This window comes from Phascolarctos cinereus, unplaced genomic scaffold, assembly GCF_003287225.1.
Source record: "Phascolarctos cinereus isolate Bilbo 61053 unplaced genomic scaffold, phaCin_HiC Scaffold_5;HRSCAF=322, whole genome shotgun sequence".
Taxonomy (NCBI): domain Eukaryota; kingdom Metazoa; phylum Chordata; class Mammalia; order Diprotodontia; family Phascolarctidae; genus Phascolarctos; species Phascolarctos cinereus.
The window spans coordinates 118,967,911-120,121,343 of NW_027555958.1; the positions used below are offsets into that span (position 1 = coordinate 118,967,911).

A 1,153,433-nucleotide genomic window follows, 5' to 3' on the forward strand; every position below is an offset into this window, starting at 1 on the left:
CTCAGTGTTGTTTCCATTTATCACGTAGGCTAGGTTGGGGTTTTAACGTTTTGTTGTGTGCTGTTTGCATGCTAACACACAAATTGGTTTCCAGCTTTCTTTTTTGGCCAGTTGTCTGGGTATTGCTTTTCAACCTGATTTTATTGGACAAAGCCGGAGGCACAAGACAATTTAAGTTAAAAATAACTGGAGCAGACAAGGTGGGGGACTGGGGGAAATAGCAGTTTCCTTAATCTAGTCGCAACAAATAATAGTGCCATGCTTCGTCGGCGAACCATGGGGATCATTAAGTCCCAAAACCCAGAGTGCAGATCGAGTCTTCAGAAGTAGCCCTGGAGAAGGCAGAGTGACATCAGATCACAGGGTGGTGTGGCATTTCAGCCAAGGCTTTCCAGGTAAGAACTAGTCCAGTGAACTCCAGCGCCTGCGGAGCCCGGGCGAACATTGACACTACCTTTCTCCGACTACCCGGTAGTGGGGTAGATAGAGTCGAGGCCGTCCGGTGATCTCTCCTAACCTGTACTGGACTGTCCGTGGCCCAGTGACGTAACGCGGCCAACCGCACTGCTTGCTTCCTGACTCAGAAAACTGGGGAGCTAGACCTGAGCCTTTTGGGTCTAAAACTGACGGATTCCAATTGACCTTTCTCGCTCTGAGCGCCTGCAATTTCTCACCTGTCCTCGAGGGGGCGGCGCCGCTGCACCCCTTGTGCGAGGCTGCTGAGCTCTAGCCTACGTTTCCCCACACTCCTCCCTTTCTAGGCGCTCACCTGTCTGCGCCCTGGAGGCGGGGGACTGGCTAAAGGGAAACAGGGGAAGAGGGCGGAGCGGCTCTCCCTGGACGCGTCACTGGAGCACCATGGCGGAGCTGGGAGCTGGCGGAGGGAATAACACCCACGGGGGGAGCGATGGCGCTTCCTGGAGCGAAACAGGTGAGCAAGGTGACCGCCCAGGAGGGTCCCCAGCTTTTGCTGGGAGGGGGTCGGGGTCGGGGCGGTAGCGGGGGCTGGGCAGATGACCAGTGCGGGGAGTTCTATTTAGAACGTTGCAAGTGCCAACGTTCTTCCCCTCCCCCTTCTTTGGAATGTTCCCGGCAATGGGCTTCGGGGCGCGAGGAGCACGGCTTGGCTCCCCTCTCCCCTTAGCTTAGGGAGGGGGAGGCCACAAGGGGACGGGGAGGTGGTTGCGGCTGGCTCCGATATGCCGTCCTCATGCGTTGCCTTGGTTGAGGTCATCCCGCCCGCGGCCAATCGATCCTTGCCTTGTAGCCTTCTTTTTTCCTGCTAACAGGTGGAAGCTACAGAGAGCGAGAGAAGGAAATGGAGGAGTGAATGCTCTTCTCCCACCTCAGAGTATCAGGTTTAATTCAATTAAAGGAGGAAACTGTATCCCTAAAAGAAACTCCGTACAGGTGTGAATAGGGATCTCTCATGAATTGAAGGATTAAACTGCTTCTGGGAGCGTGGTGCGTCCCCAGAAGCAGGTTAAGGTACAGTCGAGTTTTGTTTCTTGAGTATTTTTTTTTTTACCCAGAAATACCCTGGATCACAGTATCTTAACCCAATGTTATCCAAGGAGACAGCTTAGGCTTACTTGGCTGGGACTTTGTCTTTCTATTCAAGGTTACAGCTGGACATTTCCTGGCATCTGAACTTGAGATGGAAAGGGATCAGGGACTAATGTAATAGAATGATGGAGCAGCTGGTTAACACTAATCTTCGGTTTGAGTGAAACCACTGGTTTCCAAACGTGTGTACAGAAATTTAGGAATTGGTTGTCCTGCATAGTATAGTAATGTTCACAGCATGGAAATTCATATTTATTGTTTATTGATCCGCTTTGGATGCTGCCAGTGGGAACTGACTTCCAAATGAGCCAAAAATGATTGAGGTTGAAACTTGTGGCCTTGCACTTGTCCTGTGTAAAGCTGGATTGCCTCTTGAAATGTGGTTTGGCTTGTCTTTAATATGTAAATCCAGATAGTAAATCATTATTTTGTTTTGGGGTGGGGAAAGAGGGATGGCTAACTTTGCTGTAGGCATCCAGATGAGTGGGTGCTGCACCTAAGTTCCCACCCTGAGGGCAGGCTAGGAATAGCCTACTCGTTTATTTAAGGTAAATAAAGTGTTATTTTTACCCTTGAGAACATATTTTTTCAAGGGATGGAGAGAATCCTATTTCATTAGGCTTATACATAGTTATTTGTGGCAGGAAATGTTGAGCACTTTTTACCATATCCATGAGAACATCTTGTTCAGAAATACATGCAGAAGAATAAATTGTGGAAGCTATTTCAGTGTCAGATACTTTCAGATAATTGGTGATCTAGTGATGAGTAATGAATATTTGGACCAATCCAGAGGAATGCCAATGAAATAGTTGGCTTTATAAAGGATGAAATGCTCTTGTTTTCTATCTCCTTCAAAAAAATTGCCTATTTCTGAAAAGATTGTGTCATACATATACATATGCTTATGTCTTTCAAGTGTATTTTTATTTTCTAAAGTTAATTTAAAACATTAAGATATTTCCCTAAATTTTTCTAGGGTAGTATTTATTCATTTTCTTTTTAGCTGAGTGCCTTTTATAAGTGTATTAGAGTAATTTGCAGATTAGATAATTTGGATTTTTTTGGTCCAGACCTGTGATTTCATTGATGTGGATAATTCCCAGCACAGCTCCCTTCGTGCAGCCAAGTCTTATAAAATTGCCTGCCACACTGAGAAATTAAGTGACTTGTCTATGATCTCAAAATCAGAATGTGTCAGATAAGATTTGAACCATAGTCTATCAGACTGCAGGGATAGCACCATATCCATTATGTCAGGCTGCCTCTCTAGGTATAATTATTGGCAATATAAATGTCTCTAAGAACTAGTATTTTGAAAGAAAGAAGGAGGGGTTTTTTTGTGTGTTTTTTTTTTACCTGACAGCCCTGTCTCAATGCACATGAAAAGTCATTGAATTTATAACAGCTCAAGGAGTTTGATCTTTTAACTTAAGTTTGGGAGGTGTAGAAGTTCACCAACACTGCTTTGAGGCATGTGACAGACATGTGAGCTCAATTTTAGCTATTAATCATCCTGGATATAATATTGCATGTTTTACACACCCAGCAGCTGCAAGTCTTCCTTCTTTTAAAGGTTCTCTCAGACTCTTTGTACTACTGCTTTTTATTCTCTGCTGTTTTATTGCTATTGAAAGGTTCCAAGTGCAACCCTAATGGCAAGATCTGGTTGAGAGATACATTTGGTTGCTTTCTTAATTATGCCTATCAAGAGCATAATCTGTCTTTAAACTTCTCTATATATCATCTACAAGGATCCTGGTCTAATTTTAAAGCAACTTATTGTATATAATCTTGAACTACTGCTTTGAAAACAAACCCAACATACTGAAAATACAACATAAAATACATACAATCATAAATTATACTGGTCTTGAATAAATCAATGGAAGAAGCTGCAGGATATATGATTGACATAATTTGGAATAAAAAGATAAATATAGTTTCTATAAAATAATTATATTATCTGTCACAAGTCATCAGTGAGAAAAGGGATAATGCAGCATTTTTAGTAAAAAGCACTTAAAAAGCCAAGGCTTACAAAAATCAAAGTGCTGCTATCTTTGTTATTGGGCATTTTTTTTTCTTCTTTTAATTCCACTGATACCAGCAGAGGCAGCATGGTGCAATCGGAATAATACCATCCTTGTTTTCAGGAAAACCTGGATGCCTCTCTCAATTCTTAGCATTATAGTGGGCTAGGCAGTTAATCTGTCTTTGCCTCAGTTTCTTCAAATAAGGTTAGCAATGCTTGCAGTACTTACAAAATTGTATGGACAAAGAGAACCTTTTGCTAATAAATGTTTGTATTTGCTAAATAAATGTTTTATTTTTAGTCCAGGATGAATAATTCCGTTTCAGGGTATCCAGTTTAAAACAAAAAAAGGTATGTGCCAAAGGACAGGGAAATGTATTAGAATAAAAACAACAGCAGCAACAACAATTACTATTAATAGTGGAATAGAATACAAATTTTAGCTATTAGTATCATTTGCGATGAGGAGGCAGACTAGCCCTTCTGTCATTCAGATATCTTTATAGGTTAAAATGAAGGCAATTAAGAATTCAGAAAACATGTCAGAATTGACTAGTTACCAAAAACACCATCTAGATTTCACCACTAGGGGATCTCATGTACTTTTCCTGTTTCTTGTCTCTGGAACTGAAAGTTTCTAGAGATTATTTACAGAAATGACTCAGCTGAAGCTGCATGTGCCAAATCTACCGAGTCAATAGAAAGGCAGTATTAAAGATATAATTTAAAGATCTAATTACCCCTGTAAGGAAACCTGATGATTTAAAAGTTGCTTCTTGATAAATTTTTGTAGCTATATTTCATCACATGAAAGAATAATAAATCAATTTTATCTATGAATACAGCTAATATTCTTTTGAAAATATTTTATCCAGAGAGTTTTGAATTAAATTTTTGAAAGCCCATTGGCTGTGGAGTCAGAGGTTGGCATTCAAACCACTCCCCAGATTTTACTACTTACTTAGCAACCTTGCCTCCATTGGGGTATCCTTCTCTCTTCTCCCCTTTCTAACTCTTCCATTATAATGTAAACTCCTTGAGGGATAAAGAGAGTCATTTTTTTTATTATTATTCTTGCATTCCAGGCGTCCCAGCACTTAAAACGGTGCCTGGCATATAGTAATTGCTTAATAAATGTCCTACTTATATATAAGGGGCATCTAGGTGGTACAGTGGATAGAACACCAGACTTGAAGTTAGGGAAGCTCCTATTCTTGAATTCAAATCTGGCCTCAGAAACTTACTAGCAATATGACCCTGGGCAAATCACTTAACCCTGTTTGCCTCAGTTTCCTTTTCTGTCAGATAATCTGGAGAAGGAAATGGCAAACCTCTTCAGTATCTTTGCCAGGAAAACGCAAATTGGAGTCATGAAGAGTCAGGCACAACTGAAAAATTACTGAGCACTCATATTCATAACAGACATGTCATAGAATAGGTTCTTATTAGTATTACAGGAGCCATATGTGTTTACTTTTGTCTTTAGGGTCGTGTGGAAATTGATGTGGAAATTACCTAAAGGGCAAAAAGAGAACATGATTTTTAGTAGCTAATAGTTCCCGAGCTCTAGAGCTGGAAGGGACCTCAGAACCCATGTAGTCAGAGGATCAAAGGTTAAAACCAGAAAGGACCTCAAAGGCTCTTTTAGCCTAACCTCTAATGTGTTACTTATTCATTAATTTTTTGGACAGATGAGTGAATTGAAGCCTAAGGCAGTAAATGTTAAAGGTGGGCTTCGAATTCAAGTCTTCTGCTGTAGGGGTCATTGCTCTATCTCTTGGACCACATTGCTTCTATAATCATATGTTATTTTATTTTATGTTAATATATTGTATTCTGCATATAATTTACATATTGTATTCCATTTAACCACCCTTTGTTAAGCACCTACTATGTGTAAAGCACTATCCTAGGTACTGGGATATAAAGGGAAAAAAATGAAACTTCCCATCATCAAGTGAAGGATACAACATGTGCATAAAGAAATACAAAATATATGTGAAATAAATATAATTTAATTTAGAAATTGGTGGGGGGGTGATATCTGAGCTGAGGCTTGAAGGAAGCCAAGGCTTCTAAGAGGTGGAGGTATGGAAGGATAGCATGGTACATATAAATCTTTTCATAAAACAAGGAGCTGGGTGGTTGCTAAACACACAGTATATGAGTGTTGGCTAGCCTCTGTATGCCATGAGGAATGAAAGATTATAAAAGAAACAAGATATGACATGAGGTGAGTTGTTCTGTTCCTTTCAAACAAAATCATTTATTAAATTTAATATCATCACTTGTGATCTCAGTAATGAAAGTGCGCATCAACATGAACTAAGTAATCTTCAAACAAAAATTCCATCTCACTTGAAAAACATGAGGCAGGCAAACAGGTAGTTATATTTCTCATGCCGTGACATGCTCTGTGCAATCAAGATGTGGGGATTTTCACAGTGTTAGAACCCAGGAGAGCAAAGCCTGCAGGATGAATGACAGACAGCTTCAAGTGAATGATACACAAATAGGAACTCGATCAGACTATTGTTCTTTTTCCAAATTAAAAAGATAAGTGAAAAAAAAATTAAAAGGAATTAAAAGGAGTCCAGATTGTTGTTTTGGTTTCCCTGCTCAAAGTATGTTATCATTAAGTTGTCTGGATAGCTCTTGTCCCCTCCAGTGGTTGACTGGACATCATGGCAAGTGGGAGGACGTATCATTAGAAGAATGCCTAAGAGCTTACCTTTGTGTACATGTGTGAAATACTAAAATACACTTAGGTTTCTGACTGTATATTTCCTAATCCTCCTCCTTACTTGAAGGGGAGAGGAACTGGACTTGTGATTTCGTTGGTATAAGGCACTCCCAGATGAGATAACTTCCTTTACCAATAAAGGTTGGTCCTTTCTCTGCAACTTAAGGTCTTAGTTGCCTGGGACACGAGAAATTAAGTAACTTGCCCAGGGTCACACAGCTGGCATACATCAGAGATGGCATAATTCTTTGGAAATGAATCTAATAACCTTTGTAATTAAAGAATAATTTAAATAATAACTTTTGTAAAGATAATCAATTCAGAAAATGTTGTTTACTCTTATGCTCTCCTAATTTGTATTAGAGATATTCATGACCATGTTTTTCCCCCCAACCTCTTGTAAAAGAGTCTTTGTGTTGTAGTGTCGAGAGAGCCAGCCTTGGGGGCAAGAAAGCTAGTTTCAAGTCCTGCCTTTTGTATGACCTGGGACAAGTCATTCAGTCTCTCTGTACCCCCACAACTCTGGAAGACTATAAAGTGAATAACAGTTGCAGATTTGTATTTGTCAAAGGAGTTTCCTCTTGGGGGTTGGGGGGGGTCCCCATGTCAATAAAATCATAGGTCCAAACAAAAAATTGTAAGCTTTCTGAGGAAAGGGACTGCCTTACTTATCTTCCTTAATCCTGCCTTTGACACACATTACCTTGTTGTGAACAAGTCAAGTAACCTCTCTGGACCTTAGTTTCCTTAATTTCTGTAAAATGAGGACATTGAGCTAGATGACCTCTGACATGCCTGCCCACTTTAAATATAATGTTTTATTTTCTTCCCTAATCACATGTAAAAAGCGATTTTTAGCATTATTTTTTTAAATTTTTGAATTCTAAATTCTCTCCCTCTCTCTCTCTCTCTCCTCTGACCCCTCATTGAGAAGGCAAGCAAAATGATCCTAATGATCGAGAGATAATAGTCCTTAACTTCTGGAGGACTTTCATTTCTAAAGGTGACTGCTCTAGTAATGGTTTTTTTTAAAGTATCAGTAAAAATTTTAAGTGAATGGGAGGTGTAAGTAAAGTGATTTTTGAAACTGAGAAAGGAGAGATTATTCCTGAAATGAAAGCATTAGAAATGAAACCTCAGGACTTTTCTCTAATGCTCTGTATTTTTCTCATCCAAGAAATCTACTATGGGTCCTACAAGTATCTGTGTGAGGAGTTATATAGCAGGTTTGCAAATCATTGCATCATGGATTTTTCTCAGTCAGTGGTTACTAATACACTCTAATACAGCTGTTATCATATGAAAATCTTAAATTGTTTTGGTGTGAAGGAGACCTTGGAAATTATTTTGGCTCTAGGCATGAGAGGATAATGACCTGGTGGTGGAATGGTAAGGAAGGGACAGATTGGGGAAAATAAGTTGAGAGGACTTTATAACTGATTGGCCACAGGGGACCTAGAAGTGGAAGGAGATGAGGACAGTTCTTGTTTTGAACTCAGGTCAATGGGATGATGATGGCATTGTTAACATAAATAGAAAATATGAAAACTGATTTGAGAGTGAGTGGTAAGTTTTAGTTTTAGATTTGCTGAGGTGCTAGAAATTTGAAACAAGTTCAGGAGACAAAACAGAGTGGGAAATAAAGAAGTGAATGAGATATTTCATAAGGAAGAGATTATATAGACAGAAGAGAAGATATTGGATATCACCAAATGCACAGGGTGGAAGGAAGAGGGGAATATGGGTGAGAAGGAAAGGAACAGTCAGAGAGACAAGAAAAGAACCAGTATAATATCTTGTAGAGGAAACAAAAAAAAAATTTCAAAAAAGAAAGGTAGCTAAAAGTTTCAAGTGTTGAAATAAGATCAGAGAAAACAAGCACTAAAAAAAGGGTCATAGAATTTATGGTTGGGAGGTCATTGGTGATATTTATTTATTCATTCATTCATTCATTCATTCATTCATCTATTTAGGGCTATTGGCGTTAAGTGACTTGCCAGGGTCACACAGCTAGTAAGTATCTGAGGCTAGGTCCTCCTGACTCTAGGATGGGTGCTCTGTCCAGGGCTTTGTTTGAAAAGGTTGAGTGTGGAGTTCAGGCAGGAGAGGAAGACAAGATATTTAATTTTTTGGAAAGGTATGTGCCCCCAAAATTCAGAATTTTGATCCCCTACTCATTGAACTACAGGAGTTTCCTATTATCTCTAGGTAATATATCAGATGTATAGGTCAAATACAAATTCCTCTGACGTTTACAACCTGGCTCCAGCCTTATGTTAGTTACATTACTCCTCTGTTTGCCTCAGTTTTCTTACTGTAAAATGAGATAATAATAGCTCCTACTTCTCAGGTGTGTTGAGAGGATCAAATGAGATAATATTGGTCAGGCATGTCCTATTCTTCATGACCCCATGTGGGGTTTTCTTGGCAGATACTGGAATGGTTTGCCATTTTCTTCTCCAGCTCATTTTACAGATGAGGAAACTGAGGCAAACAGGGTTAAGTGACTTGCCCAGGGTCACACAGCTAGTAAGTGTCTGAAGCCAGATTTGAATTCAGAAAGAGGAATCTTCCTGACTCCAAGCCTAGAACTCTATCTGCTGCACCACCTAGCAGCCCCCTAGCACATAGCTAGCTCTATATTAATATTTATTCGCTTTCCCCTTTCCTTCCCTACTCCCCTTCACATGGTCTACATGGGATTCCTCACATGTAGAATTCTATCTCGTATCTCTGCCCAGTGCCCAGAATGCCCTCCCTCCATCCCTACTCACTTTGCCTCTTAGAATGGCCAGTTTCTTTCAAAGCTCAGCTCCAGTGCCACTTTCCAAAGGCCTTTTCTGATTCCCCCCCACCATCACTGGTGTGGGCTCTCTACCCCACAAATTATCTCGAACTTATGCCTTATGTGCTTACATATGTAAAACTAATAATATGTAGGCTCCTGGAGGTCAGAGATTATTTTATTTTATTTTATTTTGTTATTTTTGTTTTTGTATGCCCAGTGCCCAGGACACAGGAGGCTCATAATAAATAAATGAATGCTTATGGGTTGATTGAAAGGAGGTAAAAAGCTTTTAGACAGATTGCTACTTAACATCTAGATTTGAAAGCCCTAGGGTTTGTGGGTTTAAGCATTCCTCTGACCCAGGCAGCCCCTGCAGGTCAGTGTTATCTCATTGACCTATTTTCATTCTTCCCTGGCTGTTCACTGTTTGTGCCATCTCAGGCTCTAACCTTGGGAAACCAGACGCAGTAGATCCTCGCCTGCCAATGGTGTTTTTATATTTGCATAATTAGAGCCTTCTAGAGAAGTCATTGCTGAATGAAAGTCTGGTAGAGAATATAGATAGTATGCTACCACCTGCAGTTAAGATAGGCCTTTATGATACCTTAAGTGCCTAGAGTTGGGCATGTAGGTAGACTTTCATTTCTAAGGGTTGCAATATACAACTGGAAACCAGATTTCCTGGACAAGAAAAGGATTAAAGGTGCTGTATGCACCTCTGGCCTTGCAAGGTTTGGCGACAAAGTGATTCTCTCCCTTTTATTGGTAATCATCCTCCTGTTTTATTCTGTGCTGTGATCACAAACATTTTGCCCCCACATCTAACATCCTGGTATTTTCAGTATCTGAAACTCTAGGCATTCTTCCCTGGTACTCATGACAATCCGGAAAGTTGTATCAGTGGAAGAGCTCTGTATCAGTGCAACTGAAATATGTATTTACTTGTATATTTTTCTGCTCTGTGACCTTTGCTTTTCTCTGGAGCCTACCATGATATCTGCCTTTTTTTTTAACTGCATTTCATGTGCATTGAGAACCATGGTATCTTTTCCGATAGGTTCATGTGTGAAAGCATTCTATAAATGTGAAGAGCTTTCTGGCCTTCCAATTCCTTCTGTCTCAGTTCTCTGACTTTGGGTCATTATTTACATCAAAGGACATGGAACACATGATTAAAGATGGTGGTACTTGATCATATGACTTGTTTCCGGGCCCAGAGTCTTAAGTCCTTGCTTACAGCAATTAAAAGCCCAAGTACTTAGTATCATTTCAATACTTACATGGAGGACTTACTTGATGGAATCCATGTGGGTACTTCCCTCCACCAATGCAAATTGAAATGCCTTCAGGCTTAATGAATATTTGTGGCACACACACACAAAAAAAATATGCTTGTTGACTAACTTGGTAATACGTCTCACTGAACTTAGGTAAACTTGAATGATAGAACTAAAGCCTACAACCACGCTCATCCTTGAGGCCTTTCAGTATTGATAGAGAACCAACTAGAGCTTGAACTTCATTGGCAAAGCTTTCAAAAACTTTTAGTGTTTAACAAAATAAACAAAAATACAACGTAGATAATATTAATTTGTGATTTTCTAAGTCAAAATGTACCCTAAGTAATATGTTTCTATTTGAGTTTGATATCACTGCTTTAAACAATTCTCAAATGATTCTAGTCTCCTCACCATCTTGATAACCCTCCCCTGGAAACTCTCCAACGTACCAGTGTTTCCTTAAAATGTGTGTCTCACTACTATGATGTGTGTTGAAGAACAGAAAGATAATTCAGTATCACAAGCCCCGTGTGGAATCCAGGAAGGAAGCCAGATGTATTGATGTAGATTTAAATTTGGAGTGCCAAATAAAAATCCTGAAGGGGGCTCCCCTCATTCTGTAAGCTCACCCCCGGTACAAGGTCTGCTCAGGTAATATTTGTGCCCATGACTGATGTTATTGATGAAACTTATTCCTACAGCTCGAACTTGGCTTTTTATTAGGAATACAACCCATCCTGCTGGTTCTTGGAAGCTCCTAACCTCATCATTCAGTATGCTGGAGAGACTGACTTGGACCTTGTTGTAACATTCCTAGGTACCAGGTGTTTGTTGACATCCACTGGGGCTACCTCTTAATTAGCTGGGTGACAGCCTTGCCTGGCAGCCCTGCTAATTCATCTCAGTATGGGTCATCTGTCTGGCATTGGGCTATTACTGGGTTACAATGACTATGCCAAATCAGATGTAAAATTAGACACCTCCCCTATTCAGTGGCTTTTCAATGATGATGTCCAGTTGGGCAGAGTTCACTGCGTACTATTCTTCGTGAGATGTTTTAGATTATTCCTTTCATCTTACATGCCTGAGGTCCATTTCATTTCTAGTATTCTTCACTATATATCTGTTCTGGATGGAACATATTTCTAGCTAAGCGGGTAACTTAGCCCCTGTTTGCCTCTGTTTTCTCATCTGTAAAATGGGGTTAATAATAGCACCTGCCTCTCAGAGTTTTTGTGAGGATCAAATGATCTAATACTTGTAAAAGAGCCTGGTACTTAGTATGTGCTGTACAGATGCTGGCTATTATCATTATTATTATTGAAAATCTTACCCAAACTAATTATTTTTTGGAGAGAGGTCTTTTTCAAAATTCTGATGAATTTACTCAAATTGTTTCTTATTTTCACATAAGAATGTTTTAGGGAAAAATATAGACATACTTACAGACAGTGGTAGATAAATATTATCTACTGATTCCCTGTTATCATTACCCTTTCTAACTACAGTATCCATGGAGACTCGGCTCTGATGCCCCATGGGCCCTGCCTCAAATTAAATGGAAGGTAACCTCAACTTCCTCATCTGAAAACTGATGATAATAACACTCATACATCCTATCTTACAGAATTATCACAGTGATCAAATGAGATAATATGTATAAAGTACTTTATAAGCCATCAATTGCTGTATAAATATAGTTATGTTTCATTCTTATCTCATTCTTCTCATATTTTCCAGTGGAGTTCACATAGAAACAGTCCTGGGACAAATTGTATCTTGCTACTATTCTTTTGTATTTGGTGTTCATTGGACTATTGCACTGTTTGCTAAAGTTACTATTAACATTTTCAGCCAGGCAGTGCTTGTGCTATGTGGAAATCTAGAAATTATTAGCTTCAAACTTTTTGCTCAGATCCCTACAGCCTACCTGCAGATTAGAATGAATAAAAATGGGACTAGCAAGCATTAATTAAGTCACATAGGCTACCTGTGGACCACACACAGAAAACTTTCCAAAGATACTCCTCAAAGTTTACCTTCATGTATTCTTTCTGTGCTTTTACGTACAGAGCTCATGATTAGTATATGCAAAAAAAAAATCACAATATCATTTACAGCTTTTGTCTAAAAACCTATTACAAACCATGGATTGGGAAATGGCTAAAACAATTGTAGTACATTTGAAGAATCTAGAGAACCATAGAAAGATTTATGTTAACAGATGCAGAGTGAAGTTAATCCAGGAAAACAATGTACACAATAACTACAACAGTATAAATGGAAAGAACAGAAAGATTAAACTGAACATTAGGTAATTATAATGACTGAGCTTGGCACTGCAGGAGAGATGAGAAAATGCTCCTCCCTCTCTTCTTCAAAGAGATGGGAGACAATGGGTGTGGAACATTACAATACCATTTTGATGTGTTGGCTTTTTTTTTGATGAATTTCCTTTTTTACTTCTTTGTTTTTAATTCTTTGTTACAAAGCCTTTGTATACTCATCATGTGCTTTGGGTAGGGGCATAGGAAGGGACATAAATAAAGGACATAAAGGTGATTTTTAAAAAGCACATCAATCAGATTTTTTAAAAAAACTTTTAGATGAAGAAATTGAGAATTCTGTGAGAAACTCAATTAAATTCTTCAAATTGAATCAAAATATACTTTCATACTTGGTGACTTCAGTGGGCATAGGGGTAAATAGAAGAGGAAGATGAAAGATGTTGGGAAATGTGGTCCAAAAGAAACAAAAGAGGCCAAAGGTTTGTAGCCTAGAAGACTCATACCTATATATCATGAATATACATTTTCTTCAAGAAGAAAGCTGGGTGGTGCTGGACATGACCTACAACAAATAACGTCACAAAATAAGTGAAGCTGTCTTAACAGACAAGAAATGACTAGTCCAGATGTTGGGGTGACTTCTGAATCAACTGTTTATGTATTGTCAGACCATCAACTTGTTAGAGCAAAGAAATTAACACAAAATTAGAGGAAAAGAAGATTTGACATACAATAGAAGAGCCCTACCCTGACCTGGTCAAACTGCTTATGCTGAAAAATGAAGGCTGGAGGACCAGGGGTGCAGTGGGTGGGAGAGATGATAGACAGTCAGCCTGTGTGCTGTACTTTACAACTTGGTGTGGTGGGAAAAGCAAAGGATTTGGATCTCAGTTCAGATTCCTGCTTTGTCATACTCAGCTGCTCACTCTGACTCACCCCACATAGACAGTCAATCAGTTGCCAGATCCTGTGGTTTCTGCCTCCATAACAACACTCTCTTCTGTCTCCGTTCCATTCACACAGTCACCATACCATACTTCAAGTTCTCAGTACTTGTAGCCTGAACTATTACAATAACCTCCTAATTAGTTTCCCTGGCTTTAACTCTCCCCCCACTCCACTCCATCCTACACGTAGTTACCAAAGTGATTTTCCTAATGTACGGTGTCAGGTTACTACTCAATAAATGGGGCTTTATTACCTCTAGGATCAAATAAAAATGCTTCTTCTTGGAATTTAAAGCTCTTTATAACCTAGGCCTCTCCTAAATAGACTTGGTCAAACTGGCTTCTTCTGCCCCCTTCTGCTTCAGTGCTTTTGCATTGGCTATCCCACGTGTCTGGAATGAACTTCTCACTCTGTCCCTTGGGATCCCTGCTTTCCTTCAAGACTCAGCTCGAGTGACAACTTCCACATGAGGCCTTTCCTGGCCCTACTGCCTTCCCCAGCCTACTAGTGCCTTCCCCCAAAGCTTACCTCCTATTTGTTTTGAATGTGTTTCATGTATGAATATATAGGTATATGGAATCTCCCACATTGGAATGCAAGTCTTCGAGGGCAGTTATTGCTTTGAATTTTTTTTCTTTGTATCTCCAGTCCCTGTCACAGTTCTTTGTTACATAGGTGCTTAATCAATGTTTATTGATTAATTTATTATGTATGTGCCCTTGAGAAAGTAATTTAATTTGCTGCACTTTGGTCTTCTGATTGGTAAAATGAAATGGTTGGATTCTGTGGTCCCTCCCAGCTCCAAAACTATAATTTTATTATCCTATTTTACCCTTGTAATGCTGTAGGGTATTTTTTTTTAAATGCTAAAGTAACAAGCCTTTATATTATGAGTATGTGTTGACCTTATACAAGGCAAGATGCTTAACTAGAAACATCCCAAGGTGGAGATGGAGGGGAGGAAGGGAAAGTGGAACAGATATGTGCTTGGTATTACAGTCACCCAGAATGGATAAGTTACAACTAGATCTCTAAAGTGGAGAGTATATGGGACCCTATAGTGTCCCAGTCTTGAGCAATAATCTTCAGGCCCAGCAGGAAGAAAAAGAGCATCAGTGACTCAAGTAAGACTTATCCTCCTGTCCTGGGACCCAGGTTATGATAGGCCTCCTTCACTTTTCTAGTTCCTAAATATATGACACCTAGGCTGCCCCACATAATAGGGTGTGCCTATACATGTGATGTTAGGGCACCTAAAGGATAATGACCATCACCAACCCACTACTCCCTTACCCTCCTTTAGCCCCTTGGGTGAACCTCTTTCAAGCCTCTATCAGAGAGGCAAGAGTAGCCCAGGAGGACAAATCTTGAATGGGTTGAAATCCACATAATTGAAGTACCCATGTTGGTAAGATTCCTAATACATTACAGTAGGGCTCTGTAACCTGTGGGTAGCTAGCTAACTATACTTCAGTATAATTTATTTCCTTTGTAATCTTATGTACTTTATTTTATGCATTTAAAAACATTATTCAGAAAAGAGGGTCATAGGTTTCACCATACTGCCATAAAGGTCCAAGATACACACACACACACACACACACACACACACACACACACACAGAGAAAGACAGAGAGAGAGAGAGAGAGAGAGAGAGAGAGAGAGAGAGAGTTAGGAATTCCTGCATTGACGTATCAATGTATATTTCTTTATTTAAAAAAAACCTTAAATTTTTATTTAAAAATTCCTCACCCATTGAGAAGGCAAGATACTCATTATACATATGAAGTTGTGTAAAACATTTCTACATTAGCCATATTGAGAAAAAAAGTAAGAAGAATTTTAAAAGTGAAAAAATATGCTTCAATCTACATTCAGAGTTCATCAGTTCTCTCTCTGGGGGTGTATAGCATTTTTTATCCTTAGTTCTTTAAAATGATTGTGGATAACATTGTATTGATCAGAGTAGCCAACTCTTTCACAGTTATTTATTGTTATAGTATTGCCATTACTGCAGACAGTGTTCTCCTGGTTCTGCTCACTTCACTTTGCATCAGTTCATGTAAGTCATCCCAGGGTTTTCTGAAACCACTCCCCTCATCATTTCTTATAAGACAATAGTATTCTATCATAACCACATAGCATGATTTGTTCATCCATTCCCCAATTAATGGGCATCCCCTCCATTTCCAATTCTTTGCCACCACGAAAAGAGCTACTATAAATATTTTTGTACATGTGGGTCCTTTTCCATTTCCTTTAATCTTTTTAAGGTACAGACCTAGTAATGGTATTGCTGGATCAAAGGATATACTCTGTTTCTTTACGTGCTATTTCAGTTGATCAGTCTGTTTTAAGCTGAAATGTTGTGAGGGTGGGATAACTGTTGTACCTTTAACACAACCAGAGGTAACTAAGAATATCTGCAAATGTCTGAAACAAGAACATTGGTGAGGAGAGAAAGGTTGAGGGTGGGCTACCGTGGAACAAAAAAAAAAACAGTTCATGCAGTCATGCAGTCTAAACTTCTCCCTCACTCCCCACTTATGTGGAATGTGTTGGAACCTAGGGAGTTGCAGGTAGAAGACAATGAGGTGAGGCATGGGCACAGTGTTGGCTATGGGGAGGAAACTTAGACCCCATCACCCCTCCTCCATGTCTGCTCCCTGAGGCAAACCCCCTGATGTTATAGTGGCTCTGAGAGGGTCTGTAGTTCTCCTTCCCTGGAGGAAGATCAGCTTCTCCTCATCTCTAAAGCCATCTAGATTACATTTAAGTCTGTTGTAACACTTGGTAGGAAGGGCAAATAGGGTTTACTGATGGGATCAAATCCTGGGGAGGAAAACATTCTCCTTTGCTTTTTTTCCCTAAGGCTTCTGTGGAACTAAGCCTATGGGAATCTGTTTTTTCTCAAAATTAAAAGAAATTAGATTGCCTGACTTTTCATCCTAAATACTAGGCTATTCTTATGCATTGCAGATGTTTATAACTTCATCACTGTAAAATAGTAACACACTCTTGGGCTCTGAGACCTGAAGCAGCCAAATTTCTCCTTTAAGCAAATATTTATCTGTAATCATAGACACCCAATAATGAGAGAATTAAGAGACAATCAAAAAACTGATTAAGGCTTAATTATCATTGCTATTTGTTACCATCAGATGAACCAAGGTACTTGGCATCCTGTAAACATATCAGAAACATTTCTTCAAATAGTGACTAAAATGTTGGTCAATTCTGATAGAGTGCCAGGAAAACTAATTTGAGTGTTTGATTTCTGCTGGTTTATCTCTGTAAAAATTCATTTATGCTTTCAAAAATTTGCTACCATGCTTGTCTGAACTTAAATTAGCTGAAATTATAAATTGAGTACTTGTCTAAGAGCCCCATATTGCTTATTTAAATTTTTAAGGCACTTTAAAAAATTCTATATTGCCACAACAATCTGTCACAAATTCATTCTGTGACTTTAGGGTTTTTGTTTTGGGGTTGTTTTTTTTTTCATTTTTGAGCCTCAGTTTTGGTTTTTTTTGGTTTTTGGTTTTTTTTAACCTGGAGAGTGGGCAAGTACTAACTAGTAAGAATCCAGGAATATAAAATATTTTTAATTTCTTGGATGAAGACATACAGAAATATCAATTACCAGCAATTATTTTTTGCTTAATCTCCATAAATCCTATGATGCCTTTCTAGGAAATGATATCATGTTATGAACTCTTACTTTAGTTATTTTTTTAAAAAAGAGATACAGCCTAGTATAGAAACTAGAAAGCCAGCCACTGAGACAGGAATAGCTGGTTACAAGTCTTAACTCTCATATATGATAGTTCTAGGGTCCTGGATGAGTAACAGTCTCTCAGCACCTCCAGACAACTCTCTAAGACTCTAAATTGCAAAAAAGTATTAGTAAGAGTTTCCTCACCAAGAATTTTATTAAACCAATAGAATCAAAGATCTAGACCCTTCCACACACTCCAATTTTTTTTAAAGATAAATGACCTTTTTTAAAAAAAATTAATAACTTAAGAAATTATGTTAGGAAAAATTAACCATTCGTCACTTCTTTTGGGAGGAGGTAGTCTTGGACCCTCTGGTGACACAACAACCTCAAGTCATGTTCATGAAAAGATGTCAATACAAGTAATTTGGTTTTCAGTGGTTTCAGTTGTGTCCAACTCTTTGTGATTCCATTTGGGGTTTTCTTGGCAAAGATACTGGAGAACTTTGCCATTTCCTTCTCCAGATCATTTGACAGATGAGAAAACTGAGGCAAACAGGGTGATGTGACTTGCCCAGGGTCATACAGCTAGTGAATGTCAAATTTGAACTCAGGAAGTCTTCCTGACTCCAGGCCTGGCACTCTATCCAATGCACCACCAAGCTTCCCCAATACAAGTTATGTCTTGGAATAATACAAGTATCCTATCGTGAAACTTTTCCAGCAGAGTCCCAAAGTCAGGTTTCAAACAAGAAGAAACCTGAGAAGTAAGTTATTTCAAGATATCCTTCTATATTGGAAAGTAGACATCCATCTCTCAAGTTTTCTTTACAGACATTAGTATAGGTGGTATAGTACAGTATAGGTATATATAGTATAGTATAGTATGGTATAGTATAGTATAATATAATGTAGTAAAGTGTAGTATAGTATAGGTAAGGAGAGGTGGCAAGGAAAGGATGGGGTTAAGTAGACGTTGGGCCAACTGTTACATAGTGAGAGAGATGATGGAAGGTTAGTAGCATGGAGTGGGTGTAAAGTTGGTGTCATTCTGAGAGCAAACCAAGGAGGAATATTTCTCCCACGGGAGAATAAGGGCATACACTATTGGCTGGGAAGAGCCTTTGTTGTACAGTCTCATGTGATATTATTGAAACCCTGCTCTAGTAGGCTGTTTTGACAGCTCTCCCATACATTCCTTGGTCTGACTGAATCTGGATCTGCCAATTCCAAGGATATAGTGCGAGGGCTAGGCTGTTTCCTGAAGCTTCTTTTGCATCAGTCAACAATATTTATTGGATTGTCATTATCAGCAGAGCTATAGGAAGTTACAAGGCAAGTAAAAGAAAAATGCTCCCTATTCTTAAGGAGTTTATGTTCTAATGGGGACAATAAGGATAATAAAAGAATGTGTAGGAAAACAAGCAAAATAAATTTAGAACACACAATTATAGCTAAGGGGTGGTTAAAATAGCATTATTGACTATATTTAGGATAAAGGAAAGTATCATAAAGGACAGGAATCTCAAACAGTATTTTGAAAAGAGAAATATGTACTGGTAGTTAGCTAGAAGAGACAAAGGGCTTTAGAGATTAAGGACATATGAAAGAAGAGGCTATCTGCAGCCAGAGAAAGAACTGATAAATAGAAGTATGTATAGAATGACTTTACACAGACACACACACACACACATATTTGTGTCTAATGGCAGCCACCTCTGGGGGGAGGGAAGGGAAAAAAAGAAGGAAAAAAAGAAATTTATATGACAACTTTATTATATATTTAGATGGAATAACAAGTTGTACATAATAAATTTGCAGTTTCATGTGCAATCATTTTTATTATATTGTTATGGGAATGCTTGCTTTTCCCCTTAAATTAAAAATAAAAAAATTTTTTAAACCATTTATTTAAAAATTGTTTTCCTCTATAGAAGATTTTCATGGAATGCTTATATAGTGTGCCAGTTATTTGGATTATTTACTAAAGTCTATGGCATTTATAAATAAATGAAGATTAATCAAGATTTTCCTCTGACAACTTTGGGAAAAAAAGAGATGAGATAGGGTCAGTATGGAGAACAGCATCTATTCCCCTTAAGAGAACAGAATCTACTCCCTGCTCATGCTATCTCAGTTTTTATGTCTAGAAAGTAGAAATAACCTAGACTCAAATGCCTAGCCTTATACTTTTGAGTTATATGACTTAGGTGTTATTCAGAGCCATAAGTAGGGCAGGAGGATCACCTTAGGAAATTTGAAGGGCATCAATAATATTTCCCCCCGGAGGCAATTTCTTCCCCTGCTTATCCTGCCTTCTGATGGCAACAGCAGCCTTTTCCTAGGTATCATTAACCTCTCTACAGCAACATAGAAACCTCTTGATGTCCAAGGGCAGGCTTCATTTCTGTGGTGGACACATCTCGAGTCAGCCCAACAGTCTTCCTTCATCCCCTTCAACTGCTAGCCCCAAGTAGGGAAACTTCTAGTTATAGCTCTGGTGCTGTAGAAATGTCAGCTACCATTACTATATTCTTTTATTATGCTTTTGCTTGAAGCTTTTCAAGGAGTACAAATTAGCCTATGACCTATCTCAGATTGCATATGGTAATTTTTGTTTTATAACTCACACACATCATGAAATATTGTATATTCTAGGTATCTGTACTTGTTTCATCCCTCTATTAGACTGTAGTCATGTTGAGGACAGGCATTTGCATATTTAGACTTTGTATCTCCCCGAAGGTCTAGCACAGTACATGTGTAATACATGTCAATTGATTTAATTAATATAATTTTATTCCTCAGCTAAATCTGGGGCAGGCTTACTGCTTAAATCTGGTGTGCTTTAAGGAGGCCTCCATATTCTCATCTCCCAATTTTCCGTTACCAGTCTGCCCAAGATTCCTACCGCTAGAAAGTTATGTCATTACTTAAAGCACACGTGAAAGGGGATAACATCAAACTTAAGAACTTAGCATGAATTGTTTCATCAGGTATCAGTAAGTGAATGCATTGCAAGGCTCTCATCGGATTAGATAGGAAGCACATGAGTTTTGGGTGGCAGGTGAAAGCTTGCTTGTTCTGCCTGCTGCCTGGGGAGGGCACTGCCCCAGGCACCAAGTGCCTGGAATAGGGGAGGAGAGGACACAGAGAAGGAAGGTCTTTGAGTACCATAAACAGACTTTATTTGCTTTAGGCTTTTGTTAAGGGATGATCCTGGCAAATTTCTCCATTACTGATTTTTTTTTTTTACTTTTTTGGTGAGGCAATTGGGGTTAAGTGACTTGCCCAGGGTCACACAGCTAGTAAGGGTCTGAGGTCACATTTGAACTCAGGTCCTCCTGACTTCAGGGCCAGTGCTCTATCCACTGCACCACCTAGCTGCCCCACCATTATTGATTTTTCCAAACTTAATATATATGCTTTGCATTGAGGTTTTTTCTGATGGAGGGGTAGAGGAGGGGGGTGTTTCTATACTGAATGAGGCATGAGAATTTCAGCGTTTGAGGGAACCATAGAGTCCATTCAGTCTAGCCTATACTTGAAGAATACCCCATATGTAACATATATGCCCTTGTGACTCTTGGGGCACTACAATGTAAGAAGTTGGAAGACTCCTATGGCCTTCTTTCCTTGAGCACTGGATAATAATATATCATTGTATTGATTTTTTAGGGAGGGATGTAATACTTGAGATGCCTATTGGTAGCATTCTCCTTGAGCCATTAGCCCAGTATCCACCTGAGTTCCTCTTTGGAACATGCAATCTATTAGACAATTTTACTTAATGCTGGAAGGATTGGAGGGTAGGATACATATTTTGGATATTTGTTTAAAAATATCTACAATGTCAAAATAAAATGTTTGAAGAAAAAAATATAAGGTTTATTACATAAATCAATAGCATAATTGGACTGTTAGCACTGTCTTAAATATGTTGCTGGCAATTACTCCTCTGGAGTTATAATTACTGGCAGATATCCTCTGGCTGACTGCTAGTATGCACTTCTCTATTCCACTACAGTTAGTTTCTCCTATTAAAAGTCCTCAAAGGAGAACAATGCTTTAAAAAGCAGAATTGGCCAGATGGAAAAGGAAGTCCAAAAGCTCACTGAAGAAAATATTCTTTAAAAATTAGAATGGAGCAAATGGAAGCTAGTAACTTTATGAGAAATCAAGGCATTGTAAAATAAAACTAAAAGAATGAAAAAATAGAAGACAAAGTGAAATACCTCATTGGAAAAACAACTGACCTGGAAAATATATCCAGAAGAGATAATTTTAAAATTATTGGACTATCTGAAAGCCATGATCAAAAAAAGAGGCTAGACATCATCTTTCAAGAAATTATCAAGGAAAACTGCCCTGATATTCTAGAACCAGAGGGCAAAATAGAAATGGAAAGAATCCACTGATCACCTCCTGAAAGAGATCTCCAAAGGAAAACTCCTAGGAATATTATAGACAAATTCCAGAGTTCCCAGGTCAAGGAGAAAATATTGCAAGCAGCCAGAAAGAAACAATTCAAGTATTAGGATAACATAAGATTTACCAGCTTCTACATTAAGGGACAAGAGGGCTTGGAATATAATATTCCAGAGGTCAAAGAAGACAGGATTACAATCAAGAATCACCTATACTCAGCTTCCCAAATGGCTCCAGTGGCCTCTCTGGCCACCAGGAAGGGTTCACCTGGCAAAGATGTACTACTTCTCCACTCAGTGCAGTGGGGTTGGTACTCAGCAGTGACTTTAGATAGGAATTGCCATGGAATGTTACTTAGCATATTAAAAAATGTGAAATCTGTAGCTCTAGGACCACTACACTACATTTGGACTCTCTTCTCTGTGGTCACAGTGGTCTCCATTACTTAAAGATTTCCAATGAGGGTGAGTCCACTGCCTCCCAAGGGAGTTCACCCTACTTTGGAAAGCTCTCATTGTTGAGAAGTTTTTGCTGACATCAGGTTTAAATCTGCTACTTTGCAACTTCCATTCATTACTGCTGCTTGTGGCCTCTGGGGCCAAGCTGAACAGCCAATCCCTCTTCATATGACTGCCCTTCCAATACTTGAAGATAGTCATCATATTCTCCCCAAGTCTTCTTTTCACCAGGCGATTCTGTGGTGAATGTGAGAGAGCTACTGTGAAATAAATGTAAAGAACACGGATCATGGAATCAGAAGACCTTGGTATGAATTCCATCTCTGCCTCTTACTGACTTGTAACCTTGGACCTCCCTAGGATACTGAATCACAACTGGATTCAAATTCTGCCTATGATGTGTAGTAGCTATATGACCCTGGAAAAGTCACCTAACCTCTCAAGGCCTCCCAGGAAATTCTATAAATTATAGAAGGTATGCAGTCTGCCTTGATAGAAGGAATTTCCTTACTTAGAGTTCCCTATACCAAAGAAATCATGTCTAGACAAAAAAAAAAGAGAGAGAGAATAATACTACCTACCTCACAAAGTTGTAAACCTTAAAGTGCTGTGTAAGTGAGTTGGTATGTATTTTATTGCATGAGTCAAACAAAATCACTTTTTCCAATTGGTTGTTGTGACTGAAACCTCGTATATGGAGATTGAGTGGCTTTTTAGTTGGAAGAGGGCAGCTAGGTAGAAAAGTGGATAGAGTGCTGGGCTCTAGAGTCACGAGGTCCTAAGTTCAAATTCAGCCTCAGACATTTATAGCTGTGTGACTCTGGGCAAGTCCCTTAACCCTGTTTGCCTCAGTTCCTCATCTGTAAAATGCACTGGAAAAGAAAATGGCAAACCACTCCAGTGTCTTTGCCAAGAAAACCCTAGATGGGGTCATGGAGAGTCAGACACGACTCAACGACCACAACAAAATACTTGGAAGGTCTCTATGTACTAGGTGAAGAGCTTCTCAAAATATATATCCAGTGTATCTCTAAAGGGAAGCCTTTTATATTTATATCTCCAGTAACTTTCCTTACGCATCACTACCATGGTTCAGTAGGCAAAATTACCTCTTTTAGCAGGATTCCAAAATCACAGTGAATCTATTTTTATCAGATTTTGCACTGACAAAAATAAATTGCCATTTAGATGTGGGCAGTTGCGGGATATAATTCCCAAGTTCACAAATTATATCCTGCAACTGAATTAAATAAATGTGGTTGAACATCTTCATCTGTGGACATTGGAAGGATTTTGTCTTATCTGAATCCAAAAAAATTAATATCTCTGATAGAACCCTTGAAAAGAATGTTGCTCTATTTTGTACCCCCTAATAATTACTTTAGTCAACAGAAATATCGTGAGAAGTTCCTTTTCTGTTAGAAAAGAGTCCCAGCTTGTTGAAAAAGGCATTTGCATCCCCTTCTTTCTGACTTTCTGTATGGTTTCATAGATTATCACTGTACTTGGTAATCTTCAGTGGTTTCCCATTGCCTACAGAATAAAGTCCAAATTTTTTATCCTAGCATTCAAAGCTCACCATTTTAGGATGACTACATTTATAACATACATACCTTACTTATTTGTAAGTTTTCCCAGATATTAAAAACAACATCAAAATTTAAATATGTATGTTTTTCTTTCTAAATCCCACTTTCAGTCTTAGAACAGAAGTATGAGGGTGATCTGTCACTTAATTTTAGTGGTTAGTATTGGGGCACAAGCAATTAAAAAAAGTTTGTTTTTAATGATCTAGAGCTGTAAATGGCATTTTTATTTCCTTTCAGAAGGAAACTCTTACTCCTTTTTCATTTACAATCCAATGTAAATTTAAAATGTTAGCTACCCCCAATCCCCCCACACACACACACACACACACACACACACACACACACACACACACACACTTAATGGCTGACAGTCCATAATGTATGCTTTAGTTAACCTTTGCAGAGTCCTTGTTGACCTTATCACTCCCTAGCAGAGGGTACAGTGCAGTCTGCTACAAAGCATTCCTGCGTTCAGAATTTGTTCGTGTGTTTTTATAGCAAAAACTGAGTATCTGAATTTGCCTAGGCCTTTGTCTTAAAGAGAATATTTCTTTCATCATGAAGACTTACTCTCATGACATATCAGTGCTCCTAGGTTAGACAAGCCTGAGATAATGGATTTACTGAAAAACTTAGTCAATTGCTAGGAATGCTACTGAATTATTAAGAATTAATATTTTATTCCTATATTGCACATCCCAGGAGGAACTTATAGCAATTATTGCTGCATTTACATTTTTTTAATCTTGAAAATGTGATTTAAACAAAATTTGTAGGCTGACCCACAGAGTAGTGGGTAGTGTGGTCCCATATGGACTATTATGTATGTGGACCTGGCCTCCAGCTTAGAATCTTACAGTATTCTGAACCTGTAATCACCTTACCATTTGAAGGAAATGGATTCAGAAGATTTTCAAAGTAATGTATAATCAATATTCTACTGGCTACTTCAAAGCATTCACTTTAGTACACATAAGCATTTCCTCTAACCTGAGAAAAGGAAGGGTGGCTTTAGACGATATCTTCCTATTTTCTTATGAGGGAGACAACATGGTCGTGCTTCCTTGAAGCCATCATCCAGGGCAGTCGTCCCCATGGAGAAGGAGCCAGTCATCACCACCAGTTGCTGACCAATTGTCATTCACAGAGCAGGTAGGCCAGCCTAGCTGAAGCAACAGGGCACCTTGAGGGGAGGCAGGAGGTAGCATATTCCAGGGAAGTCAAACTACCATCACTATCACCTTGACCATTATCAGTCCTTGGACTGTGATGGAGGTAGTTGAGGTCCTTGAATCCAAGAGCCCTGGGAATAGCAATTACTTCCTCCCCCCAAATCGCCAGCTGTGCTTTCAGCCCAGTCTTTCTGGCCATCATTCAGGAGACAAATTGTGGAGAGGGAAGCCACCTTCTTCATCACCACTGGCAACAATTGCCATCTATAGGTAGATAAACACAGGAGCTCTGCAAATGGCAGCACTCCTAACCTTCAGTCCTTCCAACCTAGCCTTCACAGCCATCCTCTGGGGATGTGGCTCCTATGGAGAGACGGCCAGCCATGAACACCAGCTGTCAACCATTTGCCACTCAGGGCATATGCAGCTAGGCACCCTTGCATACACTAGGCAGGTAAGACAACTACTACCGTCTTGGCAACTATCTCCCATCAGACCCAAGTCCTTGAATCCAAGGGCCCTGAGAATTAGTGGCACTTCTAGCCCCGTGTCTACAACCATCATCTCTGTTATGTGGAAAGCAATCCCTACATGAATACCGACTGTCAACTGCTCCTGCGGGTACTAGAGTCCCAGCTACTGAAGACCCAGAAGAGAAATTCTTGTCACCAAAGTCCTTGGCATTGTCAAATCATTAAGTCATTCACTATCCCAAATTGCTATGACTTTTATCAATGGAAATGACAAAAGATGAAGTTCTGCCGTCTGCTGATGTTGCACCCCCTGCATGGGACGTTTCCATCTGACTTGTAGCTGAAACCTTCTGTGTGTGTTGTTCCCTCCCATTAGAATGTGAGCTCCCTGAGAGCAGGCGTTATCTTTTCTATTTGTATCCCCAGCATCTGGCACACAGTAAGTGCTTAATAAATGCCTTCATTCATGTTTCCGTATTCTTCCATTCAGCAAGCATCTATCTAGCACCTATTATTGTGCCGGGCATTGGGAATACCAAGATAAAAACAAAATCTCTGATGTCCTCTCCTCAAATGTACAAACAGAAATACCATATGAAATACATAGTAAATACAAAATAAATAATAATTAACAAAGTAAATGCAAGATAATTTGAGGGAAGCAATTGGGAGGGTCAGGAAAGGTGGGAGTGACACTTGAGATGAACTGTGAAGGAAGTTTGGATATCTAAGAAGTGATGTAAGTAGGGAGGGCACACCAGGCGGGGGAGACAGTCTATACAAAGGAATGGAGGTGAGAGATGGAAGTTTGTGTGCAGGAAATGATAAATAGGCCACTTTGACCAGAACACAGAGTTCATAAAGAATCATGTGTATCAGCCTGGAAAGGTAGTTTGAAGCCAGATTTGAAAGGCCTTAAATGCTAAACAAGGGAGTTTGTATTTAATCCTAGAGGCCATGGGGAATAATTGGATCTTTTGGAGCAGGGGAGTGACATGGTCAGATTTATTTGTACTTCAGAGCTATCTACCTGTAGGGGGGATGGATTGAAAAAAAAAAAAAGGAGAGATTGAAGGGGCCGCTAGCTGGCGCAGTGGATAGAGAGCACTGGCCCTGGAGGCAAGAAGACCTGAGTTTAGATCTGTTCTTAAACACTTACTGTGTGACCCTGAGCAAGTCATTTAACCCCAGTTGCCTCCACCAAAGAAAGAAACAAAGAAAGAAAGAGGGAAAAAAGGAGAGATTGGAGGAAGGGAGAGCAATTACAAGAGTATTATACTAATACAGACAAGAGGTGATAAGAACATCAATAAGAGTGGGGGCTGTGTAAGCGGAGGTAAGAGGAAAGAATGAGAGGTGTGGAGGGAGAATTAACAAGATCTGGCAAATGAGGTAGGTGTGAGGTGAAGATGAGAGAAGAGTCTAAGTTGACTCCTAGTTTGAAAACCCGGTGACTGGAAGAATGGTGATGCCCTCAACAGAAATAGGTAATTAGAAAGGGGAAGGATTCTGTTTTGGACTTGTTGAGCTCGAGACGCCTATGGAAAAAGCAGTTGGAAATGTTCAGGAAGCAGAAAATTTTGTGGAAGTGAACCTTAAGAGAGAAAGGGTGGGGTTGGATATGTAGATCTGGGACTCAGTTACAGAGAGATGATAATTAAATCTGTGAGAGTTGATGAGATGATTGTGAGAGAGTATAGAGGAGGAAGAGAATTGGGCCCATGCCAGAGCCTTGGGAGAAGCACACGCAGAGAGTACGGATAGGATGGACACCGGCAATGATCTAGCAGAGGCAATTTAGGAATTATCAGACAAGTAAGAAGAGAAAAAGGCAAAGTGAAATCATAAAAATTCAGAGAAGAGAGAGTATCCAGAAGGCAAGGGCAGTCAAGTATAATCAAGCCATCAACATGCATTTATTAAACCTCACTGTGTGCTAGTCACTGGGGAATACAAAGATAGTCCTTGCCCTGAAGGAGTTTACAATCTATCAAAGAAAATGGAATGAAGTTTGGAAACACATTCAGACTTGAAGATAAGGCATACAATTTGTTCTGTTTTGTTAAAAATGTATATGAAATAGATTTGGTCATTGGTTACTAAGCAACCATACCATACACATAATAGTTGACAACTACATCAACATTCATACCTTTCTATTTTATTACTGACTCGTTTTCTTATTCATTCCCTATGAAGGTCCTAAGACAATCAGAGTATGTTCTGTTACTTCCTTATAAATTAATAGAAATTCACAATCTCTTCTTAATCGATTAGCTCAGGGCCAGCTATCAGTTTTAAAATTAACCAGAGAAATCTCTTTTCTTATTGGCTTTTGATCATCTCTCACCCTTAATCTCAGTCCTCCTGGTCTTGTAGACTTAAACAAAACATCCATGATATTATGATATCAAATAATATCACAAAGACATAGATTAAGTACTTACAGTAAATTGTCAGTAAGAAAAATTCACAACCAGCACCACTTCGTGCTCTTCAAAAGTAAGTGAAATAGAGGAAGAATAGAATCCCCTCACCGATGCTTCCATTTACTCTTCTTCAAACCACATTCAAAACACATTTCTCTCTCAGGATGGTAGTACAAGTCTCAGGATCTCTCATCATAATATCTTTTTTAAAAAATAATAGTTAAACTTGGTTTTCTCACAGCATCTCTGAAAGTACTCTCACAAGTAACAGCTAACTCAAATATTGCTTTTAAAGACTTTTCACCCATGACACTAACTCTTATTCTGTTTGCTCAAGAATTATCAGTCTTCTTGTGAGACCTTTACCCATCCACTCCTCCTGCCAGCATAGCGAATTATCAGTTCACCAGATTTTCTTCCATCTTAACTATATGATGAAAATATTGATAGTCTCTGTGGAAAGGGTTGTTGAAGCTGATATTGTGTATTAATTAGATTAATTTTGTTGTTGTTGTTCAGTTGTTTTAGTCATGTCTGACTCTTTGTGACCCTATTTGGGGTTTTCTTGGCAGAGATATTGGAGTGGTTCGCCATTTCCTTCTCTAGCTCATTTGACAGATGAGGGAATTGAGTCAAACAGTATGAAGTGATTGGCCCCGGGTTATACAGCTAGTAAGCCTGAGGACACATTTGAACTCAGGTCTTGCTGACTCCAGGCCTGACACTCCAAACACTTTGCCACCTAGCTGCCCCAAATTAGACCATAACATTGTCATATATCATTAACTGTTGATATCTTTATTATCACCTTATTATTCTCAATTTTACTTGTGACTAAGTACCTTCCAATTACTGAAGAAGCTGATGAAAATATGAAACTTAGTCTATTAAATTACTATGCATATGACTTAAGAAATATTTCCCAGCTAGGCACTTCTAATACATTAACTTTGTAAAGCTTCATAATAACTATGAAGAGAGTTTTAAAAACGTAGCCTCAGTCTCTCTGTACCAAGGCTACCTGCATAACCTGTATTTAAGATCCCAGGTGCTGAGAATAGTAGACACTGCTAACATTGAGTTACTCTGGTAAGAAAACAATTGATAACATTTAAACAAGAGCAGTTCACATATAGATTACTCAGTGGGTCATACTTATTTTATACCTTAAAAGAGTCATGATTTTATCTACTGTGGATATTTCTTCTATCTGTGGTTTTCTGCCCATGTTTTCTATACATGCCCTATCTATCTAAGATGGTGTGAAGGCATTCCTGTTACTCTTTGGGATTCCTGCTATCCAAATTATACTACTCAAGTTGTCCCTCTCCTTATTATATGACTGTCCATTGTCAACTCTATCTATGAAATATACCAAGCTGTCTCTCTCTTATCTTTCATTATTACACAACGCCTCTGGGTTACATCATTTCTTGCACACAGATGTTCATTTTTAATATTCTTTAACATGCTTGTGCCCATGGGATGTGTCATTTCTCTTTTTCCTTTTGGATTGTTTGCTAATTTGAAGTCTTCTAAGATATTTGTATTCCATGATTCACAGCTATGTGGTACCATTGGGAGATACAGCTATTGAAGATATTAAAGATATGGGCAACAAGCAATTTGTGATCAGTGAAATCAATTTCTAGTCTACACTTGATTCTCCTCACTGTTTAATTGTTGTGGTTCGGTTGTTTCAGTGTTGTCTGACTAGGGTTTTCTTGGCAGAGATGCTAGGCTGGTCTGCCATTTCTTTTTTCAGCTCATTTGACAGATGAGGAAACTGAGGCAAACAGGGTGAAGTCACTTGTCCAGGGTCACTCAGCTAGTAAGTGTTTGAGGCCAGATTTGAACTTGAGAAGATGAGTCCTCCTGATTTTAGGCCTGGCAGTCTATCTAGCTTCATCTAGGCAGCATGTCTTTTTCATCCACTTTGTTTTTGAAGTGTGATTGATTAGCCCAAGACGAGACTTTTCACTAAAGAGTCTATTATGCACTTAGTTCATATCAATATGTAGATTGTTATCTACAAATATGAGAATTTGGGGAACTTCACGATCTGGAGGAAATCCTTTCACAGAACATTTTTCATGAAACTGGTGAATAGTATCATGGGAATTTGTTTGCTAATTCTGAATACCCTATTCTTTTCTTAGACTGTAGGTTTCAGAGTGTTACCTCAGTTTTTGTTTCTATCTTTGTTTAGCTAATTAGATGATTGAAAGATATAAGAAGCTCATTAAGAAAATAGAGTCTACCATAGTGCCTTACAAATAACTACTGTGGAATAAGTATTTGTAAGAACACCACGAATGAGGCTTACAATGAATGGTAGGATCTCATTAAATAACAGAACCACAGAGTTGGAATACAGTGCTGTGGGGCTCCTAGACCAAACCTTGTCTGAACGGAATTCCCATAAAACACCCCAACAGGTACTCAACCAGTTTCCAAGTGAAAACTGGAATGGTTGTCAAGTGTAAAATGAAAGGGCAGATGAATAGAATGTTTCATATTTCTTTCTCTAAAAATAAACTCAAAAAATACTGTTTTATGACCCTTTTAAAATTTACTTGCTTGCTGAGTTAATGGCCTTCGTGTATCTTTTAAAAGATTCCTTCTGTTTTTTTTTAAATGCTCATTTCCACTTGAATTGTAGGAAGTATGAAAAAAAAAAACAACATGGCACCCCAATTATATTTTATGAGTTTTTTTAGTATTAGTCAATTACTAGTCAATGCTCTATCTTTGTTTTGAATTCTCCCCTAAAAAATATGCTATGTGAAACACATCAATATATGTCTCAAAGTCACATAATGAAAATGAGAATTGCTAATCCAGAATAATGCAGTAGCACCTAATACAGTAAATTCTTACCAGATTTTTTCAGTCTGAATTAATGTAAAGCCAGGATTATTTTATTTTTAATGATATTTTAATTACTTCCAACCATATATGTTGACCCTCTGCTTGTCCTGCTACTTTAATGGAAAAAAAAAAGAAATCATGCATAATTAGCATATCAGTTGTTTACAGTGAATTAGTACTTCTAGAATAAATTAAATTTTTCCATGTAACTTTGATTACACTTTTCATCTGTTTGATAAACTCCTTAATCAGCCATAGAAAGAATAAAGATAAACTTGAGTCCAACCCCTGTCCATTATTATAAATTCTAAGTGAGAGGAGCATGGATATATTTTATTGTATTTCATTTAATCAGCAATTCCATGTTGAGTGCTTCCTGTGTAGACAGGGCTGGTCAGGAAAATGGTATTATGGTCATCAAAAGCCTCTTATTTCCTCTACATTATTTTCCTATTTCCTAGACTAGCATTCATCTTAAAAGATTTATACAAAAAAGTTTGGCATTCTTTTATGTTTTCAAATGCCATATTCTAATAGAATTATACTGCCTGGATTGAACTCATCTGGATTGCATCTTCTTCATAAGACCTGCATGTCTGAGTCTTAGCAGATATATAAGAAATGTTCTGTTTGAAGTGTAGGAAAGAATAGGGTTGAATATAAATGATCAACTACAGATACAGATCCTTTCCTGTGCTACCATTGTGTTGGTTTACATGCTACCATTCATTACCCAGTTTATAAATTACTCATTGGGAAGTAGTGCTTTAGGTAAATTACTCTATGAGGTAACTTTTAACCTGTGGCAGGCAAGTCAGCCTAAATGAAGCAGCAAGGCAGCCTGAGGGAGAAATAAGAGGTGGCATGTGCCAGTCAAGTCAAACCACTGCCACCCCTTCTCAGACTCTGATGGAGATGATCCAGGTCCCTGAACCCAAGAGCCTTGGGAGTAGCAATACCCTTGAGACCATAACCCCACTTTCACCTCAGGCTCTTCAGCCATCACGGAAGGGAGCAATTACTGTAGAGAAGGTACCCACTTTCCTTGCCACCACCAATACCAACCTTGACCAACTTCTACCAATGGGAAGATAAGTCCAAGAGTCCCAGGAGTGGCAGCACTCCATCCCATCCCCAGTCCTGCCTCCAGCTCCACCCCTGCAACTATCATTCAAGGAAGCAACACCTGTGGAAATGCAACCTGCTGACTGCTTCTTCGGGTGCCACAACTGTCAGCAACCACAGCTGCTAAAGACCTGGAAACAAAGTTGTTGCCTGCCACCAAAGTCCTCAGTAATGTCAAGTAGTTCAGTATCAGAAATGGATATGGTTATCAGTAGAAACTGCATTAAGGAAGATGCATTGCCATCTGTTTGCCATGGCCTCCTAAGGACTGTGGAGTTTTTCCATCTGACTTGCAGTTGAAACCTATATATCTTGTCTCCCCCATTAGAGCGCAAATTCTTTGAGAGCAGGTTCTGTCTTGCTTTTCTACTTATATCATCAGTGCTTAGCCCAGTATTTTGCACATAACTAGTGTTTTTTTTAAAATCCATCCAACCATCCATCCATCCATGCATCCATCCATGCATTTGTGCCAATGTTGCAATTCTGACTGTGCTATGGTCCTGTGGATGTCAGTATGATAACCTTAGTTATCATAGTGTCAATGTGATGATGTTGATTTAGGTGACATTTTTGACAGGACCATGAGACATAGAATAAGGCAGGCTTATTGGGGTGGAGTTTGGGGTTTGTTAGCTTGAGGGCAGAGGGAATAACAAAGAGGTAGAAACTTATAGACTAAATCAGCCCCAGGGTTCTAATTAGAATGTCCTGATGGAGTCTTCCCTGCCTGTTTCTCAGGGTAAGATATTACCAACACTGTCCTTGTTGCTGTCATTTATGGAACCTTCAGCAAATTCTTTCATGTTTGTCAGTAACTATAGTAGAGTCTTTAGACACTGGTTTAGACTTTTTTTGTCTAGACTTAACCTCTGCCATCACCTTTCGACTACTTCAATATTCATGATGATGGCCTGTGTAACATTCTGGCTTCTCACTTTGTCTCCTTCCCTATTTCCACCATGCACAGGGATGACATCAGAATCTATAATTGGAAAAGATATGTAGTCCAGCCCCCTCACTTTACAAGTGAAGAAACTCAGGACCAGAGATGAAATGACTTTGCCCAAGTTCCCATAAGTAGTAAGTAGCAAAACTAGGATTCAAGCCTAGGTATTCTTATTACAAATTAAATGGAAGAAATAAACAAAGAGGAGTTAAGTGACTTGCCCAAAGTCACAGACCTAGTAAATAGCAAAGCCCAAAACCCAACCCAGGTTTTCCAAATCTGAAATCAGTACTCTCTCCATGATACCATGCGCACACTCCTACTGTTGCAGGCTGAGAGGATGAGAGTTGGTGATCGCTCAAAGACTGAAGTACATGGGTCATCTGGAATGAATTCACAGACTCAAGCATTGTTTAAGCCAAGGTGGTAAAGTTTATTGTTACACTTTTCAGCAGGCAAGGATTCTTAAGGATTCCTGCAACCTTAGAGAGGTACAATTAAAGTTTATATAGGATAAAATACAATAAAACCTGTGCCAAATATGCTAACTAGGTGATTCAGGGTGGGATTAGGGAGTGGTTAAGGAGTGGTCAGTTCTTAAAAGAAACAAGCACTTCTTGTACCTACTGCACAGGCATTTTACCCAGAGTTCACTAGGAAAAGCCCACAAGGGGGGCCACATGGAGATGTGGTTTTAGGCCTGCTATGTCACTAAGTCAACCAGAGTTCAGGGTAACTGAGAGTTGTCCAGTCTGCCACCAGTCAATGTCTTGTTTGACAAGATAGATGTAGGGAGTATACATATGTCTTAAGTCTAGAATACAGTTAATGAGGAGCCCAGGATGCAGATAATGAGGTAGGGCGGTAGGATAGTGTAGTAGTGGATAAGAATGTCTTTATGACCCAGTGCAAAGCCAGTTTAAACTAATAAATCCTTCAGGTGCTGTTTGGAACTGCACCAGGGAGAGAGATAAGGGTCTTGCTGGGGCCCACTCATGAGTAATTGCTAGGCACAGGGTCCTTGGGCTGGGGAGAAACTATCAGCGACAGTGTTTCTGAGGCTAGGGAGAAATTGGGGTCCAAGTACAAGCACCCAAACACCACATCACTACCACCATAGGTCAACCTATCATTTCCCCTTGCCTAAACTGGTGAAACAGATACCTCACTAGTTTCCCTGCCTCCATGCTTTCTCTTCTCCAATACATCCTTTACATATTTGACAGTATTAATCTTCCAACTGCTCATCTAACTTACTCCTCTGGTCAAAAAAATACAGACTTCTTAACCTGGCATTTAACTTTACACATGAGCTCCAACCTACTTTCTAGTCTTATTTCATTCTACTCTTTTATACATACTCTTCCTTCCAGTGGGACCAGACAACAGACCGTTCCATGAGCTCATTCTGCTCCTCTCCTGTCTGTCTATTTGCATGGGTCGTTCCTCTCCTCACCCCCCAATGCCTAGAATAGCTCTCTGTACATTAAAACCCATTGAAGCCTATTGAAATCCTTCTCTTTCTCAAGTTACCTCCACCACTTCATCACTGATACCCCCTCGTCAAATTCTCTCCATGTATTTATATAGATCTTATCTTTGCCCTTATATTCTCCTGTGTGATATTCATCACACACACGTTTATCCTCTATATAGTAAACTCCTCAGGAACAAGGACTGTATGTGCTTATTGTTGCTGCTGTTTTTAAAGTTCTTGATATCCTTAGCTCCTACCACAGAGCTTTTTATACATTGGCACTTTAATAAATCCTGGGAATTTCACTCAATCTAGCAAACTAATGGGAAAGAGGTATTTTTTGGATCAAGTGGACCTTTAATCATCATTCAAAGCATAGCACAGAGGCAGTTTACTACTCTGCTGGTCTTGGAATTGCTTGCTTGGCAGTTCAATGTTTTTTCCTCCTTATTTCACTAGATGCCTTTATTATTTCTTGCAATTCTGTCTGGACCCTGCTGTAGGCATGATTAGTAAAGTGGTGAACAGACAATGGGACTTATGACAGTTGGGCAGCAGTATGTGGTTGAAAATCTTGCCACAATTTCCAAGGGTTCCATTTACATCTTTAGAATCTTCTATAGACATGTTCATTTTTAACTGGGTTCATTCAATGCAGTTCAGATAAAGAACATTTATTATGCATGTGCCAGGCACTGAGAATACAAAGATGAAAACTAATACAAAGTGCTTAAAGAAATAGCTGTGTGACCCTGGGCAAGTCACTTCACCCAGTTTGCCTCAGTTTCCTCATCTGTAAAATGAGCTGGAGAATGAAATGGCAAATCACTCCAGGATCTTTGCCATGAAAACCCCAAATGGGATCATGAAGAATTGGACATGACTGAAATGTTTGAACAACAACAATAACAAACTTGAAGAACTAACTGTAAAAACTATCTGTAAAAACCATTGGCAATTTCACCTACACATGACTGTGAACATGGTTCGCTGAGCTAGTGATCAGGAGGATTAAAGTGAGATGGGTTGTACCTGATCATTTCTTTAAATGCCTTGGCAACATTTTTCACAGGTGATGTGAATACATGTCTCTGGCTCAGGAATTAGTTAATGAAAAAGTAGTTATTAAGTACCAGAGACAAAAAGGAAAAGTGAGACACTGCCTGCCCTCAGGTAGCTTATACTTCGATTAGGAGAAACAATACATAGAAAAAGTTCAACTTCAGGGCAGATGGAAGAGGCTCCACATCCTGCAGCTACAGTGACGGGTCCTTAAAGAAGCATATCTATAGCAAAGACACCATAGAAAAATCAGCAGTGATTGACAGGCAGAAGCCAAGAGGAGAACTAAACAGTCAAACAAAAGGCCCATCTCAATGAGCAAGTACTTCCCAACAAAGGCAAATGAATCAGCCATCTAACGTGGAAATTTGGTGGAAAAGCTAGTTCCTAGAACTAGTTTAAATCCTAATTTGAGAAATTCTGTTCTTAGATTCTGTCCTGTGGTTTCATGCAAGAAAGATGTTAACAATGATCTCAGTGTTATGGCTTAAATAGTGTTTGACCCTTTGATGGATTTTTTTTTAAAAAAAACAACTAGTATGAATTAAGTATCATTTGATATGGATGAATGAAAAATAATTTATTAAGCATTTCTAAATGTCAGGCACCGTGCTAAACTGAGAATATGAATACAAAAAGTAAGACAGTCCCTGCCCTCAAGGTGTTTATATTCTAACGGGAAGATAATACATATATGGGAACTGGAGGTTCAGAGAAGGGTGTTTTGGTCAGAGACAACCCAGGGATTGTGAATATAGTCATAAGGTGATTAATTGACTCCTCCTTTCCAAGAATGGTAGTATTGATTTGACTACTACTCCCAGAGCTGAAGGTGGAATTTGTGGAGATGAGGGGGAGAGAAGGGAAAGGAGTAAAGTATCCTGAATCAGGGCTAGCTGGGGTAGAAGCTCAACAGTCAGAAGACTAGGACCCCAGGGAGGAAGCTGGTGTACCTGCTGGGGAAGGAGGGTGTTGGAAGCTGGAGTATATGGCATAAAGATGGTTGGGAAGATTATTCTGAAGGTCTTAGTCTCACTTATAAGTCTCTATATAGGAGAGGTTTTTGTTTCTATACCCAGTGATTGTCATAAATTGATCCTATGAAAAAAGGACCTTGAAGGTCACCAAGTCCCAACCCCCTCACTTTACAGATGAGGAAACTGAGACGGAAGGTTAAGTGTCTTGCCTGTGGTCAGAAAATTATTTAATGTCTAAGGCAGGATTTCAACTCAGTTCTTGTTTCCAAACACTCCATGCTCTGCCTCAAGTTTTAAAAAGAAAAACTGGGTACCTTCAATTATTGACAAGATAAGTAAAGCAGATCTATAGAACACTAAATTTTTATAAATTTTTATAAATTTTATAAATTTTTATAAATTTTTCTAACGCATTTGAAAGACTGTATCATCTACTATAAATAAAATGTAACCACCAGTTGGAACTCAAGGACCAGCAGGCCCAAGAGAATTTTTGCTATGGGCTTTGTGATTTGCTAGAATATATGTTGGGACATATTTAATCTGATAATCATATCACATTTGCAGCTTGGCTTTGTGATACCTAATGAATGCTTAGAGTGGTTAAGGACCCAGTTCACATTCAAATGAATGTGTGGGGTAGAATGGACTCCTTGGAACTACAAAGTGCTCTGTATGTGGAGCCTCCGTATGAGGATGTATAGAAATGTTAGGAAAGGCCCTCCAGGGACCTGGAACTTCTTGGATGATGGTTCTATCACTCCTGAAATAGTGTTCACTGTTTGGAGGACACACTGGATGCAAAAGACTTTCAAATGAAGAACATCAAAGTGAACTTGCCTTTTTTGGTTTTTACTTAGAAGGTCGAGCTTTCTTTCGGAGCTGTAATTTGTTGGCAGCCATGAATAATGCTTCAGAAATAGGAAGTGTGCTGCAATCAGAGCAAAAACTATCAGCAAATGCTTGGATCGTGGCTGATAGTGAGAGTACCCAGAAGGGAGCCTAAGGTGGTGAGGAAACAGCCAGCAGTCTATCTGAAGCCTATCAATTCAATTGAGCAAACATTTATTAAACACCTAGTATATACCTAGCACATAGTAGGGAGGTTGCATGGGTGATGCAAAAATGATATAGAACCTTATGGAACTTATATGCAAATAATTAAGTATGCAATATACAAACATATACAAAATATAAAATAATATACAAATAATTACCATAGAAAATGGAACATAATGTGTATATAAGAGAGCTGGGAGAGATCCAAGCTCAGAGAGAAGATCATTTCTGACTGAGGATACGGAATGGGGAAGGGAAGGCTGTGGATCAAGGAAGGCTTCATGGAGGAGATGATACATTAAGTTCCCTCTAAAATTATGTCACATTTATTTTTTGACCTGTAACTATGTTTGCAATATGTTACCTATCCCAACTAAACTATAAGCACAATGCTTACATACAGTAGGTGTTTAGTAAATCCTGGTTGATTGATTAGCTGGGCTTTGGAGGATGGATAAGATTTTTAACAGGTTGAGATAGAGATTGAAGCGCTAGACATGGAATTTGCAAAGAAATTTTTTTTAGAGTTCACATAAAATTATGACTATCTAAAACAGTGGTACCAAATTTAAATAGCAACAAAAGCTACTAAACCATACGTAAGGATCCCTAGGGGCTACATATTGACTTGGAAAACCATATATTAACATTATCTATGTTGTTGTAATTGTATCTATTTTTGTTAAATATTTTTTAATTATATTTTAAATTGGTTCAGGCCACGGTGGGGAGTGTTGTAAGCTGCGTGTTTGACACCTCTGAAACATGGCAGTAAAAGCATACTTCAGGGAAGTAGATGAAAAACTTAAGGTATAACAATTTAAATTCTTTTTAAAAGTGATCTTCTCCCCTAATTATCAGTGGAAATGAGTAAAGGGAAGGAAACATCATTTTGAAACCTCTAAGCCTCATCAAAAAGCAAATCATTTAGCATTATACAGTGTATATTTAACTTAATAGTGATGTATACAATGTGGATCCCCCATGTAAATTAATTTGTATTGCTACAGCAGCCCTTTAATAATAAGATCTTTCCCTTTCTCATGTAATTTTTTGAAATGTCTCAGGCTTTTAGAAAGGGGGAAAAATGAGTAATTTTATCCAATCAAATATTTGTGTGTGGGGTGGGGAGGCAATTAGGGTTAAATGGCTTGCCTAGGGTCACACAGCTAGTAAATGTCTGAGGTCAAATTTGAACTGAGGTTCTTCTGACTCCAAGGCTGGGTGCTCTATCCACTGAACTATCAGGCAAAATTTTTAATCCACTCATAGATTCAACTGTTTTACAAATTTATAGTCAGCAAGTAATAGCCCCAGAAAGAGAATGGCATCTATTTGTGTATATTGTTTAACATGACTAGTTAACTCAGTGGTTACATAGCACAGTGCTAACTAAGTCAACGTCATTAGTTTGATGCCCATGCCTATTTCCCTTTATTTAGTTGCTGGTTACAAGGGGAAGCCAGGTAGAAGAATTGGTATAAATGTATCGTAGCAGCATTCTGGGAAATGGGAGGGAGAAGACAGTCAATAACTTACTCTAACGTTAGGTTAGTGGCATCTTCTGCATATCTGCAAGCACATTAAAAGTCTACTTTAAAAGAGATTTTTTAAAAATTATAACCCTGTGTTCTATCAGTTTAATCATAAAACTGTCACCCCCCCAAAGTATTAGAAATTTTTATATCTCTCACATAAAATGTGAAATCTCTATTAATGTTAGGACAGTGGTTCCTAAAGTGTAGTCTGAGGACCCCTAAAGGTCTCTGAGACCCTTTCAGGGGATCTGTGAGGTTGAAACTATTCTCTAAAGAGAATAAGAAACTAAATAAACTATTCTCTAATAAATTATCATCTAATAAAGACATTGTTTGCCTATTAAAATACTCCTTGATTTTCCAACTGCAAAACTAGATTTTCTTCATATGTTTCAATCAAAACAACATTGCAACACATTGAACGCAGAAGTAGAAATGCAATAGAATGAGGAATCCAGCTGTCTTCAAGTAAGCCAAACATGACAGAAATTTGCAAAAATATGTAAAACTGCATTACCTTTCTCATTAATTTTTTCATTTAAAAAGTTATTTTTCAAAAAATGATATTTTTGTTTAGATATAATAGATTTATCATTATTTTAAGTGAACTGATGAATAAATATTTTAAAATTTTATCAGTTTTAATTTCTAGTTCAGTAAGGTCGCACAGTAGATAGAGTGCTAGACCTGGAGTCAGGAAGACTCATCTTCCCAAGTTCAAATCTGGCCTCAGGCATTTACTAACTATGTGATTTTGGGTAAATCACTTAACACTACTTGCCTCAGTTTCCTCATCTTAAAACAAGCGGAGAAGGAATTGGCAAACAACTCTAGTATCTTAATACTAGGCAAGAAAACCCCAAATGGGGTCAGGAAGAGTCAGACACCACTGAAATGACTGAACGACAACAACAACAACAAACCACATTGATAGCTATAACCCACATCAACTAAATCCCTTTGGGCTCCTCGATATTTTTTACAAGTATAAAGAAAGGAGTCCTGAGATCAAAGAGTTTGAGAATCATACAACTATTAGATTTTTGTTGTCTTAGATATCTATAACCTCCCCCACCCTCCACTCTACCACTAAGTTATATAAAAAGAGAAACATACCTATATTCACTCTATTAATTTTTCATAAAATCTAAATGAAGAATGCTTCATAGGTGCTCTAGAAACAAGTATTCATGATTACATTCGTATTTGCATTTCTTTAGATTTATTTTGATTGAAAAAGAAGGTCTCCTGCCACCACCCAATCCCACTCCAAGGGCACTTAACACAATTGGGTTAAAGATTAAAATGAAAAATAAAAGAGGAAGCTGACTCTGAGCTTATATGGTTACCAGTAAGCAAGTTACAGCAACTCTGTTGTGAATCAACAGTGTATTTGGCACCACATTAGACACTTGAGAAGAAACAGTCATTTGGGTTGCTATATTTATCAAATATTGATTCTATGTATTTATGAAACTGGACACAAAATTACATAATGTCAGATAAGGTGGGATAATGATAATGCTTCACAGTTCTATGACAGTTTATAGGTTGCAAAGGACTTTCACACATACCTCATTTGGTAATTTTGTACCTCCCAGACACAAAGGAATGAACTCTGCAGTTAGAAAGAGTTGTTTTGTTTGTTTTTTTTTAATAGAGACCCTGAATTCCTCAGCGAATAAGAAAGGAAAACTCCCACATATCAGAAGTAACATAGTATTTGGAAAATACAAAATGTTAACTATTGAAAATAAAAGGAATTTTAATGGTAATAATTTAGTTTCCCTTTTTTTTAGTGGCAAAAAGAAATGTGTTTTCTCCTACCACTCAAGCAACGTTTGTTATTAAAATATGAGTAAATTCTTAAAAGTGAAAGAATCATCAAATGGCAGATCTGGAAGAGACTTCAGGGGTCATCTGGTTCAACTCTGGAATATGTTTAAGCCTTTCTACTTCTTATATGTCCGTGCTTTAATGACTTTGATTTTTGTCCATGAGAACATTCCCTCCATTGACAAAGGTCTCAACCCATCCATGCTTGTGCCTTGTTCTCCCATAGAGTCTTACACTTAATATATATCCAGTATTCTAGACTTTAAATCTTTTTTCCATTTTGTGGATATCAGTGAAGTGCTTGGGTTATCTATCTGTTATCCTTCTTTATCAACATATTGTGGATATTGCTTTGATGATATTCCTTATACCAGTTCTTCAGCCTAGGTTATTGTTGGAAATATTCTCTAGCTTGTTAGTACCTACTGTGCATTTATCTGTCAAATGTCCCTTGACCACACACAACTTTGATGCCTTGCTGATTATGCTATTCCAAAACTCACAGTCATGTAACATTGCCAGGACAGCCGTTGTGTTGAAAAGATGAGTTGCCCATAGTAATTGTTAAGAACAATATTGTTTCCCAAATGGAATCCACCCTTCTCTCTTCCGCCTAGTCAATTCTGTACCCACCTCACTTTCTCTTGTCAGTGTCTGTTCCAAATACACCTAATAATCTATTGACTCTAGCTATCCAGCTGAATGATCTGAATGACAGGTATTTTGCATCCATTTAGTTTTTAATGTATAGATCATCAGACCAATCTCCTTAGAATATTTGTGGATTTCATTGCAACTCCGTAATGTCTGCCTTCATATCTTGATTAATTTTAGATTCTCTCCGTAGTATCAGTGTTTCTTCCTTCTCTACCACTACCGACAGAAGACCTAGGTTACTCTCAAAATAAATCTTCTGAATTTGAAAATATAGTCTCTTTGTATTTATAAAATTCTACAGAGTAAAAGACCAGCATACATTATAGGGAATGCTGCTTGTTTATTCACATACTACATTGGTTTTTAGTGACTATGGAGCACTATTTTGGTGAGAGATAGCTAAGAGTACTGGTGAGAGTGTCGGCCTTGGAATAACAAAGATGTGGGCCCAAGTCCTGTCTTTGACACATCCCAGATCCATAACTCAATGTCTGGAACACAGCAAGTGCCTAATAAATGTGTGTTGATGGGTTGATTGATTGATGCTATCTCTATGATGACAGGCAAGTCACTTAATCTCTCAGTGCTACAGGCAACTCTCTAAAATTATAAATTACAAATGAAAATCTAATCTGTAAAGGTGGAAGGAGTTTTTATATACTATGGGTCTGGGTCAAAAAGAAGGCTATTTTAATTGTAAATCTTGTTATGGAATCGCAATGCCAGCTACTAATAAAGAATACGTAAAGGCATTTACAGATTAACCTTCCTGAACAGGAGGGTCCATCTGCACATATCAGAACCTAGGCTGCTTTACCACAACTTGTTTTTAGGGTGTTAAGATGAGATCGACAAGGAGGAAAGCAAAAGACAGCTCTCTATGTTGATGATTCAAGATCAATTGAGTTGTATTTGCTGTCTCAATCCATTCAGTAGCATTCATTAAGCTATTTACTGTGTGCTAGGCACTGCGCTAAGTGCTGGTGATACAAAGGCAAAAAATAATTCCTACTCTTTTTTTTAGGCAGTTGGGATTAAGTGACTTGCCCAGGGTCACACAGCTAGTAAGTGTCAAGTGTTTGGTCTGAGGTGGGATTTGCCTGACTTCAGGGCCGGTGCTCTACCCACTGCATCACTTAGCTGTTCCCAATAATTCCTACTTTTAAGGAACTCACACTCTAATAGGGGAGACAACATGCAGACAGTGGCATACAAACAAGATTTATTAAATTGAGAATGGCCTCAGAGGGAAAGCACTAACATTAAGGATGCCTGTGAAAGGCTTCTTGCAGAAGGTAGGAATTTAGGAAGCCAGGGAAGCTAGGAGGAGAAGAAAAACAGGGAGAGAGTTCCAGTCAATGAAAATACTCAAAGATGATAGATAGAGTATCCTATGGAAAGAACAAGAAGGAGGCTAGTGTCAGTGGATCACAGAATACATGGAGGGGAGTAGGGAATAAGACTGGAAAGGTAAGAAGGGACCAAGTTATAAGGGCTTTAAAAGCCAAACAGGATTTTATATTTAATCCTGATTCTGTCGGGAAAGAAGAGTGACATCAAACTTGTACTATAGGAAGATCAATTTGACAGCTGAATGGAGGATGAATTGGAGTGGAGAGAGTCTTGAGATCGGTTGAAGAACTATTGCAATAGTCTAGGCATGGGATGATCAGTACATGGACCAAAAAGGTATCAGTGTCAAAGGAGAGAAGAGGATGTATATGAGATGTTACAAAGGTAGGAATGACAAGACCTAACAATTGATTGGATAGAGGGAGTGGGAGAGAGTGAGGAATTGAGCATGACACCTAGGTGGTGAACCTTGGTGACTGAGAGGACGGTGGAACCCCCAACCAGGAATAGAGTAGTAACAACTCACATTTCTGTAGCACTTTCAGGTTTCCATTAGAATGTAAGCTCCTTGAGGGCAAGGTCTGTCTATATCTTTGTTTTTGTTTTCCTAGTGCTTCACATAGTGCCTGGCACATAGTAAGTGCTGCCTACTAACTTGACTCAATATGAGGAAGAGGGGAGGGTTCGAGAGAAAAAGATGAGTCAGTTTTAGACATGCTGAGTTTAAGATGTCTACAGGATATCTAGTTTGAGATGTCTAATAGGAAGCTGGAGATGTGAGACTGGAATCAGGAGATAAGTTAGGGCTGGACAAGTAGATCTGAGTCATCTGCATAGAGATGATCATTTAAGAGGGTCTATGATAGAGCCTTGGGGGACCTCCAGGGCTAGCAGGCTTGAAGTGGATGAAGATCCAGCAAAGGAAACAGAAGAGAGGTCAGACAAGTAGTAGGAGGATGAGGACAGAACAGTGTCATGAAAACCTAGAGAGGAGAGAATATGAAGAAGAGGGTGAAGGATAGTGTCAAAGGCTACAAAGAGGACAAGAACACTCACTCATATAACTCATTTACAAGCTTGTGTGTTCCTACCAAATTCCCTGAGGTCAGACTCCATTTACCCCAAGGTGCCCTGGTATTGAGTGAATAGCATTAAGGACAATGCTGATGGCAATCCTCATACTTCATAATTAAAACAAACCATAATTCATCATCAGAACTCATTGTTGGCATTAAGATGGCAAAGAATCACCTATCATCTGGCACATTCTACTGAAGCTTTCTTTGTGAAAGCTTGGAAATTAGCATAACATTCCTGCAAGTGGCAAAGTAAAGTGAAAACCACAAGCAGACTGGGTGTGGTGTTTAAGACCCAGTTCTAAGCCACTTGGGTGCAAGCTGATAAACCTGATTTCTCTGTGGGAGTTTCACAAGAAAGAGACTGTATCTTCTTCCACAATAAGTAGAGAGAGGGAAAGAGAAATGGGGGATGGGGAAGATACGCATTCCTTGGAAGGTAGAGCATGAATAAATCACAGTTTCTGCCTTCATGAGACTGATCTTTAGGCAAGCTAAATTGTCAAATAGCTTCTCAGTCTGATCCTGTGCTCCCCTCATAAAATGGTTTTTAAAACCATTTAAGCCACATCCTTGAGAGTAAGATGGAAAATAAATATTAAGTAGTGGCCAAGTGATTTGGATTCCTGTCAGCACTTAGCCTTTCAAATGCCTGCTCGTCAATTTGAGAAAGTTTTCTCTCACTTCCCCACTAGTAATAGGTTGCCAATTTCCTTTTTATATCTGAAGTGCAAGGAGATCTTTTTAACCTTGCCTCTTCTAAAAATGATAGTGACTTTAGATCAGTAAAGAAATTAACCATTTCCTTGAAGCCAGGTCATTTCTAAATATAATCTGTCATTTGGCTTGAGGCTGATGGAGGTTCTTCTACTTTTTTATCCAATGAGCAGAAGTGATATTTTTAAACATGCTTACTTTGTGTGTGATCCTGCTGTTGTCAGTATGAATCTGACAGACCCTGTGGAAGAAGTGGATAAAAAAAAAGGGAAAAAAAGGGTTCTGAGAAATCTGTTCACTTAGTGTGGATGTGCTGGCAAAAGAAAAACAGGTAAAAAAAATTGCTTGTATCAGCTTCAGAAGAGAAAAACATCTGACAGGGAAGTATAAGAAGGTAAAAGGAATTTCTGAAAATAATAGATATTTAATTTTTTGAAAATGCCTCTTAGCCTATATCTGATTGTTTACTGTCTCAAGGATGGGGGAGGGAAGGAGGAATAGAATTTGGAATGCAAAACTTTTTTGTAAAATGTTAAAAAAAATTTTAACACATAATTGGGAAAAAATATTAAAATTTTGAAAAAGAAAACAGAGAAAAACAACAAAAAAAGTGCCTCTCCCAAAGAAACACAATATACAAATGAGCAAAACTTGGCCAGAAACTCAAGGCTGAACTTACCTCTCTTTCCTTGGACTCCAGGTTTAGTGGATATTAATTGAATCCTTAAGCCTCCCAAGGAAGAGACTTTTGGAAACCATGAGCTTCCAATCATATATACCTACTATTGCATTGGGCATTGTGGGAGGTTACTAACAGAGAGATCTCAAGGCTCCCCTGAAGGAGCCTTGAGAAACATGCTCACACTGTAGAACTAGGGGGGAAAAGCAGTGAATGAACTAGTATGAAAATACATGTAGTAAAACACTTCCTGGTGAGAATGGAATTTTTACTAGTATGGAAAAACCTATACGGCAGATCTCATCCTGGCCCTGGAACACATTGTAGTGCCTACTATTGTATAAACTACACATACAAATAAATACTGAAAGGACTCATCAGAATAAAATCATGGTAGTTTGAGGTGGTTGTTGTTGTTTTTAAAGTAAGAAACAATGAATGAGGCAAGGATTCTCTCCACTTGAGAAATGCTGCAAAGTTATGTAATTTTCTCATTAGTCTGAAAACTTCGAAAGACAAATTTTCAAATGTTCAGTGCTTTGGAGTAGAGCATAACTAGGGAATCCAAATGGAAGAACCTAATTTTTCACAAGAAACCCCGGAATGGTCCTAGGATTGTCTGCTTTAGAGATAAGAGCCCAAAGGGGAAACAAGGGAAATTTGGGTCAAGGGCCATGAATTGCCAGGAACACCCAGAATTGCCAGTAGCAACTTTGCTTGTACAAGAAGGAAAAAGTTTTCTGGATGAGCCCTAATTGTGTCAGGGTTTTCTGTTCTGCAGAGCTAATTTATTCAATTCTGTTCTGTCAGCTTGACATTGCAGTGTTCTGTATACATTCCAAGTTATGATCTATGTGTATATCAAGCAGAATCCATGTTCTGTTTGCCTTCTTTGGAGACCCCTTTGTGCTGGGTAGACAACATGAGTGTTCTACTTGACAGCTACTGGCAAACTTGAGTTTGTGGGGGTGGGGAGGTTGCCTATATTTATAAATAGGGATGCCAGGAAGTCTTGGATGTGACATTGGACTTGAAATGATGGGAGATGATCCGAGCCATGGTTTTGATTCAGCCAGGGATTTAGAGTGTAATAATTGAGTACCTGGCCCAAAAAAAAAAAAAATCAGGCGCCCTGCCTGGAGCCCTTTTCTTGACTGAATACTCCCCTGCTTGTGCAAGCAAAACTCCATCCCTCCTCCCATCCTGCTGCTGCCTCCGCTGCCACTGCCACCAGTGCCACTGCTGCTGCTGCTCTGGGAAGGAAAGGAGCTGCCCGGGTTCACGCTGCTTTTGAGTTCCCAGGACCTGGCATTCCGGCAAGCCGCTGCTTTGCAGCTGGGGGAGACAGAGAAGCTCCCAGCCCTCCTTTGATTAGGATATGTCAGGGTTGTCAGGGCAACTGTTAACGGTGGCGTATCATATTTTCCCCTCTTGTGTTGCGTGCTGAATATTTTAGTGAGCTGTAGCTGGAAGAAGATTGGAAAAGGGTGCTGCAGCAGGAAGGAGGATCTGATTGAACAGGTTAGGCAGTGGAGAGAGGCATCGGACCGATGCGCTGTGCCTTTAACCAGGGCTTTCCTTGAGAGTGCGGGGATGGGTGAATGTGGAGAGTGAGTGGGAGTGGGAAGGGACTTGTGAGGGAGGTGGGGTGGGGGAGGTAGGTGGGGGGAACCACAGGCCCTCCGCTGCCGTGCGGATAGTAGTATTTGTCAGCTGTTTGCACACTGTTTACCCGTAGGGGATCTGTTACAAGTGCTGAAATGATCCGACCACTTAGGAGCTAGCTAGCAGCTTCACCCAGGCTGCAATTACATAAACATATATTTTTAATAACAAACAAACCCCCACCCCCCCAAGTGGCAGCGACATGCCTGGGTCAGCTACTGCTATCCGACAAGAGAGGTTGAAGAAGACCAGTTCAAGGCCAAATCCCCCTGGTTTATTCACCATTAATGAGGAAGACGAACAGCAAAAGAATGGAAATTCCAGAAGACTGAAAGGTATGCATTAGCTCTCTGTACAGTTCGGTCAGGTTGTGTACAGTACATTCCTGTTACACTGCCCAAGGCAGACTGTTACCCACTGTACTTATACTGCATGCTGCACTGGGTAGTGTTTATGACCTAGCAGGATAGTTTGCCAGCGGACATTTCCACAGTATGTACTTTTTTTTTTTTAATTCGGGGAGTAGTACGTCTCCTCCTTCTTCCCTCCCCTCTTAATTTTGTAGGTTTCAGATGAGCCACTTTGTTGAACAAAGCCACCTTCTTTGCTTTGAGACGCTTATTTTCCAGGTGGGTCTCGACTGATGGTTAATAATTGCACCATCAGTGTCAGGAGGAGGTAATTTAAGTTGTCAAGGTTTGAAATAAGCAGGTCTCCACTTTCTTTAGAGGGATCAGATGATTTCTGTGTTGTTTTAAGGAGGGGAGTTTTAGGTTAGAAGAATGGGGATTTGGAGTTTGTGGCATAATGAATTCGACCTTACCTGGGCCAGGGATGGAAGGATAGTATACTGTGTTTCTGTACTGAAGTGTGCATTAAATGGGGAAAAGAAAATGACATGAATGAGGGAGTGGGGAGGGACTGAGGGCAGTGAGAGGAGCAGAAGAGGGATGGTAGTAGCAAAAACAAACTTTTTTCAAAGAATGTTTTTGTTTTATTTTTTCTCAATTACATGTAAAAATTTAGTATTCTTTTAAAACAATTTTTTAGTTCCAAACTTCCTCTTTTTCTCCCTTCCCAGTCCCCCCTCCTTGAAAAAGTAGGCACTTCGATATTGATTATACATGTGCAGTCAGAGCATTCAACTTTTGAGGATAACTTTGTTTCTAAATGTTTTTCTGGAAGGTAAAATATGCTGAGTATGTGTATGCATATAGATATGTATATATGGGTCAAGGAGGAGAATTTGCTGCTCTTTACATAATGATGGAATATAACAGAAGCTCACCCAGCCAGTTGAGTCACGTGTTCTGCATCTTGTACAGCCCTGTCCTACAGCCAGGACTCCTAGAGTTTTAATTACCACAAAGAGAAGGCAGCATTTCAGAATTGTGACTCTCATTCCAGAGTTTTAAGTTTTTGGCATGTTAGCTCAGTGCTCTGCTTCCCAACTAATTTGTAAGTGCTTCTTCCTCTGACTACATTAGGTACTGTCTTTTGGGATTCTTCCCTCCGGCATTACCCTGAAGCCCCCAGATCCTTGTAGCAATTAGTGTACTATGTATATTCTAATTGTTCTGTCCCTGAGTTATCACGTTTTCCTCTTATACTTACGGGGAAGAAACCTAGAGTTCTGATGGGAAAATATTTAAGCAGTAGCAGACTAAATGCTTAATCAGGACCCCATGTCTGAGGACTAGTGATTTTTCTGGTGCTTGAATGAATTGTAATCTAGTTACAATAAGGCTCTGCTTTTTGCATTAGCGCTGATGATTTTTAGTCCTTCATTTTAATATCTCATTCAGTGTGTTCCTGTAGCATATAATCTTATTACTGTAGTCATTCTTATTTAATATCTGGAATGGTTTTATCTGGGGACTGCCTCTTAATCTCCTTGCAGAATGACCTTAGTGATTTAACACTACTGTGAACAGAAGTTTATTTTCAGTCCCCTTGTTTGCCCTGCAGTTAGCAACATATTCTACTTCAAGTGGCTGTTGTCAACGAACTAAGCCCTTTAAACTGTATTAGCAAATCATCTGGTCACCTAGGAGTTGGTGACTTTCAAAATGAACGTTCATGTGGATTTTATGGGATTGTTCCCATGGGGTGTTTTTTAGAAGCATTCTTCTGATTTGTGCCTTTTTTTCTTTGTGCGCCCTTGGGGCAATGGTTCAGGAGAATGGCACTTTTCATTCCTAGACTGTATTATTCTTTTCTATAGATTTTTTCTCCTTGATACCCTCCCTTATTATTCTTATCTTTATCCATCTAATTTGAAGGGGAAAGAATGAGAATATTAAAAAAAGAAGAAAATGACTCTCTACAAATATCCTCTGAATTGATCCATGTATTATAGTAGTTTAGGGAAATAAGGGGGAGGGGGTGCAGAATCTCCAGTCTTCCACTTTTTCCTCTCCCCTCCCCCAAAGAGATGAAAATTCACTATACTGGCAAAGGATCTTATACCTTTTCTTGCTCATTACAAGCTGGACCCCTTCTGAAATGGTCTCTAAATGTCTTACAGTGACTTATGCCAGCAGATCTTTGAGTGAGTATAGAGAGGAAAGGTCTTTAGTATCTTATGTAAGTAAAGATGAGTACTCTCTGCATTAAGAGAAACAGCTGATTAGTCTAAGACCCAGTTTCCGATCATAACTATATGAAAGAGCTTGCTTGCTAGACCATGGAGAAGTGACTTTATGAACTCTGGTATCTCCACTAAAGATGCTCCTGTTTTCACTGGCACTCAGTGAGGCTATGCTCCTAGATAATTGACACAGGACCATGGGATCAAAGATGGAGAGCAGGAAGGGACTTCAGGGGTTATCTAGTTCAACTCTCTCATTTTACTGATGAAGAAACTGAGGGTCCGAGAGATGAAGTGACTTGTTACTTTGTAGAAGGGGAATCTCTAAATCAGTGAGTTAACCTATGACAATGGTCTGGTGGAAAATTTCAAATATTTCCTTCTCTAGTTCATGGCTGCTACTTGATAGACAATTTTCTGTTGTTGTTGTTGTTTAATTCCCTACTAGCTGTCTATTACCTGTACCTTTCCTCTGTAGCTCTTAACAGGATGTTTAAGTTCTCAATGATAATTCTCAAAACAACAGACCCAGATAACCTAATGGGACTTTTTCTGTGTGCCGTTATTAAGATTAGTGATCAAAAACTTGTTTTCTTTTTCACCAATTTCCCAGTCTAGTCAGACAATCATGTCTAAACCTAGTTTTCATGACTGATATCTCTTTGCACTATCAGTCCTGGGAAGAAAGAGGCGCGATAACTAAATTGAAAATGCTAAAGGGCTTCTATCCCGGGATACATTGTGTGTCTGTTTTAATGATGAATTGCAGCTTTCCCAGGTAGCCTAAATGAAAGAAAACCGCTTAGAATGAATTTTAAAAAAGGAATGCTTCTACTATCTTCAGGGATCCCCAACTGGCTGGCCTTAAAGGTACCTATCTCCACTTAAGGACTGAAACTGGACCTTTGATTTCAGTGGCCTAAGTAAATTCCTGAACTCCCTTGTAGAGGAAACTCCCGCTACCAATGCAAGTGGACACCATCTTTGTACTTTATGGTCTTAGAGTCTTGCCCAGTGACTTGCCTAGGGTCTTACAGCTAGTATAAGTCAGAGGCAGTAAACATTTCCGTATCTGATACTGACTCTATCTACTATGCTATGTTGCCTTTCATTTTTAATCATATGACATTTAAAATAGAAACAGTTTGGTGTTGATGCATTGGAGCTTTGTTATTGTGCTTTTTTAGGGAAAAGAGGGGGACTGACAGTCTTAGGAGGGGTTCTTTTGACACTTGAATAATTCTGAATGAATTGCAGAGTGGAACTGACTGACTATGAATTCTACTGTGGGAGATGTGGCCTATAAAAATCAATAGACTCTTGAGTGCTTGTAAACTAGATTATAAGACTTTAGAGGGCAGGGACTTGTGGGGTTTGCGTCTCACACAGTCCTCTGCTTATTTGTTTGTTGAAGTGACCAGAACACATGCCTCCATATGAATGTTGCCTTTCAGAGTAGTCGCTTTGTGAGGTTTCGTTCTCAATCCAGTCATGCTGCCATTACCCGGATTATTTCTTTGTAGCTTGTTTTGGATTGGCTTACAGAGTAAGCTGCACAAGAGATTAATTTAATTCAACATTTATTAAGTGCCTTCTGTGTGCCAGTGTCTGAGTCATGTGCAGTCTGGTGCACTGGAAAACTCAGAACCTGAGGTTTCAAGGAATCAATATCTTTAACAAAATATTAAAATACCCCCCACAATATGAAAGCAGTTTTCAAGGGGGTTAAAAAAGCAGTTTCACATGAGATAAAACCAAGTAAAAGTCACGCTTAAGGAATTAAAAGCAAAGGATAAGGAAGTTCCCTGGGGGGTGTCTAGAGCTTCCTCTAGCATCTAGAGCTTACTCTCTTGCCCCAAGAGCCTGTAAATAGTCACTGCCATCAAGCAGCTTACATTTTACTATTTTTTTATTGATTGGTTGTTTTTTGGTGTAGGAATTCCCTGAGCTGGAAATTCCCTCCTCAGTTACATGTCACGACCTTTCTGTAACTTAGAGTTGTACAGAGTCCCTGGGGTAGCAGAAGGTTGCAACTTGCCCATAATCGCACAGGCAATATGTGTCAGAGGCAGACCTTGAACCGTGGTCGTCTTGACTTTAAGGCCAGGTAGCCCTATACTGTTCTAGGCTGCCTATCTTCTCATCTAATAATAATAACTAACATTTGTATAGCACTTACTGTGTGCCAAGCACTGAGTTATGTACTTTATAATTATTATCTCATTTGGTCCTCACGACAATCACTGTCCCCATTTTACAGTTGAGGCAACTGAGGCAAACAGAGGTAAAGTGACTGGCCTAAGGTCACACAGCTAGTAAGTGTATGAGGCCACATTTGAACTCAGGTCTCCCTGACTCCAGGCTCAGAACTCTTATCTACTGAGACACCTAGATGCCCCAATCTATTCATTCCAGGCTTCCCCCCCCCCCCCCCCCCGTTATAAGGTGCCTAAACTGATTACCTATTATATTTGCCAAGATTGTCTTTGAGTGGCTTTTGGCTGCTTCTGAAGGTCAAAGCCATTTTTAAGGGATGAAGATTGACCACTCTTGAGCTTCTTTAAGTGAATATACCATAGATAGTGAAGGCAATTCCAAAGGAGAAGTTCTGTCAATGTTCTGAGGCATGGGCAGTAGTGGGTCCTTTTTTTTTCTTATATTATAATGACTTTCATTCTCCTTTGGCCAGCCAATGTGAGTATCACTATTTAAGAGGTGGTAGTAGTTGACTACTGTGTTACTATGAAATGCTAATCATTCTGCCTCCCCACCCCAACTTTTTGCTGTCAATCAATTAACTGCTAGTTGGATTGGGAAGAGAAGTAGAATCCTGCCTCAGTCCTGTGAAACTGAAGGTATTCTCTTCCGTGTTGTTAAAGTGTTGTATATTTCTGGAACCTGCAGTGACTTTTTTTTGGCTCACTCACTGGAAAGGTAGAGTTTCTTGCCTATTAAAGCTTCCAAATGAAATGTTAGCTGCCATTTACCATTTATATTCCCATTGGACAGGTGATGATCCAGCCACTGTAATGCCCTCTTTGTAAGTCATGGGTCTTTTTTTGTTTGCAGAGAGGAGTCTTATGTCAAGAAGTGTGAATACCACTCTAGATTCATTCACACACAACATTTCCTTGTTTCTTTTCTTCTTTTGTCCTGTTGGACTCAGACTATTGTCTGTTTCCAGTGTCCTTATTTGTGCCATTTCAGGAACTAGGTAAAACTTTTTAGCTAATAGACTAAATTTAGCAGCTAATAGACTAAAATTATTAATTTTAAAAGAACAAGAAATTCAATCGATCCATTCTGTGTAAAGGAAATATTGAACCCAAAGTCAACTGGATAACCCTACTTGTGAAGAATGACCTAAATATAGATTTTAAAATTAGAATTTATAATCAGATCTTTGGGGGTTTTTTTGTTTTTAAAAGACAATACCGTAGGGCATATCAGGGAGAGCTGACTAATGTAGTGTTATGTACTAAGAGATGGAAGGGCCATAGTACAGCCCAAATGTCCTACAATATACATGGCAATCAGTCACCCACCCTTTCCTAGCAGACCTCCAGTAAGGAAGAACCTGTTCCCTCCTGGGACAGTCCATTCTACTATTGGAGAGTTTTAGATATTAGGAAATTTTTTTCCTTACATCAAGCCTAAATATGCTTCTTTGTAACTTCTGGCCATCATGCCTAGCTCTTCCCTTGGGGCCAAGTAGAACAAACTTACTACCCTGTCCATATCTCAGTCTTTCAGACATTTGAAGCTACATATCATGTCCCGCCTAAGTCCTTTCCTTCTCCTGGCTAAAAGCATCTTCAATTCCTTCAACAGATCCTATATGATATGATCATCAAGCCTTTTATTATCCTGGTTGTTTTCCTCTGGATTCTCTCCAACTTATCAGCATCCTTCCTGAAATTTGGTACCCACAACTGAATGCAATATTTCGGATGTAGCCTTAACAGGACAGAGTACAGTGAAACTGCTACCGCTCTGCCCACCCACCACCCCCAGTCCCTGGACAATATTCCTTTCTGTTGTAGCTAAAGTTTGCTGATGCAGTGCTTTTTTGGTGATACTGTATAGTACTTTTGAGCTTACGGCCCTCTAAAATACTCAGACCTTTGTCAGTTAAACTACTGGCCACGTAGAGCCTTGAGGTCACAGGTTCCCTTGTTCCCTACCCTTGGGCAAGCCATTATTTCCTTATTGTGTACTTTTAAAGTTGATTTTTGAAGCTGAGTAAAATTTTACATTTGTTCCTGTTAAATTTCTTCTTATTACATAGGCTCTCAATAAATATTTGTTGAGTAGATTAGTAAATAACATCCATGTTATTGCCTTTCTCTGTTCTGGTAAAGGAGATACTTAGTGGGTATAAGTGAGTGAGGAGAAGGAAGGAGCATCTGGGTGGCACAGCTGAGAGAGGGCTGCCTGCTGTCAGGAAGACCTGAGTTCAAATTAGGCCTCAGAAACTTACATACAGAAAGCAGTGTGAGCCTGCGCAGGTCACTTAATCCTATTTGCCTCAGTTTCCTCATCTGTAAAATGAGTTGGAGAAGGAAATGACAAATCACTCTAGTATCTTAGCCAAGAAAATCCCAGATGAGGTCCCAGAGAGTCAGCAATGATGGCAGCAATATGCCAGGCACTGGGCTAAGTGCTTTACAAATACAATCTCCGTTGTTCCTCACGACAACCCTGTGAGGTGGATGCTGCTATTATCCCACTTTAAAGCAAGGAAACTGAGGCAGAGTGCCTGTTGAGTGACTTGCCCAGGGTTATTTTGAGGCTATGTTTGAACTCAGATCTTCCTGACTTCAAATCCAGCACTCTATTCTCTGTACTACCCAACTGCCCTCAATGGGGCGAGATAGGATTTAACTTGTAGCATAACCAGATTTTTTTGTCTGTGAGCGGACTTTACTGTGCTATAATTGAAGTAAACAATTTTCTTAGACACATATAGACCTAGTTATACTTGTAGAACCAGAATAGTTATGAGTGCCTCAACACCAGAAACAAATAAGATGGTAATGGTTTCCCGAATGATGACTTGTAGGTCCCATTTACTGGAAGGTTATGGTCTGTACTTGAATGGAATATCCATTTGCACTAAGATCAGCATATCTCTAAAAGGCTAACTTAAATTAAATCCTCTGTTGCCTTTGTTGGCATAGGGGTAGAGGGGAGAATCTTGCTGATGTTCCATTATCACGTCTTACAGTTAGCAAAAAATGATACCACATATAAAAGGTGACTTTTAAAACAATCCATATTTCTTCAAATAATCTTGAGTTTTGACCTCAGTTTCCTCCCAGGGCTATCAGTGTTCAGGGCTCCAATTAGATTTACCAACTTCCAAGTGTTAAAGATAAGGTAGACACCTCATACTACTCCAAGACCCAGGTCTGTTGGTCCAAAGAAGTAGCATGACTAGACGTTAGGGAGTGGGACTAGACTAGACTTTTCAACTTTATTCAACAGGTATTTTTAAAGCATCTTCTATATGCAAGGCAGGCGCTGTGCTATGTGCAAGAGGTACAAAGAGAAAAAGAAAATAATCCCTAACTTCAAGCAATTTACATTCTTTTTTTGAGGGGGGGTAATGATATATACACAAGTTAATAAGTACAAAGTATGTGCAAATTAACACAAAGTAGTTTTAGGAGTAGATAAATAACTGGAAGGAATCATGAAAGGCTTCTTGGAGAGTGACAATTGAGCTGTCCTGTGAAGGAAGGCTGGTGGAGGATGAAAAGAAATGATACCTGGTTAGGTGACTCAGTGGATTGAGAGGTAGGCCTGGGGTCAGGAAGACCTGAGTTCAAATACAGATTCAAACATTTACTAGCTGTGTGACCCTGGGCAAGTTACTTAACCTCTGTTTGCCTCAGTTTCCTCATCTGTAAAATGAGGATGATAATAGTACTTACCTCCTAGGGTTGTGAGGATCAAATGGGATGATAATTGTAAAGCACTTAGCATAGTGCCTGGCATGTAGTAAGTTCTATAAATATTTGCTATTGTTGTTGTGAGTATTATTATTATTACTATTATTATTATTATTGTCAGACAAGACTACCTAATATCACTGCAGAGACTCCAAAGTTCAGGGTTCCATGGCTTAGTCTGCATGTGTCATTAACTATCCTTACTGAATCATAGAATGTAGAGCTGAAAGAAAATTTTTAAATCCCTGGAATAGATTTTAAAATTTTCTTTCAGCCCTACATTCTGTAGGTCCTCTTCTCATTATAGTGTTTTTAAATGTATAATATAAAATGCATAGAATTGAAAACGAAGCCTAGTACATTGAAATGCGGTTGTCAAAACAGTAAAAAAAAATTGTGATATAGTAATATATGTGCTTCTTTATTAATGCATTAAATAACAAAACAGTACATTTAAAAATACAGGGTGTCCCAAAAGTCCTAGTGCAGTCTTAAGCTTTAAGCACTTTAAGGCTCTTGGGACATCCTGTATGGTCAAGTTAAAGTTAAATTGTATTTTTAAGAGGGTTACCACTGTGAAAGCTGTTGTTGCTTAACTTGAATATTAAATTATTCAATATTAAAAATGTTCAATTATTAGTCAATATTAACATTATATTAATATTGAAATAATTAAAATATTAAAAATGTGGGATAGTGCTTGACAAGACAATGCACGTGTTATGTTGGAGAATATGAGAAGAGATGATATATAAAGGGAAGCTAGAGAGGTGAAGTAAATACTTGCTCAGTGGCAAGACTGAATGTGTCCAGGAAGGGTAGGTTGAGGCCTGGAACTGAGCAAGATGGCCAAAACTGGCCTAGTAAAGCCATTCTTAATGGTAGAGCCCATTTTCAGGTGGAGAGAAGAAATGGAGATAATGGCCCCTGGGGAGTGCAAATGGCAGAGCTGGAGAGGTCCAAGAAGTGATAATGTCCTTTATCCTAACTCAGTTTCTTACTAATGAAACATCTAGGTATGTAATGTTTAATAACAAAAAACAATGTTTAAAGAACAAAAATGGTAGCCAAGAAAACTAGGGCAAAGCTGTGGTGTCTGTAAACTTCCAGGATGCTATTGCTCCTCCCAGGGAGTGTTTTTAGCCACACACCCTCTCTCTTAGGACAAATGCCATTTCCCACCTCCCACTCACCCTCAACAGAAGGAAGGTCTTGGAGGGCAGGGACCATTTTTCATTTTATCTCTGTATCTTCACTGCCTAGCAGGATGCTCTATGCATATCCTAGATTTTTAGAAATGGCTGTTGCACTGACTTGGATTTTCAGGCCAGTGTTATTAGGTATAGACCTAATGTGCTCTGTGCCACGTAAGTTAGTCACCACAACACCCTGTAATTTTGTGATGGTAAATGAAGGGAAAGACATGGCCATTATGTCACAGCCCAATCCTGCCTCTCCTGCTTGTTGTGTTAAAGGTGATTATGGGAGTGAACCTTTTAAGCCCTGGCATTTATGGAGCTACTGAAACCTTTCTGGGTCTGCTGAGTCTCAGAATACATGCAGCACACCAGCTGTGACTCTTAGTGATCTCGGAAATCAAACCACAAACAACTGTTTTCACCCCTGTCCTAGGTCAGGCAACTTATTTGGCTTTGCGTATTTTCTTCTGGTCTTTGAGTCATATCAGAGTTAGAAGGTTAGGGTGTCAGCCAGTGAAATAAGAGAAAATCCCAGGACTTGGATCATACTCATGTTTTTTACTTTAGTTGAATCTTATCCATTCCCAATATCTGCACTGATTTTTTTCCCCTAACATGCATACTGTCATCAACAAACCTTCTTATTGTGGGAAATCTTTATCACTTTACTGTAATAATATTTGTAGATAGGCTATTTCCCCCTTTAATTTCACTAACTTTTACTTTGATGGTATTTTCTCTTTCTCTTATGAACAAACAGTAGGTACAGAGAAACCACTTTGAGAAAAACATCAGCGTATGCTGTACTTTGGTGTATTATTTCCAGATAAAGGATGAATGTGGTAGTTGGGAGTTGCTAACACACTGGGGGAGATAGGAAATACAGATATGAAAAGTACTCAAGAAGCACTATGTTTTTCAAAGGCTTAAAACTTCACAATCCTAGAAGCTTCAGCTGTGTGTGTGTGTGTGTGTGTGTGTGTGTGTGTGTGTGTGTGTGTGTGTATTGCTTAAGTACTACATAAAATGAGCATTTCCACATACATAGCAGAACAGAAGAGGACTGTATGCAAAATTACAAATCTCTTATTTATGGCTAGCTTTTCTTTTAAAATATATAATAAATTCAAAATATGAATTTCAAAGCTGCCCTGTTTGTCTGTCTTCCCTTCCTTTTCCCCTTCCCCCTTCTCTTTTCTCTTTCCCTTCCTCTTCCCCTTCCATTTCCCTCAATCTCTCTTCCTTCCAATTCAACACCAATTTAAAACAACAAAATCTTTGTAGAAAATAGGTAGTCATGCAAAACAAATTTCCATATTGGCCAAGTTCAAAATATTATGACATTCAACATCATCCCTCCGTCACTTCTGTATCAGGTGGTGAGTGGCATGTTTTATCAGCCATTGATCAGAATTATCAACTCTCTTTTAAAGTTGTTTTTCTATACATTCTTGTTATTATATAACTTTTTCTCTGGGTTTTTTCCATTTCAATCTGCATCAGTTCATGCAAACCTCATGCTTCTTTGAAACAGTTTCTCTCATGCCAAATTATAGTATAGTAATATTCTGTTACATCCATATACCATAATTTGTTGAGCAGTTCTTCAGTTGGTGAGCACTTTCTTAAATTCCAATTCTTTGCTATAACAAAAGAATCAATTATTCAGTATTCAGATGGAGTTGCTACCTTACTTTTAATGGGTCTTTACTGAACCCAGAGAAATTTACTGATTACTCTTGAAGAGCTGTGGTGTCTAAATTTGGATTTGGGGACTGTAGTCACATCAGTGTTTGCCCTCTGATGGGATTACTGATTAAAGATGACACACTGAAGCTCAAAGCCAGGAATAACATTTGGAGGTGGAGTTGGGAAGACCGTTACACATTCCAGAAACCAGGATTCTGCCTTGAACCCAGATCAGGTCCAGAGAAATAGTTATCCTTTCATGACAATGTGACAGTGGCTTTTCTAATGAAGACCTTTGTTCAACAGGTGCTGCACTGAGATTACCAATTCATGCCATGTAAGGCCATTTCAGGCATCAGATTCTGGTCACTCTGAAATGACCTGGTTGACTCAAATTCCAGTTCGAGAGGCAAAAGCTTCCATTTCCCATAAATTCTCAGAGCTGCCCTGTCTGTCTTTGTGAAATATTTTTTTTTCTTACTGTATCACTGCAAACATGTTTGTTGTTCAGAGTGTTATGGGAGCACACCTTCCATTCTGAGGACTAGTCCTTTCCTAATCTGTTACTACTAAACCATTGAGTTGTAAACTAGAGTGCAAAAAATTGTGTTGAAGAAGCAAATCCTCTTTGGTCTTAAATTTACCCGGAACTATTTTTATTTTTAGTGTTACCATTCTTAAGAGTATTCCTCTTTGCATTGGGAAGCATTCTATAGCAAGAGATAACACTAGTTTAGCGAAATCTAATATGTAATTCCCTCAGGTGCCCCACCTATTCCTGGGTGCCTCACCCAGCCACTTTTGGAAATTTCCTTTTATACATACATCTGTTTTATAATGTTGCCTTCACTTCAACCTAGACTCTTTGTTTTCAGATGGTAGAAAAACAGGTTTCTCAGATTAGGTATATCCTTACTGTCAGATGTATGAAATATGCAAGGAGCCTTTATGTTTGCAGAATCATTGGCCTAAGCTGGAATGAAGCTCAGAGACCATCTAATTCGAATTTTGAGGACTGAATCTAGTTCCTTCCTTATAATATAAATATCAGCACTTAGGACAGTGCCTGTCACATAGTAGGTGCTTAATAGATGTTTATTGACTGTTATTGATTGACTTTGGGATAATGAAGTTGTGACTTTGAGGTTTCACATTAGACAAATGTGAACCCACTTTTTTGGTTACAAGATTTTACAACCTCCAACTTACTGAGTTAAAGGGCCCTAGATATACTATATTCATGTTTCTTTTTTTTCCCCCAAGTTCTTCATCCAAGTTTCTTTTTTTTCCAAATTGGCCACTTGGCCATTTAAGTCCAGTCTTTCCTACCCAGTGATCATACTCAGTGATATGTTTGAATGTGATTTAATTTGGCACCCTAGACCACATTAGCATCACTTATAGGTTTCAGACAGAGTAGTTTTAAAGTCAATAAGTATGACTAGAACTGCCTGGCTGAGATCTAAGATCATAAGATCATAGCTCTAGAATTGGGAGAGACTTTAGAGGCCATCAGTTTTTACAGATGAGGAAACTGAGGCCCAGAGCCATTAAATAGCTTGCACTAAGTCTCAAGCCTCAGAGGCAGAATTTGAACCCATTTTCTCTGAATCCAGAACCAATGATCTTTTGGAAGTACCACATTGCCTCACTACTTGATTATCAGAAGCACAAGCTTCTCTCCAACGAAAGAAGGTCTCCAATGAAAGCTAGGTCTTTGAAGGAAGGGAGAAAGTGAAAGGCTGTTATTACAAGGACCTGTAGCAATTGCTTTTTCTAATTAAGCTTCACAAGTCAAAATTGAAGGAAAGAAAGAAGAAAGGAAGGAAAATGGGAATTTTTCCCCCTTCTGATGTTAATTTGGGAGAAGGAAGAAAACACCAAGAAGCAAGTTTGACGGACTGCTTGGGGACAGACATCTAAAACAGGACCCACAGCAGCTTGTCCATGTTAACTGATTTCCTGACAAATTAGTATAATTGTCTTTTCCACAGAGATAGCTCATTACGACTTGGAGAGCTGTCTGTGTGCCTACCTTTTTCCCCTGCTTTCTATATTGTTATTATCTCTTAGACCATCAATGATGAGATTCTGGATAATTATGTTTGTTTTGCTTTATTTAGGCTTTTTCCTCACTCTGAAAGGGTTTTTTTTAAATACTGTTTGCTTTTTTTCATCACTGTCTTACCCCAAATAGAACCCTCTGTTGTAATAAAATGCATACAGTCAAACTAAACAAATAAACACATTGTAAGCCAAGTTTTTTCATCTGGAAAATGAAGGGGGTTGAACTAGAAAATCTCCCAAGTCATTCCTCTATCTGGAATTCTAGAATGTATGAACTTTAGAACTAGAGACATGTGCCAAAAAACTCATTTTATTATATAATAAGATACAAGCTGTAGGGCCATCTACAATAGATATGAATGCCTTTTCTCTCTGCAGTTATGGGAAACCAGTGTTTCCGTCAAGCATTTTTTATTTTCACAAAATTACCTTGGTCTCAGATGCCAAGTGGAGAGAACATATTTGTCTAATGCTTCTCTTCACTCACTACCTGGAACTTCTTTCCCATAACCTATGAGCTCAGAATCTTCATCCACTGCTCCTCACTGTCTTTCACACCCCCTCACATCCAGTAGCTGGCAAGACTTGTCAATTTAACCTTTGTTACATCTCTTGAATAAGTCCCCTTCTCTCTTTTGCTGCTGCCACTCTACCCTAATCATCTCACATGTGGACTATTGAAATAGTCTGTCACAAAGGTTGGTCTGCCCCAAGTTTCTCCTCACAGCATTCCTTCCTTTACTCAACTGTCAAAGTGATCTTCCTAAAGTGTAGGTCTGACCATGGCACCCCCTAGCCCCTTCTCAATAAATTCCAGTGGCTCTGTATTACCTCCAGGATCAAACATAAAATCCTCCAGTGTTCATAACCTGCCTCCCCCTCCCCCAATTTTCCAGTCTTCTTATACCTTACATTCCACTTCCTCCTCTCCTATGCATTCTTTAAGCTAGTGACACTGGCCCTTTTGCTGTTTTGAACAAGGCACTTCATCTCTCAACTCCAGGCAATTTCAGTGGCTATTCCTTGTAAATGGAATGTTCTCTCCCTCTCCATCTCTGCCTTCTAGCTTCCTTCTGGGCTCAGGTAAAATCCCACCTTCAGCAGGAAATCTTTCCCAATCCCTCTTAATTCTAGTGCCTTTCCTCTGTTGATTATTTCAGTTTTATTCTGTATATAGCTTGTTTGTACATAGTTGTTTGTCTATTGTCTCCCTCATTACATCATGAGCTCTTTGAGAGCAGGGACTGTCTTTGACTTTTCTTTGTATTCCCAGCACTTAGCACAGTGCCTGGTACATTTTGTTGTTGTTCAGTCAAATCCAACTCTTCATGACCTCATTTGGGGTTTTCTTGGCAAAGATACTGGAATGGTTTGCCATTTCCTTCTCCAGCTCATTTTACAGATGAGGAACTCAGGCAAACAGGGTTAAGTGACTTGCCCAGGATCACACACTAGTAATTAAGTAAGTGTCTCAGGCCGCATCTGAACTCGGGAAGATGAGTCTCCCAGACTCTAGGCCCAACAACATTCTATCCACTCCACCACCTAGCTGCCTCATGGCAAGCACTAAATAAATATTTATTGACTGACTGCTCCAATCACCCTAAGTCCTGTTGCCAAAGGTCCCATACCCTAAATCATCCCTTTTCTTTCCCTAGGCAAGTCAAAAGTCCTGTTCACTGCCTCATATGAATCTCAGCACCATTCCCTTTAATCTTAGTGGGAAGCATTAAGAACTTTGATTCTTCTGCTCCAGGAAGCTTACCTATAAAGCACCCTATGATGGAAGCTGCCCTCTTCCCATCTATTCCTCTCCCAGGGAAAGGCCAAGCAAAGAGGAGGGTGCCTCATGTCTCTACTGCCCCAAACTTGGGGTGGGGCATGTCTTTGGATCATAGATTTAGTATTAGGAAGTGACCTTAGAGTCCATTGGGTTCAATGCCCTCATTATACAGGTGAGGAAACCGGGGCAGAGAGACATTCAGTGATTTGTCCAGGGTCACATAACTATTAGGTATCTCAGGCGGTATTTAAACTCAAGTCTTCCTGACCCAAGCCCAATGTCCCTCTACCCAACTAATTCTACAGTATGCAAAAAGTGCATTTTCTGCTGGAAATTGAGGCCAGGAAGTTTCAAAGAGATTCTACCTAGTTCGGTCTCCATCCCACTTAAACCCAGAAATACTTGGTTTAGCTCTATAAAAGTTAATACTAACTATGGCAATTTACAGAACTACTTGCTATTTGTGACTAATTATCATGCAGTATAATAATCATGCATATCATTAAACTTATGTTATAAATTTAACCTGATTACAATAGTAAACATTATTAATTTGGTCCCAATCTTCTTAGTGTTAATTATGTAGCATGATGGTCCATTCACAAGTTCAAAAAAAAAAGGTTGGGACTGTGGTGATTTTGTAACAGTATCTTTTATGTAAAAACAGAACTTTGTAGTTTACTCTAAAAATGTCAATGGAAAAAATGTACCATTTTCTCTCTTTTCTCCCTTTTAGTGAACTAGGATACATAAATTCCATTTAAAATACTTTGAAAGGCTCATGATTACCCGTTAGATATAATTTACATTGCATTTTGCAGTTTCATAAGAAGGGAATTTTATAAAACTATAACCTCATTATACTTTCAAAGATTGAATAATATTACTTACTTAACCTGGGGTGAGTTATTTGGCCTGTCCAAGCTTCTTTTCTTCATGTATAAAATTAGAAGAGTTGTATTAGATGAGCTCTCTCTCAAGTCTCTTTCAGCTCTAAATTTGTGATTCTATACAGCATGGCACCTTTAAGACCTTAATACAAATTTCCAGTTGGGGCTAGAGTGTCTTACTCTCCCTTAGGGAATCATGTCCTAACTTTCTCTGTGCTTAAAGAGAGCTCTTAGAGGGCAGAGAAATCACCAACAGAGATGACCCAGGGTCACACAGCTGGTAAAGTGTCTGAAGCTGGATTTGAACTTCAGGCCACCTCAGGATGCATGCCATCATGCCATTTAGGATGCCATGATGGTGGCAAGACCTCTTGCCCTCCTCTGGATGCTCTCTAGTTTGGGGCTTTTGGGGGATGGGGCAAGGAGCTGCCATATTACACAATTCATACATCAATTTTGAAGATCATTAAAATTCCCTGATTTTTCCCAGAGGAAGTGCTCTCTAAACCAAGCACCCCACTCTTTTCCATTCTGTACCTGTGAAATTGATTCCACCATTACAATTTCAGTGGTGGAAAGGACCTTATTAGTCAACTTCTGATCAAGAATCCCTCTCTAAGGCATTCAGCAAGTCGTCACCAGTCTTTGCTTAAAGACCTGGTCCAGAGAGAGGAAAACCTTTACTTTTGTATGGTTGTAATTATTAGGAAATTTTTCCTTATGTCAAGCCCAAAAATGACTCTTTGAAACTTCCAACCATTGTTCCTAGCACTGCTTTCTGGAGCCAATCAGAATAAAACTAATCCTTCTTTCATATGACAGTTTTTTCAAGTACTTGAAGACAGCTTGTGTGTCCCCCTGAACCTTTTCTCCAGACTAAACATCCAGGTGATCCTCATAGGGCATACACCTGAGGCCTTTCACCATCTTGGTTGCCCTCCTTTGGGTACTCTCTGGCATGTTAATGTCCTTCCTAAAATGTGGTGGCCAGGACTGAATTCAGTGGCTCAGATGTGCTGTAACTATGGTAGACTCTCATGAGACTGTCACTGCCTGATTCCTGGAATCTGTGTTCCTCTTAATGGAGCCAAAGTTCTTGGGTACCATAGCCCACTATTGACCTATATTGAGCTTGAAATCCATCAAAATCCCCAGACTTTTTTTTGTCCAGACAAACTGCTTTCTAATCATATCTCCTCCATCTTGTACTTGTGAAATAGACTTCTTGAATCCAAATGTAAGCTATTACATGTATCCTTATTAAATTTCATCTTATTTAATTCAGCTCAGTTTTCTCAACAGTCAAGATCTTTTTGGAGTCTGCCTGCTGTCCAGTATGTTAGTTATCTGTCCCAGTTTTGTATTCTGAAATTTGATTAATATGTTGTCTATACTTTCATCATAGACATTTATCTTTATCTTATCAAATCATTGATTAAAATTTTAAACAGTATGGAGCTAAGTGCAGATCCCTGGAGAACTCTTTCCCACTTAACAATGAGCTAATTATTACCAGTTGAGTCCAGGCATTCAACCATTTACTAAGTCCATCTTATGATATCATCATCATCATCATCATTATTATCTTCATCATCTCCATCATCATCATAGCTAGCACTTACATAGAACTGTAAGGTTTACAGAATGTCTTTCTAATATTACCTTATTTGATTCTCACAACAACCCTGGAAGCTAGGTGCTATATTATCATTATTATTATTATTATTATTATTATTATTATTATTATTATTATTATTATTATTACTATTTTACAGAGGAAGAAACTGAGGCAGGAAGAAATTAAGTAACTTGCCCCCAGGGTCACACAGTGAGTAAGTTTCTGAGGTCAGATTTAAATTTGAATCTTCCTGACTCCAGGTCCACTGCTCTGTGTCACCTATATGCCCACATCTTCCCACCTTTTCTTGAAGAAAATGGACTTCCTAAAATTTGTTACACAGAATTGAATACTGTACTCCTAATATTATCTGACTAGTCAGGTAAAGCAGAGCTATTACTTCTCAAGTCCTGGAAACAATGCCTTTCTCAGTGCAGTCTGAGATTTCCTTAACTTTTTTTGGATGACCTATCCAACTGTTGGCTTATTAAGCCTGAAGTCCACAAGAACTTCTAGATCTTTTTTTTCCCTAGAAAAACTGCTGTCTAGCAAAGGGTCACTTCCCTCTCCCCTCCCCCTGACTCTGTACTTAAGAAATGATTTCACCACCATAATTCATTCCTTTCGGTTAAAGCTGTTGCTTTTTTCTTCAACCTCTTATAATGTGCCCTAAAAGGGTTCATGTCAGCATGAAGTGATTTATCAAATTGCTTCAGGGAAAGGCTGCAGAAAACCACATAGACTGTTGCAGGAGGTTACAAAAATAAATTAAAGAAGTTGGTACCTTTAAGATTTGGGAGGGCAAACAAGACATAGAAATGACTATACTGTAAATTAGAATGTTGTCATGTCCTGTCATTTCTACCTCCTCAGAATCTCTTCTTATATATCTCTTAAGTCATCTGGCACAGTTGTAACCTGGTCCAGACCCTTATCACCTCACCTCTAGACTATCGCAATAGCCTTCTCATTGGTCTCCCTACCTCAAGCATCTCCTCACTTCAGTCCATTCTCCACTCAGCTGCCAGAGGAGGGTCATCCTATAGCAAGACTATGTCATTCCTCCACTCAATAAATTCCATCGATTCCCTGTACCTCCAAGGTAATATAAATATAATATCCTCTGCTTGGCTTTTAGAGCCTTTTATGGACTGGCTCCTTCCTACCTTTCCAGTCTTCTTACTCCCCTCCCTTTACTATCCAGGAGCTCTGGTCTCCTGCCACTATGTTCTTTGATTATCCCCAGTGCCAGGAATGCTCTCTCTCTCTCCTCATCTCTTCATTCCTGGCTTCCTCCAAGATTGAGATCTAATCCTGCCCTCTACAAGAAGCTTTTCCCAGTCCTCCTCTTCCTCAATATCTCTCCTGCTAGATTACCTCCAGTTTGCCCTACTTATATCTTATATGCCCATAGTGGTTTTCATGTTGGTTGTCTCTACCATCAGAATGTAAAGTCCTTGAGGTCAGGGGTGGTTTTTGCCTTTCTTTGTGTCTCCAGCACTTAGGACAGTACCTGGCATGTAGTAAATGCTTCATAAATGCATGTTAACTTGACTAATGCACAAGACAGATGTACTGTTGGATAATGGAAGAAGGAGAGATAGAAAAATTACTTTTGTTTGGAAAGAAGAGAAATCAGGGATGCCTCCCATAGGAAAAGGAAATAGAGATGGACCTTAAAGGATTGCAAGTTTTCAACAGTAGTAGATTGGGAGGGAGGGAGGAAACATGTTTCACCTTTAAGTTACAATTTGAGCAAAAAACACAGAGTTAGGAAAGGGCAGGATGAGTTTAGAGAATAATGAGTAGTTTGGGGCTGGAAAGTAGAATAGTGTGAGATAAAGCTGAAAAGCTAAGTTCTGGAGGGTCTTGAATGCTGGTTTGGGGAAAATGGACCTTATAACTAGTAATAGAGGAGTGATGCCTGAGGTGAGTATTGGATTATTCTGGGAAATGGTGTATTGGATGGATTGGAGAGCAGAGAAACTGAAGGCAGGGATGCCTATCAGGCAGTTATTTCCATAGCCCAGGTAAGAGGGCATGGAAAGGAGAGGGCAAATATTTCAGAAATAGTGATGAAGTGATAGATAAAGGAGAAGGTAAAGGGTGGAGCAGGATGCTGACTGGGGAGAATTGGGAGCCTCATCTATTTTTCAAATTTAATTTGGGCCTGGACCTGATTTCCATAATCAAATTTCAGCTATTAAGATGCATGTGCAAGATTTTATGAATACTGCACAAGTTAAGCAGATGTTATCCCTATTCTCAAGATCATATCCAAAGTTTTTAAATTGCCATCTCTTACTGCTGTTTGATTTCACATATACAATTTCTTCTTAAAAAAAAAAAGAATTTCATGGCATCCCTTAACACAATTGGAGACACTCCATAATGTGAAATTAGAGTTAGGAGTAGCGTCTATAGCTGTTACACTCCAAACCATCCATTCTGGAGAACAGTCTTTTTCTGGAGGAGGATGAGAAACTAAGGGAGTTTCTCTGGGTAGTTACTATGAATAGTTAACTAGTACACCATGACTGTGTTCACCCTGTGGTTGAAAAGTTTCTTCTCTAATCACAAGGATGCTTTAGGACATTGATATATGCTCTCCCTACTCCTCCAGATGAAGAGTATGTGTTTGGAAAGCAAGGAACATGGAAGTCCTTGACCTTGGGCTTTAACTTGGAAGCTTGGGCTTGCTTATCAAAGTACGTGGCTCATTCAGCAGCCCTGCCCCCCTCCAATCAAAGATTTGTCCCTAAAATCTTTCTGTCACAGAAGTGAAACTAAGTTAAAAAATGTCCCCAAATTACAAAGGATAAGAAACAATGTCATCAGTTTCAGATTTATCATCCTACTCCTCAGTAGAGAAATATATCTGAGGAGGGAGAGAGGGGGAGGAATTCCTGCAAGGGACAAAATTAGTCCAAAGAAGATGCAAAAAACTTTCACAAAAGGATTGGGTTGGGGTGAAATTTGTCACAAAACTTCTCCCAATGCCTATTTTCTGATGAGAAACTGGAAAAAACAATACTTAACTGCAGAGATATGGAATATTCTTAAGTCCTCTTTCTCATTGCTCACTAATTATGAATCATATGTCTGAATTGTTGCATCTATTTAATGAAAATCTAATTAAAGGTTGATTTCCCAGTAAACTAGGGCTTTTATCAAATACATACTGTTAAAGGCGTTTGGGGATGATGGCAAGTATGCCAACTTGTAGTCAGTAGCAAATATCTTTGGTTCAACTATTGGAATTAAGTTGTGTAATGAAAATGCCTTCAGTGCAATGTTTTCATTCAAGCCACATAGTAGAGATGTTTGTCGTTATTCATTGTGGTGCACAGTAATTTAGAGTCAAGAGATTTGTTGTTGTTGTTCGGTAATATGACTCTGTAACATCATGGACCATAGCACGCCAATACTGGCCATGGGGTTTTCTTGGCAAAAATACTGGAGTGGTTTGCCATTTCCTTCTCCAGTGGATTAAGGCAAACAGAGTTAAGTGACTTGCCCAGGGTCACTCGGTAGTAACTATCTGAAATCAAATTTGAATTCAGGCCTTCCTGACTCCAGGCTCAGTGCTCTATCCCCTGAGTCATGTAGGTATGATCAAGAGATAGCTGCTATTAAAAGCTCTGAAACTTGCATTGTGACTCTGGGCAAGTCACTTGACTTCTAAAGCCTCAGTTTTCTCATCTCTAAAATGGTGACAATAACACCTGTTGTAACTACCCTTCACTAGGCTGTTGCGGAGCTCAAATGAGATAGTGTACATAAGACACTTTGTAATTTTTACACTGCCCTATAAATATTAGCCATTCTCATTATTTTATATTCATTTAGAAAACTCTACAAATGTGCTTTTGAAAATATTGAACATTTATATAGGTTTTTTTTTAGAGAATATTCTTTTTTTTGGGGGGGAACTAGGCAATGGGGTTAAGTGACTTGCCCAGGGTCACACAGCTAGTGTCAAGTGTCTGGTCTGAGACCAGATTTGACCTCAGGTCCTCCTGATACCAGGGCTGGTGCTTTATACACTGCACCACCTAGCTGCCCCTTTAGAGAATATTCTTGGAAAATGCCTCTTGGGAAAAGAAAACATCACAAACATAACTTAAAGGTATTTAACTGGTTATTGGTAAAAATCTATTTAGGCAACCTCTTTTCAAAGTGCTAAGGACAGAGGTACCTCTTTCACTGTGGGATCTTATTATTTAGACTATTTTATCCTAAAAAGGAAAAAGCATGCCTATTATTTGTAAAACTTTTAGGTGTAGGAAAATCTGATAATACTTTAAGAATATTCCAAAATTGAACAGATATCTTGAAATAGTGTGTAATATTATTTTAGATTTCATTCATGTTTTTCAAGTGACGCCAGTGGTATAGCTGACCAAGCCTTTTGATGTAGCGCGGGGGGGGGGGTGAGGAAGGGGGGAGTGGGGAGGGAGGGGAGGGTGTTTTTTTTCATCCTTATTGTTTGAAGATGACTGTATCCTTCAGAGATACAGAATCAAAAAGGAGGGAAAGGTACCAGATGGTACCAGCACTATGTGTGTCTAAAGGGAGAACAGTTATCATCTGCACAGACTTGTTGTGTTATCTGGAGAGCCATGCTTCAGATTCCCTTTTTCAAACCAGTGAATCAAATGCATAACCATTTGGGGCTGGTATTCTGTCATTTAGATTACACCCAAGCTCTTAGCATTTCCTCTGCACTCTCTTCTGTGGTGCCTGTTTTGGGATCCCTTTAAAATATGACTATTCCCTGCTAGCTAGTCATCTGAGAAAACAAAAGGAAGTGAAAGTTAAATCACTCAACTTTACTATAGTTCTTTAAAAAAGAAAAAAAAAGGTTTGTTGCAGGAAAAAGGATGTGCCTGTGTGCTAGGGAGGAGGGAGAAAGGGGAGGGAAAGTCCTAGGGTGGGCAGGTGTTGGAAACCTTGGTAAAATTAGATTTGGGAATTATCTGTGGATTTCCATTATTCATGTGATTTCAATTCCTGATTAACATTTGTAAAGTATAAGCTAACAAATGTAAGGTATTAGCATGGGTAATCTCCAAGTAGCTGGTTGTGACTGAGAGTTTTCTTAGGTGGGGGGGAGGGGGGAGAAGAAGGATGATTTGAATAATAAAAGACAAGCCTGTCTAATGGATAGAGCTGGACTGAGTATGCGAAGATGTGGCAATGCCCCTTACTCTCCCACATGTAGGGAAAGACTAGTCCCCTTATTTTCAAGTGGGGTGGGGGGGAGTAATTTTTTTTTCCTAGAGTGAAAACCTAAATTGTCGGTACTTATCATCTACGGTATAGAGGTAAGGAGTAATTGTGGGAGGCTGGACAGTTACTAGCTTTGAGTGACAAGAAATCAAACCCTGGGAACTGAAGGTCTAAACAGCCCTTTGCTAATGAGAGAGATGATAATGGAGAACTTGAAAGGAACAAAAAAAATCCTTGGTGCTATAAAGGATGTCATGGATAAATACTTAGTAAAGAAAGGAAAGTTGGGCAAAAAAAAAGATCTCACAGTAGCTTACATCTTATTTTGATTGTCTATACAATGCCAAGAGATAGGCCAGGTTGGGTATTATAAAATTCATTTTACAGATAAGGAATAATAATAAGAAGAAGAATGGCTTTTAGATAATGCTTTAAGGTTTATAAAGTGTTTTTGCATGTAATCCTCACAACCAGCCTATGAGGTATGTGCACAGGTAAGGAATCTGAGAGTCAGAGAAATTAAGTGACTAGCTTACAGTCACCCAGGCAGCTAGTAAGTGTTTGTGGCAGGATTCCAACTGAAATCTTCCTAACTCCAAGTACAGTACACTGATAAGATTGGAGAGGTTAAGGGAGTTATTAAATGCTAGTACCAAGATTTAAATCCTGGTCTTCTACCTTCAGGCCTCAAACCTTTTCCATTCTCTTTTGCTGTAGCTCAGATAAAAAAGTAGTTGATATATGAGAACAGTCAATGGAATTTCAAAGAAACTACAGGGATTCTGCTCAATTCAACAAATATGCCTACTGTGTATTCTAGATATAATGAAAGAATGTTCCCTGATGTTGATGGCAGGTCACCATGTTGGAAAATACAGGTATGAATTTTGGCTTGAAAGTCGGTGCATTGAGGATTTCTCAGAGGACATCTGATCAACTTGAGTTCCCCATCCCAAATTCACTTGATGGAATAAATTACAAGATGTAAGGGGAATGTAACCCAGTCTATGAATGATATATAAGCACTTGCCTCCTAGACTTTGTACCTAGGATAGAGCACTACACCTTTAGTGGTCCATTTCCATTTGAAAAGGTCAGGAAATGGTTAAGGATTGGCAAAAACCAAGGAGCCTGCCCCATAGGTACCTTTTACTCTGCCCACTTAGTGACCTGTACAAACAGGAAGAAAGGAGAATATAAAAGCAGAGGAGCCAATCCAGCTAGTAACTGAGCTGCAGAGAGAGTTAAGACGGCCAGCTCTTGAGAGCACTTCTTTCAGAGTACAGCAAGGAGTGGAAAGGAGAATTCTCTTTCCTCTTCCCTCCACCCCTCTTTGGCAGTGGTGTCTTAGAACATAAGCATATGGGAGGGGTCCTCTTAGTGCTAGTGCCTTCTGTCTGTGATTATTTCCAATTTGTTCTGCATATATCTTGTTTGTACTTTGTTGTATGCATGTTATCTCCTTCATTGGCCTTGAGAGCTCCTTGAGAGCAGAGACTGGTTATTTGCCTTTCTTTGTATCCCCAGTATTTAGCACAGTGCCTAGCCTACAGGAGGCACTTAATAAATATTTGTTGATTCGAATTGATTTCATAGTCAAGTCAGCAGGAGGAGTAGAGTGTCCAGCCCCAGGAACTCAGATCCTGGCAGGCCCCAAAGCCAGGACTCCAGCGGTCCTGTGGTGTGGACTCTGCCCCTTTCTATGGCAGTGCAGTAGACTGGGATTTCTATAAAACCAGAAGCTAGAGTTGGTAGTGGCTACAGCTTCCAGATTGTGAAACTAAGACTAGTGGAAACAGCTCAAATACATCAGTGGCTCTGCAGCATCAGAGACAGGAATTGTCCCTCTTCACAAATGCCTTGAACCATGGGTTCAGTGCACACATGAATCTCTTTGTGCCTTCTATCTCTTTCCATTCTCCCTGCTAATGTTGGGTGTATTTGTGGGATGGTGCACCCTAGGTTTATGGAGGAAATATCTTGTTGATATTCTTACTATGTTATTGTAATTCATTTGCTTTGAATTAACTGTCATTTAGCTGATTAGAGACAAAGTAAACACAGGGCAGCTAGGTGGCAGAGCATATGAGTATCAGGCCTGGAGTCAGGAAGACTCATCTTCCTGAGTTCAAATGTGACCCAAGACACTTACTAGCTGTGTGACCCTGGGCAAGCCAATTAGCCCTTTTTACACCTTTTTTCTCAACTATAAAATGAACTGGAGAAGAAAATGGCAAACCACTCCAGTATCTTTGCCGAGAAAACCCCAAATGGGGTCATGAAGAATTGGACACAACTGAAAAAAGACTGACCAACAAAAATACACTGGTAGGGGCTCATAAGCTATAGTTCTAGAAGTTTGGGCCTACACAGCCCCTTAGAGAGTTAATGGGGGTAGACTAACTTCATAGGTTATTACAACTCTACAAATCTAACTTTGCCAGGTCTGAAGTATACTCAGAAAAGCAATAGCACCATTCTCTATTTGATCATGGAGTTGGAATGGGTACAGTTCTATTCACATACCAGACTCTACTTTGGGGAGCCATGGTACCCTAAAAGGTATCTAACAAAGCCCATTGGGAAGCTCTTGCTCATGGCCTTCATCCTCATTCCTTGGTTGAAGGAATTAAGAAATTAATGTGTAAGTTATTATTCCCACTTGAGGCAATGCATTATGTCATTATTTGACCACTGAAGATGACCAGCAAGTCTGACTGGAGCACTTTTTACCAGCTTAGAAATTTACAAAAGCTATGGTTTAATGAAATGCTAGATAAACCATGTCATGGTCTAGTTGTTCTCTTGGTTTATATAAAAATCTAGATCCCATTCCTAATAATTGTTTGAGTGCTGATTGTTCGGATTTGGAAATTAGTTGTGTGGAGTTAGAATGTCTAAAGATCAAGCTGAGTCTCTGACTCAGGAAGGAAGCTGGCCAATGGAATGGAGAAGAGAGGCTTGAGGGGAGGAGGGGCAGTGTTTTCATCCGTGGCTTCCATTTCCCAGTTTCCCAATATTGAGTTTCATGTCAGTTAAGTGTTGATTCTCATCTCAGATAAATTTTGAGTCATATGACTCCTTCTCCTCTAGAGGAGCTGCTAGTTCTGCTGCCTTTCTGAAAGTCATCTATTAAACATGAACCTTTGAATACCGGTCTGTTCTTCAGATACCAGGCATAGCATTTGCGGAGATGAAGACAAGGAGAGAAAGTGAGTGAGCAAGCCTCAGAGACATCATGAACTATCTCAGTGTGTAAAGAGGCTAAAGGAGTTCATTTAATCTGATCATTGTATACCTCATCAGAAATTATATTCCCTTCTTTCCTTTCTAAAAGAAAACCTGGGAAATGTTTTTTAAGACTTGGGAGTCACTACTGGAAATATTCCTTATCAGAAATCATTTAATCATGTCGAAATGAGTTCCCTTTTCACTCAAGTCCCTGATGTATACTACCAGCCTAAAGCAATTAGTAGTAGCAGCAGTAATACTATAAGACTTGTTTTTAAGGGATATTTCTAGCACTAGAATCTTTTATTTGGTGAATCCTTCATGAAACGTTTCCTTAAGGATAGTGGTACTTTAAAAAAATAAATCTCAAGGGGCCTTTGGTCTATGATTAGATAAATTATTATTATTATTTTAGGACTCTTGCTCTCTCCCTATCTTGACCAGGGTAGAAGTACTGGGGCCATTCCAGGACCCATCCCACTACTGATTGGCTCTGGAGCTGTTTTGTTTTGTTTTGTTTTGTTTTGCTACCACATGTGGTACCTAGACAGATTCTTGAATGCACAAATCTTACATAAATGTTAGAGGCTAATTTGGAGGGAAAAGATTAAAATTTTGGTACTAAGCTTCCCTGAAAGGGGATCTGAGGAGACAACTTGCCTAGAAAGAAACTTAGCAAAAAGTATAGCCACATTCACAGTCATGAGTGATGGAGAAAGACCTAAAATAATGACCCTTCTATTAACATCTTTTGGAATAATAACAAGGATTTAAATTAGAAAGGGCTTTCAGGATCTTGCCTGAAGTTTCCATTTCACAGATGAGAAAACTAAAGCTCAGAAAAGATGAAATGGAAAATATTTGCTATTTTTATATAGTCCTTTCCCCCCCACCCCCTTTTTGGATAAGAGATTGGCAAGACTTTGAACTGGGAAAAGGTAGAAAGCATACAGTACAAAGCTTGGAATGGAAAGGGTTAGCAACAACGTTCAAAGATGGCCATCATCTACTTAACTGTTACTGATGATCTTTATTCTGAATTGTTCAAGGTGATATCAACAATATTGAAATTGATCTGGCTTTTCTTATGCACATATCATGTTTCCTTTGCTTTCCCCAAACATGGCATCAAAATTTTTCCATTCCTCTAACTCTCACCTCTGTATTCCCTTCTACTAATCTGATCTCCATTCTCCATTCCTTGCAGAATCCTTCCCAGGCTTCTTGAGTTACATAATCAATCAAGCGCCTGCAGAATTGCAGTGTGGCTCTCAGCCAAACTAAAGTCATCACGAGGCAGCAGGGTCCAGTAAAGAGTGCCGTGGATTTGGAATTAGAGCATGCCAATTCCAAGCCCCTATCTCCTACTTCTAACCCATGTGACTTTGGTCAGTCATTCCTTTTCTCAGTTTACTCAATGATACAGTAGGAATGGACAGCTGGGTGGTACAGTGGATAGAGGGCTGGGCCTGGTGTTAGGAAGACTCATCTTCCTGAGTTCAAATGTGGCCTGAGACACTTACTAGCTGTGATCCTGGACAAGTCACTTAACCCTGTTTGCCTCAGTTTCCTCATTTGTAAAATGAGCTACAGAAGGCAATAGCAAACCACTCCAGTATCTTTGTCAAGAAAACCCCAAATGGGGTCATGGGGAGTCAGACATGACTGAAACAATTGAACAGCAACAGCAACAACAAAAATGGAAATAATAATCCTTACACTACCTTCCTTACAGGGTTGTTGTGGGATTAGATAGTGGACTATCTCTTTAACTCTTTGTAAAATTCTGTGCCATCATAAGCTACTATTTTTCCTAATTCCTAGAGAGGCATATCTTTTCTTTCTTTTTTTTGGTGAGGCAATTGGGGTTAAGTGACTTGCCTAGAGTCATACAGCTAGTGAGTGTTATGTGTCTGAGGTTGGATTTGAACTGAGGTCCTCCTGACTCCTGGACTGGTGCTCTATCCACTGCGCCACCTAGCTGCCCTCCTGTGGTATGTCATTTTAAAAGAAAAACTGGAAGGCACCTTAAGAACGAATCTGGTCTATCTACTTTCCTTTAAAGCTACACTCTCCATGCCAATTCTAAAGGTATCAAGGATCCTTTGTAGACTCTTTTGGTGTTCAATGGTCTACATAATCAAGCACCCTTTTTATGTCTAATTAAAGAGGACCCTACAATCCCCGAGTACCTGAAAGAAATCAAACCTGGTCTAAAAGATAGAAGACTGTTAAAGTTTTTCTTTAATAAAATATTGAAGTAGACTTAGTACTGGTGATTTATGGTTCAGTTGCTTTTAGTTGTGTCCAAATCTTCATGACCCCATTTGGGGTTTTCTTGACAAAGATACTGGAGTGGTTTGCCATTGCCTTCTGTAGCTCATTTGACACATGAGGAAACTGAGGTAAACAAGGTTAAGTGACTTGCCCAGGGTCACACAGCTAGTTAGTGTCTGAGGCTGGATTTGCACTCAGGTCTCCCTGACTCCAGGTGTGGCAATCTATCCGCTGTGCCACTTAGTTGCCTGCCTATAATAACATGTCTATATATGTGTACATGTGTGTATATTCTACAGTGATGTTGAGAAACAAACATTCTTGGGCATACAAAGCATTTACACCCCCCCCCAATGTTTTTCAAATTGTTAAATCCATGAAGTTGTGGCCTGGCATGTGTCCTATTCCTTATTATTCTAGTGACTCATTAGGATCAGGCTTGCTGACTTTTTCTGTGTGAGCACTCAGCCTTCTACTGACTTTCTAGCCACATAAGGAATTAAGTACCACTGGCATGAATGAGACAGGCTAGTGTTCCACCCAAGAAAATTTTAAGGCTGTTGCCCTGCTAGGGCATGAGTCACATACCCCAACAACAAAGTAATTCAAACAAGTCCATTTTTAAGGCCGCTTTTTCCAAGTGCCATTGATTTATTGGGAGTGTAGTGTGAATGAGTCCAATTGATTCATATGACAGGAGGACTCTAAGTCTATAATTCTTGTTGATCTGGCCACAGAATATTTTATAATTTGGAAATGTGGGGATTAGGAGTCTAAGATTACAAGGGATGATATTGCAATTCAGCATTTTGATTTTTTTTCATCTTAAATGCACTTCCTTAAAACTGAAGTCCTCTGGGATTTAAGACTTTCCAAACAGCCCTCACTTACAGGACTCAGGTGGGTCTTATTAATATTTCTTGTAACCCTCACCTTCTCCTACTTTAGTGCCTTCCTGATGCATACAAGAGAGGTTCCTCATAGGTGAAACTGGCTCAAAGGAAAAAGAATCAAGATCATCTTTAAGGATAACAAAATTGTAAACTTTGAATATATCTATTGTACCCAGATTTTTGGCTTGTAGATGCGTCTTTATGAGCTGTACTTAGATGTAAATATACTAATAAACCTCTTTTATACAACTGGTGTGTAGCCCTGGGGAAATTGAAGTGCTTAACTTTAATTTCTAGGGCATAGCAATTGTGTCTAGCTGGTTTATATTTACAAATATGGATCTATACATATACTTTACCAGTCATAAATATAAGCTTTTATGCTTGTGTCCAGTGTCTAGAGAAAGTCAAGAAATAGTCTTACATAACTTTATTGAGTTTGTCTCTCCTTTTTTTCTTTCTTTTCTTATTCCTTACTCTCCCTTCCTTCTTTCTTTTCTTTTTCTTTTTCTTTTCTTTTTTTTTGTGTATGGAACACGGGTAGGCAAGATAAAGAAAGAGGAAACCTCTGAGGCTAATGCTTGTATTTTCTTAGCCTACAAATTTATCGAGCAGTAGCAGGAAGTAGGTATAGCTAGGAAGAATTTGGAATGATGTTGATAAATGTAGACAGATCTGTGCAGATTTGAAGGTTGAATGAAATGGTTACAGATTTTTAATTAGGCTTTCAATTCTGAAACAGCCTATGGGGCTGTATGTAAATAGTGTCAAGGCCTAACTTAGCTGTATAGAACATAGTGCACAATGATTTTTTTCCCCCTCCCCTCTCTCCATCCAAGGGGTCTGTTTTACAGCTCCAGGGCCAAATCTGATCTGCTTGACTGTTTTTCTACAGCCTAAGATTGAAGAATGGTCTTTACATTTTAAAATACAATAAAATTTTATTTTTAAAAAATGTAAAAAAAATCAAAACCCATTCTTAGCTCACAGGCCTGTACAAAAACAGGTGGAGGGCAGCATTTGACTCACCAGCACTCTATCCCGTTGTAAATTCATATTATGCAAAAAGGCAAAAATATGTATGGTGTTTTTATGTCTTAAACTCAAGGAAGTAGGAAGCTGTCTGTCAACTCAGGCTTTCTTGCTTACTCCTACTCTCCAGGATGTAGACATCTCTCTTTTTTTACTGTGACTCATATTTTATCTTGTCTGTCTCCTATCTCTATGATAATGCTTTCTGTCTCTTATAAACATGACTATATTGTATCGGAATGCATGGCATAGGCATCACTTTGGCTCTCCCCAAAGCTTTTGGATTAGTAGTAATGATTAGACTGTCTTAATGATGGATCTCCCCATACCAGGCTTAAACAAACTGTCCTCAGAAAAACATATCCTCATCCCCATAGGACAAAATAACTAAAAGCTTTGTGCTAAAGTAACCCATAACATAAAATAACTGTAGCATTTCAGAAGATGTTTATGGTGAAAAAGAATCAGCTGTTAATTTTTGCAAATATATTGTGAAATCGAATCTAGAATTCTAAGTCAGGTATGTGAATTGCCTCCAATAGCCTATAATTGTCACCTAGCATTTAAATAGCCTTTTATGGTTTGTAAAGCACTTTACATGTGTTAGCTTATTTGATTCCCACAACAATGTGGAGAGGTAGGGGGTATTATTACCCCTTTTCTGAAGATGAGGAAACTGAGGCTGAAGAGAGAATTAAGTGATTGGCTTGGTGTCATTCAGCTACCTAGCAGTAGTCTGGAGTAGGATTTTAAATTCAAGTCTTCCTGAGTCCAAGTCCAATGCTATTCACCCCAAAATTTAGCTTCCAAGTCTATCAAATGAGATTTTGTATATAGAGCCCTCAGCTAATTTTAATGCACCAAACAAATATCATTTATTATTGTTTTTATTTAATCATAAAACATGATTCCACCATTGTTGTGGCAAGCCTTTTATGACACCAGTTGAGGCAGCGTGCTTCCATGTTATAGGATCTCCAGCCTGGTTTTGGCTATTCCTGAGGTTGAATCCATCGGGGCAGCTAGGTGGCATGGTAGACAGAGTGCTGGCCCTTGAGTCAGGAAGACCTGAGTTCAAATCCAACCTCACATACTTCCTAACTGGTGACCTTGTGCAAGTTGCTTAACTCTGCCTCAGTTTCCTCATCTGTAAAATGAGCTGAAGAAGGAAATGGCACTCCAGTGTCCCAGTCGAGAAAACCTCAAACGGCATCACAAAGAGTCGGATACAACTGACCAACAACAACAGGGTTGACACAAGTGACCTGAAGGGGTGTTCTTACCTATTTCCTCTTCCAAATTCTTTAAATCAAAATTTATTTGCTTTTTAATTTTTTTTAAAAGACGAGCATATGTCTTGCAATTCAGGAAGTGATAGTTTGTTGCCATTCCAAAAGGTTGGCAATTGAGCCCTTAGAATATCAATGGAATTAAATGTCATCTTAGACTTGTGGGGAGAAAAGAGCTAGAAAATCAAAGGACCACTTATACTCCTGCATCAAGTGTGTCTCTCCTATGTGCTTCAGGTTTTGCAGAAGCAATCTGTAGCCTAGGTAGCAGGGGATGACATTGCTACTGAGGTTCTAATAGGCTGCATGGATTGCATCTAAGGTGTTGCGCAGGAATCATTTTGCAAAGGAATTTTTCTTGAAGACAGTCATAGAATTCTCTTGAGCAAAACAACAACAACCAAAAAAACTGCCAAACAAACCCCAAAACAACAAAGCTCGAGTTTTACTGCCAAAGCTTCCTTCCGTCTTTCTTTTCCAAATAATCTAATAAAAACATTTTTTAAAAACATAGTGGAAAGAGAATTTGATTTAGCATCAGGACCTTGTGTGTCACTTAGGGAAAATAACTTCCCCTCTCTTTGCTTTACTTACCTCATATATAAAATGGGCAGGTTTAGACTAATCCTCTGACCCCAGGAACTTCAATGGGGTGTGCTCTTTGGACACACCTAAGTATAATAATATTACCAGTCCCAAGTAAAGTCATCCAAGTCAGATTTCTTTGTTCATTTTCAGCTTTCTGGTAGAGAAGAAATCGAGATCAATGATTTATTTTATAAACCAGAATTATGGTGGAATAGCTCAGTGGACTGCTTTCAGTTGCTTGGCCTAGAAACTCAGAATATTTCCTCTGAAGCAGACCTCGAATAAATGGTGATTTATTTGACAGTACTCTGAGCAGCTATTATACATGTGCCACTATTTGCGTTTGACCTGCAAGAACAGATTGCACAAAGGTATCATTTACTCCAGTTGTCAGGGTAATTTCTTGGGTGCCTCTAGCAAGATTAAGATGCATGATTGTTTTTGCCTTGCTTTCCTTCATATTATGCCCTTCACAATTCCTAGACTTCCTTTTAACACTTTATACAATGATCCTAGATTGTGTTACAATCCATTATTAGTCTTATGGTTTCTACCCCCCACACACACCTTTTGCCAATATCAATAAGTTATGAGAATGGTTTCCCCATTTTTCAAATGAACACACTTAGTTAAATTTCTCTATGCCTGACTTTCCCCAAGGTCACAAGGAAGGAGAATTAGTGGAACTCGGATTAGAATTGAGCTCTCCAACATCTTGTCTAGTGTTCTGTTAAGTAGGTCACCAGTGATGCTTTTTTTTTTAAGGGCACAGGTTTTCCTAATTTTTTAAGCTGTCTCCTCCATTAGCAGGGACATTTAAAGGGGCAGTAGGATTCCAGCAGTGGACAATGGGATGGATGCTAGAGTATGGATGCTTTAGGCCAGTGGTATCAAACTCAAAAATAAACGGGATCCACTAAACTGTACATGAGGATGCCTGCAGCCTTAGCAAACTACATATTAAAAGTATCTATCTTCTATTTTGTTCATTTTGTTAAATATTTCCCAATTACATTTTAATCTGGTTCAGTTGCACCCAGGAGTGTTGTAGTATCCGATTTTGGCCACAGGTCAAGCATATTGTCATCTGGCAACTTGGTGTTTTTGAAGGTCCTTATAATTCTTTGTGTGTAAACAGTAATTAGTAACATTACTGGACATAAAAGGGGCTTTATAGAGCATGCCTGCATGAATAATGACGTCTTGTCTTCTCTGCTGTATTGTAAGCTCCCAGGACCCAGGGACCTTGTATCATTTCTTCTGCATGTCTTTTTAGCACCTAGCTCAGACATGCTTATTGGGTGCCTGTTAAGTTCATGAACAGCTGAATTAATCAATATTTGGCATGACTTCCCTGCTTAACCCCCTGCTTTTCATCCAGGTCAGGATGTGAAAGGCTTGGGAAATAGGTAATGTGGGGAAAATTACGAGTGCCCTTGTACTATGTTTAGTTCTGTGGGTGATTAAAAGACTTACATCTGGGATTTTCAATATACATCTTCCTTAGATTGTTAAATTCACATAGTAAATAAAGAATGTTTCTGGGAAAATAAATGAGAGAAATGCTGCTATCCTCATTAGATGTAACCTTTATTGTTTTTGTTTGTTTACTGATTAAATGCTAATCTTGTATAAGTCCAGCAATCTGGCTTCCTGCCTTAATTGAAACATATGAGCTTGCTCACCAAGGTTGTTTTCTTCATCTCTGCTGTTGGATGAGGGATGGTTGTCCCTAGTTTGTAGCAGTAGTTATGATAAACCTGTCTGATACTGTCATTTTAATAGACTTGGTCCAGATTTCTCAAGGTGTGGAATCTAGGTCACCATTCATGAACAGCACTGTCAAAGTAACAAACTGCTTGTTGACTGCCTTGTTTCTTTGTGTACAAAGGACATCTTGGCACTTGAAATCATTGGCTTGTTAAGCTCAAATGTGAAGTATAAGAATGATGTTTGAATGAACTAACTCCATAGAGATAGAAATTCTTACAGCTTGTTGAGAGTACATATTAGAAATACTGTTTGATAAAAAAAAAAATTATACCAGTATCTTGGTTAATACAGAGGATGTATTCCAACAATACGCTTGAGAGGTTTCATTAGTAGAAACAGAAGGTAACATAGAGTTATGTTCCTAAAATCAGAAAAAAAGGGTCAGGGTAGGAAAATATTAAATACTAACTAAAATACCAGTTATGTCAGAAAGCATAATATAGTTCATTTGGGAGTCAGTGGTGCAGAAAGAAGAAAGACTGATTTCAGGTTGGAGATGGGGAAGGGAGGCAGGAGTGTGGTTGGAGGCAGCAACCAATCAGATATGCTTATACTATTCAGAGTGGACCCCAGAAACTAGCAAGGGTGGGCCAGCCTCTAGTATATTCTTCTCTAGGAAGCAAGGATTCATCCTTTAAGAAGAAACTTGAATAATATCTTATGTATTCCCTTCACCCCCTCTTTACTTCTCTCTCACTTTCTCTACCCTGCCTACCATCCTCACCTCCTCCCTGTAGACCAAGTTAGTTTTACATTCAGGACCAGCCTCAAGGTAGCCATTGAATAATATCAGGATTCCACTGTCCTTCCTCTGCCCCCCCAAAAAAAACTCAAAACAAAAATACCAAACTTTCCCACCTGATTGCTCCAGTCTATAATCTTCTTTTTCTATCTTTAGAGACAAGATGGTTGAGGCTAACTAAAGCAGTATAAACAATGAAACTCATTTGCACTAAAATAGACAAATAAGATTGTGTGGATGAGACCATATGGAACCCTAGAGCTGGGTTCAAATACTGCCTCAGGCACTGGGCAATTCACAACCTCTCTCCGCTTTGATTTCTTCTTGTCTAAAACGAGGGGGTTAGATTGAATGGCTTCTAAGGTGCCTTTCGTCTCTTGATCTATGACCCTATTCCTAGTCAGTCAATAAAGATGACCAATATCTGATCTCAAATCTTTTCCTCCTTTAGTGAGGGGAGCAGTTTATCAAGAAAGAAAGCACAAGTGCCTAAATTCAGGAAGAGGTCATTACCAAGAGGGCAGAGAGGAAAAGGTCTGAATGGGAAGCCAGAAAAGTTGTGCTCTCTCCTCCCTTTTGCCTAGCACTAGGACTCCTTACCTTAAGCTAGACACAGACAGAAGTTATATACATAGATATTTCCATTGTAGGAAACTGGGGTCACATCTAATTTAGCAGGAACTTTGCCATTGAGGCAGGTGGTGCAGGCCAATGCTGCTTTGCATAATCGTTGGAGATCTTTTAATGTTTCGTTTGTCTTGTTGGCCACCTTCCTTATAAAGGTACATCATTCCCAACAGATTCCCTAATCAAGGTATTAATCAAGTGTCATCTCTTACTGTAAATATTGACTACTCTTTTCTTTTCTCATAGAAAATGCATGGACCTATTAATAGTGTTTCCTTGGATACTTTGGTTCAGATATTTGAATAATCGTTATTAGCTTTTCTCCTAGCTACTTAAGCTCTCTGGGCTTTAAGTGGGTGTCCTTTAATCTTCAAAGTACTTTTCTATTCTTAGCACTTTAGGTTGCTTACTCTGTTACTGTTTTTAAATTAGAGCTTAATAATAATTATTGAACTAGCAATTACACTTGTGATTTTGAAGCTTTAGTGGTTAGAGTACTGAGTTTATGTGTGTGTGTGAGAGTGAGAGGGAGAGACTTTTCTGTAGAATTAGAAAAAATGCTACCATTTGTTGAATTCCAAAGCCAATGTTTTGTTTAAAAAAGAGCCAGTAAGAAAATGCATCCACAAGTGAGTCTAAACAGTCTCACTGTTATTCAGAATTGTAATAAAATTAAAGGATTGAACTAAGTAAATAAATAAAGGTATCATAATGATAAAAATGTTAGAGCTGATGGCAACCACTCTAGTTCAGGCCACAATCACCTCTTGTCTTGTCTCCTGTTCAACTTTCTCATTGGTTTCCAGTCTTTCCCCTTTCTAATCCTTTTTCTACACAGCTGTCAAAGTGTTATTCCTAAACCTCTTCTCAAGAAGCTCTTATACCTGCCTCTAGGACAGAAATAGAAGCTGCTTTCTTTAACATTTAAAGCCCTTCATAATTTAGCCCTAGACTATCTTGATTTATTACACACTGTACTTTTCTTCATCCAAACTAGCTTTCTTGATGTGCCTTACATATAACATTCCAATAGGCTGCCCCTAAAATGCATCACTCCCTCACCTCTTTGACTTAGAGCCCCTAGCTTCCTTCAGGCATTAACTCCTACACAAGACTTTTCCTGATCCTTCCCCTTTCTACACCCTTCCCCAATACCATGGACTTATTTTGTATATTGAGGCAGCTAGGTGCTATAATAGATGGGCTTGGAGTCAGGAAGACCTGAGTTCAAATCCAGCCTCAGTCACATCTTAGCTGGACAAGTCATTTAACCACTGTCTACATCAGTTTCCTCATCTGTAAAATGGGGATAACAATAGCATCTAATTCCCAGGGTTATTATGAAGCTCGAATGAGATAATAATTGTAAAGGCTTAGTTCAGTACCTGGCATACAGTAGGCACTTAATAAAATGCCTGTCCATTGATTAAAGCTAGGCAGATCATGGAACAGATTGATATTATCAAGTATCACTGATTGGTTGAAAGAAAGACTATAGTTTTATATTTAAAAAAGAAAAAGTGTGCTTTCTTGTCCATGAGAGCCATTTTTCTTGGTGTTCGGTATTTTTCATAAAAGGCCTTTTGTGTATGTATGCATGTCTTGCTTCTGCCACATTTGTGGATACCAAAAGGGGAGGGGGAAGTGTTTTCCAAAGACTGACAAATGAGTGTCGTCTCTCTGAAACAAGGAGGCTGGATTGAAATATAAATGAAATGTCACACCTAGCATATGCACTTTCCTAATCTGAAGGGCTTGTGTATGAACATTTTCTGGAAGCTGCTTAATATTTTTGAAGTGATTTAGAAAATAAAATTGTACTTACAGTTCTTGGCTCCCAATGAAATGTTATAATTAAAAATGTAAGAAAGCAGTAGAATAACATGCAGGCCTATCTTCTGCCATGGTACTGCTTTTTGTTAAGAGAATTTGAGTTGTTTTGACCACAGCAAACATGCTTCTTAAGAGAACACTGTATGTGGCCCAAATGTACATACAGACAAGTCATTTGTACATAGGCATTGAATTCCTCCCACTCCCAGCATCTTCCTTATTATTGTTGACACCATAGAAGGGTGTAAGACAGAGAAGTCCTCTCCACCAAAACCCCAGCCTCTGGCAGCGGTGGTGTCCATAAAAATTTGGCAGTCTCAGTGGCTTAGATACCAAATACCTATGTTATTTTTTTTAAGGCAATTGGGGTTAAATGACTTGCCCAGGGTAACACAACTAATAAGTGTCAAGTGTTTGGTCTGAGGCCGGATTTGAACTCAGATCCTCCTGACTTCAAGGCCAGTGCTCCATCTACTGTGCCCCCTAGCTGCCCCCCTACCTCATTTTGGAAAGAGTGTTGGGACTTTGGACTGAAGGAAAAATTGGGTTTCAAATCTGTGCTCTGACAGTGGCTGTGTGAACCTCAATTAACTTTAAAACCCCATATAAAGGTGAGCTGTTAGTATTGTAGAGGTTGTGTGAAGGCTGTGTGGTACTGTAGAAAGAGCAGTGGCTTTGGAGTCCTAGGAGCTAGGTTCAGACTCCACCCCTGCCATCTTACTACCTGTGTGAGCCTAGCCAATCGCTCCTCTTCTTTGGGCCTCAGTATTCTTATCTGTAAAATGAAGAGGTTAGACTAGTTAAATGACCCCTAAGCTCCCTTCCATCTTCTATCTCTAAATCTATGATCCTTTTATTATCTTCAGAGTTCAACTATGCAATACGTCGTATCGGTTTTTATAACATTGCCCTCGTTTCTAACACTGCACTCTATTTCAATGGGATTAAATTATTTATTGCAGTACTCTCAATGCTGCTTATGCTGTGAAATGTCTATCGAATGGAATGGAACTACCATCTTCCATTCCTGTCTCCAGACCCTGGGCTGGTCGTGACCCAGACTGATTCCTACCTCAGTAAGAAACATGATAACCCCCTTCTAAAATATGAGCTGTCTCCATTTGAAGGTCTTCTGGACAACGGTGCCTCTTGTCTGGTCCGCAATGCCACGTCTCACCTGAATCTTGACATTCCTTTACCCTAGTTTGTCTTGATTTCTGATATCCATCAGGTTCTTGAGGCTTGTCTGGTGTCCTTGTTTCTCACCTTTGACTACACATAGCTTCTTGTACCCTCCCTGACTCTAGTTCACTCCTGTGTGCCTCTCCTTGTCTTCCTTGTTTGTTTTTTCCTCCCTTCTCCCCTCCTCACACTGCCCAGCACTCCTAAAGGGCCACTGCCTACCTTCTCACCTCGTTTACTCCTTAATCCTTATTACAGCTTGGTAAGCATTCCCCTGTGGCAGCCGTGGCAGGTGTTAGACTGAGGTCTCCTACTCTGTTGTCATTAGAAATTCAGAAGCCTCATAGTTTATACCTTAAAAGCCAAAATAGTCTTTCTTCAGAAAGTTTGAAAATTTTAAAAAGCAAGTATTTACAAGCGTGAAAAGTATCCTAGGTTTATAGACTACATCACTTGTCAGAAAGAGTTTTGACTCTAGTTGGAAAGAAGGCATAGTACATTGGAAAGAACATTGAATTTACTTGGGTTTAAGTCCTGGGTCTGATGCTCATTAGGTCTGTAACCTTGGTCAAGTCTTACATACAAACTTAGTTGCCTTACCTATAAAATGAGGGCATAGGGATAGATGAACTATAAAATTTCTTACAATTAAAAAAAATCCTATAACCACTCTTCCCATCTCAACCCTTGCTTCTACCTTACTCATTACCCAATAGCTCAACAGAGGGCACTTGGAATGATTCATCATATCACTTTCATTTTGAAACCTTCACCAACTCTGTACTTTTCCTCAACCTAGCTTTCCAGGTGGTTTTTCTCCCTTTAATAAAACAATCCTTGAAATATTATCTTCTCCATGAAGATTGCCTGGTTTGACGTAAAATAAACTTGGTTCCTGTCTCATTTCTTGGCTGCTGTATTCCTCAAACTTCCCTCTCATATATTATGTACTTGACACTTGCCTCCTAACCCTAAAATGATGTTGGTCTTGACATCAATTTGCTCTCTCTAGTTTCTCTTCCCTTCCTTCTAATTTGAAGGGTTTTTTTTGTTCTTTCTGTGTCTGTGTGCATGGGTGCACACACATGCATGCACTCATGTATCATACTGGGGTTGCCAAAGAAACATAAATTTAGATGTTTAACAAACTTTTTGTTGTGGTAATGATGTTGAGTGCTAAGTTTTCCTTGGGGGATTGTGTCTCTCTGAGTTAACAATAATTTCAGTAGGATCATGGAAATCTATTAAGAAGGCAGCTAGGTAGTGCAGTGGATAGAGCACTGACCTGGAGTCAGAAAGACCCAAGTTCAAGTCCAGCTACAGACACTTCCTGGCTGTGTGACCTTGGGCAAGTCACTTAAAAAAACCCCAAAACCCTCTTTGCTTCAGTTTCCCCATCTGTAAAATGGGCCTAATAATAGCACTAACCTTGCAAAGTTGTTATGAGGATCAAATGAAGTAATATTTAGTGCCTGGCATATAGTAGGGGCTATATAAATATTAGTTATCAATTACTAGTATTAACTTCTGTATGCCTCAGAGGTAAAATAGAGATGATTATAGCACCTTGTCTCTCAGGGTTTCTGTGAAGATAAAATGAAATAATATTTGAAAACTGCTTTGCAAACCTTAAAAGCACTATTTAAATGGTAGCTATCCTTATTATCACCACTATTATTATTGGAGAGCTGGAGGGAACCTCCCAGGTCTAAATGTCTACCCTTCTCATTTTATTTATGAGGAAATTGAAACTCGTCCAAGGTCACATAGAAAATAAGCATCAGAGAGGGGATTTGAACTCGGGTCTTCCTATTCCAGAGCTGGTGCTCTTCTTCCTGTACCATTATGCATATTACCTCATTTGATCCTGTGAGAAGGAAGGGAAGGCATAGTATTATTATTTCTATTTTAAATATAAAGAAACTGAGGCACAGAGAAGTTATATGATTTGTTTAAGGTCAAGATTCCAGCCCAGACTTTGTCTCTCTCTCTCTGTCTCTCTCTCTCTTTTTGGCAATTGGGGTTAAGTGACTTGCCTAGGGTCGCACAGCTAATAAGTAACTGAGACCGGATTTGAGCTCAGGTCCTCCTGACTCCAGGGTGGATGCTTTAGCCATAGAGTCACCTAGCTATCCCTACCAGCCTAGACATCTTACTCCAAGTACAGCATCCTGCCTCCTGCTCCCCAGCTGTCACAGCATGTGGCCCAAGGGGCAGATTTTATCAGACATCTGCTGATGTGGTTCCAAAAACCCAGAACTGTGCTAGCCATCTTCTGACCCTTAAGACTGGTAAATATCTAGCACTAGGCTAGATTTCCTGTACTCTCAACATGGAACACGTACTCCAAACGGAACAAGCCTCAGTGCCATTTTGCCTGCTGTTTCCTCATGGTTCTAACTAGGCCAGTCGGCAGCCTACATTACTATTTTGGTCAATGTTCCTTTTGTCTATGAGACTTAGAACTGAGGGAAGTTACAGATGCTTACCATATGGTTGTTATGAATGAATTTGATGTACAGATGATTTAAGTTCTTTTAATTCGTGAAGGGAAGGGAAAGTACACATTAATTATAATTTATAAAAGTAAAAGAGTAGAATCAGGGCTGGGAAACCCAAAGCCTTGAGGTCTTCTAGGTCCTCAAGTGCGGCCCTTCCACGGAATCTGTGAAAGAACTGAACTTAAAGACCTAGAGGACCATGTGTAGCCTTGAGGCAGTGGGTTCCTCACCCTTGTTAGAAATATCTTAGATGTCAGCCACTCCACCCTTCCCGTTCTTAATCCTGTCATCTGCTTCACTACAGTTTAAAAAGAAAAAAAAAAGGTTAGTGTTTATTGGACTCATGGAACCCACTAATGGAATTTAATATCTATTTTTGACATCTGTGAAAAGTATTATGGATTTAGATTTAAAAGCATTTTTAAAAACTACAGCAGAATCGATTGCCATCTGATTTGATTACCTTCTACTAAGACAGTCTAGTTTCAGCCTTAAATTTCATTTCCAACAAAGTGCTTATCTAATATATCTGACCAGATTGAGAGAGAATTTACTGGTAGTGTGGGTTCACTTTATGGGAAAGACTGTCTTCCTGAAGCATTCTGGTGGAAGCATATCTATCCTTTTCAGAGAGTCACTTGCCAACAGTATGGTGTAGATTTTATGAGAGGTGAGTGAACGAATATTATTATTATGATTCCAATTCTAAAGTAAATTAACCTAAGCAATGCGATCTACCTTTTATTTCTTCCCTACCCCAACCCCCAGTATTTATGATATTAAAAAATATATATCCAGTGAAAATATACATACCAAGATAGCATAGAAAGTGCACAGATAGCAGGCCTTGGAGCCAGGAGGACAATGATTGTAGTCTGACACACACTGGCTCTGGCCAAATCATTTAACCAATTAATACCCGACAACTCTTCAATTGAGGAGAAAGTGCTTATCTGCATTGGTAGAGGGAATTTCCTTGAAATCACAGATTTTATTCACTGCACCTAAGTGGCATGTGGATAGAGTGCTGAGCCTAGAGTTAGGAAGACCTAAATTCATATTCAGCCTTAGCTACTTACTACCTATGTGACCCTGGGCTTGTCACTTAACTCTGTTTATCTCAGCTTCCTCAGTTGTAAAATGGGGATAATAATAATACCTAGCTCCTAGGGTTGTTGTGAAGATCAAGTGAGATAATATTTTTAAAGCGCTTGGCACGTAGTACACATTTAATGAATGTTTTTCCTTCCCCCTCCAAATAAAAACCAGAGAGAGAGATATTGAGGAGCGCACACACACACACACACACACACACACACACACACACACACACCCCTGCGAAATAAGAAAATGGTCTCCTAACATAAAAAAAGGATTATGATATTGGTGTTATACTGAGAATGTACCCGTGGGTCTTGTTGAAGAATGCTGACTGATAATAGTTCATTATGTGAGAACCGTATTAGTGTCAGTACCAAAACTAGACTGGAGAATTTCAAGGGATGCCTCCATTTGGGGATACCCAAGGTGCAGTTGTTTTCCTTTTCTCTCCCCACACTGCCAAGATTTGGATTTTTATGTGCTTCATAGCTCTATCTGAGGCTCCAGTGATACACAGTTCTTACAGTCATTTAGATTCAAGGTAAATTAACTTTTATTCTGCCTTTCAAAGTTGAGTCTTCTCACTTCCAACCCATTTTTCGTTTGTTCACTATTTTCATTTTGCTTGGGAGGGAAGGGTGTGAAGTTATTGCGTTGACTCAGTAGCAATACAAGGGATCTTCGTAATCTCTATTGTAATCCTGGGATCCTGAACATTGAATGTATGGGTTGAGTCTGGAGTGGGAAATGGAAGGCACAACATGGTAAACAGCTGCTAGTACTAGGAACCAGTTGCTTTGGGCTCAACTTCAGTTAAGAAGCTCAAATTGATTGACACGGTGCTTCGAGAAAGCTCTGGGTAAAGTTCTCCCCACTAATCTCCTGCTGCTGTGGATGTGACAGACTCCATTTCACTCAGACATTGGGCCAGAAATTGAAGAGAGCTGTTAGGTTTGCTCTCAAGATATGATCACAGATGGATTTTTAAATTTATTTCTTCCCAGTTTGAAGTCATCCAGCAGAGAGCTTCCTTGTTTCTTTTTCCCAGTTATCCAAATCAAATTGATTTTTTCCTATCATCTGTGAAAAAAGGACAGAGCTCTGCAGGGGGTCCGCCATGTAAGGAGATGGATTTTCTCAGTCCCCCTGCAGTTTCTAAGAGCAAGCTTGCAAAAGTGATGGAGAAGGAAATAGGTAAGGAGCCATTTTTATTGTTGGAAGAATTCTAGTGACTGTCTTAATATATAATTTGGAGAACAAATAGTCTGCTATTTTTAGTGAGTTTTGTTTTATTTTTTCTTATTGGCTCTGGTCCATGGTATGTCTTGGTTTTTGTTTGCCACTCAGAGAACAATTTGTATTTATGTTGATCCTTTTTTTTTCCCCTAAAGAAGGCAAAGGATATCAAGGGATGCGGAAATCGTTTGAGGTTGTTTTTCTGTATCAATATGTACTTGTTTCATCTTGGATGCTTTTGAAATGGAACAATTGATAGGGACTCTGGTGATGCTTCTAAATCTGACTCTACTTGAGATTTGTATCAGATATCTCATAGGCATGTCTGTCTCCTTCTACACAATGGAGATATTGCATAATTACATTTACCATTTATGTATGTGTCAAATTGACTACAAAGTGAAAGAAGATTTAGGAAGGGTTTTGCTCACACTAGAACTGGGAGGCAGGTAAGGCAAGCTTTATACTGTCCTTTTATGGACGAGGAATCTGGGGCTTCATGAGATGTTTTGACTTGGCCATGGTTTCACAAGCTAGTGAGAGGCAAAACTGGGAATTCCACCTGGGTTTTCTGCTTTTACTCTACGTTCAGCCCAATGGTCTTTCTAATAATAAGAATAACAGTAGCAACATTTGACCCTGGGCAAGTCACTTAACCCCAATTGCCTAAAAAAAAAAAAGCAATAGCAACATTAATAATACCTACCATTTGTATGGCATTTTAAGATTTGCAAAGCACTTTGTCTCTCACAATAACCATGCAAGGTAGGTGTTATTATTATCCAGATCTTAAAGGTGAGGAAACTGAGCCTAAGAGAAATTAAGTGACTTGCTCAGGATCATGCAGCCAGTAAATGGCTGAGGCAGGATTTGAATTCAGATCTTCTTGACTCCAAATCCAGTATTCTAACTACTGTACCATCTAGCTGCCAGTAGACATCTGTCTAACACCAAATCAGTACACCGAGTATCCATAGTGTTATTGTGAAATGAGAATTAGAAGCATAGTTTAATAAAAGGAGGACTGGACTGTAATTCAGGTGATAGAATTTGGAATTGGAAGGGCTCTCAGAGGCTGCTTACTGTAAACCTCTCCTTTTCCGGAAGAGGAAACTAAGTCCCAGATTAAATGACTTTACCCAAGAGAACATGAGTAGTAAGTAGTAGACCTGGTATTCATTAGAATATAAACTCCTTGAGAGTAGGGGATGTTTCATATGCATTTGCAATCTCCAGTGTCTGGCATATTGCCTGGCACATAGTAGGTGCTTGATTTGAACCGAAGCCTCTAGTATACCACACTGCCTTTGTCACCTAATCTTGCTGGGCTTAGGTTTTGTCAACTAAGAAAAATCAGCAAGTTGGACGACATGATCTTTAAAGTTACTACCTGCATTAATAGGGATATTGGTGAGCCTTCTCAAACTGACTTAACCTTTAGATTTGTGTCTCACATCCCTTTCTCCTTCTGCACAATGGAAATATTACATAATTACAGTTACCATTTATCGGATGCTCTTAAATTCTGTAAATGTAATCTCTTGTAAGAATAACCACCATAATCCTTTTATGCTGTCAGAAAATTGGTGGGGAAAAAACTTAAAGATCATTGAATGTTAGAATTTTCAAAATGTGAAAGGCCTTAGAAAAAATCTAATCCAATTAATTTTTCTCTTTTTTAATTAATGAAAGAATACTGTGTGTTTTTATGGCATTTTTAAAATTAAAACAATTTTTATTATGAACTGAAAATACATTAACCAAAATGAATATTTCAATATGCAAGGAAAAGAAAGAGGATTGGCTTTAAAACTGTAAACTTAGTTATATATAGCATGTTTTTAAAAGTACGTATTAAATTTATGTGTATTTAAATTTACTGCAGTAGTGACAAAACTTCCCTGCTTGTTTTCCAAATCATCTTCCACAGAAAGCGTTTTTAAAATATTATTTATTTATTTTTAGTTTTCAGCATTCACTTCCACATTTTGAGTTCCAAATTTTCTCCCCATCTCTCCCCTCCCCCCACCTCATGCTAGCATGCATTCTCATTACTCCTTCCCCCAATCTGCCCTCCCTTCTATCACCACCCCACTTCTCTTACCCCCTTCCCCTTCTATTTTCCTATAGGGTAAGATAGATTTCTATACCACCTTATCTGTATAGAAAGCTTTTGCTAAAAGATTATATTCTATGCTATTACTGTTCTGACTCCCAATTTTTTTTTTAACATATTACCTTCTCAAAAAAGGTGGATTCTCTTACAGGAGGGTAGTGACTTTATAAAGTATTATTCTAGGATCACAGATTTTTCAAGCTGAAAAGGATCTTAGACATCATTTTCTATAATCCCCTCATTTTATGGACAAGGAAACAGGATCTCAGAATGGTGACCTTGTAATGCCAGAGTTTGGGCCCTGAATATTACTAATAGGAAACACCAAGCTCCAGCCTTGTCTGTCTGCACTTTTTTTTTTAAAGCATACCTTAGTATTAGTATTTAAGGCTAGTCCCTTTTTAAAAGGGTGTAATGTCTCAGTGTTTGGGGGGAGAGGAAAGAAGCTAAGTGAAGAACAGGAGATGCACTAGTCTGTTTGCCAAAAGTTAGACATGGGTGGCCTTTGGTTGGAGGTCTCATCTGTGCCAATAATCGGCAGGCTTTTATTCCTTACACATGTGGGCATCATGTTTTCGCTCCCTGTAACAATCCTTGGCATTTTGGTCCTAAGCACTGTAGGCAAATCCCGATCAGACTGCACTGTGGTTTTGTTAAAGAACAAACATCCTTTTTGAAACTAGGCCAAGACCTCATTTTAATTTCTGACCCAACCCAGGTCTCCAGCTGTCAAGAGCTCTTGCATTAATCCTCTGCCAGTGAAAAACCCTTCTGGCATACATTATGGTTAACTCATTGGTACTGGTCACAAAAGATAGTTATAGTCAAATATAGCTACAAGATTCCCGTGAAAAGGGGCATTACAACTTGGTGGTAAGGGTTGGGAATTCAGAAGTGGAAAAATGTCATATTAGTATCATGTAGAAAAAGTGCTGCCTTTATATTACATAAAGAATTGGAATTGGCTAATGCTTTATACCAGTGACGTTGCCAGGAAGCCAGATTGAGAGATTTATGTCTTGCAGAAATGCTTAATAAAAGCTTTTATTTGAACAGTGCAACATTTTAATATCTGCCCTAAAATTATTCCCAAACCAGTGAGATTTGGCAAGCCTGGCAGAAAATGGAATTGCATCCAGGCGTATGTCTGAGACAGTGTGCTAGAGGGTAGGCATAAACATTAATGAAATTCAGGAATGAGTGGTTTGTTTATGTTAATAACAAAAGTGATTGGTGCACAAAAGTTTTTAAATGCAGCAAAAATCTATTAAGCACATATTTTATCCCAGGTGCTGAGAATACAAAAATAACAACACAATCCTTACCATCATGGAGCTTACTGTGTAAGGAAGGCTCTGGTATATACACAAATAAACACAATACAAAGTAGTCTATGATAAGAATAAAAGACCGTTAAGAAAACTTGAGGAGGGAGCAATCGTTATGGCCTAAGGGGTTCAGGGAAGGATTCATAGAGAGGAGGGGATAGTATGTCAGTTGTTCCTTGAAGGTTTCGATATGTGAAAATGAGAGAGTGCATTCTAGGTACATGCATTGAGGTGGGGAAGTATAGGAGATCAGGGAATGATTGGTAATCCAGTTTCACTGGAATGTAAAATGCCTAAAGGCAAGTGGTGTGAAATGTGGGTAAACTGATAGGTTGGAGTCAGGTTATATAAAATACCAGAACAAGAGGTTTGCATTTTATCCCATGGGCAATGGGAGCTACTGATGGTATATGTGAGCCTACTGAGTGTCATATTCAGGCCTGTTCTTCAGAAATATTACTTTCTCAAGCAGTGTGAAGTATGAATTGGGTAGGGGACAGACTAAAGCCTGATAGGCCAGTCAAGAAGTACTTATAGGCAAAGGATAATAAGGGTCTGAAACAGATCATGACATTTCCTCCTGATGATCTTACACAGCATTTAAAAATATATATTTTTTTTCAGTCAGCATAAATTCTCCTTTCCTTCCCAAATACCAACCCTCTCCCCAACTGAGAATGAAAAACAAAACAAAACAAAACCCCTGTTAACAAACATGTCTTCCAACAAAACAGGTCATGTCCAAAAAAAGGTCTCACTTTGTACTCAGTCACTCTTTGTCAAGAGATGGATGGCATGTTTCATCATTAGTCCTCTGGAGCTGCAGCTGGTCATTTACGCTAAGGGGAATCTCTAATTCTTTTAAAGATTTTTTATCTTTAGGGGCAGCTAAGTGGTGCAGTGGATAAAGTTCCGGCCTTGGAGTCAGGCTGACCTGAGTTCAAATTGGACCTCAGACACTTGACACTTACTAGCTTTGTGACCTTAGGCAAGTCACTTGACCCTGATTGCCTCACCCCCCCCAAAAAATAAGTTTTTGTCTTTACCATTTTGTTATTGTATACATTGTTCTGATTCTGTTCACTCTGTATCAGTTTGTATAACTCTTCACATCTTTCTTTGAAACTGTCTACATCATCTTTTCTTACAGCACAATAGTATTCCGTTATATTTACCTACCATAACACGTTCAATCATTTATGTGTGCCCCCTCAGATTCCCACTTTTTGCCACCTCAGAGAGTTATAAATATTTTTGTACATCCTTGGTTAGAGTTCATTTTGCTTAAGACTAATCTCTCCCTTAATCTACCTTCCTTCTAATTCCTACTTCTCCCTTCTCCCCTTTCCCTCTTGAGTGAAATGTATTTGTGTACCCAACTCTATGTGATTACACATGTTATTTGCACCTCTCTTATGCACTTATGTTTAATTTTATATTATAGTGTTAAAACTGACAGTGAATAAAACATGTTCAGGAAGTGGTGATCTCAGTTTTTTCCCCACTTCTAGAATATGAGGAAAATTCATTTCTAAGTCCAGTTTCCTAAATTTTGGAAACTTCAGTGCAAATGGTGTGGTGAATGAGTGAACATGTTTCCGGGAAATTGAAGGATGGATTGCTCTTATTCCTACCATGAGCATTTCAAAGAAAAAATTCCATCAATAAAAAGTATATAATTTCAGCTGGTTTGATTTTTACATGAACAAGTACCAGGAGATTACACATCACTGTCCAAGGTATCTATAGAGAGGTCCTGAAAGAATCTACCTCCTCCTCGTCTTGTATTTCTCACAAATTGATAAGGGAGAGTTTCTGAAGATAAAATGAGCCACTGGACACTGTTGATGAGGAAACACAATACAGAACTAGAGATATTATAGAGGTTAAAGAAAGCATTGACTGTGGAACTTAAAGAGAGGTCAAATTGAAGCATTACAGGAGATGAGGGCAGGGAAGGGAATAGAATCTTTACAACCTCTAAGGTTTTGGAAAGAGAGTTCCTTAAAGATTTTTGTGTGTGTATGTCTTGTTCTAGTGTACTAGAATTAGTCCTAACATGAGTTAAAAAAAAATGAGAAGTGGATATTAGGCTGAAGCAACTGAAGCAACATTTTTTTGAAAGATTTGTACAGTACCTAACTAATCTCTTGTTCATGGCGGATTTTAACAATAGAAACATAAGCTTCTGAACCAAGTGAAGCCCCTGCTTCTCCTTTTCCATAAATACAAAGAAATAAAACGCTGAAAGAGATGGCATGGTGTCGTAGATAGAATTCAGTACCTGGAATCATGAAGAACTATGTTTAAATTCCATCTTCTAACTCCGTAACCCTGGACAAGGAACTGAACTTCTCTGTGCCTCATCACTAAGGTTCTTCATCTGCAATATGAAGAGGCTGGATTTAATTATTACTAGTGTGTCTTTCAGGTCTAAACCTATCACTATGGTTATGGCCTTAAATAAATATACTAAGTCAATTCAATTCAGCAAGTGTTTATTTAGCATCTGCTATGTTCAGGTCATGCCTGTTCTTGGCATCAGGGATCAAAAGACAAAAATGATAAAAAGTCAAAGTTCTTTACTTCAAAAAATTTACTTTGTATAAGAATGTGTGGTGAGACATATATAAACAGATTGAAAAAAGGTAGTGCGAGAAGAGAACAGAAACAACTGTGTAGTAGTCAGAAAAGAGTTCATGTAGGAGTTGACACTTTGGCTGAGCTTTAAGGAAACTCATCAGATCCTCTCCCTTTGCAGATAAGGAAACTCTGGCCCAGTGATGGTAATGGTTTGCCTTAGGTCACATGAGTAGTAATTGAGCTGAGGTTTGAACTTGGGTCATCTGACTCCAAATTCAGTGCTTTCAACTATGCCATTATGATATATCTCTTTGGAATCCAAATGCTGAGATTTATAAGGATTCTTAACCTTCATACCTGTCCTTATTCAATAGCATTAGCAAAATTTGTAGTATTTTATGTAAAATTAGAAAGACTAAATAGCAATAAAATAACGTTATTTGGGGCTCTACTAATGGTTTATATGTTTCTTTTATATAGTAAAAAGTCTGAAATAACTTTACCTGCAAAGTTTCAAGGTCTTAAAAACAAGAGGAATACAATTAAAAAGCAGGTTTAAGGAACTGAGGGTCCATTTATGTGCTTTCAATTTTTGAATCTGACATTTCATTTTTAAAAGTGAATGGCTTCTATATATCCATAGTACCAAGTACATTATTATGTAAACATAAGCTTATTATGAATTATAATTTCTTCCTTAACTTAACAGTACTCATTTATGTTTTAGTGTATAGTTGTCATTTGAAAGTATTATGGTATGTTGGAAAGAGCAATGGAATCAGTCAGAAGATTTCAAGTCCTCATGCAGTATCTTTCTGGTTGTGTGATCTAGGACCATAGTATCTTGGATATGGGGGTGTAAAGGACATTAGGTGTCATCTGGTATTGAATTTTTTGCCTTCTCAATGGGTGAGGAAGGGGCTAGAGGAAGAGAGCTCATTCTGAAATAAAAATAAATTTTTTAAAAAAGAAAAATTTTAAATTTTTATATTAAAAAATTTCAAAAAGATATTTACCTGCATAGTTCTTCATTGTTAATATGCTACAGCTTCCCCATGTATACCAGACACCTCTCCACTACCCATTGTATGGTCCAGATCTTTATTTCTTCAGAATCTATAGCCAACTTTTGTATCTGTATAGCATTACTGGAAGAATATTGATGTAAAAAGATGGCCTTAAGTTTGGGGTCATTAAAAGCTCTGTAGAATCCCAAAGGGAATCGAGCTGGATCAGCACCTCATGTTCAGTTCTTGGCCCAGTTCAGTATGTGTCTAAGAGGTGTGCTGATAGACCAATCCTGTGGACTGTCCATTTAAATGCATATCATAATTTGAATAATAGACATTTTTATCCATTTGGGGTTTTTTTACTGTTTAGATAAATTAGCTAATGTGCTTTGAGTGATTTTTATATCTTCTTATGGGCAAATGGATAGAAAGAAGGAAACAAGCATTTATTAAGTGCCTACTATATGCCAGGTACTGTGCTAAGTGGTTTACAAATATCTCATCTGAGCCTCACAATAACCTTGGGAGATAGGTACTATTATTATCCCCATTTTATGGTTTAAAAAAACTGAAGCCGACAGTTTAGTGACTTACCCGGGGTCACAGAGTTAGTGTCTGTGGCCACATTTGAATTCAGGTCTTCCTGACCTCAGGTCCAGCACTTTACCCATTGTGCCCCTGACCAGACTAGGTGCCACAAAGACCTGAGTTCAAGTCCCACTTCTGACACTGTGTGACCCTGGACAAGTCACTTAATCTTTCAGTGCTCTGTTCAGCGGTCTAAGACTTGACAGAAGAGATTTCCTTAACTAGAAGTTCCCTATATCCATGAAATCCCAGGCCCAATCTCTTTCCCTGCATTGTTCTGAGGCTTGATGCTGTCTGTCCTTACAGCACTTAGCACTGTGCCTGGCTAATAGTAGGTATTTAATAAATATTTATTGACCAACTGACAAAGTCACTTCAAACTAAAGGAGAACTTCCTTCCCTGTAGGTTCTCTCTCTTGAATGAACTGTCATTCATTAAGTGTCTATCATGGACCAAAACTGTGCTAAGCCCTAGTAATATAAATACAAAAAAAGCAAGACGATCTGTGTTCAAGGAGCTTACATTGTCATAGAAGATGACAACTCATTTAAGGGAGCAGTAAATAGCAAAGGGTTTTTTTTGGATAACAGGGATGTTGAAAGGAATTGTAGGTCAAATGACAGACACATTCCTTCCAGGAATGGTGCATTGATTACTACTCCCAGAGCAAAAAGGTAAATGGTGGAGATGAGAAAAGGAGAGGCATCCGGCACCTTGATAGGAATATGACCAGAATGCCTTATGGTGGGTGATCTACTTAGATTCTGCACAAGACCTCCACTATGTTTGGTGAAAAACACCTTTGGTCAAGGATGCATTGCCGTCATTTGATATTTTATGCCTCATTTGAAATTAACAGAGGTTGTTAAAAAAAAGTTATCTTTGAGTTTGTGTCTTTCAAGGAATCTTATATAATTTTAATATATGTCTGGGTAGATACGTATGTAGTGACCTTGAAAATGGATGGAGGGAGGGGCAGCTAGGTGGCACACAGTGGATAAAGCTCCGACCTTGGGGTCAGGAGGACCTAAGTTCAAATGTGGCCTCAGACACTTGACACTTACTAGCTCTGTGACCCTGGGCAAGTCACTTAACCCTGATTGCCTCACCAAAAAGCAAAACAAACAAACAAAAAGAAAGAAAGAAAATGGATGGAGGGATCCACATATTGGGGAGAGCTCTTCCATTAAGAAATTTCAGTACTAAATATAAAATGACAATGTTTTCATGTGTTATCTACTGCCCCAATCACTTTGATAAAAGAAATAATTTCTTGAGTCACTTGTCAGACTTAAAATTTTTTATTCTGAGTCTCTGTTTGGAGATGAATGCATCACCAGTTAGCAGTTTTCACTCAATAGTGGTGTTTTTGAGAGAAGACTGGAAACATTGTCATGTTCTGTCCCTCTCTGCCTTTCATCTGTCATCGTGGTACCAGTCATTTCCCGTCATCAGTTGGCACTGGCTTGAAGCTACCTAGGTACTAAGCAATGAACATTCTTGTTCTTGAATAATGAGCTTTGTGAGTAGAGGTTTTTTGGTCCTTTTAGACATTGATTATAGTCTTTTGAGTGACCTGTGAAATAGGGATAGTGGTCTTTACCACTATTGAGTTCTAGTCTATTTACCCTTTTCACACTTAAGGTATACATAGTAATAATGTAGCACACCCCCATAAAAGCTACCCAAATTTACTGTAGGTTATATAGAAGGAAGGCACTGTGCACTGGAGATATTGATTTGGAAGTGAAGAAGTGACAGAAATACCCCTTCAGAAAGATTCGCTTACAGGTCCAGAAAGCCAATTTCTGCCACTAATACAGTAGATAGTAAGCTTATTGACAGCAGTTAAAGAACTATACCAACCTCAGACACTTGACACTTACTAGCTGTGTGACCCTGGGCAAGTCACTTAACCCTGATTGCCTTGCCAAACAAAAAAAAAAACTATACCAGTTGTCAGTCATCCATCATTATTGAAGAATGAAATATTCCATGTAAATAAATAGTCTAGGTAACATAAACTTTCCCTTTTAAGCACCAAAATACTTTCTAAATTTTTTTTTAATCTGTCATGGAACTTCCTCAAATGCATTACACTTTCCCTCACTTGTTAATTGAAAATAATAACAATAAAATTTTTTTAAAAAAAGGTAAAGTCAGTTTACTGAGTCCAGAAGACACTCATGGAGCTGGAGCAGAAGTGGAATGGAGCTGGAGGAAGGGAAGTTTTAACAGGCCATGAGAGTGTAAGTGTAGACAGTTTGTTGAGTCATTTCTGTTGTATCAAACTCTTCATGACCCCATTTGGGATTTTCTTGACAGAGATACTGGAATGGTTTGTCGTTTCCTTCTCCAGCTCATTTTACAGGTGAGGAAACTGAGGCAGGCAGGGTTAAGTGACCTGCCCAGGGTCACACAGCTAATAACTGTCTGAGGCTGAATTTGAACTCATGAAGATGAGTCTTCCTGACTCCAGGCAAGCATTCTATAGATTGTGTCACCATGCTGCCGGATACACAGAGTTAGCTGCCACAAAGAAAGGGGCCAGGATTCCTGGAGGGAGAGGACAGCTGTTTGGGAAAATTATTATGTTACTGCAACCCCAATAAATACTAAGAAGATAATAATGTATCTCTTTTCTCCCCTTTGGCTTTTCAAAGGTGCCTGAAACCTTTCCCTCTGGACATGGGGAAAGTCTCTTTACCTCATTCATTTTGTCTTTATAAACAGCATTAGCCACAGGCCTTTCCTAGTGGGGTGTATGTATTGGAAACACAGTGTGGAGGCGGTATCTGAGGGGGAAATGTTCCCGAGGTAGAAATAGAAGTGTTTTGCCAGAAGTACTGCCTCTTGCTGGGAGCTTAGAGCTACCAGAAGGATAAAGAGAATTACACATACTTTGACACTATTACCCAGAGTGGGAAACAATTTATACAGGGAAGCCCATCTGGGCAGCAAGTCAGTATTAGGATGAAGAATGAATAAGAATTATTGAACAACCCTGACCATGCCCTCACTCCGCCATTGCTATAAATGTGAATAAGTGAGTGAATAAGTTAGAGATAATTGACATCTAATTTTGGGTGGTGGTTGTTGTTTTTAGTCAAGAAAGGATTCTTTCCTATCTGGTCTGAGATTCTCATATCAATATCAATTAAGCAGCGTCCAAGTAACGAGTTCTTGTGTGCAGAGTTCCATGTGGTTACGATGCTGGCATGCTGCTCAGAGGGGAGAAGGTAGGTTAATCATTTAGAATATGAAAAATCAAAGGAACATTTTTGTTTTTGCTGCTACTGTTGCTGATAATCTCTTAGGATGAAATTTTAAGTTATCAGCTCAATTGATAAAGTAGCATTATTAAAAAGAAAAATCCAAATTATATTCATTTACTATCTTGATTAAGTTATATGATGCAAATTAAGAGACAGGAGAGTAGAAAGAACACTGCAGTGGAAATCAGAAGAGAAAGCTGATTTTGACTCTCATCTTCAGCATTTACTGTGTGTTCTCTGGAAAGTTCTTTGAGCCTCAGTTTCCTCATCTATAAAATGGGAGTAATGATGCTACCTACCTTTCGTAAACCGTCAGGTGCTGTATGTGTGTTATTAATGTCATTCACATATTTTTGTTCCTTCAAGTGCATAACAAATGGAGTGTTGCATTCAGTATTAAAGACAACCATAGGTTGTTTTCTTTTTTTCTTTCTCAGAATCTTAAATTCGAGTTGCTTTGGTGCTAAAATTATCTCTTGGTGTGAAGGATAAGGAGATGCCATCAGTAAAATGTAATAATAGGGCATATTTTAATAGCTCTTTATACTTCCAAATTGCTTTTACATACATTGTTTCACTGGATCTTTGTGACAACTCTGAGAGGTATGTAATGCAGACAATATTTACTGTATTTTGCAGATGATGAAATTGAAAAACTGAGGCTCAGAGACATTAATTGCCTGACGCAAAGTCACATGACTAGTAAGTTGCAAAACTTGGACTAGAACCTAGGTCTTCTGATTCAAGGTCTACTACTCTTTCTACTATACCACCACTGCCCAAAAATAAATCTAGACACAACTAGTATGTATTGATCATTCCTGCTCTGTGTAAAAGGTTGTAAAAATTAAATTACTGAACAAGCTATCTGAACTGATGTTATTGATAAGTGAAGAGTTTGTCTCACCCTTTGTAAAGGTTATGTCCTGGTTTAAGGTGATTGGTAGTGGTGGTGGTCATAATCCTTCATTCTCGGGGAGGACCAAAATGATATGTTAGAGTCAAGTTACAGTGTGTCCGACTGTGGCTGATCAGACCAATACAAGCACGGAATGCTCTACAAAAGGTGGGGCACAAATAGTCCATGTGAACGTTTGGGGTGGATTCTCTAAATTTGCACATCTTGTGTTTCTTTTGATTGGAAGTACTACCTAGCTCTACATAGCCCGGTTTAAAAAAATCTTTAAATAAGTCATATTGATTAGGACTGGGACTAGTTGCTTGTATTTGGGCAGAAGGGAATGCTGGGTCCTGAGAAATTATGGCAGAGAGCTAAGCAAAGCTGGAACCACTTTTCTGGCATTTCGAAAATGATCACTAAACCTAAGGTCAACAAAAATGTGGCTGTAAATCACTATAAGGTGCTACTCTGACAAAACTTGTATGTGTGACTGATTTGTTGTGTTGGACAAGACTATTTGCTAAAAACTAAGCCTTATATCCAAAACATAATGAATGTGCTTTCCCCCCCTCACCCACTCCAAACTTATGAGTATCTTTCTCCTAACATGGCTAATCATTGGCCAAAAATTATTGAACAACACTAAGGATGCTGCTGCTATTAATGATGATTGCTCATTATCATTAAAAGCTCATATTTACAGAGCACTCTAATATTTGCAGTGATCTGCATGCATTTGATCCTCACAACAGCCCAGTGTAGTAGGTTCTATTACTATCTGTTATTTTACAGATTAGGAAACTGAGGCTGAGAAAAGTTAAGTAACTTTTCCAGAGTCACATATATAGTCATTATCTGAAGTAGGATCCAACCCCAGGTCTTCCTGATTCGGAGACCAGCATTCTATCTGCTATGTCCCACTGCTTCTATTTGTGATTTCATCAGAACAGGGAACTCCTGGTGTGTGTGTTTGAAACCTCACAGTGGTCCTTGGCTCTTCACTCTTTCCCACCCCACATTCCAATCAGTGGCCAAGTCTTGTTTTTCTTCCCCTATAATAGCTCTCATCTTTCCTTTTCTATGCACTCACGCAGTTGGCAAGCTAATGCATGTCTTCATGCCCTCTCACCTGGATTATTGCAGTTTCTTTTATATTTTGTTTCTTTGACTCAGTTCTCCCCTATTATCTTTCTCCACTTTCACATACTGTATCTTTTATTTTAGTTTTACTTACATACCTATCTTTTTAAAAAACTAAGATGTTGTCTGAATAAAGATGTCTTTTTTCTTCTTCCTTTCCTTCCTTCTTTTCTTTTCAAGTCTTCTTGCACAAAATGACTAATATGGAAATGTTTTACATGACTGCACACATACCTATATCTGACTGTCTCAGAGATGAGGGAGGGAAGGGAGAAGGGGATAGAATTTGGAACTCAAAACTTAAAAAAAACCAAATGTTAAAAATTGTTTTGCATGTAAATTAGGGAAAAGTAAAATATTTAAAAATAATAATAACAGCGACAAAAACTAAGTTGATTGGGTTCTCATCAATATCTAAATTGGGTTTCTCTTGACAGTTCCCTCTTTATAAAGTGAGATAATATATACAAACTTTCAAACAGTAAATAAATGTTAGCTATTTCTTCCTCATCAGAATTATGTTTATTTGATCAAAATTTCTTTTTTCGGAGTTTCCCTGAATGTACTTGAATGGACTTTCTTGAATGGAGTTCTGTGTACAATTTTAGGCCACAGTCAGTCAGCTAGCATTTATTAAGCACCTACTATGTGCCAGGCATTATGCTAAACACTGGGGATACAAAGAAAGGCTCCCCTTGAGGAGCTTACAGTCTAATTCCACAAGACCCAAACTGCCCTTTCTTTGAGTTTTTTGTAACCTGTTTTGTCCCCGAATCTTGTGTGTATATCAGAGTGCCATACTTGGATAAGAAGACCAGAGGTCATGCCTTGACTCTGTCACTTATACATGTGTGAACTAGAGCAAGTCATCTGACCGCCCTGAGCCTCAGTTTGCTCATCTGTAAAATGAGAGAATTAGAGTAGATGACCTCTAAGGATCTGTCCAGCTCAGGTGTACACGAAGCCCATGTCTAGCTTTCCTCTCTTCTATCTTCACCCGCCTATTCTCCTTAACGTTGAGCCGTATAAGTACAGTGCTAAGGAATTTTCCTGATTTTTTTTCTCTTTATACTACAATACTCTACAGAATGCCTAACCCCACATGCCTTTTTAAAGATAGGCTTCATATCAAACTGAAAGAAATCTATATATTCTGCAGCTTATGGTACAACTTCCTGGCTAGCAGAAACAAACTGAGAACACACACAATCTATAAAGGGATTTTCACACCAACTAATGAGTTGAGTTTTCTGGCAGTGTTCCTCAGTTTTAAGGGTTTTTCCTTTATCATTACACTTTCCCCATCCTTCCAGAGTGACCCCTAACAACTCCCAAATGACCTCCTATTGAAGGTCAGCTTTGTGAACCTTCTGAACAGGACCACTAAATTCCATTTTAACAAATTTCTCAGTGTTCTGTGTTAATTTCCAAAAGTGATGGAGGAAAGGGATAGGTGTCATCTCTGCATGGCTGACTTTAAATTACCATCTTGTTTAGATGCTTTTAACTTGGAAGCATCATTAGCCACAGCAGTTAGTATCTCAAACATTACAGTTAATGCCTTGGGGAAGACACCCAGTAGAGAAATTTAGAAAATTTATGTACCAGTTGAGCTTTTCATATATATATATTTCACACACACACACACACACACACACACACACACACACACACACACAAACCCCTTTTGGAGGACCTAGATGAGCCTCTGAAGGAGCCCTTGAGACTGGGTTTATGTTTAACAATCAACCATTACTTAACCAGGAATGTATTGGCAAGAGTGGGGGAGGGGGAGGTACCCATTTGAGCCTGACTGCCCATTTTGAAAAGAATCCTCTCTTGGTTTGTGTTCAGTTCATTGAGCAGGGTTGCTGTTTGAAAACAGTGGGGTGTGGAGTTGTGTATTTCATCCCCCTTCTGCCTTTACTCAGAGTGACCCCCAAGCTGTGTAGACACAATACCTATGGTGATTCATCAGTCTTTCACTTGGTACTGTGGGTCATTTGCTTGGCTGAGGGACCTAGAGCAAAAAAGAAGGAAATCTTATTTGTTTCTCACAATTACCCTGGGAGGGAGGTGTTATTATTATCCCCATTTTACAGATAAGGAAGCTAAGCTTATGTTGAATCATACTTATCTTTAAAATTTCTTCTTGCAGACAGACTTTGAGAACACATGCATACAGTAGTCAACCTAAAAATGATTCATATGAACACATAATTCACATTTCATGGGAGAGTTAAACTTTTTTTGAATTCTAAGTTATAACTTTATTTTATTTTTTTTCCTGTTACAAATAAGGCTGCCCTGAAAATCTTTAAAAAGAAAGCCCCTTTAAAATAACATTTTGTCTTTAATACAGCATTTTGAAAGTAGATGTTATATAAAAGCATCCAGACTTTGCACTATTGATACTAGATTTGAAAAATACAGAAAGGTTCACAAATATTAACTTTGGATTTCTAATAAGTGGGCTCCTGGGCTCTCACTGTTTGTTCTTCAGGTAACATTCCTGTATTCTAAACAGGAGGAGGTGTTTATCACATTTACTTAACCTTAGGGGTTATGCTATAGTCATAAATAATTTTATTACCTTTTCAGATAAAGTAGAAAAAGGAAAAATGGAGCCCTCCCTGTGAGGCAGTCAGTGGCTTTCATGGCTGCTCTGGATGAATTATAAGAATATGCTTTGGGGCAGCGTTTTAACAGAGACAATCCTACCCCTGACATTTACTGCCTCTATAACCCTGGGCATGTCACTCCACCTTCTTGGCTTTCAGTTTCCTCATCTATAAAATGAGTTTTGGACTACATGGCCTCCAAAGTCCCTTCCAGCTTTACGTCTACAATCCCAGGATCCTATGGACCTGTAGTTAATCATCCTATTATTTAGGTTATCCTTCAGGACTTTTTATTCCCTCTCATACACTCAGTGCCTTCTCCAAATTGACCTATTTACTATTACTCATTCATTCCATCTCACCCCTGTGCCTTTTACAGGGGTGGGGAGCCTGTGGCCTCCAGGCCATGAGGAGCCTTCTAGGTCCTTGGGTGTGGCCTTTTGGCTGAGTACAAGCTTTACAGAACAAAGCCTTTTATTAAGGGGATGTCTTCTGTGAAGTTTGGATTCAGTCAGAAGGCCCCACTCGAGGACCTAGAGGGCCACATGAGGCCCCAGGTTCCCCACCCCTGTAGTCTGTTCCCTGTATCTGGAAGTTGCTGAAGTTGACCTTTCCTGATTCACCTAGTTTTTATCCCACCCACCCATTTTCCCACGTCATTTTGTATTTATTGTTTATACATCCTATATTTACTTACCTGTGAACATGTCATATCATCCAGTAGCGTGTAAGATCCTTGAGAACAGGCTCTATTCACTATTGTCATTGAATCTGCAATGTCCAGTATATAGTAGGCATATAATAAATGCTTGCTGATCCATTGTTTTAGGTTTAAGGAAATAATGTGATTTGAGTGGAGAGAAGGAGAAAGACTGCCATTCTGCCTGTAGGTGATGTTTGTGCTAGAATTGTCTTGAGGAAAGTTCTCTTGCCCAAAGTTTTGATAATTTGCTCGGGGGTTGAGATTATTCCTGTGTTTGGCTTATATAGTTCATTTTAAGTTCTACTTTGTCAGTCAGTCAATAAGCACTAGTACTGTGTGCCAGGCACCATGCTAAGCTCTGGGGATACTGAGGCAAAAACACCACCGCTGCTTGATGTCTAGGGATCATACTCTATAGAGGAGATAACATGCAAACAAGTAAGAACAAGCAAGATACAATCAGGGTGAAGGGGAGTTAATCTCTGAGAGAAGGAATTAGCATGAGGGGAGGGGGTGGGAAGGGGGAGCTAGCAAAGGCCCTTATAGGTGGTAGGACTTGAGCGGAGTCTTAAAAGAAGCCAGAAGGCAAAGAAGAGGAGGGAGAGCATTCCAGGAACGGGGAGACAGCCAGTGAAAAGGTACAATCAGGTCGATAAGAGTGTCTTGTGAGGAACATGAAGAAGGCAGATATTGCTGGAGGAGAGTAAAGTGTAAGAAGACTAGAAGGTAGGAAGAGCCTAGGTTATGAAGGGCTTTTAAAGCCAAGGAGCATTTTATATTCAATCATAGAGGGAGTCACTGGAGTTTATTGAGTGAGAGGTAGGGATGGACAGGGTCAGACCTACAGAACAGATAAACAAACAAACAAAAAGGGGTAGCCAGGTGGTACAGTGGATAGATCCCTGGCCCTGGAGTCAGGAGGACCTGAGTTCAAAACTGGCCTCAAACTCTTTGGCTTACTAGCTGTGGGGCAAAGTCACTTAATCCCATTGCCTAGCCAAAACCAAAACAAAACAAAATAAAAAACCCAGACAGGGTCAGACCTACACTTTAGGAAGATCACTTTGGTTGCTGAATGGAGGATGGCTTGGAGTGGGGAGAGATTTGAACAATACCAAGAAGGTATTGCATATCCAGGTATGAGATGATGGTCTGTATCAGGGCAGAGGCTGTGTGAGTTGAGGGAAGGCAGAAACAAAAAGACTTGGCAACTGATTGGTTATATGGGGTGAGTGTGAGTGGGGAGTTGAGGATGATATGGATGTTATACACCAAGGTGACCAGAGATACCTTCAACAGTTAACAGGAAGGTTAGGAAGAGAGAGTTTGAGGGAAAGATGAACATTTTTGCTTTGAGGTGTCTACAGGACATCTAGTTTGATATCAGGAGAGAGAATGGAGCTGGATAAATAAATCTGAGAATTATCTGCATAGACACGATCACTGAACCCATCAGAGCTGATGAGTTCACAAAGTGAGTTGGGGAGAAGAGGGCCCAGGACAGAGCCTTGGGGGACACTCCAGTGGGTGTGACCTGGAGGAAGATCCAGTAAAGGAGACTGAGAAGAGACAGTCAGAGGAGAACCAGGAGAGAACAAGAGTGTCCTGAAAATCTAGAGAATATGTGAAGAGCCATAGTTTGGAAGTCATATAAGCAAAGCTTGTTTCTGTGTTTATGTCAATGTTATTATTTGCCCAATAGTACTATGAGATCTGTAAAACACTTTGCAAACCAGAAAAGAGAATTTTAAATGTCAGCTGGTATCATTATTAGCACTGGGTATTATAATCAAAGCAGATATGACTGTGGTAGGATTGGATGTATTTATTCTGCTAGCCTTTTCTATTTTACTAATTTTTATAACACAATCTAGGTGATTTTTATTTAGCCAATCTGAGCATGTTTTAGGACTTGACTTTTTCTTCTTTTTTTTCTTTTCTTTTTTTCCCCTTTTTTGATCACATTGGTGATGGCAGCTTCTAGTGAAGAAACTCTTTTCCAATTCAGATCTGCTCTGTAATTTATAGGTTTAGAATTTCCTGAAATATCCTAAAGAATCCCATTTATTAAATTATTTTTGTATGTGTCGCTATTAATTTTAGCCATTTTGGTGTGATTCAGATTCCAGTAAACCCAGTGGTTAGAGGTTAGAGGTCTGGAAGGAATAAGCATGTATTAAGCACCTACTACGTGCCAGGCATTGTGCTACATGCTTTGCAAATATTATCTCATGTGTTACTCAACAACAACCTTAGGAAATAGGTGCTATTATTACCTCCACTTTACAGTTAGAAACTGAGGCAAAAAAAGTTAAGTGACTTGCTCAGGGTCACACAACTAGGAAGGTGTGAGACTGGCTTTGAACTCAGGTCTTCCTGCCTCCAGGCCCAGCACACTGTGCCACCTACTTGCCAGTGGAACAAGCATACCTGCTAGGACTTATTAAAGAACTTTTGAATATTACTTCTGGTTTCAAAAATCCACTGATTCTGAATCTGCCCCTTTTTGTAAGACTCAGGAGTTCATAGGTGATTTAAAATCAGGGAATGTGTTCCTGATGTAATACTAATAAGAGCTAAAATTAATGTAAGACTTTTAAGATTTATAAAACATCTTAACACATTATGTCAACTTTATAATGAACAAATTATCTGTCACAAACAAAGTAATACGTACTGTGGCTGTTACTATTCCTATTTGATAGATGAAGAAACTGACGTTTTGGAGAAGTGGTCAATTGTCAATGATTTCAAAGCTAGTAATTGTCAGAGGTTGGATTTCAGCTCACATATCTGCATTACACAATCCCTTTTCTCTGAAGAATTATCCTGTAGAAATGCAGGTAAAGGGGCAGCGAGGTGGCTCAGTGGATAAAGCTCTGGCAGTGGAGTTAGGAGGACCTGAGTTCAAATTTGGCCTCAGACTTGACACTTGACACTTACTTAGCTGTGTGACCATGGGCAAGTCACTTAATCCTAACTGTCTCATCAAAAAGAAAAAAATACAGGTAAAGTAAAATCTTTTCAGTATTTTAAAGCATGTTTGAGTTCTGTAAATTTTTAAAAATAAAACCAATTATCCCCCTTTTACCTCTCTCCACTCTGAGGGAGGGAAAAGCCCCATAGGGGTTTGGTTTATATTTTTTAAAATTGACTTCTCTTTTCTAGAACCCGTACTTTGTCTTTTTACTGTTTGGTCTAAGTAATTTTGTTTTTCTAAACATAGTTTTCTCACGTTTCCCTAAACTTCATATATTTATCTAAGCCAAATATGTTGGCACTAGATGTACTTCCTATTAAAAGTATACTTTGGAATTCAACTTTATAATATCCAGCACTTTTTTTTTTATAATGGTCTCTTTCTCAATGATGGAGATATTTAGTTCTCAGCAAATATAACTAGCCGTTCTACCTGCCACCCCAGCCAAATTTCTTCTTGATTACAATTTGCCAGTTGAAAGGATTGGTCTCTTCTCTTGTTTTTGGTGAAGCTGATTAAATTAATGGCTAAAGAGATGGGGAACTGATATTTCTTTGCCTTACATATATTAATTTTCTAACCTTCCATTTTATCATAAAGTTATCTTGCTAGGCCACTGAATTGAACTATTAACAGGAAGAAAGAAGGGCTCTTTAATTCCCTGTTCTGTCTGGAAAGCCATAACCATCCATCATCTCTAGACTAACATTGTTAATCATTTACACAGATTGTGGATGCTAGCATTTCTGTTTAACTTGGTCTTTAGCTAATAGTTTGACTTCTCCTAACAACTAGATCCAAACTAAGGAAGTCTAAAGTTCTTGGTGGTGGTTTACCATCAACAGACAGTTTTCCTGGGGCACCGTTGTTCTTGTGAGTAACAGGAAATAGAACAGCAATCATTTCTTAACGTATTTACTCTTATCATGTTAGGTGAGGTCCCTTGAGTTACGTTTATCCCAAACAGCTGGTGGAATCAAAGACCCAGAAAGCTACGAAGCTGTGATCTTTTTTGAAGCTTGGGGTGGCCATCCCCAACTCTTAGGGCTCCTGCCAATCAATTCTTTAAGTGCTACTACCTAGTCTGCTAGAAAACCCAAAGATTCTACACCTGCAGCAGTGGTGAATGTAGGTACTGCCACTTATTATCAAATGAGATAATATTTGTAAAATGCTTAGTACTTGGCATAGAGTAGGTATTTAATAAATGCTTGTTCCTTTGCTCCCTTCCACTTTCTGCCATATTCTCATCCATAGTGCATACAGGGAACATTTCTCCCACCAATGCATTCACTAATTCTACAGTTTTTTTTTCCTTTGGAATTAAATTTTATACACAAAAATTCTCCGCTTATTAAAGTGTTGCTGTTCAGTCATTTTCAGTTGTGTTCATCTCTTCGTGATAACACTTGGGGTTTTCTTGGCAGATACTGGAATTTTTGCCATTTCCTTCGCCAGCTCATTTGACAGATGAGGAAACTGAGGCAAACAGGGTCACACAGACTTAACCAAGGTCACACAGTTAGTTAGTGTCTGAGGCCAGATTTGAACTCAGAAAGAAGAGTCTTTCTGACTCCAGGCATGGCACTCTACCCATTGTGTCTGTGTGGCATCCATCCAAAAACTAGGTCAGTGCAATACAAATGCAATACCCAACTATCCAAATGGGTCTGGGGTCTCACTGATGTGAATGCTCTCCCAAAATATTTACAATATAATCTATCCAAGCTTGCCGGTCTTGTGTCATTCTTATCAGTGTTGTCCCACGGAGACACCCAACATGCTGAGTACTGCCTTTACTTCCTTATGACATTACAGGTATCTGTGGAGTACACCAGCTATCCGTTGGCTATCCCTTTGTTCTCACCATGTGACTAGCCCGTGTTTTTCAATCATATATATCTTAAGCATCTCATGATCCTACAACATCTGTAGGATCTCTCTGACTTTCCTTAGTTCCTTATTTGCTATGTGTTACAACCTGCTTACACCTGCCATGTATTTTTCCATTGCTCTCTTAAGTGAGAATCATTTTTAATTCTTCAGAGACCAGAGGGTTTTATGACTATGCTAGTAGAATACTGATATTTTGAAAAATGGACCTGTCTTTCTGAATGAAGGTTAGGGGTATTCAAGGACCAATTTCCTGAAGACAATTTAGCCCACTCTCCTCCTCTCATTTCATTATCAGCCAAGTTTGTTGTCCACTTGTAGTGTTTTCCAAGACATATAACCTGATGAGTATGCTCTGTTGGTTGTCCATCTAATGGCACTTTATAATCTGTTCCGTAGACATTCTATCACACTTGTTTTTCCCTTCTGTAGTTAAGTCAAAGCCTTGTGAGTGGTTATAATGTTATCAGCAAACTTGAATACAGTAGACTTATTAAGTGCCTACTGTGTGCAAAGCAGTGTGTTAGATGATGGGGGATGTAACTAGAAACCAGAATTAGGCATCTAGGTGTATGGAAACTGCCCTGTGTACAGTGACAGATTTAGAGGTGAGGATGGAAAGACTGAGAGGTCATCTACTGAGCCTCTCCATTTCACAGATGAGGAAAGTCCATAGGACTGAACTGACTTGGCCGAAGTCCCCTGGGTATTAGCACAGTGCCTAGCATGTAGTAAATTTTAATAATATTTATTGATTGAATGATTAAATGGGAGAATTAGGATGTGAACACAAGTCCTTTGTTAATTTGTAGTGGGGTGTTTTTTTTTAAATATTTTTCTGATTTTTTAAATTTTCATTCAAGTATGTGTAGAAACAACTAGATGGTACAATAAAATGCAAGACTTGGAGTCAACCAGACCTGAGTTTGAATCCTGCCTCAGACACTTACTATTTCTTCCTAGGGTTGTTATGAGGACCAAATGAGTCAATATATGCAAAGTGCTTTGCAAACATTATTCCATAAATGCTAGCTATTATTATCAGATACAGCTAAAGTAGAGGCATTCAAAATGCCAAAATACATTTGGGATTGCACTTGATACTCTTCAAGTAGATTATGTCATATGTGACTCACATGGACTCTAAATCAAGGTACTAGGAGATAGTGACATAGAAAAAGAGTTTAAAAATGGAGTAAAAATGTATTCATTCATTTGTTTATTTTTGCTGTAGAAGGAAGAAGGGCCATAACCTTGGATTGTTAGGATGAATTTTTTTAGGCCCAGAAGAGGCTGTAACACATAGCAAATAAGGAACTAGGAAAAGTCAGAGAGATCCTACAGATCCTGTAGCAGCGTGTATTAATTGCCTATTGTATGGCAGGTACCTCACCACACAGTGGGGTTACCTCTGCTTTAAGAAAATCACTTTGGCAGTTATATGGAGGATGGATTGGAGAGAGAGAGAGAGAGAGAGAAACTTGAGGTAGGAAGACCAACTAGGAGGCTATTTGTAATATTAAATAAGTCTGAAAAAAGTAGATTGGAGATGGATTTTGTTGGGTTTAAAAGGCAAGCAGAGCTGTTTGTATCTTATCCTTGAAACAACTGTGCCTACATTAAAGAGTTGTTATTAGGAAAGGGCATTGTAAGCCTTGATGTGTTACATAAATGTCAGTAAGCGCCGTTGTTGCTGAGTCGTTTCGGTCATATCCAACTCTTTGCGACCCTGTTTGGGGTTTTCTTGGCAAAGATGCTGGAATAGTTTTTTATTTCCTTCTCCAGCTCATTTGACAAATGAGAAAACTGAGGCAAACAGGGTTAAGTGACTTGCCCACGGTCACATAGATAGTAAATGTCTGAGGCCAGATTGGAACTCAGAAAGATGAGTCTTCCTAACACCAGGCCCAGCACTCTATCCACTCTCAGACAATGATGGAGGCAGCCTAAGAATTGGCTCAACCAGGTGACTGGTGACTGATCTAATAGCCGCAGGTGGAAAACCCACAGATCTAAGAATAAGGCTGCCTGAGAGAAAGAAGCAGATGTAGGAAGCCTCATTGTTCACTAATATAGAGGATTTTCTTGGATTTAAGGGAGGAAAAAAAGAGGGGTCTGGAAGGTGTCTTACTCCCATTATTCTAATGTTCATGCTGATGCCAAGCAACAGCAACAAACACAAAGCTCCCTACCAATTACAGAAAGCAATTAGGCATTTCCACTGCTTCTAGAATCTGTAAGCTCATTAGACATTAGCATCGTTTCTCTGAAAGCATATTATGACTAATACAAATCAAAGCAGAAGACAGCTGCCTCAACACACCTGATTTGCATTTGGTTGGAAGGCTGAGCAATGTCCCGTTTTTAAAACTCAGGATCAGTGTAGATTTATTATCAATTAATAGCAGAGGATGTTCATTAATTATTAAGCTTTGCTTAAATGTATTGACTGTTTTACACAGGTTTATAGCCCATGTAATGTCATCAGAAGGTTTTGACATTACACCCATGAGAAAAAGAAAGTGGTTTTTTACTTCTGTCCTTCTGCAGTTACTTGTCAGCTTTTATCCTAACCTAAGAGAAATAAGACATTGATTCAGCATATTTGGCAATTACCCCTTCTGCAAAACTTAGGCACTTCCAAAATAAGTGGTTTATAAAAAAAAAAAGAAAGAAAGAAACAGAAAGAAGGCCAGAAAATCACAGAGGAACAGGGCATCATGGAAAGCTACAGGTTGAACTTAAATATTTTGAAGAAGAGAACAAGACATGCATAATAGAGATCCACAGTTTTATGTACAGTCTTCTTTTCTGCTCTAGGAAGAATATGGAAATGCTCCTTTTCTTGGGTTTAAATTCAGAATAAAAATCCTAGCACAACAAGTACCAGTAGATTAAAATCTGGTTTTTACAAAGATTTTTTTTAATTAAATAAAAAGGAATTGGCTAATCAGAAAAATAACAAAGTATGGCCTGCACTTGCAAATTCCACTCTTACAACAAAGGGTCTAATACTTAAGATATTGATTTTATTCTGAACTGACTTTGGAAACATAAATGAAAGTTTCAGGACAGTGATGCTCCAGTAGAGAAAATGAGCATTTCATGATAGGAGTGATATTCTGCTTAACCTGCTACAAATAAGGTTAAAAAAAATCTTAGAAATATTGACATCAGAGACCTTAAATGTTACCTTGTCCACCCACACCCTCATTCCCATTTTTTAAATGAAAAAACAGGCCTCTGAGAGTGATTACTCAAGATCCCACAGGCAGAAAGCAGCCAAGTCCCCTGGCTTCAGTCACTGTCATAGTCTTGAATGGATTCTTCTTGTTTATGCAGCTAATTTGCTGTAATCAATAAAGTGATGGGACTGGAATCAGAAAGACCTGAGTTCAAGTGTTTCTTCAAACAGCTACCTGTGTGATCCCTGGACTAGTCATTTAATCTCTGTTTGCCTCCTGTTTAGCAACTATAAAGTGGGGGTAAGAATAGAATCTACCTCCAAGGGTTGCTGTGTAGATCAAAGGAGATATTTGTGAAGTGTTTTGCATGGTGCCTGACACATAGTAGGTGCTTGGTATGTGCTGTCTAAAATGCTCACGTTGATTGCTATGTTTTCCTATTTGGACTTCTGAGTTTGAATTACTGAGATAATGAATGTGTCTAGTCAATCCAAGAGATGAACAGATTGGCTGATTTACTCAGAATTCTAGAAGTTAAAACTTGAAAGTGACTTAACACTTGAAAGTGACAAGTTGAAACTTGAAATGTGACTTCAGGCTCATCTAACCCAACTTGTACCTCAACTGGAATATTCCACGTGAAGAAAATGTCATCCACCTTTTGCTTCAAGACCACTAGTCACAAAAATAAGGAAATTAAGGCCAAAAGAGGTGAGGTGTTTACCAAAGTCACCCAGGCAGTAATCAGCAAGACTGAACCCAGGTCCTTTGACTCCTGAATCACTGCTCTTTCCACCATCCCATGCTGCCTCACTACTTGAATTATACAGAATGGATATCACATGGAGATAGACGCTTAATAAAAATTTTAGCCATAACAATTTAGAAATCAGTTACGATAAAACAGAATTCAGGAATATTTGTGAAAGTGTCAAAGACTGAGGTCCTTTGCATTTAAAAAATGCAATTATAGGCATTTCCATCATTTAGACTTGAATTAACATTTTGATATTTGAGACTTTAAAATTTACTTTAAAATGATTACCCTTTAAATATTTGTTACATGTTATACTGTTTGTTACACTGTCAAATCACCATTTTTCCTACATCAGTCATTTCTGGATATTTTGTTACCTATGACCAAAAAATAAGGTGAATCAGTAATGAATCAAGAATGAAGAATCACAGTCCAAGTCCTGAATTGGTCTCCATGGAAAATAGAAGTGGCAGAGGAAGGCTTCTTGCTCATTGAATAAATCCTCTGGATTTCTGGGAAAACAAATAATAATCATACATTATAGAAAATATGGTGAGGTACAGTTTACCCCGGCAGAGAACACCCACACTGCTGACATCTAAGCTCAGTGTATGCGTGTATTGTCATTAAACTGTTTCAGAAACCTTGTTTAAACTGCATTTAAAATGTTCATTTCTGTGTAAAAGATATAGGTTCTTCTAGGAATGTTTTAAAGAGGTTATATGCCAAGGCAGTGTATAAAAGCTACAAGTTGCTAAGGCATTACAAGAGAATTGCAAGTTTTTCATATGTGTATTAATATACATACATACATACATACATACATACATACATACCTTTGTGTCTCTGTCTCTACCTGTCTGTCTCTCTTTGTGTCTCTGTTTCTGTGTGTGCGTGTGTGTGCATGTGTGTGTGTCTGATCCAGACTAACAGTTAGCTTTTGGAAGTGAGACAGGTTAATTAAATTTTATCATCTTCATAACCATCATCATTAATAATAATAATGATAGACATGTGCATGATGTTTGTAGCTTAAAATGCACTTAATGTTTTCTTTAATTTGATCCTTACAACGACTTTGTGAGGTAGGTAGTATAGGTATTAGTTCTGTTTCACTAAGGAAAATAAGGCTGAAACCTATAAAAGTGACACATGCAAGGTCACACACTAGGTAGTAGAGTTGTAATTTAAATCCAAGTTTCCTTGAGTCCAAATCTAGAAAACCACCTTCTCTTGCCTGAAGTTATAATAGTTATGTTCCTATGGCTTCTGTGTGAAGAAAAGGAAGGTAAAATTCTGAAATTCAGAAGGAAGAATCTGTGAGAATTACTTAAAGCAGCAAACAGGCATGAAAGAAGGTAGGAATGGTTTCATATCAGACTGGCTTCTTAAAAAATGTTGAGATAGATGTCTCAGAGCCATGTACTTCCTAACAAGAGGATAAAGAGAATTCCAAGATAAAGTTCAGGGTTCTTTTAGAACAGGGGCTCTTAATTTAGGGTTTGTGATTTTTTTAAAATTTTGATAACTATATTTCCATATATTTGGTTTCTTTTGTACTCATATATTTTATTTGGAGCAGCTAGATGGTGCAGTAGATAGAGTGCTAGGCCTGGAGTCAGGAAGATTCTTCATGAGTTCATATCCAGCCTCAGACACCGCCTAGCCATGTGACCCTGGGCAAGTCGCTTAACACTCTTTGCCCCCGTTTCCTTACCTGTCAAATGAGTTGCAGAAGGAAATGTCAAAACACTCTAGTATCTTTGCCAAGGAAACCCCAAATGGAGTCACAAAGAGCCAGACATGACTGAAATGACTGGACAACAACAAAAATATTTTATTTTATGCTTTTTAAAACATTATCCTAAGAAGAGATCCATAGTCTTCACCAAGCTGCCAACAGGATCCATGATACAAAAAAATTTAAGAACCCCTGATGTCAAAAGCATTTTCTAATCAAAATCTTTAGTGTAAAACTAGATATGGATTAAATTAGAACTAGTAATATTTAAGAAATAAGTATCTAATCGTATGTAGATTAGGTTGCTTTAAAAGACCTTTTCGCATAAGAATGATCTACTTTGTGTGTGTGTGTGTGCGTGTGTGTGTGTGTGTGTGTGTGAAGAAATCTATGTTAATGTTTGTATTTCTCTAAAAGGTTAACAGTTCATCATAGTCTGGAAGAAGCATAAGCAGAAAGCCCTGTTTGCACCTCAGAGCAATCTTGCATTTGAAGTTAGGATCACATAATTAAGGTGAATTTGTGGTCTGGTTCTGCTGTATCCTTCCTGCTGCAGGAAAAGTGTCTACAGAGAGAGAGACCCCCTCAAATGGTAAATTCTCCAGTCTAAGTGAGGAAGTGACAATAAATTCAGTTTTTACACGTGTAAAAAATGGAAAAGTAGAAAAAAAAAGCAATAATTTTCATGGGAGAAAATAACTGAACTATTGGATTATAGCTCCCCTGTGCATTGAGCTAGCAGTGTGACCTGCACTGAGTATGTCCTGGAAGGTTTGTTTAATCGAATTGTGTTTCTTGTTATTACATTGTATCACTGTTATCCCTTGCAGATTGTAAATGCCTAGAATCCAGACACTCATTTTTGAGCCTTTTATATTGCCGTATAAAAGATGGGGGTTGGAAAAATTGTAATAGATATTTTCATCAAAGCATTTGTGTTCTCTAAATTATATGAGCTTGACATACCTTTAAAAATCTAATATGCCTATTTTTCTTCCAGTGCAAAAATATTTACATAGTTGAAATGTAAGGAATGGCTTAAAATTTGGATTTTTAAAGCAAGATTTTCATAGAAGATAAAAAAAATGGCTTGCAGATTATGCATAAAAAATGCATGTTGTTTATTGTGCAAATTTGACTGAAGTTTTCATTTGGTAATTTGTTACATTTTTAAAAAGCCTTATTGATGCCTTTTGGTTTCTTACATCAGTCATGTCTGGGTATTATCCCTGAGTCCTCTCTCTCTAATCCTGGGCTTGAACATTCTCTTATAAAAAAGAAAAGCAGTTAAACAAAAAACAACAGATACAATAATCATGTCAAATTATGCATGTAATATTCTACCATCTTAGTCTCCCTCCTTCCTGCCAAGAGAAGGGAGTTATGTTTCGTTGTCTGTTCTCTTGGACCCGTATTAACTTTTCATTTATTTAGAGTTCAGCTAAATTTTCATTTGATAATTTAGAAAAAAAGAACTTTTTTAAATATTGAAGTTTCATACCAAATGTCATTTCTAATGAAGTTTTAAATTGACTATATCCCAAACTGATAGGAATCTATAGGGAGAGGATAAAAAATTTTTTATTCTGTGCCAGAGAATAAAAGGGAATATTCACATGAAGGCTGTCAGTCCTGTCTTGTAACTGCTTTGTTTACTCATCTCAATAATGCTGTGCCTATTATATTGCCACATATTGTTTACTCGTCTCAATAATGCTGTGCCTTTTATATTGCCATATAAAAGATGGGTGTTGGATAAAACTTGGTGAATGTGTCTGATGTGTATCTCCTCCTTTTAGGTATCATAATGATTAAACCAATGTTTATTTTCTGTCTCTGATTATGGTGGACAGGCCTTTGTTAAACTTTACTTTTGCAGTGATGTAATATTTGAGCACAGAAGGTTAACTTCCCCTAACAAACACATGGGTTTCCTTCATTTTTTTTTAAGCCTTTCAAGCTCTTAGTTACCACATGCATTGCTACCACTGAAATATGTTCAAGTATCCTTGAAGACTTTTGGTCTGCTGTATCTCTCAGAGCTAATTTTAGAGTCTGAGAAAAATAGGAAAGTGCTGATTCTTAGAGAAAGGCAAGAGGTTACCTTGGAGCTAGGAAGAAACAGCACTGAAATTGATGCTTTCTGAGCCCTACTGCTGCAAATTATGCAACCAGACAGCTTAATTACAAAGGTAGCTCACCAGTAAGTACAGGGAAATCTAGCAATATCCATGCACAAAAAAACTGAAATGAGTTATACTCAGGCTTACAATGTTGAGATCCCATTCTTAGAACTCCCAGGCTTCTGCAGCTTCTGGGAGAGATTTATGCTGTAAATGTATTGCAGTTAGTTAGGCTCAGAGTCACAGTAGAATATTACATAATATGGGAAATTTTAGGGAACAACAATTTATGCTTTTGTTTCTTTTAGAAAAGCCCCATACTTCTTTGACATTAAAAAAAAATCAGGACTTCACTGTACTTGTTTATTAATAAGTGAGAGAGCCCCTCTGACAGCCATCCCATTTCCCAGGCGATTTTCTCTCAGCCCACCACTTTGATAGCTATGAGATCTGAGCTCTATAAGCCCCTCTAGTAACATCTTCATGTGAGCCCCAGAAAGAAGAACCATATTGTTTTGGAACATGGTAGACATAGCAGTTCCTAACGTGGGGCCCATGGACTTGTTTTTCATACACACACACACACACACACACACACACACACAAAACTTTTTCAATGTAATTATTTTCCTTTGTAAATTTCTGTATTTTATTTTGTACATTTAAAAACCATTCTGAGAAGGGGTCCCTAGGCTTTACCAGACTGCCCAAGGGGTCCATGATAATTGTTGTTGTTGTTGAGTCATTTTCAGTCCTATACAACTGTTCATTAACCCCATTTGGGATTTTCTTGGCAAAGATACTGGAGTGGTTTGCCATTTCCTTCTCCACTTCATTTTACAGATGAAGAAACTGATGCAAACAGGGTTAAATGACTTGCCCAGAGTCACACAGCTAGTAAGTGGCTGAGGCCAGATTTGATCTCAGAAAGATATCTTCTTGACTCCAGACCCAGCACTCTGTCCGCTGTGCCACCTCGCTGCCTGATGATGATGATGATAGCTAATATTTATACTACTATGTGTCAGTCACTGTACTAAGTGATTTACAATTATCATCTCATTTCTGATCTCTACAACCACCCTGAGAAGTGGATGCTATTCTTTTCCCCATTTTACAGTTGAAGAAACAGGCAAACAGAAACTAAGTGACTTGCCCAGGGTCACACAGCTAGAAAATGTTTGAGGCTAGATTTGGTCTCAGAAAGATGTCTTCTTGATTCTAGACCCAATAGTCTATCTACTGTGCAGCCTATGTGGCCACATGTGCCATCGCACAAAAAAAGTTTAAGAACCTCTGGACTACAGATTCCCTTTCCCATCATAAAATTTGGGAAAATGTATCATGTTAGTTCTGTAGGTTACACAACGTATCATGAAGCTGTGAGCTATCGTTCCTCTGAAAACAAAGATGCATTTTTAAAATTTGAACAAAAAAAGTTCCTATCTTTCATGTATGGAAGTGAAGGGACTAAAAACCTCCATCCCCACACATTTTTCCAGATGTGCTGAATGCTGCTACCTGGTCTCTTTTCACTCTCTTTTCCCTTATAACCGATAACACATATTTGTTATTGGCTGGTGGGGCTTTCCCGGGCAGTCTTTGAACAGCAACCACACGGGTTTCTCTGTGTGAAATGAATTGCCCTATATGACCAAGGCTGCTACCTGAATTTGGTCAGCAGACTGTGCTCTAAGCGAATGAGTGAGTCTGCCTGATCATTATGCTAAAGAGAGGGTCCAAACGGAATCTGATAAACATTGTATTTAATGAAAGCAGCATGACTCAAGGAGGAGCAGAGGCAGAAATTAAGCCAGCCTCCTTCTGGCTGTACTGTTGCTCTGCCCACTGCTGCCTCCACAGATGCTTCAGTTCCACTGCTGTCTGCTTTATTGGTGAAGGTTTTTATGTCCCTAAGCCTTCCCCCACTAAGAGTTCAGTAAGTATTTGGGCTGTGGTGGTTAAAACTGGAAACAGTAGGATCTGGCTAATGCCAGGTCCATCCTGAACTTCAAAAATATCAAGGTAACAATGTATTTAAGACAATGTGAAGAAGAAGATTTGGAAGGCTTTGCTACTTTTTGAAAGGCTCAAACTTAAAATAAAGCAATTCAACATTAACCTCTGCTGTAGAGAAAGCTTGTTGTAATATGGTTTCTGTAGGGTTTGCATGTTCAGAGACAGGTATTAAGCCAATTCACCCTGATTATCAAAGATGAAATTGAATATAAAATTGACATGTCTCACTTTGATGAAAGACAAATTAGTAGGGCTCAGAAATGAGCTGTATAATGATTCTGTTTTTGAACAGATATGCTAAGTAAATGCTTGTGTTGGTCAAGAGAAATGAAAGTGATAGCAATATATGTTATATGGTGATATCTTCTTTCAGTGCTTTATTGTATGATATTGTTTGACCTAGAATTTATTGTTCCTTCTTCAGCTTGACATGTTTTAACCCATCATTTGGTTAAATTGGAAGGGAAATGGAGAAGAGAGATTCTGTTTTCTGTATTGAGTTAGATTTTCTCTAGTCCAGTTATATTACTTGTTCCTGTTTCTGTTGTCTTGGAGACTCTAATAATCCTTTTTCAGGGCTGTGACTTTCCAGCACACATTTCTTCTCAGTGTGGATATCTTATCTCTGTGTATATACACACTAACCTGTGTGCATAGAGCCTCTAGCATGGTGTTTTCCACCTCTAAATTATGGTTTAAAATAATTCACAGATGGGTGAAAACTGAAATGTACTGCTTTCTGATGTGTCTTTGGAGGCTCTATGAAATGAGTTTTCAGTCTCTGCTCACATGCTTCCAGCTTGATGAATCTGACTTCTTGTGCTGCAGTCTCAGCAGAATGTTCCAAGATTGAATAAAGTCTAATCATATTTGTATTTTCATAATCCCAGTGCACACAAAACCAGCATTGATTCCCAAGAGCAGCAGCAACTTTCAAAGGCATCCAACAGAGCTCTTTCTGTATAGTGAGCAAAGCTGACTTGACTTTGGTAGAAGGGAGGGGATATGCACATATTCTCAGTGAGATCTTGAGAGCTAAACAGGAGGACCATGAAAGGCCATGAGTTCATCCCACCTTTGGGGCCTTCTTGTCAGTTGTTAAGAGATCCAGTCTATTATTTTGTGATCATTGGATTTAGAGCTGGGAAGTCCCTCAGAGATCATCTTGTCTAAGTGTCCTTGCTGTGCATATGCCAGTGACATCAAACTCAAATAGAAACAGGGCCCACCTAACCATACGTGTGAGCTAAATACTGACTTGGAAAACCACATGTTAACATTATTTATGTTGTCCCATGTTTTTATTTTGTTAACTATTTCCCAATTACATTTTAATCTGGTTCCCCTGCACTCAGAAATGTTGCTGCCTACAAGGCCATACACCTATGCTCTATGATTATGAGTCACCTAGACTCCCTTTGCAAATTAGACTTCCCCCAATATATCTGCCTCACTCCTTCTAGCTCTTCCTGCCTCAAAACACCTATGGAGTTTCTCATTTGTTATTCAGTTCCTTATAGTCCATCGTTTGGATGGATAGAGTGATTTGTCCGTTGGCTACTGAGTAAAGCATTTATTTTTCTCGTCATGTCACAGACTGGCATTCTAATGAATAGATCAACCTGTGGACCAGAGTTATTACAAAGGCTCTGTGAATATACTCACACATGCCTGGTATTGTCATTGTGATCTTTATTTAGTTCCAACAAAACATGCAGCATGACTCTATATAATAAATAAGCAAACTTACCCTCTATAGGTCTCATACATACTTGTTTTAGAGAAGACTATGTGTCATAGTGGATAGAGCATTGCTTGGAGTCAGGAAACCCTAGGTCCAAACCCTGCCTTCATTACACATATTGGAGTATGTCTTGTTCAATTGTTCAGTCATGTCTGACTCTTCATGGCCCCATGGACCATAGCACTCCAGGTCCTTCTGTCCTCCACTATCTGTCAAAATCTGTCCAAGTTCATGTTCATTGTTTCCATGCCACTGTCTATCCATCTCATCCCCTTTTCCTTTTGCCTTCAATCTTTCCCAATATCAGGGTCTTTTCCAATGACTCCCATCTTCTCATCATGTAGCCAAAGTATTTCAGCTTCAGTATTTGACATTCCAAATACTGAATAGTCTGAATTAATTTTTTTAAGTATTGACTGATTTCATCTCCTTGCTGTCCAAAGGATTCTCAGAAGTCTCCTCCAGGGCCATAATTCTAAAGCATCAATTCTGCAGCACTCAGCTTTTCATATACATAGTCCAGCTCTCACAGCCATACATTGCTACTAGAAAAACCACAGCTTTGACAAATATGGACCTTTGTCAGCAAAGTGATGTCTCTGCTTTTTTAGTATGCTGTCCAGAAGTGCCATAGCTTTCCTTCTGAGGAGCAAGAGTCTTTAATTTCATGGCAGCAGTTGCCATCTGCAGTGATCTTGGAACCCAAGAATATAAAATCTGACAAAGCTTCCATTTCTTTTCTCTCTATTTGCGAGGAGATGATGGGACCATTTGCCAAGATCTTAGTTTTTTGATGTTGAGCTCCAAGCCAGCTTTTATACTCTCCTTTTTCACCCTCATCAAGAGGCTTCTTAATTCTTCTTTACTTTCCCTCATCAGAGTGGTATCATCTGCATATCTGATATTGTTATTACTCCCAGCAACCTTAATTCTGCAGCATGACTTTGGAACCCTTAATCTCTCTTGAGCCTCACTTTCCTCATCTGTAAAATGGATATGACAACATCTGTAGTACCAGACTCACAAGGCTTAAATGCGAGCATATCTGTAAAACCTTTTGCAAACCTTGAACTTCTATATATTTATCAATTATAAATGTATTATAAATGCAGCTAAGGTGGAACAGTAGATGGAGGGAGCTTGTAGTCAGGAAGATCTGACTTCAAATCCAGCCTCAGATACTTACTAGCTATGTGACCTTGGGCAAGTCACTTAACTCTGCCTCAGTTTCCTCATCTGTAAAATGAGCTGGAGAAGGAGATGGCAGACCACTCCAGTAACTGCCAAGAAAACTCCAAATGGAATCACAGAGAGTCAAACAACTCAATAACAACAACAAATATATGCTACTTATCAATGAAATACAAGTCCATTGATAAAGGTCAATTGAATTCATATTGGTTTGTTGTCATCATGTGTTTTCAGTCTGGAGAGTAATAGGACAACTACTATGTTGTGAAAGGGATCTATCCTTGAAAAGAAAGATTGTGCACCACGTATAGGTGTAGGTCATTGTGGTCAATTCTGTGTAGTTATAATGTCTCCTCTTTAGATGTACCTGACTGCAATGTCTCCATTTTTTTCCATGTGTAGGTAATTTATTGATTGTGATTCTTTAGAGTCGAGGTGATGGTATGTGGATCAGGAAATGTTTGTTTCTTCTCCCAGAACCCTGATTTGTAGCAGCATTAAATTTGGCAAGAAGCTTGCCTTTAAGAGTGCTCCTCCCAGAGTCACTACCGTAAGTCAAGTGAAGTGCTGTTGTGCCATATTACCAGATAATAAAGGGCATCTTTTACAAAAAAGACAAATGGAACTCCATGCCAGGTAAAAGTGGTTATCACGTCCTTGCCTCCAGAACATTTGTTGCAAAGCTGAGTGCAGCCTGACAGAAAATCTTTCCTGAGGAAAATTCTGTGGCTGTTCTTGAGCTAATTAGCAGGAAAGTATACGAATGGCTATGTCTAAGATATGTTCTTTGAAGAACTTAAATGACTACTTGTACTAAATAATTATAAAACAAACTTCCTTCTCAACTAATTTTAATAGGACTCTGGGGTGCCAGACTAATCCTTCTCTTCTGTACAAATTTGTTTGTCTAAGACCTCTATTGTAGTATTTAAAATGAATAGCTATCATATTAAGGCAATCCGTAAACAAACCTAGGTTATTCTATACTGATTATTCCCCCAGCAGGAAAAACTTTCATCCTTCTGTGTATCTTACATGAGCCATGGTGACTTTATATACTATTGACTGTAATCCCCCACTCCACCCCACTTTCACACACATTCACATTTAGGGGAATATTGTCTGCTTTAATTAAAGTGAAATGGGTGGGTCCAGTCAATATTTAATTTTTGGTAAATTGTTAGGCAATATTTGGAGCTATTGTAAGTTATGTAGTAGCAACAAAGCAAATTAGTGGAGAATTTTCTCAGCTGGGCTGCCCCCTTAAGATTACTAACCTTACTTTGATTTTTTTGTCCCATGTGTTTCCTTTCTAGAAAGCAGGTTTCAATGTTGCTCTAAAGTGAGGGTTCTTAACCTGCGACTCATGAACTTAAAAAAAAAAGATAGCTGTATTTCAGTATAAATTTAATTCCATGGTAATCCATGGTATGCATTTATAAATATTCTTAGAAAGGGTCCATGATACAAAAAGGTAAGAACCCCTCATCTGAAGCAAAATGTTACCTTGCCATTGCTTTAAATTCCAGGCTTCACCTATTCTGCACTGATTTTTTTCCAGAAGCTCTACTGTTACTTGAATAATGTTTCTAATAACTGAAAATTTTAGAGAAGCAGAACTTGACAGTTTCATTAGGGAAATCAGTGATCAGGAATTTACAGTTACTAAGTGCTTATAAGATAAATTCACAAAGCAATTTGTGAATTAAATTTTTTTTTCCAATGGAACTTGTGATTTTATTGGAATAGGGAGCTCCCAGTTAGGATCTTCTTTTCCAGTGTAGAACTGCACCTGCTCTGAAACTCACAACCAGCCTTAGAAAATTCCCTAGGGATATGAATAGGCAGTTTTCAGATGAAGAAATTAAAGCTATCTATAATCATATGAAAAAATGCTCTAAATCACTATTGATTAGAGAAGTGCAAATCAAAACAACTCTGAGGTATCACATCACATATATCAGATTGGCTGACATGACAAAACAGGAAAATGATAAATGCTGGAGAAGGTGTGGGAAAATTGGAACACTAATACATTATTGGTGGAGTTGTGAATTGATCCAACCATTCTGGAGAGCAATTTGGAACTATGCCCAAAGGGCTATAAAACTGTACATACCCTTTGACCCAGCAATAGCACTTCTAGGGCTGTATCCCAAAGAGATCATAAACATGGGGAAAAGACCCACATGTACAAACATTCTATAGCAGTTCTTATTGTGGTGGCCAAGAATTGAAAATTGAGGGGATGCCCATCAATTGGGGAATGGCTGAGCAAGTTGTGGTATATGAATGTAATGGAATACTGTTGTGCTGTAAGAAATGATGAGCAGGCAGACTTCAGAAAAACCTGGAAAGACTTGTATGGACTGATGCTGAGTCAGTAAGCAGAACCAGGAGAATGTTTTACACAGTAACAGTCACATTTTGTGATGACTAACTTTGATAGACTTAGCTCTTCTCAGCAATACACGGATCTAAGACAACTCCAGAAGACTCATGATGGAAAATGCTATCCACATCCAGAGAAAGAACTATGGAGTCCGAATGCAGATCAAAGCATACTATTTGCTCTCTTTCTTTTTTTTTTGTTTGTTTTGTTTCTTCTTTCTTGTGGTTCCTCCCATTCGTTCTAATTCTTCTTGACTAATGTGAAAATATGTTTAATAAGAATGTATATGTAGAGTCCTATATCAGATTGCATGCCATCTTGGGGAGGGGGGAGGGAAGGGGAGAAAATTTAAAACTCAAAAGCTTATGGAAGTAAATGTTGAAAACTAAAAATAAATTAATTGATTTACAAAAAGAAAAAAAGAAAGTTCCCTGGGGAATAGGGAGGTTAGGTCACTTGAGCAGGTTTTCTTGGTTCTGAGACCAGCTTTCTATCCTCTAAGCAAACTGCAAACTGCCTTCTTGTAAACTTTAATCCTCACACCAGTACTTGAGGTAGCTCAATTAGAAAGTGGTCTGAGTAGCCTTAATTTGTGTAAGGGTACACATTGATAATCAACTTCAAAGCATCTCACGTGCTCGTTGGAGAGGTTTGTGCTTGCACAGGACCCTTGAAATTGGGTTTTTTTTCCTTTTTTTTTTGTTTTTTTGTAAGGCAGTTGGGGTTAAGTGACTTGCCCAGTGTCACACAGCTAGTAAGTTGAAATTGGTTTTTAAAAAATGTGCCTAGTTGAAAGAAGTCATTTTGGAGGATAATGGACAGAGCAATTTACCTGTGGTGGTTGCATACAAAATATTGGAGCACAAGAGATGGGATAGACAGAATTGCTGTATCCAGTAGAAGAAAACATCTCCCCCAAAAGAACCTAGGAGTATTAGATGAGTTATTAACTTTATTTTCCTCAGTTTGGATCTGTCTCAACTTTACTACTGTAGTTTTCCCTGATTTCACAGTAACTGTGGAAAGGTTTAGAGGGGAGTTAGGCATTGTAATTGGAAATTGTAATGAAACTGAGAGGCAGCCTGCTATAGTGGCTGGCCCACAAAACTTTAAATCAAGAAGATCTGGGTTCAAGTCCCTCTTCGGACACTTGCTAGTTGTGTGACCCAGGGAAAATTTCTTAACCTTTCTGTGCCTCACTTTCCTCATCTACAAAATGAGCCAATTGGATTCAATGGCCTTCAAGGTCCCTTCCAGATTCTAATCTATTTCTATGTATTTTAGACTGGACCAAACATCCTTTTGATTATTTGCTTACAAAACCCTTTGTTGGGAAGGAGTTCCCATCTACCGTGACTTGATCATCATTAGGGAGAGTTTATGTAAACTCACTGTGCCATCAGAAGAGCCTTCTCATCTGGCCCTCACACCGTTTGCCAGGTTTGCGCTGCCTGCAACACAGTACCCTTTGTCCTTCCCTGTTGGTTGGCACCACCCTATAAAATCCGTTCCACTTGTCTCAGCTGTTTTTCATGCGGAGCTCCTTTCCAATGTTTTGTCTAGTCTTGCTTTGCTCTCTGTAGTCAGGTCTTTGAGAGATCCCACTATTGAGATCCTTTATCCAGTGACGTCCTGAGCGTGACACAATCAAGAAGAAAGGTCGGCTCCTATCAAAGGTCAAGCCTGGCTAAAAGGTCAGAGGACAGGCTTCCAGAACAATGCACCTGAAACCTGTTTTTATTTTTTCCTTTAGTACACAAGAGAAATTCCAAGTGATCTAAGTCCCTTCCCTTCCCCTCAAGCTGCTACTGGGTTCTTTATTACTTCTGTGAACCTATCTGGTTGATTTGCTCTTAACTCAGAGACATTTATTTTGATAGAGAAATACATTAGAATCTGATACACCAAGAGTCATCACTGCATAGATTTCAATTTGCCTGGGTTGCCTGTTACAGTGCAAAAAAGCATTGATGTTTTCAGGGGTATCCATTCTGGTTCTCCTAGTTTGTACCTGTGTGATCTTGGGAATGTTGTTTAACCCCTCCAGGATTTAGTTTCCTCATTTGTAAAATAAGGGGTTTGGCCAGATGACCCCATAGGTTCCTGCCAGCTCTAGAACCATGATATTATTCTCTGCACATAGAGAATGAATCATAATTCCTTGCCCTTTTCTCTGGAATCAAAAGGTCTGGGTCCAAAGCCTACCTGTGACAGTGACTAGCTGTGTGACGTTGCCCAGGGCCTCACTTTCCTCATCTATAAAATGAGGGGGTTAAACCAGATGGCCTCTGAGGTCCCTGCCAGCTCCTAGGCCTATGATTCTATGAGTCGTCTGATGAAAGAGGTAATAATTGAAGCCTTGGGAGTTAATGAGATCACCACGAGATAGTATGTAGATAGAGGAGAGTGCCAAGGACATAATCTTGGGCTACAAATTACACTTAAAGGCTAAGAAGAACCAGAAAAATATAGACGGACAAGGATAGGTCAGAGAGGTGGGATGAGAACTTCGAAAGTCAAGTCTTTGAAAGGTCGATAGATTTAATGATAACATTTATTAGTGGCCTCAGAAAGAGTTGTTTCATGTGATTTTTAAATTTTTTTTTATTAATATAATCAATTATGTTAATAGTTTTCCGTATGTTAAACCATCCCTGCATTTCTGGGGTAAATCCCACTTGGTCATAATGTATAATTTTTGTAATATATTGTTGCATTTTATTTAGGGTTTTTGCATCCATATTCATTAATGAAATTGGTCTATACTGTACTTTCTCTGTTTTTACTCTTCTTGGTTTAGGTGTCAGTATCATGTTTATTTCATAAAAGGAGTTTGATAGGTGGTAGCCATCTCTAGGGGCAGGAGAAAAAAAGGGAAAAGAGGAATTCACATGGTAACTTTATTATATATTTAAAAGGAACAGCAAGTTATACATAATAAATTTGCAGTTTCATGTGCAACCATCTTTTTTCATTATTATGCTATGTTATTGAAATGCTTGTTTTATTCCATAAATTAAAAATAAAGTACATTTCTTTTAAAAAAGAAAGAAAGAGCTTATTTCAATATAGAGGAGGATGCAAAATTGTAAGTGGTTGAGAAATGGGTGGTGAGATAGTTAAGGCAGCAAATGTAGACTGCTCTTTCTAGAAGTGAGTGAAGGAGAGGAGAGAAAAAGGATAATAACCTGAACACACAGTAGAGTCAAGAGAAGCTTGCCTCTATCTTTTTAAAGTTTTGTTTTTGTTTGTTTTTTGTTTTTGTTTTTTTACTATTGGGTTTGACTTTATGGAGAAAATGCAGCAACAGTGACTTACAGGTAGAATCACAGATAAACTTGCAATTTTTCTTTTATCTTTACACTGTCAGGATCTAGGTTAACTATGGTCCTGAGGCTGGCTAAGGCTGCCTAAATTTCAAAAGATCTAAGTTAAAAATCTAAGAAGGTGTTAGCATTGTAGTTATGATGTGGGAGGTTCTTGTAGGTAGAATTAGCAAATGATTCAGCCCTTTGGATCCCTTCTGGTGGCTATTGCATTTTAGACTCCTCTTGCTTTTCCTTTTCACTGTCTTCTGATTTAGTGGAGAGAAAAACTCTTGCATTCATAGCCTTCCCCATACTTTTAGCTGTATGGTCTTCAACACCACCCCTTGGCCCAATGGCAGGACAAAGAAAAAGACCATGGTAGTAGAGTGCGGGGAATGGGGAGAGAGGAGATACTGGGCAGGGCCATCACATCCAGAGTGATTTCTGTCTCTTTAAAATTGAGACTAGCACCTGTTTTTAAGCTAAGGGAATGGAGCCTTTAAAGAGGGAAATATGGAAGATTCATAAAAGAGAGTTAATGATTAATGGTGTAAGATCACAGAGAAGACTAGAGAGGAGTGGAATGTACTCTCTTCTCACTTGTCCTCTTAGAATCCCTTTCTTCCTTTGAGGCTCAACTCATGGGTTATCAATAAGACATCACCCGTGATATCATTGGTCCTCTTCAAAAACAAAGGACAAACAAACAACAACAGTTATCCTCCTCGTAAGACCATTCTCTATTCTGTCCTCTTTCCAGCTACCAGTATCTCCCCTCCCCCCAACAATTAGCTCATATTTATTGTCTGTAGACCTGCGTTTGTATGTGGCTTCTCGTGATAGAATGTAAGCTCTTTGAGGGTAAGGATTGTTTTACTTTTTCCTGTGTATTTCCAGGACCTAGCAGAGTGCTCCACATACGCTAAGACACTGAATAAGTGCTTGTTTTTTGGTGATGGATTGATAGGATCCAGGGCACTCGTGGAGGCATTAACTTGAGGAAGGAAGAGAGTTGTCTCTTCCTCTGAGACTAGAGGGAGGGATGACAGGAGATCTGGAGGAGGGGTGCTTGATTTGGATGGCCTCATGTCTTAGTAAAGTCAAAGGGAAGAGTAAGATCATAGTGGTTGAATTTAGGGGACTTGGGAAACAATTTGAAATCATAGTTGTAAGGAATTTGATATAAAGGCAATAGAAAATGAATACATTTACATGTATAAAGAATGGCGTGTAGCAATGATTCAGTTGAGATTAGATAGCATGAATTTGTATGATATATCTAGTGGGTTCAAATCATGGCTCTTACTGCTTACTGAGGCAAGTAGCTAGTGCAGTGGATAGAGCACTGGGCCTGGAGTCAGGAAGACCTGAGTTCAAATCTGGCCTCAGACACTTAATAGACTCTGGGCAGGTCACTTAACCTCCGTTTGCCTCAGTTTTCTTAATTGTAAAATGGGAATAATAACTGCACCTAGCTCCTAGGATTGTTGAGAATATCACCTAAGATGATAATTGTAAAAGACTTAGCACAGTGCCTGGCACATAGTAAGGGGTAAAAATGTTAGGTGTTATTATTATTACTGTTATTGTTGTTGTTACTTCCTGTGTTGCCTTGGGCAGCAGTTAACCTTTCTGGTCTTCAGTTTTCTCATATGTAAAAAGAATGATTTGGGACTAAGTAACCTCTAAGGTCCCTTCAAGCCCCAAATCTATTCCCTAGGGAATAAAGGAATAAGGTGCAGCTGCCCTTTTCCCCTTTTCTCTGGCTTGTTTCCTCTGCAGAGAAATTTGCCAAAGAAGCAACTCAGTTCCCACCCAGTCCGTGATGCTTCCCCATCAGAGCTGGCAGAACCAACAATTTGGAGCTGGTGTAGATTTGTCTATGAAGTCTGAGGGGGAGGGAAAAAGGAATTCATCGATATGAAACAAAACCCTGATTTTTAAGCTTCTCATTCCATCCCAACAAGGAAGTTTCATGTGGATCATCACCCCAGCCTCTGTCTATTGTTCTACTATATTCCAGAGGATTGGTATCTCTTTTGTGTTCCTTTGGTGGCTTTCTTTCCTTGGAAGTGAGAGCCTATTTCATTTTAGGTTAGATGAGCAAAAGCAGGGGGTTGGGGGGCATAAGAGATGAAGTAGGGTCATAGTGTACCTGGCACAAAGGGGTGGGCAGTTCTTTACATTGTGACTATAACTTTACCCTCTTATAGTTATTTAAAGGAAATATAAACTGTGCTCTTAACCTAGGAGGCTGTAATTTGCTCTTCCTCCACCTCTTAGTATCTCTGGTACCTTCAAGACTCAGGTCAGATGCTGCCTTCTACAGGAAACCTTTCTTGATACCTTAGTTGTTAATGATCTCCCCCTCCTTGAATTATCTTAGGGTCATAGACTTAGAGGTGATAGAGTACTGGGCCTGGAATCAGGAAGAATCATCTTTCTAAGTTCAAATCTGGCCTCAGACACTTATTAGCTGTGTGACCCTGGGCAGGTCATTTTACCCTGTTTGCCTCAGTTTCCTCATCTGTCAAGTGAGCTGGAGAAGAAAATGGCAAACCATTCCAGCCTTAGACACTTACTAGCTGTGTGACCCTGGGCAAGTCATTTTACCCTGTTTGCCTCAGTTTCCTTATCTGTAACATGAGCTGGAGAAAGAAATGGCAGACCACTTTAGTATCTTTCCCAAGAAAACCCCAAATGGGGTCACAAAGAATCAGATGCAACTGCAAAAACGACTGAACAACTGAGGGGAATCCAATTCTCCTCATTTTACAGTTAAGGAAACTGAAACTGAGAGAATTTAAATGACTTGCTTAACTTAAATGACTAAATGATTTTAATTTAGGTCCAGCATTGCTCCTTGCACCTTGCTGCCTGCATGCTACATATTATTGTGCTTCTGGAGTGAATCATAATACTTCAAATTATTGTAGCAATGTGACATCTGACTCATTGTTGGAGATGCCACATTAGGAAAAAGATATTCATGGAGTATTTCAGTGTGCTTGCTTTTTCCTGATCCCTCCAGCTATTAGAGCTGCTCCCTCCCTGCCGCCAAATTACCTTGTATTTACTCTGTGTATCTTTTAATTTGCTTGTGTACATACATATGTTCCTTGATAGAATATAAGATACTTGGAGACAAGGGCTTTTTCATTTTTATCTCTGTATCACCAGAATTAGCAGAGTACCTGGGGTGAAGTGGGCACTTAAATAAATGCTTGTTGATCAATTATCACTGCGTTCACTCAGAATATCTGCAGTCTTGAGTAAAATAAGTATCTCATTTTACGTTATCATAGGGCTAAGGGTAAGGACCAGAACTGTGATTCCATTGATGTAAAGAAGTACTGGATGGGTAAATTCCCCCTGCCAATGCCCATCGGTACTTCTGCAACTTGGGCCTTAAAAAGTTGCCTACAGTATTAAGAGGTTATGTGACTTAGCCAAAGTTACATAGCCAGCATCAGAGTGGAGATCTGAACCCAGACCAGATCTCAATCTACACATTCTTCTAGATTATCAAATTTAATTTGCTTGTTATTTTGGTTGTTTCTGTATGTTTGCCATTTTCCTTCACTTTTGCCTCTGTGACTTTCTATCAATAGTCACATGGAGTAGAAGATTCTTTTGGAGGAGCAGTAAGAAAGGTGAAGTTGGAAGGGAGATAAATATGGAGGAACTTTTAATATCTCGCTGAAGACTTTGGACTTTATTCTGTAGGGCATAAGGGCAAAAGGATCCACTGAAGGGTTCCCCCTCCCCCAGTGTTGGAGTGGTGTGATGAAAGAAAAGTTTGAGGACATTGAATCCAGTGTCAGTGTAAAAGATTGTGGGAATAAGGAGAGGAGCAGGCACACTTGTTGGGAAGCTATTCAGACTTGGGTAGTTGAGGACTGCATCAGGATGATGGTAATGGTAATGGAAAAGAAAGGACAAGCGTGAGATAAATTACAAAGGAAGACTCCCTAGCTCTTGGGGAGGGAGGGAGATGGGTGACTCAGTAATTATGCCTAGAATTCAAGCCTGGATGACTGGAAAAATGATGGTATCGCTGGCAGAAATAAGGAAATCAGGAGGTTCTCTGCTTAGATCCCCAGATTTAATCTTGCCCTTATCTTGCCAGGGCCCAGGTCATCATGCCACTTCCTAGCTGTCAGGTTCCCTTCTCCTCCTTTTCCAACACACCTTTAGGTGTTGTATTCCGCAATCCCAGGCAGTTTTGCTATAACATGACTTATAGGTGTCCATGTTCCCAAATAGCATGGCACTATGCAAAACCAGGCAATAATAACCAGAATGCTTATGGGAATGGGGTTAATGCCACAACACTCTAAAACTTCATCGGGGACATTTAAAAAAAAGGATAGGAACTTTTAAAAAAAAGTAGCACAGCTTTGTACATGTTAAATGGTTAAGAAATACATAAATTCTACAATAAATATTGGCCTTGGGTTGCTGCTCTGTGTTGGCCCCAACAAGTTGGTCAGGTTGAAACTCTGGGGCTGGGGTAGGCGGAGGGTGCCTTAGATTGGCCCTTCTCCACTGACAACTTCTGTTACACCAAAAGATATAGAGTAAACATGGCACTTTACCTTGACAAAAAAAACCCTCAAGTTTGCTTATGGAAGCATTACAGCTTCTGAGTTATTGTGAAGTTGGGGCAGTTTTCTGAGTTTTCTCCCTGAAGAAATTTTCTCTCTGAAGAAATTGCAGCGGCAAACTGGAAATTCACATTATCTCCAGAATGGTCCCAGTTGTGTTGCATTTTCAAAACATGAGTTAGAGTAGAACTGTCTGTATAAAACTCCCTGAAGGTAGGGATTGTCTTGTTTGTATTTGTATCGTGTATCCCTCATGCTTACACAGTACCTGGCACATAGCAAGAACTTAATACTTGCTCTGTCTGTCTGTCTTGTCAATATGATTTACGCATACATACCCTTTCTTAAACAAGAAACAAAAAATCAGTTCTTCAGTGAACCAGCTTAGTATTGTAACAAATAATTTTAAAGAGTTTTTGGTTAAGGAGCCCAGGATGTAATTTAGTGTCATTTTAGCCCAATTTTTAAGTTAATGGAGGGAGGCAGCATTACACAGTGGAGAGACCACCACACTAAACTTAGAGTAGTAATACCCAAGTTTGAATTCTGATGCTGACACTGCATGTGTGACCATGGACCAGTCATCAGTAAAGCAAGGATATTGGACCAGATGAACTCTAAGGTACTCTCTGGCTCTAGCCCTATGATCCTATGTTCTGGCTCTTTCTCCTTAATCATTTGGTTCTATTGGCATCAGGACACCCATGGGTTATTTACCTGTTAGTGGGCAGACTACAACTTTTCTTTCTCATCCATATCCATGGACAGTCTGACCACCCTGAACTATAGATCATTAGAGGAAATATGACATGTGTTTTGTGTGCCACAGTGGATAGTATCCCAGGCCTAGAGTCAGGAAGACTCATCTTCATGAGTTCAAATCTGGCCTCTGATACTTACCAGCTGTATCACGATAGGCGAGTCACTTCATCTGGTTTACCTCAGTTTCCTCATCTGTAAAATGAGCTGGAAAGGGCAAACCACTCCAATATCTTTACTAAGAAAATCCCAAATGGAGGTCAGTCAGATACAACTGAAAGTGACACAACAACAATAATAACAGAAATAAAAATGCCTTAGCTGGCCTTTCTGGCAGTTCATTCAACTAATACAATCTATGCCCCTTTTCTCTGGGTCTTCTCTTTACTATCTCCTCTGCCCCGCACAGCAGACAGGAAGGGGAAGAGATGCTGAATGTCACTGAACGTATTGTACCACCACATTGCTACATCATGACCAAGGCCTACTTTGATAGCATAAAGCCCTATTATTACACCGTGTGGTCCTTCACTTAGATGGAGATTGGGGTTACTGATGATACAAAGTGGCACTTAAGTTCTGTTGAGTTAAGGAAATCCTCCTAGCCATAGTCTGTTTACCATTTGTGCACTGACATCATTCCTATGAAAGTAGGCACCCTTGATGGTGTGTTCCTTTTCATCTGTTTTCAAGGAGCCAGTTAAGGGAAGCATCCCGTATCAGTTTGCCAGTAATTGATGTAATGAAAGTGTTAGTGTGAGTCATTATGAAGACAGCAGACATTGTGGGACTGGAGCTAAAATCCCAGACTGTGATGAGGCTCATAGCATCATAGATTTAGAGCTGGAAGGGACCCCAGGGGCTATCAAAGCTAACCCCCCTCATTTTACAGATAAGGGAATTGAGGCTCAGGAAGGTAAATGGCTTGCAGAAGAGCTTGTGATGCAAGCCCTTAATTCCTATTCATCAGTCATTAAGTATTTAGTGAGTTCCTACTTCTCCTTTAGCACAGTGCTATTGCTGTGCCCTGTAAGACAAACATAAGACATAGTCTTTGCAGTTTAGGGAGCTTCTAGACTTGTGAATATGAAGAGTTAAGAAAGCAATAGAAGACAGTATTTTATCAAGCATTGAATAGCATGGTACAGATTCTAAAGGCAATAGGAATAGAAAGGAAAGATCAGTGGGGGCTGGAGTAATTGGGAATATTTTCATGGAGTATGTGCTTAATAAAATGCTTATTGCCTTAACTTGGAGGAGTTGTTGAATTGGAGCTGGACCTTGAAGGATGCCTGACATGGATGGCAGAGAAAATAATGAGGATAAAGCAGCTATGTGGCACAATGGAGAGAATGCTAGTCTTGAATTCAAGAAGACCTGAGTCCACATCCTGCCTCTGACACTTACTAGCTCTGTGATTCTGAGGAAATCATTTAACTTCTCTGTGACTTGATTTCCCCACCTCTAAAATGGGGGTAATAATAGCACCTACCTCACAGTGTTCTTGGGAGGGTCAAATGAGATAATATGTGTAAAGCATTTTGCAGACCTTAAAGCACTATATAAGTGTAATTATGACAATGATGATTGTTTTGAGAAGGTATAGTCTGGTAGAATCATAGCTTGTACAAAGAGGTCTGGGGGTAGAAATAATTATACTGTACACAAGCAACAGTGGATGAGATAGAAGGATCCTAAATGTAAAGACAGGAGAGACCAAAGGGCATAGGTAACTCCAACACTTCACAATACCTGCATGTGAAAAAACTGGGGAGAGCAAACTTGCCTTTACAATATGAAGTCCTTCAGTGCCTTCCTGACCCAGCACAGGTCATTATTTGACCTCCACCAATTCCCATTGAGTTCTGTAGATTTTGAATATGAGTATTTAAAGGTTGAACATTTAACAGGGGTTTTTTTCCCCTTCAAAAAAGGCATGATTATGCGTGCAGATTTTCAGTCAGTATTCACAAGCATAAAGGATTGTCTTATTCTGTAGATTAAAATAAGTGAGTTGCCTATTTGTAGTAAGATTAAACTCACGTTCAACTAATTCTCTTTCCCTAAGAGATATTTAAATTTAAACCTACTTGGGCTTATTTACCAAGATATTATGTGCATTTTTCCCTTGGATCATTGTATTTTCCATTCATTTTAGTTTGAAGTGCAGCTCACATTCAGAACACCAGTCAGTAATCTTTCTCTTCAGAAAATTCTATTGTCTTTGCCTGTCCATGGGAAGCTTCTGATTCCTTTTTTTAATGGTGTTAAAAGTAACAAACAACGTCTTTCTTCACACTTGATGCATCTAAATTAATTGAACCAACTACCTTATAAAATCAAGCATAAATTCCAGTTCAGTCATCTAAATTGTCCTCTGAATATGTTTAATGAGTTGTCTTTCATTTACCGAATGTCGTAGAACCAGCTGCTGAAGTTTAATGAGTTAACTATCAACTCTGTAATGTCTCCCTCCTCCAGAGTCTCTGGAAAACATTAACATGCTTAAATACTCTTGGAAAAAAATATTATCTAGTACTTTGTCCTATACTTTGCTGAGTTGGAGACATTCAAATAGTATGTCTGAGGGCAAGAATAACAGTGCAGAGTGTAACCTTGTGATTTCTGCTAAGTTCCAAAAGAATAAGTTTACCCTGACTTATACTGAGAAATGCAGTTTGAGAGGAAAGGTCTTTTCTTTTAATCTGGTTTAAATCTGTGTATGTGGAAAAGGCAGAAGTTTCTATCCTATTTATAGCTCTGCCATCTGGCTAGTGGATATTTGGGTTTTACCTAGAAAAGCTCCTCTTTTTTGTAATGTTAAATTAAAAGTAGATGTTTACACCTGGCAATTTTGAATGTCAGGAGGAATTTGCAACTTGAAATGTAGGACTTCTCCTGGGACTAGAAAAAAAATAGATGAAAGAATGATTACCCAGTAGTTCTTGCAGAAGTTCTGACACTTCAGTGGAATGAGATCTTCTGTTTTATCTAAGGTAAATTTTGCGTTTGTGTTTTTAGAGTAGATATGATTATAGGAGAGCAGGGGGATTAGAAATTATTTTTATATCTCATAGGCTTATAGAGCTAGGACTGAAAGGGATAGTCTCAGAGATCATCAGTTCCACCCCCTGATTTTGTAGGCAAGAGGGCCCAGAGGTTAAGTGACTTGCCCAAGGTCACACAGGTAATAAGCATTAGACGAGAGTTTTGAACCCCCGACCCTCTGTCTTCAGAATCCAAACTCTTTCCATTGTATTACATACTCTGCAGTTATAGGGGCAGCCTGAATAGTAAGCTGGCCCTGAAATCAGGAAAAACCTGAGTTCAAGTCTCATCTCTGATACATCCTGGCTGTGTGAGTTAGGGAAGTCAGTTAACCTCCTCAGTGCTAGGCAGCTCCTGAGTTACATGGCAGGTGGTGATCTGCATTGGCAAAGGAAGTTTCTTCATAAGAAGTTCCCCATACCAATGAAGTCACTGGTCCAGTATTTATCCCTATAGTAGGATTAGCACATAAAACAATCAAAGAAAAGGATGGATGTTGTGCTGTCACCCCTTCCCCCCAAAAAACTTGTATGGCACCTTTTCTGGCTTTCAGTGGCATTTGAGAAGTTTTCTGTGCCTACATGCATTTTCCCAAGTATTATGGATTCTTACTGTTTTTATTCAGAGACTTGCTAAATCCTGAGATTTGGGGGGAGAAAATGGAGCCAGCGACATTGGGCAGAAGCACTCAGCCTTGCAGCTACAAAATTTTTTTTTATTCTGCTGGATATGATTTTTAAAGCATTGCTGGAGCAGCATGCAATGTGATCTTCCTTTTCTGCTCCATGAACGCCTAACATTGACCAGTCTCTTGGGAAGTGACACCAGGGCCAATTCCGTGTACGCAGGAATCAGGAGGCCAGTTTCAGCGACTGAGGGGGGAAAAAAATAAGTGCATTTCTTTTTTTTATTCTAGTTTATGCAATACCCTGTCTTTATACTTTCTTGGTTCTGACATCTAGCCACATATTGCCAGCAGTGAAGCAAAGAACTTTAACAAGTAAAATCATTGTAGGTATTTTACAGTGTTATTAGTTCAACAAGCATTTCCTAAGTGCCTGCTATGTAACTAGCACTGTCACTCTGTGGTAGGTGTTAGGGATACAAAGACAAAAAGAAATAGCCACTGCCTTCAAAGTGCTTACATTCTGTTGAGGGGAAATAGTATATGTATACATGTGTATGTACAGTCAGTCCTGCTATAACTCATATTTTGACATGTGAATTTCAATTAATTGATTGATACATTAGGGAATTTTGAGCAGAACTAACATTTTGAGATTGCTTCTGCTCAGTTTCTTCATAGAGAAAAAGGAAGAGGACTCAGAAAACTGCACCACTTCACACCTGCAAGCTGCTACGCCCCCAATGCCATTTTCCACCAGTAAATGCCAGGTCTTTGTCAAGGCAAAGTGTCACTTTCATTATATATCTGCTGATGCAGATTAGTATTAGTGTATTGTATATAGTATTATATATTGTGTATTGTATCATGTATTGTATATAGTATTGTATTGTATATCTTCTGATGCTGTGGGTAGAGGAGAGCTGATCTAACCTACCACTAGCATCACCACCATCACGCCTTCTGCTGTGGCCTTCAGAGTTTGGAGTCTGCCCAACTAATGGGAGACTTTCCCAGCCCAGGCCATGGGAACTCAGATATAAGCTGAGCAGCAGCCCATCCTGCTATTATTTATTGTAATATGTATGTATGTCTTAACCATTCAACATTTATAAAATGGCACTGCCATTTTTATTAGGGTTCCTATCCGTGTGTATGACACATAGTTTTTGAGCTTTGTGTCCCACCCTATTTTCCACATAAGCGTGGTGGTTTTTATTTGTGATTTTGCATAGCACAATGCTTTTTGGGAATGTATGTATTGGATTATAGTAGAACTGACTAAATATACATGTATTTATTCTTATATATAGGTGGCTCAGTGGTTAAGTGCTAAGCCTGGAGTCAGGAAGACTCCTCTTCATGAATTCAAATCTGGCCTCAGATACTTACTAGCTCTGTGACCCTGGACAAGTCACTTAATCCTGTTTGCCTCAGTTTACTCATCTGTAAAATGAGCTACAGAAGGAAATGGCAAACCGCTCCAGTATCTTTGCCAAGAAAACCCCAGATGAGGTCATGAAGAGTAGGACATGACTGAAAAACAACTGAACAACCACAAAATGTGTGTACAAAAAAGTTACAAGGTAGTTTAGGGGAGGGTGCTAACTACTTGAAGGAGGAAATCAGGAAAGGTTTCATGTGGAACAAGGAAACCAGAGACTATAAATCAGAGATTAGGAGGCAGTAAATTCCAGGAATAGGAGGGATGGCTGTGCAAAGGTTCATAAATGAAAGATACGTTGTATCACTCTAACTTGACTTCCATCTCTAGTGCCTCATGTTTGATGCCTTTGGCTTGAGTATCTGTTCCTTTATTTTTTTTTTAATTTTTATTTTTTGAAGGCAATCAGGGTTAAGTGACTTGCCCAAGTAATAAGTGTCTGAGGCAGTATTTGAACTCAGGTCTTCCTGATTCCGAGGCTGATGCTTTCTCCACTGCACCATCTAGCTGCCTCTGTTACTTTTTTATGAAAAGTTTTTGAGGATGTTTGCTGAACTGAAGAAGGATATACATATTTCTAACTCTACTGTTTTTTTTAAAAAAATCATCCTTGTCAGGATCAAACATTGAAATGAAGGAATACAGTATTTATTAAATGCTTAACTATGTGCAAAATATCATGCTAAAAATAGAAAAATAAGGCAATTTCTGCTTTCAAGAAGCTCATTCTAATCAGTCAGGATCAAACATTGAAATGAAGGAATACAGTATTTATTAAATGCTTAACTATGTGCAAAATATCATGCTAAAAATAGAAAAATAAGGCAATTTCTGCTTTCAAGAAGCTCATTCTAATCAGGAGACAACCCACATAGAAGGTTTCAACTACAAGTCAGATGGAAAGTCCTGTGGTTCTTAGGATGCAATGGCAATGGGGATAGTAGTGCCCCGTGAATGGCATTTCCACTGATAAGATCTTTTCAGTTTCTGATGTTGAACCATTTGACAGTGTGGTGGCAAGAACTTGATTTTCTAGATCTCCAGTTGTTGCTGTAGCACTTGTGGGAGTAATTGCCAGGCTGACTCTTAAAGGAGCTGCTTCCCAGAATGATAACTGAGGACACTGCCCTGGAAGTATTGATATTCCAAAGGCTCATGGTTCAGGATCCTGGGCTATCTCCATCAAGGTCTGATAAGAGATGGTGGTCAAGATGATGGTGCCTCATACATACTGACTCCCATTTCTCCCCGATAGTGGAGACAGCTTCAGCTCTGTGTGTGTGTGTGGTGTGCGTGTGTGTGTGTGTGTGTGTATGTGTGTATGTGTGTGTGTGTGTACACAATAGTGGGTTGACAGTTGGCGGAGATGCTTGGTCCTTTCTCTCCAGTCCCTGGATGACGGCTATGAGGGCTGGGCTGGAAGCAAGACCAGTGGTCTGGAAGTTGCTGCCACTCCTAGGCTGCTATATCTGTCTGCCTGTTGGTGACACTTAGTGACCAGTTATTGCTGCTGCTGATGAGGAAGATGGGTCTGTTTTCCACAAGGATTCCTCCCTACAAGATGAGGGGTTATGGGGACTGCTGGAAACAAGGCTGGGAATTTGGGGGACACTAGCATTCCCAAGGTTCTTGGACTCAGGGTCCTAGGCTGTCTCCATTGGGATCTGAGGGGAGATAGCAGTCAGTGTGGTAGTATTGATTTCACTTGCCTAGCCCAGGCTACTTCCTGCCTGTCCCTCAGGGTGCCTTGCTACTTCACCAAAGCTGGCTTGCCTAGGTAAGCATAAATCCTCTTAATAAAGGACGAAAGAGGGGGCAGCTAGGTGGCTCAGTGGATAGAGCACTGGCCCTCAAGTCAGGAGAACCTCAGTTCAAATCCGGCCTCAGACACGTAACACTTAACTAGCCATGTGACCCTGAGCAAGTCACTTAACCCCATTGCCTAACCAAAAAACAAACAAACAAAAATAAATAAAAATAAAGGATGAAAGAATGGGAACAGATCTGGTTATAACTTCTTTGGGAAAAGTTGCATATCCACTAAATATTCATTTGGACAAATTTTAAATACACATAGGCTCAATTCAATATGTATGTATAAAACCTTTTTCAAGCATTTATTTTCCAACGACCTAAAATGCCCCTAAATAACCATGCACAGGAACGTTAATGTCATAGGTCTCTTGTGTACCTTATGTACCTTGTGTACGCTAAGCCTTTGTCATCCTGTCTTGATAAGCAGCAAGGAGACTGGATTTCAGTTCAGCAATCTGAACAAATATAGCTATTTCAGCTCGAAGTCTTTTATTGTATCTCAATTCCCAAATACCTACCCACGGGGTAGTTGGGGAGAGATAATTTCCAACTACAAGTTTTTTCCATTTTTTCCCCCTATTACAACCTAAACATCAGTAGGCCTGAGTTCTGGGTTAACAAGATGCAGTAGAAGATGCTTGAGTCAGGGGCCCTGGGATCCTAGGATCAGAGATTTAGATCTGGAAGCAACTTTGGTAGTCATCACTTCCCACTCACCTGCCTCATATTATGATGAGAAAACTATTACAGATGAGAAAAAATATTATAGATGAGAAAACTGAGGCACCTAGCGGTTAAGTGAGTTACCCTAGGTCACACAAATAGTAAGAGGCAGGATTTGAACCTAGGTTCCCTCACTCCAAACTGAGGCTCCTTCAATTTTACCACATTACCCCTCTCAGAGTTCAAATCCTGATTCTGAAACTTACTAGCTAGCTGACTCTGGACTAGTCATGTCACCCGAGTGTTTCTTTATGTATAAAAGGGGGATAATAATAACTACCTTAAAGGCTAATGAGAAAAGTACCTTCTTCCCCTTAAAACACAACATTAATATGCGCTATTACTGTTGTTTGGACCAGTCTGGCCTCTGTTTAAATCAATAGCAAAAAAAAAAAATCTTCCTGAAAAAGTTATGATTGGATCAGTTTTTTGCTGCCTCATGTCTAGACGCGCTCAATAGCAAAGCACCGCTCAGTTTTTCATGCCTTACTGAGTCCTAGCGATGGGAGGTGGCGTCTGTGGCAGAATCTGGCTCCCGTGACTTGACTTGAGTATAAATTGCTTCGAGTCTTATTTTTAAAATCAATGTGTTGGTGCCATGTTGGCATTCTTTTACCAGTGAACTCATTTCTATATCTCTTGGCTGAACATTCTTTTCCATTAAAGTGTCATAAATTATTTCTGAATTATGATGAGATAGAGAAATTAGAACACATGCTCCAAGTGAGATGGGGGGGGGGGTGTGGAAAATGCACGGTCTGGGCCTTGAGAAAGTCTTTCTGAAAATGTCAGCGTATTCCTTCCAGCTTTCAGACTGCTCTGTTACAGTCACCAAATAATACATTTCTGCTGCTCACTTAAGCAGAGCATCTACAAATACATGGCCAGGGTAGATCTGAATTGAATTGTTTCAATCAGCAGGCTGAGGGAAAAGCTGTGAGTGCCTTCATCCCATGATTGTATTGAATTCTGTTTTCCCACCAAGTAATCATGGGTAATGAGGTGTTAAATGAAGAATTGCTTGTTGCTATGAATGAGAACTCAGCTAGAACTTGTACCATTTCTGAACGGGAGGAAATTTGGGCTAGTGGTAGAAAGGTAAATTTAATGCCAGAGATTCTATCAGTTCTCTTTGATTCTACTCTGTGTAGGCCTTCACATTTATTTCATTCACATGGCTCATGTTCCAGACTTGCATTCTAAGCTGGAATAGAGGTTTTGCTGCCTTCCTGTGGTGGTCTACTAAAATGAAGATCTTCAGCTGGACAAGACAAACTTGGATTTCACCTTTCTTCCTTGGCAAAGTGACCTCCAAAATACTGACGTATTTGACTCCTTCTCTCTGTAGTCTTTCCCTTCCATTTCTCTTTCCATTCTTCCAATTCTTTTTCTTTCCCTCTCATCCTCTTTCTGGGAGCCATGGTTCCACCAACACAGAAATCCACAGTTTTACCCATATTTGTTTGGAATAATCTGGCTGATGCAGAAGATAGAAAAATTAGGTGAATTTTGTAGATTCTGTTAATTTTTGTCTTTCTTTCCTGTCTCCAAGCATTACAATTTATTATTTTATTTTTCCAAGTTGTTTCTCATAGAAGGATTATTCCATTTGTCAACATAACCAATGTATTTTCATTCCTGTGCTGCTGGAACAACTTTGTAACCGATTTCTTGGAAATCTTTTTGTCCTTTTTGAAACTCCTCCTCCCCAAAGATGAAGTGTCTTTTTATTTAGGAAAAAAACCCCCAAACTTTTCATTGCAAAAGGTTATTCAAAGCAACTCTCTGATTCTTCTGGGCTTCCAGCAAGCAAGGAGCTTTGCCCTTTGCCAATGGATAAATTGGAGCAGAGAGTGATTTTGCACTTAGCAAAAGAGGATTAGACCAGAGGCTTCCGGGTTTCTAGAGTGCTTCTCTTGATGGTTGCAGAGATGAACTAGTGAAATGTTCAGGGAATCACTGCCCAAGGCAGGGAATAGACCATATGAGATTCACTGTAGCATACAGTATCTTCCATTGGGGAGACTTCTCTGTGAAGACACTATCTCCTTCCTGATGAATAAATGATGCTGGAATCTATGGTAAATCTTTTCACTCCTATAGATTGTAAGATTGTGTTCCAAGAAAAATAATGTGTTTACTTGAACAAAAATTTATAGCAGATTGACTATGAGGTTATCTTACACAGTTTATGAACCTTACATAAAATGTGCAAGCTACCATATTATTATTATTAAGCTGTCCTTCTGTTCTACCCCATTTTCAAAGTTTCATTGAAATAAATGAGGCAGAAATTTCATTCAGCACAGGATTTTACTTGTTGAAACTGTTAACACTGCTTTTGTGTTCTTGTAGCATTTGTGGGGTGCTGTTGTGTGCTGGCCATTTGAATGAACAAACCCTGTATGCCTACTGTGTGATGTGTGAGGTGGAATGAGGGTAATATGTGCCAAGACACTATAGATACAAAGACAAAAATGAAACAGTCCCTGCCCTTAAGGAGATTGCATTCTATTGGATTAACAACATATTTATGTAAATACGTATATAACACATATTTAATATGTAACGTATAACATACACATACACACACACACACACACACACACACACACACACACCACACACACACACACACACACACAAAGCATGTATAAGGTAATTCAAGGCAGGAAGGAAACAATGGGACCTGGAAAGGATCAGGAAGGAGACAGAGCTTGAGCTAAGCTTTGAAGGAATACCAAAGCTAAATGAAACAGTGCCTGAACTTGAAGAGGTTTATAGAGGAGTATGACCAGTTCAGTTCAGCAAATTTATTGCAAGGCATGGTTTTAATGAAAATTTAAAAATGAACAAGACCTACCTGTTCAAGGAACTCATAATTCAACAGGTCAGAGTTCTTCACTCATTTTCAGTCATGTCCAACTTTTTGTGAGTTTGGAGTTTTCTTAGCAAAGATACTGGAGTAGTTTGCTATTTCCTTATCCAGCTCATTTTACAGATAAGGAAACTGAGGTAAATGGGATTAAGTGACTCGTCCAGGGTCACATAGCTAGTAAATGTCTGAAGCCAGATTTGAACTCAGGAAGATGAGTCTTCCTGACTCCAGGCCCAGCACTCTTATCTACTTCACCGCCTAGTTGTTCTTTAATTAATTAAATTGATTGATTGATTGATTAATGTGTATGTAAATAGCTAGAATATATGTGCTATCTAAGAGGCACTAAAATGTGTTGTGAAACTTTATGGGGACACATATTCCATATGATTGGGAAGAGGAGAAAAGCTTTCCTTAAGGTACGGGCTTTGGAGAGGACCTTGAAGCATGCTGGGATGTTGGGAAAGGAAGAAAGCCTCAAAGATCTATGGGAATAGCAAGCTGTACATAGTAAATTTGCAGTTTCATGTGCAAACATCTTTTTTTTTTTGGCAAGGCAGTTGGGGTTGAGTGACTTGCCCAGAGTCACACAGCTAGTGTTTTGTGTCTGAGGCCAGATTTGAATGCAGGTCTCCCTGACTCTGGGGCCAGTGCCCTATCCACTGGGCCACCTAGCTGCCCTGTAAACATTTTTTTTATTATACTGTATTACGGAAATGTTTGTTTTATTCCATAAATTAAAAGTAAAATAGTATTTTTTTAAACCTATGAGATAGCGTAAAGAGAAAAAAATTGTAGAGAAATCTAGAGGCATATTGAAGAAATAGCAAGTGACCTAATTGACTGGGACATATGGTACATTTAGGGGAATAGGATGGGACAAGTCTAGAAAGTTGGCTTGGATCTGGATTATGTAGGACCAGAGATGGCAGACAAAGGCATTTAAACTTTATTGGTGCAATGGAAAAAATCACTGAATTTGGAGTCACTGGGCCTAGGTGTGGGGTAGACTGGTGTAGACTGAAGGCAGTTCTGGTTCTCTTGGTTAAATAACCTATTTGTAACATGGTTGTAGTCCTGCAACATACTCCGAAAGAGGAAGGAAAAGTTCAAAAGTACGGTCTTGCCACTGCCCCAGTACCTGAGCCTGGCCTGTTTTCACATAGGATCCCATTGTAACCATTATCAAGGTAGCAAATCAGAATGCTGGCCCATCTGATTTAAACCCTCTGAGACCTAAGACTGTTCCTCCATAGAGCTACTGGAGCAACCCTTTTGATGCAATTGATAAGTCCTTTATTTGAATCAACTGATTGTCTTGACTATTTGGAGAGACAGGATTTCACAGCTGATGGAAATACAGTCTTCATGGTCGGAGATGGAAGGAAGGATGGTGAATCCTCATAATCTTATTAGGAAAACTGGGACAAAGACAAATTTTCAGTAAGTTGGAGTGTCAGTGCCAACTAGGCAGTCTTAATTATAGAGAATTATATTCCCTTCCACAGCATTTGGATATTTGCCATCGAAGCTTTTATATTTAAGTGGAGGTCCCCAATATTCTTTTCTTCAAGTGTGTGAGCAAGAATTAAAGAACAGGAAGGAGACAGAGGGAATGGGGGAGAGTGAAAGAGAGAAAGACACATATGTACAGCGTAGATTAACCGAATATGGAGGAAGAGATGCACAAAAAGAAGGGGGAATCAGAGACGCAATAGGATGAAAGAAAGAGAAAGGATGAGAGGCAAAGAAGATGGAAACCATAATGTTGCTTGTCTGCTTGTATCACTTTTTTTTCTACCCTATAGTTCTCAGCAAGTTGCATGAGAATCATAGGATAGATATAGATATAGATATAGATATAGATATAGATATAGATATAGATATAGCTCATGGACTTTTTGTTTCCTCAAGAAAAAAGTGTTGGAGTATGTTCATAGAAATAATACTAGAAAGCTTCTTGAAGGAGTTTAAAAGTTTAAAGAGGATGTTTCCAGTTCTAGGCCCAATAATCTAGAACTTAAAAGCTTGTAGAACTTTATAAATTGAAAAGAAGGATATTTGTTGTCGTTTGGCTCTCAAACAATGAGATTATCTGAACTCTCCCAAAAACATTAAATTTTTATTTCTAACAAGATTATGGTGGCGTAGTTTAGTTCAGACTTCCTAAGAAGAATTTTAAATAATTTTTTTAAAAGTTTTGGCAAAATGATGGCTGGGAACATAGTGACCTAAAATGTCATTGAAAAAAGCTAGCCCTGCGTGCAGGCTGAATAGTCAACCACCTTTCCCCATTCTATTTGACACAGTGGCTGATAGTCTTATCTTTTGAGTTATTCCTTGTAGTTATAGTATTGTCTCGAGAAGGCCCTTTTGAAAATGTAAGTAACAATACAACATATTTTCTATTATTCTATTAACATGGTCTCAATTTTCCAATTAAAAAGCAATAAACATCAGATTGCACACCCCATCTTGGGGAAGGAGGGGGAGAAAATTTAAAACTCAAAAGCTTATGGAAGTGATTGTTGGAAACTAAAAATAAATAACTTAATTTTTTAAAAAAGCAAGAAACTAGTTCCATGAAGGAATGAAGACATCAAATTGATAAACAAATTTATGTAGAGAGTAGGGTAAGTGCAATAAATACTTGAACGAATGAAATGGCATCAGCAAACGGAAGGAGGAAGAGTAGGAAGCAAAGGCAGCTAGGTGGTGACTTAAGCAAGTCGCTTAACCCTAGTTGCCTAAAAATTTTAAAAAATTTAAAAAAAAGAGTAGGAAGCAAGCTGGGGTGGGGGCATTGCGGAGGGGACCCTAAGTATACCCAGGACCAAATTCTAGTGCTAGGCAAGGTTTGAAAATTGAATGTCCTCCTCCTGAAAATTGAATGCCCCTGACATAAACATCCTTGGAAATTGAATTCTGTCTAGTTTTTTAGATTCTTCATTGTAACCCACATGAATTGACTCATTGCCCCCCCCTGCAAAAAAAAAAAACCAAACCCACAGAGAGTAGAATTTTCTAGCATTCAAAATAAGTGCATTTATAAAAAGTAATGTCAGCAACTGTCCCTCCTTTCACCTTCATGCATGTTGTGTAGCTATGGCCTGAGAAGCTAGCAGGCAGCATGAAGATGTCCTCCGGTGGAAATACCTTAGTGATTTAAAGGACACACAAATCCAACTTTCCCTGCTTTGCAGTTTTTCTGGGACTACAGAGAGTAGGGAGCGAAGGGGAGGACAGAAAAAAGAGAAGAAAGTGGTCTTTGGAGCTGAGAATTTCCTGGTAGATAACCTGCTTCTTCTATGGTATTATTGAGTCTATCCAGAGGGGAAGGAATCAGGGACAGGAAATTGTAAGGAATAAAGAAACATAAGCTCTGAGGACTGATTACACAGTCTGGTGATTGATATAAAAATTGACAATGATCCTACAAAATTTGGTCCTTAGAAAAGGAAGTCTGTGAGTCATTGATAATAAATTAAGCTTGAACTACAGAAGCATGCCAATGATTTTTCTGCTTCATTTTTTACTTTATTTGAATGACTTAAGATGTCAATTGTACAAGGTCATAAAAACATTCAAAAATAGTTTGAGTTTTTTCCCCCAAGTTCTCTTGTTATGAACATCCGTCAGTGGGCATTCTGACCTAGAAATGCATTCTGGTAAGCCAAATAAACCATTTCTCCTAACCTACATGATTTATAGGACACGACTGAGATGAGAATAGTGATCTGGCCAAATGAATCCAATTACGGTAAAATTCCAGTAGGCCAGAATCCAACTAACTAGAATACACAATTAATTGAATTTCCCCATCCCTGCGCATGCTTTGTGAGTGAAAGAAACACATGACCAGAAAATAAGTCTGTAGCAGGGTTTATTTAATTTAAACAAACAAAAACATTTTGCTCTTGATGAAGGAGAGACTGAGATAGTACGTAGCATGATATAGTGGGGAGAACACTGAATTTGATGTCATAGGGCCTGTGTTTGAATTCTGACACTGTTACTTTACCTCCTCTGTGATTCAGGGCAAGTCATTTTTCTACTCTTTTGTCACCTGCAAAATGGGAGGTGGGGGAGGGGAAGACTGGAAAAGCTTTAAATCTTGTGATCCTTTCACTTTTGCATTCCCCTACATCCTCTATGTTCACAGTGCTATGTAGCAACCATCCTGATATGTGGTACTGAAGCATTTATGGATCCTTAGTCACCAGAGAAAGATTAAACATTACGTCACTGTATGGCAGGTGTGTTTAAAAGTATGCTTGATGTGTAGTTGTACCTGTTCACACCTGACTCTTTCCTCTCCTTTCTGAAACCAACAGAGAAGCAGGCTGTCACTTAATTAATCAGCTAGGGATTATAGTCTGTATTTTGGCTACCAGCCAGTGGTGGCCAGGCTACCAGCTGGCTGGAGAAGGGGGTATTCCATGTTTATATGAAGGCTTTCCCAACAAATGCATCATATCTCTCTGCTTGCAAAGGATACTCAGGCTATATGTGAGCAGCCTACCCCATTGGATCACTGCCCTAAGCTCTTCCAGGGTGGGAGATGCTGACACCGGTCTCTTCTCTAGATCTAGGAATATGACCTGTAATATGATTATTAAAAATTAGTAAAATGGAAAAATTACTCATTTCTGCTCTGAGTCATCACACTGCCTTTGGGAAGATATCACTCTGCCTCTTGACCTGTTGGGTAGCATAAGTCCAGACTTGAGCCCATGCCTCAAGAGGAATGATTATAAACCTAGCTACAAATATATTTTACTTTTTACCAAGGCAGGAGAGGGAATACAGACCTTTTAAAAAGGGCTTTCTAATTAGAATATACAAGCATCAAACACAGTGGAAAGAGTGCTAGGATCTATATTTGAGTCCCTGATCTACCTCCTCCTTCTTTTGTGATCTGGGACAAGCTATATCTTTGGAGGACTTAGTTTCCTCATCTGTAAAAGGTGGAGGAATGACTAAATGATCAAGACCCCTTTCAATTTTATGTCTGTGATCTCATGATCCCCAATCCACACAGCTCTCCCTCAAAAAAAAAAAAAGATCCAGAACATCACATTCTCTAAATTAAAGTTTTATTGTACATCGTTCAGGCAGTGGCTATCATGTAGAACCTGAAATGTTTGTACTTGAACTTCTTTACATTTCTGGGTATTGTCTGAATTTTATTGCCCTCTGCTTTTTAAATTTGAACTTTTCTCTAGCAATAGTCTTTTTATCTTGTTTTTAATTTATGGGAATAAAACAAGCATTTTCATAACATAGTATAATAAAGAAAAATGATTGTACATGAAAGTGCAAATCCATTATAATATATAGAATAATTTCATATACACATGTACACATCTGTCTAATGACAATAGTCTTTTTTTTTTTAGGTAACTGGGGACTTGCCCAGGGTCACACAGCTAGTAAGTGTCAAGTGTTTGGTGTTAAGCCTGATTTGAACTCAGGTTCTCCTGACTTCAGACCTGGTGCTCTATCCACTGTACCACCTACCTGCTCCAACAATAGTCCTTTTATAAGGTTAATCAGGAGAATAAGGGGAAAGGGTTGGGTTTTTTTTATTTGAGAACAGAAATACTTCCAAATATAGTCAACTCACAATTTTATTAGGGACTGCCTACTAGCTAATGAACTCCATGAGGACAAGGAAGATCTGCTATCACAAGTTGACATCTCCATTTGCAGCTATCACAGGACTCTGTACACAATTAGTGTTTAAATTATTGGATTATTGAATTTGTTGACATTATAGTTGGTGAGTTATCTAGGCCAGAGTTGTTGGCTAGGGAGCTCCAGTGTTGGCAGCTAACGAATGACACTGTTCAAACATATTTTGATATTGTCTACACTTTTTAGCTTTCCTTCGAATGCAGTGTCACAAATAAATGGGGCATTTCCTAATTTTATTAGTCTCATTCTCAATGTTGCCTCCAACTGTGTGCAGGATGACAACCTTTGTTGTTGTTGTTGTTCAGTCGTTTCAGTAATGGCTTACTCTTTGTGATGCTATTTGGGGATTTCTTAGCAAAGATACTGGAGTGGTTTGCCATTTCTTTCTCCAGCTCATTTTTACAGATGAGGAAACTGAGGCAATCAGGGTTAAGTGACTTGTCCAGGGTCACACAGCTAGTAAGTGTCTCAGGCCAGATTGAACTCAGGAAGATGAGTCTTCCTGACTCCAGGACTGTGCCACCTACCCTCCAGGGTGACCTTTAGCCTTTGGTAAACTGCCAGCTGCTGTTTTGGCAAGCAACAAAATCCTATTGAATACCACTGATCTAGGACTTTTGCTTCTCCTCATCTTCCTCTCTCACCTCTTGACCATTTCTTTGCTTATTAACATGTTCTTCCTTGCTCCTCAGACCAGGGAATCAAAGGCAGATGAAACTTGAAGCAATCAGTTTGGGGACTCATTAGCAGTTGTGGCACAAAGAATCAGCAAATATGGAATGTTAAAGCAAATGCTTGAAGACAATATTTTAACAACCATAGATTTTATGTTCTGTGTTGGCCTTATTACACATTACAGTTTTTACGCAATTCATAATTCAGACTGTGTTCCAGTCATCACAGAAAGGGAGCTTTAAAGGTACTGAGTCTACCCATCTTCATTTTATGGATGAGGAAATTGAAATTAAGTGACTTGCCCAGGGTCCCACAGTTAGTGTCTAAGGCAGAATCTGAACTCAGTTCTTCCTGATTCTAACCCTAGCACTTTATTCCCCATGCCAACTAGCAGGTTGGGATCCTATATAGTCTATAGATTTAATGACTAAGGGAAATTATGTTAAAGGTAAAGGACCATGCCTAATAATAAAGAATAGAGTTAGTCTGAGGGGCAAAAGAGGGATTTGGTACCAGCTGGCAATGTAAAGATCAGTTGATCAATAAACAAGCATTTCTTAGCTGCACATTACCTGCCAAACACTGTCCTAGGTGCTGGAGAAAATACAAAGAAAATAATGATAGTCTTGCTTTAAAGGAACTTGCATTAATTCGTGGGGAAACAAGGTATCAGTATATACAAAATGAACAAATGGTAATTGAGCACACTAGCCAAAACAAAAAACAAAACAAAACAAAAACAACTATAGATATTTGGTTTTATACATGGGTTATAACATTATAAACTTAAGATAGCTCATGGATAAAAAGGTGAACTCCTATATCTATCACCTGTCTCTTCAAAAAGTTTAGTCTAGTCAAAATCAGCATGCTCTCTCTACTGAAATGTCATCCAGGTTTTTCCAAGAAGACTCTGGCCTGCTTATTGGTCCTGGGATGTCCTTAGAAGGCTCTGTCAGTGACCAGATGACAGAATAACCCCTCAAAATCTGTTCAGATTGCAGGGGGAGAAGTTATTCAAACTTTGTTTTCTTTCCTTGTGGCTTATTGTTTTCTCCTCCTTCTCCTCACTTCCTCCTCTATCAACTCAGAAACTACCCTGACCTCCAAAGTTTCCTCAGCCTCTGCCACCAAAGTCCCCTTGTCCTCCTCTACTGCCTCTTTAGCCACTGAAGCCACCATGGCTGCCACTGGGCTTGGCCCAGTCCAGAGTAACTTTGTTTCCACCAATCACCCCATTTTCCAATGGCCTCTTTCATAGATTTAGCATCTTCTTCTTAGTTGAAGTCCACAAAACCGAACCCTTTAGACAACCCTGTCTTCCTTTCTGTGAACATCCTGGCACCTAATGAGCTGTGAAATGAATCTTTCAATGTTTCTTCTGTTGTATCTTATAGATCTTTGATGAACGAAGTTTTGTAGGACTTGTCTTCTGGCTCTTAAGCTCCAGTCTGATTGTTCTGCTTTCTATCTTGATACAAGAATTCTAGCTTCCTTTGCAACTTCTGCAGAGTCCAATTCAATGAACATGTACCCTCTTTTAGGTCAGCCAAAGTTGTTCTGGAGCAAGCTGATTGATATCACCTTCTCAAACAACTCTTGTAGACTTTCTTCAGGGGCACTGCAGGCAAAGTTATTTGGCACCAAATGTCTGTGAGTCTGCTGGCTTGCTACTATTCCCATTTCAGGAATTATTCTTCCCACCTCTCGAATTCTTGTCTTTTATTTTTCTCCTTTGTGTAGTCCAGAATGAGTGCCCAACCACCAATCTCAGTTCCCTGTTTCTCTTCCATGGCTTTGTCCACATCTGCTGCTGTCTTAAATTCAATGTAGGTGATTCCTTTGGGTATCCCATCCTTGGTGCAGATGAGTGTAACCTCAATCACGTCTTCAAACACTTCTTTGATTTCCTCCTGAGTTACTTCATAAGGCAGATTCTTGATGAGCATCCTTCATCTCAATCTTTTGTTTTCTTTTACCTTTTCTAATTTCATTTTAGAGCCAAAGATTTTGGAGCCATTGAGTTCCAGAGCCTTTTCCACATCTTCATCTGGTTTAAATTCTGTATAGCCAAACTTCCTGGTGGTACCAAATTTGGATGTCCACAACTGTAAGGTCCTTTTTTTTTTCAAATAAGTACATGATGCCAGTTTTTAGCCCAGAAGCAGCTTTGTTGAAGTTCAGATTAACAATAAAAAGACTGAAATTTGTAGGTACTTAGCTTCTAATTTCTGTTTCTTGGCTTTAGGAGCTTTCTGTTGCCCATTTCCTTTTTCTTCTTCCTTAGTGGTTCTTTGATGGGCAGTTTATTTTCTTCCTCCTCATCTTCCTTCTCCTCCTCTTCTTCCTTCTCTTCATCTTTGTCTTCCTCCTTCTCTGATTTCTTGGCTTTCCCAGCTTTCACAGAAACAGCCTTCCTTTTGGCAGGCATGGTATCCATAGCTTCTTTTTTAGAGTCATCCTTATTTTATTTATGCTCATCATTATCACCTTCCACCTCATCCTCTTCCTCTTTTTCCTCAGAGTCTTGTTTGGCTGGAGCTGCTTCCATTTTTGTGATTTTGGGTAGTTCAAATTCTTCATCCTCATCTTCACTGTCTTCTTCAGATTCACTGCCCTCTTTCTTGGCATTCTTCCCACTTTTTTTGCCCCTTTGGACAGAGGGGCTTTATCTGCTTTAGCTGGAGTGGCTTCCTTCCTGTCTGGTATAATGACAGCTTTGGCTGGGATCACCACTTTCTTGGCAGGGGCCACAGATGCCTTCTTACCAGGAGTCATAACTGCTTTCTTGGCAGGTGTGGTGGCAATAATGGCTTTTTTTTGGCTGGGGACACCTATCTTCAAGTGTGGGTGAAAATGGAGGAGAAATATAGGATTATAATTGAGAGGATAATGGTCTCATGAAGGTTTTATAAGGATGAAGGAAACATGAGTTTGTCTGTAGTCAGCCAGAAAGGAACTAGTATTTTGATTAAAGAGAGAGTTGAGTATGATTAAGGTATAATCTACTGGAGAAGAAAGGAAGGGATTGGATCAAGAGCACAGGTAAAAGGGTTGGCCTTGGCAAGAGAAGGTCACTTCAGAGTCGATCAGTAAGCATTTATTAAGTACCTTTTATGTGCCAGGCATCATGCTAAGTCCTAGAGATATAGAAAGGCAAAGGATTGTCCTTGCCTTCAAGGGGCTTACAGTCTAATAGGGGAAGCCAGTAAGCAGACAAATATTTACAAACTGTATACCAACTGATTGACTTTTGGGAGGTTTGAAGAATGAAGGGAAGGTATAGAATGATTTCCGTGGACAGTGAAATAGTGAATCAGTTAGGAAGTAGTTAAAACCTTGCTGAAGTGAGGGCCCAATTGAGGTAAGGTAACATCAATGTGAAACCAAGGGAAATCAAATGTTTTCCTGAAGGAAAAAAAAAGCCACCATATTTGTTTCAGAAAACACACTGCATCTGTAGAGTCATTGCATAATTATTTGGGAAAGTAGGGTATGAACCTGAACAAAACTCTAAAATGGCAGTGTTTCTATAGTAAGGGACTAAACATGTCTCCTTTTTGCCTCCCTATCTTCATAGCATCTGAAACCTCCCAAGCACAGGATAAGAAGGCTCCTGCACCTGGCCGCCCCACTTCTGCTGCTGTAGGACAAAATCGCAATGTACCAGGAAACAAACCAGGTGAGTCAATCCAGAGATCGATGCCAAAATTCTGCAGAGCAACCCACAAACCTAGGGGCTGGGCAGGAAGATATAGTTTGAACTGAGGAGCAGTGAGTCCATGGAAATAAATGTAAATGCCTACGCATGGATTTAAAAAAAAAGTCAACTTCCTAAAGACAAGATAGGGAGGGTGTTATGGCTAGACCACCTTTCACAAGAAACAAAGGTACTTAATCCACAGATCAGCAGTCTGCAAGCTTCATATGGATAAAAAGTATGAAATGACAATCAAAAAAGTAATGCTAACTTTGGTTGCAATGAGCGGCAATGTCCAAAATAGAGAAGGTGAAGACCCTGTTATAATCTGCCATGTCTGGACACCACCATATTTTAGGAAGGGTATTTATAACCTTGATAGTGTTCATTGGATGGCAGTCAGGATTATGAGACCTTGGCACCATCTATGTGAGGATTACAGGATGTTTAGCCTAAAGAAAAGATAATTTGGGGGGGAGGGAACTTGATAGATGTCACCTAGTAATTGAGAGACTGTCATGGAAGAGGGATTAGATTTGTTTAGCTCATCACCTAGAAGCAGAACTAGGGCTAATGGGTGGGAATTGCCAAGAGGCAGATCTTGGTTCAATGTAAGGAAAAACTTTCTAAAAATTAGACCTATCGAAGGTGGAATTGCTGCCTTGTTGCAATTAGAGACTATCAATGGTAGGCTGGTCGGCTACTTTTTGGGTATGTTAGAAAAGGGTTTCTTATTAAGGTATAAAATGGACTAATTGACTTCTGAGATCTCTTCCAGATTGTGAAATTATGCCTCCCTTAACCGTTATTCTCCAAACTTTTAAAATTGCTCACTTCATAAGTAAAAAGGTTTTGAGCACATACTCCCTTATGTGTATATCTGCTTATTTATAAATTATACATATGTATTACCAAACTAACAGTCATGGACATTATAAAACTAAACCAAAATAGTCGCTAAAACATGAGGTAAAGATGAAATAACATTTTGAAAATATTTTTATTCATTAGTAGTATTTTTCTATCACTGAAAATATAATCAATGAAATGGTAAATAATAAAATTTATAAAAACCATCAAATTGTGTTTAAAATATAAATAATGAAATGCAGTTTTAATGAAAGTAATGTGATTGGATATACTGATATAACACTTTTGCCATACCATGATTTGAAGGTCTGGTTGTAATTTCAGTTTATTTCAATATTTGGTTTTAATGGTTGTTACTGCAGAGAAGATAACTCACAAAGATATAAATATAAATGTGTAAATAAATACACATACACATATGTGTTGTTCAGTTGCATCCAACTCTTCACTGGACTGGCTTGCCATTTTCTTCTCCAGTTCATTTTACAGATGAGAAAACTGAGGTAAACAGGGTTAAGTGACTTGCCCAGGGTCACAAAGCTAGTGCCTGAGGCTGGATTTGAATTTACAACAATCAGTCTTCCTAACCCCAGGCCCACTACTGTGTCACCAGACCATAAATACAAATGGAAGAACTGCATAATTGCTCTGCTTATTAAATGATGATCTTCATTTTCAATTCCATCAACTAATTATGCAAAGATTTTTACTGAAATACAACTAGTAAATTTCTCTCTTCTATGATGGTCAGTTAGTTCTTGCAAACTATCCACAGATTTTGGTGTCATATTTTTTACAGACCAAATAAGATAGCATATATAAAGCATTTTGCAAACCTTAAAGTAAATGCTAGCTATCATTATTGTTGATAATAATAATAACAACAACAATAATAAATAGGCTCAGAACCCATTGAAACTCTTCAGTTGGAAGATTTTTAAGCAGGTTAGAAAATTCTGTTTTTAGGGTTTCTTTTTAAGTGTACAGATATGAGAATTTTTATAGGTAACATAGTTATATCATTTTTAGCAGTCCAAAAAGAAAAGAATAAGTAAGAGGAGAGAGTGGTCAATAGTGTCATATACTGCAGAGCAGCAAAGAAAAATGGAGATTGATAAAAATCCAGCATATCTGATAAATGAGGCACCAACTGGTAACTTGAAAAAGAATAGTTTTAGTCAAAGATAGCCACTATAGCAAGAACATAGGAGACTAGAGAGCCCTTGATGGTGCCCTAGGGAAATTCTGAAGAGGCTAGTTGAGACTAGGGGTTGCAGAGAAGGAAGATAACTATAAATGAGATCTGCAATGCAGATCATAATCCATCAATGTCTACTCATCCTATGTGGCTTATTCTGTCCCCCCAAAACTGAAAAGAGAAGAGGGACAGGTTCTTACTTACTAGACACTGCCCCAGAGTTCAGACTGCCCCTTTCCAATGAGGTAATGAGAGGTGTGAAGCGTGATTGCCCTGGGCATGGGACAGAGAATTTTCCTTTGTGGGGGTCCAGATCATGGTTAGTTTATAACCATTTTAACCAGCTCAACCTCAGTGTCAAAAGTGAGCAGTTCAGAGCTTGCATGTCCACAACCACAACCAGATGTGGGGTAGAAAGTGTTACACAGTAATGTGCCAATGGAGGGAACAGAGTTCTGTTGGTGACAAGAGGGTAAAAAGTGACTAATACTCCCATTTTCTGATTGTTAATCCTTGGAGTCATGCCACAGCCCCCTTGGGGTCATTCATATTGGGGGTTTTTAGGCTCCCCCTTTGGATATCATGATCCCAAACCACTATAACTGTTTCTCCCTCCCACTCAATTTAATTTTTCTTAGTCTTTGTATTATTTTCACATCATGAATTGCAAATCACATTTGAGGATGAATTTCATTCTGCTTGCCCCACTTGGTAGTGTTTGTCTTGGACAGTGTTTGCACTTAAGGCCAAAGTTGCTAGCTATGGCTTCGTGCCCACCTCCAACACTCCATTGAAAGCAACATAAACTGGTAGAGTTGTGAACTGATCCAACTATTTTGGAGAGCAATTTGGAACTATGCCCAAAGGGCTACAAAAATGTGCATACCCTTTGACCCAGCAATAGCACTTCTAGGTCTGTATCCCAAAGGGATCATAAAAATGGGAAGAGGACCCACAGGTACAAAAAATATTTATAGCAGCTCTTATTGTGGTGGCAAAGAATTGGGAATTGAGGGGATGCCCATCAATTGGGGAAAGGCTGAACAAGTTGTGGTATATGAATGTAATGGAATACTGTTGTGCTATAAGAAAGCAGGCAGACTTCAGAAAAACCTGGAAAGACTTGTATAGGCTGATGCTGAATGAAGTGAGCAGAACCAGGAGAATATTGTACACAGTGACAGCCACATTGTGTGATGGCTAACTTTGATAGACTTGGCTCTTCTCAGCAATGCAAGGATCTAAGACATCTCCAAAAGTCTCATGATGGAAAATGCTATCCACATCCAGGGAAAGAACTATGGAGTTTGAATGCAGATCGAAGCATACTATTTGTTCATTTGTGTTTTTTTCTTCTGTTTTGTTTTGTTTCCTCTTTCTTGTGTTTCCTCCTATTGGTTCTAATTCTTCTTTACAACATGATTAATGTGAAAATATATTTCATAGGGGTGTATATATAGAGCCTATATCAGATTGCACACTGTCTTGGGAAGGGAAGTTAGGTGGGAGGGGGAGAAAATTTAAAACTCAAAAGCTTATGGAAGTGATTGTTGAAAACTAAAAATAAATTAATTTTTTAAAAAGCAGCATAACAATAGATTTAGATATAGCTGACAAATGGCTATAGTAGTCAAAATGTGAAATGGACAGGACTCATTTTTCTTTGTTACGTTACTTTATGTTACATTTCATTAATGTCCATCTCTTTTATGACCTTTTCAGAAATCATTTTTAAACGTTTTTACATTTAGTAAATTTTAAGGGGAATTATGTCCTCCCCCACCCTTGTTGCATAATGATAGGGTAATTTTGCTAAGATTTCATTTGTGTACAGTACTTGAAGTGTTAGGTGTATGTCCTGCTGGGTTACAAAACAAGCAAGCAGCTATACACAATACAAACATAATCTCAGCTCATGTGCTCACAAATTGTTCTGTTTGGCTGAGAGAGAGAATGCAGCATAATACAATGATAAAAACCCAGTGGGAAAAGCATAATGATAGCCTAGAAGGTGCTGCTTATGTTCTCTGAAACCCTTCTTCCTTCTGTGTCCTACATAGAAGTCTGTTCATCGATCGACAGTGAATTGGTGGGGCCAGAGAGAAAAAAGGCAGCTATAGAATCCTGGAGAATAGACTCCTTGTCCTAGGCTTTCATATTGTATAACTGGAGAGACAGTCTGGATTAAAAAAAAAATTGAACTTCAGCTTATAATCAAGAAAGAGAAGTAAAGGCTGTTGGAGGAGAACCTAGGTAGACATGGAAGGAAGAACTGATTTACAGAATCAAGAAAAAAATGAGCGTGTGGGTTTTCCCAGCTCTTATACTGTCTGATCCCAACTCCCAGATAAGTGGCAGTCACTTGAAGAGTGGAGGCTTACTGAAGGATGAACCGCTGTTGAGATGACCTTCTCATCGCTGTACTTAAGAGTTTATACTCCTGAAGCATTTCTTACTTATCACTTGTACTAGAAAGGAAAGTTATTTACTTAGGAACCTTGTCTGATCCAACTGGAAGAAGAAATAGTAAAGTGGAAAGAGCTTCTGACTGGAAGTCAGAATACCATTCTGAAGTCATAATGTCCAACTAGCTTTGTTCCTAACCTCCCTAAAGCTAAGTTTCTTTAGCTGTAAAATGGAGATAATACCACTTGTGTAACTTACCTTACTGGGATGTTGTGAGGATCAGATGAGATATTGACAATTTTTCCATGCTGGGCTGGTACAAATACCTTTTGTTTAAGGCCAGGCATTATATTTTAGGAAAGACATTAATAAGTTATAGTGTGGTCAGAAGAGGGCAACTCCCACAGGGAAGACACTTAAAGGCAAGTCAAATTCCATTCATTCATTCAACATGCGTTTGTTAAGCATCTACTATTGTCAGAAAGCTAAACCCTTAAGACATAAAAGACAAAAATGAAACAGTACCTAGTCCTCAATGGGGATTGTGTGTGTGTGTGTGTATGTGTGTGTGTGACTGTGTGTGAAGAATTCTACCAAGGAGTAACCATGGGAGCACTAGCAGCTAGGGGAATCATGAAAGTCTTTGTGTAGCAGGTGGCCCTTGAACTGAGACTTAAGGGAAACTAAAGCTCCTGCAAGACAGAGGTGAAGAGAGAGCACATTCCTGGCATTAGGGATACTCTATGACAAGACACCAAGATAGAGAAAGAACCATTCATGGGAACTAGCAATCAGACTGGAAGTTGGCCAGAAAATAAAGTATGCAAAGCATGCAAATAGAGTGTGTAATGCCCAGGAAGCCTGGAAAAGTAGTCTGGCATCCCATTGTGAAGGATTCTGAATGCCACAGGAGTTGCTGTTTTATCCTAGAGATAGTGGAGAGTTACTGGAGTCTCTTGAGAAGTGACATGATCAGACCTGCACTTATGAATGGTCAATTTGTGTGGAGAATAGACTGGAGACAGGAGACTAGATGCAAGGAGACTAGGTAGGAGGCTATTGCCGTAGCATGAGTGAGAGTGATGAGGCCCTGGGCTTTGGTGGTTGTGTGAATAGAAAGAAAGAAACAGATGTGAGAGATGTTGAGGAGGTGAAATCAACAGCATCTCACTGGATGCGAGTGGAGGGTGGAGTAGAGTGAATGACTGTGAAGAGTCAGCTCCCAGAATGACTCAAAATCTTATGGAAGTCACTGTTGAAAACTAAAAATAAATTAATTAATTATTTGAAAAAAATGACTCCCAGATTGCAAACGTTGGTGACTGGAAGAATGGTGTTGCCCATGACAGAAACAGAGAAGTCAGGACGAGGCATTAGGTATAGGAGAAAAATGGTGGGTTCTCTTTTGTACACATTGAGTTTGAAATGCTGATTGGACATCCATATGTAGATGCCAAGCAGCTATAATCTTTATTCCGACATCTCCAAAATCTACATATCCATCCCTCATCTACGTCCTGATTTTAGAGTTTTCTGCCTGAAGGTGATGCCTAAATCCATTAAAACTGTTAAGATAGAACATATATATAGAAAAGAGGACCCATGACAGAGCCCTGCCATATACCCACACATGGTGAGGTGGGACATGTATGATGATCAAGTAAACTAAGAGGGAGACTAATTAAGAAACCACTGCAATAATCTAGGTATAAAATGACAAGGGCATCAACTAAGGTAGTGGCCAGGTGAGCGAAAGAGTCAAATGCAAGAGATGTACATGAGGTGGAAAGGGCAAGATTTGGCAACTGACTGGATATGTGGGGTAAGAAAAAGTAAGATATCAAGAATAACACCGAGATTGCAAACACAGGAGACTGGAAGATTGTAGTGGTGGTGGTGGTTGTTCAGTTATATCCCATTCTTCGTGACCCCATTTGGGGTTTTCTTGGCAAAGATAATGGCGTGGTTTGCCATTTCCTTCTCCAGCTCATTTTACAGATGTAGAAACTGAGGCAAACAGGGTAAAGTGACTTACTCTGAGTCATAGAGCTAGTAAGTGTGTGAGGTCAGATTTGAATTCAGGTTTTCCTGACTCCAGTCCTGGCACTGTATCCGCTGAGCCACCTAGCTGCCCCAAAAGATCGTGGTGCCTATATGGAAGTTTGGAAGAAGAGTTGGTTGAAGAGAAAAGAAAATGAGTTCTGTTTTGGACATTTTGAATTTGAGATGTCTCAGACATCTAGTTTAAAATGCACAATAAATAGTGTAACAAATATGGAAATGTGTTTTGTGTGATTGCACATGTATAATCTATATCAAATTGCTTACTATATCACAGAGGGGAAAGAGGTGAAGGAGAGAATTCGGAACTCAAAATTTTAAAAAACAAATGTCAAAAATTGTTTTTATCTGTAATTGAAAAAATAAAATATTATTTAAAAGTCACGGAAAATAAAATATACAATAGGCAATTGTTGATGGGAACTTAAAGGCCAGTAGAGAGATTGGAGCTAGATATGTAGATCTCTGAGTCCTCAGCATAGAGAGAGAGGATGATTAAACCTATGGCAGCTGATGAGATCACCAAGAGAGAGAATTTAGGAAGAAAAAAGAGGACTCAAGACAGAACTTTGAGGAAACCCACAGTTAGAGAATGTAAAATGGATGAGAAACTAATAAAGAAGACTGAGAATAGGCCAGCAAAGAAGAACTAGGAGAAAACAGTGTTGAAAAACCCCAGTATAAGAGAGTGCAGTCAGAGGATGGTGTGGATGATGGAGTCGAAAGCTGCAGATGTCAGAAAGGATGAGGACTGAGAAGAAATCATTAGATTTGGTAACTAACAGATTGGTGATAACTTTAGCTAGAGAAGTTTCAGTTGAGAGAAAAGGTTGGAATCCAGGTTGCAAATGGGTGAGTAGTGAGTAAGAGGAAACAACAGTAGAGTGAATGAGTGTAGAAAGGCATTTATAGAAGTTTGGGTGTTTTTTTTTCCCCTGAGAAAGGGAGGAGAGGTAGAGGATGATAGCTTGGAGGGAGTAATTTAATGAATGTTATTTAAGCATGGAAGAGATTTGGGCATGTTTGAATGTGATAGAGAAGAAGCCAGGAGATAAACAGAGGCTGAAGATTGGCCAGGGGAAGGGGGATGATTGATGTTGCAATCTGCTGGAGATGTTGGGGGATGGGCTCCAGGGTTCATGAAGAAGGGCCACCTCATTGTCAGAGAATAAGGGAAAGCAGGAGCTAATGGGAGATGATGTCAAACAGTTGTGAGATGAAATGTTGGGGAGAAGAAAGAGTTTGTGTTGAATGGCTGCACTGAGATGAGGTCCTCAACTAAGAGTAGATGAGAAGGAGAAATTGTGGGGACCTTGAGTAGAGAGGAGAAGGTTTAGAATACCTTCTCTGGAGGATAAGATAGAGAATGAATTAGAGATGAGTAAAAGGATTGCCAGCTGATGTGAGGGCACATTTGAAGTTGGATAACGTGAATTTATAATATAACGTATAGTTGTCTGACTTCCTCCATATTCATTCAATTGAAGAATGAGGCCTGAGAAAAGGCTGCTGGATTTGGCAGTTAGGAGACTATTGGGGAGGCAGAGCTGGGGTGTAGAAATAGCGGGAAGAACTATTAACCCCTATTGCTAAGCAGTTCTAGAAAATATAACCAGACTAAAACCTGATTAGGAAAATTAGGAATTCGAAGGGGGAAAAAATGACAACTAGTTCTTGTTCTAGCCTAGGTTGCCATAGGGAAAGAGAGGTCCATGGCCAGTAGGGACAGAGATTGACCAGGAGCACACCATGCATAGAACATGTTACTAGACTGTAATTTACCGTTTAGTGGGGAGAAAAGACAATTACACAGTTATTATGCAATATTCTGTATTATATTTAAGTATATTACATTAGAGAAGTGTAAAACAAAGTATTGTGTGTGGTCCAAGTGAAGGAAGGAAGGAGAGAGAGAAGAAAGAAAGGAAGGAAGACTAGAGGAAGGGGAGGAAGAAAAGGAACTACTCCTCCACCCCACCTTAGCCACATACAAAGATGGGCATATCCTGGACCTTGCCATCACCCACAAATGTACGACACCTCCATGTTCAAGAATTCTGAAATCCCCTCATCCAACCATAATCAACTGGTTTTTCCCCTTTCCCTCTTCCTTCCCTTCCACACCCTACTTTTCATCAGCACCATGACCTCCAATCCACTGACCCCTCAATTCTCCCAGGCCGTCTCCCCTGTAGTAGTTACTCTCTTCTCTTCTCCCCATCTTGATTCTTTGGTGAACGAATTCAACTTTAAGCTGTCCTACTGTCTTGAATCCCTGGGTCCGTTATCATAAGACCAGTTATGTCCAACCAAGCCTCAACCTTGGATCATTTCCATTATTCATCACCTTCACTCCTACTCACATGCTACAGCAAGAAGGTGGAGAAAATCACACAAGCACTCTTACTGGGTCCACTACAGATTTACATTACTTAACTTCAACTGGTTCCTCACTGCTGCCAGGCAATCCTGTTCTACCTCCCTTATCAACTCACTACCCCACTCTCTGCAGCAAGCTCTTCCAAACCTTTTTATCGCTCCTCAGATCTCCTGTGGCCCCCACTCTCTCAGCTAAGAATCTTGCCTTATAGTTTATAGAACAGATTGCCTCCTCTCTCATCCCTAATTTTCACTTATTTTCAATCTTTCCCTCTTTCTTGGCTCATGGACTACCCACAAACATGCCCATGTTTCCCATATCCTGAAAAACACCTCACCTGATCTTCCATCCCTGCTCTCATCCTATATCTCTTCTGCCCTTTGTAGCTAAACTCCTTGAAAAGGCTCACTCTCAAGTTATTTCACTGGAACTGCTCTCTCCAAATTTACTAATGATTTTTTAGCTGCCAAATTCAAGGGCTTTTTTTCAATCCTCAGTCCTATATATATATAGCTTACTTTGTATATATTTGTTCACTTGTTGTAAGCTCCTTGAGGGCAGTGACTGTCTTTTACCTCTTTTTGTGTCCCCAGCACTTAGCACAGTGTTTGGCACATAGTAGGTGCTAAATGTTTATTGAATTGAAAGAATTACCACACTGACGGTCCTGTCCTGATTATTGCACTGATGTGTTGTAGAAAGGCAAGGTTTACCTCTGACCTTGACTTCTGAGGTTAAGGAACAATACCTCCCCTCCCAGGGTTGCTGTGAGGCTCAAATGAGAACAAAGGACTCAGCAAAGTACCTGGAACATAGTAGGTGTTATATAAATGTTAACTGTTATTAGCTATTATTATTAGTTTCCTACTGTCAACCTAGGCATCTAGGTGACACGGTGGATGAGAGACCTGGAACCAGAGACAGGAAAACCAGAATTCTAATCCGGCCTCAAGCACTTATGAACTGAGTGATCCTGGGCAAGTCACTTAACACTGTATGCCATACTTTCCTCATCTGTAAAATAAGCTGGAGAAGGAAACTGCAAACCACTCCAATAGTTTTGCCAAGAGAACCCTAAACAGGGTCATGAAGAGTTGAACACAACTGAAATGACTGAACAACAATGCCATTAGCCTGTAAAAAAAAAAAGCTTTAAAATTTGCAAAGCAAGTGTTAGTTGTGTTCAGCTAATACAATTTACTATGATAGTGATAATGTTTAAAAGCATAACTAAATTATCCACCGAAATCTCTTTCTCCCACCCTAATTTTATTTATCCTATTTTTCAGACCCTCCACCTGTGCTAAGAGTTGATGACCGACAACGGTTGGCACGAGAACGGAGAGAGGAACGAGAAAAGCAGCTAGGTACCATGGAATCAATATTTGGTCATTGAATTTGGATTGTTTTATGACTGTGGGCAAGTCACTTAACCCTTCTCAGCCTGAATTTTTCTCATCTGAAAAGTGGGGGTACCAGTGGCACCAGTCTTTCAGGGTTATTGTGAAGATCAAATGAACTAATATTTGAAAAGTGCTCTGCAAACCTTGAAGCGTTATATAAATGATGGATTTTAGTATAAATAATCATGCATGTCACAGCGACTTACCTTTCAACCTGTAGGAAGAGGAGAATTCAACTTAGGAGACAAGTTTATATCACTTGAAATAATACTGTACTGTCAAGAGCTGGTCTTGGGAAGATGGATTTCACCAAATTTACCATGCCTCTAGATTTCTCTATGACTGCGAACATGATTGTGCTGTCAATGTTATATGAACCATCACAGATATAATACTCAAATGCTGAACTGATATAAATAAAATGCTGGGTGTGAAGTGGTGACTTAGACCATATCACAGAAATACACCGTTTCTCCTCTTAATATTTTCATCAGAGCTCTGTGTGACTCTGAAGTGTAACATAAACACATATAATTTATATTAATTTATATTTATGTGTGTATATGTATACAGACACACACACACACACACACACAGAGGAGGATTGTATCCATGTAGGAAGTATAGCAACCAGAGTAAGGTTAGTGATCATCCCACTGTACTCTGCACTGGTCCGACAGTATCTAGAGTGTTGTGTTCATTTCTGGGTGCCATATTTGAAGAAAACAGTGACAAGTAAAAAAAAAATCAGATTAATATAACCATGTTGGTGAGGGGAGTAGAAAACATCATATGAAGAGCAAATGGAAGCAATAGAGATAATTTTCCTGGGGGGAAAAAGAGGCTGGGTAGAGGGAGGGGGAGGGAGAGACAAATCAGCACAATAGCTGTTTAAAAACATTTGGAAGAGCATCCACACACACACACACAAAAAGATGGATTAAACATATTATTTATTATACCAAAGTGAAGAATCGGAACCAGTGCGTAAAAGTTACAGAGAGCAGGGATTTCAGCTCAATACAGAAATATCTCCTCACAATTAAGAGCTGTCTGAAAAATGGGCTGGGTGAGTTCCCCATCAGAGGTGGTATTCAAGTAGAGGCTGGATAATGACCTTTCAAGGATAGTTTATAAAGGCCCTCCTACATTTAGCTGACAGAAGGACTAGCCTAACTATAGGACCCTTTCTAATGCTAAGATTCTGTGATTCTAGATAATCCATAAGCTTTTGATATCAAACAGGACCAGTAGGAAATAATAGAAATAGCCAGCATTTATATGGAAACACTTTCAGGTTTGTAAAATGGTCCTTTTTTTTTTTAAACCATGCACAAAGTTGTGGGGTTGCACACAGTTATTGCCTTGCATAATTAATCCTAACGCTTCTCCCCGCAGAAGCAATCTCAATGTAGCATATTATGTAGGGCTTACACATGACAGGCATTTTTATTCGCAGACTGATACCGAAGACCAGTACTAGTACGATTTTAGGAAAAGACCATGTTTTGTTGTTGTTGTTGCTCTGTATTGTTATTCAAGGTTAACATCACACATTAAAAAATGTTAGAAGGAACATTATCTTTACTCCATTGCCAAAAGAGTTGGACCATGGAATGGACTCCACAGGAGGACTTTGCCCTCTGACCATGTGCATAAGAGCTTGCAACACGCTTAGTATTTGCCAGCCTCAATAGTGAATGACACAACTGGGCAGAAAGATGAGTATGCATTTGACACCTTTTCTCCCAAAGAACAAACAAGAGGCTTTTTGCTTTCTTTTCTCTTATTCTTTTGTCTTCCAGAAAATGTGATCAAAGATCCTATGCCAGCTCCTCCTTAAAGAAAATGCCTTACCTTAACGCTCACTTATGCAAGGTCTCCTACACAAGATATTCTATCTACCTTGGGAAGATAAAAGGGCTGGCCAGCATGACTAAGAGATTTCAGGGTGTCTAGGTGCTTTATAAACCGAGGCTTACTTAGGTCACTAAAATCTTTCCAGAAGATGACCTATAATATTTCCCGAAGCCACTGTATTGTGCCTGAACTCTTTAATGTTTCAATCTGGGAGCATGGTACCTACAGCCTCAAACCTCGGAAGGTGGTGTTTCAATAAAAACCTCAGTTTCCAAAACCTAGTGTTATATAGCCCCATACTGGTTATCAAATGTCCAGAAACAGTCATCATATTTTGTTTTGTGTCACCAGGGAGCAGCAGTTTATGCTCTAACCCCATTCTATCCCATTTCCATTGTGACCTCAACTGGACATTTCTTTTACCCAAGAGAGTTTTGTAAGCACAAAACTCAGTGAATTGTTGAAAGTAAAGAAGCAGTAAGCTCTTGATTGTCTGTATGTGGGTTTCCTGCACTGTTATTAACCTGCCTGTTTCTGAGAGCTATTTCCTCTTGCTCCTGGTGAGAGAGGTTTAAGCTGCCTAGTTAGAGATGGGACTATTTCTACTTTCTACTTCTCTCTCCCAGCCCTAAGTTGGGATCCTTCCTCTTATGAATTTCACCCTGGGCTGCTGCTGCTGCTGTAGTATGGCTCAGGAATTTGCTTAGGAAACAAACCAGAGCTAAGTGGCAGAGTTGGGGAGAGAAAGCCAAGCTTACTTGGGAAGGGGAGAGGCTCTGACTGAGCAGTTGGATCTGATTAGTTGCTGTGTTGTACTGTACAAGCTATAATGGTCCTCATCATTAATACATTAACATCATTAGGTTAGCCCTAGAACCATTTTCACTCCAAAATTCAAATCCATCCAAGTAGTATAATCCAAGGAGTATAATAGTCTGATCCAAGTAGTACAGACCTTATGCTATTCCATGACTTTTGGAAATTACCAGGCAGATTTGTATCCACTAAAGGAAAAGCCAAATTAAAGTCCTCTGGGCAATTCTCTAAGACTAGGTTGCAGAAAATGCACCTCCATTTATACCTTTGTATTTATGGAGTCTCCTTATCTGAAAATGCCACGAAATCACAAGTCCATTCAGTATACCCGTCATTGGGTATGGGAGTCTGACATAATGAAGAATGGAAAAAATCATTTTGTAAGAGCCCCAAAGTATTCTTCAGCTCTTTCAACAATTCAAGACATTTCCCACATTATAGTATTATGCCATGGAAGCAAGTTTAGTTTTTGTCGTGAGCTAGTATACCATATATGTTTTCGTTGTAATTGGATGTTACTTTTTTCTTTTGGTTTTTAAAACCAGATGAGCTATTACACCCTTCTTTGAATTATTGAGGTTAACCATTTTATTCTTTTTTAAAATTTTATTGATTTATTTAACCATTTTATTCTAATGAGTAATAATTTGTTTGCTTTTGTTCATTTCATAATAATGAATGCATATGCTATGTGTGTTATGGTAATGGTTTTTGTAAACAAATTTTCTATTTTCCATGTGTTTCAAGGAGAGGATTCAGTTGTCTGGGTTATATACGTTAACTATTACAGTTTAAAAAGGTTGATTTGAATAAAGGTCAGCTAATCAGTTTGATTAGCAGTGTATGTTAAGAAAGTAGGTCAAACACCTTTGAACAGCAGTTGGACCAGAGAATTTTTGTTCCTTGGTTTTTCATTGTAGAATTTGAGAAAACAAGGTCATCACTTCCTTCTGTCATCTTTATTCTAATTGAACAAATATACCATGATCTTTATCCTCCAGTTTCTTCCTTCATCACTTTTAGCAGGAATTCTTACTCTTTTTCTATGTGTCATGGATTCAGTTAGTAGTCTGGTGAAACCTGTGAACCCCATCTGAGAATAATGTTTTTAAAGACACAAAAATATATACAGGATTGACAAGGAAACCACATATATTAAAATGAAGATGTAATTTTTTTTCCCATCTAAGTTCATTCCCCCTACCCCCTCACTCTCTCCCTGCAATCTTAAGCCTCAGGTTAAAAACTCTTTATAAGATCCTTAACTATTTTTTAAAGGGCAAGTATATCTGAAATCACGTGAGATTCCTATCTGATTTAAGCAGAGGCCAAAACACATAAAAGGTGACCTTTAATGACTTCGGCAAGAAAAAAACATCAGGAGGTTCATCTGGCCAGTTGTCCATAAATTGTTTTTTTCTTGGTGGTAACTGCGATCAGTGGAACCAGACTACAAGGATTGCCACTTAGTGTCACCGGGTTGGGCTGGGATCAGTTCTATAACCATAAATCACCGGTCATACTAACCACTGTTGGGTTTTTTAATGTCCGTTTAGAACACGGTAAGATATTTATGAAACCCTAGGAAGCAAAATAAAAGATAAATTTTATTTATTCTCAGTGAAGCTGATGACCAGTGTTTAGTTGTTAGAGGGTTTGGACTAGCAATATTAGAAGAAAGCACAGGCAGATCATGGAACAAAAGCCTAATTGCTTTGCTTTCAGTGGCCTAGTATGTTTGTACTCGTTTGCAAATAGAAAGGTCCTATTAATAACCTTTCCTGAGCTCAGCCCCTGAGGTATGCCGTAATGCATTTACCTTAAACCCATCTCATATGACCTATTCTTTCTGCCTTATCCTTCAATTTGTCGCACAAAACCAGGCCTACCATCCTTAATAAAGGAGATGGGGAGTTTTTCATTTGTTTGTTTCTGATTTCAGCATAGACACTCCCCAAGGCTAAACCTCAAACAGTGTTGTATAGGATAGAACCTCCTTGACTGCCTGACTATATTTGATACTTTAAAACCTCTCCTCCAAAGATAATCAGGAGTGTCATTTTCTGATTCTTCTCCTGCATTTGCCCCTTCACTGTCTCTTTCGCCAACTTCAGTTCCTTTTCCCATTCTTAACTGTGGATGCCCTCCTAGGCTGAGCCTCTGCCAATTCATGCCCCTACCTCCCACCCATCATCTCTTACGTAATTACTGCCAGAAGAGTTGATCTACATATTTACAACTACAGATGTCACTATGTGGACACCTCACTGTCAACTCCAGTTCAGTTCAGTGAGCATTTAAGGAGCACTTAGTCTGTGCAGAATCATGCCCACTTGACCTATTCTGTCTTACAATCTCATCATCTTTTTTTCCTCATATTCCAAAATGAACACTGCCCAAAATGTAGTCTTCCCGAGGATCCCACCATCTCTACCTTTATGCTGTCATTTATAATATTCCCTGCCTGTAAAGCATTCCTAATGGGGAAATCAAATCCAAATCTTGTATTCTCATTAAGGCCAAGCTCAAGCATCAACTCAAAATCTTCCCAAATTGCCAGAGCCCACAGTGAAATTCCTTACTTGAATTCCTTGCGGCCTATACCATATAGTCTGTTATTTTAACATACACTGCACTGTATTAGTTATTTAAAGGCTCATTGACTTGACTTTCACATCTAGTTTTCAGGAGGCTCCGCCTCCCAATTAAATGTGGAACATCTGCCTTTTGTGCTTTAAATCATAAATGAGCTGCCTGTGACCTTACTGATTTTTTTATACAAGGAGAAAGTAATGCTTGAAGGGTAGAAATGTCATTGTACCGAATGAAGTGAAGAAAAAGGAATGAATAATCATTTAATATTGCTTTAAAATCTAAATACTTTCTTAGCCATTGGCTTATCCAAATTAAGTTATTTTTGTGTTGGTGGAATCATAATTGATGAAGCCTATAGCTTAAGGTTGTAACTAAAATGTTTTTTTTAAAGCCCTTAGGTTTAATCTCTTTTTAGAAAATATATGCTGTCCTCTGCAGTAAATAAAACTGAGATCATAAGATCTTAGAGGTAGAATAAGCAGAGATTATTTAGTCATTGGGATTTAACAGATATTTGTCAAATGCCTGCTGTGCCTGAACAGTGCTGGAGGGAGGAGGTTTCAAAGATGGATAAATGAGATACTTAAGTCCTTAAGGATCTTATACTATAATAGGAGAGTAATATAAGAAAAGAATATAAATAAGCATAGGTGGCACAGCAGATAGAATGCCAGCCTTGGAGTCAGGAGGACTTGAGTTCAAACTTACTAGCTGTGTGACCCTGGGAAAGTCACTCAACCCTGTTTGCCTCAGTTTTCTCATCTGTCAAATGAACTGGAGAAGGAAATGGCAAACCACTCCAGTATCTTTGCCAAGAAAACCCCAAATGGGGTCACAAAGAGTCACAACCAAACAATAACAAATGCTATATTCTTTCCATCCCCACCCCACTACCCCAGTAAAATATGAGCTCCTTTCGGTCAAAGACTGGTTCACTTTGTTTCCCTACGATCATAGATTTAGAGCAGGAAGAGACCTTGGAGACAGAATCCAACTCTTTTCATAGATGAGGGAACTGAGGCTCAGAGACGTTTAGCGACTTGCCCAGGATCATACATCTGAGAAATATCTGAGGTAGGATTTGAACCCGGGTCTTTCTGACTCCATACCACCCTGCTCAATAAATGCTTGTTGAATTTTATCTTCTCCAAGATAAAATGTGTTCACTCAACTGTTCTTCTTATAGTTTTATATTTTAGTAACCTCTCCATCCTGGATATACCCTAGTTTCTCAATGTCCTTAGTAAAATTCAATGCTCAGAACTTAACATGATATTCCAAATGTGGTCTAACCAGGGCAGAGAACAGCATGACTATTATCTCCCTTGTTCTAAACACTCTCCCTTTTTAAACACAGTCTAAGATCACCTTGGTTCTTTTGGCCGCCATATGTAGCACACTACTGACTCGTGTTGAGCCTTGGAACCTGCTTAAGCATCCAAGAGGCCTTTTCACATGAATTGCTGTCAAACCAGGCCTCTGCCACCTGGTGCTTGTGCAGTTATGTGGGTGACTTGACTTAGGGTACTTATCTAATTTTCCATAACTAAGAGGCAGCAGGATCTAGACTAGAAAGAAGCTCTCCCAGTGCTGGGCACATACCACTACATCAGAATAATATCTGAGTGCCTAGGTTGATCTTCATTATGACCTTGTTTCCTTTCCAGTGGATCACAGTTAATTCAAATATTTTTCAGTAGAATACATTTTCTCCCCCAAACTCAATGATCAAAACCATATTTAATAATTGCAAACATTGAATGTCTTTCATACTAAGGATTTTTGAGAAGGGGGCTGTAACTTTGTCTTAAGAGGTAATATTTGAATTTAATATGAAAAGGTATTCTTGAGGGCAGCTAGGTGGCACAGTGGATAGAGCACCAGCCCAGGAGTTAGGAGGACCTGAGTTCAAATCCAGCGTCAGACACATGATACTCACTAGATGTGTGACTGTGGCCAAGTCACTCAATTCCAATTGCCTCTCAGAAAAAGAGGAAAAAAAAGGCACTGCTCAGATTCTTACAATCTAGCCAACAGCTCACAGGTGTTCAGATTCCTCAAGAGTCTCACAAATATAGTGGATCTTTAATAAAATTTGTCTTTGGCTGAAAGAAGGGTTGGGTCAAATTCTTTTGGGCAGGACCCATGTATTGTGATCTGGGGGTCCCAGCACCCCTAAACCTGACCAGGTATAACAGCCAAATCCCAAATTCTTCTCCAGCCAAGACTACAAGGTACATAAGCCTCCACCTCCCCTTAATTCCTTTCTCGCTTTGTGGTTGGGAGGGGATTTCCAAGCACCTAGCAAGGCTTGGCTTGGAAGTGTTTCTCTGAGCCTGACCTCTCAGGTCCCATTAGGTCACACAGCTACAAGGCTGTCTTGAACTCAGCTTGATGCTCTCAGGCTCTTGGTCCAGTGATTCTGTTTGATCATGGACCAACTCCCTAACTGGAAGCATAGCCCCAATCTTTTCAGTTCTCTCAGCACTAAGGACTTGGGAAAACTTAAGGTACTTCTTTGGGCTTTGGGGGTTTTTTTGTTTGTTCCCCAAGGCTTATTCCCAAATCTTCCTTTAAGGAGGGAGGGACTTCCAGCCCCAATACCTGCAAAGGGTCAATCCTCTTCAATTCCCAAAGATTCACCTTTGGGTTGTCTTTTACAAAATTGGGCAATATTTAGTTTCTATAAAGAACTTAAAAAGAAAAGGTTGGTGTTATTTTGCAACACTGTTTGGCCTCGGTATCACCTGAAAAATTATGAGGTATGGCCCGTTTTAGGGACATTACAGCAACATACTCTCTCAGAGTTAGAAAGATATTGTAGCAGAAAAGGAAAATGGGTGGAGGTTCCCTATGTAATGACTTTTGTCGAACTTTCTTGTGACCCCATTCTGAGAAAAGATTGTAGGATGCTCGTAGCTAAAGCCACCCCACAAATGGGGAATTGAGATCAACTAGACTTTTTGGATGACCCTCTTATGGCCCCCAGTGGTAGAGCACCCCCCCTCTTCCCATCTTCTATTAACACCACCTCCTATCTCCACCTCATTCTCCCTTGGCCCTCCTTATTTCCCATGCCCCCCTCTCCTTCCCTTGATTTACCTTCCCTTTTCCTCTAGCCCACCTCCCTTCATATCCTGCCTTGTTCACCTTCAACTTATCCTACCCTGCATTTCCTCCCCAGGCCTCTCCTCTGGAGGTGACCTCTAATCGAGTTTTAGGTAAGGGCCTTGCCTGGGTACCTCCTCCCCAGGCCCTTTACCCTGAGGCAAGGACTACCTAGGCCCCAGTCTCAGTGGTATCTCCTTCCCTGACCCCTCCCCCTCCTCCAGTGCCAGCTGATTTTTTCCCCTTGCCAGCCGGATCCCCTGGCTTTGCAGTGCAGTCCAGTTCAGCCAGCATTCCCCAGTCCCTCACTCACAAGAAGTGGGACTTCCTATCTCCTTCCCTAGCCCCAGTTCCCACAGTGCCTTTAGGGCTTTTTCCCCTAGGGGAAGTTCCTGTCTCCCTTAATGGGACAATCAGAGTGCATGTTCTGTTCTCCATTTCAGACCTCATTCAGGTCAAAGAGAAACTGGGGTGATACTCAGAAGATCCCACTAAGTTTACTGAGGGGTTTAGGGACATGTCCCTATAATTTGAGCTTGCTTGGGGTGATTTGCATATCCTTTTCTCCACCTGTTGTATCACTGAGGAGAAGAGGAGAATCTGGGAACAAGCCCAAAAATTTGAGGACCATATGGCTAGCAATGACCCCACAAAATACCCCCCCCCCGGGAACAGCTGCTGTTCTCACTACTGACCCAAGATGGGATTATCAGAAGAGTGAGGATAGGGGGAAGAGAGACTATATGGTAATTTGCCTGCTAGAAGGCCTGAGAAAAAAAAATGTTCTTCGTATTTTTCAAAGAAACTTTTGTTGTTAGTCAATGCGAACAGTTTATCTCACGGAAAAATATAACGTGTGTGTGTGTGTGTATACACACACACACACACATATAGATATAGATGTTAAAAGAGGCCTCAGATTCAAATAAAATGTTCAAGACTTTTTTTCCTCAAAGTGGAGGCAAAGGAGATGCAAACAAAATGCAAAGAAAATATCACCCAGAAACTGAAATATTCATTCATTCATTGAACAGTTTTGTTGTTTAGTCATTTTTCAGTCGTGTCCAACTCTTTGTGACCCCATTTGGGGTTTTCTTGGCAGACATACTGGAGCAGTTTGCATTTCCTTCTCCAGATCATTTTACAGATGAGGAACTGAAGCAAACAGGTTTAAGTGACTTGCCCAGGGCCATACAACTAGTAAGTTATCTGAGGCTGGATTTGAACTCAGGAAGATGAGTCTTCTCTATTCACTCTATCCACTATGCCAACTAGCTGCCCCTTCATTGAATAATATTTTATTGCAATTATTTGTTGTTCATCATACCATTTACCTTTACATGGATGGTCTTACTGTGTTGTTATTTCTTTTTTATGTTTTGTCTTCCTAACTTGATTGTACGTTTTATGTTTTGTCTTCTCAAGTAGATTATAAGTTTCCTGAGAATAGGTACTGTGTTCACTACATTTTCATATTTGACCAATATCACCTAGCATGGAGTGTGATGCATACATGGTAGATACTCTGCTTGTTAATTGCCTTGCCCAAAAAATCCCTTCAAATCCCTTTAACTACTTATATATGCTAATTGTTTTTTGTTTTTTTTTTACTGAAGAATTCAAAGAGGAAGGCAAAGCTTATCATCTGGGAGAGATAACATTTTGAAAAATCAAGATAGATTTTTTTAATGGACGTAAACAGCAAAAGTATTTTTGTGGCTATAATAAAGGGATGTGAGGACTGATACCAGGGGGTGCATGCAAATTCATTGCAAAACATTATAAAATAACCATACATCCATTTATAGGTAGGAGGTGTTAAGATAGCACAAGGCCATGGTGGGTTTTAGCTGTGCATTACTAGTAACAATAATGTTAGCTAACATTTATGTCGTACTTGTTATGTGCCAGGCACTGTGCTAAGTGTTTACAATTATTATCTTATTTGATCCTTAGAACAACCCTAGGAGGTAGGTGCTATTATTATCCCCATTTTACAGATGAGGAAACTGAGATAAAACACAAGTTAAGTGATTTTGCCCAGGGTCACACAGCTCTTTATCTGTGCATGGAGGCTAGTATGAGAATGCTCTCAGATTTATTGCTAGTCCTCACCATCATCCTTTGTAGTTTATAAAAACATTATTAATTTGAAAGGAATAATAAAAACATTAGAGCATGTGAAATATGCTTACTATTTTAATACAGGAGGACATGAGGAAGAAAGATGCACTGGATAGGAAAGTGAGGGTGGGTATCTATGTGTCTTTGAAGGAGTACCCTACTACATTGATGAGATTTCAAGTAATACTGGAGTATTGAAGTATAATTAAAAATAATCAACTACAAAGCAGTGTAATTGGTAAAAGCTGACTGTGGGTGAGATGCAGGGTAGGTTGGGGGCAGTCATGGTACTCTGTGCTAGAGAGAAGTTTGTGTCTGGTTGCATGGTTGTTCAACTTGCATCCCCAGAGACAAGTAGCCCACATGGTTCTCAATTCTAAACCTCTCCAGGCAGCCTCCATCTGATCCTCCCTTCTCCTCCCTTTCTTTCCCTGAAGCTGCAAGAGAAACCGTGTGGTTAGAACGAGAAGAGAGAGCTCGGCAACATTATGAAAAGCACTTAGAAGAGCGCAAGAAGAAATTAGAAGAGCAGAGGTTAAAAGAGGAGCGGCGACGGGCTGCTGTCGAGGAGAAGCGAAGGCAGAGACTAGAAGAGGATAAGGTGAGAGGCTCCAGCTGGTGTTTATTACATCGTTTGACCTCAGATGCAACAAAATTATAACATATGCATTTTCAAGAAAATATTGGTATGCAAAGTGAAATCGTTTCACAGTGATGATCTGTTTTATATATTGCCGGCTTGATTTGGGAGAAGGGGCTGTTTGCCTCATCAAGGAAATTTCTGCTTACAGCCTAATTTTCTAAAAAGTAAGTTTGCAATCTAGAGTTATTTGTGTTGAAATACTGAAGAGGTCCCAAAGAGGCAGGATGAATTGGTCCATCTAAATCAGTTATTCTTAACATCTTTTATATCATTAATTCCTTTGGCAGTCTGGTAAGACCCATGGACCCCTTCTGAGCATAACATTTTAAAAGACATCAAATATAATACATAGGTTTACCAAGGAAATCAATTATGGTGAAATACTGTATCAAAAAAGCAAACAATTTGTGCCCCCCCCCCAGTTGAAGAACCCTGAGCTAAAATGATTTTAGTTAGGGTGTGTTGACTGTGTGACTCCATTGGCTTACTAGTGGAAAAAGGCCCAAGCATCCGAATTGGACTTGGTCAAACTAACCACTGAATCCTCTTTCACATTTAAGGAACGTCATGAGGCTGTTGTCCGGCGCACAATTGAGAGGAGCCAGAAGCCAAAACAGAAACAAAACAGGTGGTCCTGGGGGGGATCCCTCCATGGCAGTACCAGCACCAGCATTCACAATACAGGTAAAAAGGGTAGAGAAGGGCTCCAAAATCTATTCCTTTTCTTCCAGAGGCTAAGAATGTACCTTGGATCTTATCAGATAGGAAGCAATCCCAAGAGGGAAATGTTGATTTTTTTCCCCTTCCTTTTGAATCTGTACCTCAGTTTTTGCAAAGAGAGCTAAGTTCCCCCAAGTAAGGAAAAACGTTGAGGAATAAGAGACTCATGAAAGAGTGAATCCCTTCATCCTGCTATTGATCTAGTTGAAAAAAAAAATTTTTTTTTGGCTATGTCTGCTGTTTGAAGGGGACGTGTGATGAATGTAGTATGGTGCAGCCTTTCAGGTGTCAGGGAGGCTGCTGATCTCAAGGGTAACAAAAATTTGGGCTGTAGTACACCATGCACAGTGTATAAAGTAAGGTATGGATTTCAACTTGATAACACTTTAAGCAAATCAATTGCCATATATGTTTCAGTAACAATAAATGAATTAAATTTGCATTTTTTTTGTAAAAACACCAAGCATTTTAAAAGATTTCCTTTTCTGACCAAAGTTATTTTATTTGTCTGAGTCTCTTTGTGCTGGCTTAAGAATGTATAGCACTAATGACCAGGCCAGGAAATGAAATTGCTTCTGAAGTTACAAAGAGTGCACAGTAAATATTGGAGGTATTTCCTTCTTGATTTTTTTTTTAATGTAATTCTCATTGTGTGTGGGAATTAGTCTCAGGGATCGAAAAAGAAATAAACCTTTACATGGTCATTTTAGCGAGTCTTTAATATCATTGTACTGTAAATTCAACATACCTTTATTTCACATGGTGTGTTAATATTTTTTTCCCTTTGTTTTTCATTTGTGTGATACGAATGACCCTGTTTTGTTTTGTTTTTTTAATTTACCTTGAAACATCATTGTTTTACATTCTGTCCCTAGGTGGTTTTGTTGAGACATCATTCACCTTTCTCGATTTAGCAGGCCTGGACCACCACTTCAGACCTTTGGGTGGTACTAGAAAATCTGGTACAGCAGTCATTGTATTTCTTGACTCCTTGTCCTGTAGCTAGTGCCACAGACCTAAGAATACTTCATCCCTAGCTGAGCCATCGTTATTTAGACCCAATGCATGCTTAATATCCTACTGCTTAGCTCTAGATCTGGTAGATAGCACAGTCCTTCTCAGGTGTGATCATTATTGCTTGGGGGCTTAAAGAGTTGGCGATAAGCCAGCTCTCAATCTGTGATTCGGTGATACAGGCATATAAGGACAAAGGTGGCCTCCTTGGTTTTCCAGGTGTTCTCCAGGTGAGCTAGCTACCTCCCTGGAATGACAGGTGTAGCAGGTAGTGAGCACTCGATTTGGAGTCAGGTGACACGAATTCAGATTCCGGCATGGCTGCTTGCTCTCAGTGTAGCTGTGGACAAGTCACTTAACCTCACATTTCCTCCACTGTAAAATCAGGGTGCTGGACTAGATGGCCTCTAAGTCTTTTTCCAATTATAAATTGATGGTGCTTGGATCCCTTGCAATAACTGCATTTCCTATACCCAGTTCTTTATAAAGTGATTATTTTGACTTAAATCATTAATAATGTTTGTTAAGATTCAAGGGCATCCCATTTAAGTCTTTTTGATCACTATCACCTCTGCCATTTTTTTTGCTTGAATACATGCAATAAAATTATCTATTTTGGGGGCAGCTAGCTGGCACAGTGGATAGAGCACTGGCCCTGGATTCAGGAGGACCTGAGTTCAAATCTGGCCTCAGATACATAAAAACTTACTAGCTGTGTGACCCTGGGCAAGTCACTAAACCCCAATGCCTAGCCAAAAAAAGAAAATTATCTGTTTTTAAAGTTTTGTACCCCAGGGGCTTGTCTATATATGATCCTGAACAACCCTGGTAGTCTATTAAAAGACTATGAAAAGCACATGGCCATAAATCCAATTTACGAAGTTGTTAATCACAATATAAAAGCTTTTGGGGGGGTCCTCCATTGCCCCCATCACCACACCTGCCCACTAATCTTGTATTGGCATAATGGATGTCATATATTCTCAGGGTTGTAATTATTTCTTTCTTGGAGTGGCCAGAAATAGTTTTCTATAACATGTAGGAAAATTGACACACTGTTGATTTTCTTACTCTTGTACATATTTTTTATCTGGATTTTTTATTTGCTGCACAAATATACCATTATAGATTTCCAGAGATAGAAGGGGGAAAAAGCTACCTAAACTTAATTGTCTTCTTCCACACTCATAGCATTAATAAATTATAATCATTGCTGCCACTAAAAGCAAGAGATGTAGCCCAGTGCTCTCTTAGGCTGCTGGAAAATTTTGCTTTTTTTTTCCCCCAGGGCAGTGAATTGGGGGAATTTGATCAGCAATCTTAGAGAACAGAGACAACGGACCTACTGTTAAAAAAAAAAATCAGGAAAAAATTGGAGTTTAACTAAGTTTTCAAGAGTCATAGAATCCCAGGATGCTTCTGACACAGAATCTTGCTGCAAGTCAGGCCTATATTTCCTGTAATTTTCAAAAAGCATTTATTTAGTGCCTCAACAAGGTGATGACGTGCAAGAAGGCTGTATGTTGAGAGCTACGTGGTCAAAGTTCCTGCCCAGGGTTTGATTTAAAATATAATCTGTCCTGGAGAGAGAAATAGCCTAGTGCACTTCTAAAATCTCCTTGGGGAAAAAAAAGAGAGAGAGAGGAGAAAGATTCTCTAAGTCTTAGTTATGTTCCACCATCTCACCACTCATGACCAAGATGTTATGATTTACTTTTAACCTAAATCATTCTGTTTAAACTCTTTTGGCCTTGCCTTAAGAGTAACCTGGAAAAGCCACCAAGTTCTACCAAAGGGTCAATCAGATGGTTAGAGACAGATTCCCAAAGATTAGTTCTCTAAAATACTTCATAAGTATAAAGATACTTAAAAGAAGTGGCCCTTTTGAGAGTCAAAGTGGTTTTCCTAAGAAAACCTAAACCACAGGTTTTTATCCCTACAAAAATAGCTATCAGAAGACATACATAGGGACAGCTAGGTGGTGCAGTAGATAGAGCTCCGGCCTTGGAATCAGGATGACCTGAGTTCGAATCCGGCATCAGACACTTGACACTTACTAGCTTTGTGACCCTGGGCAAGTCGCTTAACCCTGTTTGCCTCACCAAAAAGCAAAAAAAAAAAGAGAGAGAGAGAGAGAGAAGAAGGAGAAGAAGAAGAAGAAGACATACATACATGCCTGATATTTATGGAAAGCATATTTATTTCATAAAACCTGTTGAAAATAGAGATGGGAATATGGACTGGGCTTGTTATTTCATTGATATAGGGAATTCCCAGGTGAGCAAATTTTCTTCTATCAACAAACCTTTTCTATAAATTATAGCATTAGAGAGTTTCCTAGAGCAATAAGAGGTTAAGTGATTTGCTGAGGCTCACATAGCCAGTGTCTATGAGAGGGGAGACCTAAACCCAGGCTTTCCTGCCTGACTCTCTATCCATTCATTACACCAAACTATCTCAAACCTTGGAAATAACAGTCCAAAGTAGTTCATGTGTTCAGGGAGGAATGGCCCTGTAATAAGGTATCTAGACAGGTAGAAACTTGCCAACATATTATAATATTATAAGTTAAAGGTTTTTTCTTTAAAAATTCCTAATATATTATAATATATTTATATGTGTTTTAACCATATAGTTTAATTATAATAATATAATTTCATCTCATGTTTTTATATATTTATAATAAATTATGTTTTAATGTTATAATATTTTTCAAATTATTTTTGAAAACTCGGCAAAAGAACCTCAGTTATTTTTTTAAGAGACTACTGAAAAAATTTTAAGAATAGTGTGGAGTCCTTGTAATTGTCAGTATGGAGGAAAAGAATTGATGCTTGTCTCATAGGCAAATATGTATCAGGATTCTATGATTTATCCCTCAGTATAAGTTTATGTGTTCCTCAGTATAATGGAACCCATGTAACCATGAGCACGAGTGAGTTCCTTTTCTACTCATGCCACGCTAGAATTAATTTTGCCATTTCTATCACTGTTATCCCTTTCTGACTATGCATGTTACCCTTTGGAATTATTCTAATATGTTTTGCCTAGGACCAGCCATAAGTTATGATAATCAAGACAAAGAGATCTCATTTCACTTATTTGACTGTTTTCTCTCTCTTGGAAGGCATATTTGGAGGCGGGCAAATAGTTCATTCATGCTGTGTAAGACTGCTCTCAACAGTATGGGATGGTGATGATGGTTCTTAGCAGTCTTATTTCAGAAACTGGATGCTGTGTTGGCACAAACCTTCCACACCTTGAAAGAGTTTCTTCTCTTGGACACTCAAATGTACTATTGCTAGTTTCCTTTGGTGTCCTGGGAAAATTACCTATCTCGTTGTTAGAAGCTGCTACACACAAGCACACACGTAAACACATCCCAGACCTTTGCTTCTTTTTATACCTTTGTGCAATGTGTTATCTTGCTTTACCTAGAAGAATAATACTCACTTGTTTTTGGTTCAGTGGGTCACAATAGTGGTCATCTTTATGATTCCCAGTGAGGCTATCCTAAATACTTTAATCCTCCTCAAGGGGTGATTTTCCTCCATCCTAACCCTCCAGGGAGAGTGAAATAAGCACATTGTGTTATCCTTATGCTCTATGGTCCCTTCAGTTTAATCTACTCATATCCCAGTTGGTTTCACTGACACAGAAACTGATGCCCCAAAGAGTGGCTTTGTTTGTCCTACCAAAGAAAGGAATTTCCTGCCCAGCCTTTAAGTTACCCATCAAACATCCACTGAGAAAACTGTGCTATTTTAAGTGATCTAGCAATAGAGCTGAATCCATCCAGACCTAGCTTTCCCTTCCATCTGCCAGCTAGGAAGCTTCGGTCTTGCATGTGGGCTGTCAATTAGCATTATCTCCATTTGTTTTAGATCCAGACAGGCGGTCAGTTTCAACAATGAATCTTTCGAAACATGTTGATCCAGTCATTAGCAAGCGGCTCTCCTCTTCATCGGCAACATTACTAAATTCTCCAGATAGAGGTACAGTCAAAAGGAAAATTTTCAAGTGTTCTGTTTTGTTACCTAATGGCTCTTTTGCATATTTACAGCTACAGTAAGCATCTGAAGTTGTTTTCCTTCCCCACATTTCTTAAATAGGAAGAAAAACCTCCAAACTAAAAAAAGCAATAAGCGCCGAGCAACGTTTTCCTTGCCGAGAAGAACATTTCTCATTTTAGAACTTGGCTGAATGATTGCATTTAGCACACGGTGAAAACGGTGCTCCCTGTCAAGTTTTTAGTAAAGAGTTTACAGCGCCAGAAACTACCCACTTTGTCCACAAAAAATTCACGTGGCCTTTTCTGGGAACATTTATTTGGGCTCCAGCCATGTGCTCATTTGGCTGTTCTTCTGTACTATGGGAATGCCTGATTTTGAATTTCCAAGCCTCACTTCAAGTGGTTCATGTTGGTAAATTTCATTTTTCTAGTTTATTTCTCATTGAACCAGATATTCTTTATTGCATTTCATGTGTCCATGCTCTTGCTTTCAACGTCCATTCATTTAGCCTTGAGATTTGCCTTAATTTCCAGAGTGTCTTCATCTTTGCAAACCTCCAGACAAATCAACCAGTCATGGCCTTCCAATGAGCAGCATTTCATTCAGATTTTGAGTTGCTTTCATTCCAAGGATTTACAGTACATGAGATGTTAGCAGTTAAAGTTTATTTATGAAACAAAACTTTATTTTGCCTATGCATATACCATAGAGGGGAAAAAAATCCTGCTTCTTTTAAAGGTATATACTATTCACTTTTCACAAGCTGAGCTATAAGAAATATCAAGATTCTAAAGCTGACTTACTGTGCAATATGAAAACAATCCTTTTAAATAAACATCACAAGCTGATTACTTTGAGAATTTCATTATGAAACTGATCGGAAAATTTCAGTGTTTATAGTCTTCATGTATATGTATAAAATGTATGTGTGCTCTATAGTTGTGTGTATGTATATTTCTATACTTTTTGTATTGTATATTGTCATATTATGTATGTCAAATGTTAGAATGTTCTAAAAATGTTGAAAGTTGCTGTTAACATATTGTTAACATATTTTAAATGTTTGAACCTAGAGACAAAAAAAATAGTACTCCTCTTGTCCTCTTTTAACCCAAACCCCAATTATTTCTGTTTCCAGGTTATTTGAATTTACTTTCAAAGATTAACCTTGATATATAATCTAGAGCTGGGGGTGGGGAACCTGTGACCTTAAGGCCACCCATGGTCTTCTAGGTTGTTTGGTTGAGTCCTTTTGACTGAGTCCAAGTCTTATAGAACAAATCCTTTTCTTAAGGGAATTTCTTCTGTGAAGTTTCGATTCAGTCAAAGGGCTGCACTTGAGGACCTAGAGGGCCACATGTGGACTCGAGGATGCAGGTTCCCCACCCCTGTGTCTAGACAGTATGGTTAAATGATAATGATTTCACATACATTTATCCTTTCCACATCACAGGGGGTTAGGGGTAAGGTGCCCCAACCATCTGGAAAAGCCACTTAAAAATTTTTGATGCTCCCTTCATACCAGAGAAGTCTGGATTATTATGGTATTAAAAGATGGAATATGTTGATATTATAGAATATTATACATATATTTTATGCATTTTTGAGTTTCTAAACTTTTTCTGTGTCATCTGCTAGCCTTCATGTATCATCTGTGGCTTCTGCAAAACTCCTCCAAAATTTCCATTTAATGTCTTATGCCGACCTGCAATATATCAAAATTGCAATGGAGAAAGTTGTGATGTAGAAGAGATAACTGTATTGATGGGAAGGGTTGTGAGTTCAAACTCCTTTTTCCAAATAGTATTTGTAGTTGCATACAAGCCCCCAAGCCCAACAAAACAACTGAGGAAAGCTATCTTTTTAACCATATATCTTTACTTCCTATGGACTTGATGATCTGTTCAGCATGTCAGCATATATCACCAACCTTCCCATGGTTGGAGCGGTGTGGAGAGCAAGAGGCTGGGTAACTTTTCCTCGAGCCATCTACTTAGTGACAGTGCTGTGCTACCTGTCTCAGTAAATCAGATTGTGGATAGAGAGAGTCCTATATATAGGCCGCAAACAATAGAAGGTGCAAGGCAGAACCTAATGGGATAATTTCAGAGTCATAGAATCTGAAAGCTAGAATGGGCCTAAGAAGTCACTTGGTACAACCTCTTTCCCCCTTCTGCCCACCCCACCTCTCCACTCACTTTACAAATGAGGGAAATAAGGCAGTAGAGAAGGGGTTTATAAGGTCAAACAGGTGACTAAGGAGCAATGACTAAAGCTCATGTTTCCTCTATGCTAGCATACTGCATTTTAAATGGCTACCACTAATATATTTCATGGGGACCCATTCTTAGAGAACCTTTCCCTAAACATAATCGTTTCTTTTTGAGGAAGGATTATAGAGAAGGCTTTGGGTTTTAGTAGCAGGTGAAGATCAAGTAACAACTTATAGTAAGGATCAGGAAACAATAAACTTAAAATTAACCATATTGGAAATGAGCACAGCAGAATGAGGAGACTGAGTATTAGGCGTGGGTCTAGGAAACGGGACAAGACAAAAATAGGCATCAAATTTAGTAGGTCCTTCCTCTCTGCCTCCATATTAAGAGAGCAGTGATCACTCACTGAGGCTCTTGGGTGAGATCAGGCCAAAGGGCAGGTTCAGGTTCTCCAGGACCCCCAAACAAAAGTTCGGGTGGTAGGAGTAAGGACCAACGTCAAGAAGTCAGGTAACCCCCTTACAGTGGATCCAAGGAAGTTAAGGGTTTTGTTTTTGTCAAGAGACATACATTTAAATTAATACCAATTCATTGAAGTTTTCTGAATTTGTACTTCACTGCTAAAATAGTAAGTGTTCAGATAGGGAGGAATTTTCTTTTTCTTTTCTCTGTGAAAGAGAAGTTGTTGCTATAAGTATATTACTTAAAATAATTTTTATTTATTCATTGAAGTGTAATAAGGCAACCCAGTCCAAGGAGACATAACTGGAAATGCCATAAGGACTCATTGTTAAGTCATTTTATCTGTAGCTGATCCAGTGGCATAGAGAAACTTTATTGCCCACCCTCATGTCTTAAGTCCTACACTCATGCTAAATTTCATATTTCCTAGTCCTACTTTGCTTATTCGTGTATAATTACCCTTGTATCCACTGATTCCTGCACCCTGGTGTGTCTTTATTGGTTTTTAATACTCTCCTCACCTTGATGAAGTGATAGCCCACCCACCTGCCTAGTTACAGAGCATGGTCCTTATAGTCTAACTTAGTCAAGTAAATTAGTGTTTCTTCTGAACTTTGAACCTTTAAGAGAGTGTTATGATAAAACTTCATTGTAATAGGGAATGAATTGAGAAATACTCTTCTTTAAAGATTTGCCAAATTTAAAAGATTTGTAATTTGCCAAAGTTTGGGGTTTGGTTTTTTTTTTGTTTGTTTTTTGTTTTGGTCATTGTAGCCACAAAATAGTTTTAGCCACTGGAAATCCTTAGGTTAAAAGCTTTCAATTAATTTCTCATCCTTTTTGATGTCTCTTACTTAGCAAGCTTTTCAGAGGAGAGACATGTTAAAGCATCATCATCATCATCATCATCATCATGATAATATTTTAGCAGGCATGTACATAGACCTCTAAGATTTTCCAAGTACTTAACATTATCTTATTTCATTTGATCCTCACAGCAACTCTGTAGGTATTGCTATTACCCCATTTTATAGATGAGGAAACCGAAGCTGAGAGAGATTAAGTGACTTGCCCAAGGTCACACACCTAATCAATGTCTGAGGAAGGATTTGAACTCATCTCTTCCTGTCTCCAAGTTCAGGTCTAAGGAAAGTACCCTTTTTTGAAATAAGATCAAAGACATTTTTACCTGCATGGACTTCAAATTAGCAACATTTCCTTCCTGAGTAGAAGGAACTTTTAATCCTTTTTCCATGCCTAGAACTTTATACAATTATTCAGAGAGATCTGGTCCATTTCCTCCAGAAACTTCTGGTAAAACATAAAATCTATGTCTTCTTTTGAAATGCCTATTGTCACTTGTCTTTCCAGGCCCCTGAATAGACATATTTATTATAGGGGTGGAAACAGATTTTCCCTTGAAAATTACTGTCCATAAGTAGCTTTAGAATGATAGATTTACTGTCTTTTAAGTTCAAGGCAAATTACAATAAATTTTTAAATTTCTCCATTTTAGGTAAAAGAAAAAAGAAAGAAGTGTGTACAATACATCATCTTCTTAATTCTTAAACTCAAAGTGAGCATCTAGAGGTTATTTCAAGAAGAGGAAAGAGGCACAATACACTCTTTGACCCAGCAATCTCTCACACCAGCATTATCATACATTATTAAGTGATGTCTTGGGGTCTTACATAGGGTCCTTTTGAAGTAGTGTTATAGGGACAGAGGAATCTTTATGGATCCCTATGAGCTCCTTGGAGAATCATATATACTTATTGTAAAGGAGCTATTTCATCAAAAGAAAAATTCCTATCATAAATGACACTTGAGAAATATTTTTGCATAAAAAAGAAGAGACAGGAACACAGACTGGTTTGGGGCAAGAGAGTAGTGCTGAAATCCTAGATTCTGTCTGTGGATTTTGTCACTGTAATTTGTGGTAAATCATCTAGTTTTCTGTGGCTCGGTTTTTCCATCTACAATTTGGGTCGATATCCACCACAAATTGCTCCAATGTTTGTTACAGATTAAGAGAAAATGTATGTGTTAAACTTTGCTGGAGGAAAGAATGTGGTATGCTAGGTAAAACACTCATATGTAGAGAGTGTCACTGTAATTTATTAACATTATGCTCTCTGGGATACTTAGCAAAATATATTTGAACTCCTCATTAGCTACCACCAGCAAAATTAGCACCGTATTGACACTTTAAAGAAAAGCCCAACACAAATGCACATTATTAGAATCTGAAACACAGCTCTGTATTTTTTTTGGGGGGAAGGGGGATTTTATGGCTTATTTTATCTTACATTCATGGAAAGGCTCTAATTGCAAAATTTTACAAATTAGATAAGTGAGCCAGACAAAATAATAAATCCATGATGCTATATCACTCTTTAATCTTGTTTATTTTGATGGGTACAATTTAGCTTTAATTCTGCACCAGTAAATGAATGCCTGTAAGGGAAAAAAATCCTCGTATAGAAGCAAAGTCTTAATTCAGCGTGTGCTACAGTCCTTAGCCATTTTGTCTTTAATGGAAAATGGGAGAGAGAGTGAGCTTCTGGAGGGAAACAATTTAAATATTTGAGTTACAGCTAAGAAAAGTTGAGCTCAGCAACTAGAAAGAAAAAGTGGAAAGATAGAATTTTCAACCTCTCCTATATTCTCATTCTCTTTCTGCTTCACTTCCCTGCCACCCCCTAACATTTAAAATATAATTATGTGTTGAAAACCTTCAATTAATGCAGTTCACCTTTTTCCCATTAATGTTTTTTTTTTTCCATTCTAGTATAATGTATTCTAATTTTAGGCTGTAGTAGTTTCCATAGAGATTAGATACAGAGTTACACTGTCATTAGAGTCTAAGCTATAGTCACATTCATTCAGTGGGGTTCACAGAGATTTCTAGATGTTACAATTGCATTCTTTTATTAATGTTTTATGGAGTTTTATATAGTAATTACTCTGACAATTATGACATAGTTTAATTATCAGAATTCAGTCCGGTAAAGCCCAAATTTAACAGTGTTTCACTTATCCCTAGTGTGCACATAGAATATGATGAAAAAAAGATCAGGGTTGAATTCTTTAAATATGTGCTCACATAATTATGCTTTAGGAAATTGGGAATTCCTTCCTGTTGTTGATGTCAGAATCATCATGGCTTTCCTCATAGTTTTGTCACAGCTAATTTCCTAATGGAAGTCAAGTGACCTTCCCTTGGGAATCTGGCCTTAAGACATTAACCTAAGAAAATTGGCTCTGGAAGCATAATTTAAAGATGGAGGTATACCTGCTTCTTTTGATGCTGAGCAGGAATCACTTTCAGTTACTCAGCATGAGTTTATTAATCACCTACTATGTGCTGGTCAGTGTTCTTGGTTCTGAAAATACAAAACCAAAACAAAATAGTCTGTCCACAAGGAACATTCACTCTATTGTACTTTTTAAAGTACAGGTTTCAAGACCTTCAGCGCTTCTTAAACATTTTAAGAAGCGCTGAAGGGGTTGAGAGTGGAAAAAGTTTAAGAAGCCCTAGAGTCTAGGAGACTACATTCCCAAATACAAATAGGGAATCTATTTTCCATTGGGTCTTCAAGGGATTCCCTCATGTTTCTCTTATCTTTCAGGGCAAATAATCCTCATACCTTCCTTAAAAGGTAGTCACCTGAACTTATCTAGGTAATACAGCTTTAAGAATTGAGTGATTTTGTGAAGGATCAATATGTATTTCTTAATGTTGGCTACCAAGCCTTGATTGTTATTTCAGGCTACCTCTTTTTGTATGATTTTCACTTGAGGACTCAGGATGTAACAGTGGCTATCTGCAGAATTATTATTTTTTCAAATTGGCTTATAGCTATTGTGTTTCATTTTACCTTGTTCTAACAGCAAGCCTTATCCTCCATCATAAATTTGAATGTGGCTTGAAAGCCAGACCTAGAAAGCCCTGTGCTGAATGGCTGTGCTGAATAGAAAGATGGGAATAGCAGTCCTGTCATTTTAAAATTGTGTTCAATTGTTCCTCTTGTTTAGATAAAAACTGAGGAGTATATGTTTTGTCTTATACATATATGTGAATGTGTTCTCACCAATTAGAATGTAAGCTCCTGGAGGGCAGGGGTTGTTTTAGCTTTGTCTTAGTGTCCCTGGCACCTAGCACAGTGGCTGGCATGTAATCGTTGCTTAATAAATGCTGGTTGATTAATTGACTGAAAAGCCCTGGAATTGGTGCCAGAAAACCTGGGTTCTGGTCCCACTTTCCCACTTCTCAGCTGTGTAGCCATGAGCAAAGCCAGTGTCTTTCTCTGAGCCTCTGTTCCTCATCTGCTCCTACCTCACAGGGTTGTTGTGAGGATTATTCAGATAATTTACCTGTACGGTGCTTTGTGAACCATAAAGCTAATAGAAACAGAAGGTATGATCGTCTAGTGGTGTTCAATGGAATCCTTTTCATTTGACTTTTTTTTTTCTTTTTGTAAACTCTGATGGAAAATCTTCTGTTACTTTGGTAAAGCCTTTGTTGTGGCTCATTATGCAATAGTGGATTCAATCTACTAATCTGCTTGGGTTGGGTAGTGCACAATACCCCCACCTGATGCCTGGATACCTTAGATAGCCACCTGCCTAGGGCAGTCAAAATGTTCTTTCTGTTTGTGGAAAGAGGCAGGAGGGGAGAGACCAAAAACCAATAGGGATTAGCAAAGTGCTATTTGGGTCAGCTACCTTGATTTAGTGGCAGCCAGGAACCATGCCCTATTTAAGGTAGGTGATAGAATGGATCCATTTCAATTCAACCATGATTGGCTAGGACCCCTTTTACATGAAATGCAACCGGCTCGGCACTAGGGATACAAAAGTGGATCATTTGATTCTCTCAGGAACCCCTAATGGTGATGTTCAGCAAACTTCACTTTTCCGGATACCCAAGTGTCATTTCAAGACGTGAAGTATGGAGACAGTAGCAATAATGTGCTGAGTCCCCTCATCTGTGGAAAGAATGCCCTCTAACATCTTGCTTATGTGGTGACATTTAGCTCGCCGCCTGCAGCTCAGCCCCTGGGAGAGCAGCATTGTAAACAGACTCCTGACGCCCACACATTCGTTCCTGGCCCGAAGTAAAAGCACCGCTGCCTTGTCTGGAGATGCAGGTAAAACTTAACAAAGTGGAGCCTTCTGGGGAGAGCTGAGCCATTCTTTCAAAGCATTCTAAACAGCCATTTGGTCTAATTAAATTTCAGCTTTCTCTGAGGTACACCTCCCCAGGTGAAAGGCTTTGGAAATTTACCTATTTGGTGTTGGTTTCATGCTACCTGTATTATTTTCTTGTCAAAGTCTTAGCATCTTTATCTGGACACCAGATGCCCATAGAGACAAAGGGAGCCTCCTCCTGTTTATCAGATGTCTTTAGATACCCTCTTTCTGTTCATGGCAGATACATAGCTGAAAAATTATCCCCCTTTCACCTTCCTATGCCTTCATTTGAGTAGAGAGTTGATCGGAAGTAGAAATGAGTGTCAGTTATTTTGGCACTGATCTATATAAAGGATTTGGATCTAAAATCTGCAGGTAAGAGTAAAATCAAAGGGCAAGTCTCTTAGGTATAAAAGAACATGGTTTCCTTCATGTGGCCTCAGGCAACAAAAATTCCCTATCATCCATGTTTTTAATCTGTGAAGAATATACCCCCAACCTCAGAGAGGTATTATGATCCCCAAGTATGGTACTTCAGGTTTGTAACAGTCTTTGAAAAAAAAAAGTTTAAAAATTCCCAGTGCAGATTATGTTAAACTGTTATTTAACAACCTCAAATCACAACACAGAAACAGGTCAATTGATTTAACTATAAATTAATGTAAAGCTATACCTGTTGGAAAGATGTGCCTTAATTTCTCCAAGACATCTTTCATCTTGGATTGATTCGCATGTTCCCAAATTCCTTTGCATATATGAGGAATAAATGGCCAGTCCACTTACCTTTGCCTTCTCCAATTAGAAAACTGCAGATAATCTCCATAAAGTTCCTCCTAAAGATGCTTTGATTCTGCAAGCTTCTTCTGTCCTTTACCCCTCCCCCCATATAAATAATGTTACTTTGTACTTTTATAGTTACCTTTCATCTAAGGTACTCAAAGGACTTTAGTAGCACCAATCCCATAATTCTCACAACACCCCTGTGAGGCATGCAAGGTACCAAGTATGATTATTCCCATAGCAGAAATGAAGCAGCTAGGGAGACTCAAAGACTTATTCCAGGATGATTCTATGGCAGAGAAAGAAGTTAAATCTACGTCTGCAGGATTTCAGATTTCATCACCTCCCCCTGGTCCCTGGGACAGCCATCTGTGTATAATGGGTGTTCAGTTAAAGAGCTAGACCATATTGCCTCTCATCATTTGAGACTCATTACTGGCTGTGATTTTCTAAAAGTGTGGAATTCTGATTTTAAAGGCTATAGTTGTTTTTCTGCCCATTGATTCATTCCTTTCATAGGCATCAAACAAAATCTTCTTCATTTACAACTAAATGAAGAACAACACAGTGGTTGTATGGCTTCATGATTCATTTTGCCCACATTGTATGTTGTTTGATCTCCAATCAACTTCATAGATTGTGAATTACTTTATTTCCTACATCTACCATTGACATTTTTGTCAGAGCTCCAGCTTCTTACTTCATTTTTCAAAATGTTGCCTTACTTTTTGCTACATCCTTTTCCTTTCCCAAGTGGTCCCTACCTTCTTACCTCCTTCCATCATTGTGCCTAGCCTGGGTAGTTTTTATCAGCTATTCTAACAGGTTCTCTTTGTCTGCTTTGCAACTCTTTTCTCCCATTTTCTTTTTTCCAAAGGGATTTATTCCCATAATTCTCTCTGCAGTATAAACCAAAGTACTTCCTTTTATGTTAATTACTTGATGTAATAGGATAGCCCTTGTATTGCATTGTTGCTGATCATTGTTTACAGCACTCGAGTATGTTTTCTGTCCATTTCTTATGTCAAAAAAAATTTTTAAGATCCTCTTTTTCCATTGGAGGTTGTGTATGAAAAATCTCATTTAATTATGTTTTATGTTGATATCTTAATTTCTTTGATTTCTCCTTTGTTTTCTCTTTAGTCCTCCATTCCCTAGGATCATTCCTTTTGCTACATCTCTTTTTCCTAGTCACTGCAGGGATGAAGAAAACTAGGCAAAAAACTAGGTTATTTTGAAAACTACAACAGTAATTTTCCATGCCACTTGTTTAAAGTAAGGGCATAGAGTGGTTTCTGATCTCAGAAGCAAAAGGGATACCTTACTTCTTATTGACATGGGCAACATACCAGTTATAGAATGAAGTCCTTCATGGCACTTTCTTTATATGCCTTTGCCTTCAGTTGGCTTTTCCATAATCATTCAACCCAAACATTTGAAATGTGAGTGATCATTATTTATTTTAAGATACAGAAGCCTTTTTAAGAAAATGCGGTTTTCCAAGACATATTTTAAGAAATTCAAATGACTTAAGAGGATTGGGGAAAATTGTCAGGCATGTTTTAAATATGGTATTTACAATGAAGAAGTAGTTGGAAACTAAGTCACTTCCCATGAGAAAGCAATACAGTATATTGAAAAGGGGGGGGCAGCTAGGTGGCACAGTGAATAGAGCACCGGCCCCTGAAGTCAGGAGGATCCGAGTTCAAATGCGGCCTCAGACCAAGCACTTGACACTTACTAGCTGTGTGACCTTGGGCAAGTCACTTATCCCCAATTGCCTAAAAACTAAAGAAAAAAAAAAGAATGAAAAAAAGGTGTATTTCATCTTTTACAAGTTGCAGTCCTGACTGCTTGAACTAAACTTGTAGGCTGTTCTACTGTTTCTCCTTAAGTTAACTTGAGACATGAGGGCAAAAAAAAAAAATTGGTAATACCATGGGAGGATGTTTCAAAGGCATTCTTATAAAGAATCTCTGTATTATTCTAGTATATTGTGATAGAGGAGGATGGACAGGGAATAAGCACAAATCATTGTAAGATTATTTCTTCAGAAGATTGAAATTATAAAATGAATCATTTAAAGAGGTCTAGCCTTTTAGAGGAAATGCTCATCAGAATAGAAATGAAGCCCATAAAATTCACTGCTTCCCCAAGAGGAATTTGAAACAGTCCCTCTTATCTGGAAGATGATAGTTTGAAAAACTAAGATTTGGGATTTAGCAAATGCTACATTAGGGGAGATTCTAGTATATTCTTATGTTCTCATTTAATATTATCTCCTGCTACATAATAAACTGTAAACCAACAGAAATTATGAGATTGGCATAGATCCAGGATATTCTCAGGAAATGCTCTTCCGAGACCTGCTGAAATTGCATTGCCCTTTTGTAGGAGAATGAAAAAGGCGTATTTGGATGCTCCATTTTGAAGGTGAAACCTATGATCTTGGAGCAAATATATTTCTGTTCTTATATTTTTTTCTTCAGGGGATTAATGACCAGGAGAAGGCATACATAGCCCTAGGCACAGCCAAGAGCCATTAACGTCAATTGATCAATAATCCTCAGGGAAAAAATAAAAACAGAAAAATACTGGTTCCAAGGTCATACATTTCACCTTCAAAATGGAGGTTACTGGCCCCTGGCTGTGCCTAGGGCAATGTATACCTCCTCCTGGTCATTAATCCCCTGGAAGGGCTTGGTTTGTGAGAATGACAATATTGAGTGACTGTTCATAACCTTAAGAACCTCTGGAACCTAGAGGTTAGGATTTTTCCCTAAGGAAATTGAACTCACTTTTTTTTAAGTGATTGAAAAAAGCTGTTGGCCCCCTCACCCAATCTGCAACTAGCTGAAAGAGAATCTGATAACATTCCCAAGAATTTACCTAGGGAAAGTATACAATTACGAACTAATTTCCTTTTGTAAATTAAGCCTAAATATCACTGGATGAGAGAGTGAGTTGTCTGAAAATTCAGAAATCTCTGTGATTACAGATGTCCTTGTTCATAATGTCCCTATTCTCGACCTCTGAGCTTGAGGGTAATCTCTTGCATTTATGAATTTATGAATAATCCCGCAATCAAATTTTAAAGAAACTTATACTTGTTCACATCACAAATAGATCCAAATGTATACATAGTACGTACATAAATAGTCATCATGCTTAACTTTCCTATTTTTACTAAGACTAAACTTGCCAGCTGAGATATCTGAAAATAAATTTTATGATCTACATGTGCTATCTCTGTTACATGGTGATACCTGTATAGTGTATTATTTTAATACTTTAAGCCTACAAAACATTTGCTTCATGGTAATACTCATTTTCTGGAGAGCAGGAAGTGGTAAATGAGTGCGCTTTTTAAAAGATAGCACAAAAATATTCCACGCTAATTAGAAATGAGTGTGGTTTTTTAAAAAATACCTAAAATAAACACAAGCAATATTGATTGAAGATTTCAAATATGTTCAAATGTTTATGATCACCTTTGATTTTTTTTTTGGCAGTGCTGATTATAGAACAGTAGCTAGAACACTGGATCTGGCATCAGGAAGATCTGAGTTCAAATCCAGCCTCAGAGGCTTACAGCTCTGTGACCCTGGGAAAGTCACTTAACCTCTTTTTGCCTCAGTTTCCTCATCTCTAAAATGGGGATAATAATAACACCTACCTCCCAGGGTTGTTGTGAGGCTCAAATGAGATAATAATTGTAAAGTACTCAGCTCAGTGCCTGGCATATAGTAAACTCTATGTAAATGTTTATTATTAGCCAAAAAATGTGTGCTTATATACACACTGATGTGTCTTATAAAGCACAAAAAACAAGAACTGTGGGAAATCCAGCATCATGCTGGATTTATAGCTAAAACTTTTATAGATTTTTTATGTAAATCACTTTCCTCCTGGTATAGTTGTGTTGTGGCTTGCTGGCTTGCTAGCTAACTCTCTCTGTCTCTCTCTGTGTGTCTCTCTCTGCCTTTTGTTTCATCATAGTACTGGTTAGGAGAAATCTAACTTCTGTCTCCTTAAGCTTTAAACCATCTTTAAATCCTGTGTTTGTCTGAAACAAACCACTCTTGTATCCTTCAGGTAGAATTGAACCAGAACCATCATTTATCAGATAAGACCATTGCCTGCTGCCTTTCATTATTGGCTACATCTGGATTTTTGATCTGTTGTCTGAATATGGCTAAATCACTCACAAGATATTCATCCATTTCATTTGAATGCCCATTCATTCCTTTTGAAGGCATCGTGAGCTCATGGGGCCATGGGAAAGAGTTGAGTGATGGTTCTGGGTGACCTATAGTTAATAATATCTTCTCCTTCCTTTTCTTCTTCTCTTGGCTTTGCTCCTTTTCCTGCACCTCGCTTCTGGCTTTCCTTCTTCTGCAATTCCAACACTGCCCTTTATAAAACAATCAACTGCATCCTAGTTATCCCCATTTGTCCTCGTTCAGCATCTTGCAGTCCCATCAGCATTATGTCCTACAAAGCTGCACATTGTAGAAATCCAGCTGATCGGCCCAAACTCTTTGTAACACCACCTGAAGGTACTGGACGAAGGAGGCCTCTGCACAACACAGTGGTAAGTAATCATTGGGAATGGGTTAATAGAGGCACAAGCCCAAATGACTGTTAAGGCTACAAAGAGATCTGAATGACCCTGGGGGGAGAGAAGCTGGACCCTGGCCCCAGTGCCTGGAATATATGCCCTTCTCACACCCACCTCTTAGAATTCCTAGCTCTTGTCAAAGTGCAGCTTAAATTTGAGCTTCTGTAAGAGGTTCCCAAACTTATTTGGCCTACCACCCCCTTTTAAAAAAAAAAAATTACTCAGTGCCCCCCTGCAAATCTACTTTCTTTAACTATTTAACTTTTTCTTTTAAATTTGTGTCATTTCAAACTAGTATTGTTCCCCTCATCATTCCAGCACCCCCCAATGGGTGGTATTGCCTACTTTGGGAACCCATGCATCTACATGAAGCTTTTCTTGCTCTTCCCTCCTAGTGCAGTGATCAGCGACCCCCGCCCCACCCTACTCCACCACATATATACTGTTCCTCCAGTTGCTTAGTGAGGAACTCCCAGTGAGTAATATTCTCTCCTACTACAAATCATCACATCATCACCTCATCACCTGTCTCTCTCTATATAACTATATTTATATTAACAATGATAATATAATTAATATTTTATATATATATATATATATATATGTAATCTATCTATCCATCCTTAGAGACTTAGTTTGTACAAGGCACTGAGAACACTTAAGGTTGTCTTACCTGGACTACTCTGAATATCCAGCAGAGAGGTGGCGTCTGGATACGAGTGTTTGGGAATCCATCAATTAATAAGTATTTATTATCTACCTACTGTATGCCAGGAACTGTGCTAGATGTCAGGGATACCAAAGACCTTACAGTCTTTTAAGGAAAAGTCACATGTACACATAGAAATAAATACAAATACAACTAATACATATCTACATGTGCATATGTATCTATGTTTGCATATATACATGTATGTATATATACACATGTGTGTTAATACTTTTTATTTGCCTTACATTCTTTTAAGGGAAATCACATGTACACATAGAAGTGATTGCAAATATCATGCCTGCATGTGTGTGTTTCCATATGTTTCCATATATGTAGTATGTATACATGTATGTGTGAATAATTTTTATTTGCCTTGTGTTCTTTTAAGGGAAATCACATGTACGTACAGAGTGAATATTAACAATACATGCCTGCATGTGCATATATACATGATTACATATGTGAGTGATTTTTGTTAGTTCTTTTAAGGGAAATCACATGCACACATATAAGTACGCACAAACGTCACACTTATATGTGTACATGTGTGAGTAACAGGTTTGCTTTGTGTTCTTTTCAGGGAAATCACATGTACACATAGAAGTACATTGGAAATTATATGTACGTGTGTATATGCATGTATATATTTATGGTTTGTTAATTTCCCTTAAAAGAAGTTAAGGTCCTTGAGATCAAGGGTTGTTTTGTTTGGTACCCCTTGACATTTAGCATAGTTCCTGGCATACAGTAGGTATATAATGAATACTTACTAACTGCTGGATTCTCAAACACTTATATCTAGCAGCCATCTATCTGCTGGATATGTCCAGAGTGGTCCAGGTAAAACAGCCTTAAGTGTTCTCAGTGCCCTGTGCAAAAGGTATACATACAGACATACAGACAGACAGACATATATTTATAAGTGGCAGAAAAGGTGATGATCTGCATTGGGAGAAGAGATCCTTCGTTGGGAGCTCCCTACTAAGCAGGGAGGTATATGTGTTGTGGAGTGAGGGTACCAAGTAGCAGAGAAGATTAGGAAAGGTTTCATGTAGGACCTGGAATTTAAGCTGCACTTGGACAGGAGCTGGGGCAGCTAGGTGGCACAGTGAATGCACTGGGCCTGGAGTCAGGAAGACTTGTGTTCAACTCCAGCCTCAGACACTAGCTAGTGTGACCCTGGTAAGTCACATAACCCTGTTTGCCGAAGTTTCCTCATCTGTAAAAATGAGCCAGAGAAGGAAACAGCAAAACCACTCCAGTATTTTTGCCAAGAAATCCCCAAATTAGGTCCAAGAGAGTAGGACACAACTGAAAAACAACTAAACAACAACAATTGGTGGGAGCGAGGGAAATCTAAAGAGGTAGGGGAGAGGAGGAAGTGCATCCTACGCACTGGGGTCAGCCAATTCATGCTAACGCACAGAGAAACACATGGAATGTTATATGCAAGTTACAGCAAATAGGACAACATAGATGGACCGTAGAGCACGTGAAGGGGAGTGATGTGTAATAAACCTAGAAAAGTAGCCTGGAGTTAGATTATGAAGGACTCTAAATACCAGACAGAGGAATTTGTATTTTATCCTAGACTGGGAGTCGCTGGACCTTCTTAAGCAGAAGAATGAGAATCATTAGATGTTGTGGTTATTTGATAGTCTCTAGCACGCTCATGGGGTTGCTTTAAGGAAAGCCATCCATAACCCTAGGGTGTCATATGGACACGAGCTGGTATTACTGTGCCAAACATTAGGATGACTCTGTGGTGCTGCCTGCCTGTGGTGACAGGCAGCATCTCCAAAGAAGAGCATAAAGATAACTTCCCACTCTGGTTCTATCCCTTGTCAGTAAAAGCTGGATTGCTGATCTCGAATGCATTTGCCAAAAATATACTCTTTGGGTGCATTTAGGTGGAAGTTAGTTAATTTAGTGTGAAATCACCGGTGAATAAGACACTGGGTTCAAATCTTGCCTCAGATATTTATGAATTGTATGGGCTTAGATAAGTCACATCAGTTCTCTGGGTGGCATTTGTTTGCCCATCTGTGAAATGAAGGGGTTGACCATATGGCTTCCAAGGGCCCTTTCAGATCTAATCACTGACCATTGGTCTCTTAAGCTTTGACTTTTTTTTTCTTTGCAATGATCAGTAAGAAAAATAACATGTGCTTTCTTAGTGGAGATGCTACCACAGTCATGTTCATTTCCACTGTATACTTTGTGCATAATAAGGTAGCTTAGAGATTAGGATATTTTCCCTTTATTTTGAAGCGCATGGGTATTTTACATTTACTGAAAGACATGGCCATTGTTTCTGTTTTCCCTTTGGCTTTAACTGACTCATCAACCAACCGAAAGACTACACTTAATTATCCAGCCATGATCATAGCATGACCTGTTTAATGAAAGCCTAGGACACATTATTTTAAAATCTTAACTCTATAGAATGAGTCAGATTTAAGATAAAAAGCTCTTTGAAGGATTTTGCGTAGACCTTTGAGGATAATGTGTGTGGTTATGCTAAGAGGTACGGTATTTCTCTTCCAAGCCTTCTAGAATCTACCTTTAATTCCTTGATTGAGACACTTGCCAAAGGTGAAAGAAACTCCCTTTGATGTGAGAATTTCACATATTGACCTTGCACTCTTGGGAGATCTTAGCTTTGGACTTAGAGCCATAGATCTGAGCTGGAAGATTTTGTGTGCCACACATTGAATGAAGACAGCATGGAGGGAATCTTGCCTTTAGGGCAGGAGTCCTCAACCTTTTTTTTTTTATGCCAGGGACCCCTTTGGCAGTCCCATAAAGCCTATAGACTTCTTTTCATAATAGTGCTAACTTAATAAAATAAAATACATAGGATTACAGAGGGAACTAATTATTAGAATATTTAAAGAAGCAGGTTTATAGGTGCCAGGTTAATAACCCCTGCTTTAGAGGGAAAAGTAAAAAAAAAGTACTTGAATCTTTTTTTGAATACATTTACCTTAGTAAGGGAAAAGAAAAGAAATCTTTATTTCTGCTGTGGATACATTGTGATCTGCATCCATAGAGGGAAAATCCAGGTTAATGAGATCACAGATCCATTTGAATATTTTTGCTATTAGATAAATATAACATTTACAGGAGATAGTACCAGGAATGGCCTTCAGCAAAACTGAAATGATTTGTATTTTTTTCTTTGTCGACCTGTTTGTCTCCCAGCACTAAAAATCGAAGCTCAGCGGATCTCTCTCTCCTTCCTGTCAGAATCTACTTTCAGGAAATGATTTGATGAGCTTTTTTCACCTTAGAATGAATTCAAACTCAACTCAAAAATAAATATTAATTATGTTAATTATTTTTTAACATTTAAAAAAAAAGTTTTGAGTTCCAGCTTTTATCCCTCCCTCCCACAACATACTCCATGATCCAGTGACTTCAGCCTCCTTCTTCTTCCTTGAACAAGATGCTCTATCTCTCAGTTCTGGGACTTCAAAGGGGTTAAGTCATTTGCCTGTGACTATAGAACTAGGAAATGCCTGGCTCTGAGTGTTTTCAGAACTGAAGCCTAAGATGAGAGATTCGGAGCTGGAAGAAAGGGACCTTGGACATCATCTGACCTAGCCCTGCTCATTCCTATAGTTTTGAAAACTAAAACCAGAGATTAGTTTAAGTGACTTATCCAAGACCACGTAGCAAAATCCAGATTCAAAACCAGATCTCTCACTCCAGATGTAGGGCTCTTTCCATTATGCTGCCAGGTACTGGGGAAAATGCAGAGTTTAGGTAAGATTAGGACCCATCCTTCTCCCCTGGGAGAAGTTGTTTTTGAAGTTGTTTGAAGCTGTTTATTGTGAGATGAAAGGTTTGGTTTCCAGTTCAGGGAATCTTTTATTTTAACGGACTAATGCTGAACAATTAGGCCAAGTTTTCAAGGGAGGGAGAGACTGTGACGTGGAGCCCCTTCCCATCTTAGTAGAAAAGTACGAAAAGGGACCTTGGAAATAAATCTCACTTTGTTCAAGTCACCCAGTTTCACAACTCCTCGCCCTCCTTACCCCACTTTTCCGATCATTTGCCAGGTCTTTTTGATTCCCTCCCACAACATCCCTGGTATCTGCCCCCTTCTTTCCACTCACACAGAAATGTAACTATCCAAGGTCAGGCCCTCCTCGCTCCTCACCTAGACTATTGCCACAGTCTCCTGATTGGTCTTCCTGTTTCCAGTCTCTTCCCCTTTTTGCTTAGTCCTTTCCATAGCTGCCAAAGTAAGATTAGTAAAGCACATGTTTGGCCGTGACTCAGTAAATTCCTATGACACCCTATCCCCTCCTTCAGCCTAAAAAGAGACTAAATAGAGTTTCCTTCTGCAAAGCCTTGTTAAAATCCAGAATGTTAAAAATTGCTTGCCCCCTCCTCCTTCAGGCACCTTTCAAACTCATAGGCTTGGAAATTTAGGGAAGGGTACTTTTGGGGTCATTTGGTCCCCCTTATTCAGAAGAATTGACTTGTCCAAAGTCAAACAGGTAGTAACTAACAGAGCTGAGATTTGAACCAGGGTCTTTTGGCTCCAAACCCAATGCGCTTTCCATTGAACTATACAACCTCCTACTACCCTTTTCTCTACCCCCCCCTTTTAAAAAATTTTCTTAACCATGTAAATATATTGTGCAAGACAGGGAGAGAGATCAATGCTGATTGCACACCAATCCTATTTGTTCCAGGATCAGCCCTCTCAGAGATAGTTCTGACCATAGGAATAATGAAAGGGTAGAAAATGGCATACTACCTAGAGGCTCCAGAAGGAAGGTTAGGAAGGAGAACGTGAAACAGACAGTGATGCCTTAGAACTATATATTAGCAGTTATTTCCTTATGTTTACCACATTGGAAAATGCCATTTTGCAATTTTATTTTTCTAAGAAGAAAGTTAGCACTATTGATTAATTAGGCCTTCATTTCTCATTAGTGACCTTTAAGAAAACCGTTTCTTTAGTGTAGTAGGAAAGCAGTTGGATGGTAAGGGGTTGAGGAGACATTGGATGGTGAGACAATGTTGAGTTGACAGTGTTGAGAACCTTTCTCAGATTTCAGACTTTAACTCTGGTAAAGATTTAAAATGGCTTAAGTTCATCACTTAGGAGCTGACCTTCCATTGTGGATTAGAGGACACCAAGACATACTGGATCTAATTTCTTTCATGAAGAAATGCCTTCTTACAATATCAGTATTTTTTTAAAAAAATACAAAATAAGATATTTCTTTGGGTGCACAAGTAAGAGCAAGTCTTTCTCTGTATATGTTGGCAGCAGTGGGAGCACAGATTAATCCTTCTTTTGACACATGGGAAGACCAAAAGCTAGATCTGAGCTATGGTAACTGTTTGAAAACAAGAATCCACCTTTGGGTTTTAGAGGAACAAAAGATGACGAAACTGACTTCTGAATAAGAAAAGCTGAACATTTCTAAAGCATATGGAGCATCCAGGGAGCTCAAAGTTATACTCTGAGACTGACTTTCGGTCCTTTTCCCAGATCTGAAGCACAAACTTTTTTTAAAGGGGCAAACATGCACCATGGAGTCAGCATAATCTTTATTGCTACCTCATCTTGTTGATCAAAGTCAAATATTTGGTTCTAAGACAGCAGGACCCCTGGAGGCCCCTTTGTTTGGCTTAAATTTTAATAATTGTGGTAGTCTGCCCAAAACACTTGAATAGGCACCGATTGATCCCTACCTCCAACCAAATGCTGGTTATGTGGCTCTTATTGCCTCTGCTTCTAGAAGAACCTAATTCTTATGGTTTGGTTTTTTTTTTTCAACTTAGGGGCATAAAAGAGAAAAGGAGAGAGAAAGCATGCCTTTCCACCTCACATTTGGCATCCGAAGAGCCCTGTCTCCGTCAAATCCCAAAACTAGATCACCAGCTCCCTCCTCAGTTTGGTAAGTGAAGTGCTGGTGGCTCATCTTACCTGAGAATCATCCCAGGTATAGGAAGCTACCCGTGTTCCTCTGCAACTGAGTGCCTCTCAACAGGCTACATTGGTCTCATTTTCTTGCCTTAACTTGTTTCCTTGGCAGGAAATAGGGGTGGGGGTGGGAAATCACCTATTTTCTAAGGTAAACAAATTTCCCTTTTCATCCACCTGTGAGAAATACTTAAGTAAATAACCAAATATCCTTAACTCTTTCTTGGAAATTCATTAGGAAACACTGATTTGCCAGCTGCTGTGTTAAGCAGTGGAGAGAGAAGCAAAAATAACTGCCTGTTACTTCAAGGAGTACATTCTATTAGGGGAGAGAAAACGACATATGCAATTAGGTTTAAGAAATATATAAAATAAACGTAAGGTAATTTGAGGGAAATCAGCATATTAAGATTGCCTCAAGATTCCAAACACCCTTTTTCTTTTGTAGGGAGGAAAATGGAGTTCCTAGCGCAAAGGCTAATTCTGACATGTCTCCTTTCGTGCCATGTTTCCTTATTTGTTTCCTAGGCACCCATCCAAGTCCTTGTCTCATTTGCCTGGCACACCCAGACCAACATCCTCCTTGTCACTTGGCCCATCGAAAGCTGCTTCTGCTCAGGCATGGCCCCCATCCCCCGGCAACATCCGGCCTATCAAGAAAGAAGTCAGGCTTGAGACAGAGAAAAAAGAGCCAGAGAAGGAAGTCGAGAAAGCAGTTGAAGCATCATCATCAGAGGGCCAAGTTACTTCAGGGAATGCTGAAGAGCCTACAAATGAGGAAGGCTCACCTGCCAAGCCAGAGGCTGTTCCAGGTCAGTCTTTAACTATACCAGTGCGTACCACAATGCTTTTATTCAGCCTCTGCTTCAGATCCCACATCCAGGGGTTTTAACAAAGGTTGTCCAGCTCTATGTCAAAGGAGGGTAAAGGGAACTCTTCACTTCCACAGGCAGCTCATTCTACTTCTGGACAGCTCTGATTGTTAAAACATTTTTTTCCCTGATATCAAACCAAAATTGCCGCTGTTCCTGGTTCTACCCTCTGGGGAGAAACAGAACAAATCTAATCCCTTCACAGGCTAGCCCCACAAAATATACAACTATCTTGTCTTCTCTGACTCTTCTTTTCTCCAGGTTAGACACTGCCTAGTTCCTTCAAGCCATCCTCATATGACATGGGTTCAAAGCCTTTCACCATCCTGGTTGCTCTCTCTGTTGACTCTAAAGTAACCTTCTATCAGTGTCCTTCTTAAACCATGAGAGACCCATAGGGAATGCTGCAGATGAGGCCTAACAAAGACAGGGTACAGAGGGACTATCACCTCCATATTCCTAGAAGATATGTCCTTAATATAGCACAGATTGCTCTGGCTACATCACCCTGGTGATCATATTGAGCTGACAGTTTAAAAAAATCCCTAGTTCTTTTTCAAAGCAACTTGCTGATTCAAAGTTGGACTGATAGTACATTGTTGAAATTACTGACCTCAGGATCATGACTGTAAAGCAAAGGAAGTTGAGCTGAGAAGGTGGGGTGCCTTTTCAAAACAGGAAGATGGAGGGACAGAAGGTCATGATGAGAGCAGAAAGATGGCTCAGGAGACATGGTAGAAGAGGAGAGGTGTGATCAGAGAGGCAGATTGGAGAATTCAGCATATTAGAGGGAGAATGGGTTCTGATGAAGGTGTGGTCTAAGTCATAACTATTGGATTTGGTGTTAGGCAGACCTAAATTGGAACCCTAGCTCTGCCACATACTTACCAGGGTAAGTCCGGGCAAGACACATTATCTTTCAATATTAGTTACATTGACAGTAGAAATAATAATGCTGAGGCACTTTCAGCTCCATCCTGCTTCTGGTGGCTGAGTGATGTAAGATGAAGAGGCCCTGGCTTAAATGATCAACAAGCTTAGGTGCCTCATTGGCCATACATATAATGCTACCTTGATTCAACATGGAACTTGCTTCTAGTTCTTGCTTCAAAATGTGCCTTAGAACTTATTATAGACACTTATATAGAGACTTAAGGGAAGGAATGGAGACCTCTCACAAAAGTGTATACAAAAATTATCTAAGTTTAAGTGATTATGACATTTTATCTAAAGCCATGGATTCTTCCTATTCTGATTCCCTATGATGTTTCTGAGAGTGGATCTTCCAAACTTTCTCCTTTTTCCTTGATTATATACATGACCACAAAAGGAGGTGAACCTGCTATGCATCAGAAATGAAGGATGAACAGTCCAGGTACAGCACAGGGAGCCCAGAGATAGTAAGGAAAATGTTAACAAATAATAGGAGGTCCGAGGCATGATGAAAAGGCTGGATATAATGAGGAACTGGAGATTTTTAACCTAGAGAAGAGAAGATTTAGGAGGAGACATATCCTTGCTCTCAAGTACTTGAAGGGCTTTTACATAGAAGAGGGATTCAGTTTGCTATGTATGTGATTTCCTTGAAGTCAGAGGGGAGAGCTAGAAGAAATGGGCAAAAATCTGATTATAGCCCCTAGTAAGAAAAAAACTTCCAAACAGCTGTCCAAAAGTGGAGCTGGCTGCCTCCGGAACTAGCAGTAGATTTTGCATCACTAAAGATCGTCAAGCAGATGCTAGGTAACAATTGGATAGGGATGTTGTAAAGGGAATTCTTAGAACAGATGATCTTCCTTCCAACACTGAACTCTCTAGTAATACTTTAGGCACAGACAGGGTGAGAATATGTCTGCATATGTATATTTAAAAAAAATTATATAATGAAAGGGGGAAGGGAAAGGGAATAAACATTTATCTAGCACTTACTATATGCCAGGCACTATGCTAAGAGCTTTACAAATATTATCTCATTCAATCCTCACAACAGCCCTGCAAGGTAAGTACTTTTATTATTGCCATTTTATAGTTGAGGAAACCCAGGCAAAGGTAAAGTGATTTGCCCAGAGTCATACAAGATAGTAAATGTCCAAGTGACTGAAAGGATACTGAATGAGGTTTTAATCAATCAACAAGCATTTATTAAATATCTACTATGTGCCAGGCATTCTGCTAGATGTCAAGGATATAGGTATATACAAAACAGAACCAAGATAACCTGGGGGGAGGGAGGAGAGACAGTGGGACCAGCTACTAAGGGGACCAGGAAAGACCTTATATAAAAAGGCCTTATGCTTGAGTTCAGTCTGGAAGGAATCCAGGAATTCCAAGTATAGAGTCCAGGCTGAAAGACAGCTATTGCAAAGGCAGAAAGATGGGAGATGGGGTGTTCTGTGTGAGGAATAGCAAGAAGGCAAGTCTATCTTGAACCATAAAGTGCTTAGAGGGGAGTAATGTATACTATGGCTGGAAAGGGAGGCTGAGGCCCATCTCTGCCATTAACTAGCTATGTGGCCTTCGGTAAATTATTTAACCTCTCTGAGCCCCAGTCTTCTTATCTGTGAAACAGGGATGATAGACTCATAGAGTTGTAAGAGATTTTAGAGATGATCCTATATCTTCCCTGTCAACCTCAGAAGACAGTGCTTTGAAAATTGTGAAGTGCTATAAAACATTATTATTGATATTGTTTGTTTGATCTCTGAAACTGTCTTTGCTCACATTGACAGCTATCAATGTAAAAGATTTTGGGTCATCTCTTTTGTCTTTTTTGTCCCCTATTAGCTTACAGAATCAATTATAGTTACAAAAGTTTTGGAAATTAATTTCAGGGCCAGATTTAAAGTATAACTTGTGTTTACTTCTTGTAATCAGGACTTAGGTTACATGTTCTTCAAAAATGAGTTTTTAATATTTTAAAAAGTCATTAGAACTGTTGTTTTATATGATACTTAAATTTTTATATTTCCAAGTAAGGCTGATTTAAAATCCTTATGTTCTATGGTGTAATTTTTCTTCAATTTCTTTTTAAAGTTGATAGAATGCATAAAGTAATGAGATTAATCACCTGAGTAGCTGCTTTGTTAGAGTTTTCCCATTTGCCAATTCAGTATGGTCAAGATGTATCTCTTAAGTAGGAAAAAATGGAAGGGTTGTGTTAGATTTCATAAACTTGAATGAAGCATTTAAGTAATTAACAAGTACAAAGTATTCTATTAAACGCTGGAGATACAAATAGAAGATGGCAGTTTCTGCTCATAAGGAGCTCTCAATCTATTTAGGAAGACAACACATATGGAAAGCTTCATCTGCAAGTCAGATGGAAAAGTCTCATGGTCTTTAGGGTACAGTGACAAATATAGTAATGCCCCATTAAAGTCATTCTCATGTCACTGGTCAAATCACATCAGTTTCTGATGTTGAACCATTTGACAGTGCCAAAGATTTTGGTAATAAGAACTTTCTTCTTTGGGTCTTCAATAGATAAGATCGATTTGTGCACCTGCAAGAAGAGTTACCAGTAGCATTCTCCCAGAGCTTGCTTTCTAGGATGATGGCAGAGGGTTGGAAGCACTGTCATTCCCAAACCTCTTAGGCTCAGGGTCCTGAGCTATCTCCATTTAGGGTGGGAGGGGAAGTGGTGTTGATAAACTGACCTGCCCAGCCTCTTGGGCCTCCCCCCGGGTGCCTTGCTGCTTCAGCTAGGCCGGCTTGCCAGCCTCACGAGCAGCAGTTGGTTGGCAATTGTTGAGGCTGGTACCTTCTTCACAGGAGATAATGGCTACGAGGGCTAGGCTGGAAGCAGGACCCATAGTCTGGTGGGGGAGGGTGCTGCCATTCCTAAGGCTCCTGTTGGTGACAGTTGGTTAGCAGTTGCTGGTGGTAATAAGGAGGGTAGATTCCCTCTCTACAATGATTTCTCCCCTTCTTTATATAGCTGTGGGGGCTGAGCTGGAAGCAGGTCTGGGACTTTGGGGAATAATGCTGTTCCCAAGCTTTTGGGCTCAGAGTTCTGGGCTGGTTCTTTCAGGGTCTGTGGGAAGATGAGGGGCAAAATGGTGGTGATCCTACTTGTCCATCCCAAGCTGCTTCTGTTTCTCCCCCAGGGCGTTTTAAGTAGTAGTTTTTTGGCAGCTGGTAGGCATCTTCTCCACAGAAGCCCTTTGCCCGGATAACGGCTCTAAATACTGAGCTAACAGCAGGATCAGTGGTACTGTGAGTATAACTACTCACAGTAAAGAGAATGTGCATAAGGTTACAGACTGTAAAAACGGCAACTACAATCAGATTTTTGTTACACAGATGGAAATCCTGAGAAGTTGAGGCTTGTTTGTGGCAGAAGTAGAACCCTTGACTCTCCAGTTCAATCTCCTATTGTATTGGAGCTCTAAACAATTATTCTGTATATGATGTTAGGGATAGGGACTGGGCCTTTGGGAAACTCCCAGGTGAGGAAACTCCCTCTACCAATACAGGTTGACTCCTCTGAAACTTACAGTGTTAGTGAGCTGCCTAAAGCACTGACAGATTTATTAACTCTTTTTTTGCCCTAGGAAGGGTTGGGATTGTCTTATTTATATACCCATTCATTCAACAAACATTTAGAAGCAGCTAAGTTGCCTGTTGAATGGAACACTTCTTAAATTAAAGTTAGGAATATATGTTTGAAATACACTAAGACTCTCCACCTCAGTTTCCTCATCTGCAAAATGGGGATCTCAAAGAATTGTGAGGAGTGAATGGAAGTAAGAGGTGAAGTGCTTTGCAAACCTTAAAGTGCTATGTAAATTTTAGCTATTACAATTGATTGAGTGCTGACCATGTATAGATATACAAGACAATAAAAAGGTTTATAATCGAGTATGAGAAAGTTAGATGAGCATAGGATAGGTCAGTCAATTAATAATGTACCTACTATATGCCAGGGACTGGGCTAAGTGCTGGATAAAACTGGTGGATATGCAATAAATGAAACAATGATGGACACAGAAAAGCATTGTAAAGTGTTAGACTATCAACCTGTGAGGCCCGACTATGGGCCCAGGGCAGGTAGGTGGTGAGGCAGAGTGCAAGCCCTAGAGGCAGGAAGACTTTCTTCATCAGTTCAAATCTGGCCTCAGATATTTACTAGCTGTGTGACACTGGGCAAGTCACTTAACCCTGTTTGCCTCAGTTTCCTCATCTGTCAAATGAGCTTCAGAAGGAAACAGCAAACCTCACTCTAGTATCTTTGCCAAGAAAACCCCAAATGGAGTCATGAAGAATCAGATATGACTGAAAAAAATGACTATGGCCCCAGTCCTTTTCTAGATTGAAATGCATCTGATTGATTCACTGAATATTTGACAATGAGGTACTATGTTTCTAAAACCAATACTCTTCCAATTTACACCTGGTGCCCTATGACCATGGGTTTATTCTGTTTAAATCCTTTTTATCAGCTCAGGGCCTCCATTGCACAAAAACTACGCAGTTTAAAAACTCTGATCTGGACACTGGTAGGACTCTTCCTTGCTTAAATGCTTGGCTAAGAGAGAAATCCAGTTTTCTGAGATGATCAGAATTGTATCCCAAATTTACAGCTTTTATTTTTAAAGCTGATTGTTTCTGTTCCATAATATATCATTTAGGTTGTAAGCATGCATTACCTCATATCAAAATTTACTTAAGACCATTTGATTAATAGACTCTTGTTATCGGAGGTGAGTTGCCAAGTAGTTTTGTGTAGATGTTATAGAGATTTGCATGCCAGGAAACATTTACAAAGCAGAATCAGAATTTGATTTATCTAAAATCCATCTTAATAAAATCAGTGTTGAAGTAGAAAGAAAACTGTGCTATCTTTGGGCTGAAATAATGCAACCTAAAAGTTGAAGATCATCATTGGGATGCAATTCCAGAGTCTTAAGGAAAAAAGAAACAGGGGATGCTCCCTCAGTCCTTTCCTGAAGGGTTTCCAGATGTCTGTTGTTTCTGTTGCCTATTTTCAAATCTGACTCTAATGATGAAGGATAAGGGGAAAAAATTTTTAATTGCCACGATTCCTGAGATGTTTCTTGACTGTCCTCTCCACCATGCCCTTTAGTAAATTCACTCAGCTTCTATACATGTGACATGTCTTTATCTGTAAGTTACTGCAATAATTCAAGTATCAGTGATTTAAATAATTGGTGTGAACTTAGCTTGAAAGATAGTTATCTCTTGCTGGTCAGCAAATAAGCATGTATGAAGTGTCTACTATGTGCCCAGCACCATACTGGAAGCCTTTCTTGCTTGAGTAGGACCTTCTAAAACTAGAGCTGGGATAGCCAACACCCCGTGATGAAGCGTTGGAATGGTACTTGAGGAGAAGACTATAAAATTATATATATAATAAAAGAACAAAGTCAGTATCATTGATGAGATGAGGGAATTTGTCTCTATAAATTGCACTGAAATTCATAAATAAAAGAAGAAAATTGAAACTAGAATCCATCCTGGAGCACTAAGAAAGGTGGGGTGAATAGTGGTCAGTAGGAAGATGTCCACTTGTTATCTGGTGTTTCAGGGCAGTCTTTCATTTAGTGTTTAGAGTTTGTTTGCCTAGTCACATAAAAGTGAATATGCAAAATGTCATGGAGTTCTACCTCCCTCCCTGCCCCCTCCATGGTCAGCAGAGTGAGTTGGGAAGGGATTGAAGAAAAACACAGAGCCGAGACTGTCTGCCTGTGTTTTGTTTCCCACTTAGGTTATTCCCATGGTGGGCCTGGAGAGCCCATTGAAAGCATTAACATTCACATTTACAGCTCTCAGCATCACAAGATGCTAGAGAGGGATTAAGGCATGAAGGGGATGTGACAGTGAGAGGGTAGATAAGTGACATAAAAGGAAATGTTGCCAGAGGGGGAAAAAGAGTCTAATGCCTATTTATGTGGAAACACAGTGAGAGATGTAAAAAACTCAAGAAGATAGCACATGTACATTCATCTGTTCAACAAATATTTATTCACTGCTCTGCCTATAAGTGTGTGTGCTGGTTGCTTGTTTTTCCCCAAGATATAAAGATATGATCCATGCTTTCAAGAAGAATACAGAATGTAGGCAGCAGAAAAGCTTACAGTAGAGTGAAGGCAAATGACCAATAATCATAGATGTGGAGGAAAGACTTAGACATCATAATACGGCCAACATTTCTAGGATGTTTTATAGTTCGCAAAGCACTTTACAGATCTCATTTGAGCATCACAACAACCATGTGATGTAGGGGCTATTATTGTTGCCATTTTATGGATCAACAAACTAAGCCTAAGAAAAGATAGGTGGCTTGCCCAGAGTCACAAAGCTGGTGGGTGTTTGAGGCAGGATTCAAATTCAGGTCTCCCTGAGACTACGTCCAACATTCTATCCACTATACCACCAGCGACCACATTAAAATTGAAGGGCAGAGGCAGCTAGGTGGCACAGTGGATAGAGCACCAGCCCTAGATTCAGAAGACCTGAGTTCAAATGTGGCCACTGACACTTGACACTTACTAGCTGTGTGACTCTGGGTAAGTGACTTCACTCCATTGCCTCGCCAAAAAAAAAAAAAAAGGGCAGACCAAAGTTAGCAGCTACCAAAGATGACATGCTAGAACCTTGCTATAATATGGGGTTGATTATTGATAGCATAGAGTGCAGTGGTATCAAACTTACATAGAAACAGATGTCACCAGGGCCACTAAAGAGTATAAAAAGGATCCCTGTGGGCTGCAATATTGACTTAGAAAACCATGTAGTAATGTTATTACGTATGTTCTATTGTATTTTTTTAATTTATTAAATATTTATTAAATATATATGATGTATTTATTAAATATTTCCCACTTATATTTCCCACTTACATCTGCTTGGGGTCTCACTCGGTTGTGGTGCTGGCAGCCTGGGGGCCTTCTGGTGTGGATACAGTACAGGTGCATGCTGGATGTCCAATTTCCTTGTTTGTCTTGTATTGGAGCTTGACCTCTGGACTCTTGCGAAGGGGGTAGGAGGGTACAGTGAGTAGTGTGGAGTTTCTTTTTATCTCTCCTGTGACTCTAACTCAGCTTTGGTGAAAGAACTTTGAAATTTGAGTTGTTGGGTATTGCTTCTTCATTTCTCAGTCAAACACATTGAGGTGGGGGTGTGAGATACACAAACACAGGCAGACATTGTGTGCTCTTTGGTTGTACCTGACCCCTTCCTGGTAACTGTGAGAGGTACTACCTCACAGAGTAGAGCCTCAATACATCTTATCCCTGGTTCATTATGATGTGATTTCAGCTATGATGTCTCTGTGGCAAGAATGCTAAGGATGATTAGCTAGACCATAGTAAATTAGTAATTAATAGATATCAAATTGAAGATCAGAGAAGAAATGAAACAAATGGAAAATTTTATCTTCTACTCTATACAGTTCTGTACTCACAGTGGATACTCAATCTGTTACTGACTGATTTGTATAAAAATAAGGCCTTGTTTAAGAAAAATGAGTGTCTGCCTTGTGAATGTTCCTCAAGAAAACTTTTTTGTCATTTATTGGCCAGATACAGGGACAAAATTTTGCAGCAGATCCTTGAAACCTCAGAATTTTCACTTACCATTTTCCTTTAGGACACTAAACTTAGGGTCCCTAGGCTATTTTGTCTATTCTGTTTGTGGAATTTGTCTCCATTGAAGTTTATTCCTCTTGTTGAACAGCTGCATCGGTGCCATCCCTGCCATCCACCGTGCCCTCATCTGGTTTGGGTAAGACCTCTGCGGGGACCACTGACCCAGAAGAGGCCACAAGACTTCTGGCTGAGAAGAGGCGGCTAGCTCGGGAACAGAGAGAGAAGGAAGAACGGGAAAAGAAGGAGAGGGAAGATCTTGAAAGGTAAAGGGACTTGATAATACATATATTATCTCATTTTTGTGAGGACAAAAACCTGTGAAGGGAGGTGCCATTATTACCCCCATTTTACAGATAAGAAACCTGGGATAGTAAGTGACTTACCCAGGGTCATGCAACTAGTGTTGGAAGCAGGATTTGAAATCAGGTCCTCCCGATTCCAAGTCCAAGTTAGTTACTTCAAAAGTATTACTAAGTAGTATTCATCTGTCCATTTGGTGTTTTTTTTTAAAATAAATACAAATTGTCTTCCTATGAAGAAACTTCCAGCTTACGTGGTCCTGTGGCAGTTTGCTCAGACATTATCCCAAGATGCTAATGAGTTAAAGTTAACAGATTTATTCCTCACATAAGCCAGTTGGCTTGCCCCTGTCCCATAGGGAAAGGCTATCTTTAACTGTGGCTGGGAATTTTGCAAGTGCCTGACCTCGGACACCAGCATAAGATAGTGTAATTTTTGCCACTTACTACATGTGTGACCTTGGGCAAATCACTTAACCTTTCTGGGCCTCAGTTTACTCATTTAAAAAATGAAGGGAATAACTTTGATGATCTCTGAGGTCCCTTCCAGGTCCAAATATATGATCCTGTGATCATAGGATTAGGATTCCACTCTTAAATTATTAAGCAGTATGACCCAGTGGGTAGCTACGTGGCACAGTGGATAGAGTGCCAGGCCTGGAGTCAGGAAGTTGTACATTTGTTTCAGTCATGTCCTACTCTTTGTGACCCCATTTAGAGTTTTCTTGGCAGAGATACTGGAGTGGTTTGCCATTTCCTTCTCCAGTTCATTTGACAGATGAGGAACTGTATGAGGCAGTATGACCCCATGGGCAGCTAGGTGGCACAGTAGATAGAGTACAGTTTCTGGAGTCAGGACAACCTGAGTTCAAATCAGGCCTCAGACACTTACTAGCTGTGTCACCCTGGCCAAGTCACTTAATCCTTTTAACCTCAGTTTCCTCTTTTGTAAAAATGGCCAAGCACTCCAATATCTTTTGCCAAGAAAACCCCAAATGGGATGATGAAGAGTCAGACATGACTGAAAATGATTCAGTAACAACAAATGGCCCATTAGGAATGGGTCAATGCAAATCCATCTCAATTACTGGCAAACAATTTAAGATTCATACTCATGGTTGAAGTACATATCAGGCCTTTTGTATCCATAAACTGGTTTTTCAGAATTTCTTTGAAATGAAAAGTTTTAAATTAGGGACTGAAGAAGCATTGTATTAGATAAATCTCAACTTTGGAGGACAGTCAAATCTCTGAGCCTTTGTGACCTCCTGTAAGGTATATCAGGTAACCTATTCACCTTGGACTGAGACCTTCACGTTTTGTCCTTTATCGCTATTCGATGTATCCAGTGGAGATTTTCTGCCGGTCACATCAGTACATTGTCTTTGTGATAAACCACAACCCAGGCCTCCTTCAGGCAGCTCTTTGTCCTGTGCATTCCTAGGAGGAAGAAGGAGGAATTAGCTCAAAGAGTTGCTGAAGAGCGAGCTCGTCGAGAGGAGGAAGCCCGAAGGCTCGAGGCAGAGAGGGAGCAAGAGCAGGCCCGGGAGAGGGTAGAAGAGCTGCGCCGGCAGGTGGAAGAGCGAGAACGACGCGAAAAAGAAGAAATGGAGCGGGTCCAGAAACAGGTATGTGAGCACCAGGAAGGGGAGTGTGTTTTCAAAGGGGCTAGGTAATAGGTGGGGACATGTGGCCCTCTAGGTCCTCAAGTGCAGCCCTTTGACTGAATCCATCCCTCACAGAACAAATCCACTTAATAAAAGGATTTGTTCTGTAATACTTGGAGTCAGTCAAAAGGCCAAAGATTCCTCACCCTTGGGCTAGGAGATCTCCAAGTCTCCACTTCCCCTTCTATCTTAGATTTAGTAAAAAAAAATGTTATTATAATTGTTGTTGTTTCTACTACTACTACTACTACTACTATTATTATTATTATTACTATTATTATTGTTTATAAGAGGCATCATGGTAGAGTACAAAGAATGCAGACTTTGGGAGTCAGAGGACCACAGTGCAAACTGTCATTTCTTGTGTGATCTTGGGCAAGTCACTTAACCTCTGTATTTCCTTCTCTGTAAAAAGTAGTTGGACTAGATTGCCTCTAAGGTCCCTTCTAGCTCTAAATCTAGGATTCTGTGTCAGATTTCAAGTAATAATCTCAAAAGCAAATTATTATATTTTTCATTGTTATTAATACAGTTTGTGTTATTCCATTGTTTTTCAGTCATGTCTAACTCTTCACAACCCCACTTGGGGTTTTCTTGACAAAGATACTGGAATGGTCTGCCATTTCCTTCTCCAGCTCATTTGACAGATGAGGAAACTGAGGCAAATTGAGGGTTAAGTGATTTGCCCAGAGTTACAGAGGTCAGATTTGAACTCGGGTTTCCTAATTCCAGGCTGGCTCTCTATCTTTCTGTCTTTTCTCCCACTTTACCCTCACCATATGTCTATGAGGTTGGTAGAAGTAGGTAGAAAGTCTCCCATTTGGTGGTAAAACAAAGGACACACTCTCTCCTCAGAGAGAAGAAGAAGCCCGCCTACGAGAGGAAGCTGAGAGGGTTCGACAAGAACGAGAAAAGCATTTCCAAAGAGAAGAGCAAGCCCGCTTGGAAAGGAAGAAGGTAACTAGATGTGCTGCTTACAGGAAAGTTTGCACACAGTGTTCTGGCTGCTTAGGCTTTCTGCAGACTGAGAGATCTGGAGGGAGTCTAGAGGAAACCACTTCTCTGTCCCTCACCTTTAAACAAGACCACAGTGGTTCAACCATCCCAGGAAAATAAGACCCTTTTCTCTTTCCATTAATAATCCATCCCAATGCTTAGCAACCATCACTGCAAGGACATCATTTCCTATGTCTAACCTAACTCCATAATGCAACTCAAAAGTGAGACTCTTTTTGAGTCCCTCTGCTTATCTGAGACCTCTGTGCCTTCTTGGCAGAGCTGGGGGACTGTGGTTTTGCATATGTTGCTAGAGTGTCTGGTGTTGGTTTTGCTGAATTGCTCTTCCACCCCCCTTTCTTTGTTGTAACAATTGGCTCACTGGGTTAGGGGAAGAGAGAGGGCCCTATTTGGAAATGAAAGCAAAGTAGAAACAAAAGCTATCAATATAAATTTTTTTTAATGTGTGAGCACAGTCCTGGCACACATTTGGGACACAGCTATTGCTTCCTCCAAAAATAGCACAAAGGTCTGAAAATGTTACTGATTTGCTTTATTTGTAAAATGTGCTAGGCTTGTTCTGTTTCTAGATCTAACTCTGGCTTGCTGTTTCTTCCCTGGTAGCGACTTGAAGAAATTATGAAAAGAACCAGGAGAACAGAAGCTACAGAGAAGGTAATGACATTCTTTCTTCCTAACTGGCTTAGAGCAAGATTATTTTTTTTCTTTGCTTGTTTTCCATTATTACTCCAATTTATAAGATAATGCATTTTCTTTTGTAGAAAGCTAATGACCAGAGAAATGAAGACATAGCCAAGGGAGATACTACAGGTGAAACAGGTATTTACTTCACTGTACTCTCAAAGACACCCAGCATTATAATGAGATCATAGGATCACATAGTTAGAATGTATGAGACCCCAAAGGTCATATAAACCAGCCCTTTTATTTTATAGAACTCTAGTCCCCTGGGGTCAACTTTCTTTCCACTGTACCAGACAGATGGATTTAGAAGTTGTATAATCATTGAGTCTTCAGGACTTTGTTGAGGGGCAGCTAGATGTCGCAAGGCCTAGAGCACTGGCCCTGGCTTCAGGAAGACCCGAGTTCAAATGTGGCCCCAGACACTTGACACTTACTAGCTGTGTGACCTGGGCAAGTCACTTCACCCTGCCTCACAAAAAAAAGTAGTTTTTTGTTGTTTAAAAAAAAATCAAGACTTTGAAATCATGTAATATCTCAATTGGAAGGGCTCTTAGAGGTCACCAACACCACTCTCGTGGTAGAATCTTGACCACTACAGACACTTCTAGGGAAGGAGAGGTCATTGCCTTTCTTTCTTTTAAATGAATTAAATACAAGATTATAACAAGATCCGTTTGGTGTTAACTTAAATTTCATTTGCCACTTACCGTGAAATGGAACATCAAAACTCATCTCCAAGAACTTTCAGCTTCCTTATTTGGGCAATTTGGGCTTGAGGCTGAAGGTTGAAAAAGGCCTTCCTGGCTTGGCTCTCTCTGGCATTAGGACAGTTTTATAATTAAGAATTTGTTGGAGTTCTTAACAGAAGTTCTGTTTTTACTAGCTGGTCCTACAAATACAGGCAGTCCTTATAAACAGAATTTATTCTGAGGAAGCAAACAACTTCTATGAGCTTTTAGGACACATTTTCCCATCAAAAAGGTGCTATATCTGGCGGTTAGGTTCTCAGGCTAGCCTGCAAAAGCCCATTTGACCCAAAATGTACCTCAAATGTATTATTGTACTGTTAGGAATATTTTAAAAGGTAACAGCTGGGGCAGCTAAGGGGTGCAGTGGATAGAGCACTGGCCCTGGAGTTGGGAAGACCTGGGCTCAAATCTGGCCTCAGACACTTGACACTTAGTAGCTGTGTGACCCTAGGCAAGTAAATTAACCTCAGTTGTCTCCAAAAAGAAAAAAAACCAGCTTCTATGAGAAAAGGCATTGACACACATATTCTTCTACTGTACAATTCCTGTCTCTCCCCCACCCCTTAGCCTTTTTCTTCTTGTCACTCTCCTACACTTGTTGCACTACCTCCAACGTTTTGGCCAACAGAAGACGGGATACCCCCAGCTCTGAAGCAGTGGCCTTTAGGCTCCAACTGGGCACAGGCTATATCCTGTCTAAACTTTGCATCTCACCCAGTGCCAAATATATGGCTGTGCAGATAGATGGTTAATGTTTGTTCAACCTAAATGTGGGCTCTCGTGGCTTGTAGCAAAGGCTCTAGCAGAGCGTGGACCTGGGATTTGGAAATATTGAGGGATAGGTGCCTCTTGTAATCTCTAGGACAAGTTCCTCATATATTATGCCCTTTTTCTGAGAGACATAGAGATTGCCACCTCCTGTTATGAGTCTGAGGTTTCTCTTCATCCCATTCTACTACACTGACAGGATGAATTTTATATGTAGATATCTATATGTATGTGTATGAAGCTTGTGTATATATATGCATACACATGCACACATCTATTAATATATATATATGTATGTATATATACATATGCACATATATACATGTATGTGTGTGCACATGGAAATACAATTTGTAGATTATCTCTGGGTATCATTTATCTGAGTCTTTTCTTACCCTCTAAATCTAATTGTTTCATATGACGCTCAGAAAGTTGGTACATTCCACTAAGATCTGCTGCAGAGTCTTCTGATACTCTGGGTGTTTCCCGATTTGTGAATTTCAGTGGCTTTGGCCTCCTCATGTTTGATTACCAGCTGCTTCATGGCTCCAGTTCCCGAGGTCTTTGTAGCTCCTACAGCTTTGCTTTATACTTGGCACTTAAATTTGTGCCAGATTGCAAAATGAACCCCCTGAAATTGCTGTGTTGTTCTCTTATTTACAGCTCTAACCAAAAGCGGCTGCAGATTTGCTTGAAAGTCTGCTCCCTGGTTGGCAGAGCTGTGAGTAAACAGCTGCAGGCGTTTGAATCTTACCCTAAATTGTGGGATCAGATTTCTCAGTGGTTGATATCATTGGCTCCAAATTAAGCTGTAATAGCACTGAACCTTAGGGTGGCACACTTGGGAATAAAAATCCCCGCATGACAAGATCTGAAGAATTCAAAACAAATATATTTTGTACATTTTCAAAACAAATACATTTTGAGATTTAAAAAAGAATTTTTTGATGACTTGTACTGAAATGTGAAGGAATAGCTTATCAAGTACAAGCCTATTGAGGACTACATTACTTCCATGTTCATGACATGGCCTTAATCAAAAATCACACAACTGCTTCTGTTTTAGCATTACATACATTTCTTACTAGATAACTATAATTGCCTTTTATGTAGTGCATGACACCATTTCATTTGGCTCTAGTGGGTGGATACACACATAAGAGAGAGAGTGTGCGTGTGTGTGTGTGTGTGTGTGTGTGTGTGTTAACCAGATGCTTTTTTTTTTATTAATTCTAATTTCTTCATCCTTGTGGAAATACCCAGGGGTATCACCACTTCCATGTGTGACAGACTCTTCACAGAATGGAGAACCAGTGACTAGCCCACACCAGCCAACAGTGACCATGGACAGGTGAGTCAAGCGAGCTTTGGAGGCTTTGGAGGTCCTTGAAAAATTATTTTTGGCCATAAGTGAGACTTTTTTTTCACCCCACAACTATGTATTGCATATATGTTTCCTTAGACATTCTTCAAAAGAAATCTGGCCTTGTATTTTATGTCATCCTTTTGTTTTCTTGGTAACTGCTCATTAAAACAAAAAGCTTCTATTTCCCCTAATGACAAAAGAAAATAGTAAAAGCAAGAATCTATGTAGTGCTATAAGATTTACAAAGAGTTTACATATGTTGCTTCATTTCATCCTCACAACAACCCTGTGAGGTAGGTACTGTTTCTGAATATTTTTTTAACTGAACAAATGCAGTTCCCATGGCCTGCTCCCATGCCTAGAACAGTAACAATAACAATAGTTAACATACGTAAAAGCACATATAAATTTTACCTCACCTTCACCTACTGGACCCCCTCAGCTCCCTTCAAGACTTGCTTCAAGTACAACCTCATTTCCCCATTTTCCCTACCCCATCTCATCATCATGTATTTAGTTGCTATTTAGCCTTATTTATAATTTATACATGTACTGTCTATCCCCTTAGTAGACTGAAAGCTTCCTGAGAACAAGGACTATTATTTTGTTTTTGTCTTTGGGTCCCCTGGCACAAGGTGGGCATTGAGTGAATGCTTATTAGTTAATTTCACTGAAAACCTCTGGTCAACATGTCATCTTGACACAAAATTTGACTACTTTTTAACAACAACAACAATAATAATTAGATTGGAATCTCTTTGAGGGCAAGGACTGTCTTTTGCTCTTTTTTTGTGTCCCCAGCACATAGTAGGTGGTTAATAAGTGTTTATTGATAATGCTAGAATCGGGGCACCTAGGTGGCACAGTGAATAGAGCACAGGCCCTGGAGTCAGGAGGACCTATATTCAAATGTGGCCTCAGACACATAACATTAACTAGCTGTGTGACTCTGGGAAAGTCACTTACCCCCAATTGCCTCACCAACCAAAAAAAAAAACAACCCAAAACCCAATAGTTAGAATTTATATAGCACTTTAAAGTTTCTTTAGTGCTTTTTATAAGTGGTATCATATTTGATCCTCCACAGTGATGCAGGGGGTGAGGGGGCACGCAGCAGGTATCATTATCCTCATACTATCCTTGCCGTCCAATAAAACCCCTGAACCTTTTTCAAAGGGAATGTTGTAGAGCCGTGCTCTTTTTAACATGTATTTCTTCAGTTTATTTTTGAAGCCTAAATGTGTAATTTTGTTTCTTTTAAATGAGGATAATATCTTCATTTCTCATTGTGCAGATTAGAAAACCGAGGCAGACCGAAGTTAACTGACTTGCCTAGGGTCACACAGCTCCAGGTCTGATTTGAACTCTGATCTTCCTGACTCTAGTCAAGTCGTCTATCCACTGTACCACCTGGCTACTTTGAACATTTTTGTCTATTGGGCAGTTTACAGTGAACATTTCTTTATTTTGGGTTCATCAATTTTCAAAAGATAATGACTTAGTAATGCTACATTCCTCAGAAAGAAAAATGTCTATTATTTGTATATTTAAATATATTGTCTTGAGCCTGGAATGCTAAAGAGAACTGCAAAAGATAACCTGATTAGTTTTTTTGATGTAGCCCAACTTCACCAGAACCATATTCATGCTCTTCAGTGATCTGTCAACCTTGAATGATGCCAGATTATAGTAGCATGATTCATAAGTTTGTACAATTATGAGTAATTTAAGAAACCCACATTTATATGGTGTATTGATGGCAGTGCCTCTTAGCTAAGACAGGGCAGGTTATAGCAATTAACTGCCAGCAATAGACATGTGATCTGGGAAATTCTCCAGGTTATGTGGAGTTCATGTCCTTTTCACCTCCTGTGTATGGATATCAGTAATATTTGCAGCCGCATTTTTTCAGATATGAAACAGCCCCAACATAGTTTGTGCTTGTATTTGTATGTGTGTATGACCCCAGAGGATTTATAGAAATTTAATAATGCTGTTGAAAATATTGACAGCCGTCTGAACTATAGCTAAGCAAAGGCTGGTAACTAAAGGTCTTTTCTAGCATTTTTCTGATTTCTAGAATTCATTTTTGAAGCATCTAAAATAATCTCTCTCAGTATAGCATTCCAGTGTAGTAGGAGCTTTTATTTTCAGTAGCCAGGACTAGAACCATTAGAAACTGCTGAGACCTGAAGGTCTTCAAATTATTTTATCATAGCTGATTTTTTTCCTGCTGTCAAATGTAATTGTCCACAATCCTCTAACAAACACACTTGCCCCATATGATGTTCTGTAGTGTGACTGGCACTAATTGGAAGATAGAATGCCACTGTTAGTATCTCTTTATGCCTGTGGAATTGTTACTCTCCTTACAAGACTGACAAGATTATCTCTGCCCAGGGTGTTATTAATAATGATCATTTGACTGTGTTGAATAAATGATGCAAAGCCAGTTCATAATTACCTTTGATACATATTAGACACTAGCCTTTTCTTAGTCTAAAGCATACCTTGATTTCTATAATATAACAACATCCTTGCCTTTTAATGACTGTCACACAATTACCTGATTTACTCTTTAAGGAAATCTTTAATGTTTTTACCGAAAAGTAAAAGCACAGATTCTTAAGTATTCAAAGAAATCCATACTTAATGGAGGAGATGCAGAGTACAGTAATAGTTCTAATATTTGGATAATAAATGAACTAAATTATACATCAGCCGAGTCTCTTTACGCCATTAGTATGGTTTTGTTCTTGCTTCAAAGAACTTGCCGTGTGATTCTTTATGAGTAAAGTGGGCCTAAGGCTTAATTATATAATACTGGGATAATTATCAGATTAATAATACTGAGCCTTTTCTCAAAGCCAGAAAGTAATTTGGGAGGGTCATTTTTAAAAAATGCTATATGCTTGATATGCAACTTTTTATACCTAACAGAGATTAATTCTCTTCATGCCCGAGGGGATACTGTATTTTGTAGGCTATCTTACTATAGCCTGAAGGTATTGACTGCTTCTATCCTCAGCAAAATTCTGGAACAGATTATCAAATAGTCTGTGACTTAGAGAGTGGTCACAACTTAATTACAGAGAACCAGCATAGGTCTATGAACATAAATCACTTCAAATTCACCTCTTTTTTTAAAAAAAAGATTATGAAATTAAAACTGGGCATAGTATTTTTGGACCGAAATCCAGATTATTGCAGCAAGGCGTTTTATAGATGTGATGGACAAATGTTAGGTGGATCTGTAACTGGTTTAATGACTTTCAAAAAAAAAATATGAATCAGTGGACCAGTGTCTAATGGCTCCATTTTGCAGATGGGGGAGCTGGGGCAGATGGAACTTGGATAACTTGCCCAGGGTCATGCCACAGCTAGTCTGTAAGGCAGGATTTGGAAACTAGTATTTCTGATTTCTAAGTCCAATGATCCTAACCATTGCACAATCTGGCTGCTTGTGTTTATACCATTGTACATAAATATGTCTTTTTAAAAAAATTATAATAAGAATATTCTGGATACTTTCCCCCTCTTCTTTGCAGAGATGAAAGATCCATGATTGTTTGATATTGTATATAGTTTCAGATTTATAGACAGACAGATTAGTTTGGGTGATTTTTGTCTTTTTCTTTTAAAAATTCTTCCTTTAAACTCTGTTGGATGAGGGATACAGGGAGAATTTTAAGTAAGGTGTATATATATATATATATTGTGTGTGTGTGTGTGTGTGTGTGTGTGTGTGTGTGTGTGTGTATATATATATACACACACATACATATATGTGTGTGTGTTGTGTGTGTATATATATATATACACACACATACATATATGTGTGTGTGTGTGTGTGTGTATATATATATATATACACACACATACATATATGTGTGTGTGTGTGTGTGTGTATATATATATATATAAAATATATATATACACACTAACACACATACATATATCTCAATACATTTAAAAAAGAAAAGAAATTCAGTGGACCAGTATCAACCTGGAAGGTAGCCTCTACTCTACAGCTCCATCCTCAGCCCTGTTTTCTTCAACATTTTTATCAATAATTTAAATGAAGATCTAGATGAGATGACATGCTTTTCAGCTTTGTGAATGACATAGAGAAAAATAGATAATAGACTCAGAATACAAAAAAAAAAACCAACAACTTATAACTGGAAAGATAGGCCAACTCCAGGAAAACAAAATGTAATTGGGGATAAATGTAAAATCCTACACCCAGGCTCAAAAAAGCAACTGCACAATGGCAGGATAATGGTGACATGGCTAGAGAGTAGGTCACATAGAAAAGATTGAACAGTTTTAGTTGGTCACAAATTCAAGATGAACCAGCATAGTAGTGTGACAGCCAAAAATAGCTACTATAACCTTCAGCTGCATTGGGAGCAGTATATAGTGATATGCAGAGCAAGAGAGCCTGGTATTCCCCCATACTCTGAAGTCATTAAACCACATGGACAATATTAATAGTCTTCAGCTCCCTATACCACATTTCTAAGGAATGTCTATATTTTTTAAGCTGGAACATGAATGAAGGAAATTAAAAGGAAGAAGGATGGGAATCCCTGTCAATCAATAAATCAATATAAATTTAATATAAATTTAAATTTAATTCAATAATAAATTTAATAGTAAATTTAATTTACCTACTATGTGTGCCAGGCACTGGGGATACAAAAAGAGGTAAAAGAAAGTCCCTGCCCTCAAGTATCTTATAATTCAGTGGAGGAGAAAACACATAAACAAATATATACAAAGCCAGCTATATTCAGGATAAATAGGAAATAATTAACAGAGGGAAGATTCTAGAATTCAGGGGGATTAAAGAAGGGTTCTTGTAAAAGGTCATCATAAAAAAATGTCATATAAAGGATGGTTGAAGTAACTGGAGGTGAGACAATTTTAAAAGGACAGGTCAGACCATAACAGATTTAAATTTGGAAGTAGACTTAGAAGTCATCTAAGCTAACCTCAGTATTTTATAGTTAAAGAAATTGAGACCGCAGAAAGATTAGATAACTTGTCTGTTTCCATAGGTGGTTCCCATAGGTAGCAATGGAGCCCATTTTCAAACTTTGGTCTCAGGACTCTTATTGCAGCTTTCTTTCCACTACACCACCATGCCCTTTGTGTCATGAAAGATAGAAAAAAAATGTCATGGAAGAAGTACTTAACTTAGCCTTTCTCTATAGGGAATAGGACCAATGAGTAGTAGTTAAAAGAAGGTAGAGATTGATTTGTTGTCATCACATTGTTCCGTATGAAAAAGGGCCTTAAAGGGACAACATACCGGGGCTCCAGCCTGCTTTTTAGGAAGAATTTTCTAATTAGTAGTGTCCAACAACAGAAAGGAAGGCCTTGTGGAATAGTGAGTTCCTATCACTGGAGGGGTATTGATTTAATTTGGTTCAATTGAACAAACATAAGTCTTGCAGGTCTTGAGAGAGAAAATTTAGATTAGAGACGCCTTACCCTTCAAAGTACTTCCAGTCTAGTAGAGGCATAGGACACATGAACAGATAACTATAATGCCTTGGTACATGAGGTTAAACTTCATATAGTACTTTTCTTATACTTAAGGAGAGAGATTATTATTTGATGAGAAATCATTAGTAGAGACTTTATGAAAAAGGTAGTGTGCAAATTCTCCTTTTTAAAGCACGGTAAGAAATTCAAAAGAAAGAGGCGAAGAAGAGGGCATTCCAAGCCTAGGAAACTGGATGAATAGAAACACTAAAATAGAAAAGAATGCAGCGTGTTCAGGGCATAAGGTGTCTAGACTATTCATTGCATAAATTCTGTTGAGGGAAGTGGTATGAGCCAGGTCTGAGAAGGTAGAGTGTCCAATTGTGGAGAGTCTGGAACCATGGGGCAAAGGAATTTGATATTGACTCAGGCAGAATCATAGAACCAAATAGCTGAAAGGAACCCCAGAAGCCATTCAAGTCTAACCCAGGCCCAACCAAAAAAAATGTTCCATATCACCAACAAGTTACTGTCCAGCCTTTGCTTAAAAGCCTTCAGTGGAGAGAGATCCATTAACCACCCCCAGTCCCCCCATCCCCGAAGCTACCTGCCCCATCCCCCACTTTTCTATTTGTACTATTTTTTAAGAAGTTTTCCCTTAGTTTAAGCCTAAATCACCTGTCCACCACTTAGATCGATCCACTGCTACTCGTTCCATCTTCTAAGGCTACAACAGAACATATCTCATGCCTTTGCTACATGACAGCCTTTCATTTGAAAATAATTATCATATCTACCCCCCCCCCAAGTATTTTCTTCCCTAGGTAGGTGTTTCAGAGGATAGAAACAGAGCTTAGAGTCAGGAAGACCTGAATTGAAATCCAGCCTCAGAGGCTTACTAGCTCTGTGACCCTGGGCAAGTCACTTAACCTCTATTTCCTCATCTTTAAATTGAGGTAATAATAGTACCCACCTCCAAGGGTTGTGAAGATCAAATGAGGTAACACAGTGCCTAGTACATAGTAGACACTACATAGATGCTTATTTCTTTCTCTTTCTCTTCCTTTCCCCAGGATTAATAGTCCCATTTCCTTCAAACATTCCTTATATGTTATATTCTCCAGTTCTTATACCACCCTGGTTCCTCTCTTCTGGATGGGCTCCAGCCTGCCAAAGTACTTCCTCAAATACAGTATCAAGAATTGAACACGATGTTCCTGATGTAGCCTAAGTAGTCCAAAATACAGTGGAACCATCCCCTTATTCTGGGTGCTATTCCTCTTAATTAAGACCACCTAGAGTACAATGAATTTTTTGGGATACCCTGTTACACTGTTGACTCATAGTATGTTTCCAGCCTACCAATGCCCCAGGAACTCTTTCAGAGAAAATATTGCTTTCCCAAGCATGCATTTAAATTTATTTGTGAATCCTAAATATGTAATTTCACATTCTTTTTTTTTCACCCCAATACCAAGACCCATGATTTTATTGGTGTAAGGAACTCCCTGTTAGGATATTCCTTCTACCAGTACAAATCAGCACCTGCTCAAGGCGTTGCTTGAGAAACTGAGAATTTAAATGACTTGCTCAGAGACATATTACCTGTATATATCAGATGCAGGACTTGAACCTGCATAGTCCTGGATCAGAGGCCAGCTCTTTCTCCACACTGCCACGCAACTTTACACTTACCCTTATTGAATTTCACATTATTGGATGCAGCTATTGAGGTTCCATTGTGTCCCGGCTCTGTCATCTCATGCATTATTTATACCACCCAGCTTTGTGTGTAATTTTCATAAGCATGCCATCTATGCCTTTGTTTAAATTATTGATTAAAAAAAATATATTCATCAGCACACAGCCAAGGGCACATCCCAGGAGCACTAGAGACCTTCCTTCAAGCTGATATCAATCTATTAATACATACTCTGTCATTTGGTCATTACAAATCCACCTTTTCATCTAGCCCTATCCCTCTGCCTTATCAAAAAAGACAATAGAAAAAGACTTTGTCATGTATTTTGCTTAAATCTAAGTGTATTTGTGTAGACAGCATTCCCTGATGAACCTGAGTAGTGATCCTATAAGAAAAAGAAATGAGGTTAGTCTGACATGACCTTTTCATACAGAACCCTTTTTAAGTGGTTATATACCTTCTTCTTAATAGTGTGTTCTAGAATTTTGTCAGGAATAGTAGACATCTGATATTCTCTACTCTTGTGGAACTTCTCCAAAGTGTTGTAAAAATCATCGATTCTGGCTGAGCAAATCACATCTGCTGGTTGTTTCAGTATCTCAGAAGGAGTGACTTGAAGTCATCAAGAAGTATAACATGCTGTCTGATAAATGTTTTCCTTTAGTCGAGTTTATATTCCTTGTTACATTTTTGTTCTATGCTTCAATCATTCTACTTCCAAGAACAAACAGAAGCAAAACAAAGAGTTGAGTGGTTCTGCCTTCTTTTTCCATCATCTGTTTTCATCATTCCATCCACCTTGAAACTCCAACATAGCTTTAAGGGGGGAGGGGGCAGGACCTATTTCTTCTTCTGTGTTATAATCTGATCCCATAGGTTCAAATATCATCTTTGTCTAGATTCCAGTATTTACATATCCAGCCGAAACTGCTCTCCCACAAACTGCCAAATAGGATATTCTGAATTAGATACTCCATTGGCACCTCCAACTTCTTGTAAAAAACAGAATTTATTAGCTTTCCCCAAGAAACTCAGGGCAGCCATGTCATACAGCGGGTACAGTGCCGCCCTGGTGTCATGAGCTGCCGAGTTCAAATCTGGCCTCAGACATTAGCTGTATGACCCTGGGCAAGTCACTTAACCCTGTTTGCCTCCATAAAGTAAATTGGAGAAGGAAATGGCAACCACTCCAGTGTCATTGCCAAGAAAAGTCTAAAGGGGATTGTGAAGAACCAGACATGACTGAAATGACTGAACACACAAGAAACTCATCTCTCTTCCACATTTCCCTATTATTGTTAGAGGCACCATCATCTTTCCAGGCACTCAGGTTTGCAGTCTTGGTGTCGCTTTTCACTCATCCCTTCCCCCATATTCAAATGGTTGCCAAGTCTTGTCATTTCTGTCTCTATAATACCTCTTGCCACACGTCTCCTCTCCACTCATTCAGCCTCTATCTTCGTTCAGGTCCACACCATCTCTTCCCTGGGCTATTGCAATAGTCTTCTATCTAGTTTCCATCTCTTCCCACAGTTATCAAAGTGATAACATGGTCATATTAGCTGCTATCCTGCCTCTTTCCTCAATAAACTGCAACAACTCCTTGTTATCTCTGTGGCCAAATAGAAATCTCCGTCTGACATCTGAAGCTCTTCCCAGCCAGGTCCCAAACTACTTTTGAAATCTCATGTTGTTCTTCTCCCCTTTAAAGGTGGTCCAGCCATGTTGTTTGACATCCTCTTCCTTGGATAAGAAATCTCATCTCCCTCCTCTGTGCCTTTACACTTGCTGCCTGTACCAGAATCTCCATGCCTCCTTCTTTCCTCTTCTCTGCTCCTTAGGATCTCAGCCTTCATTCCAAACTCAGTTCAAGTGCCGCTTTCTAACGCAGGAAGCTTTCCCGACTCCCTCGAGCTACCAGTACCCTCCCTCCTAAGTTTACCTTGTATTTATTTTGCGTATATTCTTTATATACTCATATATATGTGTGTTTTATTCCCCAATAAAATGCAAACTCCTTGAGGACAGGCACTGCCTCATTTTTGTCTTTGTATCACGTGTTCACATAATTATCTGCCTGGCATATAGTAGGGGCTCCAGAAGCATTTGCTTGTTAATCAACTGGTTGGTTGACAGCCTTCATCACTTGCCTCAGCTGGCAGTTTTTATAAGATGGTGTTTCTGTTCTATGTTTATCCTTGGTTACTGGCTCTTTCTTCCATCATCTATACACATCTTTTAAAAATCTGAGTTTGGGGGGCAGCTAGGTGACTCAGTAGATAAGAGTGCTGGCCCTGAAGTCAGGAGGACCTGAGTTCAAATACAGCCTCAGACCAAACACTTGACACTAGCTGTGTGATCTTGGGCAAGTCGCTTAACCCCAATTGCCCTGCCCAAAAAATATCTGAGTTTGGTCAGTGGGTTCCCTGTGTATCTACATCAGCTCCTTCCCCTACCCCCATCAGAATAACTTCTGCTTTTGTCTTTAGAATTTCTTCTTGCAGAGCTTCCCAACAGACTCGGGCCAATTTTCCCTTAAAAAAACAAACACATTAATTCCTACATATCCTTTTATTTCCTGTCTCAAGCTTATCATGGTGGGAAGTTGGGGAGATAGACATTCACCACAATTCCAATGTAACCAGTTTTCTCTAAAATAGCTTTTGGTGTGGAACTCAGTTAAAGGTCTTGTTTATATGCTTTATTTACTCCTCCAAGGACTTTGATTAGTCAGATATGATTTCCTTTGCAGAAATCACACATTTCCCCTAGTAGATTATTCTTGCTTATGGGCTCAGTGATACTTATGTTTATTAATTGGCCAAAAAAGTCAAATATTTATATGGGCACCTACTTTATGCCCAGGACTTGAATAAAGATTCCATCAGTTTGCCAAGTATGAAAGTGAGACCACCTAGTTCCCAGGGTCCCTTCTATAGACTTTGAGGATGGGGGCGGGGGGAAGGATGCTGGAGAAGAAATAGTTGCCTTGGTAATCCAGTTTAAAATGTGCAGTGATCAATAGAAACACAGCAGTGTTTGTTCTCACTTGGAAACCAGTCAGGAATGAAAACCCTTTTGTTCAGATTGGAGGAAGCTCCACTTTTTCCTTGGGAAGGATGGGAGGGGGGTAACTGGAGTTAGGCCAGGCCAGAGGCAGTGGCAAGGTGGGAGAGTCCCCTCCTAAGGAAAATGGGCATCAAGACCTGGGAGTCTTGAGGGAGTGGGGCAGAGTGATTAGAAATCCCACTGTCTTATATTTTGAATAAAGCTGGGACCAAGAGTAGATGAGGCAGAAGGTGTACAGCTCATAGCAGGGGGATGCAGTGAGGGACACTTTAATATTACATTTTTATGTGCACATTTTTATCATCAGAAAATCCTACTCTCACAGTACATTAGTATGTGCCTTGTGTTGTCAAGTTGCCATAAAGGTTCAAAGTCTTTGGTGGACAGCAACTCACAGGGGACCCAATTTTCCAACCTTGCCTAGGGCACATAAATGTCAGGTCCAGATTCTACTCCCAATGGATAGATATAGATGGGGGAGGGCTTTGAGCAGGAGGAAGACATGATCAAAATGCCTGTCAAGGAAGTCCTATTTTTCCACATCACTTTAGAGAAGGGGCATTGGGTTATGTCCTGAGATGACTGACTAGTCCCTAGTCAAGAAGTTTACTAGTGGGAATTGAGCAAGGAACTGAAAGATAATAAAGAGAGAAAAGTGGTAAAAGTTTAGTGACTACTTAAATCTGGGTCATAGAAAAGAAAAAGGTTAAATATAGCTCTGAGAACAAATAGCCAGAGGGCAATGTTCCCCTGAGAGTATTCGGGAAGGAAGGTAGTAAAGCAGGTTTAAAAGAGGAGGAGGAATTTTAAATAAAGACGACAAGATGGCTCTGTAGTACCAAGCTTCCATGTTGAATAGCCAGAGTAACAGCAAGTGAACAGTGTGTGGTGCTATGAAAATAACATTTAGATACAAGAGTCAAATGGTCACACACTTGATTTTCTTGGTTGGGTCTCTTGAGTTGGGTCTAGTCTTGACTCCAACATGGAGTTGCTGTGTGACCAATTCCTTGAGACTATTTCTTCATCTATAAAATGAAACGAATAACAGTTGTACTTCTTATTTCATTGGAAATGCTTTGAAAAGCTTAATGTGTTTTTAAAATACAAAATTGTGCTCATTATTATAATTGCTATGATCCTTAGTTTCATCAAGTTCCTTAGCATGTTGAAAAATCACCATTCAAATATGGGCCTAAAAGAGAAGCAAAGTAGTATTGGAGTCAGAGGACAGGGTTTGAATTGTGGGTCTGACGCTTAATTACGTCTGTGATACAGAGAAAGTCACATGGGTCACAATTTCCTCATCTGGAAAACGAGGAGATCATTCATAACTCTAAGGTCTTTTCCAGCTCTAAATCTATGTTCCTATGTCTTTGTCAAAAAAGCAAAACTGTCATTGACTTAAAAGTAAAAACTTGGCTGATATTACCATTTATGCTGCTAATAAAATTATGAATAGTGTTACAAAAAGTCCTTTTTATGAAGCAGTAGTTGGCTGCCCTAAAAGAGAAATGCCTGTTTCTATGTTAAATCTTATTCTACAACTATGTCCTTTTAAATGTTTTCTAGTACCCTCAATACTGAAAATCAACCAAATGAAAATGGAGTGACTCTTCAGAATGACACCTTTGAAGAAATTATAAACTTACCCATTGGATCTAAACCATCCAGAATGGACATCACAGACAGTGATGGAAGCCCAGAAATTCCTTTGAATCCGATTTTAGCTTTTGATGATAAGGGGACTCTTGGGCCATTGCCTCAGGTAGATAGTGTTCAGACACAGCAAACAGCAGGTAAGTTTGCCTAGGACCAGTTGTTGCAATTGTCAGAAAACTTCTAAAAAAAAAATCACTTGGCTGGTACCTTATGAAAGGTATGGAGACTATGTAAGCTGTGCCCTTGGGTGTCACCTGAAGGGCCTTGTATATTGGAGTTCAAAGCTTTATAACTGTATGGAGGAAACAGAACCACTATGTAAACTTCACTGAAAATTGTTGTAAAAAACAACATTCAATAGAATGAATGGTGGCCTCTAAGGTTTCCACTAACTGATTACTCAAAGCAGGAATCCCTGCTCTATCTGTGCCTTCCTGTATTTGCACAAGCTTTATTCTTCAATCCTGGAAAACATTTCCTCTTCATCTCCATCTTTGGTAATCCTCTTCCTTTAAATTTTAGCTCGGCTAGTTTAAATTTTACCTACTCCATGAAGCCCTCTTGCATTCATCCTAGTTGTGATCATTTCCTCCCTCCTCTAATTTTCAAAGCATTCTGTCTCATCTCTCCCTTGCTCTTTTTTCTTCCTGCCTTGCTTTAGACCAGACTATTGTGCACCCCCAAGAGAATGTAAGCTTCTTGAAGTCAAGGATTTTGGTCTTTGTCTTTGTATCTCCAGCACCTGCCACACAGAGGGCTTAATAAATGTGTGTTAAATTAAATTATATTCAATTATTCAGTCTCTGCTTAAACTAAACCATTGTGATGAGAAACTCACTATTTGAAAGCTCATTTGGGTTTTTTTTTTTCTTTCTTGTATACTGACCTGAAATCTGCCTCCTTGCTTCTTCTACCTATAGCTATATAGCCTGGAGAATAGAAAACTCAGAGGGGATATGATAACTGGCCTCAGGAATTTGAGGACTGCTGTATGGAGGAGGGATTAGGTTAGTTCTATGAAGAATGGCTGGAAATTGCAAGGGGGCAAAATTGAGGTTTGATGTCAAGAAAAACTGTCCAACAATAAGAGTGGTCTGGAAGTAGAACAGACTGCTTCAAGAAGTGGTATGTTCTTCCTCCTTGGAAGGCTGCAAGAAGAGGCTAGACAACCACTGATCAGCTATGTTGCAGGGGGAATTCCTTTCATGGATAGGAAGACTAAATGGCTGGTGAGATCCAACTCTCAAATTTTGTTTCTAGTATTATTCTCTAGAGCCACAGTGGATATCTACTCACTCTTCAACATGGCAGCTGTTCAGAGAGTTAGGCATAGCCATCATGGACCACCTAAGCTTCTTTCCCAAGTATCCCCTATAGATGTATCATTTTTCCTTTGTTTTCAAAGGTCAAAGGTCACAAAGAAATGCTTATCCTGTTGATCTATTTGATGTGACCCATGAAGTGATGCAATATTATGGGTTAAAGCAAAGACCATAACTTGTCTTCATGGCAATTGATACAGATCATTTGAATTTAAGAATCTGTGAATCCTAGTCTCAGATTTTAAGTTATTTGAACAGGTTTTTTTAAGCAGATGTAGCTGACTTGCCACACTGAACAGCTGTGAAATTTGCCCTTTGATTAGGGGTTGTAGCTGTTATTGAAAGTACCTGTCCTTCTCTGTGCCATAATCTCTAAGGCTCACGATGGCCAGAAGCCTTTGTCCCAAAGGAGCAACTATTAGAGGGGTCATTGTTAAGTCATTTGGAGCGTCATGTGTCTTGGCCTAGTCCCAAGGAGTTACTGTCAGGACGAAGTATTGCCGTTGTAACAGGTGGCAGCCCACTGTATGACTCTGTGATGGGATGATATAGTTAGTCCCATCACTGCGGCCTTAAGAATAAATGGACTATAGAGGCAGTATAGTTTAGTGAGTAGAGTTAGGAAGACCTGGGCTCAAGGCTTTCTTCTGATGTCTGCTAGCTGTGTGGTCCTGTTCTTCAGACAACTAAAAGTCTAAAGTTCAGGGCAACACCACTCTCAATCGGTTGGGGAGGTTTTAAACCAACAAAATCAAAATTGGTTCAAAAAAGAAAAAAAAACAGAACAAATGGACTAATTGCTGTGCTCCTTTCCTTTCACACCTTTTCTAGTTTCTATTTAGTGCTCTGCTAAGGCAGGTTTGCTTTGTACTATCTCATCTGTGATCCTTAATGCATTGTGAAGAAAGCCATGGTGAGGGATGGATGTTTAACCTGCTGACATAAATACTTACAAGTGGTCCTAGTGTTTTAGGTTTGAGATGGACTTGAGATTGAGGTCTTTCAAAAAAAAAAATTTACACAAAACAGTTCCACAAACATGTATTATCCTACACAGAGCCCTAGAGGCATTCCTGGGTTTATGTTAGATCCAGAGCCTCTCCGCTTGGAGCCTACACTGTCACACAAGTCTAGAACACAAAGAATTATAAAACCAAATGATACATAAGTACATAAAAAAGTACAGGCAAAATGCCCAACAAAGTCACAGAAAGAAAAGGGAAAATGGGCTAGAATGGTCAGGCCAGGAAAGATTTTATGGACAGCAATTTCAGAGTGTGTGTGTGTGTGTGTGTGTGTGTGTGTGTGTTGAGAGGGTAGGGGGAATGAACAAAGCCAACAGAGGCACAAAGGTACCATGCGTGGGGGTACAGAGTGTAACCAAGTTGGGCTAGAGAATAGAGTAGGTTTGAAAAAAACCTGGAAAAATACAGTGACATCAGATTGTGGAGGGCCTTGAATGCTAGACTAAAAAAAAAATTACCTTTACTTAGTAGGCAGTATTTTAAGCCAAAGATCTATGCATGAGAAACACTAGTCTGTGAGCTGTATATGAAGAATGAAGAGGGGGGTGAAAAATTAGGAGAATATTGCAGCAGGTGGTAGTGAGGACCTATATGTCAATTTGCTGAAAATAGAAAGAGAAGAGATGGACAGATCTGAGAGATATTGCAGAGATGGGATTGATGAATAATTGGATACAGAAGGAGATGGAAATATTCAAATAAGAAGAAAGAGCAGGTTTTTCATTTTGTTTTTTGAAAAAATAAGTTCAGCTTTGGACCTGTCGAATTTGAAGTGTCCATTAAAAAAAAAATCCAACTAGATAGAAATGTCTGAAGGCAGTTGGAGATGTAGGGCTGTAGCTCAGGAAAAAGATCAGGGCAAGTGACAGAGATTTGGGAGTGAACTGCACAGATATGAGACCTGAAGCTGAAAGAGTAAATGAATTTAACAAGAAAGAATAGAGAGAAAAATGATCCAAGGACAGGGCCTTTGGGTTAGGATGAGGAGTCAGAAGAGAGAGAAAAGGGCTGATTAGGAAAAATGAGTATAAGGCGTTTTTGAAACCAACAAAAGAGACTGTCCCGTAAATGGGGATAGATGGTGGAGTGTCAAATGACACCAAGTAGTCACGGAGGATGAAAACTGAAAAAAGGCCATTGAACGTGGCAGGTAGGATCCTGGTCAACAAATCACTTCCCTCTTCTACATTGCTGGCTATTAAACCATTAGGAAGAATATTATTTCTCCTTATGTGGTAGAAAGCATGCCTATTCAATTTCCTAATTTCTTTTTCCATGGAATCAAAGAGAAGGAAAGAATTCCAGTTTTCCATTTCTCGGAATTTAGGCAATGTAACTGATGGTTTTCTCTTTTCAAATGTTTTCTGGGCACCTAATGCCTGTCTCTTGTTAGCACTAGGCCCCCTTTGTGGCACTTTCTAATTTGTATTTTTGCCACAAGTATCTTTTTCTTTTTCTTTTAATTTTATACACACACACACACACACACAGAGAAATGACAAATTAAAGACCCTTTGTCTTCCTGGTGGTTGTTGCAGATCATTTGAATTTAAGAATGTATGAACCCAACTGGTAGATTTTATATTCTTTGAGCAGGTTTTTCATGTGATTGTCATAACATATTTCTTTTTCCTGTCTCCTAATATAGAAGTTATATGACCATTTCTTCTGAAGAACCAAAGGTGAAGTTTAATAAGCATTTCTACAGTTAATGGAATTCCTTCCATGCTATGAAGGAGTGTTTTTTTTTTCCCTCCTCTCTCCAGTTTTCTAAAGATTTCTTGGATATCTTTTTGAAGAGACTTTATCAAAACCAGCTAAAGAAACCTTGGGAAATAGACTGGATCTCCTTTTTAATAGTTTTTGCCAATAGAAAAAAAAGTCATGCTTCATATACTTGGCACTTTTAAATGGCTTTTTCCAAACGTGCTCCTTCTTAGCAAATCAATATGTTCTGCATTCTTTGAAAGACCAAATGCACTGGGATTTGAAAGGGATGGGCTAACTGGGATGATAGGCATGATTTTTCAGGTGGATGTCTTGGTTTTAAATGCTGTAATGTGTAAAATTGGCAACAAAAAAATTAATAAATCTAATACTTGAAAAAATAAATACCTCCTTACTCTCCAAGTAGAGCTAATGGGAGGGAGGGGTGTTTAAATTAAGTCTGTTTGTTTAAATATTTTCACTGAGCTCTATTTGTAGGGGCAAATGATAGGCTTCTGTATCAGGTTCTTGTAAATGCAACTCCTACATGGACATTCTGTAAATTCAGCCATCATTACTTTCTTCTTGAAATATTCTTTTGAGAAAGCAAACAAAAACATTTTAAAATGTGAAAAAATGGAAAACATTATTTTTTCATGAATGAGAAATAATCTGCTGTACTCTTAAATAATGTATTTATGAAGTTTGTCTGGTTTTAAAAAAATTCAAATAAATTAGAAAAATGTGGCAAATCACCTTTGTAAAGTTTTATTTTTTTTAGCTTCATTTATTTTTTGAGTACCATAAGATAATGGCCCAAAGATGGAGTTATTTGGGACTTCTGTAAATTCTGAGATCTCCACCAATGGAGGGATGGATTTCATTTGCCTTATCCATGAGACAGCGAGAGGTGGTAAAGGATGGGCAATCAAAAACTGATTTTTCTTAAATAAAAGAAGAATTTGGTTTTGCTCATTTCAGAGCAAATGCAATCTAATAGAATGTTTATACTGTTTGATAATCTGTTAACATGTCACAGGAGACATAAAAATGAAAAAAAAAACGAGAAAACATAAGATATTCAATAAGGTTAAACTGTTTATATTTCTATATGACAAGATAACATTTATAACTCTTTAAGAACTTCATTACTATAAGGGCAATTAGAAGGAATATACATAGAAAGAAGATACAGATATAAGGTGACTTTGGTGGGATGATACTCCCAAAAAATAAAGGGGTGAGAAAGAAGATTGCATTAGAAGTAGGGGGAGATAGAATGGGGGGGAGTAAAAATATCTCACATAAAAGAGGCATGAAGGAGCTATTATAATGGAAGGGAAGATGGGGGTGGGTGGGCAAAGCTTAAACCTTACTTTCATCAAAATTGGCTGAAAGAAGGAATAACATACTCAGTTGAATACAGAAATCTGTCTTACCCTATAAGGAAGTAAAAAAGGGATGGGGATAAAAGAGGTGGGGGGGGGAGACTGATAAAAGGGAGGGTGGATTGGGGGAGACAGTTTTTAGAAGTAAAACACTTATGAGAAGTGACAGAGTGGGGTAAGGGGGGGGTGACAAACAAGGGAAAAATAGCAAAGAGGGAAACCACACAGTTATTGTAACTATAAATGTGAATGGGATGAACTCACCTATAAAAAAGGAAGCAGATAGCAGAATGGATTAAAAACCAGACTCCTACAATATATTGTTTACAAGAAACACATCTGAATCACAGAGACAAACACAAAATATAGAAAAGGGACTGGAGCAGAATATATTATGCTTCAGCTGAAGCAAAAAAAAAAAGAGTATCAATCATGATATTAGACAAAGCAAAAAAAAAAGAGTATCAATCATGATATTAGACAAAGCAAAAATAAATCTAATTGAAAGAGAAAAGGAAGGAGACTATATCTTGCTGAAAGGTACCATAGACAATGAAGTAATATCATACTAAACATAATGTGCACCAAATGGTATAACATCTAAAATTTTTGAGGAGCAGAGTTACAGGAGAAAATAATAAAACTATATTAGTGGGTGGCCTTAACTCTCCCCTCTGAGAACCAGGTGGGTGGATGGATGGATGGATGGAAGAAAGAAAGGAAGGAAGGAAGGAAGGAAGGGAAGGAAGGAAGGAAGGAAGGAAGGAAGGAAGGAAGGAAGAAGGAAGGAAGGAAGGAAAGGTGAATAAAATTCTGGAAAATAGATATGATAGGTCTCTGAAGAAAACTGAATTGGAATACAAAGGAATATACCTTTTTCTTAGCAGTACATGGTACCTACACAAAAACCAACCATGTAAAAACCTCACAACCAAATGCAGAAAAGCAGAAGTAGTAAATGTATCCTTTTCAGATCATAATGCAAAAAAAAAAAACCCTTACATTCAATAATCAGCAATGGAAAGATGGATTAAAAATTAATTAGAAACTAAATAATCTAATCCTAAAAAACAAGTGGGTCAAAGAACAAATAGAAATAATTGATAATTTCATTAATGAATATGACAAGAATGAAACAGCATATGAAAATTTATGGGGTAATTTTATATCTATAAATGTTTACATCAACAAAATAGAGCAGGTCAATGAATTGGGCAAGCAATTAAAAAAACTAGAAAAAGAACAAATTAAAAATCCTTTATTAAATGCCAAATTGGAAATCCTGAAAAATCAAAGGAGAGATTAATAAAATTGAAGGCCAGAAAACCATTGAATAAAACTAGAAGCTGGTTTTATGGAAAAAAAAATTAATAAAAGTAAACAATTGGTTAATTTGATTAAAAAAGGAAAGAAGAAAACCAAATTACCCGTATCAAAAATGAAAGAGGTGAATTCACCACCAATGAAGAGGAAATTAAAACAATTGTTAGGAGCTATTTTGCCTAATCATATGCTAATAAATTTGACAATCTAAATGAAATTAATGAATATCTACAAAAAAATATAAATCATCCAGATTAACAGAAGAAGAAACAGAATACTTAAAGTTTTCAGACAAAGAAATCAAAGCTATCTATAGTCATATGAAAAAATGTTCTAAATCATTATTGATTAGAGAAATGAAAATGAAAACAACTCTGAGGTACCACCTCTCACCCTATCAGATTGGCTAACATGACAAAAAAGGAAAATGTTAAATTTTGGAGGGCATGTGGGAAAACTGGGACACTAATGCACTGTTGGTGGAGTTGTGAACTGATCCAACCATTCTGGAGAGCAGTTTGGAACTATACGCAAAGGGCTATAACACTGTGTATATTTTTTGATCCAGCAATACTACTGCTAGAGCTGTATCCCAAAGACATCAAAAACAAAAGGGAGAGACACAAAACACAACTTGAGATACATTTTGAAGGAGGACCAAAAGAACATGTACAAGTTAATGAAGGAAAGTTCCATAGAACTCCAAAACAGACATTTACATGGTCTTCTCATTCCAGGCACTCCATTGAAAACACAAGTTTCCAGCTAAAAGAAATTTTTATTCGGGAGCAGCATTTTTGCAAATTAGTAGCACTTAAAACTAGTAAAAGTAGTATTTAGTGATGAACAAAAAATGAAAATCCATTTAGTTTGGATCATGAGACAACTATGCATAAAATTAAGGCAGTCTTCTTTGTTCATTAATCAGTCAGCCAGCATTTATTAAAGTGCCTGTTTACCAGGACTATCTAAGAAATGACTCAAGTAGGAATAACTTAAAATTCATAAAGAAATTTGAAAAATAAAAGCATTTTAATATTAAAGATTTGACAAGAATAAGATTTTAATAAGTATATTTTAAATATATTCTTATTCTTAGATCTTATACAATTTTGTATGAATAAAAGATGTTTGTACTTCATTTGGATACCTTAAAACTTAATTCACATATTCTTCAGAGAAAAAAAATGTTCTAGAATGGCTGAACAAGCTGTGGTATATGAATGTAATGGAATACTATTGTGCTATAAGAAATGAGCAGGCAGACTTCAGAAAAACCTGGAAAGACTTTTATGGACTGATGCTGAGTGAAGTGAGCAGAATCATGAGCACATTGTACACAGTAACAGCCACATTGTGTGATGACTAATTTTGAGAAACTTAGCTCTTCTCAGGAATGCAAGGATCTAAAACAATGCCAAAAGACTTGTGATGAAAAATGCTGTCCACGTCCAGAGAAAGAACCATGGAGTCTGAATGCAGATCAAAGCATGCTATGTTTGCTTTTTGTTGTTGTTTTGTTTCTTCTTTCTTGTGGCTCCTTCCATTGGTTCTAATTCTTCTTTACAACATGACTAATGTGAAAAATGTTTAATATGAATGTATGTGTAGAGCCTATATCAGATTACACATTGTCTTGGGGAGAGGGGTGGGGAGAAAATTTAAAACTCAAAAGCTCATAGAAGTGAATATTGAAAACTAAAAATAAATTAATTTTAAAAAAAGAAAAAGATGGTCTAACCAACACCAGTGTGCAAGACCAGAAATGCTTCATGACGAGCAGTGTATTAAACAATAAAAAAGCATGAAATCCTGCCCTAAAAGAATCATCATCTCATTACAATATTCTGATTTCAATGTATTACTTTAAAATGCCACCTACAGAAAGATTCTCCCGATTTTATTTTCTTTTTTTTAAATGTTTTTACTTTTTTAAAGAATACTTGCCAATTACCCCCCTTAATAACAAAGAAAAGCAATTATACTCAATAGTCAAACATTAATCACCTAATATGTGCCCGATACTGTGCTAACTCTTATGAAATAAGACAGTCCCTGCCCTCAAGAAGCTTATAGTCTAACAAAGGAAGACAACACACAAAAGAAAGCTGTAAGGGTGGAGGGAGCCAAAGAAGTCCAAAATGAGTGCTGCTGGGAAGTCAGAGAAAAACTCTTTCTAATAATGAGGGAAAGCAATTACATAAAACCAAACACCAAGGCAACTGCATCTGACAACCTGTGCAACATTCTGCATCCATAGTTCATTACCTTACCTCTATGCTAAAAAGAAGGAAATTTGTTTCATCATTCTCAGAAACCAAGAGTAGCCATATGGGATTTAATTTGAGTTACAAAAATAATTTAAAATGAAAAGTATACCTCTATCAACCTCCATTTTTCTCCCAACTTTGCATCTCCCTGTTACAATGCCCTGCACAAAGTCACTATTTAATAATGTTGAACTGAAATGAGTTTCCACACCCGTGTTATGCTGTCATAGAGGGTCAAAATTATTCAGCGAGTAAAGGAATTGGAGTGAGGACGTGGGGTGCTTGAACCCTGTCTGCACCACTATGTGGTTATGGCCAGGCCAGGTCATTCATGTGAGCCTCACTTTCCTCATCTGTAAAATTGGTAGAGGGAAGAAGGAAATAAGCATTTGTATATGGCAGCTTCTACATGCCAGGCAAACTGTTAAGAGCTTTATAAATATCTCACTTAACCCTCACAACAATCCTGTAAGGTAGGCACTGTTATTATCCTCAAAAACTGAGGCAAACAGAGGTTAAGTGACTTGCCCAGGGTCACATAGTTGACTATCAGAGGTCATATTTGACCTCAGGTTTTCTGTCTTCCACGCCCAGTGCTCTATCCACTGGCCCACCAACAGCTTGAAATGCAGATAATACTTGGACTATTTAATTCACAGGGTACTTTTGAGAAAAGTGCTTCATAAATCTTAAAGAAATTTGAGTTATTCATCCTCTGTGACTTCAGTATCCACACTACTAACCCATATAGAGAGAAACAATTACAGAGTGGAAAAGAGAGCTAGCCTTTCTAAGTCAACAGGACTTGGGTTCAAATTTTGCCTCTGTCTTAACCTCTCAGTGCCCCAGACTTCAAAGCTGCACAAAATGTCTTCATTTACATTGATGAAGGGCCCTACGACAATAAAATTATTATCCATAGTGTATAATAATTTTATATCTATGTGATTATGATATATATACATATCACTATACTGACATATTATACACTGTTATATGAGTATAGAACAGGGGTGGGGAACCTTCGGCCTCAAGGCCATATGTGGCCCTCTAGGTCCTCAAGTGTGACCCTTTGACTGAATCCAAACTTCACAGAACAAATCCCCTTAATAAAAGATGTAGGAGATAGAGGTAGTGAGAAATAACTATACTTGGGGCAGCTAGGTGGTGAAGTGGATAGAGCACCAGCCTGGATTCTGGAGGATCTGAGTTCAAATTCAACCTCAGACACATAATATTTACTAGCTGTGTGACCCTGGGCAAGTCACTTAACCCCACTGAATAACCAAATTAAAAAAATAAAAAGAACTACAGACACACACACACACACACACACACACACACACACACACACACACACACACACACACACACTGGATAGAGCGCTGGGCCTGGAGTCAGGAAAACCTGAATTCAAATCCAGCCTCAGATGCAAACTAGTTATGTGACCCTGGACAAGTCATTTAGCCTCAGTTTTCTCAACTGTAAAATGGGGATAATAGCACTTAATAGCAGATAAAGAGTTAATAGCTCTTAACTCCCAGGGTTGTTCTGAGGATTAAATGAGATAATAATTGTAAAGCACTTAAGCACAGTGACTGACACATAGTAGGGCTATATAAATGTTCATTTCTTTTCCTTACCCTCTATCTACATCTCACCACACCTTTAAGGGAATCTCTCATCTCCTCCTTGGTCTGGCTCCAGCTGATTTTTGTACAACCTGAGAGCCAAGAATGGTTTTGGCATTTTAAAATACAATAAAACTATTTAAAATTTTAAAACAATTCTTTTTTTTTTTTTTGGTTAGGCAATTGGGGTTAAGTGACTTGGCCAGGGTCACACAGCTAGTAAGTGTCAAGTGTTTGGTCTGAGGCCAGATTTGAACTCAGGTCCTCCTGACTTCAGGGCTGGTGCTCTATCCACTGCACCACCTAGCTGCCCCTAAAATAATGCTTAGCTCCTGGGTACAAAAACCGGCAGCAAGAAGAATGGAGGTCATCTAACCTCTGTCCTATACTAACAGCATTTCAGTTTTAAGGTTTACAAAATACCTATGATCATCCCTACTTTATTTCAGCTAATTCTATCTCTATGGCCTCTACCTCCAGAATCTGTCATATCTTGAAATTGTTTCAGGCCCAAAATCTTAAATTTAGATCTCCCCTATTTTTTTGTTTTTTAGTAATTAGAGCTAAGTCACATGCCCAGGATCACACAGATAGTAAGTGCCTGAAGGCAGCTTTGAAGTCAGGTCCTCCCCACTCCAGGACTGGTGTGCTATCCACTGAGCCACCTAGCTGCTCCTTCTCCCCTGCTTTCTAACCACACTTTGTTTTTACCTTCTACCTCTCCCATTCCCATAATACCTACTGTTCTTCCCCCACTTTGAGACATCTTTGTCTGTCAACACCCTGCCATTCTATAAATCCATCAACCTCCTTTTGGTTCCGTTCACCTCCCTTCAATGGAACTGGAATCTCCTACTCTTACAATTGGAAGGGACCTCAGAAGTCATCTATCCTCAGAAAGAAATCTCCTCTCAATCATGCCTTACAAGTGGCATCCATTGGAGACAACCACAGATAAGAATCCCACTCCCAAAGCAGCCCATTTCCACTTCGATTTTCCCCATGCATTAAACCTGTATCTGCATTTGCAATTTCCACCCATTGATTCTACTCCAAGCAAGACAAATCTAATCCCGATTCTAAAAGTCAGTCCTTTAAGACTGCTATTTTGTCCCTTTCTCTTCAGGCTAAACAACCCAAGATCTTTCAGCCAATTCTCATCCGACAATCGCCTTCTGATCCTGTTCCCTTGCATGCCCTCCAGGGGTATCAATGTCTTTTCTAAAATACAATGCTCAGTAGCAAAACTGAGTATAATCCTTCAGGGGGGAAAATGGTCATTCAGTGAAATAGAGGACTTTCAAGCATTCTTGATGAAAAGACCAGAGGTGAATAGAAAATTTGACTTTCAAACACAAGACTCAAGTGGAACATGAAGAGGTAAACAGGAAAGAGAAATCATAAGAGACTTATTAAGGTCGAACTGTTTATGTTCCTGCATGAAAAGATGATATTTATAACTCATGAGACCTTTGTCAGTATTAGGGTAGTTGGAGGGGGAAAAAGTATACGTACATATATATATATATATATATATATATATATATATGTGGATGGGTGATGGTGGTGATATGGGTGATGGTGGTGATATGGGTGATGGTGGTGATATGGGTGATGGTGGTGATATGGGTGATGGGTGATTGATAGATGATAGATGATAGATGATAGATGGATAGATGATAGATGGATAGATGGATAGAGGGCACAAGATGAGTTGAAGTTTAAGGGGTCATATGTGGAGAATAAAATTAAGGGATGAGAGAGGATTATACTATGAGAAGAAGAAAGAGAGAGGCAGAACAGGGTAAATTATGTCACAAAAAAAGAAAAGTCTCTTAAAGTGTTGGGGAAACAGGGAAAGGTGAAAGGGAATGAGTGAATCTTATTCTCACCAGATTTGGCTTAAGGAGGGAATAACATACACATTCAATTGGGTATGGAAATCTGTCTTACCCTACAGGAAAACAGGGGGAGCAGGGGACAAGAGAGCAGGGGGATGATAGAGAGGAGGGCAGATTGGGAAAGGGGATAATCAGAAGCAAATACTTCTGAGGAAGGATAGGGTCAAAAGAAAGAATAGAATAAATGGGAGGGCAGGATAGGATTATGGGAAATAGAGTTAGTTTTTCACATGTCTACTACGGAAGTGTTTTGCATAACTGCACATGTATAACCTATATTGAGTTGCCTTTTCAATGAGGGTGGGTGGGGAGGGAGGAAGGGAGAAAATTTGGAACCCAAAGTTTTAAAAACATATGTTTAAAAAAAATGTTTTCACATGCAACTGGGAAATAAGAAATACAGGAAATGGGGTACAGAAGTCTATCCTGCCCTACAGGAAAATAGAAGGGAAGGGGATAAGAGAAGGGGGAGAGATAGAAGAGAGGAAGACTAGGGGAAGGGGTATTCAGAATGCATGCCATCTTGGGGTGGGGGGAAGGATGAGATGGGGAGAAAATTTGGAACTCAAAATCTTGTGGAAGTACATGTTGAAAACTAAAAGTAAATAAATTTATATTAAAAAATAAAATAAAATACAATGCCCAGGCCTGAATACAGTGTCCTAGAAGAGGTCTGATTGACATACAAGGGGAAAATCGCTTTCCTCATTCTGGACACTATCACCAGGAATGCACTCTAATATCATATTAGAACTTTATCTCCCTGATAGATTATATGCTCCTCGAGATCAGAGACTTCAATATTTTTTTCTTTAGCTGCCAACAGCATAGCACAACCACTAGCATTTTGTTAGTGTTTTTTCTCCCTTTGTTCACAAAAACATCTACGTACATATTTGAAATACCGCAACAAACAAATGTCTAAGGTATTCACTCATTCAAGAAACGTTCTGTTTACATATCATACTGCCATGCTGCATTTTGGGGGGAGGTAATTCAAGATAGAAATGATAGTGCTTGATGTCTACAAAAATTGGTGGACCCTTTACAATATTCCAGGGGTGGGGAACCTGCAGCCTCTAGGCCACATGTGGCCTTCCAAGTCCTTAGGTGTGGCCTTTTGATTGAATCCAAGTTTTACAGAACAAATCCTTTTATTAAGGAGATTTGTTGTCAAGTTTGGATTCAGGGAATATTGAATATTCCCTGCCCCATTCCCCTGACAATCCAGTGCTCTTCAGTCTGCTGACTGGGAATCACTGACCTAGTGAATAAAATTCATCTTCCTTAGCATGGTATGTAGTAGACTCCATAATCTGTCCCCTGGTCACCTTTCCAGCCTTCCTTTACACTATTCCTCACCAGAAGCACTGGGCCTTCTTACTACAGTGAAAGGAGTTTTTCCCAGCTCTCAAAAAATAAATAAGAGGCAAAATTAGAATTAATTTCATGGTTGATGCTAATATTTAGGACATAAATGAGCCTATTCTTCAAAATAGTGCCATGAGAAGTTGATTATGTGTAAGGAATAGTTTCTTTTCAGCTGTATTGGTTGATATTGTGAGACTGTTCCTGCACCATGAATCTCATACTCTAGATAGACAATTTTTTTTTCCAGATGAAAAGAAATACAAACACGCACACGCAAGCTAAAATAGTTCCATGTAGCAAGTTTTCCTCTTGTTTATATGTAAGTACTAGAACAGATCCATGATATCCCATGTGGTTATTCCTTCCTCTGGCAGGGACCTCACACCTTCTGAACTTCCTCATCCAGTCATCTAAGCAACACCCTGGAGACCTGCAGCTAGGGCAGGATTAACATTTTCTTTTTAATCCAATGACCTCCTTCCCAATCTAAAGGCCTTTTCCAGTATCTCCTCTACCTTTGCTATGTTTCACATGGTCCATCACTCCCTCCTTCCAAGTGTCTCCTGCCTTGGCTTTAAATCACTGAATTCTTCTCCTACTCTCTACATAAAACAGATTTTCTTAACCTTTGTCAATGGTGCCTACAGACTACTTCTTAGAATTATGTTTTTTAATGCATAAAATAAAACACTTAGGATTATAATCAATTATAATGAAAAGGTTATCAAAATATTTGAATAAAGAAATTTACAAATTCCTGCTGTAGAGTTTCTACCATTTCCTGAATACCAGTTCATCATTCAAAGTGCATCTGTTACGTAACACTTTTCCCTCACTATGAGACCAGCTGACTTTCATTTCTGATCATATATTCTCCTGATATCTTTCACATGAATTCTTTAACGCAAATCAACACTGTGCCCTACTTACATTGCCATCTCTCTCCATTGCCCTTTTGGTCATACCCAATTTTAGTTCTTGGGAGACTATGGTGTTCAATAGATCAAGGACCAAAAAAAGGGCAGCTTGGTGTAAAGGTTAGAACTTTAGACTTGAGTCAAGATGAGCTGAGTTCAAATGTGACCTCAGACACTTACTAGGCTGAATGATCATAGGCAAATCACTTAACCTTACTCATCTTCAGTTTCCCCATTTGTAAAGTGGGGCTATTAATACCACCAGTCTTCAGATTGTTGTGAGCATAAAATGAAGTTTATATATTATGTATGTGTGGGTGTATAATTTTGGAAACCTAAAGTGCTACATATTAGCTATGATGAAGCATCATTGTGTCAATATTTTTGTACAATACTGTCTTCCACCTCCATACCTTTTGCAGTGGCTGGACAATGCCTGGACAATACTGCCTCCTCTCCTTCTTGTGCACTATTACTTCCTTCAGGACTCAGCTGAAGTTCCATATTCCAAATGAACCTGGGGAAAGTAGACACAAGCTTACCGTGCTTGTGGCAAAGAGGGTAACATCACTCCCAAAAGTCCTTTTGCTAGAATCCTTAAGTTTTGTCCCTTAGGTCTGGAATAATTTTTCTCCTGGGTGTCTATCTTGTAAAGGCTTAAATCTGCCTTTCCTTATCAAGTTCAATCTGTTTTTACCTTCTGATACAGACACTGTCATCAGCTATTCCAGAGATGTTGTTAGGACTGGGACAGTGATTGGGAAAGTACAAATCCTCTGGCCTCCTAAAGTTCACAAGGTCCTCTTCCAGATGGGGCGGGGGGGGGGGGGGGGGGGAAGAGAGACCAAAATCAAGGTCTAGGTCATCAGGCTCTCCTTCCCCTCCTAAGTGACTTCTTCGGAGGACCTTGGCTAGAACGCTCTCTCCTAGCCCACCACTCACTTGAATCCTCAGTTCTTCCCTAGCTTCCTGGTTTTATACCAACCACATAAGGCATGAGCAAAAAACAAAACCAAAAAAAACCCACCTTATCACACCTGGTTCATATCTCAAACTAATTCAATCAAGTTTTATTTTCACCTGATAAAGGTGTCAAGGCAAAAGGAGTTAGTTGATTGAATGACTCAACTCTCACCCTCACACTTATGAAAAAAAAGATTTTAAAGGTTGGGGGGGCACAGATCAGCAAAACCAATCAAAATATTAATTAAGATTATAGTGTATAAAATATTCCATACCCACAGCTCCTCCCCTGCCCCCTCACCTCTACAAAGAGGGGAGGGAGATGTATTTTATCAAATCTTCTCCAGGGCCAAATTTGTTTATGCACACAATTTAGATGAATCCAGAAATCAGCATCTATTCACTATTGCCATAACTAAAGCACACTAGAAAAATAAAAGAAGGGGGGCAACTAGGTGGCACAGTGGATAGAGCACTGGCCCTGAAGTCAGGAGGACCTGAGTTCAAATCTGGCCTCAGACCAAACACTTGACACTTACTAGCTGTGTGACCCTGGGCAAGTCACTTAACCCCAATTGCCTAAAAAATAAAAAAAATTTCAAAAAAATAAAAGAAGGGAACTTTTTTCAGTTAACTAGCAATCACAGTAGTTTTCCACATCCCTAAGTCTGACACACCTATATGATGTTACTGCCAATTGGGTGATGGACTACATTAAACCAAGGATTTTTAAACTTTCCCAAGTCCCTATTGACAGTTATTTCTTGTCCTTCCCGGTCTTTTCTACCACTTTTATGTGAGACTTTGATCCCCTCCCCCCATCTTGCCTTTTTCTCATGCTCACTCTAGCATGTATTTTCAATTCTCTCCTTGCCTAAAAAACCCTGGCCCACAGCTGTTACGTATTTTTCCTAGGCAAATCTTATTTGCAGGTTTAGCATTTAACCTGAAAATCTGTTGCCTTGCCCATTATTTCTAAGAGAATGAGTTTTCCCTGTCATGCATGCAGACTTTGTGTGTGGAGTTGTGGGGGCATTGTGGAGTCTAGAGACCCGACATTTGCTTAGTGGCTCACTGATGAAATCCTATTCAAAGTATTTCACATTTGGCATTTCACTCAGACAGATGTAAATAGACACATAATCTTTGAAGGAAAACAGTTAGAAATATATTTACCATGAAGAACCAATCTTTGGATCACCAAAGCAGCTTGTAATGAGGTCACTTTGGCCTTTGCCAGTGTCACCAGGAACCTGACATGAATTCATCCTTTCTACCCAACATACAGGAAACAGAAAACTCCCTGGGGAGAAGCAGGAAACTACAAAGTGAAACCAGCGGCCACCCTTCTGCTACAAAGGCAAACAAAATGGCCAGCCCACTGAAGTGAATGATTGTGTACCCAGTTGGTATCTAGGAGATGGCTCATACATTGACAAAATGATTTAAGGCCCTTCCTCTAATTGTGTAGAGACAGCATAGACCAGAGTAGGGGTTTTTAACCCGGGATTCATGAGGATGGATGGAAAGATAGATAGCTAAACAGATATAGAGATCTATCTTTAGATAGATGTATTTCAATATAATTGGTTTCCTTTGTAATCTTATGCATTTTATTATATGCATTTAAGAAGGGCTCCACAGGCTTCATAAGACTGCCAAAGGAGTCCATGACAAAAAAAATTTAAAAATCCTGGTGTAGAGGATATTTATTATGGATAAAGAGGTGGGAAGACTTAAGTTCATAGCATATTTCTTGCACACACTGACTTTGCTGGACAAGTCATTTGACATCTCCATCCCCTCAATGGACTGAGACTTTAAGTTGCAGAGTAGTTATTGACCCGCTAGGGAAGGAACAAGGGAACAAGCATTTACTAAGTGCCTACTACGTGCCAGGCACTGTGCTAAGCCCTTTAGAATATTTCATTTAATTTTATTAGTAGAAGAGGAGTTCCCTAATGACATCGTAATGTAGTTGGCCCTCTTTGAGAACAAAGGACAAACAATGACAACAAATCACAGATCTCTCCAAAATCTAAAACTAAAACCTCAATATACTCATAGAGCAAAACCAAAATCACCTCCAATTATAACCACAGCTAGTCATCTTTACTGTCTCTAGTTTATTGACTTTTTTTTCCCCACTTCTGAGACTCGTTAACATTCATTCACCACTAGCCATATGCTGGGCCTGAACATATAAATTAAGCAAACTGTCACATGCAACTACTATGGTAGTTGACATTTATATAGCACTTTAAAGTTTACAAAGTACTTATTTGAGGTAGGTGCCAAGGTATCTCATTTAACATACTGTGCCAGTTCAGCAATGCAGGGGATCACATGAAGAAGTGTTAATTTTGGGAATTCATCCATTCACTGATTCCAGAAATACCTATGTAAGGTAGGGGAAGAAGTTTGATCAGGATGACCTCCCTAATTACCTGGATGACATTACATGGCATTGTCTTTTGTCTAGGCCCTGAAAGGTATTACCCCAAAGATCACGACTGCCTGCTCTTGCTGAGATGACACTGGTAACTCCTGATGATCGACTGATGGTAGAATGATGTTTGTCAGAAAAACACCCCTCCCCATGAGCTATTGCTGTTGTTGTTTGGTCATCTCATGACCCCATTTGGGGTTTTGTGGAAGAGATACTAGAGGGGTTTGCTATTCCCTTCTCCAGCTCATTTGACAGGTGAGGAAACTCAGGCAAACAGGATTAAGTGACTTGCCCAGGGTCACACAGCTAGTAAGTGTGTGAGGCCAGATTTGAACTTAGGAAGATGAGTCTTCCTCACTCCAAGTCTGGCATTCTATCCACTTCATCACCTAGCTGCCTGAAACTTTTGGTATGCATACTTAATTCTGACTTAGCAGACAATCAAAAAGGCACCCAGTATGTAGACCACAATCAGTCATAGAATACCTGTATAGACTATAAAGTGAAAAGCAGGGCCTCCATTACACGTGCCAGGAAACATCCTCACTCAACATCCACATGGTTCATTTGTGTAAGCTCCAAGGATTGGGAGCTTATATCTCACCTGTTATAACGCTCTTCCAGCTTGTTTTGGAGCATTTTTCAGAGTGCTGATAAGTTAAATGAGTTCTTAGAAGAACAATACAGTCCTAGAAGCCCAGCCTTACTGAGTTTCATGGACAGACCTATTTCCATCCTTCTTTTGTGGGTCATAGAAGATAGGGCTTCTCTTGTAGATCCACTTATCTCTGTACAGGGATGGGCTAGGGATTCAAAAGTAGGCTCTAACCAGCTCAGTCTCCCAGAACGCAGGACCTGTGGTCTTTATTGACTGTGTGCTCGCCCTCGGGTCGATTTATAAATCCCATTCCTCTGAGGCTTTGACTGACCAGGCCATGGATTCAGTTAAGACTAGCCATATTAACTTGCCCTATTAATTTCTGAGAATACTCACTAGGAAGCAAGGTGAGTTGGAAATGTCTGGCATAAATTGACATATCAATGTAAAATGCTTTTCTGAAAAGGATTCATTTCCCTAGAAATAATCATCATCATAATAATAACATTGAGATAGAATTTTGGGGTTTGCAAAGCACTTTACAAATATTCTCTCATTTGATCCTCACAGCAACCTCAGGAAGATAGGGGCCATTATTTATCCTCATTTCACAGTTGAGGAAACTTGAGGCAGACAGCTAGTAAGTATCTGAGGCTGGACTTGAACTCACATTTTCCTTATTCCAAGTTTAGTGGTTTAGCCATTGTATCACCTAGTGACCAAAAAGAAAATGCTATCCTGGGTGCCTCTCTCTACCACCCCACTTTTCCCATTTTAGAAAGTGTTAGAAGCTCTCTAACCTGTTGTACTTCTTGACCATCAGAAGATACAATTCAAGGAACAAGAATCAGTAGGTTGAGTCCTTATCCTCCAGGGCAATCTTATTCATTAAAAAGATCCATGTGATGTATATGTATAACCTATATCAGATTGCGAGCCTTCTTGGGGAGGGAGGGGGAGGGAGAGGCAGAAAAATTTAAAACTCAAAAGCCTATGGAAGTGATTGTTGATAAATCAAAATAAATTAATAAAAAATATAATTAAAAAGATGCGTGTGTTTATTTCTAGTACTGAAACATTCCAGTTGGAGATATAGAAAATATTTCCTTTTTTTAGTAGCTTTTGAGCAGAACAGCTATTCTAATGAAGCGAGAGCAGGAGTTTCTGAAATCCCAATCCCAGCCACAAGGCCCATTTTGAACAGAAAACAAAGAGAAATCTGAACTCTCTGAGTAGTGATCTCATGGGTCCTGACATTTTCAAACAGGTGACAAGGGCTTGTAGGGATGGAGTCTTTATGAATGATGAATAAATTACAAAGTACATTTAAATCTATTTTTGCTCTGGCTCCAAACTCTGATAATATCATGCATTATGTAAATATTATGATAACATTGAACTGTCACAGTACCAAAGTGATGAATAATGGAGGAGAGGGCTTGGGTTAGATTTCTGGTGGGTAATATAATCATGAGAAGTTAGACTACATGATGGTACTAACAAATACAAATTCAATTGAGTTGATTCCAAATATTTCCATCCTAATCCCAAAGTTCATTTTCAAAACCCACATAGCCACCTATTTCAGAGCTAGCATGATATGATATGTAGTAGAAATTGAATAGGAGCAATCTGGGGGAAAAAGTTCTGTTCATTTTTAGTTAGATATGAGCCTGCAAGGTTCAAGGTTCATTTCTTAAAGCAGAGGCTCGAGGAAGATGGTTTTTAGTGGGAACCAAGTCCACTTATATCACTTATAGGTTTGTTTTGGCAAGAGAACAACGTAGTCAGGCCAGTGCTTTGGTCTATAGTTTCGTTCTCCTTAGTTGTGTCTGACTTCTTCAAAAGTCTACCCCTTGCACCAAGAATTCTCACTCTTTGGCCTCAAGTTTGCACATAACCAAAATATGTCCTTTAATCTTTTCCTACAAAACATCATGGCTTCAGAACTTCTACTAAATCTATGTGGGTATTTCCTCTAGAGGGGCATACCCCTACCCATTCTCTAACCTCTTTTTCTTTGATTATTGTCCATGCCTTTCCATGAATATTCAATAGAACATCGGATCCTCTTGGAGGTCTTCCATTAATATTTTCCATGGCTCAAGAACTCTGGGCTTCTACAGACTATATCTGATCCTGGGGACCTGAGCTCCCTATGGGAGGTAAAGGGAGGAGATCACTTTCTTTAGCTTGTTACCCCACCCTGGAGTAAAACTCTGGGTAAATCTGAATAGAGTTTAGTTAAATAGCTCATATCTAGGTTTCTCCAAATGTGAGTAACAGGGCCCTCAATTCTTGCACAGGCACTCAGTGTACAACAAGGGTATCAGGTATGGGCCAGCCTTTATGTCATCCACCACATAAAATGCATATAATACAAAGCAATCACAAGGGCCATGAATAAATACAGAAATATAAAAGATTCCAACAACCTGTTGACTTATTAGACTCCCCCTAGAAGATAAAAACATTTCTTGGGACTGATGAGGGTCAGGTTGCGATAAGGCAGGATGTCTCAAAGGATTTCAAAGACTCAGGCAGACTCCAAGCCAGTCAGAGAGATTTATTGTGGTTTTTAAGGTTTCACACTCTGGTGAGTGGCTAAGTTCTTTGGAGGAATTAGTGATTTCAGTAAGGCAAGACAGACAATTTTATAAAGTATATGATGCTGATTACACAATCAAAATTTACATAGAATATAGGAATATGATTGATATTAAAAAGTCAGGAGGGGTTTGTTAAGGGATTGGGTAATGGCAGGGGGTCCCTTCTATGGTTAGGTGGTCAAACATCCTGGTCATGCTGCTTTCTGATTGACTAGCTATTGTGGTCCTGTCTGGTCAAGATGGATAGTTAGGTATTGTGGTCCTATCTTGGGCTAAATGGATCATGTGATTGTGGTTGGGTACAAGAACACATCTATTCAAATATGTGGATTGGATCTGGGAGTAGTGGCTAGCTAGGGGCAGTGGGCATGCTGTTCAGTGTGGCCAAAAAGAAGTTAGAATATTGGGGCTGGGGGCAGCTTTATCAGGATTCTATCAGGACTACTAAACAAATATTCCCCATTCCCCTCAGACCCAAACCATCTGGGCAACTCATGGTAATATTATGGAAGAACAGAGTTGGCCAGGTCCATCCAGCTTTCCTAGCTTCTGGTAGGTCTTTAGTCCTTCAACTGCAGAGTCACTCTCTCAAGAAGATCCTCTCTTCCCCTTCAGGAAGTGTGTAGTTTAAGAAAATTTTTTTCCCTCTGAGAAACTAGTGCCCAACTCTTGAACTCATAATTATCTACAAGGTAACCCCTAAGGCTGGAAATGTTCAGTTTTAGGATTGCTAGTCTCTGATCTGTGTTCAGAAAAGGAAAGAAAAAAGAAAAAAAGCAGATAGTCAAGACCTAGAAGCTCAAAACTTCTTCCTCAGGTTGACCTGGGCAAACATGGGACATTCACCCTGTGTTTCTCCTACAAGTCACTATTTTCTGTTCTTGACATGGGAAAGGGAGAAATCCTCTCCTCTATCCCCCAAATCTTTTTGTGCTCTGTCATGTAAGTGCAAAGGAAAGAAGGTAAGCTTCTTAAAAGCAGGTACTGTTTTATTTTTCTCTTTCTATCCTCAGCAACTAGTGTAGTACCAGACACATAGCAGTTAGTTAATGGATTATTATAGACTGACCAATTGATTGAAGAAAAAAGGCAAGTGTAAACATTATCACAGTTTACCAGCGATCTCTTAATTATCCAATCTAATAGCTGTTTCTCAAACACTATCTTTCTTGATCTCTTGGATTCATCTGCCATGACTGACCACCTTCTCCTCGTGGATATTCTCTCCAGGTTTTCATGACACTGATCTCTCCTGTTTCTCTACCCATCTGTCTTTCTGACCGTGCCTTCTTACACATTTTTATTGATTCCTCATCCTTGTTATGCCCACTGACCATGATTGTCCTCCAAGGCTCTATCCTAAGACTCCTTTCTCTTTTCTTTCTTCATTATCTCCCTTAGTGATATCATCAGCTCATAGTGCCTGATGGTCTATTATGAAGTCTCCATTGCAAAGTAGTCACAATATATTAAAAACCACTGAAGCATGTTAGTTAATAAGACTTTTGTAACTAACACGGCTACTCTTTCTTTCTTACATTTCATAGAAAGTAAGGGTCCCAGACTGAACAAACCTAGCCATTTATCAATTCCATGTGGCTTTGGCAAGTATCGACAGGAATCAGCCCACAGCACTAGTATAAAGACACACAGGTATTAAGTAATGATGGTAGTGTTTGAATGAGAGCTTTCTGAACATCAATTCATTTTCCTTTCATTATATAGCACATTGCCTAACCTGTCAAAAGACAAGTACATTCTGAGCAAAGAAGCCGCTTCATCTTTGGTCTTTGAAACAGGTAGCAGATATAATGTTGCCACTGAGAGCTTGTCATGGAAAGGTCCCAGCCAAGTATGGGGAAAAAAAGCATCCCTTCACTTAACTGAGATGGAACACAAACTGTAACAATGGGTGAGCAAACACAAGATGAAATGATGATTCCTATAAAGTCATTTCAGTTCTGGCAATTTTTTACTATGTGCATATGGATTATGACCTGAAAAATTTAAATCCCCAGCTAGCCTGGTGTCCTCCTGCCACCCAAAATGGCTGTAGCCTATCTCTCCCCTACCTCCCACCAAACAGTGTGTACTCTGCAAATGCAAACTCATTTCTATATTAGCTTAAGCCAAAATCATTAGAAAGTTTAATCTACTAGAAGAAAAAAAAACCTAATGCATTTTAAAGCTCAAATATAAGTGACAGATAATCAAATGTTGACTTCACAAAATACATGTGTATTCAACGCCTCAGGCAGGACTAATCTATTTGAATTGATTGATGGAATCTCAATCAAGTATTTATTCCTAAAATACATAGAGGTCACCAATGCTTCTCTTTAAATGAGGATGGCGGTACAGCAGGGTCTCAAGCTTTGTGTGCTGAATTCCTAGAAGTTCATACACATTTGTGAAGGCAGATATACAGTAGGAATTGGGAAGACCTAAGTTCAAATCCTGCTTCAGAAACTTACTGTGACCTTGGGCAAGTCACTTAACCTGTCAGGCTTCCATTTGCTCTTCTGTAAAATGGGGATGATAACAGCATCTCTCTCATAGGACTGTGTGAAGATCATGAGGTTACATGTGTAAAAGCACTTTGCAAATCATAAAGTGCTATATAAATGTGATAAAATATTATTATTGTGAAGGAACCGGAAAATGGGACAGTATGGGACAGATACTCCAATTCCTGGTTCAGACTGTCAAAACATCTGGCAAATCAGTTTGGCAACATAACATCTTTCCTTTCTCCACCTTCATACTCGTTGATTATCAGGAAAATAGCAAAATTTATTCTGTAAAAGCAATAAGGAAAGGTGCAGGGATGAACAGCATGGGGGTGGGGAAGTGTGGAGGATGGGTTTCCAGCAGTATGTGGAACTTCCGGTGCAGAAACTCCATCCTCTGATGCAGATCGGAAACTTGTCTGTGACTTAACAATCTTAGAGGTGCTTGGGTCATTGAGAGGGTAAGGGATATGCCCATGGTCACTAAGCTAGTAGATGTAAGCAATAGAAAACTAGAACCCAGGTCTTTCTAACGCTAGGGCTGGCCCATACTCTCTGAAGGAAGCATTCGTTGCAGGGAAAACAAAAAAAACTTCTTGTCAAAAAAGAAAAAGGTATAATATTTAGTGACTTTGGGCAAGATTGGGCCTGAGATTCCTCATGCGCAAAATAAGGCAATGGATGATTGAGACAGTTTTTAACTCAACAATAATAACTCACATTTCCTTAGCACTTTAAGGCTTACAAAGTACTGTCCCCACAATAACACAGATGTAAGAAGTATAATTCCCATCATTCATATGAGAAAACAGGTTCAAGAAAGATAAATGACTTACCCAGGGCCACTGACCTGGAAAACGTCAGATAGACAACTGGAGCTCAGGTCTCCCTACCACCTCTAGAATCAAATACAAAATCTTCTGTTTAGCATTCAAAGTCTTATGTGACTTCCCACCATTTCCTCATGCCCTGCATCCTAATCTTCTTACATCTTTCTCCCTGCCATTTACTCTTCAATCCAGTGGCACTGGCCTCCCTGCTAGACCATGAACAAGATATCTCTAGGCTCCCAGCATTTTCTCTGGTTGTCCACCCATGCTTGGAATGCTCTCCCTCCTCATCTCTACCTACTGGCTTCCCCCAAGTCCTAGCTAAAATCCCACTGCATACTGGACCATCTCCAGTCATCTTGATCTTGTCTTGCCACTGGACTCCAATGACTCTGGAGGAAAGATCGAGGCTGATGACTCTGCACAGCTCTGCCTCACTCAAATCCAATTCACAGGCAAGTCCAGATATCACCCTCCTCATGTCATTGGTCTTCTTTGAGAACTAAAGATGAACAACAACAACAATAACAGCTAAAATCCTACCTTCTACAAGAAGCCTTTCCCAACTCCTCTTAATTGTAGTGCCTTCCCTCTATTAATTATTGCATATGTATCCTCTGTTATAGCTTGTTTGTACCTATTTGTTTGCTTATTATCTCTCCCATTAGATTGTGAGCTTCTTGAGGACAGGGTCAGTCTTTTTATATCCCCAGAGATTAGCACAGTGCCTGGCACATAATAGATGCTTAATAAATGCTAACTGAGTCCAAAACTCTCCCTACTCTAAGAACCTTTCACATAAACAAATTTTTTTCCTGAGCATCCAGAAGACTAAATAAATTGCATTCTTTTGTCTGTCTAGAAGAATATTTCTAATTTGCCGGTGGTGGTTAGCATAACTAACTCTGTTAGATCTTAGGCACAGAGTCAGTGCATTTTCTCTTTCATTTTCTGAATGTCCTATATTCAGATGACTATTCAAATTTCAAAACGAAAATCATCATTTCCTTCTCATGGACGCCATGTCAGACTGTCACTAGGAAGACCAAGTACATTATGCTAAGGAGTTCTACCAATAATAGCCTGATAATTTGAGTCTGGAATGTAAATGTCAAGAGTTATGCTGCCTTTGGCTGAGTTGTCAGGCTGTTCACTTGTCTTTCAATGATAATGACATCATCACTCATCCTCCAGATGGAGGTGACAGGGCTTGCCAAGATAAAACAAATGAGTGCTTTTTGTAGAGGTCTGTTTGCGTGAGTGTGCATATGTGGCTCCTACAGCTGCTAAAACCTTCCTGCTTAAGCACTGGAAAATTGGATATCATTCTCCCACCCCCCAAAAATGGTTTTCAACCAATAACATTCTTTGGGGCAACAAACGTAGAAACAGGATATACTAATTTATTATTTAGGCTTCTTGAATCTGAAGATAGGAAATTCCCATTTTAATTTGTAAAGTAAATTAAATTCACAAAATTTACAAAAAAATTTTAAAAATTTAATTTCCATCCTGAAGACGTATTGGAATGAAAGCTCTTTTATTCACTTTGAAAATATTCTATATGTTATGATGAGAAAGAGCTTGAAGTGAGTATTCATTACTCTTTTCCTCTTGCTCATCCTTTATTTTAATACACTGTTACACTCATTTGAGAAACAGTTGCTCAAGCAGGAGAGTAATAAGAGAAGCAATTCAAATGTTGCCTACTTAGCCTTGAAGTAGCCACTACTTGGATCAGCATTCTCTGGTGGGCAGAGGGCAAAGGAGCCTGGAAATGTACTTTCTTTTTATTGTTTGGTCATTTCAATCATGTCCAGTGTGACCCCTTTTTTGAGGTTTTTCTTCACAAAGATACTGTACTGGTTTGCCATTTCCTTCTCCAGCTCATTTTAGAGATGAGGAAACTGAGGCAAAGTTAAGTGACTTGTCCAGGGTCATACAGCTAGTATGTATCTGAGACCAGATTTGAACTCAGGAAAGACTCCAAGCCCAGCATTACCCACCAGCCCAAAAGAAGAGTCATTTTTTTGAAGGTCTGTTGAGCTTTTCCTGCTCTTAACCAATAAGGGGATTGCTTCATAACCTGGAAAACACAAGCTTCAGTGCTGAATCACCCTGGTATCTCAGGAAGTTGCTAGAGGAACTCAGCCCAGGATCCATGGGATGTACCTGCAAGTCTATCCTCACCAATGCTCTATGGGGTGTAACCCTTTCTACACAATTCTCTGGCCAAAGACAGAAGGACTGTATTGTAAGGCAATGTGATTTTTTATGCATGTGTAAAAAAATAGTGTGGGGTGGTTTTTTTGGTGTATATTTTTGTAGGAAAAAAAAGGTTCCAAACTCTATTCATTACATGCTTTTCTCCTATGGCCACATCTCACTCTTGTCCAGTTTCTACTGCTTTCCTATCCACCCAGTTCCCTTTTCTTTCCCTCCTCTTTCTTGATCTCTCTTCTTTTTATCTCCTTCCTCCATCCCCTTTTTCTTTCTTCTCCTTCCCTTCTTCCCTGTTCACCCCCTCTCCCTCCCATCCTCTCACTCTTCTCTTCCTTCCCTCTCTTCTTCCGTTACCCATTTCTCTCTTCTCTATTCCTTTATTGTTTTTATCCCTCCATAACCCCAAAGCACTCTAGCCTTTCTTCTTACCAGTTCTAATCTTCTTGCAAATGAGATTAGAGGAATCACAGTCAGCAAAGAAATACCTTCTAACTTTCACATTAACTCTGGGCATTTTCTGAATGTAATGTTTCAGCCATGTCAATGCTCCATGTTCTTGTCATGTGCTCTTTCCTTGGAGCATTTATCCCCTCAGGACATAGTATATAGAATTGGGAAAAGGGCAGGATGAGAAAAAGAATCTATACCTAACATTTTAAAGGGAACAAAAAGCTTTTGTTCACAGCTGGGTAAGATATAGTCCATCTCCCTGAAAGAATAAAGCAATGGAAATCTACTAAGTATTTCTACTTCTATTGGAAGGGGAATGAATGATCACTGATTAGAAGTAGGTCCTGAGGGATTAGGGGGCAAAACACCCTCACCTTACCACCACCTTGACAAAACTGGAGTGTGGAGGCCACCAGGACAAGTGACTTTGAACTTAGCATTTTTCTCTAAGTTTAAAAGAACCTCAGTTTCTACCATCCCCACTCCCCAGTTCTCTTATTAAATTTTTTTTTCAAAGGCAACTAGGTTAACAGTTAGTTTAGGCCCTTTTTTATTAATGAATCTGATAAGATTTCAGCCTTTATAGCTACTTTGATGTTTAGATAAAGTGCTAAATATCTCCCAATAACAAGAATGTGATACATGACATTCCATTTCCGTCTCTAGGTCTTTGCACACTGACTGTCTCCCAATCCCGTGAGGTTCTCCCTCTTCCATTCTCTGCCACTTAGAATCCCTCATTCTCCTCAACTGCCAGCTCAGGTGCTGCCTTCTACTTGAGCCCCTCTCAGCTGCCAATACCCTATCCCCAAATTATTTTGCATTTACTTTACATGGATTTTCTATGCATGCGTATTTTCCAACGAGGTATATAATTTCCTTGAGGGCAGAGATTGTTGCTTTCTAAAAAAATCTTTGTAGCCCCAGTGCCCAACATTATGTGCAAGTATTTGAAGGACTGCCTTGCCAAGAAAACATTAGACTTGTTTTGTTTAGCCCTAGATAGCAGTAATAGGCCACCGTTATTAAGCAACAGATTTTGGCAAAAACTTCCTAACAATTAGAAAAATTATGGAATGGACTGAGTTGGGAGGTCATGTTTTCCTCCCTCATTAGGGGCTCATCTAGTAAGAGAGCATGAGGTTGGGGCAGCTAGGTGACACAGTGGATAGAGCACTGGCCCTGAAGTGAGGAGGACCTTAGTTCAAATCTGACCTCAGACCAAACACTTGACACTTACTAGCTGTGTGACCCTGGGCAAGTCACTTAATTCCAATTGCCTTAAAAAAAAAAGGGAGAGAGAGCATGAGGTCCTCTGGTTGGGTATGCATCTCTCTCAACACACGTTCTGACCCCTTTCTTCAGATTAGTTACATCTGCCTGTACTCCGGCTTTCTCAGTTGCTAAGGCTTCCTGTAGTTTCTTCTCCAGACCCATCTGGCTTCCTATTCTCTCTACAACTCCCTGTACTTTTTGATTCAATCAAATGTCTAGTAGTACCTCATAAAGTGATCACCTGTTGGGCTGAATTTTATACTTAAGACTTCTAGCTCCTTTATTGTGATTGGTCGATGAAAGATACCTTACTTACATATATAAAGATTTGCTTTGAAGTGAGCTCTATGGATAAACAAGTAGTAAGTAGGCAACGAATGGTAATGGTATGTATCTCTTATGAATCTTGACTTTGATCACTATTTGGGAATTCATACCCCACCCATCTCCAAAAAAATATTCTAAGAATTTTAACTGCAAACCACCAACTTGATAATAAGGGGGAGAGAGAGGATAGAGTAAAGAAAACTTGTCAACTTTCTTAAGTATAACACAATAATTAGATTCTTTTTTCTTTAAACCTAAGGCCACATAATGCCCCCCTCCTCATGCCCACATAGTTCCCCCCTCTGTTTTAGGGAGCTCATTTTAGATGAAAAATTAGGAATTAATGAATGGAAAACATTTATTAAGGTCCTTGTCTGAAAGGAAGACTGATGTTCTTGGGGATACTGGGGACACAGAGTCTTAAGACTCTGGGGTTCCCAGTCCTGGATTGTCTCCATCAGGGTTAGAGGGGTGGTGATGGTTCATTCAGGTGGTAGTGATGGTTTCCTGTTTCTCTCTGAATTGGCAATACTGCTTTGGCTAGGCTGGTTTACCTGCCCCATAGCTGGCAATTAGCCAGCATTTGGTGAGTATAAATTCACCAAAGTCCAATTCCAATCATTCTAAACCTTGAGTTAGGAAAATTACTAACATTTAAGTGTACGTTCGACTTTCTGCCTTAATTTACATTTATAGTTGGTTCCAGTTAACCCTGGCCTCTTTGTGGTTGAGGTAAAATTCAGGTTGCCAGAAGCATTTGGGCAAAGAAACAATAAGTTATATTACAATGTCTGTCAATTATAGACAAGAACTGGGAGAGGAATTTGAGGAAAGTTAGACCTTTGTTTGAACTCCCCTAACTCCTAAGTAGATGGGTACAACTGGTGGCCTCAGCCTGAACATTCTGTTCCAAGCCTGTAGGGCTGATAGCAATCCTTATTCTCTGCTACTGCTTAATCAGATCTTCTATTTCCTTTTGCTGGTTGCTCCTAGGCTGAAGTTGTTTTCTGGTTTAGCTCTGCATGTTGTCATTCCTTCGTCTTCTGTCTCTCCATCTGTTTTTCTTTATGTCTTTGTCTCTCTCCGCTACTCTCTGTCTCTCTGTTTCTCTGTCTCTATCTTCCTGTCTCTTTTTCTGTTTCCCTTTCTGTCTTTATCTCTCTGGCTGTATGTCTTTCTTTTTCTCTGCCTTTACTCCTCTGTATTTCTCTCTGCCTCTGTCTCTCTCTCTGACTTTCTATCTCTCCCTCTTTCTCTGCCCCATCCCTCTCTGTCTCAGCCTCTTTCTGTTTCTCTGTCTCTCTCTCTTTCTCTGTGTGTGTGTGTGTGTGTGTGTGTGTGTGTGTGTATGTTTCTCTCTCTCCCTTTTCCTCCTTCTCTCCTTCATTATGTAGGGGAAGTATCAGGGGTGATGTTTGGTTCTAAAGTCTATACTATTAACCTCTATTAAAACTTTAGACTTCATTGCTGGGTAGGGAATCCTCCAAAGGGATCATAAACACATGTAAGCTCTTCTTAGGAGAGAAACAGCCCCCTAAGGACCAGTTCCCTGGCTAAGATTATCACTGAATGCTTTCCTAATAAACAAGAGAACAATAGAGAAGTGGGGAAGAGGGAACTGTTTATTTGAGAAGTAGGATCACATGTTCAGAGCTAGAAAGAACCTTAGAGATCATGTAATATAAACGCCCTCAACTGAAATTGTAACAAATGATGTAAATATAGTTAAAGATGAGAACTCTGGGGATCAAGGTACCCTCTTTTACAAACAATATATCTCTGTATGGTGGGGAGAAGGGCTCTCTCACTAGGAAAGTGTTATCCCTAGCACTTAGTACAGTCTGGCGCACAGTAGGTGCTTCATAAAGGTTTATTGATTGAAAGTTGTTTAACCTCTTTCAGCTTCAGTTTCCTTATCTGTAAAATGGGGGTGATAATAACAACTACCTCTCAGGTTTGTTATAAGAATAAAATAAAATTTGTAAATCACTTTCCAAACCTTATATAAAAGCTAGCTAGTATTATTATTACTATTGCTGATCATCATCATCATTATTATATTACTATCACATGGCACCTTGACTCCAGGAAAGTAGGTTTCCAACAATCAATGTAGGTTCACTGTGACAGCCACACTCTCTTTGATTTTGTCTTTCTTTGACCCTAGGATCTGGTTAATACTATGCCTTCGAAAGCTTGTTGCAACATATCACACTAGGCAAAACATCTTTCCTTCTACCTTCTTAGTATCCCTAAACATTGCCCTCTCACCATGTGATATTCTAAATGCAAGTTAAAGTTTTCAAAGTTAAACTTAATTGCATAGCTACCTTCTTTCTATGGCCAGACTTGAACTGGGCTGAATGCTCCTTTCTTAAAGGACAGGGCCTGGGTCAGAATCACTGGACTCCCTGAAAGCTATAATCAAAAGGAGGACCTGGACAGCAGCTTTCAAGAAATTATCAAGGAAAACTGCCCTGATACCCTGAGGGAACCAGAGGGCAAAATAGGCATTGAAAGAATCCACTGATCACCTCAGGAAAGAGATCCCAAAATAAAAACTCCAAGGAACATTATAGCCAAATTACAGAACTATGTGGTCTAGCTACTGAAAGTAGCTAGAAAGAAACAATTCAAATATCGAGAAGCCACAATCAGGATTATACAGGACTTGTCAGTTGAAACATTAAAGGACCTCATGAAACATGATATTCCAGAAGGCAAAGGAGCTAGGACTACAACCAAGAATCACTTACCCAGAAAAATTAAGCATAATATTTCAAGGGAAAAAATGGTCATTCAGTGAAATAGAAGGATTTCAAGCTTTCATAAAGAAAAGACCAGAACTGAACAAAAAAATTGATCTCCAATATCAAGACCCAAGGGAAGCCTGAAAAGGGAAAAAGGGAAAAGAAAACATAAGGGATTCAATGGAGCTAAACTGTTTACATCTCTACGTAGGAAGATGATACTTGTAATTATTAAAAATTGTACCACTAATAGTACAGCTAGAAGAAATATACTTAGAGGGTAAAAGTATTAGGTGAATTTGAGGGAATGGCATAAAAAAATAACTATGGGATAAGAAAGAGGAGTATGTTGGGCGCAGAAGGAAAGGAAGAGTAGAATAGGGTAAATGATTTCACATGAAGGGGCTTAAAAAATCTCTTCCAGTAGAGGTGAAGATGGGAGGGTGTGCAATGGGCATTCCTTGAACCTTACTCTCATCAGTATTGTCTCAAAAAGGGAATAGTATACATAATCAGTTGAATATAGAAATCTATCTCACCCAACAGGGAAGCAGAAGGGGAGAAGATTAAGTAAAGGGGGGGGCAGGAGAATGGGATAGATAAAGGGAGGGCAGATGAGGGAAGTGGTAGACAGAAGTAAAGGACAGGGCCTGGGCAGCTAGATGGTACAGTGGATACAGCACAAGCCCTAGAGACCTGATTTCAAATTTGATCTCAGACACTTTGCAATCTGTGTGATTCTGGGCAAGTCATTTAACCCCAATTGCCTCAAAAATATAAAATAAAGAACAGATCCTTAGACAAAGTCCAGGGAACTACAAAAATATTTCTTATGCTTCCATTTATGGTGGAAGGAAGGAGGAAGGAAACAAGCATTTGTTAAGTACCTACCATGTACCAGACACTGTGGCAAGAGCTGGGGATATAAAAGGAGACAAAGACAGCCTCTACCCTTACAGAGCTTACAGTTAACAGAGGAGATTATATATTATAACAATAATCTTGATTTGGTATTTGTAACCTCTCTGGATTCCCTTGAATAGAATAATCTAAAGAGGAAATGTACTTAATTCTCTAAAGAAGAAGGCGAAGATTAACAGAGACGTCATCTTTTTAACTAAATTGACAGATGTGTCTCCTTAGTTTATTAAAATCAAGCTGTCTCTTCCCCACTTACTTTTTTTTTTAACTGTGAACCTAACCTAAAGAAAATATTCCCTTCATTTGGGGAAAGACAGTTCTCCAAAGTTTATGTCTACATTAACAGTGGTCTCTGTTTAGTGATTCTAAAAACCCTCATTTAATGTACTTTTGTATCATTATTGTAGAATTTCATCACATTTTGTTTCACGATTACCAAAAGACTGCTTGAGAGGGGTGAGCTTTTCTTAGTTAACAGAAGGAATTTGGTTAGTTCAAAATCTCCCCCCCAGGAGAATTTTTGCACATTAATAAACATTTGTCCGACAAATTTGGCTAAACCATAAGGTACAGAGTATTTTTCTTCTGTGCAACTCTTCTATATCTTAGTAGATAGATGGTCTTTATCAGAACTATATCTGGGGCAGGGTGGGAGCTTTGCTCCAGGGTAATGAATGCAGAAGGCACTGATAAGGCACTTGAGTCCTCCAGGAGAAATCTAAACCGTAGATTTTAGCAGCCACTTAGGAAGAGTATAATTAGTTAAAAAAGGAAGCTACTAGATGTTGCACTGAGGCAGCTAGGTGGTTCAGTGGGTAGAGCACTGGGCCTGGAGTCAGGAAGACCAGAGTTCAAATTCAGCCTCAGACACTAGCTATATGATGTTGGGCAAGTCGCTTAACCTCTGTTTGCCTTAATCCACTGGAGAAGGAAATGGTAAACTACTCTAGTACCTTTGCTAAGAAAACCTCACGACTGATATTGGCATGCTGTGGTCCACAGTGTCATGAAGAGTTAGATACAACTGAATTGTTAACAGATGTTGGGCTAGGATAAATCCCTCTCTTCCCTTGCTTTCTTCCTCTGTCCCTAACTCCATTTGGTGGCCTTCCCAGAAGTGGCTTTGTGTTGATGCGCAGGATTTTCTATCACCTCCTCCCCCTCAGACTGACATAATTAGAGTATACTTTGAGTCATTTGCCCTAGGTTCAGTTTGTGGGTACTTGTACAAAAAATTTCTAATGATAATTACTCTATCTTTAAAAATTCCCCAAACACAAACATTGTAGATAAGGACAGACTACAGAATCTGGGGAATCTCTATTCCCTCCAGAGCCACTGCCACTCCTTCCCTGCTCCTGGAGCCACTGCTGCATCACCCTCACGACTCAGGAACTGCCACTGCTACTCTAGGTCAGAGCTGGGGAATACCTACTCTTATAATCAGAGAAAATCTCTGATCTTCATTCACTGACAGCAGAGCTGTAACTAGGCTGGAGTGATTGAGGCTTTGTCCCAGGGCTGGTAAATTTTAAAGACACCAACAGCAATACTTGGGATCACTTCTTCTGACCACCTCATCCCCACAGTGGCAGTGGTGAGAGTGGAAGCAGCCTCACTGCCCCACTTTGTGACAGGGGCAGAAGTGACCTTGCTCCAGGGATATTTCTTACCCTCTCTGCCCTCCATAGCAACAACTGCTGCAGCTGCCTCATCCCAAGGGTGCTTCCTCCACATTTAGGAATTTTGAAACCTTGTAATTTCACTTTTTTTTTGAGGCAATAGGGTTAAGTTACTTGCCCAGGGTCACACAGCTAGTAAGTGTCTAAGGCCAGATTTAAACTCAGGTCCTCTTGACTCCAGGGCTAGTGTTCTATCCATTGGACCGCCTAGCTGGTTTCTTAACCTTATAGTTTCTTAGAGTGGAACTTTGTGCCTTTCTCCTCTTCCCACTCCTCAATACTGCCATTAAGAGTATCTCTTCCCTTCCTAGGTACTTGTTCCAGGTGTAGAAACAACTACTTGTGGCTCAGACTTCAAGGGCTAGTAGGAGATGAGTGGGAAAGGAAAACATCAGTTCCAAGTATGAACTAGGCTCTGGTGCATGTATAAACCCCATTAGTTGCTGGGTTGATGCAGCTTCCCCATGCTGAGAAGCCTATTTCTGGAAGACTTGTGATTATGGGTAAGGCAGATGATTTGGAAAGACTTTGGAGCAAGTGTAGACTTTCTATCTAAAAGATTCAAGTCAACTAACATGGTAAAGAGAGGCTCTTAGATTTGCTGTCAAAAAAAACCTATCCACCTTGGCATAAGACTTTGGATCATTACTTCAGTGGCATTCTGGTGGTATGACCCCTTAGCTCATAGGTTCTGGTAAAAGACAAAATGTAGCACCAGATAAGTATGAGGGCCTTTTTTCATCTTAAGGCCAGGGAGCCTTAAGAAGCTGGTCTCTGCATTCTTTTTTGTTTCTTTGTTTTGTTTTGATTTCAGATGACAAGAGTAAAGCCTCCAACCTTTTGATCAGCATCCCAGCCTCCCAATGTTCCAGGATCTGTAATGTCCTGCAGCAAGCGTCTACCTTCTGCACCTAAGCCAGCAGAAGCAGAGCCAAAGACTCATCCAGTAGTCAGTCCACATCCGGACTTATCTATGCAGAAACTATTAGAATCTGTGAGCCTATTCCACTCACCTCCCAGAGACTGAGGTACTATGGGGGAGAGAATGCCCCTGAAGTGTTAGGGAAAATGTTTGGAGGTTTATTCTTGTTCTATCTTTAAAGTGAATCTGTAAAAGCTAATGATGTTAGCTTGAACTAGGGCACTAGTAACCGGCCTTTAAGAGTGGAGGAAGGGTTGGGGGAGGGACAAGATGGGGAGAAAATTTGGAATTCAAAATCTTGTGGATGTGAATATTGAAAATGAAAAATAAATAAATTAATGAATCTTAAAAAAAAAAGTGGAGGAACATGGGGCAGGTAGATGGTACAGTGGATAGAGCACCTGCTCTGGATTCAGGAAGACCTGAGTTCAAATCTAACCTCAGACATTTGACACTTACTAGCTGTGTGACCCTGGGCAAGTCACTTCACTCCATTGCCTCAAGGGTGGGAAAAAAAGAGTAGAGGAACAGAGCAGATGATGGAGATAGAGATACTCCAAAATCCCTCCAGTTGCCCCAGAACCCTGCAGGGGCAGATATAGCAGCCCAGCTGATGAGGGAGCTAGGGCCTCACTCTTTCCTCAAGAATCCTTGTAGAAGTTTGAATTCACAGTGCATTTTCCCATAGAAGCAATGTTACATTTTAGTTAGGTTCTAGGATATTATAAGTTCTATTGCACAGCTCCATTTTGGATTAAATAGGAGTTCTCAATCATGGCTCCTTTTTACATTCTGCTCTAAGAATTATAAATATCTCCTTTGACCCCACACAATAACCTTGTGAGGGAACTGTCATTATTAGCATCTCTATTTTACTGATGAGGAAACTGAGACTTGTAGAGGTTCAATGACTTACTCAGGATCACACAACTGGAATCAAACTGAAGACTTCCTAATTCCAAGCAGAGAGCTTTAGCCATGGTGGGTACTGCCTTTTCATGTAGCCTTCCCTTAGAGCATCTATCAGCTGTTCATTATATGTTTGAAGAAATCCAACTATGCTTCCTCACCCAGGTCATTTTCTATCTTGCTGCAGGGTCTGGAGTCAGGAAGACAGACTCCTCTTCCTGAGTTCAAATTTGGCCTCAGACACTTACTAGCTGTGTGACCCTGGGCAAGTCATTTACCTGTTTGCCTCAGTTTCCTCATCTATAACATGAGCTCGAGAAGGAAATTGTAGACCATTCCAATATCTTTGCCAAGAAAACCCCAACTGGGGTCATGAAGAGTCAGACACTATTGAAAAAGGACTAAACAACAAAACTATCAGCGCTGCTGTTGCTATTGCCCTGAGACCATGCTGTTCAGACTGGTGAGGGCCCTCTTTATCCAGCCAGCCCCAGGCATCAGCCAAGCTTTACTCTGGCTACATTATGAAATGTCCACCCTCTCTTGCTTTGAGAATTGTGAAGGAGACTAGCACGGCTGGGAAGGAAGGAAGGAAGGGAGAGAGGAAGGGAGGGATGAAAGGAGAAGAGAAGGAAGGAAGGAAGAAAAAAGGAAGGGAGAAAGGGAGGGAAGGAGAAAGGGAGGGAGGGAAAGGAGGAAGGCAGGAAACAAGCATTTATTAAATGCCTGCTATGTGCCAGCCACTATGCTAAGTGTTTTACAAACTTTATCTCATTTGAGCCTCACAACAACCCTGGGAAGCAGGTGCTATTTTTATCCCTTATTTTGTGTTATTATATTTATAACATTTCATAGTGTTATTTTTATTGTATTTTTTGATGGGTAGACCTAAGCAGCATTTTTCTTTTTCTTTCACAAACACTATTTCTAGACAAATAAACCTATGAGGGAAACTTATGTGACTCCCTTATGAAACTCTCTGGAATACTCCCCCAACTTGTACTCACACTCATGAATTGGGTCCTCAAAGGGACATCGCTATCTCAGTTTCTAAGGGTAGCTCTGTGGGTCTGTACTCCCGACACTATAACTCATGAGACTCTGCCAATGTACTTTCCATTACAGACAGCTACCAGACACAACTTGCTCTTAGCAAAGGCATTGACTATGTTGGTATAGAGCAAAGTAGCTATAAAAATTTCTCCCCCTAACCTTTGGGCACACTTTCCCACAAATATAGCATCCTGGAAGAGTGGGATCAATCCAACAGTAAAATGTTAGTGAGACAAATGTATAGGATACCTTAGTGGAAAAGGCAATTCACAACTCATGTCACTATAGGGTGTGGATGTCCTTTTTCTCTTTGTAGGGTTCTCATGCAACTCATCCTGATTGTAGTATCTTTGCTAATTTTCCAGGCTTTACTCCTTTCTATAGTCTGCCTTGCTTCTCTGCTGCTGGGAAGGGCGGAGGGTAAGATCCCCACTCCTTGAAGCTTTTCTTCCCCTGTCTCTGTATTTGTCTTTCTGGAACGAATGTCCTTCCTTACTCTCTGTTGGATGCAATGTGTGTCCCCTACTGGTCCAGCAGCTTCCCTTCAAAGCTACATGGCCAACATGTGTGTGAATCAGGGTACGGGGAGGAAGAGGATCCCCCCCAGGTCTCAGCTGCCCCAATCTTGAACTGCTGGATGAGTTGTCTACAATTCTGCAGCTGGATGTTGTGATCAAGTTGAGAAGATTCTCAGTCTGCAACTATTCTGAGCCTTGAAAGCGTCAAGTTCCTTGGTGACTAGATATTTAAATGCTCTGATCTGGCTAAGAAATTTACTCTGCCATTCTCTTTTGTAGTCCTTTTGACTCAATCAGAGGGGTGTTAATACATTATAAAGGGACAGTTAAATACTTCATTAACACCTTGTGATTTCATTCTGGGCCTGTGACTATTAGGAAGATAAAGGAAATATTTAATAGCTTTTAAAATTCCCTTAAATCACAAGATCATTACTTGGTGTTCTTTCTTTCCTTCCTCCCTCCCTCACCCTCTTTTTTTCTTTTCTGTTTATTTCAGCTGATTCTCTTTATTTGTATCACAAATTCTCCCCATTGGAATGGATCTCAGGGACCAGATACTTCTACTTGTCCCTTAATAGGAAACCAAACAAATCTTACAGCAAAGCCTTCACTGAAAAAGAAAAGCTTCCAATAACTTCTCCATTTCCACTATTATTTCTCTCTAGTCATAGACTTGTGATGAGGCCTGGTTTGTTAAAAGATAATGGGAAAACAGCTTGTACTGACAATTCTTTGCAAGAAAGGTCACGACTTAATTGAACCTTGAGGTTATTCTTTAAATAGCCAGGAGGTGGAGGCAGAGGACCACTACTGACACTAGACTGGACCTTTTTTTTTCCTGCTTTCCAAATCATAGGGAACATTCAGCATAAAATCAGAGAATCCTCAGCCCTTTCCTCCCTTGCTAATATGTTAGTGACTTAGAGAAGACTTGAGAGACACATTGGCTGTTTGTAAGTACTTTTAAAGCTCTCAAATAGAAGTGGGATGAGACTTAAGATTCTAGTTGGCCCCAGGGGGCAGAACTAGGGATAATGGGTGTAAGTTGCAGAAAGGTAAGTTTTGGCTTGTTATAAGAAAAGCCTTCCTAATTATTACAGCTCTCCAAAAATGCAATAGGTTACCTCTAGAGATAGTGGGGTCCTCCTCCTTAGCAGTCTTCACGTGATCACTTTGGCAGCTAAGTGATGTTGTTTGTCCTTCATTTTTGAAGAGGACCAACGACATCATGATATGATGGGTAATTTAGTGACTTGTTTGTAAACTGGGGTTAAATGGGGCAGAGTTGCACAAAGTCATCAGCTTCACTCTCTCTTCCAGGGTCATCAAAGTCCAGTGGCAGGACAAAAGTCAAGATAACCGATGACGGCCCAGGATGCAGTGGATGACCTTGACGTCTTCAATGTCTGACCAAACTAATGGCTCCACAAAGCCTGCTTCAGCCACCTTCTTGGCTGTTGGAACAAATTGTCCTCATCTGTCCATTTTGCTGGGGAACATCCTCACGTGCTTGGGGTAGACATCCCACTAACTCACTGATGGGTTTGAGTTCTATCGTTTATCCTCAATCTGGTTTTATAGGGTGTAGCTGATGGGGGCAGGGCCCAAGCCAAGATCTTCACCCTTTGCCCCAAAGGGAATCTGACTCACAGGCCCCAGACCCTCATCTCCCTTTGAAAGCCTTAGGCTACAGAAAGGCCTTCTCTGGTCTCAAACTGTTCCTTATCAACTTCCTTTATCTCCTTTTGAAAGTCCTAGCCCCACCTTGATTTTGTGCAGATGCCTTTCAAACTTCTGCCTTCCTGTTCCCTCCATTATCTATTCCCATTGTCTATTCAATCTCTCTGACCTCCCCAATTAGAATTCTTACCCAGACCCTTTTCCCAACCCCCTTCTCTGGCCACCCAAAGTTTACTTTAGTATTTAAGATCCACCTTGGCCCTCATTCAGATGCTGAGAATCTCATGCTCAAAAGGCTGAGAACCTCTCATGCCCGCTCGTCTTTACGGGCGTCACCTGGTCAATGTGATTTATCACTAATAAACTTTTTCTCTGGCTGAAGAAGATTTGAGTTGAATTCATTCAGCAGGGTCCCGGTACTGCGATCTTGGGGTCCCAGTACCCCAGAACCCCTAGACCTCTTCATATGTGGTTCCCTGGCCGGGAAACACTGCTAAACCTCAAACTCTTCTTCAGCCACGACTGGTAAGCCTCCTCCTCCCCAATTCCTTTGTTGTCTTGTGGCTGGGAGGGGGATTTCCAAGCAGCTAGCTAAGCTTGCCTTGGAAGGGATTTCGGGACTGATCTCTCAGGTCCCTGTAAGTCAGACAGCTACGAGGCTGTCTCGAACTCAGCCTGACGCTCCCAGGCTTTTCAGTCCAGTGCCTCTGCTTGAGCACTTGGACCTGGGTAATACCTTCCTTAGCACAGAGGATGGACTCCCTATCAGGAAGTGTAGGTCCAAACCTCTCAGTTCTCTAAGCGCTAGGGAATTGGGAAACTGTTGGACGTTTTTTTTTCTTTTTTTTCTTTCCCCTAAGCCCGCAGTGGGTCAATCCTCTTCAATTCCCAAGAATTCACCTTTGGGCTGTCTTTTACAAAACTGGAAAAGTTTTAGCTTCTGTAAAGAACTTAAAAAGAACAAGCTGGTGCATTTTTGCAACACAGTTTGGCCTCAGTATCACCTGGAAAATTATGAGGCATGGCCCCTTTTGGGGACATTACGGGTAAAGACCCTCTCAGAGTTAGAAAAATATTGTCACAGAGAAAGAAAATGGGTGGAGATTTCTTACTTGATGGCTTTTGTTGAGCTTTCTAGAGACCCCATTCTCAGAAAGGATTGTAAGATGCTGGTAGCTAGAGCCACCCCACTAGTAGAGAGTGGGGATCAAATAGACCTTTTGGATGATCCTCTTCTTATGCCTCCCAGGGTTCTGACAACCCTATGTTCCCAACCTCCATCGGCACCATCTCCCCAGCACCTGTCTCTACCCCATTCTCCTCCGGCCTCCCTGGCTGTTCCCCATTCCCCCAGACCCCACCTTCTGCTCCCCATTCTCCCCAGACCCCTCCTTCTGCTCCCTATTCTCCCTTGACCCCCCCCTGTATTTCCCTATTCTCCCCTACCCTTCCCTGTTTCCCATGCCCCTACCTACTTGCCCATCCCCCCTTTCCCTTGGTTCTCCTTCCCTTTTCCATTGGCTCCAGCATTTCCTCCCCAAGCCCCTACTCTAAAGGCTGCTTCTACTCAGGCCTTGAGCAAGGGTCTTGCCCCAGCCTCTACTTCCGAAGAGACCCCAGCTCAAGCTCCGGATGAGGTTCTCAACTCAGTGCCTCCTCCCCAGACCTCTACTTCGGATGGGACCCCTACTCAGGCTCCAGACGAGGGTCTCGCCTTGGCGTCTTCTCCCCTGATCCCTCCCCCTCCTCCGGTGTCAGGTAATCTTTCCCCTTGTCAGCCGGATTCCTCGGCCTTGCCAGTTCAGCCGGCGCTTTCCAGTCCCTCACTCATGAGAAGTGGGACTTCTTATCTCCCTCCCTCGCAAGCCCCTGCTCCTTCAGGGCCTTCAGGGCTTTTTCCTTTAAGGGAAGTACCTGCCTCTCCTAATGGGACACTTAGGGTGCATGTTCCATTCTCCATTTCAGACCTGACCCAGATTAAGGAAAGGCTGGGTTGGTACTCCGAAGATCCCACTAAATTTATTGAGGGCTTCAGGGATGTGTCCCTACAATTGAACTTTCTTGGGGTGATTTGCATGGCCTCTTTTCCACCTGTTGTACCCCTGAGGAGAGGGAGAGAATCTGGCAACAAGCCCAAAATTTTGGGGATCGTTTTGCTAGCAATGACCCCACAAAATACCCCCCAGGAACAGCTGCTGTTCCTGCTAGTGATCCAGGGTGGGATTATCAGAAGAGTGAGGATAGGGGAAAAAGGGACTACATGATAATTTGCCTGTTAGAAGGCCTGAAAACAGCATTTCAAAAGCAAGTAAACTTTCAAAAGATTAAGGGAATTACTCAGGAAGAAAAGGAAAATCCTGCTCTTTTCCAAAATAGGCTAGTGGAAGGCATTAAAAAGTATACGAATTTAGATCCTTACTCTACAGAAGGGGCAGCAATCCTTAGCATGTATTTCATTAACCAATCTGCCCCAGATATTAGGACAAAATTACAGAAATTGGCAATGGGACCCCAAACACCTCAGGCCCAGTTACTGGAGATTGCCTTTGGAGTCTTTAACAACAGAGACTTAGTTGCAGTGGAGGAGAAACAACATAGGCAGAGGGCTAGAGACAAAGAACATGCCCGATTCCTGGCTGCTGCCATGGTCAGGAAAAGACCCAAGGGTGTTCCTGGCAACCTGGGCAGTGGGAAAACCTGCTTTCGATGCCACCATGAAGGTCACTGGTCCAAGGAGTGCCCCTCCAAGGCACCCCCTTGGAGGAAGCCCAGCCACTCGGGCAGGGGAGGCCACAGGGAGGCTCACTGGTCCAAGGAGTGCCCCTCCAGGGCGCCCCCTTGGAGGAAGCCCCCAAGACAGACACCTCCAGGACCTTGCCCAAGATTTGACCAGGAGGGACTTTGGAAGAAGGATTGTCCCCGAGGTAGGAGAAGTGGTAGAGCAGCCCCCCCAGTACCCTGTCCTCCAGTCTTCTCAAGACTGGGGAGGACAAGGGAGCCTGGGTGCGGGCCACACTCCCACTTTCTCCATCTCTCTCTTTAAGCCCTGGGCAGAAATCGAGGCTGAAGGTAAGGTTACCCACTTTACCATGGCTAAGTTCTTTGCTTTAACCAATTACTCTGGCCCTATTCGCTCCTTGACCCATCCGGTCATGGGCATTCCAGAGGTAACTGAGGGATGTCTCCAGACATACCCCTCCCCCTGCCTATTTGAGAATCTGTTGTTTAAACACTCCTCCCTTATGCTCTCCTCTTGCCCTTCCTCCTCGTTGGGAAGGGACTTAATGGTGAAGTTGGGGAGCCAATTTTCTCTAGTTAAGGCTCCCATCTCCCTTTTCGCTCTGTGTGCCAGACCGCCCCACCTTGCTCTGGAAGTGTGGGAGACAATTTGGGATACTTTTGCCACCCCAGCCATTGTTCACCTCCGAGACCCTAAAGTATTTTCCTATCGCTGTATTTGTAGCCCCACTCAGGAGGTTTCTTTGTCCATTGCCTCAGGAGTGCTTAATTTCTTGGGAACTCAAGGCTATAGGGTCTCTTTGAACAAAGTTCAGATAGCATTTCAGTCTGTAAAGTTTCTGGGCCAGGAATTCCCTGTCCCAGCCACTAAGAAACAATTTCGAACTTTTCTAGGGATGGATAGATTTTGTAGACTCTGGATCTCTGATAACAGTTTGATTATTAAGTCCCTTTGTCCTCTGGGCCCTGACTCACAGTATCTTTTGTCCTAGTATAACTTACAGCATGAACATATTCTCTTTAACATATCAGAGACTATTCACCAGTTGGCAAATGTGACAGCTTATGGTCCCCCGGAAATCCATGTTTTGCCTTTAAGTTAGAGACTGTGGGCTGTTTGGCATTGAAAATGGAGAAGGGAGGTGCTAAAAATCTAAGGGTGCACACCCTGAAGTCTTTGTAGGGTGTCAAACATTGAGTGACCAAAACAGTAGTTCTGGGGGTCTTGCCATCTGTTGGCACTTAGTTTCACCTCTTCCCCAAAATTCTTGTCACTAGTGGTGTCTGCACAGGTAGTGCAGGTCAAAATATTAGCAGAAACTCTTTCAAGCCCTCCCTCCACAGGGGTGTTAACTTGTCTAGTGGCCTTGCAGCTTGTCTCCCAAGTAAGGGAATATTCCCCCTGTGGAGGAGCAAGGTGTAAATATACAAAGAGTAGCCCAAAGAGAAGTGACAAGCATAAATGGAGTGGCATAAACTTCTGAGAATGTCCTATTGGGGAGGGGGGGCTTTGTGGAGATGAGAGTTACCGTGTGGGTGTGAGCGTCCTAAAGAGCTTCCCAGTTTAACTAGGGAAATATTTCTCCACTTTTGGAGGCTAAATGCAAATTTAGAGGCTTCCTCAATTAGAATGACTGTAGCAGCCACCGCCAGGAAGCATGCAGGCTTTCCAGTGGCTCCTAAGGACTGATTTAGGGGTGTGGAGGTCAATTTAGATTTTAAAATCACAAAAGGTTTAGTCTGGTCTGGGCCACACTCTTGAGGGAGTGAGTCTGGGCCCGGAAATCCAGCAATCTCTGGATTCCTTAGCAAAAGTAATTCTAGACAATAGAATAGCCCTAAACTACTTGCTTGCCTCCAGTGGGGGTGTATGTGCTTTAGCAAACACATTTTGTTGCATATATAACAACTCTGGACAGATAGAGTTCTCCACTGCTCATATTTTAGAAAAGGCTAGTTGGATGCAAGAAATTCACAATAACTTTAGTGCTCCAAAATCTTCTTCATGGGAGTCCTGGCTTCTTCCTATACTGGCCCCTATTCTCATTCCACTACTGATCATACTTCTCTTGTGTTTGTTTGGTCCATGTTTACTAAATATTCTTGCCAGATTCCTTTCTTCTAGGGTCGGAGCCATCAACTTCCAGATGACTGTATACCAACCCAAGGTCTCTAGTCCACTGAACCTGGCATCAGCCAGGTTTTGAAGTTTGACCCCTCGAACAGTAGCCAGAGAGGCAGGGACACCCCTTGCCAGCAGGAAGCAGTTTCAGAAGCAGAGACCTTCGCCCCTTTCACCAAAAGAATTTGGTTCCGATTTGTTTGAGGGGGGAAATGATGGGGGTGGGGCCCAAGCCAAGATCTTCACCCTTTGCCCCAAAAGGGAATCTGACTCACAGGCCCCAGACCCTCATCTCCCTTTGAAAGCCTTAGGCTCCCTTTTGTCTACAGGCTACAGAAAGGCCTTCTCTGGTCTCAAACTGTTCCTTATCGACTTCCTTTATCTCCTTTTGAAAGTCCTAGCCCCACCTTGATTTTGTGCAGATGCCTTTCAAACTTCTGCCTTCCTGTTCCCTCCATTATCTATTCCCATTGTCTATTCAATCTCTCTGACCTCCCCAATTAGAATTCTTACCCAGACCCTTTTCCCAACCCCCTTCTCTGGCCACCCAAAGTTTACTTTAGTATTTAAGATCCACCTTGGCCCTCATTCAGATGCTGAGAATCTCATGCTCAAAAAAGCTGAGAACCTCTCATGCCCGCTCGTCTTTATGGGCGTCACCTGGTCAATGTGATTTATCACTAATAAACTTTTTTCTCTGGCTGAAGAAGATTTGAGTTGAATTCATTCAGCAGGGTCCGGTACCGCGATCTTGGGGTCCCAGCACCCCAGAACCCCTAGACTTCTTCATAGCCACTGGCTATGCTACAGCTTCTTGGAGCCACAGGTAAGAGGTGGGAGTCAGGTGGACACCAAAGGTGGATAAGAAGCCCTGAAAAAGGCTTGGTAAGTCCTCATTCCAGAGGTGCTAGTCCTCCCTGACCACCCCACATAACCTACTTTGGCAGCTAAGTGACATAGTGGATGGAGCACTGATCTTAGAGTGAGAAAGACCTGAGTTCAAATACTCCTCAGACACTACTTCAGTGCCATGAGAAAAGTCACTTAACCTCGCTCAGACTCAATTTCCTTTTCTGTAAATAGGGATAATACTAATAACTACCTCATAGAATTCTTGTGAGGATCAAGGGAGGTAATATAGGTAAAGTGCTCTGTAAACCTTAAAGTACCACCTAACAAGTGGCTGTTATTACTTATTAGAGATATGGTAGAGGGAAAGCTTATTTGGGCACAGATTGGAGCAGAAGATGTCTGAGGTCCCTTCTAAGTTTGAAAAGCAGAGTCTGTGAGTCTGTCTTTGGCTTGTAAGAAACCAGAACTATTTTGAGTGTGGAAGTGAAGATGAGTAGAATTAACTGCTCTCATTCCTAAGAGAATAGAAAAAAAGACTAGCTATTGGAAGACCACATTTATTAATTCATTGTTCAATGACCATTTGTTAATGATCAGTAATCATTTATTAAGTGCCTACTTAGTGCTAGGTGTTGGGGATACAAATGGGAGAATGATACAGTCCTCACCCTCAAGGAGCTAGTATTCTCTTACAGTGCCTATTATGTGCAATGTCGTGTAGAAAACACTGGAGGAATATCTGTAATAACACAGCTGTTACTGGCCACAGAGGGACTGAGGCACTGTACTACCCTCTCCTTCAGTAGCTCCCTTGGATCTGGGTTCATGTTCATGGGCTTGATTTAGTCCTAAAGGAGCCTGGGCCGGGGGACCTTTTTCTCACACTTTCTGCTTCTTTACAATTACCCAGAGCCTAGCAAGCCCCGCCCCAACATTTAAATTTGGTTCATATCTAGGTTCTTCCTTAAAGGGGTGAGTACAAAAGTATGCAATGTACTATGTAAATCAGTTGTAGGACAGCTACTTATTTCCTCCACACAAAAAAAACATACTTAACACACGAGATTCAGGAGTGTACGTAGACAAAGACTTAAATAAGCAATAGCTCAGAGAAAAGGAACAAAGCAGAAGAGACTGGTGGGACTTTGAAATCCAATCAAAAGTTTACTCATGAAGACGTGTGCTGGCTGCTATAACATGTGAAAGAAGTTCACCATTTCTACTGGGATAGAATCACATTTGTTAGGGCATTCTAGAAGAATCTTGACATCTAGGCACACTGGGAAAGATAGAGGTCTAAATGATGAGGTCACTCCATTTAACATCTACTGAGTGGGCAATTCTTTCCAACTCAGTAGCCGATCATCTCTGGTACAACTCTTCCCTTGTGGAATAGTGGGGTGAGAGAGGACTAAGTGACCACTTAGATCTACATTACCAAAAAATGCCAATTCTTTCAGCATTGAGCCAGCACATGCCAGACTATGACACAGCATGAATGCATCGCTAGAAAGAGCTCATCTTTGGAGGCAATCAAAATAGGTGACCCTGGAAAGGGTCTAACTCTAGGCATTCTCCATGTGGTATGACATCCATGTCTTCATGACCTCATTTGGGGTTTTCTTGACAAAGATATTGGAGTGGTTTACCATTTCCTTCTCCAGCTTATTTGACAGATGAGGAAACTGTGCCCAGAAAACAGCTAGTAAGTGTCTGAGGCCAGATTTGAACTTATAAAGAGTCTTCCTCACTCTAGGGCCAGTGCTCTATCCACCGTGCCACCTAGCTGCTCATACACACCCTTACATAGACATAGGGGATTTGTTCTGTGAAGTGTGGATTCAGTGAAGGGGTCCCACTTGAGGACCTAGAGGGCCACATGTGGCCTTGAGGCTGCAGGTTCCCCACCCCTGAGCCTGGGTGTTTAGAAAGTCTCGAGCCAAGTCTTGAGTCGACAGCTGCCGCTCAAGCTTGCTCTTGAGCTGTTTGGTTTCTGGCAGCTTCAAGCAACTCTGTTCAGCTAAAGTTCACTTGCAGAGGATTACTGGTATCTCAAGCAGCTCTGAGCCTCAGAAGTGCTTCTAATTGGCTGGTTGCTGTTTAACTCCATTGTCCTGCTCCCCTGTGAAGAACGGAAGTTCTAACATATAGTATAGTCATGACACAGTCCATGTTCACAAACTTGAACCAAACTTCCCCAGGGGACAACTCTCCTGTCCTGTCTCCTTGTCAGAATTAGGGGCGATTCAGCTCCAAGGGGGAGGCCAAAAGAGGGGAAGCTGGGATGGTTCTGTTTTTCTGGACAAGATTACTAGAAGCTACTGAGGCCCATAAAGCAATTATCATTTTTTAATTGTCAGAGAGGGATGTGGTCAGCCACACCTGGAGGCCAACCCACTTTCCCCAAGAGGCAGGCCAATCCTATCACCTGTTGATTACTTCTGTTTCCTCCACACCCCCTACCCCCAAAGAGGAAGTAATAGAGAGGAGCTGAGGTAACTCTTAACCCATCTCTTCATTAAAATGTCTACCAATTGGGATTGTCTTACTTTTGCAAGGGGTGGTCCAAATGATATGCTGTCAGCCCAGTCAGAAGTAAGACACACCTAGATTTAAAAGCCATCCGTCAGCCCACACTCAGGTCTTTGACCCAGTTTATTGGTTATTGCTAGCCTAACTAATAAATATGATTCATGCTCAGGTCCCTGATGGCCAGTGTGATACACTCAGTTTATGCAGCAGTGTTAATGAACTGTTATCTTGCCCTGGAGAAAACTGTGACTTAACCTGCCTTTGTTACAATTTTACTCACCATATCTTCCAATTATCATCAATTAGCTTTTACAAGGGATATGTACTATGAAGATACAGCAAGAACAGAAGTATATACTCTCCCTCTTTTCAGTACCCTGGGGTATTATATCCCTAAGTCCCTGGGGGAAGTGGGTTCTCCTGGGAAAGATCCTAGCTTAAAAAGACCAAGGTCTCCCACTGCATCCAGGGCCATCTCCAGTCACCCTGATCTATATCTTGCCACCTGGAGGAGAAAGTGAGGCTAGTGACTTTGCACAGCTCTCCCTCACTTAAATCCAATTCACTTGAAAGTCATGGCATCACCTTCCTGGTACCATAGTCCTCTTCCAGAATGAAGGACAAAGAACTACCACCATAGCAACAGTTTCTATATAGCATTCAATTCAGCAAGTTCACATTGAAAAGCAGCATGAAGTATGGATGGATGAACCCTCATGTCTTGTGCTGCTAGGCTAAGTCAATCAAGTTACTAGGGATCTTGCTCCTCACCATCTGGTTTCCCGCTAATTTTGACATGGATTCTAGCTCCCAGACTTCTTGTGGCTTACTTTCCATATCTTTCAAAATCCATGGTGTCAGCTACCTCCAGTTATGTTCACCTAGACACAAGAAAGAATTGAAAGGGAAGCAACAACAGGACCACGTACCCTGGACTTCACATTGGCTCAGAGTGACAGAGGGCCCAAGGCCCCTCCCCCAACCAGAGGCCCAGAGCATCTTGTCATCTTTGAAAGCTAGTCAAGAAGTAAAGAGCAAAAGACAAATATTGGATTAAGCTGATCATTGCCTTTTGAATACTCCCCAGGTCTGGCTTCACAGCCAATCAAAACGGCTCCTCTTCACCACATGGTTAGTGTACTGAAACCAGTTACTAAATGTCTGGCATGCTCCAAAGTTCACCTGGTTGATTGCAGGTACATTGCATACTGTACCTGCTCACAAGAACTGGCCTTGTTGGTCAGTTATTCCCTGCTCCATGATGATATTATATATCATCATCATCATCATCAAAATAGCAAGCATTTATATAGTGCTTTAAAGTTTGCAAAATGCTCTTCAGATATCTTCTCAACAACTCTGGGAGAGTCTGGTGCTATTCTTATTCCCAATTTACAGATAGTGAAATTGAGGCAGGCAGCAGTTAAGTGACTTGCCCAGGGTCACATAGCTTGTAAGTTTCAGAGGATGGATTTGAACTCAGATCTTCCCAACTATAGATTTAGTACTCTATCCAATGGACCACCTAGCTGTCATATATACACATCTTTACATATACATTCACATATGTATATATGTATGTGTGTATCAATATACATATACATATACACATTTGTGTCTCTATATATTCCATGATATTTTCCCTTAACGTAAATGATGACTTCAAATACAAACCTAAGTTTCAAAATATCACAGGATTTTGAGTTGAAAGGGACCTCTGAGGTTATCTAATCTACCCCCTCACTTGACAGATAAGAAGGGAGGTCCAAAGAGGAAAATACAGCCAAGATTACAGAAAAAGTAAGTAGCAGAGCCAGGATTTGAATCTGGAGCTCTTCTGCCTCCCATTCAGTGCTCTTTCTGATATAACATACTGTTTATATTATAACACTATAATGGGAAAGTCTTTCAATTATCTTCCTAGAGAGGAAAACAAAATTTTGGAAACTAAAGGCTTTATTTTAATTTTGCTTTTAAATATTCATTCCCTTACTTATAGCTGCATCTGGATCCTCTCTCAAGGCCATAAAACTGGAAAATGAAATTAAAATGCAAACATTTCCAAAGACTAATTTCCTTTGTAATCAAAAGTAGTTTTATTTGATCCTAAAATGCCTGATGAATCATTGTTTCCAGTACTATAATCATTTAACATTTGAATAACTCACAATACTATAATTTCTTCTTTCAAATATCTTTAGAACATATTTTAAAATTTTCTTCCCAAGTTAATCATACAATTAAGAAATTATAGGAATTACAGAAGTACTATAAAACTGTTGTTTCACAAATGTAGGTTGTTGATTTGTAGCTATTAAATGCGTGATGTTAACATTTCTGAATCTATCTAAAGATTTAATTCTAGGATTACACTTTTTAAACAGTGAATACCTTTCCCCCGCCACCACATTTTCTCACTTCATCTTTTAAAATTATATTAAAATGCAAATTCAAGACACTTTGATTAAACTGGGAGAGATACAAAGTTTAGGTAAAATGTAGTCCCTAACCTTTATGGAATAAAGCATCCCCAGTGCTTTCCCACTCATGACTTAAAAGTCCCTCATCAGCTTTCCCACCCAAGGGCTTCCAGGGAAATTGTAGTCAAAGATATCAAGGCTGAATTGGCCTCTTGGGATCATCTTAATGGAGTTTGTTCCTAGTTGCCATCTTTGGTTCCTGTTAAGCATGTGGGAGCTTTGACACCTGCTTCTGGCCAAGTGTGACATCAGGGCAAAAGGGCTTGAACTTTGAGGTGACATAGTCCTTTCATTGGCTACAGAGCCAGAAGAACACCGTGGATGTATAAAGGGATCCTCCATGCCCTCAGCCTTTCTCTTCCTTTCTGTCAGTGAATCATGCTTCACAACCGCCTGCCCAAGAGGGTTGAAGGTGGTTTGTCCTGATCACTCTCCTTGCCTTTATATGGCATTTAAGGCACATGCCCTGCATAGACAAGCTTGTATTTGGGATTGGGCTGCTTCTTTGGTCGTTTGGTTTTTCCTTATCTTAGTTGAACTAATGTCTACCCTGAAATGGATGAGGAAAGGCTTGGAGGCAACCTTGTGAGTTTGAGAGGTCTGTAAGACCTGGGTCCCATTAGGTCACAGCTATAAATGGCAGCAAGGGAGGATGCTCTAGTGCTTTTGTTTGAAGAGTGCAGAATTGTGGTAAAATGTTAAATGCTGAATTAGCAGCTCCAGGAACTACTTTCTGTTCTGATAAGGTTTAAGCATCAGCTTCTAAGCAGATTATAGATAATATAAATTATATGCAAATTAAGTTATTGAATCCTGTTTTAAGTTATATTAATTTATGTTCTATCTTTTATATATAGCACTTTATGTGTAGAATAAGTTTCCAGTTCCATACCTGATGCATATTGTACACTGAGTACCTTTTTCCTCCCTCTTTTATTGAGAAGCTCTAGAAATGTATCATAACCTGACCTATTAGTAAATTTGTCATTGGGGCACTTAGGGGTGGGGTGGGGTGGGTAGGTAGGAGATAATTAGCTGAAGAGTTTGAGAACAGACAAGCCAGCCTTCCCTTCTCATAAGCTGAACCTGATCCAGACAACAAGCCTGAATACAGAATGATCTTAAGATGCCAGTTGTTATAGGCCCAGAAGAAATTCCCCAATCTTAGACAAGTCAGTTGGGGAATTTAGAAACTTCCCTGGCTCCCAGAGTCACTACTTTTCTGCTCATAGCACTATTGCTGGCACCAAACTCTGGTCTTGATCCTTAGTTGCTTCCTGGCTGCTTGTGATTGGGGCTCCCAACTACTCCTTCTTTAGCGGAGCTAATAATGATAGTTAACATTTATATAGCAATTACTATGTGCCAGGCACTGTATTAAGTGCTTTATAATTATTGTCTCACTTGATTCTCACAACAACTCTGGGAAATTGGTGTTATTATTCCCATTTTACCTACAGGGAAACTGAAGCCAATAGAAAATGTAAGTGACTTGCCCAGGGTCACACAGCTAATAAGTGTCTGAGGCTGGATTTTAACTTAGGTCTTCCTGACTCCAGGATTTTGTCAAATAGTTGAGGCATAAAGGAAAAAACTGTTATTGCTTCCTCTCAACTTTAAGCCACTACTCCTCAAATATATAAATATAAAAGCCAGTTGCATCCTAAGGAAATCACAATAAAATATAATATAACACAAACATTTATTAAGCATGGACTGTGTACAGAGCACTATGACAGATCCTGGGAAGACAGAATGTTTAGTTAAGAAAGAAACCATTCCTACCTTCAAGGAGCTACAGTCCAAAGCATTCACACAAATGAACATATTAGAAAGTAAAATGTGGTAAGTGTATATGAAAGGTACTAAGGAAGTTCTCTCAGTGTTCAAAGTTAGGAAAAACCATTTCCTATTGGAGACATCGTGGAGGAGGTGGATGGGTAGGATTTAAACATATGTAGATGTCTGGAGAGAGTATTTGAGGAATGAAGAGTGTCATAAGCAAAAGGCATGGGATGTGGACATACATACTGAGAAGTGAGTAGAGAACATGGTGTACTCAAAAGAGCCCTAGACTAGGGGTTAAAGCAACAAAGTTCAACCCTGCCTTTGACATGTGACTGTCTGAACCTCATTCATCACATCTGCAAAATGAGGATAGTAATAATTGTGTATTATGTATCTCATAGGTTGTTTTGAGGAAAGTACTTGAAACCTTAGAATGCTTCATAAAAGGAAATTACTATTTATCCTGTTTGACTCAGTGGTAGGGAATATGAAAGGGAGTATCATGAGATAAAGCTGAAAGGCTAAGCCCCCATCTTTGAGGAATTTATATTCAAATGGGGGAAGACAACACATAAAAGGGAGCTAAAAAGTAGGGACAGGAAGAAAGCATATTGGGGGCCCAAGGAGGAAAGGTCTAGAGAGTGAAGAGTGAAGCTAGAAGAAAAGTAAGCAGGGCAAGCCTGGGCACTTCCTCATCTGGAAGTTCTGGGCAGGAACTCCCCAATCAGCTGAGGGGCCAGAGGGGTGAAAATATCTCTAGGGTGAGAAGGCACCTGAGGCAGTGGTGGAAAAGTCCTGACAATCAAAAAAGGCCAAGGAAAAACAAAAATACTTTTCTGAGCAGTCATATACTGATTTAATATTTTGCTGTCAGTATGTCCTATGCTGGTTTACCTATATTAGCATGTTAATCTTAAATTGTCAGAATTTTAATTTAAAATTTAAATTGTCAAAATTTAAAATGTCAAAAATCAGTTACTCTGTTTTTTTGGTTCTTTTTTCAGTGTCTAGCTTAGTACCAAACTCTACTGGATACAGTACTTTCAGATTCCTTTGGAGCATCAATCCATGATGGCAAACGATTTACAAAGATGGCTTGAAAGATCAGATGCTTTTATTTTATAAAACTCTATACTGCTTAATACCCACATTTATCCCAAGCTAGAAGAGAGTAGATAATGGCTTTGTGCATGATCCAGTGTGGTAGACACCTCTACCAAAGGCTTCTTTTCCCATATTTTCAGTAGTACTTTCTTGTTTCTCCGCCAGTCCTTACTGCCCTACTATTCATTGACCATGGAAGCTGATATAATCACCGATTCCTTCAGTGTTCAGGTGCAACTGGCTGAACAAGAGTCTCTAGGCAGTCTCCAGACTCCAGTATCATGCCAGCTAAGGTGGGCAGAGGTCCAAGTGCAGCTCAGCAAGTCAATGAATGAGGTGACTGAACAGGTCAGCTCTGGAAATTACAAAGAGATGGTGTGTGTGTGTGTGTGTGTGTGTGTGTGTGTGTCCCAGAGACACTTTACTTTATCAATTCCTTCTCCCTCCTACCCCCCTCAGGACAAAATAATTATTAAAACTTTGTATATTTTCATATATACATGTAATGCATACATATACATACATGCATGCTCACATACATACATACACACTGAAGCAGCAGAGGACTCTGAGAGAGACAGAAAACAAACAAAAGACAGGGCCCAAACAATGACCAAGTGGGGCTCAGCCTTGGACCTATTGTTGGCCAATCAATAACCCAACAACCCAAGTGATTTGGGTTTAAGGCATGATCCTTAAGAAAGAAATCTAGCCCATAAACCCCAATATATCTTTCTGAGGTTTCAGAGATCAAAATTTACTTTCCTTTGGGCAGAGAACTGGCAGGTAAGGGTATGATGTCCTATTCGGACAGAAGAAAGGGAAAGGAAGGAAGGAAGGAAGGAAGGAAGGAAGGAAGGAAGGAAGGAAGGAAGGAAGGAAGGAAGGAAGGAAGGAAGGAAGAGCGAGCTATATTGCCCAACTGGTGCTACAGCCATATCAAAAAAAGGCCCAGAAAAGAAAGTTTTTGTCACCAAATTCTTTGCCACTGTCGAATGGTTCAACATTAGAACATTCCACTGATGTGATTTTATCAGTGGAAATTACATTAAAGAAGAAACATTGCCATCTCCTTTGCCATTGCACTCTAAAAATCATGGGACCTTTCTATCTGACTTGGAGCTGAAACCTTTTTGTCTTCTATATAAGAATGTGAGCTCCTTGAGGGCGTGGATTTTCTTATTTTTCTATTTATACCCAATATGATGACTATTTATTAAATGCTTATTATGTGCCAGGCACTGTATTAAGTGCTGGGGATAATAACAACAACAACGACGACAACAACAAAATTTTTTTTTTAAACTGCAACAACAGTCCCTGCCCTCAAGAAGGTTGTAATCTAACAAGGAAAGACAATACACAACAGGAAGCTGAGGGAACCTGGCAGAGAGGGTATGATGTTGATGCCAACTAGGAAAGGTGCAACACATACTCAAACAAGTAAATATAAATGTACTAGGGACATGTTACATCATGTTTTCTTTCTGGGTACTTTTCCATAATACTTGAAAGCCTAGGGAGCATCAATCTTGGGAGAACTTTTCAGGACTCCATTTCCTGGAGACTATATACTTGGGTTGTAGCAGCTGCATCACAAGGCAAGGACTGTGATGGATAGGAAGTCTGCTGAGACATGGGAGAGTTAAGGTAGCTAGCTTCTGGGGGGTTGATCAGCAGAGACAGTTAGAAGCAAGCCACTAGCTACTGTCAGACCAGGAAAATGTAAAAGTAGATTATGGATTAGGGTTACCATGATGTCCCTAAATTTAGGAGTGCCATAAAGATCCTGAAGTACTGTAAAAAGAGTAGGGTAGAATAACCCATAGACCAATAATTAAATTACTGTCTTCTTAGAACAGACTTTTGGCAAGGAAAAGGGTCACTACTTCACAGTGGAGAAGGGTACATTGTTGAGGTGTGGAATAGGGAAGAAGAGGAAGTTCATAATGAAAGGCACCAAACTTTTCTCAGCAAAGTAGAAGGTAAGATCTTCAGCTGAGATAGAGTAGGAAGAGGGCTTGAGGACAGAAGTTTGGAATTGTTCTTGTGGGAGTATAATATTTATTCAATAAAGAAAGAAGAAAAGGATTGATGGATATCAAGGAGGCCCCAGCTGATATCAGATGTTCATCTTTAGTCAAGATGGCACAATTGACTTTCTTCGGCCATATTCATCATATGGAAAGGACAGCAGGGAAGGTAGTTTGTGGGGATAACAGGGTTCATAGGATCATAGGGACCATATATTTAAAGCTGGAAGGGGCCTTAAAGTTCATCTAATCCAAACACTATCTTTTTACAGATAAGGAAACTGAGACCAAAGAAGTTAAGTGACTTTCCCAAGGTCAGTAAATAGCATAACAGGGGTTCAAACCTAGGTTTTTCAATTCTGAATTCAGTGTTCTTTCCAGTATATCCAAGGCCCAATTGGCTGTAAGACAAGAAACAAGGTATTATGGGCAGAGGACAGGGCACGATTGAACTGTTTAACTCTAGGATCAAGACCTTGAATGGCAGAAAGCAAGGTCAGAGCAGAGGCAGACTAGAAGAACAGGGAGGAGTGGAAGAGCTGAGCCTTCAGTACATATGACTGAGATAGATTTAGGAGTGAGGCACAGGGAGACATTAAAGTATAGAAGTTTATGATCAGAGAGAGTGTTGTAGGAAAAAAAAAACCTCAGAGTTTCAAAGTTCTAGATGTGTAAACATATTAAAGACCTCCTTTTCAGTCTCTCTGGATATATCAAGAAACAATCATATTGTGGTCTCCTCCCCAACTTAGAGAGGTAGTTTGGGTCAAAGAAAAAATACTAAAACTCATTTTCTTATCTAGATAAGATTATAATCTCTTCATTGCCCCAATAACTTCTAAGTTATTGGTCCCATGACACACAAATTATTGACCACAGGAAGAAAAGAAAAATTATTAAGTGTCTGCTACATGCCAGGCACTATGCAAAGTGCTTTACAAATATTACCCCAGTTGATTCTCACAACCCTGGGAGTTAAGTATAATTATTTTCCCCATTTTTTACAGTTGAGGAAACTGAGGTTAAGTGACTTGCCCAGGTCACACAGCTAGTGTCTGAGGCTGGATTTGAACTCAAGTCTTCTTGACTCTAGGCACAGCACTCTATCCACTCTACTACCTAGCTGCTTCTATCAATGCCTTTCAGTCCTTGAGGGGAGTGGTCAAGAAGGAATTGAGTTATATTCTAGTCTGGACCCAAACTGTAAATTCTCACCCAACCTCCATTCAGCTTTCAAACTGATCTTTCTAAAGCAAATATCTGACCACAACACCCTTCCTCACATCCCCACTTCAATAAACTCCAGTGGTTGTGTATTACCTCCAAGATAAAATATAAAATATAAAACCCAACGTGGCTTCATAACCAGGTTCCCTTCCTCCTTTTCCATGCTTTTTACACCTTACTTCCCTCCAAGGACTCTGCAGTCCAGTGACTCGGGCCTCCTTGTTTCTGAAAAACAATACTCAGTCACTTTCTATGTATTTTCAGTGGCTGTCCTCCATGTCTGAAATACTCTCCTTTCCTCATAGGTTCCCTGGCTTCCTGTAAGTTTCAGCTAAAATTCCACCTTCTACAAGAAACCTTTTTTGATCCCCCTTAATGCTAGAGATTATTTTCAATTTATCCTGTACAGATATTTTTTGTGTATAGTTGTTTGCATGTTATTTTTCTCATTAAACTAAGACGTTCTTGAGAGCAGGGATTTTTAAAAATTATTTTAAAATAAATTTATTTTTAGTTTTTAACATTGACTTCCATAAGCTTTTGAGTTTTAAATTTTCTCTGCCTCCTTCCCTTCCCTCCTCCCCAAGACAGAGTGTAATCTAATATAGGATTTACATATACATTCCTATTAAACATATTTTCACATTAGTCATATTGTAAGGAAGAATTAGAACCAACAGGAGGAACCACAAGAAAGAGGAAACAAAACTAAACAGAAGAAAAAAGAGAGCAAATAGTATGCTTCCATGCACATTCAGATGCCACAGTTCTTTCTTTGGATGTGGACAGCATTTTCCATCATGAGACTTTTGGAGATCCTTGCATTGCTGAGAAGGGCTAAGTCTATCAAAGTTAGTCATTGCACAACATGGCTGTTACTTGTGTACAATGTCTTCCTAGTTTTGCTCACTTCATTCAGCAGCAAGTCTATACAAGTCTTTCCAGGTTTTTCTGAAGTTTGCCTGCTTATCTTTTTTTTTTTTTTTGGCTAGGCAATGGGGTTAAGTGACTTGCCTAAGGTCACACAGCTAGTAAGTGTTACATGTCTGAGGCCAGATCTGAACTGAGGTCCTCCTGAATCCAGGGCCGGTACTCTATCCACTGTGCCATCTAGCTGGCCCCTGCTCATCATTTCTTATAGCACAATAGTATTCCATTATATTAATCTACCACAACTTGTTCAGCCATTCTCCAATTGATGGCATCCCATCTCAATTTCTAATTCTTGGCCACCACAAGAAGAGCTGCTATAAATATTTTTGTAAATGTGGCCTTTTCCCCGTTTTTATGATCTCTTTGGAATACAGCCCTAGAAGTGGTATTGCTGGGTACATACCCTTTGAGGCATGCAAATTTTTATAGCCCTTTGGTCACATGTTGAGGGCCAGCCCTAAAGAGTCCGATCCGGGTTGAAAATCCAGGACAGAGCTTGACTCTTGTCCAGTCTTGACCCCTAGGGCTCATTCTATTTAGGAAGTTGGTTCTCCAATCTCCCATGCAGGGGAGGCTCCTGAAACATTCCTTCCTGCTCTTTGAATCCTTAGATTTATATACCATCCTTCCGATAAGGTGGTGCCAGGGAAGATCTGGGAATATACTGTCCTATCTAGGAACCCTGATAGCAAGGAAATATATGTTGTCATGTACACAGAAGATGTATGGGGAGTGTCCCACGGGGATGACTCTTTGAAGTTATGTTAGGTTTTTTCTACATATGCTGTAACCCGCAGATGAATAAACGGCTCAGTCTTCACTGACCCCCGTCTTTTTCATTTCGAGCTCTTCCGTGAGGTGCCCCGATTAGTTGCAGGCAACAGTCATAGTTCCAAATTGCTCTCCAGAATGGTTAGATCAGTTCACAACTCCACCAATAATGCATTAGTGTTCCAATTTTCCCATATCTTCTCCAGCATTTATAATTTCCCTGTTTTGTCATGTTAGCCAATCTGATATGTGTGATGTGGGCCCCAAGAGTTGTAGGGATTGTTTTTTTGTCTTTATTTTTATCCCTAGTGCTTAGCACATAGTTGGCAATAAATGCTTGTTGACAACTTGGAAAAGCTTTAAAAAATTTTTTAAATAAAAAAACTGAACATATATTTTATAGGATTATATTTAGTTTTTCTTTTTTGAAATGATATTTTATCTTTTTCAGACAACAAAAAAATCTACCTTCTTATCCTTCAACCTTAACTAATTAAGAAAAAAAGAAAAACAAAACCCCAGTTACAAGTACATATGGACTAGCAAAACAAATTTCCATATCGGCCATTTCCAAATAAATATATGTATCATTCTGCATTCTGAGTCCTTCACCTCTTCATCAGGAGGTGGGTAGCATGTTTCATCATTAGTTAATCATTGTTGTTCTTATTCCCTATTCTTTTAAAGTTGTTTATCTTTACGATATTGTGGTCAGGATGTTAATTGTTCTTCTAGTTCTGTTTATTTTGTATCAGTTCGTACAAGTCTTTCAAGATTTCTCTGGAACAATCCCTTTTATCATTTCTAATGGAGCAATAGTACTCCATCATATTTGTATTCCATAACTTGTTCAGCTATTCCCCAATTTATGGGGATCCCCTCTCAGATTCCCATTCTTAGAAACCTAAAAAGAAGCTATATTTTTGTACATCCATCCTCAGAATTTGTTTCACTTAGGACTAATTGCTCTCTTAACCTACCTTCTCTCTCATTCCCTCTTTCCCTCCTAGTTCCCTGTTGAATAAAGCATATTTCTCTACTAAACTCTGTATTGTATTCTTCCCTCCTTTGACCATATCAGATGAGAATGAAGTTCAAATGTCAATCATTCCCCAAACAACCCTTCTTCTTTGTTTGCACAGATGTGTACTTATACACCCTGATAACTTGAGATAATTTTCCCTAATCTGTTTCTCCTTTCTCCTCTCCTTCTGTTCTTCTTTCAAGATCATCAAGACATATCACAATGTCTAATTGGACTCCCTCTATAGCCCCTAATGATGATAAGATTCTGAGGGACATATATAACATCTCCCTATATTAGAATGGAAGCAGTTCATCGTTGTCTGGTCCTTCATCATCATTCAGTTATGCTTACCTTTTTAATGTTTATCTTAGCTCCTTCTAGTCTTTTCATCAGTAATGACTGGAAATCCTTTATTTCATTAAAGATCCATTCCCTTCCCAACCTCCTGCCTCCAAGTCCTGTAGCATTATACTCGTTTTTGCTGGGCAAATTATTCTTGGCTATAAGCACATATTCTTTGCCTTCTGAAATATAATATGCCAAGTTCTCTGCTCCTTTATAGTAGCAGCTGCTAAATTGTGTGCAATACTAAAGTGTGGCTCCTCAGCACTTGAATTCTTTCTTTCTGGTTGCTTTCAGTATAATGGATGCTCAATACATTTATTTTTTGATCATTCTCCAACTGAAAAAAGTCTGACCTTTTAAAGCTTTCACCCTCTTCCACTTGTTCCACTACTTAGCAGCAAAACAGATGAAGGTTAGCAGAAAGTAACAAGTATTGTTAAAAATTATACTTCTCTAGACTTTAACTTACTATTGTACTCTTCATAATACATTTAAAAAGGGTTTTTGAACTTTTTGCCCAACTAAGACAAGATAAATATAGGACGTAGGCAATGAGTATTTTCCTATTTGATTGAATTATTATTGATAACTAGGTCTAAGTCAGGTGCTTCTTCATACTTGGTACACAAGAAATTTGATTGATGGGAGTGGAGGTAGAGTAGTAACCATTACAATAAACAGATATTGGGAGTGGAAGGCTGAAAACTTAAGTCAATCAATCATCATTTATTAAACACCATGCTAAGTGCTTGAGGATTCAAAAAAAGACAGTCCCTGCCGAAAGGAGCTTACTAGCTAATGGAGGAGATGGACAACACAAAGCAAGCTATATATAGGAAATAAGAGGGGGAAGGAACTAGAATTAAGAGGTGTTAGGGAAGACTTTCTTATAAGGTGGCATTTTAGTTAGGAAGCCAGGAATTCAATAGTTGGAGCAGAGAAGGGAGAGAATTCTAGGCATGAGGAACAACCAGAGAAAAATCCAGAGCCAAGAGACTGGATTATTTTGAAGGCAATCTCTCTCAAACCTTCAAAGTAGCTTGTTGGAGGTGGAAGGTATCCTAAAGATAATCTAAACCTTAAATTGTTTTAAATTTTAAGAAACTTAAATAAATCTCTTAAGTAGGAGACATGCAACTCCACTGAGGTCATGGTATAACCTCAAGGAGAATGTGATCAGTCAAAAGAATAAAATTCTATTGTGTTAGGGCCCCTTGAGATTAATGTATCTGTTTTCTATGAGTTACCTTACCAGACAGATGCACTGCATACAGATTAAGTGGGTTTGCTGAAAGTTGTCTATTAGGAGCCTGCAGTGAGCCAAAGTCTTGTTCACCCCCGAGATGCCTTTGCTTCATGTTCCTTGGCTGACCTTGCTGAGCTGACCACCCTCCCCACCTTCACCCCCAAACTGGCCCAAACCAGCGCTGTGGTCAACTCTTTCTCCAAACATCTTGTTTCTATATCCACCTGTTCCTGGGAAACATTCTCCATTCTTTCCCCCAACCCCTCCCTGAACTTCCCCTTTGTTGTTTTCGAGCATCTATCAAACTGCCTCTCCTGGGCTATCAGCTGCTTTGTACCTTTTACAAGGATGAGGAGAGTAGGGGCACTAGTGTCTGATTTCCTCTAATAAAACTTTTTTGTTTTCAACCCAGCTTGGACGACTCTGCATTTTGAGGGCTGAGCTTCACCCAGTTGACACTACTCTTTTTGCAAGAGACGACTGGAGGCTTTTCTCCAATCAATTATACTACCTCTTCCTACACCGATTTTCACTTAACAATCCTCCACTTGGCCTTCCCTCCCACAATTAGTCTTTTGGAGCTGTACGGGGTATCGGGCTCATAATGTAGTAGTTATAACCTAACCTGTAGCAGCTGGCAGGCAAAGTCCTCCATCCTTTTCCATCTCTGCACCCTGCCTCCCAGACTATCTTCTTGCAGGTGTACCTCATTAGGTCTGTTCGATGACCAGCAAAAGCTCCATCCTCCTCCCTATTTTGGGTCAGAGAGCGAATCATGAAGGATGAGCAGGTATAAACAAATTTCAGTATATATTACAGATTTTACATTATCTTTCCCTACAAATCCACTTCTCTTCCTTCCAAATATCCCTGTATCTGTCAAGAACACCACCATCCCTCTAGTCATTCAGGTTTGAATTTCTGTTGCCATCTTTGACACCTTTTTCTCCTCACCCCACATATCCAAATCACTTGCCAAATCTAGTTGTTTCTACTTCTACAACATTCCTCCAATCTTCACTCTTCTCTTCTACAGCCATGAGCCTGGTTTAGGCCCTCTTCACTTTTTCACCTGGATTATTTAAATAGGCTCCCAAAGGACCTGGCAATCTCAAGCCTTTCCTCACGCCTATCCACATTCCCCTTGCCAAAGTGATTTTCCTAAGGTACAGATCTGACCAATAAACTCTAGTGACTCTAGATCACATATTATTTTATCTTTATCTTATTCCCTTAAAAAATTTTTTGTGTACATATGCATAATTATAAATTAGTAAAAACACTCATGGGGTTATTTGCTCTGTCACTATTGGGATATTTGATTAAAAAAAGTTTGAAGAACATTCATCTAGACAGAAATTCTCTCTCTCCTTACCTCCACCTCTTAAAAGCTCGTTTCCTTCAAGACTCAGCTCAAATGATAATTTCTGTAGGAGTATCACTTAAAAATTACCTTTTATCTACTCTGTGAGTGTTCTGTATATGCCTAATTCTGTGCTTCTTGTACCCCCCCATTAGAATATAAGCTCCTCCAGGGGCAGGCCCTTAAAAGTTTTTTGGTTTGCCTTTGTTAGTATCCAAAGAACTGCACAGTACTTGACACTTAACAGCCCTATGCTTGTTGCCTGATAGATCCAATTCCTCAATTTTACAGAAGAGGAAAATGAAGTTTAAGAGAGGGAATATAATTGGACTTTACAGAGAGGAAGGCTTATTCAACTCTCACTGAAACCGAGGCTAAGCTTAGGTGGGGTAGAATAGAATCCAAATATTAGACTCACAGATTGTTAAAGCTGGGATAGAACATGGAACAGTTGCCAATCTTCATCTTTCGAGGGAATTTGTTCACTGTCAGTTTCCTTCACCAGTGAAATCATCACTTGAGAACAATAACACAAACCAAAAAAGGTGTTTGAGGGAGGGAGAGAGCTAGGAGGAAGGAAGGATGAGAGGGAGAGAGGAAGGGAGAGAGAATTCTTGCTTCCTTTTTTTTTAAACTCTAGTCTGTTGGCCCAGATAAAATTTAGTTCAGAATCCTTCCTGCCCACAAACAGTTATAATACAAAATAGAACCTGATAATTGCATACAAGAGGTAAACAGATTCTTTTGGGCGAGGGTAGGGATTCAGGATTTTTACAAAGATGGGAATGAACATAATAGAAATAGGGATCTGGGGAATCAAAGGCATGGGAATAGGAAATACAGTCTTAAAGATTCCCACAGGTTTTAAAATGGTATTGGTATTTATAGTTTAATGCTGGCTTAATTATGATAAATGGCATTAAGCCCTTGTTCTTTATCCACTGATAGAAAGGAATGATGATTACTAAGTAGAAATTCCTTCTACTTACTCTAAACTCCATGGGTCCTAAAAACCAAAGAAAAAAATAATTAGAAATAGGGCCCAAGGAGTAGAATGCAAAAAAGGTGATAAGACTTAATAGAAAATGTTTCAGCCTGTAACCGAATCCATGAAATTTGTCCAAATGTAGAATTGTACTCTTTGGAATCCTGTCCTTTTATGTGGAATATAGTCTATGTGAATGGTCAGCATGTTGAGAAAAACTGGATCTAGCTTAGCAAGTAAGGTTGTGATAATAGATAGGGTACCAGAGACCACAGTGATGAGCTTGCCCAATTTTTTCAGTTTAGCTTGGGAACATTAATTAGCTGAGGGTCTCTTCCTAAGAGCACAACTAGTCACTATGTCAAAAACTAGTAGTATTTTCCATCCTTTGGTGTATCATTTTCTCTTCTCATTGCCTTTGTTAAATGTTTTGGAATGATTTGGTTACAAGGTGACACTGTAGCAATTGAGGGGGTGGGGTGGGAGAACTTCTTAAGAAAAGACTAAAGGAAAACCCCAGCTAACCGGCATATTGCAATCTAATCTCTGAATTGAGATTTTTCCTCCCATCAGTTCTGACTCCACACAGTTCTAGAGTTGAATTTAAGAGATCATACCGGTCATGAACTTGGGGCATTCGTTCCTTCTACCACATTCCCATCAATGTTCACCCAGCCCCTCCCTATCTGAAGAATGTTTCATCAGACCACAAATGCACAAGCGAGATGGTGTCGGGGCAGAGATCAAGCCTTTATTACAAGCTTACTTCGTGCTAAGCGCTGAGGATGCAAAAGAAACACAAAACACGGTCCCTGATCTCAAGGACCTCCCATTCCAATAAAGGAGAGAACCTTCAAATAACTATGTACACATAAGAGAGGAACAGGAGGTAATCTGTACTAATTCTTCAGTTTTCTGTCAATTTTTTCGGCTTTGAGTCAGCTCAGTTTAAAGGTGCCAGGGGAAAGGCGCATCATTAGGTCGTTGTGCAAATGGCATCAGAAATTGCTTTCCTCGGGGCTAATAGACAAGACGGGAATGACACAGCAATCTTTCTGGCCCTCAGCACGCCTGCGTGTGTGTGCGTGTTGTGTATGCAATTGTTCTCCCTGCAACAGCAACATAAGTAGGGTTTGGGAAGGCGTCAGTAAAATGTCAACAACAAAGAGTTTAAGAAGGTGGCAAAATGCTTTTTTTTCCTTTTCCTTCTGCTGAGCAAAGGAAAGACCGGCCGCACTAAACAAGTCTGGGGTAACAGTCGCTCCGCAGAGCGACGCCACAGCATAACCTCCTCCTCTGCCTCCCAAGCCCAGAGCAAGGGCGGGAATATAGCCCCGTGTCCCACTCACGATAACGCTCACGTGATGTCCCGGAAAGCCCCTCGCAACCATCTATGTAGAGGGCAAAGCGTAGTGGGTGTTTGGCCTGAGTTTGCCCAGAAGCGTGATGGCGACCCTAGGCCCCGCCCACCCAGCGGAAGTGACGCTATAGATCTAGCGCATCGAGAATGCCTCTATGGTTCTTCTCTTGTTTGTGAGGGAGGAAATGGCCGCTGTGCAGCTACAACGGAGATAAGTGCCGGGATCCGCGTTCGGCCCCTCAGGTAAGGCTTTATATGAACATAAGAGGCTGGGCTAGATGTATAGAGACCCAAGGGAAGGATTGGCCTTAGGAAGAATGGTCGAGATGACGGTGTAAGTAGGAACGGGGTAACGTCGAGCCGTTATTTGTGCGTTTTAAGGCCTGAGTCACTCGGGCCCTGGAGGCGCCGGGACCGGGAGGAGGGGCGAGGGGAAGGGAGCGCGCGCGGCCGCGGACCTGGCTCGAGACCCTCTAACCGTTCGGCGCGCATGCCTGCTCTCGTCTCCCGCCCTGTGGGGCCCCGCAGGCCTCAGCGCGCTCCCCGCTGCCTCCCTCGCTCTCCCTCTCCCCCTCCCCCCCTTCGGCTCGCGCACGCGCCCCCGTTTTCTCTCCTCGGCCTACGGCTCCTGCTGACGCTCGGGTGGCAACTTGTGTCGGGCTCTCATTGGCCGAGAGCCTCTCCCCGCCACCCTTCTTCCCGCCCCCCTCGGGGAGCTGATCTACCTGGATTTGTTCAGGTAGTCGCGGGGAGGGGGAAGAACGTGGTGAATATTTGCGCTAGCAGCTCTTCCCCTTTACTTCGGCCCTTTCCCAGTTCTGGGCCCTGGGCCGGCCTTTCTCTCTTAGCAGCTGTGCTGTGACTCTAATCTGGCACAGGTAAGTGAGGCCCAGGCTCCTTGTTGTCGCCTAGCTCTGCCTTGGAGGGAGAGCAGGTGTCAAGGTAGGAATTCTCGTCCTCGGAATCTCCGCTGACACTGGGTTCCATTAAATCCGGATGTTCTCTTGTGCGTGGCTTGTAAGCCTAGTAAGATAGGCTCGGTTCGGTGTTTATTTCATCTGAGCCTTACTCCAGGCCGAGGGCTTTAGTTAATATGCCACACCTGGGCATGAGGAAATGCGTTTTCGATGTTTGCTGAGCTACTTCCGTCTTACGTGAGACGCCATCCCCTTCAGGTATTTCTGCTGTGGTAGACGAAATGGTGGTCTTTTTGTGGTGGAATGAGGGTTTGGGGTGGGTAGAGGTTGACAAATTGTGATTACTGACTCTTGCACTTATGTTAATGCATTAAATTGACTTGTTGAAGATCTCATAGGTTGATGGTGTGAAAATTGACTTAATAGAATCTTAATGCTTTGATAGGCTTCTAGATTTAGAGTTGGAAGGGAACTTAGAGCCTCACAGAGATGGAAAGGATTCTCTTTTACAGTTAAGGACTCTTGAGTCTCAGGTTAAAAATGACTTAAAACATGTCACAGCTTTTTAGTCCACATCGTAGCCCTGTATTTGCCCATTTAAAATCAAGGATGTGTAATCCTATTTTTCTGGTTTAAGCCTTGAGTGCCAGGTATTTGGTTGTTGATAATAAATCCTTTTAATTCTAAGGTTATTCCCTCAAATTGAAGTTGAAATCACTCACTGCCTTAGTAGCTAGTTTAATTGCTTTGGCCAAAGCAAAAAAAAAGAAATGAAAAGCAAACAAATCCAACGCCCTTTAGGACAAATTTGGCAGATTATAAAATCCATGAGGGCAGAGACTCTCTTCTTTGTTTCTCTCCACTCCTTCCCCCCCCCCCACAACCCTATCATCCTGCGCTGTAGTTGTTGGATGAATAAATGGGCGATCTCCCTCAATGTCCTGGGACAGGCCATAAACTTCAGGTTAAGACCCATCAGGACTCTGATCCATTTTCATAGCCAGGATTACCTCTGTGTCAGAATGAAACATTAGAAATAGAACTTAAATTGGTGACTAAAATGAATGAATTGGAGAAAAAAATTAGTAAAGATGGGAACAAATGGGCCCAAAAATGGGAAAGAAAAGAACAGGTAGAATATTTGACATAAGTATTTAGATTTGTTATTTCTGTTGCTGCTTACATATTGGGCAGATTTCTACCTTGATATGTTGTTTTTGGACTATTGCCAATTATAAACTAGCAAAGTAATTCTAGTTCTTTAGTTAAAGCATTGGTGTGAAGTTATGGCTTCCTTTCCCATGAATTTGCCTTTATACAGAGAATTTTTATAATGTATTGTTTCCATCCTTTTCACCTCCCATTCCTTTAGAAAACTCCTCTGTTGATCACAAAGGGAGAGCAGATTAATGTGGGTGGCTCATGTAAAAACATTCCTTTTGGAATATTCAAAACCTGTTTTAGATGGATGATAGAAATTTTTTTTTTAGTTTAGTATATTTCATTTTGTGGGTAAAAGTAGATTAAGGCTGAGACTTGACCATCAGATTCTTCTCCCCATTGGAAATCACACATGTCATTTTTCTACCTTGTTACTTTCTCAGACTGTATTTTTAGTAACCAAGGAAGTAATAGCAAGCAGACACTGGAGATGGGAAGCTGACCTATCTAATTGTACGGCATGTAGGCATGTAGTCTTATAAGAAAGAAAAGTGATGACCGCTTACTGTGGACTCAACAGAGTTGATTTGGGATTAGGAGACAGGTGAATTTTTCAACTTTTCAAGAAAAGGAAGCATGTTGCTAGTGCCTCAAGTAGTCTTAAGCCCTGTGGCCAAGATACTGCCCCCCCCCCAAAAAAAAAAAAAGCTAAGCATGCCTCCTCCCTTAATCTATTCTTCTCCCTTCCTGATCCCCTAAGTAGATCTCTGCTCTTGTTTTCACTGAGTGGTGCTGCAGATTATTTGAAAGTTATGATTATAGCAAAACATGAAAACACCTGATTGGGAAGACCATTAAGTTCACTTATTAGGTTAGATTGTGCTAAAGTTACTATGTGTGAGGCAATCTGGTGCTTAAGATTTGATGGATATCCTGGCTGAATACAACTATGCCTGTCTTTGAGCCAAGTTAAGATAAGTATGCTTATCACTTCCTTGTTCTGATACAGTTAACTTGTTGTCTACCAGGTGGATAATACTACACTAGTATTATGGTGTAACTAGGCGTACCCATTGCATCCAGGGGCCATCTCCTGATTGTCCTGATCTGTATCTCGCCACTGGACTCAGATGGCTCTGGAGGAGAAAGTTAGGCTGGTGACTTTGCACAGCCCTCCCTCCGTTAAATTTAATTCACTTGCAAGTCATGGCATCACCTTCCTGATGTCATGGTCCTCTTCAAGAATGAAGGACAGACAACCTGTTAGTAGTATTAGCTGCCCCACTGGGGACTCAACTAGCCAGTTTTAGTTGGGCAGCACAATCCCTTCCTCCCTTCCTCTCCCTCTATCCATATAGGGAATCATACTTTTATCTACTGGTGCTCTACCAAGAGGAGTATAAATTTTGATCGATGAAACCTCAAGCAAGATATGTTGGGGTTTATGGGCTAGATTTCTTTCTTAAGGACCAGGCCTTAAACTCAGATCACTCTGGCTCTCATTGATTGGCCAACAGTAGGTCCCAGGCCAAGCCATACTCAGTGTCTTTTTGGCTCAGAGTGGATGTAAATAGCAATTGTTTATGTTTTGTCCAGAAACCCTGAAGGGTCCTCCCTTCCCAAGTGGTTTTTTTTTGGCTAGGCAGTGAGGTTAAGTGACTTGCCCAGGGTCACACAGCTAGTAAGTATTATGTGTATTAGGCCATATTTGAACTCAGGTACTCCTGACTCCAGGGCCAGTGCTCTGTCCACTGTGCCACCTGGCTGCCCCTGTTTTTTTTTTGTTTTTTTTGGCTAGGAAAAAGAGGCCATTCTCTGCCTCATTTCTTACTTAGCCTTAATTGTTGAATGGCCATTGCCTCAGTCAAACCGAGACCCTGGAAAGATCTTAGCTTAAAAAGGCCAAGGTCTCCCAATGCATCCAGGGCCATCTCCAGTCATCCTGATCTATATCTTACCACTGGCCCAGATGGCTCTGGAGGAGAAAGTGAGGCAGCTGACTTTTCACAGCCCTCCCTCACTTAAATCCAATTCACTTGCAAGTCATGGCATCACCTTCCTAATGCCATGATCCTCTTCCAGAACGAAGGACAAACAACCACAACAGTTTGTACGTAGCATTCACTTCAGCAAGTTCACTTTGAAAAGCAGCATGAAGTATGGATGGATGAACCCTCATGTCTTGTGCTGCTAGGCTAAGTCAATCAAGTTACTGGGGATCTTGCTCCTTACCATCTGGTTTCCTGCTAATTTTGACATGGATTCTAGCTCCCAGACTTCTTGTGATGTCATGGTCTTCTTCAAAAACAAAGGACAAATAACAAGGCATACAGTAGATTGAACCACTTTTCAGTGTTATCATAGAAAGTTGAAATGTACCATACCAGAGAAACCATTTATATGGCCAGATACTTCCACTGGAATTCTTGAACTATCACTAAATAGTAGCTATCACTACTTAGAATACTTCAGTGATTTATTGAAGACTTTGTCTTCTGGAGATTGATAGAAGTCTGTACTAATATGACAACATATATATGTTTCAATAATAGTTCTTCAGTACAGCTCTACTAGACAGTTCATAGGATCATGGAATTTTAGAAGGGACTTTTAAATAGCATGTATGCCAGTGCTGTCATTTTGTAGATGAAGAAATGGAGGCCAGAGGGCCTCTGACTTGTATAGTCACAAAGCTAGTTAGGGGTACAGCCCAGACTAGAACTCTTGATTTGTAGTCAGACTTTTCTTTTTGGTGAGGCAGTTGGGGTTAAGTGGCTTGCCCATAGTCACACAGCTAGTAAGTGTCAAGTATCTAAGGTGACATTTGAACTCAGGTCTTCCTGACTCCAACACCAGAGATCTATCCACTGCGCCACCTAGCTGCCCTCCTAGTCAGATTTTTTTATCCTTAGGATGATAGGTGATATCAAGCAGTATCAAGCAGAACCAAAGAATTGTGACTAAACATAGAGTATAATAATAACATAATTCTTTATTGGGTGGGATCCACCTGGCATACAGAAATTAGAATAAATGGTTCGTTTTGAGTAAAAATGTATTAAATAGTTCTTTCGGTAAAGTGACAGAATCCCTAACGAGGCCTTGCCAGTGCTGGCAGCAGCCATGATTGCTTGTCCCCTGTATGCACCCACATTTATGAATAGCATTAGCTAAGATAACATCTAGCTGTGCCGCTAGCTAAATCTATGGGCCTAGACAAATCCCATAACTTATGTGGACTTGAGAGTTTTCTTTTAAGGTAAGGGAGTTGGACTAGGAATGGGGAGCTGCCTTGAGTACATTATAGAGAAGATAGAGAAGTGTGGAGGGATACTTAATGTTTTCCATGCTTATTTTTAAGGTTAGAAAACTCTTCTTCATGAAGTTTGGGTATTTCTAAGTAAAGTGTTAACATGTTAACTAAGTGAAGGCTTAAAATCTTTGGCATGTAGTCAGTTCAATTTCCAGATTTTGACTAGAATACATAAATATCTGATCCTGGTTCTGCTCCGTTTTCCCTTTTGAACTCCCAACTTTTATAATTTTTTTTAAAACAAGGTACATATTTGTACAGAATTAACAGGAAAGAAAACAATCACCACGTACAGAAACGAGCACATAATTAATTGAAAATATTAAGTTAGATGATCTAAACTGATCAGTTTAGGAGGATTTCTTAAAAAGTTAAAAAAAACAGTTATGCTGAATTAATTCATGTGTATCTTAGTAAGGGAATATTAAATATGTTGGGCGGCTACATGGCCTAGTGAATAGAGTGCCTGTCTGGATTCATGAGGACCTGAATTCTGAACTGGCCTTAGACTCTTACTAGTTGTGTGCAAGCCACTTAACCCTGTTTGCCTCAGTTCCTCATCTGTAAAATGAGCTGGAAAAGGAAGTGGCAAACCACTCTAGTACCTTTGGCAAGAAAACCCCTAATGGGGTCAGGGAGAGTTGGACTTGGACAGGACTGAAATGACGCAACAACAATTAAATATGTCATGGGAATAAAAGATCGAAATCCCTATTAAAATACTAACTCAAAGATGGAATACAAAGGAAGATTTATGTTCAAGAGCTTTTTATATGAGAATGTTTTGCCCAAGTGTTGAATGAAATGTTACTGTTTACTCCTTGTACAATGAAAAGAACCCTGGATTTGAAGTCGAATGAACAGTGTTCAAATCCTGGCTCTGCCATTTGCCTGTGGCCTTGGGCTAGTTACTTGACCTTTCTATATTTGTTTTTTTCATCTGTAAAATGAAATTAGATGAGGTGACCTCATTGGATGAGGTCCACTCCAGTTCTAGCCAACAACTTTAAGGGGAGAAGCCAGTATGGATTTTTTTGTTAAACTTGAAAATGAAGAAATATATTTATTGTTAAATAATCCAGATTTGACAAAATGGAAATATTCTGGCATTTTGTCTTTATTAATTATTACCAAGGTCTTTATGTTGAACTTTAGCATGAGCATTGTTTGTCACATAATCCATATATACTCACTAGAATTCTTCACATGATACTTGAGGGGAATATGTGAGAGTCTGTAAGCAGAAATAAATGTCCAGTGTTTTAGTAACCTTGTTTTATTCCGCAGTCCATTTAGCCATTCCTGGTATTCACTGTCCTGGGCCTTCTGAATATAGGTCTAGTGTGGTTTGTATTGTATCAACTCTGCACACCAATTTTCACTTTCCTGTTCCCCCTTCATCATTTGGAATTTTAAGATGTAAAGATAATTATGGGTGTAGTTCATGGTGATATGTGGAAAACTTGATCTCGATTTTATTTTTCAATTCTCTGCTTTCTGTTTAGTACTTCTGACCATTACCAGACCCATATTCTTCTCTGGAAATAGAACATAAGGAGACAGTGTCTAATTGCCATATTGATATATTCATTTTGAGGGCATTTTTAGTATCTTTTTTCTAAACTGATGCAGCTCTAATGGAAGGGAATTAGACATGTTGACCTTTTAAGTGATGTTTGGTAATTTGCAACTGCAGAAGCGTACTTTATAGGCCAGAATTTGAATTGTCATTTATTTTGTGTCTTAATTCAATTCAGTAAGCATTTGTTGTCTGTTATGCGTAAGACATTATTTTAGGAGTTGGGCTACCAAGACAAAGGAAAAAGAGTTACTGTCCTCAGTGAGCTTACACTTTACTGGAGGAGATAACATATAAACAGATGTCATACTTTTACAGAACAAGTCCATTTATTAAGGAGATTTGTTCTGTGAAGTTTGGATTTAGTCAAAGGGCTGCACTTGAAGACCTAGAGGGCCACAGATTCCTCACCCCTGAGACCAACCTTGTCATTTTATAGATGAGGCATAGAAAGCTTAAGTGAATTGCCCAAGGTCACACAGGTACTAAATGTCAGAGGAGAGACTTGAACCTCTTACTCCAGTGTGGTAGTGCTTTTTTCCATTGTTACACGCTTCTTCCTCGTCATTACCTATGTAGTAACAGGGTTTTGAAGGGCTTTAAATGCTAAGCAAAGGGTTTTATCCTCCTTGCATTTTATCCTTCAAGCAGTGGGAAGCCATTGACGATTCTTGAGTTAGGGGAATGACATCAGCATTGTGCTTAGGAAGATTTTTTTTTTAAGGAAGATCTTTTTTTCAGACAACTGTATGGAGGCTGGATTGGAAAGGAGATAATTTTTGAATATGATAAGACACTCCAGTATAAGTAGAGAATGTGGTAGAGACATAAGGATGAAAGTGGAAGGACAACAAAACAAAAAATGGGGAAGATCTGCACAGATATTTTTAACAAATGATTTGTTTGAGAACTGCCTAACTTAGAACATTAACATCACAGTCCTTAAGAGAGCAAGGATGGGAAAAGTGGCAGGATTCGACCAAGTGTATCTGGAGGAAATCTGTGTTGGAGACTACACAGTTGTGAGGCTGTTTATGAGGGCCTGACTGAATCGCAAGTGGAGTAGATAAAATAGTGGGAAAAGATTTCAAATCTTATTAATACTGAAAAGCTGACTGGGAAAACATTGACTACTTTTGATCTGTATGTCTACTTGGTCATTATGCATACAGTTTTAAAAATAGATTTAAACAAATTTGTTTTTAGTTTTCAGCATTCACTTTCATAAGCTTTTGAGTTTTAAATTTTCTCCACCTACCTCTAACCAAGATGGCATGCAGTCTGATACAGGATCTACATGTACGTTCTAAAATGGATTTTTATTAATATTTCTTGCTTTTGCATTGCCTAAATTTCCCCTGTATCTCTTCCCCTATCTCTTCCCAGAGAGCTTTCCCTTGTAACAAATAATTTTTTGAAAAAGAGAAAAAGGAAGAGAAAAATTCAGCAAAAATGATCAGTATCCAAAAGATCTTGCATTATTTTCAGTATTCCATGCCCTCCTCTAGGCATGCACCTCCTCCTCCTCCTTATAAAATAAAAGGGACTGGGAGGAGGTATCTCATTTCTCCTTTGGGGCTAAGCTTGTTCTTTGTAATTTTACGTACAATTTTTATGAAAATCATCATAATAATCATCATGCACACTGAAGGTATCCTTGAAGGGAGGGAGCAGCAGATTTTTGCAAGTTGATGTTCCATAGTGAAACATCTTTATCATCCCTTCGTGGACTAAAAGATGTAATTTTTGTATATATGTGGGATAGATAATGTAAATGGATGAGTTGGGCCTAGAGTTAAAAAATGAGAATATGCTAGATTATCTTCAGGAAATGTTCCCTATGTACTGGTTCTTTTCCTGCTGCCTTCAAACGTGCACCTTTCCTTATCCTTAATTAATCTTCATTTAACTCTGTCATCCTCTCAAGCTGTTATTTGTCCTTCCTTTCCTGGCCGGACTCTTAGAAAAAGGTGTCTACACTTAGTACCTCCACTTGTTACCTTCCATTCACTTCTCAACCCTTTTGCAATATGGCTTCTAATGTCATCACTTAGCTGAAACTTCTTTCTCACAAGTTACTAACAACCATCTCTTAATTGCCAAATCCAGTGGTTTTCTCTTGTTTTTCATCCTTCTTGACTTCCTTGCAGCATTTGACACTGTTGATCACCCCCTCTCTTGGATATTTTTTAATCTGGATTTTTGTGACACTGCATTCTTCTTGTCTGAATGCACTCAGTTCAGATTCCTTCCTGTCTGAATACTCAGTATTCTTCTATGAAGTTTGATCAGATCAGCTGTTGGTATACTTTAAGGCTCTGACCTGAGCACTCTTAACCTCTTCCCTTTAAGCTCTTCACTCCATTTTTTTTTAAGGCAATTGGGGTTAAGTGACTTGGCCAGGGTCACACAGCTAGTAAGTGTCAAGTGTTTGGTCTGAGGCTGTATTTGAACTCAGGTCCTCCTAACTTCAGGGCCAGTGCTCTATCCACTGCACCACCTAGCTGCCCCTTAAGCTTTTTCTCTCTATTGGTGGCCTTATCAGCTCCCAAGCATTATAATTTCTATACATCCAGCTCAATTCTCTCGAGCATTAGTCATGTGTCATTAACTTTTGGGCATTTCAGATTGTATTTCCCAAATACATCCAAAAATCAGCGTGTCCAAAATGGAACTCAGTGTTTTCCAAAACCTTTTTCTTTACCAAATTTGCCCATTTCTGTCAAAGGTACATAACCAATTATTTGCCAAAACTTGCCATTTCTACTTGTACATTTTTTGTATCAGTCCCATTCTCACAGCTCACCCAGTCACCACCTTAGTTCACACCCTCATTGCTTCTTAAGTGTTCTCTCCCTGCCTCATCTTACCCCTTTCCAATCCAGCCTGCCAAAATGATTTTCTGTAAGTACAGATTTTACTGTATTGCTTCCCTACTCAATCAATTCTAGTGCCTTTTTATTACTTCTAGGCTAAAATATAAACTTTTGATTTCTCAAGGCCTGGTACTGACCTGTCTTCATGGTTTCATTATACTTTTTACTTCCTTTCTTCTCACTTAATAGTCCTGCTAAACTGACTTTCTCTCTGTTCTTCACATATGGTATTCCTTCTTTGACTTTCTGTCCTTGCATTGTGAATCCTCTATACCTGCAATGCATACTCTTCTCATTTGTTTCATAAAATCTCACTTCTTTCAAACACTGCATTAACATGAAGCCTTTCCTGATTTCCCTTTCTCCTTGTAAGCTGTTAATGCCATCTCTTCCTAACTACCCATGTATATGACTAGACAACAATTTTTTTTTGTTGTTTTTGGGTAGGCAGTGGGGTTAAGTGACTTGCCTACACAGCTAGTAAGTGTCAAGTGTCCGAGGCAGTTTTGAACTCGGGTCCTTCTGACTCCAGGGTGGGTGCTCTATCCACTGCACCAACTAGCTGCCTCCTTGATAACTACTTTGTATATATTTATATATCCACCTATGGTTTCCCCCAATAAAATGTAAGCTCCTTGAGAGCAAGTAGGGTTTCATTTTTTCTACTTGTATCCCCAGCACCTGTCACAATGACTGGAACATGGTAGGCACTTAAATGTATATTGATTGATTTTAAGACTCTATTTTAAGAATCAAAGATTCATGCCATTATAGTAGGAGACATTTAACACATTCTTTTGTTTGCATGGATTTCTGTGGATCTCATGTGACCTGTATTCAGAAAGTATAAACTTGTTGAAACTACTCTTGCTAAAAAAAAATTAACGTAAAATAATTTCTATCTGATTCTGTGAAGGAAAATGATATTTATACCCAATTGCATGCCAGCAAAATTTAAGTTAAAAAAATTTTATAAAATCTTAGAATAGTTTGAGTTTTAGGTAAGAATTTATTAGCCATATTGCTGTGGACATTAGATGCAGATTAAATGGTATATGTTGATCCTAATATAGCATTACTTTAACTTTGAAATTATTTTTTTGGAAAGATAGAACTGACTTTTCCTAAGTGCCACAGTAAATATTACTCGTGTCCCATTTCCAGTGCCCATTAATTCCAGTGCACAAATATTGATGCATTTGAAAAAATTCCAAATATTTCAGCTTTATTGGGTATTATTTAGTTTATTCTAATATTTTTGTAGGATAGAGGGATCTTAAAATTTGCAGTTTTTCACCTTATGATTTAAGTTCCTTGAACAGATAAATAATATTTTACTGTATAGTTTATGTACTGCAGTACCTACTATAATGCCTAAAATTAACAAAACTTTTTTGTCATTGTTAGGAATTGGGATTTAAACTTTTCATTTCGGAGAACATTATCCCCAGGAGGAATTTTACAGTGTTTCAACGACATCACTTGACTACTTGCCACTTATCGGAACCCAAGGTGAGTGTCATTGAGTATTCTCACTTTCACATTTGTTATCATTTGGGAATTTGTCTGACAGATTTGTTTTTTTAAACATTTGATTTTAAAAGGTTTTGTGCTTTTAAACTTTTTTGGGAGGGCATAGACTGTATTGTGTTCAACTTCAAAAGGTAGAATTTTAAGAAAATGATTGTTTATTTTAGTTATAACAACTTGTATTTTTATACAAATTTCATCTAAGGAAAAAAGTCTCAGCCTCCACTTCCATCATTTTTTTCTAGTTGTATAACTTCCTTGTAAACAAACAAAAGCTACTTTTAAAAGTAATGCAAACACCACTACTAGTATTGATCCTCTTTCCTAAAGCAAAACTCTTGACAGCAGGTGGGATTCTGTATGAATTCTTTTTTCTCTTTCCCCCACATTGGGGATTAAACTATTTGTAGTTATGCAGAGAGGAAGAAATATGAAGTCAGCTTTAGCAAAAAGGCAATAACAATATATACATACATATATAATTATGTATATACATACACACTGTCTTTATTTTTTCTTTTTTCTTATTTTTTGGTGAAAGTCATAACACCTGGAAGAGGGCCGAGGAGTGTGTGGTTATGCCAAGTAAAATGATAGGTTTCACAAATATAAAAAGGCTGAATTACTGTCTTACTGTTTAGGAGTATAATTTCTGGAAGAATGGCTTATTATTTTTAAATCTCATTACCATTTGGTAGCCTTATTGAGTTTATTATAATGGGATTTTACATTTTTAACTTCTAATGACTACTGAATTATTTTCTTTTCTAAATTAAGTTCACATTGTTGCAGTTCTTCATCTTTTCATTGTTAAAACTTTATTTTGGTCATTCTGAACTTGACAGAAGTTAATATTTCTATATACAAAGAACAGAAAAAGAGGATTGATTGTATATGAAATCATGAATCTCATTACTTACAGCTTGTTAAAAATATATGCGTGCACACACTCAGTTCAACACTTTAGTTCCAGAGCTTGTCTGTGGTGCCCTCCGAACCTCCTTCAGATCTTTTCTGAGCATTTTTAAATGCTTTATTAGTGCTTTTTTTCCTTCCTTAAGTATCAGTTTCCAAATTCCCCTTCCCTAAAAAATTCATTCCCTTGTAACAGATTAGCATAGTCAAGCAAAATAGTTCTACATGTGAACCGTATCTGAAAATGTTTGATTCTGCATCTCTTAATTCATTACCTCCCCATTAAGATGTGGGAAGCATTCTTCATCACTGGTCCCCTGTTGTCATGGCTGGTTATTGCATTGATAATATTTCTTAAGTCTTTCAAAGCTATTTTTCTTTATAGTATTGTAGTAATAAAATTTCTGTGTTCTACTGACCTTCTTCTATAATACTTTGTAGAACTTGTTTCAGATTGTTCTGAGTCTCCTACTTCCCTCATTGTATTTTGCATATACTATAATTAGTTAAGCTGTTCTCTGATTGACGGGTACTTCCTTAGTTTCCAGTTATTTGCTACAACAGAAAAATGCTGCTTACTGTTTTGGTACATAAGGATTCTTTCTCCTCTTTTTTAAGCTCTTTAGACTTTGTGGTATATAGATACACATATATAGGGAGGATAGGCAACTAAGTAATTTTAAGCACCTATGTGCCAGGCCTGACCTGTGCCCTTTACAAATATCTCATTTGTTATATATCATCAAGGTGGCATAATGGAGTCAGGAAGACCTGAATTTTAATCCTATTTCAGACACTGAAGACTCAGACAAATCACTTTCCTATGCTCAGCCTCAGTTTCCCCATCTGTAAGATGGAGATGATAATAACATCTGTCTTTCCAGGGATATTGTTGGGATCAGATAAAATAACATGCAAAATGCTCTCCACACCTTAAAGAGCTACATAAATGTTAGTATTGTAAAATTTAGTTAAATCATTTGCTCTTAGGGTATGTATGCACAATTTAGCGATTTTTGGATATAGTTCCCGATTTGTTTTCCAGAATGGTTGGACAGATTCACAGCTCCATCAGCAGTGCCCAGATGTGCCTGTTCTGCATCCCTTCTGAGAACTAGCATTTTCCTTTTTTGTCATCTTTGCCAGTTTGGTGGTTGTAAAGTGAATCCTTAGAGCTGATTTGTAGTTCTTTTATTAGTGATTTGTAGCTTATTTTTATATTTTTGCTAAGCCTTTGAGGACTGCTTATACATATTCTTTGTCCATTTTTCTCTTGGAAATGATATTTGTTCTTATGCATTGGAGTTATTTCTCTAAATAGTTTGGATATCAGAAACTTGCTGCAAAGATTTTTTCCTAATTAATGGTTTTGGTACTGAATTAAGTCTTATTGATTTAATTTGTGCAAAAGGTTTTTGAATTTTGAATTAAGAATGATCCATTTGATCTCTTGCGATCCTCCTTCTTGCTTTGTCAGGACCTCTGCTGTTCATATATTGGAAAGATATTTGCTTCTCCCCTCCTCAGATTCATTTATGATGTAAACTTTTATTATCTAGATCATGTGTTAGTTTGGAGTTTGTTGTGGTGTATGGTGTAAGACAGGTGTCACTCTCACAGACTAGTCTCATAATACAACACAGATAATGTTAATTTGTGGTTTTCTAAATCAGTATGCATTGGTATTAGGAATATATTTCTATTTGAGTTTGACACCACTGGTGTAAGATACTGGTATAAACTAATTTCTGCCAGACTGCTTTCTGGTTGTCCTAGTAGTTTTAGTTGAATATTGACACAGCTGGGGTCTGTGGGATTATTGAATACTACTAAATTGTGTTTATTCCTTCTGAATCTTTTGTTCCTAATGTGTTTCACTGATCAACTTTTCTATTTTTTAACCATTAATAAATTGTTTTTGATTACTGTTTTGTAGTATAGTTTAATATCTCATATTGCTAGACCCTCTTCCTTCCCACTTTTTTCATTACTTCCCTTGAGATTTTTTGTCCTTTTGTTCTCCAGGTAAATTTTATTATTTTTTCTAGCTCTGTAAAGAAACTCTGGTGTTTGCTATAAGGTTTCACTATAAAGTAAGCCCTTTAATTTGTGGTACTGAATGAATGAGTATAGTATTTTACGTAGTAGTGTTGTCATTTTTATTATAGTAGTCTGGGCCAACTCTGATCAATGTGTGTGTGTGTGTATACATATATGTGTATATATGCATATGTGTATATACATATATATGTAATTATTTTATAAAGTATGTTTTGTATTTGCATTCATATAATTCCTATATGGATCCTGATAAGCCAAAAACCAGATTTTTTTAGATTCAGTAATGTTGAATGGAATTTCATTCCTTTCTTGGTGAGTTATAGAAAGGCTGATTTGTTTTGTATGCTGCTACTTTGATGAAATTATTATTTGTTTCAATTTTTAGTTAAATCTCTAATTTGTTTGAATTTTTAGTTAAATCTCTAAAGTTCTACAAGTAGACCATTATCTTTGCAAAAAGGGATAATTTTGTGTCATCTTTGTCGATGCTTATTATTTTTCTTTTTCTCTTTATAATTATCATTTTTAGAACTTTATCACACAGTAGTGGTAATAAATTCTTGCTTTACTCCATTCTTATTAGATAGGCCATTACAGATTCTTTATTATAGAAAATGCTAGCTCTTGGTTTAAAATACATACTATTATGTAAGAAAAAGATCCACTTATTCCTTTGCTTTTTATTTATTTATTTTTAAGCAAGTGGATATTGTATTTTGTTAATCTTTTCTGAATGGAGTTATGTTTAAAGTTTTCTTAATATTGAACCAAACCTACATTCCTGGTATAAATCCAACCTGGCCATAGTGCATAATCTTTTAAATATGTTGTGACATATTCTTTCCTGATAGTTTCTAAAATAGTTTTTCATAGTTATTTGGAATATTGGTCTGTAGTACTCTCTGCTTTGTCTCATCCTGGTCTAGATATCATGACTATATTTTTATATCATAATATGACAATTTGGTAGGGTTCCTTTTTTTTTTTTTGTTATTGTTGCTGCCAAATGTGTGATCCTCACTATGGTTCTTTGCTACTTGAATTCTTGCTCTTGCTGTTTGTACAGAGTCTTGTTTTTGACCTGAAAATTTTGAATTTTAGCTGTGTTATTCTTGGGAGTTCTTATTTTGAGGATTCTTTTAGGAGGTGACAGTTTGTTTCTGATTTTATTTTGCCCTCTTTCTAGTAAATTTTTTTTTCTTTCTGGTGAGGCAAACAGGGTTCAGTGACTTTGCCCATGGTGGCACAGCTAGTAAGTGTCAAGTATCTGAGGTCACATTTGAACTCAGGTCCTCCTGACTGCAAGGCCAGAGCTCTATCCACTGCGCCACCTAGCTACCACTCTAATAAAATTTGGCAGTTTTCATATATGGTTTCTTGAAATACATCTAGGGGTGTATGTGTGGGTGTTCAGGGAGTTTCTTTATTCTTAGATTATCTTTTTTTGACATGTATTCCTTGTTTTTGATAATAGATACCTTAGACTTGCTTTAGTTTTTCAATATTTTAATTTTGTATTGTGTTTCTTATCTCATGTATCATCAAATTCTGTTTGCTTTATTGCAATTTTCAGGCTGTTCATGACTTGGATAAGGTCTTCCACTTTCTTTTCTAACCTATTCTCCAAATTCCTTTCTTCAGAGCTCTTGTTTTCCTTAAAAACATTTCATTGAAAATAAAAAACAAAACAAACCTCTTGTTTTATTTCTTCCTGGTATTTCTGTAGTCTTTGTGGCTTATTTGCTTATTGATAATAATTGCTCAAAGGTTGGTTCTGGTTGTTGTAAGGGTGGCAGGCTTCCTCTCTACAAGTGTTGCTCCTCACAGTGAAGCAACATGCTCAAGCAAGCTGCAGAAGCTGTTACCAGTTCACTCTCTACAAGGATTGTTCTGCTTAATGATGTCTTTGGGGGCTAGGCTATGGACTGTCAGTATTGGTCTAAACTAATTTTGGTCATGGACTGTTTGACCGTCAATCAGAAGTGGTGGCAGTGGTTTGGTTTGCCTGGCACATGATATCTCCTGTATTTCCCTCACAGTTGCCTTCCTGTTTTAGCTAAGTTGGCTTTCTTGCCTCATGGACTGGAACTGTTTGGCATTTGGGAATGGCTGGCCGTTTTGTTTCATATGGTTGCCTAGCATAGACTTTCTTAAGAAGATGCTAGAGTGAATAAATTCAGTGTAAACTCTTTTAAAAAGAAATGTAGGGATTTGAGAGAGAGTTAATCAAATGGAAGCTTGTAGAAGCACAATTTAGTGTGGCAAGAAATGCCTGGGAGTATGAACATTTTGGAAATGCATGAAAGTGAATGGCTTTGTACTGTTAACGAAATGCAAACAAACTCAATGCCTATTGAACTAACTGTTCAATGGCATATGAAACCTATAGTTTAAATTTTAATTTTGCACTATGTAGCATTTGGGAAAAAATTAAGATTGCTATCCAAGGTTCTTTTATATTTCTATTTTTTTTTAAATTGACTTAACCAAATACCGTGTTTCTATTCCTTCTCAATATTTTTTCTTACCAGTGTCATATAGTGCAGAACTTCAGTATCAAACTAGACATTGTCGGAGCATTCGACTTCAGCTGATCAGGGAATTATTTATTCCATTACTCTTCTAGAAAACTGTCCAGCTCCATTCCAGTGATTATTGTCTGTAGAATAGCTAGTTTAGTCCAATTGCCAGATGAAGATTAGTAGTCTGGTAGGTTAATTTTTTGATCTCCTGCATTGCGTCATTTACATAATCTTTGTTTCGGGTTACTTATCTGTAATTCTGATATTATTTTTTTTTTAACTGGAGAGTTAAGGCATTTGTATTGGGCATGGAATAACATGTCACTTGTTGTTGCAGTCTAATATAATTGCTGTTTCTGGCTTGTGCAGCTGTTGCTTTTTTTGGATTGAGGCATATAGGTGGGTCTAGAATTTAGAAATGTTGCTTTTTCCTGGATGTAGTGCTTCTTCTCCAGGTGAAAAATTGGATTTTATTTTATTTATTTATTATCTTCTGAATTCATTCAGAGTATTTGAAAAGAAAAAAACAGTGATGAATTCTGAATCATTTTGAGATACAGAATTACTCGTTTTGTCATTTTATTTTTATCTATTACAGAATACTTTAAAGACAATATTGTGAAGTTAAACAGATTATTTCTTGTTAACCTTTACTGCTCTCTCATTTCAGTAGGAATAATCCACTGGAAGAAATGGGTCGTTCCAACTCTAGATCACATTCTTCAAGGTCAAAGTCCAGATCACAATCTAGTTCCAGGTCAAGGTCCAGATCACATTCTAGAAAGAAGAGATACAGGTGAATTCATCAATTTGTACCTCTTTAGTTCCCCATTTCTTTTCTTTATTCATTGCTTTTAGATTTTTATCAATTCATAGTCATGTACATGTACTTTGGTAGAAACAACATAGTTTTCTTCACATTGCATTTTATTATTCTTTTTCATGATTTTTTGTCTTATTACATCTTCATTTCTTCTTATACATCTTAATTTCTTTTCTTAACATTGACCACATAGAAATTAGACTTTTCTATTTACTTACCGGTAATACGTTTTTTATCCAGGTTTCACTTTTAAAAAGTAAATTTTTCTTGATATAGTTTATAAAACAGAATGGGAAGGAAAAGAAAAAAGTATTAAATTGACATTTCTAGTTTTGTTTTTAATAAAAGACAGCAATATTTGTTTTAACTTTAATTCCACATTTGTTATATTTAATGAGAAAAATACAGAATGCTAAAATGATGTATTTCCCATTCTCATTACATTAATTGTTTTTTTCAATTTTAGTTCTAGGTCTCGTTCCAGGACATATTCACGATCTCGTAGTAGAGATCGCGTTTATTCTAGAGATTATCGTCGAGATTACAGAAATAATAGAGGAATGAGAAGGCCTTATGGGTACAGAGGAAGGGGTAGAGGGTATTATCAAGGAGGTGGTGGTAGATATCATCGAGGTGGCTATAGACCTGTCTGGAATAGAAGACACTCACGGAGCCCTAGACGGGGTCGCTCACGTTCCAGGAGTCCAAAACGAAGATCTGTGTCTTCCCAGAGATCTAGAAGCCGATCTCGCCGGTCTTATAGATCTTCCAGGTCTCCGAGGTCATCTTCATCTCGCTCATCATCCCCATATAGCAAATCACCTGTCTCTTCCAAAAGACGAGGGTCTCTTGAAAAGCAGACCAAAAAAACTGAAGGGGCTCCTCAAGAAGATAGCCCTTTGAAAAGCAAATCACAGGATGAACAGAAAGATACATTTGAGCATGACCCCTCTGAACCCATTGATGATTTTAATAAATCATCAGCAGCGTCTGGTGACATTTGGCCTGGTCTTTCAGCATATGATAATAGCCCAAGATCACCCCATAGCCCTTCTCCTATTGCTACACCGCCTAGTCAGAGTTCATCTTGTTCAGATGCTCCCATGCTCAGCACAGCCCACTCTGCAAAAAATACTCCTTCTCAGCATTCACATTCCATTCAGCATAGTCCTGAAAGGTCTGGATCTGGTTCCCTTGGAAATGGTTCTAGTCGCTACAGCCCTTCTCAGAATAGTCCAATTCATCATATACCTTCACGAAGAAGCCCTGCAAAGACAATCCCACCACAGACTGTTCCAAGGGAAGAAACTAGAATACGCTCTTCATTTTATCCTGATGGTGGAGATCAGGAAACTGCAAAGACTGGAAAATTTTTAAAAAGGTAAGAAAGAACTACATGATGGATAATTCTTAGTGTTGTTCATTTCATCTTTTAAATTCTGCTTGGCTGTATAAGTTTGGGAATCAGGGTTACACATATTGTAACTTTAGCTTGGTCATGCTAAAGTCTTACTTTGTACTTTTTGTCATAATGTATTCCCAAATTATTTTTTTAATTTTGGGAATATTGGAGAATAGGTTTAATCTGAGGATAAACAAATTTATACTCTTCTTCTGATTTTATTTATTTTCAGACCTTCCTGGCATAGTTATATGTAAAAAACTAAGAAGGGTTAGAAAGTTGAACTGTTGACTAATTTCTGAAGAGTTTTAATTTTAGCCAACAGAAGTTAATTATGTAAATCTGGGGCATTTTTACCCTAAATAAGTAATGTTGAATTATGTAATGTTTTTCTTGGTGTAAGCCTCTCTGCCTGTATTATAAGAAGTTTCATTTTTCCAACTGATTCATAAGTCCAGTATTTTAATACAGAGCTGTATGAGTTGTATGTGTTTTGTTACATAGCTTTTAATTGATAGTTTTAATTTCAAGTGTTTTAGACACTTTGCTGAGGAAGCTTACTGAAAATGTACTTTTATTGGAGTGCCTGTTTTTTGTTAGGAAATTGAATAGGCATATTGTTGACACTGTCACCACAGTTTTGTTTATTTAACTGATATGATAATTCCTATTTATGAATATGCCAGGAGTCTTTTTCCTAGAGCAAAGTATATTTGTAAATTTGGAAGCATTTTGTGATTGAAATGAAGGTTATAATGAGTAATATATATATTTTTACTGTTATTTATTCACTGAACTTGTACAAAAATATTAGTGTTGAGAATAATTTGCTTAAGGATTAAGTGAAATAGTCCAAATCTTTTGGTAGGTGGTTTTAAACAAAAAGTAAATTTATGCAAACACTTCATATCTAAGGAATAGTTCTGAGTTAGCAATTGAGAAGCTGGCTTTGTAAAGTTGTAGAATTTATTTCTGAAGCTTTGTAGAAATGTGTGAATTTGGCATACAGAATTATGGACTGTGGTGTTAATTAGGTTGGGTTTTTGAGGAGATTTTTACTTTTGTTAAATTTTAGGAGCTTATTATGTAATTCATATAGCCTTTTAAAGTATCTTTATAAAGCGCCACCTATATATGCTTGATGCTTTGCAAAAGTAGAATGTCAAATAGAAACATTTTTCGTTGTGGGATTTACTCCTTTTGTTGCTGATCCTGTGATGTTGGGCAACACATTAAGTATAAAAGTGAATGACAGTGAATGCAATCCAGAGTTACCATCCTCTTCTTTGCTGTTTACAGGTACACAGATGAAGAGTCTAGAGTATACCTGCTTGATAGGGGTAATACCAGGGAGAAAGAGGCCCCAAAGGAGAAAGGAACAGAAAAAGGGAGGGCAGAGGGAGAATGGGAGGATCAGGAAGCTTTAGATTATTTCAGTGATAAAGAGGCTGGAAAACGAAAGTTTAATGATTCAGAAGGGGATGACACAGAGGAGACAGAGGATTATAGACAGTTTAGGAAGTCTGTCCTGGCAGATCAGGGTAAAAATTTTGCTACTACATCTCACCGGAATGCTGAGGAGGAAGGAACCAAGTACAAATCTAAAGTTTCACTCAAGGGCAATAGAGAAAGTGATGGATTTAGAGAAGAGAAAAATTATAAACTTAAAGAGACTGGATATGTAGTGGAAAGGCCTAGCACTGCAAAAGATAAGCACAAGGAAGACGACAAAAGTTCTGAGAGAATAATGGTGAAGAAAGAAACTCAGTCACCTGAGCAGGTAAAGTCTGAAAAGCTCAAAGAACTCTTTGATTACAGTCCCCCTCTACACAAGAATCTGGAGGCGAGAGAAAAGTCTACCTTCAGAGAGGAGAGCCCACTTAGGATCAAAATGATAGCCAGTGATTCCCATCGCCCTGAAGTCAAACTCAAAATGGCACCTGTACCTCTTGATGATTCCAACAGGTAAATGATCTGACAGAGGTGTTCAGTAAACCTTGTGCATATATGAGTTAATACTGAACTGTTGTTAATCTTGCTTTTTTTCCCCTGATAATGTTTCTCTCCATGATATTCAAACCAATGGTGTTTTTTCTTTTGTGTGTGTGTTTTTGTTATTGACATACTCTAGACCTGCTTCCTTGACTAAAGACAGGCTGCTTGCTAGTACACTTGTCCATTCTGTCAAGAAAGAACAAGAATTCCGGTCCATCTTTGACCACATTAAGTTGCCACAGGCCAGCAAAAGCACTTCAGAGTCATTTATTCAGCACATTGTGTCCTTGGTTCATCATGTTAAAGGTAAGTTTAGGTTATATAATTGTTACATGAAAATGAAAAATTGCTTTAGGAGAAATGAACAGAAACAGTCTGAACTAACTAAAGCTAACTAAGCTTTAAAGTCTTTGGGGAAATTTGTTTTTTGTAATCTTAGAGTGCTTAGTATGTCAAACCCCTGAAGTATTTAATAAAACTGTGACTTAAATTTTAGATAAATTAACAAAGAAATCCTGTCATTAGAGATAAACTTTATGATAAAATGAGAGAAATATTAACAAAACTTCATAAAATATTTGAACCCTGCCCAATTGGGCATTTTGAAATTTTAAAATTTCATATTATAAACTTAGTTTTATATATTGAATAGACAACATGGAGATTATTTTTATCTCTTATTTGTTATGGTGGTACTGTTAGTATATATGAGAGCAAATTAGAATGAAGTTTCATTCTTCATCATTACTTGTAATATATGCATGCATTACTACATATCTTTACTGTGTTTGATTATGTAGTACTCAAGGTTTTATGATATAAATTTGGCAGCGTTTTTTGTTCATAATTCTGAAATAAGTATTTTGAAAGTTTTAGGTCAACAGATTATTGTGCTATTGTAAAATATTGTACTGTTGTACAATATTGTCCTGTTGTATTGTACAGTACTGCTGTACTAGGGAGACAGTATTGCAATTAAATAATTTAGTAAATTCAACTTCCAGTTTTTGAATAGTGCATTTGAAGTCAAGTGAAATGTTGGATTATAACTACCTCATCTCTTGTTTTTATGATGCTTAACTTTTATGGTGATAGCTTTTATGAAATAGTGAATAAACTAAAAAGAAATCATATGTATTGTCATCATTCTTAAGAAGGGGAAAATCTAATCCATTTAAAAGGATATAAACTAAAAGGAGATTAGGCAATTGTTAAGTTAGTTTTTATATGTAAGAAACATTCATAAGATTCTAAATATTTTGGAGTTCCTATGTTTTCATCAATATGTAATGTTAGTTTCAAAGGTTTTAAAGCTGTTCAGAAGTTTTGGGGCATTACTTTTTGGGCAGCTGCATCAGTTGATGGCAGCTAAACTGAAATGTTTTTTTCCCCCCAGAATACTTCCTGGCTGGTTAGTATTGAAACCAAACCTCTTTTTTTCTTTTTTTGAAGAATCTTTTGATTTCTAACTCTACTAGCCTAAATTTGCCATCCATGATTTATTGTGTGCCAATATTCAAATTGCAGCTGGTGGTTAGACTACTGAATTTCTCTTGAAATGTAGTTATATCACTGTAACTAACCGAAGGCAAACATTTTAGCCTTTGGCAGTGTAACTAGGTTTGAGAACAAGTTTGTGGCCAAATTATTGATGTACATGAAACATTGGAATTATTGGTTTCTTTTTTCCCCTTCCTTTTTTTTCTCCTTTTTTGGCCTTTCTCGATATTTCATGAATACTGAATTTTGAGATCAGATTTTAGTAAATTTTCTCCTTTTTCATTTTATTTTTCTTTTTTTTTAAACTGTAGTTATGTTTCATTATTGGTATTGTGCAACCGATCTGAACAGCTCTTTCTTCATATAGAGCTGAAAATGCCCAGTGATGTTTTCTTTTTCATTGTAACTAGGTCCTGGAATATGTTTTGAAATGGCAAAATCCATGTTTCAAAGTAAAATAGCTGTTGAAAGATACAGATGCAAAAACAGGCAAAGTTGAATCTTCTGTCTTCCTGGCAAAAATGGCATAAAAACTGAGTTGCTAGCTCAAATTCCTGGGTTTCATGGAATTATGATTGAGGCACTACCCTTGTAGTGGCCGTTTCAAGTTTTAATGATTGGTTATGAGACATGTGCTGGATATTGGGCGGTAAGTTGACACAGATGTATGTTGACCTGTTAAGCAGATAGCTTGCTTCATATGTAACATTTCATAGTTCATGACTTTTTTGCGTCTTTCTAGTTTACATTATAAAACACATTTGTTGAGCTGGTCTTTAAAAACAAGAAAATTACTGTTACTGATTTTTAAAAATTGTTTAAAGAAAAGCAAGAAAAAAATCAGTTATCAAATATGCTGTCGGGTTTGCCAAGATGCCAGATGTTTTTTTTTTAAAATAAATATCAATAATAAGGTTGTTAGAACTGGCAGTGTAAAGACATTTTCTACACATAATAATTTATCATAATTCTTAATACAGAAATTATAGTTTGTGTTTTATTAAAACATTTGTAGTTACTTCAGTATTGCACTAATTCAGAATATTCTCTTTGCTTCCTCCAATTAATGACTTGAAACTACGTTTGGGCAAGGTATAGAGATGCCCGTAGACTACTGTTCTTTTATTTCTTCTATTTAAGGAAAGAGTACATCAGTGAAATGGGAAAAAAGATTCTTGACTTAGTCCTACAATTATTGTGTTTGGCTTATAGGGAGTATTGACAGGGTATACTTTTGAGGTAGTTTGCAATGGTTGTGTTCTGTTACCATCGCTACAAATTGAGGTACAAGAATTAAGAGAACAGGGAGGGAATTCTTTGTAATACTTGTATTTCTCCTGCTAGGTTTCTTGAGTGTTTTATTTACTTTTTCACCTGCTACATCCCCTTCTGTCAGGAATGGAAATGCCTGTGAATATAGAAATAACTAACCAAGTAGTATTTCTCCTAACCAACAGAACAATACTTCAAATCAGCTGCAATGACCCTAAATGAAAGGTTCACCTCATATCAGAAGGCTACTGAAGAACATTGCACCCGGCAAAAAAGCCCAGAAATACACAGGTATGGGGCCTTGTATAAGCATTACTTAAAGATAATGACTTCATTTGGAAAGTGTAAGTTTGGAAAATTATGACACATGTACATTGATTTTAGAACCATTCCTATCTATAGTTTCAAGTTCTACAATTTTGGTTTAAGATAAGTAAAGATTTTTTCTGTTTTATTCTTTTTCTTTTCTGTCTGTCTTTCTTTCTGTCTTTCTCTCTCTTTCTCTTTCTCTCTCTTTCTCTTTCTCTCTTTCTCTTTCTCTCTTTCTCTTTCTCTCTCTCTCTCTCTCTCTCTCTCTCTCTCTCTCTCTCTCTCTTTCTCTCTTTCTCTCTTTCTCTCTCTCTCTCTCTCTCTTTCTCTCTTTCTCTCTTTCTTTCTCTTGCCCAGGGTTACACAGATAGTAAGTGTCTGAGGCCAGATTTGACCTCTGTCCTGTTGACTGCAGGGCTGGTGCTCCATCCAGTGTGCCACTTAGCTGCTTCTCCATTTTATTCTGTAAAGCCCTAGCTTTGTGTGTGAAATTTGCCAGAATTTCTCATTGAAAATTCTAAGAAACGCAAATTTCTAACAGTCTGGTTTTGATTGAGATTAGAACATACGATGTTAAATATTACTCTTTTCTTTACTAGTATCTCATTTTGGAGGAATTGCCGAGTGATATATTTTGGGAGGTACTTCTGATGAAAACTCTTCTTTTTAAAAAAAATTTTTAAACAATCTTAGTACTGTTTTTTCCAATTACATGTAAAGATAGTTTTTAACATTCATTTTTGTAAAAGTTTTAGTTTCATCTTCCTCACTTTTTGCATAGCAATTCAAATTACAATATAAAGACATTATAATTAAACAAGATATAAAAATTTCAGTTGCACATAGGAACTGTACTATTAAACCTCATCCTATAAGATAACTTTTGTAGAACTCTGTACATATTCTGTAGATAAGGCTGGAAATGTCCATGAGTTCTTACTTAAAGAACCTTATTAGAATTATTTGTGAATAAGATCTTTAAGAATATTGTTATTTTACTTTTCCATTGAACACTTGATTGAAGAACAGCTGATTATAAATGAGAAGGTTAGGGATTTATTTAAGAGGCAATAGAAATGGCAATTGATAACGTTATGGCAACGGAATAGATGAGAAATATTTTTAAAAAGTTAAGGAATGGTAAAAGTCACAGTATTTTGAGGACAAAGAGGAAAATGGCTGGACATTCTTCTAGTTTCCAGAGCACTGTTTTAACAGTGGTTGATGTTTATAATGATAGCACCAAGTGTTAAGGTCTTATAAGGTATACTGAGAATATCCTGCTTATAGAGGCAAGACTATGTGCAATATTCTTAAGTAAGCTTTCCATTGAAATTATTTTAGGTTTTGTGCTTAAAGGAACAAGTTTCAATTGTCTAGAAAGTTTGTTCTTTTTTGGGGGGGGTAGGCAATGGGGTTAAGTGACTTGCCCAAGGTCACACACCTAGTAAGTATTAATGTGTCCCAGGCCAGATTTGAACTCAGGTCCTCCTGACTCCAGGGCCAGTGCTCTATCCACTTCACCATCTAGCTGTCCCTAGAAAGTTTGTTCTTGTGGAATGCTTCATTTCCCAGTGGTGGCAGATGAGGATGTATTATAATAGATCAATTTATTAGCAACTGTGCTAATTTTATTACTTTGCTAAGTCATTTACTGGTTTAAAAAAATCCTACATTTTTTTCTTTTACCAGACTAAGCAATATATAACAACAATGATAACAAATACACTTAATTTTAATTTATATTAAGGAGAATTGACATCTCTCCGAGTGCCCTGAGGAAGCACACCCGCTTATCAGGAGAAGAGAGAGTTTTTAAAGAAGAAAATCAAAAGGTATGGTCTTGATGACTATTTCATGTTAAGTTTAGTGTCTTGATAATCTTGCATTTAAATTTCATCTAAATGGCAAGCAAAACATATTAGTCATAGATATTTCTTCCTGTTTATAATTTTGAGGAATGTCTGTTATATGTATAGATATTTATGAAGCATGTAAAAAGATACAGTTTTAGCCTTAAAATAACATAGTCTGATTTAGATATATCAAACAGACTCAACAGGCTTATTTTTTTGTAAGGAGTTAGTTTTGAGGAGGAAGATATATGTTTATGATAAAGTGTGTTTCTGAGTTTACAATGGCAGTTAAAACTTAGAATATAAAGGAAAGAAAAGGTAAAAATTAATAATTAGATTGTGATGGTAATCAGAACTTTGACCGTTTTGGTCCAGATTTGTGTTTTAATTGGTGTAGATTTAGTGCTCAGTGAGGAAACTGCCTTTATCAAAATTGGAAGCTTCTGCGATTTACTATAATTTGAGGTTTGCAAGGACACTGAGACCTTAAGGGACTTGTTCAAGCATGCATAAGCCAGTCTATGTGGGGGGGGGGGGGGAAATCTGAGACTTAACCCAGGTGTTCCTTATTATGGCTATTTATCACTGTGCCACACTGATTTATGAAACAGGCAGAGGCAATAGAATTATGCCTTAATGTAAAAGTGGGCAGCCCAGGAAAACAAAAATCATATTCCGTTCTTGTTGGGTGGCTAGTAATAACCTTTTGTGGATTGTTTGAGAGCCTAACCACTATTGTTAATGCTATTCTCACGTGACGGTTTGTTCTGAGTTCCAAATATCTGAATTAGAAATGGATCCTTGCAACATAAGCTTTTTTGGAGTTAGCAACAGAAAACCTTGATGTTGGAAAAATAAGGCCTAACCTGTCAATTTGTGAGAAGTCAGTGGAGCAGAGTAAGCATGAAATCAAGTGGCAAAGTGAAAGATAATTTTACTTTCTCTGCTTTATATAAACCCATTTTCATGTTACTGCTGAGCTAGATTTGGTTTTGAAGAGTAGAGTGGTAGAAATGTGGCAGAGGGTTGAGCTAACCTGAAATGCATTTCTTCCTTTTCAGGATATAAATTTTTATGATGTAAATTGCTTAAATAGAGCATGATGTTAATAGTCCGCTAAAGACCTACATTGCTGGCCTTTTCATGCTCTGTGAGATACCCTGGATTCTTGGAAGTCTTTGCCATCAGTGACATTTCTGACAGGTGCTACTAAGCTGAAAAAGATAGTTATTTTGGGCCTAATGATGCTATGATCTGAGCACCAGCCTCATAAGTTTGGCCACAAGAAGATACTGTTTTGGCCAAAAAAATTCTCTAAAATCATCAGTAGTTTGTGTGGAAGTTGTAGTTTGTGTTGCTAGCAGGGGAGAAACCATATTGATGAAATCACAAATCCTTGAAAGGTTGAAAACAGTAACATCTGTTAACGGATTTCAAGTGGCTGCAGTAGACTTTTGTTGGTTTGAGAAGTTACTAAACCTGACCACTCTTGTGTGGTTTGGGAACATGTGGTACAATATTTTAATGGGTCTTTGCTGTATTTTGACACTCTGGGGTAACTCATTTTCCTTTGGTAGTTTTGTTATAGATGTTGAAAGTTAGTGGTAACTGTGATGAATTTCGTGCATATGTGTGTGCAGATGTGTGATTGACTAATGACGTGTGTATTGATTTATTTATACATATGTGGGAGGGTAAGGATGTAAAAATCCATTTGACCAGAGTTATTCCCCTCATTCTGTTCATTGTGTTTTGAAGTTCTTAGGGATAACATGAACTGAAAAAGTTTGGGGGAAACATTTAGTATTATGAGGTCAAGGACTATGTCTAATTCTTTTTTGTATCTTCCACAGCACCTAGCACAGTGTCTTGAACGTAGTAGGCAGTCAATAAATATTTGTTGATTGAATGAATGAGTGGATCATTTAAGATCCTGTGCTGGAAACTTAAATGCAGTGATATTCAGACTGTGATACTCAAGCTTCATTTAGCTCTTTCAGTCAGGTACAACCTATCTTTTCTGTAGTTAGAATATTATTTTATACACACTCTATTTGGATGTACAGTAGCTTTGTGACTTTTGTGTTTAATGGCAAAGGCAAAAGTGGCTCCAGAATCATCTAACTGTGAGTACCACTGCTTCAAAGATTGAAAACCATGATGCTGCAGGTCGTAAGAAGCAGCAGGAAGACATTGCATTGGCACCTCTTACCTCCCTTCTTTTCTTTCTTTCACAGTGGGGTTTTAATTTTAGTTTTGACTCTGTATGAGGATGAAAAGAGCAAAAGTAAGAGGCTTACTGCTCTTCTTTTTTCCTCCATTATTCTAGGAACAAATACATACATCTTAGTGGTTTGGAGTATTTTATATTTTTAGTAAATCGTTTTTATTCCCATCATTGATATCAAGGATACCCATATTGGTTTGCATCTTAGTGATTATATAATTCTACAACACCCCCCCTCATTCCCCCATCTTCCAATGCCTGGCGGTTTAAAAAAAAAATCAATGGAATTGATTGCAATGAGTGAAACTTCTTTAAATTAGTACCTTTTGCAACACCTGAATTGAAAGATAGGCGGTAGGATATGGTCTAGGTTACTGAGTTCATGATTGGGAATTAACATATTTCTGACTTTGTCTCTCCTGTATTACAGTCACTTTAATAGTTCACTTGCAAATTACAGAAAGTGACTTTTCTGTTATTGTTACTCATGAGGGTTAGTCAAGTTATTGTTTAGTGAGCCCAAGCTGCTGAGAACTCTTTTGGTATTTATATAGCTATTAAGTTCACAAGAGAAGCAACTGCTCTGTGGCCACAGATTGTACTTTTAATACTAGCTACTCAAAAGTATGTTGGTGGAACAAGGGGTACTCAATGATATAGTGTGTACAAATCTTTGTTGTTAAGGTTGAAAGTAATTCTACATCGTTTGCAACTGACAGTAAGGAGTGTGTAAAGGAAAACACATTTTTTTAAAAGCTTATAACATTCACTGGAAAATTAACTTTTAGACTACGCCCCTCTTCTCCATATTAATATTTTCCCTTAAATTTTCAGGGAAATCATCTTCCTAAGTATATATTTATTATAAATTGGTATAGTGTATATAGAATGTAATGTATATTATAACATTCTTTCTACCATTACAATTCCAGGTTAGATATGGGTATATAGGTTGGCTATATTTTTCACTTTTATGTATATTATAAATGCTTTATTTCACATTTGTTCCATTCATAGGGAGATAAAAAATTAAGGTGTGATTCTGCTGATCTTCGACATGACATTGATCGTCGTAGAAAAGAAAGAAGTAAAGAACGGGGGGATTCCAAGGGCTCCAGGGAATCCAGTGGATCCAGAAAGCAAGAAAAAACGCCTAAAGATTACAAAGAATACAAATCTTACAAAGATGACAGGTAATTGTTAAAGTGATCTAAGTAGGTTTTAGCTTCTAATTAGCCTTTTGTAATTGTCAGCTTAATTGCTTTCAATTTTCACTGTGTAATCGAATGTTTAAATTTAAACAATTAAAATTATTTGTTTTACAGCAAAAATGTATTTGTCTTTTACACGGCTTATGGTGGATGAGGACAAAAACTTTGGAATAGCAAGCTAACACTGAAAAAAAAAATGACAAATTAATGTGTCCTATTATCCAGGCTACATCAGGAGGTTGGACTTCAATGCAGTGCATTTCTAGAAACAGTTTGTGTAAGAACTTTGGTTCGTTATGCTTGATTCCGCACTTTTTCAACTCATAACACCCAGAGTACAAAAATTTTAAAAATGATGACCAGAGGTTTTTAACATGGGTGAGATGGGGGGAGGAAGTACTAATTTTTAAGAAGTATCAATGTGTGCTAGTCTTTCTTAGTAATATTTCCATGGATACTGTGTAGCAGTGGTAAGAGTTACTGCAGGTATGAACCTTTTGGGTGTTTTGTTAGGATCATGTAGATCTGATTTCCATTAGTGCCAAATGTTATTACATATATGCACACACGTATACACATATGCATATATATATATATATATGTTAACTAGCTAGTGAAATTAAAGTATTGTTTAGATTTTTTTTTTCATTGCTATTCATTGGATCAATGTGGATTTTATTTGTGCCTCCGTATTTGACTAGTCTCAGTAGTATTATACATTTTGTACTTCTATATGGTGCTACATAGGGACCATATCTTAGCAGCTGTTGGTATGTAGATATTTCAGTTAGATTGAATTAGGTAGCTACTTTGAAACTTTGCCTATGAGGCATTCTTTCTTTACCCTGCTCTTGATTTTCTTTCCCAAAGAAAAGTAAATTAAAAGAAACAAGCTAATATTTGAAATTTTAAAGTACAGAAACTTGTTCTTAGAGTTTGCTGCCTCCTGACTGGCTGGCTACAGTATGTTTTTTTCCCCCCACTAACAAAATAAAATCAAAATGTGGAAGGAGAATGGAAATTGAAAATGTATCCAAGTTTAACATGCAATTATTTCACTTTTACGTTATTTTTAATAGGCCAGAGCTTTAAAACAAAAACCCAGAGATTTCCTATAGTTTTAAGATTCTGCAGATTGTTCATCATTTTAAAAATAGCACACAGTATTTTTTTTCTATTTTTACAGTAAACATAAAAGCAGAGAGCAAGACCGTTCTCGATCTTCATCCTCTTCATCATCCTCTTCCTCAGCAAGCTCTCGAGAAGAAAAAGAAAGTAAGAAGGAAAGAGAAGAAGAGTTTAAAACCCACCATGAACCAAAAGAATATTCAGGCTTTACAGGAGTCAGCCGACCCAGAGGAACTTTTGTAAGTCCTGAAATTCTCTGGTGCTCTCAGGGAATTGTATTACACATAGAGTGCTATCCTTTAGGGAAGTAATGGATGTGATCTATGATAGTAGATGTAATTGTTTATTATTCTTAAAGTTAATTCCATTGACAGAAAACCTGGCATTGGAAATACTGTCAGTAGGATCTCTTCAGTAAATGATGAGTAATTGTAACATATTTAGAGGCGGAGTGGAGAGAATGGTGGACTTGGAGTCAGGGAGACCTGGGTCAAAGCCCACCTCTGACACATAACTGTGACCGTAGGCAAGTCACTTAATTCCTCTGAGCCTTAGGCAATTCTTAAGACTCTAAGTTAGACTGGTTGCTATCTGGGTCCACGAGGGAGTTCCCACATTGATGAAACCACAGGTCCTTGTTTTAATGATGTATATAAATTGGGCAGTTTCCCTGGCTCTGGAAGTGATTGTGACTATTGTACACATTTCCAAAGAAAGAAAGCTTATATTTTGAAGAAGCAGGGGCAGTTATTTTCCTTTGTGTGAAATTGATATTCCTGCCACTTCTGATTTTAATTCCTACTCTGTGTCAGAAGTTCCCTGGTAAATGAGGGTGAATGAAGACCAGAGGTTGTATTAGTACAAAGTCCTTGGCTCATAGTAGGTCAGAGGATTCATTCATTTGGTGGCTCTACAGCAATCTCTAAAGGAAGTAGAGTACTTAGCTGGTTGTGAGAAAACAGAAACAACAGAATGTTTCTATACTTTGAGTATAGTCCTTGAAGTCTCCCTTTTTTTTTTTAGTGTTTTTTTCCTTTATCTTGTGTATTTCCACCAACTTCCATTGGACAGAGTTTTTTTCTGATCATATAAACTTTATATTTTCACTCCTCATGGGCTTGAAAGAGGCAGGACAAATAATGCAGTGAAATGATGGTTTGCATGTAACTAAACAGCTTTTGACTGCCTAACTAAACAACTTTGTTAATGTTAATCAGTTTCGAATTAGAGGCAGAGGAAGAGCCAGAGGAGTTTTTGCTGGGACAAATACTGGTCCAAACAACTCAAATACTACTTTTCAAAAGAGACCGAAGGAAGAGGAATGGGATCCAGAATATACCCCAAAGAGCAAGAAGTACTTCTTGGTGGGTGTTAGAAATCTGTGTGTTTGGTTTGCATTATTTTTTAAAGCATACTGGGTGAATAAATTTTAGTATAGGTATCCTTCATGCTAATAAAATCTCTAAACAAAATTTCACCATAATGTTTATAACACAAAGAATAAATGTGTTGCGCATTTTTAGCTGACTTGCAGTGTAGATAGTTTTCAAGGGCTTTTAATCCCCTTGCTAATACCTTAGTTCCACATCTTGTGTGTTCCAATATAGGGTGAGCTACAAGTGGGTGGCAGCCATAATCAGAATGGAATATTATAACTTCTTTGTGGTTTACGTATTTATTTGAATACTGCTGTCTTGGTGCAAAGGTGATCCTAAGACAGCCTTTATAATCTACTTTTTTTAAGTAAAATCCAAACAGAACCTACAGTGTATTTTAAAACAGCTTATGGAAAGACCATTATTTTAGCACATGTGAATAGTTTAGTGGAGAATTTTTATTGGAGGAAGAGATGATCCTGAGTAGACTCCTTGGCATATTGGCCTAGACATTTCACTGGTATTGAGATAAGAATCATTTGCTAAAAAGGAAACACCTTTCCACAAAATGAATAGGGCAGGAGGGGAAAGGCTTGATTTGAGACAGAAGTAATGGCCTGGTGTAAGTTGAAATACCTTCAGTGTGACAGAGGTAATTAGGGAGGGAAAAAAAGCAGCCAGATTCAGGAAACATTTCTCTGAATATGTGAAAGTTAATGGATCACAGTGGGGAAAATAGTATTCTAGTCATAAAATTTTGCTTTGTATACACCTTAAGAACTGCTCTTAGTCCTTAAGCCATTCTCTCTGACATTTAGCTAATTTCACTAGTGGGTGCTATAGCAGTGTTCCTTTTAAATAAGTCACTTCTTTTTGGGAGGTGGTAGTAATGGTAAAACATTTCATAAAATGTTCATATTTATTTCTGTAGTTTTAAGCATCACCCAGCAAACCTGAAGTGAGTTAACATGACAAACCTTATTGTGTTTGTGAGTTTGGAATCAGTCATTCTTCTATATTGTATCTAAATAAAAATTAAGGTAACTCCCTTACTCAATATATTATCTGTTATAAAGTCTAAAGAAGATAATAATACCACCTCTGACTTAGAAAGAGCTTACTTCAATAGTTTGGCACTGGTGGTGTTTAAAATATTGAAATTAAGCCAGATAACTTTTTCTTCGATATCACTTCAGGTAACATTGATACAGGCTATAGCTGTTCCTACCTCCAGAAGGAGGGAGGTTGTTATGAGCATAATTACATTGGTTTCTTGTCTACTTTTAGGTATACTTTTCATGAATAAATAATTTCATGAATAAATTGCACCTTCCAGATTTTTGAGAGTTACAATTAGATGTAACAACTTTTTTTTTTAATCATTCTGGCAGTCTAGTCTTTTGGGATTAAGACTTTTATATCCTTGGAGTTTCCAGTTTGGTAGTCCTATATTAATTACAGTGACTTTTAATGTATATTTTAGTACATATTCATTGGTTTAGCTTATGGTTATTGAAGAGCTTTACAAATGACAAAGGACAAAAAAGGACTATTTCAGAAATTAAGCAACCTGTAAATATCAGGAACAGTTTAAAAAAATATTGCCATTGTATCAGTGTTAATTTATATAAGAAGCAGCTAAGTGTCTTTTACAGCCCAATTTTAACCAAAACAAAAAATTTCGAGTCCATGATCTCTTCCTACCTACCGATCAATTTCCAAAGCTGACCAAACTTGTGCCCTGATTTGCTGCAGTCTCTTAATAAATAAATTGTTTTGGTTTTATATATAAATTTGAACTTCGTATTATGAAACTAAACTCTGCTAAGTGCTTTGAACAGGATACAATGATTCAAACAGCTTTTTGAGTAGAACCTTAACGGGAAGGATTATTGGGAGAGGGCAGGGGAGTTAACAGATAAAACCTAGTAAAGTATTTAATGAAAAAGATCTCTGTAGTATGATTTTAAAAGGTTTCCTATCCCATTGGGTGGTTCTTAGGGTACTTAGAAAATGAAATGTTTAAAACTAGAAATTTGATCTGTGGTGTCAAAGTTATTTGTATTGTCATCACTGAGTCATATGATCCAGGACAAGTCAGTGAACCTCTCCATCCTCCTATAGCCAACTCTCACAACACAAGTCTAATCTATATCCCAGTGGCATTGTTATGTTTTTTCTGAAATTCCCCATAACACTCCATGGATGAAAGTACCTGAGATACCTTGGATTACAGATCATTTAGAAATGAAATTTTTATAAGATCAGCTATGTGAAAATGAAAAAGGTCACAACTATTAAAGAGCAGAATATTGAAGAGAAGGTGCTGCAGTCATCCCAGTGCTAGGTCAGTGGTGACAGTTCAGTCTAACAGCCCCAGTGGTGCTGTATAAATTATAGAGACTCCCAGAGGGGGTAGAGGGAATTCGAGTTTCATATGTTTTACTCTTTCTTTTAAAGGGGATTCATTCACAATGTATTTAAGAGTGCTTTGTGATAGAAAAGAGGACTGGATAGAGTTGGCATGCCTGGGTTCTAGTCTTTGTTGTGGTCCTAATTAGGTTTTCCCCCTTGAGCACATCATTTTAACTAGTTTGACCAGATCAGGTATTAGCTTTTTTTGTGTCATGGACCCCTTTGGTAGTCTGGTGAAACCTGTGGACCTCTTTTCACAATATTTTTAAATGCATAAAATACATAAGGTTACAAAGAAACAGTTATGGTGAAATTGAATTGTCAAAATGATTAAAAACAAAACAATTCGTGGACCCCAGGTTAAGAACCCCATGGTCGAGATGATCCTTAAGCTCTAGTTTAGCTTAAGGTTTAGTTCTTGGTCATGTGTAGCCAATGTGAGAATTTGAGGGTCAAAAGTTTGTTTGGGATTTATCATCAAAAGCCTTGTTTGGCTCCTCTTATCTGAAGGAGGAAAGAGATTGTCAAGTTTGATACCTTCCTCTTCTCCCCAAGTTTTGCTGCCTCTTTTCTCTCTCCTTGAAAACATGCTTTAAATCTACTTTTAGGAGAGGATATTGCCTTTTATCCCCATTTGGGGTTCTGAACATTAGCTCCATTTCCATTGCTTATAAAATCAGAAAGAGGAGTATACTTTGCCCTCTGGACTTCAAGGAAATATCTTTCGAAGGTGGAAGTTTTGAGAAGGAGCTGAGGTTTAGGGGAGCATGCCCAGATGTCCCTTGCCTCCCTCCTTCCAGGCACTTTCTGTCAAATGTTAACTAGTTAATCTCTCTTCAACAAAAAAACCAGCAGTAACTATTCTCTCAAAATTGGTTGCTGCTCTTCTTTGTTTTAATACCTCCTTCCAGAAAACATTTAATAGAAAGTCATGCAGTAGAATTTAAAGACTTTAACTGGCATTTGCTTTAAGGCAATTTAATTGGGCTTGGGATTAGATTAAACTTCCATTATATTTAGTGGTCCAGTTTCAATTTGGCAAACTGTTCAAAATTTTTGTACCATAAACCTGGAACTAATTCCTGGAATTAGTCAAACTAATCTAATGTCCTGGAGTATATTCTTTTATAACTACTACATTTTTACCTCTGTAAGTAAAATTCCTTACGAAGACATACATTGGAACATATTAGTAAAGGATTTGATCTTTAATTGGCAAAGTATGATTAGGACATATTGGAATCTGACAGTGCCAGTTAGATGTCGAATGCTCAGATATCTTCAGCTTAATGTACATAGAGATATATCTTGAAGTTTTCAAATGAAAAGAAAGTATTAGCGCTTATTGAATAATCTCAGTGTTTTGAAGAACCCTTCAGTTTTATGAAGAAATACAAGTGGGCTAAAAATGTCCGTAATTATGCAGATGTCCCAAGGAGCCATGAATTTTCCTTGAGTCTTACAGAATTACCTTTTCAGGATTTTATTTATTTGGGATGGTTTTCTTTCCCTTCTCCTTCATCATTTAGCAGTGGGCAATAGCTCATTTACTAGTTGCTTCTGTAATTTATAAATTTAGAACTGTATATAACATCAAGGGAGATGATAGGACATAGAGCGAACTGTTAACCAGGATCATATGAATTATGAATGTTAAGTATTGGAAATGTAGGAAATATATGAAAAAATGGTAATCTTTGATAGAAAATTCTGCATGTTGAAAGACTTTATGACGACCTACCAGTTGTTTGTGGTTGGCTTCAAAAGAAGGAATCCTTATAAGTTGGAAAAGATAACATTTAATTATGGGCAGGAGTCTCTTCAGTTTCAGCAGATTTGCCTGAGAAATGTACATGTTAAAAAACATATTGGAGACCTGCTAACAAAACATAATTTTTTAACACCTACCTGGTACATGTAAAAAATTTTGAAATGAACACTTATCTGTTTATCAACATGCTTTAAATGGGGCTAAAATGCTCAAAAGCATCTCATTGATTATTTTTAACATTTCTTTAGCATGACGACAGGGATGATGGTGTGGATTATTGGGCCAAAAGAGGAAGAGGCCGCGGCACTTTCCAACGTGGCAGAGGGCGGTTTAACTTCAAAAAATCAGGTAGCAGTCCAAAATGGACACATGACAAATACCAAGGGGATGGGATTGTTGAAGATGAAGAAGAGACCATGGAAAATAATGAAGAAAAGAAGGACAGACGCAAAGAAGAAAAGGTAGAAAATTCCAACTTGTCAGTGAATTGAAGAGCAGATTTCCGTCAGTGTGGGCTAGGAGGGTGACAATTTGCTAAAACTTAGTAAATCTAATTTTATAAACAGAGCTTGCTATGGTTTATATATGGTATGTAGTTTGTCCCTCCGCCCCTGGCTCTGTTAATCTTCACTTTCTGTGTTTTTTTTATTATAGGAATAGTAAATCTGAAGTAAGATTGCAACTGAGAGCAGAACTTGCACCCACCATTTTTTTACGTGATTTTTTTGTTTTCAAAAACGAATGTAAGCATTTTACTTAAATTTTACTGTTTGCAAGTAGTCTGTAGAATTTTTGTTTTAAGTCTTTAAATATCTCAATAATAGTAGAGTGTATGTTGAAGATTGTACTGAAGCAAAGTAGAAAGTTGCTGCGTACCATATTTGTAACTATAAACTTTTAAAAAAAACCTTTTACTGTTTTTGTTATATGCATTGTAATTCTGCTTTGTCTATAAGATATGGTCAAGTACGACTCTGTGAAAGTTCTGATTTTTCCTTCCCCCTGTTTGTCAGTGTTTTATTCTGAAGTAAACTTTAGCGCTATATACAAATCCCTGAACAGAAATTGTTTATACAGATTGTTAATTATTTTAACAGTACACAGCTGTTAGCATCTTCCTTAAGTAGAACACATTACACTGTAGGGTGACCAGTCTTTGAAGTGTACCGCAGAACAAGTTGTGTTGCTTTGGTGAACTAATAATAATCAAGTTCAACACTGCAGTGAATATTCAAAAAGGGGGAAAATACCATTTTTGCTCAGCCTAACAGTTGAGAAGTAGAAAAGGTAAGCACTTCTCATTATATACATAATATTAAAATCAGATTAGTTTGATGAAATGGTTTTCTGCCGAGAGCAAGGACTAAGTACAAATATAGGAAAGCTTTAGAGCCATTCTTCTTTTGCTTCAAAACTCACTGTTGGCACTCTTTGAGGACTGATTCATGGTCTTGGACAATCAGCTACTCTTTGAGGATTGAAATTGGTCTGTAACTAACAGTGTTATAGTTAAAACTCCACCTAATTTGTACTAAGTTTAAAAACCCTTCAATGCTCATGCGATGTGGCTGATAGCTAGGATGGGGAAGACCCTACAGAGAAACATGCAGATGCTTGCAGAGCTGAAGTATTTAATGGAAAGAAAAAGTTCACATTTTACATGATTTAAAAAAGTGGAATGTCTTAGATTAAAAAAGATCAGCCACATATACCTTAGGCAATAAGGACAAACTATTCACTAGAAGTGTTTTGAATAATTTGTTTTTCTAATGTCACCAATAAAAAGTTTTTGTCAGGAAGTTTGTTGCAGCATCGACCTAGCTTGCATTTGTTTCTGTTTAGTTCCAGTTTGTAAAATGGCCCTATCATTTTCTTTTTTGGAGTTTTCTTCAGGCAGATAGTCTGGCAACCGGAATTGTCTTCTTCATTAGTATTGGCAGCTTTAAAAGGAATAAAAGTCTGAAATAGTTAAAATTAAATGTTAAATCAAGCCCTTATAACTGGAAAAAAAAAAGGAAATTCCTCCTTTTTAGAGTTGACAAGAAGGCCAAAGTAGCTATGTACAAGTATAAGTACAAGTGCTTGCTATATCTGTTAAGGCTTTGAACATCTTAAGATGAAATCTGTAACTCTCTCCTGCCCTCATTTTTGATCAATATATGAATTTCTGGCACCTTGCTGGTTGCAGCAATAGCATTTGCTAAAAGCTGGTTTAAAAATAAAGTGGGGATAAGGTAAGGGAAGAAAAGGTAAATATATTTGGAAAAGCAAAAGAAAACTTCAATTATGCATGTACTCATTTGTCACCCTTAAATTGCTTTTTAAAACAAGGAATTAACTTGTCAAAGCAAAAATGCACATCGTTGCCATTACTCAGGAAGTAACTCAAGCTGAGGTACCCTCTTATCAATGAGTTGATCATCTCCAAGCGAACCACATTTCCTTAGACACTTTAGCATTCGCTAGGTAGATAATTTATTTGAACATATTTGCTACTCTTAGAAGGGACACTCACTATACACTGCTGTACATTTTTGTCTTTCACTGAAGAAAACGAGTGCTTTTCTGTGGTAGTAAACTAGATAGGGCCCAGAGGATCTTATAGTTAAAGGCTATCCTGGGAGAGAACATCACATCAAATTTTGAAAGCAGATACACTGCTTTAACTTACTGTGTGTACAACAAATTTTTGTTAAGTTACTTCCCCAATTAAGAGGGAAGGATCCCAGATGGGATGCAAATGCATATCTTTTCAGAGTCCAGGGTAAAGCACAGTGTGCATTTTTTTTTTCAATCCACAATTTAGCTTCATACTTACTGACATGTACACCCAAAGCTAAATTGCTGTTGTTAAGAAATTGTCTAATGTTTACAGTAGCAGGAAATATTAACCCTTTGGTACCTGCATTGACAGACTTCCTTTTGCCCAGAGAAGGGAAACAAAATGAACCAAAGGATGTTTCCAGGAAGGATTAAGAAAGCTGCTTAATCACAAGAAGGCCATGACTCAGTTCTTAGGTGTGTATACCTTCCAGCATCCTAGGAGTTTTACTATTAAATGCAAAATATATTTTTTACAATATCAGACTGCTTTAAGGAGTCATTATTCCTTTTTGTCACAGTTTAAATCAGTGTTGGGCATTAATTTGAGAAAAGTCTTCCCCAGTAAGGATGGCTATATAGGATGGTTAGATGACTCCATTCAGTGTGATGTATATTGCAGTAGGGACCCTTGTAAATTGTCATATGCCAATAAAATGTCGTAAGTGGGTAATGTGTTATTGTTTGATTACCATAATTAAGAATTTTTCCTCCTATCAGAGTAGTTTCTATGTCCTCTTTTTAGATATTGGATTAATTGCCTTCTAAAAACTAGTCGTATGCTGAGTTCTTCTCCAAGGATATGGAAGTGCTTTACTTTCTCAAACCTCAGATCTATTAGTTGGCCTACGACATTATGAGTAAAAGAACTTAAACCAAATTTTTAGCCATTTGTGTCACTATTTTGAGAAAGTATATGCTTAAAACGTGGGATGGAAATGCTTGTGTCTAGGTGGTAGGAAAACAAAATGAAACAAGACTGGCTCTACTACTTAAAAGAGAGCTAGTCATTAGTGGTTTAAATACTAAAAATCCATTTTGTCTAATTCTTTGCCAGAAAAGGTGGGGGTGGGGGGTGGGGAAGGAATAGAAGGCTGCTATTACCTCTATGGTAAGATCTGATTTAACTCTTCTACATCTCCCAAGAACTATTGGAAATGTAAAGCTGGTGACCCCTTCAGTTTTCAACAAAATTTCTTCACAGAGATGTCCTATGATCTAAGGAAAGTGGAAAATAAATGGTAATAATACAAATAATAATTTCATTGGTCCTTTGATCTCATTGACTTAGGCACTTCATCAGTGCAAACTGCCATGCATCCTTGCCTTCTCACCCTGTGTGAGTCCTAGAAAGAAGAAAATAGAATAGAGGCCTTTCTTCCTTAGCAGGAAGTTTTGAACAAAAATGAGAATTTTGCCTTCTACCATATGCCTTTCATTAGCCTACACGTTGATCAGATGAAGTAGTTATAACAAGTTAATAATGCATTTTATACAGCATTGGCTGCTGGTCTACTTGCCAATTCTTAATTGTCTCCCTGAAGGAAAAAAATGATTTAACTTGGGCCCCAGCAACTAATGGCCTTTACCTTGTTATAGCCACAGACTACAGCCCATCCCTGGCCATCCAGCTTTGTAAACATATGCTACTGGTTGAAAAGGAGAATATGAGAACAGCACAAATCCATCACCAGTCCTGGAAAAACAACTCAGAGTACTCACCTCATTATCTAGTCCTTGGATTTGAAGGGTAACAGTCTTTGCTGTCTTATTTGAATTAGTAAGGAAAGACTTTGTTTTAAACTTGTTTAGAAATTCTGGAGTACTTTTAAAAGGAAACATTCATTGCATTTTGTATCTTTTGGTAAGAAGCTGAAATCATCACCAATATCTCTTCTGCATAAAGAAAAAGGATATATGCCTTTTGTAGAGTTTTTTTTTAAACTTTAGTGATAAATTATGATTTTCTAAATGGATTATCCTGGTAGTCCTTATGTGACAAAAACCAACTCACTTCCCTTAACGTGAAAGAAACTAAGTAAGGAACCAAAAATAGATACTGTTACTGAGACTTTTCGAAATGGGACATTATGCTAGTGCCTGGTGTTCAATGTGAAATTTTGAGTTTCATTCCAGAACTTAATGAAAGAAAACATTATACCCTAGGGGTAACTGTACCTCAAGGTCAGTAATCTGAATTTTGTATAGATTATTCTTGTTTTTGTTTCATTTTGTTTTTTTCAAAAATCTGTTCATCTTAACCCTATGGTAATCCAGAGAGGTTGGGTATATAACATTTACATTTTATAGATGGTCAAATTCACAGAGCTAGTGGGTAATAGATATGGGATTAGAATTGGTGTCCTAGAACTCCATCCTTTAACATACAAACCTAGGATTAAACCATAAGGGGAAGGGGGAGGGAGGGAAACACCTACAGACTCTGATAAAGAGGTATCCTGAGTTCATGGCTAAAGGTCAGAAACTTGTTTTACAGCATTGGGTACCAGTGTTCTTTAGTCTTAGACTTACCCCATAGCCCATTCATCTGTCTGGAAAGGACTGGTAAAAATCTTATCAAAATATGAAAAAAGAAAAAACAACAAAACTCCATGCTCAGTTCCTTCATGCTTTTAGGATAAAATACAAACTATGTTTGGCACTAAATTCTCTTCAGTTTGGCTCCAGCATACCTTTCCAAGATTATTGCCTGTTACTGTCATGTACTCTCTTCCAGCCAAACTGCCCTGTGTTCATAATGCTGCTGACATCTCATTTCTGTCTCCCTGGCCCTCAATGTTCATAGAGGACAAGCTGTTCTAACACCCCCTCCCCCACAATTACTATGTATGTTTCTTTAGAAAAAAATAAAGGAAACTCCTGGTGAGTAAACTTTCTTTACCTTTGCAGATCACTTTCTTTGCAAACTTAAAATCTTGGAGTTGCCTGGGGCCACTGAGACATTGAGTGATTTGCCCAGATTTGTCACGCAGCCAGCATGTTGGTCAGAATTTGAATCTAGATCTTCCTGGCTCAGAGGTCAGCTCTCTATCCCATATGTCTTGCTGCTTCTCAGTACATAGAAAATGAAATGCAGCATAATATACATACAAATCTCCCACCCACCCCTCACCAGAATATAAGCTTATTGAGGACAGAGACTTTCATTTTTGTTTTTATATCACCAGCACTTAGGACTGTCCCTGTCACAGAGTAGGCACTTATTAAATGCTTGTGGAATGAATACTGAGTAATATCACTTCAGTATTTCTATTTTTTTTATAGAAAGTGAAAGGAATCAATTCAACTTTAATAAAATTTTATTGAGATTAAAGTTGGGGCCTTCAGCATTTTTATATTCACTATCCAAAAAATGGGAATAGTCCTTGCTGAAGAACTACTCTGAAGCACTGAGCAAATGACTTATTTGTACTCTAAAAGATGTCAGAGACTAAAAAGCCCCATAAAATTCTTCAGCCTCAAAATTTTATACTTCATTTTTCTGAAACTTTATGCCTGTAGGGTATGTATATATGTGTAATGCCAGTTAAGGGTGGTAACGGGACAGGTTAAAGATTTAGGAATGGATGTCTTCACTTGATTTTAAAGTTCTTCATTGAATGAAGAGGGACCATAAAAATCTCAACAAACTAAGAAAAAAGAGATTAGGGACTAGTAGTGGCAACTGATAAAAATTTGATCATCTAAGTTCTATTTATAAGAAACCATTGATAAAGTAAGGTATAAAGGTGCAAATGCACCTTTAGTGAACTTGCAGGGGGAGGGACGGGTGGGATTAGAAAGGAATTTACACAGGTATACTTAAGTACTCACTAGAAGAATCAATATAGATGGAAGGGACTTAAGAGATAATTTTGAATTCTAAAAACATTTCATGCAAATTAGATAATTTCCATCAATTATTCTTCTGTAAGTTTTTATATTAGGTTTTTATATTAGCTGTTCAAATCTAAGAAAATAGCTCTCATGTGGGGCATTTGATTTAATCAAGAATTGTGTGCAAGGTTATCTGGTTTCCCTTGTCAGCTTTCAAATTTACTGAATTTAGAATGAGAGAAGTTTTTACAAGATACTATGATACAAGTTTTACAAGATGAAAGATTCAAAAGAAGCGAGCTCTACATCAGAGAAAACAAAGGAATAATAATAATATATGATGATAAAGCTAGCATTTATATTGTAATTTAAGATTTGTAAAGTGCTTTATAAATATTCTCATTTGATCCTCACAGCAACCCTAGGTGATAGGTGCTATTATCCCCATTTTACAGATGAGGAAACTGAGGCAAACAGGTTTTAAGTGTTTTTGTCAACATAGCTAGTAAGTATATGAGATAGGATTCAAACACTGGTATTCCTACCAAGTCCATTATGGCAGTTTTTGCACGCTGCCTTATTTATTTACAGTGGACGACATATGCAAATATAAGGTCCTCTTTGAGTTTGTTGATGTTGTGTTTGACTTATAGCAAAATGTAATCTTGAATGGTTTACAGATAATTGACAAATATGGAAAAACTTTAATAAGGGTCCACAAGACAAGAATTTTGTTCAAAACCTAGTGGATATTGAAAGCACAACATGCTAACTGAACATCAGTTGTTATTGACATCAAATCAGGTGTAAAACAAGATTTTTAGTAAATATTTATATGTTCCACATTTTCATGAAAGCTGTTACACATAAGGTCAGAGTCAAAGAATTTCATGTTACAGTTCTCCAAAAATTTCTTTTCACAGATAAGCTAATTGCAATATACTGATTGTATGAAGCCTAGAACATTACAAAACTTTTTTAGCAATGGGAAAAGTTGAACCATCAATACTAGAGAACAAAGTAAATGGGGAGAAAAAAAGCACCCATAGCCCCTCATACTAATAGTTAAATAATATCTCATTTGATCTTCCCAACCAGCTTATTAGAATGGTAATGTAATTGTCCCCATTTTATAAATAAGGAAGCTGAGGAGAAAGGTTAAGTGAATTTAACCAGGGCTATACAACTAGTGTCTTATCAAACCCCCAGGTCTTTTTGATTTCAAATCCACTATTCAATTTGCCATGTCACCATTGCTTTTTTCAGATTATCTATCTATCTATCTGTCTATCTATATCTATCTATATATTTAATAAAAATAAGCTGGACTCAGCAACGAATCAGAGTTGGAGATAAGCCTGGAATATAGTAAGGAAATAGCACAGGGCTTTCAATGATGGCAAACTGTTTACTGCCACATATTTCCATCTCTTAAATTATACTATGGTGATGCTATGTTTTTGTGAGTTCTTGTACTTAAAAAAAATTTAAAGATGCCTAGTGGGTATAAGTAAATACTAGTGAAGACTTGGCATAAAATATATTACTGAGTCTGTGTAAATTAGTGGCCAGAAACATAGATAGGTTGGTCAATGGTGGGACGATAGATGGTAATTCTCATGGTATTTCTACTGTCTTAAAAGAACAGTTAGGAAGGCATCCTGAGCTTTGGGTAGATTATGGAGGATTTGTGGGAAAACTGACAGGAATGGCACAAATGACAAAATCTCTTTGTTGGAAGGGTCTGAAAATAAACTGATGGCAATCACAATTGTTCATGTTTTATACATTGCCGGATAACCACATAGGATGTAAAGTGTATTTTTGTGTTTACAGTCACACTGCACAAGAGTCTGATATCTTCAAAAAACCTGCTTTTTATAGTTGAACACCCCATTTTATAAGGCATAAAGTAAACAAAGCACTCCTGCTCCCAAAATGTTTAAAAATTATCTTAGTCCAGTGTTTGCACTGACGTATTAAGACAAATGTTCTGCTTCTGTTTTTAATCCTTCCTGGAAGGATTCCTCTCTCAAATAATTAAGATGTCATAGGACAAGGATCCTAGATGGATTCATTTAAGAACAGCAGCCTCTTCTCTCCATATCCAGAAGGAATTGAGGATATTGATACACCTAAGAGAAAGAAGAAACTTCTGATTACTTCACTTATTTGAAATATCTCTTGGGTTCACTTCTGATCTGCTGGAAAGGAGAACTCTTGAAGGGGATAGTTAAAGGGGGAATGAATGTTTTTTAGGTAAATGGAAAAAAGATGTGCCAATTTAAATAACTTTTTATTTCAAGAAGCAAACTGTTAACTGTTGCCTAAACTTTACATTCTTGTTCAAATTTGACTGAAATAACTAAGAATCTTACACATTGGGACTTTGAAATGCCTTAGGTTAGATGTCTGAACACATAAGGAGGCTGTGTCAGTTTAAATATTTTTCTAAGCTATAAAAAGGTCAGATTTAGAATAATTAAAAATTATTTCTGCAGGCTTGTGCCTACAATAGAGTACAGTTTAGAATTTTCTTCCAAAGCATGTTGCGTGTTCGAAGACTCCCTCCTATGAAATCAGGTATCCTTTAAAGTAATTCAAATGGAGACAAGCAAGAATATCTAATTTTCCCATAGGCATTATAAAATGAAGGGAGTATGAAGAAACTGGGGCATCATGGAGGAGGGGATAGTTCAGAAGATTTGGATTCTTGCTCTGCCCTGGCACTAGCTTTGTGTCCTTGGGTGAGTTACTTACTTACCTCATTGCCCTCAGGCAACCCAAATTAGTGGAAGGAGTTTCTCCTTAACTCTCTAGGAAGTCATTGGTCCAACTGATTCCCAGTTTTCCCCTTAAGATAACTTTTTCCTATTTATGGTCATTTAAAACACAGCATGATCTTTATAAAACTGCACAAATACAGGAAAGATATATACCTTGAAGGACAGGTTAGGGACTTCCCTGTGTGGAAACCATGTAATGGTTTTTGCCAGTACAGGATCAGAATTTTCTATGACCTAAATCATAGGGTATTGCATGAGATACAAAGAGGTTAGCTGATTCATCCAGGTCGGCATAGCTAATGTCTAAAGCCACACTGGAACCTTTGTCTTTCTTGCTCCAAGTCTAGTACTTCATCCACTATGCCATGCTGCCCATATTCCTCATAATATTTTAAAGACCTTTTCCTTAGATTCTCCAAGTTTGCTATCATGTCAGACTGTGTCATTATGTCAGAATGGCATTCTGAAAGATAATTGAGTGCCTATACAATGGAAAAGATCAGAAATTAGTACCAGTACTTTACACAGAAAAGGTGATTTTAGGTGATTAGTGTTTTTTTTAAATATATATCATTCCCATCTAAGTTATATTTTAATGTAATATGCTAATGCTTTAGAAATATTTTACATACATTGTTAAGTCAATTCAACTTAAAACCACAGATTTCCTAGCTCCTTTGGGAGTTTTCCTTTTTGGGGAAGAAGGCAGAGGCATTCAGCAAAACCTCTCCAACTTGGGGCCATCTGAAGGGACAATTTCATATCTCTGCTACCAAATTTGATATTTAATCCTATCACCATTTACTTTTTAAAAATTATTATAATTTGGATTCTTCCCGACTATTGCACTGAAACTGCTCTCAAGGGTAACTTAATTGCTGAATCCTTTTTGCGCTCCACAGTATGACAGTATTGACCATCCCACTACAGATATTTTGTCACTGCATTTGTAGTTTTACTTCTGACTCTGAGAATCATCCAGTATCTTTACTGGCTCCTCTTACTCCTTCTGTCTTCCAAAGTCAGGGATCCCCCAAAGGTTTGTATTAGGTTACCTTCTTCTCCACACTTGTCCTCAGTGATTAATTAGTTCCCTGGTTTCAGTTATCAACTCTGTGAGTGACTCCCTAATTAGAACTCAAGCTCCAGACTCACATTTACAGCTGTCATACATGCACCTATAGGCTTCTGACTGGCTCTGAAACTTGGCATATCTTAAACTGAATTCATCATCTTCCCTTTCCCTACTCCTCCCCAAACTTGTTCTACTTTTAGTTTCCTTATTTCCATTAAAGGCACCATGATTTTTCCCAATTACCCTGGCTCAAAACCCTAGAATTATCTACACTTACTCCTTATCCTCCAGGTCTAATCAGGTTGCCAAATTTTGTTGATTGTGCATTTACAATTTCTAATCTGCTTTCCACTACCACTCCTTCCCTCTTGACGTACTTTCTTTGTAGAAACATTCCTAAAATTCAAATCCACCCTTGAAGGAAAAGAATACCACCATAGTGAACAGGATTATAGAATTTATCACCAGGTGATATACTAATGATCATCATCAGGTAGAGTTCCCTCTTTTCATTGATTAGGAAACAGGCCCAGAAAGGTCAAGTACCATAGGCTCTACAGCAAGTCTCTGAACGGAGTTAAACTGTCATTTGGAGCAGTGTATGGGCTTCCTAAAGCCTATTCCTTTCAAGGAATGACTTATTCTATATGTTTTGCAACACAGTACTAGGGAATTGACAGAGAGTAGACAAAGCATTTATTAAATGCCTGCTATGTGCCGTGGACTATTCTGAGCACTGGGGACATAAATAACAAGCAAACCAAAACACGTTTAACTTTATTTATAAACTTTATATGCTAACACATAGCTCTTAAAGTGCTTTACATCTACCTCATTTGATCCTCACAACCACCCTGGGAAATAGGTGCTGCTATTACTCCTATTTTACAGATAAGGAAATTGAGGTTAAATGACCTTTCCAGGGTCACAGAGCTAGTAAGTATCAGAGGCTACATTTGAACTTGGGTCTTGACTCCAGGCCCAGTGCTCTATGCCCTTTGTTACCTAGTATTCTAAAGGTGGGATATGACATAATGTGGAGCCAGGGTGAGTAGGATGGAGATTTCTTTTCATCATGTCCTTTCCCTGCTCCCAAACCTGAAGTCTGCTTAGGCCCTAGGCATTCAAAAACCTTTATGATCTGGTCTGACACTACCCATTTTCTGCTAGTTCCCCATCTGAGCTTTCTGCAGCATATAGGACAGTTCTCAATATCACAGCAACAAAGTATGCTCCATTCCCACCTCAATTCCTTTGTTCATATTGTAGTTGTATTCCCCTCTTTCCAAATTCTCCTTCAAGTTTTAGCTAAGTAAAATCTTAACTCTTCTATAATGCCTTCCTAGTTAGGACCACAGGGTTAAGAGGCTATAAATCTAGTCCAGCCCTTTAATTTTGTAAATGATAAAACTGAGGTGGCCTATAGAATTAAAATTTTGCCCAAGGTCATACAGGTAATAAAAAGTATAGCTGAGATTTCAGCCTAGTTTTTAAAAACTGCTAGTCCAAGCTGTCTCCTAATTTTCATTGATTTCCCTTAATACAATTTAATTATATACTGTTTTATGTTTCTTGTTAATTGCTTCCATGTATTAGTCTTTCACTAGACAGTATATTGCTTGAGTGTAGGGACAAGTTTTAAATTTCTTCAGGCATTCCACAGCCTAGCATAAATCTCTGTACTTAACTAGGTGCTCAAATATTTATTAAATCAGTCAAGTCAGAGCTGTGGAGACTGGTTGCTTAGCTATGAAAGGTAAAGAGATAATGCAGAAATAAATTTCAGTGTTAGAACACTCCCCTCAGAACCTACTGAACTTCTTGCCCTCTTCTCTTCTCTTCTCTTCTCTTCTCTTCTCTTCTCTTCTCTTCTCTTCTCTTCTCTTCTCTTCTCTGCTCTTCTCTGCTCTTCTCTGCTCTTCTCTGATGCATGCATGCCTTATTACAACAAGGAAACAAATGTTTTAATTGTCATAACGTAAATTAGAGATTTCACTCTACTAACTTAAAGAGCACTGGTTCATACTTTTAGGGAATGGTAAAACTGCTGTAATTTAAGATAATTTTACAATGCACAAAGCAGTGATAGGCCTGTTGAGATTAGTTTTTATTAATAAAATAAAGGCTTTTAATAAGGGCTCTTAGGCCCATAGTGACTTTTAACTAGTTGAAAGATAGTGAGATCCTGCATTCATGATTCTATATGAAAAAAATTCATTTATGTTTTAAATAAGTTTTCTCAAATTTTCCTAATTGCCTAAAAGGCAACACTTATTTGTAATAATTTTTAAAACAAAATATTTGGATAAGAGTCATAAAAGCACAAAATATTAAAAGCAAATAGTCTTGAATAAAAGAAACACTTGCTATAGTGGTAAAAATAAATATGGCTAAGCAAGATGGTACAGGGAGGGAGGGAAGAGGCTGAATGAATTATGTTAACCACACACTTAAAAACACATCAAAATAGCTGTTAGATTTTTTAAGAGAATTTTGTGATACTACTTTCTTTTGACTGTTTTAACTAGACTATTAAAATGATGTACAATTTTAATTTTCACTTAAGGGAAAAATGGATTAGAAACTCCTTACCTGAAGAGATGAATGAATAATTTTGGAATGATTCAGAAACATAGTAAGACCAGGATGACATGCTTTAACTGTTGTTTCTCTCTTCTGTGGGTCTGAAGCTAAATCTCTTTAACTGACAACTGTTATGGCCCTTACCATCACATATCTCTTTAAAAATGGAAGTAGAGACAAACAGAAGATATTTATACTTTTGGATGTTTAATTCCTCCAGTTATTTCTGTTTAAAAGTTGTTCTTACTTCCTCTTAATGAAGTATCTGGAGTTTAACCCTTAGATTATCTTTCACACTTAGTTTTTTGAATTAAGTAAATTGTGTTTGCTGCAATAAACACAGGGATAATATATGACCTCCTAAAGAAGATTCATGACCATTCAAAAGTTTCACAATTCACAGGAAAAATCAAATGAACACGTGTCCTGTTTAGATCATGATGGCATGTCAAGTGTGTGGCCTACCGAATTAGTCTATCAGTGCCTCTGTCTTGGATAGGCACTTCAAATGGAAAATGAGTTGGATCCAGAATTAAGATGAAGAGATTATGAGATTTGGAATAATTGCACAGGTCTTTTAATATTTTCAAGCAGCTCCCTAATACAAAAGCCCATAGAATTCTCCTTCCCCTAAATTAATAATTTGTATTTATGCCTTCAGTCCTCTTCTGACACTCATCCCTGTCTCACTAAATCTCCATATTAAAAAATAGGAGTTTGGGCAAAAACTAACTAGGTCTGACAATACACGTAATTCCATTGTTTCATTTTCTTATTTAAAATTTTGTTTTCATTATACAAAGAATACAGAAGTATTGTTTAAAAAACTTTACTTTTCTCCGGAAAGGGGAGTATGCCTCTTCTTTTTTCTGGGACAGAGATTACTCTTTGAACATCATTTTAATGTTAGTACTTTCATTATGTATATTTTCCTCTTGGTCCTACTCTTTAAATTCTATCATTTTAATCTCAGTATTTTCTATATATTGGGTCAATTATGGAACACTACAATTTCAGAAGAATGAAAAACACAAATGACTTCATGGTCAATGGGTAAGTACTTGGTGAGTATAAGGAAGATGCAGCCTACTATCAATGTGTAAGAAATGCTGTAAAAAATAAGAATGGAGACTGATGGTGTAGTAATAGACCAATAATAACTGATGTACATACAAAGTATGGCACTGATAGGTATAAAAATTAGAAGATTTAAAGGAAGGATTCTAGGTTAGATGCCCTTGGGAGGGCTTAAGGACATGAAATAAAAATCACATAGGATGAAAAGTCATGAATGGCATGCAATCTAGTTAAGTGCTGGGAGTGTCCAGATCAATGAAGTAAATCCATTAATTAGTATTTCAATAAAGTCTTAAAAGTTAATAAATGTTAAATATTGCTGATGGCTCTAAGAGGGGTAGGGATGTGAGACAAACTCAGGTGATGTAAAAACAAAATATATCAATAGAATTTTTTAAACATTTAATATTGATTAGATTTTAATGTAATTCTCCAAGAAGTAGTAGTGCCACCTAATAACAAAGTAGGAACTGCAACTCAACTCCATTATTTAGTTTGCTGCTTTAGTTTTTTAAATAAAAGAAACAGATAAAACAGATTTTCATAGTTAAAAGCAATTTTTAAAAGAATTTGGTTTAAAACATTTTAGTTACAAAGAAAGCCATCATTTTTATGTGGAGAAGATTCTCTTATTAAACCATTTTTATAACCTTTAAAGAAGCAATCAGGCCATAAGAAAATTGTAGGTTAAGTGACTGGACCAAAGTCAGTTGGTGATTGAGTTGGTATTAGAATCCAGACTTCTGACTTCTATACTCTGACCACTAAAGCATGATGCAATATAGATGTGGAAAGAAAGCTAGTGTACACAGAACATTTTAGGTTTCACTTTGCACCTACATTTGTTCTAGGTTTCCAGCTTCTTTTTGAGGAAGAACTACTTTTTATTTCCTTGGAAATTCCCACTTGGAGAAGAAATAGACAATGGTAGAGTAGAATGTATGGTCCTTGAAAGCAGAAGGTTTCATTTTTGACTTCCTGTGAACATGTTGTTATTTTTAGTTGTCTTTGACCCATTTAGGGTTTTCTTAGCAAAGGTATATTTCACAGAGAGGAAGCCAGCAAACAAGGTTAAGTGATTTGCCCAGGGTAACAGAACTAATGAGTGTCTTAGGCCTGATTGAGCTCAGGAAGCTGAGTCTCCAGGGCAGTACAATGTAATTAAATGGACATCTTTATGATAGCATTTAGAGAGCAAAGTGCATAGAGTGCTGGGCTTGGAGTTAGGAAGATCTGAGTGTGAATCCTCTTTCAGACACTTACTAGTTGTTTTACCTTGGGCCCTTAACCTCTCTGTGCCTCACCTTTCCGTAAAATGGGGATACAAATAATCTCTACCTTCCAGGATTACTGTAAAGATCAAATGAGATGACATAAAAGCGTTGGATAAACCTTCAAGTGCTCTGTGTTAGCTATTAGTAGTAGTAGTAGTAGTAGTAGTAGTAATCTTAGCTTTGTCATAAGTTACCTACATGACCACAGTCAAGATAATTCATTTCTGTCAGCCTCAGTTTCCTAAACTGTAAGATGAAGTCAAACTATATGATCACTAAGGGCCCACCTTTGAGTATTAAAGACTTATAGGATAACTCTAATTATTACTGACTGGTAGATTGTAATGGACAAGTCAAGGAGTCCTAAATTAGCACATGTATTCCCTGACTATTGCACTCCTCACAACAGGTATACCAAATTTTTTCTTTCCTCCAGATTCCTATACCATCCTCCTCTCCCATCTTTTCAGCCCAAGGCCCTTGTTCACATTTTACTGAGAAAAGCAGTAGTAGTAGACAGCAATTATATAGTGCTTTAAGATGTGCAAAGTACATTACAAACATCTCATTTGATCCTCACAAGAACCCTTCGAGGGGGCAGCTAGGTGGAGCAGTGGATATGAAGCAGTGGCCCTGGAGTCAGGAGGACATGAGTTCAAATGCAGCCTCTGACCCTTACTAGCTGTGTGACCCTAGGCAAGTCACTTAACCTCACTGCCTCCCAAAACAGAAACAAACCCAAGAACCATAGAGGTAGGTGCTATTTTTCTCCTCATTTTACTGATAAAGAAATTGAGGTAGACAAATTAAGTGACTTGCCTAGGATAGTATTGCTGCTGGGAGTTTGAGGCTGTATTTATACTGGGTCTTCTTCATTCCAATACTCATGATCTATCCTCTGTGATATCCAGCTGCCCCCATTTGGCCATTAAACTCCCTCTTTACATTTCAAAAACTCCTTACTTCATGCCCTCTTCTCTCTGCCTTTACTCCAGTTTCTTCTGAAGAGGTGGTCCTTGGCAAGGCCACATACTCTGATTCCATTTACAGTTTTCTCCAACCACCTGCTCCCACACATCATCTGATCTTTTAAATTTTCACCATCTATATGTGATTGTCTTTCCGTTGCCTACCAACAAGCCTAGATCTCTCTTATGCTTAAAAAACTTTGACTTGACCATACTGCCCCCTCAAACTGTCATCCTATATATATCCATTTTATACTCAAACTGCAAGAAAGTTTACTATCAACTTCCCCCTCTTTTACATACATACATTTCAACCCTTGTCAGTTTCATCACTCATCCAAGACCATTCTCGCCAGAGTTACCAGTGATCTCTTGACTGCAAAATCTGATGGCTTTTCAACCACTCTGAATTCTTAAGCTGTCTGCAGCTCTTGGAACCTGCTGAGTGACCACTCATTTTTGTCTTGGTATTGTCTTTGTGTTATCAGTGCCTAGCTCAGTGCCTCAACTAAAGTAGCTGGCTAATAACTGTGTATCAGTGACAGATTGTTACCTTAAATTCCTGCTTTTTGGCCCTACCACATTTTTACCACCAAAAGTTGTCTATTTGGAACAGTTAATTCAAGCAGTCTATTCAGTGGAAAAGAAACTTTTTACAAGTTTTGACAGAATTAAAACATTTTCAGTTGATCAAGCAATCAAGCATTTATCAAATACTGTGTGCCAAGATACAAAGGTAACACCACAAAAATAGAGGCTACCCTCAGGAAGCTTACATGTTAATGGAGGAGAAAACATGTAAACAAATAGGTACATATAAGATACAAAGTATAAGGAAGGTAACTTTAGAGGATAAAGTTCAACATGAATTGTAATTTCAACCACTTGAATTAGCAAATTGGAATAGTGGAAACAACTGTGATTTTGAAGCCAAAGGGCCTGGATTCAAATGCTGACTCTGCTACTTACTGTCTGTCTGAATGACCTTGGGGAAAAGAAGCACTTAATCTTTAAAAATGTTCTTTTAGATGATTCTCACCATCCCTTCTATCTCTAAATGTATGATTATCACACAGAAATACAGATGTATATATGATTCTTAGTGCTTTCCAAAGGTGGCCTTTGCTGGCATTGGTAAAATAAAGAAAAATTGTTAAAAACTACTGATTATATATGTATACACATATAGTTATAGAAATTAACTGCTACAACTAAGAATTAGATTTACTTGATTTGATAGATAACAAAACATTTTCCTCATGTTGACACTTGGCAAATATACGTTCTTCCACTGTAGGAATGGCTTAAAACAATTCAAAAAGCCACAAGGCTTTCCTGGCTCCAGTCCATCTTCCACTCAGTTGTGAAATTATTCTTTTTAAAGTGTCTATATACCCCCCCCACACACACACAATGGGGAGGGGGAGATTAACTGCTGCAGTGGCTCCATATCGCCTCCAGGATCAAAAAGAAAATCTGTTCAAAACCTTTCACGACCTGGCCCCTACTACCTTGCCAGTCTTTACGTCTTACTCCCGTCCCCCTCTCCCCAGGTCTGATCCAGTGACGCTGTTGTTCCTTACACAAGACACTCCCATTTCTTAGCCCGGAGCATTTTCTCTGGCTGTGTTCCAAGCCTGGAATGCCCTCCTTCGTCATCCCGGCCTCCTAGCTAAAATCCTAGCTAAAAATCTCATCTACGAGAAGTCTTTCCCGAGCCTCCTTAATGTTGGTGTCTTCCCTCTACCGAATATACCTCCAATTTATTGCGTACATACTTTTAAAAATGTGATTGTTTGCATGTAGTAAACCCTTTCCCCCATTAGACTGTGAATGTCTCTTGCCTTTATTTGTATCTCCAGAGTTTTAGCACAGTGCCTGCACATAGTAGGCGCCTACGAAATGCTTTCTGACTTGACCTAGCAAGACCTGGATGAATTGTTGAATTGATTCTCGAGCCAGGTGCCTATTCCCTACTACTTGCTGCTTAGTGCAGGTTTATCTGGGTCTGCGAGGGACGAGGTAGTGTGAATCGTGTGCCTCTAAAGTATTTTAAAATTGTTAGCCTGAAATTATTCGTCGGTTTAAGTATTCTCAATGACAAGCAGCCAAAAGGGTGCGGAAGGCACAATTAATCAGGGAACTCACGGCTTTAAATACAACTCTACCCAGTAAAATTTTGCAAAATAATACCTCTCCGAATGCTTATTACAACAGCACTATTTGCGAAGGTGGGGGCGGTGGGAAGAGGGGTCTCTAAGCATCGCCGGATTTGGTGAGCAAAGTTTACACTGTCCGTTAGGACCAGAATAGAATAGAAGGCATCCCAAGAACGGAAAACGTCCGAAACGTGAGTCACTGATGGAGGGAGATAACGGCCAGCCCAAGGCCGCTGCCAGAGGGAGGGTCGTCTGATAACGCCCGGCACGTGAGGTGAGGCTGGCTGTGGGTGCAGCGCCAGGAGACCCAACTGAACTTTGGGGGCGGGGCCGGTAGGCACAGCTGAAGCGGTGGGGAAGGAGGAGCGGCTAAACTTCGAGGCTCCCGGAACACTCGACGTTGCTCAGAGGGAGCAGAAAGTGCGAGCGTGGCCACATGAGTTCTAAATCAGGTCCACCGATCTAAAAGCTCTCTGCAGACTTACCTCGGGAACCGTGGGCCTCACAGTGCGGTCTTGGACTTCCCATTGGCCTCCCGAATTGAAGACCCGCCTTCCCAGGGGCGGGCAAAGCGCCTCTGCCCACGTCCGGATTTTTGATTGGTAGGTAAGGCCGCCCAATGGTGAGCAGGAGGCCGCGGGTCGGTCCAATACGAAGGGCTTTAGGTCGCGGCGCGCGGAGTTTGGGTCTCGCTCGTTGGCGATGGTCGCTGCCGCTGGAAGGGCGGGGCGTGACCGCGGCCGGCTGGGTCAGAGGACGGACTCGAGGCTGGGCGGTTGATGCGAATGCGAGCGTCCGGTTCCCGGCGGTCTCTCGAGGGGCCGAACGGAGCGAGAGGTGAGTGAGGCGGGGAACGCCCGGGGGGACCCCTATTTCTGCCGCCTCTTTCCACGGGGTGTTCACCGAACCCCGGAAGCCGAGGCCTGGGGCAGAGAAAGGGGAAAGCGGAGGAGGATCTGGGCCAACCCGAGGCAGATCAGGCCAGCGGTGTTCCCGGATCGTCCACTAACGTGGCCTTGGACCTCTCTCTGACTCGGTTTCATCTTCGTTAGAATGACCTAAATTAAATTAACCATATTACTCCTTTATTCTCAAGTCTTCGTGACCTCATTTGGGCTTTTCTTGGCAGAGATACTGGAATGGTTTGCTATTTCCTTCTCCAGTTCATTTTACAGATGAGGAAACTGAGGCAAACACACAGTTAAGTGACTTGCCCAGGGTCACAAAGCTAGGAAAGTGTCTTAGGTCGAGTTCGGATTTGAACTCAGGTCGCCTGGATCCGCTGCTTCAGTGTCCCAGACCTGCCTCTGTTTCTCTGCCCTAGGGTTACAGTTAATGAAAAGACTGTGCCTGCTCTCTAGGAGCTTACAATCCAATACTGTTTAAAGGTCGCAAGCCCTCACACTGGAGCTAGTACTAACGGAACTCCGCATGCATCCCAAACAACTATTGTTTAAAGATGCTGACTGGGAGAGCTCTGGCCTTGGAATCCGGAAGACCTGAGTTTAAATGCGGCCTCAGACACTTGACACTTAACTAGCTATGTGACCCTGGGCAAATCACTTAACTGTGATTGCCCCACCAAAAAAGCAAAAAAAAAAGTCAACTAGAGTAGACACTTAACTAGTGTTTATTTACTGCACGAATAAACAAACTACTTTATTTGTATTGCTGTGACTCTGGAAGATGTGGGAAGTTGTTAGGGTTGCTCTCCCCATCAGCTTGATAAGTTTACTTGAATGAGCCTTTGTTCAGAACTTTGTTTTACTTTGATCAGATTAATTTAAAAAAAAAACGCCAGCAAAACTAAAATCCTATTTCACAAAGAAGACATTAAACCACCCTCAAAGAGTTGACGTTCTGTGTCGGAGAAAAAAAAAATACTAGGTTGGGGGGAGAGGCAAGATTAGCAGCTCTTGGTATCCAGAAAGGCATTAAGAAGGTGGCATTTCAGCTAAGCTTTGAAGGAAACTAGGTATTCTAAGGGGCAGTAACCAGGAAGAAGTGAATTCTGAACATAATAGATAAAAGGAAAGGAGAAGAGGACATGTAGTGTGGTATGTGAAGAACAGCAAGAAGGCCATTTTTCTGGATGATATAATAATTTTGGTTGGGGACAGGTTTAAAGTCTTTCAAGGCCAGAAGTTTATATTTGGCTCTAGAAGTAATAGCCCCAGGAACTGGAGTGTGTGGAGTAAAGAAAATCACTTTGGCAACTTGTTAGTCATTGAGGCCAATTAGGAGGTCTCTTGTTTAAATAAGAGGTGATGAGAGCTTGAACTTGGAAGGTGGACACACGGGTAGGTGAAAAGGGTGACGTGTACAGTCATGGAGGAGATTTGGCAAATAATTGGCTGCCTAGGAGGTGTAGAGTGAGAAGTAAAAGTGACTGAAATGACTGAGCTTTCAAACCTGGGTGAGTGGAAGGAAAGTGAAATCCTCAGCTGAAATGGGGAAATCTGTAAAGAGGGAGCGTTGTTAGGAAAGAGAAATGAGTTTGGTTTTTGCTGTGTTGAGTTTGAGATACTTAAGAGACAACAATAAGCAGTTGATGATGCAGAGCTGAAAGTCAGGAGAGACACTAAAATAGTTTAAAACTGCACTAAGGCTTTTGGGACACTAGATTTAGAATTTAGCCACATAGAGATGATAATTCAGCTTATCTGGATTGATGAAGTCAAGGCTACAGTGTGTGTAGAGAGTTGCACCTAGCCTTTCGGTGTGTCCACAGGGGTTATGAAGTGGATGCAGATCTAGCAAAAGAGACTGAGAAGGATTGGTCAGACAGGAGAAAGACCAACAGAGATTAATTTCATTAAAACCCAAACAGGAGAGAGTATTCTTTCAGGTGGATAGGATGATTAACATTATCAAATGATGCACAGAGGTCAAGAATGAAGATAAAGAAGAGACTATCAAATATGTTGCTTAAGAGATAACTGGTGATTTTGGAATGCAGTTTTAGTGGAGTGATGAAGTTGGAAGCAACAGAAGGTTGAGGAAGAAATGTAGTTAAGGAAAATATTTAGCTTTTTCTTAGAGTTTGGCCATGATAAGGAGGAGACACAATTGATGGAGGGAATGTTAAGATCAAGTGAGGGATTTTAAAGGATTGGAGAGGCTTGGATTTGTTTGTAGACATTAGGGAAAGAACCAATTACTTTGTACATTTATAAACACAGTAATTTTTTTTTAGGGAGGGCAAAGCACTAACAGAGCTATTTAAAGTGGTGGCATTTTAGCTGATCTTTGAGGGAAGCTAGGGTTGGACTCCCAGAAGAGGAGGTAAGGAAGGATTGTATTTCAGCTCTAGGGTGCAGCCTGTGCTAGACAGAGAAGTGAGAGGCAGAATGGCCCGCTATGAGAAATAGCAAATAGGCCACTTGCCAGGGAGATCAGTTAGGACACCTAAGTCTGGGAGAGTAATCATCCTGGAAAGACACTTTGGAGACAGAATATGAAGGGCTTCAAATGACAAATGGAGGACCTGAAGTAAGTAGGGAGCCTCCAAATGTTACTGCACTAGGGAGTTCATGTGGCTTAACAAAAAATTCCATTAACCTAGTCTTGGGAAGCCTGAAAGTAAATAAATCATATAGCTAAGTAAGGTCTAAATTTGAAATGGTTCAGCAAGAAAATTAGTACATTAGGAAAACCTAATTTAGACTTTAAAAACTTCCTAATAATTAGAGCTATCTGAAAGTATAATGAGGATGTCTCTGGAAGGTCTCTAGTGATTATCTGGATGACCCCTTGATTGTTAGGTTGTAGAAGTGACACTTGTTCAAATGAATTAGACCAGATGGCCTTTCAGGCCTTTTCCAACTCAGAGGTCGTTGATTCTGTAAATTCAGTAGTAGTAACCACCAGCTTGGAGAGCTAATGGAAGTTCTAGGGTTTTTCAGACCCTTGGCCTACATAAGTTCCAATTAAAATATAATTCTCAGTTTGAACACACCACCACTAAGAGAGTAAATTTACCTTCTTTCTGGCACGTTTCTTCCAATAACCTTTTTCCTTCCAGAATAAATAATTCTCTTTGAGGATGGAGTTGTTGGTGTTGCCTTTGGGGGCCTGCTTCGTGTTCTTTAACCAATTTCTGTGCCAGTTTCTTTCTCCTATGAAGTTGTGAAATCTCAAATTTTTCCACATCTGATATATTTGTCCTTTTTATTTTCATTTTGAATAATATTTTCCAAATTTTTTCTCGAGTCCAGTGTTTTATTGAACTTATATTCTACCATTTCAGTGTCGATGTCTCTCATGTTGAATCTCCTCAGGCAACTCTTGGAATATTTTTGCATCCCCAGAGAACAGGTAATATATTTTCCCAGACAGATTACCTTATTGCACTTGTCCTCAAGTTATTTTAGATAAATTTAAAATATAAACATTTAGTTTAAGGCAACATTTAAATTTCTTGTTAGATAGGAAGGATCTACATTGCTTGGTATGTAATTTTTTGAAATATTGATCAACATGTCAGGTTTTTGCTTCTTCTGCCCCTTCATTCAACAAGCACTGATGTGCCCTAAACTGCTAGCTTCAACTGTGAGCACAAAAGAGTAAGTTAAAGAACATAGATACCATTGAGGAATTTTTATGAGATAGCTGGGTCAAAAAAATTATATCTATATATACGACAATATGTAAGCAATTATGAGATTTGTATTTATTATGTACACTAAACAGTGAATAAACTCAGAGAAGTTCTTTGAAGGGGAGGGTTGATTGCGATATGGTAATAAGATGAGGAAAGGCATTTTGATGTCATTTGACTGTTAGTGATTTATTGAGTACCTACTGTGCTAAGTAAGCAGGTGGTTCAGGAAATTGTCAGTCACAGTCCTTAAAGAGCTTACAGTCTAGTAAAGATTGCAAAACTAATAATCAGTCAATCAGCAAGCTTATAAAAAGTGCCTACTTTATGCTGGAACAGAGAAGATATGCTTTGTGTTCTCATTGAACTTGTATTTTTCATGGTGTCATATGCATATATACAAGTATATACAAAACAAGGTAATTTTGCTGACCAGATCATAAACCTCTAAGATCAGGAAAGAATTCACATAGGAGGCAGTACTTGACCATAGGATCATGGATTTAGAGCTATATGGGACCTTAGAACCATCTTGTTGAAATCCCTCATTTTACCCATGAGGAAACTGAAGCCTACAGTTTTAAGTGACTTGCCAAGGTCACATAGGTAACAAGTGCCACAGGGATGTTTGAACCTCAAACTACTTTTTTTTTTTTTGGCTAGGCAGTGGGGTTAAGTGACTTGCCAAGGGTCACAGAGCTAGTAAGTGTTATGTGCCTGAGGTCAGATTTGAACTCAGGTCTCCTGAATCCGGGGCCAGTGTTCTATCCGCTGGGCCACCTAGCTGCCCCCTATTTCATGTGTTGACCTTGAGCTGAATCTTGAAGGAAACTAGGAATTTCAGAAAGAAAAAATACAGAGGAAATGCATTCTTGGTACCTTAAGTGACTTAGTGAATATGGTGCTTGTCCCTAGAGGCCAGAAGCATGGCCTCAGGGCTTCAGATCCTGCCTCAGAAGCTTACTGTGTGACCTGAGCAAGTCACTTAACTTCTGCTTGCCTTAGTTTTTTAAAGGGTAAAATGGGAATAATAAGAGCCCTTAGCTCATAGAATTGTTTTGGTGATTAGTGAGGTAGTATTTGTAAAGCATTTACCACAGTGTCTGGCACATAGTAACTATTTAATAAATGTTTGTTCCCTCCCCATTTCCCTAGATAGGATTTATTTGGAGTATTTGGTAAACATTTCTTCCAAAATGATAATTGTTGTCTTCTTCTTTTCTTGGGGCTTTGGGAACAGTTTACACCAATATGGGAAGCTCATGCAAATGGTCAAAGTATTGTTCGAGTTATAGTGACACGTTTATCTTCAAATCTCTTTTCAAGAACTGACTTGTACCAGTTATGGTCCACTGTAAGTAAATATCAGCTTTTTTTTCTCTGTTAGTGGCCAAAAGGTCTTTCTGGACTATTATTCAGTTTTCTCTTTGTTCCTTTGTTTATATGTAATTTTATTTCATTTTAATTTTTTAAAATTTTATTTAAATTTTATTTTTATTTTCAGTTCTAAATTCTCTCCCTCCTACTCCTCTGTCACCCACTGAGATGGCAAGAAATATGATAACCTTTATACATGAGAAATCATGAAAATATTTCTACATTAGCCACGTTATGATAAAAAGAAGTAAGAAAGATAAAGAATGAGGAAAAAATATGCTTTAATTTGCACACAGAGTTCCATCAGTTCTCTCTGGAGGTGGATAGCATTTTTCATCCTGAGTTCTTTGGAATTGTTGTGGATCATGTATTGACCAGAGTAGCCAAGTGTTCCCCAGTTGATCTTCATTACAACATTGCAGTTGCTATGCCCAGTATTCTTTTATTGCTGCTCACTTCACTTTGCATTAGTTCATATAAGTCTTCCTCATTTTTTCAGAAACAATCCCCTTCACCATTTCTTACATCACAATAAGTATTCATCACCAATCATATACCACAGTTTATTCAGACATTCCCCAATTGAAGGGCATCTCCTCAATTTCCACTTCTTTGCTGCCATGGAAAGACCATATCTAGAGGATATTGACTAATGGATCAGTATCAGCCTGACTGACAATCCCTGTTAAAATGTTGTAGGGCTCTCTCCTTGGCTTTATCTTGACCATTATTTTTATTAGTAACTTAGGTGAGAAAATAGATGGTATTATTAAATTTGCAGACAACACAAAGCTAATACATTAGATGATAGACTAGAATAATGGGGGCAAGTATAGGGAAATGAAATTTAATAGGAATAAATGTAAAACTTTACAATTTAAAAGTCTTTTTGGTACTAATACGGAAAGAAATGTAGCTAGAAAGTAGTTCATGTGAAGAAAATTTATGGGTTTTATAAAGTCCATTGCAGCTCTACAAGCCTCAGTTTAAGGTACTTTTTGTATGTGTTGATGACACTAGATTTTAAATCAGTTTTCCAAAATGTTTAAATATGTTTTTATGTTTAAATAGATTTTATCAGTATGGGAAAATAAGGAATATGGATCTACTCGAAGTATTGTTCGTAGCATTGGGAAAATTCTTCCTTTAGAACCTTGTCCAAGGCCTAACTTTGAGGTAAGTCAATTATGCATTATTTGATTAACCATACTAAGTTCTGGGTGAAGTGTAGGGGGTAGGAATAGTAGAGAAATGGAAAAAATAGCCTTTGCTCCTAGTGAATTTAAAATCTTAATTTGGAAAACAGGTTATTTTACTTTTGAAATGAAGTGAACTTTTTATTTTTCTTCCCAAACCCACTTCTTGGAGCTTCACTCCCATGGTAACAATTGCCTACCAGACATTTCAAACTGGAAGTCCTAGAGGCATCTCAAAAACTGACTTCATTATTTTTCTTCCAAAAAATTTTCTGCTTATCTAAACTTTCTTGTCAGATGTGTCACCGTCCTTCTCAGGTTCGTATTGAAAATCTTGACATTATTCTCAGCTTTTTTCCTTCCCTCCCTCATCCCATCTATATCCAGATCAGTTGCAAAATGCACTTTTAAAAAAATAGGCAGTTGGGGTTAAGTGACTTGCCCAAGGTCACACAGCTAGTAAGTGTCTGAGGCCAGGTTTGAACTCAGGTCCTCCTGAATCCGGGGTTGGTGCTCTATCCACTGCGCCATCTAGCTGCCCCCAAAGTGCACTTTCTACAGCCACAACTTTCCTCACATCAGACCCCTTCCCTGTACTGCTTTATCTTAGTGCTGGCCTTATTACCCCTTGCCCAGCCTTTTCTGTCTATTCTGAACTTCAGTACCAGTAAAAAGAGCATTTCCTTAAAAAGGATTACTTAGTAAATCTTGAATCTCAATTTCGTAGCTATTACTTTTAAAATGGTCCTACTTGACTTTGCTTTGTTCTGAACTTCCTTTTCCCTTTTGTATATTTCATTGCTTTTTTATTGGTTCTGTTTATAAACTGTTATATAAACTCTGTTTAGCTTTTTTTTTTTATCATGGCTTTCCAGTACTCCAGTAATTCTTAAATTTTCATTCCTGAATCTGTTTTCCAGGTCAGTTGTTTTTCCAGTGAGATATTTTACATTTTCTTCTATTTTTCATCCTTTTGATTTTGTTTTATTGTTTCTTGATGTCTCACAAAGTCATTAGTTTCCACTTGCCCAATTCTAATTTTCAAGGAATTGTTTTTGTCAGTGAGTTTTTGTACCTCCTTTTCCATTTGACCAGTTCTACTTCTTAACGCATTCTTCCCTTCATTGGATTTTTCTGCCTCTTTTATCATTTGGTCTGTTCTGTTTTTTAAGGTGTTTTCTTCACTATTATTTTGTCCCTCCTTTACTGAGCTTTTGACTTTTTTTTAAATACTTGTATCACTCCCACCCCATATCCCAACTTTTCCCCTACCTCTCTTACTTGATTATTAAAAATCTTTTTGAGCTCTTCCATGACCTGGAGGCAATTCATATTTTTCTTTGAGGCTTTGGATGTAGGAGTTTTGACTTTGTTGTCCTCTTCTGAATTTGTGTTTTGATCTTCATGTCACTATAGTAACTTTCTATAGTCAGGATCTTTTTCTGCTGTTTGCTCATTTTTCAGCCTATTTCTTGACTTTTAACTATGCTAAAATGGGACTCTGCTTCCAGAGTGGTGGGGCACTATCACAACCTTCAGGTTTTTTGTGCAGCTGTTTTCAGAGGTAAATCTGGGGACTTGTATGTAACTTTTTGGTTCTTCCAAGGTGGTATGTGGGAGAGGTGTGTTTACTGCTCTCCTGTAATGTGCTTGTCTTTGAGCGATCACAATCACTCTTTCCACCCTGGAACAGTGACCAGGGTCCTCACCACCCTGAAGCCACAGCTCTGGTGTGCTAATGTTCCTCCTTGTCTTGGGACTGAGACCCAGATCCAAGTATGGACAATGTGATAGAGCCCCCAGTGCCAGCAGAGGGGCCCCTTTAATCTCCTTCTGACCAGTTGTTCAACCCCCTTACCATCTGTGGACTGAGAGGTCAGAAACTGCCAATGTGGTCACTGATTAAATTGCCTCCCAAGGCCTGTTCCTGGTTTGCTGGGGCCTGGTCTGCACTGGCACAGCCTGCAGTGGACTGTGCTCCATTCTTATCCTGGTGCAACAGACCTTTGCTGCCAGACTTCTAAGTTGTTTTGGGTTGGAAAATTGTTTCACTCCATCCTTTTGTCAGTTCTGCTGCTCTAGAATTTGTTTTGAAGCATTATTTAAAGGTATTTAGGGGAGAACAGGAGAGTCCCTGCCTTTTCTCTATCATCTTGGCTCTGCCTTCTGTTGAGCTTTAAAATCCCTTCACACCCTGGTCCCCTCCTATCTTTCCTTCTTCATTAAATATTCTGCCTCCTGCACTTTTTCTACCTTTCTCTTTCTATTCCTCACTAATGAGATTCCATTTTCCATCTTTACACTGACCTTTACATGTGCACTCCTTCCCTATGTCTGCCTCACAGAGTCCTTTTTTTGTTTCCTCACTCAGTTCCCTCCTCTTCATATTATGTTACCCTGATGTTTTCCTTCAGCATCTCCTCCTTCATGCCTGACTTGTGAAAAGGTGACTTTTCTTGTGAAGGCAAATCCCTTTTGTGTGCATCCATCCTTCTACCCTAGCCCAGTCTAACACAGCACAGGATAGCCAAACCCATTCCATCTTCTCCAGCAGATTGGCCCTTTTATTTGTTCAGTCTCTGTCAATCTTCTGGCCCCTTCCCTGTTGCCTACAAGCATGCTCGTGATTCCTTTTCCTTAAAAAGCTTTCACTGGGTCTTAGAATTGCTTTCTTTCTAGCTCTTTTCCCTTTCATCTGAGAAAGCCATCTGTAACTGGTGTCTCTACTTATCTCATTCTCTTCTATCTGCAGTCTGTCTTTTAATATCATTATTCTGTTGAAACTGTTCTCTAAAAAGTTACTAGTGAACCCTTAATTGTCAAATCTAATAACCTTTTCTCAGCCCTAATCCTTGTTGACCTCACTGTAGCTTTTGATATTGTTGATCACCCTCTTCTGGTTACTCTCTTCTCAAGTTTTTGTGACACTGCTGTCTCCTGGTTTCCTTCCCTTTCTTACCATTCCTTCTTAGTCTCCTTTGCTAGATTTTTATCTAGGTCATATTTACTAACTGTGGGTGGCCTCTTTTTCCTTTTTACTATGTTGTTTAATGATTTCATCAGCTCTCCTAGTCTTAGTGATAATCTCTGCAGGTTATACTCAGAACTACTTATCAGCCCTAATCTATCTCCTGACGTCCAGATTTGTATCATTACCTGCCTTTTGGACATCTTGTCCTAAATGTCACATAGGCATCTCAAACACAGCATGTCCAAAACTCATTATCTTTTCTTCTAATCCCTTTTCTCTTTTGAATTTCCATATATAGTCAAGGGCACCACTAGCTTTCCAGTCACTTAGACTCATAACGTAGGTATAGTCCTCTACTCTTTACTCACAACCTAGGTATAGTCTTCTTCTTACTCTGTATAGTCAATCTGTTGCCAAGTCTTGTTTGTAACTTCGAAACATCTTTAACATACAGATCTATTTTTTTTAAAGAGGCCATTCTTTGCCTCATTTTTTAAAGCCTTAATCATTGAATGGGCACTGACTCAGTCATACTGAGACCTGCTAAAGACTTGAGCTTGAAAAGGCCAAGGTCTCTCACTGCATCCTGATCCATTTCATGCCACTGGACCCAGATGGCTCTGGAGGAGAAAGTAAGGCTGGTGACTTGGACACAGCCACCCTTCACTTAAATCCAATTCACTTGCATATCATGGTTCTCTTAGAGAATGAAAGACAAACAGTTTATACTGTACTTTTGTTCTCTTCCACTCACACAGTTGCCACTCTGGGGCAGGCTCTTAATACCTGATTGCTGTTGCCTTCTGATTGATATCATAGACTCAAGGCTCTCCTTACTTCAGTCCTTCTCCTGATTCCGCATCTTTTCAGTGGCTGTGCCTATGTCTGCAGTGTACTGCCTCAGCTCCTCCCCCTTGATTTCCTTCAACTTATTGTTTAGTTATTTTCAGTTGGGTCTGACTCTTTGACCCCATTTAGGGTTTTCTTGGCAAAGATACTGGAGTGGTTTGCTCTTTCCTTCTCCAGCTCATTTGACAGATTGAGGAAACTGAGGCAAACAGTGTTAAGTGACTTGCCCAGGGTCACACTGGTAGTGAATATCTTAGGCTGGTTTTAAACTTGGCTCTTCCTGACTCCAGGCCCATTGTGCTACCTAGCTGCCCCAAATTAATAAATACTTATTGATTGAGTCTGAGAAGCTGTTGGTTGTTCAGCTGGAAGATCTGGGTTCAAGTCCTGCCTCTGACACTAACTTTGTGACCTTGGCAAATCACTTAATCTTCTTTGAGCCTTAATTTCCTTATCTGTAAAATGAGAACAATGATATCTAAAGTGCTTCCCACACAGAAATTCTAATGAGATAAATGAATGTAAAATGCTTTGCTAGATTTGATTTGCTACAAAAACGTCAGCATTGCATTATACATTTTTCTGTGAGTAATAGGGAGCCACAAAATACAACAGTACCTACTGTGCAGATTTCCATAGCTAGTTATTACCTTATATGTGACTGGTGAGGTTAATTAGGAAATGTTTACTGGAGAAAAGGAACAGAATGTTAGTCCTTATTTAGTTTCAATTTTATTTCAAATATTTATTTATTTATTTTTTAGGCAACTGGGGTTAAGTGACTTGCCCAGGGTCACACAGCTAGTAAGTGTCAAGTGTTTGGTCTGAGGCCGGATTTGAGCTCAGGTCTTCCTGACTTCAGGGCCAGTGCTGTATCTACTGTGCTGCTACCCAGCTGCACTCCCCTTATTTAATTTTAGAAAAGAGAATAGCTTAATCATTCCTAATCTTGCTAACTAATGGTAGTATGTTTTTCTTTTATTTTTTGATCTTTTTTCACACTTAAATTTTAAATTCTTTTATTTCTATGGATTATACTTTTTTTTCTGGGAGAGGACACATTTATTTCTAGAGACTCGACCTTTCCCCCCCCTTTTTTCCTTTAGCTATTCCAATACTTGAACTCCTTAGACTATGATGTACATGGATCTGCTCTGACTCCCATGGTTCCATCATTTGCTGATGTCCTATGTGTGGCAAATGAAGACATCGGATATGCCAAATTTAGGTAAGCTCACTGTTCTGTGTGGAACTTGGGACAGTATTGGAGTAGATAATGATCTGAATCTTTGCAAATTCTAGGTGTTTAATACATGTTTGAGTTGAATTGAATATCTTTGAAAATTTGACATTTTATTATATGTGCTTTTATGGTTTTGTCAGTCTATCCATGTTAATAAGTATTTGTCAGATCCAGTATATATATAGGTAGTTATCTTCACAATAAAGAATTAGGCCTAGTGGTGAATAATAGGTATGGGAAAGATTAGTATTAATCAGAATTATCCTATCCATTTTTATTATTAGGTGCAAGCCTATTTCAAAGCTTGAATTTTTAGCCTTGTGGAGAGTAGTAAAGAATACAACTTGATTTGCTATATGTGTGGTAGAGGGCTTTTGCTCGCAGAGTTTGGAAGGTTTGTGTGTATTTTTCTAGGGATGCAAATCTTTTCTTACTAATGTAGAAGTCTGGATTAAATTACTAGATATTATATAGTATAACTCATGAATTTCCATGTTTGATTTATATAATTAAACTCATGTTACTTGTTATGTCATGGAATATTGTATTTAATCAAATATTCTGTTTAATTTTGCCATATTTGCCATAGATGGAATTGATGGATATAGGCCCTGGAACTACCCCACCCCCCCCTTTGAATTTCCCCTCTTGATCAAGTCTCTGGCTTTCTCGGAAACTGAGTCTATAATCTTCTCATCTGGCCTTTCATTATTGCTAATGCCTAATCTCCCAATTCTCTGTTACCTCCCTGGTTGCCCCTGGCCACTTCCCACCCTTAATCCTATCTAGACTCCATTCTCCCTTGCCCTGGGAAGGGTCCTGGCCTTCTGTTCCTTTTCTGTTACCTCACAGTTACCTCAGACTACTTGGCCACTCCTAGATCCCTCCCACAGTCTTTCTGTATATAAGATCCGTCTTGGCCACCATTAAGGTGCTCAGATTATTAAAATCTGGCCCATGGCTCAGATTCATTCTGGCCTGCTTGCAATACAAATGGTTAGATTTCTTAAGAGGCAGATTTTTTGCTCTGTTGGTGTTCTAATAAACCTTGTCTTGGCTGAAAGAAGGCTTGGGTCAAAGTCATTGAGGCAGGACCTGCGTGTTACAGCATCCCAGCATCCCTAAACCTCAACACAGTGCTCATTTTCAAGGAATTAGAATCTAGTAAATTTAACCTTAACATTCCTGAGGTCCCTAGGTGGCTCACTGGCCCTGGATTCAGGAGAACCTGAGTTCAAATGGGGCCTCAGACATGTAATACCTACTAGCTGTGTGACTCTGGACAAGTCACTTAACCCCATTGCCTAACCAAAAACAAACAAACAAAAAACACTTTAACATTCCTTTTATCATCACGACTCTCCTTTATTATTTATTGTTGTAGTGTTGAAGTGTTTTTTATATTAAAGTTCAGAATGAAAAAATAAATTAAAAAAAAAAAAGGATGGGCAGGATTTTACAGATATATAACTCATAGGATGAGAAGGAATGGATGGATGTGTGATATGCACCAGTGGAGAAAGCATACCTGCTGACATTTTAGTCACTTTTATTTGCATTGCTCCAGATTCCTTTCCAAAATGGGTGTACTGATTCATGGTTCTACCAACAGTGCACCAGGATGCTTATTTTTCCCACAACAATTCCAGCATCAACTATTTTCATCTTTTATTATCCTTGCCAGTGTACTGAGTGTGAAATGAAACCTCAGGTTGCTTTGATTTTCGTTTTCTTCTTATTAGTGATTTGGAGCATTTTTTCATGTGGTTATTAATAGTTTGCAATTCTTTTGAGAACTGTTCAAATCCTCTCACTTCTTCACTAGATGTAATAATAAGTTTAATGTATGAATATATGAAAGTTAAAATTTTTTTTAAATGATAAGGTAACTAGTACTAGGGATTGGAGAGTGAATGTAGCCTGTCTGTGTAGAAGAAAGTAATTTCCTTTTCCCTAAAAATATTTTAGCTGTTTCTTCTTCTCTTTACAGAAATTGTATATGGAAAAATTATAAGGACAAAGCTGAATTTTTCAATTCAGTGCCTCCATCTTTAATTCCTGTTTCAAGACAAAGAAAGCAAATAAATGATCTTCCTGTTACTGAAGCAGCAATTAAAAAAATAGCTGCCCTTGAAGATGAGCTATCCATTCTTCGTTCCCAGATTGCTGCAATTGTTGGAATGCAAGAAACAGAAAACAGGAGGTCTGCTTTTGGTAAGTTTATTTCAGCTTTGGTTTTGAGTAGATAATTCTCAACTAGCATTTGAATCAACCTTGTCATTCAAAGTACATATGAAGGTATTCCCCATCATAACATACCCTAAAGAAAGGCTGGTTGATGATCAGTTTCTAATTCTTTCGAAGTTATTTGTTTTTACCATATTCTTGTCATTGTGTAAATTCTTTTCCTTCTGTTCACTTTCTATCAGTTCATGTAAATCTTAATCATTTCTTACAGGACCGTAATATTCCATTACATTTATGTACTATGACTTGTTTTTCCCCAATATATAGGCACTCTCTTATACTCTCAGGTCGGGAGGACCTGAGCCCAAATCCGGCCTCAGACCAAACACTTTTTTGCTACCTTAAAAAGAGCTTTTTATATTTGCACATTCTTAGTTAAGCATTTGTTTAGGACTAACTACTCTCCCATTAATTTCCCCTTCTCCCATTTCCCTGTTGCATGAGGTGGATTTTTGTATCTGACTGTGTGTGTGTGTTTGTACATATGAGACCTTTTCTTTCTTTGATTTCTTTGGGTTATAGGCCTAATAGTTGAGTTGGATACACACAAAGGGTTATACACAATTTATTAAATTTTGGGGAAAAAGGAATGGATCAATTCCTAACTTCATCGACAGTGTACTTGTTTTCTGCCTACCCCACCAATGTTTGTCTTTTTCTTCTTTTGTCATATTTGCCAGTCCTGTGAGTGTGAGGTTGAACCTCAGAGTTGCTTTAATTTGCATTTCTGTAATTGTTAGTAATTTAGAGAATTGTTATATGATTGTTGATAGTTTGGATTTCTTTTTATGAAAGTTGCCTTTTATACCTTTTGCCATCTGTCTATTGGGTTATGGCTTTTAGTCTTATAAATTTGAATCAGTTATTTTGGAAATGGAACCTTTATTAGAGAAATTTGCTGCAAATATTTTTCCCTGTTACTTGTTTTCCTTCTAATTATAATGACCTTAGATTGATTTGTGCAGAAACTTTTACATTCCATATATTCTATCTTTTTGTGACCTACTGTTGTATGTTTAGTAATGAACTGTCTTCTCACCCCCATGTGTAGATCCCCAAAGTTAATTTCTTCCTTAGTCCTGTAATTTGTTTGACATGAATTTTTATGTTGAGGCCATGCATCCGTTTGGAGCTTATTTTGGCATATGTTGTGAAGTTGGTGTAAGCCTGATTTCTTGTAGCCTGCTGTCTCAGCAGTTTTCGTTAAATGAGTCCTTTACCCAGTAATTGTTTTATTTGGGGAGGGGGTTTATTGAACACTGTCTTACTGTGTTCCTGATCCTCCCTCATCCTCCTCAGTTATCCTTAATCGTTTTATATCCTCCTTAAAAATTGACCTTGTTCCTTTTTCTTTTACTCCCTTAGTGTACACGATCCAGATGATTTTCCAAATCTCAAGATTAGTCTTCAGATTTTCTCAATTTTTCCTAAATTTTGTCAAATTTCTCCTCACCAAATCCATTTTCTCCTACTAGTCCAAACTAGACTTTACTAGTCCAAAGCCCTCCATGTTACTTGTGTGATTTTTTTTTTTTTCTGACTCATATCCTTCTGTCTTCTCTTATTTCTTCTACAGGCTTCTCCCATGGAAGCCAGAAACTGCCTTGGTACCATTAACACTTTGGGCACCCATGATTTTATTGACATACTACCTATAAGATTGTAATTATTTCACAACTTCCCAGGTGGTGTTTATAAATTGTAAATTCAGTCACTTGACTGTTAGTTTTCTAGTGCACACTGTCACCAGTGAGCTTGGCCTGCTGTCAGACTGCCCAGCCTTACATATAGGCCATTGCCACACTATAGTTGAAGTATTTCCATGGTCACCTCCATACCATGATGAGGCATTTGATTAGCTTTTAAAAGTTTTGATGCTTATGTTTTTGGAACTAAATAAAGACTACAAAAGATCTATTTTCATATGCTTCAGAGGAGGTGAGATAATCTAGAAAGACCCCCAGAATTGGTGTTAGAAGAACTGAGTTGAAGTTCCAGGTTCACCTTTGATTAGTCGTGTGACTGGAGGCAAGACACTTTACCTCTCTGTGCCTCAGAGTTCTCATCTTTAAAAGAAGGATAATTATATTTGCATTAGCCTCCTTCACTGTAAGGAAAATGAGTCCTACAATTGTGAGCTATTATTAATACTGCTGACCTATATTTAAAGCATGGTTGGTAGTCTTTATGCAAAAGATATAGAAAACTTTAATTATGTTGAGGTGGGTGATGTTTCTCAAAGGAGAGACTTCTTAGTTCTCTTCAGGCATGTCTTGCTTCTAGGAAGTTTAACTAACTTCCCTGTGTCATTTGTACATACTACTTTTCAGGAATCATCTGTTATGTAAATTGAAGTTGGGTATGGGAATATTGGATATTGCCCTGCTTAGTAGAACTTCAGGGTAGCTAAGGTGATTGATTTCTCTTGTATTGACAGAGTTGGGTAAAATATCACTGTAGAGTAGGTAGATGCATCAGGTTTATACTTGGATTTGTAAGTTAGTCTTGTTTATAGTACACTCATAATTTTTACAAACATTTAAAATTTTCTGTTGGTAAGTGTAATTAAGATTGTGTATCATGTTAAGTAATAATGCTTCATAGTTTCCTTTCAAAATAGTCTTTGAAATCACATGTCATTAGCATTTTTACTCTGGATCACTGATTTGGAATATAGAGTAAGCTTTCTGTTGACTTGCTTTATTGGAACTCCTTTGCAAGAGAATTTGCTTCTGCCCCAGGAAGCAAATAACTATTTTAATAACATTTCAGGAATAGTTCTTAATTTGCACACAAACTATAATAACATATATTTACATGTAGTTTTATGAGATGCTTTTTATTTTTTCAAATTTTGTTTTAAGTTCCAAACTGTCTCTCCTTCCCTCCCTCCCTCCTCACCCCACAACTAGAGAAGGTTACCAGTCAACATAGATTTATTTATTTATTTTCCCTCACTTAATAATATTTTGTTTTTTTTTTCAATTACATGCAAAGGTAGTTTTCAGCATTTATTTTTATGAGATTTTAAGTTCACATTTTTTCTCCCTCACTTCCCTCCCCCATTTCCAAGATGGCAAGCAATCTGATATAGGTTGTACATATATAATCATATTAAACATATTTCCACATTAGTCTTGTTATGAAAGAAAAATCAGAACAAAAGGGAAAAACCTAAACAATATTTGTGTGGTATAGTGATGTGTGTGTGTGTGTGTGTGTGTGTGTGTGTGTGTGTGTGTGAAAGAGAGAGAGGGAATGATATAATTGAGGTTAAGTGACTTGCCTAGGGTTACATAGCTGGTAAAGTGTCAAGTATCTGAGGCTGGATTTGAATTTGGATCCTCCTGACTCCAGAGCTGGTAATCTATCCATTGCACCACCAACTGCCCCAGACACAGATTTATAAATGTATGTAAAACCATATTATGTATACTTCTAGTTTCTTTCTCTGGAGGTAGATAGCATCTTCTTTAGTAAGTGCTGTGTACTTGATTTGAGTATTTAAAATACTTGTAATAACTTGGTTGTTCACAATTATTCTTCAAACAATATTGTTACTGTATACAGTGTTCTTGGTGCTATTTATTTCACTTTTCATTATTTCATGTAAGTCTTTCCATGTTTTTCTAAAATCAACCAGCTCATCATTTCTTATAGTAGTAGTATTCTTACATTAGTATTCCATCACAATCATATACAACAACTTATTTAGCCATTCCCCAATTGATGGGCATCTCCTCAGTTTCCAGTTCTTTGCCACCACAAAGAGAGGTGTTATAAATATTTTAGAATATATAGCTTCTTTTCCTTTTTCCCTGATCATCTTGGCAGACAGACCTAGTTGAGGTATTGCTGAGTGTATATATAGAGTTTTATAACTCTTTGAGCATAATTCCATTGTTCTCCAAAATAGTGAGATCAGTTCACAGTTCCACCAGTAATGTATTAGTGTCCCAATTTTTCCACATCCCCTCCAACATTTGTCATTCTTTCCTTGTGTAATTTCAGCCAATCTACTAGGTGTGAGATGGTAAAGTTGTTTTAATTTGCATTTCTCTAATCGTTAATGATTCAGAGCATTTTTTCATATGACTATAGGTTTGATTTTTTCATTGAAAAAACTGCCTGTTTATATTCTTTGACCATTTATCAATTGGAGAATGACTTACATTCTTATACATTTGACAAAGTTTTCTGTGTACTTGAAATATGAGACCTTTATCTGAAAAACTGTCTGTAAAATCTCCCCTGCCCCCCTCCTCCATTTTCTGCTTTCCTTCTATTCTTGGCTACATTACTTCTATAAAAATTTTGTATAAAAACTTAATGTAACCAAAATTGTCCATTGTACATCCCACAATGCTCTCTGTTTCTTGTTTATTCGTGAGTTCTTTCGTCCATAAGTCTGATAGGTGATGTGTTCCATGTTCTTATAATTTTCTTGTGATAATCTCCCTTTATAATTAGTTCATGTATCCATTTTGACCATATCTTGGTAAATGGTATAAAATATTGGTCTATACCCAATTTTTACCAAGCTGCTTTCCAGTTTTCCCAATAATTTTTACCAAATAGTGTATTCTTATTTTATCCTAAAAGCTTAAGTCTTTATATTTGTCAGACACAGGGTTACTCTGATCGTTTACCACTATGTATTGTGTGTCTGCTCTGTTCTCCTGATCCAGCTTTCTATTTCTTGGCCAATACCAGATAGTTTTGATAATTACTTCCTTATAATATAGTTAAGTTCTGGTACTGCTAAACCTCCTTCCTGAGATGTTTTAAATAAACACTTTCGTTTTTAGATTCCTTGACATCATATGACATGCCTGATAATTTGAGACCACTACCATCAATGACTTCTTCACCTTCCCCTGTACCACGATGTTTTTCACCTTCGGTGGTTCATCCCCCCCCTCCTCCACCTCCTCTGCCTCCTCCATCTCCTCCATCAGGATCTAATATCAGTGATTCAGGCAGTTCAAGAGGTGGACTTACAGAAGAGTACCATGTTGCAAATAAGACCAACTCTAGCAAATGTGCAGAAAACCAGAGAACTAAAGATGTTCCCAGCATAATGGATGTTCTGAAGGATATGGATAAAGTCAAGCTGCGTGCTATTGAACGGTAAGTTGGTTTAATTTGATATACCAATAAACATTTCCCAGTGAGGATTTTCATTTAAATGAAATTTTTAATGTTGAAGAAATACAGCATTTAAGAATGCATTGTAGAGAACACAATTATCTAAGCCATTTAGGTCACTTGATGCTGTAACTTAAACTACTATTCTTGTATATACAGTTAACTAACTTTACACAGAAAAACAATTTTTCTTTTAAAAAATACGATTTTACTGATATATTTTCATTTTTTACATCACTAGAATTTCTTCCAGTATCCCTTCCTCTTCTGTCAGAGAGCCATATCATATAAAAAAATATTTTTTTAAAGAGAGGAAGAAGAGGGAAAAAAAACAAAACCAGTCTCAGTATATTGAAAATGTCTGAAAATACATGCAGTGCACCACAACTGTGACCTCCCATCTCTGCAGAGGAGTGGCCTATTTCTTTCTTGGAATCATGCTTATTCTTTGTTATTTTGCAGCATTTGCTTTTGATTGTTTTGCTTTTCCATTTACATTGTTATAATGCTTTATGTGTATTTGTTGTCTCAGCTTCATTCTGTATCAGATCTTGTAAATCTTTCTCTTTCTATTTTTTTTAACATTTTATTTTTTTCCTCCAATTACATATTAAAACAATTTTTTTTAACATTTTTTAAAAAATGTTTTGAGTTCTGGGGACAGCTAGGTGGCACAGTGCATAGAGCTTCAGCCTTGGAGTCAGGAGGACCTGAGTTCAAATGTGACCTCAGATACTTGACACTTACTAGCTGTGTGACCCTGGGCAAGTCACTTAACCCCAATTGCCTAAGCAAAAAAAAAAATTACAGATTGAGACAACTCCCAGGAATATTATAATATTATAGCCCAATTACAGAGCTCCCAGGACAAAGAAAATGCTTTAAAGGGACAGCTGTGTGGTGCAGTAGATAGAGTTCCAGCCTTGGAGTTAGCAGGACCTGAGTTCAAATGTGACCTCAGACACTTGACACTTACTGGCTGTGTGACCCTGGGCAAGTCACTTAACTCCGATTGCCTAAGCAAAAAAAAAGTTTTGAGTTCCAATTCTATTCCTTCTTCCTTCCCCTCCCCCTTACTTGAGTTGGTAAGCAATCAGATATAGGTTGTACATATGCAGTTATGTAAAATATTTCCATATTAGTCATTTTGTACAAGAAGACAAGAATGAAAGAAAGAAAGAAAAATAGTGTGCTTCAGTCTGTATTCAGACAATATATGTCAGTTTTTTCTTTGGAGGCAGATAGTATGCTTCATCATTAGTCCTTTGGGATTTTCTTGAATTATTGTATTTCTGAGAATGCTTAAATCATTCACAGTTCTTCATCAAACAGTACTGCTGTTACTGTATATAATGGTCTTCTCATTCTGTTCACTTCATTTTGCATCAGTTCGTATGAGTCTTTCCAGGTTTTTCTGAATCTTTCTCTTTTTAAAAAGGAAATTATTGATGAGTTTTGTTTTTTCCATTACCACATTTACAGATTATTCCTACTTCAATGAGAGTTCTCTTGTAACAAAATAAAACAGTTGAATAAAACAAATAATGCAGTAACCTTGTCTGAAAGTGCATGCAGTACTACTTCTCCCCTTTTATTTTTTTAAATTAACAGAAATCTGTTTTCTCCCTCTCCTAGCTCCTCCCCATTGGAGGAAAAAAACAAATTTCCTGTTAACAAATATGCAGAGTTAAGCAAAACAAATTCCCTTAGTGTCTGTATATAGAATATCTGTCTCATTTTGTACCCTAACTCCCATCACCTGTAATGGACAGCTTGTAAATCCGTCCATGCTTTTCTGTATTCATTGTAATTGTAATTTCTTGCTGCACGTTATATTCATGCACTGTGATTTGTTTAGCCGTTTCCCAATTTTGTTTCCATTTCTTTGCTATAAATATTTTAGTGTAAAGGGGGCTTCTTATCAGTGACCCCTTTGAGGTATAAGCCTAATAGCACGTTTTCCAGGAATAAAGGGTATGGATGTTTTAGACAATTTTTTGGTATAACTTCAAATTGGTATACTGATTCACAGTTCTATCAACAATGCATCAGTTTTCTTTCCACTACCCCTTTAGCATTTACCATCCCCATTCTTTGTCTTTGCCAGTTTGCTGGGTGTAAAATTAAGCCTCAGCATTGTTTTGATGTGCATTTCTCTTATTCTTAGTGATTTGGAGCATTTTTTTCATGTAGTTGTTAGTAGTTCTTTTCTTGGTGATTTGTGTTTTCTGGTTAGTTGAATGTTTGGTAATTAATATTAAGTTCCATTGTTTGATTCTTCCTTGTCTAGTCTGTTCCACTGGTCTATTTTAAACATTACCAAATGGTTTTGATGGCTGCTGCTTTATAATATAGTTTGAAGTTCTCCCCATAACACCGATCTCCTCCTCCCCCATTCCTACCTTTTTTCGTTATTTCCTTTGTACGTTAATTTTTTTGTCTTTCCACATGAATTTAATTATTTTAAGTTCTATAAAATATTCCTTTGATAGTCTAGTATGGCATTAAAATTGTAGACTAACTTTTGTAGTCTTGTTATTTTAGTTATAATAGTATAGCCCAGTTATGACCACAGAATAATTCTACCGCCGTTTACGTTCTTCCTCTTTTTTTTTCCCACAGAGTGCTTTGTAATTGAATCTGTTGTAATTGTGCTTTGATAGACGAATACACAAATATTTGATCTTTTTTGTAATTATTTTGAATGGAATTTCTTTTTCTATTGCCTTTTGGATTTTGTTATTATAGAGAAGTGATATTGAGAAAAAATTTATTTCATTAGATTCATGCTATTCCCAACTAAGCCTCTTTATAGATATTATTGGATACTAAAGCCCTCTCAGTTAAAATGAGGTGACCTGTTATCATTACTGGGGAAAGTGTATGCCCTATTAATAGAAAGTAAGTAGATTCATCTTCATATAGAAAGGGTAAGTTTATTTTCATAGGGCTTTAAAAAAATTCTCTGTATAATTTTTGTGTCCACATGGAGGAATTGTTTTGGTATGGTATCATTTGACAAGGCTAAAAACATATAGCAGATTTGGCATAGAGATATATTTTGGGTTGCCAGATGCTTAATTTATTCTTTTTAAGTAAATTCTGTAATTTTAGAAAGTATATCTCTCACTGTTTAGTTTTTAGCTTCACTGACTAGCTTAGGGTAGACTCCTCCTATGAATGATTGTTCCATTAACTATTAAGGTACATTTAGCAAAGACAGTTAGACATGGGGCCCTTTTAGGTTATGATATGGGTTGAAAAATAACAGATTAGCAGTGTGGCTTAGAGATTAAAACCATAGTTCATGGAGCAGGGAGATAAAACTGTAGTGCCATCAAAATTTTGAGTTGAAAGGGACTTCAGAAATAATCTAGTCTAATTTCATTTAATACACACACACACAAATTCATGTTTTGAGAAGTTAAGGGATTTGTTTAAGATTATGTAGCTTGTTAGTGGGGGAGCTGAAACTAAAACCCTAAATTCCAGATTCCTTCTCCAGTATGCTTTTCTCTTGGAAAGTAATTTCTTATGGTACAATAGTATTCCATTACAGTCATGTTTTGTCTGCACTTTCCAGCACCAGAAGCACAGTTAGTGCTGTCTTTGGATTTGTACTTCTCCCCTCTATTACTGTAGATAATCAGGTTTCCACTCAAAATTCAGCCTCAGGTTTGAGTGATCTAAGTTCCTATAATAAAGTGTTAGTAGTACTTTAACCTCCCAGAGAAGGCTGGGGAGCTGAGATTAGAGAGGTGAGGTAGAAGAAGGTTTACCCAAGCAATTTAGGGATTAAAATATCCCTATCCAAAGTATATTTTTCTCCTGAGGGGACCAAAAAGAGGTTGAATGTGAAAAAAAGTTGGTGAATTCCTGCTGCTAAAAAAAAAAATCAAGTTGAAATTTAATATCTATTTTCTCTGATACTTCTTCTCCTTCTGCATCTTTTTGCATTCCCTCACTGAATTTTGGAGTTGGAAGGGCCCTCAGTGGCCATCTAGTCAAGCCATATTTTATTTTACTTTTTACATGTGAAGTCATGCAAACCATATTTCCGTATTAGCCATATTGCAGAAGAAAACAAATAAAATGATTAAAATAAAGTAAAAAAAAGTAAGCTTCACTTTGCATTCAGAATAAATCATTTCTCTCTTAGGAGATGGATAGCACTTTTAATCATGTGTCCTTTGGAACTGTCTTGGATCATTGTCTTGATCCAGAGTAGCTTTCACAGTTGATCATCCTGACAATGTTGCTGTTACCATATACAGTGTTCTTCTGGTACTGCTCACTTCATTTTGTGTGAGTTCATGTAAGTTTTCTCAGGTTTTTCTGAATCCATTTTGCTCATCATTTCTTTATAGCGCAATAGTATTCCATTACAATCATGTACAACTTGTTTAGCCATTCCTAATTGATGGCCATCCCCTCAATTTTTGATTCTTTGCCGCTATAGAAAGAGTTGCTATAAATATTTTTGTACAACTGGGTTCTTTTCCCTTTTCTTTGATCTCTTTAGGCTATAGACCTAGTAGTGGTATTGCTGGGTCAATTGCTGTCCAGAATGGTTGGACTTGTTTTGATGGGGTGATGGGACCTGGACCCCAAAAGGCAAAGACCATGTCTCTAAAAGTAACCCAACCCCCCCTCCCCCAAAGGAAATCTCTCCCTGTTGCCTGACCCTGTAATTCCTCAGATAAAAGCTGTCTCAGGGTGCCTGGCCCAAGGAGCCTGATCTCCAAGAGCCATACTCTGGCATCCCTTCTATCTTGTCCCTGCGACAAAGCTATCTCTGTTGACTCCCTTAGTTTTCCCATACATTCCAGCAGCTCAGCACTTGGACTGCTTGCATATACTGACCATTCCCTAATCTAGTGGGGGTGGGACACCCAGGCACCTAATTAGCACACTTGGCATTCCTTTGCCTGTCCCCTTTTCATATAAGCATTACTATCATCCCCATTAAGTTGCAAGTTTGGAACTTTGCCTGCGTCACAGTAAAATTTGCCACTTGATTGGAAGACGGTTTGAGTGTGTGAATTCACCTGTACCCTGACATTTTGCGCCACTAAACCACATCTGTTTCACAACTCTACCAACAGTGTATTAGTATCCCAATTTTTCCACATCTCCTCCAGCCTTTGTAATTTTCCTTTTCTGTGATGTTAGCCAGTCTGACAGGTGTGAGGTGGTGTCTCAGAGTTGTTTTAATCACTATTCAGTAGTGATTTTTAGAGCATTTTTTTATGTGACTGTTGGTAACTTTGATTTCATTTGAAAACTGCCTGTTCATATTCTTTGATCATTTATCAACTGAGGAATGGCTCTTTTATAAATTTGGCTCAGTTCTCTATATATTTGAGAAGTGAGGCCTTTATCGGAGAAACTTGCTGTAAAGTTCCTTTCCCCCAGCTTCCTGTTTTCCTTCTAATTTTGGGTGTGTTAGTTTAGTTTGTGCAAAAGGTTTTTAATTTCATGTAATCAGAATTATCTCCTGTGATGTTCTGTATCTCTTGTTTGGTCATAAACTCTTCCCTTATTCATAGATCTAACAGGTACATTTTTCCATGCTCCACTAATTTGCTTATGACATCACCCTTTATGTCTACATCATTTTTAAGTGACTTGCCCAGGGTCACACAGCTAGTAAGTGTCAAGTGTTAGGTCTGAGGCCACATTTGAACTCAGGTCCTCCTGACTTCAGGGCTGGTGCTCTATCTACTGTACCACCTAGCTGCCCCTGTTTATCCATTTTGACCATATCTTGGTTTACAGCGTGAGATGTTGAACTGTGCTTTTATAGTGCCATACAAAACTGAAATAGGCTGCCTTAGGAGGCAGCAAGACCTCCTTCACTGATAATCTTCAAGCAAAGACTGAATGCTAAGTTGTAGAGGAAATTGTTTTGAAGTATGGCTTGGTGGTTCTAGATTTCAAACTATGTTACAAAGCAGTAATCATGAAAACAGTCTGGGACTGGCTAAGAAATAGTGGTGGATCAGTGAAATAGATTAGGTACATAGTATGCAGGAGTAACTGACCATAGGAATATAGTGTTTGATAAACCCAAAGATCCAAGCTTCTGGGGTAAGAACTCAGCATTTTACAACTTCCATCCATTGGTTTTAGTTCTGCCTTTTGGGCCAAGCTAATCCCTCTTCTATGTGACAAAATTTTAAATGACTGAAGCCAGCTGTCATATGCTCCCTAGTCTTCTCAATGCTAAATAAATAACATCCTTCTGCCGAGGGCTGTTGCATTTTCTATTCTTTGGGAAGATAATGCTTTTTCAGTTACTTGGAGTTGAGCTCCCTTTTAGAGATCTTTTCATTTACTTTATGCAGTCATGCTTACTGCTCCCTGGTTCTGCTTATTTTGCTGAATCAGTTCATAACACATCTTCTAACTCCTTAGGTTTAAATTACTCATAATAATCATTTCTTACTACATAGTTTATATTCCACTATAGTAATTTTGCAATTTGTTCAGCCATCCTCTCAAATGATGAACACTTAACTTTTTTTTCAATTCTTTTGTTTTCCATAAAAAGTGCTTCTGTGAATGTTTTCGTATGCATGAAACCTTTGTCTTTCTTTGACCTCATAGGATTACTGGGACATAAGAGTCTGAATAATTTTTTGACTTTTCTTTCATAATTCCAGATTGTTTTCCAGAAAGGCTAGACCAGTTCATAGCTCCACCAACTGTGTATTAGTAAACCTGTCTTCCCATGTCACTCCAAAATTGATTTTCCATCTTTGACAATTTGAGAGGGGAAACTTGATAGTTTTAACTTACATTTCTATTATTAGTAATTTGGGATATATTTTCTTTTGAAAACATTCCTGTTGTTTCATCACTTATCTATTGGGTAATGATCTTAGTGTTATAGTTTTGTCAATTCCTTGTATGCCTCAATTCTCAAAATTTTATCGATGATACTTGATGGGAAAATCTCCCTTTACTTTACTAAATGTGAGGACTTTCATATACAAAGCAAATTTGTCAAGCTCTGCCTTACGTTTCTGTATCTAAATATGTGCATTATACATATCAACAAGGTGATTAAAGTTTTAATTTATTGAAATTTCTATAGGTCACCTGGAGGGAGACCTGTTCATAAGACAAGAAGACAAAGTTCTCATTGGGATCCAGTGTCTATAATTTCTCATGCCCTTAAGCAAAAATTTGCATTCCAGGAAGATGATTCCTTTGAAAACGAAAGTAGTTCTTGGGACTCTTCATTTTCCAGTCCAGAAACTCCAAAGGTAACCCTGTGATAATATACCATTAAGATATAGTTTTTCTCAGGTAAACTATTCACATGATAGATATTTGAAGGTGGATTTTGTGTCCAAATTCTATTAATATAATTAAGTATAATTGGCTGTATAGTTTTGTTGATGCTAATTACTATGTCTTATTTAAATCCACTGTAGCCTGTGACTCACAGCATTAGGCTTTTTAAACTGAAATACTTTGATTTTTTTTCCCCTCAGTTATAATAATCATCTTGTTCTTTGAAATTCTCATTTGATTTTCAAAACAGTCCTGTCATTTCTCATATTGCATTTTAAATGAGCTACTCAAATTTATATATCTAGTGACTGAGCCAAAACTTGAGATGATAATAATGCATATAAAGTGATTTGTCAGCTTTTAATATAATAATAATAGCTAACATTTGCGTAGTGCTTACTATATGCCAGTCGCCATTTCATGTGCCAGTCACTTTACAATTATTATCTTTTTTGATCATTAGAACAGCTTTGGGAGGTAGATGTTATTATATTCTTTTTACAAATGAGATAACTGAGGCAAACAGATAGTTAATAACTTTCCAGGGTCACATAGCAGCTTTTAAGTGGCTGAGGCTGGATTTGAATTCAGGTTTTCCTGGCTCTCTTGGCTGAGTACTCTATTTACTGATCCACCTACCCATCCAATATGATATATAAATGTAAACTTCTATCTGGTTGAACAAAAATAAACAATCATCAATAATAAACATTTATTGAGCACCTAAAATAGTTTATTTTTAGGACAGCTGTATAGGCCCTCACTCAGATGCTATTTACACTTTTATTTTGGCTTCAGTTCCACTAATATTGCTTATTTATTTTCCAGCCATAGTTCTTTAGCAGCAGAAAATTAGATGTTGTCAAGGCAGCTTTAGATACAGATATGCAGAAAGTAGCTAGAAGTTTCCTGGCACTAAGGAAAAAGATATGAAGCAGCAGACATCCTCACATACTTCAGTAATTCTAAAGATATTACTATATTGCAACATAGAATAGTAGCTAATAGCCAATAAAAGATGACTCAGAATAATTAAGAAAAAGTTAAATTATGTTCAGTAGGTTGTTTAAGAGAGCACAGAAGATGGAAGATTTCCATGAAAATGGGTAAAATAAAATTTGAAACTTTAAGTGATATTTATCCAAAGCACTATATGAAGATAGTAAATAAATCAGATGTTATTATACTACCATATATTAAAAAATTATTTCATGCATGTTAATTGTTTTTTCATTAATTAGATTGTGAGTTCCTTGACAGTAGGGACCATGCTTTATGCTTACTCTTCATGCCCCTTAGCTCTGTGATGTATTGAGATACTTGGCCATTGATTGAACATTTGTTTGCATTTTGTCTTTTTCACAGTATATTCAATTAATTTTTGTGTTTTAAAATATGCTTAATTTTAGTTTGGACGTGGTTTCTTGCAGCCGAATGGACAATGTATTCAAGAAGAAATTGACAAAGTATCACAAAGATGTCATTGTTAAAAGTTTTATTTCTCTAGTTAAGAACGAGCCAAACTTGAAGGAAAATGCATGTGCCTCATAATGTGTTAAATAGTGGCAGGACCACTTTTTAAAGCAACTAAATAAAGTTTATGCACTGGAATATATTGATATGCAACTGTGAAAAACTCAACAAGCCTACCTATGTGACCTCTTACAGATTTCCCAGCAGTCAGACTTCTGAATGAAATGTGTGAAAGTTTTTCTTTTTTGTGCAGTTGTATCTTGAGAACAAATATTAGATGACCTAATATTTCTCATAATAGAAGGCTCAAATGTTGCCACGCGAGGAACCATTTTAGTGTATAAATGAAACCTTAGACTGCAGTATAATATTGGAAAGCCATTTACTCGACAAGGTGCTAAGGAATCAGAACTCCTCTTCTAGTTTATGAAAGCTGCTATGCCAGTATCATGAGTATCCCTCCTAATTTACTTGATTAATTCAGGTAGGTAGCCTTGTGCCTTTTCTTCAAGTGTAGAAATCTTCAGCTGGCTTTCAATTTTCAGTAATCTGATGATCTTTAGAGATTGTAAGATAATAGTTTTTTTATTCAAACAGCTATAGGTTGACTCACTAAATAGTTGCACTTTGATACTTATAAAATTGTTCATGTCATCTTCTTATGTTCACAGTTTGTTTTTTTGCCCTTAAATGTGGTTTTATTAAAATGCTGCAAATATAAATTTTTAGGGAATCTTTTGCTTCTTAAATATTACATAAGCTTGTTATATAAATGTGTATGTATCATGATTTTTTTCTCTGTTCTTTATTCATTTTCTGTGCCGAACTTTTGTAAATGTTTGTAAAATAAATGTACCTCCACAGTTGTACTTTGTATCTATTGAAGTATGTTTATTTTGCTAGTAGGTTTAGGGTTTAGGAGTAAAGGAGAAGAAAAACATCACTTTCCCCTTCCTTAATAAATGTGCGCATTTCTTTATAGGTTAGATACTCTACATGATATTTATAAAATGCTGAGTTTGAGGCTGCCACCTGACTGATTTGTAAAGTAGTCTAGGTACTCTGAGAGAAATGAAAGCTGTTTAATTTCTTTTAAGTTGTACAAATGATAATTTATTTCTTTTGTTTTAACTGAATGGAAAAAATGTGATCCTTAAACAAAAGACTTTACTATATCAGTTATTATTTGAATCACCTAGTAGTGATTCATTCTCAGTTTTCTGAAGTTATTTTGTTTGTTTCTCTTGTTTTTAGGAAAAAATAAAAATTTCTTTATATTCTTCTGCAAATTGTGTGTAGAGGGGGTTACAAGTGAGGAAGCTATTAATTGATGATTAAAAGAAAACATTTAGTTGAAATTGCACTGGTTTGTGCATCAGTAAACCTGGGTTCTGGCCATGAGTCTGCCACCATCTAGTTTTGTAATCTTGTATAATTGTAATATATTTTTTCTGAAATTTAGTTACTCCATGTGTTAGGAGATAGTGGGATTAGATGCTGATCTGCAAGACCTCTTCTTGTTTCAATGTCCTATGATAATATTATGGGTACTTGAAATACTATTACTTCTCTTCATTGATACAGCTCACAACCTGTCTATAACTTAGTAGATATTCTTTGAAAGTTGTTGTAACTGGAAAATTCACTCTGCAGTCAGCCTGTTGATAAGCCTCTGAACTCGTTTGTGGATAACATCTTCTGGCTCAAGTAATAATATTTTTAAAAAAAAGAAACCAAAACCGAGAACATTGTTGCAATTTTTTTCCTCAGTATTTTATTCAATTTAACAAGTATTTATTGATTACTAATGTGATAAATGTTTCTGCCCTTAAGAGGCTTACTTTCTACTGGAGAGGAAACAACATAGATTAGTCAATACCAAATACATACAAAATGCTTTTGGGAGAAATGGTGCTGGCAACTGAGAGGGAGCAGGAAAGGTCTCTCGAAGGGGCCAGTTGAGCTGGGTCTTCTAGGGAACTTGAAATGGAAAGTGGTTAGAGATAGAATATTGTGTATAGGGAACAGAAGTTAGGACAGTTTGGAGTATAGCCTGTGAGGAAGATCATATGAAGTTGGAAAGAGATTAAAACTAGATTGTCATTTAACCTCACTTTGCCTCTGTTTTCTTAACTGTAAAATGGGGGATAACCTTGCAGGGTTGTTGTGAGGATCAAATGAGATTTGTAAAGCTCAGTACCATACCTGTGCACAGTAAGCACATTTTAAATGCGTATTCTTCTCCCTTCCCCTTCCCTTTTCCTGATTGGATCTTCATCCAAGTCATGCCTGCTAATTGGGAGTGTCCCTCAGGGCTCTGTCCTTGAACCCTCTTCTCTTTTCCTTATGTGTTATTTTACTTGGTAATTTTATCAGCTTTCATGAATTCAGTGATCTCTATGGTGATGGTTCTCAAATTTTCTCTCACCTTGACCATTGTGTTGATTTCCAGTCTCACATCTCCAACTGCCTTTCAGACACCTCAAACTGGATGTCCACTAGACATCATAAATTTAACATGTCCAAAACTGAACTCATCTTTCTCTTAAAACCCTCCCCTCTTCCTAACTTCCCTATTATTAAAAGTACCATCATTCTCTCAGTTGTCCAGGCTTGCAACCTAGAGGTCGTCCTTTGCTGCTCATTCTCTCATCTCATATCTCATCTGTTACCAATGGCCTCTTGATTGTACCTTTGTGAGAGTACTTGCCTTCTCTTCCCCATTCTCTTCAGCCACCACCCTGGTGCGTGTCCTTATCATTTCATGCCTGGGAGTATTGTAATAGCCTGCTGATTGGTCTCTCCCCACTATAGCTCCTGCTCTTCTCGGAGTGATTTTCCTAAAATGATCTGACCGTGTCACTGCCTTACTCAAACTCCTGATTAACTTCAGGATCAGATATAAAATGCTTGTATTCAGAGCCATTCATATCCTCTTCCCATGCATAACATACCTTTCCGGTCTTCTTATACCTTACTCGTCCCCACATACTCTGTGACCCAGTGACATGGGCTTCCTTGCTGTTTCTTGTACAAGACATTCCATGTATTTTCATGGCTGATCCCTCATGCCTGAAATTCTTTTTTTTTTTCTGGGTGAAGCAATCAGAGTTAAGTGACTTGCCCAGGGTCACATAGCTAGTGTCAAGTGTCTGAGGCTGGATTTGAACTTCTGTCCTCCTGACTCCAAGGCTGGAACTCTTTCCACTGTGCCACCTAGCTGCCCTTGTGCCTGAGATTCTCTCCCTCTCTATCTGTGCCTCCTGATTTCCCCGACATCAAGTCCCAACCAAAATTCCACCTTTTACATGAAGCTTTTCTGGATCTTCCTTAATGCTAGTGTCTTCCCTCTATTGATTATCTCCAGTTTATCCTATATGTCACTTGCTTTGTGCCATGTTGTTTGTATGTTGTCTCCCGTTAGATTTTGAGCTCCTTGAGGGCAGGGGCTATCTTTTGCTTTTCCTTGTATCCCCCTCAGTGCTTAGTACAGTGCCTGGCATATGGTGGGGCTTAGTGTTTTGACTGACTGATGAGTCAAATAGAGGAGCTGTCTTGAATTTTAAGTGGTGACATTTCCCATCTTTGCCACAAGAGTGCAGTGTAATACCAATAACAGCACCTTTGCGAATGTTTTCATTTTTAACAGCCTTAGAAATGTCAGAGTCTTAGAAGTTGCCTAGTTAAACTTGTACTAGAAAAAGAATTCCCTCTACAGTGTTCTCCAGTATAATCATCTAGCCTCCCTTTAAGTGAAGATTTCTAGGGAGGTGAGACCTTATGATGGCAGTCCATTCTACTTTGGGGAAACTAATTGGAAGTTTATACTGAATTAAAATCTATTCCTCTGAAACTGCACTACATTGCTTGTGAGTTATGCCTTTATGTGGCCCAATTTTTATTTGTCTATTTTTTATTTTTTTGTTATTTATTTAATTTCTCTTTATTTATTTTGTTTTTTTAATTTCTCTTTTTCCTTGAAGACCCTTCAGATATTTGAAGATAGCCCTGAGGTCCTCCCTGAAGTTATTTCTAGGCTAAAAGTTCTTAGTTCCTCTAATTAATCTTTATGTGGTTCTCTTTCCCTCCTGGTCACTCTCCTTTGCATGTATTACAGCTTGTTGGTGACCTTCCCCAAATGTAGTGCCTAGAAATGAACCAGCAGCTTTTCTGGTTGCTAACATCACATTATTGATTTGAACTCAAACTCATGCTACCTGTCTGGCAAGAAGGACATGTCCACAAGGACTGTATAGATTACTTTGTCAAATGCCTCACCATAATCCAGAAATAGTAAATATCCTGATTTACCAGTTTAGCAACTCTCTCAAAAAATAACATGACATTTCTAATGAAGCCACTCTAGCTTACAATGATCACTGATTCTCCTGAGTATTCACAAACCATCTCTTTAAAAACTATTTAAAAACTTTTGCCTAGAATGAAAGTCAAGCTCATTGGCTTACAGTATGAGAAATCCATTTTCCTTCTCTCACCCTTCCTCCCCTAATTGGGATCATATTTATCTATTTGCAACTCTGTGGCAGCTTTCCCTTTCTTTAAGATGGATTTTTTAAAAAACTGATAGCTCAACAGTCATAGATTATTTCGGTATTCTGAGAAATTAATCCAGGCCTGGTGGCCTTGAATTTGCTGTTAGTTGTTAGGTTCACTCTTTGGTTAAAACTTTCAGTACTAAATGTATTTAGAAGTAGCAGGAAAAATATCTGTATTACCTTCAAAAGCACCATATGTTTTCAGAAGAATATTTATGATTAAACTGATCACAACCTCAGACTGAGAATTCTCATCCTCTTTCTAGAGAACTATTTTCTGATTATGTGACTTTACGGACTTAAAAATTGTAGTGAGATCTGAGATAGTAGGAGCAGTCCCATTTTGATATTTGGCTGGACCTGTGATTTTTTTGATATGATTGCTGCTTCTATGATTGCCATCTATGCACATCTCACCATATGTGACTTTGCTACATGCTCTGTCAGTCTTCCATAAGACTTCTGTTCAATGCACTGGAAGCCTTCTTTTAGCTCTCTTGAAATTGTATGTTTATTATTGGAGCATATGGCCTAGCACTCAATTATCTCTTATTCTCTCTATATGTTAGCCTGCCTCCTTGATGATATCTTTTATGTGACTTTTCCTGCACACTGGTTGTTAATTTAAGTGTGCTCATGCCTGCTCCCTGCCCCCATTGCTCCTCGAGTGACCTTAATTTTTTTCACATTTTCTATGCCCCAAAGCTGTATGGTATCACTGAAAGAATAGTTAAAAAATATGGGCCTTTGTTTCAGGAAGATGAAAAGGCAATCTAGTTTGCTTTCCTCTTCACATTCAACTCTAGGGCCAACTTACTGTCCATTTGCAGTGTTTGTCCAAGGTCCACGTACAGTTGGGATATCTCTATGTCCATCCAACTGCATCTCATTCTGAACAATAGTCTGTCTTCATTCTGTTGGTTTTTCTGTGTGAGTAGTTAGGATGAACTGTTAAGTAATTTTGAATCTCATTTAAAAGGCTTGGTAGTGTTTCAGGGCACACACTGATATAGTAGTCACAACGTCATCCACAAGACAAGAACATCCATAGGACTTCACCATTTCTAAGGAAACTCTTTGATGTGGAAGTCTGCGTTATCTTCTCTGATAATGACAAACACCTTTGGGAAACATATACTCTTGTTCCTGTTATAGGCCTCACTGGATATTTATGATCAGAGGGTTTTTACGCATAACTGTGTCCATTATGTTGTTCAAGGAATTTTGTATTATTTTTACATATGCATGGGAGACACTTTAATGGAGGAGAGCCTTTAAGATGACACTTCGCCTACCAAATGAAATGCTTTTTCATAATCAACAATAAATGAAATCTCTTTCTGTATCATTTAATCAATCTAAAAATGTGACTAGCTATGGATAGACGATTGTTTGCAGAAGCCTGCATATTCCTTTCTCATGCCTTTAAGGGGATAAGGAGCTGGTCTTTCAATGAGGCTCTATGACTTTGGGCAATCTCAGGCAACTCTGTTAAGACTTGGTTGCTGAGAGTATGTGGATCCCAATGAGGTTATTCTCTCAAGATGAGAAGTATAGCTAAACTAGACCAATATAATTTTGAGGGAATGGCATGGTTTGTTCTGTCAAATAATTGGTCACAAAGTGTCTAATTTACTCATGATGAGCTTTATACTCAGTTGATAAATATTTATTATGCACCTACTATGTGCCAGACATTGTGCTGAGTGCTAGGGATACAAAAAAAGAGGCTCACAATCTAATGGGGAAGACAACATGCAAATATATATACAAACAAGGTACATACGGCACTTAGTACAGTGCCTGGCATGTAGTAGGTGTTTAATAAATGTTGATTGATTGATACAGGGTAAATGGGAAATAATTAACAAAGGGAAGGCACTGGAATTAAGAGGTATTGGGAAAAACAGCCAGTAGAATATGAGATTTCAGTTGGGACATAAAGGGAGGTCAGTAGTCTGCAATGAAGAAGGAGAAGCTTCCAGGCATAGGGGACAGCCAGAAAACAGCATTGCCAGGAAGACAAAAGAAGTTTTTCTAATATGGCATTTAAGAACATAGGGATCACCTCCGTGCCACAATGAAGCATCAGAGTAGGACTTGATAGAGGTAATAAAGTAAAAGAAAAAGAATACCTTGAGGTAATTAGTTTATTGAATAATGTCTACTTTGTAAAGTTATAAGAATTTTTTTTTCAAAGTAAACATACCAGAACTTACACATCCGAGTGAGTGTCCTGCCCTTTGAAGTCGTCACCCTAATTATATCATGTTGCTTGAAACATTTTGGAATTGTCTTCAGAGATGACAGTAAGTACACTCTTTGGAATATCCTTACAGGTAACCAACCTTCATCCTTTAAGGCTGGATTTGATTTTGTGAAATAGCCAAAAGCCGTTTGGAAATACGTCTGGTGAATTTAAGTGAGTCAAATTAAATGAGCATTGCTGTTTGGACTTTTAAAAAATGAAGCGCATGGGGGCAGCTAGGTGGCAAGTGAATAGAGCACTGGCCCTGAAATCGGGAGGACCTCAGTTCAAATCTGGCCTCAGACCAAATACTTGACATTAGCTGTGTGACCCTGGGCAAGTCACTCAGCCTCAATTGCCTAAAAAAAAAAATGAAGCATGCTTATGAAATAAGGAGACTGATTTCTTGTGTGACTCTTCAAATGACTTGGAAGTCATGTGACTTTAACAAATATTTGTGAAGTATGCCCATCCATATGCAAAGCACCATGTTAGGTGTGGGGAATACAAAAACCAAAATGAAATTATTCCCACTCTCAAGGAATTTGCATGAGGAGGGCATTCAACAAGTTCCAGTCAATATGCAAAATACTTCGAAGTGTTTTCAGAGGGAGAAAAATACCAATAACCAGAGAATTCAGGGAATGTCTAGTATAGGGGGTGGTGCCTGTGTTGTTTTTTGAGGGATGTTTGAGGTGCTTCAAGGCAGGGAGGAAGATAAAGTGTTTCAGACATGGGAGACTGCTTGTGCTAAGATGAGGCAGTGGGAAATGAATTGTTGTAGGTGGAGAAGAGTTAATAGATTAGTTTGACTGAACTTATGAAGGGGACTCAGATGAAATGAGACTAGAAGGGTTGGTGGAAGCCAGGCTGTGGATGTTTTGGGTTTTTTTACATCATGGTAGCTCAATAAATATTTGAAAAATCAATGATTACTTCCAAAAGAGGCATTCCAAATGTGTTTGCTCAACAGCAGCATTATTGAAATGAGATCTTTTAAAAATGTCTAGTGGTTTTGTTTCTTTAAGGGCGTCTCTTTTGATATTTTTGATGGGGGCTCTTGAGGAGGATGGTTCCCTTTTCATTTCTTACTCTGCTACCCTCCTGGAAGTCCATTGGTTTTTGGATGCTATGAAATGGAACTGAATGCTTTCGATTGTGGGTTTTGCAATATGATTTGGTATATAAAACAAAAACAGTCCCTCTTCTGCTCTTTCTTTTTTTTCTGTTCTTTTTTCAATAAAAAATAACAAGTACTTGTAAATAGATGTCATTTCATAGCACATTCATGTGGAGTCCCCTTTCTTCCTTCTACTCCAGATCCTACCCGTAATAGATAAACTTTCTTAAAAGGGCTAAATGGTGCTGGATTAATGAAATTTTCAGGGGAAAATATTTTAAGTCTTTATATGTAAAGTTAGAAGGGAGGAAAAACTATTTTCGAGACTTATAAATGGAACTAACAATAGTTTTACAGTAATTTGTGCATATTTATAGTATATAAATATCATTAAATGTGTATTAAGCACCTGCTTCATGCTAAGTGCCGTGCTAAGCACTGGGGATACAAATACAGAAAAAGAAAGACAGTACTTGCTCTCAAGGAGCTTATAATCTAATGAGGAAAGACAACACATAAAAAGCTGAAAAGGGGAAGGGGAGCCAGAAAGAGGTACACCACTGGAGGCTTGGTGGAAAATTCAGAAGTCCAGGAATAGTACAGTCAAGTGAGAAATGAAATGTTGAGTTCTCTCAAGTGGAGATTTTGGAGTTCAAAGCTCTACCATTCAATCAGGGGTGAGCTATCCTCTTAGAGAATTGCTTGGACCACTAAGAAATTGAGTCTCTTACCTAGGTCCTTTACAGCTTATGTCGGAGGTCAGACTTGAATGAGGGTCTCCTGACTCCTGGGCCAGCTTCATATCCATTACACCAGACTGTCTCTCAATCAGAAAAGACATTTAAAAATCTAAAATTGCACATATAGACTCAGCTTTTTTCTTTTTCTTCATTACTGCAAGGGGCATTACGAATCATCTTGTTCAAAACTCTCATTGAATAGATGAGGAAAGAGACACAGAAGCAGTTTTGCCCAAAGTTGTGCCACTCAGTGGCAATTATAAATCACAATTATAGGTGAGAGGATGACAAAGAAAGTTAGAGGTCAATATGTACCATGCCAAAGGTAGAATTTGGGTTGCAGAAAGATTAAAGGTGGTATATTTCCAAAGTAAATATTTTGCTTAAGAAAAGACAAAACGCTTGAAAATTTTTTCAGTATTATATCACGAGTAGATTAGACACTTTGTGAAGAAATATTTGGCATGAAAAACCATGTCATCCCCTCACAATTGTATTATTCTAACATCTCTTCCATGCAAACTTGGTCTAGTTTAGCTCATCTTTCCATCTTGAGAGAATAACAGTACCTATGCCATTAGGATCCACACCTTTTCGTTCTTTAAATTCTTTAAAATTTTTAGCACATAAGCAGTGATTCAAGATCAATGACATAGCAGAAGTCAGCAAGAAAGTTTTCATTCTCTGAAAATACTGATATCCACTGTGCCAACAGGACAAATGAGAGTAAAGAGGAAAGCAAAAGCCTGTTTGTACTGTTAAGGATTAATGATGGCATATGTGTATTATTAAAATTGGGGAAGTGTTTCAGGGTGATGCTTGACCTATTTATAGATCTATTAAACTTTGTCATAATATTTAGTTGGGAGGAGAAAGCAGATCTCAATGAAAGTTCCATGTACATTTTAAGGAATGTGAGGAAAAGTAATATATTTACAATGCAACCCTTCATGAATTTTTCTCACAAATCATATTTTTAGAACCAGTTTGTTTATGTTTGAGCTAACTATTTAAAGGTATTTTAAAAAATCTATATCTAAAAACTTATTCTTTCTTCATTTAGTATCTAGTTATTCCTGCTTAAGTCTGAGATCTGAAAACATCTATCCAGATGATGTCAAAGTGACTATGAAATGATAGATTTTTAAAACAAGGAAACAAACACATGAAAACATATCTAAAAGTACTAGAGAATCAAAGAATTTTCACATGGAAAAGGACCTCAGAGATTACCTCTGTCAACTCATGCCTAAATAGGAATGTCATCTACAACATCTAGCTTTTTCTTGAAGATACAGAATGAGGGGAAACCTGTAAACTTCCCAAGTAGCTCATTCTACTTTTGGATATCTCTAATTGCTGGGATGTTTTCCCTTACATCCTACCCATTATTCTTAATTCTGCCATCAAGGACTTGCTGAATGAGTTTAGTTTCTTTACCTTATGACAGTTCTTCATAAGCTCAAAGATAGCTCTAATGACCTCTTTTTAAAATTAAATTTTATTTTCTTTCAGATGAAGATCCAGCTCCTCTCCTTTTTCACCCTGCGTAGCCCCACAAATTGAGAAAGCAAGAAAAACAAAACCCCTGTCACAGACATGCATAGTCAAGCAAAACGTTTCCACGTTGGTCATGTCCCCCCAAAAGCTGTCTCAGTCTGTAGTCAGAGTCCATCACTTCTCTGGAGATGGGCAGCATGTTTGATCAAAAGTCTTCTGGAATTGTAGTTGGTCATTGTGATGATCAGAGTTCCTAAGCTTTTCAAAGTTGTCTTTACAATTGTTTTTATTTTATAAATTATTCTCCTCATTCTGCTCACTTCACTGTGCATCAGTTCACACAAGAGTCCCCAGATTTCTCCAGAGCCACTCCTTTCATAATTTCTGACAGTACATTATTTTGCCACCAAATCCACATTCCATACCTTATTCATCCATTTCCCTGTTGTTGGCCACTCCCTCAGTTTCCAAATTCTTTGTCATTGCAAACAGAGCTGTTATAAATATTTTTGTATCTATATGTCCTTTTCCTCATTCTTTAATCTCTTTGAGGTATAGACTGAATAGCAATATCTCTGGGTTAAAGATTTTAGGTAGTTTAATAGTTTTTTGAGAATAGTTCCAAATTGCTTTCCAGAAAGTTGGACCTTCTCATAGATCCACTAGCAGAGTGGAGAAAAAAGCAAAACAAACAAAAAGCCTGTTTTCCAACCATCTTTTCAGTATGTTATTTTCCTTGTCACCTTCACTTATCTAATGAGTGTGAGCTGATACTTCAGAGTTGCTTTAATTTGCATTTCTCTAATAATTAGTGATTCAGAGCATTTTTTCATACATGTAGTGATAACTTGGATTTCTTTCTGAAAACTGCCTATTATATTATTTGATTATCAGATGGGGAAGGGTTCTTCTTTCACATTTGAATGAGACCTATATTTATCTCAAAACTACACTTTTATCAAAGAAACTTGCTGTAAAGATTCCCCCCCTCCATTTCTTCCTTCTCTTCTAATTTGTCTCCATTGATTTTGTTTGTGTAAAAACTTAAAAAAAATTTTATGTAATCAAAGTTGTTCATTGTTCATTTTATTTTCTGTGAGCCTATGTCTCTCTTTTGTCATGATTTCTTCCCATAATCATATATCTTACAGGAAATTTTTCCCATTTTCTTCTAATTTATGATGTCACTCTGTTTCTTAATCATGTACCTATTTGGAGCTTCTTTTTGTAAATGGTGTAAGATGTTGGTCTATCCCTACTTTCTGCCAGACTCCAGTTTTCTGAACAATTTTTGTCAAGGTGAGTTCTTGCCCCAATAACTAGATCATTGGGTTTATCAAACTGTGCCCATTTGCATCTGTATATTGTTGAACCAATCCATTCCACTGATCAACCTCTCTATTTCTTACCCAGTACCAAATCGTTTTGAGAATTATGGTTTTGTAGAGTAGTTTGAGATCTGGTATTGCTAGATTCCTTTCTTCCTTCAAGATTCTTAGCATTTTGTTCCCCTAGAACTTTATTTTTTTCCAGCCCCATAAAGTAATCTTTTGGTAGTTTGATTGGTATGGCATCAAATAAATTAATTTAGGTAATATTGTCACTTTCTTTTGGCTTAGCTACTCAAGAGCAATTAATATTTCTCCAATTACTTAGTTCTGTTTTTACTTGTGTAAAGAATGTTTTGTAGTGTGTTTATATAATTCTTTAGTAAGTCTTGACAGGTTTACTCCCAAGTAATTTATGTTTCATGTAGTTATTTTTTAAAATAGTATTTTTTTTCCAATTACATATAACGATAGTTTTCAACGTTCATTTTTTAAAATAAGATTTTGAGTTTGAAATTTTTTTCCCTCTCTCTGCCTCCCTTCTTCTCCTCCCACCTCCCCAAGAGGGCTTGCAATCTGATATATGTTATACATGTACAATCATGTTAAACATATTTCCACATTAGTTATGTTGTGTGAAAGAAGAAACAGAACAAAAGGGAAAAACTATGAAAAACAAAAAGTGCAAATAGTGTGCTTCGATCTGCATTCAGACTCCATAGTTCTTTCTCTGGATGTGGACAGCATTTTTCATCATGAGTCTTTTGGAATTGTCTTGTATCATTGTATTGCTGAGAACAGCTGAGATCAATCATAGTTAATTATCACACAAATGTTGCTGTTAATGTATACATAGTTCTCCTGGTTCTGCTCACTTCACTCAGCATTGGTTCGTGTAAGTCTTTCCAGGTTTTTCTGAAATCTACCTGCTCATCATTTCTTATAGTACAATAGTATTCCATTACATTCATATACCACAAGTTGTTCAGCCATTCCCTGATTGATGGGCATTTCCTCAGTTTCCATTTCTTCGCCACCACTAAAAGAGCTGCTATAAATATTTTTTACATGTGGGTCTTTTTCCCTTTTTTATGATCTCTTTGGGATATAGACCTAGTAGTGGTATTGCTGTATCAAAGGGTATACACAGTTTGATTGTCCTTTGGGCATAGTTCTGAATTGTTCTCCAGGATGGTTGAATCAGTTCACAACTTCACCAGTAATGCATCAGTGCCCTAATTTTCCCACATCTTCAACATTTATCATTTTCCTTTTCTGTCATATAAGCCAATCTGATATCTATGAAGTGGTATCTCAGAGTTGTCTTAATTTGCATTTCTCTAATCAATAGTGATTAAGAGCATTTTTTCATATGAAAACTGCCTGTTCATATCCTTTGACTATTTATCAATTGGTCATGTAGTTATTTTAAATGGAATATCTCTTTCTTTCTCTTCCTGATCTCTTTTGTTGGTAATACACAGAAATGCTAATAATACTTGTAGCTTTATTTTATATCTTGCTACTTTGCTGAAGTTGTTAATTATTTCAGTTTAGTTTTTTAGTTGACTCTTAGGGTTCTTTATGAAAACTATCATACTATCTGCACAAAGTAACAATTTTATTTCCTCTTTGCTTATGTTTATTCCATAAAGTTATTTTTCTTGTTTTATTGTTATAGCTAGCATTTCTAGCATTATTGAATAGTAATGGTGATAATAGACCTTGTTTTACCCCTGATCTCCCTGGGACTCTAGCTTATCCTCATCACAGATAATGCTAGCTTTTGATTTTAGATAGATACTATCATCATTGTAAGGAATGCTCCATTTATTCCTGTGTTTTCTTCTGTTTTTCCCCACCAAGAATGAGTATTTTATCTTGTCAAAATTTTTCTGCATAGATTGATATGATCATATACTTTTTGTTGTTCTTATTACTAATATGAAAAATTAAGTTATATTTTCCCTAATATTGAATGAACCTCACATTCCTGGTTATAAGTCCAACCTAGTCATAGTGTGTTATCTTTATGATATTTCTGTAGTCTCTGCTAATATTTTATTCAAAAGTTTTGCATCAATATTCACTGGGGATCTTGGTCTATAGAATTCTTTCTCTGTTTTAACTCTCCCTGATTTAGGTATCAAGACATTTGTGTCACAAAAAGAATTTGGTAGGATTGCCTACTTTTTTTTTGGTTGGTGTATATAATATTAGGATTAATTGTTCTTTAAACTTTAGATATAATTCTCTTGTAAATTCATGTAGTTCTGGAGTTTTTCTTTGGTAATTTTTGGCTTTTTTAAAAATAGGATTATTTTAATATTTTATTTCCTAGGTTGTTGATCTGGGTGATTTATATTTTATTGGCATAGAGTTGGTGAAATAGCTCCTGATAATTTCTTTTGTTTCTTCATTTGTTGTGAATTTACCTTAAAAAATTTTTTTTGATACTATTATTTTACTTTTTTCTTTTTTTAAATCAAGTTAGATGATGGCTATCTCTTTTATTATGTTTTTTTAAAAAAATAACTCCTAGTTGTATTTATAAATCTTTTTTTAACTTTCAATTTTATTGATCCCTTTTTTGATTTTCAGGGTGTTTATTTAAGGGTTTTAAATTTGTTCATTTTCTGTTTTCTTTTTTAGTTATGTGTCCAATTTATTGACCTGATATTTCTCTTTTTTACTGATGACTGTTTAGAATTAGAAATTTCCCTCTAAGTACTACTTTGGCTGCATCCCAAAAATTGTGGAATGTTGTCTCATTGTCATTTGATTTAATGAAATTATTGTTTATATTATTTGTTTCTTGACCCACTCATTGTTTAGGATTAAGTTAGTTTCTAATTGGTTTTTAATCTTTGCTTCAAAGGCCCTTTACTGGATATAATTTTTGTTGCATTGTAGTTGGTAAAAGATGCATTTATTATTTCTGATTTTCTGCATGTTCATGAGGTTTTTATGCTGTAATACATGATCAGTTATTGCAAAAGTATCATACACAGCTGAGAAATAGGTATAGTCCTTTCTATTCCCATTCAGTATTCTCTACAGGTCTATCATGTCTTATTTTTCTAAAATTCTCTTCAAGTCCTTCATTTCTTTTTTGTTTTGTTTTTCTAGATCCAAGAGGAATAAATTTAGTTCCCACACCATTATAATTTTTTCCCCCTAAAATTAATTTAAATTTTCTTTAAGAATTTAGATGCTATGTCATTTGATGCATATGTCTAGTATTGATAGTAGTAATCTATTTTCTATGACACCTTTCAGCAAAAGGTAAGTTTTCCTATTTATCTCTTTTGATTAGGTCTGTTATTTGTTATTGCTTTGTGTGAGACCATGATTGTTACCCTTACCTTTTATACTTCAGCTGAAGCATATACTAGATTCTTCTCCCGCCTCTTATTTTAATTCTGTGTATATCTTTCTGTTTCAAGTGTGTTTCTTGTAAACAACATATTGTTGCATTCTAGTTTCTAATTCATTTGACTTTCATCTTTTATGAGTGAATTCATTTCATTCATGTTCACAGTTATGGATTATTAATTGTGTGTTTCTCTTCATTCTCTTAGATTTTTCCTTGTTTGTTTTTTTGTGCCCCCTCTCCATTTAAGAGTTTGTTTTGCTTCTGAATAATCCCTCCTTTAATCTCCCATCTTTCTTATCTCCTCCCCTCCCCTCAATCCTTTTTCCTGTTGTTTTCTCTATTGTGTGAAATTTATTTCTGTACCCAGCTGTGTCTGTATGTGTATTCTTCCCTCTTTTGACTAATTCCAGTTGGACCACTTCCAATTGACCTTCTAATATATTCCTCTTCCTTTCCCTTTCTAGTCTTTTCAGATCATCGAATATAACATCTTCTGTTTATTTAGAGTTCTTCTGTCACCTCTAAAGATGATAGAGTTCTGAGAGGCTACATGTGTCATCTTCCTATATAAGAATGTGAAGAATGTGTTTATCCATGTTTAGTCCATTATGAGCTAGTAATCATTTTTGCTTTTTTTATGCATCTCTTGTTTGCTATGTTTGTAAATCAGAGTTTCTACCCAGCTCCAGTCTTTTCATCAAGAATACTTGGAAGTCCTCTATTTCATTTTAGGTTGATTTTTTTCCCCCTATAGAATTATATTCAGTTTTGCTGAGTAAGTTATTTTTTGTTGTGAGCCTAAATCTTTTGCCTTCTAAAGTGTCATATTCCAGTCTCTCTGCTCCTTTATTGTGGTGGCTACTGAATTTAGTGTGAAATTGACTGTGGCTCTCTTTTACTTGAATGAATTCTTTCTTTCTGGCTATTTGTAGTATTTTTTCTTTGACCTGGGAGCTTTGGATTATGGCCAATATATTCCTGAGAGTTTTCATTTTGGGATTCTCTCAGGCACTGGTGGATTCTTTCTATTTCCACTTTGCCGTTTAGTTCTAAAGAGATCAAGATGATTTCTTGAAATGTGATGTCTAGATTCTTCCTTTTTGTCATAGTTTTTAGGTAGTCCAATGATTCTTAAATGATCTCTCCTCAATCTGTTTTCCAGGTCAGTTATTTTTGCTGCTCAATGGTCAGTAAAACATTTATTAAGGGCCTACTGTGTGCCAGGCACTGTGCTAAGTGCTAAGGCATGAGGTAGTTTTTGCCCACAAGGAGCTCACAATCTCTAATTGGTGAATAAACAGGGGTGAGGGTGGAAAAGGGGAAGTACTCAGTATACGGGTATGATGAAATCCTGCAGCCAGGTGGGAAATGAGATATGCTATGAGACAACATACATTTTCTTCTATTTTTTTTTTTTCAGTCTTTGGGCTTTGATTGAATATTTCTTGTTTCATGGAGTCATTACCATCTATTTGACCCATTCTTATTTTCAGGAAGCTTATTGTACCTCTTATACTAAGTTGTTAATTCCTATTCTAATTTTTTCTCCCATATTTCTAATTTCTTCTCCTTTTTTTTCCCTCTAGCACTGTTTTTATTTATACAAATTTTAAAGCTCTTTTAAAAACTCTTATTTCAGATCCACCAGAAATTCTAGTTGAACTTGTGCCCAACTTGTGTTTTTCTTGAGTCTTTCCTTGTAGCTGTTCTGGAGTCATTCTTTTCTTTTGAGGTTGTGTCTTGAGTATTCTTGTCACCATTATAAAGCTTTATGTTGGGATTCTTTTTTCTGTTGGCACATTTTCCAGCCTTCATCTTGGATTTGAACTTTATGTTAAGGGTAGGTTTTGGGCACCTCTGGAGGAAATGTCTGGGCTGGTCTTCCTGCTTTCTTTGGATATTGAATATTGTATTATTCCAAGATCTCAGGGACAACTCAGACTGGATAGCTGCAAAATTTCAATATTCTCAAAATAGTCTGCTCTAGGGTAAAGGCTGATCTAACAACAAATTCCCAAATTATGATTGGGATATCCAGAAAAAAAGTGAGTAATTTTTCCAGGCCAGGTCACTTAGGGAGACAGTCTTTGGGAACTGTGGACAGGTTCTGGCCAAAAGCACACAAATGGAGTTTTTCAGCAAGGATAGTCTGGAGCCAGTCTGCTCCAGAATGTTCTCCTTAGGAGAACTTAAATTTAGGAACTGAAAGAGTAGTGAGACCAGGACCAGGGCAGGAAGAGATTCCAGGGGAATCCCTGAACCAGCTCAGGGTGTAGGAACACGTGCCATCTGGCAGCCTACTACCTACTTCTGGGTCATAGAAGTGTCAGAGAACAGTGGTCACTGTCACAGGCCCTATCTGTATATTGAGCAAGCAAAAAATTCAGAGACAGATAGCGGGTATGTGGCTTTTATCCCAGGAGTAGAGCAGGGACTCAGTTCTAGCCACCAGCCCAGGGTGCAGCCTGCAGTGGAATAACCAGGGCAGGAATCCAATACCAAAGGGGAGCCTATAGTTCATGTCCTTTGAATCTGCAGACCCTCTGAGGGTTAATAGTTGCTGAGTCCAGCAACATGCTCCTGGAGCATCCAACCAGGGAGATGCAAGGCTGGGCCAGGTCAGAGGTCAGACCAGGAGGGCAGTGAGCATTGGATGCTTGCAGGTCTTCAGCCTGAACTGTGAAAGCAGAAAGACATGAGGAGAGAAACTCAGTCGAGAAATTACCCCCAGAAATGTACAAAGTCTAGCTCTAATATAAAGTCCAAAGTAAAAAAGTTGGCTGGCACAATGCAGAAATAACAGAAAAGAATCCCAGCATAAGTTCAAGACACAAACCCAGAAGAAAAGAATGATTCTAAAACATCTACAAGCAAAGTCTCAAAGATAGTTTGGGTTCTAAACCAAAATTCCAACCAAAATTCCTGGAAGAGAAAAAGCAAGAGTCAAAAATTATTTTTAAAAACAAATGAGAGCAGTAGAGGAAAAAATGAAAAGAGAAATGAGGGATGTGGAAGAAAGCTACAAAAAGAGAATTAACAGCTTAGAACAAGAGGTATAAACATTTTGCCCAAGAAATTAATGCCCTGAAAATTGGAATTGACCCAGTTAGATGCTAATAACTCCATGAGACATCATGAAATACATAAGAAAGCCAAAAGACCAAAAAAAAAATTAGAAAATATGAATTATCTTACAGCAAAAATAACTGACCTGGAAAACAGATTGAAGAGAGGTAATTTAGGAATCACTGGACTACCTGAAAGCCATGACAAAAAAAAAAAGCCTAGACATCATAATTCAAGAAATCGTAAAAGAAGCAAAGATGGGAAGAACAACAGGATTAGATTAAGTAGTGATAGAGGAAGTACATGCTGGAAGTGATACAATTTTAAGGATGTTGAGGGATTGAAGCTGAAAAAGGGGAGGACTCCAAAAGCTTGGATAAAAACTCTGACCTTAATTTTGACAAAAATGTGACCTAGAGAAAAGAAATACCAGTTCATATCTACTTTTCTTTTCCTGTATGTTTTTCTCTTTTTGTTATTTAAGCTATTTTAAACGTTTTAATATCCAAGTGTAAGACTTTGCATTTATTTACATTCCAGCCCACTAGATTTGATCCACTGTTCAATGAATCATGGAATTGTGCAAAGTAGCATTTGAATGATTTTAGAATCTTTATTTTAAAACACAGACAAATTTCAGTCAGTCAGTAAAGATTTATTGAACATTTACACTGTGGCAAGTGCTAGGGATACAAAGAAGGTATTTGTTTAGTCTACAACCATAGGAACACACTAAACTTCAACCATCAGGACATGGGAATTAAGCTTTTTTGTAATAGGATCGTGAAGATTAGGGACACTTGGAATCACCAGGTAGAGAGACATCCTGGTGTTGTAGAAAGAGGACTAGACTTACAGTCAGGAAAACCTGGGTTTGAACTTCACCTCTGATACTTAGATCAGCTTCCATCTTTCAAACGGGGATAATGATGCCTATAGTACCTAATACAGGACTGTTGTGAAGATCAAATAAGTTAATGTCTATAGAGCACTTTAAAATCTCTCAGCTGCTGTAGAAAGGTGTACTTACTACTGTCATCATAATTGCTGTGCTCCAGTATTGCTGGCAGAGTTAATCTTACTAATGACTCCTTCACTTCTGCGTTTCTTTTTTTCCACATTGTGAGTGGGGTGTTCCCCAGCAGAAGGATATTCTGGAGCCAGTCTGCTTCAGAATGTTCTCCTTAGGCAAGTACAGTTCAATGAACTGTTTTTGGCTGAAGAGTCCCATTTTTTCAGTATTAAATCTCTGTTCTTTGGCTGAGCTAACGTCTGGCTGAGAAGATACATTACAGTCTTTTTGTAGAGCTTTCATTTCTTAGTCTAGTTGCCTTTAAAAAACAAAACGAAGAAGGGGTGTGAAGGCTTTGTCCTTCTCACCAGTTGGCCGATCCATTGACCAGTCTATGTGATGCCATGATGTGGTAGGCAAGAACTTGAAAAACTGGAATTTTTTGATGGTGAAGTGATATCCTTTCTACCTAGACCTATACTTTTCATATAAGTGATACTGGGTGGCAAAAGGATGACAAAGTCTTCTTCAGTAATTGGAAGCTTCTATTGTGTTTCAGTCCTTTCAGGAGTAGTTTCCTCACTTTGCTCTCAAAATCATCCAGCATCAGTATGATACTGGCATGAAGGGGTGTTTTGTACTATGGTACCACTATGCTTCAAGCTCAAACCTCAGAAGGTTGGCTTATGTCCTGTGCTTAAACTATCTCATTGTGTTGCTTCAAAAGCTCGTTAAGATTTCTGTAAACATCTCTAGCTTCCCCTGACAACCTGTTATATACCTATTGTTGATGATTTATCAACCTTCCCCTTGAACCCATTGATTGATTCTCTCTGTAATGAGTTTATTTTTCTCTGCACTGTTTGCCTCCCAGTCCCCCTGCTCACATTTTCCACAGGTGAAATCAGGTTACAGTGAGCATCAAGGGCTTCTTGGAAAGGAGAAAGAAGTCACTGAAAGGTTTCATGAAGCCTGAGGGTGCTGTGTATGGAAGGAGGAAGGAGCAGTTACCTAGCTTTGCCCTGGTTGATGTTACATGGGCACTCATAAAGGGTGAAAGTGGGGCTGAGAGTAGTGGTATTAAAGGTTGATTTTATGTATATAAACCTCAGGTCATTTCTGAAATCAGATGGTAGAACCAACTCCTTCTCCTTCATTGGCTTCCTCCCTGAATCGCTGCCCATCAAATGAGAACAAATGAGAGTATTTGTAAAGTACCTAGCACAGTGCCTGGCACCTATTAAGTGCTTAATAAATGCTTGTTGCCTTACCCCTTCCTTTCCATGTGTCCAGTCCCATGGGACTGCCTGAAGGACAAGGAGATACAAAAGTAAGATATGGAACTTGTTCTCCACAGCTTAGTCAGGCTATTTGGGAGAGCATAGGTATGACCACGTCACTCCTGGGCTTTAGAAACTTCAATAATTCCATGTTGTCTCTGGAAAAAAAATATAAAAGTCTAATTGGCATTTAAAATTCTTTACAATATTGCTCCAAACTATGTTTCCAGATTGATTTCACATCACTCCCTTTCACGTACTTTATGTTCAGCCAAACGGATCTACTTGCTATTCGTTATGCATGGCCCCCATCACCTCCTGGCTGGACTATTGAGAGAGCTTGTTGATTGATCTTTCTGTGTGAAGTCTCTCCCCACTCCAGTCCATCCTCCGCTTAGTCGTCAAGATCTTTCTAAAGTGCAGATATGATCATGTCACCCTACTATTTAATTAACTCCAGTGGTTCCCCCTTAAATATATAATCCTCTATTTGGCATTCAAAGCCCTCTATGACATGGCCCCTCCTACCTTTCTAGTCTTCTTACAACTTATTCTCCCCTCCACATACTCAGATCCAGAGACATTGGTCTCCTTACAGTTCTTCACACAGAACACTCCATCTCCTGGCCACGTGCATTTTCTTTGGTTGTCCATGCCTGGAATGTTCTTCTTTCCTCATCTCTGCCTTCTGGCTTCCCTGACTTCCTTCAAGTCCCAGCTAAAATTCTACCTTCTACAAGAAGCCTTTTCCAATTGCCTTTATTTCTAGGAGCTTCCTTCTTTTTGACTATTTCTAATTTATACTGCATATATGTTGTTTGTACATAATTGTTTTCATGTTATCTCCCTTCACTAAACTGTAAGAGTAGGGACTGTCTTTTTGCCTTTCTTTGTGTCCCTAGCACTTAATACAGTGCTTGGCAACATAGTAGGTGCTTAATAAATGTTTATTGATTGAGAGTGGTAGCCTTGTGAGTGGAGAGAATGTGACAGACATGAGACATTGTGGAGGTAGAATTGACTGGATGTGTGGAGTGAGGGACAGTAGAGAATTGAGGATGACTCAGATGGTATGCTGGAAGGATGCTGGTACTTTTGAGAGAAATAGAGAAGTCAGAATTAGGGGAGAATTTAAGGGCAAAGATAATAAATTGTTTTAAACATGTTAAATTTGAGATGTCTATGAGACATCTAGGTGGAGATAGATAGTTAAGATACAGGACTAAGGATAAGAACTAGATATGCAGATTTGGGAGTTACCTGCATAGAAATCATAAGATGAAAGCTGGAAGGAACCTTAGAGTCCAAACCCCTCATTTTGCAGATGATTTCCCTGAGGCTCAAAGAAGTTAAACTATGATAGTTTCATATAGCTAGTTTCATCCAAATCTAGGGCAGGATTTGAGCCCAGGTCTTTCTGACTCTCAAGTCCAAGTCTTTATTCTGCCTTTTCATACTACCTTTTCATACTGCCCACACTGCCTTTTCATACTAGTTAACTCCAGAGGAGTGGAGACCAATAAAGGAGAAGAAAGTCCAGGACAGAGCCTTGGGGGACACTCATACATACAGAGAGGCACATGAATGATGCTTCTGCCGAGGAGATTGAGCAGTAGTCAGGTTGAAGAACCAGGAGTCAGATAGTTTGAAGAACCAGGAGTGAACAATGTTAAGAAAACCCAAAGGGCAGGAAGTTATCTAGTGAAGGAGAGAATGGTCAACAATGGTAAATGTTATAGAGAGGTAAAGAAAGTTGAAGATTTAGAAAAGGCGTGGAAATTAAGAAATCAATGGCAACTTTGGAGAGAGCTATTTCAATTGAGGGGGTAGTGTCAGAAGGGAATTTTTAAGGGATGGAGGCATGGGAGGAGAGAAAGTAGAGACAAAGGAGTGTATATGGCTTTTTTTTTTTTAGGAGTTTGGCTGTGAATAGGAAGAGAAATATTGGATAGCATCTTCAAGTAGTGGCAGTGCCAGATGAAAGTTTCCTTGAAGGCTGGGGGCTACATGAGATTTATAGTTATGCCTTTAGAAAAAAAAATAAAATTTGGAACAGACATTGTGGGGAGTGCAAAAGAGGGAAGATGATTCACAACAGGACTACTGTGGAAGTGTTTTGCATGACTACACATCTATAACCTGTATCGAGATGCTTGCCTTTTCAATGAGGGAGGGTGGGTGGGGAGGGAAAAAGGAAGAAAATTTGTAACCCAAAGTTTTAAAAACATATGTTAAAAATTAAAGAAAATAATAAATTTAAAAAAGGGGGAAGATGAAAAGTATTGCTGGGTAGCACAAAGGGCACACCCAGTTGATTGGTACTATATAACATAAATTTGTAGTGAATCCAATCAGTACACTGGGTGACTTCTTCCAGTAGTGTTCTAGCATGAGATTAAGAATAGAGAAGGCTGATGGAGGGAATAATTCGGAGTTGAAATTTGAAGAGGGGTGAACCGTGATTGATAGGATGTGGGGAGGCAATGAGTACAAGAGTAGAGGATAATATAACAGTGCCTGGCACATAGCGTATGCTTAATTAATGCCTGACTTGACTTGGTTAACTATAAGTTCAGGATTTCAAAGGGAATAAAGAGAGGTCAAGTAATAGATGACAGTTTAGGAAAGTAGGACAGGGTGGAATAGCTGGAGGTTGAGAATAAAGGTTAAAACAGAGAGAGGATGGAAAGATAGGAGGGAATAGTATAATCTACTCTTTGCCCTCCATTTACTCCTTTTCCACTTCCTTTGCCAAATACTTTCTTGGTTCTTCTGTACAATGACTCTCCAGTTGCCTTTACTGCATCATCATCCCTCTCCCAACAACTGGGTGTCCCTGAAAGAATAGGGACAGGACCTGTGATTTTGTTGGCATGAGGAATTCCTAGGTAAGAAGACTCCCTCTAACATTGCAGGTCAGCATCCCCTTTGCAACTCATAGTTTTAGAGGGTTTTCAGAGCTGTAAGAGATTAAATGACTTGTCTAGGGTCACAAAGCCAATGTATGTCAGAGACAAGACTTGAATGCAGGTCACCCTGACTATCAAGCTAGATTTCCTTTCCAGCTGGATCCACTTTGCCATTAGGTTTAGGTCTGTTTTCCTTTTCTCCCTCCTTCCTTATTGACCTCATTAACTTCTGTGGTAGCCTGATGGATCAGCTGATCAGTATGTGCTTGAATTACAAGATGTTGGAAGTCACGTAGACAGAAGCCTACAAGGCTAGAGATATTTATTGAAGGGTTCATAGGACTGAATGGAAATCAGCAGCTACATGGTCCATTTCTACTAGTTCTGGAGTGGAAATCCAATTTAACTGGCCCCATGTTTCAGTCTTCCTGCATTCTGTGGGCTCCACTAATCAAAACATGTGGTGATTTTCAGGGCATTGCCCTGTCATTAAACCAACCTATAGCCCTTCTCGAAGGATAGATTTTTATATTCCAAACAACAGCTGGATGGAAAAATACTTTCAGTGCTCCCATGTAATTTCCAAGGACAGTCTTGTGCAAGGTCCCTTAGGGGAATATGGGAAGAGGGAAAATGTAATGAGGAATATGACTTATTATCTTTGGGAGAAGTTTGTGGAAGCTGAGAATGAATGTACATGCCTTCCATGGTGGAGATTATAGATTAAAGTTTTCTGAACCAACCCACAGGCTATTGATTTTCTGCAGGCCTCTACGACAAATCAATGAATGAAAAAACATTTATTAAGTACTTACTAATTGCTAGATATTGTACTAAGCACTGGAGATGCAAATACAACTAGGTCCCAGTTGGTGCAAATAAGGAATCCCTGGTTATGTGTATTTGAATTCTCACTAGCTGAAGTTAAAATTATGTAAAATATTGTAATTGGTTCCAGCCCAATGGAAATATACATTGCAAATTCAGATAATGCAACTACTCCATGTGATTCATTATTTGCACTAATTGAGTACTATCAGTATAGAAGAGAAGTCAGTTAAGAATCTTATATTCTAATAGGAAAAGACAACACATACGGGGAAATGATGGCAGGGAAAGAGTAGGAAAGACAAGGAAGTCATAGGGCTGATGAAGGGAGCCCTAAGGCAGTAGGTTGAGATATCCTTTCCAGAAGCAACAGTAGTATTGATCTGACTATTCCCAGAGCAAGAAATGGAAAGGGGTAGAAAGGCAGTACTGTAGCATATCAGGAAACTGGATGGAGAGCAGCATGGTCAAGGACTGGGGGCTGGCTAGATAGAATGGGTTTTCATCAATTGGGACAACATAGCCCCCGGGCAGAGGTTCTGAAGTTGTGTGACCACACAGGATTATAGATTTAGAGGTGGAAGGAACTTCAGAGGTCAGCAAGCCCTACCAGCTCATTTTACAGATGAAGGGAGTAAGGCTTAGAGAAATTAAAGGACTCGCCTAAGGACACACAACTGTCAAGTATCTGATGCAGAATTTGAACCCCAAACTTCCTGACTCCAAGTCCACTACACTTTGCTCCTCTTGGACACGGTCCCAGGGGTGTCCAGTGCAGAAGACGCAACAAGAATCAGAGAATCATGAAATTGTAGCATTGGGACTTCAGTGGCCAACTAATTCAACCCCTTGCTGAAAAGAATCCCTCCAACAACATGCTCCGCAAGTTGTCATCCAGCTTGAAAATCCTCAGCCTGGTATTTCAGGACCCCTCACAATCTGGCTGCAGCCTTCCTGTCTGACGTAATTTAAATCAATTTCTCTTTAGATATGACAATCCATTTTGGCCAAACTGGAAGGTCAGCTATTTCCTTATGACAATAATAAACACGTTTATTTCCCTTGTTGTGTGCCTCGTTTGATGTTAATACTCCAAAGGCCATTGAACAAAATTATCTTTGTTGTGACATCTTTCAAAGAATCGTGTATGATTTTGGCATAAACTTGGAAGATGCATTGCTGGAATGCTCTATCAAGTAAAAAAAAAATTCTTTTTCTAGTCAACAAATAATGAACATAGTGGGATATCATGTCATTTCTTCCTTTCAGTCAGTTGGGTAATTGTAAAGATGTGGTCTACTGTAGTGTGTTATTGTGAAAGATAGTCCATTTCTTTCTCAGAGCTTCATCAAGGTTGTCATTGATGCATGTTTAAGATTATTCTCATAAAGATTTTTGTAGAGATGTGAAAGTAGGCATATGAATTGGTAATTATTCATATTGTCACCTTTTTTTCTCCATAATAATAAGGTCCAAGACTTTTTCCAAGCCTTTGTCACTTTCCATTTTATCTGATCCCTTGAGAATCTATCCCTCAACACATGCAAAAATATTCCCTTCCAATTTATACTTCTTCTTGATCTAGCCTAGTTGGTCTTCCCATTCACTTTTGTTCAATTCTATTCAACCAACATTATTCTTTGGCCATATTCTAACCAGTTTAGTTGCTGCTAGACCAGAAACTATGCCCTGGAGTACTCCATTCAGCTCCGAAGCTCCTGTCGTGGAGTACAACTCTCCTGATTGTTGAATGCCTCAGGTGGTCTGATGTATGTAGGTGTATACAGTATGACTCTATCCAAGCTTCATTTTGCTCTCCGGCCATCTTCTCCCTAGCCGCCTTCCGTTGGTCAGTTACCATCTCCTTACCTCCCTCCATTTTCCTGTTCTGGAACTATAATAAAATCAATACTGCTTTTGCTATTGGGAAGAATGCATCAGTCTACTCTCTTATGGCTCCGCTTATCATTAGGGTAACTTTCCAATCCAAAATACCCCTCCCAGGTCATACCTCTCTTATATGTGTTATCTCCTCCATTAACACACAAGGTCCTTGAGGACAGTGATTCTCTTTGCTTTTGTATTATGTTCAACACTTCGTACAGTGCTTGACACATAAGCAATATTGAATACGTGCTTTTTCATTAATCAATCAATTCAATGCCTTCTGTGTGCCAGTCACTCCACAGGTTGGTATACAAAGTTAAAAATGGAAAAATCCCATTCCTCAAAGAGTTTATATTTTGGTATTGGAGTGGGGAAGGGGGATTAGAGCAGGAGCTGCAGGAACAATATGAACACAATTAAGAGAAAGAACGTGAATCTCCTACCTTTTGGTAGCTGGATGATACAGTGGATAAAGTGCTGGGCCTAGACTCAGGAAGATTTGAGTTCAAATGCGGCTTAGATACTGATCAGACACTGACCCTTGGCAAGTCAATTAACTTCTGTTTACCTTAGTTTCCTCATCTGTAAAATGGGGATAATAAGAGTATCTGCCTTTCAGAATGGTTGATGGTAAAATAAGATGTTTTCAAAGAACTTTGCAATCCTCTAAGTGCCATACAAATGCTAGCATTATAATTATTTTTACTTCTTCATGTAGCACTTTAGAGATTGTGAAATTAGAGATCAAATATGGTGGCTTTATTATAATTTATAGAGAAAGCAGTTTGTTATAAAAATCCTTTTTTGTTTTCCTCTTCTCTCCTTCATGCTTTTAACATCATCGGGTTGATTTTGCATATTTGAGCTTCTCACCAGGGTTTCTACATCTTATTTTGCTCTATGCTGCTTCCTGCTATTTGATGAGGCAATATTGTTGGTTAATCACTTAGAATTCAATTTGGAAATTTAAGTTGGTTGAAATCAGAGATATTTTTGATGATGATAGAATTACTACTATTATCATCTGGTTAATGAAGAAGGTTGGATTACACCAGCTTATTATCTGAAGCAAAACAGACATATCTTGCTTTTGTCCATTGGCAGAAGCTGTGGGGTTTACAAAGATTACTACCTATCTCAAATTCTTAGTAGAAACTTGAAGGAGCTGAAGGGCTTCTGGGCAGCATATTTGAATTTACAGGCAAAGAAGTGTTCCACCTTAAGTCTAAGGTCAAGTTAAAACCTTAAGTCTTTTTTTTTTTTGAGGCTAAGTTAAGCAACTCACCTCGAGCCACACAGCTAGTAAGTGTTATATGTCTGAGGCCAGATTTGAACTCAGGTCCTCCTAACTCCAGGGCCAGTGCTCTATACACTGTACCACCTAGCTGCCCCATAAAACCTTAAGTCTTAAGAGCTGACTCATTCTTAAGTATTAGAGGTGTCAGCTTAGCCCACAATGTGTTTGTTATTCCGTGGATCCCATACTTTTTGGTTGGAACAAAACTCCTTTCTTTTTTTAGAGCTAACGTAGGGGAAGGTTGGTTGTGTTTGTCAGTTTCTTTGACTAGTTGTTTCCTGACAGAACCCTAAAGTAGTTGTGAACTAGAACTGTAGGTAAGAGCTGGGGCTTGATATAAGATCTGAATGTTGTATTGCTGGCATTTCAGATTCTAGTTGTTTGCAGGGCTGCGGTCAAACTCCTCTGTTTCTTACTGATATTCTTCTGATATTGTTTTGAATCATTGATGCATAATGTTTTCAGTTATTTAAGGAGAGTTAAGTTGGTTAGTTTGGAACCGACTACATTCTGTTTTTCAAATTTATTATACTTTTCCCTTTTATCCAGAGACTGGAAGACTGGATAGCTGTTGCTTTGAACAGCAAGCTCCCTGTTTTCATCAGTTTTGGTTTGGCTCTCTTTTCAGAAGCAGGGGCAAAGGTCTTTTGGCTGACTGCCTCTCATCCTGACCCCTAATTCTCAGCACCCAACTGTTGTCTGATTGGTTGGAAGAGAAGCCTCACTCTTTCCTTACAGATCTTGTTTGCGGTTTTTGTGCCTCAAGTTTCTTTGGCTGGTTGCCTTCTGACATGTGGACATGAATGATTCCTTGCTCTTTATTCCTAAATTAGGTGTGACTTCTTAACATGTTAGCATCTGCAGCCCTATAAAGAAAAGCAGAATATCTGGCTTCAAATGTTCAGTGATTTCCTATTGCACATAGGATAAAATAAAATCCCTCAGCCTGGTATTTGAGACCTTCACAGTCTGGCTTTAACCTCCCTTTTCAATCTAATTTGAATCTCCCCTCTCCCTGTTCCTCCTCACTATACTCTGTTTCAGCCAAATTTGAATACCAACTGTTCTCTGATCTCATGCTGCTCTTGCTTGCATCTATTTGTATTTATTCAGATGAGAAAAACACATAGGATTTAGAGCAGGAAGGGATCTTAGAGGAAGTCTGAAGGAACTGAGGCAAAGAGAGATTAAATTCCTCGCTCAAGGGAAGACAGCTAGTAATGTCCGAGGCGCAGTTTGAAATCAGATCCCCTTGATTCCAAGTTCAGTGCACTGTTCGCTATGCCACCATCCTAACATCCTCCATATGTCTTCCTTTTTTTTCAAGACCTGGCTCCTGTACCACTTATTTCATGAAGCCATTCCTGATCCCCCTAGTTGAAAGTGATCTTCCTTCCTTTGGACCTCCTTTTTCCCCTCCATTACATTCTGTCTCTTATTGCACTTACTTGTGTACATGTAGTATCTCTCTATTAGATCACAAGTTCTTTGAGGTCAGGGATCATGCCATTTCTTATCTTTACATCCGTAGTGCCTGGCATATTGTCAGTGCTGCTGAATGTTTACTTAATTAAACTGAATTGAAGTCTGTCTCTTTTTTATGTCAGCTGCTGATTTTTGCTGTCAGATGTCAAAGCACCCGAGGTACTGTTGGAGTTCAAAAAGCAAACAAGAGGGCAGCTAGGTGGTGCAATGGATAGAGCACTGACCGTGGAGTAAGGAGGACCTGAGTTCAAATTCAGCCTCAGACATATAATACTCACTAGCTGTGTGACTTTGGGCAAGTCACAACCCCAACTGCCTCACCAAAAAAACAAAAACCCTTCCAAAAAGCAAACAAGATGAAATATTAAATGTGAACAAGAGATGCTATTCTGTTGTTCCTAGTTAACCAACACAGGTGGGTTTTTTTCCTTTGAAAGAAAAGAAGGAAGAAGAAAGACAAAAGTAAAAGAAAAAAAGGAAAGAAGAGAAAAGATCTGAACTGACGAGGAATGTATGTGGAGGAAAGTAGCAAGAAAATAAAGCAAGACCTGTTGCTTCTTTCTGCTGATGGGCTCCCTGCCTATCGGTTATCATCGGTCCCTTTCTGCCTCTGCTTCTCTTTCTGTCTCTCTGTCTTATTTTCTTCCCTCTCTTTATACCTTCTTAGATTTAAAAAAATCATTTTGCTTAATTTAAACCCGATTCAGTGTCTTGAGGAATTTTGCCTTTTTAATTTAATATCCTACCCAGAAGGGACTCATTTCTCCTAAAAAATTAAGGAAGGATCCCCATAAGCTTGCTTTCATTTCCACTTGTTGCCCTTCCATCTCTCTCTCTCTCTCTCTCTCTCTCTCTTTCTCTTTCTCTCTCTCTTTTTTGCCATAGCCTCATTTTTGGAAGAATAGTTGTCTTTTCCCAACAAATGCTAACTTTTTTCCAAGTGATTTCTGTTTTCCATGATAAATCAGAAGCAGCCGCATGCTCGGTAATTTTCTTTTTATTAATTGCCATTTCCTGAAATTATGGATGTTTACAGGATTGAATTTTAAAGGATACAGTTAAAGCTCTTCATGTGGTTCTTGACCTTATTGTGTAGCAGTCATGGCATTTTCACATAGTCTAATGCTTTTTCTCAGCATTGTGATGTGATGTCACACATGTGCACATCCCTCTTAATATGTGTACACATATTATATGTGTGTGTGTTGCACAGCAAACGTGCTATTTGGGACAAGTATATTGATTTAAGTGGAAAAAGTTTAGTAATTTACTTTAAATCTGGTCAGATCTTTTATGCTCTATGTAGAAAATTTTGATATATTGAACATATATGCCAGAGTCTTACAAATGTGAGGGAGGTCTCTGCTCCCTGATGGGTGAAGTGTCTGTTCCTGGGAGTAGGTACCAACTCCTTTACATGAAGAATAAATAATAAATTTCTAATAAAAGATGAGCAATTATACTTTCATGGTCTACAAAAATGAGACTTTGGAGATATTAAAGTTGGCATCTTGGCCCTTAATTAGTTCATAGAATCACAGGATTATGCATTTAGAGCTGAAGGGACCTTAGAGGCCTTCAAGTTCAACCCCTTCATTTTACAGATAAGGAAAATGAATTTGAGGGAAGTTAAGTGACTGCTATGTTGGAGGCAGGATTTGAACTCAGGTCTTCCAGACTCAAAGCCTAGCTGTACATGAAGTCTCCATAGTCAAATAATCTCATCCTCACTACTTGTTATGTGGCATAGAATAAACCAAAGAAAGAATCCAATAATTTATTCAGATTAATCCCATCCACTTGTGTAAACCAGGGCATCTGTTCCCAGTTCAGTGAGTTGTCTTGGGAAATCTCCATTCTAATGGAATATTTATACTCTACCTCCATAATTGGGAGGCTGATCACTACTTTTATAAGTTATTGTTTGGGGATGAATGTTGGTTAAGCCGTATTAAATGGAGTCGTACTATTAAAGCACAGGCAGGCTTTATAACCTGTTGGAGTTTGAGTTAAAAGAAAATTTTGGAAGTATGTAGATGAGCTATTTAGAAATAAAATATTTTTGTTATTAAAGCCCATGTAGACCTCTAAAAGGAATTTAACTACATGAGATTTACAATTAGAAGGGACCTCTGCTGTCAGTCACTTAGTCTTCTTATTCCTCCTCCTTCTCTCTCTCCCCCTCCCTATTTTGCAAATAAGGAAACTTGAGGTTGGAGGAATTAAGAGATAAATCCAAGACCATACAGATAATAGACACACTGAGATTTGAGATCATTTCTTCTAGCTATGAACTGAACACTTTTTCCCCATTATATTAAACTACCTTGTATGATATAGGGTGTCCCAAAAGTCTTAGTGCAGATTTTTAAGCTTTAATAACTTCAGAAATATGAGTGCTACAAACTTACAAAAGTATCATTTGAAAATTTATTTAAATTTGTATTCCACTTAGCTTTTTACAAGTTCAATGAGAGTTTTTGCAGACTTTGAAAACTGCCCAGAACCATGGCACAAGAGTTATGTTGAATTTCAATAAGAATCATATCAGTATTAAAAAATTTAAATAACTTTTTACATGATCTTTTTGTAAATTTATAGCTTGAAACTGCATTAAGACTTTTGGGACACCCTAAATCCTTACAGTTGGAAAGATTTCTCTCGTCTTTTCCTGTGCATCTGAACTGGGCTGGCCATATTGAATTTTGTCACAATATGGCTTTCATCTGGAAGTATGGCCTGAGTTGTATTTTTCCATTAGGCTTTAATGGTTGCATTGATTGAGAGCATCCTTGAATCTGAAAAACTGTCCAGTTTTCTCTTGTTATGTTTTCTAAGGTTGAGAACTTTTACAATCCCACCAGCTAGCTTCTCTTTGGGTTCCAAACCCCATTTATTTTGAAAGCTATAGTTTCTCTTGAGATCATAAAATACATTTGGTTTGTTTTTATTAATAATGAAATCCCCGTGGAATTGAATCCCACACTGATGACACTGTGCAAACCCTAACTATTGAATTTTTTTTTGTAAGTGACTTTTCCCTCCCACGTGTATGACTTGCTCATTAGCACTGAAATTCCTGTAAACTTAGTGGTTGGCTCTCGGTCGTCAGGAAGATTTAATTTCAAGTGAAAAAGTGTGAAGTAGGTAGAAATTGATAACCAAGTAGCTTTTTCCTCACCTGTCTCAAATAGGACCCCTTTATCTACTGCTGAAAAAGAAATGCACGTATACTTACCCGTTAAAGGAACAGTGAATCTCATTTCATTTGTTTGTTAAGTGGATATATTGAAGGACCTGACTATATACTTTCTCTGTTTAAATATGAGAGTAGTGATTGTCATGTCAAATGGCATTCTTGCCATTTTCTTTTTCACAAGAAATGGTTTCCCTATGGAAATCCTATCTTTCCCATGAAAAGATGACCCATCTTTAATCCCATCATTTAGATGGGCCTCAACTGCTTACCTTTGGTAATTAAAAAAGTCATCTAGATCAGTTACTTAGAGTTTAATTCAATGCAGCTTAGCAGCTATTGCTCTCATGCTCAGGAACTTGCTAGAATGTTCTCAGGGTAGACAAATAAAGAAAATGAAGGAGAGATGCTGAAAGAGTCAAGGATTTTTGCCATTAATTGGTTATATGGTGGGTTGGTAGACATCTTACTGGGTTAACGAAAACTTGGATAGCCTGGCATGTTTTATGAATAAGACCCAACCTTTTTTTTTTAAAAAAAGATTTAAACTAGGGTTATATTCATAGTCTTCCCTAGTAAAGTCAGAAAACAAATAGGACCATGTTTCTCTGTTTCCTATGCTAAATAATGTTAACTTAAAAATGACAGAAGACAAAGGAGACAGACTCTTGTTTAATATGAAAAGTAATCCAGCTACATCCAATTAAAGTAGTATAGTTCAGATCCCTATACCTTTAATTCCCCCCTTTCCGTAATTCCCTCAATATTTTTTTGTCTGCATCTACTGAATATTTGATGGCTAAAATGGCCAGGTCAAAGATATGATATAAACTGATTCTATCTTGCTTTAACTGCAAAGGACGAATGAATGTAGACAAAGGACCAGAAGTACAGCCCCAACTTCTTTGGATGTTTTTTTCCCTTAAAAGCAAAAGCAAAATTTTAGTTGGGTTAACATAGGTTACAGTGCTATGCCCACAAATTTTTCAGACTATTGTATTGTCTGGATGTGTGAGGCAAATCAGTTGATAATAATCTCTAACCTAAACTCTCTAAAAATCTAACTGGCTTAATACTAAAACCAACTAGGGCTCATATCATGTCCTATCAAAAGAGTCCCAAGTGACAAATAGGGGTAAAGTTCCTTATTTTTTCAGTATTCAGGTGGCTTGATTTTCAGCTGTATCCTCAGGAAGTACAAGTTTTTAGCTTGCCTTTTTTTTTTAAACTAATCATAATAATATCCTATACAACTGTATGTCAGGCAATGGACGTCAACTGAGAAGCTGCTTTGAAATGTGTGGTCATTGTGGAGCTGGGTACATCATGTACAGTTTACCTCTTTCTTTGGGGACAGTCAATGTGGAATTCAGGAGGCACCTGGAGACAATCATCAAGCACTTGTTGCTGGGGTTTCATGACACAGTCTAGTAGTTCTCATCATGGAAGAGAATCTGAGTAAGACAAAGTGACTAAAACCATAACTCAGGTGAATAACTGCTCTGCTTCATATACCACTAACATGGATGTTGAAGTGGACCCTAACTTTATTTTAAAAGAATGCTTTTTGGGGCAGCTAGGTGGTGTAGTGGATAGAGCACCGGACCTGAAGTCAGGAAGACCTGAGTTCAAGATGCAGCCTCAGACCAAACACTTGACACTTACTAGCTGTGTGACCCTGGGCAAGTCACTTAACCCCAACTGCCAAAAAAGATTGTTTTTTGGCAAAGCTTTTTTTTTTTTGTACCTGAGTTCCTACAAAGCCAAATGCCCTCTAGTACACTGTAGGAGACCAATGACATTGACAAGGATAGAGACCATTAAGTAATAGTTTTCCTAGTTGTATTTTAAGCAAGAGATTTCAGGGATCATTTTAACCACCCTGACAAAGAAGTTAAAAAAAATAGTAAATTCAAGGTGATAGTGATTTTTTTTTCCTTTTCCAATTAACTAGGCAGGTCTCCCAATATAAAACAAATGGGGGACCCCCCCCAACAATTCTTTGTTGCTATTTGCCTAGCATTTAAATTTTTGTTTTGGCCTTGGTTAATTGTCTCTTTGCAAAGTTATTTCTAAGCCAGAAGCTAAAAGATACTCAAGGCTCAGGGTAATCTGAGTGGGAACCTTTTGAAGCTAGGTTGTACAATACCATGCTGACTATAAGACTACTAGCAAGCAAAACATCAGCAGTTTTGAATAGCTAGAGTTTATCTTCATTAACTCTATTAGCAGGCAGTATCTAAGGACAGACAAATGTGTCTCTTTCCATTTGGCTTAGCCCCAGAGATGTTCAAGGTTCAGATGGGTCCAGATGCACTTTTGAAAAGCATGTCTGACCTTCACATTAGAGCACTAGATTTTGACTATTGTTTATTATTTCCTGGTATAGAATATCTGAGAGTGAAGGAAAGGACATTTTTCCTTGTAAACAGATCATGGCTTTTTTGTTCCTCAAAGAAATCTGTAGGAATTTGACTATAAAGTTTGATAAAAATGGATCTGGAATGATTAAATAGAAAGGCACCCAAGTGTGAGTGTGAGGGAACACAGAGTATACTGTTTTTCTTCCTAATTTCTGGAAAGATTTGGGCACTTCACGCATTCCTATTGTACTCAGCAATTATCTTTAGGGGGCTATGATTCTGATATACAAGATTATATTCTTAACAAGCAGTTCTTTGAAATGGTCTTTTGGGGACAATTGCACAATCAAATGTATACATCTTTGTTTCTATGCTCACTTCTCTAAGAGGGGAATCTGGTTTACTGTTTTATTCTATAGGAGATATCTCAAGTGTAAGACGGAAAAAGTATTCTTGGAATGGGCATAGCAGTTAATTAGGAGGAGAGATTGTTCTTATTAATACATTTACTGGCATGTCCTATTGCTATCACCCTCTATAGAATGAATAAGTGTGGTAATATTTGTAACAGTGAAGCAGACCTGAGGAATCATCCTTTCCAGTTGCACCTCCCCCCCAATGAAACTGACAGATTTATCCTTGAAATGGGTATATTTGTGAAAAATAGACCATTTACATAGTATAAAAGTTTTATATGAATTATCTTTATTTTTCACTATTCATCTGGAATATCCAATGATTGGAGAGGCCACGGGTGGACAAAATTGTTGTTAGTTTTTGAAATCTAAAAGGTAGAGCTTTATTCAAAAGGATCCACTTATAATATTTTGCCTCATAAATCTGGGTGAGATCTAAACTCATGAGGATGAGTCAATTCCAAACTGTTATTTGGTAACAGGTATCATGATATCATTGCAAAAGGTACTCATAACAGGTCATAATAGGGAATATCACAAGGTATTCAAAATAGTTGGCTACTATCAGCATCCCTTAAGCAATTAGGAAAGGAGCATAATATTCACTTGAACTTAGGATAGTGCCCATGGATGCCTACTCTGCCCGATGGTTCTTCACTGCTACCATAATAGAGAAAATCAGTCAAATGTCTAATCTCACCTAGCAAGCTATGTACTCTTTCAATTTGACTTTACTTTTCACTTTTGTGGCTTTTTGACTACTCTCTTCCAAAGAAATGAGGGTCCATTCCTGAGGATTCACGGACCATGGCAGAATGGAACAAGAATAGTACAAACAAAATCCAATGAATCCAGTACCTTTTTTTGTAACTAACAATCTTCTGAAGCTCCCCTCCTGAGTGAAACATTCTGTGAAAGTAGCTAATGAGAAGCGGCCCCTAGATGTGATTTTAGTTTTGCCACCTCCTTCCTTTGCCAGTCTTCTATTGGAGGTGCAAATGCCAGGCAACCTTTAAATATCATGCAGTTGGAGAAACAGAGTTTACAAAGTGGACAAACAGGCACTGAGTAAGTGACAGTGCTATCTAGCTCATGCAGCATTGTTCAATTTGTTCACAGCCTGTATCCTAGAAGCCAGCTCCATGAGTTTTAACTCCTTAGGTATTTGGTAATATTCTGTGGCATCCTCTTCCCCTCCCCCAAATTCTAAGGTTTATATTTATGACCCATACTTTTGCAATCTTGGATACTGTTAAAAATAAAAGCAACACCCCACAAACCTTATTCATTTATTTAAATTATAATTTAAACATGAGGCATTTCTTAAACACAGAGAAGCCACATATCTAGCTACAAGAGATCTCACGTTTTTCTGTCTCTACTTTATTAGCCCCATAATTACCTTCCCTGATATGATCTTAAAGATGTTAAACAGTAGGCTATTCAAAAGCCCTCTCTACAATATCCAACTAAAACTGGTAGGCTAGAGAGATTTGGGAGGAGGAGCCTATCCAAACTTTCCTTTACTGGTATCCCACTAAGCCCAGAGATAGTAAAGAACACCTTGAATTATTCTTATAAAGTCGGTTTGAAACCACTGCAGAGCAGGGAGAACTAGTGTCCTGTATTGGCAACAGCACCCTCCTCACAGTTAACTTTTTTTTTTTAATGAACTTCAATGTGATATTCATCCATTTTATTCGATTTTTAATTAGATTATATCACCTAGTAGTTTCCTTCGTTATGATACCAAGGCATCCCCCATTTCCTAAATTTTCTATCCAATTTTAATTCTGCTAAGCTCACACTCTTCAAAGATGCTCATTATAATTAGGTCATCTTTCTAATGTATCATTATATAAAGTGAGAGGGAACTGCTGCTTTTTTGAAAATAAAATTGAGCTGTCCGTAGCTGGGATTGCAGAAACAACTTAGTGATGGCAGACGTGGTCAGCTTTCCCCTGCAGTGTTGCTTAAAGGATAAAAGAAAGCATCATCACCTATTTTCATCTAATGTGATTTAAGCTAGAACTTGTGCGGCCACACAGCTCAATGCACAGAACTTGGCAGAGGAGTAGAATGCCACAATTGATTTAACGTGCAAATCCTTGCAAACAAAACAAAACACTGGAACTAAAAAGAACAATCTAAGGTGACTATTCTAGCCAAAGCTGTAATTAGCCAGTGAACCTTCGACAGTAAAAATAAAAGCTTGAAGGAAAACATGTTTTCCTTTAAAAAAAAATGACACCCTTTCAACCAGAACAGTTGGATTGAGTGTTTTTTGTGAAATGAGGAAATTAAAACCAGCTACTTTTAAGACCAAAGAAATGAATCCAAACCATAAAGAAGGGATACTTTGGTACTGTAGCCATAACAGACAGCTTCATAGATGTAAAAAGCATGGAATCCCCAAACTAGTACATGGCGGCAGAGTCATAGGTGGGCTGGGACACCTGCTAGGTCTCCCGCGGAGATTGCTGACTGCCATAGCCCATAGCAAGAGTCTAAGAAACACAAGCACATCAGTTGGCTTGTCAAAATATAATGGGTAACATTGCTGTGTTGAAAAATTACTTCAGGCTTTGTGAAGGATCTCATTCATCTGAGGAAGTGATGTCAGGTGCCATAGATTAAACACTATGGTCTTGAGTGGAATGCGTGTGAAGTTTCCAAAAACTCTCTTAAAAAGATTATTACACAGTTTTGTTTTATGATCTCAGCTGGAAAAGCGAAAAAGATGGGCATGGAAAGGCAATTCAGAAACACATCTGAGAGGACATGAGTTCAGGAAGCTTTCAGAAGATGAAAAATGATTAAAGTTAAGGCCTTTATCTGCAAACAATAGTGTATTAATAAACTCTATACCATATTTACAAATGCTTTCTCTTGTATTAAAACTAACAATATTCTGTTCACAGTGCCATTATTTATACAGGTAGCAATCCCATAATACTTATGGATTTTGGCATGGGAATCAGTAGCGCCTTGTATTTACAGGAAATGTACATGCATGAATATAAACATGTCATTGAAATGGAGGCATCAAAAATGATGGATTGTTTAATGGTGCAAAGGAATGGACTGTACAACACCTTCCCCGAAGATCTGACAGGAAACCACTGTTCCTTAAATTGAGAAGATGCCAGTCTTTTACCTAAAGTGGCATAAAAATTATTAACAAAATGAGCCTCCTCTGGGACGGGTTGGGTAGATAGAGTAATCTTAGTCCAGAGTTTTAGGTCCTTTGTCTAGTGCACAGAATATAAAAGTTAAAAAGGTTTATTATTATTATTATAATTATAATTATTATTATTAAAATAAAAGATTCTTTCTCTTGCCCTCTTTTGTGCCCACACACTTAAAACCAGTGTCCTCTGAGTTCCAAATTTGCTGGTGGTTTATTGTGCAGCTCAGTAGCCAGATTTTTAAAAAACTGTCCAGTGCTCTGGACCTATGAACTGCTGCATGTCACAGTATGACCAAGGGCAAATGGAGTTTGTGGCCAAGAATGCCTTCCTTCCTCTCCAATCTTCCCCTGATAGTTGCAAAGCCTGCTCCTGGGACCAGTCTCAGCACTTATTGAACGGAGTTCCTCACTCAAGCAGCTAATGATCAGAAGTGACAAATGGCTTTGATACACTTAGAAAAATGGGGACGGAGGGGGTCAAAGAGCACAGGAACAAAACCCAGAAGCAGACTGGGTTTATTGACAAGGACACCCTTAGAGATTCTGTTTCCTTTCATGCTCTCGATGGCCCTGTGCACACTGAGATTTCAAACTTCATCCTGACTAGCAGAGAGAAGATCGCAGTGCCAAAGGGAAGAGGGCAGGGCTGCTATTATGGGGTGTCTCCTTCATTTCCAGTCTGCTCCTCATTTTCAGTTCCTTGGCCTGTTTGGTCATTGATTTTGTTGCTATTACTGTCACTACTGCCACCACCACTGCTGGGTTGTGTGTGTTGTAAACTGTTCCACTTGGCCAGGTTCCTTGTGAGATTGCTTATCATATTTTCAGCCAGGGGACTATTATCTGTAAAATGGGACCATTCCTTGAAGAGTGGCTCGGCAACGTGGGTCATGAAACCTGGAAAAACACAGAATTCAGAGGAGATCATCACGAGAAGACTACAGGGAGAGTGATACTATGAAAAGAATACTTGTCCTAAAATCAGAGGGCCCAAGTTCAGATCTTCTGATACGACTACATGCGTGACACTGGGCAAATTACTTGTACTCCCTGAGTCTCAGTTTACTCATCTGTAAAATCGAGGATCACTGAGATCCTTTCCAGCTCTGGCTCTATGATGCTACGAAAAAAACCTCACCAACTTGGACTAAGTGAGAGATGAGGATTGTCTGATTAAAGTCAAAAGGTTGGACTACTGGATTCTCTCTTTAATTTTGTGTACAACCCATTTTGTAATACAAAATACCTTTAAATATGTAGGCATCAATGGCAACTTAGCCAGAAATCCTTCAGTTCTTTCTGATCATATATTCACGTGTGTGTGTGTGTGTGTGTGTGTGTGTGTATATATATATATATATATATAAACATATATTGTGTTTTTAAAGGGATATCATTTTATTATTTTCAAGACTATGCAAAACCTTGACCTAGACTAGCATAAGTTTATGTGCTATTCCAATCTAAACTCATTTTTGGGTAGAGGCTCTTAAGGAGCTTGCTTTAATGAATTGATAAGACGAATTTGTAGTTAGCATCTAAGTTGTTTTCATGCCGATGAATGCTTCTTAACAGAGAACACACTGTTAGACATTTTAAATATCTCACATTATTAACTTATATTGTTTGCTAAGTAAAGGTAAACTTTAGGTAAACACAGATTCTGAATGAACAAGATTTTATTGTGCTTCTTTGGAATTTAGACATGTAGGAGTTAGAAATCAATGTGGCTAGCTCCTCCTGTAAAAAATGCCACTATAAATATGTCATCAACTTAGAATTGCTGAGGATATTTCAAACACCTGTTTTAGCAGACAGATACCAGTTCAGCTTCTTATTGATCAGTTCCACTTAGAAAAGAGCCAAAGGACATGCTAACTAGCACTGAATATCTAACTATCTTTACATATTGTGTGAAAAGCCAGCTGTATGTCAGAATTCTAAAATTATAATCCCAGAATCATTTATACCACATCAATCTGAGGGAAAACAAAGAAATGTGGGTTTCTTTCTGGATTTAGGATTTTTACAAAGCCACATCAGGGGATGCATATAAGATACCATTTTTTCCCATTATACTTCTCTATTTCTTTTACTTCCAAGGCCCATTTCAGCTTTAAAAAAAAATCATTATCCTCAAGATAGTTTGCTGGTAAATATCGTAAGGTCAATATCTTTTGTACCATTGAACACAAAAAGTTTACTCTTCTACACTATTTAAACACCAACTTGTTCTCCTACATGAGAATTGCCCATATTCACCTATTAACCCTTCAATCATCTTCATTCTATTCCTAATTTTCAATATATCTTTATTCACTGAATCCTTCCCTGTTGCCTATAACATGCTCAGATCTTCCTCATCCTTAAAAAATGAAACAAAAAGAAAACTAAAACCGAACCAAATCAAAAAAACAAACAAAAAACCCCCCAAACCCTTCACTTGACTCTACCATCCCCCTAAATTATTGTTTTATATCTGTCCTGTTCATAGACTTCTAGAAAATCAAAAAGAACATTAATTCTCTTCACTTTCTCACCTTCTACTCATTTCATAACCTCTCGTAATCTGGCTTCCATCCCTACCACTTGACTGAATCTGTTCTCTTCAAGCTCACCAATGAGAGATCTTGATTGCTAAATCCAATGCCATTTTTTTCTCAGTCCTTATCTTGACCACGCTGTAGCATTTGACACTATTGACTGCTTTTTCTTTCTGGATAGTCTCTTCCTGGATTTTCCTCATAGTTCTGTTGTGGTTCTCCTCTTGCCTGTCTGAATAATCCTCCTCAGTTTTCTTTGTAGGGATATCATCCATGATTCCTCTTTATGTGTGGGTGTATCCCAAGTTTCTGACCTGGGTTGACTTCTCTTTTTTCTACATAACCTCCATAACCTCCCTCTTGGTAATTTCATCAGTGGGTTCAATTGTTATATTTATGCAGATTACACTCAAATTTATGTATCCAGTCCTTAGCTTGATCCTGAGCTCTAAGCCTGCCTCTTAAGCTCCCTTCTGGATCTCACCCAGATGTCTCACAGGTATCTTAAACCAAGCATGTCCAAAATGGAATCCATTATCTTTTTTTCTAACCCCATCTCTTATCTTTCCCATTTCTGTCGAGAACATTTTTATTCTCCAGTCCATAATGTTTCTAATCTAGGAGTCATCCTGCAGTCTTCACTCTTAAGTGCCCTCCAATCCAGTCATTTGCCAAGTCTTTATCATTATTATATTTTTTTTACCCCAGCAGCTTACCTTTATATAGATAAGTAAATACAAAATATGAAGGAATAGCAATTGAACCTATGATTTCATAGTTATGGACAATTATTAGGTGAGGAAACTCCCTTTGCCAATGTAGGTTAACACATTCTTTGTAACTTGTAGTCTTAGAGAGTTGCTTAGACCACTGAGATATTAAATCACATGCTTATGGTCACACAGCTAGTATATGCTAAAGACAAGACTTGAATTCATGCCTTCCTGGTTCAGAGACTAGCTCTTTATCCACTCTGCTGCGATTACTTCTCAACTAAACTATATATCATTTCTACAATACAATATGCCATCTTTTGAATTAGGGTAATTGTATTCTGAGTGGAGGGAGAAGATCTGTGGAGCTAGGGTGGAAGACTGTGAGGGAGAGGGAAGAGTCAAGGATTTTCCTAGGGTTATATACCTGAGTGACTGGAAGGATGGCTTTAACAGAAAAGGAAATATGGAGAAAAAGTGGACTTGGGGGGAGGATAATAAGTTCACTTTTGAACATGTTGAATTTGAGACACCTATGGAACAGTTCCTTAGGTAATAATATCTACAAGTTAATTAGCAATGAGGGACAGGAATTTAAGAGAAAGATTAGGGTTGGATATCTACATTTGAAAGTCATTTATGTAGACATGATATTTGAACTCAAGGGAGAAGACAATATCACCAAGGAAGAGAATGGGGAGAAAGAAGAGAGGAGGGCTGAGTAAACAGCCCTCACAAAGGAGGCAGGAGATGAATGACCTTAATTCTTTCGATAAGCTAAAAGGCAAAGACTTTTGCTGACAAAAAGAAATGAAGGCAGCATTGTGTACCTGTGGGGATAAAAAGGAATGGAATAGCTTCTGAGAAGAGCATGAAAGTCAATTAAGAAAGAATAAAAGGATTACAATGTCAAAGTTAAGATTAGATAATATGGTTTTGTTGTGGACCCAGGGAGAAAACAGTGATGTGACTCCCTCCAGTGTGTTTTGTAATTTCAGAAGTAGAAGTGGAGAAGGTGGAAGGTAGAGATGGGGTGATCTAAGATTGAGAATGGTAGGGTATAGATGGCAGAAGAGCAAAGGGGCAAGGAATTCCAGAATAGAAGATAGTGTGCTGAACTGGATAATTATAGGGTCAAGACTGTGAAAGAAGAAAAATGAGGTGGAACGGGCTTGATAGACAAGGGAAAAAGGGAAGAATGGAGGTTGTGGTGAGGATGAATAATAGGTTTAGAAGGAATAAGGCTAATGGTCAGATAGAAAGATAGGTGAATGTCAAAGAGGGGAGATATCAGAGTCCAAGATCATGGTGCTAACACATGTATGTGATTGTGAGATTGAAAATGTTATTGTCCCTATGGGTAGTTGAGGTGGAGTGAAGATACAAGTTACTGGATTTGAGAAGGTTGATTAATAGGGAGGGGATATCAACATAAACTCTCAAAGTACAGAGGTAGAGATGTAAGCCAGATAATGAACTTTTTGAGAAAGGAGGGAAAGTAACTTGAAGGCCCATCAATCCTTGTAACAAGAATGTGCCCTGGGTAATATAGATCCATAGAGTGAACTTCAAAGGGAGAGAGTTTGTTGCATGAAAACAAGGAATGTGTCAACTTCACTTCCTCCATTCTCCCATCCCTGACCCCGTGTGTGGGAAAGTATGAGAGAAGACAGAATTACTGGAGATGGTAAGTGGACAGAGGTGCAACATTTTCCAAAGAATCAGATTTCCATGAGCAGAAGATGTAAAAAATCTGAAAAGAGGATGTTCTAGTGTGAAGAGAATATCACTATCTGAGAGACTGAAGGTTCTAGATGGCACAATGTAAAGAAAAGGAAGAGAAGGAGAGGGGCAGGAAATGGATGTGGATGAAAGTACAGGGAGAGGCAACGGGAAGGGGAGTTTTGCCTTTGGAAATAGTAATTGACAAATGATATCTGCATGAGCTACTTCCTTGTTTTTTGTAAGGAAAGTGTTTTGTTTTTTTTTAACATCAAAGCACCAGGGAAGAGGGGATTGTTATTATTATGGTTGTTATTTCCATCTTATTCTCTTCCTCTTCTGTTATAAACAGGAAGGAAAAAGTTGGAGGAAGAGGAAGAGATGTTCTTCTATGACCCTTATTTTTCCCCCAATGTCTGAGTCCTCTCTCCTCTTTATTACCATGAAGGTGTTAATTCTCTTCTCTAAGTACCTATGATGTCAAGGGAGCTTTCATGCAAAAAAATGGGCATAATAAAAAACAAAAATGGTAGGCACTTAACAAAAGCAGAAGAGATTAAGAAGAGGTGGCACAAATACACAAAAGAACTATAAAAGAAAGATCTTAACATCACTGATAACCATGATAGTGTGGTTACTGATGTAGAACCAGACATTCCGGAGAATGAAATCAAGTGGGCCTTAGGAAGCATTGCTAACAGTAAGGCTAGTGGAGATGATGGAATTTCAATTGAGCTATTTAAAATTCTAAAAGATGATGATTTTTTAAAGTGCTGCATTCAATATACCAGCAAATGTGGAAAACTCAATAGTGGCCACTGGATTAGAAAAGATAAGTTTACACCCCAATCCTAAAGAAGGGCAATGCCAAGGAATGGTCAAATTACTGAACAATCATGCTCATTTCACATACCAGCAAGGTATGCTTAAGATTCTGCAAGTTAGGCTTCAGCAATATGTGAACCAAGAATTACTAGAAGAGCAGGCTATTTTTTGAAGAGGCAACGGAACTAAGGACCAAGTTGCCAACATTTGCTGGATTGTGGAGAAAGCAAGGGAGTTCCAGAAAAACATCTACTGCTGCTTCATTGACTGCACTAAAGCCTTTGACTGTGTGGACTACAACAAAATGTGACAAATCCTCAAAGAAGTGGGAGTAGCACATCATCTTACTTGTCTCCTGATGAACCTTTATGTAGACCAAGAAGCAACAGTTAGAACCAAACATGGAACAACTTATTGGTTTAAGGTTGGAAAAGGAGTGTGACAACGCTCTGTACTGTCATCTTATTTGTTTACTTATATTCAGAATATATCATGTGAAATTCCTGGCTGGATGAATCAAACACCAGAATTAAGGTTGCTGGGAGAAATATCAACAGTCTCAGATGTGCAGATGATACCACTTTGATGGCAGAAAGTGAAGAGGAATTTAGCCTCTTGATGGGGGTCAAAGAAGAGAGTGTAAAAGCTGGCTTGAAGTGTAACATCAAAAAAGTCTAAGGTCTTGGGAACTGGTTCCATCACTTCCTGACAAATAAGAGGGAGAGGAAACAGAAGTGGTATTAGATTTTATATTCTTGGACTCAAAGATCACTGCAGACGGTGATGACTACAACCATGAAATTAAAAGATGCCTGCTCCTTGGAAGGAAAGCTATGTCAAATCTGGACAGCATGCTAAAAAGCAGAGTCATCACCTTGCTGACAAAGGTCCATATAGTCACAGCTACTGGTTTTTCCAGTAGCATAATATGGCTGTGAGAGTTGGACTATAAGGAAGGCTGGGCACTGCAGAACTGATGCTTTCCAATTGTGGTACTAGAGAGGACTTTTGAAAGTCCCTTGGACAGCAAAGAGATCAAATCAGTCAATACTTAATTCAGGCTATTCACTGGAAGGTCAAATTCTGAAGCAGAAGCTTAAATACTTTTGCTATATAATGAGAAGATGGGACTCATTGGAAAAGACCCTGATGTTGGGAAAGATTGAAGACAAAAGGAAAAAGGGACAGCAGAGGATGAGATAGTGTCATGGAAACAATAAACATGAACTTGGACAGAGTTTGAGAGATAGGGCAGGATAGAAAGGCCTGGTGTGCTATGGTCCATGGGGTCACAAAGAGTTGAACATGACTGAGCAACAAAATTATATGCCAGGTACTGTACTAAGTGCTGGGGATAATAAGGCGGAAATGAAACAATTCCTGCCCTCAAAGAGCTTCAAATTAACTTCATGGTAAAATCAAATTAGGTATTTATTTCAAAGTTACAAAACTTTGAAAGTAGCTGAAATTATACTCCTCACATCAAATTATAAAAGCAAAAAAAAATTTTTTTAAAGCTTGGGAATCATAATAAGGATTGAGATGAACATGAAACTGACTGAAGATTATAAATGTCATAAAACACATAATAGAAGTTTCCATTGATAATATGGCAGGACTTCCTCCTTCACATCTAGCCATTACATAAACATTGCAAGTTTAATAACATAGGATTAATTCTATAGGATTAAGATGCTATTAATTAGGGAAGTGTGCTGAAAGAAATATTAAAAAAGGACTGGATTTTGTGATCTTCTTACTATTTTCGTTGAGTCGAGCTAATGCAGCTTAATTCATGTTCTTCAGCAAAGCCTTTGCCCTGTTTTTCATGTTTCCTTCAAATGTTCATATTTTAATAAGTATTATACATATCTTATTTAGTTAAATAACCAACAGCTTATATTCCTTCTTCTCACTCTGGGTTCAGCCATTCAAAGTGATCTTATCAGACTCCATTTTCAGTCTTGCAGACCTATGTAGGGGTTTGTTTATTTGTTGTGTGACTCCTGGCAGTGAGTCCATGACAAACTAAATTAGAACAAAAATTCAAGGCCAGCTTACCAATTTGTATACTAGGGATTGAATCCTTCTGTTGATTACAAAGAGGACTTATTTCCAGTTCGAATTTCTGCTCGAGGTGACCTAAGAAGAAAGGAGAAGAGGATATATTTGTGGTTTGGCATTCATGAAAATGAATTTATAATTCCTAACCACCTGGTTGGGAAAAGAAATTCCAGAAATTGGTGCTTGCTTTGTTATCATCATCAAAAAGCCTTTATTAAAAACTCACTTGCTCTGCCCTCCCCTGCCCAATAATTACTGTGAAATTTTAAAATATCAGGGAATCAACAGTCAATTCAGGTTACTACAAGGTCTGCCCAACTAGTCTCAGGATCAGGATTGGTCTTACATCAGCAATCACCGAACCTAAAGCAGGCTTATGTGCTAGGAAAGAAGGTCAAAAGTCAGTCTTTGAGTTACTAGTTAAGAAGACAGATTTGCTCTTAACAGTTTTCTCCAAGTGTAGCCAGGAATGGACAATAAACAGGGACTGGGGAGGCCTGATTTAAAAAAAAAAGCAACAACAAAAAAACCAAAAACCCTTTCCTCTGCAAATATACCATAACTCATTTTAACAAAATCTACCTTTATGTGCCTGTTAGCCTCTTTAAATGGATGACCATTTATGGATTCTGCTTTATATAATAAAAGGCAAAAGGTCCAACTCTTTGCAGGGATGGTAAATGCCTTTTGTTAGCTAGATGGTAGAAAAAAAAGAACCCTCATGGGAAGCTGACCTTACAGTGTACAGTACCTACATGTTCCCTTTCTGTCCTCCTCTTATGTGGGGAGATTGAAGGTATTTTTGAGGTGGCTTGATTAGACTAGCCATGCAAAATATGGTCAGTAACAGAGGAGTATTGATTATAGCCAGCTGTTAAGGTACCTTTAAGGATGGCAGGAGAGCCTTGAATTCCACACCCACCTAGGTGACCTCTTCAAACGTGGAAGACTTAGGTTAAGCAAAATTAGGAACTTTCTAGCCCTTACCAATCCAGTCCACATTGTTCATCTCTAGCTATTACCCAAATCTTTTACCCCTAGATTTCCAGAAGGCATGCAATTCCCCCATTAAAGAGAACATCTTCTCAAATTGGTTCTCTTTCCTCACTTCCCTATTTTTGTCAGTTGTATCATCAAACTCTGAGTCACTTGTGTTTGAAGCTTTGGACTCATATTTCACTTATACCTTTCCTTCACGTCCTCCACACATAATCTGCCACTACCTCCTGCCTGTTTTTTTTCCTTCCCCCTTCACAATATCTCTTAAATTTATCTGGCTCTTGTTATGATATCTGCCACCATGCTGGTATGAAATCTCATCACTTCCCACCTGGCTTATTACAAGAGCCTTCTAACTTAGCCCTATTGCTTCCTGTCTTTTCCACTCAAATAACTGTATAGCACTCATATTTCACTTTAAGGTTCTTCCCTGACCACAACCCTATGACAGCTCTGTTTTACAGAGAAGGTAACTCAGGTTCAAAGATTAAAAAGTGGCTGGACCCAGGGTCATACAGCTTGTAAATGAGGCATAATTTCAACCCAGTCTTTCCTGAATCCAAGTCAATTGCTTTCTACTGTACCACATTGCTTTGCATCCATTCTATACAAATTAATCTTTCCAAAACACCACTCTCAACAAGTCACTTCTCTACTCAAAGCCCTTCAATGGCTCACAATTACCCAAAAGGTTAATTTCTCACTCCTTGGCTTGGCTTTCAAGGGCCCCCAAAATCTGGGTTAAATTTAACTTTCTAATCTTATCTTCTCCTCTACATGAAAACTTTAGTCATACTGTTTTACCTTCTGTCTCTTGAACATATCTTGTTCATTTCTACCTTGATGTCATCTTTTCTCTGTTCTTCTAAAACTATTTATCCGTCACTCATAGTTGAGCTTTAGTTGTTTTTCCCCATGAAACTTTCCTCAAGTGTTCTAAATCATAACAGCCCTCACTACAGTGAATACATGTAATTTATCATAGACTGCTAGAGTTGGAAGTGGCCTCAGAGGGATCATCCATGTTTTGCTTGGATGTTTCCAGTGACAGAGAACTTAGCCTGAAAAGATATTTTTGGACCTTGACTCTATCATCCGACATATTATCTCATCAAGTTTTTCTTCATTTGCAAATTTGATGATCGTTCCATCTGTGCTTTCTATCTGAGTTATTGATAAAAATGTTTAAAAAAAGCACAAGGTACTTCAAGTTTAGAGACCTCTCTCTAAAGTGACATTAGGTGATCAAGGACTGATCTTTGGGTCCAGACATTCAATCAGTTCTCTATGTATCCCCCTAAGCATGTTATCATCTAACCTGTCACAACATATTTCCCAAGAAGAACATGAGACCTTTGCTAAAACATGTTGCTAAAATTTATGTAAGTAAGCTATGTTTACAGCATTCCCCTTATCTACCAGGCCAGCATTTCACAACATAGACTTAGGACAGTTTTGAATACCAAAAGCCCAATACAGAGAAATGTTGAACTCAAAACAGGACAGTAAAGCAAGTCAGCTTTATTGAGGGGAGTTACAATAGGAAGGGCAGTCCAAGAAGATGTTGGAAACAGGTCTGGTCCACTGGGGTCCAGGGTGGAATTGGGTACCCCCTACTGGGCCCCTGGAAGGCATGAGGCACCCTCTCCTCCAAAACCAGTAAAGTCTGGTGGGTTTATATAGGGTTCTTACCTGGATCTCCAGGACTAGGCATTGGGGGAAGGGAACTAGGAGCTTGGACCTGGGAATGGGTGCTGATTGATGTTAGTAGGGGGAAGGGAAGACTTCAGGGGAATTGGAGGCCAATTGATATTTAAACTCTCTGCTGGCTAGAAGAAGTCTTTGGGCTGACACTACTGGTCATACTCTGACAGCATGACTCAACTTCCCTGTCTGGGGATTTTGAGCTTCCCTAGGTGGTCTTTGTGATGGAGAGGCTACTCAGATTATTTCAAGTAAATCTTTTTAAAGAAGGAAGGGAGATTAGTTTGGCATGGCCTGTTCTTAATGAGGATTTGTTGGTTCCTTATGACCACAAATTTCTTTTATGTTCACAAACCGTCCCTTTAATAACTTTCTAGAATTTCCCCAGGAAAGTTTATTGACCTATAGTTTGAAGACTGTACCTGTTCCCTTTTTTGAATATTGGGAAAACATTTGCTCTTCTCTAGGCCTACACTCTCTCTTGTTTTCTACAGACTTTCAAAGACTAGTAAGAGTAGCTTTGCACAAATCACATCTTCCTGTTTTCTCAATATCTAGGCCTGAGACTTGAAATAATTGATGGCAACTAGTTGCTTTCTTACTGTTGTCTTTATTTATACTTTGGTTCCCTATTATTTTTTATTTTATCCTGTCTAGTCCAAAGATCATTCTCTTTGGTGGAGAAAACTGAAGAAAAATTAGACTTCGATAGTTCTGCTTTCTTTCTTTGTCCATGATCATCATTACATCCACCCCAAGTAGCACTCAGATCACTCCATTGATTCCCTTTTCTATCCTTTAGCAAAATAAGCAAAAAACCCTATCACTTTTTTGTTGCCTTGGTACTCCTTCCCAGCCCTAGTTCATCTTGAACATTAGCACTACAGACATTACTCCTACACGACTATGCTATGCTTTTGTATTCATCCTTCATTAGCTGTCTTTACTTTTATCTTTCATCTGTCTTTTCAGAGTCTATCAGGTGATAAATTTCCTGCCTATGCACACCAGTTTCTTTAAATAGCTCTCCATTTTCTTCTTCTTAGGAAATATTTTTATCTATCTTTAGGACATTATTCTTGACAAGTTTACATCTCTCCGTGGATACCTTCTCCTGTAGAATTTTGAGGCCATGCAGCTCTTCCCATCTTTGCACTCTTTGGCAAATGCTGTCCCGAAATCTAGGGTGTGTGTCAGACGACATCTGACTTTTCTCTCCTTTATGTCATGTATTCTAAACTGAGAACAGTCACTTCCTTCCCAGGTTCCTATAATTCCTACTTCAACACCTTTGATTTATGTTGCTCTTAAAACGTGGAAATCAGAAGTGAACAGAGAACTCTGGGTATGGTCTGACCAAGGCAGAGCATGATGGTGGTCATCGCCTCTCTGGTTCTGGTCATTGAATTTCTGTTAATGCATTCTAAGCTTGCATTAGCAATTTTAATGACGATTTTGCTGTAAGCCACAGTGAACTTGCTGTTGGGATGGGGAGGTTCCATAGATACACACAATATTGTAAAATAACAATGTGATTAAATACTAAAAAGAATTATCTTTTCTTTATCCTATTACTAAATCCACAGGGAAAAGTATTCTACAACCTCTCTCTATAAGCTGTCTTACAGTTTTGTGGTTTATACATTCAAGACATTTTTCTTTGAGCGTAGGCTAAATGCAGGAGTGACTCACCGGTTGTTCTTAGAGAGAATATAGAAGTTGGCAATATTGGTTTTATTATGAACCTGAAGGCAAGAAACATCATTTCCTGGGACCTTGGTCATATTGCCTTGCATTACTCATGATGAAAATATAAAGAAGGAGACCCACCAGGAAGAGATCACAGGATCATAGATTCAGATTCTGAAAGGGACCTCAAAGGCCACATAGTCCAGACCCTTTGTTTAACAGATAAGGAGACACAGGCCCAGAGAAATTAAATAACTTGCCCAAGGTTTCAAAAGTAGGCTGCATTAGGAGCAGCATTTGAATGCAAGACCTCTCATTCTACAGTGATTGCTGTTAACTTACAGAGAAAATTTCAAACGAGCTTGACAAGGTTCTCCGAACCAAACCAAGGTATACACTGATAATCAGTCACTTCTGTATGAAGATGGATGAATAGGAGAATGGGGGAAAATATGCACAAAATATAGTTGTGGGTTAAGAAATGAAAGGGCCAAAGGCTTGTAGATTTTTCCAGAAGTCTTACTCTTCTCTATTATGATTTTTTTAAAAAAATTGGAAGGTATTGACCATGGTAGATCACAAAAGATGAAATTGAACATATTTTAATAGATAAGAAATGATGGATTATTGACATGGCAGTCATTTTGAAATCAGCTGTCTGATGAGAGCAAAGGTAAAATTAGAAGAAAGGATAAAGATGAAAAAGCATCATATACAGTTATGGCAGGTCCAGTGCAACCTATTTAAACAAACTATTGATTCTCAAAAATGGGAAATGGATAAAAATAAAAATATGGACACTAGTTATTGCCATTTCTTAGATGTTTTTAACTGATGCCAAAAAATTGCTATAATGAAGAAGCCAAAATATCTCAGAAACCTCTTCAACATATTTGATTCTGAAGGACTGCACTAAGTTAGTTGGTCAGTATGCATTTATTAAGCGCCTTCTAGGTGTCAGGCACGGTGTAAAGTGCTAGGGATAAAAAAGAAAGGCAAAAGACAGTCCCCAACCTCAAGGAGCTCACATTCTAATGGAGGCTTGAGGGAGAGACAACATACAAACAATGATAGATGAACCAGATATGTACAGTAAACAGAGAGAATCTCAGAGGGAAAAGCACGCTATCATTGAAGAGGGATCAGGAACAGCTTCTTGTATTTGACTTGTAGTTGCCACTTGAAACTGGTAGGCAGAAATGAGAAGAGAGAGTCGTCCAGGCATGGGGAACAGACAGTGAAAATGCCTCAAGTGGAGAGAAGGAGTGTCTTATTCAAAGAACAGTGAGGAGGCCAGTGTCACTGGATCATAAAACACTTGGGGGTATTAAGGTGTAAGAAGATTGGAAAGGTAGGAGGGGGCCAGACCACATACAGGAGGAAGTGCTGAAATGTATAATACGTTCTTTATTACTATTCTTGAAAATATGCCCAACCATGAAGTGTCTATGCATGGTTCTTCCTAGGTACCCTTATCTGGTGTGTCAAAGTCAGAGAGGACCACACATGAGGAGCAGTGTTCATAATGTGAAAAGCAAAGCAGAGGACTACTTGCCAGGGTCAGCTACTTACTTCCTCATCCCTTACTCACCAGCTGCTACACTAACGTCAACAAGACTATTAAAGTATTAAAGAAGTAACCTAAATTCTTGCTGTGGCTCCAGCATATTTGCTCTCGTTCTGCTCTCAGTGTGGAGAGATTATAAATTATCATGCAACTGGAACCGAGTTTGTGTGTTTATCAACCCACTCAATCCAAGGGAAATCTGTTCCATTTTGTGCTGTAAAAACTGTACGATTACTCATTGGTTCTGAAGGAGAAAGATGGCAAAAGAGGGTCTGTTGGTCCTAAGTGAACTGAATAAATGCATCTTTAGACTGAAGACATTATTCGGACAACTTTCAAGGAACTCTCCTCCAAAAGAATTACTGCTGTTGTTACTGTCCCAACAGTGCCAGAATGCGGTGTTATTATGGTAGTGATCCTTTCAAGCTCATTCCTGGATTGGGACCTGAGTGGGTCCCGCTCACATAAAATCCGACATTGTCACCGCTAATAGAGAAGGACCGTGACAAATTAATCAACTCAAATATGACAGAAAAGCTGTGACTTATCCAAAAATCAGATGACCCTACCCTCGGGGAAGAAGCTTACAAGAATTAACCTAGTGAGGAGACCTAAGAAAAGCTGGTCGCCGAAGCAAACTCTGTAACTTGTTATATAAATTTACAGGAACCCATCACGTCTCATTTCAAGGTTCCTTCGTTACTGTCCTCCTTGAGAGCTAGTGCTGGGGCGGTATGGCAGAGCAGCGATTGTGGAGTTAGAGAACCTGGGTTCAAAGCCAGCTCTGACAATTCCTACCTGCATGACCTTGGAAAAGTCATCTGACCTCCACAGGTCCATGTTCTCCTTTCTATGGATGAGGAGTAACAGTGCTGGACTAAATGGATTCTAAGGTACTTTCTAGCTGTGCCTCTTTAAGCATCAATGATCATAAAAGAAGCTAGTCTAAGCCCCTCATTTTATAGATGAGGAAACAGAGAAAAGTTAGTGACTTGTCCAGATTCACATAACTAGTTAACAATGACAGAGCTGGGCCCTGAACTCAGGTTTCTGGACTTTCTGGCCAGTGTGCTCTTTGCAGCTATTCTTAGGTCTCCTTATTAGGTTAATTCTTTCAAGTTCTTCCCTAATAGGTGGGTTCATTTGATTTTTGGATAAGTCAGAGCTTTTCTACCTCACGGTTAAAACCATATTTGATTTGATTAGCCCAAATTCTTTTTGGCAGGCATCTTTCATTCCTTAAAAGAAGAAGAGGAGAGACGTTTGGCTGCTTTTGCCCTATTCCTCCTGTTCCGTGGCTCTCCGTTTAGTGAAGATAGCATTGTCCTCTCTCTATCTCCCCTCCCTGACTCCTTTCCACCCCTGACTCCAAATGAAGCGTTTAAACGTGTTTTAGGTTTAGCACAGCTCATTAGAATGAAGGTCAGAGTAGTATAAGCAGAGCTGTGCCTGACACTTGCTCTTAGTGTACCATCACAGGAGCCAATAAAATACTTTCCTGGCTTTCCAATCCATCCTGTTGCCCCCTCCACCATTCCTTCTGTTCACTCCCACTGCTTTTCTAAAAAATAGAATCCCTTCCTTTCTTCCCTCCCTCCCTCCTCCCTTCTCTCTCTTTTCTTTCTCTTTCTTCCTCTTCTTTCCTCTCCCTCTTTTCTCTCTCTTCCTTCTCTTTCTTCCTTCCTTCTTTCCTCCTCACTTGTTTATTTTCTTCTTTCCCCTCCTTCCCTCCTTCCCTTCTTCCTTCCTTCCCTTCTTCCTTCCTTCCTTTCTTTCCTTCCTTCCTTCCTTCCTTTCTTCCTTCCTTCCTTCCTTCCTTCCTTCCTTCCTTCCTTCCTTCCTTCCTTCCTTCCTTCCTTCCTTCCTTCCTTCCTTCCTTCCTTCCTTCCTTCCTTCCTTCCTTCCTTCCTTCCTTCTTTCCTTCCTTCCTTCCTTTTTCCTCCACTCATTAATTTAATTATGTATTTATTTTTTGTATTCTGCTTCCTTCTTTATTTCATCTTTTTTCTTTCTCAGGATAGTTTGTAGAGATTTCAAAGGGAGGATATCAAGGTAACCAGAGCTGATTGCAGAAACTTATATCCACATGAGATGAGCCACTTTCAGTTTGAAACCCTTGACCTGGTAAGGTGAAAGGAGAAAAACTGTTACTGGACCACTCACCTTGCCTGTAGAACTCCTCACAGACCCTTTCACTCCATTGTTTGCTCAGCTCCCACATCCTACAAGGATTGCAAATGTCAGCACACTTCAGCGCAATCTGAAAAATGAATAGTGGGGAGGGAGAGAGCAGAGGCAGAGATTGTGAGCAGACAATCTGTCAGAAGTACATGGATCATGGGTTAAAGGTCAGGCTTCGGGCATCCTTGCTGCCTCATCAGATGGCAGCACCATTTTAAAAAGTTAACCCCTCCTGACAGGCTTCTTTAAGGAAATGGTCCTTGTTCACCTCACCACTTACCACAAAACATTCCTTCAGAACTCTCATTTGTAGCAGAGAATAAGAGAAGATTCTAATTTCAAGAAGCTGGAGCTGCCGGGATGGAGAAGGTTCGGGAGGAACTACTGTAGCCTGTCTCTAGACGAGGCTAGTGCCTGGAAGCTACCAGCCACACCGAGGATCAGTGAGCCAGCAGCCAAGCCAGTGTGAGAATGTTTGGGCCTTACTTCCCTAGTGGTCACATTGATTGACCTTACATATCACTTTAATTATGTTTGTTTGGATTTGTGCTGCCTGCTTCTGTGTGTGTGTGTGTGTGTGTGTGTGTGGTGTGTGTGTGTGTGTGTGTGTGTGTGTGTGTGTGTAAGTCGGCCCTGAAGGCCCAAGCTAGGTTTTCCTTTTCGGGGCTGAAATAGGCCCCGCTTAGCTAATGCCAGGCTGGTGGTTGAGCTAAGATTTGGTCAATAGCAAAAGCTGGCTCACCTCAAGTTTGCCAAGATGTCAACTGTTTTCAGGAGTTCTCTAAACCAAAGAGGCATTTTGAGTTCCCAGGACAATGGTTTTGCCCACAAACATTCCAGTAAAATATAGGAGTTAACTTCAGTATAAGTGGGTTTCCAATATGCAAGATGAAATGTCTAATTTTTATGGAGATTGGGGGAGTTAAGATGTACCTTGAAAGACTTAAGAATACTAATCACTGCAGTGACATAAGTACAGAAATATTTATGATCTTTTTGTGGTGGCAAAGAACTAGAAACCAAGGGGTTATTTGGAAAATTGCTAAATAAATTATGGCATATAAATATAATAGAATATTATTGCTCCTTAAAAATGGAATGAATAGAGAAAGCAGTTCCTATGAACTGATACAAAATGAACAGAATCGGAAGAACGATTTATACAATAAGAACAACATCATAAAGACAGACAACTTTGTAAAACTCAAGAACTCTGATCAGTGCAATGATCAACTTCTATTCGGGGGGACCTATGATGAAGCATGCCACTTACGACTCCTGACTTAAGGTGCAAAATGAGACCTACCTTTTTAGACATTGTCAAAATTGGAAATTTGTTTTGCTTGACTGTATTTGTTACAAGGTTTTTCTTTCTCATTTTGGAGGTGTGGGAGGAAAATAAATGAGAAAAACAGAGAAGGGTGGGGGAGAGGTATGTATGTTGTGGAGTTAACAATTCTACTTGCATGTATTTGTCCCGCGTCAGGAAGATGATGGAAAGACTTCCATCATTGGCAAGGAGCAGTACTTGATACCCTCTTCCTTCTACCTTTCTTCCAATGAGAAATACCTCTCCATATATCCTACCAATTAGGGATTCATTGGAGTTAGCAGGATCCTCTTTTAATATGCAAATACCCTAGCAGGCACTAGGTGGAGCAATAAATAGAGTGAACTTGGAGTAAAGAAAGACAAGTTCAAATATTGCCCCAGATGCTAGCTGAGTAGCACCATGTTGGCTACCTTCTCTCAGCCTCAGTTTCCTCATTTGTAAAATGAGGATAATAATAGCACTTACCTCATAGAGTTCTTGTAAGGATCAAAAGAGATAAAATAGGTAAAGCACTTTGCAAACCTTAAAGCTATTATTACCTTTGGGAAGACTAAACCTATTCATCCATTATTCTTTGGTATGAATTTCATTCAACAAACATTTTAATCATTACCAACTGTATAAACCCCACCATGCTAGATACAGTGTCTGGCACACAGTAGGCATTTAATAAATACTTGTTGACTAACTGGGGAAGATACAGTTCTGCTCTCTGTCCTCACAGAATGGACAGCATAATAGGAGAATAAGAAACAAAACACAGAGAACCATAATATACAGTATTACCAAATGCTTTAGAGAATTGCAAAACAAAGTTCTATGTGAAGTCCAAGGTGGGAAGGGCATTAGTGACTAGGGAATCATAGAACTACAGATTTAGAGCTGGAAGAGACCTTAGCACTCAAGTTTCAGGTGAGGGGATTGAAGTCGAGTGATAAATTGACTTGGCCAAGGTCAAAGAGTTAGTACCAGATGAACCTAGGTCCTCTGACCTCAAATTCACGCTTTTTTCTCTTTCTACTACATTACACTGGCTCCACCAGGAGGCAAAAGAGGTCAACACTTGGCTGACACCTTTGGACATTCCAGGCCAGTCTTGATTGTATAGGAGGAAGGAGAGGTGATTTTGGAATTGGATACTTTTCTAGAAGTCAGACTTGGATAAGATGGAAGACTGGCCAGGTGGGGGCCATCATGTGTACACTGGGTGGACATGGAAGGTGGGGTAGGGCAAGAGGAGGCAAGAGCAAAGGGTAGCAGAGTTTATGAAAGACAGTCTGCTTGGGATTGAGTTGAAGTTCTAGTGGCAGTCAGTGCGTACGGGCCTTACTTTTGGCAAGAATACCTCAATTTGCTGATAGAAATGGTACCTATGATATAAGAGAGATGTGCACTTGGGTGAGGTAATTCTCTTTAACAATGCAGGTTGATGCCTGTTCTGCAACTAAATTGAGACTCGGGAAAGACCTTAGCTGAAAAAGGCCAAGGTCTCCCACTGCATCTGGGGCCATCACCGGTCATCTTGACCTATATGTTGCCACTGGACGCTGATGACTCTGGAGGAGAGGGTGAAGCTGATGACTTTGCACAGCTCTCCCTCACTTAAATCTAATTCACTTGCAAGTCGAGATGTCAGCCTCCTGGTGTCATTGATCCTCTTCAAGAAGGAAGGATGAGCAACAAGAAAGAGCAAAGAAGGCCTTAGAGAGCCAGCTACCTAGAATACTGAGAGGCAAGTGACTTTCCCAGGGTCACTCGGCCAGTGCCCTTCAGAGATGGGACCTAAACCCAGTCCTTCTTTGCTCTAAGCCTCTATCCACCAGACCACACATTCTCTCCAGGTTGCTGATGCATTAGTTAAAATAACAGTTTGGAAGATTTAAAGCCTCAGTCCAGTTAAGTTGTTCAAGTTCAGTCCAGTGTCTCCTCCAGTTAATCATTTCCAGCCAATCCCACCCCTCCCCCAACCCAAGCAGTTGAATGAGGAAAAAAAAGAATGATAAAGAAAAAAAGAAGTAATAGATTTAGAGCTGGAAAGGACCTTACAGGTCAACTAGTCCAACTCTCTCATTTTAAAGATAAAGAAACTGAGGCTCAGAGTAACTTGCCCAGCACTTAGCATAGCATCCGGAACATATTAAATGCTTAATATATTTGTTGACTGACTGATTGACTGCCCCAGGACACATAGGGAGTTAATGAGAGAGCAGGGGTTCAAACTCAGGGCCTCTGATTCCAGTTCCAGGGCTCTTTCTACTATTGCTTGACCTTATTTTAAATCTATTTGTCATGAACACAGCCATATTTGTAATCACTGATGTGCTAGAAAATAAAGAGCTAGGTAGGCATGGTTTCTGTTAACCTGTTTGGCAAAACTGTCATAGATACATCAAGGAATATTTTGAGCTGTTGATTTAGTTCTTCTATATCATCAATGATGCTTCTAGGCTGAAGAAGAAAATAGGCATGTTCATGCGCAGTGTCCATGGATCTACCAATCCATGTGCAATGGAATGGCCCTCCCCCTACTTCAGAGCATAGTCAGGTATTCTTTGACTCTTTTCCTGTGGGCTTATTGCAGGTGGATGAAATGCTTTTTAATAGGTTGCTAGGCCAGAAATTGGGCAGCTAGGTACTGCAGTGGATAAAGCACAGACCTAGAAGACTCATCTTCCAGAGTTCAAATATGGCTCAGACACTAGCTATGTGACCCTGGGCAAGTCACTTAATCCTGTTTGCCTCAGTTTTCTGATCTGTCAAATGAGCTGGAGAAGGAAATGGCAAACCACCCAGTATTTTTGCCAAGAAAACCCTAAATGGGGTCTCAAAGAGTCAGACATGACTGAAAATGACTAAATGACAACAAAAGGCTAGAAATGAGTGTGTGTAAAAAAGGCTCCAGTGGAGGAAAAAGGCCTGAGAGCCATCAGATATTCAAAACTATGCAGCAGCAGAAGCTGCTGCCACCTGCAGCATCTAAGCCCATTCAGCCCTATAGAATGACCTCCTTGACCCAGCCCAGCAGCGAATCAACCAGGGAGATATAGGAGGTTGTGTTGGTTTTTTTGTTGTTCCTGTATCTTCTTCATAAATATCCCTTTATAAATGATTTATATTGAAGTGAGATAACTAATATTAAGGCTATAATTATGGGTGAGAGATATTGAGGAGAATGAGAACATGGTAACTAAGTGAATGATATTGGGAGGAACATATAGGATAGATGCTCATAAGTGATAGCATTAGGAGCATACCCTAGGACCCTGAGGGGAAGATGAAGCCTATCTGAGTTCTGGGGATCTGATCTACTACTCCAAGTATGGGTTGGAAAAGAGCTTAGAACCTGTATGCACTACATATGGGTCTTCATTCATTCTTGGTCCCTGCAGCTACCAGAAGACTGGATCTTCTGATCTTTAGAAGTTCATGAGGTCATGACCTGGTTGGTCTGTTCTGTCTCTGATACTGTCACCTAAAATCAAGGAAGAATAAACATGACAGAGCCCAAAAGCACAGGACCAAGTAAGAGAGAGGGTCTGAGGCTTCCCTCCCTAAGGCTTCTGGACCCCCCCAGCAGTTCTTGTCTACTCAGGTAAAAGAGGTGGAGTTTCTCTTTGGGAGACTTTGGTATGCATATTCAGTTCCAGCTCAGCAGCCAATTTAAAGGCTTTTCATTACTGTACAGTAAACCACAGGAAATAGTAAAATAATACCTGCACATGGTCTGAGATTGGGGGAAAAGCTCCTTCATTAATAATGTCTTGTGCTTAATAAAACTCAAATTCTGATTCAAACAACTTTTTAAAAAATGTCAGTATTTTTCACTGAAATTGTTTTTTGTCATAACTCTCTAGACCAACACTTTAAAAGTTGTTTGAAAAAGTTTAACGAGACTTAGAAAATTGGTTAAAAAGTTTGCATGTCCCAAATTTAAAGTAAGCGTCTTACTGCATATAGTCTCAGATTTTCAAAGTTTTACCTTTCTATTCCTTAAATGCCTACCTCATTTCCAGTGATTAGTCTATTTTGTGGGAGAATCAGGAGAATGCAGACACTTATGTGAATTGTAAACTTCCCAACTGATGCTCTCTCCCATAATGTACTCCAAACTGAACTAAAACAATAGTATAGTAAATCTGCTGTTATCTAGTATTCTATGACTTGGAAAACAGTAAAAACATGTTCTTTTCTTTTCACTTTTCCCAGTAAGTACAATAGTAGCTCACATTTTTTTTAGCACCTTTTCCTTTACAAAGTGTTTTATAAAAATACATCATTTGTATTTGAACATCATGGCAACCGTGGGAAACTCAGAGAGGAAAAGTGATTTGTAAAGAACACAATGGCTATTTCGTGTCAAAGGTGGGATTCACACTCAGGTCTCCTACTATAAAGCCAGTACTCTTTCTATAAGTCAAACTGTCTCCTGAAATTGAACATCTTTTAACCATTCTTGGATGATTCTGGAAAACGCCATAGGATTTTCAAAGAATCAAGCTTCTTCATTATTAACATAATGATGTTAATATAATAACCATTAACTTTCCTTATTTTACCTATGAAATTGGGATCCAGATAAGCAAAGTGACTTTCATGCTCACACAAGCTAGTAGCTGAGTTGGGACCAGGGCCACCCCAATCTCCTGATTCCCAGCCCAGTGCTTTTTTCAGGGAACCATACCATGTTTAAGTGAAACGTAAAAATTTGTCCTAAGTTTGAAACAGGGATTGATCAAAAAGGCTTAAAGCAAAGGAAGGCTATTCTCCCCTTTGTACTGCATGGAATTGTTTTGTGTTGATAGCAGCCTTTTCAAATTGCTAGGTGCCATGGTGATACCCTACTCCCAACACATGTGAAGTATGACGCATGTCATACCGGTAGCAGCACATTGGGGGCATTTTGTGCAGTGTTATTGGCTTGATGTTAACAAACATCAAGTGAAGCAGTTTCCAAACAAGGCAAATGAGACCCTGCCAACTCGCAGACATAAAACAGAAATTTTTATGGGGACATTTAAAAACATTTTTTCTCCCAAGTGTCTCTAGGTCACAATTCTAGACCATAAAGTTTAACGTATTCTGTCTCGAATCAGCTCAATGTGTGGTCCTTGTCCCCTGTCCCTAAGAGTTTGTTTGTTTGTTTGTTTGTTTTTACCAAGCAAATATGGAAAACATTTTACATTTTTTTTTTTACCTGAAGCATAAAATGTCGGTCCTGAGCATCTTCCAACCTCAAATTCTGATTGTTGAGCTGATCTCTCAAGCGGATCAGGAATTCATTCTGCCGGTTGATGTCCGTGGCCTTGATGAGGGAACCCAGCTGTTGTTCAATATCCTGTCTGCACTCACCGGAGAGAAGATAAAAGACAAACACAGGAACAAATCTTTTTGAACATGGGATTGAGTCATCACCCAGCATTTCTAAACCACATCCCTGATAGCTCATTCTATATATTACAACTAGCAGAGGAATGCCTTTTTTCCCTTATTAATCCATTATTATTAGTAATAATAATAGCTAGTACACATATATACACACACACGCACACACACACACACATATATATATACATACACATACATTATATATGTGTGTGTTTGTGTATTTAAAATATATTTCTGGAGAAGAAAATGGCAAATCATGCCATTATCTTTGCCAAGAAAACCTTATGACCTCATGGACAGCATTGGTGTGCTATGGTCATGAAGAGTCAGACATGACTGAATACCTGAACGATAGTAACAATATAGTGTTTTAAAGTTTGCAAAGCATTTAACAAGTATTATCTTGTTTTATCCTCACAGCATCACTGGCAGATGGGTGCTATTATTGTGCCAATTTTATAGATAAGGAAACTGAGGCAGACTTGCCCAGGGTTGCACAGCTAGTATGTGTCTGTGGTGGGATTTGAATGGTGAGGTTTTCTGGAGTCCAGGTCTAGCGGTCTATCCATTGTACTGCCTAGCTGTCTCCCAGTCTCTACTCAGGATCGACTCCCAGTCTTTACTTCTTGATCTGGTGAGGTATCCGAGTAGTGGCAGCTATATAACTTGAATGAAACCCTGGTAAATGGGATTGGGATAATTTAGGCCTCATAACATCTATGTGTGTGTGTGCGGAGGAAGCCCAGATCTAAAAACCAAATCCAATTACACACCAGAAGGAGAACACAGAAGGCTTAAAGAGTCTTAGGGATTTGGGTCAGGGCAGGTAGTGAGAATCCAGAGGAACATTCCCAACTCCTGATTTGCAACAGAAGCAAAAGCAAGCAACAGCAATAATAGTAATAATGATGGCTTACATCTGTCACGCACTTTACAGTTTATCATGTGCTTCTACATACATGATCTCATTCAGTTATATATATTATCCTAACAGATGTCTTTCAAGGCATTTCAGCCAACAAAAAGGCCTGTAAGCATGTTTTTGTTTTGAAGCCATGGTGATTCTGCATATTAGGAAATTTATATCCTCTGAAGAAAAAGACATGAGTATAGGACAGAGGACCTGCAGCCTTGAGGCTGCATGTGGCCTTCTAGGTCCTCAAATGTGGCCCTTTGACTGAATTCACAGATTCCCCACCCCTGGTATAGGACAACTGTGTGTATTACAGGGACAAAGCTAGTCAGTCCTTGGATTTATTCTCTTTTTCTCTCCACCTACCCTCTGCCCCCTTCCTTTCTCTAGAGAGTTGGTTCACTTCTACTGTTTGCCTTTTTTTTTTAGTTTTTGGAATGGATTGAAAAAGTAGAAGGCATAAGCTTTCATCCAGCCCTTGGCACTGGTGTTACTGGGTCAAGGGAGTGAGAAAGTTAATCCGAACTGATGGTTCAAGCAGCTCTATATTCCCCAAGCTGTGAAATCAAAGGACCAGAGGTCATTTAGTCCAACTCCCTCAGTTCATAGAAGAGGAAACTGAGGAGCTGAGAGGTCAAGTAGTTTGACCTGGGTTAGTTAATATGTGTCTCATGCAGGATTTAAACTCAGGTCTTCCTTACTCTTAACTCCAGAACTCGACCTACTATTCCATGTCATTTAAACAGCAGTATGTGTTAGATGACCTGAAGAAACTAAAAAATATAACATACTGTCCTAAGATAATAACAATCATTTCATCAGTAGGGTATGTTCTTTGAAATATATATATATATATATATATATATATATATATATATATGTGTGTGTGTGTGTGTGTATATATATATATATATATATATATATATATGTATATAGTATCATCTAGTCACATGCTCTTCACCAGTCTCATAGCATCTACTTTAGGCTGGAGGGTTTGGAGTTAAGGATGTCTTTTGGAAGAAGGCATATTTAACTGGGTCAACACAAAGACAAAAGCTATGTCTCTGGTCTCATTCTCTCTGTAAATTCAGCAATTGAATTAAAAACCATACACTGGGAAACTCTTCCCCTCTACCTCTCCCGATTTTTCATCTTCTTTTTATTGTTGTCTCTTCGGTGAGAATGTAAGCTCCTTGAAGGCAGGGACTGTCTTTTGCCTTTCTCTGTATCCCCAGAACTTAGTACAGTGCCTGACACATGTTGATGTTCAGCTGTGTCTGACTCTTCATGACTCTGTGCACCATAACGTTCCATGAGGTTTTTATTGGCAAAGATACTGGAGTGGTTTGCCATTTCCTTGTCCAGCTCATTTGACAGATGAGGAAACTAAGGTGAGCAGGGTTAAGTGATTTGCCCAAGATCATACAGCTAGGAAGTATCTGAAGCCAGATTTGAATTTATGAAGAGGAGTCTTCCTAACTTCAGGTCCGGCACTCTATCCCCTGCACCACCCAGCTGCCCATAATCTCATCTACACTTCACTTAAAATTTCAAGGTTATAGCCATTTGTTGGTCTTTAATCGTAAAACCCATTATTCCCCGGAGCTTGAGAATTCCTCTATATTATTATATAAGATGTGCAGGGAGAATCATTTTGCTAACATAAAGCACAGGATTTTGGGTGGTTCTGAAGGGTGCTAAAGTAGAGAGCTGCATACTATTCTAAGCTTTTTCTGCTTGCAGGTCATGCTATTCAAGAAACTTCCTGGTTTCTGGGTTGGTGTATCTGATACCTCTGTACCTCCCTCAGACTGTTCAGGCAAGACTGATCAACTGACTTGAAGTCTGCCAGGATCTTGTGAGATCTGTAGCCATCCCTGGAGTGAGAGAGTGGCTGAACTCTGGTGTGTCTGCATCAGTATGTTTCATCTCAATGGCACTTACGTCATTTCCTTTGGCAAATGTGCAAAGAGCCTTGATTCTCGGAGCATGCCAACTGTAGATCGCCAGTGGTGATTCTCCAGCACAGACTCATTCTAGGGAGGAAGAAAATAAAACCCAGCATGAGGGAGAGGACAGATACTGATCTCATATTGAACACGGCTGTAGTGAGTCCTACACTTCCTCTTTAGCAACAGCCGGGCTTCATAATACAGAGTGAAAGGGCAAACCTCCTTCTCGCCCAAACACAAAAACCCCACAAAACCATGCAAGGGCTTTTCTCAGAAGCACTGTCTTAGTGACTATATTCCCATCCCTACTTCATGGAAAGAAGTGAAAGAAGATTAGTTTCCATCTTCACCTGCCAATTCCATATTCTCCCTTTAGACCACAATGGAGAACAGAGAAGCCATTATAGTTATTTGCTGAGGGCTGGACCTTATCATCCTTTCATGTTTCTATTCATGACACAGAGAACTTTTAAGGATGGCCCAATCATGTATTTGGAATTGGAATGAGCCTAGTCAACCTCATTTTATAGATGGGGAAACTGAGCCCACAGCAAGTGACTCGCTTAAGGTCACACAGGTGACAGCAGTAGGGACAGTATTCGAATCCAGGTTCTGTGAATCCAAATCCCAATACTATTTCTGCTGTATCATAGCAGCAGGATAAAAAGGAAAAAAACCACGAGGATAGGAAAACATAGCTGGGCACCTGTTTTTTTTTTTTAATCTCCAATCCATCCTGTATGTATCTTGTCTGTATTTAGTTGTTTCTGTTATGTCCTCTTCCCCCACAAATTAGAAGGTAAGCTCCTTGAGAGCAGGACTGTCCTTTGCCTTTCTTGTATATCTTAGTACAAAGTCGCTGGAACATAGCAGGCACTTGGTTGACTGATTGACACACGGTAATCACTTTATAAGGGTGTGTTGGGTTGCGTTGACTAACATGACCCCCAAAAAGTGAGCCACCAGACTGGCCCTGAAGGACAGAGAGAGCCTACACTCTCCAAGCCTTAGCTTGCCCCTCAGATGCAGCACCAGGAACAGCTTTGGGGTAAGGCAACCTAGAGTCCAAGTCATTGGTCTTGGGCTTAATCCTGGCTCAGCTAGTTATCATCATGACTTTGGAGAAGTCCTTTAGCCCCTCTGGGCCTCAGTTTCCTTATGTATAAAATTCAGACGTGGAAAAAAGTTTTTTTAAATGAAGGGATTGGACTGGTTGACCTCTAACTTTTCTTCCAGCTTTAAAGCCTGTACTAATAACCAGAAATTTAAAAGGGCAGCTAAGTGGTGCAGTGGATAGAGTGCTAGGCCTGGCTAGAGTCAAGAAGACCTGAATTTACATCTGGCCTCAGATACTTCCTAGCTGTGTGACCCTGGGCAAGTCACTTAACCCTGTTTGCCTCAGTTTCCTCATCTGGAGGAATGAACTGGAGAAGAAATGGCAACCCATTCTGTTATTTTTGCCAAGAAAACCTCAAAAGGGCTCACGAATAGTTGCACATGACTGAAAAACCACAAACTTGTGTTGAGTTATAGTTGTTTGCTTTATGTGCACCTCACCTCTAGATATTCATGCCCCTTTTCCTTGCCCTGTAAACCTCATGACTTTGATTTTAAAACATATTTACAACTTGAGAGTTAGTTTTTCCTGTTTAGATATTCTAATGCATCTCATGAGAGGCATTGTGGCATAGAGGATACAGTTGGCCTTGGAATTAGGAAGACGGATTCAAATCTTGCCTCTGATATATATTGTGAGATGGGTGAGTCACTTAACTTCTCAGTGTCCCAGGCAACTCTCTAAGGCTATAAATTATAGGGCAGGTGCCAATCTGCGTTGGTGGAGGGAATTTCCTCATCTGGGAGTTCCCTACAATGATGACATCACAGGTCTGATAAAAAAAGAGAAATGGTTTCATAAATGGCAGTCCTTTTCATTAACAACATTAGTGCCACTAGCAATGGGCCTTTATGATGCCTCATTATGACGTGGCGGTGGTTTTAGGTTGTCCAAGGCTATGCCACAAGCCATTCCTACCATGAAGAAAAGATTGAGTGATGGATGAAGTATATGATCAATCAATCAATCAACAGTTATTAAGTGCCTACTATGTGTCAGGCATTGTGTTAAAAGCTAGGGGTTCAAAAGGAAGCAAAAGGCAGTCCTTGCCCTCAAGTAGCTTACAATGATGTTTGTTATTTGAAGACCAGCCTAGTTAAGCCTGGAAAAGCTCACCACCAGAAGGACAGCCACAACAGTTCTGCACTGTCTTCTAAGGGTGTGATTGGACTGCAAAATGCAGAGGTGGAAGGACAACCCACAAGGATTTTATCAGAGATATTTGAAGCATTTTAGTCATTCTTTCTTCAGGTTTTAAATATATAGAAAACTCCCTAATATCTCACCTGACCCTTAGGGTACCTATTATTATGTGATTCTCATATTTTTAAGGACTCATTACTCCCAGTAATATTCATGAATTAACTATGATCATCCAGTAATATCCATGAATTGGCCATGATCATCCATCATGAGATTTTGCTCTTTACTTCGACTAAGCTATTATCATCTTACGGACATGATCCTAACAGAACACAAGTAAAATCAAACTATGTTGGACTAGTTTGTTTTGCTTTTAAAGAATCACAGGAGTGATAGATCAGTTTAATGTAATGGATGTCATGTCTTGGTATGACATTTAATTCAGCAGCTCATGAGATTTTACTTATGAAACTAATTTATATCGGCATGGCTATGAGTGCCATCACATAGGTTTTTAAAGGGGCCACAAATTGCAACAAGAGTTAATAATATATGACGCAGTGTCCCTATTGAATAGAGAAAAAATATCTGGAGAGTTGCCTCAAGCATTGTTATAATGTCAGCCTGATTTAACATCTTCATTAATAATATTTGACAGGAGGGAATGAAAAAAGGCATTTATGAAATTTACAAGGGAAACTTAATTTGTTGGTAAACACCAGGAAAATTGATGGGATCAGAGTGGGCTGGATATGACAGAGAGTAAGCCCAAAAGGCTACGTATCACAAAAATGGAAATATGCACCATTTGGGGAAAAGTGATTATAAATACAGGGACTCCTCATCTTATGAACACTAATCTCTAACTGTCCCATGTAAATGAAACAGCAGCCAGTGCTGTCCTAGGGGGTAGAGGTAAGGGTTATTACAGTGGTGAGATCTCCAGAAAACAAGAAGCATTCCTTTAGTTGCTGCATTCCTCAAATTCCAAGTTTAGTTTAACTAATTAGTAGTAGTGGGTTTTTTTAAGCTTTGTTATAGGTTAACCTGAGAAGTTACCACTCATAACTTCAAAAAAATATGTTCTTACAAACAAGCTTTTGAATACAACCTGTTTGTAAGTTGGAGATAGCCTATAAGCAGGGCAGAGACTTAAAGATAAGACACATAATGATTAAACGATAATTGGACTTGACATTGCTTATCAGTCAAAGACATTTATTAAATGCTTACTATGTGCCAGGCACTGGAATAAATGCTGGAGATATAAAGAAAGACTAGTGAGTAAATCTGTATTCAGGAGTTCTATACTATTTGCGATGGGATTGCAATACTGTCCATTTTACTCTTTATAGGTTAGGGTTATTTTTGCCAGCCATATCAGAAATGATAAATTAGCACAGGGAGAAATTAATACGGTTAACATTCCTGACATCTGCTCCATACACTTAGACCAGCTTCACCTCCAAGACATAATCCCATCTTCCTTGTGGACTTCAATATCCAACTAATTACTTTCTTTCCACCCCATCCTTTGCCTTTCTCCTGTGTGATTTCAACGTGGAGGTTGGGCTCCTTCCTAGCCCTCTCCCTTCATAATTCCTCTTGCAGTCCCCTTTATCTCATTCCCCATCAGGCTTTACTCAGCTTGGCCAAACCGTGGACATTATCATCACTCAGAACTCTTCTGAGTGAGTCTATAATCTTGACTTCTCAGCTTTCCTTGTCCTTCAGCTTCTCTTACTCCCTCATCTGCATGGAACCTGCTCCTATCATGACATCTAGTCCCTTGCCTTCTCTTCATTCTCCCAGTCCATCAGCCCCCTTTTAGCTTTCTTTTTTGGGGTATTTATTTGTATTTTTTCCTATGTTATTATTTACAACTATGTTTATTTATACTCAACGTATACTTATTGTCTCTCATTAAGATGTAATAAAAATGAAAGAGGGGATTGTCTCATTTGTTATATTTGTATCATTAGTACCTAGCACAGTTGTAGTTCAGTTGTTTCAGCCATGTCAGTCATGTCTGATTCTTCATAATCCCATTTGAGGTTTTCATGGCAAAGATACTGGAGTGGTTTGCCATTTTCTTCTCCAGTTCATTTGACAGAGGAGGAAACTGAGGCAAACTGGGTTAAGTGACTTACTCAGGGTAACACAGCTAGTAAATATCTGAGGTCAGAGTTGAACTCAGGCGTTCCTGACTCTAGGCCAGGTACTCTATTCACTGCACCACCTAGCACTATGCTTAGAACAAAGAAAATACTTAACAAATGCTTGTGAGTGATTGACCATTACTAATCCCATTCCAATAATGTATTTTTTAGTACTCTAAGCTCCAACCCTGAGTTCACATAATCCACTTTACCCATTTCTACTCAAGACTCACCCATGAAATGTTGCTAGAGAAAATAACAAACCATACTGGCTGCGGCCACTATAAACTTAGGCCACCTAATTTCAATTGGGCCCTCACCGCTGTTTAACAATCCTTTGATTTATTTCTTATTAACTCTCTTTAGCATTTACTCACACCCAGTGAGCTTCATTTATTTTTACAGATCCATTAGCTTTCATTGAGGCTAAATGGTCAATAGCAGTAAGGATTCTTTTGAAAAAAGTTTCTACAGAAGAAATGATAATAAAGAATAAAAAGGCTAAGTCTAATTATAGGCCAGAAGAATTATCTAATAGTGTAAAAAAGTCACATATCCCTGAAAAAGTTATACCAGGAAAACATGTCTACCTTTTTCTTTAAAAATCACTAGAGGACATTCCAGTCTCCCATAGCAACCTAATCCAGCATTTCCCAATCTTTATATTCACAACTTAAATAATATTGGTCATATTTAAGTTAAAAGGTGAATGCATGCCTTTCATGGCTGCAAAACCAGTACACATTTCATTTGGGGAAGGGGGTGGTTTAGACAACTAAATGGTAAAATCCTTAATTGATTTTTGGTTCCTGCAAGTCTTTAAGTATTAATAATTCTGGGAGCAAAATAGCTATTTTGTTCCTGACTTTTAATAAAATATAATTATTTCTATGTTTTAAAAGTAAGAATGTTTTTTGTGGGGAGGGGAAGAGAGAGAGAGAGAGAGAAAGAGAGAGAGAGAGAGAGAGAGAGAGAGAGAGAAGAGAGAGAGAGAGAAGAGAGAGAGAGAGAGAGAGAGAGAGGAAAATGAGAGGGAAAAGAAGGGGAGGAGAGAGTGAAGAGGAGAGGGAGAAAAAAGGAAGAGGAGAGAGAAGAAAAAGGAAGAGGAGAGGGAGAGAGAAGAGAGTTTGGATGAGAGAGAAAAGAGGGAGAGGGAGAGAGAAAAAAGGAAAGGGAGAGGGAAAAGGAAGAGAGGAAGAGGGAAAGGAGGGGAAAAAAGGAAGAGGAGATAGAGAGAAGGGAGAGACAGGTGGGGGTGGTAAACAGAGGGGGAGAGGGAGAGAATGAGAAAAGTCTTTGACAGTGGTTCAGCAGGAATTTATCAGGCAATGAAGCTTTAAATGGTGTTCTATTTACTGGGTACTCTCTTCTGATTAAAATAACAGCAAGCCTGATGCAAATAATTGAGTCATGGTGTACAATTGGAATCAGAGTTAATTACAACTTTTAAATATATAGTGACAAAGGAGGAAAAACAACAGGGAAACATTCTGTGCTTTTCATTTTTAATTGCCCAGGAAAAGTAGAAGCAAAAACTGCATTAGCTAATGAAGCCTGCTCTGCCCAGCTGAGGTCCTTCCAAATAAACTGGGGAGGCCTGAGACCTTGTCTATCCCTTTGCTGGGTTCTCCAGCCTTAAAACAAACAAACAAACAAACAAACAAACAAACAAACAAACAAACAAAAACTCTGTGGTCTCTGATTGCTAAGAATACGACTTTCGTCCTTAAAGAAAGCAACATGAGCATGACTCCTCTTTGCCTGATAACATTTCTTTCCCTTGCTCACCCTGCATCTGCTAGACAGGTTGGTTATGGCACTGAGAATGCAACTATTCCCTTCCAATCTCAGCTCTCTGATTGGGGTAAGCCCTGTAAGGCTAGGGGGTCTGAGACTGTCTCAGAGTAAGAAATAGATACATTATACTTAATCCTCAATAAGTGTTACCAATCCTTCCTCCTAGAGCAGGGTCCTTAACCTGGAGTTAGTGAACTTCTTGTCTGCATTTGAACACAACTGGTTTCCTTTGTAATCTAGTGGATTTTATTTTATGCATTTAAAAACATTATTTTGAGAAGGGGACTCCAGACTTCCCTAGACTGCCAGTGGGGTCCATAGTACAAAAAAAGGTTAAGAACTCCTGTATGAGAAGCATCCTTTTTTTTTTTAACAGTAGGGTGAAATTATATGAAATATATCTGGGTTCCTACAAGTAGAAGGAATGTGTTTTGAAAGGATGGAATTCTGAACCAGGACTTGAGTGTCATTCCTGGTTCTACCTATGGGATATTACTTCCATCTATCTGGCTCAGGGTATACAATCAGGTTAACAGCACTAATCTAACTCAATATGGTTGTGATGGATAATTCAGAAAAATATTTCAAAATTCTTCAAAATAACATAGGAAACAATGTATGTTATATTTTATACAAAATGATTCCCCCCCCCTTTAAAAAAAGATCTAATTGCTTCTGCAGTCATACTTGAAAGATTTATTGTGGCATGGAAGTAATCCTTGAATTTATATGTATTTTTTACATATATATTGTCACTTGATCCTCACAACAGTGGTGTGATGTAAGTGCTGTTATTATCCCCATCTCACTGAGGCTGAGAGAGGTTGTGACTTTCCCATTACTGATTATCTGAGGCAGAATTTCAACTCAGGTCTATCCTGACTGCAAGTCCAGCATGTTATCCAATATCCCACCTAAAAGCCTCTGTTCTTTGGCTTTCAAAAGGCATTGCTAGTGTAGTGCAAGCTCTAACAAATTTTCTCTCTCTAGAAAAACTCCGAAGGATAAGCCTAGAAATAAACTGTGTCCATCATCTGGGCACCATCTTAAGTTCACAGAGGCTCCTCACTAGAAGCGATCTTCTAAAGTCTAGAAATCACTGGAGTCACTAAAGTGACTTTAAAAAGGTTGACTTAAGCACCAGCCCTAAAGTCAGGAGGACCTGAGTTCAAAGTTGGTGTCCTCTCCCAGAAAAAAAAAGCATAATCCATAGAAATAAAAGAATTTAAAATTTAAGTGTGAAAAAAGATCAAAAAATAAAAGAAAAACATACTACCATTAGTTAGCAAGATTAGGAAAGTTATTCTTTTTTCTAAAATTAAATAAGGGGGGTGCAGCTGGGTAGCCCAGTAGATACAGCACTGGCCCTGAAGTCAGGAGGACCTGAATTCAAATCTGACCTCAGACCAAACACTTGACACTTACTAGCTGTGTGACCTTGGGCAAGTCACTTAACCCCAATCGCCTTAAAAAAAAAGACTGATTTTTTTTTTCTGGTTATAGAAATCCATAGAGACCATCCCCTAAGGTGTAGATGGATTGAAATCTCTCAGTTGGTGGTGGAGGTGTCCAAAGTGATGAAATCACAGCAATCTTGAAATTTTTTTTCCCTTTAAATAGGTTCCTTTTCACTAGTTAATTATATAGCTGTTGTTTTTGTTCAGTTGATATCAGTCCTATCCAATTCTTCTTGATCTTGTTTGGAATTTTCCTGTCAAAGTTACTGGAGTGGTTTGCCATTTCCTTCTCCAGCTCATTTTACAGATGAAGAGACTGAGGCAAAAAGGATTAAGGGACTTGCCCAGGGTCACACAGCTAGTAAGTGTCTGACTCTGGATTCGAACTCAGGTCTTCGAGACTCTGGGACTCGTGCTTTCTATCGACTGTGCTTCCTACCTGCCCTCTAACATATAGCTAGCCTATACTGAATGTAATATTTAATCTTGAGCTGAACCAGGTTGGCTTTTTTTTTTTAATAATTCAAAAGCCCAACATTAATTCATTCAAAAGACATTTATTAATTGCCTACTGTGTTCAGAGTGCTATAATAAGACCTAGGAGGATACAACATTTATTGTGGACATGGTCCTGAAACAAACTAGCATTTATTAAGTACTTACTATATGCCAAGCACTGTATTTAGCACAGATACAAGTAAATATATTCTATCTGTATTCTACAAATACAAGGACAAAGAAATACAGTCTCTTCCCTCAAAGAATTTGCATTCTAATGGGGGAAGACAACACATAAAAGGAAGCTTGTCAGGAGGTACAGGGGGGCAAGGCCAAAGATGTCTGGAATACAGCCTGGAGAGGCATGAAACACGGCTGGGCTGGGTACCGTCCTTAAATGGAATTTCTGGGTTGCAAGGTGGGTGGAGAATACTTCTAATTTATGAATTCCAGGGCTGGAGTTGAGGCATTACTGTAACTATATATTTATAAACATAATTATAAATCATAATGTCATGATCAATGCATTAAAAAAATACAAAACAAAGTGGCATGTGAAGTTGGAGGGGAAAGGAGGGTCAAGGGAAAGCTCCCAGTGGAAGTAATGCTTGATTTGGATTTTAAAGGATGGATAGGAGATAAAGCATTTGAGGTATAAGGCATAACCCGAGCAAGAACATATTGAAAAAAATACAAGGCATGTTTGGAGGACAGAAATAGTCTAGGCTCCTCTGGACTTATGAAATGTAAAAAGACATGGGAGAAGGCCTCCAGGTTGTTGGGTGGAGGACCTGAGGAAGAATGTGGGCAAAAATTATACAGGACAATGTATAGGCTGCCATATGCACCAATGAAGGAGAAATACCCCAATGGATGAAATTGTAGATCTATGGATGTTTTAAAGTACTCTGTGATATCAAGCTTATCCTGCCCTAATGCTGACTCCTTCATAAGATTTTAGGATGTAGCTTATTTTGATTCTCTCTCTCTCTCTGTATATATATATTTGGTGAGGCAATGGGGCTGGATTTGAACTCAGGTCCTCCTGACTCCAAGGCCAGAGCTCTGTTCACTGCACTGCCTAGCTGCCCCCCTCTATGTCTTTTTCTATCCCAATGCATGACATCTGTCTTGACATTTCACCCCAGGTGGTTTCTAATCTCTGACCTACAGAGAAGTCAGGAGAGAAGCGTCTCAAATGCATTCACTTGGCTATGAACTGCAGAAGATGTTCAGTCAGGGAACCCAACCCCTTGGTTATAAACAATGGAAACATCGTTGTGACCTGGCCTTCCCTCATGTGGTCTGGCCCTTCCTCTGTCTCAGGACAGAAGAACAGGCAGGACATTGTGCTGGGAGCCTCTTATCTGTCCAACTAAAAGAGCCAAGATATGCAGAGGAAAGGGAGGAAGCCCTCTTCTATTTGGATGTGTTCCTCATAAGTCTGCTTTACAGTGAAGTCACACTAAGGGTGTTCAGAAAGCCACATAGTTCCTGGCCTGGTTCCTCTCTACTTCACTTATTCTCTGTGATAGGAACCTCCAAAATGCACACAGAATGCCTCAGATATTCCCTTAACCAATGTTCTTGAATGCTAAACCCTCACATTTTGTTCATAGCCATTATGAAATAACATTTTATTTAATGTCTCTGTTTTTCTCTTTAAATGATTTTTTCTATGCAAATAATAGATTTTCTTGCTAACGACATCATTGATCTAATTACTCAAATCTCTTTCTTTAGAATTTCCAACTCCTGTATAATTTCATTTCAGTGATTAAAAAAAAATGAGGGGAAATTGTGGTAAAAAAAATTTAAATTTTCATTGACCCTACCTGCATAATTTCATTTCAGTGATTAAAAAAGTGAAGTGAAATTATGGTAAAAATCTAAAATATTATTTTTTCCCTTTTTACAAAGGTCTTTGCTGAGCTCATAGTTTATGTTCATTTTTTAATTAATTTTTTTCTTTGTTTCTAGGACTTGAAATTTCTCTAGGATTACATATGTCAATTTCTCATCCACAACTTTATGCAGAGAGTGAAGATTTGTCAAACTATGCAGACCAGCCATGAGATATAAGGCTTACTTAACTGACAATGTCTCCAGCTCATTGAAAAGAATCTTTCCAGTAGTAAAAACTATGTGTCAGTTGGCCATTGAAACTACTCACACTGTACCCTCTCATCTATAGAATGGAGATAATAATAATAATAGTGATGGTAGTACCTATCTGAGAGGGTTATAGTGATCCATATTCAAATGACATACTATGTGTATGAGCGCTTTGCAAACGTTAAATAATCATATAACTGTCATCATGTAATGCAAATGTAAAATGTAGTATAAAAGAATAGGGATTGATTAAATCAATCTAGTTACCCCAACTTACCTAAAGTGATCAAATGCTATACTTAGGTACCTTAAACAGGTGGGTGGGAACACATTTTGATTGAGTCAAGTCAATCATAGGCATTTCAACTAAGTGTAAACAGGCTTTTATCAATTTAGTTGTCTCTGATGAACAATTGGATGAAGAAGTGACATTGTACAGGAATGGTGTTCAGACTGGCTGAGGAGACTTGGTTACGCCCTCAGGGTCAGCTACAAAATATTAAATCTCTGTTGGGGCCAGAGAGAGATTTGGAGTTTAGTGCACCTCTAGCAGTGGAGAGAAGAGAAAGCCATCTTTGAAAGGAATGCTTGGGGTTTATGGAGGGATATACTTCTATTTTGGCCTTGGCCAGAGATAGAGTTTGTGAAAATTCTTTTGGAGGTTCTGAGAACTTCCCATCTTTCCACTAATATCCTTCTGGCATACGTGGAACATCTGAGAAAGGTGCTTGCTAATAGAAAACTACATCCATATCTAAAAGGGACATTTTGAAGACGGGAATTCAATCTTTTTGTCACACGTAATCTCTAAGCTTGAGTCCACTTTCCCATGGACTCTCTCTATACTTGTGACAGTGTGTGTCATATACTTTTGGAGGGATGTTTTATGCCAAGTGTCCTTATGGTATCCTCTTAGTAAATACTGCTTTCTACAATGATTCTCAACTGATAATCCTGATAAGAAGCACACTGGTGAGAACCCATGAACAAAAAGCGTCAGAAAGACAATCGCCAGACCTTCAAGGCTTATGTTTTCTGCCAATTATGCTGTAGAGACTGTAGTTTTCTCTGTGTTAAGTTGAATTCTTATAGCTTTTTCTTTCATAAAGAGACTAAGACATTTGGTTTTCAAAAGAATCTGAATCTTAAAATTCTAGGGAAGAAATCTATTTATTTAAAGCAACTAAGACGCTTTCAGTTTGGACTCAAATAAGTTACTGTCCCTTTTGAAATTAGTTTGTTGATTAGCACTGGGTACTCAATCATTTCATTTTTCTACTCTGTGATCTCTAGTGATTTTTTTCTTCCTGGTTCCCTTTCTTAACCAGAGAACATTATGACTTTTTAGGAATCATATGCCTAAGTACAAGTGCTGTAGACTTATTTGATCATGGGAAATTAGGATTTTAATCCAGCCTTGGGCATAAACTACTCTATAATTTGGAAAATCCACTAATTAGATAATAAAAATATTGATAGATTAATTAATTACAGTTAATTAAGGGACAGTTAAAAAATCCAGAGCTCATAGTTTTATGTGATGAGCAAAAAATTAGCGGATATAATTTAATAATAACAATAGTAGCATTTATTAATCATTATAGTTTGCAAAGCTCTTTACATGTTATCTCTTGATCTTCATGTCTGAGAAACTGTTGGCATCGTTGCAGGATTTCATGGTAGTATGTAATGTAAAGGCTGTGATAGTGGAAAGTGCATCTGAAATATCAATACATCAAGTGTTTGCTTGATGTATAATGTAGGAAGTCTCTAGATATAAAGGATGCTACCTAAGCTGAGTACATTGTGGACTTTTAGAGAACATTTCTGCCTTTTTCAAGTACATATAGGCTCTACTCAAGATCCTATGCTTTCTTCAATGAACATAAATTCTGAGATACTTTTAAGGGTATTTTTTTATCCTTAAATTATCCCTTCATCTTTTCCCACCACCATCAATTCATCACCTTGCAACCAGTCTGGAGGTGTTGAGCCTCTCCCTACAGCTAGGTGGCTGCAGTTGATAGAATGGATAGAGTACTGGGTTTGGGGTCAGGAGGACCTGAGTTCAAATGTGCCCTAAGACACTTAATAGCTGTGTGATCCTGCACAAGTCATTTAACCTCTATTTGCCTCAGTCACCTTATCTGTAGAATGGGTATAATAATAGTACCTACCTCCCAGAGTTGTGAGAATCAAATGAGATAATAATTGTAAAGTGCTTAACACAGCGCCTGGCACATAGTAAGTGCTCTGTAAATGTTAGCTATAATTATAACTTAGCCAGGTTGGTCCTTAGACAAGAGACATGTGGTCTATTACTGCTCTCTATGGTGCAGGTGTGGCTGCATCACTCCTCAACTCAATAAACTTCAGTGGATCCCTATTACCTCTAGCAGCAACTATAAACACCTTCCCTGTTTGGCCCTTAGAGTCCTTCACAACCTGTGCAAACCTATATTTTTAGCCATATTATACATTATTCCTTTTCATGCACTTCCACAGTACAATCAAACCTATCATTCCTCACACGTGGTGCTTCCTAGCCTATCTCGTGTCTTTGTACAGGCATCCTCCATACCTACAATGTATTGTCTCCTTATCTCTGCCTCTTGGAAACTCTAGTTCCCTTTAAAATTCAATTTGAGCCCCATTTTGACACAAAGCCTTTCCTGATCCCACTAGCTGCTAGTACCTCCTCCTTTCTGGTGCCCCAAAAGTGTCAGTGCACTTTTAAGCTTTTAGTAGATACCTATCTGTATACCTGTATGTATACATATTTTCTCTATTAATAAAGTGCGAACTCCTTCAGAGACTTGTCTTGGTATGTCTAGACAAGGGTGGGAAACCTGTGGCCTTGAGGCCACATGTGGCCCTCTAGGTCCTCAAGTGTGGCCCTTTGACTGAAAAGCTATATGTGGCCTGGAGGCCGCAGGTTCCCTGCCCCTGATCTAGCACATAGCACAGTGACTAGTACATAATAGATGCTTAATAAATGCTTATTGATTGGTTGATTGATTGAAGAGACTAGCCATTCTCTCTTTGCTCCTAATAGCTCCCTTTCAAAGACTAAGTTTAGAGATAGTCCCATGGGGCATGGAACAGCCCTGGAAAGAGGTGCGTTTGTCATAGGCCATTGTTGATTATGTAGATTCCAAGCAGGGCCAATGATCTGGTGATCTGGTTTAGATCAGAACTAATCCACAACCACCTAAAGCAAATTTGAATTCTTGGAATGACCTTGGCAATGAATAATTTTTTCTTTTTTAGCCAAGAAGTTCTATACTAAAACATTCTTCTGATGCCTCATCATGGCCCAGAGATACTGTAGGTCTTTTGTCCAGGGATCAGTGTTCTGTGTTTAGAGAGGTTATCAGCTTAGCTGCAGTGAAGTGAACTTTTTTAGTCATAGCAATTGTGGCAGACCATCTAATTAAGTTTTAAATGGATTTTTTATTTCTACCAGTAGAAGGTATACAAACACGAATACATTTACAGATAATAGAAGTATTTAAGAATGAGAAGTGACCCAGGGTAGGACCATTCTTCTTGATCTGGGCTTTATTGGTTTACTGATTTAATCCATGTCGCTGAGGCTAAGCCAGAAATGCAGCCATCTTTGGAGGGGAGGGAGTCAGTGTTGACTAAGAGGCCAAGAGAAGTTTGCCTCACTGTATTTCTCCTATGCATTATCTGGATAACAAATTGAGTTACTACGTTTTCTTACCTGATATAGACTGCAAAGATAGTGATTAGTCTTGATCAAAAATGGTTGGCTCACCCCTGGGTGGTCTACATCATGGGCTGCAGCTGACAGCAGTCCGAGCATAATGTCCAGTGGTGTGAGAAAGCTGCTGAGCTGTGGAAACAACAGAGAAGGGCAATTTACCAGTTTGTTCCTACAGGCTGGTCAATATTTCTTTTTTACTAAACCAAACTCAATCATAATAGCATTATTCTGTTCTTTTGATTACGGAAAGTGTATCATGTCTTCCTCAATTGTAACTTTCTTGTAGCTCAGTTTTTGGGATGACACTTACTTGGCCAAGTTGTTAAGGATTGCAGCCATAGATTCCCAAAGTAGGCAATACCACCCCCTGCTGGGTGCTAGAATGATCCATGGGGGCAGTAGTAGCCTTGGTTGTAATTGGGGAGTGTGGAATAAAAATAAAGGGGCAGTGGAAACGTAAGGAAAGAAGAGAAGGTAGGGAAATTTTGAAAAACCATTTGTACATGTTTCATCTGTTGTGTTATAGAGTTAAAGTTGTATGATTACATTATTTTCCAAATAAACACACAAAATGAGAGTTATAAATGATCAATGGACAAGCTAGTGTTGGGAGGTGAGTGTATCACACGTTGTCAGGAAGTCCAGCATGGATTGGCAGGAATATATGCATGTAATGATTTGCTTATAAGACAATACTATAAACCGTATAGTACATGATTACATGACAAAATTGCATCATCAAAATTTCAATGCAGGACAAAGCCTACAAATTTACATTAATTGTTAAATTTAAGATGTATCATTTAAAAATATTTTATAATTTTTTGAAATGATGGCAATTTCAAAAAACCATTAAAGGGTTTAAGAAAGTAAATTTCCAGGGAGGAGCTGAGTAATTTTTTTTAAAAAGGGCCAAATAAGCTTGGGAACCTCTGATTGTAGCCAACATTTAATTATTCAACCTGTGGATTATGTAAGTCCATTCTCCCTATCTCCACTGCTAACCTTTGGTTATTTCACATCTTGTTAGGATTTCCATCAAATTGTGAATAGGGAGAAAAGGAATAAGTCAGATTGACTATTAGTTACCATCTCAGAAAATGATTTAGTGAAGGAAGTTGTTGAGACTAAAGTCAATTGCATTCTTAAATTATCCATGAATTTAAAATAGCCAAACCATCCTTGTCACACATTACAGCAGATTGAGAGGGGGCTCAACTGCAGTAATGAAATGGAATTATAGCATTTGCATGGCATCTTCAGTGTACAATAAGTAGTCTGGATTATGTGAGATCAAATGTAATGAAATCCTCTTATTAGCTTCCCAGGCACAATTGCAATGAGTCTTCTCTACTTCCTAGTAGAATGGGAGGGGCTATAGACCCAAGAAGAGAACTTGGGAGCCAATTTACAACTTGCATGAGCTAAAGTTGAGATAGGGCTTCCACTCCAGCCTTGAACTGGAGGCGTTTTAGGGAGAGATATCGCGTGTCAGAGAGGGTAGCTTCAATATCACAGCTGAATAAAGGGAAATAGCTAACAAAAAAGATGATGTCTTGGGCTAATTCCTTCAAGCTGCTGATGCCTTAAGGTTCCCTCCCCTGTGGTATTTCCCTGATTTTATTCCATGCAAACTACCTCCTATCTTTAGCCTTTCTGCTCTTGGACTCAGTTCACACCTTCCTGCTTACTCATCTGGATAAGTTGCCTCTGTGAGCTCCTAGCTTTGACATCAGTCTAGCTTTCTGTTCATTCTCTTAGATTTTGTTTGGAATAATTTCTCCCTTAGATTTGGTTCACAATTTTGTAGATTGTTAAAAGTAGAAGGGATCTTTGAGACCAACTAATTTAAATGTTTTGGAGGTCAGAAATCTGAAGCCTGAAGAAGTGAAATGATTTGTCCAGGTATGTAGTGTTGGGGAATTGTTTTAAAATTTAAAATAATCAAGTCAGTATTTGATTCTCAGATACCAGGTTATGCATAATTGTGCCTCGAAATAACTTGGATTCTAGGGTAGAGTCACCTGCTTTATGAAGGGCATGTTCCTTCAATTTTGTCTTTGTCACATCACCATGATTCCTCACCAACTCTGATGTCTTGGAGTTATGCTCAGAACACACTATGTCATGTTTGTCCTACAGTAATCATAATTTTAGTCTGAAGTACTTCTAAGTTCATTTTGGAGATCAGAAGCCATGAATTAATCTCTAGTATGACTCAATATGTTTTCTCAGGTCAGTGAAATCACTGGTATTTGTTGGTGACAAATGCCCACTTCCAAGTACTTTACATATTTACCAACTAAGTGTAATATATATGCCATACAGTTTACTGTGGGGAACAGTTTTCTCCAAATGAAGCTTTTTCTAATGCATAATAAGGAAAAGATGGTCGTCTTGTGCCTTCTTCTTTGAAATTATCTTCCATCTAATCTTCAGTGTTCCTGTTTATTTGTTTAAATATTGTCACCCCCATTAGAATATGAGCTCATTGAGGGCAGAGATTACTTTTTCCTTTCTTTGTATCTCCAGGGCTTAGCACAGCACCTGGCAAATAGTGGCAGCTAGGTGGGGCAGTGGATAGAGCACTGGCCCTGGAATCAGAAGGACCTGAGTTCAAATGCAGCCTCAAATACTTACTAACAAATAGGCTAAGATGATGATGTTTGTGAATGAGATCTAGATTTCTGGACCATGGCTTAAAATATAGGTATAACAGCTTACGGGGCAGGTAGGTAGTGCTGTAGGGTAGCTAGGTGACACAGTGGCTAGAGTGCTGGGCCTGAAGTCAGGAAGACTCCTCTTCATGAGTTCGAGAAGGAAATGGCAAACCACCCCAGGATCTTTGCCAAGAAAACCCCAAATGGGGTCACGGAGAGTCAGACACAACTGAAATGACTCAACAGCAACAATCATCAGGTAGTAAGTACTTAATAAAAGCTTTTTGATTGATTTCTTGAAATATACAACATTTATACGTAATTGCTTATTAATGTTTATGAACATATCCTCATTCTTTGTTATTGCAGAAATGAAAGGGCTTTCCTTGCCTATCAATACTATGTCTTATTGAGCCACATTGATTTAGGCAATGTGGAATATGAACTACCTCTTTTGGAGTCAAGAAGTCTTGGGTTCAAATTCCACTTTAGACATTCACTAGATACATGGCCCTTGGTAAGGTCGTGACCTCTCCTCATTTCTCACTTGGCTTCAATACTTTGAGACTCCTCTGACTTTTCCACCATGCCCTGGAGAACTCGTTATTGGGAAAACACTATCGTCTTGCAAGATCCCTTTAGTCTCTCACCACTCTCTGACGCTCTGATTGGAAGGTGGAGCCACGGAGTCTAAAAGCTCCATTTAAGGAGGGAGCGCAGCTCAAAACATCTCTTTATCTCTCATCTGACTGCACTATGACATTTCCACCATTGCCACATCTCTCTCCTTTTCAGTCCCTTTTATGTGTTGTCTTCCCCCATAATATTGTAAGCTCTTGGAGGTCAGGGGCTGTTTTTCTTTTTAAAAATTCATTATGTCCAGCATTTAGTACAGTGCCTGGAACATAGCAGGCATTTAATAAATGTTTGTTGGCTTCCTGATTCACCTTATTGAGCCTCAGTTCACCGACTTGTAAAACGAGAATGATAATGGCGTCTACCTCACAGGGTCTGAGGTAAAGGTCAATGAGCCAATGTAGATAAAAAGTGTTTTTACTGACTTTAAAATGTTTAAATAATTTTTTGTTATTTCTATAATTAATTTTGTAAAAGATATGAAACTAAGTTTTTCTAATGTAATGGCTGTTAACTGAAGTAACAAAATCAATTTATCGAGGTTTCCAGATGGTCACGGAAAAGCAGTTATGTCATAGCATCTTACCTTAGGCTCCATTAGAAAGCAGTGCATGGCCTGGGTGACGTCAGCAGCGTGGACAGCATTATGATAAGGATTTTGGCTATGGTAATCTTCTTGAACCATAACTGGCAGGTAAGCAAAGGTCAGGATTATACACCATCACCTTCTAAGGCATTTCCAAAAGCTTACACAAGTATTTCACTAGGATCTGGGAGTCATTTTTCTTTAAAAATATTGACATATAGAAGTTGTGCAGCCTAGGGACCTTCTACAAATCTATATAGTTTGCATGCTTGGCAATCTTACTGGTTCTTTTTTTTTTTTTTTGGTGGGGGTTTGGGGAAAGGGACTAAAAGGATTTGTGAGGCCCTAGAGAATTCCTGACCTCCTTCATAAATCACCCCTTTCTTGCTCTCATGAAGGCTTTCATTCAGAAGTAAAATAAATATGTAGAAAAGAGCACATTTACTCCACAGTATCATGTAATTATTTTAAGGTGCTGCCATTTATGAGCAATATGTCATCAAGGTATTTTCCTTTAAAAAATTTAGTAGCAGCATAAAGTTACTGATCTCCAAAGGGTCGTTTACTGCTGGCCTAATACACACTGACTTCAGGCAAATATGTGTACCTGGGACTCTTGCTTGCTTTGGGCTGGAACTCGAGTTATAGAGTGGATCCAAGTGGGGATTTGGGTTTGTTTTCACCTTGTTAAGGTCAAATTATCATCTTATCCCTACACTCCTGCTGTCTTCTTCTAGGCACAGAGAACTCTTTGAATTAAAGGTGATAGGGGGAGGGGACAGAAGAGGAAGGCGTATTTGGTTTGCTATTTACTATATCCCTTAGTCTAGTAGGCTTATAACTAGGCTGACTTTAAGGTACAAAATAGTCAACATGTGTACTATGACTATTGAGGACTGCAAATGTCACATATACTTGAGGGATGCATGCTATGCCATTTACTCTGGAATTTTATATTATTTAGGTTACCCAACTATTGTAATCTTTATTTGTTCTTAGTATAATTATTTGACATTTTCGGTTATTCATGTGAATGGATCAGTATAGTCCAAGAAAACTTTTAAAATATCTCTGTAAAACCCTTTTTAGAGAAATAAAAACTAACCACACAAAATACTTTTATTCATAGCATCTCTTTTCCATAGCCACATGTAATTAACTCTAGATTGGCTGTACTTGTGGGAGGAAAATAGGACTATGGATATTTCCACACATTTCTATTGGAATGAGTGTATTATGTGACAGCCTTCCTCCCCTTTCTCCCACAGAAAATTCATTTCACAATTATAGTTTTCTGGGGCTTGTATTAAAATGAGTTTGGATTTTCTGAGAACAAATCTACTAATGGTTAGCAGAAAGTACTTTAGAAACATGATAGGTGGCAGTGGGAAGCCACTTCGGAATATAAAATGTACCCTCGATAATCCCCAGGTAGATAATTGAAAATATGCTAGAAGCCAAAACAGCTATCTATGCTACATGGTAACGAACAAATGAACTTATTGAAAAATTAAGGTTACTTTCTAACTCCATATTTCTAACAGTCTGCTGGACATTTTCTCCTCTCTGTCCTATTGACATCTCCAGCTGGGCATGCCTCAAACTGAACTCTTCATGTTATCAAAATTCACCTCTTCTTTTAGCCCCTCAATTTCTGCTGATAGCATTACTGTCCTCCTAGTCACTCAGGCTTGAAATATGAGTGATCACTCTTTCTTTCCTCTACCTCCATCCCAACATCCATTCAGTTGCCAAATCCTGTTAACCGTTTCCCTCCATGTCATCTTTTCTGCGCCTGCAATTATCCCTAATAGTCTTCATGGACTATTGTGATAGCATTGGAACTGCTCTTTCAGTTTCTCTGGTCTACTCTTCATACCATTACACAGATAACATATAGCCTTGCTCACGTCCAGTTGTCTGCCACAAATCTTGCAATGCTTATCCATTGCCTACCAAATAAAGTACAAATTCCTTATCATGGGATAGAAGATCCTTTGCAACCTAGGTCCAACTCCTCCTAGCTTTCACTTTTCACGTCTTTCACATTTCTGCCATATTTCACCCTACTCCCCTTCATGTACTTTATTATCCTGCCTAATCACTGTCAATAACTAAATCAATCAATCAGTCATTAACTAAACACTCCATTAACCATCTTTGCTCATGCCATTCCTTGTGCTTAGAATCTCAAAAAAGAAATTTATATAACTTCATTATGTATTTAAAAGGAATAGCAAGTTATGCATAACAGATTTGCAATATCATGAGCAACCATCTTTCTTTTTATTATACTATGTTATGGAAACGCTTGTTTTATTTCATAAATTTAAAAAAATATAAATAAAATTAAAAAAAGAATCTCCTCTTAGCTCTGTTTATTGTAATTTTACTTATATATTTCTTCCTTGAAACTTTCATATGGCATTCTATACCATGTATGTTCATTTTCCATTGTAGCTATTTTTGTATAAGCCTCATCTGCCTTAATAGAGTGCAAAGCTTCTTGAGGTAAGTGAATATATCATGTTTATCTTGCTATTTCTCACAGCTTTGCACAAGTAGATAGTTAAAAATGATGGCTGAATTTTTGAATTTATCAAGGCAAAGAATTTCTTGTCATCTGATTTCTTGTAAATGAGTGTAGATCATTCTTCACTAGTTACTAGTCTTTTCCTACATCAACTTTTTAAGAATGATGACTAAATCTGGGCCCTCACAACATCAGGCTGTTAGAGACTGCTGGCCCTTCACATTGAAAAGTAAGCTGTGCCCCTTTTAATTATTTGGAAACACAGAAGAAATTACTTACCTAAAAACTTATGTAAGGTCACCATGTCTAAGTGAAAATGATGAATAAGCCCATGGCTGTTGAAGAGATGGCATAGCAATGTGACCAGGCTGTTTCCTAAAGGAAGATGTGAATGTCAGTAAACAAAGAGATGTTCACAGGATCTGGTATCAAACCTCCTCTAAGGCTAGGCTTCTTAATCTGGTGTCCATAAATACTTGAGAGGGCTGTGCATTGAGTTTCAGGGGGTCTGTGAACTTGGATGGAAGAAAATTAGATCTTTATTTTCTTCATATTTCATTTTTTCCCTTATTATTGGTTTCTTTTATAAACCTGTGTATTTTATTTGATGCATTTAAAAACATTATTCTAAGAAGAGGTCCATAGGTTTCACCAGATTCCCAAAGGGGTCCATAACATAAAAGAGGTTAAGAATCCCTGCTCTAATGGAATTAATGTTCCACCTTATTTTTGAAACATTTAAGGAAGAATGAGGACACCAACATGGCCTCGCCTAACTTAGGTTTCCCTGAGCTAAATTAACCTTCATAGGAACTCCCTATGCTAAATTCAATTAATAATAATATCAATAACAAATTAAAGATGAAAGCTGCTGTTATGAGCATAAGAACCTTTCATTTACTTTTTTTTTGTTTCAAAAAAGTATATATAGCATAAATATGTCAAATACATTAGTCCTCTTGACTTCAAAAATCTTGACAAAAAACATGATGGGGGTATTTTCAAGAGTCATTCAGAAAGAACTAGGTTAAAATTTGAAATTGGGGTACTGAGGGAAAATTTACTCATTAAGACACACACACACACACACACACACACACACACACACTCCTGCCTATTGGTAGAGAATGTCAGTGTGAAATTTATGAAGAAATATTGTAGCTTTTATTTTGTTTTATTTTTATAATAGATGGACATAATGTATAGCTGCATTCCCAGTGTGGAAGTGCATGGTGATAACAAAGCTGCCGCCATATATACAGCTCTGCTGGTAACAGTGTGGGGCTAGACCTGTGATTTTATTGGCAGAAGAAAATCCTGGTAAGGAAATGTCCTCTCACCAAAGCAGATTGCCACCAGTGCTGTGTCTTATCATCTCAAAGAATTAGTCACCTGGCACACAGAGAGATTTTGATCAGGGTAACTTGTGTCAGAGGAAGGAAGGACTTGAACCCCAGGTATTCTGGGTTCCAAAGGTGGTCCCTCTACCCACTATGCCACTCCTCCTACAGGTCAGTGTTAGGTCAAGTTCCTAGTCTTGCTAGTCATGCTACAAATGTATATTTGCTATGTCTTACAGGGGTGAATAAAAAACAAATAAAAAAACTAGAAAGCAATCTGAAATACTAATTAATTTGAAAAATAATTAGATTTAAATGGTAAAATGAAGGTACCACTGTACATATATATGGAGATAATCACTTTAGGTTTTTTCCCCCTGACTTTTGATATGGGGAAGATAATATTTTCATGAAGATTGTTATAGTAAAACAAAATATGAGACAGCTTCTTATGCTATCTTTTATCTACTTAGCACACAGTAAGTCCTTAATAAATATTTAATGACTACTTTGGGTGAATAGCAGTAGAAACAGCTGTGATAATACTACATATGTATGTATATAATATACATACATTTTATATGTGTGTGTGTATGTGTATGTATATGTGTAATCGTGTGTGTGTGTGTGTGTTTGTGTGTGTGCATCACAGCATTGGACTAGAAGCTCTGAGACCTGGTTTCAAAAATCTGTTTCAGATAATCTATCATTTAATGGCCATTGGCAAGTTATATAACCTCTCAGAATCTCAGTTGCCTCATCTGTCAAAAATGGGCATAAGAAAAGCAGCTTCATGTAGTTTAGTATTTCTCAAATTTTTGGTCTCAAGACCTCTTTACAACTCTTAAAAATTATTGAAGACCCCAAATCCCAAAGAACTTTTGTTTGTGTGGATCATATCTACAGATATTTTCTATAGTAGAAATTAAAATGGATAAATTAAAATTTTTTAATTTAAAAAAATAATAAGCCCATTTTATGTTAACAAATAAGATATTTAATGGAAATAACTATTTTCCAAAACAAAACACAATTTAGTGAAGAGAGTGGCATTGTTTTACATATTTTTACAAATCTCTAGAATGTCTTGCTTAATAGGAGACAGTTGGATTCGCACATCTGTTTCTGCATCCAATCTGTTGCAGTATGCTGTTTTGGTTGAAGTATAGGAAGAAAATCTGGCCTAACAGAGATATGTAGTTGGAAAAGGGAGGAGTATTTTGATAGGCAAATAATGTCTTAGTATTATTATGAAAAGAGTTTTGACCTGGCAGCTCCCCCTGAAAGAGTCTCGGGATCTAAAGAGCAGCAATGCCACACCAGACTTTGATAGTGTACTTTGAGAACTGCTATATAGTGATAGTTGGCCTCAGACTCAGAAGGACAACACTCAAATCCTGCCTTTAACACATACTGGCTGGGGGACCCTGGTTTCCTCACCAGGAGTTCTCTACAACGGTCCAGTTTCCCTATGTCACAGGTTGTTGTAAGGAGAGTACTTTTGGTACAGTGGATAAATACTGGCTGGGGGATCAGGAAGACCTGAGCTCAAATCCAGCCTGAGACATGTACTAGATGCATGACCTCATGCAAGTAACTTAACCTCTGTTTGCTTCAGTTTCTTCAACTATAAAATGCAGATAGTGATAGTATTTTCACTACAGGGTTGTTGTGAGAATCAAATGAGATAATATTTGTCAAGTGCTTAGCACTGGTGCGTAGTAGATACTATATAAATGCTATTATAATTATTATAATTATCTATTGCTATAACATGAGACTGCTCTTATAATTAATACAATGAAAATGAGGTTTCTTAGCATTATTATGAGAGCATATATGTAGAGTTAGGTGAGACCTTAGAGATCATCTGTGCGCAGTGGATAGAGCACCGGCTCTGAAGTCAGGAGGACCTGAATTCAAATCTGGACTCAGACCAAACACTTGACACTTCCTAGCTGTGTGACCCTGGGAAGTCATTTAATCCCATTGCCTAAAAAAAAAAAAAAGAGATCATCTGCTCTAAATCCCTCATTTTACAGATGAGGAAACCAAGGCTCAGAAGCTAAACACCTTGCCCACAGTTACACAGGATGCAAATGTCAAAATCACAATTTGAACCCAGGTCTTTTGATTCCATATTTGGTCCTTTCCTTATAGTAACCAATTAAGTTTGAGTATTATCAGTTTCATTATTCTATTATCATACATTATATAGCCAGTCATTTGACTATAGAGTAAATCGTAAGAATATCTGTATCTTTTATGTACAAAAAGTTATTTTAGCTAATCTACCAGAAAATTGAATTTCACTTAACAAAATTTCACCACCACATAATATGACCTCTTTTTATTTTTATTATTTTTCAGCCAGGTAAAGTATGCAATTTTCTTTAGCTCATAGCTACCTGTGTGATATTCAGTTATATTCAGGCAGGTTTATGAGGGGATTTATTGTTCTGAGGCTTGGCTGGAAATGAACATAGCTCATTTTCTTTTTTTTACTATGTTTTGCTTTGTAGATGGAACTTTTCTCAATGGCAAAAGAACAATGTGGTCATCTTCATTACCCCATTTGGGGTTTTCTTTCATGTTCTTTTGCCACTGAGAAAGGTTCCATCTACAAAACAAAACAAATCATCACAGAAACACTGAATTTCAGAGTTGGAAGAGACCTCAGTGGTATTCTAATTGGCACTTGAGCAGGAATTATCTCAACATCACCAATAAGCGTCAACCATTTGTGTTGGAATGCTTCCAGTAAAAGAGAATCTACCATCTTTGGGACAGTCCCTGGGGCAGCCCATGCCATTTTTATACAAATATTCATTTTAAGGAAGCTTTGCTCTTTGGGGACGAGGAAAATTAATCTGAAATCTCATACATCATCACTTCCAATCTTGAAGACATCCTGCATTTTTCATGATTACATATCAACTGATTCACATATTGCATTATGTCTAGTTCTCTCCCTATTGTGATCTCCTTCCCTTTCCTCCAAATTGTCGATGGCAGCTTGTCAACATCCTTTCTAACATCCAGAACAGAACACTGCTCTACAGAAGTGTTCTGACTAGTATGGACCACAAAGTGACTACTGGCTCCCTTACTCTAGATGCTATCTCTCTTAATAAAGCCTTCTTCATAATTAGCATATTTTTATTGTAATGTCACACTGTTGAGCTTCAAGTCCACACAAATTCCCAAATATTTTTCAAATGAACTGTTTTCTGGTCATGTCTTTCTCATCCTGTACTTGTTTCTTGAGCCCAAGTGCGAGACTTTATATTTACTTTCATTACATTGCATTTTTACTGGATTTTACCCTTCGTTCTAGACTGTCAAGATATTTCTGAAATGTTGCTTTTAACAACATGACTCTAACTGTTAGTGTCTCCTCCCTACACCATTACCATTTATCTATTTTCTATCTGTTTTGTATCTATCTATATCTACATATCTATATCTCTCTCTATATCTATCTACATGTACATGTTATCTCCCCTTGCTAGATCATAAGCTCCTTGAGGGTAGGAACTGTTTCACTCTTACCTTTCTACCCATAGCACCTAACATAGTAGCAATTTTTTGTTGTTCAGTTGTTTCAGTCATGTCTGACTCTTCATGACCCCATTTGGGGTTTTCTTGGCAAAGATACTAGAGTGGTTTGCCATTTCTTTCTCCAGCTCAGTTTACAGATGAGGAAACTGAGGCAAACAGGGTTAAGTGACTTGCTCAGGATTACACAGGTAGTAAGTGTCAGAAGCCAGATTTGAACTCGGGAAGATGAGTCATCCTGACTCCAGGCCTGTCACTCTATCCACTGTGCCACCTAGCTGTCCATAGTTGTTGTTGTTTGTCCTTCATTCTCGAAGAAGACCATGACATCAGGAAGATGATGCCATGACTTTCAAGTGAATTGGATTTAAATGGGGGAGGTCTCACTTTCTCCTCTGGAGCCCTCTGAGTTCAGTGGCCAGATATAGTTCAGGATGACTGGAGATGAATAACTCTGTGAGGTGGGTATGACAGGTGTCATTATGTCCATTTTACTAATAATGGAACTGAGCTGTGCATAGTAGCCCATAGTAAATGCCCAATAAATTCTTGTGGATTAACTAATGACTCTGGATTCCAAGGAGTTAACTATTTCTTCCAGTTTTGTCTTCTGCAAATTTGATAAGAAGCCAAGTAAACCTTCCATTTAAATCATGTTATAAATGTTCATGAGCACAGAGCCCTGGGTGAATCCATGTGGTAATGCAGAGATTTCCCTTGAGGTTGACATTGACCCATCAATGGTGGCACTTCGAATCTCTTTATTCAAATGGTATAGAGTCTACCCAACTGTACTATCATCCAACTCACGTCTCACTGTCTTGTCCACAAGGATGGAAAGAGAGACTTTGTCAAAAGCTTTACTGAAAACGGGATAGGAACTAGATATGATTTCATTAATATAGGAAACTCCCTCTACCTGAGCAAATGGACAACTTCTCTGAAAAGTATAGTCTTTTTCTTTTCCTTTGGTGAGGCAATCAGGGTTAAGTGACTTGCTCAGAGTCACATAGCTAGTAAGTGTTAAGTGTCTGAGTCTGGATTTGAACTCAGGTCCTTCTGGCTCCGGGGCTGGTGCTCTATCCACTGCACCACCTAGTTGCCCCTGAAAAGTATAGTCTTAAAAAGAATTGTCTGGAGCATTTTCCAGCATAGCTAGAGAGGTTAAGTGATTTGTCAGGGTCACATGGCCAATATGTGTCAGAGGCACGATTGAACCAAAGTTTTCCTGGCTTTAAAGGCTTTCTATCAACTATGCCAGGCTATAATGGATATCTATCTCTATATCTATTTTTATCCTTGTCTATATACGTATACGTATATGCATTTTGTTGTTCATTCATTTTTAGTCTTGTCTGATTATTTGTGACCCATTTTTGGGGTTTTCTTGGCAAAAATATGGGAGTACTTTGCCATTTTCTTCTCCAGCTCATTTTACAGATGAGAAAACTGAGGCAAACAGGGTTAAGTGACTTGCCCAGGGTCACACAGCTAGTATCTCAGGCCAGATTTGAATTCAGGAAGACATGTCTTCCTGATTCCGAGCCCAGTGCTCTATCCACTGTGCTACTTTGCTGCTCCACATCTGTGCTAGATATATAATTATATAACGATATTCTATGAGACTACTTGTGATAATTTCATTATATAATACATATACACACATAATACGTTAGGCATATACTTATATGATGAAATTCTGGGAGACCACTTGTGATATGTTAAAACTTCATGTATTTACATTAAAATAATGTGGCATAGTGAAAAGAATATGACCTTGGGCCAAAGCACTGCTATGCTGCTTACTAGTTGTATAATTTTGGGGAAAGCATCGAAATTCTCTTGATTTCAATTTGCTTACCTCTAAAATGAAGGAGTTGGACTAGTTATTCTCTATAATACTTAAATTCTATTATTCACATCATTTGGGAACAAAAACATCATAATCTTTTTATAAATCAAACTGACATAAATGTGAGATTGACATTGTGATCATTTGTATACATCAAGGAGGCATCTAGGTGGCAGAGTGGATAGAGTACTGGGCTTGGAATCAGGAAGATATGAGTTCAAATCCAGCTTTAGGTACTTAATGGCTGTATAACTATGGGTAAATCACTTAACCTTCGTTTGCCTCAGTTTCTTCAACTGTAAAATGAGGATAATAACAGTACCTACTTCCCAGGGTAATGTTACATGGATCAAACGAGAAAAAATCAGAAGACTATTGGGTAAATTTCTGGCATTTTTGGATTGGTTAGCCACTCAAGCACTTAATTCATTTGGGGACCTAAATTATAGAGTAGATGTAGGTGTTTTATGAAGCTTAAATGAAATATTGATCATAAAGCACTTTGCAAATCTTAAAATGCTATCTAAATACCAGTTATCATCCTCCTCATCATCATTGTTATCATTAGACTCCAGTTACTGGGCCTTCAGTCTGGTGATGATTTCATTCTGTTACACTTTTGCTGAGCTCAAGTAATATTTATGGATCAATATAGGGGTGTATTGTTAAATGTTTAACAACTGGGGTCTCCAAAAAAAAGCATGTACACATGGTTTTTGAGTTTGATCTGCACTATTAACATTTTCTTAATTCTAGATAATCAATAAAACAACAACTTGAGCCCTGACTTGTAGTGATTTGTGATCTGTAAATGCTTACACAATTAGCTCTCATAAGCTGGTTCCAGCAGACCCCTGGGTAGACCCTACTTTTTCTTTTCTTCTTATTTTCTAGCACAATCATATAATCCTACCTAAAAAGTAACTATAGTACATCAAGCGCTTTTCCTGATAATGTCAAATATATTTGTACAAATGAATACAACAGTTTTTGTTAAATCCTCTGACAATCTGCCCTATGATATTATTTCCAGGCATATATCACTGTTAAGTTGCCCATAGATTGGTACCTCTTTTTTGCTCAGTTGATGTGATTCAGATCAATACATTCTAGGCTGAATATACTTTTACAGTATCATCATGGCTTTTAACCTTGTTTGTGTTAGTTCCTTATCTGTAAATTGGGAACACATTGGAGAAGGAAATGGCAAACCACTCCAGCATCTTTGCCAAGAAAACCCCAAATGGGGTTATGAACAGTTGGACATGACTGAAAATGACTCAACAACAAGCCTGTTGCCAACAATAGAAATACCCCACAAACCACAATTGTCATAAAGGGTGGAGAACCAATGCCAATACCCAGTAATGTTGCCATGGTCTTGCCTTTTCCACTATGGTGTAGCAAAAAGAGTGCTAGTTTTAGTCTACCCCACTCCTTTGAAACAAGATTTGTCTTCCTTAACACTAACTCCCATATACCAGTCATCATGTTACCATTTCCTGAAATCAATAAATGCCTCTTGCAATTGCAATGAATTACTTTTCATCTCAGGTGTACCTGTAACAGTGAGACACATGGAAGGAACTTTACCCCTGGAACTCTAAGTGACAGTGCCTGTTTACCCTTTCATGGCTTAGCCTTACAACAGTCTTGCTTCCTGACAGTAGTATCATTAGTAATGATGATGATGATGATGATGATGATGATAAGCACATATATAGCATATTATGGTTTGCAGATCTCTTTTTGCAAATACATATATTATCTCACTTGATCCTCACAACGACCCTATAAAGTAGATGCTATTATTACCCCAATTTTGCAGATAAGAAAACTAAAGCTAAAAGAGGTTTAAAGTGATTTGCCTAGGGTCACACAGCTAGTGAGGGACTGAGGTAGAATTTGAACTCAGATCTTCCTGTCTCTAAGTCCAGAATGCTTACCAAAATGGACCACTTTCTTGTCATAAAAATAGGGACAACTGATTTTGTTTGGCTTGCCTATAAAGCCTAATATACCATTGATTCGCTGTGCTCTCAAGATTTGACCAGGGGTTCTTTCAGAAGAAATCTAGTCTGTGATTTTTAAAAGTGTTAAATAATTGTGGTAAATAATCAGAACATAAAGTTGGGGCATATTCAGAAATGAAAGTGATAGAAAAGCAAAAGATATTAACAAAACTAAAAATGATAAATGGTCAGATGGTAAGTAACTTTTTATTGAAACAACAAATGTAGATAAGGGCTAATATATATATGCTAACTGCTATATTTTAAGATTTTTTAAAGCATTTTATATAAATTACCTGCTTTGGTCTTCATAATAATTCTATAAGCTATATATGACAGGTATCTCCACTTTACAGATGAGGCAAATTGATTTAGGTTGAAGTGACTTGCCCATGGTCATACAGCTAGTAATTGTCAGAGGCGGGATTCAAACCAATCTGTCTCCTAAGTCCAGATCTTGTCCACTTTCCACTGTACCACAGCTGCTTCTCAAAGAAAAAAAGAAGGGGGAGGAGTAGGAAACAGCTTAAGACTATGGGAACAGATTCATTTCTAACTTTTCTCACTCTGACCCTGTTTATGTAATGAAGTCTCCATGTGTGTCCAGAGCAGTGGAAGAATGATTGAGTCTGGCCAGCAATGAGGATTGATTTTTAGATTTATGAAAAATGTTTAAAAAAAATGAACTCCAAAACAAACAGGAAATGCAATCCAGGGTGATTAATAAGTAAATAATCTCATGGAAATTGTTGTAAGCTAAGGCTTCTATTCCAAAGAGAATTCTTTTAGATGACTTACCATTTGTCAAGCGATCAAATAAGAAGATGTCAAAATCCCACGTTCCCACTTTGGAGAGCATATGCTGAAAATACAAATAGCAAACAGCAGAACAGATGAGTCATGTTACAGATTGTAAAGCTGCCTTTGATAAATAATTACATTAAACAATAAAAAAGTGCTAAGCTTTTATACAGCTGAAGGAAGCATCATAGACACATTCTCTTAAAAACTGGGTTCCAAAAGAACAAATCTTAACTAAATTCTAATATAATTTGAATTTATTTGTATGAGTGTGGTCCAAATGGCAAGCTACAATCAATAGCCCTGGCTGGAAATGTTATCTCCAACTAAAAATGACATCAAAACCAGTAATGAGCATATAGTAAATTTATTCAACAAATATTGGGATATTGAGTTCTTGATTATCCAGGCTAATGGAACAGAGATGTGGAACATAATTTTAAAATAATTTATTTTGCTTTGAAATGTATTAATCTGAAAATGGCATTTCTGATGTTCCAGGAATTCATAATATTTCAAGGAAAACAATGAATACCTCAACTCTGAAGGACTTGAAGAGTAATCACCTATTTCCAACCCCCCTCCTTGTTTTAACTCATTGTTGTTAATTCAACTTATTGCATTTTAAGAGTAGAAATCATCACCCCTTAGACTGACTCAAAACACAAATATATAGGACTGATAACAAAAGTTTACATTTATGTGGTGGGTCTTCAGTTTACAAACCTCCATCATTAGCCAGTGATCACATGGGACCTTTTATTGTGACATCATATTGCCAAACTTCTTTTTTCCACTCAAGCCTATTCGAGGAGCATTTATTAAATCTTTACTAGGTGCCAGGAACAAAAGAAAAAACTGAAAGAATCCCCAACAGCAAGGAACTCTTTACTGTGAGAAACAACATGCATGTGTATATACACACATGTGTATATACACATGTATGTGTATATATAACATGTATGTATATATGTATACACATGCATATGTATATATAGGCAAATATGTAGAAAGTAAAAGTTTATCTATTCATCTATCAATTTATCTGTTGGGGAGGGGAGGGAGGCAGGGTGGGTATTGCTAACAGGTTGTTCTTATACTCATAGACAAGTATTAAAGAAGTTTTTATGAAACTACTAGGAGAAACTTTTCTGAACTTCTTCAAAAACTCCAGTCAATAATATTCGGAGAGTTATGGTACAAGGGATTTGAATTCAGTTCATCTGGAATAAACTACTCTTCCTTATTTAGGTTACATTTATAACATAAAATGGAGTGGAGGATTTATTGGGTTAATTTGAGGGTAGAAAATCTGGCTGGATAATTCATCGTGGCAAAACATTTTGGTGAATCAAAATTCGCTTGATAATTGCCAACTCTCCATTCCACTTTGTGCTGTACAAATAAACCCAGGCTTTGAGCATAGAGTCGTTGCAGGGGAAAATATTAGGTGATCCTCAGGGGAAAATATTGAGTTTTCCTCTGACTGTTGTATTTTAGAATAGTAAATTAAGAAAGAATATCAGCCCATTACACTTCTGAGAAAGGCCAACAGAGAAAAGCTTCCTACCCTTGCCTGACCCAGGTAGTCTTCATCCAGGAAGTGCAGAGGGGAAGGAGGTATAGCTCCTCGGAGTAGCCGGGATGCATGGAAATATCGTTGAAAGCTCAGCAATCTTTTTACTTTCTTCTTGGTACCAATTTCCCCTGAGTGTGCTGTGTCTATGAAAAAGAGATCATAGAGGGAACTGTAATGGAAAACAAAGGGTTGCAAGACTATTCTTAAAAATTATCGCTACTTACAAAAAACAAATGCAGTAGGATTTTTGGAGAGGGAGCAGGAGAAAAGCTTGACCTACTATGATTTTGTTGGTATAGTGGTTAATATAGTGTTGGCATAGTTATTAAATCCCAATGAGGAAACTTCCTGTACCAATGCAGATAGTTACCCCTTCTGCAGTTGCCTGGGGGAATTGAGAGGTTAAGAAACTAAGAACAAAAGGATTTGTCTTTTTCTACTGATTTAAAACTATATCAAATGATCCCAAAGACTTCCTGAAAACTTATGATGCATCTATACAATTCACTGGGTAAAATGATACAAGTTCATATAGGTACAATGTTTTCTCATAGCATCACTCTGATGAAATACAGGCTTGTTGTCATGTTTAGTTATTTTAAGTTGCGTCTGACTCTTCATGACTCCACTGGGGTTTTCTTGGCAGAGATACTGGAGTGATTTGCCATTTCCTTTTCCAGTTCATTTCACAGGTGAGGAAACTGAGGCCAACAGGGTTAAGTGACTTGCCCAGGGTCACATAGCTAGTAAGTGTCTGAAGTCACATTTGAACTCAGGTCTTCTTGACTCCAGGTGCTCAATCTGCTGTGCCACCTAGCTGCCCATGTGCCATGCATTGTACGCTGATAATTCCTCTAGTACAAAAATTAACATTTATCACGTCATATTTATTACAAGGATGCAAGACTAACCTTTAAAGATATCATTACTTACAAACATAAATGTCTCAGGATTTGGGGTGGAGGGAGGGACAAAGCTGGCTTTTGTTGGTATCAAGGAGCAAACTTCTTGCACCAATGAAGATAGCAGCCTCTTCTACAATTCAGAGTTTTAGACAATTGCCTGGGGGGAGCTGAGAGTCTAAGTGATTTGCCTAGGGTCATACAGCTGGTAAGTGTCTTAGGCAGGAATTGCACCTAAGGTCTTTCTGACTCTGAGGCTGGTCCTTTACCTACCATACACACTGTCTTCTTTAATGCCTTTGCAGACACTTGGGCTGTATATATATCAAGGCACTAATTTGTTATTGGTGGTTCTGACATGAATAATATGAGGACTTAATTCTTGTATCAGGCTTGAGTGATACTTTTAAAATGAATAATCATGCATTCTAATTACATGTTTAAATTGAGGTTTACTAATAATAGACCTGATTTTCATCAAATATATTACTAGTCTGAGGGAAACCTTTAGCTGAGACAAATATTATCATGGGCTAGGACTACTTAATTTCCACTTTTAATCTCTGTGACTAGTAGGAGAATAGGAAATATCATACCTGTTTATAATTGAGAAACTGAGGTGCAGAGGAGGAAAGGTTAAGACCATTTTCATTCAATTTAACAACCATTTATGAAGTGCCTACTGTGTGCTATAAGTGCTGTGAGACAGTGGCAAATACCTAATAATTAGATCACTAAAGTGAATTAAGACTTCTTGGCACTCACCGAAGATTCTATAAAGCACAAACATCGTCTTCTTTTTTCTTTGGGAGACAATCAGGATTAAGTGACTTGCCCAGGGTCGCACAGCTAATACATGTCTGAGGTGGGATTTGAACACAGGGCCTTCTAATTCCAGGGCCAATGCTCTACCCACTGTGCCACCTAGCTACCCCAAGTGAAAATTTCTTAAAGGAAATGTACTCTGATTAATGGCCACTGATTTTGCTAGCAGGGATTTAATTAATTACATATAACATGATTATATGTAATTAATATACTATATATGTCTTCCAAATCCACCTAGATCAAGAGATTTAGAAGAAGTCTCATGGCATGTTGACTGGAGGATCTACATTCGGGAAGACAGGAACAAGATTTACATGTGAAAAAGAAACATGGATAAGTTGCTTTGTATTGTTGTAAGTAATATATACTTTGATTGAGATTACAGATCCATTGAAGTATCAAAATAAATCTTCCAAATGAAAATGTAATAGTAGAAATGACTGTCTAGAAATGCTATTAACACACTAATTAATTACACATTGAGATTAAGGTATACTTTAGCCCTGTTGAAACACTATGACTCCTGCCTCCAGCTTCCCCATACACTCTTTTTCAACCTTGTACCTATAATTCTAAGTTTTATATACAAAAGAAAGTGGTATGATATACTCAACTTTGCATCTGAAGCATGCTTCCTATAACACTTTGCTTCTTTCATGTCCTGATTAGAGGATAATTTGAGTTTTTGGTTGATCAAATATCCTATTTATAATGGCAAGACAGTAGCTTGGATAGCAGAAAGCTGGAAAAAAAGGGATGGAAAAGTCTCCTTATATATACACACTTCTTGCCCCAGTGATAATGAACAGCTAGAAATAGTAAAGCTTCCTTAGACTACTCATGCAAAAGGAGATGGAAAACCCAATAATAGATAATTTAGGGGAGAACACACATGTACACACACATGCATTTTACAGAGAGAGACAGAGAAACAGACATATTAATACTTTTGATTTCCTAGAAAAATCCTCTATTCTGATGAATTAGAAGAAAATTTCCAGTGTGTTTAGTGTATGACAAAGAAATGATCTGTAGTTTCCTTGGATAATGACTATCTCAATAGTTAAATAGTTGTAGGGGATAACAATAACTCTTTTAATATTATATACATGACAGAAACAGAAGCATCCAATCAAATCTCAAAAGTGATGCAAAGAGGGCATAAAGCAGAATATTGAAAGCCTGATAAATTCTTTCTGAATTTTCATAGAATCATAGAATGTCAGAGATAGAAGGGAACTTGGAGGTCATCTAGTTCAACACCACCCTCCCTCCGCCCCCACCTTCCCTGCCAAATACCCTTTATAGCACTCTCAATAAAGGTCATCCAGCCTCTTCTGGAAGATCATCAGTGACAGGAAGCTTATTACCTTTCCAGGAAGCCTGTTCTATTTCTGAACAGCTCTAATTATTAGGAAGTTTTTTTATTTTGAGCCAAAATCTGCCTTCCCTATAACTTCTACCTATTAGTCCCACTTTTGCCTTCTAGGGCCAAACAGAATCATTCTAATCCCTTTTCCAACTTGACAACCCTTCTGGTATCTGCAAGATGACTCATCGTCAACCCAACTTCCACTTCGAGGTATGCCCACTTCTAGACTAAACATCCACAGTTCTTTCAAGGAATCTTTATATAGCCTATATGAAGTCTTTTGATAATCTTGGCTTCCCCTTCTCTGGACATGCTAATATTATTTCTCCAAATTTGCAACTGGATGCAATATTCCAGGTTTAGTTTGATGAGGACAGAGTTGAGTGGACCTATAGCTTCCTTTGTTCTGGACATTATGCTCTTACAGTATTAATGACGTCTAAATGACATTAGATCTTTTCATGGCCATATCACACATAACACTGATCCATACTTAGCTTGAAGTCAGTTCAACAGACATTTATTATCTACTGTGTGAATTATATATCCCCACATCCTGGGGATAAAAGACAAAAATTAAACAGTCCCTTCTCTCAATGAGCTTATATAATGCTTGTTCTTACTTTCTTAGTTCATTAACATCTATTTTTTTATACCCACTATCATTTCCCAATAACTCTATTCCCACCAATAAAACCTTCTCTTTTAACAAAGAAAAATAGTGGAGTGAAACTAATTCTTACAGTGACTACTGAGGAAGTGACTTAAACAAGGTGGCTTAGTGACTATGAGAGAGAGCAGATGGACAATCCAAGTGGCACATTAATTCTGATTATAGAAGAATAACAGGAAGGCTTTCAGTGTGTTGGAGAGATCATCCAAGGTGGCAATGGCCATGTTTTCTGAACCCAAAACTGGGACATATATTTTTACAAAAGATATGCCAGGTGAATAGTAAAGTATATTTGATTGAAATTGAGATTGTTTGAGAAAATCCAGGACATGGCAGATTTATGGTAAAATGTAGAAGAGTCACATAGGAAAGATAAGGCACAGAGGGATTGTGGCTTGAATCAGTAAGAGGGAATATCCATACCTAGGAAATCATAGATCATTCTAAATAAGTATTCCCAATGGTCAAGCCTAACCATGAGTATTCTAATATGTGTATGCTAATAGATGATTGCGTTGTCATCTGATTATAGAAGTTCATTCAGAAGTAATGCCTTAGAAACACTTATTCAAATAATAGGGCTTAGAGTGCCAAGGTTTAGAGATATGATTGGGCCTAAATTAATACTCTCTCAATACAGTTTTTCAAGGTGGTGGGCAGGGCATTTAATGAGAAAGGAAAGAAGAAAAAAAAGGAAGAAAGGAAACAAGAATTTATTAAGTGTATACTATGTGCCAGGCACTGTGCTAAGTACTTTATAAATATCTCATTTGATCCTTACAGTGACCTTGGAGGTGGGTTCTATTATTATCTCCATTTTACAGTTAAGGAAACTGAGGCACAAAAATTTTTTTCAAGTGACTTGTCCAAGGTCACTAGTAAGTGTCTGAGACCAGAGTTGAACTCAGATCTTTCTGACTTCAGGACCAATACTCTATCTACTATGCCATCTACCTGCCTCAATTCAACAAAATAATATTAATTCACTTGTTGAATAAAATTTTAGTTACCAGTCAATACTATGATACAGAGGAGAGTCAAAAGACTTGGGTTCAAAACTTGATCCCTTCTATTAACTACTGATATGACTTTAGTCAATTCATTCAGTGTCCATAGCAGTGCCTTAGTGACCCTACCTGTAAAATGAAAACTTCAGGCCAGAGGCCTTCTTGGGTGCTATCCAACTCTTAAAAAATTTTTTAATCACAATTTTATTTTCGGTTCTTAATTTTCTCCCTCCCTCCTCCTTGTCCCTATCCACTACCCATTGAGAGGGTAAGAAATACAAAACCTATTACAAATATGAATACACATGCAAAACAAATTCTCACATTAGCTATGACCAAAGAAAGAAAAAAAAATAGAAAATATGCTTCAATCTTCACTCTGAGTCTATTAGCTCTCTATCTGGAAATGGATATCATGTTTTATCATGACTCCTTTGGAATTGTGTGCTGATTAGAGTTCCCAAGTCTTTCAAAATTAATTATCTTTACAGTATTGGAATTATTGTATACATTGTTCCCTTGGTCTTTTGCTTACTTCATTTTGCATCAGTTCCTATAAATCTTCCCAGGTTTTTCTAAAATCATCCCCTTCATCATTTCTTACAGCACAATAGTATTCCATCACAGATGACTGTATTCAGGCATGGTCCAACTGATGAGCATCCCCTCAATTTCCAATTCTTTGCTACCACAAAAATAGGTAATATAAGCATTTTTTGTATATATGGGTCTTTCCCTCTTTTGTTGATCTCTTTGAGATATAGACCTAATAGCAGCATCATTTGGTCAAAGGGTATGCACAGTTTCATAGTTTTTTGGGCATGGTTCCAAATTGCTTTCTAGAATGATTGGATTAGTTCACAACTCTACCAACAATGCATTAAAGTAAGTGTTTTCTCACAGCCCCTCCATATGTGTCATTTTTCTTTTTGGCCAATTTGGCCAATCTGATGGATATGAGGTGGCACCTCAGAATTATTTTAATTTGTATTTCTCTAATTCCTAGTGCTTTAGAGCATTTTTCCCCCATATTGCTATTGATAGCTTAGATTTCTTCCTCAGAAAAAACTCCCTAATCATATCCTTTGATTGCTGATCCCATTCAGCTCTATCATCTTATTCTGTGCCCAGACTGTGGAGTACTAAGAGGCAATGGTGAAGTGGGAGAAGCCAGGACTAAGAGTCATGAAACCTGAGCTTTAGTTTGTGACCTTAGACAAGTCACATCCCTTTTCTGGTTCTTAGTTCCCTCACATGCAAAAGGAGGCAGTCGGACTAAATGATATCTAGGACTCTGTTCGGCTCTTAACATTCTATAATTTCAAACATCATACAGGATATCCGCCCGTGAGGAGTTTAAAATGGGGATAAAGAAATGACACATACATACATATGTAATTGGTGGGCTAGACATTACTCCATATTATCACCAACACATCCTGATATAATAAAACGCTAAATTGTACAAAAGAGACAATTAGTTTGACTTCATGGATGCTCAGTGAGTAAGTATAATATTGTTGTTGTTCAGTTGTGTCCAACCCTTCGTGACCTCATTTGAGATTTTCTTGGCAAAGATACTAGAGTAGTTTGCTGTTTCCTTCTCCAGTGGATTCATTTTGTTAAGCAATTAGAGGTTAAGTGACTTGCCCAGGGTCACACAGCTAGGAACTGTCTGAGACTGGAATTGAACTCAGGTCTTCCTGACTCCAGGCCCAGTGCTCTATCTACTGTGCCATGGGTTGCAAAATACTTGGGCAAAATACTGCACGATCAGAGGTGTGATGACATGCTGTCTTGTATTTGTAATAGTATCTCTTAGAAAGAAAAGACAGATGTGATGGCTGGGTTGATGTTATCAAACAAATTTTTCCTTGAGAATCAACAAGAAAAAGTATTTGACCTGAGATCTGTGAAGTTAAGTGATTTTGAATATGTTTTTATATAAAATGATAAGTGGATTTTAACACATATTTATATAAGATAATAATACTTTATTTTTAAAGATTTTTATTTATTTTAAACTTAATTACAAAATGAGAAAAGAAAAAAGCATTTACACAGCAAAGCATAAAACGAGGATTCAATATAAAATAAATGTCCGTTTCAAATTACTTACTTTTTAAAAAACCTACGTAATAAATATATGTTGTATATAATAATACAACATATATTATTTGTATATGATAATTATAATAATCTTTTATTAAATTTTACTATTTTATGGGGAAACAAATGCTCATATTTCTAGTGTGTTTTAAGATTTGCAAAATATTTTTTTCACAACAACCCTGGTGGTGGTGCAAATGTTAATACTCCTGTCTCACAAATGAAGAAACTGAGACTCAGAGAGTTTAAATGAATTACTCAGGGTCACATTAAAAAAAAGAGAGTCTGAGTCAGTTCTCATACTTAGGTCTTTTGACTCCAAGACAAGGTCTCTTCTATTTATACTATGCTGAAAGTAGGACTGAGTTGGCTATCTCTTCTCCAATCTTCAGTTGGAATAGTTGTAGAAAATGATGCATCAGCATGCTTTATTGACTATTTCTGCTATTCATATGAATGGCAATGAGCCTACCTGTGAAACTGACATTCTGCTCTCATTACAAAAAAAAAAAAGACTTTTATGAATATCACAAATATGTACATGTAAACACTTTTCTGGCACATTTAGATACTAACTTTAGCATTATGGAATTTATCTTGGCACCTTACAGTATAGCAATTTATAAATTTCACAAGTTTGCTTTGGCTTGAGTGCAAGGAATGTTAATAAAAATTATTTTCACTTTGCGTGCCTTCTTGGTGGAAGTTCTCATCACAGGGGATGAGAAACCTCAGTGAGATGAAAAAGTGTGCAAACAAGAATCAACAAAACCCCAACAGGGATGTGGATAACAGGCTATTCGTGACCACTTGTCTCTAACTTTTGGTTTTAAGCTTCTTGAACACACTATATGAGGAGTTCTCTCCAATGTGAAATGGTTAATAACTGGCTGTGGAGTTGCTAAGGGACGACTGAGAACAGGGCTGCAAAGGTTAGGTTGAAAGCTCAGACTCTAGCTGACCTATGGAATTTAACATCAAATGTCTCTGGAGGATGAATAGGATCAGATTTTTAATAATACATGAAAACACTTTTGCTCCTTGGGTAATTATTACATCAAACAGTCGTTGGAATGAGTCTACCAAGGGTGAATGGATGCAAAAACAGACAAATTTGAGGTTGATGAAGCCTTCAGGTAACCTGTTTAAAAGAGCCAGAAAGAAAAGGAACATTCTTGGTTGTGCAATTCTCCTTATCAAATGGCATTTAAAAACAAGAATCCATTTACACGTAGTGCTAGGCGACTCAATAACAATATATTTTAGACACTGATAATTATCATTTTAAGCCTCCTAATCTGAGTCTCAGTGCCCACTGTCAACTAAAAGATTTCTGTTCCCTGGGAAGAACAGGTGACTACTTTCGCTAACATGCACCTCTGAAGTGGCCTGTGCCCTGACAGAGAAAGTTAAATGTCTTTTCAGGGTAGAATGTGGTGGAAGCTTTCAGTTTTTTCATAAAGTCCTGTTTCCTTCTTGTGAACTTATTTGAACTGTAGGTAGAGGTCTCTGGCAGAGGAGCTAAGGAAATTTTCTAAGACATTCAAAATTCTTTTAAAAAATACCTTTATGGATTTCAAGATCTGCATGGCCAAATGTGGGAGCGTGGCTTAATAAGAAGTCATTTTAAGTAGGTTACTTCAGAGTTCTGGTCAGTAAGAAGAATGTAGAAAATATGTAAAAAAATAAGAAAAAAATCCTATGGATTGTAAAACCTGCTTTTAATTATTTTAGTTGACGAGGTGAACTCAGTCTCTGGTCACTGTGCTCATTTCATCTTGTTAAATATATAATATTCATTTTCTTGTCCTTTTTCACAAAACCTATTCTAGGCTTGGCTACAGTAGTTCAGTATCTGAATTTTCTTTCAGGCGTTTGATTTCCACTGGTCTATGAGGTCTGCTTTTATTCATAAAACTTGTCGTTAAATTGTTTTCAGTCGGCATCTGACTCTTTGTGACCCCATTTAGGGTTTTCTTGGCAAAGATACTGGAGTGGTTTGCTATTTCCTTCTCCAGCTCATTTTATAGATGAGGAAACTGAGGCAAACAAGGTTAAGTGACTTGCCCAGGGTCACCCAGATAGTAGGTATCTTAGGCCAGATTTGAAGTCATAAAGATGAGTCTTCTTGATTACAAGACCCATGTTCTCATACCAGGGTGAGGAAGCTGTGGCCACATGTGGCCTTCTAGGTCTTTGGGTACGGCCTTTTGACTGAGTCCAAATTTTACAGAAAAAAATCCTTTTATTAAGGAGATTTGTTCCATAAAGTTTGGATTCAGTCAAAGGCTGAAGGTTGAGGACTTAGAGGGCCACATGTGGCCTCAAGGCCACAGATTCCTCATCTCTGCATCCACTGCGCCACCTAGCTGCCCACTGCTAAAGCATTTTGGCTACTTAGAGATCACCAGTGGAAATGAATGTTTGTCTTCATTCATTTCTCTCTTTTATCCTTCTAACTTTTTGTCCTTTTTTTCTGGTGCCAGACAAGTAGAGAAGGATAGGGCAGGAAAGACCAAGTGTTTACAGCCATCACAGATTTGATCTCATAGTCACATCTCCAAATAGGAGAACATTTTTTGGGTAAATCACATGCTTAAGAAATATACATACATACATATCTATATCTATATCTATATCTATATCTATATCTATATCTATATCTATATCTATATCTATATCTATATCTATATCTATATCTATATCTATATCTATATATATGATATATAGTCAGTATGATGACCTTTAACTCCTAAAACATTGAACCAAGATATAAAGTGAAAAATGTGTATAAAATTTAAGGGATATGGCAGGTTTAGTCAGTATAAAAAGAAAAATAAGAAACTCAGTTAAAGAGTTTAATTTGAACCTAGACAATTGAGCTGAATCTCAGGAAGCTGCAAAGTTGCATTTCAACCCTCTAAGCTTTAGAACTTAGAAAGACATTTATCAAAGTCACGTGTTATTAGCTTTTCAAAATAGAGACACTCACGACTCCTTGATAGATGTCACTTGGAGAAGAAGAGCTCAACTCTAATATTGCCATGGAGTGGGAGGAAGAGGTCTATTTTAAAGGCAGGTTAAAAAATATTATTTCTCTGGATCTACAATTTAATATGTTAAAACATTTTTAATTGCCATTTTAAAAAAAAAATTCTCATGACAGTGAAGAGAAAAACAGTATGAACTGGATTGAGGCCCAGCAAAAAATAATAGAAGAGATCCTTTCTCAGATCACTTGTGTAATCTGTCAGTCTACAAGCATTTATTAGTCACTGTTTATTAATCTTTACATGCCAGGTATGCTGCTAGGTATTGCTATCCACAGGAGCTATCAAAACTAAATAAAATGTTTTGAGAAGTAGTTAATAGGGACTGGTGCTTACCTACCCGACCAGCATGCCCCACTAAGTCAAACTCACTGGTTATATTTTGATATTTCATGTAAAATTGGTGCCATCACCAGTGTGTGAATGTCTACTGTAAAACGTAGCTCACCCTTGTGGATTCTGAATCCCTAACCCAATTCAAACCCATTTGGATGTTCGATTCATTTATAGTTGGAAAAACCTGATTTCCTTCTTGCAAGGGAAGAAAAAGAGCCTTAGAAAAGGGGCCTCAAAAACTCGTCTGGGCAATTGAAAACTTGTGCATAATCCTATTCTGAATGAAGATTTAAATGAATTAGGAAAAAGCAGATCGAATTTCCTTGGTTCTGAGTAAAAAATACATATTAGGCATGATGTGGTTTTATTGAATCCCATATTTTTGAAAGTTTGAAGTATTTAGCAAATCCCAAAGGTAGCTGGGTTTGCTCCTTCGTGTAACTTGGGGACAATAGTTTGTGGTTGGCAAATTGATTTGACCAATCTCTCACTTAATATCAGGTCTCTAGAGGTTAAGGCCTAGTGTATTAACTCCATAGTTCTTAGCATATATATAAAAGAAAAAAACTCCTCTCATTCCTTATTTTATGCTTTAATATTTCAGCAAAACCAACAACAATAACAAATTCTCCAGTTGCTTATTAATATAATAATTTCCACAAAGATGTACTACTACCTTGAGGAGTGGCTGCCTACCTTTGGGGAACTCAATATACACATTCTTTTCTGAATTTAGTGGCAATAGAATTTACTGACCATAGAGTTACATCTGGAATAACAACAACCATCACCAGCATTTATCCAGTATCCCCTATGTGCCAGGCACTGTGCTCAGTGCTTTACAAATATTTCATTTGATCCTCACAACACCTCATGTTACCATCGAGGAAACTGAGGTTAAGTGACTTACCCAAAGTCGCAAAGCTAGTAAATGTCTGAGGCTCTGTCTTCTTGACTTTAGGCCCAGTACTCTATCTGGCACACCATCATCTAGCTACCTGGAAGGGACAGAGCTCATAGGCCATACAGTTCAACTCTCTAATTTTATAGATGGAGAATCTAAGGGTTGATGAAGTCAAATGACTTGCTCAAGGTCACACAGGTACTAAGTAAACCTCTTGCTTAGAGACTTACTTAGTCAAACTCAGGTCTTGTGACTTGAGAGTCAATTCTTTCACTACTATATAAGACTGTTTCTTCTTTCTGGAGTGAATGTTACTTTAGAACAAATAACAGGTTTTTATCTCTTTATATTTATTTTAATGGCTTGACCAGAAATTTTGGGCCCCTTTTCTGATAAGTCCTGTTACCCCTTATTAATTGTAAAAATAAACTGACCTTATGCTCACCCATCTCTCTTCTAGTACAGAAGGCTGCTTGGGTTCTATTTATATCTGAGCAGCCCTGGTGAATTTAGTGTAGTCATATAGATATTTGTGAATGTAGGTTATTACAAGAGTTCCAGAATTCATAAATATTACTCTGAAAATATAATTCACTGAATTATTTTTGGAGGGAAGTCAGGGAAACAGAGACCTGACCTACAGCCCTTGCATTCTCAGGTTTTATTGAGGCTCCTTAGGAACTAGTTTTGTCTGCTGGTGTTGACATTCTTAATAATGTTCAATGATTTCTTAAGGAATCTTATTTTATATCCATGCCTATGGATAGGACATAGCAGTTAGAATATCTTATGTTGAGTCAAACCAATCTGATTAAATTCTAGGACAATGTGAAAATACTGTAGAATGTATCTGTTACATCAGTGCCTGAAATACCCCAGAGATACAACTGACATAACTGAGGTGTATAGAATGTGACTGTTCTTCTATATCATATGCCTAGATATGCACAAAGAAAATTCAACATGTAATTTTTTTCTTCTGTTATCCACTGGTATTTCAGAAATGATGATGATGATGATATATTGAAAAAATCTGGGATTTATGCTTGATATTAATGACAACTTTTTCTCCCATCCTCATGTTCAAAAATTAAGAGTATAAAAAATAAAAAGAAATCCAGAGTCTGCTAATCTTTAAGTAACTTAAAATCAGTAAAGTGAAGATTTCAGATTAAACTCATGTCGATCACTCTAAAGAGTGATCAAAGCCAAGAATACAGTTTTAGCCTTATAGTAAGTTTTGGGTAATGAGTCTTTATATGTTGTTTTCCTGCTTTCTTTTTTTCTGCTAAATGTAATAATGAAGTTAGGAAATTAATAACTACATTATTTGGTGATAAAAAAATGGAAGCTCAACCAACAAGCATTTATTAAGCACCTACTATGTGCTAGGTTTGGGAGACACAAATACAATAAGTGAAATAACCCCTACTCACAAGTAGTTAACATTCAGATGGGGAGGCAAAGACATGCATAAGTATATTCAGAACATATATGTACACATACACATCTATGGTTGCTGATAACTACTTTTATTGTTCAGTCATTTCAGTTGTTTCCAACTCTCTGTGACCCCATTTGGGGTTTTCTTGGCAAAAATACTGGAGTAGTTTGCCATTTCTTTCTCCAGTTCATTTTACAGATGAGGAAACTGAGGCAATCAAGGTTCAATGACCTGCTCAAGGTCACATAGCTAGTAAGTACCTGTGTCTAGATTTGAACTCATGAAGATGAGTCTTCCTGATTACAAGCTCAGCTCTCTATCCACTGTACCACCTAGCTGTCCTTAAAACTATTTAGTATGGTTTAAATGCTACAGGTGATCACACTCAAAGGAATCAATTCATATGAAACTATTTTTATAAGTTTATAGTTTGGTTGTAGAATTATAGACTCCTGTTTTAATTCAGTAACTAGCTGGTTTAAAAATATTTTATGCTTGTCTATGAAGCAGCATATCTACCTGGTCAATTCAGAGCCTTACAATCAATTACCAATATGTATTACTGAAGCAGATATTCTTGAGGTGTGATCACAATTCCCTTAGCCTTCTTTATTTGATATATAGACAAGGATCTATGGACTTTTCCTAGGTTCATACACTAAAACAATAATATCATTGGAGTTAGATTTTGAACTTGAAGGGACCCTAGAAAGACATCAAGTCTAAACTCCTTATTTTATGAAGGAGGAAACAGAGGCACAGAGAGATTTCACAGACTTTCCTCAGAGAATAAGTTTCTGAGTGAGGATTCATATTTGGGCCTTCCTGACTCTCCAGGTCTAAGGTCACATAGCTAGTGCCTGAGACTGGTTTCAAACCCAGGTATTTCCTGACTCTAGGCCCAGCTCTCACCAGCCTGCACAAGCTGGATCCAGCACACCTGTGGAACCAGGTTCTAGTTTTTGTCCCAGGAGTTTATAGATCGAATCCAAGCAAATAACATATAGGGTAGAAAAAACCCCTAAACATCTACATAGCCTCTGGTAGCTGCACAAAGAATATAAAAGCAAGAAGTAATCAAAGGATGGGAATGCCGAGGGATAATAGATAGGAATTCTATATAGTATGAAATGTTCACCTTGATTACTTCCCAGCGTCTTCTCTTCCCACTTCTGATTTGAACGGTGTTTGGGAAAGAGCATTCAGGTGGCAGGATGTTTTTGATGGAGGGTGTGGTGATGAGGAGATGTCATTCATTCTCTCATTTCCATGCCTTTCCATTGGCTGCCCCACGTGCCCAGAATGCTCTTTCTCCTCACCTCTACCTCTTGGCTTTCCTGGCTTCTTTCATGACTCAGTTGAAATACCATCTTCTGAAGGATTTCTTTTTTGTTTTCCACTAGCTATTGGACCTTTTCCCTAAAAGGTTGTCTTCTGTCTACTCTCTATGTATCTTGAATGTACCTATTTATCTACATGTTATCTCTGCCATTAGAATATAAGTTCTTTGAGGGCAGGAGCTTTTTTTTTGGGAGGGGGGTGTTGCCTTTCATATATCACCTGTGCTTAGCACAATGCTTGGTACATGATAAACACCAAATGCTTGTTGGCTAATTAACTGTAGTACCTTCTAGGCTAACCTAAAATTTTGTTGAGTTAATAAAATGGAAGGGTTGGACTGTCCCTGACAATGTCCTATGACTGTAATCAAGAATGAATGATAATAAAGAATAGCCATGGTAGAAATGTGTCTAAATTTAAATAAAATTTAATTAAAAAAAATAAACTAAACTTGGCCAAGTTTTAGCTTCTTTAACTTGTTGGATGAATAAAAATACTTTATGCTTGAATATTCAATAAATGTTGACCTTAAAATGAATAAAATTCTCTGAGTGCAAACTCTAATGAAGGGTGCTGTACACATCGATGCTTGTCTGGAATATTTTTGATCCAGGAATATATATGCTCCGATTCAAGGATCCATTTGAAGGACTATCACCACCTTCTTCAGATGTAGCAAAGGCAGTCATATGTCTTAATAAAAAATGAGATTTGCCAAGTGTGCCCAATGATAGAGATTTTTTTAACCCAAGTAGGTAGCAGTAACTGATGCAAATAGTCCTGATTTGCCTTTTGGTTACCTGCCTTGCACTCCAGATTTCACACTCAGAAAGAGTACTGAGGAGTCTGCTGTTCGGGGACCAGCCAGAACGATCCTTCAAAATGTCAGCTAGCAATCACAAACTGGTGTTAAGTTCAGAAGTTCCAATGAGACCCTTCTCCTTTCCCTAAGTCTCTTCATTTCCCCTCCTTGTATTCTCACCTTGGTCAATCCTACTTGTCCCTTATCTATTAGTCAGAGTGCTTTCATTTTCTCTTAAAGCTTAAAAAAAGCTTTTGAAGCATCAGTATCCTAAAATGGATACCATTTTCAAATGTTTTTGGAAAAGTTTTCCCTTAAATAGCAGCCCCTCCCATCCTCTGTTCTCAGCAAATAATAGAACATTTACTCTAGGAGAAGGGTTCATAAAAAACAGATTCTGTGCTCCAGCTTTCATACCCAAGCATCTACTTAAATGACTAATTGGGAAAATTACTCTTTCATGGATAGGTCTGAAAAGAAAAGCATAATTCGTCATCATTGTTACACAATAATGAAGCAGATATTGATCAGTGGCATAATGTTAAGCTTTCTGTATAAGTTGAGGTTCTCAGGCTAGGTTTAGTGGATATATTCATTTTTCCTCTCCCTCTTTGGTATCTAGCCACATGCAGAAAAAAGGAAAAGGGGTTTTTTTTTTAAGGCCATGTGTTCCCTGGACCTCCCCTGCCAATATTCCGAAGTGTTCATTTCATAGCTTGATTTTTGGATGACTCAAGTGGTGGGATTTTCTCTGTTCCCTCTGACTCCACAATGAAAGATTTCCTAATATTCAATCCGAGTTTTCCTTTCCCAGTGTAATTTTTAATTGTCCTTGGATTGCCCTGAAGAGTTTATTCTCCCTTCCTGTTATTTATATCCTCACATAAATAGTATATCATTATTAGAGCCTCTTGCTTACTTCTGAGACTTCAAGGATATGTTATTCCTGCTAGGTGAGTACTCCCTCTATTAATGCAGATTGCAAGACCTCAGTGCCCTTAGTAGATGAGTGTGTGTTTTTTTTTTTTCATGAGTTGCTCTAGTCATTTCCAGAGTAGCTTCATGAGTGGTTCTAGCCAAAATGTCCATCACCTGATGGCTAGGCTTCTGATAATGAGCCTTTCAGCAGTTAGTGAGAGTGGTCCTGGAATGATAGACGTCAGGCTGCCTGGCTGGTATCTGAAATTTTGTTGACTTCGTAGTTGCTCCCAGAATTTATACTGTGTGCCTCGTTTATGAGAAGCCAAAGTCACCTCTACATCAGTATGATGAACTGGAATAGGATGGTTGTGGATGATTAAAGCCTCATAATTGTAATTTAGTGAACCACCCTAGTAAGTTGCTTAATTTGCTTATTAAATAAACTGGTTTCTACCTTTAACAACTTGTGCAAGAATACCTTTTGGATTATTTTCAAAGTCTCTGGAAGTATTTCTTGACTGTGAATTTTTAAATGTAACTGATCAATCAATCAACAAACATTTATTAAGTGCCTACTATGTGCTAGTTATTGTTCCAAGCACTGGGGAAATAGAAGATAGAAACAGTTCTTGTCCTCAAGGAGGTCACATTTGAATGTAGGGAAACAACATGTAAATAAGTAAGTATGTATGAGACAGGGGTAAGGGTGGGGAGGACAACTAGGTAGGGCACTGGATAGAATGCCAGGCCTGTAGTCAGGAAGACTCCTGTTTCTGAGTTCAAATCTGGCCTCACTTACTGGCTGTGTAACCCTGGGCAAGTCACTTAATTCTGTTTGCCTCAGTTTTCTCATCGGTAAAATGAGCTGGAGAAGGAAATGGGAAACCACTCCAGTATCTTTGCCAAGAAAACCCCAAATGGGCTCACAAAGAGTTGGGCATGACAGAAACAACAGTGACACATAAGATACACAGAGTAAATGGACTATAACCTTGTTTTAAGGGATGGACCTTAAAGATAACACTCTAATGAATTGGTTCAAATACAGTAAAACCTCATTTATCTAGACTGTTGGAGATAAGGAGATGGAGGGGAAGGGTTAAGCACCTGGGAGAATTTAAGAAAGGCTTTCTGCAGAAGGTGGCATTTGAGCTAAGTCTTTGAAAGAAGCCAGGAAAAGCCTGATGTTGAAAGTGAAGAGGGAGAGCATTCTAATCATGAGATAACCAGAACAAAAGCAGGAAGGGAGATGGCATATTCGGGGAGAGGAGCAGCAATAGGCCTGTATCCCTGGATTGTAAAATGCAAAGAGGAGACCATAGTACAGGAAGACTGGAAAGGTAGGAGGGGTCAGGTTGTGAAGTCTTAAATGCCAGAGGTAGCTGGAGGTACCAGTGGATAGAGCCCTGGAGTTGGAGTTCGGAAGACTTAAGTGGCCTTGCACACTTATTAGCTATGTGACCCTAGACAAGTCACTTAAACAGACAAACCTCTCTGTGACTCACTTTCCTCATTTGTAAAATGAGGAAGGAGTTACTTTCCAGGTTTGTGGTGAGGATAAAAGGAAATAATACTTATAAGCACTTAGCAGAGTGCCTTGCACATAGTAGGCACTTAAAATGATGGCTAAAAAAGAGTGGAACTTAAATTTGACCTTGACTACTAGAGTTTACTGAGCAGGGATTGAAATGTTTAGACCTATGCTTTAGGAAAATCATTTTTGCAACTGGGGAAGGATGGATTGGAGATGGGAGGGACGTGAGGCAGGAGGATCAATTAAAAGGGTATTATAATCATCTAGGTAAGAGTTGATGAGGGCCTGAACTTGAGTGGTGGCTGTTGAGTGGAGAGAAGAATTTATACATCATCTGTATATATATGTATGCATGTGTGTATATATATGTCTCTTCCCTTCTTCTTCTTCTTCTTCTTCTTCTTCTTCTTCTTCTTCTTCTTCTCTTCCTCCTCCTCCTCCTCCTTCTCTTCCTCCTCCTCCTCCTCCTCTTCCTCCTCCTCCTCTTCCTCCTCCTCTTCATCTCTGTCTCTTCCTCTCTGTTTTTCCATCTCTCTGTCTCTCAGTCTCTCTCTCCCCATCTTATTCTCTCTTCCCTTCTCTCTCTCCCTCTTTCTCCTTCTCTGTCTCTCTGTCTTTACCTCTCTTTCTGTCTCTGTCTCTTTGTCTGGGTTTATGTATGTGGCAGCAATCTGAAACAGCCAGAAATATCAAATAATTAGCTTTTCCCTTATATTACTTATCAATGATAATCAGTTATCATTATGATGGCCTTGAGGTATCACAAGATCCTTTAATTCATCAAAGAAAGACTAAAAACAGTGTTTTCAGTATAGCTCAAATGTTGTATATTTTGTTGTTTGGTTATTCTTTGAAAACTGCCAGTACTTATAGGGTATATATGCTTATTCTGAGTTAAAAGAATACTCAGATAACCAGAGTACTTTTCTCTCTAACAGTGTGGGTAAATGAGGTTTTACTACATTTCAACCAATTCACTAGGTGAGAATTTTTAAGGGCTTCTTGCCTATCCTTCAAAACAAACAAACCAGCTTTTTCATTTTTGCCTGTGGGGATGATTTTTTAAGTACATATCTAGACACTGTGGGCATATTAGTAACAGTAGTTTTAACATTTATGTGTGCCTTTCTATTACCTCTTAAGGATTATCGCTACAAGTAAAAGAATGTATGTTGTAGGAAAAACAATGCAAGGTTGTCACAGAAACCTCAGCCTCCTGGGAGGCCTGGCTGATAAATACTATGTGTATCATCAGAATTCCTGGGAATTGTCATGAGGAATAACTGTATAATGAGCCTACACCTCAGAGGCTAGCACTTTATAAGCATATGAACTAAAGAAACTCAATGTGACAGAATGACTTGTGCATGGACTGTTGGGTGCTGTTATTAGATCCACCAAAGTAGCATTTATTTCGCACTATGTGCCAAGCACTACGTTATGCGCTATTATAAAGTAAATCCTAAATTCAGTTATTATACAGCTAGGTGGCTAAGTGGGTGGAGTTCTGGGCTAGGTAAACTCATATTTGTGAGTTCAAATTTAGCCTTAGCTAGATGTGTGACTCTGGGCAAGACACAACCCTATTTGCCTCAGTTTCCTCGTTTGTAAAAAAATGAGCTGGAGAAGGAAATGAAGTATTCCAGTATTTTTGCCAAGAAAACCCCAAATGGGTTACAAAGAGTTGGACATGACTGAAAAATGACTGAACAACAAAAAAATTCAGTTATAAACAAGATCAAACTAGGAGGATCAAGTGAATAGATGCCACTGATGTAGTTGAGCGTTTCGTTTTCTATGCTGAAAAATTCCATTTTTCTAGCGAGGGACAAGTTAGTGTCTGCTAGAAAGAATTTCTGTTTAGAGAGCAAGAAGTAGGAGGAAAGGATAGGGTAGGAATGGTTTTCTCTGCTTTAGTTTTTTTTTCTTTCAAAAATGGAAAACATTTCAATTGATGCTACCTTTACCAAGCTTTTATCTCCAGAAAAGGAGAGAAATCTTGGTAGATCATACAATGAAAAAATGGAGAACTGTATCCTGTTCTAGGAGGAATTTATAAAGCAGGGGGTACTAATTGCTGAGGACAAAGGAGAAGAATCATCTACTTTCCTTATTTCAGGGGCTTTCTGGGTGGGAAACAGCCTAGAAATCCCCACACTTTACAAGGACTTAGTAATTTTGAAGCCTAGCAGAAGAAATGGAACAGGAGTTACGGAATCCCTCCTGAGGATGAGCTGGAGGCTTCCATTGCTGTCTTCCCTATACTAGAGAACATCAGGGAGTCAGATGGACTTTCATCCTGTGATTCTTGTCTTGGTCTTTTATTCATATTTTTTCCCTGTTCTTGTAGGAGCCTCTTGCTTGTTAGTCTGGTTATTGTTTTGGCATTTTTTTTCTTTGTCCTACCCCTTTTGAGGGTCAAACCATCTCCTGTTATGGTGGTAGCAGCACCCCATGCTCCCTGAAGAAACCTGTTTAGAAATTTCCTCCATCCTACACTTCCTCTATCTAGTACAGAGGAAAGCTTAGCAAATGGAAGAGGTTTGTAGTTTTGATTTTGGAAATGGAGCCGTCACTCTCTATGCTTTGTGGCTTTGCATAAATATAGGGCTTTTGAAGGTAGGGAAGAAATAAAGATTAATCAACTGGCATGTATGAATAACCTATTATGTTATTAGTAGAGGCAGCTAGGTGGTACAAGAGATAGAGCATTCAACCTGGAATCAGGAAGATCTGAGTTCAAATGTGATCTCAGATACGTATTTGCTACATGATCCTTGGGCAAGTCACTTAACCTCCATTTACCTCAGTTTCCTCAACTATAAAAATGAGGATAGTACCTACCTCCCACGGTTGTTGTGAGGATCAAATAAGGTATCTGTGAGGTACTTAGTACAGTGCTTGACACATGGTAGGTGCTTAATAAACACTTGCTCCATCCTCAACTTTATATCGTAGGTATTTGTGGATACATTATCTTCCCAGAAGACTGTAAACTCCATGAAGACAGGATATTCCACAGGCATTTGTGGATACATTATCTTCCCAGAAGACTGTAAACTCCATGAAGACAACATGGTTCCTTGCTCAGAATAAGTGCTCAATCAACATTCCCAGAATGCGTAACTCCAAATATTCCTGGAATGTGTGACTCTGTGGCACAGTGGATAGGGTATTGGCTTTGGATTCAGGAAGTCCTGAGTTCAGATCTGACCTCAGATAGTTACTAGCTGTGTGACCCTGGGGCAAGTCACTTAATCCTTTATTCTTCACTTTCTTCATTTGTAAATGGGAATAATAACACCAACATAGCAATTGCCAATAATGGGCTGTGAATAGATCTGGAAAATAGTGGCATAACTTCTCAGCTGTAGAAATCTGATTGGTCCACTAGAACTTCCCAATAACTGTAGGAATGTTACATCTCTGATACACCCAATGGCTGTATTAGTAGCCAGAAGTAGGGTGGCTTGGCTTTCAAAATGCTACTTTGTGCCTCTCTTACATTGAACAAATACAACTTTATATCAAAGGTATTTATAGACACATTATCTCCCCAGTAGACTGTATGCTCCATGAAGGCAGTTGTTGTGAGCATAAAATGACATACTCTTTGTGGAATGCTTTGCAAACCTCAAAGTGCTACAAGTAATTTAGGAATCAATTTGACACACAACTATGATACTTTTAACTGATGAAAATGAACCATTTTCTAAGACATGTATTGTAATTATAAAATCTAGATAAGTAGGTTTTATTTACTCTTTGATGTTTTGATATAGCCTATACTGTAAAGCGAAATGGTCTTCTAAAGGAGAGTTAAATATGCAAAAGCCAGAAGAGGATTAATGAAACTCTATTTATTCAGTTTATTTTATTTTACATTTGAATAGTCCTTCATGCTTTTCTAAGTCCTCTCCTGTACTTCATCTTATTTGATGTTCATAATGACTCTTACCATCCGTATGACACTGGACAAGTTACTTAATGCAAGCTCTCTCCACCTCAATTTCTTCATCTGTAAAATGGGTTTTACAAGGTTTTTGTGAGGATCAAATAAGATAATGTAGGTGAAGTGTTTTACAAAACTTAAAGTATTAAGTGAATATTAGCTATTACTATAAACTTATGATCTATTTCATATTCAAAATTTTGTATGTGTGTGTGTGTGTGTGTGTGTGTGTGTGTGTGTGTGTGTGTATGTCATCTCCCTTATGGCACCATAAGCTTGCTAGAAAGGAGAACTATGTCTTTGTATTCTCCTCAGTACCACAAACAGTGCTTTGTGCAAAAGATAGGCAGAGTTAATGTTCATTAAATAAATCAAAGAATAAGTGAATGAATGGACAGATTCCTGACCTTGCCTTTTTCCTCCTCTATAATACTGAATTGAAGGCAAAGGTGATTCCTTATTTCCTGTGTTTAAAGGCAAAACAAAGAAGCATTAGATTTTAGTCTCTTAGCTCCACCCCTACCTTATTTGATGACTTTGGATAAGTCTTTTCATCTCTTTGGACTCCAGTTCCCTCTCATGTAAAATAAGGATACTGAAGGAGAGGAGCTGTGAGGTCTCTCACAACTCTGGTGTTCTGTGGCTCTGTGCTCTCCTGGAGATTTTTTTCATCTCCAGAGCACAGACAGTTAGTGTGAGACATAGCACATAGTCTTTGGCAAACAACCAACTTGAAAGCTCCCATTCTGGTTTTAATGCTGCCTGGTAAACAACATTCTCTTGCCTCTGACCAAAATTTCATTTTCTGCTCTAGTAGCTTATTTTATTAAGACAAAGGCTCTGCTGGTGGATACCCAGTGGGTTATTTTTTTTAACTGTTGCACATGATTACATGCTGGTGGATGAAAACTGCATGCATGATGGGAAATAATCACTTCCCCCTTGAGGAAAATTTAAGTAACCTGTAACAACAGCCAACCTGACTTCATTTCTCATGTTAGTGATTCCCTTGCACTATTCCGTTCTTTGCCATAGCTAATAAGTCTCCTCAGAGTTATCAGCACATTCTTTCCCATTTTAAAAAATCAAAAAACAGAAGGTCAGGTGACAAAATGAGCAATTTGTCATTTGGCAACTTCTGTCCAAGCAATAGGAATGTTGCAAAAAAGTAGCTGAAATGTTGTAAAATCCAAAGCTTCTTAGATATTTCAAGAATTACTCATACCTTTTACTCATTAAATTGTAGAAATATTTATGTGACAATATTGGATAGATTTCAAAACAATAAGAAAAATCATATAGTCTAAAGATACTCTAAAAAGAAAAATTGCAATGTTAGGGTGTGTGCAAAATATTGAGCATGATTTTTACTGAACGAAACATGCATTCTGTATAAGTACATGTGTAAGTGTGTCCAAGTATATATATAGGCAGCTAGGTGGCACGATGGCTAAAGTGCTGACCCTGGAGTCAAGATGACCTGCCAGCCTCAGACACTTACTGGCTGTGTGATCCTGGGCAAATCACTTAATCTCAATTGCCTCAGTTTCCTCATCTGTCAAATGAGCTGGAGAAGGAAATAGCAAAAACTACTCTAGTATCTTTGCTAAGAAAACCCTAGATGGAGTCTTGGAGAGTCAGACATGACTGAAAGGACTCAATAACAAATATATGTATGTATGATATATATGTACACATATATAATATGCATGTACATAGCAGTCACTTGTGATTTAAAAAATTCTTATATCAAAAAATTCTCTTGCTTCAATACTCTGTTTTCCACATGACATAATACATGATTTTATGTATTTTTTTAAGCTAGGCGATGGGGTTAAGTGACTTGCCCAGGGTCACACAGCTAGTAAGTGTTGTGTGTCTGAGGACGGATTTGAACTCAGGTCCTCCTGACTTCAGGGCCGGTGCTCTATCCACTGCGTCACCTAGCTGCCCCTGTGATTTTATGTATTAACATAGGATTGAGTATATGTGTATGGATATGACTAAAAAGTCTATTTGATGACTCATTGGAGTGTTGGAAGTGATCTTGGATTCTCAAAGATCATGGCAGCAGAGCAAAACTCTAGTAGGTCCCACTAACATAGAAAGACTTTAGGGATAGCCTCAGCAACAGACTATCTTTAGGAAGCCTTTCCCAATCCCTCTTAATTCTAATGCCCCTGTTGATTGTTTCCTATTTATCTTGCATATAGCTCACTTGCTTACATAGTTGCTTGCATGATGTCTCTCTTATTAGATGGTGAGATTCTCAAGGGTAGGGACTGTCTTTTGCTTTTCTTTATATCTCTAGTGCTTAATACATGGTGACTGGTACATAGTAGGCACTTAATAAGTGCTTATTGACTGCCTGCATGAGTCACCCTATGTAAACGCAGAGAGGAATATTACTACCTGATTGGCCAGTAAATGATAAAAATATTTGGCCTTGTTGACCCATGAAAAGAGTTAAAAATATACAAAATGACAACATGTTCTACATGCACCCTCCTTTTGCTCCTACTGTGATGGTCAAGTAGTTGCAGAAAAAAAAAACGGCCAGAGCATACTAAGAAAGAGAGTTAGACCATTTGCAAATACAGCTATAATTATTAGTACTCTAGGTATGAAACTGTTGATTTATTCCTGAAGGAACTAAGATACATTCATAGGGATATTCTTGCTATAAATGAAACGCGAGGACAAAAAAGAGTTACAGCTAGATGGAAGAGTGGGTTCCTAGATACTCCTTGGAACAGTGAATAAAGGAGTTGGCAGCGTTAGTCTGAAAATACATCCAGGCAGTGTCATTTTATGGCACGGAGGATCATCTCTCCTTGGAGTGTTCATAATGAGGGGACCACCATGAAGATCGCTGAAGCTACTTGGCAAAATCCTCTTTCAAAATAAGTCAACATATACCTGAATATTCCATGATTTGGAAGCATGATTTAGACACAAGAGAGTGTAGTGAAACATATTTTGGAAAATGTGTTTTGAGATTAAGAAATGAAAGATGCTGAAGGCCAAAAGTCTCATGTCTATTGGTCATGAATATTGTATTCAAGCAGAGTTGGAAGGTGTAGAACATGGTAAACACCAAACAACATCATGAACAATTACTACATTTTAACAGACAAGAAAGGACATCTTCCAGAGTTCAATTCTGGTCTCAGACACTTAGTAGTGACCCTGGGCAAGTCACTTAACTGTGTTTGCCTCAGTTTCCTCATCTGTAAAATAAGCTGGAGAAGGAAATGGCAAACCACTCTATCTCTATGCCAAGAAAACTCCCAGTGGGGTCATGAAGAGTTGGACACCACTGAAATGACTGAACAAGAGTAACAACAACAATCAGATCATGGGTCATAATTAAAAGTGAATTAGAAAAAAAAGGAAGATTCTACATGCATTTACAATGTTTTCAACCTGACCTGTTTAAATAAATTGTTGACTCTGAAAATAAGAGAAATCAATAAAAATAACAATAATGACTCTGATTATCATAATTTCTTAGAGACATTTATTTAACATATAAAAAAAAATCATTGCCCCCACAAGGGTCCAAAAGACCTAAGAAACCACCTCCTTCACTAGATACCTGATCTCTTAGCCGAATGGAGAGATGTCTTAGTCAAGGAAAGGACAACATGAGTTTAGAATCTGTGTTCTCATTTGTAAAATATTATGTGAGAGGATGATGGAAGATCATCTCACAAAACATAACAAGCGGTGGAGAACAAAACAAAACAGAAGGACTGAACTTGTGATTTCATAGGTATAAGGAGTTCCTGGATGAGAAAATCCTCTAATAATGCATGCTGGTAACATCTTTGTATCTTATTGGTTTAGAGAACTACCCAGAACACTTAAGAGATTAAATGATTCATCCATGCTTATAGAACTGGTATGTGGCAGATGTGGGACTTAAAGTCAGGTCTTACTGACTCTGAGGACAGTTTTCTATCCATTATAACATAAAGCTTGGTGTGAGACTCAATTAAAACAACTTTTCTCCAGAATATTTATGGTTGAAAATTGATGGAGGACAAAGAGGCAAAAGGGAACAGATTTATCAGTGTTTCTACTGGGCATATATATTTTTAATATTGATGACATTAGAGACATTTGTACTCTTATACCTCAGTACCCAATATGATAAAAGAGTAAGTAGAAATGCCACCGAAGAAAATGAAGTCAGGAAAAGTAGGAGGAGAAAATCCATTCTGGAGGTAAAAAAAAAAATGTAAAGGCACTCATGGCACAAAAGTCTTTTTAAAGATTTCTCAAAAATCCCAAATCCCAAAGGAAATAATAAAAATCCCAAAGAAATAATAAAAATAATATAAACAAAATATAAATAAACAAAACTAATGGATACAAATAAATGAAATAACTATGAAAAAATTACAGATAATATTCACACAAAAAATAAAACCAAGAAGGAATAAGTAAACAGTGATCCACATTCTTGCTTTTTTATCTGTAAAATTTTATTTTGAGAAAGGTCTATGCATATATCAGGTGTGTTGTTGATAAAAAAGAAAAAAAGGACAATCCTCTATCGTCTGCTGAGCAAGAAGGGAATCAGACTCAGTGGATTCTTAAAAAGGACTGATTCTCTCTTAACCTCATACTTCTCTACTTGTTTGCACATTATGTTAGTATTATTGGAGTCTATCTCTGGAGATATGTGTTGGGGAAGAGGTTAAGTATGGACACTAGTTGCCAACTACAAACTCGTGGTAACTAAAGCACATGTGTAGACTTGGGCAGGTCTAAACCTGGCTTTGTGATCCTGACTGTCTCTTTTGTTTTATCTCTTGAGAATAGGTGACACAAGACTGGATATGTCCCTTTTGGGATCACTATTGTACCATATTGGGTCAATGACAACTTACGAGGGCAATTTCTGCATTGGAAAGAATGAGCACCGACAGAAGGAGGAGCCAACCCCCTGGCCTTGACTTGTTAGAAGACACTTAAAAGAGTAAAAAGGAGCCTTAAAGACTCGTCTCAAATATGGTATGTCCTACACATGTTAAAATCATATTAAGATTCCTTGATAGATACTATCACACAAATAATTTTTTCCAAATGATCCTCTGGCATGAATCAAACCAAAGTTTGAATGGCAAAGGAATCCATTAGAGATGGTGGTGATGTTCTCCAAATGCTCCTTTTTTTTTGTAGATGGCATGATATTGATCACATCGAGCCCTTGATATATTACAAGGTCATCTCCGTGAGATCCATGACCAATCAAAATGGGTCAGCCTAGTCATCCATATAGGGAAAAAAACAATGAGAGATCCACACATGTGTTATATATATATATATATATATGTATGTATGTATATATATATGTATGTATGTATGTATATATGTATGTATGTATGTATGTGTGTATGTATTACTCAGATCATGACAAGTAGTTGGATAGTAGTTCATTTAGTTGGTCCACTAGTACATATGTTTATATGTCTTTGATGTGCATAGTAGACAATTAGCTGAGCTCAGATTTGAATAGGAGGAGAGGAACTAAGATATGTTGTAGTAAGGATTCTTGTATGGGTATGGGATGGACTGGGTAGCCTCTAAGGTCCCCTCCCATTCTAAGAGTCTGTGACTCCTTGGGAGTAAGGTTGTTGAAATGCAAAAGTCTATTGTAGGCATTACAAAAGAACTGAATCCTAATAATGCAGGGAAGAGTTCCAAAAGAAGAATTAGGAGAGTATTTAAGATAAACTTGAGCTACACTCCACCATTTGGCCTAAGGAGCAATAATCAGCAATAAGGGAGGTTGTAAATTTTTATAGACTTTTTAATGGAATGGAATAGGATAAAAGTATTTATTAAGTACTTACTAAATCCAAAGCACTGTGCTAAGTGCTGTGGATACAAAGAAAAAATCATCACAGTCCCTGTTCTCAAGGCTCATGTTCTGATGGGGGAGATAACACATCAAAAAGGATCCACATTCATATTTATTGCATAGCAGATGGAGAGACCAGGGAAAGGAGCAGAACAGATGGTAAGTATTAGAGTCCTGGGGGACCTTGTGAGTCTCCTACCAAGAGGATAATGTGTCCAAGGATTAGAGTGAGAATCTGGGATACCTGCAGCAGAGGTAGAGATATAGGAGTTAGCATCCAGCTGATAGTGGGCATCCGTCCTTGTGCCTGTTGAGAATAGGTCAACGTGCAATGAGGAGTAGGAAAGGGAAAGGCACGTGGCTCCCTTCATTGGCAGCAGGTGATGCTGATCTATCTTCTTTTAGCAAGGTGGCTGCCTTTTGGTGGACTAGAGTATAGGAGGGCAAGGGGAAATAACTGTGAGTATACACTTTAGCACGCATGTGGAATCTTTTTTCTGATTCTTTTTTCCCCTTTTGCTTCTATAGGTGAGTTATCACATAAACCACACTGGACAGACACAGCTTTTCTAACTTCAACAATCTCCGGGGAATGAGATTCCATTTTCATTATTTGTCATATTTAGGAAGATTTTCATCATTGATCTAATCTCTTACTCAGTTTAGGCCCTTTTCTTTGGGCTTAGTGAAATTTTCTGGCTGTTCTGGAGGAAGAGTTATTATTTCCACCTTGGTTACGTTAGAACTCTAACGTGGAAATCCAGTTTTATTATCTATTCCAGGGCGTGTAGGAAGATGATTTAGAACTTGGAGAAGAGATGTTCTTTCTCCTATCCCCAAAGCATAAGCAGATAGAGCACTGGCCCTGGAGTCAGGAGGATCTGAATTCTAATTTGGCCTCAGACACTTAACACTTACTAAACTGTGTGACTCAGGGCAAGTTACTTAATCCTAATTGCCACACACACACACACACACACACACACCACACACACACACACACACACACACACACAGCATAGCACTGAGGCTACTGAAGTGGTATAGAGAGGTGGAAAATCATGGCAATGCCAGCCTTAGGTAACATGGTGGTCTGGACCTTGGAGTCAACAGGAGGACAGAGCTACTATAGAATTAGAGATGGAAATAACACGGAATTAGCAGCCCTGTGGAAGATAGAGGGTAGTAACACTTAATTTTAGAGGATTCATGATTTTGTTAGTGTGTATATTCCTTCCACTGATTCAGATAACAATCTTTCTGCACCCTAACAGTCTTCATGAAATGTGATTGAATGTGGTCCATTCTGGAATGTGGTTACTAATATGGTTGAAAAAATTCAAGTGGTAAACCCTGTAATGATGAACATTTTTCAAATGTAGTCTGGCTCTTGAACAAGAGACACATAAACTAATGGCATTTCAAATTCAAAGCCTTGGGGCAGCTAGGTGGCGCAGTGGATAGAGCACTGGCCCTGGATTCAGAAGGACCTGAGTTCAAATCTGGCCTCAGACATATAACACTAGCTGTGTGACCCTGGGCAAGTCACTTAATCCCATTGCCTAGCCAAAAAACAAAGCAAATCAAATTCAAAGCCTTTACAGCTTGATAGGACCTAGGCTATTATATGATTTAGAACTCGAAGGGCTCTTTGGAGATCTAGGAAGTGCAGAATCTACATTTTTGGAGGGACCTCAGAGTTATCTAGTTCAATCTCTACTTGAAAAATAATCCCATCTAATGGACAAGTGGTTATCTATCCTCAATTTGGAAGGTCTTCAGTGAGGGGATAACCAATGACCTCCTTAGGCATCTCATCTTTAGGCAGCATGATGTTGTAGATAGAGCACAAGATGGTGTCAGGAAGGAATGCATTTGAATTCTACCTCAAACACTTATTAGCTATGTGACTTAAAACAGCTAATATAACTTCTCTCAGTCTCAGTTTCTTCATCTGTAAAGAAGAGATAATAGCACCTACCTTACTCAGTTGTAAGTATAAAATGAGATAATATACAAAAAATGCTTTGCAAACTTCCAAGTACTATATAAATATTAATCAATATTACTACCTTTGGATTGCTCTTCTTGTTAGGAAGGCTATTTGTCTCCCCTTTTTGAAAATTAAGACAATATTTGCCTGCCAACTGTGCTGTAGTATTTCTACTATTCTGATCTTTCAAAGGTCATTGTCAGTGGATCAACAATTGTATCTGAAAAGTTCTTTTTAACAGATGTAGTTCACTTAGACCTGGTGACTTAAACTCATCAAAGGTGGTGACATGCTCTTATTATTTTCCCAACTATCTTGGGTAGATCAATTCTCTATTAGCCATTTCCCCCATCTTTGCCAGTCCAAAGATCATTCTCTTTGTAAAGAATACAGAAACAAAGTAAATGCTGAGTGGCTCTACCTATTCTTTATCATCACTTAGCCATAGTCCCATTCACCCTGGGTGTCACCCTATTCCTTCTTTTATCCTCTTTTTCCCAATAGAGCTAAACCCCATCATTTTAGTTGTCTTTAGTTTTCCCTCTCAGTCTTGGCTTGTTCTGAGTTTTATGACTGGGTCATATATTTGTACTCATTTCTATTACATGTCCTGCTTTCATCTTCTGTACGTATCTTTTAAAAATCTCAGGTGGAGAGATAAGATGTCTCCCGGATCATTTTCTTATTCATATCATTTAAACAACTCTTTTCCTCCTCACTGGACTTCAAAATGTCATTCTTGAGAGCTTCCCCTTCCTCCTTTGCTGATGTCCACTATAGATTTTAATTTCATTTTTTAGTTACCTATCCTTTCTCTGAACTCTTTAAAATCTGCTCTGCTCAAAACTAGGGTATATGTCAAATTCTGTAAAGCTTTCTTCTCCTCTTTCACATATACTAACATGTAATGGACACTTCTTCCCAAGATTCCCATTGTTTCCACCCTAGCATCCAAATCTTTTAGTTGAAAACTCATTTTGTGGGTGAGGAAAGTGAAGCCTAGAGAGATCAGGGGATTTGTCCAAGATCAACCAAGGTAGTAAACAGCAAACTTGGAAATTGGAACCAATGTCGCCTGACTCTATATCCAATGATTTCCCCCTAAACCACATTGGTAGGCAGAGGCCCAAACTCTGTTGGCTTAAGACTTTAGGAACCTAGGACCTTTTTTGTACAACATGATTGGACAGTAGAGTAGGACTTCATTGATCAAAAAAAACCCCTTTCATTATCGTGTACTTTTCACTTGATTCTCACAGTAGCCCTATGAGGTAGCTAGTATAATCATTATTATTCCTATTTCATAACTGATGAAATGGGTTCTAGAAGATAATTATTATCACATATCTAGGAGTTATAGTACCAGGAGGAGGGCTTCTGACTGCAAGTTTTCTGACTTTGTCCACAGGGATCCGAGTCCTTAGAAACTGCATTGGAAACCATGATGCCATAAAAACCAGAGGTCATAGCCTCACATGCTTTTTCCCCAAAATCATGACCCTGTGACCTTCAATCACAGTCCAAGCATACTGCTGGCAGGCCACCAGCAGGAGTTAGATGTCCTAAAGTAGTCCTGACTTATGGGTGTCCCTATCTGAAAATAGGCATTTTGATTGGAAATATTTAAAAGAGGCAATTAGGTGGTGCGGTGGATACAAGTACCCTGGACTTGTAATTATGAAGACCTAAGTTCAAATTCAGCTTCAGACACTTACTAGTTGTATAAGCCTGGGCAAATCACTTAACCTCTGCATGGCTCAGTTCCCTCATCTATAAAAATGGGATCATAATAGCACCTACCTCCCAGGATTGTTGAGGATCAAATGAGATAATATTAGTAAAATGTACTTAATATATGGCTTGTCATATAATGGGCTTTTAATAAACACTTGTTAAACCCCCCCCCCCAACACTTTGCCTTAGAGCTTTTGCTGCTGTTAAATGTAATGACATCAGTCACCCCTCCTGTGGGGATTCCTTAGTCATTGGTGCCACCTTATCCTAATGTCCCTCCACCATTGCCAAAGTTACTCTTAAGTAATAAATTGTAACGGTGCCCAAGTTAATTTGCCTTGCTAGTTGGAAGGATAACATTACCTTTTTAATTTTATTCTCAACTGGCAGTGTGTATAGAGATAAAAAAGGGAAAACTTTCTCTTTTAATTTATAAGTTAGGTTGATGATCACTATACATGCTTTTTACATTTTCTAGAGAGTCTGAAACTAGGGTGACAAATTAAGGAAATCCCTTTTATCTTTCTTAAAAACAAACAAACAACGATGAATTCAGTCAAGGCATATACCGTAACAGAGTCACTGTAGGAGGATGAATCTTATTTTATTTCACAAACTCAAGCTGTTTCAGCTTAATGACTCACTAGTAGTTTCAATTAAGAGAGCACTGCTTGCCATTTTAATTCTCCAACTCCTCTGCCCAAATGCTCCATCCCAGGATGATTCCGACTAGGTCCAGGTTATATCCATCAAATGCTGCACTTCGGAAAAACCCCCATATTGTACTGTGTTTAGGTAGTAATCAAGCTCACTGTGTTCCTCTTATGGCAGAGTGTTTGATTTTTAACCATTTTATAGAACAGAATGCATAGTTCATCATGGAATCTGTAAATTCTAGTGTTTTTTTGTTTGTTTTTTTTGCCAAAGAGAATAAGTAGCTGGTAAATCTCACAACTATGTCAATTTCACCCTTAAGAGTCATGAAAGCTCTTGGTTCAATCTAGCCGTTGATATTATTTTGAGGTTTCCATTGTTACATAAAACACAATGCTGTCTTCATTGGCAAACTATTTGGCAGAAGACTTAAATAGATGGATATCACAAATGCTTTCTGAAAACTTCTTAAATATATACTTTGGGCTAGTTTCAAAGACCATGTTGATAGCACTTCCTAAGAGAAAGAGACATCTCAGACTGTATGTCCTGTAGATATTTTAAATTCAATGTGACCAAAACTGAACTTATTTTCTTTCCCCTCATATGCTCATGTCTTTCTAACTTCCCAATTACTCATCAAGGATACTGCCATCATCCCCATCACACAGGCTTACATACTAAAAGCTATCCCTGACTTCTTGCTCTCTCTTAAGCCCATATCCAGTGTATTGCCAAGGCCTGTTGATTTTATCTTTGTAACATCTGTTCTATATGTTTCCCTTTCTCTTTTCTGTGCCCAGGTGCAGGCCTTCATCACCTCATGACTGGATTATTGCAATTGCCTGTTGGATGGTTTCTGTGTCTTGTCTCTCCCCAGTCCAGTTTATCTTCCACTTAGATTCCAAAGTTATTTTTCTAAAGCACAGGCCGGACCATGTTATATCCTTTTTTCAATAAAATCCAGCAGTTCCTTATCACCTACAAGATCAAATATAAAATCCTCTGTTTGGTATTCAAAAACAAATAACCTTCCCCTTTCACACCCTTCACCCTTCCCTTCCAGCCTCACACCTTATACCTCCCCATGTACTTTGCAATCCAAGATATTGCTCTCCTGCTATTCCTAGAACAAGACACTCTATCCCCTGACCTTATTTACACTGGTTGTCCCTTGTGAAACCTCCCTTTTCATCTTGGCTTCCTCTAAGTCCCAGAGAAAGCCTTACCTTCTACAGGAAGCCTTTCCTGATCTGCCATATTACTAGTTCCTTCTCACTGCTGAGTATATCCAATTTATCCCGTAGTTAACTTCTTCACCCATAGTTGTTTGCATGCTGTCTCCCACATTAGATGATAAACTCCTCAAGAGCGGGGCTTTCTTTGACCTTTCTTGGTATTCTCAGTTCTTAGCATAATGCCTTGCACATAGTAGATGCTTAATGTTTACAGACTGGCTGACCAAGGGTTTTCTTTTTGTCTTTAACTATATGTGTGATTTCATGGCCACAGGATGCTCCCTTTGAGGAATTTCCAATGAAAATCAACACCTTCTTTTCAATTTACAGACTTAAAAAAAGTTGGCTAGAGGACCAATAGTCTAAATTACCTCTCTCCAGTTACATATATAGTAGGTGACCAGAGGTAGGACTTGAACCCAGGTCTTCCTGAATCTTTAAAAAAAATTTTTTTGGAGGGAGGTAATTGGGGTTAAGTGACTTGTCCAGGGTCACACAGCTAGTAAGTGTCTGAGGTCAGATTTGAACTGAGGTCCTCCTGACTCTAGGGTCAGTACTCTATCCACTGTGTCACCTCATTGTCCCACTGTTTTTTTTCCCCTGAATCTGAGACCAGCTTTCTATCTCCTATTTCACGTTGTTTCTCAAACTGAGGATACAAGGGTGAATATAGGATTTTGTTGTAGATCTTAGGCTTACATTTATCTTTAAGCTAGGGTTTCTAAGCAATTCCAATGTTCTGATACTCCAAATAGATCTGGGATCTTAATTATTTGGTTGCTCCCTCTGATAATATAGCTTGCCTCCCATCCATGCCTACCAATCCATGCAGCTCTTGACCATCTCCTCCCATAAATTTATGACAGGCGATCCACCAAGCTTTCAGAGGAGGAGGTGTGGCTTCCTTGATAACATACAGGATGTGCATTGGTTTTTCTTCACTTTTGCAATTTCACTGTGCCATTTTTTTTTCATTCCTACGCTTCTTTTATGACAAGGGTCAGCAAACTACAGCTGGAGGGCCAAATCTGGCCTGCTACCTTTTCTTTTGCATAGCCCGTGAGCTAACAGTGGTTTTTACATTTTAAAATGCAATTTAAATACAATATGGATTCGCCCTGTGGGCTGTAGTTTCCTGACCCGTTTTATGACATTCTGTACACGGCTTCCTCTGTATACTTCCTTGTTTGTAATGAGCTTACAAGCTGCCTGCCACAACATGGCTCCTACCTTTTCAGTTTTATTTCATATTACTTCCCTTTCTGTCCCACTTTCCTGTTGTTGCACAGGACTTTTTCCATTTCCTGAATATTCTCTCTCTCTCCTCTGTCTCTGTCTCTCTCTTTCCCTTGTTGTCTGTCTGTCTCTTTCTCTCACCTCTCTCTTTGTCTTCCCTCATCTTTACCTTGTAGGATGGATCTCTATTTTCTTTTAAAACATGGCTCAGGTTCCACTTATTGTGAGGCCTTTTTAAAAAATTCCTCTCCATTCATTCTCCTATATCTTGAAATTACTTTCTTGTCTTTTGTATAAACTTTATATTTTTACGTATGTGATATAATTCCATGGTACTCTACTAGAGATCTCCTTCCAGGCGGGTAACAACTAATTTACTACTAATCTTTGGTCTGGTCATTCAACCAATTCTGGATTCATATAATTGTACTCTGGCTCAAATGTCTTCATCTGGTTGTAAATGATTCCCCTAATAAAATGTAAATTTCTTGAGGTCAGGAACTTGCTAAGGACAGAGAGACAACATCAGAAGTGTGATCATTGTACGATGAATCATACCTCCTTAAGGGAAGGACTGCTTCATTTTTATGTTGGTATACCCACTGCCCAATATAATGCTTTGCATATAGTAGGTGCTTAGCAAATCTTTGTTGAATGGAATGGGATGAAATTATATTTAGGTGCATGTTTGTATTCCTCCAGTAGAACATATACTCTTTGAGGACAGGTTTTAGTGTTTTCTATTCCCGGTGATTTGCCCAGGGCCTCCTATGTATTTTAACTTAATTAGTGTTTGCTGGATTTAATTAAGTTGAATTATACTTCTGAACCTGAAGTTTAGTGATGACTACATTAACCTGAAAGCCAAACCAGGATTTTGGAGGGCACTGCTGAAAATAGCTTGCAGGGATTAAGGATGATATTATTCCATGTAGTTCTGTCTTTAAAGGTTGAAGCAAAGTCTGTACTGTATGTGGACTGTATCTTGATAGAAATTCTGTAACGTGATGTTATCATCACCTTGTAGTTATTCACACTCAGAAAAAATCACATTACCTTTTCTTTGGTGTCCTCTTTTGTAAAGTCAGGATTTTTACCTGATATTTGGCATTGTGCTTAGTGATTTTTGGATGGCAGTTCTGCTATGAATTTTATTTGAATTTCCAAAGAGGAGAAAGAAAAGCCAAAGCTTCCTGAAGTGTCTTGGATAAATACTTCTTAAAAAGCCAGTCTCCAGTCTCTAAGTCATTTCTCCCTCACAGAGCAAACAAAAAACAACCTAATGTCTTGATGAGAAGGAAAAACAATAAGGGGGAAAATGATTTTTGCAGCTACTACTACAATTACCCTGATACTTATGGGGCCAAATTTACCCTTTGCAATTGAAGTCTTTAAGAGTAGAGAGCCAGAAATCAAGATGAACAAATTGACAAGGAGGGCCAAACAGCCAATTAACTTACTGATGCAAAGCCTCTCTCTGGTTCTAGAGTTTCTGGTTCTCAGTGGCTAATGACGTTTAGGCCCTTAATGCCCTAAGCAGGGGTGCTTTAATTCTCTCCAACCTGATGGCTCCCATCAGGAATATTTCCTTTGTATGTCACTTCCTTTTCTAGGGAAGTAGAAATCTCTCTGACTTGCTCTCAAATGGTTGTCATGGGAACATCTCGATGTAGTCATTATTTGCTCACTGTTGCCAACTATATTAAGTCAGGAGACAGAGAATCAAAAATCAAGAAGTGACTTCTGTAAGTTCACCTGCTTTTCAGACAATTGTGTTTACTCTTTTGTTTCTTCAATGGTTCCACTGCTTCAGCAATACCACAACAGTCTTTTTCCTGCTCTCCTTCCAACACTTTTTTCTCCTTTAAAATGCTTTCTGCTTAGTATAAAGATCTGATTCACAAGGTGTGAAAACTCAGTCTGTCAAAGTAGATCACAACTCCTCTGTATTTTAGTAGAGGGTTTAATGGATTTTCTGTGGTCAAAATGATTTATCATACAATGGTCAGACTTCTTGTGCTGTCCCTCTGTCCTCAGCAAGTTTCTGCCCTCAAGGAGTTTACATTCTATTGGGAGGATCCTTTACAACCAGTTGAAGACATTTGAGCCAGAGTACAATTATATGAATTTGGAACTGGTTGAATGACCAGTGCCAAAGATTAGTGGTAAATTGGTTGTTATCAACTTGGAAGGCGATCTCTAGTAGATTATATCAGATAAGATGCTAGCACTTTTGTAGGGCCCATACTCAAATATTTTCTTGCCTAATCTTGCGCTCCAATGTCACAAACTTCGGGAACCAACATTATCTCCCTAACAGAATGAGGCACTAGAATGAGATGAGTTAAGGTGCCTACAAATAAAGGAATCCAATCATGTCATTGTTCTGACTATACTATACCCCAATACAGCTTTGTATTTGTATTTGTAAAATGTTTTAGCAGATTATAAAACAATCCATTGCAGTTTTGTCTCCTATGTCCCATGCCTTTACTCTTTAACATTTATTACATCATGCTTGGCTTTGATGGATCAAAGTTTTAATCAATTGGTAATTTGATTAATAAGGCTGCATGATGCTAATCTGGAGTCAGAAATCCCAAGTTTCAATCCTGTCTGTGTTACCTATTGCTTATTATTATACCTTGGGAATATCAATTAACTTCTCTAGGTCTCAGTTTCCTCATTTGAAAATTAGGACATTGGAAAAAAAAAAGAAAATTAGGACATTGGATTAGATGATATCTTTCCAGCTCTAAATCTATGGTCCTCTGTGGGTATTGCTTCTTAGGGTGTATAATGCAATCCATCCATGCTTTCTTATCCTGTGTGATTCTTGTTCATACTCAAGTACTCAATGCTCAAATGAATCTCCAATCTCATCAGTTTAGATGTTAGCTCTAATGATGCAGCTGGTAACCCATGTGTGACTGCCCATCCTTTATAACTGTTGCTCAAATCTCTCTCATAATTTTACTCCAGGGGGTCTATCCAACATGCTGGAGGCCTTCCTTGCTTTTTCCTGACATGCTAAAGATACCGGTTGAGCATTTGGACTGTCTATTATCCCTTCCTACATGACCACTCTATCTTCTTTTCCTATCATATATTTTTTCTGATGACATCTTTTACTCCTGTTGTTCAGTTTAATTCTGGGCTCAACTCATTATCCACTGTATTGTATTCTCTGTCCTAGATATATGTACTGATTGCTAAGCGCTATACAGTTGTCCATTCAACTGAAGGTTCCCCTCCCCACTCACTAATTTCTCCAAAAAAGGTCTTTGTATCTCCAGCACTCACCAAGTATAGGCAATTAATGTTAGTTGACTTACTGACTAGCCTTATGCCAAATTTTATCGTTTCTTTCCCCATAACCTATATTGCATCTATCCTATCCACTTCTCTTTATTCACACAGCCACCTCTCTGGTTCAGGCCTTTGTCTCTTTTCACTTGGACTAGCAACGGCCTCTTCATTGGTTTCCCTGCTTCCAGTCTCTCCCTTTTTCCATCCATCTTCCACACATCTGTCAAAACAATATCCCTAAATTATAGACACTTCCCTGCTCACTACACTCCAATGGCTCCTTATAATCTCTAGGATCAGAAAAAACCCTTTTGTCTGGATTTTAAAGCCCCTCACAAGTAGACCCCAACATACTTTTCCAACCTTATTATACATTACTCCCCTTAGTGCACTATAGAGTCTGCTCAAACTGGCCTTTTTGCTGTTCATCACATGTAATGCTTTATTTCCCGTCTCTGGGACTTGGTACTAGCTGTCTCCCATGTCTAGAAAGCATTCCCACCTCATAGCCACTGCTTAGAATCCCTTCTTTCCTTAAAAAAATCTGCTTAAGCACCACTTTGTGAGTGAAGCTTTCCCTGTTCCCCCAGCTGCTGGTGCCTCTCCCCCAGGTACTTTGCATTTACTCTGTATGTGCTTATTTATGTACGTATCATCTCCCCCAGTAGAATGGAAAGCCCATGAGGGCAGAGATTATTTCATTTTTGTTATTTTTGTATCCCTAGTTCCCGGCATGATATCTAGCACATAGTAGATGCTTAATAAATACTTGTCGATTGACTGACTGATTTATTCCAAGATTACCAGCCATGTAGCACCACTGGAAGAGAGTTGGTTTTAAAAAGAGGGGTTTTTGTTGTAGAGAACATCTGGGTTCTTTGAAAATACTTCATGATTTCTCAAATGCTTGCTTCTTTCCTCTTATTCAGTTCTGGGTCCTGCTTGTCCACATCTGTCCATGAAGGACGCCCATTGTTCAGACTATGCTATGCAGCTGAAGGGGATAGTATACATGGTTTGTCCATCAGTACATATGTCAAGAATTGATGTCATAAAATACAGCTGAAGCATAGCTGTCTGGGACCAGAAGAGACGCTTTTAGTAGCACGCATGTGCATGTGCGCACAGACACACATACAAATGTACACACATACACAAACACACACATACCTCTTGCCAAAATTGACAAAGGGTGAATGGAAAGCCAGACTGATCCCTTAAATGCACAAATAGCCTGGTGTCAGTTATCCCTGTAGAACATAATGGAACTTACGTTGTAAATATCGTTTTGTTTTTTTCACGTAATGCACTGGAAATCCTTCCAATTGGCCAATAAAGTGGGAGGTGCCAGAAAGACAGATCGAAGTGAGAAAAAGAGGGGAAAATGCCTCTGAGAAGCTAATCCAGTGATTTAGGTGCTGTCTTTGCCATCATCCTCCTTCAAAAAAAACAACCCAAACCTTGGGAAATTACTTTGGAGTCATAGAACTATAACACTTTAGATCTGGAAACGATCTTAGAGATAATCCCATTTAATCCCATTACTTAATAGCTAGGAACTGAAGGCCTTTGAATTCCATTTCATTTAAACTTTTTGGGTACGTAATCAGTTAACAACTGTCAGTATGAAAAAAATTTTCTTTAAAAGTGAACTTGCTACTTAAAATTAGTCAATACAATAAGCATGATGTTGTAGCCCAAAAAGCTAATAAGGTTTAGGTTGTATTAGTAAAAACTCAAGTGTCCAGAACAGGGGATGAAATAGTTTTATTGACCTCATGAGTCAAGGCATATCTGTATGATTTTGGTCAGTTTGGGATGTCACATTTTGGGAAGGATTTTTAAGAAATGGAGCATATCCAGCAACCAACATTTGTTAAGCACCTACTGTGTGCAACACATTAGATTTGGGCTGAGTGGAATATGAGGTTTTTTTTTATTCACAATCTTTCTCTTCAACTTACAGTTTTCTGGAAGGGAGAGAAACAAATAGCTATACAAATAATATTACCTGACAAATGCATTAGAAGGAAATAAAATAAAGTGATATATGAGGGGAAATGTCATTACCAACCAGAGGATCAAGGAAAGAAGTATGATTGGGTTGGCGAAAGTACTGGAACACATGTCTTGCAGAGGAGCTGGGGATGGATAGATTTCAGAAGAAAAATTAGAATTATTTTGCTTGGCTACTAAGGGTAGAACCAAGGAGCAATAAAAGGAAATTGTGAAGAAGCAGATTCTGATTAGATATGAGGAAAAGCTTTCTAACTGGAGCAGACTGTCTTAGGAGTTAGTGAGTTCCCTATCATTGGAAGTCTTTTTTTCTTCCATTGGAGCATTTTTATTTGTATGTATGTTTTACACCCTTAGAAAAAGAATCCCAGGATTTTTACTCCTGTGTGTTTTCGTCTTGCTTCCTCATGGTCCATGATGCCAGCTGAGGTTGTAAGCACAATGAACCCAAACTGATGGGATGGTAGCAGATTATTCTGCCACCTTTCCAGATCTTTCAATTGAACATCAAATCTGGGGCTGATTACACCACACTTGTTTAATCTGCCCGTGAGGTTCACAACAATTTTTCCTGCTCTGTGATCATCAATGATCTCAAATTTGCCAATGCAACCATGCTTCATCATCACAGTTAAGAACCGGACAATTACTTTACAGCATGGCCTAATGAGAACCTGGCGTTTTCCTCGCTTTTCTGCATTGTTGATGCTTTTGAGAGCATCTGCCAGGATGTTCATATGCATCGTGGTGGCAGCACTGCAAGATGGCGGAAAGAGCCTTTGGAAGTCTTGAAAGTCTAGAGGGTTCCCACTTGTTAGAGATGTTGCAGAGTGGATTTTCACTCAGATTGGATGCTAACTGGATGACCTTTGAAGTCCTTTCCATCTCTGAGATTCTCTGACTTTAAGCATTTACTGATTGAGCAGCATCCTAGGTGCTATGAAGGGGCTTAGTAACTGTAGAAATGGAAGACAGGGTTCCTCAGAACCTGACAATCTAGTTGAAATTGCACAGAAAACACTTTTTAATGAAGTTGTACAGAATATGATCCTTAAAAGACTTAAGACCTTTCTGCCTCCTAAATGAGTTCAAGTCAAGACAGTACTAAATCAACATTCAACTGCAGTGAAAGAGTGATCAGAGTAAAGGTTAATCAAGGATGGCTTCCTGGAAGGATTTAGTTTTGAACTAGTATCAGGAGGTGGTGGAGACAAAAGTCATTGGAGAGGAGCAGAAGGGCAACCTAGGTGGAGGAAATGACCTCTACAAAGAACCAAAGGTGGATGATGCACTTTACTACAGACCTCTGAATTAGGAAGGAAGGAAATAAGCATTTATGAAGCACCTACTATGTATGTGTGAGGTATTGTGCTGAGCCAACAGATATTATCTCAGTTAACCCTCATGACAACCCTGAGAGGTAGGTGCTATTACCATCCCTATTTTATTGATGAGGAAGCTGAGGCAGAGAGAAGTTAAGTTATTTGCCCAGGGTCACACAGATAGTAAGTGTCTGAGTCTGGATTTGAACTCACGTCTTCCTGATTCTAGGACCAGTGCTCTATCCATTGTTGCCACCTAGTTACCTATTAGGGCTCTTGAGGATGATAACAGCATGGTCTTGCTCTCATCGAGTTTATAATCTCATAGAAAAAAAAGATGCAAACATATCCTCACGCATATGTTGTCCTTAGACAACACAGAGGCACACATCTTCCACATAGAGGCAGTTACTTGTACTGGGACCCATAGTGAACTGGGGTTACAAGGACTTAGATTCTATGGGGCAACTGAAATAACCAAGTAATAGGTGTAACAAATACTTTCTATTACTTGTGCCACACTCAACACATCATTTAAATTTAGCATGAAGAGAGGAGCTGAAGAATCCGAAAATAGGTTGTGTATGCCCACTGGCTAATTAGTCACTGGTAGGCCAGCCTGCATTGCTATCATCATGTGCACTGCCAAAGCCTGCCCTCTAGAAGCTTATAACAAACACACACACACACACACACACAAATTACATATATAATATTAAATATACATTACCATATGAATGTATTTTATATTGGATTATCCATAACCTTTTACCTTTATCACCATATTTCTTTTGACTAAATGACTTAAATATCAATGACTGATTTTTAAATTTCAAAATATGAAAATAATTTCAGAGAGCTTTGCAACTACTCATAGTGTACATAATGGAGATTTATACAATTCTTTCATTTATTGCATGTAGTATATTCTGCTACACGTGTTATCAGGCCAATTTTGAAAACCAGGAAGAGGACTGCTTGGTTTTACGTCTAATGGTTTGTGAAGTGTTTGTCAATTTATTTTCTCTCTCCTCCTTTTTTACTCCTCAAAATGGCTTTGGAATGACCAATTCCAGCCATTCTCTTGGCCAGGGGGGCTTAACCTTTTTTATGTTATGGATCTTTTGGCAGTCTGATGAAACCTACTGACCCCTTCCTAATCAAATGCATACACATATGTATGTGCACATATATGTACATACATAAATGCACATAAGTATATGTAATATATAATTATATATAATTACATAATGTGTAATATATATATTTAAAATTCATAACTGAAGGAAATGCTAAATTCTAATTAGAGGTTAGTGAACATAAAGATATAATTTCTTTTCCCCACCCAAGTTCATGAAACCCTCTGAAATCTATTCATGTATTCTAGGTCCCTTAGACCGTTCCAGTGATGTAAGGCTTCTGAGATCACTTATTTTTCATTTGAAGATGAATAGCTTAGAAATATGTGGACCTGTAACTTGATTTATATTCCAAAAAACTATTTTCTGTCATTGTATACTACATAGTCCATATGAATCCATTTGCTGAGAGCTTATTCTCTCTTCTCATCTCACATTCCCTTACTATCTTTTCCTTCATTTCAGTCTCTGATGGTGAGATGGCCCTTCTTCTTGACTAGGTCATCATTCTACACATATCCTTGATCCCATCCCCTTCTGACTTTTTCAGCAGACTACTTTATACCATCTCTTCCACTCTCTAATTTTCATTCTCTGTCTATTAGTTCCTTCTTTGCTGCTTGGAAATATATTCAACTTCTTTTATCCTTTAAAAAATATCCCTCATTAGAAACTATCATATCTCCTAGCTATCATCCTATATCTATCTTTCCCTTCTCCTTGAAAAAAAAAACCCATTTATATTAGTTCTCCCCAATTCCTTTCTTTTCCCTTGCTTTTAAACTTCTATAATCTGGCCTCTAAACTCATTGTCCAACTCAAGCTGCCTTCTTTAAAGTGAACAACAATCTCTTAATTGTCAAATCGAATGGCCTTCTCTAGCTGCTCATCCTTCTTGGTCTTTATTTAGCATTTGACCCTGTCAGCCGCCTTATCCTCCTGGATGTTCTCTTCTTTCTGGTTTTCTTTCTCTCTTGGTTCTCCTTTTACCAGCCTGATTAGCTCCTTCTCAGCCACTTTTTTTGGACTTTCATCCACATTTCACCCACTAACTGTGGGTGCTCTCCAAGGCTCTCTCTTGGGCCTTCTCTTTTCTCTTTAGACTCTCTTCCCTGGTCCTGTGCTTAGCTCTTGTGCATTCTATGATCACATCTATGCAAATGACTCCCAGATTTATACATGCAGCCTTGGTTCCCTACTAAGCTTTTATCCACTGTCACAAATGATGGTTAAACATTTAGAACTGGGTGTCCCATAGGCATCTCAAATTCAATAGGTACAAAACAGAATTTATCATTTTCCTACCAATCCTTTTCCTCTTCCCAACTTCCCTTCCACTGTCAAAGGCACTGATATCCTTCCAGGCACCCTTGCTCTCTCAGCCTCGTGTCATCGTGGACTCTCCTTCACTCACTGCATCTATTCAATCAGTTGATGAATCTTGGAATTTTTTTCTTTACAACATCTCTCCCATATATTCCCTTCTCTACACTCATACACACACCAGAGGCGCTTGACACCTCTCTCTTGGACTACCACGATAAGTCTTCTTTGGTCTCCCTGCTTCAAATATCTTTCTACTCCAATCCATTTTTCAATTCAGCTGCCAAAATAATTTCCCCTAAAACATAGGTCTGACCTTGTCATTCCTCTACTTAATAATTCCAGAGACTCTTATCTGCAGGATGAAATACAAAATCCTCTGTTTGACATTTAAAAGTCTTCATAACCCAGACCAGCCCCTTCCTACCTTTACAAGTCTTCTTGTGTTACTGTCCTTTCCACGTACAGGAGGCAGCAAGGCGGCAGAGTGCATAGAGTGCTGGGCTGGAGTCAAGAAGACCCAAGTTCTAATCTAGTCTGACACTTTAGTAACTGTATGACCCTGGGTAAGTCACAATCTCAGTTTTCTCAATTGTAAAGCAGCATCATAGGAGCCCCTACCTCATAAGGTTATTGTGGGAATCAAATGAGATAATATTTGTAAAATTCTTAAGGCACAGAAGATAGGTACTTAATACATTTTTCCTTCTCCATTCCTCATGCTCTATGATCTGGTCCAGGGGTGGGGAACCTGCTGCCTCGAGGCCATACATGGCCCTCTAGGTCCTCAAGTGTGGCCCTTTAACTGCATCCAAACTTCACAGAACAAATCCCTTTAATAGAAGGATTTCTTCTGTAAAACTTGGACTCAGTCAAAAGGCTTCACCCAAGGATCTAGAAGGCCACATGTAGCCTGGAGACTGCAGGTTCCACATCCCTAATAATTTATATATGCTGTTCTAATTGCTGTTTCTCACACATGACACTGTTTCCCATTGCCATACCTTTGTACTGGCTGTTCCCTCATTCTTGGAATGCTCATAGCTTCCTTTAAAACTGACTCAAGTGCCAAGTCATGGAAGACTTCCCTGTTTCTACCAGCTGCTAGTGCTACTCCCTCAAAAGCTACTTTCCATTCATTTTGTATTTGTCTTGTATATTGTTTTCCTTGTGTCATCTGTCCCATTAAAATGTAAGCTATTGCTTTCGTTTTTTCTTTGCACCAGTTAAAGCAAAACTTGAAATGTATCTACTTCTCCCCTCAAGCTGAAAGTTAAGGTTGGTTGTTTGAGGAAGATGATATTTAAATGTAGAACTATGATTAGTAACCAGTTCCTAATGGAACCGGCAACTGATGGAATTATGAAGTAAAAGCCGAAAACCCAATTGCTTAATCAAAAACAGAGGGGGAAGGAGGATTCCAAAATTCCAAAGGAAGGGGTAGGATGGGGAGTAGAGAGAAGAAAATAGAACTTTTGAGGTTGTCAGAGTGAAGGAAGTGAGTGGGTATGGAGTTATATAAATCAACTATGGTGCTGGAAAGCAAACATGGGCTTAATATCAGAATTTAGTTCAGACAGAGAAGTCAGATTAGTGAAATAGTTTGATGCGTTATCAAAGAAAGCTATGGAATGTCTTCTCTGCAGGATTTTAAAAATGAGAATAGCCTCAAGTCTCTCCAGGAGCTCAAGGAAGTAGCAGTAATAATACCAATCTCTTATGTTTACTTAGCATTGTAACCTTCTCAAGCAATTTGACATTTGATATCTTATTTAATCCACACAACAACTAAGAATTAGGGTAGGGTAATATTATTGTTAAGAGTAGGAAACAGACACAATAAAGTTAGAGGCTGGGTTGGGAGGAGATATATGGAGAAGGAAGGAAGTTAGGGACGGAAAGCATTAGAAGATTTTTGAAGTTCAGAGGAAAATTATGATTTTTTTTTTAACAGAAAACCTCTTTCTTTCCAGGTATGTTTAATTACTCACTGTTAAGAATGCGGAAGTCAATGAATGGGTAGGAGCCACGGCGTTCCGCAGGAACCCCTGTCTGACCTCCTACTCGTACATCTCCTAGAAAACAGAAGATAAATGTTTGAAAATGCTGCCAAGTGCATGCTCTCTCACCCTACGAATATTCCAACTCATCAGGTGAATGGTATTAACACCAGAGGCCAAAGAAGCCAAATTCAAACCATAGGGTCTAGAGAGTGCTATGTACAAAGAGACATTTATTAAATACTTTTGATGATGATAATGGTCCCCAGCAAATAATGATGATAGCAGTCCACACAATCCTTCAGCTAAATAGAACAAGTACTATTCTCTCCTTTTCACAGATGACGAAATGGAGGAAAGAAGTGAAATCGGAATTTGTTTCCAGGTCTTTTAACTCAAAATCCAGTGGTCTTTCTACTCTACCAGACTTTCTCTCTACTGGAATGTTAGAGTAGGAAACAAACACAATGAAGTTAACAAGGTGTGCCCTGAACATTCCAGTCAGCTACAAAGCCTTCACCAGCTTTGCTCCTCTGTAGTGTCATAATGGTAATTCATCTGAAGTGTTCTGAAAGAGTGCTGTAGCTTGTACTTTTCACTTTTTATTAAAATTCACATTTGCTCACAATAGTATTTCTTTTAGGTCTGATTTTTGATAAATTGATTTTCAGCTAAGGTTTTCTTCTACCCCCTAGTTGACATCCTTCCCCTTCTCCAAAGTTCTGCTCAGTTCCCCTTAGGCTCTTCCATAACCAAACCAATAGAAATAGCAGTAGAGGACCCAACAGTGAAAAAAAATTAGGGTTGCCACTGTTCTTTGTTAAAGTATCTTATAAAAAGAGATGTCTTCATGGAGCTAAGAAATATGAGGCAGAGAGCCAGATTTTTCTCTATTATGAATTTACTATTTGTTTCAAATTTGTATTGTCTTTAAATTTATAATTTAATCCTTTATATTGGCTAAATAGAGCATTTCACATAATGAACCAAAAGAGGAACAGGAACTGGACTTGGGATTTCATTTGTATAGAAAACTCTTGAGCAAGGGAACTGCTACCAATGCAGACTAGCAACTTCTTGTATTTAAAGAGTTAGATATCTCCATAAAACTCAGTGACATGTACAGGGTCACACAGCCAGGTCTTCTTGACTCTCTTGTTCACTCAGCCACACCCTCTCCTAAAGAAGATATAATAGCTTATGGAAAACAGGACAAAGCAAAGGGTAAGGGCAAGTGGAAAAGTCCATATTACTTTTACTTCTGAAGAGAAAAAGGTGTCTCTTTGGGAAACCTAAGTGAATAGCCCTAATAAATGGGGAGGAAAATCATGTTAACCTTTGAAAATTACTTGTGTTTCTGACCTATGATTTCATCTCTCTAGGGAACTCTTGATGTGGAACTTACCCCAACTGATAAAAAGCATCAATTTGTATGTAACTTAAAGTCTTACAGCACTGACAGGGGCAGTAAGATTTTAAGTCATTCATTCAGCATTTATTAAGTGCCTATCATGTGTTAGAAAAAGATTGCACAGCTAGTGTATGTCAGAGAGACAGTCTGAATCTAGGTTCTTATTACTTCATGGTTTGGCCCCAATCAGCCACTTGAGTTTGCCTCATGTATATATGTCCTGTGCATATATATGCACATACAAATACACATATATGTACATACACACGTGTATGTACATATAAGTATGTCTATATAAGTATGTCTATATGGAAGATGACAGGATATGTACATATACACATATATACACATATGTATCGTCACCAAATATACTCTCTGTACAGATTAGGGCAGAAGAATTTCTTCCCATCTAGAACAAACATAATACCTTTCCTTCAGATTAGCTTAAATCCCCTTTATGAGTATTGTCTTTGCTGTTTCCAATAGAATGAGGCAGAAGTGGCTCAAGGCCTTCCTCCAATTGCAGATATAATTTGAGAAACAGGGAGAGCAAGTCGATTTTTTTCACTTAGCCTTCTCTACTCTGTACCTATATCACATAAGACATACATTAGAAACTTTCTAGACTCATCCTCTTCAGCAGCCACATTGCCATCTTGAGAAATCTCTGATGTGAGGATCTCTACTTCTGATTGGTGACTCTCTTTCCCCCAGGACAATAATTTTAAGAAAGACCCATGACATTCGTCATTTCACTTGCACCTGACTTTTGTCCCAGAATCTTTCATCTTCATTTGTCCCTATGTGGTTACCTTTCTTCTCTTCCCAGATTCTTACTTGTATATAAATTGCTTGAGGGTAGGGATTGTCTTCCTTGATTGTATACGTAACTCCAGTGTTTAGTACAGTGCCTGACACATAGTAAGCACTTAACATATACTATCTATCTATCTAGCCAACTACATAGCTAAGTGGATAGAATGCCTAGCCTGGAGTCAGAGAGACTCATTTTCCTGAATTCAAATCTAGCCTTAGACACTTATTGGCTGTGTGACCCATGTCAAGTCATTTACCCCTGTTTGCCTTAGTTTCCTCATCTGTAAAATGAGCTACAGTCAGGAGAATATGAATACCTATGGTCAGTAAATATTTTCCAACTTTGGGGTTTTTGTTGTAGTGTATTACAGGTAAACTCTTACCACTTATGGGCTAGGTCCGTACAGTAAGCAATAAAGAGAAAAAAATTATCCTCCAGTGTTCTGGTAATTCATACATAAATAGGGAAGAGGAGACAGTGCCTGTATTCTGAATCAATGGCCAACTGCTTGCTTTCCTTTAGCCAAACAGGTATTTTAAATTTTTTAAGATGAACCTTTCAATAGCATTTCTACTTCACTGAAGGGTGTCTAATATTCAAAGATGTACTCTTCATCTGGTCTGTCTACTGTATCATCCTTTCACACAGTATCTTCACCAAAACAATGCCAAATGGACATGAAGAGTCAGACATGACTGAAAATGACTGAACAACTATCTATCTATCTATCTATCTATCTATCTATCTATCTATCTATCTATCTATCTGTCTGTCTATCTTCTCTCTATTGACCAAGTATTGTTCATTGTCAGATTGCTTCTCAAACCTTGATGAATTCACGGTTGAACATTTGAAGTATACACTCTATTCCATCAGCTTAAAGGTATTCCATTACTTTGGTTTGTGCTCTTATGTGCATTCTCCAGCACATCCAGGCACACTCATTTTGTCTCTTTTGTCCTGAGTAAAATATTATTTTTTTTTTGTTAGCAACTAAATATTTCCCCAAGTTGTTACTACCTGACTTTTTTCCCTTTGTCCAGGAGGTCCTTCATCAATAATTCATAAATACCTCTTGGCTTGAATTTAGCTCTTTATAATAATTTAGCTTAAAATCCTTCTTCAGGAATCCTTTCCTGATTAAAAATAACTAGAATTAAAATTAATTAAAGCAAAATTCAAGTGGGTTGCCTTTTATCATTTTAATATGGAAAATTTTATGGGAGGTAGTACAATGATGTGGTGGAGGCAGCTAGGTAGCTCAGTGGATAGAGTACTGGGCCTGGAGTCAGGAATACCTGAATTCAAATCTGGCCTTAGATGCTTATCAGTTGTGCAAGTCATTACACAATGGTGGCAAGTCATTTAACCCTGTTTGCCTCAGTTTCCTCATCTGTAAAATAAGCTAGAGAAGGAAATGGCAAACCACTCCAGTATCTTTGCCAAGAAAATCCCATGGACAATATTGATGTGATATGGCCCATGGGATCACAAAGGTTTGGACACAACTGAATGACTGAACAACAACAAAGTATGATCTAGTAAAAAGAGTACTGAACGACAAGCTAGGAGATCTGAGTTCTACTTCTAGATTTGCTAGAACTTGCTATGTGACCTTGAACAGGGCAGGCCAAGAGAATTCTGTGCCTCAGTTCCTGCATCCGTAAAGTGAGGGGGTTGAAAAAAGTTTCTTTATGTCTAAAATGAGCAAATTGGTTCTCTAACATTCTAGGACTTCATTACCAAAATTTAAATGAAAAATACCATTTACTGGTTATTTGTATCTCTCTTCACTTTATGCACAATCTCATTATTTTGTGTCTAAATAATGAAAGTTGACTTTATACATGAGAATTTAATCCTTCCTATGTTCCCTGTGTATATGCATAAGGAAGAAAATGATTACACATGCATACATAAACTATGCAGACAGAGAAAGAAATTGGGTTGTTATTGGCTCCACTGTTCCTATTGAGCGTGAGTTTTGTTTGCTTTTGGTCAACAAACCAGTCATCAATTCAGTACCATTTCTGGAATTCCATGAATATCATTCCTACTTACATCCTTGATGATTCCAGGGCTCAAGAAGATGGCTATCATACATATGTTTCATTAGTTAATCAACCAATAAATTCCTGTACTGATAAAGAAGAATAATCATCAAGAAAGTATCTTCTGATTTTTACTTTTAAGTAAACAATGGAAAGCAATTATAAGAATTTATATTGAACCTTCTGTTAATGGATTATACATAACAGAACCCTAAATTAAATTGAACTTCCTTTTGAGATCCTTTTTTAGGATAATTAGACAAATAACAACAGACACCATGATATTTCACTGATTCCATGATGTCATCATTCTAGGTCCTACCTCCTTGCATGTCTTTTCATCTCATGTGATTTTGTTCAAAGCCCTTCTATAAATTTTCTAGAGACAATTCACCAACTGTATTAGAGGCCTGTCTCTGGTGGTTTCAGTATCTTTGAGCTACCAGTATAGCATCCTTTAATCAAAGATTGTAGATCAATCAAGAGATCAAAGGAACTTGGGAAAAAGTCCAAGAAGAAGGAGAAAAACCAGGATACAGTAATGTTGCAAAAACCTAGAGATAAGAGTGTATCAAGGAGAAGAGGGTTATGGACAGTGTCAAAGACTATAGTGATGTCAAAAAGGATGAGGACTGACAAGAGGCCATTAGATTTGGCAATTGAGAAATCATTTCTTTTTTTTAAGAGAGTATTTTCATCTAAATGATGAAGTTGGAAGCCAGATTGCAGATTGTCAGGTACTGAATGAGGAGAAAGGAAATGGCAACAGTGATTCTAAAATGGTCTTCTCAATAAGTTTAGCCACAAAAGGAGAGAGAGGGAGGGAGGGGAGGAGAGAGAGAGAGAGAGAGAGAGAGAGAGAGAGAGAGAGAGAGAGAGAGAGAGAGAGAGAGAGAGAAGACAGACAGAGAGAGACAGACAGAGAGACAGACAGAGAGAGACACACAGAGAGAGAAAGAGACAGACAGAGAGACACACAGAGACAGAGACAGAGAGTGACTGAGTGAGGGAAGACAGAATGTTAGGGTTGGATGGATCAAGAGAACAGGAGAGACATAAATATGTTTGCAAACAGAAGGGAAACAGCCAGTAGAGTGGGAGAGATTAAGTGAGAGGGTAGATATGATAAAGGAATCTGTTGGAGAAGATGGGATGGAATGGGATCCCTGTAAAGGGTTTTGCCTTGGCAAAGAAAAGGGTCACTTCTTTGTGTGTGATAACTGGGGTGAAGGAGATAGTGGCAGAAGGCATTTGAGTGATGTGAGGTGAGGAAGACGGCAGAAGAGGAAGCTCCAGCAAGTGGCCTCAATTTTTTTCAGTAAAATATGAGGCAATGTTCTCCACTGAGAGGGTATGAGAAGGAAGACCATGGGAATTTTAAGAAGAGATGAAAAGGGTTCAAAAAGCCACTGTAGTGAGTGGGATAGTTAATTAGGGAAGTATAAAAGCATTGCCTTGCCATAGTTGAGGGCCCAGTTGAGATTAAGTAGCATGATTTTGTAGTGCAGCTAGTCAATCAGCAGTAGGGCTTCCTGATTTTCTCCAGCTTTGTTCAGCAGCATGTAAGTAAGAGCAAAAGCAGTGGATGGTGAAAGTAATCTAAAGGTGAGGCTCAGCAAGGTAATATTGGCAATAGGATAACGGGCAAGGGACTCCAAAGATAAAGACAGTGAAGAGTAAAATCCTTCTGTAAAGCTTTGCAAATGCATTTGTATTTTAAACCAATGATGCCTTTATCTGCACTGTGTCCCTGTTAAGGAGTTTGCTCCTAATTGGAGCATTTGTTTGTATCAGTTAAACATCCCAAAGAATGATAGTAATATTCATGATTTTTACTTTTGCCCATTTCACATTTCCAGTAATCTCTTTCATTTCTTTGTCCAAAGTTACATTTTTCCAAGATAATTTTTACTATTCTCTATTGTACCTTTTGCACGAAGTATCAAAGTATATGTTGCTTGAATCTGGAAAATCTTGTTAAGTACTTCAGAGAATTCCTCTACTTTTTCATGTTCTTCCATGAACATTGGCACATAAACTACCATTATTTTCATGGTGGTCTGTTACATTAATTATGGGTATTATAAGGCAAGTGGGCAAAATATCCCATAAAATGGTGTTTTTTATTTCTTGTGGGTCCACAATGCAACCAACTTCTCCTTAGTAACCCTCTGTAAGGAGAACTTGTGAGGATTTAAATTTAATTTTAAATTTCTGTTTAGTTGTACTTCTTTATATGTTCTACTTTTATTTATTGCAAAAATGTCAATATAGATCTGGTTTTGTTCTTTTAGATGTGTGTTGATTTTGAATAACTGAACAAAATTCTTGTATTAAGAAGACTCTCACACCAGAGGTATGAATACCTATAGACCCTATTAAGGGGATCGATAATGAAAAGAATGTTTATAGATGGTCTAAAAATTATGTGATTTTTAGCTTACTTTATTCCTTAATATGACACTATAATTTTCCTAAAGCATAAGTCTGACTATGTAAATCCCCCCAACCTCACCCCTACTCAACGAACCCCACTGGCTGTCTATTGACTTCAGAATCAAATACAAACTTCTTTGTCTGATGTTCAGAGGCCTTTATAATGTGGTCCTCTCCTACTTTCCAGTCTTCTTACACCTTACTCCCTGCTATGTACTCTTTGATGCAGTGACACCAGCCTTCTTGCTCTTCTATGAACAAGACACTCCATCTCTTGGCTCTGGCCATTTTTTTCTCACTGTTCCCCATGCCTGGAATGCTCTGCCTCCTCATCTCTGCCTCCTGGCTTCCCTTAAGTCCCAGCCAAAATCCCATCTTCTACAGGAAGCTTTACCTAAACCCTCCTAATTCTAGTGCTTTTCCTCTCTTAATTATTTCCAGTTTCTACTGTATATAACTTGTTTGTACATATTTGCATATTGTCTCTCCCATCAGATTGTTAGCTCCTTGAAGGGAAGTACTGTCTTTTGCTTCTTTTTGTGTCCCCAGCACTTAGCACAGTGCCTGACATGTAGTAGGCATTTAGTAAATGTTTATTGGCTGACTGACCATCACTGTGGAAGTAGAATGGTATTTCATAGGACTGAGGAACACTTTGTATTTTATGGATTTGGTGGATTTCTGTGGCTATAGTGATTGGTCAGTCACATGGAGGACAGACTGGTGGTAATAAACCGTGGCAAGGCTGATACTAAGACAACAGATAGTCTGGTCCCAAGCCCAAACTCAAAACCTTTCTAGCTTGGAAAGGCTTGCAATCTGCAGGCATAGCTTAGATTTTGAAAACCCAAGGTCACCTGCCACAGTGAGCTAACATGGTAGAAGTTTTGTGTGCTCCTACTGATAGTGGTGCATATACCAATATGCAAATATAATATAGTCATTTCTGCTATAACATGACATGTGTTCCTAAAAATTACTGTACTATGCAAAATTGCACAATAAAAACCACAGGGCCTAGGGGAAAAATGGGATTGGGAGCACACCACTTCCAAGCCATTGAAGTTTCTTTTATTTTTGTGGCATTGTCTTTGATGGTCCTCAGTGTGGATTCCTTTATGCCTGTTGCTCAGGAGATATCACATGTTGTCTCATTCCTTTTAAAATGCTTTATTATTTTAAGCTTCTCCTCAATACAGAACGCTTTCCTTTTGCATACGCTGTGTGGCATTTTTGAACCAGGACATTTAGACATGTTTAGGACATTGAGTGTTTTTTTTTTTAAATAAGAGAAGTTCACAAATGTGAAAGAATAGCAAAGCACAATATTGTAGGATAACACAGTAAACTGAGGTAGCTGGTAGATGTTTGAGATATTTGTGTGTGTGTGTGTGTGTGTGTGTGTGTGTGTGTTTGCATTTTGTGTATTCCTATGTAATTTGGTTCATTTGGGTGCAGTAGTTTTCTACGTTTCCCTAGCATTTCTTGTGGACAACATTGTACATATGCTAACATGAAATTCATGTTTTGCTTAAGTTGCTCCCTAATATGTGAATTGCATTGGAACAAATTTGCATTTTCAAAACAAGTGTTATGTAGACTTGACTTTATAAAATAAATATATGTATGTACATAACAATAACACCCTGGATTTGACACAGGGTTAATGTAGAATTTTGTGTACCTTCTGCATTGCCACTATTGATTCATTCATTCATTCAATTCAACATTTACTCCTATTTTCAAGTACTGGAAGATGATTATTGTTTTCCAGTATTAATCCTGAGGCACTGAAAGGTCCCAGTTTCTTAAAATACTTTTGTTTACTATTCCTTACTAAGTGAACTGATACATTCATTTATTAAACACATTTTTATAAAATGGCTTCTATCTTCAAAGAACAGTTTGGGAAAGATTTTTAAGAGCAAAAGTTGAAAAAAAAGTTTTCTGGTAATGGTAACCTGGTTTTCTGGGCGCGAACAAGAAAAATGAAATTATCTAGAACTCCCTGTCATGCGAACATTATAGTTTATCAAGATTTTATTGTATGAATAACAATGCAATTGCCTTCTAAGCAACAGTTTTGCATTAAAAAATGCTTAAATGTCTCTTTATTTTCTTTCATGAACCATCTCTGAATATCTAAGTACCTTCAACAACCCCAGAGACTGGTGTTGCTTAGTAACAACTGTTTACATCTGCCTCAGTTTCCTCATCTGTAAAATGGGGATAATAATAGCACTTCCCTCCCAGGACTGTTGTGAGGATCGAATGAGATAATAATTGTAGAGCACTTTATCACAGTGCCTGGCACAAAATAAGCATTATGTAAATGTTACCTATGATTACCTAAAGAAGCAATGGTTGCTGAGTTGATATCCAAATAGTGAGACAAGTGGTATTGTACGGAAAGGAGTTTACTGGCTCACCTTCACAGCTACCCATCTATTTATCCAAGGCACTAGATCCAAGCTAAACAATTGTTCTGAATATTCATTAAACCCTTGTTTTACTTAAGTAACTTTTTCTGGCAAAAGGAAGGTTCTGTGGGAGCAGGATAGGAAGTGTTGACAGCCCAAAGTCATATCCTCAGCCTCTACTTATTGTGTTCCAAAATCAAACCAACAGCAGAAGAATTTTTATTTTGAAAGGGCTGCTTCTCTCTTGCCTGTTCAGGCTGAAGACACAACATAGCACCCTGGGATATTTAACGTTGCAAAGACATACAGAGAACTGCATTTTCACAAGAGCCAAGAACTGGAGGCAGCCTCTCAGCTTCCCAGGGGACATATTTCCTGCATGGATCTATTGCCCACTTGGCATCTCACTTTGTCTCTGTTTAATAAAAGCCTGTACTAGGTAACAGAAGTTTATGTGGCTTCTTATGTAACTGTCAGCAAGGGTGGAGACTGTGGCCGTGATGACAACTTACAGTTGCTGAAACATCAGCCACATGACAAGAACCAGGATCTGGCTATAACCATGGTGTCAAGGTCATTTCAGGGTGGGGAGAAGGGGTGAGAGAGAGCGAGAGAGACAAACCAGTGACTACCGTGTGCCAGCTGGGTTTGCCTAACGAAGAAAGGTAAAGAGTTCTTCAAAATAAACTGGAGATAAATCTGAAATTCAACATGGGGATATCCATTAAGGATCGAGGAAAATAAGATAGTGGTGGTAATGTCAGGGAGATGAAATCACACAAGAATGGACAAATGTGACGGAAGCTGAGAGGTTCCCAGGAAACAGATTTATTTGAGCTTTACATGCCGGTCATTGATTTCACAGTCATATCCTGTAAGTTGGAGACACTGATGGACAGATAACCCAGGCCTCTCCTTTTCAGGCTAGAATTCTATATGCTACATGGTGCTATTAGGAGGAGTAAATGAGATAATATTACACAAAGTGCTCCACAACCATAGAGTATTACGTAAATGTAAGCTATCCTTGTAATACATGGCATTTCCTAGACTGACAGCTTTGTAAATTCTAGCTGGTCCTTTCCCAAGGCCTGCAAAATGATCTCTTCTCTCTTATCTGGTCTACCCAGCTAAGTTAAAGTGGAGGGCTGTATAATTTAATTGTCTGGTGAATTTATAGGTTAGTTTAGTCAACTGGTTCAGATATTTGAGACAGAGAATTTGAGGACTATGATTTCTCCTAGTATTTAAATAGGTTGATTAGATTGCCCTAAATTCACCAGATAAACAATCTCCTTCACTTTGGTGAGCAGGCCCCACCACTGAGGATTATTTATTGAACAAGCTGAGTCTAAAGCCTCAGGTCTTTCTGTCTGATTTCATCAGTGCTGTACTCCCAGGTTCTCAATGAGAGCTCTGTGTGCAGTAAGAAAAACTACGTGCCTGTAGCACAGAGCCTACTCTATTGGGGATAGGAACAAAATAATTTTCTAGCATGTCAAATGTTTTTTTTAAAGTACTTAAAACCTTCCCTCCCCCATTAATATTGGTTTAAAATCAAACACAGATAAAGGAAACACTTCACAAAGTTAAGAAAGACTGGAGACCATAGAAAATCATCTTGAAAGCAGTATCTTGACTTATTAAATCCTGCAGTACAAATGGTTTTAAGTGCATTCAGGGTCAGATATATGGGTTAGGCCATGAATCAGAGAGAGCTATGCCCTCAAATGATACAGACTTTTTTTTAAAGCCAGGTAGGGAGGATTCTGACTCAGACTGGAGCCCATAGGTCCCCTCCCCATCCCCCTTTCCTTCAGTGGATGGTTTTTTCCAGAGGGAAAATGAGAGAAAAATAAGCCTCAATCACTGGGAGTGCAGGAGTCTAATAAAAAAAGATATTGAACAAAGAGCAGTAGGAATGCTTAAAGAGAGTTCCAAGAACTGTCAAAGCTCAGGAGAACATAGCAGCATGTTCTTTTATGGAGATCAGGACAAGAGGAAAAATGGAGAAGAAAAATCATCTCTTGGAATGTGAAATATATCTTAAAGTTTTAACAAAAGCATCAGGCTAATCTCAAAACAAATCCCTGACTTTAATTCTGTGAGCATACCTAATTTTCTTCTGCATCTTACATGAGACACCGGCAGGGAGAATATGTCTGCCCTGACTAAATTCCTGTCCTAAGTTATCTTCCTAACACCATGATTCCACAAATTGTCGTCCAATATGGATTACAGATGAATACTCTGTCTGTGACTGTCTCCTCTTTCTGTTCTTTTGGGTGGGAGGACAAAGATAGGAAAAGAGAGGTTCCATTATTATAGTGTTCATATCTGTTTAATAACCTAGGGTGGCCATAGCTTGGTTACTGTGGTTCTCAGCTCAGATTGTATACATTAGCCTGGCTTTGAGGGCATAGAGTAAAACCACAGTGAATGTGGGGGACATCATTTTGGAGGGCCACCTTAGTTAGATGAGACCCCTGAGGTGAGATAGTTTCGCGCTGAATTTGCCTTCTTTTACAGGCAACTCCTCGTTGTTTCTGATATAGTTGAAAAGCCTGAAACAATTTTAAAGGTCTAGCAACTGCTGGTATTTTATCTTCACCTGGCTAGTTCTAGGGACCCCTAAAGCACTTCTGGTTTGGGAATATAGATGTATGGCTAATAGACTGGCTATGACTGCCTGGAACTTTGGAATGGTTTCAGTTAGCAGAAGTTATTAATTTTTTTTTCTGATTGTGGGTCATGTACTCTTTTGATAGTTTAGTGAAGCCTATAGATTCCTTCTTCAAATAATGCATTTAAGTGTATAAAATAAAACACATGGCATTACAAAGGAAACCAATTATACTGAAATAAAGATGTATGTTTAAAAATCTAAGTTCATGGACCCCTAAAACCTATCCACAGACCCCCTGGGACTACAAGGTTTCATTACCCTTTTTCTCCTTCCTTCTGTCAGTGGACCCTCTGCCCTATGTAAAGAAACATCAGCCTTAACCATAACCTTAAAAACAAAAATAATAAAATAATTTGAAGATTGCCTAAATGAACTTCCTAGGTCATGTAGTCACTTGTAAAGTCTTTATGATCTGCCTAATTATTTCCTTCACCTGAAGCCTGGTCAAAAAAACCACTGCTCTAAACATTATCAGCTGGAAAAAAAAAGAATTGTTATATCAAGCACAATTAATTGGGCAAAATGAGAATTAATTACAAATTCTTGTTTTTTGGACTTTGAATAAGTCAAGTGAAACTTTTTTTTTAATGTATTGTTTGTTTTCATGTGCTTCTGAACTTCCTGATTCTGGCTGGGAACAAGGACAAACCTGCCAAAATACTGCAAGAAAAGATGTTGCTGATCAGCAGCAGGAAATACTCCACGTCCCACGAGAGAGCCTGTTCTGAGAAGACTGCCTGGCCAAATCTGCAGAATGGAGAAGTGCTGTTGGGCAGCCACGCTTACAGGAGGAGGTTCAACTGAACCTAGAACGAGTGGGAAGTTCTTTCACAGTGGGTCATCTTTGTTGTGTGGCACTAAGGCTTTAAGGATCTGTGTTTGCTTTTCAGAAAAAGGCAATCTGTAACTCAGCCAGCAACACATTTAAATCTGAATCTTATGAGTTGGACTGAGACCTTAGTGAGCATCTAGCACATCTTCCAACCCAGATCTAAACTCTTTTCGACAGAATTTCTGCCAGTGATCATCCAGGCTTAGCTTGAATATTTCTGAACACATGGAGCTGACTGCTTTTTCAGGTAGTTCTTTCCATGGTGGGGATACTATTGGTGTCAAAAAGTTCTTCCTTATTTTTATTGAATTTAAGTCTATTTCTCTGTAACTTCTACCCAGTCAGTGGTCTGCTTCTGCCTCCTGGAACAACATGATAAATTTGGTGCCTCTTCTCTCCAGCTCTTAAGATATTTGGAGACAGGTATGATAATGCCAGGCTAAGATGAGGAGTCTCCAGGCTAAAAATTTCTAAAAATGACATAGTTTCCTGTTTTCCCATGGTTCTCCAGTTTGTCAGTTTCCCTCTTAAACTATGATCACTGGAGTCACATGTGACATACCAGAGCAGAGTATGATGGGGGTATTATTTCCCTTAACATCAACATTATTTTTCTATCAATTCAGCTTTATATTGACTTAAATTTTTTTAAAGCTAATTTAATCATGCTCTTGGTTCATTTTGAGCTTGTGGTCAACTCAAGGCTCCAGATCTTTTTCATAATTTTCATAATTTCTTAATACTTTATCTCCTCTATTTGTATAACTGGTTTTTTAAAAGAAATCTGTCAAGTTTTACATTTATTACTATTACATTTAATCTTACTGGGTTTAGTCTTCCATTTTGATTCAGTTGTCCAAATTAAACATGTCTTACATCTCTCTGTGCCATCTATAGTTCTGATGAGCACCAAAAATTATTGGACCAAGCACAGAACCTTGTGGCATGAAACTGAAATACAGTATGTCATTGAAGATAGAGGGCTGGCCTTGGAATGAGGAAGGTCTGGGTTTGAGTTTCTCTTCAGGAACTTACTAGGTATATGACCCTATACATAACTCATCTATAAAATGAGAATAATAATGATGCTCTATTCTCACAGGGGTTGTTGTGAGGATCAGATGAAATAATGTATTAAAGCATACTGCAAAATTGTTTAAATGTCAGTTATTATTGACATCAAGTGACTAATACTTTTAATAAGCCATAATTCCACCTAACTGTACTATGCTCCTCTAACCTATTTCATCTTCCCTATAAAGCTAATATGAGATGCTTTGTCAAATTATCCACTTAAATAAAGATACACTACATCTGTGATATTCCCCTGACATGCCAGTTTGATAACTCTACCAAAAAGAAGAAATGAAGTTAGTTTGGTATCACTTAACTCTTAGTGAATCTGTGCTGACTCTTAGTGATATAACTTCCCTTTCTAGGTGGTTACAAGACATCATTTTAAAGATCTGTTTTGGAATTCTGTCAGGCATTGACATCCAGTTTACCAGTCTGCAGTTTCCAGAATTCATTTTCCCCCCCTCTTAAAAAAAATGAAACTTTTGCCCTTTTCCAGTTTTCTGGCACTTGTCCATGCTCCATGAGTTCTCAGAGATTACCCAGTTCTGCAATACCATTTGCCAATTCCTTTAGCACCCTGGTATGTAATTCATGTAAGCCTGTCACCTTGACCTAGGTTTGGGTCCTTTCCTATTCTGGTCTAGTCTCTCTTGGGCTTCAATTTCTTCTGCATAATGTTTGTTTTACACTTCATATTTTGAAGACCACTCTTTTTGGTGATTCACTTAGGATATCTGTCATTCACTAACATTACACTATGCTCCTCAGGCAAGTTTCCAGTCCCATACTTATGCATCTCACTCTGAGTATCACTAAAAAGAGAACTTTTTTTTTAAGATGTGCTTAGTATGTCTTGCAAGCCTCAGCTCTTTCCAAGTTTAGCTTTCTGGGCACTGCTCTTGCAGGTCTGTGCAGTCTTTCATATTCTTCCTTGTTTGCTCTCTGCCTTTTCTCTTCTGTATATCTTTTTTAACCCAAGCTCATCAAAGAGCTTCCTGTGCAGTCACATTGTTTTCTTTAAATACCTTCTCTTCTTTTCTCTGTCAGGGGCCTTGGTCATTGTATTGTCAGCATTTGTCTAACCTCTGTCAGGCTCCTTTTCTTCACCTGTAATATTCAAGGGGTTGAACTAGATGATGTATAAGATTTTTTTTTTAGCTCTAAAACATAGTAATGCAGCTCTTGAGCCATATTCTTTCTTTAGGTTTCTGTTCAGGAAATTATAACTATTTCTTCTTTAATTTTTAAAAATTGCTTTCTTAGAGTAGCAGGTAGCCATCTGATTATATCTAATGTTCCTTCTTTTTAGCTATTATGAACTCTAAGGTAGTACGGTCATTTTCTCCCAAGTTTTCAGTGCTTTCCATAGCCTCAGTTAATTCTTCCTTATTAGACAGAATTAAGGTAGCAATTCCTCTCATTGTTCTCTTTGCCTTCTGAGAAATAAATTAATTTTATTCAGGTCTCTCAACCCATTTATGTGCATTCATCCTTATGACTGATTAATGGAACTGAAAATCCACCTGACACATTGAAATAATTTTGGGGAGGTAATAAAACACTTTTATTTATGTTATGGGTAACTATAAATTTGAGGAAATGTAATATCATGCCAAAATCTAGGTGTTGCCAGCTGATTTGAGGAGGAAAAAGTTCTGTCTTGGAAGCACTCCTTGAATAGTTTTTCACATCCAAAGATTCTGCTGCCAATGGCTTTAATTCCTATAGATACAAGTGCACTTGAAGAGAAGAATTTGTGCCCCCAAATTCTTTCCACACTGAGCACAATCTGGACAATTATGGTGGCCCTTGTGTTTACCACTGGAAATAATGAAAAGCCTCTTCCTCCCCCACCAAAAAAAAGGAAGAAAAAGGAAAAAAGGGGCATCTATCTGGTACAGTGGATAGAGTGCTGGCTCTGGAGCTAGGAGGACCTGAGTTCAAATCCAGCCTTAAATACTAGCTGTGTGACCCTAGGCAAGTCACTTAACCTCTATTGCTTAAAAAAAAAAAGCCTTCCATCTCCTGCTTAATGCTATCAAGGAACAAAAGGAGTCCACAAACAAAAACACTAACCACTTGTACTTTGCTGTCATTGTGCAAGGTGAAATCAGTCATTGCAAAGTTGAAGAACAATATGCGTTCATTTTGTGTCTGTGGTTAAAAGAAATTGCTTATTTTATGCTTGTTTTGTATTCATAAAAATGTAGAATTGTATAACGACTTTTGACTCTATAGGCAGGCCATTCTGTGTAATATCTGTGCACACAAGTCTCTGTTACTCCCAGCCCAGTTCCTGCAAGAAACTCAGGGTTCAAAGCTTGGTCTTCAATTTAGGATTTGGCCAATAGAACTTTGGATTTAGGGAGCTGAAGGGCTCCAACAATCTGACTGCAGAGTTTCTTGACCTAACTACACTGTTTTTCAAAGAACTTGGGTTTTGTCACTCCTCTCAACTTTGACACTTTTGAGATGCCAAACTGAAATTCCCCTCTCTGAATTATAACCAACAGTCTTTCCCCTTATTCTGGCTATCCCTTCCTTTCAATCTCATCAAACCCTCCATTCTATCAGCCTCTCCCTAATTTCCCAGTTAATCAGTTCCCTTCTGATTTTACTTCCGTCTCACCTAACTGGACCCACTCTTATAGCCAGACATATCACTGAGATCTATCCAGCACTCTAGAAGCCCTCACCCTTTTGACCTTCCCCCATATCAACCTTGTCAGTCCCGAGTCTTGGATAACTCCCACTTTTTGTTTTCTACACTCCCAGGCCTCTAAGTACTGTTGGAGAAAGTTGCCAAACCAGGCTCATTGGATCAATTACAAATTCATGCTAGTTAACCTTAGCTGAGACCTCACTGCTTTTTGGCAGCCCTCTCATTTATCTCATTAACTCCCTATCACATTGCACACAGTGGCTATTCCAATCTTCTTCCACTTTCCTAAGCCCCTAGTCCATCAGGGTCACTGTTAGCAGATTTCCTTCAAAGCCTTAAAATGTGCATAGCTCCCTCACTTTGCCCTGTCTACACCTCAAAATATCTCCACCTTCCCACACTTTCCTTTCTAGTTTCTATCTCATATTCTTTGTCCTTTCTACCCATGAGGATCTTACATTCTAATTTGAGGCAACAATGTATACTTATATCAGTCAGTCACTCAAAAAGCATTTATTAAGTGATCACTTAGTGACAGGTACTGTACTTCTCACTGAGGATATAAATATAAAACCAATTCTTACCTTCTGAATTCTAATAAAGTAACAAGACAATATATAAGTACAGGCTGTCCTAAAAGTCTTAGTGCATTTTTAAACTTTAATGGTTTCAGAAGTATAAATTCGATAAATTTACAAAAAATATAATCTGAAAATTTAATTATGCATATTTCATTTACATTGATTTAGTTGTATGAATTTTGAATAATAAATTTAAAAAATTCATTTTAACTAGATGAGGTACCCTGTTTTATGCAACTGTTTCTGGATAACACTTTCTCAGATTGGTGGATTGGTAAAAGTTCTTTCGAATGGCTGTGTTAGTCACCTGATCTATCTCCCTTAGACATTTTCATGTGGGATGATATCAACCCTGCTGTACATGTATCAAACATCTCATTCTTTACATTGCTTAGATGCTGTCACTGAACAGCAGCTAATGAAAGTTCTAACAAAGTTAGAAAATCAACTAGAATGATACATAGCACAAGCTTATATTAAATTTTAATAAGAAAATGATATTTAAAAAGTTAACCTTTCAGACATTTTTTGGTAAGTTTCTAGCATTTATATTTCCAAAGGTATCAAAGCTTAAAATTGCACTAAGACTTTTGAGATACCCTGTATATATACAGAATAAATACAAATAAATATAAAAGAGTAAATATTGAGAATGCACTAGTAGTCAGGGGGATCAGGAAAGGCTTTATGTGCAGAGGGGAGTTTGCCCTGGATGGATCTATAGCCCAGATTATATTCTCTCCTCATTCCTATGTGACTTTTTTTTTTCCTATTGACTATCCTTACTCTCAAGTCTTTAATCTTTCTCGTTGTCTCTTTCCTCTCTGGGTATATACTACTTAAGTCTTCCCAATCTTCAAACAAAACCCCAAAGGAAAGAGAAGAAAAAAAAAAGAAATGAAATGAAACAAAACCTCCCCTCCATCTATCATACCTTCTTTAGTCTCCTTTTCACCATAAAACTTTTAAAAGCAAAATATATTTATTAGCTCAACTTTAAACATCAGTAGAATCCACTAAACATACTTTATAGTAATTCACATTTGATATGAACTTCATTATACAAAATATTTGTAGCACCTTATTAATTATACTGTATCCCTTTAAGTTTGAGGCAACTAGGTGGTACAGTAGATAAAGCACTGGGGTTGTAGTCAGGAAGACCTGAGTTCAAATCAGATCTCAGACACTTAATGAGCTTAATGACCCTAAACAAGTCATTCAACCCTGTTTACCTCAGTTTCCTTATCTGTAAAATAAGCTGGAGAAGGAAATGATGAACTACTCCAGTAACTCTGCCAAGAAAACCCCCAGAGGGGTCATAAAGAGTTGGACACGACTGAACAACAACTTTTAAATTTTCTTTTTACCCATTCAGCTTTATAGGCTTATACACACACACACACACTCACTCACTCACTCACTCATATTCTTCTATATATACACATATACATACATACATACATACATACATACATACATACATACATACATACATACATACATATATTATAATAGTTATAGTCTGTGTACATTGTTCTTGTCTGCTTTCTTTGGATTAATTCTTACAGATCTTTCCAGATTTCTTTATAATTTTTCTTTATAATATATCAACCTTGATAACATATAGTAATTATTACATTGACATATCAATTAATTCAACCATTCTGCCAGTTGTTGGCCACTTTGATTGTTTTGGTTAATAGCAATGCATTCTCCCAGTCTACAGGCTTGAAATCTCTGAATCACATTTGGCTCCTCACTCTTTTTTCATCCTCCATACATCCAATTGGTTGCCAAGTTCAGTCAATTTTATCTCCAGAAAGTCTCTTTTAGCCAACCCTTCCTTTCCTGCATCACTGCCACCATCCTACTTCATGATCATATTACCTCCTGCATTAAGTGACTGCTATGTGATAGGGACTGTGCTAGGCAAAGACAAAAATAATATGGTACCTGGTCTCAAGGAACTTACATTCTGTAAAATATATACAAAATTAGTACAGGGTAATTTTTAGAAGGAGATACCAGCAGCCAGGGGAAATCAGGAAAGGTCTGTTCGGAGGTGGCATTTGCACTTAGCTGGGTAGCTAGATGGTGCAATAGATAAAAGTGCTGACCCAAAGTCAGGAGGACTTCTCTTTCTGGGTTCAAATTGGCCTCATCCCCTTAACTAGCTGTGTGACCTTGGGCAAATCACTTATCCCTGTTTGCCTCAGTTTTCTCATCTATAAAATGAACTGCAGAAGGAAATGGCAAACCATTCCAGTACCTTTGTCCAGAAAACCCTAAAAGGGGTCGTGAAAAATCAGACACGATTGAAACGACTGAGCAATAACAACAACGGAATTCTGAGAGTTAGAAGTAAGGAGAGATTACATTCCAGGCATGGAATTCCAGTGTAAAGGTCTTTTCTCTCACTCCAGTACATCCTATACACTACTGTCAGATTTAATCCTCTTAAAGCACCTCTAATGGCACTCTCTGGCTCAAAACAAAAACATGTAATGGCTGTTTCATTACATGGTCATGTACAGGATGATAATTCTATCCTCTGCTTCTCCTCTTTGTTTACTTCATACTCTAGTCAGAGCCAATTCAAAGCCTTTACTCCCCAGGTAGTGTTTGAACATTGTAACCCTCAGTGTTTGAAAAGTAGGCTTCCCGGGTACTTACTATCTACTGGAGTTTTCATAAGGCATCATTATAAACACATATGACTCAACTTCTTACAAAACAAATACCTCTAGGCCAGAGGAGACTTTTTTGGCACTGATACTTTTTGCATTTATTAAAAATGATATTAAAATGTGTCCTTTATTGAACAGCTCTTTTTTTATTTTGCATCCTAAGAAAACTGCCTACCTTGCTTACCCCGAGTCCTGGCTCTGATTCCAGTCAACCTGAATTACTGCATTCATTCAACAAATATTTATTAAGTTCATCTGCTATGTGCAGTGCACTGTGCTAGGCACCAGGGAAGATACCAAGTATAGATAAGACACAGGCCTTCCCCTCATGAATGCTGTACTGGAACCAGACTTTCTTGTCTTTATGCCTTTCCTCATCATCTGTTCCTAACCCCATGCTCTCTCATCTTCATTTGCTGAAAGCCAACTCATCCTTCAAAGCTGGGCTCAAAGCTGCCTTGATTTTCCAAGTGAGAAATAATCTCTCCCTTCTGAATTACCCATGCACTTATGATCCCTTGCATATTCTATCTTATATTAACATTATATGTGTATATATGCTTTATTCAGGTACAGAGTTGAAATTGGGAAGATGGGTGAAAAAGGGGGTGATTTTTTTCAGGTGAAACAGATGCTGGGGTGGGAAGGGAAATCAGAGTTAAAGGCAATGGTGTGTATGGTGACCAGGTTAAGATCCTTGAAACTGAAGTGAAGACTTTAGTCTTGGAGTATTTTTCATCTAATTTGTTATAGATAGTTCTAACTTCGAAGTAGTTATAAAAACATGCTTATGCTTGAGATGACATGCCCAAATAAGGACTAGGGAAAGAGGACTTCAGCAACAGCATTCTAGAGTTAGATTTACAGGGAAGTACTAAAAAATACAAATGCCAAAACTCTAAACAAATAAACCCCCTGAAAGTACTCTTAATTCACTGAGTCAGATTAAGATTCACTATTAAGAGACATTGTGCATCACTATATTTTTCTGGTTTTGCATGACAGCAGCTCCTTCTACAATCCTAAGCAAGAGTCACTTTTCCTTTATCGCTGCTGCTGTTGTTCCCTAGCATCGTGGGATGCCTCTCCCCAACTCCCACGGACTTGTGGAATGAAAGATTAGATCTAGGAACCAAGTCAATTCAAACTGAGAAGTATGAAATACACATGTGCTTCAGGATAAAGTCAATTTCACTCTGACAGAGAAATATTAGGGTCACTCCAAAGATTTTCAATAGTAATTGACATTTATGCGGCATGTTTAACTTTTACAAAGTGCTTTATATACATCATCTCGTTTAATCTTCCTAACAACTCTGTGAGGTGGGTAACCACAGGTATTATTTATAGATGAGGGAAACATGGACAGAGTAGTGATAGTCAGTGAATGATTTGTCCACAGTCACGGGGAAAGGAGAGAGATAGATATTACCCCAAGGTCTCCCTAACGTTTGAGTACGATGCCTTAGGGTCCTTTCGTCGTAGGGGATTTCTCAACTGGCTAAATCCTAATGGGTTTCTTACAATGTCTGATGAGACTGGCATATTGGTGCCTTTATTACTCATTATCATTTGGATGGTAATCCAGTTTTCAGCTAGAAAAATTAAATGAATTGGAAGTGTTGTTAGGTTTCCATTGGACAGAATATTTATAATCCAGCTGGGTAAGCTAAAAAGATTTTATGTGTTCACTGAAAGTATTAAATGTGAGAAGGGACCCAAAGGAACGAAGGTATTTATTTAGCATATAAGCTAGAAAGCAGAGATTATAAAAAAGTACCAAGTCCTGCATATGAAGTGCTCAATAAATATTATTTAGTTGTGATATTTCCTTCAAATATAATTTTTTCCACATTAGTTTTGCCAAATAGAGAGATCCACAGTCCTATTTTACTTTGGTTTTATGCAAAAAAAAATGTTGTTCACTTTGGCCAATTTGCTTCCTTTCACCCATCCCTTGTTTTCCCTGTGTTTGGAAAATCTACAACAGCATAAATGTAACACGCTGATTATATTTTTTAACTTCCCTATTCATTAGTTTGGCTTTGTGCGAAAAGCATATTCAAAAAGTGGACCCAAGGAAAATATTGTGGACACTGGGGACTAAGTGCACAATTACATCTTTCTCTGAGAAGGCAGCAGGGGAGAATGGAGGTAGAGGTTACTGTTTGCATTCATCCTTTTTTTTTTCTCCATATTTTTAATAGGACGAAACCATTTATTTATTGGCTGGTTAGAGGAGAGTCAAATAGAAGAACTTTGTAAATGCTCCAGTCCCTGTTGTAAGACCTACCTCGTGCCAATCTTTTTTTTTTTTGTCTTCTGTCGTTGTTAGAGAAGACCTCAGAAGGCTTGGATGTCTGATTTTCCATCCAAACATCTGAATGGTGAGCTGAAGCCCCTTTGTTTAGAAAGTAGGCTGGACAATAATTCATGAGCTCACAATGCCTTTAGGGCTGGACTGAAAACCTTTGAAGCCTTACAGTTAGGCAAGGTTTGAGAAGGTGGACCATAGGGACACACCATTACAGTTCTTTTCTGGAGGCCCATAATTTCATTCCATAGCTTCTAGGGAGGTAGGGGATAGGAGAAGTAATTGAATGGGTCATATTAAGGGAAAAGAATTAGGACATAGTACAGGAGGGAATGGACAAGTGTTGCGCAGGCAGGAAAAGCATGCCTGGATTGTAATCTGGATTATCAGTAGGAGTATCCACAATGAAATCCTAGATCCCTCAAAGTATGGTTTACACTGACCATTATCTCTTCCAATTATCTCCATTATCTCTTTGCAGTTTTGTCTAATGTGATTTTGTATTCTTTTGCTTTTAACTTTTCATATTTTTTTTTCCTACTGCATTGTAAGTTTTTTGAGATCAGAAATAGGGTATTGGATGTTTTGCTTCCGTCCCTCACAGTGCCTAGCACATTGCTATGCATGTAATAGCTACTCAATTTGTGTAAGCCAGTCTACAGGATATCTAAAAAAAGAGTAGCTGTTTTTTGAAGTAGAGAGAAAATCATTTGGTAGAAGATAGGGAGGCAGCTAAGTGGTGCTGGGCCTGGAGTCAGGAGGGCCTGAGTCCAAATTTGGCCTTGAGACACTTACTGGCTGTGTGACTATGGGCAAATCATTTAACCTGTCTGTCTCAGTTTCCTTACTTGTAAAATGGGAAGAATAATAGCACCTATTTCGTGGAGAGATTGTGAGGGTCAAATGAGATAATACAGAATTTAGCATAGCACCTGAATACATTGCAGACATTTAATAAGCGCTTAGAAGAAAATCCTAGTGTCCAGCTAAAAGATTTGGGAAAACTAGCTAGTCTAGATGGGATATTAATGAATTAAGTACCCTGCAGAACTTGCTTTAATTTATTTATATATGTATCATTAATCAGTACAAGATGCTTGGTTGTACCATAATCACAATTTCAAGACCATGAAAATATTTGCCGTCACAAAATGAAATTAAATAGGAAGGTGTGTTTCATCTTGTTCCATGTCTCATTCCTTCCCATGATTGAAGAATAATCTGTTACAAATGGAACTAATTATATGCAAAATAATAAAATTGCATTGGCAATGACATAAAATGACTTATTTCCTAATTGATGTGTATTATTACATGGACCCTTCCCCCAGTATTTGGTGGCATCGATTGTTTCAGTTTGGATAGTAATCATTGCACTTGTATGCCAACAGGAAAAACAGCTGGCTCCTTGAGCAGCTGTGTTGGCCACCCTGGTACCATTTGTCTATGACTTTAGTTGCTGAAACAATTAGGCTGCTGTTGGAATGTCTTCCATAGCTTGCAAGTCCTTTTCCTTTACATCCTAATAGTCAGCGTGTACGTAGCACTTTGAGGTTTGCAAAGAGTATTATCTCATTTTATCCTCCCAACCCTGGAGGTAGATGCTATTATTACTCCTACTTTACAGATGAGAAAACTGCAAAATATTTATGTCTTTCATCTTTTGCTAAAGAAAGTACAAATGAAAATTAGCCTAGAATGGAATCTAGGCATTTCTTTGCATTTTTAGTCATATCACTGTTACAGCATATGAAAAGTGCCATCCATGGTTCTGCTTTTTGGAAAATGACAACTACTATCCATTCCCTCCTATGTTAATCAGGTGATGTGTACCTATAAGCAAAGACAGAGTGAGTCGATATAAACAGAAGATAGAAGGGCTATGAAAGGGGAATTATGGAAAGAGATAGGCTGTGGTAGGATCACAGAATTTCAGACCTGGAAGGGGCCTTAGAAATCAGATAGTCCAACTCTTTTATATTATAAATGATGAAAATGAGACCCAGAGAAGTAAAGTAACTTACCAAAGGTCATAGTTATTTACTTCAGAGCTGAAAGGAGAACCCAGGTTCTCTGGCTCCTAGTTCAATGCTTTTTATACTACTTGGGAATTTAGGAACTATTGAGGAAGCAACTGGAGTACTAAATTGTTCATGTCACCATGCTAGTTAAACACTATAGACTCATATAATTTTTATAGATGGGACAATAGAAGTTTCCTGTTCCAACGCCTTCATTTTATAGATTGGAAATAAAGCTCAGAGGTAGTGACTTCCCTATGATTATCTGGTCAATAAATGTGGAAGGTAGAATTTGAACACTGTCCTTCTGAGCCCAACAGGATTTGTTATGCATTGTTTATACTGCTTAACTATGCGCAATGCACACACACACACACATATGCACACACACATTATATATATATATATATAAACAAACACAGTTTTTGATGGTAATTCAGCTGAACATTTCAGTTCTATGGATACGATTCAAACATGAATTATTCCAGATGAGAATCTGTAAATCCTTATATGTAAAATGGGGGTAATGTTAGCACCTACCTCCCAGATTTGCTGTGAGGATAAAAATGAGATAATATTTATAAGGTATTTTGTAAACCTTAAAATGCTATATAAATATTAGCAATGATGATGATAGTGATGAAAAAGAAGAGGAGGTGGAAGATGGTGTTGGACAAAGGTCAAAAACACGTTGGGTAGAAAAAAATTATTCACAGTCCAGAAACTGATTAGGGAGGGGTAACACCCTATGAAATAGGGTTAAAGTAAAAGGGGCATAAAACTAAACAAATAACTCTTATAGAAAGTTCCACAAGGGAGCACATTAGGAAAATAGAAAGCATATGATTGTGTTCTGAAATAGAGTTTTAGCCAAACACCAAGGAGCGGGGCCAGATTCCTTACATGGCAACTGCTTTAGTGGACAGTACAGCTGCCATAGTAAGTGTTACACTTCATTTTCTTTCAGTAGCTCTATGATGTCAATGATATGGATGCTAACTTCCACACCTTCCCGTCCTATGAAACTCTCGTCCATCCACAGAGAGCCTTCCCCATGGGTTAGTGGTCTTTCTCCATGTCTTTTAACATTCTGTGAATACCAGTGCATTGCTTAGACTGTGCATCTGTTTTTCCCTTGCTCTCCTCACATGAATGACCTACATCCTTTTCTGATTATACATTTCTTGGATGTTATCTTTTGGGCTACATCTTGAGTGTCATGGTTGATGATATGTCATGCCCACCATTTGTCTTTCCATTTTCCTTTTTGTACTTGTAATTTTGATTCTTTGGAGATTATGGCATGTTTCATAGCCATATACCCTCACTGGAAGGACTAGATACTAACACAGCCAGTAAAAATGCCCTATGGAAAATGAATGAATTACAGTTTTCCCTTCTACCTCATGGGGGTTAGGGGTTCAGCACCCTCACAATCTGGAAAATCCATATAAAATTTTTGGCCTTCCCTTCGTACCAGAGAAGAAATCTGAATTATTATGCTATTAAAAGATAAAATATGTTGATATTATGCAATGTTATAAATATATGTTATGCATTTCTGAGTTTCTAAAGTTTTTCTGTGTCGCCTGTTGGTCTTTACATATCATCTGTGGCTTCCACAAAACTCCAAAAAAATGCCCAATTAATTTCTTATGCCTACCCATGCTATATTGGAACTGAGTGTGGAAGGGATAACTGTATAGTAAAGCTAAAAATTAAAATGTGTTTAAAACCATTAAAGAGGAAATAAATATGACACCTAACTTGATTCCTAACACAGAAAGATAAGATGGGGGCTCATGCCTCAAAAAAGGATGAGAACTCTGTAAATTTCCTCTAATGTGCTGGGTCTACATTGCCTTCTTTTCTACACTTTCAGCCTTGGCACAGACATCCCCAAGTAGCTGAGTTAAGAATCCTTCTGCTGAAGGTAATAGTTTTCATCCTTGTCTAGGTTTGTTAATCAATCTAACCAACGATGAGGTTAGTAATACAGAATGGGTTGAACACTCAACCTACCAAAGCATTACAAAGCAAGGCAAACAAACCTGAATTACTCTGAAGTTCAACTCTCTACTTTTCACAACTCTCTGAAAATTCCAAAACAGATTAGTACCAGGACAGAACTTTTTTTGGCACACGTATATGAAGACGGGCCATAAAAACAATTTCCTGAGTCATACCCCTGTGCAATTCCTACGAAAAGGAGATCTCCTCCTTTCCTTTTACTGAGAATTGTATTACATAGCAGGAGAGAGCTATGGAACTATTTTCTTTTTCTGTTTCGGAACTGAGAGGCTCAATCAAACTGTGTGAATAGAAATGTTAACCGACAAAAAGTTAATGGTCATTTTGAGATGCTAGTAATTGCTCTCAGGCTGTCCTAACACAGTTCTAACTCTAGTCAATCAATAAGCATTTATTAAGCACCTATTATATGTCAGGCCTAGTGCTAAGCACTTTGTACCCCCAGTACAAAGAAAGATAAAAGACAGTCCCTGATGTTAAGAAGTTCACAGTCTACTGGGGGTTAAATGCTAACAAGTCTAACTCTCATCAGAGGTTTTTTTTTTTTAATGTAACTACTTCTAAGCTTTGTATTGGGAGAAAAATTCTAATTATAGGTAGGTAGTATAAGGAGGTAGCTAGGTGGCTCAGTGGATTGCGTGCTGGGCCTGGAGTCAAGAAGACCTAAATTCAAATCCAGCCTCAGAGGTTTACTAACTGTGTGACCCTGGGCAAGTCACTTAACCTCTGTTTGCCTTTAATCTACAGGAGAAGAAATGGCAAAGCACTCTACTGTCTTTTTTTTTTTTTCAGGTGAGGCAATCAGGGTTAAGTGACTTCTTAGGGTCACACAGCTAGTAAGTGTCAAGTGTCTGAGGCCGGATTTGAACTTGTGTCCTCCTGACTCCGGGGCCTGGTGCTCTACCCACTGCGCCACCTAGCTGCCCCGTACTTCAGTACCTTTGCCAAGAAAAACCCATGTGCAGTATTGGCCTTCTAGGGTCCAGAGGTCATGAAGAGCCAGACATGACTGAATAACAACAATGTAAGGATCACAGAACCATAGAGGATCACAGAGTTGGAAGGAATTTCAGAGGCTACTTGGTTCAAACCCTTTGTTGTAGAGATCGAGAGAAATTATGATTCTTATTTTATAGATGAGAAAACAGAAGGCCAAAGAAGTTAAATGACTTCCATGTGAATCTTTCCTAATTTTTGCTTACACTTTAAGTACCTTTTCTTCTTTGTGTTTAACTATTTGTATTTATTTTGTATTTATTCTGTTTTGTTATTGTTGTTCAGTTGTTTCACTTGTGACCAACCTTCCTATTTGGGGTTTTCTTGGCAAAGATACTGGAGTGGTTTGCCATTTCCTTCTCCAGCTCATTTTACAGATGAGGAAACTGAGGCAAACACAGTTAAGTGACTTGCCCAGGGTCATATAGCTCATAAATGTCTGAGGCAAGATTTGAACTCAGAAGAGGAGTCTCCCTCACTCCAAGCCTGGTATTCTATCAACCGTGCCACTTAGCTGCCCCATTCATTCTGTATATGCTTCTAAATGTGCATAGTGAACTGATGAAAGCTTATCATGAACACAGGTTGTCATTCAAATAAGATTTGTAGGTTAAAAAAAAGATGTTAGAATATAAACTCTCCAGGTGCTGTGGCCCACACCTGTAATCCCAGATGTGGTGAAGGTGAGACTGACAGACCTTGTGCCCAGGAGTTCTGAGCTGCAATGAGTTATAGGTGTCCACACTGTTTAGTATTAATATGGGGAGTCCCTGGGAGTAGGAGCCCCAGACTGTCTACATAGGGACAAACTGGTATAGGTTAAAAATTGGACAAGTCAAAGTTCCTGTGGGATGGGGCCTGTGAATAGCCCCTGTACCCTCAGCCTTGGTGAGAAAGGTGAGAAATCTGGTCTGGAAAAAGATGATTAAAAATATAAGCTCCTTGAGGGCAGGGACTGTATCCACAAGATTTAGCTCAGTGCCCGCCATATAGTAGGTGCTTAATAAATGTTTGTTGGTTAATTGGCTCACTGCCCAAGGTCACATTCAAATAATAAGAGGTAGAGGACTGTAATTCCCTATCCACTATTCCATCCTTCCTTTATTACTCATCTTATACTTTTTTTCCTTTTCTATACATCACAGTACCAATGAGTTCTAAGGCCAAGTAAAGTACTAGGTATTACTACTAGCTTTGACCCATCCACCACAAAACTGACTTACTCAGTGGACATTCCCAGGAAACTCACAGTATTGCTTTCAGAACTCCTGATTTATTGATTGATTTATTTCATCAAATATTTCCTATTTTCATTTTTAATAATTATTTTTATTTCTTTTCATATTTGGAAAATTCTATATGGAAGAACTACTGATTTACATCTTATATACTTGTAACATGTTGTGTAGTTGCTTTTAAGTTAGTTCTCACTTCGTTCCACTGAAAAAGGTTAATATCATTATTTTCTTTTAAGGGATTAGAAAAAAAGAGGTATTTTGGTATAGTGGATACTCAGCAAGACCTGAGTTCAAATTCTATGTATGATATTGAGACTCTGAATTGCTGAGCAAGGAATGATGGGCATCAGCAAAAGGAATACCTTTACTGGGCTAAACTAATGAAATTACAGCTTTGGTGAGAGAAAGAGAGAGAGAGAGAAAGAGAAAGAGAGAGAGAGAGAGAGAGAGAGAGAGAGAGAGAGAGAGAGAGAGAGAGAGAGAGAGAGAGAGAGTGCATTCCAAAACCCCAGAGCTAAATGGCCCCAGTTTACATAAATGAATTGTTGACATAGAAGAAGTACTGAGCTGCTATTACAACTGCTGGACTGTGTGATACTATTTTTACTTAGGAGTACGAAAACCCTACTTCCATGTAAGGGGATAAAAGAAAAAAAGCATTTATTAAGCTCCTACTATATGTCAGGCACTGTGCTAAGCATTTTCTATAGCATCATCTCTCTGGGAGGTGGGTATTATTATGATCCTCATTTTATAGCTGAGGAAACTGAGGCAAATAGGTGTTAAGTGATTTGTCTAAGGTCACACAGATAGTAAATGTCTGAGGTTAGATTTGAACTCAAGACTTCCTGACTCCAGGCCCAGCACTCTATCTAGCATGCTACCTAGCTGCCTAGCACAGTGTGTGAATGCAAAAAATTGAGATTCAGATGTTGGTAATTAATGTAATTATATTAGGAAGGGTACCAACTGCTGAAATCAGATCAAATTTACTTCCTTTGTCCTCTGTGTTTCCAAGATCACCAATACTCCTCATTGTATATCTAAAGAGGGAGACTGAATTTGGGGGGGGTGGCATTTATAATAGCTAACTTGTTTCATAAGAAGTAATGTCCTGATTTTTGCAGCAATACAGAATTTCAGAAGTATGGTTTGGGTCTATTGGCCATAGATGACTCGAGATTTTCATGTACATCAAGGATCTATGATTTTGCAGGGATAGAAAGGGCTTCAATTAGTGCAGACCATGATTACTTTATAACTTTAAGAGAGATGGTGGTGGCTCAGAGACCCGCTAGCTGTAGTCACATCTAGTGTCGGTGGCCACATTTGAACCCAAGTCTTTCTGACTTTAGATTCAGCATTCTATCTACTAAACCACACTGAGAGGCCTCTTGACATTTCCACATTTTAAAGTTATTTGTTAGTAAGGGATCTTCCTCCAGTAGATAACTATAGAATAGTATACATAGTAGGTACATAATAATAACTCCACAACCAAACACAGTGGCTATATATAAATGATGTTCTAGGATTATTGAATCAGTTTTCCAAATTTGGGCCTTTAGATCTTGATTAATTTTAGTTTTTTTAAAAAGCAAAATAAAAAAATTACAAACTTGTAATCTTGGCAATACTATTCCTAGATTCAAGGTGGGGATGTGTTAATGTATAACATTGTTGGACAAATTGTTTAAAATCTTTGAGCCTCACTTTTCTTGTCTCTAAGACTTGGATAGTAACATCTGCCCTACTTGAAGTTGAATCTCCTATCTGTTTACTAGGATTATTATTAGTTTAGACCCCTCAGAACTAAAGACTCCAGAGTAAGTAGAAGACAAGAAGACTGGTTTTGTCTTCTCTCATAGAACTTTCTCCCCCCCACCCCTTTTTTTTAAATGGTTGTGGGGGCTATCGAGGCCTGATAACGAGGTAGAAAAGACATTTCCTCTTCTGCTGTGCTCTGGAACCTGGTTCCACTTATCAGGAGTATGGAGAAGAGATGGCTAAACTATATGACTTTCTTGGGGGTGGTTTTAGATAACATAGAACCTCCGTAACACTACAATGAGCCAAAACTAGGGAAAAAAATGTCTAGGCACAGAAAGGAATATCCAATGCTCTTTACTCCATGAGTCACTTCTAGGAACTTTCCACAGAGGACTCTTCTGCTCACCAGTCTTTCCAGCTAGTTCAGGATGGAAAAGGTTAGGGAAATTATAGGGCTAGTGGTGCCTAGGAAGGGGGCCAGGAGAATCTTAATCTATCACTGCCTACCTACTTTTCAAGGATGTTATTAGGGCCAAATGAGATTTTTAAGCTGTAAATCACCTTATAAATATGTCAGTAGTATTATTTAAAAGAATGACACAGTGTTGGTTTATTTTGGTGCTAGCATCACCGCTGTTTTGTATCATTTTTTCTTCATGACCATAGAGTATTGTGAACTCAACAGACACAATGAAGTACTTTTCTTGTCTTTGGAATACTCATTTTAAAAAAACGCTTTGATTAGATGGATGACAAAACAAAGTACTCACCCTGCAAAGACTGGTGTAGTGTTTTCATTGCTGAGGTCTGTTGGTTGGAGAGGCCACTACATTTTGAAAGAGCCCATAGAGAGAGAAGGGAAGTGTTTTCATCTCACTATACCAGTCTTACCATGCAATTTTGAAAAAAAAAAGCTTAACTCTTTTGGTCAGCAAATTAGTAATGTGACAATAATTCACCTATTTAATATATATTACGTTAGCTTGGTGTTGTCTGTTAGACTATAAGTTTGTCAGGGCCAGAGATGCCTTACACTTCCCCAGTGATTACCAGAACACCTAGCATCTTGATGATCATATAGAGGATGCTTCATAAACATCTGCTATGTGATTGATATTGAAAGGTATGTCTTAGACCTATGTCAGTGGCATAAGATATCTGAACCACAGTTCAAAATGGTGAAAAAATGTTCAGAGCTCATCCAAGCAGCAAAAGTTACTAAGTATCCACTAGGTGAAGAATACCCAGCTGGCTGGCTGATCCAGGGAATGACAAAGGATAGGTATCACAGTCCCTGCCCTTACGCTGTGATGTACCTGGATGATAGGGTCGTTAAGTAATTTGGGGAGTGCAGCAGAATCTTGGGTTTGTTTTTACTGGCCATATTTCTCCTAACCAAGAGAACTGCAATAGAATTGAGGCAATCGCCCAATAACTCCAGGGAGAAAAGAAAGCTATGGCTCCATTATCTGGATACTTCAGGTGAAAGTGGTTTTGGGAAATGAACTACACAAATAATTGCAAAAGTTATTCACTTCCCTTTGTTAATGTAGGCCAGGTCACTGACTCATATTTTAACTTGTGGGAAACCACTCAGTCTCACTGTGAGGCAGACTTCCTTTTCTAATGTTTGGACCCATCTCTCATGAGTGTTGTGAAGATTGATGGGTTAATGTGCATAAGGAACTTCCAGATCTTTGGATCTAAAGATATTTTCAATGTCCTTAAGTGTTTTCTCATTAAAGTAGAATTGGCAAAAATGGGAACATTTAATGTTCTATGGTTTAAGCAAAAAAAAAAATCATTCACAGAAGGGTACTTCACATTTTAGAACCACACTGAAGGTATGATTAAACGTCTCTTACATGGGATCTCTAGCAATCTGTTTGCCATGGGCTAGAAATACAGGCATGCCAATTTTAATTAAAAACCTTATTTTTTACAGACCACTTAAGAGTTTACACTAGGGTGAGTTGTGTTCCTGACTGACTGAGCTTGCAGCTTTCTGAAAAACTGATGCATCTTTCTTTAAAGGAAGGTGAAGGAGGGGGGGAAAAACCCAAAGCAAATGGTTAGCCCAGAAGGAAGGCCAATCAAAATCCAAGACTGTTCCAAGCCAACCAAGGCGTCTGGTTTCTCTAATTTGGTACACTTCATACTAAAAAGCCCAGTTTGTTTACACTGCATATTTTGAGTTATGTGAAATGCCTTGTCCAAACCTCTGGGTATGCAGTTTCAGGGGAGGCTGTTTGAATATGACATCGATATCTTATGTAGCAAGACTGATATGAAAAAAAGGAGATGCATATTGTTCCTATCAAAGACAGCTTAAAAATCTACCCCTCTCCCCAATACAGAGGGCAACTAAATTGTTTTCTCCTTATAGGTACAAAGACTGACTCCCATAAGCACACAGAGATGTCTCCCTGCTTCTCACATATACATGTGGCACCCTCACATATTATTTCAGAAATAGTATGTTCATTTAAGCACTCAAAGTGCAGAAGGAAGGACAAATATGGAAATGTATCACGACTTATTAGAAGCCTTTCTGCTTGTAATGGTAAAGGCAAGACTTTGGATCTCTGTATATTTCTAGACACTCAGGGCTTAAACTCTATAGTGATAACTACCAAAAGTGAATCTTTAGCCCTCAGGGATATGTTCTTGAGGAGAGGGGGCTGGCTGTTTTTTTTTTTTTTGACCTATTCAGATAATACCTAGTACAGTGTCTTACACATAGTAGACAGTTAATAAATTATTGAATTGAATAGCCTTCAAACTGGTATTTTGATGTGAGTTCATCTTAAGAATTTTTCTCTGTCTTTATATTATATTTGATGAGGGAGGGCTTCTACTAGAAGTAGGGTGGGGGTAGATTAGTGGTTATGACAGATACACAAGAAGGATATGAAAACAAATTTTAATATGCAAAAAAGAAAACAAAAATGTACAGAAATAACCATAAGTAGAAACATTTTGATACAATCTTATTTAATTATATGTGCACATTATGTAAACGTACTTCTCAAAAATCAAACTAGATAACAGAAATTCCCAATTTCTTATTTAATCCTCTTATTCTTTGTATATTAAATTCCTGTGATTGTTGAAAACTGTTGAGGTCACTAAAAATCAGAAAAAGTTGAAATATCAGGAGCAGAATTTACCTTGGTTTCTTTTAACTTACAGTCAACGCTTGTGTGGTCCAGGAACATGCCCACCCACAAGGATATATTAAAAAGATTAATAGACGCCTATTAACACTAGTTTTATAGGATCTGGGTCTGGAAGAGACTTTAGAAGTCATCTAATCTAATCCTCCCTCATTTTACAGATAAGGAAAATGAGGTTGAGAGAAATGTATAGTACCTTAATTAAAGTCACCCAGTAAATAGTGGATCTGAAACAGATCCTTTGATTCTTGATCCAATGATTTTCACATTCACTACAATTTTGAGTAAATAGCCTCTTCTGTCTGATTTGAACTGACTAATACTCTTAAACTCTTGCTGAGTTTCTAATGGCCCAAATCTGAAGTATCTGCATATTCTTTCTTGCTTTAACTAATGTCTGGGACTTTGGGACTTCCCTTTTTACACCTACCATCCTTATTTTTCCCTCCCTCCTGCTTTAGCAGAACTCTTGGACTCTTTGCCAACTTGGACTTACAGTAACTTTCTATTCCTTCCTGCCTTTGCTGACCTCCTTGGTATAGACCCCTTGTGTACTGCCAGACCCATCTTCTTTTGAGTGGTCCCTTAATTTTGCCACCACCCAAATAGCCCTATTTCATGGCTGTCTGTGCATGGGCATGACAACCTGCTTATAGTCTCTCCTTCCAATACTCTTAAATAGTGTATCCAGATTGATTTTCCTAAATACCTTTTAAAATATATGGTTGCCCATTTTTCTATGCCTAAAGGGCTATAAAACTGTGCCTACCCTTTGATCCAGCAATACCACTGCTAGGTCTGTATCCCAAAGAGATTTTTTTAAAAAGGGAAAAGGACATACTTGTGCAAAAATATTTATAGCACCTCTTTTTGTGGTGGCTGAGAATTGGAAATTGAGGGGATGCCCATCAATTGGGGAATGGCTGGACAATTTGTGGCATATGATTGTAATGGGATATTATTGTGCTATAAGAAGCAGGATGAGTTCAGAAAAACCTGGAAAGACTTACATGAACTGATGCAAAGTGAAGTAAGCAGAACCAGAAGACTGTTATACACAGTAATGCGACATTGTATGATAAAGAAATATCAATGACTTAGCTATTCTCAGCAACACAGTAATTTAAGACAACCCCAAAGGACTCATGATGAAAAATGATACCCACCTCCAGAAAAAGAACTTATATTGCCTGAATACAGACTGAAAGATTTTCTTTCTTTTTCTTTTTCTCTCTTCCTCTCTCTCTCTCTCTCTCTCTCTCTCTCTCTCTCTCTCTCTCTCTCTCTCGCTCTCTCTCTCGCTCTCGCTCTCTCTCTCTCTCTCTCTCTCTCTCTCTCTCTCTCTCTCCCTCTCCTTCTCTCTCTCTTTCTTTCTTCTCTCTTTATTTTCCAGTCTTCTTGCACAAAATGACTAATACGTAAATCTTTTACGTGATTGCACATGTATAACATATATCAGATTGCTTACCATCACAGGAAGTGGGGAGGGGAAGGAGGGAAGGAGGGTTAAAATTGGAACTTAAAATTTTAAAAAAATACTACAATTGGGGAAAAAATAAAATATTATTAAATAAATTTTAAAAAAAAATCATATGGTTGCCCATGTCTACTCTAGTAAGGTTGGTCTTCTCATTGTCCCCTAAATATTCCCCTTTCATTCATTAGAATGTAAGCTCCTTATTTCTTTCTTTGTATTTACATCCCCAGAATCTAGCACAGTGCCCAGCACATAGCATATACTTAATAAATGCTTGTTGATTAATTGTTTGAATATACACTATGTTTCCATCTCAGACTGTGCTGAGATTGTCCTCCCAATCACATCTATGTCTATTCCAAGTTTAACCACTTTTAATATCTATTTCGAGTATCACCCCCTTCACAAACCCATCTTCTTCATGAAGTCTTTCCCAGCTCTTCCAGTCAACATTGATCTCTCCTCTTCCTGACATACACATTTGGCACTCATTTGCTTTTACTTTATCACTTGATCTATCATCCTGTATATCATCTATGTATATATGATCGCTTAATATTTGTAAGTATTTCATTTCAAGTATACTACAAGTTGTTGAAGGGCAGAGGTGGTGAGTAGATTGATCACTGGACCTGAAGTCAGGAATATCTGAGTTCTAATTCAGCCTCAGACACTTACTAGCTGTAACTCTGGGCAAGTCACTTGACCTGTGTTTGTCTTAGTTTCCTCATGTGTTAAAGAAAATGGTGACAATAAAAGCACCTATCACCTAAGGTTGTTTTGAGGATAAAATAAGTGTATACACACATATATATGTAGAGAGAGTGCTATAAAGCAATTAGATGTTAAAAAAATGACTACATCGTTTTAATTCCTTGTAGCTCTAGCTTTCATGATCCCATTAGACCTTATAAGTGTTGTAACTTTCATTGTAGTCACTCTGGGAGAGTCAAATACAGTCATTGCTTAAAACATTTGGAATTGCTTTCAAAGTTAGTTTATGATTTACTTAAGAAAACCATTCATTTATAGTCTTGACTTTTTTTTTTTAGCCAGGAATAGTTGCACCAAGCTTAATTATCAAACCCCTTTACCAACCTTGCTAGTGGTGAATGCTTTCTGGCAGCTTTCAGAAATCAAATCCACCCTCAGAGGATTAATATTTGCCACCACTGAGGATATTCAAAGGAATGTGTTAGAAGTTTTGACAGCAATTCTTGATTCCATATTGACTCAGAGGGGAAAAAAAAAGTTTTGAGATGTTTGTTAAAACAATCAGTCATATCTTAGACTTGTTTTTAATCTCAATAGTTTCTAACACGGTGCTGAACACAACTAGATATACAACAATAAATAGCTATTGGATTGAACAGTGGTATTATATGCATGGCGTTACTGCTTCAAGAGATGGGAAAATAATTCAGCAAGAAATAAGATTCAGCTGTTCTTGTGTATGACATGTCACAGGTGCAGCTCATAGAATGATAAGGCTAAGGATTTCCTTGGTATAGCAGGGGTGAGGAACCTTCAGCCTCGAGGCCACATGTGGCCCTCTAGGTCCTCAAGTGCGGCCCTTTGACTGAATCCAAACTTCAGAGAACAAATAATAAAAGGATTTGTTATTAATTAATAAAAGGATTTGTTCTGTGAAGTTTGGATTCAGTCAAAGGGCCGCACTTGAGGACCTAGAGGGCCACATGTGGCCTCGAGGCTGAAGGTTCCTCACCCTTGGTATAAGGAACTACTGGGTGTTGAATCTCCTTCTATCAACGCAGGTTGGCACCTTCTTTGGAACTTACAGCCTTAGAGACCTTCCTAGAACACCAAGAATTAAGTGACTTGGCCAAGGTCACATAGCTGGCATATGTCAGACCCAAGTCTTTTTGAATTCAAGGTGGGCTCTCTAGATACTATGCTTTAAACTTTTGGTTAAGGCTACTTTCATATCATGAATTTTCCTAGGGAAGCCTGATGATAAAAGATAAGTCTTCCTTTGCATCCCAGAGAAAATTCTGCTTTGCTCTCAGCCTTGCTTTACCAGCAAAGGGACTTTCCTTGCAGAAGCTGAATAAACCTTGATTACAAAAGTCAGTAATGAAGAAGAATGTCAATATGGAATAGGACGACAGGGAAAGAAAGACCAGAGTGGTAGAGAAAGGAACTGAAAATGCAGATGTGGAAGTGAAGGCCTACAAAATGCAGAGATTCTTATTATAAGCAAATAGGAATTTTGATAAAGAAGATGATAATTTTTGATTGACTCAGAAAAGCCGTATTATTGGAAAATGCCTCAAAGAAGAACAAATTTATCAGTAAGGCAATTGGTAAATTGCCAAGTTGACAATGCTGTCGTAAAACAGGGAATGTTTACTCCCTTCTTTCCTCCCTCTATTTATTCATCTTTATTTAGCACCAGGTTAACCCCATCACTTGCCCAATGTTTGAAACCTTTCTAGCATCTAATGCCATTTGTTTGCCCTCCTCTCTCCCCTCTCCCATAAAGATGATTCAGTGCAAGCTTATTAATCTCTGATTTGAAAGACTTGATAGACTAGTAGAACAGGCAGAGGAAGGAAAAAAAAAACTTGCTCCCAGATCCCTAGTCTCTCCAGCTGGGACTGTTTGATATCATCAAGAGTGGTAACTGCAGCAACCCAAGGAGTAACAGCAACAGCAGTGTCCAATGGGAAATGGAACTAAAAAACATCAGAGTAAGCCCAAGCAGTGAGGTGTTGGTCATAAATACTTAAGGGCTCAATGTGACATCCTTGATGCATGTGTAATTCCCATTGACGTCAATTGGGTGTTATGGATAAATAATACTATAGCAAAGAGCCTTAAGGGGCTCCCTAAGCCAAAATTTCATTTTGGATCACCCTCGTAAAGCAAAATAATAACAATAGGGACTTGTATTTGTTTAGTCCCTACTGTCTACCGAATAAAGTTCAAACTCTTTAGCTTAGAGTTCAAGGCCTTGCACAATCTGGCACAATCCTACCTTTCTAGCCTTATCTCACAGAACTCTACTCCACACACCCTTTCTAGCTCAACAGCTAGATGGAGAATATTCCATTCTCAAACGTGCTTTCTACTTACTATTTCTTATATTTGGAAGGCCCTCTTTTTCCCTCTTTGCCTGTGGAATTCCTACCCATCCTTTAATACCCAACTCAAACTCCACCAAGGTTCCATCAAGGAAACTTTCCTAATTTCCTGATTAGTAATGACCTTCCCTCACTGAACTCATGTTGTTTGCAGCTCTGAAGTTTTTGTCATGGAATATTGTGATCTACAGTTATCAGTGTGTACTTGCAACTAAACTATCAGCTCCACCAGGGTGGTGATCCTGGTTTATCTACTCTTTTATTGCCTCCAGATATACAACCAAGTTTACACTGCCTTAGATCTGTACTTTTCAGAGCTGTGTCAAGTGCAAGTCATAGTGAATTAACCTGAGTCTTCATTAAAAGACATGGGTAAGCTAAGCATTGACTTGTTTTGAAAAAGTCAAATGGAGTCTTTTCAGTTATCACTAACAAAGGCTCAGAATAGTTCCTGCTACATGGTACAGAGGTCAAATGGAAACTCTAACAATATGTTTTTTTAAATAATAATAATAAATAATAATAATAAAAACACTACCCCATTAGATTAAATGCTCCATGAGGGCAGGGGCTATTGAAACACAGTATCTCTCAGCAACTAGCACAGTGCTTTACACATAATAGTCACTTAATAGGTATTTGTTGAATTCAATTGAAAACTTCTTTAAAAAGCAACCATCACCATGAAAGACTAGAGCATTCTTGTTCAAGATTCTAGTTCTATCAAAGGTAGTACTTTGGAAGAGAAAATTATGGTAAGCTTTGTGCCAGGCCAATATACCCTCTACTAAAAGCCAGTTCCCTCCATATAAGGAACAATTCCAATTCTTCCTAAAAACCTTCGGCTGAACCTTTGTGGGAGCCCAAAGACACTTGAATTTTTTTTTTCCCCACACCTTTATTTTCTAGGTTCCCATTAGGACTGCAACAACGCTGAAATGTGTTTTTTCCCCAAACAACTCTTGAGGCATTTCCAGGTTCCCTGGAAGAAAGATGTATCAGAAATCTTGTGACAAAGTCTATTTGCATTGCCATTTTTTCAGGCCCAAGAAATTCAAGAGGATTTTGGATAAGGCTAGAGTTGGTACATGAATTTTAATTGCTCATTAAAATGGAACCCAAACTTTGAATTTATGTAAGTTCAGTTTCTGCAAATGAGTTTTGAGAGAATAGGAGGCAAACTAGCATAAAGTTCTGAAGCTGAACAAATGACCCCTTCTCCTGGGCCCCCACCTATGCTATAGTAAGCTAAAATCTTAAACAAACTACAGATGGGTGATTCAAATCCAGTTCACATTGCCTGCTGCTCTCTAATTGTCCTTGTTTCATTTATATTCTGATTTCAAATAGGCTTTCCCAATGCTTTTCCCAAGTTGGCTTTCCAATACTGTAAGGGCCTCATCCTGTTGCTGAGGCACCCATGAGTCCTCTCTTCCAGCCCCATTTCCAGCTCTCACACTCTTCCTATGTCAAGAGGTAACTGAAATGCTACAAATAGAGGGCAGTGTCAAGAAAAGAGCTGTTTTGGTCAGATGAACAGCTGAATGCCATGACTGGCTCTTTAGGAGATCATCTGAATTGGTGAGAACAATTTTCCCCACCCACCTCCTTCACCCCAATGACAGGACACTGAATCATGACCGTTGCCACAGGAGCTGGGACTTAAATCTCCAAAAACGGGACTGACCCTTTCCCAAAGAAGTTTGAAAATACAGAAGGATGCTTGAAATCCCAGGCCCTTTCGATGACCTCTGCCTGAAAACATCTGTCCTATGAGAAAATTCTCAGGATATAAAACACATCCACAAAGAAAGTTCGAAGGAACAGAGTACAGTCCATACGTGACAGTGTCCTCAGAATGCATGTTAAAAGCTCGCCTATTCAATGAAGGTTACACAGCTTCCTCCCTTTACAATTCTTTAATTTAAAAAAGTGTGTGGGTTAAGGATGAGTTTAATTATATGCCAAAAAGTGCATACTTTGCTTTTTTACAAAAAACTATGTGCAGATGGAAAGGGGTGGGTCTTAAAAGTATAGATGGTACTTTGTCCATGAAGATGAATCAAAGTCCAATTCTTTTTTTCCCCTCTTCTTTTTGAGGTACCAGAATAATCTGAACTTGGTTAAATTTGGTTAATTGGTTAATTAACTTTTTAATCTTGGTTAACCTTCCTTTCATACATGCATTTATTTCTGTGGTCTTCTGATGTACCATACTGTCTTATAGATATTTCCATCCTATTTGAAATTGGGATGTATAGGTAATTAAAATCTTTGGGGAAACAACTATTGCTTTTCTCTTTTTACACTGAAAAGGCCATGAGACTTGGAGTTAGAGAGCCAGGGCTTGATTTCCAGCTCTATACCACTTAGAGAGCTGGGCCAGTATTGTGACTTCTCTGCCTCAGTTTCCTTATTTGCTAAATGAGGGGATTGGACTAAGATGCCCCTTTCAGTTTTAGATCTATGAACTTGTGTTCATATTCATTATTCCTCATTGGGTGATTGTGAAGAAAGCTCTTTCCTTCTAAATAATAATGAGAAGAATGAGTTATACCACCACCAATGATAATAAATAAGGGCTAAAGAGTAAGGATTTGATTACAGATATATTACAGAGACTTTTGAAAATGATACAGGTGGGCAGCTAGTGGTGCAGTGGGTAGAGCATTGGTCCTGGATTCAAGAGGACCTGAGTTCCAATCCAGCCTCAGACACTTAACACTTACTAGCTGTGTGACCCTGGACAAGTCACTTAACCCCATTGCCTAGCTAAAAAAAAAAAAGATGCAGGAGCAATTCACTGCCACCAGAAATTACAGAAAGACTACTTTTAAGGAATCTTGACTTACCAATTGCTGCAGATGATGCAAGAAAATGCTAGACACTGTGTAATATCATTGTAGGCTATAAAAATGTCAATACAATGAAATAAGCAAAATTATGCTCTAGAAGCTATGTATTATATATTATATATTTAGATTATATATATTAGCTATGTAACTAATAGATGACAAATTCCTTAATTATAAGTACATATACCAAACTATCCTTGAGATTTCAAGAATTATTTTTTCCTGTAACTAGAGCATTATTGACCCCAATTACTCCAAATCAACACTGATTCGTAAAATTTAAGAACACTGTTTTCAAATAGTTGTTGTCATACTGAGTACTCAAAATTTTCAGACTACCTGGAATGAATCACTTTTAAAATATAGCAGCAGAAATCAAAATCATGTGGTTTTGGGAAACAAAACAAGATACGTGCCATTCTTATCTTATCTACTACTAAAGTAGTTTTGAAGATGTGTTCCATAAGTCTGTGGAAGATGAACTTACATTCTGGCACATTGTATCATGGATGGGGAACCTGAAGCCTCGAGGCCACATGCGGTCCTCTAAGTTTGGATTCAGTCAAAGGGCTGCAAGTGAGGACCTAAAGGGCCACATGTGTCCTCGAGGCACTTAATAAAGTGCCCTGTAGGCACTTAATAAATGTATTGATTAATTGATACCCCAATATTTCATCCAATTACAAAAAGCAAACTTTTTTTCACTTATGCAGAATATTAAATATAAAAGGACAGCAATATCATTTCATAGTGGATAGAGATAAAGCCTTGGATTCAGGAAAACCTGTCTTGCCTCTAACATCTTCTAACTGTATGATGCTATGTGAGTCATCTCACCTCGGACTGCTGTAGACAACTATCTAAGATTGTAAGTAAAAAAAGAGTAGCTAACTTGGATCAGAGGAGGGAGTTCCCACACTTGGATTTCCCAGAAGTGCTGGACCAAAAATAATAATAATAATGGTAGCTAATAGTTAATATTTATAGTGCTTTAAGTTTTGCAAAGCACTTTACATATATTATCTCATTTGACCTTCACAATAAGCCTGTGAGGTAGGTGTAATTCTTAGCTTCATTTTACTGATGATGAAAATAAGTCTGAGGGAGGTTGGGTGACTTATCATAGGGGTGTGCTAGAACAATTGCTAACAGATTGTGATAATTTATACCTCAGAAATTGCCAACTTTTAGAAATCAGGGCTTAATTTATTGTTCTGTTGATTTCTCAATTCAAGAAAGTGTTAATAATGCTGATTGAACTTAAAATTGGGTGTACATAAATTTTTTTCCCTCTAGTTTTTAAACATTTACCAGCATACTCTTGTAATGCTCTATAAACATTGCTTGAACTCATCAGGACTGCAGTAGAAGGCTCAGGGAATGAAATCATCAGACTGGAGGCTAATAATAGTAATAATAACTGCCATGCACATAGTGCTTTACATCCATTATCTTACTCGAGCCTCACAACACCATGTTTGTCTGAGGTTACACAACTAGTCAATATCTGGGTCAGGATTCAAATTCAGCTCTTCCTGATTTTTAGCACTAAAACAAAGAGGAAGCTATTTGCTTCACAGGCCTCTCTTCCCTCTCTCTAGCAGCTGACACTGTGTTGTAGTGGACACATAATCAACTCAGCTCTGAATTTTAAATCCAAAGGCTCTTGGACACCCAAACTCTCTTCAGCTCTGGATGACATCAAAGGATATGGATAGTCAGATAAGCATGTAACCCTGTGAGTATTATGTGACCCAGATTGGACTTCCCAACCTCAGATTTGTCATTAATTAACTCAGTTTTCAGCTGGCAGTAGAAGAGCAGCTGCTCTGTTGGATGCTTGGAGAGGATTAATAAATTGGAGGAAACTAGGACTGATGAAACTTAATTAAAAATAACAGTAAAAATAATCTCACTGCAGCAATGATGGAAGTTTCAGTGGATACAATTCTCTTTGAGACACAGATAATTGATATTTACAAATATATTTGAAAACTTTTGTCCCATTATTTAAAAAAAAAACCAAACCCAAGACATTAAAGTATGTCTGATGTGTTGGCCAAATGCTTTTTAGCTATTTATTATATCCTTATAAAAGTAAAATTTATTATCTTCCCTACCTTCACATAGAAATTGAGTCACAGAGACTGATTTGACCAAGATCCAACCTTCTAGTTAATGAACACATCCCACAATTGGTATATCTTTGAGAGATGCCTTTTCTGCTTTTACCTACCCATGCCTCCTTTTGAAGCATTATCACTTAGCCTTGTCAATTCTGCTTTGAAGTGGCTACCACTCAAAAGGGTGGTGTCCTAAGAGTAAAGGTAGATTAAAGAGATGGGAAAAATCACAATAATGATTTTTGGGTTCTCTGAGGAAAAAAAAGAGAGATGTGCAGCCATGCTTACAGTTGGGGCTCCCAATGATTGTTCACCATGACAGTACACCCAGAATTTCAGATTATATAGCAGTCCAATTGAAAATGACAACACACACATAATTCATAGAGCTAGGTCAGAAATATTATAGTGCTGATCATTGTTATAACAGGGGGAAAATGCTGGGAACATGATGTTCTTGAGAGTGTCACGGCTATTGTGACATCTTTAAAATATTATGTACAAAGGAGGAGATTTAATAAGATAGATGCTCTACAGAGATAGAGTAGGTCCAACATCCTTCCTCTTTTGTGTGAAAATCTGTATTTGAGGGGGGGGGTTGTCTAACACTTTGTAATAGTTCTCCATTAGTAATAATTTACATGATATTACAGCTGTCACAGAATGTCAAGATAATTTCCCTGTTTCTTTTTTCTTTCTTTAATCCTTTGAACAATTCAACTTTAAAGGATTCTAAAAATATATTCTTGCTAAAAATGTGGTTGAAGACTCAAGGAGAGAAGAGAGGAGAAGGGGAAAAAGAAGATCACTTGAAATAATTTTCTCCATAGTGGAAAAATCCTAATCGATTCCATAATTTCTATGACCTTCTTTGGGAGTTCTTTTTTTTTTTCTTTCCACTAGGCACATAAAGAAATTAAATGAGGTCCACTTAGTTTGACATTTGAATGAGCCTTTACACTAAAGTGTGTGTTCTGCTCAATAGAATAAAAACCCTGAATGCTTTCATTAAATTATATCAGGAACCTCTAGCAATGAGGAGCTAATAGTCTCATCGTACTGTTTTGGTTAGACAGCATTTGGAGTAATGTTTTCAGTTGGGGATGCCACAGTTTTAGGAAGGACACAGATAAGCTGGAAGTCTATCAGGATGATAAAGAATGGAATCCATGCCATAGCAAGGCAGGTTGAAGGAGCTGGGAATGTTTAGCTTGAAGAAGAGGGAGAAGTGGGGGTGTGGGGTGGGGTGGGACATGATTTGAAGAGCTGTCATATGGAAGAAGGATTTGTGTTGCGTTGCTGTTCAGTCGTGTCCAAGTCTTTGTGATCCCATTGGCGTTTTCTTGAGAAAGATACTGGAGTAGTTGCCATTTCCTTCTCAAGCTCATTTTATAAATGAGGAAACTGCATCAAACAGGTTTGAGTGACTTACTCAGGGTCACACAGCTAGGCCAGATTTGAACTCAGGAAGATAAATCTTTCTGACTCAAGGCCCAGTGCTCTATATATTGCACTACCCAGCTGCCCTGTTTAAATCAGAGAGTAAGTCAAACATCTTAGTACCACACTAAAGTTTTCAGAAAAGTCCAGCAAACAAGCAACATTACCCCTGGGATCTCTCCAAATCAGGATAGAAAATCTGAGCAGAACTTCACTGTCCCTGCCAGTCCATAGGTAAGTCAATAAAATTCAGAAGATCAACCTTATCAAAGGCTGCTGACAAGTCTCAGAGACCTAGCATGGACACATGACTCATGTTGTCTGTTGTCAGGAGATCATCCTCCATGGCAACAGCACAGTTTCCATCTCCTAGCCTGGCCTAAAGTTAGACTTAAACAGATCAAGAAAGTCTGGGATTCAAAGTAAATACAACCCTACTCTGTCACAGACTCTGCTGTGACCTTTTCCTGAAAAGGAAACAGAATGATGAAATGAAAGCTAGCCAGGTTGAATGTGTCAAGAAATGTCTTCTTCAGGACAGCTCTAACAGCTGTTGATTTGAAAGAGGTGAACTCCATATCCCCTCTCCACCCACCAAGTGTGCTGGAAATATTTTCCAATGGAAATCACAGCATGGTTCTAAGTTAAAACCTGTCAAGGCAAAATATAATTATTCCTAGACCACTGTTTTTTTTTCTTGCTTAAGATCAAGAGACAATGAAGATAACACAAAATTAAAGTACCAACCAGTGCTAAGATTTGGGATCATGCTAAGCAATTTTCCAATGTTTAACTATTACTGCTGCCACTGAAAAGTTGGTATATGGTCTTAGATTAAAAACATTGGAATCAAACTTTTAAAATATGTATACCTTTCTTTACTTTTCCTCTTTGAATCATAAAAAAGCCCGATTTTTATGGTCCATGAGTAGCAAGCAATGTTGGGATGGAGGATGTGGTTAGCTGAAGAAACTAAGGGAATAGAGCTACAAGGCAGTTGCTGTAATATTGTTTTCATTAGTTATTTACAATATATTTATTAGGCTGTTAAACTGAACTGTCTTCATTGCTCCCAGCCCAAGTTTCTTTGAGAGAAAAAAGGGCTACATTAAACCTTACAGACCATAGTGAAAGACTCTAGTGCTTGTAGGTGAAATCCTTAAACTAAATTACTGATGGGCAAATCATTAGGGGGTCAGAGGTTCAACACAATCTTTTCCAAACCTCTCTGGTTTGGAAATCTAACTAGAAGCCTCCTGGGATCAAGAGTTCTGATGAGATTCCTGGAGCTTCTTGGTTCAAACATGGGTTTGGAATACTTGGAGAACATATACCCACAAGGGATTTAAAAGTTCCTCATCCCAGCTTATTGGGAAGTGCTGAGACACAGAAAAGTAGAAGACTTGTGGGGGTTGTGGAGACTTTTGTAAACCTCAACAAAACTTTCAAATTCAACTATTCAGTTCAAGCCAAATTTGGGGTTTGGTTCCTCTGTTATCCCAAATAGTTGAATTCATTACTTACTGAGCTTAGAATTTCTTGTTGTGGATCTATTATGGTGGGGTAGGACAATCAAAATATTAGTGATCATTTTGTTGATTTATTGATAATAAGAATTGTCTATAGTAAGTTAATAGAGGTGTCAAAATAATGTTTTGTGAAGCATCCACTCTTAAATGGCCAAAATGGCTATCCTGTCTGAATCAATTATGATCCTAAAAGAAATTTCTCTTTGAACTTGTCAGAATTACACTATTTGTATTCATGATTCACTACCCTATGCTAATATTCTTCCTCTGAGAATAACATAGCAATACAATTATGTAAAAATGTGAAAAGATTGATTTTGAAGGCAGATTGGGGTGGATATTAGTAGGAATTAATAAGAACAGACTCTACTAGGATCCCATTGTAGAAATTATAATGAATTTCCTCTAATACCTCAAGGCAGAATGGTAATAATTCTAGCCACAAGGGAAGAGAATATTGTGCTTTATTGAAATTTAAAGCCTCAGTCTACTTCTAATCGGATTCTTTCAGAGGCTATCCAGAAAATCTGTATATCAATCGATCAGCTTCAGGTCCAACTAGTCAGTCCTTCAAGCTGACTTTGGATCTCGCCTGACTTTCTCTTTTATGCTTTGATTTTTCCCTAAAGTGGAAATAAGGAAAGTTCAGACTCTTTTAATTGCTGAAAAAGAAGCCCCTATTTAGAAAATAGCCTGAATGCCTGCAACCAAATATGAAGCTGAGAAAGGCAGCTGATGCAAAGGGGCCTTCCTGGTTTGCGATAACTATCAGGTTAATCACCATCATCTCTTGGGCTGGATGGGGTCCAAGTTGACTAAGTGAATGATGGAGTTCTTCTAAAAAGTGACTCACAGATGATTAAGATCTCTTTCAGAACCCAGAGGCTTTCTTGGTCAGGACTAAAATTCTGGGCTATGCACATTCATAGTTCTGGATTTCCCTTATATTTCCAAACTTTCATTTTAGGCATTTCTCTCTTTCCCGACCCTACTTCCCTTTTTCCCCTTCTCCCCTCTCCTCACCCACCCTCAAGTATTGCTCCCATTCCAAGATTGATACACTGTTATACACTGGTGATTTTTTGGCTTTGACTTATCTACTTAAAAGGGAAAAAAAAGGAATCTCTTTCTTATTTTGTCATTGTTACAGACAACTAATTTGATTTAGTGATGGAAACTTTTACTCAAAGGACTCAGGTTGAACTAGATAACTTGTAATTACCTTCTAGCTCAAAGATTCTCTGAGTCTATTTTCAGAGTTTTGGATAAGAGGTAGATATTTACTTCTTTAAAAATATGGATAGCTCTCCAGAAAAAGAGCTGATGGAGCCTTAATACAGATTGAAGATACTTTTTCTTTACTTTCTTTATTTTTCTTGGGTTTCTTTTGTCTGTTTTCTTTCATAGCATGACTTACATGGAAATGTGTTTTACATGACTACACAAGTATAACCCTAATGTCAAATTGCTTGCCTTCCCAATGAGGGGGGAGTGGAAGGAGGGAGAGAATCTGGAACTCAAAATCTGAAAAAAAGAATGTTAAAATTGTTTTTATATGTAATTGGGAAAAATAAAATATTAACTTCAGAAATTTGGATAGGCTGCATATCAGTATTTCATCCCACAGATTTCTAAATTTCTAAGCACTTACATTCTTAATCTAAGTAATTTTCCCCTGAGTGACTAGAATTCTAGACTTAGGAGCATGGTCTTGCATATAGAAAGGGCAGCTAGGTGATGCAGAGGACAGACCACTGGGCTTGAAATCAGGAAGAACTAAGTTCAAACCAGCCTCAAACGCCTACTAGCCAGCTATGTGACCCTGGGCAAGTCACTTAACTCTGTTTTCCTCAGGTCCTTAACTGAAAAATGAGCTAGAGAAGGAGGTGGCAAACCACTCCAGTATCCTTGCCAAGGAAATCCCAAATAGGGGCATGAAGAGTCGGATATGACTGAAAACAATCAAACAACAACAATAAATGTATATGGAAATCTCATGAACCGTGTTTCTCAATTGATTCACATGCTTTCTTAGACATGATGTGACAAATGATACATGTGTATCTGTGTCTATATGTGGATTCAGCCACTTTGTATCACTGATAGATAAAGTAATCCTTGAATTCCACTTGTCAATGTATTTTTGTTCTTGGTGACAAAATATATAATTTAAAATTGTCACAGAGAAAGCATTTCAGAGTTATATCAAAAATTCTCTCTTGCTGCACATATTAATGTTATGAATGTGACTTACATTTGAACCATTTCTCAGATTAAAAAATTTAATTTATAAACTTCTCTTCCATATTACTTTTTTATCCTTTCTTTGCCTGTAAAACAGAAATGAGAAATTATTTGAAATATCTATCATAGGTTATTTTTCTTTTTTAAAGATCTTCTGTCTTCTCATCTTCTGTCATTGTGTCTCTGTTCATTTCAAAGGAATGCTTGCAATTTTGCGGTATTATGCAAACTTCATCTAGCGAGCCACAAGGTTTGTTGAAAAAACACAACTCGATTTGTGGGAAACACTTGGTGGCTGACTTCCAGCAGCTTAAAAAACACCTTTCTTGCAAAGAAATCCCCCCCCCCAAATGAAGCCACCTCAGTAGTCAGTACAAAACACTGGTCAAAAAAATAACATTTCCAATGGTCAGAGAGGAAAAAAAATCTATTTGACACTAGGATGGCTTTACACAAAGGCACTGGAAAGCTTGAGAGTTGTGTCTATCTGCTGTATCTAGGTTTAAGCCTCAGAATTTAAATGACATGAGGATAACTGAAGAAAAACAATGGAAGTAAAGATTTGGGAAATAGATACAATGAGGAATGGAAACATTTGGAAATAGGTTTTATTTAACCTGGAGATAAGAAAGCTAAGGCTATACCATGAAAGTATTTTGAGCCATCTGCCACTTTTTGTGGACCAGGAATATACTGGTGTATGATAAAAAGTGATAATTAAATAATAATAGCTATCATTTATGTAGCATTTTAAGGTTGGCAAAGTGCTGTACTTATGTTATTCCTTTGAACCTCACCACAACTCTGGGTGGTAGGTGCTATTATTATCCCCATTTTACAGATGAGGACATTGAGGCTGAGAAAGATTGTGATATGCCCAGGGATGCAAAGCTAGTTAGCATCTGTGATGGGACTTAGCATCTGAGATGGGTCTTTCTAACTCTAATTGCAGGGCCCTGACCCACTGTGTCCCCTAACTGCATCTCCTTATCTCCAGTTCATGAGAGGATTAATATACAGATAATTTTCTCCTTTGTCAAATGAGGAGGTTGGGTTTGATGATCTGATTCTCTTCTAGCTTTAAAGTTGTATAATCTATGAAGTGAGTATTTCAAGCGCACTATGACCTCAGCAGCAGAATGGAAATGAGAACCTACATTTCCCAAATTCCAAATGAATGTTCCATAACCCACTCTAAGCTTCTTCTGTTGCCAAGTGATGCCACGGAATTGCAATCGGGGGACCATTTGTCATGCTGTTTTATGTAATAGAGTGTACAGAAGTCATGACAATGAAAAAAAAATTTTTTTCTTCCTTAAGTAACTGTGCACCAGATAAGCCTGCATCCTTACAATGAGGATGTAGACCATCACATTTATCAGTTACTCAAGTTAACCATATTCTTTCAAATCAAATTCTTAAACTTTTTTTTTTTACCTGTATGTCATGGACCTCTTGGGCAGTCTGGTGAAGCTTATTCAGAACCCTTCTCAGAATAATGCTTTTAAATGCATAAAATAAAACATATAGGAGTTACATAGGGAATCAATTATTTTGAAATATAGCAATCAAAATATTAAAATAGCAAGTTCACTGTTCTCAGGCTAAGAACGCTAGCTCTAATCTAGTCAGCTTTTCTAAAAGGTAGAATTCCCTCAGGGTTTTATATTTCTCAAAAGTTGTGAGAATGTTTTTCTATGTCCATGTTCACAATGTTATCAATTATGATTTTTTTCATCACTTATGAGAAAATGATAACTTTTTAATATGCAAATACAATTAAACACATCATCTTACCTCGTTTCAAGGCAATTCTACCCCCCACCTCTACTTTTATTCTATACCGATGGCTTTTTAAAAGAAACAAACCAAAAGGAGGAAAAACAAGAAATTCCAGTTTGTACATATGTTCAGAGGGATTGTTGAGAGCCAGATTCCCCAGGTTTCAGCGTATAATCAGTAGCAGCATCAAGACCCTGTGCTATAAAAGCTATGTCGCATCATTGACCACCATTTACTGGGGCTCTGGTGCCCCAGAGATTTTTTTTCAGCAAGAAAGTACAAAAGGCCTTCCTTCTGAATGACCAGAAGTCAGGAAGGAGAGATAGACCTTCATTTCTAGATAAGGCTTTTCTTTAGACATGTACAAAGCTACTGGAACATGAGAACCTTCTGAGGAGGCATTAGAATAGCCAAGTGTGAAATTGGTGAAATGATTATAAAATGACAGTTAAAATTCCAACAATTTCAGAGAATGGGAAGGACTAATTTCATATTATGAAGAAATAAGAAAATGTGAAATAGTATAAAGTAGGACCTGAACTCTGAAACATTAGCTGGATGGTGACAAATGCTGTTCTGAAGGACTATTTCCTGTCTCTACCTCCACAAATTAATATCATGATCAGAATCCCCTTTCCTTTCCTCATTCAGAGCAAAAAAACCATATTTTTAGATTACAACCCCAATTTTTTCTTTTACTCTATAAAATGACTTGAAGAATGATTTTAAACTTTTCTTCCTAGCTCTAACAGCCTATGGTTCTATAACTCTTGAGTTTCCTGAACTTAATGTACTGCAGAGTGCTGACTGTTCCCATCAATTAAAATTGAGGGGTAACAATAAATAATAAAGGCTCCCATGTATTATAATGATTTTACATATAATCTAATTTGATCAGCAAAACTAACCTGTGAATCAGATGCTATTACTATTCCTATTTTATAGATGAGGAAAGTGAAGTTCAGAGAAATTGAGTGACAAAGGGAAGGTGGAAGGCAGGATTTGAATACAGACAATCCAGACTTTAAGGCCAGTACTTTGTACCTTATCCCATGCTATCTCAGCTGGGAAAAAAAAGAAAGAAAAGGAGGTTTTATGAACTCTTGGGCCTGCTCTCCCTGTTCTCTATGCACTATTATTTAGGAGGAAATTGAGCATTTTTAGAAGTTATGCCAACTCTTTCAGATTCCCTAGGACAATACTGACTGTGCTGGAATAATTAATTTGTTCAATCCAATCTGGACCAATGAGTTTAATTAGGGTGCCATTTATTCATGATTATATCTGAAAAGAAGTTGGGATTTTACTTTACCATATTATCCTGCCTTAGTATTTTACTTAACTTGCCTTAAAATGTAGTTCGGGGAAAGAGATTCATAAGCCTTACTTACTTTCTTCCTATTAAAATCTAAGCTACTCAAGGGTAGGGATTGCTTTTTGTATCCTCAATGACTAAAACAGTGCCTCACATATAGTGGGAATATAATAAATGTTTGGGGCAGAGCTACATAGTACAATGGATAAAGCACTGGGCTTGGAATCAGGAAGACTCATCTTACTAAGTTCAAATCTGGCCTCAGACCTCTACTGGCCTGTGTGACTCTGAGCAAGTTACTTAACCCTGTTTGCCTCAGTTTCCTCATCTGTAAAATAAGCTTGAGCCAGAAATGGCAAACCAATCCAGTATCTTTGTCAAGAAAACCCTAAATGGGGTCATGGATAGTCAGATACTACTGAAATGACTTACCTATAAGAACAAATGCTAGTTCATTGACTGATTGTTTTTTGAGGATTGTATTGAAGAAATAATTAATAATAAGCTTAGCATTTTCTCCTCAAATAAACTGAGAGAATACTCAGAATGCCAAGAGCACATCAGCTTCTGATTTGGGCTGGCTCTTGATGTTTCTTTTTTTTTTCCCTAGAGAAGGGCAAACAATGTAGGTCACCTTATATGCCATCACATTTGGCCAACAAGGTCACAATCTGATCTCATAGATGCTTTTTCCTAACGTCCAAACACAGATGACACAAAATCCTATACACTTTCAAAAGTACCCTGTATTGATCTCTCTCTCTTAATGATTGGTTTATAAACAATTCAGATTCATTAACTCACTTTGAAAACATCCAGAAATGGTGCAAGTAGCCTGAGTAGACAAAAGGGAATTTTGCCCTCACTGAAGAGCAAGGGGCTTTCCTTTGGGAGTCAATAGGAAAAGAAGTTGAAAAGGACAAGTGACTAATGATCTTTTAATTAAGATTGATATGGGGCACTCTGGGAATCCTGAAGCTTTGAGAACAAAGGAAGATTTCTGCAAAACCCCACTGACCTCACATCTCCAAAACTGTAGTAATTCCAAACAACAAAAGTAGAGTCTCTGTACATAGTGCCCATGACTGTGAGGTTCCAGGAAATTGACTAAGTTGACTAGAATAGAGTTTTAGTGGGGCAGTGGTAAGAACATTGTATTTGGAGTTAGAGACCATAGATTTGACTCCATGTTAGGCCATTTGCTACTTGTTTGACTTAAGGTAAATTTCTTTGCTTTTAGGGGCCTCAGTTTCCTCATCTGTAAAATGAGGGGCTTGGACTAGATGACTTCTGAGGCACCTTCTAACACTAAATCTGTGATCTAGTAAGGTTACCTTCACTAGAAGGACACTAGACAAAGTCAAAAGAGACTGGTGTGGGACCCATTTGTGTTAAATTCATTAGTAGTGTGAATGGGGCAGAGTTGTTTAACTTCTCTGAGGAAGAAGAATAAAAATACCCTCTATATGCACATCACCAGCTTAACAAGATTGTTGTGAGCAAAGTGCTTTAGGTGGTGCAACGGAAATATTACCAAGCCTGGAGTCTAGAAGACCTGAGTTCAAATCTGACTTCAGACACTTACTAGATATGCGACCCTGGGCAAGTCACTTAGCTCTGTTTACCTCAGTTTCCTCATCTGTAAAATGAGCTGGAGAAGAGAATGGCAAACACTCCAGTATCTTTGCCAAGAAAATCCAAATTGCGGTCATTAAGAGCTGGACACGACTGAAATGACTAAATGACAGAAAGCGGTCAAGAACCATGGAAACAGGGGCAGCTAGGTGGTGCTGTGGATAGAGCACTGGCCCTGGACTTAGGAGACCTGAGTTCAAATCCAGTCTCAGACCAGATACTTGACACTTACTAGCTGTGTGACCCTGGGCAAGTCACCTAACCCCAATTGCCTTGCAAAAAAAAAAAAAGTAAAAAAAAACCCCATGGAATGGTAGCCATCTGACAATGGACATGCTGTAAGAGCTTTCCACATATCATGGGGGAAGCAAGCTGCTTCCTTCCTAAAACAAAGCTGTAGGGGTACATTATGCCACATTCATAAGATGATGGAAAATTAAAGTTTTCTTTTTTTTTTGCCTCAATAATTGGATAATCCTCTGCCCCTGAATGTATCCAAGTTGTATAGAAAAAAATTATTTACAAGTAAATGTTTATTTTCTGTTTGCCTTTTACCTTTACAGTTATAGTATCAACACAGCTATAGTATTAGAAGCAATTTTAGCTAGGATATTGGTTAGCTTTTGCAACCCTAGAAACCACGCAAAGAGCCAAGAGCTCTCAGTTTTGACTGGAGATATATTTTATCTTATCATCATCTTGACAGACTCATAAAAGTAGCAGGTCAAACAGAACTTCAGGTGTAATTATAATGATGATAATGATTATATGAGCAATAACATGGCCATAAATTCAATACAAAGAGATAGTCATTGTGTATACACATACAAATATATACATAGATTAACATTGGGGTAACAATTTTTAATAATCTGTTGAGGCGACTAGAGAAGATCTCACTCATGAGGTGTTTAGCTTAGAGATAAGGAGGTGAGTGGAGAGGGCAGTGGTGACAGCTGTTTTAAAGTGTTTGAAGGATTGCCTTTCGAAGAGGGATTACACTGCCTAATGGACCCCAGAGGGCTAGAGCTAGGGGCAAAGGGCACTTGTTTCAAAGATGTTAATTTAGGCAAATGTTAGGGTTAACTTCCTATCAATTACAGGTACTCGCAAAAGAGAGTAATGGGCTCCCCTTTATTGACAGTCTTTAAGGAAAGGTGCCATGACCGTTCTCCAGGGTACAGAGTTACGTACTGTGAGGTACAACTTAGATAATGTGTGATGAAACTTATGAGATAATGTGTGAAGGTACTTTGCAAACTATAAAATGTATGTAAATGTTAATTATTTTTAATAATAATTAGGTATTTTAAATAAGTGTTAGACCAGATGGCTACTGATGACATTTCCAATGATGAGATTCTATGATTCAATGAGGATTTTCCCTGTTTTGATTTTTGGAGGGGGGAAGAGGAAAGTAGCAGGGGGCAAGATGAAAAAGAAACTTACAAAGCGGTAACCAGTTTGACTCTAGAATCATGCTACCCTCCTTTGGGGGTAAAGGAGTTTTCTGAGTAAAGAAGTTCTGAAAATAAAGCATCCTTTCTTTGTTGGGAATGGGAGTGGGTAGCAAAAGAACACGAACTATTAAAGGAGAGAATATGATAGTTCATTATAAACTTCATAGCATTCATTGAGTGTCTACTGGGTACAGAGTTCATTTCCCTGACTAAAAATACTTTCCATCTACTTTGTATATGTTTTGTATGTGTATATAAGCATATTCTACCAGGGGAAAATATTATACCTATACACATATAGTGCCATAACTTGCCAGGACTGTTTTGCTTTTGTTGCTGTAATTTCTAACACCAAGTACAGTACCTGATTAAGTAGGTGCTTAATAAATTCTTATTATTAAATTGGGCACTATGAGAAGTTCTTCCCTCCAGGGCCAAGCAGAATAGGTGTAATCCCTTTTCTATATGACAGCTTTTCAAATACTAGAAGACAATTACAATGATCACATCACTTAATCTCCCCTTCTCTAAGCTAAACATCCCCAGGTCCTTTAAATGATCCTTTGTTGTCATGATCCCTCATTATTGTGGTTAGCCTCATTTGGATACTTTTTAGCTTGTCAATATGTTTTCCAAAATGTGGTACCAGGAATTGAAAACAGCACTTCAGATGTGGTCTGACTAGGGAAGCATACAGTAGAACATTTTATATTCTGAACATCATACCTCACTTACTAAAACTATTAGGGAATTAGTTTTTTTTTTACTACCATGTTACACTAAACAGAATTGTGCATGCAGTTCACTAAACTCCTCAGATCATTTTTTTTACTTGACTTGTTTAGCCACACTTTTTCCGTTTTATACTTATGAAGTTGACTTTTTTGAACCAAGTGGAATACTTTACACCATGTCTATTTGAATTGCATCAAATTACATTTGGTCCATCATTTTAACCTACTGAAACCTCTTTGGGTGCCTACCTTGTCATCTATTGTTGGCTATCTTTCCTAGCTTTGAAATATCTACAAATTATATACATATATGTCATTTATTCCTTTATTTAAGCCTTTGATAAAAATGTCATTGATGTTGGTACAGGGCCAAAGACAAATCCCTGGGATATTTTTAATGTTGCTAATATATTGAGATCCTAAAAATATTCACCCATTTCTTTCGCAAAGCGAAAGAAACTTAAAAAAAATTTTGTCAGCTAGTTTTTTTTTTAACATTTTCATTTATTTGATTTTAATTTATGGAATAAAACAATCATTTCTGTAATGTAGCATAACAAAAAAAAATAATTGCACATGAAACTGCAATCTTATTGTCTACAACTTGCTATTCCTTTTAAATATGTAATAAGGTTATCATGTAAATTTCTTTTTCCCCTTTTTTCTTGCCTCCTCCCCCTACTCTAGAGATGGTTGCCATTAGACACAATATGTATATGTGTAAAATCAATTACATAATTTTATTTATCCATTTAAAATACAAAACTAGTTCATTATTTTTTTTTCTTAAATCCAAAGAAATAAAAGCTGTCTTGGGGATGAAGATATAGAAGGGTTAATAGACAGTGAAAGAAGTTACTGGGGGCTCCCAGATAGTTCTTCATTATTAACTTTTTTTTGGAATAAATATGATTTTTCATAATGTGAAATTTATATACTACTACTAATAATATTATAGCTGCAAATATATGCCTATAATTTAAGTACTGAAACTTTGATGCTTAATGAAATCTTCTATACTGGTTGACACAATAAGGGACTTCAATGAATAGTGAGATTTTCTTTATTTGCTCTAAATGGTCTAGAGGAAAGCCTTTGGGAACTCCATAAGGTGGAGCTCATTATATATAATATATGATGTATACCTGTGTATGTGTGTGTGATGACCTACTATGACCTACTTATATACTTTTCTTTTAAAAGCAAACAATACCTTGAATGTAAAATTAGAAGTTATATTCGATGATGTATTTTGTCATAATAACTTTAAATTATTTTTATATAGTTTTTTTGAAAGAAAATAAATTTCAAACCATTTTAAAAATTTCCTTAGCAAAGAGCCTTAGGATGTATCAACACTCAATGAGTGTGGTTAAAAAGAGGGGCTAGCAAAGGATATAAAAAACATGGGAGAACAGAGTGACACTAACAATCAAGGAAGGAAAGTTTCTAGAAGGAGGAGCAGGTAGGTGGTATCAAAAGCAACAGAAATATCAGTAGTGACAACTGAGAACTTACTAAAATTCCACTTGTATCATGTAGCTCTCCTGCTGAAAAACCCTCAATGGCTCCCCACTGCTTATAGGATAAACACTTTAGCCTGGCTAAAAAAATCCTTTCCAAATCTGGCACTCCTTTCTAATCTAATCTAATTGTCCCTAGGGCTGGGGCCATCTCCAGTCATCCTGAACTATGTCTTGCCACTCAGATGACTCTGGAGGAGAGAGTGAGGCTGATGACTTTGCACAGCCCTCCCTCACTTAAATCCAATTCACCTGTAAATCAAAACATCACCCTGCTGATGTCATACTTCATTCCTTACCGGTCCCTCTACATATTCTTATTTCCATATTTTTGCCTTTGTTTTCATCCTCCTGTATCCTGAAATTACTTTTTTAGTCTCTCCTCCTCCCCTGTCCAAATTCTGTCCATCCTGCAAGGCCAACTTCCTCCATGAAGCCTTCCCCGGTCTTTCCCACATACAATAAAAAACAAAAACTCTTATAGTGCTTGTCTGAGTCACTCATTTTGACCCTTATTTATACACTTCCTTACACTGTTACTTAAATTCTTCATGTGTATATCTTAAGTTTCTGACTAGATTTTTCAGCTCTCTGATGAGGAATACTGTGTCCTTGTAGCTGCCCAATGAACATCTGAAAACTGGAGAATGAATGAAAAGATGACCAGATTGATTTAATTTTGAAGAAATCAGGGCTAAACTTATCATTCAATGGTTCTCAAACTTTTTGGTCTTGGGATGCCTTTACTCAAAGTTATTGAGTAGTCTCCAAGGATTTGTTTATATGTTTTATATATACTGATATTTACTATATTAAAAATTAAAATCTTGTATGATGTATGAAAATAGTTTTGACCTCACAGAGTCCTTGAAAGGATGTCAGGGAGCTGCTAGGGTCCCCAGACCATACTTTTAGAACCACAATTATAAGATTAAGCATCAGGGCACAAGTTCTGCTGGTGCTCAGCACTGCAGATTTTCTTGTGACCATTTTCTTTCTTGAGTTAATAAAGTCCTACAATCATTAGTCTTTTAATTGTGCAAGTACTTGCTGTATTTACACTGCTAGGAATTATGATTGGGATTCTAGAAATGGGAAACAGTTGTGACAGTTCAGTGACAGGGGCTTTGTGAGAGGCCATTCGGTGATTTTAGAATATTGTCCAATCCATCAGGATGTTCTTGGAGTCTATGAAATTTCACCTTAAGGATTTATGGAGACAATTTAAGACCCTTTCCTGTTCAAATGCAACAGAGCCTGAGAGAAGTTGCCACTCTGAGCTTAAATCAAGTGTATTTAAGCATGGCTCTATTTCAAGTTACTGCTCATTCCTGGAAGTGTTCCATCCCAGCTCAAATCTCTGTGGCCTCAATTTTGGCTGGTTTCCGCTACACAGAGAGAAGGTTTACATCTGCATCGCAAATAAGAAGGCGCCTTTTGATTCCATGTCCGCGGATCTGATTAATTCTGTATAATTACATTATAGAGCTGTTGAGCAGTCCCTGAGCCAGGAGTGAAGTCTGCTTTCAATCTCTATGTCTTCTCCCAGCCCCAGAAACCAAACACTGCACCTACCACACAGCATGAAGGCATGGTCAGACCACCTCTGATCCAAGACACAGGTCACCTGTGACACGTCAACACTGCTCACTCTGAACAACTTCTCAGAGTGGCTGATGCATAATTCATGTTTCCTTAAAGTGGCTTATGTAGGTTTCAATTGCTGACTTTTGGAGACTGTTTCTGATATGTTGCATGGAAGGGTCTAAGTACCTGAAAGCCCTCAAAAAAGAGACTGCATCCTTGTATAAATCACCATTTGGTCCAGCCAGCTCTCCTTTACCCTATGAAATCTTTTCAGGCTAAACCTCTTTTAAAAAGAATATGCACATCAACTAGTGTGTTTTCCTCTGAATTCTTGTGGAAACCACCAAAGAAAATATGCGGCAATCATTCCCAACTCCTTGCTCTCCCTTCATTTCTTTCCTCTTTTCCTGGTTATATTTTCCACCAACAGAAGCTACCCACCAACAGTTACTTAGCACTGACTTTTGGGGAGAGGCTAGCTGCTCAAATATTTTGAATCTATCATTCATAGAGATCTCAAATACTCATAAACTGCTCCTCAATTAAAGTTACTGACATCACTGTATTCCCATAACACTTGTCCTCAGAGCACAGATAGCTAGGCTCTGGCACTCTTGCCCATCTTTTTCCCATTCATGTGATTTACGTTTTAACTAAATTTAACTGTTATTCTCCATCATCAGTTCTCATCCTGCCCTCTCCTGTCTTTGTGCTTTTGTTTGCAATGTCCCACATGACTGGAATGGGCTTCTTCCTCCCACTCCTAGCTATTCCCTTTGCTGTTCTTGTCTCTTTCTGTTGACAGAGTTGGGTCTTCATGGACCAACTCAGAAGCCAAGTCTCCCACAAAATCTTCTTCAACAGGTGAAAATAATCTCCCCCTTCTCAAAGGCTTGAACTTCTCCTTTGCATACATCTCAGTTTCCTTTACAACACAATTATGTGTGTGCATATCTTTCCCTTGTAAGTGCTAGGAGAGTAGGGATGGTGTTCCTTATTTGTAGGACTCCACTGAATATAATAGGTACTTGAAAAATATTTGCTAAGTGAAGGAGCAAAAGTACTTTCCCCTAATAAATACTGTTTCCCCAGAAGCCATAGATGCTTAATAAATACTTATTAAATTGACCTGAATAAAAACAGTGTTGCTTGGATCATGGTTGGGTTTTTGGAGGCCATGTCAGTGGAGTTCCAATTCTGGGTTATTTAGAACCAGTGAGTTTGAATCAGAGCTCTCCTATTGAATACCTATGTAGCTGTAGGCAAGGTATTAATATCTTCGACCCTAAATTTCCTCAACAAATGGGAGAGTGCTGGCGCATGCCCTGGAAGGGCAGTCCCTTCCAGTTCTAAATTTTATGATCCTATCATCCTAATCCAGAAAGTTCTCATATCCAACTTTAGGGATAGATTAAAAGTCATCTGAGGACTAATCTCATTAAATTCAGAGAGGCTGATCAGAGAAGTTAATCATCAGGGGATGAATTTTTCTGGTCCCAGCATTTTGTGAAATAATCTACCAAAGTGAGGAGGTGCTGCCATTTTCACTAGTAGAAGGAATATCTATAACAATGAAATCATTAATCATCTAAAGTTATCTCCCACACTTATGTGACAAAGGAAAGATAGAGGTTTGTTAACCTTGTTATAAGAAAAAAAAAGAAGAAGAGGCACCCTGGCAAAAGTGAAGTGAGCTCAGCTAGCCCTAAAGTAGACATATACTGGCCGTGTGACTTTGGTCAAGTGTTACCTAATTTCTCAGAGTTTCCAGGCAACTCTTCAAGATTATATAAATTCTATAGGTGAAGGGATTTTTCTCACCTGGATCTCATTTTACCAATGAAATAACAAATTTCACCAAAAAAAAAAAAGGAAAAAAAGACCCATTCAAAATAAAAGTATAGAGATCTAGTATGTTGCTATTTAAAGTGCCTTAAATGGAATTCTCAAGTTGAATTCCCACAAAGTATAGAGGGCCTATGTAACCTCTTCCTTTATCCATTTCACTTTACAACAAAATAGGAAGCCTAAATATAATAGAAGAACCTCTGAAGGGGACCATTAAAAAATGAAAGGGACAGCAGTCCTGGAGTTCAACAAATATACAGTATGTTTATGTCACCATGCCTTGCGATATACTCTCGATTCAAGGTTGATTTCCAATGAAAGGGTAAGGTTGTTCAATTTAGGGCAGGAAAAACTGTGATAATATGAGGGTACAGTGATTGTTGTTAGTCTGTGTCTCAACCTGACCTTGGCAAGCCAGAGGGGATAAGAGCAATGCAGTTCTCAGAAATGGAAAGATACAGCATGGAGCTAGTCTTTTCAAAGTCACCCAAACTCCTCCTCTTCAGTATTATTTTCCGCCTCAAAGTCTGTGTTACCTTGGGTGATCATCTGATTAGCTCCCTTTTTCTTAGCACGGCTTCCTCAGCTCCTCACCTTCTCTCATGTTGATCTTTCTCAGGCTCAAGGGTTTCTTCTTAATTCTGTCTTTACTTTCTGCTTTCCAAGTTCTTTTCCCTATTTTGCAAGATCTTTACCTGGTTTTGATGGAGTTAGACTGAACTCCAGTGCCTCCTTCCCTTTCTAACACTAATCTGGACCTTCAGAAAATCCCTAGCTGGTACCATTTTGGTGACTTCCCTCCCACTTTGGCATAAGTTCCTTTGGAAGTATTTTCTGTCTGCCTGCATGAAAGGCACACTAGCAGCTGCTGTATGGTGACTTGGCTCCAAGGCTCTGTGTTATGGTTGTTCTGAAATGGGCTAAGCCCACTTAGTGTCTTCATAGTTACAATGTTTCCTGCCTGTAGAATTTATTTTTTAAATCCAAACACATGCATTCTTTCCAATATTGTTCTGAGTTGTCTGGAAAACTTTAAAGGGGATTGGGGTGGGGTGGGGGTGGTTCAATTAAGGGAATGTCCGGAGACAATTTGGAAAACTGCTTCAATTTAAATGAAAAACTGACTCAAGATTATTAACTCAGGCATTTTGATTCAACGAGTAATTGAGTCATAGTCTTAAAGTTAAAAGGCACAAGTGGGAATGCACCTTAGAGGTCATCTCAGCCAACTCCCTTATTGATGCAGGAATGGCCTTTATAAAATCCTCAACGAGGGGTCATCCAGTCTCTGTCTGAAATACTTCCAGGAACAAAGAATTCATAACTTCATAAGTCAACTCATCCATTTGGCAGCCTACTGTGTGCTGGGCACTATGATGACTTAGGAGGGGAGAAAGGGAGAAGGGTGGTATGAAGATGTATATGGTATGATCCTTGTCTTTGAGTAGTCAAGAATGAAATAAGAGATGATATGAGTATAAAGTCACAGAATTTTAGAGCTGGAAGAGCCCTTAGAAATAATCTATGTTGGGGTTAGAGGACTTATTTGGGTTTACATAGTGATTTATTCATAGATTCAGCCCAGTTTTTTTTCCACCTAAGATACTATAGTATATGATACTATATATGCCACTCTTACAGAGGAATATAATTATGTACAAAATGTATGCGAGGTACTTAATCTCTGAGCCTCAGTTCCATTATCTATAAAATGGGAATAACAACAGCTGTACTGCATGTTTAATGGGGTCACTGAGAAGATTATATACACACGTGTATATATATATATATGAATAATACGTTTGTACACATATGTCTCTAAATAAATAAATATATGTATATATAAAGTGCTTTGCCAACCTTAAACAGTATGCAAATCTGAGTGATAATGATTCATTTCAATTCAACAGGCATTTATTTTCTATTACCCATGAGGTACTACTTGGAGGTACTATGGATACAAAGACAAGAACTAATCAGTCCTTGGCTACATACATACAAATAACTACAGTACAAGGAAAACTGGTGAAGGTGAGTACAGTAACAGTAGAGTTGGGGGTGGGGGCGGACTATTAGATGATCCCTAAGGTCCTTTCTGATGCTAATTTGGTAATCAAGCTACCAAACCTTTCCATGATTGTTCCTTACCAGGTGTGAGCCTTCCTTCCTCTGAACTCTCAAAACATTTTGCTTGTACTTTTCATGCACTTATCATATTTCATTTTGTATAACAGTTCTTGTGTAGAAGTCTTATTTCATCTACTAGATTATAAGTTTCTTGAGAGGAGGAAGCCCTTCCATTTCCATCCACACCTAGTTACAGTGTCTGGGTTTAGACATTTGTTAAATTGAACTGAATTGACTCGTTTTAAACTCTTAGGTCTTGGTTTTCTGTATCTTGAAATGAATGATGTATATGAAAAATAGGATATAGTAGAATATACTGTTTTGTTATTTTTTATTGATTTTAAGGAAGACCTCATCCTAAAGTACAAATGCAACCCTGAAGGTCCTCTTCACAATTATACAAGACTCTATGACCAACATGAATATAGACAAAACCTTGTTCAATAGTCTGCTCAGTATTTATATAAAGCATAGTTTCCTATGGATGATAAAGTTTTCAAAATGTTACTATTTGCAGATAGCATAATACTAATTAAATCAAGTCCTGAACCATTATTAAAAATTATCTAGCCATGGGGGCAGCTAGGTGGTGCAGTGGATAGAGCACCGGCCCTGGATTCAGGAGGGCCTGAGTTCAAATCTGTCCTCAGACACATAACACATACTAGCTGTGTGACCCTGGGCAAGTCACTTAACCCCATTGCCTAGCCAAAAAAAAAATTATCTAGCCACCCATAATTTTCATTCAATAAAGTGGATGAAAAAAATACACATTGCCCAGATTGTGACATGACAATAAAAACCTTTATGTTTGGTAAGTGCCTAGAATAAAGAAGGAGGAGGAGGAGGAGGAGAAGGAAGAGAAGGAAGAGGAGGAAAAGGAGTATAAGCTTGATTAGACTTGGGAAATTACAAAGAGCTTTTAATTATAAACTGTTAACTGTTGCAGAAACGTATTTCTTTAAAACCGATGTTTTCCTGATGATGATATATGGCTATAAAACATGGAATACTATGAGCTCAGAAAAATTACAATGAAAAACATAACCAGAGGTTAATAGAAAGCCACATGATGGGCATAAATAGGACTCAGTTTGTTACCATTGACAGCTTACATGCAAGAAATGGCATAAAAACATTATCAAGGCTACATATGACCAGGAAGGGCAGGGGCAGGGTGTGTATTGAGAATGAGATATAACAGATGGCTGGCTGGAGTCGTACATTAATACTCCTGAGATATGGAAAGAGTGAGAGGAAGGTCTCCAATGTGTTAGTAAGCTAGATCTTAAATGGGAGGTTTAAGGAAAGATATATAAAAATCATGTGGGACAAGAAGATGTGGAAGAATTGTGATCTCTTTAACTGGAGTATCACAGTAAGAAATGATCTATCCATTTTTTGGTAATGTACAGAATAAATGGAATTAGGTTACAAAATGTTTCTTGTTTACAGAATACCTGTATATAATACTTTTACATTTCCCAATGTGGAAATGGTACTCATAATTTATAACTTCAAGATATTATTTTGGGGGGTTGGCAGGGACTGTGGGAGACAGGGGTTAAATAACAACATATGAGTTCAAGAGGTTTGGAGATCCATTTTGGATATTTGGATAGGCACTCTGGAGTTCATAGGATGCTTATCTGAACTCTTCAAATCTCTGACGTCAAGAGAATAGTCTAGAAATCTCATGATTACAGTCTCTCTTGTGATCTTTTCTGGTATTTCCTGTTTCCTGTCAGGCCAAATATACTACAGGAGGAGGTTATTTCATGGTATTTCACCATTCCTGTTTCTGCTGATGCTTGGAACTCACAGATGCAGGGGAGCATGAAAATGAAGATAATTAGAAACAACAACAACAACACCACGGAAGAGATCCATGCTATGAATGGTCACTGACATTTTTTTAAACACCTCAAATGTTTCTGTAAAGGTTTAACAGAGCATCTTATTTTTAATGGAACAAAGTTGACTATTCATTAAGAAAAGGAAAAAGAGGGAGGGAGAGAGAGGGAGGGGGAGAGAGAGAGAGAGAGAGAGAGAGAGAGAGAGAGAGAGAGAGAGAGAGAGAGAGAGAGAGAGAGAGAGAGAGAGAGAGAGATCTCTTGAAGTTTAGTTCCTAAACTACTGTCTTATGTGGTTGGCATTAACCAAATGAGCAGTGGTGCTCATTGAGAGAAAGGGTTAGAATCTGGCAAAAGGATTAGGCGAGGGGTGGGAGGAGGAAGGGGAAAGGGAGGAGTGGGGAGAACAGCAAAGGATGTAATTTCCCCGGGGTGCTGGAATTACTTTATAACAGCACAAACTAAAAACAAAACAAAACAAACAAAAATGTGTCTGCAGCTTCCTGGTGGAGATATCATGTGAGTCTGTGCCTTTTGCTGGTCTGGTTGGTAAAATCTAGTCTAAAGAGTTGCTAGTTCTGTCACTTACTTCCTAAGCCAGGTCATGACAAACACTTTACACTCCATTTGCAAAGAAATCCAAAGAACTCAAAGGTTTCAGTGACACATTGACAAATAAAACCATGTCAACTCTTACTCCACTAATTCCTTCCTGGTACATTCTTGTTTCCCCAACTCCCACTGTACTTACAAATTATCATGATGAAAAGAGCAAGAACATTGACCAGATTGTAGTTGAATGAGACTCCTGTTAGTGCCCACCGTTGGTTTTATTTGCCTGGCCTAGAGTTTCCCTGAGTCACAGAATCAATCAAAATGTCTACTATGTGCTAAAACTGGAAGAGCCACTATAGATCACCTAGTCATAGGCATCACAGTATTTAAGCTAAGAGAGACCTTTGATATCATCTAGTTCAGCCCATTTTGTCAATGAGGGAGCTCAGATTTGTCCCCATAGAGCGGACATTAGAACTCAGGTCCCTTGACTTCAAATCTACTGCTATTTCCCCTACACAGCATCCATTTTTCTTATCTTACAGAGAAGGAACCTATGGTTCTGCTGAAATAATTTGTACAGGGCTATCCAACCTTTTAAAGGCAGAGTAGGTAACAATTGTCCTGGTTAAAGTTTAACCCCTCTCACATACATGATCAAAATCTTGTTAAATACATAAGGAAATATAATGCCAGACCTAAGAAAGAAGATAGCACTATTCACGGGCACCTATATAAACAAAACTTAAAATATTCCATATATCACAGCACTCATATATTTAGATAAAAGTATCTCTCATCTATCCAGCTACCATTTATCTACTTATCTATCTACCTATCTATGAGCATAACTCTAATCATGCCATTCCTTTCTCAAAAACCATCTATGTTTCCTCATTTTCTTTAGAAAAAAGTTAAATGAAGTCTTTAGAATGTCCAGCAGTCAAGGCCTTTCCCAGTATGACCTCCTTTTCAAGTCTTTTCTCTCTCACTCTTCTCCTACAGATAAAAAAAACAGTCAAATTAGATCACTTATCATTCCTTGAACACACCCCTTGCTTTTTTGCCTCTTTACTTTAGCTTAAATTGTTCCTCCTGCCTAAAATAAAACAAACAAAAGCTATAGCTGACATCTAGATAGCATTTTAAGGTTTGTGAATCACTTTACCTACCTCATCTCATTTGGTTCTCACAACAACCCTGTTGAAGAACTACAGACGTTATTTTCATTTCACAGATGAAGAAACTGATGCTGAGAGGAAGGGTGACTTGCCTATGGTCACATAACTGTAAGTGTCAGAGGTAGGTTTTGAATGTAGGTCTTTCCTGAGTTCAAAGCCAATACTCTTTTTATTACACCATGTTGCTTTTCATGGAAGGACACTTCTGCTTCATCTTTAACCACTGAATTCTATTTACAATCTAGGACTCAGCTCACATGAAACTTCACACAGTCTTTCCAATTTTCCTCAAAGGGATGTGATTTCTCTCTCTCTCTCTCTCTCTCTCTCTCTCTCTCTCTCTCTCTCTCTCTCATAGCCTTTATCACATTCCCATTATGTACTATAGTTCTTTATGTACCTATCTTCTCTCTTCTACTCAATGATAAGTTCCACCAGAGCAAGGACTCCTTACTAATCTTTCCATCACCTTAAAAACCTAGTTACATAGTAGGCACTGGACAAATAGTTGCTAAATTGAATTGAGCTGGAATCTTTCCTTGTAAAAAAAAAAGCATGATACTTTGAAGTAAAGGGAGGTTTATAAAATAACTGCTTTTATCAAATCTTCAAAATCAACCAAGAATAGAAGAAATGTGATTCAGTAGAAAGGCATAGGTTCTGCAGTCAGAAGACTTGGGTTCAAATCCTTCCTCTGATATGACTTGTGTGATGTCGGACAATTCCATCAGTTTTCTAAGGTCTAAAATGAGATGATTGAATTTGATGGCCTCCAGGAGTAGATTTATGATCCTATGACCACAATATGAAAAATGATTAGTTGCAATGAAAATGGCAAATTAGACAAAATTCCATAGGAATGATAATATTGCTCACAATGTGATTTATTTAGAGTAGCAGGTCAGTTTTAGTTGGGATCTACAACCTAGGGACTGGTGATTGTTTTTTAAAAGTTTGTTGTTTAGTTGTTTCTGACTTTCTGTGACCCCATTTAGGGTTTTCTTGTCAAAGACACTGGAGTGGTTTGCCATTTCCTTTTCCAACTGATTTTATAGATGAGGAAACTGAGGCAAATAGGGTTAGATCACTTACCCAGGGTCACACAGCTAGTAAGTGTCTGAGAAGAGATTTGAATTCAGGAAGATGAGTCTTCCTGACTCCCGGCCTGGCATTCTATCCACTGCACCACCCATTCAGCCTTTTAAAAAGTTAGAAAAAATTAAACTTCGAGTACCAGATACCTAAGATTAGCAGCTCCCAATCCTTCAGGGAATGTTTGCTTAAACATTCTAAAATGTTTCCAATTATTTTAAGAAGTTTTGTGAAATTTTCAAAAATAAACACCCCCAAAATAATTAATTTTGTATGGGAATCTTTGAACATATTTTCAAACACTTTTAAATAAGGGGAAAAGGTCTGTTACACAATTGAACAAAGAAGAGGGTGTCACAGGCCAAGTAGGTGGGGAATTATTTTTAGAATGAAAATCTGATGAATTCATAATCTCCAAATTCATTAGATTAATCAAAGTGACAAGGAAATACTTTTAGTCTCCTGTTATGTCCTACCAGATAAGGTTGGAAAATGTGTGGTGAAAAGACCTTTGGATTTAGAGCCAGAAGACCTGGCTAGCAACAATAGCAGATAGGGGCTCTGCTCTTTGCTAAATATATGTCACTTTGTTCTAGTCATTTACCTCCTTTGATAATGGACTTCTGTAAAATGAAGGAGTTGGCCTAGATGGTTTCCAAGAGTCCTTCCAGCTCTAAAGGTATGATGTAAGGCTGGATTGGAAATTATAGAGAATATACCTGAATTCACATTGGGTTTGACACATGTTGGTAGGGAAATCATAGTTTCAAAAGGGAGGTTAGTTTTTAAAAAGGAGTTGGGGCAGGAAGATAGACAGTGATGGGGGAGGGGAAGAGATTTCAATCATCACGGAAGACTGGAGCATAGATTTTTGGGGAGGCTGGGAACAGTTGCAACATTTAGCTTCTATAATTTTCTCATCCCCATTCTCTCGAGGGCCTGGGTGTGGAAGAGGAAGAGGAAAACCTTTCAGAAATTTCCAGTGAGAACATTTACACATTGCCAACAAGCAAAGTGCATCAGACCCCAAATACTCCTTAAGAATACAATGTATTGTGTGATTAGGACTATAGTTCAAGATTAGCAGGTTCCTAGAACATAAAAATTTCAGCATTCATAGTGAAACATGCCAGACTGCAAGTGCCTCACCCCTTGCTGAATATCCTGTTTCATTTACTATAATCACTGCTGAACTTTTTAGGAAAACACTTCAGGGATGGCTACTGAAAACTGGTGAGAGTTTTCAGGGAGGAGAGAACAGAAGTAGAATGGTTTGGGTGCAGAATATATATCTATATATGTATATATGTAGTGTGTGTGTGTGTGTGTAATTGTTTCAATTTCCATGTTGTTTCTGTTTCTGATTATACTTTCTATGCTTTTCATTTGATTTCTTCATTCTGATCTCATCTCACTCTTTTCCCCTTACTGACGTGTTTATAGACCCTTCACTTCTCCTCTCTTTCTATACTATTCCCTGGAGCAGTTTTGCTTTGTCCTTTGGATCAGTTTCAGCTAAAACCTCCTAAGTTGATATGGTTCCATCTGTCAGATTCTCCAGAAGTGGAATTTAGGCTCTTATCAAAGCATGGCATTGGAGTGAGAGCTGAACAAAAGAGAGAATGTGAGAAAAAGGAGATACCTGTATCTACGGACTCTGGAATGTGGACAATCCATTTAGAAGAGGTATGTGATGATAGGTGTTCTGCATCCTTCTTGAATGCATCCACTACCAAGTGCATTATTCCTCCATGCAACTTTCATCTTAGTCCTCTTTCCCCTTTAAACCAGGAATGCTATTCCTCTGTAGAATAGTGCACGTTTTTCTTTTTTTCTTTCCCTCTTTCTAATTCTTTGGCTAAATATTTAAATTCAGCTCACTTTCTACTATTATCTTTATGATTTCATACTCCTTCCTGGCTGCCCAACTTTTCATTTATCTTCTATCAAGTTTATTAAAACTCCACAACAAAGATAGCTGCTCTTGCCTCTTGGTCTTTTCTTAATTTCTCTCCCTTTATCCCTCATTCCCCTTTTGAGGTCTGTCTCTTAGGCCATCTTCACAAGCTGACAATCTCTGGTTCTCACTTTCAAAGTACTACCTGTCTTTACTTCGTCTTTGTCTACTGCCCTTTTCAGTTGCAGTCTGGTCAGACTTTTTCAAATTCATTTCTTTATTAATGACATCACCGTGACTCACTTGCTGTTCCTGGTAATCAGTGCATGTCTGAAATCTAACCTAAATTATAAGTTGCTTGGAGGCAAGGGTCTTATCTGTAATCTATAGAGCACAAAGAATACTGTGCAGGGGGAGATAATTTTGAAAGAAGAGGCTATGTCAGTGATGTGGGTTGAAATATAAGGAGGGGTTTGAAGAAAAATGGGAAGTTTCAAGGTACAAAAAGTAACTGATAACCTCTTAGGGATCTTGAAGAAAGAAGTGGTCAACATCGAAAGGAAATTTGTAAAAAGCAAGAAAGGGCTAAATCGTTATTTTAAAATAACAGCTAAAAGGGGAACAAGATTTGCATCACAAAATATATGGATTTTAGGTTTTTTTTAATTTAGAAAAACATTTTTGAATTATGCTTATTACTTTTGATATTGTCATATATATTCATTTGGTTGTATGTTAACTGTTTTTCACTTAAAATTGTGAGAGAAAATTCAGAGAGGGTGGAGAGCAGTCCATATTTTCAGCAGCATGGATGAAATATAAGATTAAATCTAAGTTTTCCATCTTCTACATAATGAAGCATCTGATGTTTTTCTTTAGGGAGGTCAGTTAGAAGCATAAGTCAATGTATTGCTAATGCAGAAAACTGTCTCCAGACAAATAGCAGAAGGAAGAAGTGGGAACAACATCCTCCATTCACTTCAACCCCCTAAAAGCTCATTTGTAGAACCAAGCAAACATACACATTTCTGCACTATATTTTGAAATCACATTAAGGCATTTCCAGACTGGCATCTGGAATAGGAGCTGCTTTTGAATATTTAGCCTTTGCAAAACATCAGAAGATGCAAAAATGGTGAATGCTTATCCAGGAATTTGCTGTCTCTCCCCCACCCCCAGCCCTCCTCTGCCCCCGAGAAATAGACACAGATACAACTGGTATGTGATAGTTATAAAATTACCTAATTATGAATTGTAGCTTCTTGATACTTTTCAAGCATTATTCAGTTTTGATAGAATTCTTTTCACTTACTAATCTGTTTTCACAAAGTTGTGTTGTTGTTATTTGCTGTTAAAGACTAATTCTTATTTATTGCCTGTAGCATTTAACAATTTTTTCAATTGAAAAAAAGAATTAAAATTTGTTTCTCGAATAACAATTGACTACAAAATCTGCTCATTAATATATTTGAGGCCAAACTAGTCATGGTTTTATTTATTTTTGATTGATTTGGTCCATTTTATCTTTAGCCACATTTACTGCAAGGAAACTTTTATATGTAAGCAATTATTGCTAAAGAATGAACAGAAGAAACTGTCAATTAAGAATTTTCATGAATTAAGATTCTATTTACACATCTACTGTTAAGCCAATTTATTCTTTGCTTTAAATCAGAAGAGTTGCCTTTAGTAAAATCATTAACGCTCATAAGAAAATGAAAATGCATTTGAGTCTCTGCAAGTATCTTGGAACATTACATTTTGCATTTCATAGCAGTCATTCAGAATCCACTAACATTTCCTGACACCTAGAATAAAGGCATAAACATTATTTTAAATGAACAAATTCTTGATCTTCATAGTAGAGGCTTAAACTGATTTTATGGATTGTCTAATTGTTCTTCCATGATAAGGTCATGGTGTATTTGGTGTCTCCCTGCAATATGTAACCTCTTAGTAACTGAGGTTATCTGGCACAGTTCTAACTGTCCTATTTGAGACATAAAATCATAGGATTATAGAGTTAAAGCCATAAGGGACCTTAGAGGTCATGATAAACCTGCATCAGAGTATACTACTTAAAGGACTCTTTTTTTCTGATACTTCTTATATTCCCCATCCTTGTCTTTCTTGAGGTCTGAGTTTTAGAGCTAGGTAAAAAACACATTGCTCATGGTTGCTTCCTTTTTGAAAGGAATAATGAGTTGTAATAGCCAACAGGGACTATTAATGGGGTCTTTTCTTTCATGTTTTATGTCTTATGCTCCCAAGAGCTACTGAAATGGGAATATTACATAGAAGTTTAATGAATAAGTGAAATATATTAGACAATTTAGATTGCAGTCACCCAAAATTAAAGATGATCAACATGACTGCAGCATTTGAAGTCACTGGTCTGAATTCTGAAAAACTCCCCATGAGTAGTAATGGGGACATAAAGATACAAATGAAAAAGTTCCTGACTTCAGGGAGCTTACAGCTGGGAGGATACAGCATGCACAGAGAAAAGTAAATATGAGGTAACTTAAGGAAGGAGAGAACACTTTGGGGTAATAGAAGAGAAAGTCATGATTAAGGCTGAAGGAGATGTTAACAAGGGAAGGTAAGTTTCAAATGAAGACAGTATTCTGAAAGCACAAAATCAGTATAGGAAAGAAGAAGGAAGTAACGAGATTGAAAGAAAAGGTACAGGGGATGGATTGGGCATAGAGATCATATCATCAGTTATATTCCTCTTGCTGTCACGTAACAAAGTGTATCACATACCTGCCTCATCTTTGCCTCTACTTAGCAGGTCACCCTCCATTTACTTTGTAAGTAATAAAATAATCCTGACATAGAGACTAGGTCTGTGATTTCATGGGCTAAGGAACTCCCAGGTGAGGACACTCCCTCTCCCAAAGCAGGTGGGTGTCTCCTCTGCAATCTAGTCTTAGAGAGTTGCCTAAGACCTTGAGAAGTGAAGAGATTTGAGCTGGATCACACAGTTACGGCCAGTATGTATCTGAGGTAAGACCTGAACCTAGCACTTGCTGTTGTTGAGAATAATTTTATCATACCAGGCTGCCTCAAAAACCAAGCAAGTTATAATTAAGACTTAATGAAGCAAAATAAAGTGAAAAACATTAATATTTCACCAGGAGCCAGCACTTTAAGTAATGCTTAGTTACAGAGCCTTGCTGGGTTAAGAACATTTGACTTGTGAATGTCCCATATGTAAGAAGTCATTTCCTCCTCCAACCCACTGAGGACACATTCAAAATCCTCCTCTCCCACAATTCCCACCATGAAGTTGTTTTAAAATCATGGCTCCATCTGGTGGCCATGATATGGGGCACTGTCTGACAATGTCTTCTCTATTATCTTTTCCCCCTTACTAGGGAAAGAGTGAACATGTCATGGCCCCACCTTTTCTTGGTCTTTCACAATTCACATGTCTATTCTACCTTGTGAAATTCTCTCTCTCTCTCTCTCTCCTTCTCTCCCTCTCTCTCTCTCTCTCTCTCTCTCTCTCTCTCTCTCTCTCACACACACACACAAACACACACACACACACACACACACACACACACCCTTCCTACTTCCTCTTTCTTCCAACTATTTCCCCATAAGTCTCCATGAATAGGAAAGTTTCTTTTTTCTTTCAATCCCTTTTTATTTTTCTTTTCTCTACCCTTCATTTCACTTATGAGATCCAACTGACCCTAATCACTGTTGGTAAGTCTAACTTTGGAACTAGTGACACAAGTAGCAAGGAAAAAGAAATTTGGCAAACATTTATTCAACAACAATTATATGCAAGGTGATGTATTAGGGCCTGGGAACACAAGAACACAAATGAAACAGATTCTTGCCTTCAGGGAACTTAACAGTCTACTTGGGGGGGGGGGATGACACATATTCAAATGAGTATAGTACAAGGAAAATAGAGGGAGGAGAGAATACTATACCTGAGGGAATGGGAGAAATCGTTTTACTGAGGAGGCAGCATCTAAACTGGGCCTTGAAGAAAGACAGACTATAGAAAGTGCCCTGGATTTATAGTCCAAGGAGCTGAAGTTTGAATTCTGCCTCAACTACAGTTTAGTTATGTGATCTTGAGCAAAGCACTTCCATTCCCTCTACCTCAGATTTTTCTTTTATAAAATGAGGAAGTTGGACTAAATGGCCTCCAAAGTCCCTTCTAGCTGTAAATCTTAGAATGAAATTTTGAAGTGAAATTAGATATATTAAGAACTTTCAACTTCTGTAACCTTTGAAAATATCCTTTAGACCCTTTCTGAAAGTCAAAATGTGATACAATGAAGCTAGATCAGATTTATAGGGTCATAGATTTATGGCTAGAAAGGGCCATAGAGGTCATCTAGTTTAACCCTCATTTTTTAAATTTAATAGAGGAAGAAACTGAGGTAACAAGCATTAATTAAGTGCATACTATGTACCAGTCACTGTACTAAGTACTGGAGATATAAATCCAAACAAAAAGAAAGATAATCCCTGCCCTCTAAGAACTTACATTCAAATGGAGGAACACAATACATGAAAGGGAGATGGAAGAGAGAGAGAGGATGATGGGAAGTCCTGAGAGCCAGAAACACAGAAAGTGAAGATCCCCATAATGGAGTCCCTAGAAGGAACTCAACAGGAGAAGTAGGCTGAAGTAGAGGGATAGTCCAGGGTGTGAAGGCCCTAGGCACTGAGAGAAGTTCCAGTGTGAGAAAGCAGTTGAGGCATGATGGCAAAGCTCAGAAAGGTCCAGAGAGAAAAATTAACTTATTTTCATAAGGTAACACAGGTAATAAAGTAGCAGTGATTGGATTTGAATTCAGATCCCCTAATTCCAGTTCTAGTCATCTTTCTGATTATTATGTTTCCCTACCCACTTGCTTTAATTAAAACTTATCCTTAAGCACCCACATCTACTCTACATAAGTAAACAATTTCTTAGTGAATTTGTTTTTCTATTTCCTGCTATTTTTCCATTGCAAACATAACAGTATTATGGGTAATCCCTCCACTGACATAGACTGCAATTCTGATATGGCTTGGTAGATGGTCTTTGAAAGCTGCTATGGCTAAGTTTATTACTCTGGGAATGACCTAGGGATGAACCTTTCTGAACTGTGTTAAGGTATAATATACATACAATCCACCACCAGGCGAAGGTTTTCCTAGCTTAGAAGGACATGCCAGAGTTGGTGCTCAGCCAGTATGTCCTTTGAGAACTTTAAGTCATCACCACCATAACAGTAAAGAACCAAAGTAGAACATTTATACTTTTTTCACTTATCCTCTTCCTGCATCAGTTTCCTTATCTGTAAAACAGGGATAATAAAAACATCATACCTCCCACAGTTGTTCTGAGATCAGAAGACACAATATTTGTAAAGTACTTCGCCAACTTTAAAGCACTATATAAAATTATAATTATAATTATTATTATTAATAACTGAACCAACTCTAAAGACTGTGATTTTGGTGTTTTTTTTTCTAAGACTGTGTCTAATACCATAAGGGAAAACAAGAGAAATATAAGACACCGTGCTTGCCCTTGGAATTTTTAGCAACATGGCTGGATATATGAGACACACAAGAAACTATCTGCAAACAATAAGTACTAGGCAGGGTGTAAGCATTATGATTTGAGGAATAGATTATGAGTGATAGAGATAGTCAGGCAAAAGAAAGAACGAATATGTACTAGGGCATTCAAAGAGGGATCCATGTAGGGATTGGACCACAACTTGAGTCCTAAAGGATATGGAGTATTCAGAGTGGGAAAAGGTGCAGAAAGACATTCTAGGGAGGAGAGACTAAAATAATGATCTAACAAATTCAGTGTGACTTTGAAAGGTTTATGGTCAGGGATCTTTTAGGAACCGGGAACATGAAATTATGCATTTTCGTAGTCAGAAGCTGAACTAACTTTAGGAAGCTTCTTTGCATATCATCAATATCATATGGCACTGACATTCTGGCAGAAATTTTACCAAAGTCTTATAGCTTATGTATGTTTTTGTATTTAGGATCAGTTATTCTAGAGAGTTTCATTTACCTCATCCCCTCAACTATGTGAAAATGTATGCCTATGGACAATTTTTTGTCTAGCGAGATAGTTCTTCCTTATCAGTACAATCAGAATATTAATACATTCACTTTTGACCTCTGGGGGTTGCTGTGTAGTTCAAATGAGATAATGTACAGATGGGTGTTTTGTTACTATCAAGTGCTATATACAATATATATGTATATAGTGCTATATATAAAATATATTATATTATACTGTATATTATATTATAACATATGTTATATATAGCACTATATTTTTATATATAGCTGTCTACATAGTGCTATATGATATAGGTATCACGTGCTATATATCATATATATGACTATACATAATAGAATCATATGCTATATATAATATACCTATCAAGTGTTACGTACAGCTACATATTTAGTCCTAAATATAATATAGCTATCAAGTGCTTTATATAATATATACATATATAGCTATATATAATATAGCTATTGAATGCTATATATAATACATACATATATGGCTATATGTAATATAGCCGTATATTATGTATAGTACTACATTTTATATATAACTATATATATGGTGCTATATATAATATAGTTATCAAGTCCTCTACATAATACGCAAACACATACATAATGCAAAAGAGTTGAATACAAGGGAGTTTGGTAGGTAGGCTCTAGCCAATTTGAAGTGATCAGGAAAAGCATAAGGTCTTATTTGAGTTGCACCTTGCAGAAAGAGAGGGATTTTAGGAAGTGGGGTAAGGAGGGAGAGCATACCAGGCATAGGGGAAAACCAGTGCAAAGGCACAAAGACAAAAGGAACTGAGAAAAGACTTGTTTGCTCAGGTTATAGAGTATGGAAAGGTTTTGATGTACAATGAAGTTGGGAAGATAGGTTGGAAGCATGGTTGCGATGGGCTTTAAAAGGTAAACACAGGAGTTTCTATTTGATTCCAGTGGCAATAGAAGCCACAGAAGTTTTCTGGCTAGGGGAGTGACAATGGTCACATCTGCAGTTAAGCAGAATGACTTTAGTGACAGTGCTGAGGCTGGAACGAAAAAGGGAGATACTTATGGCAGGAAGACCAATGAAGTGACTTGAAATAAGCTAGGTGAGAGCTGATGAGGGTGTGAGCTAAGTAGACAGAAGGGGTCACACAGAAAGATGATATAGACTGAGTCAGAAACAAAATTTGGCTACTTGTTGGATATGAGGAGTTGAGGATAACTTATGAATCTGGGAAACTGGAAGAATGGTTGTGTCTGGCAAAAATAAGGAAGAGGTGTTTTGGGGGAATGAAAATGAGTTCTGTTTTGGATTTACTGAGTTTGAGATAATAATACCTAATGTACATATAGCACTTTTAGGTTTTCAAAACTTTTGACATATGTTATCTCGTTTAAGCTTCACAACTTTGGGGTACTAGGGGTATGCTATCCCCATTTTACAGATAAGGAAACAGGCTCAGGAAGGTTAACTGGTGGGCAAAGATAAGTGCAAAAGATGAATCAGTAAGAAGGGATCTTAGAGGTTATTTAGTCCGACTCCAACCTTTAACAGGCGAGGAAACCGAAGCCCGGAGAAGGCATGCTTGACTTGTCCAAGATCATGCAGACAGCGCAAACACCCTTCATGTGAAACTGTGGCAACAATCTGAGGCGCTTTTTGATTCCAAGCAGAGTCAGTGTTGTGTACCAGAAAGAGCTGTAGGTTTGGAATTGGAAGACCTGGTTGTAAATCTTCAACTCTGCTACCTTACTCCTGTGCCTTGTGACCTTGGACAAAGCCTTCGGTTTCTCCTCTGCAAAAGGCAGCAGCGGCCTTAGACGATCTCTAAAGTGTCCCTTCACACTAAATCCTAGACTTCCTCTCTAGTGCTTGGCGATTACACAGTAATATTTCTATTTTACTGCCTACAAATATAAACATCTCTTTCCAGAAAGGTTTCTCATAAAATTTAAAAAGGTAAGGATGAGGAAGAGAAACAGAAACACATTTTATGTGTAAATGCTGTCTCTAAGGATAGATTTGAACTAGTCTCCTCACAGGTAGTTCCCCATGGAAACAACAGAACAGAAAGCATTCACTCCAGAAACCAAGATGACAGTCAACAAGCATGCATTATGTGCTTACTAGAGGCCAAGCTCTGTGTGCTAAGCATTGAGAATTTTTTTAAAAGGCAAAAAAACAAAAACAAAAGTCCAACTCATCCCTACCTCGAAGAGGTTACATTTTAATGTAAAATATGTTCTAATTTACATCCAACAGGTAAATAACTAAGTACATACAAGATATGTACAGAGTAAGTGGAAGGTAATCTCAGAGCAAAGGAATAAACAACTGGAGGTAAGTGGGGGGCTGGAAAGGCCTCCAGGAAAAAGGTAGATTCAATTATTTGGTCAACTGGGATCATATTTTTAAAGCATTTAGTACAGTGCCTAGCATATAGTAGTGCTATATAAATGCTTTCCCTTTCCTTTCCTTTTTCCCTTTTCCCTTCCCTTCCCTTCCCCCTTATTCAAGAACATGCCACAGAAAAAAAGAAGTGATAATCAAGACGTATACTGAGAATGAAGCCAGTTTACTTCCACACTCAACGATGGAAACTTTCCTCTAAGTCACCAAAAATTCCTGGAGTTCCCTTTCCTATCTGTTGGATTATTTTTTTTAAACTAAGAACTGGTATTCACTTGCTCACACTGCTTGTATTCACTTGCTCACACTGCTTGTATTCACTGCTCACACTCACATTGTGTGAGCAATACAAAAATACACGTACACATAGACATACCAGTACTTGCTCAAGTGGATTGGTTTTCAAGGTGTAGTCAGAAATGTGACTTGTGCTCATGTCATCAGTTGGAATAAACCAAGTGTGAGTTGTCCTAGGTCCTGTGACATGGGCTCAGTTTCTTGACTAGCTAGCTTTTTCAATTTTCCTTGCATGGCTTAGATGAAATATGTACTTGCTTTCACATTAGCTCATTTCTTTTGACCAAAGTCCATCTTCCTGGATCTGTCCACCTCCCATTTGCCACACAAACCTCAAAATCTCATTGGTTTCCTTCTCTTTTCCAATCACTCATTCATTGTACAAATGAGGAAATGAGACCTGAAAGGTTGGTAAATTTGCCTAAGGTCACACAGGTAGTAAGTAACAGAGCTGAAATTTGAACCAAGGACCTCTGACTCTCAATTTCATAACTCTAGGGTCCTTTTTCGTTCTGAGAATTTGTGATCGTATGTCGCTACCAGATGATATAATGGGGAAAAATAAGAAACTGAGAGTCAGAGGTCCTTGGCTAAAATTCCATCTCTGTTACTTACTACCTGTGTGACCTTAGGCAAATTATTCATCTTTCAGGTCTCACTTCCTCATTTGTACAAAGAATGAGTGATGACTTGTAAAGTCCCTCTGAGCTCTAGATCTGTGAACCTATGACCATTATAATCTCTTACTAAACTAGTAGTCCTCCCTGCTTCCCCCCGTGTCCATGCCCCTCTGACCATGCCCCTCCCATAGCATCACTATGTCCAAATGCTACTGCACATACAGTACACGTCTAAAAGAGCACACCTTCACATTCTTTCTAACAATTCCAATCTCACTTCCTTTCATTTGTATGTCTCAAGAATTCACCTAAGGAAAAGAACCTTTTGGGTGGTTGATGATATAGTCTGGGTTGCTGAAGTGATTTTCTTTTTTTGTAGAGCCCAAACCCTAGCAACGTTGTTATGATTCTCATTTTCTGAAACATAGTAGAGTTCTAAGTGACTGTCCCAAATAATGAAAGGAAATGGTAACATTACAACTGGAACAACCTTCTTTCAAGTAGTTAATTTCTTCTCAAAGCTTATCTCAAATGTTATTTCTTACATTTGGACTTTCCTGATTCTCCCAGCTATTTGTACCACCCCACCAAGGAAAGGATTTTTTAAAATCTAAGATTTTTACATATTTAAATATGTATATGTGGTCTAATTTGATAGAATGAAAATTCATGGAGAGTAGTGACTATTTCATTTATGCCTTTTCATCCCAACCACTGAGTACAGTAACCAGTACATAGTAGGCATTTAATAAATGCTTGTTGATTGATTGAAACTAGTTAGCTTTTTTTTTCTGGCTGCACCTGGGGTATCCAAGTGCTATACTTATTTCCCCAAAGGGGAAGTGAAGGAAAAGAGGATTAGCAACTTGCCCCCAAAGTGTGTGGGCTCTGACTAGAATGAAAGCCAATATAAACTGCTGTGGTTTTGTATAATTATGGGAAAATACATTACTTTTTACATAAAGAACCTCCCAAAACAGTTGAAGAAGAAGGTTTTTCAGAAACTCACTTAACTTTCCATACTCTAAAATATATTCTAAAATATAATTTCCAATTGGCCATAGGTCTCTATGCTACACATTTGGTCCTTCTGCCCATTCCTCACCCTGAGCCATTTTCCATCCTAGTCAGATTCCTATATGGAAGGAACTGGGGAGTTGACAGATTTACCCCTGTCACCTTTGATACCCTACAATTGAAGTTACCTGAGAAGCTGTTGACAGCATCTTCGGCTTCCAGAAGCCCTCTTTGTTTGGTCCCCTGCAGCTCACTTTTGGATTTCCAAACAAGCTTTACCATCCTGATCATCTCTGGCAGCTCCCAGGTCAATGGTCCCTGCTGATAGTCTGGCCGGCTGCCCATGGATGGGGGCAGTAGACCTTCTCTTGGAGTCCACCTTCTGCCCAGCTCTGCCGAGTTAAAACATCGATCTAGCACAGGCATTCTGCCCTGTTCTCCAGAGGTGCTGCCGCCGCCGCTGCAGCAGCTGCTGCTGCTGCTGTTGCAACCAGAAGGGAGCTTCTTCACAGGCACGGGAAGACGAACACGAGAAAAAGAAAAATCATGTCCTGCAACTGAAAGGGAAGGCTTCTCCAGCCCTGCGGGGCAGGCAGCGGCACTGCCCCTTTAGTCTCTCAGCAAACTCTGAGGGGAGATTTACTTCCCGAGACTCCTCGCTGGTGAGCGATCTCAATTGCTGTACTTCTTGCTTCCCTAGATATAGAATGCGTTTCCCCCCCTCTTTCCCAGGCACTGAGTTCACAACACCTAATTAATCCCAGGCTACAGCTGGAGTGACAGCAAGGGAAAAAAAGCCACCGAGGTTTAGCGTTTGCTTTTCCTCCTTTTCCCTTCTTCATTGATCTAGTCTTTCTTTTCTTTTGGTTCTTCTCAAAGATTGCCCAAACTGCTACAATGCACGAAAGGACTCCATGAATTGGAATGAGACTTACTTCTCCTTCATTGTCCTATTTTGCAGTAGAGGTCTGTTATCTGAGGTTCTCAGGTGAACAAGCTGCTGATTTAGTAAACTGAAAAAACTTCACCAAACCATGCCCTGCAGCCTGAAGGAGTCCTCGATAAACAGAAGAAAGCTTGAACAGTCCAGCCTAACCAGTTCACAGCTGCCTCTCTCTGGATGGCCTGGCAGGGGGCCATCTCTCTCCTTTCCACTAATGACTGCATTATGATGAAGATATTAAGAAAGCTGTTTGAATTTATCCACAGCAACACAATTAAATACTACAATTCCTTCTTCCCCCACCCCTTTTCCCATTTCTTCTCCTTGCTGTCCCTTGGTTTTCAGCAAACCTAAAGGAGTTTTTGACCTATTAGTCAAATCCCTTTGTAACCTCAGCTGCCCTTCAGCTGGAAGGGGAATAACATTGATTCACATTCCTAAGCTAACTGTGAAAGAAGTGAATTAGGGAAACATCAAGATCTGCATGCATAAGTTCAATGCTGTTGTGTAATCTGAACAAATAACTCAGTTTTAGTCCAGTTTTGAAGAAAAGTAGCAACAGTTAAAAATATATATATAACAGAGTCTGAAAAAGACTGCGCAGCATGTCTGACAGGCAGTGAGAAAGGAAGAAAAGTAGCAGAGGAAAGTCACTTTCCCAGAAGATAGCACTGTGGACTCCGAATTTGGGCCCCAGAACTATTGGACCTCTACCTGAGACAGGTTCATCCGAGGACAGTCAGGATGGGTTTAACAATTTCCCTGTAGTTTAAAGATATAAGCCCTAACCCTGGAAGTCAAAAGCCAATATATATGTGTGTACATACATACATACATACATACATACATATATACATACATATATATATATACACACACATATATATGTATACACACATATGTATACACACACATATATACACACATATATACATGTATGTATAGGTATATACATGTATATACGTGTACATATATATATGTGTATATGTATATATGTGTGTGTGTGTGTGTGTATAGAACACACCCCTGTAGATGATTTGAAAGGCCCTGAACAGAAATGTAAATGAGGCAGTATTGTATTTGGCACTTTTGCCAGCAAGTAGGGTTTATAGGAACATTTTGAACCCAAGTATTCACATGGACATCCCTTATTTTCTGTAGCATATTACATCTTTCCCCTTGCATCCCTGAATTGCAAAATGTTTTATTTTGCTTGGCATTTTTTTTTGCTGATGTACAATCAGTTGTCCCTGATCTACATTCCTTTTGGGGCTGGTTTATCATATGAAAATCTGTTGTTTCTTCAGGGGTGGAGAAGGAAATTTAGGGGAGAGGAGGAGGAAGACTGTCAGGAGACTGTTTTATTTTTACTGTCTCTCTTTTTAAAGGAGGCTGCTGAAAGCTTCCTTAATATGTTTTCTTATTATTCTTATTCCTCTCAACCCATGGCTAATAAGTTTGGTTTTTCCACACTGAATTCAGTGACTTATCCCCTTTTTTTTCCAGATGGAAAAGTACACTGGCAAACGAACTCTATCTTTCCTCATAGATGAAGAAGATCCAAGTGAGTGTGCTGAAATATAAAAGTGTAAGCATATGAAAAAGGCACCTGGTGCCTTCTCTTTGTGAAGTTTGTGATCAAAATATTAATAAAGCACTTACAATTTTCATGCCTAAGCATTTGGATAACCTAAATTTGGAATGTTCAATGATCTGCTCATAAGAAAAACATACCTTTCCTCATTTCTTTCTTCCAGGAGGAGGTGAGAGGTATCAAACACTAGCTTGATGCTTTCATTACTTTTTTTTAACAACCATTGCTACTTTTATTTTACCATTCTCATTAAAACTTGAGACATTAAAGCTTTCCAGAAATTAGATTTTAAAAAATTTAGCTGCACATGGACTAATGGAGCTTACTTGCATTTTGTCTGGATAGGATTTTAAATTCATTCCACAGTCACAAACTTTCCTGATGATACCAACCCAAAGGCTTCCTAAGCATCTGATTGTTTTTATTTTTGTTCAGTTATTTTGCCATAGTCATGAGTATCAGGATATCCTGACCCTTTGAACAAAGGGGTTAAGAACAAAGAAAACAAATATATGATATTATATGTCACATGCACTAATGAACTAATACAACTCTCTGGTTACACATTTATACAAGAATGGCATTTTCTTTTATCAAAGATTATATAATTTCCATTGTAATTTTTTATTGTTTTACACATTTCCTCACAACAAAGATGAAGTTATGAATTAATAGATCATTAAAGATGAACCCTTACTAACAGGGTTAAATGTGATGGCTTAGAAAAGAATGAATATTAATTTCAGTTGTTACCCCTGAGGAGGAACCAAGCCTGTTCATTGAAAAATGAAAATGCTCAATTTTAAGAATTCTCTCCTTCTTTCGTGAGGATCAGGGAAAGGACTCTATATTGTCTTCATCCTGAACTAGAGGTTCAAAAATACCACAAGAAAGGTCATTCTCGTGGTATTTCTGGCTCATCTAGAAACAGGAAGCACAGGAAATCTTGCGAGAAAGTCTGGCTCAAGAGATTTTTTGGCTCAACTTTTCAGACCCAAGAGACTGGGATGGTTCAAATAAGCTTCAGATAAACAGACAGCATTTCGGCACTTGTCTGAGTCTAATCTTTCAATTTCAGTCATTTTTCTCCTAACTAGTTTCAATGATATTGTATGGCTACCATCTCCTAAGTTGTGATGACCAGTGTCTTAAACAACACACAAAAAATGACCTCCTCTTCATTTGTTCATCCATCACTAGAAAAGTCTGGATCTGGAAACTTGGACCACAAAGACCTTGGAGAAAGAAATTAGTGGAGATGAGCTATATGGACAAGTAATCCCATTATAAAGGAGTCTTCTAATCCATGTGGCTGATTTAATATCTCTTTCATATTCTGAGTTCTGAATTAAGATTCCATAAAATAATAAGATTTCAGATGGATTATATGCAGAATCTCAAAATAGATTCTTTTCTTTCCAGATAGCGTAAGTAAATTTGAGCATTGCTTCTGGCAAAAAGTTGTTCCTCTTTCTCCATGTAAAAGAAAATATAACTAAGTCCAATGACATTGGCCCACTGCACACTCAGTTCTAACAAGGCTTCTTTCCTTTGGTAATTACAAAGAACTAAATCCGTAACCCCCACATAGCAGGGTGCAAGGAAGAAAAAAAAGTTCAGGCAATGACAGGTTTAAGAACCCGCTTTCTTGGCAGAATCTCTAAGATTTATTTTATTTTCATTTTTTTCATGTAAGGTGCAAGGAGGGATGGTGTCTGCTATGCTCACTGGTTGTCATTAGCTCAACACCTTGAAAAATAGGCTCTCAATAAATATTATTTGATGATGGCAATGATAAGTACATTGATGTGATGTACTTCCAACAATACCATGTTTTTCTGGGAATATCAACCCTGTATTTGTTTCTTTGTGTTATCTCTTTAGATTAAGTACAGCACATATCAATTTAAGTTTATCCAGAAATTTTCACAGAGCCCAATACCATGCGTAACTTCTTCTAGTGACTCAAATATTCATATTAAATAATAGCTCATTTTTATAAAGCACTTTAAGATTTGCAGAGTATTTCTATCACAAGAAGCCTGCTAATTTTATAGGCAAGTGAACTCAGGGAGTTTGAATGATCTGCCCATGGTGGCTAACATCAGGGCCAGGATCTGAACCCAATTCTTTTGCTTCCAATTTCTCTGTGTTCTCTGCTGCCTTAAGTGGCCTCTCACAGTGGACTGATCTGAGGGACAAATAGTGAAGGCACCCAGCCTGGCCCGGTTTTCTTTTCGTATTTGCATCTCTTATCAACTCAGATCAGTAACGGGAAAAAAAGTGAGTCTTTCTGTCTGACTCTGTACTCTAAATCAAAGAAGCTCCAACAACATCCTTCTGGAAAAATAGAAATGTAATCACTCTGGCCTTAACTAATCTCAAAGGAGCAATGCCAGCAAGTAAGCAAAATCACTCTGTCTCACAGACCAGAAAAGATTGCATATTTCCACAGCCACATGAAAACTGGGTGGGGGTTGGGGGTGAGGAAGAGGGGCAGGGGGGCCTGGAAGAAGGGAGGTGAAAGACAAGGTGACAGAGTCATCATTCCAGTTTCACAACAGGTGTCTCTGAAATAGTCCCTCTTTTCTTATTCATTCTGAAGCTATGCGTGAATGGCAGTAGCAGCAGGAATGCCAGAGATTGGTTTGGTGCCAGACAGTGGAGGAAGCACCTTACGGGTCTCTTTCCAGTCTCCTGGAGCTTGCCTGGCCTTCATTAACCTAGTGCTCTGGTTTTCCCTGCATGAAAGTCTCTTTCCTTTCCCTGCCCTCAACCTCAATCCCCACCTCCCCCCGCCCCCAATCCCAATCTACCCCATTACTTCTCTTTCTTTCTTTAAAGAAAGAAGCCAAGGTTTTTAGTTGGCATCAGACCCTTCTCCTGGCTCTTAGCTTCCCTAACTAGTGCCAAATCTGCTGTCTCCAACAGCTCTCCCACAGCAAATCAGTCCAGTAACACAAAGGCTTGGGTGGGGGAAATGGCAGAAAAACTTAATTTGCTCTCCTTTGCTCCACTCTTTTCTATTATTTTGTTCCCCTATATATGTGGCCTCCCTTTCCATTTCTACTAACTAGCCATTGCCTAGTTTGGTCTGCGATGCTGGCATTACCCTTCTCCGATTTAGGTTTTTACAAGTGGTTTCTGAGTTTTCTTCTGATTGTAAAACACCACACACGGAAATACAACAAATTTCCCTTTGCTCCTTTTTTCCTTATTTAGCTCTGGCACCTGTCACTGCAGAAAAAAGCAAACCAGCTTCCTCCTCCTCTCTATATCCAGCATCCATAGCTTCTTGTGCATGTGTGTCTCTAATGAGGCACACAAACCTATCTATTTCTAATGTTATGCTATTCTTTTTCAGGTTCTGAAGGCTGAATGTCAAACAAAATGTTTCTTTCTTTCTTTCTTTTTTGTATTATAAATTTACTTTATTTTTAATCCATGGGAAAAAAAAAACCAAGCATTTCCATAACACAGTGCAATAAAAAAGATGACTGCACATGAAACTGCAAATCTACTATAGACAACTTGCTATTCCCTCCAAATACACAATAAAATGTTTCAAGCAAGTCTTACTTTATCATTCCATCTTTCCCATGAGATTGTAGAAGTAGTGTATATGTGAAGGGTGGAGACTTCTTGGGAGAGGAGATGTGGATGAGTGGATAATCAAATTTTTGAAAAGTAAGGGATAGTGAGTAGAGTAGAATAGTTGGAAAGACTATATAACCAGACAAATGTGAAGTCAGTGAGGTGATCACAGTATACTATGTATAACTGTTGTATAACTCATTTCATGAACCATATCTAGAGGTCTGAGCTTAAATTAGCTCTAGTGAGGATTTTTTAGCCTCCAGGTGACTCCAAAATCCATGTATTAAAACATGGTTGGGGAACTTGTGACCTCAGGGCCATGTGGGGATTTGTTCTGTGAAGATTGGATTCGGTCACGGGCCACATTTGAGGACCTAGAGGGCCACATATAGCCTTGAGGCCCCAGGTTCCCCACCCCTGCATGAAACCCCAATCATGGAATCCCAGAATTGAATTTCAGAGGGAAACAACATTGGCCACCTAGTCCAACCTATTCCTGAAAAAGGATCCCTTTGACAACACACTGGTCAAGTGATCATTCAGCCTATGATAAAATATATCAAATGATGGAGAGCCTTCTTCTAGCAGAAGTTCATTCCATTTTTGGATACTCTAGTTGTTACGAAAATTTTCCCTGACACTAAACTTTGAGTTTTTTTCATAATTCCCACAAATTGTTACTAGTTATTCCCTCTAGGAATAAGCAGAATAAGTCAAATCCTTTTCTATATGATACACCTTCAGATACTTGAATATGTCTATTACGTCTATGAATGTGTCTCTCACATCCCCCCATTGCCTTCTCTTCTTCAGGCTCAATATTCCAATTTCTTTCAACCAGTCCTCATATGGAATGGATTTGGAACATCCTCATCATCATGGTTGCCCACCTCTGGATGCTCTTTAGCTATTATATGTCCTTCCTAAAACTGGAACTAAACACAACACTCCAAATGTGGTATGACGAGGGCAGAGTACAGTGAGACGATCATCTGTTTATTTTTGGAAAATGTGCTTCTTGTCTATAGTGCAATTCAATTATTAACTGAATCTAGCCCCACATCACCAACTGCCTGCTGGATATCTCCATCTAGATATCTTAATGGAATCTCAAACTTAATCTGTCTAAGGCAGAACTTATGTTTTTCTCTCTCTAAACTTACTTGCCCTCCAAAATCTCCCATTTCTGTTGAGGGTATCATCATTCTTCCAGTCACTGAACCTCATGATCTTAAGAGTCATTCAGATTTTCTTTCTCCCCACATGCCTCTCCATCTCCTCCCAGTTAATTCAGCGTCAAACCATGTTGTTTTATCTCCATAACATCTCCTGATTCCACCCTCTCATCTCTATCCATATTGCTACTTCATAGTTCAAGACTTTATTACCTCTTATTTGGACTGTTACAATGGTGTCCAAGTCAATTTCCCTGTGTCTAGCCTCCCTCCATCTCTAAACATACTCTGCACAGTTGCTAAATTGATATTCTTTTTTTTATTTAAAAATTTTTTAAAGGCAATTGGGGTTAAGTGACTTGCCCAGGGTCACATAGCTAGTAAGTGACAAGTGTTTGGTCTGAGGCTGGATTTGAACTCAGTCCTCCTGACTTCAGGGCCGGTGCTCTATCCACTGTACCACCTAGCTGCCCCATAAATTGATATTCTTAAAGCCAAAGTCTGAACCCCTTCAAAACCCTGACTATCTCTCTCATACCTCTAGGCTCAAAGACAAATTCCTCAGCCTGGCATCTAAAACCCTTCACAATCTGACTCCACACCCCCTGCTCCCACCTATCTAGCCCTTTTTTCATGTTAATCTCCTTTATAACCCTATCCTCCAGTCAAACTGGCTCAGTTGCTATTCCCTAAACTTAATATTGGCTGCTAAGGGGTGCAGTGGATATAGCACTGAGGACTCGTCTTCATAAGTTCAAATCTTGCCTGGGTTGTATGACCCTGGGCAAGGCACTTAACCCTGGTTGTCTCAGTTTCCTCATCTGTAAAAATAAGCTGGAGTCAAAATGGGTTCATGACTTAGATACAAAGGCTGATACCATAAGTAAACTGGGAGAACAAGGAATAGTTTACCTATCAGATCTATGGAGAACAGAAGAATTCATGACCAAACAGGAGATAGAGAACATTATGAAAAGCAAAATGGATAATTTTGATTATGCTACATTGAAAAGTTTTTGCACAAAGCCAATGCAACTAAGATTAGAAGGAAGGTAGAAAATTGGAAAAGAATTTTTACAACCAGTCTCTCTGATAAAGGCCTCATTTCTAAAATATATAGAGAAGTAAGACAAATTTATAAGAACACAAGCCATTCCCCAATTGATAAATGGTCAAAGGATATGAACAGACAGTTCTCAGATGAAGAAATTAAAGCCATCTATAGTCATATGAAAAAATGCTCTAAATCAAAGATTTATTAGAGAAATGCAAATCAAAACAACTCTGAGGTACCACATCACACCTATCAGGCCAACATGACAAAACAGGAAAATGATAAATGTTGGAGAGGATGTGGGAATACTGGAACACTAATACAATGTTGGTGGAGCTGTGAAATGATCCAACCATTTTGGAGAACAATTTGGAACTATGCCCAAAGGGCTACAAAAATGTGCATACCCTTTGACTCAGCAATAGCACTTCTAGGGCTATATCCCAAAGAGATCAAACAAATGGGAAAAGGACCCACATATACAAAAATATACATAGCAGCTCTTTTTGTGGTGGCAAAGAATTGGAAATTGAGAGGATGCCCATCAATTGGGGAATGGTGAGCAAGTTGTGGTATATGAATGTAATGGAATACTATTGTGCTATAAGAAATGATGAACAGGCTGACTTCAGAAAAACCTGGGAAGACTTATATGGTCAGATGCTGAGTGAAGTGAGCAGAACCAAGAGGACTTTGTACACAATAGCAGCCACGTTATGCAATGACTAAGAATGTTAAATTGAACCCTTCTCAGCATTACGAGGATCTAAGACATCTCCAGAGGCCTTGGGATGGAAAATGCTGTCCACATCCAAAGAAAGAACTATAGAAGTCAAATCGCTATCACTTATCTTTACCTTCTGTTGAGTTTTGTTTCATATTTCTGATGGTTCTTCCTATTGGTTTTACTTTTTACTTACAACATCACTAATGTGAAATATGTAAATGTAAAGCTTATATCAGATTGTGTGCCGTCTTGGGGAGGGTGGGGGGGGAGGAAGGGGAAGAAAAATTTTCAACTCAAAAGCATATGGAAGTGATTGTTGATAAATCAAAATAAATTAATAAAATTTTAAAAAATAAGCTGGAGAAGAAAATAGGAAACCACTCTAGTATCTTTGCTAAGAAAGCCCAAAGGGGTCATGAAGAGTCAGACATGACTGAACAACAACTAAACTCAAATTTTCTCTCTCTCTCTCTCCCCCCAATACACACACCCAAGCATTTAGACACCCTGCAACCCATGCCTGCAATGCATTCCCTCCTCATCTCATTGAGGGCAGGAGGTATCTGGTTTTTCCTTTTGCTTTGTTAGGGTCCAACACAGTGCCTAAATGTTTGCTGATATGATGATTGATAGCTAAAGACTGAAGCCTGAATTTTCATAATGAGGATTGTTTATTATACTCTTGACAATATGCTCAGTGCTTTAATTATGCTTATGATTCCCTGATGGGTAACTTGAGTTTCCTTTACTATAACCATTACTTCTCATGCAGTCTGTAGTGATGAATGGGGATATTTGATTTCTGAGTCCTATATAATGTCTCCTACATATTTTTAGGCAATGATCATGTCTCCCCAGGCCTCTTACTGTCATTATTTCACCAGAATGAACGTGGATGGTTCTCTTAACCTTTCTATTAGAGGGTTTATTGTTCAACTCATTTTTATCACTTGAATTGCCCTTATGTGATCTCCTCTTAATTTGTCAATTTCCTTTTTAGAACCATGAAGAATAGCACTGAATTTAATGCTCAAAGAAAAACTTAAACACAATCTGAAATTTGTGCTTTTTGTTTTTAAAGGTGACTTGTAAATGCTGGAAGCTGTTTAGAGTTGCACTAGATAGACTAAGACCACCTCAAGCAGATTAAAAAAGAGATTACGTAGGCCACATCAGTGAAGTACTGGGGACTGCTTGAGAAATTTCTTTTCCCCTTACTACTAAAAAAAAATCAATGAGGTTACTAATAAGATAAAGCCTGTCCATATGAACTACCAGAAAATAAATGAAAAGTAAATAAACACCCCCAGTTCCTTCAACTGATCAATTGATTGCCAGTCTTTTCATCACTGCAGTCACTCTCCTCTGGGCACATCCTAGTCAGTCAGTGTCCTTAAGATGTGGTACTTGGGAACTGAACACAGCCCTCCAGGTGTGGTCTGACCAGAGCAGAATACAGTGGTGCCTCCCTCATTCTAGACACTATGCCTTTATTATTGAAGCCTAAGATTGAGTTAGCTTTTTTTTTGGGGGGGGAGAATGGGGGAGGGGGAAGAATGACATGTTGACTTACATTGAACTTGCAATCAACTGAAACTCCTAAATCTTTTTCAAAGGAACTGTTGTGTAACCATGCCTCTCCTATCCTGTGTATGTGAAGCTGATTTCACTGGAGTATAATTTATTTTGGGTACTATGATTTCACTGGTGTAGGGAATGTCCCACAAGCACTGACTCTTCAACTTAAGAGTTTTAGAGAAATTCCTGGCCTTGCGGAGAGAGGAAGTAGATTTTCCACAGTCCTTCAGCCAGTATGTGTCAGAAGCAGGTCTTGGAGACCAGCTCTCTATCCACAACCTAACCATACCTTGCTAAGTGTAATTCCTTCCCATTCAATTTCATCTCATTACATTTAACCCATTATTTAGGTCCAGGGAGAGCTTTTGGAATTCTCTTTTGTCATATATGAGAGCTATTCCTCCTATTATTTATAGTCTATACAATATTATAGGCACATGCATTAAAAAAAAAAGCCCAAGACAATGTTATATAGAGGAAACAAGGGATTCTCCTCTTGGAAGAGAATACACTTGAGTTACGCTTTGGAGGATGGGTAGGGATTCATCAGGTAAAGAGAAGGAAGAATAAAACCAATCTGAGCAAGGTCAGAGAGGTGACACACTGGCAATCCATCATGGGGGTGGGGGAAGGGAATAAGCATTTATATAGCACCTATTATATGCCAGGCACTGTGCTAAATGCTTTACATCTGATCCTCACAGCAACCCTGCAAGGTGGGTGCTATATTTTACAGTTGAGGAAACTTAACTCCATTACAGTTGAGGAAGCTGAGGTAAACAGGGTCAAGGTCACACAGTTGGTAAGGCCAGTACTCATGTCTTCATGATTCTAGGTCCCAGCACTTGATCTACCACACCACATAGCTGCCCAGCTTGGTGACTGCATAGAAGTGAGTAATGCGAAATAATTCTGAGAAGAGTGGCATTATATTGTGAAGGAGAATCTTATTCCTTTTCCTCCTTTCTTCTTTTCCTTCATTAAAAAAAGTATTCCCTGAAAGCTAATAATTGTAAAATAACAATCGTGAAATCGTCACACATGCCATACAAAACAAACAAGAGATGACTTCACAAAAGAGATCTCTCCAATTTCTTGCACACCAGATATGAATATTTTTAGTAAGAGTTGAGAAAGGTGCCAATCTTTAAGGATAGATACATTGATATCTTCAGAGCAGAAATAACAAGGTTTCTATGCAGAATACCCCACATAGCAAATAGGCATACTCTCCCCTTCAGGAAAAAGGTAAAAGCAGGGGCTAAAGGTCCATGCTGGGAGTGCTGGGATGGAGAGCATTCATAACTCTGAGTTACTCTGTGGGTTTTACTTCTGCCTTCATACCTTTGCTTCAGCTTTAATGTTAAGGCGAATGTCAAACCCAAGCCACTCTGGCGAATAAATATTTATGGTGTGGTCTCACAAGCCTACTGGCTAGATGGACAGTTTTGTAAGATTCTATCCACACCAAAGTTCTCTCTGACACACACACACACACACACACACACACACACACACACACACACACACACACATTAGTTAAGCCTATTTCTCCCTGCCCTGGCTTCCTTCAGCAATATTTTGTTGAGCTCCTGTTGCTATTTTCAGAGAGGGCAGAATTACAGATGCAACCCTGTCTCTTTGATCTCCATCACTGGGAGCATTGCCAGCCAAGACCAGCCCCTTCATTTAATTTATTAAAGAGCTGTGTGAATCGGGATGTGGATGAAGGCAGGCGATCTTTCCCACCGTAAGATTCCAGGCAGTAACAGAATGAATGGCGACCAGATGGTTCCACAGAGATAGAATGATGGAAAGAAATAAAGGGGTCATTCATAGAAGGAAGGCCATAATAGGTGGCCCAGTGGTGGTGCTGAGTCATAGAAATGTGCTTCCGTGTCACAGCCTTGTTGGAAAAAAAATCAGCTGGGAGAACCAATCATGAGCATTACCTTTTATCAGGTAAAGACTAGAATTCATGCAGCTGTAGACTTGGGACTGTGCAGAGAAAGGAATGCCTGCTTGGGAATCAGTTAAAAGAAACTAGAGGAGAAAGAGTAAGCAAGAGCGTGAGGCTGGAATGGCAGCACATTTAGATGATTGAAAATTTGCACTGTTAACTAAGCAAGAACACCCAGAATAAATGGAAACATCTGTTCTTAATTGGAAACATGGGGTTTCTGTTGTCTTTTTTTTCCATTGTATTTTCTGGTTCTTATAAGGCTTCAGGTACTGGTTATGCTGTAATGTATAAATACCTATATTGCCTGATAACCTGTAGGAATGCTAATGTGTACTGAAAGGAAAGAGCTAAGAAGTTCAAGTTATACCATCAAAAAATACACAAGTCTCAAATTTGTTCTCATAGACTGTCTTCAGTATTACTGTCCTCTCATCACAAGAAAAGAGGGTGCTGAAGACCTCCTAGGTCATCTGGTCCAATAGACACCTGAATGGGAACAGGAATTCCTCCCATGATACCCATTTAAAATGGTCTATCACACTCTGTTTGGAGACTTCCAGTGACAGGGGAATCCCCTACCTTGCAGGGTGGACTATTTCATTTTTGGACAGCTCTAATAGTTTAGGAAGTTTTGCTTTGTATGGGGCCCTAAAACTACCTTGATGTGACTTCTTGAGGCTCATTTGGAATGTGCTATATTCCCAGGTATTACATTTGATTTATGCATTTGACTCATTCAATCAATTTTCCAGGACCTTATACATAGTAGACCTCTAGGTGGCTCCTTGGATAGAGTGCCTGGATTCAGGAAAAAACTAAGTTCAAATCTGTCCTTAGACACTTACTAGCCATGTTACCCTAGGCAAATCACTTAACCTTTGTTTGCCTCAGTTTCTTCATTTGTAGAATGAGGATAATAACAGCCCCTCCCTCTCAGGGTTGTTGTGAGACTCAAGTTAAATAATAATTATAAAGTGCTTAGCATACTGTCCGGCACAAAGTGAGTGCTATATAAATATTAGCTGTTGTTGTTATTATTATCAATAATATTATGTACTTGTTGAATTGAATTTTTGCATAGGGTCCTTAAATTTGGCTCCTCTAAGGATGATATGTATTTAATTAAAAGCATCAATACTATTGTCTCAGTAAGGTTATATTGAATGATAATATTGATGAATAAGTATACTATTATCTTAATCTTCCAAAAAAGGCAATATTGACTTTATATTTAAATTTTCCTTTCTATGTCATAGAAAAGCAGCTTGGCAAAGTAGCTGGAGAGCCAGATTCAAAGTCAGGAATACCTGGATCCAATACATACCTTGGATGCACAGTGGCTGTATTACCTGGGACAAGTCATTTAATCTTCCACTGTACTGGGCAACTGCTAAGATTGTAGGTTGCTCACCTCTTAGTAGAAGGATTTTCCTCACTTGAAAGTTCTCTATATAAATGAAACTACAGGTATAATTGCAGTTCCTTTCCATAATAGCCAGTATGTCACATACTCCATAGGCATACATAAATACTTACACATACACACACACACACATATATATATATATATATATATATATATATATATATATATATATATATACACACATATATATATATATATATATATATATATATATATATATATATATATATATATATCACTTTGCTTGAAAAGTGCTTAACATGTTGTCTCACTTGATTCATATTCAGATCCTTACTAAATTTTGGAACTTTCCTACAAACATTCAATTCATTCAATAAATGCTTATTAAGCCTATGTAGCAGGCTGGACTGAGCACTGGGTGATATAAAGTGAAAATAAGACATAGTCTCCTCCGTTATAGCCTAGTAAGGGAGATATGATGTACACAAGAACAACCATTCATTATACAAACTAGAACACAAGTGTTTAAGAGATACTGTGCAAAATGTTCAGTTGCTAAGTTTGTTTTCTACCTCTTTGAAAGAGGCAGTTTGGTGGGGGTGGAACCAGTCTTGGTCTTGGATCAAGAAGACTTCAAGGTTCACACGTCTCTGACACTTACTACTGCCTAATTTCAGGCAAGTCATTTAATTTCTCCAAGTTTCATTCCCTTAATTTAAAAAAAGCGATAATTGTACCTTCTCTGCTTCCCTCACAGGTTTGTTGTGAAGGTAAAATGAGAGGAAACAAGTGAAAGCACTTTGTAAACTTCAAAGGAGGAAACAAGCATTTGTTAAGTACCTATTTTATATCAGGCATTGTGCTAAGCACTTTAGAAAGATTTCAGTTGGTCTTCACACTAACCCTGGGACTTAGGTGTTATTATTATCTCCACTTTACAATTGAGGAAACTGAGGCAGACAGAGATGAACTAATTTGCCCAGGGTCACTTGGTAAGAAGGGTCTGAGGTCAGATTTGAACTCATATCTTCCTGACTGTGGGTCTAGCTCTCTCTCTCTACTACCCAGCTGCCTCTAAGGACTATAAAGATAAGTTCTCTCTTACAGCATTTATTATTAACATTAACTTCTCTCTTTTTTTAAAATTAAATTAAGCCTACTATATATGAGTATATTATTCATAAATAACAAATATGGAAAATATATTTTATGATATATAATACATACAGTCAATCCTTAAGATTTATGTGTTTAACTTTTGTGATTTCAAGCATTAGTGTGATTTTATTAATAACTTCATTTTGACTTTCATATTGGCAACCACATACATTTGTGACTATGTACAGTAGAGAAAAAAATGAGAGTTAAGATGTGCCCAAGTTTGTGGAGAGGCTGGTGTCCTACTAGCCACTTCATTAGACTTGTTCACCATATTGTTGTAAAGAGTTCCCCATGCATACAACTGGGGAATAAGATATCCGGGAAATGGGGTATAGAAATCTATCTTGCCCTACAGGAAAATAGAAGGAAAAAAGGATAAGAGAAGGAGGGGGTTGATAGAAGGGACAGCGTGTTGGGGAAAGGTGTAATCAGAATGCACACCATCTTGGGGTGAGGGGGGGAGAGATAAGGAGAAAATTTGGAACTCAAAATCATGTGGAAGTGAGTGTTGAAAACTATAAATGAATGAATGAATGAATGAATAAAAGAGTTCCCCATGCATTCGTAGCATATTTTCATTGTTTGCTTTTAAAACTCAAGTTTTGCATTGCAATTATGACTCTAAAGCCTAGTGCAAGTCCTTTGGGCCCTAAGCCCAAGTGCAATGTCAATGATGAAGATTAGTGAGAAAATAAAGGTGTTAGATAAATTTCTTGCTGGAATGTCTGCAGTCTCTGTCTGCCACCGGTTGGTGTTAATGAATCAGCGATTAGTTATATAGTACAATGCCCTACATCACCATCTGACACAGTAGAAGGTAAGATTCACATTTAAAAAGTTGTAGTTTTAAGAATTTTATTTACTATGCAATATTTGTGGTGTTGTAGATTTCATGTGTTATGAAAAGTGAATATTGTCTGAAATAATTTTTTTAAAAATTGAGATATTAGCATAAAAGGTCACAGAATTCTAGGGGATTACTAGTGAGAAAAAATGTTTTACATGTTACCAATTTTACTTTGTATACTGCATTTTGTGGGTTATTTTATGTTTTCTGTGTTAGGAAAAATGCATATTATCAGAATTAATGTTTTACTATAAAGAGTTGTATGCAGAAAAGTATATTCTTAGTAATCTGTAGCAAAAGATTACAATTTTTGGTGATTATGGGTACCTAACCTCCTATTTCCCATAGGCTCAATGTATCACCACTTACGTTTTTTACTTTCACACTGTTTTCTAGGGAGATTACCCCCCAAGAGAGCCAAGGGTTGACTATATTTTATAACAATATATAATAATAACTACTATATAAAAATGTTAGTCATAAATATAATATAAAACCAAACATATACACACATGTATGCATTCATACAGCCACACACCCACACACATATATAGTAGAGACCATCAGTGATCATGAAGTCCAGTCTTCTGTGAATATGAGGAAACTCCTTAAAGCTATACAATACCAAAGCAGCTAAATCCTTAATAAATATGTGCTGATGCTGTTGCAGTTTTACACTTTCATTTTAAGAACTCTGAATAATTTGGAGGCCTTCCCTTTACTTCTGTGATAACAATTTAACAAATGAGTTGAACAGGGTACTTAAAGAAAAGATAGATGTTTACAAGCTCTCTCATTATTGAAAATTCTTTTATTAAGTCTAGACTCTAGACTATAGTTTCTAAGTCTCTTTCATACAAATGTTGGAAGGAAGCTAAAGGGCTTGAGGTAGAGAGGTGGTATAGTGGAAAGAATGCTAGAGTTGGAGTCGGGAAGACCTGAGTTCAGATCCTGCCCTGGTTACTTATTAGCTGAGTGAATTTCATTTAACTTCTCAGCCTCAGTTTCCTCATCTGTAAAATGAGGATAATAAAACACTGACATTACAGGGTTTTTGTGGAGACCAAATAAAATAAACCATGCAAAACATTAGCTGTTATGATTATAGCTCAATCTTGTCTTTTCTTTTTCAGAAAGCAGTGGTGTCATGGAAAGTGCACTGTATTTAGTATCAGAAGACCTGGGTATGAGTCCTGGTTCTGCTGTTCATTACCCGTGTAACCTTGGTCAATTCCCTTTTCTGGACCAAAGTTTTCTAATGTATAAAATGAGACAATTGAGCTAGACAATTTCTAAGGTTCCTTACAATTACAACATTCTGTCAAAGTGGAGCCAAGATTAGGCATTACTTTCATATGGGCAATCGGATATTCACTGTAATGGTGTATGGAAAAGTAATAGCAATTTTTCATATTAATTGGATGATAACTGATGGTTGCTTATAAGATAAAGTCCAAACTCCTTCATCTAGCATTTAAAGCTATTCACAAACCTGACTCCACATATTTCTCTTTATTTCCCACAATTCTACTACATGAACTCCTTCATTCCAGCTAAACTGGTCTCATCATTCCTCAAACATATTAAATATATCATGCTTTTTTAATCCTTAATCATATTGTTTCCCTTGTCTGGAATTCCACTAGTCTGAATCTTATCCATTTTTTAAGGCCCAGCTCATTTAGCATTTATCAGATGCTATATTATATTCTTATTTGTCCTTTTACATATACAGCGTGTATTCCTGTCTAGATTACAAGCCCCTAAATGGAGGGGACATTGTCTCATATCTCTTTGTATCCCTAGCACCTAGGACAGCACCTTACACAGCTCCACAAATGAACTATAGATGATAATAATATATTTATTTTATTTCATAGGACTATGAAAATCCTAAATAAAATATGTTCTATCATAAGTCTAATTGAAATAGCCATAAGAATCTGGGATAATCTGGTTTCATAGGTGTGTTCTCTCTTCCTTCCTTCCTTCCTTCCTTCCTTCCTTCCTTCCTTCCTTCCTTCCTTCCTTCCTTCCTTCCTTCCTTCCTTCCTTCTTTCCTTCCTTCCTTCCTTCCTTCCTTCTTTCCTTTCTTCCTTCCTTCCTACCTTTTCTTTCTTCCTTTCTTTTTTTGTCTGTCTCTCCCTCCTCCCTAATATATATCTTAGCATGAAATCATATCTAAACATTGATTTTTTGACCTAAACATAGAATTTTTAAATTATTTCTTTGAAGATCATAGAAATATGTTCCCAAAATACTTTTAACTTGGACCTCTATTTTTGACAGTTTATCCCATAAAGTTGAGCCTCAATTTCCTTGTCTGCAAAATAAGATCAGTTGTACTAGAGGGTCTTTAATGTTCTTTCTAACTCTAACACCTTTATTTTCTCACTAATCTTCATCACTGACTTTGCACTTGGGCTTAGGGCTAAGTCTGGTATCTTGTCATTCTAAAAAAAACACAGCAGAGAAAGAATCAGAATTAAAAAAGAACTTAGGAAATTACCTAGTTCAATCCTTTTAAATCATAAATAGAAAAAGTCAAGAGTCAGAAAAGTTTATTAATTTGCTAAAAACAATGTAGTTTGTTACTGGCAAGACAAGATAAAAACTCAGGACTTGTGAATCAAAAGCAAATATTACAACTATTTGGCTGTATTAAGGGCTAATTTTGTCCCCTAGTTGGAAATTAGAAAAGTTGCCAGGAAAATTTTACTAACATACTTCTGCTTTGAGCAAGGCATTTAACAAAATTTATCATGATATACTTGTGGAAAAGACGGAGAAATGTGTCCTGGATAGATATTAGTGAATTCACTATGTCAGCCTGGCAAGTTTCTAGTGGATTGACTAAGAACTCTGTCCATAGCTATGCCCAGCTTATCATTTTCACCAACAACTTATATAAAGACAAAAAAGGAATTCTTATCAAATTTGTAGATGATATAAAATTGGGAGAGATAGCTGATACATTAGATGGCAACATCAGAATTAAAAACTAGACAGGTTAGAATGGTACTGAAACAATGCAAAACTGAATGCAAACTGGATGTCTGTCCTACCTCTTCAAATATCTGTGCTTTTGCTTACTTCATTCTCTATGATTGGAATGTACTTTCCATTTCTTCATTGCCACTGATTGAAGAACCTACCTCCCCTCAAGGACTCACCCAGATGCTACATCCCAGTTTGACTGGTTTGAAATAAGGTTGGATAGTTTGTTTGGAGTCAGATTATGGAGGGCCTTGAATGCCAGGATCAGGCTAGAAATTGTTCCAATAAGGCTGCCATTGCTCAGAACACTTCTGGAATTTCTCTAGAAACTTCCTTAAAAATCTTTGGCACAAATACCTGAATATCCTAAGTAGTAGATTTTTTTTTTATCACTTCAGGGTGGGTTTGAGTTTTAGAAATAGCCCAAACTTGGGAACCATATTTTTTTGTGTGTGGAAAAAACAAATAAACAAACAAAAGACTAGTGCTCTCTAAGCCCTACTGAGGCACTAACTGGATGTGCAATTTTGTGACAGTTATTTCACCCCCTTAGCCTCAGTTTTCTCAGTCATAAAACAAACAGGTTGGCCTAAATAATAATTTAATCAAATCTAATAAATAATCTAAGGCCTATTCCAATTCTAATAATTCAGTTCTTTGATTTCTTTTCTCATAGCACTTTGCCTGGCCCACTCCTTTGCACTTATCATACTTTCCATTATATCTTAATGATTTATATACTCTCTATTAGGTTTTTAAGCTCCTTGAGGTCAGAAATAATGTCATCTTTCATCTTTGCTTTCCCATTGCCTAGCTCAGTGCCTTGCAAATGGTACACATTAAAAATATTTATTGAATTAAACAGCTTTCCCAGATAACTATTTTGAAGGGGAAAATATTCATTTGGATTAATTTTGGTATGTCTGTGAAAACATACTAATTTATAGTCACAACTTTTCCCCCCTGGCATATGGAAGTCAGGAACTATTTTAAATAATGTTTAAAGAGACTAAATGACATGTTTCATGGCTTTTGAAAAATTTGTTTGGCAAAATTAGATGTCACAACTTGGTTTTTAATAAGCAAGCATAACAAAAGGGCCTGTTCATTGAACATATCCTCTTCCTGAGTACTCTCTAAGTCACAGTGGTTTTTGTTGTAGTTGCCCAAAAGAAGCCTAGCATTCAATTAAACTCAATGTACATTTATTATGCACTTAGTATGTACAAGAAACAGTACTAGTGGTTAGAGACAGAAAGAGAAAAATGAAAGGGTCCCCTCCCTCAAAGAATTTGTGTTATACTAGGCAGATAATACAAATGCAAGTAAGTAAATGTAAAATATGTACAAAGTAAATGCAAAACAATTTGGGGTGGGGAGGGAGCACTAAAACAGGGGAAATCGGAACAGACCTCCCAGAGGAGGCAGGTGTGGGCTGAGCCTTAAAGGAAGTTTGAAAGGGCTTTGTGGGTAGTGTGCTGGGCCTGGAATCAGCGAACCTGGCTTCAGATCATGCCTCAGGTACTTACTAGTTGTGTGATCATTGTCAATCCATGTAACTTCTCAGAAGCTTGGTTTCCTCATCTACACAAAATGTGATCAATAAGAGTGCTTGTACTCCCTAGATAATACCTATTCTAGGCTAAGTGCTCCAGAAATTTTTAAGTATTCAATAAATGTGAATTATTATTGTAAGTATGAACAGAGTTCTGGAGAAGCTGAGTTTCTCATTCATCTCATTCATCATACCATCACCCATCATGTATAATGGAGGTCTGCTGTATGCCCGGAGGTGTCTCCATGTAGAGGATGCTAGGGAAAAGATGACAGCTCTCCAAACAGAGAATGCTAGGGAATTGTTAGTAGGAGAATAGTTATGATTTAGAAGGGAAGTGTGTTGCCAACACAGACTGTGGAACATGCAGAGACATTAGGAACTGGTTCTGGTTAGCTAACCATGTTTTGAAGAAAGAGGAGGATTTTTTTCCATTGTCCATGAAGGCATTTGAAGAAGCATATCCATTTTAGCTTCTTTTTCTTGGTCTCATCCCTCTTTGTACATGTAGGAGTGGCAGGTGGGAGGATATTGGCAACCAGTAAAGGGACTGGAGCTCACACCTTTGTGAGTTCTAAAGGTACAGAGAGCTGGTGGGCATCTGGTCATTTCAGAGTTTGGGTTCACAGCCAATACAGCATTAGGATTCAGAGGTATTAAGAGAGGTGTCTCCCTTGGCATCATGTTGTTCCAGACTCTGGGTTTTGCTGAGTGTGCAGCATTAGTGCCATGGGGAGCAAGGACCTTTGGAAGTGATCTTTAGGACCTCATCCTATTGATAGCTGAGATGTAGCCTCACCTGGAAGTTATGTCACATCTGGATACAAACTTGGTGGGAACTGAGCTAAGATTGAGCCTACCTCCCACCCCCAGACTGAGGTGGGGTGTGTGTGTGTGTGTGTGTGTGTGTGTGTGTGTGTAAGAGAAAGACAGAGAGACAGGGAGAAACAGAGAGACAGAGAGAGACAGACAAAGACAGAGAGAGAGAGAGAAAAAGACAGACAGAGAGAGAGAGAGAGAGAGAGAGAGAGAGAGAGAGAGAGAGCCTGAGGTGTTAGAGAGGGGAAAATGTGTATGTCTGTTCTTGTTGTATCTTTAAAGTAGATATCTCTTTGAAGTAAAAACTAATCCAAAATTAAATGGCTAAGTGGAACTGGGGTTCTGCTGGCCCCCTCACAATCAGGAGAATGCGGTCAGTAGCAACTTGAGCTGATGGTATGTAAAAGAGATGCTCACATACCTCTTGGGGTACTCCAGAACCTTGAGGGGGAGATGTAACAAGCCTCATTCTGGGAAAGAGATCTGGAAAAATCTATGTTATTATATATGTCATTAGTAAAGTTGCAATTATAGAATCTTTCATGTGAGGATGAAGCAAAAATCATTCAGTAAGTATACTGCATGATTTATATGCCCTAGCCTATTGTAACTCTAACGCTCATACTGAGAAAACATGTCATCTGATTTGTAAGATGATCAAATCTTATAAAAGAGTTCTAGGGAAATTAATTATTATAATAGATGATATTTGCAAACTACTTTTAGGTTTGTAAAGCACTTTTCACAGATTATGTTATTTGAGCCTTACAACAAGTATGTGAGGTTGGTATTAAAGGCAATATTATCCTCATCTTACAGATGAGAATGAATCTCAGAGTGACTTGCTTTTTGTTTCCCAGCTATTAAGTGTCAGAGGTAGGATTTGAATTCAGATCTTCTTGACCCCAAGTCAACCACTTTCTGCCATGGTATCTGCCCAGGTTTCTCGAACAATCATCATTATACTTTGTGCTTCTCAATTCTCTTTGCATATTTTGAAAATTTTCTCTATTATTATCTTCATAATGGACTACAGACATGTACAGTAACCCTCATCCAGAGAAAACAAAGAAAATTTCTCATCTTTCTGAATTACCAAGGAACGAGTATTTGACTCACAGGTAAATCTTCCTTTTATGTGAGAGTAGCATTAATGGAAAATGAGAGTCTTGGTCCACCCTTACACAGGAGGTCAGAATCTGGGCCTCTTAAAATCATTATACTCTTGTCATTGCAAGTGGGTTGGTTGGTGTCTACAAGCTGTCCTGAGCGACCAAGACGTACAATTTACTATTGAGATCAATCATTATCACGGCTAGGAAGCAGTGTAAATTTTTCAAAGTATAGTATTTATATTGTTTAAACATAGTTGTAGTAAGACCGTAACTTCTCCTGACCTAAATTCAGAAGCAGGGAATAAATGATGTGGAACTGGTGAATGGGTTCCATTGGATTTGCAGAAGACTTCCTGGACAAATGTTTTCCTCTTGGAGGCAATTGGCAAGATTGCTTTCAATCGTCCACTGCCAGCTGCATTCTCTAAACAGCTTCACCATATGGCAAAAAGGCCTATAAATGTTTCCTAATGTTAAGGAAATAATTTGGGTTTCTCTTCAGCCATAGTCCACAGTACACGTGGCAAGTTCTGAGCTGGCCTCCAGCTTTTTTCCCTTCTCTGGCTTGCTGTGTTATTGGATGTAGAGCTAGAGGTTGAAGAAAATAATTTCTCTAATAGGTTTGATGCTTTCTGTTTTTCTTACCTAGTTATACTTCTTGATTTTATTTTTATCTGATAAACCTGGCTTCATAACTCTCTTTTAGGAAAATGCAAAAATTATAGATACAGTACCATTTTTTGGCCACAATTTATTTCTCTAAGAACACTATAAATGTGAAGTGCTTAAACCTCTCTATCAGTGTCTTGGAAGGATCTTAAGCATCATTTTTAAATAACAGAGGAAGAACTTTCAAGAATAGAGCAGTAAAAAGACTAGTATCTAAAAGACTCCTGGCAAAGGAGTCCCGGTGAGGATTGAAGAATTCTGGGTGCTCAGTTCCTCTGTTCTTAATATTCATTCATTCATTCATTCATTCATTCATTCATTCATTCATCCACACATTCAATACAAACAAAAGAACACATTCCAAAGCTTTCACTAATTAAACCCAACTAGATCTAGTCACTCTTCTCATGCCTCTGCATTCTTATGTGCTATACAGTTCCATATGGCTGACATAGTTGGTATTTTTATATGTTCTTTGGAAAGTTCTATCTTCCCTGTTAGACTGTAAGGAAATTTCTCTTCTCTTCCTCAAAGCATTTACAGTAGTGCTCTGCATCCAATGGGTGTTAAGTCAATGTGATTATTGCTGTTGTTTTAATAGGTAGGGTTGTATAGATGTGTGAAACAGCCACAGTATTGCTGAGAAACTTTGGATAGAATACTTGGGCTACAGAGTTTGGGCCCTGTCTTTTAACCTAAATAATTTTTTGGTTCCCTTCAAAAAATTTATGGTCTGATTTTTTTTCTTTTTCTTGAAATAGTCAATAATTATGCATTTCCTCCAACATAAGAATAAAAAAGGATGCTTAAAGAACCCTATATTGTATTAATTTCATTGTCAATATGCTCTAGGGATGAATCTCATTTGGATTTCTCTAATTGCTTCTTTTTTCTCAATGAAACCCTTCCAGAAAATGTGCTGTCGGTCTATTGTTTCCAACATGATTTTTTCTTGAATTATGTTCTCATGTACTGACATACTTCATGTGCAAAAGGAATTCCCCAAATTCACTTTCTTTTCTAGTGGACCCAAGGGCCCTGGGGAAAAAAAAAAGTTAAACTGCATTCTTAGGTATGTCTTAGGTTTTATGGATATACATGTAAAGGTTAGTTCCCATACATTTGATAAAATGTCAGTATCCTTCATCTAATATACACCAATTTCTATCTACACTACAGGGTTATTATGAGAAAGTGCCATAGGAATGTGAGCTATTATTATTTCCTTGTTCTGCTTTCTACAGTGTTTTTTTTTTTTTAAACATATTGACAAGCTAAGGTCTCCAGTTTCCAGTTTTCTCTTACAAATAACCACAGGGTCCTACTGCCTCCCTTCTACAGTTGAGGTTAGCAAAATTTTTTAGTTCCTGGTGACTCTCAATGAAACTAAACAGTGTTTGTGGGAGCCACTGGTTGTCACAGGAAGGCCTACAGACAATGGACTAGTGGAAAAGGAAAAGAGACCAGAGCATAGATTTTTAAAAAGGGGAAGGAAATAGAGAAAAAAGAATGGCAGAAGATGAAAGCAAGTCTGACAATTATTTTGTATGATACTTCTTGGTCCCCATAGTGCAGAATTCCAGCTACCATGGTGTCATAGTATTTCTCTATAGCTGCCAATCTCACACTCCCTACCCCTCACCAACTTCCATATTTTTCTTAGATTTTGGCTTTCTGCCTAAATCCTGACAAACTTTAAAGGCTCTACAGATTTTGTTCTTGAAATTGTTCTTTTTATTAGTCATACATTAAAATTCCTCTACCTTACAGACTCTAAATTTTGAGCCCATCTTCTCCTTATTTTATGAAAACTCCATTGTAGTGCCTCACTTCTTACATATACTCTGGAAACCTATTATAACATTGCTTAACCTTGAGCACAATGAGTTATTAAGTGGGTTTTTCCTTGACTTGAGTCAAGGATTTAGTTGCCGAAGGGCCAAAAGACTCCCTGAGTGAATAATGTGGAGAGAGATGGAGGAAGAGAAGAAGAGAGAGCAGAAGAGGGAGAGAAGGAGAGGAAGAAGGAGAGGAAGATGCAGAGGGAGAGGCAGAGAGTTAGAAACAGAGACTTAGATAGAAATAGAGAATTAGAAATGGAGAGATATGATGTGTGTGTGTGTGTGTGTGTGTGTGAGAGAGAGAGAGAGAGAGACAGACAGACAGGAAGACAGACAAATTGATAGATGAAAAGAGACAGAGACAGCTATAACACCTATCAGGCCATAGTGTGGCATCACTTCTGAGGCCAGTAAGTTTTCATCTGATTGACTGAGGCACTGTTGGAAGCTGTTTTACTTTCTCAGGCCATAAGGATATTATTTAACACCAAATTTCTAAATGGTGCCCTTTTATTGCCATCCCCCCAAAGGGAAAGCATCTCCAGGAGGGTTTCACTTATTACTGGAGAGTAATTTATGCACAGAGAGAATGAAAATGTCATCATCAAAGGGACTGCCAGACTTTCCAGATTCTGAGGAAGTAAAGATGACTGGGCCAGGTGGGATCAGGAGAATGAGTTATTTTCATGCTTGAAGAATTGGTACTGCTTTGTTAGGGGATGAGGACATGAGGAGGGACACTAAAGCTTTGAAGTTGCCCACAGTTACTAGAGCTCCTCAGAGCTTTCTTCTTTAGGGCAGTGAATCATCTCTGGGCTGTATGAGCTTCTGACCAGTCTGGAGCTTTTGGGGCTCCCAGTACTGCTCAAAGAGTATTGTTTGGCCTTGGGTAATCTGAGTGTTTTGGAAGGTCTATTACAAAAGCCAGGCATAGAGGACCCCAGAGTGAGCAAAGGGGTTTTAACCTCCTCTAATCTCTAGGATTCTGACTGGGTCAAAAGGTTCCTTGTTGTAGTTTGATCTAGGTCTAAAAGGCTAGGAATACTAAAGGAATACTAAAAGTATTCCATTAAATCTTAGCTTTAAATCTAGCTTGGGATCTATGAACTTAAAAAAATTATAATTATATTTCAATATAATTAGTTTCCTTTCTAATCCTATTTTAAATGAATTTAAAATTATTCTGAGGAGGGATCTATTGGCTTTGCCAGACTACTAAAGGACTCCGTGACACATGGACAGGTTAAGAACCCCTGCTTTAAGCTGACTGGAACCTGGAGCTTTTCAATTCTTCCCTATTTGTTGAAGGAATTAAAGACTGAGTGAATGAATTAAATTGTGTCTCCTGAGTAGTCTCAAAGTCCGCTAATTCTATCACAGGATTTAAGGGATAAATGGACACCTAGTGACCAGGCAATGCCAGGTATTGTCAGGTATTGCCAAGCATCATAGCTGATAGCCATTTGCAACACCATTAGGTACAAGAGTCCCATGTTGAAGCCATGTTATCATGGGAGTCTTCTCTGAACTTTTCCTTCCTCTGTATTTTTACCACAAATACTTTAACATAGTTATTTCTTGGGAGCTCTTCCCACCCATCTGTCCATTGCTTCCTATTGGGAATAAGGAGCATTGTCCCTATGGGGCACTTGTCTTCGCCAGTCAAAGGCCTTAACCACACTCTGTCTGAGACTGTTGGGAGAGCAGAACGTCCTGCCGTGAGAACAGCATGTGTATCAGCCACAGTGAGCCACTACAGTGCTGCTGAGAATGGGACAGGAAGGTCACCCTTCCTGATACCTGCACATGGTCAGTGTGATGGGGCAAAAGGGATCACTCTGGTTCTTCATGTGCCAAGATGAGGAAAATCAACGTCAGGGCCCAAAGTTGGAACTGCTGGGGACAAAAGGTTACTAAACATTAACAATCACTCCATGGTGTAGTGTAGCTAAGAGTTTGAGAAGAAAACTACAAGGAAGAAAGAGAAAAGAAATAGGAATCTCTTGCCTGCCTCCTACAGGAAAAATCTAAGGAAAAGTTAAACCATACATCAGTTTGGTAGCTGCTGTCAGCTTTTCTAGCAATGCTGCTAATGGTGGATCTGAGGAAATAATGTCATCAAAAAGTAAATGTTTTTATGCTAGCTGTGACCTCAAGCAATTTCCATATTCTCTCTGAGCCTCAGTTTCCCCATGTATTACAAAGGGAAGTTGAGTCAACTGATCTCAAAGGTCCTTTTAACCAGGTCTTTCATTAATTCTAATTATAAGGTTTCCCTTCTTGGCTTCATGATTGTGAGAGCTAGTTAAGTCCCTGTTCTTTCTCTTTTCCATTGGTGAAATAAAGATCTTATTTCCACAAGTTAATGCCTCATTCATATGAGTGGCAGCAGCTCTTACAGAGCACCACTTAATTCACTGGAAGAGAGAATTTGCTAAATGGTACTTTATTCTGCTGCAAGTGTTTAGCCTCACCAAGGCAAACTATTGACTCCCACAGAGTCATTTATTCATCATAGGAACAGGTCAATTTTAATAACAGTACTTGGTGTTTCCATAGTGTTTTTCTTCCTAGGACCTATACTACTCTAAAGACACCAACTCAATAATTCCAACAATATCCCCATGAGGTAGGTACAAACAGTGGCTCTGCTCTTATGGGTAGGGTAACTTATCAGACCCATCAATATTTCATAGAGCACACTGAGAAAGCCTGGCCTGGTGAATGCCATGGGCATCAATACTGATTTGGCATTCGCCTGTCCACAGAGGGGAGCATCACGGCTCAAGTACAAGCCAAACTATAGGCAGAAGATTCTTCCAATTTCCCCTCCCTTTAAGCTGGATTTGTTCCTGAGCTGCTTATTCAGCCACCCAACATTTATTTGATAACTTTTTTGCAAGCTTGTTATATACAAAAAGCACTGTATTTGGTGCTATGAGAGAAACTACTACATGGCCCCTGCTTTCATGAGATCTCAAGTCTATTTTTTTGGGGGGGGTAGAGGGGAACTAAGAGAAAACTGTATACAGTAGATGAAGAAGATTCCTTTAGACTTCTAAGAATTGGACTTGAGTGACTGAGGAGAATATGACTAGTGTTGAAGTCTACATATCCATTGGAACTCCTTTGCCACATACCAAAGGTTGCTTTAGAAGTGGATCTGTTATTGTTCAATCATTTCTATTGTATCCGACTCTTTATGAGCCCATTTGGGGTTTTCTTGGCAAAAATTCTGAGTGGGTTGTCATTTCCTTCTACAACTCATTTTATAGATGAGGAAACTGAAGTAAGCAGGGTTAAGTGACTTGCCCAGGGTCACACAGCCTAAGGCCAGATTTGAACTCTGGTCATTTTGACTCCTGACCCAGCACTCTATCCACTGTGTCATTTAGCTACATATGACCTTACCGTAAGATGGGGATTTTTTTTTTTAGCTCAGCATGTTTGGGTGACTTGGGTTATAATTGATGACCTTGGCATTTGTCCTGTCTAGTTTTCTTCCCTGCTTAAGCTAGGTAAAGAGGCAACATGGAACCATGGAACAAACCCTGATTCTGGAGTCAGAGTACCTGGGTTCAATCCTCCTTCTGATGTTTAGCACCTATATGACCTTGGTCAAGTCAGTGAACTTCCCTGAGTCTCAATCTCCTCATCTGAGTAGGGCAGGGAATAGGCTATGTTACTTTGTAGGTCACCTTTGAACCCTAGAGCTATGATCCCAAGGGGCAGGAAGTTAGAATCCTCCAGGGGAATTAAATTACTTGTCCAAGGAAATATGGAGAATTTGGAAATGAATGTCAAAACAGAAACTTACACTTCAGGCAAGTGTCACAAAATCTTTTCACTGCTCTACACCAGTAGACTTACTTGGAAACTCTGACTTATCTCCATAATACAGACAAGTATTTTATGTGGGGGAACAAAACAGTAGAGTTTTGGACATGGTGCTTTCACATCTTCGGTTGGAGTCCCCAGCCACTAAAACATGCAATAGACACAGAGAATATTTTAGATTTACTTAACAAATGCTTAGCTAAGATGTATTTCCTTCCTTCCCTCTTCTCTCCATTTTCCCTCGTAAATCTGGTGAACCTACTTTTTGTTTACATTTTAGACAATGACTTTAATGGTAAAATTGAAAGTTTCTGAATTCTAAATGTGATATTGAGAAAGTGTCCTGGATTGAAAATCAAAGATTGTTCAATCATTTCCAGTTGTGTCTGACTCTTCGTCACTCTTTTTGCGGCAAAGATACTGCAGTGGTTTGCCATTTCCTTCTCCAGCTCATTTGACAGATGAGGAAACTGCGGCAAATAGAGTTAAGTGACTTGCTCAGGGTCCCGCAGCTAGTAAGTTTCTGAGGCCAGATTTGACTCAGGGAGATGAGTCTTCCTGACTCCAGGCCCAGTACTCTATTCACTGTGCCGCTTAGCTGCCCTCAGCAGAAGGCCTGGGTTCAAATCCCAAATCTAATGCTTACTACCTACCTGTGTGACCTTGGGTAAATCCCTTAATGTCTCAGGGCCTCATTTTCCTCATTTGTAAAATGATGCTATTTGACTCAATCTTTTCCATTCATTCAACAATAATTAAATGACTGCTATGAGGCAGCAGGCACTGTGCCAAGTTACAAAGAGAAAGTCATATAAACAGTTCCTGCCTTCAAGTAGTTTCCATTTCATCAGAGAGAAACAACATGCAGGTCTTGATCCTCTGAATCTTTCTTACCACTGGCAACCATATGTTTGTATTCTGTTTTTCCTAAGTCAGCACTAGGATCCTTCGAATCCCACCAGATGCAAGCCCTGTGGTTGGCACAGTTTAAGTCACTCAGCATAAAAGGATGTAATATTATAGAAAAATCTGGAAAGAGCCAAGGGTTAGATCTCCCTCACTAGACATCTTTAAGCAGAGACTGCAGAAAGAGGAACAACACTGTCAGTGATTTTATAAAGCGATTTTTGGTTACGTATTGATTGATCTAAACAACCTCAGAGGTCCCTTCAGACTTGGAGAGTAGGAAAATCTATATCCCTGTGAAACTATTTGGAGCAGTTTACAGACTGTAATTTCCCTGAGGGTTGAGATGATGTCTTATTTATTCCTTCCCAGCTTTAGCACGGAGCCTAGCATAGTAAGCACTTAAAAATGTTTCTGTGACCTACTTCTGAAAGAATAAATGAAGCTGTTCGGCTTCACCTCATTGATCTGGCATTCATTCATTCAGTTCCTTTAATAAACATTTATTAAATACCTATTGTGGGAAGAGCATTGTGCCATCACTGGGGAAAAACACAAAGAATAGATGAAATACTGTCCCTGACCTTGTGAAGCTTATAGTCCAGAAGAAGATAAGACACAGAGTTAATTGTAATATGCAAAATTACATACTAAATTCATGAGACAGGTTTCAAACAAAGCATTATGGGAGACTTACAGGGGAACGTAGTTATTATTGAGGGATTTTTCAGAAGTTCAGAAACTCTACTTTGATACTCAGATTGTCCTTCTCAAATAACTAATAGGTGTGAATTATTCTGCTAATCAAAGCTTATCATGAACTTGGATTTGGGGATCAAAATTATACAGATTACAGTTATAGCAGTAACAGCTAGCATTTCTGTATCACTTTGTAAGTATTGATCTCATAAGCATTTGTATTATCTCATTTTATCCTCCCCAAAGCCCTAGGACATATATGTTATTACCCCCATTGTACAGATGAAGAAACGAAGGCTAAGTGAGGGTAAGAGACTTGATCCGGGTCACATGGCTAGTAAGTGCCTGAGGTAGGACTTGAATTTAGGCATTCCCAATGCCAAGTCCAGCACTCTAACCACTGGGCAATCTATCTGTCTTTTGAGAGCTAATGAGAGAATGACAAACATCACTTTTTTTCTTAGTCATCATTGTGAAGATTAGTTATTGCATTGCACTGTAATACAGAAATGCCTTTGGCAACTGTTCAAACTACATGACCTCAGAATGCTGTGCTCTGAGTTTTTGTGTCGCTTTTGATAGTTTTCGTGTTTTCTCTCTAGCTGGCCAGCCATCAGTTGCCTCTTCTTGCTGCTATTCATTATGTCTGCCATCAGTAGCTCCTCTATCCCTTGAATTTATTGCTTTGATTTTGTTGGGAGGCGGGGACAGTCAAGCTTTGCAGAATTGTTTCACAAAGTGGATGTTCAATATGTTTTGAGGGAGGTTTTGTGGGTTGCTCATATAGAGTTAGGTGAATGGGCTGGAGTATATACACACAGGTGACTGCTAATTTGTCTGCTCTCCAACCCTTTCCTCTTATTTGAGGGTATATGGCTAGATTTTCCATCATAGATACTGCTAAAAGTTTGACTGAATAAATAAGCAGGGGCTTATTGTATATATTTCCTATGAGATGAAAAAGACCTTTGAAAGACTTGTCTGAGTCCTTAAGAAACTGGGGGATAGGGGCAGCTAGGTGGCACAGTGGATAGAGTCTAGCCTTGGAGTCAGGAAGACCTGAGTTCAAATTTGATCTCAGACACTTGACACTTACTAGCTGTGTGACCGTGGGCAAGTCACTTAACCCTGATTGCCTCACCAAAAAGCAGAAAAAAAAGAAACTGGGGGATAAATCACCAGCTCTGCATGTGTATTATGTTTAGGCATCATGGTGGCACAGTAGATGGAACACCTGGCCTGGAATCAGAAAGACTTGAGTTAAAATTCAGCCTCAGAAATTTACTAGTTGTGTGTTCTTGAGCAAATCTCTTAATCTCAGTTCCTTCCACTGTCAAATGGGGATAATAATAGCACTACGTCCCAGCAAGGATCAAATGAGACAATGTTTGTAAAGGTCTTAGTACAGTGCCTGACACATAGTAGTGCTACATAAATGCTAGTTATGATGATGATGATATTTCATCCCATAATATCAAACAGGAAGAAGAAGGAAAGACAGTATTTATAGAACAAATGCAACATAAAGGAAAAAAAATTCACATAATGCAAACCTTTGAAATTGGAATTAATATTCTGATCAGTCCACTTTGGCTTGTTAATGAAACATCTATCAAGTTATTCATTTGAACCATTAAAATGGTGAAAAATGGAGAATATTTCTTTTTAAAACCCATGAGAAGAGAGATTCTAAATTATTATTATGACTTGCTGTTTAACACAGATAGATGCTTTTGTAGTTCTTTGCATGAGTAAAGAGCTAAATTACTTTGCCCTAATCATAATGTATTCTAAGGTTTGTCATTGCTGCCAAAGTGTTTGTTTAGAAAATTGTTCATTGATCATACAGAAGCATTTTCATAAAAGATGCAAATGCCAAAATCCCAAGTAAAGATGTTCATGCATTGCAACGAGAATGGCAGGTATCTGAGAATCTGGTTCATACTTTTCACTGGTCAAAAGAGAAGTTAGCAAAATATCTGTTTTTGTCTTCTATAGACTTTCTCTCTCTCTCTCTCTCTCTCTCTCTCTCTCTCTCTCTCTCTCTCTCTCTCTCTCTCTCTCTCTCTCTCTCTCTCTCTCTCTCTCTCTCTCTCTCTCTCTCTCTCTCTCTCTCTCTCTCTCTCTCTCTCTCTCTCTCTCTCTCTCTCTCTCTCTCTCTCTCTTTCTCTCTCACTTCCTCTCCCCTTATTCTTCCTCTCTCCACAATTGGACAACCTTCCCTTTGTCTCCACTAATCCACTTTATACACTCAATTTTCCTTCCTTTCCCTCAGCAATAATTTGTGACTGTTCACAGAAGGAAAGAGTCTTGGGAGCAAACTTCTATTTTGTTTCTACCCTTCCACAGAAAGGTGAAAATTAGATACAGTGGATTAATCTTTCCACTTCCATTTTTAAAAAGAAATGTCTCTCAGGTGTTGTTGCCTTTTTGCTCTGCAGACTTTGCCTTGGAACACTGTACTGTTCTTCCCTAAATCAGAGACCTGATTCATCTGGTCAGGTCACTTGTTTTCTAAAGACTGATAACTTGCACTTCAAAGAAAGGCACCCCCTCCCCCTTTGCTATATCCTCAGACCATTGTGCAAGTCTGTACTGGCTGAAGAGTCCTTCCTGACCCCTGCAGTGAGCAGTATGTATATCCTGAAGCACTAGAGACATGATGACGTCTATTGTGGTTTGCTAACTCCCAACAGGCTTGATTCTGCAGGCTTGAATCAGGGGAAAAAAAATCAAATCAGCTTCAAGGGAAATTCTGCCCAAGTAAAGATTAGTAATAATAATATTGTGGAATTGGCTCCACTGTTACTTTTGGTCATAAAAATGCTGTGTGCTTTTTTCTTAAAGCCCAACAACATTATTTCCTTTGATCTTGTAGAATTCCATAAGTTCATGGTATCCCACTCCCCCTAATCCTACCTTCAAGCATTCAGGCAAAATGTAGGGCTGCATTTGTCAGCAAATATTCACATGCAATTGGCTTGAATTTCTATTGATATGTATGAACATCTGATGGTCAGATTTTGTTCTGGATTCGTGGACGTACAATGCAGCATAAAATATGCCTTATAGTGCAAGGCTTCAAAAAGAAAGAATTTTGGGATAGAGGTTTAACTGCCCATGGGCTCTCTTTCTAGACCTGTAACTATTACACAATTATTCTCTTCTTTTGACTGCCTCATCTATACTATGGTGATAACAGTACTTTCCATCTACCTAATTTCACAGCGTTCTTTTAAGTCTGAAAGGCAGCATGGAGTGGTGGATAGAGAACCAAGCATGGAGACCGAAAGTCCTCTAATGGGAATATTGCTTCTGACACATACTGGCTGTGTGACTGAATTACTGAAAAATCTGTTCCAGACAAATTCCAGGCAACTCTCTAAGATTATAAATGACAAACAAATTGTTGATATGTACTGGTAGCAGAAGTTGTGAAGGAAGAAGGAGAGAGAAAGAAGAGGGGAGGGTGGAAGAAAGGAGGGAAGGGAGGGAGGAAGGACAGAAAGGGGGAAAGGGAAGAAGGAAAAAAGGGAGGAAAGAGAGGGAAGAGAAGAAGGATGAGAGGGAGGAAAGAAGTGAAGAAGGAAGGGAGGGAGGGAAGGAGAAGGGGGAGGAGGAAGGAAGAATGGAAGAGAGAGTAAGGAAAGGAGGGAGGGAAGGAGGATGGAACAATAGAAAGGCTGCTGGATTTGAAGTCAGAGGACCTGGGTTCAAATATTGCCTCTGAAGCTTATTACTTATGTGGCCTTGGGCAAATCACTTAATTTCTCAACCCTCACTTTCACCTATGAAATGAAGAGTCAGACTAGACTCCTCCCCCTCCCCACCCCGAGGTCTCTTCTAACTTTCCTGGGAAAGTAAAGAGGAAGAAAAATGTAAAGATTTTGAATAGAATGCTCCTTAAACTTTATAGATCTCAGAAGAAAGCAGGTTTCCAGTTAGGTATAACAACCCTGGAGAAGAAGTAAAGGAAAACTTGTGTAACAGGTGATAGCTATCAAAAGTATTCTACAGCCACTGCTTCCAAGTATCGTACTCAAATTTCTTTGAACTTTAGAAAAAGGAATCTTTTGGAGGAAGACATGAGAAGAATAAAATAACCAGATCTGTTTATTAATAGTCTGATACAGGTCCAATGGAGTGTGGTTTAACAGAAATAGTAGCTCAGAATAAATCTATGAATCAGGGAAACAGGGTGCCTCAATTCAAGTGCTTATGGTATGTATATTGTATGATAAGATGGCAATAAGATTTTCTAGTTTCCTAACTTATCTGATAGACTTGGAGCATGTCTAGTCATAATCTGCAAAGAACCTAGCATGTTCCTCAAACTCAGTACATAGACTGTATTCCAAATAAAGAGATCTTTGATGACTCTCATGGATTTCCCTTTTATTAACTAAAGCCCAGACATGACTCATTCCATCCACTTGTACCATCATAGACAGGGTGATGTGGAGGGAAGAACAGAGGATTATGAGTCAGAAGACCCGAAATTTGAATCAAAGCTCTATCACTTCCTATGTCACCTTGGGCCAATCATTCCCTTCCTCTGGGACTCAGTTTTCTTTATTTTGAAAGTGAAGAGAATGGACTAAATGTACCTGGAAGACTTCTTCCAGCTCTAAATCCCACAAAATTGACTTCTATGCTGTTGGATTCCCATGGAATAGGACAAGGATCTAGATTTGTCAGATATGGAAATAAGAGGAGGAATCCAGTTTTCCTGATGTTATCTCAATTCAAGTCAATAAGCTTTTATTAAGGCACCCACTATATGCATGGCACTGTGCCAGATATAATTCTTAGGAAAATCATCTTTGTCCTTAAAGAATTTACAGTCTACTGGGTGACATCTAAGCTATTTTCATTTTTATTAAAGAGATAGTCAAAGGGGTAGACACTTTTAAAATTTTAAAAAGCTTTTTTAAAATTTAATTTTGCTGTATAGTTTACTTAGGATAATTTGTGGTTCCTAAATGATGCAATGACCCAGCCTGAGAGAAATGATTGCATAGATGTAGATTTTTTTAGAAAGAAAAAAAATGGAAAAGAACCATCTTTTTGTCATTGACTGTTGTAAGCTTCAAAAACAAACATTTGTGTTAGTTCTGCATATGTCACATCAAAGTTAACATCATTTGTGTTTCTGCTTCTTTTGAAAACCCACTGTGTAAAATTTGGCATCTGTGAACCATCCATCTTATTTTTTTTTTCCTGGCTGTTTGTGAGATTGAATTAGTTACTTGAACCCCATGTGTAAGTCGCTGATCCAAAGTCTCTGTCCAGTTACAGAATGTAATTAACACCACTTTTCACCTCCCTGAAGTGAAAGGTTATATCCAGAATAGAGAATTAGTACTAAGATGAGCATAGTGAGTTTGTTGGTACTAGAGGACTGAACTCATATTATAGATTGCTGTTAGATTATTCTTCTTTCAATGTATCCAAACGAATGATCTCTTTTTTTTTTCTGATAGAGGTTCTTTTTTTTAATATATATTTTGGAGTAACTTGTTTCCCTTCAATGTATATCTTAGAGTCTTCCTCCTCCAGGAAATTTCCCTATGCTATGTAGAAAGATATAAAGAACATGTTTTATTAATTTGATTTGATCATATACATAGATATGCAGGAAGTCCCCTACTTAATAATTAATAGCCATCACTGGCCATAAGGATTCCCACTTTGCTTGCCACTTTGATCATGCCACCTTGGAGGAACTGAGAGCTTGCAGACACCCAGAACTAGCTCTGAGAAAGCACCTGGCAAGAATGAAAGTTCTCTTGGAGAAGGATGGGGGAAGATGAGGCTAGAGATGTCTCTTCTGTTTCCCTTACAGCCACACACAACTACAACCCTTCACCACATGTGGACCATTACTTCGTAGGACTTCCCTCCTCTCTACCCTTTGACTCAGTAATGCCATTACTAGGCCAATACTGCGAAGAGATCGAAGCGGAGAAGGACTCATTTGGACAAAAATATCTGTGGCAGCTCTTTTTTTGTGTGTGGTGGCAATGAGCTAGAAATCAAGAAAGTGCCCTTTTCTCTCTACTGGGTGCTGGCATGGACTAGTTTCCTGTTCTCTCCTCTCCTCTCCTACAAGGTGGGATCTCAATTCTTCAAGGACTTATGCTACACGTGTTGTATGAGGGGCTCAGCTGCTGGTGAGGAATGGGACAGTATGATGAGTAGAGAATGAAGAGGTTCATTCAGCAGGACACCTTGTGGATGAAGCCAGGACTGGGCCTAAGTGAAGCAGAGACAGGGGTTTGGGTGAGGAGGAGAAGGGAAACTAAATCTCAGGTCAACTCCTTCCACCTTCACTTTCCTCACTTCCTCCCCTCTGTCTCACTTAGTCTCAGCTCTGATCTCTTCCTCTGCCTGGTTGTATTTCCTCACTCTGCATCCAAACGGCCTGTCTTGTTCTTTACCTAGTACTCTGGACACCCAGGGTGCCTCTGGTGAAAGGCCCTGGACAGCCTGGGGCTGCTTCTCCCCTGGAAGCCTCAGTCTTTTGCATAAAGAAGCATTTATTAACTGCATAATGTGCCTGTCACTCTGCTTAAGCACTTTACATTTTATCTCATTTGATTTCATTTATTTCATTTGATCCTTATAACAATCCTATGAGGCAGGTGCTATTATGACTTCCATTTTGTAGTTGTGGAAGCTGATAAAGGTTAAGTGACTTGTCCAGAGTCCCACATCTTGTATCTGAGTCTGGATTTGAACTCAGATCTTCCAGGCTTGAGCCGCACAGCGTTCTAACCATCGTGTCCTTGTAGCTGCCTCAGTGTTAGAGCCAATGTTAACCCCATGTATGACCTTTATAGGACCTAGGGCCATGATGAAAGAGAATCTGAGGGAAGCCTAAAAAGGAGTATTTTTACTTTTTGTTGGTTTCCCTTTTCTGTACTATCAATTAAAAAAAATGCTGAGAAAAGCCAGAAAGGTTATGTACCTGATTGGTTTCTGTTCATGGGCTAAAGAATGAAGAGAAAAATCCTAGTCAGAGGCATAAGTAGCAGCAGTAGAAAGGAGGCAGGAAAAATTCCAGGGCTTGTGAAATACAAGAAAAGGAGGGATAGGGTTTGTGGCTGGGAGACAAAGGAGAGTGCCTTTCAGGAATACACAGAAAGGAGGTCCTGGTTCTTCTGCTCTTCCCTCAGCTACTTGTCTGATCTCTGATGCTCCTCCTCCCTACCACACAATGAGGAATTTGAGGAGGGAAAGATCATTTTCAACTGGGCTGTTCCATAAAGTAGTCAGGAAAGGTTTCATATATATGACTTACAATAGATACATAATACGTAAACTACTTCAGAATAGCAATTGTGGTTGTTGTTTTTTGTTTTTTGTTTTTATTTTTTGTCTGTATCCCCAGCATCTAACATAGTGCCTGGCATATAGTAGGTGTTTAATAAATGCTTGTTGATTGACAATATAGGTGCAGAATCCACACACATTATGGCTTCGGTCTGCAGCATAGAAAAACAATTAGCCAATTCAGGATCTATTCTTCAGTTCTGAATTTCTAAATGTGAGTTAAGTCATGCTTTATGCATCATATAGAGATGTACTCCTGCAAAAATGATGACTGAGCTTAGCTCCCTGATGTGGAATTCAAACACACTTGTGAAATACAAACAATCTTGTTGAATTTTGGCCACTACTTCAATCATGGCATAAACTATTAGGTATTTCCTTCACCAAAGGTTAACCTATTGGTAAAGAAGAAACAATTAAACTATTTGCTTGAAGCTTAGAGGCATCTGTTCATTTTTCTTCTCTGTTGTCATCTAATCCTTAGCTTTTTGTCTTGTTTGAGCTACTTGAAAGTTATGGTTCCTGTTCTCTGGTCTGTCACTTGATGAAATTTGATACCTATTAACTATTCATCACTTATATGATTATATTAATATTACATTAGCCTGTGACTAATCAGGTGGTTTGGCTAGATGATACAAATACATTTCCTTTTATTAACCATTTTATATATCAAAGACCTTTGGGCAGATTAATATTCATTCTTTTGTCCATTTAGCAAACACAATAACCGGTTGATCAACTTTCAAGCATGTAAGTGTCTGCTATGGGCCAGGCACTGTGCTGGGTTCTGGGGATACAAATATCTTGGATATTGAGAACTTTTTATGTGAGGAAAGCTATGCAAGGTATTGTGAAAGATACAAAGTTTAGAAAATATACATGATCATGAAACCTGCATTCTCAGATGAGATCATGATCCCTTATCAATAATAAACATGGCACTATAGTTCTAGTGTGGGAAGGGACCTCAGAATCTATGTGGTGCACCAGTTCTTAACCTTTTTTAGTGTCATGGACCCTTTGGCAGATTGGTGAAGTCCATGGACACCTTTTCAGAATAATATTTTTAAATAATTGAAGGAAATGTTAAATTTTAGGTAGAGGTTAGGGAAAATAAATTATATATATATATATATATATATATATATATATATATATATATATACACACACATACATATATATATATATAAAAATTTTTTTTTCTCATCTAAGTTCATGGATCCCCAGAGATCTGTCTGCAGAGTCCAAGTTATGAGTCTATAAAATAAGGGAGTTGGACTAGATGACCTCTAAGGTCCCTTCCAGCTTAAGATCTGTGATCCTATAAATGACTTACCAAGGTTATATAGCTAGTAATTGGGACAGCAAAGCCCAGGTCATTACTATTTTCATTCTACCGTATTGTCTATCTCTCGGGAAGGTGTAAACCAAGATCTTAACCTACTTCTTAAATCTCCACAAAAGTTCTTTCCCTTTCTTTTTTAAGGTAAAATCTTTACAACTCATTTGATCCCTTTGATATCATGAAGTCAAGGCATCATCAATCAAGGATGGATAATCTTAGAAATGAGTCTCTCTTTAGGGTTTGGCCAGCCAAGCTAGCTAACACCAACAATGTCTGGCAAGTGTTAGTTTGGGGCACAATTTTGGCTAACAGACATAGGAACTCACACATAGATCCACACACACTACCCTCCTGGGGTAGTTCCATTGGAAGCCTCTGGTCTACCAAGATAGCCAAATTTATATACAAAATGAGATCATTAGTCAGAATGCCAATATCCACATATTGGACACAACAGACTGCAAACATGTGAAACAGCTAATCCAAGACCAGTCAGTGCAGACAACCTGTAATGATAAGAGATTTATTTATGAAATGTAAATAGCATTTTCCATCACTTTGGCTGCGTAATTCAATAGGACTGGTAATATTTTAAAGTAATAGTGATGAATATGTCTGTGGAGACCCAAAGTCAGACTCATTTTAATATGAAAGATGTTCCATGTTTAATATACGGTTAAAAAGGGGTGACTCAACACTTGGAATGGTTAAATATTGCGATTTAAGGATGGGTAAGAAAGGAATCACATAACCCAAGGCACTTACTGTAGAAAATTTTGCTAGGAGGGAAAAAAAGAAGAAGCTATGGGACCATGGTAGTCTGGACTGTGGGCAACATGTTAACGTAAGAAGGTAGCCAAACCATCTTATACTCTGTGTCACCAGTGCTCTGAGTCAGTGTTTTGCTTTATGATCAAAGCTAAGTAAAAACACTATCCACAGTCCAAAATGAAAGAAATAAAGAAACCCAGGGATATGGATGCATTAATCTATTACCAAATTAACATCCTTCAGGGAAGAAGGTGATCTGTGCATTTAAATCAGGGCAAGTGGTAGAGGATATTTCTGCAGATGAGTTCAGTGCCCCACAGAACCTAGGATGAATAAATGACTGGATCCCTAGCTGAGAGAAAGGGAAAGGTATCTAGTGTTTGCCTATTGGCTGTCACGTGTGTCTGTCAGGTTACTTTGACCCATAAGGGAGCAGGGAGCAGCTCCACTTAGGTACTAGAGGACAGTCAAATACTTAAGTTTTTCAGATAATATATTCTCTAATAATGATCTACATCTCTGTTCCTACCTTGTTCTAGATTCTGGAGCTTGAAATTTTCCCACCTCGCCTGAATGTGAACACTGGTGTTTCTGATTTCAGCTTAATAATCAGGCTTGTTTTCTGTTTCAATTTCACCTCAATAATTTAGTTTCAATGCTTCTGTCTACAGACCTAACACCTTAATGACTTGTAACTCTAGAGTCTCTTCACAAATAAAGACATGCTAGAAAGGGAAAAAGAGAAACAAGGAACAAGGGCAAGGGGAGACATATGGTAGATTTAAAAGCTGCCATTGTTCCTCTAAAACAGATTTAGAACCACAGAATCTCAGTACAGTAAGGGACCTCAGAGGCTATCTTTGCCCAACCTGCCCCCAAAGTACCAACAAGTGGATCAAGACTTTCTTGAAGACCTACCACTTCCAATAGCAGACCATTCCACTTTTGTGTAACTATAATTATTAGGAAATTTCCCCTTACATCAGGCCTAAATCATATCATTAAGAGTTCTGTCCTCTAAATAATTTGAAAAACAGCAGTTGCTCTTGGGTAGGCTGAGCTAATATAACAAAAATGACAATTCTACCTAAGCTAATTTACAGTGCCATGCCAATCAAAACTACCAAAAAATATTTTATAGAGCTAAAAAAAATAATAACAAGATTAATTTGGAATAACAAAAGATCCAGAATATCAAGGGAACTAATGAAAAGAAATGCAGGAGAAGGTGGCCTAGCCATCCCAGATCTTAAATTGTATTATAAAGCAGTAATCATCAAAACTGCTTGGTACTGGCTAAGAAATAGGGAGGTGGATCAGTGGAATAGGTTAAGTATGCAAGACACAGTAGTCAATGACTATAGTAATCTACTATCTGATAAACCCAAAGATCCCAGCTTCTGGGATAAGAACCCACTCTTTGAAAAAAACTGCTGGGAAAACTGGAAAAGAGTATGGCAGAAACCAGGCATAGACCAAAATCTCACATCATATACCAAAGTAAAGTCAAAATGGGTTCAGGACTTAGATATGAAGGCTGATACTATAAGCAAACTGGAAGAACAAGGAATAGTTTACCTATCAGATTATGGAGAACAGAAGAATTCATGACCAAACAGGAGATAGAGAACATTATGAAAAGCAAAATGGATAATTTTGATTACATTAAATTGAAAAGTTTTTGCACAAACAAAGCCAATGCAACTAAGATTAGGAAGGGAAGCAAAATTGGGAAAGAATTTTTACAACCAGTGTCTCTGATAAGGCCTCATTTCTAAAATACATAGAGAACTAAGGCAAATTTATAAGAATACAGGTCATTCCCCAATTGATAAATGGTCAAAGGATATGAACAGGCAGTGTTCAGATGAAGAAATTAAAGCCATCTATAGTCATATGAAAAAATGCTCTAAATCAAGATTGATTAGAGAAATGCAAATCAAAACAACTCTGAGGTACCACATCACACCTATCAGATTGGCCAACATGACAAAACAGGACAATGATAAATGTTGGAGAAGATGTGGGAAAATTGGAACACTAATAAAATTGTTGGTGGAGCTGTGAAATGATCCAACCATTTTGGAGAGCAATTTGGAACTATTCGAAGAGGGCTATAAAAATGTGCATACCCTTTGACTCAGCAATAGCACTTCTACGGCTATATCCCAGAGAGACCATACAAATGGGAAAATGACCCACATGTACAAAAATATACATAGCAGCTCTTTTTGTGGTGGCAAAGAATTGGAAATTGAGAGGATGCCCATCAATTGGGGAATGGCTGAACAAGTTGTGGTATATGAAGTAATGTACCTTCCCCACTTGTACTTGTGAAGTTGGACTATTTTGAACCTTAGTGTAGGGGTTTACATTTATCATCCCAAATTAATTTCATCTTATTAGGCACAGCATAAAAACCCATTGCGATTATTTTGGAGATTGATGTTATTATCCAACAAGTTATCTGTTCTTGCCTTTGTATCATCTGCAAATGTGATAAGTATGCTATGTATACTTATTCAAATCTTTGATAAAAATTTTTTAAGCAGCACAGGACCAGTCATAAACCTCAGAGGCACTCAACCAGATGCTACCCCACCCCCAAGTTTATATCAAATTATTAATAACTATTGTTTTGGTCAAACCATTCATCCAATTCAACTCCCTCATCTAGCCCATACCTCTCCATTTCTTTTTCCCTACAAGAATAACTTCAGAGACTACTACAGCTATAGTTTTCTCCTAATTTATTAACCTAGTAACCTTGTCAAAAATGGAAATGAGGCTACCATGGCATGATCTGTTCTTAATGAAGCCATATTGGTTCTTTGTGATCATTGTTTACTTTTTAAAGATATTCTCTAACATCTCTCTTTAATAATACATTCTATAATTTTACTTATAGTAAAGCTTCAGTAGCCTATAGTTTGCAGGCTCCACTCTTCCTTGTTTTTGAAAATGGGACAACATTCTCCTTTCTCTGGCTCTTTACTAGTCTTGTGATACCTTATTTTGTCTTTAATATAGGTAAGCAGTAAGAAAAATGGGAAGATCTAGGCTTCCATTATATTGACTCTTCAATTTATATTTATGACAATTCTTTCATATCATCTGATCTTCAGCAAGTAGTTTCAGAGAAGATCTCAAGGTATGCAATGACTGTGTGTACTTTATAATTAGAACTGAACACTGATGGTTTATCCCATATTATAATCTGCTGGTCCTATGCTAGGATACTATTCACTTCCAAACTATATCCTCTTCCATACCTAGTGTCATTAAATTTTTTCCCCTTTATTTGATTGGTTATTGACTTTTTCCCTAAGTTGTACCACTCTACCATCTTTGTATATAATCCAATTTTCATTTATTTATTTATTTATTCCTTGCAGGAAAGGATAGAACTATATGACCTAGAGTGGACTGGGCCCATAGTTTAGTTCTAAAATGACCTTGGCCCATGGAGATACAGAATCTCTGACTTTCAAAGAGCTGTAGCCTATGAGTGACCAATGAGACTTGAGTAGTTCAAAAGATATGTGCTTTTCTCAGTGTAGGACACATGCTTCATAGATTTGTGCTGAAACACCTCCTTTTCTTACTGGAAGGTACTTCATAAATTGTCATAATCAAAAATATTCATTACCTGGTGACCAACCCTCTGGTGATTAACTTCTCAAGACTTCACTAGGCTGGTTCTCCAACAATAGACACTCAATACAATCCATTGATGCCTATATTTGAAGTCTTGAGCTTGCCAGGACTTGCTAGAACTTGCGTTCCACAGGCAAAAGCCTTTGAGAACTCAGTGCCTCCATATCACAAATAGGTAACAGAATAGTACTCTGACAACCCTTCAAAAACATTCCACTGCTAACCCTGTCACGTCCTCCCTGTGATCCAAATAGTGAGTTGGAATCCAAATAGAACGTGGAAGTTCTGATTCTCCCCTAGCAACAAACCACATTTATTACCAAAGATACAGTAAACACTATAGGTGAATCTTTCATTGACTAACTTGTACTGAGCTAGAATAAAGAGATTTTTCTCCCCAGGATTAAATGAAAGCTACCAGATACAGTTAAAGGACTATACACTGAGTCAAATGGGATTTTTCTTATAGAGAAAAATTCCACAATTATTGGGGGGCAGGAGATACATTAAGGAAAAAAAGAAGAGGTTTCCCCATTTAGCATAGGGGAACTCCCAAATAAGAAAATTCCCTGCCAATGCATGTTGGTACCTTCTCTGCAATGTATAGTCTGAAGTTTATAGATCTCACTAGGGCACTGAGGTTAAATTCCTCACTCAATGTTACATACTCTATAAAAGAAGCTGAACCCAGATCTTTTTGATTCTAGGGTCAGCTCTCTACTACATCACTACTTATTCTATATGGACAAAATCAGTACTTTGGTAGAGTATTTATCAGACAGTACTTGTATTGTTTCCAAAAGTCTGCATAATACTTCAGGAAAAAATAATATCCTAGCATGATATATCAAAAGATTCAGTACTGAATGATCCAGATTTGGTAATTCAAGGGATTTTTAAGGTGAGGTTTAGTTATTTTTCCCTGGAAAAATGTATGACCTAAGTTAAAAATAAGGCAGCTAGGTGGTATAGTGGATAGAGTGCTGGGCCTGGAGTCAGGAAGACTCATCTTCCTGAGTTCAAATCTGCCCTCAGATACTTACTGGTTGTGTGACCCTGGGTAAGTCACTTAACCCTTTTTTCCTCATTTCCTTATCTGTAAAATGAGCTGGAGAAGGATATGGAAAACCATCCCAGTATCTTTGCCAAGAAAACTCCAAATGGAGTCATGAAGAGTCAGACACTACTGAAAAACAACAAAAAAAAGTAAAAAACAAATCTTATTCGCAATTCATTAAATTAATGTACATGTGACATATTCTCTATAGCACATTCCTATTTAGAAGCATTATTCTAATATTTCTTCAGTACTGTAACTTTGCATCCTATAGCAATCTTCCTTATTCTGATTATTATAATAATTCTAGTTAGCATTTACATAGCACTTTAAGGCATGCAAAGCACTTTACACATATTTTCTCATTTTATCCTCACAACAACCATGAAAGGGTGGTAAGTGCAATGATTATCCACGATTTACAGATGAAGTAATAGGCAAACAGAAGTAAAGGTTACTTGCCCAGGGTCACACAGGTAGAAAGTGTCTGAGGTCATATTTGAACACAGGCCTTCCTGATTCTAGGTCTAATGCTCTATCCACTGCACCACCCAGCTAGTACATGGTATCTTCCCTAACAAAACAAAAACTAACCACTCCCACAAAATTTATTTCGTTCCAATAGGGCTCAAAGGTCAGGCCTAAGAAAGCATTCAAACTGACTATTCCCACATACTCAAGGAATCAACAAATTAAGGCAGTTAATTGATTTGTGAGAAGGAAGGCAGCAGATGCTGCAATAACTCTAAAAAAATGGCATACATTTCTTTTTCCCATTTTGAGGCTAGCTGCAGGCAGCACATAAAACAGAGAAAGCTCAGACCTCTGGATTGGTGTTAGGCTGGCTCATCCCAGTGGGAATGTGTTGACAAGAGGGGTGGGAGAGAGAGAGAAAGAGAGAGAGACAGAGACAGAGACAGAGAGAGAGGAGAGAGGGATAAAAAGAGACAGAAAGAGACAAAAACAGAAGGAGAGACAGAGACAGAGAGAAGAGAGAGGCAGAGACAGAGAGAGACAGAGACAGACAGACAGAAACAAAGACAGACAGAAACAGAGGTAGAGAGGAGAGAGACAGAGACAGACTGAGAGACAGACAGCAAAAGAGAGATGAGGAGGGAAGGAGGGAAATGGAGAGAAAGACAGAGAGAGAGAGAGAGAGAGAGAGAGAGAGAGAGAGAGAGAGAGAGAGAGAGAGAGAGAGAGAGAGAGAGAGAGAGAGAGATGAGGACTTGATGGTAGAATAGTAAACTTTAAGGAGTTTGGTTACCTGGGTGGATCTCCTTATATGCATGTGTTTTTCCCTCTGTGTTATGTGTATCCCTGTAGGAAATCTTGTGTGTTGGGCTGTATTATATTGTTGTTGTTATTGTTGTTTGTCTGTCCTTTGTTCTTAAAGAGGACCATGACATCTGTAAGATGATACCATGACTTGCAAGTGAACTGGATTTAAGGGAGGGAGGGCTGTGCAAAGTCACCAGCCTCACTTTCACCTTCAGAGCCATCTGGCTCCAGTGGCCAGGTATAGATCAGGACAACTGGAGATGGCCCAGAATGCAGTGGGAATATTGGCCTTTAACACGCTCAAGTTCTCTGTCAAAAGCCATCAATTGCTGTGTCTTATACAAGACCTTATGAGTCCTTCTTCATTTTCTGGGTCATACCTGTGTCAATAGTTGTGGGACCCTTGCAGTCTGTGATTATGAGACACTGACACTCTAGTTGTCTGTATCTATTTCCTTTGATGAAATAATATTATTGTGGGGGTAGTTTAAGGATAGAACTTACATCACAAGGGGTGGGTTTCTAGAAGTTATTGTGTAGGCTGCCATCCATTGCTTTGTTTATTCAAGATAATTATACTCCTCATTATATTTATTTGGATGGATCTGAAACTTTATAACAGTTGAACACAGAGTTAACTTGTAAAAGAAAGAAAGGTCCCTTTATAGTACCATTAAAACTTTTGCTATGAGAAAGGAAACTCAAAGCTAAACCCAAAAATCTGGACCCTGCTTATTAGTCGCTTCGGTAATCTACCTGTATTTTGAGGTTTGATCTGTTTTCATGTTTGCTATTAGTTTACCCCATCAATTCACCATAGACCCTATAATAAAATCCCACAGAAATTCCTTACTAGACTCCACTCTATGGTTAGTTTGGAAATTGTACAAGGTCTCTCCATGGAAATGGTTGGAATTATAAACAAACATACTTTTTTACCCAGTTTGGTGGGATCAGAAGAGATGCTTCACTTTTGCCAGTTTACACTGTCTCTTTCCTCTTCGTTATGTTTAGTCCTCAGCACAAAGAGTTGCACTCAAATCTCCCTCCCAGGTTCTTTTCAGGTTGCTGTGGCATTCAAACACTTTTTCCACCTTTACTGACTGTATACACATGAATATTGAATTGCAGGCATGTACTACTTAGTTCCCACTTACAGAAGAACTAGGGGACTGTCACCATCCCTCCTGCCCCAAATTCTCTGCTGACCTCCAATCCAACACCTCTAACTGCCTTACAGACATCTTGAACTGGATATCCAGTAGACATCTTAAATTCAATATGTCCAAAACAGAACTCATTATCTTTTCCCCTAAATCCTCCTGCTGCCCTCACCTTCCCTGTCATTCTATAAGGCAACACTATCCTTCCAGTCCATTAGGCTGTCAACTTAGAAGTTATGCTGGATTCTCTACTGTCTCTCAACCCCCAATATCCAAGCTGTTGCCAAAGCCTGTTGATTTTTACCTTTGCACTATCTCTCAAATATGACCCTTGTCTACTGCTCACTCCAATTCATTCTCCATTTAGCCACTAAAGTGATTTTTCTAAAACACAGGATTGATCCTATCACTCTAGTGACTTCTTATTGCCTCTAAGAGTAAATACAAAATGCTCTGCTTCATAACCTACCCCCTCCTCTGTTTCCAGTCTTCTATACCCTCCTCCCCAATGTGTACTCTTGTAGGTAGTGACACTGGCTTCCTGGCTGTTCTGCAGACAAGATCCTCTATCTCTTTGTTCTGTGCATTTTCTCTGGTTGTCTGCCATGCCTGGTATGCTCTGCCTTCTCCACTTTGACAACTGACCTCTCTAGCTTCCTTTAAGGACCAACTGAAATGCCACCTTCTACAGGAAGCCTTCCCTAACTCCTCTTAATTCCATGCTTTTCCTTTTTTATTTCCTATTTATTCTATTAAATTAGACCAGGTGAGGCCTTTGGACTGAGTCCAAGTTTTACCAACAAATCCTTTTATTAAGGGGATTTGTTCTGTGAAGTTTGGATTCAGTCAAAGGGCCACACTTGAGGACCTTGAGGGCCACATGTGGCCTGGAGGCCACAGGTTCCCTACTCCTGAATTAGACCTACCTGGGAGATTACGAGGATGGAACATGGCACAGAATGTGAGGCTCTTTCCATAGCTTGGTTGTCTTTTGCCAACCAAGTATATAACTTGCTTTATATATATTTGTTTCCAAGTTGTCTCCCCCATTAGATTATAAATTCCTTGAGGGTAGAAACTGTGTTTTCATTCTTTTTGTATCCTCAGTCTTTAGCACAGTGCCTGCCATATAGTAGGTGCATAATAAATATTTATTGAATTGAATTGTCATACTGACCACAATTAGAACTGGTACTATCTCCAAGAAGCATTAGGGCAAAGAAATGCTGCCAGAATCCACTAAATGAAGCAGGGCTTTCTACTCTTTTTTTTCCATGTCACCCTGAAATTTCTAAATATACTGTGGCCCACCTGGGGTGGAATGAAGACTTACAGGCTGAGGAAAACTGGTTTTTGTTTTGGTGGGGGAGTAATCTGTATTTATGATGACAGAGTAGGATAGCCAAAGAGATTAGATTAGAAGTTGAAGGTAATCCCCACCCATGATAAGTCACAGCAGTAGAACTGGTAGGAGACCTCAGAAGAACTCTAGTCTAATCCCTTCATTTTACAGATAAGGAAACATTGCCAGGGAAGTTAGATAACTTGCCTCAGGTCTCTCAGAGAATCAGAGGCATCAATTTCAACCCAGGTCCTCTGACTCTAGAATTCTTTCTATTCTACTCCCTCCCTATTTAGGGATTAATTTAGGAGGAAGGACAATGGCCAATGAAGGTAGATAAATAACAAAAAGGGAAAGGAATAAACCTTTATATAGTACCTGCTGTGTGCCAGGCACTGTGCTAAACTTTTTACAAATATTATTTCATTAGATCCTCGAAATAACCTTACACAGCAGGTGCCATTATTACCCCATTTTATGATTGAGGAAACTGTGATTAAGTAACTTGCCCAGGGTCACACAGCTATTAAATGTGTGAGGTCAGGCTAAGTACTCTATCCACAGCACTGCATAGCTGCCTTTGAGAACACAGAAAAGGAAACTCTTGAAATCAATCAACGTGGCAGCCCATAAGTGGAAGAAGATAGAGAATAAATTGGAGGGGAATGCTGCCATACCCAAACAATGCTAGACCTTTCAAGGTAAATGTGACACCAGACACAGTGGTTGGGGAAGCACTGGGACAAAACAGCAATGTTTTTAGATTGAGGAACTTGGCATTATTTAATTATAAATATATATAATTACTTAATTATGTATATGAAAGACTCCTCTTATGAAAGGAACTACAGGGGTCAGCAAATACAGGTGAAAAGTGCTTTGTTTTGGTGGGGATAATGGGGACTAACATTTATACTCGACCTACTGGATTTTAGTCCCTTTATGGTGAATAGGGGAGGGCTCTTGTGGATGGCAGTGTTTATGTTGCAGAGCTATTATTATTACTATTGTTATCATTATTATTTGGCTAGGCAATGGGGTTAAGTGACTTGCCCGGGGTCACACAGCTAGTGTCAAGTGTCTGAGGCCAAATTTGAACTGAGGTCCAATTTATCTCCAGGGCTGGTGCTCTATCCATTGTGCCACCTAGCTGACCCCCGCAGCACTATTTCTAATGACAAAACTTCTGGGGACCCAGTCCTAGTGGCTTTTGGAGGTAAAGGAGCCAATCTTCTTAATCTGGTCTAGCTTAGATCTGCTGATAGATTCCTCTGTCCAGAACCCCTCCATTTCCCTAAATGTTACTGCTTGGCTCTTCTCTGTTTTGAGACTCTAAGATAAACATATGTTTTCAGGTCCATTTACTGTGTGACTTTTAGTTATTATTTAACCTTGTTCCTCTGATGTCCTGGGAACACATCCCTTTGCCTCATATGTTGTTTCTATTTCTGATTATAGAACCGACAAAGGATTCTATTGTGGGAATGTATCTTTCATAGAATCATAAATTACAGTGGGATGGGCATAAGAATTCATCCAATTTAACCTACACCCAAGGCATGAATCCTATCTATAACATTCCTGACAACTGGCCATTTACCTTCTGTTGAATACTTCCAGGGATGGCAAACTCCTTAGCCTACCTCCCCATCAGGCAGCCATTCCTGTTTCTGCTAGCTCCAATAGCAATGAAGTTTTTCATTATATTAAACTGACATATACTTCCTCTTAATTTCTACCCTTTACCTCTGATGAAAGATTAAGGATTTGAGTAGGTACCACGAGATCCATTTTTGGACATGGCCATTTTGGTAATCTATTTTGCTTGACTATGCATATTTGTTGCAAGGTTTTTTGTTTTGTTTTCCCCCACCCCTACCCCCGAATTGAGATGGGTGGGTGGGTGGGTAGGGAAGGGAAGCAGAAGAAAGGAAATAAATACTTGGTAATTGAAAAAAAAGTTCATCACAAATTCTTCATGTGACCCCCACCCATATATTTTACAAGTGAGTCCAACCATAAATCATTAACCTTTGATGACCTGGCACTTAGCAATATTTGTTGGGTTTGTATTCCCCCCTGACTAGTTTCCCTTTTCTTGGGATGGATTTTCTGTCTATCATCTGGACAAAACTGGTTCCCATTTAGGCGGAAGCAGAGGGAAAATAATAACTGAGGTGGGGCAACCTCCTCAGGGCTTTGCCCCAGCATGACAAATTTAGGGAGCCTAACAGCAGTCCTTTACTGTGAAGAAACCACAGACCTTAGTACCTTGTAAATAAACATTGTGAAAATAGGAGGTTACTAGGTACCCGGTTGGGTTGATCTCCTCTCATATATTATCCTTCTTTCTACTCCTACTTAGTACAAAGGCTTCCCCAACAGCGGCCACATACTAGTGTCCTAGGATCTGTCTCCCACCCTTCCTCAACAGAGCACACATTTTGTACCACTTGGCCAAGGCACAAAAGTTCTTAGTTGTGGTTCCAAGCTGAGGTGAGCAGGAACTTTCTTGAACTGGAGCAATATGGAAGATCATAGGGGTGGGTTCTGCACAAGCTTAAAAGAAAAGATTCTTAACCTTTTTTGAGGGTCATGGAATTCTTTGTCAGTCTTGTGAAGGTTATGGATCCCTTCTCATAATTAATTTTAAACACATTAGACTACTAAGAAAACCAATGATAATTAAAGCAAAGATGCATTTCCCCTCATCCAAATTCACAGACCCCTTAAAAGGAAATGAGAATCCCAGGTTAGAATTATTGTTCATCCTTCATTCTCAAAGAGGACTGATGAAATCAGGAGGGTGATGGCTTGACTTGCAAATGAATTAGATTTAAGTGAGGTTAGAGCTGTGCAAAGTCATCAGCCTCACTCTCTCCTCCAGAGTCATGGGGTCCAGCGGCAAGACATTGGTCAGGACGACTGGCCACCACCTGGGATGTAGTGGGAGACCTTGGCCTTTTTAAGCTAAAGTCTTCCCCAGGTTTCAGTTTGTCTGAGCAACACCCATTTAGTAGTTAAAGGCTAAGTAAGAATTGAGGTAAAAGACGGCCTACTTTGCCTTCACAAAAGAATCAATCACGAAGGGGAAGACCCTCAGAGTTTCTGGTCAGAATAAAAACAATTGCTATTTACACTCACTCTTGGCCATAAAACCCCAAAACAATGAGCAAGCAAGGCTTGGGCTGGAACCAATTATTGGCCAATCAGTGAAAGCCAGAGTCATTTGGGTCTAAAGTCATAGTCAAGCAGCTCCCCCTGCTTCAAAGGTCACCAGGGTACTCAGCTTTTAAAGCATGGCAAAATGTGGGATCTGCTTTAGACCAGTCCTTTGACCTGCCCATCATGCAGTTCTGCTGGCCCTTGCTTGGGCTTGTATGGTCAATTCTGCCTACACCCTCACATTTTTTAACTCTAAAAAATTTAACTGCAATGCAAGGCATTGAAAGATCCATTTGCTCCTGGTCCTTTATAGATATGATAACTGTCATCTCCTCACTATTCCCCCACCTCCTCACTCTGTTTGTATCCTATGATTCATGTCTATCTTCTTTTTCTTTGTCTCTTTTGGGACTTTGCGTTTGACAGTCTGGTCTTTCATCTCATCTTCTATGCATATGACTCATCTCTCTTCTGGTGTCCTTTATGAACTCAAAACGTGAACTAACTCACAACTGACTCTCATCTAATTCTGTTTCCTCATAACACTGTGCCAATGAAATCTATGTCAATACCATGGAAGAATCCCAGCCACTTCCCAACTCTGCTCCCTTTTCTTTCATCCCTGCCACTAAAGTTTCAGGTATTTTTAGGAGGGGAAGCAAAGCATTTGAAGATGGTGTTAAAATGCCCAATCTATGGAGTGTTAGAAAGAAGTGAATTTCTATCATTTTTCAACAACAAAGGACAAAATTAAGTGACATCAATTTTACAAAGCCCACATATATGCTAATTTCCTTTTAGAAATGAGTGGCTGTTGGCTAGGGTGATCAAGCCTATGATTTTAGAGTTAGTGATAGTCTTGTAGAAAACCTTACAAAATATTTGCCAAGCCACACAATTTAATCAGTCTGCCCTTCCCAAGGGAAGAATACATGAAGCAAAAGAAATGAAATCAGCAAGTTTGGGGTAATTCACTTAGCATAAATTATTTTCTTTGGGTCAGTATCTTTCAGCATTCCCAAGCTGTGTATTGTTTCTCCCTTCCTCCTCCCCCCTTGGGGGGGAGGGCACCAAAGAGAACTTGTTGGGATGCTGCAGGATATTTTAAGTGTTGGGTAAAAACAGAAACCCTAGATATCTGTTGGACACCGCTTGAACTACTCACTTGGACACTACTTGAACTCAAAGTAGTTAGCAGTTTCAACACTACATGACACTATATTCCTTTTGATGACTGATATCCTTGAATGTTTGAAACACTTTTGTTTATTTGTACTTCCCACTATGCCAGTAACTTGTCAAACTTTCTTGTGACATATTTTTTCGATGGTAGGTTTCAGTGATCACTGCGATTAAAAAGCAAGTACTTCATGTAAATCAGTGTAGAAAACGAAATGAGTGGGTGGTCTCCAATATGACTTCAAAGTTTGAGAAGTTATGCAATGCCTAACAGGCCCACACATCCCACTAATTTAAGAAAGAAAGAAAGAAAAATATTTTCATTTCAATTTGTGTATTAAAAAATAGCTATGAAATTGTTTGAACTTAAATGCTAATTGAATTGTTTGGTCTACTTTACAAATAGAGTTATTAGGGATTTCTAAGTTTGGGAACCTCTGTCCTAAAGTGGAAATAAAAATTCAATATCATGTTTAAAAAATTGTCTTGCTATACTACTATTTTTACAATGCCACATGCTTTTAAATATGTTGGAATATTCTTTTGTACTAATGAAAGGTGGTGAGGTATGGTGGGAAAAGCACTGAACTGGCAATCAGAGGACCTAAGTGTCAAGTCCTGGCTCTGGCTTTTACTTACTAGCTGAGTAAATCTGAGCAAGCAACATCACTTTTCCAAGAGCCTTGATTTCCTCATCTATGAAATGGGGATAACATTACTGACATTATCAATCCCACAGGGTTATTGTGAGGAAGGCATATTATTCTTACAGAATGTTAATAATGTTGTCCGGTTTCTACCATGGGGTATGGTTGCTACTCTGCACTTGGATTTGACTTGCCTAGTAATAATTGATCCATGGAGGAATTAGTATTCACAAAGTAGAAACTTTTCAGTCTTCATGGATTTAAAAATTACACAAACCTAAGATATTACAAGGATGAATGTAATTACACTGCAAAGGAATGACAGATGGTAAGGACTTGAAGAAACATGAGTAGACTTTGTTTGAAGTAATGCAGAATGAAAAAAGTAGCACTGAAAGTTAAATACAGTAAATGAATGTAAGCAAGTAAATTAAGGCAATAGTAAGAGGGGGGAAAACCCTTTGGTTAGAGATAATGGACAGTGTTGCAACAAATTACTGAAGCTAAAGGACACATCCCTCTAGGGGAACTCCCTGCTATGAAAACTTATCTAAATGGAATTCCTCTGTAATTTATAGTCCTAGAGAGGTCAGGGGCTTAGAGAGTATAAGTGACTTTCTCATAGCCATATGATATGTATCTCAGGCAGTTCTTGAATCACTACTTAAGTCACTACTTAATTTGCTAAACCACACTGCCTTTCTTGCCTTTCATAGAATATAAGCTCCTTGAGGGCAGTCAGTGTTTCATTTTTGTCTTTGTATCACCAGTACTTGATTTAAAATGATTGTTGATTTATATTACTAAACACACTCTGAAAGTGTGAAGTGATACATATTACCAGTTGCGTTGGTTAGGTTTTTTTTTTTAATTGCTTAATCATTTTCAAGAAATGTACTTTTGGAGAATTACTTGGGTATTTATCGGCAAGAGTCTGCTACGTCAAAGCAAAATGAATCATTAATTTAAAAGATGTTATAGGGCTGAAGTCTAAAGAAATACTCAGAAATAATAATTATGTTTAGCTCCCAGATAAATATTTTTTAAGATTTGTACAATTATTCTCCAAACCAACAAACTTTTTCAAAATTTGGTGGGAAAAATGACTTTTTAAAAAGGGAATAAATTTAAATCAGAGAACACAGTCCCCTTGGCTTGATTTCAAGGACAATCTTTTAAATTGATTGTCCAGATAGAATCATAATTCTCTTTGGGAGAAATCATCCAAAAGAATTTCTCAAGGAAAGAAAAAATTAGGGATTTTTCTCCTTTGCTCTTTCTGTATCTTTAAAAAAATATGTATTATTGGTACTCTTTTCCTTTTTAAAAAATATCACTGCTACTTCCTCCTTGGTCCCACCCCTTCCTTTTTTTTTTTTAACAAATAAAAAGGAAAACATAAAGAACTTTGCAAATCATCCATTCATTTTCAAATAATCTAAAGTCAAACAATGGTAAAGGTAACATTACAGAATCAGTCATCAACTTTTATTCCCTCTCCCACTTCTCCAACTCAAATATTACTTGGTTAGTTCTGCTCTTACACACATCACTTTTTGTTATGGTTATTTATATACCTAACATATCCCTTTGCTGAATTATGACCTCAGTGGTCAGGATGATGTCTGATTTTCTTCTTATTTTTTGCCTAGTACATAAAACAGTGCTCTGTATGTAGGAGTTACTTAACAAATGCCTGTTGCAAGAATATTTGAAGTTGAAGAATCACAGCATTGAAACACTGGAATTCAGCCATTATGAATCCTATGATGTCCAATAAATGTCAAGTTCTTAGTAAGTTATTGACCACATGGTTTGCATTTCTAAGTCTCACAGGTCTTCAAGTTCAATCTCCTTTAAGGCAAAGTAATCTCTTCTCTGATTTCCTTGACAAGTGCTTGCCCAGTCACTGCTTATATTCTGGGGTTATTGGAGGAACTAGTCTTTTCCATTTTGAATAACTTATTGTTAAGAGTTTAGAAAAAAATTATAAGTCTTTTTTCAACTATCCAAAAAGCTGTCATATGTAAGAAGAATTAGACTTATTTACTATAGCACCAGAGAGCAGAGCAGAAGCAAATTTTTTATTCAAATTACAAAGGAATTTAACCATATCTTTCCTTAGTCTTCTTTTCTTTAAGCTAAACATTGATAGTTCCCATAAACATTGTTCATGTGTCCATTTCTAGACCCTTCAACATTCTCTCTACCCATCCACAGACATGCTCTAGTTTATGAAAGCTCCTCTTAACATGTGGTGTTGAGAACCAGTCACTGTACTCTTGATCTCATTTGACCAGGGCAGAATGCAGTGACACTGTATTACTCTTTCCCCTTGTTTTTGTCCTTGCACAAATTACAACTTATGTAAGCTTCAGTTTCCTTAACTGTAAAACTAGGGGGTTTTATTTGATGATCTCTAAGGTTCCTTAAAGCTTTAAATCTGCTGGGTCTATGAGCCAGTTTTCTTACCTGTTAAGTGAGGATTGGACTAGAGGACATTTAAGACCCCTTTCTGCTCTAAGTCCTAGCATTCCATAATTCTCTTATATTTGCTTAATTGATTTTAAAAAACCAAGTACCAGATTTATATCTATCCCCATTTAAACTGCTTCTTGGTACTTTCAGTCCATGAAGATCTTTCTGAATTCCAGTTCTGTTGATTAACATCAATCAACAGGTATTTATTAAGCACCTACTAGATGCCAAGCACTCGGGATGCCAATGCAAAGAATGAAATGATCTCTACTCACAAAGATCAGATTAATTGTTTGTCCTAGGTTTTCTGCCATCCACAAATTTGATAAGTATTCAATCTTTGCTTTTATAAGAAAGAAAGTGGTAACATTATAGGGATGTCTACTAGGCATCTCTAAAAGGATTAGTGGTAGATGTTGCTACCTATAAACTTTCTTTGAACTGTTTCATGAAATCCCTTTCATTAATTTAGTAATTCAATAAATATATCTTGAGTACCTACTATGTGGAAAATTAAGTTATTTTTCTCTCTCTGTCTCATAGTCACAAATACTCTGAAAATCTGATTGCTTTGTGAATAATACTGAAGTATTTTACAAGCTTATAAAATCTTTGAAAACTGAAATTCAGTGAAGGAAAAAAAGTCATTTTAGTGATACACATGGTATTACAATTGTGTAAAGAAGAGTACACTTAACATGTAAACAATTCATTTGGGGAGAGGATTTTCTAGCTTTTATATTATCTGTATTTGTTGTTGACTCCTGAAACACTCCCCTTTCTACACATTCATTACTGAATCTAAACAAAAATGAATAATCATGGCTTTGAGAAAAATAAGGACCTTTATTTTACTAAAAGGTCTTAATTATTTCTTCTAAAGATTTTTGCAAATAGGGAAATACCTCTTATCTATAATAGCATAAGCATGTGTTGTCTTTGGACTAGATAAATATCTGCAGTAATAATTGGGATTCGTGTCACATAAGTTAGCTCAACTATCATTAACTGGCAATCAAAGAAAGCTCTAGTTTAATGGCCTCCATTTTATCTACAGTCACAAACAGTGCATCTGTGTATATACACACACACACACCAGAAATTCACACAATTTAAATCTGGACTTAACTTTACCAACTTTTTTTATTTTAATCAGCTGGTTACAACACTTAGTGCATTTTCCTTTGTAGAGTTGGGCAATGGAGGCATCCTTGATCTCTTAGGGCATAACTTCTTCTTGCCATATAACTTAGAAGATTTCAGTCAATTTTTATGTGAGTAGTAGACCCCCTTCCTTGTAAATCTCTTCTGGAATGGAATCAGCTCCAGGCTCTTTGTCACACAAGAGCAGCCTAATGGCATTCAAAACCTCTTCAATTGGAAGTTCAGCTAGAGAGAGATTGACTTTAACTTGAGGTATATGGTCAATGGCTTCAGCATTGTTGATGATGATTTGTTGAGAACACTATGGAGGTGTTCAGACCATCTCTCCAGGATCATGTTCTCATCACTGATCAGTTTGGCTCCATCAGCGCTGAGTAGTTGCAATGCTCTATAGGTCTTTGGCTCAGGTCTTATAGCCTTCAGGGCATCACAAAAGCATCTGGGTTATTACTATCAGTGTAAAACTGAATTTCATCTGCCTTCTTACTGAGCCAAGAATCCTGCATCTCTCCAAGCTTCACTTGCACTTTACTTTTTTAAATAACAGTTTATTTTTCCCCAATTATATGTTAAAACAATTTTTAACATTTAAAAAAAAATTTTGAGTTCCAAATTCTATCCCTTCCTCCTTCCCCTCCCCATTCCCTGAGATGATAAGCAATCTGATATAGGTTATACATGTGCAATCATGTAAAACATTTCCATATTAGTCATTTTGTATAAGAAGACTTGAACAAAAAGAAAGAAAGAAGAAAGGAAGGAAGGAAAGAAGGAAGGAAGGAAGAAAAAAGTAAAAAATAGTATGTTTCAGTCTGTATTCAGACAACATCACTTTTTTCTCTGGAGGAAGATAGCTCCTTTTAGTATTTTGGTAGACTCAGTGGCCCAGAATCAGTACGTCACATACATAAGTAAATAGACAGACCTCTATGCCCAGACTCCAACTGGATCATTACTCCAAATCCCTGGGGTAATGTCCCTCATTTTTGGTACCCCCATCTTTTTCATCCCTAACTCAAAGCTTCCTTTGTCTTGTAAGATATTTAGGGTTAAGGGAGCAATAAAAGCAGATTTAGACTTGTGAAGAATTAAGAACAGTTGCAGACCATTACTAACTTTAAAAGGCATCAGTGAAGAGATTGCTTCCTGCTTTGACTACAGAATCTACACAGATACAGCCTTTCTAGAAAGTACATTCTTGACATATGTAAAATTGTGAGTGCTTTGTTCAAAGTAGCTTCAAACCTTTCTGCAGTGGAGGGATGGGAGGAAGGAAGAGTGAGTGAGGATGAATAAGCCTGATGGGTAAGTGAAAGTCTTCTACTAGGTTTTACATATCAAATTTGAAGAAATTTACTACCATTTTCTACATCTGAGTAGTTTCCATTCCTATATTTCCATCCCTTATGCAGTGTTTGTATGTACTTAACACTTCCTGGAAATTAGAAATGCTTGTTGAATAATATAGCAAATGTAGGGTTAACTTTTATCTACCGAAACAACGAACATATCTAAAGGTCACCTAACCCAAATAGCCTCAGCTACTTAGAATGAAGAACCAGAAAGGAAGCAAAAATGGTTGATAAGCAGCCAAGATAGCTATCATAAAACCACTCATGTCCTGATTCAGAGGCCATGGACTCTTATTTCACATACAATTTTAAGAAATTTATTTTGTCTGATTTCCTAGCCCACAACTGATCAGAAACACTACCATAGAAAAGGAAGGCTTTTAGAAATGAACATAGCAATAAGAAAATGAAATTAGATATGATGAACACAGAAAAATGGTAAGAGAAAGACACAAGAACTCAAAAGAGAAGTCTGGAAGTTTGAGGGCAAACGGCCCTTTTGTACTTTAATAGGTCCCAAAGGTCTCACTGAATTATAGTTCATTATAATAATGGATGTTCTTAATGATCTTGGGTCATTAAAAAAGTTTGACTTCCTTTCTTAAAAAAGTAGGAAGGTATATAATCCATTTCAGCAAAATTTCCTCAAAAATGGCTAACATTTTTTTAAAAAAAGACACATCTTGAGCACTTTCACTTGACACTCAAAGCAAAGGAATACATTTCAGCTATGGGCAAAATCGCTTATGGAATAACTTCTTCCTTCATGACAAAACATAACCATCTTTTGTATGAATGCTCCCTTTCCCTAACACCCGGGAATGATAAGTACACTTGCATACTAGATTATTTCCAACATTATTGAAATTATCTTCCAATGGGAAAGTTATAAGTGTACTTTGGATGTGAATGTAGAAAGATCCATGTCTCCACCTTTCTGGTTCTTATATGCTCTCTAACTTGGATAAGAATTAAATCAAGAATGTGGATAATTATCTAACAGGGGCAGGGATATTTTAATTTCTTCCCATGAAACACTACATGTTAAATCTTGATAAATTCAAGGACTAGCATACAGCTACAGTTTCTGAAAGAAGGAGATAAATAATCATTCTCACAATTATGGTTTAAGGGAACTGTTGGCCATAATGTAAGAGCTTCTGTTGGCAAACTAGAAAATAATGAAACTTGTCAAGGTATCCTGATTTACCCACCAAACCAGCTTCCTGGCATCCATTTATTTTCCTTATAACTCCCATTTGTGCCTCAAGGTTCATTTCCAAAAGTCACCCTAACATAAATTAATTGAGGGAAGGAGAAGGTAGATTCAAAAGAAGTAAGTAGACAAAAAAATTAGTGAATAAATATTAGCTTTCTATTTTCTCACTCCTCAATGATTCAGATCAGGCAGACTGAACTGACTATAGAATGTAGTAAAGAAAAAATGGTGAGATATCCTCTGGCAACTCGCTATGAGTTGCCAAGCCAAAAAGTTTTTTTTAATAGATGAGTTGAAGAAATATCCCAACAACTGTTCTCTTGTATGTCTGTGAACAAGCTAGTTTGGCTCTTTTTTATACTCTGTTTATACAGAAGTCTGCCCAGCTAAATAGCTAATAATAGTATCTGAAAATTATCACGCTAAGAAAGAATAATCAAATATTTTGCTTTAGGTCAAAACTTACTTAGCATGATCAGGAAGACATCCAGGTTATTTTTTTATAGCATTATAATGGACTTGCAGTAGAAGGCTAAGGGGGAGCTTTCATCACTTCAGTTTCTTAATTTACTAGTGTTCCAATTGTCTCATCTGCAAAACAAAGCAGCTAATACTCACCATGTGCCTACTGTGCTCATCAAAATAAAACTCGCAAAGGATTATGTTCTCAGTGATGTGAAACGTGGACTCTAAGAGTTGGAAAAGAATAGAGCCTAATCCAGCCGTTTGGATTCTAACATCCCTGGTGAGAAGTAGAGATGTTGTGCACAACATGCAGAGTTGGCATCTCTGCAGGGGAAGAAGTCAGTGAAATAATTGGATCCCCAGAGGTTTCGTTCTGAGTAGGAAAGGGATGGGAGTTGGAGTCCTTCATCTGGGTGCCTGAGCAACAAGTGTAGCAACCACCATTCTGTAGGGATCAACTGATGGTAAAAGGAGAATGTTTCTCCCAGGGACTAAGTGGCCTGGTTATGTTGCCACCGGTTCAGGGGCATCAGAGGCAAACCTCCTTCAAGCTGTAAACATTGGAGACCACTATCACTCACACTCACACATGAAGGTCCCTGAGACAAAGTCAGCTTTGGGCCAACTACAGTGCAAACTTTTTTTTGTTCTAATCCTTTTTGAACTTCAATTTTCCTGCAGAAGGGTACTCTTCTAAGAAAAGGGGGTCCCTTGGATAGCAAACCTCAGGAAACTTCGAGGGTAACAATTTATGACAAAAGTAAATAGCTTCTGTTAATCTTTCAGAAGCTTTCAACATTCTGCTTTTTTCTTTAATCTGGACGTAGAACGTGTGTGTGTGTGCGTGTGTGTGTGTGTGTAACTCCCTGGAGAGAAAAGTCCCCCAAACAATTCAGATCTGCAATTTCTTCTCAATTTATAATCTTGGGGAGTTCCCAGGGATGTTGAGAGATTAAGTGACTTTCCCCAGGATTACAGTATAAGGCACAGGTAGGATGTGAATCTTGGTCTTCCTAGCATAGAGACCAGCTCTCTAGTCACTATGTTATGCCACTTTTGACTATATCCACACAATTGCTTTACAGCGCAGGATTTTGATGGGCCAAATTTGCAAAGCATAGAACTTTGTCCAGAAGAAGCTAGTCTTTGAGATGAGAAAGACCTTCTCTGGACACATTCCTCTCCCCTACTCCCACTCTTTGGTAACTCTAACTCTTTTTCACATTCTTGACTATATAAGGTCTTTATTATATATAGATCCCCATAGGACCAACAATTGATTCTGTTGAAGTCCAGAGACTTCATTCACCCTTTACTCATCCTTCATTCCTGTGGTAGAATGTAGATATCTTGGGAACTGAGACTGTCTCACTTTTGTGTTTGCATATCCAGTGCTTAACACAGTGCCCAGCATAAATGTTTGTTTACTGATTGATCAGTTCCCTTAAACCTTGAAATGTTTCTCACTCTGGAGCAGGTATGCACAACATATAGCCCATGAGACACTGTCATCCTGCCAAGGATTTTGGGTGGCCTGTGGAAAAATGTAGGGTTGCCACTGTATCCTCTCCTACTTGTCATGTGACCTGTGGCAACCAACCACAGGTTTGTTTCTGCAGACCAAAGAAGTTTACAAGTTGTGTTGATCTAAGGTTCTCAGTTGTTCCTATGTAGTAGGGATATTCCCATTCTAATTCAGTAAACATTAATTCTCCATAGTGTTCAGAAGATTGTAGTAGATGTTAGTAGAGATATAAGGCTTAGATAAGACAAGTTCTCTGCCCTCATGAATCTTAAAATATGGAAATAACTATAATACATAGTATTTCTCATTCATCCAAAATATTTATTAAGCACCTACTGTGTGTCAAACTCTGCTGGATATCACTGATACAAAGACAAAATCAAAAAATCTAGGACTTCAAGGAGCTCATATGTTACTAAAACAGAGATTCTTAACTTGGGGTCCATTAATTTGCTTTAAAAAAATATTTTGATGACTTTATTTCAATATGATTGGTTTCCTTTCTAATATTATATGTTTTAATTCACATATTTAAAAACATTATTCGGAGAAAAGTTCCATAGGCTTCACCAGAGAGCCAAAGGGATCCATGACACACAAAAATATTAACCCCTGTATGATGAAGAAACTACACATGCATGGATAAGTGTGTGTGTGTGTGTGTGTGTGTGTGTGTGTGTGTGTGTGTGTAACATGGAGGAACATAGGGAAGGATGCTTACAAGTAGGGGGTCAGGCAAAGACTTGTGAAGAAGTGACATTCAAGTTGGACCTTGAAGGAAGCTACAGATATTAAAGGGTAAAGGTGAGGAGGGAATGCATTTCAAGCATAGAGGATAATCAAGATAGGCATAGAAATGGTAAATGGATTATTGTATGTGAGCTGCAACAAGTAGGTAGGTTTGGCTGAAATGGGATTTTGTGAGGGAAAACAATGTGAAATCATGCTGGCAAGGTAGGATGGAGTCATACTGTAGAAGGCTTTAAATGGCAACCAGAGGAGTGTATGTATTTTCCTAGGCACAGGGCACTGACAGAGATTCTCAAACAGGGGAATGACTCCTTGTGTAGGGGGATCAATTGGGAAGAGGAAAGACTTCAGTCAGGGAGACCAATCAGAAGACTATAGCAATAGCTCAGGGAAGAGATAAGGAGTATTTGAATGAGGCTGGTGGCTGAGTGAATGGAAAGAATATAGATGGGAGAGATGCTCTGAAGGCAGAATTGACAAGACTTGGAAACGAATTGGATGTGGAGCAGGAGTCAAAAAGCATAGAATACCGAAAGATAACTGTATTAGAGAGTTGTGAAACAGTGTGGTCTGAGGAGTAAAAAGTTATTGCTAGCAGTGGGAGGCCCTATGGAGGAAGTGATGTTTGAATTGGCTTTTAAAGTATGAGTCACAGTTCAGCAGGTAAGGAAGGGGTGGGAGGGAATTCTAGGCAGAGAAAACAACATGAGGAAAAACAGGGAGGAAAGCATTAGACAATTGAAAGATAGCTTTGAAGAATGGTGTTGGCAGATACCACTGAACTATACGAAGATCCCTAAAACCTTTAAAGTAAGGGCTAGTTAGACTGTTTAGAAAGTATCCTTCCTCTCCCAAAGGAGATCCCTTCTGGAATTATGCAGCCACATCCTGACATGGAAAAAATGTAATAAAATATAGGATAAAATGTTACTGTGATCCTTTCAGAACAAAGTTTCAGGTTGACTGTGCTACTATATGACATAGAGCCCAAAGCTGATGAGAAAGGCTAGAAATGGGAGTAGAGAGAGACAGAATAACCCTCTAGATCTCTTTAGAGGGGATTTAATCTCAATTCTCCCCTTTTTAATGGGAGGTTCTGAATATTCTCTGTAATTCTCTTCTCCCTCCCCTCTCTCAGCTTCCTTCCCATTTTGCCTCCTTATCTCTCCTTTTTTTCCTTTTCTTTCCTACTTTTCCTCTAGTGATGGGAAGGGTGAGGCCAGGGCTGGTTTGTGCAGGAAGGATGACACAGAAAAGAATCATTCCTGATATAATACTAGCTTATAGTTATATAGCACCTTAGGATTTATCCAGCATGTTTCCCACCTTGCCTCCTATGTGACTAATATCTTTGCTTACAGAGAGAGAGAGAGAGATAATATATATATATATATATATATATATATATATATATATATACATATATATATATATACTATATTATATATATATATATATATATATCTACACACATACACACACACAATGGAAAGATAGAATGGAATCCACACACACATGCATATGTATACACATGTGCATGCTCATGTATGTAATATGTTTGTGAATGTGCATAAGTATATAGGTGTATATACACACACATGTATATCCACACATGTACAATGCACACACACATACATATATGTGTATTATGCACATATGTGTATTATGCATGTGTGTATGTGTGTGTAGCACAACAAAAATAGGGATAGACTGAACCCGCGATCTCACTGGCATAAGGAACTCCCAGATGAAGGAACTGCTAAGGAAGATCAGTGCCTTCTCTGCACTTAAGTCTTAGAGAGTTGCCTAGAGCAGTAAGAGATGAAATAATTTATTCAGGGTCATATATAACCCACTATGAGCCTAGTGAGACTAGAACCCAGCTTTTCCTAGCTCTTATTCTGGTTCTCAATTCACTACCTCATGCTACCTTTCAGGTGTCTGATAGCAGTCATCAGAAATGGGATCTCTTAGGCCATTTCTAGGAAATTTTGTGATATCAACATAAGGCCTGGAGACAATGCCTCAGTTTGCTTTGTTAGGCAGGCATCATAAACATGACTATTCTTATTTTACAGATGTATACATTGAGACTTAAAGGAAGTAAGGGTCTTACCCACAGTCACAAGGCTAATAAGTGTCAGAATGGTGTCTCAAACCCATGTCACTTTAATTTAAGCCCAACTTCCATTTTCTTATACCACACTATCTCATTTCTCTTCCCTTAGTCATACTTTGTATCTGAATATATAGTATGTGCTGAGATCAGAATAGTCCTGATTTGGCCCTGTGCTATAGAGACCACACACCATGTGGTATAGTAGAGTCAGTTAATTGGTTTCTGTGACTGTCAAATTAACATAACCATTCACTAGCTCAGTCTTAGAATGAGGAAATTAAATAAAATAAAAATATCTTTCCTCCTTAAACTGGATTAAAAACATTTTAAAAGATGAATAGAAACATGGTCTGGGGAGATATTAAGCTAGACACATAAGGGAATTATCATCACTGTGTGCTACCCTCTGCATGGCATCATGTCTTTGAAATTGAGGTGAATACAATTTTCTTCCACATGATGAATAACCTTGGTGTCTAAGGCAGGGCCTCCTACATGCGTCACTCCTCACCACAATGTGACTGTTTTATCAACAACACTGACTGTTGAAAAATCTTCCCTTAATTGTTATTCTCTCATTTATGCTGGCTTCCAGACCATTGCAGCCACCCTAATGGACAGAAAGAGTGGCTTACATATATATCTGCTAGATTTGATTGACTAGAATTGTAAGAATGATTCCCTCCCCTCTCCCCCACCTCCCATGCCTATTTATCCCATTTCTTCATTCTTTAGGAATCTTTCCTTTTCTGTATTTCTTCAGAATTGGAGGTAAAATAGGAAAGTCTGCTCTGTAAAAAAGCGCTCATGATTGAAGCAAGGACACAAATCAGTTTTTATGTTACCTTTTTTAAGCAGAGAAGGCAGCTATTGATTTACTCCCAGATTTTCAAGCCATTAGGTGCAAAGTGCAACACAAACACTACCTAGCTGAAATAGATTCCAGTCTGTTTACCTAGAAGATCGATAACTTTTAGTTTTAGGAATCGATGTGATCCTCATTAGCCTACAGAGGATCAATGGCCATGGCTGAAGACATTAAATTCTTCAAGGCTGTTTCATGAGGGTGGCTATTGAAGTACCCAAACATGACATTAGAGAAACCAAAAAAAAAAGTTTTTTTTTAACAGTACAGCATCATGTTCTACTTCCAGAAGTTAGAACAGAATTTATTCCTATTTGATAGATTTCAAGGTGTCATGGAAAGAACCCTGGATTTGGAATTAGAAGACCAGGATTTGAATCCTACTGAATTCAGCTGACACTAAGTATTGTTTTAATCATGGTAGCTATTGTATATAATATTCTCCTGGCTTTGCTTTCTTTGCTGCTTGGTACAGGTGTGAAGCATGCTAAATTTAATTTCATATGACTCAAGGTAGAATCCTGGCTCTGATACTTACTAACTGTGCCTCTTTGGGCCAGTTACTTCATCTCTGGGGGCCTCAGTCTTCTCATTTGTAAAATAGGGGGAGGGGCTGGACTAGATTATTTCTGAGGTCCCTTCCATTTCTAAATCAATGCTCCTGTAATTTCAATAGAAAGCCTATGATTAGCAAATGGTGGCTAACCTATGAACTAGATACAGTTTTAGGTGATATTGGTCACCCTTCTTACCTTTCTACTAGGTCATCCCTTTTTCCATTTTTGTTGTTGTGTTGTTTCAGTTATGTCTGACTCTCTGTGACCCCATTTGGGGTTTTCTTGACAAAGATACTAGAGTGGTTTGCCATTTCCTTCTCCAGCTCATTTTACAGATGAGGAAACTGAAGTAAACAGGGTTAAGTGACTTGCCCAGGGTCACATAGCTAGTAAGTGCCTAAGGCCAGATTTGGACACACGAATGCATGAATCTTCCTGATTCCAAGCCCACTGCTCAATCCACTGTGCCACCTAGCTGTCCATTTTTTCCATTTAAGTTCACTTAAACAAATATTGATGATGTGTCTACAGCGTAGCACTCTTTCTGATTTTAAAACTAAATAGAAAGTTAGCAGAAAATATCTCCATCATATCATTCAAAAAGGAGACAGTGTATTTTCATTTAAATGATCTGAAGGCTTATGAAATATGTAGTCCTTCTGAATCTCTTGATCCTTCCCTCACAGCCCCATCTCCTGCCCATCAGTCTTGTCTGATACTGACAGAACTTCATTCAAAATGGCCAACAGATCAGAGAGCAAGCATGTGCCTCTTTTCCAAGGACATGGTTATAGTTATTAAAACTAATTGGAAAAGTATATGGGAATATGCTGTAATTATATTCTGGCATTAAGGCTAATCTTAAAACAAGTAGGTGTAATTGAAAGAATGTTAGAAATATCTTCCCATTTGTCTGCCCTAGTGCCTGAAATTCCACCATCAAAGATTAATTTTTGGGAGGAGGGAAATTAAAAAAAGGAAAAAAAGTTACACGATAATTTTATTATATATTTAAAAGGAATAGCAAGTTGGACATAATAGACTTGCAGTTTCATGTGCAATTATCTTTTTTTTCTATTCTACCATATTATGGAAATGCTTGTTTTATTTCTTAAGTTCAGAATAAAATAAATAAAAATCAAAACAATTAATTCTTATGATGTAAAGCCTCCAAACAGCCATTTCTGATATGCAAAGACCTATCTCTATTCAAGAAGTAAGTGCTGCTAGGACTCACTCTCCCTCCTAAAACTACCTTGCAATGATTTTGCTCATATTTATTGTTCTCATATAAGAGAGTTCTCAAAGCTCGTATATACATACATACCCCATATACACATGCTTTCTCCCTGTTAGAATGTAAACTCCTTGAGGGCAAGGACAGTTTCGCTTTTATCCCTGTGTCCCCATCACTAGGCATTGTGCTTAGCACATAATAATTGCTTGTTGATTGACTAATCAATTAGCATTAGTATGAATTAGTTCAAAAGATTCTAGTTTCTTTTATGGCATCAGCTGAGAATATGAACCTGAGAAAACTAGACTTTTAATAGTGGCAACAGTGAAGGAGAAAGGAATACCTAATTTTGTAGGACAGGGCCCTCCCCATAAAGGTAAGGCCCCTGTGGGATATCAGACCACATATAAATTCATATGAGACATTCCAAGAGATTTCATATGGTCCTTCAAAAAGAAAAACCTAGTGAGAAGAACACATTTAGGACTCCTTATACACTAGCATTTCAAAATGGCAGCACATAAATATTGGTTGGTGAATGTACATTGTACAATGTACATGGTGAATGTACATTAATAAATTCTTACTTCTTCCCTCCCCTCCTCCATATGTGACAAGCATCTTCAATGTTTTCCTACCTATCCCTCTTTCTCCTTCTTGTTAACTGTTTCTAGCATAGCCTACCACAAAGCCCCACAATGGGTAGTTCTGGCTGTGGCTACCTAAGGGCCCCTCAGAATGTCTGGGAATGCAAAAGGTAGGTTCTCACTATACAAGAAGGCATGATCCTAGGGGTCTAATAGCAGGGTAAGTATAGAGCCTGGATTGCAATTTTATTGGTATAGTGAACTATCAGATGAGGAAGCTCTTTCTATTAATCTATGCTCCCTGTAGGGGTGAGTTAGTCAATAGGTCAGATGTTGTGCTAAATGTAAGGGATGCAAGGAAAGACAAAGCAGAGTCCATGTACTCAACGACTTGCATTCTAATGAGAGACACAACATGCAAATATCACATGCTTTAGAAAAAGCATCACCTTGGCAGTTGAGTGGATGATGGATGGTGTCTAAGCACACAATGATGACAATTCCCTCATGTGTGAGATACTTGAGGCAGGAAGACCATTAATGAGTCTATTGTAGTAGTCCCAATACAAAAATGGTGGCCATTATTTTGTTTGTAAGCTTATTGGGGAAACCCTGGCTAGCTCTACCCACATTACCAGAATATTTGTGAATCATAATGAATTTGACTACTAGTAAAAATAAATTGGTCATCAGACCAAGACCAATGTCTACTCCAGATATAGGAATCATATGGAATCTTTGAAACATCTATTGACATTTGTTATTTTTAAATTATAAATACTGTTGAAAGATCTTACCCCTGAGGTCTTATATGATCTGATGCAGAGTGAAGTAAATGGAACCAGGAAATTAATATTCACAACAATGTAAATGGAAAGAATCAAAGAATGAAACTAAGTATTATATAATTATAATGACCAAGGAGAGTTCGGCTCTTGTGAAAAACTGAGAAAATTCACTTTCTTGCAGGGGTAGAAGATTATGTACGTATAGGACTGCATGTTCTGTTAGACTCAGTTGAGGCGTTGTTTTAACTTGGTTGAACTTTTCTCCCCCCTCCGCCGCCCTTTTTTTTTGTTATTCATTTTCTTTTGTTACAAGGAATGGCTTTCTGGGGAATGGAGGAGGGAGAAGGATATATATATATGGAAATGAATGAGATATAAAAAGAAAAAAGAAAAAAAGAAAAAAAATTAGGTTAACTGTGCTCTATCTACTTAAATCTAACTTTCATAGTATGATATAAGCATTCTCTGAATCAACTTTAACAACAAATATATTCCAGAAATGAGGCAGAGAGAAGATGCAAAAAACCCTAAAGGCCCTCGGAGGCCTGTTGTCTTGTTTTCTTCTAACTCACCTAATAACTTGCACACCACTGTGACTTTTTGCCAGTTAAAAGGCACATGAGCTTCAGAGCTCATCAATGAAATGAGACTGGCCACTTAGGATCACCACAGAAGCTGAGATCTGACTGTGATATTCTAGAAATCTTCAAACTCCCTCTGATTCTCCTCCTGCCCTATGTGGCCCAGAAAACCAAAGAGAGTGAGAGGGCGATGTAAATGAATGAAAAAGCTTTTATTAAGCACTTACTATATGCAAAGCACTGTACTAAGTGCTTGGGATACAAATAGAAGGTCAGATAGAAGTCTCACATTCTAATCGGGAGATAGTAACACACAGGAGGTTTCACTTGCAAGTCAATTCAGGAAACATTTATTATGTGCAGGCACTGTGCTAAGTGCTGGGGATCCAAATCAGAGAACGAAAAGACAGCATCTGCCCTTAAGGAGCTTGCACAAAAGGAAGCTGGGAACACCAAGTGGTACCTGGCATGGAGATATCTTGTTCTGTAAGGGTTCAAACAAAGCAAAACTATGGATGAAAAGTGGAGAGTAATCTGGGAAGTCCAGATACCGTCCTCTATAAAGGAAAGATTAGGGAAGGGTTTAGTGTTCCAGTCACTTGTCCTTCACCCAGACGGGAGAGGAGACTGAGGGAAGTTGGAAGAGGAGTCTCCAAGGCTGAGTCAAACAGCATAGTAATGAGATTTCCAACTTATCTTAGAAGGGGCGTCTTGTTCTGTGGAGTTCAAACCAAGCAGAGCTACAGATGGAAAGGGGAGAGTTGGAGTCAGATGGAAAGGTCCCATGGTCCTTAGGGTCCAGGGGCAGAGCAGATGGTAATATCTCTTCCTTTATGTCATTTCCACTGATAAAGTCATATCAATCTGTGGTATTAAACTACTTTGTAGTTCTAATGACTTCAGTGGCAAAAATTTTCTTTTCTGGATCTTCCATAGCTTTGGCCACAGCACCCTCAGAAGCAATTGCCAGACCACATTTCCACAGGGGTTGTTTCTCTCCAAGTGGGAGAGTGGCTGTGGGAGATAGACTAGATGCAGTGCTATTTCTAAGTCTCTTGGATCCAGGATCCCGAGCCATCTCTCTCTGGGTGTGAAGGGAGGTAGTGGTGGTGATTTGACTTGCCTGGCACGTGATGCTTCCTGTCTTGCTTTTTCCTGTCTCCTTGTTCCTTCAGCTAGCCTGGTTTGCCTGGCCTGGAGGCTGAAATTAGTAAGGATGTCTCAATGGGAGTTGCCTCCTTATTGCAGCCTTCAGAGGCAGACAACAGAATTTAACTGGTAAAATATCATTGGGTAATGAGATGGCATTATCCTTACATCAACAGGGAATGAGATCTTTCATGTAAGTAAATTTTCCAGATGGATGGAGTTGACTTAAATGACATTTTAAAAAGGCAAAATTATGGATGGGAATTGGCTGAATAATTATAATTTTTTTCTCTTTTTTGAAATAGCAAACTGAAGAGAATTTAACCTTTTCTTGATGGGTCAAGGTCATCATTATGAACCTGAGTTGCTGCACAATATCACAACAATGCTGTAGCAGGGGCTGCTGAGGTGTGTTTAAGAGTGGTTTGCTCAAGATTCTATGACTTATTGAGTTTGCATGTCTGCTTTTTATAGGTTTTGTCCTTTATCCCCCAGTCACCCAGGGGATTGACCATTTGTTTACTTTTTGTTGTTGGCGTGTCCACATATAGGACTCCTAGCCCACTCATTCAAACTCCCCTTAATTTGTTATTTCCAGTCTGCTATGGGCTATGTTTGTTATAGTTTCATCTAAAATAAGAGTGAAAAGGCTCCAGGTGACAGATTGAGCTTTTGCTCAGAGGAAGTAGCCTGGTATAATGACAAGAGTGTTGAATTTGGAGTCTGAAGACCTGGATTTAAAATATCATCAGGGCATGACCTTGGTCACATCACTTAACATCTGGATCCTTCAATTTCTTCATCTATCAAATGAGAGCATAGGCCTAGATCACCTCACTAGGTGAGGCGTCTGCCTCAGTTTCCTCATCTGTCAAATGAGCTAGAGAAGGAAACGCAAACCACTCCAGTACCTTTGTCATGAAGAGTTGGCCATGATTGAAAAATGGCTGAACAACATAGAGCATTAAATTGTACAAGAGCATTACTTTTCCCCTAATCCTTTAAATCAATTTCAACTGCCATTCTGTTCCCAATTTCTGTTTATGTTTAATATTCCTTTGTATAAAAATAAGGTACTACAGTGGGCTACAGAAGATGTTCAGTTTACTATCTTATAAGCACTTTTGCTCACATTTTAATGAAAGCCTACACATTTATCAAATACATACTTTGAGCAAGACACTATAAGCTTTGAGATTCAAGGACAAAATTGTCCTCAGAGAGATTTTCATATAATAAAAAGGATAAGAAAAATACAGACATAGGTGAATTATGACACAAAGTCCAGTGAAATAAAGTTGAAAAAAGATAAAGGGAGGATGTACGGTACAGTAAAAAGAACATTGGTTCTGGAGTCAAAGGGTCTGAGTTCAATTCTTACCTCTGATACTACTTATGTGACCTAGGGCAAGTTATATAACCTCCCTATTTCCTTATCTGTAAAATGAGGGAATTTAACTGAAGGTCCCTTCCAAATCTAGATCTATGAAAGATAAAAGATGAAACAATAGGAATATGAATAGAGAAAGGTTATTTTAAGCTGGGGGATAGATAAGAGATGAAGAAAGGCTTAGTGGGGGCAAGGGACATTTGGTCTAGACTTTGAAATAAAAGAAGAATCTCAGTAGGAAATAAAGTAGAATGTGCTCTGGGTGTGGGGGATGACCTTTAGGAATACTTGGAGAAAGTGTGTTACAGGAAGCAGGACCCTTGTTCCTGAATTCAGGAAAATTGCATTATGAATCCTGTTTAAGACACTAATTTGCCAAATGAAGGTAATGATACCTGTAGAGCTTACCTCAAAGGGTGGTTGCAAGGGTCAAATATGAGGATGTAGGTTCAGTACTTTGCAAAATTTAAAAGTGTTATATAAATTTCAGTTATTATTATTATTATAGCTTCTGCTGCTGCCGTTGTTACAGAATTAGGAGGTGGTGACATTCAGGAACAGTAAAATAAATGTGCAATCCAATTTGGTTGAAAAAAACATGCATAAAAAGGAATACTATGAAATAATACAGGGCAGGTATGTGGTTCAGTGGATAAAGTTAGGAAGTCTCATCTTACTGAGTTCAAATCTGGCCTCAGAAACTTCCTATTTGTGTGACTCTAGCCTGTCTGCCTCAGTTTCCTCATCTCTCAAATGCACTGCAGAAGGAATGGCAAACCATTCCAGTACCTTTGCCAAGAAAAGCCCGAATGGGGTCACAAAGAGTCAAAATGACTGAGCAACAACAAAATGAAATAGGGCAGGAAAGGTTGTGCAGAGGCAGATATAGGGCCTTCAACTCTAGGCTAAGGCATTTCTATTTTGTGCTGGATGGAGAGGCAGTGGAGAGCTGCTAAAGGGTTTTGAGCTTAGGAATATCGTGGTCAGATTGGTGCATTAGGAAGGAGATGGTGGTAGCTGTGAGAAGGATGGATTTGGAGATGGGGCAGACTGAATTCATTTTCCTGTGTTAAAGTGATAATATATTTTCTGGTGGTGGCTTTATCAGCTTGAAGAAATATAAAACTCAGGAAGAGAGACATTACTGGTTTAATGAAGCAAGCATTGGTGATTTGGAGTCAGATGATGCAAATTTGAGTTCCATCAACTAGTTGTGTGACCTTTGCTAGACTACTTGACTTTTCTGAACTTCATCTGTAAAATGGGAGTAGTATCTTCATTGCCTTTCTCACAGGGTTGTTTTGATGAAAGTGTTTTGTAAACTTTGTTGTTGTTGTTCATTCACGTCTGACTCTTTGTGACCCCATTTGGGATTTTCTTGACAAAGATATGGGAGTGGCTTGCCATTTCCTTCTCCAGCTCATTTTACAGATAAGGAAATTGAGGCTAACAGTGTTGAGTGATTTGCCTATGGTCACACAGCTAGGAAATATATGAGGCCAAATTTGAACTCAGGTCTTCCTGACTCTAGTCCCAGCATCCTACTCACTGTGCCACCTAACTTTCCTGCTTTATAAACCTTAAAGTACTCTAAAAATGAGTTATTAAAATAATAAAAAATTAATTTGATAATTAAAATATTAAAATGTATTATTCTTATATTATTAAGGGAAGCACAGATGTAGTGAACAGGCCATAATCCTTAAATTCAGAAGACAAGATCAAGTCCTGGGTCTAACGATTATTAGCTATGTATGATTATGAACAAATCATTTCAGTTTTATGAGCTTTAGTTTCCTCCTCTGTAAAAATGGGTTTTGCTATGAATAAAAGTGCTTTTTAAAGCATGAAACCCTATAGAAGATTATATCTTGTTAGAAGGTTATAGTTGCTCTTATCATTAAATTTTGTCTTTCTTTTTATACAACCCCAATTTTTAGGTCTATTTCTGGAATCCAGAATGCTAAGTATTATGCCTTGACCAAAGGTAGAAGTGAATGGACTGGATTGAGATTGCCCACAAATTGGAGATGAAGAGCTCATTCTCATTTTCCTGAAACCTCAGGAACACTTTGTCTGTATGTGTGATTGGAGTGGAGGAGCAGAGCCAGGGTGGTGGCACAGGATTGCTGTCAACAAAGAAGGTGATTAGAGTAGGAGAAGAGCAAGAGAAGAGGAGGTATAGTCAGTAGCCCTTGGGGAACCCTTGTCAGGGGGAAACTGTACTTACAACCAATCTGGAGGTAAAACTTTAAGATCTCTCAGCAGGTACTGATCTGGTTGGGGAGTTTGGGGCTTTCCGTGTCTAGAACAGCACAGCGATTGGTGATTGAATGGGTATGATATGAGACAGCTATAAACCTTAATTTACTTCAGGTACTTTAAGTGTGATTAACTGTTCTCCCCATTATTGAGTCATCTTTCTGGAATTCATAGACAGTATCATTTTATTTATTAGCTTCACAGCTAAGAATGACACAAAGTTAATAGATGGTACTTATATAATATTTTAAAGTTTTCAAAGTACTTTAAACACATTATTTGTATTTGATCTCATAATACAGTGGAAAGAGCACTGGAATTGGAGTCAGAGGTCTTGGGTTCAAAATCCCTCCACTAATATTAGCTAGTGGCCACATCCCTGGGTGAATCACTTACTTTCCCGTAACCTTAATGTCCTCATCTGTTAGACTAAATCAGTGGTGTCAAACTTGAGTAGAAACAGAACTCCGAGGGAAAGATATTGACTTAGAAAGCCACAATTCATATTATCTATATTGTATTTTTATTTTGTTAAACATTTCCCAATTCCATTTTAAGCTGGTTCCTGCCCAGCAGACACCTGTGAATATCTAAGAACCCTTTCGGCTCTAAATCTTCAATCCTATGTACACCTGCAAGGACTATATAAATGTCAGCTTTTATTATCACTATAATCATCACAGCAGCCTTGTGAGCTAGCTGGTATAGACATTATTTTGCACATGTTACAGATGAGCAAATTGAGGATTGCAGAAGTTAGATAACTTTACAGAATGACAGAATTTGATAGAAGGGACTTCATTGACTATTTAGTTCAACCTTTATCCAAAAAAGCATCCCTCCTGTAACATACTCAATAGCCATCCAGCTTCTATTTGAAAGCATCCAGTGAAGGTGAACCCACCATGGCCAGAAGCAGGCCAATTTTGCTTTTGGACAGCTCTAGGTGTTAGGATGATTTTCCTTATAGCGAACCTAAATCTGCCTCTTTGTAATTGTGCCCTAGGGCCAAAAAAGAACCAGTCTAATGTTTCTTCCATGTGACAGCCTTTGAAGTACTTGCCTGTGGTCACACAGCTAGTAAGGCTTAGTGACGGGATTTGAACCCAGTCTCTCTAGAGACTAAACCTAATGTTCTTTCCACTGTACTACACTGCCACTCAGAAACAGACATTAAGATTCATCATTTTCCAGATCAAGATAACAAATGGTTTTCTTTTTTCTCTGCTTTTCTTTATTTCCTCTTACTTGACTTTGCTTTATGTATATACATATACATATACATGTATATATGTATACATATACATATATGTATGTATAAATATAGGTGTTTGTAAGTATAGATGTATGTACATATATATATGTATACATATACAAATATATAGATGCATTCATAGACAAGTATATAGAGGCATTGTGTGTGTGTGTGTATATTATATATATATATTATATAAATACATATATGTAGAGAGAGAGGGAGGGGAGGAAGGATGGGAGGGATTGTATATGTATACATATGGGCAGCTAGGTGGCACAATAGATAGATAGAGCACCTAGTCTGGAGTCAGGAAGACTTGAGTTTAAATCTAGTGTCAGATACTTACTATCTGTGAGACACTGGGCAAGTCACTTAGCCCTGTTTGCCTCAGTTTCCTCATTTATAAATGAGCTGCAGGTGCAAATGGCAAACCACTCAAGTGTCTTTGCCAAGAAAACCTCAAATCCCCGGGGTCATGAAGAGTTGGATATGACTGAAATGACTGAACATCAAAATGTTTGCATATACATGTATATATATAGATATATATATGTATAAACATATGTATGTATGTATATGTGTGTGTGTATGTAATTAAAACACTCTATCAAGGAAACAAAATGGACTAAGAAAATAGTAGAGTCCGTGGTTAGAATTAAGGTTTTTCTTCAAAGTGAAACATGATCAAAGGAGATCAGCGTCAGAGAATTGAAGGTACAGACTTGATCTTAAAACATGCAGAATTTCATGTCTAGTAGTCTTTGTTGATGAACACAAGGAGAAAGATATTAAGAAGAAATATATGCTTAGTTAATTGGAGCAGGAGAAATCTTATGGCCTTAAAGTCAAATCATTATCACCATCAGGTCATATATCGTGAATAAGTTTATAGCAGGTGTAAGACTTTATTCTCAGCACTTGGGAAGAACATTATGGAAGCATTATTCATTGAGTGATCTGGAATGAGTTGGTAATTTTACTCTACTTCCTTCAGTGACAAGAAATACTGTCATACTTAGAAAGTCAAGGTCTCAGAAAAGAGGCCAAGGATTACATTTGCATAGAGGTTAAATGGCCTCTTTGTCTCTAGGAGCCCCAGGACCCTTGAGGTCAAGACTGAAGCACTCTGAAGTAGGAATGGGAGGAGAAGGCAAATTTGTAAAGCTGATGCCTGCTCAGCTCTCCACAATTGAAAAGAGACTATGACTCCATGAATTTGAGTTGCCATTATTCCAATATAGTACACACTATGAAAATATAGTTTTATTTTAGAAATAAAAGATAGAAATTAAAAAGAGGGAGGAAAAGCAGTCCTGTAAAACTGAACAAACACATTTAAAAGTCTGATATTATATATAATGTCCACACTCAGAGACTCATACCTGTGTAAAGTAGGTAGAAGATGCCTTCTCATACATCATTTTTAAGGCCAAGCTTGGTCATTATATTTCATAGCATTCATTTTCCTCTTTTTTTTTGTTGAGTTGCTGAGTATGTTTGACTCTTTGTGACCCCACTTGGGGTTTTCTTGGCAAAGATACTGGAGCAGTTTGCTATTTCCTTCTCCAGTTCATTTTACAGATGAATAAACGGAGGCAGACAAGGTTAAGTGACCTGCCCAGGGGCCACACAGCTAGGAAATGTCTGAGGACAAATTTGAACTCAGGGAGATGAGTCTTCCTGACTGTAGGTTGGCCACTCTATCCACTGTGCCACCTAGCTGCCCCAATTCATTTTTCGATTGTTATACAATTGTTATTTCTTTGTTGTAGTCATTGCACATAGTGTTTTCTTGCTTTTACTTACTTCACTTTATATCAGTTCACATTGTTTTTCCTATGCTACTCTGTATTCACTATATTCATTGTTTCATATAGAGGGGCAATCTCTATTACATTCATTTTCTACAATTTGTTTAGCCATTTCCCAGTCTAATGGCATCTACTTTGTTTCTGGTTCTTTACTCCTATTACTTTTTCTCTTTTTTATTCTTTATTTTAAAGCATAGTTCTTTTACAGGGAAGATGACATAAAAACAAAAGATTTCATAATTTAAAAAAAAGAATAAAGGACAGGATTATACATCTTATAAACAAGCCAAGGGTGAAAAAGATAGTTTGGAGTGTCTCTGTTTTGAACACAAACTCTATCCCACTTTTTCCTCCCCCCAATTTGAACCCTCTTCCTAGATATGCTGACCCTTACATCTGTCTTTAGTTCTCTTTCTACCTATTCAGCTGACAACTATCAGGAGACTTTTTTTTAAATTTCCATGCCCAGCACAATTTGAAGCAACTGTAGTAACTGAAATGATTCCTTTTAAAAAACGAGAGCTACTTTATGACAGAGACACCGGTAGTAATTTTTTTTAAAACACAAATTCCTGTAATATTATTTTCTTCCCAAAGAGTTCTAAGAGACAAAATGTGATTTTTTTGGGTAATAAACACGCTGACTTCAAAGGCCTCCAGCTTGTTTTCATACAATCTAAATGAGATTAGATGGTTTGTGATTTATGCTGCCACAATCTCCCTCTTCTTCCCAATTTAAATGAAAATGTGGTCATAATTAAAATCACATGAACTTAAATTCTTTTAGCTCCTAAAATAATAGCATGGGTCACTTGAGTGCCTGCCTAAAGCCATCTTCTGACATCTTCATAACATAAGGCATTTAAGATGAGTGTGTACTGGTATTTATATCTTTTTTCTGCCTTCTAATGACAGCTCTGATTGACCCAGTGGATCAGAGCCTGTGAGAATACTCTTTGGCGATGTCAGGACTTCTGCACAACCAAGAATCTTCCTTCTTGATTTGTATGTTTTCATCATCTCTTCCAATGTAGTTGTGCCAGGCTACTACAGATACCACAGCATAGTGTGTGCAAACAATACAGCCCTAATTATCTTCTTACTTTAATTTTCACTTATTCATTTAGTCTACTTTTACTGTGTGCCTACAATTCACCACAAAATATGTTAAGTTCTAGGAAAGATACAAAGATAATTAAGACTTAGGTTCTGCTCTGAAGGATATTGAAAAGATGTAGGATATTGGTAAGATGTAGGTTCACAGATGTAGAACTAGAAGACTTTTTTGTCTAATACCTTCTTCTTATGGGTGATGAAACTGTGATGACTTGACCAAATCAGACAGGTAGTTAGCATCAGAAGGTGAGATGTGAGCCCAGGTCCTCTGACTTCGGAGCCAGTAAGTTCGCTTTTCTTCTCTACCCTGTTCTATTGTGTGTGGTGTGTGGTGTGTGGGGTGTGTGTGTGTGTGTGTGTGTGTATTTTGTGTGTATATGTGTGTGTTTTAAACATACAAGACATTGAAAATGGTGGGGAGTGATAGAGTTTTCAGTTTCTGCCAAACTTTGCAGAGTACTATGAATGATGCCTGCTTAATAATGGTTTTATTATATGGCAGATATTGGTTGAAAACTCTCAATTTGAAATTCTTGAAATCAAAGAATTTTTTTTTAAATGTAGTATAAAATCTTGGCAGCCAAGTCAAGACAGTTTGAGGTAACATTTCAGGTTCTGCTTATAAACATAGTGACCTATCTCTTGAACCACAGGACCCTTTTGCTGAAATAATAAGCCACTGACAGATTCAGAAATTGGATGAGATGCCAGTGAACTTTTTTCAAAGAATAGTCATAGGAGATTAGATATAAATATATGTCATAAAAACTCATTTGAAGACAAGTTCTTAAATCATTTGCTTCAATATAAATTTAAATATGAATTCAATCTGGATGTCTTTCTTTAAAAGCAGTAACACTCTTGGAAAGTCTTTCAAAGACATTATTTCCCTGTAATTCATTGAATTTCTCCCATTTCAGGTGCCTTGGTTTGGGAACTTATATCCACAATGAATATTCAAGTATGGGCCAAGTGGCATTATCAACTCTCTTTTAGTTATCTTTTGTGCACTCTTCCCTATGACCTTACTTATTCTCCCTCATTATCCTTTTTTACACTCTTTTTCTTTAATGTCAATATGGATGTTGGAAGAAAAAGCGGAAAGGCCAAGCCATTCATTTTCATGTGTTATTTAAGTGTCACGGATGTTAAAAAAATGAGCCATATTAGATCAACTAATTTATATGCTATTGTTTGGTGAGAGTGTCTGCTAAGGATGGTAGGCATTAAATCACTTTTTATGACATCACAGTAATGTCATGATGATGAGGGGAGAGGATAGCTCAAGGCTATCTGTAGCAACAGGTCCGTCAACAAGCATGAGCTAAAGAAGTTGAAACATAAGTAACTAGGGACATATATATATGTATATATATATATATATATATATAAAATATCTCTATCTATCTATCTATCTATCTATCTATCTATCTATCTATCTATCTATCTATCTATCTTTTAGGATGGAAGGCAATCTGAGAGGGGAAGATATTGATGGAGAGTGAGAAAACTGAAATATTTGACCCATTCAATTTTATAAGAAACCATTTCAGTAAAAACCAAGCAAAAGCCAGAACACCTATTTCTTGCTTTGTGGAACATAGATCTAGAATTGGAAAGCACTTCAGAGGCCATCTGGTTGAACCCCCTAATTTTATAGAAGAGGAAACTGAGTCTAGGGAGGTAAAGAATGGAAATGTAATCCACCTTTTCCTAAGACCAAATAGAATAGTAGATAGAAATCTGACCTAGGAGCTGAGAAGACCCAGATTTGTGCCCTGCCTTTGACTTAGGCTGGATGTGTGACCCTAGGCAAGTCAAACTTCTCAAAGCCTAAGGCAGAGGTGGGGAATGTGTACCCTGGAGGCCACATATGGCCTTCTAGGTCCTTGGGTGCAGCTTTTTGACTGAGTCCAAGTTTTATAGAACAAATTCTTTTATTAAGGGGATTTGTTCTGTGATGTTTAGATTCAGTCAAAGGGCCACACTTGAGGATCTAGAGGGCCACATGTGGTCTCAAGGCCTCAGGTTCCCCACCTGTGATAGGGCAACTCTTTTAAGAGTTGTAGCATTAAGCTTCAGAGAAGGTGACAACTTGCATCTATATAAATGAAGTCACAGATCTAGTCCTTCTTCTTCAGGCACCACTTTATGATGTCACCCTTGAAACTGTTTAGATCATCTTATTTATGTAACTTTATTTCATCTTCACCATGGCCATGGATCAGGGGACTGAGATAGAGAGAAAGCTATTTGCCTGAAGTAAAACTACTGTATGGTGGCAGAAATAGGACCAGAAGCTAGGCTGCTGGTATTCATGTTCCTTCTACTCTACTCTGCTTTTCCTAGATTGTGAGCATCTTGAGAGCAAGGAGAGAATCTTGCCTATTTTTGGTATCCCCTGCACTTAGCACAGTTCCTGGTACATAGTAGGCACTTAATAAATGTTTATTGATTGACTGCCAGTGTTTCTAGTCTAGCTTCACATAAAGCACCTACCAAGGTGTTTGGGGGGGAGGGTGTCCAGAGTGTGTGCCTGAGCCAGTGAATTTTTACATTAAACATTACTGAAGAGAAGGGACAGGATGATTGGGTTCTGGGGCACCCACTTTGTCCAGCTGTCTGTACTACAGTATTCAGGATCTGAGGCATCAGATGAAGGGTCTTGGTCCCCTAATACTTTTCAGTGAGGTACCTTAAACCAGTTCCTATAGACATTTTTTATTTTTTGCTAAGAAATTCCCAAAGTCCCCTCTGATAAAAGGGACATATATTAATTGAATAAATCAGGAAAAGAATGTTTGTTTCAGCAATAATTCAGTGACAGGATAGTTAACAGAACCCAAACCCTCACTCTATCATGGCACCATATCTTAATAGAACGTTTGGATCCTGTCCTATTAACATCTGCCTCAAATTCACTGGAAAGAGAATATAAAAATATGAGGTAGCTTTTCATACTTAGTTCATTAAAAATGGTCATGGTTTAGTAGATAGCCTCGAGGTGAATAAGACTTGAGTTCAAGCCCTGCTTGTGACACATACTGGCTATGTGACCCTGGGCAAGTCACTTGAATCTTTCAGTGACTGAGCCGGTTCTCCAAAGGTATAAATTGCCAAGAATGCTCCTATCTGTGTTGGCAGAGGGAATTTCCTCACCTGGAAACAACTTATACTAAAGAAATCATGGGCCCAATCCCTATCTCTATCCCTTCCTTTGGTTAAATAATAATTTGATTATTTTTAATTTAATTTAATTTTTAATATTTTAAATAAGTTTTGAATAATGGCTATTAATGAGGAAACATTTGCCTTTCTCATACTTTGGCCCTGAATGGGGGAAAAACAAAAGCTAAATATACTCCTCTTCATGCTCTTCCAATCTCCATCTTGGGACTAGAGAAAATACCATTGTACCAAGACAACTCAGAAAAAGACAGAAATCAAGAAGAAAGTATAGCTGTCTGAATAAACACCTGGCAAACATTTTTCCTTTTCAAAGTTACTACTGTAACTTTGTCATCTTGCTGAAATTTCTATGCTCAATAAATATTCATGTCAATAAAATTCATAGCATATGTTGATCATTGCTACCATGAATCTAGATGGGAAATGAGACTTTTCCCACCCACTGTTAGGGCCCTAAGTGTTCACGGACAGTTAGTGTATCAATAGCTGACATTCTTCCAAAAGTTAATTAGCTATTATTTATTTTTAATCAATATTTTTCCAACACTATCACACAGTGATGCTCTATAATTTCATATGTTCTCTGCTCTACAATAATTAAATCCAGGCTCAGATCTTAGGTAACATTAAACTGTACCAGAAATACTTTTGAAAACGTACCAAAGGATTTCTCCTTCTGTTCAGTGGAGCCAACATTTTTGCTTTTTTAAAAAAATTCATCCTCAGAACACCCTTTTCTTCACCACCTCACTGTTCTTAATCATGATGGTGCTGTGAAGTTTAGAAGCTATATCCTTTTTGGAAAGTTATTGAAAATCCTCCTAATGTGATAACTTATATTAAACATTGACTCATGAAAGCTCTTGACTTTAGAAGCAGATTAACTTCTTATATGGGTCACCCCACATTTTAATTTTACTCAGAGAAAATAATAAGGGAGAAGACACAGCCAGAATAAATGCATGAGGCTTGCTTCTTAACACTCAAAAATGTTCTCGATCCAGGGGTCTTGTCCTTGAACAACCTCTTGGAATTTTACATAGTCACAGACCCAAAAACAGTCTTTCTTTCCCAAAATTTCTTTTAGTTCCATTTTTGGGTGAGTGAAATTATCAGCAGGAACTTTCTTTTTAGAAATGAATAATCAGTGTCCATCATTTATTCAGACTCTACTATATGTCCAGCATTATTTTTGGGGAGGGAGATTAAAAAAAAAGAAATAGAAAATGATGGTAATAAATGTTATCCAGAAGTATTTACCTGTTCTCTCAGGTCCCTGCTTTGAAGCAACAAAAGTAAATAGTCCAAATGTGAGTGGGAGAAAACCATCTACCTCTGTTTGGCCATTCCCATTTCTTTAGCCAAGAGCCTCATGCCATGGGGTGCCTTAAGAGAGCAGTAAAAAAATAGAGGTAGATATCACTCACTCTGCTTGGTGCATACAAGGTAGTGGGCCTGGAATAATTTCATACTTGATGGTTCCCGGTTTCCAAGAGGGAGATAATGAAAATGAAAGCTACAGCCTCTACTGGCATAATAGAAACACCCTATTGTGCATCTGCCATGGGGTCACCAAAAGCAGTCAGTGTATGTTTTAGCTATATGTGATTTTGCTTGTGAATTGAATGAAGTTTCACAGTGCTTTGTCCTATATCATGACAGGTCATTTTTGAAATGGGCTCTCACTGATCCCTGGTACAAAATAATTTGGGTGTTTATGCAAAAAGGCTGCTTGCAAATCTCTAATTTCCCATGTAACCACGAACTTCAATTACCTGCATTTCATATTGTTTTCTGTGTTATTTCATGAAATAGGTGGGGAGGGGTGACATTTTCATCAGAGACACAAACACAGAAAATTGTTGCAGTTATCAACGTTCTGCTATGGAGATGGTTGCCTGCAGGAAGTTCATTTGCTTTCCAAAAGGAGAATCCATCTGAAACAGTTAAATGAAAGCTAAACTGGGACTGAGATTTCCAAAACTGGTTTGTGTCTATTCTACAGAAGAGTTATCATCTGAACCCTTTGTCTATGCTTCCACCTATTCTCTCTGTTGGGTCTCCTAACTGATTTGACAAATGTAGTTTTCAACAACAACAAAACAAACAAACAAGCCACTATGTTCTTGGTTTTCTCCTCCATGACACCAGAAAACTTCTTGGATGTCTGACAAGTACAATCCTCTCACTTACCTCAACTCTGGCACTGTCTGAAGGTGAGAAAAATAGTAATGTGCAGATGAAGTGATGGCAGGCCAAAATGGAAATGCAATATTTTTGTACCCCCTTAAGGATTATTTTTCTTTTTCTGTGGCAAGATTGAATTGGAAATACTTTAGCATGTGATTTAATCATCTTAGAATGTGTGTAACTAATAAGATCTTCTCTTGTTAGCTATATGATGTTCTGATTTGAGGTTTGGGACAGAACATAATGACTAGTTATACATACATATGTACAATCAGATGAATGTACTTGTATGCATACACATTATGAGTGTACTTGTATGCATATACATTATGAAAATAGTTCTATTTTTATATATGCATGAATATATCATATATCACATATGCATATATTTACTTTGTCTTTGTGGGTGCACCCTTCACCAACCTAGATCTCAATCTTTCCATACCTGTGCTGACAGTCTATATAAGTTGCTGTATCCCTCATATTCCTTATTTGGTATTCAACTTTGTGACAATGAATATCTTCAAAACTAACCAGGTTAGTCCTCAGATGATCACTTCCCGATTCATTCACTCACAAACCCCTACATGACTGAAATCTTTTTTCAAGGTGGTAAGGTCTGCCAGAGCTTGAATTTCACTTGTATAGCCTTCAAGAAATGGAAGCGGTATCAAATTTTATAAATTTGGGCTCAAAAATCACTGCCGATGATGACTGCAGCCATGAAATTAAGACTCTTGCTCCTTGGAAGAAGAGCTATGGTAAAACTGGACAGGACACTAAAAAGCAGAGATATCACCTTGCAACAAAGGTCCATATAGTCAAAGCTATGATTTTTCCAGTAGCAATGTTTGACTATGAGAGCTGGACTACAAGAAAAGCTGAGTACCACAGAATTTATGCTTTCTAATTATGGTGCTAGAGAAGACTTTTACGAATCCTTCAGACAGTGAGGAAGTCAAATCAGTCAAGACTTAAGGAAATTAATTCAGACTACTCATTGGAAGGTCAGATACTGAAACTGAAGCTTAAATACTTTGAACAAATGAGAAGGCAGGATTCATTGGAAAAGAACCTGATGTTGGGGAAAAGAAAAGGCAAAAGGGACAGCAGAAAATGAGATGGATAGATAGTATCATGGAAGCAACAAACATGAGCTTGGAGAGAGTTCAAAAGATAGTGGAAGACAGAAGGGCTTGGTGTGCTATGATCCATGGAATCATGAAGAGTTGGACATGACTCAACAGTAGCCACAGCAACAACAGCCTTCAAGAACCCAGGGTTATTCTCCACACCACAGTGAAATGTCATAGTTGAATTTTGAAGGAAGATAGATATACTTATACATCTATAGCAAAGGATATACCTATATCTATAATGGAGATTATATCTTGATAAATATATTTATATAGTGAAGGATATCTATATATCTATTCATATATCTATATATCAATAGTGGAACATGCATCTGTATTCCTGTAGTGGAGGTTATATCTATCTATATGTCTATATGAATGTAACATTTTATATATTTAATATGAGTATGTACTTATGTGGCAGCTAGGTGCACAGTAGAGTGCCAAGCCTGGAGTAAGGGAGACTTATCTTCATGAGTTCAAATCTGGCCTCAAGCACTTACCGGCAAGTCACTTAACCCCATTTGCCTCAGTTTTCTCATCTGTCAAATGAGCTGGAGAAGGAAATGGCAACCCACTCCAGCATCTTTACCAAGAAAACCCCAAATGGGGTCACAAAGAGTCAGACATGACTGAAACTGCTGAACAACAACAAAAATGTACATATGTAGAACTAGTCTTTATGTTCTTTTTCAAACTCCAAATCAGAATGTTACATAGCTAATAAGAAATATAATTAGTTCTTATTAGAATACATATTCTAAGTCTACTAAGTTACATGCGAAAGTATTTCTAAATCAATCTTACCACAGAAAAAGAAAAAAATAGTACATATGGGGGTACAAAAATGAAAGTTTATAAATTGCTGTGTTCTGAAAATTACTTACTGGCCAACTTTCCAACAGTGAACCTCTCTAAACTTAAACCTTACTAGGCTGGTTCTTAGATGAGGGATACTGAATCTATGATTGGAACCTTACTTGATCAAAGCCTTTTCAATTTTCCTGGTTGAAATCTTGGTAAGATCTTCCTAAGATTATACTTCACTGGTAGCCTTCAAGAACCCATGGTCACGTTTCATCCACAGAGTGAAACATCAAAGTTAGATATAGATATATCCTTCACTGTTGTTATATACATAGCCTCCACTCTATTTCTATAGATATATTTATATCTACACCTATATCTAGATCCATCCATCTATAAATATGTATAGATCTTTCTATTTATATCTATATCCAGATAGATATAGTTGAGGCTAGCAATATATAAATACATATACATTGAGAGAAATTATTATTTCTCTCTTGTATTAATAAGTAATTATTGAAGCAAGACCAAGGTTTTCCCCTTTTTCTGCTTCCTCATCCAGAAATCAACCAGTGTGGGAAATCTTGCTCAAAGATTTATCCAGCTAGGATGGCTAAGATTTAATCAAAGACAGAAAGAGAAATTGTAAGTTTAGGCAAAGAGGTCGATTCCTGTTCATTGTCTTATGTCCAGACAGGTCTGGGGTAGAAGCAAATTCCCTCTTTGATATGTATATTGATAAATCTCTTTGACCAAGATTTAGGTGCTCAGTGTCATGTACTTTAAGACCCTCATTGGAATCTAGTCCACTTTCATTATAATATTCATTCTCTTCTTGTTAACAAATCAGTGTTGATTGCTACCCTCAGGAATACTCACTCTTCCAAGGTACATAAATTGTGAACTCATTGCCATGAGGGGTCTTTGGCAGTTGAGAGTGCCACTGACCTCTTTTATAAATAACATGCTAGCATTATTAATAAAATGAGAAATTACCCAGAAACTATGTCTCTTGAACTTTTTAAATGTCACAACCCACATATAAGACATATGTATATGGTCTATGGTATATATCCTTACATATCCTGTAAACATCCATATGTTTTACAGTACATATTGATAATATTATTTTATTTTCTGGACTTCAAATTATTATAACAAGTCAGGTTATAAAATTTAGACTCCCAAGAGGTACTTTAGAGATCAACTCATCTAACTTCCTCATTTTATAGATCTTCATCTATAATCACAGAATTTCAGAGTTGTAAGGTACTTCAGTGGCTAACTAGTTTAACCTAAATCTTAATAAAAATCCCCACTATAAAATACGCAACAAGTATTTGAAAACTTCCACTGAGGGGGAATAACTACCTCCAGAAGCAACTTATTCCCCTTTTCAGTGACCTAATTGTTGGGAAGTATTGCGGGACATCAAGCCTAAATTTGCCCCTTTGCTATTTACATCCATTGCTCTGTCCTCTGAGGTCGAACAATGAAAGTATATTGTCTCCTCCACATGACAGTTCTTCAAATACAGTACTTGAACATTGATGTTTTATTCCCTTTAAGTCTTCTCTTCTCCGGGATAAATTTCCCCAGTTCCTTCAAGTTATCATTCTATGGAATTAACTTAAAGCCCTTTACCTTTCTAGTTGCCCTGAAACTTTAGCAACCACAAATGATCACAATAATTCCAATGTAGTATACTGAAGGCAAAAGTGTTATCAGGACTATCACCTTCTTGTTCCCAGAAGATATGTCTCCTTTAATGCAGCCCAAGATGGCCTTAGCCCATTTGGCTATCATGTCATATAATCTCCTTATCTAGAGCTTGTAATCCCCTAAAATTCCCAGATTTCTTTCAGACAAGCTACTATTTAACCATTCCTTCCCCATCTTGCACTCGTGAAATCCATTTTTTAATCTAAGTATATATTCCTATTAAATTTCATTTTAGTTGATTAAGCTCAATGTTCTAAGCTGTCAAGATCTTTTTGGAGCCTAGTGCATCTCTGTCATCTAGTACAAAAGCTAGCCCTCCCAGGTTTATGTTCTAAATGCCACTCTTGCCTCCATTTCAGATTGTCTTCTGCTATAAGGTCTCCCTCTCCTCCATAACAAGTGAAAAAAATTCCCAGTTTTGACTCTGGGTAAAACTTAGAGCTGGGTGGTACAGTGGATGGAGTACTGGACCTGGAGTCAGGAAGATCTGAGCTCAGATCTGACTTCTGACACTTACTAGCTGTGTGACCTTGGGCAAGTCACTCAACCTCATTTGCTTCAGTTTCCTCATCTGTCAAATGACCTGGAGAAGGAAATGGCAAACCACTCCAGTATCTTTGCCAGGAAAACCCCAAATGGGCTCATGAAAAGTTGGACATGACTGCAATGACAGAAATATCATCAAAACTTAGAGTCAAGGGACAAGTTGAAATATTAGTTCTACAATTTTATTAGCTATGTGACCATGCTAAGCCATGATATTTTTACCTTTTTTCAAGTCATTAATAAAAATATTAAACAGCTTTGGCCCAAGCACATATTCTTAGGATACTCCATTGGATATCACATTCCAAACTGACATGGAAGCCGAGTTCAACTGGTCAACCACTTCCTAATCCAGCTAATTGCATTATTACTTAGCCCAAATCACTTATTTTTTTAATGAAAGATTCTTATTAAATGCTTTGCTAAAATCCAATTAATATAACCATAGGTATATCCCTTTCCTCAGTTTAGTTTCCTCAGTTTACTAACCCTGTCATATAAGCTTACTCTGGAGTGGCTTGTTCTGGATAAAATCATACTGTCTCTCTGTGATCAACACTTCTTTTTCTAGATGTCTCTTTAATAATAATCTACTCTAGATTTTTTACAGGAATCCATGTCAGGCTTATTTTTTTGGATTATTATTTTTTAAATTTATTTTATTAATTTATTTTGATTTATCAACAATCACTTCCATATGCTTTTGAGTTTAAAATTTTTCTCCCCCCTCCTCCCCACCACCCTCCCCAAGATGGCACACAATCTTGTATATGCTAAACATTTACATTCCTATTAAACATACTTTCACATTAATGAAGTTGTAAGTAAAAAATTTTTTTTAATTTATTTTTTTTCATATGCTTTTGAGTTGAAAATTTTTCTCCCTTTTTCTCCCCCCCACCCTCCCCAAGATGGTGCACAATATGACATAGGCTTTACATTTACATACCCATTAAACATATTTTCACATTCGTGAAGTTGTAGGTAAAAATTAAAATCAATAGGAGGAACCATCAGAAAGATGAAACAAAACTCAACAGAAGGTAAAAATAAGTGAGAGATTCCTTCCATAGTTCTTTCTTTGGATGTGGACAGCATTTTCCATCCAGGCCTCTGGAGATGTCTTAGATCCTCGTAATGCTGAGAAGGGTTCAATTTAACATTCTTAGTCATTGCAAAACGTGGCTGCTATTGTGTACAAAGTCCTCTTAGTTCTGTTCACTTCACTCAGCATCAGATCATATAAGTCTTTTCAGGTTTTTCTAAAGTCAGCCTGTTCATCATTTCTTATAGCACAATAGTATTCCATTACATTCATATACCACAACTTGCTCAGCCATTCCCCAATTGATGGGCATCCTCTCAATTTCCAATTCTTTGCCACCACAAAAGAGCTGCTATGAATATTTTTGTACATGTGGGTCCTTTTCCCATTTGTTTGATCTCTTTGGGATATAGCCCTAGAAGTGCTATTGCTGGATCAAAGGGTATGCACATTTTTGTAGCCCTTTGGGCATAGTTCCAAATTGTTCTCCAAAATGGTTGGATCATTTCACAACTCCACCAACAATGTATTAGTGTTCCAATTTTCCCACATCTTCTCCAACATTTATCATTTTCCTGTTTTGTCATGTTGGCCAATCTGATAGGTGTGATGTGGTACCTCAGAGTTGTTTTGATTTGCATTTCTCTAATCAATAACGATTTAGAGCATTTTTTCATATGACTATAGATGGCTTTAATTTCTTCATCTGAGAACTGTCTGTTCATATCCTTTGACCATTTATCAATTGGGGAATGGCTTGTGTTCTTATAAATTTGTCTTAATTCTCTATATATTTTAGAAATGAGGCCTTTATCAGAGAGACTGGTTGTAAAAATTCTTTCCCAATTTTCTACCTTCCTTCTAATCTTAGTTGCATTGGCTTTGTTTGTGCAAAAACTTTTCAATTTAATGTAATCAAAATTATCCATTTTGCTTTTCATAATGTTCTCTATCTCCTGTTTGGTCATGAATTCTTCTGTTCTCCATAGATCTGATAGGTAAACTATTCCTTGTTCTCCCAGTTTACTTATGGTATCAGCCTTTATATCTAAGTCCTGAACCCATTTTGACTTTATTTTGGTATATGGTGTGAGATTTGGGTCTATGCCTAGTTTCTGCCATACTCTTTTCCAGTTTTCCCAGCAGTTTTTTTCAAAGAGTGGGTTCTTATCCCAGAAGCTGGGGTCTTTGGGTTTATCAAATAATAGATTACTATAGTCATTGACTACTGTGTCTTGCATATTTAACCTATTCCACTGATCCACCTCCCTATTTCTTAGCCAGTACCAAGCAGTTTTGATGATTGCTGCTTTATAATACAATTTAAGATCTGGAATTGCTAGGCCACCTTCCCCTGCATTTCTTTTCATTAGTTCCTTTGATATTCTGGACCTTTTGTTTTTCCAAATGAATCTTGTTATTATTTTTTCTAACTCTATAAAATAATTTTTTGGTAGTTTGATTGGTATGGCACTGAATAAGTAAATTAGCTTAGGTAGGATTGTCATTTTTATTATATTAGCTCGGCCTACCCATGAGCAACTGATGTTTTTCCAATTATTTAGATCTGATTTTATTTGTGTGAAAAGTGTTTTGTAATTGTGTTCATAGAGTTCCTGGGTTTGTTTCAGGAGGTAGACTCCTAAATATTTTATAATGTCTACAGTAAGTTTAAATGGGATTTCTCTTTCTATCTCTTGCTGTTGGGCTTTGTTGGTAATATATAGAAATGCTGATGATTTATGTGGGTTTATTTTATAGCCTGCAACTTTGCTAAAGTTGTTTATTATTTCAAGTAGTTTTTTACTTGATTCTCTAGGATTCTCTAAGTATATCATCATGTCATCTGCAAAGAGTGATAGCTTTGTTTCTTCTTTGCCTATTCTAATGCCTTCAATTTCTTTTTCTTCTCTTATTGCTAAAGCTAAGGTTTCCAGTACAATATTGAATAACAGTGGTGATAATGGACATCCTTGTTTCACCCCCATCTTATTGGAAATGCTTCTAGCCTGTCCCCATTACATATAATGCTTGCTGAAGGTTTTAGATATATGCTATTTATTATTTTAAGGAAGACTCCATTTATACCTATGCTTTCTAGTGTTTTTAATAGGAATGGGTGTTGTATTTTATCAAAAGCTTTTTCTGCATCTATTGAGATGATCATGTGGTTTCTGTTGGTTTTGTTGTTGATATGCTCAATGATGCTGATAGTTTTCCTAATATTGAACCAACCCTGCATTCCTGGTATAAATCCTACCTGGTCATAGTGTATTATTCTTGTGATAAGTTGCTGCAATCTACTTGCTAGTATTTTGTTTAAAATTTTTGCATCTATATTCATTAGAGAAATTGGTCTATAATTTTCTTTCTCTATTTTGACTCTTCCTGGTTTAGGTATCAACACCATATTTGTATCATAAAAAGAATTTGGTAAGACTCCTTCTTCACCTATTTTCCCAAATAGTCTATATAGTATTGGAATTAATTGTTCTTTAAATGTTTGATAGAATTCCCATGTAAGTCCATCTGGCCCTGGAGATTTTTTCCTAGGGAGTTCATCAATGGCTTGTTCAATTTCTTTTTCTGAGATGGGGTTATTTAAGTATTTTACTTCCTCTTCGGTTAATCTGGGCAATTTATATTTTTGTAAATATGTATCCATTTCACTAAGATTGTCAAATTTGTTGGCATATAGTTGGGCAAAATAATTCCTAATTATTGTTTTAATTTCCTCTTCCTTGGTGGTAGCTTCCCTTTTCATTCTTGATACTAGTAATTTGGTTTTCTTCTTTCTTTTTTTAATTAAATTAACCAAAGGCTTATCTATTTTATTGGTTTTTTCATAAAACCAGCTCTTAGTTTTATTTATTAGTTCAATAGTTTTCTTAATTTCAATTTTATTAATTTTTCCTTTGGTTTTCAATATTTCTAATTTGGTGTTTAGTTGAGGATTTTTAATTTGTTCTTTTTCTAGTTTTTTTAGTTGTATGCCCAATTCATTAATCTCCTCTTTTTCTATTTTATTTATGTAAGCATTTAGAGATATAAAACTTCCCCTAAGAACTGCTTTCGCTGCATCCCATAGGTTTTGGTATGTTGTCTCATTATTGTCATTCTCTTGAATGAAATTATTGATTGTTTCTATGATTTGTTGTTTGACCCAATCATTTTTTAGGATTAGATTATTTAGTTTCCAATTATTTTTTAGTCTATCTTTCCATGGCCCTTTATTACATATAATTTTTATTGCATCATGATCTGAAAAGGATGCATTTAATATTTCTGCCTTTCTGCATTGGATTGTGAGGTTTTTATGCCCTAGTACATGGTCAATTTTTGTGTATGTGCCATGTACTGATGAGAAAAAAGTATATTCCTTTCTATCCCCATTCAGTTTTCTCCAGAGGTCTATCATACCTAACTTTTCTAATGTTCTATTCACCTCCTTAACTTCTTTCTTGTTTATTTTGTGGTTAGACTTATCTAGTGCTGAGAGGGGGAGGTTCAGGTCCCCCACTAGTATAGTTTTTGTCTATTTCTTCCTGTAACTCCCTGAACTTCTCCTGTAAGAATTTGGATGCTATACCATTTGGTGCATATAGTTTAGTAATGATATTACTTCATTGTCTATGGTGCCTTTTAGCAGGATGTAGTTTCCTTCCTTATCTCTTTTGATTAGATCTATTTTTGCTTTTGCTTTGTCTGAGATCAGGATTGCTACCCCTGCTTTTTTTACTTCAGCTGACGCATAATATATTCTGCTCCAGCCTTTTACCTTTACCCTGTATGTGTCACTCTTTTTCAAATGTGTTTCCTGTAAACAACATATTGTAGGATTATGGTTTTTAATCCATTCTGCAATCCATTTCCTTTTATGGGAGAGTTCATCCCATTCACATTCACAGTTATGATTACTGTCTGTGTCTTTTTCTCCATCCTTTTCCCCCTATTTATGCTTTTCTTTCTCCTTTTTCCTTTCTCCCTTCACTAGTGTTTTGCTTTTGACCACCGCCTCCTTCAGTCCCTTCCCCTTTTATTATCCCTTTCCCTTTTCTTCCCCTTTAGTCTTACTGCTGCTTCCCTCCCTTCTTTCCCCCTTCCTTTTCTTTCCCCTTTTCCCTCCTACTGCCTATAGGGCAAGTTAGATTTCTATACCTAACTGATTATATTATGCCCTTCTTGAGCCAAATCTGATGAGAGTAAGGTTCAAACAATGCTCCCCCCCTTTCCCTCTGCTGTAATAGGATTTTGTGTCTTTTCCTGTAATGTAATTTACCCTTGTCTGCCTCCTCCTTTCTCAGTACATTTTCTAAGATCAGATTGATCCACTTATTTGGATCCATTTAACCCACTTGATTACATTTTTTTTTATCATTACATCAAAGTCAACTAATATCCACCCTCTTTATGTATACTCCTTTAACAAGGTGTAATAACAATACAGTTCTCAAGGGTTGCAAGTCTCATATTCCCTTGTAGGGGTTTAAACAGCCCCCCCCTTATTAACAACATATTGTATCCTTCTGTCCCATTTACCTTTTTAAGTCCTTCTTGAGTCCTGTACTTGAAGATCAAATTTTTTGTTGAGCTCTGGTCTTTTTATCAGGAAAGTTTGGAAGTCTCCTATTTGTTGAATATCCACCTCCCTTGAAAAATGATGCTCATTTTTGCTGGGTAATTGATCCTTGGCTGCATTCCAAGCTCCTTTGCCTTAGGAATATCATGTTCCATGCCCTGCGGTCTTTTAATGTAGAAGCTGCAAGGTCCTGTGTAATCCTGACTGTGGTTCCATGATATTTAAATTCTTTCTTTCTGGCTGCTTGCAGCACCTTCTCTTTCATCTGGTAATTTTGGAATTTTGCTATTATATTCTTGGCATTGTCAATTTGGGATCTCTTTCAGGTGGTGATCGTGGATTCTTTCTATGGTTATTTTCCCTTCTGGTTCTAGGACTTCTGGGCAGTTTTCCTTTATGATTTCCTGAAAGATACTGTCCAGGCTCTTTTTTTCATCATGATTTTCAGGTAGTCCAATAATTTTTAAATTGTCTCTCCTGAGTCGATTTTCCAGGTCGGTTGTTTTACTGATGAGGTATTTTACATTTTCATCTATTTTTTCATTTTTTTGTTTCTGTTTGACTGATTCTTGCTCTCTCATAGAGACATTAGTTTCCATTTGTCCAATTCTAGTTTTTCACAGATTGTTTTCTTCTGTTAGTTTTTGTACTTCCTTCTTCAACTGGCCAATTGTGTTTTTTAGGGACTTGTTTTCTTCAGTGTACTCTTCTGTTAGTTTTTGTCCTTCCTTCTTCAATTGGCCAATTGTGTTTTTTAGGGACTTGTTTTCTTCAGTGTATTTTTTTTCCAACTGGCCAATTGTATTTTTGAAGGACTCTTTTACCTCTCTCATTTGACTATTAAAATCCTTCTTGAGCTCTTCTAAGAAGGCTTTTTGGGCTTCAGACCAGTTCATATTCCCTTTTGTTGTTGCAGATGTGGGTTTGTTGACAATGTTGTCCTCTTCAGAATTTCTGTCTTGATCTTCACTCTTCTCATAATATGAATCTATGGTACATTTCTTTTTACTCGTGGTGTTTCTTTATTCCTGGCCTTTAAAGAGATTGAGCTCTTCTGCTGGGGAACAGAGGGTACTGACCCAAGCTTCTTGTGTTGGGAGCCTAGGTCTTGGTCACTGGCTTTGCATGCTGGGGCCTCTTATGCTGGAATTGGAGCTGTAGGTTTCTGGCTTACCTTGTGTTGGGCTGGAATCAGCAAGGCTGGAACTTTCAGGCAATTCTAGGTTGCCTGCTTTTCCTTTCCTTTAGCTTTCTTCAGCTCCTTTTAGATGGCTGCTGCAGGGTGTTTATCTGCCTGGGGTCCCCTGCAGTGTTGTCTCCCTCATTTTTGCTAATGCACCAGGAGATTCCTTTGGGTTGGATTGCCGGACTCCTGGTGCTTTTCTGAGCTGGTTTCCACCGGTTCCCCCTGCCCTCACTGAGGCACTCGGAGGTCCAGGTGTTGTTGTTTGCCTGCTCTACCACCTGGGCTTCAGGATCTCTTCACAATTGGTGGCTTCAGGGCTCCTAAAGCTCACCTGGTGTTGGGTGGGAATCAGCAAGGCCTGGGCTTTAGGAAGCCTTTAGGTTGTTTTCTTCACCTCCTTTCAGATGAATGCTGCAGGGTACTTATTGGCCTGGGGCCCCTTGTTTTTGCTGAGGCACTGGGAGACTGGTTTGCTGGGTTACTGCACTGCTGCTCCTTATCTTTCTTCTAGTTCAGGTGTTTCAGGGTTTTTTTTTTCCTGGGGTGATATTTTCTGGGTTTTCAGAGGTTGATAGGGGAGAGTGAGAAGGACTACCTTTTCACTCTGCCATCTTGGCTCCTGGAAGCGGAACTCCCATGTCAGGCTTATTGCACCATAATTTGTGGAAACCACTCCTCACCCCCTTAAAAAAATTGGAATAACACTTCACTTTTTGCAGTCTCTACCTGTCCCATTCTCCAAGCTCTCCTTGAGGTCATGAGCTTGTCCAGATTTTTCTTTGTATCCTCAACACTTAGCACAATTCCTGGCATATTATAAGGTTTAATTAATGATTGCTGATTAAATAATTAATTGATATTTCATACATCACAGTGAGTCAGCATCACATCTGAGAGTTCATTAGGTACCCAAGGAAACTCAGAACAAAAGACAATAAGTAATGTGCCCAAGACAGCAAAGCAAAGAAGTTCATTATTAGTTAATACAGCTAACGAAAGAAGTTTAAGGTAGGATATGATAAGACTGTGAAATTATATTGTTTAATATTTAAAAAAGCCATTCCCTACAGGTAATAACCAGAGAAAAACTATCTAATAATGTGACAGCATTGTATTTCTTCTTTGGTCATCTTTGTGTGAATTTCTTTGTTGTTATTGTTATCAATTAATTGCTGTTGTCTTTGTAATTTCAGGTAATGTGGGAATGGAGAGGAACAATCTAACCAGTTCTCAAACTGATGGCCCTATTAATAATACATATAAAGCTAAAGACTGAATCAGGGCTAATTTTAAAAAAAATTTATATTTGATAGGACCAGATATGTAATGAACACAGGATAAATGTGGCTTTTGCCCAGGATATGGGCATTTTAGGAGACAGACTTCCTCCTTGCAGCAGCTATGGTCACCACACATAATTGTGGGCCTGTTATCCCCTTAGGCAACAACACTGAGGGTTCCACCATGATGGCACTCCCCTATCCTGGAGTGTGTTTCCCTGATATCCCAACTGCCATTGGAGCAAGGATCAGAGGATAGATGCTGGTGAATACATCATTGGGCTTGGAGTCAGGAAGACCTGACTAGCTGTGTGACTGTGGGCAAAGTCATTTAACCTCTGTTTCTCAAGGGTTTTTTGTCTTTATTTTTTATTTTTGTAAAATGAGGGAGTTGAACTGAATGGCCTCTCAGGTCCCTTCCAGCTCTAAATCTATGGTCCCTCTTCTGGAATTGCTATTCTCATGGTTAGACGGTCCTCTGCCCATTTGTCACCTCTGCCTCCATTCCAGATTGTCCTGTGTACCATAGCTACACCTAACCCTCATCCCTAATTTTGGCTTCATGTAGTACTCGGAATCAGGAGATATGGGTTGAATATCAGCTCTAATGTTTATTAGCTCTTTGAACAGAAATCACAGGCTTGATGAGACCACAGTTTTACGTTCAGTGAGATGAAGATGTTTCTCTCATTACCTTAGTAACTGAAAGGAATTTGTTTTAAATTCACTTTAAAATACTACAAAAGTGTGTTGCCTTCATTATTGTAAATCAGGTATGTTATTTTCAGAAATAATAATTTATGAGCTTAGTTTAGACCCCTTTGCCTCAATACCCAACAGAAAGAGAAAATGTGAAATTTAAATATATTTCTAGAAATCTAATTAATGTAATAATTGTTTACTACATGTTTCATATGTGTTGGACCATAACTTAAGATATAGTATGTCACATTTATTTGGCACTTTGACTTTACAAATTATTTTCCTCATGTTCCTGTGGAGAATATGGTAGAACACTAATAATTTAGTTTTACAAATTTGGAAAAAGAGGCTTAGAGAGTTTATGACAGGGGTGGGAAACCTGTGGCCCTCAAAGTCCTCAAGTGTGACCCTCTGACCAAGTATAGGGCTGTACTTGAGGACCTAGAGGGCAAAAAGTGGCCTCAAGGACAAAGATTCCCCACCCCTGGTTTGTGACATTGCCTGGGGTCATACAGCTCATCAGTTTTAGAGCTAGGATTTGAACCCAGGTATCTTCGTATTCCAAGTAAAGCACTCTTTCTGCCACCCCAAATATGTGCATTCACTAAAGCAAAGCTGTGAGCATAAAACGGACACAATATTTACTGACTGATTTGCTGTGATTTACTAATAAGCACAGATGGCAGTAGAACTTTGGTGAAAAGAAAAGTAACAAAAACCCTAAATATATCTAAGAATCTGATTTTGAGTATATATATATGAACCATCTCCTAAAGGTAGCATCCAATTTCAGGGAGCGTCAGGAAACAACTTGTTGCCTACAACCTAACATTAACACCCCAAACTTGCTTCTCTATTGCCCCTAGGAGAACACTGCAGCGGTCTTCAGGGAGAAAAAACAACAACAACAACAAAAAATCAGAACCAATATCTTCCACAGCCACCATGATAACTTTTTGAAATGCTTCTGACAGCTATTCATAGCTGTCAGCTTGCAAATCACGCCTATTCAGTTCTATCCTCAAGTGATAAAAAGCTTTTTCCCCAAGGACCAAGAAGTGTGAACTTAGATTGAAGCAAGATAAGAAAACAGCTTGCCCCTGTACCAATTACCAAAATTTCATCTCAAGAGACTACAGGAAAACAAAGAAATGCACTTCAAAATGTTATCTTTTTCTTGTGCAAATTTACAATTTATTGAGAGTGAAAAACTGCCATTTGTGTTTGCCTAAGCCTCGAGAGGAAGGGACATTTTATTAGTGCCCTTCTTGGAAAATTTTCAGCTCACTAGACTAGAAATATGGCCAAAATGTATTTTATGATCTGATTATATTCTTATAGAAATCCTAGAAATAAAGGCACCTTGGGATCCCCTTTATTTATAAGAGGAAAATAATTGTGTTCCAGAACGGATGTGAAGCATCTTGTCTTAATGACCACACAGTTTTGCTCTTTTTTTTCATGCAAGAACATCTCCATCTGCTGAAAGTTTAACATACTGACACAAAACTCTTTAAAATGTGGATTAAAAAAATATTACATTTTTACAACTACTGGCACAAATGAATAAAGTTGGCAATAGAAACATAAATAGAATCTTAATTAGTCAATTGTTTATTCCTCCTTAGGGCATTTACCAAAAGTGTAGTCTTTTGATATAGGAAATATGTAGTCTAGTACTGGTAACATACATTTTTTTTCAAATCTGTCACCTGGTAAATATTCATCTTTTCGCTAATCTATCTCATTGTTGATAAGTCTTTTTTCCACCTTCTGATTTATTTAAAGAAAATAAAGATGCCTTTTGTCTTTATGGGCTATTAATAACAACAACAATAACAATAATGGCTAGGATTTATGTAACCAGTGCCAGGCACTGTGCTAAGTACAAATATCTTATTTGATCCCTATAACAACCCTGTAAAATAGGTTTTATTATTTTCCTCATTTTACAGTTGAAGAAACTGAGGCAAATAGAAGTTCAGTGACTTGCTCAAATCCCAGCCTTAGTAAATGTCTGAGGCTACTAAGGTCTTGCCTTTGCTACTAACATATGAGAGGTGGCAAAGTGAAAAACAAAAGTCTTTTTTATACCAAAATAAATACAAATCTAGTTTTTGGCTTTTAAAATGTTTTGGTTTTGTATCTGGGAAATTGTAAGCAGTGATTCTAATGATCCTAAACACCTGTTGGTTGCAGGATCCCATTAGTCAATCAACAATAGGCATTTATTTAAAGACCTACTATGTGCTGGTTACTGTGCTGGAGATGCAAAGGTAAAAATGAAGCAAAATGGAAAATTAGTAATACAAATCCCAGGTAACCACATCTGGGAGACAATGCCCCACCTATGGATGGCCTTAATAAATTTAATGGTGGGAATTGCTGGTCTGGAGGTGAGCAATTGGAAGGCATGTGACTTTTTGCTATTCCTCATATCACCTTTAAGTAAGCAACCACCTAACCTGCCTACGCTCAGAATTGGCCCTGCCTGAAGGATCCATTTACAAAGAAGTAAATTGCAACTTGAATAGAGAATTTAATTAGTAGTTCTTTCCCCCATTCTTTCTGATTCAGGCAAAATGAAACTTTGAGAACTCTTGTTTTGACATTTGCAGTGACACTTCAATTAGCAAATTCTCCGGGAACAAAGATTCTTTTAACAAATTTATTCTCTGCTAAGGAGGGAGTTGGGAGAATTTTCCCATTTTGTCTAACGTGGGGTTGGTGACAGCGGTTGTTGAGAACAAAGTAGAAAACAGTATTGACTCAGGTATAGGGGTTTAAGGAATATGCTGCATTCCCTAGGCTTTCCAGACCGGGAAGGAACCCTGTAGTCCCCTTAGTTCTCTGCATAGTTGTGTGGGGAGACTCACTGGTCTGAGACAGGTTTAGCTGCCCACTTTCGAGCCAACAGGGTTATGGAATAATCTCCTTAATTAAATGCGGGTTGGAGTCAATGGGATTATAGTAATCAGCAGGTGATTTCTCCTAGGCAGGAAAAAAAAATCTAAAACCTGACTGAATTCTGGGAAATTTTGTCTTAGACAGACAGTGTTTTCTTCCCATCCTTGGGAGGCAGAGCTGAGATGACAACCCTGTGAGCAACAAGGGTTTGAGGGGCTTTTTCCAGAAGGAGGGGGTGTTCTGATGGGAGAAGAACAAGAGAAGAGCTAGAAGAATGGAACATACTTGTTTCCAATGGAGATTAAGACTAGGCTATTGAGATGGCAGCCAAAATCAAAGAGCCAAAATCTCTAATATCCATTTGAACTCCCTGCTGAGAGGTAGTTGAATTATTTCTCTCCAGGAAACTGGTGAAGTACTTCATTTGCCCCTTCCCCTTTGCCATTCCTCCTACCTATAGGTGGTAAACATTTACTCCAAAGTATTTCTGTTCTTTAAGTCTGTTTATAACTTCTAGTTTAATTCATGTATTTGAAAGGGTCTTACACTTGATATAAAACTATGACTGATCACAACTGTTTTGTGATACCTACACGGATATGAAGAATCAAACATAACAGATATTAATTACTTACAAAGAGGATCACAATGCGGAAAGCCAACAAGTAGCTTGTTGCACAGGGAACTAAACAGATCAGAGGTTTAATTCTCTAAAACACTGATGCTTTCCCACACTGGGCACTCTGAACTAAATAGAGAGAAGCTCTCTACTTTTGATAAAGAATTCTTTTAAATTTTGATAAACAATTCTTGATAAAAACCCTAAAAGGCAGAACTAGATTGGATCCAGTTTTTCCTCTTTTTTCCCCCAAACTAGAATGAGTGTTATTTTTTTTTCTGTCTTAGTCTAAGCAGGGATTGTCATTTCATATGTCCTCATTTATTCTTTTCCTCTTGGGGAATTGAAGATGTTGAATAAAAAGCAATCCAACGTTTATTAAGCACTTAAGGTGTGTTAATCAGCTTGTGTACTAGGGAGTGGGGACCACTTAGTGTGAGGAGAAAGAGGTGTGGCTGGATCTGGTTAGTAATTCCTACATTCCTAGGGGGGTGAGAGAAGATTGAGTACATTTTATTTTTGGTTTCTTTTATACAGCCAAACTCTGACAGATAGCTCCTCCTCGATATGGAAGTACCCGAGGCATGGCGAAGAAGATCCCAGAATGCATTTCTGTGCCTCATTTGTTATTTCTACATTTCCCAACAAAATTTGTGACAACAAAGTGTGCTATCAGGACTCTTTCTTTTAATAGAAACAGGATTGTAAACTCTTTGCATTTTTTAAAAAAGAGGATATTAGAAATATTTTTTTTTCACAAAAATTTTCAGATTTCAGATCAGGAATAGCTTCTTTTTTTTTCATTAGGTGGATGTGTTTGTGTGCTTCATGGAAGTGATGGTGAGACATGGAAAAGTCAAACCAACAAACTTTTGTTAAGTGACCACTACATGTTAAGTGCTGGGGATACAAAGAAAGGGAGGGGGAACAGTCCCTGGCCTCAAAGAGCTTACATTCTTGAAATGCTATATAATCCTAGCTATGATGAAAATGCTGCCGATGATGAAGAGGATGATGATGATAATAATAATTTAGTTTGGAGGATTTTGCTAAAGTCTCACAGAATGACTTTCCTTCTTTGTCCTCTGAAAGAGAAGTTGGCCCACAAGTAGCAATTATCATCATTGCACTGTCTGCTTATGCCTCTTACGGTGACAGCAAGACAAAGCGGTCATTAAATAATATTTCCTGTTGCCTTTGGACACATAATGAAACCAAACTCTATCTTCATTTCTTAGAGAAGTTTATTAGAAAGAAAGCAGTCATCACAACTAAGAGATTAAAAGAAATCAGAAAAATTCTTCACTCCTTGCCAAATGGAGACACATGGCAACCAAGGGTAACATCACTGGTTTAGAGTACAAGCTCATTTGCAAAAGATCATAGACGAAGAAGATGGAAGACTACAAAGCGATACTGAGTCACTAACAAAGAAAATCATTTTAGGAGAGAGAAAGGAGCCTGCAGAGAACTTGGCATAAGAACAGGCTTAGACAGATGAGCATGAGAGTATATGAAACCAGAAGGTCAGCATATGAGACATGCAATAGATCTGCCAGTTTTGTTTGTTTTGTTTTGTTTTTAATAGTGATCTATTTTCATTGACAACAGGATTAGCACTACTGTAGTACTTGGCCTCTCCCACTGCGGTATCCTATAGACTTTGTGAGCAAGCAGCAATGACGTTTAATAGGTTGAAATTGTGAAGAGAAGCTAGACCCAACCAAATACAAACAGAAGAAAATTCTTTCTAAAGACAGGACAATTTTAAGGGTGTTAAGGGATCAACTTCCTAGATACCTTAAAAAGAAGTTTAGAAAAGAATGGAAAAGATCACAACTAGATTTTTTCCAAAGAAAAAAGTTACCAAAAATATGACAAGTTATTGACTAACATTAATGCCTTAAAATATCTTTAAAAATATTTGTGGGAATTATCTATGTAGGTATTAAAGATATTCAAATAAACACATGAGAAGGGGAGCTCTTAGAGATGATTTTCTCTAGCAGACCACATTTTTACAAACAAAGGATTGAGATGGGTAGAAAATATATAATCTTACTGTATCTGTCATTTATGGATTTTTTAAAAAAAGCATCTGATTCAATAAAACAGAATGTGACCTTGAAAGATGTCTTCAGAAAAGGTTTTTCTAATGAATAACATCGTACAAGGCTCTTAAGACAGATGTCACTTTAGAGATAACTGTTCAATGATCTACTGATACTGATATGAGACATATGCTCACCTAAGGGATTTGCTAGTCGTGGAAGAAATCATCCACAGTATGTAAGCAAAAAAAAAAAGAAAAAAGGTTTGCACTATTTATGACAAGTGTGACAAGTGACATTGTACTAATTGCACCAAACCTGAGAACACTCCCTATAAAGCCTCCTCAGTGAAATTCACGGTGGTGTGAAACAGATTAATTTATCAAGGTGAGAAAACGAAATTGATCACACTATGAAATGTAGCTGGATGGGGTAGCTTATTGAGTCACTGCAACAATACATGTGAAAGGAAGTGTGGTGCAGTGGATAGAGCACTGGCAGTGAAGTCAGGAGGATCTGGGTTGAAGCCCTGCCTTCTTTGGCACATATGAACTACATAAGCATAGGCAAGTCAATTGATCTAGGCAGACTCTTAAAGACCATAGTGTATAGATAATATGAGGGTCTCCAGTAAGAAGTTGCTGATCTGTGGAGAGAGTTTCAACACCAGAACTTTTTTATATGGATGAAATGACATGCCTGGAACCTAGTAAGTATCTTGGCCTTCTTTTTGGATAGGAACTATGATTTCATTGATTCAGGGAACTCACAAATGAGGACAGTCAGTCTACCTATGCCTGTCAACACCTTCTCTGCAACTTACAGACTAGAAAGTTGCCCCCAAAGCACTGAGCATGTCTTAGAGGTGGGAGTGGAACTCAGGTCTTCCCAGTTGCAAGGCTGATTCCCTATTTACTAGGCCATGTCCATCAGTCAATAAGCACTTACTATGTGCTATGCTACCTCTCCCTTACCAGTAGAGGGAAGACATTTATCCCGCGAGCAAATTCACTGGCTTCATATAAAAACAAACAAACAAAACCCCCCTCAAATAAGTTATTAGTGTAACTCCGGGTAAGATAGACGTTTCTTATAGACATAAGATTATTATAGACATAAGATAGATCAGTGTAATAACAAAGGAAAGAAGATGGGGACAGGGACACAGTGAGTGACCTCTAAGAAACTAGCTGTTCACAAATAATATAGCTTTGCCTTTGATTGCCACAAACAGAAATTTAAGTTGATTGCCTTAGTTTGTGATGAAATGAGCTAAGTTCTGGGCAGTAAAATGGTCAGCAGAATATTGCTACAACTGGTAACATATGCTACTGGAGAAAGGAGCTCTTTCTTCCTTTCTTCTGGTCTGTTCCAGTACAGACACAGCTATACATGTTCAAACAGTATTAATACTAATTTGTTTTCATTTGGTCATCTCAATCATGTCCAACTCTGTTACCCCATTTGGGGTTTTCTTGTCAAAGATACTGGAATGTTTTGCCATTTCCTTCTCCAATTCATTTTACAGATGAGGAAACTGAGGCAAATGAAAGTGATTTGCCCAGTGCCAAACAGCCAATAAATGTCTGAGGCCAAATTTGAACTCAGGTCTTTTGTCTCCAGACCCAGAGCTCTATTCACTGTGCAACCTACCTGCCTCTATTAATAACAATGCCTAGCTTTTACATGTTGTTTTAAGGTTTGCAAAGTGCTTTACAAATATCATCTCTTCGTATATTCAAAACAATCCTAGGGGTTAGGTGCTACTATTAACTCCATTTGACAGAAGAAAAAATTGAGGCAGACAGAGGTTAAGTGACGTGCCCAGCTAGAGGCTGGATATGAAGTCAGATCTTGCTGACTCCGGGACCAGTGCTCTATCTAGCTGCCTATCACTTAGCTGCCTGAGGGAAGGAGAGTTGTCTTGACTATTGTAAGTTCTTTGTATTTGTTCTATGTGAGTCCTTTGTATTTGTATGTTCCCTAAGGTAAAACAAAGGCTATCCTATATTCCATCTATTTTATAAATCAGAGAGTTTTTATATAGCATGTGTTTGGAGCCAGGGCTGGGGCAGGGGGAGTGAAGGAGAGTGAAAGGCTAAGAAATCTTTCACCTTTTCTGGAAAGACTTGGGTGTAAGCCACATTCTCAGTTTCCCAGGGAAAACCCAGCATGACCTAAGAACGATTTTTGGGAAACCCATACCCCTTTCCACCAAGACTGAACTGAATCAATGGAGATGCAGGGATATGGAGCCATGAAGTACACTATGATCTTCTCTAAGAAGAATCAAAACAAAAAGTAATGCAACAGAAAAATGGAAAGATTCATGATGAATATTGATTGTTTGCAGGATGTTTCTAATAATGTGTTTACAAAAAAAAAAAAAAACACTGTTAAGGACAAAAAAGGCCAGAAAAGGAGGTGGGGTGGGAATGAATGACAGCAGCTGGGCAGCCTGTGTGCTCCATTGGCATACTTAAAACATAAAAAAAGCACTAGGAAGGCCTCAAGTGCCATTAGGTAAAGTTTCTATGGAAGATTTATGGAAAGACAATAGAGTTACACAGGATGAGACGTGTCTGGGTTGTATGTTATCTCCATGGAGGCACCACCCACACCAGGAAAGACATCAAAATATCAAAGTCAGTAATAACAGTGTTTTCAATAAAATGTCTAAAAACACAATAGCATTCCTCATTCAGGTTTCAAAACATAATTTCTTATCAATAACTAGATTGCAGAGAAGCAGCTTGGCAAAGTAGCTGAAGGCTGGACTTAAAGTCAGGAAGTCTTAGGGTTGGGTTTTTTTTTTTCACAATTGGTGTTAAGGGACTTGCCCAGGTTCCCATAGCTTAGCAAGTGTCTGATGCTAGATTTGAACTCAGGTCCTCTTGATTCCAGGGCCATTGAACCACCCAGCTGCCCCAAGGCAGTCTTAGGTTTAGGTCCCATGTCTAATGCATACTGACTCTGTGACTCTGGGCAATCCGTTTGACTTCTCAGCATCCTAAGAAACTCTTCTAGGATGATAAATTACAGAAGTTACCAATCTATATTTCTTTGGAGAAAATCTCTACAGGGATGAAATTACAGGTCCAATCTCAAAACCAAAGTATATCATAATCTCTTTTGAGGGCAGGGACTATATTTTACTTAGGGTGATCAGTGCTGGAAACCTGTTTGCCTCAGTTTCCTCATCAGTAAAATGAACTGGAGAAGGAAATGACAAACCACTCCAATACCTTTGCCAAAAAAACCCTAAATTGGGTTATGAAGAGTCAGACATGACTAAAACCAGTGAACAACAGCAATTAATTGGCTGTGTGGTGTACTGCAACAGGTACTAGATTTAGAGTCAGTTTCCATATCTGGAAAATGAAGACTTTGGGCTAATGGACTTCTTCTTCTTCTTTTCTTTTGGTTTTTGTTGTTTTTTTAGGCAGTGGGGTTAAGTGACTTGCCTAGGGTCACACAGCTAGTAAGTGTTATGTGTCTGAGGTCGGATTTGAACTCAGGTCCTCCTGAATCCAGAGCCGGTGCTCTATCCACTGTGCCACCTAGCTGCCCCAGCTAATTGACTTCTAAAATCATTTCTAAGCTTTGAATCTATCCTCACTTGCATCCAAAAGAACTATCTTCTTGGATGAAGAGGTATCATTTGATGATTAAGAATGTTGTGCTCAATACTGTTTTCCCAGAATAAAGCAGTGCCTAGCACATACTAAGAGCTTAATAAACAGTTGTTAACTGATTGACTGATACTGTCAGCCCCTATTTACAGGAAATAATTATTGGTGGAGTTGTAATATGAAAGTACTTTTTACCCCCTACAAGTTTGAGGGCACAGGAAGATTGAATCATGTTTGAGGGAATCCAGAAGAGTATATGTGTTTGTGTGTGTGTGTGCATGTGTGTGTGTGTGTGTGTGTATGTATGTATGTAGTTGTGTACATGTGTATTGGGAGGATGTTTCCAAACTTTCAGAAGTACTAAGTACTCTTCAGAAGAAAAAAATGACATCATCTAGCATCTATAGTCATATTTTCTGTTGGATACTCCAACTCCATCCTTGAGCCTCCGTTCCAGGACTCTTCGCATAAAAGATCCGGAAGTCAATCTTTGTGCCTATATGTGTGGTCTTAGCCTAGACTAAAATTTGAGAACAGTTTTTGCCGATAAAAGTTGACCTTTAGGTATGGTTATCTCAAGTGTAAACAATCACATTCTCACCACTTTAATATTTGGAACCCATGTAATGGAGATTTCCAAATAAATCACATTGATCAGTCCTGGAATATTTTTTTAAAGGGTGGTAGGCAGAAAAGTAGTAAGAGATGAATATATATATGTATACATATATATATATGTATACATATATATACACACATATTTATTAGTATTTTTATATTATATTAACATATATAATAAAAATACGATCATACAACATACTTACGTGTGCTCCATTGGTATCCGCAGGAGAGCTAGAGAAAGTCCCCCAACACAATGGATAGATACCTTGTAGAGTAATTGTGGGAGGATGATGGATAATTGTTTTACAAGATGGGCAGGTACAGATAGATTTCATTCTGTTTCACTGTAAGGGAATGCCCACTTTGATGGTATCACAGGAAAGTGTCAATTATATGTACACACATACCAAAAAGCTAGCAACAAGTGGCCAATATGGACCACATACTATGAGATAATGTTCCTGTTATATTTATCGATAATAACAGTAATAACAGCTCGTACTTACGTATCAATTTAAACTTCACAAAGCACTTTCCTTACCAAAGCCCTGCGAGCCATATATTATCATTCCATTTTACAGAATATAACAGTAATACAACAAATAATAGCTGACATTTGTATGTGACTTTAAGATCACAAATAGTTGGTATTGTAGAAAAAAACCAACAACAAATCACTAGGTTTATAGTCAGAAAACCTGGGTTTGAACCCTGGCTCTGCTATTTACAATTGTGTGACCATGGTCAAATCATTTAACCTCTCTTGGTCTCAGATTCCTCATATGTAAAACGAAGCTTATACTCAATGCTCTCTCAATACCTTCCAGCTATAGCTCTGTGATTCTATGATGTCGCTTAAGCCCACAAAACACTATGAGGTAGATAATAGAGGCATTATTATTCCCATTTTATAGTTATAGAAATGGAAGATCAGAGTTTGTAACTTGCTTATAGTCACAAACCTAGTGTCAGATACAGATTTGAACCCATGCTCCTGACTCCAAATTCACTGTTCTTTCCAATATACCATTCTTCTTGTACTCAAATAATTATAATTAATAATAATAACAACAATAATAGTTATGATGATAACTCACATTTCTATAGTGCTTTAATGTTCACAAATACTTTTCTCACAACAGCCCTTTGAGGTAGGTAGAGCAAATATTATCATTCCCATTTTACATTTGAGAGAGCTAAGTCATAGAGTAAGCAAATATCAGAGCCAGAATTTTTACTGCGGTCTCTAATTGGTTTCCCTTCACTAGGAACATTTCTTTTAAAGAAAGCCTAAGTAAAATGACAAAAAAAGGATATTACATATGAAACTGCAAATCTCTACTACTTCCTTTTTAAAAAGCATGTCATAAATTCAACCTGCTTCTTTTTAAAGCTATTCTGCTTGCCTATATCCCCTTCTGAATTTCCGTCTATTTTCTTTTGTGCATTTTCTTTTAGATGCATCAGGGACCTTCTCTTCTCTTTTCTTTCTTTCTTTCTTTTTTTTTTGGAACACTATTGCTCTTTATTCTCCCCTAAAATCCCTGTGTCTCCCTGCCCCCAACTGACAAAAAGAAAACTCTTTCAACAGATCAGCACAGTTAAGCAAAAATAAATCCCTACCTTGGCCATACTTGAAAATTTATTTCTCATCCTGCACCCTGAGGCCATGAGCTCTCCCTCAGGAGGGCAGCAACATCCTCCCTTCCTGAAATTATGGTGGGCCATTGCACTAATAAGAATTCTTAAGTCTTTCAGGGTTGTTTTTCTTTGCATTTAAAAGAAATGTATAAATTTTTCTCTTAGTTCTACTCACTTCACTCTGCATCAGTTCATACAAATCTAGGTTTCTCTGAAACCATCTCTTTGGTCATTTCTTATGGCTCACTACTATTCTATTACATTCGTATGATATAATTGATGAGCATTTTTTTTTGGTCAACATTGAGAATCTGACAAGTATGAGGTGGAAACACAGAATTGTTTTATTTAATATTTCTCTAATTATTAGTGATTTGGGACATTTTAAAATTTGTCCTTTGAGAACTATCTGTCCGTAATCTTTCACCATTTATTTATTCAGGGATGGCTCTTTTTATCTTTGAATCAGGTCCTTATATATGTAGGAAATGAGGCCTTTATCAGAGAAAGTTGCTGCAAAGATATTTTACTAGTTCAGTGTATTGTATTCACTGTATTCACTGATTTTTGTTTGTGTAGAAACCTTTCAATTTTAGGTAATCAAAATAAACTAGTTTATCTTCTATCTCCCTATCCATTCAATATCCATTTTATCTCTATTCCTTATTTGGTCACGAACTCTTCCTTGATTCACATTTGTGAAAAGGATTTATTTCCTTTGCCTTCTGATTTGTTTATGATATGAATTTCTATATTTAGGACATGTGTTCCTTCCTTCCTTCCTTCCTTCCTTCCTTCCTTCCTTCCTTCCTTCCTTCCTTCCTTCCTTCCTTCCTTCCTTCCTTCCTTCCTTCCTTCTTTCCTTCTTTCCTTCTTTCCTTTCTTCTTGCACATCACGGGTAATATGCCATAGCCCACATGCAGGCAACCTTTTCAGAATTAATGATAATTTTACTGTCCCACTTTTGAATTGTCTTCCTAGCAAGAGTAATAACATTTCACTGAATCACCCATATTCTCTCACCTGATCCAGACTCTGACCAGTAGCATGTATTTACAATGTCGGTGGCCTGTGTTAAGGGCTCAGACTGACCACAGAACAGAATAGAACTAACTAGCACCTAGGGATGCAGTGACAATCCTGGTCTTGTTCATCTAGTGCTTTCATCACCAAACTAACAAATCACAGACATATCCAAGATAATTTATTCTATTCTCAAAGTCAGTCAGTCAATAAGCATTTATTAAGTCTTTACTATGTATTAGGCACTGTGTTAAGCACCAAGGATACAAAGAATGGCAAAAGAGGGTCCTTGCCCTTGAGAAGCTCACAATCTAATAAGGTTTTCTTGAAGGAAATCTCACATTCTCCTTTGGTATCTTTCTGATTTTAAGTACTCTGATAAGCCATGGTATACTATGAGAACAATCAGATCTGGGTTCAACTGTTGGCTTTTGCATTGACTCACCTTTTGACTTCGGGCAAGTAAATTTTCTTTTTTCTTTTAGGCCTCAGGTTCATTACTTCTAGAAGCAATGCGGTGCAATGGAAAGGACACTAGGGGACAGCCAGGTGGTGCGGTGGATAGAGCACTGGACCTGAAGTCAGGAGGACCTAAGTTCAAATCTGATCTCAAACACTTGACACTTGCTAGTTGTGTGACCCTAGGCAAGTCGCTTTACCCCAACTGCCTTGCAAAAAAACAAAATCAAAAACAAATAAAGGACACTGGTATTTTAATCAGAAGATCTAGTTTTGAGTCCTTACTCTCTGATGCTACATAAGATACCTAATCTTGCTGTTTCTTACTTCATTCACATCTGTAAAATGAAAATGATAATATATGTCTTCCCAATCCCAGGAATCATTGAGAAAAAGGTATTTTCCAATCTAAAAGCTCTATATAAACATGTGATGTTATCTCTAAAGCAAGGGGGTTTGGGTTAAGCTTTTAATAAAGTCAGAACTATAAATAGGAGTTTTTGTACCTGGGACAAGTATCAGAAATAGCTCAAACCCCATCTTTATCATCACTCAATTGCCTGAAAGATGTAGAGGGCAAGATCCCACTCTGCTTATAGTAATGTCATTGACTATTAGAGGATTATAAATGCTTTGGCTGGGGAGAGTGAGGGGGCAGGGAGATCTTGAAAATTTCCTTGCCTTGGAGCAAGTTTCTCAACTTGAGGTAAAGCCACAGTTGTTCTGCTCTGGTTATGATCCTATCTAAAATCAAGCCATATGTGATGTCTAAACTGCACTGATCTGACCACAATTAGGCCCATTTCTCTTTGGCAGAATCAGAAAGTTTATCATCAAGAACACAGGAAATGCTAATTATTCTTTCCATATCTTATGAGTGAAGTGCTTAATGACCTTGGAAGGATTAATTTAGACTCCTGAGATGTTTTAACTCTTGAGGGAGAGTTGCCTACGGTATTTTTTTTAAAGGTATCAGTGAGATTAATGACACTAACTGTAAAAGTCCAACACATGTATAATGGTTATGGAATGGGGATTTCATTCTTAGAATCTGCAAAACTTTTTCTTTAGCAATTTATCTGAGAAATATTTATGGATTTTCCAATTTGCTGATATGTGTGTTGAAAATATTCATTGACCTGCATTGATTGAATGGAGAGCTTCCTGTTGGAAATATATTGAAAATGATGGTGTACATATGGTACTTAATGAAATAACTGAAGCCAAAGGTGAATTGAATATCAACATAACTTGGAAATATCATAAAGTTTTTTTTAACAAGTAGCTATAAGTTTTGCACATGTTTTCATATATGATTCTCATTTTGCTTTAGAGCTTATTAGAAAAGATAATATGTTAAACTTTAAAAAGTTCATGTTCAGAATCATGGGATGATGATAAAAATACTGGAAAATAATAAACATTTCCCCAAACTCCCAAGATGACAAAATGACATAAACAGAAAAACATCCATTTTCTTCACTGTAATTAATGATGCTGTTGCTCTATTTCAGAAATGAAATATTGGGGAGATGGGATCTCTTGGGGAAAAAGAAGTGTTATTTTTCTAATACTGAATATGGTAGAAAAATCACCCAAGTTAGTTAGTATTGTACATAGAGAATTATGGGATCAAAGATTTGAAATGAAGGAAATTAAGAGATTATCAAGTCTTGTTATCCTTAGCCTTTTTGTGTCATGGACCCTTTTAGCAATCTGGTGAAGCCAATGAACCCCTTCTCAGAATAATGTTTTAAATGAATAAAATTAAATACATAGGATTACAAAGGAAACATTATATAGAAATAGAGTTATCAAAAATATTTTTATAAAGAAATTCATGGACCCTAGGTTAACAGCCTCTGAACTAATAACAACCCTCTCATTTTACAGATGAGAAAACTGAGACACAAAGAAGGAATATCCCAGGGTCACATAGATTTAGGGCAATCAACAAAAATGGTCCATTATGCACATTTACTTCCTTATCTTAAGTAGCAATGCTGATACTCATCACCTTTGTGATCATGTATTTATATGATAGTTGGCATGGATTAGGGGCATAGTCTACCACCAGGAACATTTGGTGAATTTGTTGTTCAGTCATATCCAATTTTTCATTACTCCATTTGGGATTTTCTTTGCAAAGACACTATAGTGGTTTACAATTTCCTTTTTCAGATCACTTAACAGATGAAGAAATTGAGGCAAATAGGGTTAAGTGACTTGCCCAGGATCACACAGCTAATAAACGAGGCTAGATTTGAACTCAGGAAAATGAGGCCTGGCACTCTAGCCACTGTACCACCTATCATCATCATTACCATTCTCAACAAAAATTATTGAATCTCTGCTACATGTTGGATGCTATCCCACATGATGGTTTGATTTTATCTTCATAACAACACTGCCAGGTAGGTAAGAAGTCTATTTCAGTGGTGTGCTGGCAAAAGTTTAACAACCAGCTCTCAAAAAAAAAAGATTTAAAAAATCAAGTTTAATTTGAATTATTAACCTTTTCCTTATCACTTCATAAACTTAGACACTCAACAAAATAATAAATCAAGCCCTTATTTGTGCATTTGCTGATTTCTGAAGTATAAATGCTCACACCAAAAATTTAACAACCAGGTCTCAGGAGCTGATTTAAGCTGACTCTAGCACACCCTTGGTTATTATCCTAAATTTACAGTGGAAATGGAAACTGAGGCCCAGAGGCATTCAGAAACTTTACCAACATCACAGGATTGGGAGAGGTGATACCGGAATCCATGCCTGAACAACAACCCAATAACAACATATAAAGCACTTTGCGAACCTTAAGGTGTTATTTATCATTATTATTATTATAAATTGTATAAGTAAGTAGGTACACACAAACAGTTCAAAGCTTGTGAAATAATGGCAATCTTCTGCAAACAGTTCATGAGATCTTAGATCATAGATTCAGAGTTGGAATGTACCTTAGATGTCACATAGAGCAACTCCCTCATTTATAAACAAAAGAGGAAACTGAGCCCAAAGGGAGGCTGAGACTATTTCAAAATTACACAGATATTAAATGAAAATTTGAACTCAGGTTCTCTGGCTCCAGATCTAATGCTCTTTCCTTTTCACTATGCTTTGTTGTTGTTGTTCAGTTGTATCAGTCATATCTGACTTTTTGTGGCCCCATTTGCTTTGATGTTGTTGTTCAGTTGTTCAGAAACCCATTTGGGGTTTTCTTGGCAAAGATACTGGAGTGGTTTGCCATTTCCTTCTGCAGCTCATTTGACAGATGGGTAAAATGAAGCCAGCAGTGTTAAGTGACTTGCCCAGGGTCAGTTTGTAAGTTTCTGAGGCCAGATTTGAAACACAGGAAGATGAGTCTTCCTGACTTCGTGCCTCACATTCTATATACTGTGCCACCAATTAGCTTTTCTTGCAATATGCTACCTGACCATTTAGAGTTCTACATTCTATGCTAGGCAGGTCCTCTGAATTTGTACATATAGTAACTCTACAAGAGACATTGAGTAATCAGAATATGTCATTATAATTCATAAGAGCAAATAGAGAGTTCAGTGCATAGTTTTAAAATAATGATGCCACAGATCAGAATGCTAGAGATAGCAGCAGCTAGGTGACATTATAGATAGTGTACTGGACCTAGCAGTTAAGCAGCTCTGAGAACAAATCCTGCCTCAGACACTTAATAGATTTGTGATCCTGGGCAAGTGACCTCAGCTTCAGGTAATTCATATGTAAAGTGATAGAGTTGGTCTTTATACAATCATCCTATGGGATTATGGGAAAATCCAAAAGAAAGAAATCCATGCCATCAGAACAACAGAAGGAGGGAAAAGGTTTGAAAGGAGGAAATGAGTACACAGATGCCTACGAACCACAAATTCAGGCTTATTGCTCAAAGCACTCCACTATAACAATAATGAATAGAGGGGAAACAGCAGCAAGAGTCAACAAGTCTAAGCCAGGGCTTTCTTCTGAAACCTTTAATTAAGTGCTCGAGATAGTTCAGATTAAATTTCTTTTCTCAGAATATATTATTGTTTCACATGGCTTGAAATATGTTCATCAAATATGCTGAGAAATGAATTACAACTGCCAATTTTTTTTACCCCATTTTCTCAGTATCTAGATCCAAGCAAGTATTTTGTATTTTTAGAGAATAAGATACATCAAATCAATCCTTGGACCTCATATGGCTACTGCGATTTGAGAAACCCTTTCCCCCTTTTCCCCTCCCAAAGATTATGTGAGTCATATCTCATCACAACACACATTCTTTCTGTGCTGCTGTATATACTTAGATGTGAATCTGGAATTGTGAGCCCCTTTTTAAATGTTTTTGAGATCAAACTCATGACCGAACCAAAAGAATTCTGAACAGTGCTGCAAATTTGAACAGTTTTAAGAAGCAAATAGTTAATGCCCAATACACCCTTGTTTACTTTCCTACCTCATACTAATTACCCTCCTGAAACCATATATTTCCCATAAGACTCTTTCACCACAGTACTTTGTCCCCACTTAAAAGCATGTTGAGTTGAATGATTCAGAGGAACTTGTGGGGAGTTTAGAACATGCACCACTTTTAATCAAAGCAGTTGTTTAAGGAAGCAAAATTCTGAACCAGGATGGTTGGAAACATTATGCTGGCAAGGTAGACAACCTAATGCACAAAAATCAAACTTTTTAGAATGACTGGGGAAGACCTTTAGGAAAGAACACCACAAGTGATTTCCCTGACTGCTGACTTTCTCTGTATCTTTTAACATGGGGACAAAAAAAAATGGAAGAAGGAAGGGGAGAAGAGGGAGGAGGAGGAAGAAGAAGAGGAGAAAGAGGAGGAGGAAGAAGAGGAGAAAGAGTAAGAGGAATAGGAGGAAAAGGAAAAGGAAGAGGAGGAAGAGGGGGAGAAGGGAGAGAGAAAGGAGGAGGAAGAAGAAGAAGAAGAGGAGGAGGAGGAAGAATATTCCAAATAAGGAGTGTATTTGGTCAGAGATGATGAAGTGAATTTAGCTAAAATCTGGACCTGATGGCTTCGGATGTCCGAGTCTGGTTCCCATCGCCACTTTCCACATTATAATTGTCTAGTTGGCCTAAAGTATTAGATTCAAAGATTCGGTGAAGCTGACTCTTCTGTACATTTGATTTCTCTGACTAGATTTCACATGAAGTAAATCTGGAGAGAAGCAGGTTTATTGTACTGTGAGCCCCATAGAAGTCAATGGTGTGACCTAGAAGTCAGCAAAGCTCATGTAATCAAAGTCTGTATTAGTGGAAGTAGGACAAGGGAAAAGGCAGTGCCTTGTTCAGACCAGATCTGGATGACTGTGCTCCACATTTTAGAAATATGGGTACCATATTTTATAAAGAACCCTGATCGCTGCTAAGGAACTTAGTAATGCAGTGGATAGCATGCTGGGCTTGGATTCAGGATGACCTAAGTCCAAATCCTACCTGAGGCACTTAGTTGTAGAACCCTGGGCAAGTGACTTGTTTTCTCTCACCTTCAGTTTCCTCATGTGTAAAATGGGGATAATAACACCCACTTCAGAGGGTTATTATAAGGATCAAATGAGAATAAGAAATGTAAAGTGCTTTGCAAACCTTAAAGTGCTATACAAATATTAGGTATTATTAGCTATAAATGAGCTGATCCAAAGAACGATCTAGGGATGATGAGGTAACTCAAAACCATGGAATAAAAGGATTTAAATTACTCAGAATGTTTTATTATGGAGATAAGAAGACTTGGGAATAGGAATAGGATATAATGGCTATAGCAACAAGTACTGAAGGGTGGTTGTTAGCAGCTCTCCAGAAAAAAAAAGCACCTAGGACACATTTTTAAGTTTAATCTGCATTTTGAACATTTTCTCCATAACTTTGTTAAGTCTACAAATCAATAATCAACAAAACAATAAATTAATACCTGACTTGTAAGTTTGTTGATTTCTGAGGTGTAAATACACTGAAAATTTAACAGTTGACTCTCACAAGCTGGTTCATCTGGTTCCAGCACACTCCAGTTGCCATGTAGACATAGGATTAAGCCTATTTTGTCTTTGTGAAGCCTTCTCCTTCTCACCCACCCCCTTTCCTACCTCCCCACAGAAATAGGAGCAATAAGCAGAAATTGAAGAGAGGGAGAGTTAGGATTGATGTAATGAAAAAGCTTCCTAATGATTAGTGTTGTCCAAAAGTAGAATGGACTGCTGTGAGAGATACTCAGTTTCCCAATGCTGATAATCTTAAAGCAGGGGCAAGTGGAGCACTTTGAGAAAAGCGTGGTAGATGAGATTCCTGTTCAGCTACAAGCTAGATAAGATAATTTCTGAGGCCCTTCCAACTCAGAGATATTATGGTTCTTTGATTCCTATCTATATTCTGTTTGAGAGATGACTTATTTTTCGACACTGTAGAAAATTGACAGCAATAGAAAAACATAGCACAATTAATTAGGATAAATAAACCCTAAGTTAAATGGGTACCATGGGTACCAAATCATTGGTATTCTTTAAAGACTTTGAGAGGTTTATTAAACCTTGTTGTCCTTGATTAATGCTATTTTTGCCAACTTTGAGTTCTCTGTTTCATGTCAAGTAGATTGATCCACTTGGCAGGGATTTATTGGAGTGGTTTTGGTATGGTAGAACTATGTGGGCCTCCGAGTTGGAAGACTCAAGTTTGCATCCCATTTCAAATCTGCTATCTCTATGACTGTGGGGAAGTCACAAATTCTTTCATCCTGTTAATTGGGGATGTTTTTGTGCTAGGAGGCAAGGGGTAGTGAAAAATGTTCTTAAAAGTCAAAAATCCTTGAAGGACTTGTGTTTGAATCCTGTCTCTAACACTTATGAACTGTGTGAACCTGAACAAATTGTTTAACTTTTCTAGGCTCTAACTCCAACCTCTAAAAATAGAGAATAACAACACTTACACCATGGTGTGAAGTATAGAGAGCTGATGTTTGAGTCATTACCTAGGTTTGAGGCCCTACTTCAGGCACATCCTGGCTGGGAGACCCAGGGAGAGTTACTTAACTTCACAGTGCTCTCTGTCCCTCTTGCCGGTTCACCCCGCCCCCCAGCATTCCTCCACTGAAAGTCCCCAGGGAGACCCTCTAAGACTCTAAATTGTAGATCTGCGTTGGCAGAAAGCATTTCCACACTGGGACCTCTCAATATTAATAAAATAATTTTTTTCTGGAAAGATCCAGAAAAAAAACAACTAACAAAACCTCACACTTGTCAATTCAACAAGCATTTATAAAGTGCCTACCTACAATGTGTCAGGAAATCTGCTAGGTGCTAGGGATACAAAGACAAAATCTCAACGTTTTCTATTCTGAAGATTACAATAACTGAACTTGCATTCTATTTGTGATTTTCTTAATTCAGTATTGATAGGAAAACATTTCGCTAACTGTAAGTGCTACATAAATGTGAGCTACTGTGTTAATGGAGTATTTTGTGCATTTGTATATTTTATATCCAACACAATTTGTTCCTACCCTTCTTTTCATACAAGGACCTTGCACATGTTTACCTTAAATTCCACACAAAGAACTCCTCTCGGGAGCACAAGTAGAATGTAGCTCTATGTTTTAGAGTATAAACTCTTTGAGAGCACAGGCTGCTCTCAGGACCTAAGAAGCAACCCAAGCTTTCAGTACGTGCTGTACAATACTCTCCTTGGACACTCAGTAAATATTTCCCTACTTGAAAGTTCAAAGATAGACGTTAAGCTTTCCTCCTTCCCACCTGCAGTATTTCACCCATGTGATCCTCCACTAGAGATGCTCCTCTACATTCCAAAAGAGCTTTATCTCCTCCTTCTCCCCTTCGTGGGCTCTATACAGACCCCAGCTAGCTGAAGACAAGGGAAAGGTAGACAAATCCATTTTATTCATTTATTTTTTTTTATCTTTGATTTAATTAGGAATAGGGAACTCTCAGTGGGGAACTTTTCTACCAATTCAGAAAGGCACCTAGGGGCACTGAAATATTAAATGACTTATCCAGGGTTGTAGAATGTCAGAGGTGGGACTTAAGTGACTTAGAGCCAGAATTTGAATCCAGATTCTCTTTCTTCAAATCCAGAATTTTTTTTCCACTGGACTATATAGGTGGATGATAGGAGAGACTGTTCAATAGGTAATTGTTCTAAATTGTGTTATTCCTGGGAATCCATTGAGCTCTGCTTCCCTCTTCCCATTTTCATCTTTCTCCTGGTTTGGGGGTCATTTCAATGGCTACTAAGTCTGTTATGTTATAAATCTGTTATAGTAAAAGGAAAGGAAATGATTTAAAATTAATCATTTGGTTCCTTTGTCAAACTCCAGTTAAAGGTTTAATGGAGAATTCAATTCAATTCAATTTAATTCAGCAAACATAATTGTGTTTCCATGGTGTAAGGAAAAGAACATTGTACCAGCAGTTAAGTTAGAAAATCTGTGTCCACGTCTTGGTTTCATCATTTAGTACCTGTGTGAGTTTGAGCAAGTCAGTTAATCAAAATATTTGTAAAATGCTTTGGAAATCCCAAAGCTTGGTGGAAATGCCAGATATTGTTTTTTTAATCTGAGATTATCTATTTCCTAAATTATAAAATAGAGAAAATAACTTGTGCTGACTACCTCCAAGACTTGTTATGAGAAAAGCATTTTGCAAACAACAGCATGAAATGAAAGCTTTCATTCTTCTTATTCTTATTCTAGAATTAATGAACCTTAGTGTATAGAATGATTTACTTCAAGTCAGAAGGACCTAGATTCCAATCTTTCTTAGATACTTATTGGCTACTTCCTACCCATGGACCAATGTGTTTTTCTCTTTCCTATGATTTTAATTTTATAATTTGAATTGTTCATAAGGTTATATTGCTATGACTCTCCACCATATATCACAGTGTTGGCACCCAAACATTGTCTAAATTCTGTAGTAATTAACTGAGTTGACTTTAATAGGGCGAATATGCATTTAATCTGTACTTATCACAGATTAAACATATTTTAAAATACAACACACACACACACACACACACACACACACACACACACACACCCCAGGCAAATCTTTTAACCTTAGAATATCTTAGTAGTTCTACTTACTAGGTAATAAAATGGGTTTCAATCTTGTTTCACTGGTGAAACTGAAAAAATCATAGATTATTTAGGTAGCTCAATATTATTGTAATTGATATTTGTATAGAACTTTAAGATTTACAAAGAACATTATATTATCTCATTTTATCCTCACAAAAAAACCCAAGTGAGGAAGGTACTATAATTATTTTTATTTTTACAGAAGATAAAACTGAGCTTTGGAGAAATTGACTTGTTTAGACTCGTGTAGCTAGTAAGTGTCTGAGGCAGGATTCAAATACAGATCTTTCTGCCTCCAAAACTCAGCACTCTATATAAGCAGAATGCTCTGATGAAGAAATTGCAGACAGATAAGATCCATATAAGTTTTTCTGCACAGAATTCAAAATTTGGCAAGCAGAATAGAGCAAGTAAAGTGCTATTTGAGTCTGAAAAAAAAAAGATCATTTTATATTGGGATGATCAAAGATGATTTCATGGAGAAAATAATATTTGAATGGGGTCTTAGAAAATGATAGGAATTAAACTAATAGATGATGTCTAGAAGGCAGGGAGGGAAACTAGGTGGTACAGTAGGTAGAGCACTGGACCTGGAGTCAGGAGGAACTGAGTTAAAATATGGCTTTAGATACTTACTAGCTGTGTGACTCTGGGTAAGACACTTAATCCTGTTTGTCTCAGTTTCCTCATCTGTCAAATGGGCTGGAGAAGGAAGTGTATCTTTATCAAGAAAACCCCAAATGGGGTGACAGAGAATAAAAAATGACTCAACAACAAGATGTCTAGGGCAGGGAGAGGACATTCTGGGTATAGGAGATGGAATGAATAAAAGTACAGAATTAGGAGAGGATAGGATTTGTACCAGATTATTGTAAATATTGTAAATTGTGCTGATTTTGGAGGCAAAAAGGGAATATGTGAAAGGGAAGTAATATGAAACAAATCTGGAAGATTGTGAAATGCCTTCAGGCCTGGGCCTAATCCCTGTCAGTTCAACTTCCTGTGATTCAAAAAGTAATCTGGCAGCAGATGGAAATACAGATAGGAGGGGACAGGGACTAGCAGAGAAAGCCTGTTTGGGTTGCTACTATAATTATTAAGGCTGGTAGATATGAGAGCACTGTACTAAAACAGTGGCAATGGGAGTAGAGTGGAGAAACTATAGTCTAGGGTTGTTATTGGAGAAGAATCAATAAGATTTGGAAACTGACTGTAGGAGGTGACACAGAAAAAAGAACCAAAGATAAAACCAAGGATGAAAGCAGTAGATAAGTAAGAAGAAGAAGAAGCATATTTGGGGGAAAGGGAGTAAGTTGAATTTTGGACATGTTAAATTTGAAAAATTAAGTAGTATAGTGTAGTAGATAGCAAGCTCCAGAGCCAAGAAAACCTGGGTTCAAATTCCACTGTGTGACCCTAAGCAAATCCCTTAATTTCTCAGTGCTCTAGGTAAGTGGCAGAAATGGTGCTAACCTGAGATGGTAGAGGGAGTTTTCTCACCTGGGAGTTCCTTATCCCAATGAAATCACGTCTCTATCTTAAGTTTGGGGTAATAACTTGTATCCAGGTAGAGATAAAGAGCAGACAGCTGGACATCTGAGACTAGAGGTGAGGAAAATGATCAGAACTATAGATTTAGGTTTAAAAGTCATCTGTACAAAGGTCACTTTGTGGAAGCTATAGCAATGGATGAGATGGCCAAACAGTGGTAGGTGAAGCTTTGGGTTAGAATGTGATTTGGGATTTTTGGTGTTTTCTATTTCTCTGTGCCATCTTCTTAGCACAGATAAACTGAGAGTTGACTGGATGTGGTCGAGTGGTTTACATACAAGCCTAGACGTAAGACATCTAGAATTTTAATTGCAGTTTTGACAATTATTCACTCTTTGGAATTAATAAAGCACTTAACCTCACTGCCCTCATTTTCTAATCTATAATATGGGAGGGGAATAAGAAATACTTCTTTTCCTAAAAACACTTTATGAATATTAATGAGTTAATGTGTGCAAAGTGCTTTGAAGAAGACATTACAGAAAAGCCAAGAATTATTCATTACAACACTCCTAATGTGCAGTTGCAAATGCTATATGTAGTAATTGCTGGCTGTCTTCAGAAATTTATAACAGATTTACTTAGTTACACATTTCTCCCAGGGGATTATTTTGTAATTCAGGGATATGCGTTAGAATGGGAAAAAATAATATATCACTAATCTCTACTTTCAGCTGTGAATTGTTAATTGTAAAGATGATAGTTATTTTTTGCTCTGGACATTTGCCAAGACCACCTCCCCCACTGCCCCTGCCAACAACAACAACAACAACAACAACATTCAATGTGGGGTTAAAGTGAATGCTTGACAAATGCTATTTGACTGAATGAGGAATTAAAATGTTAATATAACTCTTTTCTTTAAAGCAATTAAGTTACAAAGGAGGTTCAGACCCTCATTGGCACAGAGTTTCCTCATCTGACATTTCCCTGTATCAATGAAATCATAGGGCAGTCCTTTTCCCTACAATTAAAGAATAAGTTATAGTCTGTCTCCTTTAAGCACTAGAACCAGTGGTTCCTGAATGATTATACAGTGTTTATCCTTCTGAATTTGTGATGTTCCACAACTTGGAAAATACTGGTATGACCAGCACTAAAGAAAACCCAGATCCATCAAAGTATCCGAGTATGGAAAATATGTTGCACAACAGACCTCCATGTTTATCATCCAATGATTCACCTTTCTGTTTATTCCAGGCAACCAACTGCTCTTACTTGGACACATGAACGTTCCTTTTCCAACTGCCTATGGGCACACTGATACAGAGTAGTGTAGCATACGCATGCTTCATTAACTCTCAGGGAAAAGAGACATCTTACCTAGCATGCAAACACATTTGGCATTCTGATCAGGATTATCAAACGAGATTTCGCCACACCTCTGAAAAAGAAAGATGATGATCATATTTAATTCAGGATTCAATAGCAGTGTTTCCAAAATAATAGTGCCTCACACTTACATAGTGCAGTAGGTTTGTAAAGTGCTATTCTCACAAAAGCTCTGTGAGGTAGGTAGGGCAAATTATTTCTATTCCCACTTTATAGATAAGGATATTGAACCTGTGAGTGATTTGTGACCTGCTTGTTGACTGAATGACCTGTGGCTATGCATCTAATAATAACAATCAAGACAACACATTTTTATAGCAATTTAAGATTTGCCAAGTGCTTTACATTCATTATCTGATTTGGTTCTCATAATAATCCTATGAGGTAGGTACTATTATTTCCCCCATTTTCAGATGAACAAACTGAGATCCATAAAGGCAGATACATCCAAGGGCATCTTGGTGGTAAGTTTCCAAGGAAGGATTTGGAACCATATTATCTGAGTACAAGTCCAGTACTCTGATGAAAATAGTAAGGCCACCATTATACAGTTTGCTTCTTAAACTCTTCATACAAAATGATAATGATATCTATGGTGACTTCTATTCCTCTTATTTTCCTTGACTATTTGAGTCTAACCCCCTAGGTCATTGTCAAAGCCCATCCTGGGAGTAAAACCTCTGGGATGGGTAAACTAGAAATGTTTTTTATTCAACAAGAACAAATTATTCCAGGAGCTCCTCTTGTTACCTGCACAGAGCTAATTGTGTATGTTACCCTGAGGGGTCATGGCCAGACAAGCAGTCAGCTGAATCAAATGCTTTTCATTTTAATGGAAGGTACTTGGAAGACTCAATGGTTTGATACTAATTTCATTCAGTTTTGGATCTCCTCCAACATCTGGCATATTCAGAAAGAAAACCACATAGAGCTACACCAACTCTCCAAAATTACAAAAAATCCACATGAGTAGCAGTGGTCTCACTGACAATATGAACAGTGAGATTCTAAGGAAAGAGAGGACTCTTGAGGAATTGGCGGACATTTATTAAGATAGCTATATCATATCTATAGTAGTACTTTTATTCATCATCATTAATCATGAATTTTAACTTACTAATTGCATAGTAGTTATTGAATGTTTTGAATAGAGACACTAACAGAATGGTAAATATCTAATTTATGCCAGCCTCATACACATACATCCCATGCATACTGCCTCGCTGTCTTGGGATACTTGGTAATGAAAAAAAGAACTGTCTGACCCAGCAATACTTTCCCATTATCTTTTTTCTTTCGCCTCAGGGGAGTCATACAATATGATGGTCCCCTTCATTTTCTTTGTCTTTCATGGCTCATGGTCCAGTTAATATCATCTAAGGTGCTTTCTGTCTCATTTATGCATAAACATTTTATCCAAACATCTTCATTCTTCTCCTTTCTCACGTAACCCTTGATCTATTACTTCAGGCTATTGTAATGTGGACATGGGATTCAGAGGTCAGGTCATCAGTTTGAACTTATCCCAAAGCTATCCAGTTTCCGGAGTAATATTGAGAGCTCTGTCAGTTAATGATAGCTAACCCTTACACAATACTTTTAAGCATGTAAAGCACTTTACAAATATTATCTCATTTTATCCTCCCAACAGCGTTGAGACATGGGTGTTATTATTCTAATTTTAAAAATGGGGAAACTAAGGAATAGAGAAGTTAAATTACTTGCCCAGGGCCACACAGTGTTTAAGGCCGCATTTGAACTTAAGATTTTCTGACTCCAAGTCTAATACTATATCCACTGTGATATGAGGCTGATCTTTGGAGTCTCAACTCTTTGAATAAGACTCTTCTGGTCATAGAATCTTATCTTTTGAAGGAAACTTAGGGTCATCTACAGCCCCCTACCTGATGTTGCTTTACTCCCTTTCTTAGTATTTCCACAAGTTATTATGTAGCTTCTGCTTGAAGAAGCCCATTCTATTTTCAGACAGCATCGCAGAAAGAACATTGGACTTACAATCAGAGGACCTGGGTTCTGTTCCCAACTCTAGTACTTATAATTGGCATGAATCTGACTTCACCACATCTTTTCTGGACTTCAGTTCTTAAAACATGACATCTTATAATCTTCCTGAATTATCCCCTTCACAAGAACTAGTTTCATCTACATGATGATTTATAAATGGGCTGATTTGTAATGAGCATTTCTAACTTTAGTGAAAATGCATGAAGTGGAGAGATGGCATGTCAAGGAATGGGAAGTAGGCCAATGATGATGGGTCTTAGAGTGTGTAGAAGGGAATAAGGTGAAAGAACACTGGAAAGTTGGGAAGTGGCCATGCTGCGAATAAATGTTTGTTGAACTGACTTGTACAAACTACACCACAGGTTTGTTGTGAAGAAAGTGCTTTATGACCCTAAAGTATTATGAGCTCATCTTAACTGTAACCAATTTTTTTTACCATCCTGTAGATTTTTAAAAATGTTAAACATCATTTTATCGCCTTTACATTTCCTTAAAAAATGTTTATTTTATTTTTCACTTATGAAATAAAACAAGCATTTCCATAACATAGCAGAACAACAAAAAGATGATTGCACATGAAACTGCAGATCCACAATGCGCAGCTTGCCATTCCTTTTAAATACATATAGTAAATTTATCATGTAAATTTCTTTTTTTCTTCCCCTCCATCCTAAAGATGGCTACCATTAGAGAAAAATATGTAAATATATGTGAAATCATTCTATACATACTTCTATTTATCAGTTGTTTCTCTGGATGCAGAATGGTGACTCTCTTCAAATGTTCCTAGTAGTTAATTTGGCCATTTATAATAGTCCAAATGACTTAGTTGCTCAAAGTTGCCCTTAAAACAGTATTGCTGTTGGTGTATAGAATGCTCTCTTGGTTCTGCTTATTTCTCTCCATTACTTTGTGCAAGTCTATTCTAAAATCAACAACCTCATCAATTCTTATAGCACAGTAGTACTCCATCATGATCATATGCCACAAATGTTCAGCCATTCCCCAATTGACAAGCATCCCCTCAATTTCCAGTTCTTTGCCACCAAAGAGAGCAGCTATAAATATTTTAGAATATATAGGTTCTTTTCCTTCTTCCCTAACCATCTTTGGAAACAGACTTAGTAGTGGTATTGCTGGGTCAAAGGCTACACAGTTTTATAACTTTTTGGGCATAATTCCAGATTGCTTTCTAAAATGTTTGGATTAGTTCACAATTCCACCAACAGTGAATTACTGTCCCATTTTTTCCACATCACCTCTAACATTTGTTAGATTTGATCTATTATTCTAGTTTGTTGATATCTTTTTGGATCCCATTTCATTTATCTGACAAATTAATACTCCCCCCTGGCCTCTGAACTTTATGTCATCTTCAAGCGTGGTACATATGACATCTATGTTTTTAAACTAAATCGTTAATGAAAATACTGAAAACAAGAAATCTAAGAACAGAAACTTTTGGTGTGCCACTAGAAACCCTCCCTTGTGCTCCTACTATGTGCCTGGGGGTGTTCTAGGTATTAGGGACACAATCACAAAAGTGCAATATCTCACCTTCAAGGAACTTAGATTCTAATGGGGGAGACAACATATGGATGCATCAGTATGCAAAATGCATTTAAGATAACCTGGAAATAGACACTAGGGGCTTGTGTGGGGGAAGGAGAATTAAGAAAAACCTCATGGAGAAGGTAGCACTTGAGCTGAGGCTTGAAGGAAACCAGGGATTGCAAGAGGCAGACGTGGTCCACAGGAGCCTGCCAAGGGAAAGGCACGTAGATAAGTGATGGAGTGTTGGACATGTGTGAGGAATAGTCAGACAGACAGTTGGCCGGGATGTAGATGGGAGAGTATGAGGAAGAGAGAAATGTATCATAAAGTTGGGAAGATAGAATGGGCCAGGTCAAAAGGGCTTTAAATGTAAAACAAAGGAGTTATATTTGATCTTGGAGGAAATAGGGAGCCTTTTAAGTTTTATTGGGGCAGCCAGGTGGTGCAGTGGATAGAGCACTGGGCCTGGAGTCAGGAAGACTCATCTTCCTGAATTCAAATCTGGCCTCAGACACTTCCTAGCTGTGTGACCCTGGGCAAGTCACTTAACCCTGTTTGCCTCAGTTTCATCATCTGTCAAATGAGCTAGAGAAGGAAATGACAAGCCACTCCAGTGTCTTTGCTAAGAAAACCCCAAATTGGGTCACAAGGAGTCGGACACAACTGAAAAATGACTGAACAACAACAGGAGTTTATTGAAAAGGAAGTTGTCATGACCTTCAATTTAGGAAAATCACTCATGACTATGTCAATCAATAGTTAAATGGAGTGTGGATTGAAGAGAGAAATTTGAGGCAGGGAAATAATTAGGAAACTTTTTCAATAGTCTGGGTAAGAGGTAATAAAGACATGGATTAGGTTTCTCTGTCAGTAGACAGAAGGGGAAAGATATAAGAGATAATGAGGACATCATATTGATGAGACTTGGAAACTGACTGGCTCTGTTAGGTGATAGTAAGCATATAGTCAAGGACGGCATTGGGGTGGTAAACCTGAGTAACCTGAGAAGGATGATGGTGTCTTTGATAAAATATTGAGGTTCAGAGGAAAGGTCTTTTTTTTTTTTTGAGGAAGGACATACTGAAAGTTCTGTTTTGTACATGTTGAGTTTGAGATGACTAGAGGACACACAAGTTCAAAACATCCAATAGGCATTGGTGATGTGGGTCCAAGGACAAAACCTTGGGGTACATGACATACATGATGATGCAGCAAAGAAGTCTGAGACGGAGAGATCAGACAAGAAGAGAGTCAAGAAAATACAGTGTCACAAAAATCAAAAGAGAAGAGAGAATTAACAGTGCCGAACATTGCAGAAAAGTCAGGAAGGATGAGAATTGAGGAAAGGTCATTAGTATTGGCAATGATGTCATCTCAACATTCCTTAGGTACAGCTGCTATTTAATCCATTATTAATCCAATTATACTACAATATAGCTTACATTTGCTATATCAATTTTATCTTCAAGAATATACAGAAGAGGGGCAGCTAGGTGGCACAGTGGATAGAGCACCGGCCCTGAAGTCCAGAGGTCCTGAGTTCAAATCCGGCCTCAGACCGAACACTTGATGTGTTACTCTGGGCAAGTCACTTAACCCCAATTGCCTAAAGATAAATAATTTTTTTAAAAAAAATATACAGAAGGGAAGATTTTGTCAAATGTTTTGCTGAAATCCAGAGACCCCATGTCCATATAGTATTTTTATGCTGAGTCTAAAACCAGAGAAGCAGATTTCTCTCTTTTACTGTATCACGTCCATGCACAGATGTTATGAGAAAGCAATTTGACCTTCCTGTTGGCAATGAGGGAATCAATTTAATTTGCCCCAAAGCAGAAGTTCTATGAAATTTGGAATATTTTAATATTTTAGTCACATAGATGCAACCCTGGATTTATGAATATTTGAATTACAAATGAGCCATACTCTTAAGAAGCTCCTATTAGATTGTTTTCTGTCTATAGCTAGCATGTTTATGATGCTTTACAAATATTTCATTTGATCCTTACAATAACTCCAGAAATTACGTGCTATTATTATCCCCATTTTATAGATGAGGAAACTGAGGCAAGCAGAAGTTAAATGACTTGCCCAATACTACACAGCTAGTAAATTTCTGAGGTCAGATTTAAATTCAGGTATTCCTGAAACCACTTCCCCTGCTCTATCCATTGTACTACCTAGCTACCATATCTAGTTACCATCTAGATATTTGGAGAAGTAATAACAAAGTTCAATTTCTAGTCCCCCCTTTTCCAACTCAGTTTCAGCCAGAAGGCTGGATTTTCAAAAAGGCCCATGTTGTGCATGGATTAAGTAGTTAGCAACCGTGCAGGATCTTCCCAAATCAATACTGGATTGTCCCTGAAAATGAGATGGCTTTCCCAATCAGATTCAGCAAAGAACTAAATGTACAAGGTATAATTTTGTCTCCAGCCTTCAGCGGGAGTAGCAGGACAGTCCATAAAAATGTTAAAAATAGTAATAGCTAATAAGTATCACTTTAAGATTCTCAAAGTGCTTTTAGAAACTCTAACAAGAAGAAAGGTAATTACAAATGACCAGGCTAGACAGGAAGTAGCAAGAAGGCTATATGGTACATATGAAGAGAAATTTTACTCTGTACTTTTTTGTCCTTCCTTCTTTCTTTTCCTTCTTCCCTCTCACTCCTTTTCCTTTTCCTCTTCTCTTTCTTCCTCCCCCTCCCCCAACAGGGTTGATGACTTCATATCAAGTAAGCCCAATGGAACTATAAGAAAGTATTAATTTGTAATCTGATTCCAGTTTTGTAGGAATGCTTGCATCTATGTATTTAGGATTATCATGAAAAAAAAATATATCCTTAATTTATGTCATTGTAAAAATGTACATTTTTTTTGTACTGTCCTACCTAGAAATTTCCTTAAAAGTCCAAACACTAATTAATCCTCTTTAAATAACATCTTCTCCTTGACCTCCTTCCCTACCAACCCAGGAAAGATAGATTTTGCTAAGTGAGATGAAGTTCACCACTGTTTTCTATTAGTCATTTATTTGTTTGAAGAGCTATAGGTTGGGAAGTATTAGTCACTACACATACTACCCCAAGTGTTGCTATTGCCCTCACCCTACTCTCTACCCCAACCTTGTTACTTTATCTGTCTGGTGTCAGAATCCCTTCTGGAGACCTTGGGGGAGCTACCAAGGCTAAAGGGAAGAAAATCCTAAACTATTCCCTCCACTCACTTCTCCTCTCAACTTTTATGATTGCCAATTAAAAAAAAAAGCAAAGGAAAGTCAAGTCAACAAATCAACAACCATATTTTAAGCACCTACTATGTGCCAGGCAGTGTGCTAAGCACCGGGGATACAAAGAAAGGCAGTATCTGTCCTCAAGGCATTTGCAATTTAAAGGCAGAGACAATATGTAGACAACTAGGTACAAATGATATATATTCAGGATAATTTGGAGATAATCTAGCATTAAAATGGGAAGATGAAAGGCTTTTTGCAGAAGGTGGAATTTTAGCTGATCCTTGAAGGAAGCCAGAAAAGCCAGAAAGAAGAGACAAGAAAGGAAAGAATCGGAAACAACAGTACTTGTGCTATCTACCTTACAAGATTGCTATGAGAAAAAAAAAGTGCTTTGTAAACCTTAAAGTTTGCCATAGTGGATAAAGTGCCAGACTTGGGAATTAGGAAAGTCTGTCCTTGAAACTTATTAGCTGTACCTCTATGTAACTACTCCAAGCCTCAATTTCTTCTTCTGTTAAATTAGGCAATTAGACCAGATAGCCTATAGGGTTCCTTTCAGTTCCAAATCTGTGATCCCATAAACTGTTGTCGTTGTTTGTCCTTCATTTTCTGTGAACATCAGCTACCATTGTCATAGAGTAAAATCAATACTAAGTCAGAATAAGCAAAAAGAATAAAAACTAGAACATATGCATGCAACTGAAAAGTAAATCCAACTCACCCCTTTTAAAGAAACTATTAATGCCCCCAAATGGCAAGTAGATAAAAGGATAGATTAACAGAGACTATCATTATTCCCTAAGGAAGTTTAAACACTGTGAATTGATCATTATCACAATGAGACCCTAGAGAATGCAGTCTTCTTGTAAGTAAACATCATTTCTTTGTGCAAGTATCCCTAGCACCTAGCACAGTGCCTGGCACATAGTAGGTGCTTTATAAATACATATTGACTGACCAAAACCATTTAGAAATGGCCTTAGAGGCAGCAAGTGCTTTATATCCTTGCCAAGATAAGTGCAACACTACATACAAACAATACAAACTAACTTGAAAAATGATGGTGGAGGACATTGGAAGAGCATGAGCAGTTTTGTTTCATGAAAGAATGAGAAATAGCAAAAGGGGCAAAACATTTCCAGAAAGTTTGGTGATACTCAAGCCAGATCATCCAGAGTCATATATGGAAGAAACCAAAACCAAAAGAGATTAAAAATGGAAAAGAATTATCAAGATTGCTACCACAAACAACTCTCGCCATTAATGACAATGGAACTAACATATTTGGATTCAGCATCACAGCTCCCATTGTGCTGCAAAAAGAAGATATGGAATTGAGGGATGAACAATTCTCATCCAGATTTTACCATGTTCAATGGGGAAGACAACTCATAAAGCTTGTCCATTGGTAGAAATTTTGGAAAGAAACTGAGAAAGGATAATGTACTTAACTCAGAATTGAAGAGAAGGATGACTGCAAGATAGATTGCATTTAGGAAATTGGGCCATACCTTAATTGACCCCTCGTCACTCCCTGGCCTTGGCATAGGGAACTCCCAGGGGAAGAAACTCCCTCTATTAATGAAGGCAGCTTGGGAGTGTTGCAGAAATTGTGCTAGAGTCAAGAAGATCTGAGTGTAAATCTGGCCTCAGGTGTTTACTAGCTCTGTGACCCTGGGCAGGTTACCCTGCCTCAGTTTCCTCATCTGTAAGATGGGGATAATAATAAAACACCTACCTCCCAGAGTTAAGAATCAAATGAAAAAATAATTGTAAAGTACTTGGTAAAGTGCCTTATGTTAGTTATTATTATCATTTTCTGAAACTTATGGCCTTACATACTTGTCTAGACTTGCACTGAGAGGTTAAGTGAATTTCACAGAGTAACACAGAGAATTATGCGTCTAAGACAGAACTGAGGAATTTCTGGGTTTTAGCTATAATGCCACATGCCTCTCATCATTATGTTACTAGTATTATAAAACCTCTAGTGTAATGAGTTTTGTAGTATTATTCATGAAGTGGCTCAGTTACACCATAGACCAAGCAGGCTTTTGTGAATTAGTTTAGAAACCTCAACATTACTAATGACATAGTTTCTATGGGGAAAATATGGTGTGAGTTCCAAACAACTGAATTATGGGTCAAATTTTGGAATGTAGACAGAGTTTTAACTAGGTGGGATCCTTGAAGGTAAGACAGAATTTAGAGGAGGCCAAATTTAATGGGTACTAGTAGTCCTTCCACATCATAGAAACAATAGCACTTGACACCTCCTTAGCAAGTATAAAGGGATTTATGATAATTAGTTTTTAAAGGAAGTTACCAAGTATACTGAGAAAGCAAGTTGTGGATCAAAATTTGTGGAAAGTGAAAATTATCATTCTATGTATACAATCTTGGAAGCTTTTCTAGTGTTAAGAAATTTAGGGGCAAAAAAGATTTTACAGATTAAATTTAATCCGACAAATCTTTGGTGTCTGCTATGCACAAAGACAGATGGGAAATTGAACTTCCATTTTTCCTAAATCCTTTTTTCCAAGACTAGAGTCAGAGAAAGTAACCGGGAGCCAGGGACCAGGATGGCTCAGTCCAACAAAGGGAATAATGGCAATTTATTTGGGGGCATACTGGCGAAGAAGCCTTCAGAAGCACAGCCTGGAGTCAGTCATCCTGAGTTTTATTTCCAGCTCCTCCACTGACCTAGTACAATTTTGTTTTTGTTCGTCAGGTTATTTGATCTCTTCAAGCTTTTATTTTTCTCATTTGTAAAATGGAGATACTAACATGTGCCACGTAAGCTAGTTATGGGGCTCATATGAAGATTAATGACCCACTGAGTCTGATCTTATTTCCAGGGACAGAGTAAAGTGCTCTTTTTTCGGATGCTGCGGTAAGTTCTTAAAACCCTTTCAGGATCACTGAGATTTATTTAGCGAATTACTTCTTCCACTAATTGATGCCTTTCTCACTTAAAAGAGTTAATTAAAAAAAAAGTCCCTTAACCTCTTCCAAACAGGTACAAATCAAGAATTTCTAATGTGCTTCCCGGAGTGCTGGATAGTCATATTTTGGCGGAACAAGGGAAAATTTCAGGAGGAGCCTTCTATGAACTGCAAAATAAGGAGGTCTCCTCTTCTGGTGGCTTCCCCTACTTTTTTTGAGCCCCTCTTTACTTCAAGGTCAGTTTGGGCTGCTAGTAGTCCTATGGGATTCTGAAATGCCAAGTGCTACATTACGTAACCAATGTTTCAGAGCACTGTGGGTGTTGAGAGCTGCAGAGATGGCTCATGGTCTAATTCAGACAAATGAAGAAATCTGAGGGCAGCTTCTACAACATTTTCGGAGCACGCATTCCTTAGCATTCCTTTCCTTCTCAGGTTCACTGAACAGCCAAGCTAAGGGGGAGTTGGGGTGAATCACTGCTCCGAATAAAGATACTCTTCTCTCCCACTGCCACAGTAGCTGCAGAAGTGGCTGCCCATCTAGTAACGAGTTCCTGTGCTGTGAATGCAGTGTTATAAAGTTACTTGATGACGGTAACAGATTTTCTCATGCAATGCCCAGAAGGGAATGTGATTGCTTTGCAGACATCAAAGTAACCAGATTCTTTCCAGCCTCTTTTCTCATCAAACCTGGCATTTGCTCAAGCCAAAGCAGTGATATTGCCCATCAGCTGCCAGACCTAGAATGGCCTCACTCTTGCTGCGCAACTCAGGGGCATGACCCAAGTTAGGAGATTAGCTGAGGCTGCAGCCTTGGCTCAGAGCAACAGAAGACTCTAGGACATGCCATAATGGAAAGTCAGATGAGACGATAGAAGCCTAACAAATTCTGTGTGCCAAATTCTAACCCTGAGTGTTGTGCAGTAGTCCCAAGGAGGGAGCAGAGGAAGGAAGAGGATCTGAACTTTTAATAGATGACCAGTAAGACATAGACAATTTAGTGCTGGAGTGAGGAAAATGTCATTTGTAAGAAGCTAACTTTTTATATTCCTCTGGGATGGAATATATGGCTTCTGAGTTTCATTTCAGCTCTCCTTTTCATGTTTTTATTGCCTTCGTTTTGGAAACTTTTTTTGAGTGGAGTCAACATAAGTAAAATGAAAAAAAAAGCTTAGGCAACTATCTGGATAATTAAGGCCCTGAACCTTGTTAGTTTAAATATAGAAGTATCCTTATTTACACCTATCTAACTTGTCTAAATTGATAATTATAACTTATGGGGGAAAAGACTTTTCAACTTTTAAAAACATGTTCACTATTGTTATTTTATTTCACCACTAGAACTGTGTCAGTTGGGAAGATATTATCTCCATTCCACAGAAGAGGAAACTGAGGCCCAGAGGAGATAAGTGATTTGCCTATAACCATGGAGCAAGTGAGAGGTAGAATTAGAATTAGTAGATTTGTTGACACCCCAGGTCTTGATTGCACTAAATCAGATTTCTGAAAAAAAAAACAACTTTGCTTCACTTTTGTTCATGTAGACACAAGCTGATAGGTGGGGAAGGAACCTCAAAATTCTTTTAGCTTAACTTCCTCATTTAACAGATAAGGAAATTAAAGTCTACAGATGTAACTTGACTTGCCTAAAGTCCCACAGTCAGTCAATAAACAGTCAATGCGTGTTAGGCAGGTAGTAGGTACTTAATAAATGTTTATTGGTTGATTGATTTGGTTGACACTGCTGAATGCTGGGGATACAAAAAAGGAAAGTTAGTAGCTGCCCTCAAGGAGCTAACAATCTAAAGAAGGAGACAACAAGCAAACACATATATACAAAATATATCCAAGATAAACAGGACATAACTGAAAGAGGAAAGGTGCTAAAATTGAGTAGTTGGAAATGGATATTTGTAAGAGATGGGATTCCCAGAGGAATATGAAGGAAACCAGGAAAGACAATAGGCAGAAATGAGGAGGGAGAACATTCCAGGCATGGGGGTGGGGGCAGCCAGAGAAAATGCCTGGAGTCAAGAGTCGGAATGTTTTGACTGTAGAACAGCAAGGTGGCCAATGTTACTGGATCAAAGAGTGAGCAATGGGAAATAACGTGTAAGAAGGCTGGAAAGTGAGAGAAGTAGGTTATGAAGGGCTTTAAATGCCAGAAGATTTTGTATTTGATCCTGGAGGCAACAGGGAACCAGTGAAGTATATTGAATGGTAGGAGCACCATGGTAGGGGTAACACGGTCAGAGCTGCACGTTAGGAAAATCACTTTTGTGGCTGAATGGAGGATGGATTAGAATGGCACATGACTTGAGGCAGGTAGATCCATCATCAGGCTGTTACAGTAGCCCAGGAGTGAGATGATGAGGGTGTGTGTCAGAGTGTTGGCAGTGTCCAAGGAGAGAAAGGGGTATATTTGAGAGAATACATTGCAAAGTGGCAGAGCTGGGATTCAAACCTAGGTTGTTTGAGACCAAATCCAATACTCTTTCTGCTGCATCCCAAACCACCATGAATGAACTGTATCATAGACAAGGTAGTACTTTTCTCAACAGAGGGAGCAATGAGAGGAGGAAGGAAGGAAGAAAGATGGAGAAGGAAAGAACAACTGAGGATGTGGAGAGGATGGTGGTGCCTCAGGCTTATAATTGGCCAGTCCTGACCGATACTTTTTAAAGTAACAACAACAGATCTGTCATACCATTTTTCTGATAATAAGAGTTCCTCAGCAGCTCCTTTCCGCAACAATTTAGAAAAGAAGAAACAAAAAGAAAATTAATAAATCAAACTCTAGAAATTGAAATAGTTGCTCTAGGAATTCTAAAAAACCAAAAAAAAATCCTAAATTAAAAAAAAATCTAAGGTTATTTGCTTTCCATATTCTCTTTGGGGAAATGTGTAAGAAACATTCCTGAAATAAATAATTTGAAAGCTCCCTTTCCTAACAAGTTTGCAATTGTCTTTTCTTTTGGGCAATGCCTGGCTACAAAAGACTTTCCGAAGTTTTCTCCATTTTCCAAAGGCTTTCAAATAACACTCTCCAGATGAATCTGCCAGTGAGGAAGGCCTCCGTGCACCTTGGGAGGGTGGGGTCTCACTTCCACAGCACTTACAATGTATTTTCCAAGAGTACATTTGTGGTTTCTTGACGCTTTTTCTGTGGTAATAAATTTTGCTCCTGTTAATGGGTAAAAGGTAAATGTTTTATGCAGAATGAAGTTAGCTGTTTAAAAGCCTTGTCCCTTTCTTCATTTTGCAATATGTGCTGTTTGGGGTTGAACCAAAACTAGAACAATTCCTGCTTTCAAAAACAGCTTTGTTAGAGTGTTTAGTGTGGAAGCTAACAGAAATATTTGTTGCTTTTCTGGAAAACTGAGAGGTAGTGGAGAATTTGGGAAGGAATAAGTCATTCTTTAATTCTCTTCTCTTTCTTTTTTAAAACAGTGGTAGCTATTCATTTTAAAGTCCCAAGGAAATTTTCAGAGGAGGAAAAATATAAATAAAACATAAATTTGTGCCACACACTTAAGAAAAACATTCTACAGTTTGGGTTTCAAACCTATTGACTTGATCATTATGAATAAGAAGACATCATTGCCTTAAATACTTGCATATGAAAATTTATCTAACAACAGGGACAGAACTGCCACGTGTCCCTTAGCTACTTCATTGCTAATGCTAATCTAGGGATCCCAAAGTTGAAAAACAATGCAGATATCTGGATACTGGGAAATTATAGCTGAAAAATTTTACACAAGTTGATGCGAATTCTTCATAGCAAAGGGAATTTCACTAATTAGGTTACAAATGTTGCTTTCTCCTAAGAATACCATCCCTTACATGCCAGCTTCAATTCACATTTCTTCAACAAGCATGTAACAAATATAAGGGTTCTAGCCTAAGTTCTAAGGATATGGATTGAGGCTGTGATTTTGTTGGCATAGGAAACTACTTCTACCACTGTAGAAGTGCACCTTCCCTGCACCCTAAAATATTGGAGAGTTGTCTAGAATACAGAGAGGTTAAGCCCAATGTCACACAAGTATATAAGAGATAAGAGTGGAACCCTGCTTTTGCTGGCTTGAAGGGCAGCTCTCCAGCCATTATGCCATCTAGGGATTTAAAGACTAAGAACACAATACCTGACCTAAAGGAGTTTGTAATTTACTTTCGTTTAGTCATTTCAGTCATATCCATGACCCCTTTTGGAGTTTTCTTGGCTTATCTGTAACTGTTCGTTTTTCTGTTATTTTCATTTTTTGTGTGTGTGTGTCTCAACACTAGAAAATTCACCAGGATAAATACTTGGGTAAACATTGCTGTTGTTGTTCAGTTGTTTAAGTCATGTCCAACTCTTCATGACCTTATTTTACAGATGAGGAAACTGAGGCAAATTGGGTTAAGTGACTTGGCCAGGGTCACACAGTTAGTAAGTGTCTGAGGCCAGGTTTGAACTCAGGAAAAGGAGTCTTCCTGCGCCTGGCACTCTATCCACTGTGCTACCCATTTGCCCTTTTATAACCTACTAGAAGGTGATAAAACATATGTACAAAATAAATGTAGTACATAGCAAAGTATGATAAGGCAAAAAGAGAGATTCAGATAAAGTGACCAAGGCAAATTTGAAGAAGGGGCTGCTTTCAGTGGGAGAGAGACAGGAAGTCTTCAAATTACACACAAGTTAGGCCTTGTTTTTTCTTCATTCTGGTAGAGGACCAATGACATCAGGAGGGTGATGTCTTGACTTGTGAACAAATTGGGTTTAAATGAGACAGAGCTGTGCAAAGTCATCAGTTTCATTGTCTCCTCCAGAGTCATTGGAGTCTAGTGTCAAGACAAGAGTCAAGGTGACTGGTGATGGTCCCTGAGTTGGGCCTTAAAGAAGAGAAAGATTCTGGAAGGCAGAGATAAGGAGGGAGGTAGAACTACTAGATAGTGGAACAAGTAATATCTTAGGATCATGAGTTTAAAGCTGGAAGAGACCTTAGAAGTCATTGGGTGTAACTTCCTCACTTTATAGATGAAGATAATGAAGCTCAGAGAAAATTTACTCAAGGTCATAAAGCTCTAAGTGTAGCAGGGGGGATTTGAACCCAGATTTTCTTGGCCACAAGTAAGTCATGCTATACAATTTGGCTGAAATGGAGAATCACTAAAAAGGAACAACATTTAATAGGCTAGTAAAGGGCTTAATTGCAGACTACCCTACAAGAGTTTGTATTTTATTCTATACACAATGGAAAGACACAGTATGAATTGATCAATTGAATATTAGTTACATGGTTAGATCTGTGTATTATGAAGAATATTTTGGTAGTTGGGTGAAAGGTGGACTGGAGAGTGGAGAGACTGAAGGTAGGACAACCAGATCAAAATCTATCATAGTAATGCAAATGATAGATGATGAAGGTCAAGACTATGCCAAGGGCAGTGTGAAGGGAGAGTAGGGGATGACTGAAAGTGTCATCATGGAGGAAGAATGGGCAGAGATTGACAAAGGACTGGATGTGGTTTGGCAGATAGAAACGTGAGTCAACACTGCTACTAGTGTTTTCAACCTGGGTCACCAAGATATTAACATGCTGCTCTATTATTTCTATTTGTTGTCATAAAGAAATAAGGCAAATCTACCAAAAGTACAAGTACCCCTCATTTGGGTTGGAGCTCTGATTTCATTGGTTTAGGAAACCAACCAGAATAGTATTTGGTATGAATCTCAGTGCTCTTATCTAGAGCACTTAGAGGTTATAAGACTTGCTCAGGGTCACACAGCTAGTATGTGTCAGAGGCAAGACTTGAACCAGGGCTTTCTTTAACTTTAAAGCTGGTCTCCTATCCTGTGCCATGGTACTTCTTTCCTTCCTTTATCTAAATACAATTGTTACAGCAGAGTTTTCAAACAAGCGGATTTCATTTACAAGAATTCTACTTTTTCATTCATTTTCATCACTTTAGAAGTCACAATAGGTAATAAAAACCACTTAAGAATTTAGCAAAACTTTTTAGATGATATAGTTGAAGAAAAAAATATCTGGTACTATTGCTACCAATGATACTCTGCTATTAAAATTGTCTTGTTCTGCACCCTAACACAGATTTCTTGTTTTTTTTCATTTTTAGGCAATTGGGATTAAGTGACTTGCCCAGGGTCACACAGCTAATAAGTGTCAAGTGTTTGGTTTGAGGCTGGATTTGAACTCAGGTCCTCCTGACTTCAGGGCCAGTGCTCTCTCCACGGTACCATCTAGCTGCCCCTTTTTAAAAAAAATTAAAAAAAATTTTTTTTTCTAAGACAGATTTCAAAACAAAACAAAACTGAATGGGAAATATACTAGGGTTCCGGAAAGATTGGTAATCTCATCATCTTTCTCCCTGTCTTACATTTCCCTGTAGACATAGCATTCTCCAAAGCTTTCTTAATATTTTTTTAAACCAGCTCCAAGGAAGCTTTACCATTTCCAATTGTATTTTTCTATACTTTTGCCCTCACTTAGACTTTGTCTCTTTTCAGACAAAATGTGATTTTCTTCATTAGAATATAAGCACTTTGAGGGCAGGGAGTTGTTTCATTTTCATCTTTGTATACCCAGCACCTAGCAGATTACTTGGCATATAGTAAATGCTTAATGAATGCTTCCTTTTTTATTTTTTATTTATTTTTAAAATTTTATTAACTTATTTTGATTTATCAATAATCATTTCCATATGCTTTTGAGTTTAAAATTTTTCTCCTCCTTCCTCCCTACCACCCTCCCCAAGATGGCACACAATCTGATATAGGCTATACATTTACATTCCTATTAAACATATTTTCACATTAGTAGTATTGTAAGTAAAAATTAAAACCAATTGGAGGAATTATCAGAAAGAGGAAACAAAACTCAACAGAAGAGAAAAAAATAGCAATTCAACTTTTATAGTTCTTTCTTTGGATGTGGATAGCATTTTCCATAACAAGGCCTCTGGAGATGTCTTAGATACTTGTATTGCTGGGAAGGGTTAAATTTATCAACATTAGTCATCACACAACGTGGCTGTTATTGTGTACAATGTTCTCTTGGTTCTGCTCACTTCACTCAGCATCAGACCATATAAGTCTTCCCAGGTTTTTCTGAAGTCAGCCTGTTCATCATTTCTCATAGCACAATAGTATTCCATTACATTCATACACCACAACTTGCTCAGCCATTCCACAATTGATGTGCATCCTCTCAATTTCCAATTTTTTGCCACCACAAAAAGAGCTGCTATGAAGATTTTTGTGCATGTGGGTCCTTTTCCCATTTATGTGATCTCTTTGGGATATAACTCTAGAAGTGCTATTGATGGGTCAAAGGGTATGCACATTTTTATAGCCCTTTGGGCACAGTTCCAAATTGCTCTCCAAAATGGTTGAATCATTTCACAACTCCACCAACAATGCATTAGTATTCCAATTTTCCCATGTCTTCTCTAACATTTATCATTTTCCTGTTTTGTCATGTTGGTCAATGTGATAGGTGTGATGTGGTACGTCAGAGTTGTTTTGGTTTGCATTTCTCTAATCAGTAATGATTTAGAGCATTTTTTCATATGACTATAGCTGGCTTTAACTTCATCTGAGAACTGTCTGTTCATAACCACCTTTGACCATTTATCAATTGGGGAATGGCTTGTATTCTTATAAATTTGTCTTAATTCTCTATATATTTTAGAAATGAGGCCCTTATCAGAGAGACTGTTGTAAAAATTCTTTCCCAATTTTCTGCCTTCCTTCTAATTTTAGTTGCATTGGTTTTGTTTGTGCAACACCACCTTTTCAATTTAATGTAATCAAAATTATCCATTTTCCTTTTCATAATGTTCTCTATCTCTTGTTTGGTCATGAATTCTGTTCTCCATGGATCTGATAGGTAAACTTGCTCTCCCAGTTTACTTATGGTATCAGCCTTTATATCTAAATCATGAACCCATTTTGACTTTATTTTGGTATATGGTGTGAGATTTTGATCTATGCCTAGTTTCTGCCATACTCTTTTCCAGTTTTCCCAGCAGTTTTTTTTTCAAAGAGTGGGTTCTTATCCCAGGATCTGGGGTTTTTGGGTTTATCAAATAATAGATTACTATAGTCATTGACTACTGTGTCTTACATATTTAACCTATTCCACTGATCCACCACTCTATTTCTTAGCCAGTACCAAGCAGTTTTGATGATTGCTGCTTTATAATACAATTTAAGACCTGGGATGGCTAGGCCACCTTCTCCTGCATTTCTTTTCATTAGTTCCCTTGATTGAATCTTTCCTGATTTATTGATCAAGGGCAGGGACTGTTAGGCTATTTGTATTCTAAACACCTAGCACACTGTCTTCCACATGTTAAACTCTGAACAAATGTCTGTTGGGTTTTACAGAACAGTAATTTGTATTTACATGGCATTCTGTGATTACAAAGCACTTTCATGTCTGTTATAAAAGCCTTGTGAGATTGGTAGGTCAGGCATTATTATTTTCAATTTACAAAAAAGGAAATGTAGACTCTATATAGGTTATCTAAGGTCACACAGCTGCTAAGTGTTAGGACTAAGATTCAAACTCAGGTTTTCTGATTCCAAGTCTTGTGTTTGTTCCATTAAAATAGAGAAAATCATAGGATTCTAGAATCACAGAATGTCAGAACTGGAAGATCATCATCTAGTCCAATTCCATTACTTTACCAAGGCTCATAAAACTGAACTGAAAAGCTCAGCAACCCATGGCTGAGAAATGATAGAACTGAATCATTGAACTCAGGGCTTCTGACTCCGAGGCCAGATCTTTTCCCGCTATACCAGTTTTCTGTCTGGCAATATCTGCAATTCGTTGTTATGTCCATGAAACAACCTTCAAGACACAGCAGCAATAGAGCTAAAGATTGAAATACTGCTTAATTAATGGAGGCTTTCTCTATTGCCTGCTGAGACAGCTATAGTTGCTGGATTATTAACTAATGATTGACTAGGATCAGAAACTTAGTAGATTATGCATGGGTTTTCCATTTTGTCCCCAGCCTAATAGTTCATTTATTTATTTATTTATTTATTTATTTATTTAAACTTATGGCTGTCCCTATCAGGGAACATAGCAAAATACTACCTATTGAGCCTGGAGATATTGGCTTACCATTGTCAGTCAATAGATATTTAGTAAGTGCCTACTATGTGCTAGGCACAGTGCTAAGAGCTGGGGGCTACACAGAAAGGCAAAAACCAGTTCCTGCCCTCAAGAAACTCACAATTTAATAGGTGAGAAAACCCAAATCAGAAAGCTGAAAAGAAGAGGGTGCAAGGAGGGGGGAGAATATCCCGCTTGTGACATGATGAAGAGATGGATGTCCTGATAGATGTCTTTAAAGGGAAGACCTGGGAGTTTTTGGATCTTATCCTCCAGTGTCCCAACCAAGAGAGGAAGGGGCCTCAGGGGCAGGGGGCACTAACAAGGTATGAGTTCTAAGATCTTACAGGGTGCTAAAGTTCCTGGGGAATCATGGAGTCCAGAGGAACCCAGCAGGATGGGAATAAGGAGTCATTGTCAGACTATTAACTGCTTGTGAGCATGTGGCCATAAAATACCTAATACGGAAAGTCTGTTCTGGCTGGCTATAGGGCAGTATGAAAAAAATGGTGGCTCTGTTCCTTCAAGTGTATCAGAGACACATTTCATAAATTCCTTAAATTATGTTTACTGCTAGATGTATCTCTGTTAAGAGTAAGATTACCTGTTCTTTGATACTTCCATTTAAAACATATTTGCCTTATAATAATACTTTGAGTAAGATAGCTTGGTGTCATGAATAGAGAGCTGGCCTCGCAGCCAGGAAAACCTGGGTTCACATTCCTCCTATGACACATATTGGCTCTTTGATGCTAGGCAAGTCACTTAACTCTCAGTATCCTAAACAATTATATAAGACTATAGATTACACAAAAGGTGCCAACCTGGAAAAAGAGAGGGCATTTGCTCATTTGAGAATTCCCTGTACTAAAGGTGGAACAGCAGATAAAGTGCCAGACCTGAAGTCTCCTCTTCCTGACTTCAAACCTGGCCTCAGACACTTACTAGGTTGTATGACCCTGGCAAGTCACTTAAACCTGTTTGCCTCAGTTTCCTCATCTGCAAAATGAGTTGGAGAAGGAAATGGCAAACCACTCCAGTATCTCTGTGAAGAAAACCCCCAAATGGGGTCACAAAAAGTCAGGCACAACTGAAACAATTAAAAAACAAGAAATACTAATAAAATCACAAAGCCAATCCTTAACACTATAATAACACTTTACTTGGGTTCAGAGCTTTACAACTGACAAAGCACTTTTATATATGTACCTATATGCATCTATTATGAGTCTCACAATAACCACTGGAACTGGGCAGGGAAAACATCATTATCCTTATTGATAGACAAGGAAACTAAACTAGTAATCATTAGAATAAAAACTGGAATGTTAAAACCCAGGTGTTTTGACAGGCCAGTACTCTTTTTTTCTTTACAATACTGAAACCAGAGGCCTCAGCATATGTCCTTCCCCATGTAGCCATAGGCCTCATGCCCATTTCCATGGGAGGTTCCCTGGTCAACAGATCAGAGAGCTTCTTTGGTCCCACCAATGACGCATTATTGAGATGATCTAATATATAGATAAAATCTGAGGTTACATTATGAATCTAGAAAATATTCTCTTCCATGAGACCACTTTCCCACATGAAAAATAACTTCCCACAAGCTCAGGCCTGGCCCTTGAAATGGTGACAATTGCCCAGGGTGGTATCTTGGCATAGAAAATGAAAACTGGAAAAATACCTAGGTCAATGTTACTTCTATTTCCCCTCCCCTGTGTGGTTCTGACTAAACTAAAACCTATATAAGGATTCTGAAGAGTATAACCCTCAGGACAGAGAAAGTATTGATTTAGTCTGATATAGTTCAAGAAAAATTTCTAACTTGAATGGAAGATTCTTAGAAAATGGGACAACCAGTCAGGGAATAAAGAGAAAAGATGGGGAAAGAGATGCACAGAGAAAATAAACTAGTGAGTATTTACATGGCCCAGGGTCAGGAAGACTCCTTTTCTTGAGTTCAAATCTGGCCTCAGCCACTTACCAGATGTATGATCCTGGCCAAGTCACGTAACCCCATTTACCTCAGTTACCTCATCTGTAAAATAAACTGGAGCAGTAAATGGCAAACTACTTCAGCGTCTTTGCCAAGAAAACCCCAAATAAGGTCATGAAGAGTTGGACATGACTGAAACAACTGAACAACAACAGCAATGCTTACCCAAGTATTTATCCTGGTGAATTGTCTAGTGTTGAGACAAAAAACAATGAAAATAAGATACAAATGAACAGGTTACAGATAAGCCAAGGGAACAGATCCTTAGCTCTTCCATCTACTTCCATCCACAAACAAATCTGAGATCATAGCAATTTTTTCCTCCTCCTTTCTCCCAGTTTTAGCTACTAGATGGCCAAGGAAAATAGAATTCCCACTAAAACATCCTGCTGGGACCGTATGTGAAGCTAGTTTCTGCTACTGTTCAAACTGTTAGCACCATAGTGTTGAATGCATCACAATTTCCCCCAGCTCCTGGTGGACGCTTTTTCCGGGTTGTCTACACTAGTCTAAGTATGGACTGTTCATTTTTTCTGCTGTGTGGGTGGCACAGAGGGGCTTAATCTCTACACGATGTGGTAGCCCCTGGAACCTTGTTACCTTAGGACAGCTGATTTGGAACTGGGGCTGATTCAGTTTAAGCTCATGTTTTCTTTCTAAGCTTTTCCAGTGAAAGAACAGATTTCTATCCCATTCCAGGCTGTTAAAACATCAGGCTAATAACTTTTCAACAATCTGTCAATGCTGATCCCCAGCAGCAACCTGGCACTTCATGGCCATCTGGTTTTACTGTCCAACCTAACCTCAGCCAGTCAAAATAGGAGGCACACCAACAAAAAAATAAAAAATTAAAGAGGATAATTGCTGTAAACTGCAGGGAAAATTCCTAACGAATCTACTGTTGCCTGTGGTCAACAACTAATCTATTGGCTAAATAACCTGAGTTGAACCTTCAGGAAGGCCAGGAGCTCATAAACCTCCAATTAGCTCTGGTTAGGAGGTACTTGAGAGATATTAGGACCTTTGGAAGATGGGCCTTCCAAGGTTTTTTTTTTAATTATTACTTTAAACAGCTTTGTTTTCAAGGAACAAAATGTTAGCTTAATGGTGTATCTCTCTATTAGCAAAGTGCCAGCAGCCAGAGCCAGCATTTCATTACAAATCCTTATTTTTAAATGTGTAAAACTCAGTTATTGTTAAGTAAAATTTGGAAAACTAAGTTTTTGCTCAAGTGATTTTTCTTCTCTTTTTCTCTTCACGAAGTTGTTCAGAATACCTCCCAATCCACGAGCACAGGTTCTGTCCTTTTAGCCACTGGACAGCAGAGGGCATTGGCAGTAGCACATGCTCAGAGTGCCAAGGAGACACCCTCAGGAAGAAAAGAAGGCGTTTAGAATGGGGCTGACGCCAGGAGGCCACTGCGGTGTTTGCACATGTCTCTGGTTTATCCATCCACATTTCATGTACCAGTTTCATTCTTGGTTTCTACTACACAGAGAAATGACACACGGCAAGAACAGACATCAGAGTTGAAGAGATCAACGTTTCATTGGCACAGAAGCAAGGACTGCAGACTAGAGGAGTATTGTGGCCAAAATTTTAGGAGGGGGTGTGGAATTGGTTCATTCAGAGGAAAAGTGTATGCTGGTCTGTCATAAGGCTTATGGACTGTAACTAAATCATCCCTGGGGTATTTCTTAAGCATATTTCAGATTTCTACTGTACAGCAGGTCTATCTGTCTTGATCTGAGAAGATTTATTGATTTAAAAGGCAGAAGAGCCTTGTGATAATATTGTTTTACCTATAACACCAGACAGTGTTATAGATTCTGAGGATTCCAATGCATCAGACAAAAACATTTGTGCAATCTTCCTAAGAGGGAGAGAAAATATCAGAACTGAGAGAGCATGGTACTAATTCTGTTATTATTACAGTCATTTTTTCTGTCATGCCTGACTCTTTGTGACCCCATTTGAGGTTTTCTTCCCAAAGATACTGATGCAAAGGTGAGATACAAAGATACTTCCCAAAGATTCCCAAAGAGTGGTTTCCCATTTTTCTTCTCCAGCTCATTTGACAGATGAGGAAACTGAGGGAAATAGGGTTAAGTGACTTGTCCAGGGTCACATAGCTAGTAAGTACCTGAGGCTGGATTTGAATTCATGAAAATGAATCTTCCTGACTCTGGATCTGGCACTCTAAGCACTGTGCCACTTAGCTGCCCCTGGAGATATTTTAGGAGTCATTAGATTGTAAGCTCTTTGAAGGTAGGGATTTTCTTGCCTCTTTTTGTATCCCAAGCACTTGGCACAGTGCTTGGCACATAACAGATGCTGAATAAATATTTATTGATTGATTGAAGGCAGGGATCTACTGAGTGTTAACAGCTATAGGCAATCTGCTTCACAGGATTTGATGGTACATGCACCTTTGGTTTGGAACTAGACCTTCCCTTCTTGATAAGTCACAGTGGTGCTATTACTAGTGACAGCAGACATTATGTCTTCTGCAGGGATCTAATAAATATTAATTTATGATAAAAATGAAAATTGATTCTTTGCTGTATTAAGTCAACATGTTCTGAGGAAAGCTCGATTTTCCTAAAGGGCAAGCTAGGTCATGCAGCAGATAGAGCAGTGGGACTGGGAGTCACAAAAAAACTGAGTTCAAATCCTTCTTCAGACATTTGCTAGCTGTTTAACCCTGGGCAACTTATTTAGCCTTAGTTTCCTCATCTTTAAAATGGGGAAAATAAGAGCATCTACTTAATAGGGTTGGTGTTTCAAGTACTGTGTAAATACTAGCTATTATGTAAACTGAGGAGGAATTTCCTTTCTCCATTAAAGGCAGATAAATAAATTATTTATGAAACACCCATTATATTCTGGGAGCCCTCACCTTGCTAGGTGCTGAGTATAAAAAGATAAAAATGAAAATAGTGCTTGCCCCCAAGGAGCTTCCAGTCTAGCCAAGAGAAACTTGCCTATATTTAGGTACCATATAGATAGAGTATATGCAAATAGATACAAATAAATAAAAGGAGAAGGCACTATCAACTGGGAGAATTGAGAAAGACCTCATGTGGGAAGGGGTCCTGGAGCTGAATCTTAAAAAAAAAAGGAAGGGATTTTGGGAAGTAGACATGAGGAGGGAGTTCCAGGCACGGGGTACAGCCAGTTCTTGTATATAAGTAGCAGCAATAAGGCCACTTTGACTGGACATTTCAGTGCATAAAGGGAATTAATGGGTAGTAAGAAAGGAAAAGTAAATTGGACCCATGTCATAAGAGCTTTAAATGCTAAACCAAGGAGTTTATATTTGATCATGGAAATAAAAGGCAGCCACTTTATCTTACGTGGGAGTCCCATTGGTGTATATGGAAATGATATCTCATAGGACCATAGATTTTGAGCTGGAGGGGAACTTAGAAGTCATAAGCTGCAACATGGCATGGTGCAAAGAATGAAGAACTCAGTACCAGGAAGGCACATTACCCATTTGATTCTCAGTATTCAAATCTGTAAAATACAGGGGTCAAATTAGATGACTTATAAAAAGAGTCCACTGAAAGAAACCTAAGGAATCACCCAGGGTTCTATAGATGAGAAAGTTGACACAGAGCAGTAAAGTGACTCCTTCAAAGTCACACAGTTCACATAGTTTTATTTTTAATGGAACGGCACCTTTACTTCCTCATCTTTCAAGCCTCAAACTCAGTGAGTACCCTGTTGGACAACAAGGGGAACAGGGAGATAAGTCTGTGTTAATATTCTCTCTCTCTCTCTCTCTCTCTCTCTCTCTCTCTCTCTCTCTCTCTCTCTCTCTCTCTCTCTCTCTCTTTCTCTCTCTCTCTCTCCCCCGTCTGTCCCTCCCTCCCCATATATATATGTATGTCTAAATATGTGTATATGTATATATGTATACATACACAATAATACATATGCACACACACACACATACATGTACACAGGCCCATCCACCCACACATATATGTGTATGTGTGTACATATGTATATATATATATATATACACACACACATATATATATATATATATATATATATATATATATATACCCATATATATGTATATGTATGTATGTATATACATACACATACTTTCTAGGTCTGTTGAGGAATATGAAAGGTAGAAGAACTAGATGACTGAAGAATATATAGAAAAACACGTTGATAATGAGGTAGTGTGGAATGCCCCAACTTTGACTTGGAAGGAATACAGAAACCTTCCCAATGTTAGGTAACAGAATGACACTGAAATATGTCTGAGAATCTGTTCGGTTTAAAAATTTCTAATTCATCTTCAAAGTCTAAAATTTATTTTATTGTTAGTAGCAGAAGGAATTGCAGGGGAGGATCCCTGACATCTTACTACTATTTTTGCTTCTTTCAAGGTTAGATATTAAAAATTGCTTGTCATTTTCCCTCTGGTCTTATTTCAGTTTCATTTTGAGATTCTTATGCATGGTGGACATATTGTTCTGTTTAGATCTTTTGACACTATAGGAGAATGTCTGGATGATTTTTAAAAAGGTGTTTTTTAAAAAAATTATTCATGAAGATACTTCATTTAGATCATATTCCAACACTTGCCCCCTTTTCAGTATTCATGCAGTGAACTCTGATCCAAAATTATGCTGATAAAGTCTCTTTGCAAGATAAAAGTATGATTTGCATCCTGGCTAGAGAAACCACTGCCTGGAAAATAGTGAAATAAAAAGAGACTTCTATCCCTACACTGACCCTACCACCCCAGGTAATAGATCTAGACTTGCCTGTAACTGATTCTGCAAAGACAGAATCTTCCTCAACTAAATTATGAAATCACGTTTTTTGAGTAAATTACAAATGTTACAATGAAATGGATTTAGTCAGAAGAAAGCTCTCTCTCTCTCTCCCTCTCTCTCTCTCTCTCTCTCTCTCTCTCTCTCTCTCTCTCCCTCTCTCTCTCTCTCTCTCTCTCTCTCTCTCTCTCTCTCCTCCCTCTCTCTCTCTCTCTCTCTCTCTCTCTCTCTCTCTCTCTCTCTCTCTCTCTCTCTCTCTCTCTCCCTCCTCCTCTCTCTCTCTCTCTCTCTCTCTCTCTCTCTCTCTCTCTCTCTCTCGCTCTCTCTTTTGCTCCCAAGACTCCATATTGTAATTGCCTATGGGGCTGGGTTCTGCCCACAACCCCACATCTGCTGCTCTTAATGAAGACACTTAGAGTTAGAGGCAGCCTGCCCAGAACAGGACTGGACCCAGAACACTCTGGGAACATAGTTTGTTACAGGAGTTTATCACAGTGATGTGTGCTAAACCAGAGCAGTTTTTAACTGCTAAACCTGGCAGTGTCCTTAAGCTGGCAAGAGATTGGACAAGCTATACACTATGAGGTATATTGGCTATGACCTCACTGTAGTCCATTTAGCTCTCCCAGATCTCATGAAGTGGCATAGAGTAATTCACTCTATATTCTGCCTTGAGTATGCTCTGAATGCTGACAGCCATCAACAATGAGGGATGCTTATTCAATTCAGTTACATACATAATTATGTATCTGCATATATTTCTAGATAAACAATGATAGATAGATAGGTAGAGGGGGTATAAAGCAGTCTGCTAGATTCTAGAGGAGATCATAAGTTTATAATGCAATATTTTTACAGGATGTAGATTAGCTAGGTTTCGTTCCCTTTCAGAGTTTACAGTCTCTGTGTGAAAAAGAAAATGGAAAGATATGAAAGATATGCAAATAACTTCTATATAAAATAAAGCATGATATGTGCATTAGGGGCAGCTAGGTGGCACAGTGGATAGAGACCTGGGCTTGGAGTCAGGAAGACTCATCTTCCTGAGTTCAAATCTGCCTCAGACATTTAACTAGTTAGGTGATCCTGGACAAGTCACTTAACCTGTTTGTTTCAGTTTCCTCATCTGTAAATGAGTTGGAGAAAGAAATGGCACACCACTCTAGTATCTTTGCCAAGAAAACCCCAAATGGGGTTATGGAGAGTAGGGCATGACTGAAAAAGACTGAACAACAGCAACAATAAGAAATATTCAAATGTAAAAGTTTATTTATTGGGGAATTGATTGGGGAAATCAATCAACCAATGAACATTTATTATAAGCACCTACTATGTGCCATGCACTATGCTAAGTAATAAGTGCTAGAAATACAAAAAGATGCAAAAGATCGTTCCTTTTGAACTATAAGCCCTTTATATAAGTCCTTAAGAAGCTCACTAATAAGGAATAAGGGATACAACAAGCAAACAAATATGCACAAACAAGGGGTAGGATAAATAAGAGAGGGAGGGAACTAGAAGATAAGATTTTACTTGGGAATCAAGGAAGACTTCAAGGAAGAATGGATCCAATCCAATTCAGTTTAGTCCAAGAGTAGTTATTAATGACCTGCTTCATGAAAGGTACCATGCTAGATACTGGAGATACAGAAGACACTACAAAGAAACAACAATAAAAGAAGAACTGTTCCAGTCTTCAAGGAGCTTATATCCATGGAAATATGAAGAGGAAGAGAGCAGTAACAGCAAGGAAGGATCAGGAAAAGCTTCTTATAGGAGGTAACAAATGATCTGAATGTCAGAGGAAGCTAAGGATTTTGAGTGGCAAAGATGAAAGGGAAGTGTACTTCAGGCATGGAAGGCAGTCTGTGCAAAGGACGTGGGAGATGGAATACCTAGTTTGGGCAACAGTAAGTATATTAGTTCAGCTAGAATATGGAGTGAATGGAAGGGTATACAACTGGAAAGGTAGACTGGAGTTACACATTGTGGGATAGTGACGGGTACTGGACCTGGGATTTCACTGGTGTAGGGCACAGGTGCCCACTGCCTGGGACATATGGCTCACAACATTCCTGAGTGCAGCTGAACCAGATTAAAATGTAATTGGGAAATAGTTAATAAAATAAATAAAAATCCAATAGAACATAGAAAATGTTAATATGTGGTTTTCTAAGTCATTATGCAACTTGCAGGGATCCTTATGTAGTTTGTTGGCTTCTGTTTCTATTTCAGTTTGACAACATTGGTAGGGAACATACGGGCAAAGAAACTCCCTCTCTCCTAATGGAGTTCAGCACCTTTTCTGAAAACTTTATGTCTTGGAGAGTTGCCTCATCCAGAATCATATAGCAAGTATATGTCAGAGATGGGACTGGTCTTTGGGGCAGGATCTCTTTCCATGCCATGTTGCTTCTGTGCAGGGCTTTAAAGCCATCCATGACGATGAGTTTATATTTTATCTTATAGGCAACAAGAAGTTTTTGAGCAAATGAGTGGCAAAATCAAATGTGAGCTGTAGGAGTATCATTTTGGCAGTTCTGTGGAGTATGGTTTAAGGAAGAGGGGAGACTGGGAGTTGGAACCACACTTAAAAAAGCTCTCATCATGATGAACATGGGGGGGGGAAGTATTGGCTAGAGAGAAATTAATTCATTAGTTATTATGCCAATGTTCGAGATGAGAGAGACAGAGAGAGAGAGAGAGAGAGAGAGAGAGAGAGAGAGACAGAGAGACAGAGAGACAGAGAGAGAAAGACAGAGAGAGACAGAGACATAGAGACACAGAGAGACAGAAACAGAGATAGAGAGTGAGAATGAGAGACAGAGAAAGACAGAGACAACAGAGAGACAGGCAGACAGAGAGACTGGGAGACAGAGACAGTGTGTGTGTATGTGTGTGTGTGTGTGTGCGTGTGTGTGTGTGTGTGCACCTGTGAGAGAGAGAGACAGAGACAAAGAGAGAGAAAGAGAGACAGAGACAGACAGACAGAGATAGAGAGACAAAAAGAGACAGAGAGATAGTGAGAGACAGACAGATAGAGACTGGAAGACAGAGAGAGACAGTGTGTGTGTGTGTGTGTGTGTGAGAGAGAGAGAGAGAGAGAGAGAGAGAGAAGACACACACACACATACAGAGAGAGAGACAGACAGAGAGTAAGAGAGACAGAGACACACAGAGAGAAAGACAGAGACAGAAAGAGAGAAGGAGTGAGAGAAACATATGAGATATGCTGTGGAAGTAGATGAAGAAAAGAAGAGAAGATCTTCCTGGCACAGGGAAGAGTGCATGTAAAACAAGGCAAAGACGTGAAAAACAAAACAAAACAAAAAAACCCAAAGGGGTGTTCATTCTTGGGATAAAAGTTGTATGGTTTGACTGTAGCATGGAATATGTGATGGGGAATATTTCTTACAGAGTTTAGAGTAGGAAAGAACCCTAGAAATCATGTGGTTCAACTTCTTCAGTTTGCAGGAATTGTGCCAGCTAGATGGGACAGTGAGTAAATAGTAGGACTATGGCCAGGAAGACCCGAGTTCAAATCCAGCCTCTAACATTTGCATGGCCTTGGGCATGCCACTTAACATGTTTGCCTGCCTTAGTTTCCTCATCTATAAAATAGGGATAATAATAGCACCTATCTCCCGGGACTGTTGTGAGATATTTGTAATGAGATATTTGTAAAGGGGCTGGCACACAGTAGGAACTTCATAAATGCTTGTTTCCTTCCTATACATAGGAAACTGAAAGAGTATTCAGTCTAGATTCAGGAAGACATAACTTCAAATCTAATCTGTAAGACTTATTAGCTTTGTGACTTTTGGCAAGTTCCTTAACTTCTCAGATCCTTAGTTTTCTCATCTGAAAAATGGAGATAATAATAGCCCAGTGCCTACCTCATAAGCTAGTTGGCAGGCTCAAATGAAATAATGTGTGTAAGCATATTATGTTAAGGCACTAGACAAATGTCAGCTATTTGTACTCAAGTTTACCCAGGTACTAAGCAAGCAGATCCAAAATTCAAATCAAGGGATCTTTTTTACAACACCATGTTGGGTTATAAAATAAAGCAGGAAACATAAAGTGGTACCGAATTTTTTTTTTTTGGCTAGGCAATGGGGTTAAGTGACTTGTCCAGAGTTACACAGCTAGTAAGTGTCAAGTATCTGAGGACTGATTTGAACTCAGGTCCTCCTGACTCCAGGGCTGATGCTTTATCCACTGTGCCACCTAGCTTCCCCTAGTTGTACTGGACTTTGAAAGCCTTAAATGTTAGGCCAGGGCATTTCAATTTTTACTCAGTAGCTAGAGGAAGCCACTGAATATTTTTAAGCAGTGTAATGACATATGGGCAGATCTATCCGTGTAGATGATTAGTCTGGGAGCAGTATGAAGAATAGCTTGAAGAGTAGAAAAGAGGCAGCAAGACCTGTGCAGGTGTGTTCTGGAGCCAGCTTGAACTGGTGAGCGGATTGTTAAATTTTCAGTGTGAGCATTTGCACCTGAAAAATTGGCAAATTTTACAATCAGGGCTTGATTTCTTGTTTTCTTGATTTTCCTAGGCTTAAGAAAGTGATAGAGAAAATGTTAATAATGCTAATTAAACTTAACACCCCACATTTTGGGTGGGGAGTGAAGCCAGTTGCTAAATATTTATCAGCAAAACTGTTGCCTGTTTCACATCCTATTGTAACAGTTCAGAAAAGTGGGAAAGTGGACCACATATTTAGATTTGAAATCATTTGCATCAAAATGGTAGCTGAAGCAATGGTTATGAATGAGATTGCTAAGGGAAAGGAGGGAAGACGGCCTGAAACAGATCTTGTTAACACTTAACTCACAGGCTCACGAAGTGGACAAGGATTTCTCTAGTACTTATCATCACCTTCAAAAATGCTTTTGAGGCCAAAATAAGTTTTAGTGTTCCCATTCTTTAACTCTTTCCTAACACTAGACATTGTATAAGGATGTCTCCAGATAGCTGCTGCCCATGGGATGCTTAGACAGTGAAGTCAGAGAAGGAATTATTTAGAATAGTTGGCTGAGAAGCAGGGAAGTACTTACTTCATTTATTTATTTATTTACTTCATTTATTGATCTATTTATCTATCTGTTCATTCATTCATTCATTCATTTATTCATATATTTATTTACTTATTTATTCATTTATCTATTATTTATTTACTTACTTGCTCACTTATTTATTTATTTATTCATGCATTCACTCACTCATTTATTTATTAATTTATCAATTAATTAATTCATTTGTTCATTTATGTATTTATTACTAGCAGGGATTTATTATTTATTTATTTGTGTGTTTATTTATTTATTTATTATGACCAGGGAAGAATTATTTATCAAGCCAAGAGAATGCATAGAAAGCAGAAGTGGTTGACAGTGCCTAATGCATTGTTGAGTGAGGAAGATGAGAACTGAAAAAAAGTTCTGGTATTTGGCAATTAATTTGCCAGTGACCTTTGAGAAGGCAGTTCCAGTAGAGGGGTGGAAGTGCAAGGGAAATTATAAAAGAGCTGAGGAGAGAGGGGATGGAAGAGAGATATTAGCTGAAGTACAACTTTTTCCAAGAAGTTCAAGAGTGTAGAGGAGAGAGATGGGGTGAGTAGTCTCAGGAGAAATCTTTTTTTTTCCAGCTGTTTACTTCTTGTCTCCCCCATTATACTAGGAACTCCTTGAGAGTAGGGGCTGTCTTTTGCCTTTTTTGTATTCCCAGAACTTAGTATAAGTGCCTGGTACATAGTTGGTGCTTAATAAATGCTACTTGTCTGCCTGACTGAGTATATTTCTAGGTAAGTGGAAAAGATACTAACTGTGTGACCCTGGGCAAGTCACTTAACTTCTGTTTGCCTTAATCCACTAGAGAAGGAAATGGCAAACTACTCCAGTATCTTTACCATGAAAACTTTTGGACATCACTGGTCTGCTATGGTCTATGGGCTCATGCATGATTTACACATAGTAAGAAAAAAGGAAAGGAGCAAGGAAAGAAAAGATGTATGCAATACAGGGAAGAAAGGTACTAGAGGAGGAAACAAAGGATGAGATCAAGATTAAAAATGAGAATTATTAGCCTTGTAAAAGAATAAGGATAAATTTTCTTCTGAGTCCAGAGAAAACTGGGAAAGATTAGGTACAGATGGATATTTACCATTAAAACTCCCCATCCTTTCTTTTGCATGTTCACCAGAACTGTGAAGTTATCAATAACTGGGTTATGGTTAGTCTGAGAGTGGACAAGAGAGTAGAGAGATTGCCAGATAGACTAGTTCTGTAGTATCTTTAAAGAAATGGTCATAACCAAATAAATATGCTTAGATCATAAATCTGAGTGACATTGCCAGGAACAGACTATGAAAAGGCAAACACTAAACTTTTCATATTTTCAATCTTATAAAAACAGGAATAAAAATCACAAGTGAAATCAGCATAGAATAGCTGAATCTGAGCCCAAACCATACTTCACTACTGTTCCTTAGACCCCAGTATTGGGAGCAAAGGACTCAAGGGCCAGGAAAAAAAATCAACTATATTCCCAAAAAGCTCATTTTCAGTCTCCATTTTTTCAGAGAGCCTACTAGGATAGTGCCTTATTTCCAGCAAGCTCTTCTTCTAGCACTTTCATTACCTTCAAAAGTGATTTGGAGGTCGGAATAGTTTTTAGTGTTTTCATTTCTCTCTCTCTCTCTCTCTCTCTCTCTCTCTCTCTCTCTCTCTCTCTCTCATAGCATTTTATTTTCTCCAATTACATGTAAAGATAGTTTCCAACATTTATTTTTTATAAGATTTTGAGTTTCAAATTTTTCTCCCTCCCTCCCTCTAATCCCCCCTCCCCAAGATGGCAAGCAATCTGATATAGGTTATACATATGCAATCATGTAAACATATTTCCACATTAGTCATGTTGTGAAAGAAGAAACAGAAGTGTTCTCATTCTTTAATTCCTTCTTTATACTAGAGATTGTATAAGGATATCTTCAGATAGCTGCCACCCATGGGAGGCTTAGACAATGACCCATTTGACCAGCTGGCCAATTAATTGATGGGATGGCTACTGTCAGTTAATACACATTCACAACTGCTAGACTATAGTCACATGACTATAACTTTTCCATCTCTAGCCTTTGGGGTGACTTTAATTGCACTATAATTTGTAGCCTGCTTTATAATCCCCTATAGGCAACTGAACCTTCATAGATACCATCAGCATTATCTCCAGATCATTTGTACAGATGACATGATATGGAGCTTCATGGGACCGGATGTAGCTGTAACTGGATGAATATTTTTACCCAGTACAAAAGAGTCCTTGTAATGTATGCTTTGTATCTCCGTGCTGCGATGCTCCTGTACATATAACCAACAATTAAATGTAATCCTACACACTTAGAGTTTTAAAAGAAATTTAAACCAGGCGTTGGAACTAAAAAACCCCAGTTCAAGAGAAAATGATTTCCAGAACTTTCAGCATAACACACAAATACTGGGTTTCTCCGAACAGGGCCTTTGGAGCCACAAAAGAGCAAATGCTTTCCCATAGGGATTAAGGCTTACATTTTAACCATTCATGAGGTCAAAGAGCTGGGTGTTCTCATCAGACAATCAAAAAAGGATTACTGGCTTAATAACTGACCATCTCCATATGTGAAGCTCTCTTACATTGGCCTAGGCTGGGACCTTCAACTGTGAGCGCAACATAGCATCAAGAAAAGGGATTTCTGTAATTTATATGAGACTAAGCAAAGAAAAAAAAAATATATAGCCTAAAAGTCCTGGGAAATTTCAGGTCAAAACTGGAAAGCCATTATTTTTTTCTTCTATCGTGGAAGAATGATTGATAAAACATTAGATCATATTTCTATATAATGAGGCTTTCTGCCTCATTTTCATTTAAAAGTCCAACTTTACCAAGGGAAAATAATTATTCTTAATCATTTGTCCACTTGGCCTTGTTATATCTTTTTTAGGTCTCTTTGGCTAGCCACTCCTTTAAATATCAATCGAAAAAAAGTAATTTCAAGAATTCTACAATAGCTCTTGTTAACATACTGTGTTAAGATTTATACAGTTCTTTCCTAACAATAATACTGTGAGACAATATCTAAAGTGGTATAATTATTATTTTTCTCATTTTACAGATGAGGAAACTGAGACTCAGTTGCTAGTCCACAGTTGGCAATTGGTAGTTTTTCTGACATTCCATATAATTCTCTTTCCATTACATTTCTATTATTTTTAGGAATATTCTGATGATTACCTGGCAAGATAAGGTACTGGATACTGAGGTACCTTCTTGAGCTGAACTGCTAAGTATTCAAACCCTACTGCAGAAAGCACAATAGGCTGGCCGGGTTGTTCGAATGCTGAAGCTACTTTGCCTAAAAGACTATTTTATGGAGAACTCAGTCAAGGAAGGTGCTCACATGGAGGTCAGAAGAAGCAATACAAAGATACTGTCTCTCAAGAACTTTGGAATCAATTGTGTGACGTGAGAGATGCTGGCAAAGGACCGCCCAGCATGGCATGCCTGCATCAAAGAAGGTTCTGTGCTCTGCAAGTGAAGCAGACTTACAGTAGCTCAGAAAAAAAATACAAAATGCGCAAATTTAGAAACAACTCCACTCTAAATGTTCATATGGACTATTTGTGCCCGACCTGTGGTAGAGCCTTCCTAGCTCTTGCTGGTGTGATCAGCCACAGTTGGACACAATATACCTTGACTCCAACATGGTGAGATCATTTTGGTCTTCTTTAAGAATGAGGGACAACAGCAAACATCCTGCCCATGTATGATTTGATGACGACGATAGAAAGTCCACTGTTTAATTTACACAGACTGGTATAAATATACTCAGATAGGTTACCCATTTATGAGGGTAGAAATGTAAACTAGAATTGGGAAATTATTGAAAATCACTTCTGAAATCTATAAGTGCTCAAATCATCAATGATCAGGAATGTCAGATGACCTACATTGTATAGGAGCTTAAGCTCTTAGCAGGTGGTGAGACAAAAACAGACGGCCTACCTGGGGTGCTTTAGGTGTGGTCCTAGAGGCAAAGAAATGTCTCAAACTAGAATTCAGGACAATGCCAATACATTTTAACCACATTTTAAGAGCACTAGGTGATTTTGATGAGAAAAGAAACAGATGCTGATTGTAGGGTCTTTTTGAATTATAAAAGAGTTATAAGGAGTTATAAATTTCTATTTATAAATTCCATTTCCAAGTCAGTTGGTTTATACAATCAGTACCATTTCATCTGACTTTCCTGTGGACCAGTATCTCTCTTGGTATAGTAGAGATTGTGATTGAATTTTACTCTACTAAAATGTCTTTATTTTATTGGAGAGTCAAGGTGGCATAGTTAACAGAGGGCTGGGCAGGGTATCAGGAAGACTGGTTTCAGTTCTACAGTTCTACTTTTGACATATATTGTCTTTGTGTCTCAGGCAAAGCTAGACTTATGTAATTTAAAGAGAAGCTATAGATCTCATTAGTGAAGGAAGCTTCCAAACCAACAGTTCCAAAGAAATCATAGGCTGGGACAAGAGGGGAAGTGATATATACACACACACATATACATATTTGCATACATTTATATGCAAATCCCATATATACATCTATGTATAGACATGCATATTTTGAGAACTAATATGAGAGTATGTGGACCATTGCAAGTTATGAGAAGGATGGTATAACATGACCAGCTTTAGACTATTTGTAGTAATAGAAGGCAGAAACAGTGTAGGTTACTAATAGTTGCTAAAACTTCATTTTAGCCAGTAGTCTGAGTCACTATGCTTCTAACTTATGCAAAAATTGTTTTGAGTTTACTTTCCTCATATTTTATGCACATTCCATAGTATAAGTACTAGAAAATAGTGAAATAACTAAAAATTAAGTGCCAAGAGTGAGAAAGGGAGAACCTTTAAACTCTGTATTTTGTATTACCTGCCCCAGAATAATTAAGAGTTATCTAACTACATATCAATCAACCAATATTTATAAAGGTCCTACTACATAAGAGGCACTGTGCTAGTAACTGAGGATATAAATACGATATAAATACAATAAATGAAATAATCCTTTCTTGCAAGAAGCCTACTTTCTAATGGGGTAGACAAGACGTACATATAAGTATGCACAGCATGAATATAAAATGAATTAATGCAAACATGCACAAAGTAGTTAAATACAAGGTAATTAGGTAAATAGATTATAGAGGGAATAATAGCCAGTGGGGCTGTAAAGGTAGTCTGGGGCCAGGCTGTAAAGGTCTTAAAAAACTAAACAGAATAGTTTATATTTTATTCTAAAGGCAACTATAGTTGACTGAGTAGAGAAGTAACATGGTCAGATCTGCACTTAGGGAAAGTTACTTTGGTACCACTGTGTATAATGGATCAGAATGGTGAGAAACTTGAGGTGAATAGATCAATTATGAGACTGGGACAACAATCTAGGTGAGAGGTGATGAGAGCACATGTAAAAGAACCAGGAGAAGGTAGAGTCCAAAAATCAAGGGAAGAAAGAAGTACACATGAGGAAAGGGTGGTTTAGAGTTTCAAGTGCAGTTGATAGGTTGAGAAAAATTAGAACAGAGAGAAGACCATCAAATTTGGCGATTAGATCATTACTAACTTTGGAGAGGGCAGTTTCAGTTGAATGGTGGAGTTTGGAAGCTAGATAAAAAATGGCTTAGGAGTGACTAAGGAAGTGGAGGTAGTAAATGTAGATGGATTTTTAAAGAAATTTGGTTGAAAAAGGAAGAAAGATACAGGATGAGTTATAGGACATTAGCATGAAGAGATTCTATGCATTAGTGAAGTTTTGTTTTTGTTTCTTTAAAGGATGAGGAAGAATTGGGCATTTTTGAAGGCTGTAGGGAAAAAAACAGTAGATAGAGGGAGGTGCATGTATGTATGCGTGTGTGTGTGTGTGTGTGTGTGCGTGTGTGTGAGAGAGAGAGAGAGAGAGAGAGAGAGAGAGAGACAGAGACAGAGACAGAGACAGAGAGAGAGATATCTTTTCATGGGAGCTGAGAAAGTTACTAAGAGAGAGGAAAGAGTAACAAGTATGCCTGGGACAGAACACTGGGGGACATCTACAGACATGGGGTATAATATGGACAATGGACAATGAACCAGCAAAGGAGACTGAGATATTCAATAGCAAGTAAATTGGAATTGTAGTCTAATTTCTCAAACAAATGATTTAATTTTTTTTTCCACTGGAGTTTTAGTATGTTAGGACCATATTGAAAACAACAATTAGCCTTGAAGACTAAACAACAATGATAAAAGCAATTTAGTGATTTATTAGTTGGGATACATGATTTCATCATTGTAGAGAATTCCTCACGAGGAAATTTCCACTAGCAATGTAGACCGGTGAGTGTCTTGTACCAATAAAAAGTCTCAGGGAGTTTCTTGAAGGCACTGAGAAGTTCCATAATTTGCCCAAGGTCACACAGAGACAAGGCAAAAACCCAGGGTTCCTCTACTCTTGAGACCAACTTACTATGCCTTATCCAATCTTTCATCTCTTTCACATAGGTGATATTTACTAAATGTTTATTGAACTTAATTGAATTGTGATTTTTCAAGCAAAGTCTATGAAAACTGTTATTCAATACTTCTTTCTATATTTCAAGAACCCAAAAGATCTGCAGCTTCATTAGTGTAGTTACTTCATTGGCACAGATATTGACTCCTCCTTGGCTTAGCAGATAGTTTCATAGTTGCAGCCTCTATCTCTATCTATCTATCTATCTATCTATCTATCTATCTATCTAATCACCTACTGGTTAACCCCTCTCTGGTAGTGGACTTCTCTGAACTTAGTGGTCACACCTTTGGATAATAGATATATTGTTTGTTACCAGAACTAGACTATATGTTGCTAGGACCTACCAAAGCTTATGTTCTAGTAACATATCCCTAGAGAATCCAGCATAACCTTTGGAGTAGGGAATCCTCATTTATCACAAATGAAAATGTTCAGTTTTTCTGGTTAAAGAAATAATCTTCTTTAATTTTATTGGTCTTCTACTCTTCCTATCTTTCACTTTTACCATTGCCAACATTATCAAAACATTTCTTGATCCTAAAGTAATGTGTGTCTAAAAATTTTGAAAACAAACAAGCTTTGTACTAAATAAGAATATCTAGTTGAGCTCACCAGATTCAGAGGCCAGAGGTGATGTGGCTTGAAGCATTGCACAGAGAATGTTGTGCAATACATTTCAAAACATTACACAATGTTCCCCTTGGCACTCTACATCAAAGTGTATGCTATATTGTTCTCAGAACAGTCACTCAGAACAGGCACTGATACTTTAAGCACTACCACCTTGGTGGAAGTAGAAGGAGAACTAATTTTCCCTTACTGATTTTCTATTTAGATGAAGTAGGAAACATGTTTCATACTCTGGGGCACACCACATAAAAATGAGTTTAATAGAAATCCCCAAATGGATTGTACTTGGTACTGAGAACCACAGCTGCCTTGGATGAGAATAAAAGGATAATATAAGTATGATGCAAAAAAACCCAGACATTCAATTTTTTTTCAGTCACGTCTAACTGTTACATTATAGTGACAGTTGTACTACTTCTGGCTAATACTGAAGTTCTGTGATTACTTGACAGTTTTTGTCCCAAGAGAAACTCTACCAATCTATCCTCATTTCTTATTATTGCCCAAAGTCCACATCCTGACTTCCCCAGCATGTGACATGTTTATTTCCACCCCATCCTTTTATATGTGACTTCTATCTTCCTCTTTACTAATCTGTTCCTCTCTGTTTCCATTGTTTTAACCTTAGTATATGCCCTTATTATTACCTCCACAGACTACTTTGGTAGCTTCCTAATGGAAGTAAGTCTCTTGCTTCCATTGTTTCTTGCCTCCAATTCATCCTTTAAATCATATCCAGCCAAGGCCTTTACCTTCTGGTGATTTAGTAAACAACAGGATCTAAGGAAGGAAAGGCAATTCTCTGTGAGGAGAGGAATAGGGTCTAAATTAGTATCTATACAAACACCACCAGAATTAACATCCTTATTTGTAGATCTTCTCTTTACATCCTCAAACTGACTTCCTATTGCCTGATGAGTAAAGTTTAAATTCCTTAACTTGACATTCAAGGCCCTCATGAATGTGGCACTGCCCAACCTTTGCAGATTTATCTCACATACTCTACATATTAGTCAAACTAGATTAGTCACCATCCCTGTATATACCCTGCTATTTCCTATTTCCATGTCTCTGGAGTACCCTTCATATCCTTATGTTGAATAATAATATGATTTTCCAATTAATTTTTATCAACATTAAATAGATCTTGTTGTGTATAGAATATTGTACTAGACACTGAGGAAAGTACAAAGTTTAGATAAAGCATAATAAAGTTATGGTTTGCTAGGGGATGAGATAAAAATATAGAGAACTACAAAACACAACATTACATGATTAGCTCATTAGAAAGGGACAGAAAAAAGTGTTAAATGAAGTTGAGGTTGTTGTTATTTTTCCTTTATTTTTGAAGAGGTCCAATGACATCATGGGGTGAAGTCTTGTCTCATGAGTGAATTGGATGTAGGGGAGGCAGAATTGCACAAAATGGTCAGCCTCACTCTCTCTTCCAGTGTCATTGAAGTCCAGTAGCAAGACAAAAGTCAGGACAATGGGTGATGGCCCAGGATGTAGTGGATGACCTTGGTGTTGTCAATGTCTGTGTCATTGTCAATGTCAATGCCATTCTCTTCTCCATCTCATTTTAGAGATGAAGAAACTAACCTCTAAGCACTCCACAGTGCCTGCTTCAGTCACCTTCATGGCTGTTGTAACAAATTGGTCTCATCCACTTGTTCTGCTGGGGTAAGTCTTCACATGCTTGGAGTAGACATTCCCCTAACTGACCAATAGGCTTGAGGCTCCTTAGTTACCCTCAACTTGGGTTAGCCCATCTGCAAAGATGGTTTACTTCAAATTGGCTGCTGGGCATGCTGCATGCTTCTAGAGTCACAGGTGAGAGATGAATGTGAAATGGACATTAAAGGTGGATGAACGGCCCTGAAAAGGGCTTGGCAAACTCTCACACCAGAGGTTCCGGCTAGCCTTGAACAACCTCTTTGAGGCTGTTAGTGACCTTTCCAAATAAAATGTCACCTTTTTCATCAAGGAAGCCCTAATTTCCCTACTTAGTAACAATCTTTTTCTCTCTCCTTTTCCTTCCCTATTAGACTTCAAACACAGCTTTGTTTTGCATTTCTACATTCACCCATGTGTTTGTTTTTATTTTTGAAAGGTTATTACCATTTTTCATATGTGAGTCATACTTCCCTACCAAATTGGAAGTAATGGCCCTCAACAATCTTAACTTTGTGTAGCCCTTGTTATCTAGCACGGCATTCTGCACATAGTAAGTGCTAAATAAATGTTTGTTGAATTCGATTTCAGTCAAGGGCCATCACTAGCTACAATGGTTCAACTGGCTTCCTCCAAGAAGCCTTTCATGATTCAATCCACTTGACATGTAACACTTCTTCAGTCTTCAGGTCCCTGCATATGTTTTGTTTCCTATTATTTTGCGTATGAAATGTGTTTTTCTTTTTATTGATATCTTTTGTTTTTGTACCATGTTCATTTGTTTCTAGATAGATATAGATAGGTATATTTGTATAGATATAGACAGGTATATATGTATAGATATAGATGATAGATATAGATCGGTATATGTATTGATATATATAGAAATAGGTATGTATGTATAGATATAGATATGTTATTGTTTAGTAATTTTTCAGTCATATCTGACTCTTCATGATCTCTTTTAGGGTTTTCTTGGCAGAGATATTAGAGTGGTTTGCCATTCTCTTCTCCATCTCATTTTACAGATGAAGAAACTGAGGCAAACAGAGTTAAGTGACCTGCTCAGGGTTGCATAGCTAGTAAGTGTGTGAGGCAGGATTTGAACTCATGAAGATGAATCATGACTTCAGGCCTGGCACCCTATCCATTATGCCACCTAGCTGCTCCAAAGATTACATACCCACCCAGTGTGTACGTATGTATGTATGTATGTATGTATGTATGTATGTATGTATGTATATACACATACATATACATATGTATATGTAGATTAAAAGCTATTGCTATATGTTATATACATATGATGGATATACCTATAGTCATATATATGTATAAATAGGTAAAGTAGATAAAGATATAGCAGTAAATGTAGACATGTATATACAAATTTAGCTATAAATAGATACAGATAGAGATATGGATAGAGAGACAGTAATATAGATCCTGTCTCCCTTCTTGCTTCCCCCTGAGAGCCATCCTTGGTAAGAAAGAAGGGGGAAAAAAGAGGAAAAAAATTCATCAGAACTAACTGATATACCCACAGAGTCTGTCGGTATATGCAGTGTCCACACCCACAGTCCCCTACTTCTGCAAAGAAGGAAGGGAAGGATGTTTTCTCCTATTTTCTTTGGGCTCAAGCTTGGTCATTATAATTTCATAGCATTCAATTTCATTCTGTGGTTGCTATTTCTATGTATAAACCATTATAGTCATCGGTATACTGTTTTCTTGGTTTTACTTATTGTATTTTTCCCAAGTCATTTCATGTCTGGTTTATTTTGTTTGTTTGTTTTTGTTTTGTTTTGTTGATGTTTTGTTTTGCTCATTCAAATGTATTATAAATCCTGATCTAATAGAAAGAATTAAGGTCCGGGAGTTAGGAGTCCTGAGATCTAATAGTCTCAGCTCTATTACTAACTTCATCTATAACATGAATAGTTTGTGCTAAATGGGCTCTAATATTCTATGGTCTTTAACTTATGATTTTTTCTTTATAATGCTGACTACTATTCTGGCCATTTTGCAGGAACTGAAATGATAGTGTGCTAGTAAAGTGAACAAGAATTTAAGTGTCTACCATGTGCCAAGCATTGTACCCAAGCTTACATTCCTGCCCTCAAAGAGTTTATATTCTAATGGAAGTCAAAAGGCCTTTATTTTAGTCTCTGACCTGCTCCTGGAAAGTCATGTGAACCTGAGTAAATCATTTAACTTCTCTGGGCCTGAGTTTTTCTTTGCCTTTTTTTAATCAAAGAGCTCTGAATTCAGGCTCTCATTTTCCTTCTAACTCTAAAAAATATGAAATACTTACTAAATTTAAAGGAATTCATTATTATTTTATATCACTTTATAGCCTTAGCCACAAACAGGTTAAGTATATAAAAAATTAAGATGAGATTACTCCCTCTAGTCACCACATGTCCTGGCACTTTTCAAAAGTATTATTATTTATTAGAGATAAAAATCTTGAATTTGGCAGCCTTGTGAAATTCATTTGAATATTAAATTGCAGTGGTACATTTCACAATCTGTGGAGTCTGTATCTTAGCACAAATGGAACTTGACAATAGTTTTTTTTTTTAACATTATTCATATTGCTAGTCCTCACCATTTCAGGAAAATAGTCAAAATATATTCTCAACTGGCTCTTCCTTTCTCAGGATCCTTGTAAATAAACAGTACTAATCTGAAGAAGCACAGTAGCTACTGTACCCTTGTTTTGATACTTTCATATGTGTATTAGGTTACACAGATCTATTGAGAAAATTGTTCTAAAACATGTCTAGTGTCACTTGTAGGCTAGTGGGAATGCCTGGTATTTCAAATCTTATTCCACCTTAGGAAGACAAGTCTTTTTCAAACCCTTTCTATATTTAAAACTGATGGACAAACGCAAATCACTGAAGTCAAGACGCTTCTAAGTGAGGCTAGTCTTTCCATCTGGATGTAATAGACTCCAGTGGAATGATAACAAAGTTTCGGTTTGGGTTCATGATTTTTGTGTGTTTTAGGTAGTATTTTACTGCACTTTGGGGCCTCTTCTGTTCAACTGTTAAGAAGCATCCAGTGTTGACATCCAACTCCCTATGTTAAAAAACATCTCACTAGTAATTTGCTTCCTGAAAACTAGAGACTTACTTCTTTTGCAGTTTGGACCCCAACCCTTGACAGAAGTGAGTGGCAAGAAGAATAAAATTGAAAATGTTTCAAAAAGTGATTATTTTGGCCATTCATATGTAAATAGTCATAGCCTAGAATTAATGTATCACCTCTTGGCTAGCTTCTATATACACCTGGTAGAAATGTACTGGGTTAACCTATGACGGAATGTCTTTTGTTTGTTACAGCTAGCTCTTCCGTAGTTGGGGGATCTCGTTGATGGTTTACTCCTAGGGGACACAACCCTCTACATTTTGCATAAGAGCTAGGTGGCACAGTGAATAGAGCACTGATGTGGAATCAGGAAGACTAATCTTCATGAGTTCAAATCCAACTTAGACACTTACTAGTTGTGTGACCCTGGGCAAGCCACTTAAACCTGTTTGCCTCGGTTTCCTCATCTATAAAATGAGTTAGAGAAGGAAATGGCAAACCACTTCAGTATCTTTGTCAAGAAAACCCCTCCACCAGATCTTGAACTCCAGCAATGAAAGAAGTGTCAAAATTAGTCCTTTGGGTAGATTTTGTTCCAGACTATCATTGGATGGATAATTATAATGTTTCATGTGTATATACTGTTTTAAGTTTGACAACATGCTTTATATACATTATTTCACTAAACCTTTGCAAAAAAACTTTAAGTGATAGCTACTGTAGACATTATTATATGAATTTTACTGATGAGGAAACTGAGGCTCAGAGTAGTTAAGTGACTTGCCCGTTGTTATATAGTTAAGAAGTGGCAGAGGCAGGATTTGAAACTGGGTCTTCCAGGCTCCAAGTCCACTGAGTCAGTTTTCCTCCAAGATTCCAGACCACTCAGTAACACAAATCCAAGTATTTTTACTGGTTATATATCATCATCATCATCATCATCATCATCAATCAGTTTAACATGACTACAAAGTGTAAGCTAAAACATAATGCTTAGTTACTGATTCTTAAAAAGAATAACATTTGAAATGAGGATAATAGATTAGTCCCTGCCATCAGGCACTATGGATACAGCTCAAACATATAGCAGACCTTGCTAATTCTGTACTAATGAGCTGAAGAGCAGATTCATACCACATTAGAATTGAAGGGTCCCTGAGAGTTCTGACTTCCTGTGCAATGGCATCCATGACAGATGGCCTTCTAAATTCTTTTTTAATACTCTCAGTTACTACCTTGTGAGCAAGCTTCATTGTTGGACAATTCTAGTTGCTGGAAAAATCTGTTGTTTTATCAAAGCAAATATGCCTTTCTTTGCAATGTGAACACTGAGTACAATGTTTGGCTCATAGTAGGCACTTAATAAATGCTTGTTAACTGAATCCCTAGTCCTTAGTACTGGGACCTGGAGAAACATAGAGCAAATCCACTCATTTCTTTAGTCTCTCAGTATGTATCTAATATATCTTTAAACATTACACATAGATAATTTATTATATGTAATATATATATGTATATAATTTATTTTCTTAGTCTATTAAATAGCCCATGTTTCTTAAACCATTAGACATGGTTTCCAAATCCCTCCCTATATTGATTATTCTCCTTTTGATGTACTTGTTTGCCACCCTTCCTTTTAAAACATGTTACTAAAAACTGAGCACAAAATTCCCAATGAGGTTTTATTAGTAGTGAAATTGGATCTAAGGATAACATAGCTTAAGATAATGTTATTTTCTAACAGCCACATTCCTCTCCTCTGCTCAAAACTCTTTAATAGCTCCTTATCACTTAACTATAGGAAGTTTTATCTCCTTGGCCTAGTGTTCAAAGCACTCCTCTATCTGAATCTACTCTACCCTTTCAGCCTTATGCTATATCCTTTCATATATTCCATATTTCAATCAAACTGGCTAAGTCTCTTCTTCCTCCCCAAACTCATATCTCTATTTCCTTCCTCATGCTTTGTTTGTTAACAGCTAGCTCTTCTGTAGATGGGGGATCTTATTGATGGTTTACTCCTGGGGGACACAACCCTCTACATTTTGCAAAAGAGCTAGGTGGCACAGTGAATAAAGAACTGATGTAGAATCAGAAAGACTCATTTTCATGAGTTCAAATCCAGCTTAGCCACTTACTAACTATGTGAATGCTGAGAATTATGTCCCCTTCCTGACTGTTTAATTTCTGCTTTTAATACCAGCTCCTTCTGAATCCTTCCCTAGTTGATAACTGCCTCAAACATCTCAACACACTACATTTCTTTTAAGCTCTTACTTTGTATTATTTTGTGCTATAGTTACTTGTCAATGATAGTGTTATTTATCAACTCCAATACCTGTTGGCTCCAAGACAAATAAAAAATTCTATGTTTTTGGCTCTTCAAGTCCTTCATCATTTGGCCCCTTCTTATCTTTCCAGTCTTCTTACACCTAATATGCCTCCTCTCCACTCCCAATATACTCTGTAGTTCAGTGACATTGGCCACCTTGCAGTATATGATACTGATCTTTCAATTCTAGGCATTTTACTGGCTATTATCCATACCTGGAACTCTCTTCCTCCTTCCCTCCTGCCTTTTGACTTCACTGGCTTCCTTGAGCTCTCAGCTAAAATCTCTCCCTTAATCAGCAAGTCTTTCCCAGTCTTCTTTAATCTTAGAGCCCCCCTTTGAGATATTTCTAATTTAGCTTGCATATATATTGTTTATATTTGATTTCATTTTGTTCTCTTATTAGACTATAAGCTCCTGGAGAGCAGGGACATGGTTTTTGTTTTGTTTTCATTCTTTTTCCTTTCTTTGTATCCCTAGAGTTTAGCACAATGCTTCGCACATGGCAGGTGGCTTAATAAATGCTTATTGATTTAATTTGTATATTGATTGTTAAGAGTTCTCTCTGAGGGAGAACTTTCTACCAGCACCCAACAAAATACTCTGTACATAATAGATACTCAATTAATCTGTTGAAATTGTTGGGATTATGCTATTGGTTCATAAAAAAAACAAAACCAAAATTCATACATAACCAACACTTCTCACTCCCCCCCCCATTTTTTTTTTTGGTATGAAACACATTTATCTTTCTCCCATCCTTCATCAGTATAACGAAAATTTTGAACTTACAGGTACCAATCATATGTCATCTCATAGGTTTGGATCTCATGGCTTGGCCTTTTTAATTCATTCTGAATCCTAAATCTATCAACCAGTATACTAGTTATGTCCCCAAGAATTGCATCATCTGCCAATTTAATCAGCCATTTCAAATGAAAAAACATATATAACTTGCTTTGAAAATAATATATTAGTATAAGCTATCATCTAGGTTTTCATTGAGAACTTTTGAGTAGAAATCAGAAATAGACATTTTAATATAACATGTGGTTTTTGCTTGCTGAAAATCTTGACATAAATACATTTGTTGTAGGAATTTGGTTGTTCTTCCAATCCAACCACTCCTATGAGATACCTTAATTTGCTCAGTAACTTTTTACACTTAAAATTTTTTCTTATATCTGCTTCAAAAATCTAAAATATAATTACTAAGACGCTCATCTTCCAGATAAGCAAGTCACGTCTTGAGGACTGTGGAACTGCTTTCGGCTCATCCTGGCACCAACAGAATTTGTTAATCCACTAGGAGCCTTCTCTATAAAGGCATAGGTGGCATCTTAGGGAAAAAAAATTGGCCCTTTTGGCCTTGATTTGAGATGATTCTAAATAGTGTACTCAATGTGAGGTTAGTAAAATGCCTCCACAGTTTCTTTAAATAGTTCTGTTTGGATTTAAACATTCCTTGATAGTACCAGAATACCAAATGTGGCAGCTCCATGCCAGGGCTCCAGAACTAGAAAATGAAGTCAATTATAAATAGAGAGTGAAAAGCACCATTATTTTTTAAGTTGAGTGAAGTTTTTAAAGGCCTAAAACCTAAATAGTTTATGAGACTGTCAAGCCTCTTTAAGAACTATCCAATAAGAGTTTGATATAAGGAAAAGAGAGCATTGAATCTAGATGGGAGAAATGGAAGTACCTGAGTTCAAATCCTGTCTTCCACTTCCACTTCCTCCCTAGGTGACGTTGGCCAAGTCGCTTAACTCCTCAGTTTCTTAATCTGTACAACAAGGGGGATGGAATGGAAGACTTCTCACATATCTTTTAGCTCTAAATCTGGGATCCTCTGAGTCTAACCAATGAATTAACAACTAAAGGTTTGAATCTCACTTCTCCTAATTACTACCTGTGCTGTTCTTATTCAGTCGTGTCCTATTCTTCATGACCCCATTTGGGGTTTTCTTGGGAAAGATACTGGAGTGGTTTGTTGTTTCCTTCTCCACCTCATTTTACAGATGAGGAAACTGAGGCAAACAGGGTTAAGTGACTTGCCCAAGGTCATACAGCTAGTAAATGTCTGAGACTACATTTGAACCCAGTTCTTCCTGACTCCAGGCTTGGTACTCTATCCACTCTGTGCTACCTAACTGCCCCAATGACATATATATTGTTTAGTCGTTCAGTTACATCTGACTCTTTTTTTTTTTTTTGGTGAGGCAATTGGGGTTAAGTGACTTGCCCAAAGTCACGCAGCTAGTACATGTCAAGTGTTTGCTCTAAGTATGGATTTGAACTCAGGTCCTCCTGACTCCAGGGAGAGTGCTCTATCTACCGCACGACCCAGCTGCCCCTATATCTGACTCTTTATGACCCCATTTCCTTCTTCAGGGCATTAAGGCAAATAGATGTTAAGTGACTTGACCAGAATCACACAACTAATTAGTGTATGAAGCCAGATTTGAACTCAGATCTTCCTGACATCAACACAGACACTTTATCCACTACACCACCTAGCTTCCCCACTAGCTGTGTAAATAAGTGCAAGTCACTTAACCTCTTTGGCCTCAGTTTCTTCCCCTGCAAAATGATGGATTACATCACATGATGCAGCTCTACATCTTATATCCTGTAGTCTAGGTCAGGAAAGATATTTACCTATATGTTTTAAGTATGCAGATTATTTCTTACATATAAGAAGTAATACGTTTGAAAGTTATTTTGTATTTCTACTACAACTCGGTCCTGATTAGCACAAATAATGAATCTCAGGTATTTGAATTCATGCTACTTCTTTTTTAGCTCCCACATCCCTTTATGTCATGTATCTGGGATATATGGTTTAGTGATTCAAGGAAACTTAGAAGTCATCTAGTCTGAGGTTCTTAATTGGGGTCTGTGCATTTGTTTTCTTTTTTCTTAAGTATTTTGATAACTTTATTTTAGTAAAATCAGTTTCCTTCACAATCCTATGTATTTTATTTTATGTATTTTAAAACATTATTCTAAGACGGGATCCATAGACTTCATCCATCTGTGACATTAAAAAAAGGTAAAGAACCCCAGAAACAAAATCTTATTTTATAGAAGCAGAAACTGACATCCCAAAAAAGAGAAATGGCTTGTCCAAGGTTACAAAGTTAGTAAGTTGTAGAATTAGGATTGGAAATATATTCCAAATCCAGAGGTCTTTCAACTATAACCCATTCTTCTTCTCATCAGAATAACTCATAATAATCATAATTCCAATAAGTCACATTTCTGTGTCACTTTTAAGGTTTGCAAAGGACTTTGTCACATATTTGTACAATAAAAAAGAAGGGGCATAAAGCAGGCCCTGTTACTGCATGGGTCATGCTATCCTGCCTATGTCAGTAGTTTCTTTTATAGAAAGCTAATAAAACAGGATTGATGGCTCTTAAAAGTAGGAGGTAGAACAAGGCTCCTCTCCAGGACATAGCTGGATTCCATTATTTAAAGTATCTGTGCCCTACTCTGTCCTGTGGCAGAAGCCCAAATACCCCAGAGTGGTTGGAGCAAGTTGGGCACAGACCTACAGTTTACAGCCAAGTTTTGCGATGGAACAAAGTGTAAAATAACACTGCATCTTAATTTCAGGATAAACAGGGAAGGCCTTTCTGTCTCATCAGATGCTATAAAGCAAGGGGATTTATGAGGTCCTGGGGTGTCTCGGGTGCTTCCAGTGCTGATAAAAGCTGTAATGAGAGATATTTATAAATGCTATTACATAGCCTTTATATAGCATTTCATTCCTAAAATTTTCACAATCAACGTGATTAGTTCCCTTCTCTGCATATGTCAGTCTTCTATTGTCCAGAACTCCAGATATCCATCTGCAGTCAAATGAATTCTATTAGGAATCACATGTTTCTAAGGCAGAAAAATAATACCCCAACCCCTCTTAATAAAGTCATTTGAGGGAAAGGGAATGTTATTGTGCTGAATTTTCAGTCTAATGGATTCCTAGTCATACATACCTCAGAAGGTCAAAATGAATGCCATACACTTATTCTAAACTACGCTCAATAATTACTTTCAGCCAACTCTTGATTACATGTACTAATGAGTGGGAGCAGTGGTAGACAGAATGGGTGAAAATCCCAAAGTCACTTTAGTTTTGAAATGTGTGTGTGCGTGTGTGTGTGTGTGTGTGTGTGTGTGTGTGTGTGTGTGTGTGTGTGTGTTTTACTTAAATTTAATATGGCTGTGATGAATCTTCTGGGAATTCAGAGTCCTTCAAACTAAATTTTAAAAAGCCACGTGAAGGCCTGATTCCAGAAGAATTCAGAAGCTGTTCAGCATTTCCAACTAGCCTCTTTTCTCTGAATTTTGTTCTGGTGCCCTTTCCCCTGCAGAAATATGATCACCTTTCAGATGAAGGCTGAGCCTAGCTAGTGATATGCTTCCTTGAAATTTGCAGGGGGTGAGGGAAAGGTGATTAAGTATTTGAGTTTTGGAGGCTTGCTAGTAGGCTACACTGCATGTCTTGGAGTAAAAGAGAATCTGAGTTAGGGGAGTGGTGCCGTAGATATTTAATTATATATAGGAGAACTTGGAAATAAGATTGTCTTTGCATAAACCACAAGGTAGATCATATCAAATCATCAAAATGTGTACATGCCTCTGTCTGAGGTCTGGGAATACAAAAATTAAAGAAGCAACAATAAAACCAATAAAACATAATCTTTTCCCCCAAGAGGCTTACTCTCCAATAAAAAGGACAGACATATGCATAAGCAATCATGATTCAAGATCATAATGGCAAAGCAGAGATTCAAGCAAATTGATACAAGAAATTTCAGAGGTGAGAGAGTAGAATTCAAATCAATTTGCCTAATATTTAAGGTCTTACTTAAATCACTTTATCTTTCCAACTTTCTTCTATTTTTCCCCTCCCTGCATTCTGTTAGAGCTAACAATCTAAATGCTTTGTCCTGAACACCTTATGTATCTCACATCTCCATGTCTTTGCTCATACTATTCCCTATGTGAGAAATGCTCGAGTTCTCCTTTGAGGCTACTCTATTCCTTCCTATCTATCCTTTAAAACAGGGGTTCTTGACATGGTGTGTGTGTGTGTGTGTGTGTGTGTGTGTGTGTGTGTCTGTGTGTGTGTGTGTGTGATAGCCCCCTTGGCAGTCTGGTGAAGGCTTTGGAGCCCTTCTTGGAATAATATTTTTAAATGCATAAAATAAAATACATAGTGTTATAAAGGAAACCAATTATATTGAAATGCAGTTAATGAAATAAAAAAAAGTTCATGGATTTGGGATTAAGGATTTTTTAAAAGGGTATCCAGGTTAGATCACATGTGCAGTATTGTGTTTAGTTCTTGGGGTCATATTTAATAAGAAGCCTAAATCCTAAGGATTATAAGCAGAATGATAAGGGTTCTAGAGATCACAGTATATAAGAACTGATGAAAGGAACTGAGATTTGTGTAGCCTGGAGAAAGGGAGATTTTTGCAAGAGCAGGTGAGCATGGGGGTGAAGAAGGCAGGATAGTTGTCTTAAAGAATTTAAAGGCAGTCATAGAGAAGAAAGACCAGACTGGTTCTGTTTGGTCTCAGGGAATAGAACAAAGAACAATGATCAGACACTTCAGAGTGTTAGATTTTGGCTCCATGTGTGGAAAACCTTAGTAAGTTACAAGTCTCCCCTCGCTGGAGGTTTTCAAATGGAGACTGAATGATCAATTCATTTTGTAGGAAGGATTTTTTTTCCAATTCAGGTTGGACTTGGTGGCCTTTAAGAGTCTTACAACTCAAATTCCATGATTCTGAAAGAAGTGTGCTGCTTTATTTGCTAATTTCAGATTTATTAAATTGAAGAAGCAAATATTTTTAATTCGGCCAGTTTGTTATAGTAAGATCTAGCACCTTAGAATAACCTAGTACATTTTAAGATTATTGAGAAAAAAGGTCGGGGTGAAAGAGGAAGGGTACCTAATAACTTTTTGATGAGAAGATGAAATATGTCCTGCCTTTATCTAAATGCAATAAGAAAATAATGAGATTAAGTGAAGTACATTTCACTTACTTTTTTCCTTAATAGCAAATAATTTGTTTTATCAAAAAATAAGAAAATTTCTTTCATAAAATTTATTTCAGCAGAGTTTTCAGAAGGAAAAATTGTCTATTCCTTCTGAATTCCCAGATGGTATGGCTTACTCTGCTTTGAAAGTTTAAAATATTGGGATATATTATAATGGGAACAACTTAAGAAGCAGGAGTTTGCATCCATTCTATCCATTCATTTCACCAAAAGACCCGCATTATTTTGACTCCTAGTTAAGATACAGTAGTATGTCTCCTGGCTTTATTGGTAGGATAAACTTTGTCCAAACTGACTGGAGGATTCATCCATCACTGCTGTTGTTAATGCTAGAGGGACTTTAACCACCACCATGTTATCCTACTAGTTTCTGAATGCATTGATTAGTCTAAGAAAAATGAAATCCAAGATGACCTTAGCCATCTGGATCTTGCTACAGGGCCTTATTAAATTTTTATTTTTTCCTCCTGAATTCTCTGGGTAGGATGGAGACTGAAATAGGAGACAAGCAATGGTTAGTCAGAAATAGTTTATTTTCAACAAGCTTTGTTTTTTCTCTCTCCTCTTATACACAAAGTAGGAATTGAGCTGAACCAACGCATCTTGCCCTGGTCTTGCTTCTTAGTAGGAGATTCCTCCTGGTCTTTGCTTACGTTTTTCTGGCCATGCCTATTCTTTTTTCTGTTATCCCAGACGTCAGCAAAGCATTGTGATGAATAAGGGATTTCACTGGCAATCCCTGACAGAAAAAGGCTTAGCCATGGCAGTAACCACTACTGCATTGCTTATCAGAACAAAATGTACAGGAGAAATCCCACAACTACATTTTCCCCTGTAGTAGTGAGACATTTCCAAGATGGCTGCAATGTGTATTGGATATCCTGAACAGGAAATAGTCAATTGCTTTTCACTTCAAAGACCCTTCCTTAGTTAGTTGCCTCTTCAAAAAAAAGTAGAAAGTAACAGACGTAGGATGAAGTGATACTTAGCAGGATTCTCAAGGGAACTCTCAGAGATGCTGGATAAATGCATATGTTTTTGGGCAGCTTGTTATCTTTCCTGATAGTTACTGTAGGAAATATGCCATTGGAAACAGTTAGAATGGTTGAGTTTTATTCCAGGTGCAGAAAATGGCTTCAAGACATTATGGCAGACCTAATGCCAGGGAATGACCTCAAAAATGCTTCTGAGGCTAGGTTGGGTACTGACAAAAGGTCAAGCCACTGAAAGAAATAGAAGGAGTTTAGCTCAACCTATATAATGTCAAAGTTAGGTTAAAGGAACCATGCAGTAGTGAAAGTTAGTGACTTAAAGGAAAAAGATAAAGGAATGACTACCCACAAGATTTATTTATTAATTCATTGATACCCCCCATTCATTCATCAAATACTTACTGGGTAGCTGCTATGTACATGCCACTGTGTTAGGTGCTATGGAGAATAAAAACCGAATGTGGCATGATATCTACCCTTGTATGTCATGGGATTTAGAGCTGTAAGAAATTTAAGAGATCATCTAGTTCAACAACCTCATTCTGTTGAGAAGGAAACATGCATAGCAGGAAATTTATCTAGAATATGAAAGTGGAATTAGGGGTATAAAGTAAAGTCTTTGATAGTTTAAAAGACAAAAAGAGAACTTATACCTGTTCAATCATGGAAGACTTCATGGAGTTTCTATACTGAGCTTACATAGTGAGAAGGCCTGAAGGAATAGGACATTCTAAGAAAAGGGAACAATGAAGGGGAAGGCAGGAAATTGTAAGGTGTATTTAGGGAGTGCCCAAAAGTCCATTTTGGTTGGAGAATCTTTTAGATCTTGAATTTAGGGCATAAATTTGGGAAGGGTTGTTAATACTAAGTACAATGGTATTTTAGTTGGAAAGAATATCAGAAAGAATTGAATCTATGTATTATTAATTTGTAACAGCTCTTCACGAGAAGGCCATGGCATAATTTTGAGCAATTATTTGCCAAAAAGCTTTTCTAGAGTCATAGATTCTTTCAAATGGTAGGGACCTTAGGGATCACCTAGTGCAATCTCTACCTGAACCATTAATTCCTTTCTACTGGTTCATTAACTTGTAGTAAGTAGTCTTACAGCCTCTGATTGAAGATCTCCAATAGCACAGAATTCACTGCTCTTGAGGCATCCCCCTCCATTGTGGGAAAGGGCCTAGGTCAATTATCTTTCATTTTCCTGACTTCACCAACATGCCTCAGCTGCCTTATCCATCCACTTCTCTAGCTCCCTTCTCCTCATTGGTGAGTTCTTCCCAGAACCAGCCATCTTTCATTCTCTGCCTCTCTGATGTGAGTACAATCTGTTCCCCATTTCCAACTCCCTTTTATGTATGTTCTTCTAGTAGAATGTAAGTTCCTGGAAGACAAAGACTATATTCTTTCTTTTTGTTGTATTTGTATTGCTAACACTTAGAAGAGCACCTGTCTCAGAGTAGGTACTTAATGTTGACTTGGCTCTAACTACAAACATACATTTCTTTATATTGTTTCAAAAACTATCTTCCTGAAGCTTTTACTCATTAGCTCTGATTCTGGAGCCAAGCAAAAAGACTAGTTTGCCTTTCACATGACAACAATTCACACATCTAAGGACAGTAATCATGTTCGCTGTAAGTCTTCTCTTCTGTGGGCTAAAAACTTCAGTTCCTTTAACTAATCCTCATATCACATGGTTTCAAGTCCCCTCAACATTCTGGCCACTCTCCTATGGACATACTTGTCAATACTCTTCCTAAAATGTGATGTACAAAACTACACATAACAATCTAGGTTTTTATTAAATGGAATCGAGGGAGGGTGGAGTTGTAGCCACTAGGTTTTGTAGCCGATGCCTTAACTTGGTAAAAACACTTTGATTGAATCAAACAATCAGAATTAAGTGCTAACAGATGCTATATATTTCCTCGAATGGTAAAAGCCATTGTGTGAGAGGTGGAGTCACACTCTAAGCAATTAGTTTAAAAGAAAGAACTATCTCAGCATCAGAGCAAGAGATTCTGAGCAACTAGATTTTAAAGATTACAGAAAGCATGGCTTTTCTGGCATGGTTTTTGAGAAGCAAAGGGAGCATTGAGCTATACTAGAGGAGGGAGATATTATTGACCATCGTTGGACCATCATTGACTCTATAGACATTTTGGAGTGGAGGATCAGACTGAAGGAAGTCCCCAGAAAAGCTTAACTCTTTCTTCAGCCTCCATTCTTATCTATCCAAAGACACTATAATGTAATTTGTAATTTCATTACCCAAATATTTCTGGTGTATTGAATCTTGCCTCAACTACAAAGAGACAAAAGGTAGATAAAAATGTAAGATTAGGCAGAAATCATGAGTTCTTCATAGCTGTTAAGAATTTTCTTAACTAGAGGCTCAGAACTATTGTGACTGAATTCTAAACTTTTCATCTAAAAAATCTCAAGCCAAAGAAGAGGAAAAAAAGCTGACCTTAAGGTCATTAGACTGGTAACTCCATTTTCCATCAGCTGCTGTGCGTGGCTTTGGCTCCACAGAACAACATGTCCTTTCACTGGGTACCCACTGGTCCTCCCCTTGTCTGCCTCTCTCCCTTTTGGGTTTCCTTTTGTGTATTGTCTTTCTCCTATAAGACTGTAAGCTCCTTGAGGACAAGGACAATCTCTCTTTTTCTTATTTTTATCCCCAGGACTTGGCACAGTGCTGGGCACATAGTGGTGCTTAATAAACATTTATTGAATTGAATTATACTGCCCCTTTGGTTCAAAAAGAGCTAATTATTATACTAAGTTGTTACATAACAGTGACTAATAGTATTAGTCAATATAGCACTAAGGGTTCATCACAGAACAATATTATATTAGCTACTTTTCTGTGAAGATATAAATATATACATATATGTGTTATTGCATGTACACATAGAGAAATGTATATAACATGCATATATATGAGTATATGCACACATGAACAAGTTATAGTATATGAATGTAATGAAATGATGAAGGGGATGGTTTCAGAAAAACCTGGGAAGACTTGTATTAACTGATGCAAAATAAAGCGAGCAGAACCTGGAGAACAATTTCTATAATAACAACAATATTGTAAAGATAAACAACTTCAAAAAGCTTAGGAACTCTGACACAATCCAGAACTGAACATCAAATCAAATCAATTAAATTTAAAAATAAAATAAAGATAGGAAAACTAGTATTAAGAAAGCATATCAAACCATGGTGGGAAGACCTAATGAATTATTTTTTGCAAATTCTTTATGTAATTCTCAGAAGAACTTTGCACAGCTATGTATTAAGGCTGAAGCAATGCTGTGTGCAAAGTCTTTCCCTCACAAAATCTGAGGCACAATTGAGCAACAGGAGAGTTTAGGAAATTCTATTAGTGATATCACTGCAGAACTAACATATGAAGGACTGGGTCCTTAAGTATCTGCTTGTTAGAAGTCTCTACATTATGCTAATGAGGAAAAAATTATTTCATGGATCTGAGTGATTTTGAATTTTATCTAAAGTTAAGAGGGTTTCTGTACCTTCTTTTATGCTTCAGCAATATGGTTGGAAATATTCCTTAGGAGACCTTGAGTTGTCTGGATTTACCTCTCTGATTTTTTTATTCATTGTCTTTTCTTCTTCCTCCTCTATATACCACATTAAGGATCCATCTTTAGATGCCAGGAAACAGTATTTAAGAAGAATAGTTTTCATTCTTCCTTTTAAAAAATGTGTAGTAAGGGAGGGGCATAGAATAGGATTTGGTAGACATTACATATCCCTAGTTCTGAGTCTTGAGTCAGGAAGATTTGAGTTCAAATCTAGCTTCAGGTATTTCCTAACTATGGACAAATCACTTAACTTCTGTTTGCCTTAGTTTCCTAATCTGTCTAATGGGGACAATAACAACTACCTCCCAGGGTGGTTGTGAGTATCCAGTGAGATAAAAATTGTAAAGTGCTTAGCAAAATGGCTGGCACATAGCCTTTGTCTCATACCTTTGAATCCACCTACTCTGTGTCATATTTGTATGTGTACATGTTATATCTTCCCTGTTCTGTTGTAAGTTCCTTGAGGGCAGAGATGGTTTCATTTTTGTCATTGTATCCTAAAGACCTGAAGGACAGCATGACCTAATGGTTAGAGGTCTGGCCTTAGTCATGATGTTGTAGGATAAGTTCAAATCTTCACTTCTAAAACCTATTAGCTGAGTATGACCGTGGGCAAGTCAATCTCTAAAACTATTTATTCTAGATGAGGTAATGAACAGCATTGCTGAAGGCAGTTTCCACACTTTGGAGTCCCCCACACTAATAAAGCAACAGATCTAAAGAATACAAAATCAAACAAAAATAACATTTTGCACATAGTAGGTACTAAATAAATGTTTATAGAAATGAATTCAACTGCCATCATATCACAGACAAGTAAACAAGCAGTGCATAAGCTTGCTTCCCTTCTTGGGTACCAAGAACTAGGTCTCAATCCTTACTATCTCAATAATTGAATTCCTAACGTTGGGCAAGTTCTTTAACTTCTCTGAATTTGTTTCCCTATCCATAAAACAACACATCTACTTGAAAGGAATGTTGTCTGAGTTATTTGGTTAACATTTACAAAGTATGTTGGAAATGTAAATACTCTTTCAATGTTAAACATTATTATGTGAAAACAATTTTCTTTGGAAAAGCATTCTAGGCCTCATTTCTAGAAGCAAGCCATTCTTGCAGACTTAAAGGACAGTGACATAACTCAAAATTCTGGAGCAGTAAGAAATATTTTTCAAAGAACCACTACTTCTAGATTATGCTGTCCTACTCCTTAACCCTAGAGTACTTTCTTCCCCCTTCATGCTTCAGCAATATGATTAGAAGTATTCCTTAGGAAACCTTCAATTGTCTGGATTTACCAAAATCACCATTATTCTATACTGAGTTTCCTTAATATCTCTGATTTTTTTATTCATTGTATTTTCTTCCTCCTCCATGATATACCATACCAAGGATCCATCTTTAGATGACAGGAGACAGTTTTTGAGAAGAATAGTTCTCATTCTTCCTTTAAAAAATTATTAAGTACCTGAGAAGAGGTCTTCCAAAAAAGTCCTACTCTCGTGTTTCATTGCACCCTGGATTCTTGAAGGCAATGTAAGTTCCTATCAAGCCTGGTGGTAGAGTACATTGTCTCCTTCAATTAGAGTGCATGCTCTTCGTGATCAGAGACTCTTTCACTTTTCTATTTATACCCCCAGAACTTAAATAAATACTTTTTCACTCATTCACTCATTCATTCATTCTACAAGTAACTTTGTAACTCATCATCATATTACTTAGACAAAGAATAGTGCCTTTTTAAACCATGGAAATGTTCACATATCTTCTACTAAGACCCAGAAGGATTGGGATCTGCCAATGGAGAGAAAATATGCATTGACAAAATCACAGATCCTTGATTATTGACATCTGGCCAATGGGGCTGAGGGAGAATAATCAATCACAAGCATCTAGTGAGTACTCACTATGTACTGCTAGTACTATGTACCTAACACTGGCAGTATATATAACAAAAACCCAGAGTATCTATCCTTAAGGAATTGAGGGGATCATGTACCTACCCAGGTAAAAAATTATTTGAGAGAGAAGCACTAGCTTCAAGGAAGATACAAAGAACCCTGGATTTGGAGTCTACTTACTAACTACATGACCTTGGGAAGTCACTTTACTTTTTTGGCATCCAGTTTCCTCATTTTTAAAATGAGAGAGTAGGACAGATGATCCAAATCTGGCTTCATAGCCTATTATTCTCTTGATGACACATTCGAGTACCATCAGCATGTTCTTCCAGAGGCATCTAAAGCACTTTAAATATTGTTGTATCTCCTCCTCTGCCATAACCATGAAATGACAGCAACAGCAGAAAAGGCTAGACCAGCTCTGTTTTTCTATGCAGGCTGAATCGCTGCCCTTTCTGCTAATTCATTTAGAAACTCTACTGCTCTGATCCCTCCTCATCCCTTCAGAGTGCCCAGCTGTCTTTTGAAGTCTCATCATTGTGGTGATTAACTTTGCCAGCCTATCAGATGGACTGGACACAAGTCCAGAGAATACCTAAAGGCTTAACCAGGTACCCTTAACTCCAGCTAGGCTGGTTTCCCTATTGTTCCCAGCATTTGTCAGATTCATTCTTGCTTTCAAGCCATTTCATACTATTCTCTTTGACTGGAATGGCCATCTCACTTCTCTCTGCCAACTGAAATCCTCCCAGTCCTTCCTTTTTTCCCCCATTTACCTTCATTTTCTTAGTTCTTTTCCCTCCCTTAATTCCCTTATTCAAACACCTGGCAGAGAGTAAGGAAGTGCTGGGTGAATAACAGAGCAACCATCCACCCTGTTAGATCAGCTCTGCAATTAAGTTGAACACAGTTTTAGATTCACCATAATTTTGGTGTGCCCTGAACACATAAGTAGTTACACCTCATTTATTTTCCTTCTCAAGATATTCATAGGCATGCTCTTGGCACAGTTTCACCTGTAAGTACATAAATACATACTTACGAGGATTTATGAACTTGATTCTTCAACTAGTCTTGTACCACTTAGGACTCTTTGATTTTCACAAAAGGGACGCATTGCATGACCCTTAGTAATACTACAACATGGCCTTAATTCAGGCCTTAATACCTCTTATTTGAGGAAGGAAATAAGTGTTTATATAGCACCTACTATGTGCCAGGCACTGTTCTAAGAGTTTTACAGATATTAACTCATTTGATCCTCACACGATTCTGAGAGGTAGGTGCTGTTATCATCTTCATTTTTATAGTTGAGGAAACCGAGGCTAGTAGAGGTTAAGTGACTTGCCCAGGGTCACACAGCTAGAAAGTATCTGAGGCTAGAGTTTTAGAAGACAAAGGAGACAAATGCAACATGATAAGGTCATATCCAAATTCCAACATAAGAACATCTGATAAAAATAAGATTCTGGGTCTAGTTATAGGAATTAATTTGTTAAATAAATTCCAAATCCCCATAAATTCTTATATTACTTAATAGGTTAATAATGGAAAGACTCTTTATTCAATATAATGAAATAAAAAAAACTTATTGAGCATTATGCTAGGTGTTGGGGTAATATAAAACTTAGATAAAACATGGTCCCTACCCTCAGGGAATTCACAGACACCAATAGTACTGGCTGGACTATAATCAATCTATAGGTATTCACAGCTGGGTCTTAATTAGTGCCAATAATGAACCCCTGATGTAATTACATTATTTGAATTTGAACTGGATGTTTCCATTGCCCTGGAAACAATGATCATCATCTTTATTATAATAATTGTAATTCTAAATAGTGTGAATTAGAATATATGTGACCACTTCAGGAGATTCATTGTTTATACTAATTAGGACATAGCTGTATTAAGTACCTACTAGGTGCCATCCACGGCATTAAGTGCTGGGAATACAAAGACAAGAACTAAAAAGCTTATTTTCAATTAGGGAGATAACATGTACATAAATAAGTTTCTTCAAAATATGTGGAAGATAAAAACAAGGAATATTTTTGCATAATATACTCTATCACATGATAAATGCACTTTAGAGATACAAAACAAAGCTGGGAGTGTGTGTTGTGTGTGTCCTTGTGTGTGGTGTGTGTGTGTGTGTGTGTGTGTGTGTGTATGTATGCATGCTGGGCATGAGCCATTACTCTTGTGTCTAGGATAAATGAATTTTGTTGAATTCTGACAAAATAACAACTCTGTTGAATAACATACAACCAATGACAAAACAATGTAATCTAATTTACTAATAGCAAAACATTTCCCTGCAGGCATCTGAACCAACTTAGGAGGCTTACTTAAATTTGCCCTGTGTTGCTGTAGTTGTAGTAGTGCCCTAATGAATGACCTTGAATTTTTCAGCCATAGTGAATTATTCATGGAGGCAGTTTATGAATTAAATCAGAGTTGCCAAAGCCCTCTTGGGGAAAAAAAAGGGTAATAAGACACTTCACTGCAATTTCTTCATCTCTTCTTTCAGCCAAGTTCTCTCTTTTTTCCCCCTTCATTCCAATAGTAATGGTATATGTGTATATGCTGAAGCTTTGAGGGAGTCATGCAGCTAGGAAATATTTATTAAGTACTTAGTGTATGCCAATCACTGTCCTAAGTGCAGGGGATACAAAGAAAGGCAAGAAGGAAAAAAAAAAAACAGTCTCAGCTCTCAAGGAACTCACAGTCTAAGGTAGTAACTTGGCCCCTCTGTCCCCTTTAAAATTACCCTTTACCTATTTTTTTATCCCCTTAGCCAATTTAAAAATTTATCCAATTCAAGTCTAGCTCATAAGATTATAGGATCATAGATTTAGAGTTAGAAACTTACAGACTTTTTAGTCCAGTCCTCTAATTTTTCAGGCAAGAAAACTGAGAGGCCCAAGGAGGTTTAAGTGAATTGCCCAAAGTTATATTTGTAGTAAGTGGGAAACTGGGAGTTGAGCTGATGGCCTCTTAGGCCAAACCCAGCTCTCTTTTCACTTAAGCTGTTAATCCTATCCATTTAGACAAATGTGTACCATTTGCCTCCTAAATCTTCCCTGTGATGCTATTGCTTGATTTCTGTGATCTATTATGCTACACTTCCCAGGAATCTGTACTCAAGCTATAGTCAACATCAACACCAAGACATGTCTTCCTAAATTTTGTAATTAGCTCCAGTACCTAGCCACATACTCAATAACAGAACACAGTGTCTTGTACATCATAGACATTTAGTGCTTGTTGAGACAAATTGAATCCACAGATAAAGCTACTGTCCCCAAAGTAGGTACTGTAATCCTAGGGTACAAAGGAAAGCAGTTGGGGTTTGCCTATTAGTCTTTCATTGTGGCCTCAGCAGAGAGTAGGGTGAACTTGGGATAAAGGAGACAGAAGTTGGAAGGAATATTGAATGTGGAAGGAGAATAAGCATTAGCATTGTGCCTATTATGTTCTAAAAATATTATCTCATTTGATCCGCACAATAACCCTCTGAGGTAGGTATTTTTATCATCCACATTTTATAGTTGAGGAAACAGGCGCAAATAGAAGTGAAATGGTTTGTCAAGTGTCTAAAACCAAACTGAACTCAACTCTTCCTGACTCCTGGTTCATTGCTCTATCCCTTGCATCACCTAGTAGCCTCTGAATGGAAGTGGGCTTTTCAGGAGAAATTCACTAGGAGGGAGAATGGGCTTGTTCCTAAAGTTTTTGCTCAAAATATTATTTTAAGTTTCAAAATAACTAATAAATTATACTTTTCTTTACATGAATTAAGTACATGCAATTCTTTCTCTTTTTTCCTTAATAGTATTTTTTTTACAATTACATGTAAAAATAGTTTTCAGCATTCATTTTTGTAAAATTTTGAATTCCACATTTTTCTCCCTCTCTCCCTTCTCTCCTCTCTCCCAAGACAGCAAGCAATAGGATATAGATAATACATGTATCATATATTAATACATGTTAAACATACTTCCACATTAGTCATGTTGTGAAAGAAGAATCAGAACAAAAGGGAAAAATCACAAGAAAGAAAAAAAAACAAAAAAAGGTCAATAGTGTGCTTCAATCTGCATTCAGACTCCATAGTTCTTTCTCTGTATGTGGTTAGTATTTTCCATTACGAGTCTTCTGGAATTGTCTTAGATCCTTACATTGCTGAGAAGAGCTAAGTCTGTCATAGTTAATCATCACACAGTGTTGCTGTTGCTGTGTACAATGCTCTCCTGGTTCTATGCAATTTTTTCTAAACAGATATGGATGTAAAAGTATCTAGATATTCATATATATATATATATATTCTTTCCATATACAATTAATTTTAGAGGATAATAATAACAGCTAACATTTATATAGTACTTATTGTGTGCTAGGTACTGTGCTAAGTACTTTATAATTATTATTTCATTTCTTCCTCACAACAGCCTTAGGAGGTAGGTTCTATTATTATCCCTATTTTATAGATGAGGAAATTGAGGTAAACAGAGGTCAAGTGAGTTGTCCAAGGTTATACAGCTATTAAGTCACTGAGGTTGGATTTGAACTCAGTCTTCCTGACTCTAAGAGCAGTGACCCATTCACTGTGCCACCTAGCTGTTACTATCACAACCACTGACATTATTTATTTGTATGGAAGTTTTAATTAGCCTTTGTTAAATTATGTTACACTTTTATAGTTAAATTAGGACAATAGAACTAACTGAACCAGTTAAATAGATACTTTAATGCCATGCCATGAAAAACTTAGCTGATGAAAGGTACCTCATGGCTCTCTTGGGAAGATCAGAGCACAGACATTGATCAATGTGAAAGGCTGTTTTGCCTTTCATAATAATCAATCAACCTATTCATTTGGCAATCTCCTGTGCTATGGGACCAAACTTGTCCTCCCTCTTTCTTTAACTCTCCAACTCTCCAGCTCATTCTGGCATCAAGAACGGAATTTCGGGGAAAGAAAAAAAAATCCAACAAAAATCGCAAAACATGGAGGGCTTCCTTGAAATAGCTTAGTGCAAAGGAAAGAACAATGGAATTTAAGTCGCAGGCCCTGGATTGAAATCTCATTAGGAATTATTACCTTACGATTTTGCACAAGACATCTAACCCTTCTGGGCCTCAGTTCCCTCATGTGTAAAAGAAAGTGGTCAAACTTGTTGTCTTCTAGGTCTCCTACAATTCTAAATTTATTCATTCCCCCCTGCCACAAAACCCTTATGTACATTATATTATTTGTACTATCTCTTCTTGGATTACTAATTTCATCATGGCACCCTATCATTACACTGTAATCTCATATTATGGCCTTCTATGCATTCTATGTTCCTGTCAAACTAGGCTACTCCCTGCCTCTCACTCCAAATATACCTTATATTTTCCTGTCTCTTTTTGGTCATATTGTGCCTCAGTGTTTTCCATTGTCCTCTTGGTCAGCCGAATTCCCACTTATCCTCTAAAGCCCTGCTCAAACTTCCCCCCAGGAAGATTTTCCTCACTTTCCCCTACTGGTAATAACTCTTTGCTTTTGGATTTCATGAGAGAATTTTGTATTTCACTTTCCCTAGTGAAGTTATCATTTAATACAATGAATTAGAGTTCTCTTTGTAGATAATCTATCATGATCCCCCATGGATCATAACTACCATGAGGACCAACACCTTGGCTTATCTAAATTTTGTATATCCTCTAGAACCTAGTAGCAGGAGCTCTGTCCACAATAGGCACTTAACAAACATTTAAAAAATTGAAATGGATTGAATGAATGCCAGGAACCAAGGGGAACAGAGGTTCCCACAGCCCCATAATACAATGAAGAGTAAGGCAGAAATCTAGTGATTTGCTTGAAGTCAGATAGGAAAGGAGCTTTGTTCCCTGACATCTGATGGATAAGATGATAGGATTATAGATCTGGAGCTGGAAGGGGTCTTATAGGTCATTTAGTCTTCCCCCTCCTCTGCCTCCACACACACACTCAGTTTACAAATGAAGAAACTGAGGCCCAGTGGGAAGTGACTTGTCCAAGGTCATATAGATAGTAAACACCAGTGGTTGAAATTTAAAGCAGTTTCTTTGACTGCAGAGCCAGTGGTTTTTCTACTGTACCACAACTTTGTAAAATTACAGACAATGGTTCAATGCAATGAACACTTAAAAATAAATTTTTTTGGTAAACAACTTGAATTTTTGGTGAACTTTGAAATGTGAAAATAAATCATTCATAAAATTATAGGACCATAGAGTTGGAAGGGACCCTAACAATTGTGTAGTCCAGTCTCCTCATTTCATATATATGAAGAAAATGAAAGCCAGAAAAGTGAAATGATTTCAACAGCATGTAGAGGCAAAAAGGATCATAGAAGCAGTCTAGCAAGTAATTCAACCTTCTCATTTTACAGATGAAGGAGTCCAGAAAAATGAAGTGACTACTTTCAGTGCTTAGCAAATAGCAAGTGCTTAATAAATGCTTGTTAATTGATTCATTACCCAAGGTCACACAGGTAGCAACTAGAAGGGACAATGTTTCAAATTCAGGTCTTTGACCCTAAATCTTCTTTTCACTGTCCCACATTGTCTCCATGCCACACAGCTAGTAAATGGAACCAGATCCACTCTTCCAATACCTGATGCTGACTCACTGTCTGTCCTCTTATTGATGGGAATGGGATCTGAACCCCTAAAAGGAAAAGACCATGTCTTTGGGATCTGGACCCCAAAAAGGAAAAGCCCTGGACTTTCCCACATGGTCAAGTCTCTGGTGTTCACCTGAGACAATAATCCACTCAAATGGCCTTTCATTATGGCTATACCCAATCTCCCAATTCTGTTCTGTTACCTCCTGATCAGCCCCTGGCCACTTCCCACCCTTAATCCTACTTAGTCACCATTCTCCCTTGGCCACCAGGTCCCTGGTGTTCTATTACCTCACAGTCACCCCAGACTACTTGGCCACTCCTAGATCCTTCCCACAGTCTTTCTGTATGTAAGATCCATCTTGGCCACCATTGTGGTGCTCAGATTCTTAAAAGCTGGCCAATGGCTGGGTTTCTTAAAATCTAACCAATAGCACTGACTCACTAGGAATCTCACCCAATCCAATCAATGTTCTAACAAACCTTGTCTTTAGCTGAAAGAAGGCTTGGGTAGAATTCATTTAGGCAGGACCTGCATCACTATTTTGGGGTCCCAGCACCCCTAAACCTCAACATTATCTTCCTACACTAAACCTATCTATAATATTATTTGCTATTAAGTAGAATCATTTCAAAGGCCCCATCCAGAAAGGTTTAATTCCTGAAGTGTCTAAAAGACTCCATCAGGCGGTGGTCTCACCTGTAAGATATCCATAGAACAAGGACCTGTGGATGGGGTCCAAGTGATGGTCTAGGGTAAAAATATTTGGAAATCTTATCTGACCAACATCATTCTGGTCATAGAAGCAAAATGAAACTGATTCTAAAATGGAATAAGCAGAGGTATTCATTTCTGAAATAACAGCATCTAATTGAGAAAAATGTTGAGAAATTCTGAACACATTGAATTTTCCTCCCATTTACTTCTTAAACAAAGAATAAGGGAAAAACCAGGGGGCAAGTAGAGTACAGGTCAGTCGAGTTCTTCTCTTTCGGTCATTGTTTTGTGGCTCCTCTCGAAATACAGCCAAATGAAGACTGCTAACAGTATGATGGAAAGTGACTGAAATACATTCCAGTTGCTTATCACACAATCAGTCCATTCTACAAACAAAAAAAGCCTGAGATTCATGTTGACATTTGCATAGTGCCTTCAAGCTTCATAGTGGCCCACTTCCCACCCCTTTGCACCCACACACAGAAAGAAAGAGAAACATGGCAAAACCATTGGTTCATGCCTGGTAATTGCTACAAAGAGATCCAGTCCTCAGACTCTTATGTGGTTAGTCTGTCTATGGTGTTCTTAAGTTTGCTGACATTTTGCACATCTGCAGTGCTAATGAAAAGTATAATATCCCATAGATAAATGAAAAAAGACGACTCTGAAATCTTTGAAAGCAAAAGAGACAATATGATCAGTATACTGAAAAAAAGTCCTTATTGAAGGGCTAAAGAGTTTAATTGAGTAAGCTGGAAGGATTAGAATGTATGGTTTGTTTTCACCCATTTGCTAATTCTCCACTTCTCTAATTTGTTTTATTTTATGCACATTTTTACCAGAGGCCTCTGGGCTCAGGCACCAAAAATAAAAATACATAATAAATTTCAGTATTTAAACAATAGGAAGCAGTTTTATGTTGTTCTTGCTAAACAGGATGCCTTAATTAATCAGTGAAATCAGACTGGTCAGTTTTAGTATCTGGTTCTCATATCTGAGGGAGTATGTTTGTATTGCCACAAATCTACAAGAGAAAAGGAAAGCATTTCTTAGTGTACCATGCCCCGATTCTATGAAGCAAATAGTGGCAATAAAAGGTGAATTAAATCTCCTAAGGTCTACTAAGTGGTATTCATCTAGAGTCTGGACAGTATGAACCATTAGTTTGTAGACAGAGTCACACATGACTCTTCTGATTTTCTTATCTGGCTTTTGAAGCAGGTATACATTTTGATTTATAACATTATACTATATTGATGTTAGTAATGCTAGTTCCTGTGAAAGAACAACTACTCCACTAATAATCAAAGGGATGAAAATTAAAGCAACTTTGAGGTACCACTTCACACCTGTAAAACTGGCAAAAATAATGAAAGGTTCCCAAACCCAGTGCTGATGGGGTTGCAGACAACCAGGTACTCATTGCTGGCAGAACTGCAAACTAGGATAACATTTTTGGAAACTCTCTGGCAGTACATAGCAAAAGTTGCAAAAATTATCCATACCCTTTGATCTCACAGTTTGTTGTTGAGACTATATCCTAATAGCGTTTTTTAAAAAACTATATGTTTAAATAGTTTTATGGTAATAGTCAGTAACATTTACACAGTACTTTAACGTTTGCAAAGTGCATGACATTTGTTATCTTATTTTATCCTCACAACAGCCCAGTAAGGTAGGTGCTATTATTACCCGTTTTACAATTAAAGAAACTGAGACAGCCGGAAATTTAGTGACATGTCTAGAGTTACACAGCTAGTAAGTATCTGATGCTGGATTTGCACTCAGATCTTCCTGATTCCAACATCACAATGCCCAACGTGCTGCTTGATGAGACAGAAATGGCTCGAAGGGAAAGAAAGATGTGATGAGCAGTTGGACTAGACTTGGACTAGACCAAGTACATATAAAGGAAGTCTATACTGGGAAGGGGGAAGTCTACGCAATTTTGAGGGCTTGAAGATCTTTTATATCATGATTTCTGACAGAAGGAAGGATAACAAAGTGACCTTGGAAAAATTCATGGTCTTTATTATAACAATAACAAAAAAAGATGACTGAGAAAATGCTAATTAGTTTCCTTTCATGTCTCTACAAAATTTTTAATGTGAATTATCTATATTCAAATCAAGGACATCCTTGATAAAAGCACGAGAATGGAACAGATAGGCTTTTTCAAATGATATTCTACAGCAGATCAAGTCTTGAAAGTCATTTAATTGACCAGAAGATACACATACTATGACGCCCATTGCACTTATTGTTTGTTGACTACTATTTTTTTTATTCAGTAGAACAAGGCAGCTCTTTAAAGGTTCCCTCCCAACAGCATGTTCTCCCTTCCTCATGCACATGTTGAAAGCATATACAAGATTCTTCCAAAGGTATAACAAGAGAAGCAACTATTTTAGAGAATCTTCTGGTTATTAATACCAAGTAATTCACAATGCTCAGAAATATAAGTTCACCAATGGTATTTCCTATTTTCATGGAAGGTATTCAGCAGAGATCAAATGGAAGAGGTTTTCCATATGTAACAAGGGTTCTTTTCCTGGGATCAAAAACTTGTTCTTTAAAAAATTTTTTTTTTGATAACTATTTAAATCTAACTGGTTTCCTTTATAATCATATGTATTTTATTTTATTCATTTAAAAACATAATTTTGAGAAGGGATCTAGAGGCTTCATCAGAATGATAAAAGGGTCTATGACACAAAGGTTAAAAACCCCTTCTATAGAAAGTGAAGTCCTCCAAGTGCTTGCTCGTAGATAACATAGTACTTATTTTGTCTGACCACAGCATATTGCAGACTCTCCTAAGTATGATTCTCCAAAGGGTTCAAACTCAAAGAGATTCAGTGTAGTTATCCACAAAGGAAAAATTCAGCCAGTGAAGAGTACTTATTGTCTAAATATGATAAACAATTGTATGGAGAATCCATCATATATCAATCATTACACACATAACAGTCTTCTGAGAAAACTTGGACTGGCTATCTTGCAAGGGCCTCACCATCATTTGAGACTTACTAGTCTGGGAAAATAGAAAAGCTAATACAAAATCAGATCTGGAGGTCACAGCTTTCTGCTAAAGGGGAATTTTTAAAAAATCGCTCTCCTGAGGAGAAGGAGCACACACAAAGAGGAGATGGTGATGGAGGGAGGTGGCCCTTCCTTCCCTTGGAATATGAGTGGGACAAGGATGGTGACAAAAATGGCTTCCCTCCTCATCAAATTCATGGCTCCAAGTAGACTGAGAAGTGAAAGAAAGCTAAAAGAGCCAAGTACTAAGGTATGACTTTTTTTTAAAATTGTGGGTGATTGCTCTGGTGACTGGAGTATTGAGAAAAAATATATATAGATGCTTGGAGCAGAATATGTAGTGATTGGCAGTCCTAAAGTACTGTCTCCTCCCGCTGCATTACCTTAGCTGGTTTCAATTGGCACTTGGTTTCTGAGACTGTTCTTTTATTTAGTTAGAGACCACATCTGACTGATCTAATCTTATTTCTCATAAACAGCTGTGGTTGACCCTGTTCCTTGCCTTTCCTTGTGTCTCTTTGTTCATGGCATGAGGGCATGGGATAGCTCCAGGAGCCACATGAGAAAAAGTGACCTTTCCTAGCCCTGGGCTGGCTTCCCAATCCCCTTCACCCCCCCCACCCCAGTCCATTGTTAGTTCTCTCTAACTAGGGGCATAATCACTAGTGACTAATAGGTTTCATAATTATACCCCCAAGGATGGAATTCCTACAACTTGGAGTTTTCCATCTGCCCCATCAGACCACAGGCTTAAACCTGCAGCAGTAAAACCTAGTGTTATACACATATCATGAGCAGAAACTCTAGAGAGACAATGGTCTGGGACCAGAATTGAATAGGAGAATGAACTGCCTTTGGGAAATTGCATAGTACTTTTAATAACAATAATAATGTACAGTACTTTCGATAACAATAGCAATAATGTTAATAACTTCAAACAATCAATGTCATGATAATATTTTAATAATAATAATAATAATAATAGTATTCCAGGTATCGTGCTAAGTACTTTACAACTATTACAACAACCCCTGGGAAGTACATGCTGTTGTTAAACCTGTTTTACAGATAAGAAAACTGAGGCAAACAGAGGTTAAATGACTTGCCCAGAGTCATACATCTAGTAATTGTTGAGGCCAGATTTTAATTCAAGTGTTTTTGACTCCAAGCCTGACACTGTACAAAGTAAAACTCTATCAAATAGTAGTAATATTGTTTTGTTTGTACACCAAGTTATGGACTAGCTTCATTATAATAATGCTAATAGCTAGTATTTATATAGCGTTTTCAGGTTTACAAAGTGCTTTTATAAATATTACCCCATTTTATTTCCACAATAAGCCTGGGAAATAGGTGATATTATTATCTTCATTTTATGGATAAGGAAACCAAGGCAAACAGAGACTTGCCTGGGTTGCCCACCCAGTAAGATTCTGAGGCAGGATTTGAACTCAAATCCTCCTGATTCCAGGCCTAGCATTCTATCTACTATTCCACCTAGCTACATCTTTGAAGAATTAAAGTTGGTTGTCACCCAAAGCCAATAATGAAGAAGGCTAAGATGGCTAGATAGATACGTAGTGGGAATAAATTGGCCACAATATAAAAATTGGGCAAGGCAATTTTCTTCTGTATCTGTAAGGTGTGTGTCTATGGGTATGAAATTTTGCATGTAGGTCAGGATCAGTTGATATGTTGATCGGTTTTATAGAATTACTTTTTTTCTCTCTTTTTGTTTGGTGCAAAGCATTACTTGAAGGATAGGAGAGGGAGACAGAATATATTTAGAAAAAAAGGTGATGTAAAAACAAAAGATATTACTAAATATATGTATATTTTAGAATATTTGTTCAAGAGAAGAGGCATAAAACATATCATTAGAGAATTATATGACAGGAAAGAAGTATGCTAGGTATGTAGGAAGAGAAAGCCTAAATTTATGGACAGCCCAAGTAGTTCAATGACTTACACAGAATATCAACAGATCTAGCAAAAGCCCCCAAATATGGTAAGCAGACTGTGGATCATTTATGGGAAAACATAAGTAAATGTTGATGAAATTGTGGATGAATTTCAACCTGGAAGGAATACTTAAGCTGATAAGACCACAGATCCATTGAAGTATCAAAACGGATGTAAAGTAAAATGCTTCTTCAAAAATAGTTGGGTTCAAATATATTGTGAGAATGACTAGATAACAATTTACATAAAAAATCTGTGAGTTCTAGTATACTGTAAGCTCGAAGACTAAAAAGTGTACAATATGGTTCATAAAGATAATGACATCTGGGTCTATATTAAAAGAATTATACAATATCTAGGACAAGGAAGATGAGAGTTCCACTGTACTCTAGATTACATCTGGAGTTTTGAACAATGAATTTTAAAAAGAATCTTGACAAGCTCATAACATACAAAGAAGGGCAATCGGAATGGTGAAGTGTTTGGGGACCACGTCAAATCATTTGAAGAAACTAGGGATATTTATTTTGGATAAAATAGGGATATTCGGATAAAAAAATACTTTGGTATACTGGATAGAGGACTGAGTCAAGATAGCCTGACTGAGGGTCAGGAAGATGGATTCAAAAATCCTCTGCCACATGCTGGCTGTATGACAATGGGCAAGTCACTTAATGGCTCACTGCTTCATGCAACTTTCAAGATTATAAGTCATAGATGAGTTGTAAATCTGTACATGAGAAGAGCAAGTCTCTATAATCAGACAGAATTCCCTTACAGCAGGGCTGGAAGAACAAAAGAGAAAGGAGAAAGAATGGAAGGAAAAAAAGAATGTATGTGAGAGAGAGAGATCTAGCGCACTTACACATTATTATGTTGGTTATATCATTTGTCCTTGCCTTCTACTGTTCTGTGAAGGCAGGGAATATGTTTTATCTAAACTCTGCACTTTTTCATCAGTTACTAGCACAGTGCTTAGTGCACAGCAGACATTTTTGTGAATGTTAATTAAATGAATATATGACTAGAGGGAGCATCCACAATGATGAAATCAAAGATCTATGAAAAAATGAAAGCACATAAAGCCAAGTTGGCTATTCTTTATCTAAAGAGTGTCAAATCTGCATCAAAATAACTAGTTGGACTGTGGAAAATATATGGATGAAGGATGTCTGTTTTTTTTTGCAATCATATTACTGGATTTTCCAGATCTCTCCAGGTTAGAGATTATAAAAGTTGACTTGTAGGCACCATGGATCATATAATGGGGAGCTATTCTTTCTGTCTTCTTTCCTTTCTATTATTCTCTGCCCACAAAGTGTAGAGTCACAGTTTATCAATATAAAAGACAGATATTTCCTCCAATCTGAAAAAAGATATTCTGATGTCTTGGAGGCTCTTCTTTCCTTTGCCAGACTGAACTATTTATTCATTCTGACTTACCACTATCAGGTGGTCATTTCATTTTTGTAATAATTTTGTCTTTGGCAAAGGACATGTTCTGGCCATAACAAGCCATGGAGAGATCCATTCAACACACGCAATTTCTCGTCCACTTTGTGGTATTTGGAAATAAACCATACATTTGTTATGATGTAAAGGGAATTCTGTCTGATTATAGAGACTTGCTCTTCTCATGTACAGATTTACAACTCATCTATAACTTATAATCTTGAAAGTTGCATGAAGCAGTGAGCCATTAAGTGACTTGCCCATTGTCATACAGCCAGCATGTGGCAGAGGATTTTTGAATACATCTTCCTGACCCTCAGTCAGGCTATCTTGACTCAGTCCTCTATCCAGTATACCAAAGTATTTTTTTATCCGAATATCCCTATTTTATCCAAAATAAATATCCCTAGTTTCTTCAAATGATTTGACGTGGTCCCCAATTACTTTTATTTGATTGGCAATTTTTTTGAGAGAAAATATTTTCACTAAAAGAAAATGAAAATACAAAACCTTTGGGTTTATATAGTGTCTTTCTTTGGAAATGAATAGCATATTATCTCCTTATTCCCACCTTATAAAAATTCACCAAATATTTTCTGGACTGATATACATTCAAATCCATAATGCATATTACTTAAGTTTTGCATTTCTGAACCAATGCATGTAATACTGCCATTTTATTTAATTACTTTTGTTAATTTCTTGGAAAAAAATTTCCATTTTGTGATATAAAATTGACTAATATGAGGGAGAGGTGTTATAATAAATGACTATTAAAGTCCCCTTAGTCTCAATTTCTCTGCTTATAATTTTATCTAGTTGAAGCAGAGAAAGATACATGCATCTGGCCCCATTTTATAGAAGGCGAAACTGAGGAACAAGGAAGTTCAGTGACTTGGCCCCCACACAGCAGTCAGTGGAGGATATTAAAAAGGCAATAATAAGGATCTTCCTTACTTTTAATTTGCAGCCAAATTTTTTGATGGAAAAGAACTTTTGCAAAAATTAGAAAGATGCAATCCTATGTGCACGAGGTGATCTGACATTTGATTTTCTTTGAGGACAGTACCTAATCGTAATCACTTGACATTTGCCCAACCGGTAGAAAAGTAGAAATGGTGTAAGGCACCTGGAAACAAAGTGGGTAACCATAAGGTGTAAAATGTATGAACCAACTGTGGCATATTTATGTGATGAAATATTGCTGGGGGGCAGCTAGGTGGTACAGTGGATAGAGCACTGGCCCTGAAATCAGGAGGACCTGAGTTCAAACACGGCCTCAGACCAAACACTTGACACTTACTAGCTGTGTGACCCTGGGCAAGTCACTTAATCCCAATTGCCTAAAATATTAAAAAAACAAAAAGTTGAATTTATTAAAAGAAAGAAATATTGCTGGACAGTTTGAAATGATGAACATGAGGAGTTCAGAGCAACATAGAGAAATATGTTATGAACTGATACAAAGTTTTTAAAAAAAGGTAGAGTGAGAAGAACAATATATACAATTTAAAACAGCAATATAAATGAAAAGATCACTAAAAGGAAGTTGAATTGGATTTGGACCTGGGGACATACCCTATATCTGCTACTTACATGTGTGACATAACCCCTCTGGGCTTGTTTCCTCGTATACAAAATGAAGAGATTGGCTTAGATGACTTCTAAAGTCCCTTCGAATTATAAACATGTGATGTTGCAATTATCTTGATTGTTTTTTAGCTATATTTTCCTTCATAAAAAGGTATGATTTAATTTCAGTAAGGAGGGAGGGGGCATGTTCAGAAATGACTGTAATGCAAAACATAAACTTAGAATAATGGCAATAAAACTCAATTAAATAAAATTCTAGGTTCAGTCAGAATGATATTATGTCACCTCTTCTTTGCAAAAATTTTATTTAATTATTTCTTTCTTTCTGAAATGTGGAGCAAAGCTCCTGAAGTTTGACTAATAAGATAAAAGTAATGTACCACAAGTAGAGAGTACAACACTAACTCTACAAGGTTAAAAGGTATAATTATATCAAATTAAACTCATTCCAGGCTCAATCTCAGTCTTTTCCTCATTTGGCTTCTCTCTAGTTTCATTTTAATCCCTTCCAAAATTAGTGGGCCATTTTAATTTTCATTTTACAAATGATCTTCAGTGAATTCCCTGTGGATATTTTTTCCATAAACAATTAATTTTAATCTTTCTCTTTGGGCATCCACCTGAGATTTATCAACTCTTTGCTTGATGGGAAGAGATTTCAAATGTTTATTAAGAAAAATGAGAAGTAGGAGAAGCTATTCTCTCCCCTGAGTTTTCCTCAGTGATGTCTATAGGCTTTGATCATCCTTTTTTACCTTTAACAAAAATGTACAAAACAGACAGATAGAACACATGGCCTAAGACTCTAAAAGGGAATTAGGTGCACAATGAAATTGAGGTCTTAAATGGAAACTGTGACTATCTGATCATGAATAATCCCAACGAAGAAGAAAAGGGGATACATAGAAAGAAATAAATGGAACTATATAGATAGTTTTTCTGCAAGTTTGATTTTAAAGGCATGGATCACAGGGTAATGAGTGATGCCCCAGTCTTTTGAGTATGTGCAATAACTATTCTGCCTGCTTCGGACCTCAGTGGATACTTGGTGAGCCTATTTCTAGGCATGAATAATGAAAGTCCCCTTACCTTGCTTCAGACCATGCTCATGTGTCCTCTGACTGTTTTCTCTCAGCTTACTGTATGGTGACAGCAAAAAGCCAATTGACTGCAGAGCCAGAACTGAAGGTGCATACAAAAGGTTTGATTGGACAATCTTTAGTGCTCAATCCTCCAGCTTCTTTCTGGATGAGGAAAACACCTCCAGTTCTGTTTCCTCACTTCTACCACCTCTGAATGCATGGTACCTTTGTTTCTTTTGCTTCTTGTATTTATTCTTTCCCATTCGTAGGATAATGAGTATCAGGAGATGAAACGAACCAAGTTTTGACCTTGTGGGCTCTGAAAAATCAGAAGAGCTATCAGGGGTTTGGAGATAGAATCAGAGTCTGCTGATAACCACAGTAGCTGAGTCTGGTACGGAGCCAGAGCCGAGGAACAGCCTTCTTGAACCAGGCCAGCCCTGACTTGACCCTGTTGTAGACACCGTGCCCTGAAAACAAGGAAGCAACTTATCCACTGGCCACATCACACCCTGAAGTAAACTTGGCAGGGATATCATGAAGGGAGAAATAGGCTATGATAGCCAGGAAATGCACCTGCTGTCAGGCTGGTGAGAGAGGCTAGGATTTTTATACAACACATTTTAAGTTTGAGACTGTTCCCCCCAGTGATCAATGATGTGGGAAGATGTGAGAGTGTGCCACCCCTTTTTTTTTTGTACTTCGATCCTTGCTATACCTTTTCACGAAATTTCACTTTGTAAGAGTTAATTGATTTCTATTATTTAGTTGATATTGCAGAGATGTTAGCTGATTAATTAATATTGGAGGGCATGCTGGATGGAGGTTCACGAGTGATGAACCTCAACTCCTCAGAGTTACCCCTTGAACCCAAAGGGAAGAAGTAGAAAGCCATCCTGTGGGCATCTGGACTGTCAATGCTAGTGAGAATATAGGGAAAGCTACCCTGGAGGGCAGGCTTCAATAATATCATAGACTAGACTTGGAAAAGACTTTAGAGGTCATCTTTAAAAAGACCTTAATTTTACAAATGCAGAAACTAATATAGAGATAAAAATACTTTCCCAAAGTCACATTGCTAGTAGATGGCAGAGTTAATATTTGAAGTCAGCACCCCAGCCTCTAAAACCCTTTCTTTGGTGTCACTGGAGAAGTATGTCACTAATGACAAGTAAAAATATATGCGAAAAACCAGTATGAACAATGTCAGGAAAGCTAAAGACCAGAATCAGCTGAGGTGGGTAAAAAAATGCTAAGGACAACAAGAGGGATTTTCTCCACTACGTTTGCAGCCAGATGAATCAGGAAAGGCTAGACTCACTGTTTGGGGTTAAGGTAATATTAACAGAAAACAAAAAGAAAACAAGTCCTCAGTTCCCACTTTGCTTTCATCTTCTTCCTAAAGAACCATGCTCTTTAAACAAGGAAATAGCTTATAATGTGGAAGGAACTTAGATATCATGTAATCCAATCCCATTATTTTATAAATAAAGAAACTGAGGCTCAGAGAGATTATGCCACTTATCCTGTCAAGGGAATTCAGATTCCAATAAATGGAGTGAATTCCCTTTGTTCACGTAGTTAGGAAGTGTCAGAGGCAAGATTCAAATCCAGTTCTCTCTTGAATCCAAGTCTAGGACTCTTTCCTTTATACCCAGGTAAATATTTAACAACCAACTTTCTTTAAAACAAAACAAATACCACCACCAGCAACAAAGAACCCACGATAATTTTCTATGTTACATTCTTAAGTCTAGACAATCAACAAAACAATAATTCAAGACTTAACTTGTAATATTTGTCAATTTCTGAGGTATAAATGATCACACCGAAAAATTTAATAATTGGCTCTTATGAGCCAGTATGAACTGGCTCCAGCACGTGTAGGATTTCAAATATTACATAAATGTTTGTTTAATTTTATTTAATCTTCTATTGTTCTAGAGCATAAAATTGGAGAAATAGTTGCAGAATATGGTTCAATAAAAGGATAAACTTTTTAACAATTAGCTGTCCAACCATGAAATGGGTTAGTCAGTGAGTTCTCTTTTACAAGAAATGTTCAACTAGGTGATTACCTATCAATGAAGCAGTAGAAGTTATTCCTGAATTGGGAAGATTGGGCAGGAGATTAGTGACCTCAAGGATCACTTCCAACACTAAGGTACTATTTTGTAAGAGTTGTTTCTCCTATTCGCTAAAACTCACAATTTTTGACCAGTTGTCACATGGGCGTGACACACAGAAAGGAAATCTTAGGATCACATCAGAAATCCACAGGTAGAGTTGAAGATAGATAATTGCTGAACCGAAGGACTGCTGAAAGCAACTCCTTCACATCAGTTACTAGTTAGGCTCAATGTTGAAATGTAAGAAAAGTTGATTATGGACCAAGTTCCTGTGAGTTTACGCTAATTTTTTTTTTTGAGTGAAAGGAATTTTCCTTTTTTCCTTCACTGTCTTTCCCTTTTCTTTATTCTTTTTTGGTACCTGGATCTTAAAATGAAATGGAAATAGACAAGGGCTCCTTGGTTTCCATGTTAGTCAATGAACTGCCTACCAATAATAGGTAGCTGAGCTGAATATAAAACATACCAGCCCCTAAGAGAAGGTAGCAATGAGAGACTAACATAAATTGTGGGCTTAATCCAATGGCACTTGATTAAAACAATTACCCCTCCCTTCCCTCCTCCCCCACTTTAAGATTTTCTGCTTCTGAAACATGGAAAACAAAAAAATCACTAGGCTGTACTGGGCACCAAGTCACTTTATTAAATTGACATGCTTTTCTGTAGCATATTTCTCTCTTTTCCATCCTGCACATAATTGTGGTTTGTGGAAGATTTTGAGAGAAGTATTCCAGGAGTGTTCATGGAGAATAAAAAGATACAATTATTGACCATAGCTCTTCATTTCCCCTTCTCTCCTTGCCCCCATATATCCACAAAGGCTGGTGGTAAATGGTTGTATCCATCTTCATTTAAAACAATCAAACAAAACACCCCCACCCCAACCCCAGTCCTACTAGCCAGTGCAGAAGGCTCACTGTGGATAAAGGATCAGAACACCACAGACCACGGGAATGTGACATTGGAGTCTGTGGTTCCCCACGTTCAGTAACTCAGAGAAGTCAAGGGAAAGGATTTGAAGAGTGGCTGATGAAGGGCTACTTTGTAGTAGTGTCAGGCACCAAAAGAGTACTTGATGAGGTAACTGGGACTTAGATTGGGAGGCAGGGTGCTTTTGAGGAGTTACTAAAGCAACAGACATTCAGAGAAAGGAGAGAGAAACTGTAGTCAAAGTAGTCAAGAGAGGATTAATGGAGGAGATGTTGAATTGTATCATGAAACAACTGTAAGAAAGATTTGGAATGATTAGAAAAGCTTATTATTCTAACACTTTAAAATGCTGTTGGGACCAAAGGGCTGGGATACTGCACTCACTCCTGCTCCCTAAAAAGCCCTTCTTCTTTGGAGTTATCCACATTGGTCAACGCCAGGTCAAGTTGTGTGGAGAAGTCTGGATTCTAATAATTGGGGAGCTGAGCTTCTTTTTTCATATTTTTTCAATGAATTAAACCTCCAACCCATCATCCCAGGGACACATTATTAAAAGCTTCAGTTTCGGCTCATGTCTAAACTTCCCCAAAGTGGAGAGCAAAAGGTATTCAATATACAATATGAACCAGGTGTTATCATATATAAGAGGCAGGAGACTTAGAGTGAAGAAAACCTGAGTTCCAAATGCAGCCTCAGATACTTACTGTGTGACTCTGGGCAAGCCACTTAACTTCTTTCTGCCTCAATTTCCTGTTTTGTAAAATGGGAATAGTAGGGGCGGAGCCAAGATGGTGGAGTGAAAGCAGTGACTTGCTTGAGCTCTCCCCCAAACCCCTCCAAATACTCATAAAAAATGGCTCTAAACAAATTCTGAAGCAGCAGAACCCACAAAAAGACAGAGCGAAAAAATTTCTAGCCCAAGACAACCTGGATGGTTGATCAGAGGGAGTGTATCGAGCTGGGCCAGGAACGCAGCACCTGAGCAAACCTGGAGCAGGCTTCAGAGGACTGAATTGCGGGCAGCTGTGGTGGTTTCCAGACTCATCAATCCACGATTACCAAAGACAACTTAGAACGTCAGTGGGAAAAGTCTGTTTCTGAGGTGCCCAGAGAGGAAGGTGGGGTTTCAGCTCCATTCCTCAAGAGCGTGGCCCTGGGGGGGGGCACAGCTGCTTCCTGAGCTTCTGGCCCACAGACTGAGGGGGAATCCAGTGGCTGATCAGAGAGGGATTGCAGGGATCTCTTTGCCAGTGCTGAGGCAGGAATCTCTTGCCCTGCCCGTGTTTGGATCTGGGTCACAGTTCTGGGTGGCACTGCTGGGGTTGGGAGGAGCGTTGGCATGGAGGAGCTTGTAGTGGCTGTGCAGAGAAGCCCCTCCTCACAGTTACAGGACAGAAAGGAGTACTTGTGGTCACAGGCCTGGAAAGGAGTAAACACCTCGCCCCTTATCATTCCACCTTGGAAGAACTGAAAATTTACAGGTCCCTACAAGTATCTCTGAATACAGCTATACAAACCCCTGAAGCTTGGGACAGTATACTCCACATTGGAAGCAGACTCTTACCTTAACAAAGAGTTTAAAACTCAAGTAATTGGCGGGATCATGAGCAAGCAGCAAAAAGAGTCAGACTATATTATCTTACTTTGGTGAAAAGAAGATCAAAATATAACCAGAAGAAGACAACAAAGTCAAAGCTCCTACATCCAAAGCCTCCAAGAAAAATATGAATCAGTCCCAGGCCTTGGAAGAGCTCAAAAGGGATTTTGAGAAGCAAGTAAGGAAGTAGAGGAAAAACTGGGAAGAGAAATGAGATGAGAAAATCATGAAAAACGAGTCAACAGCTTGCTAAAGGAGACGCAAAAAAATACTGAAGAGAATAACACCTTAAAAATAGGCTAACCCAAATGTCAAAAGAGGTCCAAAAAGCCAATGAGGAGAAGAATACCCCAAAAAGAAAAACTGGCCAAATGGAAAAGGAAGTCCAAAAGATTACTGAAGAAAATACTTCCTTAAAAATTAGGATAGAGCAATTGGAAGCTAGTGACTTTATGAGAAATCAAGACACTGTAAAACAAATCCAAAAGAATGAAAAATTAGAAAAATGTGAAATATCTCATTGGAAAAACAACTGACCTGGAAAATAGATCCAGGAGAGACAATTTAAAAATTATTAGACTATCTGAAAGCCATGATCAGAAAAAGAGCCTAGACATCATCTTTCATGAAATTATCAAGGAATATTAGAACCAGAGGGCAAAATAGAAATTGAAAGAATCCACCAATCTCCTCCTGAAAGAGATCCCCAAAGGAAATCTCCTAGGAATATTATAGCCAAATTCCAAGTTCCCAGGTCAAGGAGAAAATATTACAAGCTGCCAGAAGGAAACAATTCAAGTACTGTGGAAACACAATCAGGATAACACAAGATTTAGCAGCTTCTACATTAAAGGACCGCAGGGCATGGAATATAATATTCCGGAGGGCAAAGGAGATAGGATTACAACCAAGAATCACCTACCCAGCAAAACTGAGTATAATCCTTCAGGGGAAAAAATGGTCATTCAGTGAAATAGAAGACTTTCAAGCATTCCTGATGAAAAGACCAGAGCTGAATAGAAAATTTGACTTTCAAATACAGGACTCAAGTGGAACATGAAGAGGTAAACAGGAAAGAGAAATCATAAGAGACTTATTAAGATTGAACTGTTTACATTCCTGCATGGAAAGATGATATTTATAACTCATGAGACCTTTGTCAGTATTAGGGTAGTTGAAGGAAAAAAATTATATGTATGTATATAGATAGATAGATAGATAGAGGGCACAGGGTGAGTTGAAGATTAAGGGGTCATATCTAGAGAATAAAATTAAGGGATGAGAGAGGATGATACTCGGAGAAAAAGAAAGGGAGAGGTAGAATGGGGTAAATTATCTCACAAAAAAAACAGAAAAGAAAAGTCTCTTACAGTGGAGGGGAAGCAGGGGAAGGTGAGAGGGAATGAGTGAATCTTATTCTCATAGGATTTGGCTTAAGGAGGGAATAACATACACATTCAATTGGGTATGGAAATCTGTCTTACCCTACAGGAAAATAGGGGAGAAGGGGACAAGAGAGCAGGGGGATGATAGAGAGGAGGGCAGATTGGGAAAGGGGTAATCAGAAGAAATACTTCTGAGGAGGGACAGGGTCAAAAGAAAGAATAGAATAAATGGGAGGGCACAATAGGATTAAGGGAAATAGAGTTAGTTTTTCACAACACGTCTACTATGGAAGTGTTGTACATAACTGCATATGTACAACCTATATTGAGTTGCTTGCCTTTTCAATGAGGGTGGGTGGGGAGGGAGGAAGAGAGAAAATTTGAAACCTAAAGTTTTAAAAACATATGTTTAAAAAAATGTTTTCACATGCTACTGGGAAATAAGAAATATAGAAAATGGGGTACAGAAGTCTATCCTGCCCTAAAGGAAAGTAGAAGGGGAAGGGGATAAGAGAAGGGGGGAGAGATAGAAGAGAGGACAGACTAGGGGAAGGGATATTCAGAATGCATGCCATCTTGGGGTGGAGGGAGGGGTGAGATGGGGCAAAAATTTGGAACTCAAAAACTTGTAGAAGTGAATGTTGAAAACTAAAAATAAATAAATTTATATTTAAAAAAATAAAAGAAAATGGGAATAGTAATAACACATACCTCTTGTGAAAGTAAAACGAGATAATATTTGTAAAGCACTTTGCAAATCTTAAAGCTGTATATAAATGCTATTATTAGTAGTAGTTGTAGTATTAGTAGTCGAAACAGCAGCAGTAGCAGTAGTAGTAATAACAGTAGCAGTAGTAGCAGCAGTAGTAATAACAGTAGCAGTAGTAGCAGCAGTAGTAATAACAGTAGCAGTAGTAGCATCAGCAGCAGCAGCAGAAGTAGCAGTAGTAGTAGTATGGGACAGGTACAAATATATTACTCACAAAAGAAATGCTAAAACACCAAAGACACTCACCAGCATGCATTTACAGAACAACTTAAAACAGAATTTAGTACTATTACTTATAACTACTATTATACTTTCTCAAGTAGCTGATATTTAAACATAAAGCAATTTGTAGGACCACTACTTAGTGTTAATTTCATCTCAGCTTTGCATCTTGTCCCTCAAAGTTCTTGTCTTCTGACCAACCAGGCCAGTGTCTCAGATTCCTCTTCTCATATGCAGCTATCTTCTTCTTCACCCCAGGAGGTGTCCATTAAGGGGACCATGTTCCCTGGATCTCCTGAACTAATGAGGTTACTTCCAAGCCTGCCCATGACCACCTAAAGAACAATGTTTGATAACCCACCCAAGAAAGGAAACACAAAGTAGAAAAGCATCTACAAGCCCAAGCACAAGCTCTTCTAGTTGAGTCAGTGCTCCATATGGGATGAGCCATGGACTCAGAGAAAAGAGCACCACTCATTCCCACATTCTCTGCATAAGTCTAGAGACAGAGAACTACTTGCCACACAGGAGAGTTGAAACAAGAGAGCAAGCCATAAGCTATCTCTTCTTTTTAGCTAGTTTAGCATCCCTCCTTCCACTACCATCACAGGGCTGGGAAAGACCAAAAGACCATCCATGGTTTGCTGCACCATACCAAAGGACCAACTCCTTTTGGTACCTCTTAAGAAGAAAGAAGCCAAGGAACCATCATGTTGGGTTATATGCCTGGGCAGCAGTAAGGCAATTTTGCACATGTACTATTGAAGCCCCAGTTAGATGATCAATTTCAAGGTTTTGGTGGTTAACTAAATAGTGTTAGTCTTTTGCTTACCTTCTCATTAAAGATGTATGCTTGGTATGGTGACTTATCTATAAAAGGTGCTTAATAAATATCTGTTGAATTTAAATTAATCAACATTCTTTGTGAGTCTCATTTGCCTCATTTATAAAATTAAGGGGTTGTACTAAATAACGTCTATCCTAACTCTAAATCCTATTTCTTTGGCAGTCTTCCAGTCCAGTACATTCATTTTTGCAAAGGAGGAAATGGAGGTCTAAAGAATCAATAAACCAATCAATTAACAACCATTTATGAAGTATTTACTATGTGCTGGACACTCTGCTAGTTAGTGGAGATGCAAAGACACAACCCAAAGCAATCTTTGCCCTCAAAATAGTATTCTAAGGAAAAGTGGGGGGAGAGTGTGTGATATTACACATGTAAGTAAATACAAAACATGCTAACAACAGGAGGACACTAACCACTGGGGAGGGATATCAGAAAAGGTCTAAAAAAGAATGTGCCTTTTGAGTTGGGCTTTGAAGGGAGCTAGGATCAGTGTAAGAGACAAAGGAGGGATGGAAGTATACTCTAGCAATATTTACATATGTATTGTGTAAGTGTATATGTGCAACTTCTGTATATAATGACCATATTCATATTTTACCTTTATGTTTATACTGAGTATGTATGTATGAATGCATGCAGGTGCATATATATGTCTGTATGAATGTATAGAAATGCTTGTGTATATATTTACTGTCTCCCCCATTACAATGTAAACTCCTTGCTAGTAGGTATTATTTCATTGTTTGTACTTGTAACCTCAACCAGTGGTTGGCTGGCACTAGTAGATGTATGTATAATATGTGTACATGTGTGCATACATACATATAATATATGCACACATTAAGTGTATCTATATTTACGTATATACTTATCTGTCCTCTTCTATCATTTCTTACCACTGTTGAGCAATGAAAGAGCTGATAATCCACCTTGGAGAAAATACCAGCTCCTCCACCCCAATCTCCCCGATCTTAACCCCCTAAGAACCTAAGAATCTTTGGGCTTGTTTGGTCTTTTGTTAAGGAAATATTTTCTTGGTCTTCTGTTAAATTAGCCTGGTCTAAATTTTGAGAAAAGCATATCTGTAAGCTCTAGAAGTTATTCAAAATAAATGAATGAGTAGATTTCCTGCTAATTGTGTACCAATGAATTTCTTGTATACTCATTGTGTACATGTATGCTTTACTAGTGGTATTATTTTTGCCAAGAAATAATTTATAAGGAAATTTATATTTGTACATATATACATATATATTTATTCATACTTATTTTTTTGCAAATTACTCAGAGGTCTCTTTTTTATCAAGGCTAAGTGATCTCTGGACATTCTTGTTGTTTATAAATGCTATCAGCCCATCACTATCAACACATCATAAGACCCTTTTCTGTCATCTAGGGCCTAGGAGTCTCTTCATAGACACATATCCAAGAACTGGGACAAAGAATTACTAAAGGTAAATTTTAAATTTGTCCTCTGATCTCCGAACCCCAAATATATAAACATCCAATGTTACTACTACCTAATAGACCTTGAATTATAGAATCAATAGACTCATAGAATGTTAGTATTAGAAAGGACTTTAGAGATCATCTAATCGAAGTTCTTTTTAGAGAAAAGGGAATGAAGGCCCAATGAATCGCCTAATATTATGTAGCCGATTTGTGATAGTTATAGAAACACAGAATTTGATAGTTTGAAGGGACTTTAGCGGCCCTCTAGTATGTCGCATACATAGAACTGAACAGATTTCCGTATTTCTGGTGGGCGTAGGTAGGCCATACTGTGGATAGAACTTTGGCTAGAGAGTCAGGAGGACCTGAGGTCAAATCTAGCCTCAGACTCTTCCTAGCTATGTGACTGACCCTGGGTCAGCCACTTTCCCTGTTTGCCTCAGTCTTCTTAGCTGGAGAAGGTAATGACAAGCCACTCCAGTACCTTTGCCAAGAAAGCTCCAAACGGGGTCACGAAGAGTCTGCCAGTACTAACCGACTAAACAATAATGACAACAACTTTTCCTGTGGCACCGCGATCTCAGCGCAGTACAGCGAAGGAAGTGCTGGCTTTGGAGTGGCGTGATTTGGGCTCATATTCCAGCTCTACTATTTACGACTATACAGGTCACAGTCACATGGCTTTTCTTTTGGCAAGCCATTTTAAACAGAATAAGGCAGTGGAGACAGATGACCTCAAATCTCCCTTCTGATCTGAGTATATGACTCTATGACTTTGCCATTTTAAAAAATTAATTAGTTCATTTATAGTTTTCAACATTCATTTCCATAAGCCTTTGAGTTTTAAATTTCCTCCTCCTCTTTTCCCACCTCTCTCCCCAAGACTGCGAGCAGTCTTAGATAGGCTCTACATATACATTCCTATTAAACATATTTTCATATTAGTCATGTTGTAAAGAAGAATTAGAACTGATAGGAAGAGCCGCAAGAAAGAAGAAGCAAAACAGAACAGAAGAAAAAAATAAGTGCAAATAGGATGCTTCAATCTGCATTCAAACTCCATAGTCCTTTCTCTGGATGTGTCTGTTATGAGACTTTTGAAGGTGTCTTAGATCCTTGCATTGCTGAGAAGAGTTAAGTCTACTAAAGTTAGTCATTGCACAATGTGGCTGTTACTGTATACAATGTTCTCCTGGTTCTGCTCACTTCGCTCAGCATCAGTACGACTTTGTCATTTAACATGTCTAGGCCTCAGTGTCTTTACCTGTAAGATGAAGGTGGTTTAACTTAATGACCTCTAAGTTCCCTTCCAATAAAAACTCATTATTCCACAATCATAAGAACACTAAAAATAAGTAAAATAAAAATATAGTTTATAAATAATTTACTATACTATTCTTTATGTAAAAAGATGATGCCGTTAATGAACAATTGTGTATGTATCTTATATCCCCCATTAGATTGTAACTCCTGACAATCCCAACCATAGCTAAACCATCCTTTTATTCACCACTGGTCTTGAACAGAATAGATGTTAAGAATTGTTGAATGAATGGATAGTTAATTAAATGTACATTTAAATCACTCTCTCTCATTGGTGGTGATAAATGGCACTGAATCATCCATACTCCCTCATCAGTCCTCCTGTAGACAATGGGTATATATCAGCTAAAGAATTGATGGAGGTTATCGGTGCAATTTGTCATCATGGAGCCTATTTCTTTTCCTTCCATTTGATCAAACCTGTGGCCTTGGCCTCCCTAAATGTCACATTCCAAGCAACAAAGCTGAGTCTTATTTACTTATTTACTTATTGGATGGGATTGGGTAATTCACATTCAAAGTAAAGCAAAGACATTATCATATGCTATTTACTATGTTGTAAAGAGTACTGAAAAACTGTGTATAAAGCCAAAGGATTTTCTTAAAAGAAAGACGTTGTATGAAAAGTTGTGTTTCATCCCTACACATTGTGTGTCACACATTTCTGGCTATGGTACAATTGTCAATCAAATGGGAAAAAATCTGAGGTGCAAAACATCTAAGTACAGAGCTTTCCTTGTGCCCATGAGGAGCTGGGTTGGGAGAAATGAGAGAATAAAAGAATTCACTACAGTGGTCACAAATAATGCAGAAATAGCATCAGGCTAGGTTGGAGACCTGACTTAGAGACCTGGCTTCTTATCAATCTGCTGTGCGATTTTTTTGTTTGTTTATTTTATTTGTTTTGGGCTCATGAATTTTTTTTTGTTTTGTCATTGAAATGTAGGAGTGGAATGTTAACACATTTCAGTTTACTTCTGAAATGTCAGGAGTTTAAAAAAAGTTAAAAGATAGAGCAGAGCTCTAAAAAAAAGTGACAATTCAGTTAACCTCTTTGAGCTTCTATGTCCTCAATTATAAAATGAAGGGATTGGAGCAGGTTACTTCCAAGTTCCCTTCTAAAGGAAACACGTTTTTCTGATATGCATGAATCATAGAACCAGACTCTCTGAGGTTAGATAATCCAACCCATACCTGAACTGGAATCCCCTCCTACAACAATAATTAGCAAGTAGTCATTTCAGGATCTTAGATTTAGGGCTGGAAGGGACCTTAGAGGACATTGAACCCAACCTTTACAGAAGAGGAAACTGAGGCACAGAGAGGATAAGTGATTTGTCCAAGGTCACACAGTAGTTGTTAGAGGCAGGATCTGAACTCATATCTTCCTGACTCCAAGCTTTGGGTCCTATTGACTATGCTGTGCTGGTATGAAGAGCTGTGTTTCATCCCTAGATGTCACATATCTCTGGCTACTTCACACTTTTAAATCAAGTGGAAAAACCCCACCAAAACTTGAAGTGCATATATCCAAGTACAGATCTTTTCTATATTACCTCTCAATTAAGGCTAAGAAAGGTTAGAGGAATAACCCAGGTTCACACACCTAATCAGTGACTCCCAGTGAAGGAGCATGCAGTAACCTTAGTGTGCAACAAGTCAAAGGCAGGATCACTGGTAGAGGGAGAGAACAGAGATCAAAAGAGTATAGAAAGGAAGGGAAAAATGAGAGAAAATGCAGAGAAATAATGCAGTGCCCTTATCTTTTTCTACTGCCAACAAAAGTGGGCAGTTAATGCTATTAATAGTTACCCTCCTGACGGGAAACTCAGTGTCCCTCTTACGATAATACTTCTTGGAGAATATTTTCTTTTTAAATGTCCAAATACATAGCACATGCATGAAAATAAAATTTAGCCTTCTGTAGAAAGAAGACAGGATAGTCGAATACAGAAGAGAGAACAGGAAATGCAAGCCTGCAAAGCAACCTTCTCAAAATTGTGCTGGAATATTGAGTGACACCTTTTAAAGAGCCAATTGGTTTTATCTGCTCTGTGCAAATAATGGCATCTCTACTTGGCATCTCTGCCAGACACTGGGAAGGAAGAAGTGACTAATAACTTCACACACAGTGAAAAACAGGTGCCTCTTAAGAGAGAATCCTGGGAGAGGGCCCTTTGCAAACTCAGTGCATGCACCAAATATTGATTTTTAAGGTCTTATCCTGAAATACTCTGCATGGTAACTGGAAAAGTAACTGGTTTATTTACCTTTAGCTGAAAAAGTCAATGCTGAAATTTTGGTGATGGCAAAACTTAGAATCCTGGGACTAGCAGGAAGTGGGAAAGATCATCTAATTTCCTTCTACTGTATTCCACCCAAACTGGACTAGGCTTTGTGACTGTCATCCTACCCTTTCCTGCTTCTATGTTTGTTTTTTTTCTTTTTTTGGGGGGTGGTGTGAGGCATTTGGGGTTAAGTGACTTGCCCAGGGTCACACAGCTAGTACGTGTCAAGTGTCTGAGTCCGGATTTGAATTCAAGTCCCTCTGACTCCAAGGCCAGAGTTCTATCCACTTCATCACCTAGCAGCCCCTCTTCTATGTTATTTTTGATGATTCTGTTCCCTTGTCTGGAATACTCATGCTATCCCCCAAATACCACCACCACCAACCTCCATCAGCTGAAGTATCTCTTTTACTTCAAGGTCCCCAAAACTCCTTTCCTCCTGTCACCAGCTGAAAGTGATCTCTCTCCTTAAATTTCCCATGGTGTCATGGCTGAGTCTTTTGTTTTGCATTGATCTCATACTTATTTTGTATACATCTCCTCTCCATCTATACTCCCTCATTTAACTGTAACTTTCTAGAAAAAAAGAGCTTGTGTCCTACCTGTTTTGGAATTTCTAGTCCCTAAGCATGGTGATATAATCATAGCAGGTTAGTTATTTAACAAAGGCTTAATGAATTTAATTGAATTGATTTGATTTGAATTGAATTCAGTCTAGGCCACCATCCTTTTTTAGACCAGGGTTTTTAAACCTGGGATCTGTGAATTAGTTTTTCTTTTAATATTTTGATAACCATATTTCAATATCATCAATTTCCTTTATAATCCTATATTTTATTTTATAAATGTATATTGTCCTGGGAAGAGGTCCACAGGCCTCACTAACCTGCCAAAAGAGTCCATAGTATAAAACAAGTTAATAACCCCTATTCTAAATTACCCAGCAATTACCTTCTTTATAAAGAAACCCAGAGAAGTTCCCATGTCTTCCCTTCTGAATCTTCAAAACCCTTGTTGGGAGGTGATTATTTCTCATATTTAGTCAGTTTAAGTCCACCTTTTGTGTTCTGCCATCAGTCAAAATGGGAAAGACTGATTTACCTTATTCTGTATTACTTTATGTGAATACTTCCTATACCCAAAGACCGCTATTAAATCATTGCTCAGTATTTTTATTTTCAGTTTAAATTATCCTACTTGTCATCTAAAGTTTCAAGCCACAGACTCAATTGAGGAATCATCCTTCTTAAAGACAATTAACTGTAGTTTTCCATGATATAAAAGGCAACATGGGGCAAAAGTAGCATAAACATGAAAGTGTATGATTGTAACAGCCTTGCCTACCTAAACCATGACCTAGGGGAAGTTCTAACCTTTCTGATGTGCTTCCCTCTAAGGTTGTTGGCGATGTCAAGAGGACTGAAGCCACTTTGTTTTTCCAGTGGTATGAGATTATATAGTCTAATGTTCTGTCGTTTCAGTCACGTCTGACTCTTTGCTACCCTGTTTGGGGTTTTCTTGGCAAAGATACTGGAGTGATTTGCCATTTCCTTCTCTAGCCCATTTTACAGATGAGGAAATTGAGGCAAATAGGGTTAAGTGATTTGCCTAAGGTTACAAGTTAGTCAGTGTCTGAGACCAGATTTGGACGCAGGAAAATGAATCTTCTTGACTCTAGACCCAGCACACTATGCACTGCACCTCCTAGTTGCCTTTTGTGCTGAGAGACCCAGCTTTGCTATTTTTCTTTTCAAAGAATCTACAGAATTAAGATTATAAACAGCTATAAGGCTGCAAAAGAGAGACAAACTCTCATAAAAATTGTCTAAGAAGCAATTGAATATTTTGATACTCTTTCAGTTCAATGTTGAATGTAATACAGATAAGAAATGTTCATGGATTAAATAGAAAGAGATTTCATTCATTTTTATATTATTGAGCACTTGCAAGGGGCAAAGTGTTGTGTAGAAGAAAGAGAATTAGGCTTGAAATCTAGATTCAAACCCTGACTTTGCCACTTCCTAGTTATAAGTAAATGAGTTTTAAACTCTTGGAGTATTATCAAATTTTGTATCATTATTGTTATTGTTGAGGAAGCTGGTGGCACAGAGGACGTAGTAGAGGGCCTGGAGTCTGGAAGAACCTGAATTTAAATTTGGCCTCAGATACTTATTGACTGTTTGACCTTGGGTAAGTCACTTAACTTCTGCCTCAGTTTCTTTAACTGCAAAATCAGAACAATTGCATTGACCTCAAAGGGTTATTGTGAAGATCATATAAGACAATATTTATAAAAAGTACTAAGCACAGTGCCTGGCACATATGAGGCACCATATAAATGCTTATCTCCTTTCTTCTTCTTCTTCTTCTTCTTCTTCTTCTTCTTCTTCTTCTTCTCTTCTTCTTCTTCTTCTTCTTCTTCTTCTTCTTCTTCTTCTTCTCCTCCTCCTCCTCCTCCTCCTCCTCTTCCTCCTCCTCCTTGTCCTTCTTCTCCTTCTCTTTCTCCTTCTCCTCCTTCTCCTTCTTCTTCTCCTCCTCCTCTGCCTCCTCCTTCTCTTTCTCCTTCTCCTTCTTCTTACTGCTACAGAATCACAGATGCCAGAGCTGGATAAATCCTGGGAGTCCATCTACATACCTGTTCAACCTGAACATCACTCTGGAACATCACTCACCAATGACCATCCAGTTTGCAATGGAAGACCTACAGTAATGAGAACCCACTACCATCTGAGGCAGTGTGTTCTATTTTTATACAGTAATAATTGTTCAGAGATTTTTCATTATATTAAGTCAAAATGTGCTCATATATACCTAGTTCTTATCTTTGGGGCCACTTGTGTCTAAACCTCCTTATATATGAAAGTCCTGAAGAAAACTATTACATTCCTTCAAAGTCTTCATATAAATTCTTTAACCATGTCTAAATAATAATGCCTCACATTTTTGTAGGGCTTTATAGCTGATGTATAAAGCACTTTCTTCAACAACCCTGTGAAATAGACATATGTACATATATATATATATATATATATATACACATAAATATATGTACATATACATAGATATAGATATAAATTTAACATTTACATAATGCTTTAAAGCTTGCAAAGTGCTTTACAAATATTATCTCATTTAATCCTCACAACAAACCTTGGAGGTAGGCTACTATTATCCCCATTTTACAAATGAGAAAACTGAAACAGATAGGGATTAAGTGATTTGCCCAGGGTCACACAGCTTGAAAGCATTTGAAGCCAGATTTGAATTGAGGTAACACTAATACAACAACATCTAACTGCTTACTATGTGCCAGGCACTGTGCTAAGTGATTTACAATTACTATTTCATTTGATCCTTACCATAACCCTGGCAGGTAGGTGCCATTATTATCCTTATCTTATATATGAGGATAATGAGGCAAACCGGGGTTAAATGACTTGTCCAGGATCATACAGCTTAATAAGTGTGTGAGGCTGCATTTGAACTCAGGTCCACCACTCTATCTACTGTGCCACCTAGCTGCCATCTAGTGTGTTAGACCCATTTTACAGGTAAGGAAACAGTTTCAGAGAGGTTGATTTGTCCATAGTCACACAGCTGTGTCACATTTTGATAGTACTGAATTTAAACTCTAATCTTCTGTCTCTATTATATTTCCACTAAATCATACTGTCCATCTTATACATCATACATGCTATACATGCATGTATATGTTATACATGTATATGTATTTTTCTTGAGCTAGACTAGCATTAGCATTTTAAATTGGCTAGCTAAGATGAACTTAACTGGAAGTAAGAAACTCTTGTGCAAAGAACAGATGGGCAGGGGGCAGCTAGGTGGCTCAGTGGATAGAACAGTAGTCCTGAAGTCAGGAGGACCTGAGTTCAAATCTGGCCTCAGACCAAACACTAGACAGTTACTAGCTGTGTGATCCTGGGCAAGTCACTTGACCCCTTTTGCCTAAAAAAAAAAGAACAGATGGGCAAAAAGTTCTATGTCCACATATTGCATGCAGCACTACATAAATCTGGCCAAACCCTGAGCTTCTTCACATAAATGAAACAATGAAGTAAAGTAAGATGTAGTTTTCTATAGGAATAGGTTCCTATATAAAAGCAGCTGGTTGATATAGTGGATAGAATTTAGGACTCAGCATCTGGAAGATAAGTTCAAATTCTGCCTTAGAAGCTGACTAACTGTGACATTGGGAAAGTCATTTAACCTCTACCTGCCACAATTTCCTCATTTGTAAAGTGGGAATAAAAATAGCACCTTCCTCCCAGGGTTGTTGGGGGCCTAAAATGAGACTATTTGTAAAACACCTTTTTAACCTTAAAATGCTATATAAATGCTAGCTTTTATTAGCTATAAATTCAGATACAGCTGACCTCTTATTTGTGAATATCAGAACCTTGGCTTATAGATAATCCATTGTTGGAGCTATTAGTAAAAAGACTAGCACAGACCATCTGTTTTGAGTCACTGGATGCTAAAATAATGACCAACAGCATCATAGGTGGTGACTAGTAACATTAAGAAGCTATGCAACATGACAAAACAGGAAAATGATAAATGTTGGAGAAGATGTGGGAATATTGGAACACTAATACATTGTTGGTGGAGTTGTGAAATGATCCAACCATTTTGGAGAACAATTAGGAACTATGTCCAAAGGGCTACAAAAATGTGCATACCCTTTGATCCAGCAATAGCACTTCTAGGGCTATATCCCAAAGAGATCAAACAAATGGGAAAAGGACCCACCTGTACAAAAATATTCATGGCAGCTCTTTTTGTGGTGGCAAAGAATTGGAAATTGAGAGGATGCCCATCAATTGGGGAATGGCTAAGCAAGTTGTGGTATATGAATGTAATGAAATACTATTGTGCTGTAAGAAATGATGAACAGGCTGACTTCAGAAAAACCTGGAAAGACTTATATGGTTTGATGCTGAGTGAAGCGAGCAGAACCAAGAGGACTCTGTACACAGTAACAGCCATGTTATGCAACGACTAATATTGTTAAACTGAACCTGTCTCAGCATTACAAGGATCTAAGACATCTCCAGAGGCCTCGGGATGGAAAATGCTGTCCACATCCAAAGAATGAACTATGGAAGTCAAATTGCTATCACTTATTTTTACCTTCCGTTGAGTTTTGTTTCATCTTTCTGATGGTTCCTCCTATTGGTTTTAATTATTACCTACAACTTCACTAATGTGAAAATATGTTTCATGGGTATGTAAATGTAAAGCCTATATCAGATTGTGCGCTGTCTTGGGGAGGGTGGGGGAAAGGAAAGGGGAGAAAAATTTTCAAGTCAAAAGCATATGGAAGTGATTGTTGATAAATCAAAACAAATTAATAAAATTTAAAAAAAAAAGAAGCTATGCACCATTGTCAGCCTGCTTCCTTCTACTTTTCTCTCTGTCTTTCCTTCTGGATTCTACTCTATAATGGACAATAAGTGAGAAGTCACGCTACATCACTTTTATCCACCTTAACCCAGTGATATGATATTTCATTCATATCTCATATGATATCTAATATCTCTTATTACTTTGACATCTAACGCAAGGATCTCAAATGGGCATGTGACATCAGAAGGGCTTACATTTTACAATAAAGATGAAGATGGTTCTGTGATTCCTACCTAAATAATGATTATTTTAATCACTGTTACTAAGTGATAATTTTGGCACCTTGTAAAATTCACACAATGTGAAGGGGGCAAGCAGCAAACAAAAGCACTGTCAAGTCAACTTTTTAGGTTGAGACTTTTGGGATAGAAGAGCAGTGGAGAACAGAGAACACAAAGTTATATGGAGGGAAAGACTACAAGGCGTCACTCTATGTTGGGGGAGACAGAGATCATAAATACTGGCCTCCATGGGCAGACACTCCAAGACATTATGAGTTAATAGCCAGGTAGACTGCCAATGGGAAAGGGCTCACCTTAGGCACAGCCTCTGAAGAGTACCTTGAATTCCCTATTTTAGTTAATTATTCTTGCAAAATAGATGTTAAGCTCAGTTGTTATGTTTCTGATGGGGTGTAAGAACAATCAGCACCCTTTAAATTTCAGTGCCCTAGGCCAAAGTGCTGATCACCCCACCCTAGTGAGAGCTCTCCTAATTTAAGCAATTTATATAGTAGTAGCTCCTCACTCTAGAAACAACTGGATAACTCATATGCTCTTTTCTTTAGAGTTTATATGTTTGTTCTAACACAAAATTACAGACTGTTATAACTTTAGTATGACTATTTTCCATATTTTTATGGGTACTCTTTCACTTTATGGAATAAATGATTTCTTGGCAAAGTTTGCCATAAAGTTAATATTAGTAAAATGAATCTTATTTTTCTGTGAACTGACATTATAAAGTTAAAGCTTTATTCCAATGAGGAAATATCCCTCAAGAAACTGAGTTGACAGTGTTTCACAATGAAGTGGTTGAGATAACAAGAAATTTAAGTAGTAGGTAAATATTGAAGTATAAACAAAGTTATGCAGATGAGGAAATAGAAATGGAATTATGTTGACTATAGTGGACCTTTTGAAGTCACACTTGCACTGGGATCAAGAAACGAAAAAGACAAAAAGCTTACAGACTATTTAGACGCCTGTGAGGCAACAAGCATTCATTAAGCACTTACAAGTGCCAGACATGGTGATAAACACTGGGATAGCAATACAAGCGAAAAGAATGATAGTCCCTGCCCTCAAGTGGTTTACCTTCTAATGGGAGAAGACAACACCTAAAAGGAAAGCTGAAAAACCAGGGGAGAGGGCTAGGTATGGAGGGAGGTACCCAGCACAGGGGTATGATGAAATTCATATTGTGGCCTGTCGATATTGCTGCTCTGGCACAAATGGGGGCCATCCAATTAGAGGGAGGGAGAGCAGAGGTGGAGAATATTTTCATCTTCATGCATACACATTATAAATATGTTCTTCAATAAGAAAATTGGAAGGACCTGATAAGGAACAAACAAAAAATGAAAATGACCATATCTTAACAGACTACTGGTTACCAATGTAGTAGCCCTATCAGAAGCAGACAACTCCTGTGGTCACATTATCAGCCAGAAAACATCTGATCTCCTTGTCAAACAGAAAGATATGGCAACCAAAGTCAACATCACTTCAGAGTACAAACTTATCTGCAAGTTATTACGGAAAAATTATTGGTATTATCCACTCACAAAAATAACATGACTCAGGGGTAAAATATATCTCCTAGCAAATTTAGATATTTTCAAGAGAAGTGTGCAGATGAAAGTAGAAGGAGAAAAAAATAAATATGGAATGGAATAGATCTGTTGAGCTTTCCATAGTGATCTGTTCTAAGATGGTGGAAATTCTACATTTGAACTCCATTACCTCAAATATAAGACTCAAGAGAAGCACAAAACAGTAAACAGGAAAGGGAAATCATAAGGGACTTAATAAGGTTAAATTGTTTACTTTCCTACGTGGGGAGATGATACTTGTAACTCATAAAAACTTTCTCATTGTTAGGGCAGTTAGGAGTATATATAGACAGAAGGTACAAGGTGAGTTGAATATGAAGGGATGATATCTGAAAAAATAAAATTAAAGGATGAGACAGAGAAATGCACTAGAAAAAGGGAAAGGGAGGGAGTAGAATGGGGTAAATTATCTCACATAAAAGGCAAGAAAAAGTTTTTGTAGTGGAGGGGAAGATGAGAGATTGGAGGGGAGCGAGTAAACATTCCTCTCATTAAAATTGACTGTATTGACAAACACACTCAACTGGGTATAGAACTCTATCTTGCCCTACAGGAAAGTAGGACAGAAAAGTAATAAGAAAAGGGGAGGGGTGATAGAAGGGAGAGCAGATTGGGGGAGAGGTAGTCAGAAACAATACATTTTTGAGGAGGGACCGGGTGAAAGGAGAGAGAAAATAAAATACATGAGGGTTGGGGAATAGGATGAAGGGAAATACATTTAGCAATCATAACTGTGAAAAACATCTTGAAGTTTGTATGATAAAGTACTCATTTCTCAAATATATAGAGAACTGAAATTTATAAAAAATAGGAGCCATTCTCCAACTGATAAATAATCAGGAGATATGAATAGTTTTCAGATGAAGTAATCAAAGCTATCTACAGCCATATTCTGAGAATGTACTCTAAATTGCTATTGATTGGAGGAATGCAAATTCAAACAATTCTGAGGTACTACCTCACACCTATTAGATTGGCTAATAGGACAGAAAAGGAGAATGACAAATGTTGGAGGGTATATGGGAAAAATGAGACATTAATGCATTGTTAGTGGAGTTGTGAACTGAGCATTCTTTGGAGCAATTTGGAACTATGCCCAAAGGGCTATAAATCCAGAGGTTTTATAGCCCTTTGGGCATAGTTGCAAATTGCTCTAGATTTGCATCCAAAATTGCTCTAGTTCTGCATCCAAAAGAGATAAAAAACAAAAGGGAAAAAGACCTGTACATATGGAAGCATTTATAGCAGTTCTTTTCTGGTGGCAGGGAGTTAGAAATTAGGAGGATGCCCATCAATTGGGGAATGGCTGAACAAATTGTGCTATATGATTGTGATGGAATATTATTGTGCTATAAGAAATGATGAGCAGAATGCTCTCAGGAAAACCTGGAAAGACTTACGTGAGCAGATACAAAGTGTAATGTGCTGTGTACAAAGTAACAGTAATCTTGTAAGATGATTGGCTGTGAATGGCTTAGCTATTCTCAGAAATACAATGATTCAAGGACTAATGATGAAAAGTGCTATCCATCCTTAGACAAAGAAATGATGGTGTCTGAATAAAGATTGAAGTATACATTTTTTACTTTATTCATTGTTCTTGAAGTTTTTTGTTGGTCTATGTTTTCTTTCACAATATGACTAATATGGAAATATGTTTTGCGTGACTACACAAGTATAACCTATATTGAATTGCTTGCCTTCTGAATGAGGGAGGTGAAGAAGGAAAAAGGGAGAGAATTTGGAATTCAAAGTTTTAAAAATGAGTGTTTAAAATGTTTTTTACATGTGATTGGGGAAAATAAAATGCCAAATAAATCTTAAAACAGTTTCTAGTTTTATTTATTAGTTAAATGGTTTTCTTACTTTCAATTTTATCAATCTCTCCTTTGATTTTCAGGATTTTCAATTTGGTGTTTAATTGGAGATTTTTAATTTGTTCTATTTCTTGGGGTTTTTTTTTAGCTGCATGCCCAATTCATTGATCTGCTTTTTCTTGATTTTATTGATGTAAGCAATTAGAGATATAAAATTTCCCCGAAGTACCACTTTGCCTACATCCCCCAAACATATATTATGATTATATAAGGTTTCATGACAGTTTTCCATTACAGTAATTTTGTTCAAAGAACAGTTGAGTATTATAGCCAAACAAAAGAATAAAACAAGATTTATGCTTACTGGATACATCTGGATGCTGACCAGTTTTATAGAGGATGTCTTGCACATAGTACAAATAGAAGAGGGATTCCTTTTTAATACTGAAGTTCTATAAATACTTCTATTTGCAGATGACATTATTCTAATTACATTGGCCCTTGAAATACTACAAAGCCTCTTTCATAAAAGTGTAGATTCTTGAAAGAGAATGGCTTAACCATTCAGAAGAAAAAACAAATTTGATAAAAAAAAACAAATACTAGTCAAATAGCAACATAGTCTATGGAGTTTGTCCACATAGGTACATTTGAAAGGAGCTTCAGATAGAGAGTGAGCTCAATCACACAGTGAATAGCAGGAGACGACAGACTTGGCTGGATTGAATTTGGGAAATTGTGCAGCACTTTCATTGATCCTAAGCTGTTTATCCGATTTTTGATATCAACATTTTTCTAGCAATGCTATCTGGCTGAACATCAGGCACCAAGTGATCTCAAGAGAATTGAAAAGGTGATCCAAAGGGAAAGATTCAGAGTGGGAGCAAGGAGGTTCTGACCCCAGAGCCCCATAATCCTCTTCCATCTCCAACCAGGACCAGTATAGATCTCTGGCAAAGATGGCGGTAGCCATGGTTGGAATCTTGGGCTGCTGACTGCACCCCAAGTTGGCCAGCTTTCCACCATGCAGTCTGTTTGCCATGGCTAAAATACTGTCGCCTGACCCATTTGAGTTATGAACTTTGAGCAACAGAAGCTGATGGCACTGACCCAGTATTTCCTCCCACCCTCATCCCCAACTTATCATTCTTCCATGTTATCTGCCCTCCCCTCCCAAGCCACCCTCAGAGGAGCTGGGCTTGAATTGACTGCTCTGGAGAGATGTGACAGAAGTTTTCAGAAAAAAAAAATGATTGCTGTCTGTCAGAATGTGGCCCTGAGTGCTGAGGACAAGCTCTTTGTCAGGCACTGGTTTTGGAAACACAACATCTCTGTGAAGATCCTTCCCAATTCAATCCTGAGGCCATTCCTGGCAGGATCCAAGTACCAAAACCTACTGCCTCTCTTTTCTGAGCATAACATGCTGCTGGGGAGCTCGGAACCCGAGGCCAGGGAGATTCTTCCGATCTTGAAGAGCATGCCTGTTCTACCACTACTTGGTGGCTGCATTGATGACACCATCCTCAGTCATCAAGGTTTCCTGAACTACTCCAAACTACCCTCACAGTCTTTGATACAGGGGGAGCTGGTAGGGAGCCTGACTCTCCTGCCTTCTCAGACCCCCCTCCCTCCTACAGCAGCAGCCCCTTCAGTTGAGTGCCTTGCTGGATCAGTACATCAGACAGCAGCAATGACAGCACCGTACCCAGCACGGGAGAGCAGGCTCCACCTGACCCTGTAACAGACACTTAGCTGGGTGGGTCTCAGCATCCATAAATGTACTTTGACTAAAAAAGTTACAACATCTTCCTGTATATATATATATATATATATATATATATATATATAATGTGTGTGTGTGTATATATATATATATGTGTATATATATATGTGTATATATATGTGTGTATATATGTGTATATATATATATGTGTATATATATATGTGTATATATATATATGTGTATATATATGTGTATATATATGTATATATATATGTGTATATATATATGTGTATATATATGTGTATATATATATACACACACACACATATATATATATATATATATATGTGTATATACGTATGTATATATATATGACTTTATTTCATGGTATGAACAAAAGCCTAAAAGTTAACATGGGAAATCCTTGTATTCTTTCTTCTGTCATCAAATGCCCAAATTTATATCACCAACAATGACTTGAATTCAATAAGTGACAAAAAAGGACTTGGCTCAAGACTGCCCATGAAAAGAATAGCAAAAGGAATGGAATACACACACACATGGATGTATATATATATGTATGTATGTATAATGTATGTATGTATGTATATATGTATATATATGTATACATATGCATATACATCTACACACACATAAATATATATATATATATAGAGAGAGAGAGAGAGAGAGAGAGAGAGAGAGAGAGAGAGAGAGAGAGAGAGAGAGAGAGAGAGAGAGAGAGAGAGAGAAAGGGAGGAGAGAGAGAGAGAGAGAGAGAGAGAGAGAGAGAGAGAGAGAGAGAGAGAGAGAGAAAAGAGAGAGAGAGAGAGAGAGAGAGAGAGAGAGAGAGAGAGAGAGAGAAACAGAGGAAGATTTCTAGAATGTTGAGTATATAGAGGATTTATGGAAAGACATTAGCAAGATTAAATGTGTTTGGGCATTGGGGGAAGGGAGTTAGAAGGAGAGTTTACAATCTACAATGGTGGAGAATTTATGATGTGATTGCAAATCCACTTAAATATTGAAGTAGAACACTATTCTTCACAGTGTAGAAATAATTATGAGGAGCTGAGGCCAAAAATGAAATTTCTTTCTCGTTCTTTTTTTTTTTCTTCTTCTCAGGCAGTTTGTTCCATTAATCTTAAGAGAGGTTAATTAACTTGCTCAAGGTGCACAGCAAGGTCAGTGAATATGTTAGGAACCAAACCCAGGACAAAACAGAATGAATCAGTAATGCTTTTTCCTAGTAGTCTCTCAACCTGTGAATTATCAAGCTTTTAGAGTATTGTGAAATGTTACACTGAATCTATTTAAAAAAAATAACACCCCAACAATTCCTGTGCAGAAATTGCCTGAGAATTAAAAACATCAGTGCTTAATATTCTTATTTCCATTATGATCCTGTTTGTGAAGAATATCTTGCTTTATTTTTCATATTATGGCTATTGCTGACTCAGGACGCAAGGAAGAACAAATTGTGTAATTTGAGTGGAGAGGAATCTTTTCTGCAGTTGTTCTTAAATAAAAACACATATAATGAGCCAAAACCTGCCTGGAGATCTGTGTGCACAGCTCCCATTGACGTCACTTGGAAGTATGTGTGGGCAGAAATTGGCCCACTTACTCAAGCATAATCTTTTGAAAACTGAACATTTTTAAATCCTTTTATCTCAAGCTACAGTAGGTAGAAAGCAGTTATCATATGTAACTTTTCTTATTTACTTGGAAATAAACTAATTTAGAGCTCTGCAAGGAATAGTCTTATAGGAATCCTCTCCATTTGGAGACTAGTTACCTCTTTTTAAAAACAGATTCAAAATAAAAGAGGCCTTAAATAATTCATGTAGTCGAATCCTCTTGTTTTACAGATGAGGAAACTGAGTCTCCAATATATCTGGTGACTTGGCCAGGATCACACAGTGAATTAGTGGGAGAGTTGGTACTGCAGATCTGATGTCCGTTTCCTAACCAGGGCTCTGTCCACAACACGACAAACATCTCCATTCTGTCTCCACATAGATTCTCAAGCTTACAGTGATTGTCTGAGGGAGTCCATTCCCCAGAAGTGGCAAAGGGCTACAAATAAAAGGGACTGACAGTGACTCACTAAAATAGAAGTAATTTGGGCCAGAGGGTGGGAGCGGAAAGCAGTTGAAACCCACTAGAAACACATTCATCCTGAGGAATTAGAATGCCAGACAAATTAAGGAATATCTTGGGAGACTTTCTCAACTGTGAGAACTCAACAGTTCCAAATGTACTTCAAACACAACCCATATGGGCAATCTTTAGGAGTAAGAAAGCACCACCCTTTCTTCCCCAAGTTCATTTTGGCAAGCTTGTGTTGGTCTATATAGTATATGACCATTCACTCATTACACATAATTCCAAATTCAATTTCCAATGAGCAACTAACTAGATAGAAATCAGTCTCTTGAGTAATAATTTATATATTTACAAGTATGTATCTGTATTTCTGTCTGTGCATACTTACATACATACATATGTGTGTATGCATGCGTGTGTGTGTGTGTATGTGTGTGTGTGTGGTTGTGTGTGTGTAGAAACAGAAAGGCAGCAGGGACAGAGAGGGTTTTTTTTGAGCCAAGAAGACAAGTTCAAGTCAAATATGACCTTGGGCAAATCACTTATCTGTTAGTTTTCTAAGAAATTCTCTAAGACACAAAGCTGTAGAAAAGGTGTTGGCTTGCACTGGTAGACAGGGTTTTTTTATCTGGGAGTTGCAGATACCAATGAAATCACATATATATGTATATATATGTGTATGAATGTATATAGTTATATATATTTATTATGTGTACACATAATATATTATGTATCACACAGATATAGATATATACTATATCTCTATTATAGGCATATTACTGGTATACCTATAATATAAGCATATTCCTCTATCTATCTATTGCCTATATATATGATGGAGATATAGGTATATATCTATATTCAAATCTATGATAGATGTGTGTGTAACTAATTATAAATTTGAAACTAAAAGTGACTTTATAGAGGTCATGTGGTCCAATCAGATGAAGAAACTGAAGCCCAGAAAGGATAAATGACTTTTCTTATGTTCTATAGATAATAACAAAGCTAAGCCAAGAACCAAGGTCCCCCAGCACCAAATGTAGTACTCCATTACACCATACTGCTTTCCTATATAGGCAAGTTAAAAATTAAAGACCCTATATACCCTATATATCTTATATGCCAGAGGTTTTTTTTTTAAACTTGGTTGTTTTTTTTTTTTTTGGTCATGATTCCTTTGGCAGCCTGGTGAAACCTGTGGACTTTATCTCAAAACAATTTTTTAATGCATAAAATAAAATACATAGGATTATAAAGGAAATCAGATATATTGAAATATGTTAACAAAATATATTTTTTTAAAAGTCCATGGATCTAAGGTTAAGAACCCCTGCTCTGTATTATAGATTGCTGTTTATTTCAGTAGCCATCAAGTTTACCTACAGAACAGAACTGACTTTTAAGATTCTCACCTGAATGGAATTGATCTTCTTTCTTACCAGCCTTGGAAAATATCTACCCATCAGAGAGCTTTTCTCTGCCCTTTATAAGGCTTTGCTCTTTTTACGTTTTCCTTGTTTTGCTTTGCCTCTTCCTAAAAAGAATTACTACCCACTGGTAGAATGTGTCATTCCCCCATTTCCCCCGCCTTTTTTTTTTCCTCCTTGAGGACACTGTGTGATGGTTGGTCTCTTTCATTTCTTCAGTAAATGTTTGTGGTGGTCCAAGTTACAGAAGTGTTGTAACTGGACACCCAAGTTTTTGTTTTCTCCTAACCACAAGTACACCATGGACTGTGGGAGCTGCAGTTTTGTGGGGAAAGGCATGGGCAAGTTATTCTGTACAGGAAAGGTGGTATTCAAAAATCTCCTCACTGGTTCAGTCTTATAAGCTTATCATTTTTAGTGCCACCAGAGTATAACATTACAGAGAAGAACAATAATAGTGGTATTTCTTATTTATAGAACACTGAAAGGTTAACAAAACATTTTTCTCACAGCAACTCTGAGGAGATAGTATGCATATTATTACCCATATTTGACTAATGAAGAGAGTGAGCCTCAGAGAAGTTATGTTGTATCTCAAGATCATAAAATTTATTAAGCCTCAGAATTGTGACTTGAACCTGGGTCTGCAGACTCTTAAACCAGTTCTTTCTCCATGATGCTAATGAGATGAGCAATAATGAAAGCTAATTTGGATATAATAGCATTTCCTAAGAAATTTCTGGGAATAAAGCTTGATTTATTTTGTCATCGCTTTTTTTTCATAATTCAAAAGTGATCCTTGCTTTTCCATTTTAGTCTCAGAAGATTTTTTTTCCTTAAAAAGAAACCCAAGCAGCAGCCTGACTGTAGGGTCTTGATGGGATCAAGAAAGCTAAACATTTAAATAAAGGCTTTCTTCTTCCAAAATATGTATGGTTTGAAGTCCCTGATTCATTCTGGAAATTTACTAGATGATGCTTCTTGGCAGATATAACTGAATACATGACTAACAAGGGGCAAGAGGGCAATTATATTTATTTTGTATATTAAATTGGCTCTCCTTCTTATAAGTGTACTTTTGTGTTTACATAAAATAATTATTTTAACCAGCAACAACAATATTTTGTATTTCAGTGGAGTCTTTTCATGGAAAGATATAAATAAACCTTAGATTTCAATAAATTCAATCAATAGTTATTGAATTATTACCTACTACGTGACACATTATGCTAGGTGATAAAGGAGATCCAAGATAAGGTCCTGCTCAAAAAGAGTTTGCAGTCCACGAAGAGAGATAAGATATGCAACACCTCTGCCCCCCCCCCCAAAATCACCCAACATTCACACTACAAAATAGAATATGAATACATAAGGGAGGCAGAAACAAAGTAACTAAATTCCTAGAAGGACAGCTCACTTTCAATTTGGGGGCATCAGGAAAGGTTTCATGGAAGAAGGGGAATTTTATTTGTATAGTCTTCTAAACTTCCTTTAAACTCACTTAATTGTTTCTCCATAATCATGGTGGAAGGTACATGTAAGTATTCATACCCCTTTTTTCAGATAAGAAAATTGAGTCTTTGAGAGTCAGTCAATAAGCATTAATTGTTTATTATATGCTGGGCACTGTGCTAAGTAGTTGTTGTTTATCCTTCATTTTTTGAAGAGCACTGGTGACATTACAATGTCGGGTGAGGGGACAGTGTGTTTGGCTGTGGCTGATCAGTCCAATACAAATTTGGAGGGCTCTACCACAGGTCAGGCACAAGTAGTCCATTTGGGATGGAGATATCTTTGGATTTGTCCTGCTTATGTTTCCTTTGTGTTACTGCAATTCTGCTTTGCTCATAGAGCATAGCACCTTCTTTGATGTGGGTATGACATGCTGGGCATTTCTGTGCTAACATCTCCCATATCTCACAATTAATTGTAAAGTTCTTCAGAGAGACCTTGAGAGTGTCCTTGCACTGCTTCTTCTGAGCACCACGTGAGCATTTGCCTTCTGTGAGTTATACATAAGATAGCTTTTTAGGTAAGCATGTGTTTGGCATCTGGGCTTTGTGGCCAGCCCATTGGAGTTGTGCTCTCTGTAGAAGAGTTGGAATGCTTCACAGTTCAGCTTGAGAGTGGACCTCATTGTCCAGTGCCTTTCCTCTTCAGATGATCTTAAGAATCTTCCTAAGACATTTCAAGTGGAAATGGTTCAGTTTTCTAGCATGCTGCTGATAGACTGTCCAGATTTTACAGGAATACAACAGTGAGATCAGCACAATGGCTCTGCAGACCTTTAGTTTAGTATGCAACTTAATACCTCTTCTCTACCACACTTTCTTTCAGAGCCTCACCTACATTGAATTAGCTCTGGCAATGCGTGTGTCAACCTCATCATCTATGTAGACACTCTGGAATGTACACTGCCACGGTAATTGAACTTATCCACAGCATTCAGAATTTCTCCATTTGGTGTAACTGATTGTGCTACGTAAAAATAGTGTGGTGCTGGCAAGTGTAGAACCTCTATTTTCTTGGTGTTAACTGTCAGGCCAAAATTAGCACAAGTGGCAGAGAATTGATCCATATTCTGTTTCATCTCCGTGTCAGAGGGTTACTGAGTGCACAATAATCTGCAAACAAAAGGTTATGTACCAACTCTCCCTCCACTTCGGTCTTGGCTTGTAGCCTTTTCAAGTTAAATATTTTACCATAAGTGCAGTAGCTGACCTTGATGCTGTTTTGTCTTTGTTGAAGGCATCTGACAACATCACAGAAAATAACATGCTAAAAAGCACTGGAGCAAGCACATAGCCATGATTCACTACATTGGTGAAAGGGAAGGCATGAGAGCATTGCCCTTTATCCAGAATCTGTGCAAGCACACCATTATGAAACTGGAGTACAATACTGACAAACTGCTCCAAGCAACCAAATTTTGCCACAATCTTCCACAAGCCTTCACAACTGACAGTATCAAAGGCCTTGGCTAGGTTGACAAATGTTGTGTACAGACCTCTGTTCTGCTCTTGGCATTTGTCTTGGAGTTGTCAGGCAGAAAACACTGTGTTGACTGTTCCTCAGCACTTTATGAAGCCATACTGGCTCTCGGGCAGATGACCATCTTCTAGGTGAAGGCATGGCCAACTAAGGAGGACTCTGGCAAGATTCTTGCCAGCAATGACTAAGAGAGAGATCTCACTGCGATTGTCACAGGGCAGCCTGTTTCCTTTTCCTTCATAGAGATGGATAGTGGAGGCATCTTTATCTCCTGAGGAATAATTTCTTCTTGCCATATAATTCAGAAGATTTAATCAGCTTCTATATGAGCAGTGAATCTTCTGCTTTGTGGATTTCTTCTGGGATGGAATCAGTGTCAGGGGCTTTGCTACTTGAGAGGAGCCTGATGGCATTCAATACCTTTTCTTCAGTTGGAAGTTTGGCTAGAGAGGGATTGATTACAACCTGAAATATATGGTCAATGGCTTCAGCATTGGTTGATGATGGTCTGTTGAGAACACTATGGAAGTGTTCAGACCATGTCTCCAGGATCCTGTCCTTTTCACTGATCAGTGGGTCTCCATCAGCACTGAATAGTTGAGATGCACCATAGGTCTTTGGCCCATAAATAGCCTTTAGGGCATCATAGAAGCATTTTGCACTGTTACTTTCAGCATAAAACTGAATTTTATCTGCCTTCTTACCAAGCCAAGAGTCCTGAATCTCCCTAGGCTTTGCTTGCCCTTTTCTTTTGATGGAGTTAAATGCTGAGTAGTGGGGATACAAAGGAAGCCTCTCCCCAGTACAATCCATCTTCTGAAGGAGAATACTTTCTAATGGGAAAGAGGACATGTAAATATCTACACATGTACAAGACTATATATATATATATATATATATATATATATATATATATATATATATAATTCACACATACATATACATATATACATATATATGGAGAAAGAAGAGAAGGGGAGAGAGAGAGAGAGAGAGAGAGAGAGAGAAGAGAGAGAGAGAGAGAGAGAATAGGTTAAAGTAATTTGAAAGGGAAAGACACTAATAGCTAGGAGTGACTGGAAAAAAACGTCTTGCAGAAGATGAGATTTGAGTTGAGACTTGAAGGGAGCAGGAGAAGCTAGGAGATGGAAGTGCAGGAGCAGAACATTTAGGCGTGGAGGACAACCAGTGCAAAATCATAAAGAAGGGAAATGTAGGATCATCTTGAAGAAACTTCAACTAGGTTTGTGTAGCTAGACTGTAGAGTGTATAGAAGAGAGTAAGGTGTAAGAAGGTTGGAAAAGTAGGAAGGCAGGTCATGAAAAGCTTCAAATTCTAAGCAGAGGACCTTATTTTTTATCCTGGAGGTGTAGGGAGCCATTGGAACTCATTGAGAAGGGGTGGGAGGGGCCAGACAAAAGGAGAGATATATTAAGATCCACACTTTAGAAAGACTACCTTGGCAGGTAAGAGAAGAAAAGTTTGGAGTAGAGACTTTCGGTAGGGAGACCAGTTAAAAAACTCTATGGCATTACCCAGGTAATACAGGACTGAACTAAGGTTGTGGTTTATGAGTGGAGTGGAGAGGACATAAGGAGATATGCTGTAAGGGTAAAAACGATAAGATTTGGCAATGGATTACATATGAGTTGAAGATGACCCCAAAGTTGAGGGATGAGTGACTGGTGGTACCCTTAAAGTGATAGGTAAGTTCATAGGGGTCTCCCCTTACATTGGGGGTGGGAGTGGGGAGAGATGTCTTATTTTGGACATAGCAAGTTTGAAATGCCTACACAGGAAATCCAGTTTGAGATATATAAGACAAAGGATGTATATGTAGATATAGGAATCATCTGCAAAGAGATGATAATTGAACAAATGAGTTTGTGACTTGTATACTATTACACAGCTACTAAGTTGCTGAGGCAGAGATGGGAATCAAAACTAAATCTTTGATCTCCTCCTCTAGTCTTTCCCTGAAGCACCAAATCTTATATCTCAGTAAGGCAGCTAGGGAACTAAACATATATCATTAAATATATCTGTTTCTAAGGTAGAATGAAGCAACTGTTACAGAAACATTACCAGCCAGGATATATCTAATATTAAGTAGAGTTTATGGGGGCAGCATGTGATCGACTGAGTTGAAACAATCAAAGTTAATATGACAAAACTTACAAAAAGATTGGTGGAAATGATTAACAGGTGTGATCTATTTTTGGTTTTTAATTTCATTTATGAAATTATGCTTTATTATTCTTCTGGTTTTTAAAATAATGCTTTCCATTTGTATAATACTTTTAACTTTTTAATGTGATTTAATATACTTTTTCTCATATGTGCACTTCCCAAAAATTGCAGAAAAATGTGTCTGGTGGTAGGTGACCTTTCTTTCTTGTGCAAGGATGGCACACTTAAATAGCATTTAGAAGTCTTTTGTAAAACTCAAGACATTGTCCCTTATGTTACTCAATGTTCTGTATACAAGGACTTACTTTCTGCTCCTGCTGGAGCTTATTTCCAGGAAATGGTTTGTTTCTACAGACACTGTCTACTTTCTATAGTCAGACAATGAAAACTGTGCCTTAGTTTTCAGGAAACTTACAATCAAACTCAGAACCCAAAGTAGGAGTAAATGCATCACAGATGCCTGGTAATAACTATTCCCCTCCCCAAATTAGATCATCTCTGTTTTGGTTTTTATCCTTGATTGTCCTATATTATTTCTTCAATGAATAGTTTAAAAAAATTTTTCCACCACCACAAATCACAAACCCTTCACAACTTAATAGATTGTCTTCATGAATTGCTGTGGCCAAAAGAATCATATGATGATAGACACAGAGTGCATTGATGGACTGATACTTAAAAGTTTTTTTTTTCTGCTTGTTGGGACCTGACAGAGCTTGTGTTGCACTGAAATAGTTTTCAAGAACCTGAGGTCACATCCATGCCATGATGAGGCTCTAGTACAGGTCTTCAGTGGCATAGTGTAGCTTATATTATATATTTTTTCTTTTTTTTTCTCTTTAGGCAATTGGGGTTAAGTGACTTGCCCGGGGTCACACAGCTAGTAAGTGTCAAGTGTTTGGTGTGAGGCCAGATTTGAACTCTGGTCCTCCCGACTTCAGGGCCAGTGCTCTATCCACTTCGCCATCTAGCTGCCCCACATATTATATTTAATCTTGGTAGCTGATTCCCTCAAATTCTTTTGCAAGTAGGTAGAAGTAGGTACAAATCTTACATAGATACACATATACATGAGGAATTGAGGGGATTAGAACAGCAAGAGGTAGTGGGTATTGAATGAACCACACTGACTCCATCTTGTGACTCAATTCTGGAGCTTGCTCAGTTCCCTTTCTATTCAGTTACAGGTCTAGTCCAGTTTCTGTCCTGTGAGAAAGCTTTCTTCAAATGTGGGAATTGTGAGAGGGCTTTGTTGCATTGCTGCACCTGGGAAGCTGGACCACCTCTACCTATTGCTTAGAGACCTTTAATTAAGAACCTATGTTATGCTAATCAGAAACCCAGTCAGGTCTGAAGACTGATGCAAGGAGTTTTCTTACAATTATACATCTCAAGCAGCCCATATGTCTTATCTGAAAACTGGCCCCATACTGGTTAGTCAGTTATTGTTTCCATGTTCCTTTGTTTGAGTACAAACTGGTGGGGGAATACAATATCTCTTTTTCTGAATTCAGGGAATTGTACCTGTTTGCTCTCCCCTTCCCAACTTGGAAAGTCCCTAATCTTTCCTCTAATTAGAAATCAGATTACCTAATTTTGTATCCTAGTTAATTGTTTCTTTTAATTAATTGGTCTTATTTGATTAATTGCTTTTAATGTATAAAAAAATCTGTCACCTCCTATATTTGGGGTGTAGTGCTAAAGCCGAGGAAGGCTACTAGTTCTGTTTTGCTATGCAAGTGGCATGCATTGCTTAATAAATCAGTATTCTCAGAAGCTCAAACTTTTGTTTCTTTCATCTTTCACTTGCCACACACATATGAAGATGGGTCAATCACAGGATCATAACTTTAGAGCCAAAAGAGACTTTAGAGGTCGTTGAATTTAAACCTACTCCTCATTCCCATTTTACAGAGGAGAAAGCAGGCCAAGCAAGATTAAGTGACTTGCACTGGGTCACACAACTATTAAGTGTCTGAGTCAGGATTCAAACCCAGCTGTGACTTGCTGGCTGTAAGTCCAATACATTTTCCTCTATATCAAGCTTCCAGTCCCTACTGATGTCATCTACCTCCCTGCCTTACTCTTCTCTTTTCAATAGTTCATATTTATATACATATTCAAAATACAAGAATTTACTGAGTACCCACTGTGTACATAGAATATATTCTGCTTGAAGGTACTGGAAAAGGGTGTGATAACAGGAAAAAAAGCAGAAGACTCTCTCCCTACTCTCAAAAGGCTTATAGTCAAAAAGGGGGAAAGAATATGACTTCCCTTCCACAACTATCCCTTTAACTTTACATTGCTCTTTGACAATTACATTTCCTCTACATATTAAGCAGGTGTTAGAAATCAACAATGAACTGGACTCAGAAATGAGCAGGAGAAGACTGAGCTTTACCCTATTTGAGAAATGGCACCCTGCTTTCAATGATCCCAAAGAGCTCCATGTCACAAAAGCTGATGAATGTCAATTTTCATTTTAATCTATAAGATGAGGGTGATCTGGGTTCAAGTTCTGCCTCTGACATATTTTAGAGATTATTAATTGCAACTAAAAAACTACTTGAAACAATTAACTTTGGCAAAGTAGCAGGAAATAAAATAAACCCACATAAATCATCAGCATTTCTATATATTATCAACAAAGCCCAGCAGCAAGAGATAGAAAGAGAATTCTATACCAGATCTAAAACTGTATTATAAAGCAGCAATCTTCTAATCTATTTGGTACTGACTAAGAAATAGAGTGGTGGATCAGTGGAATAGGTTAGGTACACAAGTCATAGTAATCAATACTACAGTAATCTGTTTGATAAACCCAAAGACTCCAGCTTCTGGGGCAAGAACTCACTATTTGACAGAAACTGCTGGGGAAACTGGAAAATAGATAGCCAAAACTAGGCATAGACCAATATTTCACACCCTATACCAAGATAAGGTCAAAATGGGTACATGATTTAGACGTAAAGGGCGATATCAAAAGCAAATCGTGGTTTCCCCCTTTTCTGATTTTTCTTATACAATATGACTAATGTAGAAATATGTTTAACATGGCTGTACACGTATAACCTATATAAAATTGCTTGCTGTCTTGGGGAGGGGGGAGGGAAGGATGGGAGGGAGAAAATTTGGGACTCAAAATCTTACAAAATGAGTATTGAAAACCATCTTTACATGTAATTGGAAACAACATAAAATATTTGGGAGTCTATCTGCCAAGACAAACCCAGGAACTGTGTGAACACAATTACAAAACACACAATAAAGTCAGATCTAAACCACTGGAAAAATATCAATTGCTCATGCGTAGGCCAAGCTAATTTAATAAAAATGACAATTCTACCTAAATTAATTTACTTTTTCAATGCCATACCAATCAAACTACCAAAAAGACTATTTTATAGTGTTAGAAAAAATAAAACAAAATTCATCTGGAAGAAAAAAAGATCAAGAATATCAAGAGAATTAATGAAAAAAAAAAGCAAAGGAAGATGGCCTACCCATACCAGATCTAAAACTATAATATAAAGCAACAGTCATCAAATCTATTTGGTACTGACTAAGAAATAGAGTGGTGGATCAGTGGAATAGGTTAGGTTCACAAGTCATAGTAATCAATACTATAGCAATCTGTTTGATAAACCCAAAGACTCCAGCTTCTAGGGTAAGAACTTGCTATTTGACAAAAACTGCTGGGAAAAGTGGAAAATAGATAGCCCAAACTAGGCATAAATCAATATTTCACACTCTATACCAAGATAAAGTCAAAATGGGTACATGATTTAGACGTAAAGGGTGATATCAAAAGCAAATCAGGAGAGCAACGAATAGTTTACCTGTCAGATCTACAGAGAAAGGAAGAATTTGACCAAACAAGAGATATAGAACCTTATCAAGTGCAAAATGGATAATTTTGATTACATTAAATTAAAAAGCTTTTGCACAGACAAAACCAACACAACCAAGATTAGATGGAAAGCAGAAAGCTGGGAAACAATTTTTATAGCCAGTGTTTCTGATAAAGGCCTCATTTCTAAAATATGTAGAGAACTGAGTCAAATTTATAAGAATATAAGTCATTCTCCAATTGATAAATGGTCAAAGGATATGAACAGGCAGTTTTCAGATGAAGAAATTAAAGCTATTTATAGTCATATGGAAAAATGCTTTAAATCACTGTTGATCAGATAAATGCAAATTAAAACAACTCTAAGGTACCACCTCACACCCATCAGATTGGCTAACATAACAGAAAAAGAAAATGATGGGTGTTGGAGAAGATGTGGGAAAGTTGGAACACTAATGCTTTGTTGGTAGAGTTGTAAACTGATCCAACCATTCTGGAGAGCAATTTGGAGCTATGCCCAAAGGGCTATTAAATTGTGCATACTCTTTGATCCAGCAATACCACTATTAGGTCTATATTCCGGAGAGATCATAAAAAAGAGAAAAGGACTCACATGTACACAAATATTTATAGCAGTTCTTTTTGGCAAAAATTTGAAATTGAAGGGAAACCTATTAATTGGGGAATGGCTGAACAAGTTGTAGTATATGAATGTAATTGAATACTATTGTTCTATAAGAAATGATGAGCAGGAAGATTTCAGAAAAACCTGGAAAGACTTTTATGAACTGATGCTAAGTGAAGTGAGCAGAACCAGAACATTGTACACAGTAACAGTAACATTGTATAATGCTCAACTATGATAAATTTAGCTCTTCTCAACAATACAATGATCCAAGACAATTCTAATGACTCATGATAGAAAATGCTACCCACATCCAGAGAAAGAACTATGGAGTCTGAATACAGATCAAAGCATACTATTTTCACTTTTTTGGTTGTTTTTTTTTCTTTCTCATGGTTTTCCCTTTTTTCTGATTTTTCTTACACAATATGACTAATGTGGAAATATATTTAACATGATTGTACATGTATAACCTATATAAAATTGCTTGCTGTCTTGGGGAGGGGGGAGGGAAGGAAGGGAAGGAGAAAAATTGGGGACTCAAAATCTTACAAAATGAGTATTGAAAACCATCTTTACATGTAATTGGAAAAAAATAAAATACTATTAAGTGCAAAAAAAGTGAAGAAATTGAGGCTTAGAGAAGTTAATGACTTGCCCGGGGTCACACCACTAATAAATATCTGAACTTAGCTCTTTCTTACTACAAGCCCAGTTCACTATCCACTGCCCTGCCTAACCACTTAACTGTTGTTGTTGTTTTTGTCTTTTGTTCTCAAAAAGGACCAATAACTTTAGAAAGGTGATGTCCTGACTTGCAAGTGAATTGGATTGAAGTGAGGCTGGGCTCTGCAAAGTCATCAGTTACAAGACAGCCTAAAACTTTGTGGACAAAGCTGTTTTGTTTGTGCTTATAACCTGCCATCTGGGCCTGGGTTTCTTATCTAAAAATGCTAGAAGTGAGCAAGGGGAAGAGTGTTTGAGTAGATGGCTTCCGAGGTCCCTTACAACTCTTAAGCTGTGATCACATGAACCTAAGTTTACTGCATTACAAATGGTCCAAAGATAGCTCATGGAGTCAATATTAGAGGAGAGCCTAATGGATGCCCATGCATCACTTGGCACCAGTGATTTTAAGGAAACACAAGGAGACACAAATCCAACTAAACATGAATCCATTTTCTAGGATTTCAATAAGTAGCATTCATCTTAAAAATGAATCCTGTCATTCCAATGGTTCACTCTAAGAATTGCTGAATTGTGAGACCCCTTAACAGTCACTTGGAGATGAGACATAAGTTCTGCTTATTGCAGAGGTGCCTTCTGCAAGGTGGCTGACTATCATCCTCATCTTTCCTAACATGTAGCCAGTGGGAACGTGGGTATCTAAAACACATTGCATTTCTTCTCATTAAATTATTTGCTTTTTATTCTCCTACAGAAAAAGGCCAAAGTTTTTTCATCTTGCAAATTAAACCAAAACTTTATTTTTGCATATTGGGAATAATTGCATAATTGACCTCACCTGGCTTCATCTCCTATCTTTAATAGGAGCCAGATCTACTTGATGTGTCAAAGTATTTCACACACAATTTAAATAAGATGTTCAAGATGCACATTTCAACAGAACTGTGTGGGCCATTTGGAGCATTTGCCACATGACTCAGTACAACAGGTTAATTGCGAAGCTAATTGGTATCATACAATTTGGGAAGTGCACTTAGGTGAAGGAAATGTGGGAGGCTTTTGTCTCCAAGGTTGCCTTTTTTCTTTTTGTCACTCACTTTTAGAACAGAACTTTTACGTTTACTTAGGAATCTTCACTTTGAATTACCTTTTCAAGAAAATGGAGACAAGTTATAAGGGCTGTCATAGAGGCTTTAATAATAACTTATATTTCCACAGTGCTATTCTAAGTGTTCTCCTCACCTCCACTCTGTGAGGTAGGTAGTATAAGCATTACTGCTTCCATTTCTAGAAGAGGAAATTGAGAGTCAGATATGTAAAGTAATTTGCCTAAGGTTACAGAGCTAGCTAGTGTCAGAACTGAGATTCAAGCCCAGGTCCTCTGGCCTCAGGTATCATACACTTTCTATGAATCCTTAGCTGCTTTCCTGATAACAACATCCATCATGTATTTACTTGTTTGAAGCTCGAAATCTTGGTATTTCTACTTCCTCTAACTGAATATGACTTTCCCCCCTATACTTTAACATTTCTTACTAAATTTCACTGTGAATTGAAAGCACATAAAGTATTTATGTCTTCCAACAGATCTGGGTCTCATTGATAAGGGTACCCCTTCCAGCAGTACAAATAGCAACCCATTTATGCCTTCTCATACTAGTTGACTCTTCTCCGTGTTCTCTGAAAATATTAGGTGTAAGTTATGTGGAAAGAATTTAAACAGGAACCACAAAAATGACATGTTTCTAACATGAGGCCATGCAAAACTAAGGTTATGTAAAAAACATTGAATAAACCTACTTCTCCAAACCATCTTTAACATGGAGAAACTGAAATATGGTATCACCAATCTTTTAATTTATAGGCATTAAATAATGTTAAACAGTAATAAAGAATACTTTTTTTCTGTAGCAAGGTCCTTTCCTAATCTAGCCTAATGACAAATCCAGCCTTCTTGGCAAATGGTTTTAGATAGAAAAAATAACAAAGACAATCAACACAAGTATATTTGACAACACAAAGTTATTGTCAGCATTAATTTTTGGATGGCAGATATTACTAGTCTAACATGGATATTAAAAGCAATGATAAAGTAATAGATTTTTTATTATCTTCAATCATCAATATACTATACCCAAAGCATTTATTTAAATAACTATCAGAAGCAATAGAAATATTAAACTATAGCAATATTTGGCTGATTTTAACTGATATGAAGTTGACTAGCTGCACACTTAAATTTTTATTTTTGAAGTATTAGAGTAATTCTTGTTTGGGAAAAGTGGTAACCCAGATTTTACTTTGATACATCTCAACATTTTCAGTGATTTCTGATTAGCACTAAATGGCTATCTAAGCATTAGGAAGAAATGGGATATAAGAATGGTCTACGTAGGCAATTTATTAGTGTCATCATTTTACAGCCTCCTTCCACATACTTTATAGAAAAGTATGAACAGCTACTCCTTAGGATGAAATTAATTGGATAATAATGTACCATGCTAGAAAAATTGGAAAAACACTTCCAACTTAAGCTGTCATTAGGAAATAGTAATTTCTTCAAAAATTTAAGACATGATAAAATGTGCCCTCGTTGTATATTGATATCAATAAATCATTTGTTTCCCATAACTGTAAAATTAACTACACTTGAGCTATTGCCGTTGTTTGTCCTTAGTTTTAGAAGAGGATCAATGATATCGTGGGGTGATATCTTGACTTGCACGTGAATTGGATTTAAGTGAAGCAGGGTTGCACAAAGTTGACAGCCTTATTCCCTTTTCCAGTGTAACTGAAGTCCAGTGGCAAGACAGAAATCAAGACAACTCATGATGGCCTGGGATGCAGTGGATAATCTTGGTATCTTCAATGTCTGACCAAACTTTAAGCACTCCATAGCACCTGCTTCATTCACCATCATGGCTGTTGGAACAAATCGTTCTCATTTGCCCATTCTGCCAGAGAAGTCTTTGCATGCCTGAGGTAGACACCCCACAACTCACCAATGGGTTTGAGGCTTGTCAGTTACCCTCAACTTGGTTTCGCCCATCTGTCAAGATGGTTTTACTGGGGTGTGGCCACTGTACATGCTACAAGTTCTTGGAGTCATGGGTGAGAGTTATACTCATAAAGTACATAATTGGGTAAGGAGGGAGTCAGAGAGGAAATTATGGGTACAGAATGTTATATACACTGATGGACATGGCTGCTGCATCATTTGGCTTTGTTACAAGTCAGGATTCTTTGGGGAGTAGGAATTTTTGGGAAGTGATTGGTATAAAAAGCAAATGATATGGCTAAAATTTTATAAATGAAGATGTAGAAAGGGCACTGATTCAGAATGTATAAGTAAAGAGGTGTGACTAGAAAGCTAATGAGACAGATTTCTATAGCTAACCTTCAAAGAAACAATCTCTTCATATCACAGGCACATAGAAAATCAGGGTCAAATGAATTTAAAATATTTATTATTTGTTAAGCTCATGACAAATTCTGTGAAAAGGGCTAGGGATACAAGTAGGGGAAAAAGAGGACAATCCCTGATATCAAATAATTCACAGTCTAAAGGAGGAAGGCTATATATGTAGGAGAGCTCAGAAGTAGGGAACATGGGGAAGAGATTAGAGAAGGGAATAAGTATTTATTAAAAGCCTACTATATGCCAGGCCCTGTGCTGAGTACTATTACACATATTGCTCATTTGATCCTCACAACAACTTTGTGAGTTATGTACTATTATTATCATCCCCATTTTACAGTTGAGGAAACTGAGGCAGATGGAATTTAAGTGATTTTCCCAGGGTCATAGAGCTACTAAGTGTCCAAGTCTGGAATTGAACTCCGGTCTTCTTGACCACAGGGCCAGTGCTCTATCCACTGTGCAACTTAGTTACCTAGGCACATGGCAAAACCCAGAGGGAGTGGATTGAGGCTGCTGGGGAAGAGACCAGAAAGGAGTCCAGTCTTCATTCATAGATTCTAGACAGGAACAAAGAATTTAGGGATGGGACTTTGGTGTTGTGCTGTTGTTCAGTAGGGTCTGACTCTTCATGGCCCCTGGCACACCAGGCCCTTCTATCCTTCACTATCTCTCAAAATCTGTCCAAGTTCATATTTGTTGTTTCCATGATACTATCCATCCATCTCATCCTCTGCCATCCCCTTTTCCTTTTGCCTTCAATCTTTACCAACATCACAGTCTTTTCCAATGAGTCCCATCTTCTCATCATGTGGCCAAACTATTTAAGCTTCAGCTTTAGTTTTCATCCTTCCAATGAGTAGTCTGAATTAATTTCTTTAAGTATTCGTTGATTTGATCTCCTCGCTATCCAAGGGACCCTCAGAAGTTTTCTCCAGAACCACAATTTGAGAACGTAGTTCTGTAGTGCTCAGTTTTCCTGACAGGATGGGGCCTCAGGGACCACCAAATCCAGTCCCTTCAATTTACTGAGACCCAAGGAAAGAAAACATCAGGTGTTCCCAGGCAAGTTGGTGGCAAAGCCAGAATGGAAGCTCTGGAAGGGAATCACTATTACAGTTACAGCCCCATTTTAAAGGTAAGAAGTGAGGTGACTTGTATGAGGTAGTGAAGACAATATCAAAAGCACTCACATTCAAACCCTACATCTGCTTCTTATTAGCTGTAATATAGATGAAGTTACTTAACCTGATTTTCAATTTTGTTATCTGTGAAAGGGGATGATAAGAGATGGCCTTGAAGCCAGGAACCTTATGTTCAAATCTAACCTCAGAAACTTTCTAGCCATGTGATCATGGACAAATCACTTACACTCTCTCAGCCTCAATTTCCTCATCTGTAAAATGAGGGTAATAATAGCACCAACCTCCCAGGGTTGTTGTGAGGATCAAATAAGATAATATTTGTACAATGCTTTGCAAACCGTACTAACATTATTATTCCATGACATCTTTATATAGTTGGTACTATAGGGGTATAGGTTGGTAGGTGTTGATGTCCTATTGGCTGTCTTTTTCTGTGTTAATAGGATCCAACTTTCCCCCACATCTCTGACATCTCCTTCAAATACCTTATGAATTCATTTCTCAGTGTTTTCCCAATGTGGTAACTCCAGCACAAATCCCTTCTTTGTGGACTTATTTTAATCTGCCTGTTTTTCCATCTTTGTTCTTTTTAGAACAATTTCTACCTCCTCTGTAAACACTTCCATGACTATGATGTATGAGTCCAAACATGGTGGCTTGCCTGTCCTTAATGGTAAAAAGAGTTTGTTATAAAACTCTTCACTTTTTCCCATTTTCCTTCTGCTTCCTTTATCGTTAAATGCCATTAGGATGATTTTGCTTAGTTGGGTCTCTAACCAAAGCTTTCCTTACGGTGATTTTACCCTTCACTGCTTCAGTCTGTTTTATGAGGTGACGTTGCTCATAATTTTCCATCAGCCTTTTCCATATAATTTTACCAACAAGTAATGTTTCCTTTGGCTGTTATTTCTCAGTGGTTGGCATATAAGTCAAGTGTTTGCTGATTAAAGCGCTTTTGGGGATTCTTTTTAATCACCTTGTTTGGCAACTGAGTTACATTAGTAAACTTCTACATGAAAATATTGTCAGTGTATAGGTCCTTTCTTCTGCACATCATCCATTTTCCATGACCAATGATTTATTTGAATAGGTGTCAGAATCAGATTATTTCTATTCCATACCATATCTTTTTCCTCATTTTTATTCTTTCTTCTAGCTTTGTACTAATTTTGATCTTTGCTGTAACAAATCGGTGGTTTAACTGCACATAGACATCTAGCTAATTTAGATAAATGACTCCCACATCAGTAATAGTGGCTCTCTTCTGCTAAAATATAAATAATTCATTTTATTGTGATATTATTAATTTCCCATCATATTGAGCCACCACTAATCCTTTTCTCAAAGAAGATATTTAAATGTACAAATGAAGCTTCTGTGTAATCTACTCAGAGGTATGCTTGTAAATACTGAATGACTGTCTCTGGAAAAAAAAAGTGTGAACAGGACACTTTAAAATTTAATCTGGGGGCAGCTAGGTGGTGCAGTAGATAGAGTACCGGCCCTGGATTCAGGAGTACCTGAGTTCAAATCTGGCCTCAGACATATGACACTTACTAGCTGTGTGACCCTGGGCAAGTCACTTAACCCCACTGCCTAGCAAAAAACAAAACAAAACAAAAAGTTTAATCTGCATTATTAACATCTCCACCCCTTCTTAATGCTAGAGAATTGACACATTAAATGAAATCCTGATTTGTAACATTTGCAATTTGTTAGGTGTAAATGAAAATCTAACAAACGGTTGTTGTGAACTGGTTCAAACTAGTTACAGCATACCCTGGAATCTATCATTCTTTCACATCTCATTTCCTTTTCTTGATCCAGCCTTGGGGTTAGGATGATCTGGGTTCAAGTTCTGCCTCTGACACATTTTAGAGATTATTAATTGCAGATAAGTTGTTAATCTGCATTGGTAGAAGGAGCTTTCACACAGAGCTAGCTCTCTATATAGGTTAAATCACAGGTACAGATCAGAAATAAAAATGAAAGTCAATTACTCTTTAAGAATTCTAATGGCAGATTATACAATTTCCCAAAGTAAAATGGCTCTAGCATTTCACCAAGCTGTCCAGAACTAGTTCTTAGTATTTCAGATAAGCCTCTTCTCAGGAAATAGAAGCCTACCTTGAACTCTACTTCATGCTTCTTCCTTCAACTACTGTGCAGAAATGTCTTTTTTTGAGTCCACTGATCTTCACCAGCTCTCTCTGTGTCTTTCTGTCTCCATCTCTTTGTCCCTATCTCTGTCTTTGTCTCTCTCTCCCTGCTTAAAGCTAAATGACCATTTTTTCACCCTCCTTTCATTGGCTATAGGTTCACAATTTCCTAGGGTCTCTTATTGAAACAAGGACAACCATTCCCTTCTTAAAATACAGGGATGCAAACAGTGAATACTATTCTACACAAAGCTTTAATAGATAGATTAAAGAGATTTCTATCCCGTACTCCTGTAGGTTGGAGATGGGGAAAAAGTGGATTTTGCAAAGCATTAAACAAAGCCCATCCTCAGGAGAACTGTGACATACAATTACAGGAAGCACGGTTTTTCAGCACTGTCATTTGAAAGGCTAAAAGTTCTTGGTCGTATTCCTTTGATTATAACTTGAGGAAATGGCCTTTTGGCCTTAATTCATAAACTGAGACAGGTTAAGTGGTACTCTCAGATTTTGAAGCTTGTATGAGAATAAGTTGATTATTGTCCATAGATTTAGAAAGATAGAATTCTATCTAGCATAAACACCCTTCTGTCCAAGTCTCTACTCCTGTTGGCAATTTTTGTTATTCTCTCTGCAGATATCCAAGAACTTACTTTTATTCCCCCAGAGCTAAGTCAAACCACTTTCCTCCCCCAGACAAAAGTGAAACCATAGGTACTTCTTCTCCTGGTATTTCTCCAGGTGTCTTTCCTTTCACTCATTTTCCTGAGATCTGTAAGAATCTCAGTGACAATGATACTGCTTCGATGGGAAGGTTATACATATTTTAAAATCTGTGTCACTGACTGACACAAAGGGCTGCCAGCAGAGTCAAGCTGTACCTTTGAAGCTCTGTACATTTTATTCCTTCTGTTTTATCTCTCTCAGGACACGTACTACCAAACATAAATCATTTACGTTCAACAGAGTAAAACAAATCAATGGTAGCACTCTCTGATCTGCTACTTTGAACTATTCGAGGGTTTAAAGGAATCCACAGCTCAAATTCACAATAGGGATTGTCTACAGAATACCTAATAAAGCTCCAGAGCATTAATAACATTAAAAGCTAAAGGACGGCTTTCCAAAGAGGGCAAAAGAATTTCCCACAATCCATTTTATTTTATTTTTCTCAGCAATCTCTAATCATGATATTTCATTTTCAGAAACACCCTTCTAGTACTCACATGTTAAAAAAAAATAAGATGTTGTGAGTTGTATCAAATGTGAAGGTCTGAAAATATAGTCAAATTCATCCAGGAGGAGGGAGAGAGAAGGGTGGTAAAAAAACCAGGCAAATGGCATTCCTAACTGCCACTCTAATTTCACTCTGACTCTAGGGCTGATGTGGGTCCAGGCAGGGAGTAGAGATCTCCTCTTGGCTAGAGTAATACTAGTAAGTTTGGCATAGCCTCAAGTTGCTCCTGGTCTGGGGGAAATCCCCAGAAGATGGTTCTATTTCAGCCCTGCTCCTGAAGGTTTAGAAACATTCTAATATAAGCCAAGGAACACTATACTTAATCCAGACCTTCAGTTCTTCCTTAAAAGGAATCTGATGACTCTTAATAACACCCCTAGGCCAATCAGCCTCCCCTAGGAAGTTGTCCAAATTGGGTGGGAGGTAGAACCAGGCTTAAGGAACATCTCTGGGACTGCCAAGGAACGGATCCAGCCTCTAAGTGAAGAGAGCCTACATGTTCCCTTCCTCTCCTCAGTTGAAATCGATCTTGGACACAAGTGCAGCATCTATTTCTATCCTTTACTGAGGCAAAGTTAAACATGTAGTCAAGTTCTATTGGATGAATGGAAGATAAGAGAAAAAAAAAGAGCATTTCTTTTTCCCCCTCCTAAAAGGAACATATTATTTATAAAATAAATGAATGCTCGTACGAATTAATGGATCCCAAAGATTCGTGATCTGTGATTCTTAAGAGGATGAGCATGGTAGAGCTGTTTCAAGAGCTCTTCAAATCCATATGTACTGAGCATTGAAATTTTGATCTTTATTTAGCTCCAACAAAATAGACAGCAGAAGTAATGAGGTTTGTCTTAAGGACTGTTTATTATTAATGCTTCATTGATGATTGTTAGGAAAGTATTCTTTGAAACTAACCTTTATAAAAAAGCACCTTGTTGACTTCTGGATATGTGCTTTTTCTAGGTTTCTGTAACTATATGTGAAAACTGTGAAAAAAGGAGTGGATGCCACAATATATTTTTGTGAAAGTTGTGGGGGTTTTTGGTATTTGCTGCATCTAAATGAAAATACAAGTTGGATATGAAACCATACCTAAGGATAAAATTTCTATCACTTTAACTAGACTTCTATTCTCTGAAAACCATATAGTAGCTATCTCATTAAAAAAAGTCAGTATAGTAAGTAAGCAAATATAACTTCTAAGATTGAATAAATAATTTTTCATACATAAATGTATCATTATTTTACAAATATATGCAATTCATAGTCCAGAGGTGCAAGCTCTGAGCTCATATGGACTAGTTTCAATTTTGGGAGAAACTCCCTTAACCTCCAGTCATAACTCTATGCTTCTATCTAGAGATACCTCTGGAAAATCTTAGCATATAGCTTATATCTAGATCTATACGTATGTGGGCAAAAGAATATTCATATCCCATAAAGGAATTCATTGCATAAATTGGGTAAAGACAGTCTTTACTTCCCTCCACAGAAATTGAAAAGAACATGTAAAGGACTCAAAGTATTCCATAAATAATTTTTAAAATTCTCTTCCTCCCTTTCTTGAGTATCCACTTTCCTCTACAGGTCCTATCAATCCTTAAAACTCGAAGACCAAACTCAAAGATGACCCTGTGTGTGGTATGTAAATCAACCTTCCCATCATCACTCCCCACACATACATTTTGGCAAGTCACACTTTGACATCTAGGGTCCACACAGGTATTTAGGCTTTTGGTACTACCATGAGATTGGGCTTTTCCCAAAAAGAAAATGCATTTGGGGACATTTTCTGATGTTCTGGTGAATCTCATTCTTACAGAGACCTATTCAACCTTATGGTACTGAGGGCTTAGATTGCCTCTAGGTGAAAAACAAATTTAGGGTTGCCAGAGGGGCAAAACCTTTCCCATTAAACCAGTGTAATGCAAATAACTCACAATAACAGAGGAGGACAAATTTCAGGTCTTTTGCTCTCTCATGTGCTGCTTTAATCCCTCTCTGACTCTGTTTTTTCAGCTTTGGAAGCCATATGAACAATGTCTTCTCCCCAAAAGACTGGTCCTTGCAAGGAGTTCCCCTTTCTTTCTCTAAGGTATTTTTTAGAACTTGTGGTCTACGAACCCTCCTCTTGGACTTTGTGGGCTTGATGACCCACATGCAAAGAAAAGGGAAAGGCAAAAAGATAAAACTCAGCAAATTGCTTCCTTTGCTATAGGTCATCACAAAAATGTGACTCCAACCCATAATAGTCTGAGACAGTCAGTTTATCTCAGTTAAAACAGAAGTTCAAGCTAATTAATTCATTCCCAATAGATGAAAGAGAATGAAAGTCACGGGCTCTCTACCCATTAAGCTAGTCAAGATAATCAGAGATTTTCCCCCATCAACCCCCTACATGTATATATATGTGATTGATATGTGTAACCTGTGACCTTTGTGACCCCTTTACTGGTGCCCTGCTACCTAGCTCAAGTTCCACTTTCCTGATGACTGCAGAAAGACTATGTGTCTCTGTATTAATTATCCAGTAAGGGAGTGCAAATCTGAGTTGCCCACAAGGTTCTGCTCTACTTGAACCAAACATTGCTTTTAGAACCACTCTGATGAATAAGTAGACTGGCCACCTGAGGTCTCTCAGCCTACAGATGTCAAGACAACTTCTTCTACTGCTAAGGCCTCAGTGTCTATGGCAGGGCTGGCCACGCCTAGAATTAATCTAAGGAATGAAATGAAATATTACTCAAAATATTCCAGTATGAAATCTATAATCTGTACATAGCTCTAGAATCCCCAAACTGTACCATAGCTTTTCTCTCTTTTGTCATGGCCCTTACCCAAAAACACATATACACAGGACTCAGATGTTTGGCATCTGTGTGGTTACACAGTTTATTGGACCGAGGAAAAATGGAAGAAAATAGTTTACATGTCCCTGTTTGGATCCATATTTCTCTTGCCATGTTTCACAACTCCTCCTCCTTGCCCTCCCAGATCTTCAGGCTTGGTTGGTGATAGGAAGAGGAAACCCTGAACCGCACAGACCCATAGCTCATGAGAAAAGAATGGGGAAGAACTGTGTTTAGAATCTCATCTCAGGATCATGGATTATAAAAGGGGAAAGCAGGGAAAAAGTGGTTAGAGAAAAGTCTTCCTCCTTTAGATCACTAGTCTGGTGGGAATCACTATAGCTGCTAGGCTCCAAACTCAAGAACATCATGCCTAATGACAGACTCCTGTGCCAGTCTCTACTTACTACTCCAGGATTTCCAGAAGAACTGCAGTGCTGACCTCCAGCAGCTACACTTCTAGCCATGCCAATCAATTGGTCAATGGGTGAACATTTATTAAGCACATACTATGTGCTGATACTGTGCTAAGCACTGGGCAAAAGACAGTCCCTGCCTCAAGGAGCTTCCAATCTAATGAGGATGAACAATCTAGCCTAAGGCCATCCAGAAGCCCAATGCCCAGGGCAGCAGCTGTACGCTTCACCTGAATGGCGATCAGGCAGTCCAGCTCTCAACAGCAGTAGAAGGGAAAAATAGGCATCCAGCTGGGGCCACTAGCATACAGATTTCATAGCTTTCTATCCTATTTGCTAACTTCTTGCACATTGCAAATATGTCATCTCCAAGGTTGAGGGGTTGTAGAAGGACAATGATACTTTTATGTGTGCTAAGATCATCAGAAATTAGTTTGGTCATGTCCCTTTCTTTGAATCATCATAGCTCTAGAACCTGAGGACAGCAATGCCTTTTTTTAAAGTAGGGAAGTCACTGCACAGATTACAAATGAAATTCAAGTTCATTTAAAACATTTCTGAAGTAATTATAGCTTTCTGTCATTATCCATTTTCTAAATCAATGGATAAGTAATAGTGCAACTGCCATAATGCGGATGTCTGTGAAATATTTAAAAGGATAGAAATATTGGTGTAGACCATAAGCTATAAGACTTGCAGTGGACTGGTTATGAAGACATTACATAGGCATTCTCACTAAGTAAAAGCAAATAGAGACCTTTTCCTAAAAAGAACTTTCTCCTGTGCTCTGGAAAAGTCATTCAACATGAAGGGTAGAGGTGGGATTCTTCCCCCTTGAGGTCTAGAACTGCTTAGTTACCTTCTCCCTCCAACTACTCTACATCAAGCAATTGAATTTCTCTGACTTAGCTAGCATGGGAAATGACAGTAAAGACCATCCTCATGGATGGTATCATTCTTTTTCTTTTCACGCTCTCCTCAAGAATACCAAGAAAACTTCTCTCCAACTATTTCCAAGCTAGTCTATAACCTAAAGGAGACAATCTTAAAGAACAGCCAGGGGAATTGAGGGGTTAAATGACTTGCTTGTGGTTTAAAAACAATGGGAGATAAGCTATTAAAATATTTAATTTACCTAATATGTTTTCAAGGCACGGTAGTAGACATTACAATGGATATAAACAGGTGTGAGCCGTGGTTTTTGTCCTCTAGATGCTTACAATCTGGTTGGGGAGTCATGACAGACACACATGAAATGTTAAATAACAATATAAGTAAGCATTTAATTGAATGTCTAAAAATGGGGAAAAAACCCCAAATCTTATTAGGATTTAGAGGAGGAAGAGCTTTCTGTGGATTGGAGCAGCTGCAGAATGCCTCATGGAGAATGTAGCACTTACTAGAAACAATAATAATAATTTATATAGTACTGTATAATTTTCAAAGAGCTTTCACATATATTTTCTCATTTAATCCCCATAACAATCCTAGGGGGTAAGAAGAATAACTGTCACTTCTCCATAATGAGGTTAGTTCAACCCATTAATTTTACATAGGAGGAAATTGAGGTCAAGGAGCCCAAGCTCACTCAGGGATAAGAGTCAGAAGTCAGACATGAAACTCACTCCTCTGACTCAAGAGCCAGTCTTCTTCCCACTGTAACATGCTGCTTCTCAGATAAGGAAACAGAGGTACAGAGTTGTTACCTGGATTGCCCAGAGTCACACAGTCAAGACATACTTGCTTATATATTTATCTGCCCCTCCCACTCCACCTCAATTAATACAATCACAGAAGGCCTAGGCACTTCAGTTGAATCGATAAACAAAGTGAAGTCTTAAATGTAGAAACAATATGGCTTGTGTCCTGTGGTCTCTTTATAGAGTATTAATCTATTTGATTAGGACAAAATGAGAACAACTCATTGTCTACCCAAACAAGTTAACCATGCCTCTGAGAACTTTAAGTAGCCTGAGGAATTTAAGCTGTTGGTTACTCAAGCAGTCAGCCAGTCAAGAAGTGGAAGACTCTTAAGTTTGGTAGTTGAGGATTCCAGACTTGTTGAGTCCAGACCCCTGAGAGGGAATCATTCCTGAAGGAAGGTAAGAATTTCTGTGTTTTTTTTTTTCATGCTCCTCCTAGAGGATGCTAGATTATACAGTGGATAAAGTATTGGGCCTGGAATCAGGAAGACCTGAGTTCAAATCCGGCCCCAGACAATAAACAGCTGTGTTACCCTGGGTAAGCCCTCAGTTTCCTCAACTGTAAGACAGAGGAAATAATGGAACTTACCTCTCAGGTTTGTTGTGAGGATCAAATGAGATAATATTTGTAACGTGCTTAGCACAGTGCCTGACACATGGTAAGTGTTTAACAATGACTCATTTCTTTCCTTCCTTTCTCCCCTTTCCCTGACAGCTCTTCAAAATGACCATGTCATTGAAGAAACCAAAACAATAGCAGCCAATGCATCCAGTTGGGATCTGAGAGACTAGACCAATAGGATAAAACATACAACCAGAAACATACAACCAGAAACAAAGAGACACCCTGGGAACAAAAGGATGTAGACAGAGAGTAATCCAAGGAGGGATGGAACTTCAAGAATCATGACCCCTAGCCCTAGGGAAGAATGCTGGCCATGCATTCAAGAAAGGACATCCTCATTACCCCTGTACTCTGTGCTCACTCTTCCCATAGACCTGTGTGTATCGTGGGGCAGTGTGCCTCATGCTTTAGGGGAGAATGTACCAACTATTCTTACTATTATATGTCTATTATGTATTATGAAAGGCTGTTCAAAAAGCTAATTAAGGTTGCTAGCTAATTGGTAATGGGATGCACTATGGTTGAGCTTCTGATCTATGACAGCACTAGAAGGTTAATATAAAGAGAATTCTTAGTGGTTAAATAGTTACCAGCAAAAAGTAGAAAGATGGACTTGGTGTTAATGTATAAAGTGGACTGAAGATCAGAGAGACTGAAGAAGGAAGAACAGTTAGGCTGCTATAATAACTAAATGTGACATGCTGAGGTTCTGGACTAGAATGATGGAATAATGGAGAAGTCGGGTCAGATGCTAAGGTGACAGAGACATTACCAAAAACAATCAACAATACTTAGTGACTTACCAAATGAGAGATGGGGGAGGTTTGGTATGAGAGAATTGGAGGTGAGGAAGGGAAAGATACAAGGACGCCTCTGAGATTTTCAGCATGAATGATTGGGAGAATGACAGGAATAGAGAAATAAAGAAAAGATCCATTTTGGAGGCAGAATATATGAGTTTAAACATGTACAGATATTTTGAGATGGTAGTGTACTATAGAGAGCCTGTCTAAAGCAAGGCTTATTAGGTTCTCACAACCAGTAGGTATCATAGGAATGCATAGGGAAGGGGTTGGCAGACTATGGCCTAAGGGTCAAATCTAGCCCACAGATCATTTTTGTATGGTCTGTTAGCTAAGGACTTTTTGTTTTCACATTTTAAAGCAGAATAAAACTCTGTTTTAAAATGTAAAGAAAACCCCAAACTTTCTTAGCTTATGGGCCATACTAAAGCAGGTGGTGAGTCAGATTTGATCCACTGGCCATAGCTTTCTAATCTCTGCCATGCAGCATAGGCGGGATGTGTCAGCACAACCTATTTCCATCAATACTTCCTTTTCCTCTTCTCCTTAACCTGTCCAAAGGATCTTGCAAACCTCAGAAGTCAAGAGCCGAAGGGAATGAGCACCAAAGGTGTTGCTGGAACATCTAGTCCATGCTCTATGCATGTCTATTGCTATGACCTCTATCCTAGAAATGTCTAAATGAATACTGGAGGGGAGTCTCTTTTCCAGAGTTGCTTGCATCATTGTTTCTTTCGTTTCTTCTCTTCTCCAAGCCCAGGTGCTCTATCCACTGCACCACCTAGCTGCCTTTTGCCACTAAATATCATGCTAACTGTTATTGTGGAAAAGCTACAACCTGAATCATTAGTTAAAAACATGGATCATGGAAATATTGACCTATAATAATCCATAAAATATATAACCTTTATATGTGATGTGTACAATTTGAACTCTGCATTTTAAAACCAGTTCTGAATAATGTCCTTCTAGAATATTGGTGAATCTCCATTGAGCTCCCATGATACACTTGGAATTCCACAGAAAATACCCATAGAATACTGTTTTGGGTCTCTTAGTGCTTTCTAAATCTTCTGAATTGGCAATGTCTTAGACAAATTACTAGGGGCTGGAGTAGGGGTGAGAGATGGAGGATTAGAAAAAAAAATCGTTCTTTCTTACTCTATCTCTTATCCTTGACTGTATCTACCCTTTAGTTTAGACATTGCTTTAGCTACACCTAGTACTACTATTCATCTAGAGAAAATATAACTGGGCACTGTCATGTGCCACAGGTAAATATTAGAAGAGTACTTTTTTCAGCTAGGACTAGAAGGAACTCAGGAAAAGTTGCTAATGAATGAATGAATGAATGAATGAATGAATGAGTGAGTGATTCATGAATAGCCTTTATCTTGTCCCTTGTAGAGATTGTGTCCTAGTGAAAAGCTTGGAGTAATCTAGAAGCTAACCTAATAAGAGATGTCATACCTAAAAAGAGTGGTTTACATTGTCAGTTTGAGCCTATATCCCTGCTTATAGTGTAATTTTGGCTGAATATTAACATAAACACTCTTGGATTTGGCCTTCCACAATCAGGGAATCCTTTTGTTCTAATCTGTTCCAAAACAAAGGGTAGGCCAGGATAAGCTAATAGCTAGCTAGCCTTCAATTAGTGCTGCTTTCAATCTATTATTTCAGCTGATCCCCACAACCACCTTGTGAAATAGGTGCTATTTATTTTCTCCATTTTAAATATATGTCAGCTGGGGCAAATAGAAATTTAAGTGACTTACCCAAGGTTACATAACTAATAAGAGTCTGAAGTAAGATTCACACTCAGGTCTTCCTGACCCCAAGTCCAACATTCTAACTATCATGCCACTTAGCTACCTGAGATGAAATCCTCTTTTTAAAAAATTTTTTCACTTAACAAAGATACTTTTCTCTCCCTCTCCCTCCTATGCCCCAAAGTTGGGGGGAAAGGACAATAAAATCCTTATAAAAATATGCATAATCTGCTGTTGTAAAAAGAACTGATACATCTATGTCTAGATCTTTGTTTCTATTTCTATATCCTTTTCCTTTTTAACCTCTTTGGTCTATAGGCCTAGTAATCCTAAAGAACTGGTGAGTCAAAGAACAAATCACAGAAACAATAGATAATGCTGTAAGAGATGACAACAATGAGTTTTTCTTAGATGGTTAATTTTCTCCTTCCATTCCCTTATTCTTGTCATTTTGAATGCACAAAAAACCTCACATGCTCAGATGGTTTCAGCTGTTTTCTTAGGTATCATGGCCTTTTCAAAGGGAACATGATAAAGAATGCAACATAAAGTGATGAAGAAGAAAAAAGATATCAGAACTATTAGTGGCTTGAATTATTGATTTGGCCCTGTGTTTACTTGGGCAGGTTGTCTTATTTATGACAAACTTGGGTTTTGTTTTATTTTGGTTATGGTTCCTGGAGGTCTTTAGACCTGGAATGTCTTCACATTATAAGGCCATTACTGTAGATCTTAGCTATTAAAAACAAATTGTAGGACTAGGCCATTAAAATGCAGTCTACATCACTGACCTTCCTATATTTTTCATAGGGCTCTGACTTGAATACAGACTATTCATCAAAGTCTAACAGATCTGTTCCTGTGCAGCCAGCTCTAATAGCAAAGGCAACTTCCATGTCCCAGAAATTAAAAGTGATAAAAATAAATGATGTGTGTCCTCCCTGAGGAGCTTCCCTGTGTATTTCAGACTCTGGGAGTTACACCAGAAAAGAAACACACCAAATCAGGTCTAAGATTACCTTCCAAAGAATCTTATCAGGAAAGGTAACTTCTCTCTGAAATACTGAATCAACGAATTTTGTTCATTCTTCTGTGTTATGCAGACCTGAACTCTTTAGTACAGTATTTTCTTGGGTAAAAAAGAAAGTTGCTAGGTTGCTGCCTCTCTTCACCCTTGCCTCTTCTTACACTGATGACAAAATAAAATCAGCCAAGCAATATGCAGGCTACTTTGTTAAGGGATATCATTTGTTTTAGGTTTGAGTCCTAGAATAAAGGATCCACATTTCTTTTCTTTCTTTAAGGCAACTGGGGTTTAGTGACTTGCCCAGGGTCACATAGATTGTAAGTGTGTGAGGCCAGATTTGAACTCAGGTCTTCCTGACTCCAGGGCTGGTGCTCTATCCACTGTGCCGTCTAGCTGCGCCAAGAATCCAGCTTTCATTTCTGCCCCTGTACCCTTGCCTTATGGGAGACCAACACCAAATTATCACCTTCAAAGCCTTCCACAACACAAAGAAAGGCTAATTATCTTTATATTCCTCATTTTCCTCCCTCCTGGACAAATTTATTAAGTACTCATTCATTTGGTCATCTACTTTTGAGCTTTCTGGTTACGAGCATCTGCCTGGACCACTCTTATATGTCCAGATTTCAAGGCTTTTACCTTCATTCAAACAGTGCCTAAAATCAGGCAGCATGTACAGCAGCCACACTCCAGTAAACCATCCCAGCAGACAGGCTAGGCCAGGTTGAGGGTAAATGACAGGTGAGTTAGGAGGGTGTCTACTCCAAGCGTGTGAAGACTCCTGCCCTCTGCCCCCCAGTGGAGTGGACAGATAAGAACAATTTATTCCAATGGCCATGAAGGCAGGTGAAGCAAGTGCTGAGGAGTGTTTCAAGCTTGGTCAGACATCAAAGATGCCAATGTCATCCACTGCATCCTGTGTCATTGTCATTGTCTTGACTTTTGTCTTGCCACTGGCTTCAATAACTCTGGAAGAGAGAGTGGGGCTGGTGATTTTGGGTAACTCTGCCTCACTTAAATCCAATTTATGTCAAGTCAAGGCATCACCAGTGATATCACTGGTTTTCTTTGAAAACAAAGGATGAACAACAACCTAAAATCAAATGCCTTTTACATAGTCTTCCTTGATAAATTAGGTAACAGGGGATATTGTCATTGACTCCATATATCTAAATAGGCAACTCCGTTCAAATGCAACTTGAACATTTGTATCTTGGTTTACACTAATATGAAACCCTTTTTTTCTTTAAGATACTTCAAAGGCCATTTTCTATATGAAGCCTTTTCTGATTCCACCCAACCCCATTTGCTAATATCCTCCCTCCCAAATAAGCTTGTATTTAATAAATCTGTTGTATTTGTATCCCCAGCACTTAGCTCAGCCTCTGGAACATAGTAGGAGCTTAATAAATGTCCCTTTAATTGATATGAACACACTATAGTCAATTCAATTGCTCATAAATAGATTTTCTGTTTTGGGGATTATCTGTAACCTTCTCTCTTCTCTATTTCTTTCCCCATCTGTTCCTCAAATTGCTGACATTCAGGTCAAGAGTGGAAGATATCAGACTTGGAACAAATGGATAGACAAATTACTTAACCTCTTCAAACTCTGGTTGCCTCATCTGTATTAAAAGATTGTTGGACAAGATGATCTTAAAGGTACTTTTCAGCTAAAATGTTCTGTGATTTAATAAAAGTAAAACTATTTTCTGTTCCACCAAATTAGTCCAGAAAACAAAAGATGCTAATCATTATTTACCTAGGTCGTGTACTTAAGTAATTTTTTTCATACTTTTTCACCTTTGTGCTTTATGTCTCGTATTGGACTGCTGATTGAAATTCCACAGGAGGGAAGGATCTTGCCTAGTTACCATTTTGTTCATCACCTAACACAACACAGTGGTTTGGTGGTGTAATGGATAGAGGAGTAGGCTTGAAGTCAGGAAGGGCTGAGTTCAAATCTGGACTTAGACACTCTGTGTGTCTCTGGGAAAGTCACTTAACCGCTGTATACCTCAGTTTCCTCAATTGTAAAATGGATATCATAATAGCATGTATGTCCTAGAGTTCTTGTGACAATCAAATGAAATAATATTTGCAAAGTGCTTAGTACCTGGCACATAGCAGGTGCTTGCTTAGGAAATGCTTGTTCCACTCTCTTCCCCTGGAACAGTGTAACAAGCACACTGATGTTTAATGAAGGCTTTTTGATGATCACAATGACACCAATCTCCTCTGTTAGCATGGAGTTATGTGACCTGAACAGCTATATTTTTCTTTAGGGTTAATTGTTTTATTTGTTTACTAAATTCAGGTTCATCTCACCTATTACCTCTTCAAAAGGAGGAAGAATGTCTTACATGGTTATAATTCCATTCAACTGACTAAAGGAAACATTTCTTAAACATCTATTACATTGTAGTTGAGTACAGTGCCAGGGATGAGACATGACTCTTGCCCTCAGGGAACTTATATTCTAGAAGGAGGGGATGTGATACCACACAAATGAATTTGGCACACAATAATGCATAAGAGTTATAGTAAAAAAAATTAAGCAAAATATTGTAATAAAGGTTTACATTTTCATAGTGTTTTACAATACGCTTGCCTGATAATAACCTTGTGAGGGAGTTGTATGTGTTATTAGTCCTATATTTTTTTCTTTGTTCTGGACTTTTAATTTCATTAATGTAGGAAATTCTCTGTGTGGGTGGAAACTCTCTCAACCAAGACACATGAGCGATTCCTCTGTAACTTAGGTTATTAAACAGTTGTTTAGGACAAGGAGAGGTTAAATGGCTTGAGAACAGTCACACAGTTGGTATGTGCCAGAGGCAAGGCGTGAGCCCAGGTTTTCCTGACTTCAGGGCCAACTCTCTATATAATATACCGTGTTATTTCTCCAATCCCTATCTTACAGGTAAAGAAATTGAGGTTGGGTTACATAATATAGGTTAAGTAACTTGCCCACATTTAGGCAACCAATAAATGTCAGAACCAGGACTAGAAAACCCAGGTCATCTGACTCCTACTCCCTTACTCCTTTCACAACACTATTTCTGCCTCTCTATAGTATTCTTATATGCCTCCCAACATTTTACATGGTACCAATCACATATTAAGCACTTAATAAATACAAAAAAGAATATTCAATCAATAATTATTTATTAAGCACCTACTATGTGCCAGGCACTAAGCCAAGTGCTATACAAAGAAAGGCAAAAGTTAATTTCTGCTCTTGAGGAACTCAAGATCTACTGGATGAGCAAGTATGAAAATGACTATGCACAAACAAAATATACACAGGATAAAGTGGAGATAATCAATAGAGAGAAGGAACTAACATCAGGGGGTATGAGGAAAAATTTCTCACAGAGGGTAGGATTTGCTGTTGTTGTTGTTGTTGTTCAGTTGTTTCCAGCTTTCTGTGACCCCATTTGGGATTTTTCTTGGCAAAGATATGGGAGTGGTTTGCCATTTCCTTCTCCAGCTTATTTTACAGAAGAGGAAACTAAGGCAAATGGTGTTAAGTGACTTGCCTAGGTTCACACAGCTGTTAAGTGTCTCTGGCCAGATTTGAACTCAGGAAAATGAATCTTCCTGACTCCAAGCAGGACACTGCACTACCTAGCTGCCCTTATGACGCCAGAGAAGTCAGGAGGCGGAGATGAAAATGGAGAGAAACCTAAGCATGGAGTGCAGCCATTGGAGTTAGGAGTTAGGAGAGGGAGTATTTTGTACAAAGAACATCATGGAGGCCGGTCTCATTAGAATATTAAAAAAAGTCCAAAATGTTTGTTACTATTAGTATTAATAACCAGATTCACCTAATGAAGAAAGTAGCTCTATAACTCATGCTCACCCTAATGAACATTCAGTCTTGAGCCCTATTGTCCTGCAGAGCTGTTCTAATGGTTTCTATTTGGTATATTGATGTTTTTGTGAATTCAGTGATTTTTTAAAAATGAAACATTCATTAGGAAGATAAATTTTGTTCTGCCCCTTTATTCTTCATAAGAATACCCCCTATTCTCACTATAGGAGAACTGAATTCTATCATTTATAGTATAAATTCATGGGCAGCTGGTGGTGAAGTGAATAGAGCATCAGCCCTGAAGTCAGGAGGACCTGAGTTCATATCCGGCCTCAGACGCTTCCCAGTTATGTGACCCCAATCAAGTTATGTAGCCTGTTTGCCTCAGTTTCCTCATCTGTAAAATGAGCTAGAGAAGGTAATGGCAAACCACTCCAGTATTTTTGCCATGAAAATCCCAAATTGGGTCAAGAAGAGCAAGACACGACAAATTGACTAAATAACAACAAAATAAATTCTACCATTCTTATCTGATTTTACCTAGTGTTTTGACTATAGAGTGGAATGTCAGAATTAGCAATAAATTCATGACAAAATATGCACATAGGCACACTAGCATTACATATATCTCCACAAGACTTTGTTTGCTGTACTAGAATTTTGTTATATTGAATATACAGCTAAAAATCATGTTCCAAACCTGTGCAATGAGGAGGTCAAAAAAGAGTTGACATCCAGCCTCCTTATGTTGAAGCATCAAATATAAAGAACTATGAAGAAGAAGGCCCAGTGGGGAACAGAGGGCAGTATTGGTATGTTTTCATTCTTACTCCTGGATCATTCTTACTCCTGGATCCTATTCATTTATTCACATGTCTGCATTTCAGTGGAGCTGTGATATCATACATGAGGGAACTCCTTCCATTAATTCAGAGAGTAACATACATTCCCACTTTCTCATCCTATGTGATTGTTGCTTATGAATTCCTATAAATTTAACATAGAAGATTTAATCAATGTGTTGGAAGTGTTTTCACATTTTGTGGGTACCAGTAGAGCACTCAGCCTGTCTAGTTATTGTCCCTTGCTTTCACTTTGTGGCCAGTCCATCTCTTTTTCTGATCATGAATTTTCTGAATTATACTCCTGATACGACTTTTTCCATCCAAGTGACCATCTGTATTCTGCTGCATCCTATTAACTCATTCATTCATTCATTCATTCATTCATTCATTCATCCATTCATCCATTTCCAACAAATATTCATTAAACTCCTAGTGTGGTGCACTGTGTCATTTTAGTTTATGAATGGCTTAAGAATCTAGATGACTTTTCTGACAAGGATAGTTTGGATATCTGAAAGTAGTCCAGAATGAAAGCAGTTGAAGTATTCTTGCTGCCTGATGACAGAACAATAGGTCTATGGGTTCAGCTACAGCTCAGATAAGGACTATTTTCTTTTGCCTTTTCCCACATGAAATGTAAACTGCATCTTCTAGCTATTTTCATTTTAGAAAGTGATTATTCCATGAACTAGAATCAATATTGCAGAATCTCAGGGTTGTCTAGGACATCAAAAACCATCTAGTCCAACCCACACACAAGTAAGAATTTCTCTATTAGAAACCTAATGTGGTACATTAGCCTTTTCTTGAGCTTTTGAGATAGAAGCAGCCCGCCCTACTTCCTGACATGACCTATTCTACTTTGGGATAACTCTAATTGTTTGGAAGTTTTTCCTTATGAAAGGTGAAATTTCCTTTGTGAATGAATTGAATCACTTTGCCATTAAATAGCTCTTCAAATACTTGAAGAAAGTTATCATGCCTTGACTAAGTCTTTTCAAGTTAAGCAATTCATGAAGACTGTCTATTGAAGCAAGAAGGGGTTGCCATTTGCAATTTTGGAAGTGGTATTCAATGTGATAAAATCATGGGCATAGGAAGTCCTAAAGTCTCAGTATCTAGGCATATCTTCAGAGTAGAAAGAGTCATTTAAGTAAAAGCACCCAAAATGTTGCTTGCAAGCCCTAATATTTAAATGGGTGCCATTTGATGACCAGTCAAATATTCTAATTAATTTTCAGCCACACTCAAATAAATACTCACCTTTTGGGACCAAATGGCATATATCCAAAATCTATTAATAGATGTGTAGTGTTTTATAACCTACACTTGGTCAATGTGTTCTCTTTAGTGCAGTTCCAGGTTAAATCATTCAAAGTCCAGCATGAACTCTCAATATGTTTTTATTAACTTGTCAAGTAGCGGTTTGTTCAACAGAAAAGTGGATTAACTGGTATGAAGTTACGTAGCAGTTAAAAATAAACACTCTGCTAGAACTCCCTCCCAGACTCTGTTGACATAATTCTTGCTGGTAATCAACTAACCAGAGAGTTCTACTGTAACCCAGTGGTGCAAATTTACAATTTGTTCTCCTTGTGAGAATTTGTTAATAAGAATGGACCCATAAAGCAAAATTTCTCTCTGAAACATTTCTTCTCTGTAAGCTCCTCCATAATTTATATGTAGTCATAACCTGCTTAAGGAAACCACCCAGAATGAAAATTGAAACCATTTTAGGGGCTTAAAAAGTTCTTGGTACACTAAATAGGAATGGGTGAATTGAGCTGTTTCGATACAGCATGTAAATACCAGGACATAATTATTTTTTGACTCTTTTGCTTCACAGAGTCTAAATTAGAACCCAGATTCTAAAGTTATGCTTACAAAGCCAATTTGATATACTTGCATTCCCTACCCCCCAAAGTCTAAACAAAGGAATTGATAAGAAGACTATTGGTAAAAATTATGGGAGGAAATAGCCAGTTATTTTATGTAGTGATTTTCCTTTTCATCATTTTTCTTTCTTTCTACTTTCCTACATTTCTCAAATCTTGTCATTCATCTTTTTTTTTAAAGTATACTAGACTTATTTACACAAGAAAAAATGAGAAGTTGCTAAAATTGTTTTGGGACATAAAGCAGGAATAATGACTTTTAAAAGAGGCTCTTTTTGTTTTACTCTAAATACTTTTTTTTCTTTTTTGCATTTCTCAGAGCAAATGGAAAGTTTAAAACCCCTTCTATCTCTTGGTCATGAGTTCGGAGAGGAAAAGATGCTTGGTCCTGTTTGCCCAGCCTTAGAATCATAGGATAATAAATCGACAAATGTAAGGCACAGTTTCTAGTCTAAATCTCTCATTGTATAAACGAAGAAGCTGGGGCTCCAGGAAGTTGTTACTTGCTAATGTCAGATGCAGTAAGTATCAAGAAGGAATTTGAATCCAATGTCTCTGTCTCCAAATCTCCAAATTCCACTGGATGCTTCCATTGGATACTGCTATCTTTTGCAGTCCTTATCTCTAGATAGATCTAGTATCTCATTTTGTACTCTACCTTCCCCCGCTATCCTTTTTTAGACATGCCCATAACATCATTTTTATTATCACTGAGTTTCCTACACACTGGTACCATTTCCCTGGGATTATATTCTTGACAGTAATATGTTGAAAGAATGGCCTGGCTGGTGGATAGAGTCAGGAAGACTAAGTCCAATTCCTGACTCAGATATATGCTGGTTGAATGATCATGGATAAGTCACACAACCCCTCAATAGCTCAGGAAATTCTCTAAAGGTATAAATCACAGATAGAGAAGTTATTGATATGCTTAGGAAGCTTCCATATGAGGAGTTCTCAACACTGATGAAATAATAGGTCTAGAAAAAAAAATGTTATATTCTTATAGTACCTTTACCCTTGCAAAGCATTTTATCCTTGTATTTCTTAAATTGTCCTAGACAAAGCCAGAATGACTATCTCTGTTCCACACACACAGAAACTGTGATAAAAAGATTAACAGAATTTTGTGGAGTCATACAGCTAATTAATGGCAGAACCAAGATTAGAATCCAGGTCTCCTAACTCAGAGTGCAAGACTGTTTCCATGATGCTACCAATATTGGTGTATACAGGTAGGCTTTAGCATGCATATATAGGTCAATTGCTTATACCCAATGGTTGGATCTAAAAGAAGTTTTCTTTTCCTTATACTACAGGTCTTGTGGCTGTCTTGTACCCTTCCCCTACTTCCTTAGCCACTCAATCCTGGCCACTGATTCTCCTCTTTATGTTTGACCTAGACATAATAGATTGGAATTTATTGAATAAGGAAGGTAATATGGTCAAATCTATACTTTAGGAAAATCATTTTGGCACTTGTGTGGAGGATTGATTGAAGTACAGAGATACTTGGGTGCAGGGAGTCCAGTTAGAAAGATATTATAATAATCCAAGTAAGAAGCAATGAGGGCCTGAATTAGGGAGGTGGCTTTATGAGTAGAACCTGAAATATATATGCAAGACAGACTGTAGAAAAGGAAATTATTAGGTTGGACAAAGGACTGGATATGTGGGGTGAACAAGAATAAGTAGGTGGGGATCACATCAGGTTTGATAATCTGGGTGATTGGAAAAATGGTGGTACCTTCTCAGGTAATGGGAAGATTGATTAGTGAGAGAATACCTGGGATTATGGAGATAATGTTTTGGAGAAGACAGTAACAGATGAGATTACAGGTATATGTACAGGGGTTGGCTTTGTTAAGTATAAAGGCTATCTCATTATCAGACATTGGAATGTAAAGAGATAAGGGAGGATGATGTCAGAGGTATGTGAAATGAGGAAGAAAGGAGAAGAGAGAGCCATTGGTCAATGGCCTCCATATTTTTGGCCAAGGTCGTCAGCTGAGATAGCGAATGGATGAGTAGTATGGAAAGCTTAAGGAAAGAAGGAATGATTTGAAATGACTGCTACATTGAGTGGAAATAGGGAATCAATTAAGGAGGATGAGGAGGAGGATTGACTTAGTGTGGTGAGGATGCAATTGAGATTAGTAAGCATAAATTTGTAGAGGGCCTCTCAGCTTAGCTTCACAATTAGTCCATTCAGTAGCATATGAGTAGAACTGAAGGATGTGGATGATGAGAGCATTCTAGGTCTGGGGTTTAGCAAGGCAGAACAAGTAAACAAGGAAGGGTTAGCATAGAATTGAATTGGTTCACAAATGCATTGATATTAGGAAGAAAAAAAGAGTGCAGCCAGAGCAAAGGTGATGCATTTTGATATTCTTGAGAAATAAAGAAATTGGAGATCGTGATGAGGACAGAGAAGAGGTTTAGGATGAGTAAAGCTTATGCTTAATATCTCTTAGATCATATATATATATATATATGTATATATATATATGTGTGTGTGTGTGTGTGTGTGTGTGTGTAATATGCATACGTCTTATGAAGAGATAGATAAAAGATAATGAGTGAACAAAATAATTTCAGAATTCTTTAAGATGGAAGTAGAAAACTTGTGGATGATGGCAAGATCAAGGGTATGATCATGTTTGTGTATACCTAAGTTAGAGAAAAGGTCATGGAGGTTGTATAGATAAAAGAAATGGGAAGTTAAGGTATTTGAGAAAACATCAACATGTATGTTGAAGGCCCAAGTGGGTTTTAGGTGGTTAACTCCCAGTTATTTATGCATTTTATAGAAACTTTGAGCAGACTTTCTTTTTCTATCTTTTCCCACTGGATTCTGTGAATAATTTACAGAAACAATTATAATTTTGTGGGTTTATTTTATCCAACTATTCTGTTGTCATTGCTATTTTTAATTACATTTTTTGGTTGAATTCCTGGAACTCTTTAGATAAAACATGATATCATCAAGACATAAAGATAATTTTGCTTCCTCTTTGTCCAACAAAGGTTAATTCCTTCAATTTTTTTTCTTGATTGATTTGTATAGTTAGCATTTCTAGAACTATATTAATTATTACTGGTAACAATGGACATTCTTGTGTTATCCTCAATCTTTTGAAAAGCTTACTTATTCCCTTTATCTCCCCCTGGTTTGACTGTCAGTATCAAGACCATCTTCATATATTTAGAAGGAGATTGTCAAAGTACATTTTATTTTAGCAAAACAATTTAGGTTACTTATGGGACAAATACTCTTTGAATTTTGGTTAAAATTTATTTGTCTTATAAGTTCATTTTTAACTTGTTTTTGTTTTTCTCTGAGAATGCACTTACGACTAGTTCAGTTTCCATTCCTGAAATCAAATTGTTTATATTCTCTATTTATTTGTTATATTTTTGAATATAAAATATATTTTGTACTGTCTTTGTAAATATTAATCCATTTTGTTAAGTGTTCAATTCTATTGGCATTTATTTGGGTACAATAGTTTCAATTTTCTTTATTTTCTCTAATTTGTTATGAATCTCCCTTTTCATTTTTGATCTTTTAATTTGGTTTTCATCACTCTTTTTTCAATTAAATTAACTGTCTATTCTTTTTTCTTAATAAGAATAAAACCTCTTTTAGTTTTAATTGCCACTTCAATAACAGTTTTTAATTTTTATTTATCCCATCTCAGATCTTCAGAATATCTTATTTTGTTAACTTAGGCATTGTTAATTTGCTGATTTTATATTTTTTTACTTGTATGCTCAATTGATTGATTTCTTCCTTTTCTCTTTCACTGATATAAATGTTTACAGACATCAATTTTCTCCTAAGAACTGTTTTGGTCATATCTGATAAGTTTTTATATTGTCTCATTGTTATCTTTCTTTGGACAAAAATATTTGTTTCTGTTATTTGATCTCTGACTCACTTATTCTTTAAGGGACATTACTTAGTCTCTAGTTAAAACTAACTCCTTTCTTCAAATTTCTATTATCAATTGCATTTTCTTTTTGCATTGTGGCCTGTAAAGTATATGTACGTCTTTCTGTATTATGAGTTCTTTATGCCTTAGCATGTTCATTTTTTAAAGTGATATGCAATGGTTAAAATATGTATCTGTTTTAGGATTTTTATTCAATAATCACCAAAAGTGAGTCAATTTTCTAATAGTTCCTTAATTTATTTCTTATTTTTTGTTGTCTGTTAGATCTGTCTAGGTCTGAATCATATCTTTAAGTCTCTTTTCATTTTTTTCTATCTAATTCCTGCTGTGGTTCACTCAAATTCTGCTTTAAGTACTCTGAGAAGATGCCAAATAGTACATATATATTCAATAATGATTTTTTGTTGTTGTTGTTCTAAACATATTATTTCATTTGTTCAGGAAACTCCTAGTGAGGAGACTCCCTATACCAATGTACAACTACAACTGTTAACTTGTAGTGCTGAGTGTTGCTGGTGGAACTAGGGCTTGACTTTTTCAAGATTATAGAGCCAAGATACATTATAGGCAGGATATGAACTAGATCTTCCTCACTCTGAGGGGTTCTATCTACTGTGCAACACTGCCTTTCTTTATAGTGACATTCTTTAATTATCTATGATGTCTTTAAGCATAATTATAATTTCCATGCTCAGCTCTTAAATATATTTTTTACTCTTGTCTCCAAGATCATGATTGCCTATCTATCTATCCATTCATTTGTTTATTCATCTAACTTTCTATTCATTTATTTATTAATCTATCTTTCTATTAATTTATTCATCTATCATCTTATTTATTTATCATCTATTCATTTGTTTATTCATCTATCCATCTATTCATTTGTTCATCTATCATCTTATTTATTTATCTTCTATCTATTCATTTATTCATCTACCCATCATCTATCTCTCCATCTATCTATTTACTGATCTGAAACATAGTACATTCTATACCAACCCTTTAACTCTGTATGAATTTCTATGTCCAAGTTTATTTCTTATAAACATAAATTGTTGCATTTCTGATCTATTCTATCATCCTCTTCTTTTGATGGGCCAGTTCATCTCATTCACTTTCATGGTTATGATTGTTAGTTTTTCCCTCTCAATAACATACAATTAGTGTGTCCTCCCTTTGTTCCTACTCTCCTCTTTAAAAAAGAAAATAAAGCTGGGGAGAGGGAATGAAATCAACACTAGTTGTCCTTACTTCAAAAAGTCTGACTCTAATCCCCTCTTCTCTTTATCCACTACATCCCTGGGCCCTATCTGTTTCTCTGTATCTGTCTCTCTGTCTCTGTCTCTCTCTGTCTCTCTGTCTCTCTCTCTCTCTCTCTCTCTCTCTCTCTCTCTCTCCCCCGTCTCTCTGTCTCTTTCTCTCTCTTTCTCTGTCTCTCTCTTTAACTCTCACTTTCTCCCTCTCTAACTTTCTCCTTTTGTAATAAGCGTTTCATATTTGAAGCTTGTCTTGCTTGTGACTAGTTCCTCCCATATTCTACATATCTCTTAAACTCAACTCCTCTTTGTCTGATACTACTTCCCTATTTAATTCATTGTATTTATACATTGTTCTCTTTCTCCTCACTCACTAAATCTTCCCATGTTTGTATATATTAGAATCAGATTCATAAGTTCCCACTCCATCCTTATCTTGTATTCATATAATCTACCCTTCTGGCACCCCAACTGTGAAAAATAATTTTATACCACCTACTCCTTTCTTCCCTTCCCTTCTCTTCTTTTTCTTTTACCTGTTTTTCCCCTTCCCATCCCCTCATCTTTACTTTCTTCTTGATTCCCTTCCCTTCCCTTCCCTTCCCTTCCCTTCCCTTCCCTTCCCTTCCCTTCCCTTCCCTTCCCTTCCCTTCCCTTCCCTTCCCTTCCCTTCCCTTCCCTTCCCTTCCCTTCCCTTCCCTTTCCTTTCCTCTCCTTTCCTCTCCTTTTCTTTCTCTTTGCTTGCCTTCCCTTCCCTTAAAAAATGCTTGATTTTTTCTTTCTTTAATCCCTCATTGACCCTTAGACATAATGGTTTTCTGCCTCTCCCAGTTTTGGGATGTAAGCATTTGATTGTCATTTAGAACTTTCAAATTGTTTAAACTCTACAGTATATTTGAATAAGGCTAGGGGATGAAAGGAGAAATTTAAATGTGCAAATGTTAAAAAAAAAGATTTGCCTGTGTAACGTGAAAAGACTTACAAGACTTTCATCTAAATGTACATCTAGATATAATTAGCTATATCTCTTTCCTTTTTTCTCACTTTAAAATCTCTATCCCCTCTGCTGGCAATGGTAATAGAAAAAAGAAGACCCAGAATTCATAAAGATTCAAAAAATGGCTCTAATACACACCAAATAAAAAAGTAAATATTGAAAGAGAAAATATGGGGGACTACAAGAGATGAAATAGAAAAGGAAGTTAAAAAGGGTGGATCATAAATAAGGAATATAGCAGTCAGTTGATGCTTCATGATAGCTCCCTTTACTTATAGAAAACCATTCTTATCATTTAACAATAAAACAAAGTTTATTAAAATATCTACTATGCACAGATGACCCCAAGTTTATAGGATCACAGTGGTGCCTTTAAATGAAAAAGGGAAGTCTTGAGGAGAGAGCATAGAATTAGAAATGACCACATAGATCATGTAGAATGGCCCTTTCATTTTACAGATGATGAAACTGAGAGAGATAGAAAGATTAAATGATATGCCCAAGGTAATACAATATTAAATATCACTCAGGATTTTAACTTGGATCATCTGACTTCCATATCCAGCACCCCTTTTCCTACTATACTACTGTATGGTTATAGAATATGATGAGTTTGGTCTTAAATATTTCAAGTTAAAGCAAAGACAGCCAAGTGGAGTATGTCCAAAAATTTGAATAAGGAAATGGAACTCAGAAGAATGCTAGGGCCTGGATAATAGATTTGGGATTAATTTGAATACTTGATTTAAAAAATGAAGTCATGGGAGCAGATAAGTGTGTCAAGATAAAGAGTATATAAAGAGATCAGAGGGTGGAAGAGAGAGCTTTTGAGTATACCCACACTTAGAGAGGAGCAATTGGAAACACAGAAGGAAATTGAACCTCAGTACAGAGACAGGCAGGAGAAGAATGAGGATGGATGAGAGATTATTAAGAAGGATCTGGTCAAAAGTATCAAATCCTGAAGAAACGCCCTAAAGGATGAAGACATAAAATAAATGTAATTGGATTTGTCAATGAAGAGTTCGTTGGTGACCTTGGAGAGAAGAGCTTCAGTAGAGTGGTGGAGAGAAGCCAGATGGTAGGGTCTGAGGAATGAGTGGGTGATGAGGAAGTTTAGGTAGTAGAAATAGACTATTTTTTTTTGATGTGTGCCAGCAAAGCGAAAATAGAATAATAATTCTAGGGGCAAGGGAAGAATTATTTTTTTTAGATAGGGGAGATTGGAGTATGCAGGTATGAAGAAGGGAGTCAGCAGGAAGAAAGAAGACAAAAGAAATAGAGGGGGAAATCATCTTCATAGAACACAAATCCATAGGAGGGGATAAGACTGTCAAAAGATTACCAAAGATGGGGTAGCAAAGTCCCAGAGAAGAAAGGAGAAGGAACCAAGTGAAGATAAGGCTGAGCAAGGAAGAAGGCTACGTCATGCTATAGAAATGAGGGAACTTTGGAAAGCAACATCAAAATGAATGATTTCATTTCGAGATCAAATACGGTTAAAATAAAAGGAGGAAATAAGAACCCAAAAATCAAAAAAGGAGATTTGTTTTTGTAATCGCCTATGAAAAAAATTAAATAATTACTTATACTTCTGGCAGAGTAATTTTCCTAATGCATAGGTCTAACCCCAACACTCCCCTCCTCAAACATAAAATATTGTGTATAGTGCAAGATAGGAAAAACCATTACTGAGGGTACACAGGAAGATAAAATATGAAAAATGACCCCCTGCTGCTAACTGAATAAAATACTAATTCCTTATCCTGGCATTCAGTGTCAATAGTCTGTCTCGAATCTACATGTCTATAACTGTCCTTCTGCATAAGTTAGATCCTAGCCAGACCAAGTGGATCACTCATTGTTTCCCAATCTCATCTTGGTCTTTCCTGGAACTGACTTTTCATTTTCCTTCCTGTATGTCTGGAATATCTTCCCATTCCCCACTCATCTCACCCCACTCACAACTCTGCCTGTTGAAATCCTTCTCTTTCAGGACCAGCTTAGGTGTCAACTCCTTCATGATGCTTCCCTCATCTTTCCAGATATAGGTGAATCATCTCTCCTTTAATTTTTCATGCCACTTTATTCTTTGTCTACTCTGCAATATTTTCTCATTTATATTACAGTTACCTGTTTTCAAGCTTCATCCTCCTAGTAGATTAACCTCCTTGAAAGCCTATACTGTGTCATTTCACCTTGGTGGCCAAAAATAATGCCTTGCACAAGAAGACACTTAATATTTTCTTAGTTTGCTGAATTCCATAATGAGTGCCAAGTTGCATGAAAATAAACGTTTATGACATGTATTATATCTTTGTTTTTATTCTAATGAGTTAAAACTGTTTGTGTTGAAACTAATATAAGTGTAAAACAATTTGGATAATGAAGAAAGTTGTTAACATCACATTTTTGCCTGCTACTATGAGAGAACATGCTAATTTCTATGCCCCACATCTAGAAACTGAGTTGCAAGAAGATATGTTTTTTACACAAGCAAAGGGGAAAATTGAAATGTTTTATAGCAATATATCTCTCTAGAAGCTCTGCATTTCAAACAATCATGAAGGTACCATAAATATAGAGGATGAGAGTAGCAATTGTCTCAGAAAACATCAGCAGATGACAATTCGATAAGAACAAGGGCATTATCCAATGGAAAGAATGTTTCACATTGTTTCCAGATTGTGAGAAACACAAATTCTTCCAAGTGGATGGCCATTTGGAAATTTAGAATGACCCTGTAGCTTCCAAAATGACCATGACAACCACAGTACAGAGTAAAATAAGGAAGATGAACTTATTTTTTTATTTATTTGAAATCGTTTGATTGAATTTGGCATTTCATGACTGGAACTTTTCATTTGGGAAGCCGTAGGGTGTAAACTGTTAGGATGGATTTGGAATCAGGAAGACTAAGGTTCAAATCTTGACTGATTACGTACCATGTCACCATGGGCAAACCCCTTAAGGGCAAGGGAGCATGCATTTATTATGTGCCTACTGCATGCCAAGCATTGTGCATATTATCTTATTTGATCTCCAAATAGGTGAGATAGGTGCTATTATTGTCCTCATTTTATAGTTGAGGAAACTGAGGCAGACAGAGGTCAAATGACTTATCCAGGGTCTACACAGCTAGTAAGTGTCTAGGTTGGATTTGAACTCAGCTGAACTGCAGGATCTTCTGTGAGCACCAGACAATTCTCTAACACAAGAGTTGCGGAAGCTGTTCTGAATGAAAGGTTCCTTTACCCTGAGTTTCCTATATTGATGAAATCACAGGTTCAAACAAACAAACAAAAGCAAGCAAAACTTTTCATTTACTTCAAGAGTTTCAAGAGCAACAGTAAAGCTAAAACTAGCAAAAGGAATTTGATGGTCCACTTTTGCTAAGCTCCGGATAATTTTCAAGTACTTTTTGTGACTCTGAGCTCCCACTTCTTCCCCTTCTGTCCTCCATTCTCCAATTCTCAAAGATAAAACCTCAAAAGCACCAAAGGGTAAACCAAGAAAGACCCAATGAAGAAAGCTACTGTATCTAGATGCAAGATACCACCATAGTGCTGGACACATAAAAGTTACTCAATAGTCATTCGTTAAATATCAGTGCTCTACAAGATTAGCAAGAGAAGGATGACATCATTAAAGAATTTACCTTTCCATGACTGATATACTTCATATTTCATACAATATGTTAAATGAAATGGAAACTACTTTTAAAAATAAAATAATGTTGCCATTATTTGGGCTTGAAAGTCCTTTGAAAAATTCTATCCCGTACACTCCTCTGGAATCATTCTTATAAATATTTACCTACTTCATAGGGATATACATTTTATACAACCCCTCACATTGTTAAATCATTATATTGCATACTCTGAGCTGTAGCAAAGGTGAGGCAACTGAAAGTGGTCCCAAAGCACTGAGATGGTGGCAGGGCAGGGAGGGAGAAACTTTCGGAAGATTTCCACTGGCTTGCCATCCCTGAATTTTATAGTCTGCTCCCTCAATGTTTTCTGGGCTACTACTTCCTATGGTCCCCATCACAGTAATGTATCTCTCTCTGAGTCCAACAGCCAACCTCCTTGCCCAGAAGTGTGGGCTAATGACACTCGACCTAGCCTTGAGGGTTCAAACTCTCTGAGGTCTCAATTTTTCTAAGAGGCAATGATCCTGCTGTATAGGCACAACTGGAACAGGGGCTTCCCACCTCTTATCCGCATCTTCACCACCACAAATGAATTTGCTCTAATTGAAAAATTCACAGTTACGGCTCTGTGCATACTTATAATGAATCAAAATTCACAATATTTTTGAAACACAAAATAGTAATAGGGATGCTATAATTAGTTGCTCAGCATGTGTTAAAGCTCATATGGAGAAACTAGCTTATTTGGCAGAAATGATCAACCCAAATGCATGACTTAAAAAATAATTTAAGTATTTTTACTTAGTTCATAAGCAGCTCATATAATATATATGAGCTTTTCAAATTAACCTGTCTAAAATTTATACAGAGACACATACAATGAAAGAGAACATTTTTTTCCCAGAAATTTCTTTAAGGACCTAATGTAATTTTTAATCATTTATGCTTCCCCCCCCCCAATTATCACATGGATCAGGAAAGGACTTTAGATGCCTACAAGAACAACTTCCTTATTTTAAGGATGAAGAAATTGAGGCACAAAGTGTTTAAAGTGGCTCGCTCAATCACACAGTTGTTATTAAGTAACTGAAGTAGAATTGGAACCTAAGCCTTCCTGATTCTAGGTCCAATGAGTACCCTATCTACTATGCGTTGATACCTCTCACAACCTCTCTGTGCACTAAATATTGAACAATTGAAAGCAAAATTTTAAATTAAATTAGGTCATAGTGTTAAACCTCTATTAAATAAAATGGTACAAAGCATAAATCTAACTATTTTACCATTTTGTCTTGATTTGTTCTAAAGACTTCTTATACTTTGAACCCCAAAAAAATGAGCTTAAAAAATAAAATAATAACACAAAAAGCAAAGAATTTATCGAAAACCCTTGTCAAAATAAATGAAGTATAAAAGTAAAGTATTTTTTTAAAAATGCAGATGTCAGGAATACCAGTTTTTAAAAAACAGATTTTCTCTCCCCTCCCCTCCCCCCCCGCAACACTCAGTAATTGTCATTTTATTTTGTGGACATGAGAATATGAAAAAGGAAAAAAAATCTTAAATTTTTAGTTTGTAAGAGATGTTTATCAAGCATAGGCTTGACGTTTTAAGAAATATAAATCATGATTACCCTGATGGCTCTCTTACAAAATTAAGCTTTCTATTACTAACATAAGGATAACTACAATTCAGAAAGAAACTAAAATCTAACTTCTTTCATGCCAGGGAAAATGAAGTTGCTTTTTCTCTGTAAGCATGTTTCCTGACTGTCCATGAAAGTCAAAACTTACTTTAGAGCTCTGTATTGCTATGGCATCTCCTTCATGGGGATGCTTTCAACACTTTTCTGAATGACTGAGTTCTTTCATCTCGCTAGACACAGCTGGGGTTTGGAATACCAGGAAAGGGAACAGAAGGCATTTCCCCCTACAGAGGTCAAAAGTGTAGAAATCACATTGGTATTGTAGGAGCATCATTTTCATGCATTAGTACACACACACACACACACACACACACACACACACACACACACACACACACGGAGTTTTGAAGGTGGCTCCGTCTTTTTCTCTGTAAAATGGGGATACTGAAATTGGAATAGGACATGCATTCATAATTATCTTGCAAGTTGTTATGAGAACTGAACAAGATCGTAGCATTTCTATACGGAGGGCACTTTGGAGATCATTCAGTCCAATGCCCTCAGTTTGTTGAAGTGATTTACCTGAGGTAACTCAGCTAGCAAAGTGGGTGAGCTGGGATTTGAGCTTCAGTCTCTTAAAGTTAAATTATCTTTCAAGAGCACTATTTAAATGCACATAATTTGCTTTTTAATTGTAAAGGGATATATACGTATCTCCATTCTCTCCCTTTTCTCCTATATCCTTAGCACTGAGGTCAGAATAATCTTCATAATCTATAGGTTAAATCATATCACTTCACTTTCTAAATTTTTTTTAATAGTTTCCCATTGCCCATTGAATAAAATCCAAACTCCCTAGCCTGGCAGTGAATGCCCTCCAAAATCTGCCTTTAATCTACTTTCCCATCCTAATTTTAGTCTCCTCCTCTGTTTCATCCCTTAGCCACATATCCTACACCAAGCCACAGTGAACTAGTTCCCCAGAATGTCCTGACCTTTTTCTTCTACCCGCTCATGGTTAGATAATTCTAGAATATCCTCTCCCCACCACCCCAGTGCTGCCTCAAATGTTGACATCCAGCCCATCCTTCATGGCCCAGATCCACTGCCATAGAGTTTTCCCTGATTCCCTCCAGGCAGGAGGAATCTCTCCCTTTCCTAATTTCACCACATTGGGAAATTCTATGATACATTTATCATAATATAATTTTTATTTGCATTTTTATTTCTTTCATTGGAAAATTTGTGACTGAAACTTTTAATTTCTGTCAAGAGTGATAGTAAAATTGGAAAAAGGGAAATGAGTTTGACAGTCCACTCCTATAAAAGTGACTTTTCAAGTCACTTTTGCAGATCTGAATGCCTGGATTCTATAATCCCCCAAAGACAGAACAAAGAGAAAATGTGTGACTAAGTGATCTTCTAAAACTAAACTCAAGCTCTCACAGGTGGGGAACCTGCAGCCTCCAGGCCACATATGGCCCTCTAGGTCTTCAAGTGTGATCCTTTGACTGAATCCAAACTTCACTGTTTTTCACAGGTTCCCTACCCCTGTGGACTTATCTCCATTAGATTTTAAGTTTCTTGAGGATAGGGACCATGCCTAACATGTCTTTGAATTTTTTCTCAGGGGCAAGCACAATGTATTGCACATAAAATGGTTCTCATATTGATGATTGGAAGTATGTATGAATAAATAAAAATGTTTTAGTACTTAATGTATTTTTCTAACTATCAGCATATATACATCAATTAAATGCACACTGTGGACACATAGGGTGTGCCCAAAATCGACTAGGAGAGGATAGCAGGATGGGTTCCCTTTGGGAAATTTCGTGGAGCTTATTATAATAACTCCAAGCTCCTTCATGAAATAAAGGCTCATCTAACATTAGTATTCTTTCACTGATGCTGAAAGTCATAAAGAATTATAGTCTCTGAAGAATTAGAATTACAGGTTTCCCAGGAAGCTATGAGGAGGTGCATGATAGGAGTTACAAATATTTCCAATGAAGAACTGTGCAGGAAGAGCAGTGTAAAAAATAATGGACAAAGAAATGTAGAATGAGATATGTATTCTCAGAAATGGCGAATGGGTTGATTTATTTTTCTGGACATTATATACCTGTTTTTTTTTAACAGATAAGTAATTTTATATATATTTATTTATATATTTTATATATAATTTTATTTCCTTTTTGGAAAGCTCCTACTACGGAGGTAGGTGTTGGCGATGATAGGTTAGTGGGCAGTGATAAATAAATAGTGAACCCCAAAAGAGAAAGCAATTCCACTACTACTCTATTAAATGTAAGACATATATATCTTATATATGTATATCTTAATAAACTAATGGATGTTCATTTTCTTATATAAACCTGTTTTTTTCTTTGTATATTGAAATATTTGTGTTTGTTGATCATTGCTGAGTTCACAATAAAAAAAGGAATTTAAAAATTAAATGGCACGAGAAAGTTATATGACCATAGTTGTATGTAGCAAGACTTGCCTAGAAAGAGCAAAGGATAACCAATGAATGGCCTCCATGCTCCACCAAAAGTCACAAAATGTCAAGAAGTACAAGGAATGGCCTCTGGCATGTTGGATGGCCTTTTGTGGAGAATTTATGGAAGTCCATGGACAAGATTCACACACAGGATAAGAAAGCACAGATAGAACACAGAATACAGATTTAAAGAGACTTCAGAGTTCATCTATATTAAACATTTACCCAACCCTCCCCACTCCACTCAGTTTAGAGATGAAGTAACTGAATCCCAAAGAGGTTTACTGATTAAGGTTATACTCAGTAAGTGGCAGAGTCAGGAGTCCAAATACAGCACACTCTGGATCCAAATACAACATACTTCCTACTGTACCACATTGTGTTTTGATCTGCACCTTTGGAGTAGTATATATACTGAAGACATTACAGATACATCAAGGTAAGTATCAAAATACTAATTACCCATTACATAGATAGCCTAAGAAAGGCTCTGAATGCTCCAGGCCCTAGGGGTTACCTTAACTGTACTTTAATAAAACTATTTTTCACATACTACCAACTTGACTATTTTGACTGGACTACTGTTAGCCAAATCAACAGCCGGTATAGACAACCTTTGGAAGAACTCAGATGGGTTTGGGTAAAACTATGTCAGTAAATGTCCACTATAGAATTATAGGGTATTAGCCTTGAGATACCATCCATATCCTGCCCTTGAGGAATGGGGAACATGAAACAGACAGTAGCAGGGCCGAGGCTAAAACCATATCTTTTGACCTAATCCCCAAAATTTTCCATTCTATTCTTCTATTTATTTGTTCATTTTGCTAAAACTAAGTTCCTTCCTTCCATTTCATCTTTACCTCTACTTTCAGAAAATGAAAGTGACCAATAAATGTTCTGAAATCCTGATGATCAATACACAGTCTCTTCAAAATACCAAGTCCTTACTAGTCCAGCACAGTTGGACTTTTCAAGTACTTGATGTTGCCTTCAGTGAGAAATCTGTGTTTAGGTTTGGTTAAGGAATCAAAAAAGTCATTGTTTCTCCTTATATAAAAGAGCTTAGTAATAAGGAATTTCATCATTTAAGAAATAACATCAATTTTATTGATGACAGTGTAACCCATGGAAGTCATAAACAGGAAAAATCATAGTATCTAGACTGGAAACCCTCAAAATGCTAAAGATAGAACCAACTCTCAATCATCCTTTCCCTATCTTTCCAGTAAAAATCCATAAAGTAGAATTTTAAAGGAGTAACATGAAAATTTCCTTTGCTTGTTAATTGATAAGTGATTATTTTCATACTGAGATGTAACATGAAACAATTGCATGTAGCCTCAGCCTACTTGCTGAAAAATTTCAAATATTTGAAGAATTTTATTATATTATATATTTCATATATTATATATTTACATATATTACATAATAATTTATAATGGTGAGCATTTTTGTTTAAAAATTTAACTGGAAACTGAAAACAAACAAACCTGATGGCCAATTATTTGTGCATGCATGGATGGAATAAGCTGTCCCAGCAAAGTGAGGATTTCTAGGAGCAAGGTTCTCAAGTCACCCAGTGGTCATACTACTTGGTTTGGTCAGAGACACTGAGAAATCCTACTGCTTGGCCTGATGTATGAGCCTGAGCTAAAGGGGCAAAACGTATATGCAGCTTTCAGTTAGAAGGGACATTTTGATATAATGAAATACACATAAGCCTGGGTCCTCAAAAGACCTGTCTTCGAGTTCTAAATTTTCTATTTTTAAGCTATGTGAACATGAGCAAGATACTTGACTGTTCCGATCATCAATTTACTCAGCCTTGAAATGGGTTACCACCCTTTACAATACACAATCGCTGTGAAGAAAATGCTTCATAAACTTTAAAGAGCTATATAAATATGAGTTATTATCATGATCTACATTTCAAAGGGTTGTAGTGGAAAAATACTAATGTGATTTTAGCTAATATTATTTATGATATTTATTCTGCAACTGGTCCAAGGGTTCAATAGTTCACGTTACTAGAGCTATATAGCAATTTTTACCTAAGGATATAAAAATTACTGAGTAATATTTTAAATTATTTCCCATCATTATCCATTATTTGGTACAAATAGAGGCTAAGGAACCTTAAAGGACTTATTCAAGTTCATGTGACAAATTAGGAGGAAAAAACCTTGGTCTCAATGCTCCATTCATAGCAGTTAAGTACTACAAACCCTATTGTTCTGAATAACTGACTTTGTAGTCAGTATAAATATCAACACTCTAGCAATGGAAATAGGTTCAGAATACCATTGGCCTTATTTCTAATTTGTTGGAGGTGAGTTTATTCAAAGGCAGACAATTTCCCATTGTGGCATTTGTGTGGCTGGGAATCTTTTCCAGGGCCATGTTTTCAAGCAGGGAATTAATGACAAAATGATGAAAATCTGTGTGTTCTATATAAGAATAATGATATTGGGTTTGGAAGTAATGGTAATAAGGACTAGAAGAGATGGAAGAATGAACAGAAATGTACATGAATGAGTTAACAAAATAGTCACCATTCTCAGAGTAAATTATTGAAATTTAGCAATATTGTGGATGCTTTCATCATCAGCTCAAGAATCTCAAAGATATATCCACCTTGTTTTACAGTGAGTAAACTGAGACTCATAGAGAAAAAGTGATTTGCCCAAGTTTACAAAGATAGTAAGTAACTAAGCCAATACGTGAAGCAGGTCATCTCTAACTCTAGAGCTTGCATACCTTTTATTATTTTATATTTTCTCCCATGTATTCTAATATCCCCATATTTTAGATAAGAAAATTGAACCCCACAGAGGTCAAGTGACTTGCTTGTGGTGACCTAACCAGTTAATGACTGAGAATTGGGACCAGAGACTAGATACTTCCACTAAAGAGTAGATTCAATGTTCTTTTAACTGAATTATGATGCCATATTATTTATGTCCATAAAAGCTTTATGGGTTATCCTACCATGAATCCAAATGGTTTTGGGGACTTGAGCTTTTTTCAGCCCTCTCTGAATCCTAGATTCCTGATTCTTGGAGAGTTGTAAGCCTACTGAGATGATTGCAACACAATGTAGCAATTCACTAATTATTCAATTTACCATTGCATACCTACTGTATTTGAAATAGTCTAGAATCCTGTAGATGAAAACCTTAGCTCTCTTTAATAGGACTTGCATATATAAAATATTAAATTTGTACTACTTTAAAGATATTAACACCTCGAATTAATAATGGCCATAAAATGAACTTATTTCTAAGCAGGAAAATTATATATACATACACACACATATATAAACTGTGTAACTATATTCACTTGTGTAAGTGTTATAGGTATAGATGTTTGTATATTTAGACATATCTGTATGTACATGTGTATATACACACATACATATATATATATATGTATACACACACACACACACACACACACACACATATATAGTTTGTTCTCTGTAGTTCAAAGCTAGTCTGTGAGCTCCTTGAGAGCAGGGACTGTCTTTTGCATTTCCTTATATTCTCAGCACTCAGCACAGTGCCTGGCGAATAGTAGAAGGTTAATAAATGTTTATTGACTGACTGACAAAGTTGTATTGCTATCACCTTCACATTCCCATTTAAGTAACATCTTCATAGATTGATTGAATTGTTTTATTTTATTTTATTTTTTTTGCTTTTAGGCAATTGGGGTTAAGTGACTTGCCCAGGGTCACACAGCTAGTAAGTGTCAAGTGCTCCTGACTTCAGGGCTGGTGCTCTATCCACTGCGCCACCTACCTGCCCCAATTGAATTTTTTTAAATTACAAAGCAAGGAATTAGCCTCTTGACTTACTAATATGAAAATTAAATTAATCAGCTAGATGGGCCTCCTATTTTCTGTCATAACTACATGGTTGCAGTGAATTAAAATGTGACAAATTTGAAGGAAAAAATCTAGGAAAACAGCTTGAAATACTAAAATTCAGACACTTTTAATTTGTTACATTTTGTACAATGAAAATATGAGTTTGCTATTAATATATACTGCAGTGATGAATAACAAAGAAATTACATTAATAATAATAGTTAAATCTTTGTTGTAAAGGAAAGGAAGTGAGGTTAAATTAAGATGGAAAGGATGTTAAGTACCTCAATTACATAATGGAATCTGATTCTTCCTCTTTTTTTCCTTTCCCCTCTCACCCCAAAGTTTGAGACATTTTCGCATGTAATCTTAAAATTCCAGGTTGCCTCAAATAGATTTCTCTTCTTACCTATAAGAGGAATTTGGTAAAGAGTAAATATCTAATTTAGGGGAAAAGATGGGTCACTATGGGAAAATCTAGAAAAGGAAAATACTGGGGAATTAAAAAATTCCCCACCATTTTTGTTTTTTACTCTTCAGTCATACATCTCCATGCGGTATAATTGATGGAAAATATAATTATATCATTGTATACCAGTAGAGATTCTGTTGGAATATGAGAGAAGTATTGGTATTAATAAGATGACTCTTTGGATACAAATTTCTATTCTCTAAGATACATCACAGAGATCAGAGGCATGTACTTTATTACCTAACCTACCTATTAGCAGCAACAGTTTTAGCATTCTGAATATCACACTAATACTTAATTTTGTTAATCTCTTTTATCTAACTATGGTTTAAGTAAAATCTTGAGTGGACCATCTCCGTGGCTAGTTTCCTTCCAACCCTATGTCCCATAGTTCTGTAACAAGTAGTCTGCTTTGACTTGAACCTGGCTCACACCTAATTCAGACTTTGGCAGATTAATTAGCAGTCAGGCAGGCTTTGCTAAATGGAATGTTCCCACTGAAAGCAAACTTGGTCAATTTACTTTCAACATTTTTCAGAGGCAGATCTGCTTCTGAATGAAATGACAGAACTTGGTCATTGTACTGCATTGTATATAGTGTCTATGGGAAGTTACTTAGGCATGCAATGCTAGAGGTGATTCAGGCTGGTCTTATCACTAAAATAAGCAAATAAATCAAGGTATTTGAAAATGCCTGATGAGGCAAATATATTTCGCTATTTTCAATCTATAAATTATTGCCTAATCTGTTTTATATAATCCCTCCCCTCTCCCCTGCACCCCCACCATCCTGGCCCTTAGCACACACAGGCAAAGGTTAACGTCTATGCTTTTCTCAGTTTGGAATTTTTTCCCCCCTCACCGACAGGAACATGAATTTGTGTGTGTAGACATGGTTAAGGTGTCTCCACTAATTCACCACTGATTTTTGCCTCCCGTGGTTCAACTGAGTGAGTATACTCTGAAATCAAACAGTTACCAGCTTCCCAAAAGTAAAAGAAAAACCCTGATAAGGGACCTTTAAGGTAAGGAAGCAGCAGCTAATAAGACCCAACTGAGCTACTACTCGACCCAAAAAGATGCTGCAATTTATCAGAGAAGATGCCAGTGAAGACTTATTACTGACAGGCTTCTTTGTTTCACTAGACAGGAGTGAAAGATAGAGCAGAGGAAATGGAGGAGCTGTAGTTATGCATTTGCAATACACAAAGTCCTTGTTTTCCCACTAGGCACTGCAGAATAGCAATTGTCCATTCACAGCACATCCTCTGCATTTCAGAGCTAATATTTTTGCAGTCCTTAACTTAGTACATTAGAGTCTAGTGCACTTAATTTTTTTTTTAACCCTTTGCAATTCACTGAGTGAGCCGTACCCTGCCTGGTTTTGCTGCTTACATGACCTGATTTTAAAGGCTTCTGTTCTATGAAGTTCAGAATGGAAACCAACTAAATAAAGAAATAAACAAACAAATAAATAAAACAAGTGCTATTTTGCAAGCATAGTAACATATTCAAATAGTTTTGAATTATTGCATAACTGGGTAGTGGGGGGAGGATCACTCCCTAAAGATTACCATCACTTAGCTGATACATATTTACCATGCATTACTTGAATTTCACTAGAAGGATTTAATATTAGGATAGGTTTTTTTTTTTAAAGCAAAGTCCCTAGCAACAGTGTCTCCCTCAACACATATTAATACTGTGCCACTGAAACCAATGATTTTAATCCTGAGTTAGCAATCATCCCAGATTCCTGCAGTATTTACTGTGTTTATTATACTTGTATGTATGTACTCTCTGTCCTATACAGAGATGTTTACTGTAACACTGCAATAGTCATTCAGGCCAGACCACATGATGGATTGGATCTATATGTCATTAAAAAGCCGACCGGCTCAATCATTTCAGTCCCTAATTCAATTTCCTACTCTGTCTCCAACTATTGTAGGAAAGGACTATTTGCAAATTTGTGGTATGAGAAAGGAAGCTGCTTTTTCTATTTCTTTTTTTTTTTTAATAAATAAACCATTTGTCATGCATGAAAAAGATTGGATCTTGCCTTTTGACTTCTCTATTCAAAACATATTGAAAATGCAACAAGGTGACGAAGGGAAATCTGACATAAGGTTAATTATTCTGACACACTTTTTGAAGATTGGTTTGTTCTCAATCTTAGAGCCCCCATCCCCTTCTTTACGTTCAAATTTATTTTAAGCTTATGGCTGCAATGAAAACCCCAGTCAATGGGGGGGACACCTCTTATTTCCCCATTCCCTCCTGTTGTGAGCCTCCCCCACCACCGCCTCTACTCCTTCCCTCCCCGAGCTCTACCCCCCCAGCAAAGCAAACAACTCAACTCCAGGGTTTCAGTTTTTGCCTTTGAAAGAGAGGACTGATGATGGCAGGAGGACCTTCCAGGAGGGAAGTCACCCGTTTTCCCCGAGAGGGTGCGTAGGGCTGCTGCCAGCATCTCTCTTGACCCACTCTCTCACTTGGCCAAAAATCGCCCTGAAAGGGTTAATTCAGGGGCAAGTGAAAATGTTCAGTCAGTTTGCATTGAGGGGGGAAAAGAAGGAAATTCAAAAGCTTGTTGCTGTAGTAACAATCACAGGCAGAAAGTGTGTGAGTGAGTGAGTGTGTGTGTGTGTGTGTGTGTGTGTATACACTTAAAATAAAAATGCACCCCCCCACACCCCTTCCAGCCCCAGTTCTGTGACTCTTTCAAAAACAAACAAACACGCATCAAGAATGCCGCCTGCAGTGGCTGTACGTACCTCAACCATTAAACAAGACATTTAACCATAGTGGCAGCTCTGTGACCTTTGAATGCCGTGAAATCTCTGAGCGGTGCTGCTCGTTCATGAAGACTTGTGCTGCCGGATCCAGCAACTTCATCCAGGATTAGGAATATAATTAAGGTTTAAAAAAAGGGAAGGGGAGAGAAGAAGGAAAAAGAGAAAAGAAACCAACAAGCCAACCAAAAGCCCGCGCGCACACGCACGAGATGGGAAGGAGCAGGGGAGGGGGTAAGGAGGAGCAGAGAGCGGGGTTTCTCCCTCTCGTCTCTCTCTGTCACTCCTCTCTCTGTCTCAGAGTCTACTTTTCTCCCAGGCGAGTGAGTGCTGGGTTGGGAGGGTGAGCCTTGGTGCAGTCTGGCTGCTGCTGTTGCTGCTGCTGTTGCTGCTGCTGCTGCTGCCGCCGCTACTGGGCTGCCGGGCTGCCGGGCTGCAGGGCTGCTGCCTGGCCAGCTTCGGGTTCTGGAGCAGAAGGCCCTGCTAATCTGGGAGTTGCTGCTGTCAGTTGCCACAGGCAAGGAAAATCAGACCCAATCCGCTTCAGCACTGGTAGCTTTTACTGGAGTGGAGCCTTTACTGTTTATGTTTCCTCATTTCAGGAGTGACGTCAAAGGGTTTAGTTTTTCCTCGGCATGTGCTATTAATTTTAAAGTACTGTACTATGGGAAGAATTTGGGACAGTGATTAGTCAGGATCCCTCACACATCAAGGAGCCCAGGAAGCCTTTGACAAGTTCAGGTTTAAACCATACATACATACATACATACATACATACATACATACATACATACATAGAGACAGAAAAACTCAGAGATAGGCAAATAGCAAAAAGAAGAAAGAAATACAGATAATAAATGTATGTATATATAGAGAAAGTTATAGATATACACATATACATACATGCATATGCAAAGACAGAAAAAGGCAGACAGCTATAGGCAAAAAGGAATAGAAACAAAGATACAGAGAGAGACAGGCAAATAGGCAGAAACAGAAATATAGAGAGATAGTTACAGATATACACACACACATATATATATATACATACATACATGTAAAGAGACAGAAAAAGGCAGACAGACAAGCAAATAGGCAGAAATAAAAATATAGGTACATACATATATATACACACACACAATATATATATATATATATATATATATATACAGAAGGAGATGGTTATAGATATACACATATACACACATACACAGAGACAGAAAAAAAGACAGAGATAGGCAAATAGGCAGAAACAGAAATATACATATATAATGTATATATGTACATAGAGACAGAAAATAGATATAGAGATAAGCAGAAACAGAAATATAAACATACAGAAATATATATGTCTATATGATATAGATACAGATACAAAATAGTTACAGAAATATATCATCTAGCCATCCATCTATGTATCTATCTACCTTTTAGGTACCTTTGAGGTACAGACTAAGACGGGGGTCAAAGTAACAATTTAAAAACCCTAAAAGAAATAGCATCCTAGTTTATATTTATTAAATGGATATGCATCTAGACATAGACACTTCACTATTGCTGCTTATTTCATGAGCAACTTCACCTTCCCCTGTTCTCTTTTCTAAATAAAGGGATTTTTTACGAGAGAAACCCCCTGGCAGGCAGGGAGAAAACTTCAGAGGCAAGAAGACGGGTTCAAGCCCTACCTCTGATTCTTCTGGCTTTGTGACTTTGAGCAAGTTATTGAACCTCTCTGCGAACCCAGGCAATTCTGATAAGACTAAGTTGCTGGATAGTCAGATATGTATGTTGGTAGAGGTAGTATTCTTCAGTGGGAGTTCTTCACACTAAATGCAATCATAGGTCCAGACCAAACACACACACATACACACATACACACACAGCATGTATACAATTAACTTTTCTTACCATGAAGTCAGCATGGTGCAGTGAAAAGAGTGTTGGGTTTGTAGTAAGAATCTCTGGATTTAAATCTGTTTTTGCTATGTATAAGCTGTATGACTTTAGGAAAGTCACTTCACTTCTTTGGGTTAAATTTTCTTAACTGTAAAATGAGGAAATTGGGCTAGATGAGCTTTGAGTTGCTTTCCAATTCCAAAAATCTATGAATTGTGTAAATCAGCTGAGGATCCATATTACCTAGAGGGAAAATATGATACACAGCATATTTTTAGCTTCTGGTCCTTCTGTCTTTTCTGTCTCTCACTCATGCCTTGGGATGGACGGTAACTTTTGTGCCTGAGAGATAGTGGAGGATAGAAAGGCCTGGTACGCTATGGTCCATGGGGTCAAGAAGAATCTGTCACAACTGAAGGACTGAACAACAAAAACAGCATTATACCAGCAAGGTGACTTTTGTTATTTGGAACATATTATCAATTTCCCCAATTATCCTATTACTTTTATTTTATTAGCTACATGATAATATTCCACAACAGGTATATAATCCTCTCTTCAGGTCTCCTTCTTCTCCTCAGTTCCTTCTTCATAACACATACATCTTGGAAGCCACCACTCTTAGGACATTTTCTTCCTTTTCTAATTCAACAGTCCTTTTCTTTAATGATGGACTAGAAATGAAGGAGAAAATTACATTTCTTGCTGTAACTTGTTAGTTTCTAGGATAATAGGTGCCCCCAATTATTCAGATGTCTACCTACTTTTAAAATGTGCTCAAAGCATTGTTGCTACTGCCATAGCGCAATGGCTAAGGTTTTGATTCCTAATCAGGGAAAACTGAGATGATCATTGAATTCCCTTTTGACACATTTTCCCCTCTATGGCATTCAAGTGTCTGGTGCTTTGGCTTCCTAGGAGCCTCAGTTATGGTATTCCACCCCAGGTCTATCTGCTTGTAAAGGGCAGAATGCTAACAGCCAAACATCTGTAAACTTTGCAGTCATCAAAATTTCCCTGTCTCATACCCCATTTCTTTGGGGTCCTGCTTTCTTCCTTTACCATAACAACTAACTGTGTGAAAAGCAGATCTTTGCTAAAATGTTAACGGCTGATACCTCCAGCCTCAACTCCATCTATATGGGTATTTCTTCCTATGACGTAGATTGCAACACATCTGATTTTTCTCATCCTTCAGATTCTTGTCCAGGTCCTTTCACAAATCTTCCATAGAGGACAACATAAAGCTTTTCTTCTAGCTTTTTAAACACTGCTCCCCACCCCCACCCCACCCCCAGTACCAGAGCAGTTTTGGACTACCCATCTGTTTTTCATCCTTCTCAGTACATGACTGGCCCACCTTTTTTCTTGATGATGCATTTTATGGGTTATGTCCCTTACATCACTCACCTCTAAGTTATTATTGGAAATATTCAACAGTCTATTTATGCCTGCCATATGTCTCTTCGACACCCTTTCAATCACCTGTAATTTTGATTCTTTAGAGGTTGTGATGTTCCGTTATTCACATCCATTACAGTATCACAGAGGGAATATTGGCATTAAAAATATGGAGTTTTGTGGCAGTGAGCAACTTGAAATTGTTGAAAGGATTGTATGGTTTCTCACATGCAACCTAGCCTATTTCTTCCTCCTCATGCATGATAATTCTGGGCTTTGCTTATTGTTCATCTGTAATGCCTATCTAAAGTATATGTCTTAATGGGCTCAAGGAGTAGCTACCCAATCAGTTGTATGCCATAGATTGACCAACAGGCATACTTCATCAATTTATTTTTTCTTCTAAGTGGACTGTTGGGCCAATCACTTCTGACTGGCAACATTTGTATTAAGGAGGATTTATGGCATTGTAGCAGGATCATAGCTGGAATTGACCTTAGAAATCATCCAGTTCAGTTCTCTCATTTTGTAAATGAGCAAAGTTAGGCCCAGGCAGGTTAAGTGATTTGCCCAAAGTGACAGAGATGAGATTTCCACTGAGATTCCCTGACTTCAAACCTACCACTTTTTCTATAGAGCCACTCTTCTTCTCACTGTCATTAATGAACAAGAGCATCCCCAAGACATTACCATTTACAGAGAAACCCTCCTGCATTTATTTGGGCTGTGTGGGATATCTTCAATAACAATGGAAGACACTTTTGGCAAGGATGTGTCCCTTGTTCTGTGCTTCTCTTGATGCTGTTGATCAGAGGATTATTAAACAATCCTTGTAGGCATCTATCAAAAGAATCTCATATCATCTTAACATATACATTAGACAGCTAATGATGGAAGAAATCCTTTAAGATTAGTTTTCCTCTACTGAGTCAAGTACTTTCTGGAAGAAAAAATAATTTCAGTGAGATCTTCTCTATTCCTTTCGGTTGAATGTCTGACTGTACAGACTCAGTCTACTATAGAAAGCTACCTATGTATTCCCTTCTCATATTTTTACCAAACAAAGCTTCTATGATGTATGTAGATTATTCTTACAAAATTTTATAGAGGTAAGAAATAGGCCAATGAATTGATAGTCACTACTATCTTCTTGATCATCTTTTATTTTGTAGGGGTTTATCATGCTATATGTATTTTTTCCAGTTATTCAATATTTTTCATCTACAAAATATCTGGAAAATTGATTCCTCAAAGTTTCAAAATTTTGTTGTCACCATCACAGATTTCTGTAGTGTGAATTTAGTCTTTTCTATCTTCTCTTCTTGGTTTCAGCTTCTTAAGATGCATTTCAGCTTCCCCATTGAAAACTATAGAAACACTAGCAAATCTACCCTATTCATACTTTTTTTGTGCCCTTTCAGTTCCAATTAAAAATGTTCTTGGTGTGATCTGGTTTAGTACAGATTTACGCTAAATTTTCAGTAGATTCATTTTCCCTTCCACTCCTTTTTGCTGTTTCATGAGCTAGTACTACTTATAATCTTTCCACCACTGTGCTCCATTTTGTGTTCTAAACCACTCTTGCTTTTAGCTTTCATGTCTCCCAGCTTGGCAAGGAGATTGAGTGATTCCTGAATGAGGTGATTTCTGGATTCTTTTGCCTTCATTGCAGCCATTGCTTTATATCAGTTAAATTGCAAGAAATGGTCATAATCTGTACCAACATCTTTGGTTTTATCCAACTCCCATTTTTGACGTTAACGGTTTGTTTGAATAAATCATGTTGGAACTGTGGTAACTTAGTGTCTGCTTCTCATCTGTATTGTTTTTTGTTCTAATTTGGTATTATGACTTCTGTACTTACAATTCTGATTGCACATATTTGGCTGATTCTAATAATGGATTGTTTCATTTTGGGGGGTAGTATTCTAAACTTCTGCCTCTCCTCCTCCTCCTCCTCCTCCTCCTCCTCCTCTTCCTCTTCTTCTTCTTCTTCTTTTTTCTTTTCTTCTTCTTCTTCTTCTTCTTCTTCTTCTTCTTCTTCTTCTTCTCTTCTCTCATGGAGGCCACTCACAGGTCTAATCACAATACTGATCAACATGGAAGCATTAACCTGCTCAATTTTCTCTACCTAGATGACTACCTCATGGTACCTGATGACCCTCTTCCCTCAGGGACTTGCCATATTTGTGCTGGATTTAGTATGGATATCCAATCAATTTTAGCCTTATGGAACTCAGATCTCTTAAACTCAATCTCATTAACAGTTTCAACCTCCCCTAGTAACAGAGATTGTACCTGCACCATCATGCCCAGCTATCTCTTCTTACATACAAATGTGGCTTATGAGTAGTTTGTAATCTTTTGATATCTTTTGCTAATCTGAATGAATGATTTCTAACATATTTTTCCATTGACATCTTCTGTACCTACCTTCCAACAGAAGTCACTAAGTATCAAGGTATAAGGTGACTTATTTTGGAGGACATTGTCAAAGTCTTCGTAGAATTTTCTACTAATGAATAACTTGTAGTTATTTTCCTAAAGGTTTCGGTTGTTTGTTTTGCTTTTGTTCATCAAGAACACAGGAATAAAAAAAAAAGAACACAAGAAGGTGAAATGAGACTTCCTTATCGCTTCTGGGCACATGACAGAAACAATTTTGCTAAATCCTTTTTTTTTCATACAAAAAGACTATGTGACATACCTCCATTTAGATGTAACTACATCATATCTTCTAGTTTTATTTATAGCAAGAATGCTAATTTTTTCCCTCAGAAGCATATTAACTAATAGTTTATTGGGCAAGGGACTCATATTTAGAGTATATTGACAACTCAGTGTTTACAAAGCCAAAAACTATGACCTTTAGAGGCTTCTTCCCCTTTTCTATATTTTTTTGGTCATAATTAAAGAAATGGAAGGATGATACACAGGATTGGAAACCATTTGGGATTTCTTTTCATTTTATAAATGCATTTCATAGTGGACAATCTACTGGTGATGAGCCTCTTTGTTTTTATCTAGTTCTGGCCACATACCAGTCAGATACCAGGTCTGTGCTCAGAGCTTTTCCAACCTAGTAGCACCTGCCAAAGCTTGTGCTTGATTGCCATAGAGTTCAAGAACTCAGAGTAGCCACCTCCCCAATTAATGTGGTTTCCCAGTAGGCCTCTGGAGGCAATGTTGTGGTATGGTAGAGAGAGCAATGATTCTGGAGTCAGAGGACCTCATTCAAAGCCTACCTCTGATGCTTATTACCCCTCTGACTTTGGGCAAATCATTTTCCCCAGTCCCCAGTTTCCTCATCTGTAAAATGAGGGGTTGGACTAGTTAGCTTCAGAGGTCCCTTGTAACTCTAGCTTTATCATGTTATGTTTAATAGCTGATAATACTTAAATATCCCCTATTTTAGGGTCTATCTCATTTGAGTAGAGAACTCCCAGACACATGACGCCTTATCCCATAAGACTTATACTTCTACAGTTGCAATTTGAAATGATTTGGTGAATGGATGGAAATATTTGGAGCACCTTCTGGAATATTTCAAATCACACCATGTGAGTAGCTGACTGTTTAGCTAGTAGTCTTAACCCTCTTTTACAATGTGGTTTGGATCTCCAAAAGTTGAAGTGGCCCCAAGACACAAATGCTGAAGCAAGGCTGCTATGTACTATAGTAGCACTATTCTCTGTCTCTGTCTGTCTGTCTGTCTGTCTGTCTCTCATTCCCATTCTTATAGAATTTAACACATGACATTTATATCAATTTATTAGGCTCCATCAAGGAGTACATTATATACAAAGCCTACTTCAGCTGGAGTTTAAAAGTTTATTTATTTTATTTTAAATTTATGGAATAAAACCAGCATTCCATAACACAGTATAATAAAAAAAAAAAGAGATTACACGTGAAACTGTAAATCTGTTAGTACAACTTGCTAATCCTTTGAAATCTATAATAAAGTGATCATAGACATTTCTTTTTTCCTTTTGTTTTCCTTCCCTCCCTACCCTTGGTCCTAAAATGGCTACCATTAGACACAGGTGTGTGTGTGTGTGTGTGTGTGTGTGTGTGTGTGTGTGGTGTGTGTGTGTGTGTGTGTGTGTGTAAAGTAGGGGGTTTGGACTTGAAGGCCTTGAAGTTCCTTTCCATCTGTGATCTGATGACCCTATGAATTTATAGGATGACATAAAAAAGAGTTATATAGAATGAGTTTTCATTTACATGTTTAGAAAGAGTACTCATTTATAGAGGTTGCATAGTATATTTTTCATAAAAATTTCTTGTCTTTGCCATTATTTTTCCCATTTTTGTCTGAAATTCTTATCATGATGTTTAGTTCTTTAAACTATCCCATTCTTCCAGTTCAACTCCCTTTCTTCATTCTTGATTCACTTACCTCAATGTCCAGCCTTGAATCCATCATTCACTTTTGACATTTTAATGTTTTATTAGCTACTACTCTAGAATCCTAAAGTCCACTGACTTTTCAACATTTCTTGCTCGATAATTATTATCATGGAATAACTTCCATCATCAGTTGCTGAATATTTCTGGGAGAAAGTCTCAAAATTCAGTTAATTTTGCCTTCTACACATTTGTGGTTCAGTAATTCAATTAGATTCATGGTCATGGTTCTCTTCAAAAATTATTCTCCAGATTCTTTTTTTTTTTTAGCTCCAAAGAACATACATGGAAAAGTTGGGATGAAAAAATCATGCATATAAAGAAGAGCGATGAGAGAAACCAAGGAAACTTTAAACTGAATGAAATGAATCAACCAAAAAACATCACCAATATTAAACATGGCTATCATCTCACTTTTAAAGTTGTAGCATAATTACCATATAAATCACCATCAAGTCCATAGCTGAGTTTTGATGTCCTACACCTTATGCTTTGGAGTACTTTTATTCTATCAGGGCATGAAATGCTTTAGCCATCTGGTTCAGAAGGAACAAATGAGAGAGATCAGAGATACACGTGCATGTATCATAAATTCTGTCTTCAAGGAGTAAGAAGGCACAAGACATGTTGAGCACCAAATAACATGATAAAAATGAAAATGACAATTTTTTTTAACAGAATGATTACCAATATGATAGTTATTTCTGAATCAGCCATCTACAATCAGACTATCGTTGATTGTTTACAAGACAGCTGTGTTAGAGCAAATATCAAAATTAATATCAAATAAAAGTTAAAAAGAAAAAATAAAAGAAAACATGATGCAAATTTTAGACAACTCCAATCTGTTATAGAATATCTCCAAATTGTTGACATCAAAAATGCAAAATGGATAAAAGAACAGAGATTATCATAGACTTACCATTACTTTGGAGGTTTCTCTGGTATAAATCAGTTGTTGCATTGAGGAAGCCAAAAGAACTTAGAGACCACTTTATGCAGCAAATGTCTCCTCCCAACCTTGCCAAATAGTGATAATTTTAAAAATCTTTTATGGGGAAAGTAATCTAAAATTGAATAGTATCTTATAAAACTGTGATAAGCCCTGTAGAGAAAAGCAGGTTTGCAGAAAGTATGGCAAAAGAGCTAAGCAAAATCATCCCAAATGCATTTAAGGATACATTTGTGAAAAGGCCTACAAGTAGTTTAAAAAATTAAGAGACATTTAAATATTTCTATATTGCCCCCCATCAATGACACTGAAGTCATTTTGTATGGGGTTACATTCATAGATCAGTTCCCACAGGAAGCCTTGTTTCTATTCTCTCCTTTCTCAAATTATTTTGTATTTACTTATCTGTTTGTATACTGTATCACTTTGTTAGATATAAGCCCTTGAGGGCTGGGACTTTTTAACTTTTATTTCTGTCTCCAGGGCCTAGAACATTGTCTCACACATAACAGACATTTAAGAAATGTTTGTTGAATTTATCAATAAAATATGAAAAGATAAGTGAAAAAACCCACTTTTTTTCTTTTAGTAAATATGATAAAATTTCAGCTTTCCTCCCCAAACAAGCAAAAACTCTCAAAGTTTATTTTTATATGCTGGGGATCAGATGCTTCTAACCAAGGACTTTGCTGGAGGGAAAAAAAAAGGCATAAAATACAAGTCAAACACCTAAGGTAACAGCTGGGTTAAGTATAAGTTTTTTCCCCTATTAGCATGTAAGCTTCTTGAGGGCAGGGACTTTTTAGTATTTTTTTCTTTGTGTCTCTACTGCTTAGCATAATACCTGGAACATAGTAAGTATTTAATAAATGCTTGATGATTGAGTGATTGAACTAAAAAGACAAGGGATGACAAAAAGATCATGTTTATTACATATGTGGACCAACAATTCATGTAACCCATGAAGACTGGATTCAATCTTGGGAGCATTTTCCTTAAATTTCATTTTTCATCTGGTATTGTTTCCACTTAGGATTTCTCCTGAGAACATTAGAATCTGGCTTATATTTAGGTCTCCAAAACCAGAGGAGAAGGCTCCTACATAAGCACTCAGGCTGCTTTGCTTTTCCATATCAAAGCCCAGCATATAACTTAGCTTCCACTTACTCCAGGTACTGCTTTGTTAGATCTAGGACATTTAGTCTAGAAACTCCTTTACTGAGTCTTCCATCATTTTGCTACTGCTGCTTCACTTCATTCAACTTAGATTCCTGAATCTCGAAGTTTCTTCTCAGAACTCCAAGATATTCCATTGGTACCTTCAACCACTGAAATCTCTGGGACCTTATTGCTCCTTCCTCTCCTAGGGCAGGATAATACCCTGGAGCACACTGTTCCTTGAAAAAAGTATGTGATTGCATAGCTATCCCCCCAGACATCTATATGCACTTGTTTGGCTCTCCATACTGAAGACTAAATCACGGTTTAACCTAGATGTTTGCATTAACCATTAATAAACAAACATTTCTCAAGGACCTATTATGTTCCCAGAACTGTGTTAGACATTGATTAAAAAAAAAAGACAAAAATGCAGTGTCTGCTCTCAATAAGTTTACTTTCGATCAAGGAAGAGAACATGTACAAATCTACAAATGAGAGGCCCAGTAGAAAGGGCTTGGAATCAGGAAGACCTGAGTTTAAATCCTGCCACAAATACTAAAATTTATGTGACAGCTGGGCTGCTTCAGTTTTCTTATATGTAATAGCAACTAGTCATAGTATTGTTGTGAGGATCAAATGAAGTAATATATATCAAGCACTTTGCAAACCTGAAAGCCTAAAAAATTCTAGTTATTAATAACTATGTACAAAATAAACAAAAGGTAATTTGTTAGAACAAAACCAATGCAACCAAAATTATAAGGAAAGCAGAAAACTGGGGGAAATTTTTTGCAACAAATATTTCTGATAAAGGCTTCATTTCTTAAATATTTAGAGAACTGAGTCAAATTTATAAAAATACAAGTCATTCTCCAACTGGTAAATGGTCAAAGGATATGAACAGACAGTTTTCAGACAAATCAGAGCTATCTATAGTCATATAAAAATGCTCTAAATCACTAATGATTAGAGAATTCCAAATTAAAACAACTCTGAGGTACCACCTCACACCTATCAGATTGGCTAATATGACTAAAAAGGAAAATGTTGGATGTTCAAGGGGATGTGGGAAAACTGTGTACACCCTTTGACCTAGCAATGCCACTGCTAGGTCTATCTCAAAGATATTCATAAAAAGGAAAAGGACCTATTTGCACATAAATATCTATAGCATCTCTCTCTTTTTTTTTTTTGTGGGAGTCAAGAATTGGAAATAAGGATCTGCTTCCAGGAGCCAAGATGGTGGAGTGAAAAGGTAGTTGCTCTCATTCTCCCCTATCAACCTCTGAAAACCCAGAAAATATTACCCCAGAAAAAAAAAACCTTGGAACACCTGAACTAGAAGAAAGACGAGGAGCAGCAGTGCAGCAGCCCAGCAAACGGGTCTCCCAGTGCCTCAGCAAAAATAAGGGAGGCAGAACTACAAGGGGCCCCAGCAGTAAGTACAGCATTCATCTGAAAGGAGGTGAAGAAAACAACCTAAAGGCTTCCTAAAGCCGGGCCTTGCTGATTCCAACCCAACACTAGGTGAGCTGTAGGAGCCCTGAAGCCTCCAATTGTGAAGAAATCCTGAAGCCCAGGTGGCAGAGCAGGCAAACACCAACACCTGGACCTCCGAGTGCCTCAGTGAGGGCAGGGGGAACCGGTGGAAACCAGCTCAGAAAAGCACCAGGAGCCTTGGCACTCCACTGCAAAGGAATCTCCCGGTGTATTAGAAGAAAAGAGGGAGACAACACTGCAAGGGGCCCCAGGCAGATAAACACCCTGCAGCACCCATCTAAAAGGAGCTGAAGAAAGCTAAAGGAAAGGAAAAGCAGGCAACCTAGAATTGCCTGAAAGTTCCAGCCTTGCTGATTCCAGCCCAACACAAGGTAAGCTGCCAGAAACCTACAGCCTCCAATTGCCAGCATAAGAGGCCCCAGCACACAAAGCCAGTGACCAAGACCTAGGCTCCCAACACAAGAAGCTTGGGTCAGTACCCTCTGTTCCCCAGCAGGAGAGCTCAATCTCTTTAAAGGCCAGGGAATAAAGAAACACCATGAGTAAAAAGAAATGTACCATAGATTCATATTATGAGAAGAGTGAAGATCAAGACAGAAATTCTGAAGAGGACAACATTGTCAACAAACCCACATCTGCAACAACAAAAGGGAATATGAACTGGTCTGAAGCCCAAAAAGCCTTCTTAGAAGAGCTCAAGAAGGATTTTAATAGTCAAATGAGAGAGGTAGAAGAGTCCTTCAAAAATACAATTGGCCAATTGGAAAAAAAATACACTGAAGAAAACAAGTCCCTAAAAAACACAATTGGCCAATTGAAGAAGGAAGTACAAAAACTAACAGAAGAAAACAATCTGTTAAAAACTAGAATTTGGACAAATGGAAACTAATGTCTCTATGAGAGAGCAAGAATCAGTCAAACAGAAACAAAAAAATGAAAAAATAGATGAAAATGTAAAATACCTCATCAGTAAAACAACCGACCTGGAAAATCGACTCAGGAGAGACAATTTAAAAATTATTGGACTACCTGAAAATCATGATGAAAAAAGAGCCTGGACAGTATCTTTCAGGAAATCATAAAGGAAAACTGCCCAGAAGTCCTAGAACCAGAAGGGAAAATAACCATAGAAAGAATCCACCGATCACCACCTGAAAGAGATCCCAAATTGACAACCAAGAATATAATAGCAAAATTCCAAAATTACCAGATGAAAGAGAAGGTGCTGCAAGCAGCCAGAAAGAAAAATTTAAATATCATGGAACCACAGTCAGGATTACACAGGACTTTGCAGCTTGTAGAGGGCATAGAACATGATATTCCATAAGGCAAAGGAGCTTGGAATGCAGCCAAGGATCAATTACCCAGCAAAAATGAGCATCATTTTTCAAGGGAGGAGGTGGATATTCAATGAAATAGGAGACTTCCAAACTTTCCTGATAAAAAGACCAGAGCTCAACAAAAAATTTGATCTTCAAGTACAGGACTCAAGAAGGACTTAAAAAGGTAAATGGGACAGAAGGATACAATATGTTGTTAATAAGGGGGGGGCTGTTTAAACCCCTACAAGGGAATATGAGACTTGCAACCCTTGAGAACTGTATTGTTATTACCTTGTTAAAGGAGTATACATAAAGAGGGTGGATATTAGTTGATTTTGATGTAATGATAAAAAAAATCTAGTCAAGTGGGTTAAATGGATCCAAATAAGTGGATCAATCTGATCTTAGGAAATGTACTGAGAAAGGAAGGCAGACAAGGGTAAATTACATTACAGGAAAAGACACAAAATCCTATTATAGCAGAGGGAAAGAAGGGGGGGAGCATTGTTTGAATCTTACTCTCATCAGATTTGGCTCAAGAAGGTCATAATATAGTCAGTTAGGTATAGAAATCTAACTTGCCCTATAGGCAGTAGGAGAAAAGGGGAAAGAAAAGGGAGGGGGAAAGAAAAGGGAGGGGGAAAGAAGGGAGGGAAGCAGCAGTAAGACTAAAGGGGAAGAAAAGGGAAAGGGATGATAAAAGGGGGAAGGGACTGAAGGAGGGGTGGTCAAAAGCAAAACACTAGTGAAGGGGGAAAGGAAAAAGGAGAAAGAAAAGCATAAATGGGGGGAAAGGATGGAGAAAAAGACACAGATAGTAATCATAACTGTGAATGTGAATGGGATGAACTCTCCCATAAAAGGAAACGGATTGCAGAATGGATTAAAAACCATAATCCTACAATATGTTGTTTACAGGAAACACATTTGAAAAAGAGTGACACATACAGGGTAAAGGTAAAAGGCTGGAGCAGAATATATTATGTGTCAGCTGAAGTGAAAAAAGCAGGGGTAGCAATCCTGATCTCAGACAAAGCAAAAGCAAAAATAGATCTAATCAAAAGAGATAAGGAAGGAAACTACATCCTGCTAAAAGGCACCATAGACAATGAAGTAATATCATTACTAAACATATATGCACCAAATGGTATAGCATCCAAATTCTACAGGAGAAGCTCAGGGAGTTACAGGAAGAAATAGACAGCAAAACTATACTAGTGGGGGACCTGAACCTCCCTCTCAGCACTAGATAAGTCTAACCACAAAATAAACAAGAAAGAAGTTAAGGAGGTGAATAGAACATTAGAAAAGTTAGGTATGATAGACCTCTGGAGAAAACTGAACGGGGATAGAAAGGAATATACTTTTTTCTTGGCAGTACATGGCACATACACAAAAAATGACCATGTACTAGGGCATAAAAACCTCACAATCCAATGCAGAAAGGCAGAAATAGTAAATGCATCCTTTTCAGATCATGATGCAATAAAAATTATATGTAATAAAGGACCATGGAAAGATAGCCTAAAAAATAATTGGAAACTAAATAATCTAATCCTAAAAAATGATTGGGTCAAACAACAAATCATAGAAACAATCAATAATTTCATTCAAGAGAATAACAATAATGAGACAACATACCAAAACCTATGAGATGCAGTGAAAGCAGTTCTTAGGGGAAGTTTTGTATCTCTAAATGCTTACATAAATAAAATAGAAAAAGAGGAGATTAATGAATTGGGCATACAACTAAAAAAACTAGAAAAAGAACAAATTAAAAATCCTCAACTAAACACCAAGTTAGAAATATTGAAAACCAGCAGAAAAATTAATAAAATTGAAATTAAGAAAACCATTGAACTAATAAATAAAACTAAGAGCTGGTTTTATGAAAAAACCAATAAAATAGATAAGCCTTTGGTTAATTTAATTCAAAAAAAATAATGAAGAAAACCAAATTACTAGTATCAAGAATGAAGAGGGCAAAGCTACCACCAAGGAAGAGGAAATTAAAACAATAATTAGGAATTATTTTGCCCAACTATATGCCAACAAATGTAAAATACTTAAATAACCCCATCTCAGAAAAAGAAATTGAACAAGCCATTGATGAACTCCCTAGGAAAAAATCTCCAGGGCCAGATGGATTTACATGTGAATTCTATCAAACATGTAAAGAACAATTAATTCCAATACTATATAGACTATTTGGGAAAATAGGTGAACCAAATTCTTTTTATGATACAAATATGGTGTTGATACCTAAACCAGGAAGAGTCAAAATAGAGAAAGAAAATTATAGACCAATTTCTCTAATGAATATAGATGCAAAAATTTTAAACAAAATATTAGCAAGTAGATTACAGATATTTATCACAAGAATAATACATTATGACCAGGTAGGATTTATACCAGGAATGCAGGGTTGGTTCAATATTAGGAAAACTATCAGCATCATTGAGCATATCAACAACAAAACCAACAGAAACCACATGATCATCTCAATAGATGCAGAAAAAGCTTTTGATAAAATACAACACCCATTCCTATTAAAAACACTAGAAAGCATAGGTATAAATGGAGTCTTCCTTAAAATAATAAATAGCATATATCTAAAACCTTCAGCAAGCATTATATGTAATGGGGACAGGCTAGAAGCATTTCCAATAAGATCGGGGTGAAACAAGGATGTCCATTATCACCACTGTTATTCAATATTGTACTGGAAACCTTAGCTTTAGCAATAAGAGAAGAAAAAGAAATTGAAGGCATTAGAATAGGCAAAGAAGAAACAAAGCTATCACTCTTTGCAGATGACATGATGATATACTTAGAGAATCCTAGAGAATCAAGTAAAAAACTACTTGAAATAATAAACAACTTTAGCAAAGTTGCAGGCTATAAAATAAACCCACATAAATCATCAGCATTTCTATATATTACCAACAAAGCCCAACAGCAAGAGATAGAAAGAGAAATCCCATTTAAACTTACTGTAGACATTATAAAATATTTAGGAGTCTACCTCCCGAAACAAACCCAGGAACTCTATGAACACAATTACAAAACACTTTTCACACAAATAAAATCAGATCTAAATAACTGGAAAAACATCAGTTGCTCATGGGTAGGCCGAGCTAATATAATAAAAATGACAATCCTTCCTAAGCTAATTTACTTATTCAGTGCCATACCAATCAAGCTACCAAAAATTTATTTTATAGAGTTAGAAAAAATAATAACAAGATTCATTTGGAAAAACAAAAGGTCCAGAATATCAAAGGAACTAATGAAAAGAAATGCAGGGGAAGGTGGCCTAGCAATTCCAGATCTTAAATTGTATTATAAAGCAGCAATCATCAAAACAGTTTGGTACTGGCTAAGAAATAGGGAGGTCGATCAGTGGAATAGGTTAAATATGCAAGACACAGTAGTCAATGACTATAGTAATCTATTATTTGATAAACCCAAAGACCCCAGCTTCTGGCATAAGAACCCATTCTTTGAAAAAAACTGCTGGTAAAACTGGAAAAGAGTATGGCAGAAACTAGGCATAGACTCAAATCTCACACCATATACCAAAATAAAGTCAAAATGGGTTCAGGACTTAGATATAAAGGCTGATACCATAAGTAAACTGGGAGAACAAGGAATAGTTTACCTATCAGATCTATGGAGAACAGAAGAATTCATGACCAAACAGGAGATAGAGAACATTATGAAAAGCAAAATGGATAATTTTGATTACATTAAATTGAAAAGTTTTTGCACAAATAAAGCCAATGCAACTAAGATTAGAAGGAAGGTAGAAAATTGGGAAAGAATTTTTACAACCAGTCTGTCTGATAAAGGCCTCATTTCTAAAATATATAGAGAATTAAGACAAATTTATAAGAACACAAGCCATTCCCCAATTGATAAATGGTCAAAGGATATGAACAGACAGTTCTCAGATGAAGAAATTAAAGCCATCTATAGTCATATGAAAAAATGCTCTAAATCAAGATTGTTTAGAGAAATGCAAATCAAAACAACTCTGAGGTACCACATCACACCTATCAGACTGGCCAACATGACAAAACAGAAAAAATGATAAATGTTGGAGAGGATGTGGGAAAATTGAAACGCTAATTCATTGTTGGTGGAGTTGTGAAATGATCCAACCATTTTGGAGAACAATTTGGAACTATGCCCAAAGGGATACAAAAATGTGCATACCCTTTGATCCAGAAATAGCACTTCTAGGGCTATATCCCAAAGAGATCAAACAAATGGGAAAAGGACCCACATGTACAAAAATATTCATAGCAGCTCCTTTTATGGTGGCAAAGAATTGGAAATTGAGAGGATGCCCATCAGTTGGGGAATGGCTGAGCAAGTTGTGATATATGAATGTAATGGAATACTATTGTGCTATAAGAAATGATGAACAGGCTGACTTCAGAAAAATCTGAAAAGACTTATATTATCTGATGCTGAGTCAAGTGAACAGAACTAAGAGGACTTTGTACACAATAACAGCCACGTTATGCAATGACTAAGAATGTTAAACTGAACCCTTCTCAGCATTACGAGGATCTAAGACATTTCCAGAGGCCTTGGGATGGAAAATGCTGTCCACATCCAAAGAAAGAACTATGGAAGTCCAATTGCTCTCACTTATTTTTACCTTCTGTTGAGTTTTGTTCCATCTTTCTGATGGTTCCTCCTATTGGTTTTAATTTTTACTTCCAACTTCACTAATGTGAAAATATGTTTCATGGGTATGTAAATGTAAAGCCTATGTCAGATTGTGCGCCATCTTGGGGAGGGTAGAGGGGAGGAAAAGGGAGAAAAATTTTCAACTCAAAAGCATATGAAAAAAACATAAAAAAATATAGAATTAACATGAAAAAAAAAAGAATTGGAAATAAAAGGGACACCCATCAATTGGAGAATGGCTAAACAAGCTGTGGCATGTGATTGTAATGGAATATTATTGTGCTATAAGAAATGATGACCAGGGATATTTCAGAAAAACCTGGAAATACTTACATGCACTAATGCATAGTGAAGTGAATAGAACCAGGAGAATGTTGTACACAGCAACAAATATTGTTTGATGAATAACTGTGAATGACTTAGTTATTCTTACCAATACAATGATCTAAGACAATCCTAAGGGATTAATGATGAAGCATGCTGTTCATCTCCAAAGACAGAACTGATACTGTTTGAATACAGACTGAAGCATGCTGTTTTTCACTTTTTCCCCATTTTTTCCCCTTTTATTGGGTCTTCCTTTGCAAAATTAATAATATGGAAATGTTTTACACAGTTGTCCATGTATAACCTGTATCTGATTGCTTACTGTCTCAGGGAGGGGAAGGGATAGAATTTAGAATTCAAACTTTAAATAAAAATGCTTTTAGAAAAGGTAATTTGTTGGAGCAGAGGATAGCACTTAACAGCTGGTGGGAATCAAAAAAGGGGTAGCTTGAACTGAGCTTTGAAGGAAACTAAGGATTCAAAGAGGCACAGGAAGTACACCCCAGGAATGGTAGAAAGCCATGCAAAAGCACAGGGATGGGAGATGAATTGTCATCTGTGAAAGACAGCAAGAAGGCCAGTTTGGGGGCGTGGACCCAAGATGGCAGAGTGAAAGCAGCAACTCCCCCAAACCCCTCCAAATACCTATAAAAAATGGCTCTAAACAAATTCTAAGGCAGCAGAACCCACAAAAAGACAGAGTGAAACAAATTTCCAACCCAAGACAATCTGGATGATTGATTAGAAAGGTATATTGTGCCGGGCTGGGAGCACAGCCCAGCACGGCATAGGTGCACAGGCCACAGCAAACCTGGAGCAGGCCTCAGAGGCACGGACAGCTATGGTGGTTTCCAAACTCCTCAATCCAAGAATGCCAACGACAACTTAGAAGGTCAGTGGGAAAAGTCTGTTTTTGCAGTGCTGAGAGAAGAAGGTGGGATCTCAGATCCAGTTCCCCCAGAAAGCAGCCCTGGGGTAGGCAGCTGCTTCCTGAGCTGCCGGCCCACAGACTGAGGGGGAGTCAAGTGGCTGATCGGAGGGGGATTCCAGGAATCTCTCTGCTGGTACTGAGGCAGGAATCTCTTGCTTTGCCGGAGCTTCGATCTAGGTCACGGTTCTGGACAGGGGTCCTGGGATGAGGAGGAGTGCTGGCACAGTGGAGCTTGTAGTGGCTGTGAACAGGAAACCTTCTTCACAGTTCCAGGACAGAAAGGAGTGCTTGTGGTCACTAACAGACCACAGCATAGGCCAGGAAAGGAGTAAACACCTTGCCCCTTATCATACCACCTTGCAAAAACTGAAAATTTACGGGTCCCTACAAGTATCTCTGAAAACAGCTATATAAACCCCCGAAGCTTGGGACAGTACATTCTCCACATTGGAAGCAGACTCTTACCTTAACAAAGAGTTTAAAACTCAAGTAATTGGCCGGGATCATGAGCAAGTAGCAAAAAAAGAGGCAGACTATATTATCTTACTTTGGTGACAAAGAAGATCAAAATATGTAACCAGAAGAGACAACAAAGTCAAGCTCCTACATCCAAAGCCTCCAAGAAAATATGAATCAGTCCCAGGCCTTGGAAGAGCTCAAAAGGGATTTTGAGAAGCAAGTAAGAGAAGTAGAGGAAAAACTGGGAAGAGAAATGAGAGTGATGCAAGAAAATCATGAAAAACAAGTCAACAGCTTGCTAAAGGAGACCCAAAAAATACTGAAGAAAATAACACCTTAAAAAATAGCCTAACCCAAATGGCAAAAGAGGTCCAAAAAGCCAATGAGGAGAAGAATGCCCTAAAAAGAAAAATTGGCCAAATGGAAAAGGAAGTCCAAAAGATTACTGAAGAAAATACTTCCTTAAAAATTAGAATAGAGCAATTGGAAGCTAGTGACTTTATGAGAAATCAAGATGTAAAACAAATCCAAAAGAATGAAAAATTAGAAAACAATGTGAAATATCTCATTGGAAAAACAACTGACCTGGAAAATAGATCCAGGAGAGAGAATTTAAAAATTATTGGACTATCTGAAAGCCATGATCAAAAAAAGAGCCTAGACATCATCTTTCAAGAAATTATCAAGGAAAACTGCCCTGATATTTTAGAACCAGAGGGCAAAATAGAAATTGAAAGAATCCACCAATCTCCTCCTGAAAGAGATCCCCAAAGGAAAACTCCTAGGAATATTGTAGCCAAATTCCAGAGTTCCCAGGTCAAGGAGAAAATATTACAAGCTGCCAGAAAGAAACAATTCAAGTACTATGGAAACACAATCAGGATAACACAAGATTTAGCAGCTTCTACATTAAAGGACCACAGGGCATGGAATATAATATTCCATAGGGCAAAGGAATAAGATTGTAACCAAGAATCACCTACCCAGCAAAACTGAGTCTAATCCTTCAGGGGAAAAAATGGTCATTCAGTGAAATAGAGGACTTTCAAGCATTCTGATGAAAAGACCAGAGCTGAATAGAAAATTTGACTTTCAAATACAGAACTCAAGTGGAACATGAAGAGGTAAACAGGAAAGAGAAATCATAAGAGACTTATTAAGTTGAACTGTTTACATTCCTGCATGGAAAGATGATATTTATAACTCATGAGACCTTTGTCAGTATTAGGGTAGTTGGAGGAAAAAAATTATATGTATGTATAGGTAGATAGATAGATAGATAGATAGATAGATAGATAGATAGATAGAGGGTACAGGGTGAGTTGAAGATTAAAGGGTCATATCTGGAGAATACAATTAAGGGATGAGGGAGGATTATACTCAGAGAAGAAGAAAGGGCAAGGTAGAATCGGGTAAATTATCTCACAAAAAAAAAGCAGAAAAGAAAATGCTCTTACAGTGGAGGGGAAATGAGGGGAAGGTGAGAGAGAATGAGTAAATCTTATTCTCAAAGGATCTGGCTTATGGAGGGAATAACATACACATTCAATTGGGTAAGGAAATCTGTCTTAACTTACAGGAAAATAAGGGGAGAAGGGGACAAGAGAGCAGGGGGATGATAGAGAGGAGGGCAGATTGGGAAAGGGGGTAATCAGAAGCAAATACTTCTGAGGAGGGACAGGGTCAAAAGAAAATAGAATAAATGGGAGGGCAGGATAGGATTAAGGGAAATAGAGTTAGTTTTTCACAACATGTCTACTATGGAAGTGTTTTGCATAACTGCACATGTATAACCTATATTGACTTGCTTGCCTTTTCAATGAGGGTGGTTAGGGAGGGAGGAAGGGAGAAGAATTGAAAGCTAAAGTTTTAAAAACATATGTTTAAAAAAATGTTTTCACATGCTACTGGGAAATAAGAAATACAGAAAATGGGGTACAGAAGTCTGTCCTGCCCTACAGGAAAATAGAAGGGGAAGGGGATAAGAGAAGGGGGGAAGAGATAGAAGAGAGGACAGACGAGGGAAAGGGATATTCAGAATGCTTGCCATCTTGGGGTGGGGGGAGGGGTGAGATGGGGTGAAAATTTGGAACTCAAAATCTTGTGGAAGTAAATAGTGAAAACTGAAAATAAATAAATTTATATTTAAAAAATAAATTAAAAAAACCTAAAAAAAGAAAAGAAGGCCAATTTGACTGAACGCATAGACTCTGTGCAGGGAAGTAATGTGTACTAAGGTTGGAAAGGTAGGTTAGAGCCAGATTATGAGGGGCTTAAAATTCCTAATAGATGACTTTGTCAACCATCCTTAATGCGATGATTAAATTTTTAAATTTTAAACATAAAAACAAAAAAGGAGCATTTGTATATACAAAGCGGGGGAGTCTATGTGAAACCATGGATCTCCATTTCATGCTAGTTGATTTAAATGTATAATATATATTATAAATATAATAAACCTATTATATCAAATATTATATATTTATATGTATATATTCTACATATTGCTTTCAAAACTGTCCTACTTATCAATATTCTCTTTTGTTCTTCTCAGTACATTTAAAAAGGTTGCAATGATTCCTTTTTGGTGTCACTATTTCTAAGTTTCCTTGACTTCTAATCTCCATATGGAGAAATGCATGAGGGGAATGGACATCAGATGAATTTCACTCCTATCTAAAAAGGCAAAATGAGAGTTACACACACACACACACACACACACACACACACACACACACACACACACACCCCAGTCTGTTGTAGAACATATAAGACTCAAAAGGGAAATAAACAAGTAGAATTGGTGATTAAGAAGGTTGATAATGCATGGGAGGAAACTTATACAATTGAGAGAAAGAAAAAAACGAACCTTAACAAATAAACAAATAAGCATAGTCGCCTAAAACAAATCCATACCTTGGCCATCCCCAGAAACATATATCTCTGTACTTCATATTTATTGAAGTCAGTACTCTGCTTCATCGTAGGTTGTCTGTAGTCATGCATGGTTGGTCATTGCATTGATCAGAGCTCTTAAATTGTTTTTCTTTACATCATTTCTATACTCATATGGATTGCTTTCCTAGTTTTACCCAGTTCACCCTGTCAGTTCATATTGCCCAGAATTCTCTCAAATGGTCTCTTCCATCATGTCTGATGGCACAATAATATCCTATTACATCTATACACCAAAATTTATTTAGTCGTTCTCTAATTTTCTAAGAGGGAAAATAATATAACTTCTCAAAGTTCTAATGTGTTAAGTCAACTAAACAATGAACAAATGTCAAAAAGCTAAAATTTATTACATATTTTCACCACTTAAAGTAAGGGTAGTATTTGTCATAAGCCATCCTCACTTTATAGGGACAAGAAGGAAGGATAGTATAAATCATGTGGTTTATGCTACTGTAGAGTAACCTGAGTTAACAATTATTTCCATAGAAGCAGTTCTTTATTTTTGGATGCTATGGACCCCTTTGGCAGTCTGGTGAAGTCTATGGACTCTGCAGAATCAAATAAATAACATATAGGGTTAACAAAGGAAATCAGTTATATTGAAATATAGTCAGCAATATGTATATTACATATGCATGTATGCATGTGTGTTTATATACATACATATATTTATAAATGCATCTATGCATATTTTAGTTTTTATTAAGGATTTTATACTTACCTTCCTCCTTATCCCTTTAAGATCAGGATGGCTTGTGACAAACACAGCCCTTAATTTAAATAGCTGCTATATGTATATGATAAATTTTAGCTTCTTGACATTTGTCAGTTGTTCAGTTGAGTTGATGCACCAGAACTTTCGGAGTTTAAATTATGTAATTGACGAGCCCAATCATTGTGCTGGGGATCCCAGGTCAAGAACTCCTGGTACAGATGAAATAGTACTGGGATTTTGTAAACCTGAATTCTTCCTAATGGATCATGGGAACATCATACTCAGTCATGAGACAGTGATTTAAAATACAAAACTGCTTTGCAAGGATATCCTGCCACCCTGAAACCTAGTGCATATGATCTATAGTTAGATAATTTGCAATTCAATTTAATGATCATTTTTCAAGTGTATACAAAAAGCCAGAAACTATACTAGTCTCTGGGTCAGGAAGTATACCAGACAAAAAATCTCTGCCTTCAAGGCATTCACATTCGACTTTGGGGCTATAACAGGTACATGGATAATTCAATAAAAGTTCATTCAAAGAGGAAAAAAGCTGTGAGTATGGTAGGGTTAGAGGAAGTCTTCTTGCCAGAAATGGTGCCATAGGTTGTGCTGCTATTTGTCCTTCCTTCTCCAAGAGGATCATGACATCAGAGAGATGATGCCATGACATGGCACCATAGAAGAGCCTTGAAAGAAGAGAAAGATTCCTGAAAGCACAGAAGGTAAGGGTTTGAAGATAGTTTGTGCTGGTGGACAGAATTGGGAGATGGAAATTTCAGTTCAGGTTACAGCTAGTCATCTAGTTTGGCTGGAACAGAGAGTGCGTTATTCCTGGCATCTAGCTTGACTCAGTTTAGCACAACACTCTTTTTCTCTGCGTGCTTCCTAGTTCCAGCCTTATTTCTAGCCCAATCTAAGCTTCCCTGTCTGGTTTTTCCAGTTTTCTTACTCTCAAGTTGGGGCTGGAGTGCACTGCAGGCAGCTCCTGACCTCCCCAGTGGTAACAGCTGGCCTCCCACTCACAGAAGTCTCAGGGACTAGTCATCTCTTTCCTTCAGCACATTCTCTCCTGCAACTCCTTCAGCTTCTTTCTGTAGATTTTCTTTTTCAAACTTTAAAGAGCACTGACCTTGAAATCATAGCACCTGAGTTTGGACATAGGCTCTACCACTTGTCATCTGTGTGATCTCGGGGACTTAAGCTCTCTAGGGCCTCAGATTGCTCATCTGTAAAATAAAGGGGTTGGGTCATATGGCCTCTAAATTTCCTTCCAGCTTTAGATTTCTGATTTCACGAGCTTAGTTTACTGCCTCTAGTGGGTTGGCAACTTCTTTCTTGCTTTCCCACTGTGGCGTCTTCATCCTTGATCGAATCATTACACCTCCCGAATGCTGGTTTTTCTCAACTACACTATCTTAGACATTGTCAGTGACTCAAATCAAGGAACATTTATTAAGTACCTCCTGTATTCCAGGAACTGTGCTAAATTCTGGGGATACAAATAAAAAGAAAATCCCTGCCTTCAAGGAGCTTACAATCTAGTGGGGAAAGAGAATACATATAAAAGAAAGCTGAAAAAAATTGGAGAGGAAGAGGGCGTGATAGAAAAGCCCAAAGGAATGCAGCAGCTAGATGAGAAATGAGTCCTTGGTTCTAATCCTGGCTCAACTGTATTGTGCGAACTTCTGTAAGACACTTCAACTTTATGGGCCTCAGGTTCCTTTTTTGTTAAATGAAGAGCCAAACATGTTACATCTAAGTTTCTTTCCAGCTCTAACATGTAATGAATTCTATTATTTTAGTAGTAGAGTCTGGATTGCAGCAGCTGGATAGTGCAGTAGATATGCTGCTGGGTCCGGGATCAGGAAGACTTATCTGTGTGAATTCAAATCTGGCCTCAGACATTGGCTGTGTGACTCTGGGCAGGTCACTTCACCCTGTTTGCCTCAGTTTCCTCATCTGTCAAATGAGTTGGAGTAGGAAATGGCAATCCACTCCAGTATCTTTGCCAAGAGAAGCCCAAATGGGGTCATGTAGAATTGGGCATGACTGAACTATAAAGTACCTTTTCTTTGCATCTTTTCCCCACTTTTGGTCACCAGCCAATATGGATGTTCAATTAAGCAAACAACAAGCGCTTACTAAGTACTTACTGTGTTCGAGGCACTTTGATAATCACTAGAGATTTTTAAAAGATTATTATTGCCCTTAGGAAGGGAAGAAATTGTGGATTCAACATGTGTACATCTTTGACACCCCAGAAGCAAATCATAGAAAAAGGATCAACAAGATGAAGAGGAAGAGAAGAAATAAGAGCAATTAAACAATCTTACCACCGAGGGGTGTGCTGGGGCCTGCTCAAATAAACTCTAAAGCCAATTGTCAAATTTCCAGTGTGAGCACTTATAGCTCAAGAGTCAGCAAACATAAATTAGGCCTTGATTTATTGTTTTGCTGATTGCCTGGACTTAAAAAAGTGATGAAGAAAATGTATTAATACAGATTAAATTTAAAAGTATGCTCTGAGTATATTTTTATTTTTCAGACAGCCACTTGTTAAACATTTACTAGCACATTCCTGTCAGGACCCTACTCCACCACTGGCACTGACCCATTGCCTAGATGGGCAGCTTGGTATAAATGCTATCTCTGTCTCTCTCTCTGTCTCTGTCTCTCTCCCCTTCCCTAATCAGAGACAGCATCCTGGCAAAACACCGCAGTTCCATCTTCCTCTCTCTTTTCTGGGGATGCTCCCCTCTCAGTTACTTCCTCTCAATTGTTTTTCCAATAGTATGCTCAAACTAGCAAAGGATACAGTTTATAAATGCTACTCTTTATAAAGAAAAAGTAAGCCTCTTAAGGCAAAGTAAGATAAATAAATTTCCATATGCTCAGAGGGAAACATTTCAGGCTTCCATAAGGGAACTCAAACAGAGAAAGGAGATACAGTATTATCACCTTAGGGTTTGTAGTACAGAGGATAATTTTAGCAATACAGCATGTCCTCAAATTCTTCATGACAAATGAGTCAAAAGTGCCCTGCTGGCTTCCAGAATACTGGGCTTTTTCTTTATTTCACTGCTTCTGCCCACATTTCCATTGTCTTAGCTACATGTGGCCTCTCACTGTCTTACCTTCTCTAGCTCATGATATTTTCTGCATGACTCCTAATTTAGCCAGTTTTTCTGCTGCATTTTTGTCTGTGTATGCACATATGAATTTACTTATGCATACATATGTGCACATACACACATATATATACACATATATGTGTGTATGAATGGACATCTTCAACTATATCTACACATATCTCTATTTCTATCTACTTCTGTATCTGTGTCTATATATACACCTACACATCTATCTCTATCTACATATGTATCTGTATCTTTATCTACATGTATCTCTATCTCTATATTTTATTTCCTTTCAATTAAATTTCATTTTCAGGCTGTATCTCCTTTCGGGAAATAGGGATCTATGTGGGAGCCCTATTTACAACATAGTAGCCAAGATGTAGAGAATTGTTTGAGGCTAAGAGAAGTTGTCTTAGACAAAGTAACAGGAGTATTACAATTCAGGTCTTTCTGACTCCAAGTCTACCACACTATCTATTACACCATGCCAATATGGTACATTGTATCCCACCACTGGTGACAAACAAGTACTCAATAAATACGGAATGAATATTTTTCTCAATACTTTGTCATGAGTACTCCTCAATTCTTGTGTAAAGTTAGAAAATGGAGATAGACCGTTGCAGTTGAAGGGAATTGTAAATCAAGTACAATTGCCCTTGTTTACCAGGAGTCAAATTTCTGTGAATGAGAAATTTCTGCTAAAGTAAGAAATTTATGAAAAATATTTTACTGTTCTCATATCTTCCCCCTTCTTTTCCTTCCTCATTCTTACCTTTTCTCTTTTACTTTCATTAAAATTTTTATTGAAAATTACACTAAACATCAATGAAATTATTGTTGTTGAGTTTTAGTTATGTGTCACACAGCTGTTATGTGTCAGGCCTGATTTGAACTTGTGAAGATGAGTCTTCCAGATTCCAAGCCCAGTGCTCTATCCAGGGCACCACCTAATTAAACTTGCTTAATAACTTTTAACATTCAAAAGAATTAAGCCCTTGGCACAAAGTATCAGAACATTTTTTCAAGAATTCTTTGTCCACTCAATTGAATTTGCTTTGCATTATTCCTTGAAGATCATTCCAGATTTCTTTGTCTTTTTCAGACTTCTCCATTTTAATTTCATTATATTGGTGTATCACAATTTGAGTATTTCTCTATTTGTAGAGATGTAGGTTACTTTGGTTTTTTTTTAATTGCATATAGTTCTAAACTGACAATCTTTGAACAGATAGCTCTTTTTTTGTTTGCTTTTGATAATATTGCCAGGATGTATGATCAACAATGAGATTAACGGGTGAAAGGACATTTATTTCTTGTAAATTTAACTTGTACTGCCAGATTGCTTTCCAAAAAGATACTTCATGTACTATAGTGTTGTAAGAAATGAGGATGGTTTTAGAGAAACCCAGAAAGACTTGTATGAATTGATGCAGAGTGAATCAAGCAGAACCAGTAAAATAATTTACACAGTAACAAAACTGCAAATACAAACAACTCTGAAAGACATAGGAACTCTGATAAATGCAGTCCTCAACTATGATTCCAGAGAACTAATGATGAAAAAAGCTACCCCACTCCTCATAGAGAAGTGATGGACTCAGAGTAAGAATTGAGTTGTTGTTGTTGTTGTTATTAACATGGTCAGTGTGTGAATTTGTTTTGCATGACTACATACATTTGTTTTGTTTTGGTTTTGCTTTCTCAGTGTGGGGAAGTAGGAAGGATAGAAGGCTAGCTTTTGTTTGAAAAAAATTTAATTAAAATATAAAATGAAAAGATTTCCCAAGTGCAATTCCACCAATAATGAAAAAGCAGACTTGTTTCTCAATATTGCCATCAGCAATTAATTTTATTACTTTTAATTATTTTTGTCAATTTGATGAGTGCACCTTAGTCCTACTATCTCTACTTGTGGTAAAAATTATGCAACCTCCTTTTTTTCAGCACCTAAAGCAAGGTGCTAAATCATTATTTTCCCCTGACATATTGACTATTTCATGTTTACCCAAAGGGCAACTGAAAATACTGTAGGCCAAGAGGCATATGTTATATTTTTAGATGTTAAAGCTTCCTTTGAGGAAAATACATACATTAAAGAAAAATGATGACTAGTATGTATTTTTGTTCACTATTTGCTTCTAAATTTTTTGATAACACTATTCAATCTTATTAGTTTTTGGTCCCATTTTTTAAAAATCACATTAAATTGGTTATTTAAGAGGGCTCTCACCTTTAATAAGAACAGTCCTGTTCATGTTGAGAGATGATGTCACCTACAACTGATAACTACTGGTGGGAAAGGCTGAAAAAATCAGAATAGAGATAGTTAACAGAGGCAATGTGGCACGGTGAAGCAAGCCGTGATAATTAAAAGTTCTGGTTTTGAGTTTGGGCTCTAACCCTTAGCTGTGTGACCCTGGGCAAATCACCAGTCTCTTCAGTGATGACCTGAAGATAATTGTAATTGAACTCTTTACCTCATGGAATTATTGTGAGGAAAGTCTATGTTCTGATCAGACTTTAGTCACTGCCTCATTCCACATCCATCAGTTTTCTTGCCATCCTTTTCATGACTACTGCCCAACTTGCTTTTTGCCTGTCATGCCCATCACCACCTTCAAGTCCTGGCTCCATGGCTCAGGAAGTCTTCCCAGAATGTTCCTACACCAGTTTCACAACTCCTTTATGCCATATTCCCCTCCTCCCACTTACATATTTAATTTACATCTGTCATTTTCAGTTGCTGATAACGTATTGTATAATTATTCTTACGCTATTTTGTGTGTGCATTAGATTGTGAATTCCTTAGGTATAGGAACTCTTCAGTTTCTTTTTTAATTTCCACCTTTCTTTCCCCAGCTCCTTCTTTCATCTTCTCTTCTTCATCACCCTCCCCCCTTCTCACAGAGTTAAGTGTCCAATAAATATTTGTTACCTGATAGTCCTTTATATCATGTTCTTTCATTTTAGATTCTATTGAAAAGGAACAAACTCTAAATGTAATAAAAAGCACACCAAGAAGGTCCTGACAAGATTGCCTGTATTTTCACTCACCACTGTCTGAACTCATTCACATTTATCAAGGTTCTCAGAATGAATCTGCTGATTTGGGGGATTTCTCCGAATTTGCGACTTCTACAAAATTCATATTGAATTGTGTCCCCTCCCACCCGCTTCCATTTTAATCATGAGAGGAAAGGGCATCCTGTTTGTAGCAGAAAAAGAGTAGCAATGAATAGAAGGGTATGGGTTGGGTTGAGTTCGCGGGTCCCTGTAAGTCAAGACTATATAAATGAGGCGAAGAGCTGGGATATACACCTGTGTAGATGCTGGCAGAATTCCCAGCTGGTGACTGCCCTAGGCTAAAGCAGCAGTAGTAGAAACCCTCAGCATTTGGGTGTGAAAGCTGAAAGTAGCATCCAGACTCAGCAGCTCCAGAGCTCAAAGAAATTCTGTCGCCCTCACCCTGAGTGAGGCATAAACCTTTCTGGGCTGGCTTATGTTTGCTTCAAGGGCTTTTTTATGTTTGGTCTAGGGGATATAATTATTGTTTATGTTTCTATACTCTCCTGTTTACAAGAATACAAAAGGGTTTTTTAACCCCTCCCTCTCCTCTCAGCTTATTTACTGAAAAGATATAATGTCTTTTATGTCTTTTAAGAAGAAAGTTTTGGAAATCCTGTGATCCAATGTCCTGGGAACTAATGTCCTGACTAGGGAGGGCTTAGGTACAAAAATTCAAATGGCTCATAATTTTCTAGTCAGCCCCAGCTATGTTTCACATTCTACCCCATCCATCTTCTTACCATCTAACCTGTGCAAGAACTTCCCCTTTCCCCCCAATATGCTTTCTGGCTCTGGAACTTCAAGTAAATCAATACCATCATTGCTACCAGAACAGGTATAACAATCAGCTCAACCCAGCACAGCTCCATTCAGCATCTTTGTGACTTCCTAAACAAAAAGAAATAGAAACAAGCAAACAAATAACCCACCACCACTAACAAAAATTCTCCCTTGCCACCATTACCCCATATACCCTCCTATTAGAAAGTAAACTGGTTGAGGACAAGGGGACTTAGCATAGTTCTTAGAAGATAGTAATAATACTTTTAATTCATAAATACTTTTAAATACATTCATACATTTATTGAAAAGAGAAAAGTAGAGAGTAAGAGATGAAAGAAGGAATTAAGAGCAACGAGATCATATCACCTTCCCAAGGTAATCTATGGAAGACAAATGTTCAGTGCCTCAATGTTAAATATAATTCTCTCATGACCTTCTGACAGGCATAGGGTAATTTGGATCAGGTTGACACAAAAGAAAAAATGTCAAAGGTATTCATTATCTAGACAACACAAAATGCTTCATGGAGGAGAAAACAGAAAGATAATGAAATAGCCCTAATGCCTAGCAGCCCTTAGCCTGATAGCAGCTTGTGGTAATTGATCTCAAGAATATAGATTATACTCTTCCAACAGTATAGCAAATAGATTTAGTGCTAAAGGACAGTTGAAACAAGCATCACCATCTGACATTCTCACCCACTCTTGCACGAAAGGCATAAATTTCATAAGATTTAATTCAGTTTTGCAAAGAAATATAAAATCGTTACTCCCATCCTCCACCTTCAGCAAAACAAAAACAAAACCTTGCACAAAAGGTAACTGGGTAAAAAAAAAATCATCTTCCTTGACTATCAGTTAGAATCTCTGGTTAGTCACCCTGAGGGAAAAACAAGGCTATTGGTTAGGCAGCCTGATTAATGGAACACTTTATAAATTGTCTAATCCAGAAAAAAAATTAATTTGACTACATGTAGAGCAAGGGTATGCTGGAGCCAGTTCAGATGGAACTGGAGAGTTAATACTTAAATTTTCAATGTGAGCAATTACACCTTGAAAATTAGCAAACACTACAAATCAGGGCTTGATTTATTCTTTTGTTGATTGTCTAGATTTAAGAAAGTGAAGGATAAAATATTGCAGATTAAACTTAAAAATGTGTCAGGTAGACATTTTTTCCTCAGAAAACTGGTTGTTACACACTTACCAGCACAGTGTTGAGAAGGAATCACTAGAGTATTCCAAGTTGTGACCTGCTGGGTGTTAGCTTCAGCTCTGCTAACTAGCCACACAACCTTGGGAAAATCGCTCATTCAGTGAACAGGCATTGTGTCTCCTAAGTTCAGTGGAAAAGATTGTGTATTAACTAGGAATCTCATGGAGTTTTGTTGAGAAAAAAAAGAGGGATAATGTATATAAAAATTCTTGAAAAAGTTGAAATGATTCTACAAATAAGACACTAAAGAAAGAAAAGGAAATGATATATTTAGTTTATAGGTATCCCACAGTAATAGATGCTCTATCAGTAAGCCAAGTGATGGTGACATGGGGGAAATGATCTTGAGAAATCTTATCTTGAAACATAACTGGGGGGGGGGGATAGCTAGGTGGCGCAGTGAATAGAGCACCCACCCTGAATTCAGGAAGACCTGAGTTCAAAACCGGCCTCAGACACATAACACTTACTAGCTGTGTGACCCTGGGCAAGTCACTTAACCCCATTGCCTAGCCAAAAAAAAAAAGGAAACATAATGGGGACAGAGACTGGACCGATATTTTATTAGTATTAGGAACTCACAAAGGAGAGAACTTCTTCTATTGATGCAGATTGGTACTTTCTCTGCAACTTGTAATCTTAGAGAGGGACATAGTCAATATATAGGCTCATGGATTTATATGTCCTTTGGGAAGGACATTATAGTTCATCAAATCCATTTAATTCTGTCATTTTGGAGATGAAGAAATGGAGGCCTAAAGAGGTTAAAAGACCTTCTTGGGGTCACTAGGAAGCTAGGAAGAATCACAGATAGATCTTCCTGGTCAAAAGGTTATCTATCTGTCCACTGTCATGCTCTGTCTAAAACAAGATGTGACGTTACTATTCCACACTGCTCATATTTTTTAACCTCTCCAATTCTTCCAGTCTATATATTCTAGTAATCTTATTTGGGATAGCTCTTTTTTAGGGGGAGAGCTCTGGTTTTACATAAGTCCCTAGGCAGCAATGAAATGTTTATTATGTATGCATTGGGAAACTTGAAAATAATAGAAATAAAACAAAGAAAAATCACTTTAAAGGGTCAGAAAAATAACATTCCCCAATTATATATGAAGGGGAAAAAGATACAACTGGCCAAGAACCCAAACATTTAAAATTGGCAGGACTCAAGGGAGAAAGAAACGCACTCTGTGGTAGCTTCCAGGCCCAATTGATGATTTTGATGCTGTCAGCATCTTGGGAGCACAACAGCACATTTATTGCAGAAGTTCTTTGGAACACAGTGACGGCAAGACTTTCTGAAGGTTGGCCAGAGTCACATAACGTAACAAGTACCAGCCAAAATAAGAGGATAATAGCTGAATGTCAAAGTGATAGCCCATAATGAATCTTCAAATAATGTTAGCATTTTTGATGAAAGTTTACCAATAAGCCTGTTGCAGATATATTCTTCTAAATAATATATATGATATAACTGATACATAGTATATGTATTACATATTATATTTTATGATGATAAAATGTAACAATATAGCATAATATAGTATATATGTGATATATAATATGCCTCCCCATCTTAGTCAAGTCACTCCTAGCCTACTCAATTAATTAGTGTTCTATAAGTAAATACTTAAATATATCAGAGTTCCCATTTAAATGATCTCTATGATAAATAGGGAAGAGGAAAACTATATATACATGTATAGTTTATGTATAATATATAATTAGTATTTTTCTTTCTGATTTTCAACAGTTGTCAACTAATACTTAATTTAACCCTGTTTCTCTCCTCATCTTTAGTAGTACTAAGTCATCTTGAATCTCTTTTTGGCTTTGTCTTTGGGCTAGCAAGCATAGAAAACAACAACAACTGGTTAACAGAAAATTTAAACAAAAGATAATTAAGATGTAAAGAGATTGTATGTGTATGTGTGTGTGTATTTTCTCAATTTTCTTATTTTTATATTGTTATAGTATGTTATGTTATATTACATCTGATGGATATGCAGGAGAATATACCTCCAATGGGCTTATTGGTTATATATTAAATATGTCTGTATCTAATATATTACAGTAGACTGTAAACTCCATGAGAATAGAACTATATCTTCTTCCTTGACTCCCCCAAAACACAGAGGAAAAATCTAATGCACATGGCAGAGGCCCAATAAATATTGGTTGAGTTGAATTGAACTAAATATGGTTTAAAAAATGGAACCCTATTTTCACATTAAGTTCTATTATATCAAAAATGCATTCTCTTCATTTCTGATTACTCTGCATTTGACTGTTTCTATTGATACTTTAGCCTTACATACTTACCTACCCTATCCTTGTCAAGTCACGCCTAGCCCATTCAATTCATTAGTGTTCTATAAATAAATACTTAAATGTAACAGAGGAGTCCCCATTTAAATGATCTCTATGAAAAAATCTTTCTCTAAGATGAATAAATTTGAGATGAGAATTATCCTTTCTAATTTTTGGCAGCTTTACATGGGTTTCTGTGCATAGATTTTTTTTAAGCAGGAACTAGTCATTGGATTCTGTCCTAAGTTAGATGGACCCAGTGATGTAGAAAGAGCACAAGATTTGGAGTCTGAAGACCTGGGTTCAAATCCCAGATCTATTTCTTCCTGCCTATGTACTTCCTTGTTTTTTGTTCTTCTTGTCCTGAATTCTACTGACTTCTCTAATTTGGGACCATTGCTACAAACTTTAACTGCCTCAGATAAACTTTGTGAACTATGGCTTGATTCTATTCCTTCTGGAAATCTCTTACTCTCTAGTCCTATATAATCATTATTGTAATCATTATTGTTATTATTTATTATTATCTAGTTATTATTATCATTATTGTTAATATTTATGGGACAAGACAACTGTGTATATATATGTATAATTAAGTATTTTTCTTATTCATTTTCAATTGTTGTCAACTACTACTTAATTTAATTCTGTTTCTCTCTTCATCTTAGTAGAACTAAATCATTTTAAATCTCTTTTTGGTTTTGTCTTTGGACTAACAAGGATAAAAAAAATTGGTCAACAGAAAATGTAATACAAAATAAGTAAGATGTAAAGAGTGTGTGTGTGTGTGTGTGTGTGTGTGTGTGTGTGTGTGTGTCCTCAGGTAACTTCTATTTGATCTTCTTTCATACACAGCAACAGATAGACACTGATCTTTTATATTAAAGGTGAAATAAACCTTTCCCCAGAACATGACATTTTAAAAAACATTTAGATGTTATATTACGAGGTTTTAGAACATAATAATAGTGATTTCTCCTTAGATTCTCCAGATTTAGTAACGTAAGTGTTTTATGTGCCTGATGACAACTGCCAAGTACGTTCTCTGGGGTTGAAAAATAATGAATAAATGCGTGTGGTACAGTGTAGATAGGTAGATCAAGGCTGGCTCTGGTCACACCTTTGATTATTGCCTCTCTCTAATCCTGTATCATGTTGTGTGTAGGTTCTATAGAAGCATGAACCAAGGCTGTAGAACTACAAGGCACCTGTGCACCCCACTTTCTTGCTGAATCCTTCTACCCTAGGGGAGATGAGAATGCCACGTGGTAATGATCAAGAGCCTGTAACAAGGCCTGAGTCAAACGACCTTCCTAGAGAAAGAGGACATGGTCCAAGATCAAGAGAGCAGATAAGATATTATGCCAGATCAAGTCATGATTCACAAGGTAAATTTGAGGTACTTGATGTTTGTAGCAATAGTCCCAATTTGGGGAAGTTAGTAGAATTCAGGACAAGAACAAATGATAAGGAGTCACAGAAGGTGTTGATCAGATGATGGGTTGTGTCTTTGGATATCAAGAAAGCATAATTAAATGAGGAAGTAAATGAAACAGATGAAGGAAGAGAGGAGAAGCATGGTGGACCAAATGAAAGAGAGAAAAAATAATATTGTTGTGGGAGAATACAATAGACCATTTGACCAGAAGGAGGTCAGAAAACAAATTACAAACCTGACATGGAGGCAGGATAATAGTATCTGGCTATCTGCTACTTAAGGGTAGAGTACTAATAAATTCTTGACTTAATCATAAATTCATGCCTCTAATAGTGGAGGAAACAATGGAGGGGGGCACTACTGGATTTAATTTTGACCAAGGATCCTAAAATTCAGATGATGTTTTAATGGTGAGAACCTTGGGAAGAAATGACCATTCCAAGGTAAGGTTTATTCCTCTATACACTTCTGATTTTATGAGAGTAGATTTTAATGAGTTTAGCCCATAGGGCCACTTGATTTAGAATTGGAAAATGCCTCATAAGCTTCTTCAAGTATTTTTTTGTTTGTTATATTTTTATGCACAATGCCTACCCCATGTTACCTGGCACATAATAAATGCTTAAAAATACTTCTTGATTGGTTGATATGATTCAGTCTGATTTCCGTATTTTATGGATAAGTAAGCTGAAAGTCAGAGAGGTTATGATTTGGCTGAAGTCACATAGGTGGTAAGTAGCAGAGATTAGCTTTAAACCAAAAGGGACAAGTAGATTTCATTTTTTCTAAAGCTAAAAACAAAAGGATAATCTCAAGTATATAAGTCTGATGAAACAAAAGCAAATAATGAGGAGGAAAAGGAGGAGCTAACTAAAGAGATTGATATAGAATTATATGAAAATCACTAACCACCCCAGAATTAAAGGTGAAAGTAAAAGAAGATAACTGAAAATTCAACAAAATACAATGGTAAAGAAACAAACAAACAAACAAAAAGCATGGAACATCCCTGCAAAAATGATGACAGGAGTGTTAAACTGATGCAAATGAAAAAAAAATCATACAAAAGATAAAAAGCCTTTTAAAAAAGCTATGTCAGAAGCAACAGGAAGATCAAAGAAGGGATAGAACTGCTGCTGAGCATGAAAAAGTATAATGATGAGAGGTAGAGAGGAGGCACAACTATGCAAATTTATTGTGGTTCTCTTTTCTTTGAAAAAGAGAATGATCTCTGGGCAAGGACAGATAGACCCAAGCTGGTTAACAGGAAATTTAAGGTCACGATATGTTTATCTTGATGGACAGTTTCACAGCACAATGGGATGTGTTGGATTTAGAGTACCCAGGATCTGAGTTCAGATCATGCCTCAGATATTTCCTAGCTGTGTGGCTCTGAGCAAATTATTTTAACTCTCTGAGCCTCAGTCTCCTCACCTGTAAAATAGGGCTAATACATGCATCTTTCTCTCTCTTTTATAGAGCTGTTGTGAAATAAGATTATATATATATATATATATATACACACATATATTTATGTATATGTACATATTGCACTTTGCAAACCTAAAGTGCTATATAAATGTCAGCTGTTTGTTGTTATTATTATAGGTAAGGAGAAGTAAAGCAAATATCTGGATGAACTATGTCTCATACTATTGGAAAATAAATTTGTGGATATGGTTGCTGAACCACAATTGATCTTTGAATAACCACAGAGAACAGGACAAGCATTACCAACTGGAATGAAGATAAATGTTGTCCTGATTTTTTCTGTTTAAATCAGAGGAGATAACAAAAAGACAATATTCTCCAAACTCTAGAATAGTGAATTTGAATTTGATTTCTGGAAAAAAACTGAAGAATTTTTTTTTTCATTATTGTTATCATGTCATTTATCTCATCTTGTATGAGGTTCAGATAGAAAGTATCCTGGGACAAGTTCCTTTGTATTTAACATTCTATGGACTATTGAGTAAATGGATAAAATAACTACCTTTTGATTGAATAAAAACATTAGACTAGAAACTTCATTGTCTGCAGGTTCAATGAAAACATACGTGGTGCTACTCCATTAGCAGACAAGACAAGAGAGATGACATGAACCCCATCTTGTTCTCACATGATTTTGATATCCTCTGCTAAGTTTCTAACTTGAAAGCATTTTGTTCCATTCATTTGGCATAGAAAGAGTTATTAAAATTTTGTTCTGAAGTTTTTTGAATCAATTTCACATCTAGGAGTGGTGGGCAACAGTCCCATCTTTCATAATGTTCTAGTTCCAGGATGGTTCATTGGTTGAATTTCCCAGGTTATTTTGAGGTCTGCATTTATGGTGTGATGTTTTAGCATCTCTCAGTAACTAAAAGATAGTGAATGTCTGATACATATTTCTACCCACCAGATCATGGCAGGTTACATATTTGGTAGCTGATAAATATTGACAGCCCACAGGGGTGGATTGCGCAGTCACTAATGTTTCCTTGCATTGTTTGCATTAATCACCATGTCTTGGATACGTAAGTATAAAGTTGCTGTAATTTCTTGTGGCAATGACCTGGTCTTGAATTGCCATCAGAAGCGTCTCCATTTCCACAAACACGGATGAATCAGCCATTTGTTTGGTATTTCTTTGTTAACATATTGTTGGATTAGTTCATGCTGATGTCACCTATGGAAAACCTTTAGATTCCATTCTTGGTGCTTAGCCATTTCATAAGATTTATATGGAGGTAAACCTCTTCTGGTTGCATGTTGCAGATCAAATAGCATGTATATGTGATTAGCTTTAACTACTGTTAAGTGAAAAAAATGTCAGTTTGTTCCAAAAATATTTCTGCACTTTATTTTTGACTTGTTTATCATGTATTCTAAGAATGTCTATTCATTTTCTTCCTCCTTTTTGGTAAGGCTGCATGAGGGTGATGGCCCTTATTTTTCTGTAGTATTGTATTGGTTTACTTTCTCAGTCTGTTATGGTACATTTTACAGTTCTGAAAGTGGACATTGAATGGTATTGCTTAGGTGTTAATGGTTGGTGTACTTCCCATTCAGCTTTTGGGATGCCAATAAGTCAGTATAAGGTATCTCAAAAGAAACGTGACATATGCAATTTAGAGACATCTCCACTCCAAATGTTTTTAAGAACTATTTGTGCCCAACCTGTGGTAGAGCCTTTTGAGCCTGTATTGGTCTGATCAGCCACAGTCAGACACAATGTACTTTGACCCTAATACAGTGATGTCATTTTGATTCTCTTTAAAAACAAAAGACAACAACTAATCAACCAACCAATAGGGTGTCCTGAAACTCTCAGTGTGGTTTTAAGCCTTAATAACTCCAGAGGTACAAATGCTACAGACTTTTAAAAAATGTGAAAAGTTAATTACCTAAAATTTTAAAATATTGATGTTTTTTATAAATTTCAATGTAACTATTATTTGTGCCATATTTCAGTCTAGCTGATTTTTTTAACTTTGTAAAAAAAATTAATTAGTTGCTGCTCTGTGACTGAAACAATTGCATTGGTAATCCTAGCCTTAAGTTCATCCAAAGAATGAGGTTTTGATGCATACATGACAATTTTTACTTGGAAAACGTCTAATGGAGATGACAGACAGTGCAGGTGGCAGAGCAAGAGGACCTCATTTACCAGACCAACAGTCTGAGAAGGTGTCATCCAGAAACTGTCTCATACACAAAATACATGGTGAAAAGGTGTCCCATGCTGTAAAAAATTAAAACAAAAATATTATTCAAACTTCACAAAACACAAAAGAAATATAAATGAATTTTCAAATCATGTTTTTTGTAAGTTTATAGCATTTGTACTTCTGAAGTTATTAAAGCTTAAAGCTACACTAAGATTTTTGAGACACACTGTATCTTCACCTATAATCTCTCTGATGCGTAATTTTTGTACTCTATCTGTCCTGCCTGGAGGAAAACAAGACATTTATAGGTATCACTTTTCTTTACTGGTTTAATATGACCTATAGACTCAAGCTTTAAGTCTTCAGTTTATCGTAAGAATGATAACCATCATTATGACATCAAAATTAGACTTGGAAAGGAGGTTAGTTAATATCTACTCCAGAGCCCCAATTCTGCAAAATAGCAAACTGAGGATTAATGGGCGTATACCCATAATTACAGATAAATAACAGATGGGTACAAGATGTGAACATAGTTTCTCTAACTTCAGATTAAATCCCTTTCACCAAATTACAGATATTTTATAGGCATTTAAGAAGGGAAGTGGTGAATATTAATGGTATTTTTTATCAATAACAAATCACATTGTACTCTCCTCATTTCCTTTTTGGGTAATCTTACTCAACTAGTAAAAGAGAAGCATGCTTTCAGTTGTATATAGAAAGTTGTGCCAGGTTTAGAAGGTTGCGCCAGGTTTGACAGGGATACTGGCACCCCCTGCAGTGAACATTTACCATAAGTTCTCCCCCTTTCATTCTCCTTATCCTCCATGCAGCAAAGTGCTTCATAGTGTATGAGGGTACACCTACTACATCTTTCTAGTAGTGCTTAGAGGAATGCCATAGAGCTACTATATATTTCAGGAAGGCATTTCATAAAATTTCCCATGATACTGTCATAAATGAAGTGATGGAATATTGATTAGATGATAAAATGTCAGGTGGATTTGGAACTTGTTGAATGATTGAATCAGTCGAGTAATGACAAAGGGATCAATTTCAAAGTACAGTACAATTAGACAAAAAACCCATGTAGAAAGGAGATCTATATTTAGTGAATTACAATCACGATATAAAATAATGGTTTGACTGGTTGTTGTGGTTGTTTTAAACGAATGTGACTTTAGGTCACCTTGATAGAAGTAGAGATCTAGAACAATAGTCCTATTATCCTATAAACTGGTCAGATCACATCTGCACGATAATGTTTATAATGAAGGAAGCAGTGATGATTAGCAACTGAAATTTAGTCAGAAAGTGCCATGTTATATGTTGGGGTTTGTATTTCTTTAAGTTTTCTGAGCAGACTATACCACATTATAAATGAGCAATTATATGGGAGAAGTGGCATGAAGGATATCATCAGAGAAATGTAAAACTAGAAAAAAAAAGATGTACTGAACACATAAGGAGAGTGAGGGTCAGTCAGTGCTGTATTGCATTCCCTGTAATACCAGGGTATAATGAGAAGAAGCACACTTTGGTCTCTTCCACTCCCCCTCCAAACTGGCAACTTTATAGGAGAAGTACAAGATTTTCACAAGCCAGGCAAGCACAGATGGATTATAATCTGTGTCACTGGAGGGAATTTCCACTTTAGTGAAATCACAGATACATTGAAGTATTGACGTGTTGGAGTCTATAATCAGTAACTAGAAATTTAAAAAAATCAATATTCATGCAATTTTAATAGATATTATTATGTGTGTGAACACTAATAACTGGGAAAATCAGAAAAGGCCTCAGGTAGGAAATAGTACTAGATCTGAGCTTTGGAAAGAGCTAGGAATTCCAATCAATCGATCAAACAAAAAGCATTTATGAGGTACAGGTACTGTGCTAAGTGCTGGGGGTACAAAGAAAGGCAAAACCAGTTCCTACCCTCAAGGAGCTTACTTTGTGACAGGCGAAACAACATGCAAGCAATTAAGTACAAAGATATGTATGGGATAAATTGGAGATAATCAACAGAGCGAAAGTACTAGAATTAACAATAATAGTAGCTAACACTTATATAGTGCCTACTATGCGCCAGGACCTGTACAAAGCACTTGACAATTATTATCTCATTTGATCCTCATGACAACCCTGGAAGGTAGGTGTTATTACCCTCAATTTGTAGATGAGGAAATAAGGTAAGCAGAGGTTAAGTGACTTGCCCAGGGTCACACAACTAGTGAGTGCTTGAGCTCGTATTCAAACTCGGGTCTTTCTGACTCTAAGCACAGATGTGCTCTCCACTTTGCCACCTAGAGGTCCCAGGTTTCTCGTGAAAGGTGAGACTTTAGCTGAGGCTTAAAGGAAACCAAGGAAGCCAGGGGGTAAAAAGGAGAAGGGAAAGAGTTCCAGGCATGGGAGACCCCCAGTAGTGGAGGTGAGGAGGCACAGTATTCCAAGGTTAAAGAAGGGCCTGAGCAAAGGTATGGAGGCTAGGGTGTACAAGGAACAGCAAGGAGGTCAATTTGGCCAGAACAGAGACTGCATAAAGGAGACTAAAGTGCAATAAGTTATTTTGTGGCAGAATGTGAAGGACTTTAAAGATGAGACAGAGAAACTTCTATTTTATCCTAGAAACTGTTAGGGATCCACTGAAATTTCTTGAGTAGAGAAATTATGTCGTCAGAGTGATAATTTAGGAATCTCTCTCTGACAGCTAGTGGAAGCTGGATTGAAGATGAAGAAACTGAGAGCAGGGAGACCTCTTTGGAGGCTAATGCAATGTACAGGCCAGAGGTGATGGGGTCTGAACTAAGGTGATGATGCTATGTATTTTTTTTCCTGCTACAATACAGAGCAAAATGTACTGTGCAAGCTGGTTTACATTTTATCTGTCATTTTTCCCACGTGACTGGTCCATCCACTTTTCTGTTCTTACATCACTTGACTAGTTTTTAACACCACTTTTGGCATGGAAGTCATTGTTGGTAAAATTCTGTAGGATCTTAATGCCAATTACATTTTTTCTCCATTTCTAACCTCAGTGTTGTATCACTCTTCTTCCTGCACTCTGGGATCCAGCCATTCTGGTCTTGTCTCTGTTTTGAATACACAACACAACATCGCCCATTTCCTATGCCTTTGAACTGGACGCCTCCATGCCCAGAATGCACTCTCTTCTCACTTCCACTTTACAGAATCTCTTTTTTCCTTCAAGATACATCTCAAGCACCACATGCTGCTCTGAAGTTTCTCCTGATCCCTCCAAATGCTAGTGCCCTTCCTCTTAAATTATCTTTAATTTAACTACTTTGCATTTATTTGTATTTATTCTATTTATTCTGTGTATACTTATCTATATACATGTTGTTTTCCCTCTTAGAAGTGCCTTGAGAGTAGGGTTTATTTCATTCTTTATATTTGTATCCCCAATGCCTATTATAGCTCCTGTCATACTGTGGTTGCTTACTAAATGTTTATTAACTGAATAATTTTTGTAGGTGACTGCTCATTGTCGTTTTGGGAAGTTAGATAGCCCAGCGTAGAGTGCAGGGCCTGGACTCATCTTCTTGAGTTCAAATCTGGCTTTAAATACCTGCCAGCTTTGTGACCCTGGTCAAGTCATTTAACCTTGTTTGCCTCAGTTTCCTCATCTGTAAAATGAGCTGGAGAAGGACATGACAGACCACTCTAGTATTTTTGCCAAGAAGAGCCCAAATGGGGTCATGAAGAGTCAAAGTCAACTGAAAAATGGCTAAACAACAACTTTGCCATTTCATATTTTCTTTTTCTTGAGTATACCTTAAAATGAATGTGTATCATTTTCACAAGGATTTTGTAGAATATTGAGGAGAATTAATCAGTCTACATAGAACAGGCTTTCCAAATCCAAACTTTAGTTACACAAAAGTAACAGAGACGGGAAAAATGCTGTGTGCTTTAAATAGTGCGTGTGTGTGTGTGTGTGTGTGTGTGTGTGTGTGTGAGAGAGAGAGAGAGAGAGAGAGAGAGAGAGAGAGAGAGAGAGAGAGAGAGAGAGAGAGAGAGAGAGACAGAGAGAGAGAGAGAGAGAGAGAGAGAGAGAGAGAGAGAGAGAGAGACAGAGACAGAGAGACACACAGAGAGACAGAGAGATACAGTATCTACTCCATACAAACATTTGGTTACTAGAAGGGTGTACTCTATTATTAGGCAGAGATGGTTAATGAGGGTCCAGAAAATGTAGATGAAATGTCCCCTTGAGGATCTGACTCCATTTGCTCAGTTTCTATTCTTACCAATCAACCTTATTCTCATAAATTCAGTTTCCCAAGTGGCTTGTACCAAGAAAAAGATGTCATACATAGAAAATGCATATATTCCTTCACTAGAAAGATATAGTCCATCCTTTACACTATTAAGTTGATTTTCTGGTGCAAATCACTCTCGTATGTGTTTGGGCAACACAAGCCAGTTTTCCCAGAGCCTGACCACATTCTAGATGAACTGATTTGTGAGGTTCTAGACTTATAAAAGGCTAGTCCTTGGACTGTGTAGACCTCACCAAGGAGCCATATCCTATTGTAGGCACATAGGATCATAGGATAAGATCTCAATGGGAATGTAGAGAACATCTAATCCAACCTCTTCATTTTACAGGTGAGGAAACTGAGGCCCAGAGAGATTAAGTGGTCTGCTCTTGGAGTTGTTGTTTAGTTGTTTTTCAGTCATGCCTGACTCTCTGTGACCCTATTTTGGGGTTTTCTTGGCAAAGATACTAGAGTGGTTGGTCATTTCCTTCTAAGACTTATTTTACAGACAAGGAAACTGAAGCAAATAAGGTTAAGTGACTTGCTCAGGGTCACACAACTAGTAAGTATCTGAGGTCAGATTTGAATTCAGGAAGATTAGACTTCCTGATTCTAAGCCGAGTGTTTTATCCACTGTCACCTAGCTGCCCACCCTTGCCCAGCCTGAATACCCAACTCATCTTCATTCACTATTTTATCTGTACTATCTAAAAGTGTCATTTGATTTCTTAATTGCAAACTACAGTGAGGAATCTATCCCTTAACTTCCCCAACCTCCTTGTCCTTTAATGCTGGCCTTTCATTTTATGCCCACTCTGAATTTCCCTGGAACATTTTTTTTTATGACACAGTATACCTCATTTGTGCTATATCTTGCCTATGTGAAAACAAATATTTGTTTTACCGTGCATATGAACAAATATACCAGAGTGGGGTAGTGTCAGCGAACCAGCTTTGTATTTGGGAAGATCTAGGTTCAATTGCCATTTTTGACACAGAACTGGCTGTATGAACCTGGGCAATTTTCAACAGAAAAAAGGTGGGATTTGGAGAAGACCTAGACTTGAACTCTAGCAGTATTATTTGCCACCTGTGTGACTTTGGGAAAGTCACTTCACCTCATGTACCTTAATTTACTCATCTGTAGAATAAAGGAGTGATTGGACCAGAAAACTTTTGAGATCCCTTCCAATTCCAAACCCTATATTCTATATACTTTAATTATATAATGACAGAGCTGGAACTAGCAATCTCTACAGCTGAGATAAGTAGCAGAGGGGTGTATGATGGTCTTTTAAAGGGCATTGAGGCATATCTTGGAAGATACTGCCATTGCAGCAGAATGCAGGATGGAGTACAGAAAGAAGTACTCCTGGCAGAGGCTGTTGCTTTCTGCTACTTCGGAGATGGGGGTGGAGAATGGGTAAGCAGCAGAAAGTAGGAATGGCTCTGTTAGCCACTCTAAATTCCCTTCCTGTGACAAAGATCCATTTGCTGAATCCTAGTTGTTATTCTGTATAAACACATGATAATATTCTTAGCTTCAAAAGAGGGATTTTTACACAGTTCACCAAGATTATACAAGGGGCAACCTCCAGCCTTCTGCACGCCCCTGGAAAAGACTTGTTGCAGCTGCTCTGCGACTAGGAAGGAATGAGATTTTTGTGCATAGAAAAACACGCTGTGGAGGAGGAGAAATAAAATAAACTTGTTCTAACAGGTCTTCTCTCCCTGTTAGGATATTAACACCATGGTGCTGAAGCTAAAATTCATTGTCTGAGGACGTTATGACATGATTCAATTGGGACCAGAGTTCTGTAGCCGCCATAGTATAGTTTTAGATTTGATGAAACATGTTTTGTTCTTTTTATAACCTATTGCTGAAATTCTTTCTCTCTCTTTAATGCACGAGAATCAAAAATTCAGCTAGCTCAGAAAGTTTAGATCTAACTTCTTGCTTAGGGGAAGCTAGATGAGTCAGTAAACAGAAGATTGGGCCTGGAATCAGGAAAATCTGAGTTCAAATCCAGCCTCAAACACTTACTAGCTATGTGACCCTGGGCAAGTCACTTAACCCCTGTTTACCCTGGAAAAGGAAATGGCAGACCATTCCAGTATCTTTGCCAAGAAAACTCCATAGACAGTAAGGTCCATGGGTCCCAAAGAGACCGAACAACAAAGTTCTTGCTGATCTGACCATTTCAGTCTGTTGCTTTGTCGTCTTTGCCGTCTTTTCCTGGTACTACTAATTTATGTAGCCTGAATGGCCTTCATCCATATCACCCAATTCATACACTTTACTCTCCTAGTTGTTTCTACAGATAAAAATTAATGGGGAATTAACAGTGCTTGGTGCACTTTATTCTATGGTTACCTGGAAAATGTTTAACTGATTCTTTATTAGGAAACAGCAAACAGTAGGTCTTTTGCATGAATGGTCCATTTGATATTGTTAGGTTCAATAAAATTTCCACTGATTTTTGCTGTTTCTAATTTTTTAGTTTTTTTAGTTTTTTTTTTTTTTGGCTAGGCGGTGGGGTTAAGTGACTTGCCCAGGGTCACACAGCTAATGAGCGTTATATGTCTGAAGCTGCATTTGAACTCAGGTCCTCCTGAATCCAAGGCTGGTGCTCTATCCACTATGCCACCTAGCTGCCCCTAATTTTTTAATTTTTAATTGAAGAATCTTTCGCTTCCCAAATCCCTTCCCTTCCAAGTTCCCTTCCCTTCCCTTCCCGTGCTATGTTGAGAGCTGGCTATGGAAAGACTACCTTGTTCTGTGCCCAAATCTACTTTTTGAGAAAGAAGAAACTCCTTAGAAGCTTATTTTTGTAGCCACTGACTGGCCTCTATGGCTCAAGAAAGTCCTTCAAATCCCATAGAGTGGCCTTGGATATTTTTGCATGTCCTAGGCTGCTTTTCCCTCAGAGTGTGTTAGTTATACTTCCTCAGTATCCCACCAAAGGAGCAGAGTTGGAAAGCTCTGCAGATCTCAGGCTTTAGCCTGTTGTTTGCTAAAAGAACTTAATATTTTTCTGTCAGTCTAAATCGTAGAGTAGTGTCTTCAAACAGGAGAGTGGAGAGGTCAGGAAGAAAAATACTATTGCTTGCCAGGTGATGTGTGGTTTAGACTGTTCCCTAAATAGATTCAATCTAGATACATGGATTTGGTTAGTCAATTACTTGATTGCTAGGTTTCTCTAAGTTTTTTCCCCACTCTTCCTCTCCCTGTCCATGAAGACTGCATGCGTTGATAGGAGAATATGTTCTGTTATATTTTGATTAGAACTGTTTTTGCCTTCTAGTTAGCAAATTTTATGTTATTATTACTCTTGCATTTTTCCTTCTCATTTAGTAAATGTTTTATGTTCAAGAGTTTCTTGTATTATTGTAACTTATTAATGTAAATGAGAAGCACCCTGGTAGGGGCTCATGAGCTAGAGTTCTAAGTGTTAGCAAATATTTTTCTTATGCCAGGTTTAACCTTAGGTCTTTGAAATTTTAGTTGTAGAAATTTGATAGTCTTGACTAGCCCCTTTCCAACCCTGCCCCACTCCCTACTCCATGTAACCCCTAAGAAATCCCCCAGACCTACTGGAAGTGGTGTAGGTTGGAGTGAGTGAGCCATCCCATAAAGAGTAAAGGTAACAGTGTCAGCATCATGCTCAGGCTACATATAAAATGAGAGATTTCTGTTATTATATAAAATAAAACCTTTGTGGGTTTTTAGTAATTCAGATAAATTTTCAACTGTAGCTTTTTTTTTAAATCAAGATTGCCGTAGATAAATTAATAAGAGACATTTAAATGAGTTGACTTTTAGTTGCGTCTGCGTACTCTGATAGGAATGTATTCTATTCTTTAGTCTATACAAAAGTATCATTCTGGGTAAAAAAAAATACCTATAAAAATCCAGACCTCTGCAAAATTCATCCCTTTTTTTTCTTTTGGGGGCACCAAAAAACCAATAAACAAGTACTTAGTAAGCACCTACTGTATGCTAGATGCTGAGAAAGGCTCTGGGAATACAAAGACAAAAGTGAAACCATTCTTGCCCTTATGGAGTTTATAATCTAGCAAGAGAAGACAGCATGCATGTGTATAGGTTTATGAAAAATATATAGACAATATATACAAAGTGATTTAGGGAAAAGGCAATAGCAACTGGGGAGATCAGCAAGGCTTTAGATAGAAGGTGATGCTTGAGCTGAGCTTTGAAAAAAGCTAACAGTTCTAATAGAAGTGAGGGAAAGTATGAACATGGCTTATTTAAACTTGAGGTAAGAAAAAATTTCCAAACAAGTAGATTTGTCCAAAAGTAAAATTGACTGCCTTGGGGGATATGAGGTTTCCATTCAATGGAGGTCTTCAAGACCAAACTGGATAATCACTTGGAGTACAGTGTAGAAGATTTCTTCTTTAGATGCTGGTGGCTTGTCTGGCCTCTGAAGTCACTCTAACCTCTGAGATTCTGTGATTCTACCTTCTATGTGCAAAATGGCACCTTTAATTAGTATGTTCTGCTTTTCTTTTTTCAAAAAAAAATTAGGCAAAGAAAAAAATTCACAATTTCACATAACCATGAAAATTGCATTTTTAGACTCTTGCCACCAAATTGGCCACTACTGACAATATTTCCACCATCCTTTATGTGGTCCTTCCAGCTGTCAGAAACCAAACAACTTTTCCATGAAAATAAAACACTTTCCAAAGAAAGGCCTCAGAAGTTCTAAAGCATCTGCAAGGAATATCCTAAATTGTTATTTTTTTTCAAAGGTTTAATGATTTCACAATCCTGATGGAGGATCCAAGTCCTCTTGCCCCTAATTTGTTCTGGTGGGTTTTTGTTTGCTTTCACATAGAGCATTTTCTCAACTGGGTTCTTGAGTTCGTCTTTAAAGAGAGGCAAAAAAATTCTTACAATGTGCCAAAAGAGTGGTTACTGCATAAGAACAAGATGTAGTTACTCAGTAGCATTTTCCCTCTGCAGAATCTAAAAGGCCAGCACAATACCTGGGAGGTAATCAAATAATCAGATACCAGAGAAGAAAAATATTCGATTGAAAAAACGTCAAGGGTATGATATTCATCATGACAGGCAGGCCACATACAGGTGTTTAGTGGGCTTTCCACTCAGCTGACACTGGTCATTTAAATGAAACACATCTGGCAAAAATATTGTTTGGAAAAAAGTAGCCACAAATATGTTTTGGGGGAAACAACTGTAGGAAATGTACACAAAGTGAACAATGATTACTTGGTTGGAAAAGCAAACCTCTATGAAATTGTTCTGCATCTACAGAAGAAATAAATACTGTCCCCTAACCCTGCTCCTCCCAACTCCCCTAGCAAACCCCCCACTACTTTGATGATGTTTACACAATAACTACTCAACCGAGTTATTCACTGGGGGAAAAATCAGGCTGGCTGGTTATTTACCATATAGGATCCCAGAAAGGATCCCTGTGGAGATTTGATGGGATTTTTTATTTTTCAACCCATTGTGTTATCATTATGTGGACTCTGCCTTTGAGTCAGCATCTAACCATAGCCCATCCTGTGCGGAAAAAACACTGTTTCTTTTCCCCCCTTTGGGTGGTTTTTTAATTCAAATTGTGTCAACATTGCCAAATGTGCCTACATGTAAAAAGGAGGGAAAACATCCCTCCAAAAGTCACAGATTATCAACAATTGTCTCTGCTTCTACTTGCAAAGAAGAAAAAATTTCTTGAAATGTTGTTAATTTGGAAGCTTTGGTGTACACTTGATAATTGCACAATTTTGCCACCTTACTGTGGGTGAGCCCCAGGGCACTTTCCTGGTCCTCCTCTCTATATATTCTCTCATTTATTGATCTCCACTTCTCCAATGGATGTAATTTTCATATCTATGCAGATGACTCTCAGATGTACATATCCTGATCTAATCTGGAGCTCTAGACTCATATTCCTAACTGCCCTTTTTGACATTCTGAACTAGGTTTCCCATAAATGTTTCAAATTCATCAGATCTAAAACAAAACTTATGATTGTTTTCTCCTAAATCCACCATTTTTCTGAATTTCCTAATTACTATTGAGGGTGCCATAATCCTTATATTCAACCTCAGAGTCATATTTGACCCTTTACTCTCATTCACCCTACATTCAATCTTAGTTCCCCAAACCTTTTCAATTCTATTTCCACAGCATCCCTTCCATATGTCCCTTTTGCTACACTCACGCAGCCAGTCAGTCAATGAGGATATAGTGAGTGTTTATTCTGTACCAGGTACTGTGCCAAAAAAAACAGTCTCTCACCTTAAGGAGTATCATAATGAGGAGACAATATATAAATAACAAGGTTATATATTTACACATACATACATCCATACATGTATGCATGTGTATATATGTATGCATGAATATACACATACATATATGTAAATATGTGTGTGTGTAATAGTTGCGAGATAATCTGGAAATGCAAGGAAGCTGGATAGGGTAGGGGATGATGGTGGGAACCAGAGAAGATTTCCTTCAGAAGGTAGCTCTTGATCTGAGTCTCAAAGGAGGCTAGAAAAACTAAGAGGCAGAGTTGAGTTGGCAGAGTATTCTAGGAATGGGGAAAGCCAGCGTAAGACACAATGACTAGAGGTGGAATATTGTGTAATTACATTGCTGTGTGGAGAATGTAAAAATATAAGAACCTGGAGAGATAGGAAGGAGCCAGGTGACAAAGAACTTTAAATGTTGAACAGAAGAGTTTATATTTTATCCTTGAGGTAATAGAGAGCCACTAGAACTGATTGAGCAAGGTAGGGGGATGATACTGGTGGATCTGTCTTTTAGAAAAATCACCTTAGCTACTGAGTGGAAGATGAATTAGAGTGGGAAGAGACCCGAAGCAGGGAGAATTTGTTCTACAGATACAGAACAATTTCATAGAGGTTTGCTTTTCCAATCTAGTAATCACTTTTGACATCGTGTGCATTTCCTACAGTTTTTTTTTCCTGCAGAACATATTTGTGGCTACTTTTTTCTAAATAATATTTTTGCCAGATGTGTCTCACATAAATGACCAATGTCAGTTGGGTGGAAAGCCTGCTAAACACCTGTATGTGGCCTCTCTCTCATGATGAATGCTAAATCTGCGACATTGTTTCACCTGAATATTTTTCCACCCTGGCATTTTGATTATTTGTAAAGGAGAGAGTTAGAAGGCTATTGCTATCACTCAAGATCAATTTAGGTCTGGCCTTTACCCCTTCTCACCTAGACTGTTGCAAAAACCTTCTAATTGGACGCCTTACCCCAAGCCTTTCCACTTTAATGCATCCTCCAAACACCTGGCAAAGTGACTTTTCTGATCATGTGATTCCTTTACTCAATAAATTTTAATCACTCTCTATTAACTCTTGGAGCAAAAATAGACATCTCTATTTGGTATTTAAAGCCATTCAAAAACTGAACCCCATCCACCTTCCCAGTCTTCTTGCAAATTATTTCCCTTCATGCACGGTTTTTCACTGTTCCTCATATGCAGCACTCCACTTCCCTTCTTGAGAACTTTGTTTTTACAGCCCCCAATCCATGGAATTCCCTTCCTTTTCACCTCTGCCTCCCAGAATTCCCAGTTTACTTTAAAAGTTAGTCCAAAGAATATCTTCTACATGGAGACTTTGTTGATCTCCCAGCCACTAATAATTTCCTGACAAAATCCCATAATAGCTCTTTTTTATGTGTTTCTCTCTCTGTATATATATATATATATATATATATATATATATATATATATATATATATATATATATAATATATATATATATATATATATATATATATATACATATATATGTATATACACACACACATATATTTATGTGTGTGTATAAGATACATTTAATATGTGTATGTATAGCATATATGTATATGTGCATAGTATGTATAGTATCTATGTGTTTATAGTTTATATGTATATATAGTATATATGTATGTGTGTATATATGCATAGTATGGCTATATATGTGTATACACATGTAGTATAGCTGTATATATGTATCTATATAGTATGGCCATATATGTGCACTATGTATATATACATGCAGTATATGTGATTAAATTGTTTTTCTGCATGCACATTGTTTACCCAAAGTAGAATGTAAGCTCTTTGAGGATAGGAATTATTTCTTTTTTATCTTTGTATCCTCAGTGCCTAGTTGTGTGTGAGGCACATAGTGGGTACTCAACAAATAAACAATTGCTGAATTGAATCAATACTCAAATATTCAAATGGATCTCTGATCTTATTATTTTGGAATTTCCCTTCCACAATGTAGATTACAACCCTGTCATGCCTGTCCATGTGACTCATGTGCTTGCCTTCTGATAAGTCTATCACAGGAAGTCCATCAGTATTCTAGATGTCTTCTTCCATTTATTCTGATGTCATGAAGGTACCATTGGAGCACTCATGCTCTCCACCAATCTTCTCTCACTATTGCCGTGTGACCAGTTTATCTTGTCTTTCTATCGTAAATTTCCTTGATGACATCTTTTACTTCTGTAGATCAAAGTTCCTCACTGGTTACTTGTTCCAACCTGCTCACACCAAAAGTGTGCCCCTTGCCTACTGTGTGAGATTCATTTTTAATTCTTTAGGTATGATTGTATTATATTTATTACTGTAATACATCAACAGCCATCCTACCCATCTGCTTCTGTAAGAAACTTATGCTATAGCCAAGTCAGATTCCTCCCAAATGTCTGAACACACCTTAGATGAATAGCTACGTATTAACCACAGACTGACTTTCAGAAACATTTAGTATTAGAGAGGTGAAGCCCATGTTCAGAATTGGGCCAAAATAGTCTCAAACTTCATTCTTAGTTTTTTGTTTTTGTTTCATAATTGTGTACATACCTCCTCTCCTGAATTAGATTATATAGTTCTTCAGGACCGGAACTATGTCTTACTTGCCTCTCTCAGCACTTAGACAGCTCCTGGCACTCAATATTTTATTGGTTCCTTGAATGAAGGAATAATCGGAAAGATAAACTTTTTTTTTCAATTTCAAAGCCTGTTGTAAATGCACTTTACTTTTTTAAAAAAAACTCTCTACATACTACCCTCTCATCAATTACTTGCTTTATTCTGGGGATGAACTTGTGTGAGTATGTGCGAGCACTTGTGTGTTTGTGAAGTAACTTGTCAACGAAATGGAAAGTACAAGATATACCTTTGATGTCCGCTTTTCACCCAACTCTCACCTGTGTCTCCAAGAAGCTATAGCATGTGCAGTGGCCATACCTCAGTAAAACTGTCTTGGCAGATAAGGAAAACCAGAGTGAGGGCAACCAACAGTCCTCAATTAATAAGTTAGCAGGATGTCTTACCCCAAGTATGTGGAGATTTCCCCCAGCAGAATGGGGGGATGAGAACAATTTATTCCAATGGCCATGAAGGCAGCTGAAGCAGCTGCTGTGGAGCATTTAGGGCTTCATAAGACACCAAAGATGCCAAGGTCATCCACTGCATCCTGGGCTATCACCAGTTGTCTGGACTTTTGTCTTGCCATTGGACTTTGATGACTCTAGAAGAGAGAGTGAGGCTAATGACTTTGTGCAGCTCTGCCTCACCTAAATATGATTCACTCACAAGTCAAAACATCATGCTGTGATGACATTGATCCTCTTTAAAAATGAATGATGAGCAACAGCACATTAACACTGGCAGAATATTGATCTCTATGACATGGACTTTTGTTATGTAGGAATTTTGGATCTATCAAAGGAACTTTATAATTTCCTAAAGACATTCCAGTCTGTTCTCCTCATGCTTGTCTCTGGGCCCAACTTGCTGTCCACATGTAATACATGTGCCATTTATACATTGGTGTTGTTACTCAGTTATGTCCAGCTCTTTTTGACCCTGTGGACCCTACTGTCCATGGGGTTTTCTTGGTAAAGCTACTAGAGTGGTTTGCCATTTCCTTTTCCAGTGAATTAAGGAAAACAGAGGTTAAGTGACTTGCCCAGGGTCACACAGCTTGTTTGATGTCAGATTTGAACTCATGTCTGCTTGATTTCAGGCCCAGCACTCTATCCACTGAGCCACCAAGCTGCCTGATGGCTATACTGATGGGTAAGTTCTGTAAATTGTCTAGCCAAACTCATGTCCTTATTTGAATCATACTCTTAATCCACTTGATCTTTCTTGTTTGGATGTTCAGGATGTTTTAAGTGGTTAGAGATCAATTCTAGGAGGCTCTGTGACGTTTTAGGGTTTGACATAATCAGAATAGTATCATCTATAGACACAAGTGTTTGGAAGGCCTCATCATCTTTAGAGAAGCCCTCTTTGATCTGTGTGCTATGCTAGACCTTCACGACAGTGAGATATATCTCTAGCAAATATGCATCTGCCTGTTCTATCTCTTGACTGATGTTTATGACCAGATATACATTGAAAAAATTATTTCTGTTGTTAGATCACCAAGAGATTTTAAATGATTTTGATGTATGAATAAGAAAGACATTGATGGAAAAGAGCCCGTAAGGTCATCTTTTACTCTGAGAAATCAAAAGCTTTTTTTCAAAATCAACAGCAATCATAGTAGGATCTTATATTTCACCATATTTCAGTTAATTGTAATGTGGTAAATACACGGCCTATTGTCAAGTAATGTTGGTGAAAGCCTACTTGTTCTCGACTTCATTGAAGATGCCTTCAATTTTTGTGTAGATGACTACTAGCGATATTTGTAAAGGAGGGGCAGTAGTAACACGGGTTTATAGCTGTTGATTTTTGGTCAATTTTTGACTATTAATAAGGCCCAATACTTTTTCTATGTCTTGGGTATCAATCTCTCCTTCCGATATCATGAGTATCAACCCTTCAGTGCATCACATGTTCACTTCCATCGCATATCTCTATGTAAACTTCATCCAATCTGGGTGCTCTTCCGGTCTTGGTTCAGCTTAACAACATTTTTACCTAGCCTGTAAGCAAATCTGGGACTGTAATTTTTAGGATTCAAGTGAAATGGCTATACTGCCCTTGATGATGAAACCAGTTTATCATAGTAAATTTCCTAGATCTTTTCCATTTTTCTTCTGTTTGTTGTTTTGTTGACATTTGTTTTGTTCTTAAAGACCGTTAGGATGACTTCGCTTCATTGGGTCTTTGCCAAGCTTTCTTTAAACTGATTCTGCCATCTATTGCTTCCCTTTGTTTTATGACACAGCATTATTTATAATTACCGTCATCCTAAGTTAGTGTTGTTTTTGGAAGCCAGCTCTCTGCTTAGAAAGTAAGAACTGAAACAAATAATAGAAAATTGCTTGAATTTGTATAATGTTTTCTGATAATAGAGTACTTTTACATATATTATGTCATTTGGTCCTTACAATAACACTATATTTTAGGCAAGGTAGGCATTGTTATCAGTATTTTCCAAATAAGGAAACTGAAGTCATAGAGATTAAGTGACTTGTTTGAGGTCAAATAGTAATTGTGGGCATACCCAAACTTGAATTATAGAAACTTCTTGGGGCAGCTAGGTGGCACAGTGGATAGAGCTCCAACCTTGGAATCAGAACTTAAGTTCAAATTCAGCCTCAGACACTTGACACTTACTAGCTGTGTGACCCTGGGCAAATCACTTAATCCCGATTGCCTCACCAAAAAAAAAAAGTCTCTTGTCTGGATAAAAGCCACCTACACATATAGATACCACAACATTAATTCCAAGATATAATAAATATATTTCATAAATATGAATACAAGTTCTATTTTCTTTCCTTTTTAAAATTTATTTATTTTTAGTTTTCAACATTCACTTTCACAAGATTTTGAGTTCCATATTTTCTTCCTATCTTGTCCCTCCCCCCATGTCAAGACTGCATGCATTCTGAATACCACTTCCCCTAATCTGTCCTCCCTTCTAACTCCTCCACCCTTCTCTTATCCCCTTCCCTGTCTATTTTCCTGTAGGGCAGGATGGATTTCTATACCCCATTGCCTGTACATCTTACTTCCCAGTTGCATGTGAAAACAACTTTTAACATTTGTTTTTAAAACTTTGGGTTCCAAATTTTCTCCCTTCCTCCCTCCCCACCCACCCTCATTGAGAAGGCAAGCAACTCAATACAGGTTATACATGTGCAGTCATGCAAAACACTTCCATAGTAGTCATGTTGTGAAAAACTAACCATATTTCCCTTCATTCTATCCCGACCCCCCCCCTGTTTATTCTATTCTCTCTTTTGACCCTGTCCCTCCTCAATCTGCCCTTGCCTCTATCATTCCCCTACTCTCTTATCCCCTTTCCCCCTATTTTCCTGTAGGGTAAGATAGATTTCCATAGCCAATTGAGTGTGTATGTTATTCTCCCCTTAAGCCAAATCCAATGAGAATAAGATTCATTCATTCCCTCTCACCTTCTCTCACTTCCCCTCCACTATAAAAGCCTTTTCTTGCCTGTTTTATGTGAGATAATTTACTCCATTCTATCTCTCCCTTTCTCCTTCTCCCAGTATAATCTTCTCTCACCCCTTAATTTTATTCTCCAGATATGACCCCTTAATATTCAACTCACCCTGTCCTCTCTCTCTCTCTCTCTCTCTCTCTCTCTCTCTCTCGCTCTCTCTCGCTCTTTATCCATCCATATAATTTCCCCCTCCAACTACCCTAATATTGACAAAGGTCTCATGAGTTACAAATATCATCTTTCCAAGTAGGAATGTAAACAATTCAACCTTATGAGATTTCTCTTTCCTATTTACCTCTTCATGCTTCTCTTGAGTCTTTTATTTGAAAGTCAAATTTTCTATTTAGCTCTGGTCTTTTCATCAAGAATGCTTGAAAGACCTCTATTTCACTCAATAACCATCTTTTCCCCTGAAGGATTATACTCAGTTTTGCTGGGTAGGTGATTCTTGGTTGTAACCCTATCTCCTTTGCCTTCTGGAATATTGTATTCCAAGCCCTCCAGTCCCTTAATGTAGAAGCTGCTAAATCTTGTGTTATCCTGATTGTATTTCCACAATACTTGAATTGTTTCTTTCTGGCTGCTTGCAATATTTTCTCCTTGACCTGGCAACTCTGGAATTTGGCTACAATATTCCTAGGAGTTTTCCTTTGGGGATCTTTTTGAGGAGATGATTGGTGGAGTCTTTCAATTTCTGTTTTACCTTCTGGTTCTAGAATATCAAGACAGTTTTCCTTGATAATTTCTTGAAAGATGTTGGCTAGGCTCTTTTTTTGACCATGGCTTTCAGATAGTCCAATCATTTTTAAATTATCTCTCCTGGATCTATTTTCCAGGTCACTTGCTTTTCTAATGAGTTATTTCACATTGTCTTCTATTTTTTCATTCTTTTGTTTTGTTTTACAATATCTTGATTTCTCATAAAGTCACTAGCTTTCATTTGCTTCATTCTAATTTTTAAGAAAATATTTTCTTCAGTGAGCTTTTGGACTTCCTTTTCCATCTGGCCAGTTCTGCTTTTTTAAGGCATTCTTCTCCTCATCTTTTTTTTTTTTTGACCTCTTTTACCATTTGGGTTAGGCTATTTTTAAGGTGTTATTTTCTTCAGTATTTTTGGGTCTTCTTTAGCAAGCTGTTGACTTGTTTTTCATGATTTTCTTGCATCACTCTCATTGCACTTCCCAGTGTTTCCTCTACTCTTACTTGCTTCTCAAAATCCTTTTTGAGCTCTTCCATGGCCTGGAAGTGATTCATATTTTTCTTGGAGGCTTTGGATGTAGGAGCTTTGACTTTGTTGTCTTCTTCTGGTTGTATGTTTTGATCTTTGTCACCAAAAAAGATTCTATGGTCTGACATTTTTGCTCAGTTTGCTCATGTTCCCAGCCAATTACTTGAGTTTTAAACTCTTTGTTAAGGTAGGGGTCTGCTTCCAATGTGGAGACTGCACTGTCCCAAGATTGCAGGGGGTTTTGTGCAGCTGTTTTTAGAGACACTTCTAGGGAACTGTACATTTTAAGCTCTTCCAAGGTGGTATGATTAAGGGAGAGGTGTTTACTTCTTTCCTGGTCTGTGCTCTGGTCTATGAGTGACCACAAGCACTCTTTTCTACCTTGGAACTGTGAAGAGGTTTCTCTCTTCACTGCCACTACAAGTTCCACCACGCTAGTGCTCCTCCTTGCCCCAGTACTGCCACACAGAACTGTGACCCAGATCCAAGCATAGGCAAAGCAAGAGATTCCTGCTTCAGCAACAGCCAAGAGATTCCTGCAATCCCCCTCTGATCAGCCACTGGATTCCCCCTCAGCCTATGGGGCCAAGAGCTCCAGAAACAGCTGCTGCCCCGGGCCACCAGGACTGGGACTGGCACCAAGCTTCTCTCTCACCACAGTTACAGACCTTTCCTACTGATCCTCTTAGTTGTCTTTGGCATTTGTGGGGTGAGAAATCTGGAAACTGCCACAGCTGCCTGTAATTCAGTCCCCTGAGTTATGCTCCGGGTTAGCTAAGGACTGGTCTTTGCCTGCGCATCCATGCTGAACCGTGTTCCTCTACCAGCTTGGTACGATAGACCTTTCCAATCAACCATCCAGGTTGTCTTGGGCTAGAAATTTATTTCACTCTGTCTTTTTGTGGGTTATACTGCTCTAGAATTTGTTTAGAGCCATTTTTACAGGTATTTGGAAGGGTTTGGAGGAGGGCTCAAGCAAATCACTGCTTTTACTCCACCATCTTAGACTCCACTTCATACAAGTTCTATTTTCATACTGATGAAATTATTATTGATGCTCCTAAGATAATTGCTGAGAAAGAAGTAGGTCTTATTCTAATACAGAAGATGAAAATAGGATGAATTTTCATGCACATTCCCAAATATTTTCCCCACCATTAAAATAGTTAATGGGAAATGTTTATGTTGAATTAATGTACTCTCATTTGGCATTAATATGAGTATTTAACAATTAGAACAATATGGCCTTTGGCAATATTTGAAGTTTAAATTTGGGGCTCCAAGCAAAAATTTATTAAGCAGCTAGTAACCTTTTTTAAATTAGAAAATAAGTAGATTTTGAATCTTCCAGCTATGCAGGGCTATTCTACAGTATTTTTGCTTCTGTAGGTGTACTACATTTCTCAGAAAAGGTAACAGGAAAACCAACACCCAAGTCCCAAGAAATAGAAATAACTCAAATCAGTACCATAAAACTAGCCTGTAATTGGCAATGCAAAATACACTACATCAATTCCAGAAATTCCCAGACTCACCAATATACAACTCATGTATTAATCAATTCTAATGATTCAGATGTCTGTTTGGGTAAAAATAAAATTGACTTCTGTTAATGCTGTTTCTATTAATTCTATTCTTAAAGAAAAAAAATCAGGTACCTTTAAACTTTTATTATTACCTAGAAACAATTTTGAATATTACCTTGAAGTAGATCTTTTCTTCAGTTCTATATTGAATCATTTCCTTTCTATCCATTGATGTATATGACACAGAGGGCCTAGGAATGGCTCATTGCTTTTCTCAACCATCTATATAATAATAATAATAATAATAGTAAATGGCACATATTTATATCCATATCTGTAGTCCTTTTTGATATGCAAAGCACTTCACATATATTTAACACATTTGATCCTCACAACAACCTTGTCGTGTGCATGAGGAAAAGTTAAGTGATTTGCCCAGCATCACATTCCAGTAAATATCTGAGGCAGCCAATATTTTAATAGGTCTTCCTGACTCCAAGTCTAATACTCCATCTAATACACCACCTATCTTGGGGGAGGACCACACCCTGTTGTTTCCTTAACTTGATCTTCAAAAAATAAAAGCTTTCATGGTTTGGGAATACCAGAAGTATTATTGTGGGGAAGGTAGGGGTATCAATGAAACTTACAACCTTCCCCAAATTAAGTCACACACCCCCAAACTCCAAATTCCCCTAAGGGCTGACACTGAACCTAGCCTAACATCCCGAGGAAGTTGTGTAAGTTTGAGTTATGTGAACCACTGCCCCAGGTTTAATTGCAAAAATGTCCTTTTCCCAAAATCTCAAAACTTCTTTCCGTTGGGCAAGAGGAATGAAAATAAAACAAGTTCGTAAATAGCATCTGCAAACACTAAACACCCACTATATAAGGGACACTGGTCTAAGTACTTAGAGAAATGTGTTAAAAGGAAGGCATGTTTCCCTGAAATCACAATGTCTATAATCTAATATAAAAATATTCATGGACATGAATAGACTAGAAATGAAGCAAGAGATTTAGCAACAACACAAACACACACATATATATATCAATAATGGAAAGAGTTTTGCACTGAGAATCAGATGTTCTGGATTTGAATATCAACTCATTTTTGCAAGCATCTTGCTATGTAACCTTGGGCATATGCTTCCCTGCTCTAATTCTCAGTTTCCTTGTCTATAAAATAATAGGGTAAGCCTAGGTGATCTCTGAGTTTCTTTCTAGCTCTAATATGCAATGATTATTTTTTCTTCTTTCCTTTTTTTTTGTGTGGAAAGCTAGCGATAACTAAATATATATGTATATAAATAGATGCCATTTACCATTATTATTACTATTGTTATTATATCGATGGTTGAAAAAACTGGGTCAGATATCACTTTAGATCTATATTTAAAAATTATATGTTTGGTTATTTTTATACTTAGATAATACATTAAAGTAGAATAATGGAAGCTTAGAATTAGAAGCAGCTAGGGCAATGAATAGAGTACTAGGCCTGGAGTTAAGAAGATTCCTCTTCCTGAGTTCAAATCTGGCCTCACACACTTGCTAGCTTTGTGACCCTGGGCAAGTCACTTAACCTTGTTTGCCTCAGTTTCCTTATCTGTAAAATAAGCTGGAGAAGGAAATGGCAAACCACTCCAGTATCTCTGCCAAGAGAACTCCAAATGGGGTCATGGAGAGTCAGACATGACTGAAAAACAAGAAGAACAAGAGATGGAAGGTATTTCAGAGGTCATCCAGTCCAACTCCCTACCTACCTCCTTCATTTTGGCAAACGTCCCCCAGTGTCTACTTGAAAACCTTCTGTGATGGGAAATTCACTAGCTCCCAAGAAAGTCCATTCTATTTTTGCATGGCTCAAATTGTTAGAAACATTTTCCTTATTATATTGAACTCAAATCTACTTCCATGTGACCTCCATTCATTGGTGCTACCACTGTCTGTCCTCTGGGCCCACACAAAGCAAATTTAATCCATTTTGGCACATTGCAAACCTGTAAATATTTGAAGCCATCTATCATTTCTCTCCATTTTCTTCCCCTACAGGATAAATAACAATAGTTCTCCAAGCTATCCTTATATATTTTGGTTTGCAGACAACTGAGTGTCCAAGTTGCTCTCCTTTGGTCCTATAGATTCATCCACAGTCTGGCTACAAAGTACTTTTCCAGTATTATTTCTTTCTCTTGTCCTTGAATTCAATATTTTGGCTAAATTGGGTCACTACGTATTTACTAATCTCATGCTACACTTACCTGCTTCTGTACATTTGCACAGACTATCCCTACCGCCCTGCCAATACCTAGAACATATTCTTTCACAGGGACAGCTAGGTGGCGCAGTGAATAGAATCAGGAAGACTCATCTTCCCGAGTTCAAATCTAGCCTCAGACATTTACTAGCTGTGTGACCCTGGGCTCAATTTCCTTATCTGTAAAATGAGCTGGAGAAGGAAATGGCAATTCACGGCAGTATCTTTGCCAAGAAAACTCTAAATGAGGTCATGAAGAGTAGGATACGACTGCAAAATTACTGAAGACTCCATCCAAATCTCTGCCTGTAGAAATCCTTATCTTTCTTCATGGCCTAGTTTGGGTTTCAGTTACTCTAAGAAGACTTTCTTGATTTCTCAGCAGAAGATTGTCTTCCCTTCCTCAGACTTCCCAGAGTGCTATGTCTTTATCTTTCCCTTACACTTAGGACCCTGTGCTTTGCATCATACTCATTTGCATAAATATCTTATCCTTTCTATAAAACAAATCTCAACTGGGACAGGAACCCTGGTATTTATCATAATTTAATTTCTAGCACTTCTAACAATGTATTGTACATGATAGATATTCAATAAATGTTTTGTTTTGTTTTGCTTAGGCAAAGCTCTATCCACTGTGCCACCTAGCTGCCCCAATAAATGTTTTCAAACTCAATTCAGTTGTTGAAATTTTAGATTTAGTACATGCTTTCAGCTTGTCAGAATATTTCTTCATCCTTTGTATTCTATAACCTAAACATTAGCTATCCTTTCTAGCTTTGTTTTACTAATATTTGATAAATATGATATACTCATTCAAATCTGTGATAAAAATTTCAATCAGAATGTGGCAAAGGCCACTAGTTCTGAACCCGTTGTCTGTGCTATTATTTAGACCATTTGTTTCCATATTGTCCTCTTTATCAAGTGGCTCACTGAAATCCAGTGTCTAGTTACACTGTCAAAAAATAACTATGAGCTTACTCTCACAGGATTGTTCTTACTAAATCCAAACTGGCTTGAACTAATTGCTTCCCTTCCTGAATATTTACAATGCACATTTTTAATAATTCATTTTAGTATTTTTGCCAGAAATCAATGCCAAACAAGTAGCACAGCTTTTGCTAAAGTTGGAGTATAATAACATAGTATTGATATTGTTGTTGTACTTTTTCCTTTGTTTTCAAAGAGGACAATGACATCAAGAAGGTGATGTCATGACTTGCAAATGAATTGCATTAAAGTAAGGCAGAGCTGTGCAAAGTCACCAGCCTCATTCTCTCTTCCAGAGTCATCTGGGTCCTAGAGATGGATAAGTATTGTATAATATTGATATCAACCCTATGAAAAACTTGTTGGTTAATTAATACAACTTAATGGGAAACATGCACTAGAAATGTTCACTTCATTCCTTTTCATAATTAAATAATTCATTCAGGCTTTTGTACTTTTTGGTGTTTACCTGTAGTGACTTGCACTATCTCTACTCTAATCTCAGGGTAACTCTGGATGAGGATTTGGAGACAGCATGGATGTCTCCAATATAATACATTGTATATAAGTATGGCTTTTCATTCCAGCTACCTGGGAAGTGCCTCTCATTAAGCTTTCTTATGGCTTTTGGGGAATCTGTAAGAGCAACATAAGTGCCCTAGAGAGGATAGTCTTCCTAAGCCCAAGGTGATTGAAGGAGTTCTTGAAATATCACAGTATGTGGCTTGTGAAGTATGGGGTACTGGGTCAGATATCATTTTAGATCTATGTGGGTCTTCACAGGTGAACATCATGACTGGGGATGCAAAAGAAAAACCAACCCCCCCCCCAAAAACCCCCAAAACCAAAAAACAACAACCAACAAACCATTGCATCTAAGGTCTGTCAGAGACCTTAGAGTTCATCTAGTCCAACCTCTCCTCTTTATAAGTGAGTAAATAGGCTTAAAGACCTGCTGAAGTCCACAGAGGTAATAAGTGGTGGAGCTGGCTATAAAATCTAACTCTCTTGTCTTGCAATTCAGTATTCTTTTCATCACATCATGTTTTAAGGCTTAGTGGACAGTAAAAATCAATGAGATGAAATGTATCCTTTTCATTTGTTTGTGACTGGTTCATTTTTAGTCATCTTTTTTTTCACCTGAATGTCAATTTTCTCAGGTCCCTTCTATGTCTAAGATTTTATCATCCAGTGAGTCCATAAGCTTTATCAGTCCCTCGTTCAGTCATTCAATTGTGTCTGACTATTCATGACCCTGTGGACCATGTAATGCTGTCTATGTGGTTTTCTTGGCAAAGATACTGGAGTGGTTAGCCATTTTCTTCTCCAGTGCATCACCTTTTGTCAGAACTCTCCACTATGACCTGTCCATATTGGGTAACCCTGCATGGCATAACTCATTGTTTCATTAAACTATTCAAGGCCTTCGGCCATAACAAGATAGTGATCTAGGAAGGCCTATCAGTTACTAACTCTCCACAAATCATAGGGTCATAAATCTACATCTTAAAGGGATATCAGAAGCAATCTAGTTCAATAACTTCCTTTTCCAAAGAAAGTGAGGCCAAAGGAGATCATGGCTTGCACAATGTCACATATATAGTAAGCATCAGCGATGAGATTTGAACCCAGGTCTTCTGACTCCAAGATCAATGTTCTTTCCTTTGTAATATACCACCTCCAAAATTGCCTTCAATCTTGTTACTATTCATGACCACTATTAAGCAGCTATAGGTTCACAGTGCAACACAATGGAATAAAGCAGAACTAGTCCCTGATTTCTAGGGTTTACAACTTGCAACCTGGGTTCAAATTCCTGCTCTGCTCCTGTGACCTTGTAAGTAACTTTATATCTCTGACCTTCAGTTTCCTAAACTATAAAATGAGGAGCCAAATTAGATGACCTCTAGGTCCATGATCCTAAGGTGCACCATTGACTCAAGTCAAATCTCATCAGGTCAAATACTTTAAAATCATGATTTTGAAAATTTCCAAGATTTGTTCCTTTGCATTTTAATCAGAATTACCATTTTCTGTCTTCTTCCTCTCATCTAAATAGTTGACTTGGACCTTATGTAGTTCTTTCTTGGGCTTCCCATAAAGAAAGTAGATGGGTATTTTTTTTTTCTTCTTCCCTGGGAGCAATGTCTTATGCTCACATATGCCAGAAAGAAGGGCATATGTTTCTTTATGTGAGCCTAAAACTGGAACTAAGGGCCCTAGTGTACTCCTATATTTTTTTTCCTGAATACAGGTCACTAAATAATAAACCTGAGATGGATATTTCTAGCCTCAGCATCACCTTTATGAATCAGAGAGGCAGGAGCTCTGTCACAGTCAGCATCAATGTGACTTGGCAACAGATTGAATATGTAGGATGAGTGAGAGTGAGAACTAGAGGATGACACCTAGGTTGTGAGCCTAGGTAACAGGGAGGATGATGGTGTCCTGGAGTTCAGTAGATAACAGCTGCCAGAATCTTGATTGGGTGATAAATATGGATACATGGAATCTCAAAGAAGGAGGAGTTGTTGAGGGAAGAAGAGTAGGGAGGATCACATTTCTTCCACCAGGACTAGTGAATCAAGAGTAGGACTAAAAGTGCAGCCAGTACTGGAAAGGGTGGCCAGGGATGATGTAGCATCAGGAGGGAGCCAGATCTCTGTCAGAGTCAGTGATGGATTAAGTGGGAAAGGGGGAAAGCTTAAAATGAAAGCTATGGAGTAGACATTATAGAAAGAGCAGTGGAAAGAATGGGGAGATGTGGAGTGTGGCATCTGGTGAGGGGAATAAGATTGAGGGCAGATGAGAGTAAGGGAATAGCTGTGGAGGATGGAGAATGGGGTTTATACAATGACAACTAGGGTTCAATAATACTGTGACAGAATGGGAGTATGCTAGACACCGAGGAATGAGTCCGGGCAGATCATCAGTGGCTGGAGAGAAGTTCTTTGAGGGATCAGGTTTAAGGGCCTCCCTTCATGTCCAGCTTTGTGGTGTGTCCTGTGAGGTCCAGGCAGGTAGAAGTAGGTGAAAGAAATAGCCTGGGTGAGTTTAGATGGGAGGCAGATGCTGGCAATTTGAGGCAGATGTGACCCTAGAACAGTCTCCAGTATATGGAAAAGGCTTTGGGACAAAGTCAGAGGCCTCAGACAGGTGGTCTGGATCCAGGGCTAACACATACCAGCCACCATTTGAAGTGTTGGAGCCAGCACTTGAATCCAGTTTTTACTGAGTCTGAGGCTGGTTCTCTATCTATTATGCCACACTGTTTCTCTAATTATTTCTTACTCTAACAATTTAATATCTTTGACAGAATTCAAGACCTAGAATCTGCAAATGATTTTGTGAAAAAAATAGGCATTGTGTTTTTCAAGGCAGCTTTTCAGATGCATCATTAAAGAATTCTGGTAACATCTTATAAATCTGGTGACATCTGACAAGATAGCTTATAAAATTTCTAACTATTACAAAACTCCACTCATTTTAAAAATTATTTTTGCTATAAACTTTACAAGCATCACCAAACAAAAACATTTCACCATACAAAGAAAAAGTAGATGTTTGCACATGAATCCATGAAATTTCTTTTATGTATAGTTTTTAAAAGGTGTATATTAAATGTAACAAAGTGGTAACAAAATTGTCCAGTTTGAATCTCTTCCTAAATTTTTTTGTTTCCTCAATGTATTTTTTTTGTTGGAGGTTTTATTTTCCTTTATTTTCTTTTTTTCTTTTTTTCTTTTCCTTTCCTTTTTTTCTTTATCTTTTTCCTTCATTTTGCTTTATTTTCCCCTTCCCTTCCCTTTCCTTCCCTTTCCAATTCTCTTCCCTTCCCTTCCCATCTTTATTAATGTCCATTAACTCCCCCTCCACTAGAAAATGCACCACTTATTCATATTTTTAGCCATCTGGAACACAACAATATGCCTGATCTATAGAGAAATAAGGCACCTGAGCATCCAATGGCACTGTCAAAGTCCATCCATACCCTAGCACTTTATTTTCCAAACAGGCTCTTAGGCTCTTGCTCTCAGAATGCATCCCCTCCTAGTTAAAACACCATTCTCAGTAAGCTTGGTTATCCGGTTTACCAGCCCACAGCATTTTAGAAGCAGCAAACTAGAGGAAGGCTTTCCTAGGACATGATTATTAGAGGCAGACACAATGACAGCAAGATTAAAGAATGCTGGGGAATGACAGCTCACGGCTTGGCAGTGAAATAGGAAAAATAAAAACTGAAAAGCAGAACTCAAATCATATAGCACTATAACTGATGGGCATCACATCAAGACGTGATATTATCAAGAAAAGCTCAAATCAAGTTTAATATCCTCTCCTTAAGAAGGCTAGCATATGTCCGACATTCAGAAATATTTCTCAACTTATCTGAGCCTCAATTTTTTTTCATTAGTAAGATCTGGATAATATTACTTTCGCTATCTACTTCAAAGGGGTATTTAAGAAAAACACTCTGTAAACCTTAAACTGCTTGTTGCTGCTGTTTAGTCGTGTCTGACTCTTTGTGACCCCATTTGGGGTTTTCTTGGCAGAGATACTGGAGTGGTTTGTCATTTCCTTTTCAAGCTTATTTTACAGAGGAGGAAACTGAAACAATCACGGGTTAAATGACTTGCCCAGGGTCACACAGCTATTGTGTGAGGTTGGATATGAACTCAGGTTTTCCTGTCTCCAGCCCTGGCACTGTATCCACTGTGCTGCCTAGCTTCCTTTTAAATTGCTAGATAAAAATATATTGTTATTATTATTAACACCATCATCATCATCATCATTATTAGTATCATTATTATTAATTGTTATCATTGTTATATCTCTATCCAAAATGGCTAGGCCAAAACTTTTGATAAGTAGGCAATATTTGGTTGATCTGAAAAGTTCACTTCTGGGTAACAAATATACCAGATAGGCGGTTATGTGCCTAAAATGGAAAAACAGAATATGCAGTAGAAAGTCATCATTTGAGAGTCTCTGGGCCTCAGCTTCCTCTTGGAATAAACGAGCAATAGGCTCATTTTCAGTGCTAAACATAATTGATGCTAGCATTGGACAAAATTCAATGGTACATTGTGGTTTAAATCTCCAAAGCCATCTGATAATAACAGTCTTTCCCCGGATAAAACTTGGATTGAGGTCATAATATACTGTCAATAATAATATAAAATTTTTTTTCTAGTATTTCCAAAAGATTTTTATTTTATTTTTAAATTTAAATTTCATTTCATTATTCATTCATTTATTTCTTAGCCTTGTATGCTATTTCTTGTCTTAGTGAAATAGTAGGCTACCAAGACTATTTTGCTAAATTCACAGTATAGTATAGGTGTCACTAAAAGATAGACAGAATTTAAAGGATCGAGTCCTAAATGAAAATAAAAGATATTACATAAGAGTCAATGAGTCAACAAACACTTTAGAAGTGGCCAGGTGCTGTACTGAGCACTAGACCCTAGACCACAGACAGAAGACATGAACTCTAGCTCCAACATTGAGCCATATATCATGAGTTTTGAAAAGATCTTTCTGTTCTCTACATCTCCGTTTCTTTTTTCCAGCTATCTAAGGTGAATGACTATTGCTGAAATCATATTATAATAAATGTCCCTACAACAACAACAACAAAAATTTTATAAAAGATATTTCTGGGATGCCACCAGTTATCTATGTACTTACTTCAAATAATATGCAGTACAATGGAATTACATGAAAGGGTAAGAATTGAGGTATTTTCCTGATGTCTGAGCCAGAATGGCATTGTGTTTAAGGCGTCGGACTTAAGATCTAATGGCTGAAAGTCTGAAGAGGTTGAAACCACACTACTGATACAAAGATTCGTGAGGCAGCATAGTGTAACGACTAGAGAAATGGATTTGGGGTCAAGAAGACCTGGGTTCCACTATTGCTTCAGAGACTTAGTAGCTGTATGACCCTGGGAAAATCACTTAAAGTCTCTGGATCACAATTTCTTCTGTAAAATGAGTGGGATGAACTCGATGACCCCTGACATTTCTTCTAGCTCTAAATCCATAACCCCATGGTTCTTGTGCTGCATAAAGAGCAAAGAACTCTATTCTTGAAGACCATGGTTCAAATCCTGTCTTTGATAGTCATCATGAGGAAGTTAGGTGGCACAATGGATAGAATACTGGTCCTGGAGTCAGGAGGAACTGAGTTCAAATCTTGCCTCAAATACTTACCAGCTGTGTGGCCTTAGTCAAGTCACTTAACCTCTATTTGCCTCAGTTTCCTCAGCTGTAAAATGGGTAGAAAAATGTACCTACCTCCCAGGGTTGTTGTGAGGATCGAAGGAGATAATATTTGTCAAATGCTTAGCATAGTGCCTCACACACAGACACACAAACACACACATACACACAAATGCTATATAAATGTTAGCTGTTATTGTTACCTGTGTAGCCTTGGGGGCAGTCATTTAACTTCCTTCAGACTCAGTTTTTTTATTGTAAAAAGAGAAAGCTGGATTAGACAGCCTCTATGGTCCTGTCCAACTCCCGATAGATGATCCTATGATCCTCTTATAGTGAGCTTTAAGGGCCTAGCCCAAAGTATATTTTCTTATTGGAATCCATTTATAAAATACTTCTCAACCAAAGGCAGCTCATTGATCAGGAAACATTTTTGCATTGTGAAATGTTTACCATGATGGGATTTGACCTTTCATACCTCTTGGTTTTTGTTGTAATTCACTTGCATATGAAAGAGAGAAAAGACTAATAAGGATGTAGATGATTAAAAAAAAAGTCATAAACCTACCATAGGATTTTAGATTTAGAGCTACAAGGGAACTTAGAGCCTTAAGTTAAAATTCCAACATTTTAGGAGTAGAACGCATTGGACTGGTGATTTTCCTTGACAGACAAGAGCATTACTTTTTTATGTGCCTAATCTTAAGGTTTTTTCATAAACATTTATTTTTTTTGCTGGCAAACATTTTGTCATGCTCTGGAAAGGGATGCTCAGAATATGCAACAGTATCTTTCAGTCTAAAATTATAGGAACTTAGACCATAGACCTAGTTCTGGAAGGGATTTCAGAGATCATCTAATCTAACGCCTTCATTTGACAGATGAGCCAGCTGAGGCCAAGAGAGCTTAAATGCCTTGTCCAAGGTCACGCAGATAATAAGCATCAGAAATAAGATGTGAACCCAGGTCCTCTAACTCTAGAGGAAAGAAGGAAATAAGCATTTTATTTTTTAAATTCTATAAGGTACTTTATTTTTATTTTATATTTTGTTTCAATAATATTTTTCTCAATTGCCTGTAAAAATAATTTTTAACATTCATTTTTTAAAAATCTGAGTTCCCTCCCCATCTTTGCTCCCTGCTCCCCGAGATGGTAAGTAACTCGATATAGGTTATATATGTGTAATCATGCAAAACATGTTTCTGTATTAGTCATATTATGAAAGAAAACACAGATAAAAAATGATAAAAAAATGCTTCAATCTGCATTCAGACTCCATCAGGTCTTTCTCTGGAGGTGAATAACATTTTTCATCATAAGTCCTTTGGAATTGTCTTGGATCATTGTATTACTGATAGCTAAGTCATTCACAGTTGATCATTGTACAATATTACTGTTATTGTGTACAATGTTTTCCTGGTTCTGCTCACTTCACTTTGTATCAGTTCATATAAGTCCAGGCTTTCCTGAAATCATCCTGTTCATTATTTTTTATAACACAATCATATACCACATTACAATCATATACCACAAATTATTCAGCCATTCTCCTATTGATGGACATCCCCTCAATTTCTAATTCTTTGCCACCACAAAAAGAGCTGTTATAAATATTTTTGTATAAATAGATCTTTTTCCCTTTTAAAAATCTCTTTGGGAGATCTGAGTGTCACACCACTAGTAAGTATCTGAGGCTGGATTTAAACTCAGATCTTCATGATTGCAGGACGAGCACTCTATCCACTGCACCACTTGGCTAGGTCTAGAGCTAGTGGTCTTTCTGCTGTTCCACAATGAATGAATAATTCCCCAGTACAGTCAGAGGAGATGGTTCATTAAGTTGCTTCATTCAGACATTTTTGAAATTTTGATATTTTTCAACATTTGAAATATTGAAATTTTTTATTTCCCTAGATGTTCCAGGGTGGAAAGACAGCCAGTCTTCTTGAAAGGCCTGATAGATAGTAGAGCCAAAATGGCACAGTATATATTCATGGTTTCCCATTTAAAAAAAATAAAAATCTTCCCCTGTGCTTTAAAATATCTACTTCTGAAGCATTATTCCAGAGACTGTACTGTCAGTAACTATTTTCATCCTCAGTATAGCCCAGATTTGGGGCCAGGGCAACGACCTGGCATGAATAGGGAGATGGGAAGTAAATAGACTCGTTCCCAATGGAGGCTGGACTCATTTACACAATGAAAGGAATGCTATAGTGTTTGAAAGTCAATTCCTTATGAAAGTGGAAGTGGGTATAAAGGAAAGGAATGAATGTCTGTGGGCTTTCATGCAATCTATACAGAGGTCAAAATGATGTGGAATTGTTGGCATATGATGCTGTTTTTACAGTAAATGGTCCAGATAACCAAGGAATGCTGACTAGATGGGAAAGCTACGCACTGGCCTGTATCTGAGGTCAAACTATCGTTTTTTAAATGTTTTACATAAATATAGTGATAATGATGACACCCCACAGGGATGGCTCCAGACCCTTAAGTCTTCCACATGGTAATAGAGTGTGTAGGAGAGAAAGGATGTTGGGGGTTCAAGTAGGCCTTTGCTGGCCCTTCAACAATTCAAAATAACCAAGAGATAGGAGAATGTAAGGGGTTGTGGTCTAGAGAACAGTACTCTTGGGCCCACTTAATTTCCTCACTTATTTACTGAAACTATCAATTAGTGGCAGTTGTGACAGGATTGGGGGTAGGGCTGGGGGAATGAGGCCTTTTCTCCTAAGAAGCAAATTACCAACTAATGTCATATAATTCTCTCTTTACTGACCACAGAGTGGCTAATTATTACATGGCAACAGTTTTTAGGAGTTATTGTATTTTTATTGTTATTTATGACCGTATGAAAATAAGATACCACAAGTTTCGGGATGGCACTTTTAAAAACAAGTCTCAGGATTAGAGCAACTGGTCTGGCACATGAAACAATTCCGAAGGAAGAAGACATGAGACTTCAAAGACACATGGGTTTTTAAGGAGGGGGAAAGGAGATGATAGGGAGGATGCTATGCTGACGCTAACACAACAGTGGAGAAGAAGGTGTGATGCAAAAATTTGCATTTCTTTTTTTTTTATCATTTCCTATTCTCTTCTCATAAAACTAGTCAAAATTCGAATCAATTGAAGATTTTTTTCTCCCCTACTTCCCATTAACACACCCCTTCTCTTCTTCCATAGGACTTTCTCCAACCTCTCCACACCCAAACCCCAGCCAAATAATTCAATGGTCAAAATCTATTCTCAATAAATGATTTACTAAACTTATTCTGTTATGATTATGATTATGATTATTTGCAGAGTACTGGGAGGAAAGAAGAGGTGAGACAGGGCATGTGAGGAACAACTTTCAGTATTAAAACTCTTCATTGATGTACCTTGGGTAACTCATTTGTAATTTCTCATCTTAGAGTGATATCTGGGACATTGAGAGGTTGATTTTGACTTGACTTGATTTTGACAGAGCCTCAAGGCCACATGTGGCCCTCTAGGTCCTCAAGTGTTACCCTTGGACTGAATCCAAACCGCAGAACAAATCCTTTTAATAAAAGGATTTGTTCTGTAAAACTTGGACTCAATTAAAAGACCACACCCAAGGACCTAGAAGGCCACATGTGACCTTGAGACTGCAGCTTTCCCACTTCTGTAATAGACATTTACTGAGAGCCTATTATGTGCCAGGCATTGCGATAAGCATCTGGAGATACAAAGAAAGGCATAAAACACTCTTTGCCCTCAAGAAGCTCACAATCTAATGGGGAGAAACAGAACATAAAAAGAAGTTGAAAGGTGTGGAGTGGGATAAAGAGAAAGTTATCTAGTTCATGATAAAGTCAGGTTAGAAATGATCTGAGGAGTTGTGGATTTATGAGGTGACTTTATTTTGCAAATGACAAGTTTCTGAAGCCCATGAAGTCTAGGAAGAGTTGGAGTGGGAAATAATGAGGAGAATTCCCTGAGTACCCTCCTTAAATGATGGAGGATCACAGAGGTGCTCCCAGATGTCCATCTCCTACTTTCTTCAGTCAGAGGGAGGAATAGAGCCTAGGGGCAAGGCTTGAACCCAGACTCAAAGTCTGAATATCTAGCAAATTTGCCATGTGATCTCTCACTCATTCAATAAATATATTAATTAATTAGAAATAATTTATTGATGGCTTACTATGTGCCAATTACTGAGCTAAGTGTCAAGGATATAAATAGCAAAGCCATGTAATTCATCTCTCAAGGGGCTTACATTCTAATGATAGAGACAACACACCATAGGAAATTTGAGTTGAGAGTCAAATTGGAAAGGCTTATTCATATGAAGGTGTACATGGCTAAAAATGGTTTTAGGAGACAGCCTCATTTAGAAAATAGAATAATAGACCTGAGTTCAAATCCCACCTCTAACATTTGCTGGATGTGGGGCCCTATAGGTTCTTTGTTTCAGCTGTTTGCACTTTAGTTGTCTTACTTGTAAAAGGGGGGCTTGTGGTAACTGCCTCATGGGGCAGTTGGAAAATTCAAATGATATGATTATATAAATCACTCTACCAACTTAAAAGTGCTATATAAATGTTGGTGATTATTCTTTTTTGCTTTTTATAAAGTTATTTGCACTTTAAGTAAGAATGGATATGTAAAAAATGCATCTATAATTCTATGATTATAGTTGCATGATTTGAGTGAAATCTGTCAGTCAATAAACATTTTTGTTCCTGGAATTATGCTAAGGCCAGGGGAGGAAGTATTTATTTGGTCAGGGTGCCTTCCTGCCACCTCTGAAAACATACCACACAGTTGGCTTACTCTACCCACATATGAATAACCAAGTAAGAAAGGCCTTGGGGTTTAGTGGACTACAATCTCAACTTGAGTGGAAAGTGTGCTATGTGGAAGTGACAATCCCCCCGATATCTGGCTTACTGTGCTCAGTTCTGAATGCCACATTTTAGAAGAGTCATAAATAAGCTTTGGTGGGTCCAGAGGAAGGTGATTAAGGTGATGAGGAAAGGGGCAATCATGTTCTTTTACCATAGGTTGAAGTGTACTCTTCCAAATCTGAAATTCTCTGATTCTGATTGTGTCACTGGTGGTGTTTGGGTGGGAGAAGACTTGGGGGGTAAGATGATGAAAACAGTCTTTAAACATCTAAAGTTTTGTCATGTGGAATATGGACTAGACCTACTGGGTCCTATGAGGCCAATGGGTAGGTGCTAAAATATACAGAAAAACTTTCTAAAAATTAGAGCTGTCCTCAAGTGGCATAGGTTATTTTAGGGGGAAAGAATTTTTCTCCAACTAGATCACACCATCTCACATTGGTCAGAGATAGATGGTGGTGCAATGGTTAGAACCCTGGTTCTGAAGTCAGGAAGACATGAGTTCAAATCTGACCTCAGGTACTTACTAGCTGTGTGGCCCTGGTCAAGTCATTTAACTTCTGTCTGCCTCAGTTTCCTCATCTGTAAAATGGGGATAATAGTAGCACCTACCTCAAAGGGTGGTGAGAATCAAATAAAATAACATTTGTGAATAAAAGGCTTGGATTATAGTAGGTGCTATATAAATGCTTATTCTTTTTCCTTCCTTCTCTTTCTCCCCACTCCAATAGAATGTAAGGTCTTTAAGAAGAAGGATCATTTCATTTTCTGTTGTTATTCTCAGCACCTAACATGGTACCTGGAACACAGGAGGTGCTTATTACATGCTGGTTACATTGAATTATCAGGGATGTTATGACAAAAGTCATGATTTAGTTAGGAGTTGGACCTCTAAGGGCTCTTTGATTCTGTGATCCCTTCTATAATCCTTCCAAAAAATGTCAACAAACTGGGAGCACATTGCCAGGGTAGACAGTAACAAAATAGGTTTAGAACATGGGGCACTTCCAAAAGACTGGATTAGTTGGGAAATGGGATGGGGAAATATCCTTAATCTGCTAAAGATTAACACAAGGGTACTAAGCATTTTCAAGACACATAGCATTTTAGGATTTTACTGCACAATAATGCCTGGGACCAAGACAGATGATAGCGTTTAGACTAAATCTCAGGTCTCATGATTCCTCATCAAATGCTGGAAAGATATTAGAACAAGATCCTAGAACTACAGCTGGAAGGGATTGTAAAGGCCATGTATTCTGACCTTCATGTTAGAGGTGAAAAAACTGGGGTCCAGAGAGGTGAATTCACTTGCCTGTGGTTAATAAGCGACAGAAGTGAGATTCAAACTCAGGTCTTCTGATGCCAAAGCCAGTGCTCTTTCTGTTGTACCTCTTTGCCTTTCTAGTTTGTATCACAACCATTTGGCTCCCTTTGCTCAGAGGGTAGAACATATTCCCATATTTCTAGGCTGTTTCACGGACCTTCTGGCAGTAGGATTTTAAAAAAATATGTACCTATACATATATATATATATATATATATATATATATATATATATATATATATATATAGTTAGTTTTTAATTGTCAACATTCAACATTTCAACATTGAACATTTAGTTTTCAACATTCAACACTCTTATAAGATTTTGAATTCCAAATTTTTTTCTCCATCTCTCCCACCCCCCATCCCCAAGACAGCAATCTGATGTAGGCTATACATGTACAATCATGGTAAATACATTTCCCCATTAATCATGTTGAGAAAGAAGAATCAGAACAAAAGAGAAAAACCATGAGAAAGAAAAAAATTAAAAAAGTGAAAATAATATGCTTTGATCTTCATTCCAACTCCATAGTTTTTTCTGTGGTTATGATAGCATTTTCCATCATGAATCTTTAGGAATTGTCTTGTAACATTGTGTTGCTGAGAAGAGCTGAGTCATTCATAGTTGATCATCATGCAATGTTGCTGTTACTGTGTACAATGTTCTCCTGGTTCTGCTCATTTCATTCAGCATCAGTTCATGTAAATTTTTCCAAGTTTTTCTGAAATCCATCTGCTCCTCATTTCTTATAGCACAACAGTATTCCAATACATTCATATACCACAACTTGTTCAGCCATTCCCTAATTGATGGACATCTCCTCAATTTCCAATTCTTTGCCACCACAAAACACCTGGCAGTACGATTGCCAGGGAGAGTTGACACCCTATAAGATGTCACTTTAGCATGGAATTTCAGAAAGACTAAAATAGGTGTCTGACAGGTGACTGCCACTCAATCTTGCATCCAACGAGTACCCTGGAACAAATGCAGAGAGGTCAAGTAGAAGAAATTTATAAAGGTTCTTTTATCCATTTGCTCACTTGAATATCGTATTTAATTGATTTTGGGACTGAATGCAATTCATTTCATTTGCTGTTTTCCTTGAGAGCAGATTGGTGTGAGGATAGTCTTCCTCAGAGGCAGGAAGAAGAGGATTCAAGTCATACCTGCGACATGTGGTATCTCTTTGACCCTGAGCAAACCTCTCAATATGCTAGGCAGCCCTTTCAGATTCTAAGTAGCAGAACTGTTTTCAATTTGCATGGAGAGAGGGAGTTTCTACTTGAGGTAGTTCCCTGCACTGAAGAAATAACAGGTCTATTTTTGTTGTTGTTATTGTTTTTAAGGGACATGTATTAAGTATCTCAGGTAGAGTTCTAGATACTGGAGATGCAAGGTTTAGAAATTCGGTGTGAAGCCAGGATGAGCATGCTGTCTCTGGAGTCATGTGAACTGGGTTTGAACCCCACCACCAGTACTGCATGTTTGACCTTGGGCAAGTAACAACCTCCTTGAGTTTCATCTTTGTCATCTGTTAAAATAAGGAGATTGGATGACACCTCTTCCAGATCAAAATCTAGGATATGCTAATGGAGGAAATTTGGGAACATAAAGACTTAGCTTGCTTCTTTCTCTAGGCTAGGTCAACTTTCCCCTTTGGAAAAGTATATTAACAGAGAGAACTTTTGATACTTTGGAATATCTACAAGCCCATCAATGTGGGTACCTCCTTCTAGTGATTCAGATTTCACCTCTTCCTATCTTCCCATCCTATGTGATGGACAAAGCAATTTTCCAAGTGCTGGATATATAGAGACCTAAAGTGAAATAGATCCTACCCTCAAGGAACTTGTATCACTTACAGACTTTGCCTAACACATATTCAAATCATTTTTGTACCAAAATTTATTGTCAATCAGATTTGCTGAAAAATTTAAAAAAATTTTCATTTCTATCCAAAGCATTAGTCATTTACAATTTTTTCCCCAATGCTTCCCACACTTACCATAACTATTTTTTTTTAACCAGGCCTATAATTTCATCAGTGGGTAGAATTCCCAGCACCAGTGCTGATCAGCAACTCTTCTGTAACTTAGAGTCACAGAGATTGCTGTGGGTCACTGAGAGTTTAAGGGGCTCTTCAATGTTCGCACAGTAAGTTTGTGTCAGAGGTGAGACTTGAATCCAGGTCTTCTATGAGCAAATCATATACACTTGCAAGTTTCTTCATCTGTAAAGTGGGATGAGTGTGATGGCTTCTTTCTTCCCTTTCAGCTTCTCCTTTCTACTATGCCATTCTTATATCATTGAAATTAGGGGTTCTAACCATTTTTTGTATATATCATGGTTCTCTTTGACAGTCTGGTGAAACCTGTGGGTCTCTTTTCAGAAAAATGTCTATTGCCTACATTCTTAATTGAAGGAAATGTTAAATTATAGTGAAAATAAAGATGTGATTTTTTTCTATTTTCTATTCAAGTTCACCAACCCCCTGAAATTGGAGAACCCCTAATTTAAATAATGAATAAGTGAGTACTTGTACACTAAATTGATGAGGCACTAGCATGATGGATGGACTATATATTTTAAAAATTTTGCTCTTTTTAAAAACCATTCTTAGACGGATATTTTTAAGACCTTGGGCTTTTGATCCAGTCATTGCTTACATAAATGTCTGTTTGCTGGATAAATATTTTTGCCTCTTTTTACATTAACAATGAAACAAAACAAAACAGAAGGACATTGTTCCTCTGACATGTCAGGCAGGAGCTTGACTGTTAAACATCAGAGAAGGATAGTCTCCCAAAAATATCAACAGTAGAAGAAGAATGTGTCTCTTAGTTCTTAGGAGCTGAATGACTCTGTCTATCCATTTCTTTTGTATCTATACTTCCTGTGGGCACCTGTAAACCTGTTCACATCCTCTAGGCTTTCTCCTAATGGGTGGGGCAAAAGTTTGAAACAATCTGCTATCTTGTTCATGTCTGTGAAGTGCCAAGAAAACTGGAGCCAGCAGTAATGACTCCGAAGAACAAACCAGGTGTTGGCTTAGCTCCAAGGCAGAAGTGAGAGGAGGCGACTGAAGAGTTTCTCTCCCCTTCCACATGTAGGAAGTAAATATTTTCTAGTACACAGAGAAAAGCCAGACTGTAAGTGATTTTCTTAGTATAATTCCATGTGCCACAGAAACCAGCAAAGGAAGTAGATCAGTCATGTTGTAAGAGGAAGGAATAGTAGGTGGATAGCCAAACTGTCTTAGAGTCCTAGATCAAAGCCTCAGCCTATTGGGTAGCTGCCATGTTGAGGGTTTGTGGGAAGACAAGGAGTCACAGAATGAGAAGATTTGAATAGCCACCCTTGGATGGAATATTCACCTTAAGGAGATCACTGACCCAATAAATGGTTGAAATATAATTTATTGAATCAGATGAGACATTACCAAGGAATCCTAGGCTAGCTCCTGACTGTTGGATAGTTCTGTGTTCCTTAGGTCCTTTACTTGGCACAAGGATAATTATTATGATGATTCTTATCATAATTCCATGTTTTGATGACAAGATCATAGATTTAGAGCAGGAAGGGACATTATAACTCAACTAATCCTTCTTCATTTTATAGAAGAAGTAATTGACCTTACAATTGTATGGAACTTCACAGTTTATAATTTTCTTAGGGATTTTATTTCACTTGTTCTTCACAACACCTTTTGTGAAATAGAGTACATACATATTATGTATTTATATATGCATATGTGTATATATGTATAGATACACATATACCTATATGCCCTCATGTACACATATGTGTACATATGCATATACATATGTGTATATACATATATACTCTATATATTCTCCATCAGTGTATGTATACATATATCCACATAATATATGTATATATACACATATTTATATAAACGCACATATTTATATTTACATATACATATAGGATAAATTGAGGACAGTTTTCGAGAGAAAGCTCTAAGATAAAGGAGGACTGGTAAACATTTCCTGTAGAAGGTGGAACTTTAAGCTAAGACCTGAAGGAATCCAAGAAAGCCAGAAAGCACAGAGGGCAGAGGTAAAGAGTTCCAAGTGTGAAGGATAGCCAGTGAAAATGCCTGGACTTGTACGAGAAATGCCAAGTAAGCCAGTGTCACTGGATGTTAGAGTATGTAGAGGGAAGTAAGAAGATTGGAAAGGTAGGAAGAGGCTAGGTTACAAAGGGCTTTAAAAGCTAAGAAGAGGATTTTGTATTTGTTCCCTGAAGCAATATGGAGCTCTTGTCATTTATTGAATATGAGTGGAATGACATGGTCAAATCTGTGCTTCCATTCGCAGTTGAATGAAAGTTGGATTGGAGTAGTGAGAGACTTGAGGCAGGGAGACCAACCAGTAGTGTATATGTACAACATAACATAACATAGCACAATATTTAATAGTTTTAGTATGGGGTGATGAAGGTCTGTATCAGGGCAGTAGGGGTATATGTAAGAGATATTATACAGATAGAAGTGAGAGGACTTGACAACTGATTGTATATGCCAGGGTAAGAGAGAGTTACTAGTGGAGAACACTTAGGTTGTGAGCTTGGGTAACTAGGAGGATGGTGGTATCACTGCTCTTAACAGGGAAGTTAGGAAGATGGGAATATTTTGGGGGAAAATAATGAATTCAGTCTTAGAAATGTTGAGTTTAAGATATCTACAGAATGTTGATTTCAATATATCCAATAAATAGCTAGAGATGTGAGACTGACTGGAGTTTAGGAGAGAGGTTAGGGCTGGACAAATAAATTTTAAAATTGTCTGTTTAATGATGATAATTGAATCCATGGGAGCTGATGAGATCACCAACTGAAATAGTATAGGAGAAAAGAATAGGGCCCAGGACAGAGCTTTGGGGGATAGCTACATTTAGAGGGCATTATGAATATAAAAATCTAGCAAAGGAGAGTGAGAAATAGTAATCAGACTGTTAGGAGGAGAACCAAGAAAGAGCAGTGCCATGAAAATCTGGAAAGCAGAGAGTATCTGGGAAAAGAGGGTGATCAACAGTGTCAAAGGATGCAGAGAAGTCAACAAGGATTAGGTCTGAGAAAAGGCCATTAGATTTAGCAATTAAAAATCATTGATAATTTTGGAAAATAGGAGCCAGTGTGCAGAGTTAAGAAAAGAGTGAGAGGAAAGAAAGTTGTTGATGTCCTTCTCAAGGATTTTAGCTACAAAAGCAAGGAGAGATGTGGGATAAGAGCTGGTGGGGATGGACAGATTTCCATAAGTTATTTTTTTTGTTTTTAAAAAATTTTATTTATTTTGTTAAATATTTCCCAATTACATTTAAAATTTTTAACATTCCTTTTAAAAAGTTTTGAGTTACAAATTTTCTTTCTCTTTTCTTCTCCTTCCCAAGCTCTTGAAAAGCCAAGAAATGTGATATTAATTATATGTGTGAAATCATGCAAAACATATTTCTACATCATCCATGTTGCAAAACAAAAGCAAGAAAAATTAAGTAGAAATATTATGCTTCAAACTGCACTCAGACTCCATCAGTTCTTTCTTTGGAGTGGATAGAATTTTTCATCATGAGCTTTTTGGAATTGTCTTGGATCTTTGTATTGCTGAGAATAGCTAAGTAATTCACAGTTGATTATATAATACTGCTGTTACTGTGTACAGTGTTTTCCTGGTTTAGCTCACTTCCCTTTGTGCCAGTTCATATTAGTCTTCCCAGGTTTTTTTCTGAAACCACCCCCTTGCTCATTTATTTTTTATTTTTTTGATATAAATTTATTTATTTTTAGTTTTCAATGTTTACTTCCACAAGATTTTGAGTTTCAAATTTTCACCCTATCTCACACCTCCCCCCACCCCAAGATGGCACACATTCTGAATACGCCTTCCCCTAGTCTGCCCTCTCTTCTATCTCCCCCCCTTCCCTTATCCCCTTCCCCTTCTATTTTCCTGTAGGGCAGGATAGATTTCTGTACCACAATTTCCTGTATTTCTTATTTCCCAGTTGCATGTGAAAACTTTTTATCAAACATGGGTTTTTAAAACTTTGGGTTCCAAATTTTCTCCCTTCCTCCCTCCCCACTGACCCTCATTAAAAAGGCAAGCAACTCAATATAGGTTATACATGTGCAGTTATACAAAACACTTCCATAGTAGACATGTTGTGAAAAACTAACTCTATTTCCCTTAATCTTATCCTGCCTCCCCCTATTTATTCTATTCATTCTATTCATTCTTTTGACCCTGTCCCTCTTCAGAAGTATTTGCTTCTGATTACCCCCTTCCCCAATCTGCTCTCCTCTGTAACATCCCTCTGCTCTCTTGTCCCCTTCCCCCCGTATTTTCCTGTAGGGTAAGACAGATTTCCATATCCAATTGAATGTGTATGTTATTCCCTGCTTAAGCCAAATCGTATGAGAATAAGATTCATTCATTCATTCCCTCTCATCTTCCCCCGTTTCCCCTCCATTGTAACAGGCTTTACTTTTCTGGGTTTTTTTGTGAGATAATTTACCCCATTCTACCTCATCCTTTCTTCTTTTCCAAGTATAATCCTCCCTCATCCCTTAATTTTATTCTCCAGATATGACCCTTTAATCTTCAACTCATCCTGTGCCCTCTATCTATCTATCTATCTATCTATCTATCTATCTATCTATCCATATACATTTTCCCCCTCCAACTACCCTAATACTGAAAAAGGTCTCATGAGTTGTAAATATCATCTTTCCATGCAGGGATGTGAACAGTTCAACCTTAATAAGTCTCTTATGATTTCTCTTTTCTGTTTACCTCTTCATGTTCCAATTGAGTCTTATGTCTGAAAGTCAAATTTTCTATTCAGCTCTGTTCTTTTCATCAGGAATGCTTGAAAGTCCTCTATTTCACTGAATGACCATTTTTTTCCCCTGAAGGATTATACTCAGTTTTGCCGGGTAGGTGATGCTTGGTTGTAAAGCTATGTCCTTTGCCCTCCAGAATATTATATTCCATGCCCTGTGGTCCTTTAATGTAGAAGCTGCTAAATCTTGTGTCATCCTGATTGTGTTTCTACAATACTTGAATTATTTCTTTCTGGCAGCTTGTAATATTTTCTCCTTGACCTGGGAACCCTGGAATTTGGCTACAATATTCCTAGGAGTTTTCCTTTGGGGATCTCTTTCAGGAGGAGATCAGTGGATTCTTTCAATTTCTATTCTGCCCTTTGGTTCAAAAATATCAGGGCAGTTTTCCTTGATAATTTCATGAAAGATGATGTCTAGGCTCTTTTATTAAAAATATATTTTTAGTTTTCAACATTCACTTCCACAAGTTTTTGAGTTCCAAATTTTCACCCCATCTCACACCTCCCCCCACCCCAAGATGGCATGCATTCTGAATATCCCTTCCCCTACTCTGTCCTCTCTTCTATCTCTCCCCTCCTTCTCTTATCCCCTTCCTCTTCTATTTTCCTGTAGGGCAGGACAGACTTCTGTACCCCATTTCCTGTATTTCTTATTTCCCAGTAGCAGGTGAAAACATTTTTTAAAACATGTTTTTGAAACTTTAGGTTTCAGATTTTCTCTCTTCCTCCCTTCCCACCCACCCTCATTAAAAAGGCAAGCAACTCAATATAGGTTGTATATGTGCAGTTATGCAAAACACTTCCATAGTAGACATGTTGTGAAAAACTAACTCTATTTCCCTTAATCCTATCCTGCCCTCCCATTTATTCTATTCTTTCTTTTGACCCTGTCCCTCCTCAGAAGTATTTCCTTCTCATTACCCCCTTTCCCAATCTGCCCTCCTCTCTGTCAACCCCCTGCTCCCTTGTCCCTTCCCCACCTGCCCATTTTCCTGTAGGGTAACACAGATTTCCATACCCAATTGAATATGTATTTTATTCCCTCCTTAAGCCAAATCCTAAGAGAATAAGATTCACTCATTCCCTCTCACCTTCCCCCATTTCCTCTCCACTGTAAGAGGCTTACCTTTTCTGTTTTTTTTGTGAGATAATTTACCCGATTCTACCTTGTCCTTTCTTCTTCTCTGAGTATAATCCTCCCTCATCCCTTAATTTTATTCTCCAGATAAGACCCCTTAATCTTCAACTCACCCTGTAACCTCTATCTATCTCTCTATCTATCTATCTATCTATCTACATATAATTTTTTTCCTCCAACTACCCTAATACTGACAAAGGTCTCATGAGTTATAAATATCATCTTCCCATGCAGGAATGTAAACAGTTCAATCTTAATAAGTCTCTTATGATTTCTCTTTCCTGTTTACCTCTTCATGTTCCACTTGAGTCTGTATTTGAAAGTCAAATTTTCTATTCAGCTCTGGTCTTTTCATCAGAATGCTTGAAAGTCCTCTATTTCACTGAATGACCATTTTCCCCCGTGAATGATTATACTGTTTTGCTAGGTAGGTGATTCTTGGTTGTAATCCTATTTCCTTTGCCCTCCAGAATATTATATTCCACGCCCTGTGGTCCTTTAATGTAGAAGCTGCTAAATCTTGTGTTATCCTGATTGTGTTTCCACAGTACTTGAATTGTTTCCTTCTGGCAGCTTGTAATATTTTCTCCTTGACCTGGGAACTCTGGAATTTGGCTACAATATTCCTAGGAGTTTTCCTTTGGGGATCTCTTTCAGGAGGAGATCTGTGGATTCTTTCAATTTCTATTTTGCCCTCTGGTTCAATATATCAGGGCAGTTTTCCTTGATAATTTCTTGAAAGATGATGTCTAGGATATTTTTTTTAATCATGGCTTTCAGATAGTCCAATAATTTTTAAATTCTCTCCTGGATCTATTTTCCAGGTCAGTTGTTTTTCCAATGAGATATTTCACATTGTTTTCTAATTTTTCATTCTTTTGGATTTGTTTTACAGTGTCTTGATTTCTCATAAAGTCACTAGCTTCCAATTGCTCTATTCTAATTTTTAAGGAAGTATTTTCTTCAGTAATCTTTTGGACTTCCTTTTCCATTTGGCCAATTTTCTTTTTAGGGCATTCTTCTCCTCATTGGCTTTTTGGACCTCTTTTGCCATTTGGGTTAGGCTATTTTTTAAGGTGTTATTTTCTTCAGTATTTTTTGGGTCTCCTTTAGCAAGCTGTTGACTTGTTTTTCATGATTTTCTTGCATCACTCTCATTTCTCTTCCCAGTTTTTCCTCTACCTCTCTTACTTGCTTCTCAAAATCCCTTTTGAGCTCTTCCAAGGCCTGGACTGATTCATATTTTTGTTGGAGGCTTTGGATGTAGGAGCTTTGACTTTGTTGCCTTCTTCTGGTTGTATGTTTTGATCTTCTTTGTCACCAAAGTAAGGTAATATAGTCTGACTCTTTTTGCCCTGCTTGCTCATGATCCCAGCCAATTACTTGAGTTTTAAACTCTTTGTTAAGGTAAGAGTCTGCTTCCAATGTGGAGAATGTACTGTCCCAAGCTTTGGGGATTTATACAGGTGTTTTCAGAGATATTTGTAGGGATGTGTAAATTTTCAGTTCTTGCAAGGTATTTACTCCTTTCCTGGCCTGTGCTGTGGTCTATTAGTGACCACAAGCACTCCTCTGTCCTGGAATTGTGAAGAAGGTTGTCTCTCCACTGCCACTACAAGCTCCACCACACTAGCACTCCTCCTTGCCCCAGGACTGCCGCCCAGAACTGTGACCCAGATCCAATCATGGGCAGAGCAAGAGATTCCTGCCCCAGCATTGGCAAAGACATCCCTGAAATCTCCCTTTGATCAGTCACTTGATTCCCCCTCAGTCTGTGGGCCAGAAGCTCAGGACACAGCCACCACCCTGGCACCAGTGCTCTGTGCTCTGGAACTGGCTCTGAAACCTAGCTCCTCTCTCAGCACCGCAGAAACAGACTTTTCCCAATGATCTTCTAAGTTGTCTGTGGTGTTTGTGGGTTGAGAGGTCTGGAAGCCGCCACAGCTGCCCAACATTCAGTCCTCTGAGGCCTGCTCTAGGCTCACTGTGGCCTGCGTGCCCATGCCCCACTGTGCTCCTATCCCCACCCAGCACTATATACCTTTCTGATCAACCATTCAGGTTGTCTTGGGCTGGAAATTTGCTTCACTCTTTCTTTTTGTGGGTTCTGTTGCTTTAGAATTTGTTTACAGCCATTTTTTATAGGTATTTGGAGGGGTTTGGGGGAGAGCTCAAGCAAGTCACTGCTTTCACTCTGCTACCTTAGCTCCTTAGCAGCCCCTTGCTCATTTCTTATAGTACAATAGTATTACATCACAATCATATACATACAACTGCAACAATTCCCCAATTGATAGGCATCCCATCAATTTCCAGTTCTTTTCTACCACAAAAAGAGCTATAAATATTTTTGTACATATGGTTCCTTTTCCTTTTTCTTTTGTCTCTTTGGATTAAAGACCTAATAATTGTTGGGTCAAAGGGCATGTACAGTTCTGCAGCCCTTTGGGCATAGTTCTATAATTTCTCAACCTGTTTATCTTGTGCTCTGAAAACATGTATTTATCTTTTTCCTATGTTTTGATGAAAACACATTAATCTTTCTATAGCTGCCTTAGGGTAATGGTTCCTGTGTTTCATTAGTTTTGCATAAGTTTTGGTTAAAACACTTGCCAAATCCATTATGTTTCATTTTGTAGCTCCAAAAGTATATTTTTAAATTGCTGTGGCATATGTATTGATTATTTTAAACATATATCCTTCCCATTGAAGTTTGATGTCAGGATGATGGTGAGTCTCTTGATACACACGACCACAACTTTTGCCTCAATTGTTTTGTGCTTTATATGTCTTGCCTGGAAGATAACAAGGTATTTGAAAGTATGGCTTTTGTCCATTAGTTTATGTTGACCTCTGGATTCAAACTCACAGCCTTTAGTCTTTATCTCTCTTTGGCCTGTTGTTATTATCTCCATATGACCTAGGAAAACTTTTTTTTAGAAATGTTAACAAAAGGACATAACATAGATGTGAAAAAATTTCAAAGCCATTTATAAAGTAACAAGTTAAAATATATAGGTAAGAATGTCATATATACTTAAGGGCAACATTTTACATGCTGAATTGGTTATTAGATTTCAATTTTTAAGAAGAAAAGGAAACACTGGAAATGCAAATGAGAAATATTTGTCTGTTTGAAAAGGGCATATAATGTTCAGTGAGATTATTTAGTTACTGTTTTAGTAAAAAATATGTTGTTCTAATGCAGTGATACACAAGCATTCTGAAGTTATTAACTATTTCTTAATACCATTGCCCTCTAAAATGGAAAAGAAACCAAAAATGGTTGCAAACAATTTTAAGAAAGGGGAAGAACACTACCTATAAACATGTGTAATCACAGAGGCACAACAGCGTGTTGCAAATTTAACATTGGGTAATTATAATGACCAAGTTTGGCAGAGGTTGGGAACTATGGCTTATATTGTTGAACTTCCTTGATGTTTTGTTTACTTTTGATGAACTACATTTTAAAAAAATATTCTTGGTTACAAAGGATGGCTCTCTGGATGGGAAAGTAGAGGGCTATATTGGGAAATGAAGGGAATATAAAACAGAAGATATCAACAAAAATTTGAAAATTAAAAAATATAGTTCAGAGATAATTCTATAATATGCCACAGTAACACACTGCATTTTTCAAAACCCTTATAGTCAACCCAAAGAAATTATTATGTGTATATGTGTAGGAAATGTTTAATATGTTATATGAAATACACAAATGAATAAGATGTGGGTCATGTCCTTAAGGAAGTTATAATCTAATTGGAGTGGTAAGAAATAGGCTTCTTATTTCAATATGATATCTTTATTCTGTATATACTCATATATGTGCATATTATTTCTCCTGATAAAATGTCTCTTGAGACTACAGATTGTTTCTTATTCTATATTTATATTCCCAATGTTCAGCACACAGTAGACACCTAATGCATGTTGAATGCATTAAAATGCAAAAAAAAAAGTTATTGAATAATTCAACAACTCCATAATCAGTGGCAAAAGAGTGGTGGAAGAGGTAGGATTTAATATGCTCCTTAAGGGATGACTTTTGGAGGGAATGAGGACAATTGAGCATGCAGAATGTCATGAACTAAGTTGTAGAAGTGGAAAAGCTTGTTTGGGAGACAGTATACACTCTCTCTGCCTCCTGAGTACTTTCTAAGCCATTTCCGTGTCAACAACAAGCAGGAATTCAGGAATGCTAAATTAATTTTTAAAAATCACTCTAAGTGTAAAGTGGGCAGGAAGATTCTTAAAATTCTATTTCATTTAATGGGATTTCTTATTTCTGTAATTTCCATGTCAAATAAAAATGTGTCTGTGGTTTTTCTTAAGACTGGTATCTGACTAGGCTTTATGCTCTGGAATCTCAATATGATCCCATTCACGGCAAAATAAAATCTGGTATTTTGGAGCCTAGCCCAATGAATTGATTTATTGAAGTGTTGTAATTTTTAATAATTTAGTCTTACAGCATGAATCCAAGGATTTGCAACGATATGGAAATTAATGGTAGAAGACATCAACTTGATTTGTGTAAGAGTGTGTATCACTCCAGGCCTTGGAAACTTCTCAAAATCACAAAATCTCAGAGCTAGAAAGGTGCCACTAGTATATAAAAAAGACTATCTTTTCTAACATACCTGACAAGTGGTCATCTAGCCTTTGCTCAAAACTTTTGAATGAGGTGGCATTAACCCATTACTGCCCAAAGCATTGTATTCTAGTTTTAGGTAGCTCTAATTGTCAGGAAACTTTTGTTTTGTTTTTTATACATCAAGCCAAAACTTGTCTTTCTGTAGCTTTTGCTGTAGAAGTTCTTCTAGTTCTCATGGAAAAGAACAATTCCAGTCCTTTCACATAAGAATCCTTAAAATGCTTGCAGTCCATGATACTGTCCATCATCCTAAATCTTCTCTCCCAATCCATCATTCAACAAGTATTTATTACATACTTACCAGGTTCCAGGCATTGTGTTAGCCTGTAGGGGTAAAAACACAATGAATCAAGCTTCATACTGAACTTCCAAGCATTCAAACTCTATTGCAGAGAATGCACTTCAGATGGGCTGACCACATTGTTCAAATGGTGGGCACACATGGAAGGCACTGTGCTCTATGAACAAAATATAATTGCAGTAACTCAAAAGAAACAAGAGATGTGCAAATTTAGAGACATGTCTATTCCAAATGGTCAATGTACTATTTGTGCCTAGCCTGTGACAGAAACTTCTGAGCTTGTAATGGTCTAATCAGCTATAATTGGACATACTGTATCTTGACCCCAAGATAATGATGTCATTTTGGTCTTCTTTGAACATGAAGGATAACAAGCACAATATCATATTTGGGGAGATACACTATACATATGTGCATACATAAAAATACAAAATTAATGCAAAGTCACAAATTCAATGTAGTCAAGGATGAAGGGCAGTAGCAGTTGGGAGGTGTGTAAATTAAATCTTAAAGGGAGGGATTCAGCGATGAAGAGATGAGAAGGGAAAGGGTTGTGTGCATGATGGAATGCAGTGTCTGAGGAGCAGAGAGAAGGGCATTTTAACTGGACCACAGTGTATGAAAAGGTGAGCTCTTTTAATTGATTTTCATATAGCTAACATGTATACAGTGCTTTAAGGCTTGCAAAGCACTTCATATCTTATCTCATTTAATCTTCACCATGACAATACAAGGTAAGCACTATTATTATCCCCATTTTATAGATGAGGAAACAGAGGCCAAGAGAGGTAAAGTGACTTGTCCAAGGTTTCAGAGCTAGTAAGTGTTGGAAGCAGGATCTAAACTTGGGTCTTCTCTTAGTCCAATATTCCATCCTCTGTACCACCTACCTATGATCTTGAGGTTTTTCATCTTCATGATTCCCTCCTCTACAACACTTTCCAGTTTACTATTGTTCTTCCTAAAATATAGCATCCAGCATACAACATTCCAGTTCTGGTCTGATCAGGACAATGTATAGCAAAACTATCACCTTCCTAATTGTGGATACTGTACATCTCTAATTACTGGCTAAGGCCAAAATGGCTTTTATTGGTGGTCATATCACCATGTTGATTCATATTGAACTTTGAGCACACTAAAATTCCTAAATCTGTTTCACACAAACTGCTATCAAGCTGTGAGTGCCCTGTCTTATACATTTGAAGTTCATATTTTTACCTCAAGCCTAAAACTGTATATTTATCCCTATTTAATTAAAATATTTTTGGTTTGTTTCAATGTTCTAACCTGTCAAGATACTCCTCAGTTTGTATCACCTATAAATTTTATAAACATGCCATCTATGTCTTTATTAAACACCACAAGGTCAAGGACAGTGCTAATGGAGACCTCTTTCTAAGTTGTCATAGAGTCATTAATGGCTATTCCTTTGGTCTTACTCTTGGAATTCAACCAGTCACGAGTCCAACTAATTGTACTGTCATTTAGCTCCCAGACCTATCTTTTTCACAAGTATAATATTAATGACTTCATGAAATGCTTTTCTACTAACTAGGTAAATAATATCAATAGAATTACCTTAAGCTATCTTTCTTGTAATTCTGTTTTAAAAAAAAGGAAGTAAGTTTAGTCTGGCATGATATGTTTCTTATAAAACTACACTGAATCTTTGTTTATTAACTATTCCTTTAATAATTCTCAAGTGGATCTGTGATCTTCTTGATTCAGAAATTCCCTTCAAATAATGCAGATTATGACCCATGGATTCTTGCCCATCTTGTCCAACTCTTACCCATGTCTTCCCACAAATTTGCATTAGGGAGTCTACCTAAAGCACTGGAGGCCTTGAGTTCTCCAGAGATCCCAAAGATACCAGTGGAACATTTGAGCTGTCTGCTTGCTATTCCTTTCTCTTATTGCATAAACTTCAGTAATGTGTTTTGGAATGTTTCCAAGAATTGAATTAAAACTCAATGATTTGTTGACTCTACTGTCATTCTTTTTTTGAAAACAGGGGCATTTGTGCTCTAGCAGTCCATGACACCTCTCCTATTCTGTATTTTTATATATATATATATATGTGTGTGTGTGTGTGTGTGTGTGTGTGTGTGTGTATGTATATATATGTATATATGTATATGTGTATATATATACACACACATACATATATACATATATGTATTCACTGAAGATGAATATTTCAGTATACAAAGAACAAAAAAGGAAGATTGTAAATGAAATTGAGCTTGTTATATGGTTTTTTTAAGTGAACATTAGAAATAACATAATGATAATAAAATTTCTTGGTTTGTTTATGACCCCATCTGAACCTCATTTTGCTTTCTTCTGAGGATTTAAAAATGTTTTATTTTTAAATTTCATTTTTTAATGAACAAAAACCTATTTTCTTTCCCTCCCACCTTCATTCCTTCCACTTCAAAAGAAAAACAAAACCCTTGTGACAAATATACGTAGTCAACCAAAACAAATCCTTGCATTAGCCATGTCTTCCCAAAAATATATATCCATCTGTACACTGTGTCCATCACTTTTATGTCAGGTGGTGGATAATCCATTTCAACAGTAGTCTTCTGAGATAGTTGCTAATCACTGCATCGATAAGGGTTCTTGTCTTTCAAAGTTGTTTTTATCTAAAGTGTTGTTACTATAAATTATTCTCCAGTTTCTGCTCACTTCATTTTATACCAGTTCATACAAGTCTTGTCAGGTTTAGGATAAAGTATTATTGCAGTACATTTTATGACAATTTATGCAGCCATTCCCCAATTGATGGGCACCCATTAGTTTCAAGTTCTTTGTCATTACAAAAAGAGCTGCAATAAACAATTTTTTCTTCTGGGTCTTTTCCCACTTTCTTTGATCTCTTTAGAGTATAGGTCTAGAAACAGTGGTACTGTTTCTATGTATGCATAGTTTATTAACTTTTGGAACATTATTCCAAATTGTTTCCAGAATTGTTAGACCAATCCATAGTTCCACTAATATTATATTAATGTATCTTTTTCCCCACAGCCCCTATTTTCCTATTTTGTCAACTTTGCAAATTTTCTAGATGTGAGGTGGAACCCCAGAGTTATTTTAATTTTAATTTCTTTAATTATTGGGTTGGGCAAATTGGGGAATATTTTTCCTTAGTTACTGATAGCAGATTTCTTCCTCTGGAAATTGCCTATTCATATCTTTTGACCATTTATCAATGGTCAGTTCTTATAAATTTGAATCTGTTCCCTATATAGTTTGGAAAGGAAACCTTTACTTGACCAAAGTCTTTTTTCCTCCACTTACTTCCCTTCTAATTTTGGCTTCATTGGTTTTGTGTGTGCAAAATTTTCAAATATTATTTAATTAAAATTTTGCATTTTATCTTCTGTGATCCTCTGTATCTTTTTCTGGACATGAATTCTTTTCCTTTCCATAGATCTGAAAGGTAATATATTTTTTTTACTATTCTAATTTGTTTTTGATATCACCCTTTATGTCCAAGTCATGTATTCATTTGGAGATAATTTCAGTAAATGATATGAGATTTGTTCTATGCCTGGTTTCTGCCAGATTGCTTTCCAGTTTTCCAAGCAGTTTTTGCCAAATAGCGCATGCTTACCTCAATAGCTGGGATATTTGAGTTTAGCAAATGCTAGGCTTCTTTACTAATTTGTTTCTGTATATTGTATGCCAATCTATTCCAGATCAACCTCTCTATTTCTGAACCCGTAAAATAACTTTGATAAATTACTGCTGTGTAGTATAGTTTGAGATCTGGTATTGGTAGGACACCTTCCTTCCCATTTTTCCTCTCTTTATTTCCCTAAGATTCTCGACCCTTGTTTCTTCAGATGAATTTTGTTTTAGTATTTTGTTATCTCTGTAAAGTAATCCCTTTGCAGTTTTATTGCTATGGCACTGAATAGGTTAATTTAGGTAATATTGTTGTTTTATGTTGTCTTGGCCTACTCATGAAGAATATTTTTTCAATTATTTAGATCTGTTTTTATTCATGTAAGAAGTGTTTTATAGTTTCATTCCTGTAGTTCTACCTGTGTTTTAGCAGGTAGAAGCCCCAAGTATTTTATATATTTTGTATTAATTTTTAAATTTCTCTGTCTTTTCCTGCTAAGTTTTATTTGTAATATAAATAATTGTGTTAACAATTTATAAGGGTTTATTTTATAACCTGCAAATCAAGTTATTTTTTTCACTTTTTTGTTGAATCTCCGGGATTCTCTAAGTAAGCCAACATAGTATCTACACAAAGCTATAATTTTGTTTATTCTTTGCTTATGTTTATTTCCTCCATTTCTTTTTCTTGCCTTATTATTATGGTGAGCAGTTCAAGCAATATATCAAATAACAGTGGTGATAATAAACAACTTTGCTCTACTCCTAATCTTATTATAAAGGTCTCTGGTTCATTCCTGTTATATATAATTCTGATCTTGGTTTTAGATAGATATCATTTGTACTATTAATTCAGTCAACAAACATTTGTTAAGTGTTTACTATGTGCCAGAACTGGAATCCAAATATAAGAAAAAAAAGGGTAGTTCCAAAATTTGAATTACAAGCTTAAGTTTTTGAGACATAACAGAAAAGTCCAGAAGATTATAGCCTGGTAGGGAAAATGAAGAGATGGTTGGTCTCAGCACGCTCCTTAAATGGAAGTTCTGGGAGGAGCTCTCTACCTTCTAATCAGAAATGATCCATGTATTCCCATATTTTCTGGTTGCTGTTGTTGTTTTTAATAGAAATGAGTGTATATTTTGTAATTTTTTTCCATCTATCAATATATGGTTCCTGTTATTCTTTATATGAATATACTTTTCCAATTGTTTAAACAGCCTTGCATTCCTGGGATAATTCTAACCTGGCCATAGTGGGGAATATTTATGATATGTTGCTATAAGCTCCTTGTTAACATTTTATTTTACAATTTTTGAATGAATATTCATTGGGGATATCGGACTGTGTTTTTATTTTCTTCTCTGTTTTGACTCTTAGGTTTAGGTATCAGGAACATTTTTGTATCATAGAAGGATTTTGGTGGATAGAACTCTTTCTTTTTTTACTTTTTAAAACAACTTGTGTAATAATGAAATTAATTTTTCTTTAAATGTTTGATAGAATTCATTTATAAATCCATATATGTATAATTCTGTTCTTTTCTTTGTGAGCTCAATTTGTTCATTTTCATTTATTTCAATTTTTTAAATTGATTTATCTAATTCTTATTTTTTTTGTTAATGTATCTATTTTAATATGTTTTAAAAATTCATTTCATTTAGATGACCACTTTTATTAGTATCCAATTGGCTAAAATAGTCTCTAATAGTTCACTTTAATTCTTAATTTGTTGTGAATTTACTTTTTTTGATATTGTTAATTTGGTTTTCCTTTTTAAAAAAAATCAAAGTAGGTAGGAGTTTATTTCTATTTTATTGTCACTCCTCCAAAGGAAAAAAAACAGTTCCTACTTTCATTTATTAATTTAGTGTTTTTTATTTTTATTTTCACTCACACACTTGTTAATTTTTTCTTTGGTTTATATTTCTATTTTTGTGTTTAATCAGATTTTAAAACTTTTATTGATTCTCCATATTTTAAAAGTGATTTTTAATGTCTTTTAGTTGCTCACCCTTTTTTTCCCTTTTTATTCATGAAGGTGTCTAGAAATATAAGTTATTTTCTAAAGACTGACTTGATCTCCCCAAAAATTGGTATACTGCTTCATCATCAGCATTTTTAATGAAATCTACCAGTTTTTTAGTATTAGGTTACTTAGTCTTCAATTAATTATTTCTTGTAGGTACTTTACTGAATTTTATTTTTATTGTATTGAGGATCATAAAAGATACATTTAAACTTTTCTCCTTTTTTGCATTGGTTTGGAGGTTTTTGTGTACTAATAATTGATATCTTTGTAAAGGTTCCATGCATAGCTGAGAAATATACATACTTCTTTATGTTCCAATTCAATTATCACTGGAGGTATGTCATATGTAACTTTCCTAAAATTCTATTCAGGTCTTTACATTATTATTTTTTTCCTTTTTGGTTAGATCTTTGTGGATTTAAAAGAGTACATTGAGGTCCTTCACTATTATAGCTCTATTATAGGTCTATTTCCATTTAACTTATTCAACTTTTCCTTTAAATATTTAGATTTCAATGCATATAAATAAGTTTAGAAATTATATTGGTTCATTGTTGATAGTAGCTTTCAGTAAAATGTAGTTTACCTGATTATATCTCTTTTAATCAGATGTTGTTATAGCCTTGTTGGATATCATGATCTCTATCTTTTTATTTTTCATCAGATAAAGCATGAACAATTTGGCTCTTACCCCTCATTTTAATTCTGTGAATTTTTATGTTTAAGTATATTTTTTGTAAATAATGTATTGTTATATTCTGCTTTCTAATCTATATGCTATCATCTTCCATTTTATAAGTAAATTCATCTCATTCACTTCCACAGCTATGATCATTAACTGTGTATTACCTTCCATCCTATTCTTTTACATTTCCCTCTCTTTTGCTTCCTTCCCTCTTTTTGTTAAGAAGAGAGTGGTGAATGAGAAGTATGCTCAACACAGTGCTCAGGCAAGGGTGTGCTGGAGCCAGCTTGTGAGAGTCGCTGGCTTGTGAGAGTCCATATACTTTAGAAACTACCACAGATCAAGGCATGATTTACTGTTTTGTTGATTGTCTAGATTTTTGAAAGTGTTAATAAATATAAATTAGACTTAAAAGTGGATGTGAATACATTTTTTTTTCCTCTGGGAGAGCCAAGTTATTAAACATTTACAAGCAGTCTCCTGTATTGTTTATAAACCATTGCTTGAGATGATCAGAAATGCAATAGAAGGCTCAGGGAATAAAGTTATCACCAGACCAGATGCCTGGTGACTATAGGCTGATGATAATCATAACAACTGGCATTTGTATAGCGCTTTAAGGTTTACAAAGTGCTTTACATCAATTACCTCATCTAAACTTTACAATACCCCTGCCTCTAGATTTAATGAAATCTACTTTTACTACCCTGCCTCTGTTTCCTTTCCCTCTCCCAGAGCCCAGTTATAGGTTCTAACTCCTTCCTCTCTCTCTTCTTCAGTTCCTTCCTTCCTTCCTCCCTCCTTTGCTTCCTTTTTTTCCTTTTTTCTCCTTCCTTCCTTCCTTCTTCCTTCCTTTTCCTTCCTTCCTTCCTCCCTTCTTCCTTCCTTCCTTCCTTCCTTCTTCCTTCCTTCCTTCCTTCCTTCCTCCTTCCTTCCTTCCTTCCTTCTTTCTCCTTCCTTCCTTCCTTCCTTCCTCCTTCCTTCCTCCCTTCTTCCTTCCTTCCTTCCTTCCTTCCTTCCTTCCTTCCTTCCTTCCTTCCTCCTTCCTTCCTCTTCCTTCCTCTTTTCCTCCTTTCTTCCTTCCTTCTTCTTCCTTCCTTCCTTCCTTCTTCTTCTTCTTTTTCTTTCTTTCTTTCTTTCTTTCTTTCTTTCTTTCTTTCTTCTTTCTTTCTTTTTCTTCTTCTCTCTCTCTCTTTTTCTTTCTTTCTTTCATTCTTTCTTTCTTTCTGTCTCTCTCTCTCTTTCTTTCTTCCCTCCCCCCTCTTTCCTCTCTCCTCTCTCCCTCCTCTTCCTTCTCTCTCCCTCCCTCCCTTCCTCCCTTCCTTCCTTCCTTCCTTCCTTCCTTCCCTTCCTTCCTTCCTTCCTTCCTTCTTGTTTCCTTTCTTTTTTTGCTTCTTTCTTTTTTCCTTCCTTCCTTTCTTTCCTCCTATTCAAAATTCACCCTCCCCCATGGTTAGAGTTTGTTTTGCTTACACTATTCCCTCCCTCTCATTCCTCCCTCTCACCTCTATCCTTTTCCTCCTTTTTTAAAGTTGTGTGTGCATGTATGTGTATTCTTCTCTACTTTAACAAATTCAGTTGAGTGCGAGGTACAAATATATCCCATTCTCTCCCATCATTTCTGCCTTGTTTATATAGTTTCCATTTTTTTTTAATTAGGTGGGAAAATTTCCCTCACTCTTCCTTTCTCCCTTTTTCTCACTAGTATGTTTTCCCCTTACTCTTTGCTTTCCCATTTTAAGATCACCAAAACATAATAAAACTACTCCTAAGTCCTCATCTTATTTGACTCTTTGATCACTGATACTTTTAGGGTTCTGAGGAGATACTTATTCTCCTTTTATTGGAATGTAAACACAGTATGTATTTACTCCTTTATGATATATCACTTATATTTACTTTTTAATGTATTTCTTGTCTCCTGTGTCCATATTTCAGTTTCTACTCAGCTCTGGTCTTCATCAAGAGTGTTTGGAAGTCCTCTACTTCATTAATAATCTCTTTTTCCCCCTGTAGGATTATACTCAGTTTTGTTAAAGTTACTGATCACTTTTGGTGGTTTTTAAAAAAATTTCCTTGACCTGGAAGCACCGAGTTTTGGTTCTAATGTTCCTGGAAGTTTTCACCTGGGGTTTCTTACCGGAAGTATATGACATAATCTTTTAATTTTTTCTTTGCCCTCTGATTTTAAAATTATCTCTTTTTATCTGTCTTTCATGTCAGTTTTTTTAAAATACTTTACATTTTCTACTATTTTTCAATTTTGACTTTTAATATTTCTTGCTGTCTCATGGAATCATTACCTTCCATTTGGCCCATTTGAATTTTCAAGGACTCTGTTGTATTGGTAAAAATATTATACCTCTTTGTTAAGTTGTTAATTCTCTTTCCAAGAATTTTTTCCATTTTTTCTAAGATCTTTCTTTACTTCAATCATTTCATTTGCAAAATAATTTTAATGTAACTCTTTGTTTTTTCCAGAAATTGTAATTGAACTCATGCCCAAGTTGTATTTTTTTTTATAAATGTTTTAAAATCATTCTTATTTTTTTAATGTTATTATGTTTTGGGCATGAGTGTCACCTCTATAGCTCTGTATACAGGGATCCATTTTTTGTTTACTCCTTTTTCATGATTTACTACCCAACTTTGAACTTTGTATCAGGCCCAGTCTCTAAACTTTCTGGAGGGATTGTCTGGGCCACATTTCTTCTTGTTTTGTGTTTTGTTGGGTCTTACTACTGGGTTTTTATTTGTTTGTTTTTTTACTGAGTGTAGTGTTCTTCAAGGATCTCAGGAATATGTGGGTATAGAACCCACAAACTTCCAGTGTGCCCAAAGTGAATCTAGGGTGAATTTTTATTGCTGCCTTCTTGGTCTGAGCTTTGTGAGCTTCTGACCCTGTTTTGGGTCTGAGCAACATAACTCTGAGCTGGCCCCTGGTTGAAACTCCAGTAGATTGCTACTGGACCACTGTCAACTAGCTTTTCAGGATCAGAGCATCAGATCTATATCTTTCCTTTTGGTCTGAGCTTCTGCCCTGGTTGTTTCAATGCAGGCTTAAGAATGAATTGAGTCTAGATCTGATATTGAGCTCCACTTCCCATGTCAGAGCCACATGACAGCTGCTTGCTTCTATTATTTCTCTTTGTAGTACACATTCTTGGACTGCAACCACTCCTTGCCCTGATCTGCCATTTTCCTCAGAACGCACTAGATCTATTACTGAATTCAGTGGTATGAGTGACAATTGGTACCTATTCTCACTCCCTTGCACAATATCAGGTTCCTCTGTGCTAGATTTGGTACCTCTTCATGCCTTAGAACACAGTGATAGCCTCTCTACTAGACCCAACCTGAAAGCTCTTAAGCACCCTTTTAGTTAAATCCTGTCTTGGTTGTCCACAGACCTTTCACTCCCTACATCCACTTATGCTAGAAAAATGACTCACTGTAATTTTTCCTTGGATTTTGATTTTCAGTCAGTTCTTTCAATGGCCTGGGCTGTGCCAAGTAACTCGAATTTATCTAACTGCTCTGTGATGATGATGGTAATTCAATACATCATCATCAGAATTGCTATCATTGAAATAGTTTGGAAAAAGAGGCTTTGCAACCCTAATAAATACCCACTGATTGATGCCATGACATCTGTTTTTCCATATCATATGAGCATTTTGTGTAGAGTTGATCTTATGTGTCCAATAAGATGAATAATGTTGCTATAGTACAAATACTGATGTTAAAATGAAAGCAAAACACCTATGGGTTAGTTATACAATGCCACCATCTCAGTGATGATGGGTATTTGTATCTCAGGTAAATTATTTTCTTGCTGAGTTCTAATCAGTTCTTTATTAGAAACACACATAGGAACTATTGGAAGAGCAGATGTTACTCACATTTTGTTTCTGCTAGAGAGTCCTTACATATTCACTAGTTTAGGACACATTTAAAAGTCTGGCATTCAAAGCTGCTACTACTTTGGGGGAAAAACACTCACACAACAGGCTGATGTTAATCACAATTGGTGATCAGCAGGGTAATTGAAAGCTTTAGTGGTTATGTAAATAAATGTCACCCTAAGTAAATAATAGAGATTTCCATTCAAGCCTAGGAATGTATAAAATATAGGGAATAAAAGAGGAGAATCCAAAAAGAACAAGACAGAGAATAGTAATTATTATTCTAGTAATTTATTCTAACAAAAACTTATGACTTAATAGTTTGCAAAGAAGAAACACATTTCTTTTCCACTGATTTAAAAAAGATAAATGTGAGAAATTACAAACTGATAGAAAAAAAAGTTTACAGGCACTTTTTCTATCTATATGTCATATGTGTATTCCCTATATATGTGTGTGTACTCTAGCATATAATTTATGTAAGATCTCCCCCACCAAAAAAAAAACCCAACAACAAACTAATGGTAATGTGCCAAATATACTTTTTCATGACTATTTTCTAAGAAAACTTAGTGGACTTAGAGACAATAAAGATTTTTAATGGAAAAATTGTGCTATGATTTTGTTGAAGGAGGACTGCACTTGAAGTAAAAAAAAAAATCTAAGTTCAAATCTTACCCTAGACATTCACTATAGTTTATGACACTGAGTAAGTCACTTAACTTCGCTTTAGGTGAATTTTGATTTCCGCCTCCCTGGTCTGAGCTTTGCAAGCCCCTTACCAGTTTTAGGTCTGAGTAATACAACTATGAGCTTGCCCCTGAATGGAACTCCAGTAGAATGCTACTAGACTACCTAACGTCAACTAACTCAGAAGGTTCAGAGTAATAGAACAACATGCTCCTCTTTGGACTGAGCTTCTGCCTTAGTTGTTTCAGTGTAAACTTCAGAATGAATGGACTGGACCTGGACCTCAGTGAGATCTTGCTTCACTTTCTAGTTAAGAGCCACACAATAGCTGCTGCTTCTGTTACTTCTCCTTGCCCATTGCATCAGTTCGTCACCTATAAAGGGAGTGTGTGTGGTCCAATAAAAGTACCTACTTTGTGGGGTTATTGTGAATATTAAATGAGATCACATATATAAAGTACTTTGTCAACCTTAAAATCCTGTAAAAATGGTAACTGTTATTATGATTCTGGCAATGCTAATGAATTGCTTTTTTTTTCCCCCCTTGGACACATTTTTCTGATTTTTCTGGTTCCCTCTTCTGTAAAATGAAAGTATGGGACTAAACGGTCTTTAGGTCCCCTCCAGCTTGTTTTGTAAGTCTTAAAGCTCAATGTAAAGGTAAGTATTTTTTTTATATTCCTTGATTCACAGAAACTGTCATCTTGAAAGGTCTCATCAAATGATTTTCTGTGATTCTCATTGTCTTAAATTACATTCATTAAAACCTTGTAAAATATTACCTTAAAGCACATTTTACATCAAAATTTAATCAAACATTTTATCTAGTTTGGTCTATTAAAATGTGCATTCCATTACAATATAAACAGGAAGTGGGGAAAAATAAACCAGAAATGAGACTGAATGCTGTGTAATTTTGAACAATTTTGGCCTGAGAGAAGAATTGAGAAAATATGCTTCTTCCCTTCATAGCAGAGAAAGGGACCTATAGGTATGGAATTAATCAATTAATAACAAATTTTTTCTGTGAACCAGGCATCATGTTAAACACTTGGGTTATGAACAAAAGTATATTGCATATATTTTTCCAAGTGTTGGTTAGTTTTGCTGAAATTTATTTTTCTTTTAATAATTTTGTTACAAGAGATGGTTCAATGGGTAGGGGAAGAAGGAGGAATATATTTGGAAAAGCAAAACAACAGCAATGAAAATAAGATACAATTTAAAATAGAGATAGAACAGCAAAGAATAATAAAAATAAAATTTAAAACATATTTAAATAATTAGTATTTAAAATATTTTTAAACAATAAGAGAAATAAAATGAGTAGTATATTGTAAATAAAGCCATCCTGAACACCCTTTGGCCAATGGGAAACCTAACCCCTAATTTATACAACCTGCCTCCCCCTGGAATAGGGTTCTACTGAAAAGAATTTTTTTTTCTTGTTTTCTGGAGTCCCCCAGGACACCTTTGCTATTTCTCTGAGTATGTTGATCTTCTTCCCAGGCATACCTGTTAAACCTTACTGAGCGGTACACTGACAAACAGACTCCAGAAATTTTCACTAGTTTTCTTTCTCTATTACCCAGTCTCTCTGCCCTTTGGCTACTGTGTTTGTCTATTTCTTCCTTCTTTTAGTGTTTTGTGCTTTCTTGTGACAGGGTTACTTCAGCTTAGCACCTGCACCTGAGACTAAGTGCCTTTGTGGCTACTCTTGCTCAGTATAAAACTCCACTTGTGGGTCATACTCTCTCGCCACACAGCTTAACAACCACGTAGTGTCTAGGTTCAGACACTGTCTGAACGGCATTGCACTCAGGGCCCGGCAGCCTTCCAGCTCTGTACAGCTGCTATTTTTGTGTGTGTCAGTTCTAAGAAGCAATTGTTTTCTCAGGAATGAGGTACTTAACTCCACTCCAAGAACATTGACAAATTCTTCTTTACAACTTGAATTTGTCTGAGGAAATTATTTTTTAGATGTGTTTCTTTTTTTTTCCCATGCTTTCTACACCAATGTCCTCTAAAGTCTGATTGTGGTCCACTCTTTTCCTAGTCAATAATAAGGATTTGTGCTTTCTCAAACCAATGTCTATCCACTTCAGCCCTAGCTGTCGTCCAAGGGCCAGGTCTGTATGGCCAAGATTAAGACTGGAACAATTCTAGCTCAAAGTACACTTTCTGTACTTACAACAAAATTTCCTCAGAATCATTTTTATAGGGCAGATCTCAAATTTTTAGATCCCTTTATACTTTTAAAAATTATTCGAGGTACTCCAAAGAACTTTTGTTTATGTGAATTCCATTTATAAATATTTACCATATTAGAAATGAAAATATCATTATTATGGAAATAATTTTGACCTTGTGACCCCCCTGAAAAGCTCTTGGGGGCCCCTAGGGTTCCCCAATCACACTTTGAGAACCACTGATCTATATATCTATATGTGCATCTATCTATATGTCTTTATAACTATCTATCTCTAGAGCTACATCTATCCATATATCTATAACTATCTCTATCCGTATATCTATATCTATGTCTATATTGTATCTATTTGTATCTATATCTATTTCTATCTTTATCTTTTATCTCTACATGTATCTATATATCAATATTATCTGTATCTCCCTCACCATCTATCTCCATCTCCAACTCTACATCTATCTATATATCAGTATTATCAATATCTACTTCTATATACCTATTTATATCAATAGCTATAGTTGCATTAAACCTCAGCTTCACTGTAGTCATGAAGACATTTCCTGAGTCCCTCTACCTCCTTCAGTATCAAGTTTATATAGTGTCCAATCACATTAGTTTTAATTCTTTGAAAATTCCCCCTTAAAGGGAATGTGGCTTGTTGAGGCAATACTCAACAAGCTGATTCAAGGCTCTTCTTCTCTATTTCATTTGGAAGATGATAAAAATCATCTAAGATTTTATAATTATGCTCCTTTATCTTTGCAAGCAATTCCTAGTCAAAGAATAAGTAATATTGTCATTTAAAAATTAATTCAGTCATATATTCATAACTATCACATTTCAATCCTGGTGTGAGCACAGATCCACCTGCAATAGCAGTGTTTAATTACCTCAGTTAATGTCAGCACTGAAGGCTCAGATACCTTGATTGAGAACATCAATCCAAATTGTGAACTAGATGTACAATTTTTTAAGGATTACCATGCCTTAACATTGGATGAAGGCAAATGATATAACTTAGGAACTATGTTATGACTGGTTGAAAGAAATAGGCACACCTCTCAGTCTATGTATTTTTTTTTAAAGGCAATCCATAGCAGTGAACAGTCAAGCAGTGAACTCATTCCAATTTTGAAAGTTTTAATGCAAAAGATTCCAGTTCAAGACATGGAACCAAAACTCTGAGAAGGAATCACTAGTGAGGTGGAGGCTGACAGGAGGAAACTGTTGGACATCTCTACTGAGAAGTCAAACAGCAGAAGGCACCCAGGTGGGATCAGATAGTAAGAGGGAAATGCATCCAGACAGAAGGGGTACTCACCTGAAGAAAGGTAGATTCAGGGAACTCAGGGAGAGAAGTGCTGGCTATAGAACCGAATCAGGAGAGAGCTACACAATCCATCATGCCAGATTCTTCTATAAGACATCTTAGTCAACACTACTAAAGTGCAAAAAGCTCTAATATTTTAGTTTAATCATACTGATTAAAATTATAAGTCTGCTCAAATCTTGATCATTACTAATTGAATGAATGAATTATTGGTCATATGAATGTGACTGAAACTAATCTGAAATATTTTCATCTTCTGGTCCATTCTTCCATGTTATTATGGTGACCGTAGTAACAATAAAATATTGAAGAAAAAGAGATGAAATAAAAATAATTCTGTGATTATGAAAAAGCCAGTAGGAGATTGAGACTGAGGATGAAATTTGAAATAAAATTGCATACCTCTGAAATAAGAACAATGAATAAATATAGACAGTTACCAAGACTGACTCAGATTAGTAAAGCTAGATGGTATTTGTGCTGTGCTGTTAATTCTGAGAAGTCATAAATAACTAGAGATTAAACCACTAGAAAAAGACAATAGTGCCATAAAGCTAACAAGACTTGGAAGCACTTGTCCTTTAATTCTTATGTGAATACCTGGAACTAGAATAAGCACTGAAGAGAAATTTTGCAATGTTTCTACAGCTCAAGAACTTCATGATTCATGTACCAAATAATTTTGTGTGCATTTGGAGAGGAGGATAGCAGTAGGGTGGTCTGAAACTGTGGCTTTGTCATTGTGAAGGAATTCCTAATAAGGAAATTTTCCAAACTAGTGCAGATCAATAAGTTACTTGTAATTTATAGATTATTTAATTTCTGTGTCCGTAACTTATAGATTCTGAGAGTTGAAGTAATTCACCCATGGTCATGTTACCTGTATGTGTCAGAAGAAAGGTCTTCCTGACTCAGAGGTCTCTAACATCCATATTGTACTTTGTTGTTCACTTGTTTCAGTATCATCAAACTTTTCACAACCCCATTTGGAGTTTTCTTGGCAAAGATATTGGAGTGGTTTACCTTTTACTTCTCTAGCTAATTTTATAGATGAGGAAACTGGGGCAAACAGGGTTAAGTGACTTGCTTAGGGTCATATAGCTGGTAAGTGTCTGGGGCTGGATTTGAACTCAGGTCTTCCTGACTCTAGGCCTGGCACTCTAAGCACCACCTAGCTGCCACCGTACTATGTTGCCTTCCACCAAAAAAAAAAAAAGATAGCAAAAAAGGGGAGGGGTGTATTTAAAGTGTTTTTTGAATACATCATATGTGTTACTAGTTTATTTTTAAAGAATTCTGAGAGTATTGGAGAATGAATAAATACGTGAATTGGACAGAGTTTCTTAACCTGGTGTCTATGGACCCAAAAGGAATAGATTTCAAAAGGCCTGTGAATCTGAATGGGAATATATTATGTCTTCATTTTTACTAACCTTTAACTCAAACTTAGCATTTCCTCCAATTATTTAAAAACATTATCCTAAAAAAGGGTCCACAGGTTTTACCAAACTGCTGAAGAAGCCCATCAAACACATACACATGCACACACATACAGACACACATACACAAAAGGTCAAGAATCTTTGGATGACAAAGTGGGAGTTATAGATGAATATATATAGATGTACTTTAAAATGAAAATCTGCTCACCACCTTAGCTCAAATATCTTTGAACTAAAGGAATAGGTAATGGAAGAGAATATTGCATGAAAGGGTCATGCTAGGTGACTGAGAGGGGAGAGCCTGTACCTGAATACAGTGGGTCACTTGCCTTTTTTCCTACTGTGTTCAGAAGGCGTTTAAGTCCCACAAGGACTTTTGGAAAATTCTTCTTGCCAAACAACATATGTATTTGCTATGTCTAAACACTAGGCATCTAGTTTGGAATCAAGGAGGATAATGGGAAACTCTGAAGAGGGAAACATAGTTATTAATATTCATAGCACCAAGAGAATGGAACACTGGGAAGGAGGAGAAGGGTATAAGCATTTATTAAGCACAAACCCTGTGCCAGGAATGGTGATAAGTGCTTGACAGGTATTATCTCATTTTGATCCTCACAACAACCCTGTGAGTTAGTTGAGAATACTTCCTATTTTATAGCTAAAGAAACTCAGGCTGACAGAGCTTGAACAACTTGTCTAACATCACAAAACTAGTAAATGGATTTGAACTCAGGTCTTATTGACTCTAGTGCCTGTTCTCTTTCTACTATGCCACCTAGAAGTAATGGCACAATGTAAAGAGACCTAGATTTGAACTCAATAGACTTGAAATCAAATCAGGAAACTTTGAAATAAGAATAATGAATATATGTAGACCATTCCCAAGATTAACCCCAATTAGTAAAGCTAGTTGGTATTTGTCTTGTGCTATCAATTCTGAAAAATAATGAATGATTAGAGATTAAACCACAAGAAAAAGACAATGGTGTCATAAAGCCCTCCCTCCTTCTTATACTTACTAACTGGGTGACTTTGGGTAAGTGCTTAATCTCTGCTGCTTCAGTTTCCTCTTTTGTAAAGAATGTAGACTACATGAACTCTAAGTTCCCTTCCAGCTTTAAATTTGCGGTCCTGTGATCAAGTAATTAATAATTCAATAAGCATTTATTAAATGTGGTGGCACTGCGCTAAGTGCTGGGGGTACAAAGTTAAAACCAAAAGCAGCCTCTGTCCTCAAGAAGCTTATTATAATCCATAGTCAAGCCCTACAGGACAGTGGCATAAAGTTCTTAGAGGAGAGAGCCTAGAATGGATACCTTGGAAGCTTTGTTTGCATGAGGCATACAGAGAAAAGAGAGAGAGCAGATAATTACAGGGGTCATATATCATAGAAGCAGACACAGAGTGAGGATGGGTAATGAAGCAAGGGAGAAAAGTGCTTTTCTGTAAAGGAATAAAAAAAATAAATTAAAAAAACTAATGAATAGGACTAGTTGGAGGGGAGGAGAGGGTAGAGTGTACTTGACTAAATGAAAGAAAGAAAAAGGAAGGGAGAATTACCTAACCAGATAAAAGCAGGAGAGAAAAAGGAGCACAGCCCCAAAGGGAAAAGGCTAACAAATGAGAAGAAGGAATCAGTGGTGAGAAGAGAGCTAGAGGGAAGAAGGCCACCTTTAAAAAATATGTATTAAAATAACTAAAGAAAAAGTACTGTGTTTATAGCAGAAGAAGGAAAAAAAATCATAACTTGAAAACACCCCAGTATTAGAGATAGATAGAGGAAAATATGAACCTAACCAATAACTTTAAATGTAAATTGATTAAACAAGCCAATAAAATGAAAAACGATCGACAGATTGGATAAGAAAATAAAACTCTATAATCTATTGCTTACAAGAAATGCATTTAAAAACAAAGACAGAACACAAAATAAAGTTGAAGGGATAGAGAAAAAAAACTTACCTTGCATCAAATGAATCAAAAACGTAGAAGTTGCAATCACACTCTCTGATGAAGCAAAAATAAACATTAAAAAAATGGATTGACAAGGAAACTATGTTATGCTAAAAGGTACATAGACCACAAACCAATATCAGCAATAAACGCTCCAAATGCCTTAGCATCTAAATTCATAACAGAAATATTATTTGAGCTACAAAAAACATAGACAAACAAAATAGTGACATGAGTCTTCAATATTCTCTAAATTTTGGATAAGTCTAACAGAAAGATTGAAAGGTAAAATACAAAACTAAACACATTGCTGGAGAAACTGGATTTAAAAGACTTAAGACATTTTTAAAATGTGACACCAAAAATGCACATATTTCTCAGCATCTTACGGAACTTTTATAGAACTTGACTGTGCACTATGGCACAGAAATAGAGAAAACAGTGCAAAAAGGCAGATAGAGTTACAAAATCCTCTATAGATTGGAATGCAATAAAAACAGAAATTGGTTCAGGGACTACAAACAAAAGATACAAACTCAAATGGAGACTTAACAATGAAATCCTAAATAATGAGTGGGTAAAAAAAATAAATCATAGCAACAATTGATAGCTATGTAAAAGAAAATGATAATTGTCAAAGAACATAACAGAATTTCTGAGATGCAGCTAAACAGTCCTTGGGGAAAATCATAACCTTACAAACATATAACAAAATTGAAAAAGAGGGGCTTGATGAATTGAATATGTATTTTTAAAAAATTAGAAAACCAACAAACAAACTTAAAATAAGCACAAAAGAAGAGATAGTAAAATTAGAGGGGAAACAGATAAATTGGAAAAAAAGAATCCCATAGAAATAATGACCAAAAGTAAAAGCTGTTTTTTTAAAAGACTAACGACATTGATAACCCTTTAGCTAATCTGATTAAAAAGAAGAGAGCAGAAAAATCAAATCAATCACATAGCAAATGAACTAGGTGGAATCACGGTAAAACCAGAAGAATTAAAGAGAGCAATCAGAACCTATTATGCAGTTATATGCCAACAAAACTGAGAACCCCAAAGAAATAGGATATCTTCAAAAATATAAAACATTCAAGCTATCAGAAGATTACCGATTTTTAAAAACTAAATCTCAGAAAAAGAAATAGATATAAAGGAGCTACAAAAGAAAAAAAATCTCTTGGTCCTGAAGAATTTGTAGGATTATTCTAGCAAACTGTTAAATTTCATATTTCACAAATTATTCTCAAAAATTGAGGAAAAAAAACATCTTCCCAGAATCCTTTTCTGAGACAAGATAGTCATAATAACTAAACTATGGAAAGATAAAACACAGAAAGAAATCCATAGGCCAGTACTATTAATGAACATTAAGCCCCCAAATTAAACAAAATCCTATTTCGGACTACAGAGATTTATCAAAGAAATCACTCATTGTGATCAAGTGGGATTCATACCAGGGATGCAAGAATGGTTCAACATTAGAAGAATAGTATGCATAATTAATCATATTACAAACCAAAACATCCAAAACCACATGATGACCTCAGTAAATATAGGAGCTTACATTGTAACAGAAGAGAAAACACAAGCACAAATAGGCGTGCAAGATACACAGAATAGATGAAAGGTAACATTAGAGGGGAAATTCTTACAAAATTGTTACACTCAGCTATTTGTAGAATCTTCACAGCTGGAGCCACTGGATGAAAAGTGGCAGATTAGAAGGTATAGCCTCATATGCCAATCTTAGGCCACAATATATTATGAATAAGTTTTATCACGGAATAGAAATGGCATATTGTAGGTAAGTTTTCTAAGTATTTTCAGTTATGTGAAGTCATATGGAATTCCATTCTATAGCCTTAAGTTTCTCCCCAGTAGTTATTACAGTCATGTGTGTTTAAAGAAAATATAATCAAACTATTCAAAAGAAATCTAGTTATAGAGAGGTGGAGGAATGCATTTAAGTGGAAATATTGACAGCATCAGAAAGATGCATTTCTCTGCTTTCCAGAGAGCATTTTTTTCCCTTTCTTGTCACTATCTCTCTCATAGCACAGTAATTTTTTAAGATGCGTTTACCTTCTGAATTATTTTAATTTGACCAAGGAATGAGAAAAAGGAAAGCCATTGAGGAGACAGTATGGGCACCGCTTCAGAAATTGGAGCAGATTGTCATTTTAGAAATCATCTTTTCCTGTGATAATAGTACTTGGCGACCATAGCAGGCCAGTGGACAATGATTATGGCCAAAGAAAGCTAAGCAAAGAGCCAAATCCAAGGTCTAACTTGGCTATGCTCTCTGAAGCTAAAATATAGTCTTAGCCGTTGGAGCTGAATGTACACGAAAAAGAAAACACAGCATGACCCATAAAGTTGCTCTGGCTTTCAGGAAGGCATGCCAGGCAAGTTCAAGGTTTGGCTTTCTTCTGCTAAGACATGCACAGTTTTACCCAAATGATTCTCCAAGCCTAAGCCCAGAGGAAAAAAGAATTCTTGGGCTGCCCAGCCTTCTCAGGAAAATGATACCCTGTCAATGGTCATTGTTTTTCTGTATCCTGGGTATCTTTAAATCAATCAACCAAAGAGCACTTCTTAAGTGCCTAGTATGTATCAGATTCTGTGATAAGTGCTGGGGATACAAAGATTCAAAATTAAATGGTTCTTGTCCTCAAGGATCTTACATTTGATTGGAGGAGGCAACTTGTAATTATATATGTACATATATACACATATAGGATAAATACATAAAATAAAGTCCAGGTAGTTAGGTGGGGGTGAGGGAAGGGATAGAGAGGGAACTAACTAATTTCAAGATCACGAAAGGTTATGGGTAGATTATGTTTTAGCTGAGGTTTGAAGGACATGAGATATTCTATAAAGTGGAGGTAAGGAGGTAGTGGTGATTCTGATATTTCGCTTGTAGGCAATGGGATTTAGTATCTAACATAACACTTATATCCTTCTTCTTTCTCTAGATAGGTTCATTCACTCCAACTTGAGGAGAGGGGAAGTTATGGTTGTCATATTGTTGCAACTCACTCTCAGGATTGTAGGGGTAACCTGGCTTGGGGAAAATTCATATCTACACTCATAATTGTAGCAGTGTGCTTGCTTCCCATTTATATAAATCGGTCATAATATCACCATTAACTCCAACATGAAATAACTACTAGTGAGGAAGCAAAAGCAAGGATAATCAAAATATGACATTAAATAGAAGGCAAAATCAAGAATAATCAAAACATAGCCGTCCATTTTTAAGCTTTAATCATACTATCCCATCAATATTGGTTGATTGTTGTCCTTCGTACTCAAAGGGTACCAAAATCGTGTTACTATGTTGGGGTCAACGTACGGTATGACTGACTGTGGCTGATAAGACCAATATGAACTTGGAAAGCTCTAACACAGTTTGGGCACAAGCAGTCCATATGAATATTTGAAGTGGAGATGTCTCTAAATTTGCGTATCTCACATTTCTTTTGAGCTGCTGCAATTTTGCTCTGCTAATAGAGCACAGCACCTTCTTTGATGTGGGCATGCCATGTTGAGCAGTCCTGTGCCATTGTCTCCCATGTCTCACAACTGATTCCAAAGTTCTTCAGAGAGACCTTTAGAATGTCCTTGTTATCGCTTCTTCTGACCTCTGTGTGAGCATTTGCCTTGTGTGAGTTCTTCGTAAAATAGTCTTTTAGGTAAACACATGTTTGACATTCAAACAATGTGGCCAGGCCATCAGAGTTGTACTCTCTGCAATAGAATTTTAATGCTTGGCAGTTCAGCTCGAGAAAAGACCTCAGTGTCCAATACCTTATCTTCTCAGAATCTTCCTGAGATGTTGCAAATGGAAGCAATTACTTATAATTCACTTGTAAGTCTTTATCATATGATCCTATCAGTGTACACAAGGACCATAATTATATGAGAAGGGAGTTACAAACTCCTAGAAAGGGCACTGAGAAATTCATGTTTATTGAGGAAACTCATCTTTAGACAGAAGACCCACATTTGTGGTCTATTTAGAGAAAAGTCAATACCATATGTCACTTTCTGACCAGGACTTTACCTCTTCTGAGCTTCTCTTCTCTCCTGTTGAATGATGCCACTTCTCTGATGCTCTTAGTTTAGTATACAGTTTCAGACTTTCAAACAAAAACAAAAAATAAATACCAATCCAAGTCTTCTCCCCTGACTGGATGCTGAAGTGGTATAATATTCTTTCAGTATAAAGAGATTCCTTTTAAGATTGAGATCTGCACAATTATTCAGGTCAGCTTTCTATAGGATTTGAGAAGTTTTCCCCTCTCAAACCACATAGAACAATAAAATCTAGATAAACATCTTCTGTCAAGCTAAAGATAGTGGTAGAAAGCAAGGTAGCCTGTCCTTGGCCAGTTCATTCCACATCATAGTTCACTACTTTCTTCCATTAGCTCCCAGAATCAGTGTTCCTCCAATCATATCAGCTGCTTACATTTCAACTCAATGCCTAGTTATTTCTAGTCAGCTTGACTTAGCTGTGTTCAGTTCCTATCAGCCTTTCAGTTCCATTGGCTTTTACCGTTCTTTCTCGGCTTCTCTTCTCCCAGGTCCTCAGTGCCATTGACTTCTGTGTTCTGCTTTCTGTAAATTGTTTCTCAACTGACTTCTGATCTGGCTCTAAATCAGGTCTTCCTCATATGTAGTGACTCACTTCTGTCTTATATTGAGAAAGCCCAAATCTACATTTCTACCAGATATAACACAAATACAAAAGAGGCTACATGAAGTAGTAGACAGTGTTTGTCTTGGAGTCAAGAAGACCTAAGTTCATTCACATCCTATCTCTGACATGCTACCTATTTAATGCTAGACAAGTTTTAGTTCTGTTGACAACTTTTAAGTCCTTAAACAGTCATATGTAAATTACAGCCATCTTTGCAGTCAGCTATTGCTTTTGAGGCCTACTTTCATTCCAATCCTCTCAGAACTTTATGTTTTTCTCCTCAAACACTTTTATCAGAAGTGTTCCTTCTCTTGGGTTCTCTCAGTAGTACATATTTTTCCTCAAGCTGCTACGTAATTCTCTTTCCAGTAAAACGAATGACCACATAAGAAAGGTACAATACCTTATACACATTCTAGAATGAAGGACAAGCTTTTTATTCAGTGTCAAGAGGTTGAAGACTTTATATTTTATGAATTAGCCTCGTTTTCCAGGGTGGGGAAGAGGGAGAGGGAGGAAGTGGGGAAGAGAGTCTAGATTTGTAATTTCATTGGTTTATGGAACTCCAAAGGTGGAAACTCCTTCTTTACCAATGCAGACCAGCAACTAACCTGCAACTTATAATCTTAGAAAGTAGTTTGTGTACACTGAGTTCATGCAGCTTGACCATGGCCATACAACCAATATCATTCAATTCATCAATCAATAAGCATTTATTAAGCACTTACTATGTGCCATGCACTGCAGTACATGCTGGGGAACACAAAGGCAAAAGTGACATAGTCCCTACTCTCAAGGAACTCATATTCAAAGAGGTAAGGTAATATGAATATATGCTATTCCATAAACTCAATATGATAACTAGAGCAAGATAGATGCAAAGTAAATTGGGGAGAAAGGTATTAGTAGCTGTGGGGATGAGAAAAAGTGTGTGTGTCAGAGACAGGACTTCCTTACTAGAAGGCTGGTCCTCTATCTATGCCACACTTCTGCTCTTGTTAGGGTTAATGAAGTAATAATAATTCATTTCAACATCTGACATGCACACATATATAATATCTATGTATTATATTATATATATATTATAGATTTATATATTATGTATGTATATAAATATCTATATATTATATATGTCATATGTAACATCTATATAACTTGTAACATCTGATAGAGGAAAATAACTTTAACTTTCTACTGTATATCAGACACATGAATTAACTCTATGTCACTACACAAAAGGGTCTTTTCCTAAATAGTAGATTCCTGGCTTAATGTACTGGATGAACAGTTTCTCTAGTATTAGATAATATTTTGATTCCCTTTTAGGTTTGATCATTTAACAAGTATCATTTTTTGATACACCCTTTGATCATTTAACAAGTATAAAGCACCTACTGTGAGAATAAAACAACACACATGATATTGTTTCTGCCCTGAAGAGCTTAAGATGAGAGATTATATCTATATCTATATAGAAATGCCTCTACTATCAAGAGGAAAGAAGTAGGTACATAGGGGAGGTACACACATGAAGCTATAAGGCCACAGAGACTTATACTTTACAATGCTATCACCTATGCATAGCCTATATTTAGGCTGTAGGAAGTTCCTAATTACTAAGAAGAATATTATGATTTTGCAGTATGTATGTGCACATGTGTATTTGAATGTGTTAACCATAATTTTTTCCATTCTCTAAGGGGTCAGTTCCATTGTCTAATGCCCATGTTTCAGTTAGATTTTAAGGCCAGATGAAATTGTTTTGCAAAGATTCCTGGATTACATTCATTATGATATACTCACTTAGGGGTTTAACATCCTTTAATACAGAGAACAATGTGTTTTAAAATAATATGTGTTTTGGATGCAGTAGAGACATCTCTTTGGAAGTATGCCTAATGTACAGTTATAGACCTGTTATCAACAGCTGGAACTCTTGGCTATTTATCTACAGTGATGTTGATGTATGATCTTTTGACTTTTAAAAATATGTGTGTCTTTTGATGCATGAGAGCTTAAAATAAAAAAAAATAAGTGCCATTTGAATTTTATGGCAATTAGTTAAAATGCATAATAATCCTTAAATAATTAGTAGATTTTAGGTTTTGAAATGTGGCTTACCTCACTTTACTTCTATTCTTGGAGAAAATTCTTTGGAGTTGTTGCTTCCTAAGCTCATAGAAAAAGATTTACTTTCAGGCTTTGAAATATTATACCCCTCACATTGTAATATTCATTAATTATTGGTTGTATTATACTTTTTAAAACTCGAGTAGAAAGTAATAAAAATTTAAGCTGATTTGTATCAGGATTGTTATAAAATGACAAATCAATTCTGTCAAGATTATAGTTCTTATAAAGTTAAGAATTCAGCCAGCATGCCTTCATGAGCCATAAAATTCTGAAGAGAGCAAATCAGAGGACATGCTTAAAGTTTAGAAATCTAAAATCACAATTTACATGGGTTTATTACCCATATAACTCGGATATATAAAGAACATATATCTAAACAACCCTCATCTCCCCCACAATTCAGCAAATTATACCTATTTATTTCTCACCAGGGCAGCTAGGTGGCAAAGCGGATAGAGCACCAAGCCTGTATTTAAGAAGACCTAAGTTCAAATCTGACCTTACACACTTACCGTGTGACTCTGGGCAAGTCACTTAACTGTGTTTGTCTCATTTTCCTCATCTGTAAAATGAGTTGGAGAGGGAAATAGCAAACCACTCCAGAATCTTTGCCAAGAACACCCCAAATGAGGTCACAAAAAGTCAGACTGAACAATAATTTCTCACCAACATGTTTAGGGCTAGTAGAGTGTTTGGGGTACAGGGAGGAGTAGAGGATCAGAATAGAAGTAAGGACTAAAAGATGAATTTTAAAAGTAGTGAAGTTCTTTTGCCATCTACATTAAATGATAATTTTCCTAATCTTTTCTCTTCAAATACGCCCAAAGTTACTGAATCTGAACAGGGTTTAACCTTTCCTATTTCAATCAAATAAATATGATTATCCACTTGATCAGTAATCTTGGTGACATTTCTGTTTTTGTATACTGTGAAACATTGTTAACATAAAAGGTAAATAATAATCTGAACACAAGTTCATCAAACTCTCTTCTTTAATGTAATATTTTTAAGGCTCATAGTTCACCTACTTAGCTGGCTAACAGCAATTATTTCTTAGTGTGCCGTTTTGAATAAACAGATACAAACTCGACAAAATTTTATTCTACATGTAGTGATCATTTAAAGTCATACACAAATAAGCTGAATCAATTTCTCTGGGTCTAAATCTGACAAACCAGATAATCTCCTATTTTCTGAAAATCATTTTCTTAGATACCCTCCATAAGTATATTTTTGCAAAGTGAAGAAAACTCACATAAGATGGACTAACTTCTGTTAAGAACATAAATATACAGTGCATGGATCTTTAACCTTCTAGATTGTGTTATCTCTGGGAGAGATTCGCTTTGGAGCAATTTCTATTATATAATGACCCTTGAACATATATCCTTCAGAATCTCCTAAAAATTCTCCACAATTAGTGTAATTAATGTAGGGTAGTATTTCAACCTATAGAACTGATTTGATTGGTCTGAGATCATAGTCTGAATAATCATGGAATTTTACTAGATCCTTGGAAAAAATTAGCAAAAAAAAGTTTTAAAACCCCTGAGTTTCTTATTCTTTTGATTATAGTTATAAAATGTCAACTCTGAATTCTAATAATGCCAAAAGGGGTACACCCTGAAGGCCAGGATTACATGCATCTGTTTCTAATAGCTAGTGTGCAAATCAGAAAGGCAAAAAAGAGTGTTTATGAAATATATTCATTATTAGAATTTTGCATTATAGTTTTTTTTTCAAGCTCTTCTTCTGTAAGAGGGCCATGATCAGTGAGAGCCAACCAACAACATGGGCATCCTAATGATTACTTGACTCTAACTTGTGTTTATTTTTTTAAAATGAAACAAATACTTATATACCTGAGGAATGGGAAGTAATTTGTTTCTATAGTAATGAGGTCCCTGATAAATAATAGATTTCAGTTGCTGGGACTGTTAATATTTCACAAGAACTAATTTTATTATTGATGTAAAGTAAATTTAACAAAAGGACATTAAAATATTCTAGACCTGAGTTCAAGTTCTGACTGTGACACTAATTAGTTGCTTGACCTGGATAAGTTGCTTAATATCTGAGTTTTAGTTTCTTCATCTGAAAAAAAGGGCATACTAATATTGGCACCATTTGCTTCACAGGGTTGTTGTGAAGAAAGTGCTTGATAGTCCTTAAGGGGACAGCTGGTAAGTAGCTAAGTGAGGCCTTACATCAGGTCTTGCGATTCTGAATCCTACACCTTTTTCTCCAACCCCATGTAATACTTCCTCCATTATAGCAAAGCTTATCTGGGATCTTATAAAACATTTTTCACTGTCAGCAAAGCCTATACCTTTTAAAACAATATTATCCTGGTCTTAAAATCACAGAATCATAGATTTAGAATTGGAAGGGACTTCTAAGTCCATCTAATCTGACTTTCCCATTTTGCAGATGAAGAAACTGAGGCCAGGAGTGATTGTGTCTTGCCTAAGGCCTCACAAGTAGTATTAGAATAGAATTTGTGTACTCTGACTCCAAATGCAGTACTCTTTTCTACTGCATGTAACTATGGATAATGGAACAGCCCAAATCTTAAAAGAATTACTGAAACGGCAATAGAAATGGATATTTGCAAAGTGGTTGTAAGTGGGCTTTGGTGTGTTATCAACTAATTCATGCAAAAAAATTTACATAAACCTCAACAAGTATCTGTACAAACAGAAAACGAGGTAGCCAGTCATGTATCTAGAAAGAAAGAAAAAAGATGAAATATTCAAGTGGTTCATTGGCATACACAAAATACTAAAGAAAAAAAAGAAAAATATCTAGGACCTCGAGTGATTGTTCTATGACACAGTTATGGAAAGACATGGAAGAGAATATACAAAAGAATTTCACATCTATATTGATGAAATCATGTATCCACATAAGTATAAAGTACCAAATTTATATATCCAAATAAGTGTTATCCTTCAAGGTTGTCATTTTAGGAGGTTATGAATTTATTTTCTGAATGTACTCATTGGTGGCAAACATTCATCTTTTGATTGTTTAAATCCATCTTCAAAAGATGAATGAATTATATTGTAGAATCTGAAGGAAATTCCAAAAGGAAAGTTTCAAAAATGTATCGGACAATGGCAAACTTATTGGAATAAAGTATGTCATCTCCAAGGTGATCACTTTAAAGGATACAGTACTCCTTTTGATGTGTACAATCTGGTGTATTTGTTAAGTAAATCACGTTATTTTATAGTCACACCCTATAATACAGTTCCTTTACAGATGTAAATTTTTTTTGTTTGGTTTACGATGAAAGCACGTAGAACAAGGTGGGATCTTAGTTAAATCCAAGTTGCCTTTCAGTTGATTTTTATTTTGTTTTGTTTAAAGGGCTAAGAACAAAAATTATGTAATCATATCCTTATGTTCCAAATAAAATTGAAACATGGGAGTAGTGCTGTGCAGGAAACACTTCAACATATAATTCTTTGGAGAATTTGGTCTTTACAAAGCCAGCTTCCAGAACTCCCACACATTGGGCAGTGTTACTGCTTAAATGAGAAAAGGAGAATGGGATATGAAGCATAGCACTTGTCATTCAATGAAACACATAGGTATCAGAAACACACTTTTCATTAATAGTGTTCTTGGAATTTCTTCATCATAGCATGAGGCAATCAATATTTCCAATTTGTTATGCTAGCTGAGAAAGCATGCCGCTCTTGAAAATTCTTATTTCTGACCTATGTGAAAAAGAAATAAAAATGTAAAGCTTATCATTATGAAAAGAGGGTCAAAGTGAAGCAGAATTGATGAAGCAAGTTTTTATTTGGGGACCTAATTTGTCTGTCCACTGTAATTCTATTCTCATGCCTTATCACAGTATGGAGATAACCCCACGTTCTCAAAAGCAATACCACTGAAGGACAAACTCTGTTGTGTTCAACTATGTTAGCAAAGCTTCAATTATAGTCTCCAAACGTGTCTTCTATTTGAAGAACAGCTTAACTGTGAATAGAGAAACTCTTCATCTGTGGCCTATTCCCTAAGTAATGAAGTCTTTGGTTAGGGTAACCCATGAAACAAAGAAAAGTATAAATAGCTCTCAGTCTTCAGCAGTGATGGTGTTAGAGTAAGTAGAGAAAGAGGGCAAAGGGTGTTAAGAAACACAGTTTTTAAAGTGTTCCAAAGCATTAATTTAACTTTGATACTCCAGTCCAATGTGACATATTGGAAGTACTGAACCATGTCAGTATCGACATATTCTATAAATGAAACAAGTAGACAAGAAGGAATTGCAGCTAAATGGAAAGATGTTGTCCTTGGAGGGACAAAAGTGAAGAGCTGCTGGAATTGATTAACTCACATGCCGCAAAGCAAGAAGATGCATCATTCAGTGAGAACTTACTTATATCATTTTGTTATGTCCATGAAGAGCTGAAGCAAAAAACTATTGTGATATTTGTAGCTTATATACCGATCTGTTACAGAGGACAACAAAATAGAAAAAGAACTTGATAAGTTCCTCCAAATCGAGTATGTGTGTGTGTATATGTACATATATATACATATATATATACAATACATGCATATATCTACATACACGCACATATATGTATATATACACACACATATGTTTGTATGTATGTGTATATATACACATATATTTCCATACATATAATCATATCCTTATACACATATACAGATATACAGATAGATACCTGATTTCAATGCAGAAGTAGGCATGCGTATGTGAAGATGGTAAAAATCATATTAGAAAATGGTTTATTTTTATAAACGAGAATGACAAAGGTTTGGGGGGGAAATGTATTATTGGCAAAAGTCAAGCAACAAAGATTTATAACGAATCATAATGTGCCAGCAACTGAACTAAGTCCTGGGAATACAAAGAAAGGCAAAAATAGTCCCTGACCTCAAGCAGTTCATGTTCAAATGGAGGTGACAACATGCAAACAACTACGTATGTCCAAAATATATATGGTAAATTGTGGGCAATCTTAGAGAGAAGAAATCACAAATGAGGTGGCCTCTTGCAAAAGGTAAGGTTTTAGTTGAGAATTGAGGGAAGCCAGGGAAAACAGGAGGCATAGAAAAGGAGGGAGAGCTTTCTAGGCATGGGGGATAGCCAGTGAAAAAGCAGTCAGAAGAAGGAGTTTCATGTGTAAGGAGCAGTAAAAAGGCTGGCAGCATTGCTGTATTTGAGAACATGTGGAGGGGAATAGAGTATAAGAAGGCTACGAGGAAACAGACAATTTGTCATAACCTACAGCATGTCATATCTTAAAATGTCAAGAATACATGATTCTATCCATTGAATTTATTGTTTCTTAACTATTAAAAAACATTTGATTTGGTAGAGCAAAAGACTACCTAAACTTTTTTTGTGTGTGCCAAGTCAAGTCAAAAAGCATTTTTTAAGTACTTATCCTGTGCCTGGCATTGTGCTAAGCCTTGAGAATATAAACATATTCTAAGCAGATAAGATCACCCATAAATAATGCTGAAAAGCTAGGGGGTGTGGGGAAAGGGTGGTGAGAAGATACCTACAGAGGCATGGTGGTGAAATCTGGAGAATCAGGACCAGGACCAGGAGAGAAGGGGTCATGGACCACTTTGACAATCTGGTGAAGCCTATGGATCTTTTCTTAGAATAATGAGGGGTTTTTTTAGATCATTATTGAAGGATATACTAAATTTCAGTTAGAGGTTAATGAAATAAGCTTGTTTTCCCCCCATTCAAGTTTACAGATTCGGTGAAATAGATTCATAGAGCTCTTGGAGGCCTGTTAACTCCGGGTGAAGAACTCCTGACCTGAGTGTTCCCCATGCCTATGTCAAAATCATAAAAGAATATTTGAAAGATGTAACAATAGAGATAATTTTATTCAATGACTCTCAATTGTAATGAGGGCTTTCTGAGTTCGAGGAGTTAAACAATGAGGACACTTGATCTGTTTTTCCCATTCCAATTTCTACATCTTGCACCGAATAATTCTCTAAATCAGTGATACTGTGGTAATTCATTGTCTGCCTAGAGAAAAAGAAAAGAAAACCACAGACAGAGCTCATACATACAAGAGATTTATTCAAAGATATTCTTTACATCCAGCTAGAGACAGAAATAGCATGCTACAGGGCTCTTAATCTGTATACAGATTGAGGATGATGGTGTAGCCATTTCCCAAGCTGGAGTGATATGGTAACTCTCAAGATGACTGCCTAGCCTTCCCTTTTTGTATCAGAGAAGTCCTGTCTCTGATGTGATCTAGAGATGTCAATCAATAAATAATTTATGCCAATTATTGTACTAAATGCTTGGGAAACAAAGAAAGGTAAAAAGACAATCCCTGCTCCCAAGGACCTATGGGGAAGAAGTCTAAGATGGTGGTTAGTGAGAATTAATGGACTACCTTGTCTCTTTGCTTTCTGATCTATACCTTAGGGTCTTTCAATGCAATACCTTCTCAAAGAAAATGAGGGACAGCTAGATGGCATAGTGGATACAGTGCTAGCACTGGGGTCAGGAAGACCTGAGTTCAAATCTGGTCTCAGATGCCTGAACCTAGCTGTGTGACCCTGGGCAAGTCACTTAACCCCATTGCCTAGCAAAAAACAAACAAACAAAAAACAAAAACAAAAAAACAAACAAAAAAATGAGTAAAAGAGACTATAATGTTTCCTGATTTACTCAAGTTTAGCTTTTAGGGGACATGGAAGGTCTCATATATGATGCCATATACTTTGGGGCTGTTTGGGCCTAAAGGGTTATTTACCTATAAAGTTATTATTGTTTGTCCCTTTCTGAAGAGAACCGATGACATCACATGGTGATGTCTTAACTGATGTGTGAATTGGATTTAAGTGAGGCGGAGTCATTTAAGTCCAATGGCAAGACAAAAGTCAGGATGACTGGTGATGGCCAGACATGCAGCGGATGATCTTGGTGTCTTCAATGTCTGACCAAGCTCTACGTGCTCCACAACACCTGCTTCAGCTGCCTTTGTGGCTTTTGGAACAAACTGCTCTCATCCATCCATCCATCCATCCATCCTACCAGGAAAAGTCTTCACATGCTTGGGTAGACACCCTCCTAACTCACTGATGGGTATGAGGCCTGTTGGTTACCCTCAATGTGGTGTAGCCCATCTGCCAAGACAATTACCAGAGTATGAACTCTGTGCATGTTCCAGCTTCTTGGAGCCACGGGTGGATGCCAAATGTGGATGAGCAGCCCTGAAAAGGCCTTGGCAAACCCTCACACTAAAGTGCTCATCCTCTATAAATAACTGGTACACCCCTATGAAGTTGAAATTTGAGAAAGAAGGAGAAGTCTTGTAAGCTGGTTTGAGGAGTGAGAGCAAAAGAAAGTAAAAGATAAACCCTTTCTTTCTACTGGCAGTCAAAAGAGTTTGGCCTAGGACTCTGCACCAGAAAAACCAGTGGGTAAATAACACATATTGCTCAAATTGTGACATGCAGTGGGATAAGCAGCCAACTGCATTAATCTTTCAGTGCATGTATCTTGGGTAGATCACATAGCTTGGTGAGTCGGACCCAGGGTTGAACAGGAAGAAGAGAATGGGATATTGTGTAATGCATACAAGGACTTGCCATAAAAGAAACTTTTTAAAAAACTTATTTTTTAAAAATTTTAAAATATTTTTATTTAAAGTTTTGGATTCTAAATTCTATCCATCCTTCCCTGACATGGTAAGCAATCAACTATAGGTTATACATGTGTAGTTATGTAAAACATTTCCAAATAAATCATTTTGTACAAGACTTGAATAAAAGAAAGAAAAATGAGAGAAAGTGAAAAATAGCATGCTTCAGTCTGTATTCAAATAATATCAACTCTTTCTCTAGAGGCGGATAATGTGTTTCATCATTAGTCCTTTGAGATTGTCTTGGATTGTTGTATTGCTGAGAATAGCTAAGTCATTCACAATTCTTCATCGTATAATATTGTTGTTACTGTATACAATGTTCTCCTGGTTCTGTTTTCTTCATTATGCATCAGTTCGTGTCTTGCCAGGTTTTTCTGAAATCCTCTTGTTTGTCATGTCTTACGGTACAATAATATTCCATTACAACCACATGTCACAGCTTGTTTAGCCAGTTCCCAATTGATGAGCATCTCTTTGATTTCCAATTCTTAGCCACCACAAAAACAGCTGCTATAAATATTTTTATACAAATAGGTCCTTCTCCCTTTTTTTGGATGTCTTTGGGATATAGACCTAGCAGTGGCTGGATCAAAGGGTATGCACGGTTTTATAGCCCTTTGGGCATAGTTCCAAATTGCTCTCCAGAATGGTTGGATCAGTTCAGAACTCTACCAACATTGCATTAGTGTCCCAGTTTTCCCAACATTCATTTTCCCAACATTTCCAACATTCAGCATTTTCCAATTTTGTCATATTAGCCAATCTGATAGGTAGAAACTTTTTTTAAAGAACATTTTCATGTCAATGATCTCAAGTTATGAATCATGGAACACTGTGATGTCAGAATAATTAAATTGCAGGTGATTCAAAGGATAATTGAAATATATAGGATGGTTATAAGTTGGCTGAAGCATATTACTAATATTGACAAGTACACGAAGGAATTTAGAAGACATCATAAAGGAAACAGGATGGAAAAGGCAAGTGGGCATGTCATGTCATGTAGCTGAATTCAGTTCAGTTAAATTCAGCCTACATTTAAAGTATTTTCAAGTCACAGTGCTAGGTGCTGGGAATACAGTTGTAGAAATAAAGTGGTATAAACTCAAGGAGTTTATGTTTTGCTGTAGTAGTGAGAGCATGAAATAGCAGAAGGACAGCTCAGAGGTTATACTTCTTTCCACAATATATTAATTAACACAGGGGAAGACCCCCAGTCAGTCAGTCAATGAGGGTTTATAAAGCACCTAAAATGTGTCAGGTACTGTGTGAAGCTCTGGGGATTCAAAGAAAGGAGAAACATGGGCAGGGAACCTATGGCCTTGAAGCTACTTGTGGCCTTCTAGGTCTAGGGGTGTGGCCTTTTGTTAAGTTTTACAGAACAACTCCTTTTATTAAGGAGAGTTGTTTTGTGAAGTTTGAATTCAGTTAAAGTGCTGCACTTTAGGACCTAGAGGGTCACATGTGGCCATGAGGCCAAAGGTTCCCCATGCCTGTTCAAGGACTTCACACTCTAATGAGGAAGACAAAATGCTGAACACCTATGTACAAACAAGATATATCCAAGATAAATTGGAGATAAAAGTGTTCATGGAAAGACCTGGACAAGAATCACAGAGAATGAGAAGGCTTGTAGAGATAACACTCAGGCCTATAGGAACTTAGATTAAGCAGTGTTTTGAAGGATGGTACAGGGGACAAGTACTTCAGTCTCAGTGTAAGCATAATGTACCAAAGAGAAGCAGGGAATTGACCAGAAAAACACAAAATGAACTTTGGGTAGTTAACCTTAGAGGGACAGCCCTCCTGACACATTTTCAGTGAGGGACAATGCATCTTACCTTAACTTAAACTTAACTCAAGTTAAACTGTAAGTTCAAGGAAAAAGAACTTTTGGGTGATGCATTTTTATTTTAAGTCAGTCTATTTCCCCCCAGAAGTAATGATGTTATGACAGATAAAGAATAGTTCAAACATTAATACAATAGTTATGACCAAAAAAGTTCTACCTGAATAGGACTTCATTATCTCTAGCATTTTTCTGCTTATACTTAATACCTTATCACTTGTAACTAGTTTCAACATTGTTTTTCAGAGATTGGGTGCTGAGCTTTAGCAATGATACTTTCCTTAGGTAAATATACACAATAACTATATGCCACAAGAACAAACTGAAAGGCGAGTGAAAAAATAAACTTTGAAACACTTATAATTTAATTATTGGTTTTGAGATGCAAGGGGCCAAAGAGGTCATCTTCTAGTCCAACACCCTCATTTTATAGATCAAGACAATGAGGCTCAGAGAAACATTAACCCAGTAGGAAGTCTAAATTGGCATTAAGATAAAAAAAATTCTCAAGACCTGAATTTCTTTCCTAAGGGGTTGAAAACTGAGATCTTATTCTTCTTAAAATCTTGAAATTTGAGGTGTTATTTTTAATGAAACTCAAAATAAAGTCCAAAGAGAAAATCTGACATGCTGGAGAAGAGAAAAATACTTTGATTAGAGAGAATAAGAAAATAAGTATAGAATAAAGACCCTCATTTTCCTTAGCTTTCCTGGTTTTGCCTCCACCCAAGTGAACAAGGAAAATAGCTCCAAGAATATTGAAAATGAAGAATATCAAGAAAAATTACCTGCAAATGCTTCAAGAGAGCTAGTATCAGAAACAGAGCAGAACATTCATAAAATGCTGAGTAAAAAGACACAGGTCTCTATGTCACCTAGTGATAAATGTAGTAAGAAGACAGCAAGAAAAATGTATATATAAAATATAAGTAAACATGGGAAGATATATGAAATGATTTGAAGTGAAGTAAGCAGAACCAAGAAAACAAAATATACTATGACCAGAAGAATCTTAAGGGAAAGAATAAGTACTCTCACAACAAATGAACCTGAAAGCCCCATAACAATAATGGCCAAGTTTGGCCCTGAAAAAGAGATATGAGAATGACTTCCCTCGCTTATTTGCAAAGGTGGGAGACAATGGTTGTGAAACATTACATATTCCATCAGACTTGGTTGATACTGCTGGTTAATTTTACTGCACTGACTTTTTTCTCTTTATTCTTTGCTTTTTATTATAGGGAATGAGGAAATAGCATGCAATATGTTATGAAATGAAGACGATATGAAATCAGAAGAAATCTCTTCAGTTCTCATGAGGTGGCTCCACTTGGTTTCCATTCCAACGTCACCATGCTCCTCCTCTCACTCCCAGAATGAGTTTAACACCAGGAAACTCATCATTATAGAAATTGCTTCAGCTTTAGTAATCTAGCCTCATAACTTACTCTCAGTTACCTCTACACCTCCAATTGAAGGGTGGGAGAATGAAGCAAAAAGAATCCTACCCCCCACCCCCAAGCCTCCCTTTATAGAGAGTTCAGAATTCCTAGCCTTCTCTTATTGCCTACCAACTGTTCTGCTTGGTTTTGACTCCAACATCATTATGCCCCCACACCAGGTACCCTTTGTTCTCCTCCCCTAACCTTTCTATGTATTGTCTTCTCCCACTAGATTGTAAATTCCTAGAAGGCAGAGACTGTCTTTCTTTTTCTTATTTGTATCTCCAGAGCTTAGTACAATATCTGAAACAGAGTGGGTACTTCATAAATGTTTATTGTATTGTATCTACATGATATTTCTTAGATAAGCATACATGGTAGTGAAAAGAGTGGGGAGTCAATGCATAGAGTCCTGAATCTTTTCAGTTCCACCAGAACAAAAAGTTTTCTGTGGTACTCAAGGTTCCTAAAGTGGATTGCTTCAATTTCTCCCAGGGACTATCTTGTTTAATCATAGAATCACAGATTTTAGAGTTGGATGGGACCTTAGAAATTGCCTTGTCTAGGGGAGACAATAAATGTAAGTGTTTAACAAATGCTTGTGGAATTGGATAGAATTGAATGGAATGTAATTGAGAACTCTCCCTGTGTAATTCTAGAAATTTAGAACTCACTGTACTGTGGTGGGAGTTGTGGGTGGGGGCTGAGTGGGGGAAAGATGGAGCCAGCAAAATAGCACTGTGAACAAGATCCATTTTCCTTATTGTTCATGATCCAATATTCACTGTAATAACATGATGTGCTGGTTATCCACAGACTAGATGATGCATGGATTGAGAATGAGGGTGCTATACCAAAAACTTGATATTTTACACACACAAGGGGAGTCTTTGAGACCTTCAGCTGGAAATGACTCCTGAAATTGAAGATGAGACTGGGACAAGTTGTTTTGGAGTCTAGATTACTATAAAAGAAGAGCTGTGGATCCATAGTAACCTTTGACTAGAACTGCAAAGTTGCTCCCCAGAGCTTTGCAGAAGCATGTTTTCAGGTGAAAGCTGATAAATCAACTTTTAGCCAAAAATTATATAAAATAGTAGACTGATTCTTGAGCACGATAAAACACAAGTGCCATGATTCATATATACTGAGTACAGCTATAAACAAAGCGAATCATGGGAACCTTGAAAGCTGATACACAGTGCTAAAGGAATGTTCAGTGATGACTCCAAAGTGGTCTGTACTCCGAAAAAGCTGGGGTCTGAATAGAGCAGACCTACTGACAACTGTCAGAAGGTGAAAGGTTTACTTAGATTAGGGTTGCCAGATGTAGGACTATGGTAAGGCTAAACATGTGAAACCTGAGGTAATATTTGACTGGAAATAGAAATGGGGAAGAGGAAGGTCTGTTTCTGTGCAGCTGTTAGCACCATTTGGCTTAATATTTTAGGATATTTCAAAAGTTTTCTTCATTCTGGATGTACCATGAATAGTTAATCTGTGTTTTTAAAATATAGAATGAACAATGATTAAAATGTTCCTGGTTTTCTTAGAAGTCAAATGCAATTGAAGAAAATATGGAATATTATTTCTATGTAAGGTTGATTATTGGGCCTTTATAACATATGTTCTATAAGCAAATGTTTATACTCATAAACTCTCCACCCTCCCCTTCTTCTGGGTCTTCTCATGAGTCTCACAATCATCTTATAATCAGAATTTTAGGGTTGGAAGAGAGAGAGAGATCATCTGGTGCACCTTCAGCCAGGACCACCCAAAATCTTCTAACCAGATAAGAATCTGTCTATTTTCAAAGTCCTTTAGGAAAGAAGATTCTACAGTCTCCCTTGGTAGTTTATCCAATGTTTTAACAACTCTCCCTATTGGGGAATTTTTCCTTATACTTAATTTAAATCTCTGATGGTGATTCTTTTTGTCCTACTCTCAGTGGAGATTTAAAACAGCTGGTTTCCATGCTGCATGTAGGAACTAATCTTATGCTTGAAGCTATTATTAAATCTTTTTTTCTTTCTGTAGGCAAAATGACTTTACTTTCTTTAAGCATTTTTCATAACTTATTTTTCAATTGGTGTGGGCTGGTTAAGTATCTCAGATGAGAGAAAACAGATGGACACCCTGAATGGTACTCATAAAATACTTCAAAAGGGGGAAGGTAATTCCTCCAGTAGATTCTCTACAAAGGACCTGTGGGGGAAAAATACAATATGGACACAAATCACATGGGATAAGGAGTTGTTGGAGGAGTAATCAACATTGGTGGGAAAATTACTACTACTACTACTACTAATTATAATAGCTAAAATGTACTTAGCACTTTACATGTATTATCTCATTTAAATTTTATCACAGATTCATCACAGTAACAAAGGCCTGGATAATATCCATTTAATTAAATTTAATTAAACACAGAAAGTAGGAGTTATAGTGGACCACAGAGATTGTTTAGCTCAAGTCCCTTATTTTATAGATGAAGAAATTGAAAATGAATAATGACAGTCAAATGAATAGTGACAGTTAAGAATCAATCAAATTGAACTAAATTGAATTAAATTCAACAAGCATTTATTAAGTGCCTACTCAGATAAAGGTACTAGGTGCCTGGGACATAAAAATTTCTGCCTTCATGAAATTTACATTATTTTGGGGATGGGACGTGGGAATATTGGTTGGATATAGTAGTAATTCAAGCTAGACTATAAGAGAATCACAGAGACCCAGACGCAGTACCCTAGGACAATCTGATGAGGAAAAAACACTTCCAGCTGAGGGAATCGTGAAAGTCTTCATGGAGGAAGTGTTTCCTGAATTGAGCCTAGAGTGAAGATAGATCCTACTTGGGGTGTTAGACTTTTGTCAGGATCACTTCTTATGGACAGAAGAATGCAGCAAACCAATTCCTCCATCTGCATAAATGATTTTTAGCTCCTTTCTTACCATATCTGCTTAAATGGGAAGGTAATTGGGAATTTTCAGACCTTCCTTGCAGTGACAAGTCTCTTGTCACTTTGTTATATGTGCAGTCAAGCTGTCAAGTTCATTTTATTATTAGAAAGACTTTAGAATCATGTAACAGAAAGTGATACTGAAATTGCAGCTGGTTTCTTTTCCTCCTTTCAGGTCAGAATGTGTTTACTGTAGGATTGAGAGGAGAAGGTGCTGTAGAGAAGAGTTCCTAACTCAAACCCCTCATTTTGCGGCTGAGAAAAAAGAAACTCAGAGAGGGTAAGTGACATGCAAAATATCACACAGTGAGTCAGGGATAGAATTTAAATCATGACAGGACAAAAAAAGAATCTTATTTCTGAGTCTAGAATTTAACAAAATCTCTGGCTTGAAATCTTTTTTTCTTAATATAAATCCCTCGTGCTGCAGCCCTAAAGTCCACTTCTCTTAATTTGTTATCATTGGAGACAGAGTTGCCTCGAAATTGCTTTTCTCAAGCTGTAAATACTGTCATCCTAGTTATTAAATTCGTAGAATGTCAGAATTCAAAAGGACATAAGAGGACATCTAGTCCACAGATGGCTTTTATTTTTGTCTTTGTAATTCTAGCACCTGACCCTAGCACACAGTGGATGCTGCATAAAGGCTTGTTCATTAGTTGATTGATGGATGAGGAAAACCGAGGCCCAGAGAGGTTAAATAATTTTTTCACTGTCCCATGAGGGTAGCAGAGCAGGATTTGAACCACAGTCTCTTTATTCCAAATCTAGAACTCTTTCTACTACTACTTTTAACTTTTCCCAGCATAATACCTTATGTATAGGAAATGCCAGAGCCAAAACTAGGAATAAGCAGAATAGGCAGCAGGAAGATGATATTATTCCTTAATAAATGCATGTATTTTGGCACCATAAAATTATTCTCTCCTCAACATGAAGGTATTTATTTCATGATAACTTACATGTGCTACAGTGAAGGTTCAAAGCATCTCATGGATAGTTAACGCAGAGGGTAAATAATTTTCAAAAGCTGAGGGGAAACAATTTTCAGACCTAGCTCTGAGCGCACAAATGCCTCCTTCTCCTCCTGGTAGGCAGTCAACAAATATTTGTTGGATGCTGTATTTTGAATTTCTAATTTCCTCAAAAGCAGTGACATCTCTCCCACCCTGTTTCTTCAAAGTGGATTCTGACCTGGCTTTTGGCAACACAAACTGGAAATTTCACAGGAGAGTTTACTCTTAAAAGATTTTGATCCTGGTATGTAGACAAAATAGGATCAAAGTGGCTTTGAATAAATTTGCACATTTGGAAGCATTTAACAATACAAAACCTCTGAACCTTGGAAGCTGACCCATCTCTAATTTTGGCTTCTTGGGCTCTGCAGCTGTGTTACCCAAACTTACTTCAGGCTAACCACCCTCCCCCAAACCCCAATCTTCTTCTCAGTAGAAAACTGTCCCAACCCATTACTATCCATGAAGAGCGTTATATTCTAATGTTTAGATTGTGTTAGATCTCTTTGGGCCACAAATCTAAATCTTGACTCTGTGGCTTTAATATAATTTTCAAAGCAGTGTTAAGAACAGAGGTAGGAGCCAATCAAAAAGCAGAAAATATGTAAATATGGTAATTAGATAACAATAAATAAGGATGCATTCAACATTTTCTCAATCATCAAAAAACAGAGGGAGGAGATTTTGTAATTGTTAACTCCTTGAGATGAAATATTTCATAAATAAAAAATTAATATACATTAACCTGTATTTTAAAAAACTTAATTGTGGGCATCTATAGAAATGACGGTAGTTAAGATGGTTAAGTTCTACATTCCTGTCCTCCAGCACTATGATCTCATCATTCTGGGTCTTCTGTCCAACAATACCAGTCTTCCCCTCAGACTCTTTTCCCACATCCTCCTTGTTCTAAGTTCCCTTTAAAGGCTCCTTCCAACGTGCTAGGGGAGCATACAGTGTATAGGTATTTTCTTGATATCTTAAGGATCCCAGTGATTTTAGACCATGAGTTGTTCCTAGGTTATCTTTTGCCCTCATCATTGGGACAACCCCATTTTCTCTTTTACATTTATATTTCTTTGATGACATCTCTTATCTCACTTGTCCTGGGTAATTCCTCATTTGTCCTGTGTTGCAACCTTTCCACACCCACCCTGTACCTCATAATTGCCTTTTGAGTAATCCTATACTTCGATTTTTCCATGACTCACAGCTACACAGCATCACTAGAAGATGACTGATATTTAGAAGAAGGACTTCTGTTTCATGAAGAAGCTTGAAGTCATCAAAAGCACATTACTATTTCCCAAAGGCAATGCAACTGGCTTTATATTAAACAGCATAGTTCTAAGATAGCACCAAGCAAATTCACATGGTGTCAACATTTATTAGAGAAGTGACTGTTAGCAAATCACTTAAACCTCCCTGTTTCTAAGAATCTAAGTCAACTCCCTTGTGATTTATCTATTAAGTTGTAGAAATATTTCGATCTGCCTTGGTGGAAGAATTACCCACACTGTGAGTTCCCACATACTGACAAAGATACTATCCTTTGTATGTGAACGCCAGCGCCATCACTGCTATCAAAATTTAAAGAGCTTTTTATAATCCAAAAATTATTCAAAGATGTAAATTTGTTTGAGATACATACTTAGGAATAGATATTTGTGTTGACCTGATAGGAGGTTGTGTTGATAGCACTTTTCTCCCTTTCTGACAAATGAATTACAACACTACACACATATACTCTCATAATATAGACTTGGGATATTAATTGAGCAACTAACAACCATTTATGGACAGCTGGGTGGTGCAGTGATTAGAGAGCCAGTTCTGGAGTCAAGAAGACTGGAGTTCAAATCTAGCCTCAGATACTTACTAGCTGTGTGACCCTAGGCAAGTCACTTAATCCAATTTGCCTCAGTTTCCCAACTGTAAAATGAGCTGGAGAAGGAAATGGCAAACCATTCTAGTATCTTTGCCAAGAAAACCCCAAATGGGGTCACAGAGTTAGACATGACTGAAATGACATAACAATAACCATTTATTACGTACCTACTATGTGCCAGGCACTATGCTAATATTATAGTTGGAAAGGACCTTAAAGACTAGTATAACACTCTCATTTTACAGGGGGTTAAGATGAGTCTTAGGATGATTAAGTGATTCACCCAAGGTCAACAAACTAGCTAGTAGCAGAGTTGGGACTGGAATTTGGGTCTTCTTCCTAGGCAGTGCTCTTTCCATTCCTTAGTCTAGACCTCTACCATTTGGCTCTCATCTACCTCAACATCCTGTTTTCATAGTTTTCCTGTAGAAAGAGCACTGAAATTGTAGTCACAGGACATGAGTTCAAACACTAGCTCAGCTACACACTACCTATATTACCTTAAGCAAGTCACGTAACTTACATTTGGACTAGATAACCTCTAAAATACTTTCCAGCTCTAGATCTCTGATCGTATCACTTGATGCACACTCCTTTCAGTAAAACTAGAGCTGGCTCTTCCTCTTACTCTCAGTGGCTTTGAACAAGTGATCCTCTGTGTCTGGGATGCACTCCCACCTCACATTGCTGCTCTTTGAACTGGCTGATTGATCCTCTGTGTCTGAGATGAACTCCCTTCTCAGATTGCTGCTAGTAATTATATAGTGGCATAAGGTTTGCAAGGTACTTGACAAATGTTATCTTATTTGTTTGTCAAGAAAAACCCTGGGAGGTATAGGTGGTATTATTATCCCTACTTTGCAGATGAAAAAACTGAGGCAGACAGAGGTTGTGACTTGCCCAGAGTCACACAGCTAGTAGGTGTCTGATGTTGAGTTAGAATAGGTCTTTCTAATTCCAGGTCTAGCTCTATCTACTGCATATACCAGCAATGCATATACCATATAAATGCAGCCTCAGTTCTGTTTCAGTTGTTGTTTCCAATTTCATTGTGCCTTAACGCTTGCAAAGTGCGTTACAAATATTATTTCATTTGATTCTCACAATAACTCTCAGAGGTATAGGTGGCATTATTATCCCTATTTTACAGATGAGGAAACTGAGGCAAACTTTTCCAGGGTCAGGTCTTTCTGACTTCAAGCTCAGTGCTTACTGTGCTACCTAAGTACAGTCCCCTCTCTCTCTTGTTTGGTAATAGGTTTCCCCTTGATCCTAGATATGAAGGTATCTCCCTCTACTTTCCTCTATAAAAAAAAAATGTGACCTTCTTCCTCCATTTGGACTTTACTGTGGTATGATTAAATGATCTAGGAGTGCTTAGATTGGAAAAAAGAAAATTTAAGGTAGAAAAGTATCTTCAAAGGGCTTTCACATGAAAGTGAAACACTTGCTCACAATCAGTACTGTCTGAAGGGAATGGGAGGCCTTAGGGGAGTAGTGAATTTCCTGTTATTGGGTATCCTCAAGCAGAGGTTGGATAATCATTAACTATGGATGTTATAGATAAGATTCATGATTTGGGCAGGGGCTAGCCTATATGAATTTTGGAGGCTTCTTCCAACTCCAAGTTTCTATTATGTATGCCATGGTTAATATCAGGGGTTTGTTTGCACTGAATATTTCCAAGTCAAATACTCTATGGTACCTTTGAGATAATACATACCTACATATATGTATGTGTGTTTGTGTGTATATAAATACATATATACATACACATATATGTATATGAATGTGTATATGTTTGTGTATGTATATATATATATATATATATATATATATATATATATATACACATATACATATCCTTAGTTAGAAAGTAATAGCATGTTTGTAGGAATTTCATAATATTGACTTCCCATGTACCTCTCTAAACAAGTTAGAAAATCTGATATATGCTAATACAGAGAGACACATATTCCATTTTATTTGGAGCAAAGGAATATGCTTTGGACCTCTTTGTTTTTGGTGTGTAGTATAACTGTGTTGGCCTATTTCATATTTAATGTGTAGGCCATTGTGGTGAAAGTACCAGATAGTGCTGAGCAATACTATATTATTTTTTGTATTTTTTAAAACTTAAATACTGAAACGTAGACAATAGGAAAAGAAAAAGAAACATTAGGACTTAAATACAAAGTAAGAAAAGGAGGGGGGCAAGTATTGCCATGTGCACAGCAGAGCATAAGAAAGGATTCAAAATACACAGCAATAAATTTCCGTGTCAAAAAATGTGTATATAATAAATTCTATTTACTGTGTTGAGAGCCGTCCATTTTTTCTTTGCTTCTTTGTAAGTTTTCTTTTACTCTCTGCTGTGCAGAGCAATACTTTAATGTCTGTCTGTTGACTTTTCATCACGTCTATTTGTTAACCCTTTCCATTAACTGTCTCCATTCTTGATATTTTTCATTAGTTGGTATTCACATTTGAAATGTGCTTTACAGGAAGTTAGAAATTCTAAAAAGCATTCTCAAAGGAATTTTAAATTATAAAAGCTAGGAATTCAAAAATTCTGAAGGAGAGAATTCCAACTGTGCCAAAATAAAAGCGTGTTGATTGGAGATGGAATGTCATTTGTGAGGAATAGCAAGAAGGCCAGTTTAGCAAGATCACAGAGTTCATGAAGAGAAGTGTTGTATCATTGTATTAAGCACACAAAATAATAATCTGGAAAAGGTGTGATGGAACCAGCTTGTGAATGGCTTTGTGAAGATCAAAGGAGATAATGGATGTCAAAGGCTTTTCAGACTTTAAAGTACTATAATCTGTGAATGAAAATAAGCAATGGTCTTACAACCTTCACCCAGAAAACTCGGGACAAAGTGGGCCTGATAGCCTTCCCTCGTCCTCATTTGTTAAAACCAACTTCCCAAAATATCTGTCAACACTGAGAGATACATTTCTGAATTTGAGAGTCCCTCCAACCCTGTCTTATGAGTCCTTTATTGGTCTCTTGCTATCCATCTGCTCTCAACGGTTTAAATGGGGCCCAAGTAAGACTTCCTCATTACATTCTTTCTGATGTTCCTCATAGCTCCACAGAATGCACACCAACTACCTTTAAAATCAGGTTAAGCTGAGTTGCTACAATGTTTTCCAGTCTCTCTCTGTGCCTTCAGTCCTTCCTTCCTTTTTTTTTTTTACATACCAAAATTTCTCCTAGTATTCCTGTCCCTTCCCAGAGACATCTATTTAACAAATAATTTTTTTCAAGCAAAACACATTTCCATTTTAGCCATATCCCAAAAAAAATGAACAAAGTGAGAAGATCAGATTTTAATTTGCACTCAGAGTTTATCAGTTCTGTCTCTGGTGGTGGATTGCATTTTTTTTCATCATGAGTCCTTTGGATCTCATGTGGCCAAGTCTTTCACAGTTGGTCATTACAACATTGCTGTCTGTGCACAATGATCTCCTGGTTTTTTTCACTTTACTTTGAATCAGGTTTCTTTTTTTTTTCCTGAAACCACCCCCATCCCATAATGTCTTATAACACAATAGTGCTTTGTCACAATCATATCCCATAGTTTGTTCAGCCACTCCCCAACTAATGAGCATCCCCTCAATTCCAATTCTTTGCTATGACAAAAAGAGCTGCTGAAAATATTTTTGTATATATAGGTCATTTCCTTTTTCTTTGATTTCTTTGGGATACCAAGCTAGTAGTGGTATAACTGGGTCAAAGGTATGCATATAGTTTTATAGCCCTTTGGTTATAAACTGTTCTCTAGAATGATTGGACCAATTCACAACTCCACCAACTGTGCATTAGTGCACAAATTTTCCCTCATTCCCTCCAGCATCTGTCATTTTTTTTTTGGTGTGAGTTGTTTTAATTTGCCTTTCTCTAATCAATAGTGACATAAGTATGTTCTCAAATGACTATAGGTAGCTTTGATTTCCTCTTCTGAAAACTATCTATTTTTATCATTTGACCATTTATCAATTGTGGAATAACTTATTTTTTTTATAAATTTGACTGAGTTCCTCATATATTTGAGAAGTAAGTCCTATACCCAACTGAGTGTATACACACATATACATATACATGCAAATGTATCTCTCTCTCTCTCCATATATATATATATATATATATATATATATACATATACACACACATACATACACGCACACACACATATATGTGTGTGTATATATATATATATATATGTATACATACACATATATACATATAGCTTTCCTTTTTGAATCACTTTTGATAGTGAGAGTGAGGTTCATACATTGACCACAACCTTCCATTTTCCCTTCCACTATAAAAGTTTTCCTTGTTTGGCTCTTTTATATGAGAAAAATTTCCCCACTCTACCTTTCCCTTCCATCGTCCTCCACTGCATCCATCCTTCTCACCCTTTCATTTTTTTTTAGAGCTCATCCCAGCACAATCCACTCCTACTCATGCCCTCTGTCTATGTATATCCTTCTAACTGCTGTAATAATGATAAAGTTCTTAGGAGCTGCATGTATCATCTTCCCAGGTAGAAATTTAAACAGTTTAACCTTACTGAGTCCCTTCTGATCACTCTTTCATGTTTACCTTTTAATGCTTCACTTGACTCTTGTATTTGAATGTCAAATTTTCTAATCAGTTCTAGTCTTTTTATCAGGATGCTTGAAAGTCCTCTGTTTCATTGAATGTCTATTTCCTCCCTCAAAGGATTGTATTCGTTTTTTTTTCTGGGTAGAGTATTCTTAGTTGTAATCCTAGCTCCTTTGCCTTGCAGAATATCATGTTCCAAGTCCTTTGCTTTCTTAACATAGAAGCTACTAAATCTTGTGTGATCCTGACTGTGGATTCACAATATTTGAATTGTTTCTGTCTGACTGCTTGAAGTATTTTCTTCTTGACCTGGTTGCTTTGGAATTTGGCTATATTATTCTTGGGAGTTTTCATTTTGGGATCACTTTTTGGAGGTGATCAATGGATTCTTTCTATTTCTATTTTACTGTTCTTATCTAACATATTAGAGCAGTTTTCTTTTATAACTTCTTGAAGTATGATGTCTAGATTCTTTTTTGGATCATGGCTTTCAGGCAGTCCAATAATTCTTAAATTGTCTCTCCTATGTCTGTTTTCCCAATCAGTTGTTTTTCTGATGAGATATTTCACATTTTCTCCTATTTTTTTCATTCCTTTCACTTTGATTGTTTCTTGAAGTCTCACGAAGACATTAACTTCCACTTGCCTAATTCTAATTTTTAAGCTGTTCTTTTCTTCAGTGAGCTTTTGTACCTCCTTTTTCCATTTGGCCTATTCTGCTTTTTAAGGTGTTTTTTTCTTCAGTATCTTTTTGTGCCTCTTTTACTAAGCTGTTAATTTTCCTTTCATAATTTTCTTCCCTCACTCTCATTTCTTTTTCCCAATTTTTCCTCTACCACTCTTACCTCTTTCTTTAACTCTTCCAGGAATTCTTGCCGACCTAAGGTTCAAGTAGCATTTTTTGAGGCTTTACTTGTAGGTGTTTTTACATTATTGTTTTCTTGTTAGTTTATGTTTTGGTCTTCCCTGCCACCATAATAGATTTTTATGGTCAAGTTATTTTTGTTGTTGTTGTTTGTTTCAGTCTATCTCTTGACTTCAAACTTTATGTTGAAGTTGAGCTCTGCTCACCTAGGGGTGAGGAGGAACTGTTCCAAGCTTCAGGCTTTTTCATGCTGCTCTTTTCAGAACCATCTCTGGGGGTCTACAAGTTTTCAGTGCTTCTAAGATGGTGTGATCCGGGGAGAGGTTTGGCCACTGTCCTCCTGCCACGCACTCTGGTGTTTTACCCAGGAAGGGCCCCTGCTCCTCTGCATCTGCAAAAGACAGAGCTCCTCTTAACTCTGGACTGTGACCAGGTCCCTTACTTGGTTGTGACCGACCACACCAACCCTTTCCACCCCAGAACTACAACCCAGAACTGCTTATAGACAGTAGAGTTGCCAATCAGTGCCAGCTGCACTCAGTACCAGCAAAGGGTCTCCTGTCACTTCTTTCTGACCAGTTGTCTGACCCATTTATCATCTCTGGGCTGAGAGCTCCCAAAGCTGCTGCTTCTGCTGCCAAGGTTGCCCCCAAGGCTCACAGCTGGTGCTGTTGTTCATAAACTCTGTGTTGGCTCTTATCCCAGTGTGTAGCTGTGTATGTATATACATACATGCATACATATATATGTAATATATATAAAATATATATATATATCATGTACCTTAAAATACAACATATATACCATAGACCTGTGACACATTTAATATAATTATATATTTACTTGTTATTGTATTAATAATTGTATTGTATTATATTACATAAATAATATAATTTATTATATATGAACCTATGTATTTAATTGTTTATATATCTTATATACCAAACCATTACCTAAGAAACAAATTTTATAAAATTTCCCCCCATTTGACTATTTCTTATCTTATCCTAGGTGAATTACTTTTGTTTGTATGGAAGCTTTTCAATTTCATGTAATCAATGTTACCCATTTTATCCCTATCTTTATTTTATCCTTCATCCCTTGTTTAATTAAAGCTGAATCTCATACATATTCTGTGAAAGATATATGAACTACTTCTAATTTTTTATGATATGATCTTTAATATTATGTTCTCTAGTTCTTCTACGCTACCTATTAAATAAAAGATGAGGGCAAAAACACGTCAGACGCTTCTTTTCTCTTGGTTGCCAAAGCTCTCCCCTTCTACAACCTTCTCCCTCTCTACTTCAATTTTCTGACAGTCATCAGTGCCTTTCCTACCATAATACAGTGCTCTTAATAATAGTTAGTATCTATATGCACTTAAAGTTTGCAAAGGGCTTTATATAGGTTGTTTCATACAATCTTCACTGCAATACTCTGAGGTAGTTGCAGGAAGCTGAGGTTGAGAAGTTAAATGACTTGCCTAGGTTGACATGACTAGGAAGTATGTTAAGGAAGATTTTAACTCAAGTATTCCTCACTCTGAGTCCTGCACTCTATCCACTATTTACCTAGCTGTTTGGAGAATGTCAGGACCACCCTGAGTAGTTAACAAAGGGAGATTTCCTGCTAGGAGGCCAGTGGAAGGCTATACAACATGTTTTGATATCAATTATTACCTACTCTTTGCCCACCTTCTAGAGTCAATTGATGGGAGTATAACAGTCTTGGAAAAGGAATTAGTTTAGTGACTTTCATAATCATTCCATAGTTCTTGGTTCTTAGAAGACATTTTTAACTTAATCCTTACAACTAGTGGCTTGTGACTAGTCATCAGATATATCTCTACCTTCTGAAAGTTTCCAATACAGCGTCTGGTCATTTAGTGATGAAGTCATAGTTGTTCTGTTGTCCTTCACCCAGATGGGAAAAAATCACTCCAATTCCCTTCTAATTCTTCCCACTATGAATACGAAATGTATTTTTAACCAAACAAGGAATAGAGGATAAAATAGGGGCTGCTAGGTGGCACAGTAGATAGAGCTTCAAGTCTGGTGTCAGGAACACCTGAGTTAAAATCTTGCCTCCAGCACTTACTGGCTGCATGACCCTGGACAAACTGAACCCGTTTGCCTCACTGTCTTTATTTGTAAATTGGGAGTAATAATAGTACCTACTTCTGGAGGTTGTTGTGAGGATCAAATAGATAATAATTGTGCTTGGCACATAGTAAGTGCTATACAAACATTTGCTATTGATGATGATGAGATGATGATGATGATGATGATGATGATGATGATGATGATGATGATGATAGAAAGCTGGCCTTGAAGTCAGTAATATCAGGGTTCAAGACTCACCTCTGACACAAACTGTCTGTGTGATTATTGCTAAGTCACTTAATTTCTCCAAACCACAGCTTCCTCATGTATAAAATGGATTAGGAGCAGAGATTGCTTCATTCTCTATATTTATGCTCTCAGCACCTAACACATTGTCTGGCACATGTTAGGCACTTAAATGCTTGTTGATTTATTGATTGAATAATAACTGTGGTACCACCTTCACAGGGTTGTCATAAGGCTATAATATTTGTAAATTGTGTAGTAAACTTTAAAACACTCTATGATTGCCATGTATTATTAGGCAGGGTAGGTATCATTTTGCAATGAGAAATTGAAGCTGAGAAAGGTTACATGATTTGCCCATAGTGTCAAAGTTAGTAAATTGCAGAATATAAACTAAAACCTAAGTCTTCTGAATTATACACCAGTGTTTTTATAATAACATTGATTCTTTCTGGGAGATCATGCATAGCTACTTCAGAGAACAAATATTTTTGGGACACCTTCCTTATCTAGCAGATGTGTTATATTACTTTATGAACTACTCTGTATTAAGATGCTGAGTCTTGTGGTGGAAAGTCCACTGGACTGGACGTCTTAGCCCTTTGAGCATCTAATCTCTCCTATGCAACTAATGTAGGATTCTGGACAAATCACTTCTCCCTGGACCTCAATTTCCTCATCTATAAATAAAATCAGTGTTTTGGACTCTACAATCCTCAAGATTCCTTCCTACTGAATGATTCTAAAATTTAAATAATTCCTTCAATGACTTTTTTTAGTCAGTTAGTTAACCTAAATCCCATTTACCATATCACATATAGTTGAAAGTAATAAAATTACATATTTTATTGTTCAGATTGTCCTTTCTGATGTGTCCAGGTTATCCAGGCTTAACTTTATCCTCTCCTCTCCTCTCCTCTCTTTCCCCTCTTCTCCTCCTATCCTCGTGTCTCTTCCCCTCCCCTCCCTTCCTTTCTTCCTCTCTTCTTTTCCTTTCCTTTTTTTCCTTCTTAAAAAAAAACTCTTGCTTAAACTTGCTATGAAGAAAGTAATTTTCCATTCTGCTTTCAAAATGAGAGAATTGGGGTCAAGGAAGATATGATAATATGTGGGTTCCAATAGTGTACATCCTTTGGCTTCACCACTAAAACTGATCACTAGTCTATTTTTTCTTTATTATGCTCATCCACATGACATCCCTTTGTATGTGTCTCCTCAGTTTTTTCACAAAGACATAAAAGAACTGAGTCAAATTATCAAAGACTCTCTAATTTAGATCACATCAGTCTCCTGTGAAGAAAGAAAAACTCTACTGTATGTTTATATGCAAAGTATTTCCCTTTAGACAACTGAAAGGTTTTAAAATTTACATACTTCACTTTATTTATGCCATACTGATTGTAGCTGGAATCTGAGTAATACAACTTCTCCTTCTGCCCTTAAAGGAAATCTCAAGACTGGAATGGAATCTAAGATCCTAAAGCATTTTCCCTTAAAATCATACATTAAAATATCTTTTAAAATGTTAACTTTTAAGTATTTTTAAATATCTTATTTTTTTAGTAGCAAAATTCATCCACAATACTAAAAAGTCTCAATTACAAGAGCTGGAAAAAAATTAAGATATTCTTTATTATAGCATGAACTTTTAAAGAAAATGACTGGGGCAATTTGGGGTTTTTATTTTGATTTTTTGGCTCAGTCTATTAATGACTTTTATAAGCTGTCATTTAAAGTTGTATTGTACAAGTAATGATAGGCAAGCATATGTTTCTCATTTATTTATTTATTTATTTATATTATTTTTTTTTTAGTTTTTAACATTCACTTCCACAAGATTTTGAGTTCCAAATTTTTCCCCCATCTCATCCCACCCCCCACCCCAAGATAGCATACATTCTGAATACCTCTTCCCCTAAGCTGCCCTCCTTTTCATCTCTCCCCCCTCTTTTGTCATTTGGGTTAGGCTATTTTTTAAGGTGTTATTTTCTTCAGTAATTTTTTAGGTCTCCTTTAGCAAGCTGTTGACTTGTTTTTCATGATTTTCTTGCATCACTCTCATTTCTCTTCCCAGTTTTTCCTCTACTTCTCTTACTTGTTTCTCAAACTCCTTTCTGAGCTCTTCTGTGGCCTGGGACTGATTCCTATTTTTGTTGGAGGCTTAGGATATAGGAGCTTTGACATCTTAGCCAATTACTTGAGATATAAACTCTTTGTTTATAACAGTGTGGAGAATGTACTGTCCCAAGCTTCAGGGATTTTGTACAGCTGTTTTCTTCTAGGGACTTGAAAATTTTCAGTTCTTCTAAGGTGGTATGATAAGGCTCAAGGTGTTTACCCCTTTCCTGGCTTGTGCTCTGGTTTATGAGTGACCACAAGCACTCTTTTCTGCCTTAGAACCTTGAGGAGGATTTTCTCTTCACAACCACTACAAGCTCTACCATGCCGGCACTCCTCCTCACCCTAGGACTGCCACCCAGAACTGTGACCCAGATCCAAGCATGGGCAAAGGATCCCTGTAATCCCCCTCTGATCAGCTGCTTAATTCACCCTCAGTCTGTGGGCCAGAATTTCCAGAAGCAGCAACAGCCTTGGGCCATGCGAGAGGACTAAGGCTGGAATTGAGCTTCTCTCTCACCATAGTCACAGACTTTTCCTACTGACCTTCAAAGTGGTCTTTGGCATTTATGGGCTGAGAAGTTTGGAAACCACCACAGCTGCCCTCTGAGGGCTATTCCAGGTTTGCTGAGGACTGGTCTTTGCCTGAGCATCCATGGTGAACTGTGTTCCTCTCCCAGCCTGGTGTGATAGACCTTTCCAATCAACCATCCAGGTTGTCTTGGGCTGGAAATTTATTTCACTCTGTCTTTTTGTGGGTTCTGCTGCTTTAGAATTTGTTGAGAGTCATTTTTTACAGGCATTTGGAGAGGTTTGGGGGAAAGCTCAAGCAACTCACTGCTTTTACTCTGCCATCTTGGCTCCACCCCCGACAAGCATATAGTTCAAGAACATCTGGTAATATAATTGAAGACAAATTATAAATAATAGTACATTTATATTATGTTTTATAATTTACAAAAATGTATCTTTCTTTAAATGCAGTTATTCCATTATTAACTGATATTTCTTTACCAGCTTGCAACACATCTCCTCTAAATTCCTTATAAATGTATGATTTTCATGAAGTCCTACTGAATTTTAATAGGAAAATCCAAATAAGTGAATCTATGGAATTAGAAGTTTAAAAGCTAATACTCTACTAAACTTGGATAAATTACTTAATTTCTGTGGGCCTCAGTTTACTCATCTGTGAAACTATAAGGTTGCACTAAGGTTCTCTAAAGTTCCTTCCTGCTCTTAATTCTGTGACTGAAACAGATCAGTGTCCTCATCTCAGATTCAGATTAGTTAATTAGAAAATTGTATTCAATATTTATATAGGATTGAAGTAGTATGGTTGCCTTTCCAGGGTTCAACATCCAAAGCTCAGAAGTAGAAAATGGCCCCATTAAAACCAATATTCTCTTTTTTTTTTTATTGCTTTGATCTTATTCCAACACTCCAATACTCCAAAGTATCTGTGATCTCATTAATGTGGGTCCTGCCATTAGTGATGCTGATCTCAACTACCCTTGCTGGCCCCATCCTGTGGGACATTTGTCATTTCTTCCCCAAAATCAACCCAAAGGAGTGCATTCAATGATCTGGGGCCCTTCCTTGACTTTTCTCGACATTGTGAAAATAATAATGGAGCACATGGACTGTCCATCATTTATCCCTTGCTCTTACTCTGTGACCCCACCCCCATATTCTTTCTGAGTCATACATTTCTTTGATGACATTGTTTACATCACATCCCCCATGCAATCTATTCTTGCATGCAATGTGTTGCAAACACTTCAAAACCACCAATTATGTCTGAAAAGCTATGGAATATTAGGTCTCTGTCAGCATTCAGCCTGACTCTCTTAGAAAAGTATTTTACATATGCTGCTTCATTTGATTTTCACAACAGCTCTTTGAAATAAGTGCTATTATTATCCTTCTTCTACACATGAGTAAACTGAGACTGAGAAAGTTTAAGTGATTTGCCCAGGTCATATAGCTAGTGCTCATACCTAGTTTGAGGTAGGATTAGAACTCAGATTTTCCTGACTCCAGGTCCAGCATACTATCCACTAAGTTATCTAGCTGCTGATTTGATTTGCAGCTTCAGATGAGGGCTGGAGTCTGGGGAAGAGCCAGATATCTGGTATATTCTTATGTAGGCTTTTTTTTTTTCATTTCAACATAACATTTACTTAAAATAGAATGCAACATGTATCACAAGGAATTAAGTTCAGACAGCAGGCACTTTATCACTACATTTCCCAAAAAACTACCCCTTCTACTAAAAATGTTAGACCATTTTACAAGTCACTCACTCAAAGTCAGCACCAGGAAGAGTCTCTCCTTGTCTAGTCGCACCAAAGTAGCACAATCCTTGTGTGTAGTGGCTACTTGGAGCTGCAGAAGCAAAGGAAACCAGGCTTAATTCATTTTCCTTTTTAACAAGTTAATGAGGTCTGTTCATTCTACTTTGTTGAAGAATGGGAAGTGATATCAGAATTCTCTAAATATGGTACACTGGAGCACAGCCCCATTTTAGCAGCCCTACTTATGGCCCTGGTGGTATCTATCTTTGTGTCCCACAGCATTTAGCACAGCTGCTCAGTGTACAATCAATTAATTAATCAATCAACAGGTACTTATTAAATGCTTATTGTATACCAGGCACTGCATGAGGTGCTAGGGATATAAAACAAGAAATAATTCCTCCTCCCAAAGAGTTTATATTCTCTCCAGGGAAACAACATGTGTGTAGAATAAACTGGAGATAATGAGGAAAGCTGCCAGAAGCTGGGGGCACTGGAAAAAGCTTTGTGTAGGAGGTAATACTTGAACTGAATCCTGAAAGGACACAGGATGTCCTGAAAGACCCTTTGAGGCAGTGGGGAGGAAATGCACCCCAATTATGGGGAATGATAGCCAGTGCAAAAGGACAGAGGTAAGAGATGGAGTGCTGTGTGTGAGGAAGAACAAGAAAGTCACTTTGGCTAGACCATAGAGTTTGGGAAAGGGAGGAATATATAGTGAGTCTGAGTAGACATCATACTCATTAATGCATAATGAGTCTACAACCTCCAACGTAGGTTGGAGCCAGGTTGTCAAGGGCTTTAAAAGCTAAACAGAGGAGTTTCTATTTCATCCTAGAAGCAGTTGAGAGCCATGGGAATTTATCAAGTAGGAAAGTGACATGGTCAGACTGTGCCTAAAGAAATTATTTTGGCACCTATGTAGAAGATAGGTTGGAGTAGAGAGAGTCTTGAGATGGGGAGACCAATTCAGAGGCCCTTGCAATTGTTCAGGTGAGAGGTGCTTAATTAATGTTTGTGGAATTCAACCAAATTAAATTTGCCTTCTTCTTTTCACAACACTTAAAGCCTATAGACACATTTTCCCTTGGATATTAAAATGACTACTTTTATACCTATAAAAAAAATCTCCTAAAGCCTATCTCAAGACAAATAGTCATTTCTTCTAAATTCCACATACATTAGATTAGGTGTCATATGTAATTTGCGTAAGAGTATCCCAAGGTTTTGATAACAAAATTGTCATTTAGAATCTTCCTATATATCTTTTCCCTCTAAGCAGATGCCTATGGAATTATGATAGCAATAGAACTCTCTCACTAATGGGGAAAGAGGTGCTTGTGTTCTATTCCCCCAGATCCTTACAAATTTTCTTCCTCACGAAAGGACTGAGTTCAAACTTGGCTTTTTCTTGTTAACCTTCAAAGGGGAGTACAGCAAATCCTTTTTCTGAAAACAAAATGTACTAATTTACTGTCTTTGAGAAGAACCACAACATCTCCTGAACCATTTATAGTGTTTCTCAAAGGCTTAACACAGGCGCCAAACAATCCTATGGAAAAAAGGGAGGGGATGTACTTTCTTTCTTTTTTTTCCTTTCTTTTTTTTTTCTTTTTAACAGAAACAAATATAATGACGGTGAATTTTTCTATGTTTATTCAATGAAAATTAAAACCACAGCATAAAACTCTCCCCTTCTGACATTCCTTTGATGGTTCTAAATGCACCTTAATCTTGAATTTCAATCCCCATTGGAAATAAGCTTCTTCATTCCTTGGCCTATTTAGTACAATGATTGCCAATGGAATAGCTAATGCTGGAACATTTGAACTCTATAAGTCTGTTGATGACTACTGGAATCAAATCTATTTATTGCATCATACAGTTTATTTTTTCCTCCTTGAGGGGTTACCTCTAGTTATAAATTCAATTTCAGAGAATTTTTTTCTTACATAAAATCCTGTTTATCTTCCTGGATGCCTCCCAGGTTTTCCCTTGACTTATTGTTTCCCAATGCAAGGTAATGATATTTCCATTTAGATTATTAGTGTAATTTTGAACCTCCAAGCTTCACCACAAGAGCTTGCTAAAGACTCCTTTGTAATGGGTTTACATAAAATATGGTACTTCTGGTTTATTTAGCCTCCTAAAATAGCAGCCATCACAGTCCTAAGTCATTCACAAAAATTCCTCGGGCTTAGCTTGCTCACCAACTCAAATTTTCCTTCCATTTCTATCTCCCTTGTCCTTATATTCTATTCAATATAGGGCCAAAATTGTGTTTCTCACCTTGGAAACACTGCGATTACTCTTAATAGCATATAGCTCCGTTCAAGAGATTTGTGTGTGATCTCTTACTCCCCAAATGTCTCCTAGCACTTTTCTTGGACCTTTTTTTTTTTATACTTATTGAATTCTAACTTAGTCACAAGTATTTGAATGCATCTTCTCTACCTGTCAGATTGTAAACTCCCTAAGAACAATGGAACTAAGTCTTATTTCTTCTCTGTATTTCTAGTGTCTACCACTGTGTCTTGATACAACAGACAATGAAAGTCTCCTGAAATCAATAAATGTTAGGGATATAGCTGTATATGTGGGATGAAGGGTGGTGGAGTCATGAAGCCAATTATATTTCTATACTTTGATTGACTTATGATTAATTCTATGGATTTTCCTTCCATTAGTGCAGATCACAACTCATCTATGTCTTCACATTTTTTCCATGGTTTTTCTCAAGTCTTTCCATAAATTTTCCAGAGAGCTTCTTCCTATCCATCCAACGTGTTCGATTCTGGATGCCTTCTTCTACTGTTTTTATGTTTCACGGGTAGCAGTGAAGTACTTGACCTGTCCATTTGTTATCCCTTGCTCCACTGTTTGGCTAATTAATTTTCTTTTCCAGCAATGCTATGACTAGCTTTTTTTTTTCAAAAGGGTCAAAAAATATTGAATCTGGAAACAGCAATGCTAGCACAAAATAGAGATTGAACACATATTTAGTTGTACTGTCCTCATCTCCTTATCTCCTGGCCTCAGCTCACTTGAGGTTTTAAAGGAATGGTGGACCTGAAGAGAGGTATGTCAGAGCTAGGGACTTGCATACCACATAATGATTTAGGTCAGTGGAGGGCCTGTATCTCAAGTGAGGGGGTGGGGATAACAATTGAACTGGGGAGGAAGTGTGCCATTACAGGGGGACAAATGGTCCTCTCTACTACATGTCAGCAACTAGGGACAAATATTTATTCTACACTAACTTCAGCCATGTTTTCTGGTCGCATATGTCCTAAATTACGTCCTTTGCTTTACTTGTTACACACAAGTCATCACTGACAATATGCACCAGCTTGAATATGCCCACCATGTGTTCATCCATTGCCCTCTGGGTCACCCATAGTTTTGAAGCCAAATAAATAAAAAAAAAAGATCTATCCTTCATCTGTTCTAGTAGATGGTATAGTAGCATTTAGATCTAAATTCATTTAAGAGGTCCAGAACTTTTTCCTCCTCTAAAATGAAGTTTCAACTGATTTTTAAAGATCCAATTTTACTTGTGTAGTATGAGTTACGTAGATGAATCCAAAATAGATTTATATACAAATGTGTCAGCCAGCAACTTGCTAATAAAAATGTTTTGGTTTGTTTTTCCAACCTGGAAACTAGAAAGATTAAGTGGTAATTTGGGATATAAATCAGTTGAAAATATGTAGATTTTATTTATATTAAAAATCCTTTATACTAGTGAAATGTGTCATATGGACATAAAAAATAATTTTCATGCTACTTAAATAACTAATAATTTTGTATTTTAGGCAGAAATCAAAGGTTTCAAAATCAAGTCCAACTGATTAAATGCAATAGCAATTTCCTTTTCTTTTTTTTTTGTTTTTTTAGGCAATTGGGGTTAAGTGACTTGCTCAGGATCACGCAGCTAGTAAGCGTCAAATGTTTGGTCTGAGGCCGGATTTGAACTCAGGTCCTCCTGACTTCAGGGCCGGTGCTCTATCCACTTCACCACCGAGCTGCCCCCAGCAATTTCCTTATCACATGCAGTTTTTGTTGTTTGTTCAGTTCAGTTGTGGCTGACTCAAAACGTGATCCATTTGGGGGTTTTCTTAACAAAGATACTGGCATGGTTTGCCATTTCCTTCTCCAGCTCATTTAACAGTTGAGGAACAGAAGCAAACAGGGTGAAGTGACTTGCCCAGGGTCATACAGCTAGTATGTCTGAGGTTAGATTTGAACTCACAAAAATGAGTCTTCCTGACTCTAGGCCTGGTGTTGTATCCACTGCACCTCCTGATTACCCATTCTCATGTCCAGAGCTACCTTCAATTTAAAAAACAAGCTGGGGGAAAAACAAAATTATAGAGTTCTAGGGGAATGAGAGTATCAATTTGTATTTTATATTTAAAACTAAATGGGTAATGGTCATCATAAAAGAAAGTATTCAGTGCAGTTTTCTGCATATAGCATCATAAGGTATTAGAGTTGGAATGAACCTTAGCAGTCATCTAATTCAACCTCTATATTTTGCTGATAAGTATATCATAGCACCAGAGGGGTTGATTAACTTGCCCAAAGTCACAGAGCTAATTGATATAAAAGCCTGGTCTAGAGCCCAAGTGTCCTAAGTCTCTGTCCAATTCTGGAAATGAAGTTCTGCCTTGAGGCAATGAGTAGAAAGGATGAACTTCATGAACCTTTAAAATTCTGGCAGATAGTGAATAGGGACCCAACATACATGTAGCCAGTTATCATAGGATATCAAAAGTTTCTACTCCCTTTCAGTTCTGGTATGCTGTGGGATGCTATTTGGATCCATGATAATAAAAATATTAAGGGGTATGAGTTAACACCTGAACTGTCAGTATAATTGGATAACCTATAATTGGATGACCCCTTAGGAATAAATTCTTGGAAGCAAGGGCCAAATTAGGTCCTTAGCCATTTCTGAAAGAATGTCTGCATTTTCTATTTTGGGAGAGACTAATATTCTCTGGGTGGATTAAGAATGGAAGGGCTTGGACAATAAAGTCATAAAAAACCCCTCTTTCAATGATGAGCCCTTATCTATAATGCAGTTTGCAATATCTTTGCTACAATGATGAAAATAAATGCAGCATACATGCTCATATGTGTTGCAGAAGAGGAGGTAGGAAAAAGCAGACAAAGAATTTGTTACAACCCTCCAAAACAAATCAACACATACTTTGATACTCAGCGACTTTGATTTTGATGTGGGGATGAGGAAGGATCAAAAAATAGGTTAAGAAATATGTCACTGGTGAAAAATCAAGAGGCTTGTAGACAGCACAAAAGTCTCACATGTATACTATGGATACTTTCTTCAAGAAGATAGTCCAGAAGCATTGGACCTGGTGACCACCAAATAACATAACAAAAAATGAAATTCATTATATTTTAATAGACTGAAAATTATTCATTGATAATGCAGTAATCATTCCTAAATCATCTATCTGTGGACAGTAAGGCTACATTCTTTTTTGAGCAAAGAACAAAATTAATACAAAATTAAATGAAATAATAAAATTAGGAAAATTATGTGATATATGCTTAAAATACTGTAATCTGATTATTAAAATAAGCTATTGATATAAAAATGTGGCATGGATAGAAGAAAAAAAGAGTTACATAGAATATAGTCATTCATAACGTTTATCCAATGAAATCAATTGCCATAACAAGGAGAACAAAAGAGCATTGAAAATAACCCAGCCAGCAAACATTTTATTTTCTCAACAAAAACTGAGCTATGATAGCAGAGGACAAGGCTAATTTTGAATATAAATTCATCTGTAAAATCTTAGGGAGAAGAATGGTGAAGTATTAAGAGCAATATCACCTCATAAAACAGCAAGAAGCAGTAAAGTAAAAAAACATGTTTAAAGAATGCTTGGCAAGAAGTACAACTAAGCAAATTGATCCCTAGGGTATTAAAAAAAGGTAATGGAAGAAAGATGGCAAACATATGAAAAATGGAAAAGATATGTAAAGGTGTTTATAATATACTCTTTTCACCATCAAGGACAGAAAATCCACCACATTTAGATCCTTATTTAACAGCCCCAGATGTGCTTTATGAAGAATTAAAATGGTATCAAACAAAACAAAGATGAGAAAAACAGCACGGCTTGAACAAATATACACAAAGGAGATCCAAGCTCTAGGTGGCAAAGTTTTGAGGCTATGGCGGATCAATTCTCAAGTTATCTGAAAGAGGAGAAGATACCAAAGGCATAGAAGACCAAAAAAAGGAAAAGAGAAGAAAAAAAAAACCTTAGACATAATGAAAAAAACATTTGATCAAGAGAATATCTATTTTTAGTCAATCAATCAATGATCACTTATTAATTGCTTATTGTGTGCCAGCCATAGTACTGAGTCATAGGGACATAAAGACAAAAATGGATCAGCCTCTATCCTCAGAGAGCTTACAATCAATGTAAGCGACAGTAAATCAACAAACAGTTACTGAGTGCTTGTCAGATACTGTGCTTTGTTTATTGTGTGTCAGGCACTGTGCTAAGGACTAGGGCTACACAGGAAGGCAAAAACAAAATTTGTCCAGAAGGAGCTCACATTCTAATGGGAGAGACAACATGCACATATAGCTGTATATAGAAGACAACTTTGTACACAGCAGATAGAAGGTAATCTTAGAGAGGAAAGGCACTGGGGGCAGAGGAGGGGACTGGGAAAAGCCTGTAGAAGATGCTCATGGTCATGCTCATGCACAGGGACTCCTTTATTCATGCATTTATAAAGGTGCAAAACCGATAGCTATCAGACTCACCCAAGAGGACCTTAACTTGGTGACTGCAGGGAGCAAAGAAGGAATGTAGGAAACAAGCATTCATTGGTACCTACTATGTGTGTGTACTGTGCTAAGAGCTACATAAATACCTAATCTGATCCTCATAACAGTTATGGGAGATAGGTCCTATTATTATCCTTATTTTATAGGTGAGGAAATTGAGGCAAACACAGGTTAAGTGACTTGCTCAGGGTCACACAGCTAGAAGATATCTGAGGCTGTATTTGAACTCAGGTTTTCCTGACTCGAAACACAGAGCCCTACCTACTATGATACCTAGCTAAGCCAAGAACTTGCTGAATGCTGAACAATTTCTAATGTGGATATGATGGAATTCTCACAAGATCCTCATTTCACTGGATTCTTTTATGTGAAAAGTCTCAATGGATGTTGATCAAAAGATCCCTTTGTGTTAAGTTAATGCATTTTCTCATTGAATTTGAGATCATCATGCTCTTTTCATTCCCAGATGTTACTATGTAGCAACCTTCAATAATAATAATATGAAAGCTTACATCTCAACAACACTGTATAGTTTAAGAGGCACTTTGCTCCTAAAAACTCTGTGAGGTAGTTAGCACAAGTATTAATATGAACATTTTATAGACAAGTTGATGCTCAGGGAGGAGAAGCATCTTAGCCTAGATCAGACAGCTAGGGATAGAATCGGCCTCAAAATTCAGGTGCTTTGACTCTGAGGTCAGTGCTCTTAGGTTATTTGCCGCAATGCAATGATTCATGACTAGAGTGAGCCAATTCTTCTTACTGCCTTTGTAGCTTTAAGTTGGAATGATTCTCCTTGCTGTGAGTGCTTCTGCACAGTGCAGTCTCCAACTCTTCAACTACTGATGACTTTCCTACTGTTCATTCACATTGTTCTTGCTTCAGGAGGATTAAATCATTCTCATTCCTGCAGTTTAATGAACAATTCCTTAATGTAACATGCATTGTGTATTGCTGCAAATATTTATGCAACAATTATACTGTATCACTTAGTTTATTAGAAGCTCTGAAACATCAATTTTTCCATACAATGAGATGCAGATCTATGCTTGTTTGTAGGAAGTAAAGGAGGAATCTGTGAAGAGGGGGAAGCAGGAAACAGAAAGGATAGATCAAGGTCCTGAAAATGACAGAAAGGAATGGAACCAAGTTCATAGGAAAAGGGGTTGGCCTTGGTCTAAAGGAGATCCTCAGAGACAAGAGAGAATCACTCAATCAACAAACATTTGCTAAGCATCTACTATATGTTGGGAGGCACCATAACAAAATAGAAAAACCCTCTGATACACATACATATACTGGCTATATGATTGGGTAAATACTGACTTTCCCAGGGTCACACAGCTATTACATGTTAGAAACAGGCTTTGAACCAGATCTTCCTGGCTGAGGTCAACATTCTATTCGTGCTGCTCCTTATTCAAAGAAGTATAAACAAAATAAATATAAGATCAATTTATTGGGAGGAGACTACTGCCTCCTTGGGATAGGGTTGGAGTAGGGAGATCCATGAAGGATCCATGTAAAGAATGATTTTAAAGAAAATAAGGTATTCTAAAAGAGGAGGCAAGATGGTAGAACATTATAGCCATGGAGAGCAACCAGTACAAAGGTTGAGAGATGAGAGATGGAGTTTTGTACGTGATGAAAACAGGAGAGCTAGTTTGGCTGTATCTGTAGAGTAAGGGGAGAAGAGAATGGGAAACAGTAACGAGAGATTTAGAAGAGAGGATGAGGGAAGTTGAAGTGGTTCTCATTAGCTGCCTTTAAACTATTCAGTAAAGTGGATGGCAAAATCATCAGCTGAATTTGGAGCAAGGATGGGCATAGGGACTTAAAGAGAAAGTTTAGAATAGGTAGCTGAAGAAAGCTGACGTAGATTCAACAAGTGAAAGAGAAAAGGTTTATCAAGCAATGAAAAGGGCCCAGGTAACATTAAAGGTAGCTAAGTGGTACAGAGAGAGCATTAGGCCCGGAAGACCAAATTCAAATCCTGCCTCAGACATTTCATAGCTGTGTAGACCTGAACAATTGCTATCCAATCATTCCTCTGTCATCTTGCACCTGTGAAATTGATGTTGGTTTTTTTTTACTGAAAAATTCATATATAAATTTTGTGTAATTTATATAATGAAAATATGTTACATTATATCTCTGTTGAATTTCATCTTACTAGATTCAATCCAATTAATCTAATAACAATTAAGGATTAAATAATAAAAGGATAAAAGAGAGATTAATTGATGTGGGTAGATGGCTATTACAAAGATGGAACCAAGGTGTTATGGCTTATTGTTATCAACCTTAAAAGAGAAGAATTTGATGGTTGAGTGGTCTCTCCTACCTCATTTTTCTTGTAGGAGTCTACTCAGACTTCTCCCTTATCTCACTCTTTATTTGTATACATACCTTTCTTCCTTTTTAGACCAGAGGCTAGGGAAATACAAGGCTTCAGAGAGATAAAGTGACTTGTGAGGTATTATTGAAGTGTTATTTCTAACTTCACTCCCCTTGCTTAGGATATATAATAAACATTTTTAATTGAATTGAACCATAATGGTGGTGACAGAGAAGAGGTATGTATGGATGCCCCAGGAGGTAGCTAAGAGTGGACTATTCCATCTGCCAAGCATTGAGAATTGGATGTGGCTGAGGGAGAGGCCTTCATTATAGGATAGGGTTGGACTAGTGAGATCCACAAAGGATTCATGTAATGAATGATTTTAAAGAAAATAAGATACTCTAAAAGGGGAAGGAAAGTGGGAGAACATTATAGCCATGGAGAGCAACCGGTACAAAGGTCAGCACTGTTCCCTTTGCCATTGAGTTCGATAATTTCAGCACTGAAGAAAAGAAATCTGAAACAGAACTCAAACAGTTGGTTGTCAATAATTGTCACTGATTCCTCCTTCCCTTAAGGAAGGAAGATTTTAGTCAGAACTCTCCTTTTCCTTTGTAACTGAATTACTACTGGTAGGATTTCCCTCTACTTGTTCTTGAACTTGACTTAAGCTTTTGCATCCATAGAAATTCTCAAAAGGGGACTATAATAAAATCAGCTAGAAATGATCTTGACAGTTATAGAAAAATCTGGTTATCATAATATGACCATCTCTCCTAAAATGATTAATTTTATTCAGAGATGAATGAAAAAAAAAATCTCAGTACATGGAAAATGAAGCCAAGATCAAGATGTTTTTAAAATACAAATGGAAGGACAGTGAAAATATTTGTTCTTTTCATAGAGAAAATAGTAAGATAGATAGATAGATAGATAGATAGATAGATAGATAGATAGATAGATAGATAGATAGATATAGACATACAGATAGAGACCTCTAGGTGGAACAGTGGATGGAGTGCTGGACATGAAGTAAGGAAGACCTTGTTTCAAATCTAGCCTCAGACACCAACCATGTGACTATGGACAAATCACTTAATATTTCTCAGCCTCAGTTTTCTCAACTATAAAATGGGGATTATAATAATAGTACCTACCTCCCAGGGTGGCTGTGAGGATGAGATAAAATCTATAAAGTGCTTCACAAAACTTTAAGTACTATGTACAAATGTTAGCTACTATTATTGTTGTTTTTAATGAGAGAAAGGGAAAGAGAGAGAATAACAATACTCTTCCTTTGATATTTCAAAAGATTCATGATGTAGATGTCCCCTCTGTTGACACAGATCACAGCCTCACTACAGAATAGATGGTCTTCATGAATTTATGTGGCCAAAAATCAAACAAAATCAACAACAACCTTCATCTCTCCTTCCTGTCACGCTTATTCTGGTGATAATCACCCCTGAATTTACATAAGCAGAACTTTAGAGGACAGTCTCTAGGTCCATGCTTTAAGTCTTTCTACCATTGTAAGATCTGCTAAAGCTGTATAGTCCAGTGGAGTAGCCTTTGAGAACCCAGAATTGCCTTGAGAATAATAATAATAATAAGAGGAAGCTAGGTGGCATAGTGGATAAAGTGTTCAACGCATGGCAGGTTCAAATCCAGCCTCAGACCCTGGGCAAACCACTTAATGCTGTTTGTTTCAGTTTCCTCATCTGTAAAAATCTGTAAATGTGCATTGGAGAAGGAAATGGCAAACCACTCCAGTATTTTTGCCAAGAAAACCCCAAATGGGGTCAGAAAGAATCAGACACAACTGAAATTGCTGAACAACAACCATGGCAATAAACCTTTTGCTATCTACCTTACAGGACTGTTTTAAGAAAAGTGCTGTACAAACCTAAAAATTCTATTTTAGTGTGAGCTATTATTCTTATTCTCTTAGTGCTCTGTGTGTGTTTGAGTGTATGTAGTTGCTAGTAGGTACAAAAATGAGACATTCTATAAACTCCCAAGCCTTCAACTAGCCCTGTCATTCCCAAATCTATACCTCTAGCCCCAAGCTCCACTCCTGAATTTTCAGCTTTTTTTTTGAATATTTCTACCTGAATGTCTCATCATCATGTCAAATTTGGCATATCTGAAACTGAATTTCTCGAAATCTCCATGCCCACCCCAGGACTAGTAACTATTCGCAATTTCCTCATTCTGCTAGTGGCATCATCATTCTCTCAGTCTTCAGCTCAAAATATTAGAGTCATCTTTGAATCTTCCTTATTCCCATATTCTCTCAGATACCAAGTCCTGTCAAATCTTCACAATGTTTCTTATATATTTCTCCCGTATTTTCTATTCTCATTGCAATCAGCTGGCTTAAGGACCCCACTAATGTCCCTGCCTTCAGCACCCCCTGCTCCAATCTACCCTGTACATAGATGGCAAATAAATCTTCCCAGAATGACATCCCCCAGCCCTCTCATCACTCCTCTTTAAAAAATAAAATGAGTTTCCAATTCCTACAGGCTAAAGAGGTCTGGTATGGCTCTCAGAAATATAACCCCAATCCAGTATTTCTACTTTACCTCCCTCTATTTCCCTTTATGAGCTATCCATTCTACCCAAATGAGTTTCTTCACTGTCCTCAAAACATGTCTTGTACTTTCTTATCTTTAAGATTTTGTTCACAACACTCTGCTCACAAGCAATGCCCTTCTCTCTCCTCTCAATGTATCCAAATCAATAATAATATCTAGTATTTATTTAGAATTGTAAGGTTTGCAAAGCACTTTATATAAGTTAACTTATTTGATCTACCTAACAACCCTGGGGGTAAGGGCTATTATTATCTCCATTTTTGTTGAAGAAACTGAGGCATATAGAAGTGACTTATGTAGGGTCACACAGCCAGCAAGTAGCTGTGGCATTTAAAAAGTTCAAGAGACAAAATTTCTGGGTAATTAATCATTTTATTAATAATGCTAGCATTTTAATAAAAGTTCAGTGGCACTCTTGAATGCCAAAGACAACCATGATGGTGGGCTCACTGCTTATATGCCCTTGGAAGAGAGGTGTTCCTGAGGGTGACAGTCAGCTCTGATTGGTTAAGTTAATGAGAGAATGAAAATTATAATGAGGGGCTGAGAGTGACATCATGTCATTCTTGGACAGAGAGACTACCTCTGTACTCGGACCACCCCCAGCCTTGGGCAATCTAGACAAGGATTTACCTCCACCCAAGCTTGATTGAGTGGAATTCACCTTAGACTAGAGATTCCTTGTTAGGTTGGATTAGGTCTGATAGAGGAGAAAGTTAGTTCAACCTTCAGAGACTGAGTTTTCAAAATGAAGACTTTAGAAAAAAAGGGGAACTTTGGACCTTCCAAAATCATTGATTTATTAATAATCATTTATCTCATGCTTGAGGCAAGATTTGAACTCAGATCCTCCTGAGTCCAATTTCTGTGGTCTCTGTATTCCACAACCAACTGCCTCAATCAATACTTGTTCCTCAAAACTAAATTTAAATCTTTAGCCATCTGTAAAATTGAGAGGTTGATCTAGGCGGCTTCTAAGGTTTTTTTTTTTCCAGTTCTGGACCATGTATGGCTTTACCCATAGCAGCTCACTAAATATTTGCTGATTGATTGACTTTTTTTCTAGAGACATCATAGCATAAGGAGAAAACACTCTGGATTTTGCATCAGGAAGACCTAAGCTTGAATCCTGCCAAACTCTGTCACTGCCTAGCTATGTGGTATCTTGGAAAAAATGCTAAATTTTGAGAGAACTTGAGTTCAATTAGGACTCTTTCAATTACTACTTGTATGACTTTAACTTAGTACCTTAATGTTTATGGGTTTCAACTCTCCCACTTCCTCAACTGAGGGGTATGGACTCAATGATCACAAAGATCTTTTCTACCTCTAAATACATTATGATCCTACAACTTTTCTAAATCTTTGTTCACTCATTTGTAAAATGGGAACAATAATACTTATAGCAACTACTTTCTATGGTTGTTATGAAGACAAAATAATAGAACTTTGCAAACCTTAATGTGCTCTTTCAACATCAGTTACTATTGTCATTAGCATTATTTAAATTCTAATTTTAGAGCAACCTCATATTTCATGATTTTGCTATGATTAAGGCTCATTCTCAGACAGGCTTGGCCCCAGCACACCTGTAGCAGCCAGATAGTGGTAAAGTTTAATGTTTCTCCACTAAAACTTGATTGTGAACTAACAAAATAAAGTCTTTACTGCCAACTGCTCTGTCCTCTGAGGCCTCATAGCAGTTCTCAGGGGCCAAGGACAGGGAGCTAAGGATGAAGAGGGAATAGGATGTAGGAAAAAGGAAGAAAATGAAGCACTTGTTCAAGACTGTAGGTTTTGAGAAGTAAGGACCTTTGTAATAACATTTCTTTTCTCCCACCAAAAGCAGAGAAACAGTGTTATAAATCAAAGAGGAGCTCAATCTGGGGAAAGTATGGGAGGGAGGAGTGATGCAAGACAGCTAAGGGGATCATCCAGAAATTATTAGCCCTAGGTAATAGAACTAGAGGCAGGTAGATGGCACAGTGGATAGAGCACCAGGCTTGGAGTTAGGAAGATCTGAGTTCAAATTTGGCCTCAGACACTTACTAGCTATGTGCCCCAGGGCAAATCACTTGGCCCTGTTTGCCTCAGTTTCCTCACCTGTAAAATGAGTTGGAGAAGGAAATGGCAAATCACTCCACTATCTTTGCAAAAAACAAACAAAACAAAACCCTATTGAGTGTACAAAGAGTTGGATGTGACTGAAACAATCAGACAACTACAAAATGCAGTTAACCAATCAATTAAATTGATTAAGCACTTACGGTTGGGCACTATCAGGTACTTGGGAGACAAAGACGACAGGAAACAGTCATCTTTCTGTTGAAAAAGAAAGAGGAAACAGTCCCTGGCCTGCAGGAACTAACATTCTATAGAGGGAACCAAAGGTGTTCGTACAAGTAGATACAGAACATATATTCAAAATAAATGCAAAGGTGTTATTTTTTTCCTTTCCTTTCCTTTGCCTTTCTATTTTTGAGGCTAGGAGGCAAAAGCACTATGAGGATACCAGGAAAGGTTTCATATAGGAAGGACAATTTGAGCACAGCTTGGAAGGAAGCTAAGAATTTTAAGAGGCTGAGATGAGGTACTCTTCTCTAACACCTTTTGCCTTTAGACCCCTGGGTGTATAATACGGAAGCCTCTGCCTGTGTTACATTTAACCAACACCACACTTTCAGGAAATCTTGATTTACAGCAGCTCCAGAGTAGAACTTGTACTCACCTATATTTTGTTTACATGAACCAGGGCGGAAATTAGACTATAAGGTATCTATTTTGAACTTATTGTGGAATATAATGTAAGCTGTAGATCTAAGTACAATTTTTACCAAACGGCTTTCTAATTTTCCCACAGTTTTTATTAGATAGAAAGTTATTTCCTAAACAAAATTTACATTTGGGGGGGGTGGTTATCAAACACTAGGTTATTGAGTTCCATCATTTCTTATTCTTCCTTTCCAGTGCTCTTCTGTTTTTAACAATAACGAAAGACTTTGATGACTTCTGTTTTATAATATCATTTGAGGTCTGGAAGCGTTATTCTGTTATTCAAACCTCTTTTTTTTTTTCATTATTTCCCTTGATATTCTAGATTTTTGTTCTTCCAAATGAATTTTGTTTTTTTTTATCAAGATTTATAAAGTTTCCCTTACAGAGTTTAATTGGCACAGCATTAAACTATAAATTCATTTTGCTAATATTGTCATTTTATTATATTGGCCCAGCCCAGCCCAGTACTAACTATTCCTCTACTCACTTAAGTTGTCCTTTACTATAAGGAACACATTGTAATTGAATCCATTTGAATATTTTGTGTGATTTGGCAGATTAATCTCCAAATATTTAATTCACTTTGTAGTTAGTTGCAATATAATTTTCCTTACTATCTTTGTGTCCTGGATTTTGTTATTAAGATTTTATAGAAATAGTATTAATTTCTGAGAATTCATTTTGTGTTCTACAACTTTGTTGATGCTATTAATTGTTGCAGTCAGTATCTTTTCTGATTCCCTAGGATTTGCTAAGTAATACATTATGTCACAAATAAATAGGGATAATTATATTTCCTTCTTCCTTATCTTTGCCTCTTTAATACACTTCTCTTGTCTTACTGCTATTGCTAAAATTTCTAGAAGTGTGTCAAATAGAAGTGGAGAGAGTAGGCGTCCTTGATTCACTATTTCATTTGTTAGGAAAGCTTATAGCATATCCCTATTGTATTATATTTGCTTTTGGTTTTAGATAGTTTTTTTTCATAGTTAAAAAATCTCTTCCTACCAATACTTTATAGGGTTTTTCATTGTAAATGAATTCATAAATTATAAATTATTATTTTTATAAATTTTATAAATAAATTCATAAATGAGTGTGGTATTTTGTTAAAGATTTTTTTAGTTTTTTTAACTATTGAAATATGTGGTTTTGGATGTTTTTGCTTTTAATGTGATTAATTATGTTGATTGTTTCTCTAATGTTGAACGATCTTTGCATTCCTGCTATAAACATGCATACCTTGATAAAAAATACATTTTTTGATGAATTGATTGTCATAGGCTATTTGACAGGATTTTGTTCAAAATTTCTGAATTGATATTGTTCTCCTATTTTTCCATAGTTCTTTGCTTTATTCTCCATGTTTAAGTACTTTGTCTCATAAAAAGAGTCTGTTGAGTGTTTTATTTTCCTCTGTTTTTGAGAATAATTTGTGTAGTATTCAAAATAATTCTTATTTAAAGTTTGATGGAATTCTCTTTTGAATTCATTAAAGACTGATTTTTTTTGTTCTTTTTCCCTTTTTAGGCAATTGGGGTTGAGCAACTTACGGAGGTTCCGCACAAACTAGTGTCAAGTGTTTGGTCTGAGGTGAGATTTGAACTCAAGTCCTCCTGACTTCAGGGCCAGTGCTCTATCCACTGCACCACCTAACTACCCTGTTTTTTTTTTCTTCTTTACAGTAGCTTCTTTGCATCTAGTTCTATTTTCTTTTCAGAGACTGAGTTAAGATCTCTATTTGGTCTTCCATTAGTCTGAGAATTTTATATTTTTGAAAGTATCCTCTACTTCTTTTGTTTTCCTAGTTTTGTTAGCATAGAGCTTTGCGTATAAGATTTGGATCGTTCTTTTTATTTCTTTTGGTTTTGTTCTGATTTTACATGGTTCTTTTACCATTTTGTTGATTTGATTTTCTCCCTCAGTTGGCTAAAAGTTTTTCAGTTTTGTTAATCTTCTAAAATTACCACCTTTTAATCTCATTTCTATAGGCTTTGGGCTTTCCTATTTCTATTTCTCTATCTATTTCTCCTTTTGGATTTATTTTTTTGTGTGTGTGTTTATTTGTTCCTTATGTGTTGGTTTTCTGATTTTTAAATGCATAGTTAGTTCATTAATTATTTCTCTATGTGTATGTGTGTGTTAGGCATATACTCCCCCCCCCCACCTCCCCCGGGACTGCTTTAGCTATATTCTAGAAATTTGGAATATTTCTTCATCATTATCTTTCTTTTACATAATAGTTTCTATGATTTGTTCTTTTGACCCTTTCATTATTCAGGATTTCATTGTGTAGTCCCTTTTCTTTTATTGTTTAATCATTTTAGTCACGTCCAATTCTTCATTTGGAGTTTTCTTAGCAAAGATACTGGAATGACTGGCCATTTCCTTCTCCAGCTCATTTTACAGATGAGGAAACTGAGGAAAACAAGGTTAAGCAGCTTACCCAGGATCATACAGCTAGTAAGTGTCTGAGACTAGATTTGAACTAAGGAAGATGAAGTCTTCTTGACTCCAGGCCCAGCACTCTTTTCATTGTGCCACCCAGCTGTCTAAGCCTTCTTCTAATAACCTTTAATGTCCTATGTCACATGAATGAGACATCTTTCTGCCTGTTTGGAAGGAAAAACCTGGTTGAAAGCTTTTCCAGTTTGTTGTTGGAAATAACCAGTTGGAAATGAATTTCCCAAGGTTGCTTGACTTACTGGCCACTGGAGTTTATTGGAGGAACTGTGTATGTCAAGAGCTAGGGAGGCTTCTGTTTGAGAGTAGTGGTATCAATTTTACTGCCACTGTTCTGACTAAAGTTTCATATAGAATATGTATGTGTGTGTATTTACATATACACATACATATTCACATACATACGTATATGGATATGTATGTGTGTGTGTGTGTGTGTGTATAATTAATGACAATGGCTTTGTATACAAATAGAGTATAAGTTCCTTGAGAGCAAGAACTGTTTCACTTTTGTCTTTGTATTCTTAGCACATAGCATAGTACCTGACATATTATAAACACTTAATAAATGTGTAATGGGGATGGATGGCCTATGATGACCGGTCCTTAAAGCATATGTAGATATTCCCTGCCCAGTTTCAGTCCAAGACACTAGGTGGAAACTTCAAGGGGCCTGTTTTTAGCCTTTTGTGACTGAGAACTTAGTATGGTGTGATGACAAAAAGTCTTCTAATTGGCTATGATGTCAGAAGAACTGGTGATTTAGGGGCTGTTAAAGAGGACCTGAGTGGATATACAAAAGGGGAAACCAGGCATGTTTTCAGTTGCTTTTTCCTGTGAAGTTTGGAGGCAGGGCTACTTAGAACTTATATGAGAGTCAGGTGGGGAGAGGCAACCACTCTGTCTTCCACTTAACTATGCCTCCCTCTATCTCTATTATTTCCTGAAATTAGATGATTGAATATTTTGATATGGAAATGTCTAAGAGATATTTTAAGTTTGAGAGATCCAGAGTTCCATCAAGATTCTCACCAGTAGACAAAGCTGAATAGTAGTAGCCATAGTGCCCAATATAGCAACTCTAGCTAATGACAATCAAACAGTAAATTTGTATTATGATAGAAAGGCTCCAATTTGGAGCCATGTTCCTGAAAAGCTGAATTGTTAATGATTTATGGTGACCCAATAATGAGGAAGTCCCTCCCAAAAGGGGGTATGAGGTTCATCTGTTCACCCTTATGAAAGAAGTGATTATTAATAACCAATGATTTAGGGAGATTCAGATTCCCCTCTTCTTTTATCTTTGTTTCAAGACCTCAATTCTTTGAAGGTTGAGCTAATCTTCTCCTCTATCCAGACTCCATGCTGGTGGGGCAGCCACTGTGCTTCACTCAGGTTTGGGTGGGGATAAATTCTCTGAATAGATTGCCCAAGCCTAGGGGGTAACTTAAAAAATAAATAATATAATCAAAGTTCAGATCCAGCCCCTCATTGTAAGATTTACTCTCTCATTAATTGTTAACTAATCAGAGTTGATTGCCACCCTCAGGAATACCTACTTTTCTAAGGGCATGTAAACTGTGAGCCTGCAGCCATAATCATCTTTGGTCTAAGAGAGAGACAGCCAAATGACCATCCTCTTATTAAAATGCTGGCATTATTAATAAAATTATTGAATTACCCAGAAATTATGTCTCTCAAAACTTTTAAAATGACACACTTGTTTTCTACCGGTGGATTCATAGCACCATGGTGCTATGATATAAGGGTGGCTGTGACGTGGAATAAGTCTTAGCCCTGCTGCTTTTGGTTTATGAACCAAGGAAAAAGAACCTCAGGGGGGTCCCCCTGGGTCAGGACGAGCATATACTTTGGATACTTGCTGGGAAAGCCCATGATATCCCCAAAATGCTTCAATCACACTTTAATAAGGCACAGAGAATACAGAGGCAGCTGACACTGGGATTACAGAGGCAAATGGCTTGGGGACAAGAGATGGAGTGGTGCAGGGAGGCAGGCAGTGTGGGAAAGAGAATGGGAAGAGAGAAGGACACAGAGAGACACTTATGTAACCGTGGATCAGAGTTGGAAGCACTCAGGCGACATGTACAGCAGATGGATGAGAGCTCCAGGGACAGGAGTTTGGGGTCCCATTTTTAGAGGGTTTTGGTGGTGGAAGATTGACTAACTGGTATCCATTCTACCAAGAGCTTAGTTCATTAACATATCAACGTGATCTCAAAGCTATCAATACCACCTGAGGACTAGTTCATTTGCATAACGTTTAGCTTTTTTTTTTTAAAAATGCAACTTACAAACCAAGGGCAGCTAGAAAGACCAGAAAGTCAGGAAGTTGAGACCTAGTTAGCCTCCCCTAATTTAGTCTCAGGATATGGCCTTAGTTAATTTTTGAGGCAGTTGTCAATGGCTCTTAGACTCCCCTAATTTTTGAGACAGCTTTTAAGTAATTGTTACGTTCTCGTAATTTATGGGAAGAGTTTGTAAATGACTTACTTATATTCCCCTTTTGCTACCTTACTATTGTTACCTCATACTAGCTACTTTTAGATTTTCTTGCTATACTAACTGGGGGTGAGGGTGGTCAGGAGGACCAGAACAAGATACAATTTCAACCCATGAGGATATCCTTCCACCCCCCCTCAACTCTAATTGATCATGTTATCATGGACCAGTTTCTGACAGCTCATCAAACAGGGATTGAAAATCTAGACCAAGAGGGGACAATATATATATATATATATATATATATAATATGTATATATATATATATATATATATATATATATACGTATATGTATATATGTGTATATGTATGCATATATACATACATATACACATATATACATATACGTATACATATATATGTATATATATACACACATGTATATACATATATATGTATCTATATCTATATCTATATATACATACATATATATGTATATACATGTGTGTATATATATACGTATATGTATATATGTGTATATGTATGCATATATACATACATATACACATATATACATATACATATACATATACATATATATGTATATATACACACATGTATATACATGTATATGTATGTATATATAGATATAGATATAGATATAGATATAGATATAGATATAGATATAGATATAGATATAGATACCTGAGAATGATGTTTTTCCAAGAAAAAGCACCCCTGGTGGTAAAGAGAAGTGCTAAGTATGGACTTTAAAAAGGCACTGATCCTTGGAGCTCAACAGAGAGCCTCTGGAAAGGGGAATATTTTAAGTATGCCACTAAGGGAGAAAGGGGTTTATTGTATAAGAGTTGAGTTCCCCCTTTGCCCTATATGTATACTACATGTGTGCATTACTGTCATAATATTCTTGAGTTTGAACTCACTCTTCCCAAAGACCTTGTGAAGGCAATGGAAGAACGCAGCTAAGGTTTGGGGAAGGAATGTTTTGTACCAACTATTCTTGCTAAACTTTCTTAGTAAATCCCTTTTCTGAAACTTATGGAGACAACTGGTTTATTTTTGATGGGGAGCACAAGCAGACAAGCACAACAGTGCTAAAAGTTCAGCCCCTCAGGCTTGCTGATTCCCAGAACCCTGGAAATAAGTGTAGTACTCAACTGCATCTCTAGGGATCCCAAACTGAAAATGGAAGCATAGGTTGAGGCGAGTCACATTTATGTTGAATGAATAAATAACAGATGAATGCTCTCTTCCACGACAATAATGTCATATGACGCTTATTGATGTTTGTGTTGTATTCCTCCTAGAAGAGTACAGACTCTCTGAAGGAAGAGATGGTTTGTTTTTGTTTTTGTTTTTCTTTTTGGATTCCTAGATTCTATCACCTTGCCTTGCACATAATAGATGTTGGAAAATGTTGGTTACATTGAATTAAATGAAAATTCATTCATCCTGAAGCACGAGAGTAAAGTGTAATTTACTCAGCTGTTAAAAGATCTTAGTGGGTGCTTCCATAATGACACAACTAAATATTATGGTCAAGTGAAATTTCAATCCAAGTAGTCAATATCTTCCATTCATTCTCCTAAAGTTTCTGCGGCAGAATCCCTTCTCCCTGTCACTCTTCCTATTTCATACCTGCTGAGCTTTCATTGTTCCAAAGGCTATTTATAACAGAGAATGACAAGGGCCCTGGGACCTTTAGACAATCATGTAGTGTTCCTGGCTATCGCTTCGTGCCCTAGGGGGCTTGAGTTTGAATAGAAGCTCTATAAATGACGTTCAAGATCTCACCCTACTCAGAAGCTGCACCACCTTCCATGACAAAATTTTATGCTGGGGGAAAGAGAAACACGTGCATACATACAGGTTTTGCATGAACGTTTACTAGTGTATTCATTTTCCCTTGATGAGCTTGAGGATCATAAATTCAGAGTTAGAAAAGACCTGAGATGTCATGTAGTTCAACTTTCTCACTTTACAAAGGAGGGACTCAGACCCATGAGATTAAGAAAGTTGACCAATGTCACACAATTAGTCAATGAATAAGTTGTGACTTAAATCCATATGCTCTGATTCCAATTTCATTATTCTTTCCCCTGGACCATGATGTCTCTGTTGCTTGAGGAGAGGGACTGTTCCATTTTGTTCAGTATCCCCAGCCCTTAGCACAGTGTCCAGCACATATTTTTTGAGGGGGATTAGATCTGTGATTTCATCTCTACAAAAGCAGACCCACACCTCCTTTCTAAAGTATAGATTTAGAGAGATGCTTGGGGCATTGAGAAGTTAAATGACTTGCCCCAGGTCACCTAGCCAGTATGTGTCAGAGGGAGGATTTGAACTTATTTCTTTCTGACTCAGAGGTCAATCCTCCATCTACTATATGATGATGCCCAGCACCCATGAGGAATATAATAAATGCTTGCTGTATTGAATCTATTATCTTCTTAGCAATAACAGTTTTAGCATCCAGCTTTTAACTTTTAGCTTCCCAGTTCTTTGATTAGAATATAATTGCTGACTCTCATGTATGACTTCAGTCAGAAATAAATCATATTTCTGTGCTGTCAGATTTTTATCCTTTCCTTCCTGCTGCTAGATCTCTGGTTTTAGCCAGTGTGAAACAAAATTCTGTACTTCCAGAAACCAAACAAAGTCAAAACCAACAGCCTCTTCTGAATGGTCTGTCCTCTGTTGAAAAGTCTGAAAACAGGAAACAAAAGAAAACAAAGGAAAACAAAAAAAAACTACAGAAAGGGATGCAAATGAATCAAGTAGTTTTGTTATTACCTTTTCAGATTATATGTGGAAAAACAAACAAACTACATTACAGAAATGGACAGTTTCTCATACAATTTTCTTTGTCAAGTGGAAAAGCATTTGCTAAGTGCTTTCCGTGAACCCGGGACTATGCAGAGTGGTGGGGATACAAAGAAAGGGCAAAATGATCCCCTTGTCTCGAGGAGCTCACATTTTAATGGGGATAGGGATAGAACAGAGAGTTCAGTTACAGGGCAAATGGAAAATCCCAGAAATACTGAGGGTATAGCGGTGGACAGAGGGCAAGAATTCTTAGTCTGCATTAGCAGATCAGATGATAGTGTCCAGGGGCTTGGAGGGGGCAGAGAAGGGGTTTTTAATTTTTGTTCATGTGTCATGGGTCCCTTTGGCAGCTTGATGAAGTCTATGGACCTCTCCTCAGAATATTTTTTTTAAATACATAGGATTACAGAGGCAACTAATTATATCAAAATATAGGGTTTAAGTTCTAATGGCTTAAAACTGCACTAAGTTGGAATACCTTGTACAGTTATCAAAATATTAAGAAAACAACTTCACAAAAGGTTAAAAAACCTTGGAGTAAAGGCAAGAGAGATGGCAAGGCCCAGTAAATCTCAATACATAGTAAGTATCAGATGGAAGACCAGCTTCCAGTTGGGAATAATCAACTCAGGCAAGAGATATGAAAAGTTCCATAGCTTCTCCTACTTCTGGTAGGACCAGGAAGATTACTTGGGCATCAGTTATGAATAAATGAAAAAAATTCATTAAGCACTTACCATGTGCAAGCACTGTGATGTAGGGGATGGGTTTGAAGAGGTAGAGGCAAATAAATAAATAAATAAATAAATAAAACCAAAACACTTGGAGGGCTGTTAAAATAGTTCAGGTGAGAAGTGATAAGGCTAACTTTTCCTACTGGTCAAGGCAAAGTATTACTGAGCCCTGATAATGATTTACAAGTAACTGGAGGAAGAAATAACTGAACAGATTTTAGCATTTTTTTTAAAAAGCAGTGATAAGAAAAAAAGGCAATTAGAGAGGGAATAAAACAATTAAGAGGCAGCAAAAGGAGAAGCAGGGGGGAGGAGGTAGAAAATGAATCTTCATCTTCTGTCTCCTGGCCTGTGAGTTCTTCTTGGTCTGCTTTCTACCACCTCCTCTCTCTTCCAAGTAACATGTGGCATGATCTAATTCCCTCTTCTCTTTCAGTCCTTCTCTCTGCCAGGAACTGAAACAGAAAATTTCCTTCAGCACTTTGTAGTTTCCATATGCTCTATGGAATGTGTCATCGTTAAAGGTTTCCAAAGCTCTCTGGGCCATGTGTAATCTCTGCCAGAGAAATTAGCCTTTGCAAGTGCTGGGTTACGTTCTGTGAAGGAAGGGTTCACCTGACCTCAACTTGATCTAATTCTTTGCTAATGAAGTTAAGGATCAAAGTTGGAAAAACATATCTCAGCCAGAATACATAGGAGGTAAAGAAATAGAAATTTCAAAATCACCTTTGGGAAAATATCAGTCTATGCAAAAAAAGACTAACATGGAATGAGAAGTTTCTTTTGAATTACTGACAAAATCATGGGATGAGGGGGGTCAACTCAGTGATCAGAAATTCTCTTACATGGTTCTGAGAAGAGTGGCAAATAGCAAATGTGAGTGGGGATTTGTAAATAACTTTTTCTTTAAAACCTATGAAGTACAACCAATTAGTATATGGAAATGCATATATAACTTCTAGAGTTTGAAAATATCCTTCCAGCTTAATCCCTTACCTTGAAAATATGCAGCAAATGTTAAGCTACCGCAATATTTTGCTACTTAATCAAACTTCCCTGCCAAATGGAGCTTTTGGTAGTCAAATGAATGCAGTTACTTGACTAATATAATGTTTGGGCTAACTAGCAACTAAGTGCCTTCTCCCAAGTCGCTTTCTCCATGAATAAAGTAGTTGTTACAACCTACATTTACACATGGGCAGGCTCTGATTTGTAAATGGATTGTACTCCCAAAGTGGCCCTATAATTTGGTTATTAGGAATGCAGACGGCATTTCCCCCATATTAATAATGTTGTAAATGATGTTTTGATTCTCAAGCCCATCCACAAATGTCTATTTAACTTACAATGTAGCTGAATTACCTTCAACTTATAATACATGGAGCTACCAGAGGGCACTGTGACCAGCTGCTTGATCTTATTCAGTAGTCAGTATTCAGTACAGTCAGTCAATGTTCCTCTCCAGCTGCTATGTACACCACCAAACAACAGAGGGCACTCTGGGGAACAACTTTCAAAGCTCTCCCTGGCTCTCAGAGAGCTATGTGGCTCTCTCTTCAGAGCTCTGCCCTTTTGTGGGTGGCAATGCTTCTTTTTTTGGTCTAAAGGTGTGGTGTAAGTTAATCCAATCTGATTCAGAGGGTTTTAGCCTCCACCCACTGGCTTCTCTCTTCATTACATCCCTAGCTGTGTGCTTCATTGATTCATTTGAAAAACATCTCACATAAAGCTTTAATTGTAATATTAGAAATAAAAAAGTAGGCAACATTAATAAACCTAATGTGGCCATCTCCCACCATTATGTGATCTTCTTTAGACCAAGCAGTAATCCTCTTTTTGGAAGTTAAGCTGGAAAATTGAAGAGCTCCTTTCTCCCCTTAGCTGATCCTGTAGAGGAGCTAATAATACCTCCACCATGGGTCTTTTCCACTCAAGGAAAAACCTCCAGAGGATTAGTGTTGTTTGTTGAATTAACTCAGGAACTCCAGGTACTTCTAATGACTCTTTTTCAAGATGACATTGGGCTTGGGCCTTACAGATACACTCGGGTCTCACAAGTACACTGTAATTCCTCATTCAAGTGACTCCTAGTTCCCAGTCATTTAATTTTTCTGTCTATGCAGTACTGAAGGGCAGCTAGGTGATGCAGTGGATAGAGTATAGGGCCTGGGGTCAGGAAGACTCATCTTCCTGAGTTCAAACCTGGCCTCAGACACTTACAAGCTGTGTTACCTTAGGCACGTCACTTAACACTGTTTACTTCAGGTTCCTCGTCTTTAAAATGAGCTGGAGAAGGAAATGTCAAATAACTCCAGTGGAGTGACGAAGAGATGGACATGAGTGAAAATGACTGAATAATAACAATTGTAGTAATGACCAAAGTTCTGGTTTTCTAGGTGGTCCAGTGGATAAAGTGGTGGGCCTGGAGTCAGGAAAACTTGAATTCAAATCTAGTCTCATATACTTACTAGCTTTGCTACCCTGGACAAGTCATTTAGCTTCTGTTTGACTCAGTTTCTTGAACTGTAAAATGAGGATAACAGCACCTATCTCACAGGGTTGAAAGGATCATTTGTTATAATTTATAATATAATAAATAATAACATAGCATAATAATATTTATAAAGCCCATAACACAGTGCCCAGCACATAATAGACACTATATAAATGCTTATTTCTTTTCCTCCCCTTTCTGGTGAAATTTTCCTATGCACTTAGACTATACAACTACCACTATTCCTACCAATGTAGTCAGAGGAAGAATAGGCTGGTGTTAGTACCTGCAATTGGACTGCCATTATTACATTTATTTCAGTCACTCATTTAATCTGCCAGCCTGGTGTCTGCAACCCCAGATCATTTCACACTGTCATTTGAGGAAGAGAAACACTGTCACACCTCCATTACACATGCATTGATTTAGAATGTGGAGGCAGACAGGAGTGGGATCAGCCCAAACCTGGGTACAGAGAACCTGGGTGTGACACCTGGCTCTTCTCCCTTGCTCCCTCTGTGACCATGAACATGTTAGCCTGCCCTCTGGACTTCATTGTCCTCTTCTATATAGCGATAGCTCTGTGTTAGATGGTTTTACAGGCATCTTCTAGCTTTAAGCCTATGGTCCTACTTTCCTGATTACTGGGATCCATTTGTTGTAGAAAGAATGAGAAAAGAGAAAAGTGTTTCCTTTGGTTTTTGTGGTAATCACTTAATAAACGTAAAGTATATCTTTGCCATTAATCCATCTCCCTTCTGTGTATTCCTCTCTTCTGTCTCTCTGAGAGTCAGGGAGAGCTTTGAAAGTTGTTTCCCAGAGTGACCTCTGTTGTTTGGTGATGTACATGGCAGCTGGAGAGGAATATTGATTGACTGTACTGAATATTGACTACTGAATAAGGTCAGACAACTGGACACAGTGCCCCCTGTGCTATAAATACAGGTAGTTCCATGCATTATAAATTTAATATAATTCAGCTAAGTTATAAGTTAAATGGACATTTGTAGATGCTAGATGTCCTTATGCCTTCCTAAGTCACTTGCTACAATATTCTACCTTATGTCACAAAGTATTTGTTTTTCAGTCATTTCAGTCATGTCTGAGTCTTCGTGACCCCATTTGGTGTTTTCTTGGCAAAGATACCAGAGTGGTTTACCATTTCCCTCTCCAGCTCCTTTTATAGATGAGGAACTGAGGCAAACTGGGTTAAGTGACTTGGCCAAGGTTACCACAGTTAGTAAGTATGTGAGGTTAGATTTGAACTCAGAACCTCCTGACTTCAGTCCCAGCACTCTATCTACTGTGCCACTTAGCCACCCCATCACAAAGTATGCCCTGCTCTAACTTTACTTGGCTCTTCTTCTTCCGTAATTAAACTTTCATTCCCTCTTCTTGATATTAAGAAAACAATCTGATTAAGCTAAGTCATATTAAGGTATGAATTATAGCAGTATACACTCTCATTCCAGGGCCTAAAAAAGCAATGAGGTCAGTTGTCCCCCAAAATGCAGAACTCATGGCCAATGAGACAAGTGGTTCAAGTCTTGAATTTCAGACACACTGACATTCTGCTTTGATCTGAAGTACTTAATCTTAACTCCCTCACACCTTTTCTGGATCCCTCCTTTTAAACTCTTATCCATTTCTCTGATCCCACCCCACACTCTATCCCTACACTGCATATTTCAAGCACCTCTTCAAGTGGGACTTTCTATTTTGCCTACCTGATCTATATTATCTGCCCATGAGCAGAATCTTAATTGGTGGCCCTTTTGCCTAGTGGTCAAAACACAAATAACTGACAGAATCAAAATTTTCCATGAAGTATTTGCATTTTTAAAAGAGGATGTTAGTTAAACAAATTTGATCTCTAGTAATGGAATTTCAGGCAGTAAATTGAGATGAAAAAACTCAAACACTATGGGGAAAAATGTTTGGGGGCAAGGGAACCCAAAATATAGTCAAATCAGCCTACTTAAGAGACTGCCACAAAAGTCACCTCACCTAGACTATCTCTAACTTTCACAAATTTTTCCCTTTCTTCACTATTGAAGACATAGATTCTCTGTAAGTTCCAAATTAGTTCATGCCACTTCATTTGTCAATAGGACAAAGAACAGGTTTGGGGACTCTTCAAAGGAATCATTTGTCATTTTGCTTCCTTCATAGGTTGGGTCTATAACTCATGAAGAGTTCCATGTTATTTTGAAGTCAATACATATGGTACTTGAGAATCACCCCTGTTGGCACTTGGAAATGGAGGGTGAGGATAAGAGATGATATGGAAATAATCAAGACTGGGAAAACCATATCATTTCTACCTATAAAAATATTACTTTTGCCTTGAAACAACTGGGGGCCTGAAAAGAAATAGATCAAATACAGCTGAACTATGTGAGAAATATGATTACTCACATCTATTGTTTAGAGACATTTAAGGAGCTCTCAGGAACTAGGGTACTCAAAAAGGAAATGGATTGATGAAATAGAGTATACTAAATTGGTTTAGGTCCCTCTGGTATACTTATCTTAAGGCCTAGGAAATGAGGATCAATATTTATTTTTATGGTTTAAACTTATTACTATAAATACTGTTTCTTATACTCAGAGATGACTGTGACTGATAAGTGTTCTCAGGGGTATTTTTATTTCAGCAAGAGACAAAGTATTAAGTCAAAGGAATGAAAATATAAGGGTAGAATTTCAGGCCACGTAGAAGTGACCTTTGGTAATTGGGGGACCTGCTAAGGAACTCTAAATCCTATCAATTGAGTGGCTGCCTTCTCTACGTGTTCATAAGACTAGTGTCACCTTTAATATTGACATATTTTATATATCTGCTCTTAATGGATTGTCCAGCAGTGACCTATTCAGCTCACAGATGTAGTTTGCCCTTTTTATCCTTGCTGGTTCCATTGCCAGGGTCACATACCAGTGCAACTAGCATGTTAAACCATTAGTAAACTTCTAAAGATGAACTTCTCCCCAGATGCTCTGGAGGAGGCAGGGAAATTAAAAAGTGGTTCAAAGACCAAGCAGAGAAACTGAAATGTATATCTGCTCATTCCTAAGTGAGGATAAGGTTCATTTTGAGGTGTCTTTTAGTTTTATCCATAGGTGTTCTATTCTTTATCCCAGAGAGAAAAGGAATTTCAATGGTCTCTGTTCCTAATGAAATTATTGGACATAGAAGATAACCTTTGAAGTTATTCAGGAGCAGAATTCTTCCAGGAGTGCTTCATCAGTGTGGTCATGCTGTTGTCAGATGTTATTCATTGGATTTCAGAGGAAAGCAGCAGCACTTTAAAGGAAATTCAACTATAAATTCCACTGGGCACTGGAAGCTTCATTCCAGGCAGCCCACTCCCCCCCATTTCCTGTTCTGCCTGCTGACGACCAAACTTTGCTCTCATTTTCAGTGCCTTGCACAGGTAAACATGGCAAAGAGCATTTCTTTTTCTATTCTCCTCTTCCATTGGCTGCACCACTGGTCCTCTTTGAGAATGAAGGACCAATGAGAACAACAACAATATCATTTCCCCAGTGAATGAGACTGCAGACATAAGTAAGCAAAGAACATCACACGAAACTTCTGAACTGTTTATAAGAATATGCTTGATTATTATTTGTGCTAGCTTGCTCAGTCAATCAAAAAGCATCTAGCACTCGGTCTGGAGTCAGGGAGACCTAAGTTCAAATCCAGCCTCAGACACTTACTAGCTGTGTAATCCTGAGCAAGTCGCTTAACCCTGTTTGCCTCAGTTTCCTCATCTGTAAAATGAGCTGGAAAAGGAAATGGCAAACTACTCCATTATCTTCACCAAGAAAACCCCAAATGGGGTCCCAAAGAGACATGACTGAAAAATGCCTGACCGTGTGCCATGTACTGTGCTAAGTGTTAAGAATGCAAATATGAGTAAAAACAATCTGTCTTCAAGAAGTTTATATTCTAATTACGGAGACAACATGCAAATATCCAGGGTACACAAGATATATTCAAAGTAGATGGGAGATAATCTTGGAGGAAGATAGCATTAGCAGATGGGAAGAAACAACCTCACCTTCTGTAGAAGGAGGACCAGAGCTGAGCCTTACTAATGAGTTCATTCTAGCCTGGTAATTATGACAATTTGATATTGAATGAGCACTCATAACAAATGTGGATGGGAGGCAGACATGCTTAAAAATAGAATGAAATATGGAAGCATCATGGTGTAGTAGAAAGAACACCAAATCTACTAACTGGTACCTGTGTGACATTCTGCAGATCACTTAACATTTATGAACCTCAGTTTACTCATCTGTAAAATGAGAAAGTTGGACAAAATGTCCTCTCAGTTCCTTTCCAGCCGTATAGCTTATGATCCTTCCATTGTCTCTATCTCATCTGCATAGTTTTATGTGCCTTATCCTCAGAACCCAAACGAATTCCCTAGGTAAGAGCTGCTTAGAACGGTAATTTGAATGCAGAAAAGATTGAATAATTGATAACAACCCTTCATATTCTAAGCCATTCACCACAAGATTTATTAAAATTTGGGAGGCATCTCGAGGGAACTTCCTGCTCCATTTTTTAATCTTTCCTTTTTGTATTGATGTCCCCCAGTTACATAAGGTGGTTTAATCAGAATCCAAATGACTGCAGTTATTGTTCACCTGGGAGGCTGAAAGTTCTTGATGTTTCTTCTCTTTTCAAAAGTAGTTACCCCTTTTCTTCCACAGAAAGGATTCATCCCATGTGATGTGTATATCAAGTTTAATATAATAATTGTAGGATTCAAGATTATAACTATTTTAATATAGCAGGGGGTGATGGGGATGATCAGACAATGTGCCAGATAAACTGGAAGAGGGTGCCTGGTGCTTTGTGGGAAAGTCTGCTATTACCCAAATATTGATGGTACCATCTTTTCCTATCACCTCATTTACTGAACGGAGCTTCGCATATGAGAAACAAACCACACAAACTAATATTTTTAGCTGAAATTCTCTCAAATCAAAACAAGGCAGAGTAAGTTGCAAAGGAATCTTTAAAAAGGAGAAACTCCCAAAGGATAATGAGGTAAGTTTCCAATCTGCACCATGATAGAGTGCATGCAAAGACTGCAAAATCTGCCCTGGAATTAAAAAACAAACAAACAAAGCACTTTATAGGCTCAAACTCAAAAGGGCACCAGTGTTCTCTGGGTAGCATGGAGTGCCAGAGATGAGGCTGAAGACTGGAATTTCAAAAGAGCCACAAATAGAGTATCTGCTCCCAACTGGGCAATAATAATTTTATTGAACAATAAATTAAAAATGAATCCACTTCTTTCTGCTTATAACCCAGTAAGTGTTTATGATGTGGCCTTTGTATCCTGAGTGTAAGACTGTACCACATAATGAATAAAAGGAGCATGTGTAGGATCTGCATGTAACATTACCCAACACGAATGTACAAGAAGAAGATGAGAAAGATTTTCAAGAAACTTAATTCATGAATGAAAAACAAACCACTGCCCTGCTGGGGCTACAAAATGCCCATAATATTGGAATTGCTTCGATGTGATTTCAGGTTGGGGGACCCAAGGACTATAGGGTCACATGTTATTTACTCTCTATCTCATTTCACTAGAAGGACATATAAATGTATTTCCAAAGATCAGGTTAGTATGCTATTGCTTTTGACCAAAGGCTATTTCAAGACATAAAGAGTAAAGAGTAGGGACAATGTGGTTTTCAAAATTATAATGATCAACAAGGGCAAAGTTTGATTTTCTGAGAACAAGAGTAGGGAATATTCTAGGGACTACTCAATCAAGATTTTGTCTATCCAACATGCTTCCCGTCCTCACTAAAGACTGATGCTAAAGAGACTGAAGCCTTACCTTTGGCCTGAAGTCTTATCGCTCTACAATATTAACTCTTTAAGGGCAAATGCTGCTATTGTTTTTGTATCCCCAGCATCTCATTCAGTATGCAATATATAGACCACTCAAAAATGTGTGTGGGATTAGATGAAAAGTGTACCAATTAACAACACAAAATGATTGTCCTTGATACCAACAAGTCCTCTCCCTTTTTGGGAGTCCTTAGAACTCAGTAGCTTAAACAGTATCCAGCCATGGCAACAATAGAGTCACTAATCTAGAAAATGTTTACAACACTACTGGTACAACACCTCAACCCAAACCTGCTAATAATATACCTTGAATGCATTTAGCCCCAACAAAGCTGAACCCAATGCCTCCAGTTGTCTGTACAACTGTGCTACTGAGGCTGACACCTGAAGACTGGATCCTGGTGGGATGCAGTTACATATTTCCTCAATCAGAAGAAATGTTTCCCCCGAGAGCTCACTGAAGTCAATCTGTCAAAGATTCATCCATTTTCTCACCTGGAACCTTATTCTTCTTCCATCAGACACCTAGAAATAGATAGACAGACAGATGGACTATCTCTACATAGACTATTAATTATTTCCTATTTCTATTCCTATTCCTATTCTGCATAGAGATTGATTTATATGTTTGCTTGAATGAATTAATATATTTGTCTCCCCCATTAAATTGTAAGATATTTGAGGGCAGAAGCAGTCTTTTGATTCTTTTTTTGTATTCCTAGCTCTTAGCACAGTGCCTGACACATAATAGGCACTTAATAAATGTTTATTGATTGATAGACGCGCCTATCAATATATTGATATATACATCCAGAGAGATCTATGTTTATTGATATGATAGCTGTAAAGATAAAGAGATATAGATATAGAAAGATATCTATGTATCTACGTAGATAGATAGATAGATAGATATAGATACAGATATAGATATCCTGATAACACTTCAAATTCACTGTACCCAAAACAGAATTATTTTTCCCCCACCAATTGATTCTTCCTTCTGACATCTCTACTTTTGTTAATGATTCCACCATTCACTCAGTCCCTTGTGCTCAAAATCTCCCAGTGTACTATTTAACTTTCCCAAAAGTACCCCAGGTTTAGGGCCAGAAGATCATGGTTCAAATCCATTCTTTAACCCAGAGAGAAGAGGAATTCAAGTGGCCTCGGTTCCTAATGAAATTATTCTGCTACTTGCTCCCTGTAGGTTTTTGAAGAAGTCTCTTGATTTCCATGGCCTTTGTTCTCTTTGTCTCCATTAAAATAAGGGATTGGGACCCAATAATTTCTAACATCCCTTCTAGTTCTAAATCCATGAAGGTTATTCATAGACAGCTGGCAGCGCAATGGATAGAATGCTGGGCCTGCAATCAGGAAGACCTGAGTTGAAATCTGGCCTCAGACACATACTGATTAGGTGACCCTGGGAAGTCACTTAACCTCTGTCTGCCTCTGTTTCCTTAACTGTAATATGGTGATAAAAATAGCACCTACTTCCCATGTTGTTGTGAGGATCATACAAATAATATGTGTAAAGCACAGTGCCTAGCACATAGTAGGTACTTAGTATATTATTCCCTCCCCTCAGCTTACCTTTTACATGTAGCAGGCATGTAATGTAGCATTTTAATCCTCTCCCTTTCTTCCTACCCATCAAGGCAGAATGGTTCATGGAGTGATGGGAGCAGAGCAAAGACAATGTTTCCCTGAACAATGTGAGTCAAAGGGCTAGAGGAGAACATGGAGACCACTAGCTCTGATTAGAGAAAAGTGGAGGTTGCTAGAACATGAAAGATGAGATGCTGAGAAGTACATATAGGAGTAGGGGCAAGTAGGACAAGGTTACCAAAGAAAATTAGAAGCAAAGAAGACTGGGGCTGTGACAGGACACTGATGCAATCTTCACTAAAGAAGTGCCAACTCCATCCACTTTGCAGGGTCTTCCTTATTGACGTGTTTGCACTTTCAGGTCCAACTCTTATTTGTGACCTTATGTTCATGTTCATGTTCAAGATGATAACTGTATCTTACTGTTGCTTAGGAAGTGAGCCAATTTGGATACCCTACAAGTCGTCTAAATTTAGATGTTCTCATGGGAAAGAGAAAAAAAAACTGCACTGAATGTGAGCAAGATCACCTTGAGCTACCTCTGCTCCTCTTCTCTCCATGTTCAAACTTCTTGACGTGAAATCTGTCCTCTTTTATTCTGGTCTCTGAGAAAGTGATAGCCCTTATTTTCCAAGGCCAAAACCTATACTTCCATTCTTGATCCCATCCTTTCCTGTCTCTTCTAGCAGATTGCCTTAAAAGAATAACTTCTCTTTCATCTTCAATTTCTCCCTATCAGTTCGTTCCTGTTACTTGCAAGTGTGTCTAAGTTTTTTCCAACTTAAAAACAAACAAACAAACTTTACTTGACCTTACCAAACCCATATAGTTATCATTCTAATCTCTTCACCCTTGTACAGCCAAGCTCCTAAAGAAACAAAACAAAGCTGTTATCTGTTCCTATTTTCTCTTTCCTCACTAATTTCTCAACCCCTCACAATGTCTTCCAAACTCAACACTCCACAAAAACTTCTTTCTCCAAGCTTACCAGTAATGTGACCTTTTCTCACATCTATCCTTCTTGACTTCTTTGTGACATTTGAGGCTGTTTACCAACTTCTCCAAAATATATTTTCCTCTGTGAGTTTCAATGACCTCACTCTCCTGGTTCTCCTTTTACATACCTGGCTATTCCTTCTCTGTCTTTTTTTTTTTTTGGCTCATAATCCATATCCTTCTTGATAAATGTAGGTGTCCCACAAAGCTCTGCCTTGGGCCCACTTATCTACTCTCTATATATTTTCTCTGGTTGACCTTATCATTTTCCATTGGTTCAATTATCATCTCTATGCAGATGACTCCCAGATCTAAATAATCTGTCTCTCCCCTAAGCTCCAGTCTTACATTTCAAAATGACTTTCTCATAGGCATATCAAACTCAATGTCTTCAGAATAGAACCCATTATCTTTCACTTCAAATCTATCCTTCTTCCTGACTTCTCTATTTCTGGTAAGAGTAACATAGTTTTGCAAGTCCCTTAGGTTTACAACCTCAGAGTCAGTCTTGACTACTCATTCTCCTTAAACACACATAGATAAACCATTATCATATCTTCTGTATTCTCTCTTCATATAGTCTCTCACATCTGACCTGTCCTCTAAAGCTACCATCCTAGTTCAGGCCTTCATTTCCACTTGCCCAAATTATTACAATCACCTCCTAATTGTCCTCTCTGCCTGGAGCGTCTTCTCTTTCCAATCCACCCCATACACAGCTGCCAAAAAGATTTCCCTAACGAGCAAGTCTGACAGTCATTTCCCTGCTCAATAAACTATAGTGGCTTCCTATTGTCTGTAGTATCAAATGCTAACTCTTCTGTTTGGTATTTAAAGTCTTTTACAAATTGATTCCAGCTTTCCTTTCCTGTATTCTAACACTTTACTCCCTTTCACAAACTCTATGGTCCAGCCTAACTAATCTTACTGTTACTCAGTTGAGATATTCCATCTCCCATCTCTATGCTATTTGCATATATATATATATATGTATATATATATATATACATATATATATATAATACATGTATATACATATACATATATATGTATATATAATATTTAGAATGCATTCCCTCCCAACCTCCAGTCAGTTAGTCAACAAGCATTTACTTGGCTATATTCCAGGCAAAGTGTTAAGTACTAGGGACATAAATAAAAGCAAAAAGAATCCCTCCCCTCAACGAGCTCACATACTAATGGAGAAGACAACATACAAACAAACAAATAAATGGATGAATGAATGTGCAAATAAATAATTTCACATGATGACTTTAATATATATTTAAAAGAGATAACAAGTTGTACGTAATAGATTTGCAGCTTCATGTGCAATCATTTTAAAAATTATACTACGCTATTGAAATGCGTGTTTTATTCCATAAATTAAAAATTAAATAAACCAAACTTTTTTTAAAAAGCCAGCTAGGCACCTAGAAAATATGTACACAATAGAGAGACTCTCTTAGAATCCTTAGTTTCTACTAACGCTCAAATCAAGCCCAGCTCTCACATGAAACCTTTCTTGTTATTCTCTGCTGCTCGTGTTCCCTCTCAAAAAAAAATTTCCTTGTATTTATTTTGTATGTAGGCACATGTCAGCCATCAGTCAGTCAATAAATATTTATGAATTATCTGTAATGTGCCAGGCACTATGATAAGCACTGGGTATACAAAAAGAAAGCTAAAACAGTCTCTGTTTTCAAGGAGCTCAGTCTTACCGGGGAGACAATGTAAACAGCTACGTACAAAGAAGCTATGTACAAGATAAATTAGAAATACTCAACAGGAAGAAGAAGTTTCATATGCAGTCACCTTTATTTTTCTTATACCATGTTATGGAAATGCTTGTTTTATTCCATAAATTAAAAATAAAATACATAAAACATGAAAGAAAAAAAACAGAAGGAAAGCCACTAGAATTAAGAGGGATCAGGGAAGGCTTCTTGTAGAAGGCAGGATTTTAGTTAAGACTTGAATGTAGCCAGGGAAGCCAGGAAGCAGAGATGAGGAGGAAAAGAATCCTGGGCATGAGGGAATAGGCAGAGAATTAGCGCAGAGCTGAAATATGGAGCATCTTGTGTAAGGAAGAGCAAGGAAGCACTGTCACTGGATCACAGAATACATGGGGGTAAGGTATAAGATGACTGGAAAGGTAGGAAGGGGCTAGGTTACGAAGGGCTTCGAGAATTTGATACTGAAGGTAGCCACTGGAATTGATTGTGGGTAGGGTGGGGGAGGTGACATGGTTAGAATATACCTTCCTCTTTTTATGCTGCTCAGAGCATTTTTGATTCATAGTTATTTGAAAAACTCATATCTCCTTAAGTAGGCTATTAGTACCTTGAAGGTAGGGGCTCAGTCTAACTCATCTTTTTATTCCCTAATGTGCCAAGTAGAGTTTTACCTATAACAAGCAATTAATAAATATGTGTTGAATAAGTGAATCAGTGAACTTCAAATCCAGCCAGAGGGTGTGGCTCTACTTTCAGATATAGATAGAAACTAATGGCCTGATGTGTAAACAATTTTCTACCTCTTTTCTTTTTCTTTTCTTTTTTTGTTTTAGGCAATTGGGATTAAGTGACTTGCCCAGGGTCACACAGCTAGTAAATGTCAAGTGTTTGGTCTGAGGCCAGATTTGAACTCAGGTCCTCCTGACTTCAGGGCCAGTGCTCTATGCACTGCGCAACAATTTTCTACCTCAAAGGGAATAAGAGAAGATATTAATCAATCAAGATACTTAGAGAGTTATGCCTTAGAGGTTAGAGGCAAAGATTCAGTTTTGGACTTATTTTAGATAAAAGTCCTGGGTAGGATACTGTAGTTCATTAAAGGGTGGATGTTAATAGTATAGTTTTAAGCATAAAATTAACGATATTAGAAAACCCAAGATCTTTGTCCACATGTGTGTATAAGTTGGCTAGTTTTGCCCAGGCACACCCTAATGTCTCAAAAAAAGGTTTAGTATCATTCAACTTTTTAAAAGTTTGCATCTTTTAAATTAAACAAAAAAGTTGTCAATTTAACATTTTAAAAATTAAATGGAGATGAGTTTTAGATTCTTTAGTTCATTTGATAATAAAAATATTCTTTATGAGTGAATAATTGATGCACTTACTTTTAAAAAAAATTAAATTAAATGCCTCAAGTGTACACCTTAATGAAATGTGCTGTGTACGCCGGTGCCTTTCTCAAAGCAACAGATGGTGCAGGGCTATCTTTGGTCTCACTACGATTTCTGTTTGAGTCTGTTCCAATCCAATACAGTCCAATTTGGCAAATATTTATTAAGAACCTCATATTTGCAAGGTGCTTTGTTAGGTGCTAAAGATACAAAGACAAAACGAAAATGGTCTCAGGCCTCAAGGAATGAGGCATCCAACAGGCTGACATGTACTATACTTGATTATTTCAATAGGAAAGAGCACAGATATACTGGGAAGATCATGAGGCTTCCCTTAATCAGTGGCACATGAAATGAATGAATGAATGAATGAAAAAAGCACTTATTAAGCACTTTCTATGCATCAAGAACTATTGTAAATATTGGGGATACAAATACCTGAAGCTTTTCCTGTTTTACCCCCATTAATTGCTCAGCACCCTCCTTCCTCAATTGCCTTGTATTTATTTGCATTTATTCCCCTCGTATCTACTTATTCTACATATACTAACACATACTTGCTGTTTCCCCCATTAGAATGTGATTATGTGAATCATACTTTTCTAAAAGTTAAACCACTGGTAGAAGTCTCTATCTATATATCTATACTTATTTTATATATATTTACAGCAGGCAGCTAAGTGATATAGTGGAATGTGTGCTAAATTTTAAGTCAGGAAAACTTCAGTTCCAATCCTGATTCAGATACTATTTGTATGACCCTCCAAGCAAGTCATTTAACCTCTCTCAGTCTCAATTTCTCCCTCTGTAAAATGGGAATAATAATAGTACCTACTTCTAAGGCATTGTGAGGATTAGGTGAAAGTATTATATGCAAAGTCTTTGGCAAACCTTAAAGTATCATATAAATATTAGTTATTATTATCATGTATATCTATTCTGTCCTCTTCCTTCCTTCCACTCCCCATACAATAGATCACTTCATTTTTGTGTTTGTATATATAGCACTTAAGACAATACCTGACATACATAGTAGGTGCTTAATAAATGTTTCTTAAGTGACCCAAAAAGTGACACCTAGTGGCATCACATAAGAATTCTGTAGGCATTTTGGAGACTGCCTGTCAGAAAATACTTTTCTTTCCATTCCCTGCTTTCCTCCTGAAGCTGTAGGATATGCAGTATCACTTCGACAAATGGCCCCCAGGCTAGCAGTGTTTGGAGACTGGTTTTTATCTCACAGAAAACAAATAAAATCAAATAAAATCTCCTGGGATGCAGTAAAGGGATGCATCAGTTGCCAAGACCTTATTGAAAACCTGCTCTCTTGGTTACTTTTCCCTTTCCCTGAAGTTCATTCCCATCTCTTCATTCTTCCCTATGGATATGGGTTTTGACCACCCACCTTGCTTGCGAGGCATTCTGGCATTCATGTCCTCCTGTCTCTTGTTTCTCAGACTGGATTCTGATCCCTTATTTGTCCTGATTCTCACCACTCACATATGCCCTAATTCTCCCTTCTGAGAACAGTTCTGACCTCTGATACTTACTGGATTTTGAAATGGCTTGGTTCAGCTTCCCCAGTCCCCAATTCTAATTCTAACCCTAACCCTCAATACCCTAGGCCGGGGATCCTGAACCTAGGGTCCACAGACATGGACGTATTTCTAGGGGTCTATGAACACTGAAGGGAAAAAGACATTTTTATTTCAATGTAATTACTTTTCTTTTAAATCCTGTTTTGTGCATTAAAAACATTCCAAGAAAAGGTCTATAGGCTTTACGGGACTGCCAAAGGTGTCCATGACACAAGATTAAGGACGCTAGTCACTACCTCAAATAAGCCGGCACAACACATCCACCTTGTCAACACTTCAGAAGGCTACAGGAAGTACTGAGGATTGTACCTATTGCTCATCACCCCCCCTCCAACCCCTCCCCTCTTACCCTCCAAGCATTTTGGCCCATCACTTAGGAACTTGTGGATTTAGGAACAAGTTCAAAAGCACTAGTTATCACATAAGTAGTTACTTTCACCTAATTTGTTAGCATTGAAAAAGCAAATGAAGCAAAAAGTGTCCTTACTGGATTCAGGTAATCTCTGCTCTCAGATTTTTAATGGGGATGCCTTACCTGGATTCATTCTGATCGCTTTGTCCACAAGTGCTTGAACACAGCTACCTACCCCAAAATCAGGGAGCAGTTAAAGGAGAGATATAATGGACTTGTAGGAGTGTGTATGTATGTGTGTTAGTGTTGTGTATGTGTGTATGTATGTGTGCATATGTAAGTGCATGTGTATAAGTATACATGTATGTGTATGCATGTGTATGTGGTGGGCTTATTTTCATCATTTTTATTATAATTCAAATTTTATTGTTTTTATTCTAATACAATCGACTTAACTGAGAAAAATGGAGGCCACTATGATTTTACATAGAGAGAAAGATGACATGATATAGATAGATTGTTGGTAAGTAAATAGTGTGCATGTGAAAAATAGAAATAGAGATAGAGACAGATACATATACATATATACAGGGTTTAGTATACTAGAGAGCCAGCATTAAAACCTGGAAGACCTGGGTTCAAGTATAGTCTCTGATATACACTTACTGTATGACCTAGAGCAAGTCACTTAACCTCATAAGTGCTCTAGGAAACCCTTTAAAATTTTAAGTTGCAAAGAAGGTACAGATATTCATTGGTACAGTGCCTGGCACATAGTAGGTGCTTAATAAATGTTTATTGCTTGATTGATTGGTAGAGGATGTTTCCTCACCCAGGAATTCCATATGCCAATGAAATTGCAGGTCAAGTCTTTAACACTATATCTCTATCATCCATTTCTATCATTATCTCTATCTATCTGCCTCTATCTCTGTCTCTGACTCTATCTCCTTATCCATCTCTATATCTGTTTGTCTCTACCTCTAAATTCATGTCTCTCTTTATATTTCTCTCTATATCTATGTCTCTATCTATCTCTGCCTCTGTCTCTATGGTTATATCCATGTCTCTCTTTATCTCTATATGTATCTCTATATCTCTGTTTTTATCTCTGCCTCAGTCTTTACCCATCTCTCTTTATCTCTATATCGGTCTCTTTCTATTGCTATCTTTGTAGATATCAGTCTATCTCTGCCTCTATCCCTATACATTTTTTTTTCTTTATAGCTCTCCATCTCATCTGTCTGTCTGTCTGTCTATCTATACATGCATATGTAACACACTCAAACCTCAGCCTAAATGTATTCTGCTTCCCTGCCTTCCCACTTAGAGGCTTGATAATTATTTTATCAATATGTAAATATTATCTATTCACACATACATATGGACACTTCTATAATTTGCTCGCACAGTGTACATGCCCGGAAGGGACTTTCCCTACCATTACCCATTCTTCCTTCCTAACAATTCTTACAAGAAAACTGCCAGAAGCCTTTATTTTCCTCTCTCCCTAAAGCAGAACGCGCCAATGTTCAGGCATTTGCTAGGCAACAACAGAGTCCCTCAACTCACTGGGATCTAAGCCATTGACGTCACTGCACATTAGCCAAAATATTTTCCCCTCCTCCATAGCCCTGAACTGTAAACACCCAGCTCACACACAATTAGACTGAATATCAGGGGAGAGCCAGAAGGAGAATGTGAAACGCCTGCGCCCGGAGTGGGGGCTGGAAGCATAAGGGCTGCTTCCTGACCGGCAGCTATGTCTCCTCCTTCAATTAGTCTGCAGGGTCATCCATGTCTAATTGGTGCCTAGCACGTAGCTGAATGGCAGAGAAAGAAGCAGTCTTACCTGACTTATCTGCAGGAAGCTCCTGCAAGTGAAATGTCTGACATACCCTGAAAAAGATTGCCTGCCTTGTCTGGTGGGCAAGCATAATGTATTCATGTATTCACTGCAATTTTCCTGGGCATATCAACCACCCTCACTGCCTGGCAGATCTTCAGGAAGTTTGCATTTAAAAGATGAGCATATTATACTGCTCTGCAGCTAAAAGAGGCCTGGTACTGGTAAGAGGACTATTTGAAGCCTGGAGATGTAGGTTACTCCACTTAATAGCTGTATACTCCTGGGCAAGCCACTTACTTCTGAGAGCCTCGGTTTCCTCATTTGCAAGATGGGGGTAGTTGTGCTTGCACTATCCACATCATAGGGTTGTGAGGGAAGCCCTTCCCCCAAAATTGCACCCTATAGAAATGGTAAGCTACTTTTAATATTTATACTACGCCTTGCAATTCAAACCAAGCAGAAAGGCAATCCTTTTGCATGTGCACAGACACTGCACACAGTAGGGATTTGGTAATGCTTGCTGAATGAACAGATAGATGGATGGATTAATATACAATAGCCAACAAAAGTGACTGTATTATTCTGAGCTGGTGGAGGCTGAAAGCTAATAGCTCACCTGCCTATTCCCAGGGACCACTTCACTTCAAAAGCTGTGGCAGAACAACAGATTTATCTCTATCAATGCAGAGAGGGAATTACTAAGAAGACTTCTTCCCTAGGACCAGGTCTGACCTCTGATTCTTGGGCCTAAACCAGAACCTCCTAGAAAGAGAAGGCAATGAGAGAAAAAAATTAAAAGAGACTGGAACATTTTCTCAAATGATATAGAACCAGTCCCTCTTTCTTTCTATTCAAGAAGAGGGAACATGCCCATAGTACTTTGTCCTTATATCCATCAAAATGCAGGACTGTATCTAAAAGCAGGACATAGATCAGAGATCTGAAGACAATTTATACAACTTCATTTCAGCCTATAGGCTGAATGTAGCAGGTAGAAAAATGAAAGAATTAAAACTAAGGGTCAGCCAGGTTCCCATCACAATCCAAATAACTCTACTGGATGGCAAGACAAGAACAAACCACTCAGTGGCTTCCTTCGAGTCCCAGCTAACATCCCACCTTCTGTAAGAAGACTTTTCCCTTTTCCCTTTAAAGTTAGTCCCTTCCCTCAGAGAATATCTCTGATTTATCCTACTATCCTATCTTATCTAATCATAGTTGCTTGCATGTTGTCTCTCCTTTAGGTTGTGAGCTCTTTAAGGGAAGAATCCGTGGATTTGGTTTTTTGTCTTTTTGTATCTCTCCTGGTTGGCACAATGCTTGGCTCATAAGCACTGAAAAAATACTTGCTGACTGATCAACTAATTTATACACAGAATCAAAATATTCTAGCAAACATTTTTAGGTTTATTAAGCTCTCACCAAACATTACTGTTGATGGTATGGCTTTTTGTACATTCATCCACCATGCTACAATGCAGAGGAGCAGCAATGCTGCTGAATGTGACTTCCAGGAGGATTCAGACATTTACTTGCTTTACATTGATTATTTTGGGATTTGATGCACATCAACAGTGCATCATTAGTAAATGGGTGCATCTGGAGGACCTCCTTTTTCATAGGTCATACTTTTCTATTTGTACTTTACCCAGGACATCCTCCATTAAAGTGGCTAATATCTTTGGTGAGCATTAGTTCCTCCCTTTCATGTCTCATTTCCCATTAATCAAAAGAAGGTCACTAAACAAAATCAGCCCCATGATTATATTTATCAAGGAATCTCATAGGATTTAAGCAGAGGCATGATAGACTCCTTGTTGAAACAGAACCTTCAGTATTACATTCGGACCTACCGAATTAAATGGTTTCTTTTTATTTGTTTGTTTTTGTAATCAACAAACAATTAACAGTGGGATTTTAAAAAATCTGACAGTATAACTGAAATAGCATGGATTATATTGTTAGAGAAATCCCACTGTTTGCAGTTTGTTAATTGTTGAAAAAATATGGGTTATATTGTTAGGATAACAAGAAAATGTTATTTCCCCCTAGTAAAATATAAAGTACTTGAGGGCAGGAGTATCTGTCTCACTTTTGCATTTCTATACCGAAAGACTAGCACAGTGTCAGGGACATAATAAATGCTTAGTAAATGTTTGTAGATGGATTGATTGGTAATACTATATGGCTGTAGATCGTGATGCACCATGCTCTAAGAAAAATCAAAATTACATTGGAAAGAATCACATCTGGTAAAAGTAAGCTATATTGTATGAGAAACCAATATTGATTGAGAAAGAGAAATGTTATAAAAGATACATAATTTTAAAAGGGGGTTATAAAATGAGAATGAGAGATAGAGATTTGTATCTCTATCTATCTATCTATCTATCTATCTATCTATCTATCTATCTATCTATCTATCTGTCTGTCTGTCTGTCTGTCTATCTACAGCCTGAGCATTACACTGGCATACATGAAATGTTAAAAGAAGCAGAGGAAAGCCTCTAGTAATTTGGGTAGAAGCTTTCTCTGTAGACTTTCTAGAAAGACAAGGAAGACAATTGCCTAGGAAGAGAAGGCATGCATTGGCTATGATATATAGGTAGAAGGGAAGACTGACAAAGATAAGTTGTAGAAGTATAGAAATACGAAGACCTTTCCGTCAGTAGTTCCTCTACCAATGCACTAACCTGGCCTATCTGCCTCTCTCCACACTAAGAAAGAAGTTTCCATGATTGTCCATTACACAGTAAATTCTAAACCTTGTTTATTCTGAAGATCTAAAAGAGTAATTATAGATATTCTAAGGAATTTTTACAAAACAAATTCTGAGACAAAAAGTGATATTCATATCTTAGAGCAAGGTCTAGACTATACCTCCAGATTCAGGATTTTCAATATTCTCATACCAAGTCTAACATCATTGTACACCCTCCATTAGATTGTAAGTTCCTTGAAGGCAAGTACTGAAATGTATTTATCTACATACCACGCTGACCTCAAGTATAATGATTTGCAGAAAATAAGTATTTAATCAAAATTTGTGGAAGGAAGGAAGGAAATGGAAAGAGGGAGGGAAGGAGGAAGGAAAGGAAATAGAGGGGAAGGGAAAGATGGAGAGATAGAGGAAGAAAGAAAAGGAAGGGATTGGAAAGAGGAGGGAGGGAGGGAGGAAGGTAAGGAAAGGAATGAGATAGGAAGGGAGAGATGGAGAGATGGAGGAAGGAAAGAAAGAAAGAAGGAAGGAAGGATGGAAGGAAGGAAGGGATGGAGTGAAAGAGAAAAGCAGGAAAGAGGGAGGAAATTCTGTTAATACTGTTTGTCACCTAAAGATATTTCATTCAAAACTTTAGAAAAGATACACATCTCATGAGAAAAGAACTATATCAATCTTGGATGAAATTTTAGTTAAGATCACAGGAAAGAAAGAGCTTCATTTGAAATGCTTTATTTCTCAGTTGCTCATTACATTTTGGAAGAAAGACGTTTTGGGGCTGAAATGTCACATTTCTAATTTCTGGGCTGTGTCCAAAGATGAATTGTTTTGGAAAGTTTGAGTAAGTTCCGTTCAGCAGTTTTCAAATAAGCCATGGGCCAAAACAAAAGGGGGTGGCAGGAGTGGGGAGTGAGACAGTATACAATAGGGTGAATCAAAGATAGATAATTCCCAGACAGTTTTGAAAAGAACATTTTCACTGGGAAATGTTTCTCCCTAAGGGATTCTCTCCTCTCCCAAGAAGAGATTTTTTTTCCCTTAAGGTGAGCTTGCACAGAACTGAAAAATTTGCCTCTGAATGCACTCTCTAAGAAGCTAAATGGGACAAATAACAAAGATGCTGTTGTTCCATCTTTGAGCTAGCAAAGCAGTGAAACTTTGCATATTTATTCATTTTTGCACCCAGAACCCTAGTATAAAGTGGTCAATTGCTATGGCCAACTGGTTTCCTCTAGTTCATAAACTAACCATCAGTTAAGAACATATTGAATCTAGTTGGCACTTTAAGGATTATAGATGAGAGAAAGAAGGGACTTTTAAGGCTGAGTTAATCAAACTCTTCATTTCACAATTAAAACTGAGGCCCTGGAGAGATTAAGAACTTACCAAGATCGCTCCCATAGTGAGTAGCAAAGTGAGATTTTGAACCTAGATCCCTGGCTGAGTGTCCTTTTTCAGTGAAACTCACCGAAGCCGTCTGAGTTACATCTGTGTCATTTTCCTTGCAGAACACCTGAAACTCAGAAGAAATAAGCTGAATTTTTCCCCCTAACAAAATCCTTACAGTTTCACTTTAAAGGTTTTGAAGCAATGCAGAGTGTGGGAAAAAGCATTTAGGCACTACTTGGGATGTTTTGCTTAGCCATCATTTGTCAATTTCTAAAGCTGGATTTCACAGCTTCATCTTGGCTCTGGTTCTAATTCACTATAAAATGCCATATGTTGTGAATTGCATGGGAAGTCTGGTAGGTCCTCCATGTATAATTTTGTTCTTAGTGATCAAGAGAACCAATCATATATGATGACTTTTTAGCTGCAGTCTTGTAGAAAGTGCTTTCTTTCCTACTATCCCCACCCTACTGCCCATGACTCCAATGTGTTATTACCTAGAAGAGAAACAGGAAGAAAATGTTCTTGATAAGTGACAGTTGTTTTTATTATCAATCCTGCTTCTGTCAAATGGATGGCTTAGGAAACTGGTCTATGTCAGTAGAAATAAAGTTAAAAGACTGAAAAAGCTACCTGAATCTCTTAAACTTATCCCAGGAATGGAACAGGAGGTGAAAAACACTGGAAATGGTAGATGGGAAAATGTTTGCTACTTTTTTTGGAAGTGTCTCCCAAGAAGTCCTACTACAAGGCCTCATCATGATGTGGTTCTTATATATTTATTTTACTTTTTGCCAATGAACAAGCCCTGGAGAGACTTTAAATATGGGCCTGATGACAGATGGCAAACTAAAGACAAATCATAATTATATTCAAAAGGATTTACTACCAGAGATTATTACCACCAGGAGATAAATATTTTCCACCACAGATGAATCATTTACTACCAAAAGACATGAAGAAGTGATATGGATCAGTTGAAGTTTCACAGAATCACAGGATTTGATAATTGAAAGGGACTTCAGGGACCATCTAGACCGCCCAATATATCAAAAGAATCCTTACTATAGCATATTCAACAAGTGGCTCTTCAGGTTTGAAGACTTCCAAGGAAATAAAACCCACCACCTCCTGAGGCAGCTTATTTGGACAGCTCCAATTGCTAGGGCTTTTATTTTTTTCTGATGTCAAATCTAAATTGAACTCTTTCCAAATTCTACCCATTTCTGTTTCTGTAGGGGTGGGAAAGCTGTGGGCTCAAGGTCCTTGGGTGAAGCCTTTTAAGGTGCTATTTTTTTGGGTCTCCTTTAGCAAGCTGTTGACTTGTTTTTCATGATTTTCTTGCATCACTCTCATTTCTCTTCCCAGTTTTTCCTCTACTTCCCTTACTTGCTTCTCAAAATTCCTTTTGAGCTCTTCCAACGCCTGGGACTGATTCATATTTTTCTTGGAGGCTTTGGATGTAGGAGCTTTGACTTTGTTGTCTTCTTCTGGTTGTATATTTTGATCTTCTTTTTCACCAAAGTAAGATAATATAGTCTGGCTCTTTTTGCACTGCTTGCTCATGATCCCGGCCAATTACTTGAGTTTTAAACTCTTTGTTAAGGTAAGAGTCTATTTCCAATGTGGAGAATGTACTGCCCCAAGCTTCGGGGGTTTGTGCAGCTGTTTTCAGAGATACTTGTAGAGTATCTCTGTAAATTTTCAGTTCTACCAAGGTGGTATGATAAGGGGTGAGGTGTTTACTCCTTTCCTGGACTGTGACCACAAGTACTCCTTTCTGTCCTGTAACTGTGAGGAGGGTTTCCTGTCCACAGCCACTACAAGCTCCACCACACCAGCACTCCTCCTCACCCCAGAACTTCCACCCAGAACTGTGACCCAGATCCAAACACGGGCAAAGCAAGAGATTCCTGCCTCTGCACTCACAAAGAGATCTCTGCAATCCCTCTCTGATCTGCCACTGTATTCCCCCTCAGTCTATGGGCCAGAAGCTCAGGAGGCAGCTGCCCCACCAGGGCCATGCTCTTGGGGAATGGAGCTGAGACTCCAACGTTCCTCTCTCAGCACTGCAGAAACAGACTTTTCCCATTGACCTTCTAAGTTGTCTTTGGCATTCTTGGATTGAGGAGTTGGAAACCACCACAGCTGCCCACAATTCAGTCTTCTGAGGCTTGATCCAGGTTCACTGTGGCCTGCGTGTCCACGATGCACTCCACTCCACTCCCAGCCTGGTGCGATACACCTTTCTGATCAATATCCACGTTGTCTTGGCTGGAAATCTGCTTCACTCTGTCTTTTTGTGGGTTCTGCTGCTTTAGAATTTGTTTAGAGTCATTTTTTTATGAGTATTTGGAGGGCTTTGGGGGAGAGCTCAAGCAAGTCATTGCTTTCACTCCGCCATCTTGGTTCCACCCCCTGGGTGCAGCCTTTTGACTGAGTCCAAGTTTTACACAACAAATCCTTTTATTAAGGAGATTTGTTCTGTGAAGTTTGGATTCAGTCAAAGGGCTGCACATGAGGACCTAGGGGTCCATATGTGGCCTTGAGGCTCCAGGTTCCCCACCCCTAGGTCCTGAAAAACCTATCCTCTTCTTCACACATTGAGTTTTTCAAATATCTGAAGACAATTATTATGTTACACACCTATAGATACAGATACAGACACAGACAGACAGACAGACAGACACACACACACACACATACATCCCTAACTTTTCTTCTCCAAGCTAAACATCACTAATTTCTTCAACTGATCCCACTCATAAAAATCACAAATTCTTGAAGAATATGTGATTTCATTGTTGTTGTTCAGTTGTTTCCAACTGTTTGTGACTCCATTTGGGGTTTTCTTTGCAAAAATCCTGGAGTGGTTTGCCATTTCCTTCTCTAACTCATTTTATAGATGAAGAAACTGAGGCAAACAGGGTTAACTGACTTGTCTAGGGTCACGCAGCTAGTAAGTGTCTGAGGTTTGATTTGAACGCAGGAAGAGGAGTCTTCCTGACTCCATGCCCAGTACTTTATCTACTGTGCCACCTACCTGCCTAATGCTATTGTTGTTAGAAAGTTGTTTCAGTCATGTCTGACTCCTTAAGATCTCATTTGGAGTTTTCTTTGCAAAGATGTTGGAGTGGTTTGCCATTTCCTTCTCCAGCTCATTTTACAGATGAGGAAACTGAGGTAAACAGGGTTGAGAACTTACACAGGGTCACACAGTGTCTGAGGCCAGATTTGAATTTGGTTCTTCCTGACTCCAGGCCCAGCACTCTATCCACTGCACCACCTACCTGCCCCAAGTATATAGAAGAATATACTATAGTGTACCAGAAAAGAGAGATTATACCTTAATACCTCAGCCATAGGCATACATAGAGTGTGGACTAGATATGCTAGCACACTCTAGTCTAGGGGATCATTCCAATTATCTCCTTTTCTTTTTCTATTGTCAAAGATCCATAGGAATACTCCCCAGAGTATTCTGGCACACTCATATTCCATTCACATCTATATTCTCAGGAAGAAATGAATATAATTATTGGAGATTAAATCATCTTGGTTAGACATATGTATCTAGTCTACTAGGCCCAATATTTTTATCAATTTATTTTGAATTATCAAAAACTATTTCCATAAGCTTTTGAGTTAAAAATTTTTCTCCCTCTCCCTTTTCACCTCCCACCCCAAGACAGCACACAATCTGATATAGGCTATACATATACATTCCTATTAAACATATTTTCACATTAATCATGTTATAAGGGACTTCCGCTTCTGGGAGCCAAGATGGTGGAGTAAAAAGGTAGTCGTTCTCATTCTCCCTTATCAACCTCTGAAAACCCAGAAAATATAACCCTAGAAAAAGCCCTGAAACACCTGAAGTAGAAGAAAGACAGGGAGCAGCAGTGCAGCAGCCCAACAAACAGGTCTCCCAGGGCCTCAGCAAAAATAAGGGAAACAGCACTACAAAAGGCCCCAGGTGGATAAGTACCCTGCAGCATTCATCTGAAAAGAGCTAAAGAAAGCAACCTAAAGTCTTCCTAAAGTTCGAGCCTTGCTGATTCCAGCCCAACACCAGGTAAGCTGTCAGAACCTCTGTCAACCAGGAAGAGATTCTGAAACCCAAGTGGTAGAGCAGGCAAACACCAACACCTGGACCCCTGAGTACCTCAGTGAGGGCAGGGGAAACCGGTGGAAACCAGCTCAGAAAACCACCGGGTGCCTCGGCACTCTACCACAAAGGAATCTCCCAGTGCATTAGCAGAAGCAAGGGAAGCAGGCAGATAAACACCTGGAAGCAGGCAGATAAACACCCTGCAGCACCCATCTAAAAGGAGCTGAAGAAAGCTAAAGGAAAGGAAAAGCAGGCAACCTAGAATTGCCTGGAAGTTCCAGCCTTGCTGATTCTAGCCTAACAAGACATAAGCTGCCAGAACTATACAGTCTCCAATTGCCAATATAAGAGGCCCCAGCACACAAAGCCAGTGACCAAGACCAACACAAGAAGCTTGGGTCAGTACCCTCTGTTCCCCAGCAGGAGAGCTCAATCTCTTTAAAGGCCGGGGAATAAAGAAACACCATGAGTAAAAAGAAACATACCATAGATTCATATTATGAGAAGAGTGAAGATCAAGACAGAAATTCTGAAGAGGACAACATTGTCAACAAATGCACACCTGTAACACCAAAAAGGGATATGAACTGGTCTGAAGCCCAAAAAGCCTTCTTAGAAGAGCTCAAGAAGGATTTTAAAAGTCAAATGAGAGAGGTAAAAGAGATCTTCAAAAATACAATTGGCCAATTGGAAAAAAAGAACACTGAAGGAAACAAGTCCCTAAAAAATACAATTGGCAAACTGAAAAAAAAGTACACTAAAGAAAAGAAATCCCTTAAAAATACAATTGGCCAATTGAAGAAGGAAGTACAAAAACTAAATGAAGAAAACAGTCTGTTAAAAACTAGAATTGGACAAATGGAAACTAATGACTCTATGAAAGAGGAAGAATCAGTCAGACAGAAACAAAAAAATGAAAAAATGGATGAAAACACAAAATACCTCATTGGTAAAACAACTGACCTGGAAAATCGATCCAGGAGAGACAATTTAAAAATCATTGGACTACCTGAAAATCATGATGAAAAAAAGAGCCTGGACAGTTTCTTTCAGGAAATCATAAAGGAAAACTGCCCAGAAGTCCTAGAACCAGAAAGTAAAATAACCATAGAAAGAATACACCACTCACCACCTGAAAGAGATCCCAAATTGATAATGCCAAGGAATATAATAGCATAATTCCAAAATTACCAGATGAAAGAAAAGGTGCTGCAAGCAACCAGAAAGAAAGAATTTAAATATCATGGAACCACAGTCAGGATTACACGGGACCTTGCAGCTTCTACATTAAAAGACCACAGGGCGTGGAACATGATATTCCATAAGGCAAAGGAGCTTGGATTGCAGCCCAGGATTAACTATACTGCAAAAATGAGCATGATTATTCAAGGGAGGAGATGGATATTCAACGAAATAGGGACTTCCAAACCTTCCTCATAAAAAGACCAGAACGCGACAAAAAATTTGATCTTCAAGTACAAGATTCAAAAAGACATAAAAAGGTAAATGGGACAGAAAGATACAAAATGTTGTTAATAAGAGCAGACTGTTTACATCCCTACAAGGAAAGATGATACTTGCAACTCTTGAGAACTGTATAGTTATTACACCGTGTTAAAGGAGTGTACATGAAGGGTGTGGATATTAGTTGACTTTGATGTAACGATAAAAAATAATCTAATCAAGTGGGTTAAATAGATCCAAGTAAGTAGATTAGTCTGATCTTAGAAAATGTACTGAGAAATGAGGAGGCAGACAAAGGTAAATTACGTTACAGGAAAAGACAGACAATCCTATTACAGCAGAGGGAAAGAAGGGAGGGGGGTGAGCATTGTTTGAACCTTGCTCTCATCAGATTTGGCTCAAGAAGGGAATAACTAATCAGTTAGGTATGGAAATCTAACTTGCCCTATAGTCAGTAGGAGGGAAAAGGGGAAAGAAAAGGGAGAGGGGATGGAAGGGAGGGAAGAAGTGGTGGGGGCTAAGGTGGAAGAGGGGGGAGGGGGATAATAGAAGGGAGGAGAGACTGAAGGAGGCGGTGGTCAAAAGCAAAGTAACGGTGGGAGGGGGAAGGGAGAGAGGAGAAAGAAAAGCATAAATGGGGTGGGGGGAAGGATAGAGAAAAAGACACAGATGGTAATCATAACTGTGAAAGTTGAATCACTATCTTTTTTTTTTCCTCTCTTCTGTTGAGTTTTGTTTCCTCTTTCTGATGGTTCCTCCTATTGGTTTAATTTTTACTTACAACTTCACTAATGTGAAAATATGTTTAATAGGAATGTAAAATGTATAGCCTATATCACATTGTGCACCGTCTTGGGGAGGGTGGTGGGGAGGAAGGGGAAGAAAAATTTTAAACTCAAAAGCATATGGAGGTGATTGTTGATAAATCAAAATAAATTAATAAAATATGCAAAAAAAATCATGTTATAAGGAAGAATTAAAATCAATAGAAGGAACTACAAGAAGGAGGAAACAAAACAAAATAGAAGGGAAAAAAGAGCAAACAGTATGCTTCGATCTGCTTTCAACTCCATAGTTCTTTCTTTGGATGTGGACAGCATTTTCCATCCTGAGGCCTCTGGACGTGTCTTAGATCCTCGTAATGCTGAGAAGGGTTCAGTTTAACAATCATTGCTCAACTTGGCTGTTACTGTGTACAACATTCTCCTGGTTCTGCTCATTTCACTCAGCATCAGTCCATACAAATCTTTCCAGGTTTTTCTGAAGTCCACTTGCTCATCATTTCTTATAGCACAATAGTATTCCATTACTTTCATATACCACAACTTGATTCCCCAATTGATGGGCATCCCCCTCAATTTCCAATTCTTGGCCACCACAGAAAGAGCTGCTATAAATATTTTTGTCCATGTGGATCCTTTTCCCATTCATATGATCTCTTTGGGATACAGCCCTAGAAGTGTTTTTGCTGGGTCAAAGGGTATGCACATTTTATAGCCCTTTGGGCATAGTTCCAAATTGCTCTCCAAAAAGATTGGATCATTTCACAATTCCACCAACAATACATTAGTGTTCCAGTTTTCCCACATATTCTCCAACATTTATCATTTTCCTGTTTTGTCATGCTGTAGGCCCATTTTTAATAGTATGTTGATTGAATTATTAGTCTGCAGTATGAATGCATGTCCAGTATGTGTGTATCTGCAACTTAAAACCAATCAAAAATAGTCACAAATACACAAATTGGTTGGTTATAATCATTAAAACACATATTGCTCACAGGATCATGGAAATACAGAATTGGAAACAACCTGAGAGGCCATCTATTTCAATTTCCTGTACAGCACCCCTGACAGGAATAATCCAGTCTTTCGTTGGAAACTTTTAGCGAGTGAGAACCTACACAGTTCCTGGTATATAGTAAGTATTTAAATGGTCCCTGACTTGATTGTTTCAAAGGTGACCCATTTCACTTTTGGGCAATGGTAAATGTCGTATTTTTCTCTCATACCAAATATAATTCTACCTCTCAATAACTTCAACTTATTGTTTCTAGTTCTGTTCTCTGGAACCAACCAGAACAAATCTAACCCCTCTTGCACATGACAGCCCTTCAAATACTTGAAACCAGTTATAATTTCCCCCTTAAGTCATCTCTTCTTCAGTTCGCAGATTGTATTCGCTTTCCTTTTTAAAAAATCAGATTAAAATTTGCCCTTCTCCAACCCAGTAGCTCCTCTTTCATTGCCATAAAATGTGGTTTATTTATGATAGTTGCTATCATCTAGGGCAGTTAGGCATGTTCTTATTTTCTTCAGGAATAAATGAAAGAATGGATCTATGGCTGGATTGAAAAAAAAAAGCTTAAGTGCTTATGGTATGCTAAGCCCTGTGCCAAGTGTTAGGGATATAAATTCATTTTAAAAAATAAGGTTATTTTACTTGCATTTATAACCTAACCCTTGTACTATTCAGTTGGACAACTACAAAAGGAGGGAAAGAAAAGGAAAGAGAAAACCTTCATCATAAATAGACCCAAAACAAATTCTCAGGTTGGCCATGTGAGAAAACATTTCTTTCCCTCAGTATTTTAAGGCGATCACATCTCTAGCAAGAAGCAAGTAGAATGGTGCATCTTCAGTATTCTTGACTCTTTGTCATTGAATTGATCAGAGTTCTAAAGTCTTTCAAAGGTGTTTTTCTCTATAATGTTGCCATTATATAATTTGTTGTCTTTGTCTTGCTCACCTCACTCTGCATGAGTTCATAGAGGTTTTCCCATTTTCTTCTGGAAATGTCTATTTTGTTACATGATAATATTCTATTATATTCATAAGTGATAATTTATTTAGTTTTCTTTTCCAATTTTTACTTCCCAGCTAAAAAACGCTACCATAAATGTTTTGTACACATGGGATCCTTTTCTCTTTCTTTGACGTCTTTGGGGTATAAGCATAATAGTGATATAACTGGGTCAAAGGTTATAAACAATTTTGTACCTTTTGGGTCATAGTTTCAAATTGTTTTCTAGAACGTCTGTACCAAATCACTGCTCCACCAACAGTGTACTAGTATACCTGCTTTTTTATAGCCCTTTTAAAATGTGTCATTTTATTCTTTTGTCATCTTTGTTAGTCCTATGAGTGTGGAGTTCAACTTCTAAGTTGCTTTCATTTGCGTTTCTTTCATTTGCATTAGTGATTTGGAACAGTTTTTCATATCACTATTGATAGCTTAGATTTCTTCTTCTGAAAACTGACTGTTCATATCCTTATGGTTTTTAGTCCTATAAATTTGAACCATTCTTTACATTTTTTCCTTAGCTTTCCTTGCAAGCTTTAGCTCATAAATTTGACACTGCTGACACAATTCTTCAGGATTTGTTTTTGTATTTGTCTTCCATTATCTGCTCCTATTTACATCAGAAGAACTGGTTACATAGGGAGGAGGAGGAGTATAAAGAGGCAGGAAAGAGTATTGTCAATGGAAGCCAAAGGAGGAGAAAATAGTTAATAGGATCCAAAGTTATAGGTTAAGAACGATGAAGACAGATGAATGGCCATTGGACTGGTTAGTTATCACGTAGTTGATGACCTGGTATAAAGCAATCTTGGTTGAGCTGAAGGGTTGGAAGTGAAATTGTGAGAGTTTGAGAAGTGGGAGGGAGATGAGGAAGTGGAAGATTACTTGTAGATTACTTTTTCTAATTTGGCTATGTGAGGAGATAGATAACTTGTAAATTACTTTTCTAGGGGCAGCTAGGTGGTACAGTGGATAGAGCACCGGCCCTGCATTCAAGAAGACCTGAGTTGAAATCTGGCCTCAGACACATAACACTTACTACCTGTGTGACCATGGGAAAGTCACTTAACCCCATTGCCTAGCCAAAAAAGATTATACTTTTTCTAGTTTGGCTATGTGAGGGAGAAGAAATACAGTGTTAGTTAAGTTGAGTTGAATGTTACGTGTGTTTTGTATCTAATCAGGACACAGAAATATTTTTTATTACTGTTCCAAATCCTTTTATGTGTTTTAGTGTCAAGGTATGAAAGAGGTGAGAATTGGTGCCTGAAATAAAATGAGTTAACCTCTGACTTCTTTGCTGGCTCTCAGATAGAGGTGTTAATAAGCAGTGAACTGGTCAACATTGGATAAAACATGAAGGGGGGAAAGCTAGTTACTTCTTTGGTATATTGTAGAGAAAATTATTTTTTTAAATATAAATAAATTCAATAAATTCAACTAGATGCCCTCTCAGGTCTCTTCTGACTGAAATCCTATGATTTTGATTCTTAATTGCTTTTTACCCATCTCTATACTTTGTCATGTGGTAGAAGAAATTAAAATGTTTTTAAAAATAAAAGTCTTTGGGCAGCTTTATGAGTTTTGTAGCATAAGTTGAATGGCAAATAAGCTAACTGAGAACTGCATAAATAATAAATATAATAAATAATAAAATAATACCTATTTTAATAGACCACAAGGCAGTGTAGTATAATGCATAGACAATTGGGTCAGAGTCAGAAATACCTGGATTCAAGGATGGCTGGTGGCATACACTGACTGTGTCACCTTAGGTAAGTCAATTAACCTCTCAGGCCTCTAGGCAGCTCTCTACGATTATGCTGCAGAATAGCTGTTGATCTTCATTGGAGGAAGTTTAATCATAAGACTACACCAAAAAATAAAAATTATAGATCTTGCTCTCTGGCTTTCAAAATTCTTCTAAATGTTTATTTTGTCATTTAGAAGAAGTAAATTTCTTGAGATAAAACATTTAAATATAATTTTTTTTCTTTTAGAACAAAAACAAAGTTTCTGGTAGAATTCTATTTTGTAGTTTGGTCTCATGACAGTCTTGGCTATTTTGGCATACAAGATCAAAGAACAGGTGTTCAAAGACTTATCCTTCCAGGTTATCTTGACATTTTCAACACTGTTTATCATCTTACCAATGGCTAAGAACAGTAATTTGCTTAAATTATGACTTACATACTAACTTGAATTATGACATAACTACTTCTAGAAGTACTGCCATTGGTAGTTATGAATGGTTAAATAAATATAAAAAATTATTTTCCTCAACCTTGGCATTTAAAGATAAAGGAGAACTCCTTTGGGTTAGAGTTTTATTATCTCTTTACACCAAAGATAATAGCCACAATTTCTTTGTTTAATCTGCAGTCATCATGCTTACGTAAATATTTGGAAGATACTAAGAAACCAAAATGTATTTCCTCTATAATTTTTTAGAGTCTTTGAGTAAATCTAGATTTACAAATCTACAGGTATTGACCCTTCAAAGTAACTAAAGTATGATTCAAAGTATATTTGATCATTTGGGGAGGGTCTCACTGAGCTGCATTTTGAGAATTTCTGTAGCTCTCTTTCTTATGATTTATGTAATAAGTTTTCTTTGATAGAATTATTTTATTTCTAAGCACTGACATATTATTGAATGGCAAATGTGGCAACTAAGAATAGCCACACAATAATACACATTTTAATAAACTTCAAGGCAGAATGCAATAGTAATATTTGAACACAAAATCTGACCTTATATGCCAAAATAGCTGAGATCCTCATAAGGCCAAACTATGAAATAGTTCTAGTTGCCCTTGCTTTATTTTTTCTCCAGTAATCATTTTTCGGTACAATTTAGATATAAGTATATGCCTCTATTACTTATTAAAACATAAGCTAAACATAAAACTCAAGTTATTCTATGTGTTTATCAAAATGCTTGCTGGGGAGAAACAAAATGAAGAATTTTACTGGGACAACTCCTATGTAAGTATCTTAGCTATGTTTTAATCAAATTATATCATCAGATAAAGACTTCGCCAACAAAAAGAAATAGGTCAATCATGTGGTAAGAATGAGGTATAACTGAAGGTTAGCCCATGAGTTCCACTGGTATCTATGCACTGGCAGGAGAATATGAGGTTCCTTCCATCACAGTGTAGGAATTCCTTTAATGAATTTAGGGAAGGGCATGAGTAAAAGGATATAGTTCAAGCAGGTATGGTTGAGTGAGGAGCTGAATCATTGTAAAAAAATGTCCATGTCGATGAAATCACAAGTATACTGGAGAAGTGAAGTATTTTCTAAATAGAAAAAAGTTAAGAAAAATATTTTTAAAAAAAGAATAATTACCATTCTGTTATTCATTATTTTCTACTACTATTCCCTACCAGACTATAAGCCCCACGACCAAATGATAAGATAGATGCCGTGCTTTATCAATGCCTTACATTATGAAGTCACTAAGCATTTTACACATATTGTCTTAATTGATCGATCTAATGACCTTGTGAGGTTAGTAGTGCAAGTATTATCATTCCCATTTTGCAGATGAGGAAACTGAGACTCTGCTTAGTGACTTGCTCAAGGTTACATGACCAGTTGATGGCAGAGCTGAGATGTGAATCTAAATCTTCTGACTCCTCACCCAACACTCTTTCCATTATGTCTTGCTCTATCTCACACAACATTTCAATGAATTAGAGAGCTGCCAAGTCATTGAGAGGTTATATGATTTGTCCATGGTGACGCAACTAGTACATCTAATGAACAATCTTCCAGACTCTTCTTTTGTTGACCAATGAACTTGTGCTCTAATCAGGCATTAGTTTTGGTCGGTATGTGTCTCTCCTTGGCAAGGAAATTATTTGTTGATTGCCACAGCCTCTGACATGGACCTTCTCAAGAAGTGGGAAAAGGGGATGAAGTGGGGTAAGGAAGTAATTTGGAACTGAAAATAAAATGTAAAATGAAGAAATTACAGATGATGTACAGGTATGAGGCTTCTAAGAAGAGTACAAACCTTGGTCCTTTTTCAGTTTTTGATCCTTATTTGATCAAAACTTATTTTAAACAGAGTTTTTGCTCTCTTTCCTGATTCTTGTTAACCTTCCCTATGCCTACCATCTACTTTATTTACCTCTCTGAGGAGAATTTCTGAGTCATCCTATTCATATGCAACTACTTTTTGTCATCTGGTTTCATTTATGGTGAACGTCTAGGTCTTTAAGCAGAGGATTGTCATATCAGTTGTGGGACAAAGGCTACACATTAAAATTACCAGTATTGAAATTAATGTTTGTAGACAATCTAAAAATGATGTGATTGTTGGCATTCTTTACCTCCTTTGGCACTTTGCCACAAGCACTGTGGAGGCAAAAGGGAGTCACACAGGACGAAAGGTCATTGTATGTTTTGTTCTATTTCATGGGATGCCATTGCCCCTCCTCCCAAAAATCATCACCAGATAACCAATCTTCTGATATGAGGATCTCCAGATTTTGCTAGGCTGTTCTTCAGACGGGAGACACAATGTGTTATAAAGACCATACTCACAGCCACATATTTACTTTGGTAGAACTTCTGAGTTGGAGATTCCATTAATGCTGAAGGATACATGATATACTTTGCCTACCATAATAAGACACCAAAATAGGATTTTTGTGGAAGTTTGCAAGTCATGGTATTGTGAGTATCATAACTGATAATTTCTCTTTGTGCTTTTTCTTAAGTTGTATAGTAACAAGTCATCTTATCCTTTCAAAACATATTGAATACAAAAATAGGAACGAAAGCCACAGAAGGAATATTTACGTAGTGTTTTGCAAACCTTAAAGAATTATATAAATGATATTATTATTACTATTATCAGTTATACACATGAAACTTTAAATGGAGTTAGATATTTCAGGTTGTGTATGGTTATTTTTGGTGGGTTGTATTTAAATAGTCACATGTTGGCTTAAAGAAGCCCAGATAAAATATCATAAAAACATAAAAGTACCCCTCTGGGTGATGGCTTAGGATAAAAAAGGGATGTCATGATATTTCCTAAAATGCTTACCAGTTAACAACGTTGAGGCTTAAAGCCTTTCCTTCATTGCCAGCTCTATACTCAAAGGCACCACAGCTAGAATTTCCCTAACCAGTCTTGGCTATGCCGAAAATGATGTAGCCAATAAAACAAACAGGGTGAATGTTTAGGTTTTATATTCCTGTGGTGAACAAACCAAAGGGAAAAAAATACTATTTGCATAAAAAAAACACCACCTTTTTCCCCCCAAGCTATATGATACAATAAACTTCCATATGTTTGTAATGGTGTTTCCTACTGGAGTCAATAAAACTACATCGTTTCATATTATTCACACATTAAAATTCTTCGCATGTGTTTTTATCAACATTTTGATGTTTTGATTTTTCTTTTTTCTTTTGTTTTATGAATTTGGGACACATTTTCAGTATCATTCTTCACTTACACTTAACATTTATTTCTCTTTAGTAAAGAATTTTTGAAATACTATATTCAGATAAAGTTTTTCATGACTAACTTGTCATCACTTTTACCTCTCCAAATAACTTATCATCTTGATTTTTATCTTTTCTCACATTTTTTTTCTCCTTTTGTTCTTCTATAGACTTCAATACTTGGCAATAGTCATCATTCACTTTTATATACACCCATAATGAACTTTTTTTCCTCTTTTAAAAATCTTCTACTGTTTTACAAAAACTTCTGTATTTGGGCTCTTTTCAACTCCTTGCTTTTTCTCCCATTCACTTCTTGTTACTTCCTTTCTTCTGCTCTCATTTAACATATCCCTCACCTATGTGTTAAAGAGATTCTTACATTAATCTATATATAAACAAAGGCATTAGCTACAATGAATGTACTGAAATTTAGATCCTCAGAACCAGATGGGGCCTCATGAAATCATTTAATCTCACCTCCTGACCTGGACATGCATTTAACTTAAACTACCCATTGTAGAACACTACCCATCCCAGTCCTAAACATTCTCAAAGTGGGAGTTCCAATGATTTCATTTAATTAAACTGCTCTGGTTCTATACTACAGTCTTCCCTCTATTCTTCTCAAGCATAACAGTTGTTCTAGGTTCTTTAATTGCAATTCTATTCAACTTAATTCAACAAATCTTTATTTTGCCTCCTCTCTACAAGATGCTGTGCTGGGACAAAAATAAAATAGACACTGCCTTCATGGGGTCTTACTCATTATCAGGGCAAATCCACTACCTGACAAGTAATTCCATTCCATCCCATTTCCTCCAAGAGGAAATATCTGCCAGATCCACTCTCTCAATTCCCCTCAATCACTCCCTCTCTATTGGTTCCTTCCCCACTACCTACTAATATATCATGTCTCCCTCATCTTCAAAAAGCTCTCATTTGATCCTTCCATCCCTACTAACTGTTGCCTTATTTTTGTCTAAATTCCTTTCCTACTCCAATTTCTCTGTTGACTGCAATTCTCCCATCTCCAAAGGCCTTTCCAACATCTCAAACCGAATGTCCAGTAGATATCTTAAACTCAATATGTCCAAAACAAGTTTGTTATCTTTTCCCCTAAAGCCTCTTCAACTCCAAATTCCCCATTACTATCAAGGGCAACACAGTCCTTCCAAATCCCCAGGCTTGCAACCTAGATGTTGTCTTCATTGTCTCTCTCATTCCAGATCCAATCTGTTGCCAAAGCCTGCCAATTTCACCTTTGCAAAATCTCTTGAATGTGCCCCCTTCTCTCCTCCGATACTGCCACCATTCTGGTGCTCACCCTCATCACCTCACAAGTGGGCTCTAGCAATAGGCCACTGGTTGGCCAGCCTACCACAGGTCTTTCCCCAATCCAGTTCATCCTCCATTCAGCCACAGGTGATTTTCCTAAAGTGCAGCTCCAACCATATTACCCTCAACTTAATGACCTCTGGTAACTCACTATCATCTCCAGGTTCAAATGCAAAATCCTCAGTTTGGCATTCAAATCCATTATCACCTAGCCCCCTCCTACCTTTCCAGTCTTCTTACACTTTACTCCCCAATACACACTCTTAGATCCAGTGATAATGGTCTCCTTGCCGTTCCACAAATAAGATACTCCGTCTCTTGACTCCAGGCATTTTTTCTGTCTGTCCCCCATCCCTGGAATGCTCCTTTATCTTTGCCTTCTGGCTTCTCTAGCTTCCTTTCAGTTTCAACTAAAATTTCATCTTTTACTGCAGGCCTTTCCTAACCCCTCTTAACTCTACCATCTTCCCTTTTAAAGCTATGTTCTATTTATCCTATTGGTTTGGTTGTTGTCTCTGTTAGATTGTGAGATCCTTAGTGGTGGAAACCATCTTTTTCCTGTTTGCATATCCCCAGCACTTAGCACAGTACCTGGAACATGGTAGGAGCTTAATGAATGCTTACTAACTGACTGACAGAAGGAAAGAAACAATAAGCAGGAAGACTATTGCAATAGTACAGGTGTGAGATGTTCAAGGCCTGAACTAGGGTGATGACCATGCAGGTGAAGAGAAGGATAGAAATGAAAGAAGTGAAAGACTAAGCAACTGATTGCATGTAGAGGATGAAGGAGAAGGAAATGCCAAGGGTGATTTCTGAGTTATGAAACCAGATGCCAGAGAGGGTGATGATACCCTCAACATAAATAGATAAGTTTTGGAGAAGGACAGGGTTAGGTGTGGATAATATTGAGTTCCATTTGGGACATATTACGTTTGAAATTCTTGTCAGTGAGCAAGGAGGAGATATCTAGCAGGCAATGGATGATGGGTGACTGGGGTTCAGAAAAAAGGCTAAAGGTTCTGCCAGTGGAACACAAGTTCCAGCAAGTTATACCAAGCTGGAAATACTTTGAGTACAGGCTCTGCAACAGATTATGTGTCTGAGCACGAGTCTAGTTATATTGGGGAAAACATAAAATTTAAAACTTTTCCTTTACAATCTTTTAACTTTAACCTACCTTTCTAGCTTTATTCCGTACTACTTCCCTTCATGAACTCAATTCTAGCCAAGTTGGCCCACCAGTTATTCCTTGAGTTCAACATCCCATCTCTCTCCTCCATTCCTAGAAAGGATATGCTCGCCTTTGCTCCTAAGAATCTTGATCTTCCTTCAAAATTCAGTTTAAACACTATCTCCTACATGGTCTTGTCTTTCCTGATCCTCCCAGCTGCTAGTGCCTCCCCTCCAAAATTGTACTGGATTTATAAGCTCTTTGAAGGCAAGAATCATTTCATTTTTTTATCTCTGTATCCCCAACCCTTAGCATGGTACCTGACATATCCTGGGCCCTTAATAAATGCTTGTTAATGATCAATTCATTTCTTTCCTTCATTCTCATCATCTTCCTCCAAAGATCAGCTCATATGCCAACTCCTCCCTACAGTCATTTCTGACTGTATTGCTCTCTCTCCTCAAATTCCATGATATTTATTTATCTGTGTGCACATTCTATCCTTCAATAGAAGGTATACTCCTTGAGGACAGGCATTGTTTCATTTTTTTGTCTTTGTATCCCTCCAGCCTAGCACAGCTCCTTGTACAAAATACATGCTTAATAAATATAGTGTGACTATGGGGGCCCCTTGCCCACTTGATAAAATTATAGGATATAAAGGGTGGATAACTGGGGAAGTCATGTATTAATGTCTTAAAGGAAGTGTAAGAGGTGTTTACCCTTCTTTTCTCCTTTATGGGGTATGAAGAAGTTCCTCCATCAATTTGATGAAATTACAGGGTGTCTAGTCATTTGCTGACTAAAGGATAAGTTGCATTTCTGATGGTCCTTAAAAAGGCAGTCGTTGTATATATGGTTTGTCCTTCGCTCTCTAAGAGGACCATGACATGAGGGAGGTGATGACATGACCTGCAGTTGACTTTGATTTGAGTAAGGAAGGCTGTGCAAAGTCACCAGCCTCACTTTCTCCTCCAGAGCCATTTGAGTCCAGTGGCCAGATATCTATCAGAATGACTGGAGATGGCCCAGGATGCAATGGGAGACCTTGGCCCTTTTAAGCTAAGGTCTTTTCAGGTTCTCACTTTGAGTGAGGCAACACCCATTCAGTAAATAGGCCTCTTTAAGCAGTGAGTCAAGGGGTGGCCCCTTTAATAAAAAAAAAAAATCAAACTAGGAGAAGAACACCCTCAGGATTTCTGGCCAAAAGAGAAACAGTTACTATTTACATTCACTCTGAGCCAGGAGGGCCCCAAAACAACCGTTGAGTGGTGCTTGGGCAGGAGCCTATTATTGTCCAATCCATGAAACTTTATTTTTTTTTAATTTTAAAAAAGGCAGTCAGTTCTATACACAAGATACATAGCCTATAAGGATTCATTCAAGAGGAACATTGTCAGGTAAGAAGACAGTTCAACTATGGAGTTGAGTTAAGCTGGGGAGAGGAGTAGTAGGTCCAGGGAGTCAAGTGGATCAACATGCCCAGTAGATATATCATGCCAAGTATATTCAAGATGAGCACACCAGAAGATGAGAAACAATACCGTGGTACTGCAGTGCCTTGGCCACATGTATTTTCTCATGTGTCCCTCTCAACTGTATTACTCTATGTGTTTGTCTATTCCTATTGATGATTACACACACACACACACACACACACACACACACACACGTGTGTGTGTGTGTGTGTGTGTGTGACATTGAACCCCAGGTTTTATTGAGGAGAATGGTTTGTTACTACATGATATCATTTCAAGAAATACCTTTACTTTGAGTTAATTTGTGTCAATTGCCTGAATATTAAAGGTAAACATACCAATGGGGGTTTGCAAACTATGGTGTGAGAAGTACAGATAAAGAGTATTTTTAACTTGGGATGGTTGTTCTCCCAGAGGACCCAGCCTGAAGGTGAGAGTTGAGTGGTCCAGAAGAGTTACCATATAAATATTGTTGAATTTAACGGTTAAATTGCAAAAGTTCAGCACCAGAAAGTTGGTCAGTGAAGAACACTGGGTTTGGGGGTTTCATTTTTGTATTTGGTCACAGGAACACATTAAACCATTTACTAAGGCATGGAAGGGCTAAAATCTGCATCTACAAAGGATGTATTCTGCAATGCTGAGATTAATCTTTTGGCTATACAAGTAATGCACCAATATTGCTATCAGAAAAGATCCTTTTTTTGTTGTTGTTTTTTTTTGTCCAACCTTGATCTTTCCTGCTGCAATTTAAAATCACTTTCTTATTTAGTAATGAATACTACCCTCTTTAAATATAATCAGAATTGTGTATCTTAGAACTGAAAAGAACCTCAGAAGATCATCTGGTCTGGTAATCAGTCCTTTGAAACCTAAAAGACAGTCATTAAGAAAAAGATTAGCCATCTTTTCCACTGATTATGTAATCCCAGTTCCTATAACTTTCCTCTTCAGGGCCCGTTTTCCAGTTCTTTAATCATTTTTGTTGCTTATTTCTGGACCCTCTCCAGTTCTTCAGATTTCTATTCATATGCTCAAAGTACTCTACTAAGGCTGTAGTTGGAAGCTTATTTTTTTATGATGTGTCACATCACTAGCATGTTAGCATTTTAAACAACATTACACTGTTAAATCAAATTCAATTTGTGATCCACTGTAACCACTCAGCATTTCTTGGTTTTTCTTTTTCCAAAGTACAGTGTCTTTTCTTGTGCCTTCTTGCTCAAAGTACAGTAAATTGATTAAATATGATGGGTAACATGAAAGATAACCTGATAAATTTATTTTGCTTAAAAGTTTCAAACCCCCCACCTCCTCCTCACCCCCTTATGCCACTACACACCTAACCCATCTATTGTCGAGACATTTAGACAAAGGACATATTAGTAGGTTATATAGAATGGTTTAAAAAAAAAGGTTTCCTATCATTATAATAAAAGCTGATATATTACACTTTACAAAGTATTTTACCTTCATAATTTCATTTGCTTCTCTCAACAGTCCTGTCGGGTAATTAGTACTGTAGCACTTGGGTCTAGAAAATAAGGTAAGATGAAAAAAGGAGAAAGAGGTGTGTGTGTGCGCGTGTGTGTGTGTGTGTGTGTGTGTGTGTGTGTGTGTGTGTGTGTGTGTGTGTAATTTAGAAAGATTTTGAGGTGTGGAATAGGGGAGAAGAAGGAACTCAAGATAGAAAGCCTATATTTTCTCAGTGAAGTAGGAAGTGAGGTCCTCTACTGGGAGAGGTGAAGGAAGGGGTAGTGTAAGAAGACTGAGAGAAGAAAATGTTTGAAATATTTGGAAGAGGCAGTGTGACAAATTCAACCGTAGAAGGATAAATGTATTGCTATGCAGTAGTGAGGGAGGCCCTTCTTTAATCCTCTTCTTTTCTTTAATAGATCAATACATCAACAAAAGTGTGATTCAATGGCATGGGAATTCAATCCTACTGGCAGATTATCATTAGACAGCCGCATGATGAGCAAGAGTGCTAGATTTAATGTCAGGAAGCCTTGAGTTCAGATCTCACTTTGGTCACTGGGCAAGTCAGGTGACTTATCTCAACTTTAGTTTAAAATAGGGATAATAATAGCATCCACCTCACATGGTTGTTATAAAGATCAAGTGGGATAATATACATACAGTGCTTTGCACACCTTGAAAGCACAATATAAATGCTAGCTATGATTATGATTACTATCATTCCTTGTTAATCTCAGCTCATGTTGAACTTTAGTACTCCAAGATATCATTCTTACCAAGCCACATCACATTGCAATTTCTCTCTTTCGTAGCTCCCCTTCCTTTTCAGTTTAAAGCTCTTCTGATTAGATTTGCAATGTTCTTGAAAAAAGAGTTCTCACTAGTCATTGTAGATTCATTTCATTCCTGGCCCAGAGCCAGTCAGAGCTGTTGTGAGGATCAAATGGAATAACATAGCACAGTAAAGCATTTTGCAAATCTTAAAGTAGGAAATAAAGGCTAGCTGTTATAACTGTTACCTTCATATTTTAAGCCATGATCTGAAAATTTAAATTTTGTAATCAATCATCTTCCTGATCTCTCGTGCATCTTAATTAAGATCTTCAGTTTCTTATTCTGGATCTCACCAATTTAAGTAATTCTTTGTAGATTCCTTCTAGAAATAGACTTTGTGATTATATAGATCACCACAAATGGGCAGTATTCCTCAAATGGGACAAACATAGCAATAGTCTCTTCCTATTCTGGACATATGGTATAGGGGTACAGCCAATACCTCTTTCGTTTCACTCATCAATAAATTCTTGGCTCATTGGATCTCAGAGGGGAGGCAGTCACCAATCCCCAATACTGGTTTCTTGTTTCCTGTTTCTTTCCTGATTGACTTCTCACCTCCAGCACCTGTGGATCGAAATGATTATTTCTTAGAAGACAGTCAGATGTTTCCTCCCCAGATGAAATGTACCTCAAAAAAAAGACAATTATTTCTTAGCTCCAAGTAGTCAGTGACACAAGTTTCTCCTGAATATATTTCTTACTTCTTTTTTCATCTCAGAGTTCTTCTTCTTCTTCTTCTTCTACTTCTTCTTCTTCTTCTTCTTCTTCTTCTTCTTCTACTTCTTCTTCTTCTACTTCTTCTTCTTCTTCTTCTTCTTCTACTTCTTCTTCTTCTACTTCTTCTTCTTCTTCTTCTTCTTCTTCTTCTTCTTCTTCTTCTTTTCTTCTTCTTCTTCTTCTCTCCGTGAACTAAAGGCATAGGGAAGCATTTTTTTAAGTTCCTTTCCTCCCTCTTCTAGGATGAAAACTAGCTGCACTTTGAACATGTGGCAGAGAGACAAACTTGTCACACTACACAGAGGTCACTATAATATACTTCCTATTTTTCACCCTAGAAGCAAGGTATTTCAGGCTTTCTTGCTTGTAGCTCTTGTGACAGATTCCTCTGAAGAATCCTCCTTACTTGCTTAACAACTTCATAGCTCTTTGGCATCTTGACAGGCACACATAATTCCATTTCCTTTGTCTTACCAATTTCCTTCTCCTCATCATTTTGTTTTCCTCCTGTTCTTCTTTCTACATCTTCTTTCTGCTCCTCCTTCAGTCTTTATCCTTCCTTTGAAAGATCCTTTTCCTCCTCCATCATTTTCTTCAATTCTCTGAAATTTTGACTCCTCAAAGTTAATCTCTTACATTCTTCACAGTCCCCAAATCTACAAATCTCTTTGCAATTCCTTCTGGTTCATATCTTTTTTTCTGAAAGAAGACACAGTGGTATAGAGGGAAAAGATTAGGACTAAAATCAAAGGATTTGAATTCAAATCCTGCCCCTGCCAGTTATTATCTGTGTGATCCAGGTCAAGTGACTTAGTCCCACTGGAACTTAATTGCCCATGAAATGAGGCAAATGAAGGGGCTAGATTAGCTGGGGAGTGAATTAAGCAAAGACAGAGAATGAGTGGTTTCTAGGCCTAGGTGAAGGTTTAGAAATGGGAGAAGGAAGGGCAAAACAACAAAAGTCAGCACAGGAGATTGGACTTCTGATGGACCCCAGAGTCTATTTAGTTCCAACTCCTTCATTTTGCAGAGAGGAAAACTGAGGCCTAGGGAGGTAAGTGACCTACTCAAATTATATAGCTAATAAATACCAGAGGTAGGATTTGAACCCAGATCCTGTAACTCCATTGCCAGTGTTGGCTCCAGGGTACCATACTACCTCACATTAGTAATCTATTTTCTAAAAGTTAAGTGTGAGCAATGGTATCAAATGCTGAGAAAAGTTTTGCTTAGAATAAAAGCCCCTCACTTCTAATTATGCTTCTCATTGTTGTAGAGTCATTTCAGTGGTGCCAGACTCTTCATGAGCCCATTTAGTGTTTCCTTGGCAAAGAGACTGGAGTGGTTTGCCATTTCATTCTCCAGTTCATTTTACAGATGAGGAAAGTGAGGCAAACAGGGTGAAGTGACTTGCCCAGGATGACACAGCTAGTTAGTGTCTGAGACCAGATTTGAACTCAAGGAAATGAGTCTTCTTTACTCTAGGCCCTGCATTCTATCCACTGAGCCACTTATCTGTCCAACAGTAATTGGGGGCAAACACAAAAGAATAAGAGCACACAAAAGGCAAAGGAACTGGAAAGGGTGATCGGGTGGGGAGTAGAGAGAGAAAAAGAAAAGAAAAAGAAAACAGTAGTAATTTTTTTCCTAGAACATCTCTGAGAGAGGTAACTTTCTTCCCCAATGCAAGTTGCAACTCCTTATTAATTTATGGATTAAGTAACTTGTCCAGTGTCACACAGGCCAGTTTATATCAGAGGTAGGATATGATTCTGGGGCCAGTTTTCTATTGACTCAGGGGTATGCTAGAACCAACTTGATCTGGCTTTCAAGAGCCAATTTTATTCATTTATGCTTTGGAAATTATTGAATGATGCAAATAAGGACTTGATTTACTATTGTGTTGACTTCTAGACTTTAGAAATCAATGGAGAAAATGTTCATAATGCAGATTAAACTTAAAAGTGGCTGGTGTACACATTTTATGTGGGGAGACAGCTGCTTGTTAAACATTTACCAGCAAACTTCCACTTCCTAATGATTCTTCTTAGGTTCTATTGGTGCAAACATACCAAGCTGGTGTTAGAAGAGAGTCTTTTGACCTTTGATTGATATATTATATTATGATTTGCTCTCTCCTATTTCAGGTGTGGTTTTTTTTAATGTCGTAGGCCTAGAACTGGTTGTCATCTAATGTAATCCCCTCAATTTAAGAAGAGGAAATTGAGGCCCAGATAGTTCACACAGGTAGTAAATGGGAGGGTCAGATCCTAGGACTCTAAGTTCAGCATTCTCAGTTGAAAATACAATAGCATTTGATGCTATTTATTTAAACACTGTATCAACTGAAGAAGTGCCCATTTACCTAGTTGCATGAAAAGAACTGCACCCTCTAAAGCATTTGCAAACATAAATTTTCCAGTGAAGAAAAGATTTTTAAAAAGATGATAGAAATCCAAAAGTTTAATAATTCACATTGATTCAGCCAAATTTCACCATATTCAAAAGCCTTTGCTCCAGACAAAATCTAGTGTTCAAAACCCTTTGCCTACAGCTTCTGCTCTTAGCCTTTAATCTGCTGTTGATTCTTCTCTGACCCTGGCCTAGCTGTACCATTTATGAACAGCTATTCATCCCCAGCTAATATTTTACTTGAAAACATGTCATGCACAGAAATGCTTCCAGAGGTCATCACTAAAAGGAAGACATATCACATTGTCAAGATTCCCCCCAAATGTACATAAACACAGAAAGAGAGAGAGAGAGAGAGAGAGTCAAGTGATTCCCTGGGTTTCCCTTCTCTGTTTTGGTAAATGCTAGAATGATAAATGATTCTCAGGCTCATATTATTGAGACCCCTATGGTCAATCCTTTTTTTTTGGCCTACTGGTCATTTTTGTGAAAGCAATGATTTACCTGTTTCAGTCTCAGTTTCTGGATGGAGTTCACATTTTCCAAAGAGAAAGTTTCTTCTGGTAGCCCTTTCCAAGCAGGGATATGACATAGTTTTCCATATTAGCCTGCATGTCAAGATATCTCCTAATAACTCTTTAAAACTTTAGAAGAGGAAAAAGCATTAGAAGCAAAGTGGAAGAAAAAAAGGAGAAAATGAAAGGTATTTTGGATAAACATTTTTCTTTGGCATTACTTTAGAGAAATGTAGTCAGCACCTAGAGCATTAGTTCTCAAAGTGTTTTGCTCTCAAAAAAAATAGTATTCTTTGTTATGAGAAATGGATCCCACAATGGGAGTGTCTGGGGACTCGTGGCTACATGTGATTGCAAGCTTAAGTTCTATACAATAACCGATACACCCTCTGAGACCCAAAAGCCTAGCAGCATGCTATATACAAGTAAGGAGACAATCTAGGATGTCCAGAGGAAAGGAACCACAATGGTGAAGAGTATTGAGTTCGTGCCATATGAGAATTTACTTAAAGACCTGTGGATGGTTAGTCTGGAGAAAAGAAGACTTATGAGGCATATGACAACTGTCTTCAAGCCACAAATCTAGCCTCAGACACTTACTAGCTGTGTGACCCTAAGGCAAGTCATTTAACCCTGTTTATATCAATTTTATTATCTGTAAAATGAGCTGGAGAAGGAAATGGCAAATCACTCCAGTATCTTTGTCAAGAAAACTCCAAATGGGGTTATAAAGAGATGGAGATGATTGAAAAATTACTAAACAAACACACATGGAAGAGGGACTAAACTTTTTTCACATGGCCACAGAGGGCAGAACCAGGAGAATTGGGGGGGAAACAGCAAAAAGACAAAGTTAGACTGATATAAGGAAAAAAACCTTCCTGATGATTGGAGCTATTCAGAAGTGGAATGGACTTCATTAGTTAAAAATGGGTTCCTCTCATTGAATGTCTTTGAGTAAAGGTTGGATGACCTGTTAGCCATGTTGGAGAGTGGATTTTTTCAGATATTGATTGTATATTTACAGAAGTCTATTCTAACTCTGAAATGTTGTGATCCTAAGGGTTTACCTCTATAACTTGGGGAAGAAGTTTAAAAAAATGTCACTTTCTGATTTGATTTGTAAATACCTTCCTGATGAACTGAAGAGATTCTTAAATCTTGTCAAAGAAATTCAAGTGTCATAAATGAAATATAGCATTATCTAATTATTTGTAATATGTTTTAGGTAATGTCATAAAAGTAGTCATTTCCATGAAGTCTAGATAAGGGGGAGTCAAAGAGTAAGAATTTGTCCACGTACCTCAAGGATGCAGCATACCAGTTCTCTAGGAAGAAGCATTTCTCAGCTGAAGAGGAAGAATTCACAAGACTATCACAACATGGTAGAAATATCCTCCTAAAGCACACCTACCTCACATTCCTCAAGTTCTATGTTCACTATCCAATAGTATGCTTTGTCATTCTGCCCACTGAGTAGACCAGCCCCTCAGAAGGAGTGCCTTGTATAAATGACTGGTCATTAGTGCAAATAAATTAAGGAAGTGGCATTCTGATTTATTAATTGTATATGTTTAGTTAATGTGAATCTATCTCTTATACCCTGGTGAGACCCAGATGAAATAACAAAGTAGAAATATTGACTCTAAAAAGGTAGGGACCAAACCTTTGCTAAGGACATTTGGGTAGCTTTGCCAAAGGGCAGACCCTCATAAGACCTAAATCTACATCCAGCTACCCCACTACCTTTCCCTTTCTTCCACTTCCATCTTCTTTTTCTCCCTTTCTCCCTTCCCCCAACTTTTTCCCCTCTGCTTCTTTCTTTCCATCTCTCCTTTCCCTTCTCTCTCTTCTCCCTTCTTTTTTAAAAATATATATATTTTTAGGCAATTGGGGTTAAGTGACTTGCCTGGGTCACACAGCTAGTAAGTGTCAAGTGTTTGATCTGAGGGCTGAATTTGAACTCTGGTCCTCCTGACTTCAGGGCTAGTGCTCTATCCACTGCACCACCTAGCTGCCCCTTCTTTTCTCCCTTCTTTACTCCCTTTCCCACTCTACCTCCCTCCCTCTCCTCCTGCAACAACACCTCTTAATTGCCAGCAACAGGAGCCTCAGTGAAAAAATATTAGGCTTTACAATACTTGTATTCAACTTCTAAGATGATAGAGAACAGAAAGTAAAACAGAGCATGGGTGAGACCACAGGCTTAGACATATGAGTGATCCTGATGTTAGTGAGTGACTGAACCAGGCAGTACAACCTGCTTTCATGAAAGGCTTCAATCAAGCAAGACCTCTGGGACCTTTAACTGCAATTTCAAACCACAAAAGGCAGTAGAACCCTTTCAAACTTTTATTGTTCTCTGGAAGTGGATGGTTTAAATAAGTCTGCTTGACACATGCCTATTTGACCTCAGAGATCTCTCTGTATTCTAGGCAGTCCACTACGAGCAAAGTTCTCCCCAACTCGTTCTGGCAGGATTTATGCTTTTTGCATCTGGTATTCGGCAAACATAATTTTCTTCTTTTTTATTGAACTTCTGCCCATCCTCATATACAGGGCCTCATTTTAATAAAAGGATTATTCCCTGTGTATTTAAATATACAGGAAACAGGAAATCTTCTGAAAGTACACAGTGATCTCATGGATGTATCACTTTCCCCCTACAAGCTCATTTGACAGAGACAAGATCCTGAAACTTTTAGCTTTTGGATTACTCAACCTGAGAGAATGATTGGCCTTAAGTTACCTTTGATGGTTCTTAACCTCATACAAATTAAACTATGAAGAGATGGTGCCTTGCCTCAAAGACTATAGAGGAAAGAATGTTTTCAGTCAGTGATAGCTATGTATATCAGTTGGAAGGAAGGAAAGAAGGAAGTTAGGAGGGGAGAGAGGGAGGGAGACAGGGAGTGAGGGAAGAAAGTAGGAAAGGAAGGTGGGAGGGAGGAAGGACAAAGAAAAGAGGAGAAAAGAAAGGTAGGAAGGGAGAGAGGAGGGAAGGAGGAAAGAAGAAAGGAAGGAAGAAAAAGAGAAAGAAAGAAAGAGAGAGAGAGGGAGTGAGGGAAGAAAAAAGGAAGAAAAGAAGGAAAAAGAAGGTGGGAGGGAGGGAGGCAGGACAGAAAGAAGAGAGGGGGGAAAGGAAGGAAGAGGAGAGAAAAAAGAAGGGAGGGAGGGAGGGAAGGAGAGACAGAGGGAGGAAAGAAGGAAGGATTTATTAAATGCCTACTATGTGCCAGGAGGCACTGTACTTAGCACTTTACAAATATTAGCTCATTTGATCCTCACAACAACCCTATGAGGTAAGTGCTATTACTATCCTCAAATGGGGAAACTGAGGTAGAGGTTAATTGACTTGCTCAGGGTCACACAGCTATTAAATGTCTGCGGCTGAATTTGAATTCAAGTGTTCCTAACTCCAGACCCAGCTTTCTATCCACTGTGCCACCCAGTAAAGGTTAAGAGCTTCCAACACAGATGGAGAAGAAACAGAGAGATTCTAAGAGGGAGAAAAATAGGTAGACGTCAAGACAGTTGGAGCTTAAATAACTCAAGCTATCCAAACACCCCATACCGCCAGACACAGTCTCCTGAAAGGCTATCTGAGAAGAGGGAAAATGATGGCTTGCCACAATGGAGGGGAGTGGAAAATTGCTCCAGTTTGCAGTTATTAGCCCCATTATGGAAGGGATGGCAGGGACTGAGCACCCAATTATCTGAATGTCTATGAAATTCTGGAAATTTTTTATTAGCTTGTTTCTTTTATATGATAACCCTGCTTCACTGGAACAATGATCAATCTTCATAGGTATAAATCTGAGGTACCACAAGATGCTGAAATCCATTCTGAATCAAAGAAGGAATGAAGGTGGCATGATGTCATTTATAGAGAACCGGACTTGGAGACAGAAAGACTGAGGTTCAAATCCCACCTCAGACACTTACCAGCTGTGTGACCTTTGGCAAATCATTAAACTTCATTGTGTCTTAGTTTCTTCATCTGTGAAATTGAGGAAGTTGGATTCAATGGTTTCTGTCTCCTTCTAGCTCTGAATGTACGATTCTATAAATTTTGTTCACCATAAGCTTAAGTGGAAGATGTAGAGATCCTGCTGTGCTTAATTTTTATTGGTTACCAAAAAAATGCATTTGACTTGAAAAAGCAACACATACCTTTAAAGGGGCACTTTCAATAAAGTGTCTCTCACACATAGGCTAAAATCATGTAAGCATAGAAAAATACAGAAGGTTGCAGTGGAAGGGGTACTAAATTTACTTTCAGAGGATCTGAATCCAAATCCTACCTCTGTCCTCGGGCAAATTACTTTGCCATTCGGTGTTTCAACATTCTCATTTGTAAAATATGAGGAATTGACTTTTGTTGTTCAGTTGTTTCTGACTCCCCCTGATCCCAACATACTGGAGTGATATGCCATTTTTTTCTCCAGCTCACTTTACAGATGAGGAACTGAGACAAACAGACTTGCCTAGGTCACACAGCTAGTAAGTGACTGAGGCCAGATCTGAACTCAGGAAGATGAGTTTTCCTGATTCCAGGCCCTGCACTTCATCCTCTATGCCACCTAGCTGCTCCAAGAAATTGGCTCTCTATAGAAATAACCTCTAAGGTCCCTTTCCATTCTAAGTATATGAGCCATGATCTTTGAAAGCTACATGGGAATAACTTTGTTCAAGGACGCTATTAACATCAAGTAAGGCTTAAAATAAGAAAACACTGTGTTCATCAAAGGCATTTGGCACTTTCATAAACGATCTGCAAAAAGCCCAAACAGAAAGGATTTCTTATAGTTTGTGAGGTTCTTCAGATGTTTGTGTTGCAATAACCAACAATCCCAGTGAGGGCTTCCTCACTGAGATCCGTGGTCACTCTCAGAGATAGGATTAGCAATCCAAACAAGATAAACCAAATGGATTACGAAAATAAATTGTATTAGTTGGTTGCAATCTACATTTAGTGGACAGAGTAACTACACTAAAGATCCATCAAAGTTCTAATGTTTTAGTATTAAATATGCAGTTATCCTTTCCACATCATGACTTTCCCCATTGCAGTTTCGATATATTGACATAAGAAATTAAATGGTAATTTTTGGTAGTATTGCAGAAGTCTCAGATGACTTCAAAAGGCCAGCAGATGACATAGAAACAGTTAAGAAATGCATAGAAAAGATGTAAAGTATTATATAATATCAACATATTTTATCTTTTAATACCATAATAATTCAGACGTCTTCTCTGGTACAAAGGGAGGACTAAAAAAAATTTACACAGATTTTCTGGATTGTGGGGGTGATTCCACGATGTGGAAGTGTTAACTCTAATTTATAAAATATAATGTGTAAATATAATTAAGCATAATGTATTTGGTTTTATTAGTAATATTATTAAATACTAATATATCAGTATAATGTACAAATATAATTTATTTTAATTTATAAATATTTTCTATTATAAAAATAATTTATAATTTATTTTATATAAAATTTTAATATGATTTATAATCAAACATATAATTATAATATGTTTATAATTAAATATAATTCATTTATAGTAAATATAATTTATCCTATATGAATATGACATAATTAAAACTATAATTTAGTATTAAACAAAATTTAATTATTAAATATAATGTATAATTTAAATGCATTTTGTTGTGGAGGGTAGTGCCCCTTCTTATGTGAACATTCTATTTACTGATTGGGGAGGAATAAGAGCTTTTGTGTTAGAAACTGAGGAAAGCAGCTTGAGGAGAAACAAACAGTTTTGAGGAGCACTGACTGATTCTAAAAATGGTTGCAGTACATTGTTTTCTAGCAGCTAATTTATATATAACTGTTTTTAGGACTATGAGGTTCATCTCTGGGAAACTCTAAATCAAAGAACCATTTGGGAACCATGGGAAAATAAAAACTACATTAACTATTTGTGCCATATCTGAGAGAAATATGAATTTGGAGTTTCCTAACCTAAGATGAAGGTAGGTCACTAAGAAGGCCTGTTTGAAGCAGGAGACATGGGAAGCCATGGAATAAGAAGGTAGGAGTCAGCATTAGACACCGTATACAAAAGACAAAAAAGCTGATGGATCTGAAAAGCCATCAGATGTGAGAAACTTGACAGAAAGAGATAAGCAGAGCAGAACAGAAGCACAGCACAGCTGAGACCAGTTGACTAGACAGGCTCTGTAGTTAATGCAGAGAGCTGATTTGATTGGAGTAAAATTCTGATGCTGGAAGCTGATTAGAGAAAGCAGAATGCTCTACTATTTGATGAGAAAAGCTGTGTTTCTCTATAGCTTTAGCCTGAGGGAGGGGCAACTCCTCAGATGCATACTTTATACTCAGATTGCCCTTCACATCTTTATGGCTTGAGAGGGGAGAAGCCTTCTAAGCCCATGGAGAGTATATCTAAATAGTTCTGAAGATCCCAGGCTTGAAGGAATTGCTTTTCAGAAAAGATATAATGCTACCTCAGCCAAGGGAGCAGAGCTGGGAAGCTCTGCAGATCCCAGTCTTAAGGTGGATGTTTTCTAAAAAAGAGCTTAACACTGTAGCAGCATTCCAAGAGTAGCTGAGAAACAACTTCATCTATCACAAGGATGGAGATGCCCAAAAGAGTAATGTTCTGTAAACAGAGTAAGAAAAGAAGAGACTATAGTCCCAAGTTGTGAGTTACCCTAGGCACATGAGTTTCCTTACATTCCTAATTTCTAGATTTCTGTAATTTTGTGCCCATTCTCTCCCATACCGCACACAAACAATGCATGCATTGGTGGGAGAGTATGACCTAGGCTTATGGATGTACTATTATGTTATGATTACTATTGCTTTGCTTTCTGTTAGAAAATGTTTCATGATTAATGGCCACATTCTTGGGTAGTTTATTTAAAAAAGAAGTGCTAGGGGTTCAGAAGTCACAATTGTGGCTACTAGATGTACAGCTTCCCAAATTAGGGCTATCTCCTAGGATCCCGAGAGTGAGTTTTAACAGCATGGCAACCTGTTTAAGAAATCATCCAGACCTGTCTGCTATAGATAGCTAGATAGATGTAGATATAGATACACACACACATATACATATATACCTATTTCTCTCTCTCTCCATAAATATATATATATATATATACATACATACACACATACATACATACATACATATATATATATACATATATATATATATATATATATATATATATATATCTTATGTTATGTATAAGAACTCTTTGTTAATCAGAATATTTTTTCCTGCCAAGACAAGGTACCAAACACTGAAGTCTTTCTTGAGCTGAAATGCCAAGCATTCAAACTCTATTGCAGAGATTGCAACTCTGATGGAATGGCCACATTGTTCAAATGGCAAAGGTACATTTGCCTAAAAGACTGTTTTACAGAGAATTCATACAAGGCAACACTCACATGGAGGTCAGAGGAAACTATACAAGGATACTCTCAGGGTCTCTCTGAAGAACTTTTGAATCAATTGTGAGACATGGGAGACATTGGCATAGGACCACCTGGCATAGCATGCCTACATCAAAGAAGGCACTGTGCTCTATGAGCAAAACAGAATTGCAGTAACTCAAAAGAAACACGAAATGCACAAATTTAGAGACACCTCCACTCCAAACATTCATAGGGACTCTCTGTGTCCCACTTGTGGTAGAGCCTTCTGAGCTCGTATTGGTCTGATAAGCCACAGTTGCAGACATTGTAACTTGATCCCAACATAGTGATGTAGTTTTGGTCCCCTTCAAGAAATAAGGACAACAATCATTTGTTTAACAAAAACATCCCCTTCTTTAACCATTTTGGAAAACTGAACTTAATGAAAAAATTCTACCTTGATCCCTTTTTATTTTGTAATAACAACCCTATTCCCAAACCTATAGGAATTCAGTCAGTCAGTTAATACATAAGTATTGATGGAACACTAATACATTGTTGGTGGAGTTGTGAAATGACCCAACCATTTTGGAGAACAATTTGGAACTATGCCCAAACGGCTACAAAAATGTGCATACCCTTTGATCCAGCAATAGCACTTCTAGGGCTATATCCCAAAGAGATCAAACAAATGGGAAAAGGACCCACATGTACCAAAATATACATAGCAGCTCTTTTTGTGGTGGCAAAGAATTGGAAATTGAGAGGATGCCCATCAGTTGGGGAATGGCTGAGCAAGTTGTGGTATATGAATGTAATGGAATACTATTGTGCTATAAGAAATGATGAACAGGCTGACTTCAGAAAAACCTGGAAAGACTTATATGGTCTGATGCTGAGTGAAGTGAGCAGAACTAAGAGGACTTTGTACACAGTAACAGCCATGTTATGCAATGACTAAGATTGTTAAACTGAACCCTTCTCAGCATTACGAGGATCTAAGACACCTCCAGAGGCCTCAGGATGGAAAATGCTGTCCACATCCAAAGAAAGAACTCAGGAAGTCGAATCGCTCTCACTTATTTTTACCTTCTGTTGAGTTTTGTTTCCTCTTTCTGATGGTTCCTCCTGTTTGTTTTAATTTTTACTTACAACTTCACTAATGTAAAAATATGTTTAATGGGTATGTAAATGTAAAGCCTATATCAGATTGTGTGCCGTCTTGGGGAAGGTGGGAGGGAGGGAGGGGGAGAAAAATTTTCAACTCAAAAGCATATGGAAGTGATTGTTGATAAACCAAAATAAATTAATAAAAAAAATTTTAAATTAAAAAAATACATAAGTATTGAACATTTATTATATGTATGACATATCCTTGTTCATCTTTATAATCTCTTTCCTATTTTCACCTAGCAGCTCAGAACAACTGATTAGTTCTGCCTGGCTATTTCAGAGCACATGGATTCAGGACTGAGAAGACCCAGGAAGCAAAGATCCTGGTCAACTCCTATTCCCGATATGTGTGCTTTGATAAATCATCTCTACTTCAGTTTCCTCACCTGTCAGATGATGGCAACAATGTCCGTGACTTCTTATTCTATTCAGGTGTGAGTACTTAAACATATTTGTCTCAATAGGTTGCCACAATGCCCTGATATATTCATCAGTTGATGAATATCAGGAAAGCTGAGGTGGGAAGAACTCCTCACAGATGGATGGCATTGCCAGGCCATATTTCAGCCCTGGTCATCACTTTGAACATTAGAGTGAACCTGAAGATGTCCAAAAGCTGTGTTTGTACTGAGGAGAATTTCATTCATGTAATCGAGTTCAAAATCACCTGTGATTATCTCTAGCCTCAGATCAGTTCTAAAGATCTGGTTTCCCTTTTACTCAAATAGACACAAATGTCCATGGAAGTCCCCAAAGCATCCCATGAGTCATTTATCTAAAAAAAAAAAAAGTAACCAGAGCTTTCACACACAAAAATGGACCACGAATCAAGTGTTTAATGTTTTTGTAGCAGGGACCTGATAAATAATTCTCCATATACTCCTACCATCATTTCATTTAATCTAAACCAAGAAATTTAAATAAATATTCATTAAAGCACCTGTTTTGTACAAAACTTCCACTAAAATTTTAATCAAATGGCACAAAGGTGACCATGGGATGTCAAATGATATGTTAGTTATATATAAGATCTAGTAGGTCCTACTAAGCATGAAAAGGTTTTAATGTAAGTCCAGTAATGGACTATATGACTGCCATTAGAGAATTCAACCACTAGCCCTAGCAGTACAACTAACAGCCAACATCACTGCAGGCCACCTACTCATTCACCTCATTAGCTCTGCAACATTAGCCTTATCATCCATCAACATAATAATATCAACCATCACATTCATCATTCTCCTCCTACTAACAATCCTAGAACTAGCCGTGGCCCTAATCCAGCCTAGCAAAATTCAGAGACTCTTGCTACCAGGTAGGCCAAAGGGTGATGTATTTTTCTCTCACAAAAACTAGCAAGGACTCTTCATTAAACTCTAAGGGTACTAATCACATTCATGGAGAGAGTATTCATATTAATGAAATCACAATTCCTTAGAATATTGAAGTAAGTATATTCAAAGTTTTGTGCTACGCATTGCAGATACAATGGTAGAAAACAACATTCTTGGCCCTCAAAGAGCTTACAATCGAATTAGAAGAATAAGACATATACAAAAACAAGATGATACAAAGCAGGATGTGCTCAACCAATCAGCAAATATTTATTTTGCACTTAGTATGTTCCATGCACTCTTCGGGGTTCCAGAGATACTAAGACAAAAAAAAAATCAGTCCTTGCCCCCAAGGAACTTAAATTCCTTGGAGGAGGAGAAAATATGTATAATTAAGTACATACAAAACATCAATAAAGACTATTGATAAGAACTAAATGTGGATAGAACTCCCTACTTTTTCTGGCAAACTGAAAACTCTAGCTGCTCTGCTTTCTATGTCATCATTGTTTTTCTTTCTTCTCTCTTTTCTTTCTTCATTGAAGCTCTAAAAATCCCTGATTCTCCATAGTTCTAAAATCAACTCACCACAGTGACCCTCAAATTCTCCCTCATTAGAGGTAACACAATCCTTCTCAGGAAGCTACATCACTATATCTCCAGGTTCTTGTTTCACCTGGGAAAATATGTCTATATAACCATAAAACATCTGCATCAACTTTCTTCACTCCAACCAAGCTAATCATCCCCCACTTACCATGACTTCTGATGAGAGGGTCCTAATTATAATTATAGGGAGACAGAGAGAGAGAGAGTGAGACAGAGAAACAGAGGCAGAAAGAGAGAAAGACAGAGACAGACAGACAGACAGAGACAGAGAGAGATAGAGAGATGGAGACAGAGAGAGAAAAAGAGAGACAGAAACAGAGACAGAGAGAGACAGAGAGATGGAGATAGACAAAAAAGAGAGATAGACAGAAAAAAGATTCAAAATCACTATCTGCTTATATGATCTCACAGGATTTAGAATATTTCCCCTGGACAATCATACTTTTATTCACAGGATGATATATCTAGAGCTATAAGCTCTAGTCTAACATCATCATTTTACAGATTAGAAAATTAAGTCTCAGGTAAGCCAAGTGATTTAACTAAGGTTGATACAAGTAATGTCAGTGGCAATATTTGACCCTAGGTCTTCCAAATCCAGAATCAATGCCCTTTCCACTCAACCTATTATAGAAAAAAAGGGGCAGAGAGGAAAAGTGCCTGTTATTCGATTTAATTCAACAATGATTTATTAGGTTCCTACTGTGCACCAGATACTACCTTTCCCTTGCTCCAGCCTCCACACACCTATCTGTATCTCTCACCTGTTTCCAATAATTTCTTGATTGTCCTTCAAAAAACCTTCTCGTATTAGTCCAACTTAACTCAATTTACTCCTTTATTCTACAACCAAATTCTTTGAGTTAGATTGTTTTATACATATCATAAAGATATACAATGGGCAAAAGATTTTGGTAGGCACTGAGAAATCTATAGAGAGTATTTTTTCCCAATTAGAATTGGTATGATTATCAATTGTTAGAACTCTTTGAGGGAAGGAACTGTCACTAATTTGTTTCAAAACCACAAATCTAGCATAGTTCTTTGTTCACAGAAAGTAAGAGACATAATGAGTACAAATTCAATCAACCTACAAGCATTTGTTAAGTGCTTACTATGTGATGAAACAAGCTGAGGATCAGGAACACAAACAAAAAAGCAAGCAGTCCTTGTTCTCAAATGAACTGACATTAATTTATCAACCTTCACTATAATATTACTATTGTAGAATCCTCATCACATATCATAGTGGGATCATGGCAGACTGGATAGCGAACCAGCCTCAAAGCCAGGAAGACCTGAGATTAAGGCCCTTTTTTGACATATAATGACTATATGAGCCTGGGCAAGTCACTCAATGGCTTAGTACCCCAGACCAGAATTCTCAAGACTTGACTTGTAGAGAAAAATGAAGATCTGTCTTGGTAGGAGATGTGGGGATGGGGGCTAGATTCTCACCTAGAGCTCCTTACACTGCTGCAATCAGAGGTCTGGTTTAAAGAAAATCATCTTTGTTTGGCATGTGCTGAGGACACACATATTCATGGTAAGACATAAAGCAAAATTCCATAAATGTGCTCATAAAAGATCATGTATCCAGACCAATTCCATCTTAAAGTTGGCTTCCTCAGGTGTCTGAATGAAGAAGAACACCCAAAGTGCAGTGTGGCTGTAATCTCACAGCCAAGTTTTGAGAGTCTGAAGCAAAGAGGTGCCCCATAGCTTGACAAAGCCTGTAGCTTCAGCTTATAACTTATTGAAGCCATGAAGTAATAAAGGAAATGCAAGGGAGGTCAGACATGCCAGGAGGAAGAAATTTGTTCCAGAGGGGGAAAAACTTCCCTAATTTCCACACATGGCCTTGATATGCTTATAGCATCAAACGTTCAGAAAACATGAAATCTAAGAAATTTCTAAACCAAAGGCTATAATTAAGAAAACATCTGTAAAGACTCTTAGTTAATGACTTCTCCAATATTTTTTTTAGTAGAAAAAAATTCACAAGGGTTTATATTCTGGACAAAGAATAATGAAACCCAGATTAGTTGCACAAGGTATTTTGGCATTGAAGTATATCACTGATGCATTTGAAATTCCATTATCACTTGAATATTTACAAATGGAGAATTATATTTCTAAGGGACTCTACCATGAACTCTTTTCAATATTATCCTTAGGATCAATATTGCTATTACTAATAATAACAATTATATCTAGTATTTTAGTGAATTTGTATTAATAAAATTGGATTTGGATCTTGGATTTTCCATTTCTTGCCTGTGGAAACTCAGGTAAGTCCTTCATGCCTTTGGGCCTCAGTTTCCTTGTCTGTAAAATGAAAGGGTTGGATTCTATAATCTCCAAGATTGCTCCCAACATTAATGTTTTCCAGTACTCCAAGCTATTCTCTATTCCCAATTGCACTCCACAATGGTTTTTGAATAGGTACTCAAAATATCTTTTCTAAATTAATTTATTCAAGGAAATTTTAGATGAAGTCATGTGAGAGAGATATGTCAGAGATAATCCTTTCCCTCACAGGATTTACATTCTAGTAACGAATACAAGATATACACCTAAATAATTGAATTTTCAAGGTAGTGTCATGGGTAAGGCAGAAAGTAATAGAGGAGTCTGAAAAAGAAAAGTTACTGATAATTGTGGATTTAGGGGTGGGGTTGAGGAGGAGGGGCAGAAATTCAAGGCTGACTTTCAGAAGAAGCTACTCACTGGGGACAGCTAGGTGGCACAATGGATGAAGCATCGGCCCTGAAGTCAGGAGGACCTGAGCTCAAATCTGGCCTCAGACCAAATACTTGACACTTACTAGCTGTGTGACCCTAGGCAAGTCACTTAACCCCAATTGCCTAAAAATAAAAAAAGAAGCTACCCATTTTAACTGCTATCATCTCTTTACGTCACCAATTCCATTTGTTTGCTTCCACCTGTTAAATCATGCTTATTATTGTTAAGAAAATTTGCTGAAAATTTATGAACTGTATCTATGCTCTAGTATTCCTAGATTTGGTACAGCAGTCTGTGTTTAACCTAGTTACATTAAGTGCAACGTGGTATAATGGAAAGGACAGTGGTTTGAAATCAGGACGCATGAATTCAAATCCTAACTCCTATATCAACCAATTGCATAATCATGGGCAAGTCATTTCACCAATGTAAACCTTAGTTTCCTATAAAATGGAGACAAGAATACTTGTGCCTTATAGAGCTGTTGTGAAGAAAGATCTTTATAATATCTGAGTTCTACTTGAATATACCCCATTATTATCCTTCATGTTTTTTTTCAATCATCAATTGTATTTCAGCCTTCATTGTTCCAAACTGAAGAGCCCTCATAAAGCACCCTTTCCATTTCCTCCCCGTGGACGTTTTAGTTATCTGCCTGGAGTTCCATTTTCTATTTTACCTTCCTAGACCTGTAACCAGAATGGCATTCATGATATTCAAGATGTGCACATGCTAGGGTTTTTGTACTAAGGGATGTAATTTTAAAAATCATTTCCATACATTTTCAATAAGTCTCAAGATGTTGGTGAACTCTTTGACCAAAGAAGAAAGTTGAATCACTGTCATTAGAAGTAAGCAAAAACTTAGTATTGCTTCCAGTTCTTTGTTTCCAGTTTTGTTAGCTTTGGTAGGACCAAGAGGAAAATCAAAGAGAGAATAAGAGTGAGACTAGATGGTATGGATACTACAGAGATACCTACAGATACCTCTTTGTTTTTTTTTCTACCCCAGAAACCCAATATGGCTGATGGAATGGTAAGAAAGAACTTATCTGCTTCAATAATTCCAAGTCACTAAATCTGGATGAACTACATCCTGAAAAACTAAAAGGATGGGTAGATATGATTGCTAAGACACTTCTAGAAGGCAAATTTTCAAAAATGGAGAAAGTAGATCATTTATAACATTGTGCTCAGCTTGGATTCCTGGAAAAACTCTAGAATGTATTATTAAAATGATGGTTTTATAAGCACCTAGAAAGAGAAGTCATGATCACTAATAGCCAGTGTTACTTCATTAAGAACAGATTATACCAGTCAAATATTATTTATTTTTGGCAAGATTGCTAGACTGTTAGATCTGACAAAGTCCATAGATGTAGCCTACTTGCATCTTATTTTATTTTTAATATTTTATTTTTCCCAATTATATCCAAAAAAACAATTTTCAACATTTTTTTAAATTTTGAGTTCCAAATTCTATCCCTCCCTCCCTTCCCTCCCCCCTTACTGAGATGGTAAGCAATCAGATATAGATTATACATGTGCAATCATGTAAAACATTTCCATATGAGTCATTTGTGCAAGAAGGAGAGAGAGAGAGAGAGAGAGAGCGAGACAGAGAGAGAAATAGTATGCTTCAGTCTGCATTCACAAATTATTAGTTCTTTCTCTGGAGCAGATAGCATTTTTCATTATGAGTCCTTTGGGTTTGTCTAAGATCATTGTATTGCTGAGAATAGCTGAGTCATTCACAATTCTTCATCATACAGTATTTCTATTACTATGTACCATGTTCTCCTAGTTCTGCTCACTTCACTTTGTATCTTTAGCTCATGTAAGTCTTTCCAGGTTTTTCTGAAATCATCGTATTTATCATTTCTTATGGCATAATAATATCCCATTACAATCATATACCACAACTTTTCCAGTCATTCCCCAATTAATGGGCATCTCTTTGATTTCCAATTCTTAACCACCACAAAAAAATGCTTTAAATATTTTTGTACAAGTAGATCCTTTCCCTTTTTTTTTTTTTTGGATATCTTTGGGATATAGACCTAACAGTTGTATTGTTGGATCAAAGGGTATGCACAGTTTCATAGATCTTTGAGCATAGTTCCAAATTGCTCCCCAGAATAACTTAACTGCATTTTAACAAGGAATTTGATGTAGTCTTTCATGTCCTTATGGACAAGTTGCAAAGATTAGACTGATAAAAGTTAAGTGGATGTGAAATTGTCTATATGATTATATCCAAAAAAGTATCGATTAATATATCAATGTCAATTTTAGGGAAAAGTCTTAGTTAAATGACCTAGAAATCTGTCCTTCAGCCTACTATTTTTAACATATTTAAGTTGGATTCAATCACTTGTATTAAGATATAGAGATTAAGATATAGATATATAAGATACAAAGTGAAGTGAGCAGAACCAGGAGAAAATTTATGAAATTTGGAAATGACACAAAGATATGAAGACTACTTAACATATCAGATGATAGAATCAAAATATAACAGTTATTCACAGGGTCCTCATAGAATGAAATTTAATATGGATTGTTATAAAATCCTACTCAGGTTCAAACAGTAGCATTATGAATACAAGATGAAGGTGCCATGGATAAACGATTGTTCATGTGAAAAAAATCATATGATTTATTGGACAACAACATCAACGTGAGTAAGCAGAGTGACACAACTGTCAAAAAATGGATGCAATCTTGGGCTATATTAATAGCAAAATACAGTTATCTCTTCAACATCATGGGGGTTAGGGGCATGACTCCCCTGAAATCTGGACAATCCAAGTAAAAATTTTGGCCCTTCCTTCATACCAGAGAAGAGGTCTGTATTTTTTCTTTCTTTTTTATGGGGTGTTTAAAGTATCTTATCATAAAATTTGGGTTGATATTATACAAAACTCTACATATATTTTATGCGTTTCTGACAATCTAACTTTTTTTCTGTGCTGTCTGCCAACCTTTGTGCATCATCTGTGGCTTCCACAAAAGTCCTCAAAATTTCCCATTTAATTTCTTATGCCAACCTGTAATACATTGAATTCACAATGGGGAAAGTTGTGATGTGGAAGGGATAATTGTAGTATTCAGGACAAAACAAGTGATAGTCCCATACTATTCTGCCTTATTCAAACCACTTGCAAAGAATTAAGCTTAGTTCTGTTACATATTTTATGAAAGGCAATAATTGTATTCCAGATCGTATCTGTAGGAGGGAGAACAGGATGGTGAGGGGACTCATAACCACCTTAAAGGAGGACCTGTTGAAGGAACTAAGAACTTGGGGCATAGAGGAGACTTAGGGCATCCATACACCATTTTCAAATATTTGAAATGCTGTCATTCAGAAGAGGAATTAAATTTACTTAACTTGGCCACAGACTGCATAATTAAGAATAACAGGTGGTAGCCATAGAGCTGCATATTTCAAATTAATTCAAAGAAAAAATATCCTAATAGAGCCATATGAAAATGGAATTGACTACCTCAGGAGAGAATAACTTCCCTATCACTGGAGGTCTTGAAGAAATGGCTAGATGACCACTTATCATAGAAGGGATTCCTATTCAGATGGTGGTGAGTCTAGATGACCTTCTGAGAGTCTATGATTCTATGACTATAAATTCAACATGGTAGAGAGGATATTGGATTTGGAGTCATAAAAGCACAGATTTATAATTAAAAGGGACCTTAGGAATCATCTAATCCAACTAGAGACTCAGAGTGGTAAAAGGACTTGCCTAAGGTACATACGCAGTAAGTGGTAGATAGAGCCTAGTTTCAAGCCCAGCTCCTCTGTCTCCAAATCCACAGCTGCTTCATTAAATCATCAGTAGTTATTAAAGCTTTTGTGTTTGGAATTATCATGTTCCAAAGTTGTGGACTGGGCCAACAGCCAAGCTTCCATCATTTCCTAAGGGCAAGAAGCCAGATGGTTGACAAGCATTAGCATGGATGGAAATAATGAACAGTTAGATTGTGGCCTGAGGTTTGGAACTGAAGATCATGAGGAGAAATCCAAAATCCAAGAGAAAGAGTCAGAACCACGGAGAGCTCCAAATGGACTAGTAACTGGTTATTACCTCAACACTAACCATACCAGGAATTTCAGATTTTGATTGTATGGTGTAAAGGAACTCTGACTCTGCCATGGTCTATGAAGCTTTCTGTTTCCAAACCGACCATTGATTCATGAAGTCTCACTATTTTCTAGCTTTCCAGAGCTTCTTATGTCTGAAACTGCAAGTATTCTTCTAATGATACAGAGCTTGAGCTCTCAAGATAGTTTAAGGGGATGTCCTCAAGACAAAAAAAAAAAGATATCTGAGTTCATTGAACATTATTTGTTTGTTTGTTTGTTTCAGATTTTGAGATCATACTATTCATTATTTCAAGGAGAATTGATTTTCTTGGTGTCTCTACCAGAGATGATCACAGTCATTCTATCTGTTGGCAAGTAATAATTAAGCATCTCCTATATGCCAGGCACTGTACTAGATGTACAAGTACAAAGGATGAAAAAGTCCTATGCTCAACTTTCATTACTTTTTTCTTGTTTACCATGCCTGTGATTTTATTGGTATAAAGAGCTCCTGATGGGTAATCCTCTCTACCAATTCTGGCTGGCACATTCTCAGCAACTTATCAGCTTTGGGAGCTGCCTTGGGCATCCACATCTTACACCAGGATGTCCTGTTTGGCTTCTTCCTTATGTGTACATAACCCCACCCAACTTCGCGTATTTGTTGATTTGGTGGAGTGAGTTATAAATCTATGAATCTATAATTAACCACCTTGTCATCTGGGTGGGAATATGGCCACTTCACAGTTGGCAATGAACCCAAAAGGCATATCTGATGTAAGAATCTTGTGGAAAAACTTCCTTTGTAATAAAAAGAAAAGTCAGGAGAGGAAAAAGATTCAGAAATCACTCTTTTCCTTCTTTTTCTCTTTTCCTCCTTTCTCCTCCAGAACATTAAAGGAGTATCTGAGATGGGGCTTTTGCTGACCCTTCCGGCCTTATTTTGACTGCAGTGCAGTGGAAAGAATATAGAGGACTTGGACTCTGTCATTTACTATGTGACCTTAGACTGGTCACTTAACCTCTCTGAACCTCAACCTCTTCATCTGTAAAATGAAGGAACTGGATGATATAGTACCTAGGTTCCTTCTAGCTCTAAATCTTATGGTCACGAGATTCTTCTTCTATGGATAGCTAGGGACCAAGTAATCAAGTTGCAGGCAGTCACTGAAAGGAGATATCTTCACATTTTGGAAGTGTTAGCCCCTCCCTGGTGGTACCATGGGATCAAGAAATGTGGACTAGCTCCAGGGTGCCAGGAGCAATATAAAAGCATCCCTGAAGGAGGGCAATGAATTGAAATTGAGGAGAGGAACAGCTTCCTGACTGGACCCAAAGTGAAACTGGGACTCCATCAGTGGGACAGAGCAGGACTGTGGGCAAGAATGTCCCAGACAGTAGTCATGCATGAAGGAAGTAGCAACAGTGAATGGTGGGGAATGAGTGTAGGGAAGAGTTAAGGGGATGAGTTTTGATGTCAGTAAGAAGTACAGAGAAATGATTAGCCCAAGGGCATCAACTTTTCCTGTTCAGACTCCCACTGAATGTTCAAACTGGAGACTTTAGACATTATGTAGTCCGAATCTTCAATTTTTGATAGGAGAGAAGACTGACTTGATCAAGGCCACATAACTACTTTATAGCAGGGACAGGACTAGACTCTGTCTCCGAGTTTTCAGTTCAATGTTCTCTATACTGTAGTATGTTGTCTTTCCACCTGAACATGTTCAGGGTCTCTGCTCTTTTCTCCCTTCTCAATGGTGACTAGGGGTGTGGGGATGTCCACATATAACCTGTTGTGTGTTCATCAAGTTAAGAATTTTCTAAGCCATACTTTTGCACAGAAAAATTTTGCCCCAAATGGGAAAGGATATGGAAGCACATTGGAAGTGGAAGGTATTGTGAGGATTCTGTTCTTATTCTCTCAACATTTGTTGTGACCAAATGCACTAAAGTTTGTACATGCACTTTATGATTACATCGCTAAATAAATGTAAGATGTTAGTATTAGGATCACCATTACAGGACCAGGGGCAGGGCTAATTATGTGTCTGAATCAATTAAGAACTAGGAAGCAGCAGTAATAATAACTTGAGGAAAATGAGTTGATGGTTAAGAGAGGCCTCAAAGTGGCTATTACTATTCTCTACTCCAGGTTATGGGCTCCCTACTGCATAGGTCTGAATACTTGATGGCTTGTTTATCCATAGTGGTTAAGCCTTTGGAAAAACTAACTTTCACTGACCAAACTCACATAAGACTGATTGGTACTAGAAAGCCAATTTTAATAATTTACAATGAGAAATAGCTCTTTCTTGTTAGGAGAACTTAATTAGTAGAACAGATGAACATTTTTAAAAAGACTGTATGGTGAGTAAATAGCACATGAAATCAGAGTAAGAAGCAGATGTCCATATAAATAAATTATTCCATCTCACTCAAGCACTCCTATAGGCTGGGGTGGCCCAGTCTTCACCCCAATCAATGCTAGAGATGTATAGGTCATATTTCTCTTCCATTTTCTCCTTTTCAAGGCTCCTTCTTTGGCTTAGTGCTTTGAAGTAAGCTACTTTGCCCTTCAATTATTCTGATCATACTAACATTTCCACCAAAAAGTCCCTAAAGGCTTCAGAAAGAGAACTTTTGGCGTCTGATTTTTTTGTATCAATTCAAGAAATGCAATTTTAAAAGCAAATAATTAAGAACCTGTTGTTTATTCCTGAGGAGATCTAAAATGTAAGCAAGATATAGTTTCTGCCCTTATGTAAGTTGCAGTCCAGTAGAGTGATAATGCACCAACCCAGATCATTTTTACACATAGTATTGCAGGATAATTAGATTAGAGAAATTTGCCTGGTTGAGAATTAGTGTGGTGGAGGGAGGGTGGGAAAGAGGTACAAAGGGAGGAAGAGGAAACATAACTAGTCAGTCAAGTTATATCTCTGAATGCATTTTTATACAATATATAAATTATATATTATATGTAAACTATATATGTATATATTTATCATATACATTAATTTAGACATATATTATATACATAATTTATATATAACTTCTACATTACATAAATATACATATAAAGATGTGATTACACACAATATTTAGGTTCTACAGTACTATCAAGGTTATCAAGGTATATTATAATGATAGTTTCAAATATGTAAGGATCAAATGGAATAATCTACAAAATGTGCTTTGCAAATCCTAAAGCTCTACATGAAGGTGAGCTGTCATCTAGTCTCTGGAATGTCACCCTTGGGACAATGTATGTAAAGCACTTGGAAAACTTTAAAACACTATATAAATTTGACCTTTTATCATTTTATTATGACTTTTATCATTAGATATTTCTATTCACCCTTAAACAGGCTTCTGAGGGTTGATGTGCAACCTAGTCACCATGAATGGTTCTGACTTTATGCCAAAAGGCATTGGGTTCCATTCAATTGATTTACTGATAAACTTTCAGAACATAATTTGCTAACTTCAGAACTGCCTAGGTATGCTATAACCCCTATACAAGATTCTTTCCATGGTTCCAAAATAAAAATAGGTCACATGACTCCCTTTTTTAAATGAATGGGACAATAGTAGGAGCTGTCACCTCCATGTAAATAAAATGTTTTTTCCTAATGATGAATTAGTATGATGTACAGCTCTGAGAAAACTGTCTCTCTGCTTGAAAAACTTCTTCTCCAGGAAGTAGCATACTACACAGGAGCTTAAAGCTAACATATCAGTATTGAAGAAAATATGGATAGTCACAGAGATTCTGTTTCTGCTTCTTGAGATACTATGAAATTTAAATGCCCAACTTGCTTGAATGATACAAAGAATGTTTGATTGATATCATTTGTAGAAATTGATACCATTTGTTAGAATCCACAGGAGAGACTTCTCCTTCTCTACCTCTAGGTTGATTGAGCATCTACAAGTGTATGTGAGGGGAGAAATCACTCCTCCATGGGTACTGATGTCCCGGTTTTGTCCTTACCCATCCTTCCTCCTCTACCTCTAATCCCTTCTGTCAGTATCCTCCACAATCTCTGGCACAGGGATGGCTGAGAGACTGGAGAAGGGCTCAGAAGGTGCTCTTAAAAACATAGTGCTATTCACATCCTTTGTGTTCTCTATGCCCAAGAACTCCAGAAGTTGTGAGTTCAGCCTAACGTATACAATCTCTCCCAGTGATACACACAACATAAAGGAATATAAACACAGACATTGGGGAAACTGCCCAGGAATCACCAGACCCCCAGAAGCTGTACTGCTTCTACTATGAAGAAGTCTGACCTGGACCACCTGTTCCTCTTCAGTTACTTAGCCAGCCTCTACCATTAACCTAGACGCTTCTCACATTCTGCTAGTTCTCTCTACTTTTATATGCTGCCAACAGATAGTTCCAGAGGGGGCCAATTTCCTTAGGACCACTGCTTCTTTCTAATCCCACAGTTCAGCTGCCCTCATTACTTAATATGGGAAATACCTAAAGCCCTGTAGTCCTGCAATAACTATGATGACAAGAATGATGATGATGATACTGATGATGATGATGATGATAACAGTTCACATTTATATAGTGCTTTGGAACCTGCAAAGCACTTATATGCACTATCCCATTTGATCCTTCCAGATGGAACTGTGAAATTATTGAAACTAAAATCCTTGTTCTCTAAGTTCACGTGCTAATTGATCTCATATTCATCTTACCATTCATTTTTTATTCGTAGTACTGCCTCAACACCATTATATGTTTTTCCTTCTCATTTACACAGTGTTGTTTCTGAAAATAGTAGAAACTGTCTTCCTTATATGTGCATTGCAATTCTCTTTTCTTTCTGTTTGTACTACATTTCAAGATGACTGGTATAAGATTTCCTTAAACTCAGTGTTGAATATGTAAAGTGAATAAGTCTCTCTGACATGCATAAGACTACAGTTTTAAACTCTCCACTGTATGGTTGTGAACTTCAGAATACCAGAATCTTCATGATACTAAAGTCATGGATGACTCACAGATCTCCAGGTGGGGCTTTGGTATATTTCTAATGAGGAATGACATGAAGAAAAGGTGTGAGGGATATCACAGAGGAAATGTGTAACCAGAAAAGTTGGTGGGCCAGTCATGGGGCAAAAACGAGGAAAAGCAGATAAGCAGGCCAAATGCTTCATTGGTATCTATGAGAAGTAAGGTTTCTCACATGTTGAGAGAATCTGGAAGATCTAGAAGAGAACATGTATGAACAAGAGGCATATTGGGTGGAAAGTATAGCTTCCTTGTGATCTACAGAGATTGAGGGAATGCCTGCATTACGGACATCTCTAAGATCCCTTTCAGTTCTAAATCTCTGATCCTCTTCTCATACATCCATGAAAGTATTAAAGAAATGCATATTTTTAAGTATTTATGATTTTGTAAAATACTTTGATCATTGAAATAATGATAGGAAAATGAGCTTATGAAAATGAAACTTCTAGAAAGGAGGGGAAATAAAATGAGAATTAATTTTACTTTTCACAGTTGATTTACTTTAGTGGAGAGGCAGTGTGAGATAGTGGATAGAGAGCTGGCCTTGGAATCTGGAACAAAAGCTTTCAATTCCTTTTTTTTTTTTTAATTTTCAATATCCCAGTTAAGTGACCCTAGGTAATTCACTTCAACTCAGCTAACCAGGCAATTCTGGAGGATTATAAGTTGCAAAGCAGGTACCAATCTGTATTGATAAAGGGGTTTGCTTTTTGGGAGTTCCCTTCAATAATGAAATCATAAGTCCAATGTGGAAAAAAAAATAAGAATCGGATACAAGAAAATGAGTTCTTTATATGATTCCCTACTTCTACTTACATGTTTAATAAAGATGATTGGGTAGATTATAGAGTGCCGCAGAGGGCTCACATGGTAATTAGGGGATCCACACAGAGCAGACGAGATGCATTATAAGTAATAAAACTCTTACTCCAAGGTGATGTGGGCCCATAATATTAAGTTCTGATGTGCACAGAGGAGGCAGATAGGTACCATTGCCTGTGGATAAAACACTAACCGTGACTATGTTTGATGTCATTGATTAGAACTGGTATTATGGGAGAGAAGGAGCTGACCCACGTAAGTTTTGTAGCGTGCATGGAAAAATGCAAACTCAGTTACACGTTGTATTCTGAGGAGTCTCTCCTTACGAGGGTGTTTCAATGAGATCCAGTGCTATGTTGATCCAGTGGCAATACAGGCATGAAGCATTTGTTGTTTATCTATATCTTTCTTCCTCAACTCTTGTATTCAGGTTTCTCACATACTTAAGTCATTTTCGACACCTGCCCCAGAATAGGAGATCCAATTGCCATATTGACTAGGTAATTCAGATAGAGCCCAGGTCTCAGATGTGTTGAGGAAAATGGCTGATATTCTGTTCCAAATCCAAAAGGTATATTTAAGAACCCCAGATGTTATCTAACATGAATCTGAAGAGCATGTATTGTGAATGGGGATACACATTTCCTTCAACATTTTATAAATATAAAGAAATCCAAAGTACATGGTCCTATACTGCAGCAGGAAAGTTTACCTTCACCCTGGCTTCCCATGGGAGCTCTGCGTTTGTAAGAATTAATCAATGACTCAATCATGAAGCAATTATTAAGCATCTATTACGTGCCTAGTAGCATTCTAGGTACTGAGTGTACAAAAACAAAAATTAATTAGTCCTTGTCCTCAAGGAGCTTACATTCTATTAGGAGAGACATGTACAAATATAAATATATACAAAGCAAAACAATTCCTTTTAGGAAAGGAAAGTGGCAGGTGGGATCAGGAAAGGCTTCACGTAAACAGTGGAGCTTAAAAAAGACTGCACATTTTGATCAGTTTGAGAAGACTGAAGAGAAAGACTTCAGTGTTGGGAATAGGAAAACATGAATTCTGAGTCTTACCAGGTCTACAATTCTCCCATCATTTTAGGCCTTCCCAGAAAGAAATGAATGTATGATTTTTAAAGACCTCCAAAGGACATTTCACAAGCTTTCGCTATAGCACACTTCAATGCAGAGCAATCCTGGCTTTTCTAAATAGCTCTATTTTTAAAACCAAGGCAAAATTTTTATTCTCCTCTTTCCCACCTCCCTCTTTCTCTGAGCCTGAAATATTGATTTAATTGAATATTAAGCCTATGGCCTAGAAGAACTTGGGGGAAAATCTGATTCACTGCAAAAATAAAAGAACATTAAATCCAACTTTCCCATCACCAACCTGTTCCAAAGAGATTATGTTGGGAGTCCTTTTGGCTGCAATGGTATCCATTTTTAAATTTATCTTTCACGTTCCAGATGCAAGCATATAGATCTCAGAGAGAAAATGTTTTCTTTCCTTGAGGAAATTTCCATCAAACTTATCTGTTTCTAGGACAATAACCACAAACAATGTTGGCAATGGCAGGCCTCATGTCTATAATAAGGCAAACTTAACTAGGATCAATCATTTATTAAGTATTTATTAAGCTTCCACTATTGGTCAGGCACTGTGATAGATGCTGGAAGAACAATTTTTTAAAGAAATAGTACCTACCCTTAAGGAGGTTATATTCTAACTGAGGGAGAATATACAAAATGAATACAAGTTAACTTAGGGAAAGTAAGCACTAGGACCTGGGAGAATCGGGAAAGGCATCACATAAAATGCATAGCTTGAGCTGAGTTTTGAAGGAAAGGAGAAAATGTAAGAACTGGATGCGACAAGAGGAAGGTCTGATTAAAGGGCATGTAGGTACTGTGGAGGTCTTAATGGATTACCTGGAAACACTTGGTCAGAATGTCATGTTTAATGTAGAACACTGATTACTAACTTCTGCAAATATTGAAGGGTCTAAACATTTCATGGACTTCCCTCCACTTAGAATAGCAGTTGCATTCACTTTTGGTTGGAACTAAATGAAAATCAAAATGGCAACAACTGGGGCATACATGGATTTGAAGTTTCATTATAATAACTCTTTGGACTCCCCTTCCTGAAAGGATGTGTGACCTTCACCTTGAAAGCTAATTATCAGGAAGACACTCTAGATGTGATTGACACCCTTCCTCTCAGTTCTGTGATCAGTGGTGAAAATGGAGATTTGTTGTTTTGTTTTGCTTTAGGGTACAGAGGTAGGAATTATAAACTCTTCTGTTGAATTCCTGCTGAATCTATACCCAGTGAACAAAGTGTGTTCCCACCTCTGAGTTCCTACCAACTGAGTAGAGTTTTGGAAGCAAGGCTTTCAGGGAATAGGAGTTGTCCCAAGGTAATGCTGGGATGGGGCTGGCCTAAATCCTAATGGGGAACAGGGTCTAGTAAACTATAGCTGTTTTCCTCTTTAATCTCTACAAAAGCCCAAAAGAATAAAGCCATTTGATTGATCCATGAAATTAAAAATCAAAACAAAAAACCTGGACAAGACACTAGCAAGAGGTCACAGGTATGAGATGAAAGAAAATGCAATGCCTACAGATGCATATGGTGTCTTTTTGCTTCCAACCAAGAGAAGAAAAAGGTGTCACAGGATAACCTTAAGTTATACAAGTCCTAGTTAGCAATAGGTGAACATGAGTGTTTTATTTATTATACAATTCTTTATTATTTACTAAGAATTTCCACACAAAATATAGGGAAAACAATCTAAAAGTATTTGAGTACCATGGGAAAGGACAGAAAAATATTTTACCGATGGTAAGAAATCAACATTACCTGAATTTTCTTTCTTTTTGCTAAAAAGCAAATAGAATCTGCTTACTATAAAAAGCCATCCTTTAATTATTTCCCAAACTCCCCACTGCAATTCTCTTTAATTCTGTAAAGCTATTCTCAAGCTGAAGGTGCCCTTGCTCTCGTGATCCCAGCCAAAACTGGAGCTCTCAAGAGCTTTCTGGGCCTAATTGGTCAATTCAGTGGTGGAATGTATTTTGCATCCCATACCTTCCTGGGCTCCTGTGAACTGGAACTCAGGAACATTTCAGTAGGGAAATAGCTCTGGGGATCAGCTGCTTATTTGCTCAGTAAGCCTGTTACGAATTCTAAGCAGACATCTACAAATATAGCTTTTGCTTTTGCTGATGCAAAGAGGCTTCCTTCCTGAAATGAAATCCCCGTCCTTACAGACTTTACCATCATCTTCATTCTAAACCACCCCTTCCTAACACCTTCAAGTTCTCCTTTAGCAATTGGGGGTTGGGGGTTGGGGGAGTGGATGAGGTTCAGGCCTGGTGTGAAATCACTCTGATCTGGCATCTTCCTAAAGTCCCAAATCACTGGTTAAGCATGTGCATAGCATGTTTAATGAACATCTGTTGGCTTGAATGGAATCATTGAAATTAAAGTAAAAACGAAACTACACCAAATCCTTCTTCCTGGTCATTAGATTTCTATCAACTGATAGCTAAATTATGTACAAGACCTTGTCCACACTCCGACAAATATTTTCATTCATTTATTCTTTCATTCAACAAATACTTATTAAGCATTTGCTCTTTGCTACAAAGTATTAAAATTATCCTTGTCTTTAAGGACATTGTAATCTCACCAAGACAACCTACACAAAAAGTTTAATGTACATATATGATGATACCATGCAATGTTTGTAAAGTGCTAAGCTGATGCTATCAAATTTTGGAGGACCATGTTGGGCTGGTATGCCTGCAAAAGTCTTGACCGACACTCATAGTTCATATTTATATAGTACTTTAAGGTTCACGATGTGCTTTACATATATTTTCTTATTTTATTCTCATAAAAACTTGGGTGAGGTAGGTGATTTATCATCCCTGCTTTAGGTTAGATGCCTTGTCTAGCATAACACAGCTTAAGTATATGAGTCAGGATTCAAGCCAAGATCATTTTTTTCTCAAATTTCCACTCTATGCCATGCCTGTCAGAAGAAGCCAAAGCAAAACAATTTGTTGGATTATTTCAAAAGATTCACTGTAAGGCAAGGAATGATCAGGGCATGTTTAAGAAGGAAGGAAACAATAATTTATTAAGTACCTACTATGTGCCAGGCATTGTAGTAGACTCTTTACAAATATCTCATTTAGTACTGATAACAGTAATAATGACTAACATTTATATGGCACTTACTATGTGCCAGAACTTAACAATTATTATCTCATTTAATCCTTACAACCACCCTGGGAGGAAGGTGCTATTACTATTCCCATTATATAGTTGAGGAAACTGAGGCAGAAAGAGATTAAGTGATTTGCTCAGGGTAACACAGCTAGTTTCTGAGGTTGGATTTGAATTCAGGTCTTCCTGAATCCAAGCCCAGCACCCTATCCCCTAGATAGGCACCTAGCTGCTTCTAGGGAAAATCTGAGTAGATTAAAATGGCTGGACTGCATGTGGGTTTTGAGTTGAGGAACACAAAGAAATTAGGTTGAAGGAAGGCCTTGAAAACTAGAATAAGGAGTATGGAATTTACATTATATGAAATCTGAAGTCTTGTGAGCAAAAAATGTACATGATGAAATCAGCATTTCAGGATCATCATACTGGTAGAAGTGGAGGAGCAGAAATGGGAAGGAGGAAGACTGGAGATTTCACACCAAGACCTACTTTTTGGGTCCATACCTATTATTTCATCAATTTCCTTAATATGGAGACCCCCAATATGGAAGCTCCTCCCATCAAGGCAGATTGACAGCACTTTCAAAATTTATGGTCATGGAGAGATGCCTGGGAAACTCCAAAGTTAAGTGATTTGTCTGAGAGCAACATAGTATGTGTCAGAGACAAGATTTGAAACCAGATATTCACTTCTCTGGGTCTTAGCTCCTTCACTTGAAAAACAAAGGAGCTAGATTAGTTGACCTCTAAGTCCTCTGCCGGCTCTAAATGCTGAAGTCCTAAATAACAATTTGCCTAATTGGTCTTAACATCCTTTTAATGGCTGACTCATTTTGTATGAATTTCTCTCTCAGTTTCATGAAGGGGCAGATTTATTAAAAACTAGAGCCAAAAAATTTCTAAGTAAGATCTGCACAAAGTAAGCTATATCTTTGGACCTGACCATAGCACAGACAAGTCAAACAGACAGAAATTCTTTTAAAAATCTCCTCCAAAAAGAATATTCCCAAAACTTTTAGTAGCAGACTCCAGTTTTTAATAATTTATAATATCATTTATATAGCTAGCCTAAATTACTGATGACTAACCTAAGCACATTCCCCTTTATCTTCAACTAGTTGTAGGTATGAACACTGGATTTAAGAGTTAGGAAGTTGTTATTATTGTTCAGTCATTTCAGTCGTGTCCAATACTTTGTGACCCTATTTGGGATGTTCTTGGCAAGGATACTGGAGTGGTTTGCCAATTCCTTCTCCAACTCATTTTATAGATGAGGAAACTGAGGCAAACAGGGTTAAATGACTTGCCCAGGGTCACACAGCTAGCAAGTGTCTGAGGTCAAATTTGAACTCATGAAGATGAATCTTCCTAACTCCAGGCCCAGTACTCTCTCCACTGTGCCACCAAACTGCCCTGCAGAGTTTGGAAGATTTGAGTTTAATCTTCATTCAGACATTTATTAGCTGTGTGACTTCATCCGGCCTTAGTTTTCTAATCTAAAAATGGGGATAATAATAGTATCTGCCTCACTTGGTTGTTGTAGGGATCAGATGAAATAGCATTTGTTAAAGGCTTTGCAGACCCTGAAGAGCTATATAAATGCTAGCTATTTTTTATCTTTTGCAGGTTTAAAGGTGAATTCTTTAGTATTTTTAAATTTTTTTACTTATATATTTAATACTTAACTTGGACAATAAAACTCCCTCTGTACCTTCTGCTGCCATGGGTCAAGAATCCGTCTGTTAGAATCTTGTGTTGACAGACATTTTGACATTTTCTTTCCTGTATTCAATCTGTACATCTAGATATATCCACATCTGGCCTATATGGTATTGATTTCTAATCTGGATCTGGGAATGGGATGGGGGTGGGGAGATTACATCATCATTTCTGACTATGTCCTGACATTATTACTTATCTCTTCATGGAGAACCTTTTTCCCAGTGGAGTTAGTTCAAGTCTTTCCCATTCTTTTTCCATTGCCCTTGCTCCTTTATCTCCATGTCTTCATAGAGGTCTCACAGGTGGTAGAAAAAGCATTCCAACCTAGAATCTCTGGAAACAAGAAAAACATTTATTAAAGGAGATATGAACCAATTGAAACCTAATCTAACGATGCTGCACAGTACTCTATTACTTTCTCAATATGCTGTTAGATGTCTAGCTGTCACTAGATTTGGAGTTTGCAGGACCTAAGTTTGAATCTTGTCTCAGGTACTTATTAGTTGGGTGATCCTGGATGAGTCATTTAACCTCTCTAGGCCTCAGGGTTTTTTTAATGTATTTTTTAGAAAATGTTGTCTTCCCCCATTAGGCTGTGAGCTCCTTGAGGGCAGGGGTTGTTTTTTGCCTTTATTTATATCTTCAGAGCTTATCCAGTGCCTGGCACATCATAGATGCTTGATAAATGTTTATTGACTGCCTGACTGACTGTTTCTACATCTGTAAAAAGTCTAAAAACATAAGCCTTCAAAGTCTTCTCAAGCTGTGTGTCCACACAAAACCAAAGGGCACAGAATAAGGAAATTTTTAAAAATACTAATCAAAACTTGTGACTTCAGAGTCCTATCGATCAATCAAGAAAATCAGATAACACCCAAAAAAATGGGGAGGAGAGAACTTTAACAATTAACTTGCTAATTACCCAAAATTAAGTTGTCTGGGGGTGGAGGAATCGCTTGATTAAACAAGGTATGAACCAATGAAAGATACTGGACCATTTGTCCTGGTCCCTAAGATGCCCCATTCCCAAACAACTTGACTGATTATCTTGGTGTCCATCCAATTATTTTCTGCCACATAAACAGTCATTCATTCCACTCATTCAATACTATTAAATGGTTACTCTGTGTTACTATGTTACTATTCTTCAGGTAGACTGTGAGTTTCTTGAAGGCGAGAATCATACCTAATCCAAAATTTTTGATCCCCACCCCAGGTGTTAGCAAAGTAAACATTTAATAAAATTTTGGTGTTTGTTGATTGCAAGACTCTGTGACTTAAATATCACTTGGCATAATTGTAGCTTAGGGCAGTTTCTTGGAAGAAGATGAACATCCATTTAAAATGTAAAGCAATCATTAAAGTATTATTTCAACATTGTTTAATGGTCAGATGAAAGAGACCACATCATGGCAGAGAAAGAGTGAAACAAAGAGTCTATGGTTCAAGAACAAGTGAATTCTGGTCATTGCCAGTTCGTCCTATACCCACATTGTAGTCCCCAGCCTCTCCCTTCTCCTCCCCTACCCCTGCAGCCCCAGTAATATTTAATGTTTTCCATTTTTCACTTATCCGTGTGTCATTTACAGACTTCATTTGCTTTGGCCACTATGGCAAGTTTATTTAAGAGATTTATGATCCCCTACCTTCTGCCCCTTTGTACCCAACAAATAACCCACCTTCAATATACCACAGTAATGACCTCAAGGTTAAATACAAGCAAACATGAAGACAGTTATTATAAGAGGAACAGAGCCTGGAGGGGTTGGTTAGAAGGCAGGTTTACATCTCCAGGTTTTACCTCTCATTTTGAAGTCTCAGCAAATGGAACAGGCTTCAGCGTGTGACAGTTGCCAGATGGCAGCCAGCATTGCTTTGTGGAATAAGGGTCCTTTCCTTGGATTGTGATCCCCTCCATCCCCAAAGCTCATTATACATTTCACTCACTTGCCTGTACTTAGCTTCCATGGTGTTCTGTTTTTTCATTTCAGCACAAACGGAATCCATTCCGAAAATTTACTCTGCATATCATGTTAAGTTTATTCTGCCACTGATCTATTTTCTTGTGACTTACATTTCTGTCAGAAAATATAATATCTAGGTTTCCATGGGAGATTGGAGCGCTGATTTGTTTCCACTAAACTCTCCATTCCTGTCTAATTAATCCCAGTAATATTCACAATAGGGTTATATATATATATATGTACATACATAATATATGTGTTGCTACATGTTGTTATTTTGTACCTTTCCACCTCCTTTTCCCACTAGGACTACTTTTTAGCCGCTTGTCTTCTATATGTGAAATGGATTATTCCCCATAGAACATGATATCATGCGTTTTCTTTAGACATATGTGAAATATAACTTAGATCTCTTTGGAAACAATACTAAGATGGCTCCATTACCAAGGAAGCTCCATTTGTAGCAAAATGATTCATTTCCAGGCTAGCAGCAAGGAGTCAGTAGTGATGAAGTTCTCACTGGTCCATTCAGGAGTCTTCTTTGGGAATGAAAATTTTGGAAAGTGATACAAGTTGCTGCCCTCCTTATCTAGGTCATTGTCCTGGCCTGAACCAAATAGCCACAAGCTTGCTTCCTTATTTCTGAAGATTAGAGTCTATAGGGGATTTTTTTCTTCTTTCATTATTCCTAACAATAATAATAATTTGTTGTTTAGTCATTCAAGTTAGGAGATATGAATTCAAATCCTAGCTCTGCTATGTACTGCCACTTGAGTGATCTGGGACAAACCACTGAAGCTTGAGTAAACTGTTTCCTTATCTAGAAAACGAGAGATTTGTCAAAATCTGATGATCCAACAACCAAAAAATAGTTTTTAGGTATTTAGAATGTCAAAAATCCCTGTCTTCATATAATTATTCACCTCTGACCCTAAGACACTCACCCCAGACCCCATCTTCCTGGATCCTTAGCCCAGGTCACCCAAGCCACCATTACTGATTTATTGACATGATAGTCCCTGCTCCCATTACCTAAAATGTAGAGAAGAATAAGGGGGAGTTCCAGCTACCACTTCAAGGGTTAGGGGTCGTGGGTTTTTCACCCTTAATGACCCTGAATGCATTTTTCCAACAAAACCCTGCAACAGATATAAATTTATAATTGAATAAATATTGTATAATTTAAGACACATTTCAGTTTAAACAGAATGTTGCAGGAAGATGTGGGAACCTCAGCATCAGGTATAAGAAAGAAAGGGCATCAAGAAGTGGAAGAGGAGGACAGAAAAGGACACAGAAGATAAGCACTTGACATACAGACACCAAAATTAAAATACACCTTCAAGAAGCTTATATTCTACTTGGAGAAAATAACGCAAACACCAATAGGTAAATACAAATGTATACAAACTAATTGGGGGGAGGGGAAAGAGGTGCAAACGGTTAGATCAAAAAAAGCCTTATGTAGGGAGTGGCCCTTAAGCTGACCCTTGCAGGAAGCCAGGGATCCAAACAGGAAGAGGTGAGGAGAGAGAACATTCCAGGGATAGATGAGGAATATCTGTGCAAACCCATAGAGGTGGGCAAGGTAATGTAGTGTCTGGGCAGTAGCAAATAGGTCGGTTGGATTGTAGTGTACTGTGCGTGAAGGGATATAATGTGAAATTAGTCAAGAAAGAGAGGTTAGAGTCAAAGTGTGAAGGGTTTGAAATGCCAAACAAAAGAGCTTACATTTTATATAGGGAGCCACTAAAACTTTTTAACATAGTCAGACCAGTGCTTTGGCACATGTAACTTGGCACCAATGTGGAGGAATTCAAAAGGAGAGAAAGTGAAAGCAGAGAGACCTTCTCTGGAATAATGGTATAGGAGACTTGAGAAGAAAGAAGAGATTTGGATCTCTACTCCATGGGGAGTCAAAAAGAGAATCAGTTGGGGAAGAATATAATTATCATTATGAAGACTCCTCTGAGATTAGATAATATAAATGTGTCCATTTTATATTTATACTATATAATTATGCAATGTAATATTTATAATATAAATTTTGTCCTTTATTCTCAAAGAGGACCATGACATCAGAGAGGTGATGCCATGACATGCAAGTAAATTGGATTTAAATGAGGGGAGGGCTATCCACTGGACCCAGAGGAAAAAAGATAGAAGGTGTGTGAGAAGAGGAACAGTTTGTTAAAACAAGAATAAGAATTCCAGGGGGCACAATGAAAGGAGATGGTAGAGAAGAATGAAGACAAAGGAAGAACAGGACTAAAAGGTAGTTCTATGGTACAGTAAATAGGGTGTTGGACCTAGTGACAAGAAGACCTGAGTTCAAATCCTACCTTAAACAAATTGCTAGCTGTGTGACCTTGGGCAAGCCTCTATCTGGTTCAATTTGCTCATCTTTAAAATGGAAATAATAATAGCACCTACCTCCCAGGGTTGTTGTGAGGATCAAATGTAATAGTATTTGTCAAATATATAGCAAACCATAAAGAGGAGAAAAGAAGGGGACAATCATTAATTAGGCATTGACTGTATGTCAGGCATCATGCTACTGCTTTACACGCAGTGTCATTTATGCTAGCTATTATTGCTGTTGTTGCTATTATTATTGTTGTTATTATGCATGAGGGGTAGTGAGTGGTGACAGGGAAGGGGACTCATCAGTAAATTAAAGGAAGTAGTTTACCAACTAATCAAAGTGCATAGAATGTGAAGGCAACATCCAACACAGTCTTATTTATAACATTGAACACCAACTAGTATGAGTTGGGTTGTAAGCTCAAGATCTCCAAAAATTACTATGCTACTTAGAAAACCAGTACTGTTTCCAACTATCTTCCTAGGGAACAATCTTTGTAGAAATTTCACCTGGCAACACGCCAGATTCGATGCCCCCCACCTTCTCAGCAACCACAGAGAGTGAAGATCCAAAAAAAAAGAAACTTCCCATTCCCAATCCATTATACAATGAAATAATTTAACAAAAAACAGACATGATTTTATCCATGGAAATGACACTAAAGAAGGTGCATTCTCATTTGTCTTACTGACTCTCTTCAAGCAAGACTAGATGAAGCCACTCCATCTGACTTGCTCTGAAACTTTGATCATATATTTTTCTCCCCTATTAGATTTTAAGCTACTTGAGAACAGCGCTTGTTTTATTTGTATCCCCATCACTTTGCACATTATTGTTGTTGTTCAGTCATTCAGTGGTGTCCGACTCTTTGTGACTCTGTGGACCATGCTTTCCATGGGGTTTTCTTGACAAAGATATTAAAGTGGTTGCTATTGCCTTCTGCAGTGGATTAAGACAAACAGAGGTTAAGTGACTTGCCTGAAGTCACACAGCTAGCGAGTGTCTGAAACCAGATTTGAACTCAAGCCACCTAGCTGCCACTTTGCACTTAGTAAGTGATTAATAAATGCTCTTTCATTAATTTGATCATTCATTCAAAAGCAAAAAAATAAAATAAAAAAGAAATTCGACTCACATTCTTTGCAGGCATTTAGGTAGATAGAGTACCAGTCAAGTCACAACCTCTGTTTGCCTCAGTTTCTCCATCTATAAAATGAGGGTAATAGTAGCACTTACTTCCCAAGATTGTTGTGAGGAACAAAGGAGATAATATTTGTAAAGTAATTAGCATAACATTTTGTGCTAAGTGCTATATTAATGTTAGTTATTATTATTATTATTATTATCATAGCTCAAAATTGTCATTTGTATGATACTCATCATAGCACAAAAGTCAACAATGGTAGTTGTCCTTAGTTTCCCAGTTGCTATTCCTTGGCATTTTGATTCTTTGTTTTTTGGACCCTATGTTTGCCAGCTCAAAAAAATAAAGCAGCAAAAGATGCCATGGAACATTATGCTAATATGTTGGCACAGACAGCTATGTTTTCAGAATTAACAATAATGAAAGGTCAAGAATGGAGACAAGAAGATTGTGTTCTTGAGAAATGATCACCAGGGGTAATGGACAAAGACTTCTACTCAGAAGAATCAGAGCAACGTGATCACATTGAGCTCAATGCTTGACCTGAACAGCCTGCTCCTAAACAGGCACAACATTCTAGTCACGAAGTTAACCTAAGCTGACTCTTCTTTCGAAGGTAATGTTTCTGTACGTTATTTTCCTTTGAGTTTGTCTTACTGCCAACGTTAGATTGTAAGCTATTTGAGGGCAAAGTGCATGGCTTCCACTTCCTTTGTAATTGCTGAAACAATTTTATACAGTGTTCCATACCCCAAAAGCACTGAATACAATGTTGTTGAGTGAATTATGCACTTTATGCACTCAATTGACCAAAGAGGATTGATTGAACGTGTCATGCCAATATTAGTCAGTTGTGGAAGGGGCTGGTCTGTAAAAGCATTTCTTCATTGTAGTGAATGACATTTTGTTGCTCTTGCTGTTCTTAGGTGGTTTTCACTTATGTCCAACTGACCCCATTTGGGATTTTCTTGGAAAAGATAATTGGAGTGATTGGACATTTCCTTCTGCAGCTCTTTTTACAGATTAGGAAACTGAGGTAAACAGTGCTAAGTGAGTTGCCCAGGACACACAGCTAATCAGTGGCTGAGGCCAGACTTGAACTCAGGAAGATAAGTCTTCCTGACTCTAGGCTCAGCAGTCTATCCGCTGTACCACCTAGCTGCCCCCTGAACTTATTTCTATTTCTGACATCCTACTATATAGTCTTTTAGCCACAGTTGATTCTTTAAAACACTAGGTAAATATCAAGTAAAAATGGTAGAATTTATTTTGTTGTTATTTAGTTAGTAATGTCTGGCTCTTCACAATCCCATTTGGGGTTTTCTTGGCAAAAAAACTGAAGTGGTTTGCATTTCTTTCTCCAACTCATTTTTATAGATGAGGAAACTGAGGTAAATAGGATCAAGTGACTTGCTAAATGTCTGAGGCTGGATTTGAACTCAGATACTCCTGATTCCAGGGCTGGCAATCTTTGCACCACTTTGTTGACATTTTCTGTTTTGCTAAATTAAAGTTTTTTTGTTTTGTTTTGCTTTCCTATCAGTATGGTCTACCAGAGTTTATTCAAGGAAGAAACACTTCAGCTGAGCTTTAAAGGAAGCTAGGCATTATAAGTAGTGGAGGTGAGAAAAGAATATATCTCAGGTATGATAGATTGCCTCTACAGAGGAATGAAAGTAAAAGGTGGAACATTATGTGAGAAAAGTAGCAAGTAATCTAGTTTGGCTAGAATATAGAGAGAAAGAGGAAATAATGTGCAATAATAGCCTTTGGCCAGATGGAAAAGGAGGTTAGATGTCAAACAGAGCAGTTTATACTTTGTAATAGAGATGATAGGAAGCCACCAAAAGCTCAAGTTGGGGAATGGCATGCATACTTTTAAGAATATTAATTTAGACTGTGAATACCCTTTGATCCAGCAATACCACTTCTAGGTCTGTATCCCAAAGAGATCATAAAAAAGGGGAAAAGACCCACATGTACAAAATATTTATAGCAGCTCTTTTTGTGGTGACCAAGAATTGGAAATCAAGGGGATGCCCATTAGCTGGGGAATGGATGAACAAGTTGTGGTAAAAGAATGTAATGGAATACAATTGTTCCACAAGAAATGGTGAGCAGGTAGATTTCAGAAAAGCCTGGAAAGAAAGACTTGCATGAACCGATGTTGAGTGAAGTGAGCAGAAATGGGAGAACATTGTACACAATAACAGTAACATTGTGCAATGACTGATTTTATTAAACTTAGCTCTTCTCAGCAATGCAATGATCGAAGACAATTCCAAAAGACTCATGATGGAAAATGCTATCCACATCCATAGAAAGAACTATGGAGTCTGAATGCATATTGAGGCATACTATTCTTTCTCTCTCTCTCTCTCTCTCTCTCTCTCTCTCTCTCTCTCTCTCTCTCTCTCTCTCTCTCTCTCTCTCTCTCTCTCTCTCTCTCTCTCCCTCTATCTCTTTCCCTCTCTTCGTTTTTTTCTTTCTCATGTTTTTCTCCTTATGTTCTCATTTTTATTTCACAACATGACTAATGTAGAAATATGTTTAATGTGATTTTACATGTATAGCCTATATCAGATTGCATGCCATCTTGGAGATATTGTGGGATAATAATTGCATGCCATTTTATAGAAGTTAATGTTGAAAACTAAAAATAAATAAAAGAATATTAATTTAATAGTGAATGGATTGGCTAGGGGAGAAACTGGGGGCAAGGAAATAGGAGGGTATTACCATAGTTCAGGAGAGTAGTGACAAGGATCACTAGAATGGTGGCCAAGTGGGTGAAGTTAAGGGGACATATGAGAGAGACTGTGGAAGTAGAAGCAACAAAACCTTGACAAATGACAAGATGGGGAAATGAGGTCTAGGGAAGAGCTGAAGATGGTGCTACCTGATGATGAGAGACCTGAAAAAGACATTAGTGGCAATGTCAGAATAGCATAGAGTAATAATGATGATGATGACATTTACCTCCCAAGTATTCCTGATCAGTGTCAAATTCAAAATAATAACTGCATTGGTCGTTAAAAAAAAAGCCATCTTCCATTGCCAACTTTTAAATACTTTAAGGGCTGTCATATAGATGAGAAATTAGACATTCTATTTGGCCCCAAAAAAGAGGACCAGAAGCAATGAACAGAAGCTGTAGGAAAGCAATTTTTGGCTCAAAGTAAAGGAAACAGTTTCTAATAATTAGAATTTCCTGAGAGGTAAATAGGCTTCTCAAGAAGTACTAAGTTCCCTGTCAGTGGAAATATTTGAGCAGAGGCTCAATAAATAATTGTCAGGGATGTTGTAAAGCAGATTAATATTTCAGGTGGGGAAGCTTGGATTATATGGCCTCTAAAGTCCCTTCCAATTCTAAGATTTCATGATTTTCTGCTTCATTCTGTTAGCTAATAAACTGCTTGACATTCATCATATGAAACACATTCAATATTTTAGTTCTCAGATTTCATATAAATAAAACTTTGCTCCAAACTTATTGATCCCTTAGGGTTAAATTAAATCAATTTTCTGGAGTCTTAGTTATAATTACTTAATCATAATTATAAAAGAAATGCATCATCATTTGCTTTTAAAATGAAAAATAACATAGTTAAAATGTATTTGAAAAAGATCCGGTTCAATTAATCAGACTAATTAAACGGTTACTTTGTGCAGTGCACTATACTAGTATTGGAGATCTGGAGAGGAAAATGCCATCGTTTTGGCTTGCAAGGAGTTTACAGTTTTGTACGTGAATAAGAAATACATGCAAATAATACAAGTTTTAACATTATAAGTACACATGAGAAGTCAAAAAAGAGTGGTGAGAGAGCAATAAAAGAGAAGAATTACTTCCAGTTGGGGTTTTTCAGTTGAGGTAGCACCTCAGTTAAGTCATGAAGATAGAGTTATGTTTATTTCCTCTACGGAGGCCAGCTTGTACAAACATACAGATTTGAGAAAATTTAGGGTAAGATTGAGAAATGATTAATTTCCAGTTTTCCTGGAATATAGTTAACAAAAGCAGTGTGAAATAAAGCTGGTTAGATCCAATTCTGGCAAGCATTCAATAAATTTGTATTATTCAGTATGTAAAGGGGAGACAATAGTGGTCTTTAAGCAGGGAAATACCATGACCGGGAACATTTCCTTGGAAGCAGTATAAAGGAGAGAAATGAAAGACTAGTGGTAAGGAAACCAGTCAGGAAGCTGTTATAGCTGACAAATAGGTCTGAATTATAGTGATAGAAATAGGAGTGGAAAATATAAGATAGAACAGAGATTCCCAAACTTATTTGGCCTACCACCTCCAGTGCCCCTGGAAGTCTACTTTCTTTAACCCTTTAATGATTTTTTAAAAATTTTCATCCTTTTAAAAAAATATGATTTTTTAAATGACACACCTTAAATTTAATAATTTGTGGAGTTTTCCCTACATTGAAATTTTGATGACACAATATTATATCATATAACTATATGGTATTGTATTGTAAAAAGCCATTACACATACATTCCTGCTGATGCATGTTAGACTTCCTGATGATGCCGGACACACTCACCTGCCAACACTTGCTTGTTAAGACCTGTCAGAGCATTCGATCACTGACAGGTTATTACTTGCATTTTGTGTGTCTATTTGGAAAATAATGTGATCACTATGACTTTAACTCTGTTACACAACAGATGAAACATGTACAAATGGTTTTTCAAATTTTTCTTATCTTTTCTTCCTTCCTTATGCTTCCACCACCTCCTTATTTTTATTCAACACTCCCCAGTTGTGCCTGAGGTTACTACCACAACCCCTCCTCAATCATTTCAGCACCCCCTATGGGGTGGTGTTGCCTGCTTTGGGAATCTCTGATAAATGATAGAGGCATTTAGGTGGCCTGGTGGATAGGGTGCTAGGCCTGGAATAAGGAAGACCTGAGTTCAAATGTGCTCTAAGATAGTACTTTGTAACCTTGGGCAAGTCACTTTAACCTCTGTCTCCCTTAGTTTCCCCAATAGTAAAATGTGGATAATAACAGCACCTATCTCCCAGAGTTGCTGTGAGGATCAAATGGGATAATATTTGTAAAGCATTTAGCACAGCCTGGCACATATGGGGCACTTAAAATGATTTTTTTTAAAAAAAATTATTATTCCCTTACCTTCTCTAGAGATACTACAGAGGTAAGATCAACTGGATTTATCAACTGGTTGATATTGATGATGGAGTGCAAAAAGTCAACAATGACACCTACATTGCAAGCCCGGTTGTTTTCATAGAGGTTGAAACATAAACAAAGATAAAAGCTGGGAGAAAGGGCAAATTTCAAGGCAGCAATAAAGTGCTCTGTTTTTGATACATAATGTTTGGAGTGCTAGAACAATATTTAGGTGAAAATGCTTATAGTTCAAGGAAAAGTCCCAGGAGCAGAGATATGGAGATTTGGATTCATCATCCTAATTATGCTTATTGAAACCATGAAAATTGATGTGTTTTCCAAGATGGTATAGAGAGGATTACTTGGGGGATGTGTACACTTGGTGAGGGGTAGAAAGTGGTAAGAAAAATCAAAAGATCAAAAAGGAATGGTCAGAAATAGAAGGGCAGAAATGATGATAGAGCTAAAAAAAAGGCTCAAGAAAGACAATCCATATGGTGTTTAATCTGACTTTGTTCCCTGGTGTTGAAGTTTAAAACAGCTTCTTCCCCATGAACTATACTAGTGTGATAAGTCAATGGATTCTACTCTAAACCTTCTGTAACTTTTTAATGCATAGCATTCCCTTTCTATGTGAAAATAAACAATCTATTCCATACCCCACCCTATCCCTTTCAAAAAAAACAAAAAAGACCCCAAATGACTAACTGTTGAGGAGTCATCAAATGCAAGAAAAACATCATAGAGAATAAAGATTAAACCAAATCCATTTGTTTAGGTCATTCAAAGTCATTAGTGAACTTTCAGTAGAGTAAGAGAGAAATAAAGCAGATTGTAAGATGACATCAATTCAGTTGTTGATGAAGTATAGGTAGAGAATTCTTTCTTGAAGTCTGGAAGTGAAAAGGAGGAGAGATACAAGGAGTAGGAGTAAGGTTTCAGAGTAAAGTTGTTTCTGCTGCTGTTATTGTCATTTGTTCTTTTTAGGAGACCTTAGTATACTTGTAGGCAAGGGAAGGACTCAGTAAAAGATACACAGACTATACAAAAACTCAAAAATAAGAATATCACTGACCCAAAAGATGTTGTAATTTATTCAGTACTTTCTGGGTCACTCACTATCAAACAGCTTGAGCACTATTTTTAAATCCATCTCACTTTGGACTAACATCAGTGCTGTGACGGGTAATGATGGAGTTGCCCTCTAGGAGAAAGGATTCACCATACAAGGCAAGTCTACTGTGAAGACCTGGATGAATGAGAACATGTTGATACGCTATTTTGCCCACTCTTTATTTTAGGAGAAGAAACAAGTGTATCAACTCTGTTGTGTTGAAGTTAGTCGATCAACATTTAAGAACTACTAGGTGTTGTGTCAGATACTGCACTAAGCAATGAAGATGCAAAGAACTATACAAGACAATCCCTGCTCTCAAAGAGTTCACAGTCTACCAGGGAAGACAACATTCAAACAACTACGTACACTAAAGCTAGATACAGAATAAATGTGAAATAATCAAAAGTGGGAGGGCAATAGAATTAAGGGAGGTTAGAAAACATTTCCTATGCAAGGTAGCATTTTAGCTTGAAATTGAAATAAGCCAAGGAAGCCCAGAGGTGGAGATGAGGAGGGAGAGCTTTCCAGGCATGGGAGACAGCCAGTGAAAATGCCCAGTTAAGAATGGAATGTCTTATTGGAGTAAGGAGGCCAATGTTGCTTGATCTCAGAGTACATGGAGGGGGTGAAGAGGGAAGTGTAAGGTGTAAGAAAAATGGAAAGATGTGAGAAGGAGGGTAGTTAAAGGCTTTGAATGCCAGAGAATTTTGTATTTGATGCTAGAGGTGATAGGGAGCCACTAGAATTTATTGAGTAGGGGAGCAACATCTGAGGTGTGATCCTCAGTCATAGTTAGGGTATAGCAAGCTGGCACTAAGTCTTCAAAATCACCTATCTTGCTTGTTCATTAACAAAATTCATTGACATTAAAAAAAATAATCCACTGAATCTAAAACCCAGACCAAGACAAAGAAGAATCTTAATAAAAGTTTCAGCCATATCATCCTTTAACCACAATTTTGCACTTCTTCAGACTTCCTGAAAATTCAAAAGGTAGTTGACCAGACATCCTCATTCTGTCTGAACATTTATGGTACTGGGGAAAGAACATGTGTACATAAAGCCCAAACTAGTAAATTTAGGGGAGGAATCTGCTGTCCAGATGTTTCATGTTTTGTAGACTAAGTGAACCAAGTGATTGCCTGAATTTTTACGCTTTTTAACCAGTTCTTTTGGCATTCTAAAGACACTATCAAAGTTATGTGAGAGACAGAGAGATTGATAGACAGTATATCACTGAGAGATAATGATGTGAAGGGTTGATGGAGACAGGATGCGTAGTCAGAATATGATAGTGTTAAAGGCTTTGAAATTCTCATGTTTCTATTCCTTTGAATGGATCTGTGATCTCATCATTGTGGGCACTTTTTCCCAGTGCATAGATCACAAGCCCTCTGTACCTGCTCATCCTATACAACTCTTGCCCATATTCTCCTGTAAATCTTCCCCATTGTGGGCACTTTTTCCCAGTGCATAGATCACAAGCCCTCTGTACCTGCTCATCCTATACAACTCTTGCCCATATTCTCCTGTAAATCTTCCCCAGAGTCCTCACCACCTCCGAGATTTTGTTGATCCTCCTTTAAGTCTCTTTACATGATGTGGGTACCATTACAGCACATATGGTATCCATCTGCTATTGTTCATTCCTAATGCCTGACAGGCCCACCTTCTTTTCTGGTCACACATCTCTTTGATGGTATATATTTTATGCTTCTTTGGGAACACAGTTTAATACTGCTAACATGCTGTAGCCTATTTACACCCTCCATATGTTCCTCCATTGCCCTTCGAGTGGCGAACAATTTTGAATCCTTGAAGATTATGGTATTCCATGATGCACAGAGCATCACTAGAAGAATATTGTTATTAAAAGGATGTGATTTTGTTTCAATGAGATGCTTAGAATGGATCATGCAATTTACCAAATGCATTCTAGCCTGCCCTCTTACTCCTATTCAATTGTGGACCTAATTCATTGTACATCTGCAGCATCTGTGTATGAGATTTATTACTGATGGCTCAGTTCTATGGCCTGCCCATATAACTGCATATCATAGGCATTCTGAACCTTACAGATTCTGCATTTACTTAGGTTTTCCTGGATAGATAATTAGATCTGACTCTTGAATAATGATAGATATTATTTAGAAAATTCTACAGTGCTCTGAAGCTCAATGTAACTGCACATATAAACATTTAGAACACCTCCCCATCTATACAGATGCTCCCTCTCCCAGCCCTCCACAATAGCAGCTAGCACCTTTGGCTGTTGTACCTTTCATTGGGTATTCATGGTTAGGATTATTGGGCAAAATTATCTTGTTACATTTATCAAAGGCTCTCTTGTGTCTTTAATGTATTCATGGGAAACCTCTTGAGGCTTTAAATGACCAAATTTGAAAGGACCTAACCAAAGCAAATCCTTTTTTGAGAGAGAGAGAGAGAGAGAGAGAGAGAGAGAGAGAGAGAGAGAGAGAGAGAGAGAGAGAGAGAGTTGACTATTTATTACCAGCTTGCTATGTGCCAGGCACTGCTTTTTTTAAAATTCAAGATAGTCCCTCTTCTCAGAGATAACATTCTGATGGATAAAGACAAAAACTTAAGTGGAGAAACCCTAGAGGGTCAAGGCAGCTGGTATAGAGGAAAAGTAGTCCAGATAGTGAAATGAGTTAGGAGTGAAATGAGCAGCATGGCTGAGGTCCCCTTACAAAATGCTGATCCTAGTCAAGGACTTGCAATACCGAGTACAGGGGCATCTCAGGGCCTCACAACAGTCATCTCCAGGTGAGCAATGCAACAAATAATACACAAACTATAAGCAGTGCTTAGCATAGTGCCTGGCACATAGAAGGTGCTCAATACTTTATTGATTGACTGACTAAACACAGCATGATCTTGTTCTCAGTATCTTTTAGTTAATTATGACTGACTGTGAAAATGTGGTCTACGATAGAATATTACTTCAAAAGTTTGCCTCTTCTTTCTTCTTATTTACAGTGAGAAATCAAGTATATGAGTCAGTTGTTATTGATATTTTCCCTACTGTAGTTCTTGATTCTTCACCCCCCCCCCCAATTTTTCAATAATTTCCCTTTTATTTAAAGAAAAGGGATCATTAGTCCACATCAGCTTTCTCCTGGTGGATTTTTAATATTTTTTTAATTGATCTTCTTGACTTTTGCCTCTTCCCTCTTTAATCCATCCTTCCTATAGCATGGGCCTGACTTTGTCCCTCCCCTGCCACTGACCCCTGACCTTGTAGCTCTTTTGCTCAAAAACTTAAGAATCTCTCTCTCTGTTGCCTCCAGGATACAGTACAGACTCCTTAGCCTGGCCTTTAACACCCTGATCAATCTGGCTTCAACCTCTCTTTCTAGTTTTAATTAGCAATTTTCACTCATTCTGTGGTGTGGCCAGACTGAACTACTGACTAGTCCCCAAAACCAAAGTCCCATTGTCTGTCTCTGTGCTTTCATGGATGCATTCTCCAAGACTGCAGTGCACTTCCTTATCTTCACTTCTCATAAGTCTTATCATAGAATCAAAACCCGAAAACCATGGCAGCATAGATTTGAAGCTAGAAGGGACCTTGAGGTCATCTAGCCTAATCCTATGAAACTGGGGCCCAGAGATATTAAGCGACTTGCCTGAAGGTCATATAGGTAGGAAGCTTCCAGGGTAGGATGTGAGCCCAGGTAAGTCCTCTGGAAGTCCTTTCTCTAGCTCTCATGGCACCTCCTTTGAGACATCTTCCTTGATCTCTCCAGTTGTTTATGTTCTCTCCCACCTAAACTTATCTTATATTTACTTACCCATGCTCATATTGTGTGCCCTCAATAGAATGTAAGCTCCTCGAGGGCAGGCACCGTTTTGTTTTTGCCTTTGGGTCCTCACTACATCAATTATAGAAAGTTGCTGCATCCTCCAGTTTTTCCAAGGAACTTCCTTACACATTATCATTATTCTACCAGAAGTAAGCTACTTGGTATGCTTCACATGGAAAGGATGCATCAGCCAAGGACATTGATGGCACCTGCCCTTGCACCAGAAACCCATTATACTATCATAAGACCTTGCACAAAGTAGATATTTAATGAAGGTCTCAATGAATTGAGTTGAATTACCTTCCTTAAAGATTGAGACCAGGTGTTACCTCTTCTCTGGGCAGCTTTCTCCCCAGACAAAAATGTCCTTTCCCTCCTCAAGTTTTCCTATAATGCTTTTTCTGGATCTCTCCTTAACCCCTTAGCTCTCCACCTATATCATAAGTATATGTATCCATTTCCTACTCCCCACTCCACTCCACCTGTGCCCCCAATGGGATGTAAGCTTTTGGAAAACAAGGACAGTGTCAATTTTATCTTCGTATTCCCAATGCCTAACATTTAGTAAGATTTATGTTTGTTCAATTGTTGGATTACACTATAAATCTAATCATTTCTCCAGTCATTAAAACTGTGCCAAAAAACTCTCCCAAAGGATTATTTCAACAGTCAATTATGTATCATACAATTCATTGGGGAGTCCATTTTAATCCAGAAGCCTGGCTTTTGCCCTATAATTTTTGTACTTCCTACCTCTCTGCCAGTTCATCTGATACATAAATAAGATATACATATTTATATACACATACACATATATAGATGGATAGATCTACATCTGTCCACATATTTATATATCTAATCAGTGTACCTAGGATTTATATATATATGATAATATTTATATATAAATATATATAAAATCACAGGTATAGTGTATGTATGTATGTATTTATGTGTATGTGTGTATGTATGTGAGTGTGTGTGTATGCATGCACGTCTGTGTACATTATGATTTGTCCAGAGGCACACAGGTAGTAGGTATCAGAGGCCAGATTTGAAGACAGGTCTTCCTGTGTCCAAGCCCAGTGCTCTATCCACTGCTCCACCTAGCTGCCCCAATATAAGGTCTCTTTAAAGGTCTCTAAGAATTTTAAATTGATTGTATGATATGAGAGACAAAGGCACCGGACACAGCGTGGCGTGCCCTCATCAGAGAAGGTACTGTGTTCTATGAGCAAAGCAGAATTGAAGTAACTAAAAATAAAAAAGTGAGATGTGCAAATTTAGAGAATCCACCCCAAATGTTCACATGGACTATTTGTGCCTGACCTATGGTATAATATTCTGAGATTATATTGATCTGATCAGCCACAGTCAGATGCGCCGTAATTGATTCTAACATAGTGAAGTCATTTGGGGCCTCTTCGAGAATGAAGGACAGCAACCAGCCAAACAACTCATGATTTTATCAGGGTAAGAAGCTTCCCATGTGGGATTTCCTTTACCCTCTACCAAGGCAGAGCAACACCTTCTCTCAAATTTGTAGTCTTGGAGAATTGCCTGGGGTACCAAGACTTGCCCATGATCATGCAGTGAGTATGAGTCAGACGTGAGACGTGAACCCAGGTTTTCTGTATTCTAAGGCCACCTCTCTAGCCACTACACCACATTGTATTTGTTCCTGACTTCTTCAGCTTATTCTCTGCATAGATGGTTGTCCTCTACTTTCTCTGTTCTTCTCTCTGGAATAAACAGAGAAAACCTCACCTACAAATTGTAGCTTTCCCCCTTGACGTGGAGTCCCTTTTTGCCCTTCACAACCATGACTAATTCTCCCTTCTCTCTGTCTCCTGGCACAGTCCCAGCATCAGAAGCTTCTACCCAAGAATGGAGTCTTTGAGGTTCTTTTGTTTCATGTTGTCTTTCCCTTTTCTCCCTTGTGCCCTTTGCTCTCTTTATTATTTATTTAAATCATATGGTCCTTAATTTGTGTGACTTTCCCTTATCTCCTTTTCATCCCACTAACGTTTTACTTTAAGCACTTGCCCAGTTCCATGGACTGATTGTGTCACCTAAAATTCCTGGTGTTTTTCCTACCATAGAATTCTCCATTTGGGTCTTTTCTTGTCTGAATCATCCACCAATTTCATGCATTCTAAAAAGGGAGCAAGGTCTGCATACCCTTCAGTTAGCTTCTTCTCCATGGCTTTCTTTAACCCTTCCTGTTTTAAAGAACAATACTCAGACTTCTTACCCTTTTTATTAGTTTTTGGTTTTCCAAAGTTAAGAGCCTCTGTGACTATCAAATGATGCAAAAAGCATAATTTATTTCCCAAAAATCATTGAAGATACATACATTCCCTTATGTTTGGTTTTACATTTTTCAACAACAACAAAACTTAAATCTGCTGTGAGTCTGAACAGCATGACACTTAAATCTGTACTGAGTTTCAATTAAGAGGAAGCTTAAGTCTGTTGTGAGCTCCAATTTATACGGTATTTTGTGATGACAACACAGTTTTTCATCCATCATCTCAACTGATTCTTCTAATAACTCTGTAAGGTAAATAGAATAATGCTATTTTTCCATTTAGCAGTCATGAGAATTATGGCTTAAAAAAACTTGGTAATTTGTCAAATGTTACACAGCTACTAAGTGGTAGATAAGGAACTCAAATCTACACAATTTTTGCTCTATATCCATGGCTCTTTGAAATACCCTTTGATGCAGCTGTATTCTATCATGCTTCCTCAAGATCCTAACAACCATTTCTCTTATGCAAATGAATAGTCTTCTTTGCTGTGTTATCATTTATATCCTGCCAGTATACATCCCTATACTCTGACCTGAGCTCATTTTCTCTAAATTATCTCTTACCCCAATAAGACTTATCAACTCCTATGAATTCAATAGTCATCTTTCTGGAGATCACCAACATATTTGTATATCTAGCCCTAATCTCTCTAAACCTGGCCTCAGATACTCACTAGCTGTGTGACTCTGGGCAAGTCACTTAATCTCTGCCTTAATCTCCTGCAGAAGGAAATGGCCAACCAGGCCGGTATCCTTGCTAAGAAAACCCCATGGGCAAGGTCACGAAGAGTCAGACATTACTGAATGACTGCACAACAACAACTATCTCTCTCCTGAGCTTGTCTCAATTCATAAGTTGCTAATTGAACAATTCAACTTGAATCTCTCAAAGGCATCTACAACATGTGTGAAGCAGAACTTAATAATTCTCCTCCAAAACCCAGCCCTCTTCTAAAATTTCCTATTTATGTCAAGGGCTGCACCATTATTCCAATCACTCAGGTTCATAACCTTGGAATCATCTTTTACTCTTCATTCTCCCTTACCACACACATCCAATAAGTTACCAGGTCTTATTGATTCTACCTTCACATCTCTGGATCACACTTCCCATTGCAATAGTCTCCTTTTTGGTCTAATTGCCTCAAACCTCTTCCTTCTCAAATCTCATCCACCACACAGCAGCACAATTAATACTTCTGAAGCTCAGATCTGACCTTGATCAATAAACTCCCCAACAGAGCCCTTCTAGAACAAATACAATCTCTTCTCTTTGTCACTTCAAGCCCATAACAACCTAGATCTAGTCTATCTTTCCAGTTTCATTATATAGTACTTTTTTATGTAGCCTATGGTTTGCTCAAAATGTTCTACTTACTGTTCCTCATACATAATCCATTTCCCATCTCTGCGCCTTTGCATACTGTCCTTCAAGCTCTCCTCCCTTCTGTCTCGTTGAACCCCCAGCTTATTTCAGAATTCACTTCAAAGGCCATCTTCTACATAAGGCCTTTCTTTAACCTTTTAGAGCTAGTATCACACCTCTCCAAATTTTACTGTTTTATTTACTATAAATACTTTGCATGCAGCTATATGTATATTTTCCCCTCAACAGAATGTAAATTCTTCAAGGACAGGGACTTTTTCATTTCTGACTTTGTATCCCTAGTACTTTACAATACTTGGCATATAGTGGGTGATTAAAACAAACGCTTGTTAATTGATTGATCAATTGCAATTTCCTCCAAATGAGACATATATAAAATAAATTCAAAGTAATTTTATGGGAGAAGATTAGAAAAGGGTGTTACTTGAGCTGACTTTTGAAGGAAACTAGGTCTTCTGTTAGATTTAAGTGAGGAGGAAGAATATTCTGGGTATGAGGGATAGTCTGCAAATCAGGCAGATGGGAAATGGAGCAACTTGTATGAGGAACAATAAGAAAGTCACTTTTACTGGACTGTAGGGTGGATGAAGAGAAGCAGTGGAGAATGAGACTGGAAAAGCAGGTTAGAGTCGAACAAGAACATTTGGGGATTTTGCGGAGTAGAATTAAATTGAATTTTTACCCATAAAAATGTAATAGTTTGGGATCCATTTGATCAAATGACTCAATATGGACATCCCCATATTGATTTAACTCTAATATTTAATATAAGTTTGGCTTTTGTTTTTGTAAGGTATACAAAAGTTAGTGGCTAAAATTTATGTATGACTCTAGGTCAGAATCTTTTGGCCTGGGCAGCCTGCAACTAGGAGTCTGGGGGTATCTAAATGGAACTAAAGTGAAGTAGATTGTCATGCCCTTCATAGTAGGTTTGATTATTTGCCCTAAATTGATTTGATTATTAAGCCCTAAGCAACAGATAGAAGAGGAAGGGCTATTAGTTTGGAGACAAGAACAATTAAACTTTAGTCCTACCTGGTGGTCAGGGTAGCAGAGTGGGTGGAATCCTGGGGCTTAGCTGGTTTGGAGGGTGAAAGCATGTGTAAAGTACTCCCAACTCCAGTGTTGAGTGGATTATCTCTAGGGTCTGGGGAGAAGGAAAACATTGACTTGGTGCTTAGGATGGAAGGAGAAAGATAATAGGGCAGGCAGCTAGGTGGTGTAGTGGATAGAATGTTGGCCCTGGAGTCAGGAGGACCTGAATTCTAAGTTGACCTTAGACACTTAGCTGTGCGACCCTGGGCAAGTTCACTTAATTTTATTTGCCTCAGTTTCCTCATCTGTAAAATAAGATGGAGAAGGAAATAGCAAACCAATCTAGTTTCCTTGCCAAGAAAATTTCAGATGGGGTCATGTAGAGTTGGACACAACAGAAAACAATTAAACACCAACAAAAGGGCAGATGAAGAGTTCCTGATCCTGAGGTGTCTCTTTATAGAATTATGCTTCAGGCTCTAGTATTTGAACTTGTGCCACTGCTAGAAAGTGGGGACCACCTTCAGCTCTCTTCATTTTTAGCCTCATTAAATATTCCAGTGAATCTCCCTTGTCAAAAAGAACCCTTTAAAGTCACTTCTGCCTCAGGTCTGCTACACTCAGGTTGCTGCTAGGAATCTGACTTTCCTACTGCTGTTCCTTTTTTTCAAGTGATGATACTTTATCATTTTTAACATTCACCACCCTTCTCTAGGTCTGAGTCATTGATTTTGATTAATCACATGTAAACAAGTCAAGTGCATAAAAACAGACCAGGATTTTAAAATGTAAAGGAAAGATATGTTTTCAAAATCCAGCCGAGGTTGTCTGTATATATCCTTCTACTTTCCAATCTTTGTAATGTCAGGAAAAGACCACTCTTTCTCCTGAATAAACCAGATTTTCTGTGAAATGTGAGCAAGGAATTCTGATCTTTGAAGAGTCTTCTGTTTGAGAAATTTATCCTAAAAGAATATGCGTACGTTTAAAAAACAGGAGTTGAGTGCAGAGGGGGTAATTTTATAAGCAATGTAGTTCTATCAAATATGTTAACTAATTCAAAAAAGATCTGGTGTGGACCCATTCTTGCAGGAATAGAGCCAAAGTGAACATCCTATGAACTCTGGATGAACAGACTATTTACATCTGGATGTTCTGGGTTAATTTGAGTAGTACATTCTTGAGTCCCAAGAGTGAAACTCAGGTCTGTGATCTCCTTTTTTAGGCGTTGGAGGCAGGGATGTAAACTAACAGCCATTTTGGCACAGGAAATAACCAGAATTATATCTTATGTGTTCCTTTTCATAGGAACTAATGGCTTCAGTTTGTTTTCCCCTAAACAATAGCAAAATGATTATTTCAGTGTGTCTACTTGCAACAGAAGGTATTCACAGCACTTTGAGATATGATGTCAGGCACTTGGAGAGTTCTGCTTGCAATATTTAATAGTCTGAATCATTCGACAGCTGCAAAACAAAACTCAAATCACTATCTGCATTTGATATTAGAAATAAATGGTACTCCTGGCCTTGTCAGTAAATTCCAGCATTGAATGATGATAATGATGGTGCTTTATATTTGTCTGGTGCTTGTAACTCTACCAAAAATCCCTGCCTATATTGGTACATTCAGTCCTCACAACAACTCTAAATCTGAGGTAGGTAGGGCAGAAATCATTATCCCTATTTTACAGATGAGGAAACTGAGGTACAGAGAGATTAAATGGTTTGCCTAAGGTCACACGAATTAGAGGCACATAGCAAGCAAGGGCTGGAGCCAAGTTTAGTGATTCCTAACCCAAGGCTCTTGCCACTATACCACACTATCACCAACGTATAATAAAACTAAATCTTCATCTCTGACAAGATTCAATCCTATAATATTCTTATATACTTTCAATGCTATAATGTATGATGATTTAAAAAACTTCTAAATAGCATCTCTGCATCATAGCATGATGGCAGTTACATGGGATCCTTATAGCAGAATTTTGTTGTAATGACTACGTTGTTCAAAATAACATTCCTAATCTTCAACAGCTGCAAATGACCAAACTGGTCCCTGACTTTTCTGTAATAGTCAATCAAATAGAAAATCAGTAGGAGTCCTCTGAATTAGACAAAATAGAAAGGTGCCATACACATGACATTTTACCCTTTGCCTTTCTTCCTCCAAATATGTGATATTTTCGAAAGTATGCATGTTGTTTTCTTTCAGTGGGTGATATGAAATTAATAATAATAACATTGATATATTGATTTAATGCTTATAAAGTATACTATCTCATTTGATCCTCATAACAACCCTGTGAGGTAGCAAGGGTCTGAGACAAGATTCAAACTCAGGTCTTCCTGACTCTAAGTCCAATGAGATCCAGTCATTTCAGTCACGTCTGACTCTTTATGACCCCATTTGGGATTTTCTTAGCAAGGATACTGGAGTGATTTGCCATTTCCTTCTCTAGCTCATTTTACTGATGAGGAATCTAAGGCAAACAGAGTTAGATGACTTGCCCAGGATCATATAGCTAATAAACATCTGAGGCCAGACTTGAACTCAGGGGGATGAGATCCACTACACCAGTTAGTTGCCCTATGAGATAGGTTTTTCTGGGAGATATGGTTGCTTGGCATATCTGAAGACAGTAAAGATGAAGGGAATTGACAGGTAATTCCCAAATTCTATCAACAACAACAAAAATCTAGGAAGGAATCAATCCCAATACAGCCCTACAGTTATTTCAAGAGTGAATTAGCCACTCAGAAGTGCTTTGCAAAAATTTACATTCATCAGGTACACTGCGGAGAGTGACTGCTATTTCTACAGGAATTGGAGAAAATCTTTGTTGACCAGGATTGCTCATTGTAGAAAAATGTGTGCAATGGAATGAATAAAGCAATGTTACTGTGTTTCATCTCCTGAAACAGGAAAAGAGCTTTATTATACAGAACTCTTTTTTGCCTCTAGAATTCTTTAGGATAGTTGCTGTAGTTTTTCCATTTATGAGTTTTGAATATTGCTCATATCTGCTGTCATAGATGATTCACGTATTTATCTACTGCCACTTAGGGAAAATCCAGCATAAGAAAGGCCCCAAACAGATGCTGGAATCCCTTCTAATTCTAAATCTAGGTTATTATAACTCTGGTGAAGATCAAAATTAGATCAAAGTTAGATACTCATTAGATCACAGTTAACCTATGAAAAGATTATTTGGACACAAAAGACAGCAACATATACAACTGCAAATTAATGGTAATTACTGAATGGAGTGTTGGATAGAGGTAGAGGTTCCCAAATTGGGTGATACCACCCCATGGGATGTGCTGGCACAATCCAGGGGGGCAATACCATCCTCAGGTGCAATTGGGAAGCATTGAATAAAAATAAGGGGGCAGTGGAAGCATAAGGAAAGAAGAGAAGATAATATATTTTTGAAAAAGCATTCATACATATGTCATCTGTTGTGTAACAGAGTTAAAGTCATAGTGATTACATTATTTTCCAAATAAACATACAAAATGCAAGTTATAATCAATCTGTGGTATTGTCTGCTGACAGGTCTTAACAAGCAAGTGTTGGCAGGTGAGCATGCCATGCATTGTTACAAAGTGCAACATGCATTGGCAGGAATATGTGCACGTAATGACTTGTTTACAAGACAATACTATACAGTTAGATGACATAATATTATGTCATCAAAATGTTAATGTAGGAAAAAACAAATTTACAATAAATTTTAAAATTTAAGATGCATTAGTTTTTAAATTATGTTTTTTGATACAATACAAATTTAAAAAAAAATCTTAAAGGGTTAAAGAAAGTAGATTTCCAGGGGGGCTTGGAGCAATTTTTTAAGGGGGGTGGTAGGCCAAATAAGTTTGGGAACCTCTGATCTAGAGTAAGGAAGGCCTGGGTTTGAATCCTGAGTCAGGGGAAAATAATTTCATCACTTTGTAGTTTTCTCATATGCAAAATGGGTATAATAATGGCACCTACCTCATAAGGTTATTGTACTCAAATGAGATAATACATTTAAAGCATGTCATGAATCTTAAAGCCATATATAAATGTTTATTGTTACTGGACCCACATGTGAAAACTTACCAGAAGCACTATAGCAGAATAAAGTGTTGGCCTTGAAGCCAGGGAGAACTTAGTTCACTTCCTAACTCTGACATGTGATCTAGCTGTGTGATCTTGGACAACTCATTTAACTTCTTGATACTCTGGGTCAGAGGTGTCAAATACTCAATGGCTCCTCACCTCCCCCATTCCACACTACTCCTGAATAGCTATGGAATCAGATTAAAATATAATTGGGGAATAGTTAACAAAATAAATAAAAATTCAACAGAATATAGATAACAATACACTTTAAGACAAGTCCTTTTAAAATGATGTGGCCTGCAAATATGGATCCTTATGTACAGATTAATGGATCTTGTTTCTATTTGGAATTTGACACTGCTTTAGTATGATTTGACACTCACAGTAAGAGTATGAGTTTCAGAAAAGAAGTTGATTTGCATTATCAAAGATAATTTCCTTACCTGAGAAACTGTATCAATGAAATGACAAGTTCAGTTTTTATCTCTACCCACATAAGAATAAATATTGCTAGCCAAAGGATTCTGAAGAAATACTGAGGGCCAGCCTGAAAGGAAGAACTTGGAATAGTCCAGAATTATTTTTTTTTTGGTTGGTATTCTAGAAATGCTAGTGTTAAAAAGATCAATCACACAATAGGGGGGAAAATTCAAGCTTCGAAGGAAGTATTTTCAATTACTAAAAATAATTTTGCTTTCTCCGCCCCACACAACCCCCGATCTCATTCTTAAATAGGTACTAGGGAAAAGAAACAACAAAATCCCATGTGGCCAAAAACTCCCCAAAAGTTTTTGGTCCCTAGGGAAAAGTTGAATTTATATTTGAATGCCATCATGCATGTCCCCTGCTGGTTCCAAAACTGGATGTATTTGGTAGAAACTGTCTTTCTAATTTAATTTTAATTTTTGATGAATAGATACTATGTAACTGCAATTTCAAGAGAAATACTGCCTAGAGAAAAAATAGTTTTTCATTAAATAAAGGAAGTAGTGAATTAAAAAAGTTAATCAAGGAAGAAGCAGGGCTTATAAGCTTAGAGCTAGAAGGTACCTTAGCAATCATGGAGTTTCACATCCTTACTTCATAGATGAGGAAACTAATGCTCACAGAGGTGAGGTCCCAGAGGTAATAGTGCAGAGATAGGATTTGAACCCAGTCCTTGGACCTTCTTTCCAGTATGCCAAGATACCTTTCTTACAGAAAGTAGGGGGCTTGTCTTGGAGTCAGAACTGGGCTCAGAATCTATCTCAGACACTTTCTGGCTGTGACATCCTTAAATTCTGTGTGCTTCAAGCAACTTCTCAGGAGACAAGCAGGACTTATCTACTAACTCATAGGTAAAATGTAATCTATGTCAGTAAATGGAATTCCCATACTTGTCCCTTGCTTGTCCATGTTGATGAAAGTAAAGATAGTTTATAACCAACTAATAAAGGAGGAAAGGATATTAAGAGCCTCCAGTTTCTAAAACAATAAGTGAGTCTACTGGCAACATTTGTGAGAACTTGATTCATATTTTTTTAAAAAAAAATCATTCAAGGTATCATATTCTCGAAGACTGACACATGAGACAAGCAAGTTCATCTTCACTAGTTCCAGAAATGAAATACACAGTGGAATGTAAGTTCCTTAAGAGTGGGGAATGTTTTACTCATTGTAGTTATATCCCCAGAATCTAGCATACTGCCTGGCACATAACAAACTCTTAATAAATACTTGCTCCTTTGATTAAGTAGTGAGTTGTGGTTTGGAATTTTAGTTTTGCTTCCCAATTTTCCTAACATAAATGGTGGCACCACAATCCTGCCAGTACCCTGGAGATCATTTTTGTCTTCTGTCTCCATCTGCCCTCTCCTCCTTGCCCCCATTTAGCATCCATCTAAATTTAGCCATCTTTTTCTGTGTCTCAGCTCTTTCCCCTTCTTCTCCATGCCTGTAGGCATAACCTTGGCTGTCAGTGCCTCTTCCTATTCTAAGCTACTCCACCATGCAACATCCAAAATCTTGCTTTTATGTTACTTTGATATTTGATACCTTTTCTCAGCATCCTAAAGGGAGTTGAAGTGGCCTCTCTGCAGGCAGTTAAAACATTTTCTCTCTTTCTGGGGCAGTCATTATTTGAATACTACTTTGTTTCACTAGATTTTGGGACATCAAAATTATTGTATTAGGGTTAAAATACCATTGAAATGTCAGGCACAGTGAAAAAAGCACTGAATCTTAGGTCAAAGATCCCATTTCAAATTCCAGCTTTGCTTACTTGGGCAAATCACCATAAGCATGCATAGAATGTGGTCCCAGTGTATGTTGGGCATGCCCTTAGGGAAAGAACTAATAGTAATGTTCTCCCTAGGTTGTGCTGGTAGACCTGGACTACTAACATTTTTAACTGTATGACCCTGGACAAGTCACTTATACTCTTTCTGCCTCAGTTTCATCATGTGTAAAATGTAAGTAATGGCACCTACCTCCCAGGATTGTTGTAGTATAAAATGATATATTTGTAAAGCACTTAGCGCAGTTCCTGGTACATAATAGGTGCTTAATAAATGCTCTTTCATTTGTTTTTATACTCTATACCAGATCATGCAAGTGGCAAGTTCTCTGGGCCTCAGTTTCCTCAATCTACAAAATGAGATGCTCCTTGAGGTTCCTTCCAGCTCTAAAACTAGACAGAAACCTTTAGAGCAATAGACATTGGGACAAAAACAACTTTATTAGAACAGCAGAGGACACTAAAAACAAGCTAAGAAATTATTACATAGCTCAGGACACACAGACTAGTCACCCAGAAAATACTTAGTAGTTTCTTGATTTTGGCAGAGAATGAACCTGTGAGTTCATTGGTATAAAGAATTCCCAATGAGGAAACTCATCAATACAGAGCTGTACATGCTGTGTAGCTTATGTTTTAGAGTTACCTATGGACACTGAAAGGTTCATTGATTTTTCTTGGATCACACAATCAGAAGAGTCAGAAATGAGATTTGAACTCAGGTCTCCCTGGCTACAACCCAACACCAGGTAAGCTGTCAGAACCCCAGGGAGAGATCCTGAAGCCCAGGTGGTAGAGCAGGCAAACACCAACACCTGGACCTCCTAGTGCCTCAGTGAGCGTTGGGGGGAACCGGTGGAAACCAGCTCAGAAAACTACCAGGTGCCTCAGCACTCTACCGCATTAGCAGAAATGAGGGAGGCAGCATTACAAGGGGCCCCAGGCAGACAAACACCCTGCAGCACACATCTAAAAGGAGCTGAAGAAAACTAAAGGAAAGGAAAAGCAGGCAAACTAGAATTGCCTGAAAGTTCCAGCCTTGCTGATTCCAGCCCAACATGAGGTAAGCTACCAGAACCCTACAGCTTCCAATTGCCAACATAAGAGGCCCCAGCACACAAAACCAGTGACCAGACCTAGGCTCCCAACACAAGAAGCTTGGGTCAGTGCCCTCTGTTCCCCAGCAGGAGAGGTCAATCTCTTTAAAGGCCAGAGAATAAAGAAACACCGCGAGTAAAAAGAAACTTCCCATAGATTCATATTATGAGAAGAGTGAAGATCAAGACAGAAATTCTGAAGTGGACAACATTGTCAACAGACCCACATCTGCAACATCAAAAGGGAATATGAACTGGTCTGAAGCCCAAAAAGCCTTCTTAGAAGAGCTCAAGAAGGATTTTAAAAGTCTAATGACAGAGGTAGAAAAGTCCTTAAAAAACACAATTGGCCAATTGGAAAAAAAAAGTACACTGAAGAAAACAAGTCCCTAAAATACAGTTGGCAAACTGGAAAAAAAGTACACTTAAGAAAACAAATCCCTTAAACATACAATTGACCAATTGAGAAGGAAGTACAAAAACTAACAGAAGAAAATAAACTGTTAAAAACTAGAATTGGGCAAATGGAAACTAATGACTCTATGAGAGAGCAAGAATCAGTCAAACAGAAACAAAAAAATGAAAAAATAGATGAAGACTTAAAATACCTCATGGTAAAACAACCGACCTGGAAAATCGATCCAGGAGAGACAATTTAAAAATTATTGGACTACCTGAAAATCATGATGAAAAAAAGAGCCTGGACAGTATCTTTCAGGAAATCATAAAGGAAAACTGCCCGGAAGTCCTAGAACCAGAAGGGAAAATAACCATAGAAAGAATACACTGGTCACTACCTCAAAGAGATCCCAAATTGACAATGCCAAGGAATACAATAGCAAAATTCAAATTTACCAGATGAAAGAAAAGGTGCTGCAAGCAGCCAGAAAGAAACAATTTAAATATCATGGAACCATAGTCAAGATTACACAGGACCTTGCAGCTTCCACATTAAAAGACCACAGGGCGTGGAATGTGATATTCTGTAAGGCAAAGGAGTTTGGTTTGCAGCCAAGGATCAACTACCCTGCAAAAAACAGCATGATTTTTCAAGGGAGGAGATGGATATTCAATGAAATAGGGGACTTCCAAGCCTTCTTGATAAAAAGACCAGAGCTCAATAAAAAGTTTGATCTTCAAGTACAAGATTCAAGAAAGACATAAAAGGTAAATGGGACAGAAAGATACAATATGTTGTTAATAAGGATGGACTGTTTACACTTGCAACTCTTGAGAACTGTATTGTTATTACACCATGTTAAAGGAATATACATAAAGGGGGTGGATAATAGTTAAAAAATCTAATCAAGTGGGTTAAATGGATTCAAGTAAGTGGATTAGTCTAATTTTAGAAAATGTACTGAGAAAGGAGGAGGTAGACAAGAGTAAATTACCTTACAGGAAAAGACAGAAAATCCTATTACAGCAGAGGAAAGAAGGGAGTGGGGTGGCCATTGTTTGAAACTTACTCTCATCAGATTTGGCTCAAGAAGGGAATAACATAATCAGTGAGGTATAGAAATCTAACTTGCCCTATAGGCAGTAGGAGGTAAAAGGGGAAGGAAAAGGGAGGGGGGATAGAAGGGAGGGAAGAAGCAGTAAGGCTAAAGGGTGAGAAAAGGGAAAGGGAGGGAGGGACTGAGGGAGGCAGTGGTCAAAAGCAAAACACTAGCGAGTAATTTTTACTTACAACTTCACTAATGTGAAAATATGTTTAATAGGAATGTAAATGTATAGCCTATATCAGATTGTGTGCCGTCTTAGGGAGGATAGTGGGGAGGAAGGGGGAAAAAATTTTAAACTCAAAAGCATATGGAAGTGATTGTTGATAAATCAAAATAAATTAATAAAGTGAAAAAAAGAAAAAAAGAAAAAAAGAAAAAAACAATTCATATAGAATTTCTAGAAGAATATTGTAGTTTAAAATACAGTTTAAGTGGGATGATCGGGGACACTGAAAACACTGCTCTGCTTTCTAAATGCAGTCCAATTTTCTATCTTCCTTCTGTTCAATGTTGGGCCCAGTCTAGTTCAACAATAATTCAACAAGAAATTGAACCAAGCATTGGAACTACAAAATTTTTTTTTAAAAAGTGAAAAGTGCCTTTCTTGCCAAGAGCTTCTATTTTATGGGGGGAATGCAACATGTATACAATAAGGACGGTGCAAGGAAAATTGAGAATGGGAACCCAAACAGGCAATGGAGATCAGGGAAGGTTTTACACAGGAGTCTTGTACATCTATGATGCCTATCCAAGATACTGGTACTGGTGGACAAACTCTATGGATTATCCATCTAACTGCATATCAGTTAGGCAATAAGCTTTCTTCATCTACCTTTTTTTCCCTTTTCTTGAGTTATTATAGGTCTCATTTGGGAAGCTATGAAATCTACATGAATGATAAAAATTCTAATGTTCAGGTTGAACAGCGACTGCATCTTGTCCTCTTTCCCATCCCTTCTTGCCTCCTCCCACCCCCACTGCATTCATAGAACATCAACAAGCCTTCTTTTATTGAAGTAACATAATATGATACTTTCTGCCTATTTAATATTTATATAGAAACAGAAACCATAGTTCTAGCTTTTGACTATTAGCAATATCAAGCAACAACCTAGTTATGTTCATGTGATTAAGGATTAGTGGCCAAATTATAAGAAACTCATGTGTGAGAAAAAAAAACCTGTCATTTCTTCTTAAAACTCTATTTAATCTACCCCCTGAAAAAATGAACTTTTCCTTAACTTCTTGGCCTTAAATCATAGCCTGAATGTGGGAAGAGGAACAGATATAGGCACAATTTAGATGACATAAAAACAAGACACCAATAAAAAACCAAAAATCATAATTAAAAAATAGCACCTTAAGGTTTGCAAAATGCTTTACATATCCTTGAAACAGCCCTATAATAGTTACTATTACTATCCTCATTTTACAGATGAGGAAACTGAGGTTAAGGAATATTGTTAATTAACTTGCTCATGGTCTCCCTGCTTAGTGAATAGGGATTAGAACCCAGGTCTTCCTGATTCTAAATCTAACTCTTTGGTCTAAGAATGGAATGATGACTATCCCTGAACAAATAATAATGAATATATTATGTACTATCTAATATCTGTTGCTAAACTGAGGTATGTTCAGACTTTTAAGAGTTACAAGTTACCAGAGACATTTGCTGAGAATTGAATCTTACTCTGGAAATACATGGGTAGGAGAAGTGTATAATTTTGGAACAAATGTAAATTATCTAATTTTGGACAGAAGATAAGTGGTTTTTTAGGAGGGAGTTGTTGTTGTTTGCTAAATTTTAAGGTGAAGTTGTTTACAGATCCAAAGTCTGACCCCATAAAAATAAGAGATGTAAAAGGACAGATTTCAGAAGGGCATCACACAAGTTTGAAACTGTAAGTGATAAATACTATAGCTACTGCTGATGAGTAAGTCTACCTGATTAGAGGAACAGCTTAGTAGTGGAAATAGCTTAGCAATGGAAACATCTATTCAACTCAGCTTAGTAGTGTAACATTTATTCAAAACAGGAGCTACATTAATTAAGAAATTTTTATAGACAGTTCCTGAGACAGAGAATGCCAAAGTTTAGAGTTTCAGAGTTATGAATTATCCTTAGCATCTTGATTTTTCTCACTCATATGTTTCTGTAAGTGTGTGACTATTCCTCCTCACATCTTCAGGGTGCACTGGTGGGGGAATGTGGCCCAGGTTTATGTATTGGTTGTGATGTACTTTATTATTAATGCATCTATTATGATCTATGAATAAAGGTTATATTATTATTATTACATTTGATTTATTGTTAAGTAGATAGTTATGTTTAAGATCTAAATGGCATTATTGTGACTACCTAATAGTGTAAATAGAAAAACATTTAGCAGGAACTCAACAGCTGGAGTAGTAAGACAAATACCTTCCCCTTCAACAAGGTTTTGCTTAGGATTTATGTAATTTGAGGATAATTTAATGGCATTAATTAATTGAATGATAATAGAACTTCTCTGGGATCTTAGACCTAGCAGTGTAAGAGCAGATTAGAAGTGAGCCAATTCAAAGAATGAGAGAATAAGTAGGTGCCCACATGCCCAGGTGAAAGATATGAGGTATTATGGTGGGTATAGACACTCCATGCACCAATTACAAATGTATTACCTTTTTTAGCAGCCATATCACACTCTTGGCTCATTCTGACCTTTTATTCAACTATAGCTACCAGATATTTTTCATAAAACTTGCTATTAAGCAAGGAGTCCCTTATCCCATACCTGTCATTTCTTTCTTAAATTACTGTATTGAATTTTACTTTTAATTCTATTCAACTTTGCATTAGTTTCAGTCTCCCTACCTAGCCTTATCTTTTTAACCTTGATGCATAACACCTATCATCTGTCATTTACGAATTTTACATTTAATCCCTTGTACAAGATGGTGATTAAAATTTGTAAAGGTAGAAATTTGTGACCGTATTTTCAGAACTTAGTTTTAAAGACTTTGACTATGACTCATACCTCTCTTTCCTTTAAACTTTTTGGAATCTGCTTTCTTAAAGCCTAAGGTTCGTGTCTGCTTATTCTTGGCCTTTTAAAGCCATTTTAAACAGAGTTTTGATTCTATTAACATATGTGTTATATACTTGAAGACAACATGGTCATATCTCACAAGGTTCTAGTTACTTTCATATCCTCAAGTAGTTCATCCTCACTGTAATAACCAGCAAAAATTGGTTAAATTAACTTTAAACAGTTCTTATTCAGTTTCTGATTCTCCTTAAATAAGACAATTATTTTGGCCAACAGATGTGGCATGTATGTGCTTTATATGTAATATATGTGTGCGTGAGTTTGTATACATATACATATATTCAAAGTAATTTCCAGAGTGGGGCATAAGCAGCTAAAGAATAAAGAAAAGCTTCCTATATGAGATGGTACCTGAGCTGCTCGGTAGAGAAAACTAAGGAATCTAAGAGGCAGAGGTGAAGGGCAAGTATATTCCAGGCAAGGGGCAACAGCCTATGAAAAGGCACAGAAAGAGAGATGGAATGTGATATATGAGGAGTAGCAAGGGGGCCAATTTGGTCAGACCACAAAGTTCATGAAGGGGAATGATGTGTAATAAACTTCTAAAAGTATCTGCAACCAGATTTTGAGGAACTTTAAAGGCCAAAGCAAAGAGTTTATTTTTTGTCCTAGAGCCAATGGGTAGCCATTGATGCTTCTTGATTGAATGTGTGACATAGTCAGACCTGGGCTTTTGGTAGTCGTATGGATGATGGATTAGAGGGGAAGAGACTTGGAGCAGGGAAACCAATTAGGAGTCTTTAGATCAGTTGGTAATGAGGCCCTGATGGGGGGTTATATGAGTGGAGCTAACAGGCTGGATAAAAGCTATGTTGTAGAGGAAAGATTGATAAGATTTGGAAGCTGTTTGGATAGGAGGAGTTAAGATGTAAGAGCCAACCAGATATTAGAAAACCATGTGACTGGAAAAATGGTGGTGCTTTCAATGGAGGCATTATTTCAGGAGGGAAATTAGGAAGAGGAAGGGTTAGGGGAAAATATAAGGACTTGTGTTTTGGACATGTGGAATGGATGTATTCAGGTTATTCTCCAATCATAGTACATGCTATTTCATCCAAAGTATGCCCTGTATGATCTTCTCAATATACTTTGGTAAAATCTAAACTTTGGGTATTTTTTTAAGGCAAGGGAGGAAACATATCTAATATGTTACTTCTGCCATGGTTCATCCATCTACTTCCACAAAATTTCTTTCATCCTTTTTCTCTCCATTCATACAGCCACCAACATAGTTCTAGCTGTACGTGGGCATTGGGAGTGGACCTGGACTTGTCTTTTAATTGTCTTCTAATTGGTCTTCATGTATCCACCTTTTCCTTCTCCCATCCACATTCCACTCACTGCCAAACTGATATTCCAAAAGGATGGGTCTGACTGTGTCACTTTCCTGCTTAAGATGCTTCAAAGGCTCTTTAGTACTTTTAGAATCAAATACAGTCTTCTGTTTGGTATTTAAAGTCCTTCATAATCTGCTACTAGCCTACCTTTCTAGGCCAATTACACTTTATACACTTTAATACACTTTCTGTTATGTCCTAATTGACCTACTTCCTGTTCCAACCTCCTACCCTTTTCATAGGACATCCCCTTTACTTTGAAGTCATTCCCCCCCTCACTTGTAATTTATCCTTGATTCTCTTCAAAGCTCAGCTCAAGGGTCACCTCCAACAGGAAATTTTTACTAACTAATTTAGTTTTTACATTTTCTTTCTCTCCTTGCTGAAATTATTTTTTATTGATTTTATTCTTTTTCTGAATTTATTTGTTGGCTATATTTATTTTCCTTGACTAAATGGTAAGTGCCTTGAGGGTAGATGTTAATTCATTTTTGTCTTTGTATCTTCTGTGCCAAGTGCTATACTTGGTCTATAGTAGACATTTAATAAATGCTTGTTGAATTACATAGAATTGCTGCATTTACACTTCTAGAAACTCTATTGCATGCATTAGAATCATGGGAATTTATTTAATTTGTTGTATAAAAGTCAGTCAATTAAATCTCTGGACATAGAGATACCCCTTGAAAGTAAAGAGGTAAGGGAACACATGAGACTAAAACTAATACTTAGATAACACTAGCACTGGCCTCTCTATGGATGCAGAATAATAATACTGTAATATAACCCATAAGCCATTGACTTATAAAGTCAAATTGACCTCAGAACACATTCACTGAGAAAACCTAAGGAATTTTCTCTGGCCAGTGAATATGTTATATGATTGGGAAGCTAAGTAGTCAGAACACAGTTATTATTAACTGTGCTAAACACACTGACATCGAAATGCATCTGTTGTCAGTGATGTGTCTTTATAAATAAAGCTAAGTGGAGAATTGAGGTAATTATTCAGTACCTGTGAATCAGTCTTCACTTTTCTTTCTCATATTACCCACAGAAAGCAATGGAAGAAGTCAAGGGGGAGTGGGAGGAAGAAAGCTTGGCTTATCCCACACCATTTTCAAATCTATCCTCTTAAAGTTTGTCGTGATGATCAAATGAAAAAAAAAATACACATAAAGCCTGATTAATGGTAACATGTTATATAGATGTGCGTTATTTTAGGGAAATAATGGAATAGAATGGAAAGAGGATTCCAAATCAGAAGACCTAGGTTCAAGCTTCAATTTATTAGCTGTGTGACCCTGGGCAAGTCACTTCCTCTCTTTCATTAGCAATATGAGGAAAATACTGTCTACTTCATTGGGTTGTCAGGAGATTCAAATAAGAAAATGTAAGGGGATGGGAACTTTTAGCAGAAGAGAGATCCCAATTGCTTCCTGTGAAACCTTGTCTCTTCTGTTCTACTATCCTCATCAAGGATTCTGTGGACAAGTATACAAATTATTTTTATACAGATTTTGCATAGAGGAGAAAGTAAGATTATATATAGGTTAAAAATTATTGTTGTTTTCTCCATTCCCTTTCTGCTAATAACAAAGTCAGAGATTTTTCCAGTGCTTTGGTATCCTCCATTCTTTCAGATACCTTAAGAATAGATTCTTCAGTTCCCTCAAAACTGTGACTCATCCAGTGCAGACCTCCTGTGTGTATTTGCTCCAGTTAAACTGCTTTTCCTACTTTCCCTCCATTTCCATTTCCTCTAGTAGAATAGCTAGGACTATGAAAGAAAAGTCAAGATGGGATGGCTCCATTGTCCTTGAAGGTGAAAAGTTTATTAGGAAGATTTCCTGTCCAATTCCTCTTTTGGAATGTGTTATAGCCAACTAATGGCAACCATGACTCTCTCTATTGTTCTTTAGATCATCCTCAACTTCAGTTCTGCAGATTCCCCAAATTCTATTGTTTTTTCACAATTTACATTCATACAATATCATTGGAAGAATCCTATTAGAAATATGGGCTTTTGTTTCAGACAAAAGTTTAGAGTCCCTAACCATACTTTTCAACTTTCTAAAGGCAATCTAGGCACAGTTTCTATGTTCAATTGTGGATCCATCATTATCCATTACAATATCTTTCTTTTATATACATATATATACATATATATACATATATATATACATATATATGTTTAGTTTTCAACATTTACTTCCACAAGATTTTGAATTCCATATTTTACCCCATATTGCCCCTCCCCCACCCCAAGATGAAATGCATTCTGAATACCCCTTCCCCTAGTCTGCTCTCCCTTCTATCTCTCCCCCCTCCCTTCTCTTATCTCCTTCCCCTTCTATTTTCCTGTAGGGCAGGATAGATTTCTGTACCTCATTTCCTGTATTTCTTATTTCTCAGTTGCATGTGGAAACATTTTTTTTAACATGTGCTGTTAAAACTTTGGATTCCAAATTTTCTCCCTTCCTCCCACCCCACCCACCCTCATTGAAAAGGCAAGCAAGTCAATACAGGCCATACATGTGCAGTTATGCAAAACACTTCCATAGCAGACATGTTGTGAAAAACTAACTCTATTTCCCTTAATCCTATCCTGCCCTCCCATTTATTCTATTCTTTCTTTTGGCCCTGGCCTCCTCAGAAGTATTTCCTTCTGATTACCCCCTTTCCCAATCTGCCCTCCTCTCTATCATCCCCCTGCTCTCTTGTCCCCTTCTCCCCCTATTTTCCTGTAGGGTAAGACAGATTTCCACACCCAATTGAATGTATATGTTATTCCCTCCTTAAGCCAAATCCTATGAGAATAAGATTCACTCATTCCCTCTCAGCTTCCCCTGTTTCCCCTCCACTGTGAGAGACTTTTCTTTTCTGTTTTTTTGTGACATAATTTACCCCATTCTACCTCTCCCTTTCTTCTTCTCCAGTATCATCTCTCTATCCCTTAATTTTATTCTCCAGATATGACCCCTTAATCTTCAAATCACCCTGTGCCCTTTATCTGTCTATCTATCTATCTATCTATCTATCTATCTATATACATCCATATAATTTTTTTCCTCCAACTACCCTAATACTGACAAAGGTCTCATGAGTTATAAATATCATTTTTCCATGCAGGAATGTAAACAGTTCAATCTTAATAAGTCTTTTATGATTCCTCTTTCCTGTTTACCTCTTAATGTTCCACTTGAGTCCTATATTTGAAAGTCAAATTTTCTATTCAGCTCTGGTCTTTTCATCAGGAATGCTTGAAAGTCCTCTATTTCACTGAATGACCATTTTTTCCCCTGAAGGATTATACTCAGTTTTGCTGGGTAGGTGATTCTTGGTTGTAATCCTATCTCCTTTGCCCTCTGGAATATTATATTCCATGCCCTGCGGTCCTTTAATGTAGAAGCTGCTAAATCTTGTGTTATCCTGATTGTGTTTCCACAGTTCTTGAATTGTTTCCTTCTGGCAGCTTGTAATATTTTCTCCTTGACCTGAGAACTCTGAATTTGGCTATAATATTCCTAGGAGTTTTCCTTTGGGGATCTCTTTCAGGAGGAGATCTGTGGATTCCTTCAATTTCTATTTTGCCCTCTGGTTCTAATATTCAGGGCAGTTTTCCTTGATAATTTCTTGAAAGATGATGTCTAGGCTCTTTTTTTGATCATGTCTTTCAGATAGTCCAATAATTTTTAAATTCTCTCTCCTGGATCTCTTTTCCAGGTCAGTTGTTTTTCCAATGAGATATTTCACATTGTTTTCTAATTTTTCATTCTTTTGGATTTGTTTTACAGTGCCTTGATTTCTCATGAAGCCACTAGTTTCAATTGCTCCATTCTAATTTTTAAGGAAGTATTTTCTTCAGTGAGCTTTTGGACTTCCTTTTCTACTTGGCCAATTTTGCTTTTGAAAGCATTCTCCTTATTGGCTTTTTGGACCTCTTTTGCCATTTGGATTAGTCTATTTTTTTAAGGTGTTGTTTTCTTCAGTATTTTTTGGGGTCTCCAACAAGCTGTTGACTTGTTTTTCATGATTTTCTTGCATCACTCTCAGTTTCTCCTCTACTTCTCTTACTTGCTTCTCAAAATCCTTTTTGAGCTCTTCGATGGCCTGGGACCAATTCACATTTTTCTTGGAGGCTTTGGATGTAGGAGCTTCGATTGTGTTGTCTTCTTCTGGTTGTATGTTTTGATCTTCTTTGTCACCAAAGTAAGATTCTATGGTCTGACTCTTCTTGCACTGCTTGCTCATGATCCCAGCCAATCACTTGAGTTATAAACTCTTTATTAAGGTAAGAGTCTGCTTCCAGTGTGGAGAATGTACTTTCCCAAGGTTTGGGGGTTTTGTGTAGCTGTTTTCAGAGATACTTCTAGGGACGTGAAAATTTTCAGTTCTTCCAGGGTGCTATGATCAAGGGCAAGGTGTTTACTCCTTTCTGTTTTGGAACTGTGAGGAGGATTTCCCCTCCATAGCCACTACAAGCTCCAGTACTCCTACTTACCCCAGGATTGCCACCCAGAGCTGTGACCCAGATCCAAGCACATGCAAAGCAAGAGAATCCTGCACCAGCAGAGTGATCCCTGCAATCCCCCTCTGATCAGCCATTTGATTCCCCTCAGTCTGTGGGCCAAATCTCTGGAGGCAGCCACCGCCCTGGGGCCACACTCGGGGATTGAGGCTGAGACCCCGCACTTCTCTCTCACTGCTGACACACAGTTTCCCTACTGACCTTCTAAGCTGTCTTTGGAGTTCATGGCTTGAGAAGTCTGGAAACAGCCACAGCTGCTAGTGATTCAGTCCTCTGAGTCCTGCTCCAGGTTCACTGAAGCCTGTGGCTCACACTGAACTGCGCTCCTCTCCTCACTCAGCATGATATACCTTTCCAATCAACCATCCAGGTTTTCTTGGGCTGGAAATTTGTTTTGCTCTGTCTTTTTGTGGGTTCTGCTGTTTTAGAATTTGTTTAGAGCCATTTTTTATAGGTATTTGGAGGGGTTTGGGGGAGAGCTTAAGCAAGTCACTGCTTTTACTCTGCCATCTTGGCTCTGAGAGGAATTTTCTGGATTTAAAATATCACCAGTGCCCCATGATTTTTGAAAAAAAAGGTGCCCAAAAGAATAGGGAAGAATTAAAAAGGTATTAAGGACCCAGCTACTCTGGATTTTGTGACACAGTCATCTCCACCAAATCTTTAGATGTTCTCTGAGCTGAAAACCTCTGACAACTTGTAAAATAATCTACCATATGAGACTTCTCCAGGAACACACAAAACACAGAAAAATGTAAACAGGAAAAGTCACCCAGCAGCACCAGAACCCGGGATCCCTTTGACATGAAAATGCTTTACTTGGCTCTCTTCTTGCCCAACTGAAGTATAATGGGGACAATCTAAACATTCCCTTAAATGGTTTGGGATTTCTCTCTTTTATATACTGCCTGCAGGTAACCTCAGAGGGGAAGGGAATACTTTATTAGATATGTATAAATATGAAGGCAATATAGATATATTAGATATATAGGCAATAGTTGCTATCTTGCTGTCCCACAGGACAACTCTTTGACCTAAGTGATCATCACAATAAAGATATACAATTATAAAATAATATTTAAAAATGTTGTTTCTTGTGCGCCTTACATGTTCTCTAGGTAGCTGTCTGACCTCTCTCTGATTCTTGTTCTAAGTGATGGCTTCCAGTAAAAAATTTTTTTTCAACAATTTTGGCATGAAAGGGAATATAGATAGAGGGGTGGTTCCTCAGTGATGGAGTGAAGGTTCTTGTGATAAGAATTGAATTTGCTTGTCAGTAAGTAGGAAGGAACTACTCAAAATGGAAAGACTAAAGAAAATTTAAAAGGTGGGGGGTGATCAGTGGGAGCCTCTCTAGGCTCAAATTAAGGATACAAAAGAAAGGGATTAGCCCTGGTGAAAAGTAAGAGCCACTTTTTCCTCTGAAAAAAGAAAAGGAGGGCAATGTGGGTTAGGATTCTGAGAAGTTTAGTAGTTGGAGGAGAGGACGTTGAGGGAGTTCAAGAGATATGGCTTGTCATGATCTCAGTAAAGTGGGAAGTGA

At 37.9% G+C, this 1,153,433-nt stretch overlaps 4 protein-coding genes, 1 long non-coding RNA gene and 3 pseudogenes across 22 annotated transcripts; 4 read left to right on the forward strand and 4 right to left on the reverse strand.

Moving 5' to 3' along the window:
• Positions 1 to 744: 744 nt before the first annotated feature.
• MAP7 (microtubule associated protein 7) lies at positions 745 to 235,765 on the forward strand. Of its 3 annotated transcripts, XM_020987145.2 has the most exons (19): positions 46,545 to 46,813; positions 47,150 to 47,292; positions 155,735 to 155,836; positions 166,059 to 166,136; positions 177,113 to 177,276; positions 177,879 to 178,002; positions 182,937 to 183,047; positions 190,783 to 190,896; positions 196,162 to 196,313; positions 202,861 to 202,976; positions 203,531 to 203,814; positions 212,569 to 212,743; positions 214,224 to 214,407; positions 215,302 to 215,403; positions 216,067 to 216,117; positions 216,225 to 216,282; positions 218,928 to 219,015; positions 230,867 to 231,093; positions 234,952 to 235,765. In XM_020987145.2, exons 2-19 carry the CDS (start codon positions 47,160 to 47,162, stop codon positions 234,960 to 234,962), a joined length of 2,274 nt encoding a protein of 757 aa, XP_020842804.1. In that variant the 5' UTR covers positions 46,545 to 46,813; positions 47,150 to 47,159; the 3' UTR covers positions 234,963 to 235,765. The 3 variants fall into 3 exon arrangements, with proteins under 3 accessions (XP_020842807.1, XP_020842804.1, XP_020842805.1); XM_020987148.2 differs by lacking the exons at positions 46,545 to 46,813; positions 47,150 to 47,292 and adding an exon at positions 745 to 931; XM_020987146.2 differs by lacking the exon at positions 46,545 to 46,813 and having other exon boundaries at positions 46,962 to 47,292; positions 196,186 to 196,313.
• On the reverse strand, positions 153,168 to 155,530 carry LOC110208937 (nucleolin pseudogene; annotated as a pseudogene).
• A 59,760-nt stretch (positions 235,766 to 295,525) lies between the features above and the next one.
• Positions 295,526 to 337,047, forward strand: BCLAF1 (BCL2 associated transcription factor 1). 11 transcript variants are annotated; one of them, XR_013486931.1, is made up of 14 exons: positions 295,526 to 295,633; positions 306,644 to 306,748; positions 312,935 to 313,060; positions 313,554 to 314,468; positions 315,789 to 316,454; positions 316,621 to 316,790; positions 319,442 to 319,547; positions 321,316 to 321,400; positions 324,666 to 324,841; positions 326,046 to 326,226; positions 327,205 to 327,351; positions 331,798 to 331,897; positions 332,204 to 332,292; positions 334,464 to 334,819. XR_013486931.1 is itself a non-coding variant. In XM_020987139.2 (13 exons), exons 3-13 carry the CDS (start codon positions 312,957 to 312,959, stop codon positions 332,207 to 332,209), a joined length of 2,769 nt encoding a protein of 922 aa, XP_020842798.1. In that variant the 5' UTR covers positions 295,526 to 295,633; positions 306,644 to 306,748; positions 312,935 to 312,956; the 3' UTR covers positions 332,210 to 334,819. The 11 variants fall into 11 exon arrangements, 9 of the variants coding, with proteins under 9 accessions (XP_020842798.1, XP_020842799.1, XP_020842795.1 ...); XR_013486930.1 differs by adding an exon at positions 335,750 to 337,047 and having other exon boundaries at positions 331,798 to 334,567; XM_020987139.2 differs by having other exon boundaries at positions 331,798 to 332,010; positions 332,204 to 334,819.
• A 1,747-nt stretch (positions 337,048 to 338,794) lies between these two features.
• LOC110208918 (uncharacterized) lies at positions 338,795 to 350,469 on the reverse strand. 2 transcript variants are annotated; one of them, XR_013486932.1, is made up of 3 exons: positions 350,395 to 350,469; positions 343,662 to 343,786; positions 338,795 to 340,122 (listed from the first exon to the last, which is right to left on the reverse strand). It is a non-coding gene; the product is annotated as an uncharacterized LOC110208918 (long non-coding RNA). The 2 variants fall into 2 exon arrangements; XR_013486933.1 differs by lacking the exon at positions 350,395 to 350,469 and adding an exon at positions 349,944 to 350,141.
• On the forward strand, positions 350,438 to 430,118 carry MTFR2 (mitochondrial fission regulator 2). 4 transcript variants are annotated; one of them, XM_020987134.2, is made up of 9 exons: positions 350,438 to 350,511; positions 354,159 to 354,226; positions 355,750 to 355,863; positions 356,958 to 357,062; positions 362,009 to 362,130; positions 364,136 to 364,359; positions 369,201 to 369,522; positions 376,640 to 376,811; positions 378,252 to 378,453. In XM_020987134.2, the coding sequence occupies exons 2-9, from the start codon at positions 354,164 to 354,166 to the stop codon at positions 378,330 to 378,332; spliced, it is 1,203 nt and encodes a 400-aa protein (XP_020842793.1). In that variant the 5' UTR covers positions 350,438 to 350,511; positions 354,159 to 354,163; the 3' UTR covers positions 378,333 to 378,453. The 4 variants fall into 4 exon arrangements, with proteins under 4 accessions (XP_020842793.1, XP_020842790.1, XP_020842791.1 ...); XM_020987131.2 differs by lacking the exon at positions 350,438 to 350,511 and adding an exon at positions 350,542 to 350,746; XM_020987132.2 differs by lacking the exons at positions 350,438 to 350,511; positions 378,252 to 378,453 and adding exons at positions 350,544 to 350,746; positions 429,838 to 430,118.
• Positions 413,189 to 875,811, reverse strand: PDE7B (phosphodiesterase 7B). 2 transcript variants are annotated; one of them, XM_020987127.2, is made up of 13 exons: positions 875,249 to 875,811; positions 718,664 to 718,724; positions 518,278 to 518,361; positions 473,267 to 473,418; positions 471,694 to 471,757; positions 462,413 to 462,508; positions 459,601 to 459,701; positions 455,716 to 455,847; positions 441,695 to 441,786; positions 438,647 to 438,791; positions 432,102 to 432,198; positions 423,977 to 424,057; positions 413,189 to 417,009 (listed from the first exon to the last, which is right to left on the reverse strand). In XM_020987127.2, exons 1-13 carry the CDS (start codon positions 875,267 to 875,269, stop codon positions 416,765 to 416,767), a joined length of 1,371 nt encoding a protein of 456 aa, XP_020842786.1. In that variant the 5' UTR covers positions 875,270 to 875,811; the 3' UTR covers positions 413,189 to 416,764. The 2 variants fall into 2 exon arrangements, with proteins under 2 accessions (XP_020842786.1, XP_020842789.1); XM_020987130.2 differs by lacking the exons at positions 718,664 to 718,724; positions 875,249 to 875,811 and adding an exon at positions 597,443 to 598,527.
• On the reverse strand, positions 512,807 to 513,245 carry LOC110208917 (small ribosomal subunit protein uS8 pseudogene; annotated as a pseudogene).
• Positions 815,760 to 816,552, forward strand: LOC110208915 (large ribosomal subunit protein uL10m pseudogene; annotated as a pseudogene).
• Positions 875,812 to 1,153,433: the final 277,622 nt, after the last annotated feature.

Bases quoted from the DNA above. Each gene is read 5' to 3' on its own strand.
- BCLAF1 (XM_020987136.2), top strand. From the start codon at position 312,957: ATGGGTCGTTCCAACTCTAGATCACATTCTTCAAGGTCAAAGTCCAGA. The intron at 313,061-313,553 runs GTGAATTCATCA...TTTCAATTTTAG, and splicing joins TCTAGAAAGAAGAGATACAG to TTCTAGGTCTCGTTCCAGGA. The intron at 321,401-324,665 runs GTATGGTCTTGA...TTCCATTCATAG, and splicing joins TTAAAGAAGAAAATCAAAAG to GGAGATAAAAAATTAAGGTG.
- PDE7B (XM_020987130.2), bottom strand. From the start codon at position 597,680: ATGCCTGTGCTAGATCGATGTTTTAACTCGGCAGAGCTGGGCAGAAGG. The intron at 518,362-597,442 runs GTAACTTCAATT...TCTGTTTTCTAG, and splicing joins TGCTGTCAACAGCTTCTCAG to GAGATGTACGAGTAGGAGGT. The intron at 473,419-518,277 runs GTGAGTAATTAA...TCTTTTTCATAG, and splicing joins TGACTTCCGCATTCTTAACA to ACACAGCACACTCAGGGGAA.
- MTFR2 (XM_020987131.2), top strand. From the start codon at position 350,689: ATGCGAATGCGAGCGTCCGGTTCCCGGCGGTCTCTCGAGGGGCCGAAC. The intron at 354,227-355,749 runs GTAATATATTTT...CTTTGGGAACAG, and splicing joins TTTGCATCCCCAGAGAACAG to TTTACACCAATATGGGAAGC. The intron at 364,360-369,200 runs GTAAGTTTATTT...TTTCGTTTTTAG, and splicing joins AAACAGGAGGTCTGCTTTTG to ATTCCTTGACATCATATGAC.
- MAP7 (XM_020987145.2), top strand. From the start codon at position 47,160: ATGCCTGGGTCAGCTACTGCTATCCGACAAGAGAGGTTGAAGAAGACC. The intron at 216,118-216,224 runs GTAATGACATTC...TTTCTTTTGTAG, and splicing joins GAACAGAAGCTACAGAGAAG to AAAGCTAATGACCAGAGAAA. The intron at 219,016-230,866 runs GTGAGTCAAGCG...AATGTTTTCTAG, and splicing joins CCAACAGTGACCATGGACAG to TACCCTCAATACTGAAAATC.